At 39.4% G+C, this 1153433-nt stretch overlaps 2 protein-coding genes and 5 pseudogenes across 3 annotated transcripts in view; 4 read left to right on the top strand and 3 right to left on the bottom strand.

Annotated features, from left to right (window-relative positions):
- The first annotated feature begins 397695 nt into the window (after nt 1–397695).
- Nucleotides 397696–1065011, top strand: FAT3 (FAT atypical cadherin 3). 2 transcript variants are annotated; one of them, XM_030828900.1, is made up of 29 exons: nt 487164–487198; nt 523789–523848; nt 525333–528641; nt 689949–690263; nt 864815–864876; nt 929318–929632; nt 932345–932555; nt 941507–941646; nt 957365–957640; nt 960194–960404; nt 965272–969345; nt 972945–973141; nt 974530–974683; nt 978008–978241; nt 1000024–1000413; nt 1003266–1003480; nt 1004945–1005082; nt 1006019–1006162; nt 1008940–1009137; nt 1012302–1013100; nt 1025588–1025722; nt 1027544–1027701; nt 1035079–1035547; nt 1049014–1049167; nt 1051012–1051667; nt 1055277–1055390; nt 1057764–1057823; nt 1058429–1058464; nt 1059064–1065011. In XM_030828900.1, the coding sequence occupies exons 3-29, from the start codon at nt 525350–525352 to the stop codon at nt 1059684–1059686; spliced, it is 13770 nt and encodes a 4589-aa protein (XP_030684760.1). In that variant the 5' UTR covers nt 487164–487198; nt 523789–523848; nt 525333–525349; the 3' UTR covers nt 1059687–1065011. The 2 variants fall into 2 exon arrangements, with proteins under 2 accessions (XP_030684759.1, XP_030684760.1); XM_030828899.1 differs by lacking the exons at nt 487164–487198; nt 523789–523848 and adding an exon at nt 397696–398156.
- On the bottom strand, nt 512598–513589 carry LOC105737572 (annotated as a pseudogene).
- LOC115838639 lies at nt 539244–569354 on the bottom strand (annotated as a pseudogene).
- On the bottom strand, nt 896660–896745 carry LOC115830576 (annotated as a pseudogene).
- Nucleotides 1065012–1084815: 19804 nt separating the features above from the next.
- Nucleotides 1084816–1092382, top strand: LOC100583640 (annotated as a pseudogene).
- Nucleotides 1092383–1110126: 17744 nt separating this feature from the next.
- LOC115830480 lies at nt 1110127–1110354 on the top strand (annotated as a pseudogene).
- A 31724-nt stretch (nt 1110355–1142078) lies between these two features.
- MTNR1B (melatonin receptor 1B) overlaps nt 1142079–1153433 on the top strand; it is a 12851-nt gene continuing 1496 nt past the window's right edge. Inside the window, exon 1 of the mRNA XM_030829598.1 lies at nt 1142079–1142398. Coding sequence (XP_030685458.1) covers nt 1142176–1142398 — 223 coding nt within the window. The 5' untranslated portion in view covers nt 1142079–1142175. The remainder of the gene's footprint in view (nt 1142399–1153433) is intronic.

Raw genomic sequence — 1153433 nt, 5'->3', positions numbered from 1 at the left:
AGGGAGAGGCTGTAGTAAAAAATGGTAGTAAAGAACACACAAACAAGATGTAGTGAAGAATAACAAAATGTAGATAAGAGAATGCAGACAACTGAAAGACGGATATTTTGAAATTCAAAAAGAGGAAAACATTGGAGGTTCTGGGTATGAAAGTAGATAAGCCAGTGTCAGACCCGTTGACTTAATTGATTAATTTCTTGTCTTTACTCTTTTCGTGCTTTATGTTCTAGTATGCAAGTGTGTGTATGCATATGCACACATATTATAGTGGGTTGGTGAGTCTGTAATGCAAACATTTCTTTTAGGAATTTGGAGCCCTCCATGCAAATCCTTATGCTAAGTCCCTTTCCACCTTGTGCTCTTTCTTGTCTTTTTCTTTTCTCACAGATGCTTCACTTCAAACTTCTCCATACTTCCTCTCCTGTTGTGTGGTTTGCAGCTCTCTTACCATGCTGGCAGTCTCTGTGGTCAGACATGACTCTGCCATCAGGCACAGCTGGCAGGCACACTCTCTGCAGAGCCTGCCCTCCCCTGCCACTCCTTCTGACCCCAGCCCCTTTCAGAGACCAGTATTTACCAGTACAGGCTTCACCCTCTAACATCCAGAGCAGAAGCTGCATTCCATATGGAGGTGACAACTGTAATTCTGTTTTAACTAGGAGTAATAAGAACTGGACATCTACTCCTTGGGAAACCCTGGCTTTGAAGCAAAAAGACTGCTCTATTTTTAATCCTATTACAGATCAGGCTTCAGGAGCTAAAACATCTATGCTGTCTATGATGTTTTGGGTTTCCTCCAAATGTCTCAGAAGCATCTTTGAGCATGATTGCAATGGGTTCTTAATTTATGGAGATCTACACAGCAGGAGATGGAATTTTAACTCTGCCAGCCATGTTCATTGGTTTCACAGGGCCTGGTCTGGAGCAACTCTATCTGATGGAGACTAGGATTGCATCTATCCCCACCCCCAGCCCACCCCCACCACACACACCCTTATCTAATAATCTCATTAGAAGAGAGAAAAATCCTCATGATATACAGGTGTGGTAGAAGAGGGACTTAATAATTTTTGACCTCATTCACATCAAGAGCTACACAGCAGTTTTTTTCTGGTCCATGTCCTGGTATAGGGCTTTGCAATTCCCATCAGTTCAGCAAATATATACCAATAATTCACCAGGTACTAGGCCTGGAAAATTGCCAACAATTGGGAAATACATAACCTCTTCTCTCATTGACCTTATAATCAGGTAAAGGAAAAGATAAATGGGATAAAATGATACTATATTGTGACAAGCGCTCTGACAGATGTGCTGTGGGAGCAGGGGAAGAACATCCTTTCATAAATAAGTAGCACAGATGCCTAGAGCCTTGGAGCACAGGCAGACAGACAGGGTCAGAATCCCAGCTGGAGCACTTCCTAGCTCTGCAAACTTGGGCATGTTACTCAACCTCTCTGTGCCTCAGTTTCTTCATCTGTAAAATGGAGATAACAAAATACTTGCCTAATGGGATAGATGTGAGGATTAAACGAGAAACTACATGAAGAGCAACTGGCATAAGGCATGGCTCATAGACAATGCTCAGTAAATGTTGAATAATATATGATTTTTGTTATTTGCATTCCAAACAAATACCCATTTAGTATTGGTCCAATCACATCAGACCACTTCTTGGATCCTAAACACGCTCTGTCCCCATGCATTTATTCACATTGTTCTCTCCATCTAGTTGCCCTTCCTCTTTCACTGCATATATTAAAACTCTACCCATCAGTATTAGTTTCCCATGACTGCTGTAATGAATTACCACAAACTAGGTGGCTTAAAACAACAGAAATTTATTTTATCATAGTTCTGGAGGCCAAAAGTATGACATCCAAGTTATTGGCAGGGCTACACTCCGTCTGAGTAGTATGAAGCTATCTCAGCTCACTGCAACCTCCGCCTCCTGGGTTCAAGCGATTCTCCTGCCTCAGCTTCTCGAATAGCTGGGATTACAGGTGCCCGCCACCATGTGGAGCTAATTTTTTGTATTTTTAGTAGAAATGGGGTTTCACCATGTTAGCCAAGCCAGTCTCGAACTCCTGACCTCAGGTGATCTGCCTACCTCAGCCTCCTAAAGTGTCGGGATTACGGGTGTGAGCCACCATGCCCGGCCCTCCTCCGGGTTCTAATGGCTGACCACATTCCTTGGCTAATGTCCCCACCTCTCCAGTCTCTGCCTCTGTGGTCACATTGCCTCCTCCTATCTACCTATACAATCTTTTTCTGTCTTATTTTTATAAGGATCATTGTCATTGGATTTAAGGGGGCTTACCCTGATAATACAGTATAAACTCCTTCTCCCAAAACCTTTTCTTCTCTCAGAATCTTTTGGCAGGTAAGGTAATATTTACTCTTTAAATATATAAGGTAATATCTATAGGTTCTAGGGATTAGCACATGGACATATCTTTTGGGACCACCGTTTAGCCCTCTGAGCCATTTCTTAAGAACCAAATAAATGTCCCTTTCAGCATGAAGCCTTCCCTGACAGTATCCAGCTCAAAGTAGTCTTTCCACAACTTGAGACTCCATAACACTATTTTTACATCTCTTAACACCTTACTATGCTTTAAGTTCTTAAGACAGTTATTTTTCTGCAAATCTAACTTTTCTTATCAGACTGCTTCTTATAAAGATAGCTAGACCAAAGGACCTTTACTTATTCTTCCAAACTGAAGACTGTATATTTTTCTACTTTAAGTTCTTTGACTTTAGGGACCATGATGTTTTAACTTTGTATGCCTATTGATGTCTACTAAACTCTTCAGCAAATAATAGACTAAAGTAAATCTTTCTTGCATGGATTGATCACAGGATAGAAGGATGTATAGATGATTGATGTTTTTCAGCTTTTAAAAGTAGTTTTGTTTCAGAAGCATACAGAAGCAAATATGTTTCACCAAAATATTTGAACCAGTGGCCCTGTGAAGATTCTGTCAGAACAGCTTTCTAACATTAGGTGGCAATATTTTGATTCTGAATCATTTCTTCACACATCCTGCAGAGCAGGGTATAAGTCACCTGTATAACATTTTCTCATCGTGTCATGTAAAGTAGGGAAAGCATGTTCTTCCTCACAGTAGCTGGAGACTCTTTCTTGGGCAATGACAGTGAACACGCTAGGCTTTGGCTTATAGTTAGGGAAATCCACTTTGCAGTTGGCAGGACACATAACAAAATTACAGAATTTGCCATGCCGCCCTGCTAGCTTCTAATTATCGATGATCAGGTTGAAGTCTGGAGAGCAAAGTGTAGTTATAAAGTATGGCAATAAAGTTGTCCTTGGTTGGACCATCATTTTGTAATGTGCAAGCAGTGACTGATGTGACAGGCTACACCACAGGCCATCTGCAGTCTACCGAAAGGATGTGTCTGGCTCCAACATCAGGCTCAGGCTACTCTCGAACTTGACATTTTGCCTGAACAGCTGGAAGGTACACAGGCTTATGGTGCTATGCTCCAGCTTCATTTTCACTCCATAAGCTCCTCTGAATAAAACGCAGATTCACATCCATCTGCTAACCAAAACCTCCTCACAGTTGAAGGACTGTCTCAACACTGCCTAGTATTTGATCTTTTAGGCATTAAAACTTGAGTAGGGGATTTGGAAATAACAGGGAGGGAAGCCTTACTAGAATTCTAGGAGTTCCACATAGACCACAGGGAGTTTAAAGCTAGAGTATCTTACTATGAATATCAGAAAGAAGGCAATAAAAGCTAAAACACAGAAATAGCTTGGATTTCCCCCAGCGCACATGTGCAGATGCCTGCCTGCTCGGATACCCAGTGTCAAGACCAGAGTTCCAGCTCTGTCTCTAGGCTCATCTCATAGCTTTAGATACAATTCCCCTTCCTCTCTCACTTTGTTTTTGGATTACTGTTTTTCACTATGTGTTCAGTGTTGGGTAATATTATTATACTCTATTTTATGGCTTTTTATGAAACCAACATTTTGGAAATAAGTATTTAGGAACACAAGTAAATAGAAATAGAAGGAAATAAAAGATCATAAACTGCTTATCAAATATTAAAATGTGAGAAAATTACATTTTTAAAAAAAGAAAAGAACAACAGATTTGCTGCTAGGAAGAGAACTGTCCTTGGCTTGGAAGAAATGAGCTATAGTTCAACTTTACTAGTAACTGTGGGTCCTTAAATAAGTCACTCTTTTGCTCCATGATTTGTGTCTTATTCTACCATTTAGCAAACACATTCAAGCATCTTCTATGTGCCAAGAACTTGCTGGAAAACATCACAAAAGTTAACATTTTCTGGAGATCAAGGAATGACACTCAGCCCTCTGCAAGTATGATTTCATTTGATGTCACACCAGTTTAATTAAATTAGTGCTATAATCACTCACTTTATAGATGGGGAAACTAGTATTAAAGAGTTTGCACACGGATAAGCTGTGAAACTGTAATTCAAATCAGACTCTAGGGCTCTAAAACTCTGACACTAACACAACGGACTGCTTTCAAGGAGCCCAGGATACAGACAATTGCAACCCTGCTTGGAACAATAATTAGACAAAAAATAAAAATAAATAAAAATAAAAGAAACCCAAAATAAGTTTTTGAAAACATATTTTAGTAAATTGGAAGAAGAGAGACTAGAAAAAATGTATAATGAAAACGAAGAGGAAATGAAACTTATCAAGATGATGTGTCTGAAGAGTCAATTAGAATATTCTACTCTAGATGCTGAATGTTTCTCCCATATGTGTAATGATTGCCCTTTTATTGCTTAGGTCTATGCATATTCTCCTCTGGTACCAGCAAGAAATTTCCTGAAATATTCTTGATTATACCATGGCCCTGACCTGAACACAGCTCTAAAATGTACTCTGGCCATCAAAAGAGAAGATGTTTGACAGCTTTGCCTTCACTGTGTGACAGGTCTATATTCAAGATTTGCATGAGAATATTTGTACTTTTCACTGGGAACAGATGGACCATCAGTTTAACATGAAAATGAACCCAGGCATAGCAGTCAGTAGTAGAGAATTGAAAGCAAAGAAGGCAAGTCACAAAGAAGCCTGGGAAGTGATGAGCGCTGGAGCTAAGGGAAGGTGCATTCACTGAGCACATTCCTTCATCTCAACTGTTTGTTTATTCATTTAAAATGTAAAGTTGGCTTAATACACAAGACCAAAAAGTTTCTTTAAAAACCACCTCTCATTTAAGGACCGATTTGATGATCACCTCCACACTGCTGCCTTTGCTGACTAAAAATAGATTAGGGCCACAGAGCTTTTTACATTTTATTAAAACACTTATATCAGTCATCACATTTAATCCTATATTTACACTCTGCCTCCTCAGATGGAATACAAACGCCTGGTACATGGATGCTACAATAAAAAGAAGACGGGTGCTGAAATCAGAGAGAATCATCCAAGGTCGGAATTGAAAGTGACAGAATTAAGTTAATTAACCTTGTAAGCCTTCTTTTCTTCATCTGCCAGTTGGAGATGATAATAATGTCTACTTACTAGAAGTCATGTGAGGAGAAATTAAGAAAATACATGGAAAACATTAACACAGTTCTCGTCACTCAACAAAGCTGAAATGTGAAAGTATTTTTTATTAGTCTCATCTCCCTGATGCCAAATCAAAATGCTGATAATTAACTGGATGAATACTATTTTGCCTATGGCTTATAATTAGAATAATCAATATAATAAAAGCACAGAAACCATGGAAAATAACTAGAATTATCTGTGAGAAACACTGTGGGTTTTGATGAAAACTGTCCTAAAAGATTTTCCATATCTTGGTGGTCCTCTTATGTCTGTCAAGGGTACTGAAGTAAAACATGAGTCCAGACCCCTCTTCCCAGGCATCCAATGCATTCATAATTTTCTCCCTTTATCCCCAGGGTCCCAAATTAAGGTAAGCACTTACTAGCAAGTTCCTTAGGCTCTAGACTGCTTTGGAGTGGCTCTGTGACTTTGAACAAATTATTCTACTTCTTCATCTCTAAAGGAGTAATAATAAACCTACTTTATAAGAATCTCATGAGGATTACATTTGAAAATATGCATAAAGTAACTCCATAAAATATACCATAAATGCAATGTTTTTCTCCCTCCTTTTCACCCTCCTCACCCTTCTGATAAAATGTCCTGATAATAAAAAGAGTAAAATGATAGATTCAGTCACACCTAGGTATCAATGACTAAAGTCAAAGCTTTTCCTCTGCTATTCCCAGCCTCTTTGGCTTGCCTTTTCCCACAGCTGGGACCACTTAATTCCCACATGCAGGTTTAGACCTGCTCCTTCCCCTGGGAGTGCCTCGCTTTCATGCCACAGGCATTTAAACACCTTCCTCCCAACATGGGCAGGGGAGAGGAAATAATTCACAAATCCACCCATCCATTCACGCATGCCATCATTTAGTAAACATTTAATGAACAGATATCATGTGCCAGGCTCTGAACTATGTACTAGAGACATGAAGACAACAACAAATCATAACGATAATACATGGTCCATGCCCTCATATTGCTCACAATTTAGTGAGCGAGACAGAAATATAAACAGATCACTGCAATGCAGCCTGATGAGTACAATGCAAGATGCAGAAATAAGCTCCAGTGGAGAGATGCTTGAGTTGTGTCTGTGTCATTAAGAAAAAGCAGCAGCTCATGTATCTCCATCTCAAGTGCTAATTCTGGGTTTTCATTACCTTTCTTGGCAACCAGTGCCTCCAGAGTGGGAGTCCCGCTTTGCTCTACTCAATGGCTCTCTCAGAGACCCAAGTCCTTTCTTTGCACCCAAGCCAATGATTAGGGCCCACACCACGTTAGTAGGCTGCTCTGATGTTCTTACCCTTGCCTGGATTCCTGAGGTTGCCTCCCCAGGTGACCCGCAAGCCTGTTGGACACATGTCTAGTCTCTGCAGTATTCTCTGAGTTACCATAAAATAGCATGCATGCTGTCTTGCCAAACTAGGATTTTTCTCTGCACATAGAGGTGAGTCTCCTCTGTCCTTACAACCTCCAGTCACACCTTAACCACTTTTCCAGATGATCCTTACGCATGCTGAACTCTGAGAGCCACCAGTGAAGAAGGTAAGTGACCCATCTACCTGTAGCTGAAAAATAAAGGCTCTTTGGGATTCCTTCTTGTGACACTTCATTTCACCATATTGGTGAGAGAAGGCATTCAGGCCCAATAATTAACTGAACATTAGCTGTGTACCAGACACTGTGGTCGACATTGAGATAAAACAGTGAGTGAAGGCACAGCCTGTGGGACTTCCTATAGTAACATATGTGACCCATACGCTAGAACAATTTTACCCACGGTGTGAATGGTGATAGGTATGGAAGAAATAGTTGTATGTTTGTCTCCAGTGTCCCATGGTTCCAAAAAATGCTATGTCTGCAGAGGTCCCAATATCTGAAGGTAATAAAATTAAATAAGTGCCAATAGCCAGGTAGGTCTCTTTCCTGTCTTAATTCTCTTTGATTCTCACAGTCTCTTATGAGAGCTATACATTAAACATAATTATATTAAAAACACACTTTTAAGAACAATTGAGATAGGGCTAAAAATAAAAAGTAGCTACAATATGGCAGGAATTATTCTACATATAAAGTCCAAGAAAAGGTAAATTAGAGATAATTTCTGCTTTAAGTAGCTCACAGTAGGGAAAGAAAAATAGCATAAAAATTACCATGAAATATAAATTATAAAATGCTTTATGTTGAAGTGATTGATTGATTGTGCATGTAAAGGATGATTTTTACAAGTGCCTGAAAAAACTGAGTTCCACATTTTATAGACTATTGATTTGGAATTGTAGATGCCGAGTCACCTCCACCTAACTATCAGATTGACAACTTTCTGGACGTATTTCAATGGTGAAGCATTTTTCAAGAAAGGTACATTGCAATGCCTTCACATACCTGATGACAAGAGAAGATTAGGCAGTTATATAGTAACAGCCTCCATTTGCTAGTCCTAACCTTATGCTGAGCATCATGCCAAGACACAGAGTATTCTAAATAATTCTCACAAGTGTCCTATAAAGTTAGCAATATTATTATTGCCAGTTTTCATGAAGAAACTAAGTTTCAGAGAAAACATTTAACTTGCTAGATCAAGTGCCAGGCAGTGACAAAACTGATTTGGACCCACCTCTCTCTCACTCCAGCACCCAAAATCTTTTCTGCTATGGCATGCTACCTTGAATACACTTTATCCTCTCTAAATTTTGATTTTTCTTTTTTTTTTTATTTTGGTAGGATTTTTCTGAGTTCCTTTCATTCACATTTATTGCATGCTTACTCATGCCAGATGCTGTGCTGTGGATACTAATGAAAACAAAACCTTCATCCCTAAAGGAATTTAATCTTCCCACACCTTGTGATGAGAAAATTTGGTGCTATTAATTATCACGTGTTCCATAGCCTTTCATTTAATGTATTATACCCATATATAACACCTACTTATACCAGACACTAGTAGCTTTGACTTCAAGGGGCTCCTAGTCTAGTAGAGGGAGAAAAAAGGATTTTAAGCCAACATAATTAATACAACTAATATAATATTAGAGATATGAAGGAGGTGCTATGCAAACTCAGATGGGTGGGAGAGGTCAGAGAGAACTTCTTGGAAGAGGAATGGAACCCTGCATGAATTCCAGAGGGTGAGTAGAATCAGGGTAAAGTGAAGAGTGGATTGTGAGAACATTTGAGGCAAAAAGGCTACAATGTTTTTTCCTGAATCAGAAGGGGAACCACACCTAGATCAACATTAATTTTCCTAACTCTTTATGCAAGCACTAAGCACAGGGTTATGTCAAAACACTTGGGTTAGCATTAGGCAGATCCACTTTCAAAATTGGCCTCTCTATTCCCTCACCTATAAAATGGGGATAATACCTATTGTGAGGCATGAATAAAATAACACATAGCCACAGAGTTTAACAGTGGTAAGCATTATTCGTGTTGTTATTGGCATGGCTATAGCACAGAGTGACAGAGCAGATCTGTCCATTACCATCTGATTAGGGGCTTATATTATACGTCGTTTCAAGCCATAAAATACTGTTGCAGAATCTCCCTCATAGTCTCAGAGGGAGGATATGGATCAATGCTGTTTATGGTGTGAGAGCCATAATTCTCCTGTGATCAGGCCAGACACATCTATGAACAACACATACAGAAGAAGGCAGCAACTGACATCCATTTTTGCTTTGTTTTCTAAGAATGGTAATGGCCTCAGCTTCCTTCCTTCCTCTCAGTGAGCTTGAGCAGAACAAAAACAGAATTTATTTTATTGTACTGCCAACACTTCATTTCATTTCCCTGGAATAATTCTCTGGGTATATCCTTGGCTGTTTCTTATTTGTCAGTCCTTTCCCAGTGCAGCTTAGGAGATCTTAGAGGAGAGATGCTGAATCAATATTTGAGCTTTATGTGGGTCCTGGAAAAGCCCTGAGTACACAACAGTGAGTTTATGCAGAGTCCAAAGCTGCCTTGAATGGAGCCCTGTCCAACTGGGTTAGCTCCTGACCTGGAAGTGAAGCCTGGCTACAAAGCTACTTCTTGTATTTTGCCCAGGGCCCCAGAAGAGTCCAGGACATCTAGCTTTCAGAGGTTATGATATGGCTGTCTGAGGGCCACAACCACCACCTCTATACCAACACTTGGAAATTCCTTTTCAGTTACCAGCTCTGAAACGGGTATCAGTGAGCCTGAGATCTAGCCTTAGCTCTGCTGTGTGACTTTAAGCAAATCACTGACTTCTCTTGTCTTTGTTTTCTCTTCTACAGATTGAACTAATTGGGCTAGTTTCCAAAGTTACTTCTAGTTTCATGCGATTCAGAAAAACCAATATGCTCATGTTTAATATTTTAATAACAGGGTTATCATTCAGTCAGTTTGTCATGCATTCATTCAATAAACATTTATTGCACACATACCCCTGATGGACACTCTTCTAGGGATACTACTGAAAACAAAACTACTTCATGATCTTTTCACTCTTATGGTCTTTGCCCCTCTTGCTGTCTTGCCAAAGATTCAGACACTAACACAATCACATAAGTACAAATTTTAGGGGTCTTAATAAATGGCAAGGGAGAAGTAGTGGATAACTCCTTTCTGTCCTTCTCAGAGCAGATCAGTCCTGGAGACCTGTATACAATGTTGAGCATTGCATTTAAAGACTCATGAAGATGAAGTTGAGTATGTCTAGATATGAACAACCTGAGGACATCTCATTGAGATGCTGAGACTGGGCCACATAAAGTACTAAGAATAAATACACAAGAAAGAGAAGATTTGGGAGAGGGGGGTAGATATTTACCAAAAAAAAATGTACTTCAAATAATAAAAGTCATGTGGAAGAAGGATGAAACTTGTCCTAGATGGTCTCATGAGCTAAAATTATGACCAGCGACTGTAAGTTGGAGGAAAATAGATTTTTGCACAACATAACATTTATCACAACCTAAATATACCACAGAACAGGCTGCTTCAGGAAGTATGAATTCTCTATCACTAAAACTATTGAAACTGAGACTAGAAGGATGACAATACAGGCAGAGCATATTTAACTATGGTGAGCAAATAAAGGAATGGCTAAATGTATCAATGCATCCTAGGCCCAGAACATATATTTCACCTTTGCCCATGTAGATGAAAAAAATTACCTATAAAATTCCTTTCATTCTGAAAATCTAGAATTTTTGTATCTATGATTCTAACAGACATGTACTGCCCCAATAGAGTGCTTTGAGGAGCATAGAAAAGGTGCCCATCCTAACAGATCTTTCTCACCTAATTGGAATTGCAAAGGACTTCATTTTCTGAATCTATAAAATGGTAACAATAACACTTATTATGGGCTGTGTTTTTATTATTATTATTACACTTCAAGTTCTAGGGTACATGTACACAACGTGCAGGTTTGTTACATAGGTATACAGGTGCCATGTTGGTTTGCTGCACCCATTAACTTGTCATTTACATTAGGTATTTCTCCTAATGCTATCCCTCCCCCATCCCTCCACCCCACGACAGGCCCCATATGTGATGTTCCCTGCCCTGTGTCCAAGTGTTCTCATTGTTCAATTCCCATCTATGAGTGAGAACATGCTCATAGGTGTTTGGTTTTCTGTCCTTGTGATAATTTGCTCAGAATAATGGTTTCCAGCTCAGAATAATTGTTTCCAGCTTCATCCATGTCCCTGCAAAGGACATGAACTCACCCTTTTTTATGCCTGCCTAGTATTTCATGGTGTATATATGCCACATTTTCTTAATCCAGTCTATCATTGTTTTATAAAAATTAAAAGAGATAATATGTGAGAAGTACCCATACTATGGGATTAAATAAATTAATTCATGCAACATATTTGGAATAGTACCTAGGCAGGTAGTCATTGTAGCTTTGAGCAATAGTATTTGTTCCTTTTATACTTCAAAGACCACTTTAGATGAAGGGCACATTAACATGATCATTACATGAACCCTAAGGGAGAAAGCTGGCTGGATAAGGAGAGAAAACTTGAATTGTTGAATCAGTTGGACTGGAGCTAGCTATCTGAACACTCCCAGATGAGAGAAGTGTCCATAACATCAGACCCAAATGAAAATTCCAGGAGCTTGGGTTTGGATGAGAAGAAATTTTTAAAAATAAAGACAGGTTACCAAAATTCTTCAAATGTTGGTCAGTGTGTGGGCTGAGTGGATCATGCTAATAAATGCATTTGTTGGCTGTTTTAAAAAAGGCTTTCAAATCTTTCTTTCCTCTCTATTTGTGGTGCTAGTGCCCTTAGGACAGAGAGAAACAACACAGGTAAAAGCAATGAAGCAGGAGCCAGAGACAGCAGGCAGGATCAAAGCAGAAAGCAGAAACCTGACATGATTCCCTAAGGGGCTAGAGTGTAGCTGCAGACCTTGGGGACTCATCCCTTGAGGAAGGAAAGGGAAATGGTGTTAAGCTGGTTGAAACTAATTGTAAAATCTTCCTTTCAGTACCCCGCGCCTGCCTCAGTCCATCCTCCACACCAGAATAATCTTCCAAGAAAACAAAGCTTATTATGTCTACTAAAAACTTCAGTGAGCTCCCCATGGCTATAGGATGTAGCGCAAGTGCCTTGGCTTCAACCAGCCCAGTTCCCCTCCCAGGCTTCATGTCCCACTTTCAGTGTATGTTTTCTGTGCTCTGTCATCTGGGCTTTTACACCATCCCAAGACTTTTTGTGGTCTCCCCGCCATTACATGTGCCATTCTGGCCTCCTGATACCATTTTTCTGCCCCACAGATCCACCTCCCCACCCTGTCATACACAAATCCATCCTTTTTTAAACCCTTCTTTCCTTAAAATCTTGCTATACCACTTGAGAAGCCTTTCTCCAATATTTCCACCACCTGAATGCAATCCCCGAGCTCAACAGCGTTCATTTTTTCCCAGAGAACTTTTCTTCACATCTCTACAGAGTTTTGAGAAAAAGTAAAGTCAAAGTCTCACTCCCCAGATCGACAGTGAAATCTTCAGAGACTATATTATTATATCCTGAGTGCAGGGCAATTAGTAGGTGCAGCTAATTTGTTAAATAAATAACTGATCAAACATTCAGCTTGAACTCCATGGAAGCAAAGATCTTGATAAAATATGAATGCCGACATATCTGCCATAATTCAGAATCTGTCTTATTTGCCCCTTCCCTGTTCTTCCTCTACCATTTTATGTTCTTTATACATTTGCACATTTATTTCAGCCACACCAGACACTTATTTATCACTTTTGATTTAATTTCTCCCTCCATAGATCTGCTGTGCATGGGCATCTCAGCTGCGAGCCTTATGTTCATAAATATCTGCCGGATGGCTTTCTTGTTCAGATGCCTTCAGCGTGTGAATGGAAACTGTCGACAAAGTCTGCTCAATAAGCTGCATTGTTTGCTCACACTCAAACAGGACTGAGATGTGTCCATCAATAACAACCCACATTGCATTAAAATATAGATGAAAACACATAACAAGGAAAATAAACTTCATTTAGACTTAATGAAATTTAATGCATTTTACAAGAGTGTAAAATATTTTAAAAGGTGGATACTTTCAGAAAGAGCTTCTCTGACAGGAATACGTCCCTCTGGTGGTTTGCTATTGGGATACAGGAACAGTTAGTGTCTATGTCCTCATCATTTTATGATTTAATGTGCTTAAATGGACAGCTTTATTTCTGTATTTTTCAAATGGGCAGCAGCATTCAACAAAGGAAGGAAAAGCCACAGGCACATCTCAGGCCTGAAGGATCACTTGGGTCTTGAGTGTGCCAAGTCTTAATTGCAAGCTCATGTTAATGAGAGAAGCAGGGCAGGCAGGCAGGGGTCGAATTAGAAGAAAGGAGTGCTTATATGCCATTCAGACCAACCTCACTCTCACCTAATTTAGAAGTGGAGCTGTTTCTGGCTTCCCCTAGTCCGGATGAGCTGACATGTGGATTCCCTATTAACTGTTGCTGCCTGTGATTTTTGTGATTTAAGAGAGGAGCTGACTATGTTTTTCACCACATTAATAGCAATGAAACATGTGATGAAGTGCCATGATCTTTTCTGGGTCCAGCTGCACTTCCAGCCAGACTCTGTGGATTGAAAGACCCGCTTAACTTAGTGTTACTCAAACAATTTCTCTTCCTATAGATAGTGAGTATTGCATGGCCAGTAGCTCTCCGCCAGCCTGGGGCACAGAGACCCAGTCATGACCACACTGGTGACTGGAAGAGAGATAAATGCAGGCTTTGCAAGCCACTAGGTGGATTTTCCAGGAAGACAGAAGCACTATTGTAATTCCTAGCCTCACTAACTTATTTTTTTCTTAATGTTAGGTTTTAAGAAAGACTTTGTGGCTATGGTGGCTTCAAATCACTCCCGAGGCTTTAGAAGAATATAATTGCAGTTCTAAGAAGAATCTGAGGCCTGTAGGAGATCTGCCAGTAGTGGCCCCAATGTATAACAGCACTAGCTCAGTGAAGAGAGAGAAAAAAGATCTGAAGAGAGTGGTTGCAGGTATTCATAGGGGTTTTCTCATACTTCCTCTTGTTTCTGGTGCATAACAATTCTTTATGATTTCTGGATGTTGCAGTAAATGAGGCCTGTGTAAGGGTTTTTATTTTTTATTTCTTGGTTTTAGTTTTGTTTTTAAGATGCGGACATCTACATATACTCATGTATGCATGTGAATGTATACACACTTATACATACATACACTTGTGTGTACGTGTATTTCTTCATGAGTGACAGGAAAACCAATGATCTTTCCAAACAAGCTTATCATTTTCCTTCAGCATACTTCTAAGGGTTGAAAGTACATTGTGGCCTCAAGCATTTCAGTGACCACAGCCTGAGTCTAGCCATGAGAACCACTCAAACATTTGACATGTCCTAGCCAGGGACAACACAATTGCTTTGTCATGCTTGTTACTGTAAAGCCTGAATAAAGATAAGCGGAGTCTGAATCCCTCTCTTCAAATTTCTCGAACTTTTGGTTGCACAGAAAGCAAAAGATCAGGCTGACATTTCTAGAGAAAAGTGGGTAGGTTAGTTTGATGGGGCTGCCATCAGAAAACAACACAGACTGGGTGGCTTAAACAACAGAAAATTATTTTCTTACAACTCTGGAGACTAGAAGTCCAAGATCAAGGTGTCAGTGGCTTTGTTTTCTCCCGAGGCCTCTCTCCTTGCAGGGGGCCACCATCTCCCTATGTCCTCGCATGGTCTCTCTGTGTGTGCCTGGGCTATCTTTTTCTCTTTTTAGAAGGACTCCAGGCCCCACATTATTAGCCTTATTTTAGCCTAATTCCCTCTTTACAGATCTTATCTCCAAATATATTCTGCAGTAGCAGGAATTTGGACCCCACATATGAATTTTGGGGGACATAATCAGGCTATAACAGTAGGCCTCTTCAGTGAATATCTCTACAAACATTATTATCAAGATTTTATTCAACTTGGGGCGCTTGGCTTCCAGAGGCTCTGCTTTTTGACAATGATATGCTTATTTAAGTCATTCTGTGGATGCCCTGTTTAGAATAATAGTCACTGTCTGTTGCTCATGGACAAAACAAAACAAAAGACCAGATCTGAGGCTTAATTTGGGTTACATTTGGTAAGAGGAATATGCCAAGTAGCATCATTTTTAATGAGACCTTCGGAAAGCATTGCACGTGACTAAAACAAGGTAAGAAATGCCGGCCTTCCCTAGTACAAAATTGGAAGAGGTCTCAGGGCTGCATTGTTCTGACTCATTGAAATTTCTTCATCTGTCATCATATCTGCTTCTTCACTCCCAATTCACCTGTGCTACTATAGAAAATAACATATTTACAAACCCTTCTGCCACTTGCCCAAGTCTCCCTCAGACATTCAAGGTTAGATATATGCATGATTGTTAAATAAGTTACAAAAGACTTCTCGGGATATTTCATCACTGTAAGATGTTTTCCTCCTCTGCAATTCCTTAATCATAATAATTAATAATTATCATTATTAATGTCATAATGATAAAAACAAAAGCAGAGCTGCTATTATCAAGTTACAAGCATTTTGCTAAGAGCTTTGTATTTATTATCCCAATTAATTTTCACAACAGCCCTGTGAAATATGGACTATCAGTATTTCCATTAAGAGGATGAGAAAACTCAAACTCTATTCATCATCGAGTTCTTAACTACTTAGTTTCTTCTTAGTCCTGAATCTCTCCAACTCCTGATGTCCAGCCAATCAGTCCTCCACTGTATTTGGTTTGGCAACTCTGGTGCTGATTTTAAGCATGTTCTAGGTCATTATTGCTCAAAATCTCTGACTCCCCTAACCCAATCCAGCCCAAAGTCTAGGCTGGTCCTCTGGGTTGGTATTTTGCTAACCTGCCCCATCTCCACACCTGGGAATGTCTGAAAGCTCAAGTCTTATTAGGATCATTTTTAAAAAGCCCTGCAGTAGCTGAGTTCAAAAATAATTCTGATAAATGAAGATGCTTTTCACCATTTAGGTTTGAAAACGTTGCTATAAAAATATGTAAGATAATCAGCTGATTAAATTTTGTGTATTTCACCTTTCTACCACAAGTGCCCAAATTAGAAAAAAAAAAAAAAAAAAAAAAAAAAAAAAAAAAAAAAAAAAAAACAGAGCAGAATCTTTTACAAGGGCCAAGATATCAATAAAATAAAGACATTATCTATAATCTTAAGGCACCACGAGGGCCCTTTTTTTCTCCGAATTCTTTCCAAAAGGAATTATAGCTAGTGTCCAGACCCTCAACAACACTGATACCGCCTTTCTGTGAAGACAGCACTGTGCTGCTGTCTAATAATTTCAAGAGATCTCATACTGAGCATTTTCTCACCAAGAGACTTAAGATCACGTTCTTTCAGGACAACTTGATTGACATTGTGACCTCCTGTTTGTTTGCTTGCTTTTTTGCTTATGATTTTTTTTCCTTTGTAACAGAAGTGATGCCATCATTCATTCTGAATCCAGCATCCCCTTGAATTAAGACAAAGTCTGAGGCCAACTTTGTAATGTGGAGTTATGCAGAGGGGCCTATATGTCAACTAAAAATCTCTACTTCCTTTCTCAGTCTAAAAGAACTAGCTAAAAACTGTATAGGAATTCCATCCATTTATTCCATTTCAGTCATAGAGTAAATTCCAAACCTGGGCAACTTTGTGCCTGCTAATTGACTTTATTCAGTATCTGGATCTAAAGGTTGATGAAGGTGGAGAAGAAAAAAATACGAATTTATACAAATGACTTAACTGCATGTAATACAACACGAGGCACAGGCAAGCTCAGCATACACCAGGTGCATGGCAGATGGGGGAGTATTCCTTATTGCTAATAAATTCAAGTGCATGTCTTCAGTGGAAAAAGTAAAAATGCAGACCCCATTAGTATTAATATAGTTACTTACCTCACATCTATACAGATTTTTTTTGCATTATCCCAAAGCTGGTAGTCATAGCATGTACATTTTGCCTCATTTTCATAGATCCTCTTGTCTTCCCACACCCATCTATGAAATGTCCACTCACTCAGAATTATTATAATGCATTTGTCTCTTACCAAGTAATCCAGTACCTATAAATCAACGCTGGGCCCCCCAAACTGATACAGGATGTGCTGTTGGAGTCTTGCTCTGCACATATGGCTGGGAGAATTCAAGAATAGAAAGAAGCAAGTTGTGATTCTGGCTGATTAGAAATATCCCCACCCTACAAAACCAACATATATACTATGTTCCAGATACTTTTCTAGGTGCTTATTGTTATTTCATTTAGGGCTTGCAATGACCCAAAGGGAAAGGGACTGTTATTATATCATATTACAGATGAAGAAATCAAGGCACAGAGGAACAGTAACTTACCCAGGGTCACCACTGTGACTGGCGGACCTGCGACTGAGCTAGAGCCACCTAACTGTGGAGATTGTGTGTTGACCACTCCAGCCTATAGATATGGGCCAAGACAGAGTCACTACCCATCTGCTTGGAGAGCTTCATGCTCAACAAGACATGAGAAAACTATTCTCCCAACTGAACATCTGAGGTATGTTCCTAAATCTGTCACCGACTTGATCCAAGACCCTGGGAAATGCCTCTTAAACTCCCTGGTAATTAGTATTGTTATGTGATTGCATGGTGGGAGTGAAACTATTTGCACAGCAGTAAACACTAGAGCAGTAAAAAGGGTCATGTGTGTTACTGTTGTTTATAAAAACATCAAAGTTATGGAGAACATTTTCCTTTCCCTTTTCTCAAACTTCATGTATTTATCCAGCACTGTCTTACCCTTATTAATATGTCACTAATATTTTCCTAGAAATTAATCTTTCTTTTAAGAAACAGGGTCTCATTCTGTCATCCATCCTGGAGTGTAGTGTGCGGTCATGGATTGCTACAGTCTTGAATACCAGGGCTCAAATCATCCTCCTGCCTCAGTCTCTTGAGGAGCTATCACTAAAAGTGTGCACCACCACACTCAGTTACTTTATTATTATTATTGTTTTTTTTGGTAGAGAAGTGGTCTCACTTTGTCGCCCAGGCTGCTCTCCAACTCTTGGCCTCAAGCAATCCTCCTGCCTTGGCCTCCCAAAGTGCTAGGATTACAGGTGTGAGCCACCATACCCAGCTGAATTTTTATATTAAATAATTAATCAAGTTCCATTGTAAGAATGTCACCTAATCACCATTAAAATACATACAAAACAAGTAAATAAAATGAAGTTACCCAGATATCACTTAAAATCATCTCACATACCACAGAGGAAAATACAGTTTTTCCTGATAGTCTACATATATAAAATTTTTATATTTTCTTCCTGCCTTGCCTTGCCTTTTTTTCTTCCATCTTCCCTTCACTAATACTTAATGAGTATATTCTATGTGCCAAGCAGCTTTCTATAACTAGAGAGAATCCAAAGTAAGTCTGTTTTCATAAACCTTACTTCCTGCCGTGAAAATAATCAACAAATAAACAAAATTTAGCATTGAATAATGTCAGAGTTTCTAAGGGAAATAAAACATGGTAAAGAGGCAGAAAGCAGAGCAGGTATGAAGAGATCTTCTCTGTCCCATCCAGGTCACTCTCAATTATTTTCCACACTCTTTTTCCAGTTTGAGCTCTGCCAATGGGACAGTCCTGGGCAGGAGACTGGGGAGAAGAGGCAGCTTGCCGGTTTTCCTGAACCACTTCCTCCCTGCAAGGTCAGTGGATGGGGGACTGGGACTCAGCACTTTCAACTCTCTTTCTGAATTTTGGGGCCTAGGACCGTGACTATATGGGAAATGGAATTCTATTTGAGATGGGGTGATCAGGGAAGTCTTCTCTGAGGCCCTCGTACTTTTTCTTTAAATCTGAGAACATTACAAGACACCAAATAAGATAAACACAGGCTTTTGGTAACCTACAGCTCCCTTAGGGCCATCTGACGTAAGAAGATTTTGGAAATTCAAATCAGATCTTTTTTCTTTTTCCTTCTAGACTCCTTGCATACAATCATCAGAGAAGAGCCGTGGGAACCAAGAACCATGAGCAGGAGCATCTGATAGTAAGTACGGACAGGGGCTGTGGAAATGGGAGAGACACTTGGACAGAAAAGCAGCTGAAGATGGAATGAGAAAACAGACAAAGGAGGGAAGCGCTTCTGAACAGAGTGCCAGTCTATGGGGCCCAGAGCTAAATCCTCAACTTTCCAATCTGTGAAGACCGGAGATTCCTAATATTTGATGATCTGGTTTATCTGCACATATAACTAGCATTATGTTACCCTCACATTAAGTTCTATTCTTAGTTTCAGTTTTCCAAGAAATGCTGCTTGAAACTACAAACATCGTTTAAGTGTTTTTGAGCTAAATGTATTCTCTTTTTAATACCCTTGCTTTAGTTTCCCTTTTTGCTTAATTTTTTATGGCTGGAAGAATATAATTAATTCAACATGGTTGCTTAGAGAGACATTTTCCAGGCCCCACTAGGCATACTGTAGTCACTTATTCAAAATTAGGCCTAGGGAATAAGAATCTCAAGTAAATAATTTATTATATTTGATGTAAATTCATCTAGATTTTCTGACTTTTCTGAAAAATATATGCTAATGCCCTTAAACGGTATGAAATATTTGTAGTATACTTCTGGAATATCTTTATCACCCCACAACTTTGTTTAGATAAATACCAATTGGAACTCAGAAATTCAGTGTATTACTCTGAAAGTGTGCTCATTGGGCAAGATTTTTTAAGCCTTTCGGACTTGAACTGGAGCATAGTGAACTGCACTTTCTAAGATGCGAGAAAAATATATTTTTCATATTATCGGCATCAGAAACTTGTCTTCTGGGAAGCCCTTCACCCCCAAATGGGCCCTAACTCACTTCAATCACTTATGGTTTATCTGAAATTTTAAAATGTATGTTTTGCTGAATTCTGATATAGCAAGAGCTCTTTATTTTTCTTAAATAACTACTTTGAAAGAATGATTTTGCAATCCTATAACTAGTACTTATTACTTCAGATCATTCTAACATGACTCATAGATTAAGTCCTTGCCACTCACTCAACTTTTGGCAGGCATGAACATTACCTCCCCAAAATCTACAGAAATGTTTATACATGCTGTGTTAACTGTGGGCTCTTCTGAGGATTGACTGGAAATTAAATAATATATGCTTTTTTTAGCTTGGATTCCTACAAATTAAAGCAAAAATAGAAATTGTATTTATAGAGTAAATGAGAGTTTACTATAAGAAATATGACAACAAAAAAATCTTTTTGTCGTATTTCTCAATTTAACAAAATACTGTTGACAAATGTGCCAGTGTTTCTCTGGGCAGCTTATATTTTATCTGAAAGTTGTCATGTAACTAAGTAATCAAAGAAAATGTGTCTTTGCTTAGCTCAGACTTTAGAGTTGGAAGGGGCCTTAAAAATTAATTGTTTAAACTTTTTTATTGACAAGAATGCCCAGAGCTTGAACAGAGAAGTAAGTTAGCTAAGAATGGTTTAATCTTTTCTAAATTCATACGGAGGCCCCCAGGAGCTTCTTTCTCTCTGCCCTCCTTGCTATGCTCCTCTGAAACTTCAAGGAGGCTAACTGAGGTTGGCCAGGCCAGGAAAAGTTACTGCCAGGAATGTTGGAGATCTTCAGCGACCAGAAGAAAGAAAGAAATTATTCAGGTTGATGTTCTAAGGAATTAGGGCTCAGTAATTACTGCTGGTCATTGTCCCATTAAACCTTAACAGGGTTCCACAGTTGCAGTCACTTCCTGCATGAATCTGATTCTCTGCCTGGAATTCAGATACACAAACAGTGTCTTGTTTGGCCTCCAGTGTTTCTACATATATCTGTGCTGAATGGTCACTGCACCAAAGTCCCCACCCAAAGGGACAGATGGGGCTGAATTTTACTTAGCCCAACCCTGCCACTCATTGAGCCTTGCTCTGTGGCATAGCAACATGTCACAGCACCCAGTGAAACAGATACCACTTTCTGGCCTTACAGGAGAATTACCCACTCATTGAATTATCCATCTCCCCAAAGGGGGTGCCCTAATGCACCTCTGTAAGTCATGCAGACTGGTGGCATTCTGGATAATTTACCATTTGAATGTCTTTTGGAAATCTGCTTTTCAAATGGGTAGCTTAGCTAGATGACCTTCATTAACAATAACTCTGACTTTTTAGTTCTAAGAGCAACAGAGAGGGCACCTATTCCTCCTTTATGCTAATTCTTCATAAAATTTCTACAGAAAGATTTAGCCAATTGGCAGCGTGTACAGGGCCCTCTGTGGCTATTATGAGCAGTCACCCTTGAATTTATGACTGGGAGCCATTTTTCATATTCTAATAATGATCAGTTCTATGCAATACATATACTATGGCATTTTCTTAAAGAAGGTGCTTTTCCAAATCTGTGCCCTTGGATATGCTTTAAGGCTTCAATTGAGTTTTGACATTTTCATGTCTTCATTAGTGAATTCCAGCAAATCTCTTCTCCTTGAAACCACTGCCTGCTCCCACCACCTCTCTCAGAGAGCCATTTGCTTACTGAAGGTTTAGGGCAAATTTTATTACTCTGGACGATAAAATAATGTGGCATCTTTCTTTGTCTGAGCTATGAGGGCATCCATTATTCTTACATATCCTCCCATCATATTGAGAATTCAAGTTTTAAAAAATTTTACTTAATCTATTGACTCATAGAATGTTAAGCCTGGGGTAAGGAATATTAATAATAAGGTACACATTGTGTCCTCCGTCTTGGCCACCGTGGAGCTGCACTTTCCATTTTCCCTTCCTCTCTCCTTAGCTGAGGACTATGTCTGACACCCAGCAGGCCCTCAATGGACAGACAATGAATAACACAGTGAGTGTAGAAAGTAACTTCTTTTTTATCAATGGCACCTTCAATAGTCCCAGTGTAAAACTGGAAGCATGTGGCACAATAAAACACATGGGAACAACAGAAAAGATCAGGAAGAATTCTCAGAGCCACATTCTGAGTGATTCCAAGCTCTTAACTCTAACACTTAACTGTATCCCTCTGTTTCTCCAACTGGACCACAAAGCCTGTAAAGTGGTTCCTGTCACTAATCCTGGGGATCCAAAACTTTTCCCTTTACATCTACCATTCTCCCCTTTCCCACAATCCAATAAGCCTCATCGGTGATGATCACAGCCTTGCTTTCTTCTATTTTCACCTCTACTTAGGTCTCCAAAATCTTTATAGTCCAGGATCTACTTACTACAATCTATTGGAAGGAAATACATTATTGAGTTAAAGCAGAGATCTCAACTAGTTGAGAAAGAGTACTGAGAAATGAGGTGGAGGAGAAGAAAACGAGATAAAATTAGTAACAGATTATTGTCTAAGATCCTTTTAACATCTTATTTGGAATGAACGTGAGGGTCTGTAACATTAGGCTTCTGAGTCCCTTCTTTACCAGAGCTACTAATGTAGTCTGCAAAGTAATAAGTGCTCCATTGGCCTGAGGGGATTTGTCCTGCTGCCAGACCTATCACCAAGAAGGCATACAGGCTTTCTGAGTGACTAACCACACTCAGTAGATTTTATTAATGGTTGTGATGACTACCTACATAATTCCCCCCACATATAAGATTTTTAAGGCCACCTGTAAGGAGACAATTCTACTAATTTCTTTGGTAATCCCTTTTTCTGGTCATGTAACCAATGTAAGCAGGGGCTTTCCCACATGTCTGAGATAAACCGGCCTGCTGAAGCTCAGCCCCTTTCCAGAGAGTCTATTCTGGCCCCTCTACTTTCCTCTTCCACATGGACTTAATAATCTGATTTATTGCACTTTACTTTCATGGGGGTGTACGGGTCTCTGAACCAGCCAGAATAATTGATGACCCTCTTTCTCACCTGAGTTCTGAATAAATTGAGAAAAGAATAAAAGATGGCGATCAAAATATCCTTGTATGACCACTAACAGTTAAGGCAGAGGATGTAGCCTCATATGACAACTAAACAGGCTTCTTAACAATAAACCTTTGAATAGATCAGACTTATTCCTCTGCCTGCCAAATCCCAGGCCCATGCAGCTAAGATTTGCAGAATGAGTGAACAAAGAAGAGACCCTGCTCCCTGTGGGCACCTGTCCCCAACAGAAGTTGCTGAGCTGAGCTTTATTCTTCACAAATTTATTAATCATCTGAGGCACTGCCCCCTCCCCTCTCCTCAGGTTGCTGAGTGCATAGGGTGGAGAAGAGCCAGAAGTATTCAGGGAAAATCCCTTTTAATGTAAAGCAGAGGTTGGGAAGAGTCAACCTTTACTTAAAAATTAACCAGTGGGGCCAACTCTACTGAAATAAATTGAAGCTTTAGAACAATTTTTTTTTTTTTTTGGTCTACGTAGTCATTCCAGGAGCAGTCTCTGCCATTTCGAGGATAGGTGCAGCCATGGGTAACAGTTTTATTTCTCCTTCAGTAATGTTTATTTCTGAACATTCCTGGCTAATTATACCGCTTGGTCAACCAAACCAGGCAGGCCAAGCCTCCAGTAAGAGGCTCTGTGGGAATTGCCTGGAGACTTGATTATTCATTTCAGTAGCCAGAAAGTTGATCCCGAGTAATGGCTGAGTGCAGCCCTCTGGCTCAGCATGCAGAACCCTGCCCTGGCTGAGCAGTTAACTTGTTCAGAGCCATGTCCTTAGCCTGATTCCAACAGTGGCACTAATTCTCACTAATCCTCCTCAGCTGAGACAGCCTGTACATGATACTTCATTTGGCACACTCATACCTCCATGGTTTTCCAAACAGCCTGCGGGGAATGCTGGCAGGGCCATGGTGTTCAGTACCTGGGAATAAGGTGGGGTGAGAAAAGGTTATACTGGCATCTTCATCAACATGGTCAGTCTATGTCAGGTGAACATGGAGTGGCAGCTAGAGACTTGTTAGTCATCATTGCTATACGTGCTTTAAACCATATTACACATTTTTTGAGGGCAGAAAGGGACATTATTTCTCCAATGTTTTCTTTCTGTGACTTGGATGTTTGTTCCATGGAAAAGATCACCGTGTGTCCTGGAGGAAACATGGAGCTTGATGACCTTAAAGGTGGGGTTCAGCACTCTTGGTGCTCTGGGGGGAGCACATTTATGTCCCTTTATCTCATTGAACCTCAGTTTTCCCATCTGCGAAATAAATGCATAATAATTACCCCATGTATGCATGGTGAATATTGACCGGGATTACACATGTGAAGTACTCAACACACCTAGTACTAACACATAGTTGCATACAAGTTGATCCAACTAAAATTATCTTATGATGACCTACCACACAACAGAAAAAATAATCTTCAGATACATGCTTTTGGTATTTTATGAGGCAAGAATTTTGACTAATGAGATTACCCTACAAATAATGCATATTACTCTAAGTTTCTAGGATATAATTCATTCTTTCCCCTTCCCTGTTTTCTAATTTTGACTCCCTTTTGATGGCATTAACCTAAAATGGTGCTATTTAACAACACAGATAGAAATGGAAGTCACGTAAAGGTGAGGTTTCTACAAGGAAAATAAGGGAATAGAATTGCCTGCCTTAAGAACCTGCATGAAATGAGATGCCATCTCACCCCAGCTGAAACGGCTTTTACTCAAAAGACAGGCAATAACAAATGCTGGAGAGAATAAGGAGAAAAGAGAATCCTGGTACACCGTTGGTGGGAATGTAAATTAGTACAACCACTATGGAGAACAGGTTGGAGGTTCCCCAAAACACAAAAATAGAACCACCTTATAATCCAGCAACCCCACTGCTAGGTATATGACCAAAAGAAAGAAGAGATATCTGCACTCCCATGTTTATTTCAGCACTGTTCACAATGGCCAAGATTTGGAGGCAAACTAAGTGTCCATCAACAGAAAAATGGTTAAAGAAAATGAGGTACATATATACAATGGAGTACTATTTAGCCATAAAAAAGAATGAGAGATTGTCATTTGCAACAACATAGATAGAACTGGAGGTTAAGTGAAATAAGCCAGGCACAGAAAAAGAAACTGCATATTCGGAGTCATTTGTGAGGACTAAAAATTAAAACAATTGAACTCATGGAGACAAAGAGTAGAAGGATGGTTACCAGAGGCTGGGAGGGGTAGTGCAGGGCTGGGGAGAAGTTGGGAGGGTTAACTGGTACGAAAATACAGTTAGATAGAATGAATAAGATCTAGTATTTGATAGTATAATAGGGTGGCTACAGTCAACAGTAATTTATTATACATTTTAAAATAACTAAAAGAGTATAATTGGAATGTTTGTAACACAAAGAAATGACAAATGCTTGAGGTGATGGATACCCCATTTACTGTTATTATTATGCATTGTATTCTTGTATCAAAATATCTAATATACTCCACAAATATATACCTACTAGGTACCTAAAAACATTTAAAAAAAAAAGAGCCTACACGAGACAGGTGCTCACATCCACTCAGTTAAAAAGTAGCAGAGCTGTAATTTGAACTCAAAACTGTCTCCTTCCAAAGCATTTACCCTTTCCACTGAACCATTTTCCAGTCTAGTTAGTAGACGTTTGTTAGATAAGGACATGGTGAAGTACTTATAAGCTAAGTAGTAAGCCTAAGTAACTGTACTGGACAATGAACTCTTACTTCATGATTGTCCTCATTAGGAAGGAATATCAAGAAAACAGACTACAAATAAATTTCTTTTATTTCTTTTTTTTTTTTTTTATACTTTAGGGTTTTAGGGTACATGTGCACAATGTGCAGGTTTGTTACATATGTATCCATGTGCCATGTTGATTTCCTGCACACATTAACTCGTCATTTAGCATTAGGTGTATCTCCTAATGCTGTCCCTCCCCCCTCCCCCAACCCCACAACAGTCCCTGGAGTGTGATGTTCCCCTTCCTGTGTCCATGAGTTCTCATTGTTCAATTCCCACCTATGAGAGAGAACATGCGGTGTTTGGTTTTTTGTCCTTGCGATAGTTTACTGAGAATGATGTTTTCCAGTTTCATCCATGTCCCTACAAAGGACACGAACTCATCATTTTTTATGGCTGCATAGTATTCCATGGTGTATATGTGCCACATTTTCTTAATCCAGTCTATCGTTGTTGGACATTTGGGTTGGTTCCAACTCTTTGCTATTGTGAATAGTGCCGCAATAAACATACGTGTGCATGTGTCTTTATAGCAGCATGATTTATAGTCCTTTGGGTATATACCCAGTAATGGGATGGCTGGGTCAAATGGTATTTCTAGTTCGAGATCCCTGAGGAATCGCCACACTGACTTCCACAATGGTTGAACTAGTTTACAGTCCCACCAACAGTGTAAAAGTGTTCCTATTTCTCCACATCCTCTCCAGCACCTGTTGTTTCCTGATTTTTTAATGATGGCCATTCTAACTGGTGTGAGATGGTATCTCACTGTGGTTTTGATTTGCATTTCTCTGATGGCCAGTGATGATGAGCATTTCTTCATGTGTTTTCTGGCTGCATAAATGTCTTCTTTTGAGAAGTGTTTGTTCATGTCCTCTGCCCACTTTTTGATGGGGTTGTTTGTTTTTTTGTTGTAAATTTGTTTGAGTTCATTGTAGATTCTGGATATTAGCCCTTTGTCAGATGAGTAGGTTGCAAAAATTTTCTCCCATTCTGTAGGTTGCCTGTTCATTCTGATGATAGTTTCTTTTGCTGTGCAGAAGCTCTTTAGTTTAATGAGATCCCATTTGTCGATTTTGGCTTTTGTTGCCATTGCTTTTGGTGTTTTAGACATGAAGGCTTCATGTCTAAATTTCTTTTATTTCTACCTCTTCAATATATATTGTAACATTCTTCTTGCCAACTGATCTCCTTGCCTCCAATTTGACCCCTCTTATCCACCAAGTATTGCATGCTACTGTGTTTTGATCCATAGTAAGTACTTGTAGGATGAAAATTATATCTATTGCTTGTAGCAGCATATTCAAAATTAAAATGTTACATTTACTTTCATCCTTATACCTCTTTGATAACTTTTCCTTGCCTTTCCTTGGTTGAAATGGACAGGTGTGACATAAAAGAGCCTTCATGATTTGACCTCTGTTTCTCTCTGCATCTTTGTCTGTAACCACATGTTTATGTTCAAATCATACTGAACTATTTGCAATTTCTCAAACATGTTCTGATAGCCATGTGTGTTCTGATAGCCATTCCTTAAGATCTTTGCACATTCCTAGTCCCTGAAATACTCTTCCTACAATTTCTTTGCCTATTTTATTTTTCATACCTTAATACAGAAGGAAGCCTTTCCTGACGTCTCATAAGACAAAGTTAGCTATAATTTTTGTGTTTCTTTGTTAAATTCTGTGGTGGTATTTATCAATTTCTATCCTGTCCTAGCTACCTATCTCCACTAGACAATAAGCAGTTTGAGAGCAGCTGTTCTTTCTGTTATATTCAGTGTTGTATCTTAAGGCCTAGAACTGCGTTTAAGTTCAAAAAAGGTTTGTTGAATGAATAAATGAATCAGACAATTGAGACAGAACACAGACATGAATTTGAAAGTGGTTGGGGGAAATTGGGCAGATAGTATATGTATATTTCAGAGCTCATAATCCAGAGTCACCTTAATAGTGCCCCTAAAGTCTTCACTATTTTACATGTGCATCTCCCAGGGAACTCTAGATCATTTCCATCTTTGTCCATAAGAATCAAAATCAACCAAGATAAACATGAAATGTACTTATTAAACTAAGTTTGAATTAAACAAGCAGGAGAGAATATTTTCAAGTCAGTCTTTGTATTCAACTGTGTAGCTAATTTTATATATAAGTAAGAGACTACAGAGATTATCTAAGGAGACATTTATTCAACAAATATTACTGAGTGCCTACTCTGTGCCAACAGAGTGCTAGGCAATGAGGTTATCGAAGTGAATGATACTAAAGGTCTCTGAGCCTCAGTTTCCTCACCTTAATATGAAGACTTTTAAAGTAACTATCTCATAGATTTCATATAATTGCTTAGAATAATGGTTGGTTTATAGTAAGTACTCAATAAACATTAGCTTTGGTAAAGGGATGATAAAGAGGAGACGATGATGTGGTGATATAACAATTCAGCTACCATGTGGAACCCACAGTCTCATAGGAATGACAAACACATGAAGGGTATGTGTTCTACTGCATGATAGGCACCATGAAAGAGAAGTCAAAAAGGAACAGCAGCGTGATGAGGGGAATAATTAGCTCTGTTTGGGGACAGCAAAAGAAAGTGGAACCAATCATAACGGCTTCCCCACAGAAGAGACAAATCTGAAGCTTAAAGAATTAGTTGTTCTCTGCAGGCATTTTAACCCATGTCTTACTTAAGGATCTCAATCCTATGTCTCATTCTTCCTATAAGTAACTTTTCCATAAATGATGGTCTTAATACCTGGGCAATCTCATCAGGAGAAAGTCAGATATAGAGGTACACTCTAGTGGGTTACCTGCCTAACTAAAGTTTATTTATCTACTTCAATTTTTCAGAAAAGAATTTTAAAGCATTTTAATAAAGTATGTTAATGAGATTGAAGTCTGAATATATTTTAAAATTTAATTTTTTTAATAGCTCACCTATCAAAGGGGGATTATCTATCTAATTATTTTCATGGCACCTATCACTGGTATCTTTCTGCTTTGACAAATGCATTCATTTTTAGGCAAAACATGTGTGCCAAGAAAATTACAGTGTCTGTCAAACTTGGAAGAATCTGATGTACACACTTTGCTATGAAAATTATAGAATACGGAGTTTTAAGAATGTGGCCACAGTCCTAAGCTGGAATTGTAGATCTTCATGAAAAGTTTTTTGAAAGTACCCTTTCAACCACTAGTACTGAAAATCAAATTGATATTGAGGGCACCTCACTCCATGTTGCTCTCTCTCTTACTCGTGGAGTAGGGATTGCTTTAGCAGGCTTCATACCGCAGGAATGAGCCTTTCTGTTGCTACAGGCTAAAAAAACAAAAAAAAAAAAAAGAAAAACTAACTTCCTCTTCATTAGGCATGGAAATCATGATCCAAGTAGATCTCCCTTTTCCAGGAGTACAGATAGACTTATGAAGCTATGTAGGCTTTAATTAGCCCACAGTATCTTCACCCTTTCATTTGGACCTCCTCAGTAACTAAAGTTTGATCTCTCTCTTTTTTCATTTTTATGATGTAAAGCCATTATAAATCTACAGCAAATAAACTAGCAGGAGATTAATACCAATAGCAACACTATAACAACAGCAGACAAAAAATACAGCTGGACTCTACCATAAACAGATGAAACTGAGCTACAAAGAGTGCTTCACTATTCAGTTCATAAAAGGCTGAATGCTGTCAGCCCAGCCACAGGAGGACAATCAAACTGGCTTTCCTGGACAGGCACGGCAACTCATTGATCAACTCCGCCACTTCAGACAGAGTTAGCAAAGGGAAATAGATCTCTCTCCTTCCACTCCGGCAGTAGGAAACAAGGGGAGGCAGCGAAAGAGAAGGGAGGAGGGCAGGATGTGTAGATATGAAGTCAAGCAGCCAGGCTTGGGGAAAACAATGGGGAAACCTCAGATGATCCTGCCCTGGAGTGCTCAGCATAATCCACCATTCATTGAATATTGAATGATGCAGCACCCCCAAAGCCGATGACAGAAGTGATGCAGCATAGAGACGATGAAAATGAGGACCATATTTTTAAGCTGATAATCAAATATAAAACATATGTTCATGGGAAAATTTGAAAACTTACTGAAATTAGGATTGTTTCACAAAGTCTAGATACTATGGTTAGCAGACCCTTGAGATACTCACATACACACATACATATGTATAGACACACACACATATATAATCGTGCGTTGTATAACAATAGTCAATGACAGACTGCCTGTACAATGGTGGTTCCATAAAAGTGCAATACTATATTTTTGCTGCACTTTTTCTATGTTTAGAAATGTTTAGAAATACAATTACTTACCACTGTGTTACAATTGCCTACAGTATTCAGTCAGGTAACATGCTATAAAGATTCGTGGCCTAGGAGCAATAGGCTATATCATATAGCCTAGGTGTATAGTAGGCAATGTTGTCTAGGTTTGTGTATGTATACTCTGTGATGTCTGGACAAGAATGAAATTGCCTAACGACACATTTCTCAGAATATATCCCCATCATTAAGTGAGATATGACTGTGTGTGTGTCTCTGTATCCTATTATGATGTGTTAAGTCTTTTTCTAGGTATAAAAGACAGGCTTCACACAAAGTAGAATGAAAATGTTGCCTAGGTTTTCTTGTAGGATTTTAATGGTTTTAGGTCTAACATTTAAGTCTTTAATCCATCTTGAATTAATTTTTGTATAAGGTGTAAGGAAGGGATCCAGTTTCAGCTTTCTACATATGGCTAGCCAGTTTACCCAGCACCATTTATTAAATAGGGAATCCTTTCCCCATTTCTTGTTTTTGTCAGGTTTGTCAAAGATCAGATAGTTGTAGATATGCGGCAACATTTCTGAGGGCTCTGTTCTGTTCCATTGATCTATGTCTCTGTTGTGGTACCAGTACCATGCTGTTTTGGTTACTGTAGCCTTGTAGTATAGTTTGAAGTCAGGTAGGGTACCATTAAGGACATAGGCGTGGGCAAGGACTTCATGTCTAAAACACCAAAAGCAATGGCAACAAAAGCCAAAATTGACAAATGGGATCTAATTAAACTAAAGAGCTTCTGCACAGCAAAAGAAACTACCATCAGAGTGAACAGGCAACCTACAGAATGGGAGAAAATTTTTGCAACCTACTCATCTGACAAAGGGCTGATATCCAGAATCTACAATGAACACAAACATATTTACAACAAAAAAACAAACAACCCCATCAAAAAGTGGGCAAAGGACATGAACAGACACTTCTCAAAAGAAGACATTTATATAGCCAAAAAACACATGAAGAAATGCTCATCATCACTGGCCATCAGAGAAATGCAAATCAAAACCACAGTGAGATACCATCTCACACCAGTTAGAATGGCAATCATTAAAAAATCAGGAAACAACAGGTGCTGGAGAGGATGTGGAGAAATAGGAACACTTTTACACTGTTGGTGGGACTGTAAACTAGTTCAACCATTGTGGAAGTCAGTGTGGCGATTCCTCAGGGATCTAGAACTAGAAATACCATTTGACCCATCCATCCCATTACTGGGTATATACCCAAAGGACTATAAATCATGCTGCTATAAAGACACAGGCAAACGTATGTTTATTGCGGCACTATTCACAATAGCAAAGAGTTGGAACCAACCCAAATGTCCAACAACGATAGACTGGATTAGGAAAATGTGGCACATATACACCATGGAATACTATGCAGCCATAAAAAAGGATGAGTTCATGTCCTTTGTAGGGACATGGATGAAACTGGAAAACATCATTCTCAGTAAACTATCGCAAGGACAAAAAACCAAACACCGCATGTTCTCTCTCATAGGTGGGAATTGAACAATGAGAACTCATGGACACAGGAAGGGGAACATCACACTCCGGGGACTGTTGTGGGGTTGGGGGAGGGGGGAGGGACAGCATTAGGAGATATACCTAATGCTAAATGACGAGTTAATGTGTGCAGGAAATCAACGTGGCACATGGATACATATGTAACAAACCTGCACATTGTGCACATGTACCCTAAAACCTAAAGTATAATTAAAAAAAAATCTAGTAATTTATCAACAGCATCTTTAAAAAGTGAAATTTACTTTTATGTTAAAAGATCATGTCCATCAGTTTGCCGGGGAAAAAATATTGATCTTGAAAAGCAAATAAACTAAACCTACAAAGGGATCAAAATATATTTCCATCATCAGTAGAATCGAAGGAAGACCCTGAGATGCTTAGATGCCCAAGCCATTCTTGTCAGAGGTGCCCAGTACCGGCACTTAAGAAGATGGCCTTCTCTGCATGCCTCAGGTTTGACTCAGCAACTGACATTTGCTGGCCAGCCACTGGCACACCAAAGTGTTGACCGAAAAAAAGTTTCCAGACTGACAGCCTGTAGCTAGGATCCCCTTATCACAGCAGTTCTGGAGAAGAGCAGGTGGTGTTTATAAGGCCCATCCCCTGCCTGTTCTTTACATACCCCAAGATATTGCACTTTAGTGCTTTCAATGAAATTTGTATTTTTATTAAGTTTAAAATAGACATGCAAAGGTATTGCCTGTTTCCTCCTTATGGGCTGGACTTGATCAATGAAATTGGCTGATCATGACACATTTGGGCTTTCTAATGGATATGGCTTTAAAAGAAGGTTTGTTGTGTGTGTGTGTGTGTGTGTGTGTGTGTGTGTGTGTGTGTAGAACTCTTTGATTTTGGTGAATTGTATGGGAACAAGGAGGAGAAGAACTGGTATCTGGTAGTGAATTGTTAAATAGCTAGGGTACCCAGTGATAGAACCAACTGGAACATCCCTATATCATGATTCTGAACATCCTTGCCTATTGTTTTATTATATGTGTTTTATTTTTAATATATTAATTTTTGTGAATTCATGTAAAAGTCTGCTCAAAAGTAACACTCAAAACCAGTAAAATATATATAAAAATTGTAAAAAAAAAATGTTGCAAAATAGAGATGACTAATGCGTTTTGGTATTCACTCAGGCAGGAAGCTTGAGGGAAGACAAGGCATTTAGGCTTGATCTTAAAAGCTAAGTAAGGTTTTCATAGGCAAAGTAAGAGGCAATAGAATGTTACAAAAGAAGAGCATGAAAGATGGCATGATGGTGGTAAACGTGTACTGGTGTAAATGTGTATGAAGAGTAAAGGAGTAAAGCTAGAGTGTGAGTATGTAGAATGGGAAAACAGAAAGGTAGGGTATGAACTTCATGGTGAGACTTGGACTTTACCCTTTAGCCAGTGGAAGCAATTCAAAGTTTATGCAAGGGGACATGATGTGTTTTAGAATGATAGGTATACATAGGTCTGAAGGATCAATTATAAGGGAAAGACTACAGTCAGTAAGATTTCTTAGGAAGTTATTTTAATATTCCTGAGAGAGGGACTAAAAGACAAAGGAGAATTAGCTACCTATTGGGTATGGAGTTTGGAGGAGAAGAAAGTTTTAGCTCTGTGCTTCTCCTATGTTGATATGCATATAAATCATTGTTCTGGTTAAAATGGAGATTCCAATTCAGTAGGTCTGGTGAGGCATAAGACTGTATTTCTAAGAAGCTCTCAGATGATGTCGATGCTGATGAATTGTACTTTCAACAACAAGATTTGAGACCACTCCAGGTATTTCCTTCTTGTGAAACTGGCTATGTGATGTTTCATTAAATGAGATAGGCTTGGATCAGGGGAAGATAATGACTGCCTCCACTACTGGACACATTCAATGTGAGGCACACCAGTCGAGAGTGAGAAATTGGATTGCTCTTTTAGAAATGAGGCTAAAGTGAGAATTGGAAATTACTAAAGGAGAGAATCAAGGCAAAATTTAAGTGGATAAGACTTCACAGAAAAAAAGGAGTTAAAAAAAGAGTCAAAAATAGTATATTGTCGAAGACTTGGAACAAAATGGGCACTTTATAATTACTTGTTGAAGGAACAAATGAATGTGTCCCTATTTAAAAGGCAAATGAAAAAAAAAGGAGAACAATGGGTGACGAGAAGGAGCAGTCAAGAAGGCCAAATGACAGCTGAGTCACAGAAGACATAAGAGAGAAGCCTTTTGCTGAATGCTGAATAGGGAATGCATACTGTGAGATGTCGCTGTGAGTTTGCATGGTCTTTCTAAGATGTTGTAGTGGGTGATGTGGCATGCCACCCAGATGCCCTCCCGGATTGAGGAAATCATTCTCCCAACTGCTGAGAGAGTTGGCTGCAATGAACCTCAGCCAAGTTCTTTTCCAGAAATGTGCCTTCCTCAAGAGCAGCCTCATTCAAATTCATGCTCCCTTTCTACAGGCAGCTCAAGTCCAATGACTGGCCCGTGTGGGGATATAAAGGTTTAGCCCCTTGCCTCAAAGTATGATCCTGCTGAAGAGACATCCTAGCTTAAGATAGCCCGTGAGATCAGCTGAGGTCCTGTTTATACTATTTAACAGTCCAATTCCTCCTTCTGCCCAGCCCTGCTGCCTTCACTCCTTCACAGGTGTTGTTTCTGGGAGAACTCCCCAGTAAAATTCCATCTGAGTCTGTTTCCCCGAAATCTGACCTAAGACAGATGTTGACTTTATTCCTAGAGATTAAATTGCAAAAGCCATTCATATTTGAGGCTGTGTCTCCCTAGGCCTTTTTCTAAACTGAGATTGCACTTCTCTGCCTCAATCTTCTTTTGCTTTTTTGCTTCTGAAACTGTACTGGTAGGTACTGCCACACCATCTGTGCATAACAGCCCAGCAAATTTTGGGGGCATTTGCTACAGTAAGGTCACATTCCCAGCTGTTGTGTCATGTCTTCAACATCTTCTTTGATTTCTCTCACTCCTTACTTTGCAGAGAGAAGTTCAAGGTACAATCTCCCTCCTTGTTTGTTTCTATTATCCATCTGCTGTTAGAGAGAACTGACATTATCTTATGTACTCTTTAAAATGGAAAGACATGGAACTCACTAATTAAATTTGCAGATCAAGCTGAAATAAAAGTCATAGCAAAATCACTAAGGACAAGCACGTTATATAAAGTGGCTTCAGTGCTTAGAAATACAGTCAGGAAATGACCAAATGAGCTTTAGCATGGAGACCTGAAAGCTAATACATCTGGAGGAAAGGAACCTGAAACACAGCTATTTAAATTTCCAGGGAGAAAACTGGAAAGTAACAAGACCAGCAAGAAAAAAAAAAGAATAAAAAGAACAGGAAGGTGATATTAGACACTTCAACATAAGCTTACAGCGCAGTGAAACTGAATAAAAAACAGGGTGCATTTCTTGGCTGTATTTTAAGATGCGTTACGGCACATGGTTGCAAGGTGATCCCTATATGGAGCTGCCATGTGGTAGACCATGTTGGTTTTCAGGTGCTTGGGTGATAGAATGAAATAGACAAATTGGGAGCAATTGGAAGACAGCTACAAAAATAATGAATAGGAGTGATTGAATTACAAGAAAAGGAGATAAATGGGTGTAGGTAATTTCCTCCAGTGCCAAGGGAGAGTGAAGATGAAGGTAAGCATGGGAGTAACATTGCTGTAATGCAGAAAAGCCTGTGCCGGAGTGTTACCTGTCAAAATGGGATTAAGGCTGAAAGAGGAAAGGGTAGTTTCAAAAAGTTGGCAAGTACTTCCAAATGGGGAGCCACTATGGCGCAGTCATCAAAAAGGAGCTGTAAAAGCAACAGCACCACAGAAGTAGATGAGTCTGTGAACACTGGGCTTCATAGCATGTGTCTGAACCTGAGGCCAGCTTCAGCAGTGGACAAAGTTGCAGCTCCATTCCAGGCACAGAGTTGGTCAGTTCAGATAACTGTTCTAATTTCTCATTTTTAATTGATTCAAAATAAAAATAGATGAACAAGTGGAACATATGTCCAAAAATAGAGTTGATGTTCCACCAGGCTATAAACTCATTAAGAGCTGAGCACTTGTCTTATTCATCTCTGTGTCTCAGGTGTCTGGTGCAACAGAACTGCTTATTAAATGTTTTCTGAATTAGTTAATGAGGGAAAACTGAGAAAAAAATATTCCTGCCGTGAAGTTCCGGGCCACATTTCTGGCAGACCACAGGCTCAGCACTTCTGGGGATCTTTGGAAACTTTCCCCAAAGGGCTTGCATTCAAGAAAGAGATTTGTGCCTCACTGGCTGTCCTGGGCTCATAGTATCCTTTTACAAGGGGAGAAAACCCCTCAGCATGGGGTCAGGCAGGCTCCCACATTTAAAAATTAGATAGCTTCTTTTTTTCTAAAGTCCAAGTGTGAAACGGAAGAAGCTGACAGGAAGTGTTCACTAATATATTGAACAAATGTTAGGACTCTGTATAGTTTAGCAGTTAAGAGCAGCTAAGAGCCAGATGGCCAGATTTCAAATTTTGGCTCTGCTGCTTCCTAATTGGGTATATCCTTTGGCAAGTTATTTAACTTCCCTGTGCTTAGTTTCTTCATTTGTAAAACAAGGATAATAGTTCTTGATGAATGGAGTTGTACTGGGGATTAAATTAAATAATCTATGTAAAGCATTGAGAAGAATGCTGATCAGCAAATCTTTCATCTCTCTCTCTCTCCCCACTCTCTTTCTCTCTATTGCTCTGTGCATGAGTATGTGTGTGTGCGTCTGTGTGTGTGTGTCTGTGTGTGTGCATGTGTGTGTGTGTGGCACTTATGGGCTAGGCATTCCTATACATTGCAGAGACAATGGTAGTAAATAAGACTGGCAAGATATTTTCTTATATATGTCCTACTCTCATAGATCTTCCCTTCTCATTAGAGAGTCAGACTCTAAGCAAAAAAGTAAGTAAATAAGGGCCATAATTTCAGATGGAGATGAGTTCCATGAGAAAACAAAATGAAATGATGTACTAAAGAATGACATGGGGAGGAACAAGGTGCTACATTAGAGTGTCCAGAAAGAGATGCTTTCAGAAAGTCAGAGCTGAGAACTGAATGACCAGAGGGAACCAGCCATGTGAGAGCCCAGAGAAGAAATAATACAATGCATAGATGTCACTTTAAGATGGAATAAGTTTGTCATTTTCAAGACAGGGCAGAGGTAGATGAGCTCTAGGAGGTAGGCAGGGCCAGATCACGCTGAGCTTTGTTGCCCAGGGCAATAGCTTTTAATCTAATTTTAAGGCAGTGGGAAGCCATTGGAAACATTTGGGCAGAGAATGACATGATCTGACTTCAAATTTATAAAAGATCGTTTTGACTGGCTTCTGTGTAGAGACTCGACTACATGGTATTAGAGGAGAAACAAAGGGACCCATTGGAGGCGATTGGCTATTGCAGAATCCAGATGACAATTAATGCCACTTGGACTAGGGTTATAGCACTGAAGATGGAAAGAATGTGATGAGTTTAAGTTATGAGTTAGAGTAAAACCAGTCAGACTTCCTCATGGATTAGATGTGGAGGAAGTTGAATCTGTTAGTTTCTTCAGTGTCTGGCACTTGACTAAGCCTAGAAACAAAAAGGTTAAAAACAATAATTATATACAGAGCCTGCCTTTAAATAGCTCTTTTGAGCTGTATTTTGCAGGGAACAGAATACTACTCAGACTTCAAGGAAGGGATTATCTACAGAGGCATGAGCAATGTTAGAAAAGTCAGCAAAAATGGCGGAGAACACAGAAACTATCAAGAATCAAAAGCCACCACCACCTTAGGCTTAGAAAGGCAAGGTGAGGAAATAGTACTTACCAAGCCCAGTGAACATGGGAAACTCAGAGAAGGGCTGCCCGGCAGGAGATGTATTCCCAGAAGGACATGCTCTGCCACAGAATGTGTCCAGCATAGAAAAGAAGTGGGGAGTGAATACCTCTTCCTTGTCCTACCCTCCAATTTCTTACGACTGCCTTCCATAAGCTAAGCCTCACTGGAATCCAGGCAGCAAAGGAGGTGTGATCAACTGAGGTGTCAGCCCACTCAGCATATAGGACAGGACAGAGAAAAGCAGAGGAGGAAGCTGGGTGAGTTGGGAGGGACAGGCAAATGGACAATGAAAAGTATACAAGCATGCAAAAGTATTACAGAAAAAAGAAAATGTCATTTGGAATCAAGTGCAAGACTAGCTTCAGGGTTTTCACACAGGCTCAGCTCAGAGACAGTGTCTAGTTCAAATTCTTCTATGCAAAAAACCTGAGAATACAACCCAATTTCCTATCTTCTCAAAGTAGTCACTACTCTCTCATTTCTTTCTCCCCCAACAACAACAGGGAGGAGGAAAAAACCATGGCTGCAGAGGTGATTTAATATCCTGTTGCCTCTGAAGAAAAATACACTTCTTCATTATAAGAATTTTATTGCCAATGACTAGAAGGAAATGTATAGGGGACAACACAAGATGACTAACACAGGAAGTTATAAAACTCACAGCTCTAACTGTCATGGCCCTGGGCCCATGGTGCCTGAATCCCTCTGGGACTATTAAATGGAAGGCCCCCTGGTATGTGAATTTTGCTTTAGTTTTCTCTCTCCATCTCTGTGATTCCACCTAAAATCAGCCAAGCACCTGTTGCCCTCCAGCCTAGACAACACATACCTCCATGCTATAAAGGGACAATTTGACCAAGAGACACCCACCTCACCTGACCACAGAGCTGGAAAATCTACTATGTCAGACTTCCATGCAACCGCTGGTGGGAGAAAGTTTTCATGAGTCTCTCTGGGCCCTTATCCCTCTCCCCTGTATTCCCATCCTTATCCAAATCCACATTTCACCAAACTCCCTAACGCTAAGCAGCTGTGGAAGTTCAGATCACAGTCTCTGAGGAGCTCCTGGTTTCCCATGGAATGTGATTTGCCTCATCATCTTACAGCCTGCCTCCACTTTGCTTTCTTATCATATCAGAGGCTTGGGATGGCTGTGTGCACAATAAATCAATGGCATTTTAAGCTTTCCCTGTGGCCTCAATTACTATGCGCCTTGGTGCAGCTTGCTGTGCTGATCACATTTATGACTTCACCTAAATTCTTAATGCTCTATCTCATTGCAAAGAAATGGGATTATTTTTTATGAAAATGTAACTTTTAGCTTAGCCACCAATTTCCAATATGCTATGAAAAGAATAAAATAGCCCCCAAAAAGCCATATCTCCTAGAATTTACCACTCCTATAATCTATATTATAAATTCAATGGAGATACAGATCATATCTGAATTGAACATTACTGTACCCTAGACCCTATTGCTACATCTAGTGCACAATTTGTGCTTGGTATTTGTTGATACTGAATAGCACATTGTTTTGCAAAAAGAATTTTTTAATTACCACCTCTTCCTGTGCCACCTTAAGCATGCAAATGTATATGCACGCACACACACGTGCACTTTACATTCAAACATGCATGATGCTCTCAGTGATAAAGTCATGTGTAGCTCAAGGTGATCAAAAGAGGTATTTATATAAGAAAGCAGAAACAGTTCTTTATAAAAACAAGACAACAAAGCTTACTGTTAGCAGTGGTCCTAGGAATGAGACTGCCCCCCATCCCTCACTGTCTCTATCTCTGCCGGACCAGGGAGTCTGCTTTCAGAAAGCCCTTGCCTGTTTGCTTCCTCTCCACAATTCAAGAGAGAAACTCAGTTAGGTCTCTCTCTCTCTTTTTTTTTTTTTTTTTAAACTATTGCCTTTACTTCACCAAGTTTTCTATAGAGTAGAAATTTCCCCCTAGAGGAATTCTGGACTTTTGCATTTATATTAGACATTCTGGAATAATCTTCAGTATTCCTTTGTTCAATCTTCTTTGTCCATAAGCCTTTCCAGTGTCTCTCCCCCACCACCATACAACAGCCTGCTTTGTGTTTCTTCTGCCTACCTCTTCCCCTAACTTTACCTCTTGTTTAGGTGCACATTTCTTTCAAAACTAGACCATTAACTTCTTGAGGATAGCCCTAAGTCTTTTCCTCTTTGTATTACCTCATACATATACTTTACCTCCAATCAGAAAAAAATTGTCTTCTCTTTGGTCTCACAGCTGTTATTTCTTTCCAGCTTTGATCTGTCAAAATTAATGTTATTTGGAAGAAGAATATAAAAATAGAAAAACAAAATAGTTGAGTCAAGCCCATGAAAGTAAAATGCTCTCTAAGAAGAACCACTTTCAGGGCTCTAGGCTAAATGCTATGTGAATCCTGTGAACTGGAATTCCTCTGAGACATCTTCTCTGCCTTCCTCAGGCAGTGGCCAGTCTTGGCCAGACACCTCTGGTTTTGCCAAGAAAGCACAGTTCCTGTCTGCAAACAGCACAAGCATAGTAGGTCAGCAGACGGGCAGAGCTGGCTCAAATTTATTAAAAGCATCTTCATGTTGTAGCTCATGAATACACTGCTGTTTTTACCGGGTGATGAAGATACTTGCTGATGTTTTTAAGAGAATAAAAGAATAGAAAAGATAAACCTTACATTTATATGTAGCTTAGTGTCAGAGCATTTCATATTCATGCTTCTAGCTGATTTTCACAATATCTCTGTGAAGCAGGCAGGGCAGTTATTATCCCCCTTTTATTGATGAGGACACTGAGGTTCAATATTTTAATTACTTGCCCAAGGCCACATCCAGCTCGTGATGTACCATCTACCATCTGGATGGTAGCGCTCAGTCTCCAAAATAGACGTGACTCCCGGAGCCAAAACTACCACACAGGTTTCAAACTTTTAGGCAAGTGTTGAGGGAAGAAATGGGATTTTCGTAAAAAAAAAAAAAAAAAAAAAAAAACAAACTCTTCTTCCCAGGTAATGTAAGTTAGCAAGGAGAGTTGATATCATAGAAATAGCCCTCCATGGGAGAGAATATTAAGAAACTTCTTATTCTAAATTCCAAGGTTAGGCCTCTGAGGTTTACATTTAAGTTTGCATTACTGTTTTTTTTTTTTTTTTTTTTTTTTTTGCGGAGACTTGCTCTGTCACCTAGGCTGGAGTGCAGTGGCATGATCTCAGCTCACTGCAAGTTCTGCCTCCCAGGTTCACACCATTCTCCTGCCTCAGCCTCCCAAGTAGCTGGGACCACAGTGCCCTCCACGCCCGGCTAATTTTTTTGTATTTTTTGTAGTAGAGATGGGGTTTCACCTTGTTAGCCAGGATGGTCTCGATCTCCTGACCTGGTGATCTGCCCACTTCAGCCTCCCAAAGTACTGGGATTACAGGCATGAGCCACTGCGCCCGGCCTGCACTGTCATTTATAAGCAGAAGCATTTTCACATGATTGCTTCCGGTTTTCACCTGATCCCTGATTACTCTGTGTAGACAAAAGCTGGCCTACAACAATTGAAAGCTGCTTGCAGCATTAACTAAAGTGCACGTGCCCACAGGAGAACACTCCTGTTTTACCCAGACCTCAGCAGTAGAGGCCAACTTACTCTTCTTTTGTCTTTAATGCTGTCTTGACATCATGCATCTGCTTCCACAAAGCCACTGATAATTTATGCAGTTTCCTTATGTGAGATCTTGAAGGATTTCTAATGTAAACCTGCATATTTCCAGGCTCTGCTACTTAGAAATGTAAATTATTTACTTGTTTGCCTTTGATCTGTTGTTATTATATCTTGTTTGTAACAATTGGGATTTCCTGTAAGAGAAGATTATACATCTTTCCTATGAAAATACATTTTAATAAAGCATAAAAATTTTCAGTCTCAATTATTCATAGTTGTATAGGGAATACTTAAGATTCTCTTCCCCAGAAAGTATCTATACAGAGATGTATGCATGTATTTTGTTGCCCAGAGGAATAACAAATGCAGGCCTCAGATTTGTATAGACATACAGCTTGCTAGGTCTGAGATTTTAGCCCTCTTCTTCAAATTGTCTCAACCTTCTAGCATTTAAAAACAGTTGTTGTGTGTGTGGATCTGAAATAAGGATAAAAAACTTCCTCATGGGGTCAGAAGTATGCCGTTTGCCAATCTGAAAGGCAAAACAACTAGAAGTTACAAACAATTGATTCAGGTGATAAATTGTACAAAAAGAAAATCAGGAAAATATTTTAGATTCAAAGAGTTGTAGAGAAATTGCTGAAAATTTGGGAGCATGGCCAGGACACCTTATATTAATATTTATTTAAATTAATTATATTAATTAAGAAATAAATATTAATTAATTATATTAATATAATTATATGGTAATTAATATATAATATATAATAATATATAGTATATAGTATATAAACATATAATATACATTTATATACTATATACTATATATTATTATATATTAATTATATACTATATATACTATAGTATATACTATATATACTATAGTATATACTATAGTATATATAGTATATATAATAATATATAATTAATTAATATAATTAATATATAAATAAATATTAATTAATATTGTTATATTACTATTTATTTAAATTAAATTTATATTAATATTTAAACTGATCTCTGAACATCAAGCCCATGAGAGAATATATCTTAATAATAATTAATAATTAATAATAAATCAGGCCAGACACAGTGGCTCACACCTATATTCCCAACATTTTGGGAGGCCGAAGCAGGAGGACTGCTTGAGACCAGAAGTTGAGAGCAACCTGGGGAACGTAGCGAGATTCCCATCTCTACAAAAATATTAAAAATAATATTTCAAAATTCAAAGTATGTAGAGCAGCTGAGGATTTGAAACAAGCCATTTGTGATTCTTTTGCCTTCCTTCATTCACCTGTTTCTTTCTATGGAGAAAAGACAGGATAAACAAATACTTGGGCATAGGAAAGCCCAGAACAAGCATGCCTAAAAGGAAACCATTATATATGAATGAAAAGTTTGGTATATTGAGCAAGATGTGAAAGTCATGTCATACCCAATCACCCTCAGGTTTTCTTGTTTTCGAAAAGGACTCACGTAACTCAGAAATTTGCTAAGCTCTGACTTTTTTATGTTGCCCAAATTCCTATCTCAGGGGTCTGGGGAGTCATGCCCTACAAACCATAAATTCTTACCAGCTGGGTTTTATTTAAATCTTTATATTATGACTTATTTTCCAATCTGACTCTGGCATAACATAACATGACAAAGAAGAAAATCAAAATATTTTACCCCAAAACATGTTTCTTTGTCATGTTTTGAAATGGTCCTGCAAAGCCATCCTTTGTGGGAGCAAAGGATGCATCTGTAAAGAATCTCTATTTAAATAGCTAGATCTTTTTCTTTCAGGCCCTCCCAATCCTGAAGAGATTAACTGAAAGTCTAGTACCTTTTAAAGGTCTGAATAGGAAACATTTGTCATCTAATGTCTCTAGGGGCAGCCATTATGAGACTTCAAAAGAACCTTGGTTTCCACAATCTTTTATCTTAACCTGAACATTTCTCTTCTCTTAATTCCAGGCCTTTAGACAAACTCAATAAATTGTAAACCAGAAAACGTTTAAATTTACCTATAGCATGGAAGCTGCCCTGCTTAGAATTGTCTCACATTTCTGGTCCAAAACAATATATTTCTCAAATGTATTTGACTGATGTCTCATGCTTCCCTAAAACCAAGCTGCATCCCAACCACCTTGGGCACATATTCTCAGGACCTCCCATGGTCACTCATATTTGGCTCAGAATAAATCTCTTCAAATATTTTAGAGTTTGACTCTTTTCGTTGACATACTCATGATTTCAGTTTATTACAAAGTGTTACTGAATAAAAACAACAAAGGTAAAAAGTGCATGGGGCACAGTCCTGTAGAGACTACATTCAAGCTTCCAGTTGTACTCTCCCAATGGACTCCTACCAACAGCACTTAATTCTCTCAGCAATAATGTGTGACAACAGGTATAGAGTATGGCCAGCCAGAGAAGCCCACCCAAGCCTCAATGTCCATGGTTTTTATTGGGAGTCGGTCAAGTAGGCATGGAGCATCTGCATGGCTGACTACTTACTTAGTCTCCAGCCCCTCCAGGCGTGCAACTGATACAGCATGGTTCAAGGCAGCCACCAAAAATCACATTGTTAGCATAGACTATCTGGCATATCCCAAGGCTTCAGGTATATAAAGACATTCTCATCAGGCAAAATATTCCAAAGGCTTACTGGTTATCTCCAAGGAGGTATCAAGAGTCAGTTCTCTCTTTAGAATGGATGGGATTTCAACACCCCAGATCACTTAGTTCATCCTTCACAGCACAGGGACTAAACCATGGTGGGCTCCATGGGAAGCCCTGAATGCCAGGATAAAAGTAGACAGCTTAATCTAGTAGCAGAGTTTACTATGGGCTAGACAAGAAAAGAGTAGAAAATAGGGAATCAATTTCAAACTTTTTGTACTCATCCAAATAAGATAATGAGGTCCTGAGAAGGCATAGTAAATGAGGACAAAGGAATATTTTTGAGCAGAGGAATTACATGAAGAGATTTATTTAAAGTTCAATCAGGCAGCAATGTGCAGTATTGCACTAAACCTTCATGAACAGGAAAGCCTGAATCCCAACACAAAAACTTACAAGCCAAGAAAACACCTTGAACTCCCTAGATAGCTCTTTGTCCGTGTGGACAGATGATCCCTACATTTGGTGGGAGGCTTTCATAGTTAATCTCTTGAAATGATTTCCAACTTGGTGTGTCTAAAACTATAGTCTACTAAAAACAAATGTTGAGGTAAGATAATAACATAAAGCAATAATTAAATATTTGTCCAGATTTTCTTTTGTTTTTTCTTTCCATTTGGCATTTCTCCCCATTCCAGCAGTCAGGCTTTCTGTGTTCAAGGATTTAGAAAATGAATGTGACAGTCTTACATGGAGAGAGAGTCTCTCCCTTGATTTCTATGCATTAGAGGTTCAGGCACTTGGGAAAATACAAAGGGTATACAGCTTAGACAACAAACTGACAAAAATATCATAAGAACAACTTGGCCTGCCCTAGCTTTCACCCTCAAGGGTATTCCATTGAAAGGGAAGGCAGAGACTAAAGGGCAGCCACAGAGATGTTTTTATGTGTGTCACAGGGACAAGCCCAGAATGAACTCTGGGAGGCAGCACGTGCTACGGAGGGGCATTGGGCCCTCCTCCTGGGCTCATCCTCAGGAATGAGGCAGAACTCCAGAGGAGAAATCACTCCATCATACATAGATACATACAGATAGATAGGGCTTTAGAGAACCTCACAGGCCCTTAAGGTATAGGAGAATGACATGCATGCCCCCAAGAATGATTGGAATATGGCAAAGCTAATATGGAAACAAGTGATGCCTCCAGGGACTCCTGTGTACACTGACAAAGCAATGGATGGGACAATAGCAGTCTCAGAGGATGCTTGCATGATTACTGACAAAGAGGACCCAATGGGTTCCATCCTAATATGTTGTTAAAAAATAAACTTCCTGGCCAGGCGTGGTGGCTCATGCCTGTAATCCCAGCACTTTGGGAGGCTGAGGCGGGCGGATCACGAGGTCAGGAGATTGAGACCATCCTGGCTAACATGGTGAAACCCCGTCTCTACTAAAAAATACAAAAAATTAGCCGGGCGTGGTGGTGGGCGCCTGTAGTCCCAGCTACTCGGAGAGGCTGAGGCAGGAAAATGGCGTGAACCCAGGAGGCGGAGCTTGCAGTGAGCCGAGATCGCGCCACTGCACTCCAGCCTGGGCGACAGAGTGAGACTCCATCTGAAAAATAAATTAAATAAATAAATAAATAAATAATAAATAAATAAATAGATAAATAAGCTTCCTGAAATGCAATGAGATTCGGGGGAAAATGTTAGAGTGTGATCCACAGATTGACTGCAATTAGTTTTTCATCAGCCCCTAACGGAAATAAGAAATTGTCAAGTTATAGAAAAAAGTTAAGTTGTATTTTTCACACTTTCTGGATCCAGAGATATACCCACGATGTGATTTCCTTCCATGCTGTCCAGTGTGTCTCAGCTAGTTTGAGGTATGCTCCCCTAGCACCCTGGCCCCACCTGCCTTCCTCACATTGTATATAATAGTTGTTTGTGCCTCTGTCTCACTGAGGTGAACACCCTGAGAAAAGAAATTAAATCCTTTACATCTTTAGATCTTTCCTCATGCCTAGCACAGTGATTAGGACACCAAAATGCCTTAGTAAATTTGACAAATGAGAGAATATTATCTTAAAAATGACAAATATAAGAAACTGAGGATGATAAAGACAAACCAAAACGCTTCCCACTATGCAAAGTTATCCAATCAGGTTTCTGTCAAATTGCCGGTCAGAATGGTTTATGCAACTTTACGGATCTTTTCAGTGACTCTATGAAGCTATGAGCTGTTCTAGATTTGTGTGGACATAGTCAGAGGACCAGTCATAAAGTGAGTCTGACAAAGAAGGAATTTTTACTTTTATGATGTGGGAAATACATGCTGGGAATAAAAGGCCCTATTTCCACTAGAGTATATGGAAAATATCCTTTGGGTTGCCAGGAGTCTCACTTCTACAGTGAGATATTTCCATTTTTTTCTCCCTTATATATTTGCCTCTCATAGGTTTCCAGTATAAACAATGTCAAACACACATGCACGTTTCATCGCAGCTCTGTATTCAGATAGGAGATTTACCAAATGTATGTTAATCAAAGAAGAAACACAGAAAAGGCCAAAGAAAGGAAATAAATGACCCAAACCTATAAAAACAAAGCAATGTCCAACCTTCTTTTGAGAAGCAATTGTTTTCTGCAAAAGGAAATGATGCAGTAATCCTTTGCCATTTTCCAGATTGCTAAAAGGCAAATGTATCCTTCCAAAGTTAAATATTGCCTTTTTTTCCCCTTTGAACCTATATTTAACTTTAATTTCTGATCAAACTAACTGCCTGTGGAATGACAGAAATTCATTATCCTGTAAAAAGCATTTATCTTGGTGTCAGGTACCTAGGGGAGGAAAAAGAACAGTTGCATGAAAACGAGAGGCTCAGGTTCAGGGTGACTTGTGCACATCTCACAGGCTTGTGACTTATGAATATATGCAAAATGCCTCCATAATTTCTTAGATATATATTTAGCTGAAAAAATTAAATACTGCCACAGAGTGTTATTTAAGGAGTGATTGAATCTGTTCTGATAGAGTTAGAATTGATATGTGCACTTCACAGAATTTTAAACAAATCTTGAATCAGGCATTTCAATCTTCTCATGACACAGTTCAAGCCCATCCCAAAGTTGTCCTTCTAGGCCTGCACACAGAGGTCGAGACCTGACTTCTCTCATCATTTCCAAAATCCTGGCCTCGGGCTCAGAATCCTGTTATCAGAAATGATTTCTTAGGACCAAGAAAAGAAGGTGCAGTCATAAGCACATAACAATGACATTATAGTGTTGAAAGTGACATGAAAGATAAGTTAGTTCAACCTCCTATCTGAACTAAAAACCTTTCTATATTGTTACTGCCAAGTAGCCAGGCAATTTCTGTGCTGCTGGATCACCTGGAGCTCTCAGCTGAACAAGTAGCCCATTCAATCTGTTAATAGGGGCCATTTTTTTCTAACGTGTAAGTATGACATAAAAATCCACTCCACAGATTGTAATGTTTGGAGAAACCACTTTCCAAGAATGTTATAACAACAAGAACATTAGTATTTATTTATTGTTTTCAAAGTGCCTGGCTAAATGCTTCATATTTTACATACATCCTTGAATAACTGTCAAAAATGCCATGAACAGAAGTGGATGCAGGTTTGTGTCATCTGAGGCATATTCTCTTTAAGAAAGAAAATGAAAAATAACAAATCCAAAATTAGGCGCAAAGTAAATGTGTATTTCAAATGGGAAAATAAATCACAAAACAGTACAAATTTTGAAAAATTGATAAACATCAAATACATGACAAAAATCTAGAAAACATGTTGTTTTAGTTCTTTCTAAGGCTGCTATGAAGAAATACCTGAGACTGGGTAACTTATAAAGAAAAAAGGTTTAACTGACTCACAGTTCTGCATGACTGGGGAAGCCTCAGGAAACTTACAATCATGGCAGAAGACACCTCTACACATGGTGGCAGGAGAGAGAATGAGAGCCGAGTGAAGGGGGATGCCCCTTACAAAACCATTAGATGTCTTGAGAACTTATTATCACAAGAATAGCATGGAGGAAACTGACCCTCTTATTCAATTATTTCCACCTGGTCCTGCCCTTAATCTGTGGGAATTATTACAATTGAAGGTGAGATTTGGGTGGGGACACAGAGCAAAACCATGTCACATATCAAAAGTTTTTCTTAAGTGCTTCATCACATATGTCTATAGTACTTTTATCTTTTTTTCAACTGCATGCTCTTTGATCACCTGTTAAAGTGACAATGATTTTGAAATATTAATAAGATTTCTCATTGCTAAGATAGAGGCTTTCCTCTGGTAACGCTGATTGGAACTTGTTTTTATTATTTATAATTTACAAAACTTGTCCATAACTCTACAATCCATTAAAGCCAACATCATAGACAATTGTAGGATTTTAGCATTTATATTTGTAGAAAATTGTAGAATTCCCATTTGATAAAACCAGGATCAAGTTAGTACCTTTAATATTTCAGCAGCTGTGAGATTCCAGTCTTTTCTATTCTCTGAAAAAGTTGGTGTAAGATTGATGTTATTTCTTCCCTAAATATATGGTAAATTTCACCAGAAAAATTACATTGTACCTGGAATGTTTTGTGGAACATATTTTAACTATGAATTCAAGTTCTTTAATAATTATTAGACTATTCAAATTATGTGTTTCTTCTTTCATCAATTTAATAGAGTTAAGTTTTCCTAGTAATTCACCCATTTTATCTACACATTCAAAAATTTTGGCACAACTTGTTTATTATAAGCTCTCATGATCTTATGTCTGTAGAAATGGCTAATTCCTGATATTGGTTATTTGGGCCTTTTCTCTCTTTATTGATAATTCTTGCCAAGAGTTTACCAAATTTATTCATCTTTTCAAGAATCAAGCTTTGGCTTGTTGATCCTCTTCATTATGTTTGTTTTCTATTTACAATAATTATGTTTATATTTATGTGAATATTTGCTCTTATTTTCATTTTTTACCTTTCTTGTACTTAATGATTACAGTTTATGCTTCTCCTTAAAGCATTTTCTCGAGATGATATCTTGTTTTTAGTTATCTCACATTATTTGCTATTGGTGTTATTTCGGTTAGAGCTTATTTAGTTTTAACCCCATATTTATGAGTAAGTTCTGTCTTCTGATATTCTAGACCTTTTTCCTGAAGTATACTCTTCAGCAGTTTGTTTCAGTGAAGTTCACTGAGTGGATTATTTTCTCAATCATTTGTGTCTGAGAAATATCTTTATTTCACTGTATTTCTTTGGTCATGCACTGAATCCAAATTGACAGTTATTCAATCTCTATGAAGATATTATTCCATGATTGTGAGGCATCTATTTTGCTCCTGGAAATCTGTTCTCAGCTTAATTGTCAATCCTTTGTTATTTAATTGCCTTTCTTCTTTGATTGCTGAAACGGTAATCTCTTTGTTTTGATGTTCTATAGTGTCACTACCTGGTTTTTTACATCCCTTCAGGACTTTGTATGCTTCTTTAACCTAAGGATTGATAGTTCTGTTATTTATACTGGAAATCTCTTAGCTAAAATTGTTCTGAATATTGTTTCTTCCCCACGTTTTCCAGTCTCCTCTTCTAGGATTCTTATTAGATTTACATAGGCTTAATCATCCTGCCCTCTCTTTCTAACACCTACATCAAATCTACGGGCAAATGCTGGCTGTACCTTAAAAATATACACAGAGCCTGGTTATTTCTCTCCTACTTCCACTGCTACAACCTGGTTGAAATAATCATTTAGTTCCTAAGAATTTGTAGTAGGCTCCTCATTGATTTATTTTGACATTTTTCTTCCTACAGTTTATTCTCCAAGGAGTGGCCACAATAATCCTGGTAAAGATACTTTTCAGCTCATGTAACGCCTACTCAAAACCTTCCAATAGCTTCCCATTTCACTTCAAGTAAAACTGAAGGTCCATTCAGTCTCAAAGGCCCTAAAACACCTCCACGCCCCACTGTCACCCTCAGCTACTTCTATGACTTTTTATTCCACTGCTCTGCCCCTCAGTCCACTCAGAGCCCACAGACTTACTTGTTGTTCCATGAACACACCAACTACTCTTCTCCTATATACTTCCCTTTGCCTACAAATCTCTTTCTTTGCAAAGATCTCTACACCACTCACTTGCCCTCTTCTCAGGAGTTTGCTTCAATATCAAACTTTCCCCCGGTTATATTTCCCAGTACACTTTAAAAATGCTGCACACAGGCCGGGCACGGTGGCTCACGCTTGTAATCCCAGCACTTTGGGAGGCCGAGGCGGGCGGATCACGAGGTCAGGAGCTCGAGATCACGGTGAAACCCTGTCTCTACTAAAAATACAGAAAATTAGCCGGGCGTGGTGGTGGGCGCCTGTAGTCCCAGCTACTCGGAGAGGCTGAGGCAGGAAAATGGCGTGAACCCAGGAGGCGGAGCTTGCAGTGAGCCGAGATTGCGCCACTGCACTCCAGCCTGGGCGACAGAGCAAGACTCCATCTCAAAAAAAAATAAAATAAAATAAAAATGCTGCACACATCACAGGTACTCAATTAATATTTTATAGATCACAAAATGTATATATTTATTTTCATTTCATAAAGTTTTGTCTTTTTTTCTACCCTGAGATTTTTAAATAGTAAGTTTTATTATGATTTATATTTTTTGTATCTTCAGAATTATTTTAAACGTAAGTTTTTAGAGCCCTTTCTATTGTTTTATTATCTGAAATTCTTGGATTGCTAATCCTCCAGTTTGTGGTGTAGTATTTGATTAGCAATATTTATTGTGAGCTTATTTTCACTGTGGGGTGTTTCACTGTGTAGTCCCTGTGTTCCCTGTCCTAGGAGCATCCCTACCATGGATTTTGTGTTTGCTTCTGCAAGGAGCCCTTAGGTACTCTCTTGCTCAGCACCAGATTTACCTTAATGTCACCTCCTGTGATTCCTTCACCACACCAGTTTCTCATGGGCAACTACTGTCTTTTTCTTGTTCAGAGCCAAAACGTCACACTCTCTACAGCTTTACTTTGACTGGTGGGAAGAGTTTTTCTCTTCATTTGTTTTCATAAAATGGTAGCCCTTCCAGGGCTTCAGTTATGTTCTGTGCAACACTCCCACACAGTCACCACACTTCCAATTTTAGCACTTGTTTGGTTTTAAATTTTCTCTGTGTTTCCAATTTGTGAAAATTTCTCCCTGTTTTTCATTTTAAGCTTAGATGCTTTGCTTTTTGGTCATGTTTTAATCAGCATTTATAAATATTTGTAGTAGGTGGCATCTCTGTTAGCACAATCCACTATTTAGAATTAAAAGACACTTGTTAAAATTTTTTATTAAAAATGCGTAGAAATAAATTCTAAAATAATTTTAAAACTCAACCTTATTATATTATATTCAATATCAATTAAAATATAGGTCTGGAAGTAAACCACCTGGTATCAAGTCCTAGTTCTTCTACTGTCTACTTGAGTAACTTACTTAACTGTCTGTGCCTCCATTTCATCAATGTAAAATGGGGATAATATTAGCACCTGAATTTTAGTTTCTTTAACCCCTAAATGATTTTAATACTCCTAGAGAACTCAGAATAGCATGAGGTGCACACATTAAGTGCTTGAAAATATTTAACTAATATAATCCTCTTCATTATTATTGTATTAAGGTCTGCATATGAATTCCTTCCCATATATTTTTGTTAACCATTTATAGTCAGATGTCATATTCTTTTTGCATTCCCAGAGCCTACAATAATTTTGGGCAAGTAATTGGTATTTCTAAAATATTTGTTAACTAAGAGTTATTTTAAAAAGCATTTCAGTCTATTAAGTTTTGAAATGCATGCTAGCAAGACCCAAAACCTTTTACACCTTTGATTGATTACAAATACACACACACACACAAATATATACATATATGTATGTATATATTCAGGAATTTTAACAGTCACTCAATTCATACTTCTCCACTTCCAACGTTTAATTATATTAAAATAATAAAACCTTCCTCAAGAAATTACTCAGAGAAATTCTATAGCTAACCTGATGAAAAATCTAATTTAAAAATTCAATAACAGGGTTATTATGGTTACAAAGAACTGGTGGTAAGCATTTAAAGCAATTAAATAAAACAAGAATATACATTTGATATTAATATTGTCACAAAAAATAATACAGATGACAACATTGAAATATGCATCTAATATAAATTTTTTAATAATACTCATTCTATCTAAAATCACCTATTACTAGTAATAAAAATTAGGATGTTGGCAGGGGAATCCTGACAAAAACAGAACCTGTTAACTTTGTCAATTTTTATAGAGAAAAAAATCAACATTCTTCAAATTATTCTGACTCATAATAAAAAACCCTTTTTAATTTTGTATTACTATCCAGCACAAACACCTTTTTTATCCAACATCTTATTTTATATTCATACACACACACACATACATATATACATATATACACACACACATAATTGATTGTTAGGTCAAATGAGTTTTTAATGTGCACCACAGCTAAAAAGGCCTTGAGACACACTGTTCTAAGCAGGTTTTATGACCTACTATTGTATTGTATCCCACACTTTCAAAAATTAGTTAATTTGTCTTTGTGTTTTCTTAATCTTGACAAATAGATTAGCTTAAGTATTATTTTACAAACACATCTTCAAAGTATAGTTTTAATAAGGATGTGTAGAATCCACAGTCCAAAAACACACTTCAGTAAAAGAAATGAATCAACAAGAAAGCACACAAAAAACACAGAATAAACAAAAATGTAAAAATAAAATAAAACAGCTGGGTGTGGTGGCTCACGCCTGTAATCCCAGCACTTTGGAAGGCCGAGGCAGGCGGATCACGAGGTCAGGAGATCAAGACCATCCTGGTTAAGACAGTGAAACCCTGTCTCTACTAAAAATACAAAAAAATCAGCCGGGCGTGGGGGCAGGCCCCTGTAGTCCCAGCTACTCAGGAGGCTGAGGCAGGAGAATGGCGTGAACCCAGGAAGCGGAGCTTGCAATGAGCCGAGATGGCACCACTGCACTACAGCCTGGGTGACAGAGTGAGACTCAGTCTCAAAAAAAATAAAAATATAAAAATAAAATAAAACACATTTGCTCAAAATAAATAAAATAGGTTACACACCCTAATTATAAATTGAATAATCTGATTCAGTTTTCAAACAACATGATCATATACAATTAGCAACAATAAAAAATTAATACAATTTTGTAATTATAAGCTTTCATCAAAACATATTAGAAAAACAAACAGAAAAAACTGGTTTAATATATCAAAATCAGCTCTAGTAGAATTCCAGAAAAAGTTTAGTTAGACAAAATATATTTTGTGTAAGAAAGCAGTACAAATGAGAAAATTTTTACCTGTATGATTAATAACAGTTTTTTATACTTTTATATTTGTGTATGAGAAGCTTTTATAAATCAATATTCTATCAGTTTTCTATTGGTACATAATTATTCCAAAACTTAGCAGCTTAAGCAACAAGCATTTGTTATCTTTATGTTTTTGTGGTTCAGCAATTCAAGAGCAGCTTAGTTGGGTGGCCCTGACAGGGGCATCTCATGAGGTTACAGTCAAGATATTGGCTGTGGCTGCAGTCATTTTAAGCCTTGACTCAGGCTGTAGGATTTACATCCAAGAGGGCTCATTCACATGATATTGACAGGAAGCCCTCCTTAGGGCTCCTAGAGTGTCCTCACAACGTGGCAGCTAACTTTCCATAAAGAGAGTGATCTAAGAGAGACCACAAGGCACAAAATTGTGTTTTATGACCTAGGCTTGAAGGTCATATACCATCACTTCAGTTATATTCTACCAATCACACAGGAAAACATGAAAACAATGTAGAAGAGGATTACATAAGTGTATTAATACTTGGAAGCTGAATCACTAGCACTTAACTTAGAGCAAGTACAACTAAAAAAAATTGCCCAAAATGCCCAAAGACTGTGAAGGTCAAATCACCAAGTAAGACATACAAAAATTAAATGAACATGAAAAAACTGACTCCTAATTCTAAAAGCAAATAATATTTAATATGTATTACATTCATGCATAAGTAATTGTGGTTTTTGCCATTACTTTTAATCACTTTAATGGCAAAACCACAATTACTTATTCACCAATCTAATAAGCCTGAAAAGTCAAGTGTAGATGAGAATTAAGAGCAATAGAACCCTTACATTGGTGGTAGAGTATAAATAATTTCAGCCACAGTGGAATTCAACATTATCTACCAAAGGTAAAGTTGTGAATATCCTGAGATCCAGCAATACTGCTCCAAACAACTTTTTGCTCTACCCTAGGGAACTTCTTTCACATGTGTACCAGAGAAAATTCAAAAATGTTCTTAGCAACATCATCTGTAATAGCAGAAAAAAATACTAGAAATAAGGTAATTGGTGTTTGTTATCTCTGAGTTTTGAATTGTGATAAAATTTAAAGTTTCTTTTTTTCTATTTCTGTATTTCCTAAATTTACCATTACAAACAATGTCAAAAACAAAAATTCAATGGCTAAGACAATAATATCTTAACAATAAGGCAAGTGAAAGAGAGAGAGAGCTAGAAACAAGGGCTTGATATAAGCACTTTCAGATACAATGTGAAGAATATTCCCCTTTAGCTTCCTGATCACATATTGAAACGTAAGAATGAAGGACCATGTTTAAACCCAACCTGACAGTGCTCAAATGACTACAGTGACCTCCTTTAAATGTTAGCGCTGGGTATAAAGGGGCAAAATATAAATGCAACTTTGTGATGACCCTGGACCTAATGATGAAATTGGTACTAAATAACTAAGCCTTTCCCAGAAGGTATAATATTCACATACTCTACAGTTCTCAGGAGCTACTTCGACCCAGACATCCGAGAATCTAGAATACATATAGCTATTATTCTAACAATAATTCTCAAACACCTCAATGGCTTATAAAGTGTGGTACCTTACGGCAACACACATCTGTTGCTGCCATATGAAGTGGCTGGATGGGAAACAGTGAGGTGAATCAAAGTTTGCAGTATTCTTCCTGCCTCCTCGGCAACCTTATTTCCCAGGCTTTCTCCCACACCCCATGCCCAATCTCTCTTTTCTCTTGCCAGGGGCCTAAGGAGATTAAACCAGTGCAGTCTTTCTTGCCTGATCACACCTGATGCTTTTGACATGTGGACTCAGCAACTCGTGGGCCAACATCAGACCTTGCTTTCAGAGCATGACAGCGTGTCTTCCTCTCTTGATCACTGCAGCCCACTTCCAAGACAGGAAGTACTTCTCCCTCTTGGGTGATGATGGACCTTCATGCAGTGAACCTTGAGATTCACTCTCCTACAACGTTTTTACTGATGTGATTATTGTTTTTGAGACATTATTCAAAATAAATCAGATTGTAGTTTAACAGAGGATATAGATAAGCAAGCCCACAATTATAGTATATTGTGATGATTACTTAATAGCTAACACTTTCAGAGCACACGTTCTGGCACTGTTGTAATGGGCTTTAAATATATCTCCCATTTAAAAAATCTCCCATTTTATAGGTGAGAAAACTGAGGCATGGAGAGATCTAACTTCTGAGTCTCTGCTCTTGAATTCTACCCTATATTGCTAGGAGTGCAATGGAAGCACAGAGGAGGTGCACAAACTCATTCCTGGGTTTTCTTTAGAAACTGGGAAGAAAATACAAGCAACAGGATTTGAAGAGCATCTGTCACTCCATAACCTCTTCCATACCTTTCTCTAGCTGTGCCCCAACTGGAGTGCCTTCCTCCCTTTTCTGTCTGCCTGAACCAATTCATTTTTATGGATTAGTTTAAATGCATTTTTATGGATTAGTTTTAAATCCCAACAGTCTTGTTTTGGAACTGATTGCTTACTATCACACACAACCATTGCATTTTAGGTAAGCTGATATTTTGCCCATATAACTGTGATATGCATACCAATTTAGAGTTATTTATAGATATACCTATCTCTCTTACTGAATTTTAATCGCCTTATATAAATGTCTCTCTGTGTGTTTGTGTGTGTGTATTTCTTTATTTAATATTTTACCCTAGGACCTCTCACAGTTTCAAGATCTCATAGCTAGAAGATGGCAGAGTGACATGATGCCTGCATTGAAGTGCTCCTCCAGGTTTATAACTACTCCTGACCCATAGAATACTCAATGTATAGGCCTTTAGTAAATATTTTTATTAACAGCAGAAAACCACCATTTACAGTACATTTCATTTCCCATTCTTGTCACAGGAGACCTGCTTTGCTAAGCTCTGTCACATCCACCACTACTCAGAATAAAATAGTATAAAGAATTGTGACAACACTAGAAGAGAGAAAAATAAAAGCAGAGTTGATAAGAAAAACACTTCAAGACACCTCTAGGTACAAAAGAATTGGAAAATAAACTTAGACCTTACCATGTATGATTCATCTCCAACAGAGTATGATTAAACGTATTCAACTGACAAGAAAAGTATTTAAAAGTAATAAACGCCCCCCCCTTTTTTAACAGGTGCAAGGGTTTTTAAAACATATTATCTTTTCTTTTGGATATTTTAAGAAATGTTTCTTTTCAGGTCAGAAAAACCTGATTACCTAGATCATGATCTTAGCTATACAAAGAGAAATAGGGATTTTTGATTAAAGGCTAAATCCAAAATAGAAGAATTGCAAAGATTTGACTTTATCAGTGCTTATGAGAAGGGTTTTATTTTTGTCTGCCATCTTTTTTGGGGGTCCCTCGTCATCATATCACACACACCAGCGCTTTACTTCCTTTCAGTGCTTTGAGGTTAGAGAGTTTACCTTTGGGACTTTCTGAATGCAATATACAAAATAGATTCTCACCTTTACCACCTGTGGTAGCTGTTGATGATGATCTCCAGTGATTCTTGCCTCATAATATTTATGCTCTTTCTGTAGCCACTCTCCTCCACATTGAATATGGCTAATCTGTAGGCAATAGAATATCATGGAAATGGTAGAGGGTGACTTCAAAGACTAGGTCATGAAAGATCTTGTGACTAACATCTTGCTTTTGTTTTTATTATTTTTATTTTTATTATACTTTAGGTTTTAGGGTACATGTGCACAATGTGCAGGTTTGTTACATATGTGTCCATGTGCCATGTTGGTTTGCTGCACCCAGTAACTCGTCATTTAGCATTAGGTATATCTCCTAATGCTGTCCCTCCCCCCTCTCCCCACCCCACAACAGTCCCTGGAGTGTGATGTTCCCCTTCCTGTGTCCATGAGTTCTCATTGTTCAATTCCCACCTATGAGTGAGAACATGCGGTGTTTGGTTTTTTGTCTTTGTGATAGTTTACTGAGAATGATGTTTTCCAGTTTCATCCATGTCCCTACAAAGGACATGAACTCATCATTTTTTATGGCTGCATAGTATTCCATGGTGTATATGTGCCACATTTTCTTAATCCAGTCTATCGTTGTTGGACATTTGGGTTGGATCCAAGTCTTTACTATCGTGAATAGTGCCGCAACAAACACACGTGTGCATGTGTCTTTATAGCAGCATGATTTATAGTCCTTTGGATATATACCCAGTAATGGGATGGCTGGGTCAAATGGTATTTCTAGTTCTAGATCCCTGGGGAATTGCCACACTGACTTCCACAATGGTTGAACTAGTTTACGGTCCCACCAACAGTGTAAAAGTTGCTTTTGTTTTTATAACTTACCCTGGCAGAAAGCAGCTGCCATGTTGTGAGGACACTCAAGCAACTCTATGGACAGGTGCATGTGGCAAGAACCTGAGGCCTCCTGCCAACAGCCAGCAGGGAACTAAGGCCTCATGCCAATAGCTATGTGAATACGCCATCTTGGAAGCAGATCTCCCAGCCCGTCTAGTCTTCAGATGCCTGCAAACCTGGCCAACTTCTTTACTGCAACCTCATTAAAGACCCACCCAGAACCACCTATGTCTGCTCCTTTTTGACCTACAGAAACTGTACAATAATTAGTGTTTATTGTTTTGAGTCACTAAATTTTGAGGTAATTTGTTATACAGTAGTAGACAGCTAATAGAAAATTTAGTATTGATGATTAACTTTGCCAATGACTTTCTCCCTATTATCACATTTTGTCCTCTCAACAAGCCTTGATGATGGTACTATTACAGTAAATTGAGGCTAAGAGTAGTCACACATGTATGAAGTGGCTGGGTTGGATTTGAACCCAGGACAGTCTGCTCCCAAAATCCAGGTTCTTACATTACGCTGAATCATATAATGCCCTATTTTTGTTAAAACACCAAAGTAACTCTGCCAGAACAGATGCTTATCAGTCCAGTAATTAATCTACAAGGGTTTCCTAGGCAAGGAAATGAAAACTTTTTAGAGTATGCATTATTTAAAAAGATTGTGTTGGCTTTCTATAGCTTATTAACTACTGAGAAAAAAATAAGTAATAATTACTTAACATAGCCAACATTAAATTCATATGGTCTGTATTATGTGGTGGGTTACTGAATAACCTTCACTCTCCATAGTCACTATGGGGCTTTTATTTAAGGAAGTCATAATTTTAAGACTGTACATTCAGTCTACTGTTTAGTAGACTAAACCCAGGAGTTGAGATTCAGCTGCCCATAAGAGGGTTCTTTTCACCACCATGCTTCCCTTATTAAACCCAAAGCAACACCAACTGGCAATCATCATAAGCAGTGTGTAGTCATTCAGATGCGAAAGCTGATTATCTAGCAGGATAGTGAGACTTCCAAAAAAGATATTTAGGTTTTTCTTTTCTAGGCCGCTACCATCTGTCCACAGGGTTGTGAAATTCCAGAAAAGGCAGACTGATAGGGGAATAACTTGTACAATGGCACGTTCTATGAGACAAAGTGGTTTTAAAATAATAATAACAATGAGCAACATATGGTCCTTTTAAATTTATAAATCTCTTTACATATATTTGCTTTCAGGATCCTTAGTATCCTATAAGAAAAGATGACAATGATGATGACAGTGTCAACTATTAGTATCCCTATTTTACAGATGAAGACTTTGAGGCTCAGGGAAATCAAATAATTCATTCAAAATCATTGAGCTAGGAATAGGACTGGAATTAAATCCCAGGCTTCTGATTTCATCCTGAATGCTTTTCCTAAAACTTAAATTTCTAAATCTATTTTGTGCTGCTATAACAAAATACTGAAGACTAGGTAATTTATAAAGCACAGATCCTTATTTCTTGGCGGTTCTGGAGGATGGAAGTCCATGATCAAGGGGCCAACATCCAGTGAGGGCCTTCTTGCTGCATCATCACATGGCAGAAGACAGAAGGGTAAGAGAGAGCAAGAGACAGCAGGAGGGAAGAGGGCTGAGTATATCCTTTTATTAGACACCCACTCCCATAATAACTAACTCACTCTTGAGATAATGACATTAATCCATTAAGGTGACCTAATCACCTCTCTTAAATGTCCCAGCTCTCAACACTGTTGCATTGGGAATTAAGTTTCCCACAGTATCTCTGGGGGACACATTTAAACCATAGTACTTACCGATGTGTCAATTATCTTTGTACACTTCACTGAAGGTGGCATGGTGCTTTGCCTACAGTAGAACCTCAATATGTTTTAGTTCTACTGAAACTGAGATGGAGCTTACATTGCAGTGAAGGAGGAAGGGGAAAATGGGTTTTTAGGGAGCCAGTTCTATTGGTTGCTTTACTTCCCTTCTTTGTATGAATATTGAGCAAGGATGCTAAAGATGAGAGGTAAATGAACTTCGATGGAGCTAGATTTCAGGATGATATCCCAAATTGAGACACATTTTCTAATCCGCCTTATTTCATTCTTCCTCCTTACAAATCATGTGACTGATTCACGGGGAATCTTGTTCATTCACTGGATAGTTCGCTATTGGCATGAAGGTCATCTTGATACCCGCTTCCTCCCTCCCCTGTCTGTATATTATCATTTGAATAATCAGAATGAAAGGTGGGCTTTAGAAGCTTGGATTTCCCAAGAAATCCCTAGCTGGGCCTGTCCTTTCTGACTACTCTCATTTCAGGTCAGCACAGCTTTGGTAATACATGGCTCACAAAAGAGGTTGCTTTCATTCAATTCAGCTGTGTGCAGGCCCATTAATTAAAACCAGATTCCCAGATAATCTCATGATGCTTATGTGAAGACTAAGTCAGAATTCTATTTCAACAGGCAAATGCTAATTTAAATAAAGATGTGAGCCTTTATTTTTCTCTCCTCCTTCCTCCCTCTCCTTTTTCCTCTTTTACTCTCTCTCCCAGAAGCAACAAAGTCATTCTTAAATGTCTCTCTGCTCACAAGAACACCATTCCATTCAAGGTGCTTGCTCCGTATGTCTCTTGTCAAAATTTGTTTGCCATAATAAAGGCTTTAGGAAGAATTAATAAACACTTTAGCTGTGTTCTCATCATAGAAAAGTAATACCTGAGCCAAAGTGCAGTGGTCGTCTCATTCCTTTAGCAAGAGGTTTTTGTTGTTGTTGTTGTTATTTGTGTGTGTGCATGTGTCTTTCCAAATGTACCAAAATGTGCATCCATTTCACTAATGAGGTTACTTATGGAGAGACCATTTACCTTTTTTATTCTTTCTTACTTTGGAAAGCATTATTCTAATACCATGCTTTTTCCACAAGAGGAAAAAAATTGCATTGTGAAAGAGATCTTTGATTTACATTACTTTGTGTGGATGGAAACATAGGCTGATAAAGGAAAAAAAAATCAACTGACATTTCCATGAAAATATAAGCCTAGAAACCTGGACAAGTTACTAAGCTTGAGGATCATTCTGATTGACTAGTGAGCTTAAGTTTTCTATCTTTTTTTTTAATTACTCCTTAAAGTTGTCCTATTCATCTAGAAACCAAATTGTGTCTTTTCTCTAATGGATTTAGAGTTTTGGAACTACATGTTCAAACTATTAATATCCAAAGAACTCGTGGTGAACTACACAACAGGTAGTTCTGATATAAATTCTACTTCCCAGATAAAAATTTAGTCTTCAGCTATTAAATACAATGGATGTTGTTTCTGAGTGTGTGTCTAAAATGATTTAAATGCCTCATAATATAAGTCTGAACGTACATGAATACACTTAAAATACTGCAAGCACATTCATTGATTACAGTAATCTTCAAGCTTCTATTGTTAACTAGAACCCCGTTTTGAAATTTGGACTGAATTTGTCATAGCTTATTATAGTCATTACACTGAGATGTGATATGCTGAAATTCCATAGAACACATAACACATTGTACAGTCCTAATTTTCTCAAAGAAGGCCAATCTCCGTTAGAATTTTCATATATTTTTAAACAGCCATTATAAAAGCAGAGGATTATACTAACCTTAACCCATGTTATTTTTTAACTACAGAACTAGAAACAGGACTCTACCAAATGGGCTCTGTTTGTATACTAGCCTACGATCTGCCATAATGTATATGAGGGCCAAACTATTGTCTCCAAAGTAACTAACATTTGTAGTTACAGTCAAATGATCATATAACTGTAGAATATTTACTCATAAAAATACTATTTTCTGAAAATCCATTGTGTGTCAACAAATGGGCACTTAAAGAAATTCTTACAGAATTAGAATTGATCACGAGAAATCAGTAGAAAATGAGACTAGAATGTATGTCAGAGGTCCAATGAAGCTGGCTTTGTGGCTTTATTATTCTCACCAAAAGGAATAAAATAAAAACTCACAAAGATAAGTTATCCAGGTGTTTGAAACAATATTTCAAAAGATTAAGAGTCACTCATTTGTAATACTTTACTTGAGTATATTGATTTTAAATCAATATAATAATTTCATTAAAATTATCTTTTAAAGTCCTGGTACCCTGTTTTTTAAAGGGGATAAGACAGTTTTATAACTTTAATAAATTAAATATCACTGAAACATCCTGGGGGGAGGGGGTGTTGTTTGCTCAGTGAGTGAATATTTGAGCTTTGGAGTTAGTGAGACCTTGGTTGCACTTGGATTCTTCAATAGACAAGGTGATAAACTTGGAGCAAGTTGCTTACTCTTTCTAAACGTTTATTTCTTTATCCATGCAATGAGGGTACCACAAACTCCAAGAAGTTGCTGAGGGGATTAAATAGAGTGTAGTATGCAAAGGCTTTAAGTAGAATTATTGACATATACTAAAATACAAAATAGTAATTATTATGATGGTGCTGATTCTACCTACCAATTTATAGGCAGCCCAGTCATTAAGAAATATTTAAATATGGGCATTTTAATTTTGTTTCATAAATAGCATTAATTCAGGTGTCACAAAATCCATCACAGAACTCTGAAAAGGCAATGTCTGGTTCACTAAGGAGTTATCCAAAATATAAAACTAAGAGATTCCATTCTTAGAGGAGGTTATCAGACACACACACACACACACACTCATACACACGTGTTCTGCGAATAGTAATTCCTAATATCCTATAAATGCACAACTACCCCCAAAAGAAAATCTTAAGAACTTATAAACAGGATTTGGTGAGGGCACTAAAAATTGTAGCTTCTCATCTGCTAATTAATGTTTCTTACTTGCTCAAAATGTAGGTTGGCTGTCATATCCCAACCAACATTAATTTTTCCTCTTTCCTAAAGTTCCCTCATAATGTAAGAAGGTAGTTTGGGGTTATTTTCTATTACTCTTAAATGTGATAGACTTCAGAGTCAGCTCTGAATTCTAGTTTTGGCTCTCATACTATCTTGATTTGTGACTTGGGGCACTGTCTTTTCATTTATGAAATGGTACTATTATTTCAAGGGTTATTATGAGAGTTAAATAAGAAGCTCAATTTAAAATGTGCCCCAGTTCCCTGAACAGTAAATTATAGCCTCATTTTCTTTTAATATCTACAATGGCTTCATGGTGTGCCAGGTTTGACCAAGCTAACCTACATCTCCCAGAATCCCCCTTATGGTATGTTTCAAGATAGGCAAGCTATGAAAGATATTTGTTTTTCTTTTGTGAGATGGAGGATGGAGAGGAAATAGCAGCCAGTTTGTAATAAGCAGGTACCTTATCCCGCTATTTAATCAAACTCTAGATGCTGCTGTAAAGATATTTTAGTGATGTAATTAAAGTCCCTAATCAGTAGCCTTTAAATTAAGTGTATGATCCTCAGTGGAGCTGACAATTTTTTGGAAGCCTTTTAAAACACAACTTAGTCTTTGAGAGACTCCACCTATGGATAACAAGCTCCAGCTCATTGTCTGCCCCAAATCTAATTGTGTAAGCCAGTATAACATTACATAGATGGATGCATGTGATAAATAGATAATACACAGACACATAAATAGATGATTTAATGTGTGTAAACATGTACAAACACACCCTACACACATGCACATATATAAACCTAAGTTCACCCAGAGAAACAGAACCAGCAATACATACACACACACACACACACACACACACACACATTTCAATCCAAGTTCACCCAGAGAAACAGAACCAGCAATACACAAATACACATATACACGTGTGTAGGGTGTGTGTGTATGTGTGTGTTTTGCTGGTTCTGTTTCTCTGGGTGAACTTTGGTTGATACCATACCCAGTTTGATTACTATCCTTTTTATTTTATTTAGACTTCACCACTGTGCCTGGTAGAGAAGGGTAATGACAAATAGAACAAAGAACGATAGATTTAGATTCAAGATGAGAGAGTGTCCCAAGCCCACCACTTCTTGCAGTATGTAAATATGGCCAAAAATTTAATCTCACAAGTGCAAATGTAAGTAGAATTGCCATCACATTTTTTTTTACCACATAATAGACTCAGGAAATATTACATCCCTTTCTCTCCCCACAGCTCACAGAATTGAAGAAGAATAAAATGATTATAGAATGTATTTACTTTTATTAATTTAAGAAACCCTTTTTTAGTACTTATTATGTACCAGGCACTGTTAAAAGTGATTTACACCTGTAATCCCAGCACTTTGGGAGGCTGAGGCGGGTGGATCATGAGGTCAGGAGATCGAGACCATCCTGGCTAACACGGTGAAACCCCGTCTCTACTAAAAATACAAAAATGTAGCTGGGCACGGTGGCAGGCGCCTGTAGTCCCAGCTACTTGGGAGGCTGAGGCAGGAGAATGGCGTGAACCCAGGAGGCGGAGCCTGCAGTGAGCCAAGATTGCACCACTGCACTCCAGCCTGGGCGACAGAGCAAGACTCTGTCTCAATAAAAAATAAATAAATACAAACAAAAATAAGTGATTTACAAACATTAGCTCATTTAATCCCGATAATAAGCCTCCTAGTTAAATAATACTATAATCAACTCCATTTTACAGATGAAGAAACTGAGGCACAGAAAGGCTAGAAAACTTCCTAAGGTCACACAGAGGGTAGATTAGAGCCCAGGAGGTCTGGCTCCAGGTCAATACTCTTGGCCACTAAAAACAACATGAATTTTACAAAAGCATAAATGTAATACAAATTTAAAATATTACTGTATTAGGTTTGGGGAATCTCATAATGAAATATCAAAGACACGGTAGCATTAAAAACAGAAAATTTATTTTCTCCAAGTTCTGAAGGCTGGAAGTCCAAAATCAAGCTATTGGGAGGGCTGGTTTCTTCTGAGGCCTCCCTCTTTGACTTGCAGATGCTGCTTTCTCTCTGCCTCATGTGGTCTTTCCTCTATGCACGTGCATCTCTAGTTTCTCTATGCCCAAATTTCCTCTTCTTATAAGATCACCAGTCAGATAGGACTAGGACTCTTCCTTACAGCCTCATTTCAACTTCATGACCTCCTAAAAGACCCTATCTCCACATATAATCACATTCTGAGATACTGAGATCTAGGGCTTCAACATATGAATTTGAAGGAGGAGGACACAATTTATTCCATATTAATGACTATTGCTAGTATTTGTATTACTGCTAAAACATTCTGCCTACATTAGGAACTGAGTGACTGCATAGTGAGAGATTGGGTAAACAAACAGATAAATGTGGAATTGCTCTTTGTAAGCTGTACTGGGGGCTCTGGTTATTCTTTTATGTCCTAAATTCTTGAAAATTCTAGACCATTGTATTTCCTACATTATTGTCATTTCTTGTTTTGGGAGAGTAAACTGCAGAACTGATTATTAATTATTTGGCTTTAAATTCTGCTGCATTACTAGCCAAAGTGCTTTTTTGCCCAAATAAAATGTAAATAAAACTACAAGTTTCAAAGCTGTCATAAGAGAAACCAGTGCCTTGAGGAGGCTGAGAAATTTTCTCATAAGAAAGAAAGAAATAAGGCTAGGGATAACTAAAAAGAAAGATAGCACCCAGAGGGTTTTTCAAAATGTGTTTGAAGCTGGGACGAATAGATTGGGGTAGGCAGGGTAGCTTGCAATTTCGATAACTAGGAGACTGTACACATTTATAACGGCTCTAAAGAAATGACACTTTCCTTCGGCCTTCAAGTTTCCAAGCCTTATATTCCAAAGAAGGTAATACCTAAAATCAGCAAATGATCCTCTGTTTTGTAGATGAGCAGCAAAGATGTAAGAATTGTTTTCTCCTATATCCTAAGAGTTGCTTTGCTTAATATATGAAAGAGACACTCTGAAGGATTATTTGCTTAAAATATGGAAGAGACACCCTGACAATGCCTATGTGAAGGAGGAAAAGGAGAGAAGTTTCTATTTATTGAGTGCCTAGTATGTACTAATCAAGATCGCTAATATTTATTGCACATTTAATATTTGCTGGTCAATGTGTGTTTTCACTTATTTATCTTCACATGAAGGTTATAAGGTAGGTGCTATTATAATCTTCATTTCATGATGAGAAAAGGATCTTAGGCAAGTAAAATATCTTCACAAGAATATAACCAGGATTTGGTCCCATGGAGTATCTCTAGAACTCCTGTTCTTAAAGACAAATGCCACCGTTATACCACTGGATCCTCTTAACAACTGTTGGAATACACAGGTATTAACCCCATCACACCAATGAAGAAAGTAAAACCTAGAAAGGCCGAATAATAATTTTCTCTAGGTCATGCAGCTACCAGGTCACAGAGCCAAAGTGGAATTCTAGGTCTTTATAACTCCAAAATCTTTTTCCAAGAATGCCACACTGCTTTCCCTGTGTTTCTCCTAGGATAGGTGATACAGGAACATAACAGCAATATTAAAGCTTTCTTTCATTCTTTAGCTAAGAAAGCACTGCATCTTAAATAAAAGGGTATTTCCGTTTAGAATATTTATAAAGGTTAATGAGAAACAAAATGAACTGAAAGCCAGCAGGGAAATATTCCCAGCTGTAAACACCAAACTTTTACATTCTAATTATACAAGAAAATATCCCAAACAGAACATCAAAATTTTTAATCAGATGCAGGTGAATCAGCTGAGCAACATTTTTACCATTTTTTATCTCTATTTTGAGGTCACTACTGACTAAACATTGGCATCATCATTCTGTTCAGGCAAATGTTGATGGATGAAGTAGGTGCTTAAAAAGGGAAAGGTGGACTCAAGTCCTACAATGAGGAATTTCCCATAAAAACAAGGAAATTAATACAGGATTTCTTTCATCTTTTTCCATTAAAATTATGAGGTCATTTTTTTATCATTTTTTTTTCAGAAGGTGGAAAAGGAGTAAAAAGACACGGAGCCAATTGTGCCTTTATTTTAGTGGGAGTAGGCTTTTGGGAAGCTAACAGCATATATCTTATAAAGGCCTCTTTTTCATTATGTGTATTCATGGTCCAGAAGGCAAAGGTTCTGGGGGCATCTATGAGCATCAATTTGGGCAATCTTGGTGATCACGGGAACAGCAAATCTTCTTTAAGTTTTGAGAGAGACCATAGTGAGATAACAGGGTTGATCCAAAGCATGTAGAAAATCTAGGATGAATTCTTTTGGCAACTGGTTCCAAACAACTTCATACTTGCCAAAGGGTGCATCAATCTATTAAGCCAGCTTCTACTAAAGCCAGTTCTCTCTTATACTGACAAGGAAAATTAAAACCAGATGGGGTCAGATAATAACTTGCCCTAGGTCATACAGCTGGCAACTAACAGAACTACTTGTCTATCAAACTAATGGCATCCTCTTTATTAGCCATATCTGCCTACATGACAGTTTTTTACTTTACTAGACCCAAGAAGTTTCCCAGCATCTCAAATACCTAAAAACACAGACATTCAATGTCACTCTCTTTCCTCCCCCCTTGCCTCCCTGTGCCATTCCTCATGCTGCCTTTCCTATTTCCGCTCATGCCACCAACTTTTTTTCCGAATCATGCAGGCTTAAAACCTTAGAGTCATGTTCAACTCACCTTCCTTGCCAAGTTCTGCTAATTCTGCTGCAACAACATCTCCCAAATTTGTTCACTTTCAAGCATCTCAGTGGTAACATGAAGTGTAGGATACCATCACCTGCCTTTCACTTAAACTATTCAATGGGTTCCTAACCCCTGTCCTGCCTTCTAGTCATATTGCCTTCTAATTCACCCTTGTTCAAATCTATCCTTGCACCACTACTGAATTAATCTTTCTAATGTCTCATTATGTCACCCCCCAATCAAAAATTTTTTATCTCAAGTCATCCTGAGTAATTTCCACCTCATTTTCAAACCCATATATCAAATATTCCATGAATATGTTTCACTTCATATAAATTGGGTATGACCCTTTAGATTCATTGGTTTTTATTTATAACCTTTAGGTAGTACATCATACTTTTCTTAATATTCCTATTTCCCACCCTATTACTTGTAAATTTTTGAAGGACAGAGACTGCATCACACTTTTCAGTTTCTGATGATACTTAATAATTTCTTTGCCAAATAAATAATCAGTAAGTTTTTTTTCACTTGGGTCCAAAATAATCAAATAGACTGGAATTAAAGTATGTCAAGGTCTGCCTAAAGCAAATCTCTCATGTTAAAATGAAATAAAACAAATTTATAAGAACATTCATTCCCTACATTTCCTTGTGTGTCTATTAACTGTAGGGCACCAAGTTAGGTGCTTGGGAAGAAAAGGGAGGACCATGCTATCAAGTACCACCCACTCTAAGGGGAAATGAATGAGGTGATGACTATTAGACAAGGTTGGAGTACTAATAACACTCTAGGAGGGAAAACCAAAAAATAAAAGGGCCAGAAAGAAGAGACAAATGCATGTCTTAAGAACTGCAACCTGACCTCTTTAAGGAAGCTCCCTAATAACTGCCTGGGCTATTATTTTGTAAGGATGTGGAAATAAATAGTACTAGACCTCTCTAATATTTATTTTTGAGGTGGCTCACACAGTTTATATCTTCCACATATTTCCTTCATGTGAATAGTATAAAAAATGGCATTCCCACAGTCACCTTAAGCAACATGCCTCCATCACACGGGCCCTTTGTAGGAGAAATCACAGGGGAGAAAAAACACTTTTCTAATGTAGGTAATCTCACCGTTAACAGATAATACAGTGGGAACTCCTGCGAAGGGATAAGAAAAGGAGCAGAGCACAAAGGCTACAGTATTTCAAGTAATTCAAATAGTTGTGTTAAAATGGAAATCACATAAATATTAGAGTTGTGCTTTTCCTGGTAAGGCCTCTGCAAACCAAATTGCCAACGGGAATGAATTTTAATGACTAGTTTATAACCTCTGAGATGCTTGAAAATCTAACACAGTTGTAGTTAAAATGTAATACTATTATAGCATCAGTGCAATTAAGAATTCTGCAGGGAACATTCCCTGCTGTAAAATTTAAGTTGGCTTCACATTGGGAAATGAAGCTATTCCTGATCATTTAAGATGGAATGTGTCTAACTTACTGATCTGTGAATGTTACCAAAATATTTGACCCCCAAATATTAAATCACATTAATAAACAATTCAGTCTCTCCATGGGATGAATGTAAATATCAACATAAAAACTGACATTTATGCTGGTTTAGTTTCCCATTTTTATGAATGCAGTCGTTTCATTTAAAATCACTTGGGTCTTGAAAACACAGTTAGGAAAACATTACAGACCCGAAATGCAGGTGCCAATAGAAGCGTTAGGTCATGGAACGGCTGCTTGGTGGCCTATGTACAGCTCCACTTTCTACATTCAAATGTGTTGCAGGCAACTCCCTCGGTAGCATTGCCATTAAAAAGTATGGTTTTGGTAATAATTTGCTTATTAGTAGGGGAGCAACACCTGATATTATGAAGGCTTATAAAGAGTTAGTCACGACCGCTCTTAGCTTTCACTAAGATCAAAAACTACATCTTACAAACCCCTGGACAACAGGGAGTGAAAAGGAAATGGCATTTAAATCTATAACTCAAAATATATTTTCTTCTTAGAGAACATAAAATCAATGCTTCATATAATATCAAAACTACATTTATTCTTTACCAAGGCTGATCATGCACAGAGGAAACATGTAGAATTGTATATTCTTGAAATCCCAAATTTCCACCATTCAGGTTAAAGCAGCATGTCTTCAAATGTTCTGTCTTAAAATAAAATGTTATTTTCTTTGGTGAGTCGCCCTTCTATGATTTAACATGTTTTAATGTTGATTTGCCTCTCTGTGACTAACTCATGAGAAAGAAGGGCTGTAAGAGAATGACCATAAAACAGGGAAATCTTATTTCTAGGCAAAGAGGGAAAAGGAAGTAGCTGGACTGAGGCAGGGGAGCAGGCCAAGAATAAGGGCAGTCAAGTAAGGGTCATTACAGGTTAAGGCTTGAAAGTGGAGAACTGCCTAAGGAAAAGTGGTTTCCACGGGAAGATGGGGTGCAAAACCAAAATGTACCCAATTTGTAATACTGCCCAGAGACAAGCCTGTTAATGTCTCCATGAAACCTTAAGAAGCTATAAGGAGTAAAATGCACATAAAATATTAGCTACGTCATCATAAATCAGTTAAAAAATGCCCCTATTAAAGGATTTGGCATTGTTCCTGGAAGATAGTGTTGGAGGAGGCAATATGCCATGAACCCTGAGCCTCGCACTTGTTGCTAGGTGTGCCAACAATGCAAAGCCCTGAAGGCTCTTTGTCAGGGCCATTCTCAGAGTTGTGTTTGCAGCAAGCAACCTTGAAAGATGAAGGAATGTCTCCCTCTGGGACTAACAGCATGCTTGTTTACTGTTTGCTACAAAATGGTGAGTTCCTGAAATCTGGTGTTCCCTGGCTACAGTGAAATCTGGTTATGTGCACAGCATCCATGTGAGTCCTTATCACAATTACCCCTGTGAGATTTGGGGGTCAAGGAGAACTGACACACATGTTGATGCTCATGATGCTTGCTATACTATGAGTTATAAAATATTCTTTGTCTCTCATTTAGGAATCTTGTCTCTTCTCAGCATCCATAAAACAGACTAACTTATTACCCAACTAGTGGGGTTAATTGTCAGACTTGATATCTAGGAATTGCTCAGAAATAGTAGCCATTTTTATTAATGAAAAGTATGCATTTCAACAACTTACTAGAAGAAGATATAATATGAAAGAACTAGGGATGCATACCAAGATTTGAAATCAAGGGGAAGGTTTTAAAATACAATCATTATGCTATAGTATAGTAAAATTTAATCAAGCAATTAGTGGCTAAGGATTAATCCCTCCTCCAGGCTGTCCAAAAGGACAAAATCTGGCTAACGTTTAGAGTTAGCTTTATACATAGCTCTTGTACAATTCAGGACTCTCTATGAATCTAAAATTTGCTTTCTTAATTAATATATACAGATTTCTTGAAATTCTTAGAAATAATAACAAACAGTAAAATGGTTTCCAACACTGTTCTAAGCAACTTATAATTGTTAATAATTCACTATACAGAAGCTCTATAAGTTAGGTACTCATCTTATTATCCCAATTTTATAAGTCAAGAAACTAAGGCACAAAAAGGTTAAATAACTTGCTCTCAGCACCCAGCTGGTAAATGGCAAAGCGAGGATTTGAACTCAGGTAGTGTGGGTCCAAAGAGTGTGCTCTTGACAAGCACATTGTAAGTCTTTATGGGCGACAGAGCAAGACTCCGTCTCAAAAAAAAAATAATAATAATAATAATAATAATAATAATAATAAATTAGAAAATAACGGTAAATGATGGACAGAAAAAAAACTAACATTTTTGAACACCCCTTGTTGCCAGACATTTTTGCAAAATTATCTCATTATCTTTTTTCTTGCAGGGAAAATATTGTCATCATCATTTTTACAGATAAGGAAACTGGAACTCAGAGAAGAGTCATAATTCAGCCAAGGTCACACAAATAGAACATTGGAGAAATACAAATTAGAATTCAGTTTGATTTACTCGGAACCCTGTGTTCTTTCTATGACAAAATAGTATCTACAGGACACTTGAAGGAAAGGCTATGAAAGCAGAACACAAATTTTCCCAAATAAATATTTTTCTGTGTCATTTTTTACTTAAATAGAAATGGAAACAAATAGGAACTGCCCGAGGAGGTAATCTTGTCATTAGAAACTTTCCATATAATTTGAAGGTATAGTTTATTTGCTTTTTAAATATTCCTGATTTTTGTATAAAAGAATTGCTTTATTTAAGCATTTGTCATTTTTAATGTGTGCTTTTTAAAAACTCTTATACTTTACCATCGTAAAGTTAGCATTGGACTGGAGGCTAAGACTAACTCTCTACTAAATAACTAAATTATTTTCATATTTTAACCTGTCTGAAGATCATTTAAAATGATAGAGCAGCAGAGCTTGAAGAGATTCCTACAGCAACTTAATTTCCCTTTCTTTGAGGAAGAACTCCTAGAGAGGCAGTTGACCTACCCAAGATTATATGTGAACTGAAAGGCAAGAATAAGTCCAGAACCTGGGTTTCTAATAAACAGAAGGGCTAAAACAGCTGATAACTAAGATCTTACAAGCTATAAGTTTCTGTACTTTTTTGAATCTGGGAAATGAATTATCACAAAAAGCCTACATACATCATAAAATCCTCAAACTGGCATATTTTTCCTCAACATTTTAAAAGTGTTCCATCTAAAAAAAAGTAAGCATAGTACAGTGAACAGTCAGAAATCTTGTACCTAGATTCACTAGCTGCAAAGATTACATTTGAGCTCACTTGCTTTTGCTTTATCTATTTGTATATGAGTGTTTGTGTACATATGTACATGTAGGTGCATATACAGTCAATTTGCATTACTTGAGGTAGTTACGTTCTATAAAATCACTGCAAACAGTGAATTGGAGAATATCAGGCCATTGATCCAAGGGAAAATACAAGATTTTTTTTTTAAGAGCCTATCATCACAATATTTTAATTAACCAATCAAGATATAACCTTGTTTCATATGTATTTCTGTTTAAAGACATTTTATTTATTATTATTGTTAATTCACTAACCTTGAACTCATAGATAACAGCACTATAACTCATGCCTAAATGAACTTTATCTAACATACGTATTTTTTTTTTAAGGCCCAGTGCAGCCTTTTGTGCTTAGAAATAATAGACTGAACCAGCAGCATTACACTTGGAGGCCATTTTAAGCAGCAAAATCAACAACAAAATGCACACATACAAAAAAAGAATGCTAAAAACGTGGCACCACATACACTGCGAAAAGAACACTAGTTTACAGTGCAAGAGCTGAAACAAGAAGTCATTTGACCTCAGCTGGGAATGTGTACGTTGGAAGACTCCAATTTTTCACCACTCTGAACACGGCTGCAAATGATTATGAAAGCAATATGGGTATTGATCTTACAAATAAATTTTAGTGAAGTGGTGAATTTCAAAATATGGAATCTGTAAATAATGAAGCTTCGTTGTATATATGAACCATATAATTTAAGTAGCAAGCCTTATGACATTTTACACTAAACCCATTAATGATGGTAAAATTTGAGTATATATGAAGCAAAGTAAAAATAAATAAAAACATTGTAGAAATTTTTGCAACCTGAGGGTACCCTAATTTCACCTTGTTGGAAATCATATTTGCCTTTTTTAGGCCTACCTGGACTACCAAGCCAAAGCACACCACTCTCAAGTTAATAATCATCCTAACAGAAAGAGCCAACTGGAAAACGTTATCTCAGAATATTCTTGGAATTACCAACAAAACAATGAAGTATCTCACTTATCTCCATCTGCCAGTGACCTTTATATGTCAATTATGGATTTCATTATCTGATCTACAGTATTTCCTTGAGCTAATCCACAATGAGCATGGAACTGACATTTTTCACAATCACTCTGCTTGTAGCAATGCCGTGGATTGCAGTGAACCAGGAAGAAGCCATGGCCTGTGCCTCAGCATTGAGCATTATATTTCTATTTGTGCTAAGCGAACAATGTGACCCCATGTCTGAGAAGCTAGGGCCAAAAGCAGGCACAAAAGCAACAGTTTCAGCTTCCAATCAAGGCCATTCTATAAGTTTAGAGAGAACTTGATCATTTTTCATCTAACCAAGATTTTGTATCTTCCTCCATCCATCATCGAGTATCTGGTATGCAGGTAACTATTCAAGGGAATGAGATGAAGCATTGATCTTGAGCTAGAAAAACATGTATTACTCAGAGAGAAAAGAGGACTTTGGGATTTTAAAGTACCTAGCTTTACTTTCAATTGTTACCAAAGTCATGTAATTTTTATATCCCTTGTGCTTGGCTTTGCTGGTTTAAAGGAAGTTTCTGAGAGCCACTTGCACCATAAAGGAAACCTATCTTTGCCCAAAGACTTTTATGAAGAAAAGTGCAAACTAACCACCTAGCTGTTGTCTCCTCCAGCTCCATTTCTTGCAGATGCTCACATCAAACTGTCTGATTTGGACACACTGCAGTTCCCCTCATTTTAGTGGTCGTGACATCCCTGAGCCCTTGCACAGGCTGTGCTCTGCATTGGAAAGGCCTTCCTCTCCCTTCTTAACTAGCCATCTCCTCGTTCTCTCTCCAGTTCTAGCTCCTGTATGATTTCCTTGGGAAAGACACCCTGGTCTATTCCTCAGAGTGAATTAACTTATCTCCTCTGTTCTTCAGCCTTCCAAGCTTTTGGTGCTTCTTTCTGTCACAGCACCCTTCACCCTGTTTTGATATCATTTGTCTAAAATTCTGTCACTCACCTTAGACTATGAGCCTTTTGAGGCCTTGCAAAGACTATATTTTGTTCATCATTTCATCCTTTGTGGCTAGTGTAGTATCTAATACAGATGAGGGCTCAAGAAATATTTATTGCATAAAAGACTGAATAAATGAATGAATAAATTTGAATTTTCACTTGCTCTAATAAGAGGTACCATTTGCCCCATTTGAAATGCCTAACCTCTTATTTTATAAATTGGGAATTCCTATAACTAATTCATACATTTAGTTTTTTTAATATTTCCATTTTTTTTCTGTCTTCTTAGTTTGCCTCAGTTCCCCTATTTAGGAAGGAGGCCAGAAATTCATTTAAACCAATTTACTTTTAATTGTCTGCAAAGTGCGAATTTTTCACAGTGCCATAACCCCCCTGTAGGGAAAAGATGCTCCTAACAAGCACAGCCTCTGAGGTGCACAGAAAGAAAACATGAGGAAGTGACTGCTAAACAGCTCACAAACCTTCATTGCTCCTCAACTGACTTGGAGGAGTGTGCCCCATGCTGACTTCTCCTCCCAGGAGGCCACATATGTCCTCTCAATTCTCTAAGCATCTGAGAGCATGTGTGCCTCTCGGGGGATGTTGACACAGGTCCTAATGAATCAATTTGGCGTGTGGAGGAGTGAGGGAGGTCTGTCTCCCATCAATTGACTTCAGCCACACTTCATCTTTCATGTATTGCAAGTGAATGGAAACAGACATGTTTTTTTCCAATAAATTAAAAAAAAACAAAATGAAGTGCCTTGAACTGTTCTGAACAAATTGTCTCACCAGGCTCCAAAGTGCTCCAACATTCAGCTAATTTCTCATAATTCATAATTAAACCGAAGACCTACTTGGAATGATAAAGAATGATATTTGTATATGCTAAGCCATATTAGCATGGCAAGAGTAAACAGGGAAATTGGATACAGCAAACTCAGCATTTTAGGTGAATAAACATATGGAATGACTTTTCTGGCCAAGCATTTGGAGCCAAGGGCAGTTAAAAACTCTGGTGACACTTACCTGGTTTCCGGAAACTCTGAGGTGAGAATTAGATGTATTAAGTAAAAAATACATTGTAAAAAAATGAGTAAATTAAACCGAACAGAGTGATTCTCTACTATAGGATACTTCATATATATTTTTTACAGAATAGGTTTCAATAGATAATTGACGAGAGTAATCATTCACTTCGACCTGCATTTTCAGGTGCTGCACAAGGAAACTGGATAAATCCTATTTCCTGGGATCCTTACAGTAATTCTACAAAGTAGTTGTTATTATTATTCTCATTTTACAAACGAAGAAACAAGCTCAGAAAGGTAATTGACTTGTCCATGATTTAAACCACATGTATTGCTTTGTCATCTATTGCATGTACTTTATCAACTTTTGTTGAAAATGATTTTACAATTTCTAAGGATAGGAAGAGATTTTTTCAGGATAGGCAGACACCAAAAGAGCAGGCACATCCCTGGGAGATATAACAGGGACGCAACAACTGAATGCATTAAGATATAGTAAGCGCAACCATTCTCAAAGCATCCACTAACACCTATAAAGGGACCTTTACTTACCTCCAGGTACACCTCCAGTTGAGTTCCGACTGCTCATAAAACACCTCTGTATGCATGTTTGCCCATTTCCTGAAGTTTGACATCCTTAACCAGGTGATACTTTTTTTTTTCTTCTTTTGAGACGGAGTTTCGCTCTTGTTGCTCAGGCTGGTATGCAATGGAGTGATCTCGGCTCACTGCAACCTCTGCCTCCCAGGTTAAAGTGATTCTCCTGCCCCAGCTTCCCAATAGCTGGAATTACAGGCATCTGCCACCACACTCAGCTAATTTTTGTATTTTTAGTAGAGACCGGGTTTCACCACGTTGGCCAGGCTGGTCTGAAACTCCTGACCTCAGGTGATCCATTCACCTCGGCCTCCCAAAGGGCTGGGATTACAGGCATAAGCCACCACACCTGGCCCTTAACCAGGTGATTCCTTAACCTCCTCACCCTGGAGAAAAAAAGGTAATCTGTGCATTTAAGGATTAACCTGAGTAGGAGTCAGGTGGAGAAAAACAGTACTGGGAAGACCAGTTTTTAAGATGTAAGGCTAACTGTCCTAGACTGGAGAAGTGCCTTTTCAAACCTGCCCTGTTTCTGCCAAGTATCTTGAAAAGAAAAAGAAAAAAGGTAAATTTCCTACTTTTCCACACTCTGACCTCCAAGGCATCTGTTCTGGTCTTAGGTGAGACGCTGATCTTTTGTGCGCTCTAACCTCATTTCCATCTGCTATGTCTGTTTCTGTGATGAGCTGATCATGAGCTGATGGCTCTCTTCCCAGATAGTTTGTTCTGAATTCAAAACACCTACTTTCAATTAAACCTTGTCTACCTCCTGACCTCACCTACCTTCAATTAAATCATCAGAGTATTAACAGATTATTGTTACTTAGTGCTGCTTCTATGCCAGACAACAAGTTGAAATCTTTACATGTATCACAATATTTACATTTTCCAGATCTTAAATTTGAGATATGAGGATGTCAAACGATTTTCCCAGGTGATTTTCCCAGGTCATATAAGTGACAAATTGAGAATTTAAACCACCCCACTTATGCTGTGGCTACAGCTCACACTAGTAACCACTACACCATAACACCTCCCAGTGCAGTTAAATAGAAAGACACCCAAACTTCTTCCCATGCTACAAATTGATGGCTATAATAAAATCATTTTTCCGGCCTGGTGCGGTGGCTCACGCCTGTAATCCCAGCACTTTGGGAAGCTGAGGCAGGTGGGTCACGAGGTCAGGAGATCGAGACCATCCTGGCTAACAGGGTGAAACCCCGTCTCTACTAAAAATACAAAAAAAATTAACCGGGCATGGTGGCAGGCACCTGTAGTCCCAGCTACTCAGGAGGCTGAGCCAGGAGAATGGCATGAACCCAGGAGGTGGAATTTGCAGTGGGCCGAGATCACGCCAGAGCACTTCAGCCTGGGCGACAGAGCGAGACTCCGTCTCAAAATAAATAAATAAATAAATAAAATAATTTTTCCAGACTACCAAGCTAGAACTCTTTAAAATATCTTTGAATCAAATCTCTTCATCCCATATAGTTATTTGTCACCCTGTACTATCAATTCTTCCTGTAAAATTTCATTTCATTCTTCATTTTCTTTCTACTTCTCCCTAACCATAATTGTTGCAATAGCATTCCAACTGGTATCCCCAAATTTAGCATTTTTTTCTTCCTGCTCTCATCCATGTTTGCCAAACTAACCTTCTTAAAATATCACATTCAACACAAAAGATTGAAGTCTGAAGATGTTTAGCCTTTAAGGAGAAGATTTAAGTGGGATATGTTAGCTGTTTTCTAGCACTTGAACGATTAGCTTTATTTTGTCTTTCCAGAGAGCAAAATAATGATGACCCATATGGGATGGGGAGGTGTGATTTAAAAAAAAAAAGGTAATCTTGATATGAAGACACAATTTTATCAATTAGAGCCATTCAAAAATGGGATAGCTAGCATGTCATATTGTGACTCCCCCACTAATGTGTTCATGCAGAGCTAAATGACAGCTTGCCAGAGGTATTGTAATGCCAAGAGATTGGAATCAATCAGCTCAAATACATCTTACAACTTTTGGGGTTTTTAATTTTATAATGAGTCTCTGTTCAAATGCCAAAAATGGCTCTCAAATTAATATTTCACTATTCATTTAACTTTGCATCTTAATATTTTCCAGCATGAATTCCTATTCCAAGATACACCAAGCTTATTCCTCAACTCTCTACTTTTGTTCAAGTAGGTTGAACCATCCAGAATTCCTGTCTCCAAACCCTCAAGCCTATTAAATCATCTTCTTGCTTTAGCAATGTAATACTCCTGTAGAATTTCACATATATATATATATATATGTACATTCTGTGTTCTCTAGCCTTCCTTTCATTAACATCCTAAGTTATTCATGAAGCCTACCTTGAAGAAAGTGTTTTATATTGAATTTTTTAAAAAATCTAAATATGTACTATGTAGGCTCTTAACCTTAGTGCCATCAATAAACTTAAAGATTTCCCTGAAATTCTATTCAAATTCTTACATGTAAGTGTTCATGCACAATGGTCTAGTGGATATAATTATCCTTTTAATGTACTAGCACCTCAGTGAGATCTTTGTATCCAAAAAGGTTAAGAAAAATTTTGTTTGCATTTTTAGTCATGCCTCAAAAGTTTAGCACTTAGCTCTTCTTTCTCTTTCATATTTTTTCACTCATATTCTTTCCTAGACTGTAAATCTCTTGAGGATAGAGGACATTTTTTTTTTTGCTTATTAACCATAGGCTGTTAATACTTTTATAAAGAACAAGATAGTATCATGTCTGTAACTAGGAGGTTATTTAGAAAAATTTGTGAATGAGAGAATTAATGTCGACATCTACTACTTGAGTAGTTTTAAGTCACCTCTTGTAGTTCTTTAATATTCTACATTGGAACTTGCAATGAGCTGAATGTTTATGTCTCCCCAAAATTCATGTGTTGAAAAGACTAACCCCCAAGGTGATGGTATTAGGAGGTGGGGCCTTTGTGAGGTGATGAGGTCATGAGGTAGAGGTCAAACCCATTAATGAGATTAGTATTCTTCTAAAAGAGATCCTAGAGAGATCCCTTGCCTCTCCCACCAGATGAGGTTACAGTGAAAAGTCAACCATCTGTGAGGAGAGGGTACCTCACCAAGCGTCAAATCTGTCTGTACCTTAATCTTGGACTTCTGAGTCTCTAGAACTTTTAAGAAGAAAACTGTTGGTGGGACTGTAAACTAGTTCAACCATTGTGGAAGTCAGTGTGGCGATTCCTCAGGGACCTAGAACTAGAAATACCATTTGACCCAGCCATCCCATTACTGGGTATATACCCAAAGGACTATAAATCATGCTGCTATAAAGACACATGCACATGTATGTTTATTGCGGCACTATTCACAATAGCAAAGACTTGGAACCAACCCAAATGTCCAACAACGATAGGCTGGATTAAGAAAATGTGGCACATCATATACACCATGGAATACTATGCAGCCGTAAAAAATGATGAGTTCATATCCTTTGTAGGGACATGGATGAAACTGGAAAACATCATTCTCAGTAAACTATCAGAAGGACAAAAAACCAAACACCACATGTTCTCACTCATAGGTGGGAATTGAACAATGAGAACTCATGGACACAGGAAGGGGAACATCACATTCCGGGGACTGTTGTGGGGTGGGGGGAGGGGGGAGGGACAGCATTAGGAGATATACCTAATGCTAAATGACGAGTTAATGGGTGCAGGAAATCAACATGGCACATAGATACATATGTAACAAACCTGCACATTGTGCACATGTACCCTAAAACCTAAGGTATAATAAAAAAAAAAAAAAGAAAAGAAAATGTGGCACATATACACCATGGAATACTATGCAGCCATAAAAAATGATGAGTTCATGTCCTTTGTAGGGACATGGATGAAACTGGAAAACATCATTCTCAGTAAACTATCGCAAGGACAAAAAACCAAACACCACATGTTCTCACTCATAGGTGGGAATTGAAAAATGAGAACTCATGGACACAGGAAGGGGAACATCACACTCCGGGGACTGTTGTGGGGTTGGGGCAGGGGGGAGGGACAGCATTAGGAGATATACCTAATGCTAAATGACGAGTTAATGGGTGCAGGAAATCAACATGGCACATGGATACATATGTAACAAACCTGCACATTATGCGCATGTACCCTAAAACCTAAAGTATAATAATAAAAAGAAAAAAGAAAAAAAAAAAAAGAAAATTGTTGCTGTTTATGAGCCACTCAGTCTATGGTATTTCATTATAGCAGCCTGAATAGACTGAGAAAGATGCGGAATTTTCAAAATAATCACTAAGAAGTCAGCTTTTTAATTCCTAACATATCATGAGACATATAAATATTTCATCATGTTTTGTCAAATGTGTGTGCCACAGATTATCTGAGACTTTTTGCCATGCTAGAAGTAATTGCATTCATTTAATTTCCTGGTTCTTATAAGGAAGCATCTTCAATGTACTGCTGATTATTACATAGCTGGCTCTTGCTTATTATGCAAAGACTCTGGATATGGAAATGTACGAAGAAGCTACAAAAGGAGCTAATGATCACACAACAAGACCACAGAAAGAACCTCCTGGAGGCACAGCCCTATAAGGAAGTCATCTGAGCGTACACTGGCTGGCAGAGTGGAGGCTACCTGATACTTACCCTGAATCTATTCTACTCTCTCATTTGCTGGTTTAAAAAAATGATAATAATGAAAAGTAATCTGGTTTTCCATTCTTATATAGGTGCTCAATGGAAGAGCAGTTACGAGCTTGCCCTTTCAGAACCCCAGAGAGCTCTGGGCACCTATTAGTTAGTTTTATCTTAAATGTGGATGATGAACTGAATGAAAATGGGCTCCAGACATTATCACTGCAACTCCTGCTAAATATGCCATCCAAGGTTTTAAAGTGTGCTTTCTGTTCACTGAGAATATTTGATGCAATGAACTCATTTTAGTAGCGATTCTTTAATAATCATGTCTGTATGTTAACAAGGAGAGAGAATAGCTGACTTTTGTTAAATGCTTTTTCTCCTTACACTAGAAGCTGTTCTATTTTAAGTATCTAATATCAACATTCACTGAAACCAACAGCGAGGTAGAAACTGCATTGCATATAGACATGTTCTTATTATCAGTTGCTGCACTATACTGGTCAACAATGGAATAATTAAGCAAATAGGAGGCTCACAATCTGAATTATATATAAAGACACAAGTCAGGTTAAGTCTGAAAGCACTCTCAAGAAAAAGCAAAGTGGCTAGCATCAAATCACACATGTTTGAGCACTGAACCTATTCCTGGGAACCTCGTGAGGTTGTTTTGGGGATTTTGTTTTGTTTCTTTCTGTTATCTGATTTTCAGCATCTGATGCTGGCTTCTAGAGACCAGATGCTCCAATGTAATATATACTTATTGATGATGCAATCAAGTCTTTTCTGTTGTTTCAGAATGGCAACAAAAATGACTACCATTATCATTAATAAAGTTTGCATTATGCTTTCCTATGCATTATATTATCTAAATCTCCCAAATCTCATTTGAGCTGGGGATTGTTACAGATAAGGAATTGTAGACCCATTAACAAGAAGTGACTTGCCAGGGATCACACAGCCAGTAAATGACAGAGATGAAATTTCAAATTGGGTCTTATGAATCTAAACCCTGTGTACTTTCTACAATATTAAGGATCCTCAAGAAACATATATTTGTTTTGAGCTCTTGTATGAGCAAGTCACCAATTTTGTTTTGGGAACAGAAAAGCATAAAATTGGATAATAAATAATGGCTTCTCTCAAGAACCTTAGAATTTACTAGGAATAGTAGGAGAAATAAGGCATGACCATAAATATCCATGACAGTAGGAAGTGTGGTATAAATGACACATAAGCTATTCAAGTCAGGAGTCCTGTGCATTCTGAAGAAGTGCTTAGGAAAGGCTTCCTGGAGAATGTAGCAGATAAACTGTATGATGTTCAGCTAATGCATAGATAAACAGGATGGAAGTATAAAACAAAGTAGCAGAAACCTCAGAAGGATAAAAATATTTTTCCACCTACTGTGGAAGGATGTAAGAAACACCTAAGATCTATTGCCTGTGCTCAAGGATCTTACAATTAATTTGAGTAGAAAAGAACTATGCATTCCACATAATTAAAGAACAATCTAGAGTATCACATATAGAAATCGAATGGTGAATTATACGGCACAGAAAATAGAATACCAATGGTACTCAGAGAACAGGTTTTGTAGGTGTTAAGGCAGGGTTGTCCACCCCCAAAAAAGAATGAAAGCACATGTTGCCAAAGGCAAAGAGAGAGTGAGAATAAGGACTAAAACCACTTTGGGGATTATTTGTTTGAAGATTTATTAAGTTTCAGTGTACTCAGTGCACACAGAACTAAGTACACATTTATAAGTCCTACAGATAGTTATAAAAGTGTGACTGAAGATAAAACAGCCAGGAACCGCTGGGGACAGATTTACCTAGAAACAAAAACCACAACATTTAAGCTGAGTGAGGAAGGCCTGAAAGGAAGTTAGAGCTCTCCCACAAGTTGTGTGGTCTTGCTCAGACAACTCATTTAATCCCTGGTACTCAGTTTTATCATCTATCAAATGGAGCTAATAATAGCTTTCCTGCTTCAATCTTAAGTTTGTCATGAGAATTTCATAAGGCTTATTGATTGTATCAATCAAGTGTCAAAGCACTGCCTACACTGAAGATGTAATGTCAGATGCTAGGTAGAAATGCAGAGATAATGAAACACTTCAATCTGTGCCCACACAGCCTAGCCAAGCATTGAATACATCTAGTCATTAATTCAACCAACACTTTTTGAGCATCTACTCAATTCTAAGCACCGTGCTTCTCACTGGAGATCCTAAGTCAAAAAAAAAACACAGAGTTAGAAAAACGCATAGCTGTAAATCCTCATTACCTTGGATTGGCAATGGTTTCTTACATATAACACCTAAAGTACAAGCATAAGACATAACACCTAAAGCACAAGGTAAATTAAGTGGACTTCACTGAAGTTAAAAACATTTGTTTTTCAAATGACTCTATCATAAAAATGAAAAGACAATGGAAAGAGTGGGAGAAAATGTTTGCAAACCATATATCTGATAAGGGTCTAATATTCAAATATGTAATTAACTCTGCTAACAATAAAATGACAAATAACCCATTAATAACGGACAAAGGATTTGAATAGATATTTCACCATACAAGATAAACAAATGGCCAAAAATCATATGAAAAATTTATTAATATTATTAGGTATTAATGAAATGCTATTCAAAATTTCAGTGAGATACCACTTCACATTCACTAGGAAGACTACAATCAAAAAGACAGACAAAATTGTTAGCAGGGATTTGGAGTGTCTTAATTCATTTGGGATGCTATGACAAATTACCATAGACTGGGTAATTTGTAAACATCAGAAATTTGTTTCTTACAAATTTGGAGGCTAGGAAGTCCAAGATCAAGGCACCAGCAGATTCAGTGTCTGGCGAGGACTTACTTTCTCACAGATGGTACCTTTTCACTCTGTTGTCATATGGTGGAAGAGGTAAGCTAGATCTCTGGGGACTCTTTTATAAGGGTGCTAATCCCATTCATTCAAGACAACTCTGCTCTCATTGCCTAATCACCTTCCAGCAGTCCACATGGATAATTTGCTGTCGACATATAAATTTTAGGGAGACATAAACATTCAGAACATAGCATTCTGCTCTTGCCCCTCCAAAATTCATGTCCTTCTTGCATGCAAGATACATTCAACCCATCCCAGTAGCCCTAAAAGTCTTAACTAGCTCCAGCATTAATTCAAAAGTCTAAAGTCCAGAGTCTCATCTAAATGTTCACTAAAACACATACGGTGAGACACATGACTCATTCTGAAGCAAATTTTTCTCAGTTCTCTCTAGTCATGAGCCTGTGAGCTCAAACAAGTTACATGCTTCCAAAATACACTGGTGAGACAGGCATAGGACAGACACTCCCATTCCAAAAGGAAGAAAAAAGGAGTAACAGGTCACAAGTAAGTCCAAAACCCATTAGGACAAGCAACATTAAATTTTCAGGCTCTAGAATAACATTTTTTGGCTTGATAGCTGCCTTCCAGACATAGTGGGACAGAAATTGGGCTCCCAAGGCTTCAGGAGGCCCCATCATCGTGGCTTTGCTGGGTAAACCCTCAGCCATGTCTCTTATGCATTGGAGTCTGGTGTCAATAACTATACTGGGCTGAAATTGCAAGTTGGTGACTCTACTGGTCTGGGTTTCTGGGGTGGCTCTGCCCCAGGCTCTGCTAGGCATTGGCTTAGTGGAAACTCTCTGCAGAGGCCTTATGCTTGTGGTGGCCCTCTTCCTGGGTTACTTGTCTGAGGTTCTAGGAGGCTCCATTCTTCAAAATCTAAGTGGGACCAGGAATCGTGGCTCATGCCTGTAATTTCAGCACTTTGGGAGGATGAGGTGGGCAGATCACCTGAGGTCAGGAGTTCAAGACCAGCCTGGCCAACATGACGAACCCCGCCTCTACTAAAAAATACAAAAATTAGCTGGGCATGGTGTTAACGCATCTAGTTCCAGCTACTCGGGAGGCTGAGAAACAAGAATCAGTTGAACCCGGGGGGCAGAAGTTTCAGTGACTGGAGATCGAGCTACTACACTCCAGCCTGGGCAACAGTCTGAGACCCTGTCTCAAAAAAAAAAAAATCTAAATGGAAGTAGCCACACCACCACAGCTCATGCACTCTGAGAGCCAATAGAGATATCAACTTGAGGGTGCTGCCAATATTTACTGCCTCTGACTTCCAAAGGGGCAGCCACTGTGACCTGCATCACCCCTGGGCCCACTGGAGCTAAATCTGGGACAGGCAAGTAACACTGTGCAAGACTGCAGGGAGTAGAGCTTTGAAATCAGTTTGTCACCTCAGGCTCTGGCACTCTGGGTGTGTAATAAGAGGGATAGCCTAAATGAACTCTGAAATGTTTCTGAGATCACTCTTGCATTGTCTTGGTGAATAGCACCTTGCTGGTCCATACTGATCTCCTTATCAAAGAGTTTCTTGACCCCACCATTGATGTTCTTTCCAGAACACTGTTTCTCAGTTTTTACAAGATGGGCAAGCTGAGATTTTCCAAATATTTAAATCCTGCTTCTTGTTTGATTGAAAAATTGAGGCAATAATTAATAGCTTACCAACCAAAAAAAGTCCAGGACCAGAAGGATTCACAGCCGAATTCTACCAGAGGTACAAGGAGGAGCTGGTACCATTCCTTCTGAAACTATTCCAATCAATAGAAAAAGAGGGAATCCGGGGGTGGAGCCAAGATGACCGAATAGGAGCAGCTCCAGTCTACAGCTCCCAGCCTGAGCGACACAGAAGACTGGTGATTTCCTGCATTTCTGTTTGAGGTACCGAACTGTGCGCGAACCAAAGCAGGGCGAGGCATTGCCTCACTCGGGAAGCTCAAGGGGTCAGGGAGTTCCCTTTCCTAGTCAAAGAAAGGGGTAACAGATGGCACCTGGAAAATCAGGTCAGTCCCACCCTAATACTGCGCTTTTCCAACGGGCCTGGGAAAACGGCAGACCAGGAGATTGTGTCCCGCACCTGGCTCAGAGGGTCCTATGCCCATGGAGTCTCCCTGATTGCTAGCACAGCAGTCTGAGATCAAACTGCAAGGCGGCAGGGAGGCTGGGGGAGGGGCGCCCGCCATTGCCCAGGCTTGCTTAGGTAAACAAAGCAGCCAGGAAGCTCCAACTGGGTGGAGCCCACCACAGCTCAAGGAGGCCTGCCTGCCTCTGTAGGCTCCACCTCTGCGGGCAGGGCACAGACAAACAAAAAGTCAGCAGGAACCTCTGCAGACTTAAATGTCCCTGTCTGACTGACAGCTTTGAAGAGAGTAGTGGTTCTCCCAGCACGCAGCTGGAGATCTGAGAACGGACAGACTGCCTCCTAAAGTGGGTCCCTGACCCCCGAGCAGCCTAACTGGGAGGCACCCCCAGTAGGGACAGACTGACATCTCACTCGGCCGGGTACTCTTCTGAGACAAAACTTCCAGAGGAACTATCAGACAGCTGAATTTGTGGTCTCACGAAAATCCGCTGTTCTGCAGCCACTGCTAATGACACCCAGCCAAACAGGGTCTGGAGTGGACCTCTAGTAAACTCCAACAGACCTGCAGCTGAGGGTCCTGTCTGGTAAAAGGAAAACTAACAAACAGAAAGGACATCCACACCAAAAACCCATCTGTACATCACCATCATCAAAGACCAAAAGTAGATAAAACCACAAAGATGGGGAAAAAACAGAGCAGAAAAACAGGAAACTCTAAAAAGCAGAGCACCTCTCCTCCTCCAAAGGAATGCAGTTCCTCACCAGCAACGGAACAAAGCTGGACGGAGAATGACTTTGACCAGTTGAGAGAAGAAAGCTTCAGACGATCAAACTATTCCGAGCTATGGGAGGAAATTCAAAACAATAGCAAAGAAGTTAAAAGCTTTGAAAAAAAATTAGATGAATGGATAACTAGAATAACCAATGGACAGAAGGGCTTAAAGGAGATGATGGAGCTGAAAGCCAAGTATCAAGAAATACACGAAGATTGCAGAAGCCTCGGTAGCTGATGCAATCAACTGGAAGAAAGGATATCGCTGATGAAAGATGAAATGAATGAAATGAAGCGAGAAGGGAAGTTTAGAGAAAAAAGAATAAAAAGAAATGAACAAAGCCTCCAAGAAATTTGGAACTATGTGAAAAGACCAAACCTACATCTGATTGGTGTACCTGAAAATGACAGGAGAATGGAACCAAGTTGGAAAACACTCTGCAAGATATTATCCAGGAGAACTTCCCCGATCTAGCAAGGCAGGCCAACATTCAGATTCAGGAAATACAGAGAACACCACAAAGATACTCCTCGAGAAGAGCAACTCCAAGACACACAATTGTCAGATTCACCAAAGTTGAAATGAAGGAAAAAATGTAAAGGGCAGCCAGACAGAAAGGTCGGGTTACCCACAAAGGGAAGCCCATCAGACTAACAGCTGATCTCTCGGCAGAAACTCTACAAGCCAGAAGAGAGTGGGGGCCGATATTCAACATTCTTAAAGAAAAGAATTTTCAACCCAGAATTTCATATCCAGCCAAACTAAGCTTCATAAGCGAAGGAGAAATAAAATACTTTATAGACAAGCAAATGCTGAGTGATTTTGTCACCACCAGGCCTGCCCTAAAAGATCTCCTGAAGGAAGAACTAAACATGGAAAGGAACAACTGGTACCAGCCCCTGCAAAAACATGCCAAATTGTAAAGACCATCGAGGCTAGGAAGAAACTGCGTCAACTAATGAGCAAAATAACCAACTAACATCATAATCACAGGATCAGATTCACACATAACAATATGAACTTTAAATGTAAATGGGCTAAATGCTCCAATTAAAAGACACAGACTGGCAAACTGGATAAGGAGTCAGGACCCATCAGTGTGCTGTATTCAGGAAACCCATCTCACGTGCAGAGACACACATAGCCTCAAAATAAAGGGATGGAGGAAGATCTATCAAGCAAATGGAAAATAAAAAAAGGCAGGGGTTGCAATCCTAGTCTCTGATAAAATAGACTTTAAACCAACAAAGATCAAAAGAGACAAAGAAGGCCATTACATAATGGTAAAGGGATCAATTCAACAAGAAGAGCTAACTATCCGAAATATATATGCACCCAACACAGGAGCACCCAGATTCATAAAGCAAGTCCTGAGTGACCTACAAAGGGACTTAAACTCCCACACAATAATAATGGGAGATTTTAACACCCCACTGTCAACATTAGACAGATCAATGAGACAGAAAGTTAAAAAGGGTACCCAGGAATTGAACTCAGCTCTGCACCAAGAGGACCTAATAGACATCTACAGAACTCTCCACCCCAAATCAACAGAATATACATTTTTTTCAGCACCACACCACACCTATTCCAAAATTGACCACATAGTTGGAAGTAAAGCTCTCCTCAGCAAATGTAAAAGAACAGAAATTATAACAAACTGTCTCTCAGACCACAGCGCAATCAAACTAGAACTCAGGATTAAGAAACTCACTCAAAACCACTCAACTACATGGAAACTGAACAACCTGCTCCTGAATGACTATTGGGTACATAATGAAATGAAGGCAGAAATAAAGATGTTCTTTGAAACCAACGAGAACAAAGACAGAACATACCAGAATCTCTGGGACACATTCAAAGCAGTGTGTAGAGGGAAATTTATAGCACTAAATGCCCACAAGAGAAAGCAGGAAATATCCAAAATGGACACCCTAACATCACAATTAAAAGAACTAGAAAAGCAAGAGGAAACACATTCAAAAGCTAGCAGAAGGCTAGAAATAACTAAAATCAGAGCAGAACTGAAGGAAATAGAGACGCAAAGAACCCTTCAAAAAATTAATGAATCCAGGAGCTGGTTTTTGAAAAGATCAACAAAATTGATAGACCGCTAGCAAGACTAATAAAGAAGAGAAGAGAGAAGAATCAAATAGATGCAATAAAAAATGAAAAAGGGGATATCACCACCGATCCCACAGAAATACAATCTACCATCAGAGAATACTACAAACACCTCTATGCAAATAAACTAGAAAATCTAGAAGAAATGGATAAATTCCTCGACAAATGCACCCTCCCAAGAGTAAACCAGGAAGAAGTTGAATCTCTGAATAGACCAATAACAGGCTCTGAAATTGTGGCAATAATCAAGAGCTTACCAACGAAAAAGAGTCCAGGACCTGATGGATTCACAGCCAAATTCTACCAGAGGTACAAGGAGGAATTGGTACCATTCCTTCTGAAACTATTCCAATCGATAGAAAAAGAGGGAATCCTCCCCAACACATTTTATGAAGCCAGCATCGTCTTGATACCAAAGCCTGGCAGAGACATAACCAAAAAAGAGAATTTCAGGCCAATATCCTTGATGAACATTGATGCAAAAATCCTCAATAAAATACTGGCAAACTGAATCCAGCAGCACATCAAAAAGCTTATACACCATGATCAAGTGGGCTTCATCCCTGGGATACAAGGCTGGTTCAACATACGCAAATCAATAAATGTAATCCAGCATATAAACAGAACCAAAGACAAAAACCACATGATTATCTCAACAGATGCAGAAAAGGCCTTTGACAAAATTCAACAACGCTTCATGCTAAAAACTCTCAATAAATTAGGTATTGATGGGACATATCTCAAAATAATAAGAGCTATCTGTGACAAACCCACGGCCAATATCATACTGAATGGGCAAAAACTGGAAGCACTCCCTTTGAAAACTGGCACAAGACAGGGATGCCCTCTCTCACCACTCCTATTCAACATAGTGCTGGAAGTTCTGGCCAGGGCAATCAGGCAGGAGAAGGAAATAAAGGGTATTCAATTAGGAAAAGAGGAAGTCAAATTGTCCCTGTTTGCAGATGACATGATTGTATATCTAGAAAACCCCATCGTCTCAGCCCAAAATCTCCTTAAGCTGATTAGCAACTTCAGTAAAGTCTCAGGATACAAAATCAATGTACAAAAATCACAAGCATTCTTGTACACCAATCACAGACAAACAGAGAGCCAAATCATGAGTGAACTCCCATTCACAATTGCTTCAAAGAGAATAAAATACCTAGGAATCCAACTTACAAGGGATGTGAAGGACCTCTTCAAGGAGAACTACAAACCACTGCTCAATGAAATAAAAGAGGATACAAACAAATGGAAGAACATTCCATGCTCATGGGTTGGAAGAATCAATATCGTTAAAATGGCCATACTGCCCAAGGTAATTTATAGATTCAATGCCATCCCCATCAAGCTACCAATGACTTTCTTCACAGAATTGGAAAAAACTACTTTAAAGTTCATATGGAACCAAAAAAGAGCCCGTATCGCCAAGTCAATCCTAAGCCAAAAGAACAAAGCTGGAGGCATCACGCTACCTGACTTCAAACTATACTACAAGGCTACAGTAACCAAAACAGCATGGTACTGGTACCAAAACAGAGATATAGACCAATGGAACAGAACAGAGCCCTCAGAAATAATGCCGCGTATTTACAACCATCTGATCTTTGACAAACCTGACAAAAACAAGAAATGGGGCAATGATCGCCTATTTCACAAACGGTTCTGGGAAAACTGGCTAGCCATATGGAGAAAGCTGAAACTGGATCCCTTCCTTACATCTTATACAAAAATTAATTCAAGATGGATTGAAGACTTACATGTTAGACCTAAAACCATAAAAACCCTAGAAGAAAATCTAGGCAATACCATTTAGGACATAGGCGTGGGCAAGGACTTCATGACTAAAACACCAAAAGCAATGGCAACAAAAGCCAAAATTGACAAATGAGATCTAATTAAACTACAGAGCTTCTGCACAGCAAAAGAAACTACCATTAGAGTGAACAGGCAACATACAAAATGGGAGAAAATTTTGCAATCTACTCATCTGACAAAGGGCTAATATCCAGAATCTACAATGAACTCAAATAAATTTATAAGAAAAAAACAAACAACCCCATCAAAAAGTGGGCAAAGCATATGAACAGATACTTCTCAAAAGAAGACATTTATGCAGCCAAAAGACACATGAAAAAATGTTCATCATCACTGGCCATTAGAGAAATGCAAATCAAAACCACAGTGAGATACCATCTCACACCAGTTAGAATGGCCATCATTAAAAAGTCAGGAAACAACAGGTGCTGGAGAGGATGTGGAAAAATAGAAACACTTTTACACTGTTGGTGGGACTGTAAACTAGTTCAACCATTGTGGAAGTCAGTGTGGCGGTTCCTCAGGGATCTAGAACTAGAAATACCATTTGACCCAGCCATGCCATTACTGGGTATGTACCCAAAGGATTATAAATCATGCTGCTGTAAAGACACATGCACAGGTATGTTTATTGCGGCACTATTCACAATACCAAAGACTTGGATCCAACCCAAATGTCCAACAATGATAGACTAGATTAAGCAAATGTGGCACATATACACCATAGAATACTATGCAGCCATAAAAAATGATGTCCTTTGTAGGGACATGGATGAAGCTGGAAACCATCATTCTCAGCAAACTATTGCAAGGACGAAGAACCAAACACCGCATGTTCTCTCTCATAGGTGGGAATTGAACAGTGAGAACACATGGACACAGGAAGGGGAACATCACACTCTGGGGCCTGTGGTGGGGTGGGGGGAGGGGGGAGGGATAGTATTTTGAGATATACCTAATGTTAAATGACGAGTTACTGGGTGCAGCACACCAAAATGGCACATGTATACATATGTAACTAACCTGCATGTTGTGCACATGTACCCTAAAACTTAAAGTATGATAAAAAGAATTCATCTTTAAATAGATTTTCTCATCTTATAAGCATTCAACAGAAGCCATACTGTACCTTTAGCACTTTGTTAGAAATTTATTCCACCAAATATCCTGTTCGCAAGTTCTACTTTCCCGAAAATTCTAGGACATGAACACAATTCAGTCAAGTTCTTTGCTACTTTTATAACAAGAACTGCTTTTCCTCCAGTTTCCAATAACATGTTCTTTATTTCCATCTGATATGGCATCAGAATGGCATTTACCATCTATATGTCTACAATCTGGTTACAACCACTTAGATATTCTTTAAGAAGACTGAAACTTTCCCATCAGCTCTCCTTTTCTGAGTCCTCACAAAAATTGCCATTAATGGTCCACGAATATCAATACAGGCTGTTTCTAGCATGCACCTCCAAACTTTTTGGCCCCTACCCATTACCCAGTTCCAAAAGCACTACCACATTTTTAGGTATTTATTATAACAGCAAACCCACTCTCAGTACCAATTTTTGCTTTATTCTTTGTGGCCTGCTATGACAAAATACCATAGATCAGGTAGTTTATAAACAACAGAACTTTATTTCTCATGGCTCTGGAGGCTAGGAAGTCCAAGATCAAAGCACCAGCAGATTCAGTGTCTGGTGAGAGCCAGCTTTTTCATAGATGCCAGCTTCTCACTCTGACCTCACAAAGGGGCAAGAAAGATCTCTGGGTACTCTTATATTTATATAGGGGTACTAATTCCATTCATGAAGTGTCTGCTCCTCATCACCTCCCACAGGCCCCGCCCACCTTCTAATACCATCACATTGGTGATTAGGTTTCAACATATAAATTTTGGAGGGACACAAACACATTCAAACCATAGCATAGAGAAATTAGAGCCATCAAACATTGCTCATGGTAATGTAAAGATGATGTGGCCACTTTGGAAAACAGTTTGGTAGTTTCTTGTAAAGTTAAATATAGAGTTATCATATGATTCAGCCATTCCATTCCTGGGTATATACTCAACAGAACTGAAAACATATATTCACACAGAAGTGTTTACATGAATGTTCTTAGTAGCATTATTCATAATAGACAAAACATGGGAAAAATAAATGCTCATCAATTTATGAACAGATAAAAAATATGAAAACATATTCAGCCATTAAAAGGAATGAAACAGTAATACATGTTACAATATGGATAAAACTGGACAATATTATGTTAAGTGAAAGAAGCCAGTCACAAAAAGCTAAATATTGTATAATTTCATTTCTATACAATGTCCAAGTTAGTCAAACCCATAAGGATAAAAAGTAGGAATAGTAGTTGCCAGGTAGAGGGAAGTGGAAATGAAGGGTGACTATTAATGGGCATGGATTGTTTTTCGTGGTCGTGAAAATGGTCTGGAATTAGGCAGTGGTAATGTTTGCACAGCCTGCCGAATATACTAAAGGGTCCATATTAAAAGGGTACATTTTATGATATGTGAATTATTTCCCAATTTTTTAAAAAGAGTTCCTTCTAATCAAGGAGTTTACAACAAAATGAGAATAAAAGAGAAAAAATCGCTACTTGCACTATTACCTCTGCTTGCAATGCAAAACATTTATTGTTCAATATAATTAAGCATTGGTGAGTTGTATCATACATATAGAGAGATACGAAATAATAGTTAATATTTATTGAACATTTGTTGCATGCCAAGTATCGTTCTAAGTATTTTACAGGTTAGAAACTCATTTTGTCCTTATAAAAAGCCCTTGAGTTAGGTAATATTACTGCTTCCATTTTCAGATAAGAAAACTAATGTGTACAGTGGTAAAGAAACTTGTCCAAGGTTGTACTAAACATAAATAACAAAGCTAGGATTTGAATCAGGAAGTCAAGCTGTAGTATTGCTATATTTAACTAGGCAATATTATTTCTTTTCTCTTTTCTTTTCTTCTCTTTCTTTCTTTCCTTCTTTCTTTCTTGTCTTTCTTTCTTTTTCTTTCTTTCTTTTTTTTTCTGGACAGAATCTCACTCTATCTTCCCCAGGCTGGAGTGCAGTGGCACGATCTCGGCTCACAGGTTCAAGCGATTCTTATGCCTCAGCCTCCCAATTAGCTGGGATTACAGGCGCCCACCACCACAACTGGCTAACTTGTATTTTTAGTACAGATGGGGTTTCACCAGGTTGGTTAGGCAGTCTTGAACTCCTGACCTCAGATTACCCGCCCACCTCGGCCTCCCAAAGTGCTGGGATTACAGGCATGAGCCACCGTGCAATATTATTTCTTTAGGAGATATAAGACACAATATGCATATAAAAACTATTATTAACAAGTGTCAGTCCCTGGAATCTTTGAATCTTAGGGATGAGAGCTCACCTAGTACTACCTTCTAGTTTATGCCTGAAGTTTCCATACAATATCTACCTTTTTGTTTGTTTGTTTTTGTTTGTTTGTTGTTGTTGTTGTTGTTTTGAGACAGAGTCTTGCTCTGTGCCCCAGGCTGGAGTGCAGTAGCACGATCTTGGCTCACTGCAAGCTCCCCCTCCCAGGTTCACGCCATTCTCCTGCCTCCGCCTCCCGAGTAGCTGGGACTACAGGCACCCACCACCATGCCCAGCTAATTTTTTGTATTTTTAGTAGAGACAGGATGGTCTCGATCTCTTGACCTCGTGATCTGCCCTCCTTAGCCTCCCAAAGTGCTGGGATTACAGGCGTGAGCCACCACGCCTGGCCACCATACAATATCTTTGATCTTTGTTCCCAGCCTATATTGCATATTTCCTGAGATAGGGAACTCAGTATTGACCCAGTTTGTTCTCTTTGAATAGCACTGGGCATTTTGAACGTTCTTCCTTGCATTAAGACTATATGCTTCTTAGACAAGGAAGCTTCCTTGGCAATACCCCTATCTTAGGTTAGGTTGTCTAGGAGCGAAGTTTGAGATGAGGATTTAGATGAACATTACTTATTGACAGAGGGTTCTTAAGGATAAACTTACAAAAGAAGAGAGAGATAGGAAAGTGGAAAGATCCAGGTAAAGAAGTGGTCCCAGTCAAGTACATTCTTGGCCCCATATAAAAGGGTAAGGCTCTCAAAAGCATAAGCCATACCACAGAGTTGCCAGGCTTAAGCATCAATAGGTCATGAGCCACAGTGGTGGTACAGGGATGAGTAACTTCTTAGGGAAGGCAGCCAGGAAAAGGGGTCAAGGCAGCTGCAAGCCACTGGTGACTAACACAGCAGCTAGGTGCAGGGCATGCAGAACTGTAAAGGAATGTGGGCAGGTGCCACAGCACCTAGCAAAGTAGATGAGCACAGTGGCAGGGGTCGCAGGACACAGAGTAGAGCCAGTTTTACAGCTTAAGTCAACTCTGAAGTCTACTATCTGTCACAGACTAGCTGTGTGACCTATGCCACTTATTATCCCTAAACTTGTTTCCTTAGCTGTAAAATGGGCATAATAATACCTGCCTCATAGGAATATGACAAGGATCAAGAGAAATGACACCTAAAATATATTTAGCATTATGCTTAGTGCATAGTTAACATTCAATAAAAGTAGTTTCTATCACAGCAAGTATGCATTAAATACTTGTTGATATGAAATGTTGCCCATTTCTTTCCAAGGTGAAGTTAAAGAAGTTGAATTACTTGTTTAACCCATCACCAATTTCAAACCTTACAATTTCCTTTTATTTCTAGCCTCTATAATATGTCAGCATTTTCTCACCATAGTTTGAATTCAAACTGTGAAAATGTGAATTTTGTCCTGAAATCCACTTGCTATTCACTAAAGCCATCACCTCCAGAGGAATCGTCTCTCTCTTAGCTCTGCCTTTTTGTCCCATCTGAATTAAGTTTTCATTCTGTACTATCATAAATCCATCAGTGTCTGACTTTTTCCTTTGTGGTGGTGAATACCTAAGTCTGGCTATGAATCCGTGTCCTGCTGTAATGATTTCAAATGCATTCCAGGTTACAGGGTTATCCCTGTTAAAGGCATTTTTGTAAGAGTCTGGTATCTTGCCAGGAGAAGGTCTGTGGTCCAGATGCCAAAACACATGACAGCAGGCATCAGACTGAAAACCAGTGATGAGACTGTTGGCTGCCAAACTGGCAGCTCTGTCATTGACAGTGGTACTGGACAGATTGGAACTTGACATTGGACAGGATAAAAAAAACTAGGGCTGTATATCATGACAAGCACAGAATGCACCTGAGAAAGCCTTCTCATTCACTAAGGGGAGAAAGGTCCATCCCAGTAGGGAAGCAGCTGTGCTGGGCAGAGCACTGGGAGTATACACACCTTCCCCAAAAACTACAGCCAGTCACCCCCTGGAGATGACCTCTAGGGGGAACATCTTCCCACCCAACACATCCTGGCCCTCCAAGGGACCTTCAGTAATGAATTGACTTACCAATTTACTCTCCTCCCATCCTCAGCTTCTCTCCACTACAACACATGCTAAGATGAGCATTCCTCACCAGCCATCTTCCAGGGAGGGCAGCAATGTTCTTTTGTTCATCCATGCATTCATTCATTCATTTATTCACTCAATGAATATTTAGTAAGTGCTTAGGAGGCACTAAGGATACCAGATCAGATTGATGACAAATTTAGAATAAAGAAGACCATGGGTGACTGAGTTTAACCTCTACACAGTACAAACTCTGCTCCACCCCTGCAATATATGACTTTTGAAAAGAGAAATTTTGGAGAAAAACTCCTTACTTCAAATGTTAAGTTAGTAATGGCAGACATGTAGGCAGTGCTGCATAGACAATTGGGGCCCTTCCTGGTCCTCAAATCACACCACTTACGTAGCTGGCTATTCAGTCTAGAGAAAGGTTGGGCCTCTCTCTGCTTTCACAATGTAGAAAACAGCTACATTGAAATCCCAATGCCTGAAATGAACTCTTATTAGTACCCATTTATGTTCAAATCCCCCCATGGAGTCAGTGTCTCATGACTCCATTCCTCACTTGGTGAAATGGGGATGCCGTCACATGCAAGAATGACAGCCACTGGGGAGGGAGAAAACACTGCTATTTGCATTATCTAGTGGATGCATTTCCAACTATTAGTTTTTCTTGTATGTTTGAAATACTCAGACAATAATAATGAGATGGAATGTGACAACTAAAACTCTCCAATTTAGCAAGATTCATTTTGCAAAATCATCACAGAGCATCTGAATCACTGTCTAGCAGAGTAGAACAACATCTGGCAAACAAGTGGTGATGTATTATAATGTTTTTAGCACCATATGGCAATATGTCTTCAAAGTCACCTGCAGGTTGAAATGAAAAACCCACTCTATAACTACCTCAGGAAAATGGGGGAGGGGCAGGGAATCAAGAGGTACATTGGAATAATACTACATGGGTACCAAGAGCATGTACTGTTAATATTAAAGCAAATATTAATATAGCAAGACATTACTTAGAAGCTCAAAAACAAGTTGCCCAAAACCCTAAATGTCATAAAGTATAATAAACTGAAGACCCCATCTATTGAACTACAAGATTATATTACCAGGCCCAATTAAAAGTGATTAAAATTTGCTGTAATCAGCCTTAATTAGGATTCTTACCCTTCGATTGGAGAAACAAAATCAGAAGCCAGTGTCAAATAGAACCTTAAATGTTAGATGAGTTTATTTTTTCTTGTTTTTGTTAAATAGATATAGCCATTCTAATATTTTTTTTTCTTATGATAATAAATTGTCTTGCCCACCCTGTGGGGTGGAGAGCACAGCCTGAACTATTGGACAAATTTCTGTGTTCCAGCTTCTCCCTAGTCCTTTCCCTGCACCCTACCATCTTCCTATGCATAGTTCTGTTCATCATCATTTCAATGCAACCATTGGTGTCCCACATCACACCAGCTCAGGGAGTGAGGGCAGGAGGAGCAGGGACAAAAGGGACATGAAACAATGACTAAATAGTAGAACACTGCCTTCTACCCCAGCTTCCTTAAATTCCTCCCTAAAGTTTCCAAAAGTCCTCAGAGTTGACGTACATGTGCTTTTACATTCTCCCTTCAGCAACTGCTGCCTTCTACCATTTTCCTCCCCTTTTAGGCATGGCCATTTGATAAATACCTACTGCAATGATGCCTGCTGAAGGACCTACCTATGTCCATGACAAAGGTGCTAAAGTATCATGTCATTTTCTTTGTTCCAAATGTGGTGTCTGTAATCAGTGGCTCTGACCACTGGGTGCCATGCCCAATGGGCTTCAATAGCCTTCATGGCCATGTTCCCCGTCAGTCTCTCCCATGATCCACAATGTTGTGGTTGGTCCCTTGTGCTCACCACACCTTGTGAATTTTCTCTTCTGTCACATCGTTCTCTGGTCTCAGGCATTTATCTTTGGGATGGTATTACCAGAAAATACAATTGATTGGTATTTTTTCACCCTTACCCTGGCCCAATGTCCTTAAACCAAGCATACAAATGATAATCCTAAAGGTAATAATAATTGTCATAATTTAACATGTGAGATTTTTTAGGTTCTCTATTAAGTACTAACTATACATTATGCCGATCATCATCTCAATCACTTAGAGAAGTTGCATAGCATAAGAGCTAAGGAAGTCAGGATTCAATTCCACGTCTGACTTCGGAGTTTTATCCACTACACATACTACCATTAATTTCTCTTTATTTTTTTTTTTCCCTTTAGAACATGTTTGTTTCCAAGAAAATCTTTAGGAGCTCATGGAAATAAATTTCAGAAATCAAAATATGGGAGAACACACACTGAATTCTAGATAAACAGCACAGTTTAGTTTCTCAAGCTGAGATCTGATTGAATGGGAATAATGCCTTTTACTTTTACTTTTAGCTCCATTCTTCTAAGAGCTTTGCTCTCTTTAAGACCTCCAGTGTCTCCCAGGTACCCACTGGCAGTCAAAATAGACCCCAAATATAAGTTTTCAGGCTTTATTCCCACCAGTTCCCTACATGTAGCCTCTGCTGCTGCCAGAATAGACTCTGCTATTCCCCTCTCCATACCTCTGTGCTCCTGCTTATTCCTTCTTGCTAGCATGTCCCCTGCTCTACTACCAATCCCAAATCCCACTTGCCATGAATGTGGTCTCTTCTGGACTCTCTAATGTGTGAGGGTCCCCTCTTTCACTTTTTTTTTTTTTTTTTTTTTTTTTTGAGATAGAGTCTTGCTCTGTCCCCCAGGCTGGAGTGCAGTGGCGCGATCTCGGCTCACTGCAAGCTCCGCCTCCCGGGTTCACGCCATTCTCCTGCCTCAGCCACCCGAGGAGCTGGGACTGCAGGGGCCCGCCACCACACCCGGCCAATTTTCTGTATTTTTAGTAGAGACGGGGTTTCACCACGTTAGCCAGGATGGTCTCCATCTCCTGACCTCGTGATCCGCCCACCTCTGCCTCCCAAAGTGCTGGGATTACAGGCGTGAGCCACCGCGCCCAGGCCCCTCTTTCACTTTTATAGGATGTTGTGTGTCCCCTTGGGTGGGTGATAATTCTGAATTTCTGGTTATTGTGGTTATTTGAATACTTGTCTTATCATATCCACCATTTAGATTGTAAATTTCCTCTAGGAAAAGACTCAGCCTTACATCCTTATGCCCCTTCCAGTACCTAAGAGAGTGCTCTTTTCCCAGAGTGGACACTTAATAGCTATTTGTTGAATTAAAATTAATTTGTGTTCCTTCCTAAACAGGTTATATTTACAATCAAATACAATACATTCCTTTTCCACTTGGGAGTCCCCATATTTTCCCTAGAAACAAGGGCACTTTGAAGTCATTCAGTGCTTTTAATTTACTTTTCCCTTAATGGAGTTTGCTTCCCAGTTGGTTCAATCTATTCTTTAGAAGTCTATTTCCCGATAGATTTATAGCCTCGAAAAACTTTTTTTTTCTACCTTAAAAATCCCTTTGATTATTTATTGGACCTGATTCATCTCAAGGGCATTTATATTGTTTTCTTATCAAAAGAGAATGTCCTATTACATTTCAGCCAAAATATCTTGTTTTCCTCAAGCTGCAAATGATTTATGATGTATATTGTATATTTGGGAAAATTAAAGTTTTCTACATAAACTCTGTCTCAAAAACAAAAATATTTGGCATGATTATTTCATAAGGCCAGCATGTCCAAATTGTTTCTGCCTAGTTTTGGCTTTCTATGCTATGTCCAGTAGCAGCAGTGTGGCTCACAGCCAGGAAGGGTTACTTAGGAGCTGCCTGGCAGACTCCTGCTCTTAGCCTTACATGGACCTCAGCCTCATGCGGTCGATTGGTTATTCTGATGAGAGCTGTTGGTTTGCCAGTATGTAGAGTTTAGAGAAAGACTACATGGAGAAAAGTACTGTCTTTCAAAACCATATTACCAGACTTTGTGTTTTTAATACATTTTTATTTTATTTACATGTTACTGCATGCATATGATAAATTATCTATACCAAAGCCTGTATAGAGAAAAGTGTACTCCTCTCCCACTTACGTCCTAGCCCCACAGTCCAGAGACAATCACTGTTAGTGTTCCTTCTATATTCTAGCCTAAAGGTTTAAAGAGGAACCAGAGGAATTATAATGAGACACAGCAACAGTCAACCAACAGTTACACATTGAGTACCTCCTATCCTCTGGGTACTATGATAGGTGCTTCTGCTAGGCCCCTTCCTGCTTCATAAGGTTTACAGCTCAGGGGAAAACAGTAAGCAGGGCATTAGAACACAGTGCTGTAATTGTAGAAGTGCCAGGTGCTAAGGGAAATCGCAGACTACCCAGAGGTGGTAAAATCCTTTATGAAGGCTCCAGAAGGCAGAGTTTTGTCAAGCAGAGAGAAAGGAAATAGTGATCCTCAAGAATAGCTCTGAAAAGTCAAGAGGTGAGAGAGAATGCCTGGCAAGTTTCACACTGAAAAATAGTCAGTTTAGTTAAAACTTGTGCTTGAAGAAAGATGGGGAGGGGGGGTAGCGTGGGAAAGACTAGAAAGGAGAAAGTAGCTCAATGATCTCCTTCCCACTGTCCTTGCTATTGTATCATAAAAAGAATACTGTACATGAAATAAGAAGCCCAAGTTTTAAATACTTGCTAATTACCTGAAAACGTTAGTTGCTTCATGTGTAAAGGAAGAGAAATCAAAAGCCATCTCACAGAATTATTGAAAAAATTAAAGTCAATTATATAACTTATGCAAAGATGGCTAGAATAGTGTCAGGCAAATACAAATAGTGAAAGCTAGCAAATGTTAAAAGCAAAAAAAAAAAGAGAGAGAGAGAGAGAGAGAGAAAGAGCTAATCTAGACCACTGGAATTTCTTCTGGCACAAATGCAACCTTCTGAACTGCCAGGACACTAATCAAGAGGGGGAATGGCCTTCCCAAAGCCCCATCCCATGTTCTCCTACACTAGCCTGGTCCCATCTTGAAGACTAGACTACTTGAAAGACTATCCAAAGTGTGCTGTAAGACAATACACATCTGCCTCCTAAGGCCTGATATTCTTCAAAATATTACTGAATCAAACAAATGAATATGTTGTCACACTTTGAGGCTAGAAAATAAGTCTCTATAGTTTGGGAAACAAATTGAGCTCTTAGTCATTTATATGAATTGCCTATTTTTTCAGGCTGAAATTGTAAAACTGGCAAAGGAGTAACATATTGAAACATAATTTACATTCTTGTTTACTTGCTTGCCTTTATAGCCACAAATAAATGAAGTCCTAACAGAAAGGTTATTTGAAAATGGACCATCCTCAGAGTAGCAGATCACCAAAGTTCTTTAAATGGTGGTGCTTGATTTCGCATATTTTTTTGAGAATTTCTACATAGCAACTGGTATTGTGCCGAAGACTGTAGAATCTCAGTGTTGTACATTTTTGCCCTCTAATTACTATTTAATTTGCACTTCAATGCTTTCAAAATGAGTGTGAAAAATAAAAATTAAGTAGCAATTAGAGGGTAAGAGACACAATTGTATGATTTCTGACATCCAGAGCAAAGTTTCAACAGTAAGGGAAATTAGCTGTGGCAGTTCAGGCATCTGACCCACTTTGGGCCTATGGCTGAAGCATTTGAAATGCCAGAAGCTATGGTCTTGAAAGAGTTGAAGAGATCAGACTTGACATCGGAATATATGAATCTATTGTCAAGTCCATGGGTTTTCCACTGATAGAACAGTGTAAGTCCTTTATAGAATTTTGTAGGCATTTTCTAAGCATACCAAGGAAAATGCAAACCTCTGCTTAATTAATTGTGTATGATCTGTAACATGTTAAAAGTCACTAAGGAAGCAATCTGGGCCATGCTAGAGATAATAATCCATTCATTTCTTTGTTTATTCAATTCATGGGCATTTCTTTCATACCTACTAAAAATCAAGGGAAATACCAGCCCCTAAAGGTTCAAAAATAAGTAAGACATGGTCTCTGACTTCAGGGAATTCATAATGTATTGCACCAAGTGTTAAAGGAAATAATAATCATTACAGAAAATAAGTTTGTTGCATAAAGAAGGGGAGAGTTAAAATTTGATCTGTTCTAGATGTCAAATATACTAGGTACACTGTTGGTGGAGATATAAAAGTAATCAAGTAATTCTGATTGCCAATCTTATGAAAATTAAGACTATTGCCCACCTAAATTGACGAACAGAAAAGAAACAGCTGATGGAGGTGGATTAAGTATTTAATGACTTGCAGATTTAGCCACAGATCCAATCTGAATTAGTCAAGGAAAAACTGAATTTATTCTTTAGGAGACAGTGTTTGGAGTTTAGGGCCTCATATTCGTGGGTATGTGGAATTGCTTCAGCTACAATTGTTTCAGCTACAACTCTTTTAATATCTGTAACCCAAGGTTCAGCCCTTTATATATATATGGCCATGGCAGAGGTAGGCTGCTTCTGATTTTCAAAAGCTAAGATGAAAGAGGAGATGAGGAGCACCTGTGCTGGATAAACACAGAGCTGTTTAAAAAAGAAAAAGCCAGTATGACTGCAAGGACATATGAAAGAGTTCAAGACTAATTAGTAGTGTATAGTCTTTTAACAGGCAGGTATCTTAGAAATTGCCCAGATAGCTCATTTTAAGAATGAGGAAACTTAAACCAAGGAGAGAAAAATTAACGCTTTGTCCAAGGTCACATATTTCACAGCACAGATAAACTAGAACTAGGTCTTCTGATGCCTTGCATAAGACACTTTACACTCCATTATATCACATGCTTAAAGAATAGTGATGTTTAGGGATGATATATTTTAAAGCAACCTCTAAATATACAATGCCAAAAGCCACACATCTAGCAACAGAGAAATTCAAATAGAAGATAGTTCAATGATGTGAGATAATGAAGCAAGATTACATAAGGAAAATGATTGTCTTTGTGATCAACCTTCAGAGACTTATAAGCGTATACTGGTGAAAGACAGAGAAAAGTTATTCCAGATGAAACCAATTCAATTCTATTCAGCAAGCATTTTATTGTGCACTTATTCTATGCCACATACTATGCTGAGAGCTAGAAATACATAGTCAGTTAAGACAAGATCTGAACCTTTAAATAATCTAGCAAGTGAATACACTATGGATGAAATTCCGTTAGAAGGAAGTGGGACGAAAGACTATGCAGGGTATTCTGGAACTGTAAAGCAGGGATAGGTAAATGAGACATGGGATCAGAGAAGACTTCCTGAGGTGATAATGTCTGGACTAGGTTCTGAAAGACAAGTGCTCTTTAGCTGGGCCAGGAAGGTAAGAAGGGAATTACCAGCAGACATAAACTATGAAGGCACACGCAGGAAAATCCACTTATCACTGGGGAACTCCAGAAACCTCTACCTGTCTGCAGCCAAGTGTCTATGTGGAGAGAGGTCGGAACAGGGACCACAAACATGGTGTTCTAAGTGTGGCAGAGATGGGCTCCAGGAGCAAATGGTGATTTATTTGCAAATCTTTCCTTACACATTTTTGTTTTCTATGATGCTTAAATGAGCTCAAGAACTAAAAAGGGATAATGTACAGTGAGGAGAGGGAAAGATAGGGGGCAGACCCTGATGAGGCTTGGATGCCAGTGTGCCAATTTTGAATTTAATTCTGAAAAGCATGAAAGCCACTGAAGCATTTGAAGCAGAGAAATGGCATGATCAGATTTGTGTTTTAGAAACATCAGCTTGGCAGAAGGGTGGAAGATGTACTGGCAGGAAAACAGACTGGAAACAGAGAATCTAATCTGAAAACTGTGACAGTAATCCAAGTTATCAGAGATTTGGACCCAAAGTAAAGTCATGGCAATGATATAAAGATGTGGGAGATAAACGCCACAGGAATTGATGGCTAAGGAAATGTGGAGTAGGAAGGAAAGGATGAAAGAGCAGGAAATGAATATGTCCTGTCTAACTTACAGGTTTTTTGTTTGAGTGACTGGGAGGATGGCATTGCCATTAACTGTGAAATGGGAAGAACTTAACTTACCAGCATATAGATGCTACGGCAGTGGATGGAGCCTTCCAAGGAGCATTTTGGGTGAGAAGAGGACTAAATGGAGCGACTTGAGGGAACTAGCTTTAAGAGACATAAAGGGGGCTGTGAAGAAAACTGAAAAATAGAGTTGTTTAGAAAACCAGAAATAAACTACGGAAAACATAAAGAGTGCAGAAAAGTAGGAATGAGGAAAATGTGATGTGGAAAGAAGAATCATCAGAATAGCTTAACTGAATCAAAGACCAGGTAGCGTATACATAATCCTTTCTTAAAAAGGTAGAGTCCAGTTGAGAGCAGGACTTGAAGTCTGGGTGAAGAGTTGGTGTTTGAAATAGAAAGCATTGTGGTGTTAGTGATTCAGTAGATTTTATTAGCAGCAGTGATAACAATGTCTTTCTCTTGCACTTCATACTATTTTCAAAGTGCTTTCACGTTCATTAATGTTCTCGTTTAGTACTCATCATCTCTTTGAGAGAGATAGGGCAGGACGAATTATTCTTACTTTACAGATAAGGAAACCAACTCCCAGAAAAGGCCAAGTGATTTGACCTTACTTACATAGCAATTAAAAGCAGAGCTAGGACTGGAATTCTGATTTCCTATTTCTCCATCAGGGTCTCTATAATTTGTAATTCTGCCCAACCTCGGACCTCGGAAGCTCAGCTGAATGCATGTGACTATCCTGGGCCCCAAGGAGAGCCACCTCCCCTCTGCCACCTTCCTGAGTTTTCCATCACGGGCAGAGTTTTGTGAAGCCATAACCCTCACTTGGGATCTTGAGAGAAACCCAGCAGAACCTCCCTGCAATGCTGTGCCCTCCTCCAGCTGCACTGGATGCCCTCCAGGAGGCTTGGGTTTGCAGACACTGCTGCTGGTTTTCACATCCTGCCTAATGAGGGGCAGACAGATACTAGACCAGACGCGTGGTAAACAGGTCTGTTTTAGAGCTCACTTCAGGCAGACTCACGATTCTGCCCAGTGCAATTAACAAGGTAAAAACAAAGCTCAGCTCTTCAGCACAATTCTGCATGGTCCAGTTACTACAGCCTTGCCCTGTGGCCACTGTCAAGTTAACCTGTATGCGCTCAAATGCTCGCTTGGTCAGAAAGACTGATAGGTGAAGAGCTAAGGGAAGGTTGTTACATACATGAAAATCCTTTCTCACCACTATAAAACAAAAGTACACAACTTGTTTAAAGTGTTAGAACTTTTGGAAGGAATCCAGAGCTCTGTATGTCAAGAGTTTAAACCTGGAGCAAAAAGCCCTAAACTTTGCCTTCTCTATTTTGAAACCACAATGAAGTAACTCAAAATCTGGAAGAGAGTGCTCCAACATTCCGGTTTCTACTCTGTGTGACTCATGGGCTAATAAATCTGGAGAACTAAATGGATTCCATTCCTGAATCTCCAATTAAAATTTTTAATGGCTTAAAACTACAAGCAACAAGTCCAAGTCAATTTCAAACACCAATAAAATACAGCCAAACTTTAGCTACAAAGTAAATGAAAAATATACAAAAATATCAGCTGGAAATGCAAACAATATTAATTTATATCCTGCTAACCAGAATCAACCAGATAAGGAAATGGTGGAATCTGGAGGGTGGCTCCATCAGACAAGGTGAGTGCATTTCCCCACATTCTGCCCCCATCTTTGTTAATAGTTTACTTATCAAAATCTCCTCAAACTATTCAATTTTAGGCTGCTGCTTATTTCCTGTTAGAATCCTAACTGGTATGGTAATTGGCATCAGGATTTTAGGAAACAGATGCAAAGTATATTTGGAGATTGGACTGCCTACATCATTGAGGAGCACATAGATAATCTCCAGTTGGGGGCAACTTGGACTGGAGTAATCCACAAAATTTGTGGCAACAATATGACTCAAATTATCTCCAATGGTGCCATAGATGAAAGTACCTTTAGGACATCAAATGGGTTATGGCCCTTAGTTGCCATAGTGATCATAGAGATTATGGCATTATGTAACTTCCTTTTATGGCCATAGAGAACCAAAAGACTAAACATAGAAAACAAGAAATTGAAAGCTATGCAATCTAGAATACAGTGAGAAAAATCATAAAGCCTTATAACACCATAGCAGGATTCTTTCATCTCCTGTAGGTAGTCACAGAATAGCTATTCTGCTATCTCAGAGCTTGATCATAAGGAGAGCAGAATAACATTTCAATTTAGAGCTGAACTCTACCATATTTCTTATGCACTGCTAGGGAAAAAATAGGACCCTGAGACAGATCCTAAATCTGCTTGAACAATTTTATTGGCCAAAGAGGCCCATCCCACCATGAAGGAACCAGACTTTCCTGCTTGAAAGTTGTTCAATGACTTAAAGCTAGGACATGCTTCACCACTGATCCCAATTTTTCTGAATGTCCCAACACAACATCTGTTAATACCCCTAGGTCCATACTTTAGAGTTAAATTTAATAGAGTTCAAACTGAGGAATGCACAGCACTTATTTGAGACAAGATAACCTATATACAGAAAGATTTATAGAACCATTCCATTCTGTATCACCATAACCCTGGAATTTATGTTGTGAGAGTGAGTTCTAAGTTCAAAATGGAAGACAGATTAAGGTCATAATTAGCCCAATTCAATGAGATGAGTTTATTCACCTAATTTGGCTCAAATGTATGAGATTGGCATTAATTAACTGCTAAGTGGTCTTACAGCTAATAAGATCAAAATTCCAGAACTTTTCTAGTATGCCATAGAGAAAAATGATATTGTGTTTTTTTTAAATTTTCTGTATTTTATGATGCTTTGACATCTTAATGCCTTGCAGACCCAAGGAGGAATTGCACCTCCCTGGGTTAGTTAATTTCTAGAGATAGCAAATAACTTGCCTATGAGCACACCTTTGATATGCAAACCACCCAATTTAGAAACCATACTCCCAATCACCTTATTTATCAAACTCACACACCCAGCCAATATTCCCCCTGCTGTAAATCACCCCAGGGCTAGGTATCTGACAACCTGGGACCACCCCTATTGCTCAGTGCCCCTTGAATTATTCAGACCACTTAATCCTAAACTTACTCAATGTACCTTCTCTACCTTGCTCATTTCCCCTGATGAAATCCACAATAAAGACTCGGGCCCCTGCTTCTGTCCCTTCTCTCCTTCTGCCTCCTGGATGACCTGAGTACTTTCCGCATATAGTTTTGCATAGAATGGCATTCCCCTTCTTTTGGGAATTGTGGATAATAAATTTTTTTTTCAAAGCAGTTGTTTCCATATCTGTCATTTTGCCATACCGAATTAAAACAAAATCCTGGGTACATTTTAGAACAAAGACTCAAGTATTGAAGAAAGAGGAGCAATGAAATGAATCAATTGTGTGTCCATTCATCCACAAACTATGTTTCACTGGAGGAACCAGAAAATACTTCTTTCCTATTTACAAAAAATACTGGAGTGGTGGCTGAGGGAGAATGGCAGTTTTCTTGAAGAGCTCTATGTAGCTGTCCTCTATAGTTTGGTTGAGATTGCTATATTAGCTGGCCCTTGACTTCAAGGGGAATAATGGGATGCTGGACTATTGGGCTACTTTGTGGCACTTAATCTCAGAGTAAAGGTAGGTGCAATTAGCACAAGTGGACAAAAACCTAATTCAAATATCAGTTGTGAGAATTTACAGCCTTTAACGCAACTTCCAGAACTAAGTAAGTCAGTTCATGTGCCTGGGTCTATTCAACTAAGGGAACACTGGATGCTTTAATCATGAGGCAATGCCAATTACAGGTGTGCTTTGGAATGTGGAATTTTTAGTGAATAAATACACACAGTCCTTGGCTTTTGATATGCAACTTTTAACCTAATAAATGCTTTTCTCCTATTCCTATCAGTAATTTTTAAATTAGAAAAAAATTTGCCTTTACCTAGCAGGGACAGCAGTACATATTTGCTATCTCGTCTCAGGGCTGTATCATTTTTTTTCTGTTTCTTATCACATAGGTTGAAGGGAACTTTATTACCTTAATAACTCACAGAGCATCAAACTGGTCAAATACATCAGTTGCATACAGACATGATAAGGTGATATCATAAATATATATTTATTGACTTGGAAGGGACTTCTCAATGTATCAAATGGAAAAGTATATTATAAAACAGTTTCTATATTATGATAGCATTTTGTCATAATACGCTTTATTTAAAGTCTAGAAAAATATACACTAAAATGTTAATAAAATTTATCTTCAGGTATATTATGGATGATTTTTCTATTTTCCTTTATATTTTATGTTTTTATGCTTTACCAAAATTTTTATAACTGTATTTGACATTTATAATAATAAAAATAAATAAATTCCAATTTGGTAAAAATAAAAGATCCACCTTCCAGAGCTTGAGTTTAACATCTGAGAAAGGCTTGCATCAAAGCTGAGCATGCTGAACCTGTGGGAAAATTTACCAAGCTTTATATAATCTCCCTAATAAAATATCTAGACCAATAGCTAGAGCTAAACTTGCATATGATGACTAAGAAGATGCATCTCGGACAATTGGAGTATGCAGGAGCAGGGAGGGAGAGAGGAAGGCATGATATGTCCTTGCTTCATATCTTCTAAGGTGTATAAATAGGACAGTACACCAGCAAGGTGAACAGAACCATGAGGAATTGAAAACTGTATGAAAAAAGAAAAAAGGTAGATAAGCCTCCCTAATTTAATGACTCTTGGCTATCAAACAAATGAAATATAAAATTATTTCAACCTGTATACCTTATTAAGATTAATTTCATTTTATTAAGTGCCAGGCACGATACTATACACCAGATATAAAAAGGTGAATAAGATAGAAAAAAGGGACAAGTTCCTGCCTCCATGACGTTCATAATCTAGTGCAGAACACTCAGGCCAAAAGTGAGGTGACTGTAAAAGACCTAAACAAAGAAGATTTATTGGGGTATTCGGGCCAAGGTTTCAGAGAGAGGTAGTATTTAGGCTGAGATCTGAAGAGTGAACAGAAATAACTAGTTTTAAAAAAGAGAGGGAATAGAAGATGATGTTAGAATGGAAAAGGAGGTGAGTCTTTTAAGTAGAAGAAATTTGTAGTTATCTAATAAAAGTCTTATTCTGGTATATTAATTTTCTGTGTAAGTACTTATACTTGAATATTTTTAGGGATAGTAAATTACTTCCTCTCAAGATAGTGGATTCAATTTTGGACATCTCTAATTGTTTGATAGTACCTTGTTAAGTGGAAGCCCACATTGCCTCTATAAATTCTATTCATTGATCTACTTCTTCACTTAAATTTGATACACAATGAGCAAACCTCTTCCATGTAATAACCCTTCCAATGTTTGAAGCCCACTATCTGATCCTCTGCTTGCTACTCCTCCAGCAATTCTTCTTTTCTCTTGCTTCTTCATGATGTAATTTCAAATTCCTTCAACATCCTAGTCATTCTTTGCCAGATATGCTATAAGATTCCAAGATCTTTTGTAAATATTAAAAAATAACAACCATAATAATTCAGCAAACATTTATTGATCATCTTCTTCAGGACAGGCAATTTTCTATGCTCAGGTAAATACATAGTAAATCAAATGGATAGAGTCACTGACCTTGTGGAGCTTATACTCTAGTGGGAAAAAGGGAGATCAGATAGACAGATGGTAGATAGATAGATGATAGATAGATAGATAGATAGATAGATAGATAGATAGATATAGATAGATAATAGATACAAAGATACATAGTAAATAAACACAGATGCACACACACACACACACACACACACACAAACACACACACCCTTCAGGATAGATTCCTAAGAGCAAAATTCTTGGGTCAAAAGGTAAGCAGCTTTTTAGGACTTTTGATACATCTTACCGAATTATCTTCTAGAATTTTCCCAGTTTTATTTCCCATTGGCTATGTGTGTGATTTCTAATTTCCCCCTAACACAGTCTCCCAAAAATCATCTCAAAGTATTTCCAAATTTGGAGGTAAACATCTATATCTTGATTTGCAGCTTTTATTACTAGTGAGCCTAAACATTTTTGCATTTTGCGACTTGACTTATTTATGTCTTTTGTTCATTATTCTAAAAATATTTTTCTTCATGTCAAATATTTGTAAATACTTTGCCATGTAATAAGGACATTAATCGTTTGCCTCTCCTATATGTTAAAAACAGTTTGCCATCATTTCACAACTTTCTGAATGGTGTCTTTTTGTCAGAGAAGTGTTTATAAGCTTTAGTTTCTTAGTAGTAAAATCTCATCATTTTCTTCACACTTTCTGGATCTGGCTTTGATTATAAGTCTTGGAAAATTCTTCGCTATTGTGTCATATAAATCTCCATCTATAATGATTTCTGGTTCTTCTATGAATTTTAAAACCTAACAATGTTTAGCACTCTACAATTTATTTTGGTCCATGGAGTAAGCTAGGGGTCATTACAGCTTTCTCTTAGAAAAAAAAAATTTAATAATTTCAATAACATTATATTTCCATTTATTTTAAAATTCTGTTAATCTGTCTATCATTTCATCTGAACAGATAGCACATAAACCTAGATTTTAAAAAATAATTAGAAAGCCCAGGTGTTTTGAGGTCCTGGATGGATTTTTAATAGGGTTACAAACCTTGATGATTAGGAGAACATTATGTGGCAGAATTTCAATCTCATCTACTATAGCCCAGAATGGTAAGTCAATTTGTACAGTGAAGGGAGGACTTGGCAAATTGGAGGGCTTATACAGAGGCAGCTCCAAAGACATGGAGTAAAGAGTGCCCAGTGTGGCCATTTTTTAGTATATATTTTTTAAAATCTCGTTTATATATGACCCATTCAGAAGAAATAATCAATAGAATTTTAAAATAAATGGGTACATAATTTTGAGATGATTGGATTTTATATATATATATATATATATATATATATATATATATATATATAAATATATGAGAAAAAATGGTGACACTGGGCACTTCTTTCTTCATAGCTCTATTTAATTAGTAAAAATGCCAAAACTTCTGACAGCAGCAGCAAGATCTATAAAGCTAGAGAAGAGCATTTTAGGTCTCAGGTAGAACTGCTTGCTCCCGTGTAGAAGTGGCTGCCCAAATTCAAGTAGCTTCTGAAGAGGAAGGAAGGAATCCACAGCTGCCAAATTATCAAGCTGATGAAAAATGCAGGTGTCTAATTTGATTCTACAGAATAAAGTGGGGAATATAACTAGATAAGAATTTCAAGTTGGAGAGTTTTCCCCTTATTCGTTCATGTGTTTTCCCTGTGGATGCACCCAGGGGCTGCTGTGATGTATTGTTTATCACCCCAGACACAAAAGCAGCACACTTGATGCAGACAATCATTTCCAAGCTCTGGGGTGACTCAGAGAGACATAGAAGAAAGTTAGATTATGGTCTTCACAATGATAATCAGCTATGAGGATTAAGGAAACAAATGAAAAAGCAAATCGAAAACCAGGCTCTATCTTCAGGATTGGCAACCTAGGCACCTCATGTGTTTGCTGAGCTAATAAGTGTCATCTGAACCTGGCATGAGCCCATGCATATTCTCTTTAAGAGTAAAATAAATGGCATCATAGGTGACAGATGTTTTAGCTAGATGCCTCCAAATAGCCCATTCTCATGAATTACAATTGAAAGCAGTTAATTATACAGTTGATGGTGGGGAAGAGGTTGTAGAAACAACCTTTACTCAAAATCCCTCTCTTTAACCTGCCAAACACATCAGCAATTGCACCATATAAAATGCATTATTCAGGAATCCTGTTAAAGGGGTGTAATGGTTAATTTTCTGTGTCAAAATAGAAGGTGTTTTTAGATTTGTTTTTAGATTTAAATTTGTGAACTTTGAATAAGCTTATTGCCCTCCATGTTGTGGGCAGGTGATATCGTTGGCTCTGTGTCCCCACTCAAATCTCATCTTGAATTGTAATCCCCACGTGTCAAGGGAGGAATCTGGTGGGAGATGATTGGATCATGGGGATGGTTTCCACAATACTCTTCTTGTGATCATGAGCGTGTGATATTGAGTTCTCATGAGATCTAATGGTTTAGAAGTGTTTGGCAGTTCCTCCCTCATTCTCTCTCTCTCGACACCATGTAAGACATTCCTTGCTTCCTCTTCACTTTCTGCCACGATTATAAGTTTTCTGAGGCCTCGTCAGCTATACAGAACTGTGAGTCAATTACACCTTCCTTTATAAATTACCTGGAGTCTCAGGTACTTCTTTATAGCAGTGTGAAAACAGACTAACACACTGGGCCCCATCAAATCAATTGAAGGCCTGAATAGAACAAAAAGACTAGCCTTCCTGAACCAGAAAGAATTCTGAAGCAAATTGCCTTTGGACTTCATCTGTACCATTGGCTCTCCTGGGTCTTCAACTGCTGGCCTTCAGATGGGATTGGCACCATGGGATCTCCTGGGTCTCCAGGCTGCCAGCCTTTGGACTGAAACTGCACCATCAGCTCTCCTGGGTCTCAAGTCTGACAGCCCACACTGCAGAGTTGGATTTTCCAGTTTCTATAGTTGTATGAGCCAATTCCTTACCATGAATCTCATATATACATATGTGTGTGTGTGTGTGTGTGTGTTTGTGTGTGTGTGTGTGTGTATTTTTGTTCTTATTGTTCCTATTGTTCCCATTTCTCTAGAGATCCCTGATTAATACAAAGGGCAAATTTTGTTAGGAAAAGGAAAAAGAAGTCAGCATCATTCATTGCCACATTAGTTATTCAGCTCCATAGACTCTGAAGGAATGATATACAAGATAAATAAGTTTATGGAGAAGGCAAAAATAAATTAAATAAAACACAATAAAATCAGTTCCCACCCAGTGCAGACATCTGAGCATGTGAAGGGCATTGAGAAACAATGGGCATGGTCATTGAAAGGGAGAACATGGAAGAAAACAAAGACACCAAAGGCGAACTGTTTTGTATCATTTTTCCCAGAGCAAGGTCTCGTGGTGGGAAATAAGAAGCTGAAATGCCTCAGAAATAACTTACTACTGCATGGTTCCATGGCCCATCAATAAGAGTGATGTGAGTCACAGACCAGAAAAGTCACAGATATTTGGTCTAAGAATAGGACCACTGGACATGAACAAGACTGCTAAAGAAACTGAGGAGAGTGTCAGATGTAAAATCTTATATTTTAAAACATAGAAAAGAAAAACTAAGAAAGGAGCAATGATGGGCTCTTTGGTGATCTGAAGTGTGCTGAAATTAGTGGAAAAAAATGATTCTGTCATTTACCATTCATGTGACCATGGGCAAATTACTTCTCTCATCCATAAATGACAATAGGAAAATAATCCCTACACAAATAAATACTACAAAGTAGATAAACTTATCTAACACTAAAGAGTCTTAATAAACATCAGATTCCTTCCCTCTGATCCCAATATGAAAACAATTACTGTGGTATGTCCCTTCTGAAAATAGCTCTAATTTTGAACTCATTTTCTCCTAGCCTAAGAACAAGTTCATTTTGAATCTTTCAGCAATCAAACAATTGGCACATCATGCCTTTCCTAGGGTGAGTAACATGGTGTATCCCCAACCCCACAAACTTGACTACTTGCTACCAAAATGACTATCTGATAGCGATCCATTAATGAATATATATCACTGTTATCTTTCTAGTACGCTATAGGTTCAAAGGCCCAAGAAGATTGACAGCACCATCCTCACTTGTCTCTGACATTTATTTAGGTACTAAGTCCTACTGATGTTACTCCCACTATGTTGCCTGCATCTGCTCCCTTCCGCTTCATTCACAAACAAGGTCAGGCCTTCATTATATCTTGTCTTGACTATGAGAATTGTGCTCCCAAATAAACCTTTTGAGAGTATAGGTTAAATAACATCACACTGCTGTGCAGTCTTCTCTGCAAAATGGAAATAATATAGTGCCTATCTAATGGGATTTTGTCTTTATTTTGTGTGTGTGTCTTTTTTTTTTCTTTTGGTGAGGAGTAATTGAGATACTATATAAAAAATTACCTAAAGAATTTATTCACGCATAGCTCTCATCATTGTAATTATTTATATCATCATCATATTACAAAACAAAGATTAAAATAACTTAGCCTGTTATTTAATGACCTGTAAAAGTAAACCTCATCCTATCTTCTCACCTGGAAAGCAGAAGTTCTCTGTTCGCATACCCACCCCTGGAACCAGCACTTAATAAAGATGTATAGAGAAGTTCCAGGTACCCTATTAATTCATAAAGAACAGTGCCAGGTGTCAGACCAGAAAGGAGGGTGCAGAAGTGTCAATGTGTCTGTGCTCAGGCAAAGAACATCTACCGATATCTGAATCCCACTTGTCAGTCTGGTGGCATCAGTGTCATTGCTATTCTTGGAATTGGTCTATAAGTGGATCAGAAGAGAAGGTGGGGCAGCCTTCAGAGGCCCTGAACTCTCCAAAGCCATGACATCCTGCCTGCCCATCTGTACAAGAAGTTAAGGCAGGCCCTACACACATAACAAGTTCCAGAGCCAAACTACCTGGTTTTGAATCTGATTTCTGTAGCTCATTATTTGTGTGGCTCTGGAATATTATTTATCCTCACTGTGACTCAATTTCCTCATCTGTACAAGATCAGCAATAATAGAAACTATTTCACAGAGTTTTGTAAAAAATAAACAGCTTTGTATCACTAAAGATCATAAAGCCAACTGCCACATGGCCAGAATTCAGAGCTGTTAGCTGTTACTGAGAGTATGATCAATGTCTAGAAGAGATTTTGCTGGATCCAAGGGCGTGTGCACTTAACATTTTAATGTATGCTGCTAAATTGACCACCATTCCTCCTCCAAATAATTGTACCAATTTATATCAACAGTAGACAAATATATTACTCACACCAGTGGCAATGCTAAAAGACAACTCTTTTAATTGTGGTAAATCTGATAAGAAAAATTATAACTTTCTGTTTAATCACACACTTAAATTAGGAGATGTTTGTATAATCGTAAATTGGGTGTGTATGTGAATTGATGGCTCAAGTTAGTTAGTTTTTTATCTACCAAAGTTCTTACTGTTGGTTACGTTCTTATTTCCACTGCATGAAAGTGGATTCAATATCTCTCTTTTCTTTTGTACTTTTCCATCACTGCAGGTTGAGAAAAATGGTGAAAGGACATTTCAGAGCATGCCTTCAAACTGTTTTCATGCTGATGGAACAAGAGAAGTCTACTGGTCCCGGTGACCTAAGGTCTAGATGCTAAACTCTCAGTAGCAATACAGTGTGCATTTTCCAGATCTATTTTCCATACTTATATCTCAAGAACAAAGCAAGGCAGTAGCTGAACCAGCCAGGAATTCCAGGTCTTTACCATCATCTCTTTTTCTGAAATACCAGTTATGCATAACAACATCTGCCGTATGTGCCTGAGCAATGAATAGTGATGAAATAAATAAAATTTGCACAATTATTCATCCAGTCATCCATTGATTGATTTTGCTAGCTATATACTGAAATAACAGCACAGTGTTTGACATTGTTCAAGAAATGAAGCAAGTGTGTAAATACACTGCCTGCTCTCAAAGGAGGTTATAACAACACAAAATGAAATGACCAGAATACACTCACTTCCCTTTTGCTTCTGACTTAGTCTCACTATTACCCTCCATGATGATCCACTCTGGATCTTAGCCCTCGTACCTGTCTGAACTTTTAGACATGAGGGCTCCTCCTTTGTTAGTGAAAGTAAGGCCCTTTTAAAAGAGACTTTGTGCAGCATTTGGCTAGCTTACTCTTCCACTCCACTGCCACGTAAGGACTCCGTGTTCATTCCTTTTGCCCTTCCACCTTCCGTCATCCCACAGCAAGGAGGCCCTCACCAGATGGCGGTGGCTTGATATTAGACTTCCCCCTTGTAGAACCATAAGAAATACATTTCTACACTAAAAATTAACCAATCTGTAGTATTCTTTCATAGCAGTATAAAAAAGACTGAGACAGTGTCGCAACAATATCTCAGACTATTGCGTCCAAACTCAAATCTTTACCAGGTCCCACCCTGCCCCCAACTTGACTGGCAGTCACTGTCCTGTACCTCAAGGGATCTTATCACCATTCAGTCAGCAGCACAAACAAAGCAGTGGTTGTCACCTTTGATTTTCCTCTCCCTCTGCCCCATATCCACTCCACCATCAAATTCACCCTTTGAATCACATTCAAATAGACATCCCTCTCTCCATCTTCGCCACCATTACCCTGTGTTTCAACCTCCTCTCCTATCCCTTAGCTTCTCTTATTTTTATAGCATTCTAGTTTGTATATCTGCCCCAATTCAGGTTTCTCTCTGATACGCTTTCCATAAGAAAGTCAGAATTACCTTTCCAAAAGGCAAATCATTCCTATCTATGCATAAAAATGTCTAAAGCTACCCATTGCTCTTGGGATAAAAATAAAACTAAAAATGGACTTCTAGGCAGCATGGTGAATCCTACACACTTAGTCTTGGGCCCACATTCTTTATAAGAGCCCTTTACTTGGGGTGCTGTCCAAAGAGGTCTTCTTTCAATCCATCATGTTCCCTACATCCTCTCTCTGCAAGGGCCCTCTACAGTGTTGTCACCTCCCTCGCTCATCCTAACTCCCTCTGATGGGTTCTGTAGCTCTCTGTTTATACTTGTCACTCTTGCACTTTTTAACTTGTATGTTGGACTATAAGATTGTCCATTTCCCTAAGTGTATTAGTCCATTCTTACACTGCTATAAAGAAATACCTGAGATTGGATAATTTATCAAGAAAAGAGGTTTAATTGGCTCATGGTTCTGCAGGCTGTACAGGAAGCATGGAGGCATCTGCTCAGCTTCTGGGGAGGCCTCAGGAAACTCTCAATCGTGGTGGAAAAGGAAGGGGAAGCAGGCATGTCTTACATGGCTGGAGCAGGAGGAAGAGGGAATTGGGGGAGGAAATACACACTTTTAAACAATCAGATCTCAGGAGAACTTAGCACCAAGGAGATGGTGCCAAACCATTCATGAGAAACCACCCCATGATCCAATTACCTCCCGCCAGGCCCCACCTTAAACACTGGGGATTACAACTGAATGTGAGATTTGGGTGGGGACATAAATCCAAACCATATCACTAAGTAAGTTTCATTATAGCAGGGACCATTCGCTTTTCATTCCTTGTTGTACAGCCAGTGCCTAGTCCATAGTAGGTGCTCAGAAAGTACTGCTAGAGAAACAAATGAATGAGTGAATGAGGAAATCATAAAAAAGAGATAATTCTTAAATGTACCTACTGTGCCCTTTTCTGTTATTTGTTAAACTAAATATGCTCGTATAATAGGAGTTTGTGTTTCTCTTCAATGTTTTCCTTAGAAAATATACAGCATTTCTTAATCTGTGTTTGTAACTTTCACCCATGTTAATACATAAGTAGTGTATGTTTTTGTTTAAAAGTAAAGGAATAAAGGTAAACATAAGAAATGTAAAAGACCACCCAAATACAGTACTCATATTATTAGTGGTATTTTGATATGTATTTTTCTTTTTGTGTGTTTTTAAGCAAAAAGTGGAGATATACGATTCATTTTTTGTAATCTGCTTGTTTATTCTATTTATCAGAAACATCTAATCTTTCCATATTAATAAATAGTTTCTACAACGTAGTCACATCATTTAGTGACTACCTTGTGTTGTTTTACTTTGATATATCGTAATTTGTTTTTAGAATATTGGAATATTTTTTCTCTCTGGCAATTACAAAAATTTCTGCTGACAATCTTTGAAGTTATATCTTTATGAACATACTTAATGATTTTTTGGAATAAATTGTCCTATTTGGAAATGCTGGGTCAATGCTTGTACAAAATTTTAAAGTAAAAATTAGCGAGGCGTGGTGGCACGTGCCTGTAGTCCCAGCTACTCAGGAGGCTGAGGCAGGAGAATTGCATGAACCCAGAGGTGGAGGTTGCAGTGAGCTGAAATTGCGCCACTGCACTCCAGCCTGGGTGACAGAGACAGACTGTGTCTAAAAAACAAAAAATTAAAGCATCTGGCATGCACTGCCAAATTGCCCTTCAGAAAGGTTGTACCAATTTATGTCTCTGCTGAGATAGCTGTGAATGCCTGCTTTGTTGCCCCTTTGGCAATAGTAGCTATCATTTGTGTTTTAAATCTGCCAATTTGACAGATAAGTAAATATTGCCTTCATGTTTAATTTTCATTTTTTGCTAACCTGTGGCTAAACATTTTCTCATATGTTTATAAGCCATTTGCAATTTTTCTTTTGTGAGTTAAATTGATTCTCTTCTTTTTTTTTTTTTTTTTTTGAGGAGTCACTCTCTGTCGCCCAGGCTGGAGTGCAGTGCCGCGATCTCGGCTCACCGTAAGCTCTGCCTCCCGGGTTCACGCGATTCTCTCCTTAATGATACAAGATTATAGCTAAAAATGTAGAATATTTTGTGGAAGGTCTTTGAAGGTGAAGGAGATGTAAAGGTTTCTCTCCTGATATTCTCAGTGGTTTAGCCCTGGCTTTCACACTTGCTATGTCTTCTCATTTTAGTACCTCTCTAAATGTCACATCAGCTATCACCTCTTCTTACCAATCTTACAGATAGTTAGTGCTTGCATTGTATTTACCTTCTTATGTTCCATGAGCTAAAAACACAAATTAAAAACTAGACAAAATTGAAAGATAATCAAACTTGCCAAACAAAATATAACATTAACTCTAAAATTAACTCTGGGCAACCTTCGGGTTGCTAAGAGAACGTGGTGACCTGCTTCTGGGTCTTGACTAGGCTACAGGTAATAGATACCCCCATGTAAGTTTCTCTGAATAACTAAGAAGCAACTGCGTTTGTACTTTATCTTTTCCTTATCATGGGAAATATCTGATCTCTTAAGCGAATTGTTGGGTAACAGGCCTCAATTAGAGCCAAGAAGTCCTGGGAATCCCCCTGACAGCTTGTCCACAGAAACCATCTGGCCCAACAGGGAAAATCAAAATAAGTCCTCTCTGCCTTCATCATGAGCCCAGATTAGCAAAGAAGAAAAAATTTCCTTCTCAGGAAGACTTACCATTAAATTTAGTCACTGACTTTCAGACACCTTCACTGCATAAATAGGCTAAGACAGATTGTTCCCAGAGCTTCTGAAAAAGAAAGTCAGATAAACTGTAACAAATTTGAAAATGAGCCAAAATAATTAATAGAAACTGTTTCATTGCTGTCTTGTTTCTCTTACTAATTAATATTTATGTGCACACATTCCAGAGACATTGCTGTTTGCTTAAGAATACACTGTTGCAATATTGTTGGCTACAGCTGTTTTTGCAATAAGAATTCATTGAGCAGCCTAAAATTGACAGATTAATACCCTGGTAATTAAATTTCCTAAATGAGAAGAACTATTTCTCTCCTCCTAAAAAACAAACAAAACAAGTATAGTAAGAACTAGGGGTGGAGAACCATTATAGATCCTAAAATACCAAAAGGAGTTTTGGGGGTCAGAAAGATGTGTGAGATTTTCATCTTCAAAGAGCTGTAGTAGGTTGAAAAATCACCAGACTGAGGTCTCCTTTCTAGGGTCGGGAGGGGCAGGTGGTGCAGGTGGCTATGAAAAGTCAAAGCCTTTTGCAGAAGGCAGTGTTTGTGTTGGTGGTAAGTGCTGAATGTCTTTACAATGACTTTGTTATGACAGCTCTACACTAATAAATTACAACCAGTGCAACCCCTAATCGGGAAGTTTCATTCATGCCAATGAGTCATGTGAGCTTGTGCCTGTAGCAGGCCAGTTTTAATGTAATGGCAAAGGATCCAGAAGAGTCAGGAGGGGCCACCCCTGGAGCATAATACCCCTAATTACAGCACAGTTAAATTGCATCCGAAAACCTTACCACTCCACCCCACCCCATCCTGTTCCCACCCTGCCATACACATGGGAAATCCAGTTGTGGTTTGCAGTGAGAGACCAAGAGTCACCCAGACCCTTCTCCAAACAAATAACTTTCCCAGCTTTCTGCTGGCAGGCTAGATTTGGCTGCAATCATCAACTACATTCCAACATTTTTGTTATTTAACATTTGTGTAAAACTTCCTTTCTTCCAAGTGCTTTGCAGTCATTGATCAGTTATTAGCCAGCTTGTGAAGGATGAGCGTGCAGTTCCTAAATTTTACTCTGCATCAAATAAAGCAGTAACTCTCTCTTTCCCTCTCTACCTCTTTCACTTGCCATCTCTCCTTCCTTTTCTCTCCCTCTGTCCTTCTCTCCCTCTGCCCCTCTCCTAGTCTCTTCCCCTTTCTACCCCTCTTCCCTTTACTCTCTCCTTTCCAGTCAACACCATCAATCCAGTCAGGTTCTCAGTCCTGTGAGGAAGCCCTTTATCTTGGCAAACGCAGGCATCCCAGAACCTCTGACCACCTCCACTCAGCAGAACCACATCTCTTATGCCGCTCCCTGATGCTACACAGTAAAGTCCCTTTTCATCACCAGGTCTGTCAGTCACACTAAATTGGTAAATCATTTCTCTTGTCAGATGTTTCAGCCTGGCCTCCCCTGCCCTTCCAGACACTGATAGTTGAGAACAAATAGTGTGTTAACCACTTGTTTATTAATAAAACATTTGCCTCCCCTAATGCAAGCAGTAAGTAATTTGAAGTGACATAGCTGTTACGTTCATAGTTATTTCTCAGTACTGCTGAGAAATGCATATATTTATCTCTGTTTTGGGAAGCCCAAATTTACACCTTCAGTTTTTCATTAAAGGCACACATTTCCCCTTTGTAGTTTGTCTGCCTTTCTCAGCTGCTGTTTTGGTTTGTGTAATGCCCATAGGTACCTGTCACTGGGAAGACTTGGGGAAAGCCAAAGAGAAACACTGGTCATTTTGAAATCCAGCCAAAAGCACTGCACCATCTTTCACTCCCTGTTCAAATGCGATCTCTTAATCACATAAAGATGCCAAATCCTAGTCAAGGTATTATTTTCTTATGTACCCTCAATGGTCCTTGATCTAATTTCACTCTTTGTCTAAAAATTGGTTTAGTACCGATTGTACTTGCTTGCAGCACTATCAAGGGAGACTACTGATTCCAACCCCATTGTCAATTCTCAGCATTCAGGCTGGTTTTAGCTATCTGTCATGCAACTCCTTTTTATCCAGTCACCTCCTCTAGGTTTCTTTACCACCCTCAACTCAGTTAGGCCTAATCCAAGGAACATTTTTTTTTTTCCTACCAAATGTTCAGGCTTTCATTTTTCCCCTTTTCCTAGCTAATACTAACAGTTGAACTCAGAGAATATTCCTGCAGCATTCTCACTGACTCCAATTAATTCACATGCATAAGAATCTTACTTTCTGGCATCTTGACTAATTGCTTATACCCAGTTTCTACTTGAACTAGGCCAAAAAAGAAATTAAAGTATCATAAAGAAAACCTCATCAATGTTTTCCGTTTGTGTTTTTTAGCATACTTGAGCTTCTGAATGTGCTTTTCCCAGAAGGATTGCAGACCAAAGGGATCACCCTTAAAGCAGAGATCAGTTGCATCCATAATACTCCTGAAAGTACATGCATTAGTAATGCTGTCAACTAATTAGCCAGGGCTGTACAGCAAGAGCACATGTTGTTGCTTCAACTGCACACAGAATAAGCAACTCTGCTCCTCTGAGTAAACTGATTAACCTTTATCTCCCAATTTAAAAGTCTAGAATGATGTACAAACAATTACCTCTCGAATCGGTCATAATTAGTCCATTTGTGTGGTAGTAAAACAACACCTCCAAATTCTGGTATTTTTTGATATTTACTAACTTTTTCAAAAATATTTATTGAATATTCACCATTTGTCTGGAATGGATTAGACACTGGACTTGTCATAAAATTGATTAAGCAAAGCTAATAAGTAGTTTAGAGCAATAGGTTTACATAAGGAGGATCAAAAGGAGGGGTGACAGTAAGAATAATGCCCCTTGTACATCCATGTTTGTGTCTTAATTTCGGGACTAGGGCTTTTTTTTTCTATGAAAATGAAAATGATTGAATAGAGGTGAACACACAGCAAGTGCACATGGAGTGAGACATGGCTATCATAGAACACTTTGTGAGTGAATGAAAAATTCACACCTCCTCCACCTTTCACTCAGTAACAGAAGGCTCCAGGCCACCTCCTCCTCGGCCCACTCCTCAAACTCTCCCTCCTTCTTGCCTATAGCATCCTGATATTGTTGGGACTCAGACATCAGATCCTTCATGCTGCTCTCAGCCTCAGTCAACTCCATCTCATCCATGCCCTAACCCACGTACCAGTGCAGGAAGGCCTTGCACCTGAACGTGGCTGTGAACTGCTCTAAGATACACCTGAACAGCACCTGGAAGGCTATTTTGTTGTCAAAGAAGGTGGTAGACATTTTTAGCCCCCAAAGTTGGATATCACAGACAGCTGTTTTCACATTGTGGAGGATAGGAATGTCCCAGTGAACATGTTATTTTACATAGCAAAAGGGACTTTGCAAATATGATTAACAACCTTGAGATGTGGAGATTGTCCTGGATCCAATCCACTTACATGGGTCCTTAAAAACTAAGAACCTTTCCAAACTATGGTGACAAAGAGATGTGCTGATAAAAGCAGGGTGAGAGAGATGCTGTGTTACTAGCTTTGAAGATTTGAAAAGAGGCTACAAGTCAAGTATGCAGGTGGTCTCTAGAAGCTGGAAAAGGCAAGAAAATTAATTCTTATAGAACCTTCAGAAAGGAATCATGCTCTGTGGATTTCCTGATGTCAGCCCAGCAGGGCCCATTTTGCATTACTAACCTACATAACTGTAAGATAATCAATTTTATTTTTACATCAGTTTGTGGTGATTTCATATGGCAGCAATAGAAACTAGTACAGGAGTTTGGGCAAGAAGTACAATTGTACCCCTCATTAGCTAATTTGAGCATGTTGTTTAATCTTTTCATTTTCTTGGTTTCTTTATCTGTAAATCTGAGAGAATAATATCTTCTTTATAGTTCATGATGAGGAAAACAGGAAGGTGAAGCAGGTAAAGGCTCTGGCACTATGCTAGAAGGTAATGGGTGTTCAGTGAATAGTTGCTGAACACAGTTGTAGATGCATGACTCTGAAAGTCATCTCTACCAAGTCATCAAAGGGTTTAATACAGCATCATGCTGAGTAGACTAAGAAGCTCACCAAGTACAAGTCAGCAGCAGAGATGCAGAAATACTGAAGAAATCAGAAAAGGGGAACCTTTCATGAGCCCAATAGAGATAATGCTTCAACATCCTGCCCGATTAAGTCCTGTAATAACTTTCCTCATTTTACCTCTGTTGCTTGTGCCAGGTACACCATTACTCATTAGAGCTTCCAGTCTACATTCATCTGCATCCCTGAGCATGCATCATAGTTAAAACATGTATCTAGCTATATTGTATTGCTGGTTTCTTTCCATTCACATTAATTATGACCAGTAATGGGATGCAACTGAGCAGTGTTGCAGATAATCCCACAGTAATGAAAAAGCTCTGGATCTCCCAACGATCCATAAGCATCTTCCAAGGTTGGTTAATCCTCTCACAGAGTAAGATGGTTACATAAAAGTCTAACTGTGCTCACAGACTACAGGCTTCCGATTAACCAGAGAACTTTGGGGTTGGCAGAGATCTTAGAGATCACTGGGGTCAACCTCCCATGGGTAAGCAGGGAGGTTCACAGCTGTTCAAGAGAGACTGGTGAATCTACAAGGTCCAAGCTGGTGGTAAAATTTGCTATAGCTTTCCCTATAAGTAATTTGAGGATTAATAATTTAAACTTTACTAAGCTCATAGATTTTAGGTACCTGTGAATGTCAAATTTTACTAGAGTTGCCCCAAATGGAATGTACTACTCGTAAAGAATAGGAAGTAGAACATTTAATCAAAAGAATGATGAAGATAATGCAGAAAAGTGGCCAGGCACGGTGGCTTACACCTGTAATCCCAGCACTTTGGGAGGCTGAGGTAGGTGAATCACATGAAGTCAGGAGTTTGAGATAAGCTTGGCCAACATGGTGAAACCCCATCTCTACTAAAACTATAAAAATTAGCTGGACATGGTGGTGCATGCGTGTAGACCCTGCTACTTAGGAGGCTGAGGCAGGAAAATCACTTGAAATCAGGAGGCAGAGGTTGCAGTGAGTCGAGATTGTACCACTGCACTTCAGCCTGGGTGACAGAACAAGACTCTGTAAAAAAAAAAAAAAAAAAAAAAAAAAAAAAAAAAAATGCAGAAAAGAGTACTGAATGGATAAGACGATCAGACAAGGTGATATCTTAGGTAACTTCCGAAGCTAAAATTTGATGTTACACTGAATGTATCTTCAGCCTTTGAGATTCTGTGCCTAGAAAAATCTCAACACAAAGAAGAAAAAAGCTGTAACCTAGTGAGATGTTTTCTTTTTTCTTTTCTTTTCTTTTCTTTTCTTTTCTTTTCTTTTCTTTTCTTTTTTCTTTTTTTTTTTCCAGACAGAGTCTCGCTCTCTCTGTCACCCAGGCTGGAGTGAAGTGGCATGATCTCAGCTCACTGCAACCACCATTTCCCAGGTTCAAGAGATTACCCTGCCTCCACCTTCTGAGTGGAGTGGCTGGGACTCAGGTGCGCACCACCATGCCTGGCTAATTTTTTGTAATTTAGTAGAAACAGGGTTTCACCATGTTGGCTAGGATGGCCTCAATCTCCTGACCTTGTGATCCGCCGGCCTCGGCCTCCCAAAGTGGCAGCGATTACAGGCATGAGCCACCGCGCCCGGCTGAGATGTTTTCTTAAGGAACAATAAACAACTTTAAGCAGTCTTTGTCATTCTCTGTCACTTTAACTTCCAGAAGTAAAAATGTGGCTAGTGTCTGGATACTTTAGTGCATAAAAGAGTTCTAGCAAAAAATGTTTATTTTAAGGTCCATTGGAAAAAGAGGGAAATAATCAACATTGTCCAAACAAAGAAGTACATACCTGATGGAGAAAACCCATCACAGAGGCTGGAAATAGAATGTTTCAGGAAGAATGCACAAATTTTGCTTTTTTAAGTGGCATTAATTATGCAGCTGAAGTGCATCCAGCACACACCTTCTATTTATCTCAAATACCTTTACAAACTGTCTTCTATGTTCACAAAAGAGCTTCAGTGAATCTCCTCTTCCAACAGTGCCCGTGTTCCCTGCACAGAAATAAAAGTCTATCATTCTATTTCTTTAGTCTCTTCTCCCCATCTTAACCTTTAATTCAAGCTATTCCCAATCTGGAGAATAATTTCTTTTTCCAAGTGGCAAGGTATTAGAAATCTTTATGACTTTACTTAAAGAACTTCATTTTTGAGATTAATATAAAACTATCTATAACTGAATTGAGTTCTTCTTAATTCTCTCTACAGATGTTAAACTGTTAATTCAAAGCAGCCTATGAATGAATTTTATTTAGTCAATGTGCAATTCAAGTTTCAAAACTAAGCACTTTTACTGCTTTTGTTTCTAGTAATTAGACCCTTGAATATGTCCATAGGTTTGTCTGAGTGATTTCCAGGTCACCATCTCGAAAACAATTTCCCTGTGTTCTTTGATGCATCTCCTCTCCTCCTCTTGACAGGCCACCAGACTGTCGTTGCTGCCAGTAACTGCTTAGGGCTCACTTCTATGATGTAAACAGCCACCCTTGCTGGTTACCATACTGCGACCACCAACTCTAGCCTCAGGAGAAAGGACAGAGCTGCTTCTTTTTTTTTTCTTTTTGTTTTTTGAGACAGAGTCTCACTTGGTTGTCCAGGCTGGAGTGCGGTGGCATGATCTTGGCTCTCTGCAACCTCTGCCTCCCAGGTTCAACTGATTCTCCTGCCTCAGTCTCCCGAGTAGCTGGGACTACAGGCACCTGCCACCATGCCTGGCTAATTTTTGTTTTTTAGTAGAGACAGGGTTTCACCATATTGGCCAGGCTGGTCTCGAACTTCTGACCTAGTGATCTGCCTGCCTCAGCCACCCAAAGTGCTGGGATTACAGGTGTGAGCCACCATGCCTGCCTTTTTTTTTTAATTGTTCCAAATATAGAACATACCTTCCCCTTAATCCCTCACAAAATAGGAAAGACAATCATACAACTTTTATGAGGGTTAATGGATGATTCAGAGAAAATGAAAGGGAAACAAGCAAGACAGATAAAAATTTATAGCAAACTGCATATGCCCAGGTAACTCCTGGTGTTCCTTTATGGGCTGTCTCCCTGTAGCCAAATGCAGTTCCCCATTCTCACTTCCCAAAAGGCTCAGGTCATCTCTATGGCTCAGTACCTGAACCAAATTGTCTCTCAGCAGTAGGGAAAGGAAAAAGTTTTTCCCTTATTTTATCATAAAGCTTGCCCCCTAAGACATCAAGTCCTCTGTTAAAATTCACTACCTTCCAGAATGATTAGAAATGGACAGTTTAGTCCTTTGGAAACCCAAAGATGATCATGCAGTAATTTCAAATCTGTACATTTATTGAGGTATTTGTTATCATGTCTAAATAATAAAGCCTTACTGGGGGATGAGGGTAGTGTTGCGCCAATGTCAATCAAGTTTTTTACATACTCTCCTCATTGCTGATTCAAAATCTTTGAACCTCTGATGTCATGCATACACAGGGTTATCTTGATACATGGGTAAAGATCCAAGGATGACTTCTGACCAGACTGTAGGAATCATGTTGGAGCCATGATTCTGACAATGGAAGTATACTTTTTAATAACATTAAGAAAAATGCCAAATGGTTCAACTCTATCTGTACAATTTCAGTCATGTGTTTTCATGCCAAAACTTTTAAAATGAAACTGACATTCAGAAATTCTATGAATTATTAAACCAAAGCCTAAGTACAAGGTAAACTTTTTGGTGATAAGGCTGAATAAGTTGGGTTCTAAAAATCCAGCAGATTTTATAAGTCATTATTGAACAGCACATATCAAAGCTAGAATGAGAAGGTGAAAAGGGAGTTAATATTTGATAAAAGCCAAGAACTAACATTTTTACATAAGCTATCCCATTTAATCGCGACACACACCTCAAAGGTGGGTGCTGTTATTTCCATTTAATGAGTAAGAAAAATGAGATTCACAAAGAATATGCAACTTGGGCAATGTCATGCAGCTTGTAAGTGGAAAAGCTGGGATTTTATTAAGTTCCCTCTGGCTGCAAGGCCCATGGTCTGTCTTTAAAAATGTCCTAATGAAAACCTAGTAAGACTTCAGATGAGAACTACAGCAAGGGATAGCTAATTTAAACTTGCAAAAAACATTTTTTCTCTTTGAAAAACCCCTATTGCCAGGCAAATTACAAGTAACTTAGGCTCCCACGTGACTTGGTCAATATGGGAAAGTCCACTGGTCCAACTGCTAGGGAGGAGATGGCCTAAAGGGCCATGAGGGCTCTCTCCCCAAGAGCAGATGAATTAATTGCAAAATAAACATTAAAAAATTATTTGATAAATCAACTCTGGTGAAAATAGGACCTATTACTTCCAGGCTCCCTGACAGTTAAGTGACTAGAATTTGTAGAGAATTATAAATACCTGATACTAGCTAAGAGCTCCTACTTTAGCTCATAAATCCTCTGAGTTCCCCAGCGGCAAAGGATATTTATTATCTGAATTTTACAAGTGAGGAATCTATGTTTCAAAGAGGTTACACAGCTTGCAAGCAATGAAGCCAAGAATCAAATCTAGGTTTGTCTGATTCCACGTTCACTGAACTTTCTACTGTGTCTTATAGAATCAGAAATTTCAAGCACCATTTAAAATTTGGTATGGCCAAGAACAGGAGCTGTGTAAATGTGTATCTGAGAGAAAAATTTACTAGCAAAGCTGAATGACCATTGGTGCAGCACCAAGTCAGTGTACCATGAATAGATTTTTCCAGGAGCATTTCAGGACGGGAAGGTTTACTGGCTTGTCAGTTAATGGACTCCAGAGTCATTTATCTTCTAGGAATGATGAGGAAAGTACCAGTCTGGGTAGTATGCTAAGAAAGCAGAATATTAAAAACTGGGGGAAAACCCCATAAGCCAGAATAATGAAAATTAATAACTTGTACCTGTTGTTTGTTAAATTTTTTTTTTGCCCAGAGACTTATGGGAAAATATAAAATATATATAATATGAAGCAAGACATACTAAATTCAAAAATAACACAAATTTGCTCTAAATTTACAAAAGGAGTAGACCACAACCACCACCAGCAACAAATAGACATACTGTGTTGGGCCTTGGAAATCAGCTGCATAATCAAGTATTACCTGATTTAATATTTTAAAATAAACAGATATTTTTCTTTTTTCAGGCATTGCTCTTCTAGAGATGACATATTTTTAAACAGATGGGTCCTTCAAATAACTTGTCAGAAGGTAAAACCCCTTACAGCTGATTTAGAAACTGATTTGGATGATCTAAAATTTGTTTAGTTATATCTTTGAGTTAGTAGAAAAGGTAGAATAGAGTATATAAAGAAAAGATAAATAAAGCAAATTCTATTCCAGTGTGTATGGAAGGATTATTTTAAATACAGATCAAAAGAAGAGGGGAAAGAAAAAAAGTTAAGTAGTTTATATAGACTCCCAGTTTTTAGGATGTGAAACAACATTTCTCTTTTTTAAAAAAAATTCTTTTCTTGGCTATTCACAATGAGCAAAATGAAGTAATTTCTCCTGTGATAGGTGACAACACGTATTAGCCATTTCCTGGCTCAATCCTGATTGTATATGTAAAAATCTTATCTGTCAAAGAGTGAAGATGATTGTATAATCTGTAAAGAAAAGAAAAAGAATCTGAATTTGAAAAAAGAAATCATATTGACTACAAAAAAATCCAATTAGTCAATAACAAATATTTTCAAGCACTAACTATATACTATGTACCCATATCTTTGAACTAATATTGAATCATCTACCGTGTAACTCTAGGTTCCCTTGTAACAAAATGGAACGTGAAGTACTTTTTCAATAACATTTATATATATTCCTGTTATCAAAGATAGTATTTTCTTGAAGGATTCTTTCTTCCTGTGATAATGAATTAACTGGTACTAGACTGACCTTCCTGCCATAAAAAAACTAAAACTGGAGAGAATGTATAATGCTACTGCCTTCAGGCTCTGGTTAATGGACAGCACAGCACTGCACTCACCGAAGGCAAATAGAAGAGGCACACTCCATAATCTCCTGTTCTTTGCCTGGATACATACAGTTTCCCAACCACGATACAGAGAAATATTACCCTGCCCCTCACAACAGCCAGGGGGTCTACTGACTAAGGAGTCAAAGATCAACATGCAGGGCTCCTGAAGTATTAATACTTGGAAGTTGCAACACAGATTACCAGAGAGGAGAAACTTACACAATGAGAGGCCACAGAATACCATGGGTGGACAAAGGGAGGAAATGCTATGGATCATTGGCCAAGGTCTAGGCTGCACATATGCAGAGTGAAATTCTATAAGGCTTTTCAGAGTGACTTCCATAAGGTGGAGGTCTGGAGATATTTTAGGAAATGTTGAAACATTGGCCCAGTCAGAGTGGAAAGACATTAATACCCTGAACGTGCAGCTGAAACACCAGAATGGCAAAATCTTGGGGATAAAAACTATGTCTTAGGATAAAGCCACTCCAGGCCTGCCCTTACATATTAACCAGAACCTCAATAGGATGAAGGAGAACTACTAGTAATCAATTGCTTGCCAGAATAAAACTTGAGGCTCTTTTAAGGAAGAAAACATAGTCCAAACATTCCCTGATGTATTATCCATATGTCCAGCATTAAATTTAAAAAAAATTCTATACATAGGATATAAATTCTATGCATGGAGCAAGAAATCAATCCATAATCAGGAAAAATATCAAAGTAAAATTTAAGACACTGAAATACCCTAGATATTAGAATTAGCAAATAATGACTTTAAAACAGCTATGACATAGATTAAATGATTTAAACAAAAATATGGTATAAGTAAATGAACCTGATGGGTAATCTCATCTAGGAAATAGAAACTGGAAATTACCTCTTCAAAGCCAAATAGAAATACAAACTCTGAAAACTACTGCTATGGTAAGAACGTTTGCGTCCTCACAAAGTTGATGTGTTGATACATAATCCACAATGCAATGATTTTTAAGAGGTGGAGCCTTTAGGAGGTGATTAGGTCAAAAGAGCAGATTGTACATGAATAGGATTAGTGCCCTTATAAAAGAGACCCTGAGGGAGCCTATTTGCCTTTTTTGTCATGTGAGGACATGCTAGAAGACACCAAATATGAGGAATGGGTCTTAACCATACACCAAATCTGCTGACACCTTAATTTTGAACTTCCTAGCCTCTACATCAGGAGCAATAGTTTGTGTTGTTTATAAATTAACTGATCTAAGGTATTTTGTTATAGCAGCCTGAACAGATAAAGACAATGTCTAAAATTTTCAAATACTCAGTGTTTGGCATTAATAAAATATTACAAATAGCAGTAGAATGGACAATAAACTTTAAGATAGACCCATAGAAATTAAATTCTCTGATGAAAAAACAAAGAAACAGGATAGAAAAAGTGATAACCCCTTATTAACCTACAGTAAAACATCAAGGAGTTGTTTTTCTGTTGTTTTTGTTGTTGCTGTTGTTGAGACAAAATCTCAGTCTATTGCCCAGTCTGAGTGCAGTGGCGTGATCTCGGCTCACTGCAACTTCTGCTTCCCAGGTTCAAGTGATTCTCCTGCCTCAGTCTCCCAAGTAACTGGGGCTACAGATGCATGTCAGCACACCCAGCTAATTTTTGTACTTTTTAGTAGAGACTGGGTTTTGCCATGTTGGCCAGGCTGGTCTCAAACCCCTTACCTCAAGTGATCCTCCCACCTCGGCCTCCCAAAGTTCTGGGATTACAGGTGTTAGCCACTGTGCCCAGTCAATAAGTTAAATATATATGTAATTAGAGTCCCATAATAAGAGAAAAAAAAAGAGGAAGAAAAACAATTTAAGGGAGTTGTCAAATTTTTCCTATATTTGTTGAAAAATATCAACATATAGACCCCAAATATTTATCTAAGCTTGATCAAAATAAATAAAAAGGAAACAAAACCTATTCACATTATAGTCATACTGTGTATGACATCACAGCCATACAGCTAAAAATTAAAATTAAAGAGAAAATATTTGGAAGCCCACAGAAATAAATGGAACATCACATAAAAATAAAGTGACAACTGACTCCTTATTAGAAATAATGGAGTTTGTAAGTCCAGTAAGTGGTATCTTTAAAGAACTGGAATGGTGAGGGAGGGAGGACAAAACAGAGGATTGTTCACAAAGGATTATAAGCCCAGTGAAAATATTCCACAAAAACAACAACAAAATAAAGATATTTTCAGATAAATAAAAGCTGAGAGAATGTGCTGCCAGAAATACTATTGGAGGGGGGTTAAAAATGGCAGTAGGAGACAGGACTAAGGTGCAGTTCCGCTTAGACAGACAGAACAGCATCTGGAGACTCAGGCTGTGAACTTTTGCTACAAGAACCACCACAGGAACATATCAGGAAAACTGAAAGAATTCACAGACCCTTTAAAAGAAGTAGCTTGCTGCTGCAAATGCCATGAGACAACTGCAAAACTGTGAGTTCCCAAAGTGCAAAGAGAAAAAAGTCGGCCTCCAAACACACATTTTTACTGGGGAACCTGAAAACCCAGATCGCAGGAGAAGGATTTAAACTTACCAAGAGCTGAAATGGATTTAGAGAGCCAAGCAAAATATAAAAGTAGAAGAAGCAGTAGGAAGAGCCCTGTAGGCACTCCGGGTCCTTAGCTCGAGCCCCAGGGAAGCCATCCCTGGCTTTATCCCACAGAGGACCTTGGGAGAAGGGAAGGCAGTCAGCAGAATTGGGGAGGGGCCACAAGGTGAAGGAAGCTCCTAGCTGATTTTGTAATAACTTTAACTGAGCACAAATGTTCCTGAGCAGAATCAGTGGGTTTGGGGGTTAACAGGAAGTGCAGCTAGGAACACAGAAACAGCAGCCAAAGGTAAGGACAGGTGGAGAGACAAGGCCTGAGATCCCTGCTTGCTTTCTCAGCAGGGAGACTTGTAGCCTGGGGAAAGATCTCGGCCCTGCTTATTGGCTGCCTGAATAAAAACTCAGTGTGGTTTTGGAGGCACAGAGGGAGAGAACTGGCCTTGCTGGCTGTGTGAAAGCTTGGTGAGATCTATCTCTTCCACTTCCCTGGCAACCTGTATGATGCAGCAGAAGCATTCATAATGCCCCTGGGAACATAACTCCATTGGCCTGAGAACCACTGTCCCCTCACCCATAGTGTCTACAGCAAGCCCTGTCCAAAGATAGTCTAAAGTCAGACTCGCCTAACCCTGCCCCCACCTGGTGATTTGTCTCTACTCTCCTTGGTAGCCAGAGACAAAAGACATAATTTTTTGGAGCTCGATGACCCCACTCATCACCTGAGAAACCCGAGTACTCATCCTGGTCAACTTAAGACAAGATTATATCACCCTTCTACTACTGCAGCTGGCACTCTCTTAAAATTGCCACCTCCTGACTGGAGGCCAACCAACTCAAGCCAAAACAACAACTCATAACAAAACAACCCCGGTCCAAAGAAGGAGAAAACAACAGCTAATTACCCTGCCAACAACATCCTAGCTAATCAGAGGTCCTGAGTCTGTCCATGTGACAACTCCACTGCTAGTATAACCAGCATTGGAAAAAAACCAGCACATTAAACAAAACTACAATGAAGGACTCCCACAGAGCCATCTTTACTCCCCTGCTACTGTCACTGGAGTAGGTGCTGGTATCCATGATTGGGATACCTGAAGATGGATGGCATCACAGGACTCTTTGCAGACATTCCACAGCACCAGCCTGGAGCCTGGCAGCCCCACTGGGTGGCTAGACCCAAAGGGGCAATAACAGTCACTGCAGATTGACTCTCAGGAAGCCCTGTTCATAAAGGAAGGGAGAAAGCACTACATCAAGGGAGCACCTCATGGGACAAAAGAATCTGAACAGCAGCCCTCAAGTTCCAGATCTTTCCAATGAAACAATCTACTAAAATGGGAAGGAACCAGCAAAATAATTCTGGTAAGATGACAAAACAAGGTTTTATAACAGCCCTGAAAGATGAAATCAGCTCTCCAGCAATGGATCCAAACTGCACCCCTCCCCTACCCCCCAAAAAAAGTGAATTGCCAGATTAAGAATCCAGAAGCTACTAAGAAGGCAGAAGGGAAAGGTGAAAATCAACTTAAAAATAATTTAAAAAACAATACAGAATATGGGTGAAAAAGTCTCCAGAGGAATAGATATCATAAAGAAAAAACAATCACCACTTCTGGAAATGAAAGACACACATAGAGAAATGCAAAATACACTAGAAAGTTTCAACAATAGAATGGAACCAGTAGAATGAAGAACCTCAGAGTTTGAAGAGAAGTCTTTTGAATTAACCCAATGTGACAAAGAAAACGAGAAAAGGATTTTTTTTAAAATGAATAAAGCCTCCAAGAAATGTGAGAGTATGTTAAATGACCAAACCAAAGAATAACTGGTGTTCCTGAGGATGAAGAGAAATCTAAAGGATTGGAAAACTTATTTGAGGGAATAATTGAGGAAAAATCCCCCATTCTTGCTAGAAATCTAAACATACAAATACAGAAAACTTAAAAAACACCCCAGAAATTTATCACAAAAAGATCTTCACCTAGGCACACAGTCATCAGGTTATCTAAAGTCAAAACAAAGGAAATAATCTTAAGAGTTGTGAGGCAAAAGCATCAGGTAGCCTGTAAATGAAAACCTAGCAGATTAATGGGATATTTCTCAGCAGAAATCCTACAAGCCAGAAGAGATTGGTGTCCTATCTTTAGCCTCCTTAAACAAAATAATTATCAGCAAAAAATTCTGTATCCAGCAAAACTAAGCTTCATAAATGCAGAAGAGATAAAGCCTTTTACAGAGAAACAAATGCTGAATTTTCCACTACCAAGCCAGCACTGCAAGAAATGCCAAAAGGAGTCCTAACTCTTGAAACAAAAGCTTTAAATACTCCAAATTGAACCTCCTTAAAGCATAAACCTCATAGGACCTATAAAACAATAACACAATGAAATGAAAACAAAGATATTCAGGCAACAACTAGCATAAAGAATATAATAGTACCTCACATGTCAATACTAACATTGAATGTAAATGGCCTAAATGTTCCACATAAAAGATACAGAAGGATAGAATGGATAAAAATCCACCAACCAAGTATCTGCTATCTTCAAGAGACTCACCTAACACACAAGCACTCACATAAAAGTAAGTAAAGGGATAAAAAATGATATTCCATGCAAATGGAAACTGAAAGTGAGAAGGAGTAGCTTTTCTTATATCAAACAAAACAAATTTTAAAGGAGCAGCAGTTAAAAAAAAGACAAAGAGGGACATTATATCATGATAAAAGGATTAGGCCAACAGGAAAATATCATAATCCTAAATATATATATGCATCTAACACTGGAGCTCCCAAATTTATAAAACAATTACTGCTAGACCTGTGTAATGAGATAGACATCAACACAATAATAATGGGGGACGTCAATACTCCACTGACAGCACCAGACAAGTCATCAAGGCAGAAAGTCAACAAAGAAACAATGGACATAAACTATACCCTAGAATTAAACTATACTGTGGAACAAATGGACTTAACACATATTTACAGAATATTACACCCAACAACTGCAGAATATACATCCTTTTATCAGCACATGGAACATTCTACAAGATAGACCATAAGATAGGCTACAAAACAAGTCTCAATAAATTTGAGAAAGTTGAAATTATATCAAGTATTCTCTCAGAAAACATTGGAATAAAATTGGAAATTAATTCCAAAAGGAATCCTCAAAACTGTACAAATACATGGTAATTAAATAAACTACTTCTGAATGATCTTTTGTTCAACAATTAAATCAAGATTGAAACTAAAAAATTCTTTGAAGTAAATGATAATAGTGACACAACCTATCAAAACCTCTGGGATACAGCAAAAGCAGTGCTAAGAGGAAAGTTCACAGAATTAAATGCTTATATCAAAGTTTGAGAGAGCACAAATAGACAAGCTAAGGTTACACCTCAAGAAACTAGAGAAATAAGAACAAACCAAACCTGAACCCAGCAAAAGGAAAGAAATAACAAAGATTACAGCAGAACTAAATGAAATCAAAATAAGTAATCAAAAAAATAAAAAATATAAATGAATCAAAAAGCTGGTTCTCTGAGAAGATAAACAAAATCAATAAACCATTAATGAGATTAACCAAAAAAAGAGAGAAGACGTGAATAAGCTCAATTAGAAACAAAATCAGGGGGGTGGAGCCAAGATGGCTGAATAGGAACAGCTCTGGTCTACAGCTCCCAGTGTGAGTGATGCAGAAGACGGGTGATTTCTGCATTTCCACCTGAGGTACTGGGTTCATCTCACCAGGGAGTGTCAAACAGTGGGTGCAGGACAGTCAGTGCACTGCACCGTGCACGAGCCAAGGCAGGGTGAGGCATTGCCTCATTCGGGAAGCACAAGGGGTCAGGCAGTTCCCTTTCCTACTCAGAGAAAGGGGTGACAGATGGCACCTGGAAAATCGGGTCACTCCCACTGTAATACTGCGCTTGACCAACGGGCTTGGAAAATGGCACACCAGGAGATTGTGTCCCGCACCTGGCTCCGAGGGTCCTACACACATGGAGTCTTGCTGATTGCTAGCACAGCAGTCTGAGATCAAACTGTAAGGTGGCAGCGAGGCTGGTGGAGGGGCGCCTGCTATTACCCAGGCTTGAGGAGGTAAACAAAGCAGCCAGGAAGCTCAAACTGGGTGGAGCCCACCACAGCTCAAGGAGGCCTGCCTGCCCCTGTAGGCTCCACCTCTAGGGGCAGGGCACAGACAAACAAAAAGTCAGCAGGAACCTCTGCAGACTTAAATGTCCCTGTCTGACAGCTTTGAAGAGAGTAGTCGTTCTCCCAGCATGCAGCTGGAGATCTGAGAACCGGCAGACTGCCTCCTAAAGTGGGTCCCTCACCCCTGAGCAGCCTAACTGGGAGGCACCCCCAGTAGGGACAGACTGACACCTCACTCGGCCAGGTACTCCTCTGAGACAAAACTTCCAGAGGAAGGATCAGACAGCTGAATTTGCGGTTCATGAAAATCCGCTGTTCTGCAGCCACCGCTGCTGACACCCAGCCAAACAGGGTCTGGAGTGGACCTCTAGCAAACTCCAACAGACCTGCAGCTGAGGGTCCTGTCTGGTAGAAGGAAAACTAACAAACAGAAAGGACATCCACACCAAAAACCCATCTGTACATCACCATCATCAAAGACCAAAAGTAGAAAAAACCACAAGATGGGGAGGAAACAGAGCAAAAAAACTGGAAACTCTAAAAAGCAGAGCACCACTCCTCCTCCAAAGGAATGCAGTTCCTCACAAGCAATGGAACAAAGCTGGATGGAGAATGACTTTGACGAGTTGAGAGAAAAAGGCTTCAGATGATCAAACTACTCCGAGCTATGGGAGGAAATTCAAACCAATGGCAAAGAAGTTAAAAACTTTGAAAAAAAATCAGATGAATGTTTAACTAAAATAACCAATGCAGAGAAATGCTTAAAGGAGCTGATGGAGCTGAAAGCCAAGTTTCGAGAACTATGTGAAGAATGCAAAAGCCTCAGTAGCCGATGCAATCAACTGGAAGAAAGGGTATCAGTGATGGAAGATGAAATGAAAGAAATGAAGTGAGAAGGGAAGTTCAGAGAAAAAAGAATAAAAAGAAACGAACAAAGCCTCCAAGAAATATGGGACTATGTGAAAAGACCAAACCTACTACTGATTGGTGTACCTGAACATGACGGGGAGAATGGGACCAAGTTGGAAAACACTCTGCCAGATATTATCTAGGAGAACTTCCCCAATCTAGCAAGGCAGGCCAACATTCAGATTCAGGAAATACAGAGAATGCCACAAAGATACTCCTCAAGAAGAGCAACTTCAAGACACATAATTGTCAGATTCACCAAAGTTGAAATGAAGGAAAAAATGTAAAGGGCAGCCAGACAGAAAGGTCAGGTTACCCACAAAGGGAAGCCCATCAGACTAACAGCTGATCTCTCGGCAGAAACTCTACAAGCCAGAAGAGAGTGGGGGCCGATATTCAACATTCTTAAAGAAAAGAATTTTCAACCCAGAATTTCATATCCAGCCAAACTAAGCTTCATAAGTGAAGGAGAAATAAAATACTTTACAGACAAGCAAATGCTGAGTGATTTTGTCACCACAAGGCCTGCCTTAAAAGAGCTACTGAAGGAAGCACTAAACATGGAAAGGAACAACCGGTACCAGCCCCTGCAAAAACATGCCAAATTGTAAAGACCATCGAGGCTAGGAAGAAACTGCATCAACTAACGAGCAAAATAACCAACTAACATCATAATGACAGGATCAAATTCACACATAACAATATTAACTTTAAATGTAAATGGGCTAAATGCTCCAATTAAAAGACACAGACTGGCAAATTGGATAAAGAGTCAAGACCCATCACTGTGCTGTATTCAGGAAACCCATCTCACGTGCAGAGACACACATAGGCTCAAAATAAAGGGATGGAGGAAGATCTACCAAGCAAATGGAAAACAAAAAAAGGCAGGGTTGCAATCTAGTCTCGATAAAAAGACTTTAAACCAACAAAGATCAAAAGAGACAAAGAAGGCCATTACATAATGGTAAAGGGATCAATTCAACAAGAAGAGCTAACTATCCTAAATATATATGCACCCAACACAGGAGCACCCAGATTCATAAAGCAAGTCCTGAGTGACCTACAAAGAGACTTAGACCCGCACACAATAATAATGGGAGATTTTAACACCCCACTGTCAACATTAGACAGATCAATGAGACAGAAAGTTAAAAAGGGTACCCAGGAATTGAACTCAGCTCTGCACCAAGAGGACCTAATAGACATCTACAGAACTCTCCACCCAAAATCAACAGAATATACATTTTTTTCAGCACCACACCACACCTATTCCAAAATTGACCACATAGTTGGAAGTAAAGCTCTCTTCAGCAAATGTAAAAGAACAGAAATTATAACAAACTGTTTCTCAGACCACAGTGCAATCAAACTAGAACTCAGGATTAAGAAACTCACTCAAAACCACTCAACTACATGGAAACTGAACAGACCGCTCCTGAATGACTACTGCGTTCATAACGAAATGAAGGCAGAAATAAAGATGTTCTTTGAAACCAACGAGAACAAAGACACAACATACCAGAATCTCTGGGACACATTCAAAGCAGTGTGTAGAGGGAAATTTATAGCACTAAATGTCCACAAGAGAAAGCAGGAAAGATCTAAAATTGACAAACTAATATCACAATTAAAAGAACTAGAGAAGCAAGAGCAAACACATTCAAAAGCTAGCAGAAGGCAAGAAATAACTAAAATCAGAGCAGAACTGAAGGAAATAGAGACACAAAAAACCCTTCAAAAAATTAATGAATCCAGGAGCTGATTTTTTGAAATGATCAACAAAATTGATAGACCACTAGCAAGACTAATAAAGAAGAAAAGAGAGAAGAATCAAATAGACTCAACAAAAAATGATAAAGGGGATATTGCCACCGATCTCACAAAAATACAAACTACCATCAGAGAATACTACAAACACCTCTATGCAAATAAACTAGAAAATCTAGAAGAAATGGATAAATTCCTCGACATATACACCCTTCCAAGACTAAACCAGAAAGAAGTTGAATCTCTGAACAGACCAATAACAGGCTCGGAAATTGTGGCAATAATTAATAGCTTACCAACCAAAGAGTCCAGGACCTGATGGATTCACAGCCAAATTCTACCAGAGGTACAAGGAGGAACCGGTACCATTCCTTCTGAAACTATTCTAATCGATAGAAAAAGAGGGAATCCTCCCTAACACATTTTATGAGGCCAGCATCATCCTGATACAAAAGCCTGGCAGAGACACAACCAAAAAAGAGAATTTCAGACCAATTCTCTTTGATGCAAAAATCCTCAATAAAATATTGGCAAACGGAATCCAGCAGCACATCAAAAAGCTTATCCAACATGATCAAGTGGGCTTCATCCCTGGGATGCAAGGCTGGTTAAAAATATGCAAATCAGTAAATGTAATCCAGCATATAAACAGAACCAAAGACAAAAACCACATGATTATCTCAATAGATGCAGAAAAGGCCTTTGACAAATTTCAACAGCCCTCATGCTAAAAACTCTCAACAAATTAGGTATTGATGGGACATATCTCAAAATAATAAGAGCTATCTATGAAAAACCCACAGCCAATATCATACGAATGGGCAAAAACTGAAAGCATTCCCTTTGAAAACTGGCACAAGACAAGGATGCCCTCTCTCACCACTCCTATTCAACATAGTGTTGGAAGTTCTGGCCAGGGCAATCAGGCAGGAGAAGGAAATCAAGGGTATTCAATTAGGAAAAGAGGAAGTCAAACTGTCCCTGTTTGCAGATGATATGATTGTATATCTAGAAAACCCCATTGTATCAGCCCAAAATCTCCTCAAGCTGATAAGCAACTTCAGCAAAGTCTCAGGATACAAAATCAATGTACGAAAATCACAAGCATTCTTGTACACCAATAACAGACAAACAGAGAGCCAAATCATGAGTGAACTCCCATTCACCATTGCTTCAAAGAGAATAAAATACCTAGGAATCCAACTTACAAGGGATGTGAAGAACCTCTTCAAGGAGAACTACAAACCACCGCTCAATGAAATAAAAGAGGATACAAACAAATGGAAGAACATTCCATGCTCATGGGTTGGAAGAATCAATATCGTGAACATGGCCATACTGCCCAAGGTAATTTATAGATTCAATGCCATCCCCATCAAGCTACCAAGGACTTTCTTCACAGAATTGGAAAAAAACTACTTTAAAGTTCATATGGAACCAAAAAAGAGCCCACATCACCAAGTCAATCGTAAACTAAAAGAACAAAGCTGGAGGCATCACGCTACCTGACTTCAAACTATACTACAAACCTACAGTAACCAAAACAGCATGGTACTGGTACCAAAACAGAGACATAGCTCAATGGAACAGAACAGAGCCCTCAGAAATAATGCCGCATAGCTACAACTATCTGATCTTTGACAAACCTGACAAAAACAAGAAATGGGGAAAGGATTCCCTATTTAATAAATGGTGCTGGGAAAACTGGCTAGCCATATGGAGAAAGCTGAAACTGGATCCCTTCCTTACACCTTATACAAAAATGAATTCAAGATGGATTAAAGACTTACATGTTAGACCTAAAACCATAAAAACCCTAGAAGAAAACCTAGGCAATACCATTCGGGACATAGGCATGGGCAAGGACTTCATGTCTAAAACACCAAAAGCAATGGCAACAAAAGCCAAAATTGACAAATGAGATCTAATTAAACTAAAGAGCTTCTGCACAGCAAAAGAAACTACCATCAGAGTGAACAGGCAACCTACAGAATAGGAGAAAATTTTCGCAACCTACTCATCTGACAAAAGGCTAATATCCAGAATCTACAACGAACTCAAACAAATTTACAAGAAAAAAACAAACAACCCCATCAAAAAGTGGGCGAAGGACATGAACAGACACTTCTCAAAAGAAGACATTTATGCAGCCAAAAAACACATGAAAAAATGATCATCATCACTGGCCATCAGAGAAATGCAAATCAAAACCACAATGAGATACCATCTCACACCAGTTTGAATGGTGATCATTAAAAAGTCAGGAAACAACAGGTGCTGGAGAGGATGTGGAGAAATAGGAACACTTTTACACTGCTGGTGGGACTGTAAACTAGTTCAACCATTGTGGAAGTCAGTGTGGTGATTCCTCAGGGATCTAGAACTAGAAATACCATTTGACCCAGCCATCCCATTACTGAGTATATACCCAAAGGACTATAAATCATGCTGCTATAAAGTTACATGCACATGTATGTTTATTGTGGCACTATTCACAATAGCAAAGAGTTGGAACCAACCCGAATGTCCAACAACGATATATTGGATTGAGAAAATGTGGCACATATACACCATGGAATACTATGCAGCCATAAAAAATGATGAGTTCATGTCCTTTGTAGGGACATGGATGAAACTGGAAACCATCATTCTCAGTAAACTATCGCAAGGACAAAAAACCAAGCACCGCATGTTCTCACTCATAGGTGGGAACTGAACAATGAGAACACATGGACACAGCAAGGGGAACATCCCACTCCAGGGACTGTTGTGGGGTGGGGGCAGGGGGGAGGGACAGCATTAGGAGATATACCTAATGCTAAATGACGAGTTAATGGGTGCAGCACACCAACATGGCACATGGATACATACGTAACAAACCTGCACATTGTGCACATGTACCCTAAAACTTAAAGTATAATAATAATAAAAAAGAAAAAATACATATATGTACACCAAAAAAAAAGAAAAGGAAACAAAATGGAAGATATTACAACTGATACCACAGAAATACAAAAGATCATTCAACGATACTATAAACACCTTTGTGCACACAAACTAGAAAACCTAGGGGAGATGGATGAATTCCTGGAAATATACAACCCTCTTTGATTAAACCAGGAAGAACTAGAAACTATGAACAGACAAATAACAAATAGCAAGATTGAAACAGTAATAAAAATATTTCCAACAAATAAAAGTCCAGGACCACATGAATTCAGAGCTAAATTCTATCAGACATTCAAAGAATTGTTACCAATTTTACTAAAACAATTACAAAAGAGAGAGAAAGAGGGAATCCTCCCTAAATCATTCTATGTAGCGAGTATTACCTTCATACCAAAACAAAGAAAGGACATAACAAAAAAAGAAAACTACAGACCAAGATCCTCTCCCTGATGAAGATAGATGCAAAAATCCTCAACAAATACTAGCTAATAAAATCCAACAGCATATCAAAAAGATCATACACAATGATTAAATAAGTTTTATACCAGAGATGCAGGGTAGTTGAACATACATAAGTCAATAAATGTGATATACTGCATAAACATAATTAAAAACAAAAATCACATGCAGAAAAAGCATTTGACAAAATCCAGGACCCCTTTGTGACTAAAACCCTTGGGAAAACTGGCATAGAAAGGACATACCTCAAGGTAGTAAAAGCCAGCTATGACAAACCTACAGCCAACATTAATACTGAACAAGTATAAGTTGAAAGTATTTTTCCTGAGAATTGAACAAGGCAAGGATGCCCACATTTACCACTCCACTTCAACATAGTACTGGAAGTTCTAGCCAGAGAAATCAGACAAGAGAAGGAAATAAAGGGCATCTAAATTGGTAATGAGGAAGTCAAACTGTCATTGTTTGCTGATTATATGATCATATTCCTAGAAAACCATAAAGACTCTTCCAAAAAGCTCCAAGATCTGATAAATGAGTCCAGTAAAGTTTCAGGATACAACATCAATGTACACAAATCAGTAGCACTGGTATACAGCAACAGTGACGAAGCTGAGAATCAAATCAAGAGCTCACCTCCTTATACAACAGCTGCAAAAGAATAAAACACTTAGAAATATACCTAACCAAAAAGGTAAAATATCTCTACAAGGAATACTTCAAAACACTGCTGAAAGAAATCATAGGTGACACAAAGAACTGGAAAAACACCCCAATCTCATGGATAGGTAGAATCAATATTGTTATTATGACCATACTGCCAAAAATAATCTATAAATTCAATGCAATTCCCATCAAAATACCATCATTACTCCTTACAGAACTAGAAAAAAAATTCTAAAATTATATGAAACAAAAAAAGAACCTGCGTAGCCGAAGTAAGACTAAGCCAAAAGAACAAATCCAAAGACATCACATTATCTGACTTCAAACTATACTATGGGGCTGTAGTTACCAAAGCATCATGGTATTAAAATAGGCACATTGACCAATAAAAAGAATTGAGAACCCAGAAATAAAGCCAAATACTTACAGCCAACTGATCTTTGACAAAGCAAACAAAAAGATAAAGTGGAGAAAGGACAGCCTACTCAACAAATGGTGCTAAGATACTTGGCAAACCACATGTAGAAGAATAAAACTGGATCCTCATCAGTCACCTTATCCAAAATTCAATAAAAGATGGATCAAAAATTTAAATCTAGGACCCAAAGCCATAAAAATTCTAGACGATAACATTGGAAAAACTCTTCTAGACATTGGCCTAGGCAAACAGTTCATAACCAAGAATCCAAAACCAAATGCGACAAAAACAAAGATAAATAGATGGAACTAAATTAAACTAAAAAGCTTCTGAACAGCAAAAGAAATAATCAGCAGGGTAAACAGACAACCCACAGAGTAGGAGAAAATCTTCATAATCTATACATCCAACAAAGGAGTCATATCCAGAATTTACAAGGAACTCAAACAAATCAGCAAGAGAAAAAAAAAATAATCCCATCAAAAAGTGGGCTAAGGACATGAATAGACAATTCTCAAAAGAAGATATACAAATGGCCAACAAGATATGGAAAAATGCTTAGCATCACTAATTATCAGAGAAAAACAAATAATAACCACAATACAACACCACTCCTGCAAGAATGGCCATAATTTAAAAGTCAAAAAATAATAGATTTTGGCATAGATGTGGTGAAAAGGGAACACTTTTACGCTGCTGGTGGGAATGTAAACTTGTACAACCATGATGGAAAACCATATGGAGATTTCTTAAAGAACTAAAAGTAGATCTGCCATTTGATCCAGCAATCCCACTACTGGGTATCTACAAAGAAAAAAAAAGGCATTACATGAAAAAGGCACTTGCACATGCATGTTTGTAACAGCACAATTCACAATTGAAAAATATGGAACCAGCCTAAATGCTCATCAACCAATGAATGGATAAAGACAATGTGGTATATATATACCCCATGGAATACTACTCAGCCATAGAAAGGAATGAAATAATGGCATTTGCAGCATTAGACCATGGGAATAATGGACTCCTGGATGGAATTGAAGACATTATTCTAAGTGAAATGATTCAGGAACAGAAAATCAAACATCATGTGTTCTCACTTATAAGTGAGAGCTAAGCTATGAAGATGCAAAGGCATAAGAATGACATAATGGACTCTGGGGACCTGAGGGGAATAGTGAAAGGGCAGTGAAGAATAAGACTACACATTGGGTACAGTGTACACTGCTCCAGTGATGGGTACACCAAAATCTCATAAATCACACCTAAAGAACTTATCAATGTAACCAAACACTACCTGTTCCCCAAAACTATTGAAATAATAATAATATATAATAAAATCAATAGATAAGAAATGCTACAGGAATTTCTGCCAGCTTAAACATTGTAAGATAAAAACAGATCTACATAAAGAAAGGATGAACTCAGAAAAGAATAAGTTGTGGCTAAATAAAAAGGATTGGCTTTTTAAATTTTAATTAATTTGAAAAACAAAATGACTGAAACAATAATAATATTACTACAATATGTATCTATTATGTATAAATAAATAAAATATATGAAAACAACAGCACAAAGAATAGGGTAAGTGGAATTGTAGTATTGAAAGTTTTGTACATTTGTGAAATATAATTTTGGAAGGGTGAAGTGTAAAGTAATTAATTATTAATATTCTAAGAAAACTGATAATTTAAGACTGTGAATACCATATGATAATCACTAGAGTAACCAATTAATAGTGAATTTAGAAAGCAAGAAACAATAGAAATATCTGATGATAGGTGAATGGGTAACTATTCTATTCAAACTATTCTAACAGGGAAACAGCAAAGGAACTAACATAACTAAATACATTTTTGTTTAAGAAGCCTCTACCCATGCCTACATGTGGGCTAGGGTAGTTTTAGAGCACTGAGATAATATGCAAAAAGATAATCACAGTTTTTAAAATTAACTCTGGGATTAAAGGGAAAGTGTGCAAACAACTCTTTTGTTAAAGATTTATATGAGCATTGTGACCTGACCAAGAAATTCCCAACCTCCTCAGGCCCTTGCTCATGCCCAGATGTCTGAGGTCATGGGTTAGCTCTTGATCTCAACCCCTTTCTCTTCCCCCTGCCCTTAACCTAAAAATAGCCTAACATTTATATTGACTTAACATTGTACTTTAGGATGATAGTCTACCATCATCTTGGTTTGCTGGCTTTCCAAATAAACCTGCTTTTCCTCCCAACAACTCTTGTCTCTCCAGAGCTTTGTTCTCAAGTGGCAAGCAGCCAAACCTGGGTTGGGTTACACTATGATCTATTTATATAACTGAATAATAGTTAGAAATTGAAAATAAGTAAATTTCGGACACATAAAGCATGATAGATAAAATCCACAGGAACTATTTTGACCCAAAGAAAGTAAACACAAATTCTAAAAAGTCTATGGTGATAGAAATAAAACCTGTGTTTTTGTGGGGTGAAGGGAGTATTTCAACTGCAAGGGCACAAAGAGAATATTCAAAAATATTTATAGGAGTAATATTTTATGGTTTTTTAGAGCAGTTCTCCAAAAGTTCAGGAAAATGCATATTATAAAAAATTATGCATGAATTTTAATATTTTTTACACCAAAATAAACCCATAATAACTTATTATAACATATCTGAACAGAATCTATCTAGAGGCACTAAGAAGAATAAGACACCAGTTTGAAAACAGCCCCTATCGAGCAACATGAATTCTGCTAAAACTGAAGCAAGAATGAACAACAAATATATTGTGAAACTTGGATGGAAGATTGGTGAAATCACTGATACTTTACAAAAGGTTTATTGGGACAAAATCCCCCCAAAATCAGCACTTTACAAATGGATAATTCATTTTAAGAAGGGATAAAATGATATGAAAGATAAAGCCCACAGTGGCAAACCATCCACATCAGTTTGCAAGAACAAAAATTAATCTTATTCTTGCCCTAATTGGAGAAGACTGATGATTAACAGCAGAAACAATAGTGACCACCATAAACATCTGAATTGCTTCAACTTACACAATTCTGACAGAAAAACTACAGTTGAACAAACTTTCCATTCAATGGGTGCCAAAATTGTTGCATCTGGATCACTGCAGAAAAGAGTAGAGCTTTTAATAAAATTTTTTTAAAAAGTAGTATTAAGATCCTGCAGCATTCTTTGAAGAATTATATCAGGAGATAAAACATGGCTTTGCCAGTATCATCCTAAAGACAAAGCACAATCAAATCAATGACTACCAAGACCTAAAGTGGTCCAATCAAAGCAAAAGCCTAATCTAGAGTGAAGGTCATGGCAAGTTTTTTTGGATGCTCAAAGCGTTTTGCTTGTTGACATTCTGGAGGGGCACAGAACAATAACACCTGCTTAGATGAGAGTGTTTTGAGAAAGTTAGCCAAAGTTTTAGCAGAAAATGTCCAAGAAAACTTCACCAGAGTGTCATTTTCCTCTATGACAATGCTCCTGCTAATTCCTCTCATCAAACAAAGGAAATTTTGTACAAGTTTTAAGGGGAAATTATTAGGATTCCACTGTACAGTCCCGATTCGGCTTTTCCTGAATTCTTTTTATTTCTTAATCTTAAAAACAAATTTAAAGGATTCCCATTTTTCTTCAGTTAATAATGTAAAAAAAAAAAGACTGCATTGACATGGGTACATTCCCAGGACAGTTGACTTGATGGCTGGTGTCATTGAGTACAAAAGTGTCTTGAACTTGATGGAATTTATGTTAAAAAGTAAAGTCTATATTTTTTATTTTTATTATTTAATTCCATTTCTCCATGAACTTTTTGAGGTACCCTCTTACACTTGTCAAAGCAGATTAAACTGTGCACCTAAAATCTTTGCATTTGACCATAGGTAAACTGCATCTCAATAAAGTTGATTTTTTAAGATAACACTTTTTACATGTAAGGGAAACTAAAAGAATCACAAAGAAAATGGAAAAATTACTCATAATTCCATCTCCCACAGATAATGATTTAAATTTTGATGTATGTATATTTTTATACTCACTCTTTCCATAAATTTCTCATATAGCATTTTGTGGCTTTTTTATGTTAAACTTTAGCAATGGTAAAAGTGTGTTGTGTAAAATGTTTTCTTCCAGTATTTTTAAAATGATTACATAGTATAAATATAGCTAGATTAAACATTCACACAGATGTACAAAAATATTAAATATAGCAATAAATCTCAAAAAGATTTGTTTTTATTTTTTATTGCAAATCTCTTTTTATTGTTGAGCTTTCATATTTACTGAGGATTAAGCTTTAAATTTTGCCAATTAAAAATATCACCATCCTCCTGTTTAAAACACTCATGTCAGAGTAATTTCTCTGTCTTAGGGTTTCATCTTGCTGCTCTTAAATTCTCCAATGGTAACAGTCTCATGGCATTACATGGGGGAAAATGGGCCTTCTGATGTATTTTCAGGTCCTTGCACTATTCACTAGAGTAGAGCTTAGCCTAACTGGCCACTGGTTGTTCTTCACCAGAATCTGGTATTAGGTACAGCTAGTACCATCTGGCCTTTTGAGAATCATGCTATGACCAACTGCTGGGGACTGTGGACCTTGCCCTTGGATCCTCTTTGTTACTCTTTTATTTTCTCTATAATCAAGATTCTGGACGTTGGTATAAAATATATTAAATCCTACCTACATGAGTTGAAAGTCTAGCTACTAATTTTAAGAAAGAATTTTTTGAAATTCAAAGCAATGATTTCTTCTGTTTGTTTTCTTTCCATAGGCCTTAAGCTCAACCAGAAGGCCTGGCAGTAATGGAGGAAGGGTTTCAGGGGCAAAACCAACCAAGAAGAGAAAATACATTTGATCAAATGTCAAAACAGCATCTGGTTTGAATAATATTCCATTGTACATCTGTATCAAAATGTGTTTAACCTACTTCCTATTGTTGTACGTTTATGTCATTACCATTTTTTAACTATTATTATTTTAAATCCTAAAAGAGAATTTTGAAAAGACAAGCAATCAGGGTTTATAGAGAGGATGTACAAAGGTATGGATAGAAGAAAGCCCCTACCACTGCTCAATCTTCTTTTTCCTCCGGATGACTCAATATTCTTATTCTTGAGCCTTTGGTTTGCTTCACAATTAAGATTTCAGGGTAGAAATGTGTTTATCCATATTCCATCACAAGCTCTCTAACAAGCTTATCAGTGCTCCTGATATTGTGCCCACTTCCTCAGATACAGTGCCCAAAATATCTTGGCAGCTTAAGTCAGCAGTTCCCTATCTAGAAAAAAAAAATAGATCTTCAATCCAAAATGACTTACTATTTTTAATAAGCTAAATGCCAAGCATAGACTTCATAGACATTTTTAAGGCATTTCAGGCATTTATACTTCCTCTTATTAAAAACCTAATATCTATTGAACACACTTTTTCCCCTAATCACCACACCTAATCCCCCTCCAAGTCTTGTAAGCTCTGCTTCCAAACTCCCTATCAAATCTTGTCCACTGCTTTTCATATCCAATCCCTTTATTCTAGTGTCAGCCACATCTATTTCTTCTCTGAACTTTGCAAAGCCTGAAGACAGCACGTATTCTTAGCCCCTACAACTTTCACATAGCAGCTAATCATCTTTTAAAAATAAAGTAGATGATGTCCCTCTTCTGTGTCAACCTGCAGTGTATTCTGAATAAGATCCAATTTACCAAGGTCTGTAAGGCAATGAGTGGCCTGGCTCCTGCCTACCTCACTTTATCTCATATTCTTTGCACAAAGTAAGGTTTCCTTGCTTTTCCTGGAACAGTGCAGGTTCTGCCCTGCCTCCAGGACTTCATACTTGCTTTCCTCTCTCCTCAATCCCCTGCGGTCAACATAGATTCCTTCCCATCCTCAGGTCTCAAACTGTTACTACAGTTTGGACCCGGGATCTTTGGCTCTGGCATAAATAGAAATGAACACATTTTTCTCAGGCAATGTTGCATAGGTATTTGTGGCTCAAATACACAAGCGAGCAGCATACAGGAAAGAAATCCCGGTACCAGTTCCCCGAGGGGCTCAGCTCTTGTCATTTTAAGAAAAGTGAGGCTGGAAAAAGAATGCCATCCAAGCATGTTTAGGCAGGGTCTTTCCTGTGCTTGCACAGTGGGGTATCATGCTCTAACATGCATCACAGGACCAGAAAGTGGCAGATGAGCCCTGCCTTGGGCTGAGACTGTAGTACTACAATGAGATTACAATGAGGAAAAAGTCAGCAAAGGTTGGCACTGGAGCCCGTCTTGTCTTCAGGAAGCTGGATCTAGTGAGGTTCTTACCAGGAATGCCAAAGTCTTGCTTCAGCAACCTTGGAAGGCATCACTGAAAGAGCTAGATGGTTATGTTCTTCCTTTTATGGCCAGAAATTCAACCTGGCCAGCTAAGTTAGGCAGAGGTCCCCCTTCCTGATAATGTGAGTTGGGTCAGCTTGTTAAGGGAGGCCAAAAAGTAGTGGAGGAATGTAAGAGCCATCAGGACATTGGTTACCCTGTCACTTGTCTGCCAGGACTGAGTATCTTCCTTGTACTGTCTCAAAATCAAAGGTCACCTTCTCAGAGAGGCCTTTTGTCATCAACCTAATCATTGGCTCCCTAAGAAACTGTCTTATCACCCTCACATTGTTCCTAAGTTATTTTTGTTGGTTTTGTTGTTTATTGTTTTACATCTGTTTTCAAGAGATTTTCAAGGTCTCTGAGGAAATAAACTTTTACTTATTCACTCCTGTATCCCTAATGCCTACCCAGAGCTGACACATAAAGGTCCTTAGTAAATACGTGTTGAATGAATGTATGAACCACTTGGTTGTGATGATTCACAAGGTGTTGTATTTCTCACCCTGCACCCCTTGACCAGCAGCATCAGCATCACAAGGGAACATATTAGAAATGTAGCTCTTGAACCCCACCTCTCCCAGATGTACTAAATCAGAAATCCTGGTAGGGTCCAGCCATCCATGTTTTAGCAAGCCCTCCAGTCATGATTAGCTTTTCTGTCTTCCCCATTTACAGATAAAGAATCTAAGAAAGTTTGAGTAATTGCCCATGTCAAAAAGTCACAGACCTGGGCTGCGACTCTGATTTCCTAGACCTTAACCACTGAACCATGTTTCCCTAGGGGGCTAAATAATTTAAATATCAATAGAATGAGATTTTTGCCTTCAGGATCAGTGCAATGTGTTAAATACTTGGATCAATAATTGTAGAATTGTGTGAAAATGGCTATTATCCGAGTTAGGTACAAAGTTGTATGGGAGAGGCAGGACAGGGAAACTGCCTGGAGTGATGAGAGAAAGCTTATAAACCAAGTTTCATTTTATGGATTTCTTTCCTAATAAGATGAGGATGAGTTAAACAGAAAAGGAACTGAATATGTAATTCCAGCCACCTTGAAGTGGGGTTTGAGGTGAACTGGGGAGAGTGACAGGAGCATTCTGAAAGACCACTGGAGTGGCCAGCCTCTGAGTGCCCCTAAACTATATCAGTCAGCTCAGGCCGCTATAACAAAATACCATAAACCAGGTGGCTGAAACTCTTCCCACAGTTTGGGAGGCTGAGAAGTTGAAGATCAAAGTGCTGGTTGATTCAGTTTCTCATGAGGGCTCTTTTCCTGGCTTGCAGATGGCTGCCTCCTCACTGTGTCTCCACATGGCCTTTCCTCAGTGCACACACATGGAGATGGAAAGACAGAAACGCCTCTCTCTCTCTCTCTTCTTATAAGGCCACCAATCCTATGGCATTAGGACACCGCCCCCCCACCCCACCCACCGCCGCCATACAATCTCATTTAACCTTAATTACCTCCTAAAAACCATATCTCCAAATACCATCACACTGGGGGCTAGGGCTACAACATATACATTTGGTGGAGGGACACAATTCAGACCATAACATTCCACCCCTGCTCCCCAAATTTATGACCTTCTCATGCACAAAACACAATTATTCCACTCCAGTAGCCCCCGAAGTCTTGACTAATTCCAGAGTCAACTCTAAAGACTGAAGTCCAGAGTCTCATCTAAATCAAGTATGGGTGAGTCTTAAGGTAAGAATCATCTTGAGGCAAAATTTTTCTCCAGCTGTGAAGCTGTCTTTCGTGCTTCCAAATGACAGTGGTGGGACAAGTAAAGGATAGAGATTCTCATTCCAAAACCTAGCAGGGCAAATTTCATTAGATCTTTAGGCTCTAGAACAACCCTCTTTGGCTTGCCCACTAGGGTGGCAGCATCACTCCCACAGCCCTTTGAAGGCAGTCTCATTCCTTCAGCTTGGTGAGGTGCCACCCTGCTGCTTTCTGCTACAGCATCACCCACAGAGTTTTCCGCAGTGGTGCTTCTCTCTGAAACTGAACAGAAAACAGCCTTGCCCTGTGGACCTGTGAGGGGGCTGTCAGCTCTGATGACCTCTGAATTGTCTTTGGGATCATTTTTTCCTTTCCTTGAAGAATAGCACACATTCACAGCCAAATAGCTCTGTGGTACATTCCCATAAAATCCAAGTCCAATGGCCTTCCTTCTATCTGACTTTCTCTGTCCACTTTAGTTCAAACTGGCAGTGGCCCTGCTGGCACAATTCCATCTGCATTCCTGGGTTCTGCTGAGATGATTGATTAACATTGTAGTTAATCCCTGTATGGAGTAATTATCCAGCTACATCTTTGGTGTTCTCTCTAGAATAAGCTTCATTTTTTATAATATGGATTGGCTGAGAATTTTGAAAATCTTTAAGTTCAGATTCCTTTTGGCTTAACAATTCTTTCTCAATACATCCCACTCCTCTAACATTTTACTATTAGCAATCAGGAGGAAGTAAAGGAACTAAGTTGTTTCTTCAACACTATGCTTATAAATCTCCTCCACTAAATATCCAATTTCATTGCTGACAGTTTTACCTTCCACAAAACAATAGAACAAACACAAGCCATGTTTTTTGTTACTTCATAATAGTGATTACCCTTTCTCCAATTTCCCATAACCTATTCCTCATTCCTGTCTGAGACTTCAACAGAATAACCTTAAACATTATTTTTATCAACATTATGTTCATGACAATATATGCTTTTTCTAGCATGCACCTCAAAACTCTTCCAGGCTCTACCCATTCCAGTTCCAAAGACATTTCTACATTTTTAGTTAATTTGTTCTAGTAGCACCACTACTTCTTAGTACCAAAATCTATAGTAGTCTGTTAGAGTTGTCATAACAAAATACCACAGACTGGGTGGCTTAAACAAGACTTATTTCCTACAGTTGTAGAGACTGAGAAGTCCAAGTGCCAGCAAGGTGGGTTTCATTCATAGGCTTCTTTTCTGCCTTGCTTGTAGGCTCCTTCTTCCTGTGTCCTCACATAGTGTGGTGAGAGTAGAAGAGAAAGAGCTCTTGTGCCTCTTCTTATAAGAATATCCATTTTATTGAATTAGGACCTTAGTCTTATGATTATATTTAACCTTAATTACCTCCAAAAGACTCTAACTCCAAAAAACTGTCACACTAGGGCTTAGGGCTGCAACATATGAATATTGGGAGGTCACAATTCAGTCCCTAGCACATTCCTACTGAGTTTGCCCTTGATCTCAAGGAAAATAGGAAATTATTAAATAATTTAGTAAAAGGGCAATGACCAACAATTCTTTTTTTTTTAATCCCTTCCCACCAAGGATATAACATTTACATTGTTAAAGTGTTGTTCAGTATAATTCCAAAGAGAAGATTAGCCAGCAATGCAAACATGAAGACTTTTGCCCAGCTGGAGTATGAAGCAAAGTTCCCTCTGTGGCACCCTCCAGGGGTACCTTCATACTTTCAGTTCTTGACTACTCTCTCTCTATTTTTTATTATGCCCTGCTCTTAATTTGTAGACATACGGTATTTGGGGGTTAAGTTTGAATTAAATATCATTTCATAATAAAACTGAAAACTGTCGATAAAGGGAAAGCTACCATTCTAAATTATCTGGCACCTACTTGTGTGCTAAGGCAGATACTAGAGACTAACTTTTCCAAATGGGCTTGGCATGAGATTAAGAATTTTTTTCCTTGCAATCATGGACTAATATTTTTAAATATACATGTATGAAGAATTATATGTCCTTTGAAGACCATTTGACAAATATTTGAACTTGCACATACAGAAAAATCTTTAAGTGCCTATTTCTGGTTCTTAATATACAAATTTAGCCTATATAAGAAGCATTTCATTAACATATATTGTATGCTCTGCCAATTAGAGAAATATCACACTATCCAGAAAATTGCTTGAAAAGACTTTGGAGAAACTCTAAACACACAGAATATTTACACATCAGACATTTCTGTACTCAATGTATTCTTCATAGATCACAGATCTTTCTGGTGCACCATGATTATGGCTGTATACAAATTGAGAAAAGAAATAACATCATTTTATAGAAGTAAAAATATCTAATTTATGGATATTCAATTCAGTCGTAAAGAGAAAGCAATGAAAGACATTAAAGTGTCTGGGACTCGGGACTGCATTGGCAATCGGAACACAACCATGAAACCACCTAAAAATTACAAGAAATTTCACCTCTAAATGCTGCAAAATGTATGTTTCATCAAAGGCTATCTTCTTCCAAGAAGAAGTTCTTCAGATTTTACTAAGTTTCAATGAAATATGCTCCCAAATTGAGTAGCATAAACTTAAAATCAGTTTGCATGTGGACGTTCTTGGGAATTTGTTAGTCTCTTGTGTTGCTTTTTCATCTCATCCATACAACTTGTATAATGAGCAAATATATAACTGCTGATAGAAATTGTGTATGTAAATTGTTTATTTTCAAATGTGTACACTTTAAGTGGAGATGTACTAACTGAATAAAATTGACATTTCTCCTCTCTAAATTTAAAATGAATCCAACATTTGTTTTAGGGGAAAAAAAAAAAAAAGAAGCAGCAAAAAAACCCTGATACACCTAAAGGACTCTATTTTCAGGGCAGGTTATAAGGGTAGTAGTACAAGTTCAAAAATCAAGCATGTGCCCCTACACTTTCCTGTGAGAGTCTTTTCATTAGTCATAAAGCTTCATTTTATTCCATTGCCATGCTTAAAACTTTTTTTTTTCTCTTTAAGTTTCTAAGAATAAGAGCCACAGTGTTAATAACATGAGTTTAAACTGAATGAGAACTTGCTTTGTACCAGCCCCGATGCTAAGCTCATTTAATCCTTAAGACATCCCTAAGAAGTTGGTGCTCATATTATAATATTTAACTGAATCCAAGATGCCACCAATTAGTTTATGCACCCCTATACTGAACCCAGCTGTGCTCTTCACCAGATGTAGTATGTCTCACTGGTCTCCCATGTCTAGACTGCTTGTCCTCCTTCCAGCTCCGGTAACTCAAGCAGTCCCCTGATTATAATGGCAGGGCCACCTAGGCCTAGGCCTTCCAACGTGCAAACAGCCACTGTATTCACTGAATAGTTGGGGGCTGTGGGATGTTCCACAGCTTCCAACCCACCCAAATCCTTGTAGGATCTCTCTTTCCCAGTGGCTGCCTGGAGAGTGTCAGATAACACAGCCCAGAAGTGGGCGAATTAAACCAAACTGTGACCAATGAGAGACAGGCAATGCGAAGGAAATTGTTCACCATTTTCCCACAGACAACAAAATGTTCTGAGACATGGTGATTTCTTATAGCTTTTCCAGACATATCCTTTCTGGCTCATAACTGGCTGCTTTCCTCATGAAGCTGTGGCCAGCCTGGCAATACATCTCCCATTTTTGCATCTCTCCTTTCATGATCCACTTGCATTTTCCTGTCACTCTTTGGGAATGCAATCTCCGCCTCACACCCCCACCCCCCAGTAAAGCATCAGTATGCAATCTTGGCCTCAGGCTCTGTTTTCTAGGATAATCCAGCTAATATAAATGGACATATAGTTGATTTTAACATGTTTCCTGAGTTCAGAAATGTTAACATCCACTAATGCTTATATAGTTAATGCCAGGATCTGTTCTGAGCACCTTGCATATAATTGACTCTTCACAGTCTCCCTCCCAGACTGTTTTCCTTACAGTCTGCAATTTTACAGGTAAAGCAGCTGACGCTCAGAGAATTTATGTAACTTGATCAAGATCGCACAGCATGTAACTGGTGGAGTCAGATAGGAACCCAGTTCTTTCTGATGCTAAGACACAGGACATTAGTCTCTATACTATGCTTTCTACATCTGCCTTTACCTCTACAAAGCTGGATTGACTTTAGGAAACAGTGTCAGTGTCTGCCACTAGGAAAGAGTGCCAATGTCTGGTCAATGGGGCCCTCACTTCTTTCAAAGATATATTCAAAAAACGTACTTATGTAGAGCCCATCCTTCTCTTTTTAAAGCCCCACATCTTTAGCAAAGCTTTTTCTGACTACTTCATTATACACAAATCTCCTTCTGAGCACCTTCAGCAATTACCGTATATTATTTTACATTGCCATTTAAAAGGGTGAAGGGAATTTAAGTTTACTAGATATCAGACACTATACGGATGTATAGACACATTGTTAAATGAATTTTAACAAAAGTCTTATTTGGCATACATTTACATCCATTTACAGATGAAAAATCTGAATATTGGAGAGGTTAAATAATTTGCTATGATCAGTGAGTTAATAAACACCAAAAATTTCCACTGGTCTGTGTATCATTTTATTATCACTCTTTTTTTTCCAGAGTATAAGAACCAGGTTTTATGCACTTTGTTTGTTTATTTTTGTTTTTGTTTTTGTAAGGACAGGGTCTTATTCTGTCCCCCAGGCTGAAGTGCAGTGGTGCAATCATAACTCACTATAGCTTCAAGCTCCTGGAGTCAAGTGATCCTCTCACCTCAGCCTCCTGAGTAAGGTTTTATACTTCTCTATGTTCACCACTGTGCCCAGCACAACACTGTTTATGTGAAAGACACTCAACCAGTGGAAAGAATAAGGAATGAATATATAATTGCAAGTATGCCATCAAATATATTAGTGAAGGGGAAAGAAACATTATTTCACTGCAATAGTGATTCTTTTACCCACAAAGTTTTCCAGTGCTCTATTTTTTTAAATGATCTAAAACTGAATTCTCTGTGATCACTTTTCTTGTATAAATGGGAATCCTTGGAAAGATTCAGTATATAACTGCCTTATTATATTTTACCTTCATAGAGAAACTGTTATTATAATTCTTATATTTACATATAGTCAATCCTTCAGACTCTGAAAAACAATTTTTATCCTTATTAAAGCACTCATATATACCAGAAAGGACCTAATAAAAAATCATTTATAAGTAATCCATTATTAGACATAGTCTATGGATATCAAGGTGTAGTTGACAAATGATTTACCTGATTTTTTAAGTCAAATCAGAAGTTGGGAATTTCAATTTTTCAAATGCAGTTATTAATTTTTTAAGAAGGCAAGAGCACAAAATCAATGATTTTCAGACTCTTGTCTTTGCCACACACACAAAATCCTAAATCTCCTCCTACTGCCAATTGGCATTCAAATGTACATGCAGTGTATATGGGCTCATGTTGAGTCTTCTATGGAAAATTATCTTTTCCTACCCAGGATAAGGATATTTCTTCACATGTAACCTAGTAGGAAGATGGGAATTACTTACTCCTGAAAAGATGGTTTTGCTTTCTTTTTTTTCATTTTTTTAACAAGTCATTTCTATCTCACTAAATGATGTATGTAGCTATGTAATGAGATGTCCCTAAAACAAAACCCCACGCTCTGCAGGCCTCTCTCATACCACACTGACAACCTTTCTTTCCAACATTACAGCAAAATCCAGGGAAGTGGGGCTGCTTAGATTGGGGAAAAGGAAACAGTAGGATAAGAATAATAGTTTTTGTTTGTTTTTTTTCAAAAAAAGGCACTAGATTTATATCACAAATAATATGGTACTTAACTTGGCCTCCATAGCCAAAAATAGCATGAGCTCATTTTGTGTGCCCATTATAAACCCAGATATAATTTGTCACCCTAAGCAAGACTCCAATGTCTTTTTCACCATCAGAGCTTTCCAGGTTTTTCTAATCCATTTAATATCTGTGTTTCACATTATTTTGTCCCATGTGTATCAAGTTGCATTTGCCAAGGCTGAATCTCATTCTATCAGTTCCTGCTCCTGTTACTGACCTTTTCAGGTTCCTTCCTATGACTTTTTCCAGATAAAGCCCCCACTGCATTCTAGTACAAAATCCCTCTCCTTTTTGATACACTGCAATGTGTTTGATGAACGGTGACCCCGTATAATGGTAAGTATAATAGTAATTCAGCCTTTATACACACACTGAAATAATTCAAGTCCCTGGGTGCACATCACACATACAGAAATTCACCCTAGGCTATTTTCTTCTAAAGGTATGCATGGGTATGCACCCTGGAATAAATTGTCTGCCAAACCACAGGGATTATTGGAATTGCAGTGCTCAGTTACAATCACCGACCTTGCAGACACATTAAGCTGAAAAAATAAAATGACTTTATTATAAGTTCCGAAATCCCAAAATTAAATATTCTACAAGCCTTCTAATTCAGGTCTCAAGTCTCAGTCCAAGTTCTAATACTGATTACGAGTAAACATTGACTTAAATATTTCCTTTCCACCCCACCCAAATATTAACTATGCAATACTCATAAAAACTAAATGATCTATTGACTACAATAATCTCTGAGCATAATAGAATGATTCAGGTGATCTGACAAGCTGGTACTCTGCAAATGCTCTAAACATAGCAAGTGATGTAAAATCTTCCAAATGTAAAAAAGTGTATCTCAACCACAGACATTTCTTGATTAGTAGGTATCTTGCGGGGTGGAGAACAGCATCATTTAAAGGGAAAAAAAAATCAAGACTGGGATTCAGGAAACTGGGATGCATTCCTAACCCTGACATGAACCTACTATTCCCTGCTGGGCAAGTTAACACTTCTCTGGGCTGTATTTTCACCAGTAACTACAAAGTAGAGCTAGATCATCATAAAAACAGACAATAGTGTGGTATTCTACAATGTATTTTCGATTTATTGAATTTCAAAATAACTCAATAAAACTGGATAATTAATTTTTCTTATACATGAACAATGAGAAGTAAAAGTATCTTCAAAAATGTAGGCCTATCATCTTGTTCATAAAGCTTTTGGCTTGTTTTATTAACCTAATTTTATAAGAGTAAATAATATTAATTTTTTAACCAGGGTGTAATGTACTTTTGCTATACATAAAAGGTTTTTGGTTTTGGTTTTTGTTTTGTTTTTTTACTATTAACCAAACTGCAGATTTTACTAGGATATTTTTTCTTTTTTAAAAAACATTTTTTTATTGTGGTAAAATATATATAACATAGAAATTACTAATTTAATCATTTTAATAAGTGTAAAATTTAGTGTCAAGTACATTCACACTGTTGTGCAATCATTACCACCATCCATCTTAAGAAATTCAGAAAAAAATCTTGACTTTAAAATGTTTCCACTGGTACAACTTTCCATGTAAAACTCTTACTACAATTGATATTACAGGAACATGTTAAACATTAAGAACCAATATACCGTGCATCTATTTCAATTAATGACAGCAAAAATATTCCAGCTATACTATCTGTTAATTGAATAAAACAAGATTAATTAAGATATAAGATTTATGTTATAGGCCAGGCACATTGGCTCACGCCTGTAATCCCAACACTTTGGGAGGCTGAGGAAGGCGGATCACGAGGTCAGGAGTTCAAGACCAGCCTGGCCAATATAGTGAAACCCCATCTCTACTAAAAATACAAGACTTATCCTCTACTAAAAATACAAGTAGTCCCAGCTACTTGGGAGGCTGAGGCAGAAGAACCACTTGAACCCAGGAGGCAGAGGTTGCAATGAGCCGAGATCGTGCCACTGCACACCACCCTGGGTGACAGACAGAGACTCTGTCTCACAACTCTAATATATTATACTGACAATTAATTATAAACTGTCATGTTTCTAATGGAGCCATCATCTAGTCCCTTACTGAATACTGAAAGAGACCAAAAAAATTTTGAAAAAAAAAACATCTTGCTGTTGCTCTGGACCTTCAATGTAGACTCAGTGGAAGACAGATCAGCTTGAATGTGATCCCCTTGTGTTTCCAGGTTGTATAGAAAAAGGAGCAAATCTAGTGGTTGGTGTTGAGATATTCCTTATTGCTAATGGCGTACAGTGGGTAGGCCAGGAAGAACTCCTGGTGGGAAGGACTCTGAGGGAGCTTTGTCTCACTTTCCAGGATAGAAGGAAGCACAGGTGTCTTCTTTTCAAGGAACTCCTGTCTGGGACCCCTCTCCACATCTGACCTCTGACTGGAGGACAATGCAAAAGACCAGAGCCTGGTCTGGCTGCCCCACTATCTTGTGGGGAGGTTGAATCAAAGGAAGTTACTGAGCTTCTGCTTGCATGAGAAGCACCAAGATGAGCTGTCTTGCTGTCGTGGTAAACCTACTGACTAAGGATGGAATTGGCCAGACTGGAGGGACTCCAGGGGCTGACAACAGATCAACAATGGTCACTGGGCCATTTGCACCTGCAACATCACAACATCACAGCCCAATGGTCTTCCTTCCTCAGGGATCTGATCATCCAGGAGATTCTAGATTGTGCTTCTGCCATCAAGCATATCAAGAATGGAAGGATATTTTTCAGAACCTTCATGTTCCTCCTCTGTCAACCTTTGGACATTTTCTTTTGTTGTGTTGTCAAAGTTTCTCAGTTGACAGAACTCTCACTTCAAGATACTGTAAGTCAGTAATTTCACCACATTCCAAACTCCTCTGGATCCATTATGTAAGAGGTCTCCATTAGATGCCTTCAGTATATTCAACTCCAAGTTCTCATGATCCATGCTGTATTCCCCTGAAAAAAGCAGCTCAATCACTCACCATTAGCAAGTGTTCATCTAAAGCTTAATCTGACTGTCTTTATTATTAACAACTAACTCCATAAGCAGTTTAGGGTTTTCTAAAGTTTTTCTTTCTCTTTAAGAATTGAGTCCATTCTTCCCTTCCATTTTTTTTTAGGTTCTTGCGAAAGCAGCTACCTGCTTCTCTGAAGACTGGAATTTTACTGTCTGCCAAAGCTGTTGTCCACTCTTTTGATGGGTTTTGAAGGACATTTTCTTTGTAGATACTTGATGTTGGACTTGCTTTGTTGAGTCTTCTAAGGACTGAGTCTTACCTGTAATGTCAGTCACCAGCCAAACATGCAAACATTTAAATTTATCTTTTTTTCATACTTTTTATAAGAGTTTAAGACAAAGTAAACAGCTATAAGATCTTTATTCTTGGTCTTCACATTTGCTGGACCTCATAGTTAATTCTCAGTCTAACTTCCAGTACAATTGATTTAAGGTCTGCAAATTCACTTTCAATTTAGCTAAACCTCTCAAAAACTTGATGTTTTTCCTCCAGAAGGGCAGAAACTCTAATGGATAGTTATTTGAATCTCCTTGCTTTGTAATAAAATGTCTAAAGCACACAACCCCCCACTATGACTATAAAGGTCAGCATGTTCCACCACATTCTTTGGATTTGGGCCTGGGCTAAGCTTCCCTGGAAGGGCTGTTACTGCCTGGCACTGAGCCTTCAAGAATGGTGTCATACAGAGCATCATGGCCATTAATGGACCCTCTGTGGCTTCCATGACCACTGCTGAGTCATTTCAGGTTACTAGGATCTTGTACCTACAATAGACAACAAAGTGCTATGGTGAGTATTTTTCACAGAACCTTCCTAGCGCCTGGCAACCAGGGCAGACCTCAGTGGAGGTGAGAGCGGGGACAAGGAAAACAGTGCCTCCCAACCTTCTGCACTTCTTGACCTACAAAACACTGATCATGGCACACAATTTCTACTATGTAAGCCAAAGGGATGGTCTGTGGTTCTGGCCACCCTCAGCTCTTCCTGGCTGCCCCAAGAACTAAGGAGTAAAAGTTTTTCTACATGTGTAACCATTCAGGGTCACTGGTTGGGAAGCTCCCTGGTGGATGATTTGCAAGCCCCCGACACTGGCCAGTGTGCTTCTTTCTCCTCAATAAACTTTTCATTCTGTGGCCTTGGAGACCTAATCCAGCCCACAATGATTGGAAAAGACTCCACCTCTCAGTGCTCAGTTTTGTTTGTGTCTGGATTAACTTGAGTTTGTGCAAGGAAGTATGAGAGGTAAAATTATTAGGAGTTCCTCCATGCTGAACCTCCAGCTGAAATGAGGTTCCGGCTCATTTTACTAATTTTGCCTTTAAAAGCTGAAGAAGAAATACACAGAATTTTCAAGTCTATTGCTGTTTTGCAGTTGAAGAGTAGAAAGTTCAGAGAGGGTAAGTGACTTGCCTAAGAATACCTGGGTATAGTAGGAACAGAATCCTACACTCAGGTTCAACATCTGTGCCTCTGCTCATCAAATAACCAAATTGTCTGCTGTAATCTCCTGTTAGTCATGTGATAAAGAAAAAGGAGCAATGAATGCTTTATGATGATCACCTGGCTGCTTCCTGCCAGACTTATCCCAGAATTTAACAAGAAGAGCAGATTCTAAACTAAATCCAGGCACTACGCCATAAGATTAGCCTAGAAAATAGAGGGTCCAAACGTAGTGAAAACTGCATTGATTATAATTTAGAGTCCCTGCATTGAGATCCCAGCTCTGTTATATACTTATTTTAACTCCCACAAACCTCTTGCTTTGCTTATCTATAAAATGGGACTATTGTGAGGAGCACCAGGCCTACAATTGGTCTTACATGGAATTTAGCTTCATTCCATTATTCACTTTTATACAAATGGAACCTGCACAAGATGGAATTTTATGTGCTAATAATATATTTTTACAGTCATTCTCATTCTTGTTCACATATTAGAATCACCAGAGGAGATTTTTAAAAATACTGATATCTGCATCTCCAATACCAGAGGTCCAGATGTGATTGATGTCGAGTGTTGCCTCAGTATTGGGATTTTTTTAAAGCTCTCCAGGTCATTCTAATGCACAGCCAATCTGAGACTGTTGTCTGTTAAAAACTATTATTAAATGATCATTTGTAGATACTAAGCATTGTCACATTGTAAATCATTAATCCACACAACTACACAGCAAATACTATCTTTCTACCCATGAAGAAATTGAGACTCAAAGAGAGAAAATTTTTTTCTACGGTTATACAGCTAGAATATAGTGTGGAGAGATTTGGATTTGGGTCTCTCTGTCTTTGAAGTCCACACTGATTGCCACCAGCCAATGCTGTGAAGGCAGAGCTTCCACAGGTCATTTCCATGACACTGTGTGGTACCTTTTTATTCTTCTCAGTCAACCCACTGTCTCTCTGAATTTTTACCATCACATTCACACTATAGGGTCAAAAGTCATCCCACTTTGCTTTTAAAAGGAGCTAAGCCAGACAGCAGAGATTAAAATCCCAGCCCTGCTAAGAGTTAGAGGTGGAAAAATTTTCAGCTATTCAGTAGCAGGGAACACAACAGAAGCAGATTTTCTCCTAGTATTCAGCACGTTCCTCAGACTCTACTTGCTGATCACCTTTGACCGCCACCTCATTCCTCATTCAACCACATTGCCAAATAGATCGATGGAAAATTACCACTTGGATTCACTCAATGTCACTCCAACTGTACTTGGCAGGAGGGAGGGCAGGGGGAAGGGAATTGGTGGTAAATGACATTGAATGACAGACAGAAGCCTTGTCAGAGAGGCTCAGAACCAGGAAGTAATTGATTAATACCCAACTCTAGCAAGAAGGTGAGAGTAGAAGACACATTGCCTGACAGTGTGCAATAGGTCCTCATTACTTGCATCACCTCCCATTAAGCATCTGAGTCTCTCATGGGCTCACTCTTCCTGTTCATTTTCTAACACAGAGTACAGTCAGGGAAATTGTGTTATGGATTCAGCCACATTCAAGAAAACTTTGAGGTTTTCTCTCAGCAAGTTATCTCTTAATTTCTAACTGTCCCTTTAGACACCATTGTAAGACTAAATTAAAAACTTGCTAAGAGACAAAAGGCTACATCTGAAACCTAAGAATTGTCAGGCCAGAGGTTAAACCCTGAGTTACTGAGGCTTCCTTCTCACTAACATTCGTATCCATCAACAAGAGAGAGAAAAAGGACTCCAGTTCATCGGAGTACTGAATCCACTGAAAGGCTGACATTCTTTAACAACTTGTATTGGTGAAGCCAGCATTATTTAAAGAAATAATTTTCACCTTTGTCATTAGAAAATGGTGAGATGCCTCCCAGCTGACTACATGCTAGTCCTGTGTGCTTGGGCAAGCCACTTAAGTTTCCAAGCTTCAGCTTCCTTATAGAAATTGAACATAAAATTACTTCTTCACAGGGTTGTTGGGAGAACTAATGTTTTAGAAGGTCCTTGTAAAGCCCTTGCCATCAAAAAGATTAGCTGGCTGTCCCCTGTTGCTGGTGAGAATCATTACCTGTAGTTAGATTAAAAATCCCTGCTGCTAGTCACCCTGGGGCAGGCAACACAGAGATGTCCAATTGAGAAGCAGCCTTGACATAAATCAATACTGACTATTTAAAGTACCTACCCCAGTGGCCTGACTTTCACTTTGGGGCTCTACTTGAAATCATGCTATGTTTTCTCATACATATGTCATGTCTCTCTGGATCCAAAGTCACAGGGGCTCTTCATTGATCTTTAGTTTCAGCAACTCCGAAGGATGACTCGTTGAGTTCCTTACTAGGACCCCCTTCAAAAATAAATCTTGCATATGCTACATATTTTTTTAAATTTGTGTCATACCATTCCACACATATCATCAAAAATTTGTAAAAATTCATCTAGCCATTTTTTATGTGCTATGACCATTGTCAAGGTTTAAAAAATATCTCAACTATGTAGACATTCTGTTAATTTTAATAAAACTCAATTGGTACCTCTGTGCTGGACATCCATCTTCAGGGGCTCCCAGTATAGCAGAGGACACATACAGGAAGAGATGATTTCATGCACTGTTGTATATTCTAGATCTATGTTCATCCAGGATGCTATGGGAACACTTTGGTGGTTGGAGAATACTGGGACAGAAAAGGAGCCAGCCTGGATTAGTAAGTTTGGCCTGACCTATCTTTGAACACTCTTTGAAGCACATAGTTGGATACATCTAAGATTCTGAGAAAGTCATTTACTTCCAAAATTTCAGGAATTTTTCTGCCATTTCCTTTTGCTTTGCTTTGCTTTTTTTCTTTTTCTTTTTCTTTTTTTTTTTTTTTTTTGAGATGGAGTCTCGCTCTGTCACCCAGGCTGGAGTGCAGTGGCACGATCTCGGCTCACTGCAACCTCAGCCTCCTGGATTAAAGTGATTCTCCTGCCTCAGCCATGCCCTGCTAATTTTTTGTATTTTTAGTAGAGATGGGGTTTCACCATGTTAGCCAGACTGGTCTTGACCTCCTGACCTCGTGATCCTCCCGCCTTGGCCTCCCAAAGTGCTGGGATTACAGGGGTGAGCCACCATGCCTGGCCTTTGCCATTTCATCCATTCATTCAATAATAATACTGAGGATCTGCTAGGTACCAGGCACTGTACTAGATCTGAAGTTAAAGAGAAATATAGCACTTTTCTTGCCTTCAGTGTCTTACTGTCAAAGGATAGCATGTAGTGTAATAACTGCAGTACAGTGTGATAGTGAAATAATAGAGAAATATGCAAAGAACATAGTTGGCCCAAAGAATTTTAAGATTAAGTCAACTTTGGTCAGGAAAGGCATTGCTGAGAAAGACACATAAGATGGAGTGAGGAGCAGGACAGGAGGCATAGGGAGCAGCACAATGAAAGGATCAGAAAAAAAGGCACACAACATTTCCCAGGAAATGAGGGCCCCCCACTCCAACAAGAGCATTTCTTTCACTCACCTCACTCTTGGTAGCACTTTCCACTTTTCTAAGTGTATAACAACAGGTCTTTTCCACAAAGCCTAGAAAAACTATTCTGAGCATTAACACTTGTGAGATTGTGTCCCTGCTTTGACCTGGTCAGTAGTGTGGCATAAAAGGTCTCTTTCCCCTTCTGAGCCTCAGTGGCTGATCATCCCTGAGACATCCTCAACTCTTCAACTCCTCAAGTTTTAAAACAAATGTCATATTTTTAATAGATTGGAAAATGAAGGGCAGAGATACCTGAGCGCATGGGTAGTTAGTGGCAGAAAGACTGGAATCCAAGTCTCCTGACTGATAAGGCAATACTCTTTTCACCATCCAGAGGTTATCAAACTGGAGTGCAAGCATGACAAATATTCTGTGTTCAACTTCCTTGATCCTCCCTCTACTCTGCTTCACTCTGCTCTCTCCAGACAGGCTGATTTCTATGGATGGCATCAACCAGGTCCCCCTGATGCCAGGCTTCTGATTGGCTTCAATGGGTCATGGAGAAAATAGTAGCTGCCCCCATATTGCCATGAAATTGAGTGGTTTCCAGAGGATTTAGGAAAAAGTTCCTCCCATCCCTTTTCAAGCTTCTGGTGGCTGTCTGCATTCCATAGTTTGAGGCCACATTATTCTAATCTCTACCTTCGTCTGTAAATTGCCTCCTCCCCTTCTGTTTGTGTTATCTCCTTTTGTTTCTTTCTTATAAGGTGACTTGTGAATGCATTTAGGATTCACCTGACTAATCTCAGATGATCTATTTATCTCAAATTTCTTAATTTAATTACATCTGTTACCATACTTATATGGTATTTAAGTGAATACCATACTTATATTCACTCTTCTTCCACTTAAGTAAATAGTCACAGTTCTAGAGATCAAGACGTGGACATATTGTGAAGAAAGTTGCCATTCAACCCACTGCAGTATGTTACTAATCTGTGATGGTTTTCCTTAGCTCTGCCTACTCCCATTTAGAATATAATCCCACTTATAATACCCACAAAAAATAAAATACCTAGGAATATATTTATTCAAGGAGGTGAAAGATCTCTACAAGGAGAATTACAAAACACTGATGAAATAAAGCATAAATGACACAAACAATTGGAAAAATATTTCATGTTTATGGATTACAAGAATCAATGTCAATAATATGGCCATACTGCCCAAAGAAATCTATGGATTCAGTGCTATTCCTGCCAAGCTACCAACATCATTTTTCACAGAACTAGAAAAAAAAATTATTCTAAAATTTATATGGAACCAAAAAAAGAGCCCGAATAGCCAAAGCAATCCTAAGCAAAGAGAACAAAGCTGGAGACATCACAACACCAGATTTCAAACTCTAAGGCCACAGTAACCAAAATAGCATGGTACTGGTACACAAACAGACACATGGACCAATGGAACAGAATAATGAACCCGGAAATAAAACCACATGTCTACAGCCATCTGGTCTTCAACAAACTTGACAAAAAAAGTGATGGGGAAAGGACTCCCTAGTCAATAAATGGTGCTGGGATAACTGACTAGCCATACGAAGAAGAAGAAAACTAGATCCCCACCTTTCATGATATCCAAAAATTTATTCAAGATGGATTAAAGATTTAAAGGTAAGACATCAAACTATAAGAGTGCTAGAAAAAAACCTAGGAAACACCATTCTGGGCATCAGCCTTGGGAAATAATTTTTGACTAAGTCCTCAAAAGCAATTGCAACAAAAACAAAATTTGACACGAGACCAAATTAAACTAGAGAGCTTCTGCACAGCAAAAGAAATTATCGACAGAATAAACAGACAACCTACAGAATGTGAGAAAAATACTTAAACTATGCATCTGACCAAAGTCTAATATCCAGAATCTATGAGGAACTTAAACAATTCAACAAACAAAACACAAATAACATCATCAAAAAATGGGCAAAAGACATGAACAGGTACTTCTCAAAAGAAGACATACAAGCAGCCAACAAAAATGTGAAAAAATATTTATTATCACTAATCATCAGAGAAAGGCAAATCAAAACCACAATGAGATACCATCTCAGACTAATCAGAATGGCTATTACTAAAAAGTCAAAAAAACAACAGATGATGGCAAGGCTGAAGAGAAAAGTAAACCGTTATTAACTGTTGGTGAGTAGTGTAAATTAATTCAGCCACTATGGAAAGCAGTTTGGAGATTTCTTAAAGATCTTAACACAGAACAAACATTCAACCCAACAATTCCATTCCTGGGCATATATCTAAAGGAAAATAAATAATTTTATAAAGAAGACACATGCATTTTTATGTTCATCACAGCACTATTCACAATAGCAAAGATATGGAATCAACCTAGGTGTCCATCAATGATAGATTGGCTAAAGAAAATGTGGTACATATACATCATGGAATACTATGAAGCCATCAAAAAATAAAATTATGTCCTTTGCAGCAACATTGTGCAGCTCAAGGTCACTATTCTAAGAGAATTAATGAGGGAACAGAAAAGCAAACACTACATGTTCTCACTTATAAGTGGGAGCTAAATATCGAATAAATATGGACATAAAGATGGAAACAAGAGACACTGGGGACTACTAGAGGGGAGAATGAATGAGGGGAGCAAAGGTTAATAAACTACCTATTGGGTACTATGCTCTTTGCCTGGATGATAAGATCAATCATTCCCTAAACTTCAGCATCATACAATATACCAAGGTAACAAACCTGCATATGTACCCCTTGTATATAAAATAGAAGTCGAAATTATAAAAACAAACAAACAAATAGGTGTATTTATTAGAACCTCCTCAATTACTCTATTTGACTGTGCCTTCTTTTATACCCAATCGAATACAAATCCCCTTTGGGTCTCCTTGCAGCATACATAGCAGTATGGGTATAGGAAGCCACCAAAAACACATAATGTATGTACCGATTTTATCCATTTCACTTAATATTAGGTTGGTGCAAAGGTAACTGCAGTTTTTGCCATTAAAAGTCATGACAAAACTGGGGATTAGAGTTCAACATGGGATGTGGAGGGGACAACTATCCAAACCATATCACATGGTGACAGCAACACCTCCAGACAATTTCACAAAAGGCTCCCTTCATTGCATTACCATCCTCACTGAGAAACACTGATGGGAGGCCTGGAAAGCCATTTCAGAGGTTTTGTCATTTACTAGGAGCGATATGGAAAGCTACCGGGAGATGCTCACTTTTAATCATCACATTTAATGGCAAAAATGCAATAACTTTTACACCAACTTAATAGTAAATAATTTAAAATATAACCTTTCTATTAAAAATAATATAAAATAATATAGAGTGAATTGTAAAATTTACATGAGTTTTATGGATAAAATAAATAAATTACACACTGAAGGTCATTTTTAGCTATAATTCCTAATTCTTATATCCAACCACTGGGACAAGTTGATTCTTCTCTGCTATAATGCTGTTACGTCCTTTGCAGCAACATCATGCAGCTGCATGTGAACAACAAAAATGTCCACTTTAAATTGTTGTTATATTTTCTGTTTTTAGTAATTAGTCCCTATGACTGAAGTTTTCTGTCCATGAAAAACAGAGGTTTTGTGCAGCTTTCACCCTATTCCCTTGAGGACTAGAAAACTCATTTCACCTTTTTCTTCAGTTTACCAGCTGTGCAAATGGTAAGATGATCAGGTGGAATGAATATATTGGTCAGGTTAATGAGATTTGCAGTATTAGACCACAAGTAAGGCTTTATTAAAGAAATTCAGGATGAGTAACCATTCTAATGCTATAGTCAGAGCTCTGATCTCCAAAGAAGGCTTCTGGGTGACAAGTGAAAGGCAAAAGTGAAGGCCTTACAACCTTCCAGACTAGTGACAAGTGAAAGACATAGCTTTACAAAAACCAACAACTTTGGATTGGCCTTCACACCAAGAAACCACTATAAAAGAATCATGGACAGTGCATTAGAACACTGCCTCAGAGAAGCCCAGTACCTAACTTGCCATTCTTGAGTTGTCCCTTTTTATTATTTTTCACATGAAATTCATCAGCAAATCCTGCTAGCTCTGCATAAAAAGATACCCACAATCCAGCCACTTCTCACCAACTGCCTGAGCTACGGCCACTCTGGCTGATTCCAGAGCCTCCTAACAATGCAACTGCTTCTGCCCTTTCCCTAAGACTATTTTTAACACAACTAGAGAGGTCTTTAAAAACATGAGTAAAATCATATTTCTCTGATGAGCTCTTCCAGTAGCTTTTCATATTGCTCCTAGTAAATGCCAAAAATGTCTAAAATGGCTTTCCAGGCCTCCCATCATTGTTTCTCAATGAGGATGGTAATGTGATGAAGGGGGCCTTTTGTAAAATTGTCTGGAGGTGTTGCTGTCACCATGTGATATGGTTTGGATATTTGTCCCCTCCACTCTCATGTTGAATTGTAATCCCCAGTGTTGGAGGTGGAGCCTGGTGGGGGGTGTTTCAGTCAAGAGGGTGGATCCCTCATGAATAGCTTGGTGCCGCCCTCGTGGTAATGAGTGAGTTCTCATTCTGGTAGTTTACATGAGACACGGCTGTTTAAAAGAGCATGGCACCTCTCCCCTCTCTTTCTTGCTCCCCCTCTTGCCGTGTGACATGTCTGCTCCCGCTTCACTTTCCACCATGACTGTAAGCTTCCTGAGGCCCTCACCAGGAGCCAATGTCAACACCATGCTTTCTGTACATCCTGCAGAAGCATGACCCAGTTAAATCTCTTTTCTTTATAAATTACCCAGCTGAAGATATTCCTTTATAATATCACAAAAATGGCCTGACACACCATGAGTGCCACTCTTCATGTTGTGAGCAGGGCAGGGCTGCTAGATATACTGCAATGAGTGGATGACCCACACAGTGAAGAATCTTCTTGTCTCTTGCATGACTTTTTGGTGTCATCTGTGGATATCATATATCACTTCATTGTTAAAAACTTTATCAAGCATTGTTCTCTTCACAAATGCCACTCATATTTGAGTCACCACTATATCACACTTGTATCAGTCAACATTTTTATGTCACGTTTATGATGATTCTGACTAAGGGTAAAGCACATGACTACTTCATTATATCTTCCACCATAATCATACATTAGGGTTTACATATCTTTTTAGTAATTTCTTACATATATTACTATTAGAGGATAACATTAGGTTTTTTTTTTAGTTATGAGTGTAAGTAGGTTCTATTACCTATGGATTTCATTTCAAGATAATATAGGAAACACTGCAAATTACTTGCTATGGTATAGGCCACTGGGTCTGATGGGTGCACTTTACAAAATCTGTACTGTGTCACCTCTATGTCCCCAAGGCCCTATCACTTCCACCTCTACAAGCTTCCTTGTCTAGGAGCAAGGCATAGTCCCACCTCAGGACATTAGTACTGGCTTTTCCTTCTGGCTGGAATGCTCCCCGCTCAGAAATCCACGTGGCTTACCATCTGAGTTACTTCAGATCTCTGCACCAGTGTTACCTGATCATTCTTTACAAAAAAACAACCCTATTCCTGGTGCTCTTTCTTTTTTACTCCACTTTTCTTCTCCATAGAACTTGTCAGCCAGCTGATAGTCTCTCTGTTTTACTTGTAACTGCATTTGATTATGACCTATCTCTGTCTGATGCAATGTGAGCTGCCAAAGGGCAGGGCTTTTCATGTCACCAGTGCCTGGCATATAGCCAGCATTTAGTGCATATTTGCATATTTGTTGATTAGGTAAATATATCTTAATTTCCATTTAAAATGTTAATTTAAAACTTAAAATTTTATTTTTAGAAGCTGTTCTTTGCTAAATGCTTGGGAAGTTTTTTTTTTTTTTTTTTACAATATCTTGTTCTTGTTTCATGAATACAATATATTTTCATGTTTCTTTAAATATATTAATGGTAGATTTTATTTGTTTTTTAATATTTTGTTCTTTCTACATTTTCTCTCTCTCCCTCTCTCTTTTTTCTTTGAGACAGGGTGTCACTCTGTCACCCAGGCTGGAGTGCAGTAACATGATCATGGTTCACTGCAGCCTCAACCTCCCAAGCTCAAGCTATCTTCCCACCTCAGCTTCTCGAGTAGCTAGGACTGCAGGTGTGCACCACTATGCCTGAGCAACTTGTTTTTTAAATTTTTTTGTAGAGAAGGGGTCTCCCTATGTTGCTCCAAATCTCTATCCTGTTTATTTTATTTTTAATTTATTTATTGGCTACCTTAATCTCCTTGTTGCATGTTAGAGCCTTCCTTACATACTAATAACACCTGCCAGATTACATTTTCTTGAGCGAGACACTAAACTGCAGACTGAAGGTTATGGGTCTAGGAGTGAAGCAAGGCCTGTTGACTGACATGTGTCAATATGAGGTGACCTGATGGCCAGCTACCTTTCCCAACAGGGATACTCACAGTCAGTACCTGCTAGTCTTTCCTATTGGTGGTGCTAGCTTTCCAAGGAAGGCTTCTCTCAACTCTTTCTTGAGAAGTACCAGCATGGCTGATAAACTCTGGAACTGGGCACTGTTCAATCAGAAGACTTGCACATGGTCTACTTATTTTCGGTTCTAGGCCTCAGTATTCCATTTCTATGTGCCTGCCATTCCCTCTAGTTCCTCTGGTTCCATTCCACCAGAGTTACTAGCTTATTCTCAGTAAGGAGTGAGTATCTAGGAATCTAACTGCTTCTTAAATAAACTTTAAAACAAATCCCTGCTACACACACTGACACATAACACTTTATCCATAACTTCCTCAATGCTTGGAGCTTCCAATTCCATGACTATACAAGTTTGTGGGGTAAATGTTTCCCATTGGCGTCACAGTCTGCAGACACTTTAATTTTCTTCTGTGCCACAGATTTACTTACCATTCTTCCATTTATCATAGAGTTTCATTGAAGATGTTTGTGTTTTGACTTTTGTTCTCCTTATTTTGGGAGTGATTTTTGAGTATAGAAAAAAGTGGAGAGATGTCTTCTCTATCATTATGAAATTGCTTATATTCTACAATTATTTATAATGGTACAAAAGGGTTTTTTTGTTTTAGTCTTTTAACTAATCAAATCTCTGTCTTGGCTTGATGTGCTGTTTAATTCATTTGGCCTAATAGCTTTTGAGTGGCGAATGTGTGTCAAGCACTGCTTAGACACTAGGGGAACAGCAGTAAGCCAGACAGACATGGCCTCCACTCTCATGTACGTCATGGTGCAATAAGGAGACAGAAACCAACTTGTAGTTATATGTATGAGGATTGTTATGAAAAGAAAAGTGCAGAATGTTGTGCAATCATACTGAAAAGGTATTTAACATCATATAAAGTAGAGTAGTCTACTCTTATCAATGGAAGATACATTCCAAGACCCCAGTGGATGACTAAAATTATAGATAGTACCAAACTCTAATATACTATGCTTTTTCCTATATATACATACTTATGGTAAAATTTAATTTTTAAATTAGGCACAGTAAGAGATTAACAACAATAACTAATATTAAAATAGAACAATTATAACAACATGCCAGCATCACTACTCTTCCACTTTGGGGCCATTATTAAGTAAAATAGGAGTTACTTGAACACAAGCACTGGGAGACCACAACAGTCTACCTGATAACTCAGATGGCTACTATGTGCCTAGTAGGTGGGTAGTGTAGAAATTGTAGAAATACAGGACAAAAGCAAGATTCATGTCCCAGATGGGTCAGAACGGGACAGTGAAATATTTCATCCTGCTACTCACAACAGTGTGTAATTTAAAACTTATGAACTGTTTATTTCTGAAATTTTCTAGGTAATATTTTTGGACCATGCAGGTACCTGAAAGTGTGGAAAGCAAAACTGCAAATAAGAGGGAACTACTATATAAGAAATGATGATTAAGCTGGCTCAATAAATTGGGTTTAGAGTTTGGAGAATGGGGGTGAGTTGGAGAGGAGAAATAGGCCTTTGACGCAAAGTAATAGCAAAGGCAAGCCAGCAAGCAGGACAGATCATAGCATATTCTGGGAGATGAGAGAGGTCTGCCTATACCAGGGCAGGGCAGGCAGCAGTGGGAGAATGATTCTGGATGAGAATGAGAAATAGGAAGAGACCAGAAAATCTCTTGAGCTATAATAAAAATGTTAAACTTTTGCTTAAAGGCAATGGGAAGTCATCTCTCCAATCAAAGATCAGATATTTGATCATATGTGTTATCTCATGTATGTACTTGTATATATATATATATATATATATATATATGTTTAATATTTGGATCTTAATCCACAGGGATTGTCTTTTTTACAGGCTTTGAAAAAAAGAGCATATGTTGATTTTCTCATCCAAATAGCAAATTTCCCAGTACAGTGTAATACATATTCTATTCTTTCTTTGTTAATGTATCATGCTTCCTTTATCACACATGAGGTTGTTATATAAATTAAACACTGAATTACTCATTCTATTTTATTGATCTATTCAAATATTCTTGCACTAATATCATAAGTCGTAAATTGTTTTGGCTTTGTAATATTTCTTTGTACTGATAGAACAGGTTTCTCTTCTGTTCAGCTTTGAATTGAATTATAAAATCCTGATTTGGATATATATATATATATATATATATATATATATATATATATTATAATAAAATATATATATATATATATATGAATTTTCATTCTGTCACCAGAAGACCTTCAGTGCACATACAAAGTGAAATTCTGTCACAGTCAGTTCTATTACAAAAAAAATGTAGAAACCAATACATGTCAAAGAATCATCTTTTTGGATGGTAACAATAGCAAACACCTATTCAATACTTCCCATTGTGCCCCAGTACCTACCACTGTGATTGAATTTCAGTGGCAATAAGTAAACACTTATTGATGGAATTAACTGTTTACCTTTATTTAAGCTGTACCAGAAGGATGAGAAGATGACAATGTCAGTCAAGATCAGGTATAATGAACAGCAAGAACAAATAAAATTTAACATCTTCTACATAATATTACCATGCATAGAACTGATTGGCCTAACTCCAGCAATTCTGGTCCCAGTCTCATCTCCATGTTTTTGATGGAAGTTAAGAAATGAGCGTCATCCTCAGAAAGAGAAAGGATTGGAGAAGCTTCTTAAGATCAATACCTATATGTCTCTAACAGCCAAACCTGAAAAGCAAAAGGAGACTTCATGTTGTGACAGTTCAGTTCTGGCCAACACTGGGAATGTCCTGTGATTGGCAGCTGCAGACTGAGAGTTTATCTAAGTTTAAATCCCAGGTAATATTACACCCTTCATGAATCTCTGGTGCCCTACACAGCTGTGACCCACCATGAGAAAGGAACATAGTATCTTCAGTTTAGATGTGTGAGTTACATTAGTTTCAGTGGTTTTTTTTTTACAAAATTTCCATTGCCTCCCAATCATAGCCACTTTATCCCCTCTTCAGAGCCCACCATTGTCCTATTAAAGCCAATTATCAGTTTCGATATCACAGGAAATCTCCATCAGCTCAATAAATATTTGAGGGGAAACTCAAAGATGGCATCACATTTATTTATTTCTAAGAATATTTTTCTATTCAGTTCAGACCAGAAATCAAATCTATGGATAAGGGGAAATTACTATATGAATGTTAATTTCATCTGTCTTCCTGTTTTTGATTTTTATTAATATGGCTAGTAGAAAATTTAAAATTACAAATGTAACTCTAGAGATGACAAGTATGAGTACAGAGATGCCCTACAGGTTGCCTTGCAGCCCAGGGAAGGAGACGGGGGCGTACAATGCAGTACAATCCAGGACAGTATGTGATCATTTCCAAAGGAAGTGCATAAATACAGTTATTTAAGAGTTATCAAGAGACATGAATTCCTTCTGACTAGGATAATTAGATATTTCTACCAGCTTGGTTACAACTGAATTTTCACAGAATTCCAAGTCTAAGTATTTTCTCTAACCTGCAGGTTATCATGGAAATATGACGAAGCCCCAGTGCCCACAGGAAAATCTCTGATTATGAATTCTGAGGCCCAATCAGCTACCTGCATAGAGATTGAGAACTAAATGGGCTAACAAAACTCATGGCAACCCCAGAACTCAGTTAGTCTAGATCTGCTAGCAAATAGCAGATTTCCTTTATCTGGCAAATATTTCATAAATGACTACCAAATAATGAGACTAAGATCTTAGATTACAATGATAGCTAACTTACTGGGTCATTTTTCCTTCTTTACCCATAAATTACTAAAAATAGTTAAGCAGGAAATTGACCCAAAGGTTGACAATAGGGTATATGAGGGAAAGCAAGGGCCCTGAGAAGTCCACAAATTAGCAAGTAGCCTCTGAATAATCAGAATTAATTACATCAACATAGCCTCTTTGGGACTCCACTGGATTTTCATTTTTGATTCAGTTTGAGAATTTAAATCTATTTTATGAACCAGCAGGATGTTTCGAAAGATAAACAAAGCTGTCTGCAGTTTGAATTTCTCCTGACTTTGTCTAGCTCCAATTTCATATTTACCTCATTCTCTCAATTGTTATGGACTACTTACTCTTTGACAACTCAAAGAACCAGATGTGTTTCAAACCAAGAGGCCAAATTCTTCTCCTGAGAATTCTCTTCCCCAGGAATTTCTATAAAAGGTTCTATAAAAAGTGAATCTTCCTGGCAGCATTTTGAAGGCGAGCTCCTTGCTCTGCATGGCATCAAGTTACCTGGAGGCTGTTCAGCATTTATAGTTCCGGAGCTATAACTTTCAAATGCAAATGTGATACAAGCAAGACCACTTGAGACATGAGAACATATTGAGATGTCATTGTCATTACACAGGACTCAGACCTGGCCAGCAAGCCAGGACTATGTACGTGCAGGGGTGATTTGCTTCAAGCCAGTTCGTCTTTCTCCTCAACTCCCAGAGGCCCAGCCAAGATACAGACAAACCAATATACTATGAGAGCCATTCTGGAATTGTAAACACTGACAACAAACTTCCCAGTGGATAAGGCAGCATTGAGTCTCTAACCACATGCCGGACACACTGTTAACTTCAGTTCTTACAGCAGTGATCATTTAAAAGTATTAATTTCCATTTACAAAATCAGAAGCGGAGGCACAGAGTGACCAGGAACTCACATAGTGATTAGCAACTAGTATCAGAACCAGATGAATTAAGTCACTTGCCCATAATGAAACAAGGATTCAAAGACAGGGTTACCTGAATCCACATCCTCATTCTCAAATTCCATGACACACTTCCTACCATAGAATATTTTATTTGAACCACGTATAAGGCATCTTCTCCATCATCCTTCAAAGCATTTGATTTGGGCAAATCAAGCCATGACTAGTAACCATGTTTTCTCCTCTGTAAAATGAGTTAATGGTAACAGTATCACCATAACATCTGGTTATTAAAGGGTGATATGGGGTGCTTTGTAAAAGTCATGTTTTACTTTGTCTAATGACTGCCCACTTCATTCCACAGAGGATTTGAAATGACTTGGCCCAGTAAATAACTCCTCTAGACACCCATTTATTCCTCAACAAATGAGGATAATAACATCAGCCATGTGCTGATTGGGGTTGAACCCAAGCAGCCTGGGGTTGCTGGAGTGAAAGGGTGGATCTGAAAACATTATTTATTGCTAGGTGCTATAACAAGGTGACTTTGCAAGTACAAGAGCAAAAGAAGAGTTACAGAATCCAGGACCTTGTTATGTTTTGTTTTTTCTCTTAACCCATATAAGGGTATAGTGAAAGGAAACAAAACACTTCATTTTCTTGTTTCTTTCTGTTGCCCACAAACTTGGGACCTGCTTATTTTAATTAAGCCATCATGTTCCTAGTACTCACAGCTTCAAGGGTCCAAGGAAAGATGGCAGTGGCCCTCATCCCAGAACTTACTACCTGGGAGAATGTTTCCAGAAAGGAGTGCTCCGCCATTGGGGATACTTAATAGTACTCTCAAAGGTATCATTTTCTGGACAGCTCCATTCTGCAAGAAAGGCCAGAGGGCAAAATGAAGCCCTCACAGGTAAATATTGAACCAGGTGTTTAAACACCACCAGACACCATACACAAATAGCAGCTGCTAGAGGGAATGTGAATATCTCATCACCTGGCAACAACTCTGATTAAGGCTTCTTCGTGAGAGATCGTAGGAGAAGGAAAATCAAGCATCCATGGTGTGTGGCCAGGCCTCTACGTATTCACACATCAAACTTTCCTGAGCAAGACAAAAGGGATTACTCAGGCACTTGACAGTAACGGAAAAACCATGCAAAGGAAAGTGTGGTTCTTCTGAAAGAGGAGGTGGCGATGGAGCTAGCCTAGATTCTTTTTCTGCAATTCTAATCTTCATGTAATTATTCTACGGTCCACAGATGTCATCTGGGGAATATTTTACAGATATGGCTCAGACTTTTATGATGTGTAAGCCAGTGTCACATATATAGAGAGGGGAGGAGGAGGGAATTAGCATTTACTATCTACTGTGTGCCATGTCATGTGCTGGCTGGTTAGTTCCCATTATCTCATTTGATTCTCACAAGAGCCTCACAATTACTCCCAATTTACAAAGCAAGAAATTGAGACTCAGAGTTATGCTCAGTTTATGTAACTAGTAAATGATCAACCCAGAATTCAAATTAAAATTTATGTTATTCAAAAACCATATTTTTCTAATTTACCATGATTCAACATGTCTCAGTAGTGGCTATTACTAATTGAACTTTCCCAGTTCTCACTCATCTGTCATGAAATACGTGATGCTGGAACTAGACTCAGCACTTGAGCTAAAACCTAGTAAGCCATGAGTTCTGGTCCCCTAAAGGTTTCCACTGGTGCAATTCAAGTCTCTGTTTACTCTATTTTATTTATTTGTACCCAAATAAAGGTTCAAGTAGAAGTTCTTATTCATGAGCTTTATATGGACACAGAAGACTAGTACTTGAATGGGTTGTTGAAAGCTAATAGCCAAAATCTCCTAATTTTACAAATTAGAAAACTGAGATACTGAAGAGTTGAGCATTTGCTTAAATTCACACAGTTCGTACTGAAGACAAGAAGAGAGCCCAAGCCTGTGTCTGTCTCAGGTTATCCAAAAATTGTGGATCTTGTCATCTAAGAGTCATATAAATTATTTACTTATTTATTTACTTTTTGAGACAGAGTCTCTCTCTGTTGCCCAGGCTGCAGTGCAGTGGCGCGATCTCGGCTCACTGCAACCTCTACCTCCCAGGTTGAAGGGATTCTCCTGCCTCAGCCTCCCAAGTAGCTGGGATTACAGGTGTACATGACCATGCTAGGCCAATTTTTTAGTAGATACAGCGTTTTGCAATGTTGGCCAGGCTGGTCTCGAACTCCTGACCTCAGGTGATCCGCCCGCCTCGGCCTCCCGGAGTGCTGGGAGGATGGATTTTTATACAGTTCTTCATCCCAGAACCTATTACAGGCATGACTCATTGCCCTGGGCCAGAAATAAATCTTAAATCTATGTTACATATATGTGTAGGGGTGTGTGTGTGTGTGTGTGTATATATATGTATATATATATATTTCAATCAGATAATGTTGTTTATTGTTCCCATCTAAAGGGATGACAAGATTAAGCAAGCACTTACAATAATAGAGAAAGGCCTAGAATGTAAAGCCAAGGAATATGAATTCATTGCTCAGCTTTGCTTTCTTTGTGACCTTGAACAACTTATTCAGTCTCTCAAAACTTTGGTTTTCTTACCTATAAAATGGAAATGTTAATCCCTACCTTAAAAACTTTAAGGATTTAACAAATAACAGGCAAAATACCTGGCACAGCTTGACATATACTAGCCATGCAATAAGAATTAATCTTTTCCCCATACTTCTTACAAATTAAAAAAGAAAAGAACAAAAAACAGTAATGGCACTGCCACAGTGATTCTTAACTCATTTTTTGGGACATATTTAAATTCTAGAATTATGGGTACAGACTTATAAAAAAAAACAACAACAACAACAGAGACTCAGCACAAAGTTAGACCTGTAAGCAAAAACTGCAACCCAATCACTACAATAGCATAAAAATGCCACATTAAATCATCCACAGTTATCACATTATTTATTCACACTGTCATCTGCACATCAGCATCATGTCTATGTGTGAGTAAAACTGTTCACTGCTCTAACTGTGCTCATCCCACACTCACAAGGCCGAGGTCCCACCTGATGCAATCAATGCCACTCCTCCTTTGGTACAAGTTTGGTATCTAACTGTGCCTCTTCTTTCTTGCAACAAATTGCACCCAACCCTATACCATGTCCTAAAACAATATCCATATCCCTAAAACTATATATATATATATATATATATATATATATATATATATATATATATTCAGTTGTAGCAAAAACAAATATGCATTAGTTAAAATGCAGCAGTGCACCCATGAAAGCAACCAGGTACATGACTATGACCAAAGCCCTTGCATTTAGGTAATCTGCAAGCTCAGCCTGCTGCTGGGCTCCAGGAAGCTCAAGAGTCTGAGAAATCTTGTGTATCCCTGATGTTCCACCTTGAAATCTTAAAGTCTGAGTCCTAGCTACCCAGGCTGGAATCCAGGAAACACATCTTTTCCTCACTTCCTACTTCCTTTTGGAGCGAAGGAGAATCTGTTGTATGATTAAATAAACACTCCAAAGACAAAGATTTTTAAGGACATATTTTAGAATTAAGGTTTAAGATTTGTTTAGGATTATTATTATTATATGCATTAGATCTCCAATTGACACTGTCTTCTTCCATCAGAATCACTGCATTTGACTCAGAAAGTGGCAGGCCACTCTTTGCATTCTAGGACATTAGTTCAAATCTGTCAGTGCTGATAATAACAAGCAATTGTCTCCAACCGTGTGTGCTCTGTCTGTTGGTTTTAATTGAGTGTATGTTGAACAAATATTCATTGTCACTAAGCTAATTCTGCTCAATCTTTCTGAGACTTTCAGCAGGGGGAATAGAGATAAAAAGAAAAACAGGTAGAGGGAGAAAGGGAGAGACAGATCGAGGGAAGGAGGAGGAGAAAAAGGAAGGAAGGAGTGAAGAAAGGAAAAAAATAAGTTCTTTTCACACACCAAGACCCACAAAATGTTGGATGTCATCAGGAAAGATATTAGAAATGAAATGGAAAGGGCCAGGCATGGTGGCTCACTCTTGTAATACCAGCATTCTGAGAGGCTGGGGTGGGAGGATTGTTTGAGGTCAGAAGTTTGAGACCAGTCTGGGCAAAAGGCGGGACTCTGTCTCTAAAAAAAAATTTAAAAATTGGCTGGGCATGATGCTGCATGCCTGTAGTCCCGGCTACTCAGGAGGCTAAGATAGGATGACTGCTTGAGCCCAGGAGTTCAAGGCTGCAGTGAACTATGATCCCACCACTGCATTCCAGCCTGGGTGACAGAGTAAGACAAGTCTCTTAAAAAACTAAAATTAACAACAACAACAAAAAGTGAAATGCAAAGCATGACCCTGCATTGTATACAGGTGATCACAGGTCACTTTATAGAGATCTTGTTAGTCCCCCAGCTCTGCATCACCTGTGCCCACCAACCTGGGGGGACTGGGATCCACCCTCAGAACCTCCCTTCTGGGAATTTAGCATTAAGGCAAGTCACTGTGAACACTCTCATCTTATATCTTAGTTATAGAGTTTATTTCTTCTTCCTATGATTAAGTCCCACCCTTGTCTTCTAACCCTAGAATTGAGATTCATATTATTTTTCATGATTAAGCCCCTGCCCCTGCCTCACTGCCACCCAATATGTCATTTATTTCGAGAACACAATTGAGTCATTATGAACTAAGCATCAAGTAAACTAAACTTTCACACTTTATTTTAATCCTCACAAAATTCATTCATACAGGTGTAATTATCTCCATGTTATAAATAAGGAAACTGAGATGTAGAGTGGTAACTCACCTCTCTAGGTCATCACAAGGTCATGCCACAGCAATTAGTAAAATGAATTTTGATATAGTTTTTTTACCCCAGAACCAATTCTTTTAAAACAAACTAAACACTACACTGGAGTGTTCGATGTTTACTTTTTTTTTCTTTTTAACACTAAACACTCCTGTATTCTTGCCTTTCAGGTATTCATAATCTAGCAGTGTATGGAGACAAGAAAATTAATAGCATTGGAGCATGATGACAGAAGCAAGTAAACAATGTTACATTAGCAGAGGAGAAAACAGTTTATTCTTCCTGAGGCTTATCTGTATAAAGAGAAAGAGGAAGTGTGGGGATGGGCTTTCAGAAAAATGAAAATGCATGAATGGCCAGTCATAGCTTATAGTCAGAAATAAGGTGTTTGGTAGGAATATGGCAATAGAAAAAACTAAAATATTGTTAAAGATTGATTAGACAGGAATTTGAATGCAAACTAATAAGTTAGGACATTGTCTCTGGACAAATATGCTTTCAATAAAAGTTTTATTTTCCCAAGTTTGGAAAATGGATGAGAGCAGAGAGAACCAGAAACAGAGAGGATTGTATAGTCCAGACTGAGATGATAAAGTCTGATCCAGGTTTGTACGGCATGGCAGAAAGAGTTAAGAAGTAGAATTTAATGTTCTATTATTGGTAGCCAGTCAGGTTATGAGGATTGAGAGTAAATAATTAATTGAAGATTCCAGTTTAGGGAACGGTTCCAGAAACCTCACTGTCTTCCAACTAAGGTGTATGACACCATTCTTGCATTGCTATAAAGAAATATGTGAGACTGGGTAATTTATATGAAAAGAGGTTTCATTGGCTCAGAGTTCTGCAGGCTGTATAGGAAACATAGTGGCATCTGCTTCTGGAGTGGTCTCAGGAAGGTTCCAATCATGGCATAAGGCAAGGCGGGAGCGGGACATTACATGGCTAGAATCGAAGTAAGAGCCAGTGAGTCAGGGCAGTGGGGCGGGGCGGTGGGGGCGGGAGGGAGTGCTGCCATACACTTTTAAACTACCAGATCTCATGTGAACTCAGAGCGAGAGTTCACTTATCACCAAGGAGATGGCCCAAGCCATTCATGAGGGATCCACCCCTATGATCCAGACACCTTCTACAAGGTCCCACCTCCAATTTGGGGGCTTACATTTCAACATGAAACTTACGCGGGGACAAATATCAAAACTATATCATAAGGGATACATCTTGAAGCATTAAAAAAGTAAAATTAGAACAATATGAACAAGTACTGAATAGTCACATAATATGCTTATGATATGTATAAGCTTGTGAGCAGATAGTCTAAAACAATGCTTCTAAAATTTTAATGTGCATTCAGATAACCCGGAAATCTCATTAAAATGTGTATTCTCAGTGAAACCCCATCTCTACTAAAAATATAAAAAATTAGCCGGGCGTGGTGGCACATGCCTGTAGTCCCAGCTACTCAAGAGGCTGAGGCAGGAGAGTCGCTTGAAACTGAAGACCAAGAACCTGCATTTATAACAAGCTCCCAATGATGTTGATGCTAATGCTGGTCCACAGACCACATTTTCAGTATAAAATACAAAAAATGACCAGGTGCAGTGGGTCGTGCCTGTAATCCTAGCACTTTGGAAGGCCAAGGCAGGAGGATTCCTTGAGCCCAGGAGTTCCACACCAGCCTGGGCAACACAGTGAGACCCTGTCTCTATGAAAAATAAAAATTAAATAAAATACAAAAAAAAAGGAGATCTTTAGGACACTCTTAGACAGATAATAACTGTTTAATAGGTCAATTTAAAAAACTGGCAATGGAGGATTTCGGGGTGTGAAAGGGGATAGAATAAATGTTTTATTTTTTTTTTAGAGTGCTGCTTGGAGGGTAGCCATGCCTTCCACAAAGTGTCCTTGGTGTTGCTTGTAAAAGCCACATGAACCTAGGATGTCTTTGCAGCTCTTCCTGGGAGGTCTTTTCAATGCGCTAGATAGAAACAATGAGCCCCATGTAACTACAGAGTTTCTTCCATCACAGCCAAGAACGTTCACCTTCTATAGAGTAAAGAGTCCCTTGGCTTTTTCCTTTGCCAAAACTTAAAGACTCACACTAGAGATGGGGATGAAAACATTTAGCAGTTAGCTCCCTTAACGAATGTTGAAAATATACACCAGAGATCTTCGTCCAAAAGTAAATAATTACTGTTTGGTGAGTGTTTAGAATACTGATTGGAACATACTTAAATCCTGTTAGCTCTCTTCTTACCAACAACTGCCTGCCTATTTTAACTTGCAGGTGCTGTTGTTGTTGTTTTCTTGTTTGTTTCTATTTTAATCTGGTTGCACATTAAAGGTATCCAAAAAAGTTATTTTTTAAGAAATGTATGCTAACTTTCACACACTAAATATACTGTTGTTTCTACAAAATTAAAGACTCCAAATATTGAAAGGAATCTTAAAACTTAGCTACTAGCATTTCTGTACCAATATCCAGCTAGGTGGTCAACTACACTCTGCTTGAACACCTCCAGCACTGGTCAGCTCACCGCCACTTGGAGATCTCAGTATACCTTTAGAACACAGGGTTAGAAAATTCAAACTTATTTTATTCCAACCTGGCTTCATACCCTTTCATTTCTTAGTCCTCCTTCACTCTATGAATGCAAAGAAAAATGTAACCCTCTCTCAAATAGTCGTTCTTCAAATGTTCAATACCACCAGTATGGTCCCCTAGAGTCCTCATTTGTTCCAGGTCAACAATTCTTTGTTCTTCTGACTGCTCCTCATATAAAATGAATTCAAATCTCTTCTCTGTTTAATTACTTGTACTCTAAAATTGTTCCTTTTTTTCCTCTTAAACTGTGGTATTCTCAATCAAAGATAAAACTGCAAGTGGGACTCTGAGTAGCTTAGATAAAAATGTGCCTATCACATCCCTTACATCAGTTAATTTTCCACCTTAATGTATTCTGAGGTCATACTCGAGAGGTAGAAAGAGAAAAAAGAACATGGATTCAGAGAGAAAGAGATCTGAGATTGGTAATCCAGCCCCAACTCTCACCACTATATAGGCAAGTTATTTAACCTCTGAGCTGAAAACTTCAATTTCCGAAATGAGAAAATTAAATTTAAAAATTAAGGATGTACACGAGATTTACAGATAAATGTGTACAAAGTCTCTAGCAATGCCTGGCACATAGTAGACATTCAACACGTTATTATTATTTTTGGCATTTTGGCAATGCATATTACTGATTAATCTACATTGCAATTGTTGTCACCTAAAAATCCCAAATCCATTATACGACACATTTTAGTAGCACAATTATTTTGTTGTGAAACCAGTGACATAAATATACCTTTACTTATATGCCTTTAATTCTTTCAAAAATTAATCTATTGTTTCAGAGTTACTTGAGTTCTTTATGGATAAAAATTCTGGAACCAAATATTTTAAATAATCTTCTCAATTTTGAACAAGGGAAAATTCTTATGAGCATGACACTTGTTTAAACAAGAAACACACACACTCCCCAGTACACACACAGGTTGAAGGAAGAGTCCAATGTCTCTAGATAAATATTGCCAAAAGTTGATCCTTCAAATCCAGCCCTTGGACTTCCTGTGAATTAGCTTATTTATTATAAATCATCCTCATATTGTTCCACCTAGTCAAAAAGATGTCATAAGAGACTCTGTCTCACATCATGTTGAAATCCAAACATGTACTGTCTATACCTAGCCCATCAAAGAAGGAAATGATTGCAGCATTGGTGGTTCATTCTTGATGAACCCCTGAATTCTAATAATTATGATTACTTCCTTTTCTAAATGCTTACAAAATGTCTTCTTAATAATACTTTTCGATTCTTGCCTAGAATTTCAAAAAGTAGGTGTGAAGGTTAATACTGAGTGTCAACTTGATTGGATTGAAGGAGCAAAGCATCGATCCTGGGTGTGTCTGTGAGGATGTTGCCAAAGGAGATTAACATTTGAGTCAGTGGGCCGGGGAAGGCAGACCCACCCCTAATCTGGTGGGCACCATCTAATCAGCTGCCAGTGAATATTTAGCAGGCAGAGAAACGTGAAGGGGTGAGACTGGCCTAGCCTCCCAGCCTACATCTTTCTCCTGTGCTGGATGCTTCCTACCCTGGAACATCGGACCCCAAGTTCTTCAGTTTTGGGACTCGGACTGGCTCTCCTTGCTCCTCAGGCTGCAGACGGCCTATTGTGGGACCTTGTGATCATGAGCCGAGGAGTGCTCCACCAATTTTCTAGGATGGAGACAAACAAATTCTGGCCTATATTTACACACTTTTCTCAAACAAGATCACAGCTATTCAATCCAAAGAAGCAATATTGACCTTGCCCAGTGGAAGAACCAGGAAGATGTGGTCATTCATTCAATTCTGTGTGTAGTATTGGTGCTGTGTCCAAATTAGAAGCTAGCTGAGGTAGCGTGCACCATCTTTTCTAGTTGAAATGGTGAACTCATAGGAAAACTAATGAGTAGAAAGAGTTCACAAAGAGGCCCTCCTCTGCCGTTCAAAAGGGAGGTCACCTACACATATTTAAGGTGTCTCTGCACATGTCTCCAGCCCTTCATAAGAAAGCAAGTACAGTGTGGATTTCAAATGGTGGGTAACTTCAGCTCCAGCTGATTTTTGATGGCTGTGTTGTTGCTGTGGTATCCTTTTTTATACGTGATGGTGACGGTTTCTGGTTCTCCCCATCCCCACAAAGGCTGTTGAACCACAGCACCAGGAAGGCTGAGAATGCTAAGGGTTCTATCCCAGGCTTTGTACCAGGCTTTCTAGTGTGTGCCCTCTTGGTGACAGCGAAATTGAAGCTACTTATTCTCAGTGTTTTTTTTCTCTGGTCTTGAGTGAATGTGTCCACAGTTCATTATTTTCCAGTAGGAATGATTCCTTTTCTGCATTCACACTCCATAGAGAACCCTGACTAACACAGTAGGACTCTCTATTACTATGTGCAACTAAGAGATGATGAGAAAATGGTTTCACATATCCTATTAACAGAATTTCTAATAAAGTAAGGAAGTATTTTTCAAACACATGTTATACAGAAAACTATTCCAGGACGATGCACATTTTAAAATTTTTTATGTTTTCAAATAAATTTGGGAATGGCTAAAACCATGAGAACATCTTGAAGATTTTAGCAGAGTTTTGCAATTTTGCTTGTAGAGATCTTTCACCTACTTGGTTACGTATATTCATACGTTTTGTTTGTTTGTCTGTTTTGCAGCTGTTGTGAAGGGGTTGAGCTCTTGATTTGATTCTCAGCTTCGTCACTGTGGATGTATAGCATTGCTACTATTTTTTGTACATTGATCCTGTATCATCCTGTATCCTGAAATTTACTGAATTTATTTATCAAATCTAGGAGTTTTTTAAATGATTCTTTAGGGTTTTCTAGGTATATGACCATATCATCAGAGAAGTAACAGTTTGACTTCCTCTTTACGGATTTGGATGCCCTGATTTATTTCTCTTGTCTGATTGCTCTGGCTAAGACTTCCAGTACTACGATGAATAGAAGTGGTAAAAGTGGGCACCCCTGTCTTGTTGCAGTTCTCAGTGTGAATGTTTTCATCTTTTGCCATTCCCCATAGTTGGCTGTGGGTTTGTCATAGATGGCTTTTATTACCTTAAAGTATGTCCTTTCTATGCCAATTTTCCTGAGGCCTTTAATCATAAAGTGATGCTGAATTTTGTCAAATGTTTTTTCTTTGACTATCGAGATGATCACGTGATTTTTGTTTTTAATTCTATTTATGTGATGTATCACATTTATTGACTTGTATATGTTAAATCAACCCTGCATCTCTGATACGAAACCCATTTGATCATAGCGTATGATATTTTTGACATGCTGTTTGATTTGGTTAGCTAATATTTTGTTGAGAATTTTTGCATCTATGTTCATCAGGGATATTGGTCTATGGTTTTCTTTTATTATTATGCCCTTTCTTGGTTTCAGTATTAGGGTAATACCAGCTACATAGAATGATTTAGGGAGGATTCCCTCTTTATCTTTTGGAATCATTTTAGTAGGATTGGTACCAATTCTTTGAATGTCTGATACAATTCAGTTCTGAATTCATCTGGTCCTAGACTTCCAATTGTTGGAAATTTTTAAATTAATGTTTTAATCTTGCTACGTGTTATTGGTCTCTTCACGGTTTCTATTTCTTTCTGCCTTACTCTAAGAGGGTTGTATATTTCCAGGAATTCATCCTTCTCCTCTAGATGTTCTACTTTGTGTGCATAAAGCGGTTTATAGTAGCCTTGAATGATCATTTGCATTTCTGTGGTATCAATTGTAATATCTTCCATTTCATTTCTAATCGAGCTTATTTGCATCTTCTCTCTTTTCTTGGCTAATGTGGCTAATGGAATATACATTTTGTTTATCTATTTAAAGAACCAGTCTTTTGTTTCATTTAAATGTTGCATTTTTTGTTTGTTTCCATTTCATTTAGTTCTGCTATAATCTTTATTTCTTTTCTTCACTGGATTTGGGTTTGGTTTGTTCTTTTTTTATTTTTTATTTTATTATTTTTTTGAGATGGAGTCTCACTCTGTTGCCCAGGCTGTGGTGCAGTGGTGTTGGTTTGTTCTTGTTTCTCTAGTTCCTTGAGATGTGACTTTAGATTGTCTATTTGTGCTATTTCAGACATTCTGATATAGGCATTTAATGCTATGAACTTTCCTCTTAGCACTGCTTTTGCTGTATGACAGAGGTTTTGATAGGTTCTGCCACTATTATCATTCACTTCAAAGAATTTTTTAACTTCCATCTTGATTTCTTTTTTTGTTTTTATTATACTTTAAGTTCTAGGGTACATGTGCACAACGTGCAGGTTTGTTGCATATATATACATGTGCCATGTTGATGTGCTGCACCCATTAACTCATCATTAACATTAGGTATTTCTCCTAATGCTATCCCTCCACCTGCCACCCATCCCATGACAGGTCTCAGTGTGTGATGTTCCCCAACCTGTGTCCAAATGTTCATTGTTCCATTCCCACCTATGAGTGAGAACATGTGAAATTTGGTTTTCTGTCCTTGTGATAGTTTGCTGAGAATGATGGTTTCCAGCTTCATCCGTGTCCCCACAAAGGACATGAACTCAACCATTTTTACGGCTGCATAGTATTCCATGGTGTATATGTGCCACATTTTCTTAATCCAGTCTATCACTGATGGACATTTGGGTTGGTTCCAAGTCCTTGCTATTGTTAATCATGCCACAATAAACATACAAGTGCATGTGTCTTTATAGTAGCATGATTTATAATCCTTTAGGTATATATCCAGTAATGGGATGGCTGGGTCAAGTGGTATTTCTAGCTCTAGATCCTTGAGGAATTTCCACACTGTCTTCCACAATGGTTGAACTAGTTTACAGTCCCACCAACAGTGTAAAAGTGTTCCTGTTTCTCCACATCCTCTCCAGCACCTGTTGTTTCCTGACTTTTTAATGATCGCCATTCTAACTGGTGTGAGATTATATCCCATTGTGGATTTGATTTGCATTTCTCTGATGGCCAGTGATGATGAGCATTTTTTCACGTGTCTGTTGGCTGCATAAATATCTTCCTTTGAGAGTGTCTATTTATATCCTTTGCCCACTTTTTGATGTGGTTGTTTGATATTTTCTTGTAAATTTGTTTAAGTTCTTTGCAGATTCTGGATATTAGCCCTTTGTCAGATGGGTAGATCTTAAAAAATTTTCTCCCACTCTGCAGGTTGCCTGTTCACTCTGAGGGTAGTTTCTTTTGCTGTGCAGAAGCTCTTTAGTTTAATTAGATCCCATCTGTCAATTTTGGCTTTTGTTGTCATTGCTTTTTGTGTTTTAGACATGAAGTCCTTGTCCACGCCTATGTCCTGAATGGTATTGCCTAGGTTTTCTTCTAGGGTTTTTATGGTTTTAGGTCTAGGATTTAAGTCTTTAATACATCTTCAATTAATTTTTGTATAAGGTGTAAGGAAGGGATCCAGTTTCAGCTTTCCACATAGGGCTAGCCAGTTTTCCCAGCACCATTTATTAAATAGGGAATCCTTTCCCCATTTCTTGTTTTTGTCAGGTTTGTCAAAGATCAGATGGTTGTAGATGTGTGGTATTATTTCTGAGGGCTCTGTTCTGTTCCATTGGTCTATATCTCTGTTTTGGCACCAGTACCATGCTGTTTTGGTTACTGTAGCCTTTTAGTATAGTTTGAAGTCAGGTAGCTTGATGCCTCCAGCTTTGTTCTTTTGGCTTAGGATTGTCTTGGGAATTCAGGCTCTTTTTTGATTCCATATGAACTTTAAAGTAGTTTTTTCCAATTCTGTGAAGAAGGCCATTGGTAGTTTGATGGGGATGGCATTGAATGTGTAAATTACCTTGGGCAGTATGGCCATTTTCACCATATTTATTCTTCCTATCCATGAGGATGGAATGTTCTTCCATTTGGTTGTGTCCTCTTTTATTTTGTTGAGCAGTGGTTTGTAGTTCTCCTTGAAGAGGTCCTTCACATCCTTTGTAAGCTGGATTCCTAGGTATTATATTCTATTTGAAGCAATTGTGAATAGGGAGTTCACTCATCATTTGGCTCTCTGTTTGTCTGTTAGTGGTGTATAGGAATGCTTGTGATTTTTGCACCTTGATTTTGTATCCTGAGACTTTGCTGAAGTTGCTTATCAGCTTAAGGAGATTTGGGGCTGAGATGATGGGGTTTTCTAAATATACAATCATGTCATCTGCAAACAGGGACAATTTGACTTCCTCTTTTCCTAATTGAATACCCTTTGTTTTTTTCTCCTGCCCGATTGCCCTGGACAGAACTTCCAACACTATGTTGAATAGGAGTGGTGAGAGAGGGCATCCCTATCTCGTGCCAATTTTCAAAGGAAATGCTTCCAGTTTTTGCCCATTCAGTATGATATTGGCTGTGGGTTTGTCATAAACAGCTCTTATTATTTTGAGATACATCCCATCAATACCTAGTTTATTGAGAGTTTGTAGCATGAAGGGCTGTTGAATTTTGTAGAAGGCCTTTTCTGCATCTATTGAGATAATCATGTGGTTTTTGTCTTTGGTTCTGTTTATATGATGGATTACATCTGTTGATTTGCATATGTTGAACCAGCCTTGCATCCCAGGGATGAAGCCCACTTGATCATGGTGGATAAGCTTTTTGATGTGCTGCTGGATTCGGTTTGCCAGTATTTTATTGAGGATTTTTGCATTGATGTCCAACAGGGATATTGGTCTAAAATTCTCTTTTTTTGTTGTGTCTCTGCCAGGCTTTGGTATGAAGATGATGCTGGCCTCATAAAATAAGTTAGGGAGGATTCCCTCTTATGCTATTGATTAGAATAGTTTCAGAAGGAATGGTACCAGCTCCTCTTTGTACCTCTGGTAGAATTCGGCTGTGAATCCATCTGGTCCTGGACTTCTTTTGGCTGGTAAGCTATTAATTATTGCCTCAATTTCAGAGCCTGTTATTGGTCTATTCAGGGATTCAACTTCTTCCTGGCTTAGTCTTGGGAGGGTGTATGTGTCCAGGAATTTATCCATTTCTTCTAGATATTCTAGTTTATTTGCATAGAGGTGTTTATAGTATTCTCTGATGATAGTTTGTATTTCTGTGGGATCAGTGGTGATATCCCTTTTATCATTTTTATTGCGTCTATTTGATTCTTCTCTCTTTTCTTCTTTATTAGTCTTTCTAGCGGTCGATCTATTTTGTTGATCTTTTCAAAAAACCAGCTTCTGGATTCATTGATTTTTTGAGGGTTTTTTGTGTCTCTATCTCCTTCCGTTCTGCTCTGATCTTAGTTATTTCTTACCTTCTGCTAGCTTTTGAATGTGTTTGCTCTTGCTTCTCTAGTTCTTTTAATTGTGATGTTAGGGTGTTGATTTTAGATCTTTCCTGCTTTCTCTTGTTTGCATTTAGTGCTATAAATTTCCCTCTACACACTGCTTTAAATGTGTCCCAGAGATTCTGGTATGTTGTGTCTTTGTTCTCATTGGTTTCAAATAACATCTTTATTTCTACCTTCATTTCATGATTTACCCAGTAGTCATTCAGTGGCAGGTTGTTCGGTTTCCATATATTTGTGCAATTTTGAGTGAGTTTCTTAATCCTGAGTTCTAATTTGATTTCACTGTGGTCTGTGAGACAGTTTGTTATAATTTCTGTTCTTTTACATTTGCTGAGGAGAGCTTTACTTCCAACTATGTGGTCAATTTTGGAATAGGTGTGGTGTGGTGCTGAAAAAAATGTATATTGTGTTGATTTGGGGTGGAGAGTTCTGTAGATGTCTATTAGGTCTGCTTGGTGCAGAGTTGAGTTCAATTCCTGGATATCCTTGTTAACTTTCTGTCTCTTTGATCTGTCTAATGTTGACAGTGGGGAGTTAAAGTCTCCCGTTATTATTGTGTGGGAGTCTAAGCCTCTTTGTAGGTCTCTAAGGACTTGCTTTATGAATCTAGGTGCTCCTGTATTGGTGCATATATCTTTAGGATAGTTAGCTCTTCTTGTTGAATTGATCCCTTTACCATTATGTAATGGCCTTCTTTGTCTCTTTTGATCTTTGTTGGTTTAAAGTCTGTTTTATCAGAGACTAGGATTGCAACCCCTGCTTCTTTTGTTTTCCATTTGCTTGGTAGATCTTCCTCCATCCCTTTATTTTGAGCCTATGTTTGTCTCTGCACATGAGATTGGTCTCCTTAATACAGCACACTGAAGGGTCTTGAGGTCTTGACTCATTATCCAATTTGCCAGTCTGTGTCTTTTAATTGGGGCATTTAGCCCATTTACATTTAAGGTTAATATTGTTATGTGTGAATTTGATCCTGTCATTATGATGCTAGCTGGTTATTTTGCTCGTTAGTTGATGCAGTTTCTTCCTAGTATCGATGGTCTTTACAATTTGGCATGTTTTTACAGTGGCTGGTACCGGTTGTTCCTTTCCATGTTTAGTGCTTCCTTCAGGAGCTCTTTTAAGGCAGGCCTGGTGGTGACAAAATCTCTCAGCATGTGCTTCTCTGTAAAGGATTTTATTTCTCCTTCACTTATAAAGCTTACTTAGTTTGGCTGGATATGAAATTCTGGGTTGAAAATTCTTTAAGAATGTTGAATATTGGCCCCCACTCTCTTCCAGCTTGTAGAGTTTCTGCTAAGAGATCCGCTGTTAGTCTGATGGGCTTCCCTTTGTGGGTAACCTGACCTTTCTGTCTGGATGCCCTTAACATGTTTTCCTTCATTTCAACCTTGGTGATTCTGACAATTATGTGTCTTGGAGTTGCTCTTCTCGAGAAGTATCTTTATGATATTCTCTGTATTTCCTGAATTTGAATGTTGGCCTGCCTTGCTTTGTTGGGGAAGTTCTCCTGGATAATATCCTGAAAAGTGTTTTCCAACTTGGTTCCATTCTCCCCATCACTTTCATGTACACCAATCAAATGTAGATTTGGTCTTTTCACATAGTCCATATTTCTTGGAGGCTTTGTTCATTTCTTTTTACTCTTTTTTCACTAAACTTCTCTTCTCATTTCGTTACGTTTATTTGATCTTCAATCACTGATACCCTTTCTTCCACTTGATTGAATCGGCTACTGAAGCTTGTGCATACGTCACGTACTTCTCATGCCATGGTTTTCAACTTTGTCAGGTCACTTAAGGTCTTCTCTACGCATTTATTCTAGTTAGCCATTCATCTAATCAATCTGTTTATAAGGTTCTTAGCTTCTTTTTGATTGGTTTGAAAATCCTCCTTTAGCTCAGAGAAGTTTGTTATTACCAGTCTTCTGAAGCCTACTTCTGTCAACTCGTGAGAGTCATTCTCCGTCCAGTTTTGTTCTGTTGTTGGCAAGGAGCTGCGATCCTTTGAAGGAGGAGAGGTGCTCTGGTTTTTAGCGTTTTCAGCTTTTCTGCTCTGGTTTCTCCCCATCTTTGTGGTTTTATCTACCTTTGTTCTTTGATGATGGTGACCTACAGATGGGGTTTTGGTGTGGATGTCCTTTTTGTTGATGTTGATGCTATTCCTTTCTCTTTGTTAGTTTTCCTTCTAACAGTCAGGACCCTCAGCTGCAGGTCTGTTGGAGTTTGCTGGAGGTCCACTCCAGACCCTGTTTGTCTGGGTATCACCAGTGGAGGCAGCAGAACAGCAAATATTGCAGAACAGCAAATGTTGCTGCCTGATCCTTCCTCTGGAAGCTTCGTCTCAGAGGGACACTCAGCTATATGACATGTCAGTGGGCCCCTACTGGGAGGTGTCTCCCAGTTAGCCTACCTGGGTTCAGGGACCCACTTGAGGAGGGAGTCTGTCCGTTCTCAGATCTCAAAGTCTGTGCTGGGAGAACCACTGCTCTTTTCAAAGCTGTAAGACAGGGACATTTAAGTCTGCAGAAGTTCCTGCTGCCTTTTGTTCAGCTATGCCCGGCCCCTAGAGGTGGAGTCTACAGAGGCAGGCAGGCCTCCTTGAGCTGCGGTGGGCTCCACCAAATTCCAGGTTCCCAGTGGCTTTGTTTACCTAGTTTAGCCTTAGCAATGGTGGACGACCCTCCCTCAGCCTCACTGCCACCTGGCAGTTCAATCTCAGACTGCTGTGCTAACAGTAAGCAAGGCTCTGTGGGTGTGGGACCCACTGAGCCAGGCATGAGATATAATCTCCTGTTGGCTCACACCTCATGGGCTGCACCCACTTTCCAACCAGTCCCAGTGAGATGAACCCAGTACCTCAGTTGGAAATGCAGAAATCACTTGTCTTCTGTGTCACTCATGCTGGGAGCTGTAGACTGGAGCTGCTCCTATTTGGTCATCTTGGAATGATCCACCTCCATCTTGATTTCATTGCTGACCCAAAGATCATTCATGAGCAGAATATTTAGTTTCCATATATAGTTTTGAGGATTCCTTTTAGAGTTAATTTCCAATTTTATTCCACTGTATTCTGAGTGTGCACTTGATAAAATATCAATTTTCTTAAATTTATTGAGAATTATTTTGTGGCCTATCATATAGTTCATCTTGGAGAATGTTCCATGTGCTAATGAAAAGAATGTATGTTTTGCAGTTGTTGGGTATAATGTTCTGTAAATATCTGTTAAGTACATTTGTTCTAGCATACAGTTTAAGTCTAGGGTATAGTTTAAGTCTACTGTTTCTTTGTTGCTTTTCTGTCTTGTCACCTGTCTAGTACTGTCAGTTGAGTATTGAAGTACCCCACTATTATCATATTGCTATCTCATTTCCTAGGTCTAGTAGTAATCGTTTTATAAATTTGGGAGCTCCAGTGTTAGGTGCCTATATATTTAGGATTGTGATATTTTCCTGTTGGCCTAATCCTTTTATCGTTATATTATATAATATCCCTCTTTGTCTTTTTTTAACTTTTGTTGCTTTAAAGTTTGTATGGTTAGTATAAGAAAAGCTACTCCTGCTTGCTTTTGGTTTCAGTTTGCATGGAATATCTTTTTTTATCCCTTTACCTAAGTTTATGGGAGTGCTTACGTGTTAGGTGAGTCTCTTGAAGACAGTAGATACTTGGTTGGTGGACTGTTATCCATTCTACTTTTCTGTATCTTTTAAGTGGAGCATTTAGCCCATTTACATTCAATGTTAGTATTGACACGTGAGGTACTGTTCTATTCATCATGCTAGTTGTTGCCTGAATGTCTTGGTTTTTATATCATTATGTTATTGTTTCATAGGTCCTATGATGTTTATGCTTGAAGCGGGCTCAATTTGGTGTATTTTGAGGTTTTGTTTCAAGATTTAGGATGCTTATTAGCATTCCTTGTAGTGCTGGCTTGGTAATATTGAATTTTCTCAGCATTTGTCTGAAAAAGACTATCTCTCTTTCATTTACGAAGTTTAGTTTTGCTGAATACAGAATTCTTGGCTGATAATTATTTTGTTTAAGGAGGCTAAATTTTGGGCCCCAATACCTTCTGGCTTGTAGGGTTTCTGCTGAGAAAGCTGCTGTTAATCTGATAGAATTTCCTTTAAGGTTACCGGATCCTTTTTCCTCACAGCTCTTAAGATTATTTTCTTCACCTTGACTTCAGATAACCTGATGTCTATGAGCCCAGGTGATTATCTTTTTACAATGAATTTCCCAGGTGTTTTTTGAGTTTCTTGTATTTGGATGTCTAGATATCTGCAAGACCAGGGGAGTTTTCCCCGACTATTCCCTTAAACAAGTTTTTCAAACTTTTAGATTTCTCATTTTCCTCAGGAACACCAATTATTTTTAGGTTTGGTCATTTAATATAATCTCAAGTTTCTTGAAGGCTTTGTTCATTTAATGTTTTTTCTTTGTCTTTGTCGAATTGGGTTAATTCAAAAGCCTTGTCTTCTAGCTCTGAATTTCTTTCTTCTACTTGTTTGATTCTACTGTTGGAGTTTTCCAGTGTATTTTGCATTTCTCTAAATTTGTCTTTCATTTCTAGAAGTTGTGATTGTCTTTTCTTTATGATATGTATTTCTCTGGAGACATTTTCATCCATATCCTATGTTTTTTTAATTTATTTAAGTTGATTTTCATGCCCTCTTTGAGTAGCTTAATACTTCACCTTCTGAATTCTTTATCTGGCAATTCTGAGATTTATTCTTGGGTTTGCTCCATTGCTGTAGTGCTACAGTGATCTTTTGGGGTTGTTACAGAACCTTGTTTTATCATATTACTAGAATTAATTTCCTTGTTCTTTTTAATTTATGTAGACTGTTTCAATGGAAAAATCCAGAACTCAAGGGCTGCTGTTCAGATTCTTTTGTCCTGTTGGGCGATCCCTTAATGTGGTGCTTTCTCTTTTCCCCTAGGAATGGGGCTTCCTGAGAGCCAAACTGTAGTGATTGTTATTGTCTTTCTGGGTCTAGCCACCCAGCAGGGCTACCAAGCTGGTGCAGGGGAGTGTCTGCAAAGAGTCCTGTTATGTGATCCGTCTGTGGGTCTCCCAACCATGGATACCAGCACCTGCTCTGGTGAAGTTGCCAGGACAGTGAATTGGACTCTGTGAGAGTCCTTGGTTGTAGTTTTGTTTAGTGCACTGGTTTTCTTGAATGCTGTTTATGCTAGCAGTGATGTTGTTATGTGGACAGACTCCGGACGTTTAGTTAGCCAGGCTGTTGCAAGCAGTGGAATTAGCTGTTGTTTTCTCCTTCTTTGGATCAGGGTTTTTCTTTCACGAGTTGCTGTAATGGCTTGAGTTGGTTGGCTTCCAGCCATGAGGTGGTGCTTTCAAGAGATCAACAGCTGCAGTAGTTGAAGGGGGATATAAACTCACCCTACGTTGGCGAGTATCAGTACTCAGGTTTCTCAGATAATGGACAGGTTAGTAGAGCTCCCAAGAGTTTATTTCTTTTGACTTTGGCTACCAGGGAGGCTAGAGACAAACTATCAGGTGGGGGCAGAGTTAGGCGTGTCTGAGCTCATACTCTCCTTGGGCAGGGATTGCTGTGGCCGCTATGGGGGATGGGGAGGTAGTTTTCAGGACAATAGAGTTATGTTTCCAGGGGGATTATGGTTGCCTCTGCTGTCTCATACAAGTCATCAGGGAAGTGTGAAAAGCTGGCAGTGACAAGCCTCATGCAGCTCCCAGGTAGCCAGCAAGGCCAGGCTCACTCCCTCTGTGCCCCAACAGTAGCACCAAGTTTACATCTAGGCAGCCAGAGAGCAGGGCTGGGATCTTCTCCAAGGCCACAAGCTTCCAGATAAGAAAGTAAGCAGATCTCTCAGACCTTGCCCCTCACTGCCTTCCAGCACTGTCAGCTGTGGCTTCTTTGCTAGTATCTGCACTTGCAATTCATAGCTGCCCTCAACCCCAGATTCTGCTCACTCAAATTCATGCTCAGTTGAAATTATTACAAAGTTCAGTTGGAAGCTTCCTTTACCCTGCGCCCCTTCCCCAGTTCTCCTGGCTGACTTTTCCAAGGACCTCTTATCCCAGGGATGGCTTTCCCGGGGCTTTAGTTGGGGACTGGAAGTGCCTACAGGGCTCTTCCTACTGCTTCTTTTACTTTTATATTTCACCCAGCTCCCTAAATCTATTTTAGCTCTAGGTAAGATTAAATCCTTCTCCATGATCTGGATTTTCAGGTTCCACAGTGGGGATGTGTATTAGTCTTCCTGAGACTGGGTAATTTATAAAGAAAAGAGATTTAATTGACTCACAGTTTCACACAGCTAAGGAGGCTCAGGACACTTGCAATCATGGTGGAAGGCAAAGGGGAAGCAAGGTATGTCTTACATCTTACACGGCAGCAGGAGAGAGAGAGAGAGAGAAAGTGAGGGAGCACAAAGGAAGCCACACATTTTAAAACCATCAGATGTCATGAGAACTCACTATCACCAGGACAGCATGGGGGAAATCATTCCCATGATCCAATCACCTCCCACCAGGTCCCTTCTTGACACAAAGGGATTACAATTCCAGATGAGATTTGGATGGAACATAGAGCCAAATCATAGATGTGTGTTCAGAGGTGGACATTTCCCCTTATCACACTTTGGGAACTCATAGTTTTTTTTTACTGTCTAGTGAGTTTGCAGGAGCAAGCCACTCCTTTCAAAGGATCTGTAAATTCTTTTGGTTGTCCTAGTATGTTCCTTCAGTGGTTCTTGGGGCAAAAGTTCACAGTGTGAGTCTCCACATGCTGTTCTGTCTGTCCAAGTGGGAGCTGCATGTTAGTCCTGTCTCCTATCCACCATTTTCCTCCTGTCTGGAAGATTTTAAATTAACAATAGCCTCCTAGAGATTCTAAGAATTCTGTTTTGTTTTTTTTTTTCTGAGACGGAGTCTCACTCTGTCACCAGGCTGGAGTGCAGTGGTGCGATCTCAGCTCACAGCAACCTCCACCTCTAGGGTTCACACCATTCTCCTGCCTCAGCCTTCCGAGTAGCTGGGACTACAGGCGCGCACCACCATGCCAAGCTAATTTTCGTATTTTTAGTAAAGACGGGTTTTCACCATGTTGGCCAAGATGGTCTCGATCTCCTGACCTCAAGATCTGCCCGCCTCGGCCTCCAAAAGTGCTGGGATTACAGGCATCAGCCACCGCATCCGGCGGATTCTAAGAATTCTTATTAAAATAATTGAATTTGTTGAAATTGAAGGTACTCGATATCTGGCCACAAAATCATATTATTTGTGTTACCCATAGAAGCACCATTAGATTTCTAATTTAATTTTGTTTGGCTAGATAGCGTACTCTGCAATGTTTTAAACCTTTTAAATTAATTGAGGCATTTTATGGACAAGCATATAATCTATCTTGGTAACTATAACTTAAACAATTGTAAAGATATATATTCTGCCTATATTGGGTGGAGTGCTCTATAAATGGCACTTAAGTCACGTTCAAGTCTTCTGTATTCTTTCTGATTTTCTTTCTACTTTTTGTCTGTCAGTTACTGACAGGGACTTTGAAGTCTACAAATACAGTATTATCTTTAATCTATTTCTTTTTTCAGCTCTGTCAGTTTTTGCATTACGCATTTTGAAGCTCTATTATTAAGTTCATTGAAATTTGTTCTGCCTTCATAATGATCTAGTCTCTTAATCACCAGGAAAATCTCCTTATCATGAGTAATAGTCTCTATTTTGGAAAATACTTAGTCTGATACTAATACAAGTCACTCCTGCTTTCTTTTGATTCATGTTTGCTTTTTCATTCATTTACTTTAAAATCATTTTAAAATTCATATTTTAGTTTTATTGTACATAGCATATTTTTTAATCCAATAATCTCTGCTATTGGATAGTCTGATAATCTCTGCTTTTAAATGGAATGTTTAGACAATATATAGTTAATGTAATTATCAAGATAATTTCTAACTATAATTTTGTTTTCTATTTATCTCTTCTATTTTTAATTTTTTCTTTTCTTTTCTGCCTTCCTTCAGATTAAGTGAATTTTCTATGATTTGATTTTATCTCCATTGTTGTTTTGATTGGTTTGTTAGCTACATGACTTTTTTTAACATGAAAGTTTTAGGGTTTACATATTCATCTTTAACTTATAATGTTATACCACTTTACATATAATGTAAACATTTTCAGCATATCTTTTTATTTTCCCCTTCTTTTTTATGTTAACATTTTAATATGTTTTGCTTTTCATGTTATGGCCATATAATATACTGTTATTAATTTTAAAGAAACAAAAAAGAAGAAAATTCTCTAATATTTACTGCTTCTGCTTTTATTTTTTTTTTCTGTAGATATATGTTTCCATCTGGTATTGTTTTCCTTCTGTCTGAAGAACTTCCTTTTGTATATTTTATAGTACAGGTCTGCCAGCAATGTATTCTCTCAGCTATTGTTGTCTAAAGAACTTTCATTTTGCATTCATTCATTTTTGAAATACAGTTTTGTTGGTTATAGGTTTCTAGGTTGAAAAATGTTTTTTCTTCAATCACTTTTAAAATGTCTTTATTGTTTTCTGACTTCCTTTGTTTGGGATATAAAGTATGAGGACATCCTTAATCTCCCCAGCCCCATGTAATTTATCTTTGTTTAGTTTTCTGGGATTTATCCTGCTAAGAGTGTGTGTGTATAGTTTTCTCCAAATATGGAAAATTTTCAGCTCTATCTTTTCTAATATATTTTCCTACCCTCCTCCTTCTGGAGTTTCAATTACATATTGGTAAAGTTAAATTCCTTCATTGTCCACCAAGATGCCAAGGCTCTCTTAAATGTTTTGGAATGGTTTTCTCTCTGTGCTTCATTTGGATGTTTCTATTTCTATGATTTTCAGTTCAGCAATCTTTTCTTCAATAGCATCTAATCTTCTGTTAAGTACCTGATCTGAATTTGGCATTTCACAACATAGCAAGACCACCATGCTCTACCTGCCCTCTACCTCTCATAGATTGCTTCTAGGCCTAAGGCCAACATGATTGATCCCAGAGCATACATGTGATCCCTTCACTCAGGGATCATAGCCCTACTTGGCTTCTTCTTGCACAATGTCAGAAAACAGTTATTATTATTATTTTTAATACTATACTTTAAGTTCCAGGGTACATGTGCAGAATGTGCAGTTTTGTTACATAGGTACACACGTGCCATGGTGGTTTTCTGCACCCATCAACCTGTCACCTACATTAGGTGTTTCTCCTTATGTTATCCCTCTCCTAAACCCCACCCCATAACAGGCCCCGGTGTGTGATGTTCCCCTCCATATGTTTGTGTGTTCTCATTGTTCAACTCCCACTTATGAGTAAGAACATGCGGTGTTTGGTAGAAAACAGTTATTTCATGCATTTTCCCCAAGGTTCTAGCAGTTTACAGTGGAAAGGCAAGTGTCATATTAGTTTCTCCATGATCAGAAGCAAAAATTTTGTCCTGTGTAATTTGAAAAATTCTTAACTAGAGAAATTGTGTAGATGTTTCAGACTTACTTTTATACTTGAGTCATTAATTTCCAATAATTTATTGAGAGAATGATAATTAATTCATAAGAGATTAAAAAATTATAAGTCTCTAAGTTAAATTGGCATTTAGTATCCAGGAGACAAATCGTATACAAATCATTTGAGAAGGAAAAAGCTTAAATTAAGTAGAATATTTTAAATACAGTTGAATCAAGACACAATGAGTAATATTATATTGTGTTTAATTTAGCAAAAATTCTTACTTGGCTATTAAAGAAATGGTCCTTACCTAGTTCCTCAATTAAAACATTAAAATCAGGGATCGAAAAGATCATCCAATATTAGAACTGGAAGAAAAGTATATTATCATCCTTGCCAACCCTCACATTTTACAGCTTTGGAAAGGAGAGTTGGAAAAGTCAAGGAATTTTTTTCATTCACCCAAAGAAGCATAACTTGTTATTGGAAGAGCTGATGTTACCACATTCCTAGTGCTGTGAGCCACATACTTTTCCCTTCTCCCTCAGAATTCAAAGTGTGCTGAAATATACGGTGCTGTAAAACTAATCAATATCAATAAATAGGATGTTATCTTTCTAAAAATTAGATTTTTTTAATTATCTTTATGTCATATTATTTTTAAATTGTTAATTAAGCCAATACTAGATTAAATTTTACTACATGTTGCATTATTTGTGGTGAGTTATTACTTTTCTAAAAATTGAGCAGCCAAATTATGATGCAAAGGAAGTGGGGAAAAGTTATAACTTTCTGAAACAATTTGTTTCACCTGCCTACTCTTTAGCCCTGTGCAATATTATACTGAGTTAATCACTTACAAAATAGTTATTATTTGAGCTCATGGAGATTTTGTAAAGAATCGTATCGCTTATCAAAAATCCCAAATCCCCATAACATATTTGATCACCTCAAGAGTTCCCTTAAGGTTTTATTTTTACGATCTTACTTAGCAAGCATTTAAGCAAACAACTCATCTAAGTTGTCTACAGAGTTGAATTGAATCTTCCACAAGCTTGTGTTAAAATAACGTTTTGAATGATGTTCAAATAATTTTGAATTAGCTTTTGTAAGAGAAGTGTATAATTCCTTTCACTTACTACTAACACTGTTATGTACCTTCTCTGCTTTAAAAAATGGGCCTTGAGTTCAAAAAGAGGAAGTACCATAATAAATGTAAGCTATAAGGTGACCCAAATCTTCTGAACTCCAAACTGCTTCCCCCTGGTTTTATCTATGCTCTATTTCAGTGTCTCCCTCTAGTATAGCATTAACCAAATAACTTGTTAAAATGCACATTTGCAGCAAAATACATTAGTTCAAGTAAGTTATCAGTTGGGGAAAGAGAATATTGGCCTAGAAGAAAAGGGTTTTGAGATATGCTTTTATACATTTAGTCAGCAGATAACTATTGAGTACTTACTGTATGCTAGACATTGTGTTAGGGGAATATACTGATAAAAAAGCCATAGCGAGCATAGTAATCTTTATAAATTGTCTGTTTGTCTATTTCATTGATGACAGTTTCCCCCACCCATTATCACTAGGAAACACTGGAATTGAAACTCCATTAAGACCTCATGTCTTGTTCATCACTGTAGCCCTACCTACTAGATTGATTCCTGCCATATAATACAGACTCAGTAAATATTTCTAGAGTGAGTGAATGATTGAATGAATGGCACTGTCCCTGCTCTTAAGAGAGCTTGATGTTTGAGAGATGGTTGGGGGAGTTGATGGCATGAAATAGTTCAAATGATGGAGTAGTTGGAAGATTTCAGAATGCTTTTACTGATCTATCAGTACTATAATTCTGAATTTTCTAGTTCTTCAGGTCAGTAGTAAAAATAGAAATATTTATTTATCTATATTTATCAATTTATATTTTAGTGGTTTCTCTATATCTGTTCATTTTATTTCATTTTTACTGCAATAAATATGCCAGAAAGATATTATAATCTCAGAACCTAAGAATTAGAAGGGGAAAGAGGAAGGATCTAGTACAATCTGAATGGGACCAGGCCCCTGTGGCAGTCTCTACTCGTACACTGAGCCCACTTTGAGTTCAGATTCACCAGTGTGTTCCTCCTCCAAAAACAAACAAACAAATCGAAATTCAAGTGAACTGGAGGCTAATATAGTGTTAGTTATTTGGGGAAAAATCAAAAAAGAAATATCATGACACAGCAAAGCTTCATCACCGTTAACATCATCACTTAATATAATACCTCTTCCTTTATGGAAAGTATTCCTTCACCCAAGATACTCATTGTCCCGATCCTGCTGTTTTTCTTACCTTACTCAGCCTCTAAAATGTACTCCTTCTATTGTGCTGGGTCATTCATTTTTTTACCCTCAATTTGCATGCCCGCTAAAACAACAAAAACAACATCTATTTACTTGAGGATCTTCTTGGAGAACATTCAAGTCATCTTGCCGCATGAGGATATATGGAGAGCACATTAGGGCAATGTTCTATACATTTGTTTTCATATTTCTTACTCTAAACAGCCTTCTAAAATAATAACTATTAATATCTGTACTTTTGAGCTAAGGAAACTGATGCTCAGAGACCATAGGTAACTTAGTCAAAATGGCATCACTGGCAAATAGTGGTGGGGATTCAAAACCACATGTACCTGTCTCCAAATCCTATGCTATTTACAGGTCATATCTGCCTCATAATATAGTAGTAGCTACTATTTATTGAACACTTGCCTGTGCCAGGTATTATACTACACATTTCACAAATATTGTGTAATTTAATTCTCACTGTGACTCAGCTATGAGTACTGTGATTATTCCCACTTTATAAATGAAAAATCTGAGGCTCAGGAAAGATAAGTCACTCACCCCAAATCACATAACAAGAAAGTCATAGTGGGAGAATATAATCAGGTACACCTGGCTTATTTGTCTGTTTCTTTCCACCATGTCGCACTATTGAAATGGAACATATTGATGCCCCAATTCAATATTCCTCATTAATATAACAGGTCCTTTCACAGACATTAATAAAAGATGATTTTCTATTCTCTATTTAAACACATTCAGTGACAAAGTGCTCATTACTCCATGATCCAGCCCATTTCCAAACTGGATACTCTTGTAATAAGAAATTTGTTCTGAACCAAAAGCTGCCCTTCTTTAACCTTGTCTTATGCAGTCTATTGTTTTGTCCTAAATAGCAACAAACCACTTTTTCTATATAGGCTGTCGTCTACAGGATAGCTCTTCAATTATTTCATTTATTTTAAATTATTTATGATATATTTATCATATGAAAGGCAATGTTCTAGATGCTGGGTATACAATTTATAAGAACACAATGACAGTCTCCTACAGCTTACTGGTTGAAATAGGCACTAATAAAATAATTATACAAATAGACATGTAACTGCAAAATGTGATAAGTACCAAAGTGAAGAAAACTATACAGTACGGTGAAAGTGTATACCTTGGTCTAATTTAAATTAAGGTGAGTATTTTGGAAGGCTCCTCTGTAAAGAGGATATTTAAAGAATAAGTAGAAAATAACAAGGCAAAAATGATTAAGGAGTAAAGGCAATGGCGATAAAAATTTAGTAAAGACAAGAGTATGTACATGTCTTTGAGGCTGGAGGGAGTATAGGGCCTTCCAAGAATGAAAGGAAGAACCGTGAGGCTGAAGCCCAGAGAATAACTGAGATGATCGATTAAGATAAGCTGGAAAGGAATACAGCTCCAGTTCATGCATCAAGGTCCATACATGCCATGGCAATAATTCTGATCTTCAGTAGTAACAAGTACACTTAGCACACAGATCTTTGACTCTAATACCATTTCCCATAAAAGGAACCAGGGCTTCTTGGACAAAGGAGTAGAGTAGAAAATATGTAAGGTAAACTTGTAGCATAACGTAATTCCAAAAAGTAAAAAAGTGCTAAAACTAAAACAATATTAAGGGTGTATCAAAGAGACAGGAGGAGCTAAATAAAAGAGCATCCAGTGACCAAAGCTGGAACAATCTGAGCAAAAACAATCAATAAAATGTCATTGGATCATAACCCAAAGCATAAAACAAATATCCATGAGTCCATACTGATGTAAATAAATGATCTGATAAATAAATACATAAATTGGAGAAAATAAATCAATTGCCCTGTACACAATAATTTATGTCTATATTTTTTCCTCAAGGAGATGAATCATAACTCTCCAGTCTTTAAATTTGTACTGCACATAATAACTTCCTTCTAAAGAGTTCAGCATGAAAAGCAGGAAAAGAAGAAACACTTTACAGAACAAAACCTGAAAAACACTACCTCAGCCAGGTGACTAAGGTCAACATTGACAGATATAAATCATATTGATAATAGGCACCCTTCATGTGATGTGATGAGAATACTACTTTTTTTCTGTGATCTTCCTCACAAAAACCCGTATTCCTAGTTTAATAATGAAAAAGAATCAGACACATCACAATAGAGGGACATTTTACAAAATACCTGACAAGTAATCTTTAAAATCATCAGGGTCATCAAAAACAAGAAAAGTCAGAGAAACTGTCACAGCCAAGAGGAGCTTAAGGAGCCATGATGAGCAAATGTAATGCAGGATTCTGATGTGGTACTAGAACAGAAAAATGATATAATCTACAAACTAAGGGAATATGTATAAAGTATGAACTTCAGTTAATAATAATGTACTGAAACTGATTCATTCATTCATTGTAACAAATGTGCTATACTAATGTTAGATGTTAATAATGGGGAAAATTTGATGTGTGGTCTATGGGAACTCTATACTATCTTTTCAGCTTTTCTGAAAATTTAAAACTATTATAAAATGAAATGTTTTCTTTAAAAGATGGGGAGGGAGGAGACCCTGATGTTTGGTAGAATCAGGACCAACACCAAGTTTGTCTGACCCTGGCTTAAGAGTATTTCTACCAGATCACTATGCTGTAGAAAGATACCTGCTTGTTTCTTTATCTTGCCAGCCCTCTGAGCTACCTCAAATTCGTATAAGTGATCCTCCTGATGCATTCTAGTCTCGCAATTCAGGAACTTGCTGAATTTCAGAGACCTCCTCCTCCTCATGTGGCAACCACACATGTCCCTACCAGACAGAAAATGCCTGCTGAATGTAGCCCCAGCATCTGTTCTCCTACTGTTCCCACTCGCTGAACCCAATCTTTGCCACCATAGTGAATTCTTATTCTTCTTCAATTTCTTATTATATCCCAATCTATCAACTGTCTTCTCACACTGCCTCTCCAGAACTTGTCTGGACCCCAAGACTCTATATTTCCATCATACCTTCAGCTTCACCTCAGGTTTTTTTATGCCCTTAGCATTCAGGAACCACAGCTTTCCTAGTCCTTATTCAGTTCATCTTCCAGTCCTCCTCCCAGAATGCTTAAGGCTGCTGGCAAAAATCAAGCCATTCATTTGACTGCCTTCAGAATAATATCTCATATCTCCTGGGATTTTAATGATGCCCACTAGTCCCTTTTCTTTTTCTTAAATGTCCTTGTACTGTGCTAAACCAATCCTAAACCTTGTCCATTCTATGAGTCCTCAGCTTCCCTCTCCCTGCCCTGCAGGAACACCTTCCCTTACTTCCATCCCCCCACCTCCCCACTTCACCCTGACAACATGCTTCCCTCTCTCCACCATCTTATCTTTCAACAAACAAAAACTATCAGGGGTCTTCATTGTCCAACCCCACCTCTGCCATGGTTAAAAGTCTCTCTCATTTGCCATGGGGCCTTACCTCCTTAAGTATCCTTTCTCCTAATCTCTCTCTCATGACTTAACCATATTCTATATTCATCTTTCCTCCCTGGCCTCCAAACATTTTCCCATTATAAATACAAGCTTTGCCCAAACATACTTCCAATTGACAGACAAACAACGATACTGCACTCATTAATCATTTATAAATTATTTTGTTTAGTAGGCAGAATTTTTTCTAAACATGAGCCCAGGCAAAAAAAGAAAAATATGATAATGAAACACCTCACTATCAGTGAAACTATGGGCACCACTGAGATACTCTATAGCTCCATTTCAGTTTTCACGTTCTATGGTTCTCTGTAGTTTATCTCTTCTTTATTTATCTGTCTTTCCAGAGCTTCTGGATAGAAACTATGTTGCAAAGTTTACCTTATCATTTCTCCTATTGTATTAGGTTGTTGACTGTCTAAAATTTCCCTGAGAGAAGATTTCATGTTTTATTTATCTCTAACGTAGTGATTTGTGAATACTAGGAATTAATTATTATTAAAAGAACAAGTGGTGAACTGACTTTGTTCCAGGCTAATTATTGTTGACTTTTTAAAAGTAATTTTTAATACTCTGTTTCTAAAAGTATTTGAGGCAGCTATTTTCCTTGTTATAAAGCACAAAGAAATAAAAATGAGAAACACAGCCCAAGGACCCAGATAATATGGAAAATCACCCTTGCAATTCATTTGATATAGATTCTACATGCTGCCAAGTGGATCCTTGAGAGCAGGGTCTCATTTTGATGTATGTTTTGTACAGTGCCTAGGTCAATGGGAATTTGTGGTGAATAAATTGAGGATGAAAGCAATGTGACTGATGGATGCAGAGAGAAATGAGACTCCTATCATCTATTTTCAGCTGTAGTATTGCATAGATAGCCTTTGGCCTCTAACACGCGGCTTTGAAAGTTAAATTCTTCAGCGTTGGAATTAGAAATAATACCTCCACATCTAGCTGGTTTCAAAAGGGTTTTGCTTAAGGTAATGGCCACAAAAGAACAAAGTATTGCTGTATACTGAGCAGAATAAATCAATAGCCTAGCATTTCAGAAAGTTCTGTACAAATTTAACAAAAACACATTCTATCCATTATCCTAGGTTCTTTCCTTCAAAATAGTTGTATTTGTATTCCTCTTTAATTAGAGCTGCTGGGTTTTTCATAGTTGCTTAATTAAATTAGGGGAATATCAATTCTTGATGCCTTTAGGAAAGTAATTCCAATTATACAGCCAATCTGTCAGTAAAAGTTAAGAGGACAAAACATTTTAATAGCGAAGTTACAGGGAACAAAAGATGAATATAGTAAGTAGGAAGAATACTTAATAATTAGTCTTGCTATTAACTAAATTTTATAGAAATTGCTCATAGACTTTCACTTAAAAGTTTTGGATGCAGGCATGGGTATGTAATTTAGCACTCCTGGCTCAGATGGCTCATGTAGCTATTTGGTCTGGTTTAGGTATGATACCATATTGAAGGCTCAGCATTGCCTCTGCTATGACAGGTTAGATATTCAGCACCAGCAGAAGTTAGATCAACCTTAGTGAGAAAGATCCCATAATGATGAGTCTGTGGATAGTCTCTATCCATGCCACTCTGAGTACTCTGTCATTGACCCATTGTGCAATTCTGGAGTAGCTGAAGACAGAAACTGTCTGGCATTACCTGGATGAGTCATCCTATCCATCAGGCTTTTCAATGCTGCTTTTGTGATATATGCCTTCTGTATTAGCTGTCTATTGCTATATAAAAACTTATCCCAAAACTTAGTGATTTTAAAAGAGTACACATTTATTATCCCATTGTTTCTGTAGGTTAGGTGTCTGAGCACTCCTATCTGGGTCTTCTGCTTCGAGTATCTCATAAAGATGTAACAAGATGTCTGCCAGGGTTGGAATCACATCTGAAGGCTCAACTGGAGAAGTATCTGCTTCCAAGCTCAGGTAGTTGTTGGCAGGATTCAGTTTCTCACAGGTTGTTAGACTGAGTATCTCAGTTCCTTGCTGGCTATTGGGTCCTTACTGGCCCTTGACATATTGGCCTCCCCATTATGGTGGTTTGCTTCATCAAAGCCAGCAAGAAAGAGAGAAACAAGACAAAAGTAACTATCTCATGTAACATAGTCTAGAAACAACATTGCATTACTTTTGTCATAATATATCAACTAGAGATAGTAGCTAGGCCAGCCCATAATCAAAGTGTAGGGATCACAGAGGACATGGATAACAGGGGACAGGGATCATTAAGGGCCTTGTTAGAGTCTGATGCCAAAATCTCTCTGATGGGCATTGTCATGAGACACAAAGAGACACGTTTTGTGCTCACTCTTATAGCTCCATCCACATGCCTCTTCCCTAGACTTCCTTGACTCTTATCTCACACCCTTCCTCCTTCAGTCTCCTGAGCACCCAGTCAAGCCATTTGCCACTGCTCAGGAATCAGTATACCACTACCCTTACCTCTAACAACTCTCCACTGAAAGTTGATGCCGAGGTAGCTCTTCAAAGTTCTGCTCACTAGGATTCCCTTTCACCATTGTCCTTCAGCCCTGAGTGGGGTTGTCAGGCAGAACATTGTATTTTTAGCTCACACTAACATATAAATTAATCTATTGATGAACCAGGCCCAAGAATTTTGTTGGGTTCTTATTTTTGTTTTAGATTTAAAAGTACACATATTGCTTTATTTCTCATTGCAAATAATAGCAAATAATATATTTTAACTGCAGATATATAGAAAATAAGCCTAAAACAAAGGAAATTATCACTTATGACACTATCACTCAGAGATAACTATGCCTGTTTGTTTACATATACAAACATATAAATATTCATTACACATATACGCATACATGATACATGGTCATATTATATATATGATGAGTCTGATACTTGATCTGATGCTGCTGTTTTGGTCTCATGGAAACAGATAGAAGACATGAAACTCCTGGATCATTGACTAAGAACTTTATAACCCAAGGCACAGCAAGCAGCAAGAGCATCAATTCATTGCATTAGTTCTCCTTGCTCCCAAGTCCAATGGGGATAATGGGGAGCGTCCAACTTTTTGACATTTCCTCAGACCATAGGGAATCTGCTACCAGGCCATAAGCCTGAACTGAGGGAGGAGTGTCAGAGCAACAGATGTAAGTGTCATGGGATTCTGGGATACCTATTCATATAAACTGCCATGGTCTCCAGACCTGCTCAGGTATGATCCCTGATATGCCATTTTCATCATATAATGGATTACTCTGTATGACTTGATGAGTCTGACAACATTCTTGATGGGCAACTGCAGTTACAAAGCTGCTTCATATCCCATGGTCTCTATTAGTCTCTGTACATAGCAACAGCACAACAGGAATTGCCCTTTGAACAGTGACCAGTTTTTACTGCAGAAGGTGTGTCCTTGCTCTAGAACTTAGACAGTCTGTGCTATGACTTTCTACCCAGAGCTTACCAGAGGTTCTACGCAGCTTTCTTATCCTGGGAAGATATTTTTAGCACCGTTGGATCCACTAGGCCTTATGGTCCAAAAGCAGAGCTGCTTTTATCACAGACTTACTCTGTTGTAAAGCCATCTCTCGCTCTGGATCTGACTCAAAACTGTCAGCTTTCTGAGTCACTTTATGAATAGGTTGAAACAGTATGTTCAAGTGTGATATATGCTATTTTTAAAATCCAAAAATGCTATAAGCTTCTATACCTCATTCTTAATGATTAAAGTTACAGGAGAAAAAAAGTATTCTTATTCTTGAAGAGGATGTCCCAACCTGCCGTAGACTAGTTTACCAATGACCAGGTTCCTAAAATGTTGTAAGGTTTATCTTCCACACTCTGGTGCTTTACCTAGGAATTCACACTGCTTGTCACTTCCTACTCACCATATCAGATTAACCTGATGTCATCACTCTAGTAGACTAGCATGATGTTGGGTTGGAGCAAGCATGAATGGTGAGTGCCAAAGGAATACAATCAAGGCACTAGAGATAGTCTCTAGTCCAAAGATACTTTAACTGAGGAGCAGAGAAATATAAAAGTCAAATAACAATAGAAGATTTTATGTCGCACTTACCAACTTTATGGTAGAGGCAACAAAATGGTATAACAGTGTGAAGAAAGGCAAGAACATTTTAAGCCAGGTGATTACTATAAGCCAACACATGGATTCAGAACTGTACATGGGCTAAAATACAAATAAATGTATTTATTATTCATTTATACTATATATACAGTCCAAAGGGTTTCCAGATCAGCTAGAAGGCTCTTTACCATGCAGCCATTAAGGAATCCAGGCACATAGAGGCTTTATCATGCTTCCTTAGGTCACCCTAGACTTTGATAAGTCATTAGCAAAAAGGAAATTTCCAAGTAAGCAATAATTTTATGAATCTGGAAGTGAAACACATCACTTCCTCTCACATCCTATCACCTGGAATTCGGTCACATAGCCACACCTAGCCATAAGCCCAAAGTTGAGAATTGTATTCTAGCTGCAGTGCCTAATTACATAATTAGTAGAACCCTGTTCAAAGTGAAAATATGTGGGACTCTTGTTCAAAAAGAAGGAAAAATATGTACTGTTCTTAAATATACTTTCTTCTGTGTTCTTACTGTCTTTTCACATAGTGCTTTTTAAAATTTGATATTGCCATTCTAAGTAAAAAATTAAAATTTTAAATTATCAGCATGAATTTTGCCATTCATCTTTGTGCAATGCCAAATTTAAATGTAAATATGAGTATTTAATTCATATGTGGAAAGACTAAATTTATAAAATTTGCTTTTGTAGCTTGTATATGTATGCATATTTTGTTCTTACCAGAACAATGGAAACACTGCACAAAACAGACTCAACTGTTTTTATTTCACTTCTTGATACATGCACATTCTACCAATACTCTCTACCTTTAGCTTACTGAAGAGTCAGGAAGAACTGAAAGGAAAAGGCGCTATGAGTTATCCTATTATTCCCTTTCTTTCTGTGTCATCATTTTCAGTAGAAGAGGTTGGCTAATACAGGAAATAACAGGAGTAAGAAAGGATGTGATAGGGTTTCTTGGTGTTTTGTATCTTTAGAAGACTTGCCTTCCACTTTCAAAGCAATTTCAGGTTGGAAGGGAAAATGTGGCTCCTCAGGGCTGTCAGTGCACCTACTTATTTTGTCGTAGATGCGAAACATTTACCTTGTTCCCTCTTTGAGTCTCACTGAACTTCCACACCTCATGGGTACACAGAATTCTGAACTGATTGGACATTGCAAACACTATGCACAAAGGGGGCAGAAACAGTGGATGCACATATTGTGTACAGCTCCTCTGTCCATGCATGTGTTCTGCTGTCCCATTGCACTTCACTTATAAAACACAAGACCAAAAATAAAATTATTAAGAAGTTTTAGGATGGCAACAGCTGAGAATCAAACCAAGCATCAGGCTCTTCTGAGCATGGTAAGCAATGTAGCTGCACAGGTTACATACTCCTGAGGTCAGCCTTGTCTAGCTGTTTCTAGAAAAAGACATTAAGAAAAACTATTTTCTGAAAGAGTTAACACTTAAGAAAACCAGATGCATAAACAGGATGGTTCCTGTCCTTTGTCATTTACAATTATGGTGGTCACATACCAAGCACCTAATATTTGCCAGGTATCAGATCTTCGCAGGAACTATCTTTAACTTACACAACTCTGAAAGGCATATCATTATTATTATTTCTAACTTACAGATGAGAAACTGAGGCTCATTCAGGTTAAGTGATTTCCCAGGACTACAGAGCTATCAAAATAACTAGAGCAATGTCCATTTCATGCCAAAACTCTTGTTATTAATGCTGATATATCTGCTCCATACAGATTACCAGTAATCAAATTGTTTTTTAAAATACCTTTTTCATTACCTACAGTATATTCATTCTCTTTATCATTTTTTTTCTAATCTGCATTTAACTGGCCAAAGACAAAACCAGTAAATCTTATAGTTTGAAGAAACCTTTGGTCTAATCAAACCTAACTTCATACAGGAAATGCGACTCCTTTCTATAATATCACTAAGTGGATATCCATCTGTTGTTTGACAATTCCAAGTGTTGGAAAACTCATCTATTCTCAGACAGGCATTCCATTTTCAGAAAGTCCTCAGTAAACCCACTCTGAATCAAATCAAGTGCTATAAAATGTTAGACTATACATTTTGATGGTATAAAACACTGTTCCAAAATAAAATTTGGCTAAGAAATGTTATATTTTAGGAAACATCTAGGCAATAATATTATTGTTTTCTGGGCATGGAAAAATTATTTTTCTTCTATTCATTATTATTGATACACAGTTTAATAATGTTCCAATGAGAAAATAGCCTGGCTCACAGTCACCTGGGGGACAGGTGAATGAGCCTGCTAAGACCAGTCTCTGGCCTATCGTGTCTTCCATTTTGATGGGCTGGTGAGAGACAAAGTGAGCAATCAGAGAACTGAGTATAGAATCTAAAAAGCATCTGGATTCAAATCTTTGTTCCACAACTTGTCCCAAGCCTGCTAGCTATATGAAGTTAAAGTAGAAATTTAAGTTTTCTGAATCTCCATGTTCTCATCTGGAATCTGAAAATAATAACCAATACTTTACAGGATTGTTAAGAGAATTAGGTGAAAACAGATGAGCTCATATACGCAAATGTTCTCTACAAATAACAAGGTGATACACAGATATAGATGTCATTATGCCCTCCAGCAGTTAAAGTGTGTGAGTAAATGTGAAAATAAGCTAGGGTTGAAAAATTGACTAAAAGCAAGCAAGAAATAAGAAGAATGAAGAAAAAAGAGAACAACTGAGAGTGGGAAAACAAATGCTGGAAGAGAAGAAAACCTGTCCTGCAGTCTAAATTTGGAGATTTTTTATTGATACATAATAATTGTACATATTTTGGAGGTACATGTGATATTTTGATACATGTATACAATGTAAAATGATCAAATCAGGGTAATAGGGATATCCATCTCCTCAAAGAGTTATCATTTCTTTGTGTTGGGAGTATTCCAAATCTTCTCTTCTAGCTTTATGAAATATACAATAAATTAATTATTGATAACTATAGTCACCCTACTGTTTTATTGAACACTAAAATTTATTCCTTCAAAACTATGCAGCCATAAAAAAGAATGAGTTCCTATCCTTTACGGGGACATGGATGAAGCTGGAAGCCATCACTCCCAGCAAACTAACACAGGAATAGAAAACCAAACACTGCATGTTCTCACTCATAAGTGGGGGTTGAACAATGAGAACACATGGACACAGGGAGGGGAATGTCACACACTGGGGCCTGTCAGGGGGTGATGGGCAAGCGGAGGGAGAGCATTAGGACAAATACCTAATGCATGTGGGGCTTAAAACATAGATGATGGGTTGATAGGTGCAGCAAACCACCATGGCACATGTATACCTATGTAACAAACATGCATGTTCTGCACATGTATCTCAGAACAAAGTATAATAGTAAAAAAAAATTTTTAAGATATTCAAAAAAGTTGATTACACATTATTTTAAAAACATTTTTTAAATCAATATTTATCTGAGACTGAATACACTGAAACTATTTTGATCTTACATTATCAATCTCTGAGCAAGCATTAAGAATATACTAAAATTATATTAAATTACTCTTGGCTATCTCTTTTCTACCAGAATAAATCTAGTTCTTTCCCAGGCTTTGATGATTTTTAGGTGTCAAGCAACCTGCAGTTACTTGACTGAACATATTTTTTGTTAAGAAACTGATATGGTCTTGCCGAGGGGTGGAGCCAAGATGGCCGAATAGGAAGAGATCCGGTCTACAGCTCCCAGCCTGAGCGACACAGAAGACAGGTGATTTTTGCATCTCCGTTTAAGGTACCGGGTTCATCTCACTAGGGAGTGCCGAACAGTGGGTGCAAGACAGCCGGTGCAGCGTACTGTGCATGAGCCGAAGCAGGGTGAGGCATTCCCTCACTCGGGAAGTGCAAGGGGTCAGGGAGTTCCCTTTCCTAGTCAAAGAAAGGGGTAACAGACGGCACCTGGAAAATCGGGTCAGTCCCACCCTAATACTGCACTTTTCCAACGGGCCTGGAAAACGGCACACTAGGAGATTGCGTCCTGCACCTGGCTCAGAGGGTCCTATGCCCACGGAGTCTCCCTGATTGCTAGCACAGCAGTCTGAGATCAAACTGCAAGGCGGCAGCCAGGTGGGGGAGGGGCGCCCGCCATTGCCCAGGCTTGATTAGGTAAACAAAGCAACCAGGAAGCTCGAACTGGGTGGAGCCCACCACAGTTCAAGGAGGCCTGCTTGCTCTGTAGGCTCCACCGCTGGGGGCAGGGCACAGACAAACAAAAATTCAGCAGGAACCTCTGCAGACTTAAATGTCCCTGTCTGACTGACAGCTTTGAAGAGGGTAGTGGTTCTCTCAGTATGCAGCTGGAGATCTGAGAAGGGACAGACTGCCTCCTAAAGTGGGTCCCTGACCCCTGAGCAGCCTAACTGGGAGGCACCCCACAGTAGGGACAGACTGACACCTCACTCGGCCAGGTACTCCTCTGAGACAAAACTTCCAGAGGAACTATCAGACAGCTGAATTTATGGTCTCACGAAAATCCGCTGTTCTGCGCCACCGCTGCTGACACCCAGCCAAACAGGGTCTGGAGTGGATCTCTAGCAAACTCCAACAGACCTGCAGAGACACACGTAGACTCAAAATAAAGGGATGGAGGAAGATCTATCAAGCAAATGGAAAACAAAAAAAGGCAGGGGTTGCAATCCTAGTCTCTGATAAAATAGACTTTAAACCAACAAAGATCAAAAGAGACAAAGAAGGCCATTACATAATGGTAAAGGGATCAATTCAACAAGAAGAGCTAACTATCCTAAATATATATGCACCCAACACAGGAGCACCCAGATTCATAAAGCAAGTCCTGAGTGACCTACAAAGGGACTTAAACTCCCACACAATAATAATGGGAGATTTCAACACCCCACTGTCAACATTAGACAGATCAACGAGACAGAAAGTTAACAAGGATATCCAGGAATTGAACTCAGCTCTAAACAAAGTGGACCTAATAGACATCTACAGAACTCTCCACCCCAAATCAACAGAATATACACTTTTTTCAGCACCACACCACACCTATTCCAAAATTGACCACATAGTTGGAAGTAAAGCTCTCCTCAGCAAATGTAAAAGAACAGAAATTATAACAAACTGTTTCTCAGACCACAGTGCAATCAAACTAGAACTCAGGATAAAGAAACTCACTCAAAACCGCTCAACTACATGGAAACTGAACAACCTCCTCCTGAATGAGTACTGGGTACATAATGAAATGAAGACAGAAATAAAGAGGTTCTTTGAAACCAACGAGAACAAACACACAACATACCAGAATCTCTGGGACACATTCAAAGCAGTGTGTAGGGGCAAATTTATAGCACTAGATGCCCACAAGAGAAAGCAGGAAAGATCTGAAATTGACACCCTAACATCACAATTAAAAGAACTAGAAAAGCAAGAGCAAACACATTCAAGAGCTGGCAGGAGGCCATTAATAACTAAAATCAGAGCAGAACTGGAGGAAATAGAGACACAAAAAACCCTTCAAAAAATTAATGAATCCAGGAGCTGGTTTTTTGAAAAGATCAACAAAATTGATAGACCGCTAGCAAGACTAATAAAGAGGAAAAGAGAGAAGCATCAAATAGATGCAATAAAAAATGAAAAAGGGGTTATCACCACTGATCCCACAGAAATACAATTTACCATCAGAGAATACTACAAACACTTCTATGCAAATAAACTAGAAAATCTAGAAGAAATGGATAAATTCCTCAACAAATACACCCTCCCAAGACTAAACCAGAAAGAAGTTGAATCTCTGAATAGACCAATAACAGATTCTGAAATTGTGGCAATAATCAATAGCTTACCAACCAAAAAAAGTCCAGGACCTGATGGATTCACAGCCGAATTCTACCAGAGGTACAAGGAGGAACTGGTACCATTCCTTCTGAAACTATTCCAATCGATAGAAAAAGAGGGAATCCTCCCTAACACATTTTATGAGGCCAGCATCGTCCTGATACCAAAGCCTGGCAGAGACATAACCAAAAAAGAGAATTCCAGACCAATATCCTTGATGAACATTGATACAAAAATCCTCAATAAAATACTGGCAAACCGAATCCAGCAGCACATCAAAAAGCTTATACACCATGATCAAGTGGGCTTCATCCCTGGGATGCAAGGCTGGTTCAACATATGCAAATCAACAGATGTAATCCAGCATATAAACAGAACCAAAGACAAAAACCATATGATTATCTCAATAGATGCAGAAAAGGCCTTTGACAAAATTCAACAACGCTTCATGCTAAAAACTCTCAATAAATTAGGTATTGATGGGATGTATCTCAAAATAATAAGAGCTATCTACGACAAACCCACAGCCAATATCATACTGAATGGGCAAAAACTGGAAGCTTTCCCTTTGAAAACTGGCACAAGGCAGGGATGCCCTCTCTCACCACTCCTATTCAACATAGTGCAGAAAGTTCTGGCCAGGGCAATCAGGCAGGAGAAGGAAATAAAGGGTATTCAATTAGGAAAAGAGGAAGTCAAACTGTCCCTGTTTGCACATGACATGATTGTATATCTAGAAAACCCCATCGTCTCAGCCCAAAATCTCCTCAAGCTGATAAGCAACTTCAGCAAAGTCTCAGGATACAAAATCAATGTACAAAAATCACAAGCATTCTTGTACACCAATCACAGACAAACAGAGAGCCAAATCATGAGTGAACTCCCATTCACAATTGCTTCAAAGAGAATAAAATACCTAGGAATCCAACTTACAAGGGATGTGAAGGACCTCTTCAAGGAGAACTACAAACCACTGTTCAATGAAATAAAAGAGGATACAAACAAATGGAAGAACATTCCATGCTCATGGGTTGGAAGAATCAATATCGTGAAAATGGCCATACTGCCCAAGGTAATTTACAGATTCAATGCCATCCCCATCAAGCTACCAATGATTTTCTTCACAGAATTGGAACAAACTACTTTAAAGTTCATATGGAACCAAAAAAGAGCCCGCATCGCCAAGTCAATCCTAAGCCAAAAGAACAAAGCTGGAGGCATCACGCTACCTGACTTCAAGCTATACTACAAGGCTACAGTAACCAAAACAGCATGGTACTGGTACCACAACAGAGACATAGATCAATGGAACAGAACAGAGCCCTCAGAAATGATGCCGCATATCTACAACTATCTGATCTTTGACAAACCTGACAAAAACAAGCAATGGGGAAAAGATTCCCTATTTAATAAATGGTGCTGGGAAAACTGGCTAGCCATATGTAGAAAGCTGAAACTGGATCCCTTCCTTACACCTTATACAAAAATGAATTCAAGATGGATTAAAGACTTACATGTTAGACCTAAAACCATTAAAATCCTACAAGAAAACCTAGGCAATACCATTCAGGACATAGGGGTGGGCAAGGACTTCATGTCTAAAACACCAGAAGCAATGGCAACAAAAGCCAAAATTGACAAATGGGATCTCATTAAACTAAAGAGCTTCTGCACAGCAAAAGAAACTACCATCAGAGTTAACAGGCAACCTACAGAATGGGAGAAAATTTTGCAACCTACTCATCTGACAAAGGGCTAATATCCAGAATCTACAATGAACTCAAACAAATTTAAAGAAAAAAACAAACAACCCCATCAAAAAGTGGGCAAGGACATGAACAGACACTTCTCAAAAGAAGACATTTATGCAGCCAAAAAACAATGAAAAAATGCTCATCATCACTGGCCATCAGAGAAATGCAAATCAAAACCACAGTGAGATACCATCTCACACAGTTAGAAAGCCATCATTAAAAAACAGGAAACAACAGGTGCTAGAGAGGATGTGGAGAAATAGGAACACTTTTACACTGTTGGTGGGACTCTAAACTAGTTCAACCATTGTGGAAGTCAGTGTGGTGATTCCTCAGGGATCTAGAACTAGAAATACCATTTGACCCAGCCATCCTATTCCTGGGTATATACCCAAAGGACTATAAATCATGCTGCTATAAAGTCACATGCACACGTATGTTTATTGCGGCACTATTCACAATAGCAAAGACTTGGAACCAACCCAAATGTCCAACAACGATAGACTGGATTAAGAAAATGTGGCACATATACACCATGGAATACTATGCAGCCATAAAAAAGGATGAGTTCATGTCCTTTGTGGGGACATGGATGAAGCTGGAAACCATCATTCTCAGTAAACTATCGCAAGGACTAAAAACCAAACACCACATGTTCTCACTCATAGGTGGAAACTGAACAATAAGAACTCATGGACACAGGAAGGGGAACATCACACTCTGGGGACTGTTGTGGGTTGCGGGGAGGGGAGAGGGACAGCATTAGGAGATATACCTAATGCTAAATGACGAGTTAATGGGTGCAGCAAACCAACACAGCACATGGATACATATGTAACAAACCTGCACATTGTGCACATGTACCCTAAAACCTAAAGTATAATAATAAAAAAAAAATAAATACATAAATAAATAAATTCTGTGCTTGCCAAAAAAAAAAAAAAAAAAGAAACTGATGTGGTTTAGATGTTTGTCTCCATCAAATCTCATGTTGAAATGTAATCCCCAGTGTTGGACGTGGGGCCTGGTGGGAGATGATTGGATCAGGGGGTGGATCTCTTGCTAATGAGTTAGCACCATCCCCTTGGTGATAAGTGAGTTCTTGCTCAGTCCATGCAAGATCTGGTTGTTTAAGAGTCTGGGAACTCCCCCCTTGCTGTCTTGTTCCCACTCTCTCCATGTGATGCTCTTGCTCCTGCTTTGCCTTCTGCCATGACTGTAAGATTCCTGAGGCCCTCGCCAGAAGCTAGGCAGATGTTGGTGGCATACCAGTAGAGCCTGCAGAACTGTGAGCCAATTAAACTAATTAAACCTTTTTTCTTTATGAATTATAAAGAAATTTATTCCTTCTATCTAATCATGCTTTTATACTCATTGACTAGCTTTTCCTCATCCATGCTCTTCCTTCTCTTCATCTAGCCTTTCCCCTCTACCCTCCCCAGACTCGGTAACCACTATTCAACTCTCCATCTCCATGAGATCCACTTTCGTAGCTCCCATGTGATATCTGTGAGAACATGTGATATTTGCCTTTTTGTGCTTACCTTTTTTCACTTAACATAATGACCTCCAGTTCATCCATGTTGATGCAAATGACAGGATTTCATTCTTTTTATAATTGAATAGTATTCCATTTTGTATACCACATTTTCTTTATCCATGATGGACTTTTCAGTTAATTCCATATTTTGGCTATTGTGAAGAGTGCTGCATTAAATATAAATGCTGGCAAGGATGCACAGAAGAGGGAACTCTGGTACACTGTTGGCAAGAATGTAAATTAGTGGAGCCATTATGGAAATCTGTATGGGAATTTCTTGAAAAAACTAAAAATAGAAATACCACATGATCCAGCAATCCCATTGTTGGATATAGATCCAAAGGAAAAGAAATTTGTATATCGAAGAGATCTCTGCATTCTGAATTTATTAAACATCTTTATATCCAGTATTATATGAAATAATACTGAAAATATTTTGAAGTAATCATAAGGCCAGGCATGGTGACTCATATCTGTAATCTCAGTGCTTTGGGAGGTTGAGGTGGAAGGATTGCTTGAGGCCAGGAGTTCAAGACAAGCCTGGGCAACATGATGAGACCCCACCTCTACCAAAAACAAACAAACAAAATATATATACATATATATATACATATATATATACATATATATATATATATATATATATACATATATATATATATATATGTATATATATATGTATATAAATTAGCCAGGCATGGTGGTACACACCTGTAGTCCTAACTACTTGAAAATCTAAGGCAGTAGGATCAGTTGAGCCCAGGATTTTAAAGCTGCAGTGAACTATGATCATACCACTGCACTCCAATAATAATAACAATAAAAGCAAACATAAAGCAGTAGAAAAGATTATTCTGACCACAAGTGCTTCTCGTTAGAATTTGGAAACAGAAGACCCGGACTTCTTATTTATGTGACTTGTTCTGTGATTTTGGTTAATGATGTGACCAATTAGAGTTTTGTTTTCCTCATCTTCGAAATGGGAATGATAAATACACATCTTTCAAGATTGTTGATGATCATTAATTGAGAAAGCATCTGTAAAAATATATCATGAATATGTCAGTAATTGGTGTGATTTTGTTAATAAGCATAGAGGGGCTGGTAAAAAATATTGATAGGATAATAATTCAGTAGGGTATGGAGAGCCTGAAAAGCTGTGCTGTTACCTAATGATATTTGAAGCACTAGTCAGGCAGCAGTAGAGCGATGATCAGGATAAAGAATATTTAGGAAACCATATTCATTTTCCTATAAGAAGTTATAGTTAGGAATTTTGCCCAAGAAGAGAGACAGAGAGGTCTCATATCATCAGACTATGTTCCAGAGTTTCATATTCCTCATCCACACTTTGAAGCCATCACCTGTTTAACAAACCAGTCATAAACCTGAAACAGGCCAGTCCCTATTTAATAAATGGTGTTGGGAAAACAGGCTAGCCATATGCAGAAAACTGAAACTGGAACCCTTCCTTACACCTTATATAAAAATTAACTCAAGATGGATTAAAGACTTAAATGTAAGACCTAAAACCATAAAAATCCTAGAAGAAAACCTAGGCAATACCATTCAGGACATAGGTATGGGCAAAGACTTCATGTCTAAAACACCAAAAGCAATGGCAATGAAAGCCAAAATTGACAAATGGGATCTAATTACACTAAAGAGGTTCTGCACAGCAAAAGAAACGATCATCAGCGTGAACAGACAACCTACAGAATGGGAGAAAATTTCTACAATCTACTCATCTAACAAAGGGCTAATATCCAGAATCTACAAAGAACTTAAACAAATTTAGAAGAAAAAAACAACCCCAATCAATAAGTGGACAAAGGATAGGAACACACACTTCTCAAAAGAAGACATTTGTGCAGCCAACAAACATATGAAAAACAGCTCATCATCACTGGTCGTTAGAGAAATGCAAATCAAAACCACAATGAGATACCATCTCACACCAGTTAGAATGGCAATCATTAAAAAGTCAGGAAACCTCAGATGCTGGAGAGGATGTGGAGAAATAGGAACGCTTTTACACTCTTGGTGGGAGTGCAATTTAGTTCAGCCATTGTGGAAATCAGTGTGGCGATTCCTCAAGGATGTAAAAGTAGAAATACCATTTGACCCACCAATCTCATTACTGGGTATATACCCACAGGATTATAAATCATTCTATTCTAAAGAAACATGCACATGTATGTTTATTGTGGCACCGTTCACAATAGCAAAGACTTGAAACCAACCCAAATGCCCATCAATGATAGACTGGATAAAGAAAATGTGGCACATATACACCATGGAATACTATGCAGCCATAAAAAGGGATGAGTTCATGTCCTTTGCAGGGACATGGATGAAACTGGAAACCATCATTCTCAGCAAACTAACACAAGAACAGAAAACTAAACAACACATGTTTTCACTCATAAGTGGGAGTTGAACAATGAGAATACATGGACACAGGAATGGGAACATCACACACTGGGGCCTGTCAGGGGGTGGGGGGCGGGGGGAGGGACAGCATCAGGAGAAATATCTAATGTAGATGACAGGTTGATGGGTGCAGCAAACCACCATGGCACATGTATACCTATGTAACAAACCTGCACATTCTGCACATGTACCCCAGAACTTAAAGTATAATAAATAATAATAATAATAATTAAATTCTAACTAACTGTTCTGTAATGAGAAACAAGTTTTTCTTTTTTAACTCAAATAGCCTTAAGTGTTTGTGTTTGGCTCAAGGAGATTAACATAGGAATATAATTCAGGTAGAGAAATGATGACTTCAGTGGTTTATCACCCTTTCAGTTCCTTCTGGATCTAATTCTTTGACCTCAGGATCCCCCTGTTAAATAGGTGCTAATTGCAAATTCACAGTGCATGTACTTGGGTTTCGTTTGTTTGTTAGCTCCGTAGCATGCTTCGTTTCTCTGCAAACAGCATTTTTTATTTCCTTTGATAGAATTAGCTGTTTAACTTCATGTGGTCTTGACAGACCATAAGTAAAGTGTTTATTCCAATTATAAGGCTTGTAAGAACAAGTAGTGTTCAGATTAATTTTTCCATTGTTCCATTAACATAGGAAAACATCTATAAGTAAAGCTATTCATTCTTGCAAGGCACAAACCCTAGGTGTTTCATAGATCACTATTACATATAAAAGACACAAACAGAAATTTTGATATAATACAATTTATCTATTTTTATTTGGTTGCCTCTGCTTTTGATGTCATATCAAAAAGAAATCATTGCCAAATCCAATGTCACGAGGCTTTTCCCTGTTTTATTCCAAGAGTGTTGTTGTTTTAGGTTTTATGTTTAAGATCCATTTTGAGTTAACTTCTATATGGTGTAAAGTCACAAATATAAATTTAGGATCTAATGAAAAGCATGGCAACTATCATTAATAACACTGTATTTTATACTTTAAATTAGCCCTCATACTACATCTTAAATGATCTCACCACACCAAAAAAGTAACTATGTGAGATGATGGATGTGCTAATTAGCTTGATTAATATCTAATTAATAGATAAATCTCTTAATTAGATATTAATCAGAGAGCTTAATATCTAATGTGGAAGATAGAGATAATGTAAGTGACTCATTAAATATTTTTAAAGAAATAATTGAGAATGGTAGCTAATCTGACATTTGGGAGCAAATAAATACTTGGCCAGAAAATCTTGGAACCATATCTCATAGAATCCTTCTCACGAGTTCAGTCCACATTCTACCTAGGTCATTTATAACATCTAACAGACATGAAGCCAAAGTATTTCAAATTTTGATTAGATGGGACACCAGATGGTATAAGAACAGGCAAGAGGAACACCACACTGTCCCCCGTGGTATCCAATGGCAATTCAATTCAATGGTATCTCATTTTTATCTTTCTCTCCCTCTTTTTGAGAGATGACTGGACTGTCCATTAAAATCCAATAAAACAAATATAGAAGGAAGTCCCTTCCTTTGTTAACTACAGACTGAGCTACTGAATTTACCTGTGCACATGACTAATAAATTGTTGACTTCTCTAAATCTTGCAGCCATGACTTTATCCACACACATTTCAGTTGCCATGTCAGACATTATAAGAAGCTATCTTGATACCGTCTTTATTTTTTATTGTTTTTATTTCAGTAGCTTTAGGTCTATAAGTGGTTTTTGGTTACATATATGAATTGTATAGTGGTGAAGTCTAGGATTTTAGGGCACCCATCACCTGAGTAGTGTACATTGTAGCCAGTAGGTAGTTTTTCACTCCTCACCTGCCTCCCACCTTCCTCCCTTCTGAGTTTCCAATGTCCATTATACCATTCTGTACACCTTTGCATATCCACAGCTTACAGCAGATGTAAACTTACAATGTAACTGAATATGGTTTCATGAAGATTTTTGCCTTAGAGAGTAAAAATTCATTTTTATACATTGTTTAAATATTTTTAAATTGAGATTTTTTGTTGTTGTCTTTCTTATTCCTCTGTTTCTTTTTGTTGAGGTGAGCATTTCGTTTTTGTTTTGCTCTTTTTTTGTTTATTTGTTTGTTTGTTTTTACTGGGAGTGTAGATTTTTTCTCAGAAGCCTGACAGTCCAACTCTAGGAGGTAACGTCCTTCACCATTTACCGTATAACAAACAATAAGTAAACTGTCAATTGAGAAAGGACAACAAATTAAAACTGAGCCAGATGATTCATTTTTATCAGAAAATGGGCTACACGTTAAGCCTAACTGCTCTGCAACTCACCTGAAAAGGGGGAGGTAAAATGTCTGTGATGAAAGGTTTCTTAGAGACAACAAAGATATCTAAAGTGGATCGACAGGACAAACGTACTTATACCTCGTGTTTTCTGACATGAACGGACACTTTAGCTGTACAATAGCTTGTATTCACAAGATGTCAGGCTATTGAAAGCTTTCTTCAGACTTTTTGAAATATCTTTCTAATGAGAAATTAAAGCTAAAAGAATGATAGTATCAGAGAGATTTTTTTTCCCTGTACTTTCTTTAGTTTGGGAAACAAAATCCCTGAATACTCTTTTGTGACTGGACTTATTGACTATTTCTGGAGGGTTGGAGGAATTTCTTTATGTGGCCATTTAGAAGACTCAATTCAGGTGGGAAAGTTTGGGACCTGTCAGATAATCTGCCCTCCCTTGAGGAGAGTTCAAAAGGAAGAAGAGAGTGAACACCTATATACAGCATGTAGGAAGTGCTATTCACCTGGAGACAGAGGTTACTTTACTTAATATCCTATTTTCATTTATTGAGCAACTGCACTTCACTAGGCACGTGACCAAACATTGCCCCAACTGAGATTTCTGCTTACTTAATATCCTATTTTCATTTATTGAGCAACTGCACTTCACTAGGCACATGACCAAGCATTGACCCAACTGAGATTTCTACCCCTGAATCGAAAGAAAGAAAGAAAGAAAGAAAGAAAGAAAGAAAAGAAAGAAAGAGATTAAGCAAAGGCAGGGAAAGATGAAAACATGTGAATGCAGTCTATCTAATCATGCAGGAATCTTAGGTAAGCCATAGAGAGCCAGGCTTTTGTCTGATTCCTGAAGAAGCAAAAGACAAAAATGAACAAATGTAGAAACACAGCAACTCAAAATTTAAATTAATTTTCCTCCAAGTAAATAAACTGGCTACCAGAGAGCAGCCTGATTTGTGGAAATCTAACACATTAAAACTCAAGTTTATGTACGCTCTCCGAATACATTTAAGATTTCTGAGGCTTCTTGTCTTTGAATCAATGGTATGACCTAGTGCCTGGGGCCCACTTTGCAGCCAGCAGAGATCCTGACTGGCTCATTAATCATTGTGTCATACCTGGTACCATGCCGGAAACACAGTAGCCTCTCAATAAATAGGTGATGAATGAAGAAATGACAGACAGAAAATAAAATAAACCCGAAGTTAATATCACCATATGCTCTGGGTCACTTATTTCAATTTAATTAAAATTCTGGTTGTTTCTTCCTGTTTTGACTTTCCATGTTATCTAACTTGATAGACTGGAAGTTCAAATGGTGGAAAAGAAAAGAGAGAATTTACTTTGCATTGTTTTTAGATCGAGGCTGAATGCAGACATTATGAATGTGGTATTGTTGTCCTTCTCACTGCTAGCCTTCAGTGGGACTTGGGGGTTTTTATTAATCCTCCATCTATATTGTTTCCTCTCTCTGCCCCAAGGATGTAGACATGCCCATGTTTCTAGGAAGAAGAGCCCTGAATAAGAGCACAGCAATCAGCCTCTAGTGGGCAAACACCTCCATGGGCCAAAGCGATAACAGAATACAAGGAATGTCCTGGCCATCATGCCTTCTTGTTTCTGCCCTGTGGGGACTCTCCACTCTTATAAACCCTAAGGGAATAAGAAAACTGCCAGAGACTGCTTCCTCCTTTCTTATTACATGCCCCCTACCCTCCTCTCCCTTACTCCACTTTTTCATGCCGTCTTTCCTTTCTTCTACTTTCTCCCTCATGGCCAAAGTGACTGCATCTTTCTTCCTGTTCCCAGACACTCTCCTCTTCCCAGAAAGCTAGGAAGCACAAGCCAGTGCAGCTCCTTCTCTAGAGTTCCATGGATTACACTGCCTAAATTGTTCAGCCCATTCAGATCTAAGCATGGGTGAATTAGGCAGCTATCTTCAAGATGAAATGTAGATTCACTTAAACCTCTCCTTCATAAAAATCACTATTCAGCACTCAGCCACTCAGCAGACTGCCATGAAAGCAGGCTTTTCTCCTATCCTAACTGGCTCACTGAGGTAAGAATGTAATAATAGAAGATCATTATTAAAAGTCCATGCTCTCTGTGATGGAAGAATGCATTGCTTATCAAGTTTGCTGTGATTATTGAACAAGGATGGATGGATGGATAGATAGAAGAGAGAGAGAGAGAGAAAGAGAGAATGCAAAAGAGCAGACCTTGACCTTTGGAAACTGGCCTGGCACTCATAGTCACATCATGTTATTCTCCTCTTGGGCATAAAAAAATACACAGAATACCAACATCAGACAAGGTTACTGTGAGGCCATGATAAAGTAAGACAAAGCAAAGCCACTTCATAATTTTGTCTAAGAACAGACAAAACCAAGGCCACTGAGCAGCCATAAAATACCAAACACCCCTGTCTCTTGACTGAAGTGAGTGATTGCTACCTGCTTACAACTTTAACCTAGCTCTAATCTCCCTTCCCATAGATAAGAGTTAATCAGATATTTAGTCATACAGTTGCTCCTCCTTTTTTCAGCATTCAAAATATATTCCTGCTTCCTTAGACCTTTCCCCAAATTCCTCAATTAAACCCAATATTTTTATTGCCTTCTTTCTAACACAGTTACTGAAACACTCTCAGAGTTCCCTATAACGCATGTTTTCCCTCAAAGAAACTAGTAATAAACTCAACTTGCTCAATTTCTGGTGTTCCTGCGGTCTTTGGCTGAAGGGTATTGGTGATTGATAGATAGATACATGCATATATACATATATGCATAGAATAGTGCCTGACATATAGTGTTTGAAAAGTCTTTCCTACCATTATTATTATATACAGCTTGAGAGTATTAAGTAGAGGACAGGGAAATCATGTGAAACATAAGAACCAAAAAGGAGATTCAGAAGGTCAGGCCTATCAATCAAACAATGAGATTCAATCATGTGTTAATAACAGGAAGTCAGTCCCTAGACAGTGAGACAACTGGGTAAGTGCCAAAGAACTCACATGGATTTGTGATCAGTAAATAAGGTAACATATTAAAAGCACCAACACAATGCCTGGCTCATAGAAGATGTGCAAAAATTTAACTATTTTTTTCATCATCTTCATCAAATTTTCAGGAAGCCCTCAGGAATAAGAGGATGTTTACTCTCTGCTTTATGTGAGTCCATAAAGCAGAAGAATACTCCTTCTACCCTGAAATAGCACATAACAAAGTACTCTGAGGTTCTACTTTCAGAAAGCTTTTGACATTCTTGTCTATAGCTGGAAAGCACAAATATGTTTTTGCTCAGCTATCATACCACTGTAATTTGGCATTCTGTTGTACAGCCCCATGACAGGCATTTGCAGTGTAAATTCGAGTCACATCCCAGCAATTTTGTTATCACTTTTACTGTAAAGTCACCTTGCAGCTTTCCTCTATGAGGCTGTGCGTATTTTTTAACTTTATTGCTAAGCTGATTTGTCTGCCATTTGCTTATTGATGAATTTTGCTGTTAACCAGAGTATTTGTTCAGTGGTTAGTAATAAGACCAGGAAATCTTTACAGGGCAAACCTTATGAGCCAGCAAGGATAACAGGTAAAACTGATGGGGATCCACCTCTCATTGTTCATTCTGCAGCTTCTGTTCCAGGCACTTATCAATTTATTCCACTGATAAGAATGGCTAGCTAAAAACAAAGTCATGGAGAGTGAAAAACCATACATCTGTGTCCATTATTTATTAATGCACAAGTCACATGAATGAAAAATGTTAACTATTAACACCAGGAGAGCAATCTTTTATGATAATTATGCCATTGCTTTCTTTACCATTCACCCTCACAGAGTGCTACATGCAACAAACAAATGGGAGTTTGGTAACAAGGTATTAGTGGCTTCTCCTCCAAAGCATAAGTTTAGGGACCAGAGCAAATATTTTCTGACTTCTCAGGCCTACATAGTTGGAAGGAAATATACACACAGTATAATTCAGTTCAAACTAGTCTACATATACAAATATGTTCTGTATACAAAGTTTCATGAATATGTTTCCATGGTTTATATTCTAGATTTTAAAAGTTGTGTACCATTCTAAAGTGATACAATATTAAGAAAATATATAAAATAGAAAAAAATATTAAAATGCTTATTGTTTTAGATCCCACCAAAATATACTCACTGTTAATATTTTAGTGTATTTTAAGTGCTTTTTTTAATGTCTAAGGTTTGGTTCACACACACATTTATATATACAGTTGAGTCTTGAACAATGTGGAGGTTAGGGGCACCAACTCAGTGCAGAGATGAAATCTATGTATAACTTTTGACTTTAAAAAACTTAACCACTAAAAGCCCAGTGTTGACTGGAAGCCTTACTGATAACATAAATAGTCAATTTACATGTATTATGCATGTCATGTGTATTATATACTGTATTCTTATAGTAAAGTAAGCTAGAGAAAAGAAAATGTTAAGAAAATCGTAAGAGAAAATATATTTACTATTCATTAAGTGGAAGTGGATAATGATAAAAGCCTTCATCCTTATCATCTTCACACTGAATAAGCTGAGGAAGAAGAGGAAGTGACAATCCTGTCTCAGGGTTGTCAGAGGCAGAAGGAAATCCATGTACAAGTGGACCTGTGCAGTTCAAATCCATGTTGTTCAAGAGTCAATTGTATATGTATAGGTGCATGAGTGTATCTGTATGTGTGTGGTTGTGTTCACACTGTACGTACAATTTTAGAAAGAAAATTTCTCTATCTGCATTTTCTGGTCATATCTTCGTGATGGCTTGGTCATATCTTTCAAGTGTTTGACTAGAAACTTGAAGAATGCACTTGTTCTACCCATATTTTTAAGAAATTTCACTCCCTCTTCATACATTTATTCTTCTTACTGTATATATAATGCAGTAGAATTTTATTATGTCTTTAATATTACATATGTCTCCCAAACCCATGCAGTATTATTATTTAAGTAGGTAACATCCTCATATCAGTTATAGATTCTGTTTCTGAAAAGGCATGATTCAACAACCTTGAAGGAAAAATCATTCACGTTATTGCCTCCACAGTAGTGGCAATTTCAGTTCTAAGATTTTGCATTTCTGCGTGTGCCATTGTTTAAAGGAGTTGAGTGTTGACTAAATCTCTGTGTAGGTAGACACTCATAAGACTTGCAGAGCTCCTGTGAGGGGCGCTTGGAGAATCACTTGTATCAATCAGGTATAGATTGCAATGGGAGATAAACAGGCAAAGAGTGGAGGGGAGCACAAGGAGACAGGTAGAAATGAAGGAAGACTTCTCAGAAAGAAATCCAACAACCCAGAGGAGCACAGCTCGTTATGCAGATTCCCATGACTGGAAAGGATTAGAAAAGTTTCCATATAATGAGGGGGCAATTAGAACGAGTTTAAAACAGCCTTGTTATTTATGATTGAGCAAGGTCAACGTGATTAAGTCTATTCCATTATTTATAAGTTTGTATGTAATTACTGTAAATTTCTAAGTGTTTTGTATGTTATAATAGAATTCACGGTAATGTTATTTTAGGTCCTCATGATGAGTGCATCTGTTTCCCCCCAAATTTCAGTCACTGAACCAAAAATACACGCAGCATGCTCTGACATTAATCAAGAGAAAGAGCAAAATAATTTTTGGCATACTGAAATTTTTTTAAAAGAGCATAGGATAATGAAAAGCATAGTCACTTTTATTCTCTATCCTTTGCTTATGGAAAACAAGCTTACATCACACTGTTGGCTGGGGTCTTTTTTGAAATGTCTGTTTTGGTGGCCACTTATAATTAAACACACAGCTCCTATGATTAATGTCGATGTTTGTGGTTAAATGGGCTACAGCCCTGAAATGTAGGAATGAACAACGAGTGAATGCTCTCTTCTAAATTTGCATGACTAACATTTCCACATTGATGGGGGAGATCTCTTATAGCATCTGTTTCAGACACATGAAAATTCAATTAAACTATCAGTTATCAGAATTACCATGGAGCAAATATCAACATAGGAAACCATGACCTAATTATATTATGAATTTTAAACCAGAGATAAAAGTTACATTCCAAGTCAGTCACACTGACTAATTGATGTCTGAGAAAGCTAACAAATATTTTAAAAATAAGATATTCCCTGGAAATATAGGCAATTTTTACTTGTTTTTATCAAATTCATCTAAAATACAATTTAATACTAACTCAAAAATAAAAGTTTAGTAAAGAGGATCCAAAATTCAGGTAAGAGACCGGTAAAAGGTTTTGTAATTCTGCCCTAGGAGATAAGATGGAAGTCGAATAAAAAGTTGCACAGCCTTGCAGCTATATTCCCACCTGATCTCTGACTACGAAGGAGAAGAGATGAGATGTTCTATATGAGTGTGAGGGACACAGTCAGGTCAGAAAAACATTCAGTTCTGCCGTGAGGAAATCTACCCTGAAAGAGCTAAAGCTAGATGACCCGTAGGAAGGGCTGGTAGCTCAGAGATACACCACTGTTTCTGCTCTCTGGAGTTTTTCTCATTGGAGCTAAGCTAAGAGTGTCAAAAAGAGGTCATTCAGCAGTCTTCCTATTTGAAGTAAAAATGTAGCAGTGTTTACAGAGGCATGGAGCAATACCAAGAGGTGGAAGCTTTATAGAAAAATAGAGTAACAGATGCCAGCTGCCACTGTGGCCAAGGGTGTGCCACCCTTACAGAATATGCCGAGTAGGGCCTTACCTCTCAAGTCTCAGGCATAGTGTACTCTCCCCTTACTGACCCATAATGCTTATGAATTCTATCTCCTTTACTGATTGATACCAAAAAAAAATCAATCTCTTGCTAAGCAAATGACTAATAGTTAATTGAGTAAAAAAGACAAAATTTTATGGCCTAACAATTCAAGTCTCAACCAGATGAGTCTTGCTGTATTAATCTAACAATAAGACCATGAGTCTCACTGCTGCACACATTTATCTTTGACCCCCAGTAGTCCAGACACACTGGATATTTTACATTGCTCAACCACATATACTCAGCTGCACCTGCAGGAATATATTCATGCTGGCTGCTGGTCCTATTGCCAGGTGTGTCCCTGGAAACTCTCTTGTCCACCTGGAAAACTCCTAGACTTGCTTTAAGATCTAGTTCAAATGTCTAAAAGCAGATTAGTAACTCCTCTATTGTCCCATAGTATTTTCACACACAAACTCTATCACAGCCCTTAGCATACTATATTCTGACCTATTTATGTATTCATGTGCTCTTTCAATAATGAATTCCATGACAAAAGAGACCTTGATAAAAAGACCAATCATTTCATATCATAAGGTCTTCAATAGAGGTATCTTTAACTCATCTTGCCTTTAATTGATTATGACTGGCCTGGGGGATAGAAAAGGACTTAATATTTCTATTTCCTTGTAGAGGTCTTTTTCTTGAGAATGAGTAAACCAAGCTCCCATTCTAGCATGGAAGGGGAGTGAGTAACAAGACAGCCCATTAAACAGAGTGGACATACAAGATGGAGAGACCATAATAGTACTCATAGGGATATTCATGGGTTCAGTTAACTTATAGGGACCCTGAGCAGTGGAAATGAGGTCTGCAGACTAATTTCAGGCCATTCAATCTGGGCAGCTAATTAGAACTTTAATAGGTAGGGACTCATACCTTCAACAATATCTTAAGGATAAAATCCCAGTCCTGGGTCAGTTAGAATCTTTCAACTTCATACCCACACAAGATCTGCTAGCAAAAATATGTCCCACTTTCAGAACTGCTACAAAAGCTAATGAAAACTCACAGTATTTTTTCATTCTGTAACAGTTTATATTGTCTTCTCTAGGCCAAATAAGCAAAGAGAAACCTTTACTTTATTGTATAAAGCATTAAAAGGAAGTGAACTGACACAGAATAAAGCAATTAGTTACTAGATTTCCATGGAAATAGACTAGGGCAAGTGAGAGGTCTATAATCTTCATGACGACACTTGGTATTTTTTTTCTGCAGATATGCTCATGGAATATCCCATTTAAAATAAAATTCCTGTAACCAGCAAGCTTGTAGGTGGGTTGCAGTGTTCTTAGCAATCCATATAGTCCATATGCTTTCCCACTGCTGCTCATCTACATTGTTGTTTTGTTACCAGAACTTTTTTTAATTGAAGGAAAGTGACTCTGCTTCCAAGGAACTTGTAATATGTGAAAAGCCAGAAAAGAATCATTCAAAACTGGGTCAAAAATTCTCATAAAGATGTGAAATATGGATTACAGAAAATTGTCTATGCTCACAGTCTAGAATTATTTTCCTCCCAGTCTCTGTTATACCCACTCCACTCAGGATCTTGCTCCTTCCTCTCCTATTCTTCTCTAAGGCAACAATGACCACCACATTGCTAAAGCTGAGGGTCAATTTCAGTCCTATCTTTTTGGTCTACCAACAGTATTTAGCACAGCTGATCCACTTTCTTCACTTCACTTCCTGGACACCACTTTCTCTTGGTGCTCCTTCTCCCTCACCAGTCCTTCATTTGTCTTTGCTGGCTCCTCCTCTTCTCCAGCCTTTAACATTAAGGTGCTCCAGGCCTCAGTCCTTGCTCCTCTTTCCTTCTGCATTCACATTCACTTATTTGGTGATCTTACCTAGTCTCAGAGCTTTAAGTACCATTTATGTGCCAATAAGTTTCACAACCATACGTCCTACATTGGTTTCTCTCCCCGAAGTACAGACTTATCCACATCCTACACACTCAACATCTCCTCTGGCATGTGTCTAATAAAAATGTCAAACAACTTAACATGCCTGCAGCTGAATTCTGATATTCTCCCCAAAACGTATTTCATCTTCAATCTTCTTTCTCCCTGTTGATGGCAATATCATCTGTCCAGTTTCTCAGGCCAGAACTTACAGGCATCCTCAACTGATTTCTTTCTCTGACTACCACATTCAATTATTCAGCCAATCCTTTTGGCTCTAGAATCAAAATATTAATCCAGAGAGCCAACCATTACAGAAACATATATGGGAAGAAAACATAGTTTACTAAAATAGAATTTAAGCATCACCTCATGGCCTGCCTCACATAGATTTCCCTACCATGGGGTGAATCCATTAAATAATTTGCATTTGCCATCTGAAACAATTTTCTATGAGTTTCTTCTCTGAACATACTAAACAAAGAAAATTAAGTTTTGAGTTAATGTCTGTATTATTATTTTCAAATATCTTTCTCCACAGATGCTAATGTTTCACAGTTGGTTCATTATTAGAAGGTGATTTCTGCCTCCCCCCCAGAAGGGCATAATACTATTCATTTGACAATCCAGAGAACCTATTGATACAATTTAAGGTATGTGAGGATAACCAAGGGCATACCATTTTTAGCCTAATATGCCTGCATGGAAATTAGTAACAAAGAAATCATTTATTTGTTTCCATTTCTTAATACTTGCATATTACTCTTTTCTCTCTTTCTTTCTCTTGAGTAATAAAGTGCATATTTATGCTCGAAAATAAACACATATCCCTGTTTTCTCTGTACATATAAAACACATTTTACATCAGATAGACATGCAAAATTGGAAACAGTGCACAGTAATAAACTCAACTCCATGTTCTATAAAAAAGAGTGAAACAACATAAATAATTTTCTGTTGTTTATTGCATTTATTAATCCATTTAACAAACATTTATTGAACATCTTTAATGTGCCAGGCACTTTGCTAAAGACTGGTAACTCAGCAGGAGTCAAGGTAAATAAAGTTTTCATCCTTCAGTACAACTCACTGTCTAGGGACAGTTACAGACAAAGACATAGTCATGACACTACATGTAAAGCCTGCTGAGATGGGTGAGAAACAAGGGTTCACAAGAATATTAAGGGGGGAGACCTAGCACCAAATTCAGGATGTCAGCAAAGACCTCTTAGAGAAAGTAACTTGCAGGTTACAATCTGAAGGGTGACTAGGAAGAACCAGCTTGTCAGAGAGGGGAGACCAGTGTTTTAAGCAGAAAGAATATCTGGTACAAGGATCTCAAGGTAAAAAACACCTTCTTACAAAAACACCAGAAGTCAAAGTATTCAAAAAGGAAAGGAGGAGTTAGAAAATGAAGCTGAAGGAATAAACTAGAGCCAGGTCTAAGCCATGGCAAAGAATCTGTGCTTTACAGTAAAGGCAACAGAGAAACCTTAGGCATGAAAGCGAACAACCAAACGTGTGTTTCAGAAAGATCACTTTCATTGCATTGTGAAGACACTAACAAAGGGGAAAGAGCAGAAGCAGGAAAACAGATAACAGTTGACATAATCTTGGAGAGAAATGATGGTCTGAACTAAGAGAATGAGACTAGGAAAAGAGAAAACAGATAAGAAAGAATCTGTAAGTCTGGATCATTGCCAAATAGAATTTTGGCAGCAAGAGAGATTTTAAATTCTAACAACACATTCACTCAACAGTACTTGTTGAGTATCTATTATCAAAGTATGCAAACCATCATCTGGAAACTAAGACCCAAAATAGTTAATTAAATTAATTAAGGTCACATAGATAATTATTGGCATATCTGAATCTAATGTAGGTCTTCCAGTCCAGTGACTACAGTTCAGTATTTTATATGGAAGAATGTTCCAGTTATCTCAATAAAATGAATTCCTATCCATTCATCTAAAATGCTACAATAGTAAAAGGTTATGAACCACAATGTTTAAAGTGAGCTTAATTCCAATCCCTACAATTCACATTTTAGAAATGTAATTTGGCTGAGCACCTTCTCCCAAATAGTTTAAGTCCCTTTGAATTAGTCGGTACATATATAGAATTCATGCAGTTGCATCACCAACCAAGAATAGCCTAATACTGTCTGCCAGAGATTGCCTCTAGCCATGACAGTCAATTATTGGAGCCATTAGCAGAGAAATTTATCATATACATTAACCTGCTGCCTTGAATGGACGGTTACTGAAATAATGACTAGGAGTATCAAAATCATGAATAAAATATGGGAATCAGGATTGCAAGTTATAAAGTTCTCTTGTCGAGCCTGCAGACTAAATGTGTTCTCAAAGGTGGTGCCCCCACCTTGGGTGACACAGATAAATGATGATGCTGATTACAAAAACGAGTGAAGAGCAGATTAACACCTTTGGCCAAATTCTGTTGGTGTTGTTACCAGTTGGATCCAAATAAAATGTGTTAATTTTTCTGTTTTTTCAGAATTTAGCTGTGAAAATGAAAGTGTCTTGTAGAGCAGAAGATAAGAAAAAAGTGAAGATAAAGTAGGTATTTTCAACAAAAGAAGTATGGTAAATGAAGAGAGAATACTTTGGTTAAAATCAGTTTCTCTTAGGACCAAGATGATTTGATAATTTGTTTAAAGAGAGTGAGGCACAGAAAATACGAGGTAATTTGTTGGGCTTATGTGGTAGGTGGAGGAAAATTGGAGTATTGCCCTATAAAAGGGGAGTGGGAGAGAGTGGTGTAGTGTTTAAAGTACTGAATATATGTTTAGACTCCTGGGTTGAATTATCTAGGTAAGCCTTGAAGAAGCCATAAATTTTTTTGAGTGGTTCAACTGAATCTCTACAAATTCAATGATAATTTAAACACTACAGACAAGCCAGCAATTTCAAAACCGAACCCACTCTTACTGAAAGGATTCAAAGTAAGCAGACACTCCCTGACCACTTGCCTAAGTATTGTACTGAGGTTTCATTCTGAAGATTTGCTTTAAATGGACCCCATCTCCTGAGCTACTCACAGGGTACAACGTGGCACTTTAGTTGGGAATCACATATTTCGTTTGCAGGTAACTGTTAAAGAGAAAGCAAAAATTAACTGATTTCTTACTTATTTCGATAGCATAATTATTCATCTTTAAACTGGTATGTTTGAATTATGCAGGGGAAATAATTAGGCTCACAAGACAACAATGAATAATTCTTATATTTCTTTAGGGAACTAAATCCATGCAAGCACTTTAAAAGCACACATTTATAAGAATGATAGAGTGTCACAGTCAACTCAAAGAGGAATGGCCAGTCTCACTCCTAATGGTGGTCCCGAATAACAGACAGTAAAAGAATACTTGCGCCTTCTGACATAAGCCTTAAAGGTTACAGATTTAAACACACACAAAAAAGTCCTAGATCATCCTTATAATTCACTAAGAATTTACTTCAGCCCTTTAAGTGTCTTTTTATATTTTCTTCTGTAGCTCATCATTCACTATTTTCATTTAATTTTTATAGCAACTCTAAAAAGTAGGATTAATTAGCCTCAGTCTGAGAAGCCAGATAGTTTCTTCTTGGAATTTATTCATTCAACAAGTTTTTCTTCAGTATCTGGTTTGCTGGAGGGGACACAATGAATAATTGGTAGCACTGGAACTGTTGTGAGGTCTGATTTTTGAAAGCTTGAGTAAGACAGACTTTTATTAGAATGACTATAGCTTACTAACTTTACGAATTGGGCAAATTTCTTGAACTCTTTGAAACTCAGTTTACTCATCTATAAAATGGGGCTATTAATAGTACCCACTATACACCTGGTAAGATAATGTATGTAAAGGGTTCTGATGTTGACCTTCAGGCAAAATTCTTTATGCCCTTCTCTTTGCTGCATCTCACGAGGAAGAAGACCCACTAAAGTTGGATCAGGTTTAACATCTTTTTGGCAATAAACCATTGAGTGCAGTCACTTAAAATTTAATAATTGTATTTAGTTTGACCTCATTCTCTTCCTTATTTTGTCCATTGTATCTGTGTAGGAAGGATACTCAGCATTTGTTTGCTCTTATTTGTATTCCTTCTGACTTTGTGTGTGTGTGTGTGTGTCTCCCCTCCCCTACTACCACCTCCCCATTCTCCTGGATGCCATGGCAAGGGGAGGGCGAAAGGCTAGGCCAGTCACCTCTAGGCATTGGTGAAGCCTTCTCTCTTAATCTGTCTCTAGCACCATTTCCTGTACCCAGCTAATTTGGGATGGCCTTTCCTCCAACTAACAAGAAAGATAATAAGCTCTTGTTTGGGCTTCAGGAAAGTAGGAAGAACTGGTCTTTAATTATTTTATTTCTGGGTTATTTAATCCTAAATACCCCAGGAAAATAAAACAGCCCTCCCTGTGGTCCAGCTTAAATTACTGGACCAAAATCCCAAGTAATAAAGTGTTACCAACAGCTGCTTTGACTTTTTTATGCATGGACCACCCTCAGGGACTTCACACCAAAGAAGCAAGGCTGGACCAAGGCTGAACTCATGTGTCTGGCCTAAGAAGACCGTAATACCCTGTCATTATGATTTCAATGTCTGTTATAATTATTAATAAATTATTTTTCCTATTTCTAATTTCTGTAATATAGGAAAACACCAGTTTTGCATATCTACATATTTTATTACTTTTGTGACTATTCCACTTATAGGATCAATGTTGTAAAAAAATTATTTTACATTCCTCTTTCTGATGATCAAATAATTTCTACTCTAGACCATATCAAAAAACTACTTTTGAATGAGTGATATTATATCATTGAAACTAATAATATCATATTTTATAATACATATTTAGACTGTTTATTAATTTACATTGACTTTTTCCTCTAGTTAATCCCAAATAGTGTTGTTTTGGTTTGTGTACTTGTCTTTGATCTGTAATTATTTTAATCTCAGACTCAGTTTTTAACTCCTAAAATAAGAATAATAAAATAATGATTATTTGCTGGCACTTGGAATTTATGAAATTTAAAATGCTATTCAAATAAGATGCCTTACAGTTAGCATTTAATGTGACTGAATGAAGCATGAAAAAATACTCGCATACTTAGACCATGAGTAAACAAAATAATGCAGACATTTCAGTTAAAATTACCTTCTCATCAAAGAAACTCTGCTGACATAAGCTCCATTGCAATTGTGGCAAACTTGATTTTATAATCAAGTATTAACCTTATGGGTTTTCCCAGCAAGCTGCAAGATGTCATAGTATCACTTTTAGCTGCATAATCAAATGGCTATAACCCAAGACAGCCAAGCAGTTTTAAATGGCATTCTTAATACAAAGTCTTTCTAAATTATAATTTTTTTTAAGATAACAGCTCTGGAAATAAAAGAGACTTAGGAGTTAAGATCTAATCTGACAGTAAAGAGATTCAAATGTCATTATAAAGTCATTGAGGTGTTTGACATACAGCAGTAATATGCTATTGAGATATCCTTTAATTTAACAAGCATTTTATTAAGTGCCTACAACATGGCAGTCCAGAACTCAGTTAAACTTGACAGATAAAAGAACACATTGGCCATGACCTCAGCCCTCAAGAATTCCTAGTCTGGTGGACAAAGCCCTTTATGATACATTGCAATGGACAGAGATAACCTCAACCACCCACGCTCTATGGACGAGGCTGGAAAATAAACTGGACCCAGTTCACGAGGATTTTATATGATAATTCACATATTTCCAAACATGCTTTCCTAGGTAGCAAAAGAACTGAAGTGAAACTGAGCAAATGCTTGAGGTGTGGAGAACTCACATTTATTGAATTCCAAGAGCTTTGTATGCATTATCTTATTTAATTCAGCAGACCTCACAGGGAAGACATTGTTGTCCTCCTTCTATAGAGGAGTAATCGAGGCTCTGTGCCTAGGAGTTGTTCCTCATCACCTGTTAGTCTACGGCAGGCCCAGGATATACCTCGGATGTATCTGATTTCAGAGCATAGTTCCTCCTGTTGCACTACACAGCTTCAATTCATACCTCAAGAGTGTTTGGGCTTCCAAGAAGAGAAGCTCTGACTCCTGCTTCAGAGAACAGACATCATAGGTTGACCAGACTGGCTACAGAGAAAAGACAGCAAAGTAGTTTGAGTGGCTCAAAAAAATATGGGACCCTGGTACTACTAGGTGTATGTCAGAGGTTAGCTGATGGCAGAAGGACCATGTTTGCTAATTTGTTATCTCTCCTTGCCCAGAGTGTTGTAACACACAAGAGTAACTGATTAGACACAAGGCCAGATCAGTGGCAATTACAGTTACACATTATATTGTTCATTACATGAATCACAACAGATAATATGGTGGCAAAACACTGCGTCTCAACTCTTAGGTCTGTATACAAGCACTGGTGTTATGTCTAGTTCACTAGTGTAAGCTCAGCACCTAGCAGTGTCTCCACGCAATAGAGTCTCAACACTTGTTGAAAGAATGAATAAGTGAAAGACAGAAATGCACAAAAAAATGCCATCTGCCTTCATGCAAATTCCAAGCCAGCCCTTTCTTACTCTCATGATCTGAAGCCAGAAGCCAGGAGTAAGCCCCGGATTCTGATGCAGAAGTTCCTATTGACCTCCTTTGGGACACTCACTGTCTTCTGGGTGAATTCAGTATTTCATGTAATTTCCCCACGGCTCAGCTGTAGCACCTGTTCAAAGAGCAGCCTTGATGTGTGCCTCAGAATTTAAATGCCCAGTGGACTCGACTACACTTTGCAAGCTCATCTGGGTTTTATTCTGAAGAGGCACAGCTTTCTTTCTACTCATACAGGTCTGCATAGATGAATAAATGATGTAGTGCATTAGTGCAGTGATTCAGAACCTCCATTAGCACGTGTCTTTCCATTTTCATCAATTCCTAGGAATCAATCTAATTATCACATTGAAGAAGAGGAGGATTCCTCAAAGGACCCAACCCACATGAAGGAGAACAGGGAGGGAACGAAGAGGGCTGTGACAGGCCGGGTTTGTATGTGTGAGGAAGGTTAACTGTGTGCATTGAGGGAGTGTGTGTTAATCTCACTGTGGTCAAGAAAAGTCAAAAGATAAAAATAAACCTGTCCAGAAGGTAGTGTGATAAAAAAGTACATGGACTTTGATGGCCCACAGACTTGGGTTCAAATTTTATCTCTGACACTTGATTTGTCATACGGCCATGAAAAAGTTACTTTCTTTCTCTGAGTTTAAGTGAACTCATTCATAAAACAAAAACAATTGCAAAGACCTCTGTGGGTTATAACAAAATTTAATTGAGAGAACTACGTGGCCGGGCGCGGTGGCTCACGCCTGTAATCCCAGCACTTTTGGAGGCCAAGGCGGGCGGATCACTTGAGGTCAGGAGTTGGAGAGGATCCCGGCCGACATGGTGAAACTCCGTTTCTATAAAAATACAAAAATCTAGTAGGGCATGGTGGCGGGCACCTATAATCCCAGCTATTCCAGAGGCTGGGGCAGGAGTATTGATTGAACCCATGAGGCGGAGGTTGCAGTGAGCGAGATCTGAGATCACTCCACTGCCCTCCAGCCTGGGCGACAGAGCAAGACTCTGTTAAAAAGAAAGAGAGAGAGACAGAGAGAGAGAGAGAACTATGCAAATCAAATGGCAAAGTTCTCAGCCTATAGCAGGCACCTCACAAACATTAATGTCTTTCTTTTTTCTACCTTTGATACGAGGGAAGCATCACTTGCTGGCATGCTCCTTAATTTGGGGGCCCTCTCATCTCCCATTCACTTAGATCCATTTTTGCAATTACCTGGATATTAAGAACTCAGTTAGCAATCCAAACAATCAGGCAAACTTTTCTGGTTAGCTATTAGAGACATCACCCATTTTGCCTTTACTGTGTCACAGATACTGACAAAACCCCTACCAGAAAGCAAATGCCGTTATCACTCAGGTTGTCAGTGTACCTTTAGGTGAGGGTTGGTCATAATAGTAGCAGCTTCCATGTATGGAGCACCCACTAAGGAGGCAGAATTTCATGATAATTCGGAATGTGGGTTTTGAAGTCAGAACATTAATAAAATCTCACCCAATCACCTAGTATATGACTGTGAGCAATTCATTTTGTCTCCATTATCACAGGGAGCTAATGATAGTAACTACTCCACAATGTGAATTATTCTGAAGATTGAGATATTTATATAAGACAGCAGTTAGAGTAACATTTGGCTCATGATAAGTGCTCAATATTTGTTAATTTTTCTTGTTATATAGCTGATGTTATGAAGACATTATCTAATTTACTCATTTCAACTCAGTGCAGTTAAGGCCATTAAAATTCGGAGAAGTTAAGGAACTTTTCTGGCCCTCAAACTGTTTAATTTCTTTATTGAATGTGCCTTTCTCTGTAAGGTAATTTCTTCAAATTTGGCTAGAGCAGAGAGGTCCCTACAGAGTGGAAAAAGCACTAGACAAGGAGCTATGAGAGAACGTTCAAGCAGTGAACTTACTCTACTTATCTGCTGCATAAGCACAAATTCACTTCACCATTCTGCAAATGAGAAGGTTTGACAAGGTGTTTGCTAAGGTCACTCCTGGCTCTGACACACGGGTTCCATGTGACAGACTTGGAGACTAGAAGTGCATGCATCTCAGGGGATCTTGGTGGGCCTAATTGATAGTGATGACATTACTGGAATCATCACACCGCTTCCTTTGCTTTTCCACTCACAAAGATGGCTCTGTCATCCCTGTTCCCATAGGGAACTAAAAATGAGGTTCTCATTATATTTCAACTTCCTCATCTGGAAAAGTATATTCCCAAACAACAATCCTGTTTTCATATATAGCAAAAAAACCTATTCATGTTGTCTTTTTGCTTCCTTTGATTTGTCATCTTTAGTCTGGGTTGTCACAAAGTGGGCTTCTTTGGATATTTTCAGGGAATTTATACTAAAAATGATCACAAGTCAGGGGACATAAATGTTGAAATCACAAATACTATTTTGAATTTTAATTCTAAATGCAGACTTGAATTACACTGATTCTGTGGAAGGGTTCCCACTTTAATACTAAGATAACAATGTAAAAATAGTCTTAGATAAATTTTACTTAAGTTAAAATGCTGACAATCTCATCAGACTGAAATAAATATATTTATTACTGCCTTGCAATACTTAACATTTATTGATCTCTTGCTACATGTCAGAAACTGTTCTAAGAACTTTATAGGACCAATCTCATTTAATCCTTAGAGCACCCTGACGATATATGAACTATAACTTTATTTTACATATGGGAAAACTGAGCCTTAGGATGGTTAAGAAAAAAATTCCAGAATCACACAGAAAGTTTTTGGACCAAAATTTGAACTCAAGTTCAAGGCCAAGGTGTAAAGCTAAGCTATTCTGCCTCCATTTGTAATCTTTTTTATTTTTATATAGTTGCAACACTGTGGGCATCACCTTCTACTACTTTTGCTTAATATTGTCATAAGCATTTTCTAGAATCATTTGAATCACTATGTAAAAATAAACATAAAAATCAACATCAACATTGCCCAGCCCTGTACTAAGTGATTTACCGTAACTATTTTATTTAAGTTTCAAAACAACCCTATAAGGTAAGGAATTATGAATGTCTCTGTTTTACAGCAGCAAAACCAGTTCAGGTAAAGTTGTTCAAGTTGTTGTTACGGTCAGAGAGCTTAGAAGTGGCAGAGCCACAATTTAAACTTAGATCTGCCTGACTGAAGAGACCAGCTCTTACCTACTGCAATATATTGAATAATATCTTGATAAAACTAAAATATTCCCAGTTTTCTAAATAGAACAGAGACAAAAAGAAGTATCAGAACTCCCTCTTAGAAATGATATTTCCTTCCATTTTCATTTGGTATTATTGAAGAACTCTGAGCTTTCGATAAAGGCCCAGAACCTCTGCAAAACCACAGATAAAATTATAAGCAGCTTGATTTGAAAGAGGCTTATAATAAGGCATGCATTGCTCCATCAATGATAATCCCACTGATAGTCATCCACATGGAAGCTTCCTGAAAACCAAAAGAAGGCAGAAAAATGTGATTTCTTGAATTTGGATTTTCAATAACATCACCAACACTAGGTAAGCCAGCAGCTGTCCCCATGGACTCCATGTGGTCCTTCCATATACACCAATTCTCTTCATCAGCAGAAATGGCTTTCCAATAATTTTCTCCAGCAATTTCACAGAAGGAAAAAGTCAACAAATGCCCAATGGTGGAATCTTGAAAATGTGCATGGAAGAAATGATAAGAAAACTCATGAAGTTACATAGATGGATTTTAATCTCTGTTACATCATTCTAGCCATGTCAAGTCACCCTTTGTATACCAGATTTCTCAACTATACAATAATGCCCCTCTGAAGACTTTTTAGAGATTAGTACAGATAATCTACACAAGAAAGCTGGAACATTCATTGCCAATAATATACAAAGAACATAAATTCAGTGCCCTATTGTATACCCACCCTTCCTCATGGACACACATCCCTAAAATCAGAAGACAGCTTCGTCCAAAAGATCAGAGGAGCTGACTGGCAGCACTGAGAGCTGCTTAACCATACAGTGGTGATGCACAGCAAATTCAATTTTACGGCAGGAAGCATGGCCATATTCTTTGTAAAGTCATCAGTTTAGAGCCTCTGGTCCACCTCCTATTAATTTTCTTGCGCAGACAGTAAAACTTAACAGAAGAGAGCTCAGTAGTGCCAAGGCTTCAAAGTTTGCCTCTCAGCTGAATTTACTTATACACAGATTATGCTTAAACACGGGCCATTACCCAAGCCTAGATAAGATTTCCAGATGTGCACATTTGGGAGACAAACCCTGTGTGTTAGAAGGTTGAAGGGAATTTTGTTTTTACTGATGATTGATGATCTCTTCACCCATGGAATATCTCTTCAGGAAGATCGGGACAATCATGTCTGGTCACCGCAGGACTAATCCCCAGTTTTTAGGCACATGTGAGGCTCCTATCATGGCTAAGGTAAGACCATCCATCATTGAAAGGAAATCTATGCTAATACTTTAAGTTACTTATGAGCCTTGGAATGCAGGATGATGGGGTGGCTAGAATTCTGGATCAGAACCTAGTGCTCTCTCTTTTTGCGCAGACTCTGAGTCATTCGAGGAATAAAACACCACCTCTTTATCTCCCCTGCTCCTTTTTTCTCCACTAATAAAAATGGTGTTGTAATACTGATACCTGTGTCTAATTATAGCAAGGACAAGAACTATATAGCACAGTTCAGCCAGGACAGTAAAAGCACTTTTCAAAATACAGTTCAGCCGTCCTCTCAAGCTTCTTCCACTCTCCTAGGCCAATTCCTGAATGCTAAAATTATTTTAATAGTCACAGAGCATGGTGCATTAATAAATGATCAAAGAGTGTGCATTTTCTAATGTCCCTTTGGCCTCGATAAAGAAACTGGCAAATATTCCATTAACCACAAGCCAAGAAGTCATTTTTTTAAGCTTGAAATATATTTCCCCACCTCATGGTGGAGGTGGGTCACCAGGATTGCTTAGTTTATGCACTTGAAAACTGACTTCTTAAAGAAAAAGGTTGAGATGGATTATTTATGAACATGCATAAATTATGTAGTAATTTCATTGAGATTTCTAGGACTTCTATGAAGTAGAATATCCCCTGTGGTGGCCACATCTCATTTAATCCATTTGTTTCATCTTTTCCTCCACTTCAGAGGCTTCCCATATTTTAAGGTTCACTTTGATACAATAGCTCACTTTGAAATGTAATTTTAAAATATATTTATTATGTGTTCCTGTGTCACACTAAATATTGCCTTATAAGAAAAAAAACCCATGTAACACACACAAACAAAAAGGAAATTATAGCTAAGAAAGTCATCATCATTTATAAGATGGATGAGTAGAAGAACTAATGCCAAACAAAATCACAATAAGGAAGAACAATGAGAAAAACTAGAAAATAATAATCTATATGTGATTTTACCTCTCTCGGTGCTTAGATATACTCTCCTGTCTTCACCGTGGAGGATGGAGGCAGTATTGTAAGTCCCATTTTACTGGCAAAGCATTGAAAAGCATAAAGTTACATGACTTACCAACCCCACATAAATGAATCACTTGCAAAATTACCACCAAAAATCTACAAATAAGTATTATTTTCATCTTAGCTACAGAACTGGAAGACATGAATCATTGTGGCCCTTTATTTGTCAGTGTTTTCAAGGGTGACATCCACATAAACAAAATTCTAAAATGTAATTACTTACTTAAACCCTATACTAATATATGTAAATAAATACCCCATCACACAAACTATCTAAATAGATAACATAGCAAGAATATGTACATAAAAATTTCATAACAGTTTTTGGAAACTTCAATGATTAATAATAAAGGGTTATAGTCATACAATAAAACACCAAGCTGAAATTAAAAATAGCATTAGAGGCAAATCTTTATTGCCTGGAAAAATGATGTTCTTATATTGCTAAGAAAAAAAATGAAGCAGACCTCAAAACAGCAAATTGTAGTATTGTTGCAAAGAAATATCATGGAAAGTTCTGGCAGCTCATGCACCAAATTTTAACAGTCGTTATCTTTGGTGGCAGAATTATGGCTGATTTTTGCTTTCTTTCTCTGAATATTGCCATGCTTTCTGATAGTACCATATTGATTTCTACCACAGTTATAATTAGTGGAAAATTGTAACCTACTTTTTTTTAGTAAAAATAAAAATTCTTTATAAAGAGGCTGCGCCTACTAATACTGATTAAATGAACATATGGATTCTGGGGATTCTACTCTTGAACTTGTCAAGTTTTACATATGGTTAAATATCTGCTTAAGACTTTGATACCTTGATCAGCAAGTTAAAAATGGGAAGATCAGGATCTGAAATCTTCCTCCTTAATTTTCAAAATACAGCTGGACTCTAACATAAAGAAAATTTAATGGGGATTTATTTATAGAGTTGAGTTCTGAAACATATGAGGAGATAGAACATAAGGCTTTGAGGTTGCTATCATTCAGAGTCTAAGCTCAGTCAACTGTTTAGCTTAATTTGACCAATTTTTATTAAACACATAATATATGCTGGACACTCTGCTGGTTGAAAGAAGAATAAAAGTGAATAACAAATGGTTCTTGAAATTCACTGTCCATTGTGGTAAGCTTGTGCGATGCAGCAAAGCATAGAACACTATGTTAAATTCAAGAATAAGTATATAATCTTACCAGGAGTTGAAAAGCAAGAAAGATTCCCTAAAGGAGGTGAGGATGAACTCAGTGTAGAAGAATGATTAGAAAATGTAGCAGCTAGGGACTTCTGGTTCCAAAATGGCAGCATAGAAGCAAGCTTGCTTTACTCCCCCCACAGAAAACCAAAAACAAATATGCAGCACCAGGATTATCACCAGCAATATCCCAGAACTCAGATAAGGTGAGACACTTTTCAGGACCACAGAGAAGCAGAAAAGACTCCAAACAGACAGTAAGAGAAGCAGACTTCCATAACTGCAGCACCCCTCTTCATGACCTGCCCCACACCAAGCATGTGGAAAATTTTCCCAAGTAACTGAGACTATAGCTGCATGCCATCGTGTATGGCTAATTAAAAAGAGTTTTAGCAATGGGGTTCTCACTGTGTTGGCAGGCAGGTCTCAAGCTTTTAGCCTCAAACAATCCTCCTATTTCAGCCTCCTGAGTAGCTACAGGTACAAGTTTTGGTTTCTACTGGATATTTTTGCTTAGAAATTATTTTTAATTTAAGAATTTATTTTCTTTTTTTTCCCCCACTAGGTTGCTGCCTCCTTTTTGGCACTAGATGGTGTGGTAAGCCCATGTTTACCTTAGTTTTAGTAAACAATTTGGGATAGGGAAAATTCACACAGTTTCTACACTGAAAAAAAGTAGGACTGAGGTGGAAAGCCAGCTTCCCCACCTTGAGTTTGCTGGCAGGAAACTCAAGTGAATTCCTTTGGGTTGTCCCTGCTTCAACCCATAGGAAGCATGAGAAGTGCCTGAAGGGAGAAATATCACTAAGCACAGCCAGATAAAAAGTGGGGAGGTGGAACTTCCATCCCCAGACCTGGACTGTGCTCCGTAACTCAGCCAAAGGAGACACTAAATCAGAGTAGCTGTTCAATTTCACCATTCTATGGGAAGTTCATTGTACAAGACCACTAGGCATGAACCTGTAGCCACCTTTGCTCCTCTACCTGGATATTCCCTTTGGAACCTTCCCCATTTGGGACAGGTGGCACTCCCTGTCCTAAATTGTTAACTAAAACCGAGGTAAACATGAGCTTACTACACCATCTAGTGCCAAATAGGAGGCAGCAACCTAGTGGGGGAAAAAAAGAAAGAAACGCTTAAATTAAAAAGAATTTCTAAGCAAAAATATCCAATAGAAACCAAAACTTGTACCTACAGCTACTCAGGAGGTTGAAATGGGAGGATTGTTTGAGGCTAAAAGCTTGAGACCTGCCTGGGCAACATAGTGAGACCTCCATTGCTAAAACGTTTTTTAATTAGCCAGACATGGTGGCATGCAGCTGTAGTCTCAGTCACTTGGGAGGCTGAGGCAAGGGGATCCCTGGAGCACAAGTGTTTGAGGCTGCAGTGAGCTATTATGATCATGCCACTACACACAGGCCTGGGTGATAGACTAAGACCCCATCTCTTACAAACAAACAAAAGCCCAAACCAAAAAACAGGCCAGACATACAAGACTAGAATAATTTACTAATCCATCAATGCAAAGACACAGACATATATCTACAAGAAACAACAGCAAACAGGGAATCATGACCTCCTCAAATATACAAAGCAACAAACCAGTGATGGACTCTAATGAGACAGTGATATATGAATTCCCTGACAAAAAAAAATTCAAAATTGCAATTTTAAAGAAACTCAATGATTTCAAAAATAACAAAGAAAACCAATTCGGAAATTTATTAGATAAATTTAATGAGATTGGAATATTTTTTAAATAAACAGAAACCTTGGAACTGAGAACTATATTTGCTGAACTAAAAGATTAATTAGAGGTTCTCAACAGCAGAATGGATGAAGCAGAGGAAAGAAGCAGTGATCTTGAAAACAGCCTGTTTGAAAATATACAGTAAGAGGAGAAAAAAGAAACAAGAGTAAAAGGAAGAGGATTGCCCACAAGATAAAGAAAATTATCTCAAAAGACTACATCTAAGAAATATTGGTATTCAAGAGGAAGTTGAGCAAAAGCAAGGGCTAGGAAGTTTATTCAAAGAGATAATAACAGAAAACTTTCCAAAATTTGAGGATATAAATATCCAGGTCCAGAAAGGTTAGAGAACACCAAGGTGATTCAACCCAAATAAGACTACACCAAGACATACAATAAATTCTCAAAAGCCAAGAACAAAGAAAGGATCTTAAAGGCAGCAAAACAAAAGAAGCAAATAGAATGTAAAAGTGTTCCAATTCATCTGGCAACAGACTTCTCAACAGAAACAATACAAGCTAGGAGGTAATGGAATAATTCCAAAGTACTGAAAGAAAAAAATGCCATTCAAAAATAGTATATCCAACAAAGCCAACCTTAAATTTAAATAAGAGATAAGCCTTTCTCAGACAAACAAACACTGGGAGAATTCACTACTATCAGCCTATCTTAAAAGAAATGCTGAAGGAAGTTGTTCAATCTGAGAGAAAAAAAAGAAAACATTAACATGAAAAAAGACAACATTTAAAGCTATAAAACCCACTAGTAAAATTAAGTACACAGACAAACCCAGAATACTCTAATACTGTAATTGTGATGTGCCATTCACTAATAACACTAGTGTGAGGCTCAAAAGACAAATCTATCAAAAGCAATAATTGCTACAGCAACCTGATAAGAGATAGGCAATATAAGATATATAAATTGAGTCAACAAAGTCAAAATGTGAAGATGAAGGACAAAGTTAAAATGTGGAGCCTTTAAAAAGTGTTTTCTTTGCTTGTTTGTTTGTTTTTAATGTAAGATAAGTTGTCACCTCTTTAAAATAACTTCTTATATCTATAAGATGGTTTTTGTAAGCCTCATGGTGACCACAATGCAAAAACCTATAATAGATTCACTGAAAGTAAAAAATAAATATATAAAAACACACTACTATCTAGGAGGGGGTGGAGCCAAGATGGCCAAATAGGAACACCTCCAGTCTACAGCTCCCAGCTTGAGCGACGCAGAAGACGGGTGATTTCTGCATTTCCAATTGAGGTACTGGGTTAATCTCACTGGGGAGTGCCAGACAGTGGGTGCAGGACAGTGGGTGCAGCTCACCATGCATGAGCCAAAGCAGGGTGAGGCATCGCCTCACCCGGGAAACACAAGGGGTCAGGGAATTCCCTTTCCTAGTCAAAGAAAGGGATGACAGATGGCACCTGGAAAATCAGGTCACTACCACCCTAATACTGCACTTTTCCAAAGGGCTTATCAAAGGACACACCAGGAGATTATATCCCACACCTGGCTCAGAGGGTCCTATGCCCAAAGAGCCTCGCACATTGCTAGCACAGCAGTCTGAGATCAAACTGCAAGGCAGCAGTGAGGCTGGGAGAGGGGCGCCGACCATTGCTCAGGCTTGAGTAGGTAAACAAAGCAGCCAGGAAGCTGGAACTGGGTGGAGCCCACCACAGCTCAAGGAGGCCTGCCTGCCTCTGTAGGCTTCACCTCTGCGGGCAGGGCACAGACAAACAAAAGATAGCAATAACCTCTGCAGACTTAAATGTCCCTGTCTGACAGCTTTGAGGAGAGTAGTGTTTCTCCCAGCACACAGCTTGAGATTTGAGAACGGGCAGACTGCCTCCTCCAGTGGGTCCCTGACCCCCAAGCAGCCTAACTGGGAGGCACCTCCCAGTAGGGGTTGACTGACACCTGACATAGCCGGCTAATCCTCTGAGACAAAACTTCCAGAGGAACGATCAGGCAGCAGCATTTGCAGTTCACCAATATCTGCTGTTCTGCAGCCACCGCTGCTGATACCAAGGCAAACAGGGTCTGGAGTGGACCTCCAGTAAACTCCAACAGACCTGCAGCTGAGGGTCCTGACTGTTAGAAGGAAAACTAACAAACGGAAAAGACATCTACACCAAAAACCCATCTGTACGTTACCGTCATCAAACACCAAAGGTAGATAAAATCACAAAGATGGGAAAAAAACAGAGCAGAAAAACTGGAAACTCTAAAAATCAGAGTGCCTCTCCTCCTCCAAAGGAACGCAGCTCCTCACCAGCAACAGAACAAAGCTGGATGGAGAATGACTTTGATGAGTTGAGAGAGGAAGGCTTCAGAATATCAAACTACACTGAGCTAAAGGAGGAAGTTCAAACCCATGGCAAAGAAGTTAAAAACTTTGAAAAAAAAATTAGATGAATGGATAACTAGAATAACCAATGCAGAGAAGTCCTTAAAGGACCTGATGGAGCTGAAAACCACGGCAGGAGAACTATGTGATGAATGCACAAGACTCACTAAGCGGTGCGATCAACTGGAAGAAAGGGTAACAGCGATGGAAGATGAAATGAATGAAATGAAGCATGAAGAGAAGTTTAGAGAAAAAAGAATAAAAAGAAATGAACAAAGCCTCCAAGAAATACAAGACTATGTGAAAAGACCAAATCTACGTCTGATTGGTGTACCTGAAAGTGACAGGGGAATGGAACCAAGTTGGAAAACACTCTGCAGGATATTAACCAGGAGAACTTCCCCAATCTAGCAAGGCAGGCCAACATTCAAATTCAGGAAATACAGAGAATGCCACAAAGATACTCCTCGAGAAGAGCAACTCCAAGACACATAATTGTCAGATACACCAAAGATGAAATGAAGGAACAAATGTTAAGGGCAGCCAGAGAGAAAGGTCGGGTTACCCACAAAGGGAAGCCCATCAGACTAAGAGCTGATGTCTCAGCAGAAACTCTACAAGCCAGAACAGAGTGGAGGCCAATATTCAACATTCTTAAAGAAAAGAATTTTCAACCCAGAATTTGATATCCAATCAAACTAAGCTTCATAAGTGAAGGATAAATAAAATCCTTTACAGACAAGCAAATGCTAAGAGATTTTGTCACCACCAGGCCTGCCCTAACAGAGCTCCTGAAGGAAGCACTAAACATGGAAAGGAACAACCAGTACCACCCACTGCAAAAACATGCCAAATTGTAAAGACCATCAAGGCTAGGAAGAAACTGCATCAACTAACGAGCAAAATAACCAGCTATAATCAAAATGACAGGATCAAATTCCCACATAATAATATTAACCTTAAATGTAAATGGGCTAAATGCTCCAATTAAAAGGCACAGACTGAGAAATTGGATAAAGAGTCAAGACCCATCAGTGTGCTGTATTCAGGAAACCCATCTCACGTGCAGAGACACACATAGGCTCAAAATAAAGGGATGGAGGAAGATCTACCAAGCAAATGGAAAACAAAAAAAGGCAGAGATTGCAATCTTAGTCTCGGATAAAACAGACTTTAAGCCAACAAAGATCAAAAGAGACAAAGAAGGCCATTACATAATGGTAAAGGGATCAATTCAACAAGAAGAACTAACTATCCTAAATATATATGCACCCAATACAGGAGCACACAGATTCATAAAGCAAGTCCTTAGTGACCTACAAAGTGACTTAGACTCCCACACAATAATGATGGGAGACATTAACACTCCACTGTCAACATTAGACAGATCACCGAGACAGAAAGTTAACAAGGATATCCAGGAATTGAACTCAACTCTGCACCAAGTGGACCTAATAGACATCTACACAACTCTCCACCCCAAATCAACAGAATATACATTCTTTTCAGCACCACACCACACCTATTCCAAAATTGACCACATAGTTGGAAGTAAAGCACTCCTCAGCAAATGTAAAAGAACAGAAATTATAACAAACTGTCTCTCAGACCACAGTGCAATCAAACTAGAACTCAGGATTAAGAAACTCACTCAAAACCACTCAACTACATGGAAACTGAACAACCTGCTCCTGAATGATGACTGGGTACATAAAGAAATGAAGGCAGAAATAAAGATGTTCTTTGAAACCAACGAGAACAAAGACACAACATACCAGAATCTCTGGGACACATTCAAAGCAGTGTGTAGAGGGAAATTTATAGCACTAAATTCTGATAAGAGAAAGCAGGAAAGATCTAAAATTGACACCTTAACATCACAATTAAAAGAACTAGAGAAGCAAGAGCAAATACATTCAAAAGCTAGCAGAAGGCAAGAAATAACTCAGATCAGAGCAGAGATGAAGGAAATAGAGACACAAAAAACCCTCAAAAAAGTCAATGAATTCAGGAGCTGGTTTTTCGAAAAGATCAACAAAATTGATGGACCGTTAGCAAGACTAATAAGGAAGAAAAGAGAGAAGAATCAAATAGACGCAATAAAAAATGACAAAGGGGATATCACCACTGATCCCACAGAAATACAATTTACCATCAGAGAATACTATAAACACCTCTACGCAAATAAACTAGAAAATCTAGAAGAAATGGATAAATTTCTCGACACATACACCCTCCCAAGAGTAAACCAGGAAGAAGTTGAATCTCTGAATAGACCAATAACAGGCTCTGAAATTGAGGCAATAGTTAATAGCTTACCAACGAAAAAAAGTCCAGGACCAGATGGATTCACAGCCGAATTCTACCAGAGGTACAAGGAGGAGGTGGTACCATTCCTTCTGAAACTATTCAAATCAATAGAAAAAGAGGGAATCCTCCCTAACTCATTTTATGAGGCCAGCATCATCCTGATACCAAAGCCTGCCAGAGACACAACAAAAAAGGGAATTTTAGACCAATATCCTTGATGAACATTGATGCAAAAATCCTCAATAAAATACTGGCAAATCAAATCCAGCAGCACATCAAAAAGCTTATCCACCATGATCAAGTGGGCTTCATCCCTGGGATGCAAGGCTGGTTCAACATACGAAAATCAATAAATGTAATCCAGCATATAAACAAAACCAAAGACAGAAACCACATGATTATCTCAATAGATACAGAAAAGGACTTTGAAAAAATTCAACAATGCTTCATGCTAAAAACTCTCAATAAATTTGGTATTGATGGGACGTACCTCAAAATAACAAGAGCTGTCTGTGAGAAACCCAAAGCCAATATCATACTGAATGGACAAAAACTGGAAAAATTCCCTTTGAAAACTGCCACAGGACAGGGATGCCCTCTCTCACCACTCCTATTCAACATAGTGTTAGAAGTTCTGGCCAGGGAAATCAGGCAGGAGAAGGAAATAAAAGGCATTCAGTTAGGAAAAGAGGAAGTCAAATTGTCCCTGTTTGCAGATGACATGATCGTATATCTAGAAAACCCCATCGTCTCAGCCCAAAATCTCCTTAAGCTGATAAGCAACTTCAGCAAAGTCTCAGGATACAAAATCAATGTGCAAAAATCACAAGCATTCTTATACACAAATAACAGACAGAGAGCCAAATCATGAGTGAATTCCCATTCACAATTCCTTCAAAGAGAATCAAATACCTAGGAAACCAACTTACAAGGGATGTGAAGGACCTCTTCAAGCAGAACTACAAACCACCGTTCAATGAAATAAAAGAGGATGGAAACAAATGGAAGAACATTCCATGCTCATGGGTAGGAAGAATTAATATCGTGAAAATGGCCATACTGCTGAAGGTAATCTACAGATTCAATGCCATCCCCATCAAGCTACCAATGACTTTCTTCACAGAATTGGAAAAAACTACTTTAAAGTTCATATGGAACCAGAAAAGAGATCGCATTGCCAAGTCAATCCTAAGCCAAAAGAACAAAGCTGGAGGCATCAAGCTACCTGACTTCAAACTATACTACAAGGCTACAGTAACCAAAACATCATGGTACTGATACCAAAACAGAGATATAGATCAATGGAACAGAACAGAGCCCTCAGAAATGATGCCGCATATCTACAACTATCTGATCTTTGACAAACCTGACAAAAACAAGCAATGGGGAAAGGATTCCCTATTTAATAAATGGTGCTGGGAAAACTGGCTAGACATATGTAGAAAGCTGAAACTGGATCCCTTCCTTACACCTTATACAAACATTAATTCAAGATGGATTAAAGACTTACATGTTAGACCTAAAACCATAAAAATCCTAGAAGAAAACCTAGGCAATACCATTCAGGACACAGGCATGGGCAAGGACTTCATGTCTAAAACACCAAAAGCAATGGCAACAAAAGCCAAAATTGACAAACAGAATCTAATTAAACTAAAGAGCTTCTGCACAGCAAAAGAAACCACCATCAGAGTGAATAGGCAACCTACAGAATGGGAGAAAACTTTTGCAACCTACTCATCTGACAAAGGGCCAATATCCAGAATCTGCAATGAACTCCAACAAATTTACAAGAAAAAAACAACCCCATCAAAAAGTAGGCGAAGGACATAAACAGACACTTCTCAAAAGAAGACATTTCTGTAGCCAAAAGACACATGAAAAAATGCTCATCATCACTGGCCATCAGAGAAATACAAATCAAAACCACAATGAGATACCATCTCACACCAGTTGGAATGGCGATCATTAAAAAGTCAGGAAACAACAGGTGCTGAAGAGGATATGGAGAAATAGGAACACTTTTACACTGTTGGTGGGACTGTAAACTAGTTCAACCATTGTGGAAGTCAGTGTGGTGATTCCTCAGGGATCTAGAACTAGAAATACCATTTGACCCAGCCATCCCATTACTGGGTATATACCCAAAGGATTATAAATCATGCTGCTATAAAGACACATGCACACGTATGTTTATTGTAGCACTATTCACAATAGCAAAGGCTTGGAACCAACCCAAATGTCCAACAACGATAGATTGGATTAAGAAAATGTGGCACATATACACCATGGAATACTATGCAGCCATAAAAAATGACGAGTTCATGTTCTTTGTAGGGACATGGATGAAGCTGGAAAGCATCATTCTCAGCAAACTATCTAAAGAACAAAAAACCAAACACCGCATGTTCTCACTCATAGGTGGGAATTGAACAGTGAGAACACATGGACACAGGAAGGGGAACATCACACACTGGGGACTGTTGTGGGGTGGCGGAGGCGGGAGGGATAGCATTAGAAGATATACCTAATGCTAAATGACGAGCTAATAGGTGCAGCACACCAACATGGCACATGTATACATATGTAACAAACCTGCACATTGTGCACATGTAGCCTAAAACTTAAAGTATAATAATAAAAAGAAGGAAATAAAAAATGTATTTAAACAAATGAACATGAAACTTGAACATATCAAAATCTATGAGGTGTGACAAAAGGAACACTAACAGGGAAGTTCATAGCAATAAATGCTTATATCAAAAAAGGGAGAAAGATTTCAAATAAGCAACCTAAGGATGCACCTCAAGGAACTCCAAAAGCAATAATAAGCCAAACTCAAAATTAGCAGGAAAAAAAAAGAAATAATAAAGGTCAGAGAAGAAATAACTTCAATCAAAACTTAAAAAACTATGCACAAGATCAACAAAACAAAAAGTTATTTTTTGAAAAAATAAACAAAATATAAACTTTGTTAGATTAAAAAAAAGAAGACCCAAATAAAATCAGAAATGAAAAAAATTGAACAATTGAGACCACAGTAACACAAAGAATCATCAGAGACTATTATGAAAAGCTATATGCAAACAAATTTGAAAACCAAAAAGAAATGGAGAAATTCGTGAACATATATAACCAAACCAGAATGAACCATAAAGAAATAGAAAATTTCAACAAACCTATAATGATAAATGAGATCAAAGCCATAAAAAAGTATCATCAAAGAAAAGCCCAGGACCTGATAGATTCACTGCTGAATTATACCAAACATTCAAAGAAGAATTAATATCAATTCTACAGAAACTCTTCAAAAACATTGAAGAGGAGAAAATATTTCCAAACTTATTCTACAAGGCCAGCATTACCCTGATATCATAACCAGACAACGACACAACATAAAAGGAAAAATATCCAGCATCTCTGATGAACATAGAAGCAAAAATCCTCAATGAAATACTAGCAAACCAAATTGAACAACACAATAAAAAGATCATTCACTAAGTTCAAGTGGGATTCATCCCGGGGATCCAAAAACAGTTTAACACATGCAAATCAATAAATATGACACATCACAATAACAAAAAAAAGCCATACAATCATTTCAAAACATGCTGAAAAGTATTCAATATAATTCAACATCCCTTTAAGATAAAAATCCTCAACAAACTGGGTATGGAAGGAACATAGCTCAAAATAATAAAGACCATATATGACAAACCCACAGCTAACATGGTACTGAACAGTAAAAAATTGAAAGCCTTTCCTCTAAGATCTTGAATAAGACAATGATGCCCACTTTAACCATTTTTATTCAACATGATACTAGAAGTACTGGCCAGAGCAATCAGGCAAGAGAAAGAACTAAGGGGCATTCAAATTTGGAAAGGAAGATGTCAAATTAGACTTGTTTGCATATGACATGATTTTATACTTAGAAAAACATTAAAACACTACAAAAAACTATTAAATCTAATAAATTCAGTAAAGTTGCAGGATACAAAATCAGCATACAAAAACCAGTAACATTTATATGTGACTTAAGAGAACAATCTGGAAAAGAAATCAAGAAAGCAATCCTATTTACAATAACTACAAAGAAGATAAAAGCCCTGGAATCAATTTAAACAAAGAAGTAAAAGACATATACAAGGAAAACTATAAAACACTGATGAAAGAAAATGAAAAGAACACAAAAAATGGAAAGATATTCCATGCTTATGAATTAGAAGAACTAATATTGTTAAAATGACAATACTATACAAAAAATTTACAGATTCAATACAATTCCTGTCAAAATACTAGACAGTCTTCATATAAATAGAAAAACCAATCCTAAAATGCATATGACCCACAAAAGACCTCAAGTAGCCAAAGTAATCCTGAGCAAAAAGAACAAGACTTCAGGCATCATACTGCCTGACTTCAAAATATACTACAATACTATAGTAACCAAATCAGCATGGTACTGGCATAAAAACAGAGATCAATGGAACAGAACAGAGAACCCAGATATAAATCTATGCATTTATAGCCAATTCATTTTTGACAAAGTTGTCAAGAACATACAATGGAAAAAGACAGTGTTTTCAATGAATGATGCTAAGAAAAATGAATAACCATATGTAGAAAAATGAAACTAGACCCCAATTTTTCACCATACACAAAAATCAGATCAAAATGGATGAAAATTTAAATTAAACTCCTGAAACAATAAAACTACTAAAGGAAAACATTAGGGAAATGCAACAGGACACTGGTATGGTCAAAGCTTTTTTTTTTTTTTTTTTTTTGCAGGAGACCTCAAAAGCACAGGCAACTAAAGCAAAAATAGACAAATGGGATTACATCAAGTTATAAACTCCCTGTACCAAAAAGAAAATAATCAACAAAGTGAAGAGACAACCCCAAAAATGGGAGAAAATATTTGCAAACTATTGATCTGACAAGGGATTAATAACCAGAATATATAAGGAGCTCAAACAACTCAATAGCAAAAATAAATTAATAATCTGTTTAATAAGTGGGCAAAATATCTGAATACACATTTTTCAAAGGAAAATGAACATGGCCAACATGTATATGAAAAAACGCTCAACATCACTAATCATCAAAGAAATGCAAATTAAAATCACAATGAGATATTTCATCCCAGTTAAAATGACTTCTTTCAAAAATACAGGGAATAACACATGCTGATAAGGACGAAAAGGAAGCCGAACCTTTGTACATTATTGGTGAGTGTGTAAATTAGTGGAGCCACTATGGAAAAACTGTATGAAAGTTCCTCAAAAAACTAAAAATAGAGGCCGAGGTGGGCAGATCACGAGGTCAGGAGAAGGAGACCATCCTGGCTAACATGGTGAAACCCCGTGTCTACTATTAGCCGGGCATGTTGGTGGGCGCCTGTACTCCCAGCTACTCGGAGAGGCTGAGGCAGGAAAATGGCGTGAACCCGGGAGGCGGAGCTTGCAGTGAGCAGACATCGCGCCACTGCACTCCAGCCTGGGCAACAGAGCGAGACTCCATCTCAAAAAAAAAAAAAAAAAAAAAAAACTAAAAATACAACTATCATATGATCCAGTAATTGCACCACTGGGTATTCATCCAAAGGATAGGAAATTACCATATCTAAGAGATGTCAGCACTCCCATGTTTATTGCAGCACTATTCACAATAGCCAAAACCTGGAATCAACCTAAGTGCAAATCAACAGATGAACAGATAAAGAAAATGTGGTATATAAACACAAAGGAATATTATTCAACCATAAAAAAGAATGAAATTCTGTCAGTTTCAGCAACACAGAAGGAAGAAGAGGTCATTAAGTGAAATGAGCCAAGCATAGAAAGTCAAATATTGCATTTTTTCACTCATATGTGGGAGCTAAAAACGTGGATCTCATGATGATAGAGAATTAGATTGGTGGTTACCATAGTCTGGGAAGGTAAGAGAGTGGGAAGGGAGGAATAAAGAGAAATTGGTTAATGGGCACAAATATACAGTTTAGTAGAAGAAATAAGACCTAGTGTTTGAAAGATCAGTAGCATGACTATAGTTTACAATAATCTATTGTATATTTCAAAATAACTAGAAGAGAACAATTTGAATGTTTCTAGAATGAAGAAAAGACACATATTTAAGGTGATGGATATCCTAATTAAACAGATTTGATCTTTACAATTTATATGAATGCATTAAATTATCACATGTACTCCAAATTTACCCCCAAAATATATGCATCTATTATGTATCATTTTTAAAAAAAAGAAAATTATGAGGGTGAACAGAGAAAAGCATAGCATTCCAGGCATAAGGGAGTGTACAAAAACGAAAAGAAGAGGGGAGAATGACAACAAAAACATAAAAATACTCAAGTTATGAGTCCTGCTAGAACAAAACTTGGATGCAGGTAGTGGTAGAAGTGAAGGCTGGATATGAAAGCAAAGCCCAGATCTCATAGTTGTTTGGTCATGGGGGAGAAACAGGGGCTTGGAGATAAGGAGATTTGTGATTATCTTGGATATTCTGGCTTGTATAAGTGATTCAGTGATATCACTGGCTGAGATAAGTATAACAACAGCAATAGTAGCAAAAATTTATTGAGATTTAAATATTTGCCAGACTCTGTGCTAAACTCTTTCATACATTGACTCATTTATCCCTCATAACCTTCCTATGAGGAGGAGGATGACATTGCAGTGTTAAAAGATAATGAATTCAGGAAGGTGAACAGGCTGGAGTGGGAGGAGAAGATATTGAAATCAGTTTTAAACATGTTGAACTGGAGGTAAATATGGAACCTCCAGATGGAGAGTTCAGCAGCAGCAGGAACTGGAGTCTGGAGTGGAGAGGAGAAGTTAGGGATAAAATATGTAGAACTGGGGATAATTTGCATATAGAAATTTCTTAAAAACCATGCTCAAGAAATTACTAATTCAGGAAAAGCATGTAGAATATGAAAAAAGGCAGGTTACAAACTGAGTTTTTAGAGGATGGGGGCAACAACGCAGAGGAAGGTAGGGAGTATTTTTGAAGGACGTGGCCAAAAAAGTGTCTGACTTAGGTGAAAAAAGGCTACCCCACAAACACCAAGGCAAATAAGTCCTAAGAAGGTGATTACTACAAGGAACCAATTCTGGCAGGAAGTTAGTCAGATGAGAAACAAAATGTGCCTATCTCATTTGGCAACATGAAATCATTACTGACTGCATTGTCAGTTCTGACATGGATGGGAGCCACATTGTTGATGATTGAGGAGTGAAAGTTAAAAAAAAAAAGAAGTGAAAACAACAAGTAGAGAAGACTCACACTGCTGAGATGCTTGCATAAGAAACAGGGGGGAGAGATAAGGCATTAGAGGTAGGATAGTAGCATCAGGGAATAGAGACACAAAAGAGCAGGGTTTCACTTGCTTGTTTTAGGGCTGGAAGAAAACTAAATAGATTCTAGATGAAGGGAAAGAACTAGTCCAGAGGCATAGGATGAAGTTGAAAACAGGAAGTATTTTTTTAGATAGACTATTTTTCAGACTAGTTTCGAGTTAACAGTAATACTGAGCAGATGGTACTGCTGTAGTTTGGATACTTGACCCTCCAAATATCATATTTAAATTTGGTCCCCAATGTTGGAAAGTGGGGCCTAGTGGGAGGTGTTTTGGTCATAGGGAGCAAATTCCTCATGAATGGCTTGGTGCTGTCCTTGCAGGAATGAGTGAGTTCTAATTCTGTTAGTTTCCATGAAGGCTGGAGGGCTGGTTGTTAGAAAGAGAATGGCATATCTCTCTGTCTCTTTCTCTCTCTCCTCTCTCTCTCTCTCTCTCTGTCTCTCTCTCTCTCTGTCTCTTCCTCTCAACATGTGATATCTGCACTTGCTGTCTCCACCTCTCATTCTGCTAGGAATGGAAGCAGCCTGAAGTCCTCACCAGAAACAGATGTCAGCACCTTGCATCTTATACAGTTCTGCAGAACAGATAGCCAGATAAACCTATTTTTAAAAATAAATTACCCAGCCTCAAGTATTCCTTTATAGCAACACAAATGGATTAAGACAGGTACATGGATTTTTCTTAAACCCCCTGACCCTTAAAAATGCATGGCCTCCCACACTATCAAAATCTGACATCAAAGTAGTACATTTGATACATTTGATGGGTCTGTATAGGCACATCATCACCACCCAAACTTCATAGTTTACATTAGGGTTTATTCTTGGTGTTGTACAGTTTATAGGTTTTGACAAATGCATGATGACATATATGCACCACTGTAGTATCATAAAGAATACTTTTACTTTTCCGTAAAAATCCTCTGTGCTCTGCCTCTTCATCCCTTTCTCTTGTCTTGCCTAGTAGTTTGGCACCCACTGATCATTTTATTGTCTCCATAGTTTTTCAGAATGTCATTTAGTTGACATCATACAGTACATGGATTTTTGATATTAGTTCTTTCATTTAGTAATATACATAAGCTTCCTCCTTGTCTCTTCATGGCTTGATAGCTCATTTTGTTTTAGTATTGAATAATATTCCATTGTCCAGATATTCCACAGTTTGTTTATCCATTCACCTGCTGTGGGACATTTTGGTTGCATCTAAGTTTTGGCATATATGAACAAAGCAGCCATGAACATTCATTTGCTAGTTTTCGTGTGGACATAAGTTTTCACCTCATTTGGGTAAATGCAAAAGAGCACAGTTAATGATTCACATGGTAGGAATATGTTTAGTTTTGTAAGAAACTGTCAAACTGTCTGCCAAAGTAGCTGTACCATTTTGCATTCCCACCAGCAATGAATTAGAGTTCCTAGGAAATAATTGTCAGTATAATTCAGTGGGGTTCATTATATCCACAAAGGTATGCAACCATCCACTATTCCAAAATGTTTTTCATCAATCCAAACAAAACCTCTGTACCCATTAAGCAATAACTTCCCATTTCCCTTTCCCAACCTCTCATAACATGGAATCTACTTTTCATCTCTATGAATTTCCCTGTTCTAAATATTTCATACAAGTGGAATCATACAATATTTATGCTTCTAGAATACTTATTTCACTTAGCATAATGTTTTCAAGGTTCATCCATGTTTTAACATATATCAGAACTTTATTCATTTTTATGGCTGAATAATATTTCAATGTATGAATATACAGTATTTAGGTTGTCTGTTTATCTGTTGATGGATGCTTGGGTTGTTTCCATTTTTTTGGCTATTGTGAATAATGCTGCTATGAACATTCAAGTACAAATGTCTCTTTAAGCCCCTGTTTTAAATTTTCTTTAGTTATATGCCTAGGAGCGGGAGAGCACTGAATCCTAACCACTAGACCATCAGGGAAAGCCTAGAAGTGGAATTGCTGAATCATATGGTAATTCTGTGTTTAACTTTTTGAGGAACCATCAAAATATTTTCCATAGAAGCTGCACCTTTTCACATTCTCACAGGGGACCAAGTTTTGAAATGCACATGGGATTTATCCAGGTGAAGAATGATTAGAAGCACCTTCCTTGTAACAAGTAGATTTTAGTGTAATCTACAAAATGAAATAAAATATGAGAATTCCTGGGGGAAAAATGGAGTTTAATATAGGTGGTGACTGCCAGTCATCAGTTGTGAAGTGGCTATAGAAAAATGCAAGAAGCATTCATGAATGGTGTTGTGTTCTTACTAATTGTTTAATTTTTTCATCAAAATAATAAGATACTTTAAAGTGTGTGGTTTAGAAATATTATTTTGTGAACCTTATAAAATAGACTGAAAATACCTAGATGGTGGGCCAGTAGACCTTTTTGAATACCTAATTTAATAATCCAGAGTTGGTTGATGAGGCTTGACCTAAAGTGGAAATGAAAATGGAGAGTGATGGACTCATTGATGATACTGATGAATATTGTAGAATTAACAAAAGAGGAGAGAGAGAGATGAAATGGCCAACATAGGTCCGGAATATCTGACAGTTTCTTTCATTAAAGAGGGGAAACAGGCTAAAGAGAAGGGCTGAGGTGGAGTTGGATCAGGAATAAGGTATTTGTTCTTACACGAGGAGCTTGCATACCCATGAATCATCATGCAAGAGACTTCCAATGAGAGCTATGTAGGACTAGACTTCAGAAGAACAATATGGACTAAAGGTACTGGGAGTTATCAGAGTAAAGTAAGAATCATTGCTTTAAATCTGCTACTAGGCTAGTAAGTGGCAGAACCAGAATTCAAAGACAGATGGATTTGACTTCAAATGTTACATTCTTTCTTCCAAACGCTCTAGCTCTCAGTCATGTCATCATGACCAAGAGTAACTCTTGACCGGATGAAATCAACCCAAGGAACAAATATACAGGGAGGAAAAAGAAAAGAAGGCAGAAACTGAAATCCTGGGAAACACCAATATTTCAGGCTGTGTTGAGGAAAGAAAATCCAAGAAAAGAAAGAAAACCAGGAAGATGTGGTTCCACAGAAAGTAAAGAGTTCAGTGTTTCATCAGGGATTTACCACAGAGAGCAGCAACATAAGGATTGATGAGTGTCCACAGGATGGAGTAAAACGGATACCATTAATAAGGTGGGATATGCTTTTTTCATGAAGAGATGGCATAAAAGGCAGATTGCAGCAAGTTGAAGAATAAACAAGCCAGAAAGAAGATGGCTTAGAAGTGAAGGGAAAGAGAAAAAGCAAGGAATAGAGAGTTGGTGATGCAAGATCAAAGGAGGATTTTTTTTTTAATTATATTGTTTTATCCCCTTGGAGGGATGTCAGTATTTTTTAGTCTGAGAGAAAGGTGTGGCAGAGGTTGAAGAAACAGGATGGAGGAATAACTGATGAAATGAGATATCTTAGAGAAAAGAGGTGCCAGAGCACAGATGGTGGGATTAGCCTCCCCCTCTCGGTCCACCTCTGGGTCCCACCCTCTTCTATTGAGATGAGAACAAGGTAAATAAAGAGGCAGAGATAGATAAAACTCTTCTCAATCAGACAAATTAATTGCCACTAAATGCTACATGTATTAGGCTATGCTCACCAGACCCTTTAGGCTTAAAGAGGACTTAAAAAAACTAAGTAAGAGACTTCCCAATTTAAGTGTTAATAGAGCCTAGAATATATTTAAGCAAATTTGTTATTTCGCCACCCTCGCATATTATTCTAATTGTTAATAGTCTAAGGAAAGAATCAAGAAGTCAATGTATCAACTCTCTCATTAACCCTGCTGATCATTAAAAAACAGACATTTTCTGAGGCCAAAACAATAATTAAAATCATAAATATGTATTGGTACATCAAGTCAAACAATTGGAAAATGCAAACTCATTAAGAATATTTTAATCATCTCATTACTTCTGTGGCATGGTTGTGTATAAATAATTTTAATTGTCCTTAGTTTAAGTAAAACATTTGAAAAGACAAGTTGGATTGTTTTTTATTTTTTTATTTTTTGATTTTTCCCAAGGTAAAAGCTGAAGTTGACTGAAATGGGGGTACTTCGTATGGGATAAACCTTTCCACAAGGAAATAGGATATAAAAAGGCACATGGATGTAGTGACATTTTGGTTTAATTATTGAAACCACTGTACAAACAAGTTTTTTTAATAACAAAACAAGTCTAAATCCAGGTTGCTGTAAACAGAGGAATGAAAAATCTCATCCACAGATGATACCTCCAGGATCTGATGCTAAAAGTGGCCTTTTCAGATTTCACAATTAAATTGGTTAATGGAGATTAACTTATAGTAACCACCACCTTGGCTGATTTACAGGCCACCACAAAACGGGTGGAAAATATTGCCCTTTATCCAAGTTGCATCAGCCATCAGGAAATGAATGGAAGCATACATACCAACATCGCCCCCTCTCCATCTTTCCTCTCCCTCCTCACTCCACCCACTCGAGGCTGGTCATCAGTCTTTCTTTCCAGCCTCAGCCTCAGGAAAACAGAGTAGCTTTCCAAAATGACAAATAAATATTCATGCTAGAGCTTCAGATTTTAGCTTTGCAATGTGCCGCATCATGTTGCACCATTGGCCTCCAGTCTGGTGCAGCAAGATGTATTTTCAGAGTTGGTGGGCAGCAGCAACGATGTGAACAAGGCTTCACAGTCACCAGAGAAACAAGCAAAACATCTCTTCTTGGCAAACCCTAAAGTGTCACTGCCACAAATCAGCAGAACATCCAGTCCGTGCAGAGCAAGGCAAGTATTCATAGGAGATGAGTGGTTAATATTTCACTGTGCACATTGCAAGCCCAGATAAAGGTTGTTTGCATTCATTTATTTAAAAAAAATGTCAGTCATCTCAACCGAAGGACTGTTTAACAAATATGCATATTTTAAATTTGACTTTTATAGGCTTAGAAAATACATTTTATGTATGTTAAAACAAATCTGTCCATCACTTCCCCCACCACCTCCCTCATCATGCCTTTTACTAAGAAGCTAAACAAGCACAGAGGCTAGCCAACTCCTAACCAGACCAGGGAAAGTTGCTTTGAGTAAAAAAATAAGTTCAAGAATTAAAGACCACTGTTTCCTAGGGCAAAAAGCCAAAAGTCAGTGAAGAAGAATGTTAGCTTCAAATGGTAAGAGGAAAAAAAAATAGTGCATATGTCAAGGGGAGAGCACAGAAACAGTTTTTATTCTGTAGCTGATACCATCAAACACTTGATGACAAAGATGGCAGCTACTCTAAGATGATTTCAGGTCCCATTTTAGCAGAAGGCTGGGCCCTACTGTCCATCCTCTCCCCATTTTTTCTCACTCTCCCTCCTATACTGAGAGGAATACTCACTGGTCAGCCTTAGAGACAGCCCGCCCAGCAAGTGCTTATCACTCCTGAAACAGGTCAGAATCACCATCAGTCCAGCATTTTTTAGAACACCTAAGAAAAGCCAGATAAAACTTGAGCAGTGCCTAGCATTTGTTCATTCATGCAGTCAGTTAGTCAGCAATCAGTCTGAAAACATTACCAAGGACCTATTGCACGCTTGGCGCTGTGCTGAGAAGTGAGGAAACAGTGGCGAGAAAAATTGACACAACTGCTGTCTCTGTAGGATTTCAGGTTTAGTGGGATCAACAGGTACTAATCTAATACAGAATTTCCAGGGCTTTGAGTGCTCAAAGCTGTGGGTTCTGTTCTAATCTTGCATGGAGTGGAAGTGGGGATGCTAGCTAAGTTAAATTTGAATGAAGAGGTCAACAATAAATAAGAATTAATTAGAATTATGGCCCAAGCAGAGGAAAGAGAATGTGGAAAAGCCTGGAGACAGGAGGGAGCATGCGACAGCAACACACTGACTCCAGTAATCAAAGAGCAGAGAGGCAGAAAAGGTTCCAGACTAGACAGTAGATGTTCAGTAAATGTTACAAATGAAAAAATAATGGATGATTGAACAATTGAAGGAACAGGTGTCTGATTACATAATCATCCAGCATTCCAGCCATTAATTCGCATATGGACACATGATAATATCCCACTTGTTCATTTCTTTTTCCCTCTTTCTGTTTACCATTGTAACATTTAAGTTTAATGAAAGTGGAAGCATTAGAGGGGAATAAAACAAAACAATCATGGTCACCCTCTGCAATATGTTCAAACTGAGATCCAAGCCTTGCTGAATTGCCATGCTGCACTGTGGGAGAAAAGTGAATGTAGAGCCAGGGCCAACAATTCACCCAAGGCCCAAAGAGTGGAGTTTGCTGGAGTTCAAGCAACATTCATCAAGAAAGCATTTAAGTATATCTATACAACTGCCCAGTGTTCATTTTCTTTGTTATTTCATTCAACAAACAATTTTCATGTACCTACTATGTGCTTGACACTTGCTAAATCCTCTGTGATAAAAATATAAAGACAAAATTAGCTTGTTTCTGCCTTAAAGCAACTCAGAGTCTAGTGAAGAGCACAAAACATAAGCAGATCCTATTTGCAAGACAATATGACCACAGCAATCACAGTAGCTTCCATATATATATATATATATATATATATATATATATATTTGATTATACTTTAAGTTCTAGGGTACATATGCACAACGTGCAGGTTTGTTACATATGTATACATGTGCCATGTTGGTGTGCTGCACCCATTACCTCATCATTTACATTAGGTATGTCTCCTAATGCTATCCCTCCCCCTCCCCCCACCCCACAACAGGCCCCAGTGTGTGATGTTCCCCTTCCTGTGTCCAAGTGTTCTCATTGTTCAATTCCCACCTATGAGTGAGAACATGCGACTTTTGGTTTTTTGTCCTTGCGATGGTTTGCTGAGAATGATGGTTTCCAGCTTCATCCATGTCCCTACAAAGGACATGAACTCATCATTTTTTATGGCTGCATAGTATTCCATGGTGTATATGTGTCATATTTTCTTAATCCAGTCTACCATTGATGGACATTTGGGTTGGTTCCAAGTTTTTGCCATTGTGAGTAGTGCCAAATCATGCTCCTATAAAGACACATGCACACGTATGTTTATTGTGGTACAGTAGCTTTCAGATGCAGATGACAACCGGCTTCATAAGGGACAGGATTATGTTGGCTTTATTCACCATTGTTTACCAACATCTCACAGAATGCCTAGGACCTGGGAGGTACTCAATATATAATATTGAATAAAGAGTAAACAAGCTCTTACATGTGCCAGGCACTTTGTTAAGTGGTTCTACATGTATTATCTTATGTAATCATTACAACAATCCTATAAAATAGCTACTACTCTTCTGATTTTTGAAGATGAGGAACAGAAAGATTAAGTTACCTCCCTAAAGTCCTAAAACCTGACTTCCACAATGACAACGTATGGAGATACTTTTGGTTGTCACAACCAGATTGGTATTACTGGCAACTAGTGGGTAATGGCCAGAGGTGCTGTTAAACATCCACAATGCATACAGCAACCATTCACAACAAAGAATTATCAGGCCCAAAATATTTATACTGCCAAAATTGAGACACCCTGCTTTACACCATTCTGCCTTTAAAATATTATTTTTTTGCATCTCTACTGAAGCACTTACTAGTGCCTATAGGGAATTGTAATACCTAATTGTTTTATTTCAAATTTATTCTTATTTTTCCCAGTAATAAGCATAGTGCATGGCACACGGTAGATGCTCAGTTATTATATGTTCTTACTGCTATTGAAATTAGATAGTCCAAATGTGATAAATGGAAGCAGTAACTTCTCAGTGGAGGAAGAATACAAGAAATAGTATCAAGGCAGAGTACATACAGGAGGCCAACGACCTGTTTCACTCTTTGATCTAGGTCTTTTCTCTTTATAAACTGCCTGTAAGTGTTCATGAAGGGCACTTTGCCAAAACAGAAGATATAGAGCCAGGATGGTAGGAAACTACACCCTTTAAAATCCTCAAAATATGATACATTTTTAAAAATACAGCTATAGAGACAACATGGTCTCCAGGGCCAAATAAAATTCCTTATCTCTGGAGATTAAAAAGATGTCATTTCTCTCCCCACCTCCCCCACCTTTCAACTACTGTTAACAACCTTCTACTCTTTATTTCTATGCATTCAACTTTTTTAGATCCCACATATGAAGACCATAAAATATTTGTCTTTCTGTGCCTGGCTTATTTCACTTAACATATTGTCATCCAAGTTTACCCATGTTTTTGCCAATGGCACAATTTCCTTCTTTTTTTAAGGCTCAGTAATATTCCATTATATATGTTTACCACATTTTCTTTGGCCATTCATCCGCTGATAGACACTTAGGTTATTTCCATATTGTCACTATTGTGAATAATGCTGCCATAAATGTAGGAGTGGAGACACCCATGTTGTATGCCTTAAATCTATATAATTTTTGTTTTTCCATTATACCTTAATAAAGCTAGATGGAAGACATTATTTACATAAAATGCTACAGCTATTTTGAAAAATAGTCATTTCCTTAAAAGTTTAAACATAGAGCTACTGTATGACCTAGTAATATCACTCCTAGGTATATACCCAAGAGAATTAAAAACATATATCCACACAAAAACTTGTACATAAATGTTCATAGCAGCACTGTGAATAATAGCCAAAAAGTAGAAGAAAACCCAAATGCCTGTCAACCAATGAAGGGATGAGAAAAATGTGGTATATCCACAAAATGGAATATTATTCAGCCACAAAATGGGAAAAGATACCAAACATGCTACAACACGGATGAACCTTGAAAACACCATAATAATTGAAAGAAACCAGATGCAAAAGGCCACATTTTGGATGATTTTATTTATATAACATTGCCAGGATAGGTAAATCCATAAAGACAGAAATAGATTCCTGGTTGCTGGGAACTGTGGGGAAGAGGAATGAGGAGTGACTACTAATGGGTATATTGTTTCTTTAGAGGGTGATAAAAATGTTCTAAAATTATATAATTGTGTTTTTGAACAACTTTGAAAACACACCAAAACCACTGAATTGTATACTTTAAGGGGACAAATTTTATGATATATCTGTTAAAAATGTTTTAATTCAGAGGCCATTAGGCTGGGAAGGCTGCAGTGCTTTCAATTTCTACATATGCAAACCAAAGACCTAAGAAAACAGTAAGAACAAACCATCATTCTCAGCAAACTATCACAAGGACAAAAAACCAAACACCACATGTTCTCACTCATGGTGAGAATTGAACAATAAGAACACATGGACACAGGAAGGGGAACATCACACATCAGGGCCTGTTGTAGGGTAGGAGGAGTGGGGAGGGATAGCATTAGGAAATATACCTAATGTTAAATGACGAGTTGATGGGTGCAGCACACCAACATGGCACATGTATACATATGTAACTAACCTGCACGTTGTGCACATGTACCCTAAAACTTAAAGTATAATAAAAATAAATAAATAAATAAATAAATAAATTTTAAAAAGGTAATTTTAAAAACATCCTTTGAGTGAGTTATCTGTAAAGTTATCACAAGTATTGTTTATGGAAAGCAGTGACTTTAATAGTCATTTAAGGCTTGACAATCAATGAAGTCCATAAAGCCAAAGATAAACAGGTTAATTAGAAAAGAAAAATGGGTTTTTTTAATCATTTTAAGAATAGTCTTGAAATTATTTTTCAGGTCATAATTGAGTTGCTTATGTGCAAATTCATGTGGTTTTCTTATTCATTAGACTTGATGGGTTTGGAGTAGAAATGAGGAGTTGCTTGCAGTAATAGAATCAGAATATATTGCGAATGGAAGACACACTAAGTTCATTAGTCCAAATATCCACAAGGGGCTTACTCCATATGAGAGTATCATGTACTTGCCCAAAGGCCAAAAGATAATAGACATTTAAAAAAAAAAAAAGCCTTTCTTATAAACATGCACTCCCCTGCTTGATCTCGATATTGAGAGTACTTAATTTATTCTTAAAGGCTATGCTCATTAGATTTTTGAGTTTTAAAAGGACAACAATAAACTTGGAGGTCTGGATATCTGAAAAAAAAAGAGAGAGAGAGAGAGAAAACAGTAAGAACAAACTAGAGACCTTACCAATCAGTAATCACCAACCATCCTCTAAGTAGGGTCTTTCTACTCAAACCAATTAAATATTTTCTTTGTCTTAGTGAGCTCACTGCCCACACTCCTACAATGGAGCTCTCTGAACCTCCCTTCCAGTTTCGAGTGCTGCCTGACTCATGAATCATTCTCTATTCAAATGAACTCTGTTAAATTTAATTTGTCTAGAGTTTTTATTTTAACATATCTTAGTAAAGTTGTTCCTTTTTTTAAAAAAAGATATTATTTATTTGACTTTCTTCAGTGATAGTATTCACTAATTTCATTATTCACATCATTGTTGGTACTGTATCTTGAAAGTATTATTGTTTATCTTTGAATGAGAAGCAGAGTGATGCCAAATTCACTTGGAGATTTCATCTCTAAATATACTGTTTCTAAAGATGATTTGCCTGCTGCTTTTGGATTACAAGCCCTCAGAGACCTCTCCCACTGCTATTCACAGAATTGGCTTCCTCTGCTTGCCCCAGGAATCCACACCTTCAGTGATATTATCCATTATGAACTGACCTGGGGATGTCACAGGATCAGATCAGATGGAGCTGAAAACTAATAAGTTTTGCTCCCACCTAAACTGAAAATATGTTATATAACCAAAAGTCTTTAGTGTTTTGCTAGCAATTTTTTTTTAAACCCCATGAGTACGAGTCAGAGTACCTGTTTCATTTTGTTGTCAATGCTCAAATCCTTTTAGGAGTTACCAGGAAATTTGTATTTTGAAAAGGTCCATCTACTCTCAATTTCAAACTACCTCTAACCCTTCAATGTTTCCATCCTGGTGCTTATTAATCACATCAATGACAAGAACTTTAAAGATTACATTTTAAAACACATTAAGGTCCTCCCAACATTCACTCCTTCTCACCAACCGCAGCCCTCTCTTCATCCTTCATCTCACACCCTTTTCAGCCAAAATCTACCAAAGACGAGAGAAAGCAGAAATAGACTTTTTCTTTTTCCCAGCATACTTTCCTGGGGTCAGAATCATCAGTCATTTTACCCATTTAGCTGGAAAAAAAGTACTAATGTAGAGAAGATGAGTAGATTCTAAGATTCAAATTGACTTCTATCGCCAAAATAATCACTACAGGTAAGCATCACAGGCAATGGGTTTTGAAGACCCTTGGACATCTTAATTATACCATCAGGAGTTCTGGAGTCTTTACCACACCAGTGGGCTCAGTGATGACTGGAGATGTAAAGACTCTTCTTTGTATGAAAATACAAAATCTCATAGTTAAGAAAAAAAACAAACATGAAGTTTGATTCTCTCCTCCAAAAGTAATTATCTAGCCCTTATTTGCATACATCACTAATGGAAAGCTCACTATGTGGACAAAAGGTCTTGAACTTCATTCCTTGTTTCAAGATTAGCCCAATGAAAATGCAGAGCATGATTTGTTCTAGAATTCAATTGCATTTTTATCACTTACCAACTGTGTCACCAGTATTTCTACTGTTATTTTTCCCCACTTGCCCTTCCCATCATTATTCCCATCCTCCTGCTCATGGGCCTAAAGCTCCTAAAGCCTCATGGGCCTCTCCATCTCAGAACTCGGACTTTTGTTGGGATCCTACCATAAGTTGCTCTGCTTGCAATGGACATAAAATGGGAGACCTCGAGGGAACCAGGGGTGGCTGATATAAGTTGGCCTGACTGGTCCTGCAGCACTGGAGAATGCTTCAGTACCTGGACAGATTTTGGGGGATAGACTCAATCCCTGGCTTCATTCAGTTCCACTTTCCAGGTTCAGTTTTTGCTTTTATACCATGTCACCTCATGAGTAGAAAAGACAGAAATGCTATGTTAGAGTCTTTTCCGACTTCAAGTCCTGAACTGAGGTGCCCAAACAATAAAGCAACGTGGCTGTTTAGCAAACACTGAAGAGCACTACACGTTCTTAAGAAAACCAAGCAGGGAGCTTGCTCCCACCTAAAACTGATCCGAAAAAGAGAAGGCACCTGTGGTGACTGCATGGCTTGAGTGTATATTCAGAAGTCCTAATGCATTCTATTCATTGCCCTTTATAAGAAGGCTGTAAATGGAAATATGAAAGAGCATGCATGTGCATACAGAGGCAACCCTGCACTATGGCACCAATACATAGTACTGTGTTTCAAGATTTCATTTGAATTAGGGGAGGAATGAAAGTTGTTAATATATTTATATTTTATATTAAATCTTGCTAAACTGAATGAAAAATGGGAAAGGAAAAAGGAATTGGTCTGATTTTTAATGAGAAATTACACTATGTCAGGCCCGGTGCCAGACACATAACTATTGAGGCCTTACAAAGGTAGTAACTAACCTGGGAGGGGGAACAGAAGCCAGGGATTGAGCCTATCCCCAAAAAGAAGTTCAGGTATGAAAACACTCCCCAGTGCTCACTGTTCAGGTACTGAAGCATTCCCTAGTGTTCATTGTCCCTGCAGGACCAGTCAGACCAACTGGTGTCAGCCACCCCTGTTTCCCTTGAGGTCTCTCATTTTAAGCCCATTGCAAGCAGAGCAACTTATGTAAGAGTCTCAGCAAAAGTCCAAATTCTGAGATGGAGAAAGCCAAGAGGAATTCCTTCTACATGCTTATAGCACCAAAATGAAGCACAAAAACTCCTAAAATTCTCAATGAGCCACTCCTTGAATCCAGCAAATACAGCACCACTGCAAAAGTCACTGCTCTGTCCCTGGAGCAGCCTATGTTCTATAAACTATTCAGTAAACATATTATTGAGTTCTACTATGGGTCAGGCACTGTGATACAAATGAGGCATTTAATTATAAATAAAAATTATTCTGTCTTAAGGAATTTATATTCTTTTAAGCAAGGTAAGAACATACAGCTAGCTCTGTGAGCTGAGGTGTTGAGGAGTGCTGTAAGAGTGTGTAAACAGGGTGATAAGGCAACTTGAAGGACAGAGAGATTAATTCCTACTGCAGCAATCCAGAAAGATTTCCCAGAGCTTGCCCTTAAAAGAAGTGTAAGATTTCAAAGTAGCATAGAAAGACATTCCATGTAGAGAACATAGCATAAAAATTAATAAAATAGTTTGGGAAATTATGTAGATAACGATTATAAAGGGTATGCCTTTTCATTGAAGAAAAGGTGCTATTAGATTGCACCAGATGATATTAGTATACTTCGTTACTGCCACATTTTGATGAATTTTAAAAAGTCGTGCTAAAATACTTAGAATTGATTTATCAAGGAATGAGAAACCAACAGTGTTCTTGAGAATGTGTTAACATAATCAACACTATAGTCAAAGAGAGATAATGAGATGGGAGAGCTTAACAGAAGAGGTGACATTTCAGCTGGGTCATGGATACAATTTCAAAAACTAAGGACACTAATTCTAGGAAAGGTAAAGACTTTCTCTCAAAGATAAGTAAAGATACAAAGCCAACAGAGCCCAGGACATATTTTAACAGCACTCTGAAATCCAGTTTATCCAGAAATTAAATAGTACATTTGATAGGCGGGTTTGAAGCAGATCATGAAATGCTTTGAATACCAAAGAAACTTTTAGATTTCTCAGAAGATGCTGAAAAAGCTACCAAAGCTTTTGCTGATTTTGTTGATAAAAGTTTTGCTTAATGAGGTTGAAACTGTTAGCCAAATATAGAAGAATTTAGAAGAATGGAAAAGAGAAGATCAATGTAATAATAATAGCTAACTTTTACTAAGTACATAATTATCTTTACATTTATTATTTCACATTGACTAGCAGGTCAAACTTACTTTATCTGCATGGAGGAAACTGAGTGTTTGAGAGATTCAATTTTATTACAGCTCACAGTTAGAAAAATAGTAGAGCTGGCACACAATCCCATTCCATCTAAAATTGTTATCTTTAGCACTAAGATAGTTTCTGACATATGGTAAGTATTCAATGAAAAATGGTTGAACTAATTTTATTAAACCATCTCAATTCCAAGGCCTAGATACACCATCTATTCAAAGAATGTTTTCATGATCTTTGCAAATCAAAATTGATATACTTTTCTGTATTCCAAGTTCTGTGGATTACATTCATTTGAGAGTATGTCTTGCTCCAAGTTTATAGGGGTGGCCAGGAAAGGCATCTGATTCATCTTTGTATTTATCATAGGACATCTAGCATATTGGCTACCACAGAGAAATGGCTTGGCAGATATGAGATGAATTAATGGATGGATGAATAAATGAATAACATTAGCTACGTGGTCTCTTCTCCATTTCAGCACAGGTGAATTTCAATGAATTTTCATGAAATACCTAAGGCATATAATTGACTCAGGGTTCTCAATCAGATAATTCCTTCCATTTTCATTCTGATGAGAATTTTTATTGGTTGTGAATTAATTTAATGATTGCATTCATATTCTCTGTGTAGAAGCCCAGGGGCTCTAAGGTGATGGGCTCTGTTAATTAAATTAAGTCAAATAATAATTATCTTTAATTTCCTAAAATCAGGATCTAAATTTTTATGATGTTCTTATTTCTCTGTTAACAGAGACATAGGTAGACTGTGTCCTCACTAGTGGGAGATTTGGTGGCCTTAAAACATCTCCTTACTTAAAAATAACTCTCACACCAGCCTGCCTCACTCTCTAAGATTCTACCATCAATATTTTATTTTGTTGGGTCAACAAGAGATCCATTTTAAAATGCAAATAATACACATCAGGGAAAGCAAAACATTATGTGATTTATCACATCTCTTTTATCTTTTTTGTGAAGGCTAAAAAGCAAGCCAACATCTATTGAGCAACATCTACACACCAGGCATTGTACAAAGCATTTTACATACATTATCTCATTGAATATTCACAACTCTATGAAGAATTTCTTCATTTTCACATTAGAAACCCAAAACTCAAGGAAGTTCAATCAAAGACAAGCAGGAAACAGCAGAACTGAGATGATGGATTGGTTTTAGTAGCATCATTTTCTACTTTATTGGGCTGCCTCCTCTCTAAGAGAATGGAATTATGAGAGAGATGCATAACTTGGGAATGTAGAAATACAGGGAAAACAGGTAAGGCTATATCAAGGGCTATAATTAAAGACTGTAAACTTCTATTGGACAATTGGGGGTACTGAAAGGATTCCAGGAGAAAAGGAGGTGGTTACAGAACTCACTGTCCATAAAATATCTAGGCCAACTTACTCTGTAGGATAGCTGATGAATAGTTAATTTGGAAGAAGATGCTTGCTGACAAATGTCATTTCTTACATACATAATAAGTTTAAAATAGAAACTGGAAAATATATACAGTAAGGTACCACTTTATTTGCATGTAACTTTATATGTAACAAACCTGCACATTGTGCACATGTACCCTAAAACCTAAAGTATAATAATAAAAAAACAAAAAAAATCATATATTGACAGATTTTTCAAAATTTTTCATGTTTGTACACCATTGATTATAAAGTATTTACAGGGAAAGACTACAGAAATCTATAGTATAGACTGTGAAGACAGAAATTACAACAGTCTAACCATACTAATTTTTCACCAGCCTTTGACCTGACTTGGAATCATATACCTTTTAAACTGTTTCAGAATATGTGACATTTAGTCTGAGTCTTACAGATGAAATGTGCCTCCCCAAAAGACTGGCCTAGGTAAAATACACATGATGTTATAGCTACCTGTTCAACTTTAGTGCCTTTATAGACATGAGTTAAATCAGTCTGCATTTTTGCCAATTGCAATTTCTTGGCAGCTTTTCACCTTCAATTTTAAGAAAAGTCACTTTGGGAAAAGCTGTGATTTTATATTTTTCAGTGTAAATTAATTCTTCACTCTTAATTTTTATACTCATTAATAAGTACCATAGGATTGGGATGGCAGGGGGAGTGTCAAGAAACTAGTGAAATCAGCAAGTTTAAAGAGAAAGGGTAACCTAGATTTTAAAAGGCATGATTTCACCCTTGACTTACATTTTACATCTGAATGAATTGCCTCAGCCGAAGTCCTCCTACAACCTACCACTCTGAGTGGGAAATGGCTCCCCTGAAACATGTACATCTTTTTGTGGCAAATGCACTGTGAGTAGCTGCTTATAGAGACACCACAGGATCAATATTGCAGGGCACCCCAGTGTACTGTATTATTGTTAAAATCCTGCTGGCTAGAATTCGGATTTCCATTTAATTGTGTTCTTATTTAAAATGTCTGCTGCACCTGCAGGCAACTCGATCGCTATTAGCTATTTGCCTGGTGTTATGTACATCTATGAACAATAAAAACTTTAGAAAAAAATGTCAGCAGAGATGCATAGATCATAAATCACAAGATGATAACATCTCACATGAAAAGAAAGTCTTCAAGAAAACATTCCCAGTGATATAAATATTGAATTTACCACCAAGGCCATATCCCTATGGAGGCTGGACAATAGGCCATTGCTTAAATGGCAAAAGGGATGAGCTTTCTTCTTTATCTGCATTCATTTTTCCTTTTATTTCATTCCTAGGAAAGAGAAATACCAGAGGAGAAGCTTAAAACAGATTAGCCTGTGAGCACTGTATATAGGCTATTACATCATAACTGTCTTTGAAAACTCTCAAACAGCTGACCTGTTTATATTACAAGACAGGGTCAATTTCCATTCTAGCAACTCTTTTGATGTTTGTGAATACTAATGCTCTCCCCAGAATGCTGGCTTTAGAATAACGGCAATTGAACCATTCAGCCTTCTCTGATGCAATCTTTCTGCAGCTAGATAGGATTCTATACATGGATTTCATTGAGCCACACAGCTTGGCATGATCAAAAGCTTTGCTGGAGCCGTGAGTAAATAATGTTTCAAATAATGGAGTCACGTTGATGCTTACATTTTCTACTCTAGTCACTGAGGCTGTGTGTGTTAGTGTGTGTGGATGTATGTATGTAACACAAAGCCACAGTTTTGCTTCTGTTGGAACTCTGATGATAAAACATCAAAATGATACAACAGGGTCATTTTTATGGCAAATGTCTGAGAAACACCAAAGGGTTCCACAGCTGCATAAAGTACCAAAAAAACTGTTGTGGCTGTGCTGTGAGTAAGACACCGGTTTAACTTTCATTTCTGCATCTTGCCGACTGTAGAAACTCAAACAATTTACTTGACTTAGGCTTCTGATGCCCTATTTCTAAAATGGAGAGGACATCATCAACCTCACAAGGTTATAAGGCAGAATAAATTTACATTTGACAATGACAACAAAAATAACAACAATCATAATGGTTAACATTTATCAGGAAATTAATAAATGTCAGGCATTCAACAATTTACGCACATTATATCCAACTGATCTTCACAATAGCCTCCTAAAGTAGGCGCTATATTTATTCTATTCTACATATAAAGAATCTAAAACAGAAATATGATATACAGCGATGAGTAAAAGGTTTTTCATGCATGCCAATTGACTTAAGACAAACCGAATGAGCAAATCATAATTTTCTGCCTATCAGACCTAAGCCAGTACATGTTTTTAATGGAAAGACAGTTCAAATCAACATATTATATTTGAATATTAGCAATGGATGAGTCTTTAGGTTTTGTGACATCCAACACAACACATTCTAAAGTAGAAATTCAGACATCAGCACCTCATCATCCTGACCACCACCTTTCAGCACCAATGATCCCGACCTCAAAAACCATTCTGATCCATGTTTAGACAGGGCTCCACGTTAGAAAGGATTTTGATCTGCTTCCCTTTATATTCCAACCATGGGCCCCCTCTGGAGATAAACTTATATCCTCCCATTACTGAAAAATAGTTTTCTTATTTCCTCTAAGCCTTCATGGGGCTAAGCATCCCTGGCTCCTCAACTATTTCTCTTACAACAAACAGCGTCTTCACAATCCTAAGGTTTGCCCCTGGTTTGTGAATATCACACTGAAAATATAGCAACCAAATTCTAGTCTCAACATAAACCCTGCATCCTCTGTGCATTTTAGTTTTTAATTAAAGTAGTTTTTAAGAGTAGTTTATAGATTTAGTTTTTGAAAAGATAACAACTTTTCTTGTCTGCCATCATCTACATAGAGAAGCAGATTCTGGGTATTCTTTCCCTACAGAATGTAGTCTTCTGTTGAAGGCTTCACTGCTACTTCTTCCACTTGCACAAGTGCAGACTTGCTATGCAGAGGGAGGCACATTATAAATTATTTAAATTTTATTTAAATACCTTTCTAGAGTTTAATCTTCTTCAGCCAGCTGGGCACCAAGTGTTTGATAGCTTCAGTTTTGTACCGGCAGATGAATCAGACACAGAGTCTTCCAATGGAAGTATTGACTCTAAAAGCTTAATCACTGAAATTATAATTTGCTACCTTTAGGGCAGGAAGGGGACCTGAATTAAAGACAATTTTTCTGCAAAGTAAGGGATTCTTTTTTATGGCAATGGTCCCAAGGTTCAAACTGATTAAAAATTTATAGTATTTTTTATTCCACTTTGAGATAGTGGAAGAATATTTCAGTTCTATTATTATCTGGCCATATTACTTTGGGCACCTCTGTGTGTCAAATCCTCATCTGTGAAATGGGTATAACATTTATCTAACTAGATGTGTTCCAAAGATTAAACAAAATGTCATATATGAAAGCACAAACGTTGTAATATAATTACCACTGAAAAGAAGGGCCATGAAGTAGGAGAAAGAGGTGGCAAGAGGAAGAAGAAATTAATACTCAGGAAAAGGAAAGCCAGTTTTTTGGGCAAGGTAGGGAACCATGAAGTTAATTTCTTAATTAACAATGGATTCTATTTATATAATTATTATGCTTTCACCTACAGTTCCTTTTGAATCTCAAAGCTGTCCTTTAATGTATGTAGGGCAAGAGTCATTGTTACCATACTTTAAACATGTGAAAGGAGAGGTTGGGGGAGATAAAAGTACCAAATCTTCAGGATCATTCAGTTTTATTTTCTATAAAACTCTGATAATAATAATTACAAGTTTTTCAGCCAAGGTTCCTCAGAGAAACGAGAGAGAGAAAGAGAGATTTCAATAAATTGGCTCCTAGGATTATGGCTCACAAGTCTGAAATCCACAGGATAGGCCAACAGCCTAGAAACTCAGGCAGGATTTATATACTGCATTCTTGAGGCAGAATTTCCTTCCTCTCCAGGAAGCCTCAATTTGGCTCTTAAGGCATTCAACTGATTGGATGAGGTCCACTCACACCATCCAGGATAATCTCCTTCACTTAAAGCCGAATGACTGTAGATGTTAGCCACATCTACAAAATAGCTTCACAGAGACATACATACAAGTATTGAACCAAACAACTGGGTACCAGACTCTAACCAAGTTGACACCTAAAATTGACCATCATACTGCCTTACAGAGTGTTAGTAAAATGTAGAAGAAAACGGGTGTGCTGATTCAAAGTGGTGAGCGCTATAGATGAGCACAGGTGGAAATTGAGGAGTTGCTTAACATGGGCATGGGGTATCAGGGCAGAATTCCAGAAGGAAGCCATGCTTTAACAGACCTCTTCACCTCTCCCCATTGCCCACAGTCAGGAGTGACTCAAGGTGTGTGAAGTCTGAAGCTTCTAAAACTTGGAAGTCGTTTTTAAATTAAAACCACTAAAAACTAGGCATGGATGTAGATTTTTATTTACAATAATAAAAAATCACCATCGTTACAAATTTAAAGCAAGTGAGAAATTACATACTTAACAATTTGGACAACATGAACGCGTATCTTCTTCTGTCTTATATTTCCTTGTTAAAGAATAGAGAAAAATCAAATTAAAAGTTAATGAAATATGAAAGGAAAGCTAACAAGATAAGTACTGGAATCACTGAAATTATTTTGACACGGAAAGGAAAATTGCAAAAAATAATTTTTTCAGATCATACCCAAGACAGTAATTTATTAAGAGAAAGCGATGGATTTTGAATAGCAGTAACAAATACACTTCTGGTTTATTTGATAATCCAATTAATGAAAAAAAGTGACTCATACGACCACACTGTCAAAAGATTTTAATTCCTGTTGATTTGATACTTAAATAATGAAAAGTCACGTTAATTTTCTGGATTTTGTAACGCTTGTGCTTTTAAAATTATATACAATGCATCACTGAGAATCTTCCTGACAGGGGTGAACTTCTCTTTTGGCCAGGTAGCAAAGATACAATTTTACATGTCTGATGTTCAGAAGAATTTTCCATACACCAGTTTCTGCTTCCTACATAGCAAACCCTGCCTCTCTTCCCCTACCCATGCACTTCCAGCAAGTGCTAGGCATGTGGGGTGTTCTCTTATTACAAGACAACTTCTGGTCCTAAACTTTACTTCATGACACCAGTTGAGTCAGCCCATAGGGTAGCAGGAGTACTCTTGGAAACTTGGTACATCAGGATTACTAGCAATTACTTAATTTTACAGAGAATTAACTGTGAGTCACATAAATATGATCCTCAAAATTTAAACCAAAAATATCCTCAACTTAACCTCCTCAATGCCCATGGTTACTCCAAAGCCACCCAACAGGAGGGGAAGATGGATGGAGGGGAAGAGGGATGGAGGGGAAGCTAGAGTGGAAAGAGACATCGGTTGCAAATTTTAATTAAAATATCTTACTTTACAAATTATACTATATACGTATAGTATATAAAAATATATAATTTGTATATATACACTATATATAAATATATATAATTTGTGTATATATACACCATATACAAATACATATAATTTATATATATACACCATATATACAAAAATATGTGATTTGTATATATACACTATATGTACAAAATAATTTGTATAAAGTATATATATTTGTGAGTATATATATATATATATATAAAATATATTATTGCTACATCAGCACTGTGCTGACTAAACTGGTATCACAAAATAAATTTAGGACCAGAAGTTGTCTTGAGATAAGACAGTACTTCATATGCCTAGCACCCACTGGAAGCACATGAGTAGTGGAAGAAAGGCATGGTTTCCTATGTAGAAGCCAGAAACTGGTCTATGGAAGATTCTTCTGAATATTAGGTATGTAAAATTGTCTCTCTCTGCTATAATATTATATATATGTATATATATAAATTATTCAATATATATACACATTATACTATACAAGTATATATAATTTGTGTATATATATGCTATATATAATTTGTAGTATAAACATCATATATATCAATATATAGTATATCTCACTATATGTCTACATATTTTATATAGCATAACTTACAAAGTAAGATATTTTATTATATAGTATAAAAATATTATAAGATTAAGGATGCTTTATGGTATTTGTGTGTGTGTGTGTGTGTGTGTGTGTGTGTGTGTGTGTGTGTGTGTGTGCCTGTGTGCATGTGCATCACCAGTGATCACAGCCAGGGCATTGAAAAATACTTAGTTTATAAGTAAAGGACTCTGAAGCTTCATTAGTTTTCAGGTAAATCAGCCTCTGCCTAGTGCAAAAATACTTTTGTTTTTCTCCAAAGGGAGAAGACAAAAAGCTTTTCAAAACTGTATGGCACCAGGCCGGGCGCGGTGGCTCATGCCTGTAATCCCAGCACTTTGGGAGGCCGAGACGGGCAGATCACGAGGTCAGGAGATCGAGACCATCCTGGTAACACGGTGAAACCCCGTCTCTACTAAAAATACAAAAAATTAGCCAGCCTGGTGGCGGGCGCCTGTAGTCCCAGCTACTCGGAAGGCTGAGGCAGGAGAATGGCGTGAACCCAGGAGGCGGAGCTTGCAGTGAGCCGAGATTGCGCCACTGCACTCCAGCCTGGGCAGCAGAGCGAGACTCTGTCTCAAAAAAAAAAAAAAAAAAAAAAAAAAAAAAAAAAAAAAAAAAAAAAACTGTATGGCACCTCCGTGTCATGTGCTACCTTGCATCTTAGGCTCCATTTGTTCTTCGTATACATTTAGGGCTCACCTCCCAACTGAGCAGTGAAGTTTCATGAAGTCAGAGACTGCTATTTCTCCCTTTGTATCCCTTGCAATTAGATCAGTTTGGGCAATGAGTAAGCACTTAATAAATATTTTACTTATTAGCAAAATGATTGGGATTTTATTTTAAAATTTGATAAAATTGTAAAGAGCATTTTTGATCATAAAACTTTAAAAAGCACTTTTGATAGTAAAACCACTTATTAACACAATGATTTTAAACAAAATGGAGAAGACTTTTTAAACAATTATGGTGGCAGCCTTCTCATCAAAGCACCTGTGGCTGCACAGATGTTCACAGTTTTTATGGCTACAAACAACTTACCTCCAAAATTTATCAGCTGAAACCCACAATGATCATTTATTTTTGTTCATGGTTTCTATGGTCTGAAAATTTGGTGCAGCACAACTGGGTGGCTCTGGCTTTAAGTCTTTTGAAACTGCAGCCAGATCGCGGCTGGGAAGCGGTGATCTCAATGGTCTCTTCTCTTCACTCAGCTGTCTCATCCCTGGGCTGGAAGACTCCAACAGCCGGGACTGAAACAACTGCAGCTCCTCAGGAATCTCTGTCTCTTTGTAGTCTCTCCACATAATCTCTAGCAGGCAGCTTCTGGGGAGCTGGACTTCTTATATGTTAGCACAGGCTCTCAAGGTGCATTTACCAAGAGAGAGAGCTAGTGAGAAGCAATTTTGCCCTTTATGACACAATCTTGGAAAATATGTAGCATCTCTTCTACTACATGCATGCTATTGGTTGGGAACATCTAACTCACTTCCTATACAGTGCCAATGTCATATTGTAACATCATCTGGGACAATATACGCATTGGTGTGGCCATCTTGAGAAAATACAATCTGCACAATAGGGGACAGAGGTTTCTAAATTTATAAGCATTTTTTTTGAAATAATAAGAGTGTTTATACACTCTTGCTAATAATTACTGTTCTTTATGTATCTGATCTTTAGGTGGCCCTGCTTATGAAATAACATGTTGCACATGCACACTTGTGGTAGCCTTACATTCGAGGTGCACACCAGTGGATGAGTTTTCTTTGAAAATATCTGATCCATTCAGTATGTTGTGGTTTTAGAAGTGTCTTCTATTGTCTGGGCAGGCAGGTATAAAAAAGAATAAAAAAGAAATGCCTTCTAGAGTTCCTCTCTAACAAGCCCATCTCCTTGTTTCCACCACTATCCAATATGGTGGACAAAATTTAATAACTAATATTAGTACAGCCGTATATCTGATTGTACACTATGGAGACATAACAGGAACCTCTTATGGCCCTATTTAAATTCCTAAGCCTCTGGCCACTTGGCCCTCACTTGGCCACTGCCATAGCACAGACACACTGTGCAGAACTGGAAAGTTCTGCCTCCTTGAGCTGACTAGCTTCATTCCTGTAGTCTCCAACTCCTTTCACCACTCCTACTTCCAGATTTCAATGAACTGCCATGCAATAGGATATGGGATCTGACTTTCTGAGCAGCTGTCAAAGTTAATTTCCCTGTGGGACAAATTGTGATCAATTGCAGACAGGATACAGAAGGAAGCCAGCAGATAAGTGCCCTCTGCCTGTTCCCAATGACAGTTAGTCTAGAGGAAATGTATTATTTGTCTGGAGACATCCTGCAAGGCCAAGCTGGTATACCTACCAAGTGACCCACTATTTCTCTGTGTACCTCAGCATGCCACAGTGGCCAGCATGGTACTACATCCCATTACATAATTTTTCATTCTTACCTGTTACACTTCCTTTGTCACTTTTAATGCTGTGAGATGGCCACTCCCCAAAAAAGCACCAGCAATTAATTCTTTACTCAGACTCTCTGTTTTAGAGAACCTAGGCCAAGCCTGAAGCTATTGATATTAGTATCATCGTCTTCATTTTAAACATGAGGAACCTAAGATTCAGGGAAGTTAAGTGACTTCTACAAAGTCTCATAGCTGAATGAAAAAACACTGAATTTGAAATAAGATTTTTTTTCAGCTACGAAGTCCACTCTGTTTTTCCTTCTATGCCTTATTGCTTTCTCAAGGACTATAAGACCTAAGGAAGCTAGAAAACAGCATTGTAACCCTGAAGGAAATAGTGGATTAAATAAACACTGAGAGGTAAATGTAATATAACATAACATAATATAATATAGTTATTAAATAATTAAATTAAACAATAATAGTGTTTAATATTAAATAATAATACCTAACATTTGTTGAGCCCTTGCTCTGTGCTAGGCTCCATTCAAAGTAATACATATGAGTTAATTTATCTACAAATCTTTATAATTGAACTAGATTATCATCATTACTTTATAGATAGGAAAACTATGGCACAGAACAGTTTTTTGCACAGGTACCAGATGGTGAAGTCTTCGTATTTCTTAATATCCTTTCCTTTGAAATGTAGACATACTTCTTCTCATGCCTATCTTGTAAAAATTAACATAAAAATGCTTAGAAAAAATGCAAATATAAAGCATCTTTAAATTAGATCTGTCATTTTGATAAACAGAGTGGGAGACAAATCAATGCACAGGCAGCAATCAGAAAGCAAATCCTAAAGCGTGAGCCTCATCCAACAACAGGCTATACCAGTTAGAGCTACATTTCCAAATAAGCATTGGCCAGGCATCCAGATTCATGCTGTGGAAAAGTCCACTGCTCTCCCTCCTGCCTCCACATCTCACCCAGAAACATGAACAGAACTCAGGAGCCTTTTGCTCCTCCTCTGAATTCAGCATATGCATTTCCTACCAATTTCTTCTTATTCAAAGATTACATTGTATCAATAAAATTCATTTAGAAAGAATCACAAATCATCCTCAATCCTACAGCCTAGAAGATTGGCTAATTTCACTGGTCTGATTTCCCTTTCAGTCCCTGTCATTATGTGTGAACATTTTTTACGTGGCTGTAACTACAAGGTTGGGGTGGGGGGGAAATTCCATTTTATTTTACTTAATATTATAGGATAAATTTTTAACATATTTCCAAAGAATCACTGCTGTCCAGATTGAGCAGCTACCTAGAAGATTTCATCATTAAATGTAGTTAATTTTCACTATAAACTTGATAACAGACAAGATCAAGGCAACGGGTAATCCTTCACCGTTTCTCTTTCTAAATCCCTTAATCTGGCCCCACTATTATTGTATTTTCCCAATCCTAGCTTATCACTGGCTAATCAACCTCACCCTAATTTCCATCAGGTCAGAGACATCTCTTTCTTATTCTGCTATGCTTCAGTAAATCACCTATGAGTATTTGGCATGCAAAATATTCCTCCCCTGTGTCTCAGAAACCACTCAAAATTCCCATTATATCATGTTTTACATGGAATTTCACTATCAGCTTCATCTCCCAAGAGCACATAGAACAATGATCAATACAAATTAAAAATAAACAATGCAGGCTAATTATACTTGAAAAGATATTAACTTTAAAATTACTGTTAATTGTATCCCCAAACCGATGATCTGGCTTTGGTGGCAGTTGCTATAGTTAACTTCTAAAAATTGAAAAATGTAACATTCAAATAATATAAATTGTTAAGCTTTCTTAGGGCAGAGACTATTTCTTTGCTCTAAAGTCTACCTTAACTGATGCTCCTACAACCACTCTGCTTTATTTTTAAGTAATGTTTCCATAATATAATTATTTTTTCATTCTCTCACTTGAATAACTTATTTTATTGTATCTGAAGTAAGTTTATTGTAGACAGCATATGATTGGATCATGTTTCTAAATCCACTCTGGGTTTTGGGGGCTTTTTTCCAAGATTGTGGATTGGAGGCATTGTTAGCATGCATCTCCCACTTTGAAACACAAAATACTGTGTAGATATTCACACTGTGAATTTTTTCCAAGAAGAAACGCACCAACTTAACAGGAAAACTTAAGGAAACTACAGACCCTTTGAAAGCAGCAGCAGGCTGTAGCCTGCATCATGAGACAGGTAGAAAACTGTAAGACCCCAGAGTGTGAGACAGGGATAAACTGCCTCTGAGATAGACACTCCCACTGGGGAACCTGGTAATCCAGGCCACAGGGGAAGGCATTAACCCTACCCAGCACTGGAGCTGATTTAGGGAGCAGTGGCATGAGAAGGAGTAGTATCAAAACATGCTTTGCATACACTTCTAGTCTCCAGTGGGATGGAGGGAAGCCATTCCTGATCCTACCTCACAGGGGACCCCCGGAAGTCAGCGTGCTAAGTCAGGTGGCCGTGGCAGTTGGCAAGAAGCTCCCAGCTGAGATTTGCAATACAATCTCAAGTGGAGATGAAATCCCTTGGCCAGAAGCAAAAGGCAAGTGGAAAGTGTGCTGCAACCACAAGTGCAAGAACTGGTCACTCCTACTTCATGGGCAGACCAGGGAGGGTGTGGCCTGAAAGCTAAGGTTGCTGTCTACCCAAGGAATGCTCATGGCCTCGGGCAGTTTTGAGTTCTAAACCCAGATTGCCTGGAACTTAGCTAGCTGCTGCCAGTGGAACACTGCGAGTGTGAGACCTGCCTTGCCAAGTGCATGGGATCTGGGTGGGCCTTACTGTCACCTGCTACTCCATACTCCCCTTGTAGACTCCTCTGTACAGCAGAGGCAGGTGCGCTCCTCCCTGAAACATTACCCCAGCAACCAGAGAACTGCCTTCCAATCTCCACTGGGACCATTTCTTGCTCTACACATGGAGAGCCAGAGCAAGGACTTGTCTGATCCAGACCCCACATGGCTTTGCCCCTCCACCCACCCTAGCAGATTAACACAAAGGACAGAAACTTTTGGAAGCTCTATGTCCCAGCCCAATGCCTGAGAAAACAGAGTATCTCTCCGGGTAACATAAGGTAAGCACAGATTCCACCACCATCATCACAGCTGGTGATCTTTTCTAAGCACCACTGACATAGTCCATTACAGCTTCGTCAGAACACAGCATTCAGGAAGGAAAAATCTTGTGTGTGACCTCAGCTGTCACCACTGCCTACATTACTCTGGCTAACCAGGAGGTCCTGAGTCTGTCCATGTGACCACATCATTAATACTATAACTGGCATTTTAGAAAGCCAAAATATTAAGGCTATTTATAAACAAGGAATCTCACAGAGTCTACATCACTCCCCTGCCACCCCATCAAATCTGGTGCTGGTACCCACTGCTGGGAGACCTGAGGACAGGTCACATCACTGTCACTAGATACTATGCAGACATTCCCCAGTACCAGCCTAGAGTATGGCAGCCCCATTGGGCAGCTAGACCCAGAGGAGCAGAAGTATTCACAGTAGTCTGGCTCTCAGGGACTCCTACTCCTAGGGAAAGGGGAGTGTACCACAGCAATGAAGCACTCCATGGTACAAAAGAATCCAGAAGGCAGGTCTTGAGTCCCAGAACTTTGTGCTTGTGGGCATTTCTTTCAGCAGAGGCACAGGTGAAATGCTGGGCTCGACAAGGAATTTCTGTGTCTCTACCCTAATAATCAGGAAGTCTTGGTGCTGGTGAAGGGTCTTGGAGAGGTGACTTTTTTTTCCCTTCATCTACCACTGTAGACACAGCTGGAGCTTTGCTCATGGGAGCTCATAATGGGTGTACCTGTAATTAGCCTTTCTAGAGTACTTCAAGATGACTGCATCCCCACAAGAAGAGAAACCCCTAGGTGCAGGCTTGCATGAGGGGTAGAGTGACAATGCCTCTTTACACGGAACATCAGTATTCTTGCAGGTAAAGGAGGGGCCTGTCTAATCTGAATAGATGGAATAATGGATCAAGAGTGTGACTGGAAGGTGGATCATCTTTCTGCTGGCCAGGCAGGGGAGCTGATGTGGCTCCCTCCCTCCCCACTGAAAAGACCTCAGTGTGTTTCACTTTCACTAAGAGATTCTCTAGCCATCTCTGTCAAGGCTGGGATCTCTGCCCACCATTAGGGGTGTATTTACCCACCTGCTGTAGCCACAACTAGTTTTTACCCATGGATACCTCCCCTATTGGCCTGAACCTGAATTGTTCAACCCAGTAAATAAACTACTCAAAAAATGTAAATTTTTTGTAATGTACAACACTGGGGAACAAGACAAGTTTCAAGATACTCCTGCCATTCCAACCCCACAGGAGACAGTGAACCTGCTCAAAAACCAAGCACATTGCTACTACAACCAGCAGCTGAGAAAGCCATCATACAAAGATTCCCTATAACCAGGGAACTCATATAGAGCCTTCACACTGAAAGCACCAAAAGCCAAATGAGGGTATAATAAATTACAAACACTGTATTAGTCTGTCTTCATGCTGATGATAAAGACATACCCGAGACTGGGCAATTTACAAAAGAAAGAGATTTAATGGATTTATAGTTCCACATGGCTTGGGAGGCCTCACAATCATGGCTGAAGGCAAGGAGGAGCAAATCACATCTTACATGAATTGCGGCAGGCAAAGAGAGAGCTTGTGCAGGGAAACTCCCATTTTTAAAACTATTAGATCTCTTGAGATTTATTCACTATCATGGGAACAGCATGGTAAAGACCCATCCACTTGATTCAATTACCTCTACCAGGATCCTCCCTTAACACGTGGGAATTGTGGGAGTTATAATTCAAGATGAGATTTTGGTGGGGAAACAGCCAAACCACATCAAACACTAAAGTCACATCCTCAAGGAGGAAAAGCAGTTTTTTACGTCAAGTCAAAAATAAAGTCAAGAATAATTAGAATAAATAGTCTACCCAAATGAGAAGAAACCAGAAAAATAATTCTGACAATATGACAAAATGGGGTTCTATAACACTCCTAAAAGATCAAACTAGTTTTCCAGCAATGGATCCAAACAAAGATGAAATCTCTGAAATACCAGAGAAAGAATTCAAAAGGTTGGTTATTAAGCTACTCAAGGAGATACAAAAGAATGGTGAAAAACAACATAAATTTTAAATGTAATTCAGGATATGAATGAAAATTTTTCTAAAGAATTAGGTATTTTAAAGAAAAACTAATCACAACTTGTGGAAATGAAAGACACATTTAGAGAATTACAAAATGGAGTGGAAAGTTTTAACAGTAGACTAGACCAAGTAGAAGAAATAATTTAGAGCTCAAAGCCAAGGCTTTCAAACTGACCCAATTAGACAAAAATAAGGAAAAAATAATTAAAGAAATAAACAAAGTCTCCAAAAAATAGCCCCTTAAATAGAAGGACTGTCAGCCAATAATATTATATCCAGCAAAAATAAGTTTCATAAATGAAGGGGAAATAAAATCTTTTTAAGACAAGCAAATGCTGAGGGAATTTGTCACTACCAGACCAACCCTACAAGAAATGTTAAAAGAAGTCATAAATCTTGAAACCCCAGGTCAATATGCAACAGAATAAAACCTCTTGAAAACATAAAACCTATAAGGTCTATAAAACAATAATACAATGAAGAAAACAAAGCATCTAGCTAGCAATCAACATGATGACTGGAACAGTACCTTTTACCTTACTGTTCATATTGCACGTAAATGGTCTAAATGCTCCACTTTAAATATACAGATTGGCAGAATGGATTTAAAAAATCACAATCCAAATATTGCTATCTTCAAGTGATTCACCTAACATGTAAGGATTCTTATAGACTCAAGATAAAGGAGTAGAATATGATATTCCATGCAAATGAAAACCAAAAGTGAGCAGGAGTATTTAAGATGAAACAAACTTTAAAGTAACAACAGTAAAAAAAAAAAAATGTTATTATTCAATGATGAAAGGATCAATCCAACAAGGAGATATTAAAATCCTAAATATATATATACATAACTCTGGAGCTCCCAGATTAATAAAACAATTACTACTAGACTTTAGAAAAGAGATAGACAGCAACACAATAACAGTGGGGGATTTTAATACTCCACTGACATCAATAGAAAGATCACTGGGGCAGAAAGTCAACAAAGAAACACCAGACCTAAACTACACTCTAAAAACAAATGGACCTAACAGGTATTTTCAGAACATTCTACCCAAGAAATTCAGAATATACATTCTTCTAATCAGCACATGGAACCTTCTTCAAGATAGTCCACACGATAGGCCATAAAACCAGTCTCAATAATTGTTTAAATATCAAAATTATATCAAGCATCTTCTCAGGCTACAGTGGATTAAAACTAGAAATCAATTCCAAAAGGAAACCTCAAAACTACACAAATACAGGGAAATTAAACAATCTGCTCCTGAATGATTTCTAGATTAACAATAAAATTAAGATGGAAATTTAATTTTCTTTCAAAATGAATGATAATAGTGACACAAGTTATCAAAATATCTGGGATATAGTAAAAGCAGTACTAAGATGAACGTTTATAGTGTTCAATTCCTACATCAAAAATTCTGAAAGATAAAAAATCGACAATCTAACATCACACATCAAGGAAGTAAAGAAACAAGGACAAACCAAACACAAAGCTAGCAGAAGAAAATAAATAACAAGCTTCAGTGAGCTAAATGAAATTGAAACCAAAAAAAATTACAAAAAAAAATTACAACAAAACAAAAAGTGGTTATTTGAAAAGATAAAGAAAATCAATAAAACATCAGCTAGATTAACCAAGAAGAGAGAAGATGCAAATAATTTCAATTAAAAATAAAAGTGGAGGCATTTCTACCACCACCACAGAAATACAAAAGATCATTTGAGACAAATATGAACACCTCTCTGCACACAAACTAGAGAATCTACAGAAAATGGATAAATTGCTGGAAAAATACGACCCTTCTGGATTGAATTAAAAATAAATAGAAATCTTGAACAGACCAATAAAAAGCAGTGAAATTGAATCAATAATAAAAAATTAGCAACAACACCACCAACAACAAAAACAGAAACAGAGGGAGTTACAGCCAAATTATACCAGAAATTTGAAGAATCCAAACCAATCCTACTGAAACTGTTCCAAAAGATGGAGAAAGAAGGAATCCTCCCAAACTTGTTCTATGAAGCCAGTATCATCCTGATACCAAAACCAGGAAAGAGCATAACAAAACAAACTACAGACCAATATCCTTGATGAACATACTCAACAAAATACTAGTAAGCCAAATCAAACAGCACATCAAAAATATAATGCCCCATGATCAAGTGGTTTCATCCAGGGATGCAGGGATGGTTTAACATACACAAGTCAATAAATGTGATATATCCCATATACAGAATTAAGAACTAAAACCATATCATCTCAATAGGTGCAGAAAAAAGCATTTGATAAAAATCCAGCATTGTTTTATGATAAAAACCCTCAACAAACTAGGCCTAGAAGGAACATACCTCAAAATAATAGAAGTTGTATATGACAAATCTACAGCCAACAATATACTGAATGAGGAAATGTTGAAAGCATCCCCCCTAAGAACTGGAACAAGACAAAGATGCCCACTTTTACCACTTCTATTCAGTATAATACTGGAAGTCCTAACTAGAGCAATCAGGCAAGAGAAAGAAAGGGCACCCAAAATGGAAAAGAGGAAGTCAAACTATCTCTGTTTGATGATAACTATATACCTAGGAAACTCTAAAGACGCCTCCAAAAGATTCCAAGGTTTGATGAATAAATTCAGTAAAGACACAGGTTACAAAATCAATGTACGCAAATCAGTAACACTTCTAAACACCAACAGTGAACAGGATGAGAATCAAATCAATAACTCAGTCCCTTTTATGATAGCCTCAAAAATAAAATGTGTAGGATTATACTTAATCAAGGAGATAAAAGATCTCCACAAGGAGAACTACAAAACACTGCTGAAGGAAATCATAGATAACACAAACAATCAGAAATACATCCATGCTCATGAATTGGAAGAATCAATATCATGAAAATGACCATATCACCTAAAGCAATCTAAAGATTCAATGTGACTTCTATCAAAATAGAAACATCATTTTTCACAGAATTAGAAAAAACAATCCTAAAATTCATATGGAACTAAAAAAGCCCAAATAGCCAAAGCAATCCTAAGGAAAAAAAAAATCTGGAGGCATAATTACTGGAGTTCAAATTATACTACTAGTCTGTAGTTACCATAACAGCATGATGCTGGTGTAAAAGTAGATACATAGGCCAATGTAACAGAATAGAGAACCCAAAAGTAATGCCAAATACATATAAACTGATCTTCAACAAAGCACACAAAAACATAAATTGTGGAAAGACATCCTATTCAATAAATGGTGCTGGGAAAAATGGATGGCCACATGCAGAAGAATGAAACTGGATCCTTATCTTTTACTGTATACAAAAATCAACTCAAGATGGATCAAAGACTTAAATCTTAGACCTAAAGCCATAAAAATCCTAAAAGAAAATGTAGTAAAAACTTTTCTGGACATTGACCTAAGCAAATAATTTATGACTAAGACTCCAAAAGCAAATGCAACAACACCATAAATAAATAAATTGGACTTCATTAAACTAAAAAGCTTCTGCATAGAAAGAAACAATCATCCAAGTAAACAGACAACCCACAGAACAAAAATAATTTTTTACAAACTATGCATCTGAAAAGATTAATATCTAGAATCTACAAGGAAATCAAACAAATTAGCAAGAATAAAACAAATAATCCCATCAAAAATAGGCAAAGAACATCAACAGACAAGTAGACGTTCCACAAAAGAAGAAATACAGGTGTTCAACAAACATGAAGAAATGCTCAACATCACTAATCATCAGGGAAAATGCAAATTAAAACCACAATGAGATACCATCTGACCCCAGCCAGATGGCCATTATTAAAAAGTCAGAAATCAATACATGTTGGTATAGATGTGATGAAAAGGGAACACTTACATATTGCTGGTGAGAATATTTTCCATACAAGTACAACCTGTATATATTGTATATATGCAGATTTCTTAAAGAACTGAAAGTAATCTACCATTCGATCCAGTAATCCCACTACTGAGTATCTTCTCAAAGGAAAAGAAGTCACTATATCAAAAAGACATGTGCATATATATGTTTTTTGCAGTGTAATTCACAATTGCAAAGATATGGAACAAACCTAAGTGCCCATCAATCAACAAATGGATAAAGAAAACTATATATATGCGTATATATATACATACTATATATATATATATACGCATATATATACATACTATATATATATATACGCATATATATACACATACACACACACACACACACACACCATGGAATACTACTTAGCCATAAACAAAAACAAAATAATGTATTTTGCAGCAACTTGGATGGAGCTGGAGGCCATTATTCTAAATGAAGTAGCTCAGGAATTGAAAACTAAATACCTTATGTTCTCACTTATAGCTGAACTATGGTTATGCAAACTAATAAAGTAGTATAACGGACTTTGGAGACTCAGAATGGGGAAGGGTGGGAGGAGGTTGAGGGATTAAAAAAATACAAATTGGGTACCATGTTACTGTGCACTAAAATCTCAGACTTTACAACTATGTAATTCTTCCATGTAACCAAAAACCACTTGTATCCTAAAAGCTATTGAAATAAATGAATAAATATTACACACATAAACACACACACTGCAATATTTTTGTCTTTTAATTGGTGTGTTTAGACCACCTAGTGTCATTATTGATAATGGTAAGGTTTAAGTCAGCCATTGTATTATTTGTTTTCTTTGTTTCCTATGTTCCTCATTCCTCTGTTTTCCTTTTCTATGACTTATTTAGGATTTCCTATTTAGGAAACTTATTTAGGATTTCTTCATGATTTGTTTATAGTATTTTTTAGTATTTCACTTTACAATGGTCTTGGTGTTTTTTCTAAATGTAACAATATGCATATATAACTTAAGGTCTACTGATAACTATATTTTATTCCTTCAAATGAAGTCTAGAAATTTATTTTCATATACATCTCTTTACCCTTCCTACTTTTTATGTATATGCATTTTAAGTATTTCCTGTACATACATTGAGTACCATAACAGAGATGTTTATAATTTTCATTCCAATCACCAAATATTAAATTCCCATGAGAGGTAGGATACTCTATTATATTTTTGCATATTTTTACCCATTCCACTGTCTTTCTTTTCTGAAGTTTCAAGTCTTCTTCTGCTTATTTCCTTTCCGTTTAAAGAATTTCCTTTAACCGTACGTCAAAGAGATATTTTCCAGCAACAAATTCTTTTTGCTTTCCTTTGTCTTAAGATGTCTTTTTCTTTTCTCTTCATTCTTGAAAGATTTTTTCACTGAATATAGAACTCATGCTTAATAGCTCTTTTCTTTCAGTGATTGAAAACTGTTGCACCACTTTCTTCTGACCTCCATGATTCCAGATGAAAAATCTGCTATCATTCTAATTGGTGTTCACCTCTAAGTGATACATTGTTTCTCTCTGGCTGCTTTCAAGTTTTGTTTTTTCTTTGGTTTCAGAAGTTTAAATATGATGCCCTTTTGCATTGATTTTTTGGAGTGTGTCTTATTTGGGGTTTGTTCACCTTCTTGAATCTGTGGGTTTCTTCTTTTGCCAAGCTTGAAAAGTGTTCAGCCTTTCCTTCTTAAACACTTCTTTAGTACCACTCTTTCCTCTCCTTCTGTAAGTTCAATGATATAAATACTAGTGATTTATTTAATGTCCCACAGAGGTCTCTGATCCTCTGTTCATTTTTTTTTTCAGTCTGTTTTTTCTCTTGTATCCAGATAGGGTATATTCTATTAATCTGTCTTCAAGTTCACTGATTTCATTTTTTTTGTCATCTCCATTCTACATTTGAGCACATTTAGTATGGTTTTTTATTTCATTTATTGTATTTTTCAGTTCTCTAATTTCCATTTGGCTGTCTTTTTAAAAGATTTACTTCTTTGCTGATACTTTCTATCTTTTAATTTGTTTCAAAGCAATTATTAAAATACATTTACGGTGACTGCTTTAAAATTATTGTCAGATAATTCTGATTCATCTTGATGTCAGTACCTGTGTATGGTCTTTTTTCATTCATATTGTGAGTTTCCTTGTTATTAATATGACAAGTGATCTTCTATTGTATCCTGGTTATACTGGATATTATATTATGAGGCTCTGAATCCTATTTACTCTTTTTATTTTTAGCATTCACTCTCTGTTTAGGCGTAGCATGAGACCCAGCATCCTGCTGGGATGCTGAACACCAACACCCACCAGCACCTTCTGGCAAAAGGACACTAACTTACACTGCCTCATTAAAAATGTATAGAGTTGAAGTTCAGCCCCCTCGTAATTCTGCTTATTTCTTCCCTTGGAAAATGGAGTACCAGCCATCATACTCTCTTACTGTCTTTAAATGGGAGTAAAAAATGGCTCCCACTCTGTGCCCTGCTGCCACCCAAGTGGAGTGTAAGCACAAGGCTGATTCACAAAACATTGCTGCTGTGGGGGTGGAGGCTCAGCCCCTCAATGGGCTCCACGAACATGGAGTTGGTAGGAATGAAGTGCTTACTTACCCTAACTTTCTCCATCTTGCTCAGTCTCATTGATACCAGGTAGTGGTGGAGGCTCAGCTTGTCACTGGACCCCAATGCCAGTAACTTGGTAAGAGAATCAGAGTACTGCCTAGTTCTGCTGGGTGGAGGGTGGAGGATAGAAGATATCTGCCCACTCAGCCTTACAATACTATTGGTGGTAATTGGGATGCTGCCATCTGCTTCTTCTGGGCAAAGAATGGAAGAGTAGCTCCCTGCTTGGCCCAGCTGACATTACCCAATGGAGAATTGGAGAATAATATTTGCTTCTACATGGCAAGGGGTTGAGAGGCGGGATGAATGATTAAGTTTTCACTGGTGACCTGCAACTGTGGGGTAGGGTGGTATGGTTTTATTTTTCTCTTAGTGTTTGGCTTAAGTAAGGTGAATATTGTCAAAAAGTTTTCCTGTTGTTAGGCCACTTTTCCCATTGTCCTTTTTCTAAGGGGCAAAATCTCCTTTCTTAGAGATTTTTGTCTGTGCCTGTGTCTGTTAGTAGTTCTGGGCTGGACGCTTCTGTAGCTTCCGTCAGAAGGCAATACATTTATCACCTCAAGACCTAATATCCTTAAGCAGCCCATGTTCTTTCCATCTTTCAGAGTCTTCCTAGGCTTGTTATGTTAGGCTTATGGTGTTATGGCCAGGGTTTTTTGGTTGTAAGAGGGAGGACCCGAGGCAGAACCCCAGGGACTTTTTTTGTTTTGAAAGATTTTCCTGTATATTAGCAAGTGTCTACCAAATATTAGTAATTTTAAGAAATACGTAACTTATGAATGAAGAAGTTACTAATGCAAAGATGAATATAGTACAGCATCTCCCTGCAGTAGCTCAGATCTGGATTCTTTCAGTCCTAAATTCACGTTCTGGATCTGCCACTTACCAGCTTGGGCAAGGTCTTAAACTCTAACATTTATTATCCATAAAATTGATATTATAATCATTCCAGTTGGGTATAAGCAGTCTTCTATAATCTTGACATTTCTTTCCATGTCAAAGTGACTCCATTAACATGTCAATCCTGGCATCTCTCCCAGCTTCTTTCAGTCCACCTCACGTGAGTGAGGTGACCTACCTGACTGGTGAGTTCGGAAGGAGAAGCTGGGCAGGTATGCTGGACTTCTGAGTTGTTCCAATTTACCCACACTGGCACCAGCACACTGGATGGGAGCACATCTCTTCCCAAAGCACCAGATTCACACCCTAACCTGGAGGATCAGAGAAGAATGTATGTTTTATCTAGACATCTCACATTCAAGAAGGAGAGAGGAAGAGGGTGGGCTCTGGATGCCTAGTCCCATTAAATTATGAACTTCTGCCTTTCTCCATTCACTGTTTGCTCCTTGCATCTAGGAAAGAAGCATTCAATAAATACTTCTTGAGCAATGACCAAAGGCCAGACGTTGTGTTATACAGAGAGGAATATGTTAAGGTCCCTCCCTCACACAGCACATTGTCTATTTGGAGAATCAGAAATATAAATAGTAACAGGAAACTAGCCTCCTAAATGGTATAACAGAATATGAAAAATATGGTGAATTGAAGCAAAAGTGTGGAGCATATATAAACTTTCACATGCATTACCTAATTCAACCTAATACCCTCCCCCTAAAAAAGCCCTGGGAAGTTAATTATAATAATAATCACAATCATATAAACTAACATTTATTGGGTCCTTACTACGGTAAAGTGCTGAGGGCTTTACATGCATTATCTTCTTCATTATCATAGTAACCCTTTACATCAGGCACTTTCCTACCTTTAGTTCATGGTAGAGAAAGCCAAAGCATAAAGGAGTGAATTAGCTTTCCCAGGATCACACAGGAAGTTGATGATTCCACCTGCCTCAAAGTCTATTATCTCAATCATTAGGCTACACTGCCTCCTCTGCAAATGAAGAAACTGAGGCTTAGTTATATTCACTTTTGCACGTCCAGAACTTTACAGTATACATGGAAAACACTGAACATTTAGTAGCTACTAAGCGATAAAGTAAAAGCTGGAGGAAAGAAAAGAAGGAGGGGAGCTCTTTGACTTAGAAAAAAATAATCAGGCAGGAAAACAGAATAATATATTCATATAGTAAGTGGTAGTGGTAGGACTATCGCCGCCAGGAAGCAGTTGTTGAAGGGCAACATATTTGCAAATATTTAGAGTTCTGATTTATCTTGAAGAAAGCAGACTGTATACACAGCTGTATTCACTCCTGGGTATTTGTTTGTTATATAAATAATTGCAATGTGGTGTGTTGACAGTCCAGAGCTATGCAGAGAAACCACTCCTGGGTTACTTATCTCACCCTCAAACATCCCAGGATTCTGAGGCCAAGTCTTCATCACCAAGCAAGGGCTTTCTATTCTCTCTCGTCCTGGCCAGAGAATCAGGGCCACACAGACCCTTATTAGAGGAATGACCAAAGAGTTAGAAAATAGTAACAATGGTCAATTCCTGATTATCAATAAATAAAAAGTACATTAACTTCATAGATTCATAATTTATAATTATTTATAAACGTGATTTGAACTTTTATGTCTTTCAAAAATGTTATAATGCTTTGGTATTTTTCATTGCCTTTTTTTAAAAAAAACATGCACTATTTAAGGTTATTCTGATATGTCTGTGTGATTCTGAATATACACACTTTATGAGCAAAGGCTACATCTTTGTGGCTTTTTAAAAATTTCTTTATCCACAGTTCCTAGCATAAACATATAAAATGACACATAAAATTTCTCAGTAAATTCCTGAGAAATTCATAATTAATCTTTAAATCTTCAGTTTATCTGTATGCCATCAAGAGATTGAGTGTTTTAGTCAGAAGACAAAATAGGATTTCACCTGTTGTCAGCTTTCTCTGTCTTTTCCATTCCAATTCATCCTATCTTCTACATCTACTTTCTGCTCATCCTTAAAAGCAGATTGGACTGCCTATTTTTTAAAGCTGTGCTTTCCAGTATGGTAGCCTCTAGTCACAAATGTCTATTTACATTTAAATTAGCTAACATTAAATTATGTTAAAAATTTGATACCTCATTCACACTTGCCACATTTCAAGTGCTCAATAGCCTCATGGGGCTAGTGGCTACTGTACTGGATCCACAGGTAAAAACCTTTCCCTCTTCTCACAAATTTTTCTTGGATCATGCTGCTGAAACCACTTCCTTTTCTCCAGCTCTTAATGGAAAGATTTTATCAGGAGTCTGACTCAAGCTTCTCTCACCACACATCTGTGCATTTAAATGCACAAACATGACTGCTACAATTTTTCAGAATAATCTTGAGGCAAGCACAGAGCTTGTAGGAAATGTCTGGGGGGCTATTGGTGAAGGAGTAGACTGATGAAAGTGTCTGAGCTATGACGTGTTCCACATGTGAATCAGCTTTCTCTAGGACCTGTGTTATTTGAGCAATTACATGTCTAAGGCTAGATTATTTGCCTTCTGATAAAGTCGAGGGGTCAGGTCAAAAAATACCGTATTGCTCCATTCTTCTCGTAGGATGTGAGGGAGTGTGAATCACTTATGTATTTCCTATAAATATTCATGGAAGATTATATATATGTATAGACATATGTATATATTTACTCTGTGTATGGTTAAAATTCATCTACATTATATTTGAAAAATCTGATGTTTACCATGCTAGAACAACTGTCGTACAACTAGAAATCATTTTGAAGGAAGAACAGTAAGGAGGTTGCCCTTGCTGAGGAGGAGCATCCTGGAGTGGGCAGCTTGTGAGTAATATGCCTTTTCCCCAGGGATATTGTTTTCATCCTGATACTGCTGGTATAGAGCCCATTGCTGTGACATTACGGGCCTGGCTGTTTACTCTATCAGAGGGTCTCTCCCATTGTCAAGCTGCTCTCTCCCACCCATTCCCCCAAACCACTTCTTTTTATCCACTCATTTAAACACAACTGCAACGAAAAATGTTTTGTTGAAAATGGTTGGTTTTCAACAAGCCTTTAATCTATTAATTTATTGAATGCTTACTGTATATTGGGCCCATTATGGCCATTAGTTTATTTGATCATTGGTAATACCCTGTGAGCACCATACCAGTAACATACCCATTTGACAGATGAGGAAAGATATTGAAGCTGAGGGAAGTTAAGCATCTTTCCCAAGGTCACATAGCAGATAAATTTAGAGACTCTGATTCAACATGAAACACATCATTTCAAATGGTTGGAAAAGGGGGTGGATTAGGATAAAAGGAAGAGGATTTCATGTTGTATATTCTAGTGATTTATGTTTGCAACAGAGCTGCCACTGCCTAGGGATCCTTCCCTAATGTGGAAAGGCCATTCCTGCCCCAAACTTGACACTTACACTATAGTGTGCATTCTTGCTATGTTATTTCCCCATGGACATGTTCATTTTCCAACTACAGTCTTCCTTCTCAGCCCTGAAACTGCCAACTTACAGGACAGCACACTAGGTTTTTTAGATTGGTGAATTCCCTGTACACTTCCCTTAATTTCCTCAGCTTTAATTTTCACACCCGTAGAATGAGGCACTGACAGATACCCAGGCAGAGCAACCAAGCACAGGACCAGCTCTGGTTTCAGGTAAGATTATTCACAAAGACAAAAGCCTGGAACATTTAACAAACGCAGGTACAAGCAGCCAGTTCAGCCTACCAGGGGCAAGGAAAATAGATTGCAGTGTCAACTTAATCAATGGTTCATCGCTGTACTTTTTCAGTGCTTGAAACTTATTAGGATTGAGGCTGCATTGCCCAGCTGAAAATCAGTCTTGAATTTTTCAAATGGCTCCAAACTGCAGAAATACAATTGTAAATAATTTGACAACTTTTCCAAATGCCTTGGAAAAATCCATGCAGAGCTAAATGAGGCTGGTACATGAATGTGCCTCTGACTGAGGTTTGGGGGCAGGAAAAGAGGATGAAGAAGTCAGCAGAGTGCATGGTGGAGTTCCAAATCCAAGGCAAATTGACTAAATCCAGTATCTGAGGTCACTTTGGAAGATGCTGTGACTCAGCACAGCAGTATGAGGGTTAGGGTCTCTCAGTACAGAAACTGACTGCAGGCTAAGATTGGAATAAAGATCCTATACACGAATTATTGAGTTTTTCTCTGGAATCTGACTTAGCATGTAGAAATGGCTTCAGGGATAATATGGGTTACCAGGACAAAGGGAAAGATGCAAAGATACAGTGACACATTAGCTAACCTAAAGAGGTAAAGAGGGCATAAGGTGGAACCTTAGAGAACCTAAACAGGTCTATATGTACAGCCTCAAGTCGAGGCTAAATATATGACAGATTAATGTTCAGTGCAGACATTAATAAAGAGTTTCTAAGTTATAGGACATAAAAAAATCCTAAAATAGCTAATAGGCTCATGAATGTTAAAAAATTAAAAAAGAGAGCGAGCAAGAGAGAAATGTTTGCATTGTGATTAAGAATGTGGACTTTCAAAATTAGTGAGATCTAAATGAAATTCTGGCTCCACCATTTAGAATATGACCTGGTGTAAGGTACTCAACCTCCTAGAGTCTCCACTGCACAGCTGTTAACAACCCTAACACTTCCCACCTCTCACGGCTTGTTGAGAAGATTAAATGAAATAATTGAATGCTGAGCACTGTGATTGGCACATAATGCATGATTCCAAATGGTATAAGTTGATACTATCATAGTTAAAAAGAGAAAAAATAGGATTTTGGTCTAGGTCATTCTCATAGATTAATTGTATGACCCCTCAAAATGTTTGCTGAAATCATAACTCTTGATATCTGCAAATGTGACCTTATTTGGAAGCAGGGTCTTTGCAGCTGTAATCAAGTTAAAATGAGGTCTTTAGCATGGTCCTTAATCCAATTTTCTTATATGATTTGTATCCTTATAAGACAAGAAGAAACACAGAGATAGATATGCCAGAAGGAAAGTTGGTATGAAGACAAACAGAAGACAGCCATGAATCCCAAGGCAGAGATTGGATTTATACAGCCGCAAGCCAAGGAGCACATGGGTATACTAGAAGCTCTCTGGTGTATCCTCTAATAATGGCATTAATGACATTGGACAAGGGTCCCACCTTCATGACCTCATCTGACAATACTTACTTCCTAAAGGCCCATCTCCAAATACCATCAAGTTGTGGGTTAGGGTTTCAACATGTGAATTTTGGGGGGAAACAAACATCCAGTCCATAACATATGTGTTCCACTAGTAAGGTATATATTATCATTTTCTCTCCCAAATATATCGTGAGATATGGTTAAAGCAGTTCAAATGAGATTTTGGGAGAAAGGGCAGAATATGCTCAGTGATGAGTAAGACTTAGTTTCTGCCCCCAAAGCATCTTACAGACTAATGGAAGAGATAGATTGGTAACAAGACATTCCAACACACTACAGTAAGTGCAGTGCTCGAGGTGAGCCTGATGGGTAGCTCTGGTTGAGAAAAATCTTCCTGCAGGTGACCCCTAAGCTAAGGAAAAACGATGAGTCTCATTCTTTTTCATCCATGAGAGCACCTAGCATACTGCAACAGATATAGTTGGCGCTTACTACTTAACTTAAATGAATGAATGAATGAATCAATCAATCAATCAATCAATCGTATTGCCACTAACCAGATCATCCAAAACCTTACCAAGTTCAAGGATGCTCTATGTTAGAATCTCATTATAATATTCTAAAATGTAAGTTGATATAATCTAGATAGTACATAGGAAAGAAACACAGAATTTGGAATCTGAAGAATAATTTTTAGTCCTAACTTTGCCTTCACTTAGCCCTGGGACTTTGGATAAGAAAGAGATGGAGAAGGACACATCTAAGAGCAAAGGAAGTGGTTCAGCCTGTCAGCTCTAAAACTGTGATTCTGGGATTCCCCCTTTAGATCTCATCTATGGAGCATTATTTATACATCCAGAGTGCTAAAAGGAGCTCATTGTTCTCTATAAAGTAGTAATTACTGAAAAGGGCCTAAAAATTCTAATAATAACCACAAAATAAATGTTTGTTGAATTGAAGGAGTAGTATAATGTAGAGGCTCCAATGAATTTTATTCATTCATTCAAAAGTATTTATTTAACTACTACTAAGTGTCAGGCTAGGGGCCAGGTAATGATATATTCATATCTATATTCAAAGGAACATATACATGTATATATTTAACTTTTTAAAAGTTTAAATATATTTCTCCTAAGAACTTTCTAAAAGGCTTTTTAAACTTTTCCACCTAAATGCTCTGTTGCCACAGTCTCATGTTAGCAATGCTCTATGGAAAGAAATTCCATCAAATGCTTTTAGTGCTTGGCTCTTACATCTGAACCATGTGGTTATTGTAGTTGACAAAACCCAAAAATAGCTTTATAAAATGCAGCCTCTTTATTCCCCTTAGAATTTGAAATGTTTTAATAAAGTTTATATTTCACTTCCAGTTTTGGGGAATGTAAGTATATTTTACAATTCTCTCTGAATTCAAGCCCATCTCTGTATCAATCCAGGTTTCCTTCTTAGCCTTTTCTACAACCTAAAAGATAATAGAGTTCAAATATATAAAGGAATGTCAGTCCAAATCTCTCCTCTCTGCCTTAGCCTTAGTTTCCAAATAATCATGGAATATAAACAGTAAAATGATCACAGGAGTGATTTAATCCAACTTGTTTATTTTATAGATAAAGAATAAGGCCTAGAGGCATGAAGTGATTACCCAGTGTCACTAGCTAATTACTAGTGGGGCTGAGACTATAACCCCAAGTCTCCCTCTGTGGCAACTACTCACCTCTGCTGCTATAGCGCAAATGCAGCCATAGACAATATATAAACAAAGAAATGTTCCTGTGTTTCAATAATGCTTTATTTACAAACACAGACAGTGGGTCAGATTTAGCCAGTGGGCCATAGTTTGCCAATTCCTGGTCTAGACCTGTATTTGCTATTCCTGATCCTAGAAACCCTCTTCCTCTGATTGTCAGGGTTGAGAATGAAAGCTACCATCCTTCTTCCCTTGTTGTAACAACAACATCATGTGAATGCTATACATTCATTCCACAGATACCTACTAAACACCTACTTGATGGGAAAAAAAGCAATGTAACAAAATAGGCTGTAATAGTGTATTTTATCTGTTGAGTGCTTACTATGTCCAAATTACCAGGAAAAGTGCTTTTGTGTATATGCCTCTCATTATTCTTATAAAACCCATGTTACTTCCAAGGAAAGCAAGGCCCAGTAGGGCTAGGAAACTCATGTAAGAGCACTCAGGCCGAAAGTCCTAGAGCTAGAGCTAGGATTTGAATCCAGGTCTTCATGCCTCTTACCACTGCCATCTACTGACTTCCTGAGATTGGGGGTGTAGGAAGGAAAGTTGTATCCCTGGGTTGCCTTCAGTTATCACCAGGGATCCCTCTCTCTATTCCTGAACTTCTCTCTTGCTTGGCAGTAATTTGTGTACACATAGACAACCAAGAATGATGCGGGTTATTGAATCAAAGTAATTACAGAAAATCACAGTGGTATATTAGTCTAGCTTTCAAAAGAAGGTTGAAAGCCAAACTATAGACATGTTAAAAAATAAGATAGTAATCAATCTCTCAATATGTATGATTCATGCAGTCTCTCTGACCAGCACAGTGCCAGGTACTGCTGCTCACACAAGCAAGATTTTGGAGCCCTGAGATTGAGGGTTAACTCTTCAGCTACTTAGCTGAAAGAATTTAGACCACTACCTCACACTTCAATGGTTACATACTCTTTTAATAAAACAAGAACATTTTATTAAACTCTCACCAAGGCCCCTTCTGGCTCCAGCAGTCTAGTTAGTGAGTCTACCAGGAAGGTGAAGTGCTATACAAGCAGCCCATCTGGGGTTGGAAAGGTCTTTAAAGAGCTACCCCTGCTACATAAGGTTTTTGTGAAGAATCTTTCTAGGGAAGAAAATTTAACAAGAAGCACCTGACTTTGATGCAAAGGTATGCAACTGCATTTGCATGAATACACATATGTGCATATTTGCCCAACACTATAATGTTGCTCCCTGAAAATGGAGGGTAAAAGTGGACTGAACAACAGGTCTTCTCCAGCTAAGACATAAGGAGGGAGAGAAATAGAGGTGAGTACATCAGGGGCACCATTGAATAATAAACTAAAACACCGCTGATTATGGGAGAAATGTTAGATTCATATACATTTTTAAAAGAAAATGAAATAGAATGGCTGTAAGCTCACTGTCCATGGAAAGATTCAAATAGCAGCTGTACAATAACATTTTTGAAAATTATATAAAGGAAATTCAGGTACCAGATAACAGTATAGCTAGATAGTAAACAAGATTCCTTCTGCCTCTGAAATTGTGTGACCCTAGGAAGTATGAAGAGATTTGTTGGCTCATCCCCCGCACTGACAAATCAAGTGTAGAAGTATTCCAGTGATCATTTGGGTTTAGCTCCCTCTCCCATGGAGTATCATGAGCACTTAACACAGCCTTTCTACAGTCCCAAAGGACATTTTCTCCTGCCTTAGGGCTTAAGCAGCTCTACAGTCCTTTATTTGTTCAACATGTGTGCAGTGACCTTAAACTCATTGTGTTTTTTCACGTAAGATAAATAGTGCCTGAGAGCTGCAAAGGTGGCTCCATGGAGTTCCCAGCCCAGTGCTCTCCAACTTCCTGTTCACAATCCACAAATCTTTTGATTGCCATTTGGAGTTTTCCTCTGAGTAATCAGAACCCTCAGTGAAATGACTTACCTCCCTTGTCACTGAAGTGTAACAGTTGGATTAAATATTCTTACACTCATTTAACGAATTGTATTGTACCTTCCATGTGACAGGCATGGTGCAAACCACTGGGAATACAGGAGCTACTTGCAGTTGGCCTTACCTATCCTTGCTTCACAACATTAGTGTTGTGATTGATAATGCCTTGCATCTGGATCTCTGTGTACACAATGCCAGGACTGAGACATCATTCCAATATTCAACAGAGAGAAATATCACTGCTGGAGCCAAGTGTGATGAGATGAAATGGAATGCAGTGTCAGCAGTAAGAGTCTGATCATAGGAATGATTTAATCCAACTCCTCTATTTTACAGATAAAGAATAAGGCCTAGAGGAATGAAGTGATTACCCAATGTCACTAGCTAACTACTAGTGGGGTTGAGTGAGACTGTAACCCCGTGGGGGTTATACTGTCCTCCACCAGGTACATCTTTGTTTCTGACTCTTTTATTTAACTGCTTTCAGAGGCTTAGCAATAAGTTTCCCAACATTATCTGTGACTAAGCTCTCAGAATGTCTTTACTAAAGTCCATTGTTTGGACTCTATTTTGGAGCTTGTCCATTCCTCCATGCAGATTATCCAACTGAGCATCCAACTCGAAACTTTCTAGAAAGGCCATGATGATGCCCACCTCCAGTTATCATATTCTCTGACTTCTTTCTCAGTAGATTTCCCTTTACACAATTCCTAACAGAATAAAGCTGGGGTGAAAACCACAACAATAGTAACAATAACAACAGTGGCACATATTGTCCATTGATACTCAACACATTATACCTGTACTTCTAAGCTCTCAACTCTACTGCAAGGGCTGAAAACCCAGAACCTGTATTTTCCGTATTTGCGTCCTCCAATATTTGTGTTTGACCAACTGGGCACTTGCACAAGATTTATAAAACATGAAAAAAAAATGGAAACCATTAGTTTCAGCTATGTGCAGGCAAATGTGCATTAACAGGTAGAGTGTTTTTCCAGAAGCTTTCTGACATATACTTCATAATCACTCACTTCCATGATCCTGGCAGTCAAGACCACAGGCAGAGGTTCCTCTGTGATTCCTGGACGTCTGTATATTCTGAAATCCAACACTGATCTTTCTAAGTATCCTGTCCCAGGCTGTTCCAAGTTGTATAAGTCTCTCTCTGTGTTAAATTCCCTCCTTCCTGAAAGTCCTAAGTGGCTTCAATTTCCCTAACAGAACTGCATGGAAGATTATAACAACAAACTCACATTAAGTAGATCATATTATTGAGTCATACTATTTGTCAGGCAGTCTTCTAAATGCTTTATGAGTATTTTCTTGCTTGTTCCTCATGACTAATTATTAGCCTCATTTGTTGATTAAGAAATTGGGAACAGAGATGTGAAGCAACTTCCTTCCACAAGGTCTCCCAGGAGCTGAATGGAAAAGCCGACAGGAAGCAGAGGGCATCTGAAATCTAGACAGAGCCAGATTAGTCACCTAGACTGTCTGGGATGAACCATCCCTTGGAGAAGGTGGCGGGAGAAAGTCTAGGCAGGCAGAAAGGACATAGGATCCAGAAAAGTGTAGTCCAGGAAGAGGTACAAGAGTCAGTTTCAGAGGAGTAAAACAGAAGATACAGATAGGCAAAGAGGCAGTTAGCATCAGTGAGGCCTTGCAACATGAAGCAAGACACCAATTGCTAAAATAGGACATAGGGCCGGGACTATAGATGCCAGCAGGGCTCATCTAAACTATCAAAAGTCTAAGTCTTGAGGAAACTTCGGCCCCAGGCCAGCTAGCCAAGCAGGGACTCAGTACAGGTAATAAGACAATAATTTGAAGGGGAACATAGGGTCAGAGCAGAACGATGCCTACTGGAAGATAGGAAGCCTTCAAAATATAAAATGTGATGTCATGCCTGAGCGTGTTCTTAGCTAGCTCTCCTTAAACCATTCTGAAATTAAACCAAATTGTTCTCAGTGGCAAGTAAGAAAATGGGCTTAGAGGTGAATGTCAAGAGGTCTCTATTTTGGAGTTTATAAAAATGAAAGGACAGGAATTAGAGAACTTATTCCTGTATCATGCTGCCTTACTCTTTTCCCTTATCTTCCCTTACATTTTAGTCATTCTCTTGTCACAGAAAGAACCATGGCTACACAAGACCTAAGGAGTGGAAGCTACAATGGGGTGTATTATGTGAGGTTCCTGCATATTCATTCAACTGGTTTACTCAGGAGGTGTATGCAGGAGAAGGAAGTGAGTGAAGTGGGATAAAGCAATGAGGAGAAAGTCAAATGTTCTCAACTAGAGACTACCTTCATTTTGGTGTCACAGAGAAGCTCCGAAGAACAAATTACACCACAGACTTAGTCCCACCTTGAAGTGAATGGGCTGGACCTTTATATCACTATACCAGTGAGTCTTCAGCTGAATGTTGTCCCTAAAGGAGTGAGGAGGGATAGCTTACAAGGTGAGGTGGCTTTTTTTTAGTCTAATACAATTCTCCAAAGGAGACAGCTGTAAATTATTTTCAGCCAACATTCCCAGCAGGTAGGTTATGGAGACACTGGTTAATTTAAAACATCTGAGCAAACTCAAGGTTGTGGAGAAAAAAAAAATGCTTTTAAACTGTTGGTGGGAGTGTGAATTAGTTCAACTGTTGTGGAAGGTAGTGTGGTGATTCGTCAAAGATCTCGAGGCAGAAATACCATTTGACCCAGCAATCCTATTATTGGACATATACCCAAAGGAATACAAATCATTATACTATAAAGATGCATGCATGCATATGTTTATTGCAGCACTATTCACAGTAGCAAAGACATGGAATCAACCTAAATGCACATCAATGATAGGCTGGATAAAGAAAATGTGGTACATATATATCATGGAATACTATGCAGCCATAAAAAGGAATGAGACCATGTCCTTTGCAGAGACATGGATGGAGTTGGCAGCCATTATCCTCAGCAAACTAATGCAGGAACAGAAAACCAAACACTGCATGTTCTCACTTATAAGTGGGAGCTGAATGATGAGAATGCATGCACAAGGTGATGGGATGATCTTTGCAGCAAACCACCACATCCTGCACATGTAGCCCTTTATAACAAACCTGCACATCCTGCACATGTAGCCCTGAACTTAAAAGTTGAAGGAAAAAAAATCTGAGCAAGGCAAGAGACCACTACACGATTGCAGCCACTACAATCGACTCCTTGTACCACTTAGATCCATTTGTTTCTTCTGTTAAATTCACTCTATTGAGGTATAGCTTCTCCAGAATTCTGATGATCCCAATTTCTTTAGGATCATTTACAACAGGATAGTCAATTGGGATAAACTACAACCCTTGCTGCTGCTGTTAAAGCATAACTGATATTCATTACCCCTAAATTCTAAAAACATTTAAAATTTCCCTCCTCTTGGGCCAGCACCTCTACCAGTCTAGGTGACTTCTGTGATGGGTTCCCCCAAATGTTTAGCCCTAGGGTGTCTGAAACCCTGGTTACTATGCTCTCATTAGGCCATGATTATTCTATTTTCCAATTTGCACTTACAAATAGTCATGAGAGTACCAAGAGATGCCCAAGTGAATTATCTCTATGCTAAATATATTTCTCCTTGACTTCATTAAGTAGGAGCAACTCTACAACCTCATGATAATCAGGGTTAAATATCCCCGCCACTATAGCAACTCTTTTCTTTGGTTGATCGTCAGCAGGGTTGAGGGTAGCTAGCACAAGATGGAAGCCATAGCTTTACATTTACTGTGTCCACTGGTGGAAGCATCCCCTTCTTGGGCCTAAGACCTCTAAACTCACAGCACAAACATTTTCAAAAATTAGATGTAAAAACATCATAATTTTTAAAATATTGGGAGTGAATATTAATGGTGCCACTTCTACTCTCACCCCTTGTTTCTGAGACTCATATATTCTACTTATTGGTTATTATCATGCTTAATGGCTTAAAATGTATACTGACAGCTCCTTATCTTTTCATGGTATCTTCTCAAAGCTAGTGCTTCACCTGTGGCAGCAACAAGATATTTCATTGCTCTACAATGTCATCAATTTCAGGATTAGGATGTGAGCCAGGACCAATGGATGCCACAGCAATTTGCTCACAGCCACATCTCCTTTTCTGTAAAGTGGGCAATGTTATATGGGATTCCGTGTTGTTAGATCAGTTGTCCCATTTTTCCCACTTCCATGATTTGATTCACACGCCTCTTTCTCTGTACGTTTTGTCCCCAGGTGTCCGACCTTGCTCCTTCCAAAGTTTCAACTCTGACCAACTAACTAAGCCATTTACCATTGCCCATAAGTCTATGTAGATCCTTAGTCCAAACCACTTTTCTGTACACAGAAAGTGGAAAATCAGGTTCAATTACCTGAGCTCTTCCCATTGTCCCTGTGGAACTGTGGCACTGTTGTTGCATGTATAGGCAACAGAAAGCAATGAGAGGTTTGCCTGACTTTTTCAGCGGCATTTTAGGGCCTGCTTCTATTCTCTCTCTCTCTCTCTCTCTCTCTCTCTCTCTCTCTCTCTCTCTCTCTCCCCCTCTCTCTGTGTGTGTGTGTGTGTGTGTGTGTGTGTGTGTGTGTGTGTCTGCCATTTTCCCTCTCCCGCTTTATGTACTTTCATTCAAATACAGTAAATGGAAAGGGTTTCCACTCCCCACTGTATTTTAGGGGCTTTCCTGAGTGAGGCTGTCATGCAGCAGCAGCTCATGTGTGGCTCATATCCACATATCATGCCAGTCCATCCATTAACCAAATTCGGATTTTTTCTCCATCAGCTGGTCATGGGGAGCCTCCAGCATGAGGGCCTACATGTGAGCCAAGGAAACAGCAGCAGTACAAGATGTGACACTGGGGTCTGGGTCTCCTGTTGTGTAGTTTACTTGTGCCCTTTGGGCCTTCTCAAGCCTGATGCTAGAGGCACCACTTCCATTTAATGATGAAGTATGTCTGGGCTTTCTCATCTCAGCATCTCACACAAAACAGAACACATCTCTTGATCTATAGCTCTGGCCACACAATCCCTTGATAAATCATAGTCAGATAATCAATTTCGATCAGGTCCTAAAATCTTGTCAGGAGAGGTTTTAGAATGATATAGTTCTCTGCATGTCTTTCTCAACTCTGCCCCCAACCAAACCTAGAAGTGTAAGAGTATTTCCATGTGTGGAATATGCTACCTCCAAAATTCAAAGGGGACTCAAGTGCTCTGCTTCTTTCTCAGTGGAGAAGGAACAAGGTGAAATAATTTGTCCTTTACTTTGATAGAGATGTACTGGCATGCCTAGACCACTGGGTTCCTGTAATCTTCTTCAATATGGCAGATCTTGAATATTTGTAAGATTCAGCACCCATCTTCTTGGGTGCATGTTTCATTCCAAGGCATCCAAATTACTTGCCACTTACTGTTTATCAGGTCAAATTAACAAGGCATTATTAATTTTGTAGACTAATATGATGTTTTGAATTGTCTAGACAGTTCAGGCCACATTGGAATAAATTATGACAGAAAACATGAGAAGTTAAAGCTCTGGAACTACGTTGTAAATGTATATTTTTGTTTTTAATGATCGTTCTTGATTAGTATGGAAAAGAACACAACTGCCAGATCAATAGCTTCACACCATGCATCAAAGTCTGTGTTAATCTTCTCTAATAAATCTAACACATCAAATATAACAATTGCAACTGGGACTGCTTTTTGGTTACATAAAGATGATTCACTGTTACCCATCATGATCTATTGGTTTTTGTAGGGTCCAGGATGATGAAATAAAAAGGGATATGATGGGGACTACCGATCATAAGGGTGGCACTAAATGCTGTTATTCCAAGATGTGTTCCTATTTTTATTTACTTGAGGAGGCAGTTTTGGGACCTTCAGCTTGACCTTTCTTTTAACAGTTCTTAGTTGTACAGAACACAGAACCAGTGTAGGGATTCTATTAACTGCTAAATGCCTCTTCCAATTATATATTTGGGAAACAGTGACATGATCAGGTGAGTCTGTGGACCTCAGTGAATCTATTTGTTTTCTAACATCCACCACATGACCATTCTATCAGAGGAACCATGACAGCAAATATCAATGTCAACTCAGAGTCTCTATCCAAAAGCTCTCGAAAGATCTAGACATTCCCCTTGTTCCACTATATTGTGTATACTCAGGTGAATAGCCGAAGAACTGCAGGAGTTATTACTGTGTACACTTGCCATGATGTTTCAGATTCTTTATCATGGGGATCCACCTATTCACCAACTGATTGTCTTGCAGTGTGAGAACTATCTCAAGTGTCAAAAAAGAGATTATGACTTCTGTTGTGGCAGCTGACGTCAATCTTTTGCTCACCAATTTATGATCTCTTAATTTTATCTATTAAGCAATATATGTATTGGCTGACCTCCTTTTATGCCTTTGAAAACACCATGTTCTATGAATTCTCTCCACAGATACCTTTGGGATAGGCCTCCTATCGGCTTGTCCAATCTTGTTCTCCATGACAGCAATTACACCTACCTTGCTTCTGATTGCAGATGCTGTCACCTGCCTGTTGTTATACTATGATCCTATCATCTCTATTGCTACCACAGAGCTCAACTATATAACAGGATCATCTACTCTTTGTTCCTGTCTGCATAGAGCAGCCACTAGGAGGCTATCAGGGACACTGGTGCCTCCCTCACAAGCACATTCCCTTCACCTGGTAAACAGTGTCCTCTGATCTTTCATGAAGAACATGGTCAGCTATTCCAGTCTCCTGTAGTGGTTCTATTTTAGCATACCCACTTAGCTGGACATTTTTATATTCCTCTTTCCACAGAGAGCAATAGCAGTTCTGGCATCCCTATTTTGTCTAACATGAACCACTGCTTACTTCCAAGATTTTTTAGCCATCCCCAAACTCAGGGTTATTGCCAAGGTACTAAATACTGTGTCACAGTAAAGTGCCACACACACACCCTGTCCCAACAAGCTTTATATTGTATGCCCTTGATCTAGCTTCTTTAGGACCCACTCACAGATATGGTCTTTGACTCCTGGCCTATATATATTAGCATAGTCTTAAAGCTATTTTGGCATATAGTCTCTCTCCTACCTTAGTAAGAGAGTTGGGTTATGCTGTAACTTAACTTCAGTTATGCACGTAGGGACCAGAGGTGGTAGGGCAGATCATGAGGCATCTTGAAAGGCAGGCAGGGGGCCTCATTTATGGCATCTCATAGTATTTAAGTCAGGAGGCAGGGTAGCAGTACTCTATCGCCAACAAAGTGAAGAAAGCTATTTCTGCAGGGCCAGGGAGTTCAGGGGAATTGGGGGATTCAAGGTTCTCAAGGGCATCTACCAACTCTCCCCATCCCAATCCTCAGGGTCCCACTCCTTCCCTGTGAAGACGATTTTGGCATAGAAGACTTAGCTAGGCAGGGATTTCAGGCTTCTCTGAAGATCTGTTCTCTTCTAATTAAGTCCTGTTTTGATTCTCAGATGCACTTTCCCTCTACAGGAGATGAGGGCTCTTTTTAAAAGCTTACAAGGAAGTTTCTGCCACTCACTTTGATTTAAATTGTTATCTAGATCTGAAACTGTCATTATTTGTCTTATATGAATCAGTGTTGCTTAAGACAGCCACTTAATGCCGTAGTCCTTAGAGTTGTTATTTACTGATACATCTCAAACACCCATCACGTTGCACTAGATAGCGCATCCCTTCCACATGGATCTATCCCACTTGACCTCAGGAGAACATCTTGGCAATTACACTGCTACTGCATGCCAGAGACTCTCAAGGCCCCACTTAGCACAATGATGGGGTCCCCAATGCCATCCAGCCAGTGGGGGATCTAATTTCAGAATACCATCTCAGCATTGTTTGTGGTACCAACTGCCCTATGTCCACAAGCACAGCCTGAGAGGGGATGTGGAGTGCTTTCAAGAGAGGGAGAGCAAGGGAATCAGTGACAAGGACAGGACAAATGCTAAGCAAGTATCTGACTTTGGACACCACAGAGTCAGCCCTTCCTTGAGGCAACTGGACTGGCCTTTTTTGCCAGTCTGTCACCATCTGAAGTCTACAGTAGGTGAGGAGGGTAGCACATAGCAATTTCTGCTCTCATTTACCAATGTATAATTCCTTAGAGAGAGAACAGCTGTAAGTTGTAATCATCAGCACTCAGTAACTTGGGGGTGATGTGCAGCAGAGAAAGGGAATCTGGGCTTGGCATCAACAGTAACCACTATATAAGAAAGTAGGATTCTGTGCAACAAAATTTAAAAGCTTCTAATATAATTAATCAATTGGTTATTAATAAGTAATCATTAATGATTGATAAATAAAATAATAAATGTTTTAAAGTCAAATAAACAGCTGCTGGTATGGGATAAGTTCCTTGTCACTAGAAAAGTGCAATCAGCCCTGGCTGGTCATATGGAGCGGGCAAGAAGCAGGTTCAGTGGGCTTCAGGTCTCTTCCATGTCCAAGATGCTATTACTAAACTTCAGTTGCCAGGAAGAAAAATTAGGAAAATGAGTGAGGAAATATGAAAAATTGAGAAGGGGAAAAAACAAAATCAAAGCCCTAAAGAAGAGAGTATTTAGCTAAAGTCATTGGCCATGGACTAGGTTAGGGGTGCCTATAAACCCCGGAAATGTTACGCTAAACTGCATATAAAGGGAGCATGGGCCAGGCACAGTGGCTCATGCCTGTGATCTCAGCAGTTTGGGAAGCCAAAGTGGGCAGATCATTTGAGCTCAGGAATTCCAGACCACCTTGGGCAACATAGCGAGAGCTTGCCTCTACAAAAAATAAAAAATAAAAAATTGGCCAGGTAAGGTGGCATGCACCCAGCTACTCAGAAGGCTGAGTTGGGAGAATCACTTGAGCTCAGGATGTTAAGGCTGCAGTGAGCCGTGATTGCACCACTGCACTCCAGCCTGGGCAACAGAGCAAGACCCCATCTCAATAAAAGTGAGGGAGGGAGGAGTGTGCATTTTGGTAGAAAACCAACCCATAGTTTTCTTCATATCCACAGAAGTGCAATGTCTGTGCAATAATCAGACATTAAGGGCACAGTGAGAGAGGAGATCTCTCTTAGAGAAACAAAAATTCTTCACTGGGAACTCCCCTCACTTTCCAAACATCAGGTCTGGGCTTCCTTGCACTATTTGTAACATGTGTTGATTGAATTTCTGTAAGAGAAGATTGGAATAAAAATGTCAGAGAATAAAGACTCCACCTGAAATTCTGCATTTTAGTCTAAAAACTTTTAGACTGAAATTTTGCAGGCCTAGTTTTCTAACAGAGAAAAGACCAAAGTGATTAAGGACACTTCATTTGTCCTAAATCTGAATGAAGCCATTCTTGGTGACTGCCCCCAACCCCTGCTATAACCCATTCGCTTGCCACATACATTTTGACTCTTACTGGAGTGAGAGAAAGTTCAAATTTGGGAATAAAATTATAAGGAAGAATTGCCACAGAGAAAACTTGTATTGTATAGATAATATATTTCTCTGGAATCCAATAAGCCCCAGCTCTGTGTCAACAGCACACAGAAAGAGGAAAAGACACTCAGTCCTTGTTACTCACTGAGCAGCTCCACTTCATGATTCATTGGCGAGCATGGGCCTGACCTGCAGGACATGCCCTTCTGTGATTTTTATTAGGACAACATTGATTTGGTCTATTGGATAGACTCATGGAAGGGATTTTATGGTTAGTCTAAATGACTTCCTCGTTTTGCCAATTAATAAGCTGAGACTCAGAGCAGAGAAGTGTCATGCTTCAAAATGGCAGAGGTGAACCTAGCCCTAGACAATATTGTACAGAACTAAGAGCAAAGAGTCTGCAACCAGATTGCCTGGAGCCAAATACCAATTGCTGTTTATTGGCTGCATGACCTGCAGCAAGCCAGGTAACCTCACAGTTTACTCCCATGTACGATGGAGATAATGTTATTGTAGACATAACTGAGTGCTTGGAATGGCTTAGCACAGGTATGGTACATGGTGAGGCCTCAGTTAATATTAGCTTTATTGTTGTTATTTGGATAAAGGTCACCACGCTCCAGATTCAGTATTTTGTTCAATAAAGAACACTGCATTCAAAATTCTGGATCTTTCACCTACTAGATGGGACACTTTGGACATCTGACAATCTTTACGAGCTCATTTTCTTATCTGGAGGGTGGAGGTAATAGATCCTACTTCATGAAACTGTGTAAGTACAAAAATAATGAGTGTCAAGCACCTCATATTGAGAAACACAAAATACTGCTTGTCCTGCCCTGCTCTCCGTGACTTCTTTCCTAAGGGCCTTTATTTAGAACTTCATATGTGGAGAGAAGAAGGTAAACAGTAGAGATGTTACAGAAAATTAATGACTATATCATTTTTATACAGTCTATGCAATTTTACCTATGTAATCTTCATTATCCTCAATCCAAAACTGTGTCTACTATTAGGCCCATTTTACAGAGTGGGGAAGAGGGTCAGGAACATTAAAGATCTTCATCAAGCCTACAGTGTTAATATGTGCTAGAGTAAGGATTCCAATGAAGGTGCCAGGATGCACCGCTCTTGCCATTCTCCTCCGCTCTTGCAGGGTGGGCAAATAACATCACAGTCTTAAGCCACTCCCATATGTAACTTTCTGTTCTAGTCTCTAAGGTGAATATAGATGTAGGAAAAGAAAGAGAAGAGTCATTTATTGGGTGCTCCTATATCCAGGCTCTCTGCTATTGCCTTTACTGATATTATCACAATTTAGCAAGACACGACATCCCGTAAGCCTGGAAACCAACTTTAAAAAGAGAGTGCAGTGTTTTGTCTTGTCTTTCACCACTATTTGATTTTTTATTTCAATACTAAGATAAGCAACACTGGTGAAGGGGCCTATGAGTCTGTCCACACAGGTGTTTACTCAGACACCTTTTTTCAAACAACTGCATTAAGTGAACTGCAAGTTGAGGAGCAGCCAAAATCAATTGCAGTAGCAGAGTCCATATGGGTTGTTATCTGCACAAATATTAAAACACCTTCCATGAATTTAAAATTACTTCTAATCCAATAAAGAGTGGTGTCTGGAATTCATCAGCTGCTGGTCCAGAAGCTATCACTGTGGAAGCACCAGCATTGACTGTGGATAATTTGAGTTTAGGAAGTCAGCTTATCTGAGCTGCAGGGTTGTTGCTGCCACTATAGCCATTTCTCTTTCTTTTTTTTTTTTTTTTTTTTTTTTGACACAGAATTTCGCTCTTGTTGTCCTGGCTGGGTGCAGTGGCACGATCCCAGCTCACCATAACCTCCACCTCCCAGGTTCAAGCAATTCTCCTGCCTCAACCTCCCAGTAGCTGGGATTACAGGTGCCCACCACCACACCTGGCTAATTTTTTTTGTATTTTTAGTGGAGGGGGGTTTCATCATGTTGGCCAGGCTTGGTCTTAAACTCCTTACCTCAGGTGATCCACCTGCCTCAGCCTCCCAAAGAAACCACAGTTGTTAACAACTGTGATGATTAGGCTGACACATTCCTAGGAGCTCTTTTCTTATCGTTATTTACATACTGCCAACTCAGCATTTTAAAAACTTAAAAAGCATTATAACCAGAAAATTGATGATAATTTTAGCTACACACATGGACATAACTGACTTATTACTATATTACTAATAATTAATATGGTATTAGTTTTTCCAAAGTGTATGTAAATATTTTCTTTTATGCTTACAAATCTGGGAAATGGGCTTGAATTATTATTATGATGAGAAAACAAGAATGCAGAGAAATTCAATGATTTTACCCAAGATTACACAGCTGAAAATTCAAGCATTCTTAGATAGTCCTGAGTGTTTTTGCCTAAAAGATAGCTACTATCCCAAAAGGCCAGATGCTGAGGTTACATTAAACTAAGTCAAATCCTAGCTCTCCCATGTAAGAACTGTGAGCCTTTGAATAAAGTACTAAACATGTTTAAACATGTTAAGATTTTTAATCTGTAAACTCGATTTTTAATCTGTAAAACCTAAATAACATTACTTACATAATATTGTGAGAATTAAAAATAAAATTATTCATGTAAATCACTTAGAACAGTGCCAGGTATATTGCATGGATTTACTGAATTTTAAATGTCTTAACCTTTCATAGATAATAGACTAAAATATTTTAGCAATAGATTAAAATAACAATTTTGGAAATAGTGTTAAAAAGTACCAATATTCAAACCCTGACCTAATGCTTCCAACAACATAAGTTTGGATAAGTGTCTAAATATAATATGTCATGTGGGACCAGTTTATTTTTGCCCTACCAACCCCACAGGATGCATGACAAAATATAAGTAGAAATACTTTGAAATTTGCAAAGTGCTTTGTAAATATCAGAAGTTGTTATGTTGGTGTAATACAAACTCTTCAGGCAACAAATAATACTAATGAACATAATATTGACTCACTGCACATATCCCATACACAGGGTGCACCATGGGTTTTTTCCCGAATGTATTCATGTATAATTGACAAATAAAAAATGTATAAACATAAGGTACACAACATAATATTTTGATAGATGTAAACATTGTAAAATGATTACCACAATCAAGCTAATTAGCATCTTCATCATCTCACATGGTTACCTTTGGAGGAGGTGAGACCACTCTAGATCATAGCAAATTAAAGCCATGCAGCATAATATTATTAAATAGTCACCATTCTGTACATTAAATCTCCAGAATTTATTCATCCTGCAAAACTGAAACTTTGTACCGTTAGATCATCATCTCTCCATTTCCCTTACCCCCTACCACCTGGCAACCACCATTCTACTCTCTTTGAGAAAGTACCATTTTACTCTCCACTCTGCTTTTATGAGTTCGACTTCTTTAGATTGTAAATGTAAGTGATCATGAGGTATTAGTCTTGTCAACTTTGTTTATGTTTTGGAAAATGCCAGCTCTTTTGTTGTTCTTTTCTATTGTTTTTCTTGTCGATTTCTCCACATATCTTTATCGTTTTCTCCTTCTGCTAGCTTTTGACTTAGTTTGTTCTTTTTTTTTTTGGTTCCTTGAGGTGTAAAGTTAGATTGTTCATTTGAAATCACTGTTCTTTTGTAATATAGGCAGCTATTGCCATAACTTTCCCCCTCATATGTGCTTTTACTGCATCCGATGAGTTTTGATATGTTGTGTTTCCATTTTCTAAAGATTTTATTTTATTTGCCTTTGATTTCTTCTTCGATCCATTGGTTGTTTAGGAGTGTATTGCTTACTCTCCACATATATGTGAGTTTTCCTGTTCTCCTTAATATTGAATTCTAGTTTTGTATTATTGTGGTTGGAAAATATACTTGATATGATGTCAATCCTTGTAAATTTGTTTAAAATTGTTCTGTGGCCTAACATATGATATCTCCTGTAAAATGCATGAGTATGCTTGAGAATGTGTATTCTTCTGATGTTAGATTGAATGTTCTGTATATAACTGTCAGGTCTATTTGGTCTACAGATGATTCCTGACTTACAATGATTCAGCTTACAACTATTTTTTTTCTTTTTTTTTCTTTTTATTATTATACTTTAGGTTTTAGGGTACATGTGCACAATGTGCAGGTTTGTTACATATGTATCCATGTGCCATGTTGTTTTTCAGCTTACAACTTTTTAACTTTATGATGGGTTTATGGGGAAATGACCTGATCATAAGTCAGGTGTTGTCTAGTGTACGCTTTCCTTGTTGATTTCCTACCTGGATGATGTATACATCGTTGAAGTGGGGTCCCCTACTATGATTGTATTGCCATCTATTTCTCCATTTGGTTCTGTTAATATTTGCTTTATATATTTAGTTGCCCCATCCTTGAGTGTATATATATTTATAATTGGTATATCCTCTTGATGAATTGACCCCTTTTTCATGATAACTGCCTTCTTTTTCTCTTGTGACAGTTTTTGACTTAAAGTCTATATTGTCTGATGTAAATATAGCCACTTATGCTCTCTTTTGGTTACCATTTATACGAAATATCCTTTAACATGACTTCACTTTCAGCCTATGCATAATTTTAAAGCTAAAGTGAGTATTGTTGGATCTTGTTTTTATTTTTTATCCATTTGATCACTCTATATCTTTTTATTGGAGAATGTAATTCATTTATATTTAAAGTGGTTATTGATAGCTAAGGGCTTGCTATTGCCATTTTGTTAATTGTTTTCTATTTTGTAGATTTTTATTCCTTTCTTTCTGTCTTCCTTTGTGATTTGATGATTTTTCTAGTAGTACGCTTTGATTCCTTTTTCTTTATCATTTGTGTATCTGCTAAAGGGATTTTTCTTTGTATTAGCACAATGTTTACACAAAACATCTTATAACAGTTGATTTTAAGCTGCTAATTTATTTTTGATTGCATATCCTCCCCACACTTCATGTTATTGATGACACAATTTACATATTTTATATTGTGTAGTCATTAACACACTATTATAGGATAGTATTTTAATACTTTTGTCTTAAATTTTATGCTATTGTTAAAATTGATTTATATGTCATCATTACAGTATGAGTGTTCTGAATTTGACTATATTTTTTTACCAGTGAATTTTATATCTTCACATGTTTTCATGTCCTAATTATTGTCCCTTCATTTGAACTTGAAGAACTCCCTTTAGAGTCCTGTGAGGCAGATCAGGAGATGAAGAACTTTCTCAGCTTTTGTGTGTCTGGGAAAGTCTTTATTTTGCCTTCATTTCTGAAAGACAGCTTTGTCAGGTTTAGTATTCTTGACTGGAAGGGTTTTTTTCCTTCAGAACTTTGAATATATTATACTACTCTCTTGGATTGCAAGGTCTCTGATAAGAAATCCATAGCTTTATGGAGGTTCCTTTATACGTCATGAGCAGGTTTTTTCTTGCTGTTTTGAAAATTCACTCTTTGCTTTTTACTTTTGATACTTTATCATTTTTCTCAATGTAATCTTTTTGGGGTTGATCCAGTTTAGGGACTTTTGAGATAAATGAACCTGGATGGCTACATCTCTCCCAAGATGTAGGAGGCATTCAGCAGCTGTTTATCTAAATAGACTTGCTGCCCTTTACTCTCTTTTCTTTTTTTTTAATAATCCTGTAATGCATAGTGATTTTTTATGGTATTCTATAAGTCTCAGAGACTTTCGCTACTCTTTATTCTTTTTCTTTATTCTCCTCTGATTGGATAATTTCAAATGACCTGCTTCTGAATTCTCAAATGTTTTCTTCTGCTTGATCAACTCTGCTGTTGAAGTTCTCCATTGAAGTTTTCATTTCAAACAGCTCCAGAATTTTTTGGTTCCTTTTATGATTTTTATCTCTTTGTTCAACTTCCTATTTTGCTCAGGTGTTGTTTTCCTGATTTCACTGAGCAGTCTGTGTTCTTTTATAACTCACTGAACTCCCTTAAAATAATTATTTCAAATTGTCAGGCAGTTTATAGATCTCTAATTTTGGGGGTTAAGTTACTGAACTTTAAGTTACTGTTCTTTCAGTAGTGTCACATTTCCTTGATTTTTCATGCTCCTTGAAGTCTCCTGCTGCAGTGTTCACAGTCACCTCTTCCAGTTTTTTGTTTGTTTGTTTGGTTTGATTTTTATTTGACTGGCTTTGGGAGAAAAAGACTTTCAACAGTCAGACTGCCTGGGTATTCCTGTGGTCTTTCAGGATTTTTCTATGGATGTACCCTCTCCACTCCTTTGTTACTTTTGGGAGGGGGAAGTCTTAGGATTGTATGCTTTTTCTCAATTCCACAAAACTAGACTGGGTATGGAGAGTTTACCATTTAATTTCCTTAAGGTAGTATCTTGAAGTGGTAAAGGTTAAGCATCTTTTTACAAGCCAGCAAAGTTGCGCTAGTTGTCTGTGTGTACACCTGCATGGTCTGCAGGGGCGTACTCACACCAGCTATGGTGAAAGGAGAGGGCACACAGAGCAGTGAGGCATGCACGGGTGTGTTGGTGGGAAAGAGGGAGGTGATGCATCCTACTAGATAAATGGGTAGGCCTCTTGGTGAAGTCATAAGGCAGTTAGTAGAAACCATGGCCCTTTGTTGTATTCCATGCCTGGTTGCTGTGAGGCCCCACCCCATTTCCCTGCTCCTACCTGCCCCCAGACTATTCAGCCATGCTGATCCCCTCAGTATTCTGAGTGCAGAGAGAAAGAAGTGGGCCTTGTGGGCAGGAGGCTGCATGGCTAGAGAAGCAGGCACTCAACTATGCTCTCACTTTCCCCCATGGATAAATTCATAAACTGAGGGGATCTGTACTGGCAATGAACTGTGCTACCATGGGGAGGGGTGATGTGGGCAGGGTAAAACTGTTCTTATGCTCTTCAGTGTGCCTACTCACAGATTTGTTTCTTCCGATAGAGTGCCAGGGCCTCTCTGCTTAACTCCTGGGCTCTCCTCCACGGATGGTTGTCAAAATCAGTGTTCCTGTCAGGATACAAGGGTTGAAAATTCTGATTCTGCCATCTTTCTGACATACTCAATGCCTTATATGCTGAATCATATGTAATTTTCACAAAGACCTTATGGGGCAAATATTAATATCCACATCCTATGGATGAATATAGTGAGGCTGAAAGCAATAAGTAATTTGACCAAAGTCACTCACCTAGTAAGTGATGGATGGGATTTGACCCAAAATAAAATATAGGGAAATATAGGTCTTGAGCTTAAGCTCTTAAACACTATACTGTAAAGATGAGCTAGAAAGCTATGTAATGGTAAAGTAAGAACCAACAATAAAAGAACTTTTTTTTTTTTTTGAGACAGAGTCTTGCTCTGTCGCCCAGGCTGGAATGCAGTGGCCCCATCTCGGCTCACTGCAAGCTCTGCCTCCCGAGTTCACGCCATTCTCCTGCCTCAGGCTCCCGAGTAGCTGTGACTACAGGCACCCTCCACCACACCCGGCTAATTTTTTGTATTTTTAGTAGAGACGGGGTTTCACCGTGTTAGCCAGGATGGTCTTGATCTCCTGACCTCGTGATCTGCCCACTTGAGCCTCCCAAAGTGCTGGGATTACAGGCATGAGCCACCACGCCCGGCAAGAACATACTTTTATAAATGCAAATGCTTATGAGATAATAATAAATTACCTCTAGCTTGTAGATTTTTCATCTTCACATATGGATACGGTCCCCATTTTGGGGTTTTACTGATAAATCCCCAGCGATCGCTAATCAAATATACTCAACTGTATGTAACTCTTTCAGCTAGAATCCACCACTCAAAGAAAAAAAAAAAGAAAACCAGAAAGCATTTAAAGATAGTGACCCCCCACCCAAGGTATTCCAGGGAAGGAAATTGAAATGCCATTTCAATGGAAAAAAATTTGAATTTATAATCTTGAGTATTTTAATCTGTTATTTTGGAGCTTGGCTGTATTACAAATTTATTTGCATCTTTTTAAAGGAAAATACTGTCAGAAATTTGACTGCATTTATTTTTACCTACTAACCCTATTTAGAAGAGGCCAATGTTGAAGGATATTTCTTTTCTTTAACTTAAAAACAGATCAAAATAATTTTTCTTCTTTTTCCCAAAAACAAAAAAAGTTTTCAATGCATTTTAATAAGACTCAAACTGTCTGTGTGCTTTCTCTCAAGTTATCCATTTTTAATTGTCTTCAGATCTTGGCGTTTTGATGCCATGGATAGGAATTGTGGCTCTTTCCAGTCTCCCCCACCCACTTCCTCGTATGTTCACTGAAATAGGCTTAGAAGCCATCTGCATCTCTGTGTGGAGGCAGGCTAAATGTCAGTCCTCCTATTGGCTCCACACAGAAGAGGGCTCCAAAAGACCTGCTGGTCTCATGCCCAAACTGCTGTGGCCCTTGCCTTGTTTTTTTTTTTTTCTATTAATATTTTAACACTTGGGTTGCATGAGCTTGGGAAGCACTTTTGTCTCAGTAGGGAGTAGAAGACAAGCTCCAGTGCACAGATTTTCTTTTTTTCTCAGAGACAGACAGAGAACTGGTACTTAGGATCTGACTAAAGAGCACAGTCTCCACTACCTCTCTTTTTGGTAGATTAGAGGGAGTAAGTGTTAATGTTAAACTTTAAGAAAGGCAAAGGAGAAAGAAGAGAAAAGTATGGGTTGGTTCAATATTGGATAGAAGAGAAGAATAGAAAAGAGGAAAAGGAGATGGTAAAGAAAAAGGCTAAAATAGAGAAAGCTGAGAGGGAAGGAAACATTAAGAGGAATGAAGAAAGAAAAGAATGTAAGTCCTATGCTTAGCACTGAGGTTGCAATGATAGGTAAATCTACAGTAGGAAGAAACGATTAAGAAGAGAAGATATGGAGGGAGAAAGGGAGAAATGAAGACTTCTCTTATGTCTACTGTGTACCGGCCATGTGGTTAAAGCTTTAACATCCACTCTGTCATTCAGTCTTTACCACATTTGTATAAAGTGAATATAAAGAAAGTTAAGCTCAGAATAATTTTGAAAGTTACATAAATTTTAAAGCTAATCACAGAATCCAATCTTCACTGGTCATTACATCATAGAGTAAACCCTTGTTGAGCATCTTCTGAACAGGTGTCATATGCTGTGTCAGTTTTCCAAATGAGTGGTACAGTCTCTGCTTTTCAGAACCTCACAATAAATAAGAACAGATTTTTCTGACAACAAGTGAAAGTCTAACCACAGGTCGATATGGCAGGGCTAAGAATCTGGAGAAGTCTATACAATACAAACCTATCTCTGGGTTTTAAGATCCAAATTAGAAGTTCAAGTTTATTCTAGCTTGGCTGGAATGATCCTAAACACTTTAGACTATTGGTGGAAACTCCTTAGATATAGAATTCAGTTTTACGACAATTGGAGGAGTTTGCCCGAGGCAAATGCTTCCCACCTATAGCAGGATCAGTCTTGAAAAGATCTCGGTCTAGTATATGGTATGTGGAAGAACTACAAGCACTAGGCTTTAAGGATTGTCACGTGCCAGCAGAGAAAGAAGTTGAGAATGACTGAATCTAAGGAATAGGGAAGAATCAGAAGGTAAGCAAAGGTTGTAAATTGGGCAAGGGTTTTAGATTTTATTTTCAGGGTGAAAAGAAGCCACGGAGGGTTTTAAGCAAAGGAATTAGCAAAATCTTATTATGTATTACAAGGATGATTTAGGGAGGGGATGAGAAGAGTAAGTGGACAACAAAGTAAGTGAGAGACCAGTTCGTAGATGAATTCAGTCATCTAGGTAATAAAAGATGATGACTGGAACTGGGTAGTAGCAGTGGAGATGAAGAGAAGAGAGTCAGATTCGAAATACATTGTAGCGACATGGTCGATGGGATTATCTGATCTATTCTATATGGTAGGGAGGGCAGAATAGAGAAATGAGAAATGCCTCCTTTTTCCAGTTTGGGCAGCATATTGGAAAGTGATGTATTTATGAAGACCTGGAAAAGTGAGTAAAAAAGAATTTTTCATTGTGTTTGTTAAGCGGTATTGCCATACAGAAACAGCAGTTCTCTCTTGGGCTTTTTGGTTTTAGACACATATTAAATACACAAGTGAAGCAGTCTGGTAGACATACAGTCAAGTTTTAATGGAAGAATCAGGGGAAGACGCACAAACTGGGCAGTCTCCAGCATATCCAGGAAACACAGCATAGAAGGAGAAAGGAAGAGACAAAGATCTAAGCCATTATGTATTCCAACATCTAATAGGCGGACCAAGAAGAAGGAACCAGCTCAAAGGTGAAGAAGGAATGACCAATGAGGTAACAAGAAAACTGTGAGAGGGTGGTATCAAGAAAGACAAGAAAAGAAAGCATTTCTCTAAGAAGGGGATGGTCAGATTATCTAGATACTGCTTAGAAGTCTTGTACAGTGAGAACAAGAAGTAGCCATTGAATTCAGCCAGAGAGAGGTCGCTGGTGATCTTGAGAAGAGGAGTTTCAGTCGAGTGTTTAGTGTGGAAGACTGTACTGAGTGGTTTGAGCAAGGAAGGAGAAAAGAATTAGATGCAGGAAGACTGCAAAACTGTTGTGAAAGGGAGCAGAAAAATGGGGCAGTTCTTTGAGATGAACCAGGAATCAAGAGAGAATGCTTTTAGGTTAGGTTTTTCTGAGATGAGAATAAATATGCAATGCAATTGGGGAACAGAATGGGACAAGAAGCAGCTCAGCAAAGTTGAGATCCCTGGCAAAATCCTGCTAAGAGTAGCTAGCTCCAGACTGAAGCCTCAAGGGAAGTTACTCCCAGAGTTCCCTTACCTTAAACAGTGAGAGCTGGACTCTCACAATCCTGCCTCCTCCCCACTTAGGAAATAAATTCCAGGCACTTCTGGACTTCTGAGAGGACATGAGAAATGAAGTACAATAAAAGGAAACATGGGGGATCTGAGTCAAACACCATCTAAGAGATTGATCTACTTTCCTGAAACAGAAATTTTAGTAGAGACTTGACATATTTCTTTCGGGACACTTGTTTTTATTTTGCAGCACAGATTCTCCTTCAGAAGATCTTTACTGAGCACCTACTATGTGCTTGTACTGAATCTGTGCTGCTGTGTTCTGTGGTTTACAGCAAGGGATAGAATTTGGGCCTTTCTGCACTAAGTTGTATGGTTCCCTTAATGGGCATGAGTGTATATACAATCCAAAGATGAAAATGTGCAAATATTGAAGGTCTTTAATCATGCCTTCAATATCCATTTAACAATTACCTATTTCAAATTCAAAGCCTGAGTACTTACCTGAAGTGCAGTTTATAAAAACAAGTGGTTTTCATCCTGCCTCTGACCAGAAATAAAAATTTTACAATTCAAACTCTGATGACAATTTAGTGTTGGCATGAGTGAGATAACAGATTCCTCCTCTCCCACTGTTCTGTGAATGGAAGAAGAATGTAGCTAATACCCACAAGTTGCATGAAAAAGAAAAGAGTATCATGTAGTCTGATTTCATATACCCCCTGGCTCTAAGTTTTGTGGGTGACAACAAAAAAAAAGCTTCTTCAATCTCCAGTGTAGTTCATCCTGTTAGTGTTGAGATGACAGAAATAAGTCACAGAGACACATCACCTGCTTTTGTAAAGCTATGCAAAATCCAAAGATAATACAGAAGATGCATGTAGTCCTAGCAAACATCGACCTGAAACGATTTGAATTTATCCCTATTTCTCTTCTATTCTGAAGGAATTGCTCATTAAAAATTTACTCTGGGCTGGGCATGGTGGCTCATGCCTGTAATTCCAACACTTTGGGAGGCCAAGGCGAGTGGATCACTTTGAGGTCAGGAGTTTGAGACCAGCCTGGCCAACATGATAAAACCCCGTGCCTACTAAAAATATGAAAATTAGCTGGGCGTGGTGGCGCAGGCCTGTAGTCCCAGCTATTCAGGAAGCTGAGGCAGGAGAATCACTTGAACCCGGGAGGCAGAGGTTGCAGTGAGCCAAGGTTGTGCTGCTGCACTCCAGCCTGGGCAACAGAGGGTGACCCTGTTTCAAAAAAAGAAAGAAAAACAAATTTACTCTGAACAAGATTGTGACATAATTTCTTTCTTTTCTTTTCTTTTTTCTTTTCTTTTCTTTCTTTCTCTCTTTCTTTCTTTCTTCTTTAAAGACAGGGTCTTGCCATGTTGCCTAGGCTGGTCTCAAACTCCTGAGCTCAAACAATCCTACTTTTTCAGCCTCCTGAGGAGCTGGAGCTATAGGCACACGCCATTGCACCCGACTTAAAGATTTTTTATTCTTTATTTTTGGTACCTCCTTCCTTCTTCATAGCCAGGACTATTGATTTGTTCAAAATCTCATTTCCCTGAACAAGCTGTTCCAGCTGACAATAGAATAGTGGTAGTAAGCCCCAAAACAGTCCTAGCCTGCCTTGAAACCTTTCTCTATAAATATTCCTCTTTTCTAGGGCACTTCAGAGTAAGTATGCTTCCTGAGCATGTGCAGATCTTCTCCCTTGGTCAGTTGCTAAAGACAAGCTCAAGATAACCATATATGGCTGAATGTTTCATTGCAAGGAGGTGTGTGGACATCAGCAGGTGAAAGAATGTGTCAATTTCCTAGGTAGTAGAAAAATATGACCCGGCATTGGTCCAAGCTGGGACCTGAAGACTTTATCACTGGAGCATCATGGAGCTCCTTTAGTAACTACTGTGGTGTGCCACCAGATGGCCTCACTTCAGGACTGCAGCACCGATGGCAGGCTGCTCAATGTGTTGGCAACTGCATTAGTTTCCTAGGACTGCCCTAACGAAATGCCACACATTGAGTGGTTTAAATAACAGAAATGTGTTGTCTCACAGCTCTGGAGGATAGAAGTTCAAAATCAGGGCGTCGGCAGGGTTGGCTCCTTCTGAGGGATGGGAAGGCCGAAAATCTGTTACATGCCTTTCTCCGTGGCTTGTAGGTGGCATTCTCCCTTGTCTTCACATCATCTTCCCTCTACAGATGTATGTCTCTGTGTCCATTCTCCCCTTTTTTATTGGATTAGGGGACATCCTAATGACAACATCTTTATTTGATCATCTACAAAAGCCTTATTTCCAAATAAAGTCACATTCACAGGTTTCAGGGGTTAGGATTTCAATATCTTTTTAGGGAATACAATGTAGCCCATAATGGCAACTGAGAGCTCACAGATAAATCTCCTCCCAAGATTGCCCTCAGCTGAAGAGAGCCACCTCTCCCAAGTCATTCCTTTTCCCTGTGTTAACCCACATCCTAAAACTGGTCACTGAGTGTGATATCAAGGCCTGAACACCCTACCCTCGTTCGGGACAATTCTGCAGGGACATCCCAGCTCCAAAATTTCATATAAGCTGGTACAGACACCTGTCTGGTCCTTCTTTCACCTTCCCCATAGACATTACTGGAAAGCATACCCCAATAAAGTTTCTGCAGGCAACTATCCAAATCAGAATCTGCTTCCTGAGTCACACCACTTGCAGTAGTGCTTTGTTGAGCTTGCTCTGTGCCAGATACTGGAGACCAAAAGCAACAAGACATATCCTAATCTCTGAAGCCTTCCTCAATATCAGAAGACATTATTAAGTACAGAAAGAAAGGTTTTCATCACACATAATCTGCCTTTGAAACCTTCATTTCCTGTTGTGTGACTTGTTTATCTTACTTCCTCCTCTCCCAAATCTTAACCAATTATCATATCATCCATCTTCTTTTTGCAAAATCTGCTTCTTGAATGAAAAAATAAAGAGGACAAACTATTGTCAATTAAGCACAACTATGAGCTAGACATTTTGTATATGTGATCTCATTTAATTCTCTCAACAGCTCTATTGCCTTCACATTACAAATGGAGAAACAGAGATTCTATGAGGATCAATAAGGACTCAGCTCATCTGGCTTATAACAGACCCAGCAAGGATGAAAACCCCAGGGCTTTTGATTCCAGAGAGTGGGCTCTTTCTATCACACCAGTGGTTCCCAGACACATATGCCACAAGCCAATCAATTAAAAGCAAACAAAAAATTGGCAAACAGAAGTAGAGCTAACAACTTTGGATTTTGCCAGGAATATAAGAAAGTAAAAGCTTCAATCTTCTACCACCACCATTTCATAATAAAACGAACATTTCAACCCAGAAAACTTTGCAAATATCAAATCTCAAAACAGAGGATTAGCACTTACAATTGAATTAATTCAGCTTCGTGAAAAATATACCACATTGCACTTCATTTTACTCATTTTGCCACAGACTTGTGAATTTTTTTTCAAGAACTGATAGAGCTCTTGGAAAGGAAAATAAAAAGTTTGGACATCCCCTAAAAGGTCTGGGTTTTATTCACACTAAAGTATAAATGACCTCTTCAGGTTAGTTAGCAAAATATGTTGAATATCTAAGAAGATGTATCTAAGTGAGTTTTGATATGATCCAACATAACTAAAGACTACATGGGAATGCTATTATACATTTCAAGAAACAAAGCAAAAGTTAAAAAAAATCGTATTTTATAACTTGGCTATTTTTTCCCCAGATTTCAGATCTCTCCTAGAAGTCAAAAGCTGGCAAGGGTCCAATTTCCAATAAGAAGGTTTTTCTTTGGCCCTATCCATTCTCATTCAAATTCCCTATAAAAGTTACATTCAACAATTTTTATTTTACCATCAGTTACCTTTGGTAGGGAAATAGAATTCACATGCTAATAACTGAAACCTTGTAAAATGCCAGCTCCGTGTTTGAAATGTATACATTTTATAATGCTTGCTGCACATACTGTCTAATTATTTGGGAGAGGTATAATGAGTTAATATATTCAGTAGTTGCAATGAATATGTCTTGAGCAGAAACACTGACTTATATATATATCTGGATAAAGCATCCTTTATCCAGAAGGCTGCCAGCGCACCGCATAGATGATCTAAAGATCAGCCGCCCACCAGTGAAAGGCAGATGCCTTAGGTGAGGAAACGCTTGTGCCAGAGGTTTCAGTAGCACAGAGAGCATACTGCAGCATTACATGGGGTGAGGCCCTAATTCCCCAAGTATTACAGATTTAGAACTGCTGTGAGGTATTTCATTTGAAGAACAGAAGTATTTTAAGAAGGCTGAGTGCAATTTTGAAGTGGCAATCATTCCTTACAAGCAGCTTGTCACTGTCAAAAGAATGAAGCCTCGCGAGTTCATCAGAGCTAAGCTTGAATTCCAATTTTGTTATTTATCCAGCTGGGTGACCCTGAACACAGCCCACTTCCTCCTTGTAAATGTGGAGGTGATAATGGTACCTCCTACATGCTTGCTAAAAAATTGAATATGAGATTGCACACAAGAAATGATAGTTTTTGTCATTATTTTATCTCTAAAATGGTAATATCCATGGATCTCAAACTGCTGTGAGAGTAATTAAAAAAAAAACTATAAAGAACATTTAGTGAGGAATTATTATGTGCCAGGGAATGTGCCTAGTGCTTTACATGTATTACCTCATTGTGTCCTCACAATAAACGTATTATTTTACAGATGTAGAAACTGAGTCACTTGAAAAGAAAGTAATTTGTCCAAGTTTGTCACACAGTTAACAAGTGGTAATATCCAAATTTGTAGTGTCTGAGTATATGGTTGGTACCAAACAAATGGTATTTAGTTGATCTCTTTAGAGAATGACCTGGAATGCCCAAGCCATTTCCCTACCTCCATTTATTTTTCTGAATGTACTCAAAGAAAAAGCTCACACTGTACCCCTTTAATCTACCTTCTCCCAGAAAACTCCTTCAATTCTATTCAATGCACAAAGCCATTAGGGAGCTCCTGAAGAAGGCAAAGGCTCTTCTAGGTACTGCAAGCATACAAATGTTTTCAGGATGCAGGTCCAGTCCTGTCTTACAACAAGCCCACAATCACAACTAATTATCAAACAGATTAGTCTGTGATCAGCCTTATAAAAAAAGGATTAGCAGATTTTATGAACTCAAAGGAAAAAGTCATTAATTGCCCTTGGGAGGAGAGGGCAATCTGCAAAGACGAAGGGCATCTGAGTGAGCCTCACAGACAGTGCTCTTTCTAGGCAATCTTTGATGGGGTGTCATTCCTTCGGGTTAAGTAGCCCTCTTCTAAAATATAAGCACTTCTTCCCAGAAGAGGAAGGCATTGCAGTTTTTACATAGTAATTTTTTGAGATCATTGTCAGCTGTGGCTGGCTGACCTTATAATGTCAGCATGCTTGGGCCTTCAGAGAAAAGGAGCAGTAGGACAGGAAGGAAGCAGAAAGCACTACACGGGTGAGATGCTCCAAGGACATGCTTCGGCTACCTCCCCAATGTGCAGGACTGTTGACCAGCCGTGTCATTGGCAGGAGCACACTGCCCTTCCCGAAAGGGATGGGCAGAAATATCAGAGAGAGGATTATAGTTACGCACATGACAGGACATTTCCACACAGCACGTAAATGAACAGTTCTAGAGTCACTTTCCAGTACTTTGACAGAGCCAGAGGCTAGGAGAACGGATGGCTTAGGGGCTTCTCAGCCCTCTTCATCTTATTCCATAAAGGTGGCTCTCTAACAAATTCACCTTAATTCCAGAGGGTGACCAACATATCCAGAGGAAGGAAGATAGCTTTTTATTTGAAAATCTATCTGAAGTTGTAATGATGTTGTAGAAAATATGAGTTTGGAAACCAAAGAGATCTGAAAGTCTCTTACCTACAGCAAGACTACAAATTCCTAGCTGTCTAAACTCAAGCAAGTGAACCTTCCAATTTAATAAGGCTGATGCAAAATAACATGCCACACTAGAATATACATTGCGTAACAGCAGGGATACTTTTTTATTTTAGCTGCTATGCCCCCAGTTCCTAGAACATTGATTAGCATTTATTGAATGAATTTGTGAATAAATGAGTAAATAATAAATCAACAATTATTTTCATTCAAAGCCTACTATGTGCTAGGTATTGTTCTAATAACTAGATTTCTATGAATACTAAATGAGATGCTATCTACAAAGCACTTGGTACACTAACTGACAGTTTCTTCCTGCCCACTGCACATGTAAAAATTAACTTACCAAGATCATGGAAAGAGTTGAATCCTGTAATCCTAGCACTTTGGGAGGCCGAGATTGGAGGATCACTTGAGGCCAGGAGTTCAAGACCAGCCTGGCCATCATGACGAAACCCTCTCTCTACTAAAAATACAAAATGTAGCCATACATGGTGTCACACACCTGTAATCCCAGCTACTCAAGAGGTTGAAGCATGACAGTCACTTGAACCCCAGAGGTGGAGGTTGTAGTGAGCTGAGATCATGCGACTGCACTCCAGCCTGGGCAATCGAGCAAGACTCTGTCTCAGGAAAAAAAAAAAAAAAAAAAGAGTAGAATTGACACAAGGCCATGCCACGGGAGAGACAGAGTTATTACTCTAATCAATCTCCCCAAAGGCTCAGAGGTTAGGAGTTTTTCAAAGATAGTTTGGTAGTCAGGGGCTAGGGTAAGGGCCATGCTGATTGGCTGGGTCAAAGATGAAATCACAGAGAATCCAAACTGTCCCCTTGTGCTGAGTTGGTTCCTGGGTGCAGGCCACAGGAAAGGTTGGCAGGTCTGGGTGGGGCTGTACAGCTGTCAGAAATGCAAAAACCTGAAAAGACATCTCCAAAGGCCAATCTTCCATTCTACAGTAGTAATGTTATCTGCAGGAGTAATTGGGGAAGTTGCAAATTTTATGACTTCTGGAATAATGGCTAGTAATTACTTAGAATTCAAACCCCTTTGGTGCCACCCACTTGGTGGCATTTCATTAGTTTTAAGTTCAGTTTGGGGGAAATGCTGTTATTATTTAAACTGTAAATTAAATTCTCCCAAAGTTAGCTTGGCCCACACCCAGGAAAGAGCAAAGATAGCCAACCTGTGAGGCCATAAGCAAGATGGAGTTAGCCATGTCAGATCTCTTACTGTCATAATTTTGCAAAGACAGTTTCAGTGCAATGCCAGTGCATAGTGTATGGGTAAATAAATATTGTTTCCTTTATGACATTTAAACAAGAGCAGTGGACAACAGGGGAGAGAGTAAATCCAAGCATTACTAACCACTCATCAGTGGCCCTATATCCTCATACTGACATTCTGAGTTAATCTGAAGGAGCCTCTGTTACTCTGCTCCTTGCCATTAGTTTTTTAACCAGAAGCTGTGCTTTAACCACCAGCTTAAAATCCCCATATCTTTCTAATTCAGATACTATCAAGGTTGCAAATCAAAGTGAGCTTCACTTAAAGGAAATGCTAAACATCTGCTACATAAAAATCTTCCCCTAAAACAGCACTGGTTTTCTGCCAATGCATATTTTGAACACACATATATTTAAATCTCCTCAGGTATGTCTTTAAATCTCCAGTGTCCATACATAATTTAGCAGTATTTTTCACACAACGGATCCCCAGTGAGTACAGTATTTATTAGGTGAGAGAGAGAAGGCAGAGGAAGAAGAGCAAAATATTGAGAATTAAAGGAGGAGAAGAGGAAGAAGGAAAGTAAAGAAAAGGGATCTTACCCTTGCTTTGTATCTGTCTGGTCCATTTAAGCATCCTTTAAGGTGGTGGGTTTTGAACATCCGTGCATAGAAGAATCATTAGGGGACTTGTTGAAAATGCAGATTCCTGCTCCCCACTCCAGAAGATTCTGACTTGCTCTCTCCTCCCACCACCCCAGATGCTGAAAGGAAAGAGGGGCAAGGGAAAGAAGGTGGCCTAGCTCCTGCTGTTGTGAAGAAGCAAGAGGCAAAGAAAGGGGTGAATCCCTGCTTGAGAAAAGGCGAAGAATTTTGGCATTGGACAAGACATCCAGCACAAAAGGGGCCTCACCTGCTTTGTCAAATGGCCCCACTATATCACGTTGCAGCTGGCAAACAGCTATCCTCTATAAGCAGCTGAAAGTGCCTCCTGCAATTAACCTGTTCACCCAGGCCCTGAACAGCAAAACAGCTACTGACTGCTTAAGCTGGCCCATGAGTACAGACCAGAGACAAAGCAAAAGAAGAAGCAGAGCCTGTTGGCCTGGGCTGAGAAGTAAGCTGCCAGCGAAGGGGCTGTCCCCACTAAGAAACCACCTGTCCTTTGAGCAGGGGTTAAAACTGTCACCACCTTATTGGACCACAAGAAGTCTCAGCTGGTGGTGACCGCACACGAAGTGGATTCCATCAAGCTGATTGTCTTCCTGACTGTCCTGTGTTGTGAGATGGGGGTCCCTTACTGCATTACCAAGGGGAAGGCAAGAGTGGGATGTCTACCAGCCCACAGGAAGACCTGCACCACTGTTGCCTTCAGAAGAAGACAAAGGAGCTTTGGCTACACTGGTAGAAGCCATCAGGACCAATTACAATGACAGATATGATAAGAACCATCCTCACTGGGGAGGCAATGTCCTGGGTCCCAAATCTGTGGCTAGCATTGCCAGGTTGAAAAAGGCAAAGGCTAAAGAACTTGCTACTAAACTGGGTTAAATGTACACTGTTGAGTTTTCTGTACATAAAAATAACTAAAATAATACAATTCTTTTTCCAAAAAAAAGGGGGTGGGGGATTCTGATTCAGTAGGGCCCTGGGAAGGTACATGTTAGCAAGTGTCCCCAGTCACTTCTGATAACATAGGTAGCCTCTGCAAGCCCTTTTGAGAAACATTGCCCTAGGGAAATGATGATGAAGACTACTGCAAGGAAGTTTACGTAGTTCAGGAAAAGGCCGTCTACACACTGAATTCAAAATACTTTGAAACAAAGGAGTGGCCATTTTCTCTGAACTCTTATCATTGTAGGGAACAGGGTTATAATGTCACTTTTACCATGTTACACTCTTGCTAAACACCCCAACTAGTTCTCACTGCCAGCAAGACAGAGTTACAATGTCAGCAAGGCCTTTCATAAATGAATTCCACTTATTTTTTCCAACTTGGTCTCTTCACTCATGCATATAGCCTCCATTCCAAGCAAAATAATCTATGCATTGTCCCCAAGCACGCTATAAACATTGTCTCTACATCTATGGTGGAGTTTCTAAAAATCACCTAATTTCCACAACTTTGAGTGATCTAACGCTTAATATTTCTTCAAATCCCAGGACTGATAGCACCTCCATCTTCCAGATGGCTCCTGCAAACCTGCTTCCTAGGTCCTCCAAGTTTGTTGTCCCCAGGTCTCCAAGCAAGACTCTTAAGAATTCCTGGCAGTTCCTAAAAGTCTTTGAATAAATTATCTTTTTCTCAAGTTTTCAAGAGCATTTTTCTGTTGATTTGAGTTAAAGAATCCTAAGTCATACACAATTTTTTTCTTTAACCTTTACTCTTCCTACCTTACATTGGGCACTTTACCTATACTGCCTTTTTCCATTTATTTTTCATGCATCTCTGTATTCTTTCCCCAACTAAATTGCAAGATCTTTTGGAGCATAGACTCTCTTATAAATTGTTTATGCATTTCTCCAAAGGCTTAGGACAGTGTCTTAAACAAAACGTAAGTGGGTAGGGGTGGGGGTGGGTAATTGACTGCCCTCAGAGGTTCAAAGTCGCCTTTCTGGCCTCAGCATAAAATGTTCTTAAAATTCTGATATCAAACTAGTTCTGGAATTTTCCAAATCATTACTAATCCTTTGCCAAACCAATCTAAACTGTGATGGACAGGAAGCATTCTTGTCTGTAATATTTCCCTGGTGCTGTTGTTTAATAAAGATTGCAGCCCTGTGAACATCTGCTTAAAAACAAAAACAAAATTCCTCCAGGGTAACTTGATTTCTGATCTTCATCAGGAAACGCCTTACACTCTAGCACTCATAAGAGCATTTGTAAATCCCACGCTGTAATTACAGAATGCAAACCTACCTTTTTCCCTGTGTTTAGGAGGTAAAGGTTGGGCTTTAGAGTCACAAGCCCTCCCTGTAGCTCACCAGGCTCCACTGTCTTGCCTCTTTCTTTCTAATTATCCAGAGTATATACTCTTCTGCACCAAGGCTGCTTTTCATGAGTGAAGGAACATTGCTCAATCAAGAGAATTTACTATGAATCTTGCCCTTTTAATTTCCACATGGAAAACACACAAAAAAACATACTATGTAACTAAAATATTTTTAATTTGCTCATTGCAGTAATTTCATACATACTTTAAAAGTACCTATTCCTCAAAATAAGTTGAAATTTTGAATAAACATGGTAAAAAGATTTAAGCAAGAGCATTTTTTTTTGGTATTCTGTTCATATAGCTAAAAGCTTAAGAAATTTCTTTGCAGAAACTCAGGGATGTACCAAGTAGGCACATAGACATTATCAGTGTACTCAGTCTTGAAAAATACTGTTGACCATTTTTAGTATGTTTTCAGTATAAAAATAATCTCTTCTTCTCCTACTTCTAATCAGGCCACCTTTTAGTTTCTGGGGACTTGAAAGAAAAGTGGTATATATGCAAATAGTAATAACCTTCAAGATTGACAAGAAAAATTATGCTCAAGTCTGAAGCAATCTCAAGAATATTTTGTACTTTCAGGTAACATTTCTTCTATGATAATCTAAGAGAATTCAGCCTGGGGTTACATTAAGAATAAACAAATTATCTTCTAAAGATCTTAATGCTAAAGCTCAGACAGTGAGTGACACAATTTAGATTTCACATGAAATCTGTTTCCATCAAGAATTCCTTAGACAACCAAGTGCCACATTTAGAGCTCTTATTCTCTCCAACACAATTGAAAGTGTCACATGCAAAAGAAAGCCAAAGTTTTTTAATCATAATAAAACAATGTGACAATGTCTTGCCTTAGACTTCAACTGAATTCCTTACTGCTTATTACTATTATTATTGATAATAGGCATTTCTGTGCCATTAAAATATTCACAGGACTCCTTACCATCACTGTATCTACAAGCTGCTCCTCAACCCCTGCGTGAGATGAATTAGTAATATTCTGACTTTTACTAACAGTGAAACAAAGACCTCAAGTAAATAAGTAATCTGAGCCTTATAAAATGTTTTCACTTAATAGAAATCAGAATTCATAATTTTTTATTACACATCAACATTCTAAAACACTATGAGATGAAAACACACACACAAAATCCACCAATTATGGAGAGAATCATTTAAACAAAAATAGCTCAAAGGGAGCTCCATGAGTCTACAACTTCATTTTCTTTGCAGTTTCATCCAAGAAAGCATATATTAACCTTGTACCCAGTCTGAACTAATTTTTCCAAGCAATTGCCAGAAACTTTCTTAGAAGTGCTAGTTCTTGTTCTATTAGTTATGATATCTAAGTTCATGTGTGACAGAAACCTTGTTTTACTAAGAACAAGAGAGCATTTTAGTCATGAAACCAACTTTCTTGCCAATAAACTACCACAATACAGTCACCATACAATGCTTCCCTGGCCAGTCAGTAATGCATGAGGTACAACTTCAAACTAGGACATTTATCAGTTGTTTATTCCTACTGAAGCCCACAGTGCTACAAGCAGAACTACTGGGTTATTTTTCCTCTTTATAAATGTCAGCTCGTATTTTCTTTAAGCACAGAACTTTGAAAGAGAGAGATAAGAAAATAAAGGAAGCAAGCTTTGTTTTGAATATCTCTTGCATAGCCAGTAATGACAAACACATTACTCCAGCAAGAGGTAATGCATGGAAGCATTCAACACAGTGTATGCCTTACAGACAGTGCTTAGTAACTGATAATTAAAACTAAGATGAAAAACTCAATGAGCCCTTCCACTGATTGGCATTTACCTGATGTGAGATAGGCATTTCTTCTTGCCCTAGGAGTGATTATTTCTAGAAGAATCACAGAAAGTTCGATGTACCAGATTGATTTATTAACAGACAATCTGATGTCTCTATCTGAATGTTTCAAACAATGTAAGCAACATATCAAATATATTTCTTTTAAAAAGAAAAGGAGTCTCATTATTTGGCGTTGTTAACAAAGAGGGGAGTTGCACCACCTCCATGGACCCACAACCCTAGTCCTATTGCCAGCATTGAAAATCAGGGCTATCCCATGGCTACACTGTTCACAGCCCAACTCCTGGAATTCTCCAATGATCAGCAATGGGAGTGGCCCTGCCTGCAAGCTTGCCATATGGTAGACCTGAAAGACACTTCCTTAGGCATGTGGGCCCTCAGAATGAATATGGCTTAAAGCAGATGTAGGATGTGATGACTCTTTCTGAACTATGGTTCAGCTTTGGTGTCTGGCTTTTCCTGTCCTAGGTAGAACAGAGATGTAATGTTGGGTCTCAAGAGATCCTTCTAGTGAATGTAGTGACAACTGCAGGTAACAGTCCCAGGCTATGACAAGGGCTCAGACTTCATAAAGGGCTCAGTCATCATCTCCTAACTTAGCTGGTCCCTGTACCCCAAGGCCATTGCCTCAGACATGAGTGCTTTCCCTTGAAAGTTGTCTCCTTTGAAACCTGGAGCAGAGGGTTAGGATCTTACTAGTATTGGCTCAACAGCTATTTCTTACTTAGCTAAAGAAATATAGTCAGCTAAGGCAGTCTTCTGACCGGGTCATGTTGATCAATATGAAAAAATCTCTTTCTTTTCTATTTATTTCAAGCCAAGACTCTAAATATGATCTTTATGACTTGTGTTTTTCTTTGTTTCCAAGGAAGATCATAGTAATAAGTTTATAGGAAAATTTACAATATACAGACTGATAACCTACATTGCTTTTTCTCATCCTCCAAGTTTAAATACCTACAAACAGAACCTTAAAAAAATCTTAGAAAAATGTGTATATAACACTACATAGGAAACATTTATTCATTCAATACATAATAAATACTTCTGAAGTGTCCCAGTGATGCACAAGAAAGAGACAGCCAATGCCCTCAAGAAACAAATAATCTGTCCCCAGGTTCTTAAAAGGACTAAAAGATTTTGCCAACACGAATGCCTTCTATAAGGAAAAAGCATCTCATTTAGTGTTATTCCCAAAGTAGGGGCTCAGCAGTGGTTAATTAATAATGATGAAGAACAATCAGTCCCTCATGAAACTGACTCAGTATTCCAGAAGTGTCACTATTTAAATGTGGCCTACATTTTCCTATCTTTTCTTATCAAAGTGACACTTTTTCTCAGCACATTGGCTACAATGTGCATACAGGTACCTTAATGAAAGTGTAAAAACACATCTCTCAGCATGCTAGTGATGTAGATGCTGACATTTATTTTGCCTGTACTTTCAGGGTGGCATTACAGTTCCATAGAGAAGGAGAAACAAACAATGGCTTACTCTAGATGAATATAAGCTTACAAGTCATGAGCAACCGATCACCTACCAGTACTTAAGTACATGACTGTACTAAGTAAAAAGTGAGGAGGTCTCCACTGGGGTCTATGGGGGGCTTCAGCAGTCTCAGCTCCCAGAGCCTTCCCAGTCAGAAGTCTATTATAGCTTCATATATTGGCTCAATAAGTTATAACTTTATAAGTCGACATTTTCCCTAGGCCTTCCAACAGGGCTGTAGGGGTTAAAAATCTTTGAGGTCCAACTGTTCAGTTGAAATTGCCAAGGACAGGCCTATTGCTATGGTCAAATGCTCTATGATCCTATAACACTTATCTTCTCAATAGCCCATTCTCTCTTACACTTCAGGACTTTTAAACATGTTGGGTTCTACCAAACCCCTTCCCCTCCCTACCACAATCGACACACACACACGCACACACATTTGTTCACCATGGAAAATTCTTAGTTATCCTTCAATGCTCAGACCAAAAATCCATTTTCCTATGTCAATGTCATAGGGACAGGACTCCTGTAGGATGGTGTTCATAATTCTTTTCTGAAATTTAACATAAATTGTAATACATCTATTTATATACAAGTTAATCAATGAAATCCTCAAGTATAGGGACTAAAACTTATTTACCTTTTATCTTCACAGGATCCTTGGAACACATTAAGTACTTATTACATAGTTAAATTTGATTAAGTGCTTATTAGATGAATAAATACATGGATGAATGAAACAAACCCATCCCATTCAAGATTATTTCATAACCCCGCCACCAAAAAGGTCTTTTGTCAGGACAACCATCCTCAACTAGATCTAGGTTCACTTTAGATCTCAAGTTAATCCTCAGCGAGACATTCTGAGAACTTCTGACCCTCGGTGAGATTTAGGCATGTTAGCAGAAGCCATAAGTTTTTTTTTTTTTTAATTACAGCTGAAAATATATATAAATATTAATAGTTATTACAAGAAGATCTGGAGCTTTGGGGAAAAATATGTGGATTTCAAGGAAAAGAAATATTCTATCTCTGGCACAATTTCAAGTACCAAGAGCAGAGTCTTCTTAATGAAGTGTTAACGAAGTGTCAGCATAGACCAGAATGCTACTGATTTGCATACTCCTCGGTTAATAGTGTTAAAATAGGATTGTGTGGATGTTAAATCCTATTTATTTTATAGAGCTAAAACACCTGTTAAGATTATTGATTCCTTGTGGCAATTCTTAGTACAGAATAGTCTAGTAAATTAAAAGAGGATTCATTTGGTTACTCTGGAATGGCTATAATTCTAATTTTCAAGTAATGTATTTCTTTATTATATTCACAAAGTAAAAGATTTTATGGCCTTGAATTTTACAGACAACCTCGTGGTCCTGAAAATCTAAGATTTTGTGTACTAGAGAAAGAGTTAATGATCACTAGGCTCATAGTCACTAAACCCAAACATTCACTCTCCTCCACAAAAGTATCGGAGGTAAGGCATAAGTGTCAATGACAAGATTGTATCACTGATTTTTGGAATATGGAGCAATTACTTTCTGAAATATATACCCTCAGCAAAGTAGCTTAAATATATATACACACACACACACACAAAATATATACTTATAAATAACTATATGTTAGTATATTTTAATATGTCTATGTATTTAATATATAATGTATGGAATATAAATTGGTTTATATAAACAAACAAAATTTATAATTATATATGTATATAAACATAAATGATAAATATATTAATTTTAATAGTTGTAATGCTTAACATATTAAATATATAATCTAGAAATGTATTTTCTATTAATATATATTTGTGTATTAAATTATATGTTACATGTATTGTATATATAAAGTCATTTCAACTCGACCTTATAAATGTTTTCCAGAAAATATTATTTTGTTCTATTCTTAGTATGTTCCTGGTTTTAAATCCTTATTATTTGCCTTCTGGGCCACTCATGCAACTCCTTAAATTCAGTATTTTCTCTCTTAAATTCATCCTTCTATCAGTCACCATCATGATTTATCTAAAATCTAAATGTTTCCTTGATTTAAAGCCCTTTAATGACCTACATTACTTACACTACAGGCTTGAGCTCCTTAACAAAGTAATAAAGAAGTAACTCCTACTTATCTTTTAATCTCATCTCCAATAACTTCATGCCTTGCTTTTTAAACTGCGAAATACCTAAGTATAATAGTTTTACTCCTTTACATAGAGCATGATGATGTTTGTTTGCTTGCTTTGGATTTTAGGGATTTTTAAAACCTCTATGGCTTGTAATCAGAATTTTCTTCTCACCTTAGGCTTCAAGATTTCAAGACTAAGCTTGGGTGTCACCTTTTCCTTAAAGCTTTCTCTCATCCCCCAAGATGGTGGGAGTGCAGTGGTGCAATTATGACTCACTGCAGCTTTGAACTCCTGGGCTCATGGGATCCTCCCACTTCAGCCTCCTGAGATCTGTGATTACAGATGTGAGGTACTGCACTCAGCCGCATGCATTCTTTAATGCCTTCTACTTAGATCTAGTCTTATTCTGAATATTTTGTTTGATATTTTTGTCTGTCCACTAGACAGTGGGCTCCATGAAGGCATGAACTATGTTGTATTTATCTGCCAATCCTAACACGTTGCTTGGTGGATAGCTGTTGAATGGATGAAGGAATGGAAACATTCTGGATCACTTCTAACTGCTCTTAAGAAAAAAATGTGTTAAGTTCTTAGGCAAGAGTGAATGAGCTAAAGTCCTCTGACCTGCTCTTGCTTCATTCTTTTCTTCATTGTTCATTTACTTTACCAATTCCACTTTTCCCCTTTTTTAGAGTTTTTAAAACTAATTCTTCTTCAGAGGGTTTTTTATTTTAGAGTTTTTAAAACTAATACCAGAAATTCATGATTTCAGGATGATCTTCATCACCTTTATTTCTATAGCTCCAAACATGATTGTATTTAATTTTCTAATGGAAATGTCTGTGCAATGCAAGAACATAAGGGTTTCCTCTCCAATATAAACATGGTGAAATTGTTTGCTTTAATTTTCTCTCTTACTGTTATAAAATGGAGAGGGATAATAAATGCATCTTGGATTCTTGATCTTTTGATATAATTTCTAACTTCAATATTACCTTAAAAAATCCTCCCCCACTGGACAGAAGAAATTACTTTGGCATTTCTTCTTGCATTACAATAACGCACAAGGAACTGAAATACAGTGAATAGGATCTAATCCTGCCCTCAAGAGGTTTATAGACTCGTGAAGAAATAAGACAAGAAACCAGACAACTACAATTCAGTTGTGAAAAATGTTCTAACTTTCACTAGAGAGTTACTTTTTGAGCTCAGATCCCAAGCACATGGAGCTGGAGTGCAGAAGATCTCCTGAGAATTGGCATCCCCACCACTCTAATGCAGTGCCACAGCTCTGTCAATATGGGGAATGTCCATCAGTGTCCTGGCAGGGATTAGCAGGTATATTTTAGCTCTACAACCACAAACCAAAATAAGCAAGATGTCAGCACTGTCTTAACAAGATTGCCTGTTAAAAGGGTGTTTAATTCTTGGGATAGAATTTCAGTTGACTCAAATGGCAGGCACACCCTCAAGTTCCCAAATGTCCTTGTCTAGAAGAGCATCAGAATTATCATGCCCTGGTTCAATTTGGCACATAGCTCAGACAATAGGTCTCATCTCTAGGAATGATAAAAGTGGGGACAACCAAGCTGTGTCTCAGAAAAGAGCAAGCTAGCCTTCTTAAGTTGGTTAACTTAAGAAGATGGTTATTACTTTAGCTGATGGTTAACAAAAACTCTAAAGCAACTTAGGTAGTGCTTAAAAGCCATTGTTGAGGATGGCTAATTCAAACATTTATTCATATATTTATTTATTTATTTATTTATTTGATCCTTATGGAGAGATCACTGTGTACCAGGAAATGTCGTAGGAAATAGAAAGACAATCATGAATGAGATATAATCCCTACCCTCAAAGGCCTACTATTTAGAAGTTCAAGTAACCTATTATTATAATAGAATGTTCCAAGTGCACAAGAGGCCATGGGAACTTAGGAGGGCCAGATAGCCCAGGCCTGGGATAATGGAAAACGTCTCACTCAAGGGAAACTCTACACTCCGTCTTGAAGAAATAAGAGAAGGACTTAGGGATCCTACCTTGTGTTTGCCTTTGGTTAACTCAGACTTTTATTGCATACCTTCTGTGCATTCATTATGTACTGCAAAGGTCCTGGAGATCTCCTGAGACAAATGAAGATGCTTTGCAGATGCTTTATGAGTATGTAATTCTAAATCTTGATGGCTTTACTGCTTACTTGATTATACTCACGAATGATTTTTAACCAAGTGGTGTGTCAAGAAGGGTTTTGGTAAAAGTCCCTAAGATGTAAAATTCTTTACAGAAGTTCACCAAATGAATCCTGCAAAGGAAGATCCTTGGAAGGATTTTGCCCTGAGCCTTTACTGAGGATCAATATGAAAACTGGCTTAGGCACAGAACAGGGCTAGATGTTTCTGGCTCATATATGCGATGTACTCTTCCTAAATGAACGCTATTCTCAGTTGAAGTGGTTACCAGTAGATGAAAATATGCAAATGCTTAATTCATGCAAACTTACTAATGGAGATTGTCTTCAAGGAGACCATAAATTCTTTCTCTAAACTTCTCAGTCATAAAAATATTAACTTTACTCATCAACAACTTTACTGATTGGTTCTGGAATGCAAAGTTGTTAGATACTTTGTGTATTTCCATAGGAAAATTTTAATATTATTTTCATTTGTTTTTTTGTTTTTAATCACAGCTACAAAATCAGACATGTGTATTCTAAAATGCTTCACTAAACAGCTGTCATTATTCTCAACACAATCTTTTTAATTTAACCTATTGATGCAATATATTTATGGATATGTTTTTTGTGACAGGCCTTTAAATTGTTGAGACTAAATATTTGTCAAAATTTTTCAAAAGGGATGCATAGCAAAGTGTCTACATTGGTTACTCCTGTGGGAGTGGTACTGGAAGATAAGGGCAAGTTCCATTACTCACTTTGAAATTTCTGAACTTTCCCGGTGGAGCCAAGATGGCCGAATAGGAACAGCTCCAGTCTACAGCTCCCAGCATGAGCGGCACAGAAGACAGGTGATTTCTGCATTTCCCTTTGAGGTACCAGGTTCATCTCACTAGGGAGTGCCAAACAGTGGGTGCAGGATAGCCAGTGCAGCACACTGTGCACGAGCCAAAGCAGGGCGAAGCATTGCCTCACTCGGGAAGTGCAACGGGTCAGGGAGTCCCCTTTCCTAGTCAAAGAAAGGGGTAACAGACGGCACCTGGAAAATCGGGTCAGTCCCACCCTCATACTGCGCTTCTCCAACAGGCTTGGAAAACGGCACACCAGGAGATTGTGTCCCACACCTGGCTGGGAGAGTCCTATGCCCACGGAATCTCACTGATTGCTAGCACAGCAGTCTGAGATCAAACTGCAAGGCGGCAGTGAGGCTGGGGGAGGGGCGCCCGCCATTGCCCAGGTTTGCGTAGGTAAACAAAGCAGCCCGGAAGCTCGAACTGGGTAGAGCCCAACACAGTTCAAGGAGGCCTGCCTGCTTCTGTAGGCTCCACCTCTGGGGGCAGGGCACAGACAAACAAAAATTCAGGAGGAACCTCTGCAGACTTAAATGTCCCTGTCTGACTGACAGCTTTGAAGAGAGTAGGGGTTCTCCCAGCACGCAGCTGGATATCTGAGAACGGACAGACTACCTCCTAAAGTGGGTCCCTCACCCCCGAGCAGCCTAACTGGGAGGCACCCCCAGTAGGGACAGACTGACACCTCACTTGGCCAGATACTCCTCTGAGACAAAACTTCCAGAGGAACTATCAGACAGCTGAATTTGTGGTCTCACGAAAATCCACTGTTCTGCAGCCACCACTGCTGACACTCAGCCAAACAGGGTCTGGAGTGGACCTCTAGCAAACTCCAACAGACCTGCAGCTGAGGGTCCTGTCTGGTAGAAGGAAAACTAACAAACAGAAAGGACATCCACACCAAAAACTCATCTGTACATCACCATCATCACAGACCAAAAGTAGATAAAACCACAAAGATGGGGAAAAAACAGAGCAGAAAAACTGAAAACTCTAAAAAGCAGAGCACCTCTCCTCCTCCAAAGGAATGCAGTTCCTCACCAGCAACAGAACAAAACTGGGTGGAGAATGACTTTGACGAGTTGAGAGAAGAAAACTTCAGATAATCAAACTACTCCGAGCTACGGGAGGAAATTCAAAACAATAGCAAAGAAGTTAAAAACTTTGAAAAAAAAATTAGACGAATGGATAACTAGAATAACCAATGGAGAGAAGGGCTTAAAGGAGATGATGCAGCTGAAAGCCAAGTTTCAAGAACTACGTGAAGATTGCAGAAGCCTCGGGAGCCGATGCGATCACCTGGAAGAAAGGGTATCAGTGATGGAAGATGAAATGAATGAAATGAAGCGAGAAGGGAAGTTTAGAGAAAAAAGAATAAAAAGAAACGAACAAAGCCTCCAAGCAATTTGGGACTATGTGAAAAGACCAAATCTACGTATGATTAGTGTACCTGAAAATGAAGGGGAGAATGGAACCAAGTTGGAAAACACTCTGCAAGATATTATCCAGGAGAACTTCCCCAATCTATCAAGGCAGGCCAAAATTCAGATTCAGGAAATACAGAGAACGCCACAAAGATACTCCTCGAGAAGAGCAACTCCAAGACACATAATTGTCAGATTCACCAAAGTTGAAATGAAGGAAAAAATGTTAACGGTGGCCAGAGAAAAAGGTCGGGTTACCCACAAAGGGAAGCCCATCAGATTGCAGCTGATCTCTTGGCAGAAACTCTACAAGCCAGAAGAGAGTGGGGGCCGATATTCAACATTCTTAAAGAAAAGAATTTTCAACCCAGAATTTCATATCCAGCCAAACTAAGCTTCATAAGTGAAGGAGAAATAAAATACCTTACAGACAAGCAAATGCTGAGTGATTTTGTCACCACCAGGCCTGCCCTAAAAGAGCTCCTGAAGGAAGCACTAAACATGGAAAGGAAAAACCGGTACCAGCCACTACAAAAACATGCCAAATTGTAAAGACCATCGAGGCTAGGAAGAAACTGCATCAACTAACAAGCAAAATAACGAACTAACATCATAATGACAGAATCAAATTCACACATAACAATATTAACTTTAAATGTAAATGGGCTAAATGCTCCAATTAAAAGACACAGACTGGCAAACTGGATAAGGAGTCAAGACCCATCAGTGGGCTGTATTCAGGAAACCCATGTCATATGCAAAGACACATATAGACTCAAAATAAAGGGATGGAGGAAGATCTATCAAGCAAATGGAAAACAAAAAAAGGCAGGGGTTGCAATCCTAGTCTCTGATAAAATAGACTTTAAACCAACAAAGATCAAAAGAGACAAAGAAGGCCATTACATAATGGTAAAGGGATCAATTCAACAAGAAGAGCTAACCATCCGAAATATATATGCACCCAACACAGGAGCACCCAGATTCATAAAGCAAGTCCTGAGTGACCTACAAAGGGACTTAAACTCCCACACAATAATAATGGGAGATTTTAACACCCCATTGTCAACATTAGACAGATCAACAAGACAGAAAGTTAACAAGGATATCCAGGAATTGAACTCAGCTATGCACAAAGTAGACCTAATAGACATCTACAGAACTCTCCACCCCAAATCAACAGAATATACATTTTTTTCAGCACCACACCACACCTATTCCAAAATTGAACACATAATTGGAAGTAAAGCTCTCCTCAGCAAATGTAAAAGAACAGAAATTACAACAAACTGTTTCTCAGACCACAGTGCAATCAAACTAGAACTCAGGATTAAGAAACTCACTCAAAACCGCTCAACTACATGGAAACTGAACAACCTGCTCCTGAATGAGTACTGGGTACATAATGAAAGGAAGGCAGAAATAAAGATGTTCTTTGAAACCAATGAGAACAAAGACACAACATACCAGAATCTCTGGGATACATTCAAAGCAGTGTGTGGAGGGAAATTTATAGCACTAAATGCCCACAAGAGAAAGCAGGAAATATCCAAAATGGACACCCTAACATCACAATTAAAAGAACTAGAAAAGCAAGAGCAAACACATTCAAAAGCTAGCAGAAGGCTAGAAATAACTAAAATCAGAGCAGAACTGAAAGAAATAGAGACACAAAAAACCCTTCAAAAAATTAATGAATCCAGGAGCTGGTTTTTTGAAAAGATCAACAAAATTGATAGACTGCTAGCAAGACTAATAAAGAAGAAAAGAGAGAAGAATCAAATAGATGCAATGAAAAATGTAAAAGGGGATATCACCACCAATCTCACAGAAATACAATCTACCATCAGAGAATACTACAAACACCTCTACGCAAATAAACTAGAAAATCTAGAAGAAATGGATAAATTCCTCGACAAATACACCCTCCCAAGACTAAACAGGAAGAAGTTGAATCTCTGAATAGACCAATAACAAGTTCTGAAATTGTGGCAATAATCAATAGCTTACCAAACAAAAAGAGTCCAGGACCTGATGGATTCACAGCTAAATTCTACCAGAGGTACAAGGAGGAACTAGTACCATTCCTTCTGAAACTATTCCAATTGATAGAAAAACAGGGAATCCTCCCTAACACATTTTATGAGGCCAGCATCGTCCTGATACCAAAGCCTGGCAGAGACATCACCAAAAAAGAGAATTTCAGACCAATATCCTTGATGAACATTGATGCAAAAATCCTCAATAAAATACTGGCAAACCGAATCCAGCAGCACATCAAAAAGCTTATACACCATGATCAAGTGGGCTTCATCCCTGGGATGCAAGGCTGGTTCAACATACACAAATCAATAAATGTGATCCAGCATATAAACAGAACCAAAGACAAAAACCACATGATTATCTCAATAGATGCAGAAAAGGCCTTTGACAAAATTCAACAATGCTTCATGCTAAAAACTCTCAATAAATTAGGTATTGATGGGACTTATCTCAAAATAATAAGAGCTGTCTGTGACAAACCCACAGCCAATATCATACTGAATGGGCAAAAACTGGAAGCATTCCCTTTGAAAACTGGCACAAGACAGGGATGCCCTCTCTCACCACTCCTATTCAACATAGTGTTGGAAGTTCTGGCCAGGGCAATCAGGCAGGAGAAGGAAATAAAAGATATTCAATTAGGAAAAGAGGAAGTCAAATTGTCCCTGTTTGCAGATGACATGATTGTATATCTAGAAAACCCCATCATCTCAGCCCAAAATCTCCTTAAGCTGATTAGCAACTTCAGCAAAGTCTAAGGATACAAAATCAATGTACGAAAATCACAAGCATTCTTGTACACCAATCACAGACAAACAGAGAGCCAAATCATGAGTGAACTCCCATTCACAATTGCTTCAAAGAGGATAAAATACCTAGGAATCCAACTTACAAGGGATGTGAAGGACCTCTTCAAGGAGAACTACAAACCACTGCTCAATGAAATAAAAGAGGATACAAACAAATGGAAGAACATTCCATGCTCATGGGTTGGAAGAATCAATATCGTGAAAATGGCCATACTGCCCAAGGTAATTTATAGATTCAATGCCATCCCCATCAAGCTACCAATGACTTTCTTCACAGAATTGGAAAAAACTACTTTAAAGTTCATATGGAACCAGAAAAGAGCCCGCGTCACCAAGTCAATCCTAAGCCAAAAGAACAAAGCTGGAGGCATCATGCTACCTGACTTCAAACTATACTACAAGGCTACAGTAACCAAAACAGCATGGTACTGGTACCACAACAGAGACATAGATCAATGGAACAGAACAGAGCCCTCAGAAATAATGCCGCATATCTACAACTATCTGATCTTTGACAAACCTGACAAAAACAAGCAATGGGGAAAGGATTCCCTATTTAATAAATGGTGCTGGGAAAACTGGCCAGCCACATGTAGAAAGCTGAAACTGGATCCCTTCCTTACACCTTATACAAAAATTAATTCAAGATGGATTAAAGACTTACATGTTAGACCGAAAACCATAAAAACCCTAGAAGAAAGCCTAGGCAACACCATTCAGGACATAGGTGTGGGCAAGTACTTCATGTCTGAAACACCAAAAGCAATGGCAACAAAAGCCAAAATTGACAAATGGGATCTAATTAAACTAAAGAGCTTCTGCACAGCAAAAGAAACTACCATCAGAGTGAACAGGCAACCTACAGAATGGGAGAAAATTTTTGCAACCTACTCATCTGACAAAGGGCTAATATCCAGAATCTACAATGAACTCAAACAAATTTACAAGAAAAAAACAAACAACTCCATCAAAAAGTGGGCTAAGGACATGAACAGATACTTCTCAAAAGAAGACATTTACGCAGCCAAAAAACACATGAAAAAATGCTCATCATCACTGGCCATCAGAGAAATGCAAATCAAAACCACAATGAGATACCATCTCACACCAGTTAGAATGGCCATCATTAAAAAATCAGGAAACAACAGGTGCTGGAGAGGATGTGGAGAAATAGGAACACTTTTACACTGTTGGTGGGACTGTAAACTAGTTCAACCATTGTGGAAGTCAGTGTGGTGATTCCTCAGGGATCTAGAACTAGAAATACCATTTGACCCAGCCATCCCATTACTGGGTATATACCCAAAGGACTATAAATCATGCTGCTATAAAGACAGATGCACATGTATGTTTGTTGCAGCACTATTCACAATAGCAAAGACTTGGAACCAACCCAAATGTCCAACAACGATAGACTGGATTAAGAAAATGTGGCACATATACACCATGGAATACTATGCAGCCATAAAAAATGATGAGTTCATGTCCTTTGTAAGGACATGGATGAAACTGGAAAACATCATTCTCAGTAAACTATCGCAAGGACAAAAAACCAAACACCGCATGTTCTCACTCATAGGTGGGAATTGAGCAATGAGAACTCATGGACACAGGAAGGGGAACATCACACTCCGGGGACTGTTGTGGGGTGGGGGGAAGGGGGGAGGGACAGCATTAGGAGATATACCTAATGCTAAATGACGAGTTAATGGGTGCAGCAAACCAACACGGCACATGGATACATATGTAACAAACCTGCACATTGTGCACATGTACCCTAAAACCTAAAGTATAATAATAAAAATAAAAATTTCTGAACTTAAACTATAACCACTGAATTTTAAGCCTATGATGAAACCCAGAAGAATATATTATATTTCCTATTTCTGAAAATTTCTCTCTTACAAGAGACAGATAATTATAAAGAAATACCAAATTAACTGAGAGTCCAGGTGCAACACTGGATTTAAAATTAAGCTCTGGTGTTATTTCCATAATCCTTCTTGCTGTGCGTATCAGAGGTATAGCAAATGAAAGCTGCAACATTATCAACAAAAGAATCATAAAAATAAGTGAACAGATAATTGAGCAAACACCACTTTAATCTCTCAAACAAATGGTACCAGCACTAACACAACCCCACTTACGAGTCAAATACAGGAATGGGTGGCTGACTTTAAACTTCCAAAGCACATTCTGTTCTCCAAATCTTGGAATTATGGTCTCTTACAAGAAAGACCATAAAAAGACATGGAAATATTTGTAAAAGCAACATAAATAATGCGAAATCGACTTTTTAAATCAGGTCCACTCTACATTCACGACCAGGCCGAAGTATTTAAAAACGTACATTGACATCAGGGCAACTAGCTGAGTGTGAAAAATCTTATCTATGGAAACACACAGGTTTTTGTGACATGAAATGAGATTATTGACCATTTATGCTACAATGGATTGAACAAAAGAATGGAAGAATTAATATGCTAAATTAGAATCATGATTAGCTTGTTTTACCGGCTTAGGTAACGCATACAACTGTAAACCACTCTGGTCCAGGAAATCAGATATAACAGTTCTAGTAATGCCTGTGCTACTAACTGCAGCCTTAGGAAAGACCCTTCAACTCTCTAACATAAAGATGATATTTGTCCTTTATGCATTATAAGGCTCAGAACTTGAGGAAAGCAACCAAGGGTTTCTCACAAGCGCTTGAGAAGTCAGAGCTCTTTTGTAAGGGAAATCACAACCCTAACCACATATGTTCGTGTTCCCCAAGCCTCTACTGAAATGGCTTGGCCCTCCAACTTGGCAACAATGTGAGTAAAGCTCTTAACGTTCATAATATAATGATAACTCTACCTCCCTCATATCAGGTGTCTAAAGCACATGGCTTTTACATTAGCCAACATCAAAGAATAGCTGTTCCATGGGTAGTTGTAAGACAGGCATGAATTGTCTCTGAGCCTGCACCTGCCAAAACTAGCTTGACACATCTGGTATTTGAAAAAGACAGTCTAATGGGTATGCTAAATATCCTCCCTTCTACGCTCTAACATCTTGAGTTAGACCATCAGGAAGCAACGTACCTGGGTGAAATTATCTCAGTTCTCCATAGAAATGCCTTCACTGACTAGTGATAAAGGATTTTTTCCTGAGCCTTTATTGAGGGTCGATATGAAAACTGGCTTATCGGTATCTCTATTGTTTTTGGAAAGCTGTTGCCAGACAGTGTCCACTATGCCTGCAAATAACCAGTTTTAAAAGGGAGCACAGAAATTCACATTTAACTTCATTTCAGGAAGAGGTTAGTTTCTGTCTGTGAGGGTGTATGCTTTCTTTGGTGTGCAGTGAATATCAAGTAACTAATGAGCTTCCCTTTTTGCACAGGTATGAGAAAACTCAGAGCTAAATTCATACATACCTTAGAAATTCACTTACCTTAGGTTATGGCACTTTATTCTTCATGCTTTTTAAAAATAGTCTTTCTTCTATTTCAATTATCAAATACCCATTTTACATGTTTGACTTGGGAGCTACTTTCTATATTTTTCAGATTTCAGAGGTATATAGCTGAGGGTAAGTAGGAAAGGAAATAAAACTCACTGAACATGACTCTGTTACAGGGAGTTTAAATACATAACCTTAGGTATTTGTCAGCAACACCCTTTCCTAATTTAAAGATGAGGTTCAGATATATCAAATAACATAATCAACATTACAGAACTAGTAAGAGTCACAGCTGATATTTGAACCCAGTTTTTTTCTGATTTTGTCCGAAGCCTATCTTCCTACTTATGATCTACTACATATATATTAAACATTCATTATTCATTATTATCATAAGCTAATTTGGGGCTTGGTTATTAAGTTAATTAACTAATTAAATACCCATTCCCTTTTGTTGTATTGCTGTGAGGATAAAATAATACTAACTACATGAAAGCACTCTGAAAGAATTTTATTTTATTTTATTTCATTTTATTTTATTTTATTTTAGATGGAGTCTCACTCTTGCCCTGGCTGGAGTGCAGTGGCACAATCTCGGCCCACTGCAACCTCTGCCTCCCTCATTTAAGTGATTCTCATGTTTCAGACTCCTAAGTAGCTGGGATTACTGGCACCCACCACACGCCCAGCTAATTTTTGTATTTTTGGTAGAGACGGGGTTTCACCATGTTGGTCAGGCTAGTCTCAATCTCCTGACCTCAGGTGATCCACCTGCCTCGGCCTCCCAAAGTGTTGGGATTACAGGCGTGAGCCACCAAGCCTGGCTCTGAAAGAATTTTAAAATGGTATACAACTGTATTGTATTATCTATTACTCTCATATTGACAATTATTAAGTCTTGAATTATTATATCAAAATTTAAGGACTGTACGTGAGTATGTAATTCTAAATCTTGAGGGCTTCCTTGCTTACTCTATTAGTACTCAAGAATGATTTTTAACCACGTGGTGTGCCAAGAAGAGTTTTGGTAAAAGTCCCTAGGATGTAAAATTCTTTACAGAAGTTCACCAACAAATGACATTCTAAAGTAAACTTCAGCTCATAAAATTGCTATTCTAGTAATTATTCTGACACAATTCCATCTTCCTGCAAGCCATCTGAAACCATCCATTTGAAAATCCTACAGTGGTTCTCTGACCTGCAAACAGGTATTTTCTATCTGTGAGTATGTCAAATAAAGAAGGATAAACTATTTTTTTCCTATAGCCTGAGAAACAGCCTCAGACTTTAATGAAATGATCAACTGTCTCTAAAAACAGACAAGAACAGTCTCTCCACTCTTCATCTTAGCCCAAATCCTCAGCCAATATTAAAGTGCAACCTCATCATACTTGATCCTATTTCATTAATAAGTTTCACTCTGTCTTCTCATTCCAGCTCTTTATCCTTCCAAAAAAACACTTTTACTGCTTCAGCTCTTGATACAAGTTATATTTTTCATTTTGTGTGTTAGTTCTATTTCCTTTAGCTTGCCAGTAAAATATATATATATATATGAACAAAACATTCTACATTAGAAAGCACAAATATTCTTCTAAGCCCCAACAGCAAGTATCGCACAATGAAAACATCACTGAAAATGGAAAGATTCAGTGCCGCTTCATTATTAGAAAGATAAACAACTCAGGAAGTAGACTGCAGAACTTGGTGCTATTTAAATAAAGCTTAATTCCTTCAGTGAACATTTAGCAAACTGTAGACAAAATATTTTCTCTACCTTATTTTTAACTTAATGAATTGCAATAATACCCTCATGTAACCCATGCCTAGACATTATCATTGCTGGTGGTTGGGGTGAGTTTAAGAGCCCAGAAATAAGCCCCTACATCCATGATCTATCGATTTTTTTTTTAAGGTATGCTTTCACTGTGTTGTCCAGGTTAGAGTACAGCGGCATGATCATGACTCACTGCAGCCTCGACCTCCAGGCATAGGCCATTTGCTCACCTCTGCCTCCCAAAGTACTGGGATTACAGGCATGAGCCACCGTGCCTGGCCGGGGTGCATGTTTTTATCTTACTTTTATTTGAATTAGCAAAGATCCTTGGACATTGACAAAAGCATATAATGAGAAATGTCATATAGGCTTCTGGTGCCCTATAAATTATAAAGACAAATGAGATAATAATAACATGTAACCCTTGGAAGCAACATAACAAAGACTGCTCCAGGCAGTCACAGAAACACTATCAGAGAAGTAGCCAAAAGAAAAACTGGGGGTTGCAGAGATGAGAAGTGTCATCCCTTCCTGAGAAGAGTAGCTCTGACCCAAAAGATCAACTAGGGGGAAACTGCCGAAGGAGAATCAGTACAGGAGGCTTCAGGGCTCCCTTAAAGCCAAGGCTAACACAGAAACAACAACAAAAAATTAGCATGTGAGTATGCTTTCAGGTTTCCTGGAAGCAGAGCCTGGTAGATATTAGGCAAGCAATCTGTAAAGGAGGGAAGGAAGCAGAATAGAGAGGAGAGAGAATCAAGCGAGGATATGGTCAGTGATATCTAGCCCTGGCCTGATGCTTTCAGATAGGTGAGGCTCTAGAAGAAGATTGGGCAGGCTTTTCATGTAAAGAGCAGGATAGTGTGTCTTGTACCTACTCAATTCTGCCATTGTAGCATGCAACCAACCATAGATAATAAAACACATGAGTCCAGCCTTGTTGCAATAAAATATTACTTACAAAAGCAGGCAGTGGGCTGGATTTGGCCAAGGGGCCACAGTTTGTTGACTCTTTCTCTAGGGTATAAATCACACCACGGAGTTGCGACCTTCCCCCTACCCCAGAGGAAGGGAATTTGGCCTTTTGTACCCTGTAACAGTCATCAGCTGTGGCGGTGGGGTGAAGGTGGTGTCTGAACTCTCCAAAGCGGTTCCCACCAGCCAGGACAGTGTTTTTCAATCCTCACTGTGAATCAGTATCACATGGAGGGCTCATTAAAACACATTTCTGGGCCCAACCCTAGAGTGTGTGATTCAGTAGTTCTGGGATGGAGCCCAAGAATTTATATTTCTAGGAAGTTTCTAGATGATGTTAATGCTGCTTGTTTGGGAGCCACTCTTTGAGACCACATAGCTCAGACGGTTCCCAGAGGAGGGGACAGCTGTGAGCCCTTTGCAATCAACACTCACAACAACTAGAGGCAAGACCAGTAAAGAATGTCTCGGCAGGGCATCCACAGTACCCAGTACAATGCTATGTCCAACTGGCAGGGGAGAAAGATACAGATTTTTAAAATATACCTCTGAATAAGAAAATATTTGTATTCATACTACACTCTCTTTTTGATGAGGCTGCTTATTCTTGAATTGTTCTTCTTGCCTAACCTACTCTGATCCAGCTACTTCTTAACACTCAGTTACAACCTTCTGAATATCTATATGTATTTATATGTGTTTTCTACTATGTGTTTATTAATGCATTCATTGGTATTCATTGGCATACTAATTTTTGTTAGGTTTTAATCTCTTTGAAAGCACAGACCATGGTTTTTTTCCTAATTTTATAACTAACACTATCAAGAGAAGAGGATTCTATGCACCTCACAGCTGCTTTAAAACAATATTTCCCTAGGGAATATGATACTAGTAGCATGTAGAAACTAAGAGTTCCTTTATTTAGTTCCTCTCATCACTCCTATCTGTTCTTTTCCTGTATTTCTGCTATCATAAAATATACTCCCAGCCAATTGACATTAAGGGCATAAATATTGACTCTTTCACTAAATTTGTCTTCATATGTATTACAGTCCACCCATTAATGCCTTTCCATAGGCACTCTAACCTTGGTTCATAGATTCATTTCAAAGAGACCAAAGCGGAAAGAAAAATTTTAATTTGTGCTTTATGAAGTCAGCTGTCTAAGACTCCTATAGTTTGAAGTCAAAAAAAAGAAATAGATCACTTTTCCTGAACTGTGTATTTAAATCTTGACTTGATCTTTCTTCATCCTTGAAAGCAAAAAAATGTGGGTTGTAGTTGTAACTAGTTAAATAATCAGGTCAATTTCTACAGTGAAATTAAATCTATCTAAAGAATAACGACTGGCCAGCCATGGTAGCTCATGCCTGTAATCCCAACACTCAGTGGGGACCAACGCAGGAGGATCTCTGGAGCCCAGATGTCCAAGTCTGCAGTGAGTTTTGACTGTACTCCAATCTGAGTAACAGAGCAAGACTCTGTCTCAAACACACACACACACACACACACACACACACACACACGGTTGATGGAGTGACTTTGACTTCAAGTGTTCAGATACTAATACACACACACATGCACACATATACATATACATACACATACAGTAGGCCAAGGAAAAATACCCAGTCATTACACTGGCTCAATTGGCCCAAGCTTGAGATTGGAAACTGAGGGGATGAATAAAATGAGTGGAATTATATTCTATAGAGATGAAAGCAATACACACTATAGTAGCAAGGCCAAGCCAATATAGTTTAGAAAGCACCGAGAGTCAAAAATCAGGCAAATAAAGTAATAACATAAAGACCGGAATGCAAGAGCTAGATCATAAGCCACATATGAATCCACAATCCAAGCAAAAATCCAGGAGCAGTTCAGACATAAAAGATCATAAAAATGGAAGGTTAAACAGGTGATAACCGAAAGGAAAGAGGATAAACATAAGTGATATGTTTGCTTTTTCTTTATTGCTCAAAAGGTGTGGAGGCATACATGAAAATTGAAATAAAAGGCATTATTTTGTAATGTTGAACAATAGCATATTTATAGTTCAATAATACCTCCTAGGTATAGCAGCTAGAGAAACTTACAAAGGCATACCAACAGCTATAAATAATAGTTCAAAGTAATGCTGTTCATAAAAATAACTAGAAACTGCCCAAATGCCTATTTATAGGTAATAAATAAATTGTGGTATATACACATAATAGAATATCTTATATTGGGGTAATAAGTAATCGTCAGCTACATGCAACAACATGAATGAATCTTAAAAATACAATGCTGTATCAAGAAAGTAAATCATACAAACCCTGCTTCCACTTGAACTATGGAAATCTAGAAGAGATTGTTGTTCCCATCCTAATAACAACAGCACATGTCAGATAATATATAAAATCAAAACTTTTATTGAACCTATCAGAGATCCGAGGTCATAAGGTAACCATGAGAAATGAATTCCAGAAACAGACAAGTCCCTCCAAGGAGAGACGAGATACGGGAATTGTTTACCCTTGTCAAGGCACAAGAGAAATAGGAAGGCCACGCTCGATGAAGGTAAGAAGAAATCAGCTAAAATTTTAATAAATTCGTAAAGGTCAAATATGGGCTAGCATATACATTTGGATAACTAGTCACCCAGATACAAGAGTAGTTCATACACACAAGCTCTTCTCCATGGGCCTCCGACAGATGCTCGCTCTCAAGAAAAACTAGAGTTAGAACAGAAAACCAGAGAGACTGCCTTTTACTGGTGCAAGTATGCAAAAAGTGAACAGCTGCTTGGATTCAGGCCCCAAACACCACCCCCTTCCCTAGACTCATCTCTCATAAAAAAAGCAAAAGCCTTAAGCCACTTGGGGAGGGACAGCAAATCCTCTTGCCCCCAAGGTCCCTGGAGAAGGAACAGAAGCAGAATGTATCAGCCTCTAGGGAAAGGGTATGGTACTCTGCTTCCTGCCATCAGAATCTTCTTGAAAGACAGAAACAAAGCTATTTTCTCCAAGGGAAGAAGAGAAAAGGTCTTTACATCCCACCATTCTGCACCAATACAAAATGGAGGTCTGCTACCCTAGGGGAAGGTCAGAAAACCCTTCTACCCAAGACCTGCCACAGATACAGGACGGTTTGGCTGCCATAAGTGGAAATGGCAGGAACACTGAGAAAGCCCTCCTTCCAGGACCAAGGTACATAGGTCCTGGCTAAGAAGAAGGCTGGCTCAGGAGAACCAAGTTATCCCTTGTTTCTTACAATGAACCTAGCAGTAAGTAACAAGCAATAGCAATCTACCTCTGGGGAAGGCGCAATCATATGGAGAGAGAACCTTGTGACACAGGCATACAGGGACTTCTGAAAGCTCCGGGTAGGGCATAAGCACAGACAAAAACCTCAGTACTCCAGGCCCCAAAACTATTCACGGCTGGAGCAACTTATATAGCCTGTGATACACTGAGAGTAACTTTAGCAACGAGAAAATCAAAACCTAGTTGAACTACTGACTAGATGGACTCAACTTTACATGCTAGCAGACTGAAAAAAGAGGCATGCCCATTTCCAGGTATAAATGCTATTTACTTCAGTCTCTACTGTCCTTCTACAAATGATATCCCATACTCAATCAAAAATTGTGAGACTAGCAAAAAAGGCAAGAAAAAAAAGAACCATTGTCAGGAGATAAAGCAATAAACAGAATCAGACTTGGAAATAATTCAGGTTTTAGGAGTATCAGGTAGAGACTTTAGAATAATTATGATGAATATGTTAAAGATTTTAGGAAAAAAATTCCTAACATGCATAAACAGATGACAAATTTCAGCAAAGGCATTGAAACTATAAAAACAAAAAATAGCAAAGCTAAAAATAAAAACTGGATATCAGAGATAAATAATTGTTTCAACAAGCTTAACAGTAAACTGCACACAGATGAAGGAAGAATCAGTGAATTTGGGGGTAGGACAGTAGAAATTAACCAATCTTAAAGACAAAAAGAAAAAGATTGAGCAATGTGGACAGAAGAGAAAACAAAACCAGTCAGAGTCCCAGACCTCTGGTAACATCATCAATCGTCTAAAATACATGCAATTGGAGCTCCAAAATGAGAATGACAGACTTCTCAACAGAAATTTTGTGAGCTGAAAGACAATGGAGCCTCACTGTTAAAGTGCTGAAAGAAAAATTCCCAATCCAGAGTTCTATACTCAGCAAGATTATTCACCAAAAAGAAAGGTACAATAAAGACCTTACCAGAGAATCAAAAGCTGAAGCAATTTACAGCCAGCTGACCTGGACTGCAAGCAGAAAGGGGATAATATCAGATTAAAATTTAGATTGAATGGAGAAATGGAGAGCAATAGAGATGGTAGAAATGAGAGTAAATATTTAAATGTTTTAGAATTTTAAATAAATGTAAAAGGAAATTAGATATCCAAAATGAGAGTAAATATTTAAATGTTTTAGAATTTTAAATAAATGTAAAAGGAAATTAGATATCTAAAGCAGGATTTATAACATATAAGAAAAACTTGTGTGACGACAATAGTACAAAAGGTGAGAGGGAGGAAATGGAAGTATCCTATTATAACATTCTAACATTACATATGAAGTGGTATAATATGATATGAAGGTAGCCTATGATGAGTTAAAGACACATATTGTAAATCTTAGAGCAAGCACCTAAGAAATTAAAAAGATTTAACAAAAAAGGCAAGTGGGGGTAATAGAGAATCATAAAAAATGTTCAGTTAATCCAAAAGAAATGAGGAAAAGCAGAAAAAAAGGAACAAAGAACAGACCATAGAAATAAAGGGTAAGATGGTATGTTTCAATTCAACCATAACTAAAATACATTAAAGATAAATTGTCTGACCACCCTAATTTTTAAAATGATAATTCATGAAACTTAACTACAGTATAATAGCATTTTATAAGCCTCAAAAATGAGCAAAACTGAGCAATATCTTGCTTAAGGATGTGTGTGTATATAACTATTTGAAATCTGAATGATAAGCTTCGCAGCCAAGATTACTTCTGCAAGGGAGATGAGAATGGAGGATTTAAAATGAGCACAGCAATTTTAGTGATTTATTGTAATTCTGGTTTTTGAGTTGGATGTTGGGTATATGTTGCATTACTATGCTTTAATACTCATATATATATTACATAGATATTTTCTCATACATATTTAATAAAATACTTCCAAAAACAAGATTGAATAAACAAGGGCCTTACAATAAACTAGATTGATTTTCAAAAAGTAAAGGGAGAAGTGGTTTCTAGAACTGCGAGATATTCCAAAAATTCTAGTTCAATAATAATTTATTGATTATATATTTTATGTATAAGATGCCAAGCTAGGCAGTGGATATAAAATTATGAAAAAGTCGCCATTTCTAACTTTGAATAGCATGGCAGACAAGTTTAATGTCAAATCTCTGTCTGAAAATAATGTGGTTTGGATTTGCTTTAAAATAACATAGTGATGGAGGGCACAAAGAGGGAGTAGGTGGAGATACAGGTGAAATAAAAGGGGCCATGTGTTGATAATTTTTGAAGCTGTGTGGTTGGTACAAAGTGTTTATTAAACTATTTTTCCACATTTGTATATGGTTTCAATTTTTCATAACAAGAAATGGGTGTGTTTGTTTTGTATAAACTATCTGGTATACTTTTTTCCAATTTTCTTATTTTTAATTTTTGTGGGTACATAGTAGGTGTATATTGGTTCAGTACTTCTAAATGAAAAATAGGAGGAGGAAATTGATGAAATTTGACAAACAATTGAAAAGCTAAGTGACAGTTTCATGATCTAAAGTTTTTGACAAGCTAGAACAATGGGCTAAATAAAAAAAAGAAAAATACGATAGAGATGCAAGAAAAAGAAATGATAGACATAGGCACATAAATTGAAAAAGGAAGACAAAAACTGGCTCTATTTGTAAATGACATTATCGTCTATGTAGAAAATCTCAAAGAATCTACCAAAAGGCCATTGCAACTGTGCAAAAAATGCATAAAAGTTTAAGAATACAAGGTCACTATATAAAATTTAATCATATTTCTATATACTAGCAGTTAATCAGAAATTTAATCTTTTAGTGTCATTTTTGATAGCACCAACAAATAAAACATTTATGTAAAATCATATAAGCAGAAGATCTGTATACTAAAAACTACAAAACCCTAATGAAAGAAATAAAAGACAACATAAATAAATGGAAATGTATACCAGTTCATGGATTGGAAGGTATGATATTGTTAAGATATCAATGTTCTCAAACTGATCTATGGATTCCCCATAACCCCAGTCAAAATCCCAGGAATTTTTTTTTTTTTTTTAGAAATTAAGAAACTAGTTCTAGAAAGGCAAAGAAACTAAAATAGTGAAATCAGTTTTGAAGAAGGACAACAAAGTTGGAAGTCTTATATTACCTGATTTTCAAACTTACTATAAAGCTACAGAAGACAAAAGAGTCTGGTGTTAGAAAAAGCACAGACATATAAATAAGTGAATAAGAATAGAGCATCTAGAAATAGACCACACATATGCTGTTAATTAAACTCTTATGAAAGTGTAAATGGAGAAGGAAAGTCTTTTCAACAAATGGTTCTGGGACAATTGTATAACAATGGAAAAAAAGTTAATAACCTTCAGTTCACCTCTCTTACTCTACACCAGTATTAATTCAGACTGGATCATTGACCTAGATGTAAAACCTGAAACTATAAAATTTCTAGAAGAAAATATAAGAGAAAAACCTTTGCGTTCTTGAGTTAAATATAATTTCTTAGATATGATGCCACAAGTGCAATCCATTAAAATTTTTGATGAATTGGTCTTCATCAAAACTAAAAATATCTCCTCTTCAAAAGACAATGTTGGTAGAATGAAAAGACAAGCCACTGAAAAGGAGAAAATATTTGCAAATCATATAGCTAAAAAAGAAATTATATCCAGATTATATAAGGAGCTCTCAAATGCAATAATAAAATAAACCAATTAAAAATGAAGAAGATGTCACTCCTGTAATCCCAGCACTTTGGGAGGCCGAGGAGGGTGGATCACCTGAGGTCAAGGGTTCAAGACCAGCCTGGCCAACATGGTGAAACTCCATCTCCACTAAAAATACAAAAATTAGCTGGGCGTGGTGGCACATGCCTGTAATCTCAGCTACTCGGGAGGCTGAGGCAGGAGAATCACTTGAACCCGGGAAGCAGAGTTTGCAGTGAGCTGAGATGGGGCCACTGCACTCCAGCCTGGGTAGCAGACTAACACTTCGTCTCAAAATGAAGAAGATATTGGAACAGAAACTGTGTCAAAGAGATAGAAAGGTTAAGAATAAACACCTGAAAAGATGCTCAACATTAATAGTGACTACTGAAATGCAATTTAAAATTACACTAAGATATAACTGTATATTTATTACATGATAGAATTTGTGAAAATTCACAGGAGTATACATTATAAAGAACACATTTTACTGTATGCAAAATTTACCTAGATATTTTATGTGAAAAAAATCCTCCCCAAATCTAATAGAAATAATTATATAATACTTTATTTGGTTCACAAACTACACACATAGTTTAGTATGCACACATGTAGAAAAAGTATGAGAAATAATTATGAATTAAATACAGATAAACACTTTGGCATAGTTGACCAAAAAGCCAATTCAATCTTAATATATATACATAGAATTCAAAATAAAGGATGGAATAGTACCCTGTTCTTTTTTTTTTTTTTAATTGAGATGGATTCTCGCTCAGTCACTCAGGCTGGAGTGCAGTGACACGATCTCGGCTCACTGCAACCTCTGCCCTCTGCCTCCAGGGTTCAAGCCCCTATTATTCATTATTACTGGTACCATACATGAGGCAATAATTCATTTGGATCTGGGCCAGATACTAAGAAGGATATGAACCATATACCACTCTCTGCAAATGGAGTAAGCTTTTTCCAGCCAGTATGAATTCACGATCATTGAAGGCACTGAAGCAAAGAATATCGAAGTTAATTTTGAAATAAGATAATGAAGTCAGAGTGTTAGGAATTGTTTTCTTCATCCAAAACAATATTAATAAAACACCTACTCTGGGCCAAAGATTATATAGGCATGGGGATATGACAATGGAAAAGGTAGATGTATATACAGCCTAGCAAAGACTTGGTTGAAGTTATAAAACTAAACATTCTTTTCTCCAATCTGTAGAATCTATACTTAGAGAGATAGAAATGCAGAAAGCAAGATGTCCTGAGTTATTTTAATTATGCTCTGGAAACCCTCAGGTCACCATGATCATGAGTAATCAGTCAGATTCTAACTAACAGTTTCTACCTAGAATTCAGTTCTATTCTGTTCTGTTTTTGTATTTTGGATAATAAATCTGGACTTCCTCAGCCTGGTTGCTTGTTACCTTATCTTAAACCTCTCTCCAATTAGTATTTGAAATGACACGAGTACAAAAACCAGAGACAAGCAATTCATCATATACCTCTGCTTTTACTGAGCTTCCATATCTGCTAGATGGTTTATAGAACACAAAGCTAAAAATGGCCTTGCCCTATAGCTTTGGTACTCTGGGCAGGAGTGTTTTCCACCTTATGACCGATTCGTCATACTGTATATTAATATGTTTTATACATGTGGCTATGACTTCACCTTCAGAAATGTGCATACTCTCTTTAAGCAACTTCTTAATCACTTACAATTTATTCACTCATTTACACTAATTAGCTCACCTGCATTTCCCAAGTGCCTACTATGTACCACTTAACCTGCTGGGCATTAGAGGTAAAAAAATGATTTTTTATAATTAACTCACTATAGTTTAATTTCATTTGGCTTTTATAGCTATCTGTAAACAAAGGAAAATAGCTTTCAAGCTGATAGCTTGTATTAGTATAATTCACGCATCTCACCCAGTAACACATGTACACACAAGCACTTGCATACACATGATTCAAATGACTTGTTCTTCACATTGTCTTGTCAGAATCTGCTTTATTTTATAAATCTCTTCATTCCTGAAGTTTTCTCTAACTCTCTTATTTTGAAATGATCTTTCCTTTTATATGTTATTAGTATATTTTACCTTTTCTCATTTCTTGGAATACTTTAAAATATCATGTCTCTGACTATGTTTGTGTGTACATCTTTTTTTTCCTTCCTTTCTTTTTTTTTCTTTTTTCTTTTTTTGGTTGAGGTGAAGTCTTGCTCTGTCGCCCAGGCTAGAATGCAGTGGCGTGATCTCAGCTTACTGCAACCTCCGCCTCCCGGATTCAAGCAATTCTCCTGCTTATGCCTCCCAAGTAGCTGGGACTACTCCACCATGCCCAGCTCATTTGTTTCATATTTTAGTAGAGATGGGGTTTTACCGTGTTGCCCAGGCTGGTCTCGAACTCCTGACCTCAGGCAATCCTCCCACCTCAGCCTCCTAAAGTGCTAGGATTACAAGCATGAGCCACCGTGCCTGGCTGTGTGTACGTTTTTTATTAAGTACCAAGATAATGTAACCACATCACGTAAGCACATAATAATGATAAAACATGCAGAACAAAAGAAATCATCTTGCAGAACAACAATGACTCCCTATCTTGTCTTGCTAGGCACCCCACCAACACCAAGCTTCCCCAAACTGGTTACTCTCTTTGTAATCATCTGTAGATGTTAGTATTTCTAAGTATTCGCTATTTTAGTTTTTGAGTTGTAAATTGGGGGTATTATATCTTAGTTCCTACTCTTAAAGAATAAATTTCAGCTTATTTACCCTGGTTTCCATATTGCTGGTCACTCCCTCCTCACTTTTAGATTTCTGTTCACCTTGTTTCATCATCTTGGGAATGGATGCTCTTCTTTGCCAGAGACAGTCATTTTAAAACAGCTCTGGCAGATTTGTCTCTTGATTTGTCTACACCTGCTTCTCTGGCAACCCATCCTTTACTCAGACAAACTTTCAGGGCTTCAGGCTTCCTGCATTGCCACCTCTCATCCCTCTGCAGTGAACATGACTAACCAGCCATAGTCCCCAAACCTAACCTTTGTAGGTTTGGCCGAGGCCTTCAGAACAGAGCTCAATCTTTCCCAATGGTTTCACCGAAGCTCCTCTCACTCAGCTTGGGAGGAATGTGGACAGAGTGGGTGGTGATATGAATGAAAATGCCTCAACACTTCAACAACTTTTTCCATGTTAATTCTCTAATTGCCTCCTCTCTATTCTTTTATGTGTGAATGTTGATTCAAGAGTATATTCAAGATTGATTCAAACTGGAGTTTGAAGCCTGTTTTGCAAATCCTGCCTAAGTGGCCTGGTACCTCACTGCATTGTACCAGAGCACTTGCACCTGCTGAGCTGGGGCCTCAGCCAAAACCAAGGCAGGAATAGTCTTTTGTAAAGATCCCGTAACCCTTAGTGATGACTCAATAAATGATAGTTCAGCAGCAGTTTTTGTGGGCAAAAGCCTTAATACCATATAAGATAAGCAGACACCATGGAATAAAGTAAGAAAAAGATAAAAATCTAGTAAGTTACAGGAAATAAGGATTTCAACAAATCTCCATCAGGGAAGACTTGAGATAAGCAACAGAATGTCAAAACTTACCTTAGTGAATAAAATATTAATAGTTACCAGCTATTAAGTGTTTATTCTATTGCAAAGACAGTGTGAAACATTTTGTAAACAGGATTTCTTAATCCCCAAGCAACTCTATTATTTAAGTATTATTGTCCCTACAATTCATATAAGGAAACCAAGGCTACAAGAGGCTAAACGTCTTTTCCAAGCTCATACTCTATGACATTATTTATAGTTTGCTAATACCTATATAGTTGAACAGAAGTATTGGACGTCCTCCTAAGTCTCCTGTGGAGAACATTTTAAGGTATTGTTAAAGGACCCAAATCTCAATTGTTACCAATGTTCTGGAGCCCACATTGCCCAGGTCAGGGACAAATCACCCGTAACCAGAGTAACTAAATTAGGTCTCTTCATACGTGTGGTGTCACAGTGCAGACAACTCATTTTTAGAAATGAAACTAAAAATGCCTTTGTTACTTATTCAGAGACCTCATAACTCAGATCTTCTAAGATATAACTTCAATATAAGCTAAATCACTTATAAACAGATTTCTCCCCACATATGAAACTATTTAACCCCTAGCATCTTTTCTGGTTTAAGGTAAAGCCATTTTTAATAAGTAGGATGAAAATCACATACATGAAACTTATAAGCTTCCCATCTTCTTTTGCTAATAACTAGGTTGTCCTTAGAGAATTTCATAATGTGGTATGTTTCCAATGACTCTTTGTGATTTGACAAAAACTCCTTTGATTTCCTTCTCTCTTCCATATAGTAGTTTCTAAGTTTCTTTTGTTTTTTTGTATATCTTGTTGCCTATCATGTATTCTTTAATTTGCTCTCTCAGACTTTAAATTTAATTTTTATGTTAGTCATCAGAAAAGAAAATAAGTAGAGAGATAAACTTCATCTTACCATACTTTGAAGTACTAAATAAGTTTAAATTAAAAAAAAACAAAATGAAAAAAAAATCCTGAACCCTTGACCTTCTATTGCGAAGCACCCACCAATCGTTGAAGACTGTTCCTCCTCCACTTTCTTATTTGAACAAGAAATGTCTCTATCCACCTACATGCTCAACCCCCTCCATCAAGTCAGCTCCACAACCTGTAAGTTCTAACATCAACAGATATCTCCAAAGGCTCCACTTACCGATTCCATCACAGAAACCGCCCTGGTACAAACCACTAGCTTCTTCTCAGCCTCAGAAGCGATCCCGCCACTCTTGATCTTGCTCCCACCCCAACCACCCCAAGTAACAGTCACAGAGAGCTTTTAAAAATGCAAACTGCATTTAATTACCTCTCTATTAAAAACCTTCAAAGGCTTCCTATTACTCTTGGAATAAAATCTAATCTTAAAATGTCCTAAAAGATCCTTTATGATCTGCCTCTGCTAATTCCTCCAATCATATGGTGACCTTCCCCCCTCAAGCTTTTATCCCAATTTGTAAGTATTTGTGTGTTTGGTGTAATGTTTCTCTCCCTTATTGGACTGTGAGTTCCATGAAGTGGGGCCATGATAGTTTTATGCATTATTCACCAATTGCCTGTAGCAAAACACCTGGCATGTAGGTTCTCCATAAATTTTGTTAAATGAATAAATGAACTTGAGTAAAAATTACTATAATAAGTAGAAAGTATTTTAAAGTATTTTATGTTATAAGCAGCCAGTGAAATGGAAATTACAAACATAATAGGAAAATGCTTATCATATATGAGTAAAGCAAAATAGGAAATGTAAAATATAATATACATAACATTTACAATATGATTACCATAATCATCAATCAATATGTACATGTTGTAGATATATATAACATATACAATGTGATTGAGCCTATTATAAAATAGAGTAGACATATATTTTTAAGACGCGATTCTGGTTTTTTAGGAGAAATCTATTTTAAGTTATAAGCAGGGTCTGTCTTGTAAGGTGAAAAACAGGGCTTGTCTTAGGAAGACAATCCCTGTGTCTGGAGGGGATGTTTTGGTTGACCTTTGGTTATACTAGGTGAAGCAAAAACCCTCTCTGCAATGGAAAGATATGTGGCATTTAACTATTCTGAATAACAGTAAGTTTGTCTTCAATTTAGGTAGAGTTGCACCTCTGTAGATTTTGTTTCCTTTTTGAAAAATAGCCTGTGCCTCTTTTCCCTTTCCCCACTGTGGGTAGCAGTAGTAGACCGGGACTTTCAAGAAGCTTGGACTTGAACTTTGCGCAGGAAAAGCAAGGGGCAGGAAGTCCCATGCTGCAGACAGCTCATGACAACTCTTAAGACACAATTGTTAAATTTTCAGAAATTCTGTTAGATGATTGTTAAAGGCAAACATTATTTGAATGTAAAATATTTAATATATACTTAAATACATTTTATTAAAAATAAAGGCAACAAGTATGTAAGATACATCACTTACTAATTATTTTATTATATTTTGCTATCATCTATGTCATGTCTCTTACATCTGTAGGGCAGAATTATTTTTTTTTTTCAGCCAGCTCTGTCGCCAGGCTGGAGTGCAATGGCGTGATCTCTGCTCACTGCAATCTCTGCCTCCCGGATTCAAGTGATTCTCCTGTCTCTGCCTGGCCAGAAATATTGAATAAGGGTATGTTACTGCACAGCTCTTCCCAACTGCATGTTTGATGTCATGGTGATAGCTCGAAGTCAGCCATGGCAGTTGTATTTACATCACTGAAACCAGCAACTGCTACCAAACAGGGTTCTATTTATTGTTTTGTTGATTTTCTAGATTTAAGAAAGTGATGCGGAATATGTTAATAATGCAAATTAAATCTTAAAATGTGTCATGTCTGTCTATTACATTATAAATAATGCAAAACACAGGAATAACCTTCTAGTCTTCAAAAATGATTATTCGATTCAGTGAAAAGTTGCTCTTATCCTTGATGAATGAGTGAGGTTCTGACATATGGTTTCATTGTTTCACTGTTACTGTATTCTATAATGTAAACCAAGTATCAACCAGCATTTTTGTCAGAACCATACTTGTTGTCAATTGCAACCATGTGTTGTCCATGAACAGTAAGTTTGGCAAGAATCAATGAAAGCAGAGTCTGTGAGTCTGTGAAAATCAGTTGCTATATGGAATTTATAATGAAAATATTGTATATTTTATTATTATTGTAAATTCTGTTACACATATTTTATATCAGTAAAATTAATTATACACACACCTACTCTGATTCAAACTACACATTTCTTTCTAGAGAGCCAGCTATTGAATGAGCACATCCCTAAGTCTAGGCTACTTCTGTAGCAGAGTGAAATTTGTGAAACACTTAGCTTTCTTTGGGATACACAGAAACTCTTGGGAAGGAGGGCCTAATAACCGGCTGCCATTCCTGCAGCAGAGCAGGATGAGGACTTGAGCTATTCCTATCATGGAATGGAAAGTGAGAGTAATCATGAAGCCTGTGACTGTTGGGTGTATCTATATTACACACATGTGAAATATACATGCATGTAAACAAGGGCTAGGGAGTGATAAGCACCATGAAAAATAGTTACAGTGGTGTGCTTATGAGCAATCTCTTTACCTTTATTTTCAATATTTTTTATTATTTTGAAAAATTTAAAACCTAATAAATACATGGTTGTAAAGAGCAGTTCAGTTCAATAAATTAAGAACTACACAAATTCAGAAGATCTGCAGTCTAGCTCTCAATTTATAACTAACCCTGGTTCAATAGTTTGGCTTTATTGATTGTGTTTTTCATCTCCAAGGGGTAAAATAGCAACCTGGAGCACCAGGTAGCAATGAGGAATAAGTAATACAGTGGCTTGACAACATAGTTTCTTAAAAGAGTGATAGATGGGGCAAAGAACACTCTACATTATAGAAATGCTAGAGGTAAAGCTAAACTGTACTTAAATATATTGTTTCCTTGGTGGTCAGCTGACATCCTTTATCAAATCTGATATTATGAAATATCTATAATCTGTCTCTGAACAATTCTTCAATTCTCCTAAGTAGCATCTCTACCATTAACTTGGAAAAATAAGAAATATATTCTAATGAGAGTGTTAATTATAAAAACTATTTTATTTCCTATCTTGGCAACCTTATAAATCAAATGCTTTGCACTCTATAGCAACAGAGTTGCAAAGTTGTTCATTTTGCAAAGCCAAAAGCGACAAGCAACATTTTCAGAAACATCAGTAGATGATATGAGGTCTTAAGGCTGCCCCTGATAATCTGGAAAATCTCTTCTACCATGATTTGATTTCTCACATAAAACTTTACATAAAATAAATCGATGATAATATTTAAAGATAATTGTTGTGCTAGATGAAGATAGGGTCAAATTGACATTCCTATAGGTAAAAAAGGATTGCAATTCACCAGGGAATATGTTATTTATTTTAATAGGTAGCCTTTTACCCCCTCATTATTTTTGTTACCTCTAATTGGTGTCAAAATGAGATCAATACCACATCCGCATCTCATAAGATTCTTGTGAGGATTAAATGATATATAAAGTACTGGCAGGGCACGGTGGCTCACGCCTGCAATCCCAGCACTTTGGAAGGCAGAGGCGGACGGATCACGAGGTCAGGATATCCAGACCATCCTGGCTAACACGGTGAAACCCCGTCTCTACTAAAAATACAAAAAATTAGCCAGGCGAGGTGGTGGGCACCTGTAGTCCCAGCTGCTTGGGAGGCTGAGGCAGGAGAATGGCGTGAATCTAGGAGGCAGAGCTTGCAGTGAGCTAAGATCGCACCACTGCACTCCAGCCTGGGCGAAAGAGCGAGACTCCGTCTCAAAAATAAAATAAAATAAAATAAAATATATAAAGTACTTAGAAAAGGCAAACAGTGCACACTATAGCTGTACTGGTATTATTATATTATATTATTATGCATGTTGGCTATGAAAAATTTGATTTCAACTCTGTGCCTGCCTGGTGTAGTCCTATGGTACATTTTTGCTGTCTGTCTCATAACTGACAGGGCATCTTCCTCAGTAATATTCACTTCTCTGATTTCTTTCTTGTAGTTTCATCCAGATTGCTCCAAGATTCTCTGGCCACCTCATAGAAATCAGGGACAGATAATTAATCTCACTAGAGGTGTCAAGGTAGCAGGTCTCCTAGGACTTTGTGTAGTTAGATTTTTATAAAGCCCAATAGATGGACTGTGATTGCTTCTTAGGCTCTTGTCTCATGGTCACCAAGAGAATGTTATTCCTGGTAGTTTGTTTCTTGTTATTTTTTTTTAATTCATTCTTCTCAATACTGAGTATATAATATTGTTTCTACATGGTATATTTTTAGAACATATGACTAATTTTTTACAATTACGAAATTAAAGAATGGGAAGATTCTTTAAGTAAAAGCTCTCATTAAAAGTTGTATATAGCATTCCAAAACTTCCATCATGAATCTCTCTCATCTCTCCACCATTGATATTTGGGTAATGGACACCTTTTGGTGTTGTTGATGTTTTTCTTCTGTCTGCCCTTCCCACCATAGATAGGAGTGGTCAAGTGACACAGGCTGATCATACGCCCTTAACATAAAATGACTGAATTCTCTTCCAATCATTACTTCAAAAAAATAAAAATAAAAAACATCCTCCCATCTAAATATACACACAGAATAATAGCCCTGTTTCTCCTGTCTTTATTCCGTTTTCTTGTCTTCATGACACGAATTCTTCTCGACATTACCTTGTCTATAACTCTTTTTACTGGGTTTTCCTGCCTTCTACAAAGCACTGCTAAGCACATCCGAGTGGCATAAACCAATGGGGACCTTTGCCCTGTCCTGCTCTGCAGCCCCAGACAAGGCCTGACCTTGGAGCCAGCATACAGCAAGCCAGCAGCTTACACCAGACTTTCCCTTCCAAAGAGAAGGATCATTCTGTTTCCTCTGCCCAGAAAGCTCCTTTGAAAAGACACTTTCCAAAGGAGATTCTCAGAGCTCTATCTTACCTCCTTCAATATTTCATCCCATTTCAACATGATCATAAATGTCATTTCCCAGCCTCTCATTTTCTTAATCTGCTACTTTATAGTATTGAGGGCTTCTTCTGTTCTCGTAAGAGATTCAGTGTAGAATATGTAAGCAAAATATGTCCTAGCTCTCAGGGTGATACACATTTGCCCAAGGGCACTCTAGACCAGTGCTGCCTGTACTAATCTTTCCTAAAAATCCTTCCCACTTGCTAAAAATCCTTCCCACCTACTAAACTATAATTGGGTACTTTCTATAAGTCAACCACTGGCTAAGTAATTGTGCTAAGTATACCATCTTGGGAGACCGTCAAAGTGATCTGATCACAGTTTTGGAATTTGCAGTTGAGGCATCGATGATTATAAAGAGAAGCAACTTTAGCAAGGCGCAGTGATTCATGCCTGTAATTCCATCACTCTGGGAGGCCAGGGTAGGCTAATCACTTGAACCCAGGAGTTCGAGACCAGCCTGGCCAACATGGTGAAATCCCATTTCTACTAAAAATACTAAAATTAGCTGGGCTTGGTGGCACACACCTGTAGTCTCAGCTACTCGGGAAGCTGAAGCACGATAATTTCTTGAACCTGGGAGGTGGAGGCTGCAGTTGCTCCACTGCACTCCAGCCTAGATGGCAGAGAAAGACTCTTTCTCAAGAAAAAAAAAAAAAAAAAAAAAAAAAAAAAAAAAAAAAAAACAGAAAGAAAAGCAACTTAATCTAGGTCACAGAGTAAGTGGCATTGTTTAGACTCAAATCTCAGACTGTCTGATTCCAAAGCCTGTGAGTTTTTTGTTTGTTTGTTTGTTTAAACTGTGCAGCTTATTGCTTTCCCAGGGAAAGACTAGAAATTTGACATCAGAAGGCCTGAATTAACACCTCTGTTCAGCTGTTCGTATGTGGACTTGGATGTCATTCACCTTCTCAATAACCATTCCCTCCTTCTGCAGGACCTGCAGGTCTCCAAGTCAGCCATGCCCTTGTTGACTTTGCTCCTTCTGTCTGGAATACCCCCACCTACACAGTGCTTGGCTAAGGACTACCTGCCCTTCAGCCCTCAGCTCCAATGTCCTTCCTGTAGGTGGTTTATCCTCCTCACAGATAAGCTCCCATATGGCCCTGTGGTCACCTCTGTTAAGTGCCTCATCAGAATGCACTGTAAGCATCTGCTGTCTTGCACGGGCTCCATATTTATATGATACCAGCTTATCAGTGAACCATGTTTGGGTGTATGGGACCAATAAATGTATAGTTATTTATAGACTTTACAGTACTATATTTATGATATATCATGTATATTATAAATCATATAGAACAATACAAAAATTTTAATATAATAAGGTTTTTAAAAATGATATTCTTAATGTCTTGATAATTATAATGACTTCAGACTTTCATTACTGCTAATAGTGTAGAATACAATTTATACTTAGGGGAACGCTTACTAAGAGGGTGGTGATAATCAATATTTCAAGTGGTCATCTTGATATATATTTTTATCTGACTTCTCTGCAGATCTGATTAGAATAACACTGTTTTTACCTCATGATGTGGCTGACAAAAATTGTCTACCATTCTATACCCTTTGTTTGTGTTTGTGTTACAAGTGTTACCTTCCATCCATTATTTAGACCTTTTTAAGCCATTTCTCCATGTTGTCAGAGCTAGTTATTTACAAATCCATTCAACAGACACCCATAGGACACAGCAAACACAGCAAAGGGCAGGGAATGTGAAAAGAAGGAAACCTTCCTGCTCCCTTGTGGGTAGTAGAACTGCTACTCTCCTCAAATCATGCTTCACTCTCCCTGAGGGACAGAGAGCCCACAGATGCCCACACAGCAACTATTGTGATATCCTGATAATTTCCTTTATAAAGATAAAAAACAAAAATAAATGAGATTTCTCATCTCGATGATCTTGCTCAACCCGAGGGCACCTGCACCCAACTCTAGAGGACCACTGTTCTGGACAAGTTCATGGAGGGCAAGGATTATGTTTTCTCCATTTTCTCTGTTTAATTCAATCAGAAAGGCTCTTCCTTTTAATAATAGTAATAATAAGTAGCCAAATACTGCTTAAGCATTTTACCTTCATTACTTAATCTTCATATGAAACTATGAGGTCGATATTGTTATTACCCTCACGATTTGTAGATGACTAGGGCATCTGAGCCCATATTCTTCTCAGCAATTTTATTCTTCCTCATCTGAGGTGTGTGTGTGTATGTGTGTGTGTGTGTGTGAGTGTTCGTGTGTATGTGTGTGTGTGGTGTATCAGTAGGTAAATCTAATCATGTATCCATTCATGTACTCAATAAATATTTATTCAGCACCAAGCAGGGACAAGACACTGCTCTAGGCACCAAAGATACAGCAATGAATAAAATAGACTATTCTTTACAAGATGCACTGGAGAGAGACAGAAAATAAATTTAATATATAAGTGTGTTAAATTTTGTAATATGTTAGAAGGTGATAAATGCTACAGGGAGAACAAACAGGGAATTGAGGGTTGAGAGTATTGTGGGGGTATAATTTTAAATATAGTGGTCAGAGAAGGCCTTGCTGAATGGGGAACATTTGAACAAAGACTCAAAGGCGTTGAGGCAGGAGCATGTCCAGGATGCTGGAGGAGCAGCCAGGAGGCAGCATCAGTACAGTGTGGTGCGTGTGATAGGGAGAGCAATGGCTCACCAAAGATGTCTGCATCCTAATCCCATGAATTTGTAAATGTGTGACCTTACATGGCAGAAGGGACTTTGCAGATATGGTTAAATTAAGCACCTTGAGATGGGAAGATTATCCTGGATTAGCTGGTGGACTAGATGTAATCACAAGAGTCCTTATAAGGGAAAGAACCAAGATTGTGAAGACAAAAGCAGAGGTCAGAGCCTCTGCTGGAAGAACAACATGAGACAAGAACTGTGCGAAGCTCCTAGAAGCTGGAAAAGACAAAGAATGGATTCTTCCCTAGAGAATTCAGTAGGAAGGCAGCCCCACCAACACATTGCATTTAGCCCAGTGAGAGTTCTCACCTCTAAAACTGTAAGATGATAAGCTTCGTATTGTTTAAACCACTAAATTTATGGTAATTTGTTACAGCAGCAAGAGAAAACTAATACAGTGAGGAAGAAGAAGAGCAGTAGGAAATATGGCCAAGGAAACAACTGGAGTCAGATCATGCAGGACCGTTTGGGCCATTCTAAAAACTTTGGCTTTTACTTCAAGTGAGATGGTAACCATTGGAGAGCTTTAAGCACAAAAGGAAATTGATGCGAATTACATTATATTTTTGTTTTTTAAGAGACAAGGTCTCACTCTGTCACCCAGGCTGGAGCAGTGTAATCATAGCCCATTGCAGCCTGGACCTCCTGGCTCAAGCAATCCTCCTGCCTCAGCCTTCTCAGTACCTAAGACCACAGATGTGTACCACCACACCTGGTTAACTTTTAATTTTTTATTTTTTTATTTTTATTTTTTTGTATGCGTGGAGCAGGGTCTCACTATGTTGCCCAGGCTGGTCTCAAACTCCTGGCCTCAAGCGATCCTCCTACCAGCCTCCAAAAGCATTGAGATTACAAATGTGAGCCACTACAGCCAGCTGAATTTTTAAAAGGATTCTTATGCCTGATGTCTGGAGAAGGCCTGTGGCATGGAGTGGGGGATAGAGTATGAGTGGCAGCATGTGAGAAGCAATGGCCATGTGGAAGCAGGAGACCACTTAGGAGACAACTGAAATCATCTGCAGAAGAAACCATGGTGGCTTGGCCCAGGACTATGGCAGTGAAGAAGGTGAGAAATAATCAGGTGCTGGAAATATTTTCAAAATAGAGTCCACAGGATTTGCTGATGGATTTGACATGGAATGTGAGATACATGCAATCAAAGGTTTCAAGGTTTGGCCTGAGAAACTGGAAGGACAAAGTTGTCATGAGTAAACTAAGGAATACCTTAGATTTTGGGTGGGATTGGGGGGGTGAAGATCAGGAATTCAGTTTTAGATGTGTTAAATTTCTCATTTGAGAAGGCACTTAGATATGTATCCATTTATATTTGTCATGATTCCTGATATAACTGAATTTATTCCTATCATCTTCTAGTTTTTGTAATTTTCATTTGCCATACATTTTTGTTGTTGTTGTTGTCATTGTTGTTTTCCTAGCCTGCCTTATGTATGAAGTAATATATTTTGCTATATCCCTTTGTGAAATTTCCCTGATGGCCTGGAAGCTGTAGGTTAGACTTTTGTTCTTTACTGCTTAAATTTTTAGCATATATTTATAAATACTTGAAGGAATGTCTTATTTAAGGCCAGGCGCAGTGGCTCACGCCTGTAATCGCAGCACTTTGGGAGGCCAAGGCTGGTGGATCACCTGAGGTCAGGAGTTCAAACCAGCCTGGCCAACATGGTGAAACTCCGTCTCTACTAAAAATATAAAAATTAGCCAGGCATGGTGGCAGGCACCTGTAATCCCAGCCACTTGGGAGGTTGAGGCAGGAGAATTGCTTGAACCCAGGAGACAGAAGTTGCAGTAAGCCGAGATAGCACCACTGCACTCCAGCCTGGGTGACAGAGCAAGACTCTGTCTCGAAAAAATAATAATAATAATAATAAAATATAATAATAATGTCTTATTTAGTATTTCTATTTCATTCCCAAACAACTTGAGACACTTAGAATGTTTAACCTTTTAACTACACATTGAAAGTCTTCTCTCAACTTGTCCCCACTCATCTTCCTTATTAGAGTTAACTGGAGTTTTCATTTTAGTCTTAAAAAAAAAAAAAAAAAACAAAGTGAGTTTACCAAAAACTTAACAAATTTCCCAACATTTTATCAGCTTCTGTGCCCACTAGGATTTCAGTCCTTCCCTCTTGTTTCACTGTTCTATTTTTTGGAATGTCTTATTGATGAGTCTGAGGGTGATAAACTCACAGTCTTTTTATATCTGAATATCTCATTTTTTTGCTGTTATTCTTAAATGATTGTTTATTTGGGTGTATAAATCAGGCTAGAGAGTGATTTTCCTTCAGAACTTTAAGTTACTGTTCCATTAGACTTCTGGCAAATAAGTTAGCTGCTGAATAGTCCTATTTTGGTTTGGTTATTGTTCCTCATATGGAATCTTCTTTCACTGATAGTTTCAAAGATATTCTCTTCATCCTTAGACTAGTGCCTACGTATGTATTTTTATTCATCCTTGTCATCATTCAAACTATACTTCAAATCTGAGGGCCCCTATAATCTTTCTGTTATAGAAAATTTCTCATCCTCTCCTCAAGTATTGGTTGTAAGGCATACATAGCTCAGGGCTTTCATTCCCCCTCTGGCTCCATTCACGTTACACAATGTGAGTTCCAGAACACAGACTTATTTTTCTCCACTTTCTACTTCCTTTTTCTGAAATTTTTATGGGACATATTTTGGAGCCTCCCAGTCTATCTTCTGTGCCCTCTATCTGCTTTCTTTTATTAATGTATTATTATAATATCACACATACAAAAGAATTTTACCATTTATTAAGTATAATTATCGATACTCATATGTCAAATAATCTGCTCAAGAAATTACACATAAACCTTTAAAACTTCTGCTATAGCTTTCCCCAGTTTTTGCCCACTTACCCATAAGAAGTAACTAGTATTCTGAATTTTATGTATATAAGAGCCTTGTTTATCATAACAGTTTTACTAAAGATTTATATATCCCTAAAATAGTTTGATTTTCTACATTTTTAAATGTATGTAAATGGTATGCTGGTATGACCCATGTATTCTTCTGTATTTTGTTTTTTCACTTAACAATTATTTGTGACAATTATCCACATCAATGAGAGCATCATTAGTTCATTTATTCCTACTGCTGTACATTATTTAAATAAATCACAGTTTGGGGCCAGGCCCAGTGACTCACACTGTAATGCCAACACTTTAGGAGGCCAAGGCAGGAGGATCGCTTGAGCCCTGGAGTTCAAGACCAGCCTGGGCAACACAGTGAGACCTCGTTGCTACAAAAAATAAATAAAACAAAATTAGCCAGGTGTGGTGGTGCTCACCTGTAGTCCCAGCTACTCCAGAGACTGAGGTGGGAGGATCACCTGAGCACAGGAGTTGGCGCTACTGCACTCCAGCCTGAGTGACAGAGTGAGATCCTATGTCAAAAAATAAAAAAAAATTAAAAATCACAATTTATCCATTTTCCCATTCACGTACATTTGGGTTAATAATCTACTGCAAACAATGAACAATGCTGCTATAAATACTGTAAAAGTATGCTGGTGGACATGTGAAAGAATTTTTCTAAGATAAATATGTATAGACATAGATATAGATATAGATTTAGATATAGATTTAGATTTAGATGTCTTCAAATTGCAATATTCATAGCAGTAGTATGTAAGAATTCCAGTTATTGATATCCTCACCCACACTTCGTATTCTAAGAACATTTTTAAACTTTTGTTAATATGGTGGGTGCGGAATCATATATTTAGCATTTCTCTGATTACTGGTAAGGTTGACATCTTTTTGTATGCATGTTCTTCACAGATTGATTCTTTTGCAAAATGCCTGTTCAACGACTTCTGCACATGTTTCTATTGGAGATTTTTAATTGATTTATAAGAGTTTTTATTGATTTGTAAGAGTTTGTTTTAAAATATTCTCAATTTTAGACCTTCATGGGTTTATTGCAAATATATTCTCTCAAGTTTGTCTTTTCACTTTTAAATGCTGTATTTTGATTCAAAAGATAAGTTTTTAATTCTAATACTTTATCTCCAAATCTTATTTTGGTGGCTGTAATCTTTAATATTATGTTGAAGAGAATTTATTATAGTGAAATATCTTTCACATTCCATATTTTTTAAATATCCTTAATATTTTACTTTGAAGTATGATATTTGCTATAAATATTTTTCATATCTACTTATTTTTGTTTTATTTCTACTTTGTTTTAAAAATATTTCCTGATCTTTCCTATTTAATGGAAGTATTTATTGTTTCTCTAAAAACAATAAACATACTTATTACATACTCTTTGGTCAAATTCTTCTATTTTATTTATTCTGTGGTACCTCATTCTCTGTTTATGGATTTTTTGGACTTCCTTATTATTTGTTCCTTTTCAGTGTTGGATTTGGGGGTGCAGATTTACCTTGTTAGAAAGGTTTCTCTGTTTCTCTTTCTCTTTCTTATTTCCTTCTTCTGCTCCCTTTTTTCCTTTCCCTCCTCTTTTTCCACCCCCTCCCTTTCAAACTTTTGAATTTGCTTTCACTTATCCTTTTGCAGAACTAGAAGCCAGCATGGTTCAGTTCTCTGTCCTGAGGCTGGGACTATGCCCTCCAGCTTTCATAGCTCTATAGCTACATATCAACTCTAATCTAGAAGCCACTTGGCAATACCCTTTTTACACATCATTTCACCAGTGGGAATTGCAACCCTGGCACTAGTTTCAAGAAGTGAGCCTGGCTCAGGTCCACATCCCACTTGGGAAACACTTTCAGTCCAGTTATCCTGCATAAACTCAACTCCTGGCTGACTTTGCCTATTTCAGAACAGGGAGCCAGGAGACCAGCAGGACACCCTCTCAAGCTTGCTTTCTCTTTTGCATTTCTACTTCATCTATGATCCAAGGAGATAATTGTCTTTTGTTTGTTTGTTTGTTTGTTTTTTGAGATGGAGTCTCACTCTGTCGCCCAGGCTAGAGTGCAATGGCGTGATCTTGGCCCACTGCAAACTCCACCTCCTGGGTTCAAGTGATTCTCTTGCCTCAGCCTCCCTAGTAGCTGGGATTACAGCTGTGTGCCACCACACCTGACTAATTTTTGTATTTTTAGTAGAGACGGGGTTTCACCATGTTGGCCAGGCTGGTCTTGAACTACTGACCTCAGGTGATCCACCCCCCTCGGCCTCCCAAAGTGCTGGGATTACAGGCATGAGCCACCATGCCCAGCCAGTTTTCTTGTTTTGAAGCACAGAAATCTCTTTTAAAATTTATCATTATATGTTTTTTCCTCTGGTGTGATGGGGTGGTACTTAAGCTCACAATTTACAACATTGTCTTAACATAGGTCTCTTATCTTTGTATCCAGTAATGGGCACAGGTTATCCACAAATGCTTGGTAAGTCAATGCAGACATAGACAACTTCATGCACAGAAATAATAATGCCTATCTTATAAGACTGTCTTGAGGCTTTGTTAAATAAAATGTATGGGGAGCCACTGTTTTGAACTGAACTCCTGCACTAGAACCCAATAGACCAAACCCCTTGATAGGGTTTGGCTATGTCCCCACCCAAATCTCATCTTAAATTGTAGCTCCCATGTGTTGTGGGATGGACCCAGTGGGAGATAACTGAATCATGGGGGCAATTTCCACTATACTGTACTTGTGGTAGTGAGTAAGTCTCATGAGATCTGATGGTTTTATAAGGGGTTTCCCTTTTCACTTGGTTCTCATTCTCTCTTGTCTGCCACCATGTAAGATGTGCCTTTTGCCATCCGCCATGATTGTGAGGCCTCCCCTTCCACATGGAACTGTGAGTCCATTAAACCTCTTTTTCTTTATAAATTACACAGTCTCAGGTATGTCTTTATCAGCAGCATGAGAACATACTAATACAACCCTCATACTAAGTACTACATAATAAAACTGAAACTATAAGGAAGAAGAAAAATCTTCCAATGAACCAGTTTTTCCTAAAAACAAGAGATTCAAAGCCACTCATTGGGAAAGATCCAGTCAACGTGAGCTAGCATGATATGAAAGTCCTCTGTGTTTTAATCCTTACAAGGAAAGTAACCTGATATTACTAATCTCCTTTTTTTTTGTTTTATTCTGTTTTCTTGTTACTGCTCAAGCTATGTTATAACAAAAAACTCGTTCTGCCATGCCAAATGGAGCTCTCTGTAATTTTAGATGAGATGCTGCCTGATTTATGAATTACTAATAAAATCCAATTCTATTTTTAAACTAAAGTTGTTGAGATTTTGTTAACTTTAGGTAGTCAGGTCTGACTCTTACTTTTTTTGTTGTTGTTGTTCCAGCTAGTTTTGTACTATCTCAGTTAATACCTTGAAGATCTCTGATTGTTATACAGGAGTTTGTGGTGGAAAGAACATTGCATAAAACTTCCAAAATCTGAGAGCCTTTTGCCTGAGAGCAGATTTGGGGAGGGGAGTCAAATAACTTCACAATTGGAAGGAAGGCATGAATGCTGGACTTACAAAGGAAGCCACTTGGCTCTGGATGGGAGGTGGTGATGTAAGGAGGCTAAAGCCAGATCTCTGGACTAGGATAAAATGAGATGTGGGATTTCACAGTCAGGAGAGACTTACTTAACCTCTTTTTAATCTGTTCTCCTCACACACAAATCAAGAAAAAAGTTCTGTGCTTTCCATAACCCACAGCATGTGTTAAAAGTTGGCTAAGAATGTTAGTGAAGCACTTTTAGCTTCCTGGAGGGGAAAAAGGGCAGCACTGTGTGTATTAATTTTTCAGTGTTTTTGTACTGATATTATTAGCAAAAGATTCAAAATATTCTTTTTATGAGGCCTTCTGATTTAGAGGTGTTTATTAGACATGCTATACAATTCAGTTATTTATATTGCTTTTCCTTAACTTTATTTTTCTCATATGTAATTTAAACAATTTAATAGGAGAACTTGGTTAGGAAAGGCACTAAAACTCCCATTCTCTTTGTTACACACAGTAAAACTTAAATCTCCAAGGGGAAATACATTTTAAACATATTTGTAGTCACCATAAGGCAAAGCTCTATCTGTTTCTATTCCCTCTTTGAACCTGAGAAGAACCTCCATACAAGAACCTCCAACCTCCTTGGGGTTGGCCCTTTTGAATAAAGGTTGACCCAAGGCTGTAAGAAGAGGCAAGTCAAATACCTGGCATACCTGCCAACCTATTACTGAATGTATATTTGGCTGCCAAAAAGTCTCTTCTAATAAATAAAAATAAATGTATACATGAAGGAACCAGATGCTATGGAAATAATTTTGCTCAGTTTGAAGATGGTTTTCCTGAACTGCAATTTTCAGAAACAATCATTTGCCTCTGAACAGAATTTAATAATGGAAATTGAAGCAGTTTTAAACACAAAAGGAAGGTTGGTGTGTTTGAATAACCACAGAATGTATTTCCTAATATGAGGTGACAGGTATGAAATGAGACCACAAAATTGTTGGCATTTATAAATACATTATTTATACTCTTTCCTGAATCCAGGTATCATACTTTGATTTTTTTATCCAAAAGTTAAAAAGCTGTGAACCCAGATAAAATTTAACCAAGAGTTATTGTTCTTGTGTCATTACCAAAAAGGGACCTCTTTGATTTCTTGAGTGTAGAGTAAGTCCACTTTCATTTTAACCTTGGTGTCTGTAAGTTTTTCATCTGTAAAACTGTATAAAGGGTTGAAGTTGACATAAATTCTTCAGCGTTGTAGGGTTTGCATCAATATTTTCTCTCCTTTAATGACTTTCACGTATTTTACTTTGATTACTACAGGAAAAATAAGTTTGATCTGAAGATCAGAATCCTTTAATCACTTGCCTGTGCTGCAAAAGAGGCAACATTCCCATTCTGGGCTGAATTATCAATTGATTAGACCTAAAGCAGGGAAGTTGACATTTCAGAACACATACTATGCACCAATCTTTTTCAGATAGTGTGTATCATCTGATCCTTGTAACAACCTTATAAAGCAGAAAGCGTCATTTCCATTTTTATAAATGAGGAAACAAAGTCTTAGAGAGGTAAAAGAACTTTCCAAAAGTCACACAGTAAGCATGTGGAACAAGAGAAACTCCAACCTAAGTCTTCCTGGCTTCAAAGGCCCTGCTCATTTATATATTCCTCAAAAAGATCTTAACGCTCCAAAATGAGGGCTCTAAGTGGAGTGGTTAGAGGAGGCTTCCAGCTCTATTCATTCTTTTTCTTTAAGTTTATGAGCTTTCAAAGATGATAAGCAGATGTTAAGTATGTAGGCTCAAATCAGAAGTATCCTTATCTTGCATCTTTGCTGTGGAGAGAATTGGGCTCTCCCTTCAGAATGAGCTTAAGTAGCTATGCATACCCTCCTTTCAGCCCGCCTCTTCCATCACCATGGAACACCTCCTTCTCACAGACACCAATGCCCTCTTGCCACCAACAAACTGTCTTCTGTCCACATCTCAGGTCTTTATTTCCAAAGCAACGCCTCATCCTTCAAACCTCTGGTCAGTTAGCAAGCATTTCTCAAGGGCCTATATCAGCCCAATAGTAGAAATAAAGGATATAAGTAGAAATAAATAATACACAGTTCTTGCCCTCCAAGAGTTTATAGTCTTGCAGGGAAAAAAGTCATCCAAAAAGTTAATTGTAGTACAATGTGATAAATACTATATATAATACATGGGACAAATACTCAGGTTTATTTGCTGAAGCACAGAGGGAAAACACAGAAGGAGAAATTAATCCTGCCTGTGATATTTGGATCAGGCATCTCAGAGGAGATAAGCTTTCTGTGGTGTTTTGGAAATTGAATAGGAAGTTACATAGCTAAAGAAAAAAATAGAAAATAATTCCAGAAAAGGCAGATAGTATGTATAAGGGCCTATAGGATTAAGTAAATGGCCGTGGGAGAGGCTTGGTATGACTCAGATAATAAGAAGAATTGTGAAGTGTATTAGTTTCTTGTGTCTGCCATAATAAAGTACCCAAAACTGGGTGGCTTCAAACAACAGAAAATTTTTTTTTTCACAGTTCTGGAGGCTAGACATCCAAAATCAAGGTTGACAAGGTCATGCTCTTCCTGACAGCTCTAGGAAAATATCTTTCCTTGCCTCTTTCTGGCTTCTAGTGGTTACCAGAAGCAACCTTAGCATTTTGTGGCTTGTAAGTGCAACACTATAGCCACATGGCCACCTTCTCCAGTGTCTTCGCTTTGTCTTCCATATATGTACATATGTCTCTGTGTCTAAATTTCACCTCTTTATAAGGACACCAGTCCTGTTCGAGTCCACCCTGATGACTGCATTTTGATTTGATGATGTCTGTAAAGATCCTACTTCCAAATACGTTTATATTCTGAGGTTCCAAAGGATAGGGCTTCCACATATATTTTTTGAAAGACACACAGTGCAACTCATAATAGGGAGTCAAACCAGGAAAGGTAGCTTGGGAACGATTGTGAGGAAACCATTTATCCAAATGAACATTATAAATAAATCACGTATCACATGACAAATATTTTGCTAGTAAAAAGAAAGGTTTACAACATAAATAAATGGAAATGAATTTAGGATATAGAAAGAGAAAGACTATTGTATCAATGCAGAGAAAGAGGTCTGCAATTAATCATTCTCAACTTAGTGGCTTGAAACAACCACTTGAAACAACCAATCATTATTTCTGATTGTGTACCTATGGGTCAGCTGAAGGCCATCTGATCTAGTCTGCACTCATCTGAGGAGGCTCAGCTTTAAGAATTGCTCATCCTCCTTGGATAACTGGGCCAGTTGGGGGCATGTTCTTATGATAGTGTCAAAAGGGCAGGAGAGTAAATGGAAGTAAGTCAAGGCTATCACTTCTGCTCATATGTAATTAGTAAAAGCAAGACTTACAGCCGAGTTCAAAGTTTAGAGGGAGGAACTATAAAGTTACATGGCAAAGGGAACAAATATAGAGAGGAGTGATGAATTGGGAGCCATCTCCCTATGAACTTTGCAGTCAAACAGATCTAAGGTAATGAGAGATACAAAGATAGATATTTAAAATTATTTTGTTACCTATTACATAACCCCTTTACTCTCTTTACAGCAGGCAATAGCTTGTTCCTGTAGAGTATCTGTAAAATTCTCTCTTTTCTTTACTCCTTGTCTTTTAACCTTCTCTTATTTTATGGTTAAAGAAGGAAACAGTCGATATTCAAGACAAAATGATAAGGACTAATAATGGTAGAATATAATATCTTCCCAGGAACACATTGAGGGACTCTGACAAACCTAGGTAGGTTTTGCTTACTTCATCACAATGAGGTAAAAGTGGTGGAATTTCAGTTATACTTTTAGGTTCGGCAAAAGCTTCCCACTGTTCTTAGGTGATTAGGGGCATCCACCTAATTCAGCCATATGTAAAGTAATTGTGGTGCTAAAGGATACCAGAAAAGCCTCTCTGCCTGTTTTTCCTTATCAATCATCACCAATTGACAGTGATGCCAAGGGCTGTCAGGATGCCTCCTAGAAATGTGGATTAAATCTAGACCCTGAGACTGTGTCCAGCTCTGTGGTCTGACAACACCTTTATGCTGTCAGTACTCAATCAGTGCTCTTCCCCTTCATCACTGTCATTAATATCATCCTCCCACCAGTAAATGTGCACTCTGCCTCACAGCCACGGCAGCTCCCACAGACCTGAAGTGTGAACCCATCTCTGGGCTTCAGTTGGCAATGAATTGCAGCAGAAACCATACCAACTCCTGATGTGTGAAAAAGACGAGGATCTGAACAGCACTGTGCTTTATCGGCCAGAAACACACGTTGTATGTATAAGGGCCTATAGGATTAAGTAAATGGCCGTGGGAGAGGCTTTTCTTCTTTTATGAAGAAAAAACTTAAAGGAAGGAATAAATGACTCTTCAGGTTCACACTAATAGCTATTCTTTTTCTCTCTAATTTTAAAAGTAGAACATAGTCATAGACAATTGAGAAAATTACAGAAAGGCACAAAGGGAAATACAAAAACGCCCCATAGCAGCACCATGCAGAGATAACCACAGTTAACATTTAGTGTTTTTCTTTCCTGTCACTCTTGCATACAGATAAATACATATTTTACATAAAAGTAGATCACAGAAAATAGATGACCCACTTTTTATTCATCTTTAATATTACGGGCACTAACCCAGATCGTTTTCATTAAATATTGTTCAGAAACATGATTTTTATGCATTAGGGTAGTCCACTTTCACATTTCTCTCTGTCCTGTTTGGCATCCATGAGTGCAAAATAAGGACCTCATATTAAGGGTAGTTGTTGCTAAGATGTTGACTTTCCATCCTCAATGTTTGTCATATGCTGGGTCCTCTAGAAAGTGTCTGTGAGAGAGGGTATGTGTGCTATTAATTGATTGGAAACACAGTTGAAGGAAGCAGGAGCAGAGGATGAAGGGAGAGAGGCTGGGAAGGACGGAGAGTCAATACAATAAAGCATTTTCCAGCAGGTTGCCACAGGACTGCCTGGGAAGCTCTATAATCAGAATCAAAAGATCATCCATAGGAAAACGGAAGGGGACTATCCACATGCAACCATCTGCTGCTGGACGAAGATTCACTCCACAGAGTGCCAGTGTTCCTGCATTTCTGGGTTGCACATGCATGAACACCAGGTGGAGTCTCTTGCCATGGGCCTGAGGCAAAGCCCTGTCAGGCTGGAGCTGTGTGGAGTCATGGGAGCTGGTGCACGGCAGCAGCTTGAAAAGAAACAGGCGGGTCTGATGTGCTGCAAAAAAGGTGTCTGATTCAATGCCTTGTATACAACTTTATGGCTATTTTTTAAAAAAGAGACAAAAACCATAAATGTTTAAAAGAAATACTTCATTGTTATTTTGACAATGTTAGGCCACAAAGAGAGATAAGAGAGAATAAAACTGTAAAAGTTTTCTTTTACAGGAGAGCAGAGTTGGTGCATCTTATCCTCGTAGGAAAGTCACAGGCACCTGCAATTCCTTTCCTTCAAAATCCTCCTAGTAACAACTGCTCTGGGATGTCTTTCTTTATTATTCCCCCTGAATGAGCATTGTCTAGTGCACCCATGGCATTTTTGTACTCTCTTCCCACTGCAGTCACCATGACAGTATTGTAGGGTGAGTTCTCCACTTAACAGGGTAGAAATTGCCAAATACAACTGTTTAGCCTTTTGTATCTATGTATGTACTCAAAATTGTGAAGTAATTTCGGACAGAATTTTAGAGGTAAGAACACTTTATTTAAACACATAAATAATATCAAATTCCCATTCTGTAAATAGCAATGCTTTAGGCAAGTTCAGCGGACGTGGAGATTAATTAGATATGTCAGTGAGGCTGCAGATAAGGTAGCACAAGTATACGAATGTCTTGTCCAACAAACACTGCTCAGTCACCCACTTATTCATGCCAAGCATGAATAAGAAGTAAACAAGAATCAGATACAACCTTTTATTTCTTTTACAGTTAAAAAAGAAGCACTTTATATTTGTTACAAGCTGAAAGTGCACTTTTATATATATTAACTAGTTAGATGTTTATTCTAACCCTGGGGAATGGAAGTTAAGGCCCCAGGCTCTGGATGAAGAGAGGTGTCGTTTCGACTTTGGTTTTTGTATTTGTGGTAGGGCAATGGAGGGAATTTCAAGTCTCACTTATGTATAAAACAAAAAGAATAATGATAATATGAACTTTACTGGGTTGCTGTGAGAATAAAATAAGATAATGCATGTAAAGCACTTAGTACATTGCCAAGCGTAAAGTAACTTAATAAATATTAGCTGTTTGTTATATTGTTCCAATTTCACAGTGAGTTTAAATGCATTGTTCAGGATCCCATGTCAGGGTGGGGCTAGAAGAACACTTGTTTTCTGTCTTCTAGGCTAGCAATATTTCTTTTGAGGTACAACACCGAGAAGCACAGTTGCTAGTTTCAGACCTCCGTCCCTAACACTCAGAGCAACTTTCTGCACTAATGGACAGTCAATAAACACGGTTGAATAACTAAGAGGTGGATGACTGTAAGTCAAATTATATAGTTGCTAATATATAATAAAAACAAAATGTGTTTCAGTGCATTGCTTGGCATTGCTTGGGAGAATATTAAAGATATCAAACATTATCGGTTACTTTGGTCAACTGTCTGGTGAGAAAAAATTTAGGTGCTCAGATCAAGAACAAATCCTTCAGAGATAGGTTATGTTTCAGCAGAGTTGGCCTGAGCACTGAGCATCAAGATGTTCAGGAGATAATTCAAGTTCTCATCATCTTGTGAGGTAAAAAGCAGGGCATGGTGGTACTGACTGAGGAAAGGAAAGGCTTTTTGCTTCTCACAGAGGAAAGACCTGGGGCAGAGACTTCCATGGCCCAGGCATCTCAGAAAGGGAAACAGTTCTGGATCACCAAAGTCTAACTCAGTGGGTTTACATCAAGAATGTTAAGTGCATGCAGGCATTGAAATGTTCAAGTTATTGAAGCCCAAGCAAACTGGAACAAAAGGACAGCAGTTGCATTGAGAAAGAGCCAGTGGGATGGAATCCACATCCTGAAATGTAAACCTGTGCTTGTTCTCTGGAAACTAAGGGCTTTGGAAAAGAATATTGCAATTTTTCTATTTCATTACGTGACTATTACTAAAGTTGACTTCCTAGTTACCATTTATTGAGCATCTACTATGTATCAGGAACATACATACATTAGCTCATTTAATTAGCTTCCAATTCTCCTATATCCATAAGGGATTGGAGCTCAGGGAAGGGGCTTTATTTGTTTTGCTCACCTCCATATCCCCAGTGCCTAAAACAGTGCCTAGCAGAGTAGGTTCTCAGCAGAAGAGGATAAATATTATTAACATCCAAATCTGAAACTCAGAAGGATTATATGGCTTACCTAAGCTAAGAAATGGAGGGGCTGAGCCTGGAATCCAGATCCATCTAACCCCAAGTCCTGCCCTCATCCCCTGCATTAGTTTCTCTTACCAGTTGCCCCACCTCTACGTTTCTCCCTTTTCAAAGATCATGCCACCACGATTAGTCCCCTAAAACACTGTCTTTATCTGTTTTTCAACTGAAAATCCTCGAGGTCTCTCAGCTGCCTTAAGATGACATTCAAACTCCCTGGCCTAGCATTCCAGGCCCTGTGAAATATGGTCTTTATATCACTAGTTTGCACTAAAGCTTGAGCGCAATATTCTTGCTCTTCCTTGAGTAGGTCTTGCACACTTCTGCCCTCTATCTCTCTCCCTTTACATATGTCATCTGAAATGACCGATTGAGTCCATCTGAATCCCTCCTACTCTTTAGAATTCAGCCCACATTGTACTTCTTCAATGATGCTTTTCTATCCCAGCATGTAATAATTTCTCATTTCCCAGAAATTTCAAATCTCTTATTATGTGCCCCATTCTCTAGGTCATTAGATCATATTTCTCACAATAACTGGTCTTCATTAGGAATATAAAAATTGTCTCCACAACTAGAGTGTAAGCACATTGAGAGCAGTAATCACGGCCAGAACCAATTTGTAAAAGACAAACACTACATTTAGCATATAAGAATTATTGGTTGAATGATTAATGCAGTTAAGCATTTTGGGTTAGACTTGCTAGATGGCATATGTTAAATATGCGTGTGTGTGTGTGTGTGAGCGTGCACGTGCGTGCGTGTAATTATTGGTTTAGATACAAAAAAGTGCAAACACTAATATCTTGATACTGTAAAATTTCCCCTCCTTTTCCTCTTTCTTTGCTCTTTGCCCTTTGCTGTTGGCAAGATCCTTGTGTGTCTCTGTTGCATGACAGAGACTGCCAATTCTGGGAGACATCCTGCTGGGAGATAAATCCAGAGTCACATCAGCCTGGCTGGGCTGGAGTTCAAAGATCCTGGCCAAGATTTCAAACTGGCTCTATTCAAGAGCCACGAAGTTCTGAGTGGGAGATTTTGCTGCAAGATTACTGCAAGATTGCTGATGGGGATTCTCAGTGACTTCAACAGGGACATGATCAAGTTCTACCCAAAATGCCAAGTCAATTAGAGACTGGCACTGTGAAAAGCAAGAATTAGGAAAGATTATTATTTATTAACCCTTGTTAATGCAGAAAAAACCACAATGATACACTTCTTAGCTTGGAAGTACCATTCAGACTAAACACTACTGTTCCTTCCAAATCAATCAGTTTTAAGGGAAATGCTCATTTATCTGACAAAATGTGTGCCATGTTAGAGTGGAGGTAGGAGAGAAGCTGTCTCCTTCCTGCACTGGCACATACCACCACAATAAAAAATACAAAGCTGCCTAAGTCCATTCTCAAAAGGGCTGTTTCTAATCCTTTTAGGGTAAGAGAATGATTGATACTGAGCAGTCTCCCATCAGTAGCTGTTCCTATTCTCAAAAGAATTCAGTTGTTCAAAAAAAAAAAAAAAACAAAACTACTATTTGGAACAATCCCCTGGGAACTATTGAGGAACCCAGACTGGGGTCTCTACACCATGTGGAGCAGAGACAAAGATTTGAGCTCCTAGATGCTGCTCTGGAAATATTCTTCAAATACTTGTTCACTTAAAAAAAAATTGTTTCCTTTTCTCTGTACAATAGAAGCAGATTGGGGGCTTAGAGGTATTCTGAAAGGGACAGCCACTCTGGAAAGGAAGCAAGTATATGTATTACACTAAATTACAATTACTATTGACGTCTTCCAGGGTACAATGGAGGTAGGTAGAAGCAACTAGAGAAGAATGAAAGCTCCTTGAGGCAGGCGCTGTCATGTTGACCTCTAGGCTCTCTGCTTCTGGAACATAATAAACACTCAGGAGTGTTTAGGTGATTTACTTATGCTTGCACAAGTAAATAAATGGGCTAGGAAATGAATAAAAGTAGTGAGTTTGTTTTCTATCTTGGCTCTTATTGAGTGGATTATTCCCAGGTTATTAGAATATTACCATTTTTAAGACTCCTCTGCCATAAGTAACACCTAAATTTACAGTAATTAAAACCTAATGTTTCCAGAATTTTCTATAGCTTCCAAATATTTTAACCATAATGGGCTAAAATACGCATATCCACTCAGAATGTTCCACTGGACACATGTCCCAGCTAAAAAAACACTAAACATCAACTATGGTGTGATCTCTAAATGTCAGAATTGGGACTTGCCCACCTTCCTTGACTCTGACCACTAATGAAAACACTCTGTGCTACGTTCCAGAGCTGCAGGATGCTTGACAGATTTGCTGGAAATTTTCACACTGCTCTGACCTCTCTACTAGCTTCCAGGAACACCACTTCAATACCTTGTAATGTCATTACTGTCACTCCCAAACAGGCTCAGAAATATGTGCTGAGAAATGAAATTTTCTTCAGACATTTCTTCACCTAAGCCTTCCAACTCCGAAAGATAGAAGACTCTATCAAGTGAGTCAATTTTGTCTTAAAGGCAAACAAAAAGTTATTGGTACTAGGTTTCAAATATTTAATGGAAAGTAATACTTGAAGCACGACTAAAAAAAAAGAGTGACTGTTTTAGGTGCAACTTGAAGAAAATGAAAATACTTTCTATGTCACTAGCTCCTGAAGCATTCTTTTATTTTTCAAGATGTGTAATCCTTGTAAGTAATCTGATTATTTCTTAATACCAACAAGGATTGCTTGTAATTACTTGCCTCAAAATTCTCATCCCAGGGTTTCAGAAATAAATTGTGTCCCTGTGACTATGATGGCAATAACATTCAAAAGGTGCATAAACTTTAATTTCCGTTCACATCCATGCAAAATGCCACTTAACAGGAAAATCAAAGCAGCTAAGACAATAGACAGCCGAACATCCCCAGTTACTTCCCTTCTTCTATTATGATTCCAACTAAGGGGAGACGCTCCCTGAATGTGCTGGACTATATGGGAAAGCACTTCCCTCTATGACTCACAGGCCAGACCTTAGTAGCATAAAATCAAAAGAACCAGGATGTAGAAGAAAGAAAACTGTTAAGGTGGCCAAATAGGTGCAGATATTGGCTCTGTTCTCTCGCCAAGTGGTTAATTCCCCCTCCTCAGCGGGTCTGTAGATGGCTTCAACCTGAGGGGAAGAGGCTGGAACACCTTTAGGATACAGTGGGTGCTATTACCTCCAGCTATGCCTAACTAAGCAAAATGAATTGGCTAATTGAAGCAATTATTTGGCAATTCAATCCCAAGCACCTCACCATCGGGGATGAACGAGGATAATTTGGAGTTTTTGCCAAAGTAGGTTAACTAACGACTTTCTTTGCATAGATTTAAAAGTTGGGTTAAAGAAGTATGGTACTTCCATTTTTGAAGACATGGGGTCAGAGTCCACCTGGGTTTACACTGAACTGTGAGCAGTGTGTGCATGTTAGGAGTGGGAAGATCTAGGTCAGTGGTTCTCAAATTTTAGCACGTATCAGAATCACCAGGAAAGCTTGTTGAAATGCAAACTGCTGGGCTGCACCCCCAGAATGTCTGCATCACTAAGTCTGGGGCCTGGGAATTTGCATTTCTCACAAGTTACAAATTGATGCAGATGTTGCTGGTCCAGGCACTACATTTTGAGAATCACTGATTTAGGCTTCCCTCTTGAGAAATTTAAGACAGTGTGGACGTATGATAACCTCATTCTCTCTGATCTCTTGAAAACCCAAATATATAAGGTTGGCTAATATATTTATTCATTCAACAAACATTTTGTTGAGCACTCACCATGTGAAGCTCAGCTTGGTAATACAGAGATAAAAGATCAGCCTTTATCCTAAAGAGGCTCCTAGTCGCTGGAGACACAAAAACAGATAAAAGATGAGGATGAAGCTGTGTGAGAAGTGATATCACAGAGGTAAAGACCAATTGCCAGTGAGAACACAGAAACTAGATCCAGACTGGCAGTCACCAGAAAATTTCCTAGGCCTGGCAGGATAGCAAAGAACTGAAAATAAAGGTAGTATGGTTGAAGAGTTTATTGACAACCCTTAGAGCCAGTGTTTCTGAGCCCAAGTGCAGTGCTCCATTCGTGGGTAAGCTTCTTGATATCAAGAACCATTTATACCACAAAGCTGCCCAACACTGGCCACTAGGCACAGAATGGGTTTCACTGTATGAATGATATTAGCACTCCATTAATACTAATGACTCCCCCAATGGAAAATGTACTAAGATAAGTAGCTTATTTCAAATTGACTCCTAAAACAGTGCCAGAGGAAAAGAGCTATTAATCACCAAAAATTTGATTCAAATTTGGAAGAGCAAATTTTGAAGAGGAAAAAAACTGAATCCTATTATCAACTCCTTGAACCCACTACTTCCTCATAATCAGTAGTTGTTTCGCTTTACTGAAAATCAACCATATTTGGTAACTAATTATTTACAGGTGAACAAAGTTACCAGATTTGAAAGTAGACAATGAGGGCCAGGTGCGGTGACTCAGGCCTGTAATCTCACACTTTGGGAGGCCAAGGTGAGCAGATCACCTGAGGTCAGAAGTTCCAGACCAGCTTAGCCAAAATGGCAAAACCCCATCTCTACTAAAAATACAAAAATGAGCCAGGCATCATGGCGCATGCCTGCAATCCCCGCTACTCAGGAGGCTGAGGCAGGGGATTTGCTTGAACCTGAGAGGCAGAGGTTGCAGTGAGCTGTGATTGCACCACTGGACTCCAGCCTGGTGAACAGGGTGAGACTCTGTCAAAAAAAAAAAAGAAGAAAGAAAGAAAGAAAGAGAGAGAGAGAGAAACAAAGAAAGAAAGAAAGGAAAATAGATGATGTTCTTGCAGTTTGTTTTTGACAACACAACTGCAGGCAGCAAGGTACTTGTTCACAGTGATTTTTTGTTATGCAAATAGTTTGATGCAATTCACTTTTGAAAAATTACATTAACATTCATGGCTAACATTTTCCCTGGTGAAATGAAGTGGGTATTAACTCGTTTAGCCAAAGTATTCAAAAATAAGAGTAAATAGCCCTTTTCATGAATTCAAAATGAAAAGGATGTCGATGTTCCTTAATTTGAGGAAACATGCCAACGTTTATTTTTAATAGTACTTCCCTACTTTAAGATCAGATAAAAAACAAATTGCTATAATTTACTCACCAACATTTTGGTAAAGCTTTTTTCCTTCTCTTTGGTTTTGGGGCTCCTTAGCCCCAAAATGTATTTCTTTCTAATTTTTCTTTTCTCCTTTAGTCAACGAATAAGGAAGAAGATTGCATATTTTTTCCTTTTAGCAAGTAGACAAAAGTCTTCATTCTATGCCTAGATTATTTTTGGAAGTGGACTGGAGAAGTAACTAGAGAAAAGAAATAGCAGCTATGATGTAGGCAAATCAAAAGGCAGTGAAATAGATAGATAAGCTTTATCTTCTTTTCTAACTCTAAGACTTCCTGGTACATATTGATATGGTTAGGTTTTGTGTCCCCACCCAAATCTCATCTGATTTATAATCCCTATAATCCCCACATGTCAAGGGAGAGATGAGATGGAGGTAATTGGATCATGGGGGCAGTTTCCCCCTGCTGTTCTCGTGGTAGTGAGTTCTCACGAGATCTGACAGTTTTTCAAGTGTTTGGCAGTTCCTTCTGCATTCATTCTCCCTCCTGCTGCCTTATGAAGAACACGCCTTGCTTCCCCTTGCCTTCTGCCATGATTAGAAGTTTCCTGAGGCCTTCCCAGCCTTGCGGAACCGTGAGTCAATTAAGCCTCTTTCCTTTATAAATTATCTAGTCTCAGTCAGTTCCCTATAGCAGTGTGAAAATGGACTGATACACCTATAATAAATTATCACCTCACTTTTAGATTACATTACAACTTCCCCTTTAATTGGTAAAGAAACATCTTCATTTGCAAACAAGTCATGTTTCAAAAGTCCGTAAGCCAGTTATTTTAAACATGGAAGGCTTTTGTTCCAGAAATGTTATAAATGGTAAAGTACACTAGTCCACATAAGCATATTTCATTCATAATATAACTTATCTATTGTACTAAAATATAGGGACACCAATAAGAAATCATAAATTACATGTAAGATTAAAACAGAGGTTTTGAATGAAAAACTCTAATATTCGATCCTCAAGACACTTAAAGAAAAGCAGGTTTAATCAGAGGCCAAGAGGGTGGATGAAAATTTTGCTAAAGATGATGAAGTGGGATCCTGGTACTATTCATACCTTGGTAGCTGATAGCATTTGCCCTTATTTATAACATTATGTCAAAGCATATAACAGGTGTAACACTAAATATCCTTTATGCTCATTAGTCATGGTTTGTGTTGAACTTTAGCTCGTAAATAAATTAGAGAGATGAATAAAAATTCCCCCTCATTGGAATGGCAGTGGTGCTAACTAAACCACCTGAATCATCCAGTTGTAGCCCTTCTCACTTTTGCTTTTCTTTGTTTGATCATTTGATTAATGACTTCACTGGCCCAAAGATCTATGAGGGTAGATATCTCATCAGTTTTTCCTAATCATTACATCCCCGACACTTAGCAGAGAGCCAAGTACATAGCTGCGCAAAAATAATTTTTGAATAGATGAATGGGTGAGTGAATGAACAAATGAGTAAGAAAGAGAAAAAGGAGTGGCCTAAAGAACATAGAATTATAGATGTGTTAAAAATGAGTCTCTGACATTACGTTTATTATTCTCTGTGCAGCCAAAGAGAAGAAAAGGCAGTAGCCAAAACAGGGGCATAGAAGGAGTTTCCTAAAGGATAAAGACAGTTAGTAGGACAACTTGCTTGCCGAAAATAGAGTAGTTCGGTGTGTCCAAGTTTGGTTTGGTTGCTGTTCCAAAATAAGAGGGATCGAAATTGATCAGGCTTAGGATAGTTGAGTGGCAAAGAAGGCCACCTGCAAGTACAATTAGTGGTATACCAAGGGTGGGCCAGTAGGAGAGGTCTGCACAGCAAGCAGGCAAACGGGTGGGTGAGAGCACTATCTGTAGAGAATTTAAAAAGAAAATCAGTCTTTTTTTTTAGTATTACTTTGTAGTTGCAATTCTAAAAAATTTCAGTGATAAAATATTCCTCTGTAACAAGATCATTTTGGTCTAAGTTCTAAAAAATTCCCGTAGTTACTGTTTTGAGTTTTAATTACATATATGTAAATTCTAAATTAGCATATTTTAATTACTTACTTTTTAATAAACCTTGCAGTCTAAGTTGAAATTGATTCAGAAAACTTCTAGTCATACAACGGGTCCCCAACACAGGTGTCCTTGGGTACACATTTGTTTAAAAGTAAAATCCTCATAGGGCAGTTTGAAAAATCATTTGGCCATTCCTTGATGTAAGTATTTAGCATTAGTCGTAGGTGTTTTAGCCTGAGATTGCCAGAAAATAGAGCATGATACAAGCACTTGCTGAAAATATTTTATTTGGGAAGTGTGATCCCAGGAAGCATGTGAGGAACAGATGGGGAGAACTAGGGAAGGATGGAGTGCCAGTACAAGGATGTGTTATCAAGCTGGCCATTGCTTTGGGAGAATGGCTGCTTTGTTTAGCAAAGACCACCAGAGAAGCTCCATGGAACACATTTCTGAATCCTTTCCTTGCAGATGGAAAGAGGAGTATTTATCCATGGGCTCCCACCATAGGCTCTTTAATCTCTCATGCTTCTAGGTTTGGGTTCACATTGTAACTTCAGCTAAAAAGACCTGGGTGGGGGCAAGATGCAAGGGGAGCCTAGAGCAAAGCACCTTCAGATTATACCTGTGTGAAGCTGGTTAGAGCCCACTTAGAACTGGCTGTTCCTGTGGTGGCTAAAAGCAACAGGTAAGGCCCAGATGATTTGAAGTGGTGTATGGAGGCTGTGATACATGGCAAGTAATATGATTTTATTATAGATTTGCAATTTTTTTATTTTATAGGTTCCTTTCCTATGAGGACTTCAATGTCCTACATACCATAATCATTGGGTCTGATAGAAGATTCTCAAGTTTTCACCATTTGTTAATTATTTGAATATTTATTGAATATGTACTAATATTTATTGAGTGTGCCAGGCTTTATGCAGGGATAGAACTGTAAATACGACAGATTCTTGACTTTCATAAAGCTCACTGTTTTATCAACTCTGTGCCTTCCACTGTACTGACACACAGTAGCACCCCTCCCCCCAGCCACATCACCTTTTTTTAAAGAAAGAGTCTTAATCCATCAGCCAGGCTGGAGTGTAATGGGGCAATCATAGCTCACTGTAACCTGAAACTCCTGGGCTCAAGTGATTCTCCTGCTTCAGCCTCCCAAGTAGCTGAGTCTAAAGACATGAGACACTATATGTAGACACTACACTTGCCTGATTTTAATTTTTGAGGAGGTGGAGTCTTGATATGTTGCCTAGGCTGGTCTTAGGCTGGTCTTGAACTCCTGGCTCCAAGTGGTCATCCAGCCTTGGCCTCCCAAGGTGCTAGGATTCCAGGCATGAGCCACTGTGTCTGGCCGGCACTTAAAAAAAAAAATACAGTCTTCTTATAGAATCAGAATTATTAGCACAATGAATAGTAAATGCTATGCAAATCTAAAATGACCAGAGGAGTGTCCCATTAGATAAACCACTCTACTATTTTTGCAGGAAGTCTCTTACCCACAGGCTATAATGGCTTATGTCAGCCCTGGGAGTAGAGACTGTTTACTTTATTATGTATGTACTGCTTAGGGATGGGGAGGCTTAAATTTAGACAGATTTCTGTACTTATCTCTAAGGCACCTCTGAGGCATTAAAGAACATTTGGAGAAGCTGAAATCCAGGAGCTACACCAGCAGCAGAAGTGGCCACTCCTCCAATCACCTGGCAGTCTTCCCAGGCAGAAGGTAAAAGATGCCTGGCCTCCTTGCCAGCACTCCTTCCTTGAGCATCCCAGTGGCCAAACCACCACCAGCTGACTCTACCCAAAGTGCCTGGTTGCAGGAGCCAATTCGTTTCAGCACATCCCTAGAAGCACTCAGGTGGGAAATACATTGATTCATTAAAACCTTTGATGCAAAGTTAGCTGCATTCTGTCACAAGGAAAATGCCATGCCAGGGACATATTTATATGACAATAAACTTTTAGTGCCTTAGAAAGCTGCTGAATAAAACTAAAATCAGAATAAAATTAATCAGATGCTAACATTTTGGAGAGCAGGTAAGTTTTCCTAGACCTGTTAGTGGTTTCCTTCACTCCAGACCTATCTTCTAGCCTTCCGTGACAATGAAGCCCTTGGTAACATCATGCTTATTACCCCCGAATTAGCTGATGTATGAGGAGCTGTCACTGTTCCTTAGTATTCACATTAAACTCTCAGGGCGGAATGACCAGAGCATGCCGGGTGCTTTATGTGGCAGTCAAGGCAGCGAGGCTGCTGGAGGCTTTCAAGGGGAACTTTCCACCCGTGGGGCGTGGCGAGGCCTTTGTGTAGCTGTGAACAGGGCAGAGGTCCCAGGCTGGGAGCGCGAAGGCCAGAAAGGTAAACTCAATCGGCTTCTTAAAGCGCTTGCTCTAGTGATTGAGCATATAGCCCTCTAGAAGCAGCCCTACTTCGCCCTCCAAGGAGAATTTCGTGTTTCAAAAAAAAGTAACGATTTCTTCTGGGGAAGAGATCTGCAGTCCTGGGGTCCCTTTCTCCTGGTGCCAATGGTAGAGTTGGGGAGAAAGTGCCCGATAGAGAGCATAGGAGGAAATGCGCCAGCTGTGCTTGCCTTAGAGACAGATGTGAGTTGAGCGCTCTCTCTCTCTCTCTCTCTCTCTCTCTCTCTCTGTGTGTGTGTGTGTGTGTGTGTGTGTGTGTAGGTGCCGAGTGGGGAGGGTTAAGTCTGCTTCTCTGCTGGGAGGAAAAGAAAGGCAAAAGTGTGAGGAGACACAGAGCAGGGAACGAGTGGAGTCCCCTCTCCACCGGGGCAGTGTGGGAATGGAGGGCGTGAAGTCAAGGGGTCTTAGGACTTGGGTGGGTGCTGCAGAAGTGACCAGGAGGGCTGACAGGGTGGAGATGCAATCATCAAGCTCCAAATCAATCATCAACCCTTTCAGAGTCCCTGTCCTCCATTAAGACAAAAAGTGTTTAAAACATATTTGGGACAGAGGAAGAGTGAAGAGATTACACCACCTTAGCTGCTTAGTCTGGTTCTCTCCTCCACAAGGCAATCGGATGACCCCAGGATCTCAATGTTTAGGAAAGTCGTAGGAGCCCTCACTGGGAGGCACATTTTTAGTCCAGAGGCACGGCATTTGATGGTTTAATCTTCACACTACAAACTAGCCTTGTTGGGACGTTATATAAACCATGTTAACCTCGATGTGCCTCAGTTTCCTCTCTCTCCCAGGAGAGTAACGCGTTCTCTATCTTCACAGGGCTGTGGTGCGGGTGAGACTCAACGCAGTGTGCGAAAGCTCTCCCAAGCTAGCAAGCACCACGCTCTCCCCGCGGCAGGAAAGTACGTTGGTGTTATCCTAGAGCCCCAGAGGGCTGAGGGAAGACTCGAGCTCTAAAATTAGCCGCTTCCAGGCCCGGCGCCGGGAATGCCCTCCAACGCCGCGCCTCCTCCTCCTCCGCCCCCTCCGCCGCCCCCTCCCGCGCGCTCCCTCTCCCCTGCGCCACGCTCCTAGATCGCTAGTCATCCGCGCCGCCGAGGCTCCTCTCCCCCTCGCCCTTTTCGCTCGCGGTTTGGGAGGAGGAGACTGCGAGAGAGAAGCGCGAGGGGGAGACTGGAGAGGGGCTTGGCCGTGCGTCGGCGTCGGCTGTGATGGGGAGCCCGGAGCAGCCAGGCGGCGAGCAGTAGCGGCGGCTGCTGCAACTCGGGGCAGACAGGAGAGCCGGCGCTCCTCCCCGCAGGCTGCGCTGTGAACTGGGCTGCGGATTGGGATCTCGCGCCCCCCGTCCCTCTCCTCCCGCTGCTGTTCTCTTCGCCTCGGCTCCCCTCCTCCGCTTGCGAACCCCCGGCGGCGGCGGCGTCCCGAGCGCAGAGCGCTTCTACTCGCGGCCTCAGTCCCGGCTAGCGCGCGGTGGGCACTGCGGCGGCAGCAGCCGGGGGGACCGGTTCGCCCGGAGCAAGAGCGCCGAGCACCGGGTGAGGAAGACCACGGGGGAAGCGCCTCGTAGAGCCGTGGATCGCCAGCGGAGGCAAGGGTGCGTGGGGATTTGTAGCGTGATGATTTGGCTGCCTGGTGCACCGGCTGGAGCGCGCCTTCCGGAGCACAGCCTCAGCTGCTGGGTGCAAATGGGCTGCGAGGTGGGCTCGTGAGGCTAAAGCCAACGGAGCGCGTGGGGGAAACTTTTCACCTTGTAAAGTTCCAGCCTCCGCGCAGCCCCGAGCCGCCGTTACTGCCGCTGCAAACAGGAGAAGAGGGTGGCTTGGCCCTGCGGCGGGAGCCGGGAGGTTTAACGGAGAGTTGGCCAAGTTTGGAGCTGAGGATTTGGGGAGGGGTTGCGAGGGGGGTTGCGGATCAGTGCACCCATCCCCGGCTCCCAGCCGCCCCTGCAGGTGGATGAGAAGGTTGAGGTGGCGTGCCTCCTTGGCAGCCGGTGCCTCTCGGGCGCAGTGGGGGATGTTCAGATGCCGATGGATGATGCACTTAGGCGACCCGGAGGTGCAAGTTGGGTCATCGCTAGGCGAGGCGAGGCGCGGCGCAGAGCAGGGAGCCCAGCCTCCACTTTCGCTAGGAAAGGGAAAGGGTTACCAGTCTGCGGGTCCGTTCCCCACGCCTGACTCGGGCTTGCGGGGCTTGTGGTCAGGGTGAGATGTAGTGAACGGCGGCAGCGGCTCTTCGACTGGGGGCGACATCCTTTACGGAGTGGTTGGGGACAGAGACTAACCCTGCTATCTTGACAAGGAGAGGGAACCGGAATGCTTTGCGAGAGTGCATGATTTTTGGCGGGCGTGTGGGAAGGCTGCTTGTCTTTGAAAAGAAAGCAGCGCGGGTCTGACAGTCCCAGGAGTGCGGAGGAGCTGTCTCTGGATTGGGGGCGAGAACGCCAGGGGCACCAGCTCCGAGCTCAGGCCCCACTCCCGGGCGGTGCGGGGTAAATCCCCTCTACAAGCCAGTGTGTGTGCAGGGCAAGTGTAGGGGGCTGAGGGGCGCTGGCGGGGAGGCAGTAGAGGTAGCCTGGACCATCTTGGCGCGGCGCGCGGCGCGCGGTGAGCGCGAGGATTCCGCCAGTGGGAGTCGCTGAGCTAAAGTGCATCTGGCCCCCCGGCTTGCATGATGGCGAGCCCGGATATTTTTAGCTGTGCTGTGATCTGAATTCCCTCCTCCCCTCTCTCGTTGACTTTTGTCGCGTGTGCTTTCCGAGATGGTTAAACATTGATCACGATTAGGCTTTGCGAAAAGCAACTTTTATTCGCTTTCCACCGTTCTCCTCTTGTGGGCGGGGGGTGGCGGGGGTGTGCTTGGGGCAAGGATGCAGGGGTGGCTGGAGTTTGGCTGCGAGCTAAGAGAGCCGCTTGGGTTGCCCGGGATGAGAGGAACAGGGGTGCTCCCGGGGTGTGGGTGTGCTGACGGTGACATCCTGAGGCTGCAGTTCGCTGGAATAATGGGCTCAAACCAGGCGGTGGAGAGGGGTTCCCGGAATGGACGTCGGGGCCGGGGAGGCTGCGGAGACCCTGCGAGGTCTCCGTGAAGGACTAGGAGAGGCTCCCGGGAGGGAGTGGCGCCTGCGGACCGGAGCGTGGGCGGCCGGTGGCTCTGGCATGCGGAATCTGGTGGACTCCTAGCGCCTCGGCCGGGAGCTCCAGCTCCATCCCGCCGCCGCCGCGCGCCCAATGGGACTCAGCTTCGGGTTTGGGCGAACCTGCAGCAGCCGCGACAGGAGGGAGGGACTCTGGGACCGCGCTAATGATTGAAGTCTTTTTCCCCCCTCTCCCCTCCTCCCGCTCCTCTCCGCCCCCAGACTCTGGCGCGTTTGTTTTCCAAGTTGGATCCCACTTCCATTTACAAGTGTCAGACAAACCCGCGAGAACCTCCCCCAACCCGCCCCGGCCCCAGCCAGACTAGGGAGGGGGCGAGCTGTCTGGGCAATGCCAGGGGAGGTGCGACGCGCCCACCCGGGGCTTGAGCGGCTGGGGTTCCTGTGTGTGGGGCCTTGATGTTTAAAAGATACACATAAACAGCAACAGAACCCAAACCACTGGTGGCCACTTGTATTCTGCCGCTTTTCTCCTCCTTGCCTCGGACATATTAATTTTCTGGCCCCGACGCTAGTCTTTTCAAAGGCGAGTCCGGGGTAGTGGGAGGAAGGGGCGGGGGAGCAGGCCGACCAGTTCATCACGGTGGATTTGTGCTCCTGGCTTTGTTGCTAGGATTAGATTCTCTGATTGCGCCCAGGCTGAGTTAAAATAAAAGCAGAGAGACAGAGAAGCGGCCAGAAAGACTTCAGACGACTTTGCCCGGATCCAGGCGGCAAACTCAGGTGGTGGAAAGGGGAAGCCCGCCATCTAGGAACTGAGGACCGAGGTGTCCACATCTCAGTATCGATCAAACAGAGCCCAGATTTCTTCTCCACCAGCAGGCACTGAACTTCTCTTCAAATTTACTGAATGCTTGAATGATGTTCTGGTGTGACGTGGAGATTTGGATCTGAGAAGGAAAGGAAGGGAGGAGGGGATGGAGGAGAGAAGAGAGAAGAGATTTGAGAGATTAAGATTCTTCAGAATCCTAGAAATTGCACAAAGCCAACTGCTTCTGCTTGTTTTCTTTCTTCTTCTTTTTCTTTTTTCTTTATTCCTAAATTGGAGCAATTGAACAGTGAGAGAATAAGGAACAGCCAAGGAAAGCAGGGCTCTAAGAGACAAAGACAAAAAAAAGCATAATAACTTTAGCACTTTGATGTTCTTCTTATTTAATAGGGTTGGAGTGGGGGAAGTTTTTTTTTTTTTTTTTTTTAACATTTTACAAGGAGAAAAGTTGTCTCTTAGAATTAAGCCGAATGTTGATATTCAATCATGAATCTCAGTTGTTGCCTTTTTGGAACTTGAACAATGAGTAATGCTGGGGCCAGTTTCTGTGCACAGTGCACTGGGATGAGAAAGTTCCCAGAACTGTCCAGTTATAATGTCTTCATATCATCTGAATCACACAGAGAACTCCACATGAAAGGCAGCTGGCTCAGAGATCAGAAATCAGTCAGCTGCTGGGCTGGCTCCATCTCTTGTCGCTGCAGGATTTTCACAGCCAGTGTTTGTTGACCAGCGACTGGCTCTCAAGCCTTTTAGAAATCTTTCTTTCAAATTTTATTTATTCTGGTCCCTGGCGGAGTCATTTTGGGGATTTTTTTAATAGGACCCAGTCTGTCTGTTAACTAGCAATTACAGTTGTGCTGAGCTACTCAAAAATGAAATGAGTAGCAATAAACAGTGGATACCCACTGACCTGTATGCTATATGGTTATTTTGCTAGCCCACAGCTTTTGTAAAGCTATGGCTCTTCAGGCTGCTCATAGAAGAACATTTTGATGTGTCAGGTTATGTTATCATCCCTGCTTTCTTCTTCGTACGATCCTGAATGACCTTCGCTAATCTGGCTGATGAATTATGTCAAATAGAAAGAAGTAGGCAATTACCAGGCAGGAGAGGGTATTTAGTCATTACCAGCAGGTCTGAGGAGTGCTCCTGGTGGCTGTTGTGTTGTTATGCTATATTAATAGCTCACAAAGCATAAAGGACCATTGTGGCTTTATTTTACCAGTTGTGGTGTTTGGGTATGGCATTCCTTCATAGCCCACATCTGTCCAGTTGCCTGGTGGGTTGGCTTTTTCCTCTAGGGCAAGAAGGAAAAGGATAGTAATGAGGATATTTGATTTTTTTTTCCATTGTGGGGTCATCCCCAGGTTTTTCTTTTTTTTTTCTTCTGCAGGAGCCTTGAGTAGGGATCATCTGATGGGAGCAGGTGGGCCTGTCCATTTGAATTGATTTCCTTTGATTGCTGAAGAAGGACTACTGATGAACCACTTCTTTGCTGATTGTGGCAAACATTAGAATTGGAATGGAAATTTAAAAGAAAGGGATCTGACAGACTTAGAGTGAAGGATTTGTGCTCTGCCCAATTCCTTCCTAGAGTTAGCAGAGCCTCTGATTTCTACAGATATGCATGGTCTTAAAAAATATTAAAGGAAGCACAACTCCTGTGTATGCAGTTTTACTTATTGGTGAAATTTTCTGCAATGCTTTTTTGATCTCTAATTGTTGAATATGTCATTGTCAGCATCTTTCTACCCAAATCGTGAGGAGTGGGTCTTTGTTTTTTAATATATCCTGACCTCTTGAGGATCACCACAGTGTGACAACTTTCTCTGGGAAGACTCAGAGAGTAAATATCTTTTCTGTGTTTTGCTCAATTTAATTCTACAGGCTTCTCAAACTTACTGAGTTTTCTGTCAGTTGCAGGGTATCTACTCCTTTAGTAAGCTTTATTCCTTTCCTTGTTTTCTTTTTTTTTACATTGCCTCCCTTTCTCCAAATTTCTAAGAATAGTTTTCAGGAAAGGCTGCCTTTCTTTGAAAAAGAAATTCAGCTTAATGACACAGACTGAATTTATTCAGAACATATTTGACACTTGTCTAGTGGCTTCAAGCCAGTTTCTGGTCTACCAAAATAGGCTATCAGTTACATCTAATAGTGACAAATGACCCATTCTAGCAGTTCTGAATTGGAATGGCATTTTCAGGTTAGTCTTAATTTTAGCATATTCCAGGACTTAGATTTTCTTTCTTTTTTTTTTCTGCTAAGTGGAAGTTGAAAATTTGAGAATGAATTAACTGCCATGATGATAGAAAATAGAAAACAGATTTCAGAACTTAATGAATTAAACTCTTCACATAAACAAAATATTACTTCCTTCACCGGATAGATATATATGAATGTGGAGAACCTAGAGGAGGTGTGAGGAGGGCCACAGGATTGTCCTTCCTTGAACAATGCGTTATTGAAGGTGTTGCCTACCCTGGGCAGAAAAGTCATACAGGGGACCCTGAGAGGAGTCCTTGAGCAGTTCTTAGTATTTCAACGTTCTGCTCTTCCGGGGTTCCAAAACTGTGAATTATAGACTCTTTAATAAAGGTAAGTTGTTTCATTAACTTTTGCCTTTGTACATCTGAAATATATCCCTTTTTAAAATTCTGGAAAGTCACATGGAATTTAAAATAATTTATTTTTTCTTTCTTTAAAAAATGCCTTGCTTTCTCCTCTATTTTCCCTATTTTATTTTTGTTATTTATTTATTTAGAGACAGAGTCTCGCTCCATTGCCCAGGCTGGAGTGCAGTGGCGTGTTCTTGGCTCACTGCAACCTCCACCTCCTGGGTTCAAGTGATTCTCATGCCTCAGCCTACCGAGTAACTGGGATTACAGGCACATGCCACCATGCCCTCTTAATTTTTATATTTTTAGTAGACAGGGTGTTTCACCATGTTGGCCAGGCTGGTCTGGAACTCCTGGCCTCAAGTGATCCACCCACCTTGGCCTCCCAAAGTGCTCGGATTAGAGGCATGAGCCACCATCCCCAGCTCTGTTATTTATTTTTTTAAAAGCTTATTTTAAAGTTCTTTTCAGCGATATTTACTGAATCTACCTCTTTCACAAGACAGTGGGCAAGATTCAAAGAATAGTACAATATATCCATTGCTTCTGCCTCGTACTGTTTATTGAGAAAATGAGAGATGTCTGTGTGTGTACACTAGAAGTCACATCTAAAAATGTTTATTAATTGACAAAAGAATGTATATGAACAGGAGCCTCAAGGAGGAGGGAGAGATTAATGTGATGTAGAGTAAACTTTATGAGGAGTGTAAGTTATTAAAGGGAATATACTTCCATTTAATAATTCTTACTACAGCCCTAACGTATGCAAGGCACTACGAAATAAATTAATTCCTTCATTTGTCAGGGGACAGGGCAGAGCTCCTTTTTGGAAGAACATATTCATGGAGCAGGCCAAATGGGCTGTCAGAATGTTAGTTAATATTTTGAGAAGACTTCAGAATTTATACATGTCCTTTCTCCACTATCCCCTTGTGGTCTCCCACCCCCCAATTTCAAAGGTAACTTTTAGGATTTTTTAATGTGTCTGGGAGCCTGCATGCAGGTGCACATGGTGTATTCTTAGTCCTCTGTTTTCCTATGTTTGAGACTTAGTTATGAATCTCAGGGTTAACTTTGTCACAGAACACTCTGAGGTGTTCTGTCCTTTAGGTATTCATCATTTAGATCTGTTGCTTGGTTTATAACCTTAAAAAATTTTTTTAAAAATGGCTTACGAAGTAACATTACCTTCCAGAATGTAAGTGAAAAGGCTAGATTTTTTACCTTGGACGTTCCGTATGACTTGATCCTACTTGTACTTTTCAGAGCAGTTGCAAATAATATTTCAGTTAATTCTTTCTTTTCTTTTTTGAGATGTTGGAGATAAGCCCAGCTGTTGAATGAGGCACAGATATGAAAGGTTAACTGGAAGTTTAATTGTAACTTCAGGACTTCAACTAAATTAAATTCCAAACAATCTAATAAAAATTGTAGCCTTTTCAGTACCATGGAAGGTCAAAAAGTGAGCACTCTGGAGTAGCTATTGATGTTTTATATTTTGAGATAAGCGCCAAATTATTAATGCTACTAAATATCATTGAACATTATTTAATAATTGTAAACATCTAAGAGTATGCCAGATGACACAGATTAAATTTAGTGACAAATGTGCTTAATGACAGTATAAATATCAGGGGATTTTTTTATCAGATAAATTCTATGTAAGTCTGTGTGTGTTTTCTTTCAAAGCAAAATGAGGCTATATCTTGGTAGGAGGATCAGCTTGGTCTTTTTTGAAACCTAGAGCATTTATCACACACGACATTTTGTTGATTTTTTAAGTCTATGTGATCAATATTTTGGATGTCTGAAATCTATTTTTGATTGTGGTTTGAAATTCTCTGTTGGTTCTAAGTGGTGGCTTAATGATGGCAGTTGCTGTTGTGATTGGGTGAGCAGTGTGTTATGTGATTCATGTGGTACCGTCCCGTGCTAGGGTGGATTTTGCAGCTTAGGTTTTATCAGATTGGCCTGGCTCTGGAGAACTTCACTGCAAAGAAATGTGGACATGAAAGTGGGCCAAATGCAGATGACTTTAACATCGCCCATGTTATGGATAGAATGGGGTGTGAATCTTTCCCACACTTTCCACTTAAAAAAAAACTTGGCTAATAACAGTTTCAATCAAATGAGTAAGAATTCAGAAGTGTGTGGTAATCTCTCTTGAGAATTTGGTACCTATCTGCTAGGACTGTAAAGGCATTTCAGAATGTCAATTAAATGGAAAAATATGCCTGGAATTGAATATAATTAAGAAATGTTGAAGTCTGGTGTCTACATATTCAGACACTGTATAAGATGGTTTAATTAGTGAACAAGGATTTGGATTTATTGACAGAAGGTCTCTTTCTCATGGCATGTTTCACTCATTAAAAGCTCATAATGTCTTGGATCTTTTTAGCTGTTGGAACTTGACCATTTGTCATTTTGTGCTTCTTGACTTCAGTGATGTGCGTTTTTTTTTTTTTTTAACTGTGCAACTGATTAGGATGATGTTGCTTCTCTCATTGATGATTATTTCCATGGAGTGGACGCATGGTGTCTTGTAAACATTATGAAGCATCACCAAAGCATTAGGCAAAACTCAGTACCTCTGAAAAACAAGAATTGGGAGGTAGAATTATTATTGTGGAACTTTTGGTCTAGCACCTTAGAAGTAATTAGAGTAACTTTCTCTTTATAACTACTAGCTTTATATTATATTTACCTGATGGCAGAATTTACGTTTAAATTCACATTTCTCTACATCCTTTTCAGTTTTTCAGTTAATGGTTTATTAGGTTAAATCCTTTTTATTCCTGACTGTTGGCGTGAAACAGTTTCTAATCATACAGAAGATTGAAATTCTTTTTTAATATTCTTGCTGTGGGATATATTTCTTTTTGAACTGCATTTGATGATTATAAGTGCCTGAAAGTACTGCAATTAGTAAAGAGAGAACTTGGGAATGTTGACAAGTGAGGTAGGGAGAAACATGGTTCAGTTAGTCCTTGAGGATTTTTCATTACCTGTTTATAACTTAGATTTTGGCTGTCTCCTATACTGGTATTAATGTGAACAGCTACTTTTATAAGATTTTTTAATTTCTCATCTTCATAGGTATGTTCTCTAAGTCGGAGCTATTTAAAGTAATCTAGCATTCCATCTTTTCTGTAGACATAGCAGATCATTCACAGTCTGGTTGAACTAAGTACACATTACATTATTGGTCTTTTTGGTGGCATGTGCTGGGTTCTTCAGGCCCGTGTCGTTGTTGGCAAAGTGTACTAAGAGTGCTCCTATTATCTTGGACTAATTTTTGCATGGAGCATATTAAATAAATGTGGTGTCTGACCCTTCAAAAGTTAGCTTCCTCACCTGAGTGATGTTTAGCTAAATAAGTATAAGTCATAATGTATGTGTGATCCTAAGTCAGTAAGATGGTGCACTGAAGTGACATCATCTGCTTGGAAGTCCCCGGATTAACAATGGAACTTATATTTATATTTGGAAGACAACTGCTACAATGAGGAAATAGGGCAATCTAGGCAATTGAACAATTGAATGGGAAATGTAAGACAAAACATATTATATTGCCAGATCAGTTCCCTAGATCTTGTTGAATTATATGATAATTAGATAATCTTCTTTTATTTGGAAGTGTACATTTTGTGTGTGTAATAACTTGCATTAATCACTTGATTCCTAAGTTGTATTCAGCAGTGCACATGTTGTGTTCAATTTACATGCTGCATATTTTTGTTAAATAGGTAGTATTAATAACATATTGTACCTCATCTCCAAAGAGAAAGAGGGAGATGCAGGTATTTTGAGATTTATCATTTTCATACAGCACATCAGTGGTTACTATAATAATCCAAGTGAATAAACCTAGATTGTTCTTATACAATAGATATGTTTTTAAACATTGAGTGTAAATGACATTTTTTAAAACAAATCACACCTTAAATGCTTTCAACTAGGGAAAATACACTTTTTATTTAAACATGTGGCAAATTATTTTTATAAAGTAAAGAACAATTTGTCTCTCTTACATTTATCTGTTTTTTAAGTTTAGATTTTGTATATTAAATTTCTCAAAGACAGGCAAGAGTGTATACATATTGGAAATATATTTTTTGTTCAAATATATAATAAAATGAAAGAGTTTGACCTTCTCCCTCAGTATTGCTTTGACGACAAGCAGCATCAGAGGGGAAAATAAAGGGAGAAGACGGATCTAGAATGAGAAAAAACAGAAATGTCCACCTAGTTTATGGAGATGTTGAGGAAATGTTAAAGTTTAAGAATTTCTGGGCCAGGAGTGGTGGCTCACGCCTGTAATCCCAGCACTTTGGGAGGCTGAGGCAGGCAGATACCTGAGGTCAGCAATTCGAGACCTGCCTGGCCAACATATAGAGAAACTCCGTCTCTACTAAAAAATACAAAAATTGCGGGCAGGGTGGCTCACGCCTGTAATCCCAGCACTTTGGGAGGTCAAGACCAGCAGATCACGAGGTCAGGAGTTCAAGACCAGCCTGGCCAACATGGTGAAACCCTATCTCTACTAAAAATATAAAAATTAGCCAGGTATGGTGGTGGGTGCCTGTAATCCCAGCTACTCAGGAGACTGAGGCAGGAAAATCTCTTGAACCCAGGAGACAGAGGTTGCAGTGAGCTAAGATTGCGCCATTGCACTCTAGCCTGGGCGACAACAGCGAGACTCCGTCTCAAAAAAAAAAAAAAAAAAATAGCTGGGTGTGGTGGCATATGCCTGTAGTCCCAGCTACTTGGGAAGTTGAGGTAGGAGAATCGCTTCAACCTAGGAGGCAGAGGTTGCAAAGAGCTAGGATTGCGTCACTGCACTCCAGCCTGGGTGGCGGAGCAAGACTAATCTCTCAAAAAAAAAAAAAAAAAAAAAAAAAAATTCTGGACAGAAGGGCCAGGCCAGTCCAACCCAGAATCATACCTCTGACAATGTCAGTACTTTTGCTGACACTCCCATTTCTAGCCTTTGGAGCATCCAGAGAAGTGCCCCTCATCTCTCAGGGCCTCTTGTCTTTTGCAGCCCCTCTGCCTTTTTCTCACTTCTTGGCCCCTTTATCTCTCCCAACCCTCTCTAGCTCCTGTAGTCACTGTTTGGAGCTCCATGCTGTCCTGAAGGTATTGCTTACACCTGACCTCTTATATTGTCTCTTCATATCTCTGCTCTCAGGTCCCCCTACACTATGTGGTATTATTGCAGCACCATTCGCATGCCTTGTAATGAAATTACCTGTGTGGGTGTCTCTTTCTCCCACAGGCCATCATTCCCTGGGCTCAGTGGGATAACATATTAACCTTTGGTCTCCCAATCTTATTGCTAGATCTTGCTGGTATTTAATATTTAAAATTGAATGACTATTTGTTTATGTTCAACTTGGTTAGTGATTATGGACTTCCACAATTGACCATCTATGACCAAATATTGAAAAATATCCCTTTGAGGTATTAAGACTGCATTATGATTCTGGTACTGCAAAGATATATTACTTCTGGGGTCCACATTTCACAGTTGAAGGAAAGATCCTCTAGGCATAAATACGCATGCTCTTTATTGGCTGATCTGCTCAAGCTCTAGATCTTTCCTATATGTTCTAAGCAAGTGTCGGGAACACATCAAGAAGGCATGTTGGATGCATCCAGGTGTCCAGCCACCTTTCAGTAGCATCACTTTGTCTTCAAGGAATGTATGATAAGGGTGTTATGTACCTAATGGTACATTCTCATGGTGTTTGATGTTCACAGTCAAAGGTAAAATAGACTGGGAGGTAGGAGCATATCTCAGTGCTAAGTTCTTTGTGTCTCAAGAAAGCATAGAACATGTAAGTAAGAATGTTATTATAAGATCCTTGGAGCCTTTCTCAATTCTATTTAAAAATTAAATTATTCATAAACACCTGTGCTGTAACTATTATTACACTAAGTTACAGTTGACACACCTCATAAGGGATTGAGGCTTTCCAGTATATTCTGAGGCCCGGAGGCCCACAGGGGTATAGGTCACTCCACAGTGACCATTGTGGGCAAGAAAATCTTTCTTTAACGGTTGGAAGTACAGTTTCTGGTACATAATAAAGCTTGTCTATGTAAAGTGAATGTATGAAGTAATCTGACAATTCATTATAGAATAGATAAAAATGCAAGTCTTGTAAAATTTAAATCCCCCCCTCCTTTTTTTTTGTTCAATTACACCACACTATACGTATTATTTGAGGGGGTAGGCTGGTGAAATCAACACGTGAGCAGGTGCGTGTCTTGGGAATGTCCTACTACCAAAACATAGTCAATGACTATTTCCTGAATGAATAGAAATTGGAAAAGGCTGTGTCTGTCTTTTAGACAATTTGTTATTCTGTGCGTTTAACAAACAAAATCTCATTAACACCAAATCCACAGGAGCATGAGAAATGTGTAATGCTAATAATTTCTTATTAAGTGATTTGTGTTTATTAAAAATTGGCTTAGAGGTACACTGCACATAATTCATAATATTGGAGTCTGTATCCCTGAATCTTTCTTGTACTTAGAATTTGCTCACAGTTCAGTGTTGGAATCGTGGGTAGGAAAAGGGATATCTTATTTCTGGAGAGATTTACTGAAATGGGAAGATGACGAGTTAGACTTTGGAGATCCTTTTTTCATGCTCCCATGCCTTTTAGTTTTGTGTGATTGTTTTAGGCCTTTATTTCTCCAGGCATACTTCGTACGTGTCTATAAGCAGATGAGAGGGAGCAAGGGCACATAGGGGCTGATAGAGGCAAATGTAAATCCCGTTTTTTCCCTATTAACTCATGAGGCCTGCTGGGTAGAGCAGGCATTACCAGACATTTAATTGTGTGCAAGGTAAGGCTGGCACAATTCCAGCATCATGGTGGAGCAAGAATTATACTAATCAGCTGGGATATACTGCATATATTGATTAGAGTTGGATTTTGTTATGCAAAAGAAAAAATCCTTATAAATAGTGGGAAAGTAATTGAGAGTAATTAAAAAGGCAGAGAGTTAATTCACAGTTCTTTAGATGAAAGGGTATTTTGATCCTTTGCTTCCATGCAGATTTCCGGGCAGGCTGGAGCAGTCTGTGAGTGCTGAGTGTAAATGGTATGATCGATGTTACCATTCAACTGGATAGTAAACAGGCAAGCTGTGTAGATGATACGCTGGCGACCAATTTCGAACAGTTTCTACTTGGTGACTCTCCTTTGTTTGGGACTAGGGACTTTTCCTTTATTTTTCTTGGACTTTTACATAACTTTTAATCATTATTAATATCCCTGATGAGAACTAAATTTGGATCCTAGTATCCTAGTGCACACTGGTGAGAATATTATACCACACTGGAGTTACCTGGAATTCCAGCATGTTTTGATGTTGCTGCCCTCCTTCTTCCAAATGAGAAGGCTTTATAACTTTTGATGTCACAGAAAACCTGTCATCTGTGAATGGTGACCTGAAATAGTGTATTCACTTACACTTTCTTGCCTCTTGAGCCCTTTCGCTCATAGACAGTCCTTCCAAAAAATAACTCAGTGAATACTGGTCCAATGAATGAATGAGATATTTTAGATTTTGGATGGTAGAATAATTTAGATCTTGAAGAGAAATTATTGGTGGTATTTGGTGGAGTTCTGAGTATTACTATCTGAGATCCTGAATAACATGTAGGATAAGGGGAATGTGGCGTGGGGAAAGAAGAAAATAGCTACGATTTATTGAGTATCTACTTTATCATACTCTTTGCCTATGCACTTTTGTTCTGGCATCACCCGTGTCCTATGAAGTAGATATTAATATCATCATTTCACAGGTGACAAAGATACAGTTAGGAGCAGAAACAAGGTCATAGGCCTTAATTGGCAGGGTTGGGATTTGAATCTAAAGCTCTTGTTGATAATAACATCAAGAGTAGCAGCCCCCATACTGAGAAAGGAGGAGGGTTTCATATTCTCAGAATCTGGGTATGGGCCCAAAGACAGAACATGAGTATCAGGTGGATTTCTTTGAGGGCTGAGTATTTTTCTTCAAAAATTATGCTAATTTTACAGTCTGTTCCATAATGTTTGTTTAAATGTGAAACATATTAAATTACTTAGTCATCAAAACACTTAAATTTTCTCCCCTAAATCTTTAAGTAAAATTGACCACCCAAAAGTTCCTCCCAGTATATACTCAGAGACACCTCTGGAATGTCCACATAGGGAATCGGAGGGGGCAATCTGGTTGGAAGAGGAACTAAGGGTATCTTGAAATTTTGTTTGCATAGCAAGCAGGTTTTGTTTGTTTGTTTTGTTTTTTGTTTTTGCTTAGATTGCATGCTTACTTAGGGTGGCCTGGGGCTGTTACAGAGGGAAAGGGCTCATGCTCCAGATTTCATCTTTGTTTACCTAGGAACTTTAAGAATCATTATTGTAACTGCCGTCAATCCAAGTTTGAGAAGCCTGCACAGAACTATACTGCCCTAAATTATTTGAATAATAATAGTAACGAGAACAAGTACTATGCATGTGTTTAATTATGAAGGGCTGTTTCTGCTATCTTATTTTTACCATAGAGATGATAAAGTTTATGTGGGAAACTTGAGAAAAAAAGAATGTGGATAAGAATCCTGAAAAAAAACAGAGTACTTCTAAACTTCCTGCTGGTCAGTTGGTATTGAATTGATAGTAGACTATCAAAAAGGAGTTCTTGACAATATTAATAACAGTAACGTGCATTTGTTTATAACTTTGCCATTTGCAACTTTTCATTCATTTTTGCATTTGTTAATAACAACTAACATTGCTGAGAGCTTTATTATCTCATTTATCCCCCAACAACTCTATGAAGCAAATACTATTATTATCTCTACCTTACAGATGAAGAAATTGAGGCATAGAGCTGCTAAGTGACTTGTCCAAGGTAACATTGTTCAGGAGGTGTCAGAATAGGATCCTAACTCTACAACCTGTGCTCTTTACCCCTCTGCCTAAAAGAGCCCCCTGGGCCAACTGCTATTTATTTTCTTACTGGATTCTGGGTTTCTGGCCTGTCTTCACCCTTACTCATAGTGATCCTATAGTGATCCTGGAGAATCACCCAGCTTCTCCAGGTTGTAGTACCCCTTCAAACACCTGCCCGTGCATGGCAAATATGGTTTGAGTTTCTAAAACTTGAGTGTGCACCCAGGAAGCAAGAAGCAAATGGAGCATCTCCTGAGTCAACAATGCAGATGCTCCCTCTTGAAAATGACTTTTCCTTTCCAGGCTGTCTGACTCCACAAAAGGAAGTGGAAAAGTTAACCAGTGCCCAATAAATGTGGGTTATTGCCCCCTGCCTGAGTAATATATCACTTGCTGGAACTAATTTCAGAATTGCTCTGAGTCCATGTCATGTTACTCCTGGGAATGGGCTATTATAAGATTCTGAATGACTGTCATGCAGTTCCCCATGGCTGTGCTTGCACAGGAGAGGTTGAATTAGGAAGTTGGAAATCTACTGTTTTCTGATTTTGGCTTCTCAGCTGAATGTAAATAAAAAGATGGAAGATAAAATGTAGAAAACGGCTTTAACTTGATTAGGGATCTTATTTACATAAAAAAGTCTTTGAATCACAATTACTCTCTGGCTTTGGACCCAGCTTTTCTTGCCTTTCCTATTATCTGGTCCAAGGTCATTACTAAAAGGCTTCCTGTTTCGTGGAAGAGGACTTACTGAAATATTAATTTCATTGCCTGAAGTAGATTCATAATGTCTGGTGAATAACCTGAGGTTCTATCAAAATCACTAAGGGAAGAGTTATTTTTTGTGCCTTTCGAAAGATGGTTCAGGAATTTGAGTAATAGGCAGCTAAAAGTTCAGTTTCATTTTACCTGTCTTTATGACAGAAATGAGCAGATATCTTTATGTCCTTTGGTAATTACTGCCGTGAAACAACTGTAACTGGATAAGCTGCATGTTCAAGACGGTTTTTTAGTTTAAAATTTTTTTTCATTTAATTGTACTGTGACTGAGTTTGAATTTGATGTATAAGACTCTAGGAAAGAAGTGAACTTGTGACATTTAAAGCTTGGAAACATTTTCCTTTTCTTCTTTTTTAAAAATACAGATAGAACTTGAATATTCAAGTTTTTCTTGAATGTCTTTTCAGTTTGTAACTGCTTGTAACACAAAAGCTTGACTTACAATGCTCTTTTTTCTTGTTCTTTTGCAGCCATGGCTGTATGTGTAATTTAATCCAGTGTATTTAAAAGAAGTTGCATTCTTCCATGGTAGAGGTAAAAGCCCCCACTTTCCCTTAGTAGTAACTAATAGTAATACTCGCAAGCATGATTACTTGAAACAGAATAAAACAAAACAAAAAAAACCCCAAAATAATCAAATCCCAAACTGTAATTGAAGGTTTTTGCATCAATGTAGACAACAGCCTATACAGGCTAAGGTTGTAACAGATACATTTTGAGTGAGTTTGGCTCATTTTATTGACATATTGTTTTGTCTGTTGTGAGTAGACATGCATTATTCTTGGCTCAAATAATACATATCCATTGACAAAAGCCGGCAACTTACTTACCTGGTCTCATTTTTGGAAATATCCTGGGAAGTTATTATTTTATTGTTCTTTTCAACTGGTTTTGCTCAGTTACTCAGTAGCTTTTTGCAGAACTATTTTCTAGTCTATTTTATAATCCACATCCTTGTAGAATCCCCCCCATGCCCCCCTTCCTGCCACATTGCTAGAATCATTTCTGTTTTTACTTTGTAAAGCAGTTTGCTTAATGTCACAACAAAATAAAGCATGGATTAGAAACAGCATTGCAGTTTCAGGCTTAATGCCTTTGTGACATCTCATTGCTATGCAAATGAAATTCAAGGAGGTCATCCCTTTAGCAGTTGCTCTAGCCCTGGTATCTACTTGATATTCGTTGGCCAAACTTACTAAGCATTCATTACTGAGCTATCCTGGGTGTTTAACTCTTTGTTAGCTTTGGACTTTCTATCTGAGGCTGCTGAGCTTAACAGCTCCTTCTTGGGAACTCCTCCTTATGAGTAAGGCTTTTCATTTCAGCATCTCCTTGCAACTCTCTTTTGCTTCTTAGCACTGCAGGCACCTCAGGAAATGGAGTACTCACATTTAAAAGATACACTTAATTATATGCCAAGACAGTCTTGCAAAAGCTCATTTGTGATGTGTTTCTTTGCTGTTTCAAGTATTTTTATGATTGCAAAATACTCTATTTTTAGATAGATATTTTACTTACTTGCATCTGTGATGAGTTCTTAAAGATGTTTCACAGAAAATGGGTCTGTGCTGGTAAATGTTCATGTAATACTTATTTTAAAATTAAATTTTCTGTAATTCAAATTTGATTTCATCTGTTGAGCAGATGTGTTAATAGTTACTGAAGGTGGAGGGGTCCGATTTTAATTCAGTAAGAATCAACTACCTTTAATGAATACAGAATATTGCTGGTGTTTCATTTGCTTAGTTAAAGGGTATTATTTATTTATCAGTCATTAGTCTGATAGATGTTTTTATTTTAAAATATGCTTGTAAAAGTAAAATTTAAAAAAAATCCCATTTGAATGAGCCTTTTGCAGTTTGAGAAACTTGCCATGTTTTAAATGGTTGACTAATTGAGTAATTATTCTCTTTATATTATTTTGGTGCAGTGGAGTTATTTTTACACACCTGTAGATACAAAGCTGTCAAGACACTGAGTTTGCACTAAGAGTTTGGTTAAAATCACTGCTAACTCAAGGAAAGCACACTTTACACTCTTACACTTGATATAAGAAAGCTTAGGAACCAGAAAGAAGGACATTCATCTTACACCATGATCTCCTACACATTAAGAAATAGAATGATGACATTGATGGCAAAGGTGATTTGAGCAACTATTGTGTTTAACATTGAGAACTCTAGGATGAGGATTTGACTCTTTTCAAGGATTAAGAACACATCCCTGGATTAAGGTATCGAATCAAACACAAAATTCTTTAAAGATGCTACTTTAGACTTTTATAAAACAGACCTTTCCAAAGTGTCTTATCTGTCTACTGATGATGAGGGACTCAGACATCTGATGAAGACAGTTATCTTGAATTCTGCTGAGAGGCATTACTCCTTCACAGTCTTGATAAAGGACAACAGAAAACTACTAGTGGTTAAAATAGGGGAACAATATTTGAATGGCAACTTAAGTGCAATTTTTAAAGTAAAAGCTTAGAACCACCTTTTTTTTGGTAGTATCTTTCATCTCCTATGCTGTTCTTCACTGACTCATAAATGTTCTCAGGAGCCTATTATACTGTGGCAGCTTGCTGGGTGCTAGGAGGTCAAGGAGATAAATAAATCACTGTCCTTGACCTCAAGGAGCTTAAGTTCTGTGGATGAAATAAGACCTATAGGCAATTATCAAGAGAGAAAAATTGATATTGCTATAGTTCATGTGTTCTGCTTGTTCGTATTTGAAAGTGTGTTTCCGAACTACCAGGGAATTGGTTTCATATCTGAATCTTATGGTCACCCCTGGAAATAGGACTTACATTCAGTGCTGGCACATCCTGATATAGGAGCTGGGCATGGATTATTATTCAGTAACTACTACTTAAGGAGTCAGAGTTCTGAGCTTGATGCTCTTGATCTATCCTGGCAATTCGTATTTATCCAAGGAACAATTAGAAGGAAATGTTATTTTATTTAGTGGATGTGTTCTAGGGAAAAAAATGTGTACTTTTCAGAGGAGTGTTTTTTTTTTTAAATGTGGTAAAATCTTTCACTTAAACTTTACAAGTTATTTTTTGTTAAAGAAACAAGTATAATTTATGAGTTGTACATTTGGGATTATGAAACAATACTAGACATGTAAAATCGGGTAATAGTTGTATTGAATTTGTAGATTATCCTAGTGCCTGGCAGCTGCCTGTTTCCTATTGTCTTCCTTTTTCCACCTAAACCGGTGTTGAGTACAAGAGCTGTTGAACTGAAATCAACCAATATTGAATAAAATGAAAAGGGGAGACAAAGGTAAAGAGTATGTATTAGCTAAATTGAGATAAAGTCTGAATTTCATTTGTCTCTGCTGTCATTGTTTCCATTACCACAGATGATTCAATTGAATGTGTGCAGGCATTGGTGAATTATAATAGCAGTTAAGTTTTCTTTTGGGGCTTTTGGGAAAAGTTTTAAAAATGAATTTCCTCAGAGTTAGATGGAAATGTTTTTTGTTGAAAGCCTTGATTTAAAAAAAAAAAATGACTTGCTTTATGTTTTAGAAAGTTGTCTTTTTCCTAAATAGAAAACTTTAAAAAAATTAATAGGTTAAATATTTTGCATCCTACCAAATTTATTGTTTTAGCAATCTGCTTTCTTGTTACAAAGGATACTGGTTAATAGAATGCTTCACACTGACTCTTGTCATCAGTGTTTGCAAATGTAATGTTAGAGTTCTCCCTGGATCCTTGTCCTGATAATAGGATAAAATGCTACCAGATGAGCCACAGTACTTTGGTTTGTGGTCTGGAGTTTGAACCATAAGCCAAGGACTTTAGTTTTAGATCCAGATTCCAAACCATGAAATTTTGATTTGGGTATCATTTTTAAACAATGGAACCAATCTTTATTAAAATATTTTAAAATAGAAAGCTTCAACTATGTTATTACTCTTTAACAATTGATAAAGATCAAAATTTAAGGAAAAGAGCATCCAAATAAACTTAATGTCTTTCTTATTATTCATTATGATTCATATTCTAGTCCATTTCTTATATGCACGTCTGATTAGAATGTTACTCTCTGCCTTACCACTCTTTCCTCAACTCCAGAGTCAGAATCTCTTTTTTGTGTGGGTATTTAGAAGAGAACTTTGAAGTAGCTTAACTCACAAAGACCGTGCAGCTGTTAAATAACATCAGAACAGGGAGGTAAATTTTTGAAAGGTAAGATTTTGAGATTATCATATTTTCTTTTACTGTGTTTATGCCATTGGTTCCCTGGCTGAACTTTGTGCTTCTTTTGGGCAGAAACCCTTTCAGTGCTCCTTTTATAACCCCTTTATGGGATTACTAGATTGAGTACATAAAAATCCGGACTCCCAGTTAAATTTGAAAAACAACAACTAATTCTTTAGTACAAGTATGTCCCAAATGTTGCACGAGACATATTTTATCTGGCAACTTGGCTCCTGCACAGATCACAGCTTACCCTATAAAAGGTATCAAGAAAGGTTTTGCTGAATGACTAAAAGAGCTTGCAGGTAGAAATATCTGGTAGTTAGTTGGAAATACTAATTTACAGCACAGTAGAGCTTTAATCAGGTGTCACCAGCGCATGCATCGGTGGTACCTAAAGTCCTGGTGATTGTGCAGGATGATTGTATAGACCAGTAATTCTCAAACTTCAATGAGCATCAGACTCACTTGAAGCATTTGTTAAAACATAGATTCCTATATCTAGTCTCACAATTTCTGATTTAGTAGGCTTACGGTGGGGCTTAAAAATTGTATATCACATTGTGGTTTTGATTTGCATTTCTCTAATGACCATTGATGATGAGCATCATCTCACACCAGTTAGAATAGTGATCATTAAAAAATCAGGAAACAACAGATGCTGGAGAGGATATGGAGAAATAGGAATGCTTTTACACTCTTGGTGGGAGTGTAAATTAGTTCAACCATTGTGGAAGACAGTGTGGTGATTCCTCAAGGATCTAGAACTAGAAATACTATTTGACCCAGTAATCCCATTACTGGGTATATACCCAAAGGATTATAAATCATTCTACTATAAAGACACATGCACACGTATGTTTATTGCAGCACTATTCACAATAGCAAAGACCTGGAACCAACCCAAATGCTCATCAACGATAAACTGGATAAAGAAAATGTGGCACATATATACCATGGAATACTATGCAGCCATAAAAAAGGATGAGTTCATGTCCTTTTCAGGGAAATGGATGATGCTGGAAACCATCATTCTCAGCAAACTAACACAAGAATAGAAAACCAAACATCGCATGTTCTCACTCATAAGTGGGAGCTGAATAATAAGAACACATGGGCACAGGGAGGGGAATATCACATACTGGGGCCTGTCGGAGGGTGGGGGGCTAGGGGAGGGACAGCATTAGGAGAAATGTAGATGGCAGGTTGATGGGTGCAGCAAACCACCATGGCACATGTATACCTATGTAACAAACCTGCACATTCTGCATATGTACCCCAGAACTTAAAGTGTAATAAAAAAGAATGTGTATCACACAAATTCCTAGATAATGTCAATGCTGCTGGTCTGGGACCACCCTTTGGGAGCCATTATGCAAGCTCTCTGGAGAGGGATTGTCCAACATTTTCTGTAAAGGACCAGACAGTAAATATTTTAGACTTTGTGGGACACACTGTGTCTATTACAACTATTCAACTCTGCCTTTGTAGCTTGAAAGCAGCCATAAACAATATATGAATGAAGGGACATGGTTATGTTTGAATAAAACTTTATTTGCAAAAACTGGCTACTGGCTGGATGGGGCCAGTGAGCAGTAGTTTGCAACCCTTGCTTTAGAGTAAGAAAAGATGATAGTTGAGGACAGAACTTGAACATTTAGGTTTAAGAAATAGGCAGAGGAAAAGGAATCAGAGAAAGAACAATCTGTGCAATGGGGGAAGACCCAGGGGAGGGGAGTGTCATGGAAGCCAAAGAATCAGATTTTCAAGAATGAAAGCATGCATCACTCTCATCTCCTGTCAGCAGGGTGATTAAGGATGAGGAAGTGGATGAACGCTGAAAGAGGCCATTGGACTTGGCAGTTAGGATGCCATGACTGACTGTTGACTGAGCAATTTCAATGGATGTGGGGAGGGACCTCTGCCAGATTGCAGTGGATGGAGTGAAGAGGGAGGCGGAGTCAGCAAGTATTGAATACTCTTTTAAGAAGTTTGGCAGTAAAGGAAAGGGGAGGTGGTTGAAGTTGAAGCTTAAGGAGAAAGTTGGGCCCAGGAAGGTTTTTATGAGGCTACGAGGAAAACAAATATGTTTGTAGGCAGAGAGGAGAGGGCTGGTAGAAACAGGAGCCTGAGTTTCAGATGCATTGTCTCCTGAGTGGTGCCCCATGAGTTGTGCACCATGTGCTGAAAAGGGAGCAGATGAAAATGTAGGAGAGGAGGGAAAATTAAGTGAGAAAAATTATTCAAAGAAACAGGATGGGAAAAGGATTAAGACATTGTGCAGCTGGTATACCTTGGACTGGAAAAGGGGAACTATTTGCTCTAAGACAAAGAGGGGATATGGATCATTTCAGCAGGAGGAGGAGGAGAAGAAGGAAGAAGGTGAGGGACTTTCCAACTGATTAAGTAGGCAGCTAGGCTAGACTGACGTGATTGTGGAAAAGGTAGAGATTCTAAGGAAATTGATGAAGGTTTGGAGTAGACAATGTGGCAGCAAGTATACCAAATGTAAGTACAAGGTTTACCAGGCAGCACCAGGGGCTGTGTTGGGGTTAGAGCTGATATATTAGAACACATACATCACACTGTTATATGGAACTTCCTGTAGTCCACAGCAACCTGGGTACTATAGAAAACAAAACATAGGGGTTACTGAGAGTTGCAGGTTGTCAAGAGATGTGGGTCAGAAGAACATGAAATGATGTAATTTAAGATGCTCATGAATAGGAATATTAAGGAAAACTAGGTGGAGAAAGAAATGAAACTAAGACTGATACATTTGTCACAGGACAAAGGACTAGAACTCTTGGTGAAAGTGAACTGGTTTAGAGGGAGCTCTAAGGGAATTGGAGAGATAGAAGGATTGGAAATTATTAGAGAGGTTGGGATGTCTCAGTGATTCCAGAGATGTGGCAGTTCCAAGGAATGACAAGGGTCTGGGGTGTGGCTGTGGAATTAGACTCCTAATGTGGAGCTGAATGAGTTGTCAGGAATATAGGTGAGTGCGTTGGGTAGGTTAGCAGGGTGGACCTTGAACTCACACACGATGGCAAAATAAAGAAGGCTCTTGCCTTACTTGAACCTGTATCTGCCTTAACTTTGGGTACACAGCTGAGCCTTGAAACCATGTCTTTTTTTTTTTTTTAATTTTTGTAGGGCTCCCAAATCCCTGTTCCTTTTTGTTCTCTTTTGCCCTTGCTGGGTGTGACATGCATCTTCTGCAACTGCTGAAGTAATTCACCACACGTTTTCACTCTTTCCTCATTCTTTCCACCTGGCAGAAGCGTGAAGACAGATTACAGACACATGGGATACCTCTGTGTTGGTAACTTAAACTTCTGTGACTATCCCTTCCAAATCAGAAGGAGTCATTTTTCAATTTCCTCTATAAAAGAGAGAGCAAGTCTGTCTTCCTGCCAAGCATTACCAGTTGTTAGGCATTGATGAACATTTGCTGGCAAACTCAACTCTGTATTATGGCTGACTTCTTTGAGGAAGTCTACCCATTGTAAGATGTTTCGGTTCACCTGTTTTTTTTTTATATTCAAGCTTCTGATTTCAAGTTTCAGATTACCTCCTAAAAATGAACTAGATCCCTTCCCATTAAAAAATGCAAGTTCCTGGGGCATTGTGGCATGAGCCTGTTGTCGCAGCTACTCAGTAGGCTGACGCTAGAGAATCGCTTGAGTCCAGGAGTTTGAGGCTGTAGTGTGCTGTGCTCATACCTATGAATGGCTACTGTACTCTAGCCTGGGTAACACAGCAAGACCCTGTCTCAAAAAAATCTAGTTCATGTAGATAATAACTTTAAAATTAAATAAGAATAACATTTAAATGAACATTTAAGAAGGATTTAAAAGAAATGATTAAAATGGTTTCCCCATAGAGGATTCATCTTTCAAAAGGAATTATCTTCCTATTGCCCTAATCTTTCCTTTTTCCCTGATTCTTACTATGCAAACATTTTCTTTCACCCACAGAAAAGAGAGCTATGTTTTAAATTCATCTTTAAAGACTATTTTTTGCAGGAATGGCTGCATTTATATCTCATACTCTCATGTATCAGTTGGAAAAATCAGATAAAATGAATTGGAAGAGTATATCATTTTTAGTATTTGAATCAACACATCTCACACTAGATTTCATGTCTCATACAGATGGCATTACCCTCTGCATATTTTTCCTCCAGTTTGGAATTGCCAAAGGAAAGATGTAAATATGAAAGGTAATGGATGTTGGAGAAAGATTATTAGAATAGTTGTCAGGTGTTATAAATACCATATCTGTATTGCTAGAATGCATGAAAGTTTACCCTTTGACTAAATCTGTGCAGAAAAATTTACCCTGTACTTGCCACCCATCAGCACTTTGAGAATGCAAACATTAAGAAAAAAATTTTTAATTTATTTTAAAGTTACCCCCAATTTTCTTTGTTTATATTGTCATTGTAGAAAATAGTAGATATTGGAAAAAGAGAGAGAAGCAGTTGATGGGAACAGTACTTGGAGTTCAAACATAAGATTTCAAAACTTAATATATCAAAATGACACACATGTATTTTAGTAAGGCATATAGTTTCCTGTTAAAATTACCTGGCCCATACAGACAATTCCCAAGGGGCAGAATAAATTCCAAACACATAGCTACATTAATGATCCAAAAAAAGATATAAGAATCATGGAACTTTAGGGCTGGAAGAAACTTTAGAATGAATCTGGTTTAATCTTTTCTTACAGATAGATTGAGGTTCCGAGAGGGTGAATGGATTACCTAGGATCACATAACTAAGTAGGGCTAGAATCCAGTATTCTAGCATCTGAATTCTGTGGTCCATCACAAATTGGCCATCTAAATTTCAGCATTTTAACATTTGTAACATTTAAGGGTAAATTTTAAGGTTGGGGTGGCCATTTTAAAACACTTATTTGTTATTTAAAAGTAAGTTAAAGTACCTGCATTTTGTTCATGAAATATGGTAACATTTTGACAGCTGTATCACTCTGGAAACGGACGTCATTACCTCAGATGAACTTGCAGAGAGTAATTGAGATGGAAACAATGATCAGAAGGGGAATGGAAGATTGTGATAAGGCAGCCTGTGTTTGTGTGTACAGACTCACCACCTGTGACTTAGGAGAAGGAAAACGCAGAGGCACGTGCAATCTGAAATGTGTCTCTCACTCATCAATCAGTGTTTATCAGAATTGGAGGTCTTAGCAAGTGAACTGAATGCTTTCAATCCAGGCATGTCAGTGATTGCCATCGACCAAGCGTTCTGTCACACCTGCCTGCTTTTCTTTCTTTTTCTCTTTACTTCATTACATATTGATTGACTTGGGTTTTACAAGTTCATAAATCATCCTCTTTTAAGAGGCTTCTTGGCTTTTGTGTGCGTAGACTTGAGAGTACTGGGAAAGACTGATACTCGTATCACAGTAACAAAGAACTTGATATTCCCTCCTTCAGCTTCATATGCAAAAGTGAACCATCAAAAGACAGTGTCATTATGAAGAAATAGATTTAAATGCAGTGCAAACACCTTATAAAAACCTGAGGTGCCAGCAGCAAACCCTCCTCCATCTGATGGAAGCTCTTGTGTTGCACCCATGAAGTCATTGGAGAGAGCTTGAGAGACTTTACAACCAAGAAGAGGATTTAATATTAACTACATAATGAGATGCCACTCTTGCAAATAATTGCAGATGTTATTACATGATTGCAAATCTATAATTCTGGTGCAAGATAGAACAGACTTTCATCTGTCGTAAAGTGCTTGCCTGTGGTAGAAAAATAGATGAGGTGATACGTATGATTTCTTTCACTCTTAAAATTTTCTGGTTGTAATAATTTTATGAGTTGAAGTCTTATTGTTATTATTTTTATTTAAAAAGATTAATTGCTCTCTGCCCCGGACATTTTAAATTCTTTTATAGATGAATCCTAAACCATTTGTTTCTTATTATTTACAGATACGAAGTGGTACATAAATTCTGCAAGGATATTTTTCTAGTTTTAGCATCTAAGTTTTTAATTATAATATAAACCAGTTATATGACATTTTAAATTCTTGTTTGATAGGTGGATCTTAAAACATTCATTTCTTGCTGTTTACAGACACAAACTGGTATATGAACACTGAAGGGAGAGTATTCTATTTTTAACATCTAAGCATTTTTATTACAATATAAACCAGTAATAGAGTTTCTATTTTTTATGGAAAGGCCTATGCAATTGTACAATATTAATGCCCAGTGTCATCTTAAATAACAAGTCAGTCAACTTTGTAGGTTGGTAGTCCAGTATTAACAACAAAAAATTATATTCCAAGCAGTGTTTAACAGCTGATTTAATTGGGAGGTATTTGGTTATTCCTTTCTGAATTAATTTCTGACAGCAAGTTTAATACATCAGAAGGGAAAAAGAAAGAAAAACTGCATTCAAGAATGTCTGTAATTAATAGAGCTGACTTCTGAAGAGCTGCTAAACTCTTACATGTGAGAAGTGGCTTATTCTGGAGGGACAGTGCTTTGAAAGAGAAAAACAATTGAGGCTTGAGAAGGAGGTCTCTCAACCAATTTCCACTTCAGTGCTTCAGAACCATTGCTTGTATTTTCTCTAGAAGGGTAAGGCAGGAAGAGGACAAGAAATGTTCTGGGAATAGCTGTCATTTCTTAGTGGAGTTTGCAAACAGAATTTGCAGGCATAAGTATGTCTTTTGCACCAGTTTAGTAAAATGACATCCGCTCTTACAATGTTGCTACAGAAAGTCAAATCAATGGAGTGATGTGATAAAGATAGTCATATTTACTGTGGATCAGTCAAATTCTATGGTACATGTGGTGTTTTCTTAGGATACTTTTAGTAAATATACAGATTCAGGAAAGTTCCCTTTAAGCCAGAATAAAAATATTCAAGTCCTCCAGCAATAATAAGCATTAATTAATTAAAAGCTGACTATTCACCAGATACTGTGCTAGGTACTGTCTAGATAGTCTGATCAGCTTCATTGCTTCTGAGGTAGGTTCTGTCATCCATCTTTACAGATGAAGCCCTTGAACCTAAGGGAGGTTACCTCACTTGGTGGGCTCACACAAGTGATAGAACCTAAATGTGTCATTGTCTTCCTTAAAAACTATGGTATAAGTAATGTTATATATAATGCATCCAATTATTTGTCTTGATTTCTTTAGAAATATTTAGAATGTGACAGGCAAGTAAACAGGTACTTCATTCTTAAAACACTTGAAAATAATTGATGAAGTTACTGAAATAAAATTGCCTCATGATGATCTGATTGTAGATTTTTCTACAACCAGTTATTTTTCCTATTCTAGTTTTCTTACCTTTCACTTCTCCAATAATATGCTTATAAACTTCAAATTTATTTTAGTATTAATTGAAGTAGAAATATAGTTTAAAAATCATCAATTTACTGGGAAAAGACCCATGAGTTATATTTTATAATTATGAATGACTTTTGTATTGATCGAATAAATAAGAAATTTGAGTGCCTACTTCTAGCCAGGCTTTCTCAAGCCCCAGGGGTATGTGATGAACAAGACAGATAAGGTCTCACCCTGATGAAGCTTATTGTTTTTTGAGGAAAGAGATAATAAATGAGTAAGCAAGATCTTATTTACTTTTATCCATTATTTTAAGTTACCCATGATCCAGAAAGGCTCTATCAGCAAGCTGAGTGTATGTTGAAAGTGCTATTAGTATGCTTGGGAAACCATATCTTTTCTTCTATTTTGCTTTAACAGGCCTGAAAGTTCTACACAAGCCAACTTTTGGTTACTCTTAGAGATGTTTAGGTTATCTGGGCCTCTGTGTTACTCCATTTTCAACAGTTACCACATCATGACTTAGCAAGGCTTGGAATGCCTTGAGCAGTTAAGAAATGTGTGAGGAATGGAAGCTGCTTGGCATGATGGAGCTTCTGCAGAGGCCCTGTGGAGTCAAAACCCACACATCAGAGAAGAATGAAGTGTCAGAAGGGAGAATGCAGAAAACTAATTTAGCAACTTTGCCTAACACTAGCTTTTTGCACAACCCTTGGAATTGAGAAATCTTTCTATTAAGTTGTGTGTCTGCATGAAGCAAGGTCAATGGAATGGAATGAAAAGTGAAATCCTTTGGGTTTAACTACTTTTGTTTGTGAGCATCTCGACCACACTAACAAACCATACTGGTTAGTGTGACCAGTATGACATGGTTATACTGGCATGGTTAAACAGTTTTAGAGCTAGGACCATTGTGACCATTTCATAGTAATCCTATGCTTACGGTTCTTCTTTTAGATGACATCAAAGAGAGAACAGTCTTTCTCTAAATCATGTTAACAGAGAACCTCAAAGAATTTACTTGGCTGCAAGCACTGTATTGGAACCATGTATCCTTTCTTTACATTTTCTTTTGTTTCATTTCCTTTTCTTTCTACTGTTGTGCCTTGGCCCTGTCCACAGTCACTTGCTGGTGTGAAAGCTGTTTCCTAACACATAGTTCCCTATGCTGGCTGTGCATCAGAATCAGGGGAGCTCTAAAAGACAGATTCACAAATCCCACTGACTTAGGCCGTTTACTTGGCAAAGAATAAGCAAGTAACTGCAGCTAAACCTTCCTCCAGTAGCAATATGACTAATTATTACTCTGTGAAGCCCCACCAGCAAAACTGCTGAAAGGGCATCTCTTCATCAGCCCCCGTCCTCCCTTCCTGCCCTCTAGAACTTTGGGTAGGGAGGAAAACATTGCAGATATTCCATTTTGCTTTTTCTAGGCAGCTTGACTATCACACTGAGACCACTAGTAAAGCTTGGGTACCTCCTGCTCCTCTTACAATTATTGCCACCGCTTCCTACTGCTGCCTTTTGCTTGAATCAGGCGGTATTTTGCAGGCTCACTGGCCTCTCTCTCATTGCCCAGGGTGCCTTGCAGTGTGCCTTTTCTTTCCTTTGGGCAGTGCTGGGAGGCCCTAGGCAGCACCCTCACAAGTCTGGCCAAGTTTCTTGCTGTAATCCTGAAGCTGGTTCTCCCTTTTCCCTGTTGCTGAGTGGAGCTAAGAAATGCATCTACTAGAGGGAGCAAAACAAGTTCACCACACCATGTACCCGACCTTCCACTCTTCCATCTGGGGGATGCCTTCTGCTCCCCTTGCTCTTACCAATGCATTTTAGATTTGAGCCCTCCTCTTTTTGGGGGTTCTCTTCAGTTGATTTATCCTCCACTTGGTGTATTTAGTCATGTAAAACACTAACTTCCTAGTGATCAGCATTGCCCTTTATTCTTAATATGATTTGCATATTTCCTGGGTTTCTGCTCTGAGCTGTTCCTCTGTGGAATGGGCCTTGGTGCTCTCACTTGCCAAGAGCACCTAGGACATATTTATTGGCTCTTTGGAAAGGAAACCAACTGGAAAGCTTAAGTATGTGGGATTTATAGAGAGCATTTCTTCACAGTAACTCCGGTTTCTTTTAATATGAAGCAATACTATTTTTAGTCAAAATTGTAATGTGTGGTTTAGTCATATTTTTTCTCCCCAGTACTTTTTTAAGAGGTGAGTTTTAAGAAAGTCAGATTTTGTGAGGAATTTGTTTACTGTAGAAACATCCAAGGTAAATGGTCCAGGATGAGAGCAGATTCAGAGTTATAGAATCTCCAGTTGGAAAAGATCACATTGTAAATTCCTAGATCACTTGGAGATTTGATTTACTTGGATGTGGATACTTACTAATTCAAATCAGTTATCAGTAGTTTTCTAAACTTGTAAAGAAATGGCATCGTTTATTTGAATTGAAATCCTCCATAGAAGCTCCAAATTCAAAGCAGATAAAAGCAGAACTTCTCTGGTTGCAGGGGAAGGAAGCACCACACTCTGATGGGCTCTGAGTTAAGAGTTCTTGCATCATCCTCTCGTTCTTTCTCCCCAGTATACTGTGCTCCTCAGAAGGTAGAGGCCACATAGAAGCCCAGCAACTCTGCCTTCTGTCTATTAAAATTGTACACCCTCTTTCACACCAGGGACTGTGTTCTCCACACCCAAATATGGACAATGATACAAGATTTAAGAAATGTTGATATCCTGAGAAATCTCACAGAAAGAGCCAAGATTCTGAATTAATCAGAGATAAGTTTTATTTTATTCACCAGACTGTTACAAAGATAAAAAGCTGTATTAATGCATCTTAGAAAGATTTTGAAGGGCAATGTGTGTAAAGAAGTTTCAAACAGTTTAAGATCCTGCTGGCTGGAAATATTAACCCTCTCCACTGAGCATTTGAGAAAAGTAGGACATTTTTATATATTAAAACTTTCAAATCATTAGGTAGTGGGGAGCCTTGGATAAATTCCAAACTAATTTTTGATGTTAGGCTAGAAAGTAGAAAACTACTTATGGCATGTTACCCTATGGAAATTTTACTCCTAGGAGTCACAGAGAGCCATGGTGAGGTGAGGGGAGGGTTGGTAGCCATCTTTCATTGTTATTATTATTATTTTTTTTGAGGTGGGGTTTCACTCTTGTCACCCAGGCTGGAGTGCAATGGCGTGATCTCGGCTCACTGCCACCTCCCCGTCTCACGTTCAAGCCTTTCTCCTGCCTCAGCCTCCCGAGTAGCTGGGGCTACAGGCACCTGCCAATACGCCCAGCTAATTTTTGTAATTTTAGTAGAGATGGGTTTTCACCACGTTAGCCAGGCTGATCTTGAACTCCTGATCTCAGGTAATCTGCTGTACTCGGCCTCCCAAAGTGCTGGGATTACACCTCGCCCAGCCACTCATTGTTGTTTTTTAACATCAGCAATTGGATCAACATTTCTACTAAGTAGGAAACATATCCAAAATTTATAGCAGCAAATATAGCAGCTACTTTGCCCTTGCAGAAGCTATAGCTAAAGTTAACTCTGACTAATGTCCCTATGAAGAGCATGAGAGATCTGTACCCTGACCCTTCAGACCCAAATGGCTACCTCTGCTGTGTCCCCTCACAGGCCCCTCCCTGGGTTTGCAGCAGTGATCCTGATTTTATTTAATAATTATTTGCATACTTTTAACTTTAGTTTAAAAATGTTTCAATTAATTAGATAATTTTTTATTTTAGGGTTTTTTTAAAAAAAACAAAACAAAACAAAAAAAAACTCTCAGTAGCTTACAAACACCTTGTGGGCAGATACAACATTTGTCTACCTTATTATTGGATACTCACTCCCTAGCACAGTCCTTGCCATAGAGTATGGACTCACTACATAAAAGCATATTAAATATATGAACGACTGAATCACTGAGGAAACAATCAGATTTCTACATTTTCACCAGTGGAGAGAAGCCATTATGGGCACTCTGAATATTAAGGAGGCATTCTAATAGAGTACTTAAGAAGATATTGCTCTGAACTGGGTCTTCCTGTGCCAGTCTTCAGCTGCTGTGATGTTGGAATTTTCCTAACCTTTCTGTGCCTCAGTGTCCTCTGCAAAGGGGGGATAAGAGTAACACCTGCCCTATAGAATTTTATGGCAATGAAATGGAGTCTGGCACAAGTGCTCAACATTTGAGGGAAAGGGTCTATATGAATGAACCTGCTCTAAAACTAAGTAAAGGAAAAATTCCATGTCATTCATATTTCACACTGTTGCGAATAGGTAACAGGGCCTTTGTTATGACAAAGATGTCAGGAGTGACTGAAACCAGAAACAGCATTCATTGCCCAAAGAGTCGAAATGTGGAGGTGACATCTACCCCATGACACAGAAAATTAAGTAAAACTAGAGTGTTGCACTCTGTTGTAAATATCCTTAGCTTTTTGTGAAAAACTGGCCTAAAAAGCACAAAAATCTATCATTCTTTTCAAGATATCGAAGTCTGATAATAGATAAAACTTTGTTGCTGAGTCTAAATAACACTGAATATCTTTGGCTGTTTTTTTCAGCTCTCCTTTTATTGATTCTCTTTGATTTAGGATCTATCTTTTGGCACAGTAAATAGGTCCTTGATGGAATAGAACGTGGAGTTCCAGGAGGCAAATGGGTGTCCGGAGAAGATCACCCTTAAACGAGTATACACTATTTAATCTACACACATTATTAAATGCTCCTGATTTCCCTCAGCAACAGAGGGAATGCTTTAAATATTTGGAATTTAAAGTTTAGGAACTTCCAGTGATCACAATTGTTAAAAAAAAAATATATATATATATATATATATGAAAAATATATGAAAAAATGTGACTCATTTATAGAGTTGATAAAACACTGTGGGTCATAAGATAAAATTAGAGTTATTAATATTATGAACAAATAAGGAGATAAATAAAAAAGAGATAGGGAATTAGAAAACCAAAGTGTGAAGCCAAAAGAAAATCCATGTATCATTTGGCATGTGTAAACCAAGCCCTTTCTAAATGCAAGGTGCTGAGATTCTTTGAAGCTTAATCGTAACTTAAAGGTTTGTATTACATTAATATTTATTATGGATTTACTCTGGGTCGTAGGATGTTTTGTGCAAAGCATTATGCATATGTTGCGTTAAGCTCATCACAATTCTATGAGGTAGGTATTGTTAGGTTCATTTTTAAATTGAGAAAATAGGTTTAGAGACCTGACTTAATTTGTCTGAGATTATATAGCGAATAAGTTTTGCAGCCAGGATATGAATCCAGATCTTCCCTAATCCCAGTGCTGTGTACTCTTGACCACAATTAGGCTGTAAATCATATAATCTCAGCCCTTGGGAAGCTTGGATTCCTTGTAACAGTAGCAACATGTCCTATGTTGATGAACAAACTTTGCTGCTCTTCCTTACTGAATTTTTGAAGGTTTTAGAACTCTGTAACCTGCTCTTGACCTTTCTGGTGTCAGCTTAGAAAAAAATATCCAAATAAACTCTTGTCCCTACCTCAGAGGTTGTCACTTCTTTTAAGAGTGACAGAACCGGCTGGGCGGGGTGGCTCACGCCTGTAATCCCAGCACTTTGGGAGGCCGAAGCGGGTGGATCACGAGGTCAGGAGATTGAGACCATCCTGGCTAACATGGTGAAACCCCGTGTCTACTAAAAAATACAAAAAATTAGTGGGGCGTGGTGGCATGTGCCTGTAATCCCAGCTACTCGGGAGGCTGAGGCTGGAGAATGGCGTGAACCCGGGAGGCGGAGCTTGCAGTGAGCCGAGATGGCGCCACTGCACTCCAGCCTGGACGACAGAGCGAGACTCCGTCTCAAAAAAAAAAAAAAAAAAAAAAAAAAAAAATAGAATGACAGAACCAAAAAATAAATTCCCATGTTCTAAGACTTGTGGGAGAACAGGTATGCTGAGGCTCATAAATGCATAAAAGCCTGATGTGATCTTTTCCATTTGTACCTAGGATTGTCTTGTCTCCTTGCAAAAAACAGAGATCCTGGTTTTAATGGCTGCTTGTAATTTCAGCTCGGGTCTTGTTATAAAGTTTACATTTAAAGCTTTGCAGTGGTACCAGGTTTAGGCTAAATTTGAAAGTAGCTGTAGGGGAGATGACTTTAACATTTCCCCAGGGAAGTGGACTGGAAAATTGCTGGAGAGTGAACTATAGGGAACAGTCTTGAATTGGTCTCTTGGGTTGGACATAATTACCTAATGGATTTTCCATCTTTCAAAATTTTAGGCAGGAAAAAATTGCCTCAAAAAATATCAACAAAATGTGAAGTGTACAACCTGTGCCAGTTCTCTTCAGGACTGTAAACTCCTGGCCTTCTCTGGAGCCTTTGAAGAATGGCTGTGTAGTGGAGTAAAGACAGGCAAGGGGAAGACATGTGGAGGAGAAGAAATTAGACTGATGCATGATTGAAAACTCAGAAATTACATAACTCGATTTGTCCCTTTTAAGTCATTACTGACTGCTGATTCATCTCCATTCATGAATGTTTTGGGTGCCGTTAGAACTACATTTTAATGAACAATATAACCTAATTATGATTGAGCATTTTATTTTTCCATGGACTGTAAAGATATTTGTTGAACGGCTTAGAGGTTTGCATACCAGAGTTTCCTGGACAAAGGCGTGCATTATGCAATCAGTTCTTACCCCAAACATTCACATATGCATTCCCCTATCTTTCTTAGTTACTTTATTGGTACCAAGAACATGAAACCTCTTTCTTTCTTGCATCCCCAGGTATATCCCAATACATTTTCTGTTTTAATGTAATTTACTATTATTCACATTGCTTCAGGGATGACAAAGTATCTACTTGTTCTCAAGTTTTATTCTTGGCTGATGTATGTCAGACTAGACTTGGCTCTGTATATAAATATACTCCAGTAGAGAGACCCAGCCTCTGTGATCCCAAATACATTCATTGGAACAATAAGTGTGAGTGCTTGCTATGTGCCTAGGATGTTACAGCTGAGATGGACCCACAAGTGAAACAGACACTGCCGTGTTGCTTTCTTGAGTGGGAGAAGTAAGTCATGGACAGGAGAAACTAAAACACTAGGTATACAAAGGCAAGAGCCCCAGGGGATCAAAGTGCTGTCATATTCAAACAAAGGATCTGCCTTGAGGGATCATGGGAGAGGGCATTTGCACTAGCCGCAGTCTTGATTGTGCCAAGAAGGAGACGTTCCAACTGGGTATAGGAGCATGAAAGAGGCCCACGGCTGGGGAACACAGAGGTGCACTGGGAGGGAGCTGTGTATGGTTTCATTTGATTGGAGTTTTGGTTGTGTGGAGGATGGTAGTTGGAGTTAAAATGGGGGCCAAATTTTCAAGATTCCTGGATGTTAGGAAGGGAGCTAGAACTTTATTTGTTAGGCAGTTGTGCATACCTAAAATTGTGAGCATCTTGACATTATTATGAGAACCATGATTAGTGGAGAGTTACCTAGAGGCAGGCAGTGTACACAGTGAATTGGAGGCACATGGGGGTTAGAGAAAGAGATGCAGTAGAGGCTGGTGAGTTAGGAAGAGTGGTAATAAGGGATGGAGCAGGTGGAATGAACACACAGAACTAGAGACCAAGGCCTTATGGAAGAGCCAACACTTTAACCACTGATTCAGAGTGGGATGGAGAGGAAGATGAAGGATTAGGGGTTAGATGGCAAGGAGAAAGGTGGTGGCATTAACAGAATTGGATAGGAAAGGAGGAATGTGGTTGGGCTGTGTGTGGGGGGCGGGGGTGGAAGTTGTTGGGCAGGAAAGAGCTATGGCCAAGCTAGTTTTCTTTCTAATCCTGATCTGACACTTCCTTAGCACTGCAATATTGAGTAAGTGGTTGTGCCCCTCTAAGCATGCTCCTGCATCTGTAAAACACACCTTTAATTCTTAGGATTCTTTATTTCAATTATTGAAGAGAATTAGAGAATGAAATGGTTCAAGCAGTTCTCAGAAAGTAAGGAAAGGAAAGAGCAGGAAATACAATATGGAAATATGAACTTTCTCCTGCTGCATAAGATTTAAACTCTTGACATTTAAAGCGGAAAAACACAATTTAAAGAATGACTGAAGGGTATGTTAATTATTTGTGAAGAGGCAGAAGATTCTTCTTTGACACTTAAGATGGCAATAATTTTGGGCAGCACATACATTGGCCACATTTATAATTATTGCTAATTGTACAATGAGTAGTAACTAGGAAATGGATTGAAATTTCCAAAAAAAAAAGACACACATGGACTTGAAATGAATATTACAAGCTAACAAAAAGAATAAATAAAAATTAAAAAGTAAAAAAAAAGGAGAGCTGTATGAAGCCACAAGAAGAGTTCCACCTTGTATTGGTGGTATGGATGTGTTTGTGCTCAGAACTTAGAACTTCAAAAGAACAGAAGTCCTGCTCTACATCTAACAACTTGTAAATAATTATATGGCTTCTAAGTTACTTGAAATGTTATTGAATTGAAATAAATTGGAAGGGAACCAGACCTGCCATTGAAAACCAATGGACCGAACTTTCCTCAGTGCTGGAGGCAACCTAAACAAAATCCCCAGCTTTTAAAGGAAGAGGTTTTCAACCTGCTTTCATCTCCTCTTCCTTTTGGTGTTTTTCCTATATGGGATGGAGAGCAGAAGATGTGGTTGGGGTGTTTTTAAGATGGAACTGGGTTTGCCCTCAAGTCTTTCAAAGATAAGACAGTTTTACTTACCAGGGAGAGGATCTATTACACCCTGAACAGCTGCTATTTTTGAGGCAGGAAAGTGAAGCTGAAGAGCTTTGTACAGCTGTCATGTAGAATTCTAAGCACCCATTTGATAAAACCTGTCAGCGTGACCCGGTTTCTTGGGCAGATGCAGCCCTTGGCTGTAGCCCCTTTCCTCTCTAACCCTTTCTGTTTGTCAGTTTTGTTTTTGTTTCCTGTTAGAAATGTTCCAGATTTAGCAGCTTAAAGTGGTGTGTGTGTGTGAGTGTACAAGCGTGTATGTGTTTTAAGAGCGGTCATTTGTATGATTGAACCCAAACTCTTATTTCTCTTTCAGGAGTTACATTAAAAAAATTTGATCCAAGGCTCTAGAAATTTTGCCCTATGGGGAAAAGGAAGAGAAGAAATCTTTATCAGCTTTCTTATTTGGTTATAAAAGTGGTAAGGCATGAAATTGGAACAGATGGCTTAATAATAGCTGGACTTACATCCCTTAGTTGAATTTTGCTGACAATTTCTTTAAAATCTTTATAAACTCCCAATTTCAATAGTTCTTTAAGGCTGTTAAGGCCCTGTGGGTAAATGCACCAGTATAACAAGGCCTCATCTAGGTATGTTACAGGAAATGGGCCATGAACTAATTCAGGACTCATGATGTAGACCAGGAAGCCTATTTTATGTATCTGTAACAAATAGATTGTAAAGTTAATATTATCGCCTGGTCCCTTGTCTATCTTGAAGTTTAAACAGTGTCATTACCATCTTAGGTTGTACCTGAGGGGGTATGTGTAGTAGCCGGCCTCTCTTTAATAAGTCGAAGTGGACTTTAGAATATCCTTTAATACAAGAGTCGAGACAATTTTGAGAATTGCAAGCTGACTGAGTATGCCAACATGTAGGACATCAGACAGACAATAAAAAAACTTAAGTGTGGGTATCTTGTTTGCTTTTTGTCCGCAGATGTTAAGCAGTTTCAATAGCTGGGGAATAAATGTTGTATCATTATCTGTGGGTAGTGTGCTGATAGTTTATTATAGGGCAGAGTTATTGAAAGGGAAAGAACTGTATCATTATTCCTATTTAAAAATGCTGTGACAATGTACTACTTCAGATGAGTGTTGTTCCCATAAATCATCCTAGATCCCTGTGCTCAGGAAATCTATGAAAAGATAGTATTTTCAGAGGCAAAATTATTTCAGTTTCTTCACAGGAGGAATTTTAGAACATAAGGAGGAATTCATCCAAACAAAGCCATCTACTGAGCTTACATCATTAAATAGGAAAGGTAAGGAGGGCTACAACCAGTTTAAAGCTATCTTTAATCTATTGTCTCCAACCTGGGGCCTTAGACCTCTGAGTAATTAGAGTGTGTGACTGACACGCATTGTTTGTAGACTGAATGAATTAAAACTGGATTCCTCACTATACTTTGGGTACTAAAAGGGCCTCTTATGCAAAAGGATTGGAAACTGTGCTGTAGGGTAAGATATTTTAGGAACAATGCTTTAGTTTTCTCTTGCTCTTTTTGTCTTTTAATTTGGCTATTTTCTTATATATAGAATTTCTTTCCAAAAATCTAACTGTGTGATTTTTTAGCTCAGCTCAGAGTAGCACAACAAAATTACAGCCACCGGTTGGACGCAGTTCAGTATAGCATTCAATCTAAGGGCCTTGTAGCTTCCAAACGTTTGTATTATTCCAATCCCTGGGTGGCATTGTAACATATATTTATTCTTGATTGCTCCAGAGGTTTATTTTAAAAATCAGAATAATAACACAACTAGGTTAAGTGCAATGTACTTTGAAATTCCAAACCAGTAGTTCTTTAACCTATCCATGCTGGTTGGATGACAAGGCATTTTACCATTCCTTTTATTTAAAATTACCCATATTTGTGCCTCTTAATTAATTATCTAATTAAATGTATTTTATTTGCTTTTGCCTGCATTCCAGGTTTTCTTATTTCTATGTTGTTTCTCCTTAATACATATTTACTGTCTCTTTTTTTTTTAATTCCGAGGTCTCTCGAACAATAAATGGACTCTAGCATTATTTTGTTTCCATGTGACCTAAAGAAACTACCATATTAGAAGAGGCTACCATATTAGATTAGCTTTCAGTTAACACAGAGGGATCTGAAAAGATGGAATAGTGGTAAGAACCTCCTAAGAAGTGACATTTAATTGGAAATTGGAAATTCTATTGACTAAATCAGGAAATAGAAGGAGACCTCTTCAATTGCCCTTGAGTGGTAATTACAGCTCATGGGTAGTTTCAATAGCCTTCAGAATTCCTCATCTTTCCTGCTCATATGTTTTCCTGTAAGTAGTGTCTTTTTCCAGAAGTTGCTTCAATGGTTCTTTTGAGGACTGGATAGAAAGAGCAAGTGTGTAGTCACCTTTACTGAGTTCAAAGGAGTTATTTGACATATCAAGCTCTCCCATCAGCTAAAGAAACCTTAGCTCAGATTGGTGGACCCAATCCCTGAGTCATTATGAGATACGAGTGATCCTTGGCCTGGTCCCTCAGGTCAGAACTCAGAAAAGAGCAACAGATACATCCAGAGTCTCAGGGAATTAGGCAAGTTTCTTTCCCCATCCAGTGGAGTTTTTGCTAGACTTCTATGAAACAGGATACAGCATGATGTATTTTTAGTAATTTAAAGAAAGAAAATGGAAACAAGCTTTATTTTGATAATCATTTGAGATTTTAGTACATATCTCTTGAGAAAACTGGAACATCCCACATGGGACTGTGATAAGACCAGAGTTAGGAAACACTCTCAGAATATGGGATGGGTTGACAATGCCCATGTATCTGAATCTACAACACCTGTCCAAAATGCAAGTGATTGCAAATGCCTCTGAAGGATGCTTACCAGTGCTATCATATAAATAAAAGAATACAGAATCATAGAGGCAATTACTGTGGTCAAGGTGGCTACTAAAATATAGGTATTTCTCTTTAGCCCCAGTTCCCTTGTAATGATCTTTCAGCTTTCTCTCTCTCTTTTTTTTTATTCGTCATTACTTTGTAGCTGGATGCTATACCACATCGTTTATTCTAATAAATGACATGTTGATCTCATCTACGTGGGAATCCTTGGTTTCCAGTTTTCACAGCTTTGTTTCCAGTATTCACAGCTCAGTGCTGGAGAGCTGACCATTTGTGTAGTTCAGCATTTCTCTGTGTTAACCCAGTGAAGGTTGAGTATTGTCAACAATTCTAGGCATTCTGTCCATCATTTTTTTTTCTCGATTCACTTATTCTGGTTTTCCTCAGGGTTTTTGTGTCATAGCAGAATCTGGAATTTGGTATATATATACACACATGCACACACACACATACACACACACACACACACACCCACACACACACCCTACACACACATATTATATAGTGTTTGCCCTTGTGTTACATTAGACAGTTGTAAATAGAAAATTGATTTCTTGAAAAAGATTTCATATCATCAATGCTATGAGGGCAATACCTGTATCATTGCTTTATAAAGATTTTTAAGGATTTGTGAAAAACTTTTCTTCCTTCCTCTGAAATTTTCTTTCTGATGTGAAGATTACACAAGATGTGAAGATTGGATCTGCTGAGTAAAATTTCATTTATTCTAAAACGTTGTGTGATAAATGTGATATTTGAATATAGGGGTGTGTGTGTGTGTATATATATATAGAGAGAGATGCATATATGTGTGCTTATAATTTTAACTTTAATTCAAAATGATTAAAAATGAACAAATTATGAAGCATTTGCCCATTGTATCATGTCAGCATTGATCATGTCCTACTTTGCGTTGCTTTTAATTTTCTCCCTCTCTTTTTTCATCTTGATGTCTTTTGTTAGCCATATTTCTAGAAGCCCCAAGAGCAGGGATCTGCATTTGATATTAGCCCTTAGTGGAAAGAAAGCTGACATATACTGAACAACTACTGGGTTCCAGGCATTATGCTAGTGAGGCAGTGCTCTGAGAAGTGCTATAAAGTAGATAATCATTACCCCCATTTTACAGATTGAGAAATTAAGCTGCAGAGTAGCTAATTTACCTATAGACATGTAGTTATACTTGAGCTACTGACCAATCACTGCCAACCCCATCGTCTCACATTGGCTGTATCAGTGTGCTTCTTCTACTTTGTGCATTCAAGTTCTCATTTTGTTGACTTTGGCTAATTTAATGATATAAATGATAAATAATAGAAACCAGAGTAATATAACATTTTCCTTGTCTCATGACAAACTAAGAGACATGAACACTGATACTAACATTTACTTCAGATGTGTATCTGGAATACTTTGAGACTCCAATTCCAAGGCTTGTTTTCTTGTTGTATAAGTTTCAGGAGAGTAGGGGCTAACTGCATCAGTTTCCATATATGAAGAAGAGACACAAAATAGTTATCTATAATGTAAGCAAAATGTGTATTGAAATGGTTAAATTGAAGAAACCAATCTTGGGTTGTTTTAAGGACACTAAGAGTCATCTCTACCCTTTGTCCTGTAGAGCAAACTGTGCATTTAGAGGGAGCTTAACTAGTAATTCAGAATAACCACGATTGCATACCATGCATTTAAACTGTGAGGGAATCTAGGTTGCTATGACAATAGAAATATTTTCATTTTCTCCAATTTTAGAGTATAAACACATGAATCCTGAATATTGCTTTGGTTTGCACTTTGTATTTATGTTTTCTGACTTCATGTTACAAAGACAGAGAAGTGACAGAGACACTAGCCATGCTTCTTCCCAGTGATGCCATAGATTCTCTCTTTCACTCCAGGCTCCTTGTGGAGGTCCCGGAACTCGGCTTGGCTGTACCTGGGCTTCACTGACATCTTTTCTTTAGGGCAGTCACAGTGAGAGATAAGATACCTTTCCTACTGTTAATCATTCAAAGAATAATATGTATTTATTTCACCTTGGATTTGAAATCCACATCTCCTTGGGTAAAGAGGATTCCAAGTCAGAGACACCCCTTGCCCACCTTTAAGATCATAAGGACTGAATTCTGTGAATATTCTGTTGGGGGCTTTTTTAGCACTCAGTAAAGGAAAAACGATATTGAAAAAAAAAAAGAAACAAAATAATTGCTAAGCCAAGAGTCTAGAAATCACCACAGGTTCCCTGGAGCATTTTATATTAGAATGTCTTCTTCAGGACTCAGTGTGTGAATTAAGAGGACCACTGAAGAGTCAGCTGTAGCCAGTTCACTTATTTTTTAGCGATCTGGGCACTGAAACTCTGTATTTGCGTGACAGAAAACACATTGCCTTCTGCTTGACTAGACTAGGAACAAAAATTGTTAAGGAAATTAAAAACAAATACTTTTATATATCCTTTCCTTCTACTATGCTGCCTTACGGTTTTTCTTCTCCCTCCCTTACCTTTCAGTATTGACTGAGTTCCAAGCATAGTGTTGGGAGCTGCAGATAAATTGGTCAATAGGAAACATGTCTTTTTCTGTCTTCACAGCGTCCCAGTCTCGTTGGGCAGGCAGATGAGTAAACAGGAAATTATACTATGGTACTAAGCTTTCTCTTAACGGGCAAGGGGAACACTTCTGGTGTGGGGTTGGGGGAATCTGGGGGATTACTAAGGTTGGGTGTCTTCGATCATTTGGGCTGCTATAACCAAAATACCATAAACTAAGTAGGCTATAAATAACAGGAATTTATTTCTCACAGTCCTGGAGGCTGGTAAGTCCAAGGTCAAAGCACTGGCAGATTCGTTATCTAGTGAGAGTCCATTTCCCAGCTCATGGACAATGTCATCTCCTTGTGTCTCTATATGGTAGAATGGGCAAGAGAGCTCTCTGGTACCTCTTTTGTAAGGGCACTAACCCGACTCATGAGGCTCTACCCTTACGATTTAATCGCCTCCTAAAGGTCCCACCTGTTAGTACTACCTTGGGGTTAGATTCAACACATATATCTTTGGGAAACACAAATATTCAGATCATAGCATTGGGGAAAGGGCAGGACGCTCCAGACCTCTTTTTCCCTTCCTTCCTTTCTACCTTGGCCTTTTCAAGTCTATCATTTCTTGCTGTTTTTTGAACTTAACTTTAACATTTGTCCCAGCTAAAATTATGGCTTCAATAATTACTTTTTATTATTGAACATAGGATACAATTTGTAATATTTGCCTCCAAGATTTTGACTTGCAAGGAGATTTATCTCAGGTTCTAAATGCCTCTTTTAAAGGAATACCGACTAGTGTTTCATTAAGGGAAAAAGACATTTCTTTTCGAAATTCATTGAAGTAGCTCTCCGAGCCATTCATATTGTTTATTTCATTCTCTAGTTTGAGAACCCAGCCTCACTATGAAAAAGTATATCTAAATACCCTTGACAGTATATTTTCTCTTTAGTATAGGCAGGAGCTGAAGAAGTGTCTTCAGGACCAAAATGGTATTTATTCTGTGTTTGACACGTACAAATCCTCTTTGATAAAATGTCATTAGGGAGGCATATTGAGCTGTGTGGCCTCAGTTGATAGGTACTTTTCAGCTTTTATCACTGTGTCAGAAAATTAAGTGTAATCTAGGGTGTTTTCATTCCTTTTATTAACTCTAGCAGGTATATTTTATATTAGGGAATTTAGTAGAACATTTTGCCTTTGAGAAATACATGTCCCTTTCCACTCTAGCAGCCTCAGCCTTCTCAGTCTGGAGTGTCCGTGGCTGAAAAAGCCTTTTTGCCTATCCTCGAGTTGAAAGCTCTCTGCTCAGGGTCGACAGAAATTGTTTGCAGAGTCTAATTCCTTGTTCCATTTTGCAGAGAGAGTGTGTCTTCTGTTTGTTGGGGTGGTGACTACTGCCAGTTTTATGGAAATGCCATTAGAAAATCTAGGCTTGGTTTCTGGGTGCCTTTTCCTGATTTCACCTGATGATCTTCATTCTCTGTGATTCATGCTCCATGACTCTCAGTTAACTCTGGCATATCACCCACGGAGTTACATTCTGTGAGCAAATGGCCCATTAGCATGTGTCTGTGTGCTGCCCTGGGCTGATATAAATCTTCTGAAAGAACTTTGTACTTTGCCACTGCTCCAGTCTGGTGTGGAAGGGCATTGAGAGGCTGCCTGCCTGACACTGCCTTGCCTGTCACTCGGGCGTAGCTTTCTCAATTCCCATCCTGCTGACTTTTGCACCAACTCGCTTATTGAAAATGCTTACTCAAAAAGAAGCCTATTTGGCATTCATGACTTTATCGTGTTTTTTACTATTCAAGACAGAAAAAAATGGGGGCAAAGACAAATTCTTATTTATTCATATGTGCCTATATTTCTTAAAGATGGAAATGGTGTTGAGATTGCTAATTTTGGGCACATTCCTTCTTGTTCTTAAAGAATTTCTAAGTAAATGCTGAAACCTTTTCCCAGAAATCTAATTAGGTAATTAGTTCTGATTAGTTAACTTTAAGCGTATGAAGAGAATGATGGATACGTATTGACTCGGGACAAGGGGAAGGAGACCACAGAAGCTGGGGGTCTCCTTAGAAACCTGGAAGGAGCACAGAGTTTGGTGGAGGGTCCTTGGGCCAAGAGTGGCAGCTTGGGAATAATAGCTTTTAGAAAGGAGCAGCTCCAGGGTTTGGAAGTATGGAAAAAAAAAAAAAAAAAAAAAAAAAAAAAAAACAGTGGTGGTGGGAAATGATCCCAAAGAAAACGATCTACCAATTAGACTTCTCACCTCCTGTCCATTTTTTATATCCTCTGATTTAAGTTGCTGAAACATAGTTTTACCTAGAAGAATATTAAAGGAAAATAAAAAGAAATCTTTAATTCTGTTCTCATCGGAAGTTATTGCTTATCATTATTTATTTGCTGATACTCTTTTCCTAAGCTAACACCCTAAAATTAAGTAATTCAAATCCGTGAAAATCCTTTATGGAACTGCGTAAGGCTGTGTCCTTTGCAGGATGACATGTATTAACACTTATTTATTAGGCTCTGGGGAGTTGGTTTTCAGATTGAAGTAGCACTTTGTCTTGTAGGTGCACACATTACTGAAAATTGAGGTTTTTCTTCCTTCAATGTACATTACCAGCATTATAGGCTTTTAGAGTATTAAAGGAATTTAAGTTATCTGCCCTAAGTCCTTCAAAAAAAAAAAAAAACCTAATCGGTTCAGAGAAGGAAAAGGAGAAAGAAAACAAACACTGGTCCCAACTCTGTGCTAATAGCTTTCAGTACATTATCTCATTTAATGTTAGCCCTGACAGATAGCTATTATCCCCATTTCACATGTGGGGTAACTGATACTCAGAGAGATTGAGGACCTTGCCCAGGAAAACACAGCAAGAGGCAGAGATGGGTTTTGAATTTAAGCCTTTGTACTGCCAATGCCCATGCCCTTTCCACTACCCCACATTAAAGCCACTCAGCTCCTCAGTGATGAAGAGAATGGACATAGCTGCCTTAAATTCCCTAAACAGAGATCTTTTCCATACATTATACGATGTACTTTGGAAAAATCTGAACATGTTTGACAATTGTAATAGAAATTTGTATAGATTTCCTTTTTTTAATTTTTAAAAGATAAAAATTATTTTCCTTGAGTCTGTAATTTCAAAATTAACCCCCAACGTTCCCCATTATTTGTAAAAGTTTGGTTCCTTGCATAGATAGAAGCTAATTGAGCTTTGAGACACATCACTAACTTAATTTTAATCTCTGGTTGCTCTTCTATATTTACTTCTTTTCCATTCAGATGATAAGTATGCAACTGTGGTTACCCTGATTAATGTTTTACATATTTCCCCAGGCATTCATGGAGATTGACTAAAATATAAGTTACTGTTGGCTTCAGAAAACTTCTGATTGGCACTTAGAAACATGTACAAAACATACCCCTTGGTAAGCAGTGTTCCAACTAACAATTTTCCTCCTTTTAAGGAAAGGGGAAGAAAAAAGAAGAAACATTTTCAAGGGAGATTTTGGTTACAGTAAAGGGAGACTATGGTTTGAAGCTATTATTTTTTCCATTTCAGCCTTTTACTTTGTATGGGAAAAAATTTAAAATGGATGTATTCAGGTGTTTTTAACATGAGCTGGAATGGAATGCAGAATCAGCTCTTTTTCCCTCTTCATCTCAAAGGAAAAATATCACATATCTCAAATTGCCTTGGGTCACAACACTATTTTTTGAATTATTCAATAGTTTGAACTGGTAGAATTAGAAGATTCATTAGACTGAAGGTCAAAAGTTAAGTTAAAAACATTTCCTCATAGTTATGATATGACTCGCAATGTTGACAGATTCCAGAAATGCCATAGAAGCTGAGAGATGTGTAGTCTTAATGAGCTAGAAACATTCTTTTGCCTGGCCATTTAGCTCCCTGACCACTCAGAAGTGCCCTGAATTCAAATCATTTAGGTCTGCGTTCACACCAGCAAGCAAGTATGTAGCGGGTCAGGTAGACACAGGTTCCTTTCACAAAGTATTTAGATGAAAGTGAAAATTATCATGTTGATTTAGTTTTATTCTTCTAGTTTTATCTACATTTCATGAAAAAGTGAAGCCGGAACATATACTTTGATCAAGCAGAACTTTTTGCTTTTCAACCGATCTTTATGTTATCTGTTGGAAGAGCCTGTGGTTTGAAGTTATAATATGGAAACTATATTAAGAGGATTTCTCATTAGAAGTGATGGCAAAAGAAAGGGTAATAATAAAACTGTGCATGTCTAGAGTGCCAAGCTTTCCTGGGCAATACAGTATTTACCTACCTTCTTTCTAATTTATTTTTATGTCATGAGTACTTAGTGTTGGGTATCACCATGTTCGAAATGGGAGGAAATAATTTTCAGAATAAAGTCCCAAGAACTCCATTATCTTGATAGCAATGTAGCCACTGTACTCCACTTCCCCTTCCCATTCAGCAGCCCATCTGGAAAGTTGAGCTTTGAGAAGTTTTCTATTCTACATCCTCTAGGGCCACCCCAAAATTCATTTTCTTGCTGTCTGTTGAAGCTCACTTCTTTTTAAATGCATTAAGTTATTAGTGTGGACACTTCAGAAATAATTGGTGAGGCATCTGAGGAATCACATGTCTGCTTACTGTTTTGGCTGTGGTTCCTGTCCTCTCCATTAAGGCTCTCTCTCCAGGTGATTGATGACATCTTGTTGATCTGAACTTTAAGATGCTAAGCTGCCAGAGAGGGTGATGTCTCTCAGCAGCGTTTGGTAGACATGACTACTTCCATCTTCTTAAAACACTTTATATTCTGGACTTCAATTATATTACCCTGCCCTGGTTTTCCTCCCACTTCACTGGCCTTTCTTTCTCAGTCTCCTTTATTGATCCTCCTACCAACCTCTAAATATTGAGAGTGTTTCAGAGCTTGAACTTGGGTCTCCTTCTCTCTTTGTTGACATTGTTCTCTCCCACTAGTGATATCATCTAGTCTACTGGTTGTAAATATCATCTATTGGGGCCAGATGCAGTGGCTCACACCTGTAATCCCAGCATTTTGGGAGGCAGAGGCGGGTGTATCGCCTGAGGTCAGGAGTTCAAGACCAGTCTGGCCAACATGGTGAAACCTCATCTCTAATAAAAATACAAAAAAAAAAAAATTGCTGGGCATGGTGGCACATGCCTGTAATCCCAGCTACTCAGGAGGCTGAGACAGGAGAATCACTTGAACCTAGGAGGCGGAGGTTGCAGTGAGCTGAGATCGTGCCATTGCACTACAGCCTGGGGGACAAGAGCAAAACTCCACCTCAATAAATAAATACATAAATATTATATATTGGCTAATTACTCTTAAATTTATATATCCAATTGGACTCCCACTTACATATTTGAGAAATATCATATACATACGTGTCTAAACAGAAGTAATGTTATTCCACTATACCCCTAAACCCACTTTTACTCCAATCTTTCCAGTCTCCATAAATGGCACCACCATCCATCCAATTTCTTAGGACCCAAAGCGAGGGGTCATCATCAATTCCCCTCTTTCCCTCATTTTTTACATCCATACCATTAGCAAAGCCTGTCTGTTTGACTACCAAAATATATCCCAAAGCAGGCCACTTCTCGTCATCTTTGTTATTATAACCCCTGTTCAAGCCATCAGGATCTCTCCCTTGTGTTCCTGCAGCAGCCTCCAAGCCCTGCCTCTAGACTCACACTCTACAGTCCATTCTGCATACTGAGCCAGAGTATTCATCAGGCTGCCTCACTTCCTTGTGCCATAACACCTTCCAGGGGCTTCCCATGAAGACCAGTGTGACATGTAGACTCCTTACTTTAGCCTCAAGATTCCACCCCTGCAACTCTGGTTTCATCTCTTCCCACTGAATCCCTAGTTTCTGGGCCACACTGGCCTTCCCTCTGGACCTTAACCCTCCCCAATGTCCCTGTGTGCTTCCTTGCCCTTCATGTCTTCCCTCTGCTGCTTTCTGTCTTCATTTACTCCCTCCCTCCAAGCAGCCATTCCTGACCACCTTAGCTAATGCTGTCCTTCCTCTGCCACTCTCCCTTAGGATGATCATATCTCATTTATCTCATTTTCTTCACAGCATATTTTAGTACTTGGACTGTTTATATGTTGTATTCTCTGTCTTCTACTACACAAACTTAAGGTCCTTAAGGGTAGGAAATCTGTGTTTGTTTCACTGTTCTCCCTCCAGTGCCCAGAACAGTGCTTGCAACATAGTTGTTGCAATAAATACTGATTGACTGAGTGACATTTAATATTCTTCATTTGTCTCTTCCCTTCTCTAGCTATTTTGATTTATCTTTTAAAGAGAGAGGTAACAATTTCCTTTGATATGCTGGGCTTAGTAAATTGGGTTTGCCCCATTCATCTGAAGAAGCTATGCTGCCAGATCCCATTAATCTTTTAAATGTGACTTTGCTTTTTCTGCCTTCTTCTAGGTACTGGAAGTGGATTTATTTTATGTTGCAAAACTGTTGTCCCATTTTTTAACCTGTATGTGACAACTCTTGGAAGAAGTCTAAACTGATTCCCTTCACTTCTTTCTTAGTTTGGGAGTAGTTTGTGTGAGACTGTACTCTTTTCATTATATGGTCTTATAAGAAATGAGACCAACTCTGTCAAGTAGTCATTGTCCTCCATCTCCCTTCTCTGGGATTGCAGAAGGAAAAATCCCTAGCTTATGCATCAAGAAACTCTCTATTATTGATGTTGTAAAGTTCTGCACACATCAGATGGAGAGGTGATGGAAGGAGCAGCAAAGCTGCTGTAAAGCCTTGAAGGGGAAATTGAGGAGGGGGTTACCAGTGTTCATTTTGCCCTGCTCCTTGGGAGTCACACCTGAATGGAAAGCTCCAAGCAGAGTAGAAATCGAACACATAAGGCTGAGTGGGCTATGCCAATTTCTGGTTAAGGATTCTCTGTTCCAGCATAAACTTTGCATTCTCATGACAGAATTAAACTACCGTCTGAGTTCTTAGTAAATGCGTGACGTATTGTGAATTACTAAGTAGTGGTGTTGATGGATTAGAGGACAGGATGGCCAGGGAGATAAATGAGACATGGATCCTATTGCTCAAGGAGCTTCTAATGAATAATACAATATAACCCACATAAAAGGGAGAATATGAGTTAGGCCAGTAGAAAGAAAGAAGCAAAATGTGGTAGATATTTAAAGGGGGGAAATCACAAGTAGATTGAAGGGAGGATGGGAGAGAATGAAGACTGAAAGCTGCATGGGAGAGGGGGCCATTTAAGGAGAACATGGAATGTGGGGTGTGACAACCTGGGGAAAATGTGCCCCAAATGACTGAAATGTTATGGAAAGGGATCCTCAGGCCATCCTTACTTCTGTTATGCAAGACTTTGAATAGGCCTGTTAAGGGAAGTATTGCCAAGGAAGCTTGCTAGACCTTTTGCAAAATTAAGAACTCTTGAGCCAAATAAAGTATTCATCTGCAAACCTGCTGTCCAGCTGACAGATGGAGCTCTGGCCATGAGCCTTGCCCAGTGTTGTGTCTGTCAACAGGGAAACTGGGAGAAGCTTACTCCAAGGGCCCTGGAGGACTATGTTTTTCATAAACAGATTTTTCCTAACGGCACTTTCAACCAGTTTGGCCTTGCTGGGCATCCCCCATGCCACTATTTACCTCACATTTTTCTATAAATCAATCATTTATTTTACTTAAATGAATCTCGGCCTATTCTAACAATAGTATCTATGAAATTATGAGTCTGATCCACCAGTTTTTATGTTTTCCCAAATTTTATACCCCCTGCCATTATCTCATGTATTTTATAAAAGTGATGCCAAATCTGTTTCTGGGGAACTTGTATCTCTGCCTTTAAAATAGCTTCAACTTTTGGGGAAAAGTTAAATTACTTCTTTAACATCCTTGTAGCAGTCCTATTAAGTCCTTCTCCCTCATCTCCCTCCTCCCTCCTATCCCTGCCCCTTTCCAGATTCTGTAACATTCGGAGCCTGCAGGGATTGTAGAGGACATAATAAAAAAGATCTTGGGTATTTTAGGATTTGAAGTGCAATGAAAGGAAATTACTGACACACTGAATTGCCATTTAATGGGAGATGGTGATATCGATCTGGTAATGTTTCCTGCGGTCCTAGTTGTAATAACTGTATAATATCATACACTTTATCAAAATAATTTAAAAGCTGGCAAATGAAGTTGTTACAGAACCTCTGAGTAAAATGGAATGAAAGTCAGAGGGTCCAGAAGATGGTGAGGGAAGAAGAACGGAAAGGGCTACGGGACTAAATTAGAGGAAGACTATAAAGCTCTGTGGTCAGAATAGATTTCTGAGGATTCAGTTAATGTCTGCATGGGGCTCTAAGTCTCTTGAATCCTGTTATTCTACAAAGATACAAAATGATGTCCTTATCTCCTCATTTGCTTTAACCATTCTTCTGAGCTGATGTAAGTTAGCATGTATACTTGCTTGATTTGTAGAATATGATTATGTTTATTAGAATATTTCTGATATAATAAACCAACTTTATGAGGGGTTTGTTTAGCAGCAGGTTGCAAGTTTAGTGCGGGGCTTAACACATTGGTTTTTATAGCCCATAATGAAATGTCTGCTGTTACCAAAAATTAAATGAAAATTATGATAGTATTCCTCAGCTTCCTTATTAAAAAATTAGGTCCTAATATTTCTGAAACTTTCATTATTACTTTAATCAGTTTGTATCCTCAATATCCTTTTTGGGCACTAAGGTTCTTGAATTTTCAAATTTTCTTCTGTGTTCTTTCTTCACGTGCATAATTTAGAACATGACAATAGAGAATTGGTTGAGCATAATTAAGGGAGATTTCTCTTTTTTTGAACAAATAAACCCCTACTTACTACTGAAATAATACATATTGTAAACCTTCTTGATTTGGTCTTCATTTAAAAATTTCTAGTAACTTAGAGAGTCACTGATATTTGATTTTGTATGGATGACAAAAGGGTGTTTTCTAAGAAATTAAATAGTATAAATAATGTTTTAAATGGTAGCTTTAAATTTAAAGACCCAGATTTTTTAGCACTTCAGAAGTATTAATTTTCTTGACCGTTTCAGGTTTCTTTTCAACTCTTCTGTGAATACAGTATGTCAATTTTAAAGGATTTTCAAGTAATTCACCTATATGGGACCTCTTCTAGAATACATCTTGGCCAAGAGTGTACAGATATTTTTAAACCTTTGAAAATTTTTTACATTTAGTTAAAAGCTTTATATTATTCTATTTCTGTGTTTTCTTTACTAGTTTAGGGACAGAGCTATATTATATTTATCTTAAAATCATCTTAATAGTCTCATTTTACCTTTTTTAAAATGGAAAAGAAAATAGAACACTGAACTCTTGACCTTCCCTATGAGTCTGTGGGCACTTTTTCTTATATGTTTATTTTGCTGTGCTGTTTACTTCTACAGATGTTTACATAAAGAGCTTTTCACAGCTTTTGGAAACTTTTAGGTTCCTATGAAAGCACAGCAACTTTGTAAATAGGGATGGTTAGGAGACAGTTCTAAAAGGTGGCCCTATTTGCACACATGCACATGAGTTACTTCAATATTTTAGCTGTGTTTGTCAGGTATTTAGCGCAACATGCAAACCATAGCAACAGTAACAGGGAACTTCTGTTGTAGTGTGTGCCATGAACTCCAAACCTTGATTCTCCAGTCTTTTCAGGTACCACATTGAAAATAGGAGCCTCTCCATCCATCTCTTCGTCACGGGTGCCATAATCCTAGGCCAGACCCTCATCTTCTTATCTCCTGCTGGATTAGGGGTGCAGCCCTCTCCAAGATGTTTATGTCTCTTTTCTTTCTCCCTAGCAATCCTTCCATATTGCCAGAGTAATTTCTCACTTTTAGCCACTTACATTTAACACCCTTACCATATGAAATCCAAACTCCTGTGTCTGGATTTCCAATGCTGCAATAAATGGCCTCATCCTTATTCAACCTTATATTTTTTTCTAAATGCAAACAGGCCTCTCGGCTCATCTCTGGTTCTGCTGATTGGCAAACATAAGAATAAGCATGCTTATTCTTATTTCCATGACTTGATTTATGACACCCCTCCCCCAGCTTTTCTGGAATCTGTTTCCTTACTTTCTTTCATTTTATCCGACACCTATCTGTCCTTCAAAGTCCACCTTGATTATTAGGTTCATCATGTTCACCATCTCACTACTCCTCTTCACTTCAGAAGACCACACTTAAGTCTCTACCAGCAAGGTAACATGTAGCTACCAATTGGTTGGTTTACTTTTCAGAAGCACATGAGTTGTGTAAAATAAGAAATACCTCTAAATGTTCATTTGGATGATAATGATTCTTAAATGCAAGACTTATGTACATTTATGCTTGCTTATCATAACCTTTTATTTTTCATAATTCCAGTTTTCCAGCAACTCTCCTAGGTTAAAAAATGAAGAAGTTGGATTAGGTATCTCATCTTTAGAATGTTTTCACCATTAAGATTTGAAGAAATTTTAAGAGTGCATAGTTGATCACATGTTTATGATGTCATATGTGTGTGATACATATAAAGTAACAATATTTTTTAAAAAGAATCTCATATCTTATTAAATCAAGTACTGAATATGAAAAAGAGGCCACTTTGTTGACACATGACAGAATACTTTTTCTGCCAAATTGTAGTTCCCTGTGCTTGAATTTGCATGGGCAAATAGTCCCGAACCAAAATATTTTCTTTAACACAAACTATTTTACGAAACAATGGCTAATACACTAACCCTTTTTTAGTTGTATTAACATTGCCCATCAGCCTAGCAATATAATACATTTTTATCAAATTAGTCACAAAATTGTAAAATCATAGAAGTTAGAGCCAAAAGTGACACTGAAAATTAGTTTTAAGCAGAATTTTACACATTTAGAACTGCAAGTAAGCATTTTATCTTGGTACATGAGGTGGAAAGTTGAAAATATTAACTTGCTTCCCCCATCTTCATGGGAGGAGTATATTTACTCACGCCAGGATCTTGACCTTGGTCTGTGACTTTCTTTGGCATCTAAGATGGTGGTGTCTACTACCTGTCCCTTGACTTCTGGTATGGCTATGTGACTCCCTTTGGCCAATGGAATGTTAGCATTCATGACACTAGGTTTAAAAGGTTTGTTGTGCTTTGCTATTGCCAGGAGAAGAACTTCCCCAAGTAGTTGCTGCTTCTTTGGCCTGGGTGCCTGAACAAGTATGTATAGAGTAGACTTAGCACAATCTGTAGTGGGGAGTCAAGCTCAGCTAGACCTACTGTATGAAGCAGAGCCACTGGCCTACTTAGATCACACCTGAGTTGGGAACCCAGGAGCATGAGAATAGAATGTTTATTGGAGTATGCCATCGAGTTTGGGGTAGTTTGTTATGTAGCATTATTGTGGCAATAGCTAACTGGTATAACCTCTTAGGACAATCTTATTTTTAATAACATAATTTCCATTTCTAGTAGTAACTTTCTTAGCTAACCCATTTACGTTCCTTTCTGGCTCCAAGACACACTGTTCCCACTCTAAAACAATCCGACTGATGCCTGTGACTCACTGATTGCTTGCAGCTGTAGCTTATTTTTTAGTGGGCCCACATACTTTTGCACCTAGCAGTTGCTAGGTGTTTACAATAATCAATTTTTGTTGTTTTCAAACTTGCTGATACCAGTTGTACTTATATGTTTTAATTAAATATTATATAAATTAATGAAATGTGCCTGTGTAAAGATAGTTGCTTCTGGGAAACCAAGTTAAATGCTAGGAAAAAGCTAGGTTCCAGAAAGTTTCTGCCAAGATATAACATCTACCAGGTGGTTTTTTAAGTATTCCTAAGTTATTGCTTTATTTTTAAAGAATGCCTAAATGGAAATCATGGACAATTAACTCTGTCTGCTGTTTCATGCAAGACAGAGCAGATCATTACTGGATATATACCCAAGGAAAAATTAACTGATCTATCAAAAAGAAACAAGCACTCAGATGTTTATCGCAGCACGATTCACAACAGCAAGACATGGACTCAACCTAGATGCCCATCAACGGTGGATTGAATAAAGGAAATGTGCATACACACCTTGGAATACTACACAGTTATAAAAAAGAATGAAATCATGTCCTTTGCAGAAACATAGATGCAGCTGGAGGCCGTTGTCCTAAGTGAGATAACACAGGAATAAAAAACCAAATACAGCATGTTCCCACTTGTAAGTGGTAGCATTGGGCATACATGGGCATAAAGATGGCAACAATAGACACTGAGAGTACTAGAGTGGAGAGAGAGAGAGGAGGGCAAGGGTTGAAAAGCTACCTGTTGCTTACTGTGCATAGCACCTGAGTGACAGGGTCACTTGTACTCCAAACTCAGAATCACACAATATACATTTCTAACAAACCTGTACATGTAACCCCTGATTCTAAAAAGCCAATCATTTTTTTTAAAAAAAAAAGGGTAAACTTGGGCAACATGGCAAAACCGCACCTTTACTAAAAAATACAAAATATTAGCTGGGCCTGGTGGCACAAGCCCATAGTCCCAGCTCCTCAGCAGGCTGACCGATGGGAAAATCAGCTGAGCCTGGGAAGTCAAAGTGAGCTGTAATTGCACCACTGCACTCCAGCCTGGCTTATAGAGTCAGACCCTGTGTCAAAAAATAGAACACTGAAATTCTAACCCACAGAAATTCCTGAGGGGAGGAGGAGTGGCTGAATAAGACGGCTTGACCTTTCTCAAACGATTGGTGAATGAGCTTATAGTTATGTATTTTATGTTAAAGTTACATGTTGAAGGTATGCATTAATCCTTTAATAAACTTTTATGAGTAATTAATCAACTATTAGAGAGTGGCTTTGTTAGGGATATCTCATTAGGGTTTGCCCCCTATAGAATGACGTTGAGACAGTCATAAAGAATTTTGACTTTGGTACAAACATTTTCTCATTTTTGTGCTTCGCCATAGTAGTTATTTTTATAGGTAGGCCTGTATTTGGATGTTCTATACCTTTGAGTTTTGCTGGGCCTCTTTGGGTTTCCTAAGTGCAATGTTTGGATTGTATTTTTTGGTGGTTAAATCTAAAAATCTCCTTATGTAATATATGGTGATGGAAGTTGTGTTGTGTAGACAACTATTTAAATATGTATTCTTTATGAAGTATATATTTTTATGAAGTTTATATATATACATATATATACACATACACGTAATTTTCCTATATAAGCAAATTATAAGAACCTGTCAAAATAAATAGAAGAATAAAAACAAGTTGTGAGTCAATTCTTTAGTTCTTTAGTTTTGAATCCTATTTGCACATAGTTAATTTTGAACATGCAGCAATTCATCTTAGGTTTCCTGTCGTTAGTAACGATTAGTAAAGGTATGGAGCTAGAGGGAGGGATATTTCTCCGGAGACCAGCCCATCTCAGGAGACGGTGTACCTGGAGTAGGATATGTTCCATGCTTGTTGATCAAGTGTGTCCTGTTCACTCTGAGTTTACAGCATGAGTGGCTTCCCCTCCTCTGGTGGTGGGTGCTGTTGGATTCTAAGGACAGGAATGCCAAGAGAAGTTGAGGAAATGAAAACAGTAACTCTTAAATAGGAAATGGCCATACCAAGTGGGTGAAATCCCAGCATGAGTAATGTAAATGTGGGTCCAAGGAAAAGAAATATTATTTAAAATTACATTACTAAACCTTTTATATAAGACTTTATAAGCCCTGTGTGCTGTGCATACTACGATGACCTTAGGATATGCAGTTTTATTTAAATACCATCAGAGCTCAGCTGCTTCTGTCCATGGAGTGATCAACCCCAGTGTGTGGCTCAGCCTCTCTCTTCCCTGACTGCTGCTGCAGCTGTTATGCCGCCCCTGCCTCTTATGTGGGAAGTTATAGGGGTTCTTTACTGTCTTTGGAATCAATCACCAAATCTTGTAGAGTCAAGCAGCTTAATATCCTTTCTATGTATCCCTTTTTCGAATAATTATTATAATTATTTAATTTATTGAACACATGCTATGTATCATTCATTTACTTTTCTAAGTGCTTTACATGTATTAACTCAATTATCTTCACACATGTGTGAGTGCATGTACACACACACACACACACATCCAAAAAAAGAGGTACTTTGTTCATGGATACATAATATTTTACATATTTATGGGGGCATGGGATATTTTGTTGCATGCATAGAATGTGTAGTGATCAAGTCAGGGTATTTGGGACATTCATCACCTTGAGTCTTTATCATTTCTATGTACTGGGAACATCTCAAGTTCTTTCTTCCGGGTACTTTGAAATACGCAATATGTTGCTGCTAATGAGTCACCCTACTCTACTATAGAACATTAGAACTTACACCTTCTGACTGTATATTTGTACCCATTGACCAACCTCACAAAAAGGAGGTACTTTTTAAAATCCCCACTAAAAGAGTAAGATAACTGACGTTCAGAATATTTCTCCAAGTCTCATGCTAGGTTAGTAGTGGAACAAGGATTTGAAGCCAGTCAGCCTTAAGCCATGATCTCAGTTACCTTGCTTTATTGAATCAATATTAATTGACTTAAGTTTCTGAAGCAAATGTGTTTTCCAGTAAAAATAAAGTTTTTCAACTAATCTTTTCCTACAAATCTAGTATAAAATCATAGGTATGCATAGATTACAACAACAACAAAAAAGACTATATTGTTGAACTAGTGCTAAAGCGTCCTTTCAAGGAAGAGGGAACATTAGTGACTTGCTAAAGAATGATCGAAGACATGAGCTGAGGTTCTTTGACTCCCTGACTAGCTTTTCCATTTTATCATACAGATTTAATATGACAAAAGCCTGTTTTTATAGCAGCTATGAACATTGGGTATAGGAAAGAAAATGATTTGAGAGGCCTGGATGTAGTGGTTTGGAAAAAGTTTTTAAAAAATATTCAGAAGATTTTGGAATTGATTGAAAAGGTGTACTTTGAAACTGGAAATTGACATTTAAGAAATACAGCAGTAACTAATTAGTGGGAATGAAAATGTTGAAAACACGTATGTATCCTTTTTGTGCATTTCTGCTGTCTTGCTTAAGGTAATTTTTACTTTGCTCCTGGATCGCTGCAGTAGCCCTCAAAAATGTCTTTTCTGCCAGCTGCAGCTATCTGTCATTGCTGCAAGCATTACCTTTCTAAATCACAAACAGGATCATGAACCTCTTAAAATATTTCAGAGGTCCTCATAACTAACTACTCTATGATCAGTTAGATCTCTATAACTCAGCTCCCAAGGCTGTTCATGCTTTGTTGTCTGCCCATTTCTCCAGCTTCGTCTTTATTAGACCACTCCCTCACCCAGCACACATACACCATTTGATCTAGCCTTACCAAATGACTTGAATTTCCTGAACCTTGTCATGCTGTTTCACGAGAGACCTTCGTACATACAATTCCCTGTGTCAACCCTGTTCTTCCATTTCCTAGTATTTTATTTTTATTTGTTCTTCAAAACTCAAGCCAACTTCTTAAAATCTAGGTTCTCTTTGACTTAATAATTCCACCTCTAAGAATCTGTTTTAATGAAATATATATTTATGTGCAAATATGTTTATTGCTACTACTTATAATAGCAAAAAATACTGTATTTGAAGCAATTAAATACACAGTAAGGGATTGATTTAATAAATACTGTGCAATATTACATAGCTATTAGCTTTGTATTGTCAAAGATTTTTTGATACGATAAAACCTATAACATTAAATGACAAGTGTATGAAACACAAACACATGTATATGTTTTCCCATTTGTACATTACTGTCTGTATGTTAAGTAGGGAGTGGAAGAGAGATTGCAAAAGATCACTGGAAGGAAATATCTTCAAATTAATAGAAGCTCTTTAGATGATAGGATTATAGGTGATTTTTATATCTTTATATTTATAATTTATTTTATTTTGCAAGTTTCTACAAGTATAGATGTATTTTGTAATCAAGAAAATAACAATTTAATTAAACACATGCAAATGAGTTCAAGGATCTGGCTGCCTGGAAAGCCTTCCACAAACTCCCTTGCTGATCAGGATGCCTTTCTTCTGCATTTCCGCAGGGCCTGTGCTTAACTCCAGTTGTGCATCTGTGGCACTGAATGCCAGTCACTGACTCATTCATCTCTCCCCGGTCCTAAACTATGATATTCTTAAGGGCAGGCGTGAGTCTTAAGTGACTTTTCCTCAGAGCCTAGCATAGTAACTGCCAGATGGTGAGTGCTCAATCAAAGGTATTGAATCAATAATGAGAAACAAAGGCTTCTCTGGAGTTAGTCAGCCACCCTAATCACTCACTGGTCCACTGCATGAGAACATTAGACCTGGATTTCAGTGGGACCTGGGAGAAATGATTGTATGTTTGGATTACTCCTTTTCCTAGTAGCTTAAACTAGAGTTCTCATATTCAAGGGTCCTACTCTTCAAATCTCCATCCCCACCATCTGACTTGTGCAAACATTGTCCCTTCTGTTTTTTGAGACACAGTCTCTCTCTCTTGCCCAGACTGGAGTGCAGTGGCGCGATCTTGGCTCACTGCAGCCTCCACCTCCTGGATTCCAGTGATTCTCCTGCCTCAGTCTCCTGGGTAGCTGGGATTACAGGCACACACCACCACGCCCGACTAATTTTTGTATGTTTAGTAGAGATGGGATTTCACCATATTTGCCAGGCTGGCCTTAAACTCCTGACTTCAGGTGATCTGCCCACGTCGGCCTCCCAAAGACATTGTCCCTTCTTTAAGGTCTGTTTCAAATGCCTGAAGCTCCTTGAGGACCTTTCTGATGTCCGTAGTCTGATCTGAAGACTTTAAACCCCTTTATCAGGACTTATTGTCACCTGCCTTGTATTAGCCATTTTTTTCTGCATCTTATTCCATTATGGGACTTTAAGGATTTAATACTTTCACAGTGTATTCATACATGAAAGCATGATGTTGGCCAGGCACAGTGTCTCATGCCTGTAATCTCAGCACTTTGAGAGGCCGAGGCGGGTGGATCACCTGAGGTCAGGAGTTCAAGACCAGCCTGGCCAACATGGTGAAAACTCATCTCTACTAAAAAATACAAAATTAGCTGGGTGTGGTGGAGCATGCCTGTAATCCCAGCTACTCGGGAGGCTGAGGCAGGAGAATCACTTGAACCGGGAGGCGGAAGTTGCAGTGAGCCAAGATCACACCACTGCACTCCAGCGTGGGCATAAAGAGTGAAACTCTATCTCAAAAAAAAAAAAAAAAAAGGATGTTGTAAATCATAAATATATGTAATTTATGCCAATTAAAATTGTTTTTAAATACTTTAAGGATCCTAAGTGTACAAAGCATCTTGTTTTGATTTTAATACTTGACAATGCCTAATAGCATTTTTGTACATAGCTTATTCTGTGTAAATGATTGTTTACTTATATCACCAATTCTGATTTATGCATTTTTTTCACTTGGGCCTTCCCTGACCAGGCAATTGAAAATTGAAAATTTTCTTTGCCCTAGAACAAAGAAAGTCTGTGATCCTGTTTTTATTTTATTTTGCTCTATAGTAATCATCACCAGCAGATATACTAAATTGTTCACTTATTTACTTATCTATAACCTTAAACAGATAGTAGAGATGATCATCTCTTTTACTTGTGTCCCCAAAGCCTATGACTGTGTCCAGCACTTAGTAGGTGTTCCGTGCTCTGTCTACAGCCCAGCCCGATTGTCTTAATCCTTGGAAAAATCTTCCTCCATAATCCTGGTGTTATCCTTCCAGAAAAGGTCATACTACTAACCATTTTATTTCCACTAAAACAAAATAAAATCTGAGACTTATTAGTCAGTGACAAGTTTTGCCCATGAGTGAAGAGGCATTCAGGTTTTTTACTTAACATGTAGGTTGGAACATTATAAAGTTCATCAGTCACAGTTTTTGACACCAAACCACCACCTTAAAAATTAAGCTTTAAATCGTTTTCCGACACATCCTGGGTGCTGCGACAGTTAGGTAATCCTGGTTCTATCGGTACACTGGCTCTGTAACACCTCCTAGATTCTCTGCTCATTAGTTTTCATGGTTTGGGTTTCAGAGACTTTTGAGCCAGCAGCTCAGTGAATGCCCAAAGAGTTGAATCCAGTTTCTTTGGCAGCTTTTGCAGTTAATGATGACCTGTTCACTTGAATGGCTTCTGATTTCACGTTCAATTCAGGGACAACTAAGAGCTAAGTGATGTACTTGTCTTACCCCTTCTCAGTGGGACTGGAATAGCATGTCTTCATGTTTTCTGGCAGCATTTGTTAAAGTGGCCCGTGCATAAAGTGAGATCCACAGGGTGAATTTGATATGTCTTTCATTCAAGCATGCATTGATTATTTTATTTTATAGTTTATTGTGTTAGTGCACCTTGAGATGCCTGAACCAGACATTGACCTGCCCTTCAAACACCTTAAATTTTAGAAGGGGTGATAAGTCCCTCTTTGTGACCCACCCAAGGAGGTAATATTGTGTCTTTTGTGTCTCGGGACACAAAAGAATTCTGGGAACTTTTATTAAATCTCTTATCTTTTTGTATTGCATTTCTATATTTATGTGTTTCTGCGAGTCTCCTGAGGGCTTGGAGCAAATTGTATTCATTTATTTCTACATCCTCAGAACCAAGCACAGCATAGGATAAGCCTCAATAAATGTAGAGTGAATAAAAAAGAAAGCTAGGTGCAGAATAAAGTGCACCTTTATTCGGATGAAGGTGGTATAGGAGGAGACATTTGAGCTGACTTGATGGTTGGACATGTAGGAAAGGGAGGGAAAACATTATGGCAATGGATGCAGCATGTCAAAGATAGGAAAGTGTAAAAGGGTAACGCCTCTGAGAACTACAGGGAGTGTTTCCATTTGGGTGGAGGGTGGGGTTCACAATGGGAGAAAAGCAAATTATGTTAGTAAAAGGCTTGGGATCTGATATGAGTATTGCAAAGGAGGCAATGAATTCCTAATGCCATTACTGCTCACTGGCTTTTGTTCCAACTCTTAGGACTCCATCTATTAGGTTTTAAGGTTAAAGAAAAGATAAAGGGGTCAGAAGGAGAATATTATGTTATAAGAGATTAGAGCCTGGAAAATCCTTCCTGGAGCACAGGACTCAGCAGGATTAGGGTGGGAAGATAGTCAGGGCTCTTGAATAGGCCCCTCCCACCCTCAGGTTCTTGCATGTTGAATTCATTTGTCAACCTAAGGGCACACTGCATTTGAAAACCCTGTGTTGGATTTTTTAGATGAACTTTGCAGAGGTTGACTACTAAGAAGACTTTGTCACTCTTGCCCCTAGCTGTTTGCACATGCTTCCAACAGAGTACTTCACATAGTGTCCGGGGAATGCTGGCAGGTCAGCTTCTCCACAGGATGGCCAGACTGTCGCATGCTTCTTTGTTTCCCAGAGCCAAGTACAGTGCTGGCATGTGGAAGATCCTCTATAAATATCTTCTGGGTGAAATTGCATTGCTGAAATATAGCCAAAGATACTATTACCTCAGGGACATCAGAAACAGGAGTTTTCATCTAGATTGGAGTTAGATGCTCATAGCTCATGGGTGATAGAATTTTCTATTAGGAAAATGACATTATAGGTACTATTTTTCTGGTTCCTCCCCTCAGTGGGAATGAGAGGTGAGCAGAAACACAGGAGGGCAGTGGAATGTCATGAAATCAGTGAATATCTCTAGAACATGAATTAGGGAGTGTTCAGAGAAGTTGAGGCTGCATGCTGAAGACAGAAGACTGATGTCTTCCATTTTTAACAGGGAGGAATGAGAGAGTGCAGAGTATAAGAGAACTCTGCAGACTCTGCTTATGTGTTGCATGTGCACAGCTAAGATTACAATTTCTAAAAACATAGTTTATTTTTCTAGTTAGACATACAATTGCATGTACATCTGGTTTTTGGTAAGGACAAGCTATTACCTATTGATGTATTATTATTAATATTGTTATTATTTTGCTAAATGGTTAGTCTTTCTATTGTGGAAAAAAGCGAATATGCTGTGCAAGCTTTTATGTTTAGGAATGGGAAAGAGGATACTGGGAGAAGTAATGCACATTTCAGATGGTTAAGTGCTGAACGTGTTCTATTGAGGGGAGTATCCCATTCTTACAACACTATTGTAGCTCATTTGAGGGGCAACACAGTGGCTATTGATCATCTATGTGATATCTTGGGACAGACACTTAGGTCTCTGTTTCTATGAAATAATCTTAGCCAACTTCTAATGTATTCCCTTTATGCTTAGGAAAAAACAGTTATCTTGGCAGAAGAATCATCTATCTGGTTCGCTTGCGCATGTCCTGTTTTGTCTCATAAGAAGAGGCATTTGTATATTTTAAATTTGGTGCCAAAATTAAGAAGAAGTATCTGTAGTCCTTACGTATCTGTCTATATGTGTTGAATTAAGGTAGCAGAGGGTAGAAATGGCAATGTGGCTTATTTGGAGGATTGTATATTTTGTTTTCTAGAATGTTCCACCTTGTTTCCTACTTCTCCTCCAGGACATGGGGTGTGGCCAGCAGGATGGCAGGCAGGGGGCACACAGCTTGACAGCAATTTTGTGTGCCACTGCTTGTGCTTTTCCCCAAGATGAGAGTGTCGGCAAAAACTGCTGCTTAAAACAGCGTGACTCCCTCTCTCTCCCTGGAGACTGACTGCCTTCCCTTTTCTGTTGACCTGAGGCTTTAGATCAGAGACAGTTCCTAATGGGAAACTCTCCCCAGTTTTGGCAGTGGGGATACACATTGCTGGTGATGCTTTGTTATTCCGGCAGTTGATTTATTGCAGAGGTTCAGTATGCAGTGTCTGTGGATTGGAAAAATTCAGGGTTCAAGTCTTTTCTATTGACTTCTAGGCAATCACTGCCAGTGATGGGATCAGTCCAGGGTTTTTGATTATTCCAAATTTCATGTTGCAGAAGCCTGGATAATCAAGCAGTGAGTAATGGGATGTGAATGCCGAAGTCCTGGAAATAGCTTTGAGAACCTTCTTATATGCACAGAGGGAATGACTCCAACTTATCCCGTTTGTTCCTTCAGTTCTCTCTGTAATCTGCACATGGTAACTGAGTGGACTGGATGGTGTTATTCAAATATAGTATGTGCTTTTGGTGTAGTTGTTTTCCTGAAGGACCATGCTTGAGTTAGCAGTAGTCTCTGATAACTAGTTCACTTAGAAAAGCTTCACATTTCTCTTGTTTTAGTAATACATAACACATTTAAGCCACAGTTAAGAGCATTTTACTATAGGATAGCATAGGAGAAGAAAACTCTAGCTGTTGGCAGCCATCTTTTGGTTATACACTAAGAGCTCATTTGCCTTTTGCTATTAACGCTTGTGGCATCTCTTAGAGAAAAGCGACTGCTGGTAGTTTGGACTGCGTTAGCGGTGTAGCCTGAAGTATTCAATGAATCAAACTGACTTCAAGTTGACTCATTACTCCCTCTTGAACAAAAGACAATATATGTGGAATTCTGATTACAGCTTAGATCTTCGGCTTTAAGAAGTTGCCCTTTGAGCTTGCTCTGTAAATAGTGATTAGGTGCAAACCTTGGATTTTGGTCCTTCACCACCCAGAATGGTGCCTGGGTACTGAAGAAAAGAGCTTTTCCCATTGCAGAAGCACTTTAAACAGTAGATTCTTTAGCAGGGAGACTAAAATAGGTTTCCCATTCTTCAAATGGGTGTTTTAAGTGCTTTGCAGGTGTATCTTAGAGAACGGAGGTATTTATTTTTAATGAGAAGAACTGAAGAATAAAAACAATCACAGCCTTGGAGAATTGCAGATCAAAGCTTTTTTCATTATAAAACAAATGAAGGCCTCCATCCTAGGAGCTAGTAAATTCATTAATTTTTCATAGAGGAATAGGCTATAAATGGTAATTTAATTCTTTTGGGAGAAGATCGTTTAAGTGGTGTTTAAAGGTCTACATACTTAGGTGGTTTGGAGTGAAAACCTGCTGTGATATCTAAGGCAGTAAATGTACAGTGCAGCTGAAAAACTTGTTCAGAAGCACTATGGGTCCTTTATAACTGCTCTGTTTCTACCTAATGTACAAAATAATATTTTGTACTACAGCCATATTTAGTTACTTTAGAGCTGGGTTTGCCATCTTGCTGTTTGGATCAGAAATGCTACTGTCAAGAAGTAGAGTTGTAGGCAGCAATAATAAGAAAATCCCAAGACTTTTAAATCTTCTATTTCATGTTTCTCCTAATTGGTCAGGATCTCCCCTCACCATTCCAAATACTTGTGCTCCTCTCTTAAGTTATCCCTGTGGTTTCTTTCTTTTGCTCTTCAAATAGCAGCTATAACATTTACTGAAGAAGCAAGTTCAGCTCTCCAAATGATGGCTGGTTCCATGAGAGAGCCAGTCTGCTTGGAAGTGCCAGAGGTTCCCAGGTAGCAGCTCTTCTAGAACTGTGCTGCTGTGAAATGATCACATTGGAATGGTCATAGAACTCAGGGAAGCCACATTTGTTAAAGTGGCCTGAGTTTGGAGCTGTTCTGCAGGCACAGAAAAACTGCAGAGCAAATGAGTTGTCTATGATACAGGTGCATGTATGGAGGCATGTCTGTAAAATGGAAGTTGTTGCTGGGCTGAGAAGTACCTTTGGGAAATAAGATAAATTGTGAAGTTGAAAAAGGTTAAGACATGTTCATCAACAAATGATTGGATAAAAAAACATGGTATGTACGTACAGTATAATACTATTCAGCCTGTAAAACGAAGGAGATTCTGCAATATATGACAACATGGATGAACCTGGAGGACGTTATGCAAAGTAAAATAAGGAAGTCACAGAAAGACAAATCTAAAGTAGCCAAATTTATAAAATCAGTGACATGATGGTTGACAGGGTCTCAAGGGCAGGGAGAGTTTGAGAGTTACTAATCAAAGGACATAAAGTTTTAGTTGAGCAAGATGAGTAAATTCTAAAGATCTGCTCTACAACATTGCACCAATAGTCAACCATAGCAGGTCATCTGGGTCTATCCTCTGTTTTAGAGATGAGGAAACTGGCTCGAGGGATATCTCTTGAGCCTTAAACCAGTCAGTACCTGAGTCCCCTTGTTGCATCTCCTGTCGTTTAACTCTACATGCTGGCTTATTTATGCCTTTCCTCATCTTAAATCCTCTCCTGGAATACAGCAGCATATAAATAAATGGATGAATGTATGCCTTCTGCATTTTAACTGCTAATTCTTATCGATCTGTTTATCTGTATTATAAACTGACATGTGTTTGCCTATCTTGCTTGCCTTCCCTCCCCTACGTACGAAGACAAGGATTTTGTTTAAACTAAAATAAACCTATGGTATCTAAAATTCTGTCATGTGTTGGTGAGTATTCAAAAAACGTTGCTAAAGAAGGAGTATCATAAATGAAACATTTGCATTTTTTAATATTCTAGGCTGGCTGGACCACACTTGGTTGGTTCTTTGGTGATGGGCAGTTAAACCTGATCCGGAAAAAAGAAAGGTTTCCCATTTCATTGCCTCGCCTTCTATTCCTTGTGAATGTGCTGACAACACCACCTCAGAACTGCTGGAGCCTAAACAATAATCTCCTCTGAGCTTCAGGCCCTGCTTGTGGGACTCACCATTGGCTTGGGGTCAGAGGACTAGGTTAGGCCTTAATGCACAGACTTGCAGGGCTGTGAAAAGAATCATAAATATCCCTTTTTTGGCTCATCTATGAGCAGGTGTTCTGTGAGTTATCTGTTTGATGGTTTTAGTCACACATGTTGGCTGGCAGTTTAGAAATTTAGTTTTTGAAGGGCTAATCTCTTGGGTCGGATGATTCCAATTCATGTCCACGTTAAGGTGAACAGTTTTCCTTCTCTCTAACCTATATTTTAGTACACTTATGCTCCATAGTCTAATATATTCAGTGATTTTTCTCATCATCCTGAATAGGATCTTTAAAGGGCATCTAAAACGTCACATGTCCAAGATGGATGTCCAATTCTTTACCCCACACATTTGCTGCTTCTGCCATCTTACTTGTCTCATCTCAATAAATGGCAGCTCCAACCTCCCAGCTTGGAGTCTCCATGATACATACATACACACAAACACACACACACACACGTATATATGTATGCACATTTTACATATATATGTGTAATCTTTTATTCAATTTGTCAGCAAATCCTGTTGGCCGTATCTTCAGATTATTTCCAGAATCTGCTCACTTTTCATTGTTACTACCTTGGTCCAAGTCAAGAAGACAGGGTAAAAATGTTATAATCACACCTTTAATGTTTGGGATGGTATCTAATCAATAACCCTCAGCTTTGGGGCCCATTATCTGTCTGTAGGATTATTGCAGTGGCCTCTTTACTGGTCTCTTTCCTTCTGCCCTTCTTTGCTGTCATCCTTTTGCAACACATCAGTTCAGTAATGTTGAATATTGGTCAGATCCTATCCCTTCTCTGCTCAAAACACTAAGGGTTTCCTGTCTGAGAGTAAACTTCGCAAAGACTCTATAGAATCTGGCCCTTTGTTTTTCTGACTTTATTTTTTACCATTCTCTACTCACTGAGTTTTGCCACACTGTCCCCTCTTGTTCCTTGAGTATACAAGGCCTGCTCCCACCTGATGGCCTTTGCTTTGGCTGTATCTTCAGCCTGCTATGCCCTTCCCCATCATCTGCATGGCTCACTCCCTTACCTTCTTCTTGTCTTTATTCAAATGTCCCTTTCTCAATGAGGCCTTATCTGAATACCCTATTGCCTGCCTATCCCTCTTTCCTGCCTTCTTTCTCTCCGTAATCCTTTGTATCGTTTGACTTTATGTATTATGGTTATTTTCTTTCTTTTCAGTCTCCCTCCTCTAGAATATAGCCCCTTGGGGGCAAAGATTATTGTCAGCTTTTTGTCTGACCCTGTATCACTAGCTCCTTAATGGTGCCTGTCCCATAATAAGCCATCAGTATATTGAATAAGTGAATGAATGCTTTCCAGCACAATCTGCCTTTTCATGGCCCAAAAGTTCTGTTTTTTGTGGCGTTAATATTTGATAAGAGAGGCCAGGCGTAGTGGCTCATGCCTGTAATCCCAAAACTTTGGGAGGCCGAGGCAGGTGTATCACCTGAGGTTAGGAGTTCGAGACCACCCTTTCCAACATGGCAAAACCCCATTTCCACACACACACAAAAAATACAAAAGTTAGCCAGTCTTGGTGGTGGGTACCTATAATCTCAGCTACTCAGGAGATTGAGGCAGGAGAATCGCTTGAACCTGGGAGGCAGAGATTTCAGTGAGTCGAGATCATGCCACTACACTCCAGCCTGGGTGACAGAGTGAGACTCCATCTCAAAAAAAAAAATAAATAAATCAACAAATAAATAAAAATGTATTTTAAAAGAGGTATTCTGAGAACACTAGCAGAAGGGGTAGATTGAGTTTATGTGGCTTTCTTTAGCTGCAGACCAGCCACTTGTAGCACCAAGTTACTTCTCTAACTAATTGGAGAATTTCCACATAATTAGACTGGTGATATTTTAAATACTAATTTGAAAGGCTTGAGTTTGCAAATACATACGAGAAGCTAGAAGCCGCTTAACTGTCCTCTTAAGGTACCAACCATAGCAAAAATATCTAACATTCATTAAGCGTGTACTCTGCTTTTTATTCTACAGACACACACACACACACACACACACACACACACACACACGCACACGCAGAGGTAGGTGGGTATTTTCTCCATTTTTCAGTTGAGGACTCTGAGGTTGAAAGAGCTTATATAACTTGTCCAGTACAAAGATGTGCAGGCAGCAGAGTCAAGGTGCTGACCTGAGGTATCTCAAGCACTCTATCCTGTTGGAGGGGTTGACGCTTTAAACATGTTAACTAAAGGGATCTTTCTCTCCTTCCTTGGGTGGGAGCTTGACACTTGTACTCATGAAATCAAGCCCAGCAAGGAGTGTAGAGAGAAGACAGGGTAAGAACGTTATAGATCACACCTTTAATGTTTGGGATGGTATCTAATCCATAACCCTCAGCTTTGGGGCCCAGCTCTGTGCTTCAGGATGTAGAGGGGAGGAACACTAGCTAGTTAGAAACTCAGGTGGAAAGAGGAGCCCAGAGTCTCTGTCTTTGCCTTACAGGTACATAGTGTGTGCCTCCTACCTCTGGACAAAGAGAGTTTGTCTAAATACACATTGTATTCTGGTGGCCAAAAGTTATTTCTGCTTTCCTAGGCCTGAGCCACAGAGAAAAGTCCAATCTACTCTGATCACCAAAATCAGAAGATTTCAGAGCTAGACTGGATTTTGGAGATTTGCAAAACTTTTCTCACCATTGGTGCTCCAGCCATTCAGAAAAGCATGCAAATTCTCCAACACACGATTTTCTTTATTGCCCTGGATCTTTGTGTGCTCTGCTCCCTGTCCTGTTAAAACTTGCCTTCCATGTTCCTCTGGCCAATTCCTTGCACTTTGGGATTCAGCCTAGAAGAGAGAACACAGTTAAAAATATTCAATTATTTTTTCAAGGAAAAAATATCACTTAGCAATATCATGTTTTTTTTTAATGCTTGCAGTTTAGTCCCCCAAACAAAATATTTATTTGTGTAAGTAACAGTATATGTGGATGCTAGCATATGAAAGTTTGGCCTGTCCTTCAACCTCTTTTATCTAAAAAATGGCAAAATTGAACCATGGATGTGAAATCCAAACAAGTGTATTTATTAATGGATATTGGTTGCCTGTAATCAAGGCACAGCATTTTGGTTAAACCTAGTCTTAGATTAATGATAAACAGAATAATAATTTTTAAAATATGCTAAGTGTATATCTTTAGCATAAGTATGTGACTACATTAAGTATGGGATTATCATTATTAGCCTTAGGGAAAGAAGGCATTAGGTTATTTTTTAATGAATCCAGATGTCCAGAACTGTATTTTTCCTCAAATTTTAACTTACCTACAGAGTAATTTCAAAGTTAAAGCTGTTGAACATGACCGTGGGGATGGGAAGTGAGGTGAGACAGCTGCTTTTGTTTGTGAGGAAACTTAATTTGTGTGACACTTGCCTTCTGTCTTCCAGAAAGTTAGCATGTGTAGTTTTAAAACACAGAATGAGGATGCTACAGTGTTTATTAAGCAAATCTGATTTATGTCCCTGCATATTTTTGTGATAGTGTATAAAAATTTGAGGTTATACCGCATATAGCAAATTCTCCCCACCTGGAATGACACTTCTATTTAAGAGAGGCATTGAAGTGTAAGATTCAGTAGGCACAGATAGGATTGACATTTATTGAGAATCGTCTATGTGTCTGGCAGTGGGCTAGAAGCATGCATTGTGCAAACGCTGCATTTCCCACTGGACTCTGAAATCACAGATATTTTAAGAAGGGTAGAGTGATAAGGGTGGGACATCCCAAACACTTCTGAATAAAATAAGCTCTCAGCTGGATGTGGTGTTTCTCGCTTATAGTCACCACTATTCAGGAGGTCAAGGCAGATGGATTGCTTGAGCCTAGGAGTTGGAGGCTGTAGTGGACAATGATTGCACTTGTGAATAGCCACAGCCTGGACAACATGGCGAGACTCTGCAAAGGAAGGGAGGAAGGAAGGAAGGAAGGAAGGAAGGAAGGAAGGAAGGAAGGAAGGCAGGCAAGCTCTCAATGACCTGAAGTGATAGAGGACAACAGCAATGTGGGAACCTTAGCATGTAACCAACCTCCCTGAGCCTTTTTGGTTTCCTGTAAGAGGGTGGCAGCTAGCAGGCAGAAATGAAGGGGAGGCCATGGAGGAGGGATGAGCTTTCTTTTTACTCCAAGTGCCACTCTTTTACCTTCTGCTGGGGGTAGGGGGTTTCACTTGTGAGATTGCTGGGCAGATCATCAGTCTTTTCCTCTTTTTCAAGAGTTAAGTTTTTCTTTTCCTTAATATAAAAGTAATTCAATTATTTGCTGAACATTTAGAGAGTGTATGTGAATATAAAGAAGGAAATTATAATCATACTCATGATCACATGACCCTGATATATAACCACTGTTTTCAATTTGAAGCAGAACCTCAGATTATATATAATATATTCCTTCCAATTTCAATATACAATGCATACTCTTTTATTTAATATATTAGTGATCAGTTTTCCTAATTGAGCAATTAGACAATGATGGTCACATGAGTAGAGATGGGTCTCAAGAAAAGGATCAGGAGGTCTTCTAGCCCTCATAGCTACAGGAGACCCATGGTGAGAGCACATAGAAAAGGACTGCAGGTATGTTGATAGTAACAATACATCACAGCCTTGCTTTCATAAGGATCTTTTATTACTCAAAGGTACTCAGACCCTTACACTGCCACTAGGAGTAGAGAAAGGAAGTTTTATATTACCCAGATTTGAGATGAGGAAAGGCAGTATTGGGCTACAGCCACTTGCGTACAAGTACACAATTGGATAGAGATTCAGATTTCCAATGAGGCAGCTTTTCCACCACGTTATTAAATCTGTCAGTTTCCTGCCATTTTAGTCATCTTGGGCTGCCATAACAAAATATCACAGACTGGGTGAATTAAACAATGGATATATTTTCTCACAGTTCTAGAGGCTGGGAAAATCCCAAATCAAGGTTTTGGCCTATTTGGTTTCTGATGAAGCCTCTCTTCCTGGCCTGCAGACAATTGCCTTCTTGCTTTGCCCTCAAATGGCTTTTCCTTGGTACATGCATGCAGAAAGAAAGAAATAATTCTCTGGTGTGTTTCTTAAAAGGACGCTAATCCTATCCAATCAAGGCCCCACGTTTATAACCCCATTTAACCTTAATTACTTCCATAGAGACCTCATCTCCAAATATAGCCACACTGAGGATTAGGGCTTCCGCATATGAATTTGGGAGTGGAAGGGACACACACATTCAGTCCATACCACTTGTCCAATAAACACTACTAGGTGCCCACTTTTGTTGTACTGCTAAGGATTCTAAGCTACAGAGATGAGCCATTGCCAGGTCATGCTATAGTGGAGATAAGTGTGGACCTATGTAGGACAAGCTAGAGAAGGTATCCATTGGGAAGTGATTTGTGAGCCTTGAGAGACAAGTATAGGTGTCATGCAGAAAAGAGGACAGCCATCAAGGGTTCATTCTATGTTGCTGTCTATCGCTAGCACAAAGAAAAAGATAAAACCTGATTTTGCCTTTTTTTTTTCTTATTTTGTTCTATTGGATATCATCATGCTGGATTATATGAGCCTTTGTAAACCATGGAGATCCTTCACTCCATCCCTCTTTTTGTTTGGAAAGGTGGAAAATGAATAAATAAAATGAAATGTAGAACCTGGAGTCAGGTATTTGTCAGAATGTTAATTCCAGGCACGCATTCCTGTCTGTTTCTCTCTTTCAAGTCTTGTGTTTTTAAAGACATAATTGAAAGATTTAGTAGTGCTTGTGTAATCTCTGTCAATCCCTACTGATGTATCCTAGTGCAGTTTGCTTACTTTATTCACTGGCCATTGGCATGGTTTTTCCTTTCAAGGTCTTTCTGATCAGCCCATCATGAGCAAACCTGAATCTTAATTTGACTGCTAAGAAAAGGACATCAGAAAGCTGGAGGTTTTCTGTAAAATGCATTTCTCCTGTCATCATCTCATTTACTCATTCAGCTCACATTTACTGAGCATTTACTACTTGCAATAGAGTCTTCTAGGTGGAACTATTGGGTACAAGACAGAATAAGATAATTCTTTACCCTGGAATGCATGTAGGCTCAGGTAGGGATGAAAAATACCATTCAATTCAGCCATAGACTTGGTTCACAGAGGCTGCCAAGAGCACTTATGGAAGAGGTTTCTAAGACTGCATTTACAGTGACTTGGCCAGGTGTTGGATTATTGGGAGCCACCATGGGCCTTGGGCAGGGAGTTGAGGAAAAGGAAGTAGTGACTTGCAAATTGCATATTTGCTATCCTGAGCTGTGCCGTGTCTGAATACAATTCTTTCACCAAACTAAGGATGCAGGGTCAAAAATGCATTATCTTCAGTAGGATAAAAAATCAGTCTCCCACAATGATTGGTTATCTTGTATTTAAATTTTGTTAGAAATACATTTTAGTCTTCTAGAAATTTTTTCTCTGTGGCTTTTCCTTTCTTTACTCCTTAGACTTTAAAGTTACAGTTGGGAAATTGTTCTCTTCTTAAGGGAATGATTCATCATCGGCAGGGATTTATTAATGTATTTCAGCAAAGGCCTGGGATGAAGCCAGCTGCTTTCCTGACTACGGAAAGAAGGGGCCTCAAACCCTTGACTTTTTCCTTTACACAACAATGCTCATTCTTGGATGCACAATAGAATCACCTTAGATGCGTTTAAAAAGCCCAGGACTCACTCTAAGCTGTAGAACTTCTAGGATGGGACCCAGACATCAGATTTCAAAGTACAACCTTGGAGAACCACTGTCTGACCAGGGCACGTGCAGCCGCCACCAGGTTTTGGTCACTTGGATGGCTGGTCTGGCAGCTGTTCTGGTAACTGTGGAGATAGAAGATAAGATTAGAGGGAGGAGTCCACCTTACAGGTTTCCCCTGGCTCAGTGGTGTTTACTCTGGGCAAACTCAAGGTATACAGTTATGGTTGAGATATTCTGGTCCAACCCTGGACCCACAATCTTTTTGCTTCCCCTGGGGTTAAAAATCTCAGAATTCCATTTCTAATTCCTACACAGTCTTTGGGAAGTGGTACACAGTTGTAGCTAAGAGTGCATGGTTAAGACCACAGGCTTTGGAGTTGGAAAATACTGAAGTCAAATCCTGATCAAATGTGTGGCCTTAAGCAAGTAACATAACAGTATAATGACTCAGCTTCCATCTCTGGGAAGTGGTGGAATAATACATGCATTTAAGGATTGTTTAAGGGCTAAACGAGACAATGTACACAAAGAGGAAACACTTCATTATACTAGGTATAAAGGGAGGGCTCCAGAAACATTGGCTGCCATGGTAGCTGCCAGTGTGAGAATCAACCATAGATATTGGCCACTGCTGGTCATCCATCTGTTGACCTAGGAGTAGGAAGCAAGTTCAGGAAGCTGCTAGTGGCCACGTGCATGTCAAGTTCAACTTGTTATGGCCTGTCTGTTTCATGGGTTTTTGACAATCAGTGGAATAAATGGATGAAATATTCAATAGATGTCTCAAAGCACTGTGAAAAGGCTCAGCATGAAATGGAGCTGATCTCGGTGGTTAGCCTGCCTTTTCTATCTCATCCATGACCTCCCTGTTTGCGGATGGTGCCTGAAGCGATAGCCATTCCGCATGCTGCCTTAAATCATGGCAGTCCCTGTGCTCTAGTATTCCCCAGGCTCAGAACCTAGACAAGAGTACTGACTTTCTCCCTGGACTTGCATGTACCTTCTGTGCCATTTATGCAACAGTGATCCAGAACAGTGAGTATTTAGTGATCTCTAGATTTCATTTTAGTAATTAAAGCCTCTGTATACATCCAATTACCTTTCAAATAAGCAACAAAATTAGAGCTTGACTTTTAGTTATCTTGTTTCTACCTTACACTCTAGTAGCAAGCAAAGCAATGTGTAAGAGAAGGAGAAGGGGCAACCAAGAATTAGATGGTTCACAGCCCTGGAATATTGTAGTTGACTCTCAGGTTTAGTTCATCATTGGCGAAGTCCTTCTCTTTCATGAAGCCCTCCTTAAATTCCTGTTCTCCTCCAGCCAGCTTCAAGATCTTGTTTCCTCTGAATTTTCATAGTGTTTTATTGACTTTTTGGTGCCAATTTTTTTTTATTAAAATTATTTATGCAAATATTTTACAAGCTCCTTATGGGAAGGCCTTGTATTAGTTAGTTTTGTGTCACCCCTAGTATCTAACACTGAGCCTTGTACCTAGTAAGTAAACATTTGTCAACTAAATGGATGCATAACAGTCACAAGAAAGAAATCCATACAATAAAGACTCACTATTATTCTGACCATCAAATGACAACTGTCATTTATTTTTCAGGTATTTATTGGCAACACTGATATTATGACCTTTCAGACTCCTTTTAAGAATATTTTGATGCCCTAATCCATTCTACAGACAAAACTCATGACCAAGAGCAGTAGAGAGCTTCCACCATTAATTTTCCCCTCCAAATCTATGACAATTTTGTAAGCCTGCATTTGCAAACATATTGTTTCTGTGTTGCACGGTTTCCAAGTGAGTGTAGTTATCATTTAGAATTCTCCCACCTGCTTCCAGGTGTCAAAGGAGTGGGGGATTGCTCCTGAGAGCTCATCAATTCTGCTTCAGTGGACTCTGTGAGTATGCAGGATGGATAATTTTGCCTGTAAATTCTCCTTTGAAATCTTAAATTGTCCACAATCTGTGGCACCTCTTGTTTTATTTGAATATTTTGGGAAAGTGGGATGGCAGTAATTTGAAAGAGAAATTCTGTCCAGCATTAGCTGGACATAATAAACCAGCATTGGCCTGCCTGGTGGTAAGCTCTTTTTGGTAGAATAAGCTTGTTTCTGTGAGCACAACAAGGAAATGGGGGTGGTGAAGACATCCAGGATAAGACAAGTGGTGACTGACAGCCCAGCTGGTGGAGATGGGTAATTGGAAATTCATGGCACATAAATCTCCCAGTACTTATCTTGAAGCACAGGAAGAGAGGAGATCTGAGCAGGGGAACATTTAGCTCTTTCAAAGGGATCTAATAAGGTAGCAAATCTTTAAGTTCTTCATTTTAACTTTAATTAAATTATGGTTTTCTGTCTTGGAGAGATAAATGCATGCTGCTTAAGGAATGACTCTGTGCATAGAAAATGGAAATGTGCAGGACTATTGGAGAAGTTCTTTGTTTACACAGAATATGCAATCCTTTCCCATGGGTCCCATTCCTTTGGAGAGCAATTATTTCTTTCTCTTGATGGGTTTCTGGTTTCCCTATGTACAGTGACATCTCCTTTATGTGTCTTAGCTTTCTAGTTTCCAAACTAGTATTTAAAAAAATGAAGTGTTATTAGATCATTATGAAGTAACAAGAATAGCAGCATAAAGGAAGAGATGTTCTTCCTATTTGTTGAAGTCTCATGCTTTCTGTGCTGGTTTGGGTCTTTGGTTCAGCATCTCTGAGTGGAAAGTTACCTTTCATCGTCTTCTTCATGATAACCCATCATATTAGTAAAGATGGTCATTAAGCAACTTACAATTTTTTTTCCTCCAGGGCAGACAACCTGTTCAGCCTAAATAACTAAGAGTTTTCAATCTCAACAAAGTTGAATGTTTTGAACTTGTCAGCATATGAGTGAGATTGGGACTCTCACTAAACCTGACAGATAGAGCTCCCTGGCTCCTTTCTGTAAGTTGGATGGATCTCCTGAAGGAACGGTTCTCTTTTTTCAGCCCAGCTTCCACTGCCTCTGCCTCACTACTGTTGAAGTTCAGAACCCTTATCTAATCTTAGTGCCCTGTGTGTGCGAAGATCTGTGTTGTTTCTGTTTGGCAAAATGTTTCATCTGTTGCAGTGCCAGAGTTCCTGCTGGTGAGCAGAGCTACACAGAAGAGGGGTAGCTCTCTGTGGCTTTGGAGCTTCCATAAGCATCATGCCTAACATCTGGCTGAGGTCTGGAAAGGGAGAAGAGATTGGAGGGGTACACCAAAGTCCAGAGACAGAAGGAAAAGTACTTATAATGGTGGGGTACAAGATGGATTAATGAAACTGAGCAAATGCATTGAGCTTTGGAAGTGCTGAGCACTTGTATTAGGCATCCTGGAAGTACCCAAGAAAGACAAGATTTGCTCCCTGATGACCTGGAGTCAGGAAATTCACATGATCATCTGAGCTCTTCCAAGAGCCAATCTAGTTACCTGGGTGGGACTAGATCTTAAAGGTAAGATGAAAGAGTTAGTCTAGATAATAGGTGCAGTAAAGACAAAGATGCCATGGACTTTCTTACCCTTTCCAAAGGCCATTAAGGCTGCTTTATGATTCTAACACGTGCAGTATGTGTTTTCTCACACCATGCTCCTTGCTGTGCACAGAGAAGGAAGACAGTAAATACATATGAGTTGACTGATTCGATGTGGAGCAAGGTAACAACAGAGGGGTGGGTCACAGAGAATGGGTGAAGACTTATATTTGACAATCACTGCAGGAAACCTTTAGCAGAAGTGATTATCAAGCTTTTAAAACCATGTCTCATATCTTAAAAAGCACTGTAATTAATATATGTCTCTTCAGTGAAGGAAACAAAAAGCTATATCTTCATTTAAACAACATCAGTAGCAGCTGTCAGCACTACCAATATAGGTTTTGCAAAAGAAGCTTCCGGGTTCACTAGTAGGTTAAGTTCACTTTTGTCATCCTGAAGACTTGTTATGAATTCTGAAGCCTTCCATGGCCCCCATAGCTCCAGAAGGAAATCTATCTTTTCAGCAGGGCACATTCTGACTTTCATAAACTGACATTAACCTTTCTTTTTCCTCCTCATCTCATACATTCAGCAGACATTATTCACTAAATCTCTGTGCCGGGCATTGATGCTAGATGCTCACGATTCAAAAGGAATAAGTCTCCTGTTGTCAAAGAGTGTGCATCCTAACAATAGGGGGAATCATGAAACGAATTAACACAATTAAGTGCATATGTGTTACAAGAGTAATTTCAACAGAGTACAAATGTAGGCCATAGACATGTCATGCACTTTCATGTCATTATTCCTTGGCTCATTATATTTCCTGTGCTCAAGATTTTGTTTTTACCAGGTCTTGCAGCAAAGCACAGCCCTTCAATCAAGTTCATGCTCTGAGGTCACTTTCATGGGCTGTTTCCATTTATGTTCCTGTAAGAGTTTGGGTGTGCATTTATCATGTTACTATGTCTGTGTTTTCTACTAGACCATGAGAACTTCAAAGGCTGGGGCTTTGTCTTACACACTTTTGTGACAAGTAGGTGCTCACTGAAACTTTACAGGAAGGCAGATAGGCTGTTATGTCAGAGACTGCAATTACTGTTTCCTTTGTCTGGAATAGTTTTTCAGCAGATCTTTTAATTAATGATTTGCTTTCAGAGAGGCCTTCCTTAACAATCTTATCTAAAATAGACCCTTCTCTTTGTCTAAGTCTCTCTTGATCACTTTGTCAAGGTGTGCTGTCTTCATGGCATATGTCACTATGTGAAATTTCATGTTTGTTTTTGTCTGTTGCCACTAAATGCAAGCCCCCTGAGTGGAGATATTGTCTGTCTCATTCACTGCTGTATTAGCTGAAGCTAGAATGGCACATGGCTCATAGTAAAAAACCTTCAGTATATATTGTCAAATACATGCATGACATTTAGTTTCTGGTATTTCTGGTCTAACACACCTTTATATTATTTTTAAAAATGAGCTCTTCACAGTTTTTCATAGTGTTTTCTTCTTTCTCTGGGATTGTTTCTTTCTTCTGGTGCCTTGAAGATAATGGCAGCAGGGTGGCATTTAACTTTTTCCACATTTGGCTTGGTGCCACTGACCTTTCATGGAGTTTTTCTCAGCAGATGCTGCACAGAAAATGAGCGCTTTCTCAATTATGGGGGCCTGAGGCCTCTCCTCAGGTGCTTTTGGTGACCGGCAGCATGGGGTCAGACTTTGGCTTCTGATCTCCTCTTTCTCAGCTGTTTGTCTTCATCCAGATAGTCAGCTGGGCTACACTCACATAGGGGTTACATTTGAAAAGGAAGAGAGCCCGGTTGGTTTTTCTCTTCTTTTCTTCATGATTGCTGACATTTCCAAATGTAGTAAGGACATGCAGTTGAAGGAAGAGGATAGATAGGTGGCGAAAAAGAGAGGGCACTACAGTGGATAAGCTTGTGATTGGGAAGTCCTAGGGCTTCTACCACTTGAGTGCAGAGGGCCCTGCTCACTAGGATGGAGGTGGCTGGGGCAGCATTTCTCTCCCTTCCTCTGTAGGATCTGCTGCCTCTTCCATTAGGAGGGAGGGGGATGGAACAGAATGCCTTATTTCTGGGCCCATAGCTCTCTGTCAACAAGTCAGCTTTACACTTTGATTATTCTCTTCTATGTTGTCTGGGGAATGGCAAATGGGGACAGAGCCAGCTTTGCTAGATGACAAGTGCAGCACCACTCTTTATTGGGGACACTTATACCCATTAGTCTCAGCTTTAGGGATCACAACAGCCAGTTACATTATTATTATTGTTCCTTTATTCCAAGTGAGCTTGTAATTGTTTCACAGTTATTCCAGGGGAATAGAGGGTCTCAATTATTGAAGGATCACATGTCTGAACTAGATCATCTTGTATGCCTCATATTGGGTCTAGAGTTTTGTTGCTGTTGTTCGTTGTTTGTTTAGGTGAAGCTGCAAGCACAAGAATCCATACAATTCCTCACCTCTTTCCAAAGGACTCTGGGGCCCTGAATCATTCAGTATACAACCTAACTCTCCAGAATGTCCCAGAAGTCTACTGGCATCATGCTAATGAAAGGGCAAGGGGTTAACTCCTGAAAGTCTGCTTCAGGGATGAAAATGTGTATGCATACATGCATGCAGATACACACACACACACTCACACATCTACACTCACATGGTAAATATGTACATACATACTCATGGTTATGGTATGTGACCTACTTCACTATAAGGAGCACACGGTTGCCTTGTTTTGATTGGAGATTATTAGTGTAAGTGGTAGAAATAGCCTAAGAAAAGATGTAAAGTCTTTCTTTGTAAAGTTTTAAAATACTACTAGGTAATAATATTCAAACCTCCTGGTGGTTTTACATTACAGAAACTGAAGTTCTAAGGAAAAAATAGGCTTTTTTTTTTCTGTAACATGGCTACATAATGAGCTAGACTAGCATTTAGTCAGCTGAAAAACTGGCAGTTTATTGTGTCGATAAAAATTGTAATTATCTACCTAACCTTTTCTCATGTTAAGCTTGCTATTCAAAAGGTTGTTTTATTTCCTAATTTTTCTTTTCTTTCAGCCTTGGCACCATTTTTTTGTATATTAAGTTTAATTTAAGGAAAAGAAGAAGAAATTGCTAAAACCCATTTGTAGAAATCACCCGTTTGTGGAATATTATCTAACCTCTATAGTGGCATAGAAGGCGATGCATTTACAAACAGTCTCTGCATTTATAAACATTTTTTTTCATACTGGCAGAAAAATCCAAACAGAACTCATAGTCCTACTTTGAATGAGAAATACTCTCAATTTGGAATTATTATAATCACTGTTTTTATTAATCATTTAACAATTGTATGGTGTTGATTAATTTTCTGGTAGTGTTATGTTAATAAGATTCAAGGAAGGGAAATAAGTCATTTCATGTATGTGGGTTTAGTTTAATTTTATTCACCAAAATGGTATTTACTTAATAACAACTGTGGAAATAAGCACAGATTCAGGCTTTGTCATCTTCTATTTTAGTGCATAGCTAATGAACAGAGCGGGTGCCTGTGGAAAAATAGGTTGGTAGCACTATTCAGGGTATGAGTCACAGGGGCCTGCTCCGACCTCATTAGAGTTTTTTGCGGTGTGAATCAAAGATGTTTAGCATCTACCAAAGTAGGCACTAAATAGTGATGTATCCATGGATGTTTGGTTGATACAATTAATGAGGAGGGTTGAAAGCCTCTGTAGAATTTTACAGTTTTAAATCTGTTCTGACTCATAAACTCAAATAAGGAAAACTTTTAATTTTTCCAAAATTTCATTGAGAAACCATTTTCCCAAGGAATTTATTTTTAAATTTGGAGGTACCATTTAGGATCACTTTACTGGCACTAGTTTTTAAATTTTGTTGCGTTACTTCTCTTCCATTTCCCTTCTATTGCACAGTGATAAGCGTTATTTTCTCATTTGTCAGGAAGGAAATTCCCATCACACTATCTAGCAGCCCTTGAGGCTGTATATGTCTTACAATTTCAGAAGGTTCAGATCAGAGAACATACAGTTTCTGACTCTTAAAAGTACAACCTAGATATGTAACACATTGAAAGACTGACTAATCCAGTCTTGATCACTTAAGGATTTGAAGAGTCGAATCCTGCACTTTCAACCAAGTGGCAGGCATTGCTTCAGTATTTAGCTCTTCTTGAGTCTAGAAGGTCTTTGAGATTCTGGCCATAAAAATGAACTTAAGAGCAATAAATGTGTTGTTGTAGCTTAGAGTTCCAGGAGCACAGCTTAGGTGCTGAACTATCTTTTAAATTTTTTCCATTGTGAAATATTTGTAGCTTGGGATGGCTATTCAGAGGAACAATGGTGTTATAAAAGAGGTGGGTTAGATTCGCCTCACCACCTGATCATTTCATTTTGGATGAAAATTTAGCAGCTGACATTGCAAACCTTGAGAAAGTGTTGACTGCCTATTCAAATGTAGTTTAGAGGGTTTTCGATTCTGATAGTAAGTAATAAGTGTAGAACCCTGTTTTAGCAATTGTGTGGTTATAAAAAGATTTCAGTTGAAGGCCCATGAGATTTGACAACATATTCTGTTTGATATTTTAGTGGTTTGAAAAAGGATTTTTAGAATATGTATCTGGAAACTAAGGAAACTATGTAATGCAGTTTTCAATCTACTGTGTAACCTTTCCATTACAAGACTTTTTCCCTCTTAATCCCGTCCAGTGGATTTCTGGTCCTCTGAGGAGTGTACCTCAGTACACCTCTCCATGACTGCTTAGGAAGGGCTTTAGGTGGCTCCTTTGTGGCCTCCAGCTTTCATTCTGCATAATGCATCAGAGTTCCTCCTGGGTCTGCATCTTACTTCCTGGAGTGGTTTTTCTGGGAAGTAATTGACTCAATGTATTGCTTCTTAGTCTTCCCCTTGCTCTTTATGGCAGGGTCTGATTAATACAAGTATAAACATCCGAGCTAGCACCTGCTTTATAGTTTCAGGGAGGGATAATTGATGAAGACTTGTCCATTAATTGGGAGTTGGGAGAGCCCCTGTTTTGGTAGCAGTGTGGTCATCTCCTCTGGAATGAATACCCATCCTTCCTCTCACAGAATCTCCTCTTGCTTGAGTTTATTTGCATTCATGTGATTTGCATGACAAATTTCGGTCTAATAGCTTATACTCAAACCACCTCTGCAGTTATCTGTCAGTTGTTTGTAGATGTGAAGAGGCAAAAATGACTGGTCTCTGGGTCCTGTTCTAACTGGAAGGGCATTCTTTGATGTGTGAAAGCTAAGAGGACAACTTACACCTGGAACTCACAGAAATTAGATCCTGCATTGACCTGTAGGAGGTGAGGTGAGACAGGGCACAAATGAAGCACAGGCATGGGGTCCAAGAATAAATGGGTAGCTGGTGGTAAGCAGGTGTGAGGTCTGGATTGTGGACCATCCTATGGGTCCTTTTGGGAGGGACAGGTGCATCATGCTGGGTGGGGATGATCCTTTAAATGGGTCAGACCAACCCAGGCATGAAAACTAAATGCTAAATTCTTTCTGAATTCAATTCTGGACCAGAACAAGGACATAAATGAGACCTGCTGGATATGTCTCCTTAATAGACATTTGTAACAAAAGTCACCCATTTGCTTCAAAGTTCTCTCGTTATAAGCCATAGTTGCTGTTGGAAAGCTGATGCCATTTCTCAGTCCTCTCTTCGCTTCTACCCTCCCCTTTGTTGCAGTGGATCTGCTGAAGAATCTTAAAATGCCAGCAGAAGGTTGAAAGGAAATACCTTGGAGTTTTCACATTCTCAAAAAATAGGTGGCACTGAGATGTCTTATTTTATAGATAAACCAGCTATGTTGGTTTCAGAGTAATTCAATTTTCATAGTTGTTTTTCTTTTAAAAGTTCCTATTCTAGAAGGGACACACCCTCCTTACAGTAGAATTCTAGTTAATAAATGTAGAAGAAAGGATGGGAAATGGAAAAGCACCGTTTTGTAAACACCATGGCAATAATTGTTGCAAGCAAGAATCATCAATGGATGCTGAAAATAGTAGGTGAAAAGTATGATGAAACAGGGTATTTACTTAGTCCCAAAGTATCTCCCCACAAGAAATTTATAAGCTAAAAGGAGAAAATAGTGGTTTTAAGGTGGAAAACCTAGCAAACACCAACTTAAACAAGTGATCAAAGTTAGTATCATCAGCACTAATACATACCAATATTGTATACCTCTTGATATGATACAGGTGAAAGAACATCACTTCTATGGTGTTCTGTCCCAAAATGCACACCACAAACTAATAGTGAGGTGATGTCAGATAAACCCAAATAGAAAGTCAGTCTGCAAAATTGCCAGCTACTACTCTTCAAATGTCAAGGTCACGAAAGACAAAGAAAGACTAAGGAAATGTCCTGGATTGGAGGGGACTCAGTAGAAATGGCATTTAAATTCAGTGTGAGTTCCTGAATTGAATTCTAGACCAGCAGAAGGACATAAATGGAACAATTGGTAAAATTGAGTAGTCTGTTAACTAGTTAGGATTATAGTATCAATGTTAATTTCCTATCATTGTTATGTAGTTACGTAAAACATTAATATCTGGAAAAGCTGAGTAAAGGGTATGTGGAAACTCTTTGAACAAATTTTTCAACTTTCAGTTTTTTTTGTAAATTTGAAATTATTTTTAAAAAGCAAATGTCTTTTTAGGAGATATTATGCTTTATTGAATTAATGGATTCATTAACTCCTTCGTGCCCTGTCTATGTATAGCTAGTTACCCTTCTAAGAAAATGAAAGCTTGTGATAGATTTCCCTTTGCTGGTATCATTTTACTTCAATATTTAGACTAAATGTTTTTAGCCTCTCTAGGTGACTATCTCCTCCCATTACTACCAATGAGAAAATATATTCACAGCTCTACTGTGGAATACTGGGGGTGTTCTTAGTAGAGTCCACAGTGGTGCTCTTAGTAGAGTCCTAGTGAAAGTAGAGGTGTATTTACTGTAAAGTTTTTGTAGCTTCAGTTTTAGTACCCTTCCCCCTCATGAGCTTTTTCCAAGGCTCTCCACTTTACATATATATAAACTTATATATATATATATATTTATATTGTATATATATTATATATATATATATATAAAGTGGAGAACCTTGGAAGAGGCTCATATATATATATTATATATACAAATTTATATATATATAAATTTGAGATGAGTCTTGTTCTATTGCCCTTGCACTGCTGGAAGGCAGTGGTGTGGTCATAGCTCACTGCATCTTCAGATTCCTGAACTTAAGTGATCCTCCCTCCTTAGCCTCCTGAGTACCTGGGACTACAGACATGTGCCACCATGTCTGGCTATTTTTATTTTTTTAATTTTATTTTTAGTAGAGACAGTTTCTCTGTGTTGCCCAGGCTGATCTCCAACTCCTGGGCTCAAGTTATCCTCCAATGTCAGCCTCCCAAAGTGCTGAGATTACAGACATGAGCCACTGTGCCTGGCTTTCCACTTAAGTTTGAATTCATAATGTTATATACTTAAAGAGAGTCCTCCACATGGAATCAGCTTCAGGCACCCCCCCGCCCCCCATACCTCGATCTGTTCCTGCTTAATGGGAATACTTTGCTGAGGCAGTTCCATATAAGATAACACAGCCCGTTTACATCCTGGCTCCTTTTCAAAACAGCACAGAAGAAAACAACATCATGTTGAAGCTGGAATAGAATATTTCAAAAGTTTTCCTTTGTTTAATTTGGCTCACTACCTGGCTAGGCAGACATGCAATCAAATGAAACAAAAGTAAATGCAAATGGAAAGCATTCTTGTATGCAGACTGAAATTGAGCACATGTAGTCAGGAGATCAGATTTGCCTCATCCACAACATCACTGTCCAGAGGAATACCATTTGGTTACTTGGAAGTATCATTGCTTAGACTTTGCCTTAAAGCTGCAGCTGTAAACAGCATCTAACCAGTGCTCCCAGCCCCTGCCACCAGTTCATCCCACTTCATTGTATCTCTCAGATAAGCTCACAGCCCAAGGTTCTTCAACCTTGTACAAGACCTCACAAGAAGAGGCAAATTTTGCATATGTAGAAATCTGTGTTAAATAAAACACAGGATCAAGCCAAGGAGCATGAAATTTGGAGTTGGTGCTGACAGCCCCTCATTCCTGTCACTTATTAATTTTATTTCCCTCCTCAGCTTGTGTCATTGCCTAAAAATTATTTAAACACAGGTTTTCATATGCTGTGATTTAACTCTTTAAAACCTTTAGTGCCACATGGGAATTAGTAATCTCTTTCTTTATGAACATTTTTATTGAGCTTATTCTTATGGAAATTTGATCTTTCGTAATTTTATCAGAGGGATTTTTTTTTCTTTTACCCGGATGTAAACCTAGCTCTAGTAGCCCTGAACTTAACAGCAACATTTTTTCCTGGTCACACGCTTCTGAAATCAGAGGATTAGTAGTACAATATAAGAAACATGGCACTCACTTTGAAGTTGCCTTCCAGGTTTTCACAGGAGTGTGTGTGTGTGTGTGTGCGTGTGCCACATGAATGCATGTGCTTTTTGGAAAGTTTTATTGCCATCTCTTTCTTTCACAGATTGTTTGATTATCTGTGTTTTCAGAGTAAGCAGAGAACAGAATGTAGAAGTAGTTTGAAATTACAAATTAAACTAGTTGCACTAGCAATAAAATATTAGTGAATGAAGAGCCTGTTGGGAAAGCCTCACATGGGAATGGTTTCTTTTTTTAATTAATGAAATGCTGAAAAATACCAATACTGCTTTGGATGTTGTTTTGTCTCTGGGCTATGAAGAAAACCAGTTGTTTGATTGTGAAATGAAATCAAAACCAGAGAAAAAATACTATTTTTAAGGAAGACTTACTATGAAAGTTATTGTGCAAACTAAGTCCTGTTTATCACAGGTTAGCTAACATGTATATGAGTCAATCATTTGCCAAAACACTAGAATTGTGTTATGAAGAACCTAGCAATCATTAGAACCCCTTGCGAGTTAAGCCCAGAAAACCTCATGTGTGGAACAGCCCTCTGGTCATCAAATACCTGAGGATACAGAAGAGATTATTTAATTGACTTCAAAACTTTATTAGACCTAATGTTCTTAAATATGTTCAGCCAAGTCATGCCCTCTGTATCCTTTCTTAATGTCTGAAATGTGTGTGGCTCCCCCGCCCCACCCTCCCAATTTGGCTGTCAGTCTACAAAGGAAATAAAAAAAATAGCAGACCCAGTTTCCGGGCTGTTTTGTTTTATGGAGATGCTAAAAGGCAGCTTATTTCATATTGATCATACCAGGGAACTAGCCAAGTATGGTGTTAATTGGGTCCTTTGGAATTCTACGCCCCCGGGACCAAAAGCTTTCTAGTAAAGAAGGGAATAAACCCACAGGCTGCATAAAAATGAAATCCAGGAGCCCACCATGTCCCTATTGCTGATTACTGGTGATTTGGCCAGCTCGTTTTGTATCCAGTTGCTTATTTCAATTAGCTTGTTTTGTGTTATGTTTCCCCACACCCCCCTTTCCTGCAAAGCTGTGAAGCCTTGTTTTGAAAACTGCTGCCCCAGAGTGCACCAGCTTGGCGGTCCTGTCCTCATTGTTCTAATGCTCATTCCATATGTGGGTCACATCCTAGAGCTCTCCCCCCAGCCCTCTCCCTCACTTCTCCAGCCATCTCTCCTTCCCTTCCCTGTCCATACATTGGTGCTTACACTCTCACGCTCTTTTACACACACGCATGCACACACACACACACACACACTTTTCTCCTAAGAGGCAGAGGTAGGGCAGATTCTTCAGGAGCTTGCAAGCAGGATCGTTCAAACTTAAAACGCTGGTTGCTGTGCATTTAGTTTATGGCAAACACTTCACCTTCGGGAAAGTAATTATTCTGCTCCTCTCCCTGTTTCTTTCCCACTCCTTGCCCTTTTCTCCTCTCTTCTTTAGGACAAAGGTTTTTAAGAAACCGAGATTGCCACTTTGTGAGGCCCTTCTTGTTACCCTGGTAGCTGGTATCTCAGACAGTGAATGAAGGATGGATCAGACAGGCTGGAGTTTTGATGCACAGTTCTTTGGGTACTGCAGGAGGAGCCCACTGAGAAATGTGCATGGCGGGCATGCCTGCTGAGTTTATTATGCTGGTTATCTGTCACTTACTCTGACTAAAAGGTAAGGGCTTCTGTAATTTGATGCTGCAAAGAATTGGTACATTGTTCTCTTTCTAAGGCTTCCAACTAATTGGCTCTTGAGGGAAGATTGGAATGAGAGTTAGTGCTCGACTTCTGTAGCTTATCCTGTTAGATCTCTGTTTTGTTTTTTTTTTATATGTGAAGGAAAAATAACCTTGGCAATTTTTTGACTATTGGTGGAATGTCTATTCACTTGTTTTCAAAGAAAAACAACAAAAAACACCCTTTGATTCATGATGTTTATTTTAATTTAAAACTTTTCCTGGACCAGTAAAGAAATGTAGTGTATGTGTAGTCAACCTTTTCAATGATTTCTGTAAACTTTGGGAATAGGAGTTGTGATCTTATCCCAAGATAAGAATATTTTACTTTAACAGATTGCATTTTTACCGATTGAAAATTACAGTGCATTTTATTTAGTAATCAGAGTGAGGAAAGTTAGAGACTATTTGAATGAAGTACAATAGTAACATTTACATTAATTGGTCAGTTACTGTAGTGTGGGTATACACATGTTGATAAATATACATTACTAATTATGCTTCTTGTTTTCTGTATACTTAGAAGAAAATTTTGTGTCTGTGCAGAATTGAAATATGAACTGAACCACAGGCAAAAGAATCTTAGTAATAAGAATTTTAGCAAAAGAATCTTAGTAGTAAGTACTTAGAAAACTATATAATTTTTTTATTTGTATAAATTTAAGAGATACAAGTGAGTTTTGTTACATGGATATAATGTGTATTGGTGAACTGTCGGCTTTTAGTGTATTCATTACCTGAAAAGTATGTGTGTGTATATACGTGTGTGTGTGTGTATATATATATATGTATGTATGTATATGTATATACATGTATGTACACATATAAGTTTCTGTAGTTGACAGGTAACACAGACCTGAAAATAAACTTTTTAAAGTTTCCACGACAATATTTATTTGACATGCGAAGCATTTTTTCTGTATCATGACGAGTAGTTTCATGGATAAATTTAGGTAATAGCTATTGGAAATCATCTGGTGCCACCAAGCAACTGGCTTGCAAGAGCCAGAGATGTTTTGAATGCAGGGTACAACCAGATTTTTTTCCATTCTTTTTACTTTTATTTTTCAATTTGTATTAAAAAAAATTTTTTTGAGATGGCATCTCACTGTCTTATATGTGTACGTATATATACACACATGTAAGACATATACACATACATATATGTGTGTATATATACACACACACACATATATGTATATATCTTAAGGTTATGCTTTTAATCTGTCCTACTTAAAGTAATTAAAACTAGACTGTCAGTTGCTTGTTATCTCTGGGAAAAATGTACCTTTGGTTAAGAAACATTTCAAAAACAGATTGCCCATCACTATGGAATTTATGCAGTTGGAAACCAACTGAGCTTTATTGAAAAAAATGATTACGTCTTATTTTCTTAAGCACTAGTGATTTACAAGGACCCTTTGGTAGTAGCATAGGATGTATTTTATTGGGGATGGAGATCTCTTTAATGATATTTTCTTTATGGCTGCTGTGCAAGGCTTGTGATGTGTGTTACAATCTATCTCTATTTATCACTCTGTCTCTCATGAGCCATAAATGAAGGAAAGGTATATGTTGGGATACCCAATTTAAGTCACCTTATTTTATTTATTACGTTATAGAATTTGCTCCAAAGAGCATGTGGGAAATGTTTTCTTCAAAAGGACATATTGATGCATCCACTTAAACAACCTAGGGATCAGCAAAACAAACTGGGTTTCTTTCATGTTAGACTTTGAGAAGAGACAAGAAACAATCTGGGTGAAAGGAGGATGCTATCAGTAAAAGAGAAGAGTGTTATTTTCTTGACCTTGGCTCAAAGGTTTCTGTCAAGACTGCTGGAGATTGAATAGGTAGAGTAGGGCCCAGATTTAAAGCTGATGTCTCTCCCACACCTAACCCTCATCCCAGTCCCTCACTGTTCAGTGTCTTTGTCATTCAGTCTCCCTGGTTTAATGTGTCAGCAGGAGGGCTTTACCTTCTTTTCAAAATCAAAAGGAGATGGCCCAGCGTGGCTCATAATACCCATGAAAACCTTAAACATTTCCCCTTCTACATTTTATCCCAATCATCTACATTGAGTAAAAATAAACAAGGAAAAAAAACCAGATACTTCGCCTTCATAAACAATTTTTCTTCTCTTCCAAGTTTTTGAACTTTGTTACCTAAAATGTTAACTTTATATATCCCTTACTTAAAGCATAACAGTCTTAGGATACCTTTTCAGGTACAAAATCAGTGACTCTCAACCTGGGTGTATTCAAAGGACTCCCTTGTGGAGTGTTTGAATAATGCAGGCTCCAGCTACTGCCTACAGGAATTCGTGATTCTGCAGTTTTCATGAGTGCTTGGTACATGGGAATTGTTTAGTAATATTCACAGAATGTTACACAGTGAAAGGTTTTCGCAGTAGTCTGACAGGACAGTGGATAAGTGCATTGCGAAATCTTTTCTGCTTCCTCTTTAGTTGAATTTGGAGAAGGGAAATTCCCTCCCTCTATGCCTCCTGCATGTATATTAAGGAAAATGGGTTTTCTTTTACAGAAGTTTCCAAGCCTCTGAAAGTAGATGAATCTCCCTTAAAAGGCTAATAGGGCCCTCTAGTCATTTTACACCACACAAAACAAATAGTGACTTCTGTATCAGTAATACTAGTAACAGCTGTCCTAGAAATGACTGTGAACATTAGTCCCAGGGCTCTCACGAACCTCAAAATGATAAATGGAGAGAACCCAGAAAATTGAAAACATTCCCTTTTTGTGTGTAAATTTTAGGTGTATCTTGTCACTTGAGCCAGTAGGAATGTGCTTCTTGGATAATAATATGGGTTTCCCAAATAACTCTTGAAGCACCTAGATCCATACATATCAAATGCAAAACCATATCCATGAACCTGGAACTGGGCTGTGACCTAAATGCTTGTTTTTCCCATCAAAGCGTCTCTCCTTTGGTACCTTCGCTAGTTTAGACTGGGTCTTGAAAATTTGTTAGTGTGTCTGAAGCTATAGGGGCAAATTCTGGGGAAAACAAAACAAAAGTCAAATAACATGCTGATATTATCTGTAATATGAGGACTTGAATTATGATAGCTGTTCTTTAAGTACTTCCCAGCTTTCTGATCTCTAAATTTTAATCTTTATGACTATAATCAATTCTTAGTAAAGTCAGTTCTGCTATCACACTTGTTTTGAAAAGGCAAATTTGTTTCAAAGCAATTAATATATTCAAGACAAGCATAAAACAAATGCTGTATTTGCTTATGTGTGGTTTCCTCCCAGAGAAACACCAGGTAAATGTGGAAACTGTAGCCAATTGAATGCCAGATAGCAAAACCAAAAATGCACCCATGTTTTAGGAGCCCCACCCATCCACATCTGGGACTACCAACTTTTTGTCTGATTTCAGAACACCCTTCTTCCACCGCTTCACAATAACCCACAAGCCTCATCCCTTAACCACATTCACTTCCACAGCAAATTCCAGTTTTTTTATGTGATAATGTGCCATGTTTATTGTTGTATTTTTATGTATTTCTCAACAATTTAACAGATGTAAAACTGTGCTACCATTTTTATTACGTTTCTGCTTCTTTTTAACGTGTTACTGACAATGTTTTTGATTGTTGTACCTCAAGCCTATTTTTTGTTTTGGTTTTTTTTTTTTTTGAGCCAGAGTCTCACCCTGTTGCCCAGGCTAGAGTGCAGTGGCGCAATCTCGGCTCACTGCAATCTCCGCCTCCTGGGTTCAAGCAGTTCTCCTGCCTCAGCCCTTGAGTAGCTTGGATTACAGGCATGCGCCACCATGCCCAGCTAATTTTTGTCTTTTTTAGTAGAGATGGCGTTTCACCATGTTGGTCAGGCTGGTCTCGAACTCCTAACCTCGTGATCTGCCCACCTCAGCCTCCCAAAGTGCTGGGATGACAGGCGTGGGCCACCACACCCGGCCTCAAACCTAATTTTTCCAGTAAGCCACTTGGTTTTTATTGTGCGATTTTGCAGAGCACAAAGAATTTCAGCAATGCATACATTCTATTGGAGCAGAACTGACTGTATGGATTTTGGTATGATAAAATTCTCAGAGGCTAAGTGCCAAGGATATTTTGCATGCTCTAGCATTGTTTGTTATGAATGTGGTCAACTTAGCCTATTTTCCCCTACTGTATATTTTTTCAATGACTCTATAGAACTGCCTCAGAAAAACCATTTTTCAAACCTTCAAACTTCAAGGAAAGTTGTGTGACATTCTCAAAAGTGAAGACTGCAAAAAGATGATTAGATACTTGGTCCAATCCTAGGAATGAAGTTTTGTGGTTTTGGCTAATTAATAATTAAAGTCATTGGATTATTTGATTTTTAACAGATTCTAAGGTTCAGATGAGAACATGGAGATGTATTTCTTCAGGTATGCAACTTAAACATACAAATTTGATAATTTTTACATTTGTAAAAAATCATATGAAGCCCCTCATTGCATGAAACAAGGAAAATGCTGGACTGGTTTGGTAGAAGGGAAAGAGAATTTTAATATTCCAAAGCAGTAGAGGGGTAAGTATATACTGTAGGCTTTTTTGTTTGCTTTTAGTGTCTGCTTATTGTGGGTCTGGAAATTGGAGTTTGGGTTTTTGTTTCTGATTCTCCTCAGGGTTCTGACTTTTGGCCACAAGCAGTTACAGGCTGCCAGTACTCTGAGTATCCTCTTGCCACTTCCTGCTGGGCTAATGTTTATTTCACCACTGAACTTGCCTTCCAGAACTTTGCAGAAATTCTCCAGGGAACTGAATGTCACAAGACCTGAGTTTGAAGCCAGAATTGGGACCCTGGAGTTGTCCTAAGCCTCATTTTTAGCTGTGTTATCTTGCAAACTACAGGGCCAAGCTTTTTTACCCTCAGTTGCCAAATGGAGCTCTCCTCCCACTCCTTCACTAGAACTTTTCCTTTTAAAGTAGAACCATTTGAAATCTTTCTGGGCACAGCAGTGATAGTGAGGGAAGGTCACATGACCATGCTTTGAACTCAGCTGCTTGGGTATGTAGTATGGTGCCTTGGGTATGTGGCATAGTACCTTGGTATGTCAGCTCAAGCCTTTTTTACTCCTAAATATACATACAGTAGTTTAATTACAACCTTCATGGGCTTCTGGTTGAAGAGAGGAAACATAAGAAACATTGATACTGAAATACACAAAGAAGTTGGCAAGGAGGATAAAAATGATAATCCCGTGAATAACCTTGAGATTTTCCTAAGCAGATCTTCAAGCTGACATGATCAGGGTCCTTCTATTGCACATCAGGTGTTAAAAATGTAAAAAACAGTGCCTACTAGATCCAATTTGGCTCTTTATTTACTGAGATTAAAAATTTTCATACTCACTCTGTGGTTATTCGTTGAGAGACACTTGCAAATCAAAGCCTGAAACCATGAAAATTACAAAAAAAAAGTTAAGTTTTTTGAGGACATGATGCAAACATTCAACTATAAGGTCACAAAGTTTACTGTTGACACAATATTGGTTAGTTAAACCTCAGTGTGTATATATGTATATGTATATGTGTGTGTGTGTGTGTGTATATATATATATATATATATATACACACAGAGAGAGAGAGAGAGAGAGAGACTGACTGACTCTGTTGCCCAGGCTGGAGTGCAATGGCATGCTCGCAGCTCATTACAACCGCTGCCTTTTAGGCTCAAGTGATCCTCCCGCCTCAGCCTCCCGAGTAGCTGGGACTACAGGCATGCATCACCACACCTGGCTAATTTTTGTTTTTCATAGAGACAGGGTTTCTCCATGTTGCCCAGGCTGGTGTCAAACTTCTGGTCTCAAGTGATCCACCCACCTCGGCCTCCCAAAGTGCCGAGATTATAGACGTGAGCCACCATGCCTGATCCAATCATAATTTTTAAATAAAATAAATTTAAAGTAAATTGAACAGCACATATTACTTATTCCAAGGGGAAAGTTTGAAATTTGTCTTCATACATAATGAATATTATTAAAATTGTATTAAATGAACTTTCTGATAAAATCTTTAATAATGCATTGATCTCAAATGAAATGCTTTATTTTAAATCTCTTATATACCATGCAAGAATGATGAAATCATTAAAATATTTCCTGAGGGATTTCCAGTGATCATATGTTTTGGTGAAAAAAAGGATTCAAAAGTAAAAAATGAACAGAAAATACTAGGCTCAAATATCACCCAGGTCCTCTGTGGAGTCTACAGCTCTCTGACATGCCTTGAGCCAGGCAGAACTAGGGATAAAACGAGAAGTAGGGGACCAGCTTACTTTGGAAGTGTAAAGAAGACACTCCACTTGGAGCGCAGTAAATACAGAAGGTTTCCTTTCACTGAAAAGGAGTGAGATTTCAGTACTCAGACGCAATCTGTGCCCTAAGATAACATGCTTGTTGGCAGGAGTATAACTGTTGGTTGTCGAAGAAATATATACAAAATGCATATTTAACAGTTGCTTTGATTAAAAAAAACTAATCTACATGTCTGTTTTTCTATTGACAATGGTTCTCCTAATGGCATGCCAAAAATATACCCCCAGCTATCCATGCTTAACAAGTTGAATTGGAGATGGATTACCTCTTGAGTACTCTGCAATTGACTGCTTCCGTTAGTCTTGGCAAATTATACAGCCAAATTGTCTATCTATTTTCTAATATATCAGCAAAATTAAGCTGAAAAATGCATACTAGAATAAATTGCTGCTGGAACTGCATGATGCCCACCTTTTCTTTGTGTTGAGGAAAAAAATGATTAAATCATACTTTGGAATCATTCTATTTCAATCAACTCTATTTAGATCCTAGGTCTGGTTTAGGGAAGGTCTGTGAGACTTTTAGCTGCTGGGTATTGAGCTGAGTAAACTATTTAATAGCCACATTGTAGCTTTCAGTCAATGATTTTCCACATTCCAATCTTTCTCCACTTTGGAGCCAGCCTTTTTGGGAAAACGGAGACCCATGGTTTCATTTCAACAAAGAAGAAATAACCAATCATGGAATATATTGGCTGTGCCACCAAGGAGGTGGCAGATGAGGATTTGGGGACTTCAGGACTGATGATTCTGAATCTTGACATGTCATTAGACTCATTGCAATATGGCCAAAATTTTGAGTATCCTGGTTACTCAAGGCTACAGGCAAGAATTATTTTGAGTGCAGCCGTCAGAATTAAAAATAAAGGAAAGACTGAATGAATGAATGAATGAATGAAGAAAACCAGGACATGGATGATTGCAATATTTCTCTCCTCTCCCTGCAAACATGTGGACAGGGAGATTCCATGTAAACTCTTTCTCTCTTTTAATCATATTCTTTTGTTCTAAGGAATATTTAGATTTTTTTTTCTCCAGCGGAAGTTCTTTCAGTTTTACCTACTACAATTGAGTGACTGCAGATTGCTAATTTTGCTTGAAAACCAAAGAATTTGGGTTGTTTTCACTTCATTAGCATCAGAAAGGGGGGTTGGCTAAAGTGCTGGCCAGGGTAGCCTTGCAGAAGGAGGCCGGGTTGGTTTGGTAGGGAGAAAAGATTGTTCTTTGGAAATGTATAGAACTGGCTGTGCGAAAAATAAATAAAGCCATTCTCTAAGGTATTGCTGAATATCAAGTTCTCTTTGCTGGGTTGGAGTGAAGTCTATTGCAGGTATCTATGGCTTTTTCATGGTTGTCAGTAAGTGTATGCTGGAGAATAAATAGTGATGCCTGGTGCTTTTTTAGCACTCATAACTTTTTCAAAGGTGTTTTCTACCTCCAAACTCCTAGAATTACATAATATATAGGAGACATAGGGGAAGGAAGAGTTCTGGCCAGGATCAAAGAGGGGGCACTGGTATAATCATTATTCTGAACCTACTGGTCTTAAGCAGTTTTCCCCAAAGTGGCTCAGCCCTATCAAGCTTTCAAATGTAGTGCCTTGATTCTAATAGTCGTTATTTTTTTGTTTGCATTTATTCAGTACAAAAGTCTCCAGCTGTGATGGAAATTTGCCCACAGTGACAGGAGGGAGTTATTCTCAATGTTCTGCCACTTCTAGGTTGCTTTTTCTTTAGCAGAAATCATATGTCTTCACTCTGAAATTATATGTCTTTACTCTGAAAATATTTTGTAAAGTACTTCGTAAAGTATTTTGTAAAGTACTTTGCAGACTCCAACTCCATGGTGTATAGGAGACACCACATCATAGCGTAGATTTCTAGAAAGGAGTAGACTGGGATATAGACAGGTGATGTAGCAGCCTTTATATCCTATCCCATAGTGACCTAGTGGTGAAGCAGGAAGCAATCAGCTTCACTATATTTGGAGAAGAGGAAAAGTTGTGATTTTCCTCCTCTGTGGGAAGAGACCCCCACAAAAGAAGATAGGACCTTTTGTGCCTCCAATTTCTTTTTTCACATAGTCATTTCAAAGCATTCTCTCATTTTTGTAGCTCATACAGTCTTGGGGGTTAGCAATGGCAGTATGTTTTGAAAATAAATGATACTCAGAAGGGAGAGGTAGTAGGGAGAGTTCTAATTCAGTGAGATTTGTACTGTAAAGTATGTATGGTTCTAGCACCAGAATTCTCCTCCTTTTCAGATTATTTAGCCCTAATTACGTATTTCCCCTTTGCTTCCTACGCTCCTAGGAGATAAACTCCTTGAAGAAAAACTCCAGCATATGGAAATAAATATTTTTGCTCAGAGGACACAAGAATCATAGTTTTTTGGAACTGAAATACGCATAAGAGTAAAAGCATTGTTTTTCTTAAATATATTCAGTACTACTGGCCAATCCAGAGGTCTTTCCTGAATTAACACAAACATTAAAAAGTTGAATTTTAATGCTTGGGGAAGATACCAGGAGAACTGGTAGGCACAAATCTTGCTTTGAGACACTGGCCAAGGAGGGTGTTTTGGTAGATGGTCCAGGCAGACCCTACGACACGAATGCTGGATTTTGCAACGGCATGTGCTGAGTGCAGCAAAGAGTCCATGCGCTGAATGTGGAATTCACTCATTCATTTGTTCTCAATTATTTATGGAGCATATTCTATGTGCAATAAACACAACAAATATCCTCCTGTCATGGAACCTCTCGTGGGAGAGCTTTGATCAGTTGCTTATATGCATGCACTCATACACAATCTAAACAACAACAACAACAAAAAGCCCAAGTGATTATTGGACATCTCTATGAAAGGCACTGGGCAATAAAATGGAAAGCAAGAATCTTTTCCCCTAATCAGTGTGTTTCACAATTAAGAGGTAAAATATCACAAAACTCTTCCCCTACGTTTGTGTGTGGTTTTCTTTCATTGTTCAAGTTGATTGGGATATAATTGGTTGATACTCTTGAATGAGTCAAGGTGGCAAGCAGTGGACAATATGTGTTCAACACTGAATGATGGGAAAAATACAAAGTGGTAGAATTCAAGTAACACTGAATGATGGGAAAAATACAAAGTGGTAGAATTCAAACAGTTTTTGGTAGCCCAAGATTTAAGGCAACAATAAACCATTTTTTCTTCAACTCATGTTTTAAAAAGTCGTTATAAACTACTTTAATCTCTCTGTGTGTTCAGTAAGTATAATAGTGTGAATCTTCCTTCCATCAGCTCCAACAACACTGATGCATCTTATGTCCTGTGCAAAGTGTTGCTGATAGAAAAATGGGTGAGACATAGTTCCTACCCTTAAGGAGAATATAACATTGAGGATTTGAAGTATTATGGGAATCTGCCTCTAAAAGTAATTTTTTCTTACATAGTTTTGTAGATGCATGTTTAGGAGATAAGGAAAACTGAGCTATGAATATAAAATACCCAGTATAAATATAGGCAATCCTCTTGCCATTTCTAATCAAGTATATATAAAAATGACATTCTGAGAATGCTTATACTAGTGTTTTTCAAACTGTATTCAGTGAGAACGTGTTAATAGTTATGGGAGAGGAGTAGGGATGAGGAAGACAGAAGGAGTTTTTATGGTCAAATCAGTTTGTTAAACACTGGGTAAAGGAAGTAAGCAGGTTTTTCTTATGCATGCTTCTCCCAAAACTTTAATTTGCTAGTGTGCATTGTGACACTCCAGGATGGGTTACTGCAGTAGTTCCCAAATTTAGCATCATAATCACAAAGTCCTGGGCTCCAGAGATTCACTGAATCAAAACTCTGACAGGTGAGAACTGGGGATTTTCATTTATTAGGTTGGTGCAAAAGTAATTGCAGTTTTTGCAATAAGTAATGGCAAAAGCTGCAATTACTTTTGCACTAACCTAATAAAACACATTTGGGAGATTACTTTTAGGTAGTCTTAGTTACTTTTAGGCAGAGTCAGTTTATTTCAGCACTGGTCCCAGGTACCATTGACATGCAGGAAGGAACTCTCCCTGATTTGCATAACAGCAGAACATTATTTATCCAAAAAATGCATATTGACATTTATGGAACTAACAATTTGGAAATGCTGGCCCATGCGTTCTTTTACCAAAGGCCTAAAGAAAAAAATATGATAGGTAACAAGTTCACTAGTTTGGGACTTAGAGTTGTATATTTTGTGTGTGGTGGTTAAGATAGCACTAAGGATCAAATTCATTTTTTTGAACCCACATTGATGGTAATTTATTATTTTTGAAGTGGTGCTTATGGCTGGGCGCAGTGGCTCACGCCTGTAATCCCAGCACTTTGGGAGGCCAAGGCAGGTGGGTCACCTGAGGTCAGGAGTTCAAGACCAGCCTGACCAACATGGTGAAACCCCATCTCTACTAAATACAAAAAAAAATTAGCTGGGCATGGTGGCACATACCTGCAATCCCAGCTACTTGGGAGGCTGAGGCAGGAGAATCACTTGAACCCAGGAGGCAGAGCTTGCAGTGAGCCGAGATCACAACACCGCACTCCAGCCTGGGTGACAGAGCGAGACTCTTGTCTCAAAAAAAAAAAAAAAAACATTCTTGGTTGTTTTTAGGTCTGTACTCTAGATTATTAATTTATTATTCTGAGAGGGGTTACAGTGGCATTATTAAGATGATCTAATTAGACAAAAAAATTTACTGGTCCTGAAAACAGATCACTTTCCTGAGAAAAAAAGAAAAAAAAATTGGAAAAACCTTCAAAGAGGTTTGCCTTTCTCTTCGTAAACACTATTATGCAGCATTTCAGAGCAAGCTACGGAGCTGGGCTTGGGCAGTTAAATCCTGAATTTGTGGTTGTGTGTAGACCTGGGGGTGCAGCTGTATCTTGAGTGGAGATAATAACCTCTAATGGTAACCCCAGACACAGCTATTAGTGTCAGATTAAATCTAAATGCAACCTTTTTTTCCTTTTGAATATTTTCTGTGGTAAACTGTTTTTTATAAACTCCTATTTGAGTCTCTGCTCGCTTACTTTGTTTCAAGAGAGTATAAACCAGATCAGGGTGATTGTTCAAGTGAAAGTGGCTGAGGCTCAATGCCATGAACATTGAGATTATAGGTGTATGAAAGGGCTTTGAAAATTTGTGTATAGTCATCATTGAAAACCTTGATTGCTGAAAATCAGACTCCGGTTAGATGTAGGCATTGTCTTAGGGTCCAAGAAGAAAACATGAATGTGAGATAATGAAGTACCATACCAATATAGCCCTACCTTGGAGACAGTGTGGGTTCAGGTCCAGACTACCACAGTAAAGTGAAAATAGAAATAAAGCAAATCATGCAAATTTTTTGGTTTCCCAGTGCATATGAAAGTAAGGTTTACACTGTAACCTATTAAGAATACAATAGCATTATGCCTTAAAAAAATATACATACCTTAATTTAAAAATACTTTATTGCTAAAAAAAATGCTAAGGGTCATCTGAGCCTTCAGTGAGTCACAATGTTTTTGCTGGTGGAAAGTCTTGCCTCGATGTTGATGGCTGCTGCTGACTAATCAGAGTGATGTTTTCTGAAGGTTGTGGTGGCAGAGGCAGTTTCCTAAAATAGGAGAACAATGAGATTTTCCTCATTGACTCTTCCTTTCACGAAAGATTCCTCTGTAGCATGCGATGCTGTTTGATAGCATTTTACCTACAGCAGAACTTTCAAAATTGGAGTCAGTCCTCTCAAACTCTGCTGCTGCTTTATTAACCAAGTTTATGGAATACTCCTAAGTCATTTGTTCTCATTTCAACAAAGTTTACAGCATCTTTATCAGGAATAGATTATATCGGAAGAAATCATTTTCTTTGGTCATACTTAAGAAACAACGTCTCATCTGTTCAAGTTTTATCATGAGATTGCAGCAACTCAGTCACATCTTCAGGTTCCACTTGTGACTCTAGTTCTCTTGCTGTTCCCACCACGTCTGCCGTGACTTCCTCCTCTGAAGTCTTGAGCCCCTTAAAATCATCCATGAGGGTTACAATTAACTTTTTCCAAACTCCTGTTAATGTTGATATTTTGACCTCCTCCCAAGAATCACAAATCATCTTAATGACCTCTAGAATGATGATTTTTTTTCCCCAAAAAGTTTCAATTTACTTTGCCCAGATTCATCAGAGGAATCATTATATATGGCAACTATAGCCATTTGAAATGAATTTCTTAAATAGTAAGACTTGAAGGTTTAAATTAGTCCTTGATCCATGGGCTGCATAGTGGATGTTGTATTAGCAGGCATGAAAACAGCATTAATCTCCTTGTATATCTCCATTAGAGCTCTTGAGTGACCAGGTACATTGTTAATGAGCAGTAATATATATACATAAACATACATATATGTGTGTGTGTGTTTATATATATATATATTTGAAACAGGGTCTTGCTGTGTCACCCAGGCTGGAGTGCAATGGCGTGATCATGGCTCACTGCAGCCTCCGCCTCCTAGGTTCAAGCAGTCCTCCCACCACAGACTCCCAAGTAGCTGGGACAACAAGTGCATGTCATCATGCCTGGCTAATTTTTTAATTTTTATTTTTGTAGAAACAGGGTCTTTCTATGTTGCCCAGGCTGGTCTCAAACTCCTAAGTTCAAGTGATCCCCCCATATTGACCTCCAAAAGTACTGGGATTATAGGCATAAGCCACTGCACCTGGCACAGTTCATACTTTTAAAGGAATCTTTTTTTTCTTTTTTTTTTTTTTTCTGAGCAGTAGGTCTCAACAATGAACTTAAAATATTCAGTAAACTATGCTATAAACAGATGTGCTGTCACCCAGGCTTTGTTCTATCAACAGTGCACAAGCAGAGTAGATTTAGTATAATTCTTAAGGGCCCTAGATTTTCAGAATGGTAAATGATCAGTGGTTTCAGCTTAAAGTCACCAGCTGCATCAGCCCCTAACAAGAGAGTTAGCCTGTCTTTTGAAGCTTTGAAGTCTGGCATTGACTTTTTTCTAGCTATGAAAGCACCTTCTTTCAATAGAAGGCTGTTTTGCCTACAGATGAAACTGATTTTCAAATCAGTTGCTTCAGCACTTGCTGCCTCATCTTGCACTGTTATGTTATAGAGATGGCTTCTTTTCCTAAACATCATGAATCAACTTCTGCTAGCTTCAGACTTTTCTTGTGCAGCTTCCTCAACTCTGTCAGCCTTCATAGAATTGAATAAAGTTAGGGCCTTGCTCTGGATTAGACTTTGGCTTAAGGGAATGTTGTGGCTGGTTTGGTCTGCTGTTCAGACCACTAAAACCTTTTCCATATCAGCAATAAGGCTGTTTTGCTTTCTTATCATTCTTGTGTTCACCAGAGTAGCACTTATAATTTCCTGCAAGAATTTTTTCTTTTCATTCACAACTTGGCTAATTGATGCAAGAGGCCTAGCTTTCAGCACATCTTGGCTTTCGACATGCCGTCCTCACTAAGCTTAATCATTTCTAGCTTTTGATTTAAAATGAGAGATGTGTGACTCTTCCTTTCACTTGAACACTTAGAGGACATTGTAGGGTTATTAATTGGCTGAATTTCAATATTGCCATGTGTCAGGGAATAGGGAGCCCCGAGGAGAGGGAGAGAGATGGGGAACGGCTTATTGGTAGAGCAGTTAGAACACAGTATTTATCACTTAAGTTCACCTTCTTATATTGGTGTGGTTCGTGGGACCCCAAGACAATTACAATAGTAACATCAGAGATCACTGATCACAGACCATCCTAACAGATATAATATGAAAAAGTTTGAAATATCGTTATTACTGAAATGTGACATAGAGACATGATGTGAGAACATGCTGTTGGAAAAATGGCGCCAATAGACTTGCTCAAAGCAGGGTTGCTGCAGATCTTCAATTTATAAAAACATAATCTGCAGTGTGCAATAAAGTGAAGTGCAATAACATGAGGTATGCCTGTCCATGAATAATGGCATCTAATCTATTTCATGACTATTGTCATTAATCTAAACACATACTGATGAAAAGACCAATTACTGCTGACGTTTCTGTAAGTTGGAACTCTGTATATTCACCAGAGGACTTAACTGAAGACTGACACCAGGAATTTGGGGATGGATTCTAGCAGAGGTATTCAAGGAACCAGGACCTTTAATCTGATCACATTTAAAACCCGTTTCAAATATGCTAGTTAAATTATGTCAAGTCTCTGGGGAGATATCTCTGGAATCTGAACATTCTCTGGGGATTGTTGTTTGACATGTGGAGCAGGTGAGACTCATACAGCATGTGAAGTCATTAAGGTACAATTATGACAAGCTTGACTTGATCCTTTCTGATTTGCCTGCCAGCCTTGACAGCTCCAAACAGTTGGTGGGGACCTGAAGACACCACTTCTCTGGTTCCTTACAGCACAAACGGTGAATATATTCTGTTTCCTTTGGCTAGAGCTACATGAAAGAAATTTTTGCTGAGAAAGTGTAGAAAGCCCTTGCTATTAAGTTAGAAACTTTGGCCCTATTATCAGTGACTCCCTAGGTGTACACAATGAGTATAACAGTTTTTTGTTGTTGTTGTTTGTTTTTTGTTTTTACCATAGTCTTCTGCCTCTTCATTTTTTTAACTCCTTTTTAAACCTGTGCTTTAATTGCAGGTAGACATTTTCTCATTCTGACAGGCAACTCCTTACTTTAGCCCTCATTTGACGTGTGGCTAAAATTGTGTCTGTGCTTTTGGAATGCAGGACTTTGGCATGTCTGCAGCAGCTTGAGTGACATAGATTAAGGGACATTCTTCTTTTTTTTTGAGATGGAGTCTCGCTCTGTCGCCAGGCTGGAGTGCAGTGGTATGATCTTGGCTCATTTCAACCTTCACCTCCTGAGTTCAATTGATTCTCCTGCCTCAGTCTCCTGAGTAGCTGGGAATACAGGCATGCATCACCACGCCCAGCTAATTTTTGTATTTTTAGTACAGACGGGGTTTCACCGTGTTGGCGAGCATGGTCTCGATCTCTTGACCTCGTGATCTGCCCACCTCAGCCTCCCAAAGTGCTGGGATTACAGGCATGAGCCACCACACCTGGCCGGGCCATTCTTTATTTGTGGGGATGTGTATATTTCTTTTATGCATTACTAAGTCCTTTCAGCTTATGGTCTAGCTCTCAAGCCATATCCATGTTGGCGAGAAAGTTTAAAACACACAGTAATTCTTGGGTAGGCAACATAATATTGCAGACAACCAGTACTGAACGCCAGAGCCATGGAGGCTCCATCATATACTAGCTATGTGATTCTGAGCAAATAGTTTTTCTTTGAAGCCTCAGTTTACCCATCTGCTGAAATGTGAAAAGTGGCTAATTAAACCTACCTCATAGAGTTGTTGTAAGTGAAATGACATGGGATTGGACATATTTGCTCTCTAAAGAAACGTGATGTTACTTCAGCAATACCAGGGTAATGAATATTGTGTAGGCAAAAACAATCCTGTACAATATTGCAGACTTCAGCCTGGTTTTTGCGCAAGCTGCCTTCTGAATTAAAGGAATTAAAAACCAGGGAAATAGTTGGTCCCAATCCTTCTAACCCCCTTCCATGTGAATTGAACACACTTAATGTCTGTATTACTTATTGGATGCAGTAGGCAAAGAAGGAAACATTTCAACCAGCCATCTACCTGTCCGAAAGCCCAGCCTTTCCTTTAGGACAACATCTCTTCCTTTCATTGCCTCCATCAGGATGGTTCTAGTTGATGGTGGATATAATAGATGTGATGTTGGACCTTATTTGACCATGGCTGGCTCTCCACCAAAGGGCATCCAAATAAATAAGCATGAAGCCTGTTGCTCCTAACCCACTCTGCTGGGACCAGGCACAGCCTGCTAGTGTATTCTCCTTGTACAGTCTGGAGGAACCCAGCCTCTATCCCTGCTTCATCAGAAACTGGAGTCTTATTTTCTATTGGCTATTTACTCTCAAGACTTAGAAATAGGGACCTATATTGACTCACTTGTTATTTAGATTACTGAGTAAAAGTATAATAATTCTTTAATAATTCTGGGAACTGAAGCTTTCTGGATTCAGCATTCACTGGCCCAGTGCAAAGTAACTGCTTTTTTATCCTACTATTGCACTTGAGAGGCAACTTGAAGTTTCCTTTCCTTTACTCAGTCACTTTTCAAGGGGAAATAGGAATAATCAGAATTTTAAGATATTCTGTATGCAGTATAGGTACATTTTAAATAATATTTATTAAAAGACATGGAGTTACTTTTGCTTATCATGCAACTTGTTACTGAATTTTTCTTTTTTGTCTGTGTTGAAAAGAAAAAGGTGGAAGAAAAAGACTTATGTAGGCTTCCTATTAAAAGGCACCTAGACTGAATAGAAGATTCCCTTTTATTTTTTTTTTCTACTCGCAAAGCGAAGAGTCAGAGCCATGGAATCAGAGAATTCAAGTTTCTTTATAGTTCAAGCAGAGTGAAGCAGGGAATGGACAGAAATAGGTCATACTGTGATTGCAAAGCTAGGACAATGAGGAGTTTCTTGGAGGGCTCAAGCTCTGATGGATTCTTACTTTGGGGCAGAGCATTTCAGAAAATTCAGAAGCCAAGAGATATAGTATATGGCAGCCTTTAAAATAGTTTAGAAACACTTACTAGTCTGCATATTCTTTTCTTGTAAAAAGAAGTTAAAAGATGCGTTTTCTTTAATCACTTGTCAAGACAGTGGCTTTCTCCAGGATTATAAGACAGTGGGTTAAATGTATCTTTCCCATTGCTTGTGGCCCTTGAATGATTTTCAGACATCATTGACTCCACACATGTTTAAAACAGGGAGTCAGCAGCAGCAACCCTTTCAGTAGCTGAAAGCTCCGGGTCCCATCCACTGGGTCTGCAAATAAGTAGCTATTTGGCAGTGACTCTGAGGAAGTCATTTAACTCAAGAGAGTTCTCACCAATAAAACAAGGGGGATCGTTTGCCTCTTTAACTTCTAAAATGAGTATGGTATTCTCACTTTGGAGTGCAGTTTCAAGGTAATCTTGGAATTCTTGGACTGTTGCTCTTGATCTAAACAGTTACAAAAAGATGGGGAGAGAAGAGGCAGAAATGAGTCCCTGTGTCTACCTTTCTTTTTCTCTTTCCAACGAGAGGATAGGGTGGTGCCCATGGAGGCTATGATTTTCAGCCTTGCAGACAGCTCTGGGAGTTGCTTGGGCCCCAGTTCCTGTCTTGTTCCTGCTGTTCATCCATTTAGGATTTGAGTATCTCTCTCGTTCCTTTTTCTTCTCAGTTCTGCCTGGACATTAAGTGCTTTTGACTCCCATACCTTACCCACTCTTGCCCTCCTGCTTCCAAATGCAACTCTCTACCTCCTGTCAACTCCTGCACTCTGAACACAAAATCATACTTAGCTAGTTGCCAGATTATTTGATTAAAGCAGTAGAAGCTAGGGTGACAAACGATGCTATACTTCAGGGATATTTGCATTTTTAACATCTGGTCCTCCTGAAAGGGATCTCCCGTTGGTGAAATATATACAGGAGATAAGAATAACTGAAATGCTTTTGTTCTATACAAAAGGCTTCATATTGATCATTGAGTTTTCTGTAATCATCGTACAAGGTAAATTAAGTAGTGATATCCTCTGGGTATTTTATTTTATTTTACAGCTCAGCCTCAGGGATTAATCAAATTGTTCAGGGTTATCTGCCTAGAAAGTAACAGAGAAAGAACTTGCACTCAAGTCTTCCCATCTAATGCTCTGGCTTCTGTAAGAGCCACTACTTCACAAGTGCCACCTTACGAGTCACATGACAGGCATGTGTATAGGGGACATAATGACTTTAGAAGTTGACCACTAAGTTAGATGTAATTCAAATCCATGTGCCCTCAGGTTTGCAGCCATAAAACATCGATTACCACCTTTTTGGCTTTCCACATATTTAAAAAGTAGATTCAGTGAAGACAGAGGTGATGAATTGTGTGGCATAGAGAAGTGGGGATATTTTAAACTGTGACTTCAGCTGTTGTCCACCTGGGGAGGGAGGTGGGGTGATGTGACAGTGGGGTAAAGCACTAGGCCACCATCGACTTTGAGGCTTTAAAAGACTGTTTAAATTACCAGATTATAAATAATTGCTTAAAAACCTTCAAACAATAAAGAAGAATATGAAATAAAATATACAATCTTTCTCTTTCACTATTCTAATCCCTCTTCTTTTGAGTGATTTTTGAGTGTGTAATCATCCAGACCTTTTTTTTTTCCAATACCATACAAAAATGGGTGCTATAGTTTCAGCATGCCTCTTTTGCTAGGTATTACATGTGGGGGTGCTATGGTCCGCTCCAAACCTCATGTTGAAATTTGATCCTAATGTTGGAGGTGAGGCTTAATAGGAAACCTTTGAGTGATGGGGGTGGATCCTTCTTGAAAAGATTAATGCCCTCCCTGGAGATGAGTGAGTGTTTGCTCTGTTTGTTTCTAGGAGAGCTGGCTGTTAAAAAGAGCCTGGCACCTCCTCTTTTGCTCTCTTGCTTCCTCTCCTGCCACGTGATCGCTGCACATGCTGACTCCCCTTCCCCTTCCATAGTGAGTAGAAGCAGCCTGAGGCCCCCACCTGATACAGATGCCAGCACCATGCTTCTTGTACAGCTTGCACAACACTGAGCCAAATAAATTTCTTTCCTTTATAAATTACCCAGCCTCAGGTAGGCTGTTAATTGAGTTTATATTCTGCTAGTCACATGGAATATGTACATCTTTTTATAGAATTTTTTTTTCTCTTTGTGAAGACACACTACTGTGAAGGGGTAGTTCCTATCCTCATCCCAAACTTTTTTAAGCTCTTTGTGTTCCACTTAGTTTTGTTTTTTTTTTGTTTTTTGTTTTTCTTTTGAGAAGGAGTCTCGCTGTGTCCCCCAGGTTGGAGTGCGTGGCGCGATCTCAGCTCACTGCAAGCTCCGCCTCCTGGGTTCACGCCATTCTCCTGCCTCAGCCTCCCAAGTAGCTGGGACTACAGGCGCCCACCAACACGCCCGGCTAATTTTTTGTATTTTTAGTAGAAACGGGGTTTCACCGTGTTAGCCAAGATGGTCTCGATCTCCTGACCTTGTGATCCGCCCGTCTCGGCCTCCCAAAGTGCTGGGATTACAGGTGTGAGCCACCTCGCCCGGCCTCCACTTAGTTTTTATTTAATAAGAGCTCTTTATTTATTAGCGATGTTAGCTCTTTGTTATGTAAGTGAAAGGCTTTTTCCTAGTTTGTCTTTTAATTTTGTTTGCAGTATGCTTTTCTGCTCAGAGCTTTTTATTTTATAGGTAGTCAAATCCATTAGTTTTTTTCTTTATGGCTTCTATAAGGAAGACTTCTCTGCCAGGATTATAGAAATATTATCAAATATTTTTCTTTCAGAAAATTTTTTTTGCTTTTGTTTGTTTTAGTGTATTCTTGATTTTTGTGTGACTCCAGGTAGACTTCTATTTTGCTGTGAAGCTCCAATAGTTAACAATTAGTTTAGGAGAAAAATAAGATATAAAATTTAGTGAGAAAACCAAGTGAACTCCTAGTGATGTTTTTCCGATCTGGAGACCCATTCAGGGAGGAATTGGTGACCCAAACTATCTACCTGGCACAGGCATCCCCTGCAGCAGTTTTCCCAAGCTCTTAGAAGCTGTTAACTAGAGCATGCTCCTGTTTTAAATTCATCAAGGTGTGTTTCAGGCCCAGTTCACCAGAGTGTGATGGTTCATGAGAGAGAATGAGTCAAGTCATTTGAACTGGTTCCTCAGTAGATGGTGCAAGAGAACCACCCTGATGAACAAGCTCCTTACAAGAAGAAGCATCCTGATATGAAGAGGGTTTGTCAGAGTGCAGCAATGCCCCACATGTAGGCTGGATTTTGGAATTTGTATTTAATTTAACCCACCAGTAAGCAGATTCACATGTTGGCAATGCAGAATGGGGAGCCAGCAAAATGAATGGTAAATGTATTCAAATAATATGAGTGTCAAACTGACTTAGGGAACACACATACATACTCAGCTTGGAGGATTGCTTGTAGAAGTAATAAGGTCAGGAAAAGATACATGTAGAAGAAATTTAATCCTAAGAAAGTCTTTCATAGAAAACAAACATCTTAGATTCTTAGGTTAGGAGGATGGTTGTCTGCAAGGCAGCTGAAAAGAATCACTTGTTATCTTTTTCATCTATTTTGAGATGGCTGAAAATAACTTTATATCCATGAAAGGGAACGGAAAAGGATATCAGGATGTGAAAGATGTGGTCCTCCTGTGTCTGGAATTGGTGGGTTCTTGATCTCACTGACTTCAAGAATGAAACTGCAGACCCTCGCGGTGAGTGTTACAGTTCTTAAAGGCGGCGTGTCTGGAGTTTGTTCCTTCTGATGTTCGGATGTCTTCCGAGTTTATTCCTTCTGGTGGGTTCGTGGTCTTGCTGGCTTCAGGAGTGAAGCTGCAGACCTTCGCGGTAAGTGTTACAGCTCTTAAGGCGGTGCGTCTGGAGTTGTTCCTTCCTCCCAGTGGGTTCGTGGTCTCGCTGGCCTCAGGAGAGAAGCTGCAGACCTTCGCAGTTGAGTGTTACAGCTCATAAAGGCAGTGTGGACCCAAAGAATGAGGAGCAGCAAGATTTATTGCAAAGAGCGAAAGAACAAAGCTTCCACAGCGTGGAACAGGACTTGAGCGGGTTGCCACTGCTGGCTGGGTCAGCCTGCCTTTATTGCCTTACCTGGCACCACCCACATCCTGCTGATTGGTCCATTTTACAGAGAGCTGATTGGTCCGTTTTGACTGGGTGCTGATTGGTGCATTTACAAACCTTGAGCTAGACACAGGGTGCTGACTGGTACATTTACAATCCCTAAGCTAGACATAAAAGTTCTCCAAGTCCCCACCAGATTAGCTGGACACAGAGCACTGATTGGTGTGTTCACAAAGGTAGAGCTAGACACAGAGTGCTGACGGGTGTATTCACAATCCCTTAGCTAGACATAAAAGTTTTCCAAGTCCCCACTAGACTCAGGAGCCCAGCTGGCTTCACCTAGTGGATCCTGCAGTGGGGCCAGAGGCAGAGCTGCCCGCCAGTCCCGTGCCGTGCACCCACGCTCCTCAGCCCTTGAGCAGTGTATGGGACCGGGCGCTGTGGAGCAGGGGATGGCACTCGTCTGGGAGGCTCGGGCCGCGCAGGAGCCCAGGGCGGAGGGGGCTAGGCGGGTGGGGAGGAGGAGGGGGAGGCTCGGGCATGGCGGGCTGCAGGTCCGGAGCCCTGCCCCGCAGGGAGGCAGCTGAGGCCCGGCGAGAATTCCAGCACAGCGCAGGCAGGCCGGCACTGCTGGGGGACCCGGCGCACCCTCCTCAGCTGCTGGCCAGGGTGCTAAGCCCCTCAGTGCCCCAGGCCGGCTGTGCCAGCCAGCCGCTACTAGTGCGGGGCCCGCCGAGCCCACACCCACCCGGAACTCGCGCTGGCCCGCGAGCGCCGCGCGCAGACCGGGTTCCCGCCTGCGCCTCTCCCTCCACACTTCCCCGCAAGCAGAAGGAGCTGGCTCCTGCCTCTGCCAGCCCAGAGAGAGGCCCCCCAGCGCAGTGGTGGGCTGAAGGGCTCCTCGAGCATGGCCAGAGCGGACGCCGAGGCGGAGGAGGCACTGAGATCGACCGAGGGCTGCAAGGCCTGCCAGCATGCTGTCACCTCTCACTCCCAAAGGTCAGATGGGAGATTATTGAGGGAATCTTGGGCTTAGCCTAGTCCCTGAGCCATGTTAGGCCTCTGTCAGAGAGGAACAGCCACACACAAATGCCTGACATGTCACAAAGGGTGTTCAAAAATTTTCTCAAAAGAAATTTCCCAAGATTAAATTTTCACTAAACCAATTATAACTTAAACTAAAATCTACTGAAGAGGAACAAATTTCTTCAGTATTAGTGCTTTCTCTGTCTTGAAGTATAGCTGAAGTAATTTTGTTTGGTGTCTATAGTAATGCAGGCCACTGTGAACCAGAAACCTGTGCTTTGAGTCCTTGCTCTGGGACCATAAGAGCTGATTGATTTGCCCAAGTCTTAACTTCTTTGAGCTTCAGCTTCCCCATCTGTAAAAAATGAGGAATAATGCCCACTTTAAGGAGTTGCAGTGAAGAAAAAGCTAGGTAGTACATTTTAAAATTACCTGAATAATTTGGAAAACCTTGTACAGATGGCAAAGATTTTAAAACGTATTAGTGCTGTAAGTGATTGGGAACCTTTTTTTTTTTTGGATTTATTTCTGATATAGGTCAAGTTTTTCTGAGAGGAGTAAAATTTTTACCTTGACTCATTGTACCCTGAAGCATTTGGCATTGTAAATACATTTTAAAGAAATATGACATTAGAAGAGAAATTTGAATTGCATTTTTCATATGGTAAAGGGTGGTGTGGTGAGTTAAGTTTTCTAAGGCAAACATCACATTGTCACTGTTTATCCCGCGTCCAGCTAACAAGGTGCTGTGCACAGAGAAAACACTAAGCAGAGACTTGCTGCTCATCACAGAGAACTGAACTGTTCTCCAAATTTAACTGCAATACGCAGATTTGGGGTATAAATGTCTCTTAGAATCTCATAGTGCTTCTGCGTTTCTTCGGCACCTGCTCAAATTAAAATACTGGAATTCCAGATTGGATATCAAAAAGTCTCCCCACTCCTCACTTTGGGTAGATGAAGGGCAGGATAGAGACAGGCATTTGTGCTTTCAGACTTGTGCCTTAAGTCCACATTGTCACCTACCTGCCACAAAGGCCTGTGACTTCTGAATTTTTTCCAGAACTCACATTTCCAAAAGCTGAGCCTTGGAGAACTCAATGGTAAGGAGATCTTGGTAGGCAGTTCCTGAGGAGGCACTAGTCGTTCTCCTTTCTGCATTCATACATCCATAAAAGTTGTTAAAACCTCAAGCCTGCTGAGTCCTGAGGGTTCAAGGAGTTGCTGAAAGAAAACTGCCCCTGTTAGCTAACTTGTTTTAACCTCAGCTTCTGAAAGTTGGGGGCCAACCTAAATTCTTCCTGCTACACTTCTGTTGCTGGGCACCTATCTTTCTTTGTTTCTTGTCTGAGACAGTAAACAGAGGGTAATGGTTGCACAAGCACCAGCTCTTTTGTGATAGCCTGGGAGCTTCATGCAAGGAGTTCTGAACAGGTTGCAAAAGAGAAGCTGTTGCTGAATGCCAAAAAAAAACCCCCAAAACCAAAAACAAACAAAAAAGCAACAAAAAAACTTCTCTCCAGTTCTAGCTTGTTAGCTTTTTCCAAGCCTTTGGGAGCTTGCCTTACCAATCAATGAGTCAGAAACCTTGACAGTTTCTGCAGTAAGAAACTGTCGGGGAGGAATGAAGCTTGCACACTGGATGATACCAGAGGAAGAGTTGACCTGTGCTTAGTACACTTCAGCTTTATTTGAATGTGTTTTTCACAGTCATTAGAAATCAGGCAAGTTTTTAAAGTCAAACATTAAAATGACTTTGCATTTTTAAAGTGAAGGTTACAACACTTAGCATGAGAAGAAAGCTAACAGACAAACCCAAAAACAGTTGAAATGTAGTGGAAAGAGAACTGAAGCAAAAACATTCTCTTCCTAGAGACTGTTTAAGACCTTCAGATGCACTAAACATTGAAAGATGATAATTTGCCCATCTATGTAAGTCAAAATAAAATGAGACCTTTTTGAAATATTACAAAACTCCATGTATGTTGAAATTAAAATAGTGTGTTTCTAGATTTTATGATTGCAGAATTTGGCATTAATCCATGGGAGCTGCCCTATCCCCCTCTCTGCTTTATTCATGTCCTAACAATTTGTCTGCCTGTTGGAGAATCTAGCAGAGCTATCTGTTGCCCTCTGCCTTTTAACTCTGAGCAAGACATTTTCATTGTCTTGTCCTTGGCTTCCTCAGCGGTACGATGAAAGATAGTTTATACGTTAAATTTCAGGATGCTTTCAGGAACATGATTTTATAAATAGCTCTGTGAGGTTGGGGAGAAGGAGCAAGGCCAGAGAGTTTAAGTGTTTTTGCCCAGGGTCCGAAGACAAACAGAAGTACAATTCAGATCTTCATATTCTGAGTGTAGTTCCTTCAGCTGTATTGCGTGGGTTTTGAGTTTTTAATAAACTCTAAGGGCATTGTGTTGGGTGATGGACAAAAATATGCAAATAAATGGAGTACTTTATTGCTTCATTATTATTTATTTGAGTAAATATTCGTTTGAATGTTGCTATTATGCCTACAAAATGTGTAATTGTTTTATTTTTTAGAATATTAGCACTTTGGAAGGAAAGCCTTTAAATAACTGATAAACACAACAAATATTGAATAATGTGAAGTATTTTAATGAGTTCCCATTGACTTTAGTTTGCAAATTATGGTAATGGAGTAAAGGAAGGGATTTCTTGTTAGGGAAATTGACGGGAGTAAAGGGTGTGTGTGTGTGTGTGTGTGTGTGTGTGTGAGAGAGAGAGAGAGAGAAAGAAACATACATTTACAGCTTTTCAGATGTTATTTAATGCTATACACAGTTGTTTAAATGTTAAGAAAATAAAACCTGTAATGAAATACTTTATCATGTCAGATAAAATATATAATTAGGAGGGCTGTTTGAGATAAATTTCAGCCTATCTTTAAGATGTGGTAGATCAAGAGTAATTTAACATGATTTAGCACTGCTATTGCACAGTTAAGTATTATCTGTGGTTGAATAGATAATGAAATGCAGTGCATATAAGGTATGTTTTATTTTTTCTTCTTCTTTCTTTTTTTCTAAATGAGAGTTTCATGAAAACCTCTCTGAGGTATTAAAAGTCCTTTTCTGATCTGAATAAATATTTTCTCTTCAGGCAGGTCATATATTATAGTTTGTTTAACAAAATAAAGGCTTGTGGCAGAAGCACATGAAATGCAGATAATGGTAAAATAACACTAAACATAGCCCCTCGGGGCAGGTGTGGAGTGTTATTTTAGCAGTAAACCCTTTCTTATTAAAGTGTCTGTCATGGGTGTTTTGGAAGCAGCTGACCTTCTTTCTTACAAAGTGGCTATAAAACCACATCCTGACTTCTTTTCCTTTATCATGGACTTAGCTACTCCAGAACTGAGGTACTAACCTTCTTGTCTTTGGCTTTGTGAATGTCCTAACACAATATAGTCTAAAGTAAATGAAAAACTGAATTGGAACTCAGATTTTCTTGTTTTTTAAATGGAATTTTCTGGCCTATATTCTTGAGACCCACTCATTTAGAAAACTTGTTGACTAAAAATAGTTTTGGCATATAATCATGGGGGTTTCTAAGTGGAAAAATAATACATTAAACAATAATACATATATAAAGTACTAAAGCTGGGATAAATTAACTTGACGAAAGGGCCGTGATGTTTTCTTAAGATAGCCTTTTTCAGTTTACGGTTCCTTATCAAATCCTTCTGCTTCTTATCTATCTACTCCCCTCAATTATATCTCACACACGTTAGCTACAAGAGCCATCATTTTCCTGAAGCAGCTCTTCCATCATGGTGCTAACCTGATCATTAAAGGAAAAAGCAGGCAGGGAGGGGGCTCCTGAAGTGCCCAAGTTTAAAGTTCATGGTCTTCATTTTGACATTTAGGGCTTGTGCTTTGTTCACCCTGTGTATGAGCTTCCTCCAGTTGAACTAAACTGGGTCACTGATTCTCAGGCAGTTCTTGCACTTTCTCACATCTGTGTTTTTACTTCCTCTGCTCCCTCTGGATTTCAGGCCAAAAAGATTCCAGTTAATCATTAGAATTGTTTCTGTCTGCTGTGATCCACCTCAGATGAGAGCATAATAACATGGTGGGCAAGAGCCTAGGCATTGGAATTAAATACACTTAAGTTGGAATTATAGCTCTACCACATATGAATGAGAACATAAGCCAAATACCTTAATTAACCAAGCTTGTCCAACCTGCCTTATTTTGTTGTTGTTGTTGTTCTGTTTTGTTTTGTTTTAGGCTTTTAGCAGCTTGAAGACATGGTTTTTGGTTTCTGTCTCTAGTGATAAGCAGAAGAGAGGGTTGAGGAAGGGGCTTTACTGGCCCAACCAGAAACAGAAACTAAAAACCCATGACTGTATTCTCTCCCTTGGGCACCCTCAAACCTCAGTTTTACCATCCATAAAATGGAGATAATGATACCCACCGAGTTTATTGTGAGAATAAAATAAAATAATGTATTTAAGGCATACATGATCACAATATCTGGCAATTGGTAGGCACTCAGTAAGATACTATTTATTGCCTTCTATTCCATAGAGTTCCTCCATTTTCTTGCTCCTACACAGCAATTAGTCCCTGCTCTGTGTCCTCATAGCTCTTTGTTTCCTTGCTTTATAGTATTTGCCATGTTATGTTAGTATTTTCCCTCCCTTAAGTTCCTTGAAGTTGATCTCTGCTAGGTATTTCATAAATGTTAGCTGAATTAAATTGAGTTGCAGAACCAGTGTACTTAACAACAGTGGGGTTTAAGTGATTTCAGCGTTAAAAAGTAGAAATTTTAGATAATTGATGGCTCCAAGGGTCATACCAAGAACCCAAGCACCATATTTTTATATATAAAAACTGGAAAGCAAGCTGAAAATCAGCAGAATAGAAGGCCAGATACTTATAAGACCTACCCAAATGACTGGGGAGGAATGAAGAGGTCAAATAGCTGTCTTAGGTCATTCAGCTACTTTGCAATTCCACATGTGGAATCATGTTAATGGTATTTGGGCTTCAGCACCATTGGTCTGATCCTTTGTAAAGTTACAAATATTTATTATAATAGTGATTCCTGTGTGTTTCAGATTTTCCTTAAGTCATATTAGTAATTTAATTCTCTGACTTACCCTGGAATCATTGAAATTCTAGTATAAGAGAGTCAAGGATTCAAGTAAAGCAGCAGCTGGCCCTGGGACCTGGGAATAAGAGGGAGGTTTAGTAAGTCATCAGTGTCCGTCCAGCTGTCTCTCTGCACCTTGCCTTCTTCTCTTTTCTATACAAGTGTGTTTTCTCTCAGAATCCCCTTATTCGGTGGAGAATTTGAAGCTGCAAGTCCTGTAACATAATCAGAATTCTCCAGATTCTAGCCTTGATCAAAAACTAGAAAAACCATGAAAGTTTTTTTATAAGCTCTAATTATGTTCAAATTATCATTCTCTCTACTTCTGCCTCATAAATATACGTTTTACCTTAAAAGCATTTTTTTTTTGTTTTCTCCATGAAAACAGTAGCAGGAAGGGCGGGATGTTTGGTACTCTACTCAGTTATATATCATACACAGGAGCTACAAAGCATTTATACTCTTCCTAAAACATCTCTTTAATCAAGGCCCTTCTTTGATTCCCCCTCCCCCCCAACAAAAGCTAAAAGGGGGAAAAACTTTTGCATTTTCTCCTCAGTTTAAATAGATTACAGTTGGTGAGAAAATTGAGGGTGAAAATTGAATTGGTAAGTAATGTAGTTGACCAGTATTCAAATATTTACATTTTGCCATGTCTTCTCCTTTAAAGTGAGATCATGAAGAAGGGAGACTAATGACTTAAAGGGGGAGGCTGGGTGTGGTGGCTCACCCTGTAATCCCAGCACTTTGAGAGGCCGAGGCAGGTGAATTGCTTGAGCCCAGGAGTTTGAGATCAGCCTGGGCAACATGGCAAAACCCTGTGTCTACTAAAAATACGAAAATTAGCCAGGTGTGGTGACATGCACCTGTGGTCCCAGCTACTCAGGAGGTGGAGGTGGGAGGACCCCTTGAGCCTGGGAGGTCAAGGCTGCAGCCATCCATGATTGCACCACTGCACTCCAGCCTGAGTGAAAGACTGAGACCCTGTCTCAATGAAAATGGAGAATAACATCATTCCATTTGGTAGGTCTTTAAAAGTAAGAGCAATGCATTTTTAATTTTAAAAAAATTAAAATTTAATGAAATTATGCCTTATGACCTGACAGGTTCCACTTTTATCAGGATCCATTTTATACCTTCTACAAAAGAGGCTAATCTATTGCCTAGGGTTTTTTTTTCTTTCTTTTTAATTTTAATCATCTATAGTGGGATTCCAGAAAATACTGTCAATAAAGAAGTGATTCTGCCCATGAGTTAGGAGGGCACACCCCTCTTGCAAATAATGCCATTCATTCATGTCTAGCTTATCATTATTTCCCTGGTAGAATGTGGAAACACTACCTGGAGGAGAAAAGATAGCTGCCTCAATTATGGAAGATGCCAGTTGAAACAGCCCCAGGCCAGCATATGTGAAACCTGTTCAGAGTTTCTCTCTTCTATGGGTGAAGAGCTGACTCAGATAAGAATTGGCCACAATTAAATTAGGCTTACGTGAGGGAATGTCAGGCTGGAGGGACTGCCCTGCGTGTTTACCATTGATTAGACCTGTGGAAATTCTTATCCAGAAGGGACTGGTGTCACCAGGATCTTGATGAGCTCTGCATATATTACAAAGGAGAAATGCTTACTACATTAAATGTCTGATGATGTGGCCGCAATGTCTGATGATGCTGCAGCAGGAACATTAGCCATGAAACCATCTCTGTCCTCTGCTCACTTTGAGTATCTTTGGGAATTACCTGTAGTCCGTTTGTCCCCATCTTATGTGTTAGATCTATCTTCTGTTGATCTACAAGAGAAACCTAAACACTTGTTTCTATTAAAAAAAAAAAAAAGGAAAAATAATCCCCACCTATCTTTCCCTCCTGACTTAGACACCGAATGTATCCAAAATTCCCAATGATTTCAAATTGAAGGTTTCACTCTTTGACTTGTTATTTGGGTTAAGTGGCTTTCTTGACAGGCAAGAGTTTTGCAGTCAATTAGATGATGGACAGAAGGTGATGTATTGTAATTATTGTGCATATCTTTGGGTTTAAATGAGGTAATTGTATGAAATTATATAGTCAATAACTACTCCCTCCCACTTTCATTCCAAAAATATTGTGGCTCTCCCATAAAGCTCAGGTGTTCTGCACCTTATATAAAAAACTTTAAAAGTACCATCCCTAAAGAAGGCTTATTTAGAAACATATATAGATCTTTTATTTTGAATTGTGTAAAAAAAAGAAGAAACATGTAAAATTGACCATCTTAGCCATTTTTAAGTGTACAGTTCAGTAATGTTAAGTATATGCACATTTTTTTTGCAGTTGTAGGTTAGTGGTTTTGAGGTGGCCCTAGTCTAGGATCAAGAGGACACTGTGTGACACATCAATTATGAACATGTTATAAAAGAAAATTGAAAATGAAATTAAAATGGAATCAGTGGAGAAGGAAGAAGGAGATATATTAGGACAATCATTCCAAAATCAGTCCCCAAATCAAACAGACACAACAAAGTCCAAAGTTTCAAAAACATCAGATTGGTATGCATTGACTCCTATGGATTTTTTTTCAGACTTTCAGCCCCTTTAATTAGGTCAGAATGGCAGGCAAGGGGTGGGGAAGGTGGTGCTTCTTGAGCTCCACTCAGCAACTGGTCAGTTCTCATCCTCTGGCAGCTGGATCGTGCTGGAGTCGAAGCAGTTGGATTCCATGATGGGAAGGTCTTTGGCCTCTCGGTATTTCAGAAGCATCTCTGCTCTGCAGTGGGCCCACTCTGGCATCCTGTAATCAGGCAGATAGGCCACAAAGATGCTGCCAAGGACCAGGGCAATGGAGACGCCAAAGAAGAAGACAACTCACATGTTCCAGATGTCCAAAATGGGGTCCTTGTCATAACAATGGAAGTCTGGGTTCTTCTCATGGAAGTTTTTGTCCTCAGGATCTGGGTCCTCCTGCCAATGTACGGTCAGTTCCGGGGGCTGCTTTCCCACCACAGCAGACAGGGCGACCACAGTCCTGGAGAAGCTGGATTCCCAGCGGATGTGGGTGGCCAAGAGCCTTTGTGTCGCCACTGCCTCCAAAAGACCGGGAGTGCTCAAACTTAACAGCCCACCTGCCAAGACAGATAGTCCTACAGGGTCTCCAACTCCTATGGACTCTATGTGGATTTTATAATACAGATTGTAAAGATTTGATGCCTTTACATGAACCGCAAAGGACAAAATTATACAAATAATTTATCTGCTTCATGTTTACTTAGTGGAGAGATCAATATTATGATGGCCTAGAACAGAACTGAATTTTTTGGGCATTTTTAATAAAACCAAATAACCAGAAGGTATTTGATTAACAAAATCAAATAATCTGAAACTATCAGATAATTTTTCTTGATGGTCTGGTAGTGAAACGTTGAATCCAAGTAAACTCGAGTAGGAGAAGTAGAGTCCTAGGCTATATGACTTTCATCTAAGATTCTGTGAGAGGATGGCAAATAAGCATGTTCTTTGGTCTTCCATTAAAACCCTTTTAAAATATAATAGTATTATAACCACTTACTTTTGGTCCAGGGCTTGGGCCCTCGTTTTATCATTGCCATCCGCCAGCCTGTGTGACATATACTCAGCCCTCAGAAGCATTGTTTTACTTCCCTGGTGAGGCTGCTACTGTAAACATCCGCTGAAGTTCCTGCCTCTTAACATCCCTGACTCTAGAAACACAAACCTTTAAGTTAGCTTAGATAACATAGCAATGATGTGTAAGATCTTGCAACCTGGTAAGAACTTATTCTGTGTTAGCTATTTGCTACACTGTTTCTCAATTCAACAAATATTTCTTTAATGCCTGGTACTTGATCTTGCAGAAATATGTGTGAGGCAAAGGGTAGTTGATGCCTGAATTTCTAGTTCAGGACATTTAGTCTAAGTAATTTTTTTGCCAGTTTTATCATTTGTTCTTTCTCCCAAAATGTAAAAGTAATGGAAGGATGGTATTTTTAAGCCACATAAGGCTGAGAGCTAACATTTTTCTTTTTGATCTGGAAACAGTTTTTTTTTTTTTTTTTTTTTTTTTTGAGATGGAGTTTCCCTCTCATTGCCCAGGCTGGAGTGCAATGGTGAGATCTCAGCTCACTGCAACCTCTGCCTCCTGGGTTCAAGCCATCCTCCTGCCTCAGCCTCCCGAGTAACTGAGATTACAGCTGCCTGCCACCACGCCCGGCTATTTTTGTATTTTTAGTAGAGGCAGGGTTTCACCATGTTGGCCAGGCTGGTCTCGAACTCCTGACCTCTGGTGATCCATCTGCTTCGGCCTCCCAAAGTGCTGGATTACAGGCGTGAGCCACGGCACTTGACGGAAAGTCATTCTGGAAAACAATAGTATAGTCTATTGGATTATTCAAGTTCAAATCTCGAAGTACTTGTTGTACAAACTTTTCTGTTGCTAAATTCCTTATTAATATCATTTACTCTTATAACATTTGTTGCCAAATCATGGGCACTGAAAAGCACGTTTCTGGGCTTACATTTGTAATGGCTGAATGACATTTGTTCATAATGGTCAAATCACTAGAGCCTTTTCTTTAGATTTTTTTTAAAAAACGAGGAAATAGGAAAGGCATGTTAAACACAACGATAGAAATCTATTCTAAAAGAAAATTCAGATCTGAACTCCTTGGGTGGAATAGTTTGGTAAAGGTTAAACAAACTTTCCCTGACTCTTGTGGGACATTAAAATAAATTTCATCTAAATTCTTGTCAGCTTCCCTGTACAGCTGCCCTAAACATCTGCTGTGCATGCTCAAAATTGCTGCTTTCCCCCTTTCACAGTTTACATATGCTGTGTAAACTATTTATTTGTAATACATAATTAGTGGCAACGTGTATACTTGGTTTTTAACTACATATACTCAGGGGTGGACTAGAAGAAAACTATCTACTTACCTACATGGAATGAGGCTTCTTAGTTTAAGGCTTGTCAAAGCAATGATCCTATTTCCTTTGCAGAAGCTGTTGATATTAAGGAGAGGCATTTAAAATCTGTTTAGGTTATTGTAGCTTGGGGTAGAATTATGGGGATTGTGCTTGGTTTCACAATGTGGGGCAGGATTTGACAGCCGCTGCCTCGTAAACCATGCTGCAGAGTAAAATGATTTCCTCAAAGCCATGGAAAAAAAAAAAAAAGCTAGCTTTTTTTTTTTTTTTCAATTCATTTTAGCAAGTTTTCATTGTCTACCTACCATGGTTGAACTCAGCGTTACTGCCTTACATTCTTGGGGGACGTTTAGCCAAATAGACAAGCACTTACAAAACCACCTGCTTGAGCCTGTGTCTGCTTTGTCTAGGGCAAGAACTGGTCCCATGTGTAAGCGTGGTAAGATTTGGAACTGAATTATTATTCTCTCATAAGTCCTCTACAAACTTCAGGATGTCTTATCATTTATCACATCTTTTTTTGGAGTTTCCATTCTTTGGAAAATGATCACGTGATGCCCCTTCACCTCAATGATGTATGGCAGCTCTGCGTATGCCCAAACCTCCCCTCCCCACCATGCACTGGCTTTCCCCTTGCCCTATGTTACCATCTCTTTCTCAACAGGAAAGGGGTGCAACAAGGGAAGGTCCGCTATCTTCTGCTTTCCTGTCTTCCGATTTTACTTTGTAGATTCTCTTTTCCTTGAAAGAGACTCGCTTTTAAAGGGGAATGGCAATTGGGATGGCTAAAAAGATGTTAACTTTTGGAAATATAACAGATGGCAGGAACTTGGCAGAGCAGTAAAAATCCATTGTGTCAGACTGTAGTAATCAGAGGCTCTCCAAGCACTTTTTTTTCTGAACTGCATTTTGCCCCCCGACTATTGGAATTAACACTATTTATTTGTTCCATTTGAAATGATTCGGCCCCTGTTCTCTTCCAAGCTGTTTTTCCACAGTAAATGCTATTACTAGAAAAGGTTTTCTTTTTTTTTCTTTCTTTTTTAAAAATCGTAAGCATGAGAGAATACTAATATATTTACCCTTTGGTTTCTGTCAGCAAGGCCTACAAGAGAAAAAATGAAATCATGCATTTTTCTGGCACATTTTTTCAGACAGCCAAGCATAGGAGCAAATTATATCCTCTCCTTACTTTTTTTTTTCTCTTATACCATGATGAATTTCTTTCTCCAGAGAGAGAAGTGATTTTTAAAAGGCTGGAACAACATGCTAATCTTTCCTTCTGATAGCCCCTGGTTGAATTACTCCTGAATTTGAAGCATTTACTGATGGAATGATACTTGACATTAACCAGTGTTGTATGGAAATATTTCTAGCACCTGGGGAGAAAATAAAGGAGGGTATTCATAACACTGCCGCTGTGTGGCTGAATCTTCCATTTTTCTCAGAACCAACTTGAATTATTCTTGCTGCATGCTGACTGACTTCTTTCCTAAGAGACCACTCTTAGACAGGAAGATTTGCATCACTGGAAAAAGTTAGAATTTAGAGTATTATTATAAATAATGAAAAAGGTTGGGTTTTTGTCATGGTCTACTTGGCTATTTGGCAGAACCAGCTGAAGGCTTTGGTTTGGGATTTTTTTTCCCTTGTGCAGAATGACAAAGGTGACATTATATCCCTGTAAATAAAATACTCTTCTTGTTATAAAGCCGTACTTAGACTTAGAGCTCAGGGTAGACAAGCAGAGTTTTCCACAGAGAGGTGAAATATGACCTTGGCTTTTGGTTTTGTATCTCAGGATATTTTTGACTTGGCTAACTACTTTTGGCCATTGACTAAATAAAACTAGATAAGAAAAATCATGAAAATATATGGATGATTATTCAACCTTGAGAAGATTCTTCTCTTTGTGTTAGACCTTGTAGCTCACAGAACTGTGCAAATTCTCTATTTGCTTTTCTTCTAGTGGGAAAAAAAGTTTAGCACAGCAAATTATGGAGCAGTTGTCTCATTCCTCAGTCGAAATGTGGGGATGTGTTTATATGACAAGTACTGGAACAGTTTCTTCAGGGATAACACTCAGCTTAGTTAACATGAGAATTTGTACCCTATGATATGGTGTAGGAGGAAGGAGAATAATGAAAGAGTCTTCAGAATCTTGGGATTGATTATACCTCACTTCCAAAGCTTTCCAGGCAGCTAGAGCCACAGTGTCTAGCTTAGACTTTATGTTGCCCCAACTCTATTTCACAAAACACTCTTTCTTTAAGACTTTGCAGTATAGGTGTGGGGTATAGGGGGAAAGAAAGGAATTCATGATCAAATAGATTTTTGAAATTGTACATATTATATCCCTTGGGATCCCAAATTACATAGCATGATTGTGCATGTAACAAGTATTTACTGAATTTTGACTGTGCACCATGAAACTTTATTTCTAATGGTACAAGTAGACAATAGGTGCTGTAGTCCTCACTTACCCACGGTTTCACTTCCCGATGTCTCGCTTATCCACTGCTAACCACGATCCCAACATATCAAATGGAAAATTCCAAAAATAAACCATTCATAAGTTTTCAATTTCGTGCCATTTTGAGTTACCTGATGAACTCTCAGTTCATCCCTCACTGTTCCTCCAATGTCCTGCTGGGATGAGAATCCTCCCTTTGTCCAGCGTGTCCATGCTGTGCATGTTTTCCACCCCTTAGTCACTTAGTAGCCGTTTTGTTATCAGATCACCAATCCTGGTATTGCAGTGTTTGTGTTCAAGTCACCCTTACTGTATTTAATAATGGCCCCAAAGCTCAAGAGTAGTGATTCTGGCAATTTTGATATGCTGGAAAGAAACTGTACACTGCTTCCTTTAAGTGAAAAGGTGAAAGTTCCTGACTTTATAAGAAAAGAAAAAAGTGCTGAGATTGCTTAGACCTAGAGTAAGAGTGAATCTTCTATCCATGAAGTTGTGAAGAAGGAAAAAGAAATCTGTGCTGGTTTTGCTGTCACACCTGAAACTGCAAGAGTTACAGCCACAGTGTGTGATAAGTGCTTAGTTTAGATGGAAAAGGCATTAAGTTTGTGGGTGGAAAACATAAACGGTAACACATCCCGACTGATGGCAATCGGGTTTGGTTTCAGGCATTCACTGGGTGTCTTGAAACGTACCCCCCTCAGATAAGGCTGGGGGAGGGCACTATATCTACTGTGCTTTCATATGGAGATTAAAAAGGGGAGTAAATTTTTACAGGTGACTCAGGATGGGAGATGAGGGAGGTTTATCTTGGAGCATATTAAAGGCTCCAGGAAGTTCTACCTTAAGAAATCTCTTTATCTTTGTTCAACTAGTGTTTCCTAAAGAGTATTTTAGTTGCCTTCCTATACAGAATTAGTGTGTCATGGAACACAGTTTGGGAAATAGTGGGCTAGCTATTTCCACAGGGTCTCTGTGTTTTATGATTATAATTCCTGATTGGACTGATGTTCATTTCATCTTCTCCCCGGATCCTGCTGTAGAGTTAATGGTGTATGCTGACTAGCCCAGTCTCCCTCACCAAAAATTGATTCAATTTTTACCATTTCAAGGTTGTTTGTTAGATACCATAAGGAGAAATAAGGCCCATAACTTTTCTTCAAGGAGCTTATGGTCCAATGTGTGCTTTAAAGATACACATAAGTAGCTAATCTAAGGAAGACAGTACTATCAGAAAGGTAGGTAGAAATAAAATACAGACAATATTTAGAGCAGTGGTTCTCAAAGTAGGGTCCCAGGACCAGCATCTCTTCAGAACTTGTTAGAATTGTACATTCTCAGGCCCCACCCCGGATCAACAGAGTCAGAAACTCTGCAGTGGTACCCCCAAATCTGAAATTTAAAAAGCCTTATGATGGTTCTGATGCTCTCTAGAGTTTAAGATCACAGCTTTAGAAGAAGTGGTGCTCACATTTGAATGGGGAATCTCCAAAATAGCTTCATAGAATTGGTGAGTGGCATTTTATGTAAACCTTCTGAGTACAACTTGTAGGTGCAGATGGGGAGAGACCTGCATTCCTAAAGGAGGCAGGAGCTGTCAGAGTCAAATTCACAGTGGAGATCTCAGGTCTAGTTTTAGCTTTTTTATAGGCAAGCTGTGTGACCTTGTTCAAATCACATAACCTGTCTCAATCTGTTTCCTCAATGGTTAAACTAGGGTGTTGGGGTAGACAAGCTTATGATCCCTTTGGCTATAAAACTCAGTGGCTTTTGAGTTTTGGCCAAATGGCTTTGGCTCAGTATTTCATTATATAATTTGAATAATGGCATAACCTAAATTGTTGTGATTCAAATACTTAGTATATTGTCTTATACATTCTCTAGCTACAATGGTTTGTACTTAAAAAAAATAACCTGCATCAAACCCTTTTTCTTCTTTTCAGGCAGCCATTAGCACCAGCCAGGGAATAAAACTTTATTCCCAAGTATGTCATACGAGCAGTCTATAACTGATTTCAGGAGCAAGGACCCAGAACATAAAGTAGTGCCATGAGAATGGTAATTTGAGTGGTATCAGAATAGGCTGCTCTAGAAGATAGGGCCAAGCAGTATCTGGCTGTTCTGGGACTCATCATTGCAAGGAGAAATCTTGCTTGAACTCCCCAGGAATTAAATGCTAGGTCTAAGGAGTAGCTCCCTAATGCAGCTGTAGTTTTTGGAGTTTGAAAGTGCACACACAGGAACTGGAATCGATTACAGAGCTCTGGCAATAGCTTTTGGCCATGTCACCATGCACAGGACCTCTCTGTGGCATTGACTCTGACCCCTGGCACAAGTTTGTGATCTGGGAGAGGGTAGCTTTCATATTAGGTGTGGTCCCTCTCTGGACCCTTTATCCTTACCTCAGTTTTACTTGTTTTTTTTGTTTTGTATCCCTGCTTCTGAAAACCTTAATAATTATGTCAGTTAATATTCACAGAATATTTACTATGTGCCAGACACTATGTTAAGCCTTTTACCTGAGAGTAGGAACTCTTATACTCCCCATTTTAAAGATAGAGAAACTGAGATTTAATGAAGCTTTCAATATTAGCCCCAAAGTCACCCAGCCACTAGATGGCAAGTCCTGGATTCAACTCAGGTTTCTCTGACCTTTGAGGCTAACATAGTGTTCTTCCTTTGCTTTTAGTAAAGAAAGGACATTCTTTCCTTTACCTTTGATGTGTGTTTTTTTCTACTGGAAAATAAAACGTAGAGTAGGTTGTAAATTTTACTCCCTGTCTGGTGATTCCCAGATTTTGTCTTCTCTAAAATTTGCCTTTATTAATGATAATAGCTAACAATTATATACAATGTGCCATGAAGTGTTTTAAGTATTTTCCATTTATTAACTCAAATCCTATTTGGTAGGCATTATTGTTCTCATTTTATAGAAGAATAAACTGAGGTACAGAGAGGTTCAATAGCTTGCCTGGGGTTGTAAAGCTAGTAAATGGCATAGATAGGATTCAAATGCAGGCAGTCAAGTGCCAAAGTGCACGTTCTGTAACCATTGCATGCTCTGCCTTTGTGTTGGCATCGGCTCTGGCACTGCATACACCAGAGCAGAGACTGATCTTCCATTTGCAGTTCGAACACGGGTCACCTTCCTCAAGGACTCCTGTCAAGGGGACTCTATATTGACTTTGTTCTTTGCTTTACAGCCTAACATAGCAAATTTCTTGAGTACCCTCCTGATTTGGCTAACAAAATCCCCTCAAAATAGAAAAGATAGGAAGAGAGGGAATGAAAATGAAATATATTTTTAAAATACCTTTGGTAGTGTTCAGAAGTCTCACCAATTTAAGCAGACCAAATTAATGTTGGCAAAAAACAGCTTTATCAGGTTACCAAAGCAAGCATAGGTACCCTGCAGAGCAAAGGCTGTCCCAGAGAGGTAGTCTCTGTGATTGCTGTTCCCTGCCCCCAAGGTCTCTGGTATTTATTCATCCATGGAAAGAAAAATCTGCATGCCCTTCTGAGTCCCACAGTAAGATCCATCCTAACAGAGCAGAAGGGCAGGATGGGGAGGCACACCAGGAATGCCTCTGAAAAATAAATGTCTCAAAGATTGATGGCTTGATGATCTCTTTGGAGATTATATCAAAAATTATTGATTATGTTAGTAAGTCGTAGAAAATAGGTTCTGAGGTTGGGAACTAAGTGCTTTCTTTAAAATAATCTAGAAGCAGTAGAATAAATCAATGTGCAGAGCATCTAAAACACTGTAACTGTCATATTGGCTTCACAAATAGCTTGGCTTCAATATGGAAAAGGCAATATTATTTTTTAAAAAAACCTGAACAGTTGTCTTGGCATGCTAAAAAGAAAAGAAGACAAAATTCCATTCTAGTATTTGCTTTGCAAAATTTTACAACATTCCTAGCTTCTAGCACTCATTCATTTCCTAATCAGTGGGAAAACTGCAAGGCTTTTTAAAATAATTTGTGCCAGATAGGGCTTTTTTTTCCTTTGCCACAATAAAGATACAAAAGACTTAAAAGATATTTTGTTTTCAACAACTGAATTTGACAAACTTAGTCCCGCTCAATTTTTTGGTGGTAGGTCTAAATTTCAGTACATGATAATACTACTCCATTTATGCTTGTTTTGAAATATTTTCTATTTGCATTTAAGACCACCGATTCCAGTTTATAAGAAAACAATTCCAGCAATGTATCTTGCTGAAAGAAAAACTCACTATGCAAAAGCACCAATTTTTGAATAGTTAAATTGAATGATACATTTTCATATTATGACAGCATTCTTTGCCTTGAAAGGATTCACAGAGATTTGTAAAAGTAACTATCCCCTTAGGGCACTTTAATGTTTATATATAAACAGTTAACTACTAGAGGAAGAAATAACACCAGGGAGAGTAATATGGTGTCAGAAAAGGAAGATGACTCCAAAATAATGATAAACCACAGCTCTAAAATTGTGATGTAACTCAATGAAAACTAATTCAATTGAAGCGTGTTTCAGTTTGGTATTAGCTCTGAACCTGGGAAACTTGAGACCTGGCATTAGGGGAATCTCTTCATTTTATGGACCCTAGTTTCTTCATCTGTAAACTCAGGAGATTGGAGCAGATGATCTTTAAGGCTCCTTTGAACCTGTATAATTTCTTGGTTCGGTTTCCTGAAGTAAGATGTGCTTTTTGTTGGGGAATAGGAAATGGAGCATATTAAAGGCATCTGGGCCTCTGGTTACATTAGTGCTTAGGGTTCTGTTCAACAAACCAGTGTTGTTTGCTTCCTGTGTGGTGGGTGCTGTACTGGATGCTGGGAATAGAGTGATGTACTTCCCATCAGGTTTCCTTAAGTAGAAGTTCAGAGTGTGAATGAGGGGGCAGACTCAGAAAAGTTCAGTTGAACTGAATTTTTCATTGGGGAAGTTTTCCTCTCTGGTGACCATGGAGTCTAGACTCCTTGGGCTAAGGATCGGCAAAATTACTATTACAGGAAGTCTTCTCAGCACAGAATAGTGAGTGGGAAATGGGGCAGAAACTTTATTTGTATTTCTCTGGAGCATTCTGGGAGTGATCCCAGTATTTCACCTTGAGAGAGTGTAACCTAACCTTTGCATTCCCTTACAAGAGACTTGCTTACTTTACCATGTTCACATGTCCACAGTGAGCCTAAAAATGTCTCCACTGCTTTGGAGCCTTTTGAGATGATGAAATAGAGACTCCTGAGGCATACAAAACACTATTAAAGCTTCTGCTAGTGTACTTCCGTGATCACTACAGAGAGGTTCTTTTGCTTCCATATTTCAGCTGACTGTGCTCCACAAAGTAAACACCCCAATCACACTGTGGGATTCGCCACTCTGCTAGGTAGGACATTTGAACCTTCTGCATCCAGAAAACCCCAAATGTATCATTTTCTTAATGAAGTTTCCTTTGAAATGACCAGCAGCCCAATGATGTCTTTCTAGGAACTTACTGAGGAGGGTCACCAGCGGCCATCTGACTTGGTCCCTGCCCTAGTTACCAGAGCTGCTGTCCACAGGCTGCCTGTTCCACTTACTTAGCACATGCAATGTCTCTAAAGAACTGCATGTGAAATTAACTTCCTTTATAGACGCTTACTCCCTTTTTCGGCTTTTCATTTTTGCTGTCTATTAATGCCTGTAAAGTCCATAAATTAAACTTGACTTTTTCTATCTGTAACTCCATGTTTTCTACTGGATACTTCAGCAGATGATAGCAGCAAGATATCTTACATTCCCAGGCAGAACCAGCATTTGCATGCTCAGGGTTTCACTTCAGGAGAGTCTCCTGTAAGGTGGAGCTGAAAAAAAAAAAAAATAGGAAAGCCTTGTGGGGTATGGAGAGAGCCTGAGCACTAATCTAGAGTCTGCTAGACTCTATCAATGACTGTTAAATTTAGACAGTTTCCACAGTTTCATGACTATGTGGGTTAAAAGATAAAAACTTTTTCCTATTTTAGCCAGTAAAATTAATCCAGGAGAGGGGAGAAAGGAGGTATTCAATAAGAAAAAGTTAAGTCTATTTAGACTTAACTAATAAAGTCTAGATAGGAAAATGAGGTTTTATATTCTCATTAACAAAAAGAGATGTGCCTTGCTAACCTTGGATATGAAAGGGTTTTATAAACCATATAATTTGTAATATTTTAATATGTTAGACTCCTGTAAGGTTTTTCGTTTTTCAGTTTGCAGCCAATAATTAGAACTACATTAAAACCAGAGAGGAGATAACCAAAAAGATATGCTGGGGGCAGGGATGGGTTGTGCTTTTTAAAATCAATGACATATGTTGACTATTTCATTAGATTTAAATTATGTCATATGTGCTTCTAGGATCCTTAATTATTTCATTCTTGCTTGCAGGTAATTTTGAGAAAGTGACTGTGTGATGGGGAAAAGCATGGATTTTAGAGAAAGATTAAGGTCTGAGATCCTGCTTTGCTACTTGCCAGCTGGGGAACATTGCTTGGGCAAATGTCTCAACTAAATAGATTAACTTCTCTGACCCTCAGTTTTCTAATATGTCATTGGGTAAAATAGTACCTATTACTTAGGATTTTCATGAAGATTAAATACAACAAAGTGGAAAAATGACTGACACAGTGCCTACATCATTGCATGCCTGCAAAGAAATTCATTTTCCGTTTCCTCTCATCTTCACGTTCCCTGTAAAGGAAGAAAAGGAGAATGTCAAGGGCTTGCAGAGTATAAGACTGGATGGAAGAACTCATATTTGGGGGTTCTAAAAATCTGATCCTTTGGATATGAATAGACTTAACTTTTTCTTGTTGAATACCTCCTTTCTCCCCTCTCCTTGATTGATTTTACTGGCTAAAATAGGAAAAAGTTTGTATCTTTTAACCCACATAGTCATGAAACTGTAGAAACTGTCCAAATTTAATAGTTGTTGATGAAAGTAATTGAAAGTATCTCTTGTAATTTCTTAAGTTTTTCTTGCAAGTAATCACTCTTACCTCCCTTGTTCTGAATAGTTCTGGATATCACTCCAGTCATATAGCTCCTTAGGGATTATTGTCTCTGCTTCGAAACTTGACATTTTGTTCATTCTCATGGCGTTGCATTATGCATAAGCCTTGATTAGTTTAAAAGTAAGCACAATAAAAGATGATAATACCTTGAAGCATTTTTAAAAGATTATAATTATAAAACTAATTATGTAACTATTGATGAACAATGTTCATTGAAGAAAAGTTAGGAAATGCAAATATGCCACCAAATCCCACAACACAGTTAATCCTTTTTAAATATAAAAATTCAGTTGCACATATAGATGTTTATATAATAATAGAACTCATGCTATATATACTGTTTGATGACCTTTTTTCCTTAGCATTACATCTTACTGCATCTGAAAATGCACATCTTTTATGTCTCTATTTTTAATGACTGCATAGTATTTTATGAATACACGATGAATTATTCAGTCCTCTATTGATAGGCATTTAGCATCTCTTCATTTTTTTTTTTTACTTTAAACTGTGCTATAACAGATACTTGTTTAAATGTTTCTATAGGATAATTACTGCAAAGGCAGTTCTAAGTCAAAGGTAAATGCACTTAAGGCCTCCAATATATCTCTAAATTGACCTTCAGAATGTAAGAAATCTTGTACCAATGAACAACCCTGTCAGTAGTATAAAAGTGTTATTTAAAACAAAGTGTCACTTGAAAAAAATTCTTACAAGATTGGGCTAAATTCTAGTAATCTTGAGTTCCTTATTACCTAGTAGTGGCGAGGTTTCTAATTTTTTCTTATATTGCTGTTTTAGTAAAAAGATTTTATGATAAAGTTTTAAAAAGCATGGCTTCCTGATAGTTATCTCCCACTCTCCCCCTTCTTCCAGGATGGTTAATTTATCTTTTCTCTCTCTCTTTCTTCCCTCCAGGATGGAAATATGATGTGATGGATATAATTATGGGACACTGTGTGGGCACACGCCCTCCTCCTTGTTGCCTCATCCTCCTGCTTTTCAAGCTTTTGGCCACTGTCTCCCAGGGGCTGCCGGGGACTGGACCCCTGGGCTTCCACTTCACACATTCCATTTATAATGCTACCGTGTATGAGAACTCAGCAGCAAGGACCTACGTCAACAGCCAGAGTAGAATGGGCATCACCTTAATAGATCTATCCTGGGATATCAAATACAGAATAGTGTCCGGAGACGAGGAAGGCTTTTTCAAAGCAGAGGAAGTCATCATTGCAGATTTCTGTTTTCTCAGAATAAGAACTAAAGGTGGCAATTCTGCCATATTAAATAGGGAAATCCAGGATAATTATTTATTGATAGTAAAAGGTTCTGTCAGAGGAGAGGATTTGGAAGCATGGACCAAAGTGAATATACAGGTTTTAGATATGAATGATCTAAGACCTTTGTTTTCACCCACAACATACTCTGTTACCATAGCAGAAAGCACACCTCTAAGGACTAGTGTCGCCCAGGTGACTGCAACAGACGCAGATATTGGTTCCAATGGAGAATTCTACTACTACTTTAAAAATAAAGTTGATCTGTTTTCAGTTCACCCCACGAGTGGTGTCATCTCCTTAAGTGGTCGATTAAATTATGATGAAAAGAATAGGTATGATCTGGAAATTTTGGCTGTGGACCGGGGAATGAAACTGTATGGAAACAATGGAGTGAGCAGTACTGCAAAGCTTTATGTTCACATTGAGCGCATAAATGAACATGCCCCAACAATCCATGTAGTCACTCATGTTCCTTTCTCATTGGAAAAAGAGCCAACATATGCAGTGGTGACTGTTGATGACTTAGATGATGGAGCCAATGGAGAGATCGAATCTGTTTCCATTGTGTCTGGGGATCCTTTAGATCAGTTCTTCCTGGCTAAGGACGGAAAGTGGTTGAATGAGTACAAGATTAAGGAGAGGAAGCAGATTGACTGGGAGAGGTTTCCCTATGGCTACAATCTCACTCTTCAAGCAAAAGACAAGGGATCTCCTCAAAAATTTTCAGCATTAAAGGCAGTCTACATTGGCAACCCCACAAGAGACACTGTCCCCGTTAGATTTGAAAAAGAAGTGTACGATGTGAGCATAAGTGAATTTTCCCCTCCTGGTGTCGTGGTTGCTATAGTAAAATTAAGTCCTGAACCGATAGATGTGGAATACAAATTGTCTCCTGGTGAGGATGCAGTGTACTTTAAAATTAATCCTCGGTCGGGTCTGATTGTTACAGCACAGCCACTGAATACTATTAAGAAGGAGGTTTATAAACTGGAGGTGACAAACAAGGAAGGAGATTTAAAAGCACAAGTCACCATCAGCATAGAAGATGCGAACGACCACACCCCAGAATTTCAGCAACCACTGTATGATGCTTATGTGAATGAAAGTGTCCCAGTGGGAACCAGCGTTCTAACAGTTTCGGCTTCTGATAAGGATAAAGGAGAAAATGGGTACATCACCTATAGTATCGCTAGCCTGAATTTGTTACCATTTGCCATTAACCAGTTTACAGGTGTTATTAGCACAACTGAAGAATTGGATTTTGAATCCTCCCCAGAAATTTACAGATTCGTTGTTAGAGCCTCTGACTGGGGTTCACCGTACCGCCATGAAAGTGAGGTTAATGTGACTATTCGAATAGGAAATGTCAACGACAACAGCCCTCTCTTTGAAAAAGTGGCTTGCCAGGGAGTTATTTCATATGACTTTCCGGTTGGTGGTCACATCACAGCGGTCTCAGCGATCGATATTGATGAACTTGAACTTGTAAAGTACAAAATCATTTCTGGAAATGAACTTGGCTTCTTTTATTTAAACCCAGATTCTGGTGTTTTACAGCTTAAAAAATCACTGACAAATTCTGGCATTAAAAATGGCAACTTTGCCCTCAGAATTACAGCAACTGATGGAGAGAATCTTGCAGACCCCATGTCTATTAACATTTCAGTCCTACATGGGAAAGTGTCTTCAAAGAGCTTCAGTTGCAGAGAAACTCGTGTGGCTCAAAAGCTGGCAGAGAAACTACTCATTAAGGCAAAAGCAAATGGGAAACTGAATCTGGAAGATGGATTTCTTGACTTTTACTCAATTAATAGACAGGGACCATATTTTGACAAGTCTTTTCCTTCTGATGTGGCTGTAAAGGAGGATCTGCCAGTTGATGCTAACATTCTGAAGATTAAAGCCTATGATGCCGACTCCGGCTTCAATGGAAAAGTGCTATTTACAATATCAGATGGAAATACAGATAGTTGCTTTAATATTGATATGGAGACTGGGCAGCTTAAAGTCCTTATGCCTATGGATCGAGAACACACAGACCTCTATCTCCTTAATATCACCATCTATGACTTAGGTAATCCACAGAAATCGTCATGGAGACTGCTGACCATCAATGTGGAGGATGCTAATGACAACAGCCCAGTTTTTATTCAAGACAGTTACTCAGTTAACATTCTTGAAAGTTCAGGCATTGGTACTGAAATCATTCAAGTGGAAGCCAGAGACAAAGACTTAGGTTCTAATGGTGAAGTGACTTACTCAGTCTTGACAGATACACAGCAGTTTGCCATCAATAGCTCAACTGGAATCGTTTATGTAGCCGACCAGTTGGACCGGGAATCTAAAGCCAATTATTCTTTGAAAATAGAAGCCAGGGACAAGGCAGAGAGTGGTCAGCAGCTGTTTTCAGTTGTCACTCTTAAAGTTTTTTTAGATGATGTCAATGACTGCTCCCCGGCTTTCATTCCCAGTAGCTATAGTGTGAAGGTTCTTGAAGATCTCCCTGTTGGCACTGTCATTGCTTGGCTTGAGACTCATGATCCAGATCTTGGATTGGGGGGTCAAGTGCGCTATTCTTTGGTCAATGACTATAATGGGAGATTTGAAATAGATAAAGCAAGTGGTGCCATCCGCTTGAGCAAAGAGCTTGATTATGAGAAACAGCAGTTCTATAACCTCACTGTGCGGGCCAAAGACAAAGGGCGGCCTGTCTCTCTGTCATCTGTTTCCTTTGTTGAGGTGGAAGTGGTGGATGTCAATGAAAACCTCCACACTCCCTATTTCCCAGACTTTGCTGTTGTTGGATCTGTAAAAGAAAACTCACGCATTGGAACAAGCGTGCTGCAGGTGACTGCTCGAGATGAAGATTCTGGAAGGGATGGAGAGATCCAGTACTCCATCAGGGATGGCAGTGGTCTTGGAAGGTTCAGTATAGACGACGAGAGTGGTAAGTGTAATAGTTTGTACCAAGAGTGTTGTTTCACCTCTTTTAAATGGTCAACAATGGAAAAGTAAAGGGATGTTAGGACACTAAAATAGAATGACAAATGAGGTTGCATTTGGTGCAGAGACGACGCAAATAGATGCTTTTTCTTAGAATGTTCTGGTTTATTAGAAGATCTGTTTGTAAACTAACAGCCGTGGTTTCCAATGGGAGTCCTGGTTTGTTTTGTTTTGTTTTTTTCTTGCTCAGCACTACTGTTACCAGGTCATCTTTTGATAAGCCTAAGTAATTGTCACTTCTGTTTATTGTACTCCTGACCCTCTCTAAATGAAGGACTCTGATAAAGTAAATTACATTTGAATTGGCTCTAAGTTAGAAGTGTGAAATGGATTTTCAAATGGATCTTATATAGGAATCTTTCCCTTTACAGTAAGGCTTTGTAGAAGTGATATTGCATTAGTTGCTTGGTCTTTTGTCTTTCATGGGTTCATCTGGTCCTTGAATCATGGGCATTTGCACTCTGTAGCTCCATTAATATAAGGAGGTGTGCTTCTACAAATGTTTTCTTAATGGAATAAATGAGTCTTGCTATGAATTTTATTTATAAAAATTGATTTTAAGAATTTATTTGTAAGGAGATTTTTTACAAAACATTAAAAAATATGGGGCAACATTGTTCCAGTATTTTCATCGCTTCTGACTTACTTTTTACATTATTCATTCATAGACACAGATACAGGTTTTTTAAGATACTTGTTATTGTCGCTATTTGTCTTTAAAATGTTCATGTGCCTGGACACATGAATGTCTTTGTGTATGTGTGTGTTTCTGTTCCTTTGTTAGCACTGTGCATTTTTCTAGATTTTAGATTGTAGACATCTCAAGTGAGGGCCTATGTCTTCCCTAGTCTTGTTTAAATGGTAATATTAGCACCTTACCATTTTCAGAGCACATTTACAAACATTAGATGCTTGTCCACAATACTCGTAGAGTGCTTTTGTTCCCTTAGTCAGCTGAAGCTCCTACAGCCAAATACCACAGACTAGGTAGTTTAAACAATAGACATTTATTTCTCATAGTTCAGGAGGCTGGAAGTCCAAGATCAGGGCACCAGCACAGTCAAGATGAAGGCCTTCTTCTGGGCTTGCCAGCTACCAACTTCTTGCCATGTCCCCACATGGCAAACAGAGCAGGCTTTGGTCTTTTTCTTCCTATAAGGGCACTAATGCCATCATTAAGGCTGTACCCTCATGACCTCATCAAAACCTAACTTCCTCCCAAAGGCTCTATCTCTATATAGCATCATGTAGGGGGGTTAGGGCTTCAGAGTATGAACTTGTAGGGGACACATACATTCAGTTCATAACAGTCCCAGTGATGATGATGATGATTAGAACAGGTGGTAGGAAGGTATCACTACAGACATACTAACTGTATATCCACAATACCAAAAAAAAAATGATTTACGAAACTATATTAAATATTAGGTAGCAAGAAAGCTATATGTACCATCTCAAGTTTAAACTATAACTTTTGTATACATAGGCTCTAATTATGGCCAGTGTAAATAATAAAATTGGTCTCTATAGCTATAGTAGATTAAAAAGTCAATATTAGGAAATTTCACCCCTGACTTTGCCACATACTGTATGTTATTACATATTCCTTATAATTTAGTTGGAATATATTTCTGCCTTTTAAGTACAAAATGATGAAAGACAGGAACTAGCCTTTACCGAGTGCCTACTCTGTACTAATACTTTACTAGTAATAATAATGAGTTCATCGAGTACTTACAATGTACCAGACACTGTACAGAGGGTTTTATAGACAGGTCTTATTTAATTCTTCCAACAGCACCATGAGCTGGGGCTGATAATTACCAACTCATGAACTGAGGTTCAGAGAAGACATAGAATGTGGAGCCTACTTTCAAACTTAGCTTCGTGTAACTGCAGTATACCTTGCTCTCACTCATCTAAAGATAAGTTGGAATTTCCTTGCATGTTCCCAACTACACTGAAATTTGGTGTTGAGCTAAAATCTGTAAGGCAATAAAGTATTAAACAGGTTTCAAAATCCTTGCAACCCTGGACTTATTGACTAATGGTGCTGGTCATTGATTAACCTTCCTGTTTTCTTTATAGCCCCATTGTTTGTATGGCTCTCCAGTGATGAACTTAGCTTTGAGACTCAGGTAAATGTGGGTAGGTAGGTTATAGGAAAAGTTTGAGCTGAATCATTCACCACTGCTGTACAGATGATTACATCAAGCCATACCAAGGTTTTTTGTTTTTGTTTTTGTTTTAATCAGGAAGTTGCATTTTGGTTTACCTGATACAGTGCAAACTAGGAACACTTCGGTATTAGTGGCCTAGATTTTCCCACAGGTAACTTGCTACAATGTTTCTACCTTGGGTGTTATTTAGAAAAGATATGTATTTGCATTTGCTCCATTATATTCTGAATTATAACTTTTATTGGCCAGTCATGGTAGCCCATCCTATAATTCTAGCACTTTGGGAGGCCAAGGCAGGTGGATCTCTTGAGCTCAGGAGTCCCAGACTAGCTTGGTCAATATGGTGGAATTCCATCTCTACAAAAAAAAATACAAAAAATTAGCTGGGTGTGGTGGTAAATACCTGTAGTCCCAGTGACTCAGGAAGCTGAGGCAGGAGGATCACTTGAGCCCAGGAGGTCGAGGCTGCAGTGAGTGGTGACCGCACCAGTGCACTCTAACCTGGGTGACAGAGTGACACCCTGTCTTAAAAAAATAATAATTAAAAATAAAAATAAAAACTTTTGTCATCAGTGATACTAATGCCACTTACATTTTGACATTGCTTTGTGACTTAAAAACCTCTTTCCAATAAACATCAACTCCTTTGAGTTGAAGAGTAGCTAAGTGAGTTTATAAGGTCACATAGGCTTTAGAGGATATAAGCTGCATCTTGAACCCACATCTCCTCAGTCCTATTCCAGTGCCCTTTCCTTTCAATTCTTACACGTTTCTGATGTGTTTTCATAGTTTTAAAATTATAGTAGCAATGTCTTTCCTCCTTTATTATTTCATTCTGTTCCCTTCTCTTAGAAAACACAACTGGGTTTTTTCTCTCTATTACAGGAAAAGAGGTTTGGGCTTGTTGAGATTTTTTTTAATGAAGATTAGAGTGTCCATACAGTCTTAACCATCTTTCTTTCTCTCCTCTCAGCACTTGTGGATTTTAGAATCTAAGCCCAAGGAGCTGATGAGGAATGACCACCTGGACTTGATTCCAGGTGATGCTAGGGCTGAAGAGAAGTTTGGCAATTGTGTGTCCAATAAGAGAAGGCGTCACCTTGGTGCTGTTGAATTTTTACTACTGTTGAATGATCCATCAATTTTTTGCTTCCAAGCGCTAAAAAAAAATATTGTTTGAGTTGCTGGCAGAATGAAAAGCTGTTTAGCCCTGTAGCGATTACTGAGTCTCAGGTCTAGACTCTGTTGTCTTTATTTAACCTGTGGGCATAGAATAGCCTAGACTTGCTTGGATTTGAGGCTTTTAAAACCTTTAAGTCAGCTGCCAAAGATTACCCAAGTGTTTGCATTGGTTAGCAGCTCTCAAACTTAGAGTACACATGAGTCACCTGGAGGGTTTGTTAACAAATGCAGATTCCCAGGCCAAATTCCCAATGATTGTCATTCAGTAGGTCTGGAGTGGGAGTCCAGGAATCTTCATTTAAACTTTTCAAGCATTTCCTCCTCATGTGGTTTGCAAACACTACCCTAAATTTACTTGAGCTCCTCAGACAGTGGCTACCAGATTATATATATCTTTTTGGTAAGATATTTTTTCTTAGTTTTTTGAAAGGCAGAGACTTGAGCTCATGTCTTAAATTTCTTTTCTAGTCAAATTTTACAATTCAAGTAATCTTTTATTGTTTATTAGTGGTGATATTTTTCTGGATGTCTTCCCAATGGATAAAAATCTATTTCTATGGCCGGGCGCGGTGGCTCACGCTTGTAATCCCAGCACTTTGGGAGGCCGAGGCGGGCGGATCACAAGGTCAGGAGATCGAGACTACAGTGAAACCCCATCTCTACTAAAAATACAAAAAATAAGCCGGGCGTGGTGGCGGGCGCCTGTAGTCCCAGCTACTCGGAGGCTGAGGCAGGAGAATGGCGTGAACCCGGGAGGTGGAGCTTGCAGTGAGCCGAGATTGCGCCACTGCACTCCAGCCTGGGCGAGAGAGCGAGACTCCGTCTCAAAAAAAAAAAAAAAAAAAAAAAAAAAAAAAAAAAAAAAAAAAAAATCTATTTCTATGCTTTAGTAATTGTAGTGCTTAATGTTTTGTGAAAGTGTGTATGCTGGGATTAGTTGATACATTTAGTAGTTTTATGTTCTTGACTTTCTTAGAGCTCTGCGAATCAAACCATACCTTTGAAATTCTTTGCTATGCACAAGCATTTAATAAATGTTTAATAATGTTCACAGTAAATGGATTAAATGGGGGCCTCCCCAACTATAGTGGATTTGATCACAATTTAAATCACTAGTCTGGAAGATGCAATTTAATCGTTTTTTTCCTTCACAAAGAATGCATTCTTATTCTTTGACATGACAGGGATTCATATTTTTGACTACTCAGAGGTTTTACACCATTTTAGAAAAAGCACAGTATATCTCTCAAAATGTAATTTTCTATAAATATTTTGGAAGCTACAAACTTGAGCAATGGTTTCACCCTATTTATCTGGTTAATTAAAGAAATATTTAATTGAGATGAACAATTTCCAATTGGCACTTTAATCATGAATAATTGGGAAGATATTTTGCCATCCTTTATACTAATTGGATTATTTCTTCCAGTTATCAAGTACCTACCACGTGCCAGGCATTGTGCAAGGTACATTTTAGGTACTATTTCTAATTGTCACAGTAATGCAACAAGGTAGGGATCACTGAGGCTTGCCCAGATGGGGTCACACATCTGGTAGCTGTTCAGAGCTGAGATTTGAACTCTAGTGTAATGGACTCAAAATTTCATGTTATTGTCCCTCTTTTCCAGTCTAGCATGCCATCATAACCTTGTTACACATATGTATTTGTCAGATTTTTCTGGGTTATTGCTATATAACAAACAATTGTGAAACTTCACTGGCTTATGGAAATATTTTTTTCTTGCCCCAGACTCTGGGGGAACAGCTGAAACACCACTGTGGCAGGCTGGATTGACTTAGGATCTGATCCACATGTCTTTTCATTCCAGAACCCAGGCTGAAGGAGTACTCACTATCTGGGATGTGATGTTCTCAAAGTGAGAGTCAGGAGCTCAAGAGGGCTGGTGCAAACTTGCAGTGCCTCTTAAAGTATCTATTCAAAACTGGCTCACTTTCCATTGGCCAAAGCAGGCCATGGGGCCAAGCTCAGCACTGTGGGGCAGAAAAGAATATTCCTTGTTATGTCCTAAATGTTTGTGCACCCTTCTCCCACCCCCCATAGCTCATGTTAGAACCTAATAACAAATGTATAGTGTTAAGAGGTGGGGCTTTTGGGAAGGGATTGAATCACGAAGATTCCACCCTCATGAATGGTATTAATGCCCTGATAAAAGAGGCTCCAGCTAGCTCCCCTGCTCTTCTGCCATATGAGGACACCTAGCAGGCAGCATCTGTGAGGAGCACGCCCTCTCCAAACACTGCTGGGACCCTGATATTGGACTTCCCAGCTTCTAGAACTGTGAGCAATATATTTCTGTTGCTTACAAATTACCCAGTGTAGGGTTGTAAGGTATTTTTATATAGTAGCTTAAACTGACTATGACACTCCTCCAACAGGGGAGAGGGAGAGAGGAGTGAATAATTACTGAACAGTAGAATAGCGTGACATAGCACATGACAGCTCTCACAATTGTCTTCATAAGCTTACGTTAATTGAGCACTGCCAATGTGTAAGGCACTGCACCAGGCACTAGTGACACAAAGAGGCACAGGTGTAAGAAATGGGTATCTGACAGGTCAGAATGCAGATGCAAGAGATGATGCTGGTAACAGTGGCAGCAGTGGTTAACATCTACTGAGCACCATCTGTTTGTGTGCCAAGTTCTGTGCACACTGCTTTAAACAGATGGTCTTATTCAGTCATCCCAGGAGGTATGGACAGTTATTTTCTTATTTTTCTATATCTGGTGTTGTGAGGAAAGACTCACAGGCCCCGTGCCTATTGATAACTGGAAGAAATAATCCAATTAGTATAAAGGTTGGCAAAATATCTTCCCAAGGGCACGGAGGCTCTTGAAAGCATTTCTCCAGCATATCTGAGCACAGAATGCTCTTTATTTCAAATGTTTTAATAGACCTAGCAGAGGCTTAGGAGACCTAATGTACACTTTGAATTCAGATAGACCTACTGAAATGGTATTTCAGACACATTAATTACTGTCAAGCTAATTTCTATATATTGTGAACAGATTATTCCAATAATAAATAAGCATAACTTTATAATTGTGTTCAGAGTTGGGCTAACTCTCTCCCATTCGTCTCTCCGATCCATTCTCACTCTTCTTTCTGCTCTGTGCCCAGAGGCTTTTTGGCCAGTGGGCTCTTTTGCTGCCTGACATCTCTTGGTTCTCACCAATGGGAACCTAAGAAAGAAAGAGAGCCAGGTCAGGATATTCATCCCTTTGACTCTTTCTACACTGGTTACTGTGGGCTGGATCCATCTCTCTACGGATGGGTGGAACAGTTCCTTGCTGTTACTAGCCCTAGATTATGACACTATTTTTGTTTTACTTCTTTAAACTCTGCCCACTTCTTTGTAAATAGTCTATTTATTAAATGTTCCTCATTACCCAGTTTGAGTGTGCCATCTGTTTTCTGCCAGGACCTTGACTGATAAAATATTTTTCTTGTTTAAATATTTCTAAAACAGATTTTAAGTTTTAAAATATTTTGAATACCGATATTTTCTAGCAATCTCTACTACAGTTTCTGTAATACTGCTTTGATGTGTTGGTACATTTCAGTACCAACAGTAGAGAGATAATAATTATCCAATGCTTTTTTTTACAAGGTAAGAAAGTGAAACCAGGGTCTGTATCTTCCCATCTAACTTATGCTCTCCACATCTTTTCTACCATAAAAGAACAACTTTTGTTTTGCTAAAGAACCTGTGTCCCCAGACAGAAAAAAGAGGGGTTTGGCCGGATGGTAGGGTACCAGGATCTTTCAAGCTCTCAAACATTGTGATGCTGTACTTTGATCTTCTGGAGGGAGAAGGATTTATTTCAGCTGGTGGCCAAGGAAAGAATAAAGGCAAACAATTGTGTAGCTTTTAGTTATTTAGTTCAATTGAAGAACTGTTCACTAGCTGCCAGTGCTGAGTCTAATATTGTTTGTCCAAAGCCTCTAATCATCATAGTCAAGAGTGGGTGAGTGAAAACCAAGAAATGGAAGAGCTGTATTGTTTGAAAGAATGAGGAGCTCTTTGTCATTGAAGAAACCATTAGCTTCAGCCCAGATATTTAAAAGGGTGATTAATTCCTATAGTAGCATATCTCTTGCATAATATAATATAATATAAACTTCCTTTGTCTCATATTCAGAAGCACCAGCAATCATATTTTGTCTTATAGCTGGTTGTTAATCTTTCCAACTTCTTTTTCCCAAACTTGCCTGGCAACTCCTCTTTGACAAGTTGAGGAATAAGACAGATGTTATTTGGTGGCTTTGGTTTAATTCATGACAAATCCAGACTAAATGGCGTCCCTGTCCTCATTCTTTTTCTGAGATGATATTTTTACTCTCGCCCATCTAAATCAAAAGAGGCTTGTTGCATTTTGGCCCAGGCTTGCCCTTAAATTTTCCCCTTGAGACCTGAGCAAGCAAGGAAGAGGAATGAAGTTATGATCAAGTGACAGCAGAAACTTTTCTTGGCTCTAGACTTTTTGACCATAATTATTTGAGAGAAAAAAGATAATGTTTCCCTGAGGAGTCCTGAACACTCTACAACATTCTGATGAACTTTGTAGTTGTCATGTAAGCCAGGTGGGAGAAAGGATTAGAAGCTTCTGGAAAATAATAAACGGCATGTTTTTATTACTCTTTTCAGCAGGTGCCTTCTTCTTGACCTTTTCTTAACTGTGGGCTGAGGGCAATTTAGGTTTTAATAGAGGACTGTTGGTTCAAATCTGTAATTATGTCTGCATTGTGTATCAGGCTTGAGCTGCTATTGTCTCTGTATAACTAGTAAATGATAAAAATAATGACAGTAAAGAGGTAATCCAAATAGGTTGGCAAACCTACAACCTGGAAACTTGTGTGGTCTTTTCTCTGTATGCAGTCTTCCTTTTATATTTAATAATAGACATTTTCAATGGCTTACCGGCCCATCAGGTCAGGATCCTCATTTCCCCAGTGCCAAGTGATGCTGTGTTATTTTTATTTCTTCAATTATCAAACAGTGAAATTTCAGAAGCCTAGTAAGCATAGATTACCAAAACTACCAGATGATTGCTTCATATATTTGTGGCTCTCCAGAAGGCAGTGGGATAAATTTATTGCCCTTCATGACTTCAGATAGCTTGCATCTCATTTCAGTCTTCTAAGAATGGTTTTCTGCTAGTGTTTTGTACGCGTATTGAAAGATACTTTTATTTATCATTACAGTTGGAAGAATTATAGAGTTTGATAAATATTTATGCGATGCCACTACATTCACAATGTTTCACTGAAAAGAAAATGAAATGAAAATTAAAATGGGCTATAGTCCGTATTTTTCACTTGCCAGTTTTTATGAAAGCATGTCTTATCGACAGACAGAATCTACAAAGAGTTGTGTGTAGGATTCAGTTCAATTTATATTAAATTCTGGGCATTGGTATACAAGTTATTGAATGTAATAGGACTCTCGAAATTTTCCCATTGGATGTTATAGGACTTAGTGGCTCCTCTGGGCCACTCTTTGTGATTAAATTCATAGATTTTCATTTGCATAACATAGTTAATATTCTAGTTGGTTTTGGAAAGCAGTATGCTGGTGAGAATAATACTGAGTAAAATAACAGATTGAATATGAAATGTCTTGAACTGAAAGTGAATAAAAGTTGAAAGAATTAAAATAAAAGGCCAAGCACAGCAGCTCATGCCTGTAATCCTAGCTCTTTGAGAGGCCAAAGCAGGAGTATCGCTTGAGCCCAGGAGTTCATGACTAGCCTGGGCAACAAAGTAAGATCCCATCTCTACCAACAAAATATAAAAATAAAAAATTTACCTGGGCATGGTGGCATGCACCTGTGGTCCCAGCTACATGGGAGGCTGAGGTGGGAGGATCACTTGTGCCTAGGAGGTTGAGGGTGCAGTGAGCCATGTTTGCACGATTGCACTCCAGCTTGGGTGACAGAGTGAGACCCTGTATGAAAAACAAACAAATAAAAAAATGAATTAAGATAAAAGTTTGAGGTACACACATATACCCTAAAAGATATGGCAAATGGTAAAAAAACAGACTTTGTAGTTACCTTCAAGATGTGTAAAACAGAGTTTAAATCATTTTTATGATTTTTTCTTCCACTTGCTTCCTTAAAAGACTGCCTGTCTTCCTTTCCTCCTTCCTTTTTCCTTTTTCTTGACCTCTACTTCTTCCTTCTCTCATTTCCACATTTATCATATGCCTGTTTTCTGTTGTTATAGAGCTTGGCACTGAAGAGGATGTGTAGATGATTTTTTTAATTGCACATCATTCCTTTATTATACCGATCTAGAAAAAGGATTTAGTGCAGTTATGCTCAAATGAACACTGGGCCTATGTGGCAGGGCCAAGCAACTAGAATATGATTCAGAAATCAGTCAGTGAAAGACACACTTGGACAGGACCAAGAGGCATTTCACTGCCATGAAACAAGGTAGGGGAGAGATTCTAAAATACACAGCAGGAGGCACTCCTACCCCTCATAGGTCAAGGAGTTTATCCCATATTGGTGTGAGGAATGGCTTATTTTCTGATGACTACATGTGGGGCTATTTCAACTGCCATGAGAAACCCCAGAAAGGTTATTGTTTTGGGTTATTTATATACACTATACTTTTATAAAAGTAAACGTAACACATACACTAAAGTCAGGATTGATCTCAACCTGCTAGAGCTAGCTCTCTGGGGTGTGGGAGGAAAGAGTTGTTTGTCACATCACCATGGAATTTGCATTCATCTTCCACTGGAGTGACTAGAGCCCCCAGGCAATGGCCTTACTCTGAAAAGCACAGGACTGGCTCTAGGAGCAGATCAGCTCTCTTGCGTCTACTCATTGGTCATGGCTTAGCATGGTTCCTCCCCACAAGTCCTTAGTAAACAAAGCATTGGCAAAAACCCAAGTCACTACCTTTCAACTCTCAGACAAGGAGAGCTTTTCCTCAGCTTGGACTGAGAACCTGTGCCCTAGAAGCATTATTCTGACTAGGTTGTAAAGGGAGTGGCTACAGGAGACAAAATGGCTAAAATGAAAATGGGAGCCACTGGTCCCCATCTACAGTTACAACTTAAGATGCCTACAGATGTACAGGAGGGAGGTGCACAGGGATGTGACAGAAAGGGAGGGTGCTCCTGGGGACAGTAGCCTGCCCGCCAGCCCTCACTTCTTGGCCTTGCCCTCGGCAGCCGCAGCTTCCATGGCTTTACCCATCATCCCCCAAGAACTGCATGCGCCTGATGGGCTTCAAGTCTTGTCCAATTCATAGACAATGGGAATAATCAGTTGACAGGTTCAGCTCCATGATAGCCTCTTCAGAGACCTTCCAGATGCTTGACAATGGTTGGAAGGCTGCTTCCATGGGCTGCAGTCAGTACTCATTTCCCCTCCTTGATCTGGGGAGCTATTTCTTCATTCCAAAAGAGTAGAGCTCTGGTGGTAGTGTCCTTCACACTCTCACAGGAGGGTAGCTGATCTTCAGTGAGGTCTGCATACCTGCCATCCTTACTGATGTTGCTGTAGAAAGGATTGTTGGGCTTCGTTAGAGGTGGTGGGACATCACAGGTGCACCTCCAGATCTTTACCTGGGCCTCGCCATGCTTTGTAGCAGTTTCTGCTTTATTGACTCTGGTCAGACACCCATAGTGCCCTTATTGAGGTGTCAAGTCCTCATTACTGGCAGCCACATCTGATCAATAACATCTAGCGCTGTCCAGATGGTCCAGATCACTCTCTTCTGCACTGAGGTGAAGCAGATGTCAAATTCAGAGCCAGCGTCTCCCAGTGCCTGCCTGTAGCACTTTGCCTCCTCATGGCCAGCCGGGCTCAGGTTGGCATTGTACCACCCACTGAAGCAGTTCTCCAGGTTCCATGTGCTCTCTCTGTGGTGGATCAGCACCAGCTTGTAGGCAGCCTGGTGGCTGTCTGGGCATGTGGTGCCAACTGGTACAGATGATTAAATGAAGAACTGGTAGTAGAGGCTGGGCATGGTGGTGCACACCTGTAATCCCAGCACTTTGGGAGGCCAAAACAGGAAGATTGCTTGAGCCCAGGCATTCAAGATCAACCTGGGCAATATAGTGAGACCCTCTCTCTAAAAATAAATAAATTAATTAAAAATAAATAAAATAAATAAATAAATAAATAAGGTGGGCATGGTGGCACACTCACCTGTAGTCCCAGCTAGTGGGGCAGGGGAGGGCTAACATGAGAAGTTCACTTAAGCCTGGGAAATTGAGGCAGCAGTGAGCTGTGATCGTGCCACTACAATCCAGCTTGGATGACAGAGTGAGACCTTGCCTCCAAAAAAAAAAAAAAAACAGAAAAACTGATAGTAGAGACAGAAAAGCATGTAATCTAATTGCACACCATGTGCTACAACATAAATGAGTGTCTTCTACTGATCATTCATCATGTTCCCTGTGGCCTTAGGCACATCCTTCGGCATTGTGGGATGAGTTTTACAAATTCCAACTGGAGACACAACAGTATGAAGGATAACTAGAGCACTAGTGAGTGAGTTGATAATGCTATCTAAGCAAGGGTTAATTGTCAAGGAATGCCTAATCCCAGAAATGAATCCCAGTTTTGTGGGCTTGAAGTTCATACTATTTCGAATGCCTGCTTTGAGAAAAAGAATAAGTTATAAGAACAAAATTGTGTTTGTTTAGAACAAGGAAAACAATCACAGCAACTTAAAAGTTTGAAAGTCAACAAATATGACAGATACCACAAAACTCAGAAGAATAACATAGTATTTTTTTAAATGCCTGACACACCTCTCTAATGCTTTTTTTCTTACATTTTTGGGTTGAAATTTTGCTTGATTGCCTTTCCCTAGGATAACAATTTTGTAATCATTGCCATAGAAAATAAGAAAGATTATTTAATTTTTCTCCAGTGTAGTTGACTGAAATTTGTGTTTTTTATTATTGAGAATTTAGAACCATTTCTCCAAAGTCACAACTTGTTATTTTTAACGACATGTCAATTTTTAACATTGTGTCACATTTGGAAAAACCTCTATCAAGTTTCTTTTTCATATAAACTGTTACAGATACTCTTGCTTTTAATAATACTGCTGCAAGTCTGTGTTCTGTAAAGAACAACAACAAAAAAACTAGTAATTTCTGTGTCTCTGAGTTTTGTCAACAAAAGAAAAAACTTACAGTGCATTTTTAACTTGTATGCCGCATCATCCAGGAGAGAACTTTCATTTTGTCTCTGTACGCACGAACCACATCTTCTAGTGACAAGTTTACATGTCTAATCATTTGGTAGTTTTCCACAGAGTAACTTCTGGCTCTGTTCATTTTAGCCTAATTTCTCCTCCACCGCTGCTGTAATTCTAGTGCCACCCACCTCAGGTTATATTCATATGGTGATACCAGTTTTTGTCTTACTTCAATGCTAAAATGCTGGGTGTCTCAGTGCAATGGATAGTGGGAGTGTTTTTGGAAGCCATTTCTACACTGGAATGGCTAACAACAGTATGTGTGTGTATATATATATCTATATATACACACACACACACACATATATATACACACACACATATATACACACATATATATACACACACACAAATATACACATATATATACTGTTAGCCTTTCCAGTATGTGCGTATGTGTGTGTGTGTGTGTGTGTGTGTGTGTGTATATGGAATTGAAGCTGAGTCATATAAATAATCCCACTAAATGAAAACTAAATGTATCCTCAACTTAATTCTCTTTTAGACAGATATCTATACTGGCTGCAACCGCTTCACCTAATGTGATGTAAAATGTAATCAACGAGAAAGAGAATAGAAATTTTGAAGTGATGTGGTTAAAATATATTTTGCAAAATTTATAAAAATTTAGGACAATGTAAATCATTGCTAGGATCCTCCTTGGGGCTTGGAAGTGTTGGCTTTAATAGCTTCATGTTAAATCTGCATCTGCCCAGCATTACTGGTAAATGAACAGTTTTCTGAAAGAAGTCATTAATGTTATTGGAGAAAGTGTCTGAGCTGGGCCAGGCCACAAAGTCTAGTCCTGATTTTAAGGTTGATGCCAAAGGCAACCAGACCAGGTTTTAGGTTGTTGCTTCTCTTGTATATTACTGAACCAACAGACAAATGTTGCAAAGGACATAGACCAAGTTTGTATGTGAGTGGATCTGGCTCTTTGGTGTCTCTATATTGCTTGAGGATGTGCCCTGGAAATTCTGTAGCCAAAGCAGCCTTTGAAGAATAAGAAATCTGCAAGGTCTTGGGAGATCAAGGCGGGCAGATCATGAGGTCAAGAGATCGAGACCATCCTGGTCAACATGGTGAAACCCATCTCTACTAAAAATACAAAAATTAGCTAACTATGGTAGCACATGCCTGTAGTCCCAGCTACTCGGGAGGCTGAGGCAGGAGAATCGCTTGAACCTGGGAGACAGAGGTTTCAGTGAGCCAAGATTGCACCACTGCACTCCAGCCTGGTGACAGACCAAAACTCTGTCTCAAAAAAAAAACCAAACTGCAAGTTCAGTAAGTGTGGAGCTTTGGTCTCACTGCTTTTTCTGAGCAGTTGGCTGTTGAAAAAATTGCATTGTTTCTTGGGCCCACTCCTTCTCATGAAATATCTTTGAGAAATCACGAGTAACAATATACCAGCATCCAGGAAGCACACTAAAAGGGCTTTTGAGAGCTGCGCTAATAACTGTCCCAGAGTTCTTTCACTCAGACTCATTCTCCATATTCTAAAAGTGTAACTTGAGGGTTTCCCCTAAATTATAAGAAGTTTCTATTAATCATAATTTGCACATTATTGTTGTAATTTACTATAAATAATCTAACTTATAGTCTATATATTAGTAGTGTATCTTTGAATCCATAATTTCCATCCCTGTGGGCCGTAGGTTTGGTAGGATGTTTCTGATTTCATTGACTAAACCCTAGGTGAAAAGCACCATGATTATTAAAAAGAAACATTATTTTGAGGTTGGCTTTGAAAGGAAATTCTTTACTCGGGCTATCCAAGTATGAGCTCTGAGGTTGTGAATGGGGCTGTGAAGATGGAAAGTAAGGTTAGTCTTCTTTGTGCTTGTTGGTCCTCTGTCCTCATACGTATCACACATCTCTCCCTGATACTGGGTAGAGTTAGGAATTTCTTTCTTACACCTTGAGGATACTTCTAATAGAATATTTGGTTAATAAAGGAATAATGATTAAACTGAATGAGCCTTGAAATAAAAACACAGTTATTAAATATTGGATAACCATTTTATACAGTACTGCTTTAGATGCTAAAATATCAGGTGTACTCTTTCTTTCATCTGACTGCTAATTTATCCTAGACTGATATTTATCCTAGAAGGTAAACCATCAGAAATGGAGTGAGTTTGCATTTGGTTTGTGGTCACTAAATTCTTGTGTTTCACAACTGAGATATTGTAGGTGCTCAAGGGTGATTATGCTAACTCAAAATTCTATATTCTATAGGAATACAGCATGACTCAAACATAGATAATAATACTTTAGCTCATTTAGAACATCATAATTTGTTAAAATACGTTCAAGAACCAGAATGTAAGCAATAATGGCTACTGGGAGCTTTCTACAGAGTTTGTGCTAATATACATTAACTCTGTGGTTTTTATTCAGTCCCTACTTACTTTCACTTTAAACACAATTCTAATAAGATAGATTTCCTGATATATAATCCTATAGCATTTTAGAAATTGCAAAGTGGATATATTGCAATAGATGGTCATACTTACAGCAGTGGGAAATAACCCTGTGAATCAGGCAGCAGGAGAAAGAGATCACTAACTCTTATTGTGTGTTTTTCTGTGCCAGGTGTTAAATAAGTGTTGACTTATTTTCTTTTCACAAGGATTCTATGGGGTATGTACTCTGATTATCCACATATTATGGATGAGAAACAAAAACTTGATTTTAAATTTCTTGTCCAATGTTTCACAGCTTGTGGTGGAGCTGAGATTTGAATGAGGTAGGTCAGAACCAGAGTCTGAAGGCTTAATCCTGGGACTTCAGACATTTTCAGGATAAATAGCCCTACGTACCTCCTTAGGGGGCTTTAAGCCCAGGCCAGGTGCAGTGGCTTATGCCTGTAATCCCAGCACTTTGGGAAGCGAGGCAGGTGGGTCACTTGAGTCCAGGAGTTTGAGACCGGCCTTGCTAACATGGTGAATCACCATCTCTACTAAAAAAATGCAAAAATTAGCCGAGTGTGGTGGCGCACACCTGTAATCCCAACTACTCAGGAGACTGAGGCAGGAAAATTGCTTGAACCCTGGAGGTGGAGGTTGCAGTGAGCAGAGATCACGCCACTGTGCTCCAGCTTGGACAACAGAGCGGGACTCTGTACACCCCTCCCCGCCCCGCAAATGGAGGCTTTAAGCCCAAAGAGTGCTCATCACTTCATTCATTCCCATGCAGCAGAATAGCTAGGTGATGATTGTAGTGAAGTTGGGATCACTGTCAAGGCCCAGGTTCCCTAGAAAACAGAACCTGAGGGAAAAGTTACAGTACATGCTAATGTTTTACTAATCACAGGGGAGCAAGAGTGAGGAAAAATAAGTCATATGGAATGAAATGGAGACCACATATAAATTGGTGTGTTTTTAAGTTGGTCACAGCTTTACAACAATAGTCAGCCTGTTTTCAGTCGCTCTGCCTGTCTCCAGAGAGGGCAGTGAGCACCACTCTATTTGGGACCATTTAGCCTGGGGTTAGAAGGAAGGGTAAGCAGTTTCTCTGCTGCCGCCTGCCCATTTCTGGCCTTTTATTGGTCAAATCTGCCACATAGGCCATTAAGTCACAAAACTTCTGGGAAGTACTAGTGGGAAGCTAGTACTTCTGTGAGTACCGTCTAGTCAGTGTTCACATTACTATCTGTCTTTTATCAATGAGTACTGGATTGGGGGGCTTCCTTATTCTGTGGTAGGAACAGAGAGTTCTTATCAGGGAGTAGGGTGAACAGTTGATGTTTAGGTGTCTGTGGTACAGGTTGGCCTGAGCAGATCTTGGTGGTGCACAAACTGGACCTGGAAAGAGAATTGTAATGCACTTTGGAAAGATTTTTTAAATAAAAAATAGAAAACTAAAAAAACAAAACAAAGCCCATAAAATTATGATGACCATCTGACAGGCTGCTCAACTACTTGGAAAACTCAAGTGTGCAAAATGACACATTTCCCAAGGGTTCTGGTTTATCAAGGTTTTGTGATCCCTGTGTCTTAAACCTGGACTGCTTAGAACTACAAAGAGGAAAAGTAGCAGCACTTTGCATTCTTTGATTGATGTGGGCAATTTTTTTTAATTTATTTTTATTTTTTTATTTTATTTTTTTTCTGAGACGGAATCTTGCTCTGTTGCCCAGGCTGGAGTGCGGTGGTGCGAACTCGGCTCACTGCAAGCTCTGTCTCCCGGGTTCACGCCATTCTCCTGCCTCAGGCTCCCGAGAAACTGGGACTACAGGCGCCTACCACCATGCCCAGCTAATTTTTTTGTATTTTTAGTAGAGATGGGATTTCACTGTGTTAGCCAGGATGGTCTGGATCTCTTGACCTTGTGATCCGCCTGCCTCAGCCTCCCAAAGTGCTGGGATTACAGGCATGAGCCACCGTGCCCGGCCAGCAAACAGTTTTTTAAAAAACACCCATCCTTTTTGCAAGTATCCAAAGTCAGAGAGCTATCTTATGGAATGTACGTGTATGAATTCATGAGTTGGAAATCGGGAGGGAAGTAGAGGGTCTGAAGTGAAGGAGTTTGAGAATTTAATCTGCTGTACTTATTTTTCCATCTTCCTTCCTAGTCACAATCATCTTTACTTCCTCTACCTTCTCCTCCTCCTTAGCACCATCACCACCATCGTCTAGTACTTTCTGAGAGCTTGCTATTTGCTAGATACTCTGTAAGGTGTTTCATGTACTTGAGCTCATTCATGCCTCACATTAAACTTATGAGGTAGGTACTCTTATTGCTCCAGATTTGTGGGCATGGGAACTGAAATTTAGAGAAGTGAAATAATTTGCCCAAGTCCACAGAACTACTAACAGAGCCAAGGCTATAACTCACCCTTGTCTAAATCCATGGTTCTATCTCTTGTCCCGACCACATACTGCTCTTGGAGTAGGTATGTTTGGATCTTTTTGTGCACATTTTTGTGTCTACCTTGTGCATTCTGTTTTCTCATGTGCCTTTGTTGATAGGAGCTTAAAGGGAATATCTGTAATATTCATGTATTCATTACAATATGTATTATATATTATGTGATATGTAGTATATAATATTATAATGAACACGTGATGAACTCCTACAATATTCTAGGCACTGAGTTAAATGGGTGATCCAAATAGGCAAAAATCTTTATCCTTGTAACATCCGTATTAGGCAGGATTTCCAGAGAGACAGAACCAATGGAGATATGTATGCACACACACACACACACACACACACAGAGAGACATAGATAGATATGGATATAGATGTATGAGAGGGGATTTATTAGGGGGATTGGCTCATGTGATTATGGAAGCTAAGTTCTATGAGAGTCCATCTGTAAGCTGGAGAAGGAGGGATGCCGGTAGCGTGGGTCAATTCAAGTTCAAAAGCCTCAGAACGAGGGGAGACTATGGTATAACTCTCCGTCTGTGGCCAAAGGACTCTCAGACAGAGAGAGAGAGAGAATTTGCTTTCCCTCTGCCTTTTTGTTCTATCTGGGTCCCCCGCTAGGTAGATGGTGCCCACCCACATTGGATGAAGATGAATATTCCTTACTTAGCGCACTGACTCAAATGTCAGTCTCTTCCGAAACACTCTCATTAACATACCCAGAAATAATGCTTTTTCACCTATCTGGGTATCTCTTAATCCAGTCAAGTTAGCACCTAAAATTAAGCATTGTATATTCTAGTGGGGATGTTGCACTTAAAACCATCTAACATATCATACATTATGCATGTTTTTCTTGATTATTATCAAGTGCTAAGCAGAAAAATAATGCAACTGAAGGATCAAGAAATTGTACAGGTGGTGGTGGGTTCCAAAGAAGGCCTCACTAGGGAAAGACGACCTCTGGATAGAGTCCTGAAGGAATTTTAGATTTGTTACCTGGTATTTTAACTTGCAGGAAGGCAAGAAGGATGGAGAATGAGTTTGACTGATTGCCACAAACTCTGATAACTACTCTTTGTGATTTAAAAACTCACTATGAACTGTAGGAAGAATGTAATTTGAAATACACAATTATAAATGCAGATTTCTTAAGCATAGAAGTAGCCTGTTTAAAACTATTTAACAGTGAATCAAAAGTCGTGATGTAAATGGACCCCATCTCAAACTTCCCTTCACTCCATCATGCCTGTACCATAAGAGGAAAAACACTACTTCCACCCTTTACTCTTGTTAATTGTATGCATATATCCCATCTTCCTTCTGAAGTTCCATTTTTCTGAATACTGTCTTACAGTAGTTTAGCAGTTTTTTTTTTTTTTTAATTGTACAATGTAGCATCCTTAAACATGACTTAAAGTTGAACTGAAGAGCTGCTATGTCAGGCATGTTGTCTGAATTGCTGGACATGGAGCTATCTCCCTGGTTTAGAGGAATTCCATTCTAGTTGGAGCATAAAACATTCACGCAGAGAAAGTGGAAGTATGCTGACCTGTTTAATAAAACATGAGTGCACACACACACACACACACCATACCTAAATTAGTAATTGTCAAATAATTAGAGTAATTTAATATATATCCTGTTAAACTTATTATATAATTGGATTTTTCTGAGACAGGGTCACCCTGTCTCTGTCTCCCAAGATGCAGGCTGGAGTGCAGTTGTGGAGTGATAGCTTACTGCAGCCTCAAACTCCTGGGCTCAAGCGATCCTCCCACCTCAGTCTCCCAAGGAGCAGGGACTACAGATGCATGCCACCACCGTCAACTAATTTATTTTTATTTTTATCTTTGTAGGGATAGGGTCTTGCCATGTTTCCCAGGCTGGTCGTGAACTCCTAGGCTCAAGCTATCCTCCTGCCTTGGACTCCCAAGTAGCTGAGATTACAAGTGTCAGCCACCACACCCAGTCTAGAATTGGATTTTGTAAAAATTGTTTAAGGGCTCTTTGGAGGCTTGAGCTCATGCCCATGGTTGACATTTGAGGAAGATGAGACTTATGGAGATGAAGTTATTTTTCCTTAGCCCCAGGGACAGTCAGTGGCACAACTGACCCTTGAACCCAGGACTTGTAAGCATGGGTACTATTTTGTTCAAGGCTGTCTTGATAATTTAGCAGGTGCATTTGAGGTCTTAGTTTTTCATTGTTAGCTGTATTTATTACCGAGATGTGGAGTTACTGACATGGCTGTAAGTAAGCATCACCTTTTATTAGATGCCGATGCCAGAGCTGACTTTGTGTGCACTTTATACTTACATTGTGAGATTTTTGGTGACCATCCTTTATGGTATTTTACAACTTAGTAGTTCACATTTTGTTTACTGACCTAAAAAAATCATAGCTAACATCTGAAGCAAAGATGAAAGCACATTTTCTTTTATCACACATCTTCTGCTTTTACTCACAGAACTCTTTAAATTAAGTCATTAACATATGCAAACACTTCTTTTCCCAAAGTGCTTTTCTACTCTGCAATTATTATGTTGTTTTTGGTAAGATAAATAAGCCCTACATTAAAATGCCAGATATTAAAATGAGAAACAGTAGCATTTTATAAAATATTAGAGAGCTTTGAAAAACACAAATAAATAGAAAATATCCCCATGTGGCTTCAGGCAGTGCATGTTAAACAGTTTGTCCCCCTGTACTCTGTCTTCCCATAGGCTGAGTACTGGGATGTGGCAAAGTCTCCCCTGGAATTGACTGGCAGACCACTTAGCCGGGGGTGGATGGGGAAAGAGAGGCTTCTGCATTCTTATGTCCTGATCAAACCAAAGCAGTTTCTCCAGCTGTGAGGTCAAGTTTCCAGCCTTTTAGTAAAATTAAATTGTTTGCTTTGTCTGATATCAGTTCTGGTTTCAGACAGAGGGAAATACAGTGGGAAAGCAGCCTGTGTGGGGAACGCAAGCAAATGTGCTGTGGGCTCTCAGACGAATAGTGAATCATTCTGGGGATCTCAAGTGCTCACTTAACATGCAGAGCTTGGTAACCAGCTGAAGATAGACGACCTGTCACTTTCCAGAACATGTCTACTGGTTGTTGCAGGGGAATATTTCCTAGTCGGTTCATGGGATTCTTAATAAAGATGTTGGAACCAGCAGTCCTGCTGTGTTTTGGCTTCTAACCAGAAGCTGAATAAAGGTCAGAAGGGTTACTGCCCCTCTCAAATGGATCCCAGAATCACTCACGTTGGATAGTGTTTGTGGTTTTATCTGCTTTGGTGTTTGTTGTTATTGTTTTCTATCTTCTTAGTGTTTCTGAGTTGCTCAGATTTGGCAAATTTTGAATAGACATATATATGAACCCCAAATAATTGTACTGAGAAATGCAGAAAATATTGAGCAAGAGGCTACTGAATTTCCATGAGTAAGCAAATACATTCTAAGAGCTCACAGGTGAAAATTGCTTTTTATTTAATGAGTCATTTTTATTGGAAGGTAATGATTATGTCCAGGCCATAAATACAGTGTAAATTCTCTTCAATAGACATTAAAAAGATGACTTTCAATTGGAAGCAGCTTTTTAAAGGGCTTAAAGGATACTGAGGTATAAATTTTCAGACCTGTACAGTCTGTACATGTAAGACTAGGAAGAAATGAGTGAAACCCAACACAGGCTCATGCATAGGAACACGTGTTTATGACCATAAGCTGCAGTTTCACAAAACATCTTGAAGAAGGACATATAATGGACGTATAATGGCTAAGAGTTTTAAATGTATTGTTGCATGTGTTATTTTATAGTTATAATAAAAATACTCAATGGGTTATCAGCCCTATCACCATTTTTCAAATGAGGATACTGAGGTGTGGGATAATTTCTTAAAAATAGAGCTGTGCTTCACAAATACCCAGGAAATAAACACTTGTTCAGTCACTAAGTTCTGACTCTGTGCTGTATATTTTGTCTGTATTAAGATTCTGTTCAGCTGCCCAGATAAAAAGTGATAAAACTTTTCTAGCTGATATTCCTACTATAAGACATCTCACTGTCTGTTTCCAACTAGCTCTGCAGGGTCAGCTAGTTTTATTAGAATTATTGAGCATGCCCAGGATGTGGTTGTATAGGCTCAGCTTAAATTTACATCAATTGGCAATACTTTCTCTTGGTTCAGGATCAGCTGTATATTCCTCTCATTCCTTATTTCTGCTTGATTGTAGGCTCCTTGAAGGCAGGATTTATTTCTGATGCACTGTTGGGTTCTGTGTCTGGCTCAGTCAGAACCTGGCATATGATCACTGCTCAGTAGGTATTTTTGGAAGGAAAGGAAAAAAAAGAAGGGCTAGCTATGCAGATGCAACAGCAGCTCAGCGTCTATCTCTGATTCCTTTCCAAAGGTTGAATTAGATGAGGAAGACATGTTTTCTGGACATCAGCTTTGCCTCCGAGCACATGGGGGATCTGTTCCAGTATCTTTGTTCTTTTATGGTTCAAAGCTTTGAATAATGTACGTTTTGATAATCAAAATGGAGACACTGTGGCTCTATGAAGAACTTAACTACAAACACTGCAGTTTGTGTCATTTTTTTCAGCCATTTAAGGTGGTGGCAAAAATCATAGTAGCTTACATTTTAAAAAAATAGTTGACTTTTAAATAATATTCACTGTGTCATTGACCCTAGGAAGGATTTTAGCTTACATTTATGTCTTCTTACTCGCTACTGCAATAGAGCCAACAACCACAGATCTGCCCATCACTTTCTTATAAATGTGGTTATTTCAGATTTCCAGTGTGTTCCGGTCACCTGGCTTGCTCTTCTCTTAAAATGTGTTTAATGCTCTCTTGGCCAGTGGTTAGGCTTATACTTCTTGTATTTCTATTGTCCAGGAGACTTTATCATCAAGATAGTTATAATCTTTCTTCTATTTTTCATTAAGGTCTCATAAGCCTATTATTGGTGACTGAAGCTCACCAAGACTTCCATACTGTTGCCTCTCTTCAGCAGGTTCTATCTCTTATGTCCCAGCTGGAAATGTAGGTTCATTTCAGACAGCAGTTTTCACATAAGGCATTACACACTATTTCAACTATATGAAGGGCCTTGATTTTCACCATCCTCTTAAAAATTTTTAAAAATATCTTCATTCTGAAGTCTCTGAATTTTTATTTTATATGCATTGATTTCTTCTGTTATTTCTTTGCAAAAATACTTTGGTGTTTGTCTTAGTTCATTGGGATTGCTATAACAGAATACCATAAGCTGAGTAGCTTATAAATAACAGAAATGTATTTCTCACATTACCAGAGGCTCGGAAGTCTAAATTCAAGGAGCTGACAGATTCAGTGTCTGGTGAGGACCTGCTTTCTGGTTCATGGATGGTGCTTTCTGGTTATGTTTTTACATGGTGGAAGAGATGAAGGGTTTTTCTCAGGTTGCTTTTATAAGGGCACTAATCCCATTACTGAGGATTGCTGCCCTGTGATCTAATCACTTCCCAAAGGCCCTACATCCTAATATTATCACCTTGGGGGTTACAAATTCAACATAGGAAATTTGGGTGCACAAAACATTCAGACAATAGCAATGATTTTCCAATTTAGATCTTTGGCCTTGTCATCATACCCCCCGCCACTCCTCTCTCCATATGCTTTCCATAAGAAACACTTTTCCAACCTCTTTAAAAATATTCTGTTTTCCTCCTTCAGCTTGGAAAATCAAGTTTTAAGCTTGTTCCACAAGTGATTTTGTGCTATATAATAAGTGAGTTATTTTACATATAGCACAAAGCACATTGCCCAGATTCTTACATATTTATTTCACTTTCCTCGATCCAAAATGCATTCATAAATTTGAACCACAAAAGCATTAAAGTGTCAAGCATTTCTGTATTTGCCAAGCCATAGCTTTGTTTCTCTTCTGGAAGGTAGCAGAAGCTACTTTTGATGGAGTTATCCTTTTTGACTGGACCAGGAAAAAGGTCCCCATGATGATGAGCAGGAAAGCATCTTTTCTGTCTATACCAGGCAGTTCTAAGGTAAGCCAGACCAAAGCAGATGATTCTGTCCTTGCCTCCACCAAAATCACTGTTGGATTGTAGATGAGAAAAAAAAATGACTTAAACCTTGGACTGGGATAATTCATTTTCTGACAGCTGGAGGCTCTTATGAACAACTGACACCAATATTTGTGGGTTATCTTGGATTTGGTGTCCTCATCTCTTCACAGTCAGGAGCAGAGTCTTCAGAGATGTGATCAAAAACATCATAAGTACTAAGGGGAAAAAAATCCATCTTTTTTTTTCTTTTTTAAATTATTATTATACTTCACGTTTTAGGGTACATTTGGGTTTGAACTTTATGTTTGTCACTGTTTCAGAATTGCTGAAATTACTAGAACAGGGTCTTTGGAGTGGAAGAATTTTGGTTTCTTCATTATATCCAAATAAGTACAGAAGAAGATCAACAAGGAGTCAGGCCATAGTCTGGAAGACTGATATCCCAGAGTGGCTGTGAGGTAGATGAGGTAAAAAATCAACCTAAAGGGACTGGTTAGGTTCTGAGCTGGAAGGATGTTCGGAGGAAGTAACCGTGAGAGACAAGATGGATAGTTCTCTTGCTTGATGATGTCGTTGAGTCAGAATGCCATCATGTAAACTGATTCGTGTGTGTGTTTGTGTTCAAGGAAGGATAATTGATGTTACGTTTTATAACAGGGATTTTGTGTGAGGAAGGTTAAATTTGAAAACAAATGTGAATGTACTCACCACATGGAATGAGTGTCTCTCACCTTCAAGATTCCCATTTGCAGTTGACCTTTGACATTCCTTGTGCCTCTTGCTAATGCTTGGAGTGAACACTTTGGACCTGGTACATGAAATTCCACTTGCTCTGTGGCTCTCAGTGCTTTGTGGTCTTTAATCAGTTCTGTATGCCTGCCCTGTCTTCCTCTTCCAAGACAACAAGACTTGGCTGTCAGCTTGATCTGTCCATTGTAGTTTATACAGATGCTTCTTTTCTTTTTGTTTGAACGCCCCCAAAGAAACCATGTTGACTGTGTTCCATCACGTGCAGTGGTGCCCATGTGTCCTTCATAGTAACACTGTGAGGCATAATTATCCACACTTCAGAGGTAATACACAGCCAACACAATTTAGCTTGCTTTATAGAGCTGAGGCAAATTTCCCCTCACCCTCAGGCCAGCTCTCTAGTGAGAGATTACCTCTTGGTGACATGTCAGTCTTTGGTTTAGCAGCTAGAATTCTTTTATAGTGGGAAGGATATGGGATCACATTTCTATGAGTGGGTGCTGGAATATAGACTCCCATTTTTCACCTTTATACCCTCAGTTAACTTCTCTATGTGAGTGAGCTGCTGATGGGATAAAGTCCTTGGAGAAACCTTAGAATTCTGGTTTTGTTTTTGTTCTATTAAGGTCAAACTCACATAGTATAGTATAAAATTCCCCATTTTAAAGTGTACCTTTCAGTGGCATTTAGTACATTCACAGTGTTGTACAACTACTATCTCTATTTAGTTCCAAAACATTTTCATCACCCTACCATCACCCATACCCCTTAAACTGTCACTCCTCATTCTGCCTCCCCTCGTTCCCTGGCAATGACCAGTCTGTTTCCTGTCTTTTGTTTTTGTTTTTATAAGAATAGATTATAGCCATATTAAGAATGAGATGCAACTTGACTCATTTATCCAATGACTCATTTATCCAAATGTTAAAAGAGAAAGTAAGAACTTAGGCACTGGAACTTCTTTTATATTCTTATATATCTAGGAGTTGGGCCAGGTGTGGTGGCTCACGCCTGTAATCCCAGCACTTAGGGAGGCCGAGGCAGGTGGATCACTTGAGATCAGGAGTTTGAGTCTAGCCTAGCCAACATGGTGAAACCCTGTCTTTCCTAAAATACAAAAATTAGCTGGGTACGGTGGCATATGCCTGTACTCCCAGCTACTTGGGAGACTGAGGCATGAGAATTGCTCAAAATGGGAGGCGGAGGTTGCAGTGAGCCAAGATCACGCCATTGCACTCCAGCCTGGGTGACAAGAGTGAAATCTTTCACCACTTTTTTTTCACCACTCCTTCCATGTGATGGGTGCATTCACATTTGTTTTCAAATTTAACCTGTTATAAAACATAACATCAATTATCCTTCCTTCCGAAACACCTTTGATCTGACTTTTAAGAAGTAAATAGATATATTTTTGTTTAAGCAGGTAGATAGTTAAAATATAATTATTCAATTAACTTTTTCATTTTAAAATTTGGGGTTTTTTCGGTGAATTATATTAACCTTCCAGGAAAAATGAAAAATTTGTGAATTACTATCCTATTTTAAGTACTTCCTTTTTTTCTTCAAGGGAAATATTTTTGAAATATTGATTGAATATTTATGAGAAGATGAGTGTACCAGGTGTTAAAAAGAAAATGAAGGAAATATGAGATGCTGTCTTTTTCTCAAACATTGGTGGGTAGTTTTTGTCCTTTCAGCAGGATTTTTGTTTGATGAGTTTTTGTTGGTTCTTCATTGCTGCATTAAAGTTACTTTCAGAGGGCTAAATCTCATAAAATGCCAGGATATCAAGGAGAAAATTGAACTCTGGCTCAAATCAATTGCATATTATGTTAGGAGACAGAGACCTCATGAAAATGCTTCATGTTAAGGGGCAGGAGCTGGATTTTCCTTTGATTCCAGATTTTAATATCAACTGTCAGTATTTAATAGTAAAAAGACATAGCTTCACATGTATTTTTAATTTCCTCAAATTTGAAAGTTGCATGAGTCTTAAACTGGCCCTTAGATGTGGATTTCAGAATTGGCGTTTAAAATATAAAATTCACAGAACCTCCTAGTGGGGGGTCAGCTGGAGTGTCATTTTCAGGAACAAGCGATATTTATATTGTTCTTTGTTCAATATTTTGTACAATTTTCATTTGGTAAATCTGGTTGTTATTAAAGTGACAAAGTTAATGGAATCACCTGCTGAGGCGCTGTCTCCCAGGAAGGCACCTCTAACAAAACCTTTCCTTTCCTGATGGGAGATCATTATGAGATCCTGTCTCGTAAGAGGACCCCTAAGGGTAGATCTGGAACATTCCTCCATCCTACCTGAGTGTCACTTGGCTTTAATCCTTCTGCCATCCTCTAGATACCCATCAGCCTCCAGCTTGGATTCCTTTCAAAAGATACTCAGAAAAAAAAGAAAAAACTTTCAAGTTTTGCTAATCTTGAGATATCTACAGTTCCATGACTTTTTCCATGTGTGTATAGAGAACGATGTGACTGTGTTCCAGTTCAATGTATCTTAAAGAGTGGTCCGCATGGAGTCAGCAGGTATGGGCAGGCCAACCTTCTGCCTTTTTAAAATTTTTATTTTCTTCAAATTTTATTTTAAGTTCAGGGGTACATGTGTGGGATGTGCAGGTTTGTTACATAGGTAAATATGTGCCATGGTGGTTTGCTGCACAAATCATTCCATGACCTAAGTATTAAGCTCAGCATCCATTAGCTATTCTTCCTGATGCTCTCCCTACCCCCAGCCCCTGCCTACAAGTCTCAGTGTATGTTGTTCCCCACCATGTGTCCATGTGTTCTCATTGTTCACCTCCTGCTTATAAGTGAGAATATGCAGTGTTTGGTTTTTTGTTCCTGCGTTAGTTTGCTAAGGATAATGGCTTCTAACTCCATTGATGTCCCTGCACAGGACATGATCTCGTTCCGTTTTATGGCTGCATAGGATTCCATGGTACATATGTACCACATTTTCTTTATCCAGTCTATCATTGATGGACATTTAGGTTGAATCTATATCCTTGGTATTGTGAATACTGCTGCAATGAACATACGTATGTGTATCTTTATAATAGAATGAATTATATTCCTTTGGGTATATACCCAGTAATGGGACTGCTGGGTCAAGCATCAGCATTCCAGATGATTCTAATATAGGTGATGTGCAGATCACACTTTAAGAACCACTGTTCTAGCCCTTGAAATCATTTTGGGCCTGATTTTGTCCCCCAGTGTATTTGTTTTCCCTCCCGGTTTTGAAGCATGTGAACATTTGGTTAGAAGGCCATGACCTAATCCCAGCCATTAGGAAAAATGTTGACAGATACAAGAGTGAATTCAGAGCCCTGAGGCAAGCCACTGGAGACTTCTCTCCAAGTTGACACTGTGCCTTATGAATACTGAAATTCAATCCGTTTTAAACTCCTTTCTTTGGCTTGTCATTTGGCCCACATTTTTCCTGTCTTATCCTCTAGGATCTCATGAGAGATTGTGTCAAATGCCTTGCTGACATCCAGATATGCCAGATTTGCAGAATTGCCCTGATGTACCAGTTCAGCAAACACATTTCATTTTTTTTTTAAAAAGGAAAGAATTAAAAAGAACATGCACGAGAGAGAAAGGAAAATAAAATTTAAAAAGGAAAAGAAAAATGAGATTTAATTTGGCATGATATTCCTTTTCCTGCTAATCCAAAGATATAAATTTGAACCCACAATTTTTTTTTGGTTATTTCATCTGGAATCCTCAGATTATAAAATATATTTCACAGTAGTCTCTAAAGCTCAACAAAGAAATCCATGTGGATTTTCCAGGGAGGTTTCCCCTCCCGAAGGGAACATGTGCAGACTTAAGTGTGGTAAGTCATTAATACTAGCCTCCTTTGTGTGATGGGAAGGGGGTGGTCATTGACCCTCAAGCAGTGATTTTTGGGGGGAGCAATGCAGAGAGGAGCATTTCCCTGTATAAATCTCTGAAGGCTTCAAAGTGGTCACTTCATACCATCTCATTTTGAGTCAGACCACCCTCATTACTGCTAAGAGGCCTTAATAAGTAGTCTGTTCTTCTTGTGTATTGGAGAGGAAACAGATAGAGAGTCGTTACCCTAAAGAGAAGGGAAAATTCTTTGAGCACATTTGAATGACAAAATTATATTTCTCATCAAGTTTCTTTTTAGAAAAAGGGAAGAAAATAGATGTGTCTTGGAATTCTGACCATGAGACCACAGAAAAGAACTTTGACTCATAACTTCTTTAAGCGAATTCCTCCCCCAGCCCTCTGCCCCATGATGTGTTGATTCATTGTGAAAATCTAAAGCAAACCAAATTTCAGCATATACAGAAGCCAGAGTAGTCAGCATCAGGTAGATCATGCACTGCTATCATCCCTGGAAGACTGATGGTTCAAAGCCTCAGCCAATGTGCTTCCTGATGTATGGGTTAAAAAAGTGGGGGAAGCAAATTAATTACATTCAAAAGGAATTTAAAGGAGACTAATCAATGCAGTGGAAGAGACCAGGAGCTGTTTATAGATGTGCCAAGATGTAGAGAAATCAGTATTGGCTTTGTCTGGAAGAAGGAGTGGGGCTCCTCTTCTCTAGCTAATTAAAGCAAGCTTATCTGTAAATTTAGTTATTCATAAAGCTTGCTTCCACGGAGCTGCTGTTTTTCTAATAGGATGGGAAGGCTGGGTTTCTGTAAATGTGGGTCAGTCATGTGATTAAGTGACCCAGATTTCCGCAGACAACCAAAAGAAAGAGCAGAGAGAGGATGTGCCAGCTCCTGACTGCACAGCACAGCATGGGCACACCTAATGCCTCCTCCATATGCTAAAGGCAGAGCTTGAATGTGAATGTTTTCACTTGAAAATTGCATCATAGTATTCCTCCTATAAGAAAGCAGCACCAAACATCAGCTCTTTCTATTTTGTTTCAATTACTTCTCTTTCTAAAGTCAGGAAGAGACCTTTTAAGCATTTAAATTATGGTACATCTTTAAATGCTGTAGCTATGTTTGAGTTATCTGGCATCCCAGGAAATGGGCTGGTGTTTCCAAGCGTCCGTAGGTAGAGTCTAGAAGTGGACTCATGCTGATTTTATTTTATTTTTGAGACAGAGTCTTATTTTATTTATTTTTGAGATAGAATCTTGCTCTGTTGCCCAGGCTGGGGTGCAGTGGCACAATCTCGGCTCACTGCAGTCTCTGCCTCCCGGGTTCTAGCGATTCTCATGCCTCAGCCTCCCAAGTAGCTGGGATTACAGGCACGTACCACCACACCCATCTAATTTTTATATTTTCAGTGGAGATGGAGTTTTGCCATGTTGGCCAGGCTGGTCTTGAACTCCTGGCCTCAGGTGATCCACCTGCTTCAGCCTACCAAAGTGCTGGGATTATAGACATCAGCCACTGCGCTTGGCTACCTCTTGCTGATTTTAGACACCTCATCTCATTAGCATTTTATTATCTGTTTTTACATTTTCATTATAATGTAGCAACTATTTTCATTGCATGGTCAGCCAGTTTTTTCCTCTTATAAATTCAAGATTACATGGTTTACTGGAGGAAAAGTAGAAAACATGAATATGCAAAACATAAAAGAAAATAAAATTGGTCAGGTGCAGTGGCTCACGCCTGTAATCCCAGCACTTTGAGAGGCCAAGGTAGGCAGATCGCTTGAGTCCAGGAGTTCAAGACCAGCCTGGGCAACATGGTGACACCCCTTCTCTATTAAAAATACAAAACCATTAGCTAAGCATGGTGGTATGTGCCTGTAGTCCCAGCTACTCAGGAAGCTGAGGTAGAAGGATCGCTCGAGCCTGGGAATTTGAGGCTGCAGTGAGCTGAGATCGTGCCACTGTGCTCCAGCCTATGCTGGAAAGGAAGAAGGAAAAGAAAGAAATTAAAAGTGAGAAAATAAACTCATCCTTTCTATCACCACTCAGAAATAACCATTCTTATTATTTTGGGTCAACAACCAAGAGGCAGTTTTGTTACCTAGCTTGAAATCACAGCTCTCACTGTTCAGCTATGGGATTTGGGCAAATTACTTGATCTCTGTATTTCAGTTGCCTTGCTGATAAAATATGGACACCTACCTCAAGAAAATGCCTGGGAACATATACAAGACTTCAAACATAGTGAACATTCAATAAATGATTGTTGAAAAAGACATTGAATTAATGCATACATGAAACATTTCTCATGTAGTATGAGGTTGTTCATGTATCTGGTCCCTAGTTCATTGCCTATCACAATAATAAAAGCATAAAGGAACTTCACCCAGTGCTTGAGCAATAAGTACAGTGTAAGTGTTAGTTATTATTATTGCCTGACACATCATTAGTATTCATTAGATATTTGTTGAATGAATGGATGTCAGTCACTGCCCTTGGGTAGTTTAAACTTGAGAGAAGACAAGAGAAGATTCATGAAACAATAAATAAGTGGTGAGCCATTTGGTACTCAGTTTGAGGGGAGAGCTCCCCAGGGGCTGTTTTATTTGGGGATTTCCTTGGAATGTTCAGCTGATTAAACTGCTCCTATTACAGCTTGAATGACACTGGGTAACAGATCTGGGACCGGATCCTACATCATCCCACTACATAAGTGGAATATATCATGCCTTCATTCATTCATCTTTTCCCATTCCTTTTCAACAATGCTTACTGAGTGGCGGGAACTGTGTAGACAGCCAAAGACATTTGCTGTCGCCACTGTCTTGTTAGGAGATCTGTGGCTCAGAGGGGATTTATAATGTACTGTGATAAATGCTATGAGCCAGCAATGCCCAAGGATTGTGGGAGCTAGTGTGTGTGTGTGTGTGGTGTGTGTGTGTGTGTGTAACAGAGGGAATGTCAGAGCATCCTTTCCACAAGGAGGTCCAATTGGAACCAGGTCCAAATAGAGGAATAGGTATTATTCTAAACCAGGAACACAAGAGTAGCATTTGCAAAGATTAGGCAGAGTGAGAAAACTGGGAGGTGCATACAGCATGGCTAGAGCTCTAAGCTGCAGAGAGGCACGAAGGTTCTTTCTTTTAGTGGTGAGTGGGAGTGGTTACATTAAATGGTTTTAAAGCTGGGATTGACAAGATCAAAGCTTCATTTTGGAAAACTAGCCAAAATCTGTGTGTGTTGCAGGGGGAAGGAAAAGGTGGTGGGATAGACTGGGGCCAGGAACAGTAGTTGTTGGAAACCAGAAAGAAGGGACTGAAGTAAGGGTAGGGGAGAAGGGATGAATTGAAGCACCCAACTCAAAATATTAGGGAGGGACAGTTCACAGAATTTATCAACCAGTGATTGTGTCTGTGTCTGTGTGGCTGGATGTAGGGGTAAGTGACTAAGAAGGAATTAATGATGCTTCTCAAGTTTCTGGCTTGTCGTGGTGTGCATGGAATGGTGAGACCTTTTATCTAGATTAAAAATATAGGAGACAGAGAAAGGTTAAGGGGAGAAGATCCTGTATAAGTGGATTTTGATGAGCCATTGACACATCAGGCAGAGCTTCCGAATGGGAGTGGTGCTGAGGAGGAACAGCAGTGGAGGAGAAGCTGGGAAGCATGGATTTCTTCATGCAGATCATTTCCTACTTGGGTCAATAGATAGCTCTTGATTTTAAGTAGCTTCAGGAGCTGAGTTCTATCTTCTTAGAGTAATTGTCCTGTCAATACTGAACCATGGTATACTGTCCTTGTTCTAAATACAGTACAAAGATCTTTTCTGGTGCAGGGACTTAATCTGAGCCACTAATTTCCATTTTGGGGCTTTTTGCCAGGGTATTTGAGGCAGCATTTAGAAGCAGAGAAAAGTAGATTAGCACTGACTATCATTTTTTATGTTTAGACTCCACGCTGATAAAGCAATGACATTTTTATTATTTCAGCATGGTTTTGTGGATATGTCACAATTATTTATATAGTTTTTTTTTAGGTAAAGGAAATTAAATTCTTTGAGGAACTGTGCCCTCACCTTGTGGCTGAATCTATCTGGTGCTGCTCTTCCTTCTCCTTTCCCTCACTCCCTTACATGGTCAGGTCATTTTAAATATGTCTTCAGAGGAGATGCCTCCTCATCTCCCAACCATCACTGAGGGGTGGAAGGTAGTGCTTATTTCTCATTTGTTTGATAGTGCTCAACACCTTGGGTTAAGATCTTTCCTGGAAGAGAAATGGTAGGGAAGCAATATGCAAAAGATAAAGACATGGCTATAATTTAATTCTTAATTGTTCTAAAGTGATGTATTTCAGACATAGCAGGATAAAGAATTGGGTACATGTTTCAACAGCATTTATTTAGGATTTACTATTTTATAGCGGATGTTAGGATTTCCTTGTAGAGGGATAAGGGATTGCATATATATAAGCAACAGGGCCTAGTAGTTCTGAGCTTATTCATTTCCTAGGGAAGATGGATTTTCAAAGAAATATATGCAAATCAATGAGAAAAGTACTATAATAAAAGAATATCCAAAATAGTATGGAGATTCAGAGCATAACTGCCTGGAAAATGCTAAGAAATTATTTACAGAAGAATGCTTCGTGGGAAGTCTATAGGCTTTTCTGTCTTGTTTGGACCAGATGGCAGACTTGTTGAAGGTCGTGTCCCTTTCCCTGAACTGGACTTTCTTTCCATTTTATCTGTGCTGCTTCAAATGCATTTGTTGCTTGGCTTTCTATGGCAGTTTCTTAGGCATAAGTCTTTTTCCTATACTCTCCTGGAACATCTTCAGGGCAAGACCCCTGTTTGTTCAGCTCACCATCCCCTGCCATACCCAGTAGGTGCCATAGCAACACATGAAATCTTACATTTTATTCTCAAAACAGCACTGTAACATTGATGTTATTATTAGCACCATTTTTAAAGGTAAGAAAACTAACACAGAGAGCACTGAAAACTTTTCTCAAGGTGTCTCAGTCAGTTTGGGCTGCTTTAACAAAATGCCATAGACTGGGTAGCTTAAACAACAGAAAATGGATTTCTCACAGTTCTGGAAACTGGGAAGTCTAAGACCAGCTCGTATATGAGTTTCTTGGGGACTTGGCTTTTGCCCATAACGGACATAACAATGGTGACTACTGTTTTCTGTCCTGGTGTCAGGCTAAGTATTCATAAACACCTTGACTTGATGTTTACAACTTCACAAGGTAGACTATTTGTATTCTTGTTTAAACGTAAGAAAATAAGTTGGCAAATCTACAAGTTTGGAGGAAAAGGCTTACATGCAAAGAAAGTTAAACAAAAATAGATTTAAATGGTAAAGACTAATGATATTAGAATATCTTAAGGCAGAACGGACCTAGTTGCCAGATGCCTGGTACTTAACAATAACTACCATTTATTGTGTGGTATGGATGTGGCTTATTCTTGGTGAAGCACTTTACAATAATCTTCACAGTAGCAGTTAGAAGTGAGGAAAATGGACTTTTCCTTTTACTGGTAATAAAATAGAGGCGCAGAGAAGGTAATTGCTGATGATCATATGAGTGTCAGGGTACGTGTCAGGTCTGTTTCCACTATTTATTCCCTTAAATACTATGGAATTATAGCAACGTAACACGTTGAGATGTTAAACTCGGAGTTTTTCTTTTTTACCCTGTCTTATTTATGGTCTCTGTCTAATCAACCAGTGTCTTCATATTACCTTGTGGAAATCAGGGGCATTTTAGGCAGGAGCAGAGTAGGTGGGAGGCACATCCGTAGAAAAGCAGTGGAAGCAAAAGAAAAAAGCCTGTTTTTTTTAAAAAAAACTTTCAAAATAGACTCTTGAAGTCCACATCAAAAATGACAGTTTTAAAAGCAAAGTTTTTGATCTTAAGAGCTAGGTTTTGTTGAGAGAAGAAAGGGCTCCTGAAATAAAAAATAAAGTTCTTATAAAGTCAGGAATAGAGTTTATGCCATAATAGATTAGGAAAAAGACTAAAGGAAGATCTAAAAGCTTTCCTCCCTATATAATCCTCCCAAGACTAGGATCCTTAGGCCAGTAGAGAAGGAGAGTTAGGTAGGACTTGAGTAGGGAGCAGGCTCTTGGGCTGCTGTGAAGGGACTGGGACTGGGCTAACCCACAGGGAGAGAAGCAAAGCAAGTATGGAGAGTTTGTCCAGCACCAGCCATGACCATCTCAGGGAGCCCAGCCTAAACCTATTCTCCTTCACTTTTGAAATGAACATCTGAAGTCACTGGGGTCAAGGAGCCATAGTGGTTGCTCACCATCACTTATCATGCCTTCGGAGGATGGATGTCTGCCTGCTGCTAATGGATTGACCACTAGAATCCATAGTCCTCCCAGTGCCCCAAGATTGTGCTGAGCTTTGATGTGAACCACTAAGTTTGGGCATTCTCCTTTTTCTATAAGGAGAATGAGGAACAGGATTGCCCTGCAAAGAAAACCAGTTCTTGTCTGAGTGAGAATGACTATTCAAAAGGAGAAGTGAAGAATACTCTAATATGGCCTCCTGGAGCAGGAATGACCAAAACAGGACCTCCAGGAATGGGTAGAAGCTGGGAGGACTGAGGGTGAGAGGAGCCTGAGAGGTCTGGGAGCAGGGTGAGCAAAAATGTAGTCCTGGAGAAGCACAGTTAGAGTTGAACAAGTGCTTCTTCAATCTTGTGGTTCTGGATTGGGGCTACATTCTGGCAAAAGAGCCTTTGAATGGCAGATTAGGGTTTAGACATCAGCTTGTGTGCAGTGGGAAGTCATCAAAGCTGTCTTTTGTTTGCCTGTTGATTTGTATGACTTGATAAAATCCTCTACTGAGCATTTCACATAGTACCCACTTAATTTTTAAAAACAACTCCCGAGAAGTTAACAACTCCAAGTAGCCTAAGGCTGTGTAACTGAGAAGAGGTAGAAGTCAGCAGATTTGATTTTACATCCATGTGAGACAAAATTGTGTGCTTGTTCAAACCTTTCACTCTGTCTTCTATTCCCTCTCCTATGTTTGATAATGCCAGAGCCCAGACTGGACAGACTCTAAGTGGTATCTAGGGGACAGACCGTCGAAGACACAGATGTGCTCCTGCAACCTTGCCAATAAGTATAAGTCCCTGACAGCCCCACCTCCCCAAGTGTTTCTAGCTTGTTTATTCCCAGGTTAGGTGACCCCTTGTTCCCCTAATTTCTACCTCTCTGGGAAGCAAAATAAGTGTCAATCACCCCTAAGCCTTGGCCCCAATGCTGCAGGCAAATAGTTCTTTATCTCAACCTCTTAGTTCCTAGGTCTGTACTTTACACAGGATCAGTGTGTGTAATCTTTTGTTCTTTTGTCTTCACAGTAACTTAATTCCTGTGGTAAGGGAGGACCATGTGTATTCTTAAGTGTGGGTCCTTATTATTTGTATGTAGTTTGCATCTGTATTCTGTCAGCTCATTAGTTTGTCCACTTTTCATTCAGTTAATGACAAATGTGGAGTATGCAAATGTTTGACATTCAAAACAGACAGCTCTGCAGTTCTGTGCTTTTAGATCATTTACTCATTTCTTCTTAGAGATTTATCTAAATTAGCATGACAGTGGCCGTGTTTCCTTATAGTTGTACGTGTCCTTTATGGAGTTATATTTGGCACCCCAGAATTAGGAATGAAATCGTTAACATCAACAATTCATTGAGATAAACAGGACCAGTGTCCTCGTGCTCTTTTCATAGATGAGGAATCCACAATACCCAAGAGTTGCACTACTGTCTGGTGAGGTGGTGGTGATGGCTCGGAATGCTCACTTGTGTTCATTCCTTTGGCATTCAGCATTACATTCAGGGTAGAAGCAGCTATGATTTCTCCCATAAGAACAGCCAGGTCTGTGCTGGCTTATCACATGGAGTTCTGTGCTTTTAGGTCATTTACTCATTGGCCAGTTCATGTCTCTGGGGAGACATGCATGCACGCACACACATTATATTCCAGCCAAATCGAACCATGCTTATTTTCCAGAATGTTCCATACAGTTTCTTACCTATAAGTATCTGAAGACATTGTTGTTCTTGTTAATAGTATTACAAAGTAATAATAATGATAATAATAGCTATCAATTATTGAGTGCTAAGATCTTTACTCACATTTTCTTATTTAGTATCACTATTTTCATGTTTAAGAGATGAAGAAATAAGATTTGGGGCATTTGGTGAGCCAGGACATATTTCTGTCTCACTCTAAAACTGCTCCCTGTGCTTTCTTCCTGGTCACCTGGCTGACCACAATTTATCCTTGGGACTCAGGGTATCTGGCTCTTGCTCTCTACCCCTCCCTCCAAATTCCCAATCTATACTAAATGCTGCCCCCTTGAAGTGTCTACACCACCCTATACTGTAATGTGGCACATTGCACACTGCACTACATTGGATAGCTTATCTGGTTAACTCCTTTACTACAGAAAGGGACCACCACATCTGTCTGGTTGCCTGTTGTGTCTCCAGGCTGAGTAGTGCTAGACTGTCATTGCTCAATAAAGGTGAAATAAGTGACCGAAAATGACTTGGCAATTGTGGAAGGAGAAAACTCCCCAGAACCCTTCAGCTATGTAGAGATTGTTGCTCTTGAAGCCCCTCCTCTCCTAGCCCATAGCAGGTAATCAGCAAATATTTGTTGATTGACTGAATGAACCTGATGAAGGGGAGTCTGAGCAATTAGTGATAGGGAGCTTTGGGAATCTGGCAGTGCCTCAGTTGCGGATTGGAGGAGTAGGAGGAACTAGACGCAGTGGGATGGGTATGGGAGCGAGTGTCTGATCCCATCTCTGAGTTGCTAACAGGCCATCTTTTCTTTGTTTTTTGTGAGTTTCTGTTTTCTAAGTGGAACCTGAATGTCAGTTATGTAGGCAAAGAACAAAATAATTCTCTAGCTGCTATTTCTTTTCCTGCTGGCTTTATATCATTAGAGACAGATGAAAGAGACCTATGGAAGGCAGACCTTACCTGGTTTTACATGCACATGTGTACCTGTGTGTATGTGTGTGTCTGAGTGTGTATATGCACACACACTCATGTGTGTCTCTCTGGGGACTGGGGAGAGGTTCTGTTTTGCCACCAGCCTCTCTTTGAAAGGCATTGCTGTCATCACAGTGAAACATGTGGCATCAAAGCAGCAGCAGCAATTATGCCACCATTTGGATATCTGTGCTATGGCAGCATCTGCTGATGCTTTGAGACTCTTCTGCCAGGATTTCGCCTGCCAAACCATCTGAACCATATGTTCTCATCAGCAGGAATACCAGCATCCCAAGTCTTTCAGGGGTGAGGCATCATAGATCAATGACCGACATCTCAGTCTGGATAAGCACAGCTTGTGTTTGGCTTAGATAGCAGAGGGGAGGGGATGGGATGTTTTGCAATTTTGATTTTTGAAACAAAGGTATTAAAAATAATGTTGAATTTACTTATGATCCACAATTATTGGCAGTGTAATTAATGGATTAATTAATTACGAGTGCAGTATTTTTCCAAGACCTAATCTACTGGTTCGTTAGTGAGAAGTATCATTAAACAGAATAGCATGAAGGGCTTCACTCAGAAGCAGTTGTTTTTGTAAGTGGCACTAGAGTTTCTTTAACTTCTGGTCAGGGAGGGTCTCACTTTCTGTTGACAGTAACATGGGGATTTTATATGCTACTGACTTGTTATGTTGTAATATCTCAAGAATTGCTCTTGATTGCTTTCTAATTGTTACAGATGTACATGTTCTATTATCTATCCCTCTTTCTCCTAAAGAAGAGAGACGCTTGTCAAGGGTGGGGACTGCATCTTCTATTCCTTTCCACTCCTAGAAACCTGCCACAGCACTGGACATGTAGGAGGTGCTCAGTAATTCACTTAAGGAAAGAATAACATTGGCAAGTAAGACTTATTTAGGAGGCACTATAGTGTGGTTAAGTCACTGATAGATTATAAAAATTAAAACTTTTTAGGCCTGGCACAGGGGCTCACACCTGTAATCCCAGTACTTTGGGACGCCAATGCAGGCAGATCGCTTGAGCCCAGTAGTTCGAGACCAGCCTGGGCAACATGGCAAAACCCTGCCTCTACAAAAAATACAAAGAACAATCAGCTGAGGGTGGTGGCATGCACTTGTAGGTGGAAGGATCGCTCAAGCCTGGGAATTAGAGGCTGCATAGAGCCGAGATTGTGCCACTGTGCTCCAGCCTATGCTGGAAAGAAAGAAAGAAAAGAAAAAAATTAAAAGTGGGAATATAAACTCACCCTTTCCACCACCAGTCAGAAATAACCATTCTTATTATTTTGGGGCAACAAGCAAGAGGCAGTTTTGCTACCTAGCATGAAATCACAGCTCTGTCACTGCTCAGCTGTGGGATTTGGGCCAATTCTTTGATCTCTTGGTATCTCAGTTTCCTGAGATACAAAAAAAGAAAAAAATAAAACTTTTATCAAAAAACTCTTTGTCTTATTTCTATATATAACAAGAATTAAAGGAAAAAACTCTCATTTTAAAATTGAATCTACAGTCTTTCCATTTTCTTGGACAATTTAAAATTAATTGAAAAAAATTTCTTATTGCAGATGCCATAGAATATTTGTACTTACCAGTTATACAGATGAAGGCTATTGGAGTCTTTAAAAGTGGTAAAAGTTTCTAGTTCTTTTTCTACACTGCCTAACTTTTAAAATTAAAGCACATTAAATATATCCTCAGAATTCAGTTCCCATTAAGGCAGGGATGTCTGTTTTGTTTTCTGCCACACCCGTTGGTTAGGAGAGTAACTGGTATATAGTAGGTGTTGAATATTTGCTGAATGAATGAATGAACCCAAGGTCCTTTCCAGCCCAGTTGAGAGTGAGTAGTATACAATAACCCTTTTCCTGCTTAATAACATGAGCTAAAATATTTTCAGGAGTACTAAAGACATTTTCCTACAATTTTTCCAGTTATATTCTCTTTTGGTCCTTTACCAATTTCTTACTTTGTCTTCCTGTAATGCTGAACGACTTGAGTTTAAATAGGTACTTGAATTTGACTGACAGTATTGACATTGTTCATGACTTAAGAGTCTCACCTATCATATATAGTGGATGCTCATTAAGTATTTGTAGAAACAGTGCAGCTTGTCTGATTGCCTATCAGGTCTCTTCTGTACATGGCCACCTTTATGCTCATTAGTATTTATAAGCCAAGGCTGTATGCAATTATGCCCAGGTCTTTCATACCAGCCTCATCTCTTACCATGTCTGTCGAGAGTTCAGCACTACAGCCTCATCACAGTTCTCTCTGTTCTACAAAGATGCCCTTTTTTTCATGCCTTCTTTTTCCTCCTTGCTTTGCATCCCTATGACCCAGATTCAGTGTCGCTTTTTTTTTTTTTTTTTTTGAGATGGAGTCTCGCTCTGTCGCCCAGGCCAGAGTGCAGTGGCACAATCTCAGATCACTGCAATCTCCGCCTCCCAGTTTCATGCTATTCTCCTGCCTCACCCTCCCGAGTAGCTGGGATTACATGAGCCTGCCACCACACCTGACAAATTTTTGTATTTTTAATAGAGACAGGGTTTCACCATGTTGGCCAGGCTGGTCTCGAACTCCTGACCTCAGGTGATCCTCCCATCTTGGCCTCCGAAAGTGCTGGGATTACAGGCATCAGCCACCACACCTGGCCCAGTGTCACCATTTTTGATGTCTTCCTTGGGCATCCTTGGCTCCTTTTTTCTCCTTCTATGTTAATATTTAGCCACTCGTACTGCAGTATAAACTCATTTGGGTGTCTCTCCCCTTAGGAGAAACTAGCGTTTTACCCTGTCTCCTCTCCCCTACAACCATTCCACTCTAACACCCAGTCAGTCATGGGCACATCCAGACCCTGTCAGTGTTTACAGAAGAAGATAATAGCTTCCCTCACCTACAAGCATAGCAGTAAATAGGTGTTACATCTAATAAATCTGAAGGGAATGGTGCACTTTCATGAGCCAGGCATTTTATAACTTTAATGTTCAAAAACTTACCGAGATGAATATGATCATGAATCTACTTTGTTCTGAGGAAACAGACACTTGGAGCAGCTGAGTATAGTGTTAAAGTGTAACTAGTCCCAAACCAGGATTTGTTTACTTATGCAAACCTTGGTAGCTGTGCTTTCCTGGCTGCCTCGTTGTCTCATATACAGGTGTTTTATCTAAGCCAGAGGGGCAGAATTTACAAGTCCATACACTTACTCTCATACAGCCTGGCAATGGAAGATCCCGTCTACATGTATGGATAAAATCATGGAGTGGTTTATTGCCAGTAAGAATTGGGTATTGAGGTATGTGGTATGGATCAGTGGCCTCTCCTGGCCCGTTGGTGGAGAACATCCAGGGACCCCGTGGAAGTGCAAGGCTGAGATGAGAAATCACAGCGCGGGAATCAGCCGTGGTGGGTCTCCCCATCTCATCATACCGTTCTTAGTAACAGAATAAGTCAGTAAGTTGTGTTTTGTTGGCCCTTTGTTACTTTTTCTTTTTTTTTTTTTTTTGAGATGGACTTTCACTCTTGTTGCTCAAGCTGGAGTGGAATGGCGCAGTCTTAGCTCACTGCAACCTCCACCCTCTGGGTTGAAGCGATTCTCCTGCCTTAGCCTCCCAAGTAGCTGGGATTACAGGCACCCACCACCATACCTAGCTAATTTTTGTATTTCTAGTAGAGACAGGGTTTCACCACATTGCCCAGGCTGGTCTTGAGCTCCTGACCTCTGGTGATCCGTCCACATCGGCCTCCCAAAATGCTGGGATTGCAGGCATGAGCCACCACACCTGGCCCTCTTTGTTACTTTCATGGGCCACACACCTTTATAAATAAATGAGATAGTGCAGTTTTTATCAATTAATGATGGTACAATCCTGTCTTACAGGAATTTCATGACACCTCACTTGTGCCACCAATGTGTGCTACACTAGACTGTAGTGGGGCTAAAACTGTTAACAAAACCCTTTTTGGTTTGGTCTTTATATATATAAAAAAACTGGGATTTTTGGGGGGAATTGGGCACTAAGCAGTACATTTGCCCAGATGTTAAAAGTTAATTTCTAAGGAACGGGGAGATCTTGTTTATGGTATGGGAAGGAAGCTTAAAGGGAATTAGTTTAATTGTGTCAGAATATTAAGCAATCTTCTGCCGTCTGCTGTCAGCAGCGCATGGGTCCCCTAAGGTTCGCTTTTCCATTACTCTGACTTTCTCCCCATCTAGATGGAGTTCCCAATATCATTAACATGCCTCACATAGTTTCTTTTGAAGCTTTGGCTGGGTTAAATCACTTTTACTTATGCAAAGTGGATTGACTAAAACCTTTTCCCCAAACACCTGCCAGACCAGCTATTTTTGTTTCCCCTTGCACTGGACTCATAGCAAGTCTCACACATGCATCACCAGATCACCAGCTACTCCGTTTAATTGTGCTGCTCTTTCCACTCATCCTCCCAGAGAAGCTCGCTTTTTCCAGAAACTGCCTTCCATCCCCCACTTGCGAACACACCACCTCTTCTCCTTCCCAGAATTTTTTTTTTTTGCCTGCCTTCTGTCTTAAGGGGATTGCCCAGATAGATATCAGTGATACTCTATTTGCGTGTGTTATGGAATACTGTTTTACAAACTTTTTTTTGACTATAATCTACAGTAGGAATTAGAGTTTACATTATGACCCATAATACACACAAATATACACATACACACATACTCATGTACACAAGGACCACCATAACAAAATCTGGGGGGCTTCAATAGCAGAAATGTCTTGTCTGTCAGCTCTGGAGGTAAGAAGCCTAAAATCAAGGTGTTGAGAGGGCCACACCCTCTCCGACTGTTCTAAGGGAGAATCCTTCCTTGTCTCTTGCTAGCTTCTGGTGGTTGCCAGCACTCCTTGGCTTTCCTTGGCTTATGGAGGCATTACTTCAGTCACATGGCCATCTTCTCCCTCTGTCTTCACATTGTCCTCCCTCTGTGTGTGTCTGTCTCTGTCTAAATGTCACCTTTTCATACCTGTAATCCAAGCACTTCGGGAGGCTGAGGCAGGTGGATCACCTGAGGTCAGGAGTTCAAGACCAGCCTGGCCAACATGGCAAAACCCTGTCTCTACTAAAAGTACAAAAATTAGCTGGGCATGGTGGTGCATGCCTGTAATCCCAGCTACTTGGGAGGCTGAGACAGGAGAATTGCTTGAACCTGGTAGGCAGAGGTTGCAGTGAGCTGGGATCATGCCATTGTACTCCAGCCTGGGCAAAAGAGCGTAACTCCGTCTCAAAAAAAAAAAAAAAAAAAAAAAAAGTCATCTTTTTATAAGGACACAAGTCATATTGAATTGGAGCCCACCCTATTAATTTTATTTTTAACTAGATTGCCTCTACTACAGACCCTATTTCCACATAAGGTCACATTCTGACATACACTTGGGTGGGGGATACCTACCCTGCTAGGGCTCCAACCTATTGTGTTTAGGGAGACACAATTCAACCTATACTAAATAACTCACCTTAAATAATGCCTTCGTGTTCTGTTCTGTTCTATTTTATTCTATTCCATTCCATTATTTTGTTTAGACATGTTTGTTGCTTTTCACTAACTTGATTTCACATTGATTTGAAAATACTGTTTGGGACAATGTTCTGAGTTTGAATCCTGGCTTCTCTGATTTTCAGTTTCTTCCCATAATAAATACAATCTTACTTCAAAGGATTGTAGTGAGAATGAAGGAGAAATAAGAGAAAGTACTTGGTAAGGTAAATATAGTAAAGACAAGTAAAAATGAGCAGGAAATCAGGAGCATTAATCTGTTCAATGAAACTACATAGAATCCTTTATATCTGATATGATCAGGACCTCGAGTTGTTTGTTAACGAAATAATTCAGTCAAAGTGTGGGATTATTAGCAATTACACACACATATATACCCATAATAAGATGTAAATTGTTCATGAGTTCTCCAGCCTTTTAATGTAAGACTAAGAGTTTTGTGGTTGTTTTGTTAAGAGTCCTATGATTGATATCAGACATCATGTTTCTTGCATAAAGCCCATATCATCTACTGACCATTTCCTTTGGAGTTTCTTTATAATGGAGTGAAAATTTCAAAACACGAAATAACCTGAGGATAGAATTATGACTAGAGATTCCTTTACCAGTAGAGGAAATAGTTAATGATATTCCTGTAAAATTTTAAGATTATTTTGTCCACATCTAATTTGATAGGTGATTTTTAAAAAATTGATTCTCATTTAATTTTCTTTCTGTGCACACTCATATGAATATTTAATTAAATTATAAAATGTTGTTAACAAGTAAAACTGGCATACCTAGGTTGGAGAACAAACTCAGTTGATTCTTGACAAGCCCACAACTTGGTTGATGGGAGCAGAAGAGGAAATATCCTACAGAAATGCCTATTTTCCATGACCCTTTATTCCAGCTATGGGCATGGGTTCGTATTATACAGAGGAAATGGAGAGCAATGGTTGATTTGGTGAGCCCCTTAAGTGGCAGTGGATTAAGGGAGCTTTTACCTTTTAACAACCACTTACGCAAATCAATTGTCAGCCACAGACAGCCTAGATGTTTTAGGAGACTCTTGTGTAAATCTTCTGTAGCACTAATATCTGTGTATTTACCAGGGATCCAGGGTATGTGATCAAGAAGGCAGATCTGGCTGGGCGCGGTGGCTCACGCTTGTAATCCCAGCACTTTGGGAGGCCGAGGTGGGCGGATCACGAGGTCAGGAGATGGAGACCACGGTGAAACCCCGTCTCTACTAAAAATACAAAAAAATTAGCCGGGCGTGGTGGCGGGCGCCTGTAGTCCCAGCTACTCGGAGAGGCTGAGGCAGGAGAATGGTGTGAACCCGGGAGGCGGAGCTTGCAGTGAGCCGAGATTGCGCCACTGCACTCCAGCCTGGGCGACACAGTGAGACTCCGTCTCAAAAAAAAAAAAAAGAAGGCAGATCTGGCCAACAGGAGGTGCAATACAGACAGAGTTGAGTTTGACTAAGTGTGATTCTTCCTGCCTGCTATGCTTCAAGAATGTGTTGGTGTGGGCTTGGGATGTATATATTCTTATTGAGGCATAGACTATTGGCTTTTCTTGGCTCTTGCCCAGCACCTCTGAGATTGTCAGGAAGGGAAAATACACTGCAGTGGAGTCGCTTTCTCTATTTACGTGAGTGACTTTTTGCCTGTGTTATTATTTTTATCTAGCAAAATGAGTTAAAGCTGAACTTTTAAAAAGACATATGCATAATTTCATCAGGTATTTATTATTAAATGTCAAGTGATGATTTATTAACTTAGTGAGGTAATGCCAAAGAAATCCATAGAAGGCCTGAAGTCTGGCTGTAAACAGCTGAGAGCCATTTTCTTTGTAACTGTCTTAGGTTTGGATCACTTATCCACAAAAGGTATAGGCCTTTGACTTTGATTCAGTGTCCTTGTAAGTGTTTTCTCTGCAGATCACAGTCCTCAAAAAATAGACCTAATATTCAGAAGATAAGGTTAATGAGAAATGGCAAGTATTGTAAATGGACCAAATTATGAAAGAAACCAAAATAAAGACAAAGATTTCTGAAGTTAAAAGTACTGTAGTTTGGCAGTAAAAGATCATATCATTGCATATTTGTGCATTATTTACTTCCTGTCAGATGTGCATTTTCTTATAAACAGCCCTATGAAGGAGGTACTTTCTATAAAGTTTTTTTCTCCAAAGAAACAGACACTTGGCCATTTAAATACTAGTTAAGTAACAGCAGGGTAAGCCACCTAAATAGAAGGGAAATAAATATCAAAATTAAATATAATATATAATAAAGTTATGAAGTAAGTTGATATGAACAGCAAATGAGAGGAAGCACAAATCAGTAATATTCAAGAGTACATAATTTCATAGTTAAAAGATTTATATAAGTATGTACAGATACTCACTAAGAGAATGCCATAAAAACAATGTGCCTGTAATTTACAAAACCTAAATGAAATGGAAAAATCCTGAAACAAATATAGATTATTAAACTTGACCTAAGAACAAATAGAAAATTTGAAAAGATTAAAACCATAAAGAAGGAGACTTCTTGTTTCAACCCTGACATACATAGAGTTTGGAAGTCCTTATTGCCATTCTTACAACAAGAGAAAAATGAACAAACTGGAAATTTACTTTTCTTGAGATTTGGTTACCTGGAGCAGAAACCACCAGATGCCATAAGCTGGCAGAGATACTTTACTAGTTGGTTTGATGAATTGCTGGAAACTGAGTGCAGGCTAGTGGGCGATTAATGAGCTCCTGGGAGTTGCTGTCTAAGGGGGTCTTCACACTTTCACAGGCTTTTCCCCCTGGAACTCTACCAGGTGCTCAGTAAGAGGATCCTCATGGCCCTGGGACAGGGGCTTGAAGGGGAGTAGCCTTCATGAAACCCTTCCTGACTCTTCTCCCTAACAAAGACCTCATCTCTAGGAGGAAAGACTTCCCCACAGGACAATTCTGAAAACTTATCCCAGCTGAGAGATGACAATTTGGTCCAAAGAAATAGAAACCATAGTCAACAGGGGAGCTTCAACAAAATAACCGGGAAAGGGACTAGAGCTGAAGCTAGGGCAGAAATAAAGCTCTACCTGTGAAGAGGGACAGAAACACATCTGAAATTCACACCCTTGAAACACAGCCTCACTGAAAGACTGAGACTTAATTAAGAAGACTTGCAGCACTGTCCTCCCCTACACTCTATCACAATGACAAAGCTCCAGTAATAATAATAGTGGAGCCCAGCTGAAAAGCTGCAAGGAACAGACTCTCTGTGAGAATCAGTACAAAGGTAAACCCCAAAGCTAGGAGGAGAGGAACAAAGAAGTCTGCTATAGGAATTTGAAGACTTTGGCACCAGTAGCTACAGTAAACATTAAACACAGCTCATCTCAGATTAATAGAAATTCTCACACCCATGGCCTATTTACTTCAATGCCTATTATCCTATAGAACATGTCTGGCTTTCAACAAAGATTTACAAGGCATGCCAAAAGGCAAAGAAACAAAAAACATCCAAAGACATAAAGCAAGCTTCAGAACCATACGCAGATATGACACGGATTTTGCAATTATCAAGTAATTTAAAATAATTATGTTTAATTTGTTAAAGGTTCTAATGAAAAAATTATACAACATGCAAGCCTGTATAGGTAATGTAAGCTGAGATATTAAAACCAAAAAAGAATAAAAGTAAATGAAATTAAAAATTAAAACCCACAATAACAGAAATGAATGTTTTCAACAAGTTCATAGGTAGATAACACAACCACGGGAAAAAATATTGATGAACTTGAAGATAAGTTAATAAACCTTCCAAAACTGAAACGTAAACCAAGAAAGGATGGGGAAAAAAAGAGACAAACAGAAAATTCAAGAGGTGTGGGAAAGCATAAATGATGTATACTGTTTTCAGGGTGAGTCTTTGTTTATTTTCTGTCCTAGGGGAGAAAATAATTAGAGTAATATTAGTCAAGAATTCTCGGGCTGGGTGCCGTGGCTCACACATGTGATCCCAACACTTTGGGAGGCTGAGGCAGGCAGATCTTTTGATTTCAGGAGTTCCAGACCAGCCTAGGAAACGTGGTAAAACCCTGTCTCCACAAAAAAATACAAAAAAATTAGCTGGACATGATGACACGTGCCTGTAGTCCCAGCTACTTGGGAGGCTGCGGTGGGAGGATCACTTGACCTGGGAGGTTGAGATGGCGGATAGCTGAGATCACACCACAGTGCTCCAGCATGGGTGACAGAGTGAGGCCCCATCTCAAAAAAAAAAAAAAGAAAAGAAAAGAAAAAGAACTTTCCAAAATTAGTAATAGACACAAAACCATAGTCCAAGAAGCTCAGGGAACACCAAGCAGAGTAAGTGTCAAAAACCAAAAAAAAAGGCCAGCACCAAAAACCCCATAGCTAGACATGTCATATTTAAAACTGCAGAAAACCAAAGGCAAAGAGAAAAAACCTTAAAGGCAGGTGGGAACAAGGGGACATAAAGAAGTGGAATTAGAAATCAAAACTTGTCCACTCTCCCTTTCCACCTCCACCCAACCATGCCTCCTTCACTAACAAGATACCAGGCCCATCAGTCTTACAGACAAGTTTACTTGCAAACTTGGTAGTACCATGGCCTCAGCTTACATACCCAGAGTTTGAGCTCCTCTCCACCATTCTGTCTCTAAAGAAAGAAAAATAAAGGTGGGTATGGGGAGACAAGTAGATGTAATGTCAACAAGAAGAAAAAGTCTGTGATACCTGAGGAAGATGTCTGTTTACATTGATTTTGTATTTGAGGTTTTCTTTCTTCTTTTTACTTTACCCACTCTTCTAAGTTCCCACACTCAGTGTCTTCTTAAATTGTTTAATTCAAGGATTTTTCACTTACTTGCTGTGTTTCCCTGAGCCAGTCTTATTTGCTTCTTTTTTCCTAAAAAGGAATTTTCTTTGTAACATTGAGAAGGCTCCCAGAAACAGTGAGTTAAATAAAATTCATTGCAGTATGTGATTAAGTGCCAGGTGGATATTGCAAAATGTAAATGTGATAGGAGTTTAGAGATGAGAGCTAGAGGTACAATATAGGAAGATATAAAAGAGTTAGATTTGAGCTAGGCCTTAAAATTTGGGGTTGCTATTTGCAGAGGTGGAGCTTATTTCTAGGGGTGTTCTAGGCCAGGGCAACTGCACTACTAAAGGCCCAGGGTGGGGGAATGTGTAGGACAATGCACTGGCTCATTTGCTCCATCAGCAGAGAAAAGTTTGTATTATGGAGTGTTACAAAACAAGTATGGGGGCCGGGCACGGTGGTTCACACCTGTAATCCCAACACTTTGGGAGGATGAGGTGGGAGGATCACGAGGTCAGGAGATGGAGACCATCCTGGCTAACGTGGTGAAACCCTGTCTCTATGAAAAATACAAAATATTAGCTGGATATGGTGGTGGGTGCCTGTGGTGCCAGCTACTTGGGCTGCTAAGGAAGGATAATTGCTTGAACTTGGGAGGCAGAGGTTGCATGAGCCAAGATCGTGCCACTGCACTCCAGCCTGGGCCACAGAACAAGAGTCTGTCAAAAAAAAAAAAAAGAGAGAGAGAGAGAGAGAGAAAGAAAGAAAAAGAAAGAGAAAAAGAAAGAAAGAAAGAAAGGAGGGAGGGAGTGAGGGAGGGAAAAGTTGTGTATCTTACCCTGAAGAGAAAAACAAGTAAAGGTTTTAGAACTTTCATCCATGAACTCATTCATTAGTTCCTCTATTCAATAAATATCAAGGATCTGTAAATGTCAGTCCCTACACTACCACAGAGAGTACAAATATTAAAAAGACATTATTCCTGCTTCCAAGGAGCTTTACTGCTAGAAAGACAGATGTGTTGATCGCTAAAACACACTGTGACAAGTGCTGTACTAGTGGAATGTATGCTGGATATGGGATAGCCAGAAGAAGGAGTGATTAATTCTGTCAGGCAGGAAGAAGAAAATAAAAAGAACTGGGAGAATGGAATCCCAAGTAAACTACCCTGGATAACCTAGTAGATAATCCATCTTTGTCAAATTCCCAACACTATTTCTCAGTGAGTGTTCATTTGACCTTTGAGGTCTTCTCCCCGTCTTTGGTCACAGCCTAACTCCATTGTTTGAAGACCATGTCACCATGGTATAATATGGCAGATGGATGAAACTGACCTACTGGCAATTTCCCCACGTACCTCTTACTTCCCATGATGGTTAATTTTATGTGTCCACTTGCTTGGGCCAAAAGATGCCCAGATAGCTGGTAAAACATTTCTACATTTGTTTGTGAGGATGCTTCTGAATAGCATTTGATTCAGTAGACTGAGTAAAGAATGCCCTCACCATTGTGGGTGAGTATCACTCAACCCAATCCATTGAGAGCCCATGTAGAACAAAAAGGCAGAGGAAGGGCCATTCACTCTCTTTGCCTGAGCTGGGACATCTATCTTCTCCTACCCTTAAACACGGATGCTCCCGGTTCTTGGGCCTTCAGACTCAGATGGTAACTTATACCATTGGCTTCCCTCATTTGCAGACCTTTGGGTTTGGTATGGAATTATACCACTGACTTTCCTGGGCCTCCAGCTTGCAGACAGAACATCGTGAGACTTCTCAGCCCCCATAATCATGCAAGCCAACTCCTCATAATAAATCTCTTTCTGTATGAACCCTGTTGGTTCATTTTTTTCTGAATAACACTGATTAATATGCCACCCTATCCTGTGTTCTTCCTCATGACCATTTTCTCACAAGCAGATCTCTCCTGTTTGACAGATGCTTCACTTTGGGGCATGGAGGTTGCTTCACTCTGATCATGGAGGATACTTTTCCAGTGCCTTCTCATGGTGCTCTAGAGGAGCACAGGCATCATGGAGGGTGCACCTGGGAGCATCCTTACAACAGCATCTGCTGCAATATGAAATTCATTGTGGCACAACCTTTCTCAAGCCATTCTCCAAAGAGGTTTATTATTCAGCAAGAACTTACTATAATATGATCTCATTTAATAATCTTTCCAGTGGCTTCTAAGGATGGCATTCAAACAAGGCTCCTGTTTATACATTAAGATTCATGCCTGTAATCCCAGCACTTGGGGAGGCCAAGGCGGGAGGATCACTTGAGCCCAGGAGTTTGAGACCAGCCTGGGCAGCATAACAAGACCCCATCTCTACAAAATAAATTAGCTGGACATGATGGCATGTGCTTGTGGTCCCAGCTACTCAGGAGGCTGAAGTGGGAGGGTCGCTTGGGACTCGGAGCTTGAAGCTGCAGTGAGCTGTGGTTACACCACTGCACTCTAGCCTGGGTGACAGAAGCAAGACCCTGTCTCACAACAACAACAACAAAAGATTCATTCATCAATTGGAGGACATTTAGAAAATTATATATTTGGAAAGGGGGCAATAAGAAGTTAGGGAATGAGAATGGCTAGAAATTTTGTGTCCTTAGGCAATTTGTAGAAATTTAAAATTTTCAGTGAGCAGTGAAATTCTGCTTTCTTTAGCAAAATTGTTTTGTTTTGAGCTTTCCCCCAATTTCCTAGTTAAATCTGTGAACATTTTGAAACTGAATATTTCAAGACATATTCTTGAAATTTGAAATGTGTCTTGTTATTGTAAAAGCTGAGAAAAATCTTCATTCCTTGGTTCATAAGTACATGTGCTTGATTGATACAGTGTTCCTTATATATCCTTCCTGGTTTCCACTATGAGTTCAGTTTTTGTTTTTTAATCTGGCAGCAGCAGAATTTTTAAAAAGAGACTCTCTTACCATTTGAGCCATACTTTCTTTCACTGTCTTAACATTACTATGGAGATTGTCTTGCTCTCTGAGAAATAAGCTATTTTAGGAGTTATTAGAGAACTAGATATATTTTATTTCTGATTCCTTGTGTTACCCCAGGCTCTGATAAAACTGTATTTTAGTAGCAGTTTATACACTTCTTCTCTGATTGTATTTTTAGCACATAAAGAGCCCTTAAAAATTCCTTTATACGTAAGTGTTCCTTTCTTAAATAAATGCCTTAGTGCCTCCTAAACTGGAGTACCCAAGGGAACCAAGGTGTTCTCCTCTCCCTGAACTAATCTGATATCTTGCTTCGTGACCTGGATTAATTTGCTGCCATGAAAGCTGTGCAGATGGTGGTAGACTTCCAGAATTGTTTCAGAAGGTTGAGGTAACTCAGATTCTTCCAGTGAGGAATTCTTCTCTGTGTGCACTTGGCCTGGAGGAACATTTTGCTTTCAACTCCTTTCCAGGAACCAGTAACAGCAAATCATACTAGTTACCTAATGTCCAGATTCCAGGTATCTCTGAAACCCAGGTGACTGAAATCTCCCAGGGTGGATTAGATAAAGGCATCCTAGTGGGCAAACACTAGACAGATCCAGGTTTCTACCCTCTTCCTGGCCAGATGAGGAATCCACTCTACAGAGCATGAAGGGGACTCCGTTTTTGTCATGATACTGTCAAGTCAGTGCCTTTTAAGGTTTTCTTCTTAATATCTTAGAAGGGTTGACCCATGAAGACCACAACAGAAAGGGGCTATGAGAGGCTAAACTTGTTTTAAGGTGAAACTCAATTGTTCTAGCTGCCAGATATCAACCTCGTACTATCTCTGCTTAGGCTTAAAGCCAGGTGATTTTATTAGATAGGAAAATTCTTTAAGGAGGTACTACAAGAGGGTAGTGGGGGCAAACCGTGTTAATAAGAGAAAGCCAGGGAGATGGAGATTGACTTTGAACAGTTACGGGATGTTTTCAAGAGAATGGGTTTATTTTATTCCCCATTGTGATGGAGGCTCCAGTATGCTAAAGGCTGGAGCTGCAGTAGTGAGGGGGAAGGCAAGCACAGTTCTTGAAGAGATTCTTAGAATTATGCCTTTTCACTTCATACATCTCTTAAACACCTACAACACTGAGTATCACATAGTAAGTGTTCTATAAATATTTGTTGAGGGGTAACATGAATAAATATTAAGAATGAATTTTCTAAGCTTTTCAGCACTTGTACCTTTGCTTCAGTTCATGCATTTACCATAGTTTGCCTGTGTAACTTTGGGTTGATTTGAGAGGAAATGCCCTTGATTACATAAATGTAACTAGTCAAGACTGATCAGACTGAAATCTAATGCAGGCACCTAATTTAATGAGGAGAGAAAAAATTACCAAAACAAGAGCATGTGTAATTATGCTAAATTTCATGACTTTGGGGTCATAAATGGATTTTTCTTGATGTTCATCTGACACGAATTAATTCCAGTTGTTGCTGACTATTAAGCAGCGGCTTGTAGGGTCCTTTATAATAAGAGGACATTAATTCCTGTTAAATTATGATGAGCCTCCTGCAGCATCATACATTTCATTCATATGGATGTCACTAATAGGGAGACAATAAAAGATGAGGAGGATCAAAAGGAAGCTTTTGCTGCAGAAATTGATGGGGAATGAACCTTCCCAGCCCATGAGGCAAAGTGGTGGCAAAGAGCTTTAGAATGGGTGTGTCAGTCAGCTGGGCTGCTGTAACAGAAGACCACAAAATGGGTGGCTTAAACAACAAACCTTTATTTTCTCATCATTCTAGAGGCTGGAGAGTTCAAGATAAAGATTCCAGCAGTATTCAGTTTCTGGTGAGGGCTCTCCTTCTGGCTGCTAGATGGCTGCTTTGTCCTCATGTGGCCTTTCCACTGATCACGTGCGAAGACCAGCATGAGAGATCTGAGGTATCTCTTTTCCTAAGGACACTAATCCTATCAGATCAAGACCCCCACTCTTATGACCCCATGTAACCTTAACTACCTCCTCATAACTCCAAATGTAGCCACAAAGTGAGGTTAGAGCTTCAACATATGAGTTTGGTGGGGGTGTAAGGAGGGTATCATTTGGTCCATAGCAGGGGGATAGCTTCGTGTTTGAACTCCAGTTCTTTCTCCACTCAGCTTCTTGACTCTGGCCTGTTGCTTAGGCTCTCCGAGGCTTAGTTCCCCCACCTGAAGCATGGGAGCAGTAATCACAGCCTGGGTTGGAAGATGACACTGAATTAAATAAGTGTATGAAACACCTCACTTAAGGCAGAGCACATACTGAACACTCACCAAATGCCAGCCTTCACTGGGATTTCGTCCTTTGCCTGTTCAGGCTGGGTTCCAGGTTTGCAAGGACATTTCTGATGTTGGGACTCCTCTTAGTGATGAGTGGATCATATTCTGGGAGAGCAGAAAAATCTTCAGAAGCATGGATCAAATATGGAACACGTGCCTATGTGAATAGGTGGTGATGTTGAGAAAATGAGAGGATTAGCAAGCATATGAACTCCTATGGAAATTACGGCATAGCGATGCAAAGGAAGGCATTTTTAATGATTTGAGTAAATGAGAGAGTGACCTTGATTCTGTTCTTTCAAATTATAGGATTAGGTGAAGGGCTTGCTTTGACGAGAAAATAAAATGGAATAATTTTCAGCAAAAGTTCATTTTAAAATTATGCCCATATTTAAATATTTTTCTTTAATAATCCTGTCAACTGTTAATGAATTAAACATTATGTATAGAAGTGTTGTTTTTATTTCTTCTGCTGCAGATAAGTCTCATGAGGAAAAATTATACATCTTCTCTGGGCTTTCTTCTCGTGATATTTAAAATTAAGTTCCTCTGGCCAAGTGTTATATATAATTCTTATTCATGATTTTAGCACAGATGTTAATAAATGTCACCACAGTATATTTGCTTTCTTTGTTAACCTGAATTGATGAAGCTTTCGTGTGTGTCTCTGTGTGTGTGTGTGTCTGTGTGTGTGTGTGTGTGTGTATAAACACATGAGTACACCATGAACAGCAACACTTTTAAAGCGATAAGCATATTTTTCTCCCTTTGTACTTGAGAAAAAAAATGTCATCCTGTGTCGTTCCAGCTGCATTTCAATACATTTGTAAATTTTCGTTAAATATGCTGCTTGTGTCCTGTGTATTAAGCCCTCTAATGAGCTAATATCAACCCTCCACTACAGTTTATCTGTGGAATTTCCTCAGCTCAGCAAATGCATCATCTTTCATTCATTCATCCTGTAGAGCACTTGTCAGTTGGTGCTATTTAGTGTGACAGGACGAGGAAAAAAAGCTGTGTTTTAAAGTGCTGTCAAATTATTATAATTTTTTTGGTCCCAGTCCTTGTATTTGGTATTCAAAAGAAACCCTTTATTTTAGGGCATTGAGCACAAAATTAGATCAGCTCCATAAGATAATGACCATATTTCACAGTTAGAAACCAGCATGATTGCAGGGTAGTGCTTACAGCTTAGAGTTGTTTTTTGTGGTTCCTAGAAGTGAACTTGTAGATTTATTTTTCTTTCATGTTTTGCCAGCCTCAGACAGCATTCTATACCAGTGGTTGGGAAAACAGAACTTTAATTTTTCTGAATTCAGTGTAGTGGAGTGGACATAATTTTTTGACTACTAAAGTGTCCTGATGCGTTGGTTTTTTTTTTTTTTTGACTCATTTGTAAGAAGAAGTAAGTAAGAAGTATACATTGTTCAATCCTGGGAAAAGAAAAAAAAATGCATGGAATGAACAAGGGTCAAAAATGTAAGGAATTTTAATAAGAGTTTACTTTTTACATTTCTTTTACCTGAGGGTGTTTTTAGGATTACAACTATACCTGCTGTGTGTGTGGTGGTTGGTGATTTTTTTTTTTAAATCATCAGATGTGCTGCAGCTGTGGAATTCTACAAATCCAGAAATCCTCTGTGCTATTTTCTGCCCTGCCTTTCTCACCTGCATGCTATGCAGCCACTTAAAAGGTCCCTTGAATTTTTTTATAGGGGTGTGTGTGTGTGTGTGTATGTCTCTGTGTGTATGTGCGTGCACATGTGAGAGAGAGATGGAGAGAGAGGGAGACCATAAAAATAAAATTCAAGTACAGTGGGGAGCGGGGAGAGAGAGTAATTACTCTGGGACCGTTTTGGTTTGTGGAAGGGTGGAGCTTTAACCGTGCTTCTGAGACATCTGAGAGATTATGATGCGATGCCCTAGTGCTGGACATACAATCTGACAATGCCTTTGTTGAGTCAACTTGAAGCCCAAGAGATGTTCCCCAGTTTTTCCATTAGGGGGGTCCTTATTTTTGCTGCTGTACGTTCTTGTGTCCTTTTTTTTTTTTTTTTTTTTGCTTTTTAGTTTTAGCTAACGAGTAAGCTTAGTAGCTAATGAGAAGAGGGAGTGAGTTTACGGAATAATTTTCCAGATCAGTTTCTGGCCCAGACTTCAGCTGCAACCAGCATGATTTCAGATGTGCCAGGTCCTTATTTGCGCATTGACCTCCCTGGCCTCCCTGCCAGAAGCAGGCAAAATAAACAATAAATAAAAAATATGGCTCCTTTCCTGCCATTTTCTTGGAATATAATCTTGGGGACATAAGCCAAAGCTCTAATAAGGAAAAATAAACCTTATGGGGTGGAAATTTTTGTATATCGTGCTCAATTTTATTTTTATTTTGAACATTAGGTACTGTTGGTATATGGGACAACTTCAAATGCGTACATCGAAGGTCTTAAAGGTGTGGAGTCTCTTAGGCAAGGAAACAGGGTAAAATATATATATTTTATATATACATATTAAGATATGACAGATGATAAAATTAGTGAAGGCCTCTAGGCAAGTTAGACTGACCTTACTTTTCTAGGAAAAAAGTTAAAGGTAATGTTTTTTGAGCCCTGCCATGTTAGTGTCACTCTGCTAGGCATTGTAGGAATTTCAAAGTCTCATCAGACCAAAATCTAGTAGGGAATTATATAAAATACTATAGTGTAAGAGCAGTATCGAGTGCCCAGAGAAGTACAGATGCATTTTCATGAGAGGTAAGTGTAGGGAGAGATTGTGTCCAGTTTATTGCTTCTGAAAGTGTGTCTACATACCCGCCACTTGTAAGAAATACAATTTCACAGGGCCCACCTGAACCTTTTCTCAGGGCGAGACCCAGGAATCTGTATTTTGACAAGCCTTCTGGTGACACTGAAAAACACTGGCTGTGTTTAGCGTGGAAGGAGAGAATCCAGGGATTCTCAGAGGAGGTGGTGATTAAGTTGGGTGGGAGGGGCCAACAGAATAGGCGTAGGCCCTGCAGGAAAGCGAAGTTCACAAAGTCTTTAAGTTGTCACCTATTTTAGTGCCTCCAACTCTTACAATGAAAGATTTATTTTTTCTGAATCTAAATTCATCGTGTCTTCTCATAAGCCTGTTTCCTCTGTTTGCATTCTCAGTGGAATTGTGAATCATGGTGATCATATTTTGTATAATAGCCTTTGCTATATTTCAAGGAGGATATTAAGTTCCCCAGTCTTTTCTTCCCCAGGCTAATTAATCCTCATTCGTCAGCCTTTTCTCTTACATTCCAACCCTTTCATCATTTTCATTGCTCTTGTCTGGGCTTTCCCTAAATTTTTCATATTTCTCCAAAGATATAAAGAACCAAACTAAACCTGGTGCTGTGTTGATATCTTTACCTCTGCAGGAGTAGATGGGCATCTTATCCCCCACATGTTATTATTATTATTATTATTTATTATTTTTTGAGACGGAGTCTCACTCTGTTGCCAGGCTGGAGCGTAGTCGTGTGATCTAGGCTCACTGCAGTCTTTGCCTCCTGGGTTCAAGCAGTTCTCCTGCCTCATCCTCCGAGTAGCTGGGATTACAGGTGCATGCCACCACACCCAGCTAATTTTTGTATTTTTAGTAGAGACAGCATTTCACCATGTTGGCCAGGATGGTCTCGATCTCCTGACCTCATGATCCACCCGCCTCAGCCTCCCAAAGTGCTGGGATTACAGGCATAAGCCACCAGACCCGGCCAATTTTTTTTTTTTTTCGAGAGTTTACCTAGTGAAGTAGCAGAATGTATGGTAGGATTTGTAACCTGTTACCCTTCAACTCATGGAAGATTGGAGATCGTTCACATTCACATGGGATTCTTAGATCTGTATAGGTACCAACCATTGTCTAGAGACTCCATAACTATTATGATTCCCACATAGATACATTATTTTTTCTAACATATTTAGCTGTAATAAGATTTAGCAAGATTCAAAATCTATAATTTTATCTTCTTATGTTTTCTCAACAAAGAGTAAAATTCCGACTATGATGGTGTACATCATATATATATTTAACTATGATGGTGTACACATATATATATATTTAATGTAAGACTATATTTTTAGAGAAGTTCTATGTTCACAGCAAAACAGAGAGGTAAGCAGAGATTTCCCATATACCCCCCTACACACACATGCACAGCCTTCCCCATGGTCAATATCCCCACCACCAGAGTGGTATGGTTATTACAACTGACAAACCTACATTGACACATCATACTCACCCAACTCCTACAGCTTCCATTAGGGCTCACCCTTGGTATTGGACATTCTGTGGGTTTGGACAAATGTATAATGACATGTATCCACCATTATAGTATTCAGACTATTTTCACTGAGCTAAAAATCCTGTATTTGGCCTGTTCTTCCTTCTATGCCCCAACCCCTGTCAATCACTGATCTTCTTACAGTTTCCATAATTTTGCCCTTTTCATATGTCATATGGATGAAATCATATTCTATACAATTTTTAATGTGAACAAAGGAACCCTTCTGTGTTTGAAAACATGTTTGTTGAAGCATTAGGCCAGACAAGTGGGGCCCATGATCATCTGTAAAACAGGGAGAATAGCATTCCTCTTTCCTGAAATTTACTGTGATGATAAGGTGTTATATATAAAAGAACATAGTAGGTGTTTAGCAAATGGTGGTTATTATTTACATGTTCCGTATTCTGTCTCATATGTACCTTTTAATCACCATGATCATTTGTTCAACGAGCCCTAGTTTATTTAGATAACACCTGTCAAATGGGGTCATATTTTTCTCCAACTGCACCTCTGTGTTCTTATCATTTTCTTGTTTTTCTGTTTCTGTGGAAAGGGGATAAAGGAAAGGTTCAGTTTTGAGAGCTTCCTCTGTCTGAATTGGCTTTCCCTATGCTGGATCTTGCCATAATAGGCCCCTTCATACTCAAATGAATGTCTAGAATTTCAGCTTTTCCTGCTTGAACGAAAAGCCATAAAAAAGGAAATAGTATCGGGGTGGGTTTGCTGAACAGCACAAAGTTGAAAATTTAAGACACTTTTCTATATAATCATTTGAGCTTTCACCAAGAATATTATTTCCATATATGTTGACAGGCAGGAGAGGAAAGTTTCTTAGCAGAACTGAGATGAAGGCATGGCTGGTCTCAGTGAGTCCTCTCACGAAACAGACACAGTTTTATTGGTCCAATTCTGCCCCTAATTCTGAGATCTGTGCATGCATGTTGGTGATGCTGGCACAGGTTTTCCTTCCAGGAGTTGCTATAGAAACAGGTAACAGCCACACCCACTTTGTCTGTTTTGCATTTTGCCTGTGGAGGTCTGGGGGTGCTGCCTTATGCGCCCTTCTTTGGTGGGTTGCTGCTTGGTTAATGATGCTCAGTCCTTAGGATTTTCTCTTGTTTGGCATACTGAAATATAATTTCCTATCCTTGTCACTTTTGGTTTCACTCCTTAGGCTTTGCTTTGAGTTATCTTGCTAACAACAAAATTCGCATATCTAAAAACAAGCTGAGAGAGACCACGGACACCTGCCCCTTATCCCCACCCAATTCATGATTGAGGCACTAGAACCTTTCATGAAATCACAACTGCTCCAGAAACTAGAGAACAATTGACAGTTTGAGGTTTAAAAAGAGAACTAGAAAAATATCCCACGGATTTGGTGATCTGGTCAATACAGAGTACTTTAAGTCAATTAGAAAGTTATACTTCCTAGGTCATTCTTCTTTTGCCAAGCTCAGTTATTGGTGGCTTTCCATTGCAAAATAAAATGTAGTTACTTTTGTAAAATTTTAAAGGTAGTCTGTCATTTCTTATTTTACTTTTTTAAAGCATTGCATTAGTTTTGTATTTCTCTACTACCTCTGCCTAGGAGAAATACAACACATGGGCTTGGATGATTTTCTTTCTTGGAAACATGCTTGACAAAGCTGTATACAATAAAAAGATAATTTTCTCAGCAGGAGAACAAAACACACTACCCTCTCGTCACTGGGCTTTTAAAAATCTGAAGAATAGGCCGCGCGGTGACTCACGCCTGTAATCCCAGCACTTTGGGAGGGCGAGGCGGGCGGATCACGAGCTCGGGAGATCGAGATCATCCTGGCTAACACGGTGAAACCCCGTCTCTACTAAAAATATAAAAAATAAGCTGGGCTTGCTGGCGGGCGCCTGTAGTCCCAGCTACTCCGGAGGCTGAGGCAGGAGAATGGCATGAACCCCGGAGGCGGAGCTGGCAGTGAGCCGAGATCGCGCCACTGCACTCCAGGCCGGGCAAGAGTGCGAGATTCCGTCTCAAAAAAAAAAAAAAAAAAAAAAAAAAAAAAAAAAATCTGAAGAATACACTTACTTAGATACATTTAGCTTGTATTTTAATATTTCTGCAGTGACATCGCTGCTTCAGGACATTCTGAATTGAAAAATACCAAACTTTCTTGCCCTGATGTGCTGGGAAAAGAAACATAGATTTTCCTGCCAATTTCAGTGTGGATAGCCATGGTGCTTGTTTAACTTGTTCTCTTAATAAGTTACAAACCTAGAATAATCCTGCCATTTCACAAATTAAAATGTGTTCTCGTTTGATCTAGTTTATTCAGTAGTGAGTGCTGAGGACATTCCACAGATGGATCAGCCTCTTCATTTGTTATTTGCCTTGGGTATTACATTCCTAGATGTTTGTGTGTTCTTGGCATGTCTGAATAAGGATGGGCATGGAGTCAGGATCCTTGGAGTGGGAACAGATGCCTCAGGCCATTAGCTAATCTGTCCTCCTGCATCACTGGAGCAGCAGGATTGCATTTGATTCACCTCATGTTGGCCATCGTTTCGGAAATGTGGGGCCTTATTAGACTGTACTCTACCTCTATGCTTCAGATGCCAGTGGCTGTGGTTTAAGAAGACACTAGATTGCTGTGGTTGGAAAAATAACATTTGTAGTGTTGGAAAGGACAGTAGGCATAAATCCATTTGCCAGCAGATGGTTCAAAGCATCTGACACCTAGGACCAATTTTGCAGGGTTTCCTGTTACTAGCTTTGCAACGTGCAAATTGGGACCTGAAATGTACTTTATTATAGCTCCTACCACCCCAAAGTTGATAAATGTGTGAATAATTGTATTAGAAAAAGTACCAATCTTTCAGCATAAGCATTTTTGCTTTTTTTTTTTTTTTTAAGAGATTAGATGTCTGTGTAGCCTAGGCTGACCTCAAACTTCTGGACTTAATGGATATTCACTCCCTCCTTAGCCTTCCAGGTAGCTGGACCTACAAGCAAGTGCCACCATGCCTGGCTATCTTTTGTTTTGTTTTAAACCCTGTTCCATGTGATTCAGAGCCAACCATCTCCACACAGTTAGGCAGTCTCCTGGAAGCCTACAAAAAAAAAAAAAAAAGTCAGGCATGGTGGCTCATGCCTGCAATCCCAGCACTTTGGAAGGCTGAGGTGGGTAGATCACGAGGTCAGGAGTTCAAGACCAGCCTGGCCAACATGGTGAAACCCAATCTCTACTAAAGATACAAAAAAAAAAAAATTAGCCAGGCGTGGTGGCACGCGCTTGTAATCCCAGCTACTCGGGAGGTTGAGGCAGGAGAATCACTTGAACCCAGGAAGCAGAGGTTGCAGTGAGGCGAGATCACCCCATTGCACTCCAGCCTGGGCGACAGGGTGAGACTCTGTCTCAAAAAAAAAAAAAAAAAAAAAAAACTTTCCACATTAACATCAATCAATGATAATTAATTTATATGGCACTCAAGTTAGTGTATTTTATACATTGTTCTCTAATTGGGAAAATGGATAGTGTATTTTATACATTTTTCTCTAATTGAGAAAATGGATGGTGTATTTTACACATTTTTCTCTAATTGGGAAAATGGATATGATGTTTTCTTAAGCGCATCTAAGAAACCACTTGAAGAGCCACTTGGTTCGGATTATTTCCAAACTTTGTCAGTGCTTTATCGACTAAACAGTGCTGACTTACTTGGGATGTGAAAACAGTTCAAATAGAAAGCCAGTCCTTGGAAAGCAGTTAACATCTAAGTAATGAGATTTTAGTGGGGCGTGAGGTCACCTGTGAGATGCCCTTGTGTAGCAGGTTCCAGTTAAGAGGGTGAATGCAGACAGAAATTGGTGAGACTCTCTGGATGGCTCCTCTAGCATCCTTTACAGATGCAGATCTGTCCACATCCTGCTGGGAAAGATTGATGCATTTGACCTTTGGTTGGAACAGATGATGATGAGCACCAGGACAGATGTGGGAAGTTAGGCAGTGTCCTAGGGCATTTCACCAGGGCACCTTGGATGTGTGCTTTGGAAAATACCAGTCAGACAGAACAAAATCAGGGCCAAGTAGAAGAATAAAGGATAATGAAGGTATTGAGGCAACTGTTTGAATCTATAAGCTCTCCTTTTGGGTTTAGAGGTGAATTTCTACACATCACTGTTTTTGCATAACCTGCTGTTTTGATAGTTCTTAAGAATCCATGGTGATTTTGTTGTGGTTCATTTCCTGTTGTAAAAATGCTAACCTATTATGCAAGTTTTTTCTAAATCACAGCTGTGGGGAAGAGTTCGCTGTCAGCTGGTAACAGGGTTGTGTTTCTCATTAGATAACTAAACTCATTACAGGGACCCTATTTTAAATTGTACACACTCTCAAATTCAATATAATATGTATTGGATGCCTCTTAGGTGCATTGCTGAGTTATGGGGATAACAAAATGAGAAGATATGGTCTCTGTCCTCTTAGAACATATTATATAGTCAGAAGGCAGGTGTATAAACCAATAAATACAAAGTAGTGTAATCAGTGATTGTAGCGACAGAAATATGCTTAAGGTAAATAATAAGCCTGGGAGAGGTCATTGTTTTCATTCCTAGAGAAGGAGTGTATGAATCAGGGAAATCTTCAGAGGGGAAGTGATATCTGAAGCCATTTGACAGCTGGATCAGAACTCAATAGAAAGGGAAAAAATACACAGTGGAAAATATACTGGGCAGAGCCGTAGCATGGACAAAGTTTCATAAGTGGGAATTTTTTTAGTCTTAAACCACTCTTGATGAGAGAAAATTGACTAACCAAACATTTAAAAGTAAAACAAAACAACAAAACACATAAAGTAATAGACCCTGACTTTCCTGATTATGACACAGAACCATTGCAGCTCACTGTGGATCTCCAAGTGATGGTTGTCCTTAAGCTCAGGTGAGAACTATTCTCCTTAAACTTAGGAGAGGACAATAGCAGTAGGTATAGAAGGTGCTTTACCCTTAAACCAGCAGGTGCTTAATGAATTCCTGTTGAGTCCATGGGGGTGGAGGGTTAGCAGGGATGATTTTCAGGTGGGAATTCTAGTCTCCTCCTCAGTGATTGGGAGTGTGTTCTTAAGCAAGTCACTTGTTGAAGTCCCACTTGCCTCTTGATCAAAATGAGTTTTTGTATGTAGATTATCTAAATTCTCTTCCAACTCTATTCCATCAACAATCAAAACATCTTTTAATTGATTGCCACAAATGAAGGAGAATAATTCATGTGTCTGGAAAATTTCCTCATACTGGATAACCGAGGTATTTCATGTCACTTAGCAAATCTTTTAGTAAATCCATCATTTAGTGAATGCATTTTAGGTAATGGTCCCCTTAGACCTTAAAGAAGCCAACTTTTGGTAGGCTAGAAAAAAATAACTTTAAAAAATTATTATTTAGGAAAAATTACAACAGCAACAAACTTCAGTGAAAAAGTTAAACATCCCCCCCACCCCCCCACACACAAAGAGAAAACAAAGATTTCATCATAACAATTCCTGGCATCGATTAGACTCTATGCCTTGCCGTGGTCCTGGTTGTTATCCTCCGAATGTGACCCTGCTGCATGCCAAGTCATCAGAAGGCTATGAGCACCTTTGGTAAGGATGCTACTTACAGTGAGTCTGCCTCACTGTACTTGCCTCCCCAGGACCCATCTGAACTGCATATTGGCCCTACCACTCTGGGGACCATGCCAAGAGGGTGCATACCTGTGTGTGCTCATTTCTGTCTGCAGTGACAGATGCATAATGTAGTTTGCTTAGGGAATTTGCTTGGATTCTTTTCTGAATCAAAGCTGTTTCCAAAAGTTGGTTTTTATGGGCATATCTTGCTGGGAATTGCCTTAGGTGCTGTTGGTAAATAACAAAGAGAGAGCCCTGTCCTTACAATGCTTGCAGTCTTTCCAAAACAAAATTGTGCCTATGATAGCTTTTAGGAAATCACTGGACCTGGAGAGAAAACATTTTTATAGTATCAGGACCTCCAAGCCAAACAACAATCTGTCTTTTAAATATTACAGATGAAGCAAAAGATTTTTCAGAAGGAACTTCAGTGTTTCCCTAGCCCCCTCTCCACCAGACCCCTGACTTACATTCCCTGAGTGAAGGCTCTTGGGCACAGGCTCCTTGTTCTCCTACCTCCAATTCATATTCCATTCTCACTTATTAGTGCTCCTTTGCAAACCAGAGCTACTATGTGACCTCTAGATTTTATTTTCCTTATGGAAGTGATCAAATTATAAAACAGCTTTCTTAAAAGCTGAATGTTTGTGTTGCTATTAACTTTTAATGTTTCATGATGTGCTATGCTCCTAGTAGAGTCTAGTAGTTGGCACAGAGACCATCTGACACACAAAGCCCAAAATATTCACAATTTGACTCTTTACAGAAAAACTTTGCTGACTTCTGCCTTAGAATTTTACTGGTGTTTAATATTTATTAGGACCACTTATGGATGATAATTATAAATCATAAATGGAAAAGGTCTTTTTGATAAATCCATACATCATGGTTTCTGCCTTCCCAAAAGTGGCCACACTTTTATAGATTGCTCGATGAGGATGCAGTGGTAGAAAAGGCTGAACCAAGATTGCATGTGGATAGCTATGCTCAGTCTTAGTTCAGGGGGACATCCTAGAACCCCTCTTCTTGTCTCCCACGCAACTTAGTATCGAGTGGGATTTCACATTAAAGTTCTGGTCCTGAAGGATTCAGCAGTTCCAGAAGACATGGCAAGAATCAGCTCTCAGTCAGCTTTTCAACTCCTTGATGTGGGGGTTAAGAGTAGAGAGAACTATCCGTCATAACGAAATCTTTACTAATAATTTAAATTCTACAGATTCCAGGACTATGGCATCTTGAATCAGTAAATCTTTCTTGCCTTTCCTTTTTTTAAAACAAGGGAAAAATATACAAACAGATTAAAGTGCACTTACAAACCCAGCTGGCTTGTTTTAAGCTCCCAAAGGAACACTTGATTCCCAATTACACTATTTTTCCTTTTTATCAAATTGCTAAGAAACAGTAACTCAATTGATTTAAATGATTTCTGTCGCACATAGCCTTTAAGACTAGTAATAGGTTTATTATGCTCAGTCATAACAATGATATTTTACTTCTATGAATGGTATTTTCAGCAGGGCTCATAAAATACCCAGTTTGATTTTGTTTATTAACTTTCTCATTTTCCATTAGCGGATGTTTTCCTGTCTCAGATAATTCTCCTGCCTGTTGATATTACACTATTCAATAGAAATGTGTGTTTCAAAAGAACAGACCAGATACTCTTTCAGGTTTGGATTGGATGCTTTTATTTAAATACATCTCAAAGAATAATTCTTCAGTTTTTTGTCAAATACCACTTTTAATGTTGAAACTTGACTATCACTTGAATATCACTTTGAATTTAACTCTTAATTTTGGTGGCTTGCTATTTAGTAGTTTCATATTGCTGAGAGTCTAAACATTAATAAGTAATTGTTTTCTATTTTTTGAGAAGAAAATATTCAGTTTCCATTTATTCAGTTTTTATTGTCTGCAAAATTAGAGAAGATGTCTGGTTCTGTATTAGGAGGTTTTAATTTGTTGTTTAAATATCTGTTGAGCCTCTTTCAGTCTGTTTCTGCAGCGATCTAAGCCTGCATAAGGCATCTGAATTATTTTTTCAGCTTCCCACTGTTTTATTGGCAAGTGACCATGTGTATGGTAATTGAGCAATTGTGTGCTTACATGGATTTATGAAATTTGCATTAGCAAATTTTAGAGATCTTACATTTTTGTCTCTAAGCAGACTTGAAGAGGAAGCTTTCTGAAATATTGCCTTTTGCTTAAAATTATATTTTTGCATTTTATTGAGAGACAATCGACCTCAAAACATTGAAGATTTGTTTCCCTTTCCTCTTGGCTATGTCTTCTGTTTTTTGTTCTCTTGAGGACTGAGTCAACTCTCCGTCTCTAAGTGGGGTAGGTGAAATGCTAAGGCAAGGGATAGGTCGTGGGCCGAGCCCCAGGTAGAGGGCCAGGCAGCAAGCCGAGCCCTCATAGCTCCTCCTGATGCTCAGCTGCTGTTTTTTCCTCCATGTTTGACAAATGAAGACACTGACATTTAGACAGTGAGAGATCCTTTGTCTGAATCAGCCAACAAGTGTGATGGAACAAAGTTGTGAACGCAGGTCTGACTGGCATTACAGGCTGTAAGCTGTGCCTGGTGCCCCTTTGTCCATAAGTGAGCAAACCTTTAAGTAATGTATTACTGGGCTCTCTGGCCAACTTTTTTTGACCGTGCCAATAGGGAGATCCACATGTCTGAGATTTTCCTTTGCCTATACTCCATAAGTCTTTGGAGTACATCTAGTTCTCCCTGCAATGACCAGTGAGAAAGACAAGTTTGCTTTCTTTATTTCACAACCTCTTTCCACAACAATTTTTCTCCTTGTTCAAGTTCCAACTCACTTATTCCTGAAATGGGCTCTACTAGCCCCTGGACGTTTTGCCTGCCACTTCAAATCCTATTTCTGCCTCTGTTTCTTGCTCATACTTCCCTGAGCCTCCTTCACTTTTTCAGTGCCCGGAGCAACTTTTGATGGAAAAGTGCTTGTGTTGAACTTGGGCCCCTCTAGGTTGAGCCAAACTCCATCTTGAAGCTATGTTCCTTTTCAGTAACTGACAGCATCTGTGAAGGCCCTATGAAGGGGATCGGGTTAAAGAGGCTTTGAAGAGGAGAACTGTGGCAGGGCACATAGGATGAAGGAGGCAGGAGAGAGTTCTTTCAAAGGAGGTGAGTGCTTGACCAGAAGCTGAAGGCAGGAGGCAAGGGTGTATAAGTGTCTATAAATGTTGTGTTGGGTGTAGAAGGGGGTGTAGTAAGAGGAACAAAAGGCTGAAAAGAAGGCTGAAGCTGGGATGTGGAGCCTGGAATGTGAACATGGCTTTGGACTTTCTTCTTTTTTTCAGCAAAGAGCTGCTGGGACTTAGTGGCAGGGAAAACTTTGCCTTGTATTGTGGCTGGCACAGTCTATCAGTAGATATTTGTTGCATGGCTAGTGGTCAGATCAGTTGTCTTGCAAGGGACATTGACCAGACTAGAGTTAAGTGACTGGAGGCAGCATCACTGAATAGGATATTAGTGTTATTCATTCTTCCCCCTTCTCTATGTCTATCACTCAAAGGAAACTTGAGATTCACTAAAGGACAATGGCTCTGGAATCATATTTCTATTTGATGTGTTTACACTAAAAGCATTTCATTTATATTTAGGAGAAATAATAGCAAAGACTGTATGGTATATAGGCAGAGGAAAATCTCTGAGACATGTGTATCTCTCTTCCTCTCCTCCTGTCTTTAGTGTGTCCTGAGACAATAATTAGCAAAATACACTGGACAGCCATGGATTCCTCCAAGTCAGTACTTTGCAAGCTGAGTTATGACCCTATACATGGATCATGCCATGAAGTTAGTGGGTTGCAAAGAATATTTGAAATGACACATAATAAAATATAAAACAGCTCATTGCATTGCTCATCATAAGGGTCAGTTTTATGACATAAAATGTATTTCTTATTGTGAGTCATGAAGAAGTTTGAAAAACAAGGTCTTAAGTGAAAGGAAAAGGATCTCATTACTTTGGAATACCATAAATCTATCTTTAGCTCTGTGTGTAAGGAGATCATGTAATTTATCATCCAGGATGTGTTTCTGAGGGAAAGGGCTACCTCTTAATAATTATATCACAACAACTGGTGTAACCACACTGCCTCACACTAATTAGGAAATATGGTCACTCTGCCTGTTTTAGTCAGGGTTCTCCAGAGCATATGAATATATTCTCAGCATCCGTATCTACCTATATCTGAATCTATGTCTATGGAGAGAGGGTGGGGAGGGGGATTTAATTTAAATAATTGGCTCACATGATTGTGGAGCTGGAGAAACAGGCCAGCAGGCTGGCCAATCAGGTAAGAGTTTATGTTACAGTCTTGAGGATTCCTTCTTCTTTGGGAAACCTCAGTTGTTACTCTTAAGATCTTCAACTGATTAGATAAGGCCCACCTACATTTTGAAAAACAATCTGCTTTACCCTTAGTCTACTGATTGTAAATGTTAATCATGTCCAAAATATACCTTCACAGTAATATCTAGACTAGTGTTTGATCCAACAAGTGGGTCTCATGGCCTAGCCAAATTGTCATATAAAATTAACCATTAAACCATTTAAAGAGGACAAATGGAGGGTGGACACCTACAAAGGTTTTGTTTTGTTTTGTTTTGTTTTGTTTTTTGTTTTGTTTTTTTTTTTGGTGTCCAAAGGCCTTTGCTGAAGCTGATCCGTTCTTCCTGATTGCTTTGGCACTGTTTGCTTTCATTCATAGTAATAGCTATGAACTTGTTAAATATTGCTATTGTGACCTTGTGGTTTCTTAAAATAATAATTAACAAAAAGGGGTTGACGTCTCACTTTGCTAATTTTGATAGTTTTTGAATTAGATGGGAATTATACCTGCTTATTTTTATTCAAAGCTGTTTTAATATTTTACATAAGGTTTTTATGAAATGACTGGAGAAGAATGCTTCAGAATAGCTTGTCTGCCAAGGCTACAGTTGTTCTCCTATGGACCTTGCCACAACAATAACTTTATAATTACTCAACAACTTGCTATTTCTCTTGCTTCAGAATAAACCATGAAGGGTTTGTAAAATGGCCAGAGAATTAGTGAATGCTTTGATTCCTGGGAAGCTGCAAGGACTGACCACTGATCACTATTGCAGTCTAGTAGTAGACTGCAATAGAGTAGCTGCTATATCCCAGCAGAAATTTAATTTTGGCCTTGCAAAGATATTTGAAGAAGGAGAAAGAATTCTGCAAATTTCCATGCTGAAAAATGTCAAAGTGAAACATTTATCACTTCTTTTTCATTGACCCAATATTCAACCTGATGCTGACCTCCTTACGTTTTGAATTTTTTTCTAATTTTGGAAGGATTACTTGCTGATCATAGAAACTATAACTTCGGAACCATTGAAGACATGAAGGAGAATAAATTGAAAATGATGAGTGTGATCAGATTGTAACGTGATTATTCACTTTTTGGCATTTCCTTCCCCTCTCCTTTCTGTGATTTTTTTAAGTAATAGAGATTGCATTGATTACATACTTTTATGTCTTGCATTTTTGTCAGGTGACTTAACAACACTTTCCGATGACAATAATCACCCTTTATAAATGTTATGTTTATTGTCTGTACAATATTTCATCATATGGATGTGTCACATTTAACTTGTTTTGAGTTATTTCTTGTTGGAATCTTTGGGTTGTTTTCCATTTATTTTCCATTGTAGTAAATAATGCTGTGGTGAACAGCTCTTTGAATGAAGCTTTTCTGTTTCTTCAGAGTGGTTTTTTAAAAAGATATTTTTCTGGTCACTTTTGAATTCTAGGATTATAGAATTTTCACTGGGCCCTATATGCTTTGGGTCCTGAGATTGGTCAGAGAGGGCCCAAAGATCAGCAAACCCTGAAGATCTTCACGGAAGGCTGAGCTACGTGCAAAGTAGCAACAAAAAGCCACTTCCTTTATTTTATTTTATTTTTTATTTTTATACTTAAGTTCTAGGATACACGTACAGAACGTGCAGGTTTGTTACATAGGTATACATGTGCCGTGGTGGTTTGCTGCACCCATCAACCCATCATCTACATTAGGTACTTCTCCTAATGCTATCCCTCCCCTTGCCCCCACCCCCAACAGGCCCCAGTGTATGATATTCCCCTCTCTGTGCCTAGATGTTCTCATTGTTCAACTCCCACTTATGAGTGAGAACATGTGGTGTTTGGTTTTCTGTTCCTGTGTTAGTTTGCTGAGAATGGTGGTTTCCGACTTTATCCGTGTCCGTGCAAGCAACATGAACTCTCTTTTGTATGGCTGCATAGTATTCCATGGTGTATATGTGCTACATTTTCTTTATTTGGTCTATCATTGATGGGCATTTGGGTTGGTTCCAAGCCTTTGCTATTGTGAACAGTGCTCCAGTAAACATATGTGCGCATGTGTCTTTATAATAGAATGATTTATAATCCTTTGGGTATATACCTAGCAATGGGATTGTTGTATCAAATAGTATTTCTAGTTCTAGATCCTTGAGGAATTGCCACACTGTCTTCTACAATGGTTGAACTAATTTACACTCCCACCAACAATGTAAAAGCATTCCTATTTCTCCACGTCCTCTCCAGCATCTGTTGTTTCCTGACTTTTTAATGATTGCCGTTCTAACTAGTGTGAGATGGAATCTCATTGTGGTTTTGATTTGGATTTCTCTAATGACCAGTGATGATGACCTTTTATTCGTATGTTTGTTGGCTGCATAAATGTTGTCTTTTGAGAATTGTCTGTTAATATCCTTTGCCCACTTTTTGATAGGATTGTTTTTTTCTTGTAAATTTGTTTAAGTTCCTTGTAGATTCTGGATATTAGCCCTTTGTCAGATGGATAGATTGCAAAAATGTTCTCCAATTATGTAGGTTGCCTGTTCACTCTGATGATAGTTTCTTTTGCTGTGCAGAAGCTCTTTAATTAGACCTCATTTGTCAATTTTGGCATTTGTTGCAATTGTTATTGGTGTTTTAGTCATGAAGTCTTTGCCCATGCCTATGTCCTGAAAGGTATTGCCTGTATTTTCTTCTGGCGTTTTTATGGTTTTAGGTCTTACTTTTAAATCTTCAGTCCATCTTGAGTTAATTTTTGTATAAGGTGTAAGGAAGGGGTCAAGTTTCAGTTTTCTGCATATGGCTAGCCAGTTTTCCCAACACTATTTATTAAATAGAGAATCCTTTCCCCATTGCTTGTTTTTGTCAGGTTTGCCAAAGATCAGATGGTTGTAGATATGTGGTGTTATTTCTGAGGCCTCTGTTCTGTTTCATTGGTCCATATATCTGTTTTGGTACCAGTACCTTGCTGTTTTGGTTACTGTAGCCTTGTACTATAGTTTGAAGTCAGGTAGCATGATGCCTCCAGCTTCATTCTTTTTGCTTAGGGTTGTCTTTGCTATACAGGCTCTTTTTTGGTTCCATATGAAATTTAAAGTAGTTTTGTCTAATTCTGTGAAGAAAGTAAATGGTAGCTTAATGGGTATAGCATTGAACCTATAAATCACTTTGGGTAGTATGGCCATTTTCACACTATCGATTCTTCCTATCCATGAGTTTGCAATGTTTTTCCATTTGTTTGTGTCCTCTCTTATTTTCTTGAGTGGTGGTTTGTTGTTCTCCTTGAAGAGATCCTTCACATCCCTTGTAAGTTGTATTCCTAGGTATTTTATTCACATTTTAGCAATTGTGAATGGGAGTTCACTCATGATTTGGCTCTCTGTCTATTGTTAGCATATAGGAATGCTTGTGATTTTTACACATTGATTTTGTATCCTGAGACTTTGCTGAAGTTGCTTATCAGCTTAAGAAGTTTTTGGGCTAAGACGATGGAGTTTTCTAAATATACAATCCTGTCATCTGCAGAGACAATTTGACTTCCTCTCTTCCTATTTGAATACCCTTTATTTCTTTCCCTTGCCTGATTGCCCTGGCCAGAACTTCCAATACTATGTTGAATAGGACTGGTGAGAGAGGGCATCCTTGTCTTGTGCCAGTTTTCAAAGGGAATGCTTCCAGCTTTCACCCATTCAGTATGATATCGGCTGTGGGTTTGTTTTAAATAGCTCTTATTATTTAGAGATATGTTCTATCAATATCTAGTTTATTGAGAGTTTTTAGAATGAATGGGTGTTGAATTTTATCAGAGGCCTTTGTTGCATCTATTGAGATAATCATGTAGTTTTTGTCTTTGGTTCTGTTTATGTGATAGCTTATGTTTATTGATTTGCATATACTGAACTAGCCTTGCATCCCAGGGATGAAGCCGACTTGATCGTGGTGGATAAGCTTTTTAATATGCTCCTGGATTTGTTTTGCCAGTATTTTATTGAGCATTTTCGCACTGATGTTCATCAGGAATATTGGCGTGAAATTTTCCTTTTTTGTTGTGTCTCTGCCAGGTTTTGGTATCAGGATGATCCTGGCCTCATAAAAGGAGTTAGGGAGGAGTTCCTTCTTTTCTATTTCTTGGAATAGTTTTGGAAGGAATGGTATGAACTCCTCTTTGTACCTCTGGTAGAATTTGGCTGTGAATCTGTCTGGTTGGTCCTGGGCTTTTTTTTTTGGTTGGTAGGCTGTTAGTTACTGCTTCAATTTCAGAACTTGTTATTTGTCTATTCAGGGATTTGACTTCTTCCTGGTTTAGTCTTGGGAGGGCTTATGTGTCCAGGAATTTGTGCATTTCTTCTAGATTTTCTAGTTTATTTGCCTAGAGGTGTTTATAGTATTCTTGGATGGTAGTTTGTATTTCTGTGGGATCAGTGGTGATATCCCCTTTATCATTTTTATTGTGGGTTGAGAGGGTTGAATTTCAGAGGATGCTGATCAGAGGAGAAGAGTATCTCATCTCAATGGATTAACTATGGCTTAGTTAATCCACTATGAGGCTAGTGGATCCAGCACTCAAAGAACTCCTAGTCCGGGAAAGTAAGGTAGTAGTGAAATGGAAATTGCCTTGCTTGGGGTGTTCATATTCCTCATTGGCAGTGAGCCCTAGCAAGGAGGATGAAGGCAGACTGTTGCTATCTTAGAATCTCCCATGTACAGCTGTTTACATCATTTCTACTCACAGCCAAAGTATAAAAAGGGTGCATGTCTTACATAGTTCTATTTACTCTTTAAAATAAATCAGTGGTAAATATGCTCTTCATCCATTAGCCTGAAGAATCCTCAGATTGCCATATTTCTGCATAAAATGTGGTGAGGCAAGCTTGTCCTCACCCCTGAGAGGTGTCATTACTCTAGAAACCTCTGATCAGGATGAAAGTGGGATTTAGGGGACTGAAATATCTCCTGCACCTGACATTTTCCAGTCTAGCAACTTTGGTGCTGGTTCACCATGTTGGTTCTAGAGCAGGCACATCTCAACTGAAAGTCATCTGCCACTACTGATTAGCTGTGAGGGCAGCTGCTTGACCTTGCTGGGCCCATTTCCTCCTCTGTGGCATGGATATGTAATGCCTGCTTCACAGAGTTGTTTGAGGATTGGATAAAGATAATGTACTTATAGTAGTTTACACATTACTTGATATGTAGCAAGTTTCATTAAATGCAGGTGTTTATTTTTATTAATGTATGGGGACCATATGATCTGAAAATCAGTGTCCTCATATATGAAATTCCAGTGCAACATTGGGTGGCTCTGTCATGCCAAATGTGTATCAACTCCAATGGGAATGGAACCACGTTCAGCTGGCTGAAGAAGAGACCCAAAGACATGGGATTTTATTAGGGGCTTGCATAACCGGGGAGAGTTCCATGGTGGCAGGCTGGGCAGGAAAACCACAACTGCTTGCAAACAGCATGGAGTTTATATAGCATTTTCACCTATCTCCTCCCCCTTAACGACCTCCACCTGGCAAGAGTGAGTTAATTCAAAACTCAGGACCTCAAGCCCCTGTGCAGCCTGTGTTCCATGGGACTGGACAGGGGCTCAGATGTTGCTCATAGACAAGGAATGGATCTCCTGACTGGTCACTCCCAGATTCCCTAGCTCAGAACTCACATTCAGGGATGTCTGCCAGATGGAGTCATTCTCAGGGTATGCTTAAGCTATTCCTATCAGGTGCATTTACCATACAGGCTTTTCCCTGATGTCTTTACTGTGACCACTACTAACTGGTGTTAGAATAACAAGACACAGCTGGAGGTGATATGATAATACAGCTCTTAAAGACTTTATTCGTTAGGACCCTCCCTCTCTTCTTATTTCTTCACATTTTCTTTTATTTATTTTTCCTTCCTTCCTTCCTTCCTTCCTTCCTTCCTTCCTTCCTTCCTTCCTTCCTTCCTTCCTTTCTCTTTCTTTCTTTCCCTCCCTCCATTCCTTTCTTCCTTCCTTTCTTTATTCTTTCTTTCTTCCTTTCTCTCTCTTTTTTTTTTTTGAAACAGTGTCTTGTTCTGTTGCCCAGGCTGGAGTACAGTGGTGCCATCTTAGCTCATTGCGACCTCTGCCCCGGGTTCAAGCAATTCTCATGCCTCAGCCACTTGAGTGGCTGGAATTAAAGGTGTGTGCCACCACACCCAGCTAATTGTTGTATTTTTAGTAGAGAGGGTGTTTCACTGTGTTGGCCAGGCTGGTCTTGAACTCTCAACCTCAGGTGATCCACCTGCCTCGGCCTCCCAAAGTGCTGGGATTTCAGATGTGAGCCACTGTGCCCAGCCTCTTCGCATTTTCATTACCTATTCTGTGTCTAGTACCCTGGTAAGTGCTGGAGATATTCAGTTAAATTAAACACCATTCCTAATGTTAAATCATCCATGTGGCCAATTAGTTGTCACATTACTAACATATATACCCATGAATTAAAGCACATGTGATGATGCTCTCTCATTCATCTGTGCACATCCTAACAATTCACAGGCCAGAAGGGCTCTTTATTCTCTCTTTAGGTTGTTTTTTATTTTCTTGCCTTTTTAAATTTTTCTTTTATTTTTTTGAAACAGAGTCTTGCTCTCTCACCCAGGCTGGAGTGCAGTGGCTCTGCTGGATCTGCTGGAGTGCAGATCACGGCTCACTGCAGCCTTGACCTCATGGGCTCAATCAGTCCTCCCATGTCAGCCTCCCTATTAGCTGGGACTACAGGCATGTGCCACCATGCCTGGCTAATTTTTAAAATTTTTTTCTAGGGACAGGGTTTTGCCATGTTTCCCAAGCTGGTCTCCAACTCTTGGACTCAAGCGATCCACCTGCCTCAGTCTTTCAAAATGCTGGGATTACAGGCGTGAGCCACTGTGCTTGGCCTCTCCCTTTAGTTTGATACCCAAAGTCCTGCTTGCCTTGCTGCAGATCCCTTTGTTAAGGGACAGGTTTCTACCCTGTAGACTTCAGACACTGTCAGCTCAGCATCATTCCAAGGACCTAGCTCTTCCACTGGTCCATAGTGCCAGTACCTAGCACTGTTTCTTCAGTGGTTTGGTTGGCATCAGGGACCACTCTTCTTATGGGCAAATATGAAAATCTGCATCTCAGATCCTAAAGCAAGGTCTCATCAAGACAAGTCTCTGGCTCGGTGCCCTGTGCCAGCTTTGGGGTCCATCTGTTCCATTTTGAACTCTGAGTTTCCAATTTCTGACAGGTCCACTTTGATATTCTGGTTCCTGCTCTGTGTTGTTTTGCTTCCTGAGCACAAGCCAGGGTGGTGTGACGTGTTGCACAGCAGCCCCAGAAAGAAATATCAAGATAAGACACACTGATTTATTTTACACTTGCCATGAAAGCCTCTAGAAATTTCAGTCTTCCATGAAAAAGTTTTATGACATTTTCCTGTCTCAAGCCTTGTCTTTGGATGTTTAGTTAATGTTTATGCCAGCATTCTCATCAATTGATTGATCCCTAAGTAGTAATAGCAATGACATTTATTCAATGTGTTGCGATTTTTTATTTCTGTCTCCAGTGAGACAGAAATAGGATGAAATCTTGAAATCTTATTTACCTAAATAATGTTCTAAGTAGGCAGCAAATAAACTCTCATCCTTCTTTTGAAGGATGCAAGGGGCTTGAAAAGCAACACGTGAAATATTTAAGCTACTCTTAGCATCTTATGGAATATCAGAGTTGAATATGTTTTGGTAGTAATTTAACCCACCTTCATTCATTTTAAACGTGAGAAAAGGCCAAGTTAGTTTTTACCCAGTATTAATTACACAGTATTAATTGTCAGCAGAGGGACCGAATTCAAATCCATCTCTCCTTATTCGCTGCATGACATTGGGCAAGCTATTTAACTTCTCTAAGCTTACGTGTCCTCATCTGTATTAAAGGGAGAAATTATCTCAATCTAGTTTATAGAGCTATTTTAAGTAAACAAAATGAGGTTGCCAGTGATTAGTACACTTGAAATATACACTCAATAAACATTGTTATGATGGATTATAGAGAAGGACATGGAGAAATCCACTCTGAGCTAGGCTTCAGAAAAGGAATCAATTTTCAACAGGTGTCAGTGATGGGTTCGGCTATTCCAGTAAAGAAGACACAGAGGCAGAGAATCGAGGGTCTTAATGGGAACCCTGGGAGTAATCCAGCTTGGCTTTTCTGTGTAATGCATGAATCGAAGTAGTAAGAGACGAGATCTCAAAAAGCAGTTGAAATTTGATCATGGTCAGTCTTGAATGCCAGAACATGGAAACTGGATTTCAATCATTAGTCTGGGGATCAGCATGGGGGCCACCGATGGCTTTAGTTGGTGGGAAGGAGAGAGACACAGTGACAGAGACAGTTAGACCTGGGCTAAGGAACGGTAATTGGATGATGGCATACAAGAGAGAGAGGCCCTTGTTTTCAAAAGTGGATGTATGGAAGGTATTCTCATAGTTAATGCTGAAAACTTGAAAATGTGCCTGCCTCTGCTGTCCTGGCAATTCTGATTTTAGAATACTTTGCAGGTATAATGATTAAAAACCAAGAATAATGTAAATATCTAAAAAGGGGGACTTGGTTAAGTAAATAAACACATGTTAAATAAGAATTTAAAAATAAAATAAAGACATGTTAAATAATTTCATGTCATCTAGCCATTATGGATGATGTTATTTATCAACATAGATCTTTGTGATCTATGATTTTAAGTCTAAAATATTATAATAGTGTGATCTTATTTAAAAAATTTATGTACTTGAGAGGAGTTATTTCTTCATTCAAAGAAGTCCAGAAAGGGTATAAATCAAAATGTTAAACAATAGTTATCCTTGGGTGGTTGTGTCACAGAGGATTCTTTTTATTGTAGTAAAATATACATAGCATTACATTTACTATTTTAACCATTTTTAAATGTGCAATTCTGTAGTATTACCTACACTCACATTATTGTGCGACTATCACCAGTTTCCATCTCTAGAATATAGTTCTTTTTAAATTCATTTTTAATGTATTATTTGAATTTTATAATCAAATTTCATAATCGAAACAATTTTGGTTAAATAATACAAAGTATAGATTTGAGACTAGGATATTATTGCTGTGATGTGGGAAATTACATGCTAACTCAAGGTCAGGATAGTTGCAGTAGAAATGGAGTGTAAGAACAGAGAGAAGACCAAGTTGTCTAATGTTTCTATTTACAATGTTTTATCCCCATGTAAGTAGATGGTGCTTTTCCACAAGGTAAAGTTTGGACTCCAAGTTGAAAGTAACTGGATTTAGAAGTTATTGGGGACCTGTAGGCTTCTACTGTGCACCAGTAGAATGTAGTACCATGAAAGGTTTGGCCACACCACCAGATCCATGATCAGGTTTGGTGTTTACACAATCATTCCATCTCAGGCATCCAAGTGACACAGATCTGGTTAAGGTTACATGTGTGAGGAAAACATACAGGCAGAAATTCTTGTGTTGGCAGATCACTGACTGTGGGAGAGGCTTACTTTGTTTTTGCAAAAGCGTCAAGAATTTCAAGATCTATTTCACTGTGTGTATTACTGGATTCTCTGATGTCTAAATTCCTTCACTTACAGGAACCATTGTTGCACAAATATTAACAGAAGGCCACAGAGTAATAAAAAAAAACACAATTTTTAATACTCTTTTAAAAAATCAGGCAGGCCAGTGCCTCTGATCTAAAACAGAGAATTGAGAATATTTTAGCATTTTCCTCTCATATGCCATGTCTTATTAGGTACACTTACTTTCATATTCCACAATATGAAAGCCAGAACTCTCCCTATAAGATAAGAAGAAAAATTCCTAAGGAAGCATCTTTCAATAAGAAACATGTGGTTTTATTTATGGCTGTTTTTGAAGTTTACCTTTTTTCAGCAGACATTTAATGAATGTCTACCACAGAGAAGCACGGTTGCTCTGGTGAATGCAAGAATGGATATGACAGGGTGTCTGCCTTTCAGGAGCTCACAGTTTAGTCTCTGGATTGCAATGGAAGTAAATATATTAATACATATCACTATCCTCCTACTAGACCTGCTAAAGGCCAGGCATGGTGGCTTACACCTGTGATCTCAGCACTTTGGGAGGTGGAGGCAGGAGGATCCATTGAGCCCAGGAGTTTGAGACCAACCTGGGCAATATAGGGAGACCCTGTCTCTACAAAAACTTTCAAAAAGAAAATTAGCCAGGCGTTTGTGCCTGTGGTTCCAGCTATTCAGGAGGCTGAGGCAGGAGGGTCACTGGAGCTTAGGATGTCGAGGCTGCCGTGAGCATTGATCGCACCACTGCACTCCATCCTGGATGAGAGAGTGAGACCCTGTCTCAAAAAGAAAGAAAAAGAAAAGAAAGAAAAAAAACCCTGCTGAAGCTGGCAGGTATCGAAGCGAAGCCTGCTATTAAAGAGATACACAACATTCTCCCTGGGGATTGGCTAAGGGTTACTGGTGGAGGGAAGGTTAGTATTGAGCACTGCAGGATGGGTAGTTTTGAGGAGGTGGATCTGAGTGAGAGGTGTGTTCTAGATGGAAAGTACCGAAGAGTAGGAGTATTGGAGATGTACAGGATGGTGTTGGGTCTTCCCTTGGGTTCCCCCAGATGCAGAGGCAAGGATTGGGTGCAATTAGTTCATTAGGGGATGGTCCTGGAAGCATTAGTAGGAGAGTAAAGGAGCAAGGCAGGGAAAGGAAAGGAGTCAGTAAATGGTTTGTTATTAAGCCAATGACCACTGTGGGCAAGTGGAGCCAGTGCTGCTGGGAGCTCTGTAAACAGTTTGTAACATCCTGCAGATTTATCCCAACCAAGGGGCAAGAAAGCCACTGCCTGTAACTCTCAGATCATCGTTGGGTTGAGAACTGCCTCTAGGCACATTACTGTGGCCCTTCCAGAGTGCCCTGAATAGTCAGAGTGTGCTTCTTTGGCTAGAATTGCAAGCTCTCATATGTGGTGTACATAGTTAGAGCCTTCAGCCTGTAGAGAAGAAAGGGAATAGAATGTTGAGGGCTGCTTCCATTCAATGCATGGTCACTGCTGGAGGTGTCAATCAAGGAAACCAAGAAGGAAGAGGACAGAGATAAAGTAGAATGCCATGAAGTGTTTTGGGAGGCAGTGAAAGGGATAGTTTCAATAAGGAGGGAAAATTGAAAGGAAGTAGTATTTTACCAAAGGGTTAGTAATAATTGTGCTTTCCAACCCCAAACTTTTTAAGTATGCATTAACCTGAGAAGTATAATGGAATAGGCTTGCCTTTATAAGTTGGTTGTAGGGTCATAGTTCTGGCTATGCTATTCACTAGCCATGTGCCCTCAGGTACATTCCTTAACCTGGCTGGGTCTCAGCCTCCTGTGGCATAAAAGGAAACCATTGTTTCCAGTCTCTTGCAGCACTAAGATGCAGTACCTGTGAGTTCAAAGATGTGACATGACTCCTGTCTCACTACTTGTCATTTATTAAGTTCATAAGTGCATTGCATGTTAAACAGAGAAGTAATCTAATTTCACAGTTAAATATAATGCTAATTTAAATTACTTTTGAAATTAAAATGTTAATGTAATAAATAGGCTGTCCTCCCGGCTTCCCCCACATTCTTAGAATTCTCTACATTGTATCATCTCTGTCTGCTCCTGTTTCTCCACCTCGTCTTGGACTCTAGAACTGCTTTTATTTAGTGTTAGTTTACTTTTATCTGTGGCTGTTTTGGCAGCAAGAATTATATCCGTTTGCCTGATACAGAGTTTTACATGGAGCATGTGTTTGAAAGATTAATATAAGCAGTTGCTTCTGAAACAATTTAATCTTGCTTTCCATAGTAATGAAAAATGAATAATCAAAAGCAGTAAATTGTGTCTGGAAGATAATAAATACTTCTTATAGCATTTTAGCAAGGACTGTGAATTATAGCCGACCCCCAAATCGGGAGGGGTGAGTATGACCAATTGGAAGTCCACAGTGTGTGCTGGCCTTTAATATCAGGCTTCAGCTGCTTGATTCATTTCATTGCTCTCTATCAGTACCTGGAGAATCTGCTGTCTGTCCCACTGATTTAAAACTTAAAAAAAAAAAAAAAAAACTAAACAATTAGAGGAGTCTCTGTTTAAAACACCACAAAACAGGTTTTCTCTCTTTCTCTCAACCAACACACAAGCCTAAGTGGACCTAGGTAAGAATTTCAAACATAAATAGTAACAACCTGAATTGATTCTAGATTGAGGCACTACAGGGAAGCTCCTAGGGATGGGTCTTACTCAGAACCTCATCAACTTCTTGCAAATGGATGCTGCTTGAGTGAACTCTGGAAGGATACCCCCAAGACTTAGTCTTACCTTCAAATACCCACTTTCAGCAGACACGTTCATGACTCAGGAGCTACTCAAGAAGGGAGAGCTTTTAAAAATTAGTGCATTTCTCTAATGAGGCCTCCTATTGAAGCTCTAAAATAAATGACTTCCTTTTTAAGTGCAAAACTTAGGAAATATATTATATATATAGTATGTACATACATATATGTGTATGTATATATGTATGTACGTACATATATGTGTATGTATATATGTATGTACGTACATATATGTGTATGTATATATGTATGTACGTACATATACGTGTATGTATATATGTATGTACGTACATATATGTGTATGTATATATGTACATATATGTGTATGTATATATGTGCATATACATCATATATGGGTATGTATATATGTGCATATACATACAAATTTGTATGTATATATGTGCATATACATATATGTATATATGTGTGTGTGTGTGTATATATATATATATTTTTTTTTTTGAGACAGAGTCTCACTCTGTTGCCCAGGCTGGAGTGCAGTGGCTTGATCTTGGCTCACTATAAGCTCTGCCTCCTGTGTTCACACCATTCTCCTGCCTCAATCTCCCGAGTAGTTGGGACTACAGGCACCCGCCACCATGACCCGCTAATTTTTTGTATTTTTAGTAGAGACGAGGTTTCACTGTGTTAGCCAGGATGGTCTCGATCTCCTGACCTCGTGATCCGCCTGCCTCGGCCTCTCAAAGTGCTAGAATTACAGGCATGAGCCACCGTGCCTGGCCAGGAAATATATTTGAGCATGGTATTCAGATATCTAAATAGTAATACAAATAATAAGTATATAAATAAATAATTAAACTAATAAATAAAATGCATCTATAGCCTCCCTGCTTTGATGAAACTTAAAAATTACTTTGCAAATGTAGACTTAATATACTCTGTAAAGTAGCAGTCAGTCATAGACACCAAGAGTTTCCCACAGAGCTGATGGCAAAGGGAATTCAGGTGTGACTTGTGTAGGTCCGACTTCATCACTATGTTTATCTGCCTGAATTGAATGTGCTTTAAAGTGTTTATATTTGCCTGCTAGTCTGGTATCCAAAGGACCATATCGTCACAACCCCCAAACAGGACATTGTCTATATCTTGTGTACTAAAAGGAACCCCAAATGACAGGTTCATTTTTTTTTAATGCTACCTATTAGTTGAGATACATGAGCTAAGGTGCTTAACCTCACTGAGCCTCAGCATCCTCTAAAATGGAGATAAAGCTTCCCTTCTTTTCTATTTCTAAAATATGTTTTTAATAACAACCAAAACCATGCGTGATATATGTAAGGCCCTTTAACAATTCGACAGTGATATGCAAACACAAGGGGTGGTTAATCTACCTGACAAATGCTGATTTCTCTTATGTCTGTTTTGATTCCATTTTAATTACAAATATAACTATTTCAAATGTCTAGTCAAGAGATATTTTCATGTCTTATACTTTTGCATGGGTTTGTGTTTTCAAACTTAGAGGTGCAATTAGGAAATCTTCTAAGTCAATGAGAGAAAAATCAAGTGAGAAAACCAGTCTTTTGAGGGAAGAGAGATTCTTCCTAGTTTATTGTTTCTAAAAATAAGCTTTCCTAATTTAGCACAGCTGTTGAGGAGCAGCAATGGGATGTCAGTAGCTGAAAGTCCCCAAGCGCACACTGTACTGTATTGTCAAATCCTTGCAGAACTACTGAGAACATTCCTGGCATATGGGTTTTGTTCTGACAACTTAACACAGCTCAGTTTTTAAAATCTGCTTTTATAGAAATGTTCAGGTTCTCCTGGATTCTTTTGAACTCTTGCCAGTAAGTGATGAGAACAGAAGTTAAAAACCAAAGATGAATAACCATGTGGTCTCTTACACATGAGAATTGTCCAGTTAATTCTTTAAGTCGCCAAGGCTAGTCTGGCAGGAAGTATGTATTTTATTTTTGTCCTTAAACATTACATTTTGAGATATTTCCTGAAGGGCTTTTGCAAGAAACTGATCTATTCTGTGTGGAAAGATGGCTATTTCTCAGTGAGCACCTCACTTCAAATCATTTGTTCTGAAGTGTCATGGTGTAATGAAAATAATAAGAAGCATGAGGAGGTGGTTAAGAAGGAGGAGGTAGGAGGAGGAGTGAGGAGGAGGAGAAGAAAATAAATAAGAAGAGGAGGAGGAAGAGGAGATCATAATGATGCCCTACAAATTGTTTATTTTTCATCATTTACAAATTGGCTTTATGTGTTAGAATCTAATTTAAAACTTTAAACACCCCAGTGGGAGAATTGATATCACAAGTGAGGAAACTCAGTTTCTTGGACAGTATTTCCTATGCATCATATAGCTTAAAAGAGAGCTGGTATTGAACTTTGAATTCAAAGTCTGACGTTTTTTTCTACCAAAATTTGATTCCAAATCCTAGTTCATATCTCTAAATGTATGAATAAAATATTGTGAACCATATAAATGAGAATATCTGCTCTATAAACCTGGAGAGGGATGGTGGTTGTGTTCCTTTCTCATCTGTTCTTTTCAAAGGCGAGTCATTTCCAGTTTTCCCTTCCAGAAGTGACATGCTCACTGGGGATTTACTCAGTCCAGTTACCCAGTTAATCAAGAAGACTGAGCCCCCAGAGGTTAAGTCACATCATTATGAAGAAGAAGATCTGAACCCCGGTCTCCTGTCCACCATCCTTTCATTTCATGTAATTCACCTCTTCTCAACAAATGTGCAAGTGCTAAACAATGTGAGTTTACATTATGAGCCTATTTGTAAAACGTCTTGGACCAGTGTCCTGCACAGAGTGAGTGTTATATAGAAATTTGATAAATGAAATAAATAAAAATGGTGTCATAAGAAGAAAGAATGAAACATGGTAAATTTATTTAGAGTCCATCTCAAACATAGGAGGAAATATCCACCAAGCTCCCAAGAAGGAAAATACTTTAATGATATTAATGGATATTACTGGGGAAAAAAAGCAACATACAGTTTATGTTATTTTCTTAGAAGCACACTAATTTTTAGGAATAGATGGATCAGTTTTATAGCAGTCAGGACATCTGATTGTGGCAGCTGTCAATGCATATGACCGTCTCCTTCTTCAAGGCACATCAACAGGAAGTTAGCAGAAACTACACATTTGAAATGTAATGACTACACCCTTTCAATGGCTTCTGTCTTAGAAGAAAAAAGTTCTGTCATTTTGATGGCACACAATAAATTCCAAAGCCACAGTTTGTTAAAGTCCTAACCTCCAGTGCCTCCAAATGTGACTATATTTGGAGACAGGGTCTTTAAAGAGCAAATTAAATTAAAATGAGGCCATTAGGGGGAAATTTGTGCTCAGGCACAGAATATGAGACATGGGGAGAAGACAGCCAAGAAGAGAAGCCACAGAAGAAACTAAATTTGCTGACCTGACACTGTGATCTTGGACTTCTAACCTCCCAAACTGTGAGAAAATAAAATATGTTATTTAAGGAACTCAGTCTATGGTACTTTGTTATGGCAGCCTAAGCAAACTAATACACTAATACACTGTTTTATGTCAGTAGCTCTGAAGCCCAGCTGTGTTTTATAATCACTTTAGAACTTTTTTCAACAATACTGATACAGCTCCATCCCAGAGCAGTGGGATCATGATCTCTGGGGATGGGGCTTTGGTGGCTGTGTTCTTCAGGACTCCCCAGGAGATTCCGATACTGTTTGGGTTGAGAATCACTGGTTTTCATTGTTCTCCCAGAAGAGTTCCCAACTGGTTCCTTTCAAGGAGGGGGAAAAAAATCTTCCATCCACTGTCTGGCTTGTTGAAGCACATTACTCAGAGAACAGAGTGAGCCAACCCATATGGATCAATAATGGTCCACTGTGACTCACCCTTAGAATCATCTGAGTATCTATGTTTAAGACAATCTATGAATGATTCTAATGGTAATTTAGGTTAAGAAAGGCCTAATATTTATCTTGCATATATGAATGTATATATGCGTGTATGCATTGTCTTCAACAAGGAAAAATTACCTATAAGCCCATCAAGGAGCCTGTTCATTTTTTTGGGGGGGTGGGGGAGCAGGTGGTGGTCTGTGGTTGTTTCCTTGGGTCTTTTTTCTTTATTATTCTCTTCAATTATGAGAGTGTTCAGGACACTGGGATTGATTTTAACAAGTAGGTATGGAATTTCACAGTTTGGTGTTTTGTAGTTATGACCTCAGGTTAATCAGTATTTTCCCTTTCTAAAACCTGCTGTTAGAGCAAAAAGTCAGATGCTAACAAATTATGTTCACAATTGAAGTGGAAATTGAACTCTTAATTCATTTGTTTGCTAATCACTTCTATTTATGAATATATTAATCAGCCTCCTTGGGGAATTTATCTGTCATGTGCAGTCAAATACACATGCAATATTTCACTGACCTAAAGCCACTGATCCTCAGCCTAAACAAGTTAAGATCATGTTGGAAAAAAGAAACAAACGCCTGTGGCATGTCAAACTAGATGTCAAGCTAATAACTACCACCTGTTATGAATGATACTATGTGCTTACTTGCACAATCACAAAATAGCCCTAGGTGATACTATTCCCTAGTATACATAGGAAAGTGTTACTATTCCCATTTTACAGGTGAGGAAATTATGATCCGGTGAGAGATGCCGGGCAGCTAACTTAGTGATCTGGGACTGGCATGAGGAAGAAGCCCTTTGACTCCTCTGCTCAAGCTCTTAACAGTTATTGCTCTCTGCTGAGCTATGGCATATCCACCAACTCCTCAATGAGATACTTCACAGATTGTTTTATTCTCTTTTGGTCCTAATAGCAAGTTTGGTTTTTGGATTTTCTAACCAATATCAAGTTAGAATAAGCTTCTCAATAAAAAAAAAATCAAAACCACAACTTATGAAATAGACCTTTTTCAAGGTGACTGATTCCTTTACACAATTTTCTTATTAAGGAAGACATACTACCATTTTCTTGAATGTAAGGAGATTCTGTAATACATGTTTCCATGCATTAAATTGTAAAGATATCTATATGCCTATAGGCTATATTCATAATCCCACCCTAATGGAAAAACAGGATCTTCCAGTCTTTGACCTGTTGGTGTCTTTGTATCATTGAAAGTGGAAATAAGTATTTTTAATATTCAACTTTACACCAAGCAAAACTATTTTCTGTAGTTCCAGGTAGTTCTAGGTAGTCATCAGAGGAAATATCTGCAAGTAGTCATCTGAGTTGATAGATTTCAACTTGCAGTTTTATATCTTTGTATTTCCAACACTGTCTACCTCTTAAAATTACCTGGATTGTAAGCATTCTGAGGTTGATTACTCCATCAAAAATTTACCTCTAAATCTGCAGGAGTTCGCATACTACAGAACAAATTAGCCAAAAAGTGTTGATTGAATGTAGCCTAATAATTGTTATTAAATATCCTCTAAGTAACTGAAAATGATACACACGTGTGCCATATGTGTGTGTATGTATGTGTACATAAATGTGTGTGTATATGTGTGTGTTCATATATATGTGTATGTGTATGTATATGTGTATATGCATGTGTGTGTGTGTGTACAGGCTGAATGGTCAATTTTTCTCTCTCCAAGATTTTTCTCCCTCTTTTTTTCATGATTGCATCTGAACTTATGTGCATTTCTATTTAAGAGGTGACACTTGCCAGTGTGTGGTTTTCTGGGTGCAGACAAATGTATGGCATTATGATTGATAGGTCCTAAGACTGTTCTGTTATTAAATTACAGTCATGGAAACAGTTACTTTTCATATTAAGACTGACATCATTCTTACTAATCTTTAAGATGCAAAATCTATATTATAATAAGCATGGGTTAGCACAGAACACATTTGCAGGCAGAGAACGAAAACATTTCTGAGGTTAGGGCATGAATTAGTTTTTAGAAAAGGTGCTTGCTCGGGATTCAAATCCTATTTCTTATTCTCTGTGATAAACTCTTTCCAGCCACAGCTGGAGTTTTTGGTAGGTCTGGACTCCCCGACAACCTTCATTAATTTATCTTCCTTGTTGCCTGCTGAAAGTGTGCTGGGAAAACAGAACTGGTGCTTTCACGCTTCCTTTCTCCCTGCTCTTTTGCATTCAGAATCTTAGGGATTTAACTGGTCACTAAGACCCGTTTAGAGCCACTGATCTCTGAATTCTGCTGTTTGGTTTTTCATGCTGCTATTCTAGAATATGCTACAAGGCTCACAGATGTTGTTATCCAGGAAGTTCCAAAGGGCAGCATGGGGCTGCTCAGGTGCCAGCCTCTGTCTCCAGTTGAGATGTGTGTGGCTGGCTGACATTTTATGCCAGGGCCTCTTGGGTTGCCGATTCAGCCAACATTTAGTGAAATCTCACACTGGCCCGGGCTCAATGCTAAGAAGTTGCAGATGCTTTCTCATTTACTCCTCACAATATCCTCATCCCTATTTTACAGAATGCTGAGGAGCCCAAGCAATGCCAATAAAAAAGCATCACCCCTCTCAGCCTGAGTACTGAACAATCTGAGAAATAAAGTGAAAGAATACAGGCCAAAGAATTGTATTTATCAATTAGAAATGCTAAGTTGGTGGATGCAGGTTAGTGTCATAGCCAAATGAGCATGCCAAGTCTGAATCTCAGAACTAGGCAGATGTACGCACTAGTCACACAGAAGTGGAAACTTCCTCACTTGGCACCCTGACCCAAGCAGCATCTGAGCTCTGGGAGGGGCAGTGGAATTGGGTTCCCCTATGGGTAGCTTAATCCCAAGACAAGGAAGTGTAGAGCTGAGTGCAGTATACCTGGTTATTCTTCCCAAATGCACTAACTCAATGAGTCACCCCTCCCCCTCCTTAGAAATGAATAGAATGGGTCAAGTGTTGGAGAGAGGCCAGGAGTGCATTTAGGGAAAATATATCCTCATGAAAATCAGTGTAGGGTAAAGTTCAGATGAGGAAACTGAAGCACAGAGAAGTTCAGTAACTTGCAAATGTTACACACATCCTTAGCAGTTGAGCTCAAAGTTTAATACAGTCTTTGTACTTATGTACCTTATGCTGAATTGGGGCTTTTCTCAGAATTGAAAAAATTGGAATTATGACATAGGAAAGAACTGTGGAAAGTCATTCATCATCCAGAATTCAAAACAATATTTTATATAAATTATCCAAGAACAATAGGTAGGTATTTTCTCCCTTAGATTGGCTTCATCTTTACTTTCGCTGTTAACTTTCTGTTGAAAGTTCTGGCTGCTTTGCCTTCCACAATATGGGCCACTTCCTTTTCTTGAAGTTACCGTGGCCAACCATTGAACTTGCTTTTTCTGAAAGTGACTCTGCCCTGGTACACTGAAGCTCATATCTCCTTTCCCCATGCCTTGTCTTGTCTAACTCTAACTACCTCCTTAGCCAGTCCCCATGCGTTGTCTTGTCTAACTCTAACTACCTCCTTAGTGAGAGGCCAGTGCTGCCCCAGCACCAATCGGCTTTGACAACTGTGTATACGGCCTTTGCCTGACCTGCCTGTACTCAGCATTGGCAGCCTCGTTGAGATTCCATTCATTGCCTTCAGGCCTCGCTTCTAAAAATTTCTCCTTCTTTTAAATGTGGTTAACATGATGTTTAATATTTAAAATTAACAATTTTGCATTTTTAAACTTGACATTGGATGGCTGAACTGCATCCTCTTCAAGGACAGCTTGCACAGCCTTCTTGAAGGGTAGGACCCTACTTCAAATTGTGTTCAAGGTCAGGTGTCTGCTTTCCTGTGGCTGTGGGGGGTGGGGTAGGGTAGGGATTTATGGGTACAATTCCCATTAGGAGGCTTCTTGGAAGATCTTTATGAATGAGCTAGAGAGAGGGATTGAAGGAGACATAATGTCACAGCCTCTGGTTCCTACAAGGCCTTGGTTCCAACACAAGACTGGAAACAATTAGCAACAGCAAGAATTTGCTGTTTATGGAGGAGTGGGAGGAATGAGGTAAATCTTATATTTGGAATTAAACATGGAAATTTGGAACTGTATCTCAATCAGGTGAATCAGAAGATATGCTCCAGAAGCCATGAAATCCCTAAGTCTGTTTACATCTTGGGTGGTAATTTTAGAAGCCTAAAATAGCCTTTGCCTTTGTGGCTATGCTAAACTGATACTATGGAACAGTTATAGATTATGTTCTCTTGATATTATTAACTAGACGAATTTGCATTGTTTAGAAACTAGGCTTTCAGTGGCCCCTTTTAATTGCAATATTGAAAATCCTGGTAAACTTGGACTTCCAAACTTGGGTTTCTCTAGAAATCAAGAAGTTTTAAAACAGAATCCTGATCTTTACTGGTCAGGCTTGAAATTTACTCTGGAGATAGTTTTCTCAGAGACTGTAGAACAGCTTTAGTTTAGAATTAGACAAGGTGATTCTTTTTTTTTTCCCCCTCTTTTCCTCTTTGCTGAACTTCCAATAGATGAGCAGGAAGGTTTAGGTGATTTTGCAAAGTGATTTTTCAAGCACTTGACTGAAAGCTGCAGCCTTGAGGAATCTTGGAAAGAGCATTGCCATACTGCATTCTTCACCAAGAGTTACCCACTCCCCTTGTGTAGTGAAGAAGTGTTTCTGATTTATGGTCAGGTTCATTGGTGGGTCACTCTGGTGGAGCTCGTCCTAAGCATTTTAATTTGGGTGGTGGAGCTAGTGAAGCCTCAGCACAGCTCCGCGGATAAGATTGTAACCAGCCTTCCAAGACATGTCTTGTCTCTGATTCCCTTGAGCGAGCGTTATTCTTTGGACTGTCAAATTGGCACCTTTGGATATTTCTATGACCTTGAAAATTAGAATAATTAAGTTTCCTCTCGCACAGCGGGGTTTGATATGCGTAATTAACAGCAGCCAGCATTCCCCAGAGATCACATTTTGTAAAACATTAAGGGAGGAAAGACACAAACCTTCTTGAATGAAGGGATATGGACGTTAGTTACATATGACTGTGGCAGTATTTGGATGTTCCTTTTCATGTGACTGTAGATATTTCCATGAAATTTAGTAATGCACATTCCCTTTATTTATTTTTGGTAGCTCCTATCATGTGAAACAGAGGGAAGTGAATAATTGGCAACTGGATAATGAGTGGGGACAAGATCTGAAAAAGTCCTTTATAGTGAAGAAGGAAGTTAATTGTAGGCTACATTAACTTTGTTGCAGTAAAACCAATTTTTAGATCATAATAATTGTGTTTGTGCATTTCTGCATGTCATGTTCCCAAGCTTTGATGGTGCCCCACATCAACTGGTCACATAGGAATAAATGCCTAAACAAGTGCAATGCATGTTTTTGAGTCCTTGTCTTTTTAAAGACTTCTTCAAATAACTCTGATCCTTTATGGCACTATTTTCTCTGAAATTTTATTTGGGCCTTTATATATAGGCAGACAGACAGAGAGAGAGAACACAGTCCATTAGGATACAGTTCTGTCTGTTGATTGCTCTTAGAAATTAACTGTTTGCTTTCAGCCAATGGGAGTTAGAAGAACTAACTGTGGGTATACTCTCAGCCAGTGAGCATTAGTGTTCCATACTGTGACTGCTCCCTGCTGCTGAGCTCTCCTAATTAACTCTGGATTCTGGACTCTGATTCTGGCCTTTATTTCATGTTATGGGAACTGATGTCAAAAAGTATGCAAGTGATAGTATCTGACTGTTTGTAAAGATTAAGAAAGAGCATCATTCTTGTTGCAAAAATGTGGATTTTATAGTAATTTTAGATAACTTCAAGGAAATGATCTAGTAATCCAGCAGTAGAGACCAATAGGCAATTAGAAATCAATGGAGGTCCTTTGAAATTATGAAGGACATTGTAATGTCTTGCCACTGGGGAGGGGTTGAGCAATAACTTAAAGGTGGTAGTTGGTAGAGAATATGGCAGAGAAGAAATTTCTGAAGTGCGTAGAAAGGTTGTTAAAGTACTATAATGGGACCACATACCCCATAGGAATGGTGCTATTGTGACCTTATATACCGTGATTCAGTTAGTGATAAATGGAACAAATGAATACTCACTCTTCGATAGAAAAGACTAAAAGGTGAATGAGAGAGTGATTAAGTGTATCATAAGCATCTGCCACAGTGATCCTAATTTGCTATCCCTATTTTATTTATTTATATTTTTTGAGACAGTGTCTTGCTGTGTCACCCAGGCTAGAGTGCAGTGGTGAGATCACAGCTCACTGAAGCCTTGACCTTCTCCCTACAACCTGGTCTCAAGCAACCCTCCCACCTCTGCCTCCTGAGTAGCTAGGACTATAGGTGTGTGCTGCCATACCCAGCTAATTTTTGTATTTTTCATAGTTGTGGGGTTTCACCATGTTGCCCAGGCTGATCTTGAACTCCTGGGCTCAAGCAATTGGCCCACTACGGCCTCCCAAAGTGTTGGGATTACAGGTGTGACCCTCTACACCTAGCCTGATATCCCTATTTTAATTACTGATTTCCACCCAACACCATTCATATCTTTGCTGATTAGCTCCACTTCTCTTGAAAAATAAGTCTGTATTGAAAGGATTTGAATGTTAAGAAAGTAGCCAAAAGCTGCTATCAGGGCCTGGAGTCAGTGAATGAGTCATAGCAAGACAGATTATTACTCAGATGCTGCTTTGCTTCCTATTCACCAGTAAAACCAAATGAGATCAGTTAAATGTTCCTCATGTGCTGATACCAAGCTCACTGCACTTTAAGCCAAGCGAAATGGTTGATTCCCCTTTCTTTGAGTCTTTTCCTTGTTTTAGTCAGCTTTCCAAGTTCTTTGGCCCCAAATAGATTTTTTTTTTGTACCTATCCAGATTTCAAATTAAGACTAGAACCATTTTCCAATTTTTTTTTTTGTAAAAAAGTAAGAAAAGAATAAAAGTCACGTGGGATCAGATGAGTCTAAGAATCAATGACCACTTTATTTTTTTCTTTGAGAATCAGATTACATATAAGCATAGTCTAGCTCTGAGAAGTCCTTGACTAAAGAAATGTACTTTATTTAAACTTAAGATTTTACTAGCTATATTCAACAAGATAAAATAACTTTTATTCAGGGACTCTATTGTTTTTGGCATTATTTTATTTCCTACCCCTCATTTTTTCCCCCAAGTAACAACTGTTAATTGTCTAGGTGAAATGCAAAACTATCGAATAAATGTCCATATAAGAAAAACACAACGTTGTACAACCATATGTGACTTGTAGACCTCATGATCTAAATCAGTGCTATCTAATAAATATATAATGCCAGCCACATATGTAAGTTTTTTTCAAGGATATTCTTTTTTTTTAACTGAAACATATTAGATATACATATTTTCAGGTTACAGCCACATATGTAATTTTAAATTTTCCAGTAAAAAAGACAAAAAAGGTAAAAATAATTGTAATAAAATGTTCTATTTAACTCCCTATATCCAAATATTATTTCAACATGTAATGAAAATTAAAAGTTATTAGTAAAATACTTTACATTATTTGCCTACTAAGTCATGAAAATCCAGTGCAAATTTACACTTAAAGCACACCTCAATTTAGACTAGTTCCATTTCAAGAACTTGGTAGCCACACATGACTAGTGGCTACCATTTGGGGTGATGCAGGTCCAGAGTAAGCTGCAATCCAAAAAGTATGCAAGTGATAGTATCTGAATCTTCATGAAGATTAATAAAGAGTATTATTCTAGTTGCAAAAACATGGATTTTATAGTAATTCTTCTTCCCAGGAGTATAGTGCAACCAGCCTGATCTGGTCCCAACAACATCTGGAATTAGGCCAGCCTCTGGAAATCATTTGGTAAAAGACATGTAGGAACTCAACATTTATATTTCTTTGATTTTTCTATTTCATCCCACTCCAGTGTCAAGTTTGCCCCAATGAGAAGTGAACACAATTGGTAGAAACCTTGATTACTTAATGGAAGTCAGCAGGAAGGGATTTAAAACCTCACTTAACTTTATCAGGATATATTTTAATTTTATTTATGGTAGGCCTTTGAGTTGATCTTCTGTGTTTTAGAACCCTGATAGGCATTTGGATGTGGCTGAAAAATATTGAGACTTATTAGATGGAACCACTGGATTGGACTTTGAAGGGCCAGTGAAATTTTAAATGCAGTATCATTAGAGTAGACGTGTGTGCATGTGTTTATTAGGTAATAGATAATAAAAGTAATACTTAACATTTACTTTTTTTTCCACGTGCCAAGCCCTATTTAATAGGCATCATCTATTTTAATCCTTACAATTCTATGAATTGCCTCATTATACAGATAAAGAAAATAAGGCTTAGGCAGCTTAGGGAAATTTGACTGAGGTCCCACAGTTGTTGGCTATATTCAATGCCAGAGCCCATATGCTTATAGAACAGGGAGTTCCCATGTGCTGTATTTTCAAGAATCTGCAACCTTTGAGGATTAACCGAGGTCAAGAAATCAGGATAGTAAGGCTATAGACTAACCACTTTGCAGGAGCCTGTCCTCTGGGGGAATATCCCTGAATATTTTTGACACTAGAATGGTGTTCACATACTTCTTCAATTCTATGAATGTGAAGATCATATAATTTCAATTTTAAAGATTGGGGGATAGTTTGAAATTCATTCTGGAGAGTCAAGATTATTCTCTGGGTACAGCTTTAGTTTATCCATGCCTTGCAATTTTAACATGATGACTCTCTCTGTTCCCAGAAATTGTGGCTCTGACAAGCTCCTGCTGCAGTCACTTCATTAATCTTACTCTACCAGGACACCTGTTCACTACTGTGCAGTGTCGGCTGATATCATATGGTAATTATGTTGTTAATTCATGGGCTGATATTTTCCAGGTTGAAGCATGGCTTCTTACAGGTAGTGATCTGGGCAATCAAACTGAACAGACAAGAAAAACACTGACAATTGTCTGCTTCTACCAGCTTGGTTGTATGACATGACTTTGGGTGGAAAGATGGCCATTTGTTGAATATGGTCTTTTTCATGGGGCTGCTACTCAGCAGAAAGTCCCTCAGTTAAATGGTGATATAAAACACAAACTCTTGAGCAAGATTCATCTGGACCTGAATCCTAGCTCCACTCCTTACTTTTAGATCTTAAAGTTACTTAACCTCTCACTGTCCTTATTTACATGATGGGAATAATAAAAAAGCCAATATCTGATGCAAACTATTAGCCCAATAAACACACAATAAATGTTAATTTCTATTATTATTATTTGGCAAATATGTATTGATGCCTAACTTTTACTTAGCAACGTGGAAAAGCTTCATAGAGAAAATGGTACTCTAATTCAGCTTTCCATAGTAAGACCAAATAAATAGGTAGAGATAAGATAGAAGGATGTTACAGATGGCAGTTTGTGTGGTCTGTTGTGGCTTGGATTGTTGAACGCTGAGAATCTGCAATGAGATTTTTGCCTTTCAGTCTCATGTGATATAATATCTGAAGGACTTGGACTAGAATTTTGGCTTTACTACTTCTTAGCTGGGTGACTTGGGCAAGTTACTTGACTACTTGGTTTCTTCCAAAAGTGCAGGTAATAATGGTACCTACTTCATAAGGTCTCTTATAGGATTAAATAAGTAAAGCCTATCAAACACCTAAACCGGTGCCTGGTCCGTGGTAAATGTTCAGGAGCAATTAACTATTGTTTATAATATTATTACTTATGGAGGTTATAGTTTCACGGGGAGGCAGACTTAGCACATGAAATAATAAGTGAACTATGATTCATTGTCACATGTATAATATGTAGTCAAGGACAGTAGTTTTCAGCCATTTCACCAGTAAGAACCTCCTTATCATTCTCTCTTTCAGTGACTCTGTTAAAAAATCATACAAAACAGCACCACAGAAACTTTTGTTTTCTTATTATAAAAGCAGTGAATAGACATTGTAGACAAATTATAAAATATAGATGAACAAGGTGTGGTGGTCAAACCAGACCTATAATCACATTTCTCAGAGATAACAATTGCTAACACCTTGATATGTTAGCTTTTCATGTCTTTGTGTGTACATACATACATTTGTAAAAAATATAATTATACTATTCGTACTATTTTTGTACTTAGTAAATTATGAATATTTGTATTTATTAATAAATGTTTCTCAGCCATTTCTTTTTTTTTCTTTTTTTTTTTATTATACTTTAGGTTTTAGGGTACATGTGCACAATGTGCAGGTTTGTTACATATGCATCCATGTGCCATGTTGATTTCCTGCACCCATTAACTCGTCATTTAGCATTAGGTATATCTCCTAATGCTGTCCCTCCCCCCTCCCCCAACCCCACAACAGTCCCCGGAGTGTGATGTTCCCCTTCCTGTGTCCATGAGTTCTCATTGTTCAATTCCCACCTATGAGTGAGAACATGTGGTGTTTGGTTTTTTGTCCTTGCGATAGTTTACTGAGAATGATGTTTTCCAGTTTCATCCATGTCCCTACAAAGGACATGGCTGCGTAGTATTCCATGGTGTATATGTGCCACATTTTCTTAATCCAGTCTATCGTTGTTGGACATTTGGGTTGGTTCCAACTCTTTGCTATTGTGAATAGTGCCGCAATAAACATACGTGTGCATGTGTCTTTATAGCAGCATGATTTATAGTCCTTTGGGTATATACCCAGTAATGGGATGGCTGGGTCAAATGGTATTTCTAGTTCTAGATCCCTGAGGAATCGCCACACTGACTTCCACAATGGTTGAACTAGTTTACAGTCCCACCAACAGTGTAAAAGTGTTCCTATTTCTCCACATCCTCTCCAGCACCTGTTGTTTCTCTCAGCCATTTCTTAATGATTAAATACTATTCCATTGGTGAATGCACTGTCATTCTTTCAAGCAGTCTATACCGTGGCATGTGTAGGGGCTTCCATTTTTGGGCATGTGTGCCATCGTGAACAGCGCTAGGATGAGACTGCCTTATGCCTACATGACCATGGATTCCTGGGTAAAGAGGATGATCATGGGTCTGTAGCTTGGAGGTAAGGTCCTAGGCGGGCCTGTTGTCCACTTCCGGGGCAGGAGAGGACACGGGCAAGGCAGTCTCAAGCAGTGAATCCAAGACTGGAGGGGAGACAGAGTATAAAATGTGATTTATGAGAGCACAGCCAAGGGAAGCCAAAAAGGGCCTGTAGGTCCTATGGATGAAGACCAGAAAGAGCCTCCAGTTAGCAGGAGAGGCCTTTTCTGGAACACCAGTCCCCTATGCCTCTCTTTAATCGTGATTCTATGAATTTCTGCCTTACGAGATCAGAGAAGGGCCAAGAGCTCCATGAGTTGGGGTAGTTAGAAAACGTCCCTGAAGCAGATGTTTTGGGTAATAAGGAAAAATGAATAGGCAGAGATACAATGGAAGCATGCTTCAGAAGGAAGAATTGCAGGTCTAGTGTGGTGTGGCTTAGGACCTGTGAGTTCTGAGAAGGTGGCAGTGCAGTTGCAGGCTTGTGATCACACTGGGGAGCCTCTGGTAGCTGCCCATGAGTTTCTGTGCAAAGAGAGCCATGACTCATCTTTGCTGGCAGGAAAGTGGGGAAGAAAAACAAACCAATGAACATTAGTCGGTATCCTGGCTTAAAAAAAATCTATTAAAAATCACCATATCCAAATTAGCTTAATCGCCCAAAGACTGTATTTAATATAACCATACATGGAAGTAAATAAACTGAAATAGGCCAGGCGCTGTGGCTCACACCTGTAATCCTAGCACTTTGGGAGGCCGAGGCAGGCGGATAGCCTGAGGTCAGGAGTTTGACACCAGCCTGACCAATATGGTGAAACCCTGTCTCTACTCAAGAGTACAAAAATTAGCCGGGTGTGCTGGCGTGCACCTGTAGTCCTAGCCACTCAGGAGGCTGAGGCAGGAGAATCACTTGAACCCAGGAGGCGGAGGTTGCAGTGAGCCAAGATCATGCCAGTGCACTCCAGCCTGGGCTACAGAGCGAGAATCCATAAAAAAAAATAATAATCATAAAATAAAATTTAAAAAAAATCTGAAATATCTTGGACCACTGTGTCAGAATTATGCCAGCAGCTCTCCTGTCTCTTACCTGGCTGGTGGCTGAGAAGAAAGCATCATCTTCCTCTTTAAAGCCTACAGCTTATGCCCAGAAGAAAACTTCTAGTTTTCCCTAACATATTGCCTATTGTTAGGTTGTTTCCTTTTTTTCATGCTATGGTAAACAGTGCTACGATGAGACTATGGTACTCCAGCTTAGTTATTTTAAATATTTTATCTAATGGAATTTTATTGTATTTTTGCCCTGGAGACTTGCAGCAGTGGGCAGAACCATGCAGGGCTAACTGATAAATAATAAATGTGATAATGCCCATTAATCTATATTTGGAAGCAGTGTTTCCCTTGCTCTTTTCCGGTTTTGACATTTACTTGTACTCTTTGCCCTGTATGTGGAGGTTTATATAGTTACACTTTCCATGGAAACATTTTCTTTAAATTTCCAGAACCTGTAACATATATTTTTCTCTACTATTAACCCAGTAGGGAAGAATGTTCATATTAGAATGAGGTCAAGCTTGTTTTCTGTAATTTGCCATGAAACTCTGAGAAACCCAGTGTTCTTATCTGCACCCCCTTATTTCTGCTGTTCCCCTTCCCAGCCACCAGCAGAGTGACCTTTCTGTATTTATATCTCTGACCTGCTCAGTTTCCATGGTGGTGTGGAGCATTGTGACTGTTTTAGAGATAAATGGCTTTTCATTGGCTTTTCCAATGACATTTTTACATGGTGAGCTTTTATAGCTTGTAATATACTATAGAGAAAAATGACAAGAGGCAGCACAATTTTTCTCGATCTTGGCCCTGAGCAGGCTGTGAGGCAGGGATGGGACCAGTCCTACAAACACGAGTCCTTGCTGTCTGATTTTGTGTCAGAGTTTTAATCCATTGACTTTATTCAGCAGAATTCACTAACCAGCATTGTACATGCCTTCCAGGGACCATGCACAGGCACTTGATAGCTGTTTGGTAAATTTGAACTTAGGCAAAATTTGCAACTACTTATTATAATGTATTAAGAAAATTGATTATATTTCTCCATATCAAAAAAGGCATTCACTGACAACTTTGAGATGCAGTTATAATCCTTTACCCCTACTGCATCATGGCCTGCCGGGGTGCAATCCTCATCCATCCTTTGGCAGTAGAAGCACCCTGTGAGTAACACAGTACATGAAGGGTGGATGGATGACTGGTGCAGCCCTGGGCACATGTGAGCATGGTAGGATGCCCACCCTTCAGTGTGCTGTGAGAGAGCATGCTGCCAGAGAGCTTTAGAATCCATTTCAGACATTTAGAGGGCTTGATGCATCCTCTTACCTGTGGGGAGTTCCCGTTGGCCATTGGAGCTGCTCCTGTAGTACCCAGGAGATGAGAGAGCACGGAGTGGTGGAAAGAGTGAAGGAGCAGCTTTCAGTGCCTCATTCCACTCCTTGGCAGCTTTGTAGCTTGGGTAAATCTCAACATATCTCTGAGCCTAACATTCCACTTCCATATTATTTTAACAGGCCTACTTGTGTACCTACCTTCCAGGTTATTGTCAGTTTCCATTAAATAAACTCCTCTGGTTCTTCACACCTCTCTCCAACTTCACTGCCTATGCCTGAAAGAAGAGGTGTTTGGAAGTATTTGATGATAGAATGAAAAGTATTGCACAGATAATTTTGGTCAAACCTTTTCAATTTTGGAGCAGATGGGGTCTCATTCACTTCCTGCTCATTGGAGGGTAGTGCAAATGCCTCATTTGCTTAATTGGGGGAACAGCCAACTGTGGTTTGATGTCACGATACATTCTATTGTGCCAGTCATCAAACCCACATTTCCTTGGGGCCCAAAATAGGAATTCGGTTGTTGTAGGACATGTATTTTTGCATTGTTTCAAATGCTAGTTGATCTTTAACTTTGCATGCCTTATATACATGCCTGGAGCTCTTTCAAAGTATAATATTAAGCAAGAGAAGCTATGGTTTGTGTACGGCACAAAAAAAAAATAAGAAAAAAGAAAATGTTTTCCTTTGTTTTGTCTTTGGCCTAGTGCTTATTGCTGCCAGGGACCTATTTATTAACCAGCTTTAAAAAGCAGCTGTTCTCTGTCTTCTTTTTTCCTCCAATGATGCCTGCCTTGGATATTTGGGCATGGCTTAATGTTAGGCAATGCTCTGTAAAGCGAGTTCTGGGAAATGGATTTCATATCTCTTTCAGAGGGTAGAGAAATGGAAGCATAAATATTGAATCCACGTATTAAAGAGAAGGTAGATAATTAAGCTCTTGTCTGGTCCCCGGCAGCTTGTTGATGTGTTTTTATTTTTTAGTGAATGAGTGATGTTCTTCAAAGAGAGGTGCCATCTGGGAAATCAGGTCTCTGCTGAAGCATAGCCATGATCCCTGCATTGCCATGTTCTGCACAGGTCCAGCTCTAACCCACAGGCGAACAGCGGGGCTGGACTAATTACGCAGCTGTCAGAATCACACAAATGAATGGACTGGGAGTTCTGCTTCCTTGTCTGTGACAGTGTGTATTGGTTTGGATTTCACTTTTCTAACAGTGGTATTTTAACAGGCAAGAGAGCATTTGTATGAAATTGAAAACTTTCTAAAAACAGTATTAAGAAGTGTATCTGTGCACGCTCGCAGCCCAGTGATACAGAGCTTGCTACCAGCACAAAGCCACCATTGCTTGTAAGACAAATAGATGAAATTTAGCATCCCACTGCAAGAGAGTGACTTTCATACCCCGCAGAAACATACTGACATGCACAACATATGCACTAGTACACTCTACTCTCATTAGATATATGTTATGGACGTTATATAGCTGAAGTATAATTATGTTGTAGATACGTAACAGGAAGGTTTTTGATATAGAATGTTTCTCCTTGAATAGGGGAGGGAACTCCCCCTCCTGAATGAACCATCACCACTGCCCTACAGACATGTTGTGAAATCATCCAGAAACCAAATAGAAGATCCCGCCCCCCCCCTTTTTTTTTTGTTCTGAGCTATATGAACAGGAAAGTGTGTGAAGGGCTGTGCCATGCCGAGCCATATTGGAGTCCATGGCTAAAGGAAAAATCAGTAATACTGACTTTGTCTTTATACAAAATTTTGATATTTGGTTTATCATGGGTTGCATTAATTTTGATTTTTTATAAAGTTTGCATTAAGATATTACTTAATAGGTTGGAACTCTTTGGGCAACCACTTAAATTTTTTTATCCCTAGTCCCAGCCCTGTTGAGGGTCCCTTTGCATTTCTCTGTGGATGAGAGGAGAGAGATAAGGGCTTCCCATGCTCTTTCTGCTGCCTATCACACTCTCCCCTCCTCCTTACCATGTCTGGTTATGGGATAGCAACTGAATCAGGTATAGCCTTCATTCATAAAGTTAATGGTCTGGAAGTAATGATAGACAAAATCAGATTAAACACATTTATAAAAATCAGAGTAAATACATTTATAAAAATTAGAGTTAACACATTTATAAATACATTTTTAACAAAGGGAGATGGAAAAAAATGAACATCATAATGTTGAAAACAAGGGTGGGTATGGTGATGAAGAATCTTACTTGAGCAGTTAGAACAGACACACAGGTGAGCTGACATTTAAGTTCACACCTGATGAAAAGAAACCACAAGACAAGATGTGGGGAGAGACCTCCAAGTAGAGGACACTGTGTGAAGACCTAAAGTTAACAGATTGGCTGGTGTCAGCAAGTGAGTGTTAAGTAAGGCAGGAGGTGAGGCACAGGGAAGAGGGCCAGAGTCAGAGGCAGGGACCAGATAACATACAGTCCTTGAAGGTTAATGTTAGTTGTTCACATAGGGGAATGATGGTGTTTAGAAGACATCTCTGAGAAACTTCCTCTCACCCTCACCTTCACTTGCTGTACCCACAGCAGCCTCTATCATGGTACTTACTGCAGTGTAGCAAATGCTTTGTTATATGTTTGAAGGTACTCCCACCCTTGATACTGTAGATAGCAGTCTGCTGAAAAAGAGCTTTGGGGGTCAGGAAAGCTCTTTGCAGTATCCATTGGGAGTCTTAGGATCAGAATCTCATACTCTGAATGCATGAATATTTTTATATGGTATACATGTTCTTCAGTTACTTCTCTATCTCCTTAAAGAAAATACTGCCTCATCTCAGCTTTAAGGAATTATTATTTTGCTTTTCGAGGTTGTTTTTATTTTTATTTTTTTCTTTCTAATTTTTATTTTAGGTTCAGGGAGTACATGTGCAAGTTTGTTATATGAATAAATTGCATGTCATGGGGGTTTGATGTACAGATTATTTCGTCATCCGGGGAGTAAGCGTAGTATCTGATAGGTAGTTTTTCCATCCTCACTCTCCTCCCACCCTCCACCCTTCAGTATGTCCTGGTATCTATTGTTCCCTTCTCTGTGTCCATGTGTACTCGCCGTTTTGCTCCCACTTCTAAGTGGAACATGTGGTATTTGGTTTTCTGTTCCTGCGTTAATTTGCTTAGGATAATGGCCTCCAGCAAGCTTTCAAGAAATTTTATCTGAAGTGTTAAGGAGAATCCAGTATCCTGCTGTTTCAAGAATGGCAAAGGAAGGTAAAACCAAAGTGAGCAAATAGTAAAGGAAAGAGTGGAAGACCACCTAGAGAACTTCTTCCAAAGCAGAGTCTCCTTTGTTTCTTATTATCTGCTAAAACATAGGATGTTTTAAGCCTTGTTTTACCAAGATTTATTTCTTTGCTCATGCTGAAGAATTTCAATATCTAATTTATTAATTAGGTTTCCATTTCAACAACCTTGTTCAGTGACAGATTTTCCTTTGTTGATGTGTTTTAGGAATTGAAATTCCTACAATATGTAAGAGGTTAATAAAAAAGTGTTTGTCTTATTCCCTGGCCAATAGAACTTCCAGTACTTCTTGTTCTCATCGGTCTCAGGGAGAAATCTCACTTTCCTGCAGTCAACTCTGTTGCCCATTGGCATTTTTTAAGTCCTTCATCCTCTCCTTCTGCAAACACACATTGGTGCCTGCTACATGTAGCTTGGGAATTATGCAAAGAAACAAGATGCACAAGCCCCTTGCTCAGCGTGAAGCAGACTGCTTCTTGATGGTGTATGGGGTGACAGCATCATTTGATGTGCTTTGGAAGCATGGTAGAGTGAGAAGTTTATTTTGCTTTGCTATTACCTTCACAGAGGAGCAAATATTTATAACCACACTCAAAAGATGTCTAATAATGTGTGATATTGACCAATTTATATACTGTTCCTTGACTATAATTGCTGGCATGCTCTCATTTTATATCAGTCTTTTCTGAACAAGTGAGAGGCAGATATTCTTTAGCAAATTATTGAATTGTTAGTGTGTTTCTTGGAGATAATGTAACATAGTGTTTAGAATTGCTAGTTCTGGAACAAGACTACCTGTCTACAAATTCCAGGTCTGCCAGCTGACAGCGTCTGTAACCTTGGGAAACATCCTGAAACCCTCCAAAGTTCATATTTCTTACCTGTAAAATGGGGTTGAATACTACTAGAATCTACCTCATACAGTTTCTGTGAAAATAAAATAAATGAAATAATCCTTATAAAGCACTATTTAGTATAGTGACTAGCAATTAACAAACATCCAATCAATGGTACCTATTTTTATTGGCATCAGAATTGATTTGGGGAGTTGATTAAAAACAATGGCCCTTGGGTCCCACTGAGACTCCCTGGATCAGCTGTTCGAGGTAATTTTTGGAATCTGTATTTCTAACAAGCACTCCAGGTTATTTACACTGGTAGTCTGGCACTCATATCTTACTGGGGCTTGTCAACTACAGAACTGCAAAGGGTAAATGCCTGGACATTAGTTAGAAAAGCCTGAGCTTGAATTGCAGTTCTCTGACCCCTTTCTGTGGGTGTGACATTGGATGTTTTACCTATTTTTTCTGACCTTCTGTTTCCTAACTTCTAAAATAGGGGTAATGTTTTTCTAGGTTTGTGATGAAACCATGTGAATGTGATAAAATAATGAATGTTGGATACTAAGCACCTAGCACATGGTTAAGGGCTTTATAAAACATGGCTCCTGGTCTCACGAGTGTGTGCCAGCCATGGTGTTAGATGCTAGGAATCCAAAGACAATAGACACCTTGAGGTTTGCAGCCGGAAGTGTAAAGAATGAGTGTTTTGATCAAGAATAACACCCAATGGTTGGGAGGGTCCCTAAAAATCACCTAGTCCAAACTGGTGGAGGGATTGTCCTTTAACATTCCCCACAAGTGGTGATCTTCTGAATGGCACACAACTCTGTCACAAGTTAGAGCAAACCACAGTGTGCCTCCTTGTGTATTCTAATTATTGGTCCTGGCATGTAGGTCCCTCTGGGTGCCCACAGAGTCAGTTTCATCCTTGGATGCAGTTACCATCTTCAAATATCTGAAGGCAGATGTCATATTTCCCCTGCCTTTAATTTTTCAAATCACTATCTCCGATTACTTAAAGTGTTTCTCATATAGGGTGATTTGGGGTTTTTCCAGACCCACATTCTGCTCCCATTAGCAGGGTTTTCTTCAGCCTGAGGGAAGCTCAGGGAACAGCTGTCATGGCATGGATGCCTCAGCAGAAGGGCATATAGGGCCTCTTAAATGGTCTGCATGGGAACAGCATAGGAAATAATGCTGTTGCATGTGATAATCGTACATTGATTAGTAATGCCAAAGTGGATGGATTTGATAACTGTGGAAGAACATTGAAAGGGTAAGTCGGAAAAATAAGGGCTTCTTAGAATGTACCTAGAATATCCTGAGCTTTCGTTTAAGCCCAGTTTCTGTTTAAAAGTTATTCTTTTGGAATGTTAAAATATTTCTAGCACATTAAGCTTATCTGGCTTTGCTGTGCTTATAACAAATAAAAACGCTCTGGGACCTGTTTGACAGGACCACGCCATTTAAACCCTGCAAGCTAATGAGAAGGCCAAAGCATACATTTGATAAGCTTTGTCATCTTTTTCTCTGCAGATCATAGACCTTGCATTTTAATTTACTATACATAATGCTTTCTTAATGAGTTCCAGTGGATGGCCATTGAAACATGCTGGTGCAGCTGCCGACGTGATTATGGGGGAGAAAAAGAATTTATTTGATTTACGTGATATGCAGTTAGGGTAACTAATATTTGCAGCCGGGGTACAATAATGGCAAGGAAAAAAATTTGCAGTATTACTGTGGACAGGAGAAAGGTGCTAAATCAATTTATTTTTCCTGTACGTGTGAAAACTACTAATTGAAAGCTAATGGAATTGCATTTTAAATGTTGAGTATCTTGCTAGACATTGGTTAGCATTGTGCCAGAAAGTTCATATTAAGCCAATGCAATTATCAGAATTATTTTTTAAGTGAAAATTGAATTGAGTTTCCAGGTACTGATTTTGGCTATGTTATAAAACATTGCCCTTCACAATGGTTGAACTAGTTTACAGTCGCACCAACAGTGTAAAAGTGTTCCTATTTCTCCACATCCTCTCCAGCACCTGTTGTTTCCTGACTTTTTAATGATCGCCATTCTAACTGGTGTGAGATGGTATCTCATTGTGGTTTTGATTTGCATTTCTCTGATGGCCAGTGATGATGAGCATTTTTTCATGTGTGAAACCATCATTCTGAGCAAACTATCACAAGGACAGAAGACCAAACACCGCATGTTCTCACTCATAGGTGGGAACTGAACAATGAGAACACTTGGACACAGGGTGGGGAACATCACACACCGGGGCCTGTCATGGGTTGGGGGGCAGGCAGAGGGATAGCATTAGGAGAAATACCTGATGTAAATGATGAGTTAATGGGTGCAGCACACCAACATGGCACATGTATATGTATGTAACAAACCTGCACATTGTGCACATCTACCCTAAAACTTAAAGTATAATTAAAAAAAAAAAGCCTTTAAAAGTAAATTGTGGATTGGTGAAAGAGGGAAAAAAAAGATTGGAGATAATTCCTAAGAGTAAAACATCAACAAAGTCACAGATATAATCACCATAGTCATAAATAGTAGCATTTAGTATTAATAAGTGTTGAAAAGCACTTTCATGTACATCACCTGATTTCATTATCTTAATTCTATACAGTAGGTAGTGTTGTCCTACCTTCCAGATGGGGAAATGGAGGCTTTAAAAGCTTAATTATGTATCCAAGGTAGGAATGATAGGAATGATCAAATATGATGTGAGCTCTGACTCTTTGACTCTAAATTTTATTTCTAGGGATAATATCTGTTCTAATACCTTCAAACATTTTTGTCTCCAAATATATATTATAAAAGTATTAGTTAAATTGTAAATAACTATCTGTATGGATGTATGGGATGATTATTACTATTAACAATCTCAAATAGTTAAACCAGGAAGTGGAAAAGGAAAATGGAAAACAAGCAATCAAAGACCCAAAATTGAAGGATGTACTTAAAAAGACAAAAATGGCTTTTGGATATTGAGTTATTAGAGTTTTATGTCTTGTATTGGAAGCCATGCTTCAAATCTATCACTTGTGCACTCAGCATCCCCATCGTCTCTGTCCACTCGCCTGGCCAGGTAGCCACAACTTTGCCTCCTTTCCACATATCTTTTGACATACTTAGTAATTCTCCTCTTTTGTGAACACACGAACACACACTGGGGACTCTACTTATTATCTTGCTTTTTTTTGTTAGCCCTTCTTCAGTCCCTACTTTGTGTAAAGACAGAAACCCGTGATTAGCCCACTTGTCAGTACTCAAATGCCCTTATCCTTGGGCCTATACGTAAGTTAAATAGTTTGTCATTTCCGCATATGTCCAGGGCTCATTACTCACACTTTTGTTTCTTGGTGTTGGTCTGTCATGCATCCCCAGTCCCTTAAAGCTGTGCCTGTGCCACCTGCTCTGTATAGCACCCAGAACAAACCACTTACTTGATGATGGATGTTGCTGCGGGCTGAGCTTATGCCATGTTCTTCTAATATGGAGGCAATAGCATTTCCGTTTTTGAACATTTTTCTGAGGTGCCATTGTTTCTCCAATCCTAGGACTGCAGCATTAACTTCCTTCTTCTATCCTGTAAGAAGAAAGTAAAATACAAATGTTAACACAGGTCCATAGCCCCATATCAAAACCACTGCGGTCAGATGTATTTTGGAACTCAGAATTTTAGAAAGGCAATTGGGAGTGAGCATATGACATAGGAGAAGTCACATATATCACATATGCATGACATTCTTTGTAGAGCCTGGGGCAGTGCCTTGTAATCAAATACTTTTAAGATGTCAGTGGCAAAACACATGGAAGGTCACACCAGTGGGCTGAGTATAATAGCCTCACATTGGGCCAGGTAGGGTTTAATCATTACATGGTTTCTGGTTAGATCAGGTTTTGCAGTTAAATGGGTTTTCAGAGCTTTTGAGATTTTAGAATTGTGGATAGAGCATGGATTGTAGCCCTGTAATAACAGAAAAATCACTCTATGAAGTAACTCTCCATGCCATGCATCTCGTTATAAGAATTTGAGATTCCATTATCTTAGACAAAACGACACATTTTCATATAATAAAATGCATCAAATTGGAATATGGTTGGCCTAACGTAGTGCTTAATAAACTTGATGGAAGAAGCCTTTGAAAGCTCCCTTGTCGTATATAACCTTTTGTGTAGCATCTTTCATGCACTGGCTTTTAGTATATTTTAAAGCCAGGTGTAGTGTAATTCTTCTTTTTTTCTTCAGAGAAACTGTGGTAGGATCAGTGCAAAGCCAAGCAATGTTTGGAGGGTGTATTAGTCCATTCTCATGCTATTAATAAAGACATACCCAAGACTGGGTAATTTATAAACGAGAGAGGTTTAATCAACTCACAGTTCAACATGGCTGGGGAGGCCTCAGGAAACTTACATTCATGGTGGAAGAAGAAGCAAACATGTCCTTCTTCATCTGGCAGCAGCAAGGAGAAGTGCAGAGTGAAGGGGCGGGGAAACTCCCTTACAAAACCATGAGATCTTTTGAGAACTCACTTACTATCACGAGAACACCATGGAGGTAAGCACCCCCATGATTCAATTACCTCCCACTCAGTCCCTCCCATGACACATTGGGATTTGGGGAACTACAGTTGAAGATGAGATTTGGGTGGGGACACAGCCAAATCATATCAGAGGGTGTGGATAATTTTAGAAGTCCTGTGCCAATCTCTATAAATTATTATGATTTTTTGCTGATGATTTCTTTTTCTTGGATGTGAAGCCATAGCCAAACTTTCAAGGTGTCTTGTCATCTCAAAGTCATTTTCAAATGTATTCTGAATTTTGGGCCAAATCATAATTTCTCAGCATGGTTTCATTGTCTGTGAGGGTCATAACTTAACAAACCATAGGGCTGATCAAGGTCATTGTATGTGTTACTGATGATTAAAAAAGAAAAGGCAGGCAGGTGGGATCTTGATTGTTTCCTTCAAAAACCCAGAATTGTTCAGGAACTCATAAATTAGCCCTGTTTAATGTTTATGAAGATAATTAGGGAAAGATTGCTTCAAAGTAATACCTGTTATAAAAATGAGACCTTTTTAAAACCCTGATTTATAAAGCACTTATTTGCCTTCAAGAATTTTGGGGACTGATGCATAAGCTGATTCACCATCTGTCTCTTCTTGGCAAAACAAAGGAGAAATGGTTGGATACTATTTTCGCAGCTACATTAAAATATTAATTGTGTATTTTACATGAGAAAGAAATAGAGAGAGCTAGTATTGGCCTCATCCTTCTTTTAAAGCTTATTTTAAAATGTTCTAATTTGTGATTTTTGTTTTGTTTTGTTTTTGAGACGGAGTCTCACCCTGTCATCCAGGCTGGCTTGCAATGGCACGATCTCGGCTCACTGCAACCTCAGCCTCCTGGGTTCAAATGATTCTCATGCCTCAGCCTCCCGAGTAGCTGGGATTACAGGCACCTGCCACCATGCCTGGCTAATTTTTTTTTATTTTTAGTAGAGATGGGGTTTCATCATGTTGGTCAGGCTGGTCTCGAACTCCTGACCTCATGATCCGCCCACCTCGGCCTCCCAAAGTGCTGGGATTACAGGCATGAGCCACCGCTCCTGGCCTAATTTGTGATTATTAAAGATAAAAAATATACACTAAACAGAAAAAGTAAAGCTTGAAACCAAATAAATTGTGTTCCTATTAGACTTTTAATCAAGACTTTAGAGTTTTGTTTCATTTACATGGTGTAACAGTTAAATATCTGGAACATTATCCAATCATGCTCCAATTCCAAGTGCAGAAGGAACACTATATTCCCGTGATTAATATTTTCATGTCACATATAGTATTTATTTTCATTATCTCTAATGGTCCAGTAGTCATGCCACACTGATACTGTGTTATTATCTCCATTCTCATGATAAAGAATTTGAGCCCTAAGAGATTTATTGCCCAAGGCAGAACCCAGACCTATCTTACTCTGAAGGAAATTCTCTCTTCCACACTTGACCTTGATTCTTTCAAAATTTTGGATAATTATAAGCAAACATTTCATAAACTAAAGACAATTATTCTAGTGGACTAGGCCATCAGACTTTGGGATCAAGGTGTTTTTTAATCCATTTTCTCATTCTGAGTTGGATGTCTTCCACCGTCAGTTATATAATATATACTTTTTATTTTGTAACTCTTACATCCAGTTTCAGCTATATTTTCTACTTAGATCTGGCTTAAATCTTCTTAAACCTGTCTTGAAATGTAAATATTAACATAGAAACCATATGCCCATTCCATGACTGGGGTACAAATTGCCTTTCCCATCTCTTGTCTGTTGATCTTAATTGTCTCATCTGTCTTACTTAGACTGTAAGTCCTTTGGGAAACACCAAGCCCTGCTGTACATGGAACTCACAGAACTTCTTGGGTTATTATTTTTCATTAGGTGAGACAGCAGTGATCCAAGGGTGATCATTTTCTGTGGGTTTGGCTGAAATGCCTGGCTTTGGAAACCCAAGTCCTGCACACATGTACACATTGGTCCTATTTGCAGCTTTCAGTGCTACTTGTAATCTGGTACTTTTCAAAATTCTGTCTCTTAGATGCATTTTCTCCTGATAGTCCAGTTCTTAAAGAGTCGTCCCATTATTTTTATATGACAACTTTTTAAAAAGTATTTCATATCCTTCATAGAAATTTTAGAAAAAATAAGAATAAAAGGAAGGAAACATACTTGTAATCCCATAAACTAGCAATAGCTACATTTAGTATCATATTTTTCCTTGAGAATTTTTTGCAACCTGCTTTTTTCATTTGATATATTTTTAACATTCTTCTATAACATTAGTTTTAATGTCTGTGTAGTAGTCTATTTGATAGATATGTCCATCCCTTTGTGTTGGAGAATTTCATATATTTACTTTTTATGACTATTATTTAAGAGTAGTGCTTATAATATTTTCCTATTATAAACAATGCTTTGATGAGTATCTGAAGCCTAAATCTTTTAGCACACTTTTATTACTTCCTTAGTTTAAGTTAAATGAAGTGTAATTTTTGGGTCAAAGGGTGAGAGCATCTTTAAGGGTCTTAATACATAGCAGTAATTTGTTTCCTATAAAAACTCTTAACAAAATATTAGTATTAACATATAAAAAAGAAATCCTACAATAAAGCAAATAGCTTAATAGAAAAATGGCAAATGTCTTAACTAAGCATTTTATGGAAGAGTAAACCAAAATGATCAGTAAACATGAAAAGATCCTCACCTTCATGTAATCAGGGAGACAAATTAAAATGACAAGAGCCATTTGATACCCTTCAGGTTGGCAAAAATTAAATTTGGCTGTAACTAAATGGTTCTGAGGCTGTGAAGCAATAGAAACTCATACATAGATGGGGATGGTGTAAATTGTTTCAACAACTTTGGAGGACAATTTAGCAATATGCAAAGGACAGTTGAAAACGCATTTACGCTAATCAGTACCGAAGAAAACTCATCTACAAATGCAGAAAAGTTTATTCTAGCATTCCTTCTAATGGCAGGAAACTGGGAACAACTTAAAAGTCCATCTCTGAAAATATAATGTGGTATATTCTTGCAGTTGAATATTATACATCTGTGAAATGAATAAAACAGAGCTACATTTAGTAGCATAAATAATCTCAAAAAACATATTATTGAAAGGTAAAAGTCTTCAAAAGAGCCTACTTTTCATATGCTATATATATATATATATTCTCTAAGTTACATACATAATTTATGCATGTATATTTATGTATGTAATTTATAGACTATTTTGAAAATGCAAAAGATTGTTAGGTTATTTTGGGAGTTCACATGGAATAAACATATCAAAAAGTGTGCATAACAGTGAGAAATATATGATAGTGACACTGTGTGGAGGAGCTTTACAAGAGTTTCAGTTATATCTGAGTTTTAACTCAAGCTAAATGAGCAGTGTGTGGGTGTATATTTTTCCTCTACTCTTTTGAATGTTCTGAAATGCTATATTTAATAACAATCTTATGAACAACTTTTACTTTCAGCAGTACTGTAAGTGGTTATCAATTCCCCATACCCTGACCAACAATGACTGCCCCACTTCTGATGGCTCTTTGGTAACCTGGTTTCTGCAGCTTTATTTTGAATGTTTTTTTCCACCAGTCATCATAGGTTTGACCTGATGGACTGATCCACACTCTCTAGTCTGTCTTGTGACAACCCGAAAGCATTTTGAGAATACAGACAAGAGATAAGGGTATATACTGAGTCATTGGGACAGTATTTGCAGTCAAAAAGAAAAATGAAACTGCCTAGCTCTGTGGACACCAAAGATGTTTTCAGCTAAGATAATAATTCAAGTCGACACATGTTTTTGACTGTCTTCTATGTACAGCATACAGTACCATGACCTCTGAGTACAATGGAATATTCTACATAAAAACTGAACTACTAACACCCTCTCCATGTCTGAATTCACTTGTCAGTGTAAACATGACATAACTGTCATGGCCTCCAGAGTGCCCACCACCCTGCTTTGCTTCCCCTTTATCCAGCTTATTAGTATCCTGAGATTAAACCCTTCTGGAGACAGTAGGCAATGTTCAGCTCTTAGCTTGGCAGAAGAGGCCTTTTATGATCTAAGCCCCCTCTGCTCCCCTGCCCAGGAACCACTCTTATAGGCCAATTTGTGGTTCTAAGAAGGCTGCTTGCTCTTCATTTGTCTGTGACTTCCATTTTGTTCTTCCACATTTTTGGAATTTTCTTCTGCCCTGTATCTGCTTTGCAAACCTGCTTATCCTTTAAGCCTTAGCTTAAATGTAAACTTCTGGGAAAAGTCTCCACTGAGCTGCAGCCTCCGGTATGCTCCTGTGCTTCTGTACATATCACTATCTGCGCATGGTGGCCTTTGCTTGTGACTCTGGGTTCGTATATCTATCTCTCTAATTAGGCTTATAAGCTTCTTAGAGTCAGAAACTATGTTATTCATGTTTGTATACTTAATTGGTGCAGTACTTACCATAGAGCAGGCACTCAGTAAATGTTTGTTAATTTAATTGGAATTAGCAGTGTTCTCACTTGTGTGTGTGTGTTGGGTGGGGTTGTGCAGAGAGATGAAGGGATAGAGAGAGAGATCAAATCCGTCAGTCACCATCTTTCTCATTATATTTTCACACCTTCTATCTGTCTTTAGCATTTCATCTTTTTTCTTTGAGACCCTTTTTTAGTTGATTACAATTATTTTGAAATTTTATCATCATTTAGAGTATTTGGAACATCACCTCATTTAACTTCACCTGCAAATGTAGTAAGTACGTCCTTGGTTATCTCATCTTAAGGCGTCAATACAGACTGAAATAGATTGGATTTTAGGACATATTCCTGTGAGAATGTTTGATAAATCTCTCCCAGTGCTTGTGAGACATTTGCTTCCTCTAGTTTTGGACTTAAGTTAAATACCAACTCTTAAAGCCAGGGTCCCAATCACCATGTACAGAAGAGGACTTTGGTCAGCAAACCCTCTCACAGAGAAAAAGACCTTGTGAACACAGGGACTAGCAAGAAACTCAGAATGCTTTTATTTTTCACATAATGAAATGAAGATACTATTCCTACATTGCTAGCCCAGAATGATTTTGGCACTTCATGGGCCTTATGTGTGGAAAGACGACTAAAGTGACCTCCTCAGGCATTCCTAAGATCTGCTGTCACTCAAGGCTGTTTGTCAGGACACGTCCGCTGCCAGCCTTCCTGTGGAGCTGAGAATTACAAACACCACATAGATGCCTTGTCATTAGGTAATGCTAAATCCAACTGGAGAATGTAACTTTTGATTGTCAGAAGACAAAGGAGCAGCATGATCTTCCTTTGAGAGGAAAGAGATTCCCTTGCACTGCTCCAACGGCCTCTTATAAACCTGTGCTGAGGCCCACTCCTCTGGTGGTTCCCATTTCAGATGCAGTGCCATTTTGCTTAATGGGGGCTCCTAGACCAGCTAATAAGGAAGAGTAATCCCTCTGCTAATGAAGGGTGGTTGTGCCAAGGACACATTTCTTCATGAGAAATTTATTACCAGGAGCATATACATTAGAGGTGATATGCAAATATGTTGCCTGGCCTGAAAAGAGTACATATGAAATAGAAAGGATAATGATGAACTCCTATAAAAAGCCTCAAGCCACTACCCCTAAAATAATTCTGGGCTTGGGAGTGGTAGGAAGGGCACAAACTCTACCTTAACTGGTTGTAATTCATGTATCAAATGTGTTCAGCGTGCTGGGCATACAGAAAGGGGAAGGAGGTGGATGTCATTCCAGTCCTCAAGATGCTCAGGGTGCAGTGTAGGTGTCAAAAGGCCTTAGACAAGGGACCACAGGGAGATGAGGGTCTCAGTGAGAATAGGAGACACCAGGACCTCAGAGCCTGGGGTGACTACTGGAACCAGGGTCCTGGGAAAGCTCCCTGGAGATGGAAATCAGAAACTAGAAGGTGGAGTGGGAGTTACCAAGTAAAGAGGTGAAGAGAAGAGTGTTTCTTTGGATTTAGGTAATGTCAAGGGTACAGGCTGATGTCAGATTACTCCCAGGCCAGTGATAAAAGAGAATTAAGAAGGTGCACAGTGGGGAAAATGCTAGAGATGGCTAAAAATGTGCTTGGCTATCTTTCTAATCTCTTTTCCCTCCTGATTCTATTCATGGCTTGTTCTATTTAGAAAAATGCAAGCAATAATGGCTTCCTGATGATCTGCACCTGGCAGGCCTCATGGGCACACTGCCCTTCCCACATGCCCACTGGTTTTAAATATTTCTCCCTTCTTCGTACCCGCCTTGACACAATGGTGGTTTTGGTCTTATCATCCTGGGTCTTGATTAAAAGCTATTTTTGCATATGTGTGCCTCTTTTTCCGTCTTCTTCATGGGAAGGTCTTTGAGGGTGGGGATTGTGTCTCCTCTAGTTTCTGGGGTACCTGTCTTCCTTAGTTCTCATGTCTGGGAAATTCTGGGATTCTCTGCATCTTTTTAAAAAATGCTTATGCTGTTTTTAATGATCTCTTCCAAGACATGTTTCTCATCTCCTGGCAGAGAACTTCATCCACATACCAGTAGTGATCTGCTGACCATTTTTTTTGGGGGGGCTGTCTATTTTTTTGTCCTTGGGTCACTGATGAACAGTAGATGTGGATATACTCTAGGATGTTGCCCTGGCTTTTTTTCATTGTGGGATCCTAGGGTCAGAGGGAAGGTGAAACAGTTTAAAAGAACCTACATATGCTGTGAAAAGCTGGCTGTGGTTTCATGGCCCCCACAGAGACAAAGCCGACTCTCACTCTCATGTATGGAAGGCTTCAGTTCTAACATTAGAAACTACCAACATTCTTTGTTAGTTCTTCAGCGATTACTTGTTTACCAGAGGAAGACTGGAAAAAAAAGAAACGCAAAATAACAAAAAGCAAAGAACCAAACAAAAAATTTCAGCTGACTGAGGAATATTTGAGAATATTCCAAATTTTTAAAAAGAGTTTTGATTATCATTGGTTCACATATTTATGAGTATGCACTTGGAGTGTGGTGTTTTAAATCTAAAGTTATAGACTAGAATCATAATCAAATATAAATTTAAATTTATTTGTAGGGAGTCACTTCCATACAAATCCTCATAAAAAGGCTTTATGGAGAGAGCAGGTCATAAAATCAAGTGAAAAGGAAGAAATTAAAGACTGAAGGTTAATGTGGAGCAAAGGAAGGTTTAGTGATTTATGAGACAGCTCAAGTGAGAGATCCACCTCCCTTTCAAGGTTCACATGTCTAATGGAGACACTGGGCTGGCCAGCAGTGAGTGTGTGTGTGCGTGCGTGCATGTGTGTGTGTGTGTGTGTGTGTGTATACAAGTGTGTGCAGGGGAAGGGAGAGAGTGCCAGGGCTGGGTGGGTAGACAGTAAAGAGGTCTACCAAATACTGAGAAAATGACTTAGGATGCACATATCAAGAAAGCATTCTTTAAATTATTTTGGATTTGGCTAGATCACCATCTTTTTGTTGAAGCCACCTGAAAGCAATTCACCAGATGGAAATGTCAGACTGACAATAATATCTATTATTTGTATAACCTCGTTTCAAAACCATTTATATAAGCCATCTAAGTACATTTGGGTTGTAAGGAAAATTACAGCAAGTCAGGTTTGCTTCTGCCTGTCCTAGGTTACTATCTCTTATCTTGGAGGCAGAAAGAGAGTTTAGAATTTCCTTGGTCTTATTTGCAGAGCAGTACACACACCACCACCCCGTACACATACACATGCAGAAAGCACAAAATGAGGCAATAACATGAGATGCTGCAGAAAGCAGAGAGCAAATGAATACAGCAGTACTAGGGGGTGAATGGAAGACACATAAATGCATTGACTCTATCAAAACCTAATAAATGGGCTGTGTGAAAGGTCCTGATTTCTGTAAGAACAAAAAGCTTTATAAGCTAAGACACTCAGAGTGCTTGGGGAAAGAAATCAACATGGAGAGAAAAGGGAGCCTCACATTTACTTAAATGCAGTGGGTACTATGAATACGCTGTATTAGACAATCAAGTGGAAGACAGTAGTACTGAGGAACTAAAACTTAACCACATTTTTTCTGGAAAATTACAGGAAGTTGCCCATATCAGATATATTTCCTATGACTTTCTCCTCTACTTGCATATTTGTTCTTCCACCATGACCACCACGTGAAGCTTTGATTTGTGTAGACAGTTATTTAATTCTGTCCAGACTGCCAGAAGCCAACGGTGGTAATGGAAAACATAAATAGTGTCTTTTAATTGTGTTGGAAATTCCTCCATATGCTACCTTTTAGCTTCTGAATACCTGATAGTAAGTTCGTTAATGAACTTTATTAGTGAATCCAAAGGGATCATAATTGGTCTTTCGTTTATTATTTTTAATTGAGACTGTCTGACAGCTTTATTTAAAATACTTTCCCACAGAAAAGAATGGAGATTTCTATGGTAATGTGAGACTGCTTGTTCTGTAGAACAGATGACAATGTAGATTTCACTATTTTGGAGTTTCTGGTGTGAAGTGTATTTTTGTCCATGGCCTCCTGCTTTGTGTAGGTGGCAAACAGGGCATTTTAAAAATACAAACTGTCAGACTTCTAATTTAGGGAATCAAGTGACAGGTACAAAATGATATATGCAATCTAAACACAAAAATTGAATATGTCTTTCCTTTCTTTTCTGGATAATTCTTGTTTCTATCCTTTTATAAGCACTTGTTCTTATAGGCATGTCTTTACTTTAAATGTTCTCCAGTGTTCTTTCTCTGACCTTATCTATTATCTCACTGGAATCAACTGCTCACTCACATTTTATGTCTACATCTATTCTATCACCTAATGTTTGCTAGTGTACTTATTTATTTTACTGTCTGTGTTCTGGCTTGAGTGTGAGCTTCTCAAAGACAGAAAATGTGTTATTTCTTTTTATAGCTCTTATACTTAGCAACAGCTGGTACCTGACCCTAGAGCAGGTGCCCAGTAAATATCTAAGGTTGAATGTATTCAAGGTTCACTGATTTTTTCTATGTCTGTATTAGAACACAAGACCAGTTAGACAGCTCAGGCTATGCAAGTCATAATCAGACTTGACCTTGCTTAACTTACACAAGAGTGTGCTGCAGGAGGTCTGTCAACATGGCAGCATAGCACAGGGCTAGGAAACCGTGTGCGTGTTAGAAGTCAGTAATACTGTCCCAGGTGATAGCCTTCGGTGTAGAAGCCAGAAGGCCTTGTATACCTGTGAGCAAGCTAGAGAGGCATATTACTTTCCTGACGTGTCCTTGGGGAAAAGATTCCAGCAGAGAGAAGTTATTTAAGACAGCTAGCTATAGGTTAAACACTGGCTATGTGAGGCCAGGCAAATATTTTCAAAATAAAATGTTTTCCTAGGCCTTGAAAACACAGTTTCAAAGATCAAGATATTTATTTCAAAGAAACTATCTTCAGCTGGTAACTGAATTCATCACCTTGCCCCTCTTGCAAGCCAGTTTTGCTCTTGAATTTAATGTTACTACGGATGACAACATCATTTTCCCAGTCACCCAGACTTAACATATTGGAGTCATTTTGTTCCCTTTTTGTAAAACCTCCTCCTGGACTTTGAAATTCTGTAGGTTTAACTTCAACATGAAGCTTGATGTCCATCTCTTTCTTCCAATTTTACCATCACTGCCCTTCAGCTCATTTGGCCTTGGCGACTACCAATTATTGCTTCCAACGAGTTCCTCACTCAGGAGATGACATAGGATCTTCTAAGACTCTCAAAGGACTTGGGCATTGTCCTCATATATTAACAATTTTACTTCCCCAAACAACCTAACAACCTCCTGAGATAAACAGAAAAGATGCACTTTCTATCTTATACATTTTTTTTTTTTCTGAGACAGAGTTTCGCTCTGTCACCGAGGCTAGAGTGCAGTGGCGTGATCTCCGCTTACTGCAACCTCTGCCTCCTGGGTTCAAGTGATTCTCCTGCCTCAGCCTCCTGAGTAGCTGGGACTATAGGTGCCCATCACCACACTCGGCTACTAAAAATTTTTTGTATTTTTAGTAGAGATGGAGTTTCACCATGTTGGCCAGGCTGGTCTTGAACTCAAGTGATCCACCCACCTTCGCCTCCCAAAGTGCAGGGACTACAGGCGTGAGCTACTGTGCCTTTCTTTTTCTTTCTTTCTTTCTTTCTTTCTTTCTTTCTTTCTTTCTTTCTTTCTTTCTTTTCTTTCTTTCCTTCCTTCCTTCCTTCCTTCTTTCTTTCTTTCTCTTTCTTTCTTCCTTCCTTCCTTCCTTCCTTCCTTCCTTCCTTTCTTTCTTTTTTCTTTCTTGTTGTTTTTTTGTTTCTTTTTAGAGACAGGGTCTTGCACTGTTGCCCAAGCTGGACTGCAGCAGGGTGATCTTGGTTCATTGCAACCTCTGCCTCCCAGGCTCAAACAATCCACCCATCTCAGCCTCTCTAGTAGCTGAGAACACAGGTGTGTATCACCACGGCCAACTATTTATTTTTTTTTTTTTGTATTTTTTTGTAGAGACAGAATTTTTCCATTTTGTTCAGGCTAGTCTCGAACTCCTGGGCCCAAGCATCCTGCCCTCCTCAGCCTCCCAAAGTGCTCGGTTTACAGGTATGAGCCACTGCACCCAGCCTTAAACATTTTTTTAATTGACTGAAATACAACTAAAACGTTCAGTGACTTGCCTAAGGTCATGGGCCAAATACAGCGACTCCAAAGTTTTAAAATGCTTCCATTTTCACAACATTTATTCAATGACTTATTTAGCAAGTATTTGTAAGTATTTACTATGTGCCTGGGGTGTAGGAACTAAAATTAAGACTCAGTATTACGTGCTGCCTTAACATCTGATAAAATCATGCAGGCCTTGAATGGCATAAATACAAGCTGTCCTTCCCATTCTGCCTCTGTAGATAAGGTCCCTTGGTCAAACACTCTTCTTTATCAAAGGGACTAAGTAACATTTCTGCTTATTCATCATTAGTATGCTTCAGTTCCCTGCCCTCCTGCAAAATTATTCAAACAAGCCAATCACATTGTCTCATGAGAACCAGGGGACACTCTACCCTCTTGGAACTAGAAAGCTGGCCTTTCACTGTAGTTATTTGCTTTACTCCCAAGTGTAACTCCCATATGGCCCTGTGTGGTATCCTTCTCCCCTGGACTTTGTGTATACATGACTAATAAACTGCTGTCCATCTCATCTGTCCAGTATGGGTGCCATGTGGTCAGCCAACCCTACAATGCCATGGTGGGAATCCCTCTGTCACCAACAGGGTGAATAAGAAGCAATTAAAACAGTGCCAAGGCTGGGCGCAGTTGCTCACGCCTGTAATCCCAGCACTTTGGGAGGCCGAGGCGGGCAGATCACAAGGTCAGGAGATCGAGACCATCCTGGCTAACACAGTGAAACCCTGTCTCTACTAAAAATACAAAAAATTAGCCAGGCGTGGTGGCAGGCACCCGTAGTCCCAGCTACTTGGGAGGCTGAGGCAGGAGAATGGCATGAACCCGGGAGGCAGAGCTTGCAGCGAGCCAAGATGGCACCACTGCACTCCAGCCTGGGCTACAGAGTGAGACTCTATCTCAAAAAACAAACAAAAAAAACAGTGCCAAGCATGCAAAGCATGCAAACTTTAAATTGGAGTAAGTTCAAAGACAGTATATTTTGGAGTCAAAGACAGTATATTTTGGAGTCGGCCACCTCTGTGTACCTCAAATTATGGAGGAAACATATACCAGAGCTTTTACCCATGAATTAAAGAAAGCATTGGCATCAAGGGGCTCCCAATACCACAACTGCATTGGTGAGTTTTTTCTGGAATGCAATTCATAGGGTGAAAGGCAAGAGGAACAGCTGACTTTGTGTTCCACTACCCTAGTGAGCTTACATGAAACAAGTCTTCTAGTTCTGTCTGACATTACTAGCAAAAGGTAATATGTCCATTCCCAGCAGCATTCTATGATGCATGTGGCTTTTCCTGGGAGATCAGAGAGGCTCCAGGGTTATGAAAGTGGAAGCAATGCACATTTTTTTTGTGACTGTAAGTGAACATCAATGCTTAGTTATAAGCACCTGGGGAATTGTTCAGTTGCTGATTTTGGCTTTAGTGGAATACTTCCATTGAATGCTGCATGACCAGAAATGTCTAAATGAATCAATCATATGGAGTGAAGTTATGATTTCATGAATGGGACACTAAGAGAAGATAGCTAAGGGGGTGCCCAGCAAACGTTTGTTGTGTGAATGAAGCTTTGGCTGAGGAAAACTACTAATGTTATGTCCAGCCCCTTTTGCTCACTCATATAAATGAGAAGATATTGTTGCAAACTTAGAAGTTTCTGCCTCCAAAAAGATGATTAAGAGTGTACATCATTTAAGAGAAACTGAACTGATGGTCAGGAAGGAAGAATTGAATTGTCAATATAATCATTGTGTTAATTCAGTATTTGTCCAATCTATGTCCCATATGTGAGTATGCATTGCAAGGAAAATGCTAAATCATTTCAATCAGTTAAAGGGAATTGTGGTGTTTCCACCTCTTGCCTATTCAGATAGAAATATCTGGGCAATGATGATATTTAAATTATATATAATTTGAAAAATACATTTCTAAAGAATATCTACCTCTTTATATTATTTATTGGGTTGCTAGTGATATTTCTAGCTTTGCATTATTCCCAAAATCAAATTCCAAAGCTTTTGGAAAAAAAACTATTCAGTATAAGCGATATGGTTATAGGAAACATAAATTCAAGAAAATAGAGTATTACCTATATCAGTGGATATATGCATTAATCTAGTTTATTTTGTGTAGGAATTTTTTTGAAGAGGATTTCTAATTGAAGGTGGATTTGGATTTATTCGCTTGGTATTATTCAACAAAAACTAATATCGCATTGGTTCAGATAATTTCTCAGGATTTTAAAAAGCAAACTAATGAAATAAATTGAGTCAACATCTAAAACATAAATGCGTTGTACTTGGTGTTCCAGTTCTTTTAATTACTGTACTTTATTTATTCTCTCCTTTGTGAGATTTCAGAGCAGTGAGGCTTTAAGTTGCTGTCTAGAAATTAGAAAAACACCAGATATTTGAGTCGTGTGGCCAGTGGGACACTGCAGCAAAAAGACTATTCGGAATAAGATTATTTTTAAAAAGCACTGCTATCTTAAAGTCTGCGTCTTTAAAATGGTAATAAAAATTATTGTTATAAAATGGATCGATTTTTCTGAAAGCACACGTAAAGTATAATTTAGAAAATTAAAGTTTCCTTTAATTTTACTCCATAGAGATAATCATTTTTTAATTACTTCATATGTATATTTTTTAGATTTTTAAAAAATACATTTAACTTGCTTACCTAGAGAAATTGGATAAGACTATATATATATTCTTAAACGTGGTCTTTTTTTACTTAACCATACATTTAGACATCTTCAATGTCAGTGCACATAGATTTCATTCATTTTAATATACTAAGAATGCTCTATACCATAAACCCTGCTTTTATTAGTGAACACTATCAGATTGTTTTCCATTTATCATCATTTCCAACATTATTACAATGAATAGTCTTTTTCACTTATGAGAACGCTTCTGTGAATTAAAATTCTTGGCATGGATATTATAGATTTAATAGTAATATCAGTAGCCATTGGTAACTCTTGGGTCCTTATCACAGTGCCGGGTTTGCTGCTGAGCACATGCAGGGTTCCTTTTTAATCCTTACAACAGTCCTGTTAGGAGATGTATTTTTTATGTTTCTCCATTTTACCACTGAAGAAAATAAGGCTTAAAGAGATTAAATTGCTCCCCAAAGTCATCTAGCAGGTGAGAAACTAAATCCAGACTCCAACACAGGTCGTTCTGACTTTCCAGCCTATCACTGTCCTGGCCCCGTCACATGCCTGCAACACGATTAGAATTGCTCCATCCACATGCTTTCTCTTTTCTCAGCTCCACATTCCTCTCAGCTCTGCAGTTCTGGCAGCCCAATACAGTAAACTCTCAAAACCTCTTCCTTTGCCCTCATGCCTAGAGTCAGGCCAGAGCAGCCAGTGTCTCTCTCTCTTTTGTGCCCAGGCCCTTCCTCAACTACATATTTGCCTCTGTTGCTGACACTTCATTCCTGTCAAACAGTGCAGCATCCCTAAGTCTGAGAAAGGGAGAGGGAAAGTTCCTTCTAGGTTTCTGGGATTTATAACACCTTTGCTGTCAGCCAGCAGATTCCAGCTGACCAGCAGTCTCAGAAGCAGTCACAAAGAGCAGTTATCATTGTAAATCAAGGAGGGAAAGGCAAGAAAAATTACTGCATGTACAATATGAAAAGAGTCATAGGTGCTCTTTGGTGTTTTGAATTACACTGGCACAGCTAGTTATTGGGAGCAGCTAAATAAATAAACTGAGAGATGTTGGCATTGTCATTTGGTAAAATGCATCACAGAAAACCACCACAGTGCTGATGCTTGGACAAGCTAAGTGAACTAGTATGTACAGGTGACACAGTATTTGCACAGGCCCTGGGCAATCTGGAAGGAATACATTTGTCTGGAATTTTTTACATGTCCATCATACCCTGACTGCTTTCATAATCTTTCTGTACTTCCCCTATCAAACACATTTTTTTTATCCATGATTTCTTTTTTTTCTCTTTTCTTTTTATTTTATTTTTTGAGGCAGAGTCTCGCTCTATCTCCCAGGCTAAGGTGCAATGGCACGATCTGGGCTGACTGCAACCTCCGCCTCCTGGGTTCAAGTGGTTCTACTGCCTCGGCCTCCTGAGTAGCTGGGATTACAGGTTTTTCTGTTATTTCTAAGCAAAGCTGTTTTCTAACATTTTTATGTAGCTCTCTGTCTACTAGACTGTGAGATCTCTGTGGGTATGTATCCTATCTCATTTATCTTTTATCCTCACCTATATTTTCCTCCATCCTTTTTTCCATCCTTTCTTTTATCCCTGTTTATTAAACACCTCTTCTATGCCAAGCACTGCCAAACACATCATATCCCTGGAGGTACAATGATATGTGTGTAAGGTACAAACTCTCTCTCACTTGGTTTACAGTCTAATGAAAGTGTCAGATAACCTAGATCCTTGCATAGTATCTGGCACAGAGAAGACACTCAGTAAATGCCCATTTATTGCATTTATGTATTAAATTCTTCAAAATAAGCAAACTGATTCTTAGGATTATTAACTGACTTGCTCAGTCACTGGTAGAACTCAAGTTGCAATTACCAGGACTGCCATAATGCCATTTCCCACTAGATTGCCCACTAGTTATTATGATTGTGGAACACTCACATGAGGGTGCTATGTCACATGCCTCAATCAGTGTTAATGATCATAAGAATTAGCCTGTGACACAAGTAAGTGGTCAAGTGCTGCAGTCCCTTCAGTTTTCCAATGTGAACATCTGCATGAATTTTCTAATCCATTATCTTTTGTCCCAAGGTATGTCTTCTTCTTGGCATAGAATCTGCAAATTGGCCTTCTGTCTATGCTATCTATGTCAATTATAAAAATAATTATTCCTATTTCACAAATTCCATGGTGCTGTTTTCCTGCTTAGCAGTTTTATGTTTTCTCTTATTTTATATTTTATTTACTTTCTTATGCTAGAATTGTTACCATAAAGTAAATTTTTCAGTTTAGGCACATTTAAATTATATTTAGACTATTTCCTAGTGTTTGACTATATTATAAGAAAAAGAAAAACCTCTGGGAGATACTGCTTAAAGAATGTCGTTGATAAGGGTGCCCATTTGCACGAGGTGGATAAATGCAGGTACAGTGTGCAACTCAAAATCGTCTTGGGAAAGGGCGATGATGAAAACTACTTCAGAACAATGGAATATAGTCTTCATTAGGCCTCCTCAGGGAAGGCAAAACAGAGCTTTAAAACGTTGGATGATGGAAGATGATAATGACGATGCATCAGTTTTATCTTATGTAAATTACTGAAAAAAAATCAAATCGTTTAATCTTAAACCCACAGCTTATTGTCTGTAAGTTAGATGAGAAGGACTGAGTCACTCTTGCTTTCTTTCCACAGAGTAATAACTGTAAATCTCATTCTATATGTTCGCTTCTACGCTGCATCTTCAGCTAATAACCACCGTTAATAATATTCTGCAATCAGCCTGCAGGGTTGCTAGACTGTTACTGTAGTGGGTCTGTAGGTGAACTGAATTTATTTATTCATAAAGAAGTTAATTGGACAAGTAATTTTTGGGCGATGTCTTTGGAAATATGTGCATTCTCAGAGTGTGTGAATGTATGTGGCACACATATATATTTGTATAGCCTAGCAATTTACTCAGTACATACTTTTTAGAAAACAAGATTTTTGAGTTAAAGAATATTGAGTTAAGCTTATATGTGGGAACCTCTAAGGAAAAACAGGTCATTTAAAATATTTTGTTGACTTCAAATCAAACAGTTCTACAAATTAAAAGGAAGCCTGGCATGTGCCGTGGTAGACAATAATGTAATGAAAACAGGCCATTATTTAATTTAAACCCCTGGGAATCCTAGTATTGGTTTATATATGTGTCCACTACTTTCTCTCTGAAAACGGTGGCACAGGATAGGTGTTAAATAAATGCTGAAGATTGAAGACATCTGCATATGTGCCCTCCGCCTCATTTGCTCATTGACAGATTTCATTTTAAAAGACCTTAGGGAGATTGAAGTGCCCCAACCGCCCTGAACAAAGTCCAGAAGACAGTTGTCTGCAAAGTCATGCTTCTCTAGAGACAGGAAAGGACCAGACTGTAGCTGTATTTAGACTATTGGAATAATTGGACCTCATATTGATAGAATGGCTTATTTTAATCATCTTAATGAGGGTACCAAATCCAATAGATTACATGGAAACAAAAGGGGCTAAATACCAAGTTAGTGTCTGAACAGCTAATTCTGTGGGGATGTATACATTATGTGAATGAAAATATTTGTCTGCATCTTCCTCATCCCACACACAAACAAATACAGTTACAAATTCATATATATTAAATACCATAAGTCCTATGGGAATTATATCAGCTGCTAGAACAAACCAGAAAGGCATGGAAACAGTGCTCAATCACAAAGAAAGAAACACCAGCTTTTATGCAGCCTAAGAATTGTAGTATATTAAAACAACCCCTAATGATTTGATGACAGGACTTCTGATTGGGCAACTGGGTAATTGAAACCTTATCAAAACTCTGTGAATCTTTTTCTAGATTAATGCTGCTCATGAATAGATAATTCTGAGCATATTCTGCATGCAGGAAATAGAAAGGGTAAAGCCATAAACCCAGATTTCATACAGAGGGCTATACATGAACAAAGGAATTTTTAGGTTGGCACTGTACACTGTAGATAGGAGATATGGGAAAGATATGGATAATTTCCATGAATTCCTCTAAGGACTCATATGTGAAATAGAGGAGAGGCTGCTGGGTTGTTGTTGTTGTTGTTTTTGGTAGACTCATCTTTGTTTTGCTTTAATTTGCTCTCAGAATAAAACACACCAGAATTGTCCTTTAGGGGGCTTTTACTATGGACTGGTTAGTTACTTTATTGACTGTGTATTAACACTCTCTGAACTACATGTTCTGCCTGTTTCTTTACTAAATTATACTTTCCAATCTAGGCAGATGGTGGTGTCTGCTTTGGAGGAACATTTTGTTGTGCCTTTTTTTACACATGTCTGCTATTTCCTGGGGTCATGTCCATCTCATATTTTAGTAGTCAATAATGAAAGATTAAATTACAAAGTACAGGGAAAAGAATGTAGGATTTCATTTCATTAATTCATTAATTCCTTAGTTAATTCTATAAAGCATGTATTTGTGTCAGATACTGTAATTAAGTGCAATTTTAAAAATCCCAGATTTTTTTATGCTCTCTCTTAGACCTGCCCAAATGATTCCATCCATATCTCCAGAATTAGTTACTGCAGGAAATTTGGTTTCCTCCAGACATTTCCTCGTGTGTTTCTCTATTGTATCTTCCACTCTATTCTCTAAGTCTTTGGCTTTGTGTGGCTAAAAGCCCATTCAAATGATTTTTCTGACACAACAGCTTTCTTTTCACAGAGCTGAACTCTGATCCTTACCTTTCTGGGCACCAAGAATTAGAGGAGGGTTTGAAATTATTTTTCCCCTATATCCTGCCAAGATCTTGCTCAGTGTCCCACTCTCATCTGGTTCCTACTAGCAATCATTTCATTAAATGGAAAGCTTTTCTCAAATACTGGGGAGCCTAACCCTGATTGGATAAGGGAGAAAGAGGCGTGAAAGAACAAGGGAGAGGAAAAGGCAGAGTTTAAAAGGGTCATTGTCTTTTTCCAGAAAAAACATCTTCTCCCCCTTATTCAGGACAGCTAAGAGCACTGGTTCCTACAGAATGGGGTCCCCACTTAGTAATCGTTTAGAAACAATCCTGAGGGTGTTGCTATAGCTTGGTTTAATCTGTTTCACATTATTATTTTCAAAGTAGGCAGATACAGGGACTGGGTCTCTGGACGGTAATCCATGCCTTCCAAGAGGGTCATGCAGGTGATGTTTTTCTAGCAAACCAAGGAGGTTGGTAGCTGCTCACTTCTAGCAGCACAGGAAATAAAACATTTGCAGGCTGGATGTTGCTATTACTATTCTAGATATCAGAGAAAAAGTTATAATCTTCTGAAAAGCATAATTTTTTATCTATTACATTTGAATTCTGTAACTGAGTGCCTTACATATTGTCTGATCTAATCTCATTTTACAGAAAGAACTGAATCCCACAGATGTTAGCAGTAGCCTATATTTATTGAGCACATCCTTAGTGTCAGACATACAGATATAGTTTACTCTAGTAAACTATTTTAACTATTTTAACTCTTGCAACAACCCTAAACTCTAAAAAGTAGGTTCCTTGGGATTGGCATATATTAATAGATAAAGAGGCAAAAGCACGAGGTTAAGTAACTTGCACAAAGTCATACAATCTAGAAAATGGCAGAGACTTGAACCTAGATCTTAATGGCTCCAAGGCCCGTGGTCTTAACCTCAATGTTAAACTGTATAATCTAATAGAGTTATTATAGCTCCCAGTTCTTATGACCCTACCTTCTAATTCTCTCTCAAATCCATAGTTTGGACTAGTGATTCTCAAACATGAGCATGCATCACAGACATCTGGAAGACTTGCCAAACACAGGGTACTGGGTCTGTGGTGGACAGACTCTTAAGGTGGCCTCCACGATCCCTGCCCCTTGGTGTGCACACCTTGATATAATCCCCTCTCTTGTGCAAGGGATCTGTGTCTTGTTTCTAAACAATAGAAAATAGCAAAGGTGATGGGGTGTCACTCTTATTATTACAGTAGCTAATATAAGACTCTGACTTGCTAGCAGATTTATTTCAGAGAGTCTTTGCTGGATGGATGGAGTAAGTAGCCATGTCAAGCAAGCTCATTCAGCAAGGACCTGCAGGGCAGCCTCCAGATGACAGCCAGCAAGGAGTAAGGGATTGCAGTCCTATAACCACAAGTGAATTAATTCTACCGGTAGCCTGAATAAGCTTGTAAGTGATTCTTCCCGTGTTGAACTTCCAGAGAACACAGCCTGTCTGACACTTCGATTGCAGCCCTGTAGAACCCTGAGGAGAGGACTTAGCTAAGTGGTACCCAGATTCCTGGCCCACGGGGACTATAAAATGATAAATATTTTCTGTTTTAAGCTGCTAATTTTGTAGCAATTTGTTACACAGAAATAGATAACTAGCACTGCCCTTCCCCCTTCCCCCGACCAGCCCTGAGTTTCTTACTCAGTAAACCTGGTACAAGAATTTGTACTTATAAGAAGATTCCAGGGGTCAGTGATGCTACTGGTCCAGGGACCACACTTTAAGAATCAGGTCCTAGATGTAGAGAATCCCATTATATCCTACTTGTTCTCCCTATACTCTCAAGTTTCCCTCCTCTGCCTAGAACCATCCCCCAGGCTCTTTTGTATTAACTTCTGATCTCTCTTTAGGTAAACTCATACTTACCTTTCAGTTTAAGTGTTACTTGCTCAGCAAAGCCTTCTCCCACCTCAGCCTGGATGAGGAGTCTTTGTTACACACTGACTAAAAGCATGGGCACTGAAATCCACCTGCCTGGGTTTGAATTTCAGCTCTGCCACTTACTAGCTGTAAAACCATGGGCAAATTTATTAACCTTTCTATGTCTCCATTTCCTCAACACTAAAGTGATAAGCACAGGTTACTTCATAAAACTAGGAAAGTTAATATCTTCCATGTTAAAATTAGACGATAGTAGTAGCTTACTCCATCCACCTAGGAGAGTCAAATAAGGTAAGTGCATAGTACTATGCCTGGTGAGTAAGTTCTCAGTAAATGGTGTTGGTGGTGGTTGTATTTTGTGTTGATGTTACTCTTGTGATCTCTCATAGACCCATTTACTTAACTGCTTAGAATTCTGCATTTGTTAATGTGAATTCTTATCTCACTTTCTAGATGATAAATTCCATGAGAATGAGAACCATGCCCACTCTTGCTTCTCATGTTAGCCCCAGCACTTAGAGCAGTATCTGGCAGAACAGGAATAGTAAAAAATTACAATATGTATTTGATGAATGAATGAATACTCATTCATTCATTGTGGCTAGAGCCACACTCTGGAGGCCTATTCCCAGATCATTATGCATTCTTTCCATCTGGTTGGAGTGCACTTTCCTCTGTATTTAGTCCCTGAATGTACTCATCCTTTCACCCTGCTCTTCACCCACTCAATCGTGGTGAGATCTATGGAGAGTCTGTTAGGTTGGTCCCTGGTCTGGGATTGCAGTGGCCTCTGTACTATAGTTTGTTTTTGCCATGGAACATAGAGGAGAGGTGGTCTTGGATAATTGTACTTGGATCAAACACTTAAACATCTTTGCTTTTTGAGATTTTCCTTCTTACTTTAATATCTTTCCAAATGTATAACACCTACCAGATGCTAATAGGACATCATTGCTCTAAATCAAACTATATTAGTTTCTCTCTGAGATGAAGAAGGGTGTATCTAGAACTCAACTACTCTTTGTCGGGCTGGACTGGGAAAATACATTATGACACAGCTCTCTGCAGAAGGCTGAAAAGTAGCTCAGTTCCATTCTTGATTCCAAAAAGATAAATGAGTTGTTGTAGTTTTTTCTTTTTCTTTTTTTTTTTTTTTTTAACTTTCTCCCATGAGCAGTGAAAGAGGCAGCTCAGAAAACTAGTCTGCAGGGTTCTCTGGAGATGTTTTCCCTCCCTACCCCATTTCATTAACCTTCCTTCTGAAACTACTTTTGAATGTCTGGGTTTAATTAAGAGATTCTGCATGCAGTATGGAAAGAGCCCATCTCTCCTTTTGGCTTGTTCCTTTATCTGATTTGGGTTGAACGTATACTTTTTTAAGAATTAGTTATAATTGCTTTTGACAAAAGAAATAGCTCTTTTTTATGTCTGCAAATCCTTAATGCTGGCTTATATGCAACTAATGATGATAGCCATCGGCATAATCAGTTCTAATGGTCTCTACTGTCTTTCTAGCTTTGCATATAGGAATGTAATTCAAATTTCAGAAAGGCTGCGGCTGAATGGCTCTTTGTTCTGCATTTAAAATATTACTGCAGTGTTCACTGGAAAGAGGTCTGTTATTACAAACTGGATTTGAGTCTCAACTTTACTTTGCAGCTCTGGGAACATGGGTAGATTCTTGAGTTCTCCTAGTCTGTCTCCTCTCCTTTCAGATAACAACTTCCTGAGAAGTGGAGCATATCAAAAGACATTGTGTGTGAAAGGATTTTGTATGCTGTAAAGTGGTGGGGTTTTTGTTTGTTTGTTTATTTTTTGTTTGTTTGCTTGTTTTTTGCTGTTGTTGTTGCTTTTACCTAGAAGTGATTATTATTTCTAATTCAAATCATCCTCCCAAATATTTTTTTGAATTTCTTTGGATGTTGCATTGAAGGAAAAAAGCTCAATTTTTATCCTGAGTTTTAAAAAATTAGACTGTAAAACCTTAAATTGGTTAGTACTTGCAGTTTATAAAGCATTCATAGAATTCATAAAACGTTTTCTCACACATTAGCCTGTTCCCAGTCTTCTGGAGGAAAGGGGATGCTGATCTTGCTAGGCAGCTTGATGTATATATTTCATTTAATCCAGAAACCTTACAAGATAGCTAAAATTAGCTTCACTTTTTAGATAGGAAAACTTAGGATCAAGGTCCAAGGTCACACGGTTTGAACTCCCATCTTTATAATTCATCATTTCCTTGACCTCGGTGGCATAATTCTCTTCTGTGAAGAGGATTGTAAATAAAACAGTTAGGGGCCTTGAGTTTGCCTAGAGGACCATTATTGAAATTCTTCTTTCAAATCTTAACGTTTCCCTATGTCAGCAGAGAAAACACAGGATTAGGAAGGACCTTTAATGATTGATTCCTCTACTTAGATCTCAAGAAAGGCCATTGTAACCACAGCAAAGATTTAGCACTCAAATACTCTAGCTTAGTGACTCTCAGCTGGTGCCAGTTCTCCCTTCCTCCTGTCCCTAAGGGACATTGGCCTATATCTGGAGCCATTTATTTGCCACAACTGGCCAGGTACTATGGGTATCTAATGGATAGAGACCAGAGATGCTGCAAAACATACTGCAATACACAGGAGAGCCCTACATTTCACAGCAAAGAATTGTAAGTCCCAACATATTAATAGTGCTGAGCTGAGAAACCTTGTTGGAAGAATCAGGAGGCTTCCTGGAGAATGGGGATACTACAACTGGGATTTTGAAGATAATTTAAAATTCTCCAAGCAGACAATGGAAGGAAAAGGCATTCCAGACAAAGCGTATGGCGTTTGCAAAAGTACAGAGGCCTGAAATAGTGCTGTATATGTAGGAATTTCTGGGCTTTTTGGCATTGCTGTAGCATTTCTGGGAGGAGCAGTAGGGGGATGACATTAGAGCAATGTGTTGAGTTTCTTTTCTCCAACAGTAATTCACATTAAGAGTAGAATTGTAAATTCATTTTGTTCCTGAGGATAATTCTTTCTGCTAGACAACCTGTGACCATTGTCACCAGTTCTTAAGAGAGTCATGCAGAGACTACTCTCAATCGATGATACAGGTGGATAGCCTGGCCATGGCTCTTGACAGACCTGCGCTTATTTTCTTTCAGTGGGCACCTGTAAGGATTGAACCACAGGAAGGTGATGTACCACCCTGAGCTGAATACTTCCTCACTAGCTTTTTTGTATCCACAGCCTCTGTATCCATCTGCGTGGGTAGTTTGATGGGGCAGCGTGCAGAAGTGTGTTCTTATGCAGTAATATAGTGGTACTCAGTGTGTTCTTATGCAGTAATTGCTCTACAGCCAAAGCAATTTGCTAGACCTAGGTGATTCTGAACTAATTTATAATTATATATGTACTCCTGTTATAGAAGATTGCCCTCCTTTGTGTTTTAACACAGCTTCAATTTGGTTAAAATAATCCTATTTAATGAATGCTATTCATCAACTATATATATATATAGTTTATATATATATATATATATATACATATATATATCCATCCATCCATCCATCCATCCATCCATCCATCCATCCATGCTCACTAACCTTGGTTTGAGTTTGAGTCCTGCCTTTGGCATTTGCTTGCTGTGTGACTACTGGCAAATGCTTTAACCTCTTTAAGATGCAATTTCCACATCTTTAAAATGGAGATCATAATAATTAGCAAAGTTGTATTCTGTATCAGAGATAATACGTGAATAATATAAAACAGTGATATATTAATAGTAGTAGATTTGCTAAATAAATGGTAGCTTTATTATTATTGCCACTATGACAATGATGATGACAGTGTCCAGAGCATTTTAATCTATGGTTTGAAAGATAAGAAAGTTGATAAATCTCTTCCTATCTTTTGGAGTTCATACTGGGAGCTTCCCCTCTCCAGCCCACCATAGTGGTATCACATGGTCCCAACATCTAAATCTGGTACCAACCCTGTGGCAGCAACAGAAAGCCTGAGCTTTGTGACCTTGGGTAGGTTATTTAACTTTTCTGAGCATCACTTGGTAATTTGCAAGAATTAAATGAAATAAAACATTTAAAATTCTTGGCACTCAGTAGATGCTGAACAAATGCTGGTTGCCTTCTCCCTGAGGCAGTCATCATCAAGATGTTCTGTGGGTTTCACTGCTGGCAAAAACCAATGAGGTTAAATAAAAGTCAGAGGTGAAAATAAGGGGAGTTAACAGAGTTTCTGTTTTGTTTTTTTCTTTACATTTTCTACAATTTACGGAGATTCTTCTCTCCCTCAAACTTAAGTAGATTTCAAATGACTTGTCATTCTCAAGGTGAAATTTACTTTTATGCTTTCTTCTCTAAGTCTAGTCAAGACATTTCTCATAGATGGGTTTGACCTTTGATGGAAATGTCTCAAACCTGCCTGCACCATTCTCCAGAAATGAATATTCTTTCCCCAGTCCTAGCTTGAGTTCTCAGAATTTCTCCTCCAGGTAAATCACTTCTGCCCTGGCCTCTTGGAATTTGTTTGCATTAGACACTCGGATAATGGGCAGAAGTTTCCTCCCTATGCCCAGAGCTCTTGCCCTTTGGCTGTTGGCCTTACTCTGAGCTGCAGACACTGGCTCCTTACTGGTGGTGTTCCTGCCTTAAGTCCTTAGAGTTCCCCTGGCCTGGACTGAACTCTGCCTAGAGCTCAGGTCTCTTAAATAAGCTTCCTCTCAATCTTTTGTTATTTTCACAGACACCTACACAGCTTGCTGTGCTTTGAATACGCTAACACTTCACTCATGCTGACTGGATGGGTCTTCCACACTCAAGGATGGGCTTGAATGTTCCTTCTAGGCCTCAACTGGGAGGACTTCGCTTCTTCCCATGTGTCACATAGCACTTGTAATACTTACAGTGTGTGTCCCCAGCAAGATTTTTGAGTTCCTAAGCCACAGGAGCTATGAAGAGTCAATCTTCACTGAATCCTTTAGGATGTGGCCTACTGCTTATAATTAAGGAGATGGAGAAGGAAGCAAAAGGGACTAACAGATATGCTGAAGGCTAGTGGTAACAATGCAGCATGAGTTGATGGCTCAAACTTCATTCTATTAGTACCCCTGGGAATGAACCACATGGGAAGTGAAGACACCAGGAGATACAGGAGTTTCTGAGGCTGAACAGGAATCAGCAGTGGGCTGCGAGAATGACCTAGTGGAATGAGCAGAAGTGACACAGACCTGAGACAAGTCTTAATTCTGTCATTTAAAAGCTGTATGATCTCATGCAAATTGTGTAAGTTATCTGATTCTATTTTTTTTTTTTGGTAAAAATGTGATGTATTCGTTTGTTTTCACACTGCTATGAAGAAATACCTGAGAATGGCAGGAGTGAGTGCAGAGGAAAACATATTTTAAACCATTAGATCTCATTGAGAACTCTCTCACTATCACGAGAACACCATGGAGGAAACTGCCCCCATGATCCTACCACCTCACACCCGGGTCCCTCCCTCAACATGTGGGGATTACAATTCCACATGAGATTTGGGTGGGGACACAGAGCCAAACCGTATCATGTGGCCACTATCATCTACTTAGGGATAATGCATTTGGCCCATAATAGTCACTCGATAAAATATCATTATTGTTAATTTTGGAATGGAGGATGTACATACCCAAATATATGAGTGACTTTCATGTTGTCTCCTGCATATAAGTATTACATTGTCTGAGTACACTGTAGCTTCTACTTTTATAACTGTGATCACCATATATAAACTACATGTAACAAACATGTAGTGTGTCAATCACTGTGTGGGTAGTTTCTATACATCTTCTTATTTAATTTTTAATAACTGTAACATAAGAGTTTCTGTTATCATGCATATTATAGAGATGAGGAAATTATTACAATGTTTAGGTGACTTGCCCAGTATTTCTTATAATTAATAATTGGGATTTATAGCCAAGCCATCCTATTGCAGAATCTGCCCTCTTTGCCAGTATCCTAAATGCTGCTTCCAGTGTTGTCAGGAAACACTTAACAGAACATGTGGAAAATGTGATTCCTACCTTATAAAATCTTATATTTCAAGGCCCCCAATATTGACCATCAGGAATGGTTCATAGGACCAGGTAATCCCAACACATTAATAACCCTAGTACGTGAATTATTTGCTTGAATAATGAGACCACTGAACATTATATAGGGACAGCATGAAAACTGATTTAGGAAATGAATTTTTGATATTCTTCTTTAAAATGCTCAGGTTAGCAGATATACATACTGATTTGCAATAGAAAGAAAATCAACAACCATGTAGCGTTTTTTTTTTTCTTTTCTGCTGGTCCATAACCTTCTCAAGCATATGCAGCATCTTCTGTTTAATAATAAATTATTGTATTTGCCTAGCAAATCATACATTTCAAAGAGCTTTTGTAAACTTGTCTTATTTGATCCACATAGCAAAGCAGCGAGGTAGACAGAGCAAGAGACAGTATTCTTTATGAGTAGATGAAATGGCTGAGGTTCTTAGCAAGGGTTAGTTATCCAAGGTCACACAGTTAATTAGTGACAGAGCTGGGGCTGGAATCCAGGTCTCTCTGCCCAGCGTGCATCTCCCAAATGCCTAGTTCAGTGGGATTGGACAGCTGCAACAATTTGTGTACAATGAAGTGTTCAACAAATGTTGACTGGCTGGTTTGGCTCAAAACAATTGAAGATATTTTTCACTATCATTTTCATTGTTTCTCTAAAGTAGCTTACGAGCATATTATCTCTAGTTTGCTGGTGTGGAGGAGAGAAGCAGAAAGCAACCATTGATCAGCTTTGAAAGTTGTTTACTGAGACACCTAGAAAGTTTTCAGAGGAGAGAAGTTTGCTGTTTCAATCACTGACACGCAGACTATCCTGTCTTCAGTCATAACTGGGAATAATCTCCCTGTACCTGGTAAAATGGAGTTCAGCTTTACTTTGGAAAGAACACACATCCAACTCCAGTGATTTCTTAGACATAACATCCAAAACAAGATCCTCAGAGAGTAATAACACTATGTACACACTGTACTGTTTTTTCAGACCCTTGATAGAGTAATTTAACAGAGCTGTGTAGTATGAGCTACATGGGCTGGAGATGATTTTGATTCTTAATTATCAGCTATCTGAACCCAAATCAGCTGGTTTAAATCAGATTTGAAGAGACATTTCCAAGTGTTAGCTATTTATTTTGGTAATCTGCAAAATCTTGCTAGACATGCATTTTCTGTAGTGTTGATCCATCCAAAAGATGAGCACAACCAATTTTCAGTGTGTAAATTTGGAGACTGTTGATTGATTAAATCGGTTGTGCACATTTGGGTGAGGGCTTCAGTTAGGATCACTTGGCCGGCACATAACCACCCTTTCAACCGTCTTACCTACCGAATGGACAATTAATACAAGCTGCTGGGTTTTGTAACATATGTAGCCTTTTGCTTAAAGAGTGTTCAGGCGAAATCGAGATTTTGCTCAATTCTACCCTCAGTGCCTGATGCATGAGTCAGTAAATATTTGTTGCATGAATAGAGTGTCATAAACCTTCTCCATCTGTGCCTCCTGCCTCTCCACTGCACCCTCTGCTGTTTCCCCTCCCTACTTCTAACCTGGGACCACACTTTTTATTGCTTCTTAGAAAATATCTTCTTCCATAGTCCCCTCTCTTGCCTGGTGATCTTATTCATCCTAGGAACCCAGATTACATTTTCTTCCTCCATGGGACATTCACACATGCCCAAATCAGAGTTCACAGTGACCCCCATGTGCCTCTCTTCCCCCTGCACTTATTGTCACATATCTGGGGTGGAGTGGCTCTATGTGCTGCTAGGTTGTAACCATGACTGCAGTGAGCCTCTGTTTTATTCTCACTTGTAATTCTGTCTCTAGGGCAGTGGTGGGCACACTGTGGACACTTACTCATTCCTTGTTGGGTTGAAGGAAGGAAGGAATGATGCCTGCAGCCCCACGGTGTTAGATTTGCAAATCACTTTAGGAAAGAAGGAAAGGGGTTGTGTTTTATAATATGAGAGTTGAGTTTTAAGAGACTCTCTGGTTTGGTTGGAGAGTGCCAGAAGAGGCACTGAAGGCAACACCCCATACCTGGGAAAGGCTAAAGATTCTGGCTTTCATTCACTGCAGTGATCCTAAACATGACTCCCATGCTATTTCCACTTTACAGGCTTCACAATGATGACTTTAACACTCAGTGCACACCAGGCTGGCCCTTGTTTGGCCTCCTCACTTGGATCAAGTGTATTTCGAATAGAACCTGACTTAGGTGATGCGATTCAGTAGCATTTGTCTGGAGTCTGTCTGGAATTCTATAGCCTAGATTAGGTCTCTCTAGTACTAGTTTCCATAGACGCCTGGGCTTCCCCTTCTATACCTAATTTAGTGCCCAGCTAGTGTCACATTTCTCCCGTCTTCTGTCCCCTTAGCCTTTCATGGCACCAGAAAAGGGACCACAACCCCCTTTCTGCTGCCTGGCACTCATATTCTGAGCCCTTTTTGTTAGATAATGAGTTTGCATCAAGAGGGTTACTTCTACAGAGAAGATAGAAATTCAAGTTGATGTCTGTGCATTTTAAATGCCACCAACAGATGCGTAATGTAGAGCTCTTGGTTGGAAAAAATAATATTTTTTATGGAAAACTCTACATAAATAGAAGCTGAAGTTGATGAAGCTCCTGCACATATATTTCTCTTTTAATTTTCTTGACTCCCTTGTGAGGTGTCATTCTCATCTCCATCTTGTAAAGAAGGAAACTGAGGCTGTGAGAAATGTAATAATTGGCTGAAGGTCACACAGCTACTTAATGACAGAGTCACAACTTGACCCAAGCCTGTCTCCAGATTTATGATATGACATCATCTGATAATTATTGAGGTGACACAGTTGGTCAGAAGCTATCTATCAGTTGGACAAGGATACTATATAAAGGAATCCAGCTTGTGGTCAGTTTTGTAAGGTCTCACTTAAAAGCAAATTTGGAGGAGAGAGGGCTTTTCTAAGTCTCTTCTCTCTACAGCCCAGCAATTAGACGGAGCCTGGGATGAGGTGGTTTGTAATCTTTAATATCGGTAGCATACTTCTGGGGGAGACTTTTCTGCAAGCGAAACAGGCATAAACACAAGAGAATCTGGTTTTCAAATCCCTTTTAATACCTTTTATGTTGACTCAACAGATGTTTATGATAGTCTTTGTTGTTCCAAATTCACATGCTGAGGCCTGGGGGTAGAGCGGTGTGGCAGGGACAGATGGACCTGCTCCTACTCTCAAAGAACTGACGATCTAACATTTTACTCACTGTTACTCTCTTGCTCTTATTTTTTTTCCACAAATGGGACTTTTTATCTACCACTATTAAAAGTCTGAACTTTAAAAATATTTTTGGGCTGGTGATCCATATCCATCAGCTCATTCAACTTAGCACCTGTTTCATTCCCAATAGCTTTTCCAGAACTTCTACCCTCTACATGAAGCTCCATGAGTTTTCCCAATTCAAACTTGGGCTTCTTTAGCATTTTCACTTTTCTGACAAAAACATCATAAAGAGGATAAATAGATCGGCAAGCCTTTTCTTTGTCTTTTCTGATGCTGTCTGGAATCTATTTATTGACCATTTCTTTCAAATCATTTGTCTGTACCTCTCAGGTCATGACTTCTTTCAAATTTGGTGGACCTGTTGGTGCTGAGTGTAAGAGGTCCTCTGTCTCTGATATCTGGCCATTGCATATTTTTAGTAAAACTGACACAGAACAGACAAAGCAAATAACCATCTATAGTTTTAACAGCAACATGAGCTTCAATAATGATCTGCCACTTTTTGACCATGAAACACATTTTGTCATGGGCAAGATTCATGTCATGGAAGTTTTCAGGCAGTTTTGCCCTGAACATCTTTAGTAATTGGATTGAATTTTCTGAATGCAATTTCATCATTCTGCACATCACCAAGACTCACCTCAATCAGTCCACTCTTGAAGTCATGAGATACAAAATCGGTTCCATGAGTCCCTATGACCAGTGCCTTTCTAATATTTCTTATATTGAACATAGCAGGTGATTTTACATTATACCATTATATCTTAGAAAATGAAGCAACCACTTTCTTCTGGGTTCCCCCTTTTTGCCACCTTTTGTATGGCACTTGTTCTTGCTAACCGTCATGGTGCTGCTCAGAGAGCCAAAAGGCTATCTTTCTCTTAAAAGTAACTTTAACCTTCATGTGTTTGTAGAGATGTAAACTGTGCTATCCCTTTTATTTTTTCAATTTTATATTTTGTTATGTGCTATTTTGGTATCATTCATTTAGCAAGCATTTATTGAAGACCCACTCTGTGCCCTATGTTGTGCTGGGTGCTGTTGATACAGAGGCAGTTACTACACAACCTCTGACCTTGAGTAGATATGTCAAAAGGGAAGAGAATGGTAAGTGCTTTATTAATGGTACAGAAAATTCGTTTTGGAAATACAGTGGAGGAAGTGACTAATTCTGCTAAGGAGAGGCAGGAAAGGAATTGGGAAAATCTCTATATGGTGTGGGCTGGCCCAGTTGTCTAAGTTCATTTCCTGAGTGCTGGATTGGAATCATGTATTTTATTATATAAAGTGCAACTGCCATTTACTATTTAAAGATTAATTAAAAGTGATTACCTGATGAAATCTTAATAAATAGTACCCAGTAGAGTATACCTTTAGTATTCATTGATTTAATATCAACAGTTTTGATTATTCAAGAACTACTTTGTAGGTGTTTGACATAGGCAGTCCTGATTTTGCTGAGAATCTGATTTTTATCACCTGGTTTTTGGGATGCTGCATGGAAGCAAAAAAATTTTCAGAGACCCTGACACTAGCTGACTGCCCAGCATCCACATCTGAGCTTGGCTATGTTGTTCACAGTGTCATCTTGAGTCATCTTCCATGTGAACAAAGTCTTGATTTTGTGTGTATGTGTGTGTGTGTGTGTGTGTGTGTGTGAAAAGTCACCATGATTAGAAAGAATAAACCCTCAAAAACTTACAAAGTCAGTTAGCTGGTGTTAGAAATGGATACACAAGAAGTGTGACTTCCTTCAGAAAAGTGATAGAATAGAGCTAGAAGAGACTGTAACAGCATCAGAGCTTGGAGTATTACTTCTCAGGGTATCCATTCCCTTTACGAATGTCAGGGGTCTGATAGCTGTAGAAATTTCTGATGTTCAGATTGGGACTGAAGTCTAAGCAATATGCTAGTGATAGTAGGGATAAATAATGTAAAATTTAAAATGTTTTCATTCCTCCTTGAGGTTTTACATTCTCCACTGGATCTTAGACTGAGAAAATGCCTGTCATGTAGGAGATGCTTAATGAATATTTGTTGACTAAAATTTAGAAGGCTAGGCTCATTGAATTAAAATGCTAAGACCTGTCACACGTGTCATATATTTATTTTTCCCTTTAAGGATGAATTCCAAAAGATTCTATTGGACCATACAGTATTAAATTAGACTATGTTATTAGGTAATTTAATTTAATTTCAGATATGGTCATAGATAATCTATCAGGTACTTTTATGATCTGTAAGGTATTTTTTTTCTTCTAGGAATGGTTTTGTGTTGGAGATTAAAAATACCTGTATTTATCAGGACAAGATTGATGCTCTAAAATGCTGGCTAACATAGTTAGGCTGATTGTAAAAGAAATTTGAAGGAGGAAAAATACGATGAAATGTTTCAAAATAATGACATCTGTTAACTCACATCAGTGTCTAATGTGCATTTTTCCTTTATATATTTCTATCTCTCTCCCTGGAAACATCCTTCTTGGAAGTTTTCCCGTTATCAGAAAAAAGTGCTAAGAGGTAATTTTTTCAAGTCAGATGTGGCAGAACACACATCAGCATTCAGGAATGAGGCTTTTGCAAAAGGTAATAGTGTAATCGGTTTTGCCAGCAGCAGAGTGTACAATCCTATTAGAGTTGTAGAAAAGGGAAAGTATCACCTTAATTTACCTCCAGGCAATAGAGCAATAACTTGAGGTGCCTAGGGCTGCTGTGTAAAGATACTTTAATCACATAGTAAAAACAGTTTTAGTCTACTGCCTACTTTAGATGAGGGAAGACTCTCCTAAGTTAATAAATGAATTTTATCCAGCATACAGTCTGGCAATCATGATATGCTATTTTTAATCTTTTTCAACATTAAATCTGTTAAAGACATTTAGCAGGTTACAATGAGATCAATTTCCGCCTTACATTCCCTGTGTTCATTGCAGAAAAATTGGATGACAGCTTTTGGATAAGATTGATAGTGCACAAGAAGGAATTGCTCCAAAATTAAGGGAAGTCAGAGTTTCATTCCACGAGCTTCAGATAGAAGCTGCTTTCTATTGTCTTGTACCTTTGGGACTGAACTCATTATAGTAACCATCAAACTAGAAAGTCTTCAGCTGGGGGTATTTCTCATGTTTGCTTTCTGGCTGTATGGGGAATGTGATCTTTAATTAGTTCAGGTTGTAAAATATTGCAGAGAATTTCCCAGGCACACTTTGCTTTGTGGTCTAGGTCAGCAAATGCAATTCTGTTTTAATTGTGGCTGAGCTATTGTCTTAGACTGGTATTCCTAGAGTGCCTTTTACCAATTAATGGTAATATACTACTGGGAAATCATGTTGCCTTGTGGAAGCCTGTAAATAGCAAAGCCCTAATAGGCTGTCTATTAATAGCAATACAGAGTCAGGGACCTAATGCCATTAAATGGCGGTATTCATGTGTGAAAGCCATCTAGTAACTACTTTAAGGAATTTCAACAGTCATTTGTGTGTGTGGGAAGTGCGTGTGTGGGAAGTGTATGCATGTGCGCATGCCTGTTTTCCTCCTGTCTTTCTCTCTTTGTCTTTTTGTTGGGCTTTTTTCTAATATGAATTTCCATTTTCTGTCAACTCTTTATGATGGATTGGGTTCAGGGAAGCAACATGTGCTAGTCGTTGCCTTTGAACCTGTACTTCAGATATGTGGCATTTTGTTTTCTCTCCTGCCTCTTGGCTTATCATCAATTCTAGCAGTGAATTTTGACATGTGCAAATTAATAATCATTCAGTCCAAATGAATACAGTGACCTCTGTGCCCACATGATGTACTAAAAGGAGAAGGATGCCGTGCTCATGAACTGGAGGAGTTCACAACTTAATGAGAGAAGCAAAAATGCACGCGCGTGTGTGTATTTCCACCTGTCTCTAATAGGCTGTCAAGTTATAATAGTTTAATGTAATCCCATGCTTTTTACATTTGTATGTGATAGACTCCTGAGAATAATAGTTAATTTTGTGAAAGAATTAAAAATGAAGTGACCTGTCTAGTTTGGAAAGCTGGGCCAGAAGCAAGGCAAGAAAAATTTACAGGGATAAACATAAATCTTTCGCTGTAGAAATGCAGGGTGGAGAGATGGCCTAGCAGTTCATTTGAAAAATGCCTTGATGTTTTAGGTGACCATAACCTGGAGATGAAGCAGAGCATAGGGTAGTTTGTTCCTATGAAGTCTAATGCATTCTCTGAGGACAGTGATAGACAAGTGTGGGTTTTAGATGAACCAGTTCTCAGGATCTAGTTCTTTGTTCTGAGCAGGCCAATGCATCAGGAGTATTGCATTAGAAGATATTTTCACTCTGAATAACATCTAGGAGAACATGAACAGAACTGGGGAAGGGATGGGTAACAGGCATCTTATAAGAGTGATGTCCAAAGACAACTAGCAATATTGAATCCAGAGGAGGAAAAGCAGAGAGAAGATAGATTCACTTAGTGTTTTAAGACATGTGAAGCAGAAGAGGCTGATTCCCTATTATGCGCTGTTTCAATGGGTGGAAAGTGTGGGCAGGCAAATATATGGACAGGATATGAAAAAATATCTTCCTAACAATTGCAACTACTGCTGGAATGGCAAGGCTTGGGAAGTAGTGAGCTCAAGACTATTGGCCTCTCACCCAGACCAAAAGGATGCTAAGCATTGAGGCTTTCCATAGATGGATGTTTGTATTTGATCATCATGATTTACTTACTGTGCTGAGATTCTCAAGATGTGCCAAATGAACATGAATGCAAATCCTGCTTCTATCATTTACGTGATGTAACCTTGAAAAGGTTACTAAAACTTTAAAATCTATTTCCTCATTTCTAAAATGGGTTTAATATAATGCCTGTACATACAGTGAAGTAAACACTCAAAGGTAGCCTATTGCTCTAATCTTATTAGAGCACCTATTTGGCCTTGTTGGCTTTAGTCTGAGAATTGAACTTAATTAAGACTAGCTGGTGAAGTCCTGATGTAAGGTTCAGTTCACAGTCCCTTGGTGTTGTTAGGGTTCCATTTTTCAGCCGAGTACGAAGAGGCTGCTAGCAGTTTCAGTGTGTGGCAACAAGAAAATTTCCATCGACTTTGCTTACTTGTGTCCATAGATTTTGGAAAATAATGTTTGATTCTTGCATTTTAATAAAATACCTGATTATAATATGCATATTGCCTTACCAAAAAAAGTAGTAGTCATTTTAAAATAGTAATATTAGCAGCTATGATTAGTAATATTTACAGAGTTTTTATTATGTGCCAGGCACTGTGCTAAGCAGTTTACATAGTAAATAGTGTTTACTATCATTATTATTGTAGCAGATGGATTAAATGCATTGTATTCTTTAAGTCTGAAGCAACTTTATGAGATAGTATTCCTATTTTATAGATAAGGAAACAGGTACCTAGAAGAAGTTGTTACTTCCACAAGAGCATATCACTAATAAATGAAATAAATAAAATTAGGATCTTTCAGCTGAACTCTCATTGTGCCGCCTGACTCTAGAATCAATCTCTCTCTTTCTTTTGTTCTCACACAAACATAAGTTTTAAAAATTGCTATTTATTCTTATTACAGACAACACACTCTGATTTTTTTCATTTTATTAAAAACTACACATGTCAGATCTATTACATTGATTCCCTATCTTAAGTGATCATTACTAAATATAATTTTAAAAATAATGCACACTTGTTTCATTTTGTTCTTGAGGTAATACAAAGTTCTCTATACCTTAGATGGATTACAGTTCTCACATATGTAAAGGGATTTGCTTTGTGCTCTTTTGAGATGGTCCCGTGAAGCAGTGTCATTTTATAGTGGCAGAGGTTATGGTGAAGGAGAGGCACATTTTATGAATCACATTGTCCAAATAAATTACTGCTGTCATCTGAATTCAAAGAGATACATTGTTCCAAATCAGAGCCCTAAGTGACTAGAACATTTCCATCAGAGATTATGAATTATTATGTAATGGAAGCTAAATAGTTGTAGTTTTTCATTTTAGAACAGCCATAACTGTCAGGTCCACATCATATGCCAAAGAGAAGTTGTGCCATGGAAAATACAATGTGAGAGCCAGAAGACCACACAGATTCCATTAATGAGCCAGACTTCTTGGGAGGTCAGTACTCAGACCTGGGCATTAAAGGAGCAGCTCTAATTTGTTTTAGTGATTTTTCCACCCATCTTTTTTTCAATGGTTCCTAGCTACTACTATGCCTGTTTGTTTAAGTAGCATTTGAAACCTCTCTGGTCTCTGCTCAGCACTCAACTTTGATAGCAGAAACAGAAGGAAGGGTTTCCAAAAGACTGTTGGTCCTGAACAACTGTTACTTAGGAGTTTAATATTGGTTCTCTGCAGGAAACATGCAAATGACTGATTACCCACTAAAAATAAAGCCTTTTATAGCTGATTTTAAAATCCTATGTTGCCTATGTCTTTGAAACACTCTTTAATTGCTTATGAATATATTATACTTTTGCCTCCTTTTCCTTGTTACAATTTCTCTTTGTACAAGAATAGCTATCTTGGTGGAATTTACTGATTTCCCCAACAAGATTTACCTGTTAGCATTTTCTCTGGCAGGACGTTCTTGTGACTGCCTGCAGTTCAGGAATGTTTCCCTTTCATTTGGTACACATTTGCCTAGTGATTATGTGTATCAGGTACTGGGAGGACAGAAGATGAATAAGACATCGCTCTCCAGTGAAACACTCATCCAATAGTCAGACATAGAAAACAGCAGAATTGTGTATTAAATGCCAAAATAAGGGTAGGTTATAAGTATGGTGGTGAAATAAGTGCATGTCTGTTTTGGAATTAATTACTTCATAAAGAAGGAAGTGTTCAGTTTGTGTCTTAAAGTGTGTGTATTGAGGGGTGGGGAGGTAGGTGGTTATTTCAGGCAGAACAATGCAAAGCACTTTGGAAACATTCAGACGGTTCTGAGGTATCTGGAGTAGCCAGGTAGATGGAGCAGTGAGTGGAGGGAGATGAGGTAGGACAGAAGAGAGGAAAGATCCTGGAAGTGGTTGTGTGTGCCTACTAGAGACTGTCCAGGCCTGCCTGCTACCTCCTTTGAACCAATTCTTGATGCTGATGCACCCATCAGATCATGTATGGGCCAGCTTTTTCTGATTAAGGGCTCTTGAACTTCTGCTGGGGAGAATGGTTCTGACTGATGCTGGTTCCACAATTGTTGTCGGACTTCTTTGGACTTTCCTGGATGACCAGATATTACATTTGATTCCTGGCTGTGGGTGTCTGTTTCCCTGGTCTCAGAGTCTGGCTGTGCAGCAGATGCATGTTGGAGGAGCTGAAGCTGAAAGTGCCTGTGTGGTGCTGGTGTGCATCACTGCCCTCTCTGGGATATCTCTGCAGCAGAGCAAGGTTACAGAGCTACAACTGCCGCAGCTTTCTGTGAGTTGTGTAAAAAGACTGTGCCAACCAGTGGGGAGCTTATATTTTCTTACATGGGATTCCTACTATTTTAATTAAATATTGCTTTTAGCAGCTCTTCCTATTTCTACCCTCCTGGGACTAACTAGGTGTTTGTTTGTTTTGCCTTACAACTCATCACCACATATAGGACATTGTTAATAGATGTGATAAATGATAATAATTCTCTGCTGGACTCTTCCTGCACGGTCAGGAGTCAAAGCCCCACTGGAAGAAGAAACATTATTCACTCATTGAACAAATATTTATTGTTCGTGTACTATGTACAATAACTGTCAGGCACTCTGTAGGCGCTGGAGTCCATGTTGAGTAAGACAGGAAGGATCCTCTCTGCCCTGGGGGATATTACAGTCTGTCTAGTTGGGGGGATAACCATAAACACCATAATTAAGGTTACATGCAATGACATCTACTCCTCAGAAAGGCAGGACAGCACATCTGTGGCTACAGAGCATGCCTAAGATTTTGGGCAGGTAGCTGGTCAGAACTGACCTCAAAACGAAAAATTCCCCATGCGACACACAGTCCAGAATGGTCTCCTTGAACTCTAGAGCTGTTCCTAATTTCTCTTTTAATAGCACATTTTGCATTTTTCGGGCTTTTCTGTTGCAACCTCACATAGGTAACTGGAATTTCACTTCTGCTGAACTCAAACTCTAGATACGTGAAGGGAAGAAAGGTGGTTGTAGAATGGCCCCAGGATCCTCCTTTCTGGACACCTTTCCTCTTTTCTCTTTGATGCTAGCTTTTCCTTATTGTCTGATCTAAATTGAGCCAAAAGCTACAAATATTGAGGAATACCTCCACAATACCATTCTCATACATTTTTACTTCAGTGAGCCAGCTTTCGTTTGGATATTGGATATGTTATCAGTAATGTACATACAATATAACTAGCATCAGAATCCTTCATTTGAGCCAGTCACACAATTTTTAAATAGTATGTTAATATAAGGTCAGAATATTTTTCATATTATCTTGAATTTTCACAGTAGTCCAGATTTCACACTGTTATTGCCTTTTTCCAAGTTCCTAAAATAGTTGTTTCTGATTATATGCATGTTACCTGCTTCACATTATGAGCAGTGCTTAAATAAATGTTCTTACAAAGGGGAAAAATTATCATGATTTTTCTTCCCCAGCTTGAAGAAACTGCATATCAATTTGTTCGCAAATCTCAATCATTTGTTCTAAAACTAACATTGACCTGTATTGGTATTTACACAGCTTACGATCACTAAGCACATTTAAATATAGAAATTTTTAAAGAACTATTCTATCTGCAACATAAAGGCAGCATGGTAACAACAGGCTAATATTAAAACAGCCTTCTCTTTTCTCCTCTCCTTTTCCCTTCTCACTGCAAGTAAACATGCATTTAACAGATATTCAAGCTGTGTGCATATGCACACTGAATTCTGTTTTAAGGACTGTAGATGAGAATTCTTTTGTTTTCTTGTCAAAGCTGGTCTAACACAGTGAGTTAGTATTTATCGATGTCTTGTCCGTGCCTCTGGTGCTGTCGACAGAGCAAGTGGGCACATTTCATCTCAATTACCAAAAGAAGATGAATACAAGGCGGGATGTGTGTGTCAGAGGTTAGAGCCATTTAATGGGATGAAATGCGAATGAAAATTGGAGAACAATCCAAGAAATCTATAGAAGATGAGAACTGGAGAAACTCAATTAGAGAAAACCATACACTTCCCTCCTTCTGGACCCTGGTTTCTTTGTGCTATTGTAGTTGCTTATTTGGTTATAAATAGGAAAGCAAAGAGTTTATTGTTTCCGTTGCGAAGAAAAGGCAAGGTAGGTTTGAGGATTTCACTCATGTGCTCTGATGCTTTTATATGTATATATATGTGTGTGGGGGGGTGGGTATATACACACATATATGTACACATATATACACACATATGTATAATACATATATATACACACACATATATAGTGTGTATATATATATACACACACATAGTGTGTATATATACACACACACATCCTGTATCTGTACACCCTATATAACATATATGTGTGTATATACATATAGGAAAATTGGAGGAAATGTGGAATATATACATATATACATGCATATGTACACATATATGCACACACATGTGTACATATACATGTATATATACAACATATACAAGTACATGTATTTGTACATATATAGGATACATACACACACACCCTATATATATATACACATGTTACACATACACACACGTCCTATATAACACATGTGTATATGTGTGCATGTGTATATGCCCCTTATAACACACACACACCCTGTGTGTGTTTGCATGTGCATGTATACCCCCTGTAACTGAATCAACCAAACCTAATTACTGTACCAAGGTGTGACATTGGCTATGTGATTTTGTCAACACTGGTCAAAGGAAAAGGCAGTTTGTTGAGATTTAACCTAAAAGGATGAAAGAAAATAGACATTCTGTAAGGCACTTTTCCCATTGTAAGCTTTTATAAACTTGTCATAATAAATGTAGTTATAAGTTTTTAAGTCACACAACATACATAGTTGAAGGAAGAAACAATAATACAAAACTAAGACCCCAATCTTCCTTTGCTTGTTTTGTGTTTCACTTCCATTAACTAGAATGTGTTTTCCAGGGGAGTACATTTTGCTATTTTGGTCAAAGTTGTCTCTGTATTGTATGTGCAGTTATCTTTACAACCCCAGTAAAAATGTTTTCTTGGTAAACATCAAATCACCTGTGAAAGAGTGCATTCATTCACTTGAGAAAAGAATGAGTGAGTTATATGCTTTCATTATTTTATAGAGAAATTACTGAAGGCTGTTACTTTATAAGGGGTAGCAAGTATGAGATTTGTATCAGGGTGGATGCAGCTTTACTTATGTTTTTCAGATTCTGATACAGAAACAATGAAAAACAGTGTTTTTTGCCTTGGATAAAAAGTTATCTGAAAAGGAAAATTTCCACAAAGTTTCAGCGTAAAAGGAGAGAAGTTCAAGTCCATTCATTACATTTTTAAGAGAGTATTTTGTCCTATCTGGCACATCTCACAGAGGAAATACTTGGGCTTTTGAGAATATGTGGGTGTGGGCATATGCTCCAAGCATTTGCCCAAGTCATTTCACTTTAGGGAACCTTTTCTCCAAGTGTAACTTCGTGAAAGAGAAAAGTCTTTTCTAAGCAAAACTCAAACTCTAAGCCTAAATGCTTAGAGACCCCAGACATTCTTTGTGCTGAGTTAGAGAGTTGGTATTAAATAAGTCTAAAAATTGGATTAAAGTATGGCTAATATCTGACAGCACATCCACCTGAAAATGTTCTTGCTTGACGAGCTGAAGGTTATGTTCTGACATTTTATTTTAAAACCCCACAACACTTTTCAAGGCTGAAGAATTCAAAGTTTTGTGGACAAATTTTAATTTAAATTATGCCTCATGCAAAATCTTCTGAGCAGAATTTTCAGCACCATCTTTCTATCAACATCAACATCAATGATGTTTTATCTTACTAAACATCATGGAATTTTGTCCTTGAGTAAAATTATCAAAATACAAAAAGGAGCAGTTTAAGGATGTTAATTTATGAAATCATTTATTATCTCTCTACATGGTAAATTGTAGCATTTTTAATTTTTGTGTTTTTTTCCCAACAAATAATGCAAATCTTATAATGATTTAATCAAAATGTGATCTGAAACTGCTGGTTAAAATATAATTGACACGATCTTTCTGGAAGGCAATTTAGTCAAATGCATTTAAAAATGTGTATCTCCTTTGACTTGTCAATTCTACTTTTGTGAATTTATCCTAAAGAGTAATTGAAAAAAGATAGGGATACAAAGGTTATTCATCTAAACATGAGTTATAATAGTGAAAAACTTTAAAATGACCTAATAAATGACCTAGCAAGAGTGGACTTCATTAAGTAAATGGTAAACATCACATGAATATTTCAGCCAATATTTATTGAGCACCTCATGTGTGTGTGCTAGACACCCTTCTAGGGTATATGGCAGTGATAGAGCAGAGAACATTGTTACACATAGTTTACATTTTAATATGTTATTGGGCTGTGAGCAAGTGGACATCACTACAGTCATTAAAAGTGAGTCATAGAACTAAAGTTATTAATGTGGAAAGATGTTCCATGTACAATGGTAGAATATATTAAGGAATGGTAAAAACTGCAGTTACTTTTGCACCTAAATAAAATTACAGATAAAAATACTGCTTTCACTATATTGGGGTGAAAATAATATAGAACAAAGGCAATGCAACAAGGGACACCAACAGTTATTGTCTCTGGATCATGACATAATCATGTTTAAATAAATATGTTTAAAAACATTTATATTTCATATTTTCTTCTACAGTGAAGTGTTGATTTTTTAAATGCAGAGATTTGCCTAGTAATTAGTTTGAATGCTCCAAAAGTTTCTGCTGTTCAAAAGATTGATCTATAATCTACCGATCTGATTGTCTGTTTATCTATGTATCTATCTCTGAAACAAGAATAGAAATAAACTTCAGCTTCCTTCAGATAGCTGTTTCTTTGTTCATTGACCATTATCGTCAGAAAATATTTCTAGATATCTAACTGAAATTTGTTGTGCTGAAGTTTATGTCCATTTCTTCTTCTCAAGAAATAGAATCCAGTGACCACACTTCATGTTACAACCTCCACGTTTTCAGTCACTTCACACAAGCCACGTCTCGACTTCATTTCATATATTCTCTGAGGGTGTTTTTTCCATTGCTCAACCTTCCTTTCTTTCTGTGTATGAATCTATACCATTGTGCTGTGTATGGTGGTTATGCAAATTAGCACACACCACAGAAAGGATTTGAGGCTGGGAATCATCTAAGTTATTGGAGAGAAAAACAGAGTGCAAGCTGTACATGTCATTCCCAGCTTGGTACTCTTTTGGCTTCCTGTCTTCAAGCTGTTGGTGCCTGGTGCCAACTACACAGACAAGAGTTTTTATAGAGAGAACAGGTGTGCATTTGGAATCCTCTAAAAACGGGTCCTGAAAAGTTTATCTTGAAAACTTCAAGAAGCAAGTATGTGTTTTCTGAACCTACAGAACGTCATGGCCAAGGAAGCTTTTGAGCATGCAGCTAAGTTTTAGAATTCCTGAGTCCCAAACGGACAAGGAGAGCTGTCCATTTTCCTTAACTCCAAATAAAAGCTTGAATTCAGCCTGAAGCCCTTTGCCTTAATCTTCCTTGCAGCTCTCCAATTTACAGTCTTGAGAAGTAACAGGCAATGAAGGCAGCTTGCATTTCAGTATATAATTGCTCTCAACAACTGTGTTGTGGGTTTTTCTTCTCCTTTTGCAAAGATGAAAGATGCCTAATCAATGGGCATCTTCATGAGGAGGAGGGAACAGAGTAGAACAAAAGTGTCCAGGGTGGATGCAAATCGGTGGATGAGAGCCCACCTAGAGTGCCTTGCTGGCGCTTTATCTGAGGCCTGGAGGCACTGATTCTGGCAGCCTGCAGTGTGTACCTGCGGGCAGGGCACCATTTAAGTGCATGATAAAATCAGCTAATGCCTTCATCAAACTATGTCTTTGCTTCTAGGCTTGAAGATATTATCATGACTCCATTTGCATTCTAGGTAGCAAAGCGAAAACCCAAAACCGGGCATAATTTTAAGAAAATTGTCTTATTACTTAGGATAATTCACAAATGGAGAGTTGAAATTCAGAGCCTGTTAATTATCACTTCTTCATATGTATTAGAGAAGTCTGAAATTGACTATAAGCTTATTCTATCTACATTTTATTTTGTCTGGTGATCATGGGATAAGACAATATCTGGTTGACTCTTCTTTTTTTTTTTTTTTTCAAATGCTCTTATTCATAGGGGGAGCTTGTCTTTAAACAACCAGACATTCCAACTTGCCTAAATTTACCAAATGTTATGATGTTATCCTTCATTTACTTATTCTGCATTTTTATAGTGTTCCAAATTTCTAGCCACCATCATAGGATAGAGAAAAGCAAAACAAAATGTTTCTTACTAGTGGAGAGCTCACAGTAGGATGGTAGAGGGACAGAAATAAAGTGCTAAGATAAAAGGCAGGAGGGGTCAGCCCCCATCCGGGATGGCTGGCTGGGTGACAGTGCTCTTTGAATTCTCCTTGAGGGTTGAGGAGCAAAGAGGCCATTTGCGGAGATGGATTGAAGGAGCAGCCTGAGCAGATGGGCACAAAAGCAAAGGAGTGATGGATATTAAAGGAAGAGTTGGCCCTCCAATTTGCCTGGTTCCAGACCAATCCAACATCTGAAAACCTTCAGAGAACATATAATATTGAATTCAAAATACTACATTTCAGCAAATTTTAGAAATTGAGGAAAGTAATAAAATCATTGAATTTCCTATTACCAAAGAGCTGATACTAACCCACTGTGAGGAGCACAAGGGCTTGGAATTGCCTTCTTTTTCATGATAATGGACACACGTGAATAGATCAGCAGCATACCTCATGTAATGGAAAGAGTGTGTGACTTCTATTCAGTGTGCCATATTCCAGGCCTGACTTTGCCACTTGATTAGCTGGGCAATTCACTTAAAATCCCCAATTTAAAAAAAGTGCATTGAAGTATACATTTAAGTATGTTATATCTTAATATGTGACATATAAATTATATAAAAATATATGCACATATAATATAGAGAGAGTTGCCAAAAGACAAAATCAAAACAAATTTAAAAATCTTAACTGCCTTTTATTTGTGATTCTAGAATCAGGCACCACCTCATTCTCTAAAATAGAATGGGTGCTCTGATGAGCTGAGCAGAGGAGGGTGGCTTTATAGACAAAAAAGGGCTAAGGAGAACAGAACTGGAACAAAAAGCAGATTGGTTGTTTCAAAATGACTTTCCTAGTAAAGGTTAAAGCAAAGGGGACTTTCTTATCATACTAGCTAAAACTGACCTGTTTGGGGATATATATATATATCTCAAAGTTATTTATATATATATATATATATATATATATATATATATATATATAATCTCAAAGTTATATATATATATATGTCCCAAAATTACATATATATATATATATATATATATATATATATATATATATCTTGATTTCTTGGAAGATCAGATAAACAACTTAGTGTTGGCTTGGTGGCATGGAACTTAATATGAGTGACTCCATTTTGGTTTGATCTTTTGGGCCTGGTGCAGGAACTCATTCCAAACCAGTGGCCTTCTGCAAATTGTATTTAACACACTAAAATGTATTTGAAGCATTATAAACATCTAAGTTAAGATTATCTCCACCCACAATTTCTCTGCTAATCTCTGTTCATGCCATTTCAGTTTGTTTCAGCTGTGTCCATATATTTCAGACTGACAGCAATTACAGATATGACTATAGGAGTGAGTGGAGTGACCCTGGTTGGGCCTATGAGGATAAAATACCCATTCTTCCTTAACTGTTACCACACACTGTGCTGAACAATGATTTCTGTGAAGGCATTAAGAATCTTATACAGGTCCAAGGATGAATAGAACAAGAAAGAAAAATAGTATCTGTGTGATCTTGCTAGAGGCAGGCATGGGTTGGCTAAAAGTGGTTATGGAGCCCATGAAAGAATTTCATGTGCTCTCAGAAATAAATCTAGTTTAAAGAGTTTGACTCCTGAAGAAATAAGCAATTTAAAAATGCACTGAGATGTTAATATTAGGAAAGATTAGGTAAAGAGTGCAGGGAACTCTCTATATATTTCTTTGCACATTCCTATGAATTTATAATTATTTCAGAATAAGAAGCTAAAAAATCTTTAATGCACTGAAATTTGAGAATTTACATTTTCAATAATTAGAAATAAGCATTAAATGAATCATGCACAAGTGAACAGACTCTGTTAGGATCATATACAACAAATATGCCATCGAGGTATTTTTTAAGATTTTTTTTTTTTAAGATTGTTTTTAATGGCCTCAGAGTCTCTAATAATTCTCCCAGCAGGGTGATTTTTACCATGTTATAAACACATGACCCCCAAAGTATTCCCTGATCCATATGCTGATAGGTTGTTTGGAGCTGTTGTGAGTGTTTGGGTGTCATTCTTTTGGGGCAAGATGTCATTTTAGACTTGGCATGTGGCATATGGGGATATGGCTAGAAAGTAGGTAAGGTAAACAACCCAGCAAGTAATATTTATCTAATTATGAACAGCTTTGTATATTTCCCCTTTCATCTCAAATATTTCGGACTGATTCAGTGAGCAATTTGTTTGTGAATAAAAATTAATTAAAACAAATGTGTGTTTCATGCTGGAATTAAATAATTGAAGTTCAATCTGTGCACAGTTCTGCCGAAACAAACATACAAATAAATAAATACTTTCTGTGTATCTACTTATTCAATTAAATATTAAGATGCCCGGAGAATTTTGGGTCTGCTACTGCCTTTATTATACAGCAAATAAAGATAAAAACAGAAAAGAACAATTTTATAAACATAAGCATACCTCAAAAACAAAGAGCATAAAAAATCCAAACTGTACTTCTAATGAATTTTGAAAATTACATTTTCATAAACATCAGGGTAAAATTTGAGCATCTTACCGTAATCCACCTTGAGCATTTCAGTGATAGGTAAAAATGTGAGGGATAGGATGCATTGCTGTCTGGGATATTCACTTGAGTCCTTTTCACTGAGCAGTACTACCTGAAACATGCTAGAAGCTCATTGTAGATGGTTTATTTTTTAAATGAGGTGTTCTTAATCGCTCATTTCTACTCCCACTCAGCATGCACTTATGAATGGACAGAGGTCCTATCCTATTGAATCAGAGACAGAGATCAGAATGAAGAAAGAACCTCTATGGCACATGAGGAAGGAATTCTTAGACTGGAGAAGAAAAGCCGAGCAAAGAAATGGTTATCTTCTGATACTGAAAGAGCTGTCATAGAAGAAAGGTTGTTTGCAAAGTTGTTCTGTTTTATTCTGGAATGTAAATGGGAATACAGGTAGAAATGGCTTTTGAAATTACAGAGACCAAATTTTTGCCTCAGTGTGAAGAAGTATGTGTTAGCTAAAACTGCCCAGTAAATAGTGAGGATCCTATCACCTGATTTGGAACAGAGTCTGGGTTCTGGATCAGGGATGTTGTGGAAGGGATACTTTCATTAGGAGAATTGTATCCAGTGTTCTTAGAGGTCTCTTCCAGGTCTGAGGGAGGCTAATGAATCCCTTCATTGATATAAACTAGCCTACTGCTGAATCAGTGTCATGGACATACACTTATTGAGTGCCTACTATAAGTCAGGCAGCCAGAAACTCTGCCATTATAGAACCCACTATGAACAGAAAGATGGAAGAAGACCCCATTCTGGGGATGAATACTCCAGGACTGTGTTGAGTAATGGGTTATGAATATGTCACAGACATTTATATTCTACCTATCTTTATAAATAAAAACAGACTCTCTTTGAAGAGAGTCAGTAATGCTTTTTAAAAATATTTATATTCTACAAAGATATACCAAGATGTACCAAAAAGTATCTTTTTATGATTTCTACATTCAGTATGGAAAACATGAGTGAGAAAGTAAAATATTAATTAAATAATGTTTGCTCAATTAATGACACTTCTCTATCAGAGGGCAAAAATGTCTTTGGATATGGTACTGTATCTGGGTTTTGTATAAATATAGATTAAATAGACAATATGGTTTTTGTTAACAACTGGTCTTGAGTCTGACAAACTAAAGTTTGAGAAGAGAATTTTATATTTACTGGATGAGTGATCACTGGCAAGTTGCTTAACCTATATCTGTTTCTTTATCTGTCAAATGGGGATAAATACAGTAACTGCCTCATAAGTGCTTGCAGTAATAAATATTTGTTGAATGAATGAGGGATTTTAAAGAATTAATGAAGACTGAATTTATTGTACCTGTCAAAATACCAGGTGCACAATGATTAAACAGTGATGTGTGTGGAAGTCATGATAGTGATGATAGTGGTTGTAATACTGTCTTTGTTTGGAGATAATATGATCATCCATGTAGAAAACTATGGAATTTATAAAAAAAAATGGTTAAAAGACTAACCCAGGAAGAAGTCCAATCCCTGAATAGACAAATAACAAGTTCTCAAATTGAGGCAGTAATTAATAGCCTACCAACAAAAAAAGCCCAGGACCAGACAGATTCACAGTCGAATTCTACCACAGGTACAAAGAGAAGCTGGTACCATTCCTTCTGAAACTATTCCAAACAATAGAAAAAGAGGGACTCCTCCCTAACTCATGTTATGAGGCCAACATAATCCTGATACCAAAACCTGGCAGAGACACAACAAAAAAAGAAAATTTCAGGCCATTATCCCTGATGAACATCAATGTGAAAATCCTCAATAAAATACTGGCAAACTGAATCCAGCAGCACATCAAAAAGTGTATCCACCATGATCAAGCCGGCTTCATCCCTGGGATGCAAGGCTGGTTCAACATATGCAAATTAATAAACATAAGCCATCACAAAAACAGAATCAATGACAAAAACCACATGGTTATCTCAATAGATGCAGAAAAGGCCTTCAATAAAATTAAACACCCCTTCATGCTAAAAACACCCAATAAACTAGGTATTGAGGGAACATATCTCAAAATAATAAGAGCTATTTATGACAAACCCACAGCCAATATCATACTGAATGGGCAAAAGCTAGAAGCATTCCCTTTGAAAACCCACACAAGACAAGGATGCCCTCTCTCACCACTCCTATTCAACATAGTATTGGAAGTTCTGGCCAGAACAATCAGGCAAAAGAAAGAAGTAAAGGATATTCAAATAGGAAGAGAGGAAGTCAAATTGTCTCTGTTTGCAAATGACATGATTGTATATTTAGAAAACCCCGTCGTCTCGTCCCCAAATCTCCTTAAGCTGATAAGCAACTTCAGCAAAGTCTCAGGATACAAAGCCAATGGACAAAAATCACAAGCATTCCCATACACCAATAATAGACAAATAGAGAGCCAAATCATGAGTGAACTTTCATTCACAATTGCTACAAAGAGAATAAAATACCCAACTTACAAGGGATGTGAAGGCCCTGTTCAAGGAGAACTACACACCACTGCGCAAGGAAATAAGAGAGGATACAAGCAAATGGAAAAGCATTCCATGCTCATGGATAGGAAGAATAAATATCGTGAAAATGGCCATACTGCCCAAAGAAATTTATAGATTCAATGCTATCCCCATCAAGCTACCATTGACTTTCTTCAAAGAACTGGAAAAAACTACTTTAAATTTCATATGGAACCAAAAAAGAGCCCATATAGCCAAGACAACCCTAAGCAAAAAGAACAAAGCTGGAGGCATCATGCTACCTGACTTCAAACTATACTACAAGGCTACAGTAACCAAAACAGCATGGTACCGGTACTAAAACAAATATATAGACCAAAGGGACAGAACAGAGGCTTCAGAAATAACCACACATCTACAACCATCTGATCTTTGATAAACCTGACAAAAACAAGTCATGGATTCCCTATGTAATAAATGGTGTTGGGAAAACTGGCTAGCCATATGCAGAAAACTGAAACTGGACCCCTTCCTTACATCTTGTACAAAAATTAACTCAAGATGGATTAAAGATTTAAATGTAAGACCTAAAACCATAAAAACCTTAGAAGAAAACCTAGGCAATACCATTCAGGACATAGGCATGGGCAAAGACTTCATGACTAAAAACACCAAAAACAATGGCAACAAAAGCCAAAATTGACAAATGGGATCTAATTAAACTAAAGAGCTTCTGCACAGCAAAAGAAACTGTCATCAGAGTGAACAGGCAACCTATAGAATGGGAGAAACTTTTTGCCATGTATCCATCTGACAAAGAGCTAATATCCAGAATCTACAAGGAACTTAAATTTACAAGAAAAAAACCAAACAACCCCATCAAAAAGTGGGCAAAGGATATGAACAGACACTTCTCAAAAGAAGACATTTATACAGCAAACAAACATATGAAAACAAGCTCATCATCACTGGTCATTAGAGAAATGCAAATTAAAACCACAATGAGATACAATCTCACACCAGTTAGAATGGCAATCATTAAAAAGTCAGGAAATAACAGTTGCTGGAGAGGATATGGAGAAATAGGAATGCTTTTACACTGTTGGTGGGAGTGTAAATTAGTTCAACCATTGTGGAAGACAGTGTGGTGATTCCTCAAGGATCTAGATCCAGTGAGCCAAATAATGCTAGAAATATTACCAAGAAATTTACTAGACATACCATTTTACCCAGCAATCCCGTTACTGTTTATATACCCAAAGGATTATAAATCATTCTGCTATAAAGGCTCATGCACATGTATGTTTACTGCAGCACTATTCACAATAGCAAAGATTTGCAACCAACCCAAATGCCCATTGATGATAGACTGGATAAAGAAACTGTGACACATATATACCATGGAATACTATGCAGCCATAAAAAAGGATGAGTTCCTGTCTTTTGCAGGGACAGGATGAAGCTGGAAACCATCGTTCTCAGCAAACTAACACAGAACAGAAAACCAGACACTGCATGTTCTCACTCATAAGTGGGAATTGAACAATGAGAACACATGGACACAGGGAGGGTAATATCACACACCAGGGCCTGTCAAGGAGTGGGGGGCTGAAGGAGGGATAGCATTAGGTGAAATACCTAATGTAGATGACAGGTTAATGGGTGCAGCAAATCACCATGGCACATGTATACCTGTGTAACAAACCTGCACGTTTTGCACATGTATCCCAGAACTTAAAGTATAACAATAAAAAAAAAAAAATTGGTTAGAACTAATAAGTGAGTTTAACAATGTTGTAGGATACAAGATTAACATACAAAAATCAACTGTAACTTATATACTAAAATTAAACAATTGACATTAAAATAAAAATAATGCATTTTATAATATATCAAAAACATGAAATATTTAGGGATAAATTTGACAAAAGATATGTAAGCTCTGTATACCGAAACTATAAAGCATTCCTTAGAGAAATGAAAGAAGACAAATACGTAAAGATAAATACCATTTTTATGGATCAATAGACTCAAAGCTGTCAAGATGCCAGTTCTTACCAAATTGATTTATAGGTTAAATCTAATCCCAATCAAAATCCTAGTGGGTTTCCTAAGTGTCTTATGGATTTTAAAGATGATTCTATAATTTATATAGAAATGCAAATCACCTGGGTTAGCCTAAACAATTGTGAAAAGGCAAAGTTGGAAGACTTACACTTCCTGATTTCAAGATTTATAAAGCTACATTAATCAAGACAATGTGATATTGGCATAAAGGTAGTCAAATAGATTAATGGGACAGAATGGAGAGTCCAGAAATAGATGCATACATGTAGCAATTGATTTTTGACACAGGTGCAAAGGCAGTTCAGTGGAAAAAGAAGAGTCTTTTCAACACATGCGGCTGGAACAATGAACATCTACATACAAAAAATGAACTTAGATCTATATCTTTCACCATAAAGAAAACTCAAAATGGATCATAGATATAAATACAACACCTACGACTATTAGACTGGAAGAAAACACAGGACAAAATTTTTGTGACTTTGGATTAGGCAAGGATTTCTAAGATACAATACCAAAACATGACCTATAAAAGAAAAATTGATAAATTGGATATGAAAATATAAGATTTTTACCTTCAAACATTACTATTATAAGAGTGAAAAGATAAGCCACAGACTGGGGGCAGGGGGGAAGTTAGCAAATCGCTTATCTGATAAAGACTCTTATCCAGAATATATAAAGAACTCTTGAAACTCAAGAAAACCAACAACCCAAATTTAAAAATAGGCAAAACACTTGAACACTTAACCTATGATAACTTCTTTATCTTAGAGAAGATATTCAGGTGAAAAATAAGCACTTTTAAAGATGCTTAACATCATAAGGAGGATGCAAATGAAAACTTCAATGAGATACCATTATATACCCATTAGAATATCTACATTTGAGACACTGACCATGCCAAGTCAGTCACAAGTGGGGATGTGGAGCAACTGGAACCCTCCACATTCACTGCCAGTGGGAATGTGAAACGGTGCAAATATACACCTCTCCTGCGATATAGTCATCCTACCCCTAAGTTATTACTCAAGAGTAATGGAAGTATTCTTCCATATAAAACTTTTAGATACATGTTCTTAGCAGCTTTATTTGTAATGGTTAAAAACTGAAAGCACCTCAAATATTCACCAGTAGGTCAATGGTTAAAAAAATAATGGTATACCCTACACAATGGAATGTTACTAAGAAATGAAAAGGAATTAACTATTGTTATACACAAAATAACATGGCTCAATCTCAAAATAATTATTGTGAGTGAAAGAAAACAGGAAAACAGTACATACTATATTATTTAGGTTCTATAAAGTTCTAGAAAATACAAAGTTATTTATAATGACAGAAAGGTAATCCGTGGTTACTTGTGGATAGAAAGAGTTGGGAGAAAGGGATTGAAAATGAGAAAGAGGCGACTTTGGAGGATCGTGGATATGTTTGTTGTTTTGATTGTGGTGATGGTTTCATGAAAATGAAAACTTACCAATTGTTTACTTTAGACATGGATAGGTTATTGTATTCCAGATACCTCAATTTTAATAAAAGCCAATAAAGAATGCATTGCGGTTGTCACAATGTTAAGGGCCCTCAAGATGTGATTTTGGCATTCCTTGGTCAATCTTAAAAGTGAGTTTTTGATTGATAAAAGAGGTAATGTGGATTTACATTCTTAGTTGTGACTACATTGACCATCATTAGCTATAAGAGGATAGGTATGAAGAAATGCTATCACTGGACATCAGTGGTGTTAATATGATTAATATTGAGCCTTGGATGAAACTCAGTAACTAACACATTTCAGACTCAGTCCTTTTAAAACTTGTCCTCAAATTTTTGGATCATAAAACTGACATCTGAACATTGTGTTCCAAGATACTCATTCACATTTCTAGTTACTTGGTAAATATAGCCATAGACATCTTTTATTTTAACAGGAGAGAATTCTAATTTTTAAGGAAAATGTCTGATCCTTCATTAAGAGTAAAATAAGGTAAAATCCCACCCTTGTATTTTAATTTGTATTGGTGAATGCATTTCATCTAAGGACTTCTCAAAATCCTTTAATGTCCAAAGGCTGCGATATACCGTCTTCCTGTTTGACAAATGGAAGAAAATAATTTAGTGACTTCCAGGAATTGCAAAGCAATTTTGTGACTGCAAATCTCTATATGTAAGTGCTTTGGTGTGTGTGTGTGTGTGTGCGTGTACACACACATACGTGGAAATGTAGGCATAGCAGGTAGTCAGGCAAGGTGACAAATAAAACTGAAAAACTTCCTTGATTTTATTGCTTATTGAATTATGTTCTCTTTTTAGTGACCTTACTTTGACGTTCCCCCAAAAGGCCAGATACTTTCACACACAAAAAAATTATGTGATGGGCAAATCACAAAGACTGTGAGAATGGCACATGACCAGAGAAGAAAAAACATCTAGCATGACAATTCATCCCCAACTTCTCACCTTTCAAGATTATCCCCTGCTTTAGGGTGTGATTACCATTTAGAACGCCTATGGTATTGCTTTTGGTTCACATAGATTTAACACATACTCAGCATGTACTATGCCACATGCATTTTGCCAAACTCTTGGTGTACATTTAATGATTACCACAACACAGAGATGGGTATGAAAACTGGATTCGCTTGGGTTGAACATCTTCTCTATGGTCAATTGGGTAGAAAGTAAAGGATACCAGATTTGAAACTGGGTTATTCAAGGCAGATAGTCTAGGGTTCTTCTACATTTAGCTGTGGAGCCTTGGGCAAGTTACCAACATGGTGTCCTTATCTTTAAGAGATAATTATAAAGTTTACATTATAGGGAATTTGAATTACAGGTCTCAAGCACATTATGGATCCTCAGTAAATGCTATTTCCCCTGCGTCCCATCCCCTTCTGGTTCTAGAGTCTTTGCTCTTCCTAGTATTTCGGTCTAAACCAGATTAGCCCTTCTGGCTGTTGGCTATGCATTTATCCCCTCAGTACAGATCTCCTTAATAAAGATCTGTGTTCTCCAAAGGACTGGGAGTCTTTTGAGGACAGAGACCGTCTCATTATCTGTGTTCCTCCAATGGCAGCACAGGGTCCAGTGGATGCCTGTAAACTGAATGGACAGGTCTCATGGCAGTGAAGAGGTGCCTTGCGGAGATTGCAGAACATTTTTTTCCTGACCTGTATCCCTCACCCCAGCTCACACCTTTCTACTCTTAGTTTCCATCCCAGAGACTGCTTAGTTCCCTGTCACTTGTCTGTTCTCTGACTTGCAGAGCTCCAGCCTACCTGGGCGGCAGCTCGTGGCACTGACTGCTATGAGAGTTCCACAAAACTGTCCATGGTGTCTGTGATGTGCTGGTGTCCTGTACTCGCAGATGTGCTCACACCTGGCCAGGTATCCAACCCTCAGAGTCCTCCTTCTCTGGTCCTTAATGTCATGTTGACAATTGACTCTGTCTGAGAGACCGAAATAGATGGTCCTTTATCAACTAAGATGAATCCTAAGGTTAAAAAACAGAGTAGCCTCTGGGTTGACGGTTCAGGGCCCAGCTGGCATGGCAGATTTCTAAATTCCTACAGGAAAAACCACTCTCCTACTAGACTCTCTAACAATAAGAGCTACCAGGCAAATTGTCCTAACTTTGATTTACAACCCAGACCACTAAAACTCTGGTTGGACAGAGGATTTGTCTCACAAACATTCCTTTCTGATAAGCTACTGCAGACCTAAGCCAGTATCAGCCGGCTTATGAAGCTTGTGCACAAACTGTCTTTGTGTCCTATAGTTCATCTTTTGATGTAAGGAGCCAAATTCCACCTCATTTTAATGCTAAAATCCTGCCCCAAAGTGAACATAGAATGTATGTTGCATGTATGTTTTCCCTCTGCGAATATGGTCAGCTCTTCTCATAAATACGTATGATGTTTCTCCCAAATCTGCTGAATATATATGACTGCATTGTGTGCCATGGGCCCTGTGAGGCATAAAACCAACCTGGCCTTCCCCTCTTGGAAAAGAGAGCACTTTCGGCACACACTGGACAACATCTCTTCCCAGTTTGCAAACCGATATTGGCTGCCAATAAAGTTCTCCTTTCCACTATTTAGTCATCCTGGTGGTCTTATAGATAGCAATGTCAACCCAGTTTATAAAGCTATCTTTATTCATTCAATCAATGAACACATATCACTGTGTTTATAATAGTTATTATTGTTGTTGTTGTTGCTTTTACTTCTCATTTTCTTCCTATTCTATTGTCTAGTACCTATCCCTCTAATGACAGATTGGCATTTCTTTTCTAACTACCAGATATCAGCCATATTCTACAGGAACCCATTGTTTTACATATTTCCACTGAGAATATTTAAGATTAACTTTTGTCCCATGGCCTAACACTATGCAGAGTTCTTTGGCGAATAACGTTGCAGCTGAAATTTCAACATCAATCAGGTTATCACCCTTAAAATATTTTATCTGTCTTGAGTTTGAGGAAATTTTGAGTATTCCAGCCTAACTGTTTCTGGACAGATGCCCTCCTCTCTCCCAGTTGCTGTACTTGGCAGTTTGCTTATGCAGGGTCTATAGGCTAAGTTATATGCCTAATTTAGACAAAAGTTTAACAGGAATACAGAGGATAGAGAATTCAGGGCAGAACTGGAGAACTGTTTCTTGACTCTTTTCACAATGTCTTTTATAGTATAAGGATTTACATGAATTTCACGCTTTCTATGAGCCTCCTGACTACTTTTACAGTTTTTATACACTGAGCCCAGAGTTTTCCCATCACGATGGGCTCAGGATCCTGTCCCTGTGGTAAGTTTCTGTAGCCTGGTGATTGGGTAAGGGTTGTAAAGATAGACAAGAGCACTGTGTTTTCTCTGGCTTTTTAGGCAGACATCTGATTTCCTGGTTGGCACTTGTTTCAACCATGAAATGGGAAAGATTGGGCATTTCGTGCTCCTAATTTAAAATGATTGTCCATGAGCATCTCTCAAAGTGGCTCAGAGTTTATTAGGGCCCTTTGTAGAGTTCTTAAGGGAGATGGAACTCGTTCAGAACATGTGTTGATATGACCTCTTCTCTGATTATGTTGGAATAGCTGTGACATTTGATTTTCAGGGAAAGAGTAAGAAGGAGGGTTATATCTTTGCAGGCAAAATATTTTCCACTCTAACAGGCAAAAAAAAAGAATGTTTGAAAGGTTTTTCTTCTTTCTGTAAATGAATAAATAAAATAATTTACCCTAGGAGAGCTTTTCATTACATAAGAAGTCAATTCAATATCAGGTCAAATGGAGATATTGACCTGATACTACACTGATTTCCCGTGAAACATGGGAAGTGCTTTGACCCCTGGCCCAACCTCTTCTCATTCCCCTATATCATCTCTTCTGTGTGTGTGCATCTGAGCGCAGGTTTGTTTGAAAGATATCTATCTCCAAAATTCAAATAAAGTATTTGTGAATGTAATTATACTCTATAAACAGTAGAAGAACTATTTAATATGGTCCTGCTGAAAATCATTTTCTTATGTAAAGAGTGACATCTTAATTTAACCTTATGTTATGGATTTGGGTGTTTTTCATATGCCAAGATTATTTAATGTAGTCCTTTGGAATTTGAGATTATTTATTTAATGTCTTCCCTTTCTCTGTGACAGTCACACTTTCTCTTTTTTCTCTCAGGGGTCATCACTGCCGCAGACATTCTTGATCGGGAGACAACGGGGTCATACTGGCTAACAGTGTATGCCACAGACAGGGGCGTTGTTCCACTCTACTCCACCATTGAGGTCTACGTTGAAGTTGAAGATGTGAACGACAATGCCCCGCTGACCTCAGAACCTATATATTATCCTGTTGTCATGGAAAACTCTCCAAAGGACGTATCTGTCATTCAGATCCAGGCTGAAGATCCTGACTCCAGTTCCAATGAAAAACTGACATACAGGATTACAAGTGGAAATCCTCAGAATTTTTTTGCCATCAATATCAAAACAGGTAAGGGAATGCTTATATGACTTCTTTTTAGTTTGTAGTCCAGCTTTTAAATTCATCAGTATTACGAATATCAAATATCAAAACAGGTAAGGGAATGCTTATATGACTTCTTTTTAGTTTGTAGTCCAGCTTTTAAATTCGTCAGCCTGACACTTGCTGTACTCATTTACTTTGTTTTCTAAAGAATAGCATCTTCCTTTCTGAGAATAGTTTCTGAGAAGGTGAGTGCCACTTCTGTCTATTTGGTATGTTTTAATTTCACTTGACACTGAGTGGGAGTGATCTAATCAAAATCAGAGGTTTTCACAGAAGGCATTAGATTTGCTTTACTCATAATAATAAAATGTGGTTCCCAGGCCACTCAGAGAGCCAGCTGCTTCCTTCTCTTTCTTGAAAAAGAGTAACCTGGCCTCTGCTGGATTCTATGAGCAAGCTGGCTTTGTGATGCCTCTACCTCTAGACACTTCCCCCTTGCCGATCTCCTTAAAGCCTTCACCTTAAACTCCAGATGTTTTTGCGATTCCTGTACTACCCATCAAGGAAGCATCCATGTTTAAAAGAACTTCCAGTGTCTCAATTTTTACATAAAATATGTATAACTTCAATTTTCTGGTCTTTTGCTCAAAACGTTATTAGAGATTGTATTGAAAACTTAATTGGTTGAGTAAGGATAAGAAAGGCCTAAGGATCAGTAGCAGGTGTGCATTTGGCTGAATGCATTCTGAGACAGGTATGTACATTGGAAAAGTTCTTTGCAGATCTGAGAGGTTCATTGCTTTCTTGTGATTTGCCTCTTTTAGGTCTGAACAAAGGAGTAAAACAGTGAGAGTTGTGATGGATGGGGTTTTAATTCATTGAAATTTAGAATAATTTAATTTCACCCTGGGCAAGTGAGTTGATATTGGTCAAAAAGTTAGGCTCAGTTGAGATTTGTTGGTGTGAACAAACTCAGCTCTCCTAATGAACTACTAATCTAGTTGATAGTTGTTTCTCCTGCCTATGTTTGTTAAACAGAAACACATAGCTGACCTCAAGTATTTTATAAATGTCAGATTCCCATTAATATAATGAAAGAGAATGTCAGGGTTTAAGAAAAAAAATTATTGATTTTCTCTAATTATGAGTGGATCAATCATTTTGTTAAGCAGACTTTTGCATTCTAACAGTGTTGAATCGGGATTTGACTTGTATTTTATTGTAAGACAAAGAGAGTACTAACTATCAGTATCTGTTGAGGCCTGCTTGTACTTGCAGGAGAGGACTCAGATTTGGAGCCTTGGCCCAACCTTTGAGAGCCCCATTAAGTGGATAAAATTCTCCATGAATCTGAGGAACAGGCCTCCAACTTTCCTGGGAAGCCCTCCTGATTTACTTTTTGGTATGGCAAAGAGCTCCTTAGAACATAGCCACAGAGAAATGAATTCAATCCCTTTGCAAATTTAAGAGTGAAGGTTGGGGTGAAGGGAGAGAGAGAACAAAAACAAAACAAACAAGTCACAGTAAAAAAGTTGAGGCCACAGATATCTTCACATTTCACAACTCAGTGGAGTCTGAAATACCTCAGTCAGATTCTGCTTCTTCCATCTCGATCCCATTGCTACTTGAGTCATTAATGGTAGGCCCAGCACCCTTTTTTTTAAAGAAGTTAATAAAAAGCTGCAAAAGGGAAGTTTTCACTGTTCTCTTCCTTTACTTAGGAGTGAATAGAAAGAATAACTGTCACAGGGAAGAGGGAAGAATTTGGGTTGGATGTGAAGTTCAGAGAAGAACATGCTCATTCATGTAACTAAAGCTTTTATTTATACAACTTTTAAAAGTTTGAACATAATTTTTCAGAAAGCCCTATTTTATCACTATTTGGCCTATGTTGCTAATAAGATCCTTAAGCATGTTCATAATTTCTCTCTTCTTGCCATAGATTTTTAAAAAGCATTTTTGCCAGGAATGACATTTTTGTCCAACTGATCTAATTGTCTAAAGAAATATATAGCATACCTTGTAGTTTCCAGACACATGATAAGAAAATACTGCTTTTTTATCCATTTATTCAATCACCAACCATTTATTGTACCTATTACTTGTCAAGTAAGATCTAATAAAGAGGGTTATAAACTTAAGATATGGTCCCAGCCTTTAAGGACCCAAACTTATATGAACTTAACAAATACTTCTGATATAATGAAAGATATAAATGATTCCAGCAGGGGAGCTTCACTCAATATAGGGTTGGTGGGAGTGATGGTCAGGGAGGGCTTCATGGAGGAAGTCACATTTGGGGTTAGAAGTCCTGAGTTTCAAATGCTTGCTCTGTGCTTTCTAACTAGGAAACACCATAGAACACAGCGGGAGAAACAGACTGTATTGCGCACTTTTTACCAGCTTCGTGAACTTACCAGCTTCATGACCTTGGGGAAATTATTGAACCTCTCTTAAATGTAGCTTTTAGTAAAAACAGTTGCAAGGAATATAGGAGTCCTCACCAGAAATCCTTTGCACAGTGCCTGGTGCATTGAAATCCCATAAAAAAAGCTGATACCCCATTCTAACTACTTTACTGTAGTTACAGTCATTTAATCTCTTTGGACCTCACTTATCTGGAAAATGAGAATGACCTTGCTTACTCTGCAAGGGTTGCTCATGAAGTCTGAATGTCATCATGATGTGTTTGAAGGCTGTTGGTAAACTACAAAGCTCTGTAAGAGTCATGTTATGCCTATTTCTAATAAGAGTCACAGAACTCCAAGTCTGGTGAAATTCTTGTTAATGGTGTTGCTCTAAGTATCATGCTGCCTAGAGGGCAGCCTTCAGCCAGCTCAAGGAACTCTCTAATAGAAGTCTTAATTTTTGGCATTTCTTCCTGACTCTCTAAAGTCATTTGTCTGAAATAGTTATATCAATATAACATTTTTCAGTAATGAAGCTGGATGTGTAGCTAACCAGTGTGTAGATAGATAGATACATAGATACATAGACAGAGGCATACTAACCAGTATATTTAGGAAAGATTTATGCTTTAGATTTTTTCTCAAATGGATGTTGACTCTAGTAAACTAAGCTTTCATTTCCTCCTCTGCCATACAGTTGGAATTTTTAGAATTTGGTTTTGTTTTGGCAATGTGCTACATAATAAAGATTAAAATGATTAACACCAACGCAAATAATGCCAAGACTTATGATATACAGCTTGTAGCAGATAACAGATGTTCCCAACCCCAAAACGGAGAGAGATTTCTTTATTGAACATCTGTTCTCTACACAAATATGGGTTTTTTTCTACCACATCTAGAATCACATAGAATCAGTAGTCTGTGGACTTTCTTTAGTAATTCCTGTGGCTTAAGGAAAACAAAAGCTGTAATGCTGTGTGGTTTTTTCTGGCCGGTACAGAGAACTCTTGCTTAATTCCAGGCCAAGCAGTTAAATTCAATCAAATTGGCCCACCTCCGTGTCTGAGGTGGAGACACCAGCAGGCTGGTGTTCACTTGCCTCTTTGGGTGAGCAGGAATGTTGCTTCCTTCTAGTTCGCTCAGTTGCCCAGGTTGGAATGCAGTGGCACGATCTCGGCTCACTGCAAGCTCCACCTCCTGAGTTCACGCCATTCTCCTGCCTCAGCCTCCCGAGTAGCTGGGACTACAGGCACCTGCCACCACACCCGGCTAACTTTTTGTATTTTTAGTAGAGACGGGGTTTCACCATGTTAGCGAGGATGGTCTCGATCTCCTGACCTCGTGATCTGCCCGCCTTGGCCTCCCAAAGTGCTGGATTACAGGCGTGAGCCACCGCGCCCGGCCTCCAGTTCTTTTGAGGGAGTCCAGGGTGGCCCTCATTGGTCAGCCAGGCTGAATTGGGGAGCAGGGGTGGAAATTTCTTCTAGGGCTTTGGAAGGTTTATTTTAGTCATGTTTACACCATGGAAACCACATAGTACAGGGCTGACATGCCAGTGTTTAGTAGAGAGCTCAATAAATGTTAACTATTACGATCATCATCATCATCCCATATTTCCCACTAGAAAAAAAGTCTGTGTAAGCTACAGGCACACTGCTTCTGGACCCCACTGTCTTGAGGAAGACATTTCTGAAAGGCAGTTATGTCTTGCCTTAGCAATTGCTAGGTAGCACTGAAATCTTCAACTCAGTTTTATAAAGTGCATGATGTACCGTTGATCTAGATCCCAGGTGTCAGCAGGGTGGGAGACATAACAGAAATACATTGGAAGATACTTTCTGCACTCAGGGAATTTAGTCTCATAGGAAAAACAGAACCATCATACGTGTGATATAAGGCGACCATTTAAGGCAGCTTATTTAAAACAAAAACAAAACAAAACAAAAAAACAGTGGAGCTCTGTGGATTATAAGCTACGAACAGTGTAACATGTCAGAGCAGAGCTGAGTAACAAGGGACCTTTGCAGACCTGAAGGGGGCCTGAAGAATGGGCTGACCTGCAGAGAGAGAGGCCAGACAACTATACAGGGAATATAAACAAGTGAAGCTTACCAGATAGCTTGCGAGGCATGATATTATTAGAAAGCGAATTTTAAAAGTCATAAATGTCAGGAATGTGGTAAGATATTAGAAGTAGCAAATACGTACATCTCTTTTCTTCTGTTTTGGAGTTTCATAATAGTTAAATTTTAAAGGGCCTTGTTTTTTTTGTTTTGTTTTGTTTTGTTTGTTTTTTCCAATCTTCCTTCTGAGAGACCTACTTCTTAAAGGAATTATTTTAAAGGGAAAAACACATACATAAAAGAGACCCCGTCATTCTTTCTTTTGTGTCTGTAAAACATAGATCCAGGATTAGCATATGCTGCATTGCGAGTCTGCCTGTGAAAGTGATTTTTGCTTAATCCAGATCTTTCAATGGGTCACCGTCCAGGGCATGGAATTTCTAAGTTTCTTTCTGCAGTTGCTCTGTCTCCCTTTGACTCATGCTCCGTTCACTGGCATCTCCACTTGTATTTGAGTAGAGGTGAAGTTCAGCTTTCTTTTGTTTTCTGTGAGCATCTTGAAATAAACCTGAGTAAAACATAGTTTATGTGTAGGTAGACTAGCTACCCCCACTTTAGGTGACTTAGGAGGAAGAAATCCTCTTCAAAAGTGTATGTGCTGTAAGAATACCTCAAATTCTACCTTTAACTATTGATTACTCCCAGGATAGACATTTCCTTTCTCTATTAAAATTGGAGGAAATAGCTTATTAAAATATTGGATGTCTTTAGTTTTTTAATCAGCTGCATATAACATCAGCTTGCCTTTTGGTATATGGTATACAACATAGTGGATAAGAGAGGGGGTAATGGAGAGAAATCCAGACCACACTTCAACCTGAAAATTATTACCTGGTGAGCTTGCTAGACTATAGAGTCTTAGGCCAGAGCTTGATTATTTGCATTTCTAACAAGTTTCTAAGTGATGCTGATATTGCTCTCCTGAGAGCCTGATTAGCAAGGTTCTATATGAAACAAAAGAGGGAGGTAACAAGGTGCCCAGAGACACCTGAGGACAAGATAGCAAACTTTATGAGTTACCGCAACATCTTATGGGGCTGGGGTTTGAGAGTTAATTCAGCCACCCACTCCCAAAATCAACTCCCATATCCTTGCTTATACTTTCTCTTTAATCAAGTGGAGAAAAATGAAAATCCTGTCCCTAACTATCCGTGAGCAAAATATCACATGGATTCCTAAGACTTGTAGTTAATAAAAAACCTGGGTCATATAATGTTTGGATACACTTGTATGATTTCCAAATAGGTAGAATCAAGCAGAATTTGTTATTAAGTGGAGTTCAGACCTACTTTAATGAATCAACAAACATTATTTTATTTTAATATATCATTATAAAAAAGTGTTAGTTCATAAGATACGGATGTTCAAAAATAATTTGGTATCTTAGGTAAGTTAAGCCTTGTGTTCATGCACAGTTCTGTGTGGTGGTAATTTGCTTAGAAAACCACCTTTTCTAGGAAAAGAGGAGGAAACCTTACTTTATTTACAAATATAGGGATTTAAGGAAAAGAAAAAGGTGAGGTACAAGGGTCCAAATATTGGTGCTTGTTTTTCAGCGAACACTGTGGAAATCTGTTGTTGTTTTTTATTGTTTCTTTCCGGATGGCAGAGCCCCTCCTAATGAAAAGCTAAATTCTCCTGAACGGGTAGAAATGGCCGCCGGATGATGAGTTGATATTCATAACTACAGGCACAAGGCAGATAATGTAGCGAATGAGTATGTATGATACTGTAAATCACCCTTGCTCCTTCTTTCAGCCATGAAAGGAGCCCTTGTCCTATAGAACATTAAATTGTGTTCATTTAATCCAACAAGTCCAGTAGAACAAATCGGGCTCATGCAGATTTATCATGGGGGTTATTTAAATTCAGCGGTGACCTTTGCATCCACGTGAATGTACTCCACATGAACGAGGACAAAGGGAACTTTTCTGCATTGTCATTATGTCCCCAGGGAAGCTGTGCAGTTCCCCACTTGATCAGCTCACAACTGTGGGTTGAGGGTGGGGGTCATGGGGTTCCAAGGATGTGGAGGGCTGGGTCAGGGTGGGCCATCAGGCATGGGAGAGGGTGCTGTATTATATAGCATAAGAAAAATGATGCTCTTGCCCTGGCTGGGACCTTGTCCTGGGCAGAGGCAGCTCAGAGGTACTTCTTGGAACTACAGTTCATTCTGGGAGAATTATTGTCTTGCTCTGTGTTCCATGCTGCTTCATGTCCTGCTAACCCACTGAGAACAGGTAGCGATGGGTGTGGTATTCCCAGATGACCAGCCTTCCTCTGGGGCTCAGCTGCACTGTGTAGCTGCTGTTGGAAATTAAGTCCAGAGTGTGGACTCGCTCTGCCTTCATGTAGCTTCATTTTTTTTCATATGCTTATTGTGAATGTAAGTACCAACTTCAGAGTTTCTCACCCTCAATACTGTGGATGTTTTGGGTCAGATAATTCGTCGTGGGGAGCTGTTTTATATATTATATAAGATGTTCAGCAGTATCCCTGGCCTCTGCTAGATGCCAAGGTCACCCCTTGCTTCAGTTGTGACAACCAAGATATCACCAGACACTATCATACATTCTAGGGATGGGAGGAACTGCCCCCATTGAGAACCATTGCACTAATGTGGAATACTTTACAGAACCCCATTCCATATGGCCCCAAGCAAAGCACCCTGTGCAAAATGAATAACTGACTATTGAGATGTGATGGCATATAACTATAACTATTATATGTAATATGTGTGTGTATGTGTATATATATATATGTACACATAAATATTATTAATAATAAAATGAAATACCTAGAGGGAAGGAATGTTACACAAAGAGGGCTTGCTAAGTTTCTCCCAGTTTATTACCATTAGGACGTACCCTCTTTGTCCAATCATACTTCTACACAACTGACCATTCTTCATCAAACCTAAACAAAAATACACAGTTTTCCCTTGGCTTTGGGTTTTCATTTCTGAAGAATCTTCTGTCATATGTAACTTCAGTTAAATACATTTGTATGTTTTTCTATTGTTAACCTGCCTTTTGTTACAAGTTTTTAAAAATTTAAAAGAGAAGAAATCCAAAGCTGCCTCTCACTTCCCTGTGACTCCAGGTTCTTTGTATTTTAAAGGCTCTATGAATACTTGAAATAGAATCCATTAGAGAAAAAATAATAATAATAACAAAACTTCAAACAGAATACATGTGAATTAAGTTATCATTTTCTCAACTCTTAATATTTGGAGAGGATTTGGCTGGTAACAAAATTCTCATCAGAGCCCATTTTGAACAGCCTTCTCCAGAAAACAGCATGAAGGGATTAATTTGAGAGTTTCAGGGTTTCTTCCCTTGAAATGCTTAAGCAGCTCCAAATCCTGTTCCTGCTTAATGCCAGCCTTCTGACGGATCAATATGTGGATTGTTTCATCATTGGAATGAAACAATCCACATTAGATGAATCCTGGATGAAAAGGGGGGAAGAAAAATCCTTGTGACCTCAGATAGGGATTCTGCAGTCATGTGTCTAGATTAAGGCTCTTTGAGGTGTTGGCATCCATATTAAGTATGCAGTGCCCATTTACAAGCCCCAGGGAACTGCAGATGCATAGGGACTTAGACCAGTGTCCCAGACCACTATCTGTTTTTTAAGAGACAGAGTCTCCCGCTGTTGCCCAGGCTGGAGTGCAGTAGCATGATCATAGCTTACTACAGCTTCAAACTCCTGGACTCAGGTAATTCTCTTAGCCTCCCAAGTAGCTGGGACTACAGGTATGTACCACCGTACCCAGTTATTATTATTATTATTTTAGAAACGGGGTCTCACTCTGTTGCCCAGGCTATTATTGAACTCCTGGCTTCAAGCAATCCTCCCCCTTATGTGCTGGCATTGCAGGCATAAGCCACTACACACAGCCCCTGAGCCATGTGCTGGATCCCCATCTTCCAATACATCATAGGATTGTGAAGCCTTGGGCTAAGTGCGAATTAGTGCCACCATCAGTGATAGGAAGTAATTTGACTCCCCAATTAAGTTAGATTCCAGTGGACAGGGCAACAGCATGTGTTTTACCCCATTTATGAGAAGCAGATTTGGATCTTCGAGTTAACAGGATTGTTGCTTGGAAAATGATTTCTAGATGCTGTTTCTTTATAAAACTGAATTACAGGCAGGGATAGGGAGCTTTAATAAAAGGAAGAGAGGAATGAGCAGTCATAAACTAAATGATAAGAGCATAAGAGAAATGATGCTCTTGACCTGGCTGGGACCTTCCCCCAGGCAGGGGCAGCTCAGAGGCACTTCCAAGAGCTACAGTTCATTCTAGGAGGAGAATTGTGTTGTTCCTTGTTCCATGCTGCTTCATGTCCTGCTAACCCACTGAGAAAAGGTAGTGATGGAGGTGGTAGTTCCTATAGCCAGCCTTACCCTGGAGCTCAGCTGCATGGTGTAACTGCTGTTGGAAATTACTGAGAATTATTTGGGAGGATGATAGAGTCATGTAAATAGAGCAGATGATGGAGCTGTATTTATGTGTTAAAAAAAAGGATTGATTAAGGTCATAAATTTATCTTTTATTTCTTCTATCTGGGCATTATTTCCACAGCAGTAATTTACTACATTGCTTTATTGCTTTCTTCTGTTCTGCGGGAAACAGTGAATTTTAATTGAAACCACTGCCCGCCTCTCTCCATTCTTGGATGCCATTGTTAGGGAGACTCCTAGATACTGCTGGGCTGTGTGTCCCTTGTCTCTCAAGTATGAAGGGATGATGGAAAGAGGAGCCTTAACCCAGAGCACAGGTCTACTCACTGTCTCGAGCCATGCCAACATGTTCATGTATTAGCTCATTCAGCAATCACCACAGTCCTGGGGAAAAAAAAATACTCTGGGCCCTGGGCACAAAAGTGGTTTGACCAGGGTCACCCAGCTGGTCAGTGCAGAGCTAGGATTGGTCTGATTGATGGACTTAATGCTAAAAATAAATGCTATTGAATTTGAAAAACATGACCAAACTAAATAAATACATTAATGATCCTAGAAGTTTGTGGGGAAGTCTTTCAGATGATTGAGCACACATTCTTTGTTTTATAGGTGTGTTAGAGGTTGAATTGTTCCCCAAAAAGATACACAACTCCCAGTCCATACTTGTGAATGTGACCTTATTTGGTAAGGAAGGTCTTTGTAGATGTTATCAAGTTAAAATAAGTTCATATTGGATGAGTGTGGGCCCTAATTCAGTGACTGGTGTCCTCATAAACAGAGAGAAATTTGGACACAGAGACGCAGACCCAGAAGGAAGACAACGTGCAGAGAAAAAGTAACATTTTCCTCACCTAACACAAGATTCATGCCTGAAGTGCCTGTAACAAAGGCAGGCTAACAAGAGAAAAACATACAAATGTATTTAACTGAAGCCACATAAGACAGAGGAGTCTTCAGAAATGAAAACCCAAAGCCAAGAGAAAACTGTGTTGTTTTTATGTTTAGGTTTGATGAAAAATGGACAGTTGTATAGAAGTATGCTTGGACCAAGAGCATATATCCTAATGGTAATAAACTGGGGAAATGTAGCCAGGCCTCTTTGTGTAGATTCCTCTTGGCCTCTTTGTGTAACATTCCTTCCCTCTAGGTATAAGGCAGGACACCTGTCACATGAGGGTCTTTAAGAGAGATACGAGGGTAAGGTCAGAGATATCTTTATGCTTCTGTAGTTTTCTCAGTTTCCTTTAGCTTAAAATACTCAGTATGCCAAGGTGCTGTATTTGAGGTTATTGTGTTGGAGGCCCCAGCAACAGCCATGAGAAGATGGAAGCAGAGACTGGAGTTAGAAGCAGAGATTGGAATGATGGTGCCACAAGCCAAGGAATTCCAAGGATTGCCAGAAGCCACCAGAAGCTAGGAAAAAACAGGGAAGGATGCTCCCCTAGGGTCCTGATAGGGACCGTGGATCTGCCAACAACCTGATTGTGAACTTTCAGCCTTCAGAACTCTATGAGAATAAATATCTGTTCTTTTAAGCTTCCCAGTTTGTAGTGCTTGGTTACAGCAGCCCTAGGAAGCTAATATGAGTGCAATTCAGAGAATAGCTGTGAAGGGTGAGTTTCTCCTAAAGGAGGGAGGAAGACCCCATGGCAGAATCAAGGACCACTGACTCCTAGTGCAGTACTCTTTTCACTAGACAGAATGGTAAGAACTTTAGCAGTTTTTGAACCACTCAAGCATGGTTTTAGCTAGATAGTTTTTTTTGTTTGTTGTTTATGTTGTAGTACTTATGATCTAGTTGAATTTAACTATCTGGGTTGTTCTAAAAGGGTAGAAGTTGCATGAGAGACTTCTAAGTCTCTCATCATTTCTAAGTCATTGCATTACTATAGTCATTTCAAGACTTCTGAAAGATAACCCATGGATAACACCATCATTTCTTACAGGAGTGTTTTTACAGAAGGCCATGAGGTCACATAGAAGTTAATATTGACTGGCATTCAGTATGCTCCATAAATCAGGATCTCATCAGTTTCATTCATTTTGTCATTTCTCAGTCTTTTAAAGCAATTTTCTGAAAGCACTTTTTAAAAAAAAGCATTGAAGTTGCTATCTGAATAGTTTCTATAGTTTGAAGAGTAGTTTATCCATTGATTGTGAGAACTTAAAGTCCAGTTTTAGTATTGTTACCACTTTATATTCTGATCTTGTCCTTTTTTGTCATCTTTGAGTGATTTTGTTCTTAGCTTCTTGACATTCTTATAAAAGTGTATAAGTGTTTTAAAAATCCATAAACTTTATTAATATTGAGGTAGATTATTCTGGGAAAGCGTATGAAACTTTAACAATAAAATTATAAAACCAACACATGTTGAGTTATTGATAGCAGTCCTGTTGCTCTGTAGTAGAAAGACACATTTGCTTTCTACTTTGCTGTACATAGTCATAGTTAGGCTTCATAATAACCTTGAGAGGGAAAGAAACTAGATGGAGTAGTAATCATGAGCTTGGACACGAGAATCAAATGTCTTTGCATTTTGATCCCAGCTTCTTGGCCATGTGATGTTGGGCAAGTAACTTCTCTGAGCTTCAGTTTACTCTGTGAAAGTGAATAATTATAGCAACTAATGAACTGGCTTGCTATTAACATTACATGAGTTAAGAGATGTAAATTATTTTAAAGGGTATTTTGCATGTAGTATACGCTCAGTAAATATTCAATATTATCTGCACATGGACAGAGTTTGTTTTAGCTAATTCAACGTCCACATTGTATGATTAAGGCCTTAGGCAGTTCGTGTTTTCAAATTATGAACAACACTTTACCTGGGTTAATTACATTTCATCTTGTAAGATTGTGACCATCTGTTGATTTCTATATATGTGGTTCTCTAAATTAAGTTGTGCCTGATAAGTGGACTGTGACAGAACTAAACAAGGGACCCTCCCTCAAACTCCTGGAAACCTCTCTCCTTGTCTTCAATATTTCAACTTCCCAAGAGTAAAATTATATGACACCTGGGAAAGTGCACTGGTAGTCATGGCTTATCCAGATTTTAGTCCAGACCCTATCACTATTATTAACAGTGGACAAGTTTACTTCATTTCTATAGGCCACAGAATCCTCACTTATAAATCAAAGAGTTTGAGCAACAATAAAACCATCAATACCTGCTGTGCGTACTGCTACAGCATTTCCTACTCCCACGCAGACATCATTAATCGATTATAATGGCCTTTCATACTTGCCCACACTGAGCGGGAGCTGGTTTTGGGAAATGACATTTATTTGCCATTGAGGGCCCTGAGACCGTCTCTATCTCTGACAGTCTTTGAGTCTATATATGAGAGTGGCATTGAAGTGAAGGGAAAAAGGAGATGATGGGAGAGATGATAGAAATGAAGTTAATCAGGTCTTGGTGACTTGGAGAAGAGCTGAACATGAGAGGAGAAGACAATCTCGAGGGTGTAGTGAAAAGGAGCAGCAGGTTTGAAACCTCACAGAGAAGATATCTTGCTGTAAATAACTCTGGTGATACCTGTATACCCCTTAGCAGCCTCCTTTCCTGTGTGTACTGACCCCCAGTCTTTCCCTCCTTGTCTCAGCCAATTAGATTGGGGTAGACACTAGTTCCAGGATTCTCTCTTCCAGGAATTTGTTATTGGGATTCAGAGATAATTTCTGGCTGTGGTGGAATTGTGGAGTTATAAACCTGAGAACTGTAGGGTGCCTATGTGCATGAAGCAACTGACAGACAGACAGACAACAGACAAACTCTGATAGGCGTTACTGTAACTCAGCTATGCTCCTTGCATTTAAATTCCCTAATATACCCTTGTAATAATACTACGTAATTTTGCTGTCAACGTTTGAAATAGATTTCTCTTTATTTAAGCAAAAATATCTTAACAGACTCTAACTGGATCCCCAGTCAGGAGAGAGGCTCAGGAAAGAAGAACTATTCCCTAATGTCAGTTGCTGCACGATTTTGTTAAAGACTGGAAGAAGGAAGCCTTTAGATTTGGTAAGTAGGGGAGAGATCAGGGAAAGACATTTGTCTTTGTAAGTCGTGTTATTGCTGGGAGTTTTCATCTATGCTATTTGGATGTTGGCCATCACTTTTTATCTTTCATTTGTGAAATTTTGTGGATCAAAATCTAAAGTGTCATGATCTCCAGCACGTATGTGAATTAAGCCCTGTCTGTCTTTATTAATAGTTCTTAGATGGATATTTGCTGGTTTAAATTTTATCTATAGTGTTCTATAAAAATTGCCAACAATTCCATTAAGTGTATTATTCTATTTTAGACAATTCTGCTTATCTTTAACCTGTTGAACAAGATCTGCAAGATAAACACCTGTTTTCTCAGAATTTTACCCTGTGAAATTCACCAGTACACCCAAAAGAAGGATGGAATCCTCTCAGTTGGAAGCCTATTTCATTCACATACTACCCATGTGGCAGTAGCCAAGTTTCTTAACTTCGTGTAGCTCAGGTTCCCCATCAAGAAAATGGGTATACTAACTGAGATGCTGAGGAAATTAGGCGGGCTACTGTATTTTATAAAGCACTTAGCTTAGCCTTGCACATACAAAGTGCTCAACAAATGTTAACTGTTATAGCTATTATTAAATGCATTGCTTATAAAGAATCTTTTCTTGAAAATCGATGAATAATCAATCTGATTAAATGCCTTGAAAGTCTCTGATATATACTACATATTCATGTTTTGTGAGTGCCTGCTATAAACCAGGTACAATGCTAGGCATACGGTGTACAAGGACGAATAAAACAAGGACCTTACCCCTTTAAGACCTCACAGTTCAGAATAATTTCACCATGCACTGACATTTATTGCTACTGCCACACTGCTTTAAAATGAAGAGATTAAGTAAATAATATTAAGGTTCTTATGGGACCTTTTTTTCTGGCAATAATGAATGGTTATAATATTTATTGGTTGTTTCAGGAAGGAAAGCCTCTGAGAACATGAGTGAGGAGATGTAAAATAAATCCATCACATTAGAAACAGACTATTAAAGTCAGAAAATGCTCAGCCTTTGCCAATGACCATTTTTAAATGTGTGGTCTTTGGAGATACGTCCAAGACAATTCCAATTTTGTCTGTTAACCAAGATAAATCCAATTTTACCTCCCACCACTTAAGTAAATTTCTCTTCTTTGTAAAATTTCCTATTTTATTAAGACATACTTCATCTTGACTATGTACATACTAAATTGTTCATTTTTTACTAAGTTAAATTGTTTTCTGTCATAGTGAGAAATGCATTCTTCTGAAGAAATGATATTCATGCCCGGGAAATGGGGATATTTATTAGAATGTTTTATTAGGAAACTAGATTTAGACATATTTCTATAATTTTCATATTTAAGTACCTTTAGTGCCCAATGAAATGACTTTCAGTTTAAAGTGGACTCAGATAATCAATCTCCAAATTCTCACTTTTATACTTAATCAAATATAGTTGGTGGATTTATATTTGCCTGCATATGTTTAGAAATATTAGAGATGTTTTCAGTAGAACTCATCAATCTTTTGCTGGGTTGTAATAGCTAGTAAATGACTTAAATTATTTTGTGCTTTCATCCCACTCTGATTTAATAAGCCTTTACGGATTTGGGATTGTGTACATAGGTGTGGGAGGAACACAAAAAACAGGAAACTTCTCAGGCCTAAAGAACAAACAGGCTGTTTACAAGGCAAAAGCACCTTACAGTAAAAGAAAAACCTGTGTGTAAATGTGAATTTTGAACTTGTTATTTAAGTTGCCTCTTGGAATTTTAGTCATATCTATTATTTACAAAGTCAGAAGAATTATCTGTGCCCAGGGTTATTCCAGATAATTGATGTTTAACATTTTGAGTGGCATGTAAAACATACAAAAAAGATTATATTTCTGGACCACTTTTTAAAGTGTATTAATGTGTCTTTCAGTTTTCAAACATAATCTTTTGAACAAAGTGATAAAATCAGGGCTGGCTTCATGGGCCTGCCATCTATGTCATCACATAGGGCCCTGTGCTTAGAAGGGCCACATGCTTGGTGTCCTTCTGTCACTGTCTGGAAATTCTTCACAATTTTTGAACAAAGGGCTTGACATTTTTATTTTGCACTGAGCCCTGCAAATCATGTAGCCCATCATGCATACAAGGTTTTCACTTGGATTGTTCATTATTGTCTAGGATATCTAGTGCAGTAATATTTGGGTCTCCTCCCTTGAGCTCAGCTTGCCAGCATACACTTCTGTTCTCAGGATGCCTCTTTCTTCCAGGGCTCTGCCTTCTAATTTGCTGCTTCTCATCTGCAGAGCCATCCCATAAATAAGGTATTAGAATAGTAAGTAGGCTGAGAATCACTAGGCTCTGAAGGGTAACCTTGAAGACTCTTCCCGTAGAGTGAAAGTACCTCCATGTCAGTAGCCAAGCTTTGCTGCATTTATTTCCAGGATCAGAGGCTCCTCTCCTGGATTGATTGCACTGGTGAAGTGGCCATCTCTGTATAAACACCAGGTGGGACCACACCATTCTGGCCCACTTTTATTAAAGGAAGATTGTTGTAAACAAGCTATTTTAAAAGACTACTTTTTTGAAAATTAATCATAGAAGGTAAGAAAGTAAGTGAGGCTTCTTTTCATGAGATTCCTGTTGGATAAATCTTACAAATTACGAATGTTTCACTGTTGACCATGACAGATCTTTTGGATTTCAGTAATTTCTGTGTCTTCAGGTTGTTCATATACCTTCAAAGTAGTGTTCATGCTTGGTGCCCTTGTGTCTTGTGTCCTAAAGTGAACTATGGCATGGTTTTTTTTTTGTTTGTTTGTTTTGTTTTTTTTTGACACAGATCCCAGTTGCTAACTTTCCATATAATTACAGAACTACGTTTTTCACAATCTACAGAGACCACTACCAGCTAAAGGAAAGTGAGTGGATTCTCTATGCAATGATTTCTAGTTTTCTTCTGGTGCATTTTTATAGTTTCTAATATTCAAACTACAGGAAAAGGAAGTACAAAGGGAAAGCAAAGCCAACTGTTCTGTTGTTATTTTAGGCCATCCATAGTATAAGAAATATATTGGCAATTATATTACAAGAAAATAAGATTAACCCAAATAGAGAAAAGAGTACTTCTTACTCTTTTACTTACTCATTCATTCATTCACTCAACATTCAGTGTTATTTATTGAACACCTACTGTGTGCTAGGCACTGTGGTGTGTACCAGGGTGCAATGAAGAATAAGAAAATTATTATCTATTCCAAGGATGGAAGCACGTGTGTACTTTATACTCAACAGATGCTCTAAGGTAATACAGAATGAATGAATGAATGAATAAATGAATACATGCTTTGAATAATATGCATCACTGATACTGAGCAGGGATTTCTCAACTCATTTTTGTAGCAAAAGATTCTTATACCTTTCTGAAATTGAACGATGGCAGAAATTCTCCTAATTGCTTTTGTTTAAACTCCTGTTTGACATTTGAACTGTTTTCGAAATGTCATCTCTGGATTCATTTGCCTCTGCGGAACTGAAGGAAATTTTATGTTGACATAGTCTGCAAGTTGTCAGAATTCACATAGTACTAGAAATTTCATAAGTATTCATAAAGGAAAATTAAGAGATCATTAGTCTCTTTTTAAATTGGTTTACCCTACGTTCTCAAAGTGCTTTGGGAATTGCAGCATCAAGTTTGCGCCAGGCCTTAAACATTAACTGAAATGGTTAAAGACTTGGGCATGGTTAACACAGTGCCATGGTGCCCTTCTACCTCTGTGAAACTGTCATTCTATTACGTTTGATTTTAATGTGATTTGATATGTGGGGGGAGAAAGCAGATAATTATTTGGAAAATGCCCTTTACTTTTATAAATAGGAGAAATACGGGAGTTGGTCTTTGCTAATAGAAATCATAATAGTAATTGCAGTCATGATTATTATATGGTGCTTCACACTATTAAAACACTCACTTTATATGTAATAGGTTTAGAGTAACCTGTTTTACGTGATGAAAGTCTACCTAGGGAAACTACAGAAAAGTTCTCTAAAATTAGAATTTTGTACCTCAGAATCAAAAGCAACAGACATTATAACCAACTAAAATTTCAACAAAAATGCCAAGAACACACAATGCAGAAAGGACACCCTCTTAAGTACATGGCACTTGGAAAACTGAATATCCACATGCCAAAGAATGAAGCTAGACCCCTGTCTCTCACCATATACAAAAATAAACTCAAGATGGATTAAAGACTTAAATGTAAGACCCAAAATGATAAAAATACTAAAAGAAAACATAGGGAAAATGTTTATGGCATTGGTTTGGGCAAATAATTTTTGGATAAGACCCTAAAACACAGGCAACAAAAACAAAACTAGACACACTGGATTATGTCAAACTAAAAAGCTTCTGCACAGAAAAGGAGACAACAGAGTAAAAAGAAAACTTAAAGAATGTGAGAAAATATTTGTAAGCTATGCATCTAATAAGGGGCTAATAAATAGAGTATATTAGGAACTCAAATAATTCAACAGCAAAAAAAAAAGACATACATATTCTGATTAGAAAATGGACAAAAGACCTGAAAAGACATTTCTCCAAAGAAGACATACGAATGGCCAACAGGTATATGAAAAAATACTCAACATTACTCATCATCAGAGAAATGCAAATTGAGATATCACCCACCCCAATTAGAATGGCTATTATCAAAAAGACAAAAATAACAAATGCTGGCATGGATGTGGAGAAAGGGGAACTATTATGCACTGTTGATGAGAATATAAATTATTATAGCCATTATGGAAAATAGTACGAAGATTCCTGAAAAAAAAAATAAAGTTACCATATGATCTAGCTATCCTACTACTGGATATGTATCCAAGAGAAATGAAATCGGTATATTGAAGAGATATTTACACTCTCATGTTTAATGCAGCACTTTTCACAATAGCCAAGATATGAAACCAACCTAAGTGTCCATCAGTGGGTAAATAAATAAAGAAAATGTGGTATGTATACACAAAGGAACACCATTCAGCTGTAAAAAAGAATGAAATCCTGTCATTTGCGGCAACATGGATGGACCTGGAGGACATTATGTTAAGTGAAATAAGCCAGGAACAGAAAGACAAATACCGCATGATCTCACTCACATGGGGAATCTAAAAAAGTTGATCCCGTAGAAATAGTGGGGTGGGGGGAGGGGAGAGGGACAGCATTAGGAGATATACCTAATGGTAAATGACGAGTTAATGGGTGCAGCAAAACCAACATGGCACATGGATACATATGTAACAAACCTGCACATTGTGCACATGTACCCTAAAACCTAAAGTATAATAATAATAAAAAAAGAAATAGAGAGTAGAATAGTGGTTGCCAGAGGCTTAGGATGATAGAGGAAAGGAGAGGATAGGAAGAGATTAATCAATGTGTATAAAGTTAAACTTAGAAGCAATAAGTTCTAGTGTTTTGTTGCACATTGGGGTGACTTTGGTTGCCAGTATTGCATTATATATTTCAAAATAGCTAGAAGACAGGATTTTGAGTGTTCTCACCACACAAAAAAGATAAGTACATTATGTAATAGATATGCCAATTGCTCAATTTTATTTTTACACAATGTATTCATGTATCAAAACATCATACTGTTCCCCATAAATAGGTACAATTAATGTATGTAAGTTTCTTTTTAAGCAGCAGAGAAATCTAGGTGACTAAACCATCTGATGTAGATCCTTTATTTTTGATGGCAGCCAATCATTGTATTAATAGTTAAAATAAAGGGAGAGGAGTGGTGGTAAAACTAGGGCTAGATATTTGTAAACCTTATTATAAGCAAAATATTTGTAAAGCTATACAAATAGTGCACATAGTGCACTGTATGCTTTATGGGTTTGATCTGTAACATGAACTCATCAGAAGTAAGCTAAATTCAACACTCTCTGACCTTTAATGAGTTGATGATACTGTTCTGCCTTGATTTGTATATTAATTATGGATGAATTAATTTAACAAATGGATATGAAAAACCTACTCTATGTCAGGCACTGTGTTAGGCCCTTGGAAGCACAAAATGAGTAACATTCTTCCCTCCAGATAGGTAAGGTCTGTCTGTCAGAGCACACTTCTGCTGACTTTTGTTCTGTTTTTGCAGTCCTTCATTTCACTTTTATTGATCACTACTGAACAATAGTTTCTTACCCTTTATAGCTTTAATTTTCCCTGCATTCTAGGTTATTTGTCAAGACAACAATGATTATAAAACAATACTTCTATGTACTAGGGAAGCTATTTTGTGTGAGATCCCTGTAGTCAGCCCTTGTGTAGAGAAGAATCTCAAATGATTGGTTCTGTTTTGGGGCATATAGTACCCAGTTAAATATTAAAATGTTTAAATTTCTAAAGTGATGTTAACTGGGAGAAGCTGATATCTTTTCAGAGATATATATTGAAAAGAGATTGATTAATGGTTACAAATATGCACTTAGATAGAAGAAATAAGACCTGGTGTTCGTTAGATTGTAGGGTAACTATAGTTAACAGTAATTGATTGTAGATTTCAAAATAGCTAGAAGGGAATAAGTCAAATGTTTCTAGTATAAAGAAAGGACAAATATTTCAGGTGATGGATATCCTAATTACCCTTACTTGATTATATGAATGCTTCAAATTATCTCATGTACTCTGAAAATATGTACATCTAATAAGTATCAATAAATATAAATAAACAAACAAATAAAAGCAAGTGTTGAACTACCAATTTGTTATAACTGCCAATCAAATGTGCCCTGGGACAAACCGTGTCTGCCATCACCTGCCACCCCCATTCCACGTACTAAGTTGCACTGTAAAAGCAGGACTTTTAACAGGGTCAGCTGTAGCATGGGTGCCCCAGATCCCTGCCCCCAGTCAGGAAAGGTCTCAGGATTCACAAAGACTCCAGATGCTTCCAGGGTTCAGCATTCTTCTCTGGGGACAGGAAAGGTATCACCAACTGCTTCAGCCTTCAGGGAGCTCCTGGTTGAGAGGGAACAGCCTTTCCTATGGTTAGGTGCAATCACAGAGAAGATACTAGTGCTCTCCTAACAGGTTTTGAGACTTATGTGTGCCAGACCCTGTGCTAAAGTCTTATTGACTCTTCATAGCTGTTGGAGGCATGTGTTGATAATGCTCACTGTTTTACAGATGCTTAAAGAAATTTGGTGTCTGTCAAAGCCTCTAAGGACAGGTCTTATCTGCTGCCTTCCTTCCCCCTCCATGCAACCATTCATTACCTCTCTGTCCTGTTGCTCACTCCTCTTTGCCCTCCTCATGTCTCTAAGCACTCAGGCACACTCTTGCCCCAAGGCTGTTGCTGTTCCTGCTGCCTGAACCTCTCTTCTTGATATCCATATAACTGGCCCCCTAGTTCTCTTCAAGGCCTTCCTCAGTGTCACCTCTAACAAGATCTTCCTTGGTTACCCAATCCAATATTGCAGTTCTTATTTCTTCACGTGCCCCTTCCCTGTTTTATTTCTTTTTATCACTCATCACTATCTAACAAGGTATATATGTGACCTATTTATTTTGTTGATCTTTTATTTTTTCACTAGACTGGAAGATCCAGGGATACAGGGTTTTTGTCCTTTTGTTCACCATTGGATATAGTTTCTTGAACTGCGACTAGCCAATAGTAGGTATTTACTAAATATTTGTTGAATGAATAAATGAATGAATAGCTAAGTTAGTGATAGAATACATTTGCTAGAATTTTCTCTCTCAAAGATAACAAGTAATGTGGTTCAAATTTATAGTCAGTCTAGAGGCTATGCATTAATCTTCCAAGCCAAAGGGCCAGGAAGTAGGTAAGATTTGCACTTGCTCTTTAAACATGATAGGTGTTGGTAAGTTGTTCAAGGGTAGAAAAGGCAAGGTGCTTATGAGGGCATGGAAGCAAAGAGATAGCCAGGCACATCCTTTTCTCTACTGTCCTGGTTTGCTTGGGAATTTGCCTTGCCAAGCATCTATTTAAGACAACGTTATCCCATATCCATTCATGGATGTTTTATGCTATACAACAAAGCCCTTTCAGAGCCACCTCTGGATGTGTAGTTGCCTAGTAAATAACCTTTCCATCTTGAGTTCATAACTGATATTTGAATGTGACTGGGCATTTCTAAAATTAAGCTTTTGATCCTGGAAACATTCACAGCTCTACTAGAGAAATTGTCATTCTTTCTCCACTCCTCTCTCCACGTGCTTGTTAGATTTTTCCATACGTTGTTTATAATAACTTTTCCTTGTGGTTGAAGATAACAGATTTTTGCTTTTAATTCAAGAAATGTCGTCTGCTGTAATGTTTTGCAACATGATACTTTCCAAGTTTCAAAGCGAGCTTGTGTTGTGGGATTGTGTTTTTGCATCTGAAACTGTAGGGATGGTGATAATATCCCGATCTACAGAGTGCAGATCCTCTGCCCTTCCATCCCTGTCAGTGTGTTTAAGGGAACATAAAGGATTTTTTTTGTCATTGTAATTTAAATTCAGAAGGAGTCTATTTGTATGGTAATCATGAGCTAAGGAAAACAGTGTTTCATTTCTCTCTGGGATTTGTTTTCTGACATCTTCACATTCTCTACTACTTTAACCTGGCAACAGCATATTAACAGCAATTCATACTCTGTATTTTAACATGTAGAACAGTACCCAGAAGATTAATACATGATGAGGAGAAAGAAGTAAGAAGGGAGGTTGAGGCCATAATTAATTTTGCTTTCATGCACCATATGCTGGTGTTTTCTGATCTTAACTGAAATTAGGGTCACTACTGAGTTTTCAATATTTAAAAAAATGACTGTACATAGTGAAGCACAAATAAAATTGCCCTTCTTTTGAATATTAAGCTTCCAACTTGGGGATGCAAATTATATTCTTGTTGTTTGGATTCATTATTTTTCAACGAGGCTTTTTTAGTGGGTGGGGAAAGGGGGCTACCAGTGAGAACAATCAGAAACAACTCCCCTAACTGACTGCTTGTCGGCCTGCGCTGAACAGTGGAAAGATGGATAGTTAAGAGGCTTCTCTCCCAATCTAAGTAATTACTGCATGTTCTTGTTTTAAATGAGAGTTGTGAGGCTAGGGGTTATATCTTCAATCACCCCAAATGACACCTCCTTGTTCACAAAACGAACTCAATTAGATTAATTTCCCCAGATGATCCTATTAGGTGAGAGGATTCACATAATACCTAAGGTCTCTTTAGATCAGGGGTCTTATGCTCAGACGCCTACGTGAGCAGATAGGTAACATTAGGGAGTGAAATGTGGCTGGTCATCGAGCTGCTTCTCCCAGGAAAGCAGGGCATTGGCTTTGAAGTTCTGGCTGGAAGCTTTACTGTAAACCAATAAAGGTGGCCAAATAGCCAGTCTCACCCTGCCTAAAAGGGGGCAGTCGCTATTTAATCCCAACAGATGATTGAGTCTGGAAGGTTGCCGTGAAGTTGCCAGATTGCATTCTTGAAGATACTCTACGAAGTACTGTTTTCTTCTGAAATCCCCTGATTATTATACATGTTAGTTCAAATTGAAAAGAAGCAATATTTTGTGCCAGCCAAGTAAAACATGCCTATAGCCTTAAAATTGGCAGGTCTGGGATCAAAAAGAGAACAAAGGGAGGCTACGTACGGCAAGTGCAAAACTGTAAAATGTAATAAATAAAACTAATAAAATATGTTCTATCTTCCAACTTTGACAGATGTTCAAACCTAAAAGACCAGGTTTGAAATTTGAGTTGTTTCAGCCCTCTGAGTACCAGCACGAGGTAGAGGGAGGATAGCAGGCCCTACCTCCCCTGCTTCTGCCCTCTCCCCTTCTCACCCCCAGCTGTGTACCACATGCATGTATGTAGAGACCCCAGGCCTACACTCTGCTCTGTCCCTCATCAACAGCCATCCTTCTGCCAACCTTCTGCCCTGGGTAGTAGGAGGCACGGGCTGCCCTAGAGATAATCGATCAGGTGAAGAGACCCACTTGGCCCTCAAACAGAGTATATGGGCATTTGAGCAGATAATTTCAGAATTCCTGGAACTAGAGTTTGATCTAGAATCTAGATTTAGCTGATGTGTGGAGGGCTGTGCAGAGGCTCTGGGGAGAACATCTCGTTGGCTTCTCGGGCTCCTGGCCCTGCATGGAGAGGCATGGTAAAGGAGACAGGTAGACATCTTCAGCCTTGGCTGGAATCTACAAGCAGCACTAGCTTGAGCACTTGATTTGTAGAATATTTGTTCCAGATGAGACCTTAGAGTGTTTTATTAGTCCCAAGGCCTCACTATACACAGAAGGATCCTGTCTGATGAGAAATAGAAGAATTACAGGCTTTTTAGTCAGATATATCTGAACTTAATCCACAGTCCAGTCATTTACCATGTTGATGACTTGTTACTTAGCTTCCCTAAGCCTTGTTGTGCCCCTCAGGAAAATGGAGATGAAGTGGATTTTATACTGTTGTATCAAGGGCCTTGATCACCCATTATGCTGTTGAGACCTGTGAACACTGGGTCATCCTGACAGAATACCCTCCCTAGGGAAGGTCTATTCCATGTAACTCTCTCTCAGGCAGAGTTGTTTGCTTAAGCTCTTCTGATTAAATACAAGGACATTCTTAGGCTGCCCTTTCAGTCCTTGAATTATCTTTTTATTTTTCATAAGAAAAGGGAGCAGCAAAGAAAGGAAATTAGCAAAATGATGTTGCTTAAGCCTCAAAAAGTTCATGCCTTTTCCCTGAACTGATGATGGTAACTTTTCAAATTTTAGGGTCCTTATAACCATTTTCAAAGCATTTTGTAATTTTAAAAATTAATTTGTACAAAGGACTTGGCACGTAGATTCTTGGCTAAGTTTCCCTAGAAACCTATAGCAGTGTAACTTTTATGAATCATCTCAGTAAAAGATCTTTTTGAAAAAGACTTTTTTTTTTTGTTTATTTTTTTTTTTTTTTGACTTGGGAAGGTAGGGAAGAAGTGAGAGAGGGGTATTTTCCTTACTAAGTGAAAAACATATTTTAAATGTAATTTAAACCAAAACTTATCTGAAGCGATAAGACTGGTTTTTTGTGTGGGATTTAAAATTTAATAAAGAAGTGAGAGAAGTTGGCATTTGCAGTTTTTATTGGCCAACAGTGTCAACCATGTAGTGTTGGCATCAAGCTTATATTCTCTTATTTAGTATATTAAGTCAATTGATTAAAAACAGAAAGCCTGGCTAATTAGAGTGCCAAGATCTTAATGTTAACTGTCAGATTCTAAAACTGTGTAAGCCTGAAAACACCTTTATAGATTACTTCTTCTATGTGCCAAATGGTCCTAAATGCTGAAAAATGTCATAGTTGCCCCCTTCTTCTGAGAAAGGTAATAGATATTATTGGATATCCACTTCCTTACAGACTCATTCACATTTTTTCTTGTCCTGGATAGTATCCTCACTATCAGGGCATTTTCATTTAGGGCCAGCAATAACCCATATTTTGGTTCAAGCAGAACTAGTTGTAGATTACAATATTTCAAACCAAGGATCCCATTCAAACTGTTTTCTGCTGCTTTAATCATAAAGAAACCATTTACTCTTACAATGCTGGAAATTAAGGATTTATTTTTCACTTACCATCATTTTCACTCGTATTTCAGCAGTCATTGAAGTACCTTTCTCTCCTCTTCGGTTACATGGCCCCATTGAGCTGGAAGATGGATTATGCAGTGAGACTCAGTTTATGGTAGAGGAGGACATATGACAATGTTATGACTTTGGCATTTACTTAAGGTACAGATTGATGATGATGATGATGATGATGATGACTTATATCTTGGTTTATCTTTGCCAAACATACTTAGCATTCATTATTTAATGCTCACAATAACACACTGAAGTGGTATTATATAATGTGGCATTATATAATCATTCCAAGTTTATCATTGAAGAAATTAATGTTTAGAAATCTAACTTGCCAGAGTCAGTTAGTAAATAGAAGAATCAGGACCCAAGGCCAGATTCATTGACTCAAGATCCTGTTTTTTTGTACAATACACCATGGATAGAGAGATTAATGACAGCCAACATTTTTTAGTAATAGGAAGTGCTTTACACATATACTCTCATTTCTTTTCATTCCAATAAGCCAGAGGAGGGCATTATGATTAGCTGCATTTTATAAACAAGGGTACTGAAGCTCAGAGAGTTTTAGAAATGGGCCATAATCACACAGCCTATAAATGGAAGAGTTAGGATTAATCCCACCTCTGATATACTCTAGAGCTTGTAGAGTCTGCATTGTCTCTTGACCTGAAAAGGGAAAAACTTTCAAGAATTAAAAGCCAATTTTTGTTTTAAATCACTTTAAATGGTATTTCACAGATAATGCTCAGAAATTAGGCTATAAAAAAAATGTCAAGGTGTCTGTATTTGAGTTCCCCAAGCAAAATTTCCAAAAGGGGCCTTTTTTTCACATATATGAGCTGTTGTGTACTGTATTACCACTCGGTTTAAAGAAATAGAACACCAGCCAAGACAGAAGAGCCAGCAAGCTGCTCACTGTGATTTTGTAAATGTTCAGTGATTAGAGTGGATAATTATTGATATTATTTTGTAATTTATTTTGCAGAGGATATATCTATCTGGAGATTTAAATATATATACTGGCTCAAGATGCAGAATCTTTTCCAGGGAAATTTTCATAGTTGTCCTTATTCTAAAGGTGCTGTCTTGTGACTTCATTGCATTAGACTATGATGACCACTGGGAGTATTGGCCAAATCCTCTTCCATGCTGACCTGAGTAGCCTCTCTGCATAGTCCCCTGCTAAGACAGTCATTCACAAACAATAGGTGGCCATTGCCAGCAATTTGAGCACAGCAGTCCTCATACTTGGCAGCAGTTACCAGCAATTGGCAAGCTATTACCCAAATCTCCTGCCAAGTGAAAGCTAGGACTTTTAGAATTACCTTGTTCTTTTCACCTGGTTGCCACATTTATCTCTTTTTTTAAAAAAAAGAGAGTGTTGTGTGTGCAAGTGTACTTCTTTATAGGCTTCATGCTAAAATATCCCTGGCATGGGTATATTTGGGTCCTTAAAGTGCTTAGCAAAAGGAGTACCCTTCCATACTGAAATGCAGATCTTTCCTTGGGTATTAAATTTGATTTGGAAGCCCTCTTCTTCTTGATTTATTGATATCACCTTGAAATCACACCATTCTCAGTCTTTAAGCATGGCCCAGTCCCCATATTCTGAACTATCTAGCCCGGATGAGGCTGAGTCTCAGACAGAGTGTTGATACCTGTCCACCCCATTATTCTTCACAGCCCTGATCTGATCCCTGTGAGGCAGGGCTGAGCTCCAAAGGTTAGTTAGAGACCAATTGGAGGTGAGCAAATACCCTCAATTACAGCAGGTATCTGGATCCTGTCTGAATTTCACCTTCTGAAAGAACCTGTAGTGGAAATACAAGTTTCAAACTTGCATTCTCTAGGGCTTTCTAAGTCTCTCTACTCTGGGAAAACTATTCTGTAAATGTCTATCCATCTTGGTTGCATTTAAAATATGGGACCTCATTCTCCTCTGCCTTCCATCTGATTGCAACTTGGGCCTAGGTGATCTTTGTCCCATGTTTTTTTTTGTTTGTGTGTGTGTGTGTGCGTGTGTGTGTGTGTGTGTGTGTGTTTTCTCATCAATAAACTTTTCTTCAAGCCTTCTACTGAAATTTGGATTAACTCAATTTTCATAGACCCTGCAGTTCAACCTTCTGTATTTTACAATAACTCCTGCTATTGTAGAAATAGAAGACAAGTGAGGAATTTTTCCTTTTACAATTCTGTATTATCTTAAAACATTCAAAGAAACCATTTCTTACTGAAACTGCTGTACTTGGTCATGTTATTAGAGGAGACACACTATGGACTTATTTTGACAGTGAAATATATTTAGACTAAAATTTTAAATTACTCATCTAGCTAAGGTGTGTTGCTATTCCATAATATTTCTCAAGTGTTGTGTGTTTTAACTTTCAGGTTTCTTTAAGAAAACAAAAACAAAAACAAAGAAAACTCCATCAAGTTAGAATAGAATGTGAGGAATTTGGTGTATAAGATAAATCTGTCTTTATGTTTCTCCAGGCAAATAATGTTTTATCCTAGAGCAGGCTTCCTGCCTTTGGTATGCTCAAAGAAATTAATTTGACTGTTTATGATGTTATTTAATTTTCAATACTTATTCAAGCATATATAACCACAGACATCTATGTAGTAGGCAGATGGATCAGCAATTGTGCATGTAATTAGAAATAATCCTTGAAATACAAAAGTAGATTTTAATATTCAGCATCTAAAAAATTGCTAACATTACAAATTGCCCATACCCCATGGTTGCAGCCAGTGATGTAAAAATGTAAATACAAGAATTCAAATGAAAATTTCTGCCTTCTCAGCATCAAGCAGTTATTGAATAACAGTAGAAAATCATGGACAAATCACTTAAAGAGGCACATTCTTTCTCTCTTAAAATAAAGATTTGATGTGTTTGTAATGAATTACAATGTGAATAAAGTGTAAATAATTTAGATTGGAGTGCTCTTTATAAAAGTCACATACTCACATGGAAAATATTAAATGGGAATTATATTAGTAAATACAAGCTCACTTTTCAGAATCTTACAGAGAAAGAAATACAAAATATTCTATTTTTGGTTCTTAAAATGTATGCTAGAACTTATATTTACTATTGCTAATAAAATAGGGAACGTACTTTGTTCATTTTCTGTTGAGAGAGAGGGAAAGATGAAAATGAATTCATATGGTGAAATGAGTTATGATTTTTAGATTACTGAGTTCTGAATTCAAGTTCATAGTCTGATATTTACAAGATAAATAACAAAGCCTTTAATCTTAAAGTCTCAGGATTTGTTGACATTTTTGCTGTAATGCCTACTGTTTATGTTTAGCAGTATCTAACATGGTCCCTGACACTTTCATAATATCTTAAAAATTTACAATAAAAAGAAAAAAAAAGGAATTGTTAGCTAGGCATGGTGGCATGTGCCTGTAATCCCAGCTACAGGGGAGTCTGAGCCAGGAGAATCGCTTGAACCCAAGAGGTGGAAGTTGCAGTGAGCCAAGATCGTGCCACTGCACTCCAGCCCGGGTGACAGAGTGAGACCCATTCAAAAAAAAGAGAAAAGAAAAAAGAATTGGAAATATGGAAGGAAATAAAGGAAATATGGAAGGAAACAGAGGAAGATAGAGACAGAAAGAAGAAAAAGAAATTGAGAGACAGAAAAACAAGAGCACTTTTCAGCTTCTTCTCATTCCTAAGCCAAAAAAAACAAAATAAGTTTTTCAAGGAGTAATATCACCACCTTATGGCCTTTTACAATAATGCTGCAAAAAATTAATATTCCAGTTGTATTTTTGCAACTATAAACATCAATTATTTACTCTTAGATCAAAGGTCAGATCTTGTTCATATATAAGATATTTTCTATCTTTTGTTTTTGAAGTAATAATAAGCCCGATGTCAGGTATCGCAAATGTTTGTGGAGTTCTTGCATAGTGCCAAAAGATGTATCTCACATCTCTACTTTATTAGATACAAAGATGAATAAGGCACAAGTATTAGCTTCAAAGAGCTTAGAGTTTGGTGGGCTGTTTCTTCCAGAAAGAAGGAATTCATGGCTAGTGTGTTCTGACATTGAGTTCTGTAGGTTACCGGGCATCTGTTCAACTTTAGAATGTGAGAAAGCTGGTAGTACACATTAAAACCAGATGTTTCTGTGCAAAACAATGAAGGAACCTGGGCCTTGTGCCCTTGGCCACACTGGGAGCAGACCTAAACTCTAGGGAGCATTGATGGGAAAATTGTAGACATAAATTCTAGAATCCCCTTCCTTCCTTCCTTCCTTCCTTCCTTCCTTCCTTCCTTCCTTCCTTCCTTCCTTCCTTCCTTCCTTTATTCTTTCTTTCTTCTTTCTTTCTTTCTTTTCTTTCTTTCTTTCTTCCTCTTTATTTCTCTCTTTCTCTCTCTCTTTCTCTTTCTTTCTTTCTCCTTCCTTCCTTCCTTCCTTCCTTCCTTCCTTCCTTCCTTCTTTTTTCTTTCTTTCTCTTTTTTTTGAGACAGAGTATCACTCTTATTGCCCAGGCTGGAGTGCAGTGGTGCAATTTCAGCTCACTGCAAGCTCTGCCTACCAGGTTCAAGTGGTTCTCCTGCCTCAGCCTCCCAAGTAGCTGGAATTACAGGCGCCCACTTTTATGCCTGGGTAATGTTTGTATCTTTAGTAGAGACGGGATTTCACCATATTGGCCAGGCTGGTCTGGAACTCCTGACCTCAGGTGATCTGCCTGCCTCAGACTCCCAAAGTGCTGGGATTACAGGTGTGAGCCACCGTGTCCAGCTCCCTATTTCTTTGTTATTGTGAGATGCAGGGCAGGATAGGATTTGGTTCAGGGAAAAAAGAAAATGAATGGAGGAGGCCGGGCGCGGTGGCTCCTGCCTGTAATCCCAGCACTATGGGAGGCCGAGGCAGGTGGATCACGAGGTCAGGAGATCCACACCATCCTGGCTAACACGGTGAAACCCTGTCTCTACTAAAAATAGAAAAAATTAACCAGGCGTGATGGCGGGTGTCTGTAGTCCCAGCCACTCGGGAGGCTGAGGCAGGAGAATGGCGTGAACCTGGGAGGCGGAGCTTGCAGTGAGCCGAGATTGCGCCACTGCACTCCAGCCTGGGCGAAACAGCGAGACTCCATCTCAAAAAAAAAAAAAAAAAAAAATGAATGGAGGAGTTGGCAGCATTAACTGTCTATTTCAAAGCCATAACTAGAGGGGATACTGTAGAAGTAGGGAGCAACCCCTGGCTTAGTGCATGAGATCAATGCTGGTAGCAGTTATAGCCTAACTCTAATACCAATTTTGATCTCACTTCTAAACATAATATAAAAGTCAGGAGTATATTCTCAACCCGGCTTTTGTGCCAGGCCTTATATTGTCTATTGCCCATACATGCTGGTTACAGGCAAAGTCTCCTTTCCTTATGAAGAATCGTGTGCTATCTGTGTCATGGTGCATTGTTGCTAGTCTCTTTGATGGCCATGTGCACTGCTGCGCTTGTCACTGCGGAAGTGTGAAGCATCTTCTCTGCAGCTTCTGATCCTGCCATGTCTGCTGCACTGAAGCTCATAATTTGTGGGAGAAGATGCCACTAGGGATTAAAGAGCCAGCAGCATCATTTTATTCATTTGTCTGACTGTGCTAATTTGCCAGTATCTTAGGAAGAAAATATCTACTACTACAGAGCAATGGTTTTCAATCCTATGGTCATGACAAAAGCTTTGAGACCACTCACACCCACTATACACACCAGTCAACTCTCGTTTCAATTTTTTCCCGTCATATCTAGGACTAGTTGGTGCTTTCAACTGAAAATTTGCAGATACTGCAAACCCAGAGAAAAATGTTCTCTTCCTGGAATATGAGGTGACTTGATGAGATGTTGCCGCGATTCTGTGATTGTCACTACAATAATGTAATAGGGATTGTATTGCAGCATTAACGATTTCAATAGCTGAGTGGGAAATGAGAAAATATGTTTCCTTTGGTTACGGTTAGGAGTAATATTATGCAACTTTGCATTGGAAATAAACTGTGTGCCTTAAAATTAGTTTTAAATTGAAATGGGAAGCTGTGGTTATTTGAAGATGTTTTTCTTTTTTATTAAGCCAAGTGCCCTCTGGGATAACAGTATGTGTACCTCTAACTCCTGGGCCAAATCTAGTTTTTCTTTAAGGCTTGTATTGGTTTATTCATTCAGGTGTGTCTAGGCCACCTTCTGGTCATTTCCTTTTCGGCTAACACCCAGAGCCTAGCTGAGCAGAGAAGTTGCTCTCTTATTGCTGCCCCTTTGTGCCTTGTGTCTGAGCAGACAAGGAAAGCAGTGGCCTGTGTTGACTAATTCTGGCAGCTACTCTTCTTCCTCAAGACTGGGTCAGAGCCCTGCTCAGTCATTGGCAGAATCAGCAGGATTCACAGACTCATTCCAAGGCTTTTATGCAGTTTTGTGATTTTAATCAAAAACACACAAACACACATAAAATTACCACACTCACCACAGACCTTACATTATGTCGTTCCTTTCTATAGCCTATTGGTTAAGAGTGTGGTTTTGCATTTATATCCCACCTCTGCCACTAGTGGCTTGTGACCAGGCAAGGTAAGCATAAACCTTAACAGCCTCGGTCTGTTCAGTTTAAAAATGGGACTGATAATAGTATTGTTTATTGTGGATTACAGTGAGTGTTATGTGAGGTCATGAAGGCACAGTGCTTAATTCAGCACCTGTGACATAATAAGTGCTCAACAAATGTTGGCTATGATGATTGTTTTATGAGTTTGCTCATAGCCAGCTCAGTTCACTGTAGAGGACTGCAGTTTTCTGGAAACCATATCAAGTAAAGGTTATTCTCCTGTTCTCTATAACCTGGAGGAAGAGGATTCAAGGTAACTTATATCCAGGCTCTTCTTTTTAAATTTTTGCTATTCTTTTAGCTGTTATCTACCAGACTCCTGGATGTTTTCCCACCAGTCACGTGCCCTGTGCCTTGCTTGCCGTCATCCTCTCTGTCCTTGCCCTCACCATTTGTCTCAGTGCCTACAATGCCTCCATGGGTCATTTCCATCTAAGTCATTTCTATTCTTCAGCCCATTTCCTTGGCAAAGCTGGTATGTTTTTATCAAGTCCTATTCCTGACACTGAATTCTCATAATCCTTTGGTTCTCTTTTTCTGTTTACATGCCTCCCTACCCATTGAAAAGCTGTGGTGATTTGTTAATTAATTCACGTATTCATCTTCTGATTTCAGAAATATCTGTGAGGCCCTACGCTGAGCGCGGTACTCTCCAAGGTGCTGGAATACTACAAGGAACATTTGTTTCATGAACATGCTTAAGTTTCCATACCCAATTTATCATGCTGTAACTCTGGGTCCCTGCAGTCCTTGGTTGTAACTGCTCATTTTAGGCTGCCAAGCTCACCACAGGAGAGAAAAAAGTCACAGAATTGCTAATCAGCTCCATTACAGATTATTCCTCGAAAATGCTCTATGATTGCCCAATTACAACACTCATAACACCCTAAAATGTAACGTACCATTTACATATCTGTCTCCCAGCTCTGCCCTGAGCTCCTGACACTGCCTCATTTGTTTATGCCCCTGATCTAAACCTGGCTTAGAGTAGGGATTCAATGAATATTTGTTGAATTCTTATGAACTCATTCATATCTTGTTTTCAGCTTTGTAAGTGGTCTCTAACTTCTGCTTGGCAAACCCATTTTTCATAGTTTTCATCTTTCTTTCACTGTCTATTGCATTCTTCCCTGTTTCTACTTGAAAGTTTTCTACTTTCCTGTACAGCCCCTCCTCCATCTTCACCTTCTACAGAATAATTTGGTTCGGATTTTATGGAGGATGTTGACTCCATCTGACGTAAGTTTCCTGGCCTTACTGTTATGCTGCTTGTTCCCTTCACGGTACCTCACTACCACCCTGTTATAGAGGCAGCAGGAGTGACCTCAGGTCTTTCTGTCTCCCAGGATTCCCCTCCACCTGTGACTCCCACTGTGCCCGGGCCGATGACCTGTAATAAAGCAAAGACTTCAAAGGAGTTTGTTGAATCCCTTCCCAAGTTGCTGTTCAGATTACTTACCTTAGACTGACAAGATTTCTTGGTGCAGTGGCTCCATACTTTGTATCGCTATGTCCCCACTGCTGTGACCAACTCTCAAGCCAGAAGTCAGCCAGATTTCTCTCCTGTTGAACCCCAGGCCACTGATCTCCTCAGCTCTGACCTTCCCAACATGAGGTTGGTCCATTCTTGATAAATTCTGTGTCAGATTCTGTGCCTCACCTGAATCCAGCCATGCTGCAGGTATAAACTGCAGCTCTCTGCCCCAGTCAGACTGTAGGATGCCTTTAAATTCCTGAGCAGTAGTGGAGATGATAAAACTTGCACTTTTGTCCTGATGTGGAAGGGAGGAAAATGAAATCCTATGATGTCTTAAAATGTCCTGAAATCTTGGCCTGTGATATACTAGGAACCTAGAAATGTTCTGAATTTAATAAGGAAAATAAAAAAGCCAATCCTCTATTCCTGAGGGCTAACTTATTTGGAGTGAAGATTCACCAGGAAAGTTTCATAGGCCTGAAGGCTCTTGCCACATATTTTATGAGCCTTATTTTGGAGTGGCTTCTTTTATTTGGCCAGGCTAGATATCTCCTGTTGTCACATTCAGGCATTTGCTGCTGCCCCCTGGTTTGTGAGAAATGCTTAGAGATATGAATCAGCCTATAAAGCACATCTTTCTTTAGGAAAGTCCTGGGCTTGCCAGGCATGCAAAAGACTGTGATCCCTAGAATAGCAGAGGGTACTTTCTGTCCTCACAGAGGCACTTAGTTGTCAGGATGCTTATTCCAGGAAGCTTAATTACAAACCACTGATAGGAATTTATTTTAGTAACTATAGAAAATGTTTATTTAGGTAAGAGGGAATTTTCCATTCCTGAAGATAAGCTCCTGCTTAACTAGCATTCAATTACTTTTCAAATGGTCTCAGAAGCCAAAGTGTGAGTGTGGTATGTGATAGATTCATATGTGCACGTGTTGTGTTTATGTGTGTGTGTGTGTATGCACGTGTATGTTTAAGCTGCTGAGTACTTAAAACCTGCTTTTGTATTGTGATGGTTATTTCTAGTAGGAAATAAGGCTGTCCAATTTATCTCTGGCACTGAGCAAGCCCTATTTGTCTCTGGCATGAAGCAGGCTTAGCTCATCTGGTGCTGTCTCTGGTTATCACACTACTCAGCAGGGGTAATTTGTTTTGTTTTATTTCTGTCCCAAAAGGTAATTAATAATATAAGGACAAAATTGTTTGTGTAGTGTTTTTATATTTTTGATTACCCAAAGAAATATTTTTCAGGAGCCTTTCCAAATAGCTGCTTTGCACCTGGCTGGAAAACCGTACTCCTCGGCGACAAAGAGCTAACTTTTGGAAACCTTCCAGAGGTCCAATTCTTTACCTTCATGCACCTCTGAGCCCCATTCAGTGTGGGTCAAGGAGGATTTTTAGAGGGTATTAACATCAGTGAAAAGTCTTTGGTGTGTAGTAACACTGAGCCAGAATGATTTTCTGGCTTCTGGCAGTGATTTAAAGAAATCCTTTGGCACGCTGTCACACGCTAGGTGTCCTGCTCAGTTCCTTCTATACATCTTACTTAATCGTCACAACCACCAATAAGGTTGCTATTATTATTCTCCATTTAAGAGGTGAGGAAATTGAGATTTATGATAATATAGTATTTAAAACATGGTTTTTGTTATTTGTGTGTGTGTGTATTTTTTTGGTAACAATTTAATTAGATGTCATTCACATACCATACAATTCACTTATTTGGATTGTTCAGTTCAATGGTTTTTAGATATATTCAGTTGTGCAACCCTCACTACAGTGTATTTTAGAACACTTATATCACCTCAAAAAGAACCTTATACCCTTTAGCTATTACCTTTCAGCTCTCTTATGCCCTGAGCCCCAAGCAACAACTAACCTACTTTCTCTTTATATATATTTCTTATGCTGGGCACTTGTTTACTTATTTTCCTTTTTTTTTTTTTTTTTTGAGACAGGGTCTTGCTCTGTTGCCCAGGTTGGAATGCAGTGGCATGATCATAGCTCACTGCAATCTCGAACTCCTGGATTCAAGGGATACCCCTGCCTCAGCCTCTTGAGTAGCTGGGACTATAGGCATGCACCACCATGCCCAGCTAATTTTTTAAATAGTTGAGGGTCTCACTATGTTGCCCAAGCTGGTCTTGATCTCCTGGTCCCAAATGATCCTCTTTCTCTGCCTCCCAAGCACTGGAATTACAGGCATGAGCCACTGTGCCCAGCCCTTATGCTGGACATTTCATATGAATTCCATATAAGTGGAATCATGTAACATGTAGTCTTTTGTGACTGGCTTCTTTCACTTAGCATAATGTTTTTAAGGATCATTTGTGTTGTGTGTATCAGTATTTCATTTCTTTTTATGGCTGAATGTTGTATGCATACATCACCTTTTGTTTATCCACTCATCAGCTGATGGACGTTTGGATTGTTTCTGTCTTTTGACTATCAGGAACAAGGATATGAATATATATAAGTTTTGTATAGATATATATTTTCACTTTTCTTACAAATATATCGAGGAACAGTATTGTTGGAGCATATGGTTACTACTCCATGTTTAGTTTTTTGAGGAACCTCCCTACTGGTTTCCAAAGCGGCTGCACCATTGTACATCCCACTATCAGTCTATGAGCATTTCAGTTTTTCCACACACTCCTTTAAACTCATCTGACTTTTTGTTTTTAGCCATCATCCTGGATGTTAAGTGGTATCTTATTGTGATTTTGATTTACATTTGCCTAATGGCCAATGATGCTGAACATCTCATGTTCTTCTTAGGCCATTGGTATGTCTTCTTTGGAGAAATATCTATTTAAGTACTTTAAAATTGAGCTATTTTTCTTCATAGTGAGTTGTAATAGTTATTTATATGTACTAGATAGAAGACCTGTGTCAGATATATGATTTGCAAATATTTGGCTTGTCTTTTACTTTCTTGATAGGGGCATTTGAAGAACAAGGGGTTTTCATTTTAATTTTAATAAAGTCTAGTTTTTTTTTCATTTGTATTGCTTGTGATTTTGCTTTTGCATCTAACAGCCCATTGCGAAATCCAAGGTCACAAAAATTTACCCGTGTGTTTTCCTTCTTACTTTTGTTGTTCTAAGATATATTTTTCTTTATATGGGCATATTCTCTGGTTGTAGAATCTTGGAATTTGATCACATGGCTATTTAATCTAAAAAATAAAAAGAAAAAGACTCAGTTTATGCTGTGTATGATCACAAAAATTTCTGTCATTCAGTTTTAGTGTTGGGCTTTCTAAATACCTCATTCTGCTCATCAGACATCATTTTTGTTCACTGTAGGTGCTGGCAGATCTCTGGTTGGAACTTTGTTGTTATTCATTGGTCAGTTTATGAAAGAGTCAGATATTTCAGCTTCTGTGTTTTATCTGATCCTTACACTTCTTTTCTGTTATTCCATTGTTCCCTCTAATTGGCCTTATAAAAGTATTTCTGCAGAAATACCAGAGTATTTACTGCAGAAACTTTTCATACTTTAAAAATGCCAAAAGAAGCTTTTAGAAAAGGAAGAATACCTGTCAATGTGCTACTCTCTTATATTAACAACTTTTTTGACAGAATGTTTAAAAGGTGATTTAAGGCTGGTTAGGCAGCACTTATCTGTGGGAAAGAAAATTTTCAGTTACTTAATAGCCTGTCTGGGGCACTTGCAAGGAAAATTCTCCAAATTTCACAGACATTTTTGTCACCACAGTACCCTAGTGAATATAGCATGGCTGACACTTTTATAGCTACTCCTTCAGTATTGACAGTCTTTCAGATCCTTCTACTTTGTGTGTGTGTGTGTGTGTGTGTGTTTACCCAAAATGCTGCCATTATGACACTTACCTACCTTATGTATTAATAATGTTCTGAGAGCTGTTTGAAGGAAAGTGTGACATTTATACAAAGAGAAGTCAATTATTTGTTTAATATTCATAAAATTCCCATAAAAGTCTAAGCATTTGAAAATACTTGGGAGTACTGAAATATATTTCTTTACATATAGGACTTTAACCCCATAAAAAATCTTGTCTCTCATACTTCTTGTGACTTCCTTCTTTCGTTTTCTCAGAGGGAATATTGGTTTGTTTCAAATTGGCATCAACATTTTGATTCTTTTATTATCTATTTATTTATTCATTTATTTATTTTTTTTTTTTATTTTTGAGATGGAGTCTCACTCTGTCCCCCAGGCTGGAGTGCAGTGGCACAATCTTGGCTCACTGCAGCCTCCACCTCCAGGGTTCAAGCAATTCTCCTGCCTCAGCCTCCCAAGTATCTGGGATTACAGGCGTGCACCACCACACCCAGCTAATTTTTATATTTTTAGTAGAGACAGGGTTTCACCATGTTGGCCACGCTGGTCTCGAACACCTGGCCTCAAGTGATCCACCCATCTCAGCCTCCCAAAGTGCTGGGATTACAGGCGTGAACCACCATGCCTGGCCTACTATTTTGATAATTTTAAACAATAAATAAGAACGTCTCCTGCTCATGAGGTAAGAGTATTTGTGTCTACATTTATTCATTAAAGTGGGTAATTAAATTCCCTGCCTAGGGTCATTGTTACTTTCTACCTCTTTGCTGTTTTCTGGATGGTTTCACCTCTCCACAGGCAGTATTCACTAAGCCCTTTCCTGACTTTCCTTAACTCTGATTATCACTTTTAAGCCCTTAAGTAACAAACATTCAGTTTTCACATATATGAATCAGTACTTGGGTGTTTATATTCATATGCAGTTTATATTTATATTCATATACAATACCTCCTATTTGTATCATATACAATACTTCCTACCATATAGAATGGGAAATTCCTTATGGAAGCTATCCTATCTTCTCTCTCTCTTTCTCTACATTCTGTATCTCACATATTTTCCAGAATAACCCCTTGCATATAGAAGGCCAAGATAAATATGTACTGATTTTAGTTCATGTTCTCCTAGTTACTCTGATGTAAATTTCTTAACCTTGCTGAGCCTCAGTCTTCTTACCTGTAAAGTGGATATACTATCTCACGATGTGTATAGGTCAGGGTTCTCCAGAGAAACAGAATGAATAGTATATATATGAGGAGATTTATTATGGGAATTGGCTCACACAATGATGGAAGAAAAGAAGTCCCATGATATGCTATCTGCAAGCTGGAAAACCAGGAAAGCTGATGGTGTAATTCAGTTAGAGTCAGAAGGCCTAAGAACTAGAGGGTGAAGGGCAGGGGCATAAGGGACTCTGTTATAATTCCTGGAGTTTGAAGGCCCAAGAACCGTAAACTCTGATGTCTAAGGATAGGAGAAGATGTTGATGTTTCAGTTAAAGAAAATAGAGTGAGAGAAAATTTGCCTGGATTTTTGTTCTATCTGGCCCTCAACAGATTGGATGCTGTCCACCCACACAGGTGAGGGTGGATTATTATTCAGTCTACTAATTAAAATGCTAATCTCTTCTAGAAACACCCTCACAGACACACCCAGAAATAATGTTTTTACCAGCTATCTGGGCACCCTTTAGCCCACTCAAGTTGATGCATAAAATTAACCATCATACAGTGCTATAGTACATATGAATTGAAAAAATTTTTATGAACAGCTTTGAATTTGGGGCCAAATTTAGAAAGAGCTGGAGAATGTGGCTTCTGCCTGTTATTTCTTTGCTACGTCGTACCCATGGATTCTTCTCTTCCAAGTCCAGTATCATCTGTGGAGTAATTGCTCAGAAAATATTTTCTAATTGGCTTCTGGGTAGCTACTTCATTATCTGAATATAAAAATAATTCTCTGTGCATAATATAGACTATATATAAGCAATAGCAAATATGTGAGTAAGAGGGAGGGACTGTAAGTAATGCTAGTGATTGACTAACACAGTGGCCTTCCAACCTTTTGATCATGTACTCTTATAAGTAAAACATTTTGAGCAGGCATTCCCCCAATATTTTGTGATTGACTGAAACATAGATTTATATTGGTCAACTTCAGACACTACCAGGTTACTAAAATATATTATTGTTATTACTACTAATAGTAATAAAAATTATCAATGTTCTTTAAGTTTCAGTCAAGAGATATGAACGTGGATAGGCATCATGATAAATTACTCATTTTAACTGACAAATTCAATAAATTATTGAGACTGAATTTCTCTCGACTTATCCTACTTCGAAACCCAGCTGAAAATTCATGCCATTCAGTCAATCCACAAATATTTATTGAATATCTCCTAGGCCACCTGACACTGTTCTAGGCACTGAGAATATACCAAGGAACAAATCAGTAGGGTCTCTGTCATTATGCAAATCAACCTGTTAGCAGAGAATCAGCAGAGTGGAGGCAATCACAATGCATTTTGCAATTTCTAAATACGTTTAAGTTCCCCCAAGATAAGAAGAATTTAAATGTTACTGATATTAATATGCATATTAACATGGACATTGTCCCTTTATCCATGAATTAGATAGTGGCCTACCAGGTGCAATATTTGCAGTATCCCAAAGGCATGATGAGATAGTGGGAAGTAGACTAGTGAGTACATTTTTATATTGTGTGTATAACTTATAGTGAGGAAAAATCATTTGTGTATGACATTGCCTCATGGGGATTGATGCTAGCAGTGGAAAGAACATGAAATTTGTTCTTCTTAGACCCTGGTACACAAAACTGTAAGAAAATCTCAGGCAACGTTTAGAACATTTTGATTAGGCTGATTATAATGTAGTCCTTCAAACCCTTGAATGTCATTCCATTGCTAACAGAATAAAGTCCATACTCCTTCACCTGGCATGCAAGATATTCACTCTCTGCCTCCTGCCTGCTTTGCTAGTCTTGTTAACTGCTTTTTCACAATTGTACGTGTCTTGAATGTCATCTTCACCCTATTTATCTAACAGTTTCCAACTCATCCTTCAAAACTCTACTGAAAGATCTTCCCCTCTGCAGTCTTCCCAGATGTTTCCAGACAGGTACTTGCAGTGTGCTCTGACCTCAGGTGGTATATTCATGTGGATACCTGTCAACCCTCAGGTCACTGTATTTTAATTATCTTTACCTCTCTCTTCCCCTCACTAGACTGTAAACTGGTAACACAAACCTATCCTCATGAAAATGAAGGCAGTTTTACTTTGGGAGGAATTTTAGATATAGCTTAATTTTGGGGGGTTGAAAGGTCTCTCCCAGTCAGCTGTCACATAACTGAACTTCACTGTGCATATTTCCAAGCCCTCTGTTTGCAAGTAGAAGCTTCTCATGACTTCAGTATAGTCCAGTGGCTGAGACCATGTGTCAGTCAGCCTGGAGCAATCCCTGCTCTATTGCATACTAGCTCCGTGATCTTATGTTACTTAACCTCTTTGTGCCTTCATTTCCTTCTCTGTAAAATGAAGATAACAAGCATACCTATGTTATAGCATTGCTGTGAGGTGGGAGTGATGTGAAAGTGCATGTAAAGCCCTCAGAACATTGAATAAATGCTAGCTACTGTTATTTAAATGCAAAGTCTATGCAATCACACATAAGTATGCATAGCCTTTGGCCAAAGTATAAATGACATATCAGGCTTTTGTTTGTTTTGAGGAAGCCTGATGAGGGGGACAGAGGGAAGGAATGTTAACTCAGAAAGAAAACTAATGAAAGTTGAGAACAAGGCCTCAAAAACACTATTGCCTCAGTTTTCCCAAGAGAAATCGGTGAGTTTGGTAGATTTCCTGTTGTACTGGTGGGAAATTGAGCAGAAACACTGGCACTCATGTAATTTTTGTTCTTGTTCTTTCTATTGTTGTTTTCTCCAAGAGAAATTATTAACTTTGCTATATATTCCACCGTATTCATGAGAAATGTAGTGGGAACCCCACTGGATTAAAGTCCTCCCCTTTACTTGTATCATTTTGCATATTTAATAGAGCTAAGATGCTGCTGCCTTCATTAGGAGCTTGCTGTATGCAGTGGGAATTGCAAGCCTCCACCATCTCAGTGGCTTATCTCAGTAATTGGTTGGAAAAGTGATTTCCAACAGCTCTTGCTCTCTGGAGCTATGACTTTGAGCGCTTCATCTCACCACAGGCCTCCTTGTCAGCCTGTGATGTGTTATGGCTCTCTTTTGTCTGACCGTATGTATTCTTTCATTGTCTCTGACAGCAGGGTCTCTGAAATCCACAATTTTGGTTGGTGATGAGAACTTAGGTCAGTGTTTATTTGACAGTCATTTTCGTGCCATGTAGTAAAATTGAGCGATGGCTGTTGAGTAAAGAACACAGTGAATATGCAGCAATTGGCAAATATGGAAAACGATAATTGATTTAAGTTGAATTCACTCCTAAGCCTCATTCCCTCACAGTGCTTTCCAGTGTCTGCCAAGTGGTAATAAGAGATTCAAACTTTATATCTCTCCTCTAGACTGTGAGACTCCTGAAGACAAGCCAGTCCTTGGTCATCTTGTACTTGCACATAAAGCAGATTCAGCATACATGAAGTTCTCATCAAATGTCCAATGAAGGATTGTGTGTGAGACAGGATCTAAGCATGGTGTTGGATAATCATTAATGACGTTACCTTGAGAAATTTTCATGAAGTTTTGATTATGAAAATTTGTGAACATATGCACAAGGGAAGAGAACAGTGGAATGGGCCCTTGTATACCCATCCTCCAGTTTCAACAGCCATCCATCCTTAACCACTCTTGTTTCATTTATACTGATTTTACCCATCACAATATTCTAAAGAAAACCTATAGGTAAGATTTGGGTATTTATGTGCAAATAATTCCATATATTAAATAAATGCACAGCTTAATTTACATTGCCAGCCTTCAAGGGATATTTGCTAAGAGCAAGCTCTATATAGCATTTTTCATGCCTCAGATTGAAAAAGGCACCATCCCTATCTGTTTGCACACTGTTTTGACCACAAAGAACCAGTCATTTTCAGGATTTCTCAAGATTCTCATTGCCTAATAGCTTATGGAACTAAACTATGAGCAAGATATGATTTCAGTGTCAAAGTGTGTAAGCTTGCTCATTTGTTCCTTCATTCCTTCCTTCAGTAAACATGTGTAAGAACATGTTGCCCCATGGAGTTGCTGTGGGGATGAAATGCCTGTCATCTAATGAGTGTTCAGTAAAAGTTATTGATTACCATTTTATGATTATTCTGTACCAGAGACCGTGCTGGGTCCTAAGATTAAAAATCAAAAACAAACAAAAAATTTAAAAATCCAAACCTTTTCTTAGTCTTTTTCTAAAACTCTTTGTCTAGAAATATCATGATCATTTTAGAGATCCTAAAGAGAGCCTAAATGTGAAGAATGAATTAGGGGCAAAGAGGTAAGGAATGGGAGCATAGAAAAGGGAACTGGATGGACAGGATACGTATGGTTAGAGTGAGGCTCTGGTAGGATTCCTTTCCCTGCTTCTTAAGGATGGCATGTCCTCTCCCTAGCCCATACTACTCCATGCTGGGGCACAGGCAGCTAGGGGTGAAGGAAGGGTGGGCAAAGGATGCCTGCTGGCCTCAGAATTAGTGACAAGCAGCAGCTACCACCACAGGACCTGCACCTCACACCCAACAGTCATCAGGATCCTTATTGCCCTAGTGGAGCACAATTCAGCCTGTTAGCCCCAGCTGGAAAGGTCACTTTTTCATAGTGTGACTTTCACCACCATCCATTAGCACCTCACTTCTCTTTGCAGTTTTTACTATGACTTAGTATACATTTTGTGAAATATCATCTTTGGCCTAAAATTTGGGTATGTGATTCTGTTGAATACTCACTTATGTGTCTTTTGCCCAGGTCTGGTAAGACTCGCATAGCCACTCACGTTTCTTCTTTCTCTGTATCTGTGTTTCTCTCTCTGCATCTCAGTAAACACATGTTTACTGAACGAAGGAACGAAGAAACAAATGAGCAAGCTTACCACTTAGCTCTTCTTTTCTGGTTCTTAGTTTTCTTTATCTACATCTCCCTTTTCCTTTGTGGCTCCTTCCCAATTTTGACTTCCTTCTGCATTTGATTTCTTTTTTTTCGAGGGTATGATTTTTTTTTTGTTTAAAAGAAATGTTAATTTGTTATTAAATCTCTTTTTTTATTTTTTATTTTTTTATTTTTTTATTATTATACTTTAGGTTTTAGGGTACATGTGCACAATGTGCAGGTTTGTTACATATGTATCCATGTGCCATGTTGGTTTGCTGCACCCATTAACTCGTCATTTAGCATTAGGTATATCTCCTAATGCTGTCCCTACCCCCTCCCCCCACCCCACAACAGTCCCTGGAGTGTGATGTTCCCCTTCCTGTGTCCATGAGTTCTCATTGTTCAATTCCCTTGTAATCCAGCATATAAACAGAACCAAAGACAAAAACCACATGATTATCTCAATAGATGCAGAAAAGGCCTTTGACAAAATTCAACAACCCTTCGTGCTAAAAACTCTCAATAAATTAGGTATTGATGGGACGCATCTCAAAATAATAAGAGCTATCTATGAAAAACCCACAGCCAATATCATACTGAATGGGCAAAAACTGGAAGTATTCCCTTTGAAAACTGGCACAAGACAGGGATGCCCTCTCTCACCACTCCTATTCAACATAGTGCTGGAAGTTCTGGCCAGAGCAATCAGGCAGGAGAAGGAAATAAAGGGTATTCAATTAGGAAAAGAGGAAGTCAAATTGTCCCTGTTTGCAGATGACATGATTGTATATCTAGAAAACCCCACCGTCTCAGCCCAAAATCTCCTTAAGCTGATTAGCAACTTCAGCAAAGTCTCAGGATACAAAATCAATGTACAAAAATCACAAGCATTCTTGTACACCAATCACAGACAAACAGAGAGCCAAATCATGAGTGAACTCCCATTCACAATTGCTTCAAAAAGAATAAAATACCTAGGAATCCAACTTACAAGGGATGTGAAGGACCTCTTCAAGGAGAACTACAAACCACTGTTCAATGAAATAAAAGAGGATACAAACAAATGGAAGAACATTCCATGCTCATGGGTTGGAAGAATCAATATCGTGAAAATGGCCATACTGCCCGAGGTAATCTATAGATTCAATGCCATCCCCATCAAGCTACCAATGACTTTCTTCACAGAATTGGAAAAAACTACTTTGAAGTTCATATGGAACCAAAAAAGAGCCCGTATCGCCAAGTCAATCCTAAGCCAAAAGAACAAAGCTGGAGGCATCACGCTACCTGACTTCAAACTATACTACAAGGCTACCGTAACCAAAACAGCATGGTACTGGTATCACAACAGAGACATAGATCAATGGAACAGAACAGAGCCCTCAGAAATGATGCCGCATATCTACAACTGTCTGATCTTTGACAAACCTGACAAAAACAAGCAATGGGGAAAGGAGTCCCTATTTAATAAATGGTGCTGGGAAAACTGGCTAGCCATATGTAGAAAGCTGAAACTGGATCCCTTCCTTACACCTTATACAAAAATTAATTCAAGATGGATTAAAGACTTACATGTTAGAGCTAAAACCATTAAAATCCTACAGGAAAACCTAGGCAATACCATTCAGGACATAGGCATGGGCAAGGACTTCATGTCTAAAACACCAAAAGCAATGGCAACAAAAGCCAAAATTGACAAATGGGATCTAATTAAACTAAAGAGCTTCTGCACAGCAAAAGAAACTACCATCAGAGTGAACAGGCAACCTACAGAATGGGAGAAAATTTTTGCAACCTACTCATCTGACAAAGGGCTAATATCCAGAATCTACAATGAACTCAAACAAATTTACAAGAAAAAAACAAACAACCCCATCAAAAAGTGGGCAAAGGACATGAACAGACACTTCTCAAAAGAAGACATTTATGCAGCCAAAAAACACATGAAAAAATGCTCATCATCACTGGCCATCAGAGAAATGCAAATCAAAATCACAGTGAGATACCATCTCACACCAGTTAGAATGGCAATCATTAAAAAGTCAGGAAACAACAGGTGCTGGAGAGGATGTGGAGAAATAGGAACACTTTTACACTGTTGGTGGGACTGTAAACTAGCTCAACCATTGTGGAAGTCAGTGTGGCGATTCCTCAGGGATCTAGAACTAGAAATACCATTTGACCCAGCCATCCCATTACTGGATATATACCCAAAGGCCTATAAATCATGCTGCTATAAAGACACATGCATTTGATTTCTTTCTTTACTCACTATCCTGTTTTTTTCTCAGCTTTCTTCTTGGGTGCCTATGCAAGGGCATTCAGGGATGTAGCATTTTTGCACTTCTGAAAACATCAGAGAACTTTAACATTTCACTGTCCCATATTTGGGGATAGAAAGGGAGCTTGAAGCCTCACCCTTAAATTGAGGTATGGCTCTTACAGCCCTGACAGTTGCCTTACCATATACTCTGTTGTTCATTTGGTTGCTGGCAGCTGAGTGTTCCATGTGCCTGGCACTGGAGATTCCTGTGAGTGTGAAAAAGACATGGCCCCTGCCCTTGTGGGGCTCACCATCCAGTGTACCTTATGGTGAAATGCTGTGCCCCTAAAAGACATCGAATGACAAATCCAATTGAGTGATCTTACTGGGGTACCTATTATTTTCAAGATATGTACTATTTACTTAGGTTACAGTATCATTCTATCATCAAATTTTATGGGTAATTTTTATGTACAAAAGCTGATAGATTCTGAGATGAGATCCAGCCTGAAGTCAGTCAGGATGAAATGATAACCCTGAACATGTGATGATGAAAATCAAGTGAAATAAACACTATGGATAGTTGGATATTTTCTCACCCACACACTAAATATCAAGGGATGTTTTAAAGAATGCTGCTCTCTGTGCAACTAGAGTAGGTTTTTAATATCTGCCCACGCTTAAAAAAATCTGTCAATATTGCAACCTTAATGATAGAGTGAAATGGAAGATCGCATGTAGCAATGCATTATTATAATCACTAACACATCAGGTGAGGTATACAAATTAACAATCTCACAGGAACGAAAGAATTAAAATGACTGTGTACATTGAGGTGCTTTCAACTAGTTAACTACTAATTGAAATAGCTAACTGCTGAATGGGTAAGTTGTCCTTGTTCAGCCTATTGGGTTACCATGACAACAGAATCCTTCATCTTCCATAATATACATTGAATTTTTAGTACTTATAATTTAAGCATTTGATTTCCTCATGAGGTAACTGAAAACATGCAGTATCTTGCTAACCAAATTTAAAAAATCGAGCCCATGAGAAGATGGTGCCTAGAATTCAAGTGCAAAAGAAAAGGCAGATTATTAGAAATATATCCATGTCAAAATTGAGAAATGCCATGGCTTGATTTAGGCAACAATGATTAATTGTACAAAATTGAAGGAAGCCATTTTATCTTCTATCTCCTGTTCTATTTTCTTTAATTTTTCTCCACTTTACCTGCAACTTCAACTGTGTTAATTTAGCAAATTACTGTGTTTTAGGACTTATGCAGGTGCTATCAGGACAGCAGTGAAAAAGGATGCCCATTTCTCATAAGCCAACATACTAGTGGGGAAGCATCATTTAAATTACCATCTTGGGTAATAAATACTTAAATAGGTATGCCATGGGATGACCCTGAAGGAGTGACTAACCCTGCCTCTCTTTCCTGGCTCCCTGAGGATGGCTATGCTGGTTGGGAATTATGGAGGCCCCTTGAAGAGATCACCCCACATCCCAGCAGGAACACTCTTGGTGGCCCCTAGTAACATCCCTCTGCTTTCTGTTTTATTGGATGTGAACACAAACAACACAGTCATCACTGGTTGTAGTGGGCTGAATAGTGGCTTCAAAAAGATATGTCCAAGCTTCAACTCCTGGTGCCTGAGAATGTAACCTTATTTGGAATTAGGGTCTTTGCAGATGTAATTAAGCTAATGATCTTAAGATGATATCATCTTTGATTTAAGATGGGTTGTAAATCTAATGATGAGTGTCCTTATAAGGGACAGAAAAAGAGAAGACATAGAGATACACAGAGAGGAGAAGGCCATGTGAAGATAGAGGCAGAGGTTAGAGCTATGCAGCCCCAAGCCACAGAATTCCAAGGGTAGCCAGCAGCGGCCAGAAGGTAGGAGAGAGTCGTGGGACAGATTCTCCCTCAGAGCCTCCAGAGAGAACCAAACCTGCCAACACCTTGGTTTTGGGCTTCTGGCCTCCAGAACTGTGAGGAAAAATTTATGTTGTTTTAAGCCACTTGGTTGGTGGTAATTTGTAATGGCAGCCACAGGAAACTAATACATTGGTCAATTTAAAAAAATGAATAAAGAAAATTGAAATCACCTAAATGAAGGTTCTCCATTCAGCCACAACTTATAACTGGCATGTTCCTCTGAAGGCAGATTTAATAAAAGAGCAAACACATATTTTCTCAAGGCTGACATGCATCGAAACATCACAAGGGCCTCAAGAGGGAAGAGAAATTTGATTTATGTCTTCATGCTGGTTGAAAATAGTGTAGCCATGGATGAAGCTGGTTGTCACAGTCAGCCCCCCACATCTGTTTAGAAGCGTTATGGTCTTCGGTGGACAAAATTAAACACAAATGTCTGTGAAAATACTATAGCAATAGCTTCAGGAAATAAAAATCCCACCTTAAACTCTCCAACCCCACACCAAACATACAAGAGACTGAAATATGTTCATGGTGCCTGCCAGAGATGATAGAAGTATCTTCTCCGTGAATTCACCCCCTCCAAATCTTTCTGTGGCTCCAAACGCCTTAACCTGGCAGCAGACTCAAGTGGAGAGAGCCCTGTGTCCTGCGTGGCCTCTGCTGTGTGCCTCTGAACCTGGGGCTTAACCATGCAGGACTTCCATTTCTTCATTGATAAAATGGGAAATAATACGAATCACTATGGGAAATGTGCTCACCAGTCCCCATAACGGGAGGAAGCAACTATATTTCTCTTCAGTGGTTGCTTTGTTTTCTTCTGATACAACCTGTCAATTAGGAAACATCGTTTTGGCTCTTAACGGGTGTGAGGTGGAGCCAAATCATGGTGAGCTTCTAGTAAACGTTCTGGACCTTTGACACTCATCTTCATGGACTATGTATTGATTGCTATTTTTAGTATTGATGGCTAATATTTGTGGAGCATTCCTGCACTGCAGGCACTGTGCCAAGTATTTAATATATATTTTTGGCTGCGTACCTTATAGCAACCCTGTGATAGGGGTAATGATGCTCTCATTATCTGCACTTTGCACATAAGTAAACTGAGGCTTCCAGTGTTTCCCTCATTAACTCAAGATTCCAGCATTATTAAGGAATAGGAATTAAAAGCTGCTGGCCTGCACTTAGATTCGGGTCTGATGGCATCAGAGCTCAAGCACCCAGCCACACAAAACATTATTATGCCTTATGGCTGACTTTTTAAAAATTACTGTCCTTGTTATTTCCCCTTTACCTTGATTTATTTTTCCATTTATTAGTTAGTTGTCCTGTTGTTTCACTAATATCTTTTAGGTATTTCATGAATTTGGGGGAACAATGCATAAGACTAAGTACAGGTGATGTAAGGATTATTGAACTAATGTAGGTAGACGCCAACCCATTATCTGGCTCACTAAAGATACAAAATCAATACGGTTCTCTTGGCTTCCTGTGCAATGCCCACCACCCCCTGTCCCCAGTTGTTTTCTTCTGCTTCTCAGGTAATGACATGAATTGATTGTAAATGATTTCCCGGAAACCACAACAATAATAATACACTGTATATGAGTGTTAGTTAAATGTATAAGATGAATCAAATTTGTATTAAAACTTTTTCTGTATTAGGTCTTTTATAACTTCAACTTCATTATCTAAGTACAAAGTATATAAATCCTCTCTAAAAACCTTGTAAAAGAATTGTTTTGTGTGTGTGGAGAAGTTCACCCTTTGACAATGTTAACATTTCCTTTAAGCCTCAGTTTCCTTATCTGTAAAATGGGGCTGATAATAGTTACTTCATGGATTTGTCGTTATAATTTAGTGATAAGCATATATACGAACTCCACACTTGACACTTCTAACTGGAGTGATAACGTGAATAAATATATACCTCTTTCCTTCTTCCCCTCCCTCTTCCCTGAGAGGGGGTCTTTTTTTGTGTATTTTTTTACAAATTGTTTTCAATCTAAATAAGTTAATAGGCAGAAGGAAGAAGGCTTCTCTTCAGGACTGTTTTCTATTTTTTGAGACTGGAATGGAAAGGTGGAGCTTGGAATAAAAGAAGGTTATTTAAAAGTATCAGAGACCTTGCCTTTTAAGTTGTATTCAAATGTGCCATACTTAGTTTGAGGTTTACATACTAATTACTTTGATCTAATAATTAGCTGTCATATAATGAATTATAAATTGGGAGTTTAAAAATGTGTGCTCTGCTGATCTGAAGTATAATCTCTGCCAGTGTAGGCAATTGCTGGGGCCTGGGACTGGATTCTGAAACAGATGCACATTTTAAGAATAGTGTCTTAAGGGAGGACTTCAGGTCCATGAAGGCTAAACCCGAAGCAGGAGCAGTCTCTGTGTAGGTGCCAGCTTTGTCACCAAGATGCATTCATTTTCTCTGGTGATTAGGGGCCTCCCCAAAGTTAACTTCTAGGGAATATTTAGTTACTTGGTTGGGTTTTAATTACTTGTTGGTCTCAACCTTAACATGATCTTGACTGTGTCATTAAATAGCATCTTGCAGTGAGGTCTTTGGGACATTTGTACAAAAGGTGGATTACATCACAAGTAAATTGATAAACCTTCAGTCCAAGAGGAGAGTTAATGTTTCTGTGTTACGGATCGTGTTCATTCCCAAGCAAGATGTGTTTGCTGTTCTTACTTTAGTAAGTACAGTCCTTGGAACACTTTCCTACCATTTGGATAATCGATTCAAATTCTAGCCTCTGTGATAAAATGCTAACAATTACCGATTTGGGCAAAGCACAGTGTTTACATACTCTGTGGAATACCTCCTCTGAAAGCCAGCAGTAACTTAAAGGCAAAGGTTCCAATCAGTGGAGCTTTGTTACACGGAGAAGGGAGAAAGATAGAAAGGAGGATTCCACCTTGCTGCACATGGTAGAAAAAGAGATTTCTTTACAAAAGGAAAAAACAGAAAAACTTTCTTCTTTAGCTTAGATTTGCTTTTTATAACTACAAACAAGAGATTAAAGCAGTATACTTGTACACTTAAGCTATTTTTTAAAATATCAATATATAATCACATAAGAGAGCTAGGTGCCAAGAATGTTACAGCATACAGGCCAAGGAGTAAGACGTAATATTTAAGGTTCACTATGCTGTACACAGTTTATTTTTCTGTATATATTTGAATCATAGACGATTATACCACAAAATAGACATTCAAATCATTCATTCATTCATTTAGTATATATTGAAAATGTATTATGTGTCAGGCATTACCTTGTTTTTATTTTTTATTTTTGTTTATTTATTTATTTATTTTTGAGATGGAGTCTTGCTCTGTTGCCCAGGCTGGAGTGCAGTGACATGATCTTGGCTCACTGCAAACTCCGCCTCCTGGGTTCAAGCGATTCTCCCACCTCAGCCTCCTGAGTAGCTGGGATTACAGGCAGTTGCCAACATGCCCCATTAATTTTTGCATTTTTAGTAGAGATGGGGTTTCACCATTTTGACCAGGCTGATCTCAAACTCCTGACCTCAGGTAATCCACCTGCCTCACCTCCCAAAGTGCTGAGATCACAGGTGTGAGCCACCACACTCAGCCAATTTTTTCTTTTTAAGTATTATTTTTAATTGACAAATAATAATTGTATATATTTATGGGGTACAATATGTTGTTTTAATCCATGTATACATTGTGGAATGATCAAATCAGGGTAATTAGCATACACATCACCTCAAATGTTTATCATTTATTTATGGGAAAACATTAAAAATAATCTCTTTTAGCTATTTTCAAATATACAATGTATTATTAACAGCAGTCACCTTACTGTGCAATAAGACTTTTAATTTCCTCAAGAAAGGAAAGCTACATTAGAAAAAATTAATATTGTGTCAGTGAGATTCCTACAGGCCAGCAGCCTAGGGATCAGCAAAGAAATTTATGGGGCAGCAGTGTGTTGGGAGATAGCCTATTCCAAAGGAAAAAAAAATATCTATTTGTGATATGCAATTTTTTTCTTTTTGTGATATGTAATTTTTGATTGTTTTATTTCTTTCTATTATGCCTCATGGGAAAAAAGGGAGAGAGAGATTGAGATAGAGAAAATAGAGGCCGGGCGCGGTGGCTCATGCTTGTAATCCCAGTACTTTGGGAGGCCGAGGCGGGCGGATCACGAGGTCAGGAGATCGAGACCACGGTGAAACCCTGTCGCTACTAAATATACAAAAAAATTAGCCGGGCGTGGTGGCGGGCGCCTGTAGTCCCAGCTACTCGGAGAGGCTGAGGCAGGAGAATGGCGTGAACCCGGGAGGCGGAGCTTGCAGTGAGCCCAGATTGCGCCACTGCACTCCCGCCTGGGCGGCAGAGCAAGACTCCGTCTCAAAAAAAAAAAAAAAAAAAAAAAAAGAAAGAAAATAGAGAGAGACAGATGGAGGGAGAGAAGAGGAGAAAAAGCTGAACTAGAAAATACATACACTGAAAAGTGAATCACTTACAACTGATATACATTAGAAATAAGTCAACAAATATTTATAGTGTTCCTATAGTATGCACAGTATGACGGGACTCATAGCTAGTATGTAAACTCTACATGTTGTGTTTAGAAAATACATGCAGGCTAATAAATTTTTAAAGAAATACTGAAATAGTTCCAGAAAGTAACAATTTGAGTTTTAAATGTTAAAGATCTTTTAAAATTGTATTTTGACCAACATTGATTAATAATATTCACAGGATTACTTGGTTCTCTATGTTAACAGATTGTGAGTGTGCTAAATCATTTTAAATGATTATATAATGCATGAAAAATTCAGGGGCTTGAGGGTGGTTTGCTTATTTTTAGTGACAGCTTCTATACCCAGTTCGGAAACACTAGTGTACTACCTATTGACCCTGTGGGTCATGTATTGTTATCCTGATCATTTTACCAAACAAAAACATAGAGAGCATAAGTAATCCACCGGAAGTCACATATCTAAGAAGTAGTAACCTGTGTCTTCAGACTGTGTACCACGTGGGCATTCCACTGTGCCTTGTTGCCCACAACATAGATCTGCCAAAAAGATTTCCCTTTTGATAATGGACTGCAAATTTGAAAGAATTATGAAACAGTGCTATCTTCCAGCTGCATTAGGCAGCGAAGAGCGTGGAAAAAGCATCCCATTGCTAGTCCCTGAATCACCTGAATCATATAATCTTCCTAGGCCTCACTCTCCCTGTTTATAAAATAAGGGGTAATAAAACCTTCCATCTCTCAGAGATGAGTGTTTTAGGGACACATTAGATCACTTATGAGAGAAGCTTTATGGTCTTCAGAAGAAAAGTACATGGCAAAATAACATTTTCCCCCATGATCGTCTAATATATCATAAAAAAATGCTGGAAAGGTAATTAAGTATGTGGCTTTGACAGAGGAGTTGAAAGGAATGAAAAACTGATGAAAATAAAAACAGTTGTTATCTTGGTGACTGCAATGGTATTACTTATAAGGACATTTCTAAGTTTCACTAAGACAGTTCATTATGAAAAACAAGATGGGTATCTATAGTTCCATTAACTGTGTTGTAAGCTAAAATCCAGATTAATCTAAAAGTAAAATTTGTAGCATAAAAGATCAGTGGTCGGTTCTTATTAAACTGCTATGTCAGGATCCTACAACAAATGAAATATTTGGAAAAGTCCAGGAATGGACCAGTGAAAATGATTCAAGAATTAGGAAGCAGAACCTGTTAAGGAAAGGTTGAAGGGACAAAATAAAGTAGAAGAGAAAGCTGAAGGATGAGAGAAATATGGGAGGCAGATGGCAACCAGAGGATAGAATGAAAAGAAATTGGTTTAAATTATGACCAGAGGATTATAAGTAGTGCCCAAGGGAGACCGTGATGCTTCTGAGAGTTGTAAGCTACTGGAATGTACTATTGATTAAATTTATGAAATCTCTTTTTTTCTGGAGATATATTCAATAATAGGCCACCTTTCCATCTCAGCAAATTGCTGGAGGCTGTGGATAAAAGGGTACATTCTATCATATATTGTAGTTGTGCCCTAAGATAATTAAATTTGGGGACAGAGTACTTCAATATGTGAAGTCTATCACCAGAAGGGCTCCTTTATTTCAGGACCCCAATCAAATGCTACTGGGCATATTAATAGGCTCATGTTCCACTTTAAAGAAAAAAAATACCATTACTGTTTTTCATAGCTCCAGAATTCTGGCTACCTTAGCATTGACATCAGAGAAATCTCCCTATAATCAGCACCTGTTATGACAAAATATTAGAGGTTGTAGGATTAGCCACACTGTAGCACCTTATGAAACATCTGTGCACCCCAAATGGTAAAGATAATTGAATGCCTCCTTTAAAAATTATCAAAAGCTTATAAAATGCAGTAATTATATAATCTCTGAATATTTAAAAATGATTAATATGTTTTAAACACATCAATAGGGTAAACTAATAATTTGGCATAGGCTAGAATATTACATAAACACAGTTATTCAGGGTACATTATATGCTCGATGACTGCTTGAATTGTTTAAGGCATGTAAAGCATCCCAGCTTATAATCTTGCCTTTGTTATTTTTGTTAAATTAGCATGGAAAATATTTGAAAATATAAGTTTTTGTAGGTGTTAAGGAAAAGAATAGGTGAGAATGAATAATGCCTCATATCTCTTACTGAAGTTCTTACTCTTCATTTTAACCCCAGTTTTGCTTTTCTAGTCAACTCCAGAGCATCCTTACTTAGATGCCTCAATATATCCTGGACCAAATGTGATACCCAATGTCCCACTTTGTCTAGTGATGCTACCATGATTTTTTGACATTACCTGTGTTTGAAATGTTCTTCCCCTAACACTAGCTGTGCCTGTCAAAAGTCCTACCCATATTTAAGCTCCAACTCAGAAAATCTTTCTCCAATCCCATCCTCACCCACAATTTGGTAAGATAGCTGTCCACCTGAGCCACACCCATGTCAGCTTGCTAGTGCCCTCTTGTTGTCACTTATCAGAATCTGGCTGATGTTTTGGTTCTCTGTCTTATCTTTAATCCTTTTCCTTTTGATCGGAAGCACTTTGAAAATGTTGATGTCTTATTCTTGTCTTCTCTGCAAAGCCTAGTTATCTTGCTTATGTTGGGTACTTAATAAATATCTATTAAGTTGGCGTCACCTCCTGCCTCAATTTTATCCATGTCGTTGGTGTCCTGTTTCATGTCTTCAAACTGAATGTTTCTGGCCATCCCCACTTTTGCCATTGAGGTCTGGCCTTCTCTTGGGGATATGTGGCTGAATTCCTGCCCCAGTCACCTCATCTGAGCCTACATGGCCTCCTTGGCAGTTTCGCCTTTTCCTGCCAAGCTTTGGAAGCCCTCTTTAAACACCAGAGTTACAATTTAGCAGCCTAGGAAATTTTTCCAACCATTGGTTTCATTCCATTCCCCCAAGTTTGATTTGGGGTTCCTAGATTCCTATTTGTTTCCACATAGTTGTGTTTAGCCTCTCTGGCTAATTCCATCATTCATTGCCTCAGCTGGACAGCTGTTGGCTTCGTTTTCCACTTCCCTTCTGCCCAGGAACCGGTTCTTGGCTGTACTTCCCTTGCTTTTGTTACAGCCCAAATACAAGTCTGGCCCTCCCCATCCAGCATACTCCAGATCCTACTAGGGTTACAGAGCTTTCCTATCCTCCTTAAACACAGAGGAATTATGGCCCCTGGGTAAGTAGCAAGTCACCTTCTTACACCAATATCCAGAGCCTTCCATAACTTGCTCTCACCCTGTCTAGACAGCTTCTCTGCCATGTCCTGTCCAATGGCTCCCTCCTTGCAGTGAAGCTGTTCTTACTCTTGAGGATGACAGACTCAGACTGATCCCCCACTGGGGTTTTGCTTACACTGAGATGGTCCCTCATTCAGAATATCCACCTCCTTACTCTCATTTTTTTGTAACAGTTCCTTTGGGTCCTACTTCAAGATGTACTCTCTCTGTGACGCTTTCATGTGACAGTTCAGATCATCTGATTTTTACCCCTTCTTATGCACACAGCACGTATGAGTTTGGCCTTGACTCATTGTTATCCTCTGATTGTTCTAGGAATGGGTGTATCATCTTACCAGTTAGCTTATAAAGGTCTCCCAACGGGGGGATTATGCCATAAACTTCTTATTTGCCATTGTACCTTGCTCAGAAAATACATACATATACATATGTGTGTGTGTGTGTGTGTGTGTATACATACACATACATATATTGGTATATGCCAGGCATGATATAAAATGCTGTACATAAATTATTTAACCTACATAACCAGTGTTGCTGTTTCAGGAAAGGGGTCCAAATCCAGACTCACAGAGAGGGTTCTTGGATCTTGCACAAGAATGAATTTAGAGTGAGTCCATAGAGTAAAGTGAAAGCAAGCTTATTAAGAAAGCAAAGGAATAAGAGAGTGGCTACTTCATAGACGGAGCAGCCCTAAGGGCTCTTGGGTACCCATTTTTATGGTTATTTCCTGATGATATGCTAAACAAGGGGTGGATTATTCATGCCTCCATTTTTTAGACCATATAGGGTAACTTCCTGACGTTGTCATGGCATCTGTTAACTGTCATGGCACTGGTGGGAGTATAACAGTGAGGACAACTAGAGGTCACTCTTGTCACCATCTTGGTCTTGGTGGGCTTTGGCTGGCTTCTTTACTGCAACCTGTTTTATCAGCAAGGTCTTTATGACCTGTATCTTGTGCCAACCTCCTATATCATCCTGGGTCTTAGAATGCTTTAACTGTCTGGGAATGCAACCCAATAGGTTTCAGCCTCATTTTACCCAGCTCCTATTCAAGATGGAGTTGCTCTGGTTCACCCACCTCTGACACTGCTAGATAAAATATAGGATGCAAATAATACATCCTGTAATATCCTAAAATATTATCCTAAAAATTAATTTTTGTGTATCTGATATTCAAATTTAACTGAACCTCCTATATTTTAATTTGATAATTCTAGCAATCCTTCATATAACATTTCTGAGTGGTAGGTATTTCTTATATACAGAGTTTTATAGATAAGGAAACTGAGGCTCAGAGGCATTGGAGAATTTCTCCAAAGTTGGACTTCAGATGAAATCTGCTGGTCTGCAGAGGCATATGCTCTCTAAGCATTATTCCTGGCTTGGTGAATCTGAAGTATGATGCTGCATACTTGACATGGCATTCTTTGGGACAGCCTAGATTCTATCTGTTTAAAGGAGTGAATTACATAGCCTCTGGGTCATCTTCAGATCTGCTGCTACTAAGATAAAAGTCCTATCCAATAGTTCGAAAATACAATACTCTGAATATTATCTTAATGTAGGGATGGACCTCTTTTGAGCACAAAAGCAAAATCTGGGCCAAAAGCCTAGTCACTATAAGCACTACTGGAAGCAGTGAAGATAAAATACATTGTACACGATAAGGTACCTTTTAAATAATCTTTTAACAGTTTTGTGTTTTGCTTAATATACTCCCCTGTAAATATTGGTTTCCTTTATTAGACTATTATAGTAAAATTAAATTAGCACTTCGCAGAATATTTTTTTCAAAAAAAACTCATTTCTTACATTAAATTTAATTCAGGCTCCCTTGTCTAAAAGAAAATATCTTTGCATTTAGTGGATCTAATTAGCATTACACAGGCCTTTCTCATTAAGGGAGGGGACTTGGAATATTCTCTTTGAATAGAGAAATTCATTTACCTATTAATGAAGAAGAACAGGAGAAGAGTCTAGGGAGCTTTACAAGATAGCTTTCTCCTTCTTTTGTCTTTCCCTCCTTTCTGCTGGGTGAAGGCAGGGATTTGGTGGAAAGCTTTGCACCATGTTGGTCTGTGGAAACCAGACCTAATGGGAGAAAATGGATCTGTAGGCTCTTAAAGTGAGATACCTATGTATTATCTCAGATATAAGCAACCTAAGATAACATTCCTGACGTAATCTGTCTCCAGGAACCTTAGCAACACCGCAAAGTATAAATGATGTGGTTTTTTGGCCTCCTTGCCCCCCATTCTGAGCCTTGCTCCCTACTCTGCTGTTCTCTTTGCCAATAGTTCTCTTGATGAATTTTGATCACGCAAGTTTCCCCCTTTACCCAGCCCTGCCTCTAAAGCTCCAAAAGGAGCTCTTATGCCCTTCAACCGCAGGACACACCCCCATTGTCACTATAGTGGATGTTGGTGGAGCTGATGTTCTGTTTATTTAAAATTCGACTTCCTCCCATACAACATACGCATCGTTCTTTCATTTTAATTGGAAAATATTTTAGGGATGAGGGTACCTGACTCTACTCGCCTGCAGAATATGGTTTCACATAGTGTATTAAAACCAGAGAGGGAGCAGATGAAGTATTTGGATTGGGGCATCTAGGTTAGACATCTTCAATTTCTTTTGGTACTAAATGAAGAAAAGTGCAAGTTCTGTGGCAATGCAAAGATTGTCCTTAGATAGAACAGGGCTTGAATTCTTTCCGGGTGACCTCAGGCAGGTTTCATAAACTCAACTCTTCTTTTCCTTGTCTAAAAGATTATGTTGAATACTGCTACCTTTCTGTGTTTTTGAGAAGATTAAGGGAAGTAACATGTCTTGGATCTTTCTGAATCTCCATAAATGACAGCTGTTACTGTTGTACCTGTTATATGTGTTTGAGATCAGGTGCGCCATTCATCCCATCAGCTGTTCGTACATCGCTTCATCAACTCCCCAGGGCACAGCGACTTGGCTTTGGCAATAACAATGGTGACTGTAATGGTGCTTCTTGAATTCTGCAAAGATCCATTCTTTATATTTTTAATCATTTTTTAAAAAAATGATTTATCTGTAATTCATAGAATTTATTGAAGTGGTTTTCATGGTACAGAAAGCTTTCAAGTTGGCATTTTAGCTAATTCTGCTCCTGAAAGGTTAAAGAAACATATTTGACAGCTTTTTTTTCCCCCTTTTCATCTTATTATCCAAATGCCCCTTAACTCATTTGTACAACCAAAGGTGAGAGCATATGTTGAGTTAGTGTTTCACTTTGTGGCCATATTAGTACCATCTATTTTTGAAACAGTTATGTCCAGGAATATAAAAAGGAGGTTGAAACACAGGTCTTCAACAGGCTACTGAGAAGATGATGGAGATGGTAGAAAAGGAGTGGGGAATGCGTATATTTTAGTCCTTTGATAGTCTGTGATCCTCACTGAGGTCTGTGTGGTAACTATTTATAAATTAGAATATTTCTTCAGGGGCCACTTCATTTTCTAAACATGCTGAAGAACATCTTCAAAGATTGAAAAAAGAAAGAAAAATTTAAAAAGAATGATTGGTAGAAAATGACGTCATTATCTCAGCTGGTTGGCAGTATTTTGCCTTGAGCTGTGTTTTGAATAGCCTGTGGAATTTACTTAGATTATTTGAGCTAGAGATTTGTAATTGTAATTTAAAATGATACCCCTTTGTATTTATGTAGAAGCTTTCATTTTAGAAATGCTAACTGCTAAAAAAAAAAAAAAAAAAAAAAAAAAAAAAAAAAAAAAACCTAACATCCTGTGGGAAAAGATAGAAATGATTAAAGCAGTCAAAGACAATGAAGTTATTGAAAAATTAATTAATATTTACAAATTCTTGATAACCAAGATGTCCCAGATTGTGTTGTATGATGTGGACATTGTATAGACATGAATGGTTGGGGGACAAGAAGGAGTTAGGGCTGGATATGATAATAAGTTTCATCTTCAATGTTTCAAATATTGGTGACTGTAAATTTAATTTTACACTTTCTGTAGTTTGTATTATCAACATTCTTGCCAGGACATCTTAAGGTAAAAAGATGAAATGTACAAAGCCACACAACAGATTTCCCACTAGTGTGTTCTCCTGGATTGGTAGATATGAAAATCTTCCTAAAAAGCCAAAAAGTTTGTCTAGGCTCACTAGTGTCTTAAAATAGTTGTCTCATCAGAGACATCTCTTGTAGTACTAGCTTAAAAAGAGAAATTATAAACTTCCATAGATAAGTTATGAAAGTAAACATTCAATTATTCCTACAAAGCACCGGTGCAGCTCCAAATGCTTTACATGTATGAACATGTTAATCCCTATAGCAGTCTCCTAAGATGGATACATGATTGTTGTTTTAAGATGGAGAAACAGGAGCACAGAGAGGTTAAGTCAATTGGCTGTTTTTATAGCTAATAACAGTTGCAGGATTCAAACTCAGGAAGTCTGATTCCAGGTTCCATGCTCTTAGCCATTATTCTCTGCTATTTCTTTTCTCCTTTTCCCAGTTATTTTCCTCTTTCTCCTCCTCCTCCTTTGTTTTCTTTCCTGTTTTTTTTCCCCCACTAAAGGCATGGTATTTATTCCTACCAAAAAAAACTAACAATCTGTCCTCCCTCCCTTCCTCCCTCCCTCCCTCCCTCCCTCCCTTCCTCCCTTCCTCCCTTCCTTCCTTCCTTCCTTCCTTCCTTCCTTCCTTCCTTCCTTCCTTCCTTTCAGTCAAAAATAAGCAGTCTCATGTGAAGGGAGAAGGTGGCTGGGTAGGGTTAGGTCTGAGCTGGAAGAAGGAAGCTACAGAGAGGAGCAAGGGCTGGTCATGTCAGGAGATGACTGATGATATACTGAATAGTGGAAATGTTTTTCCCCATGAGAGGAGAAGGATGTTTCAGATAGAAAAGGTAAAGGCTTGATTGACTCTTGTGATACTGGGTTAGAATTAGAGGTATTGGTATATTCTCAAAGTATATATTCAGCCATAGAAATAAATATATAATAGATACAATGGTGTGTGCATGTCTGTGTGTATTTATATAAAAGACATTTCATAGCTCTGCCCAGTGAGAAGTCCTGGGAGGAGTGGCACCTCAGTAGCCATGAGTATACCTATAGCACAGCCTGCAGTCTTAAAAAATACCAGGTCCACGAAAGTCAAAGAGGACTGAAGACTGTTTTCCTGATTGAAGAAAACTAAAGCCTCGTGACCCACTCAGTGCCACAGATGATCTCAGGTTGGGTTTTACTATAAAGGACCACTAGTCAAATTTTAAAAGGTGTCTCTGAGTGAAGGATATATGAGAGTTCTTTGGTACACCTCTTGCCATTTTTCTGTGAGTTTGAAAATATGTTCAAATAAAAACTAGAAGAAACAAATAATAATCATGGCCAGGGTAATAGAGTTGTTACCCTCTAGTTCTTTTTGTAAATAAATTTAAATTTTTGGAATTCAGCCAAATACCCAGAACCAAGGATTACTAAACTCTACTAATCATGGTTAAAATGTGTCTCTGTTAATTGCAAATAATGAGTCTGAATAATAGTAATATTTTTCTACTCTTTTTGGGGGGAGCATATTTTCATGCATTGAAATATCATGCTTTTAAGAAATGGGCTGTATTTCAGCAACCTATTTCTCTGAACTGCTTCTGTTCTCTCGAACAGTAAATAATGTTTCTGAATGGTACTAACTGGAGAGGTTTTTAGAACACAGAGTCCAGGTAATTAAGGGAAAGGTGCTTTACTTGCCTTGTAGTAATTTCAAATGTGAGAAGCATGGCAGAAATGAGATGTGCAAAGCCACATAACAGATTTCTTATTAGTGTATGTTTACATAGATAGTAGCTATAGGAATCTTCTTATAGCTGAATTTTCTTCTCCTCACTGACTTTCTTTTAGAGAAGGCCAAATACCATTACATTTCTTAAGGATTTTTAATTTTATGTTAAATTTTGTGTACTTTTACAGTCCTCCTAAATTCAGATTAATTCAGTAAATTCTATTTAGTATTCTCACACAGAAACCTCGATCTATAGAAAGAGAGGTATTTAATCATATTAACCTGGGTATTGGTGAAATTTCATTACAGTAGATCCCATGCACTACTTATTCTGTTGCCTAAAATATCCACTGTTGGACTGTTTTACAGTTTTTACCATTATTTAAAAGGTGCTATTATCAATATTCTTGTAAACGAATCTGCTTTTACTTTCCCCTTAGAATAAATTTCTAGAAGTAGACTTGCAGGTCAAAGGAATGCACATATTTTAGGCTTTTGATAAATGTCACCAAATTATTTATAGTTGCACAGACTAAAATGTCCCCATCCATTTTAACTTTTTATTTTTAACATGAAAAAGGCTATAATGTAGCATATTTAGCATAACAAAATAAAACCTTGAGTTTGAGTATTTCCTTGTGTTTTTAGCATGATGAGTTTATTGAATTCAGGCTGTACCAGGGGGTCTTGAGAACATAGAATTTCTCATCCGCAGGGAGGTTTCAGAGTATATGGAATTGTAAGCTCTGGCCCCTGAATCATGTGCTAAAGAGCTAATATGGAATGTGTTCCTCCTTCCTTTAAGAAACATTTGGTCCTTCCTGCTAATTATTTGCGTTTTTGAGGGACAGGACAAAAATTGGAGGCAAAATTTCACTTTTTCCCCATTTTAAGCCTTTTCCTGACCTATCTAAAGCCAAATCTCAACAAAGGACAAATTTGTTCATTGTTCCTTAATAGTGGAATAAAAACAAGGTTGGCCAGCAGTGATAATAACCCTCCACTTTACTCAAAGTCTGCTGTAAATCCCTCACCACTTCTCTGAGTCTTCTAAAGACTTTCAGGTCCTTAGGTAGTCTGCCTCCCACCTTGCTTCATCCTCAAGAGGTTGACTGTATAGGTCTAAGGATCTCCAAGTTCTGACCTTTACCAGTAAGTTTATGCTGCAGACTTGGAGAGCATGCATACTTTCAACGGTGGTGTCTCTTTTCTACCATTTACCTTGGATTTTTTTTTTTTTTTTTTTTTGCTTGAGGTGATTTGGATAGATTTTTCTGTCTTTTTTTTATTTTATTATTATTATACTTTAAGTTTCAGGGTACATGTGCACAATGTGCAGGTTTGTTACATATGTACACATGTGCCATGTTGATTTCCTGCACCCATTAACTCGTCATTTAGCATTAGGTATATCTCCTAATGCTGTCCCTCCCCCCTCCCCCCACCCCACAACAGTCCCCAGAGTGTGATGTTCCCCTTCCTGTGTCTATGTGTTCTCATTGTTCAATTCCTACCTATGAGTGAGAACATGCGGTGTTTGGTTTTTTGTCCTTGCGATAGTTTGCTGAGAATGATGGTTTCCAGTTTCATCCACGTCCCTACAAAGGACATGAGCTCATCATTTTTTATGGCTGCATAGTATTCCATGGTGTATATGTGCCACATTTTCTTAATCCAGCCTATCGTTGTTGGACATTTGGCTTGGCTCCAAATCTTTGCTATTGTGAATAGTGCTGCAATAAACATACGTGTGCATGTGTCTTTATAGCAGCATGATTTATAGTCCTTTGGGTATATACCCAGTAATGGGATGGCTGGGTCAAATGGTATTTCTAGTTCTAGATCCCTGAGGAATCGCCACACTGACTTCCACAATGGTTGAACTAGTTTGCAGTCCCACCAACAGTGTAAAAGTGTTCCTATTTCTCCACATCCTCTCCAGCATCTGTTGTTTCCTGACTTTTTAATGATCGCCATTCTAACTGGTGTGAGATGGTATCTCATTGTGGTTTTGATTTGCATTTCTCTGATGGCCAGTGATGACAAACATTTTTTCATGTGTTTTTTGGCTGCATAAATGTCTTCTTTTGAGAAGTGTCTGTTCATGTCCTTTGCCCACTTTTTGATGGGGTTGTTTGTTTTTTTCTTGTAAATTTGTTGGAGTTCATTGTAGATTCTGGATATTAGCCCTTTGTCAGATGAGTAGGTTGCGAAAATTTTCTCCCATTTTGTAGGTTGCCTGTTCACTCTGATGGTAGTTTCTTTTGCTGTGCAGAAGCTCTTAGTTTAATTAGATCCCATTTGTCAATTTTGGCTTTTGTTGCCATTACTTTTGGTGTTTAGACATGAAGTCCTTGCCCATGCCTATGTCCTGAATGGTATTGCCTAGGTTTTCTTCTAGGGTTTTTATGGTTTTAGGTCTAACATGTAAGTCTTTAATCCATCTTGAATTAATTTTTGTATAAGGTGTAAGGAAGGGATCCAGTTTCAGCTTTCTACATATGGCTAGCCAGTTTTCCCAGCACCATTTATTAAATAGGGACTCCTTTCCCCATTGCTTGTTTTTGTCAGGTTTGTCACCTTGGATTTTTTTTTAGAACAACAGTGTTCCTAATGCTAGCTTCCATTGCTGCTCGTTTTTGCTGTTATTTTGGCATGACAATTTTTTGTTTGCTTTTTGCAATAAGATGCTGTTCCAGGGCAGAGATGAATTTTTTTTTCAGTAACTCATGAGTGTGGTACATCCACTAAATCCAGTTACACATGTAACAGAATGTACTATTATTATTGGCAGTGACCTCATTGATTAATTACAGCCTGACCCTCTTGGCAACTTCCTACTGATTTTACTTCTTGAGTGATTAGTTCCAACATTGCTTATGCAGTTGAAGTAAAGGAGGCTTACAATAATAGTCCTACTTTGGAACACTCTCTGCCCTACTGACATTAATTAACAAAACACTCCACAGAGGAAAATGGGTATTTATTCTGTCTTAGATGAAAAGAGTAAGAGACTTGATGCAGACCATTCATCAGATGGGATGAGAACAAAATCAACCATTCTTCTGTTAGACATCAGCCAGATGGGTTTGGGTGGAGAGAAGGTAGCCAAAGATCTACAAAAAAGCAAATAGTGTGTGACACATTTCCCACAAAATATGCTTATCTATAGCCTGTCCACATTCTGAATCTAGATGGGAAGGTGAATTGCAGCCAAGCCTCCCTCAAACAGTTTGGGGGAAGATTTCTCTTAGGGAATTAATGAGGAATTATATTAATTGGGGTAAAAATTAAGCTGTCGTAACAAAGACACTCCCAAAATGCAGTGGCATAATGAAGACAGACAGTTTATTTCTCATTAATGTGACAGGTCTGAGGTGAGAGTACAAGTTGATTGGGTGGCACTATTCTGAACAATTAATCAGAGACAGTGATTTATTTAGGGTGAGCCCCACTATCTCATTGGGTATTATCTTTATCTCCGTAGTTGATGCTGGGTCATAGGCATGTCCATGTTCCAGCTAATAAAAAAGGAAAGAAAGGAACTCCAGGGCACATGGCTTGACTTTTACATTGGAAGTGACCTGGAAGTCACATTCCTTTGGCCTGAAGTAGCCATACCCATTTGCAAAAAAAGGCTGGAAAACGTGTGTTGTTTCCCATGGGATGACCGTGATTTCCCATTATTGTGAAAGAGGAAAACAGATATGGGTGAGCAAGTGGCAGTCGTCATCACAGATTCATGTGCTATGGCCCTTCTCCTTTACTACTGAAAACGTTGTCAAAGGACACATGACTAGCACTTAAAGCCACTCCATATATATGTGTTGAATGAGTTGCTTGAAGTATGAAGAAATAGAGCAAATTTCAGTTTACAAATACCAAGTCCTGACTGTATGTAAATACACACTTAGCACAAGTTTTTCCTCCTAATTTAATCATGCTGCTTACTTAAGCCTTAATTTGTTCAGTTGCTCAGCAAAGTGGATATATCATATTTGCTTTTCTCAACTAAGCTTTTTTCTTGATTGAGTTTCGATGGTGTTTCTCTCTCGCTCTCCCCCGCCCCCCACACACATAAATAGCATTCTTTCCCTTCAGATCTCAATAACAGGGATATGACACATGTAACTGAAGCCTAATTGAGGCTATTCATATTGTGAGGCTGCTGTCTATTTCTATATCAAGCACTGTTTGTCATAAGGGGATGCTTAAATACAGGAAATCAATCTTGTATCCACAGCAAGTACACAGAACACTAGGCTGCTACTCATGTAATGAGTAAACCAGTGTAAATGGATGTCCAGATGCTCATCTTTAGCCAAAACGGCCTAAATTAAATTTCAGTAGATTTTTAAGTTGGAACAAATTTCTCTCCTTATAGAACTTCACCTTTTTCCTTACCATATTCTTTTGGTGTCACTGAATGTCATTCCAATAAGTTTTCTCCACAAAACTGCTAGAATTCAAGTTCTATGCATGATTCAAGTACTCAGTAGATAAGGGCTGACACAGAGAATTTTCCTAGTCCAGGGAAGTTACTCATAAGTGGTATAATCATGGTATAAGCAGTATCCTGTAGGAATATTGGGGAGGCACAGATTAATTCAAAATGAGTAAGTCTGGCAAAGGCTACTTGAGAGAAGGAAGATTTGAACTTGGCCTTTCAAACTTTAGTTGGACTCAACAATTGCAGGAAGGCTGTGTCTGACAGAAAGAAGTGCTGAGTTACAGAGATGGAGTTTAGGAAGAGAGCACCCGGCTGTGTTTGGAGAGGGTGGGAGGCTAAGTGAGAATAAACAACATAAGTAGGTAGAAGCCAAATTGTGGGTGGACCAAAAAGCATCTGAGAAATTATGTGAAAGGAAGAGGTCAGGCTCTCAAAAATACAGTTTCTCATAATAAAAGCAAACTCAGATTTTAGTTAATTATCACTACTTCTGTCAAACCCTAAAAATAGCTGACCAAATGTAGAGAGGCTAGAGAAACAAGTACTTAAAAACTAATGTTTATTGATTCATAGAAAAATCCTCACTTTGTAATCTAGTTGAGTCAGGTACAAGTGTTTCAGTAAGCAAGGGTTTATTGCCTATTCATTATATGCTGGGCATAGTTTGCTGATGCTGAGGAACAGAAAAGAAGGTGATATGTGTAGGAGGCATTTGTTATTTTTGCCTACATTCTTTACTTTTCCTCATTTTTTGTAAATAACTCTCTATCTCAGTATTTGTGGTCAGATGAGCTGAGATTTTAACACAAAGCCTAAACTGTACTAAGTCGATTACAAGAAAAAATCTATTCGAAATGGATGAGTCAACACAGACCCATTTTCACCACTGGACAGACAATTCAAACACAAGCCTGATCAGTCTGACCTCTGTGTGTGTTCTTAGTCAAATAAAAAATAGGGCAAACTAATGGCCTGGAGGGTTTATGATGGGGTCTCAAAAATGCTAGCTCAAATACAGGACTCTTTGAAATAATTCTATTTCCAAGCCAAATATAAATTTACCTGCCTTAGGAACAAAGCAATAAAACCTACTTAAAGTACTTAAGCTGTCCCTCTGGTTTTGAAAATGTGGCTTTGGTGACCTCATCTTAGGCTGAAGTTTAATATCCCTCTTCTCTGAAGTAAGACCAGGATAGCTGATGGTTCTTAATGGGTCCCTGCATCTGCCACAAATGAGCTTTCTGCATCGGATTGGCTTCCTCGGTATAGTCCTTACTTATATATAGCACTGTGAGAAAAGAACACTGAGGGAGAGATGATTTTGGAAGCATATAGGAATACTGTGGGATGTATTTATGTATTTCTGTTAATCCAAAGAGTATATTAGTTAAACAACCACATCACTCACAGCAGAGCCATAGCAAATAGGACACTTAGTGTGTTAATTACTTAACTCTTAATCTCCTTATTTTACCTGTAATGTTATCTTTCAGAAAATGTTTTCATGTCTAATGCAGTTTCACTATTGCATAGACTAGGAGGAATACCAAGTCAATTTTTGTTAAACTATAAGCATACCAGCTATTTTACAAAGCTCATGACAGAAGCTTAAAATATTTTTACTCCCAAAAATGCATAGAATTTTATCGTTTTCGCTGCAGGCAGAATAGCAAGAATCTAGCTTTTGACATATGAATTGTTGCAAAGGAAAATGAACATTTTCTATCTTCATTTCTTTGGATCTGTTTTGTTTCAACAGTAGTTAAACTGAAAGGGCCAACTAACTAGTCAGTTATTTGGTATTCATTCTTGGGTTTGAGGGATATAGAATAAATAAGACACATAGTGGATACATGACTTTGTGCATTTGTCAAAACCCAAAACACTGTATAACACAAAGAATGAACTCTAATGTAAACCATGGACTTCAGTTAAAAATAATATATCAATATTGGTTCATAATTGTGACACATGTTAATAAAACGAGAAACGATGAGGAGGGAGTGGTGGATGGAGTATATAGGAACTCTGTAACTTATGCTCAATTTTTCTGTAAACCTGAAACTGTTCTCAAAAATAAAGGATAGTATTAGGGGAATGAAAAAAAGGACACAGTCTCATTAGGCTTGCAAACATGTAACAGTTTTAAACTTATCTAATCACTAACCGTTTTGTAAACAAAGATGTTGCCCAACAATGTATCAGGAAATCTCCTAATTTTTTTTTTTTTTTTTTTTTTTTTTTTTTTTTTTTTGAGATGGAGTCTGGCTCTGTTGCCCAGGCTGGAGTGCCATGGCACAATCTTGGCTTATTGCAACCTCCACCTCCCAGGTTCAAGCAATTCTCCTGCCTCAGCCTCCTGAGTAGCTAGGATTACAAGCACATGCCACCATGGCTGGCTAATATTTGTATTTTTAGTAGAGATGGGATTTCACCATGTTGGTCAGGCTGGTCTCAAATTCCTGACCTCATGATCCGCCTGGCTCGCCCTCCCAAAGTGCTGGGATTACAGGCATGAGCCACCACACCTGGCCCTAATTGTCTTTTTAGGAGTATAAATCACTTTTTGATACTGACTAAAACAAACTATATTTTAAAACATTTATTACATTTATAAGATAACTGAAATTTTGAGCACTTAGTGGATAGTTGATGATATAAAGGGATTCTATTTCTTTAGATATTTAAAGATATGGTGCATATTTTATTTCTGTTGACTTTATTTTTTCAATTGTGGTAAAATCCATAACATAAAATTTACCATTTTAACCATTTTAAGTATAAAATTCAGTAGTATTACGTATATTCACATTGTTGTACAATCTTCAGAACTGTTTTCATTTTGCAAAACTGAAACCCTATACTCGTTAAACAGCTCCCCATTCTGTTGCCCCTGACAACTTTCTTTTTCTATGAATTTGAGTTTGACTGCCCTAAGTACCCCATGTTAGTGGACTCATACAGCATTTGTCTTTTTGTAACTAGCTTATTTCTGTTAGCATAATGTCCTCAAGGTTTATCCATGTTGTATGTGTCGGAATTTCCTTCCTTTTAAAGATTGACTAGTATTCCATTGTATATGTGTATACCACATTTTTTTAACCCATTCATCTCTCCATAGACACTTGGGTTGCTTCTACATTTTGATTATTGTGAATAATGCTGCTGTGAACATGGGTGAAATCTCTTTGAGTCTCTGCTTCTAATTCTTTTGGGCATATACCCAGAGTGGAGTTTCTGGATCATATGGTAATTTTATTGAGGAATTACCATATTTTTTTCTATAGCAGCTGTGCCATTTTACATTCCTATCTGCAGTGCACTTAACAGTTCTTATATGCCATTTTCTTTTTTTTTTTTTTAATATTAGCCATCCTAATGAATGTGAGGTGGTCTAATCCCATTTATGGAGGACCTACTGATTGAAAGATCCTGAGCTAGGTTGTACTGGGCTCTGAGAGTATTTTCCTTATAGTCAGTTGGCTGGTCAATAATTATCCATGGCATCAACTAATAATCAAGTGCCCCCTATATCTTCCACCTTCTAGAAGGGTAACTAACATAAATCTAAGAGTTTGCAGCACTGACCTTGTTGCAAAATGTAGTACTCTGTTTCACAAGGCTTCACATGAAAGGAGTCCCAAGATTATGAGCAGATTCTATTTAAAATGTATTTGCTAATCTCTCATTGGAATGCATGCCAATATAACATACGATTCCATTTCCTGGCTAGGTCAGGAAAGTCTATTGAAACAAACAATGATAACGAGGTATGGCAATTTTTGTTATAAAGCATTATTTCAGTCACATATGTTCCCACTTCTAGTTTGTGGTGCCAGAAACACAGGATCTCTACTCTACGTTGCACACATGCTCGCAGCAAAACATGAGAAGCAAGGACCCCTTCTCCCTGACCCTCCTTTTTCCCATCTGTAAGCAGGGACATGTGTCATGGTGGGAGGTGTGGCACCAGAACCAGAGTCAGGATTTAAGGGGCTGCAGGTGAGAGTGCAAGACCTTGGGATATCCATCCTGTAACTTACACCACTGCATAAGAGAATAATTTGATGGCTGGGCAGTGGCGCATGCCTGTAATCCCAGCACTTTGGGAGGCCGAGACCGGCAGATCACCCAAGGTCAGGAGTTCGAGAGCAGCCTGGGCAACATGGAGAAACCCCGTCTCTACTAAAATTACAAAAATTATCTGGACATGTTGGTGGGCTCCTGTATTCCCAGCTACTCGGGAGGCTAAGGCAGGAGAATCACTTGAACCCAGGAGGTGGAGGTTGCAGTGAGCCAAGATCGCACCACTGTGTGCCACCCTGAGTGACAGAGTGAGACTGCATCTCAAAACAAAAACAAAGAAAGAGAAGAACTTGAGGTAGGCTCCTTTATTCCTCAGGTCTTCTGAACCATGAAACAAAGGCCATTTTTCATTCCAGTGTATTAATTCCTGTATGACTTTAGTCATTCATTTATTTATTCAATCAGCCTGCTAGACTTTTATTGAACACATCTTTTCAGTACCTAGTATGTGTCAAGCACTGTGCTGGATACAGGGGATACAGTGGTGAAAAGCACAATTTAGTCTCTGAACTCATGACACTTAGGGTCTGCTGGTATTTATCAATTATTCATAACTCAGAGGCCTTTAGTCAAAAGACTGCCTATATGTTTTGCAGTAGTACCGCTGTAAAATCCATCACACCCCCATTTTCTACCCTTGATATTTGCTGCCAAAATCCACAATATGTTTCAGAATGCTTTCTATTTTAGTAGTACATCTAAATGGGCATGAGGTAGATTGCTTGCAGGAGAAAAAAATGTATAGTATGGTTAGCTTAAAATAAAATAAAGTATTAGAAAAATTGTACCTATTAAGGTTCTCATTCATATATGTGAATACATATAGACTCATGAATAAATGTGTGTGTGTGTGTGTGTGTGCACGTGTGTGTGTGTATCCTTTGGAACTAGAAATAAGAATAATCATGATGCCCATGTGTACTCCACACAAACCATGTGCATGCCTTATTTTTCACTACCTCCTTTTCCTTTGTAAGATGAAAGCTTCTGTTTGGCAGGGACGATGGGTTTTCAGATTGATGTGAGCCTCTCAGCTGAATCTGACTTCAATACCACGTGAGTTCAGGAGAGGATGATGGAGGCAGAGTCTCTTGTGAAGCAAGTATGGAGGAGGAGTCCACATCCCCATCAAGGCTTCTCAGAGAGTCCTCCCCTCCCCAGCCTGTGTGTCCTCTTGGCTTCACCTTAGATTGCATTTCTGAGAAGGCTGGAATCTGTTGAATTGAGCACAGGGATGTGGGCAACAGAACAAAAAGTGTTTTATTTATTTCCTGACAGGCTTTTAACAGGCTGTGGTTATAATGGGAGAGAAATGTATTCTGTCCACAACACAAATTGCTTTTCTTCCCGAACATTATGGTAGTACTTCCTGGCCCAGGATTTCCCCAGTTGTTGAATTTGGTCTTTATTTGATTGGTCTATGAACTAAGAAAGAAAAGAACAAGACCTTTGTAACTCACATAATGAAGTAATAATTAAGTCCTTTATAAAGGCAAGCTTATTCCCACATCTTATTCCAAGGTACAGGACATGCTTTCTCATTAGGAAATACTTTAAGTATTCATTGGTAGTGTATCAGGCATTAGACAGAATAAATAAATATGACCTCATTTATATGGAGTTTCACCTTCACAACTGACACCTGATAGGCATGTTCTCCAATGCCATTCATGTTTTGCAGTAACAGTGTTGGTCAGGTGCCTGAGACTAGCTCTCCCAACCTTCTGTTATGCTGTCATGCTTGGGATCCGGGTTCCTGGGACAGAAAGGGTAATTGACACCTTTTCTTGACTAACCTGGAACAAGAGAGTACATTGGGCAATGTTTGTGAGTATGGCTCATACAAGTTTGGAGGGGATTGGAGTGACATAGAGCTGGTTGGAGCAAGAAAGTTTATGAAAGTGAAGTTTCCAAGGTCATCCTTATCAATAAATAACTCGCACAGGGCAACCACCTTTTTGGTAAGAAATACAATACATTTTTGCATATATTTTCCTTTTAAGAATTCTTGGGGTGCACCTACTCGTGTTGGGTAGGCACCCCATTTTTGAGGGCTTCACCATTGCGTTACCTGTAGACTCTGACTCTACCCAGTCCCACTTTCTGAAGAACCCTGACATCAGCTCCAGAATTTCTATATAGGATGAGTTCAGAGAAGCAGTCCGATTAGAAGGGACTCCAGGGACCTGTCTTGAAGTCACATTTGTAGAGGCAACACAATTTTATGTTCTGATTGTTGGTACATTCAAGGACACTCCTGGGGCTGATGGGGGTTATGGGTGCTGTGCTCTGGTGAAGGTCTCTTCCAGATCAAGTGGCCTGCAGATACAGTGCTCCAGACCACCACCATTCTCCATTTGATGACGGAGAGAACTATCTCTCTGTTGACCATCACATGCACAGACAGTGCAAGAGAGTAAACCATGGATACAGTGAGAATGAGCATTTTTCTCCATTCTGTTGAAGCAGATAGCAGGCTCATTGTTATCCAATTATAAGAACAACAAACCTCCTTCATACTGGCTGTGTTTATAAAAAAGTTTTGACTAAATAATCTCTGTCAGGCTTCCATTCTGGCAGACACCATCTACCATAGTACCACCAAGTGCTGGTTTCCTGCTTCTCTCAGTAAGGCCAATGGAATTCTGGTGAGCTTAAATGCAGTTACTGTATAGCTCTCTCATAGTGGGTCCACCCAGTGTTACTAAGAGTTTGTGAATTTCTTTTCTAGTTGAATGACCAGCATTCCTGTGGATTTTGTTCTCTTTCCTTTCTAGTTTAACTCTTCTTTTCTTCTCTGTTCCTATCTCTTATTTCATCCCTTTCATCATCTCCACAGACCCCACCCTCAATATCCTTTCTCCATATCCCTGCCTCATTGTATTCTCCTGCATGTACTAATGGCTTGCACACTGTTTTAATGAATAGCCCAATTGTTGAAAATGTGTCTGATGTCACAAATAACCGAGTCATTTATAGGTCGTATTCTGGTTGCAAACAACTGTAGGGGAATTTTCTTATGACTGTATTAGCTGTAGCTTAACTGATATCCTTGACATAATTATCTGTCACATGTTTTCAAAGTAAATGAATACTCCTACCTTTTTTTTGGCCAACATTTTTTGTGTACCTTACAAGTGACAGGCATTTTCTAATTCTCATAGCAACCCATAGGACATCACTATTCTTGATTCATAGCTGAGGACATGGAAAATCAGAGTTTAGATCTTTTGCCCAGATTCATAGAAGTGATGAACGGACAAAGTCACGATGTAAACTTTGGGCTCCGTGGCTCCAGCCAAGCTCTACCATGTGCATTATGCAGGCCCCTTCATGGCTGGGGAGCTTGTGGCTCTTGGAGCCTTCAACCATTTCTCAGGCAGCTCTTCTTTGGCTGCTTGTGTGGAGAGCAGGAGTAAGAGGTTTGCCATATTCCTTGCCTCCCTGGGAGAGTGCAGAAAATGTTGACCACAAGTACACTCCGGAAAATGTAGGCTTTTCTCTGGAACTGGCTTCTATTACATATTATTGATAACAGTATACAAAACGAAATGACCCAGGGATGCATGACTAGCCTCGAGTTTATAACTAAGTTCAACATCCAGACCGATATGAATCAAAATTAGAAAAGCCTTTGGGAAAATTTTGAAATAGCAGAGTAGAAAAATGCATCAGTAATCCATGGGAATACAAAAGTTCTCATTCATTTAAAAGATCTGTATTTCATTTTAAGTTTCTTAAGAGAACAGTCTCTGCAGGATATCATTTCCTTTGAAGCTCCTGGTTGGAGAATAACTTTGAAATCCATATTGAATATTCTGATGGGGATTGGGGAATGATCAAACATGAACTTGTGGTATACAATGTTGCTGGCTTTTTCTTTTTTAAAATGGTTTTCTTAGGTACGAGAAGAACATGATTTTGTCTGTACCAGGTGGGTGTTCACCCAGAAGTCATGTGCATAATCAGACACATAGTACTTAACTTTGTATATCACATAAAACCATAAAAGTTTCCACAGGATTTTAAAAACTTATTTTCATATATATATATGTATGTGTGTGTATATATATATATATATTTTTTTTTTGAGACAACTTCTCACTCCATCACCCAGGCTGGAGTACAGTGTCACAATCTCAGCTCACTTCAGCCTTGTATCCTGGTCTCAAGCAATCTTCCTGCCTCAGTCTCCCAATTAGCTGGGACTATAGGTGCATGCCATCATGCCCAGCTAATTAACAAATTATTTTAGAGATGAGATCTCACTATGTTGCCCGGGCTGGTCCCGAATTCCTGGCCTCAAGTGATCCTCCCACCTTGGCCTCTCAAAGTGTTTGGATTACAGGTATGAGCCTTCATGCCCAGCTTCCACAGAGTTTTGAAGGTATCATTTGAGCCTCACAGAATTTTATGAGTGAGAGAGTATGGATGCATTTATCCTCATTTTATAAATGTGAATACCAAGGCTCAGAAAGGTCATGTGACTTGTAAGATAGTCAGCTAGAAAGTGGAAGGAACAATAGAAGCCTGATCTTTAGAGGCTTTAGAGGATTATATGCAGTGTAATTGGCAAGTTGGACTTTGGAGTTAGTCTGTAGTTGAGGCCTGGCTCTTTTATTTACTAATTGGATATCCTTGGTCAGGTAGAAGCTTTCTGTCCCTCAGTTTCTTCTATGTGATGATGACAATGATAATGATGAAGACCTACTATAACTGTTCTTAAGATTAAGTGAGGTAGTGGCCAAAAGTACTCAGCACAGGTCCTAGTGCAAAAATAAATACTCAATAAATGTCAGCTCCTCTCATAATTGTTTTGACTCCCAGCTTGTGCCCTTCTTCCATGCTACCCTGCTCTGCTGGTCATAGAAGAAGCTTCTGAGAATACAGCCTCCGTGGACTGCATCAGATCTGGGGATAAGAACAGCTCTCTGCTATTTCTCAACCTCTCTATTGAGTGTTACTATTCAGGGGAGTACACTTCTTGCTCAAGGGAATTGTATTAGTCCATTTCATGCTGCTGATAAAGACATACCCAAGACTGAGTAATTTATGAAGAAATAAGTTTAATTGACTCACAGTTCTGCATGGCTGGGGAGGCCTCAGGAAACTTACAATCATGGTGGAAGGAAGCAAACACATCCTTCTTCACATGGTGGCAGCAAGGAGAAGTGCAGAATGAAGTGGGGGGTGGGGGAACCCCTTATAAAACCATCAGATCTTGGGAGAACTATCATGAGAACAACATGGAGGTAACTGCCCTCATGATTCAATGACCTCCCACTGGGTTCCTCCCACGACATGTGAGGATTATGGGAACTACAGTCCAAGATGACATTTAGGCAGAGACACAGCCAAACCATATCAGACACAGCCAAGCCATATCAGAAATTGTCTCAACATCCTAGGAAGAAAGATGAGTGGGAAGATCAGACATTCTAAGCACCAACCCCCATCATTATCCCAGCCAAATATCCAATCAAACTGTTGTTTGTAACATGAATTAATGATTGCAGAGATTAAAGTTCACATTCTAGACTGATTTCCTAAGAACATAGTTTCATCAGGAAAAAATATATCTTAATTATACAGCCAGAATACCTTATTTACTTGACCTCACCAGAGAGGAGGTACCCCATACAAAGGGGAGTTGTCTAGACAACCAAAATGTACACCTTTTAGGAGCTTAGACTTCAAAGTACTTCTTTTGATTATAAGCTTATAATACTCCCTGTGCCTTTTAAAACTGATCACAATTAAATTGAAAGGTTTAGTGATGACTGCAGGTTATCATATAAAAGATCTATGATCACACAGTGCTGTAATGAAGTGTCTTTTGTGACACTTTAGGCACAGTTGAGGGAGATAGGTTGTTGGCTGTCACCATTAAATGCTCTCTATATGTCTATACATGCTCTCTTTGCATCCCCTCTATGATCTGTGCCTTTTGATTTCTTGTATCTGTTTTTTTCTTTGTATAGCTGTCCTCTTTATCTCTTATTCTTAGTTATCACTTATTGTAGTCAGAACCTGCTTCTAGCACTCCCATGCAATCCACTGTTGTGAATGGAGAAGCTGTAAAATCATAGTTGCTAAAATTATGCCTTAAAAAGTGTATAGAGACCCCTAGTGAGGCCCAGTCAGCCTTTCCTCTGAGTTAAGTGCATAAACTTCTAATTACTCCTGATTTACAGCTACATTTGAGATGGTTGCTGCCCTCAAGGAAGTTAAAAATCAGTTGGGGAGAGAAGACTTATGTTTCTACAAATGAAAAAGGACAAGTATGTTTATAATAAAGTGCTTAGTCCTGATAGTAAGTGCAATAGGAATTTAGATTAAGTGAAGTCATTAGAGAAGCTTCGTAGAATAAGAGCAACTTACACTAGAACTGAAAGAAATGCTTAGAATTGTGCATTAACTCATTTATTCATTCATTTATTCATTTGTTAATTGAGTGTCTACTATTTGCCAAGATGTGTTGTAAGTGCAGAAGATACAATAAATAAGCCAATCAAGGTTTGTGCTTTGATGGAACATGTATTGTAGTAAGGGTAGTAAGATCATAGACAAGAAAATTTTAAAAAGAAATAATAACATTTCAGAGAGTGAAAACTCCTGGAAAAAAAATAAGACAGAAAAGTAGGAAAAAGAATGATAGAGACTAGTTGAGTGAGGGCATCAGTGGCTACTTTAGAGAAGATGGTTGGGGAAGGCACCTTCTCTAAAGATTAAAGGTAAGATTTCAGCTGAAATTGAATGGTGAGAAGGATCTAGCTCTGGAAAGAACAGAGGAACGGAGATCCAGTAAAAGGAACAGAAATGCAAAAGTCTTGAGGCTGGAGCAAACTTATGGACCAGAGCAAAGGCCTCTGAGACAGGAGTCGGGGGAGAGATGTCATCAGAGAAGGAGGAAGGGATGGAGCATATGGGAGTTTAGATTTTATTATAAGTGCAACAAGAAGCCAGAAGAAGGTTTTTTTTTTTTAAGTGGGGAGTGATAGGAGTCAACTGTTTTTTAAAAGATTATCTAGCTGCTATGGGAGGAGGAAGTGAAGGTGCAGGCAGGAGTAGAGATCAGAGTAAAAACAGGCAAAAATATTCCATACAGGCATTATCAAATAAAAAAGCATAGATTGCCAGGTGCAGTGACTCACCCCTGTAATCCCAGCACTTTGCGAGGCTGAGGTGGGCAGATCACCTGAGGTCAGGAGTTTGAGACCAGCCTGGCCAACATGGTAAAACACTCTCTCTACTAAAAAATACAAAAATACTAATACACTGTCTCTACTAAAAGTACAAAAATTAGCTGAGTGTGGTGGCAGGTGCCTGTAATCCCAGCTACTAGGGAGGCTGAGGCAGGAGAATCACTTCAACCCAGGAGATGGAGATTGCAGTGAGCCGAGGTCGTACACCACTGCACTCCAGCCTGGATGACAGAGTAAGACTGTGTCTCAAAAACCAAAGCATACAATGCAAGGCATGCGTGTGGTAGGGAGATAGTCTGACTAGGAGGAGGGGATTGATGAAGGACATAAAGTTGGAGGTAGAGGCATAAATGTGTGAAAGTTTAGAATGGAACCTATTATATACAGAATAAGCTTTGTAGCTCAGAGGTCTACTTCTCTGTTTGTCCTTCTGCACCAGAGCTTAGGGTTGAAATAAACATCGTTAGTTCCAAGGCTTGATTCCCTCTGAAAGTTCACATTAAAAAACATAGCAGTGCAGCCAGGTCCTGATTTCAAAATGGCTAGTACTTAACATCTACTGCCGTGTGCCTTTTGTGTATTTGGGACTTTGGAAGACTGATGTTCCAGCCAGGTGTTTAGAACATACTTGAATCTGCCTTTCCCTCAGTAAGAGGAAGGTGACATTTATTGAGTTTACATTGTGGGCACGCATAGTCCTAACTACTTATGTCTATTACCTTAATTAATTTTTTTTTTTTGAGATGGAGTTTCGCTCTTGTCATCCAGGCCGGAATGCAATGGTGCAATCTTGGCTCACTGCAACCTCCGTCTCCAGGGTTCAAGCAATTCTCTTGCCTCAGCCTCCTGAGTAGCTGGGATTACAGGTGCCTGCCACCACGCCCAGCTAATTTTTGTATTTTTAGCAGAAGGTTTAGGGTTTTCAGTAGAGGGTTTACTTCAGAGTTTCACCATGTTAGCCAGGCTGGTCTTGAACTCCTGACCTCAGGTGATCCGCCCGTCTCGGCCTCCCAGAGTGCTGGGATTACAGGTGTGAGCCACCTCACCTGGCCTACCTTATTTAATTTTTACATCTTATTTTTATCCCAATTTTGCTGATGGAGAGACAGGAACAGATTGGCCGATTAGCCTGTTCAAGATGACAGATGATGAGACGTGGTGCCAGAATTTGAACCCAGGCAGTTTGACTTTTGAGTCTATGCTACTAAGTGTTCTATCTCCCTACAGCTTCATTGGCTGATGCCATGTTCCTGAAAGAATCTTTAGGGATACAAATGTGGCTGAAGCATGCAGCAGATCACAGAGGCACTGATGATCTGCCTACTCAGTGCTTCCTGAAAGGTCTTACCCTTCTGCCTGTTTGCTTTGTTGTTAAACAGCTACTGTAATCCACTCCAGCCTAAAAGTGGCTGCTTCTTTGATATCTAGATAGTAGATGTGCATTATGTATTAGGCTTATTCCAAAAAGAATAAAATAGGGCAAGCTTTCTGTGTCCTGTGAGCAAATAATTTGGTGGAATCAGGATTGGTAAATTTTCATTTCATGTATTTGTTAGGCCTACCAGATATCAGCTGAAAACTAAGGTAATCATCCTCGCAGCTTCTACATGCTTCTCAACAAAGATTTAATTGCCTCATGCATACGGAAGGTTCATGTTGCAAAGACTTCATTACTTTCAGTATGCATACTGTGAGATAGGGTGATAAATCATTCAACCCAAACTTTACTAATCAGAATAAATGTACAGAAGTCATGTGGTGATGGCTTATGTTTTCTCAGTAATTCCTGAAGTTGGGTAAGCTTCACTGGGCTTCCAAGTCATTAGTGAGAATTACAGAATTTCTTCAACTCTCTGCTACTGCCCCCTCTACACTGTGGCTGCTATTCCTGTCATGTGTTGCCCTAGGAAAAGCATTTCTAGGGGCGTGCAAATTCATAGTAACTTCTGCTTCTTTGGAAGAGACTAGATTGTATATGAATAAGGCCAAAAGCCTTAACTCACCAAAGCATAGATGAGGGAAGAATAATGAACTGTGTTCATCTGTAATTCTCAAGATTAATTGCTTGATTCTTTCAATAAAATATTTTTGCTTTTAATTAAAGCCCTATGAAATAAAATTATGCCTTGATTTCAGCAAGGTACTGGAATTTCACAAGTTCCACATGTCTCACAATTTCGATTTTGAAATTTAGATTTCATTTCGATCATTAGATATTTGGTTTTATGTCTTTGTCTTCTGTCAGAGCCCTCACTTGGGTGTGCTTCTGTCGCATTTAATTCTTTATGCTTCCATGTCTTGCTTCATCTTTGGATTGTCACAACACTTAATATCAGACTTTGTACAGAGTAGGTGTCTATTACATGTTTGTGAAATTGAAAAGTTGTAAGCAGTCCACCAGATTGCTCTTAAGTAACTAGCATTGGAAATATAGTACTGAAAACCAAAAAGAACAACAACATGTGCTTTTAAAATACATTCTTCTTCTCTGACTTTTAGCCATTCCAGTATCTCTGTTTTCACTGGGACTGGATTCTTATGTTCTGGATCCTGAAAACAAACTGGGATACATATTTTATCTTTCCCTTCATGCTCAGTCTAAAATACCCTCCCAACTACCTATATTCAAAATGCTGTAATGTGCATCATAATTTTCTTGTGAAGCGGGCACCAACACAGCTTTCATTTGCACTGAAATGGATGTCACATGCATATTTTTGAGGTCCTCCTCAACATTTGGATGTGTTCAAGGGTTCTGTTTTCTTTTGTGAGTGCCCATCAGCTATGCTAATTAGTTTTCTGTATTACCAAACAGGAGGGAACTTCTTGAGAGTTTATCTCCCATAGTAATACTGCTGAGTAGATAGCAACATATGCAAAAAGTGTTTTGTAAAAGGTAGATACTAATATATATGGACCAGTTTGCTGCATAGAGATTATTTTCTTCTTTTTAATTATGACTTTGTACTCAGGGAATATGGAATAACCTTATAACTTAATTATATTTAATTGGTTCTTACTACCTTCTACATCTACAGTAGTAGGCTGTGAATTGTGAAGAAATAAATGACACAAGAATTATCTTCTCTGCAGGTGATTAGTCGATAATCCTCCCTGGGTAGTCTCCAATCTCACAGATTATTCCCTAGGCCAACTCATACTACCCTGCATGACCACATTACTCTTGCAAATACAGAATTTCCTTCTCCTTAAAGTAGATATGGGTACTTTGGCACTCACTGCTTTTAGTAATTGACCCTAATGTCTATACACATCCTACATCACCTTACTCTGTCTATACTCATCCTGTATCACTTTGCCCTGTATATACCCATCCTGTATCACTTTGCCCTGCTCCCAACAGCAGCTTTGGCTTCCAAGAGGGCTGGTCTTTGCTCCTCTGAGCCTCTTCCTGGCATGGCACAGCTACATCTCAGCCAAACCAAGGAAGGAGTGATGTTTGGCAATGACTGGAGCAAAGGATTCAAGATCAGGCAGGTCCTGGTTCATCTGTGGGCTCTGCTAGGCATTAGCTAAGTGCCCATGAACAAATTATTTAACCATTTTGAGTTATGTTTCCTCATCTGTAAATGTAATGCCTTCTGCGTGATGCTTACGAAGATGAAAACAAGATATGTACAGGAAGCACTAGGCAGTGCCTGGCCTAGGACAGGTGCTGTTCTCAGTGTATAAATCTAAAACAGATTTGTGTCCTGATGAAGCCTTCTCCAGTACCTGCACCATCATTACTGTGTCCCTCCTCGTGCACTTAGAATCTCAGTCACAGACTTCCTACGAGGCAGGAGCATGGATTTCATCTTCTTTTGAATTCCTACACACTACCTACTCTGACAGACAAGAAGGACTTGACAAATCCTTATTGTCTCTTGTGCAATTGTCAAAAGCAACCTTCCCTCTTATCATTGAGGCTATAAATGGGCAGCACATGTGTCAGAGGAGGCCATGATGGAGGCTCACCCTGGATGACAATCCTTCTGTCACTTCCAGGTGGGCTGCAGAGTGATGGGGCCAATGGGCATTTATCCCATAGTCACCCACTCTAATTCAGCCATGAGCATAGAAGAACAGTGGTGTGCAAGACAGACATGACCTCTGCCCTAGGACAAGTAATTATCTGGTGGGGAAAAGGTCCTTATATAAGCATACACATTAGTATATAATGGAGAAAACAAGGGGCTTCCATAAGAAAGAGTTCAGGAGAGAGGGGACTAATATGGTTTGGAAATTCAGGGAAATTCCTCTGAGAGGGACAAATGGAATAATAATAGTTAAAATCACTTACAGATTACTTTATGTACTCTTACAGATATCACAAAATTAAACCTCAAGATAATGCAATAAAATAGCTATGATTGTTTTTGTTTGTTTGTTTGTTTGTTTACAAATGAGAAGATTTGGAGAGAGTAATTCTTCCCCAAGTCAATCCCTATTTATTGGCAGAGCCTGGTCTGCTGCCAAAAGTGTCCCCAGTCTTTTGCCCCTGGTTCAGTGACGGATGTGTAATACTCCTGGCAAGGGCCCCTTTGCCAGATTGCTTGCAAGCTTCTGATTTCAGAATGGGTGACCAGTCAGAGAAATGTGCTTGAATGTGGCAGACAGCAAATTCAGTGAGCACAGAATGTCATCCTTTAACCAAAAACTCATGTTCTCTCCTCATTTGCAAGCTGAGCAAGTTAGGGTATTATAAAGCTTCTGTGTTTTTGCCTCATTAGACTGTCAACAATTGGTGACTGAGCCCTAGTCCTTGACTCCCTCCTGGTTTATATTATACTTATTTCTGTTAAGTCAGGAAAATGCCAGTGTTTTCTCCATCAAACTATATATGCAGTTTCTGTTACGGCAGTGTTTGTGCCTAAATGCTTTTCTGTCGCAGGAGTTTCCTAATGGGGTTTTACTTTTAAAAAATTACTAGGGAGAAAATTCTGTTTTCATTTGGAATGAAGCCACACCATCCCTTCCAGGTTGTTCGTTTTCAAGCATCCCTCTTTCTGCCTGGAGGAGAGTGCAGCATGCATGACCTTCTAGGAGAATGAAGACTTTACCAGGTTAGGGAGCTGGCACCCTTTAGACAGTACCTGGGCTTTGCCTGCAGCTCAGGCATGCGGGAGAGGTGGGCTGCTTTGGGGCTGCTTCTTTTCTCCAACCTCATCTTTCCAGCTCACCGATGAGCAAATGTCTCCACTTGCTGAAGATGATAATAGCAATGATAAAAGCACTCTCATTTGTTGAGTGCTGTCTCAATGTCAGTCATTCTGCTAACCTTTTTATGTGTGTGGTTTCATTTAATCCTCACCACTACTTTCTGAGGTCGCTGTAATTAAATCACATCTTAGAATTCAGGAAGCTGAGACTCAAAATGGCCAACTGATTTGTTCAAGGCACAAAATCAGTAAACTGGAACTAGCACTCAAAGCTGGTTCTTTCAAAATCTCAAGCCTGTTTCTTAACTACTTTTTGTAGGCTTTGGAGCAGATGGGGGTGGGAAGTGCCCACACCTCACTTCCATTTCTTATCTTCTGGCCCACTATGGGTCCCCTGCCCAAGACAGTGAAGGCGGCTGAGGGGCAATGGTCATTACCATGACTCTGACACTTGGATAGATTTCGGAGGAACTTTAGTGCCTCCCTGCATCTTCATCTTCTCTGTTCCACACCACCTCGCCATTAGCCATGAACAGGTATCACTAACCATCACAACTCATGGACGTCCTTAGTGTTCACCTAAATAGTCTATCCTAATGTTTGAACCCTTGGTTGAAAGATTTCAGTTGGAAAACCAATTCATATTTTGGTAGATTTGAGTTTTCTATGATGGTTTGAAATTTGTATTGCTGATCAGTGAAAATACTCACTGGAATCTACCTTATGATATGATTTCCCTTGCAGCCTCTCACCTCTTCATGTATCACCCTGATAGGTAAAGTAGCCTGGCTGCTGACAGAGGAGACTAGGGAAGGGGAATTGGGGGGAAATGACTTGCCCAAAGTCATGCAGTTAGTGGACTTCATCTGTTATCCATCTGATTAAAGAAACATGACAGCAATTACATTGATTTTTTTAAATGAACTTTTAGAGAAATTTTAATATAGCATTTGGTTAATCACAGAATATTTTGTCTTCTGAGGGGACTTTATCTGCCTTCCCCCACTGTTTTAAACTAGCTTTAAAGCAAATGTTTAGTAGTTTCTTGCATATATGAAGGGATAATTATTGTTTTGCTGTTCAGTTGTAAAACAAATTAACCAAGTAGAACTATATTTTAAACATGTATTTCATAGTAGGATAAACAATTCAAATGCTGAGCATCCTTGTGAATACCATGTAATTAAAATTGTCCCCATATTTTATGTGCTATATGATATTATAATCTGTTCTTTCCACGAGTCACATTATTTAGTCATAAAATTACTACCAATTTCTCATTTACCTTTAAAATGGAAAAGGCAACACTTTACTTTTCTTGCTGATTTATTTTGAGGCCAGTTTTCTATATACCTTTAATATTACCACTTTCCCCTTTCTATAACCCTTTCCAATTTCCTTTGTCCTGATAAGACTTTGAGCTGGCATCTATCATATCTACCTAAGGTCAAGTAAATAGAGTACCTTCCATTTCTTGAACTTTTTTTTAAATCTTTTAAATGAAATACTACAAATACCATGACATCTAACACTGTGGTTGAGGGTTTGAGTATGTTCAGGAAATTGAAAGCTAGGATCCCTGCAGGAACCATAAGATTATGATACGCCGATAAGTGTAACAAATTTCACATATATCTGAAAGAGCTGAGTCATCATTGCCTTTTTGCTGTGAACAAATATCAATTCTCTAACCTTAGAATCTTCAAACATTAATTTAATGCATTTTATTTCCATTTCTAGTGAGTTGTTTGAGGCAATATTACACACATGAGTTCTGATGGGTTTTATGTTACGAGGATATTGATACTTGTCAATGTTCAGTTAATTTACTTTTCATTTTCAATTCCTTATGGAAAGATATGCTGTTAGTTGTTACTTTTCAACCTTGTGTTCATGCTTTCATGTTGCAATTACTCAGTTTTTAATAGAAAACTAAATGGAAAAAACCTGTTTGGGTGTGAAATATGTGAGTTTACAGGTTATATATTTTCTGCTTGTTTCTTCTTCTTGCATCATGCTCCAGAATTTCTTCAGGCACTCTTTCTCAACCGCACAATGAAACAAGATATAGCTTTTAGAATGGGCTAGCTGATTGTATAGTAGTATTCCTGGATAATTATGCCTATGAGAATCAGAGAACTGATAAAAACCTAATAAATAGTGAGATAATATTCTCCATGAAAATGTAGTCCTTAATTCAGCAATAATAATAATAATAATACTCCTCACATGCAACACGGCAATATTCCACTGCAGCCATCAATGCCTAGGGAATAGCATCTCTGTCTGGAAGGGTGGAAGGAACTTCAAGGAGTCAGCCAGGAAACATTGAGAACCTCCTTTTGCAGCAGCCTGCGGGGAAGACTTAGGAAGCATACTGGTGCCATGCCCAGGCTTCTGGAGGCTACAGTATCACGGCACAGAGCAAGAAAGAGAGAACCTTCAGATAAACAGGAGTCTTTCTCAGAGATACTCCCGAATTTTGCATTTCTGTGGCCATGGTTTATGAATGCTGCTGTTTATGAATGCAGCTGTTTCACTCTTTTCATAAATTTTGATTATTGTACTCTTGAGCATTTACAAAGCAAAGAGGTGATTTCTTTTTTACTGATATTTATTCATGATTGTTGAATAATTAACTGTGGGTGGTTCAGTTGTCAGAACTCTAGTGAACTTGGACACTTTTGCTCCATTATGTCTCTGTGCCACTTCTGTAGCAGAAGCAAACGTTTAAGTCATTCCTTGATAACAGCAAAGTGCTTACAGAGGCTCAAAATGAAGGAGGGGAGTCTCTGACTCGTTTTTAGTATGAATGTGGGTTAAAACCTGTTTGGAATTTGCAAGCGGCTATATCTAATTTTTTACTGTCTTTGACAGTGTGTGTATATTTGATGTAACACACATTAGTTTGCATATTAACCTATGTTTTAAATGTGTACTCTACAAATCCCTGGTAGAATTTGAATTTGGATTTAGTTTTTGAATTTATGAAAAACAAGTATACTAAAAGCTCATTATAGCTCAGGTATTGTCTAAGCTGAATTAAGTGCTCAATAAAACAATGTATTTTAGTATCAAAGCAAGTTTTGCTAAAGATCAAATATGAAAGTGAAAACCAACAACTATCAAACTGCAAATAAAATACTTTTCATCTTGTGAATAAGAGAGTAAACTAGGAGGATATAATATGTAAGTGCGTGTGTGTCTATGATTTAAGCACATCATTTCTTATTGATGTAGTTTCAGTTACACTCTACAAATAGGCTTGGAAGCTGTATCATATATTATCATTATGTGGAGTTCAGACATTGGATAATTTACATAAAACTACTTGAAATAGACGGACTAAAACTGTTTTTTGTTAGTAAGTAAAATTAAGATTTATTTATTAAGTTTGAAACTTCGTCAATAATTCTAGAAATAAATTCTCATTCAGGCTTCTCATTTTTGTACATTGATACTACACAAAGCATTTTTAAGCAGATTCCTTTTGAGTTTTTTCTTCATAAGACAAACTTAAGTAAGTCGATATTATGTGAAAATTTAAGGTAATTTAATTTTGATTGAGGTGACATTTACTAGTGCACTTGTAAAAGTGATTTGCCAACTGAATTAAATGATTAAACTAAATTATCAATAAAATTCACACGAGAAGGAGTATTTCACTTACCCTTGCAGAAAATTTTTATTGAGCATCTAGCCGATGTATAGCTTTTGGTCATATGCAAATTTTTCTTAAGGACATTTATTTCTTTTTAAATTTTTTAGACACAACCAGGACTTTGTCAAGTAATTCTAATAAATTCTACACAGGCCTTCAAACAGGTTTGTGTTTTATCTGAAAATGCTTTGATAATGTTTATTTATGTTGTAATACTCATTTTTAAAGTATTAAGCTGCACTCCTTAAAAACTGTCTTTAAGTTGAATCAGTTGTATAGTTTAGACCAGTATTTAGGCCCAACTTCCTTTTTTAGGCTTTCAAGTGTCTTTTTTCATTTTCTCCTTCTAAGTTACAGGCTTCAGATATCCCTCCTTTTACCTTCGAAATCTCAGTTTAAGCCTCTTGTCCTCAGGGGAGCTTTCTCCAGCACCTCAGATCAGCTTGGATTCCTTTTTATATGATCCCAAAGCATCCGCCATTTCTTTTTTGCACTTATCATAATTGAAATGATATAGTTCAAATATTTCTTTAGTGTTTTCTTCCCCTCACTCCTACTAGCTTCACAGAGTAAAGACCATGTTCATCCTGCTCACTTACAGTTCCTGGCACACAGTAGGCACTTTGACATTTGTGGAAGGGATGATTGAGTGCATAAAGACTGCAGCAGGCTGAAGCCTCTGCCTCCTCGCTGTGAGATGCTCTTGTCTGAACACGTTTAGTGTTTATAGGAGAATATCCCTAAGCCCAAGATTAAGGATGAATTAAACCAAGTTTCTTTCTTTGACCTTGAATCTTTCATTTGTCCTATTCTGCTGGCCGTTTTATTGCCTCTGATCTTCAAAAACATTTTTCCCTAGTTCAGGGAAAAATGAGTAAACAGCCATAGAAGAAGATTATTAAGTGACTATCTTCTTTCTATTTATTTATTTTTTAAGAGACAGAGTCACACTCTGTCACCCAGGCTAGAGTGCAGTGACAATCATAGCTCACTGCAGCCTTGACCTCCTGGGCTCAAGTGATCCTCCATTCTCAGCCTCCTGAGTACCTGGGACCGCACCACCATGCCTGGCTAATTTCTTTTTTTCTTACAGAGACAGGGTCTCGTGATGTCACCCAAGCTGATCTCAAACTACTGAGCTCAAGCTCCTCCTTCCTCTGACTCCTCCTTCCAAATTGTTGGGATTGCAGGCATGAGCCACTATGCCCAGCCTTTTTTGAAACAGGGTTTTGCTCTGTCTCCCAGGCTGGACTATAGTGGTGTAATCTTGGCTCACTGCAACCTCCACCTCCCGGGTTCAAGCGATTCTTGTGCCTCAGCATCCCAAGTTGGTGGAATTACAGGCCCAGCTAACTTTTGTATTTTTAGTAGAGACAGAGTTTTGCCATGTTAGCCAGGCTGGTCTCGAACTCCTGGCCTCAAGAGATCCGTCTGCTTTAGACTCCCAAAGTGCTGGGATTGCAGGCATGAACCACTGTACCCCGGCCCACCCTTCTATTTCCTATACTCCAGTGGTATAGGAATAATAGGGGGTGGGAGGAAATCAAATTGTGGTGATCTCAGTGGAGGTTATTCAGAAAATATTCTAAAAAGGCCAAAAAGGCCAAACATCTGTACAACTTAAAGAAGAGTGGAGAAGTTAGTTGATACTGTGGAAGAAAACTTGACAAGCACATTTGTTTTCACTGCATATCCCTTTAATAAGTTTCTTAACCTTTTTGTGCTTCAGTTTCTTGACCTTCCAAATGAGGGAAGAACAGTAGGACCTACCTAATAGCAACCCCATTAGGATTAAAAGAGACAATAAGATAATACATAAACAGTGCTTAATTAATGTAGTACTAGGCACATTGGGAACATTTAATAACTATTTTATTGTCTTCCTATATTTAGAGTTAACCCAGAGTGATAGCATCTCTGTGTTTTTCTTTCCTTTTTTTACTTGTAATAGTATTTTTCCATACAAAGCCACTTCAGTTTTATACTACACATTTCGTCTCTTTGTCCCAGAATAGCTACAGAAATGACAATTGGTTACTTATCTCTCCACCTCATCCCTGTGAAAATCCCCCACTTTGCAAACTGACTCAGGGCCCCTGCCCAGTAATGAGAATGAGAAGAAATCATTTTATCAGTTTTGCTGGTAGAATTTTTTCTCAATTAGAAGAATAAGAGAATGTTGGAGAATATAGCAGGACTTAGAATGCTGGTTCATTGGGGAACATAGATACAGCAGAGTAAGAAAAATTGGAAGAAATAAGAGCTGGGACTTCTTTATCTGAATAAAGCCAGGATTTCTATACAATTCAATCAGAAGACCATTTTTTAAAATGTGGGGAATTGAATTGATAAAGATTGATTAAATAGAAATAACACAAATTGTGCTGGAGAAAAATGATGGTGTTCTCTCTGCTGGAACCAAACCCCTTGCTCACTTAAATTCTAGTGTGGGGGCCGGGCGCGGTGGCTCACGCTTGTAATCCCAGCACTTTGGGAGGCCGAGGCGGGCGGATCACGAGGTCAGGAGATCGAGACCACGGTGAAACCCCGTCTCTACTAAAAATACAAAAAAATTATCCGGGCGTGGTGGCGGGCGCCTGTAGTCCCAGCTACTCGGAGAGGCTGAGGCAGGAGAATGGCGTGAACCCGGGAGGCGGAGCTTGCAGTGAGCCGAGATTGCGCCACTGCACTCCAGCCTGGGCGACAGAGCGAGACTCCGTCTCAAAAAAAAAAAATAAATAAAAATTCTAGTGTGGGGACAATTTATACTGTACTGCAACATATAATTAAATAAAATACGTTTGAGGGAAGTACTGTGTGAAGTTTGCAGGTGGGAGCAATGGCAGTGGATGGAGGAATCAGGAGAAGCTTCCTGAAAGATAGTGGCATTCAGGACGGGTCTGGAAGGATGGATGCAGTTTTGAAAGGTGGAGGTAGAACCCTGAAAGGATACTTCAGGCACAGGGAATGGGGTGAGCAAAGGCACAAGGGTGGGAAGATGTGTAGGAAATGGTGACACCTAATTCAGTATGCATGTGTACTATGCCAGTGTTGGGAGGAAAAGACTGAGTAATGCAGCATAATAGGTAGGACGGGATTATAGAGTAACCCTTCTTTTTCTGCCTCACTGAAAGTATCTCCTAAATTTGGAATCATTTAAGTTCTTTAAAACCTTCTTGGATTCTAAGATCAGAGTTTCCTGTAGATCATGTTCAAGTATTCAGTGGGCTCCATATGTGCAGCTTTTACATTCTGTCCATCCTAATATTGTTTAGAATAATGCCTCTTTCCCTCCTTTGGTTGAGAAGACTTTGGAACTCACCAGATGAGGCTATTCACAGCTGTGACTTCCAGCCTCTTGATTCTCCTTATTTGTAGAATTACAAATCACTCTACCTTCTATTTAGGACTTAAGAAAAATAGAGTTCATTTTAAAATGTCATTTTTGAGAATGAGACTATTGAGTTCAAAAGTAATTAAATATTTTTTTAAAAAACTAAGTTTAAAAATAACACAATTAGCCTCTAAACTAAATTCAGATTAATTTAAAAGTGATTAGAACGAAAACTGGTTCTGTTGCTTGTTTTAATTGCTGTTTTTAAGTATTTTTAAAATCACATGAGCATATATGTATGCATATTTAATTACTCACCAACTGTCTTCTCTCTTTATTCCTCTGGGATTACTCTCCAAACCCCATCTTCTAGCCTCTGTTTTGGAGCTGGCCTAGGAAAATGGGGCAGCTGAATCCCTAAGAGCTCTGCTTATCAGGGTATCAGACAACTGTACTGGGAAGCTGATCATTGGTGTTTTGGGAGTAAAATAAGTGATAGAGGATGTGTGTTGTTCATTTGCTTGCCTTTTAAAGTGTACAATTCAGTGATTTTTAGTATATTCAAAGAATTGTGCATCTGTCACCACAATTTTAGGACATGTTACAGCCCCAAAAGGAAACATTGTACCCATTAGTAGTCACTTCCCATCTTCCTTTAATCCCCCAGACTTCAGCAACCATATGTCTATCTTCTGTCTCTGTACATTTGCCTACTGTGGACATTTCATATAAATGGAATCATGTAATATATAATCTTATATGACCAGCTTCTTTTACTTAGCATGTTTTCAAGGGTCATTAATATTGCAGAGTGTATCGGTATTTCATTCTTTCGTATTGTAGAATAATATTCCATGGTAAAGATATACCATGTTTTATTTATTAATTTATCAGTTAATGGATATTGGGATTGTTTCCATGTTTTTTGGCTATGATAAATAATACTGCTATGAACATTCATGTACAAGTTTTTGTGTGAATACGTATTTTCATTTCTCTTAGGAATATACATAGGTATGGAATTGCTAGGTCTTGTAGTTACACTATATTAACATTCTAAGTAACTGCCAGACTGTTTTGCAAAGGTGCTGGACCCTCTTGCATTTCCTGGGCAATGTACGAGGGTTCCATTTCCCAACATTTTTATCAATACTTGTCATTATCTGTTTATTTTGATTCTAGCCATCCTACTATGTTCAATGTGTTCTTATTTTGGTTTTGATTTTGATTTCTCACATGGCTAATGGTGTTGTGTATCTTTTCATGTGCTATTCACATCCTTTGCCCACTTTTTAATTAGGTTGTTTGTCATTTTATTATTAACATATAGCCGCTCTTTCAGTATTCTGGATAGAAATTCTTCATATGGTTTATGATTTCCAAATGATTTCTCCTGATCAATGCATTGTCTTTTCACTTTCTTGAAGATGCTATTTGAAGAAAAAAAGTTTTAAAATTGTGATGAAATCCAATTTATCTTCTTTCTTTTCTCACATGTGTTTTTTGTGTCATACCTAAGAAGTCTTTGCTTCTAACTCAAGGTCACAAAGATTTAATCTTATATTTTCTTCTGAAAGTTACATCGTTCTTACATTTAGATCTGTGATTCATTTTGAATCAATTATTTTGTATAATGTGAGTAGAGATCCAACTTCATTCATTTTTTTATGGCTATCCAGTTGTCCCAGCACTATATGTTGTGTCTGTACAATATATTCCATTCCCATTGAATTGTCTTGGCACCTTTGTTGAAATCAGGTGTATAAATGTAAGCATTTATTTCTAAAGTCTGTCTCATTGGACTGTATGTCTATTCTAGTGCTAGTACAAAATTGTTCTGATTATTGTAGCTTTATTGTAAGTTTTGAAATCAGAACGAATGACTCAATCAACTTTATTCTTTTTTAAGATTGTTTGGGCTATTTTGTTCCTTGAATTTTCATGTGAATTTTAGAATCAGCTTGTTAATTTCTTTTCTTCTTATTATTTTTATTTATTTATTTTTTTTGAGACAAAGTTTCGGTCTTGTTGCCCAGGCTAGAGTGTAGTGGCACGATCTTGGCTCTCTGCAAACTCCGCCTCCCGGGTTCAAGCAATTCTCCCGCCTCAGCCTCCCAAGTAGCTGGGGTTACAGGCACCCGCCACCATGCCTGGCTAATTTTTGTATTTTTAGTAGAGACAGGGTTTCACCATGTTGGCCAGGCTGGTCTCAAACACCTGACCACAGGTGATCCACCCACCTCGGCCTCCCAAAGTGCTGGGATTACAGGCATAAGCCACCGCACCTGACCTAGTTCTTTTAGTTCTGATGTTAGGGTGTCAATTTTAGATCTTCCCTGCTTTCTTTTGTGGGCATTTAGTGCTATAAATTTCCCTCTACACACTGCTTTGAATGTGTCCCAGAGATTCTGATATGTTGTGTCTTTGTTCTCATTGGTTTCAAAGAACATCTTTATTTCTGCCTTCATTTCATTATGTACCCAGTAGTCACTCAGGAGCAGGTTGTTCAGTTTCCATGTAGTTGAGTGGTTTTGAGTGAGTTTCTTAATCCTGAGTTCTAGTTTGATTGCACTGTGGTCTGAGAGACAGTTTGTTATAATTTCTGTTCTTTTGCACTTGCTGAGGAGTGCTTTACTTCCAACTATGTGGTCAATTTTGGAGTAAGTGTGATGTGGTGCTGAGAAGAATATATATTCTGTTGATTTGGGGTGGAGAGTTCTGTAGATGTCTATTAGGTCCGCTTGGTGCAGAGCTGAGTTGAATTCCTGGATATCCTTGTTAACTTTCTGTCTCATTGATCTGTCTAATGTTGACAGTGGGGTATTAAAATCTCCCATTATTATTGTGTGGGAGTCTAAGTCTCTTTGTAGGTCTCTGAAGACTTGCTTTATGAATCTGGGTGCTCCTGTATTGGGTGCATATATATTTAGGATAGTTAGCTCTTCTTGTTGAATTGATCCCTTTACCATTATGTAATGGCCTTCTTTGTCTCTTTTGATCTTTGTTGGTTTAAAGTCTGTTTTATCAGAGACTGGGATTGCAACCCCTGCTTTTTTTTGTTTTCCATTTGCTTGGTAGATCTTCCCCCATCCCTTTATTTTGAGTCTATGTGTGTCTCTGCATGTGAGATGGGTCTCCTGAATACGGCACACTGATGGGTCTTGACTCTTTATCCAATTTACCAGTCTGTGTCCTTTAATTGGAGCGTTTAGCCCATTTACATTTAAAGTTAATATTGTTATGTGTGAATTTGATCCTGTCATTATGATGGAATGGCTCTTTAAATTTTATTTTTGGATGTTTCATTGCTACTGCATATAAATACATTTATTTTTTATACTTTGAGCTCATACCCTGCAACCTTGCTGAAACCATTTATTAGCTCCAACATTTCTTTGTGTATTCCTAAGGGTTTTCTATATACAAAATCATGTTATCTACACATGGAAATAGTGTTAGTTTTTCCTTTCGAACTTGATTTTTTTTTCTTATTTAATTGCCCTAGATAGAACTTCCAATAGAAATTTGAATCAAAGCAGCAAGAGCATACACCCTTTTCTTATTCTTGATCTCAGGAACAATGGATTAAGTATTTTACCACTAAGTATCAGCTGTGGGTTTTTTATAGATGCCCTTTTTCAACTTGAGAAAGTTCTCTTCTATTCTGATTTGTTTCATGTTTTAATCATGAAAGGGTTGTTAGATTTCATCAAACTTTTTCTGAGTCTATCAGGATGGTCATACGGTTTTGTCTTTTATTCTATTGAAATCATGTATCATATTAATTGATTCGTAGATGTTAAGCCAACTTTGTATTTCTGGGAGAAAGACCAATTAACCGTGTTGTATAACCTTTTTTATGCTTTGCTGGATTCAGTTTGATAGTATTTGTTGGTAACTTTGGCATATATATTCACAAGAGATAAAACTTTTGCGTATATATTCATAAGAGATATTGATCTTTAGTTTTCTTTTCTTGCGATGATTTTGGTATCAGGATAAAACTGTCCTTATAGAATGAGTTAAGAAATGTTCTCTTCTTCCCTATATTTTGGAAGAGTTTGTGAAGAATTGGTATTAATTCATTTGTAAATTTGTTCCAATTCACCAGCAAAGCCACCTGGAATTGGTCTTTTATTTGTGGGAAGATTTTTTGTTTTGCTTTTAATTATTAATTCATTCTCTGTACTTCCAATATGTCTATTCAGATTTACTGTTTCTCCCTGAGTCAAGTTTGGTATTTTCCTTCTAGGATTTTTTTCATTTTTTCTAAGTTATCCAATTTGTTGGAATATAGTTATTCATAATACGTCCCTATGATCTCTTTTATTTTTGTAAAGTTAATAGTCCTTTCTCATTTCTGATTTTAGCGATTTGAGTCCCCTCTCTTCTTTTTCTTGATCACTCTAGCTCAATTTTGTCAAATTTGTTGAGCTTTTAAAAAAAAAACACTTTTAGTTTTGTTGACTTCTTTTTTTTCTATTTCATTGATTTCCACCACCACCTTTCTTCTACTTGCTTTAGGTTTAATTTGCTCTTCCTTTTTCCCCGGAAGTTTAGGTTATTAATTTTGTTTTTATAATACATTTTATAAATTTATAGCTATTAAAAAAGTCATTTATAGCTATCAATTTTCCTCTAAGCATTGCTTTACCTGCCTCTCATAAGTTGTGGGGTACATCTACGTTGTGCTTTTATTTTCATTTATTTCAAAGTATTTCTAATTTCTCTTAGGATTTCTACCTACATTGACCCATTGATTATTTAGGAGTGTGTTGTTTAATTTTCACATATATGAGATTTTAAAAAATGTTCTTTTGCTGTTAATTTCTAATTTTATTCCATTGTTACAAGAGAACACACTCTGTGTAATTCCAATCTTTTTAAATTTATTAAGGATTGTTTTATGGCCTAATAGATGGTCTGTCCTGAAGAATGTTCCATGTGCACTTGAGAAAAATATGTGCTCTGTTGCCACTGAATATAGTGTTATATATTTTTGTCTTTGGTCTAGTTGGCTTAGAGCATTGTTCAAGTCTTCTATTTTGTGGTTGATCTTTTGCACAGCTGTTCCATGGCACATGTACTTTCATGTAGAAATATCAATAGTATAAATCTTGTACTGATTTAAGCCCTGCACTTGAAAACATTTTACCTTTCTCCCCAGTAGCTTACTGTAGCAAAAATCTTGATTTTTTTTTTAACCAAATTTCAGTCAAGCCATCTTCTAAGCTAATTAGGGAAACTTGTTTTAATTTATTAAGTACATTCTCATTCACACTTATTCTTCCATTATTAAAAAAATTTATATTTTTAGTTGATGATTGAGACTACTGAGCTTATTCCTATCAAAGCCTCTTTTATTTGATTTTTTTTTGAAGTTATTTCTTTTATCATTACCTTAGTTCAGACTGCTGTAACAGAATACTCTGACGTGGGTGACTTAAGCAACATTTATTTCTCACCATTTAAGGCTGGAAGAGTCTAGGAATTCTAAAGTCAAGGAGCCAGCAGATCTGGTGTCTGGAGAGGGCCCTTTTCCTGGATTGCAGATAGCTGTCTTTTTGTTATGTCCTCACATGACAGAGCAGAGAGAGAAGAAGCAAGCTCTCTCATGTCTCTTCTTATATCAGCACTAATCCCATCATGCAGGCTCCACTCTACCTCCCCAAGGCCTCATTTTAAACTATCATGATATTAGAGATTAGAGTTTCAACATACAAATTTTGGGGTTGGGAGGGACACAAACTTGCAATCCATACAATCCCCATCCCAAATCAAGGCTGATCTTGAAAACTGCCTCCTTAAATTTTGATTCCAAAATGTAACCTGCCTTTTATCGTGATCATATGTCTCCTTCCCAGTCAGCCAAGGGGAAATAGTTACATATGCTCTGAGTTGATCAATGAATCAAGAGTATCCAAACAGATAAATTGAAGGAGTAGGAGAATTATTTATATTATACAGAAGGTGGGGAGAAGGAAAAAAGAGTTTTAAGAAGGTCTTTGCAAAACAACTATTTCCAGATGGATAAAATCACTATCAGTTTTTGCTTATCCTTAAGGCTTATATTTCGTCCCCAACTCCTCCTCCTTGAGATGTTAAAGCTTATTCAACTAGATCAATTTTGGGGGGGAGGTGGAGAAAATCAAGTGCCCCACAAAGATGCTTGGCATAAACTTCACTGTGTGATCTGGCTCACTTCTTCAAATGCCAAATGCTGCTGCAACATCATTAGGTTCCACAGCACATGCAGCTCATGGCCATCTTGTTTCTTTTAGCATTAATGATCAGGATTGTTCTTCTACTTGTTATTTTATTGTAAAGTCTTGTTCTTGTAATCCATTCTGTTCTTTGAATGTTTGTGATTCCTGAGGTCTGTTATTTGAATTGCTTAAATTCATATATTAAGAATGGCATTAAATTGTATATGCTTGTAATAAAAGCCAACCTCAATCAATGAATATTCACAGTGTTGATTTTCATGCCACGATCAGCAAAGCCCTCTATCAGAAACCCCTAGGATGCTTGTTTAAAAATCACATTTTGGCACAGTGGCTGTAGATAGTGGCTCAGGAATCTACATTTTAACAACCCACATAATTCTAATGCATTGACATTTTTAGATCCACTGATTTAGGGGCTTGTTGAGTAGGTACTCCATTGTAGATGCAAATTCTTATCCATTTGCCCATAGATAATTTTGCCCCAGCACCTTAAAAAATGTGATGGACCAGCCTGGCCAACATGGTGAAACCCCGTCTCTACTAAAAATACAAAAATTATCCAGGCATGGTGGTGCACCTGTAATCCCAGCTAGTCGGGAGACTGAGGCAGAAGAATCACTTGAATCCAGGAGATGGAGGTTGCAAAGAGCCCATATCATGCCACTGGACTCCAGCATGGGCAAGAGCGAGACTCCGTCTCAAAAAAAAAAAAAAATGTGGTGGAACATAATTATGAAAGAGTTCCCAAGATTAATGCAGTTAATTCTCTTAGTAATAAAATTATTTTTGTACTAAATAGTATTTATTGATTAGAAATAATAATCTCAATAATCCCTTTCTAAGTAATTCTTTGGAGGTAGTAAAGTGCATACAGTACTGTGTTTGTACAAGCAAATAGAGAGACAGAGGGTGAGATCATTGTTGAGTAAGATTTGATTGTGAATCCATCATTGCTGCTTCCTCAGCCTTGACTTCTGGGGAGCATCTGAGGTTTTCCCTTGTGATAAGAAACAAGATTGCTGTGTGTATTAATATATCAACTGTCTAGCTGAAGCATCACACATCAGAAGTCATGTGTGACCTGTTTTCATGACATTTTAGGAAGAAGTAGTGGAAAACCAGTTAAAAGATTAGGAAAGAGGGCTTTTCAATTGCACGGTCACATAGAGTTCTCATTTGTGCTCTAGTGCTTTCTTAGTAAAGCCCCGAAAGTTAATAAAAAAGAGTTTAAATCTTCTGCCTGAAATGATGCTCTTCTTCCCTGAGACTCCCTATAAGACACTTGGCTGCCAAAGGAGCCTCATGTCTACCTATGCTGTGTGAACAAGCTTCCTCTTAAAGAATTATGACCCTACTTCTGGGTGGTTCCAAGACAATATATCAGCCCCTGACCACGAGATACCCCAGAGAAGCCTCCCAGCAAGCTTGGATTCAAGGCACTTCCCATAACAAGGTTGACCCCAGTGATGTCTTTGAATGTCTTTTACCCTCTGCTCTTGAAATCCTTGGTGTTCATCTCTGATGCTGTCTTAAAAGCTTAGAAAAGAAACCAAATGCAAAAAGTTTCTATCATGCTGACCTGCCATAGTCTCATGTAACAGCTCAAATCTGATTAAATGTTGTAGAAGAACAAAAAAGAACACAGAGATAGCTGATGTCTGACAGACTTAGGAAGCCGGTTAAAGTTGGAACCATGGATTTGACAGTGGAGAAATTAGCAGGATAAAAACCTAGAACTTGGCTGGGTCAGATCCTGAAGAGCCTGGCATGTTTAGACTAAGGACACTTTTCTCTACTCTAATGCACTGAATGTTTGAAAATGGACTTGCAATACAGAAAGACAACCTTGGCACATCTGAGAATTGGGAGGTGGCGAAATTTAAGGGCCTTTGCTAGTGATCCAGGTGGAAGGCAATGGTGGCCTGAATTAAAGTCTAATAAGGTAGTAGAGAGAAATAACTCCAAAAATAGTAATTAGATATAATCAGTGGGACCATAGACCGCTGGGCTGTGGATTTAGAGAGAGAGGAAATGTCAGTGTCTGGCTTGGGGGTGTTTTAGTTTGCTGGGGCTGCTGTAAAAAGCACCACAGACTGAGTGACTTAAACAACAGAAATTTGTTGTCTTACAGTTCTGAAGGCCAGAAGTCTGAAATCAATGTTTTGGCAGGGCGGCCTTCTTCTGAGGACTGTGAGAGACGATCTGTTCAAAGCTGCTCTTCTTGGCTTGAAGATTTCTATTGTTATCGTATGTCTCTTCACATTACCTTTTTCTATGCGTTTCTGTCACTGTATCTAGATTTTCCCCTTTTATTAGAACACCAGTCATATTGGATTAAAGCCTACCCTAACGACCTCATTTTAATTTGATAACCTCTGTAGAGACCATATCTCCAAATAAGATACAATTTAACCCATCATGGTGGTTGTAGGGCCATTCCCTGAGACAGAGAACACGAGAAAAGGAGATTTAATGGATGCTGGGGCAAGAGGATGAAATTGGTTTCATGCCATGCTGCCCATGCCACATTTTTGTTAAATCTATTATAGTATTATGGCCCAATAACTGCTTGCTTTTGTGAGTTTTATGTTATGCCTATGCAACACCTCTCTCTCTGGGTTCCTCTTGCTTTATTGGTTTAGTCTTCTGACAGTGCCTGGAGGAGTGGGGCTGTGAAGAAACCATGGGCTGTCCATCTTATACACTGGCTGTCAGATCCCATAGCCTGGAAGGCATTCTGTTTGGATGACATTAATCCATATTTCAACTCCCCCTGCCCAAGACAGTGGTTGTTATCGTCAAGAATGACACCTGAGGCCTGCAACACCAGCCTCTAGAAGCTCTCCACAATCATACTGTCAGCTGGAGCCCCCAACAAAGCTCAGACCAATGGCCCAGAGAGCAAAGATGTTACTGTCAAATTTAGCAGCTGCATACACACAGATGCCACACTGATGACTCTTTATTTCCCCAAAGTTGTCATTGGCTATGGCCATTTGATGTTTTATGGGGTGAAGTAGGGTGGGCAGATTGTCAGCCCCCAAATCAGTAAACCAAGTATCAGTCCTTCAACTATTTTTTTTTTTTTTAACAGGATAGTCAATATTGGCCAAGTGCTAAGACACATTTAGCTAACCCCAGGCCTGAGATTTCTCTCATTTGTCACTTTGAAACACTGGGTCCTATTGAAGGCAAAGATGAATTGTGACCCAGAGAGGAGAATTACATTGGACAGGGTGACTTCCTGGGTTTAATTAAAGTACTGAAATTAATGAGTATTGTAAGTGACTTGCCAAATTGCCTGACAAAATTATTTCCACAGATAACTCCATGTTTTCAGAAAAATGCAAGAGAGTAGCCAGAACTTTGAAGTGAACCAAACAAATGACATCCTAATGGAGGATTAGCTGGAAGATGCCTCAGGTTTGGAATGTGACCAAGTATTACTCTGGAAAACTCCTTTTATTGCAGCCCCTGGAGCAGCCCCAAAGCCTGAGTGAATTTATCTAAGGGTGTTTTTCTCCCCAGTTTAAGAAAGGCACTGGAATTATATTTGTCTAAATTATTATTGTTGAAAGTTAATTTTAAAGAAAGACAATTGAGATAATAGTTTCAAAGGTTGAGATTTACTTTGCTAGCCTGATTTAATTCCCTGATTTAATCAGGGGATTTAGAGATAACCACCTGGGACTTTTTAGGTTAGGGAGATCCAAAAAGTAATTTAATGTATCAATTTTTTAGCTAAGCAGAAAGACTGTTTTTTTAGATCAAGAAAAAGGGAATTTGAAATTGGCATAGCGTATCTCATTTTTTTTCCCTTCAAAAAATAACCTTGATGCTTTTCTTAGTGAGTTCATTTATAAAAGAGCCCAGTGGCTTCTTTTCTTGATAGTTGCATGGGTCTTTTGGGGGGGGGGGCAGTTATTTTGTTCCAGAAGACACTCAAGTGTATCCAGAATGAACTGGGGGAGTAATCTTAGAACTTTGTCTTGATGGAGAAATGGAAAGGGTTTTCATGAGAAACTTGAATAATTGTGGAGAGGTTTAGATTTTCTCCCTAAACCAACAAAGAGTTAAGAAAAGCCTGGAGTAAGTGGGATGGCTGTCACAGGGCTGTCAGGGCAGATATCCTCTGCTCCATTGAATCTGCTGGCTATTAAGCTTGCTTATTCCACTTCTCATGAACTATGCATGGTGCTTGTTCTGCTATGGAGGGAGCCCCTGTCATTAATACTCTCCACCCCAGTAAGAGCCATTTGATATAACGACACTGAATTTACCCAGTGATATCCTTAAGAAAAAATGAGTGAATTCTATTAATGAAGCTGTAACATTGTTGACATAGGCATAGACTTCCTCACTCTGTGAATTTTAATCAGCCTACAAATCCCCATTTATTAGTTATGGGTAATCTATGAATGTCTTACTTTTTAAAGGCCTTCAGAGAAAATTAAATGTTGTCGAATCATTGGGGTCTTCTTTGATATGTGTGTAACTCATGTTAACATTAATGAATGTTCGTCACTGATTAATAAGAGGGAGACCTCTTTATATAAAGGTTAGTAAGAAAGACACAGAGCAGTGATTTCAGTGTCTCTCTATGAGCAAATAAGGTCAATAGCTTGATTCATAGGCGAAGGTTCTATTGCATCAGGGAAGATAAATACAACCTAAGGATGTATGACTTTATGACGGGCTGGGGAAGGATAGATAAAGGCAGCTGCCTCGTCTGAAGTTCTCCTTATTTAACAGTTCATAGAGTAGAAGGCAGTCTTTTGTGAAAGTGCTTCCTGGGATTTAAACTTTTATCATATAATATGGCTCCTAAATCTTTTGGAATTTATAGTTGGATGGGGTAGAGAGAGGGGAAGGGAGAGGGATAGAGATGTCCCCTTAGGAAAATAATTTATTAATAATAAATCAAAGGATGAAGTCATAAAAGATGTGAGGTGAGGAGAAGCTGTGGTTTGAGAGCCAAGGAAAGACAGTGATCCTAGTCTCACTTTTTTAAAAGGAATTTACTCTTCTTTAGATGTTCCTTAGCAATAAAATGAGACACTTGGACAGGTTCTCTTGAAAGGCCTGCTTCCTCTAACAGTCAGTGATTACAGTGTAGAAAGCAAAGTGCATGCCATTGATAAATAGGGTGATGGCATTAAAAGGATGAGTTGACATTAATCATGAAGGGATTACAGGAAAAGGTACAATATGAACATCTTTGTGAGTGAGCAAGGCTGTGCAGAGGTGACAGAGCCCATGACTGGAGCATGGGGCTTTGAAGTCGGAAGACAGGTCCGAGTCAGAGCTTGACACCTACTGTGTGACCTCAGAAATGTTGACTCGCCCAGCCACCATTTCCTCATTTGACACACAGGTCAGTACAGTCTCCCTCACTGGGTTGTTTTATGGGGTAGTTCAGATACCAGATGCCTAAGACATAGCATGATGTCTGACCATAATGGGCCATGAACGACAGGGCCTTTACTACTGAGTAATGCATATGTGCACTGACCCTTTGGTATATTTAGCAAATAGTCCCTGAAATCATTGTTTAAGTAACTTTTAGAATGTAAATTTTGTCTTATGTTCACTAGGGGAGCTTGCTATTTCAAAGGAATCTTACTTGACTCTCTTCATAAGGGCCTTTTTATAATGTTAATTACCTCCTTATAATTTATCTGGTTTATTAAGTTTAGCTTCTGTTCTTTGTAAAGTGCAGCAAACCTGAAAGCTTACTAATATCTTACTCCATTCACATTTGCCCTTTTCTGTGAGCAGCTGTGATAATATGTGATGACTGACTTCAAGAAAAATGCCTCTGCCCTCCTCTCTTGAAACATTAAAGTAGGGGAAGCTTTTCTTCCAGCGATTATTCTCATAGGTTGAATGGTCTTTAAATTGCAATTGACAGAGTGCTTAGTGAAATGCTATATTTAGGAACTATTGTGTACCTATGTCTATTATCTGTGTTTCCTTTTCTTTTCCAAAAGGCGGTGTTTCCATGGAAAAAGCGCATTTGTTGCTTAGGAGATTGTCCACTCTTGTCTTTTTGCTTATCCTTCCCATTTAGCCCCAGACAGGTTTGTAATATCATTCACAGTTGCTGTGGAGACTATTATGATGTCATGTGTGGGGAGCTATTATTTAAGGTGATGACTTGGCAGCTGGATCTTCTGAAAGAAGAAGGGTGCATGCACGTGTGTGCATGGGCACACGTGCACTCATGCACACACACACACACACTCACACACACACACTGCAGGACTTCTTCCTTAAAATGACCCTATCACAGACTTTTTGAAGGGAGTAGTGCATTAAGCTTTCTTTTCATAATGTGGTAGAACTTATCTTCTGCTCTTAAGCAGCCCAGCTTTTCAGTCATTCATGATTAAAACAGTGACAAGAGAAAGAAGGATGTACAACCTTTCTTATATAAGATACCAACTAAAACTGCAGCAGTCTCTAGCAGGCCAATTAACTCATAGCATACACCGAGATCTTTCCCTGCAAGTTGATCATTCTTTATTAATCAGTGCAACTGGAAATGAATCAAGATATAGTAGCAGTGGGAGAATTCAATTACTCATAACTAAGCTAGAAATATCATTTTACTAAAGGGAAACTGAAAGAAGAGGAGGTGACTGACATTTTATCAAGCTCTTTCTATGTGCTAAGTAGTGAATATCTCTGCCTGGGATCATCTGCCTCTTCTCTGTTGGCACTATTACCTCTCCTTCCCCTACTTTTGTTTTTTTTTTTCTTAAGAGACTGGGTCTCGCAGTGTTCACCCAGGCTGCTAGGCTGGAGTATGGCCTCAAACTCCTGGGCTCAAGCAATCCTCCTGCCTCACCTCAGCCTTCCAAGTAGCTAGGACTATAGGCACATGCCACCACATCCAGATAATTTTTAAATTCTTTGTAGAGATTGATTCTCGCTGTGTTGCCCAGGCTGGTGTCAAACTCTTGGTCTCAAGCAATCCTCCTGCCTCAGCCTCCCAAAGTTCCAGGATTATAGGTGTGAGCCAATGTGTCCAACCTCCTTCCCCTTCTTCAGCACCAACCTATAAATATGCCCTTCTCTCCTCCTATCCTTGCTTCCCACCATCATCTAAATCAGACTCCTGCCCCATGTCTCTCATTCCATTTTGTGCCAAGTGTCTTGAAATAATAGTCTACTGTTCCTAACCAACATGTACATCAGAATCACCAGAGGAGCCTATGAAAATACAGATTTGTAGGTCTCCATTCAGAGGGGTTGATTCAGAAGATTCAGGGTGTGACCCAAATCTTTGTTTTTTTTAGCAAGCTCCCTGGGTGATTCTGGTGTGCGCTCAGGTATTGGACAGTAATTGGTACACCATTGCTTAATTCCTCTCATCTTAATCATTAATCAGCCCTTCTCCATCTGGCTTCTGCCTCTCTCGTGTGGGTGAAAATGCTTTTGCCAGGATCTCATGGCCCTCCCTACCTGCTGAATGAAATGGCATGTGTGTTCACTGTAGAACACTAGATGTGGCTGGCCACTCCCACTTTGGAATTCCCTGCCACTTGATGCCTGTGACACTGTGCTCTCTTAATCAGCCCTCTCATTCTTTGATGATTCCAATTCCTCATCCTATTCTGTAACTGTTGGTTTTCCCCAGGATACCATGCTCGGCCCTCTAATTTTATTTCCCTACAGACCAAGCAATTTCATCCATTCCTGTAGCTTAACTACCACAGATCTGTTGATGGCACCCACAGGTACCTACAACTTTGGCCGTCTCTTACCTAAGCTTCAGATTCATAGATATCTCTGTGTGCTGAGTATATGTGTGTCTGGATGCCCTGTGAGCTCCTTAGGTTCAGCTTGTCCAAAACCAAACTTGTTGTCTTCTCACTAAACCTTCCACAGTATGTTTTCCCCCAATGGAGATCCCACTGTCAACCAAGCTAAAAACCTGAAGCCATCTTCCTCTAATTTTTCTCACTTCCAACATCAAAGAATTATCAAACCCTTCCAATTTTCCTCCTAAATATTTCTTGGATGTGTTTTCTCCTCTGTGTCTCAGCTTCAGACCCTCATCACCCCTTGTGACAGCCTTCTGGCAGGTTCTCCCAGGTATATAGCAGTAATTTATGTTCTCAGCCACCCCTATTGAATGCTTAACTCCATGAATTTAGAAAGTATGGCTTCTTCATGCCATATTCTCAGCATCTAGCGGCATTCATGGTAGGTTATCAATAGAGTTAGATAAATGAAAGCATGAACCATCTAGCTCACAGCTTTTTTGGAAATTCTTATTTACAAATACAACATATAAAGCAGTGAGCTTAAGGGCTAACATGTTTAAAATGTGAATTGCCAGCAACCAAATTGGTATTGGTATTAAGTCAAGAATTTTGATATTTATTTCCCTCCTTTCGGTCTTCAGCACTGAATTAGATCAGCTGGAATCTTCTCTCACACTGAGAGGGGTGGCTATTTTGTTTAAAAATGATCTAGCTCTAACTTTACAGCGAGTTACTCAGACTTGTATATTCTCCCCTGACCCATTCAGGTTATTGGTTAATTATAGGCATTTTCAGCATGGTTTGATTCTTCTCTGTCTGAAAGGGTCACTGTGACAGTCTCCTCACCGAGTCTCTGATTTCTCTTTTGGATCTTTCAGAATGGAGGGTGATATGGTTTGGCTGTGTGTCCCCACCCAGATCTCATCTAGAATTGTAATCCCCAGGTGTTGAGGGAGGGAGCTGGTGGGAGATGTTTGGATCATGGGGGTGGTTTCTCCCGTGCCGTTCTCATGATAGTGAGTGAGTTCTCATGACATCTGATGGTTTTATAAGGGGCTCTTCCTCCTTTGCTTTCTCTCTCTCCTGCTACCATGTAAGACGTGCCTTTCTTCCGCTTCGCCTTCTGCCATGATCGCAAGTTTCCTGAGGTCTCCCCAGCCATGCAGAACTGTGAGTCAATTAAACCCGTTTTCTTTATAAATTACCCAGTGTCAGGTATTTCTTTATAGCAATGCCAAAATGAACTAATACAGAGGATTAATTGCTACAATAAAATACGAAGAAATTAAAACCTATAATTCTTTTTTTCCTCAGTAAACCAGACACAAGCAGAAAGTGGAGCTCAGAGCACTGAGCGCCTTGTCCAGTGAGCCAGTGACTTGGGAAAATGGAGAGCTTCTGTGTTCTTTGACATTATGGAAGGCACTGAGCTTCCCTCTGCCTCTATGTCTCCCTCTGTAAAGCTGCCAGCTTTTCTGGCCCTTCACTGGATAGCTGTACAATGTATAAAGAGCATTTGTAGCTTCTTGGAGGAAATATGTCAGCTTAAATAAGTGGTTCTTGATGTAGCCAGGGTGATAGGTGACATTTGGAAGTCTGTATTTACAGTTACTGTTTTTAGGATTATATTTGTAGTATTTTTCTTTGCTTCAGCCACTCCTTCTAAAAGATCATCAACACAGAACATCTGTGAAGATAGTTGTGGGATAGTTTGCTGCACAACCTGCCACATAGTAAATATAGCCATTCTAGCAAGACCTTGCCTATCCATGCTAATGAAGACTAGGCACAGTATGGATAATTTAAATCTGCAGAAAAATATAAAAATCTGGAGTCACTCAGTATTTTTTATCTTTCCTGCTGTCAAACCGGCAGTCATGTAAATTTCACATCCCCTCGTTTCCCAGGATGCTTTCATGAAAGGCACTAATGAGAGGCAAAACGGCTGAGAGGCAGGCGGGTTACTGGAAAAGGAGCTGTATGCAGTAAGGGGATGAGCAAGGCAACAACTGGATAATCACCTCCTGAAAATCGGCTTCAGAAAGCATTTGTTGAACTAGACCTGACTGCTCCTGAAGATTAGGCAGTCACTTCTCTTCTGCAGGCAGAAGGTGAGGCCTCCTTGAGGCCAGGTCCTGTTCAGAAGCACATGAAAGGAGACGAGTTAGGAAGGTAAACAAGGCAAGGCTGTACACACATTCCCACAGTGGAACTCAGCCCCTGACCACTTCCTAAGGGAAGTTCCGTGTGCTGCAGGTTCAATGGCAGGAGGCAGAGAGGCATTGATGGAATTCCACCTTCTGGCTAGTAAATTTGCTTGTCCAGATTTCACCCGAGATGTATCATTAGAGGTTAATTCCTGTTCCAGCCTTAGGTCAGAAAGGAAGTGCCTCTCTTCACTCCTCAGTCTTTGGAGAAACACATCTTACTTAGAGCGCAAGTTACAGTCACTGCCCCTGACAAAGTGGCTCATGTGCTATGGAACATTGCCCCTGATCCTTGTTCTCAGCACAGTTCTCCTTATTTTGTACCTGCTACCTTTGTGGATAATAATTAACTACAATCGTGGTGTTATCATTTACTGTGTTTATTTGATAAGTGGTATGTTCCTGGTTCTTGATTTTTCTTTTATTCTCTAATGCTCTATGACATAGGTATGGGTTGACTGTCACCAACTCTGTTTATGCATAAGTGGCTTTGCAAACAAAAGGAACTTTTCACTTACAAGAGGACTTCAGTTGAGGAACTTTGAATCTCTTGTGAGTCCGTAATTTTTAAAATAGAAAGGAGAGCTTTCACAGCCTTGATATAAGGGAGTCCTAGTTTCACTTGGGCTCAGTCATTTTTTTTTTATCTGATGGATGTCCCCAGATAACAGAAAATGTGACGGTTATGTTTTCCAGGCCAACATCAGCCAAATATGTTGTCAGAGAGTGACTTTAAGAACACAATTTTGTTTGCCAACATCCTAAAAATCAGGATGACGATGCTGTGAACTTTACAAATGTCAATAAGTGGGGGTCAGTATAATCCAGTAGACCGTTGACTAGTTCCACAGTGTGTCCTTCATTCTCTGTGTCCTCAAATTCAGAGGACTGACATGGGGATTGGGATAAAAAAGCAAATTTTTTAGCGTACGGATGACAAGCAGTCAACTCCTCTTTTTAAACAGTACATTGATCAACAAACCGTGTTCTACCAGGCTGTTGCTCATCCTGCCACTTATGGGTCAATTGGAGGCATAGGATAGAAGGAAAAATGTATCACTTCATAAATATGAATCTGATCATTGTCAACCCCCTTTACAATGGTGTTGTTTTAAAAGTGATTTTCAATAAGTGAAGTTAACAGAAAAAGTAAAATTGATCATGTCAGGGTTCAGTTAGGTTCATCTTCTGCCTGCCTGTCGTTATTTTTACTTGAGGATAGAAAGATTAATGTATCTGTTGTCTCTATGTACTGAGAACTGTGCGAAGTGCTGTGGATACAGATATTAAATGAACAGTTCCAAGCACAGACTGATACATGAGTATGTGCTGATCATGGTATGCACATAACTTTTCAGTCCTTATGACAAGGAAGTGAAGCACCTCTGTCCACTGCTGACTAGAAGATTATGTTATAAGTAGCCATCTTCTAGACTATAGCAGCCCTACACAGAGATTCAGAAATGCAGAGATTTTTGCAGTGAGTTATTAAATGGGTAGCATCCCAAACACAACAGACGGGAACTAACATGATAGACTCCGTGTTGAGGTCCTGACCTACCAGGATTTCTTCTGGCCATTTTGGATCCCAGCCTATTCTTTATAGATTTTGGGAGCCCAAATTCCCCTTTTGTCTTCTATTTCCCTATCTCTGAATCCTCATGGTTAGTAGAAAATTTGTATTGTCAAGGAGTCTCCCAGTGTTGTAGCTTCATCCTATTTTCTCCTGACTAGAATAAGGAACAGCCAGACAGGATTTTGTTCATAGTAAATCCTCCTATACTGAAGATTGTTAAGTCCTCTCCATCTTCACTCAGCTGGACAATTCTTGTTCTTGACTGCTTCTTATAAATCTTATTTTCTTATCTTTGAATCATGATTACTGCTCATCTATTCCAAAGAGTAGAGCGCAGGGCTTCTTGCAGACCTCAGCAAGCAGAGGTAGTGAGATCCTCTGCAGGAGTTCCTCAGCTGGGGCCAGTTATGCACACTTTGAGGACCTGGCTGTCCACACAGCACAGGAACATATGAGCATTGCACAGGAATCAATGAGCAGTGTACAAGAATGAAATAAGTAGTGTTATGGACTGAATATTTGTGTTCCCCCAAAATTAATATGCTGAAGCCGAGCCCCCAGTGTGGCTGTATTTGGAGAAGGAGCCTCTAAGGAAGTAATTAAGGTTTAGTGAGGTCATAAGAATGGACCCCTGATCCAAGAAGATTAGTGTGTCCTTATAGGAGGAGACCACACAGCGTTCTCTCTTTCCACCATCCCTCTTTCCCTCTGAGCACCCACAGTGGAAAGGCCATATGAAGACATAGGAAGAAGGTGATCATCTACCAACCAGAAAGAGAGCCCTTATTAGAAACTGGCCATGCTGGTACCTTGATATCAGACTTCCAGCTCCAAGATGGTGAGAAACGAGATGCCTGTTGTTTAGACCATCCAGTCTGTGGTCTTTGGTGATGGCAGCCTGGACACACTTACATAAGCAGCTCTGGGGCAGTCCTCGTGCTGCTCGCCTGTGCCTCTATCATCATGAGGTCTGCGCATTCTTGAGCGTACTATGATGCTTAGATTCAGATTTTTTTTTTCTTTTTATCACTCTGACCTACTGTCCTACAGAATATTTAAGACAAAATTTTCAGCAGGATATTTTTGTGTTACTGATATGAAGAAACCCATTTCATAGAAGAGTCTGTCGAACCAGGCTTCTTCTACATGCTATAGTTAGTTTTCCACTGGAATTGATTTAATCTCTAGTACATTGAAATATATTTAATAATAAGCCATATCATGAAGGCCTTCTACTTTGTTATTAAAATATCAGGAATCACTGTCTGATGAGTTCTTAAGCATTATGTTTTAATTATATAGAGAAGAAGAGTTCTTAGGCTTCAACTCAGGGTGTAATTTTTTAAAAATTATTTAAATTGACTTTGAAGCACCTTCCAGCCATTTGTTCAACAGTTAAATTCCCCAGAATGCCTGCTGTTTTCTGTCTAATTTTTGACATTATTATCTTTCTGGAAACAGAGCTGCTATTTAACTCAGCTAGCACTGAACAGAAACTGATTATTCTCTTTTGATGTAACTGGAGTGACTTAAATACTTACAATCTTTTTGTTAAGGGAAGATTAAAGCATAGGAGAAAAGTGTTCTGTCTTGCAACTCAAAATAAATATTTCAATATGAAGTGGCCATAATTTCCTTATGAAAACTATATTGGGTCATTGTTTTGTTTTGTTTTGTTTTTGTTTTTGTTTTTTTGAGACACGGGCTCACTCTGTCGCCCAGACTGGAATGCAGTGGTGCCATCTTGGCTCACTGCAACCTCTGCCACGCAGGCTCAAGCAATCCGCCCACCTCAGCCTCCCAAGTAACTGGGACTACAGGTGGGTGCCACCATGCCTGGCTATTTTGGTATTTTTAATAGAGATGGAGTTTTACCATGTTGGCCAGGCTGGTCTCAAACTCCTGACCTCAAGTGATCCACCCATTCTGCCTCCCAAAATGCTGGGATTACAGATGTGAGCCACTGCACCCTGCAGATCCTCTATTATTAAAAGATTCAGAGATTTCCTTTGACTTTGGCCATGATATGTGATTGGGCAGGAAAAAAGAAAAGCTAAGGCTAAGTTATACTAGGGACTCTTCTTTCTATAAATCAGAGACTTGTCATTACCTTATCCTTAATCCATATTCCAGTCAGAATTCTTCAGAAATTACATTCCTTTCAGTTACATCTTCTTAAAGGACTTACTGGGTCAGGGACACATGTGGTAGAATTTAGACAAATTAGATCATCTTAATTGTTGGGCAGTGAGTTTCAGTAGCTCTTAAAAATCATTTTTAGTCAGTGAAAAACAAAGATCCAACAATAAAGAAGAAATCAATCTGTGATAAAAAAGTAAAGTCAGCAAGATTCATGACAGCTATTGGGCTTTCTATTGAGTAGCACAGTTTGGAATTTACTGAAGACTGCTTTCACTGGGCTTCAGGCTTCAGAACTCTCTCTTTTGTTTAGGCAAGTAGTGTAGACTATATTGCCCAGGAAACCTGTTTCTGTCAAAGGAAACATGACAATCCAGCTGTGTTCTTTTCATTGTTAGCCTCAGCTGTTTCATTTTTCAAATAACTTAATGACACATCCGAAGCAAAATTAAGTTATCTTGGCTACAAATGTCAATATCACCCATGACATCAGTGCTAGTCTTACATCGCCTCTCTACTTGGACCTCTGGCCATCACTGCAGATGCAGCTGTGAGTGGTTCCTTCATCCTCCTCCAACTTGCCCGTTTCTGTCAACATTCAAAGGATCGGTCATTCAACAACAGCAGACCTTTTCTGAACAAATATTCAGTGCCAGGCATTAGGCTTGGAGAGTCAGGATCAAAATGACAAGAGAAATACAAAGATACACAAAATGGAAAAGACATTTCCTCTCTCACAAAGCTGATAGCCTGTTGAGAATTAGTGTAAGTGAGAGAAGGAATGACTGGAAACCCACTGCCCCATTGAGTATTGGTTAGAGAGGAAGCACAAGACTTCTTGCATACTCTTTCTTCTCAGTGCCCCAGATGTAATTTACAGGTGTCTAGCCCTATTGTCCTGTTATCTTAGAAGAGAGGATGGCTCAGAAGAGAGAATGGCTAAGAGGGGGTCAGGAAGGATGATTTTCATTTTTGCACCATTTGTTTCAGTAACAAAGTAAAGACAATGTAAACTGCCTCCAGCTTGTTGAAAAGATGAAATTCTCTCACTTTTGCAATGAATCATTCTAAAGAATGGTAATAACTGCAGAATCTCTCTGTCATTAATGGCACTGAAGTCACAAATGCCTTTCTTAGAGAAGGGCTTGGCAAATAGCAATGCACCTTTCATTTCCACTAAGTAGTCAACTAACCTACAGGCTGACAGGAACATACGTTAAGAACTGTAGTAACTTCATGAGTGTATGCCTCTGTGTGGTTATGAAGATCTCCCAAGGAAATAAGAGCAAGGTAACTATGAATAATGGGGTTTATCTTTCCTTGCTGAGCTTTTGAATATGTATCCTACATACTATGTAAATGATTCTGACTCTATCATATTCTAAATAATGACATCCCTTATTATACATGAGGCTTTGGTTTTCAAAATAAATGAACCAGCATGTCAGGCATATGGAGTTCCTGGAAATAAATTAGAATCTCAGCAAAAGCCGCATGCTGTTTGGATATTGCGTTTTTTACCTTAATATACTGCACATCCCTCCTTCAGGTGACAGATACTCTGGAGGTTTGGGAGGTCCATGTACTTCATGTTATGTTTGGTGCGTACTCTGGGATGGATCACAGTCATGTGGAAGTCTGAATGTCACTATATGCATTTTATTGACTTTACCTTCAATAAATAGAACTCTGTCAAATGCCCTTCAGAAAGATTGAGAGGTACTCATTGGACTGGGTGATAGGATGACCATTTGCATATTAAATTTAAGCTACAATAAGTAATGTGGAGAGCAGACAGGCATGGCTATGCAAGTATGTACATAACCCTGAACTCATACGTCTTTTCATAATCTGTTGAACATGATCTTGAACCAAATGCAGTAAAGCAGTCAGAGGCCTTTTAGGACCTTTCTGTCTTGGGCATTCTTTACTCTTGTTTCCACATGAGCTTGCCTTAGCTAAGAGCTCCAGTGTATTCCACTGTGATTGTCAATTTTTATAGCATCTCTCTTATTCTTTATTTACCTGTAAGTGAATTAAAATAAGCTGTATTGTGAATTTGGACTTTTGGAGCCCAGATTTCATAAATGGGGAAAGCATTGCTTGGAGTTGTATTTAAATCTAAATGAATACAAGTTCTGAAATGTGGTTCCCCTACTTTTTTCTACACATCTGGACCCACCGAATTTTACAATTGAATTGGGCACTTGAAGCACATCTCATAGGAAATGTCAGCACCAATAATTTTCAGAAGTTATGAAGGCATTCTGATGTAAATTTTGCTATCCTGGGTTGTGCACATGAAGGAGTACATGAAACTTGGCCAATTGTGCTGAGCATACTTGATTTCCAATACCTGTTAATCCCTTCTTGTGAAATGTCAGTGTTTTTAAAGGAACCCAGTGATGACTGGTCTGGTAGTGATGTTAGTCATGTTTCAGACTATAAGAGTGCTTATTCACTGATTGATTATTAACCTCTTGGAGCCCCTACTAGTCTGATATAAGCCATGTCTGACTAAGAAAATTCAGATTCCATTCCTACAAGCATAATCAGCCCATTTTATTCTCCCATTTACCCACATTTCTCTAGGTTAATGCATTAATTAGTTATTATAATATTGTGAGTATATTAATGCTAATAGCTAGAGGCACAGACACAAATGAAGTAAGCCAGGCTGACTTCCAGACCAAATCTTCTCTTGGTCAGGAATCAACCATCTAGCCCTTCCCATTTGAATCAGTACCTGCCTGATGGATGGGAGACTAATGAGTGTAACGCCTTCTTAGGATCTCCAGGGCTTCATCATTAGTATCTGCCACTCTAAAGCAAGAGTCCACAGAAACCACCTTTAATGCGGTCGGCCATCTTTTTTATGTTGGGGAGCAACTTATTTTTCTAAGTCTAATAAATTATACTATGAGGACCATCCATGCACACTCGAGAGCTGGGTGCCTCTCTCCATAGTTCAGGGAGCATCACAGAGTCCTGTAGTTCTTTACAAACAGCACTGCAATGTGGTTGTGAAAAAAATCAAGATCACTTCTCTCTTTCTCTCTCTCTCAATCTCTCTTTCTCTCCTTGCCCATGCCCCATCTCTGTTTGAGGTCCCTAACTTACCTGGCCTGCCCACTTTACTGGGAACCATTTAATGTCTGAGCATGGTGCTTGAAAAGATACCTGAGCATAGAAATGATTCTGCAACAGAAATGCCTGAGTTGTGTGAGTCTACTCAGCCAGTGAGGAGGATGCATTTGAGGGGCCTGCTGGTTCTATTCATTGTATTGTGATTTTCATCCTTTACTAGTCAGTGGCAGTGTTTATTTATAGGTAGACTGTTGTTGAGAATCACCACTTAGCATTATGGGCTATCTGGGTTGTAGTCACACTTAGCCACTTTACAAGTGCGTTTTCTGCAGTGGAAATATAATTTATATAATCACCTTACAGGAAAGGGCTGGAGCTACATTGGTTCATGAGTTTGATGTCGGCGACGTCCATGGACAATGCCAGGCCAGGTTCCCTAATGGCTTATACATGCCACCTCCATATCGTTCCTCCTCAGAACATCGATTTCCCCTACTGTCCCTGGCCAGACCCTACTTATCATTTTAATACCTTTCAGTTCCTGTCAGTCTTCATTTTAGTATTCTGATTTTTTTTTGCCCTTTTCTTTCTTTAAATATATTGCAACAGGGAGTTTAGAGAGGCTACATCAGGGTCCTCTAACTGATTCTGAAGACACAAGAGAATCTCAGAACAGATTTTAGGTTCTCCCTGCCCTCAAGCCTGCTGTATACTGCTTGGAGTCAGGAGCTTTTGGGCCCAGCAGCTGCGGGACAGGAGCCTCTCACTCCTGCCAACTGTGAGAATCACCAGCCAGGGTGAGGTACCTCATCCTGCTGAACATGATGTTTGCTTTTAAATCTAAAAACAGATATGATAATACGTTCCTCAGAGGCACTCTATATGGATTTGTTAAATGAAATAATGCACATAAACAGTTTAGCCTGGTGCCTGAGTCCTAAGTGCTCAGTAATTATTAATTACTGCCATTATGACTATTATTTTATTGTTCTTAATAGAACAGGTTAGAAACATGAGAAAGTTTTAGTGTAAATGCATATACATAAAAATAAGGACACAGAATCATAAAATAGTTTATATGAATCATTGCTGTAAGTTTCATGCCAGATAGTCCTTTAAATATTGAGCACACTGCACTTTCACCTTTTAATACTTATTTTATGAATGCAGTTAGTATGAACTCTTTCAGGTAGGCCAACTGTATGGAGTATTTAATGAATCATTTTGAGTAAAAGGTAGCCCTGTATTGTTTTCTTTCTCAGTTCCCATTTTATGGGCCCCAGTGTTGTGTCACTGTTTCTTTCCCCAACATAAGGCGCAGTTGGTGAATGTGAATGTGGCTTCCTGTCTATCATTCAACCTAGGATGATGAAGGAATTTAGATACTATGTGATAGAAAAATAGTGTTCTGGTCTGGGCATGGTGGCTCACACCTGCAATTCCAGCACTTTGGGAGGTGGATTATTTGAGTTCAGGAGTTTGAGACCAGCCAGGGCAACATGGTGAAACCTTGTCTCAACAAAACATACAAAATTAGCCAGGCATGATAGCATGCACCTGTAGTCCCAGCTACTTGGGAGGCTGAGGTGGGAGGATCCCTTAAGCCCAGGGATCAAGGCTGCAGTGAGCCAAGATTGTACCACTGCACTCCAGCATGGATGACAGAGAGAGACCCTGTCCCCTACCACACACAAAAAGTGTTCACCATATACTATGCATTCTCTCTCAATTTCTCTCTCTCTGCCCAGATACATAATATGTATTTATATATTTATTTAACATATATGCTAAACATCTGCATAATTATAAACATACTGTAATAGCTTTTTAGTTTCCTAGGGCCAATATGACAAGTTACCAGAAACTTGATGGCCTAAAACATCAGGCATTTATTCTCTCACAGTCCTGGATGCCAGAAGTCTGAAATCAAGGTTTCCACAAGGCCATGCCCTCTCTGAAGGCTCTAGGGAATCATCCTCCCCTGCTTCCTCCAGCTTCCAGTGGCTTCAAGTATTCCTTGGCTTGAGCCTGCGTCACTCCAATCTCGGCCTCTGTATTCACATTGCCTTCCTCTCCATGTTCCAAATCCCCCTCTGCCTTTCTCTTATAAGGTATCTGTCATTAGATTTAGGGTCTACCCAGGTAATCTAGGATGATCTCGTCTTGAAGTCTTTAACCTAATTATATCTACAAAGATCCTTTTTCCAAATAGGGTCACATGCACATATTCCAAGGGCTAGAATAGGTGTGTCTTTTGGGGGTACCCCCTGCAAACATGCTATAATCATTTTGTCACTTTATCATTTATGTTAAGTTTAGAAACAAAGTTTATTGCTATAACCGTAAAACTCAAGCAAACAAGAACAATGGTCCTTAATAGCTGAAAAAGTATTTACCAATACCAAATGCTACTGGAATGTTGAGATCTCTGCAACATGAGGTTGAAGGGAGGCACAGTGTACACTTGTAGAAGCCGTTTGAGGAAGTCTGAATTTTCATGAAAGCCATTGATCCAACCTGGACCACATGTCCATTCTTCCAAATGGGAACAGCTGTGGCAGGTCATGAGATGCATGTATCTGAAAAGGGGGGCTGTGGATCTTCCTTTGTGTTCTGCCTTTCAGAACCCGAGGAAATGATCCAAGCCAGCAATGGATGCTGGTGGAGGAAAAGTTTCTGCCAGATCTGCCTGGGCTTTAAGCCTCATCCTCTTTTCCCATCTTCACCCTGTGCTGTGATTGCCTTTGGGTTCTCCAGTGCCATGACTCAGAGATGCCCTCGTGTGGAAACATGGCCAGTTCACTGCTTTAGTTGTCATCCACAGAGCCCAGCAAGCTGGCAGGGTGAATCAGCATCAGGACATAGAACTGATACAATTTGATATTTTAACCTCCAGTGCAAAACTGGACTGTCATCTCAATTATGTTCTGGGCCCCACACAACCATTTGACTGGCAGGAAGCCCATTCTGCTAAGTGGATATGGAAGGTGTTTTGGATTTCATCCTGACCAGAGAATTCACAGACTGTATTTAAATCAGCAAGAAATGCTTATGAAAATGCAGACATGGTTGCTATTGTTTTTTCCTTTAATTTCCATCATTAAACAAGGCAGATAATGATGCATTACTGCCCATTTGAGGATTGGCTGAGCATTTCTAGAGAGCATTGAGACAGGGCTTCTTACCCTTTACTTACTGGGAGACAGCAGACTATGTCATGACTGGCACTTCCCTCCAGCTGCCTTGCTGACATTTAGCCAGCAAAAAGGCTTTCTCTAGATGCCTAGAGTGCTGGGGCATTCCCATGATGGGAACTCTTAAGCATATCCTTCTCTCCTTTGTAGAGTAAAACAAAACCCACAGAAGAGTCTGACAGAGAATGGAAGAGAGCTAACCGTTACTCTGCCATGCACTGTACCTGGGCTTTGTCCATGCCATCTCATTCAATTCTCCTAGTGACCCTGTGAAGTAATATAAATGAATAAATGAAGCAGAATACATTACTTCAGCCTCAGGATGCTTATGTTTTGCTTTCAATTGCTACACAACACAGACATAATTTCCTATAAGGAAGCCAAATCCCAAAGAGATTAAATTACTTCATGGAGCTCATGTGGACCAAGCTGAGCCTTGAACCTGAAACTACTAACTGAAAATCTTTGCTCTTTCTATTACATCAGGTTGCAAATTAATGCAGATACTGTGGTCCTGCCCTAATTCAAATTTCCCCTGCACTCTCAGAAGCCTTGGACCTGCACTCTCAGAAGCAAAGGGGCATTTGAGATGCCAAGCAGCCTAAGTCAGCTAAACAAGTTGCCTAGACAGCCCTGCAGTGAGCTGCCCTGGCACCCAACTTCTGCTCAGAGGCTTCAGGAAAAACCCTCATCAGCCAGTGCAGTGTCCAGAAAGTTTGTAGGTTTTTCATGTAGTGAGAAAACCTGCATGTGAGTCCTGCTTAGGATTCTTACTGCTGCGTAGCTTTGGGAAAGTCCCTTAATGTCTCCCATCCATCTTGTCCATCTGTAAAATTGGGATAAGATCACTTATTATGCTTCCAACAAGAAGGATGATGAGGGTAAAGATACACTGTAAACTATAAAAATGACTGTACAAATATTAAGGTGCTATTACAAGGAGATATATACACTCAGAGATAGATGAAGACAGTCCCTGGCATTATGAATTCCCCAATTGTGATCACTGCCCGTAAACACCCCAGGCTCTCACAGAAGCCTAAGATGCAAAAACTTTACCACTGCTTGTGCGCAAACACACCAAGCCACCTAAGCACTTTTGTTCTCATACAGTATTGGGTAGGGGACTTTTATGATTGGAACCTGACAGTATTTCCAAGGCCAATGTTTTGTTGACATCTGAACTTGCACAAATTGCCTCATGTGATTTATCACACTAAGTAGATGCCTAGTAAATATTTGTTGAATGGATAAAAGAATGGCTACATGCCTTCTAGATTCTTTTCAGTGCATTGCAAAGGTTACTGTCATCATATCTGGGAGAATAAAGTGCTGACCTTGCAGCCATCCTTGTCAATGTCTGGGTGCCTCTGCTGCTGCCTGCCAGGGCAGCCCAGGGCAGTCTCCAGGGCCAGGGGCCAAGGTGGCAGCCCCAGAGCCATCCTTTTGTCAGGCAGTCCAGGGGTGGGGGTGCCTCTGAAGCCTGCATTGACATATAGCATCTCTTTTTAGTAAAAGTGCCTCCCCAGTGCCAAGTACCCTGCTCAGTTGCAGGTCATGACTTTTTCTGTCAATTATTTTCATGAGTTGCAGGTCTGAGGTTTCCCTCTATCAATTATTTTTGGATTTTGACCCCTGGATCAGTAATTATAATGCTAAATTTTGAGATGTCAAGCCAACATCCTGAATATTCCTGACTTCCTCACTGGGCGATGCTGAGGAAGAAGTAGTTTCTGATACCTGTCACTGTCTATGTTTTGTTCTATCGTGGAAGACACACATACCACCCCGCCCCCCCGATAACTGCGATCCTTGGCCTTGTGCCTAAAATAAAATGTTCACTTCCTAACATCCCTTTTCACATACTTCTCACTGGAGATAGACTTTTATGAATTTTCTATTGTGAGTTCACGGGCACATGTGATTACGTCCCCTTTGCTTTGCAATACAGAGATGTTACCACGTGACTTGACTGTCCCGAGGCCAAAAAACCCATAAAGATGACATACCAGGCTTGTTATGCTCACTGCTGCCTTTTCATAGCTCATTGCCGGCCCAGGTATTGCACTTTGGGGGCAGAGTCAGAAGCTAATTGAAGCGGCTGCCACATCGTATCTCGCAGAGAATCCTTTCTCTAACATGCGTGACTGGTTATGTCTCCATGTAGTGATTCCTCTCTTTTGCTGTGCAAAGCATAACTGGAAATATAAAGTCTCGGGGAAGAGGGACTTTCTTCTTGATTGGAGTGAAAATGTGACAGAGGCAGGACTTGTTGAGGAAGTACTTGCTTCCATGGCTGTCAGCACTTTCCTCTAACAGAGTGAGCCATTTTTTCCAAAAAGTGTTTTTTAATAATCTTCCTGCACTTTATTTACTTCAGTCCATGTTAAGAAGTTTTCTGAGTAGATGGCAAAGAACAATTCTTAAAATGTGCGAATACCAAATGTAAGATAAAAAACATAATTGCAGTTTAGACTTCAGATTTATTTGAAAAGGGGATAATGATAGTAATTACCCAGTTTGAGTTTTGTAGAAGGCTAATTAGATCCCCAAAGCATTTGTATGCACAAGGAAAACCATAAATACAAAAGACCATCTGGTCCTTATCAGCTTACAACACTAACACTGTCTGTAATTATTTTTTCTATACTGTTTTGATGTTGACATTTTATGGAGCAATACATTCTATGCTGGTTAGGGAATAACCTACATTTCTGAAAAGCTGGGGGTTTGCCCCCTTTTTTCCTAATAAAAGTTTTAGGACTCCAAAGGCAAAGAAGACACTGCTTTTCAGAAAAAACAGGTAAACATCTTTTCACTATACCCATTGTACTAGAAATGTGTTGTTTATAAACCTCTCTGGCTTATCTGACTTGTCTTATTAGTAACTTAGTCTACTAAATGCTTGGATTCAGTTAAGTTTCTTTGTTTGCTTTTTTTTTTAGGTAAAATTGGGAATGACACATTTAGCTGTGTTGTGTGTGCATAGAAATGCAGCCTTCATTAGTCACTACTTTCTATAGTTAGCGCTATCGCTGGCAATTTAGATATTACAAAAGTATTTGATAACATTATTTGTTTTCATGTTCATTCTTTGTCTCCCCTACTAGTGTGTCAGAGATATTTGTCTCATTCATTTCATTTTATCTCCAGCTCCCACAACATTGCATTGTACATGGTGGGTATTCCACAGCTCTTTGTTGAAGTGAATGGGTAAATGAAGTAAAATATATGATTTAGATTTACATCATGTATTCTACTTCATTTATCTGATCACTTCAGCAAATAGCCTCTGGATGCGTATAACTGATTTGCTATCAATTGTTACATAACAACTAATCCCAAGATTTAATGTCTTACAACAACCAACATTTCATTAGATTTCAAGATTCTATAGGAATTCAGGCAGAAATCGGATGAGAATTCTTTAGTTCTGGATGGCATTGATGGGGGTCACTTGGTGGTGGTCAGCTGGTCGATGGACTCATCTAGAGAGTCCAGGACAGCTTCAGCATAGGCCTAGTTCATAAAATAGATGGATGGAAGGCTAGGCTCAGTTGTGACTATTGACCAAAGTACCTGCATGTGGCCTTTTCTCATGGCTTAGAATTTCTACAACATGGCACATCAGGGTTGTAAGAAGTCCAGACAGAATGTGCTAGTTGTCTGAGAAGATAAGCCTGAATTGCCATGACATTACTTCTACCGTATTCTATTGGTCAAAGCAAGTCACCAAGGCCAGCCCAGATTCAATGGGAGGATAATTAGACTCTTCTTCTCCATGAGAGAAGTACAAAAGAAATTGCAGCCATCTTTAATGTTTCATGCCAGCTAGTTGAAGGGAAAGGCATACTTACTGAACAACTCTAAAACAATGTTTAAACAAAAATACTAAGTTCCGTATGCAGAAGTCTCACATTAATGCAGAGTAAGAAAATCAACATGAGGAAGGAAGTCTTCACGGAGGTCAGGTTTGAGTTTTGAGCTGAGCCTGGAAGAGTAGATAAGGTTCAAATCATGAAGGTACTGGAGAAGAGTATTCCCAAAAAAGGAACATTTTGCTTAAATACGGATGAGCACCCAGAGTTGTCAACACTGATAACATTTATCTAGCAGCTGTTAGTTTGCAGTACATTCGTGATAAAAGGACATGACCATCACCATTTTTGGAAGGACTCTGTAGGAAACAACATACACAATTTTGTAATGTATTTTCTGTGAAATGCTAATTGCATCCCTCATTACAGAATCCCTTGTGAGAATCATACTAGGCATAGCTTTGTTAGACCTGTTCTGCTTGCTTCTTTCTGATAAGAACTAGGACAATTCCTATTTTCTTTTACCCATTGGCTTTTAGGATGCTCAGACCCAAGATTGAAACTGAGTCAATAATGTCGAGCCCTCTATTTGGCATTTTTTCAATATCCCCTTTTCTTTGATCCAAATACTTTAATTATCTTTCTGTTTTGCTCTTTTGTAGTATGAAGGGTTTGCTTTAATCTCTCTCAGAAACTCTCCACACATTCAGTTGAGCAACTTAGAAAAAAGATATATAAAGATGAATAAATAAAAATTTGATCCTTATTTTAAAAGAACATATAGTTTAGGTAGGATTCATATACAGGAGGATGTTATGGACAACAGAACATTTGAGGAATGGACTCCCAATAACATAATTGCTCAAAATGAGATGAACAAGGTGAATTGTGGACACTGGATTGAGTCTTTGAAAGCTAGGATGAAGAGCCTAGTCATAATTGGAAAAACTCTATATCAATATTACATAATATTTTAAACTGATACAGCATGCACTTTTCTGAAGAAGTTAAATATTTCAAGGACATTCTGAACTCTTCTTCATCTAGGAAACAGGTCAGAATTCTTATAACATTTTTTAGCCCAATAGCATTGAGGGCTCAGCATGAACAGTAGCTTCTACCAGGGGCTCTGGAAGATGTCAAGTCCAGTAAGATACATTTCCTACTTCCAACGAGCTTACAGTTTTGCAACCAATAGCCTATCAGTTAAACGGAATTTCCTCAATCATGTTTCTGGATCTTAATACCTCTGGCCCTCTAAACAAGGAACACAGGAAACAGTAGATATTTGCTTCATATTTGGTTGGAGAAATAGATTGCTCCAGGATAAGCAGGGTTTTAAAATAAATGTTAAAAGTACAGAACAGGAAATTATCAAGCAGAATATGTGCCTGTCTTCATGCTGTATGTTCATCCAGTGAAAAAATATGCCTAGTTTTATTTCACGAGTAGACCTGGATTTCAGTAGGTTGATTTCATCTGTTAGGGATAGAAGAGCCAGAAAGAGGATTTCAGTAGGAATTCACCTGGCCATGAGGACAGTGGTCAAGGAACGAAGACATTGGAGGCAGAAGGTCTTTTTCTCTTCCTTCTGGAGATGTGGTCTCTCATGCTCCATTCTTATGCCAGTAGTGGTAAGTAGGGTAGGGAAGATGGCAGAGTTCTTTCTGGGATGAAAAGAGCAGATGAATTGCATTGCCATGTTTTAGTTAGGAGGAATGAGGCTTTCTACAAAGAATGTATATGAAGATGATTACTTGAAGAAAAACTATAGTCATTGACCCCACTGAAAATCAGAGGAAGTGCTTTAATAGTTTTGCATATAAGTGCATCTTTGACCACTCTTATCTTTGGGGGTGTGCTGTGCAGGCCCCTCCAGGACTAAGTCACCAATTCTTCCTGCTTCTGTAAGTGTTGGCAGTTGATGACTCTCAGCTGATTCTAGGAATAGCCTTCAGGTGAAGAGAGCCCCCTTCCCCTCTCCAGGGTTAGGTCCACATCCATGAGTATCTAAATGCCTGGCCTGCCTCCCTCAGAGCAGAACAACACTGCAGTACCTTCCCAGCTCCAGAGCTCCTCCTGGATCCACTAATGCCTTTTGTCATTCATTTTCTCCCTCTGCCCAATCCTACTCCCTTTACAGCCCCACAGCTGTTGACACTTTAAGCTACATGCTCATCTCCACCTCACTTTGCTTCCTGGAGAATCTGAGCCCAAGACATGGACCATCTATAAAATTGTGTCCCAGAACCAGGATTCAACAAACAATTGTGATGGCCATGCTCGTTGCCTTGGACTGGTGCCAGGCATGAAGATCCACATTTAAATAAGGCCTATGAAGACACTACAGTCGGAAGCTGTCCAGAAACAAGTATGGATCACATGGAATGCTGCAAAGTATCTCTGGATTACTTCCTCCAGAACTGAACGCTGACTCCTCTCTCCTTCTGCTCTCCCTTCTGTTTTCATCTCTTGTTTCTACAGCCCTGTTCTGAGTCCCACCCGCTCCATTTATCTTTATAATTTAGCTTCAAAATGCACCTGCCCAGTGAGGCATAAATGGTGATATTTGTCTCTCATATTCAGTGTGTGGAAAAGTGTCGGGGCACGTGATGAAACAGATCTCACCCTGGATTGTGATGAAGACTGGCATTTCTCCTAATTATAAAGAATATAGGATTCCTGGGTCTATTGATTTCCACTAAACTTGTGTAGAGTTATGAATCTTAAAATGGAAGTTTACAACTATAGATACCTTAGGACAGCAAGCAGGACTCTAGAGAGCACCATACAAATCAGCATTTGATGCTTGTCTTAGGGTTTTGTGATTTAAAGAATTGCTTGCACTTTATCTGCAACTATATCCCAGCCATCCCTTGTAATTCTGGCCTGAGTGAGGGAAAAAGCTATTGCCAAGGTGAAGGCAGAGCTCTAGACCTCTCCTGAAATTGGTTATTTTCTTCCTTCACTCCCTTTTCCTTTTAGCTGCTGTTGAGGACTTGTCTCCTTATCATGTTGCCAGTGGGTCCCTGCTCTGGATGTCCATCACTCATGATTTGGAAAGATTCTCCCCAAAGTTGCATAGCAGGAGTTTTGATTGCAGCTCAGTGCTTTGTTAGCCAGACCCTCATCACAATGGGCTACACACATCACCATAGATCTTTCCTGCTTTCTCTTGTGGGCATTTAGTGGTATAAATTTCCCTCTACACACTGCTTTGAATGTGTCCCAGAGATTCTGGTATGTTGTGTCTTTGTTCTCGTTGGTTTCAAAGAACATCTTTATTTCTGCCTTCATTTCATTATGTACCCAATAGTCATTCAGGAGCAGGTTGTTCAGTTTCCATGTAGTTGAGCGGTTTTGAGTGAGTTTTTTAATCCTGAGTTCTAGTTTGATTGCACTGTGGTGTGAGAGACAGTTTGTTATAATTTCTGTTCTTTTACATTTGCTGAGGAGAGCTTTACTTCCAACTATGTGGTCAATTTTGGAATAGGTGTGGTGTGGTGCTGAAAAAAATGTATATTCTGTTGATTTGAGGTGGAGAGTTCTGTAGATGTCTATTAGGTCTGGGATGTCAGAAAAATGAAACTGGGCCTTCCATCCTAATTTAAAGCCAGATGGGTCTGCCTTAGGTACGTTCTTATGTCAGCGATCTAGATATTAGATGGTGAGAGATCAAAGTGAAATCATAAGTGAATCCTCCTTTCGTCATTATCTTTTATTCTTTCAGCGAGCGTTTGTTAAACACCTACTTTGTACATCTATATATATGCACCATCTTTCTCTTTCTCTCCATTTTCTTTCTCCTTTTCACTTTATTTCTGTAGGAAATAATTGAAGTCATACCCAAAGAGGCTGCTGGGTGCTTACCTTTGTATATGGTGAAGAAAAGTTTCACCGGTCTACCTAAGAGTTATAAAACATTAGAGAACTGATGAACAGGTCTATAGGAGTTGATTGAAATGCCATTTTTTTTTTTTGCCATTATGATTGGATGTATACCTTGCACTCTACCAGAATGCTGGTGTCTGTTCCTTCCAGGAACCAGAGAGGGGACACTGGCTGCTCTTGAGGGTTATTTGTTCTAGCCTGTGATGGAGATTGATGAACTATTGTTCCTTCTGCTTTACAAGATCTTAACTTTCTGATGACACGAGTCTTCCAGATATTGTATTTGTTCCCTGTATGCTGGGGATTCTTGACAAATCTTAATATTCACAGCCTCCCCACATACCTATCCTCCTGTTTGCACTCATTAATACGCACTGTCCTTCTCATTTCAACATTCAGCTATTGCTGAGTTCATGTGCTATTATTTTTCAAGTACACAGGGAGTAGTGGTTCCTTAGCACAGTCTTTGGAATCAGACAGCCCTAGGAAGTGGACATACTGATAAGAATTGGCTCTTCAACAACAAAAAAGCCCTGATTAGTAATGCTTGCTGATTTTTGTCGTGTAAATGCTCCCATTGCAGCCAATTTCAAGCTACCAAAGTGAAGTCATTGAACATGGAATTGAGAAAGATGAAAGCACAATTGGTTCTCATGAGCTGCTGCCAGACACCGTCATCCCTAAGACTGAGCCCAAGATCACCGCTTGCTAGTTCTGGAGATCATTGCTTAGCTCCTCTCAGTCTCACCTTCCTCATTTGTGAAATGACGTTAATATGAAAATACTTACCTTAAAGGGATATTGTGAGGATTAAATAATATTTCATGAATAGCACTTAGTTTAGCAGGAGGAACATATTAATAACAACCATTCAGTAATGGATAGCTAGTTAGCTAGGTATGCTAGGCACCTTAACCTCATCAGTAATGCAGCTTGCTCTCTGGAGTAAGCATTCCTTCGGATGAAGTTTTCAGTATAAACCAACTCGGTTCATGATGTTGGTTTCAGTTGTGGAAAGGGGTTGGCCTCCTTTGGTTTGTGGATATACTTAACAAACAAAGTAAGGCTGGTAGCCCTGCTCATCTCCTATAGTTCCAGCATCTTCTTTACTTTACAGCCAATTGTCAAATGGCTACTGTTCACAAAAGAGTCTGCCGTGCTAGATGTTGGGAGGAGAAATGCCTGAGTGTACCTAGACCTCGCTTGGGCAGTTTGTGGTTTAGTGGAAGAAGACAGGAATGTGTGTAGGTAACGTGGAATTGTGAAGACGGCTGGGCTGAAGGGAGTCAGGGAAACAAGCACCTTTGATGCTACAGGCTACTTCCCATGAGGGCCCGTTTGGGCTTGGTCAATGCACTCAGCTTCAGGAACAGGCACAGTATGGAACATACTTTCCTGGTGTGTGAATCATTCCCAAGTGTAGAGTAGAAAAGGCTTGTGGCTCCTCTAATCCCTTCTGGAACTATGTGTTCCTTCAGATCAGAATCTCCATGGGGACATCTGTGTCTTCTAATAGGAGTTGAGACACTTTTTTTTTTGTCTTAAAACAAAACCACATGTCCCTACTACATTCTTTCTCAGTCAATCTGAGTCAAGGGTGCACAATAAATTCTTTGAAATTGTATTCATGATGAGAGCAGACACCTCTGCCAAAATTTTCAGTCCCCTGCACACTTCCAGATTTCCAGTTTTTCCTCCTCCAGTCTATTTTCTTCCCCCAGATTGTGTAGGGAATGCGAATCCACCAGGTCACCATTTATCTCCGTTAGGCCATGCCAAAGCTATAGTTGTCAAAATTTTACTCCCCAGCTCTTGAACTTCTAAGTGTTTCATGTTGTGTCTAACATCACAACATCTAGGGGATGCTTTTCCTTAAAGAAATGAAAATCAATTTGATGACTTGCATAAACTATTCATTTCCATTGTCTATCTTTTCCTCTGGGTGTAAACACTTTGAAGGTAAAGGACTCACTTTTGTATACCTAAGAGCTGACAGTGTGGAACACATAGACTCACTTGGAATCATCTCAGCAACCCCAGGAAGGAGGTATTGTTTCATGTCTTTTATATACGTATTGAAACTCAGGGTTTAGTAACAACTCCCCTCTGCAGTCATGGGATGTAACCAGGGCTGACTCCGAAGCCTCTGCTCCCAGGCCTTGGCAGCCAGCACCCCCACTTGTATCCACTGGGCACAAGGCACTACCCCTGGCCACACAAATCCATCTGGAAAAGACCTCCATTCTCATTGAAACCACAGGCCGCACACATACACTGGTCTGGCTAGTTAAGAAGGTTAGATATTCAAACAACATAATTTTAAAATATTTAATTTCACTGTTCTTTTAAGACCATAAAACTGACTTGCTTTTAAGAATTTACAAAGACACTTTGAAGAGGTAAATTTACAGAAATATCTGGCCCGCATTTTCCAATAAAACTGGTCCTGTGTTCCTCAGAGCCACAAACAAGGCTTTGATGAAAACTCAGAAATCAGTAGCTTGCCTAGGATGAAGAACATGAGGCTTCTCCTACTCACACCCAATTCCCCAGAGACCATCTTCTTCCCATGGATATTTCCCTTTGCTTTAGTTGCTCCACAGAAACCAGCAAATGGGAGGAAAGGAGTCTAAAGGCACTGAGGCTGGGAAATGATAGCTGTTCTTTGGTATATGTATGTGTGTATCCCTGTAATAATTTCCCCTTTAAATATAGAAGCTGGGAAGATGCTTCCTGAAGGTGCTACCACCTCTTCCAGCCCTGGCTTCTTCCTCATTTCCCTTTGCTTCTGTCCTGCATTTGGGCTCACACTCTTTTTAAAATCCCCTTCTCAGACAGGCACAGTGGCTCACACCTATAATCCCAGCACTTTGGGAAGCTGAGGCGGGTGGATCACCTGAGGTCAGGAGTTCAAGACCAGACTGGCCAACATGGTGAAACCCTGTCTCTACTAAAAATACAAAAATTAGCTGGGCATGGTGTCACATGCCTGTAACCTCAGCCGCTTGATAGCCTGAGGCAGGAGACTCTCTTGAACCCAGGAGGCAGAGGTTGCAGTGAGCTGAGATTTCGCCATTGCACTTCAGCCTAGGCAACAGAGCAAAACTCTGTCTAAAAAAATAAATAAATAAATAAAATTAAATCTCCTTCTCTGCTTGACAAAAGTGTGTGTGTGTGTGTGTGTGTGTGTGTGCTCACATGTGTGCATGTCCTTCGGTATCCAATTAAAATGTTCCTCCTCCATGAGACCTATTTGAATGCCCGAGCCAGAATTCGTGGAACCTACTTCTGTGTCCTGGTGGCACTTTCTGTCATGCCACTGGCCCACATCTGCTGCCTTGTGGTATTAGCAATTATGGCTACACCTAGTTTCAGAATATTACTCAAAGCTGATAGATAAGCTCCTTGGAGACAGGGGGCCTGAATCATCCATGCAGGTTACCTTCCTACCAAGATGCTCTGTATACTTCAGTGTTCAGTAAAGGCTACCAAATCATATCTGCCTTCCAAAAATTTACTGAAATATAAATGTTCTGGGGACACCCAGAACTCCCTTTACTAAAGCAATTGGTTGCTCTAGCAGTATTAAGAGACAATGGGGTTTGTTTCACAATAGAGCTTAAATCATTACATTAATTGTTTCCATATGTTGCAGTTGGAAAGTCCAGTTCCTTGTTATTCTTCCTACTGTGATCCTAATAATTTACATTGTCTCTTCTTGGCTGCCGGACTATGAGCCTAATTAGCATTAATTCTTGAGTGAATTTTAAATATATCCACTATCCTCTCCTGTTTTTCACTAGAATAGATTATTTGTGCTGTCACTAAAGCAGGGTCTCTCATGGTTCTAGAAAAACCATTTCTACACACATTACCTGCCACTTCTCACAGCTGTCCATAAATCCCATAGCAATACCAAAATATTTCTAAGCTTTTCCATCTTTAGTTTTAAATTTTGCTTGCAAATTATTAAATTACCCCATTATAAGGTATTGTTTATTTTTCTGTAGCATATTTTCAAATTAGCTTAACTATCTTTCTTTGCAAATAGTGGCAAAAATCCACTCACTCAAAGGACTTTAGCTACATTGTACCCCGCTGCAGCATTCAGGAGATAAACTGATGAGAAACTAGTTCATTACACATTTCCCTCAGAATCCCAACCCACCTTTCAATCTGGTTTCCCATTACTTCTTTTCAGTTCTGTAAGTTCCAGCCAGAATGGGTACAGTTTGGAAATTAGAGAGACTAGCATCTGGAGCATCTATGCATGGATGATTCACCAAAATGGACCTCTTGCCTGTATGTCCAGTTTTCTTCTGAACACACACATTCAGATGGCTAACAGATTTGTCCAGCTTAAGATGTCTATAACAGAGTTCTTGGTTTCTCTCTACCGGGTCCTCTTACCTGCATTACCAAAACCTGCTGCTTCTTGCTGCTTTTCCATCTCCCTAAATGGTGCTACCGTCTGCCTAGCTATGCAGGCCAAAAACCAAAGCACAACAACGAAAGATAAAACGAAACAGAAATAAAAAATGTGACTCACCCATTATTTATCTCTCTCTTTTTCTTACTCTTTACTTCCAAGCTGTCAGTAAGTCCTATTGGCCTGTCCCTAACCCAACCACCACTACTGTATTTACTGCTGAAACCCCGGCACAACCATCATCTTCTCACCCAGATTACTGCAAAGCACAACAGGTCCGTCTGCTTTTATTCCTGTTTCCTTTGCTCCAGTTCCACACAGCAGCTAAAGTAATCTTTTTTTTTTATTATTATACTTTAGGTTTTAGGGTACATGTGCACAATGTGCCGGTTTGTTACATAGGTATCCATGTGCCATGTTGTTTTGCTGCACCCATTAACTCGTCATTTAGCATTAGGTATATCTCCTAATGCTGTCCCTCCCCCCTCCCCCCACCCCACAACAGTCCCCGGAGTGTGATGTGCCCCTTCCTGTGTCCATGAGTTCTCATTGTTCAATTCCCACCTATGAGTGAGAACATGCAGTGTTTGTTTTTTTGTCCTTGCGATAGTTTACTGAGAATGAAGAGGTAATCTTTTTGAAAGAACAAGTCAGATCATATCAGTTCCTTATTTATCACCCAACAATAACTTCCTCCTGAAAATAATAAGATTCAAGTTCCATAATATACTGTGTGACCTCACCAAGTCATCTCCTTTTCCTCTCTTCTTGTAGCAGCTTCCATGGCCTGCTTTCATTCCCTCCTGTAAGTTCCTACCTCAAGGCATTTGTAGCCCCATGGGTCTATAATGACCTCTTCCAGGTTTCTGAAAGGTTATTGTTTTCTGATAATTCAGGTCTCAGTTCATATGACACCTCTTCAGTCAGGCCTTCCATATCCCTCTTACTAAAGTAGTCACTCTCCCACTCAACACTATTCACCCAACATGTATTAGTTATCATGTGGCATTCTCCTTCTGGCCTGTATCACTATCTAGGATAGGTGAATGAATGAATGAATAAATGAATGAGATGGGTTACTTGTCTCTTCTCAGGAGTACACAATATCTTGGAGGACAGCAACAGGGTCAGTTTTGACACACTGTATTTCCAGCACCTAGAACAATTTTTGGCATTGTGAGGACAATAAATATTGAATGAATTAATGACCGATTGAATGAATTCAGGAATACTGGCCCTATCACTTTGGGACCATGGACAAATCGCTTAATTCCTCTACATTTGTTTCTTCATCTATAAATTGGTTTTGTTGGCAGGACAGAGGGTAATCATTACATAAAACTCTCAGTAAAATAAGCAATAATCATTGTTCATTATGACTGTTGTTGTTTTTCTGTATATTTCTTTTCTCATCATCCCATCTACTTACTCCTGACTCTTTGTGCTTGGTTCCCCTTAAGGTACGCCACAAACCTTCCCTGGCCCTCCCAGCTAGAAGTGCCCTCTTCTGACTCCAACTTCCCAGTGTGTTTGCCTTGAATATGGCTCTTACCCACCCCTCTCTGCCTGTGTTCAGCTATTCAACATTCCTTTATTGCCTTCAATGGACCAAACATTAATGCTGGGTGCAAGCATTTATTTTATGGTCTATTTCTGAAGCTTGCTTAGAAGCTTCTTGAGAGCAGATCTATGTCTCATTAGCTTTGTAACCTCGCATTGTCCAGAGTTACGTCTTTCATTTAGTCCTCATTTCATAAATATGCAGTGAATTACTGTAACTGAAACTTAAGCTACTGGATGCATTAAATCCATCCCATTTTGTCCATCACCACATTTCACAGGGAAACAAGAGAGATGGGGCTGTGAGATACTTGAAATATTTGCACATCTTGCTGCCAGAGGCCCACAGAGTTTTGGGGTTATGAGCCCCTAGAACTAGGTTGCCTGGCTCCACATTTGATTCAAACTATCGGCTCTGCTCTTTTTGACATACGTTCCTACTAGGAACTTTGATTACCAAGTCATCTTGGATATAGAAACAAAATTATACAGTGTTCAGTGGTATAAAGATGGGGCTTGGTTGTTGACTTTCCCTTTGTCACAACTAGAATACAGCCAGTCAACACTTGATTAATTTCCTTTGTTCCATTAACATCGACCATAGCGCTAATCTAGTGACCTAGGGGCTCACAAGTGAATCCTTGCCCTGGGCAAGGTCCATCAGCCTCCAATGTATAGATGCCTTTACTACTTTACTTTCCACTTCATTCTCAAAAGCAAATATGTAGGAAGTTTTTATAATTCAAGCCACCTGCTCATTGCACGTAGACATCTTCTTGATGTAATGGCACAACCAAACCACAAGACACCAACGTAAACTTTCCACTACAATGGCTTAGACCACCATTAGTTCTGCTTTTTTTTGCCATCCCAGTAATGGATTCTTAAGTTTAAATTTACTTTCTAATTCACAACAACTGCAGTTTTGTTAATTACTTTAAATGGTTTCTGTGTAAAAAAATACTTAGCATTAATGACATTCTTTGGATTTTTAAGAGTGAGTTACTTTCATTAATTAGCCAGTTAATATAGCATATCTGGGTAGAGGACTTTATCAGCTTGGATTTCATTTTATTGATGGAAGAACTAAAGCAGATTGATGCAGACTCGACCCTTGGAACTCTTCGTAAAACGTCTTTTACCATTTATTTCTTTACCACTTTCTCCTCTGCTTATTTTACCACATCTTCCCACCCCCTAAACACCTGGCTTACAGATTGTAGTGTGTGTGTTAGGGGAGGGGGTGCAGGGGGTAAGGTGGGGTGGGGATAAACAGCTGTGGCACAAAAGAAAATGTACCAGTACCAGGGATTAAGCTAGAGAAGACCCTGTTCTACAGGAAGAGTGTTGGTTGAAGCAGGGGTTTATATTTCCACAGGAAAGTCACATTGTTAAGCATTTTTCAGATCTCTTTGTATAAAGCATGCCTGTTTTCCAGTGGTTTTACCAAAGACCCCAACCCCAACCCCAGAATGGGATTGGGCTGATCCCCTATTACTCCAAGTGGCTGGTTATCCCCAAAATATATCTCCAGTAGTACATCCAGCCATCTGCCCAGTAAACTAAAGTGAGTAAATTTTGCTGAACAAAGATAATCATGAAAGGGTGAATGTATTCATTTCATGTTTCCTGGGCAATAATTTTGCTGGCAGAAGTTCAGTCAACAGCATTTGATTATTCTCTGCATTGTGGGCACGTAGACAGGAAGTAGTGGGCACAGCCCCGGACTCTGAGGTAGCCAAGTTTATGTGAGGGCTGTGAAATTAACATGTAGAGTACGGATGAGTGCCTTCAATGGGCACTGTGAAAGGAGACATCTTTACTTTTACAAATGATGGGATGTTGGAGTGTGCTGTGGAATTCACATATCTTTGAAGCTCTCCCAGATGAGTTACACAGCATTTTGTCATTTGACCAACTAGGAATATTTATCAAATTTTCAGAGGACATAAAGATAAAAGAGACAGTGAATACTTTCAAATATTTCATCAGGATTCAGGAAGACCTCAGATGCTAAGAACAGGTTGATGAAATCTAAATTAGTAGAAACTGGATTGAAATTCAGTTCATGGCTCTAAGGCCTGGGACATGTTAGACCCAACAAATCCGTTACAAAGGATAGGATATTCCTAGCACATTTTTAGTGGTCAGGCAATATCTGAAATTTCATGTCCAATTCTGCATTATATAGACCAGTGCTGTTCAATGGAAAAGCAATAGGAGCCATATATGTAATTTTAAATTTTCTACTTGCCACATTAAAAAAGTGAAAAAAAGGCTAAAATAATTTAACAACATATTTTATTTAGCTCAGTATACAGGAAACATTATAATATTGACATTTAATGAATATTAAACACGAATAAGATATTTTACATTTTATACTAAGTCGTCAAAATCCAATGTGCATTTTACGCTAACAGCACATATCAATATGAATGTTATGTTTTCCTCAGAAATACTTCATCTGTATTTAGATTTCATGAAATTTACAGTTGGAAAAATAAGCTCACTTAAACAAGTTGTTCCAAATATATTTGAGAATTGTCCAAAAGTGGAATTAAATATAAGTTTTTAAATTTAAGTTTGAACTATTTAAAATTAAGTGAAATTCACAAGTCATCTTCTCAGTTACACTGGCCGCATTTCATGTGTTCATGTGAAGATATTAGCCACCATATTGCACAGCACAGGTTCAGATTCAGCATCATTCACAGCGTGGTGAGTGGGGTGAGGCAGGGTCTCAATCAGAAACAGTAGGCAAGACAGGGCTTGCTTGGTATCTGTCAGAGACACAGGGGAAGAGGCTGGACTGAATGACCTCTACCTTGCTCTGAGTTCATCCAGTTTTTCAGAACCCAGCCCCAGCGATCTTGCCCTTTTGCCTTGCTGCCTCCCCAGAGGCTGCTTAGTGCTGACTTAAGTAAACAAGCCCTAAGCAGTTTTAGTCTTTCGGATATTTGCTGTGCCACGTGTTTTCTCCAGTTCTTCTCTAAAAGTAAAGATGCTTATAGCTCCTTGAGGGCCCATCACATTTTCTGAATGGATAAACTCTCCTTTAGAAAGACAGCTGGCTCGGCGTGCCCCATCAGCTCAGCATAAGCCCTGTTCAATGAGCTGTCAGTGCCTTATGGGTAAAGGGTGTAAAAAGTGGTTGTCCTCAGTGACTCACCCACTGTCATCATCGTCATCATTATCATCATCATCATCATCATCATCATCATCATCATCAATATCAACATCAACATTGCCATCATTCTCCTGGCCCCTTTTCAGTTCATCAAATCCTCACTATCTAACTGCAGGCTCCTGTTTGGGGATAGGGGACACTAAATTCTTGTACTACATATCAAGCAATGTAGGTTATGGAAAAGAGAAAAGAAAAGAAAATGTGGTAGGCATTTTTATGTAACTTGCCAGAGGGAAGGTGGACTAGCTCTTCCTACCTCTTTCTAACAGTTGAAAATACTAAAATTCACAGAGGCTAACCAGCTTGCCCCAGCTCACATGAGCGGGGCTTAGATGTAAATCCAAGTAGGGATTAATTCCCAAGTTCTTGTTATTTCTGTTATTCGTCCCTACTGAAGAATAGAACTCAGGGAATAAAATAATACAGGTTCCCATTGTAATATGATTGTGTTGTACATTGAGTTTCTACAACCAAATGAAGGTGCAGTCGTTAGCCTAGAAAGCTGGTGGGAAAATTACTTTTTTTACTGCTTCGTTAAAAGTTCATAGACCTAAACTTCAAATAAGGATTCTACTTCCACTTTTTCTTTCTATGCATGCTCACAAATATTATCTTACACCTTTTCTCACACTTCTTCATAATTATCCCTATTTTGTAGATGAAAGATTCAGGAAGTCTCTGAGAGGAAAAGTAGGTGTTTCAGGTAAAAACATTTGTTTCTTGTGAAATAATATCTCAGGAGGGATGCTACCTAGGTTCAGACCCTCTAGAGCATAAAAGAAAAAAGGTGAGAAGCTGATGGTAGAAGATGGCCTTGTTTCTATATCGTGAGTTATGAGTGCTGATTGTCAGTGATGAAGACACATTGCAGGAAGTAGTCAAGCGGGAGAAATAAGCGGGGTGGAGGTGGGCTGCCAAGAGCATCTCAGGAAACTCAGACTGGAACTCCTGCAATTGCGGACACCAACTCTGTGAATGTGTTGTTTTTACATAGTAACTCTCTGAGAGAAGTTGAAAAGGTACTAGGAAAAAATGGCTGAAGCATCAGCCAAGATTTAGAGCCCTTTCTTGTGGTTTTCGCTTAGCTACATGTTGAGAATATGGCTGTACATTCCAGGCGGCATAGAGGAGAAACTCAAGAGTAAAGCCACAGCAGACTTAGTGCAGCAATGATACGCACCACTTAGTATTCTCTTTTTTTTCTTAAGCTAGTGAACTAGCAAGAGTTCTACATAATAACAATCCAAATAACTCATTAAATTTCTAGCAACATTTGTTTATTATTTATTATTATTATTGGCAAACTGAACATCTAACCTGAGAGTAAAATGCTGATATGAAACACATGACCATTTGTGCTGCTGGGACAGGGTGGGGGTGGGGAGTTTATAAAGGTACCTTTAAATGCATGAAATAGATGCTTTTCCTACATTGACACTAGAGTTCCAACAGAAGGATGATACCAAGAGTGTCTCAGTGCCTTTTGTGATGTCCTAGAAAGTGATGAGGGCCAGGGTAGGGGTGCCAGAGATCAGCAGGGGCTGGGCAATGAGATAAAAAGGTCTTTTAAGGCTTGAGCAGAGATGTGTCTGCTGAGATGTCCAAGAGCAATAACTGAACAGTCATGCTAGGTCCAGATTGCATCCTGCTCTTGCCAGTGGAATCTTGTCTTAAGCATGATGGAGTGGTGTTCCATGGTCAAGACTTTTGAGAATGGTTGAAATTAGTATAAGAGCTAGTATGATGTCAAAAAGAAAACAGGAAACAAGAACTCTGGGTCTCTCATGCTGTGATTTCAATTGTGGTCTTAAACTGTGGACATGGCCTTTTCTTGTTCTGGATTTTATGGCTTTGAGATAAAGGTAAACCACAGAGTCAGCCGTTACTGACTTCATGGGCTGAAGGGCTTTCATCATATAGCTGTCACTTAGAATCTTCTCTACAATCATAAGCACATAAAATATGTCTTGTTCTAGATTATGTCTTAAACAGCAACAGCTGTCTTCAAGGTGGTGATTTATCAACACTTAGGTCCAATGGCAATAAGAGTTGTATCAGCAGACCTAGTGAAAGTTAATCATTGAAAAAATATTATTCTACCTCTACATCTACACATAAGTATTTTAATCTGGGCAGTTCACTAGGTAAGTATTTGATTATGAAATAACATTAGTCACAGGAGTAAGCAAAAGAAATGTATTTGGTAGTGTTGGAAATGGCTCAAAAACCCAACAGCAGCCAGTGGAGCTGGGAGGCAAGGCAGGGGTGAGCCAGCAGAAGAGGGGTGGCTTTCCAGGGAAGGCCCATGTGGTCAGCTGTTCAGACACTGACTGTCCAAGTGCACATCAAACACACAATTACATCTGAGGCAAGGATACACAGAAATATTCAGGGGATAACCTTGATTAAAGATGGTCACATGAAGCAGTCAGAAAGGTGTGTGGTCTTTTGAACCCTGGTGGTGATCCATGATGTATCTGAAACTGCCCCACAGCTCTGAGAGGAGATCCCATTACCATATGTGGTGAACCCTTGAAATAAATTCAGTTCCAAGATCCACATCCTGCCTCTGAGGACCCCCTAGCATCCATAAAGACAGTTTTACATGTGGATTCTGAGGTGTAACCGATGGGCATTAATGTGTGTGGTGTGGAGTGCTTTTTTTTGGACTCTGCTATGATGCACTGCTGTCTTTTTTTTTTTTTAAGAATATGTTGACACATGCCCATTCAAATAAATAAATGGTCCCATTTCTACTGATCTGTTTGGAAGCATCAAGAAGTTCACATGGGGGAAAAAACTCATTTGTCTTTAGAAATTGCAAAGGGGAATGTTTCCGAAAGAACTGAAGAGGAGAGGCATTTAACAAATTATCAATAAATCAGCATCTAATTTTTTCCTAATATAAGCCCTGGTTATTTATATAGTTCAGGTGGAGATTGTGAGAAAGGAATTATAAGATGGAGAAATACAAAGAATCTTTGTGTTTTGTTGGAGAGCCAGAAGAGCTTCAAGCAGATGTAAGATGCATGCCTTACACATCTGTGAATGTGGGTGATTATTATGCAGAAAAGTGACTCTCTTGGTAGCCAAGCAGAAGAACTGTATTTTTTTACCTCTATATTAATATTATTACAACTGTTATTATAATTATCAGAATGAGATTAACATGCCAGACCAGACCAGTATAGATACAGAAGGAGCTGTATTTTATTACCAGAGTCTAAGGACATATCCATTCCTATTGGCACTCAAAATCCAAGTTGCTAGTGCTGTGTCAACTAATGTGAAATAAGAACAGGGCATATTATGCCAGGAGCCATTATAAGGAGCACGCACAAGTAAGATGTCAGCCATGAAAGCATAGAAGAAACTAGAGGTAGCATTTGGGAGTGGGGAGCATTTTCCTACTTGTTTCTGCATCTCTAATTCTTGAGTGATGAGAGAATTTACAAACAAGAGGATGCCTCTTCTTTGAGGTCCACTTCTCATTACTCTGCTTCCTTTTCATGGAGTATTTGTGTTAAAATCAAAGGTTGAGCCATGTTGTTTTCCTGGAAGATATTAAACTGCTGACAACTGAGGTTACAGCCTGGATTTAGCCATAGTCAGAGTCACAGATGCCTGTGTTTTCATGCAAGTAGCAAAAATCACTAAGAACATCTAATGAGTACATAAACATCAAAACCTCACAATTAAATTGCCAAAGAAAACACATTTTCCCTCTTCTTGTGCTATGTACATGGAAGTCTTGACACTCTGGGCTATGCAGGAAGGGTCATGATACGTAGAGAAGCCGTATGAACACCAGAGAAAAAGGAAGGTCTAATCTTTGCAATTTTGTCAGCTCACTAAGTCATTTGTCATGTTTCATCACATCATCTTGAATTCTTTATTCCCCACTGGGAACTGACTGATCAGCCCTGAAGCTTTTAGCTGGCAATGTGATAAGAAGTCTCTGTGCTCCCATGAGCACAGCAAAGAATGTTGTATGCTGTAAGCCCAAGGAGCCATTCCACTCAGCACTCCTTTAGTTAGGATGTCCTGTGGGAATGGCCCGGCTCCTCACAGACTCCAGTTCATCGCTGGAGACTGGCTTAGGAAGACTGTGATGGGGTAGGCTGGAAGACATAAGACCATGCACCAGGGTGTGAAGCACGTGTTCCGGAAGCCCAGAGGAAGCGGAAATTGTTTAGAACTAAGAGAGTTTGGGGGAACACTTTAAGGCCAAGCTAGCTGAAACCTGAGACAGTTCAGATTTCAGCACTTTGAGTGAATCTGGGTAGAAAGGGAATTCCAAGCTTTGGAAATAAGAGCAACTATGATGAGGTGTATTGCGGGAAGGTTGAGTGGTTTTTCTCTCTTGAGCATTCAGGTTGAAGGAGTTAAGGGTGGGAGAAGAGATTGAGACTAGGTCACAGTGTGCATTGAAGACCAAGATGAGTTTGCACATGATACCACAGGCAATGGAGAAGCTAACGGAGATTACTAAGCAGAGTCAGACCTGCAGTTTAGGGAGAGTATAGTTGCTGATGGACTGACAAATATAACCATCACTCTCCTGAGCTTGAGACTTAAATAGCAACTGCCTCTTGAGTAGTGACTCTGTCTGGATTTTATGTGTAAAATCTTACATCCAGCATGACCCAAAGTTCTACCAATGTAAACTTACTCCTCCTTGTCAAGAAGTAGCACATATACCTGCTCAGTTGGTCAAACTGAAAAGCACATTAAAAAAAGTTATCACCCTTAAATGCTGTCTCCATCTTCCCACATCACACTCGTCGTCATATCTGATAGATTCAAACTCCCTCTTCATGAATCTGCTCATTTCCTCTTACTCATTGCCACCACTTTGGCTTAAAGAAGACCCACACCAGCCAATTCCATTCATTTTTTATCTTCCCAGTCCAGCTTTCATGTGACTGCCAGTTATTGTTTGAAAATAGAGATGAGCTTATGTAACTTTTAGCATCTTTTGAGATTCTAAAAATCACCACTGGTTCTCTTCTACCAAAGGCTAAAACCCTGCTCCTTAGAATATCATAAAAGAACCTTCATAATTTGCAAACTAAGCTTCATAAGTGAAGGAGAAATAAAATACTTTACAGACAAGCAAACGCTGAGTGATTTTGTCACCACCAGGCCTGCCCTAAAAGAGCTCCTGAAGGAAGCACTAAACATGGAAAGGAACAACCGGCACCAGCCACTGCAAAATCATGCCAAATTGTAAAGACCATCGAGGCTAGGAAGAAACTACATCAACTAATGAGCAAAATAACCAACTAACATCATAATGACAGGATCAGATTCACACATAACAATATTAACTTTAAATGTAAATGGACTAAATGCTCCAATTAAAAGACACAGACTGGCAAACTGGATAAGGAGTCAGGACCCATTAGTGTGCTGTATTCAGGAAACCCATCTCACGTGCAGAGACACACATAGACTCAAAATAAAGGGATGGAGGAAGATCTGTCAAGCAACTGGAAAACAAAAAAAGGCAGGGGTTGCAATCCTAGTCTCTAATAAAATAGACTTTAAACCAACAAAGATCAAAAGAGGCAAAGAAGGCCATTACATAATGGTAAAGGGATCAATTCAACAAGAAGAGCTAACTATCCTAAATATATATGCACCCAACACAGGAGCACCCAGATTCATAAAGCAAGTCCTGAGTGACCTACAAAGGGACTTAAACTCCCACGCAATAATAATGGGAGATTTTAACACCCCACTGTCAACATCAGACAGATCATCAAGACAGAAAGTTAACAAGGGTATCCAGGATTTGAACTCAGCTCTAAACAAAGTGGACCTAATAGACATCTACAGAACTCTCCACCCCAAATCAACAGAATATACATTTTTTTCAGCACCACACCACACCTATTCCAAAATTGACCACATAGTTGGAAGTAAAGCTCTCCTCAGCAAATGTAAAAGAACAGAAATTATAACAAACTGTCTCTCACACCACAGTGCAATCAAACTAGAACTCAGGATTAAAAAACTCACTCAAAACCGCTCAACTACATGGAAACTGAACAACCTGCTCCTGAATGACTATTGGGTACATAATGAAATGAAGGCAGAAATAAAGATGTTCTTTGAAAACAACGAGAACAAAGACACAACATACCAGAATCTCTGGGACACATTCAAAGCAGTGTGTAGAGGGAAATTTATACCACTAAATGCCCACAAGAGAAAGCAGGAAAGATCCAAAATTGACACCCTAACATCACAATTAAAAGAACTAGAAAAGCAAGAGCAAACACATGCAAAAGCTAGCAGAAGGCTAGAAATAACTAAAATCAGAGCAGAACTGAAGGAAATAGAGACGCAAAAAACCCTTCAAAAAATTAATGAATCCAGGAGCTGGTTTTTTGAGACGATCAACAAAATTGATAGACCATTAGCAAGACTAATAAAGAAGAAAAGAGAGAAGAATCAAATAGATGCAATAAAAAATGAAAAAGGGGATATCACCACCGATCCCACAGAAATACAATCTACCATCAGAGAATACTACAAACACCTCTATGCAAATAAACTAGAAAATCTAGAAGAAATGGATAAATTCCTCGACAACTACACCCTCCCAAGACTAAATCAGGAAGAAGTCGAATCTCTGAATAGACCAATAACAGGTTCTGAAATTGTGGTAATAATCAATAGCTTACCAACCAAAAAGAGTCCAGGACCTGATGGATTCACAGCTGAATTCTACCAGAGGTACAAGGAGGAACTGGTACCATTCCTTCTGAAACTATTCCAATCGATAGAAAAAGAGGGAATCCTCCCTAACACATTCTATGAAGCCAGCATCATCCTCATACCAAAGCCAGGCAGAGACACAACCAAAAAAGAGAATTTTAGACCAATATCCTTGATGAACATTGATGCAAAAATCCTCAATAAAATACTGGCAAACCGAATCCAGCAGCACATCAAAAAGCTTATCCACCATGATCAAGTGGGCTTCATCCCTGGGATGCAAGGCTGGTTCAACATACGCAAATCAATAAATGTAATCCAGCATATAAACAGAACCAAAGACAAAAACCACATGATTATCTCAATAGATGCAGAAAAGGCCTTTGACAAAATTCAACAACCCTTCATGCTAAAAACTCTCAATAAATTAGGTATTGATGGGACCTATCTCAAAATAATGAGAGCTATCTATGACAAACCCACAGCCAATATCATACTGAATGGGCAAAAACTGGAAGCATTCCCTCTGAAAACTGGCACAAGACAGGGATGCCCTCTCTCACCGCTCCTATTCAACATAGTGCTGGAAGTTCTGGCCAGGGCAATCAGGCAGGAGAAGGAAATAAAGGGTATTCAATTAGGAAAAGAGGAAGTCAAACTGTCCCTGTTTGCAGATGACATGATTGTATATCTAGAAAATCCCATTGTCTCAGCCCAAAATCTCCTTAAGCTGATTAGCAACTTCAGCAAAGTCTCAGGATACAAAATCAATGTACAAAAATCACAAGCATTCTTGTACACCAATCACAGACAAACAGAGAGCCAAATCATGAGTGAACTCCCATTCGCAATTGCTTCAAAGAGGATAAAATACCTAGGAATCCAACTTACAAGGGATGTGAAGGACCTCTTCAAGGAGAACTACAAACCACTCCTCAATGAAATAAAAGAGGATACAAACAAATGGAAGAACATTCCATGCTCATGGGTTGGAAGAATCAATATCGTGAAAATGGCCATACTGCCCAAGGTAATTTATAGATTCAATGCCATCCCCATCAAGCTACCAATGACTTTCTTCACAGAATTGGAAAAAACTACTTTAAAGTTCATATGGAACCAAAAAAGAGCCCGCATCGACAAGTCAATCCTAAGCCAAAAGAACAAAGCTGGAGGCATCACGCTACCTGACTTCAAACTATACTACAAGGCTACAGTAACCAAAACAGCATGGTACTGGTACCACAACAGAGATATAAATCAATGGAACAGAACAGAGCCCTCAGAAATGATGCCACATATCTACAACTATCTGATCTTTGACAAACCTGACAAAAACAAGAAATGGGGAAAGGATTCCCTATTTAATAAATGGTGCTGGGAAAACTGGCTAGCCATATGTAGAAAGCTGAAACTGGATCCCTGCCTTACACCTTATACAAAAATTAATTCAAGATGGATTAAAGACTTAAATGTTAGACCTAAAACCATTAAAATCCTACAAGAAAACCTAGGCAATACCATTCAGAACATAGGCGTGGGCAAGGACCTCATGTCTAAAACACCAAAAGCAATGGCAACAAAAGCCAAAATTGACAAATGGGATCTAATTAAACTAAAGAGCTTCTGCACAGCAAAAGAAACTACCATCAGAGTGAACAGGCAACCTACAGAATGGGAGAAAATTTTTGCAACCTACTCATCTGACAAAGGGCTAATATCCAGAATCTACAATGAACTCAAACAAATTTACAAGAAAAAAACAAACAACCCCATCAAAAAGTGGGCAAAGGACATGAACAGACACTTCTCAAAAGAAGACATTTATGCAGCCAAAAAACACATGAAGAAATGCTCATCACCACTGGCCATCAGAGAAATGCAAATCAAAACCACAGTGAGATACCATCTCACACCAGTTAGAATGGCCATCATTAAAAAAGCAGGAAACAACAGGTGCTGGAGAGGATGTGGAGAAACAGGAACACTTTTACACTGTTGGTGGGACTGTAAACTAGTTCAACCATTGTGGAAGTCAGTGTGGCGATTCCTCAGGGATCTAGAACCAGAAATACCATTTGACCCAGCCATCCCATTACTGGGTATATACCCAAAGGACTATAAATCATGCTGCTATAAAGACACATGCACACGTATGTTTATTGCGGCACTACTCACAATAGCAAAGAGTTGGAACCAACCCAAATGTCCAACAACGATAGACTGGATTAAGAAAATGTGGCACATATACACCATGGAATACTATGCAGCCATAAAAAATGATGAGTTCGTGTCCTTTGTAGGGACATGGATGAAACTGGAAAACATCATTCTCAGTAAACTATCGCAAGGACAAAAAGCCAAACACCGCATGTTCTCACTCATAGGTGGGAATTGAACAATGAGAACTCATGGACACAGGAAGGGGAACATCACATTCCGGGGACTGTTGTGGGGTGGGGGGAGGGGGGGAGGGACAGCATTAGGAGATATACCTAATGCTAAATGACGAGTTAATGGGTGCAGGATATCAACATGGCACATGGATACATATGTAACAAACCTGCACATTGTGCACATGTACCCTAAAACCTAAAGTATAATAAAAAAAAAATAAAAAAAAATTTGCCCTTCTCCACCTTTTCTGTCTTCAATCTTGACACAACCCACCCTCCCCCAAACACACACACACACACACACACACACACACAAAATCATGAGTGGTCTTGTGTTTTCCAGGTGTATATGCTCATTCTCATCATCACTCTTTTACACAAAATACATGCTCAGCATGGCATGTCCTTTTCTTACTTGGCAAACTCCTACTCACCCTTAGAAACCCAACTGGATTCTTTGTTGCCCCTTCAAAGTGATTGGCTTACTACTCTGTGCTCCAGTAATTGAAGGCACATAAAGTGACTAGTTTAGCATTACCAATCTATTGTATTGTAATGAGCTATTTTACCATTTAGGCTTCTTCAACTAGGGTATGAGCTGCTTGAAGGCAGTGATGGTCTCATTGATCTTAGTTCTTCTTCTGTCATCTGATACTCAGGAGATGATCCTCAATATCTGTGGATTAAATGAAGGACAGAGATGACTACAATCTCACATTTTGGTGTGAGATTGATTATTGATGTGCTGTTTCTTAACTAGGCTCTCAAATCTCCTTTAAGTTTGCCTTTTGTTATTTTATAAAATGAGTTACCAGAGATAAAACATCTAACACAGTATCTGTGGTTGGCAAATGTGTCATTCCCACCAACACACACACGCTCGCTTTTTAAAGAGATCATTTACGACTCTTTAAAGAAAAATAATTACCAGTGTAGCTTATGAAAGAGGAACTAGGTAATAAATTTGATATATGCTTTAATCCCAGAATTTTAAACATTAAATTAACTCCTGATCCTTTAAAAAAACATCTTTCTTATGTAATATAGTCAAATTTTACATTGATTGTTTACTTCTTTGCAATTTGAAGTGGATGCTTTTATGAATTCCTCGCTTTCTATTTAGTGTTTCTTCCCATCCCCACTCCCAACAAGGAGGGATGGGTTATTTGTTTTGGATTTTGTTTGCGGATTACATTTAATAAAGAAGGAACACTTATAATTTGGTCATATGTTTGGTCTGAAATATCCACCCTAAAAATCCTCAGCAAGGCGCCACATTTGTCTCATTTGTCATCCATGACAGTTGCAGTGCTGATCTGCACTCACGTTCCTCCAAGAGCTTGTTAGGTCATTTTTATCCAATTCTGTTCTAAGTCAAAATCATTTTAATATTGTAAGATGGAAGAGGTTAGAAGAATCTCTGTTTGCCTCAAAAATAAAGATTCCTCTAGAACCTTCCACAAATGCACGTTGGCATTTGGTTTGAATGCTACTGCCCCGAGTTATCTGACCTCACTTCGTCTCTGCTGTGCGCTTGCCAGAGACGAATGGTTGACCAGATGCCTCTCACAACATGATGTTGTCAAGTACAGAAAAATGACTCCAGTAAAAATAACAGATTTTTGAAAATTTAACAAGTACCAACTGTAGTCATGTTCATCTGGTTCTGTTGACAGCAAGGTTTCTCTTTCTAATTAATAAGAGAGAGAAGAAACAAAATATTCAAAATAGGAAAGACTAGTAATAGCAAGAATTACATTTTTCAGAGGTCTCTTAGAGGTAGTTCTTCTAGAGTTTTTGTAACTTCCCTGAATTGAATTGTAAAGAAATTGGTGTCACTTCAGTGGCTGATCACTGAAACCCTAAAAATTATGGGAATGACCACAGATCAGTCACGTGTGAACTCTTCTTTTTCATTTTAGTGGTCTCAGCTCCAAACTCTGGGAGGAAAACGGTCTATTTGCCCATGTTCTCCTGTCTAAATTGTTAGGGTCCTCCCCTTCTCTCTTCTTCATGATACTTCAAGAACTTTTCTGTTCATATTATCATGTAGCCGTGGTGTTACAATGACAGTGACATTTCCTGTGGTGGGAAGATACCGGTTCCTCTAATTTGGTCTTCCTTCTCTTCTACTTAGAACTTACTTGCAATAGGCCAGACACAGTGGCTCATGCCTGTAATCTCAGTGCTTTGGGAGACTGAAGCAGGAGGATCACTTGAGGCCAGAAGTTTAAGACCAGCCTGGACAACATAGCAAGACCACATCTCTAAAAATTTTTTTTAAATAAAGGCAAAAAAAAAAAACCTCTAAGCTTATATTTTTCTCTGTTTAGCACTCTGTTCATAAATGCCTTAACCATTTCACTTGATACAAATTTTGTGACATTACTTGTTGGCAGCTTGCTGCTAAAAAGTGGCTCAAAAAAAAGGTCAAGTTATAAAAGTAGTAAAAGTAGTAAACTAGGAACATCAAGCTTGAGAGGAGTCAGGGTAAAACATCTCTGTTTGATGATTTAATTGATAAAAGTGCTAATTTTGGCTGAGGAGCAGATAATACTTGATACGTTAATATTATGTTAATTTCTAATCTATAATTATGAATCAATTTGAAGGCCTTTGTTTTTTTTTTTTTTTTGAGACGGAGTCTCGCTCTGTCGCCCAGGCTGGAGTGCAGTGGTGTGATCTCTGCTCACTGCAAGCTCCACCTCCCAGGTTCACACCATTCACCTGCCTCAGCCTCCCGAGTAGCTGGGACTACAGGCACCCGCCACCACGCCTGGCTATTTTTTTTTGTTTTTTTGTATTTTTAATAGAGACGGGGTTTCACCATGTTAGCCAGGCTGGTCTCAATCTCCTGACCTCGTGATCCGCCTGCCTTGGCCTCCCAAAGTGCTGAGATTACAGGTGTGAGCCACTGTGCCCGGCATTGAAGGACATTTAAGATACATTCTTGGCCAGGCGAGGTGGCTCACGCCTGTAATCCCAGCACTTTGGGAGGCCGAGGCAGGCGGATCACGAGGTCAGGGGATCGAGACCATCCTGGCTAACATGGTGAAACCCCGTCTCTATTAAAAATACAAAAAATTAGCCGGGCGAGGTGGCGGGCGCCTGTAGTCCCAGCTACGCGGGAGGCTGAGGCAGGAGAATGGCGTGAACCCCAGGGGAACGGAGCCTGCAGTGAGCCGATATCGCGCCACTGCACTCCAGCCTGGGTGAAAGAGCGAGACTCCTACTCAAAAAAAAAAAAGATACATTCTTAAGGGGTAGGTTTCTGGTGTGAATTGTTCTGCTGAAGTGAGAGATAGCAACGTGGCATAGCACTGTCGTGGGTGAAAGGGAAGGTAGGAGAGCTGAGCTATAGTCCAGCCATATTGCTGCAAGACAGTAGAAGGGGAAAGAGCATGAAGCAGGGGCATGGGAGCTTATCCCGGACCAGCCTGAGCACATATCCCATCTCCTCACACTCCACTGGTTGGAGTCAATCACCTGGTTGTGCCTATGCTGCAAGGCATAATCATGTGAATGACCCCAGCCAATGGAGTCTAGTCGTGAGGAGACGGGAAGTCTATTCCAGCTTTGTTTCCAGGAAGAAGCAGAAACCAGCTACAGCAAGAGCTAGGTATCTCTTACCAGCACAGACCAGACAAAGACAGATAATGTCTGGGCCTCAGTTTACTCACCTGTAAGATGAAGGAGTGATGCCGAAGTTTCCACTTGTAACTTTCATATCTGTGATGCCAACTTGGTATTAGATCTGATTTAGCTACACATGTGCATTTAATTCTTAAAGGAACTGTCCACCATTTAAAACATTTTTTATAAACTAGAGAGACGTGGCAGCATCCATTTTGTTCAAAAGATGTGTTGTGTAGAGTTCTTTCCTGTGCCTGGCAAGTGGGATGAGGTGGGCGCTTCTTGCCCTTCTCCACACCTTCTTGTACCCTTTCCCCTCCTACTTAACCCCAGCAGGCTCATAAACAAAACACAACAGAAACAAAAAACCAAGAGAACATCACCACACCATCATCACCCCTCCCGTCCAAGGTAATTTTGAACATGGGCCAATTTCCTTTAGGATAAAAGCCATGCATTCTGGCAGATCCCTTTGGAAGTTTGAAGCCGGAGTGCTGACAGTCAAGATCTTATTGAATGGGCCTGCCTGCAGAGGAGCCAGTGCTGATTAACGACACACACACACACAAGCCGCCCAAAGAATGTTGGCTCTTGCTGGGGCACTGATGTCATCCCTAGCAACAGGTGGCAGCCCCCTTTCTCTGAGCCCTCCTCGAGGAGGTCCTAGTGTTCCCAGTCATGAATGAGGAACAATAAGGCATCCATGGGGTTAACTGCCACTTTCACTCACTCCTTTGTGGAGCTGGGGCTTTTCCCATAGAAATGTCATTGGCTTGAACTGATTTCTTTTTTCTACTGCCCAAATGTCAGACTCTCATATAAAAGTGGACCATGTGCATCTTTTGCCACCAAGGCCTTTTCAATAGCAGCATAATGATGTGTGTGCTTTCCTTGTGCAAATAGAGGTGAGCCTGTCTCAGGGAAGGGTAACAGGACATGAGCCTGCCTTGGGCTCTCCATTAGGAAAGATCATCGGAGCAGCATGAAACCTGCATTGCTTGTTGAGCTCGTATTTTAGCTTTATTTTTGTCTCCTCTGGTTTGGGAGCAGAGCGTGTCTTTATGACTGGAAGGCAAGATAACAAAGTTGCAAGAACTTATTCAGAGTTCTTATCAGAAGTTGCCAAATGAATACAAATGAAATACAGTAGAGAATTATCAGGATAGTGATTGGCCAAATATGACATCAATTAATAGGGCTCAATTCTGTTACAGCAGTAAGGTAGCCTTTTTACAAATACACATCTTCAATACCTTCTATGTATTCTGCACATAAAATAGAAGACACAAAGAAGTATAAGACATGGTCTTTACCCATAGGAGATTCAGGATAGGATATCAGAGTGGGCATGGAAATCTCTATTTCTCCAATAATCCAGGTGGTTCCAATTCACATGGGCCTAACATTGTGTCACATCTTAGTAGAGAGATTGCCGTGGGGATGGAGAAATAACACTGGGTGTTGAACTCACAAATATGGGCTTGTATCTAGACTCCATCACCTGTAAGCTGCATGACCTTGATCAAGTTATTTAACTTTCCTGAACCTCACTTTTCATAATAATACCTTCCTGCAGGACCTTCCTGAGATTTAGAATAAATGTATGTCAAACTCCTAGCACCATGGATGACATAATTTAAATTACTTAACAAATGGATCTGTTTTTACACTAGGCCTCAGTTACTTCGATCTCTTATACGTAAAATCTGAGGATTGGACCAGATAACTTTTAAGCACCTTCTAAGCTTTAATATTCTGTGGTGCCACTTCAGCATTGGTGTAAACTTTCAGGATTGGTTATATCCGAGCAGCATTAAAGTTCCCCAACAAGGAAAGGAGTCTCTTTCTTAGGGATTGGGTAAAATGTGGAAGTCATGAGCTACACAGGGCACTTAGACAATAGCACCAAAGGATGCCTGTGGGTAGACATAGCTGTTTTCAGTTATTTTAATTTACAAGATTACAGGGGGTCCTGTGAATCATCCCTGGTTTTCCAAGACACCTTCGAAAGTGCCATCAACTTTGACTTATCTAGATCTTTTTTTCATCTTACTTATGGTTTCACCCTGTTCCATGCTCTAGGATAAAGCATCTAAGTTGATTCTTGCAACCTCAAGTAATATGTTCTTTTTACCTGGAGAATTAATTATTTCACCCTTGAGAGCTTGGGCTTGGCTTCAGACAGATCCCGGCTCCAAAGCTTTCTAGCTTTGTGATCTCACAAAGTCCCTTAATGCCTGTAGAGTGATGACTGCAAAATACACACTACACAGCTATAGTGCAAATTGAATGAAATAACTTGTGCCTCTGCAAGCACATAGGGGAGTCCTCAACACTCAACAGCTCCCTTTTATTATTTCATAGGCAAGCCTGTGTGCATTGCGTTTGTGCCTTCATGAATATGCAGATATTGACAACATCCCTCTTATGTCTCTTGATCCCAGACCTGGTCTGTCCTACACAGAATTTATACTTTAAAGACAATATCAGTTCCTCAGCACTTTGCCTGTCTTTGTTATGACCCCATATGAACAAAAAGCCAGTTTTTGCATTCTGGGTTAGGGTAAGAGAGGTTGGCCAGTATATCCAGAGGTGGGGTGGTAATTAACAGTGGTTAAGAACATGTGCTTTCAGGACAGGCAATCCTAGTTTCCAATTCCAGCCCAGTCACTTCTAGCCACAGGCCCTGGGACCAATCATGTACTGTCTGAACTGCTGCTCCTGATCCATAAAATGGGAGTAATCATACCAAACTTGCAGTGTGATTGTGAAGATTACATGAGAGCATGGAAATTAATCGCTAGGCAGCTGTTACTATTATTATTCAAAATAGGCAGCATGGACTGCAAAAGGAAAATGAATCGGAAGTCCAAGACCCAATTTTGCCACCAGTTGGCCACATGACTTCAGAGAAGCCATTTAACCCCTTTGTGTCAGTTTTCTAAGCTGTTAAATGGCACAAAAATTATTCTTGTATGGGTACCACAGTGGTGTTTTCTGGCTAGAAGAAGATAACATAAAAGTGCTGTTAATATTTTTATTAATGCTCTAATTTTTCTTTTTGCTGCTGCCCGGAGATGGCTCCTGTTCCTGGTGGCTTGGCATTTGCTTTATAAACATACTTTTGAAGCACAGGCAGCCTCTTGTTTCTCTTAAGCCAGTATGTTTGTGATAGGGACGTTTTATTGCTTTTTGTTGAAATAACTGTTTTCCATTCTGGAGCATTCCTTAAAAGCAGACTTCACACTCACAAATTTCAGATCCTCCATGCCCATCAGCACAAAACTAGAGCCTATCCCTGTCCAATTATACAAAATCACTGTGCAGCCTTTTCCAGATAGGCATCTGCAACCGCATTACATGTTTCTCTATTAATGAAATGCTGCAAATAGTATCCTTTTACAGGATACTCAAATTACCTCTGGGAGGAAGCACTTTGTTAATGTGTCGAAGCTGCCTTGTTTGGGGGGATGAGTTGTGTTGACATATCAGGTATCCTTTTGAGCCAGCTTGCGAGTGCCTGGGAATTGGGGCCAGACTTTTTCATGACACAAGTTTCCTGAATTCCATTGCCTGAAATTTTCTGTAGCAGAGTGGAAGCTAGATTATTTACCTTGTGATAACATCTGCAAAAGAAATGGCTTGAGTTTCAAAAGAGAGAAAGCATTTTATAAATGGGTCACACCTGTGGCAGAGAAGTGAGACAGGTTAGGGTGAACAAATTGTCTGGACATAAAAACACTGTGTGTCTAGCTGGAGCTTATTCATAGGATAGGAGGAAGGCTCAGGAAGCCTCTGAATCCCAGGCTGACAATCAGTCATGTCACTCCTTTCCTCAAAAACCCTTAAGTAGCTTTCCATTGCTATAAAACTAAATTTTTAAAAAATCCTAAGCCTGACATTCAAAGCCCCTGCATGTCCTCCAGCCTCATCCGACACCATCACTCTTTGGCCGACGGTTTTCTTTTTTTGGTTTTTTTGAGACAGAGTCTCGCTCTGTCATCCAGGCTGGAGTGCAGTGGTGCAATCTCTGCTCACTACAACCTCCGCTTCCCAGGTTCAAGTGATTCTTGTGCCTCAGCCTCCTGAGCAGCTGGGATTACATGCACGCCCCAACATGCCCAGCTAATTTTTGTATTTTTAGTAGTAACGGGGTTTCATCATGTTGGTCAGGCTGGTCTGGAACTCCTGGCCTCAAGTGAACCACCCACCTCGGTCTCTGAAAGTGCTGGAATTACAGGTGTGTTGACTCACACTTTGAAGCCACACTAGCCTTCTTTCCGTTTCACTAGTTCATCAAGTTTTTTCCTTACTCACCAAGTTGTCACCATAATTCATTTATTAATTCATTCGAGAAATTATTTAATAATGGAAACATGCTGGTTACTGCCTAGAACATTTGCCCGCGTCCTCAGCTTGAGTAAATTGTGTCCTTCTCCCAGGACTCACCTTTAAGGTCTCTTGATCAAATGGGCCTTCCCTGTACACTGCAATCTAAGTTTGGTCCTCTTTCATCCTTTTTATTGCATTCACTAGTTTTCCTTCAAAGCATTTATTGTTTCCAGTCCCATATTTGTGCACTTATTTGTTTGACATGTGTCTTTCCTGCTAGACTGTACATTCCATGAAGGCCTGCATCGGGTCTGTTTTGCTCTTCATTATATCCCTTTACATTTGAATAAAGTGCTTAGATAATAGTAGTGGCTTATTAAATAACTTCTGGAATGAATGAATGAATGAATGTGGCTGGGTGCAGTGACTTACGCCTGTAATCCCAGCACTTCAGGAGGCCAAGGCAGGTGGATCATCTGAAGTCAGGAGTTTGAGACCAGCCTGGATAATATAGTGAAACCCAGTCTCTACTAAAAATACAAAAAAATAATAATAATAATTACCTGGGCGTGGTGGTGGGTGCCTATAATCCCAGCTATTCAGGAGGCTGAGGCAGGAGAATCGCTTGAACCTGGGAGGCGGAGGTTGCACTGAGCCAAGATCATGCCACTGCACTACAGCCTGGGTGACAAAAGCAAAACTCTGTCTCAAATAAATAAATAAATATTTTTTAAAAAATGAATGAATGTGATTTCTACCATGTTTAACTGCTAACCAAACAGAAAAAAAATATTCAGTAGGTACCTTCTCATCCCCAGACCTGCTCATCAAATCACATTTCACAGGACTTGGTATTCTTCCATCATGATCACATTTGAAAGACCCTTTTAGAGTCAGGCATCCATCCACATGCTCTGCAGCCCGCCCATTGTCAGATGGGCAGGAAAATCTAGAAGAAATATCTTTATAGCAGAAATGGACTTTGCAGTGTTTCCAGACATTGAAAATGTTGAAGTAAATATTGCTGAACACCTTTCCCTTTGTTTTAAATGATTGTCTCTTAGAATGGAAAGTCTCTGGAAACCATATTGTTGTTTAGGCCCTGGTGACAAGCAAAGTAGCAGAATGAGGGCAGGTCTTCGTGCCAATTAGAATTGCCAAAAAAAATATCAGTCAGCATAGTGGTCCCCACCCCTTTGCCTCTTTGGGACCTGACCAGATACACAGATTAAGGAGCATATTTAGAGGAAGGTGACCATGATGGAACATGAACTGAAATATTTGAATCTGAGAGAGGAACTGGGACATAATAATTATCTTTGGAAGACAAAGGAGAAGTCAGTGTTTGTCATCACATATTCCAAGAGGTGCCAAGCAGAACAGGAGTAGATTTTCTTTTGTTTTGCTGGAAGGCGGAACTCAGTTAATATTATAGGAATCCATCTTTCAATCACTGTGAGGAGGAATTTATGATTCCTCTTTTGGATTCCGAAGTAAAGGGTAATCTGTCTTAAAGCTGTAAGGAGAATTCAGGTATAGGTTGGTTGACCATCTGGTAGTGGTATTGCAGAAAGGATTCATGTATTGATTCTGAGATCAACTCTAAAATTTTCCAACTCTAACAGTTAATAATTCTTATTCTGTTTGGGATTATTACTAAAAACCACTCATCAGTTTGATTTAGCTTTTAATTTAGGCTACTTTACTATAGACCTTGGGTTCAGAAGGTCAAGCTAATTTTTCATATTGATTTAAAAAAGGGGATTAAATTGAAATTAGATTATTTCCTCAATTTTATAAGACCAGCTCATATTTGGGGCTCTGCAAAGAAGTCATAAACTACAAACATTTTTCTAAGTGTCACTTTTATTTATACTTTAACTTAAGTATCCAATTATGTTCAATTCAATAAACACTAGTGAACATCCACTATATGTATTCATCCAACAAAACTCTATTGCATATTTATCATGGGCTACATTGTATTAGATAGTGAGAATATAGCTGTTTTAGATAACTCATGGTAGAGTTCAGACAAGTACATCAGCAATACCAGGTGTTTTGATATGGCACTGTACGAGTGCAAAGAAGACTGTATAAGCCATCCTGGGTGACAGTAAGGGGTTGGGGAGACTTCCTAGTGGGGGTTAACTGATAGGCACTCAGATGCAAAGATGGTTGAGATATATTTTCTTGCCTCCAAAAGTTTGCAATTAAGCTGGTATTTTGGTGTTCAGAAGATGCCTCAATGGTGCTATGCTATGTTAGTTTTTTATGGTGCACTGTTTTCTTAGCTATGACATGATCTCTATGCACTACTTTTCAAACTAGTCTGGACTCCAATCCTGCAATTTAAAAAAATTTCCAGGAGTCTGGAATGGAGATAGTCCCAAATCTGAACATTGGTAGGAAACCGGCTGAGTGAGGAATCCTCCTGGACTTCCAGGAGGATAAGATTGATAAGTTTCTATGTACTTATCAACAGAAACACTTGTTTTGGGCCAGGTATGGCGGTTCATGCCTATAATCCTAGCATTTTGGAGGGCCAAGGTGGTTGGATCACTTGAGGTCAGGAGTTTGAGACCAGCCTGGCCAACATGGTGAAACCATGTTTCTACTAAAAATACAAAAATTAGCCGGGTGTGGTGGCACGTGCCTGTAATCCCAGCTACTCAGGAAGCTGAGGCAGGAGAATTGCTTCAACCCTGGAGGTGGGGTTTGCAGTGAGCTGAGATCATGCCATTGCACTTCAGCCTGGTTGACAGAGTGAGACTCCATCTCAAAATAATAATAATAATAATAATAATAATAATAATAAGACAATTGTTAAGACAAATACTGGGTGTGATGGAGAAAGAAGGAGTTTGGAGATGTGGAGGATGGACTACTGTGATATTAGTTCCTCTAAGGAGCTCCTGAGCTTTAGGACAAGGAGAAAGAAAGAGATTTATGTGTGTATACTATGATGCACAGGAAAGCATGGATTTTAGTACTTTTAGAAACATTGAGACCGTGGGGTCAATAAGTTAACTACTCCCTCTTTTCCCTCTACCCACTCTAACCCTGTTTGTTGGTTCTGAATTATGTTACTTTACCTTACTCCTTATTTTAATATTAATTTAATTAATGTTTTTTAATGCAGTCTCACTCTGTTGCCCAAGCTGGAGTGCAGTGGCGTGACCAGAGCTCCCTGCAGCCTTGAACTCCAGGGCTCAAGTGATTCTCCCACCTCAGCCTCCCAAGTAACTAGAACTACAGGCATGCTCCACTGTGCCCAGCTAATTTTTGTATTTTTTGTGTGTGTGGAGATGGGGTCTCACTGTGTTGCCCAGGCTGGCCTCAAGCTCCTAGGCTCAAGCGATCTTCCCACCTCGGCCTCCCAAAGTGCTAGGATTACAGGCATAAGCCACTAGCTCAGCCTCTTTATCTTACTTCTTCAAGGCATAAAATGATCTAGAAAAAAATGCACATAATGAGGATTTTAGAAGGAGCATGATAAATGAGTTCTGTTCATTAAGATGTCTTCATAATTAGGCCCTCCTCTGAGAATTAGAACTGCTAGGTTTTATTCCTTGTTCCTCCTCTGAAATTGATCTTCCTCTGTCTCAGTTTTCTTATTATTTTAGTAGGATGCGAATGCTTGTTACCCTCATGATTTAAAAAGGTGCCGTGAGGATTCATTTCCTATAGCTTCAGTAGTTGAGAAATCTAATTCTCAAGCAGGAAGCATGAGTATTATTCTCTTTGTGGTCCTTGAGAAACATTTATCATCTGTTTGCTCTACCAAGAAGCCGAACTAACAGTGAGAAAAGCTTGTCTTCTTAGTTTTAGAGAGAATCTCATCTGTGCAATTGGAAAAAGAAAACAGTTCCTAAATGTATAGCTTGGTCATTTGAGAATCTGTTCTTTGCAACTATATAGTGGTGAACTTCACAGTATAGGAAAAGGACCTAAAGTTCATCTTAACAACACTTAAACTTAAAACTCAATGGGTAGCAATTAGGAGAAATTTAAAGCATACGCAAGAGGCTCCAAAAGTAAATATTTCTCTGGGCAGATGTGTTATAGCTGAATTAACTGGGTGTTTGTGCAACTGCAATGAATCGGAGAGATAACAGTCTTTATTGCCTGTAGATGTAGCCTGTGATTTCAAAATACAAGTGGTGTTAAATGTTCCCAGCAGAGGTTCAGGCAGTTTGCTAAGCAAACCATTGCTGCTGCCAGGTTATAATCATACTGCCTTAGGTTATTTGTCCAATTCTAAGTAATGAGGTTCCCATCACCCTCCATTTGAGGTGTGTTGATCTTACAAGAACTTGGGTCAAATTGAACTTAAATTTAACTGGATCGTATTCTCCACTAAGAACCATTCGGAGAAAAGTGAAACACAAGATTCATTTCTCTTGTATTATTTCTTGTTTAAAGGTTTTGCAGGAGAAAAAAAATCATCTCCCCTTTTAGGTTGATTGGGTAATTTTGGGTGATCACTCCAGTCTCTCACTTTAACAAGTGAGAAAGCTATAAAGAGGATGCTGCTGCCTGGATGTTCTGGTCTTTTGTTTTCATCCTGAGACTGTTGACAGGAGCAACCTTTTATGAGATCCCTGCCAACATATAATAATAGGAGAGAGTGGCAATGAGCATAGAGATGGAGGCCACAGAGGTAAGAAAAAAGAAAGTGTGGGTGCTTGTAAAGCAGCGAGCAGCATATATATGTTCTGGCTTAAAATAATTGTTGTTACCTCTACTGTAATATAATACATTTAACCAAAATGAAGACTATTCCAAATGGAAACTCGTTTAGTTTGGGCCCAGCTGAGGACAGGATAAGGCAGCTATTCGCATGTGCTTGTCACCTGTAATGCTTCAGGCTTCATGCTAGATGCTTTATATGTATGATCATAATTTATATTTCTAATAAGCACATACAGTTGGTCTTATTCCACACCTAACAAATAAGGAAATAGAGTCTGCTCCGTGTCACACAGAAATCAAAATAGTAAAGTTTGGACTGAAATCCAGTCTGTTTGGTTCTGGTTATCTTAAAATACAGCTAAGGCCCTCATGATTGTCACTCAGAGGTATGAAATGGCAGGTCTTATATCCAAAGGGCCACACCTGGAAACCTCCTGAAAAAGGTAAAATTACCTGGTGCCTGGCCTGAAACCATTCCATTTCAATACATTTTTGTTGAGTGAATCAAAGAATGAGATGAAATTTAAACTGAACTTTGAAATAAGTAAGATTGAGAAGAAGTGGATCTTAGTCAAAGTGAGATTGTTCAATTACAGGATGGCTGGAGAACTTATTACTGTGTATTCTTTCTTATTCACAGCTATATATTTAGGTCTGAAAGAGGAGAGACTTTAATTGCCGTTTCATTTTAGCTGAAAATACTTTCTATTTGAAATAGATTATTTAAAGTTGTCTTATTTGGACTCTCTCATTTGTATCCATTCTCTCAACTGGCACTTATTAAAGTGCTAAGTACAGGCACAGTGCAAAGGAGAGTTAGAACTGGAAAGAAAGGCTGGGATCTGGTCATAATGTGCTCTGAATATCAGGTTGAGTTGGGACTTTGGGCTACTAAAGACACAGTTGTTGAAATGTCATGGATGATGGTAAATTGATGAGCTACGTGGTTAGACTAGTTATTATTATCCCTGTTACAGGCAAGATACTGGGTCACAGAGTGCTTGTGTGACTTGCATAAGATCATAAAGTATCTAAGGCAGCAACTTAGATGTTTAGCCTTGTTTTCTGCACTCTAGAGCTTTTTCCATTTCATTTTCTTCTGGTGCAGCCTCTCTGACCAAAAGCCACAAAGTCCTTTACCAAAAACAGTGACATGATAGAAGAAAAGAGATACAGAACTGCCCCATTTATACAGGAAGAATACACCTGGGTAAAAGGGATATGTAAGTAAGAGATCCTTGCCTGGAGGAGCAGAGAGTTGCTCTGATAGTCTCATTTGCAAGAGGCTAAAATGAACTCTGAGATTTGAATCCAGTCCATTGATACAAATGAGATTAGATTTTTAACCTTCACACTGACCTGTCTGATGGCAGCAGTTACATCCATCTCCCTGGAATTTTCTGCCAGCAGGATTATCTTTTGTGCTCCTATAACAGAATACCTGAGAATAGGTAAGTTATAAAGAAAAGAGCTTTATTTCTTGTAGCTTTGGAGGATGGAAAGTCCAAGGTCGAGAGGTCTGCATCTGATGAGGGCCTTCTTTGCTGTCTCATCCCATGGGGGAAAGCAGAAGGGTAAGAGAGCAAGAACTCACAGCCTCAAGACCTTTTGTAATGTTACTGATGGAAGGTCTTGACTGCTAATTGTCCAGGTTCTTGGTGTTTTGAACAAATAATTGGACAAAACACACAAACGGTGCAATGACAGAATGAAGCAAGAAAAGCACAGATTTGTTGAAATGAAAGTACACTCCACAGAGTGGGAGCGGGATCCAGCAAGCTGCTCAAGAGTGCTGGTTACAGAATTTTCTGGGGTTTAAATGCCTTCTAGAGGTTTCTCATTGGTTACTTGGTTACACCCTATGTAAATGAAGGAGTGGTCCCAACCAGACTGATTGATTATGGGAGGTGACCAATCAGAGGCTGAAGTGAAGTTACAAAGTTCACTTTGTGACTTCAAAGTTAATTACAATTTGTAACTGCAAATATGTAACTACAAATCACCCCGTGCAAATGTCTGGTTGCAAGAGGGAACCAATCAGAGGCTGAAGTGAAATTAGATTTAGACCCTATGTACATGTTTGATTGGTTTTGGGAGGGGATCAATCAAAGGCTGAGGTGAAATTACAAAGTTACACCCTCCTCACATGAAGACTGGTTGCAAGAGGGGACCAATCAGAGGTACTTTTCATTTTTCATCTGGCAGGCAGTGCAAAGGGAATAGCCTCTTAGCCTTTTGTTATTTGGGTGTAGAGAGGTGGAGTTTTCCTTTTGATTGAGTTCTAGGAACTCAGTGTGAGTCGGCCTTAGGCTCCCTACCTCCAGACCCTGTTCTCCTGCCTCATTAATTAGCATCAGTTCATTCATGGAGGTGGAGCCCTCATGATCTAAACACTTCCCATTAGGCCTCCCAGTGCTCTTGCACTGGGGATTAAGTTTCCCACACATGCCTTTTGGGAGAAACTCTCAACTCATAGCAAGAATGCTGGTCTTGAGGCATTGCTCTGAGACCAAACTTCTAATAATGACTTTTTTTTAAAGTTGGCCCCTTAAGACTCCGAGTTTTTTAAAGAAAACAGAGAGCTCTAAGGCTTTCTTAAATATATTCCAAGCTCCCTATGTTCAATTAATAATTTAATTGCTTAGTAATTTACATCTGGGTAACTATGTGAAATTATAGAAGTTAAATATACTTTTTTAACTTTTTTAAATTTGCACAAATTTATGTGGTACATGTGCAATTTTATTACATGTATAGATTGCATAGTGGTCAAATCATGGCTTTTAGGGTCTATCCATCACCCAAATAACATACATTGTATCCATTAACTAATTTTTCATTATCCTACCTTTCTCATCACCCTTCTGAGTCTTCATTGTTTATCATTTCACTCTCTACATCCATGTGTACACATTTTTTAGCACTCATTTATGAGTGCGAACATGTGATATTTGACATTCTTTGGCTGGCTTGTTTCACTTAAGTTAATGACCTCCAGTTCCATCCATGTTGCTACAGGAGACGTGATTTCATTCCTTTTATGGCTGAATAGTATTCCATTGTGTGTATATATACATTTTCTTCATACATTCATCTGTTGATTCCTTAGGTTGATCGTATAGCTTTGTTATTGTGAGTAGTGCTGCAATAAACATATGAGTGCAAGTATTTTTTTTTTGGTTTATTTATTTATTTATTGGAAGATAACCAGTAGTGGGATTGCTAGATCAAATAGTAGTTCTATTTTTAGGTATTTGAGAATTCTCCATACTGTTTTCTATAATGGCTAAACTAATATACATTCCCTCCAATAGTATTTATGAGTTCCCTTTTCTCCACGTCCTCATCAACACCTATTATTTTTTGTTTTTTTAATAATAGCCATTCTAACTGAGGTAAGATAATATCTTATTGTGGTTTAAATTGCACTTCTTCGGTGATTAATAATGTTGAACATTTTTTCAAATACCTATTAGCCATTTGTATATTTTCTTTTGAAAAATGTCTATTCATGTCCTTTACTCAAGTTTTAATGGGACTTTTTGTTGCTGTTGTTGAGTTTCTTGTATATTCTGAATATTAGTCCCTTGTTTGATAAATAGTTTGCAAGCAATTTCTCCCATTCAACAAGTTTTCCGTTCACTCCATTTATTACTTATTTTACTGTGCAGAAATTGTTTAGTGTGATTAAGTCTCATTTTTCTATTTTTGGTTTTTTTTTTTGTCTATGCTTTTGAGATCTTGGCCATAAAATCTTCACCTCAACCAATACCCAGAAGAGTTTTCTTCGGGTTTTCTTCTGGTGTTTTTATGATTTCAGATCTTCCATTTAAGTCTTTACTCCATCTTGAGGTGATTTTAATATAGAGTGAGAAACAGTGGTCCAGTTTCATTCTGCATATGGCAATCCTATTTTCCCAACACCATTTATTTTCTGAAGAAGCTATCCTTTCTCAATGTATGTTCTTGTCAACTTTGTCAAAGATAAGTTGGCAATAAATGTGTGACTTTATTTCTTGGTTCTCTATTCTGGTTCATTGATCTATGTGCCTATTTTTATACCAGTACCATGTGGTTTGGGTTACTATAACCTTGTAATATAATATGAAGTTAGACAATATGATGCTTCCAGCTTTGTTCTTTTTGCTTAGGATTGCTTTAGCTTTTGGGGATCTTTGTTGGTTCTATACGAATTTTACTTTTTTTTTCATAAAAAATTAAATGTACTTAATAACTATATAAGGGAAGGGCAAGGACCACATTGAGTACTTGTTGCATTGCAAGTGCTTGCAATACATCTCATCTCAATTCATATTCACTCTTCTTCCCATGAGGTAGATATAAACTTTTTCATTGTTTGGGTAAGAAAGCTTAAGCTCACAGAGTTTAAAATCACTTGCCCAAGGTCATTTAACTGGGCAGCAGGGAGGCTTGGTACTGAGCCTGGATCCTTCTGACTCCCATTCACTGTCCTTCTTGCTAGTTCCCTGATGGGAAAAACCTAGAAACTTTTAGTGGTAGAGTCAAAAATGGTACTAAAAACATTCAATGTGAAAATTCAAATAGGACAAAAAGCATGCAGAATATTTAAATGCAAGGACAGGAGGGCTTCAGCAATGTTTGGAAGTATTTTTTATATAGGCATTCATTCTTTCATTCGAGAGTCATTTAGTGAGGGCCTACTATGTGCCACAGCACATAGTGCCATGTATATGTCCTAGGTGCCATGTATATGACAATGCACACAAAAGATCGAGATGAAATGCCTTTTTGTACCCTACATTCTAGAGATGGAGCTAGGCAATAGATAAGTGAACAAATATGCCCACAGGATGACTTCAGACAGATAGGGATGGATGAAAGTAACACAAAGCAGGGGAGACTTTAGGTGATGTAACTAGAGAAGGGAAGGATTCTCTTGGGAGGTGACATTTGAACTGGGATCTGTTTGAAAAAGAAAGAATTAGCCATGCAGACATCTGGGTAAGAGAGGAGGAGAGGAGAAGGGTATTGCCAAGGGAAGGTCAAGGGCAAAGGCTTATGGCAGAAATGAGCTTTATATGGTCGAGAAACAGCAAGAATTTCAGGGCAGCCGGAACCTGGTAATAAATTTGCAATGCTTTGGTGAATTTAGTAGAATGTATTTGCGGTGTAAAGACTTTGCTTTCAGAAGAAAGAGGTTAGCAAGTGGGAGAGCTGGAAAAGCCCATAACCTAAGAGCAGAAGCCCTCAGAAGGAAGTAGCAGAAATCTAAATGGTGAAGGTGCTACACAGCTCTTAAGAGAAGCATGGCATTTGAATCCCTTTAGGGTCTCCTTCAGCTAATGGGACACCACACGACATTTAATTGGATTGCTCCTATAAGAGCTCAACGGCTTAAGACAGAAAACACTGCCAGCACATCAAATTTGCACTTTTCTGAAGCAGTATCAGTGTGAGAGGGAGGGGGAGGGGGGCCCAAACTCACTGGACAATGCAAAGCAAGCTTAGCTTCTTATCTGAAGATGCCTTTCCAGTGAATGAAAGAATGAGACAGAATAGAAATAAAATGTGAAAATGGGGAAACCATCCCTGTGCACTTTCACATATTGTGGTTACATGGTGGAGTAATTTTATAGAAATAGTGAAAGATAAAGTTTAAAAAGGAGTCCTGTGTCTTTGTGGTTAAGAATAAGGATTCTGGAGTCAGGCAACTTGAGTTTCAAATCTCTTCTCACCTACTCATTGCAAAACCTTAGGCAAGTTACACGGTCTTGCTAAGATTCAATCTCCTCAACTACAAAATGGGGATAAGAATAGTATTTAGCAACTTATAGTAATTTAGAATTGTTATGAGGATTCAGTGAAATTTTGCATGTACTCAGCATACTGCCTGCCACATAGGGAATACTCAGACAATTTAATTAGTTGTTAACTATGTCAAGGAAAAGCTGTGAGTTTTTAGAAACATGTGATTATGTGAGAAAGAAAAAAAAATCGTAAAGTAGTTCTGAGTGTTTTTGAGCAGGCACATTACCTAATTGGAGCTAAGCATTGTATGAATGAATCTAAGTCACTGCTCCTAGCTGGGCCTTACTTTCCTCACCTGCAAAACATTGGATGCAGAGCCAACGTAATAATCGCTCTCACTCATGTTGGTTCAGCCTTGACAATCTACCATTTGGGAAGTTAATCACAAATACCTGGCATTCAGTTGCGAACTGAAACTAGGGTGATCAACCATCTTAGTTTCCTCGATATTGAGGGATTTCTTGGGAAGTAGGACTGAAACTTTTCATGCTAAACCAGAACAGTCTTGGGCAAACGAGGATGGTTGGTCACCCAACAAATGTGTTCTGAGAGGAGGACAAGGGAATGGGAAGGAAGCGCTATTTAAATGGTATCTGGGCCAGGCGCGGTGGCTCAGGCCTGTAATCCTAGCACTTTGGGAAGCCGAGGTGGGCGGATCACCTGAGGTCAGGAGTTTGAGACCAGCCTGGCCAACATGGCGAAACCCAGTCTCTACTAAAAATACAAAAATTAGCCGGGCATGGTGGTGGATGCCTCTAATCCCAGCTACTTGGGAGGCCAAGGCAGGAGAATTGCTTGAATCCAGGAGGAGGAGGTTGCAGTGAGCTGAGATTAAGCCATTGTAGACCAGCCTGGGCGACAGAGCAAGACTCTGTCTAAAAAAAAAAAAAAAAAAAAAGTGGTATCTAACTGGTACTCTCCAGCATTTCCTGCCTGTTTTATTGTGAGGGTTATTTACTTGCTTTCTAATGTGGTCTTGGTCCCTTTATCCTGAGGGTGACAGGAATGGAGTGGGGACTTTTTCCATTGTTGCCCACAATGCCGTTTCATAATGTATGAAGACACTTCCACCAGAGAGCTGACTGATTGCATGCCCCTAAGGGAAAAGATATTTTTTTCTTCCATTTCCGACAATATGTAAAACAAAATTCTAGGGTTTCCCCTAAAGTCTCCTGAGGTAACTTGGGGTTGGGACCAAGGTTCTTCTTCCCTGTATGATTTTCCTTTCCCATCAGAATATGGTAAAAGGTACTCCTTGTCTAACTGGAAAACTTCTACTCATCCCAACCCAAGAGATCCCTTCCTGGGAAGCCTTTTCTTGCACCCCCAGCTGTTGTTAAGGCTTCACCCCTCTGTTCCCCATGTTAACTTTTTGCATAATTTCATCCAATCCTCTAACCACATGTCTCTATTTATTCAATTCCCATTTCCCCTTATTCTCAGCATCCATTGAAAGCCAACCACCCCAGTGCCAAGCCAGTGGTGGGGCTGGCATTGTGGTTTACATGATATTTAAAAACCTAAGCCCAAAATGGCCCATAAGACTGTGGAATGCAGCTTCAGTTCGTTAATACAGAAACCTTCCAACAACTTTCTTTTTCATGGAAAACATGAAATACATTAATATAATTTCAAGCCTTAGTTGAACTAGCTAGTCGCAGATTTTCTAGTGCCAAGGCATTAATGTGATTCAATAGAATTAAAATTACAGCAAAATTAAATAATCTTGTTGAGTGGATGCTAAACCCGGCACGAGTTCCATGACATGTAGCATCGACATGTACAAGTACTAATTATCCACTAATTACAACCACAGTAGCATTGAGCTGGTTTTCCCTAAGAATGAAGGACTGACACAGAGCTGTGAATGGTTTAAAAATCTACTCTCAGGCTCAATGCACAGCCATTTGTTCAGAAGATACTGAATTTTTCGGAGTGCGAACAAAGAAGATGAAAATGTCTTTTAATCTGGGTGGCATGTTCATTTGACTAGTTGGTTTTTAAATGGGTACCTCTTGTGTACCTACCCATTACAAACCCTTAGTCCCAAAGAAAGACTGCCAAATGGCTGAAAATGTAGAAGAAACATTTTGCACCTATTCTCCTAGAACCATTGCTGAACTGCATGGGTGGAATGGAGATCAATCTTGGGATGAAAAGTAAAGGTGAAAGGAAAGAAAGTCCCGGGACCCTGGACGTGAGTGCCCAGCAGACCTACTGCCAGTTGCAGCTCTTAATTTTAAATTTGCCATGGGGTGTGCACATTTCAGGTCTGCCACCACTGTTCTTGCTTCTGAAATAGAAGGAAAATCTGAACAAACTTCTTCCACTTCTACCAAGGGAACCAGTAAAGCCAAGCGAATACTGTAATTACAGTATACCAGTTCAGGGCACAAATTTAGGAGTCAAACAGATCTAGCTACTTAGTGATGTAACACTCAACAAATGATATGTAGTTATATTTATCTTGTGGATAACTATGGAATAAACAAGCTAGATATAGATGCTTATGGCAGTCTTTGGTGCTTCCTGCCTCTCCCCACACCCCCATACTAGCCCTGATCCCATAGAGCCAGTATTTGCAGCTATCTGATTCTTCCTGACTCTTTCAATGATTCTCTCATTTGATTTGCATTTCTTTTTCTTTTCTGAACAAGAAACTAAAATGCCACCTAGTTCATCTTTTCTATAAGACATGGGTGATATATGCCTTTAGCACATTCCTTGCTAGATTCTTAGTAGAGTTTTGGAAGGATTAATTCATCAGACTCCAGCCAGGGAGTGTGATCCTACAGGGCGCTTTGTCTTATCCTCCATTTTGATATGTATCGTGGGGTGCTTGGTGGACCTAGAGAAATCAGAGACTGACTATTTTTTGCAACCTCTCCTTTCCTTTTTTAAAATGTTTTTTGAGAAATGAAACATGGGCTGAGCCCTCTCTGATAGGCTATCAATTCCTACTTATACATGACAGATTCTTGCTTAAATAACATAATTTAGTTAAACAAAAAGTAAAAACAGAAAAATAAAATACATATCAAAAAGAATCAAGATAAACTCATTAGCACTGGCAATCTGCCATTTCCCTCCATTAACCTCAATTAACCAAACAGACTGCAGACTCTGACATGACACAAAAAAACATGGCTTTTTATGAACTTGTAACATTTTATGTTAAAAACCCATAGCAGTAATCATCGCAGCACACAATTCATTCTGAATTTGGAAACTTTTCCCAAAAAGTTTTTACAAGCCGTAATATAAATGCTAAATGAATATTCCCATATGTATAGACCATTACCTGCTTTGGATGGAAGCACTTGTGTGTGTGTGCACATGCTTATATACACATTTCATTATTATATATTTATTTGATTGTGTTTACTATAAATATTTAATTATATATTATTATTATTATAGTTTATTTAGTCAATAGACCAATATTTATTGATGCCCTTCATATGCCAGGCCCTGTGCTAAGCACAAAAGATACAATGAGTAGCCTGGGCTCTTAAAAGGTATTGCTTTAATGAACATTAAATGAATAAAAATATGGTTGCCCTGGAGAAGCCACAGTCTATTGACAGAAAAAAACATGTAAACAGAATACAAAATGGTATAAAGGAATTGTTTATGAAGTACCCTGCTAAAGAGCAGAGGCAAAATACAAGGCTTCTTCCCAGACTTATTCAGCATTTCTTCCAAGGAGTTATAAAGCAGTTATAAATAATACTAATCTCTCCTTTGTTTCCACTTAAGTTTATATGGAAAAAATATTGTATGTTACCCCTAGTGATGAAGAGATTATTTGCTCCTCCATAAAATGATTGCTATGTTACAGAGGAAGAAACAGGTGCACATTTTTGAAGACTTGCCCAAAGTTGTATTGGTAAATGATTAAGCACAAATTGTATCATTCTTATAAGAGATGGTACTTCCTCCCTGAGAACAGAAAGACAGTGAAATGCCACTCATTCAGACTCTGAGGAGCACATTATAGCAGTTGAAAATGTGGATTTCTAGAATATTTCAGGAAACACATATTTACTGCTCTCAAATAAAAACATAAGGTTAATGCTACTATTAGCATAGTGTTGCCAAACAAAAGACCTGCTTGGACAGATTCTAATGAATAGTTACATAGGCTGTTTGCAATTACAACATCAAAATGGTGGTTGTTAAAATTGAAGTGCTCTGCAAATGGTTTATCCTGAGTACAATAAATATTCCCCTGAGACCTCTTCATCCTGTTAATTTACCTAGGTAGCGCAAAGGTAAACTCCAATCAGCTTTGGAACTGTTACATATTCTCAGACAGGTGAAATGAAAACTAATGAGGTTTTACAATGTAAATATAAATTTAAGACAAAAGGAAAAGTTTGAATTAAGTGAAAATTAACTGGAAAATATGTGTTTTTTTTTTTTCAAAAAGCATTATCAGTCTTCTGACAGCATTCAAAGCTTTCCATATGAGTGATATTTTTTCCAGATTTTTAAAATTGAGTTTCAAAACATAACTCCTACCTAAGCGGTCTTGTATAAATTATAGAGCAAAGATGATCTTAAAGGATCACATGCCTACAAAGCACACATGCATTTTCAAGACTTTGCACATTCTCTGAGTAATTTGTACTTTATCCATCCTCCTGATTTTATCTGTCAGATGAAAACAGATGTAGAAACAAAACATTTACAGTGACATGATTTCTAAGGGGAGTGCAGTGGCTATTTTCACACCTCAAGTGTATCAGGAATTACAGAACTTTAGAGTGTTCATCTGAACAAAAAGAAACTTCAACTTTTAGTTGCCTGGTTATTAAATTTTCAGACATTTTGGGGGTTGAACAATCCAGATACAATAAGGTTTTCCTTTTTAATATAGGCTAGAAATAGCACCCCAGGGCTATTAGAGTTTTTAATAAAAATAAAATATAATACACTGCTTTTTGTAGATACTGTGTCTGCTTTTTAAACAGCATCTAAGTACAAGCCACCGTGCCAAGCACCTCAGTTTTATTGTTTCTAACCGAGCCTCCGAGGAACCTAGTACTGTCCCCATTTCAGAGATGACAAGACTGCGATCAGAGAAGTTATCCTTGTCCATACAGCTAAAAAAATAGCAGAGCCAGGACTTAGACCCAAGTTTACCGTTTTTGTTAAGCTTCTGTCCCATTAATCTTAAATGGAGATTGGACATTTTGACTTTTCACAACTTATCTGTCAGATTCTTATTAAACATTAAAGGCCCAGTACAAACACAGCTCATTCCTTTATCTTTTCTAATTGTACAATTCAGCATTAATTTTTCCTTCTTAAAGACACTCAAAGTTGTCTAGGGTGTGTGTTAGACCTTGCCTTGTACTGTAGTGATTCTTATATGTGTCTACCTCTCTCACTGGATTGTTAGTTTGATGAAGGAAAATATAGAGACTTGTTGTATCTTTTGATCTTTTGCCTTGTGTCCAAATGTGTTTTTGTGGGGAAGAGAAAGCATCTGTATGGAGGTGGTGTTCCACCTCTGCTAGGGAGATCTTGGTGGCCAGATGGGGCTAGGCAGTGTGTAACGCTGTAGGCAGTAAAAGAAAGTATGCCTGAATGCAGAAGTGAAATTGTAGCTGATGGAAGCCAGTGTAGTATGGGAAGGCAGGGCTTCCTGTCTTCCTTGTTAGGCATGCCTAGCATGCCTCAGATCTAAAGTCAAAACAGGCTGGGCAAGGTGACTCACACGTAGAATCCCAGCACTTTGGGAGGCCGAGGCCAGAGGATCACCTTGAGGCCAGGAATTTGAGACCAGGAATTAGAGACCACATCTCTACCAAAAAAAAAAAAAATTTTGGCTGGGCACGGTGGCTCACGCTTGTAATCTCAGCACTTTGGGAGGCCGAGGCAGGCGGATCACGAGGTCAGGAGATCGAGACCATGGTGAAACCCCGTCTCTACTGAAAATACAAAAAAAAAAAAATTAGCCAGACTGCACCACTGCACTCCAGCCTGGGTGACAGAGCGAGACTCTGTCTCAAAAAAAAAAAAAAAAAAAAAAATTTTTTTAACTAGCTAGGGATGATGATGCACCAGTAGTCTCAGCTACTTGGGAGGCTGAGTGGGGAGTATTGCCTGAGCCCAGGAGTTTCAGCCTGCAGAGCTATGATCATGCCACTGCACTCAGCCTGGATGACACAGCGAGACCCTGTCTTTAAATATTAATTTATTAATTAATAAATAAAGTCAAAACAAACATGGTAACCACATAGTTTAGTCCTTTGCTGGAAGGATTCAGATCAGAACGTTGTGGAATTCAGATGATGACATACGGGAGGCTATTCCTGGTGCCTCTGTTTTATTGTCCTGTAAATTATTTTATTTCATAAAGTTGAGTGTTGTTCATGTTAGAAAAACTATATATTTAGATAAGCCAATAAAAGTAATTACTATAACCCCATCATCCACAAGATAACAACTAGATATACAGTCATTCTCACCCCTAGCTGAACATTAGAATCACCTAGGAGAATTTTTAAAAAATACCTATGCCTAGGCTTCACCCCATACCAAATAATTCATAATCTCTGGGTGTGGAACCCTGACGTGAGTATTTTTTAAAACTCCCCAGGCGATTCCAGGGCACAGCCAAGTTTGAAAACCAACAATGGTCTAGAGCCAGTCGTCTTAAAATTCTTGTGCATACATTATCTAGGTCTGGGGGAAGCCTACAAGTCTGCATTTCTAACCAGCTCCCAAGTAGCACTCATGATGCTAATGCATGCTATGCTTCAAGTAGCAAGAGTATTATATATTATCCTCTCAAAAACATGTAACCATGCATGGATAAAGGGATTTTTTAAATCAGTCTTTGAACAGGTTCCTTACATTGTAAGCCTCAGTTTCCTTATCTGTCAGATGACAGAGTAAGTATTAAATGTTTTGGGAAGGAAGCAAAGTTAAACCATTGAACACATATGATACTCCATGCACTGTTCTTCGAGCTGATAATAAGAATAGTGTTATTTGGGCATGTAGTATGTGCCAGGACCCATGCTAAGCATTTTTAATTATTTAATTTAATAAGCTTCATTTTATAGATGAGGAAGCTAAGTCACCTGCCCAAGGACATGCAGCTGCCTAGAGGTAGAACTGGGATGGGAAGCCAGGCAGTCTGATGCCAGAGCCTGAGTACTGCTAGCCAGTATACTACAATGCTTCCTGGGCTAGATAATCTCTAGGATTCATCTATATAGTGGAATTTAGATTGCCAGTCACATCCTTCTTTATTTTGATTATCCAATATTCAGAATTATGAAAAAAGTCTTGGCAGAAAGCGAAAGGGGGAGAAGTGCGCCATATTGCACATCTGAGCATGCACATCAGTGGTATGTAAATAGCACCTAAAGATGGCATCATTTCATATGACATCCTTAGTATTGGTTCGCCATCTGTGGCTTAATTTCTCTGAAGAAATCCAATATGGCATTCAAGGTTTAACTTAATAGCCTAGAGACTTCTTCAGGTGCATAAATGCATCCTCATCTAGGCAGCATCGGAAGGCAGAACCAGAGGGCTCTGTGCAATTGGGAGGAAGAGCCATGAAGACGTGGTGAGGAGAGGAATTGATGGAAGAACAGATGGGAGTGGGAAGTATCCAGGTATTCTGGTAAAATTAGGCATGTACACAGCATCTCTTGTTCTAATTGTATGAGTGTGTGCACATGCATGCATGCATGTGTGCATGAGGATGGCAAGACCACTGGGTACAGGAGAGGATTATACAGAGGAGGAGGCATACAAGATCATCTTCACTACTCCCTCCCTTGTTGATCCCACCTTACCCTTCACTCTGATGACAAGTGGACTTGACCCAAATGCTTCTAATCAATCTAATATAGCAGTAGAGTTAGGAAGCAGGGCTTGCCTGAACCTTAGAACTCTCCCTCCAGGCTGTGGGCAACTCCATCTGTCAACTAGGCCTGAAGGGAAGTTGCCAGGTCTGTGCTAGCCTCTACAGTTTTCCTCTGCAGGATAGCTTGTTCCCTTTGCTACCTGTAGCGGTTACAGAATCCTGAATCCAAAGGGAAAAGTATTTGGCAGAAAAATACTGCCTGGGATTTCCCTGCTGCTAAGGCAGAATTCAGAAATGCCATCCATTGGCTTGCAAAGAAAGAAATAAAATGTATCTATTACAGAAAACCAACAGCCATAAACCATGTTTGACCCACAACATCTTCATACTTTGGTTTAAAATATACCCTCACTTTTACAGTTTTAAAGCTTCTATTAGCATCTTAGAAATCTCTATTTATAAAGAGAAGTCCAACTTGCAGGCTTAAGCTCCATGGGCGATTTCCCCTGTCAACTTTTCTTAAGAAAATTTAATAGCAGCACCATGTGCTCAACTGAGCAATTCCAAGTCTTTACACCTGATGAAACAACCCTTACTTAAGAAGCATATCTCGTGGGGTCAGTTTCCAGAATCCTTTTTTTTTAACCCCCTTATAACTGATGTTGTAGCTCTTGTATATATATTTTTTTCTTTCTGGTATTTTTTCTTTTCAAATAAATATCATCCAGTCTGAGAATACATATTACTTAGTTGTTTATTTTTTAAGGAAATGTGATACAACTCTTCACTCCAACTTTAATTTTTCCTCTACTCCTGAAAGTTGAATTTACCATGCATGCATTTCATTTCTCTCCAAATTAAGTGCACAGCCTGATGTCCATATGTAAATACTGCAGGGAATATTTTAATGCTCCCTAATGGGCTGAAGGGAAAGAGGTGGAAATAGGGGTTCTAGAAGTCAGAATCTTATAGAAGACATCGTAAATGTGGGAATAACCAGTGTGTGTATTTTCCCTATTTAAAAGCACGTACTTAACTGATATTTTTACTTTCCTCCTTTTGAGAAATATGCATAGGATGTTTAATTTCATGTCAATTCTGTGGATAAATAAAAACTATAACACAGCATGTATTGTTCCTGATTGGGTCACCCACCCAGGTCCTGCACTACCGGTCTCAGAACCATTGAGAAGAAAATGTGCTCAGGGAATAAAGCAGGGAAGGAAGAAGCCTAATGATGTTCTTGTAATAATCCTTACATTACTGTACATTCTTCACACTGAAAAGACACATTAGGACTTTCATAGATGAGGAAACTGAGGCCTAGAGAAGGAATATGATTCCCTGTGATCTTATGACCAGTTACTGACAGAGCCAATTCTGGTACCCAGGTCTCCTGGCCCCTAGATAGATGACCTTGCCAATGCTCCACATCTTCTGCTAGGGAGATAAAAGGGAAACACTGAAGAAGCTCCAGAGTTAGTTTTGTTTTTGGTTTACAGGGTTTCTTTTTTTTAAAGACAGCGTCCTCTCTCTCTCACCCAGGCTGTAGTGCAGTGATGTAATCATAGCTCAATGTAACCTCAAACTCCTGGGCTCAAGCCATCCTCCCACTTCAGCCTCCCAGGTAGCTGGAACTATAGGTGCCTGTCTAATTATTATTATTAAAGAGATAGGGTCTTACCATGTTACCCAGGCTGGTCTCATACTCCTGGCCTCAAGCAATCCTCCTGCCTTGGCCTCTCAAAGCATTGGGATTACAGGAATAAGACACCATACCTGGCCAAGAGTCCCTGGGTTTGAATTGTGGTATGGTCATAAATCACAAATAAACCTCAGGCAAGTTTATTTAACTGTTTCTTCCTGCAAATGGAGTCAAAATAATTCCTATTTCTCTGAAATTTCAGAGTTAGAGGAAAAATTAAAGTTGTGGTAAATACATGTATTAGGTCTGTTTTTTAAAAAAGCAACTATGTAATGTATATTCTTAGACTATATGATATCTGAACTATTGTGAGATAAAATGAGATTATGCATATGAATTGTTTAATATGGTGCCTGGCACATATTCAGTACTCAATAAATATTGGATACAACTATATTATTATTTTCCTATTTTTCTCCCTAAATTAGTTAGAAATCAGGATGGGACAGAACAATGGAATGGCCACAAATCCTTTGTGCATAGGATTAAAGATTAAAAATATTTAATCAGCTGCTGAAAAAAATTTTTAAAAGGCTATCAGGAATTGCTCTGATGACCTCCAAAAAACAGGAAAACATTAAAGTTATTCAAAGGATGGAGGAGAGCATTCAGACAGCTTTAACACCCATGCATTGGAACCATTATGGCCACTCTGTATAATCAAATAACACTGAGAGTTCTGGAGGACTACATCCACATCACCTCATTCAGATAAATTTTGCTTGGTACCTACAATGTGCCAGTTTCTGTGTTAAACACCAGGAATACAATATGAGTAAGATTTATTCACCACCCTTTTGCTTGTGCCCTATTAGGGAAAACTGACTCTTTGGCAAATAATTAGAGCAAAATGTTGTGTTCTGCAAAAGTAGTATTTTATTCAAAAAATTGAGGAGGCATTGATCTAGGTTGTGGGCTTAGTTGTGTTTGAAGACCCAAAGCCTTTGCCTTCTGCAACTGTAGTCTAGATGGAGATTCAGATGATAAATGAATTAATTACATGCAACGTGCCAGGTAAAGAAAGGTCTGAGAGGGCTTCACATAGAAAGTAACAACTCAAATGTCTGGAAGGATGGTGAAAGGTTTACCAGATAGCTGGGTATAGACATGAAGAAGTGAGAAGCATAGGGGATGGGATGTGAAGAACACAGAGGAAAGAATTAATTGTCACTCACAAAGCTGATAATTCTAGTTGTATTTTTAAAATACCAAACCCAGCTTCCAACAGTCTTGGAGAATTATGCTGCAACAGCTAAGACCTGCACTGCTTCAAGTAGCACTTAAAGAAAATGTGAATGTCATGGCAGCAGATTACACAGCTGCGACCCAGGACACCCAGGCAGAAAAATCAGGGAAAAGATGTCATCCTTACAAGTATCACTTCTCTGACCATAACTACTTAGAACATTTTGAATTCTGTTTCGAACAGGCAGCCACATTTTCATGCTCAGGCTGTTTCTCAGAGAGAGGTCATTAGATTCTTCCATAACAAAAAATCAAAAGCAGCCATTTTTAAAGTAATTGCACATTTCCAGCCATATGTCTCCCCCGCCCCCATATTGAGTATCATTCACTTAGGACTGGCGTACTTCCCCTCCTAAATTGGAGGTTTGCATATGTAATTATATCAAATGATGTGTTTGTTTATATCTCCAAACCACATTCAAAAGCTTGCCTATGATTTATCTTTGAAATTCAATTTCATCATGTCAGTCCCCAATTTACTGTGCCCAGTGGGTCTACAGTTACATGTGTAATGCACACACCTCTCTCGTATAGATTACAGAATGGGGTTGCCTTCCCCAGTGATGAGTCAGAGTGGTTGAGGAGGGAGGTTGCTCTGTTTTGTCTTGTTCTCTATTGTCTTGTTGTTTTATTCTCTATTTGTTCCAAATGCATTCAGCTACAACAAAGTTATTATAAATGAAGAGGTAGCACTGGTCATTTTAACTAATTCCTCTGGGCCAGAAAGAATGGCTCACTGCATTCTTTTCTGACTGTAAAAAATGGCAGTGCTGGTGAGGTGCCGTAGCTCATCGTAAGTAGGTACTTTGAGCAGGAGGAAAGCTTTTACACCTTAGTGGTTTAGCTGACCCTGGCTTGATAACAAGATTTATTTTATCAAGATTTTGATAACAAGATGTATTTATTTATGTTCAACTGCAAATAACTACCGGTTGTTGCTGTAACCGTAAAATTTCAATGTTTCCATGTTCCAGATTCCCATGGACAAGCCCAATCAACTCTATTCATTTCAACCCTCCTTCATGCCTGAGGCCTAAACTAACTAACCTATTCATTCATTCATTCATGTAAATATTTTTAAGAGCCTACCTTTCCCAAATATAAAAGACTTATTAAAACCTTAAAGTCAGGGTTTATGGTTTTCTAGTGATTTTTCTAACAGCTTTATTAGCATATAATTCACATGCAATAAACTTAAACCTATTCAAAGGATACAATTTAATTGTTTTCAGAATATTTACAGAATTATGCAACCATCACCATAGTCTGTAATTTTAGAACATTTTCATCCCTTCAAAAAGAAACCTTGTACCCATTAGCAGATACTCCCTATCCCCATACCACCTCATCTGATTTCCTACCGATTTCCACTTTTAACTTACATTTTATTTCTTGCCTTTTATTTCATATCTGTGAAAATAAAGGTGGTAGAAGCCAAGAGAATTGTAACCTGCAGAGGCTTTCCTGTGTCTTTCTACTCCAGGAACAGAAACTGGTTGTCTTCCTCACAGCTCCGAGTTCACTGTTGTGTATGTTGTTTCAGACTTTTCAGGAAGCCTGTCTCTCTCTGTTGGCTGATCAATATGTGAGAAACACATCCAGGTGAAGGTATGAAGGTGAAGGGGACCCTGCAGCTCTCCCACTTACATGCAGGCATTGTGAAAACAAGTGAATGTCCTAAAGAATCACCCTAAGAATCATCAGGAGAGGAAGCTGACCTCTTCCCTGTGCACAGCCACACCACAATGGGCTGTGGCCATGTGACCCTGGGCAAGGAGCACCTGTGATGATAGAGAGTTCCCAGGGGAACAGAGGGCAAAGGGGTCCTGGTCTTTTGTGGCTGGAAGAGCAGCAGGGTGAAGGCCAACAGCCCTTTGACTCATTTATAGCCTCAATATAACAAGCATGTCTCATTCCTATTGTGAACTCTAATAGAGGAGCCCCCACACAGGAGAGGGGAGGCTCCATGAAAGCTTCCCCTGCCTTGTGAGAAGAGAGTTACTCCCCACTTTGAAAGAGCCTCTGTGACATATGACCTTGTCCAATAGAATGGCCCAAAAATGAAGGTGTCAGATGTGTCTGTTAGACATCCACTGGGGTGACCCCACAGACCCTCTGTCAATGTGACTCAGAGCACTGTGCTGCCCTTTATTCCTCTCCTCACCTCCCCCCAGCAGGCACTCACAGGCTATCTCCATCACCCCACCCCACACCCACACACTGAGCCCAATGTTCTGATCTAGACGCTAGAGCAGTTCCGTGTATTTCATTCTTGGGCATGTCTGGTCAGAAGAAGTAAGGTCAATGAAAAGTCACAGTGAGATTTAGTGAAAGATAGTGGAATTCAATAGTACTTTACTCTTAGAATCAGAGGACCGTCACAGGCCTCACCCCAAGAGATTCTGATAGAGTAAATGAGAGATGGAGCAGGGAGACAAAAATCCATGTTTTTTATGTTTCCCTGGTGATTCCGATGGTCAGCTAAGGAAGGAAAGTCACTGATCCTCCTTGACCTTCTTGGTGGCAGTCTTTCCTCCTTAATCTCGGACAGTAGCTCTTTACATCCAAGAGTGCCTAGTACTGCTCATTCACACAGAGGAAGTCTGTAAACTTTATGAGTACACATGTCACACAAGCCTTTCCCACCCACAAATACACCCTCCACACACAAAACAATACCCTCCTAAACAAACACATTCCAAGTCTGTAGCAAAACTGAAGAATAGAATACAATGGATCTCTTCCAGAGCAACTTTTCATTAACTAAGCATCAACGAGTTCCTATTCTTTGTTCTAGGTGAGGTACTAGGTAGGCATCAGAGTTTCTGAATCAAAAGACAGGCCCTTCCCATGAAGTAACTCTGTCAATTTGTCTAGCGGGGAAATACTGACATGTGAACAAAGGATTCTAGTATAAGGCAGAGATCAATAATGGAGAGCACCAGTTACATGAGGGCAGAGCAGATGGCCACCTAACCCTGTTAAAGAGGGTCAGCAAAGGCTAACATCTGAGCTAAACTTAAAAAATATAGTTCAGTGTAGTAATGTACAGCTTGGATGAATATAGTTAATAATAGTGTATTGTACATTTCAAAATTGCTAATAAATTTCAAACGTCCTCACCACAAAAAAATGATAAGTATTGTAGGTGATGGATATGTTAATTCACTTGATTTAATTATTTCACATGGTATGCTTGAATCATAAGCTCATTTTGTACCATATATATATATATTTTTTTGTACCATATATATATGCTCATTTTGTACCATATATATACACCATATATATATACCATATATATACACCATATATATATACCATATATATATCATATATATACCATGTATATATACCATATATATACCATATATATACCATATATATACCATATATATACCATATATATATACCATATATATACACCATATATATATACCATATATATATACCATATATATACACCATATATATATACCCCATATATATATATATATATACACACACACACACCTACAACTTGTCAATTTACAATAAAAAAGATAAAGAAAAAAATCTGTGGGGCACATTCCAGAATGAATTCATGGAAAGTTAGATCATTTGCGCAATGGAAACACAGGTTTTCCTCCTGTGGGGAGTGTGGAGGTGGAGAGGAGGGGCTAGCTTGTAAACAGCCATGTTACTCTGAGTGGGATATTATTTTGAAGGCCGTGGGGAGCCATTTAATTTCCTGTGGTCTCTTCTTGGCTTTCTCTAAAATCTGTGTGCTCCCACCCACCACTTCTGTATAAGACAGAAGCTTGAGGTCAAGAGCTCTTTCACAGCCCCTGGAAATACCTTTCCACATTGCACCTACCTCACCAGCACTGGGAGCAGGCTTTTCATATGATTTTTCTCTGTTCCTCCATTGTTCATCAGCATATACCAGGAAAACAGCCCACCCCATATTCTCTTTAGGGACATTGTGGAATCAAGAAATGGAACATAAATTTGACCTCCTAATTGCCATTTGACAAGAGGAATAATAAAACCTGCAAAAGACAAATTGGTGCAATAAGCTGAGAGGCCTTGAAGGTTTTGTCTTCTCATTTTCTTTTCTTTGTCTTTATACTCAAAGGGGTGATTCACTTATGAGAAACCATTGGAAGAAAAGATAGATATTTTTCATGTGGAACTTATTTTGTGTAAAGATTCAAACACATAAAACAAAATGATAAAATAACAGTATGAGATCTTTGGTGTGTAAGTTATTAAATCTGAAATAATTATGTGTACAAGTAGCGATTACAGAAATAACATTCTTTGTCAAGTATAACAAAAATTATATATGCATATAAAAGTTAAGTAAGAAAGTACTGTTTCATAGTCTGAATCTAATCAGCATAAACAACCTATTAATTGTTCAGGAACTCTAAAATCTTTAATGAGGTTTCTACTGCAGAATTTCAGTGTCATATGCAAATGAATCATTGGAACTCTTCATTATCAGAAAAACAAGTTTTTTAGTGATTTTTTACATCCCCAAAGTGAGATGTACCCCAACTGTGGTAGACAGGCTGAAACAATTTTTAAGGTGTTCTTTGTAAATTTTACTTTCTTTTAAGAATAATTTGTGAGACCATTCTGATTGTCATGGGGGATTAGAAAGTTACAGTTCCATACCACTTTTGCTTTTCCTTTAACTGGACTTGTTTCCCCACACTCAGTAAGCTGTTTGCCCCAGATATTTAAAAGTCAAATATTCTCATTTCTACACAGGTCTGATTACAACAACTTCAAGGAAATTGGATCGAGAACAGCAGGCAGAACATTTTCTGGAGGTAAGCGCATAGAGGGAACTGGAATTCATTAAAACTGACTTTCACTAAACCTCTTTAACCTTCAACATAAACTACACCTTCAATATATTTGAACAGTGGATATCAAAGTGAAGATATTTCTCTTGGGCTGCTATGTTCTGAATTTAGGGATTTCTAGTGTGTTCTTCTCAACATGCTCCTGTGTGCTGACCCAGGGTGGTAGGGCAGCCTTTGCCTTTTGCTGAAGACAATGGTGTTATCAACGTCTCTGCCTTGACTTCAGGCCCTCGTGTCAATAATCAGAAAAGAAAGTTCAGGAGCAGAGTCCTGTGAGCCACTGGGGCCACAGATGTAAAAAGAGAAAGAGCGTAAGTGCACCATTTATGAGGAAGCTTTGCTTTCCTCTTTTCTTTTCTTTTCTTGGGGAGAGAGTTGAGACAAAGAAAGCTGCTGGTTGAGTCACTGCCAGAGATGACTATTGCTGAAACCATAAGATGGACTCCTTTAATTCATTAAGAGAGAAACTGCAGCAAAATCAACTCTAAAAGTGTTATTTCTGGAGAGACATTAAAAAGCTATGAGATGAGAAAATAAATATGAAAGAGCTTTGCAGAACATTCTTTCTTGAAGCATTGAGTGTCTTTATTGGGAAGCTTGAAGCCTGGGTATTTTGTATGACACCGTGATCTAATTGTGACGGTGTGATATGAAACAGATGACAATGCTTAGAACTCAAGGCTCTGTTAAGGTTTTATAATGTGTCTACGCTTCTAAAATAATCTTTTAGTTCTTAAGAATCACTTTCTGGAATCCACCACCCCTCCTAACACATATACAAACACACATACACACACACACACACACACACGTGCACATGCACACAAACACACCCTTCAAATCTTATGATAGAATCTCTTCTGGTCTACTTCTTTAAATTAGCTCACCAGTCATGATTTATTTAAAGAACACTGGACTAGGAATCAGGCTACCTGGGTCTTGAAGCTGTCCTGCTGTGAATAGCTTGAAGCTATTTAATTGCCTTGAACCTTAGTTTCCCCTACTATGAAATTTGGCAAACAATTACAATCCCTTATACCTCAAAAGATCACTCTTAGGATCAAACCTTCTATTTTGTATCAAAGTATTTTTAAAACTCTTAAAGCATTGGATATAATAAAGGATTATTATCATTATTATCATCATCATACAATACTATGATAATCCTTTTAAAACATTACTATCATCTCATAAAGATAAAAGGCTCCAGGCTGCCAAAAAAAATAATTATAGTAATTCTTTTTTCAAAATCCTATTAACAGGCTGCAGTACCTACCTGGTCCAGAACTTAAGTACATTTGCCAGAAAAATAAGACCTTATATTATATTCATGGGCTTCTTTCCTTTCCAGAAGACAGTCCAGGACACCTGGAAAGGCTGTGTTCTTAGATAGTTGAACCCATTACTTCCCAGAAGGAAGCAGGAAGGGTGTCTCATTATCTGAGGAGTCTGGCTGAGATCACTTACTGCCCGGTCCCTTGCAAGGTGGTCTCTGTCATCAGGAGGTTTGTGGTGCAGTGCGACTGTCACAGGACGGATCTATAGTAGAGCAAAGAGTAAGAGTATTTTCCAAGCATTTGAATTCACTCCCCAAAAGAACCCTGAATGGATTCACATCCTTTACAGACTTACATAAATGCTGAGTAAAGTTTTAGTACCTTGGACTAACACAGATTGGGATCTAGAATATCATTGATCAGTACAAGTTGAGTATCCCCTTATCCAAAATGCTTGGGATGGGGTAGGAAGTATGAAGAGAAGCTAATAAATTAGTACAAACATGGTGTGATACAAGACATAAGATTCAGTATTAAATAGATCATTTGGGTGACTAGAGTTTATAATAATGTATTGCATATTTCAAAATAGCTAGAAGAGAAGAATTAGAATGGTTCTAGCATAAAGAAGTAACAAATGTTTAAGATGATAGATAACCCAAGTACACTGATTTGATCTTTACAAGTACATGAATGTATTAAATTGTCACATGTACCCTGAAACTATATACATCTATTATGCATTGTTATAAAAAATAATTTAAAAAACGCTTGGGATTTGAAATGTTTGGTATTTTGGAATATTTTCAGTATTCTTAGTTGAGCATCCCTAATTCAAAAATCCAAAATTCAAAATATTGCATTCAGCATTTCCTTTGAGCATCATGTTGGCACTCAAGAAGTTTCAGATTTTTGAGCATTTTGGAATTTGGGTTTTCACGTTAGGGATATTCAACTTGTATCTAGTATCATCTGCAGAGGGAAGTAGGACAGCATAGCAATTAACAACTTTATAGGGTTGTTGGGAGATTAAACTATAAAATACATGTAAAACATCCAGTCCAGTGGTACTAAGTAGGTGCTTAGTAAAGTGTGGTTATCATTGTTGATTGTTGTGGTTTTAAGTATTATCACATGATGACATAATATCAGAGGCTTTCTAAAGATTTAACAGCACCTCCCCTATCCAGGAAAGATAGAAGCTCCAGACCACTGAAATGCAGAAGGAGCCCCAGGTAGCAAGCCCTGGACTCACCCCGTGTACCAGGGACTGCCCTAAGTCCTGGGGACAAAAAGTGAGCAGGAAGGATAGGGAAGCACATGGAAATGAATAAATGCTGTAACTTCAGAAAGAAGCTCTCTGAAGCCACTAAAAGAAGGTTCCATGATAGTGCCTGAAAGCAGGGGGTGACAGACAACATTCAGTAGACTAGTTAGGAGGTCTTGTTTGACATGGCATTTGATGACATGATGCCAAGATTCTGTTCAAGAAATAGAATCAAGACCACTGTGATGAAGAGTGTAAAGGCAGAATGGGGATGGGAGGGGAGAGGTTATAGGAAAGCAGATTGGAAAGGCAAACAGAGGGGACTGTGGTAATGATTTTGAATTTTTCCTGAGTTCAGTGGAAAGCCTTTAAGCAGGGGTGACATGATGTGACTGCCGTCATAAGTGATGGCCGGCTGCCCTGCTGGGCAGAGACAGGCTTGGGGTGGGGGCCAAGGGTGACCAGTGGCAGCAGGGAAATGTGGGAAGCTTTTATAGAGATCCAGGTGAGAGATGATGGTGGTTTGAATGAGGGTAAGGGCAGTGGATCAAGTAGGTCTAACAAAAATCCTATCATGATTTCAGCTGGCAACAGCACACTGGCTTTTCTGTGGTCTTTAGAGTGAAGATTTTTAAACCACAGGTCATCAGAATCATACCAACTTGCCCTCCAGCAACGTCGTTGCCCTACCCAGCTCCCAGGCTCGCCACACACACTGTTTCATTTAGTAAATCTGCTAAGACTTTCAGAAACCAGTTCAATCTGCATCTGTCTCTCCCTTTGTCCTTTCTCTCTCTCTGTTTCTCTCTCTTATGCACACTGTCTTACTCTCACTCTCTAAAATTGTACAACTTTGGCCACATTTTTTCTTCTATATGACATTGCTGCAGGAGTTTGAACAACATTTCTTTTTTTTCCCTAAATAGACCATAGAAGGAATGTTACTTTAACTTAGTCCTGCAAAAAATAAGTGAGATGATATCATTGAGAATGTAGAATAGAGTTGTCTGTTATACACAAAATTTTGAAACTGCTGATATAGGTAATTAACCTCCTGGAGAGTGTTTAATTGCCGAGATAACCTTTTGCTCCTCTTAAACTCATATTAACCTTCTGGCTCTATTTCATATCTGTCCTTCCCAATAAAATAAAATTGACTCTTCTTGAAAGGACCCATTTAGAAGCTGACCTGGCAGGTACACTGCTGAATAGATAACTAGGAGGACATTAATGATTTGTTGGTAGTTTGCTATCCCCATTGTAGAAAGAACTTTAGTTGTATACTGCTGACACTCCATCTATACATTGGTTTAAGATATTTAGTTTGATGGTGTATGGGCTGCAAGGGTTTTTCAGTCTGTAGAGCATTTGCCTAAAATCTGTTACTATAAAAGGAGGGTTGTCATTATCAGAATCCAAAGACTTGCTAAAGCAACAAGAGCAGCAAAGAACTGTAGGCAAATTCACAAGTACAGCTTATACTTCAGTGAATTCTAAGTGTTAACTCTTGCCTGGTTTGGAAGTCTGTTATGTGAAAATATTGGCCTGATCTTCTCTTCCTACAATAAAACTCAAAAATATAGAATTTTTAGATCACTTGTTCAAAGTCATATACCTTCCTTGATATCCAGTTAATGATTATAGTGGAGATAGAAGACTAATTCCAGCATACAGATGCCAAGAGTTGATAATGGACATGTAAATGAAACAGTGAATTAACGTTTTAGTTTTTTGGTTGTGACTTTAGCCCTGATTACTTCATTATCAGAGAAGGCAGCTGTGAAATAGGAAATAAATGCACTAACTCTTTCTTATTATATAATCACTTGTATGGATTGTGTTTTTTTGTTGTTTTGGGTGGGTGTTTTTGGTTTTCTTTCCTTGTTTTTTACCTATGAGATGGTTAAGCTCCCTGTGGGCATGCAACTTGATTTATCAAGACAGTGAATTAAGGTAGTGTGGGAAAGCTCAGATATTAAATTCAGGCGTGCTTGTGATTGTATTTTGGTACTGTTCACAGAGCTTAGATGGGCTATTGAACCTCTCCGGATCCCCTTTCTCTCATCTGTAAAGTGAGGATAACAATTCCTACCATAGGGTTGGTATAAAGAGTAGATTAAATGACAGGTGAAGCATGCTCAGGACGCTGTCTGTTAGACAGTACATGTTCCATGAATGATAGCCATGGTCAGCACAGAATGTCTTACTCATCTGTGTATACAAGCATCTGTAAGGCATTCAGGAAACAAGGGATGCTCAATAAGTGTGTGAATGAATGCTTACATTAAAAGACGTTATTTCACTCCTAAATGAGACCTTGAAGGGGAGAGAATTAACATGCAAGAAAGAGCATGGACGTAGAGACAGAGAGAAGGCATGCTCGGCTTCTTTTCATCTGCACGAGCGTTGCCAAGTTAAATTAATTTTGATCCTCCTTTTCTTCATCTGGAAAATGGGGTTAATAAACTTGCCTCACAGATAAACTGCATGGAAGACCTGGCACACAGAGACACTGGTCACCTATTGCTTGCCCTTTCCCTCTTTTCCATCTCCTTCCTCCTCCCCTTGTCCTCCACAAACACACTGCCAGTTCCCTTTCTTTTCCTGGACTGGCTCCAGCAGTTTGAAAAGCTTATAGCACTTCGATTATTCTTAAAAGATACATCTACTTAAATAATCCTATAGTCCTGGCTTAATTATGTGTGAATCTTTGCTGAAGATTATTATTTGCCTCCCTTTTGATCTTGAAATGCTTCTCTGTTCAGGGCTGGATGGTTCTGATAAAAGTCTCCCAAAGAGAACACAGAGAGTGTTTTATTTGCAAATCAAAAAAAAAAAATTAAAAAGAAGATGACAAGGCCCAGTAACCAGTGTAAAGACAGTGGATGAGCAATTATGTCATATATATGCATAGAATTTGGAACAGCCCAGAGAATGTGGTTAAATGTAATACTGAAATCAGTATAAATAACAGATTACAGAGGAATAGGCAAGATCCATAGGAATGTATATTATTTAGTATCTGTCTTTTTTTAACAAACTCATCCATTGTCCTCTGTAACATACAACTCGTGAATATTTTTTTCTTCCTGTCTGAAGTTCTCATCCCTTTTTATAGTTTTATTTTCTGAGGGAAAAAAATATTGCTCTTTATTAGTTTTTATAACATTTTCTCTTGCCTTAGGATGCAAATTGATTTCTTTGGTGAGAGTACACCCTTAACAGCTTCTTTCTTTGGTAAAGCATCTACTTTTAAAATGATGATAATTTCTGTTAGAGAAGAACTGCAGGCTCATTTCAACCCATTAAACAGTCTACAGTTTCGTAATTTAACTTCAAGAAAAATGGAAGTTTCTCTCCTTAGGCATCTCTTTCTGCCACCCTCAGAAAACTCTGCAGGAAGTATCCATGGGCCCTCAAAAAATGGTATGTCTGTGCATAAAAATAGCAGCATGGAACAGGCATCAGCATCACAAGGAGAGTTGATGACACCTTCTGTGCTCCAGAGCTCCCAGGAGGCACTACACACAATTAATGCCCTGTGACACAGCTGCTGACCTCTTTCCACTCATTCCTTCCATTCTCTCATTTGATCACATGCTTATTCTTATTGTATCAACCTCGATAGTTAATAGATATGCACTCTTTCTGTTTTTACTTCCTTTCATAAAAGCTTTATCAAATGCCTGTTAAAGGCCTGGCATTGGGCCACGTACTAAGGTTTTCTTCTTAGAATTAGTGTGTTTTTCCCACTGGATATTTTTTCCTTTGACTTTCACAGTTAGGTCTCCTAGAGTACTAAACTGCAGATCAAGTAGGGAGCTACTTTCGTTAGCTGCTGTCTTGGCATCAAGAAACTGTTATTAATTCGTATATTCCTAACTGTGCTCTCACATTATATAGATACAGAAACTGAGACCTAGAAAAGAGGAGAGTGATCCAAGGTCATACAGCTACTTCATGGCAGTACCCAGGATAGGTCTTTCTCTCTTTATGGAACAAATATGGCTACCAATATCCATCAGCTTATCGAAATGTTGCAAATTGAATCATCTTTTCTCGCTCTCATTTTGTAATAATGGATTGACCCAGATGTCAAGTTAACTCAGCCTCAAGGATCAGTCTCTATGCATCTGAAGAGCAGGTTTTCTCTCATACTCTAGTTGTCCATCCACCACCCCCTCAGCTAATCCTCAGAGCCTGGTACTCTGGCCTGCCCCATCCACCCAGCTCTGGACAAGGCTCACTCTGCTGCTGGGCTGTGCCCTGAGCTCCAAGACCAAGCCCATCTGAGAGGACGCTGTGTCCACATGGCGGGTACCAGCTTGGACTCAGCAGAGGAGTAACTGTAAAGCATGTATTATGGGCTGAATTGTGCACCACCCCCCACCACCAAAATCCATGTGTTAAAATCCTAACCTCCAGTACCTCAGAATGTGACTGGATTTGGAAAGAAGAGTCTTTAAAGAGGTCATTAAATTAAAATGAGGTCACTGGGGAGAGCCCTAATCCAATATGTCTGACTAATGTCCTTATAAGAAGAGGAAATTTGGACACAGATATGTACAGAGGGAAGGCCATTTGAAGAGACAGGGAGAAGACAGCTGTCTGTACAAGCCAAGGAGAGAGGTGTTGTAAGAAACCAAGCCCTGACAATACCTTCTCAGATTCCTAGCCTCTAGAACTGTAAAAAAACAAATTTCTGTCATTTCAGGCACTTTAGTCTCTGTTCCTTGGTTATGCAGCCCTAGCAGACCAGTAAGCAGCCAGATTTCACCAACTGGCCTGTACCTACCCCTCCTCACACCACCACCTCACAAGGCTATGCAAATGCATCAGACTTTATTAGGGACTGCAGCAACTACAACACAGTAGAAAAACCTCTGTCTAAATTTGAGGGTTCCCGTGCTTCATGCTCCATATCCCAAGGGAGAATTATCTTCCAAGTTAAAACTCTCCACAGAAGGCCCTCTTGTGACATACATGGGTTCCTAACTCCTTCCCTGCCTTCAAGTTTCTAGGTTCCTGAGTGCCTCTTTCCTCCATTCTTCTCAGTGAGTGTTGCCAGCATACCTTTCTCAGAAATCCCAGTGTTTTACCCACAAGAATGCTTCTTGCCCAGAAACAAACACCTCCTAAGCAGGAGATTTTTTAAAATTCATGTCATTCTTAAATAATCCCCCCAAAGGTTTTAGTAGGCTAGTTAGGGATGGCCATTGACATACCAAGTCTAGCTAAACAAGGAGTGGTGTTGGTGGTGGGTGTGATGATGGTGGTGTGATGGTGGTGGTGTGATGGTGGTGTGATGGTGGTGTGATGGTGGTGATGGTGTGATGGTGGTGGTGGTGTGATGGTGGTGGTGTTGGTGGTGGTGTGATGGTGGTGGTGTGATGGTGGTGATAGTGGTGGTGTGATGGTGGTGGTGATGGTGGTGGTGTGATGGTGGTGGTGTGATGGTGGTGGTGATAGTGGTGGTGTGATGGTGGTGATGGTGGTGGTGTGATGATGGTGTGTTGGTGGTGGTGATGGTGGTGGTGTGATGGTGGTGGTGGTGGTGGTGGTGGTGTGTTGGTGGTGATGATGGTGGTGGTGTGATGGTGGTAGTGATGGTGGTGGTGTGATGGTGGTGGTGTGATGGTGCTGTGATGGTGGTGTGATGATGGTGGTGTGATGGTGCTGTGATGATGGTGGTGTGATGATGGTGGTGTGATGGTGCTGTGATGGTGGTGTGATGGTGGTGGTGATGGTGGTGGTGTGATGGTGGTGGTGATGGTGGTGGTTTGATGGTGGTGGTGTGATGGTGGTGGTTGTGGTGTGGTGGTGGTGGTGATAGTAGTGGCAGTGATGGTGATGGTGGTTGTGGTGGAGGAGATGGCAGTTGTGACTGTAGTGGTGGCAGTGGTGATGATGGAGATGAGGATGGTAGTGACGATTGTGATGGTGGAGATGGTGTTAATGGTGGTGGTGGTAGTAATGGTGGCAGTAGTGGTGGCATGCTTATGAGATGGGAGTGAGGGTTACTATTCCTAATTTTACAGAACTGTCCGGGTTGGTATGGGCCCTTAAGAATAATCCTTTCTGAGATCTTACCACCAGTATAAATTGAAGACGTACCACTTAAATTTCCCTATTGTCTAAAGAGTAAATATTGAATCTGATACAGAAAAACCTTTCAGAGCAAATATTAATTCTAGAGCTAGTACATTCAAAACAGAGATTACAAGATGCCCATGGGTCTGGGTAGGTAAGTAATTCAGAGGAGCAGCATGTGTGGGGGCGGTGGGGATGTGGACGGGGAGGAACAGTGGATTCTACCTGCCCCTTCTTCTAAAGAGGCACTGCCAGCAGCAGGTGTGGAAGCAGGTAGGCCCAGTATCAGCAGGAAGTCTTAATTTCTTTCCCAAAAAAAACAAATCACATTTGCATTCCACATCTCTCTATATTACATGTTGACAATTCCGTCATTTTTTTTAAAACACTGTAAGCCAACGAACCCCTGTTTTGCAACATTTGATAGAAAGGAAGATTTCTTACTTGCCTCATAATTTGTAATCCTCTCAGAATGAAGTAAGTAATTCACATATTTTGTAGGATGTGATTAGTTTCTTATCTTCCCTTCACCTCACATCTTTTAAAATGTACCCATCTTTTAAAATGAGCCCATAAAAATAAATAAGAAATGAGCCTATGGCTGAGTCTTAAGAGACTCTGTTGACATTGGAAATTACCGCATATGAGGACTTGGTTGGGATCTCAGCTGAACATTGTCCGCACAGGCATTTCTATCTGAGCCAAGGAACGGAAGGGTGCTGTGGATCTTTGGGGTACCTCAAGTTGTGTGAGCATCTCATCTGGCCATAGCTCTTCACTTTTTAACTTTGCTTTTCTGTGCTCCTGTTTGACCTACTCATTAATAAGCTGCAGGCAAACACATATCTATTGGGAGAGTTGTCTGGAATAAGTCTTTGATTCTGTAAATAGCCACCTCTAATTTACCTGTTTGTGAAAGTTTGTGTTTGTTTTATTTCTCCTTAAACCTGAACACTAATTACTAGAGCAGCAGTAGATGAAACCAGTTCACTTGGATCTAGGGAGGTCCTTCCACCCAGTGGCTCCTCCTGGCAATGGAAATGAGCCAGTTTTGACTGCTCTGCTCACCCGTGGTACACAGGCAGATAATTGCTCTAGGCAGGTCACAGCTTGTTGAGCTGTGCACACAGGCCGTAGGGAGCTGAGACTCTGCTTTGTTTTCACTTGTGAATGGTTTTGGAATGTGTTGCTATGTTGCTGCTTCCTTTTGGTCTTCTGAGCCAAGCAGCTGTAATAGCCTCAACCTCTGGCTGAGTTCTGGGCGTTGGTGGGCGGGAGCCTATTACCCTGAAGGGCTGGTATTGCACAAGTGGCTTCTACCTTCTTAGAGAAGAGGTTAGGAGTTTCCTGCATGGCTCTGGACAATCATGAGAACTCCTGACTGTGAATCCCCCATCCTAGGAGCCCAGACTGGCTTCTTCACCATAGTGCAATGATGGTAAATTGACTCTCTGCCCTTTACTTCTGTAGCTCCTTTTCCTTCTTTTCTTTGTGTTGCTTTCCTAGTTTATTTTATGGCACACACTCTCGGAGCTACAGAATGATCTGTCCAGTCTAATTTTATCAAGGCCTTCAGAAGCCACTGAAGCTCATGCCTAATATCAGATGTGTTTGACCCAGTTGAGGACTTCAAATCTGTCTGTGGGAAAATTTAAAATGTAATGACAGCAAGTTTAAAATATGGAATTCAACTCAAGTGCTTCTATTAATAATCAGGAAAAACTACTTTGGCATGCTTCCTGCTTGCAGCAGACAGCTTTGTTCAAATGAGCTGTTGTTTCAAGACCTTTCAAGTGCCTTGCTTTTGTGGCAAATTGGGGGCTACCAACCTCATCTATTTTGTGGCAAGACTGGTTTACTGAAATACCAAGAGAGTTGTCAGCGTAAGGATGCAGAACATTGTCATGATAATAAATCAGGAGAGCCCTGCACGTCAGAGCCAAGGAAAATAGGTTAGAATCTTGGAACAATGCCAGCCTTCAAAATTGGGAAAACCTATAATAAATTTGGTTGTTTAACTTTTGGGAGTGTAGAACTGTAAGGATGTTATACAATTATTCAATCAAACAGTGAAAAAAATCTCTCATAAGACACTGTCCTAATTGTGATCATCCCTTTACATTTATATCAAACTAATATATTATAAATGTAGATAGAGATGCTTAATGCACAAGATTTGGAGACAGACATAGTTACTCACTAGCTGTGTGACCTAGAGCCAAATTACTTAATCTAAACCTCTGTCTCCTTACCTATAAAATTGCGACAATAATAATACCTTTATAAGATTTGGTGAGGATATTTATGTTGCACGTGCATTGCACATGTTAAGTGTTTAATATGTTAGCTATTATGATTAGAAGCTTTAAAATTTTCCATGTGATTCCTGAAGCAGTCATCTTGTGACAAAATTCAGAAAACTTAAGGCCTTATATTATGCATTGTATTTATAGTTTGGTTCATAGTTGTTGAATATACTTATGATACTTTAATAAGATAGCATCTATGAATGAGCCTACAGAAGTTCCTGGCACATGGTACGCACTCAAAAATACATTAATTTTTTTTGGCCCTTTTCTGAAGAAGATCCCAAAATTTTAGAGATTTATCAGCTTCCGCTGGCCACCATCCACTTAAATAAGCTGTAACCATGTAAGTTGGAATAGCTTATTCTCCTAAGACAGGCTAATGAGTCAACCATGGTTCTGGCGTGGCTATGATGAAGGTCATTAGATCTCTACTATTGGATCCACAGTCTTTCTCTCTGGCTTTCTAAACCAGTATCCAATAGGTAGACAGAGGCACCCAAGCTCCAATAATACAGCAGTAGCATTTCCAAGCATCCAGGAGCTCCATAAATTAGTTAGTCTTAAGACCAGGATGGGACAAATAACTAATTTCCCCAGGCCAGCCATGTTCAGGCCTATCCAGCCTTATCACAAACCCCTAAGCTTTCTCCCAGAATCATAACCCCTTTAAGGTCTTAAATTGTGTTTATTTGTTAATGCAGTCAATGTGTTTAACATTTAGAGATCTAATGGGAATTTTTTTATGTTTCATTCACATGTCAAAATCTCAATTGTGTAGAAATACGAAACTGGATGTGACTATTTAGGAGATGTTCGGTGGAGGTAGCCCACAGCATGGTTAATATTCAGCAGCAGATATCATCATTTGAAAATCATTGCCCTGGGTAGTTTCAAACTCCACCTCTCCTTTAGGCTATTCTTAGCTTCATTAGCAAGCTGCAAGATGAGCTCCAATGAGATTTCTCATCCTCTCTCTTCCTGGCCCACCCATAGGAGGAAGAGCCAGATTACTCCACTTTGTACCCCAGCACCTAAAACAATGCCAGGCTTGTAATAGGCACTTGATGAATGTTGGCTGAGTTGAAGTTTAGGGCTCCAGGTAACCCACAACCCAGGTAATCCATGCTTTGGAGGATATAGTGATATGTACTTCCAGAGATCCACAGAATGTACACTAAGCACACAGAGGAGGCACCTAGGTGAGAGGTTTGAGGAGCCCTTGGGGTGCCAGCTAATATGCAGAACAGGGAAGGGCTTTCTCCCACTGCATTCCAGTCCGTACTGAGGTGGCTTGCCAACCCCAGCTCCTGTTTGGAGCCTAAAAGCAGTTCCTAAATCACATTACCTCCGATCATCCTCGGGAGATCATAAATACATAATTCAGAAGAAAGATCTTAGATTTTTCATGAGGTACCCATTATAATTCCTGGCATGCCACTCTAGAGTTTTAAAAATGCTGATAAGTCTTAAAATTAGATGTAGGGCTAAGCTCCAGGCTAACGTATACCTCGCTATTATGTAATTGCAATAAAATCTACTGTTAGGTGACTACTTTCAAACAAAATAGAAAAATGTCAATATTTTAAAAAATGTATAAGTACTCGTTAGTAGCCCTCTTAAGAAGATCCACAGAGACAAAGCACTTTAAACTAAGCAACCAGTACCACAAAATAGACTGAGTGATCCAGTGTTCTGACTTTCCCCATATTGAGAGAGGCTTAATTTGTTCTTGCTTTGTTTTTGAATTGAAGGCTATGAAAGCAAATTTTAATCCCATAGGATACCAAATGACTGAGATTTTCTCTTCATGGTATATGGCATTCTTCTTGTCACTGCAAATAACTTTGGCAAAGTCTCAACTTTGCATGTCCCATCTTTACCATCCAAGGCCTAAGAACCTCTTCTCATTAGGTGAAAAAGTCAGAAAGGCTGCAGTCAAATTTAAAGCAATATTACAGCCTTGTTGGCAGGGAGACATAACAGCAGCAGACAGACTCTTGAGGTATGCAGGAATTAGAGATGCGCTTGTTTGGTATCAGTCAGAACAGAATGGGATTTTTTATTTAGCATTTTTCACAACAGAAGGTGTTGTTCTGTCTCTATCAGCAGTAGCCAGGGCATGCTTGCTTCACCTCTGAATGAAGAATTACAAATATCTCTGTGCAAGGCCGTGACAGACCCATGATGTGTGCTTTGATACATGCACAAAACCATTTACCCATCTTCAAAAATGATGCTTCCAGAAGCAATTCATTTAAAAGTTCCTGTCATGCCACAAGGACATCAACATGTAAGGAAGAGTGAATTCAGTTTCTCATGGTGTAAAGCAAGTACATACCTAGGTGAAAGGGAGACAAAGCCTGTTCCAAAACTCCACTTTTAGAAATTACATAGTGCCTATGGTAGGATTTTTAAAAATACAATTATTTCCAATTATAGAAATATGAGAATCATGTAACTATGATAATATATGATACACGTTCATTGTAAGAAAATTTAAAAAAAGAGAAGACAAAGATAAACAAATAAAAACATTTAGTAATATTCATAGTTTTTCCATGAATTGATGATTGTGTTTTAAATTTTGGTAAATAATCTTTCAGAACTTTCTTTTACATTTATGTATATATGTATACACATATATTTCATATAATCCTGCATAAAATTTGTGAAAAAATCTAATAAACACTATATATGGTTTCATATCCTTGCTTATTTATTATGGACATTTTTCTATATTAATATATTTACATTCAAGATGTTACTTTTTTCCATCGCTTGGGATCTCATTAAATAGCAATCTAGGGTACAGTTGCCAATGACCTTAAGTAGGAACCATCTATCACTTTTTCTAGAATATTGCGTGAGTATAGCCCAGTCCCCCAGGAGGCCCTAGTGATACTTCTGTAGTGTTTGGTGCCCAGTTTCAAGCCATTTACTAGCCTTCACTTCTGCCTGTGGATCAGCTAAAGGAAAGACCCTGGACATCATCTAATGTAATTTGGCTGATTATTTCCAATACTTGATCAGATTGCACACAAATATGAACAAAAATCTATCCCTTGGCTGGAGCTGTAATACTCTACTTTACCTATTGAAGGAAAAATTATACAGTGTAAGAAATGTTTATGTAAATATCTTTGAAACATTTGGAAAAAAGAGTACTGCATATTAATTCATGTCCTTTGAAAAATTATATCAAGAACTTAAACATGTAACCTAAATATGTAACTTTAGACATCTGAACAGGTTACCCACAAATATCAACTACTCTCCTTTCTTCCAGTGTAGTTTGATATTCTACCTTACAACATTTCGTCATTGAAGACAGAATGATATATTGTAAGCACCTTTTCACAAAAGTACAAATAAATCCCACAGAATCATAAAATTTCAGAGCTAAATATTACCTTAGAAATCATCTTCTTGATGATGGATTATTTAAATCCCAAACTAAAGATCTGGATGAACATTTGCCAAATGTGGGCATGCAAGCGACATTCGCATTTGGCATAGCTGTCTGCATTCTCTACTGGTGACAAATTGTAGTGTAAAAAGAGAGAAAGGATCCAAACCAAACTGTAGCTGAGGCTTGACATGTCTCTGAGAGGGCACATATGCCTTCCCATGTTTAAAAGCAAAATCCCTTCAGATGATGCAGGTAGAATGAGGAGAAAGAAGAGCAGCCCCTGTCTCCTGCCACACATCCCCTATCAGTTCCAACTTGGAGCTATTAAGAAAAAGGGACTCTGGAAAGACTCTTATGTGCATGCTAAGAATAAGTCATCTCTGCACTCAGAGAAACCCCACTTTCAGACAACCTTGAAATGTGGTTTTCACTGAGGGAGGGCATGAAAAATAATATGCTTCTGTAAAACATCCCTTTTTGAGAGTAAAAATGTAAAGAAATATATAATTCATGAATATGAGTCTGTTGTGAAACCATGGATTTCAAGGTCCTTAATGACTGTTTTTGTTTTCTTCCTGGTACTGACTTTGTACTTATTAGACTCTAAGTAAATATTAGCTGAATCAAAATGAAAAAAAAATATATTCTTACCTTCTCTTTTCATTGTGTTTAGACAGAGGAAAGAGAAAACTAATCTCAACTCAACTTTACAGTTAGTTCTTACCTGAGAGGAGCTTTAGCTATCTAGGCTTTTGCCCAGATATTTCCAAAGGCATAAATATGTAACTATAAATGCCTAACAAATGACAAGGGCAGTTCAGAAACTGTAGCAGAAAACACTATCTATAAGGTTGCCAGTTGGTAACACAAATATTTCTGAACCACCTACAGTTTAACTTAATTATGTTTTCCACAGTAGGGTTACTTGCTCCCGGAAGGACAGAATGCATGAGGCTGAAGTTGCTTAATAAATGGTGTTATCTGGAGATGTGTACATTTCCAAAGGCCAGCCCCAGCTTACAAGCTTGAAATCAGCACTCTGACCAATTCATAAAAGACACTGCACACTGCTTACCACATCACACAGGTGTTCAGGCTTAAAGTCTGACATAAGAGACTAAGAAGGCAAGTTGGTAAAAAATACAGCTTCTAGAAGCCATAAGTAGACCCAGAGATGGACCCAGGGATCTTAGAAATCATACGTGAATCTTTGAGAAGGGAGTTGCCCTTGACTACCACAACTGAGGTTTGGACTAAGAGTTCAAAACTGCAAAGAATGATAAGCAAAGGGAAAAGCATTGTTCTCACTGCTTTTCTGTTCTCTCCTTGATTGTCATGCATTTCAATGGCATCCAGATGTTCTATTATTTTAGCTACCAACTTGGGAAATTACATTGTAGTTACTTTCAAAGTTGTCAGAACACTAAACTCAACAATGACAGTTTATAACCCATTTTCTCTAAAGTGCTCAATTTTTTTCTTAACCCTGATGGGCTGGCATTTAAATAAAGTAAGCCAGGATTCTGAAACTCAATTAGTTTCTGGATATGCAAAGTTATTCTTTGTGTTCATCCACATGCATATTGGTTCTTACATCTTGGGTACCCTGTACTTTAATTTTTTCTCTATTTGTATCTAGATTTGTTTAAAAATAGGAAATTCACTTCATGCTTTAACTTTCAATCGTTTTCACTCTTTAATTTAAAACTAAACTATTTAAATTCTTTTGGCTTTCAAATTTGCATTTTTCAGAAAAGTGAAGGCTAGTTAAAAAGACCAATATTATTAAATTTGAAAATGCATATTTTCCCAGTTGAATCAAAAACATAATAATGTGTATATCATATTTTACAACTGGTTTCTGTAAGATTTCCCAGAAAACTCAGTTCATAATTTTCTGTTGCAAAGGGATGAAGTTCTTCTTCAGTTTAATGCCTGCAGCATTCTTATGGTAATTTTGAAATTGGGAGACGTGGTCACATTCATAAATGGTAACTGTAGAAAATTGACTACGTTCAAATCAAACAAAAGCTTAAAGAACCTTGAGGATACTTCTGAAAAGAGGAGACTCTCTCTAACAAGTCTAGTTACAGTGTCTATTCCTAGGGCAGATGCATGGGAGAGTTCTTATAAGACTATTGCTGTGGTTTCTTTTTTCTTTTTTTTTAAATAGACTGCTTGTTTTATCTGTCTGTACAGTACTTAGCACCCTGTTGAACTCAGTAAATATGCAGTGGTGATAATATTGCTCCGAATTCACTTAGCACTTTCACATCTTTTGAGTGTCACAATGTTCTGCCTACTAGGTGCAGGGAATTTTAATTTAATGCTCATTCTGAGGCTTAAAGCTTGGAAGTGTAATGACCCATGTAAGATAATCCTCCACTCCAGTAGGACATTTTTGGAGCAAAGCCATTAGGTTGAGCAAGAATTCATTAAAAAGCAGAAAAACTGTACTTCCCACACTAAAACACTGATGAGGCTCAGTACACTGTTGTTTCTAATCTCTACCCTGGAAGCCATCCACATCATATTCCCCCAAAGCACAAAAAAGGAAAAAAAAATAAAATTGGAAAACTATGATGATTAAACAGTTCTAACCAACCTCAATCAAACTTTGATCCATGGCAGAAATTGGGAAAGAAATCAAAAGGTCCTAGAACAAGTTCTTTATCAGAACAATCCAGTTCGTCCCTTAACCTAATTCAGCTATTACTAGATTGTGGAATATCTAGCAGTTTCCACGTATTTTCTCCTATAAAGTTGCATTTTCCTCTTGGCTTTTTAGAGACTATCTATAGGTAGTTTTAATACCAATAAAATTAATGGTATCCTTAGCACTAACACAGCTTCTAGTATCTAATAAGCACCCTGGAACTATTTAGTTGAATGAATGAATGAATGAGTGAACGATCCGTGAAGGGAAATACCAAATTGTTCTGAAAACCCTGGTCTCGGTTATTTTATTGCTTCTTTAAAAAGAGAAGACTGTTGGGGTTACCTGACAGAATCTTTAACTTTTTAAAACATTCCAGTAGTTTATGGGGTGTGGGTTGTTTTTTGTTACATGGATTTGGGACTTATAGGACAACTAGCCTACTTCAAAAAAAATAAATAAAAGTTATCATAAATGTAATAAATGTTCTGGGAATATTTAAATTAATGTTAAATTGGCCGGGTGCGTTGGCTCACACCTGTAATCCCAGCACTTTGGGAGGCCGAGGTGGGAGGATCATGAGGTCAGGAGATCAAGACCATCCTGGCTAACACGGTGAAATCCCGTCTCTACTAAAAAAAAAAACAATAGCCAGGCGTGGTGGTGGGAGCCTGTAGTCCCAGCTACTCAGGAGGCTGAGGCAGGAGAATGGTGTGAACCCGGCAGGCAGAGCTTGCAGTGAGCCAAGATTGCGCCACTGCACTCCAGCCTGGGTGACAGTGCAAGACTGTCTCAAAAAAATAAATGAATAAATAAAAATACAAAATAAATAAATTAATTAATGTTAAATTGATATAAATTATCACTCATGAGAATACACAAATATTTGGTGTGAGATTTGACAGTCCACAACTGATAATTAACCATAAACACACTCATATATGTGCATGCACACACACAAACACACATATGTACTTCCAGCATATAAAACATAATTACACCCAAAGTTACCCTAAAACAGTTGAGGATACCAGAATAACACAGGTGAAGTACTGATGAACTGTAGGACAGCACATGATAATATTTTATACCCAACTTTGAGAAACAACTTGTATGTGCTATAAAGTTAATGGCTGCACTTATCAGGGAGGACTTCACAGAAGAGGGGAGACTTGACCTGGGCCTTGGATAAGAAGAAGAGAACACTGATGATTCAAGTAGAAGACATAAAGAGGGATGCATATGGCATCCTTGGGAGACTGTGACAGGAGTAGCCTACCTGCCAGTGGAAGCAGGAATTGCAGAGCAGTAGAGGAGGGAAATTGAGGTAGTTTCGACTAGATACTTGATGAAATACAGAACCATAAAAGGTTTTTGAGCAGGATGGTGGCATGATCAACGTCATATACAAAGACAGTTTATCTGGGAAAAGAGGACTTTGGAGTTAGAAGGAGTCTGGGATCAGACCAGCTGGTTAAGAGGAGGCAGATCCAGGTGTAAAGGGATTGCTATCCAACTGCAGGTAGTGGTAGCAGTAAGATAAAAGATACCTGGATAAATGGGCAAAACTCAGTGATTGAATAGGAAGGAGTGAAGGAAGGAGCAAGGATAGTTCTTCCTCATGGATGTCAGAAGCTGGTGTTCAGTAGCAGGCATGTATAGACATCATAAGTTTGGTTGGCTTCGTTTGTGTTTCTTCCCTTTAAATGAAGTGAGGTGGTCATCCTGCTAGCAACTGCCTGCCTAATTAGCTCTTTCTCATGCGCCATCAGTATATGAGCTGAGGACTGATCTACCCTTGACTTGTGCTTTGAGTTTCCAGTTCAGAAAAAAAAAAAAAGGCTTCCATAAGAGTTTTCTGGAAAAAATATACAAAAATTATCTTTTTACTTTTACAGTAAATTTTCATATATCTTAGTTTTACTCATTTCCATAAGGTTCTTAACTCTGCCTGTTGAAATAATCACTATGGCAACTGCAGTGTTTCTGGCACAGGTGAGTTGGACTTAGGGTCCATATATTTTAATTTTCTTTTTACTTGCATGTGTACTTGGGGTTGACATGAAGGATTAGGCAATTCACTCACCAGGGTCACTTTGATGAACACATCATCCCAGCCTAATTGCTATGATGTAGAAATGGAATCTAGAGAGAGATTCATTTGGGAAAAGGAGGGAGGTTTCCCTTTATGATTGTAGTAGAGATTTAATGTTGTTACAGTGAATAACAACTGATGGAACATTTGCATAGCTGGAAGAAACCCATTGTTGCAGGCTGATATTAAGCCATATTGGTGGAAAGAGGCTGGGTGTAGGTTCAGGCAGACCAAGGTTTGAATCAAGATTCTGCCATGTATTTACTGAATGATCTAGAGCAAATTCTTACTCTGTGATAGTCTCAGTATCCTCAGTTGTAAAATGAAGATAATAGCAACCACCTTATCGGGTTGTTTTATGTGTTGTGTAGAAAGCATGTGTGGAGAGACTAACAGAATGTCTTGCATACAGTAATATATCAACTGTTAGTTTCCTTCTTCACGTCAAAAAATCCTCCATGTTTCTTTGTCCCCAGTACCTAGCACAGTTTTAGCATATTCAATAACTATTTTGCTCAACAGATGCAAATGCAGAAGGGCATTTTGAGGACTAGGAAAAGTAGCAATATCCATTGTCAAATAGACATGTTTGCTTTCCAGTGGGGGTCCTAATTCAGTGCTTCAGCTAAAGGGCATATATACAATTGTGGGTGTGTGCATTGTACTTCCAAAGATGAGCAGTTGTATCCTCTCACAGCTCTGTCAGGAAGCTCATCATGACTCACCCTCCTACAGATCAGGTGGTTAATTATGTTATTAAACTGTCAGAATTATCCAGAGTGGCTTTGTCATCCACCTGACAAGAGACCTCAGTTTGATACCACTGTGTTCAAATGGCTGAAAAATGTGAATGTGTTGTGAGATAATGTATGAACATATATGGAAGATTTTTTTCAAAATGTTTTATGACAGATTTTTTTCCTTTAATTCCTGTGGTTTAGCTATTACATTGTTCTTAACTTAAAATTGATTTTAGTTCACTTCTACAGCTATCATTCAGAGCCTAAGATATGCAGGTTCTATGGTCAATGTGATGGGGACAAAGATGAGTAAGATTTGGCTCATTGGGACCACAGCCCTCACTTCTTAAAAAAGAAGAGAAGCCCTCTGTCAGAATAAAATCACCAGCCATGATCTTTATTATGATATTTTTACTCATCATGAAATGAGTAAACTGGATGGTAGCAAGTTAGATTCAGCTAAATAGTCATGGTGGATTGCAAAAATGGCCACAAATTCTTGCAACTCTTTCTTTCAGGAGCTGGAGGCTACTTCCATGCCCCCTTGGGTCTGGGCTGGCTTGGTGACTTGCTGTGACCAGTAGATTATAGCAGAAGTGATGCTGAACTTTCAGAAGCTCAGCCCCAAGAGACCTGGCTTCTCTTCTTATTGTGCCTATAATCCTGAGATATTGACCAGTTTTCATGATGTGGTCACTCCCTGGTGGCAAGATAGACCCTCCAACTAAACTTTGGTTGGAAAGTCAAGACCATGATGCCACACACACATCAAAAGTATATGTAAAGGTTTATTACTTGCATATGAGCTTTCTGGAGAGAACAGGGTGGGCTCCCAAACTGGTCCACAAATGGTTTCTGAAAGTAGGAAATGGAGATGAGCTTGGGGTTACATGGTGGGTGGGGGTAGGACTAGCTGAGGGTTCCTGTGCTCAACCTGGGGCCCATGTGGTTTGAACTTCCTGCTAGCACCAAAGGAGGAAGTAGCTGGGGTTTCTTAATGTGCCCACATGTGGAGCAGACAGGGACAGGATTGTGATGGGGCAGAAGGCTGTCAGCAGTCAAAATGAAAAATGGCATCAATCTTGTTATTACTCTTTCTTACTAGTGTCTCCTTAGTACATACCATCTGAAATTATCATTTAAAAATATTTGTTCTTTATTTCTCTACCCTCTCCATCCAAGCTCAGTAATGACTGAAACCAAGCATATATTGTTCTCTACCAAATCTCTGGCTTCTAGATTAGTGTTTGGTACATAGAAAGTGATCACTAAATACATATGAATGAATTTCTACAAGTGAACATTAGTTTTGCTGTATCCAGTCCTGATGCTTACAGTCTCATTACAGAATGAATGCACTCTAAGTCTAATGATCTTGAGTTTTTAATCCCAATAATCTTAAATTTTAATGACCTGCTCTGCATTTTCTAACAGTTGATACCTCTAAAGAAATGGGTAAGAAATGTTAGCCTTTGGTTCTTCTCTATGCCTTGAGCTATATCCTTGTATCAAGTCCCATCACCAGAACACTACATACCTGGATTAGGTTTTTCTGGCTTTCCACAGAAATATTTTTACAGTATTAGGTTCCTGATATTTATTGAAGCTATACTACACAGCCATATACACCTATCTCTGAATATTTTATAAAAGTGCTGCTCAGCACATGGCTATTTTAGTCACTGTTTCCCAGGACAGACCCATGCAGCAGGCATCTTAGAGTTTAGAGCTGTGCCAGTTAGCATTTCCTCCTCTATTAGATGAGGAGTTCAGCCAACTTATAGAAGGAAACTGTAGTGTTAAACTGTAGGAGGTTCCCTTACCCTAGATTTTCTCACATTATTATCTACCAGTTCTTGTCTTTTTGTCTTTCTTTTAATTTTGTATGTATAGTCGTCTCTCAATATCTGTGGAGGATTGGTTCTAAGAACCCCCTCAGATACCAAAATCAATGTATACTCAAGTACCTTACATAAAATGATGTAGTATTTGCATATAAGCTATGAACATCCACCTGTATTCTTTAAGTCATCTGTAGATTACTGATAATACGTAATACAGTGTAAATACCATATAAATAGTTTTTATACTGTATTACTTAGGAAACAAGGACAAGAAAAAACAGTCCATACATACGTGTTCAGTACAGATGTTTTTTTCTTCTCCAAATATTTTTTATCCAAGATTGGTTGAATCCTGGACACAGAACCCATGGATACAGGAGAACCAACTCTATGTGTGTGTGTGCGTGTGTGTGTGTGTGTGTGTGTGTGTGTGTGTGTGTGTGTATAATTTTCTGTAAGTCTCCACAAACTTTCTTTGTAGATATGGTATTAATAATTAATAAATGGATGCTTACACACTGGAAAATATTCGAGTAAGACTACATTCCGTTGCCCCTCCCCTGTTTGGGGAAACCTGGTGTTTGGGAAAAAGCAAGGAGTAATGCTGTCTGGTTGCTCCAGCAGAAGTGGCGTGTTCTTTACCTTTATGTCTCCTATAGCACGTTTAAAGGGATCAAGAAATGTTTGTCACATTAAACTTCCTGGATTTTTTTCTATACCACAGGGGCAAGGGCTTGATTAATTTCATTTATGACCAGAACTCATAGGATATAGGGATCTAGAATTTGAAATACATCTACTTTCCAGAGATATCCTGAAAGATCTTTTTAAAGTAGAGTAAGAGGTTGATTTTCATCTATATCTTCTCCTTAACATGGTGCCTAACCCTGAGGCTTTAAGCACTGCTGTGGAATAATTACCAGTTGATCTTCATGAGCACTTTAATATCTTTGAATCTCTGGGATTGATTCTCTTCTTTTACCTAAAGCTTGATACACTAAAAATAAAACAATAAGTCATTGCTAATACCATTGCTTTAGTCTATAATTTAAAATGCTTTAAAAATATAATTAGGTTAACCTTTTCTCAGGGAATAGATGGATACACATGAAGAGAGCTACATAGTTCATTTCTGTAAAATGAATCTGTTTTCCTGCCATTTTTGCCATACAGTTGGAGATGTGCTTTCATTGACAAACATGTCTTAACATAGTGAACTGTGAAGCATTTGGTGAAGGACTTTTAATTTGACAGTATTCCACATTGGACCAAAGAGTGGTGAAAAGTGTTTTCTAACACTTTCAGAAGTGTGCCACATACCCTCAACTGTTTTCATTTATCTTTCTCCTCATCCTTATTTCCAGATTTCATGCTGCAGCTTCTGTAATTTAACTCTTCTTCATCCTTTCTAATAGCAATTTGAAGTGTAGCCATCTAAATTTGCTTGTTTTCATTTTTGAAAATGACTTATTATTAAACTATACCAGTGCTTCAAATTCAAAATATGCTAAATAAGGTCCTGTAATGTAAATGATATTTGAATTCAGTGTTTTTTTATCCCTTTAGGATTTTTGTGTGATAGTCCAGGATTCCAAATGTTATAGCATTCATTTCTTTTGTTTTTCAACTTTTATTTTAAGTTCAGTGGTACATGTGCAGGATGTTACATAGGTAAACATGTGCCATGGTGGTTTATTGCACACATCATCCCATCACCCAGGTATTAAGCCCAGCAGCTATCAGATATTCTTCCTGATGTTCTCCCTCCCCCAACCCTTACAACAGGTGCCCAGTGTGTGTTGTCCCCCAATACCATGTGTCCAATAGCATGTTTGTTTAGTAACAACGCACACTTCCTGTGTTGCAATATGGCAAATGAGGATGATGCAAGAAATAGGTTATTATAAAATTAAATGAAAGGTTAAACGGCCTTATTAGCTATTAGTAATAGAAAAAATGAAGTGAAAAGCTGTGTTCTCTGAGGATATTGAAAATATTCTAAAGTTTGATTATCATGGTGAGTGCCCAACTATGTAAATATATAAAAACAATTTAATTGTACACATTAAACAGGTGAACTTTATGGTATATAAATTGTATCTCAGTAAAGCTAGTTTTTTTTAAACAGCTCTGTCCTGGTGAAGGAATGAAATAATGGATTAATTTACATACACTTACATAAACAGCAATGATCCTAATAAATCCTCAGTTGAAACAAATTGCAATTGCAGTATTAAAGGCGCAAACCTCAACTGCCTAAGGAATTTTTCTAAAAGTCAAATCTTGTCTGTGGCTATGGGTGCATCTTATGAGATACAAATGCTGTATCCTTGATGCTCATGCCAATTGTATTAAGTCCATTTTCATGCCACTGATAAAGACATATCTGAGACTGGGCAATTTACAAAAGAAAGAGATTTACTGGACTCACAGTTCCACATGGCAGGAGAGACCTCACAATCATGGCAGAAGGTGAAAGGCATATCTTATGTGGCAGCAGACAAGAGAAGTGAGTTTGTGCAGGGAAACTCCACTTTTTAAAACCATAAGATCCTGTGAAACTTATTCACTATCATGAGAACAGCACAGGAAAAACCTACATCCATAATTTAAGCACCTCCCACTGGGTCCCTCACACAACACGTGGGAATTAAATATGAGATTTGGGTGGGGACAGAGCCAAACCATATCATTCTCCCCTGGCCCCTCCCAAATCTCATGTTTCATTCTACCCCTGTCCCCTCCCAAATCTCACATTTCAAAACCAATCATGACTTCTCAACAGTCCCCCAAAGTCTTAATTCATTTCAGCATTAACTCAAAAGTCCACAGTCCAAGGTCTCATCTGAAACAAAGCAAGTCCCTTCCACCCATGAGCCTATAAAATCAAAAACAAGTTAGTTACTTTCTAGATATAATGGCAGTATAGGCATTGGGTAAATACAGCCATTCCAAATGGGAGAAATTGGCCAAAACAAAGGGGCTACAGGCCCCATGCAAGTCCAGAATCCAGTGGGACAGTCAAATCTTAAAGCTCCAAAATGATCTCCTTTGACTCCATGTCTCACATCCAGGTCACGCTGATACAAGGGGTGGGCTCCCACGGCCCTGGGCAGCTCTGCCTCTGTGGCTTTGCAGGGTACAGCCTCCCTCCAAGCTGCTTTTATGGGCTGGCATTGAGTGTCTGCAGCTTTTCCAGACACACAGTGCAAGCTGTCAGTGGATCTACCATTCTGGGGCCTGGAGAACAGTGGCCCTCTTTTCACAGCTCCACTAGGTGGTACTCCAATAGGGACTGTGTGGGGGCTCTGACCCCACATTTCCCTTTCACACTGCCCTAGCAGAGGTTCTCCATGAGAGCCCCACCCCTGCAGCAAACTTCTGCCTGGACACCCAGGCATTTCTATATATCTTCTGAAATCTAGGTGGATGTTCCCAAACCTCAGTAATTGACTTCTGTGCACTCACAGGCTCAATACCACATGGAAGCTGCTAAGGCTTGGGGCTTGCACCCTCTGAAGCCATGGCCTGAGCTCTGTGTTGGCCCCTTTCAGCCATGGCTGGGATGCAAGACACCAAGTCCCTAGGCTGCACACAGCATGGGGACCCTGTGCCTGGCCTACAAAACCATCTTTTCCTCCTAGGTCTCTGGGCCTGTGATGGGAGGGACTGCCTTGAAGACCTCTGACATGCCCTGGAGATATTTTCCCCATTATCTTGGGGATTAACATTCAGCTCCTTGTTGCTTATGCAAATTTCTGCAGACGGCTTGAATTTCTCCTCAGAAAATGGTATTTTCTTTTCTATTGCATTGTCAGGCTGCAAATTTTCCAAACTTTTATGCTGTTTCCCTTATAAAACGGAATGCCTTTAACAGCACCCAAGTCAGTTCTTGAATGTTTTGCTGCTTAGTAATTTCTTCCACCAGATACCCTAAATCATCTCTCTCAAGTTCAAAGTTCCACATATCTTTAGGGAAGGGGCAAAATTCCACCAGACTCTTTGTTAAAACATAACAAGAGTCACCTTTGCTCCAGTTGCCAACAAGTTCCTCATCTCCATCTCAGACCACTTCAGCCTGGATTTCATTGTCCATATCATTATTAGCATTTTGGTCAAAGCCATTAAACGAGTCTCTAGGAAGTTCCAAACTTTCCCATATTTTCCTATCTTCTTCTGAGACCTCCAAATTGTTCCAACCTCTGCCTGTTAGCCAGTTCCAAATTCGCTTCCACATTTTCAGGTATCTTTTCAGCATTTTCAGGTATCTTTTCAGCAGGGCTCCACTCTCGGTACCAATTTACTGTATTAGTCCATTTTCACACTGTTTATAAAAACATACTCAAGACTGGGCGATTTACAAAAGAAAGAGGTTTATTGGACTTACAGTTTCACGTGGCTGGGGAGGCCTAACTATCATGGCAGAAGGTGAAAGTCACGTCTTATGTGGTGGCAGACAAGAGAAGGGAGCTTGTGCAGGGAAACTCCCCTTTTTAAAACCATCAGATCCCATGAGACTTACTCACTATCACGAGAACAGCACGGGAAAGACCAGCCCCCATGATTCAAGTACCTCCCACCAGGTCCCTCCCACAACACATGGGAATTCAAGATGAGATTTGGGTGGGGATGCAGCCAAACCATATCACCAATCATCAGGTATTTATTGAGTTCCTTTGTGATAGAGGCTGCCCTTGGAGATTCAAAGCTATAAAATACAAAACCAGCTGTATTACTTACTATTGCTGTTTAACAGAACATGGTGGCTTAAAACAACACCATTTTATTTAGCTCAAAGTGTTGTGGGTGGGTTGTTGGTGGGTTGTGTTGTTCTTGTCTGAGCTGGCTCAGCTGATCTCTGCTGGAATTTTTCAAGAAACTGTGTGTGAACTGGTGAGAGGGCTAACTGGTGATCTAGGATAGACCCACTCACATGTCTGGCAGTTGGCAGGCTATCTTCTGAGGCACTTGGTTCTCCTCTGCGGCCCCTCATCCTTTAGGTTGGCTGCATAGTAGTTTCAGGTTTCCAAGTACAGCAAGAGCAGCAACTACAAAACCTCTTGAGGTTCAGGATCTGGACTTGCACCATGTCACTTAGACTGTATTTTACTGGTCAAAGCAAGTTACTAAGCCATCCCAGATTCAGAGGATGGGGAAATAGAATTTGCCTATTGATAGGAGGAGCTGCAAGATTTGATTGACATTTTTAGAGTCAATTTCATAGTCAATCAATTACTAAAATAAGGCTGCTTTCTAGACCTCCATCCAAGTCACTTCAACACTACAGCAATCTAGCTAAATCTGGTTTTGTGCTATCCAGTTTATCCCTTCCATTTAAGTAAACCAAGTCTCATGATGAAGATGATTTGGGTATGTTAAGTATACACTCACAGTGTTCCTGTGTATTAAATGTTGAATTAATTACCCCCACTAGAAGTGGGTAGGGATAACATCAGCTCTTGCTAAAACTGTTTAAATTTGGCTTCAAACTTTTGCCATAGATTTACCTAGCATAAAGATTGTTTTGATTTCCTAAAGTACACACCATTAAACGGGTCCAAAGCCAGACGAGCAGGAGACCACAAGATGGGAATAAATTTACAGTGGCGTGGTTACTTCACATTGAGTAATTAAGAAGCAACTATATTATAATATCTATTTTAATTCTGGCCATTTGCCAGCTATAACTTCTCTCACAGCAATAAGAAAAGTTCAGGAGCAAACCAAAATATTCACCTGAATACAATGAGAAACACACAAGACAAGAATGGAAAAAAAAAAAAACCCTAAATCCAATTGACTAATGTTAGAGAAGAAATTTATAAAATTCAACATATCTGTTAAGCTACCTACCAAAAGGAAAATTAGGAGCAGGTAGTGAGAAATCACCCAATATAATCTCACAACCTTGTTAAAACTGTGAGATCATTATCCCATTGCCAGTTGTTCCTAAGAAACGGGCCTCTTCTTAAATATGGGGGACTGAATGCTGAGGGCCAGCCAGGAAAAACACTCCCAGCTCCACTGACATCTGACATGAATCACATCAGAACCTAAGACCTTTGCCCACAGCCATTAAAAATTGTGACATTTCAACTGTGAAAATCTTCTTCAGGTTCAAGCTTGGGTCTCAGACAGAAAAATCCATCTCCCAACGACCTCATCAAACTGTAGTGTTCAGCTTGACTTTTCCTATCCCTAGGCATCCGCTTTCTATAAATACAGCTCCCAGCGTGATGGTGTCAATTAAATACCCACTTTCAATTACCTAATAGAAGAAAAAAAGAAAAAAGATCTGGTTACTTGGGAAGTTTTTTTTTTTTAACCAGTTCTATGGATGTAGAAGTCTAGCATCTTAAAGGCACCTTAAATGACCATTTGCTTTCTATAAGCTGTTGCCTCAGATACAGTTGAGATTTATAAAAGTCCTAGGCAAGCTTCTTAGAAGCATACTAACATCGGCTGATAAAGAGGGGTTCTATTTTCCTTTGAATTAGACATCCCTTTCTCTGCTATAATCCTCTTTATATAGAGACTCCTTTTCTATTGAGCCAAGAGTGGAATAATTGCAAAAGCCTTGTCAGGGTGCCATACTGGAGAGACTTTCCATGTCTCCATTATCCCTCTACAAGTAGACAGTTTATTTTTTTTTTAGTTTTTTAAAATTTATCGTTTAAAAGCATGTTTAATCAATTACTCAAATAATGCTGCTTTCTAAGTCACTTCATCAAATTTACTAAGGAAAAAATAATTATTTAAGGTGATGGATATCTCAATGACACTGATTTGGTCTTCACAAATAATAGAAGTATATTAAATTAGGACATGTCCCCTGAAAACGTGTACATTGATTACATACCAATAAAACATACAAAATTTAAAAACTTTACTTAAAGATCAACTATAAGATGGAATTGTTTAATAGCTATGACAATTTCTAGAAAGTTCTACTGCAGAGTTTTCCTTTTCTATATTTATAGAAGCATTTCAAGGAATAATCAACTTCTTAAAAACTATGGGTATAAGTGGTTTAATTGTTTTATTATATGTTTGATATTCAGAAAAGCATATTTATAGTCAACAGTTGCAATTTCAGGTATCCTATATATTCATCAAAAATATGAATTTGCTGAGAACAGACACAGAACAACCATATCAATGGGAACTGGTGAAATTGTGGTTACGATGTTTTAGAAATACAAATTTTAAGCTGATACACTCTTTGAATGGTTAGTAAAAGAATGATAAGATGCCTAAAATTCAAAATATTTTAAATGACATTCAGAGGATGGAAAGATACTCAGATGCTTGAAATGACCCCTTCACACGTGACATGATAAAATTTAACATGTTGCCAGAAGCACCAAATTATGGCTAAGTCACTCTGGTTGTTAAAAAATGGTTAAACTAAAAATAATAGAAAATGACCTTAAAAACAGCTAAAGAAATCTGAAATGGCCAAAATCATCCTATGTCAGCTAATTTGTTATTATCTAGTATCTGGAACATGTATTCAGTGGGATTTGTCAACTCAGTAGCAGTGGGCCGACAGATTCAACATGAAAACCAAAAACTGTCTGAAACAATGGAAAGGAAATAAGCAATGGAAAGGAAATAAGAGAACAGGACACTATCACATTTACCTTACTGTTAAATCTATTCAATAGAAGTCCAAATCTCCCTAGGATTCTTAAATCTCAATAAAATGAACATTTACTAAAATACTGCTCTTATGACAAAATGAAAAAATTGTCATCTAAAGCGTCCCTAAAATATTCAGAAGCTTTTAAAACCACTCAATCTACTATGAATTTCGATTAACTTCATAAACAGCTACAAGAAAACAATGTTTTGGTAAATTTAGCACATTGATTTTTGGCAAATTGGCTTCTGGCAAACTGGTTGTTTTATATATTGTTTATTTCAGCATATTGATTTTTAGCAATTTGGCTTCTTTCTGATACCTGGTGCCCTCAGAGAACAAGCTGGATAATCAAAAACTTATTTTTAGAAATATATCAAGTGCCAAGAGTCACTGGTTAGGAGACTGAGTATACATGGTGATTGAGACAGACATTGCCACCAACCTCGTGGGAGATACAGCCTGTCAGGGAAGACAGACATTAAGTAAAAGTGACATAAATAATTATTTAGCTAGAACTGTAATAACGCTTAAAAAAAACATGGTATGAAATGAGAGTGTCTGAGAGGAAGACTTGGTAGATAACCTTTGATTTTTAATTGATTTGTAATTAAAAATTCTATAATAGAAAATGCAGTCTGGCCTGGTGAAACAGACAGGAGGACCAGTGCTGAGCATCATCATCAGTCAGGTGTGGGTGGCGTGGCAGGTTTGCAGAACCGACATAAACCATGGGCAGCACGCACTGCCTAAGGAGCAGTGACTGGCATCCATTAATGTCTCCAGTGTTCATCTCGTGCAGGGTCCTTTATGTTTTCCTCACATGCATTAGAGTGATCTTTGTCTTTAAAGTGACAGGCTCCACTTTCCATGTGCTTCTCTCTCTCAGCTTACTTGCAGGCTCCAGTCTTCTCTCAGCCTGCAGCTTGCGACCCCTGTTGCCATTTGCCATGCTGCCACTGAGGCTGGCCTCCCCAGCTCCTTTTCCTTGGCTGCTTTTTATTTTTATTCTTACACTTCTTTGTTGCTGGCTGTTCTTCTCAGGGTTCTCCAGCCTTTGAGAGAGCATGCTGGCCAGTGGTGGCACTCCCTTGCCTCTGCACAAGTGTACTGAACAACTGGGTCTCTGACACCTCCCAGGGAGTGGTTTTACATAGCTGTGGTGGTCTGGAGCTTCTCATCCCAAATACCATCTTCATTAGAAATCTAAGGATTCTCGGAGGCTATTTCTGAAATCATCAATGTTTTACCTTAACTAATACTAGAAAACGAGTTGTCTATATTATTAAGAGGAGTTCTAAATAGTTAGAATTTGTTTTCTGTTTTTTGTTTGTTTGTTTGTTTGTTTAACTAGTCCTTGTGGAGCAGGGCTACCCCACAGGTAGTGTGCCTTTGTTTAAAAAAGATAAATGAAAAATGGGAGGAAACTATGTATGCCCTGTGATTAAGATGTATCTAAATAATATGTAAATAGCTGTGTTAAAAAAGCAGTTAATAGCACTAAGAGACAAAAATGTTTTTGCTTGCAGTGTTTACAAAGAAGTTTAGACTTTAGCAGAACTGGACTGCTGGAATAAAAGACACAGTCCAGGTTTGAGTGGGTTTTTTTTGTTTGTGTTTTTAAAAATCAGCATATTTGTTTTCTGGGGCTGCTGTAAAACAAATTACCACAAGCTTGTTGGCTTAAAACAACAAGAATTTATTCTCTCAGAGTTTTAGAGGCTGGAAGTTCAACATCAATTTCAGGCAGATCAACATCAATTTCACTCACCTGAAATGAAGGTGTCAGCAGGGCCAGGCACCCTCTGGAGGTTCTGGGGAAGAATCTTTGCTTCCTGGAGCTTCAAGTGGCTGGCAGCATCCCTGACTTGTGGCCACATCCCTCTAATCTCTGTTTCTTCCTCTTCCGAGTGTAACCTCATCTCCCTGTGTCTCCTTTACAAGGACATTAGTGATGTCATCTATGGCCCACCAGGTTAATCCAGGATGATCTCCTCATCTCAAGATCCTTAACTTAATCGCATTTGCAAAGACCCCTTTTTCAAATTAGGTGACATTTACAGGTTCTAGAGATTAGGATTTGATATATTTGGTTTCATCATTCAACTCACTACACAGGGGTTACATTGTTTCTGTTGAGAATCATAATTCACAGAAAGGGGCCCAAAGCTTTGCTTATCCTGAAGGTAGGGTGATTTGCTCTATGTGTTTGTTTCCAGATATAAAGTTGTTTTTTCCCCTGACTCTGCTACTGGTGCAGTTGATCATCCTGGTAGAGGACAAGGTGCCAGCGCTGCTTTCTCAGTTGTGTGCTTGCAAACAAACTGACTGACAAACGCAGAGCACTCGATAAATGTCATTGTTATTATTGGTGTGGCTACATGCAGGAAAACAGTCTGAAATTTTATTATTTTTTCACATCAGACGGGTAATAAGATTTGAGGAAGACACATCTCTCACGTGTGTGAAAACCCAATCATCACACTTATGAACTGCAAATGGTCCCCAGACTGAATTTTTTTTTTTTTTTTTTTTTGAGATGGAGTCTCGCTCTGTCACCCAGGCTGGAGTGCAGTGGCGTGATCTCGGCTCACTGCACCCTCTGCCTCCCAGGTTCAAGCAATTCTCCTGCCTTAGCCTCCCAAGTAGCTGGGATTACAGGCGCGCGCCCCTGTGCCCGGCTAATTTTTTGTATTTTAATAGAGACTGGGTTTCACCATGTTGGCCAGGATGGTCTCAATCTCCTGACCTTGTGATCCGCCCGCCTCAACCTCCCAAAGTGCTGGGATTATAGGCATGAGCCACTGCACCTGGCCCCCAGACTGAAATTTTAAAAAAGAAAACAGTAACATGATAATGGTAGTGAATGGAAGGATCAGGTGGTCATACTACTTTAAAAAATTAAGTTGAAATTTAATTTAAAAAAACATTTTTAAACATCCATTTAATCTGAATACTCTTGAGACTATAAGACTACTCTAAAACTCTTAGTAAATTCTATGCTCAGAATCTATGAGAGTCTACTGGTTATCTCTGAGTAATGGGATCATGAGTGATTTTAAAAAATATTTTATTTTCCTGTTTTCATGATTTTCCTACATAAAACACATACAACATATATAAAAATTGATTAAAATTAATGTATTTGGGCCAGGTAGATCATGTGTGTAATCCCAGCATTTTGGGAGGCCGAGGTGGGAGAATCACTTGAGGCCTAGAGACCAGCCTCGGCATAATACTGAGACCCCTATCTCTACAAAAACCTTAAAAAATTAGCTAGTCATGGTGGCTCATGCCTGTAGTCCTAGCTACTGAAAAGGCTGATGAGGGAGGATCGCTTGAGCCCAGGAGTTCGAGGCTGCAGTGAGCCGTGATCACACCACTGTACTTCAGTCTGAGAGACAGAGTGAGATCCTGTCTCAAAAAGAAAAATTAATATATCAAAATTTTGATATATAAACTCTGAGCTTTAGAGTTTGCAATTACTTTTATGTACATTATCACATTTACAGCTCCATGAGGTTGACATTATTTGGCTATTTGGAAGGTGACGACGTGAGCTTTAGAGGGATCCAATCCAAGGCTGATGTAGCAAGGAAAGGAATAGGACCATAGTCCTTTTTATCTTGACTCCAAGTCTAGTGGTTTATACAGAATTTAAGTTACTGTGAAGTTGATGATACTCCTTATAAAATGTATTTTGCCTGCTTTTGAATTTGTGCTAGAAGAAAATTTTTCTCATCCAACCGCAGTTTCCATGTGGGATTCCTAGAAGTTTTCAAACCTGTTTATTAATGTATTTTTAACATGTGTCAAAATTCTGCTTAGTTCCACAATCAATCATTATTTCTTGTAATTTCTGAAAAATGCCCGTTTATGTCTTGAGAACATTCCATTCAAATCTGAAAAAAGACTATTTTTAATCATGTAGTTTTTAAAAAATTTTTTCATCTTCCTGCCTTTATCATAGGTCTTCTTATGCCTAAGAACTAAAGCAATTTATTTAAAATGAGCAGAACAGGTTCTTTCCATGATAGTTGACCCTTCATTATGAAATCGGGTGCTAAGTCAAATTCGGTTTTGTGTTGTCTTCCCTATCACCCACCCCTTCACCCACCAACTTGCATTTATTGAAGCAAAATATTTCACAATATTTGTGGTGCTATTAGAATATCCTTCAGTCCAACACCCTTTATCCTCCTTCTACAGCTCAGCGTTTTGCTATTGAACATGTAAATGTATGTGAGGAAGTTCATTGATGTTTTGCTTTCCAGTTACTCTCAAACCTGTAAATATTTTTTAAGCCTTGAATAGATCATTTGTTCATTGTTGGTGCCAGTTTTACCTCCAGGGGACATTTGCAAATGCCTGGAGACAGTTTTTGGTTGTCACAATAGCAGAGAGCAGGTACCTAGTCAGTAGGGAAAAGGATGGTGCCAGCCATCCTACAGGACAACCCCCACAACAAAATTGTATGACTCCAAATGTTCAATACTGCCCTTGTTGAGAAATACGGACCTAGATCAACACCACCCATCTTTCAATTCCATCTTACAGATGTTCAGCTCCCACTGAAGACCACAGAGATACAGACTTTACAAAACATGTACTTAAACAAGGAGTGGCAGCATCATTCAGCTGATCCAGGTTCCACCCTTACTTTTTCTTGGTGACCTATGCATAGCAAATGGCTTTCATACCATCTAAAGTCTAGGATAATGATAGTGTCTTGCTCTCTGGTGGCTGAAGGATTTCTGTGAGGCCTTAGATTCATTCTCTTGGAAAAAAAAAAAAAGCCCTTAAGGCAGTAAGAAGACCCCCCAAGGGCACAGTTGGTTATGCCTTCATCTGTATCCTCTCTTTATATCTCTAATACAAAAGTTTGTTTGTTTGTTTGGTTTTTCTTTTTTAATAATTTAAGGGAGGTGCTTTAGTCTCCTCAGTAAATTATATTGTGTCATAATGCTAGTACCTAGCATAATGGCAACACATAAAAATTGCTTAATAAAAGTTTGTTGAATGAATGTTCAGAGTTTCATGTTCAGTTATAGATCATGAATTCCAATTGCCTATAGTCTCCTGTCACCTTCCTCAGATTTACTCTGTCTTATAACTTCTGTTTTAGTTTTTCCATTGGTTTTATTTTTGCCCTCAGGGGATATATTTTTTTATTCATTTAATTTACTAATTTACTCATATCAATTTACTAATTGTTTCTTATGCTAGGTACTGGTAGCATTGTCATAAAGGTTTAAGGAGTGAGGAAGCAAACATGAGTAAAGACAACGTATAATTTAATTATAATACAGAGAGTGATTGAATGCTATTAGAATCTATTTATAGAAAGATCAAAATAAAATTTGAGACATAGAGGAGAAGCTTATAGAAGCGATATAACAATCAATGCTCCTGGAAGTAGGATGAAGTTTGAACAGGCATTTTTTTCATCCACTACTCACGCACTCACCTACTCATTAACCCTGTAAGCATATTTTGAGTGCCTGCTCTGTGGCTAAGGACACAAAAATGAATAAGATATTGCTTATACCCTCAATGCATTTATGGTTTAATAATTGAAAAAATTGATGATAAACCTCTTCACAGCAAGCCATCATCCGACAGTAGAGAGTAAGAGAAAAACATTGGCTCTGGATCAGATGGGTTTGCCATGAGAATCCTGGTTTCTCCATTGCTTCTGAGCTATACAACCTTGGGCAAATTTAAATTACGTCTCAATGTCCATATTTGTTACATGGGAATAGCAATATCTACCTCACAGAGATTTTACTAGAATTAAATGAAATAACATGTTAATTATTCAATAAACATTTATAGAGAACCCATTACTTTCCAGATACTAGGTTAAGCACTAGAGGTTAAGCACTGGGGATACAAAAACAAATGACCCTCCACCTGTCTTCCAGGGGACAGTTTGATAAGTGCTTTGGGAGAGATCACAGAGCAGGTATGCTTGACTTGGACGGTGGAAAGGTGATGAAGGACTGCTTCCCTGTGGGATAACCACTGAGATTGATGTTAAAAAACACTGGAAGTTAGACCCAGGAAAAAACTTCACCGCACAGGGTGTTCCAGACATAAGAACAGCAGGCTTGCTAAGGGGCAGGTAGCTGACTAGAGCCTAGAGAGGAGGGAAGATGTGGAGTAGGGGAGACAGGGACAGTGGTTACACAAGGGTAGCAAAGACTGAGGCACAAGGCTGGATGTCAGCAGGCTACGTGTGCCTTGTTAGACAGTGTGGATCCAACTGGGGGCCACTCTGGAAGAAACAGGCTCAGTAACCACTTAATACATGAATAAAACAAGTCTACATTCTGGAAGGTTTGGGGGAAGACTCAAGTGAACTGGGCACATTCTGGTGTTACTAGGTGAAGCCTTGTACATGAAAGTTTAGGAAATCAATTTGAATAGGTAATATGAGGCAAGGCTGTGATAGAATTTGGTGTCTTGGTGGTCTCTTGTCTACAAAATGATTGATTGTTTTAGCACCATGTTTACAATGTCCTAGATGAGGAAAAGACTTGAGGCTTGAATACTAGATAGGAGATTGTGACTTAGTTATCAAATTATGGGGTCCAGGTCTAGGGTAGAGCAATTGAAGCGTACGTGCAGAGTTGGACAGCAGTATTCTGAGAAGAACAATTAGTATGAGACAGAGAGGGTAGAGCCCACAGCTCTATAAGCTTCAGTAAATGAAAGCATGGTGGTCCCTAGGTTGAAAGGCTGATGTGACTTGAGAGAGAAGATATGAGTTGAGTTTGGCACGTTATGTTTTAGATGCAAGGGGGGCAAAAAAGTGAAACTTCCTACTGAGACCTTAGATATATGGGATGAAAACTTGTGCAGGAAACTGAAGCTGTAGGTACAGATTTGGAAATCCTCACAATAGAGATGATTGTTTAGGGGTATATAAATACTTCTTGATACTCTTTATTTCCATTTTTGAAAGGTTTTCTAATATTAATTAGTAGCGTTAGTCTGATATTCAATTAACAGAGCAGTGCTTTTAAGTACACTTTGCTGCAAAGCATTGGTTTAATATGTGCTACTACCTAATATGCTAGGAAGCTCTGGGTCCCCAATAACTCTGTTGTGATAAATTGGCACCTTTGGAAGTTATAGGAAGTTTTCCAGCCTCCAAAGCACTCTCTGAGTATCTGAAGTTTTAATACAGAGGAGTACATTACTGGTTTAATTATGGTAAGAATTCTTAATAACCAGACCCTGAGTATGGAAGTCTACCTGCTTCTTCTGGAAAAAGGATTATCTCTGGAAGGGAGAGAGAAGCAAGCTGTTGTTCAGTTTCTGTCAACTGTGTCAGTGCGATACCACATGTTTGAGAACCTAATGTGTATCCAGCACTGGCTTAGATACTAAGGTTACAGCAAGTTATTTTTGTTCCAAGTCCAGCAAACAAGCACAAGAAGTGTAGAGAAGGGATTACATAGACGTCTGTTCCAAAGGTTGTTAAGCACTAGAAGAAGCAGAGGCTGACCTTGTCCAGGGCAGTAGGATTTTTAAAAATCGCAGTATAATGGCATTTTAACTGAACCCTAAAGCCTAAGTAACATTTACTCTGGAAGTTAAATGAGATAATGTCGGTTGGTTATTGTAATAATAATGCACTAGAAAATAAAATCAATTAATTTGTTTTAAAAAAGCAATGCTCTTATTTGCTTAGAACACTATAAGTACTCAAAAATGAAGAAAAAGAAAAGTAGACATTTGCCAGGTAGTCAGGGAGAAAAAGGCACAATGTATATATTCCAGAGAGAAGAAACAAGGTGTGTGTAACAAAACCAGAGAGACAGGAAGAGTAGGCACAGCGTGTATGTTTGTTGGGAGATCATACTGAAAATATTGGCAAACAAATTATCATATGTGCTTTACAAAATGATCCCTGAGCCTGCAAAAAGGAGCATGGCTTGTGGATACAGGAAGATCGGATAAAAGGAGACCAGTCAGGAGGCTATAGCCCAGGTCTAGATAAGAATGAATAGGGATCTGAACTAAGGTAGGGGATGAAGAAGAGAGGATAGATTTTAGATAGATCTAGGTGGTAGAATTAACAGAACTTGGTGGCTAATTAAATGTGATAATAAACAGGCAAAGAGGATTCTAGAACACCTCCCTGCAGGAACTCCCAGTGAAGTTTGAGCATGTCATGTCTGACTTAGGGCATGCATATCTGAAACCACCTTGTGCTGAATGACAAGCCTGATTTTTCCAGCACCAATGCTCTTCTTGATTGTTTGCTTGACACTTTGGGAAGAGGCATTAACACTCTCAGGTCACTAGGGGGCTAATCATAGCCATTTTCATGATTGCAATGCTGAATTGGAGTTTTCAGAGAATAATCATGGCAGTTCACATAAGGGTCTTTCCTGGAAGAGGCTCTCACTGTCTTCGGACAAAGTCATTTGCATTAAGACCATTCCATGAGGCTAGTGTCATAAAAATCATTACTTATATAGCTTTTGCTCTCAAATCTTTAGTCTTTCCAGAGGTCTACTGAATACTAAATCATTTGTTCATTCCAGCTGTAAATGTGTTAAGCTGATGGACACAAACTATTTGCAAATGAATGACTAGAAGAATGGATGGATGAGCATAGATAGATAGATAGATAGATAGATAGATAGATAGATAGATAGATAATGACAGCAGTTAGTGCTCTATTTGCATGAACATGTTAACAATTTTAAAGAAAAATTAATTTACAATGATTTGGTAAAACCATAAACCTGCATTTAAAACCTACATTGGCTAAATGTAAAGCACTGTGTTGGACTCTTACATACTTCAGCCCTTAGAAGACAGAGGTGGAGGGTTATTTATGTTTGTATACCCAGTGCTTAACGTCTAGTGCTTAACCTAGTATTGAAAGTAATGGGTTCTCTGTATATGTTTGTTGAATAATTAGCATGTTATCTCATTTAATTCTAGTAACATCTGTGTGAGGTAGATATTGCTATTCCCATGTAACAAATATGGATATTGAGATATAATTTATATTTGCTAAAGGTTGTACAGCTCAGAAGCAATGGAAAAACCAGCATTCTTATGGCAAACCTGTCTGATCCAGAAGCAATGTTTTTCTCTTACTCTACTGTTGTGAAGATGGCTCTTTGAAGGCATTGTCTGATCCTTCTTGAGCTTCTGCACAGTTCCTAGTTGGGAGCTGAGTTACTCTTTCAGATCTTAGAGAAGTCTCATTATTGGCAACCATACTGTTGTGCTGACCCAGACATTTTATATATGGAGCTGCCATTTGAGAGTCACCAGCAGAGGGTTCAAGTTCAGGTAAGCCACAGCCTACCAGCTTTGGGAAATGATGAGGATAATGACATTCCTGACCCCAGCCTTCCAAGATGCTCACCAAGCCCAAATGTGCACCTGTTCAGAGCAAGCCATAATTCCTCACCTCAGATCACAAACCATGTTCAGGTAATCATGAAAATGATTCCCATTGATTCAGTAGGATGCAATTACACTGCAAAAGAGTGAAATTGAGTAGAAGAATGGCATTTGGGGAAAGAATTGTTAAGTAACGAAAAATAAGTAATGGCAATTGACCCTTGAGGTGTCTGATCAGACCCCCACAATACCGCTAGGAAAATAAATTAGTTGTAAGGGGTCTATACCTTCTCTGTGAACCCCAGGCCATTAGCATTGTCCTTTCAATTTCTCCAGAAAGTTCTCAGGCTTCATTTAGCTACTGATACTGTAGAAATTTCATTTTTAGGGAGAAAGTCATAAATATAGCAACACCTATACTCTTTTGAAAAGGAAAGATTACTAGTATCTGGGCAATAAAGTGAGAATTTGATTCATTTATTTAAAAGATCTCTCAGGTGCAAATTCAGTCACTTCTAGGGTGGTCTTTTATTTTTTTCCTTTTATATTTGTAAAAAGAGATATGATCCTCCCACTCCTGCCAATCTCACTGATGTCCTTAGAAAGCTGGAACCAGAGTCTGATTACAGACATTTGTTGCCATGAAGACACAGCGGAATGTGGTTAAGGGAGAAGAAAGAGCCTTAACTATGAATTATTTTCCTGTGATGGCTAATTTTTTTTCTCTTATACCTTTCCAAAAAGGTGGCAAGGTGACATCTATTTAGAATGTATTTAATTGCAACTTTCAGAAGACTGAAACAGTAATATCTCACAGAATCCTCAGTCACAATTCAAAATGTTTGGAAAAGCAGAAGATGAAGTGTACTCTCAGCAGAGGGGAAAGAAATTGGAATTTCAAGTAATCTGCCTGGTCTGCTGATTACACTGTGTAACAGAGGATATACCAGCCCTTGATTTTTGTCTCTGATTTCCATTCATCTGGGGTCCTTTCCTTATGATCAGGGACTCTGTGGATAGTCATGGTACTTAAAATCTAAGGAATAGCAAAGATAATTTTCTTCTATTATAAAGTGGTGGTGTCAGATGAAGTAATTGGATCCTAATCCCTATCCACAGCAATTCAAAGACAGATTAAAAATCTCACCCAAAGCATCTTCCTAAACCACAGTTAAATGGTGTGTGTATATATACATCACTGTGTACGTGCATGTGTGTGTGTCTGTGTGTGTGTGAGAGAGAGAGAGGAATGTTTATTCATAAAGAAACACACAATAAAGTCATGTGGATTACAAAATTGATGACATAGTCATTAGATAAGAATCAACCTTGTTTAATTTTTACATAGAATTACTAAAAATAAGCAGTCAGAATTTTCCATGTATTTCAGTTAGTTTTTTTAATTCAGTGGAATTAATTATTGTAATTTGGGAAGAATGAACTTTGTTTTAGTTCAGAAAATGTATTACTCACATAATGGATCCCAGTAGCCATACAGTGTCAACAATTGTTCAGTTGTGTAACAGTGTTATCAAGAAACCTCATTCCTCCTCCCTGCCATCCTTGGAATCAGGCCTCACAGAATCTGCTCCCTGATTGCTTCAAAAAAGATACCAGAAACAAATACAGCTACTGATTTTTCATTGTTCACATTGAGACAGGGAGGGAGAATTGGGGCAAATAAACTTTCCTATAAACCTTTACTTCTTACATTTCAAAAGGATGTGTAAAACCTGTGATCTTTTCTTCTATAGCATTTCATGAGAATTAAAAGTCTTAAGGTTAAGCAGGACATTGAGGAATCCTCTAGGAAGCCCTCTGAAATAATACAAATACATCATCACTCCAGATAGATTTAAAACATCCCATTTTATGAGGAAGAATTCCATAATCACCTTATGAGAAGAGAACTCAATAATATAGATTTTTACTGCGGGGACATTTAATTCCCCAAAAGTAAAGGGCATTTATTTAAAATGCCAGGTTCCCCAAGATACTAGAGTAACAGTTATCATCAATGTGATCCCATTGGGAATTTTTAGCCTGACTACTTTTGCACACAGCCTACATATAGAGCTTTGTCTTGCTTCCGCATCCCTTTGTGATTTGTAATCATGGCTGTCATCTCCTCCAGATGGGAAGCTCCTGTGGGGCAAGGACCATGTTTTTGTTCATCATCATCTCTCTCCCACAGTGCTTTTACCTTGCGGGTCCTCAAGGAGTAATTACTGAACATATAATACATAGTACAGATCAGAAATAGTGAATTCAAAGTACTCTGATATAAACAATACAATTCTTTGATGAAGACATGCTACTTCCCCACTTATGCAACAAATATGTTTAGTTAATTTTTCCTGCAAGAGTACGTACATTTTGTTGTGTTATCCACCTGGATTTCACAACATGCTGAGTCTTGTATGGCTATGCTGTCACCTATAAGCTGAGTGACTCTGGGCAAAGCTTTTGATCTTCCTGGATTTTTCATCCGTTATCAAGTGGGGTTAATATTTCTTCACCAACTTTCCTAGTCAAGTCGTTGGGAAAATCAAATGTGATCACAGATACTAAAGTGCTTGGAAGTAGTATGAATGAAGGGGCCTCAATATTATTGTTGCTACTGAAGACTCAGAACATGATGAGTCCCTGTCACACTATAGCTTTCCATAATAAATTACCCTGGCAGCAGACCCACAAACTCAAAAGCACCAAGATAGAGCACTGAGACTTGGGCCAACCTAGGGATCCTAAGTCTGTCTAAGGCAAAGCTACATAAGAGGACAGATGGATCTCACAGTAAGCCTTTCCTGGATTGCAGTAATATGTCTTAGGACTCTGATTATTTGATTTCAAAACCAAAGGGACCAGAACTTGGACAACAGCCATACATCTTTGCCAAGTAGCCTTCAGCTGCTGGTGATGCAATGACCTGATACCTCATGCAATCTTTTTGTTTTTTTTGTAATTTCTGGAGATTTCCAGGGAAGATCGTGAGCCTGCATGTTATGGTAATGGTTCTATCCACTGAAGCATGCAAACAGATAGCTCTTTATGATCAACAGACATCCCAATTGCCTTAAAGCCTATTCAAGTATCATTTTTATTGTAAGCTTTCTGATGGAATTTTTTTTTTTTTTTTTTTGAGATGGAGTCTCGCTCTGTCACCCAGGCTGGAGTGCAGTGGCGCAATCTCGGCTCACTGCAAGCTCCACCTCCTGGGTTCACGCCATTCTCCTGCCTCAGCCTCTCCGAGTAGCTGGGACTACAGGCGCCCGCCACCACGCCCGGCTAATTTTTTGTATTTTTAGTAGAGACGGGGTTTCACCGTGGTCTCGATCTCCTGACCTCGTGATCCACCCGCCTCGGCCTCCCAAAGTGCTGGAATTACAAGCGTGAGCCACCGCGCCCGGCCTCTGATGAAATTTTTAATGTAGCAAAAATATAATAAGTTTGGAAGTTTCATAAACTGATTCTTCTTACTGTTATACGACAAGGCTTCCCAGAACATTCTCTATGTATTTTGGTGAATTATTTCTTCCTAGTTTAGCTGGATATTAGAATTCCTGACATACTCTTTTGACAAAGCTAGAAGGAAAAGAAAGATGCTTATTCACAAAGTTACGTGTTTAAGCGTAGAATGTTGCCATAAAATAGAAACACCTTTGGCTCCCCACTAAATAAAGTTCTTACGAAGAGACATTCATTATTCATTGCTCACTTTTCTCCAGTGCTGTCCACCAGAAATCTCAGGACCTTTCACACATAGGTAGTTGTGGGCCTGATCTTCTGAGAATGTTCTGGGAGAAAGTACAACTATCTGGGCAATGTTATGCCCTGCTTCACTAAATGAACGATGAGGATATATCCAATAAGCAAGAGTATGACTCCAGCCTGAATTAATTTAGCTTCTACTAGGGAGTTAACTTTGATCATGATAATAACACTCTGAGAGTAATGTCCCAGACTGTAAATCATCATCTGTAAAAACTACTTGTATTCTACTTTCACTCAGCAAAACAATTGAGTACCTATTGGAAGTCTTTCTTTTGAAATACCTTTTCAATGTTCTTGGCTGGGCAAAAAGACTATTTCTAGAATTTACAGATACACAACTGAGTTATACATTTTTAATTGACTCCAGAGGCAGTGTGACTCTCCTTTATCTTTCATTATTTAACACATTTAATCTATTTTGACATCTGCAGAAAGTTCACCAGCCACTGTTTTCACATTACTTAGACTTCATGATAGGGGCTGCCTGGGGCGGAATGATGAGAACATTCTTCCTTAGCTGTCTGCCTCCCCTGTTGAAAAGCAAAAGTGAAGAATCATTGGAGTCTTTAAATGGAACTTAAGCAGATGAATGTTAACTGGGAGTGGAGTGGAAGTTTTAGGCTTTAAAAAAATATATTTTAGGAGAGTATTATTCATTCTCTTAAATTACTGGATTTCTGAATCCATGTGATTTCATGGTCAAAAGATAATTGCTTTTTCCCCTTATCTCAGGGAAAGAGGATTTTTAAAATCATGTAAGTACTTAAAAAGCATTTCAAATTTTCAAGAATTTATAATGAAAGAGATATTAGAACACTCATGTGATTTTATTTAAACACTCTTTACTACAGTAGTAACATTTCCAGACTTTTCATTTGATTGGTCAATTTTATATTTTATATTTGTGATTGGTTTCATTTTCTGGATACATTGAGTTATTTCTCTGCTAATATTTTTCATGTCTGAGTTTTTCTGTCTTTGGCAATTTACCTCTTCCATACATTTCCTTTACTTATCCTGCCCTCGGCACCAGGAATAGAAAAATGAAAGACACAACGTCTGCCCTCAGAGAACTCAGAGATACATATATATATATATTTTTGAGACAGAGTCTCACTCTGTCGCCCAGGCTGGAGTGCAGTGGCACATATCATGGTTCACTGCAGCCTGCACCTCTTGTGCTCAAGCAATCCTTCCACCTTAGCCTCCCTAGTAACTGGGACCAAAGGTGCACACCACCACATCCAGTTAATTTTTTAATTTTCGTGGAAACAAGGTCTCACCATGTTACCCAAGCTGATCTTGAATTCCTGGGTTCAGGCAATCCTCCCACCACTGCCTCACAAATTGCTGGGGTTACAGGCATGAGCTACCACACCTGGCCATATACATACTTTTGGGAGAGACAGACAAAGTGGTTATAATACAGGTGCATAGGTGATCTGATGGAAATGAGCATAAATTCTGAAGGAACACAGACGAGGAACTTCATTTAGACCTGGGACTAAACATGTGTGTCTCACATTCTCCTGGAAAGCAAGAACTGGTGACTATAAATATATGTATAATAAATGTGCTGAATACACATACATGAAAAATACTTCCTAAATATTAGTTATTAATAACAGTATTCACCTTGAATTTATCTGTTTGAATCTATTTAAGTCTACTGAGTTGATCTTTAATTAAAATTTACATGTACTCCCTTTCGTCTTGTGGAAGTAATTAAAATACTTTATCCAAGATGAACCATCTTTCTGTTTTAGTAGCTGTATCCTGAGACCCATTTCCCCAGGGCCTTGAATTTTATTATGTGTAAAGAATGAATACTACCTGTTGTGTGATGAATACAAGAGTACACAGGGTTTTTAATAGCTGTTAATAGGATAATGAATAATGTTTGTTTCCAACCAACAGGATATCTACCTAACTTATTAACAATCAAAGATCCAACTCAAAATTAAAATAACATGCTACTAGAAGTAGGAAAACAAAACAGGATAATTTCTTCACCAATGCAAGGCCTTGTTCCTGATGCCTCTTATGAAAACCAAAAGGAACTGATATTAGCTCAGCATCTGTTATGTGTCAGGACATGTGCTGGATGCTGCCAGTACAATGGATGATATGGCATTGTCTTATCCCCCAGAGAGCTTACAAGCTAACTGAATGCAGGGGTGTGGAAGAAGACAGATATGCAACAATTAGATATGGAATTTGGGACGTGTTAGCATCTGAACAAAGTCAAGTGAAACATACAAAGGAGTCATTCTATCTGAATGTGGTCTCTGAGAAGGCATCATAAAGGGACAAACAGTACAGCAGGCCTCAGAGGATTTTATAAGAACTACAAGAGTAGGGAGTAAGGGCGATACCATGCAGTGGGAACCCCAATCAAAGCAGCAAGGGCCTTGGAAGTACGTACTCCATGTTGGAAGAACAAATGGGCTGTGAGCTCTGTGAGGGAAAGGAGCCTATATTGTTTTACCACTGTTTACTTAGTGCTATGGTTTGGATGTGTCCCCCAAAGTTTATGTGTTGGAAACAATCCCCAATGCAACCATGTCAGAGGTAGAACCTATAAGAGGTGATTAGGTTAGAGGGCTGTGCCTTCGTGGATGGATTGAAGCTCTTACCTCAGGAGTGGGTTCTGGATAAAAAGGATAAGCTATGCCTTCTTACTGTCTTGCTTTTGCCCTTCCACCTTCCGCCATGGAATGATGCAGCAAGAAGATCCTGGCCAAATGATGGCACCTTGATGTTGGACTTCCCAGGCTCCAGAACTGTGAGCCAAATAAACTTCTATCGTTTTTCCATTTCCCAGTCTCAGATATTCTGTTATAGCAACACAAATCAGACTAAGACACTCAGTATCTAAAACACTGCACATTGCAGGCACTATAAATTTATGTTGAATTAAGTGATCTGATTGTGTGATTAAAACTCTAGGTGTAGCGGGGATAGACACTGGAAGCTAAGAATAGCACAGTGGATAGATGGTGTCAATACTACAGGATCTTGTATGTTAATACTCAAGAGTATATACTTAATCCTGTAATTAAGCACTTCTTAAAGTATGTTGCTTGAAATATCAGACCTACACCACTCAGAATTCTGCCATCAAATATGTTTCAAAACACTGGTTTAAACGGTTAAGCAGTTTCTTTTGCTTAGACTCCCTTGGTCTTTACTCCAATCATGTACATTGTAAAGCTCCAAGAGGGGTTTATAATGTTTTTCAAACTTCTAGGATCCTGGCCCCTCTTTTAAGGGGAGCACCTTGGAGGCTTGGTGTTCTCCATGACACCATTTATGAAATCTGCTATAAGCAATAAGGAGCCAGTAAAGACCTTTCAGCAGGAGATTGACATGCTTGGAATTTTGGTCTTCTGGAGAATGGCACTGGGTGAGGCAATACTGGAGTCAGGAAGACCAAGTTGAAGACAGATGCAATGGTTTAGGCAGGAGATAATGAGAGCTTGACACCAAGGATAGAGAAGGGGCCAAGAAATATAACTGACATTTAAGAAGTAGCACTTTAGGAGCATTGTTATATTGTATAGGTTGTGCCCTATGCAGGGACACCTGGCCAAATGGGCCCCAGGTCACTGAATCCAGCCCACGTTCATTGTTGCCAAGCTGTGCATCCAGGCAGAGGGCTGCATGTGTCCTGAGGAGGGCAGCTTGCTATGGTTTGAATATTTGCTTCCTTCAAAACTCATGTTGAAGTTTAATCCCCAGTGTGGCAGTATTGGGTGACAGGGCCTTGAAGAGATGATTGGATCATGAGGGCTCTGCTATGAATGGATTTATTGGGTTAATAGATCAATGGGTTCTCATAACAAGGGAACTGGGGGCTTTATAAGAAGAAGAGAGACCTGAGCTAGCAAGTTAGTATATACAGTCCCCTTCCTACGTGATGCCCTGCACCGCCTCACAACTCTCCAGAGTCCCCACCAGGAAAAAGGCTCTTACCAGATGCATCCGTCAACCTTGGACTTCTCAGCCTCTATAACTGTAAGAAATGAGTTTCCTTTCTTTATAAAATGCCCAGTTTCAGGTGTTATGTTGTAAGCAATAGAAAGCGACTAAGAGACTGCCAATATATAATTCACAGCCAGCTATGTCCCTAGTCAATGACTGATGAGATGTTGGGAGGAACAAGAGAATTGTCTAAGATGACTCATATTTCTGTTCTAAACTATGATATAGATAAAGATGCTTTAATTTTTTATTCTAATTTATTTTGATTCTTCTAAAACTATAGTATCTGAAATCATAATACCTGGAGAAGGAATGATGAATGTGCACCTCTGCTGCTCTGAATGGTCTCTTCCAAGAGTTACAGTTTTATCTTTATCACACATTAAAGTGTACATACTGTCATTGCAGAGAGATTGTTATCAAGACCTTGAACCAAGGGTTACAAACTCAAATGCCCACAGAACCCGTCAAACATAATAAATGGGTGATATATGTAGCAGGCCATTTACATATTAAATGTTTTTCATTTACAATAAGAAATATACTCTCTTCATTTGTCTAAACATGCAGTGTTCCCCATTTATAGTTTATAACCATTTTTTATAGGAACATGAGTAGTGAGAAGTACTTTTCTATTCTAAGAAATGCTTCTGCACAACCGTGATGATGAATGATCACTGACATTGTTGTAGTGTTAGGGACACAGTAGAGACTGGTGGGCCAGTATTTTTTTTTTTTTAGGAGAATCTGGGAATTTGAATTTTTATATGAAATCTCTCTCATTTTAAATGTTGGCAGAAATTTTTACAATACACTGTATGGGCCAAAAAAAAAGAAAGCATATTTCTGGGCCACCAGTTCATGATCTCTACCTTAGTCTATATTATACATACACATAAGCCTAATTTCTGTAAGTTGATCTATTTAAAATTCATATATTTAGGTAGGCAAGGTGTTAAATTACCTGCTAAATCACCCGGAAATCCCTGTTGAATTGCTGAGAGGAGAAAGCAGTGTTTGCTCAGCTAGTAATTAGAGCCGTGTCCTTATTTTTGCATTAAGCCTTTACTGTGGAAAGAAAAGCCAAAAATCTGGTGCCTGGTGGAAGAGTTAGTGCTTAAATCCAAATAGCATCATCAGTGGAGCTAAAGCATGAGAATCTGCCAAGACAAAAGTAACTTAAAGCATGAAGTCCAGCACTATGAAATAGAAGGGAAGCTACCAATATATACTTTCTGTTGTAATTTATATCTGGTGGATTCTGTTTCATGGAGAGGGGAATGTGGAATAGTGTATTGACTAAGGCCTTGATGTCAGGGGAGTTGTGAAATAGTGCAGAGGGATTTAGACGTGCGGCTAATATGATGTCACATCTTGGTTCGTGGCAGAAGTTTCTTAACGGCCCACATGTGAGCACATAGATTGGACCCATCTGTTTGAAAGGGGGAGTGAGCACATGGGTGGTAATCACCATTGTGCTAAAGAAACTTTGAGGAGGTGTTTAGTTCCTGCTGATAGGGAAGATTAGAATCAAGCAAGTTTTATGAATAGAAAATGATGAGCAGATGAGCCTGGAAGGAAATGGAAATGTGATGAGATTAGTAGCTGATGCATACCTCTCTGCAGGGAAAAAAAAAAAAAAAAAAAGCTTTAAGAGATGTCAGGCTGGGAAATACTTTATTTCCTGAAGTGCAAAGAAAAGATTTGGACAAAGCTGTAATATCAGAAGCTGCTGCCAAAGTGAATTGGTCAAGGATCTTTCTAAAAAAACTGCCATTTAGCAGTTGTTGGGTCTAAACACACGGAAGAAAAGATACCTTCATTTTCCTGAAATGCAAGGTTCATGCATGCATGCATTCAACCAACAAATATTTATTGAGAACCAACTATGTGTAGTCCTGTGGTAGGCCCTGGAGTGGCTCACACACTTGTAGGAATCAGTACCCTGCAGAAGACAGACCATGAGTACCTGGAAAGGATGGACTATGAGCTGACTTTCTCCTGGTGCTTCCCAATAATGCAATGTCTTTGGACAAAGAGAAAGCTCACCAAAATGAATAACGTGATTCACTGGCCCCAAGGCCTAGGTTCCCTTGGTTCCATGGATCACAGCATTTTCAGTTTGAGCATTTTCAAATTGTATTCTTTCCTAAAAGCACAACTTTTTAGGCAAAATGTAAGTTATTAACGGCAGTTCAGAGAAAACTCTGTATTAGTCCATTCTCATGCTGCTAATAAAGGTGTAACTGAAGCTCAGTAATTTATAAAGGAAAGAGGTTTAATTAACTCAAGTTCCACATGGCTGGGGAGAGATCTCACAATCATGGTGGAAGGCAAATGAGGAGCAAAGCCATGTCTTACATGGCAGCAGGCTGGAGGCTTGTGCAGGGGAACTCTCATTTATAAAACCACCAGATCCCATGAAACTTATTCACTACCGGGAGAACAATATGGGAGAAACCACACCCATGATTCAGTTATTGCCACCTGGTCCCACCCTTGACACATGGGGATTATTACAATTCAAGGTGAGATTTGGGTGGGGATACAGCCAAATCATATCATTCCACCTCTGGCCCCTCCCAAATCTCATGTCCTCACATTTCAAAACCAGTCATGCATTCCCAACAGTCCCCCAAAGTCTTAATTCATTTCAGAATTAACTCAAAAATCCACAGTCCAAAGTCTCATCTGAGACAAGGCAAGTCCCTTTACCTATGAGCCTGTATAATCAAAAGCAAGTTAGTTACTTCCCAGATACAATGGGGATACAGGTATTGAGTAAATATACCCATTCCAAATGGGAGAAATTGGCCAAAACATAGGGGTTACAGGCCCCATGCAAGTCCAAAATCCAATAGGGTAGTCATTAAACCTTAAAGTTCCAAAATGATCTTCTTTGACTCCATGTCCCACATCCAGGTCATGCTGATACAAGAGGTGGGCTCCCATGGCCTTGGGTAGCTCCACTCCTGTGGCTTTGCAGGGTACAGCCTCCCTCCTGGCTGCTTTCATGGGCTGACATTGTATCTGCAGCTTTTCCAGGTGCACAGTGCAAGCTGTTGGTGGATCTACCATTCTGGGGTTTGGAGGACGGTGGCCCTCTTCTCACAGTTCCACTAGGCAGTGCCCCAGTGGGTAGTCTGTGTGGGGGCTCCAACCCCACATTTTCCTTCTGAACTGCCCTAGCAAAGGTTCTCCATGAGAGCCCTGTCCCTGCAGCAAACTTCTGCCTGGACATCCAGGCATTTCCATACATCCTCTGAAATCTAGGCAGAAGATTCCAAACCTCAGTTATTGACTTCTGTGCACCCACAGGCCCAACACCACATATAAGCTGCCAAGGCTTAAGGCTTGCTTGCACCCTCTGAAGCAATGGCCTGAGCTCTATGTTGGCCCCTTTTAGCCATGGCTGGTGCTGAAGCAGCTGGGATGCAGGGCACCGTGTCCTGAGGCTGCACAGAGCAGGGGGACCCTGGGCCCAGCCCACAAAACCATTTTTTCCTCCTGGGCCTCCAGGAAGCCTGTGATGGAAGGGGCTGCCTTGAAGGCCTCTGACATGCCCTGGAGGCATTTTCCCATTGTCTTGGTGATTAACATTTGGGTCCTCATTACTTGTGCAAATTTCTGCAGCCGGCTTGAATTTCTTCCCAAAAACTGGGTTTTTGTTTTCTTTCACACTGTTAGGCTGCAAATTTTCCAAACATTTATGCTCTGCTTCCCCTGGAATGTTTTGCTGCTTAGAAATTTCTTCTTCCAGATACCCTAAATCACCTCTCTCAAGTTCAAAGTTCCACAGACATCTAGGGCAGGGACAAAATGCCACCAGTCTCTTTGTATAGCAAGAGTGACTTCTACTCCAGTTTCCAAAAAGTCCCTCATCTCCATCTGAGACAACCTCAGCCTGGACTTTACTGTCCGTATCACTATCAGCATTTTGGTCAAACCCATTCAATAAGTCTTTAGGAAGTTCCAAACTTTCCCACATTTTTCTCTCTTCTTCTGAGCCCTCCAAACTGTTCCAAACTTTGCCTGTTACCGAGTTCCAAAGTCACTTCCTCATTTTTTGGTATCCTTACAGCAGCATCCCACTACCTGACATCAATTTATTGTATTAGTCTGTTTTCATGCTGCTAATAAAGACATACTCAAGGCTGGGTAATTTATAAAGGAAAGAGGTTTAATTGACTCACAGTTCCATATGGCTGGGGCAGTCTCACAATCATGGTGGAAGGTGAATGAGGAGCAAATCCCTGTCTTCCATGGCAGCAGGCTAGAGGCTTGTGCAGGGGAACTTCCATTTATAAAACCATCAGATCCCATAAGACTTACTCACTACCAGGAGAACAGTATGGGGAAAACCACCCCCATGATTCAGTTACCTCCACCTGGCCCCACCCTTGACATGTGGGGATTATTACAATTCAAGGTGAGATTTGGGTGAGGATAAAGCCAAACCATATGACTCTTTAATTCTGTTTTTCTCTTTTTCTTTCTTCCTCAATTCTCTTCCTTTCTCCTTTCTTCTCCTTCCTTCCTTTCTTTCCTTTGAACCTTCATTCTTTTCCTTATTTCTGATATTATTTCTGATGAAGACTTTCCCTTATAAACCATTCCACAAGTTTATTCAACATAGTAAGTTTCCATCTCCTGAAATAACTGATTTACTGAGATTGGAAATAGCAGAGACATGTGTTGAAGCATCACAGAATGAGGAAAGCAGAATGGGGAGTGACTGGAACACCTATCCATCTCTGGTTTATTTCTTAATACCAAATCATAGGTCAAATAAGAGAAACCACATGTAATGACATTAAGGGCAGACAGTTTAATACTGCCTTCTTTTGCTTTTTCTCCATGGGTGATAGCACAGGTTAATTTTAGTTCAATGACTTCACCTTTCAGAAAGTTTATCTTCAAGAGTTGCTGTTCCTTTGAGACCTACCCTTTAATTTACTGTTTGTGTATACTTTTCTTTCCAGAAATGGCAGGAAGCACTTCTCTTCCCAGGAATGCAGTAGTCTGAGACCATAGACAAAAAGGTCTGAATTCCAGCCTCAACCTTTATAACAGCTCCTGAGTATTCTTTGAGAAGGTCATTTCTCTATTTCTCCACCTGTAAAGAGGAGATAAAGTTTCTTTCAACCTTTTTACTATCTTGAAAGGATTAAGTATTTAAGGTTTGTGAAACACTTTGAAGATAAAAAGTGGAGAGCAAACACTACATCTACTTTAAATGCAGTTCTTCTCTTTTTTATTATTTTTAAGAGCTCAGCATTCTGGAAAACACCTAAATTAAAACTTCTGCAATATCAAGTTAACACACATACACAAATAGTCACACACACACAGATACACACACACATACACACACACATAGATGACAATTTATGAATGCAAGCCTTGTTTGAGGCTCAAAAGCCAGCTTGGAACTAATCTCTTGGAAAGATTGAGGTTATTTCTAATAAGATGATATTAGGCTAAGAAGTACATCTGTCTGGACCTCAGTTTCCTCATCTGTAAAACAAATGGATTGAACGAGAATGATACCTAAGCTCTCATTTACTCTTGAGTTCTCTTAACATCTAGTGACTCTGTGCTTTCCTGAGTATATAACAGAGGTAAGGAAAGGCAGTTTCCCTTTATCCTGGGGTTCTTTGGGACATATGAGACTATGACAGAGGTAGGAAAATACTCAACGGTGGGTACCTTCATACATTTCTCTACCTATGTGGTGACCAGTAAGTAGAGACAGCCAAGCACACATAACTGGTGATTTACAGGGTCTTGTAAATAAATAGTGAAAATAGATAAGCATCTTTACTACGATTGATTTTCAACAGCCACATTAAATTCCTACCCATAGAGACTGTGTTCCTAGGATCCAGTGACCTCTCTAGGCATATTGTTTTAAATCAATCAGATCCAAGAGAAGGGTAACATATTATTAGTAATTTATCACAGGGCATCGTAACATTTTACCCATTAGGATACATACAGAAAATGATAATATTTTCTTTAGGTATAATATCTTTAGGTAAAGGGAAAGGCTAATCCCAGCCAGAGATGACCAGCCTGGTGGCCCATGTAGATGAGTTCACATTCGTTCACCAGAGAGCTGAGAGGGTCGATGTGGCAGCACATTGGAAGCCTTCTTGCTGCATGTGGTTGGATATTCTGCCTTAGTTTAAAAGACTTCATCTTTAGATTTCTTCCCTGCCCAGAACCTGTCAGCTTGGCCCTGAGACTTTTGATAATGAGAGGGGGAGGGAGAAATAAATCTCTTTTGAGCTCTGTCTTCTACCTTAGAAGAGTATCAAGTGCTAAAATAGCTCGCAGCAATCGGGAGAATCAGAGTGAAGGAAGGCGCAGAGTACTGGGGAAGAAGTCGGGGGATGGTCAGGATAGGGGGAAGGTATGCAGTGTTGACCGACAAAATTATAACAAATTTAGTTTAAAGATTTTAGCTGGCTTTTATTTGTGATTCTAGAACCTGGCAACATATTATTCTATAAAACAGAATGAACGTTCTGATGAGCTGAGCAGAGGAGCTTGGCTTTATAGACAGAAAATGGCTGAGGAAAGCAGAAACAGAACAGAAAGCGGATCAGTCATTTCAAAGTTACAAAGGTTAAAACAAAGGGACTTTCTTATTGTTACAGTTAAACCTGACCTGTCTGGGGATTTGGCTGTTCTGTCTCTCTCTCCTGATTTCTCTGAAGGTCAGATAAACAACTTAGTGTTGGCTTGGTAGCATGGAACGTTAGCATGCGTGACTCCATTTTGGTTTGGTTTGGTTTGTTGATCCTGGTGCAGGCATTCAGTTCAAGCCAATGGCCTCCTATACATTTTATTTAGTAAAGGCAACCACAGTATGAATGTAAAAATACGTGCTATTTGGGCTGTTTCACCTAGAACAAGAAGTACGCCTAGACGGTGGCAGATTGATTGGTAGTGACAGCTGTCTGGAAAGCTCCATCTCGGAAGAGTCTGAGACCACGTTCCACCTTTGGAATGAACAGTGAATTGTTCATGTTTCCTGTGGCCTCCAGGTGCAGCTGGCAGGATAGAGCAGCCAAAGCCCACATGCTATATAATTGCCATCTCTGCACAGAACATGCTGAAACTGTGGTGCTGAGGCCAGGGAAAGGACATGTTTGAACTGTGTTCAGAGGAAAGAAAAGGTGGCCATGCCCATGGGGTGGGGCAAGCATTTAGATGAAAGGCAGCATAATGTGATGGTTAGGAGCACAGACCCCAGACCAGGTTGGATCCTACTGTGCTTCACCCTTCTGTGCCCTGTTTCTAATCTGTTGTGTGGGGATAATAATCATATCTTACTCCAAGGATATGATAAAAGGATCCATCAGTTAATATTTGTTAAGCATTTGGAAGAGTGCCTACACGTGGTTAACACGGAGTACCTGATAAATAAGACATAGAGAGAAACCAAGACCACCCAGGCCCTCCCTCCCATCTCCATGATCAGGGAGAATAATTTTTGTGCAAAGAAAGGTAGAACAAATTTTGTGAGAGGGAGCTGATGATGTAACCATGTAACAAGATAGTAGGAGAGGATCTAATTGCACAAAATAAGGTTCTCAAGTCTTGAGTGCTGAAAGAAGTTGCAGCCATACCCCACAACCCAGTGGCAGTTTTTAAGCATTGAGGACAGAAAGGTGCCAAAAGACTGGAGCCAGTCAAAGATGGTCCCTATTATCAAAGGAGGAAAAGGAGGCTTGATTCTAGAAGCACATCGAAGTGCTCAGTGTTGATCCAAAGGCACACGTGGGAAGGGAATTTTGAACAGATGGTTAACAGATGCTTCTACATGGGCTGCGCAGGGTAGGGAAAAGAGCACGTGCTGCCACGCCAAACTGACTTGGGCGTAAACCCGTGTTCTGTCACTTTCCGGCTGAATGGCCTTGAGAATATTCTTGACGTCTAAGCTTCACTGTCTCCAGCTGCAGAATAGAAATGGCAATGCCTACAGGATTCCTGTGAAAAAGTGACAATCGTAGGTAAATGATCAAGCAGAGGATTGAGCAAAGCAGGTGTGCAATAAGTGCTATCAGTATAACCAAAGAGGCAGCGGCACATAATGTTTTAGACCAGGGGTCAGCAAACTTATTCTGTTAAAGGCACTTAACAGACTTTGTGGGCCATACAGTCTCAGCCTAAACTACTCAACCATGCCTTTGTAGCAGGAAAGCAGCCATAGATAATATGTTATTGCAGCATGGCTGCATTCCAATAAAACTTTATTTACCAAAACAAGCAACCAGATTTTGCCCTTGGGCTATAGTTTGCTGATCCCTGGCTTAGAACCAAAACTGCCAGGTTTAAAACAAGGCTCTGCCACTTGAGAATAGTGTGACCTTTGACTATACAAGGCTCTGCCACTTAAGAATAGTGTGACCTTTAACCAGTTCATAATTCAGTTTCCTTGTCGGTTAAATTGTTGTAAAAACAGTATCTATCTTGCAAGATTGTTGTAACAAAGGAGACCATGCAGGGCTCTGCATCTCACAGTGAATGCTTGATGCATAGCAAGCTTTTAACGCATGTTACCTGTTATCATTATGATTATCCCAACAGCCTAGAGTAGGGAGCCAAAGTTTCCAGTAACATGAAATTTAGTAGAGACAAATATAAAATCCTGCACTTATACCCCCAAAAGGAAACCACACACTTACAGGTGTGATTATATTATATATTGCTTTTTCTAGGAAAAGACCTAAATGCTTTAATTCATTCATATCACAGTGCTGTGTGGCGTGGCTGCCACCCAAAATAAGCATAGTCATCGACTGAAGAAATAGGTGTGAGATTGTCTCTAGGATAACAGACGGGCTTTGCACAGTTCTGAGTAAGTTTAATATGCGATTGCTCTATCCTGGCCATCGTATTTTAAGAAGGAAGCTGGTATATGGAAAACATTTTGAAAGATGTAAACAATATAATAAATAAGGACTCATTATATATAATAAATTGTCTGAGAGATAATTATACAAATTAGGTTTTCAACCTGGGTTGAGATTTCTCAAATATATTTAAGGATTTTTATAAGGATGGCAGTTTTAAAACATAGCCTCCCAAATTATTTGACCCTCCTCCCGTCTAGAGGTGGGGTTTATGTCCTCACCTCCTAAATCTGGACTCTGAGACTCTTGGTCAGTAGAATGTGGTACAAGTGATGCTGTGCCAGTTTTTGAGCCAAGGCCTTAAGAAACTGATGGCTGCCACTTTCTTTCAGGCCAGTTGCTCTTAGAACCCAGCTGAGGTCCCAGCTAATAGCCATCATCAACCAGCAGGTATGTCAGATGACTACAACCCCAGCTACCTATGACGTCAATCGCATGAGAGTCTCCAAATAAGAACTGCCCCCATTCAACCCCCAGAACCATGAAAGACAGTAAAAAGATTCCAGTTATTTTAAGTCACATAATTGTCTGTTACACAACAATAGGTTGCTGGGGCAACGTGGAAGAGGAATTTGACTTTTTCTGTATAGCTACAAGTAAAACTAGTCTATAGGAAGCTCCAAGCACCCTAGGATAGTAAGTACAGGCAGTTAGATTTCGGTCTAATGTTAAGAAAAGCTTTGTGTAAAGTGTTGGGAGGATATGGAAAAAAGGAATCCCTTGTACACTGTTTTCCCAGTGTAAATTAGGACAACCATAATGGAAAATAGTATGGAGTTTCCTCAAAAACTAAAAATGGAACTACCTTATGAACCAGCAATCCAACCTCTGGGTCTATATGCAAAAGAAATAAAATCAGTATATTGAAAAGAAGTCTTAGATAAAGAAACTGTGGTGTGTGTGTGTGGTATGTGTGTGTGTGTGTGTGTATATATATACACATATATATACACATATGTATATACATACACATATATATACATATATATATATGATGGAATACTACTCAGCCATAAAAATCAATGAATTAACAGCATTCGCAGCAACCTGGATGAGATTGAAGACTATTATTCTAAGTAAAGTAACTCAGGAATGGAAAACCAAACATTGTATATTCTCACTGATATGTGGGAGCTAAGCTATGAAGATACAAAGGCATACAATGGATTTGGAGGACTTGGGGGAAGGTGAAGGAGGGATAAAAGACTACAAATATGGTGCAACGTATACTGCTCAGGTGATGGGTGTACCAGCATCTCACAGGTCACCACTAAAGAACTTAATCATGTAACCAAATAGCACCTGTACCCCAATAACTTATGGAAATATAATACTAAAAAATATATTTAAAAAATAAAGACAATATTTTCCTGTATTAAAACAAGAAAAGAAGTATGCATTTCCATGTTCATTGGAGCACTATTCACAACACCTGAGATATGGAAACAACATAACTGTCCGTCAACGGATGAATGAAGACTTATGTTTGTATATATACACAATGGAATACTATTCAGCCTTTGAAAAGAAGGAAATCGGCCGGGCGCGATGGCTCACGCCTGTAATCCCAGCAGTTTGGGAGGCCGAGGTGGGCAGATCATGAGGTCAGGAGATCGAGAGCATCCTGGCTAACACAGTGAAACCCCATCTCTACTAAAAATACAAAAAAAATTAGCCGGGTGCGGTGGCAGGTGCCTGTAGTCCCAACTACTCGGGAGCCTGCGGCAGGAGAATGGCGTGAACCCGGGAGGCGGAGTTTGCAGTGAGCCGAGATAGCGCCATTGCACTCCAGCCTGGGCAACAGAGCGAGACTCTGCCTCAAAAAAAAAAAAAAGAGATGGAGACCATCTTGGCCAACATGGTGAAAACCCGTCTCTACTAAAAATACAAAAAAAATAAAAAAAATTAGCTGGGCGTGGTGGTGTGCACTTATAATCCCAGCTACTCTGGAAGCTGAGGCAGGAGAATCATTTGAACCTGAGAGACGGAGGTTGCAGTGAGTGGAGATCGTCCCACCGCATTCCAGCCTGGCAACAGAGCGAGACTCGATCTAAAAAATAATAATAAAGAAGGAAATACTGTCATTTGTGACAACATGGAAACATGGATATACTTGAAGAACATTATGTTAACTCAAATAAAAAGATAAATGCCACATGATCTCACAAATATGTGGAATCTAAAAAAGTCAAATTTATAAGAGCAGAGAGTAGAATAGTGGTTACTAGAGGTGAAAGAGGAGACAGGAGGGATTGGTAATGGGGAGATGTTGATCAAAGGATACGAAATTTCAGTTAGGCAGGAGGCAAGTTCAAGAGGTCTGTTTTACATCATGGTGATTATACTAATGGTAATAACAATATATTGTATACTTTAAAATTGCTAAGAGAGTAGTTTTTGTTTGTTTGTTTGTTTGTTTTTGAGGCAGAGTCTCGCTCTGTTGCCCAGGCTGAAGTGCAGTGGTGTGATCTTGGCTCACTGCAACCACTGCCTCCTGGGTTCAAGTGATTCTTCTGCCTCAGCCTCCCGAGTATCTGGGCACGCACCACCATGCCCAGCTAATTTTTGGTATTTTTAGTAGAGACAGGGTCTCACCATGTTGACCAGCCTGGTATCGAACTCCTGACCTCAGGTGATCCACCTGCCTCGGCCTCCCAAAGTGCTGGGATTACAGGCATGAGCCACTACGCGCCGCCAGAGAGTAGATTTTAAGTGTTCTCACCACAAAAAAAGTTATGTGAGGTAATATATATGTTAATTAACCTGTTTTAGCCATTCCAAAGTGTATACATGTATCAAAACGTCATGTTGTATATCATAAGTATTTGCAATTTTTATTTGTCAACTAAAAAAATTAGGTAGAGCTTTCTGAAAATTGAATCTATCAAACCACAAATGGGCTGCTAAACAAGGCACTGAGTTCCTCTTACTGAATATACCAAAACTGAGGCCATGTGATTGCAGGTCCCAAATATTACAGAGGATTTAGGTCATGGGGGATTGTGAATTTGGTCAGAATCTGTGTTTGTTGGTTGGTTATTTGGTTGATCTCCCAGTTTGCCTAAAAAAGAGTTTGTTACCTAAAAGGTACTGGATAAATATTTCATTTATTCATTCAACAAATAGTTATGGAATGCTGACTACATTCTAGGCACTGTTGTAGATGCTAGGAATACGTCTGAACAAAATAGATGAAAATTCATTCTCTGTGGAGCTCAGGTTCTAGTAAAAGCAGATATGTGATAACCACATAAGTGAAATACATAACATAGTAGGTAATGATAAAGTGTCAAGGACCAATAAAGTAGTTGCCCCTTTTCCATGGGGGATATGTTCCAAGATCCCCAGTGGATGCCTGAAACTCTGCAGATAATACCAAACCCTACATATGCTATCGTTTTTCCTGTACATACATACCTATGACAAAGCTTAATTTATAAATTAGGCACAGTAAGAGTTCAACAACAATGATGATATAGAAGAGTTATAACAATATACTATCATAAAAGTTATGTGATTGATCTCTTTCTCTCTGTGTCTCACAAAATAACTCATTGTGCTGAACCACGGGTAACTGAAGTTGTGGAAAGTAAATCCAAAGATAGGAGCAGACCATGGTATAAAACAGGGTAGAGGGATATGTAATATCTGAAGAATGATTTTCCGTTATAAATACAATAGCCTGGAAATAACCATTTGTGGTGAATTAATGGTTAAGGAAAATGCCAGAGTTTAACTCTTTGGCTTAAAAATATTGAATATATTCTTAGACACTCTTGTAATCACTGGGAACAAGGCAGTAGACAAGATCCAAGATCTCTGCTTTTAGACAGTTTATATACTTATCTTCTACTTGGGGAAAGGAGACAACAAAAAATAAATACATCAGGCAATTTCAGTGAGTAGTGTGCCCTCCCACCAGCTGCCATAACTTCAAAATTCTCAGTGTCTGACCATTTTTGGTCCTACGAAGCTCTTGTTTCTTCCAGGAATAGACTTAAAGACATGTTTCTTGTTGTAATTGTCCTGCCTCCTGGCTCTGCCTGGCATTCACAGACCAATGAACTATTTGTGGCTCCTTTTTTTTTTTTGAGACAGAGGTTTGCTCTTGTTGCCCAGGCTGGAGTGCAATGGCGCGATCTCAGCTAACTGCAACCTCCGCCTCCCAGGTTCAAGCAATTCTCCTGCCTCAGCCTCCTGAGTAGCTGGAATTACAGGCATGCGCCATCAGGCCCAGCTAATTTTGCACTTTTAGTAGAGACAGGGTTTCTCCATGTTGGTCAGGCTGGTCTCGAACTCCCGACCTCAGGTGATCCGCCCACCTCGGCCTCCCAAAGTGCTGGGATTACAGGCACGAGCCACTGCACCCGGCCTATTTGTGGCTCCTTTCATTAGGTGATAGCTGTTATCATCTAAAGAGATTAATCTTTCAGGCTTTGGATTAATTGCCAGCACCACTGATCATTGATTGGCAATAAGAGCAGAAAATCTAGTTGAGGATGGTTCTCTGTTCTTTTGTGAGGCTGTAGCAGAGCAAGAGTACACATGGATCACTTCTAAACAATGGTACATTTCTTGCATCCTTAATGAGAAATGATGCAGAAGAGGAGATGATGGGGATTTATCTCAGCTGGTTTTGCTTTGATCTTCACTGCTGCTACTCCTTTCATATGGGCGAATTCCAAGGGGGGTTTCAGGCCTAAAGTATTATGAAGTCTGAAGTCTGAGAATCTGATGGAATGATTGATGATGCCATTGATGATTCCATTAATCATTGATGATTAATATTCCAGGCACAAATGTAGCAGGGCAGATGAATGGGTCCAGAGAAATAATAATGAAAATTCAGACTTCGAGTTTAGCAGTGTAGTTCAGTTCAGCTAACATTTATCCAGAGGACACTAGGTTTCAGAAAGGGATGAAAAAGACAAGGTTCCTGCTTTTGAGTAGCTCACAGTGCACTGAAGGAGCCAGACATGGGAATAAATCATTTCAGGAGACTGGATGAATGTCCACAAAAGTGAGCACAGTTTGAGGAGTGGCTAAAAATCATTCTGCATTATCTTCATAATCTTTAGATTGGTAGTGTTCTCAGTTATGGAAAGTGGGTATAAACCTCAGAGTGCATGGTTAAAACTGTCTGCCTCTAGCTGACCCCCCATGAGTAGAATCATAGCACTAGAAGCACTTGGGAGATTATATGTTAATTTTCATACAGAGACCCTCAGTGTCTGAATGTTCTTTTCACTTATTATCATAGGGAAGAGTTGTAGGTAAGTGAATTCTTGATTTCATAGAATATTTATTTGTCACTTAGAGTTGTACCAGGTGCCAGAACATAACAATGAATAAGAGACAGTTCTCTTGACCTCAAATTGCTCACAGTCTAGAAGGATTGAATGGAGACCAACAAGCGAATGGACACTTAAAATGCAGGATGATAATAGTGTCCTAGAACTATGCACATAGTGGTATAGAAACATACTAAGGGCACCTACATAGGTCTGCAGGAGTCAGGGAATGGCTTCACAGGAATGTTTGGATTGAGGCTTCTAGAATGAGTCAAGTATATTCCCAGGAGAGGGCATTCCATGAAGACAAATGTCTGTGCAAAGGAATGGAGCTATAAGAGCATGACATGCTCAGGACCTCCCAAGCTCACCATGTAACTGAGCAGAGAGGTGAGAAAGAGGCAGACAATACAGGCTGATCATCAAAGCCAGATGCAGAGAGAATCCAGCCAGATCTTTGTCCTCAAGGAGCCCCTGAAGAGTGTTACGCAAGTCAGCGACATGATCAGATTTTTGAAGAAGAAATATCACTCTACAACAAAGGCAAAGGCTGAAGGCAGGGAGGCCAGGAGGCTACTGCGGCCATCCAAGCAAGATGCAAGGGGGGTCTGTAATAGGGTAGTGTGGCAGAAGAGATTGGCATGGGGTGAGGGGTGTGTGTGAGATACCTGTTGGTCCCCAAGTTCAATTGGATATAGATAGTTAGACAGAGAGATGCCTAGGATTCTAGTGTGCACCAGTGTGTGAGTAGATAGGGGTGCCATTTATTGAGACAATGGACATAGGAAAAGGAGGAGGTTTGAGGGTATTGATTTCAGTTTGTGACTTTTGGGGTGCTAGGATCCAGAAAGTAGATTACTAGTAAATAGTTGAATATGTTGGTTTGGTGATCAGGAAATAGGCTTAGTCACAAGAGATACACATTGGAGAATTAACAGCATGTAGGTAGCAGAGGAAACCATAGGTAAGGAGATGGAGGAGTAATTGGCAAAAAGGCAGGAAAAGCAGCTTGGAGCTATGTTGTTAAGGCCCTTGAACCATCTCAGAAGGTTTTGCAAGGTGAGACTGCTTTGGCTAAAGAGACTGTTCAAGTAGGACCTGCATTAGAGCCTCATTTATTAAATAAGCATGAATGGAGCATGTTCTGTGGCTTGACACAGGGGTGAGAGCAGTGAGAAAACAAGCACAGTCTGTCTTTGCCCTTATGCAGTTTATCCACTTAAGTGGAGAATCATGTATTTAATTAATTTCCACGATGGTAAGTGCTACAAAAGAAAAGCATAGGGTGATTTCACAGTACAGAATGAGGGGGTGGGAAAGCTGACACTTGGTCTGTGGGTCAGAGAAGGTAGCCTCAAGGAAGTGACATTTCAGCTGGACTTAAAGGGTGAGTAGGCAAGCTCCATAGAAAGGACAGGGACAGCTCTCCAAAGAAAACAGGACTGAAGGATGCCCTCGTGGCCTGAGGGAGCTGGGTGCTTGCGGTAACATGATGACAAGTGACCTGCTGCGCGTAGCACTCCTGAGAGACTCAAGAGCTGTGCAGCTACCACACTTCCCGCCTGTAGGTAGACACCTCAAGGACTTGGGTTTGTAAATCCAGGTCCGCTTCAAAGAAAAACTTTTTATAGCAGCAGCATCCTCTAGTGAGCAGCGAACTGTTGCCAAGAGGGGCTCCTTTCCCTGGCAGCCACCTGGCCCTGAAGCAGCTCCAGAAAACTGTCTCAGAGCCCATTGCAGGGCATTAATTGACAAGGAGGTGATTTTGAGCATGATGAAGACATTGAGAGTTGAGAGCCTGAATTTGGACAGGCTGCTCAAGCAGAAAAGAGAGGCAGAGTAGTTGAGCAGCCAAGAAATCAGTATGTTTGGTCAACACAGGTCACCTGGGAGTGTAACATTTGCATTCACCAGCAGCAGCAGAATGTGCCTCTTCAGAACTGGCATGTCAAGGAATTAGCTCGAGTCAAAATCCAACCTTGGCACATTTTGGTCCCGATGTGGTTCTTTTGTGAAACACAACAAAGCAATTGGGAAAATAACCTTAGAAAGAAACTTGATTGATTTTTCAAAGAAAGCGAGAACTTGTATGAAAATTTATCTTAAGTCTATTAAAGCTCTCCTCCTAGGCGGCTTGTAAGAGAAACTAAACTAGATTGCAATTCCATTTTGCAAAAAGGCTTTAATGTGTTTTTCCACATTTTTGGCCTTTGTTTCAGTTATACCTGTCAGGTTGTTTTATTAGGTGAAAAAATAGCTGACCAGCTGCTTTGATTCACTGTTGTTTTTCTCCTGTTGACGTTGCGTGCATCTTTATGTTCCTTCCAGCCTCCAAGTACATATATGGAAGTAATAATCTGTTTCATTCAAGCTAATAATTTAAATATTAAATATGCGTTCTTCCATTTTTTTTGTTAAACAGAACATTAACAATTTCCAAAAGTTTAATACCTAGCTTTACCACTTATTAACAGTGTTTTGTTTTGAACCTCTGTTTTCTAATCTGTGAAATGGGAATAAATAAACCTGCTTCACTTACTGAAGAGGATGTTTTGGAAAGTGAATGAGATAATGCATGAAAGAGTGCATTATAAACTGTGTCACACCATCCACATGTTAGGTATTAATATCATACTGATTATCACTATGACTAACAAGAAAATTATTTACACTGGGATGCAAAGTCTATTTATATATTCTGTGAAAATTATTTACATATGTGCTCTTCATTACCCTTTTCTGTCTCAATTTTCACAGGCACACATGAGAACAGCATCATAGTGACATGGGATGGGGTGTACGTCCCCCTCCCATTCTCCAGAGAGAAATAGAAAAATATTTTGCAATTGTTAAATACATTGTAATGTACTTAAAATCAGACATCAAACAGTGGAATATATATCATAGTTTTCCTTTTGTTCAATGACAATGTAAAAATCAAATCTTAACATGGAGATGTGTCTTAGTCTGCTCTGGTTGCTATAATAAAATACCATAGGCTGGATGGATTAAAGAACAGAAATTTATTGTTCACAATTCTGGAAGCTGGGAAGTCTAAAATCAAGGCACTAGCAGATTCAGTGTCTAGTAATAGCTTGTTCCTCCTAGATGGTGCCTTCTGGTCATGTCCTCATATAGTGGAAGGGACAAGCAAGCCTTCTCAGCCTCTTTTGAAGGGCACTAATCCCATTCATGAGGGTTTGATCCTCATGATCTAATCACCACCTAAAGGCCCCACCTCCTAATACTGTTGCATTGAAAATTAGGTTTTAACATATGAATTTTGAGGGGTCACATTCAGACTATAGCATGAAGACTGGAAAGTCCAAAGTCAACATTCCAGCAGGGCTCATTTTGTGGTGAGGGCTCTCTTCCTGGCTTGCAGACAGCTACCTTCTTCAGTGTGCTCACATGGCAGACAGAGATTGGGATCTCTAGTGTTTCTTTGTCTTTTACAGGGACATGAGTTCTGTCAGATCAGGACTCAATCCTTATGATCTCATTTAACCTTAATAACCACATATGGGTGGTTAGAGTATCAACATATGAATTTTAAGGGAGACACAATTCAATCTATAAAAAGATGAAGAAAGAGAGAAGAAAATGAATACTAAAAGAATTTGGATAGGATAGCATTGTCCGTGCATTAGAAGAAACACCCATGGGTTAACGTGTAATAGCAGGAATAATTTTTCTCCTTTCTGATTACATCATACTCTCTTTTTCAGGTGACTGTGACAGATGGTGGTCCCTCTCCAAAACAGTCAACCATTTGGGTGGTGGTTCAGGTTCTAGATGAAAATGACAACAAGCCCCAGTTCCCAGAGAAGGTCTACCAGATCAAGCTGCCAGAACGTGACCGAAAGAAGAGAGGAGAACCGATTTACAGGGCTTTTGCATTTGATAGAGATGAAGGCCCCAACGCAGAAATCTCCTACAGTATTGTGGATGGGAATGATGATGGAAAGTTCTTTATTGACCCTAAAACTGGGATGGTTTCTTCTAGAAAGCAGTTTACAGCAGGGAGTTATGACATCCTAACGGTAAGATCTTCCAAACTCCAGCAGCCCGGCGGATGGGGGGAAGTGGTTACGTTCTTATTCAAGTATACTCCTTTGAGCAATAAATCTTTAGGGTAAAAAGTGAAGCCACACAGCTGTGGAAGGGTTCTTTCTGGGAGGCAAGTGCAGGTGAGAACTCTTGCCTGTTTCATTGATATTCTTAAATGACGAGACAATTTCCTTTGGTTGTGTCCTGTCAGCATTTTCCCCCATTCCCAGGCCACAGCCTGTTTCACCACATACTCAACCACTCTTTCTGCAGCCCTAAATCATCCTCAAAGTGCTGAACATAGATGTAAACTAGAGGTAGGGGAACAGCAGGGCAACACATCCTACCCACCACTGAACATATCTCTCAACATGTCCCCAAGACTTCCCATAGAAAACAACTTTTGAAATTATCAACAATGTGATAGAGCATGGATATAGCTGTGTACATTGTTAGACACAAATCACAGTGATGTTTATTCCATAAAAACTGAAAAAGCTCAAGTATAAAGTGACTGAATTTTTTATTAAATTAGAAAAGTAAAAACAAGCATGGGCACCATCTCATGTAGAAACTTAAAGCTCCTGTATCTACAGTGTCAGTGTGCTCCCCCGACCCCAACCACTTTAGCCAGGTAGTACCTATTCCAGAAAGGCAGCTGGTATCTTTACAAGCAATGAGCATGGTCCAGGGTCCCAACAAGGGCGCGGTGGTTCGTGCCTGTCATCCCAGCACTTTGGGAGGCCGAGGCAGGCGGATCACTTAAGGTCAGGAGTTTGAGACCAGCCTGGCCAACATGGTAAAACCCTGTCTCTACCAAAAATATAAAAAATTAGCTGGGCATGATGGTGTGTGCCTGTAATCCCAGCTGCTGAGGAGGCTGAAGCAGGAGAATCGCTTGAACCCCGGAGGCAGAGGTTGCAGTGAGCCAAGACTGCGCCACTGCACTCCAGCCTGGGTGACAGCGCAAGACTCTGTTGCAAAAAAAAAAAAGTCGGTACCATCCACCACTCTTCTCTTTGTCTTTATCCTTCTCTGCTAGGTCTATCCTTTATTATTTTAAACGATGGCCTGAGTCCATTGATTTATCCTTTCTCTCCTATGGTCTAGACGTGGGCTCCTTGCTGTGCTCAGTTATGTGTCCAGAACAGTGGGCAGAGAAAAAAAATATAATAAAACACCAGCTCTGATCTACTGTTAGAAGCTCTGATGTGCTGTGTGCCATTGCAGCTGTGTGAGACTTGCAGTTTGGGAATCTTTGAGGACTGGATAGATTCAAGTGGATACTGTTGGTGTCCTGCCCAGATCCCATTCTCAGACTGCAAGTATTGGCTGTCAATGGCTCACAGCTGCCCTGTTCTCCAGAGAATCATCCTTGGATGATTCTTGGTGAAAGAGAGTCTACATTCCCAGCCTCCAGTCTAGCAGCCCACAGCCACTGGCTGACTGACACCCAGATGCAAAAGTCCGATCCCCTTGCCTCAAAGTGGATTCAATTCTGGTGCAATTAATGGTTCAGAGCTCCCCATGGGATCCCTCTGGTCAGCCAGGACCACATCCTGGTTTAACTCCTACCCTGCCCACCCTGATCTCTATTCTCTTTCTCTTGAGAGCACCTCCCCCCCAAAAAAAAAAATTTGTACTCAAATGCCTGTCTCAGCTCTGAGGGGAACCTGGCTTAAGACATGTATCCTCAAGTTTTCTCACCTCACAGGGAGTTTCTAGGGCAAAGCAATCATCCATGAACACATAGCATGAGGGTGCTATGCATTGTCACTGTTTCGAAAGGCTATAGCTATCAGTTATGTTCCTATAAATGTTATTTTTTAAACGTAATGCTTGAAAGTGCTCTTAAAAATTTATTTTTGTTTTTGTTTTGCTTTGGCTTTTGCTTCTTGGAGCTTTTGACCCTCCCATTTGAGTCCAGGGTTCACCTGGACTCTTCACCCTGCCCAGCTGGGCAGGGAGACTTGCTTCCTCAGCCCTTATATCAGCTAATTATGACCACAGAAGAGAGTCATTAGCCCTGTCCTCCCTTCCACGCTGCCTTCAGGGACTGTGCTACCAAGAGAGTTCTCTGTTACCTTTTTGCAGGTGGCAAAACTGAAGGGCCTCAAGGCAGCTAGCTCCAGGCTGCTCCCTTTCCCAGCCCACTCTGTCTTGCTCCTGGGATCCTGTGCTGCTATCAATCACATAGAGCAGAAGTGAGGAGCTGCAAAACACAACCACATACTGCAAAACACAACCCCACACACACGCATGCACACACACACTTCTGCACATATGATTCACACATATATAAGGTTTCACGATGCACTTTCTTCCCTTTCACATATCACTACCAGAGGCGAGGCTTAGGATCATGCTATCAGGAATCAAATTAGCTATTTCTATTCATGTAACTATTATTCAGGCCCACAAATCACCACAAACTGTAAGTGCAGCATTTGTCTTTCAAGGTCTCCATATCTGTAAAGTTGACTGCGGTCCAGAGAGCCTCTGGCAAACATGGTGCGAGGTCTACACATGACTGGGTTGTTCCCCTCCATTCCTAAGTCTTTACTCCCCAGACCTCTGCTCCTTTCTTCCCCTTGCTGACACTGTGTTGAAGATGGACTCTTGGCCCAGCAACATGAGTGACAGATCCAAACTCTACAACAATCAGAGTTCTGAGACATCTTTCTTTTCTCTCCCTGTGTGAGTAGATAAAGGCAGTGGACAATGGGCGCCCACAGAAATCCTCCACGGCCCGCCTCCATATTGAATGGATTAAGAAACCACCCCCTTCGCCTATACCATTGACCTTCGATGAGCCATTTTATAACTTCACAGTCATGGAAAGTGATAGAGTGACTGAAATTGTAGGGGTGGTGTCTGTGCAGCCAGCTAACACCCCTCTGTGGTTTGACATAGTTGGTAAGTTCGAGTCTTACAGAGCAGTATCGTTCAATGTAATAATTGACTGAAGCAACTAGAGAAAAAAAAAAAAGAAAGCAAGCAAAAAACTAACAATTAGTGCCAAGATTAAAAGATGTATAGTGCTGGAATGCAAAAGAGCCAGTAAAATGAATAATCGACCTGTGCTTTCGTTCCAACTCTGTAGCTAAGCTGAACCGAAAGTGCTCTCTGGCTGGATTTTCCATAGTACGTTATTTACTGCAATCTTAATGTCTTTCTGTGTGTCATTTAAATTCTATTGTCACACTTGGCTAATCTCATTTCTAAATGTATTGATGGTACTAGACTTGCTGTCCTTCATTTCTCTCTTTTTCTTCACCTTTTTTCTGCATTCTGTTCTTTTTTTTTTCTGCTCCCGACTGCCCTGCTTCAAGGTGGCAAGCATGCTCGAGAGATGTTCTATATTCTACAGACAGCTTGTGGGCAGAACTGTTCAACAGAAGGTACCCTTAGTGCAAACACATTTGCTAAAATACAGCTATCCAATCTGCCTTTTACGGTTTTTTTTTTTAAAGCAAATTGAATTACATCTTTCATAACTGCCTGTGACAGGCTGAAGTGCAGCCCACAGATTTCATATATGCCTCTAACAGCTATTGCATTATTCGTATCCAATGACTTCTTTGTTTGAGGTTTGATAGAGTTTGGATTTTGTGGGGGGGGGGTTATTTTGACTTTTATTTCTTTGCTTTTGAGGTATGTGGGCTTTTTGTTGTTTTGTTTTTATCTTTTTGTAGGTTGGTTTATTTAACTGGGCCTTTTCCAATGGAAAAAGAAATTAAAATGTATTCCAGCCCCTCTGTTTTGCAGCAGTAGTACCATTCATGCACCAAAAGCCCCATCAGGAGACTCCCCTGGCTGTCGTCCACAAGAGGAAGGGCAGGAAATGGAACCTAGATATATAGTCAGTCAGCCTCCCCTGCAAGCCGAATAGAGGAAGCAGATGGCAGCATGCAGGATAGACCCTGGGAGCCAACCTTTAAATTCCTTGAAAGAAAGCAAGCAAGCACGCCAGGCTGCAAAAGGAAAGGGCAAAACAGCCCTATGGCCCTTGACAAACCAGCAGGGAGAGGCGCTGGAGAGGAAATGAGTGCCGAGGACCAGGAAACAAAACAGGCTGTTGCTAAACAGAGGGGATAGTGTGTGTCGCCCAATCCGACGCTGGTTTGAGCTAAAGCTGACTTCCCACGCTTCTCTGTGGGAGGCAGGGAAACCAGGAGAGAGTTGGTCTGGGGGAATCATTTCCTTCCCCATTGCACTGCCTGGATAGGATGGGCAGGAACCTGCCTCTCCCCCCAGGAATGGCTGTACTTGGGAAAAGCATTTAGAAAGTTCCACAGCGGTTTTAACAAGGCACAGAAAAAGAATGCCCCATGGCCCGCAGTCAAACCTCTATAGAGAGTCCTCTGAACTTCCAAACAGCAAAGAGCTGTTTTCTACGTGTTTCATTTGATGATATGATGGTGGAACATTTTTGTTTTACTTACTTGGTATTAATCATGCCATCCTGTACATGGCCATCCTCACAGCAAGCTTTCACTTCTTTCTTCATTGCTACTCAGCATATTTGAAATGAAACTTCTTCTGATCCATGAAAGGGGTCTCCACTTCTTTATCTTCTCAGTAATTTTCAGCTCATTAAGATATTATCTGATGCAGTTTCTTCTTTCTTGGCACCACAAAGTGTTGCATGTAGTCATGGTCTGGTTTTCTGTACATTCACCTTTAATGATTTCTTCACTTCTACCCCCAGAGTCACAGAAGCTGCAATTCAGTTCTAACACGTGCCCTTAGTGCCAGGTCTCCAGAGACATGTGCAATAGTGATTTCTAGCCGGGCGCAGTGGCTCATGCCTGTAATCTCAACACTTTGGGAGGCTGAGGTGGGTGGATCACTTGAGGTCAGAAGTTCGAGACCAGCCTGTCCAACATGGCGATACCCCGTCTCTACTAAAAATACAAAAATTAGATGGCAGGCACCTGTAATCCCAGATACTAGGGAGGCTGAGGCAGGAGAATCGCTTGAACCCGGGAGGTGGAGGTTGCAGTGAGCCAAGATTACATCACTGTACTCCAGCAGCCTGGGCAACAGAGCAAGACTCTGCCAAAAAAAAAAAAAAAAAAAAAAAAAAAAAAGCCTAAAGGAGATTGCAGCAGAAACCGAATAGGCAACAGAATGTCTAGTGTGCTGTCCTGAGATTAGATGAATTGCCCTTTCTCATCAGCCACTGATTTTTCTCCTCCTCCTTGAACACTCCAGTTTCCAAGCACCTCTACAGCCTGAAAGTGTCACATCTCTCCCTGGCATGATCTGTGCACTCAACCTGCTGACCCATAGTACATCCCACCTACCACCCATGTGCCCTGGGATGCCCTCACTTATACTCTGCTTTTGAAATCCTACTGGCATGCCTTTCTGTAATGGTCAGTCTCACCAGCTGCCTGACCCTAGTTATCCAGGTCAGGCTTGCAACTCTTCCATCATTCCTGCATGTGTGTGTGTGACTGTCTGTAGGTAAGCATGCCTAGCAGTACTGCATGTAACCTGATTTGCAAGTTTCTCATGTCAGCATGATGAGTGTTGCTGTGTGTTTTCATTTGTGCTTATCCTGTCTCCACTCTTAACCCCTGTGGTTAAGGTCTATGTGTCCTCATTCCTACCTCCTGCCAAAACCTCTGTTGCTACCAACCCAGGATGAGTGGAATAAACTATGGTGAGTGATGGAGATACCCCAGGCAGCCACTATGCTAACCTTACTGATGCCTCATGGAACCTACTCAGAGTCAGTGTGACCTTCCACTGTGCTATCGGCCACAGCAACCTACACACTATGCACCTTTGACAAAATAGAAACATCACTGGTCCAAGAAGAGAGAGGCAGTTTACAGATGAGAGCTCTCCCTGGAAGGAGTCCCTTTAAGCTACCTTAAATATAGAACCAGGATCCATCATCAAGAACATGGCATCAGTTTTCATGTTTCTTCGTTGGTGTATTTCTAAATGCTACAGTTTTCCTAGAGACTGCCTTCAGTTTCAGTGCACTTGTAGGTCTCTGAATGAGGACCTACAGGGTTGTCCCTCTGGTCTGGATGCTTCCATCACAGAGATTTCACTGTAAATCAGGTAACATCTAGCCAAGCTTCTTTTCCAAATTGAACTTACTGGGCCAGATGCCCAAACAGAACATGATTTTATTTCCATCCCCACATCCAGCCAACAACATATTGAAACACCAAATCTTTATTTCAGCGTAGAAGTAAAATCCTTTTCCCAGGTGCTGGTTGCTTCAGTATCGATATGGTCCGCGTTCCACCAAATCCTCCTTTTGAAAATCTTTCTAATCCATCACAGTCATTTTTTCTCAATCTGCTGACAACATCTTTCCCCTTCTCTAAATACCTATTGTTTCCTTTATAATATTCAGATGTTTTCTTCTTGCTCTCAAGATTTCTTGCTTATTTATCTTCGGCCATGGAAACTCTCAACTCTCTGTTCCCTTCCTCCTTATCTAAGCATCTTTTTTGGCCAAGCTAACACACAGAGGAAAGAGGGAACAATGCGCCTCAATGCTTAAGAAACATAGCAGTGAATGCCTGGAATAGGCACTAGGTATGTAATATCAGCATGGATCTGAAATGAGGTCTCAGGTATAACTATGGGCCTTGCCTGAGTAAATACTCTATGACTCTTCCAAGGGAGTGAGGATTTGGCTCCATTATAGACCTAGTGCTTGCAGACACCTAAAGAGACACTGAGTTAAAGAGAAGACATCATCTTGGCCTGACACTTACAGCTTACTAATGCTATAACTAATAAATTCTCATTAAGTGAGCAAAAATAGTGTTTCAGCATGCTTTTCCCCTGAGAGTAAAGTTGCCCCATTTCTGCATTTCCAAATCTACCCAATTCTTGCTTAACTGCATTTCTTTGCCTCCCACCATGATATGAATTCACAAAAGCTGGGTAGCGAGCAAGATTTTGTTTCCAAGCCTGGACCCTTGCATCGAGGATCTGTCACACACTTTCTTGTGCCTCCAAGGAGACCACTGCTTACAATGTTATGCAGTGAGACTTTTCAGCTTCCAGAAACAGAAGCCCTACTTGTAACTGAGTTAAGAAAGCTGTAATTAAAAGGAAACATAATAAAGTTCAGCTGTTCTGTGTTTAAACAGCCCAACGCACAGCATGTTCCTTCTCTGTGTTAAACGGGAAAGAAAGTGAAGGGAACACAAATAACCCATAATCCTTTGTGGCTTTATCACATATCTTCACACTTCTCAGGGGACTATGATTTCAACTCCACAGCTCCTTGATTTACAGACTCTCTAATGTGCATGCAATCTGGTTCACAGTTCAGTCCCTGCATCTTTATTCTGTTGGCAAATATTTGAATAGAGAAGGCCACCTTTATTACACACCTCAGACAGTTCCTCTTTACCTGCAGATGGATGGGTTGGTGCTGTCACCCATTTTTTAGCTTTTCACCTGACTTAAGCTAGTAAAATAGTTTTCTTTGTAAATAGTAAGCACCTAAAATATCTTTCTTTATCTCGCCTACTGTAAGGCTGCTCTTTGAAAATGATTCTCTGTTGGTGAGTGATAGCACGTAGTTCCAACTCCAGTTGAAATGTCTTTCTGTGTTGCAGGAAGGCTGCTTTGACCCTTCATTTGTCATAGGTTCCTTCAAACTTTGGGCTCCAGGCTGCTGCTGTGTCATAAGCTTTTGCCTGTCGTTCTTGAACCTTGTCCCCAGTGGAGCCATCGCTTATTTAGAGATGAATGAAGTAGGCCCGTTGAAGTCTCTGGTAGGACTAGCAGCAGCCTTGTTCTTCAACTAGAACTTGGACACCTCTGGGTCTTCCCTAATCAGGTGGCTGTATTTCTCTAACAAAAGACTCTTACCCAGTGATATAGAGAGAAACCATATTCATATGTCATTTCTATTACAGCTGCTCCTGCATCAGGGTGGCCCTTGCTCCAAGTCATTCAACTGACATCAAACACTTCATTTCCCCTATTCTGCCCATTTTCCCTAATTTGATCCCAAATAACCCTCTCATTTTTCCATAGCAACAGTCTGGTCCATAGGAGTACATCTGAAAAAACTTCAGGAAAATAAGAAGCAGCCTAGAAACACTTCATATACTATTAATAGTTTTAAGAAAATGAATTTTAAACTCGATTCTAGAAGAGATTTTCTTTCCAGCCACTTTTTCCTGACCTCCACTTGGTGTCCCCTGTCTTCCAAGTAAATATCCTTTTCAGCCAGGTACTGTGCTTGCTTTCATTTCAAGGCAGAAAATTAGGGGAAAACGGTAATTGGCGTTTAGCATTTTCAACATCAAATCGTAACTGGTGTTCAGCATTTTTTCTTAAGTTCAGTGTACATGCTGAACCTGAATCAACAGCTTGTGCACAACTCCCTGAATTCATTGAGATTCGGCAGCTCCGTATTCTGGAAGCTGCTCACATAACACCTTCCCCTTGGTGACAACTAGATGTGGGTTGATATTTTTACAATTATATGTGGAGTGGGAAAGAATCATATGCTAGGGGAGGGACCTGGAAGCTCTCTAAAGGGGAAGCTGTGTGATTCTCACCATTGGGTGTCTTTATGGAGGGACAGAGGTGCTTCATACCCTTCTTTAAAGAAAAACTAGACTGAATCATGGCCCAGTGCTCCAATGCCCAGCATATTTAAGCAGTAGCTGCTGGCTCAAAATATTTCCATTTATGTCCCATCTTTAAAGCCTTTTGGGACATTCCTACTTGGGATGTTTAACTTTAGAATCCAATAGAAATCCATTGTGCCTCATCTGCTCTTTGTTTACTCTATTACACCTGTCTTGACCGAAAATGGTCAAAGAGACACGTCCCTGATGTGAATTATCTGTTATGTGGGCTGTTCACAACCTCGCTTTTAACCATCTCTGCCGCACACCCCTGCAGCAACGCTCAGGCTGTGGCTTTTCTAATTTCCCACTTTGTTGAAACTCAGACCAGCTCTGCGGTGTCCTCCCTCCTCCCCGCCTTTTGTTGAGCCTAACGCTGCTGCACCGAACACACTCTGGCTTTGCATGTTCTGTTACTGGCTCTGAGGAAGCACACCTTGTTTAAGCGGAATGCTGCTAGTGAAAATGGACTCCTTGCATTTGATATTCTCACCCTGGACGATTTGGACCTGGTTTCCTATGAAAATGAAATCACTTTCAGGCTAAAAAGGAGCCTGAAAAATGAGACCTGGGGGAGAGATATGGAGTCGTTTATGAAATGGGATGCTTAAGTGGTAGGTTATTAAATTGTGTGAGGGTTGATGGTAAACTGCTGGTCTAGATTCTGTGTCCCTTGTCAGAAATTCATTTTAAAACTCATGGAAGATTTTGTTTTACATTAAATCTTAGTTTAACTAGGAGGAAATGTCCTGGAAATGAGTGTCCGAGGCTGCTAGCTATATTGGTAAACTAAGAGACATTGTTTGTAGGCTCTCTTTCAAGTGCTCGTGGCTCTGCTCTTGGTCTATCTCCTCTGTCCCTTTAGAGGTTTCTGTTCTAAAGAATTTGAGGGAGATATACACATACACATACACACACAAATACATATATGAACACACACAGGAAGAGAGAGAACTGTAAAAAAAATACCCATAAAATTAGCCAAAAATGTTATTTGATATAAAAAACGACTAAGAAAAAGCACACACTCTATATGCCATATGTAAATGTTATACCACTAAACACGTGAGATGATTATGTATTTTTGTACAGGGCCCTGGGGAAAATGTGAGTCAAATTCAGTGAGAGAGAGCAAGTTGGACTGCCCCATTTAAACAGTAACTCAAACTGGAATCTATGCTTGCTGGTTCTCTAAATTTTATTTGTAATCATCTTTAAACTGGAACAAACTAAAGTTTTATAATTTGCATAATCTTTATTTTGACTTGACTAACACATTTTCACATTTTAAAATAATCAACATTAGAGGATGACTCCTTCTCCCACCTCCAAATAATATCATGGCCCAAAGATTTAAGAAAGTTAACATTTTGGTAAAGAAAACATTCTAAATGTGATTTAAAATGGGATTTAATATCCACTAGAAACAACCTGAGAACTTACATTCTCATCTTTCCTTCCATACAGGACTTATGAGGCAATTTTATGTCCTTTCTTTGAAAGTTTCCATGGCAAATTTTTTCTCAGAATGTACCGCTTAATAGCAAATGATCATGTTTTTTTTTTCTTTTGCTCTTGAAGATGGTTCTTCAAGACACTCAAATCAGCCTTCCATTTTATTTCATGTTGTTATCAACATGAAACATTCCCTTTGAATAAGAAATGGTGACCTAAGGCTTGCTTCCCTTTTCAGCCTAGACTCCGCCCTCTCTCCTTATCCTATCTTCAAACAATTTTTTTGGAGTTAATATTTAGTGCTCCTCATCAGATCAATTAAAGATATTAATTGGAAGACGAGTCTGTTTTTAGATGAAATTTTTAAAAAAGTATATAATCTCCAAGCAATTCTCTGATACTCTCATATCTCCATAACTTTAATTAAACGTCAAGGGCAATTATATTCTCTCTTGCAACTAAATAATCTTAAGTGTATATGACAGCTGCAAGCAGTAAGTATTTGAAATATATATATGGCCAGGTTTTTTTTAAGTAAACCATATTATTTATTCCATGTCATTGTACATCATATTCTAGTAATTCAGGTAAAATTCTCATTCCCTTAGCTGAATATTCATAATTGTTATATAAAAGTAATATATTGTTCATTGATCAGCAAAATGAAATGCAAAGAATGTGGAATGTAAAAATAAACCAAAGTTAGTTTTCTAAAATATGAAATTCAATAAGTACATTGCCCTATATGCTGTAGTTAAATAAAATTACTGTCTGAGAACAAAATCAACACCATGAAATTTCAGGCCAAAATAAATAGAGCTTGTGAACATACACTCATGCTTAATTAAAATTGTTCCAGCATACATACCATTATTTTTCTCCCCCTCAAAAAAATCTTTCATTTTGGGAAGATTATAAACCACACTTTGGTTCCCAGAGGTGGAAACATCAGCAGTGATTTCAACAATGGCAGTGTTGTCTTAAGCAAATCACTCACAGACTGTGAGTTATATGTGGCCAGGGGGTTGAGGGGAAAGTAAAGTTTTCTAAACTTTCATGTAAATTGTTTTGTAATTTGGTATTATATAAGCTGATGTTTTCTTCTACTTCTTTCCCAATTTTATTTTGTGACTCTCCCTAGGCTTTCTGCCTTTTTAGGAGAAAATTAATTTACACTACCAAGATGGCAAAATAAGTATTTCTATAAATATCCCAGCTTGCAGATATAGAATTTTTAATATGAAAATTTTTTTGCTTTTTTTTACTGTTTAGAATTCATAATTTTATTTCTGACATTTAATTAAGGGAATCTGAATTCTAGCAGCCAAATGTTTACCATCAATCCTGGAAGAGACTTTAAATGTCTACTCATTCTATTAATAATAATTGGACTATTTATTTACTTGGAATTTAATCTACTTTGGAAAAAACAAAAAGATCTACAAATTTCTAATGCAGAAGCCACAAGAGGTTGAAGGGCCTTTAGGTTACTAAATATTTAATGGAGTCAGTTTATGCTTCACTACTCTAACATTACTGCTGAGGTTTTCCTTTGCACTACATTCCTTTTTCGTGACATTTGTTATGCATTGTAGAGGCTGTGTTTTGAACTATGAATCAAGTTAGAAATAAAGAAGTCCCATTTAAGATGTACAAAATTGAGCCATAGAGATGCCTGTCAAAAAAAATTTCTGTATAAGAGCTCCCGTTAAAGATACATGATATAATACATGTAATAAGTTATCAGATTTTGCTAATTTCATGTTTCTGTGAAATCATCAGGGGGGAATTTTGACAGCGCTTTTGATGCAGAGAAGGGTGTTGGGACAATTGTCATCGCAAAACCTTTGGATGCAGAGCAGAGGTCCATCTATAATATGAGTGTGGAAGTCACCGATGGGACAAACGTTGCTGTTACTCAGGTGAGATGTTAAATTACTGAATAGCAGGAATGCTGAAAGAGCTGCCAAAGTCAGGGGTGCAAGCAATGAAAAAAAATGTAATGGAAGTAGTAAATTATGTCCATGGTCTTCTAGTGTTTAAAAAAATCATTTTCAAGAACAAGTGAGAAAAGGGATTCTATACATGATATCATAGGACTTAGCTGCCGCTTTCAAGAAGTTGTAATTGATCATGCATGGAAAAGTGATGCATGTTTGTTTCCTGATCATCTACTGTAGATTTATCTGTTTGACAATAAAGTCAACTTTCCTTGAATTTACAAAGAGGAGGACATCTATATTGCTTGAGTTAACACACCATGTTATTCTTTACCTCCTCATTTTTTTTAGTCACAGAAAGTTATAGCTAAAGAATATCTAAGAGTCCAAATTCATTTATAGACTTAGATAAGCTAAGTGATGTATCCAAGGTCACACAGCCTTAGTAAAGAAAAAGTACTGGGATCTAAGTGTCCTGACTCTCTTCTGCCATTCTAGCCTCTTTATCCTTGCTGTCTGTATAGTAGAATCCCCTGGTTGTGGGGAGAGGTTAAAAACACCCATGGCTGGACCCCAGCTACAGAAATCCTATGTGATTCTGACATGCAGCCAGGGTCGAGGACCACTCCTTATACTTTGCAAACTGAGCACATGTGAAAGGGCATTGAAAGCAGGAGGAAAAGAAAATATTTGGGCTTCTCATGTGGCTCAGTACATCTTTCTGAGACTAGTACAATGTTAGATAACAATATGAGGCAGACTTGTACTAAATATGAGAAGTTTTTTTGTCTTATTTTTTAGCACCAGACACCTAGGCCAGTTATGGCAGAGAGCTGGCACATATGCATATGCTGTAACCCCTCTCTTAGTCCCTGCTGCGCTCTGAGGTTCCCCTAACCCCAGAAGGCATCACTAATTCATCAAGGCCCATTTTTCTGCTGAGCCCAGATGTGTCCTTAGAATCTTTCTGAACACAATGCTTCAGGTGGTGAAAATGAAATTTTTGCCAACCCTGAAGCAAGCAAGTCTTGATTCATCTTAAATATGATGTAAGCATTTGCAACTATGTTGTTTTAAAAAGGAGAGAGGATGAATATTTCATGTGTTTGCCTAGCCAGCTGCCTCTTAGTTTGAGACGATTTGAAAAATATAATGCAACTCTTTCCTTTGAATCTGTTTATAATCATAGAATGGTAGAATTTGAAGAAAACAATAGAGTTCACTTTAGTACAACTCCTTTACTTTTCATTTGAATAAACTGAAACCTTAGAAAGGGGAAGTGACTTGCATATAATATGGCAGCCAATGTGAGACAATTTCTGATCCTCCAACCTGTGTCCTTTCCCAGTAACTAGGATGATCATATGACTCTGTTTGCCTTAAAGAGTCCCATTTATGTCTGTGGCATTGGCATAATTATTCTCCTTCCCTTAACTGACTATTCATAATTGTTATATAAAAGTAATATATTGTTCATTGATCAGCAAAATGAAATGCAAAGAATGTGGAATGTAAAAATAAACCAAAATTAGTTTTCTAAAATATGAAATTCAATAAATACAGCCAAAGAAATCCTATGTGATTCTGACATGCAGCCAGGGTCGAGGACCCCATTAACTCTCAAAATTACCCCATTTGGGACAATAAATTATATGGTCACCCTGTCGAAAACCATACTGTTTCAGGGTATTTTCAAGGCTAACATATAGACACATGGAAAGAACCCATGGCTGAGGTGTTACGAAAACCACCCAGTCCAAAAGCGTGCCCCCAAAGACTAATACAAAACAACCCACCTGCTGTATTGCTGTCTTAAGTGTTAATTCATTTTAAATGTGAATTTAAGTTTTAAAAATTAGCCTTGTCTTAGCATATTCAACCTTGCCTTTTTAGTGCCACTTAAAAACATAAGACATATTTGAGTAAAATACAAATAAAGCATGAAACCATATTTATTTCCAGACTTTTCTCCAGAGTTTCATACCAGTTGAATTAAATGGTATTCCATGTGCCCAGAATACCATTATGGATATTTTAAAAATTGAATATTTTTAGAACAAGTGAATGAATAGTAGATACATATTCAGCAGAGTCTATGCAGCAGATATGCTGGATCTCCAAAGCACAAAACTGATTCATGTTAACAACAACAAAAATTATCAATGATACTTTTACTTTAGAATTGTATTAGAACTAGATGAGAAATCATTTAACAGCATTTGTTCCACAAATATCTTTAGAGTTCATACCATGGGCTAGGAGCAGTTCTAGATGCTAAGTACTAAGGTCATAGTGATTCAGAGTTTTAAATCCAGGTGACTGACACGTACTCATTTTTTTCAAGTTAATATGGAAACATGTATTACAAGACTTTGAATGTACACACTCTTTGAGTCCTGTTTTTGTTTATTTTATTTGTGACTAGTATACAGTTAGGCTTATCTCCAGGGCTGTTTAGAAGGAGTTAGAGAATTAGGTGAACTTTGAGGCAACTTTTGGTAGGGCCAAGATAAGGAAGTTAATAAAGGGTGCCAAGAGATTTTCTTGTCAAAAGCCTTCAAGTCACTCTGTGTCTCCAGAGTCATGACCTTTTTATGAAGTGGGAACTAAGAGTTTCCAAAGTACATACTTGTATGTCATTGGTATTGCCATCAGGAAGTCATTACTCTGTCTACTGAGCTATCTTAGGGCCTGACCACCTCACCAGCCCCTGCCAATCCAGGCCTCTGTCACATTTACCACGGCTTTCCCAGCGGTGGTGGTGGGAGTGCTTCTCTGAATTAGTCAGCACTCTCCGTGTCAAGAACACTTTCGCAAAAGGACATTTTGGGGAATAAAAGGCATTCTGGATTTCTTTTAGAAACCATGAAAGCATGTTCCCGTACATGACCCTGGGCAACTTAATGATTCTACCATCAAACAGATAACCTTCACCATATAACTAAATAAATGTCCTGTAGCCCCAAAACACCTGTTCAGTTTTCCTTTGGGAACTCTTCTCTGCTTTGTTCATTTGGAATCATAAAACATGATATGACATGGGCTTCAAGTCATCTATAAACAACATGTTGAACTTGGCTTCACAAATGTCAAATAAATCAGATCCTCAGTGATTCTGTGTCTACATGAAAACACTTACCTCACCCTCAGTTTTGTCCTATTCTCCCAACTCTCTCAGGATTCATGTACCTCAGAGCTACAATATCTAATGACAAAATCCTTTTCTTTCCTGAGATTCCTTAGTGTGAGCACAAAACATAAGAAGGTCCTGTGAGTTTCAAGTTGTAAAGATTCCAATGAACTAAATGCAAGAATAAAGCATCCCAACACTGACAAAAACCTCCTAGCAAGATGGACAAGGGCCTCTGGATAAACTAGTTCTTTATTTTGTAGGGGATATTATTATACTTTTTATAATACAATGTTAGTATTTGGCAACATGGGCTTTGTGGCTGGTAATTTTGCATCCCAATCTCAACTCTGTCACGAAACAGATGAGTCACCTCAAGCAAGCCACCTAACTTCTCCGCACCCTAGTCTTCTTGTTTGGGGCTGCCAATACCTACAACCTGGGAGTTGCTATGAGGATTACATGAGTTTATGAATGCAGCATTATCAGCATGAGGTCTAAATGTAATAAGAATTCAGTTAATACTAGCTACTGCTGCTATTATTATTATTCCTATCACCTGTTAACTTCTCTGAGGCAAACGTGGGCTTTGCCTCACATGTTGCTGTGAGAAATGAGTCGATGTTGGATCTTTTACTTCATCAGAGCCCTGTCTCTGATGAAGTGGAAGATCCAGTGGCTGCATCCCCGTCCTTTAGTGAGGACTGTTCTGGATACTTTCTGACTTGTCCTGGGGTGGAAAGTGCAAGACAGTGCCTTAGGGCACTCTCAGTGCACATGAGGTAGAATTTGTTAAGGGCTATGTGGCCACACCAGGCCAAAGGTATCTTAGTGGGCTTTTCCCAGTTCCTCATGTGCCATCCCAGGATGGCAGCCTTTGGTGGCTCTTTGATAGTCTTCTCTTTGCCTAAAACCAACCGGCATTTTTTAGTGCTTGCCATGTCCCCAGAATTATCCCAAGTTTTAAAACCTTGCCCATTCTCTACACTACTAATGTTGTGGAATGATAGCAGATAGTGCATGAACTGGCACCAGATTTAGCATTTCCCTGGACCAAAGAATGACTAATGTTCACTGGAGTGATTTTAAACCAGTACCCTGATGCCTTCTTATCCAGACCCCTGCCCCACTTCAAATCCTGCTGTCTCTAACAAACCTGTGCAAATCAGGACCTAATTGTACAAACAACTTAAACCTTCCAAAACAGTTTGAGTTCCTAAGAGGTGCTTGAAGCCCATGAACTTGTTAATAAATTTTGGCATGTGTATATGTTTTTCTATAGAGAAAGTCCATAATTTTCATCAGATGTTCAAATGGGTATGTGATCTAAAAATGGTTAAGATAAACTAACTCCTTAACACTTTTTTTTCAGCCAGTAACTCTACTTAAAAATTTCAACATGCAGCCCCTGACACTCCCTGGGAAACATATGCACACACCTGGGGGGATCATTGTCCTCTGAAGGCTCCCCAGCTCTGTCACTGGGCTGCCTGTTATCCATGGTGTTTCAAAGCACTATTGTTCTGGGTTAAGAAAGACTGTCCACCAAAGCCTTGGACAGCAAACAGGACATTAACTCTTTGAGAAATTTTTTTTTTTAAAAATAGGGAGATTCTGTGGGAGAAAGGGGTACTACCAGTCTTAAACATTACAAAAGTGTTCCTCATGTTAATGTCTTAGAAGTTCAGAGATGAGTGAGGATGTCTGAAGGGTGTCTGGCACAGGGGGATGAAAAGGTTGAGGGAATCAGTACTGTATCTGGTTGGAAAAGAGTTGAGGAATCACAAGGAGCATTGGCTGTTATGAGCAAGGGAGGAATAGAGAGTATCCAGGTGGAAACAGAGGCCCATAAGGAGCAGGAATAATGAAATGCCTGGGAGGATGGGGTTATCATCCATCCAAACATAAAGTAGCACTACAAAGCCATTTCAAGAGGAATTCTACCCATAGTGCCCAGACTGTGGTCTTTACATACCATTTACCATGGAAAGGAGTCAGGATTCCTCATAGAAATGGATAATTTCAGGGTTGGGGCATCTTTTCCAGCCTACTGGAATCATGGTAAAGCATGACAAGAGGAAACTTAAATGGATTTCCACCGATCAAAGATGGGATAATATGAACATCAAAAAGAATAATGGGATAATGACTATAACAGACTGAAACACGTGGAATAGATTAAAAAACCCAAGTATTTACATATATTTATCCTCAAAAATAAAATCATTTGACTCTTACAGTTACTCAGTGGAGCAGGTGCTATTTGTGGTAGGCAACAGAGCTCTCCTTCACTTCCCCAAGAAGATGTTCATGTTCTAATCTTTGGATTTGTGAATATGTTATGGTACATGGCAAATGGGACTTTGCAGATGTGATTAGGGTATAAATCTTAGGATACAGAGAGGATCCTGGAGTATCCCGGTAGGCCCAGTTGAATCACTTGAGCCCTTTAGCAGAAGAAGAGAGGCAGCAAAAGGGGAAGTAAGAGATTCAAAATGCGAGAAGGACCTGAGACATCATTTCTAATGTGAATATGAAAGCAGCAACATGACAAGGAATTAACGCAGCCTTAAGGAGCTGAGAGAGACTCCCAGCTGACAACCAGCAGGGAAACCAGGGGCCTCCGTTCTACAACCACAAGGAACTATATTCGGTCAACAACCTGAATGAGCTTGGGGCAGTCATCCCCAGAGCTTCCAGAAAGGAACACATCCATGCCAACCCTTGATTTCGGCCTTGAGTCCTCACCTACACAACTATGAGATAATCAGTGTTTTAAGCTTCTAAGTTTATGGTAACTTTTTTTTTTTTTTAGGACAGGGTCTCACTCTGTCACCCTGGCTGGAGTGCAGTGGCACAATCACGGCTCACAGTAGCCTGGACTTCCTGGGCTCAAACAATCCTCCCACCTCAAGCCTCCCAAGTAGCTGACACTATAGGCATGCACCACCACACTCAGATAATTTTTGTATTTTTTGTAGAGGTGGGTTTTTGCCATGTTGCCCAAGCTGGTCTTGAACTCTTGGGCTTTAGTGACCTGCCTGCCTCGGTCTCCCAAAGTGCTAGGATTATAGATAGGCATGAGCACTGCACCCAGCCTATAGTAACTTTTTATGGTACAAATAGAAAAATAACCTGCTACTGTCATGCAGTGCTACTGTCATGCAGATAAGGAAAGTGCTACTGTCATGCAGATAAGGAAAGTGAGGCAAACAAGGTTAAATAACTAGAGTAGATCAGGGTTTATATCCATTTTCCAGATCCTGCTCTCTTAACCACTACACAATGCTGTCTCTTAAAAGCAAGATAAAATTTTGATATCTGTTCTAATGCACGAAAAGAAACTCACCTGGCCCTACTAGTTATGAAGGAGACACTCTTAAGATGGCGGTTTGGGGAACATGGTGCCACCTGTGGCTATCAGAATGTCTTATAGTCAGCCATTCAAAGAAGAGAGCAAAATACTTCAACCTTCTTATAGCTCTCACTTCAACACACTGGCTTTTGGGCCCCAGAGACACACATTACCAAGGATGAGAAATTATGAATTTTAGCAACTTTCCCCATACATCTGCCAAACCAATCTGAGTTACTGCATCATCAGAGCAAGTTTAAATGAAACTAGAACATGGCTCTTTCAAAGAGTTAATGGATGAAAATACGTAGTAATATATAATACCTGGTATTTATATAATAATTATTTAAGTAATAAGCCTCTTTTTTTTTTTTTTTTGAGACAGAGTCTCACTCTGTCACCCAGGCTGGAGTGCAGTGGCACAATCTCATCTCACTGCAACCTCCACCTCCCAGGTTCAAGCAATTCTCCTGCCCTCCTGCCTCAGGCTCTGGAGTAGCTGGGACTATAGGTGCATGCCACCACACCCGGCTAAGTTTTGTATTTTTAGTAGAGATGGGATTATCCCCCATGTTGGCCAGGCTGTTCTCCAACTCCTGACCTCAAGTGATCCACCCGCCTTGGTCTCCCACCGAGCCACTGTGCCCGGCCATAAGGCTCATTCTTAAGCTTATTTTCCCTATAACTCTGGGATACTTAAATCAGGTGTTATCACTGCACTCATTTCCAGTGAGAAATAGAGGCACAGACTGCTCAGGTGGCCTGCGTAGGTATACATAGGTAAAGAGATATAAACCTGCTTCTTCTCAAAATCATATACGAGTCCAGGAACATTTCCTACACATTTATATATATATATATATATATATATGAAATACACAATTTAACTCATTATTGAAATCATCTGGTATAATGAAACGAGCACCAACTCAGAATTAGGCAACCCAGGTTCAAGTCAGCACTTAACCAATTGCTGTCTGTGTTACTACAGATGGCAGTTCAGTCACTCTGAGACTCAGTTTCTTCAGCATAATGAGAATAAAACTTTACATGACTCATAAATTGTAAGACAAAATAAGCTATTACGAGAAGATTCTTGGAATCTGTGATATCTTAGACACATACAGGCTTTATTAATGTTTATTTCTCAACTTAAAATTAGCTGTAAAATATGTGTATGGCTATTATTGTTATTTATGAAAGACAGCAGAGACAGCCATGTCCAAATTATAATCTAAAAGTTACATTGATTTGATTCAGGGACTCATGTGATTTTGTGGTTTTAATGTTTTTCTTATTCAAGTAATCCTTTAGATTTATAAAGACAGGAAGGCCAGGCACAGTGGCTCACACATGAATCCCACCATTTTGGGAGGCTGAGACAGGAGGATCACTTGAGGCCAGGAATTCAATACTAGCCTGAATAACACAGTGAGAACTTATTTCTGCAATAATAATAATAATAATAATAATAAATTTTTAATTAGCCAGATGTGGTGGTCACGTGCATCTACAGTTTCAGCTACTCAAGTGGCTGAGGCAGAAGGATCACTTGAGCCCAAAGGTTCAAGGTTATAGTAAGCTATGATCATGCCCTGAGACCCTGTCTCTAAAAATATTAAAAGGCTGGGTACAGGGGTCATGCTTATAATCCCAACACTTTGGGAGGTCAAGGCAAGAGGATTGCTTGAGCCCAGGTGTTCAAGACCAGCCCAGTATTTACAAAAAATAAAAAAACGAGACAGGTATGGTGGCACACACCTATAGTCCCAGCTACTTGGATGGCAGGATGATCCCCTGAGCCTGGGAGGTCGAGGCTGCAGTGAGCCATGATCATACCACTACACTCCAAAGACCGTGTTTCAAAAATTAATTAAAATAAAATTTAAATGATAGGAAAATCAGCTTGTATCTGTATGCTCCACAGCCAAACTTGAGATTTAAAAATCTTTTTCAGATAATCTCCAAAATTCTAAAGCCTCACAAAAGCAATTAATGAAATTGGCCAGTCTTTCTGCCAAATGACCTGCATGTATTGGGGCTGGGAGGGCTGTGACCTGAATTCCTAAGGTTAGTCTTGACCTTCAATGGTTTGAGGATTTCATTCTTCCTCTGTCATCTCTAACTGCTGTGTTTGGAGTTTCTAATTGGCCTGCTTCCTTAAAAAGTAGGTTTTTACCTTGAAGATGTGGACTTTATTTTATGGCTTCCCTTCATCTTGAACCTACTTAAAAGTAGAGAAGAAACAAATCACTTTTGCTAAAGCTGCTGTATGATTCCCTAGAACAACAGACTCCCAGAGGGCATCTCCCTCATCAGGGTTTTTCTTTCAACTCCTTTTGTGTCATCTGCCTCTTGGCAGTGAAAAAGGCAGTGGCTGGCCGGGTGTGATGGCTCACGCCTGTAATCCCAACACTTTGGGAGGCCAAGGTGGGTGGATCACGAGGTCTGGAGTTCGAGACCAGCCTGGCCAACATAGTCAAACCCCTTCTCTACTAAAAATACAAAAATTAGCTGGGTGTGTTGGAATGCGCCTGTAGTCCCAGCTACTTGGGAGGCTGAGGTGAGAGAATCACTTGAACTTGGGAGGCAGAGGTTGCAGTAAGCCAAGACCACGCCATTGCACTCCAGCCTAGGTGACAGAGCAAGACTGCATCTCAAAAAAAAAAAAAAAGGCAGTGGCCTACACTTCCCTTGTGTATTTAGATTAGGAAAATGCTGAAACAACTACAAATGTATATAGATAAAATAAGGCAGCAAGCCAAATCTTAAAATGTAAGACTTTCTTTTTTAATTAAAAAAAAAAAGGATACAGCAAGGTGTGGCAGCTCATGCCTGTAATCCCAACAGTTTGGGAGGCCAAGGTGGAAGGATCACTTGAGGTCAGGAGTTTGAGACCAGCCTGGATAACGTAGCGAGAACTCATCTCTACAAAACAAAAAATTAGCCGGGCCTGGTGGTGCACTCCGATTGTCCCAGCTACTTGGGAGGCTGAGGTGTGAATCTGAAACTAGAGTGAGCCATGATTGTGCCACTGCGCTCCAGCCTAGGAGACAGAGGAAAACCCTGTCTCAAAAAATAATAATAATAAAATTTTACTGTATGTAATAGATCTGGGCTTAACAACTTATGAGGAGATCAATTTTCGAAAATAGATTCTAATTTTAAAAGGACCAGGGGTCTTTATATTTAAAATAACCTCATAATGAATGTTCGTGAAAAGAGAATGGAATCAGTTATCTGTTTTGCAAATTAGGATTTCTCTATAACAAAGTACATAATATTTGTACACATTGTATGCATAAATGTTACATGCATTTACCTTTAATGTGTGTGTAAGTTAATGACACGGAAATGATAGGATGGGGTGAATACAGAATTAGTTCTGTAATACCTGGGGTTGAGTCTGGCCTTGACATCAGGACTTTAGGCATATCTTTTAACTTCTCTAATTCTCATTTACCCCACTGGTAAACCAGAAATAATAAAGTCTAGGAAATTAATGTGATACAGATTTATAAACTGTAAAACAAGTACAAGCTGATGTGATTTTTCTACTTATACATTCAAAAACAAAACTTACAAGCTTGAGGAGAATCCAAGGGGCTTCACCCTTGAAATCACAACTATAGAATGTTTTAAATACAGTTTTGAAATGCCAGCAGAGGCAGAAGAGAATTTCAGTAATTTAGGACTTAATTGGTTCTAATAAAAAGTGCCTTCACCCTACAGCTTGCCCCATGGACACTTTATACCCTGAGCCTTTGTGAAGCAGAGCTTGGCATCTACCCAGACTTAGCTTAGAAGAGCCTGCAAAACCCAAAGTGTTTGTGGTGGGCAGCATTGAAACCAGCTCTGAAGAGACTTCCTATATTCGGGTTTCCTTCTGCTTTGATTTCATTGTACTTCTTTAGGCATTTCAATTACCATTTTGAACACAACATCTTTGAGAGTTACTTTGCTTTGTTTGTTAGTTCGGGAGCTCACAAATGGCCCCGACTGTGGGAAATAAAAAGTAAATGAGGAGAAGGAAGTCTTTTACAGAGAAACACTTGTTCTGACTGTAGATTAGGCTTAAGACAAAGCAAGCAAAAAGAGGCAAGCTTTTCAAGAGCACATCAACTTTGAAACTTCGTGAAGGTCAGGGCAGGCTTGCTGGCCGGAAAGGCTTTTTCCTCCCATTAATATAACTGAACACAAATATTTTAGCATCTTGACTAAGGTTAACTTGAACTTTCTGAATGAAAGAATTGGCATTCAAAGAATCTAGTATGGTTCTGCAAATACCGTGGAGATAAGAACAATACCTAAAATTTTACTGGCACACTTTTTAACCCTTTTTCTACCACAAACTACTACGGGGCAAAGCTTGTCCCATGTCCAGCTGACTCTGAATGGCAAGTTATCCCAGCATAGATGTGGTAGCACCACCGCTTGTCTCTCCCTCAAAAAAGGCATATTTGTACCAAAGTGAGTGATAGTGCAGCCATTTATGCAGATAGCCATAATCTGGTTGCTTTTATTTTTAAAAGTAAATAATGTTCTGGAATGCAGCCAAACACTATCATAATATTTAATGGAGAATAACTAGAGGATTTTTCTATTAGTCAGGAATCAGACAGGGGTATCACTGTATTCACTACTATTTACTGTCATGCTGTAATAGCCAATGCAATTAGACAAGATAAACCAGTTTGTGTCATAAAGAAAAAGGTAAAACTATCTCTGTTTGTGTGTAGTATAATTATATATCTGAAAAACTCAAAAGACTGAAAGGAAAAACTTCTATAAGTGATAGGAAAATAACAGGTTAAAAATTTAACATACAAAAATCAATAGCCTACATATATATAACCAAAAAAAAAACAATGAAATATATATTGGAAAAGAAGACTCTATTTAGGGTAGTACATATATAAACCTTAAAAAGTGTTCAAAACCTATTTAAGGAAAACTAAATGTTCCCAGAAAAGTTAAACAGTAGATTGAACAAATGAAAAAATACAAACCATATTCTTGGATAGGAAGACTACATTATAAAGAAGTCAGTTTTCCTTTATTAACCTGTCCTTATAGCATAATTGCAATTAAAAATACTATCCAGTTTCTATCAGGTGCTATACAGGTTTATTAAGAAGAACAAGCGAGAATAGCAAGGCAAACCATGAGAAAGAAGAAAAAGAGAGCCTAGCCTTTCCAAACATTAAAATGTGCTAAAAAGCCTCTGTAATTAAAACATGTTGGTACTGTTACATGAGAAGTCAGATAAACCAATGGAACAGAATAGAAAATCCAGAAATATGCTAACTGCATGTGTAAATATAGAGTACAATAAAGGTGGCTTCTGAAATCAGTGGGAAGTGATGGTCTTCTAAAGAGTGGCATTGAGATAAATGGAGAGCCATATGGAAAATAATCGCAGTATGCCAGGAAAAATTCCAACTTGATTAGCGATGTAAATGAAAGAAAAGAAAACATACAAATGCATGTTTTAAAATAAATGTGTTCATTTGTAACCTGAAAGCTCAAATAATATTCTAAACTGTGAATTAACATCCAGAAACAATAAGGAAAAAGATTGATATATTCACTTTTGCATGGCAAAAAAAAAACACCATAAGCAAAATAAAAATACATGACAAAATTGAAAGCATATTTGCAATTTATATCACCAAACTTCCAAAAATAAAGAATGAGAGGCCATCTAACCCATAGAAGAATGAGATGAGATACAAATAATTTAACAAAAGAAGAAATGCAAATGGATCTTAAATATATGAAAAGTTTCTCCAACCTCACTCAAAAACAAGAGAAAGGTAAATTAAAACTATACTGAAATGCTGTTTCTCATCTATCCGATTGGCAAAAAATCTAGAAGTCTTACTACATATTATGTTGGCAAGGTTGTGAGAAACAAACATTCTTATGTATTATTATGGGAATGAAAAATGATAAAACCTTTGAGCGGGGAAATATGGAAACATATATAATAATAAAACTATATAAGCACCTGTACTTCGATCCAACCATCCCAATTCTAGAACCCAAATATATGCTAGCAAAAAATATTTTTAAAATGGGCACAAGGCTCTTCCTTGCACACTCTTTCTAAGAACAAAAATTGGAGACATCTTAAATGAACACCAGTAGAAAACTAGTTGAATTAACTGATTCATCTACTCACTGGAAGAGTATCTCTGTACTTCTGTGGCATTATCTTCAGGATATAATGCAGGGTTTCTCCACAGCAACACTACTGACATTTTGGGTCAGATAATTCTTTGTTGCAGGAGCTGTCCTGTGCATTGTAGGATGTTTAGCAGCATCCCTGGCCTGTACCTACTGGATGTCAGTAACAGCGCTCCTCCAAGTGTGACAACCAAAAAATGCCTCCAGACACTACTAAATGTCCCCTGGAAGACAAAACCCTCCCCAGTTGAGAACTGATGTTAATGTTATGTTAACTGTAACTGTAATGTTAAATAGCATGGCAGGGAAGAGTGTATATAGTATGTTTATATTAACAAAATGTTAGATGAGTAAACCATATATTTTTTTAAAGTTATCTGTAGGAGAAGGGAATAGAGTGTAGGGGGAAGGTATATAAGCTGAACTGCTTTGAATATATCTCTTTTGTAAATTTGACTTTGGTACCTTTATATATAATATTAAATTAAATATTTAAAAAGCAAGTCTAAAATTTGAACACAAATGGAAACAAATGATGTTAGATCTGTATCTAGTTGGTGGCACATCTACACAGAGAAGAACTATTCTAAGTGACTTTAAACACACTGGTTTGACTATATATTCCTAGTTGGATAAATTCCTGGTTATTCTTGCTTGTTCTTCTTAAACCTGTATAGCACCTGATAGAAAGTAGATAGTATTTTTAATTGCAATTATGCTATAATAATTGCAATTATTTATCCAACTAGGAATAAATTATAATTTATTTTATTATAATTATAATATAAATATATAATTATAAAATAAACAAAAAGAACTACAAAATAATATTAAAATTGTTTTTAATGATCATAATTATAATATAAGAATGTTGGAATTATTCTGAGATTTTTGTGTGTGTGGTTCAAATAAAGCGATGAATAATTTTGATGATGTCATTAAGCATGAGAAATTTCAGCATGAGAAAAAGGAGATACAAATGTAAAAATAATGAGATTAAATAAAAACCTTGATGCTCTAATTTTGAATACGAAGTAGCAATATGAACTCATGCAATATTTATTTTTAAAAAACCACGAACCTTTCCTGACTCTGTCCAGTGAATAAAGCTGAAACATAATAGCCAGTCCAGTAGCAATAAGTATTCCTAGCAGTGGATCATGGTCTCTAAATTCTAACTAAAAAGAAAATAAGCCATTTTAGAGAGATGGATAATGGGAAAATGTACAAGATAACACTGGAAAAAATTACTGGTAGCAATTATGAGAAAGCAAGGAAGCTATCAAAGAATACTAGAGTTATGTCAAAAGATGTCAAGAACTGACTTCAAGAGGCTCCTACAGGCCAAGGTAAGGCTATTTATCATCATTAATATAATAACTGCAATGGAGAGAAATAAATCAGATGTGATTAAATTCATGAGTTCATAATAATGGTTGAAAAAGAGTACCTCACTGGTCACTTTGGGAGGAGCTAAGGAACCAACTCACTATTTCAAAAGAATAAAGGGAAAGAATTATTTATCCTACCTTTCCTATATGAAATGTACTTCACAGTAACCAAATAGTTGAGAAGTTTCTTTTTAGAGAACTATTCCAGCTAATAAATGAGGAAGAAAATAATAGAACATTATCAATCTGAAATTTTTAATGAATTATCTGTATAATGATTGCCAGTGTCTGCTAATATCACAGAACAAGAGAGAGAACCAGATATTATGTATCTCCAGATGGAAGTACACTAAATCACTCATGAAGGATTTTTGTCAAAAAAAAAAGAAACAGAAAAAAGGAAATTGAATCTTAGCAAGCCTTTTAAATCAAACAATTTATAAGAAATACAGGGTACAGAGGGACATGTAAAACAAAACCACAGGGATGCTATGAGCAAAATTCAGACTGTGGAAACTAAAGAGAAAATGGCTCAGTTTCTTCAATAACAACAATAACACCATAAAAATTGCAGGGAAATAGTAAGAGAAGAGTTTGAAGGAGAACCTATAAATTAAAATATAATTAACCCATTTATGGATGTATCAACCAAATGCAATGTTTGGACCTTATTTGCACATCTTGATTAAAAGAAATTATGAATATATATATATATGTATATATGTGATAAACAAAACATACTTTAAAACAATTAGAGAAGTATGAACACCAAATGGGCTGTTTGATGATATTAAGGAACTACTCTTTTCCCTGTTTAGGTGCAGCAATATTATTGTGTGTGTTTGTGTTTATTCTAAGAGTCCTGACTTTTAAAGATGCATACTGAAATTACATGATGGGTGGGATTTGCTTTAAAATAACATGTGGGAATAGGCAGGGATGAGTGGGAGTATGATGAAACCAGATTAGCAATTGATTATTATTAAAGCTGAGTGATACATACTTGAGTGTTCATTACACTATTTTATATTTGAAAATTTACATAACAAAATGCTTTATGAAAGAAAACAATTAGAAAACTTATTGGGAAACTTCGTACCTTAGCTATCATTACTGCCATCTTCTTTGCTGGACCCCTCCTATCAGGACAACCACAGTGCGTGGACACTGCCATTGGGAAGCTGTGACTGCTCTGAGTCCACCTCATTGGCTCCTTTGCCTCTTCCGTGCTCCTTTTCCCATTCTGTCACTGCCTCCACAGAAGTCCACCAAGAGAAACACATAATAAGAACTTAAGATAATGGCAACTTAACAAACTAAGGTCACCCTGTGATCATATACATTGTGCATCAAAGAATTCCACAGAATTATCACCTTCAAGTGGCTGTCTCAGCTGTTCAATTAATAGTGAGAATATTGATCAGCTCATAGTTTATGTTCCTGCTAATATAAACTACTGGTTTATTGTCAACCTCTAATTACAGAATGTTTTTATAAGAGCTTCCTCTGTGTTGCAAGAGCTACTAGAAGCTAGGATCCAAGGACGTGGAAGGGGGGAAAAAGAAGGAGGGCATACTTTTATTAGCAATGAACAAATTGGCATTAGTCATCATTCTTGTCTTCTTTTAACTATAGGTATTTATCAAAGTGCTGGATAATAATGATAATGGCCCAGAATTCTCTCAGCCGAATTACGATGTGACAATTTCCGAGGATGTGCTTCCAGACACGGAGATCCTGCAGATTGAAGCCACAGATAGAGATGAGAAGCACAAGCTGAGTTACACTGTCCATAGCAGCATCGACTCCATCAGCATGAGAAAATTCCGGATTGACCCTAGCACTGGCGTGCTCTATACTGCCGAGAGGCTGGACCATGAGGCCCAGGACAAGCACATTCTCAACATAATGGTAGGACCAAAATCCTAATTTGAACTCCTACAGAACCACTGACTGTTCAGGCCACACACATTAGCCTTCAGAAGTATAAGGCCCCTAAATTTTATAAGTAGTTGTAAATTTAGTCTTTTCACAGAGAGATTGCATTCATTTTTGCCTTTTAATTTCAATGAAGAATTACTGTTGTTAGATAGCAACTCTGTATTTTTGCCAAACTAAAATATTAGATAAGTTCTGCAGCAGTGGTTGCTCAGTAAATGCTCCAAACAGACTGACTTGAGAGGGAAAGAACAGGTCATGTTCCCAGGCTCTGGGGTTGGTTTGCACCCAGAAGATTTCATAGAAAAATTGAAAAGACATTCCTTAAGAAGTTAATCACAAGGGTAATCATTTACTCAGCCTATGCAATGCTCAGTCCGTGGAAGGATTTAGAAAACCAGTTTATTACTTATTGTACTGGCATTGGACCTAGTAGTAAATACTGGCACACAAAAGAGATCTCAATACATGCTCAAGCCTACAGAGAGTATAAATCTGAGTTTGTGTTCATGGGGCCTCCAAATTATGTAGGAGATATTGCTTTACTTTTAAAGTAGTGTTTAGCTAGTTCACATAATTGGGAAGTAGAGATGAATAAGAACATCCTTGATTAATTTATGGCCTGAAGTCTATCCCTTCAACCACCCAAGAATCCCCGCGGCATTGCACAGCCACTTCCTGTCAGAACCCCCACTGTGTTCCTTTGAGACCAGGTAGAAGGACAGACTTAATCTTCTGCACTGATTGGCTTTAAAATACTACACTAAGACAGTACAAATTCCTAAGCAGCTGAAAGTAATGTTCCACTAAGTGCTACTTTTCTTTCATAAGACTAGAAACCTTCCCCAACAAGAGGAAGCTTAAGTGTCATGCACTTAGCTATGGTTTCCAGCTAAGACTCCAGGAAACAGATGGGGTTACTTATAGAGGTCTTCCAGTCATCACTCTGGCCCTTCATTCATTCATTTAACATCTATTTCTCTACCACCTACTGTGCACCAAACTTTCTTCTAGGCACTGAAGATACAAAAAAGACAAAGTTCCTGCACCCTAGGAGCTTACAGTAAATTGGAACTGACCTAGATTTCAACAATCCCCAAATAAAGAGTTCAGCTTGGTCCTTGGCTATGGCAGACCAGTCTGCAGACAGGGAAATTCAGCATATTCACTGGGCTAATTCTGCATGTGTTTTCTCCAAGGGCAGAAACCTTGTGCTAGTGACTAACTCCATTCTCATGATTCTTTAAGTCATTTCTGTTCATTCTTTCTTTAACAAACTCAGAAATCCATTTGGTCACTCTCTACCATTTATCACTTACATAATTGAATATTTACAGCAAACAAGTGCTTTACACTGCCTTTCTCCTAGCTAAACCATTTTAGTCATTTTGCTTATTCCTCCTAGGTACTATTTCTGAAAACCCCTTTCTCTTTGTTGGCTCTTCTCGGTATATTTTCTAATTTCTTCACATCTCTCTGCAGGTATGGAGTTTAAAATTGAAAAAGCCAAGAGCACATATTTGATTAGTGCTACATCAAATGATAGCAAAACCTTGTGGTTAAAGAAATGATTATTTTCAAGCTTCTGCCATACGCAAACTAAAGGAAACTTTAAAACTGCCAAGCAAAGTTTTTTGGTGAAATCAGAAAGGAGGTGCTTCAGCACTTTGAAGAAAATGACAAATGGTTGTGTAAAGTGTGACATTTTATTTAACATTTCTCTAAGTAAGAAATTAAGATTTGATTCATCTTCCCAATGGTCAGGGTTCTCTCAGCTCTAGGCTTTTGTATATATTGGCTTTTTTGCCTGAAAATGCCACACACTACTACCACCACCATTTTACCACTCCTACTTGTTCTTGTTACCTTTTTCAGGAAGCTAAATGCTAGGTTAGTTTCTTCTCACTATTCTGCGAGCACATTTAGTGCATCCCATGAGAATACTTAGCCCTAAGCATTATACCTATCTATTTACTTGTTTGTATTCCCACTTGACTCTAAGCTTCTTGAGGGCAGGAACTGTATCAAATTCACTGCTGAACCACCAGAGCAAAGCCAGGGACTTGAACAGACAGGTGACAATAAATGTTTGTTGAATGGATGAATGGAAATGCCTACATTGTGTTCGTTAATTCCAGTCTTTAATTGCCCCTGCAGAGGAGCGTCTATCCACTATTCCGTTATCAGCTGTGTACACAAAGAAGGGGGAGACCACTATGTGGGGAGAGCCAGAGCACAGTGCTGTGTCTGTGATATCAAGGCATCTGTTCTATACACAGACTGAGCACAGACCACAGGCCAGACATTAGGCTGAGCAGTAAAGGTGTTGTAACCCCTGCTCGCGATTTGCTCACAATGTTTCCTCACTTGATGATACTACCATTTATTGAGCACCTACTAGAAGCCTGGAACTGGGTCAAGCACTTTGCATGCATTATTTCATTTTGTTTACACCCCAGACATAGCCATGTGAGTTATTTGCAATTTAAGATTTGAGTCCCACCACTTCTTGTATTTTGCCTAAAGGTCAGAGATCAGGAGTTTCCTTATCGAAGAAACTTGGCCCGAGTCATTGTGAATGTGGAGGATGCTAATGATCACAGTCCTTATTTTACCAACCCACTGTATGAAGCGTCTGTGTTTGAATCTGCTGCTCTGGGATCAGCTGTTCTGCAAGTGACGGCTCTGGACAAAGACAAAGGAGAAAATGCAGAACTCATATATACCATAGAAGCAGGTGAGAGCTGTTGCACTGCACAGATTTCAGCATAATGCAAGGCATTCGCCCCTCAGTAGTATTTATTACCATGTAAAATTCAGATCATTAACAATGGAACATCTCTAAATGAACTTTTTTGGCCAAGCCGCTGCCCTATTTGGGAGATGATGGTGGATAACGTTCTTGACGTTTCAGTAATAGGTTTTCCATCATTAATAGCAAGGAAAGTTTCCTTTGTTGTGTTTGATCTTGGATTTTTCTAGGATAGAGAAGAGAAAATAAATACATAATAAATTTAGTGGCTTTTACCTGTGGGCCAACAAGCCAGGGCCTCAGACTAAAATAACAAAAGCCGCAGATCATCTGAGGCCTACCAGGGTGTTCTGTGAATTGAATCTTAACAAGTCTTTGTTTACTTGTGAATAGGTGGTCTGTGGGCTTCAGAAATTCCTTCACCCTCACAGTTAGCACAAATTCACATCATTGGAGGCAACCTGAGTAGCAGAGTAGATGGTAGATATGGAGTCTGAACTGCTTGCTGAACCTGACAAATAAATACGGGTTCTTGTTTTGTTAAATTTGAGATGTTTTAAAATTAATTTTAACATCTATAAGGTAAGATCATAGTTTACTGATGGTTTGAAGACTGGTAGCTAGAAAGCTTTTATGACTGAGAGATGAATGGCTAAGCAAGAAATAACCTAAAAATGACAAATATCCTTTATCTGCTCTATGTTCTCCTCCCCATTCCATCTTTTTTGAATATTCAAGCCACTTATTTTCAAAATGTTCTGCAACTTATGTTTGTCGTGAATAATGCCAAATGCAATATCCTTTCATGCCAGGGATGGAAAGGCTTCTCTCCCTTCATTTAAATGTAGAGCATTTTTGAGAGGAGTTGAATTAAAATATGAATGCTAGAATGACAGTTTTGGACTAGAAATTTTAGAAAAAGAAAAGCCAACAACCTTCTAAAAAAAAAAAAGTTCTTGCATTGAATGATAACTTAAAACTATTTCTTGTATTAGGCACCCACATTTTACATGGGTCTGTGCTAAGCTCTACTTAAAAAAAGAAAAAGAAAAGACATGAGTTCATAATAGCAAAGTTTCCGGAGAGAATTTACCTATTTTTTTTCTAGATTTCCATGGAATTTCCTTTCAATCTAAAGCCTGACCAGTATTTTTTTAGAAATGCTATTTTACATCTTTTATTTATCACAGGACATTTTTATTACTTAATTATATAATCTTTGTTCTTTGGGTTCCACAAATAATATAAGGAAACTTTTCCAAAAAATGAATATTTAAATCACATCCCAGAAAATGTCACCTAACCCAACAACTCTTTTTATTCTTTCTATGGTTTTTTCCAATGTTGTGTTTTTTTCTTTTCCCCGTATTCATTCGTGCATATACATTGTTTCATGTCACTGTAATTATTTAGATATAGGGTTTTATTTCTACTTTTCTTACCATGTTCTAAACATTTGCTGTGTGTCTCTACCTGCTTTTTATATTTGTCATTAAGCCTGCTACTTATATTCCTTTTAGATAGCCAGATAGTGTTTCAACCAGTTTGGAGTTTCTTAAAGAGTAATTTAACTTACCGTCCAACCGAAAAGACTGCTCTGCTTATCTTTTGACCTCTACAGACTGCAGCATGGTGCCCAGTCATTTCTTTAACTGACTGAAACAAGACAGAACAGTTATTTCCTTAAAACATCTTTAATATAGAAAACCCAAACTTCCAGAAAACCACGGGAACAATTGATAGCTCAAAAAAATGACCTTTGATTGTATGTAAGAAACTAGTGAGGATTACAATGTTCACAATAAATCTCAAATGGCCAGCGGGGCTCTTCACAGACAGACAGACAAACCCACACTGGTCCACACTGGTCCTAGCGGAGCAAGTTTCTTCCCAGTTGAGGGTAGGAGACAGGCAGATCCCAGATGCTTCAGCACTTTGAAGCAAATGACAAATGGTTGTGTAAAGTATTATGTTTTATTTAACTTTTCTCACACACATCAGATAAGCAAGATTTCACTCTGTTTATTGGTGGGCTATAAATTTCCTGTCTCCTGCCTGTCCTCTAAAGTAACTACGGAAGCTTTTTATTTTGGCCTGAAGGACTGAGGCAGAATTTGAGTGCAGAGCTTCAGGTCTTATATCTAGTTTGAGTTCTGTGTTTGGTGTCAATGGAGAGTCTGAGGCAGGATTGTACAAGAGAGACTGGGACTGAGTTGAGTTCGGGTGGGGGCATGTGGATCCCAAAATGCATATGAATAGAGAGTTTAAAATTTTTTTTTAGATTTACCTCTCCTCTCAATCATTCAACAAATATTAAGCAACTTCTTTGTAGCAGATGCTGTGTTGTGTACTAGATAAGGAATGATAAGAAAAGCACAGCATTTATTCAATTGCCAAAAATCTACAAGAGGACATAGATTCCACAAAACAAACAGAGGCCAATTTTTCAGGATTCAAGTGTAGCAGGAAAGAATAAGCAGGAAGTGGATTCCAAGAGAATGGGTCAGTGTGTCAAAGAGGGAAAGAGGAGGAGGGCCCACTTTGGACCTGATGTATCAGCACACCATTCTGGAAGGGTGTCACAAGCAGATCAGTAGCCATGGGATAGCAGGGTTATGAATTTCTACTTGAGGCCAGGCACAGTGGCTCGTGCCTGTAATCCCAGCATTTTCGGAGTTGGCCCAAGGCAGGTGGATCACTTGAGGTGAGAAGTCTGAGACCAGCCTGACCAACATGGCAAAACCCCGTCTCTACAAACACAAAAATTAGCCAGGTGTAGTGGTGCCTGCCTGCAGTACCAGCTACTCTGGAGGCTGAGGCAGGAGAATCACTTGAACCCAGGAGACAGAGGTTGCAGTGAGCCAAGATTGCACCACTACACTCCAGCCTGGATGACAGAGCAAGACTCCATCTCAAAAAAAAACAAAAAATTATATTTGAGGTAAAAAGCTGGCTCCTCGTCATCCCCACTGTAATATATCTTTCCGGGTATGAAGAAATCTGCCAGGTGTGGAGTGAGGGAGGACTTACCTAGAAACTCTGCAGTGGGGCACCATAATCAGTGAACACTGAGATCCCTGGCTCCAGTGGCATTCATCAGTCAGGGTTGCATGTTGGTGCCATCACTGGAAGGTGACCATTGCTTAGGTGAAGTGATTTCCCCTTACAAAGTTCTGTGAATCACCTGTTGGATTCACACTCAATTCTATGACACTATTCATTGCAAGCTTGAAAGTTTACTCATAAGATCATCGAACTTTTTATTGTTGTCATCACAAAATGGCCATGTTTAGGTGGCAAAGTAATAAATCATGCTGACATCAAAGACAACATTGTTTACTATTCACATTTGGGGGGCTGGAATCAAAATGACCTCTTTATTAGATATACTTTGTCTTTTAAAATAAGCAAATATCTTCTTGAAATAAATGTTACATGAACATGACCATTTTGTGTTCGGACATGGAAAACTTTGTATAATTAGCATGTAGGAAGAAGTATGTAGACACATCTTATAACTGCCCTGAAAATCCTGGTCCCTATTTTAATGATTTAAACATTTTAACATTTAAATTATATGCCTATCATACTACAATACTCAAAAAGAAAGAAAAGTCCAGATAGAGTTGAATAACCAAGATCTTTAACTTTTGATTGGAAAGGATCTCAACACAGAAGTATGAGTGTTATTTGAGAAGTATGAGAAACCCTGATAAGGGAAGCAAAAAGCAACTTGGTGAAGGATGCAATTCACACTACCCACCGCCTTTCAACTCTGTCACCACCTACCTTCTTTACATACTCCACATTGTGTGTTCCCCATTCTTTATTCCTCTGTTATTTCTCTCATTCTCAACAATCCCAGATTTTGAACCACGACACATTTCTGAAGCAACGCTGTAAACTGCTACAGTGTCATGGCCACAGCCCTTCCTCTGCCAGCTATGTCAAAGTGGGGTGCCCAGGTTTCAGTTTCACAAGGATTATGTCTCAGGTTCTTGGTTGCAGTGCTGGTTCAGATTCTCAACAGTTTCTTGGTACACTAGAAACACCTCAAATGCTTGGTGAATAGAATGGTTACAGATTGAGCAGCTGCCCTATGACTTTTTATGTTTACTTTTATGTCCAGGTGTGTGCATGTGTGTGTTCAGAGGCATGAGAGAGGGGTAGAGCATGAGTGGAGAATAGAAGAGAAGTCAGGAAAATTCCTCACACTTACAAGGCAAATAATGACTTGCCAAGAATTCTCCATGCCTGACTGAACAAACCCCTTCACCAAAGTAGTGTTTTGGATAAAGTCATTTTTGATAGGGTGAAATAATACCAATTCCATGTAGCGAAGTTTGCTTTTGGGATAATCTGAAAACAACTGACTACTTTATAATGCTCTGAAACTATTCCCACAACCCTCTTTCTTTAAACCTAGAACAGAAAATATGGCACTGCTACCTAAATCAGTGGCATTCATATGTGGGCTTCCCAATCTATCTGTCTTCTCACAAGGCTGGAAATAAGGAAGTTCTACACATTCTTAGCAGAAAGATCTCTCCTTCAGGCTCTCTTATTTCCCAACTTGAATGCACACAAGACTGTGTCATTGTCATTGTGTTTTTAACCTAGATCTAGAAGTTACTGATCTGAAATTTACCATAATACTGGGAAACTCATTTTGGTTGCTTTTCAGTACCCCTGAAAGAGAGGCCTCTCATTTTATTTCAGAATGACACAGATGAGTACTATAATTGCTTTCTACTTGCCACATTGCAGTAAGGTACCTATAGATAAAGAGTTAATCAAAAAGATTTCAGTGACCCACGTATAACTCATTTCACCATTGATTTCTGTATTTTAGGGAACACTGGGAACACGTTTAAGATTGAACCGGTCCTAGGCATCATCACCATTTGCAAAGAACCAGACATGACGACGATGGGTCAGTTTGTCCTATCCATCAAAGTCACAGATCAGGGATCCCCGCCAATGTCTGCCACTGCAATTGTGCGCATTTCCGTCACCATGTCTGACAATTCTCACCCCAAGTTCATTCACAAAGACTACCAAGCAGAAGTAAATGAAAATGTTGACATTGGAACATCAGTCATTCTAATCTCTGCCATCAGTCAATCTACCCTCATTTATGAAGTCAAAGATGGAGACATTAATGGGATCTTTACCATAAATCCATATTCTGGAGTCATCACCACTCGGAAGGCCCTGGATTATGAGCGCACATCCTCTTATCAGCTCATCATTCAGGCCACCAATATGGCAGGAATGGCTTCCAATGCTACAGTCAATATTCAGATTGTTGATGAAAATGATAATGCCCCAGTTTTTCTCTTTTCTCAATACTCAGGCAGCCTAAGTGAGGCTGCCCCAGTTAATAGCATTGTCAGGAGCTTGGATAACAGCCCACTGGTGATTCGAGCCACAGATGCTGACAGCAACCGGAATGCTCTGCTTGTGTATCAGATTGTGGAGTTGACAGCAAAAAAGTTTTTCACGGTGGACTCCGGTACAGGTGCAATCAGAACAATTGCCAACCTGGACCATGAAACCATCGCCCATTTCCATTTTCATGTGCATGTGAGAGACAGTGGTAGCCCCCAACTGACTGCAGAGAGTCCCGTTGAAGTCAACATTGAGGTGACAGATGTGAATGATAACCCACCTGTTTTTACTCAGGCTGTGTTTGAGACTATCTTACTTCTACCTACGTATGTCGGAGTGGAGGTTCTGAAAGTTAGTGCCACAGATCCTGACTCTGAGGTACCCCCTGAACTAACATACAGCCTAATGGAAGGCAGCTTGGATCATTTTTTAATTGACTCAAACAGTGGAGTACTTACCATAAAAAACAACAACCTCTCCAAGGATCACTACATGCTGATAGTTAAGGTGTCTGATGGAAAGTTCTACAGTACATCCATGGTCACCATCATGGTTAAAGAAGCCATGGACAGCGGCCTCCACTTTACGCAAAGCTTCTATTCCACCTCAATCTCAGAGAACAACACTAACATAACCAAAGTTGCTATTGTCAATGCAGTTGGAAACCGCCTTAATGAGCCCTTAAAATACAGTATCTTAAACCCAGGAAATAAGTTCAAGATAAAATCTACCTCAGGGGTCATTCAGACGACTGGAGTCCCCTTTGACCGTGAAGAACAAGAGTTATATGAGCTGGTGGTAGAAGCCAGCCGTGAGCTGGACCATCTGCGTGTGGCCAGAGTGGTGGTCAGGGTTAACATTGAAGACATAAATGACAATTCTCCAGTCTTTGTGGGCCTCCCATACTATGCTACTGTTCAAGTGGATGCAGAACCCGGGACTCTGATTTATCAGGTGACAGCCATTGACAAAGATAAAGGTCCAAATGGGGAAGTGACCTATGTCCTGCAGGATGATTATGGCCACTTTGAAATTAACCCTAATTCAGGGAATGTTATTTTAAAGGAAGCATTCAACTCTGACTTGTCCAACATTGAGTATGGAGTCACCATCCTAGCCAAGGATGGTGGAAAACCCTCTTTGTCTACATCTGTGGAGCTTCCCATCACTATTGTCAACAAAGCAATGCCTGTGTTTGATAAGCCCTTTTATACAGCATCTGTCAATGAAGACATCAGAATGAACACACCCATCCTAAGCATCAATGCCACCAGTCCAGAAGGCCAAGGCATCATATATATCATTATCGATGGGGACCCTTTTAAACAGTTTAACATTGACTTTGACACTGGGGTCCTGAAAGTTGTTAGCCCTTTGGATTATGAAGTTACATCTGCTTACAAGCTGACAATAAGAGCCAGTGATGCCCTTACTGGTGCTAGGGCTGAAGTCACTGTTGACTTGCTAGTTAATGATGTAAATGACAACCCCCCTATTTTTGATCAGCCCACATACAATACAACACTATCAGAAGCATCTCTTATTGGGACACCTGTTTTACAAGTTGTCTCTATTGATGCAGACTCAGAAAACAATAAAATGGTACATTATCAGATTGTCCAGGATACCTACAATAGCACAGATTATTTTCACATAGATAGCTCAAGTGGCTTAATCCTGACAGCACGAATGCTGGACCATGAGTTAGTACAACATTGCACTTTGAAAGTCAGATCAACAGATAGTGGCTTCCCATCACTGAGCAGTGAGGTTCTGGTTCATATCTACATCTCTGATGTAAATGACAACTCTCCAGTTTTTAATCAGCTCATTTATGAGTCATATGTGAGTGAATTAGCCCCTCGGGGCCATTTTGTAACCTGTGTACAAGCCTCTGATGCAGACAGCTCTGATTTTGACCGGTTGGAATATAGCATTTTATCTGGGAATGACCGGACGAGCTTTCTGATGGACAGCAAGAGTGGAGTTATCACATTGTCCAACCACCGGAAGCAGCGGATGGAGCCTCTGTACAGTCTCAATGTGTCTGTCTCTGATGGGTTGTTCACCAGCACTGCACAGGTGCATATTAGGGTACTTGGGGCTAACTTGTACAGCCCTGCCTTTTCACAAAGCACATACGTAGCTGAGGTGAGAGAGAACGTGGCTGCAGGAACAAAGGTAATTCATGTTCGAGCCACAGATGGTGATCCAGGGACTTATGGGCAGATCAGCTATGCCATCATCAATGACTTTGCCAAGGATCGATTCCTCATAGACAGCAATGGGCAGGTCATCACCACAGAAAGGCTAGACCGGGAAAACCCTCTAGAAGGGGATGTTAGTATTTTTGTGAGGGCCCTTGATGGTGGAGGGAGAACAACTTTCTGCACTGTGAGAGTGATTGTTGTGGATGAAAATGACAATGCTCCCCAGTTCATGACAGTGGAATATAGAGCCAGTGTCAGGGCAGATGTTGGAAGGGGCCACTTGGTCACTCAAGTTCAAGCCATAGATCCCGATGATGGAGCAAATTCAAGGATTACTTATTCCCTCTATAGCGAGGCCTCTGTTTCAGTGGCTGACCTCCTGGAAATCGATCCTGACAATGGCTGGATGGTCACAAAGGGTAATTTTAACCAGCTGAAAAATACAGTGCTTTCATTCTTTGTCAAAGCAGTAGATGGGGGCATCCCAGTAAAGCACTCCCTCATTCCTGTCTATATCCACGTCTTGCCCCCTGAAACATTCTTGCCATCATTCACCCAGTCTCAGTATTCCTTTACCATTGCAGAAGATACAGCCATTGGGAGTACAGTGGACACCCTGAGGATTTTGCCCAGTCAGAATGTCCGGTTCAGCACAGTTAATGGGGAACGGCCAGAAAATAACAAAGGGGGCGTATTCGTCATAGAACAGGAAACAGGCACTATTAAGCTTGACAAACGCCTTGACCATGAAACCAGCCCAGCTTTCCACTTTAAAGTAGCAGCCACTATACCCCTGGACAAAGTAGACATTGTGTTTACTGTGGATGTAGATATCAAGGTATTGGATTTGAATGACAACAAGCCAGTCTTTGAAACTTCAAGCTATGACACCATTATAATGGAAGGGATGCCTGTTGGCACCAAACTCACACAAGTGAGAGCTATTGATATGGACTGGGGAGCCAATGGACAAGTCACTTACTCCCTCCACTCGGATTCCCAGCCCGAAAAGGTAATGGAAGCATTCAATATTGACAGCAACACAGGCTGGATCAGTACCTTGAAGGACCTAGATCACGAGACAGACCCCACATTCACCTTCTCTGTGGTGGCCTCTGACCTTGGAGAGGCATTCTCTCTTTCCTCCACGGCCTTGGTCTCTGTCAGAGTGACAGATATAAATGACAATGCACCGGTCTTCGCGCAGGAAGCGTACCGAGGGAATGTGAAGGAGAGCGACCCACCGGGCGAGGTGGTAGCCGTCCTCAGCACCTGGGACAGAGACACGTCCGACGTTAATCGCCAAGTGAGCTACCATATTACAGGTGAGTAAACACCCCCAGTTTTCATTATGTGCACTGCTTTATAAAGAAAGATGGAAGATGGCGGGGGGAAGAGTAAGAGAGAAGGAAGATGGGATAAGGAGTCCAGCGTAATGAAGCCTCTCTGGAGCTGAGTAAAGGATCTCTGAGTAGACTGTGTTTTTTTGCTTGTTGGCTGTTGATAACTCATCCTTAGTTTGGAGTTCACAGGTTTGCTGTAAATGTGTTACCCATATTGATAACTAGTCTTTGTGTCACCTCTTCCTATTTAAAAAGGAGTCCAGCCAAATATCTCAGTTGAAGGAATGAAAATAACAACTTTTTGGTGGAGAGGTTCTGTTTTTAAGCATGTTCCTTTTTCCTACCTTTTGCAAAACTGAGCAAAACAAATAGCTTGATCACAGTAAGCTTCACATGCACACTTCCCTTGGCCATAGCAACACCTGTGCACACACATACACACATTAGATGGCATGGTTTGATCCTTCCCTGAGAAATCCTAAATTATAACTACAAATCAAGGTGTATTTCTTCTGACAACCAAAATTTTTTGGATTTCTTTTTTGTCTTTCAGAATAGCAAGTAACAGTTCAAGGGGAAAGCCAAGATAGGCAAAGTCAGTCATTAGGAAGGCACAGAAAATGTAACTGTTGCCCTGAGAGGCTAAGCATTTCATGTCAAAGTGGTTTCCTGGGGGACAGCTGACCTTTAACTGAAAGAGGAGAGGGTTGGCCGTGTGGGAAGGTTCTTCCTAAAAACTATTTGGGGGGTGGGTTAAAGCTAATATTTTGATGTTGTCACATTCAAAGGCAGAACATAAACAAAGTGCCAAAAGATTGTAAAGAATCATCAATACTTGTAGTCAGGTGGTTTCCCTTTAGAAAAACTACATCATTCAGAGTGAAAAATGAATTAATTAGAATGCCCTTAGGACATAGAATCTGCTAGAGTATGTTAGTTGGAAAGTTAATTAATCACTGCAGAATAAGATCCACAGTAGAGCAAATGTGTCAATGCTTGGGATTGCCATACTTTTCAGCATGATTCTCTTCCTTTTTCTTTATGAGACTGTTCTCTTGGTGATGTTTTCCCCTTGAAACACTTTATGATTTATCTGAGACCTCATTTTTTCATTAAAATATGTATTTCTGCAGTTAAAACGTGAAAGAGAAGAAAGAGGTGAGTGAAGCATCACTTTAATTCATTTGCATTTATTTTCAGAAAAAAAAAGCTTCTTAGGCATTCTGAAGGGTCCATTTCTATTTGGAAAAACTGTAAAATACTCAGCCTTAATTATTTATAGATAACCTCTGAATTGTCAATGGATGATTTAAAGGGACTATCCCATCGACTTTACCAAAGTAATGAGTACAGAGTAGCTCAAAGCTACTGTTACTATTAGCAGTGCCAACCACCAACTGATTTTAATTAGATTTAACTTCTGCTCTTGATGTAACACAATTTGGCGGTGCTGCCTCCGATTAACAAAGGACCATTAATCATTTTATATAACAAAAGAACAGTGTGGGCCTGCACTGAAAGCATTTAATAGAGAGGTTAAATTTGTGTGCACTGAAATAATATTCAACTAAAGCATAATTGAATCCTGGCCAGTGGTGGAGAAAAATGATATCCCAGGGAGGACCCTGAAGCTCCCTAGAGCAGGGTTGCTCAGCCACACCGCTATTGACATATGGGGCCAGATAATTCTTTGCTGAGGAAGGCTGTCCTGTGCACTGTAGGATGTGTGGCAGCATCCCTGGCCTCTACCCACTAAATGCCAGTAGCACATACCACCACCATCACTTCCATCCCACCAATGTGACAAGCAAAAATGTCTCCAGACATTGACAAATATCCCCACAGAGGGGAAGGGCACAGTTATCCCCAGTTGAGAACCACTGCCCCAGAGGAATATGCAGCTCTCACCTTTTCTGCACTGTCTGGCTGATTTGGTTTCGTTGTATTCCACTGTGGCTTGCCCCCACTCCCAGTGCTGAGGCCCTCAGACTGAGCAGCCCCTTGCCTTATAAGCAAGAATGCAGTCTGGCACTCAGAATCCCACCCCTCCCCACTCAGTCTCTTCAGTAGGACCCTGATATTTGCCCTCTGCTTTTTAAAGATTCATTGTAAGTGGGAGATATGGCTCCACGTTTTCAATGAAGTAGCAGTTGGCATGCAGTATACTTTCCTTACTTGTTTATTTTCAGTCTTTCCCTCCAGAATGTGATCTCTGCCGAGACAGCAGATATTTTTGCTGGTTTTGTCCACTGATGTAGCCCTGCTGCCTAGAACAATGCCTGGCCCGGGGTATATGATAAATACTTGATTGCCCAAATAAATGAAATAGTGATCATCAAACCTGACTCCTGACTTACTGCCAGTGGTCTTGCCCAGTCTTTCTCGGTGTCTGAAATGATATTTTTCCCCTCTTACGGATTACGTCAAGGTGATGGTCTTCTTCCTTCCTCCTCCTATCTTGTTCCCCAAGCTGCTTTTGCCCCCATGTAGCTTAATGATGTGGAAAAGTCATATTGCTGGGACCACTGTCAGTGCTTTGGCATCTTAGAAAGCTGTTCCACTTCATCTGTTTTCTTTTCTTCCATGTTCCCCAGCTTCACTCTGATACATTTGGTCTAATTGCAATGCTTATCTTTGAACTGCTTTTTAAATGACCCCTCGTTAGGGCTATTTAACACTAATGGGCCTTCCTCCGTCGTGAAAACTTTTCTCCCCCAAACTCCAGTTCTTATGAGAAGAGTGCAGCTGTATGATAAAGCCTTTATTAAAAGATTCCTTAATAGAACTAACTGCCTTTCCTTGACTGCATAATCAACGGCTAATGAAATTGTCTTGGTAACAAGAGCTAGAGTGTATTACATCCTCTCTTGAGACTAAGTGGAAAAACAATTGTGTCAGCCTGAGAAGACGATTGATTGTTCACAGTTTGAATTTGATTGTTCTTAAGGGGAACTAAACAAGAGATCATCTTCAGCTTCTCTAAGTGTATTTTATTATCTTGGAAACTTACTGTTTTGCTTTCCACAGAAGCCAAGCATATAAGTATCATGCTTTGTTGCCCAAGAATCAAAGGGAGTCTCAGTATCTTTGTACTATCCTAAATGATACAGTTTGAGGAGTACCTGGATGACTCCACATGCACCTCTCAAGGTAGATGTAGAAGTGCTCAGTATTGACCACCTACATCTGAAATCTACAACATAATGATACTGAATTGTTATGTAAACATCATAAATAGTAAATAATGATTCAATGTGAATTTTAAAATGCAAATATTGCTATTGTTTATAGGAAATAAATCTAAATATAAATGAAATTGAATCAGTAATTTCTCTTGGGCTAAATGGTTCTACCCCTTACTAGGTTGCCCCAGTTAGTGGCACTAGTTGGCAGAGTTGCTCATGAGCTGCGAGTTATCATTTTGGAGTCAGTTTGTAACCAGCCTCTTAACACACTGCTGTTAACTCATAAAAGAGAACAATGTTCCATTTCAGTCTCAATAAACACTTCCCTCTTCTTAAAAAAAAAAAAAGACATTTCATTGCACATCTTCAAAAGCTCTTTTGTTTTTTTAACTGCAGGAGGAAACCCTCGAGGAAGGTTTGCTCTGGGCCTGGTGCAAAGTGAGTGGAAGGTCTATGTGAAGAGGCCTCTAGACAGAGAAGAACAGGACATTTACTTTCTCAATATCACTGCCACTGACGGGCTTTTTGTCACACAGGCCATGGTGGAAGTGAGCGTCAGTGATGTGAATGACAATAGCCCAGTGTGTGATCAGGTGAGATTTGGGGATAGGGCTCTGCTTTTACTCTGCTTCTCCAAAATTCAATCAAAATCCATTTCAAGTCTTTGCTATTGTGAATAGTGCCGCAATAAACATACGTATGCATGTGTCTTTATAGCAGCATGATTTATAATCCTTTGGGTATATACCCAGTAATGGGATTGCCGGGTCAAATGGTATTTCTAGTTCAAGATCCCTGTTCTCACTCATAGGTGGGAATTGAACAATGAGAACACATGGACACAGGAAGGGGAACATCACACACCGGGGCCTGTTGTGGGGGTGGGGGGAGGGGGGAGGGATAGCATTAGGAGATATACCTAATATTAAATGACGAGTTGATGGGTGCAGCACACCAACATGGCACATATGTAACTAACCTGCACGTTGTGCACATGTACCCTAAAACTTAAAGTATAATAAAAACTTACCAAGCACAAAAAAAAAAAACCTTTCACTTTTCTTCTTAAGGCCAGGCAAACTTCTGCTGTTATCTGCAATTGGGTATAAGAGGATAGGAGGTGAAGTTTAGGAAGAAATACTGAAAACATGAAAAGAGTATAGGTAGCAAGATCAGATACCTAATTTTGTACCCTGCCCCCACCAAAATAAAACAAAAAAAAACCAATGTCTTAAATAATTTTTTGAGAAATTCATAAAGGACTTTAGGGCTTATTCTGTTTAAATCACTGATATCATAAAAGAGAAATGGATCACTCTACAGGATGTTAACTTGTTTATATAAGTTTACACATTTGGTTAGTGGCAATGTTGGTGCTGAACACTGGTCTCCAGGCTCCTTATGCAGTGGCCTTTCTACTACTATATAAAATATAATGCCAATGCAAGGTACAAGTACTAGATTTTATTTTCTCTCATGCTGAAATTAAATCACTATTTATTCTTTTCTATCATGTGGAACAAGAGATAATATTGGTGTCCTATAGACACCAATAGATTTAATCTGTTATACTAATGCCAAATGCTGGTAGTGGCTCTTTAAAGAGTTGAAGAGAATTCCTAGGACTCATTGGGGCTCAAGAGAAAAACAGACAACCATGGTCAATGTGTGGTGTGTGTTATGGTTCCACAAGAGTGGGGATGTTCTTCTGTTTTCTTTGCCATGGTACTCTTAGTGCCTAGAATGGTACACATAGTGGATGCTCAATAAATATTTGTTAAATGAATAAGCATGGGAGTGGTAGGGCAGCAGATATACCATGTTTCATAATGTATTGGAATATGTTTCTGTAGTGAAGGAAAAAAATAACAAAAGCTAAATTATATAAATGAATTTTTAAAGAAATCCTATATAATGCTAAATATGGCAACTGCCCCCACAAATACTAATGATTTTATTACCTTTCTTCACCTTTGTCCAGGTTGCGTATACAGCATTACTTCCTGAAGACATTCCATCAAATGAAATCATCCTGAAAGTCAGTGCAAAGGATGCTGATATTGGATCCAATGGAGATATACGATACTCACTCTATGGATCTGGAAACAGTGAATTTTTTCTAGATTCAGAAAGCGGTAAGCTGAAATTTATTCTTGGGGTAAATGTCATTGTTAATCCATGAGAGAAGTTAAACTTATGTGGTCTCATCAATAGGAAGTAGTTAGTGTATATTTGCTCTTATAGGGATGGAGGGAAAATTTCCCTTCCATCCTTTCTGAATGTTTGCTGAAATGAACTGACCACAGACAGATTAATAGGAGAAAAGGCATATAGATTTACTTATGTGAACGTGGGTACCAGAGCCCCAAAAATAAGAGACTCACAGAAAGGCCAGATGGTTAAGGCAGTTGCTAGGGGAGAGGGAAGTTGGGGGACTGTAGGCAATTTTAGAGGAGTAGTCAATGATTTTTAGGGGAAATGAATAATCTGGAGGGCATCCATTATTTTGTAAATAATTCTCCTAGGAAACTCAATGGAATTGGAAAATGTGGGGAGGTGAGGGATTGAACTGACTGTGAACAAAGGTTATCTAGTTATGCAGCTGAAGTCTCCCAGTTAATCTCTAGGAGCTACCCTCAGAAGAAGAGATGAAAAATCTGTTTGGACATGGTGATGACTTTTAGTCTCTTTTCTCTTCTCTGGTGGTGAATCTTTCCCAGTTATTTGATGAGATTTCTATGGAGGGGGATCTTAAGACAAATGCATTTCTTTTGGAAAGAAGTTTTCATAGTCAGATGAGGAAATTTCAAAGAGAGTCTTCACCTGCACTGGAGAGAGATGAGGGAAATAAGAGAAAGTTTGAAAGTTCTTGGTTCTAAGGCAGCTCTAAGGCCTTCCAAATTTTTTTAAATTCAAGGTGCTCAGCATGTCAAAGCACCATACTTTGGGGTATCACTCTCTGTACCCCAAGAATATGACGCTCTGTATCTTGGGCTCTAAGAAATCGTAGGAACATATCCAAATATGGGTGCTCTGGACCACAGAAACTTTTTATTTCCTTTGTAAAACTTGCCCAGACTTTACCTACATTTATTAGCATCAAGTAAGCAGACATCTCTGTTTGCTTCTCTTGTTTCTCATATCTGTAAGTTTTAAGGTATATGCTCGTAACAGGTATAAATGAAGTTATATCACAAATGCAGGTTGCCATGAAAACCAGACAGCAATTTATAGGAAGGAGAGTTTTTCTCACTTTGAAATGTCTTTAGGGTCCCTTTCTGGTTCTTATTAACACAGTTGTCTAGTTTTTATTAAACTTTCTTGCCTAGTTTCTCCAAACCTATGAGCCCTTAGATTTGCTTGTTTGTATATTCAGGTGAAATTTACAAGGTGCAAGGTTATGTAAGCTAAAGGCAGATGCCTGCATTGAAGGCCAGAGCTAATGGAAAAGCCTTTTTATGGTGGCAAATTATTTTAGTTTTGTAGATTAGATGACCCATCCAATGACATTTTAAATTTAAGCGTAAAGATTAGCTGGCTGGCATATTTTCAGTGTTGTGTTGTTTCTAGTGAACAATAACTGACTACTGAGTCTCCAAAAAGGTAGTGGCTCCTCCCTGCCCCACTCCCATAAGAGGTTGCATCCTACAAGGAAGCACTGACTTAGCTACATGGGAATATACTACTCAGCTATATGGGCCTGGTGATTATTTATTCAATAGGTAACATTTATTGAGTAGCTAGTAGACATAAAAGTACTTTATGGGATATTTGTGGTAGACTCCAAGATAAACAAAATAAATCATGCCCAAGGGATACTGTAATCCAGTAGGGAAGACAGGCAAGTAAACCAATAATAATAATCATGAAAGGCACAATGAAATGAGTGTTCAGGAAAAACATAAGGGGAGCTATATCTGGGCACAGATGAAAATGTAACTAATATTCTGATAAGAGGAAAAAGGAAACTGCTTAAAGGAAGAACTAGCATTTGAACTGAGCCAGGATTCTCAGTGGCTTAAACAGGACACTGCAAGTTATAGGAACAGCATAAGCAGAGAGCATAGCGCATCCAGGTAATGTCATATACAAAAGTGGAGGGAAAACTACTTTAGGCCAGATTATGGAGTGTCTTGAATGTCCCAATGAAAAGCCCTGGATGCTTTTTGAGTAGGAGAGGGAAATGATCCAACCTGTATCTGAGAACTGGCTGGCTGTAGCCGGGAAGCTAAAAGATGAACTGCCTTAATAAATATAGGTAGCTTCGGTCAGCATGGTGGCTCATACCTGTAATCCCAGCACTTTGGGAGGCCGAGGTGGGTGGATCACGAGGTCAGGAGATTAAGACCATCCTGGCTAACACAGTGAAACCCCGTCTCCACTAAAAATACAACAAAATTAGCCAGGCATGATGGCGGGCACCTGTAGTCGCAGCTACTTGGGAGGCTGAGGCAGGAGAATGGCGTGAACCCAGGAGGCGGAGCTTGCAGTAAGCCGAGATGGCACCACTGCACTCCAGCCTGGGTGACAGAGCAAGACTCAGTCTCTAAATATATATATATATATATATAAAATAAATCTAGGTAGCTTCATCCAAATAATATCTACTAATTTTATTTAAGAGTGATAATATTTCATGAGTCATACTTTCCACCAAATAACATTTATTCAGGTTTGTCACTGTGCTTGTTGTCATTATCTTATGAAACTTAAACAACAAAAATATCTGCACAAAAGCTGGTATCCAGCACCAATGCAACTATTCCAGTGGTTAAAATACAGACATAACATTACTCCATGCAGGATGCTAAGGACCTGCTTTTCCATGCTCCTCAAGTTTTCTCCCACTTGACTCCTCCCCAGGCAATGTCAGGCCCTTCCACAATCCAGCAAGTTAAGGGTTAACCCTTGCACAATAGGCATCCTTCAAGACCCTGCTCCCCTAAGGCCAGCTTCTGTTTTCATTACCTGTTTTCCTGTAAATGATAGAGTAAAAAGTTGAGTATCTGGAGGCAAAGAGACTGCCCTTCTGGGTCTCTGGGTTGTTGACAATATTGACCATCAGAGAACTAGATATACCAGTCCATTCTCTGTGTGTTTTCTGGACATATAGCAGAAATCCAGAGACTGATCTCCAGAGTAGATCTTGAGAGGTTTAAAGAGGTTTGAGGCTTCTCCATGTAGCCAAAAGAAAGAACCCCTTATACCAGAGGTTTCAAAAAGGGATTAATTAATTTGAAGGTCACACAGCTGTTTTGTTTTTGCATCTAGACTCCCATACATTTTTCCCTGACACATAAACTGTTGAATTTGCTGCATTTTTAAAGTATGGGACACTTGGGCCAAATGACATTAGTCCTTCCTATGTTGAGAATTGTTTATATAATTGATCCTCTGCTCTCCAAAGAAAGACAGTTTTTAAAAACTCAGACCAATCGTGCTGCCATTTATTTTCACAGGCGAGTTAAAAACCTTGGCTCTGTTGGACCGGGAGAGGATCCCCATGTACAGCCTGATGGCCAAGGCCACTGACGGGGGTGGCAGGTTCTGCCAGTCCAACATCCACCTAATCCTGGAGGACGTGAATGATAACCCCCCTGTGTTTTCTTCTGACCACTACAATGCCTGCGTCCATGAGAACACAGCCACCAAGGCTCTGTTGACCAGAGTTCAAGCCGTGGACCCCGACATTGGTAAGTCAATTGCAGGCATCTCCTTGTCACACAGTGGACACTTTGTCTTCAGGTGCTGCCATTCCTTTAGTTTTGTGAGAACCTTCATCAACCCCCTTGGTTCTTTACCAGGAGAACATGTACATTAAACCCCATTTCAACTATTCAGCTAATACACTTCATATGCATGAGAAAAGTCTGCAAGCTGGCCCTCCTCTTTCTCGAGTTTGAAGAAGAGATACTAAGAAGTCTTTTACCTTTTAGCAAAGGAGTTTGGGTTGGTTTGTCTGGGGTTTGTTTTGTTGTTTTTAGATTTTGACCTTTTGAATAAAAATGATAGATTTCCTCATTGTCTTTTCCTCCTAAACATAGTCAAAAGGCTATGTTGTAAAGCAGGGAGAATTTGATTTGTTTCCATTTCTGTGAAGAACTGGGTCACATGCTTTAGCTGAACTATGACAATCTCAATTTAATATAGTGCCCCGTAGTGCAAAGACTAATTACTAAATGTGCTGCCAGTCCAACGTGGATTTTTTAAACTGCCATTTTCCAAAGCATTTTTGTCACATATAAACTGACATTGTTCGGCAGAGTGGGGGTGGGGGAGATAAGGAATTAGAATTGAAAGTTGCTAATAAAGTTTATGTTCAAATCCACTTTACATAATGAGATGGTGAGTTAGAAAAGACTGGAGTTAATTGCTAGGTAGACCTTCTGAGAATGCGTAAGTTATTGAGGTGACTGCATGATGGAATATAAATACAAAAGGGCATATAGACAGCCTCTCTGTTGTGCATTTTAAGAGCTGTAAATCAGAGTACTAGGAAATGATGAGGTGTGTCTGCTATGCTAAACAGGCCTTTATATAATTCAGTGTCATATTGCTTAATTCTGAATTGAAAGAAAAATTATTGGACTAACAGAAAAGTAAATACATGATAATTAGTTGAAAGCAAAAGTAGAGCCCAGGGTCTCTGCATATTTTCCCTTAGAGAAATTAGTGGCTACAATTTGAATTATTGCTCTTACCTCATTAGCATAATTTTCAAGGCTGAGAACCAACCCTTTAAAAGTCTACATATTAAAGAGCTTTGTGAAAAATGGCAAACAAGAACGACCTCTTATTGATATATATTTATGTAATACCTACAAATAGTCTCTTTTTTAAAGGAGGATTAGAAAACATTCTCTGGACTCTTATTAGCAGAAGACTTTGGGGGAAGAGAACAGAATTAATGGAAATGAATCACTTAATCATTTTAAATTTGATTTTGAGAATGTATAATTAGGCCATAGATGAAATTTTAAAAGCCGAAAGGTTGGAATTTTTCTCCGCACTCCATGAAGGAATTGAGTGCACCCAGGCTACTAGACTGGACATGGACGTCTGATAAGTGCACATGGTGTTTTTTGAAACATGCGGGGGTGGAGTGGGGTGTTACTGACTCACAGACGGTGTGCTTGGAGCTGTTTTGCGAGTTGTGGAGAACATGCTATGTCCTCCTTTCACTTCTTTTGAGTCAGATGGCCAGGCTGGGAGTTGGGGAGGAAGGAATGTCTAGATTCTGGGCATTTAACAGGGCAGAGATGATAAAGACTTTAAGGAACCAAAACTGGAATGAGGATCTTACCAGTACCTTGATCTACTCATTTTTTGATAATGAGTAGAAGCTTATATTCAAAGCTTCAAATAGAGACAGAGATTATAGGGGTACTGCTGGCCTCTGTGTATAGTATAGTCACCAGGCCATTGCATCAGCCACAGGAAAACTGTGGCATAAGATACCAGATTTTAGTTCATCTTCTCAGTTTTTGTAGATTTCTTTTAGCTTTAAAATGAAAAAGAACTAAGACAGCTGAGGAAGAACAAATGAATATTTCTAACAACACAGACTGAGCACCTACTGTGCCTTAGCCAGCATACTGACAAAGTAGTTGTGAAGGTCTTGGTCAGAGTAGACAGGAGATTCCAGTTGCAGCAACTTCAGTCTGAGCTGCAATCAAATGAATGCTGACCTTCTTCAGAATCTCTGGGTATCAATGATTGGTACACTAATTTTCATTAGTGGCCTGATCAGAACACTTACTGCCTCAGAAGTGACCATTTCTCCATTTCCTAAGAGATTACAAACCAGTGTGAGCTGTGCACTGAGATTACCAGGTTGTTGAGGGTGGAATTTATCTTGGAGCCAAACTGAACCTCTGTCTGGAAGCTGAGTTTGCACATGAATGGCCGGCCATTGCACACAAATCTAGCTTTCTAGTTTGGCCTCTATAGTGTTCAAAAGAGAGGCCGAGGTGGGTGGATAATGAGGTCAGGAGTTCGAGACCAGCCTGGCCAATATGGTGAAACCCCATCTCTACTAAAGATACAAAAATTAGCCAGGCATGGTGGTACATGCCTGTAGTCCCAGCTACTCGGGAAGCTGAGGCAGAAGAATTGCCTGAACCTGGGAGGCAGAGGTTGCAGTGAGCCATTATTGGGCCAGTGCACTCCAGCCTGAGCAACAGAGCAAGACTCCATCTCAAAAAAAAAAAAAAAAAAAAAGAAAGAAACAAGGAAAGAAAAAAAACCTATAATAGCTGTTAATATTTAAAAGTCAGAATTTTATTAGAAATTTAGATTTCCAGCATTTTATAAAAACAATAGCACTCAGAAGGCCCAGCAATTCCAGGTGCATAGGTCCCACATGGCAGGAGATAAAGAGCAGCTGCATCCTTGACACTGGCCACAGCACTAACCTTGCCTCCTGCTAGCCACTTTACTTGCTTATTGATATGGTTTGGCTGTGACCCCACCCAAATCATATCTTGAATTCTGTTTTCCATAATCCCCATGTGTCGTGGGAGAGACCGTGTGGGAGGTAATTTAATCATGGGAGCGGTTATCCTCATGCTGTTCTCATGATAGTGAGTGAGTTCTCATGAGACCTGATGGTTTTATGAGGGGCTTTTCCCCCTTTTGTTTGGCACTTCCCCTTTCTGCCATCATGTGAAAAAGGATGTGTTTGCTTCCCTTTGACCTTCTGCTATGATTGTAAGTTTCCTGAGGCCTCTCCAGCCATGCAGAACTGTAAGTCAATTAAACCTTTTCCCTTTATAAATTACCCAGTCTCAGGTACATCTTTATTAGCAGCATGAGAACGGACTAATACACTTGTGTTACCTCCTGACCTCATTTGCAGATCCTTCTGTAGTATCACAAGGAAAGGTCTGATTTCTAAGCTTTTTATTTTGAAATAATTACAGGGTCACAGGAAGTTGCAAAATAATATATAAGGAAGTCAAGTGCCCCTTCACTCAGCCCTTCTCCCAGTGGTAACATCTTGCTTAACTATAGTATACCATCAGAGGTATATTGAGGAAATTGACCTTGGTACAATCCACAGAGTTTATTCAAATTTCAGGATGTTTGTGTGTATATATTTCTATGCAATGTTATCACCTGTGCAGCTTCATTTAAACACCACATTCATACATCACACGCCTCCCACTTGCTGCCCCTTTGGAGCCACACCCACCCACTCCCTGCACCTCCTTCCCAATCCCTAACCCCTGACAACCACTGACTTCCATATCTATAATTCTCTTATTTCAAAAATGCTATTTAAATTCAATTATATTGTTTGTAACCTTTTGAGATTGGTCTTATTTTTTCACTCAGCATAATTCTCTTAAGATTCATCCAGGTTGTCTAATTGGTTTTTGATCCTACTGAAGATCATTGGCTTCATTTGTGTAAATGACAGGCATATTTGTTTCATGAAACTTCTTTGGTTAAGCACATTGCTTTACCAGAAGTTGTAAATTATTCCACTAGTGCTATGATCTAAAATTTGTGTCCCTCTAAAATTCATACATTGGAACCTAATTCCCAATATGTCCATATTAAGAGATGCATCCTTTGGGAGGTGATTAAGTCCTGAGGGCTCTTCAGTGCCCTTATAAAAGAGGCTTGAGGGAGCCTGTTTTTCTCTTCTGTCATGCAAGAACACCTAGTGTCTGGTGGAGGCCCATTTCAAATAGAACGTGCCCCCACCAACACCAAATCTGCTGGTGCCTTGATCTTGGACTTCTCAGCCTCCAGAACTATGAGCAATAAATTTCTATTGTTTACAAATTACCAAGTCTCAGGTATTTTTTATAGCCCAAACAGATTAAGACAGCCAGCAATTGACTACAAAATATACCATTCATTATGAATTGAAGAGAAAAGACAAGGATATAATCTGAAATCTGACTCTGTGACTTGCTAAACCTTCATATTCTGATTTAAGAAATTTAAAATATATTATTGCTTTTAGCCAAGGAACTCTTTTTCTGTGAATCACTTATAATGAACTAACATTAATGTTAGAGTTATTGCCTGGGTCAGGAATAAAATAAAAACAGAAGAGGACAAGATAATTTTACACCCATTTTATGAGTTCTAAGAAATGCCATGGCAACTCCCATAAACTGGTGACATGACTTCATGACCCAACATTTACAAAAAAGAGAAGTTAAAGGGTGAATAGTAGTAAAATGAATAGTTGTTAAAGGAAACACACATACCATTAATAACACATGGACACAGGGAGGGGAACATTACACACTGGGGCCTGTTGGAGTGTGGGGGGCAAGGGGAGGCAGAACATTAGGACAAATACCTAACGCATGTGGGGCTTAAAACCTAGATGATGGGTTGATAGGTGCAGCAAACCACCATAGCACATATATACCTGTGTAACAAACCTACACATTCTGCACATGTATCCCAGAACTTAAAGTAAAATTTTAAAAAAGCAAATTTCCCAGAATGAATAGGATTTCCACAGTCAGGGGTAGGAATGCATTCAGGAAGATAGGAGCCAGGAAGTTGGGAAAGTGTGGACCCAACTAAATAGTTGAGAGAACATCATGTAGTCCAGGAGGGAGGAGAGATTAATGAGATAGGAAAAGTAGACCGGGCCTGACCGTGGTTGTTTGTGAAGGCCACTTAATTAAACAGATGGAAATGAACCATTGAGTACATTTGAGAAAATAAATAATGAACTTGGAGTTTGGGGGATGCTAATCTGATAGGAGCCTCTGAAATGAATTGGAACAAGGAAAACCAGGGACTCGGAAAGCTCCTAGGAGTGTATTAAGAAAGACAATAATGGCCAAAATGAGAGTGGTGGCTTTGACATTTAAAAATAAGGAGTTGGTGGGCCGGGTGCGGTGGTTCACGCCTGTAATCCCAGCACTTTGAGAGGCCGAGGAGGGCAGATCACAAGGTCAGGAGATCGAGACCATCCTGGCTAACACAGTGAAACCCTGTCTCTACTAAAAATACAAAAAATTCGCTGGGCGTGGCAGTGGGCACCTGTAGTCCCAGCTACTTGGGAGGCTGAGGCAGGATAATGGCATGAACCCAGGAGGCAGAGCTTGCCGTGAGCAGAGATCGCACCACTGCACTCCAGCCTGGGTGACAGAGCGAGACTCCATCTCAAAAAAAAACCAAGTAAATAAATAAATAAGGAGCTGTTGAAAGCCAGATTGAGATTTCAGATGTGAAATCTGTAGATTTTGGCAACTGACTAGACTGAAAGCAAGGTAGGCTATTTAGTCAAAATTTCAAACGGGCACCAAGTGAAGGTGCTACGTGAGCAGAAGTAGCATAGACGGTCAACAGTACCACCTGGCATGGAGAGGAAGATGAAACATGGAGACACATTGGGAATTCAAGTGTGAACCTCCAGAAGGAAGTCAGGAATAAACACATGTTTGCTCATTGTGACAGTCTTGCCTTCAAGGGGTTTACAGTCATAGTGAGAAACAGGCCTGCACAACAAGATTCCAAGAAAACTATGAGGAGTGTGGTAATAAAATCACATCTGTAAAACTAATGATTTTGTAAGGATTGGTCAGATAGCACATATAAAATGCTACATAGGTCCACGTGGGAACATTACAATGTAAGCAATGAATTTTCAACTGGGACAACTCAGGAAGGATTCACCAAATGGTATTAGCACTTACCAAAATGCTAAGAGTCGGGACTTGAACTTGGATGAAGAGATAGACAGAGGAGAGAGACAGAGAGACAGGTAGATGGAGAGATGAGTATTAGCCAGGACAGGCTTGGCAAGACTGAGATCATTTGTAGAAAGTCTCAGTGGCTTAGCAAGGCAAAAGCTTATTTCTTGCCCAGGTGAAGCACAGGTCAGTGCGAGTCTATCTAGTGACTCAGAAATCTGGTCCCTCCATCCTGTCATCTCCATCTTCTGACCTTTGGTTTCCAAGGTCATGGCAGAGGGGAAGAGAGAGATGAAGGCAGCATGCCAGCTGTTAGCTGCCTCAGCCTGGGAGAGACCACATCACTCCACCACTATCCACAGCCCAGAAGGAATCCCTCAGGCTGGCCCACCTGCACAGGAGCAGGGACACATAGGGGAGGCCCAGGGAGACTTGGTGAGCACTCATTACCTCTGCTGCAATGATGAAAGCAGGAAAGAACAACTGCCACAGTGGGTCCCAAAGAGGTCGGAGAAGGTGACATCACTCATGAACAGGGAGAGTTAGCCTCAGGGGTGTGGAGGGACCACTTGGCCTTAGAAGTAAAAGGAAAGAGTTGGGTGTGGTGGCTCATGCCTGTAATCCCAGCACTTTGGGAGACGGAGGCAGGCAGATCACTTCAGGTCAGTAGTTCGAGACCAGCCTGGCCAACGTGGTGAAACCCCATCTCTACTAAAAATACAAAAATTAGCCAGGTGTGGTGACGTGCACCTGTAATCCCAGCTACTCCGGAGGCTGAGGTAGGAGAATCACTTGAGCCCAGGAGGTGGAGGTTGCAGTGAGCCAAGATCACCCCACTGCATTCCATCCTGGGCGACAGAGTGAGACTCCATCTCAAAAAAAATAAAAATAAAAATAAAAAAGAAGTAAAAGGAAAGAGAGAGGCAGAAAGGAAAAATTGAAACACAAAGGAAGATGCTCAAAGGGAGATGCTAAGGAAACCCACTGAGAGGCACACACCTGCCCTCGGATGTCTTTATACAGGAAGTGGACTGCCATCTGAGATAAGCAGGGCAGCAGCTGGGCTGAGTGCCCTGAGGAGATGCAGGAGTTTGTTTCAGGGTGAGGGGAAAGGTGAGAGGGAGTCAGTAAGAAATGAAGAAGAAAAACTTCTCACCCAGTGAAGGCTCTGTAGGTGCCAGATTATTTAATACATGAATGGGCAGTGATCCCAATCAGTAAATTGCATTAATAGAAAATATGAAAAATTCTGAGTCTTCCAGAATACTGCCTTTCCCCTAAAGTGAATAGTTTGATCCTCATATTAACAGAAAAGAGGAAATACACTAAGAAAACTTATCTTTTGATAGAGCTTCCCTGTTTTGCCCCAAGCGTGTGTCTCTCAGCTGTCCTCAGCTTCCTCCATGTTGTGCTGGCATTCACTATAATGGTGTAAGCTTGCTGTCCATGTTGGGAATTTGTTTAGTGAGTATTTCATGAGAGAGATAGCATCTTGAACCCTGCACTTTGCTCTCAGAGGGAAGATGCTGTAATGAACTGGGTTTTCCAAAGCATAGCTCTTGTCAGAGGAAGTACAGGGCTGGCCCAGGGTCATGGGGCACCATTTGCCCTGAGAGCATAGCTGCCTATGAAGGAGGAATGTATTTATTTGAGAGGAATGTGCATGAAAGTGACCACTAACAATTGTTAGATGGACATTTTTCTGACCAAACCACCTTCAGTGAATCTCTCCAGTGGTTTTCCTGTCTCTTCTGCCCCATCTCAGCCTTTTTGTCTGCTACTTTTTGAGAGCCATTAACCGAGGCTTGGGAAGAAAAGCTTGGAGGTGACAAAAGTCCACTGGAAATGTGGACGAGATGTTGCAACTCTAGTGGAAAAGCATCTCACATGCCCTGGGTTCTCAGTTTCCTGCATCTTCTTGGGACAAAGTCTGAGGAAGTGTTGCTCAAACCAATCTGTAAGAATCCAAAATGCTTTTCTATACCTGCAGCCCTAGACACTCCACTTTAAATTTGATAGCCAAAGCAAAGTTCCAACTCCCTGTGATGGTGTTTGATGTCAAATCTTCTATTGTCAGCCTTCTGATCTCCCGAAGGAAAACAATATACATTCAGCATTTACTCTCTAAAACTCCAGACTAAATATACTACCTTTGCACTGTGCCCCAAAAGCAAAAGAAAAAAAAAGGCACATCTGACAGAAGAGGTGAATCCTGAAGCATCCTTTTTCACTGGCATCAGTATGTGAGTGTGTGGGACAGAGAGAAGGGGCAGTCTGTGGCACCTGGAAGAAACTGGCTCTGTCCGTGTCTTCCACAGTGGAGACATGCAAACATCCTGCCATTTCTCCCTTTTAGGATTTTCCAAGTAGACAGCTTCCTCGCAGCCTCATCCCTCAGGTGAGACAGCAACCCTGGGTTTCTCTAGACCCTGGAGATCAGGCCACAGGGATATCCCCAAATGTACCCAAGAAACACATCTAGTAACTGGATTGATCAAGAGCTCACAAGAGCATGGGGAAAGCTCTGATGATTAGTGACCTGGGGCAAGTCTTTAGCTTCTCCGAGCCTTTAGTTTCTTCTTCTGTAATGTGAGAATGACAGTAATTTTCCCTTTGCTGACCTCAAAGCATCAGTGTGAGATTGGCCCAAGACTGAATGAAAAGCACTTTGAACTTGTAAGGGCACATTTTCCTTTGCTGGAGTTAGATCTCCCTATTCTGAGCTCCCACGCATGTCCTGATTATCCTGACAGAGAGCTGCATGCACGTTTCTTCTCTACTAGTCTTGAACCCTCCTAGGCAAGCTCAGTTACTTAATAAGAACTTTAAATGATAATCATAATATGGCTAATAACATCTGCTTTCAGAGCTTCTGCTCCACTTTAGGCACTGTGCCAAGTGCTTTAGATACATTATTCCCATTTCTCATAATAGCCTTGCAAGTTAGTGTACTTTTTCATTCTATTTAATATATGAATAAACTCTGAGGGGTTAAGTAACTTGCCCTGAGCCACAGCTAGTTAGTAGCAGGGCTGCAGACATCATGATAGGGGCCACAGGAGGGTTGGTTAACAGACATTCAATTAATAGTGATGCTGTAGTCAAGGGTAGGACAGTGGTACTCAAAAAGTCTGGACCAACAGTCTCAGTATCACCTGGGAGCTTGTGGAAAATGCAATTTCTGAATGAGACTCTAGATCAGTGGTTCTCAAACTTCAGTGAGCATGAGAGCCACCTCGAGGGTGTATTTGAACAGATTGCTGGGTCCCTGCCCCAGAGTTTCTGACTCAGTAGGTCAGGAAAGGGACCTCCTGATAATTTGCATTTCAGACTAGTTCCCAGGTGATGTTGATGCTGCTGTTCCCAGAACCACACTTTGAATATCACTTGCTTAGGGATTCTTAATATTTTTGTGTCACAAACGCCTTAACAGTTTGGTAACACTGTGGATCACCTCTCAGAATAATATTTTACATCTCATAAAATAAAATACAAAAAGTTACAAATAAAATAGATTTGTCCAAGCATTTTTTAAGTTGTTATATAGTAATGTGAATTTCTTTTTATATATTAAATAACAAAATCTAGTGCAGTAGGTCTAATAACTCCTATATTTCAAAGTAGTGGTAAGCAGAGGCAGGTACAACAACCATAAAATAATAAGAAAATATCTGATTTATACTGGTTACAAAACCACAGGTACTGTTCATACCATAGTGACTTGTTGCCTACATTTATTATGGAATGTGACACTAAAGCCAGTTAGAGGTTATTGAAAATAAAGATGCCAATATTCCTCCGTTTTGGTAGCAGCCTCTAAGATAACCCCAGTGATTCCCCACTTCCTGATATTCACACCCCTTCCCTTGAGAGTGGGCTAGATTTACTGACTCACATCTAATGAACAGGATATAGCAGAAGCGATGATATCACTTCAGAGATTAGGTTATAAGAAGACTGTGGCATCCATCTTGGCAATGCTTTCTGTATTAGTCTGCTCAGACTGCCATAATGAAGTACCTTAGACTGGATGACTTAAACAACAAACATTTACTTTCTCACAGTTCTGGAGTCTGGGAATTTAAGTTCAGGATGCCAGCATTGGTCAGGTTTTTTTTTTTTTTTTGAGACAGAGTCTCGCTCTGTCGCCCAGGCTGGAGTGCAGTGGCGCAATCTCGGCTCACTGCAAGCTCCGCCTCCCAGGTTCACACTATTCTCCTGCCTCAGCCTCTCCGAGTAGCTGGGACTACAGGCGCCCGCCACCACGCCCGGCTAATTTTTTTGTATTTTTAGTAGAGACAGGGTTTCACCATGGTCTCGATCTCCTGACCTCGTGATCCGCCCGCCTCGGCCTCCCAAAGTGCCGGGATTACAAGCGTGAGCCACCGCACCCGGCCTGGTCAGGTTTTGTCCAGGGCTCTCTCCTTGGTCTGTAGACAGCTCCTTCTCGCAGTGTGTTCACATGGCCTTTCCTAGGTGCATCTGGGTGTAGAGAGATCTGTCTTTCTTCTCTTCTTACAGGTCACTAATCCTATCACATTAGGACCCCACCCTTAAGACCTCATTTAACATTAATTACCTCCTAAAAGCCTTATCTCCAAAGCAGTCTCAGTGGAGATTAGGGCCTCAACATATGAATTTTAGGAGATCACAATTCAGTCTATAACACTCTTTCCTACTCTCTGTTGGATCACTAGCCCCAGGGGAAGACAGCTGTGGTATTGTGAGGCAGCCCTGAGAGAGGCTCACGTGGTGAGGGGTCAAGGTCTATCAACAACTGCTCTTGAAAATGGACCCACCCTCCAACCTCCAATTGAGCTTCCAGATGAGACTGCAGCCCTGCCTGACCGCTTGACTGCAACCTCAAGAGAAATGCTGAGCCATAGATAACCAGCTAAATAATGCCTGGATTCCTGATCCATAGAAACCATGAAATAATAAATATTTGTTGTGTTATGCTGTTAAGTTCTGGGGCAATTTGGCATGGAGCAAGAGAGAACCAGAATACTAATGCAAGTTCATGGGCATCTTCAAGTCTATCCACACATCCTTAACATTCCCTGATCATAGCCATTATCTTTTCACAGGTTCCACTCTCCAAAGAACAAGGGCTCTTGTGCAGATCAGTGGCAATTAAAACAGGGCCCACCTTGGGAAGGAGCAGTGCATCTGTGTTGGGGGCACAGCTATTTGACATAGGCAGGGATGTGTGATGGTGGAAAGCTATTGACTGCTCCTTGTTGCTATTCTCATGGATTCATGGGCCCTCTGTGGGGCACTAGGTCCACTTCTTATGGAAATGCCATCCTATTAGATCTTAGGATGTTACCACTGAAAAGACCCTGAGACAAAATCCAGTCAAATCCTGAGGTCCAGAGACAAAGAGACTTTCCCAAGATGACTTAATTAGTGGCAAAGCTGGATCAAAAAGGAGGTTATCATCACCTCAGCCTAATGCTTTTTTCTATACTCCAGTAATTTCTACAAGAAAATGTCTTGAAAGAGATTGATTCCATTCTGATTTCAGCCTGTTTTCTCTTAAGTAGCATCTATTCTTTGTTTTTCCTACTGCGTTAGATATTGTTATGTCTAACCTGCATAGGTCACTGATGTAATGTATTTTACCCCCTTCCCCAAAGCTGTTATTCTCTGAAGTGTTAAATCTTTGAAGGTGGCTAAGGGACTATTAAAATGTCAGTAAAAATTAAATAATCCTCCCTAAAGACTGAAAAACATGAGTCATTTTCTGGAGGACATTGTGGTTGAAGCCTTTTGTCTGTTGTAGATATCAAAAATGTCATCTTCTGTTTTAAGGCTTTCTCTAGAAAGCTCAAAAAACATGCATGTGATCTTACCAGGGAATGAACAGATCTGGATGCTGCCACATATAGATGGAGAAATTGAGGTTCAAAAACGTTAAGTGGCCCCTCCCAAGGCATCTGTTAAATGGAGTGATCTGAGCAAAGGGCTCTGGGCTCCATAAACCCCTCCCTGAATTCTTTACCTCCTACCAGTTGTAGGACACCTTCTACAGTGTCTGCAACCAGATGCAGGGCCATGACACTGTATGATTTCTGTGTCAGAATCCTCTGGAGAGTTTTTTAAAATAAACAGGCTAAACAAACAAACAAACAGGCAAGGGCTCCATCTCCAGAACCTGATTTAGAAAGTCTGGGAGAGAGCTGGACATTTTTTTTTCTCTGTAGTTGATTGTAATGCCTTTCCCTATTTAGAAGTTTTTGCCTTTGACATATGTAAGTTCTTGTTATCATTACCCTTTTAAACATCCAGTTTCTTCCAAACAGGAATCAAAACACTAGCTGTCAAAGGAAACAGCTAATTCCTTCCAAAAAGGAGGTATCTGAAGCAAGTGTTTTAGCACAGTCCCCCATTAGCAGGGAATTCTGACCCGTAACGGTTGAGCACAGTGGTTCTTTCCCAGAAGCTCCCTCACTCATGTGCTGCCTCATTTGTAGATGCCACAGGTTGGTTAAAAAAAAAAAAAAAAAAGCCTCTGAACTGCTAATTTGGATCAGTCCAGATCGAACACTCAGCAATGCAGAGGACGGATTTAAGGCAGTACTAATATAGCTAGGAAAATCTCCATCCACCCCTGGGCGTTTTCTGCAGAAAATCCAAGGACCCCAAGCTCTGACTCCCTGCCTCTCCAGGGCATGGTGAGGCTTGGTGAAATGTGCTTATCAGCTTTGCTGCAGGATACATCCTACCACTTCACCTTGCGAAGCCTCCTTGACAGGCACGATTATGTTGTCCATCATCTGCTCGTAAGCTCTTTTAATAACTCCTCACATATTACAAAACACTTTCCACCCACGCATCCTCTCCACCTTGCTCCTTCCAATCTTTCTTTTTCTCTTTCTGCTAATTTATCTATTAACTTAGGCCCAGCTTCTAGTTTATGCTAACTATAATTGGTTATAACACCTCTGGTAACTTGCAGTTGGCTCTGAAAATAGACAGTTTCAGCTTCTACTGTTCTAAACTTGGGGATTTAACAATGCTGAACCATTTATTCTTCTCTGAGTATACCTTGCAATTTCAGCATTGTTAACTTCACACATGTTCCCATCATTTGTAATGCCTTTTCTTCCTGTCACTCTTCTACCTTATTTTGCTACTGACAACTCCTATCTTTCCTTCAGGACTCAATCCATTTGTTTTCTTCTCTGAGAAACTTCCCTTGACCACCCCTCTCCAACAATCAACTCTATACATGCTTGTCTCCTGAGAAATGAGAGCCATTTGAGAGGACATAAGTGGTGGGAGCCATCCTTCTTTGTATCCCCAGTGCCTGCCATGCAGCAGGAGTTAAGTATTTCTTGTATGGATGAATGAATGGATCCAGTGGTCACACTTAGTGGCCCATATAGAAAACCTGTTGCATGATTGTTGGGTAGCTATCCAGCACAGACATTCCATGTACCAATAAACTTGGAGTTTTGAGTATTTAGTTGATGAATTAGTTTACTTACACTTAATCATCCCAGGTGTAGCTTCATGCCAAGCCATAGATAGTTGACAAAGTTTATACTCAGATGAGCTGCAGCTTCTTAGGTATCACAGAAGGCATAACTATAATCTCATCCAGCAATGGGGCCAGTTTTATAGGTGTGCAGTCAAACAGAGCTCCTTGCTTGGAAGGGCCCTGTGTTTCATTTAATGCTCTCCTCTGGCTTGTGTTGAGTGTCTTAGTACTGTTTAAACAAGAGTCCCTGTATTTTTATTTTGCATGGGAGCCCACAATCAAGTTGCTGCTCCTACCCAGCAGAGCTACAGCCAGCCCAATTGGCAAGTCCTTGGCAGATTTTTGGTGCAGTCATCAGGGTCTCCTGGACTCTGTGACTGATGTTACCTTCTGTGTTTTTTGACTTTTCAAAAAACCAAGGGGCTACTGACCCAGGAGCTGGTATTCTGCCCATGGGAATGTGCCAGCTTTAGTCATCACCCAATGAAGAACTTTTAAAAGGCACTTAAAACAGAAGTAATTAGGGAGTCTATTTAAAATTAATTGCCAACTGAAAAAGTAATTGCTAATTCCATGGGCCTCTTCATGGCAACTTTCTGTTTTATTTCATATTATCCACAGGCATATTTCAAACAGAGGAAAAAGGAGCCATTAGTTTAAGCTGTTTCATTGTAGTGGGATTTTATTTGCCTTCCACAGAGAATGAGAGAATAATTTTAGGCTAGCCATTTTGTTTGCTTAATTTAAGTATGAAAATCATTTTTAAGGCTGGGTGTGGTGGCTCACCCCTGTAATCCTAACACTTTGGGAGGCCGAGGTGGGTGGATCACCTGAGGTCAGGAGCTCAAGACCAGCCTGGCCAACATAGTGAAACCCCATCTCTACTAAAAATACAAAAATTAGCCGGGCATGGTGGTGTGTGCCTGTAATCCCAGCTACTCCGGAGGCTGAGGCAGGAGAAACGCTTGAACCCAGGAGGCGGAGGTTGCAGTGAGCTGAGATCACGCCACTGCACTCCAGCCTGGGTGACAGAGTGAGACTCTGTCTCAAAAAAAAAAAAAAAGAAAGAAAAAAAATCATTGTTAAATCACATCTCTTAAAATAACTTTATGATGAGACCTTGACAAAAGTGATTTTCTAAGTAAAGCCAGTGTCTTTCTGAAGACAAACTATAATGAAGAATAGAAATATCCAGAAAAAGTAGCCTATACAATATGTATCTTTTCTGCAATTTTGAGTGGTATGGATGTTGAGAACTAAACTGGCCTGCAAAATAAATTGAGTATTTGATTGTGCTCCAAAATTGATATTAAAGAATTATTTCTCATGTACATAATTTTTATAATAGTTCTTTTATTTATTACAAACATGCTGTGTGTTTACAAACATGCTGTTAACCTACAAGAGTAAACAAAAAAGAAAACAAGTCATTTTTAACCATGGTTACCACTTTGATAGAAATCCCTTCTGCCTTTTTTTTTCCACAAAACTAGGCTCATAAACTAGATATTATTTTGTAACTTGCTTTTTTGATGACCTGCAACTATATTTCTATGCCGTTATATATTCTTTTACATCTTTATTGTGACATTGTACATAGTATTCTATATACATCGTATGACCGTGGGATGATGGATTCAACCAGTCCTCATTGTTGGAAAATTGGGTAGGTACCAGTTTTTTTCACAAATACAAACATCTATTTAGCAAAAGCTTTGTGTATGTATATGAATGTTTTATATACATTGTTAAATATTAAAAAACTAAACATTCCTTAATAAAAGAGCAGTTTTTTCCACATTGTCCTTTTTCAAGGTTATTTAATTCTTTCAGCACATGCATTTGCAATGGACATATATGTGTACTGTGTGCATCACCTGCATATGTTATGTTAGCAGGAACATATACTTGCTTTGGTCCTCTAGTTGTTTCTTCTGCAGTTCAACATTCATTGCTCTCTATGTGCCAGGGTCTGTGCTCAGTATTGGGGTTCAAAGATAATAAGACACAGTTCCTTTACCTAAAAGGTACATTAATCTACTGGGAGAGGGGATATACATATAACTAATGATAATGCAAAAAATAGAGGCAAAAATAACATTAAGGGAACACAGAGGAGGAAATAACTGAGGAAATTAAGGGAGCTGTTCCAGAGGACACCCTGCAAAGCATATGTAGGATTTTGACAAGAGAAAGAGATGAGAGAACATTCGGAGAAGAGGGCAAAGCACAAATGCAGACCAGGGAAGGAGATGTGTGGGGGGCCTTCAGGCAGCACTGGAGTAGACAGTACAGGATGGAAGTGGAGCTGGAGATGACACTGGAAAGGGGGGTTGGGACCAGATTGCAAAGGACTAGAATGCCATTCTCAAAAGTTTTTGCTTCTGTTTATAGGAAGTTGGAAGTCAGTTACTGTCTGACAAGCTGGGGCAAGCTTGGATCCAGAATTTTAGAAACTTAACACTGGTTAAATTTAGAGGACAGGGTATCAACTCTGCTGCAGTTTGCAATTAGGAGTCCCTTAAGGCAGTCTAGGCAAGAGAGAATGAGAGCCTCACCTGGCCACAAGACATTCAAGAGATAGCTCAGAGGCAGAATCAAAACAACCCAGCATTCCAATTTATGTGAGAGAGGAAGTTAGAAGGTGGCATGCAGAAAAGTAAGCCTCTAAACTACTATGTCCAGTTCAAATAATTCTTCACCAAGTTGCTAAGCTTCCAGAGTTAGGGGTGATGTCTTTGGGACTCCACTTACTCTCAACTCAATGCCTAGAGTAGTCAAGCAGACAGGTGGCACTTGGCAAGTCTTTATTAAATGGAAGTGTCATAGCCTGTGTCTCCTGCAAGAAAGACAGAAACCTTCCACTTCTCAAAAGAAACAAAACACTGTCTTTTAAGAATAAGGCCATGGCAAAGGAATGCAATGACATAGTCAAGAACCCAAGCTTTGTTGATCATTTTTCTTCAAAGGATAATTCTTACAGTTTAAATAAGAGCATGAGTTAATCACCAAGCCTGGGTCATAAAGACTGAAATCTAAACATACTTATGGTATTTCAAGCACTGATGAATAGGTATTAATAAAGCCAGGAGAAAGTGTTGGCTCAAAACCAACTTATTAAATAGCCTGCAGCATGGGATTGAGAAACTAACTGCAACAGGACAAGAAGGAACCTAAACAGGGATTGAAATGTTCTAGATCTTGATGAGGGCAGTGGATCCATGAAGGTAGACATTTGTCAGAATGTATGAGGTAGAGACTTAAAATGTACTAATGTTATGATATGTAAATTATGGCACCTCAATAAAGTTGATATAAAAATTAGAGATTAAAACCCACATTAAACGTGTTACTAAAATATGATTGTTGAAATTGCTTCAAATTATTTCTTCCCAAGATACCTACTCCTTTGAAATTTAAATCTCTTTGTAAAAACCAGTTTACCGCAACTTAGTGCAACCCACATTTTTTGTGTGCCACCTGCAGGCTAGATCCCATGCAGGCAGTGAAAGACACAGGAGTGAATGTGTCAGAGACAAGACCCTGCAGAGAAGTCAGGGCAGCTGCCAGCACAAGACACCAAACCAGGCAGAAGATAGCTCTTTCTGGTTCCTTAAGTTTAGGGATCCTGATCTTAGGAGGAGAGAAAATACTTTTTAAAGACCAGGTCAAAAATAGCTCAGTGTATATGCTGTGTTGGTGACTCTTGCCATTTGGTTTCAGTGCTGATTTTAACACCTTTAGCAATCTCAGATTTAAAGCTAAGTTATTCTGGCACCTGGTAGGTTAGATCCCCAGGGATGATCCTATCACTGGGGGTTATTTCTCACTGAAGTGTAAGGACCTGTATAACTGTAAGCTGTATGTGTGAATTCTGAGCATTTAACCGAATGGTATGAATCTGCTGTGTTAAGTTTTCCTTCCATCCTGAAGATTCTAATAGCTTGTCATGATCCAGCTAAATGTGGATTTTTCCTTTGTTGATTCTGGCCCGCTTAGGCCCAGGTTCAGCAACTTAATGAGCAGTTGCAGGGAGCATTCATTGGAAATAGAAATGAAACCAACTCCCTTTATTTAACTTGGAAAGGAGTCATAGTGCTGGAAAATAATCTTAGACCTCAACTGACTAGGGTTCTGCCACTCTAGAAATGCAGACCCAGGGAAACAAAGTGACTTGCCCAAGGACACTTGTGTAGTTTGGGCAGGCTATGGCCTAGAGGTAAAGTCCCCTGTCTTCCAGTACTAGACCACATTGCCTTCATTTTAATGCAGTTTAAACTGACTTTTATGTACAGTCTCGTGTCCAAAAAGTCCAACTTTCAATTTGGCCCATCGAGAGGAACATGGACTCCATTTATAAACCTTCCAAGAGGCAGAATATAGATGTCTTTCACAACCCATTCCTGAATTTCACAGCCTGCCCTACTAGGAATTTTTATGTGCTATTTTCTTCCTCCTATCCCACTCCACAAATTGCCACTACCTATTACTTTCTTTGAGCAAATAGGGATTTTAATCATTCTCCTTTTCCTTGATTTCAATTCTTTGAAGGCCTATCTGCTCCATTTGCCACAAATAACATGCAGAAACCTCCCTTGCAATGAAAGTCACACTTCTCTTGGTAACCTGGCATTTCAGCATTTAAAGAAGCTGAGTATCTCCATCCTAATTAAATTAGGCTCAAATTGGAGGAGAGAATTACATAGTTAAAAACACAGAGGCAAAATGATGGATTAATGTTATACCTTAATGTAACACATCATGACATGCAGTAGGAGCATTAGACCAATTAGCAAGCAAGTCTTCTGCCTGGGTTCATCATTTCTGCTGTGTATGTAGAAAGGGATAGCAATTTGAAGGATGGCATTTATCAAACCCCTTTGGATAAAAAGTGTCCACTTTAGCAACATGACCTGCATTCATTATAAAGATGGCACCCCATTGCCCAGGAACATGACAAAGACCCAAATGCTACCCCAAAAATACTATTTCCAAATTGGCAATTATGCTTCTGAATTTATTTCTAAAACTTATTGAAATCCATTGCAATGGTGTCTAAATTGGAGGTTTAATGTGCTACAAAAATATATCCTGCTCTTTTCTTGAGAGGTAACAAATCCTAAGTGATGCCATTTAGCAGGTTTTTTGGCCTGGGTCTCCCCCACCCCTTTCTGGTTTTGCTTCCTTATCAGTCTGATTGGTAACAGAAAGGAGAGAGGAACAATATATCTTCCAGTTCCTCCTGGTGTGAATGCCCAAGATATTGTCCGAAGGAAAATGTATGAGGAGGTGGGGGGAGTGTGGGTCAGCAACTTGTAGGGGAAAGGGATGGTTTTCTGCTATGGTAAAGCAGAAAAACCCAGTCATGGAGTTAAAATTAGCAGAATCTGCCCGGAAGGGAGCCATGGTCTTTGTGTGGCTGATTAATGTCAGTCCTGTAAACACAGCACTCCAACAACAGGGCTAGTCAGCTGAGCAGGAAGCTTGAAGAATGCAGAATCTCCTGCCTAGGGGATCAGAGCCCAGCTGAGTGCCTCTAAACAGGGCTGAAGAGAAAGCTGCAGGCCTGGAACAGAGATGATAGAATTAGATTTCAGCTATGTGTCTCAGTGAAGGAAACACAGGCAGCCATTAAAAGCACCTTCCCTTCTGGCCTTGCTGCTGCGGAGAGCGGCAGTGTGCAAATCCAGCCCCTACCTCTCCTCACTCATCTGTTCACAGCACTATGGCCTTCAGAACAGTGTGTCAGAAATTTCCTTCTTCCATAACTGATCTTCAGGCCTGAAGAGGAAAAATTTCCAAGCATAGATCTCCTGAAATCCCTAAGGAGATTGGGCAAAGAGCCTAAGGAAAACAGGACTTTGCATGTTGTTCCTCATGCCTACCTAAAAATGCTGGTTGCACCAGGCAAGTCCTTGGTTAATGCATCAGTGAAATGGATTTTGTAATTCCCAGCACATGCACTAATGGAAGTCCCCGCATGAATTTCCTGCCTGCTCTTCTTGTTGGCAAGAGCAGCGTACCATATGCTGGAGGTGGAAGTTAATTCTGTAGGGAATGTGTGTGATTTGAAAACCTGTGTGCTGTATTTATGTCAATCGCTGATGTGTTTCCATAAATGCATTTTTGTGACTTTGAGAGGCATCCTGAGACCATTGAATCAGTCAAGGCAGCTTCCGGGGCACACAACCTATTCTGACACCCAGACAGGGCCATTGTTTTCCAGGTGCAAGCTTGAACACCTATGCAACCCCTGTGTGTATTCACCTCAGGAATTCATGTTGAAGAATTTAATCTTGCAGCCACTCCAACAATAGCCAGAAAGCACCCCTAAATGTCTGCTCTGAAGCCTTATTTCAAGGAGACAGCAAGAGAAGAGGAAAGCTTTCTTATTTTTAATCCCAGCATCAATAAAATCACAGGTTGATGTGTATACATCACAGGGCAGTTGTTTTGAAAAAGAAATAAAAGTAAATGATAAAACTTTGGAAAAAATGGACTCTCTGGAATGGAACCAAGAACAAGCTCTCAGTGTTGACCTTTTGGTTAAAGCCACATAATGCAATTTATGTCATCCCTCAAGATATATGATTTTATTGGTTTGCTGGGAACTTGGGCTTAAGGGAAATTGTACATTGGGAAAGTAAAATGTTTAGCTCTTATTATTTCCAAATGAGGTGTTATAATAAGAAAAAAAAATGTCTATGCCCTCCCCTCTAAGAGCTTATATTCTAAGGTTCCACAATTCTCAAAAGATATTTTCAGATGGTTGTCATAACTAAAGACCTCTGACTAATGACCTTCTTCATTAAGAGTATTTAGGATCAGAATGGTGCTTTTTCAGCCCACAAAGCTGTTACAATTTACTTCTTATAAATCCTAACAACTAAAGTGAACATGAGGTTTCTAAACTGTTTTGAAGTGCTGAAATCCTCTAATGAAACCAGTTAAATCACTATTCAGAACTACAAGTCAATCCAACCGTTATTCAATAATTAATTGGTTGTTAATAGACATTTCCTGGTTTATATGTTTTAGCTTTAGTACACAGTAACATAAAATGGTATTTTGGTAACTAGGTACATTTCTTGAAATCGTAGAGCAGGAGAGCACCCTTGGACTAGATCCTCTCCCTTCCTTGATGGAACACTCCAGGCTCACTGACCCTTGGATTTCTTTTTTTCCCTCTATAATCCCTTATGACCTCATTCATTTGCATGGCTTTGCATGACATCTGTATACCAATGACACCCAAATTTATAGCTCCAGCTTGGCCCTCTCCTCTGAACTGCAGTCTCTTCTATCTAACTTCCTGCTTGACATCTGCACTTGAATATCAAATGCACATCTCACACTTAATCTGTCCAGAATAGGGCTTCTGGTCTTTCATTCAAAACCTAGTCTTTCTGCAGCCCTCCCCATCTCAGCTAATGACAACCCCCTCTTTCCAATTGCTCAGGCCAAAACCTAAGGGTCATTCTAGAAGCCTCTATTTCTCTTACATCCTATATCCTGCCAGCTCCACAATCAGAAAACACTCTCGCCACCTCCAAGTTCAGAATACATCCAGGAACCCTTCATTTCTCACCACCTGGGTGCTTGGAATAGATGTGGAACCTGACCCCCTTCTCAACACTTCCGACACCATCTGCCTTGTTCAGGCCACCAAGATCACGTGCTTATGTTGCTGTAGGAGGCTGCTGACTTGTCTCCCTCCTTCCTCTCTGGCTGCCCCTTCCATCTGTTCAGGAGCAGAAGCCAGAGGGATCCTGTTAAAATCTACGTCACATCTCATGACTCCCATCTCACAGCTCACCAGTGGCTTCCCCCTCACCACCACTACAGCCCCACTATAATGTAAAATCTCCTCAAGAAATGTTGGACTTGCCCAATGCTAGACCCTCAAGCCCCTAGAAAGTGCCTGGTAGATTCTAAATAAATCTGTGTTGAAGTAATTAATTAATTAATTCGTTTTGGTTGGTTTCTATTTCTCTTTCTGTGCCACATCTTTACCCCTGCATCTATTAGCCTCTGAGAGTTTTTCTTAAAGATTTGTGGGGGGTGAGTTGTATATTAGGAATATCCAACTATTTCTGATATTTGTTGCCAGTATTTTCCCAGTTTCTTTGCCTTTTAATTTCATTGCCTTTTTTTTCCATAAACTGAAATTTACCTTTTTGTAGAGCCACAGCTGTCTGTCTCTGTAATAACTATTTTTCTTGTTGTGGCCCTTCAAAAGTCTGCAAAGCTGTAACATTCTAGCGCAGATCATCTGGCCATGTTCTTGCCCACCCATGTTCCTGTGTCTCTCCCACAGGCATCAACAGGAAGGTCGTGTACTCCCTGGCAGACTCAGCTGGTGGGGTCTTCTCCATTGACAGTTCATCTGGCATCATCATCCTGGAGCAGCCGCTGGACCGCGAGCAGCAGTCTTCGTACAACATCAGCGTGCGGGCCACTGACCAGAGTCCTGGACAGTCCCTGTCCTCTCTCACTACTGTCACCATCACCGTCCTGGACATTAACGACAACCCCCCTGTGTTTGAGAGGAGGGACTACCTGGTGACAGTGCCTGAGGACACCTCCCCTGGCACCCAAGTCCTTGCTGTTTTTGCCACCAGCAAAGATATCGGCACAAATGCTGAGATCACTTATCTCATCCGGTCTGGGAACGAACAAGGGAAATTTAAGATCAACCCCAAGACAGGTGGGTAAATAGCACTGTACTTAGAATGCAGAGCTTCAACTTGGCATGGTGGCTCACACCTGTAAACCTAGCACTTTGGGAGGCCGAGGCAGGAAGATCAAGTGAGTCCAGGAGTTCAGGACTAGCCTGGACAATAGAGTGAGACCGTCTCTACAAAAATTTTAAAAAATACATTAGCCAAGCATGGTGGTATGCACCTGTGGTCCCTGCTGCTTGGGACACTGAGATGGGAGAATTACTTGAGCCCAGGAGCTAGAGGCTCTAGTGAGCCACATTCCTGCCATTGTACTGCAGCCTGGGCAACAGAGGAAGACCGTGTCCAAAAAAATAATAAGAAGAAGAGTAATGCAGGACTTCACTATATCCTGCTTCTCCCCCAAACACTCTGCCAGCCCTTCTTGGTGGACTCTTTTTCCTCCTCCTACCTCCTTCACAGAGGAAACAAATCTGTTAGCAGGGCCCACATGCAGACCACGGAGTGCCCTCCAGCTTCTAAAGATGGCTCCTGCTAAATTTTAAGCTCCTTGTTGTGGGCTTACTTAGCAAATATCTGACCCCCAGGTTGGCTCCAGGATTTCTAGGTGGGAGGGCTCAGGGGCAGCAATGTGGTTTCTCAGTGGAGAGAGGAAATAGTATTTGTATTCCAAGAACAAGAGTTTGTTTGATTTTCTCTCTTTTCTGTTTGATGTTGTTGGGTTTTTTTTACTTAGGTCATATGTGCACATGTTGGAAAATGTTCATGGGGATGAGCCTCCATGTGCAACTGTCCACACTGGTACTACCACTCTTTCATCACCTGCATAGGCAGACACTGATAAGTGATCTGCATGGTGATATGCAGCCTTCTCAACCCAGCACCCCAAGTAGACTCCATCGGTGAGCTGGAACTGGTGCTCTGTTTGAACCCCGTTCCCGATTCCTGGTCAGAACACTCATTTCTCACCACATCCTTTTCCAACTCTGGGGAACATGTAGCATCATCAAGGGAATAAAAAGGTGCTTCGAAATAAAGCAACAGAATAAGAGAGAACCCTGGGGTTTTCTCTTCACCAGCCAGTTAATAAGTATTAGAGGTGCTTCAGGCAAATAAAGGTCGTAATTCTAGAAAAGAAGCTTGGATATTCTTTGAAGACTAAACATACTCATCCTTGTATTTTCATAGACTGTATGGATTTCTATCCCAAAGCTCTTTGGTGAATATTCTCACTTATTTCCCAATTCCCCTATGAATAGTCGAGGCAGTTCCCATTTTGCAGAGAACAAAGGTGAGTCTCTCACCTTCCAGCCTTTGCACATAGTTGCCTCATCACTCCAGGAGTGTGTACCTGTTGAACAAGGTGGCAAAGGAGGTCCATTTTCCTTTTGATAATCCAGTAAATATAAACAAGAAATCATTGTAATTAGCAATGTTTATTTGACATGGAAAATATACCAGGCTCTTATTAAGTAAAAAACAGAATTTCAAAGAAGTTAAATAATTACCGCAATGTCCACTGTTAATAAGTGTTTTATCCAACATTTGAACTCAGATCTTTCTGACTCTAGAATGCATATTCTAATATAATATAACACTGCTATACTGTAGGGATACCAAAAATGTAAGAAATACAGTCCTGGCCCATGGTAAGTATTGCAAGGTGAAAATATTGATGGAAGAATTGCATCACAGTCTCTCCTGGCAGTAACTGTTTATTAAGGTCATTATCTCAAATAAAATGTATGGGGGTTTCCCTCATTTAAATATGTGTTGTCCCTAGCCTGTCTAGTTATGGCCATTGTATATAAACACCATGGGGAAATGGCTAAGTACTATTTAAATTTAGCACTAGTTAGCAAGACTGGGATGCAAAATAAGCGCTAGGGATGGTAAGTTCTAGAAAACTTAATTATGGGGAGAAAGAGGCTCTTGTTACAGGTATGATTTCTGTGTTTTGCCTTAGGTAGAAGGAGCCTATTGGCAGTCTTAGCAACTAGAGAAGTTGCCTGTCTGGAAATGTGAATGGTCATGACCTTCTCACCAGTCCTCATGATTGTTTACTAGGTGGGAGGAAAGTAAATGCCCTTGAGAAGTGTTCTGCAGGCAATACAATGACTGCAGAATGCAGGATTGGGTTACCTCCCCAGAAAGGGCTAGGATGGGAAGGATATAGCACCAACACCCAGCTAGCTGCTTTCACGTGTTCTACTTATTTAAGTAATTCTGTGACATGGAGATTATCATCTCTATTCTATAGTTGCGGGCACTAAACTCAATATGTGGCTGCTGGGCTGTCTGATTTCCAGGTAGTTCCTTTTCCATTATGTCACTATACCTTGAGATTTCTGAGATCTTTGCCCTCTTTGTGCCACAATTGTTTTAGATAAGTGTGTTTTAACTTGGCAAGGCACCTTTGTGGTTAATTCAATTCAGTGAAGTCTGCAAGTATTTACTTGCTGACAAGAATGGGGTCATACCCTCACATCCCCACATCTCAGCTCATTCTTGGTCTTCCTCTGTCCACCTGAGGAATCAGAAGACACCATCAGGGATGCTTGTTTCTGTTCCTACTTGTTAGTTGTGTGAGATTGAAGATGCCAGAGATTTCCAAGCTGCCTGAGAGATGTTCATAAACTGTTACAGAAACATATAAAGACTTTTCATTTCTTCAGTGTTATGTTTGATGGATAGCTATGCTCTCACTGACAGCATTAATCAGACTTCTGTAATACTTTCAGTAAGGCATTAAATAAACAAATTCCTGAATGTTTAAATTCTTGGCTGGAGAGGATGTTAGAAATATTACCATGATTATAGAATTGCTGACCAGTGTTTTTTCCTAATCAAATATAAAGCTCCCCAATTTTCTTCAAAGGGGATATTTCTGTCTCTGAAGTCCTGGACTATGAATTATGCAAAAGGTTTTACCTGGTAGTGGAAGCCAAAGATGGGGGCACCCCAGCTCTCAGCGCTGTGGCCACTGTCAACATCAACCTCACGGATGTTAATGACAACCCTCCCAAGTTCAGCCAAGACGTCTACAGTGCGGTTATCAGTGAAGACGCCTTGGTGGGAGACTCTGTCATTTTGGTAGGTACCTGGGGTTGGGGATGGTTCTAGATGCCTGGAACTAGTCATCCACAATAAAGTGAAGAAGAAAGCAAAGTCTGTCTTGGATTTTCTTCACACTTCCCCCTTTCAGTGTCCATTTGTCCCCAAGAATGGGAGCCATCTTTCTATAGCTCCTTCTGTAATTTGTATATTAGGAAGAGTCTGATAGATTAATTTATATCAAGGTGTAAGTGATTGATAATCACTTATTTCCCAGGAGCATATCTTTTTTGAGAAAATAAAACAGACCATGGGATGAATTTTTAATGATGGCCCCCTACTTACATGTGAACTTAGATGACAGGTTATTAGGTGGCTAGGAGGAATACATTCTTTTTTTATTTTTTTTGAGATCTGTTGCACGCATGATGAATATAGTTAGTAGTGGTATATTGTACATTTCAAAATGGCTAAGAGTTAAGTTTCAAATGTTCTCACTACAAAAAATGCTAGGTATTTGAGATGGTTGATATGTTAATTAGCTTGATTTAATTATTCCACATTGTGCTCATAAATCATAACATCACTTTGTATCCCATAAATATATGCAACTACGATTTGTCAATTTACAATTTAAAATTATTAGATTGCTGAGGATCAAATAAATCCCTGTCCCCCTTTCCCCCTACACACACAGACACACAGAGTTGGGCAGCTACAATTTGGAGCAAACCTAAGATTGACTGGCCACTCTTAAAGGAGCCTTTTCCAAGAGGAACTTTTTCTAACAGTAAGAACAAACCATGTATCCTGAGAACACAGATTCTGTTAGACCGCAAATTACATTTTGGAACAATGAGTCCCCTCCTAACCATCCTTCCCCATCCCTTCCATTCAAGTCATCTCATTGCAGGATGAGGGTGGAGCCACTCTCTGCTGGAGGACAGTGCATTTCTTATACATCAGAAGTGCGCTCCTCAGGCCCGCCCTGCTTCCTGGAAAGTACACGACTATTTCCACACATATAAATTTCAACATCATCAATCTGGAGCAATAGACAGAGGGGCGGTATATTTGCTGTGTGGGAAGGGGAACTTTCTTGGCTTCCTTAACATGGAAATGCATAGGCCTAGAGAATCCCTCACTCAATGGCAGAGACCATTACTTGCAGGATTGGGAAGAAATCAAAGCATTCCTGTCCATTAGCTTTGGGCTCTAACCATACTGTCTCAAACCCTGAGGAAAATCAGGCCTAACAGGCATCAGGCTGTGGGCAGGTAAAAAATTAACATAAAAATAAAATGGCAGCTGTGGGCCTGGTGCCACCCTCCTTCAGCTGATTAATCATCTCTTCTGCTGGGGGCATGGTCACTAACATTAGAGAGCAGAGCTCCCAAGAAAACTGTCACAGCTGCACCCATTTAAACAGACCCGGGACCCTAAGAATCAACCTTTGCTGTCTTATGTCATGTCTTTTCTTTGTTTTGCTTGTTTTCCATGAAGCTAATAGCAGAAGATGTAGACAGCCAGCCCAATGGACAGATTCATTTTTCCATTGTGAATGGAGATCGGGACAATGAATTTACTGTGGATCCTGTCTTGGGGCTTGTGAAAGTTAAGAAGAAATTGGACCGGGAACGGGTAAGCTAGTTTAGGACAGTTTCCTTCCCATCCACATCCACCCGTTTCCTAGAATCAGGGGCACAAGCTCCAGGGGTGTAAATAGGAAGGTTCTCCATTCTAAGTAATGAGAGTAAATAAGGATGGGCTAAAATGCAGCATGAAATATTAGGGTTAGACCTTTGATAGAATTTTTTACCTATAATAGATGCTGGTTATGGAGGTTTTAAAGAAAAGATAAATGTATATCTTTCTAGGTGGTTTGAATTTTAGCGCTTCCTAGAGCAAGGGGACAGAAAAATACTTTCAGGGTATTGGGACCCTGTGGTCCTGACTTTATGAGCAACTTTAGCCCTCGGTGAGCAGATACAAAAAGATCGCCTGAAGGCATCTAGGTCAGAAAAAATCGTCCAAAAAATTTCTCTGTCCGTTTCTAAACATTGTCTTTCTTGACCAAAAAATATGCATCTTCGAAGGGAAATTAAATATGGAAAAGGATGACATGGCAGTGATGCCATGACTCTACTGGGTGATACATGCTCATAACCCCAGAAATGTTAACATTGATAAATAACACAGATCAGCAGTGACAACTGTTGCATTGAGCAAAGGCCCAGAGCCTGGGTCCTAACCAGGGTGGTTTTGTCCCCCAGGGACGTTTGGCAACGTTTGGAGACATTTTTGGCTGTCATAACTGGGCAGGGGGTGATACTGCCTCCTACTTGACAGAGGTCAGGGTTGCTGCTAAATATCCTAAAATGCACAGGTCAGCCCCCAACAACAAAGAATTATCCAGACCCAAATGTCAGTGGTGCCAAGAATCACCTGGGCTGGAACATCAAACTAAAGATGGTTGATCTTTAACAAAGCACAGCCTGAAGCTCCAGTTTCTCTGCGTGTGCACAGAAGGAAGGAAGCGCTACACCTCTTTACTGTCACCTCTTTGTACCTTGGCAGGTGTCTGGATACTCTCTGCTTGTCCAGGCAGTAGACAGTGGCATTCCTGCAATGTCATCAACTGCAACTGTCAACATTGATATTTCTGATGTGAACGACAACAGCCCAGTGTTTACACCTGCCAACTATACTGCTGTGATTCAGGTGAGAAAATCTTGCCTGCCAAGCACTTGTCCCTTTGCATTCGGCTTTCTTCCTCTGCTGTGGTTTACTCATTGTGGTTTATTGCTACTGTTACTTAATGTCATCTCATCCCTTCATAGGGCAGGTATGAAAAGAACCTAGTTCTTCTACCACAGCTGATTAATAAATGTGAGTAAGAGCTATTGAGGGGTGGATTTTTTTCAAGTGTCAGGTGCTTTATGCACACTGTCTCTCCCCACAACAACACTGAAGAGGGATGGTGGATTGGCCCCCACTTTATAATGGAAAGAGCTAAGGATCTGTGAGGTTAAGTAATTCACCCAAGATCATGCAGCTGGTAAGTGGCAGAGTCAGGATTTGAACTTGGGGCTGTCTTCTGCAAAAGAATTCTCTTTCCCCAGTGGCAGGCTACCTTTAAGCAACTTTATGCTATTCTGGCAGGTGACAGAGATTGATACGCATTGTCTCATCGGTCAAAGACAGATTGGGCATCAGGATAGAGCTGGTACTCATTAAAATTAATCTTTCATAAGCAATTTGTTTAACACTTTAAATCCACCGGCTCTTTAAAATCAGACTGCAGGATAAAGTAACTTACTGCTGGTATTCTGCTATAAGAGAGAGTGACTCTTCTTCCCATCAATTTTTTATTCCGCGGGCACAGTGCTAGGTACTGAGCATCCTCTACTTCTCAGTATTTCTAGGAGCTGAACGCCCAACTTTAGGAGGATCAGGAAATCCAGCCCAGGAAAACTGTCAGTGTAGAGGACTTAGAGAAGGCAGAGTGATACGCATGTCTTGGAGGGCCACAGGTATTCTGGAGAATCAGTTCTTGCCTGATCCAGTTTGGCCTCAGAATCACCCCCAAGGAGTCCCAGGGCTTTGTGGGTGGAAGGTGAAATGTGAGTGGGCCAGGTCTTGAGGGTCCCCTTTGGAATAACATTCAAGAATTTGAGCCTGACCATCCATAGCTGGCCTCCTCAGACCCCAGGGCCACTGAGCTGTCCAGCAATCAGACTGGGAGGCAGCCTTGAAGGAAGTAGCTGTCTGCTGGTTCCCACCCCTTGGTCAGCGAAATCTGATTCCTTCCCTGGTGGTGTTTTGGTTTTCTCCTCCTCTCTGATGCTTTTTACAGCAACTCTGCATTCTCACCACACTCCTGCTTCCCCAGAGCTTCGCCCAGAGTCCACACCTTCCTCCATTTCTCTCTCAGCTCACTCTTCTCCATGACTGTTGCTCACAAGGGTGCTCTTTGCCCTCATGGCCTCTGTTTGCTAACCCCAAAACAAAGTGGGTTTCTCCTACTCAACATTCAGTTTTGTGACACGCATCGATCAGCTTGACAGACTGTTTTCAAATGCGCAACAGGAGGTCAACAGTGAAAGCACGGAGAGGCTCAGCCCATGGGTGATAGTGGGGCCGCTATCTGCAGGGCGGGCATGTCTGTGTTACCTTACACCCTTCTTCTCCGATGCTGACCCTGAGGGCCACATTGTCTCTCTCCCTCTCTTGTATGCAGGAAGCGGCCTTTAGAGAGTAAGCAAACAAATGAGTCAGTCTTGTGTTTTGTGTGCTGCTGAGTATGTTGTCAGTGTGAAATAGTAAATATATGCAGGGCTATGGTGGTCCCACGACTGCTTTCAGAGGGAGACAGTGTCTAGTTTTTGATGACCAAAAGGACACTTGTGAAAAGGAGCAAAATAAGAGGTCTCTGTAGTCCTTTTCTCTTTTTTCTTCAAAAAATATGCCTCCCTTTTCCCAACCCCGAATGACTTTCTTATTTCCACACATGGTTTTCATAAGACTAATTCAGCACATAAAACTTGACTGGGCCTGCCCTCCAAACTGTATTGTATCATCGTCTCCATCTCTGCAACCCAAACTCGTTTAATCCTTAGGTCGATGGCATCAGGAGGCCTGAGCTGATACAACTGATTTCGGGCCCAAGCTGTGGTATTGCTGAAGTCTAAACAGAGTAGGGGAAAGTACAGCAATGCCTGAGCTACAGAGGATTTAATTTGGCGTTTTCAACGTGAGAATAATCTTTGACCCAAGAAGGAGCTTTGCATTCCCATTTGGGAAAAAAAGCAGAGAAGTTCTGCAAAATAATGCTTATGTAATAGAATCAGGACTTCCAAGAATTCTGACAAAATTAAGGATTCCTCTTCTGTTCATTGTCAAATTGAGGAATGTTTTACCCCAATTCCCTTCCCTAAAGGAACATGGCAAAACTGTGTTCTGGAGAATGAGGTAAGGTATAAAGCCCCATTTTCCACCAGGAATATGCCTTTGTATATTGACTAGGAAGTTGCCAGGATGTCCCCCCAAAAAATCCAATGCTGTGACATTGTATCTAGTGTTGGGCCTCAGCATAATTGTGTTGTGACATGTGTGTGTGAGGAAGTGCCTCCCCATCCCAATGGAGCTCTTCAGGTCAGCTCGGGCATTGCCAGCTAACCCAGGACAAGGTGCACCCAGCACCATTCTCAGAACCTGTAAACCCATGCAGCTCCAAGTCCTTGTGTTCACACTAGTAGAGGATTGTCCCATAGGTGGTTGTGGGAAGCAGCCAAAGATAAGAAACATGACACTTACAGACACCACATGTTTTCAGAAGACAAGATAATATCACAGGGAATCCCTTCTGCTGAAAGCCCTGTTTTCTAACTCAGCACTCTCAGCCTGCAATGATGGTTTTTTTGTTTTGTTTTGTTTTAATCAATGTGAAGAGAAGTGTAATTTTTATCTTCGTTTTTACTATATACTCTTTCATGCAGGAAAATAAGCCAGTGGGCACCAGCATCTTGCAGCTGGTGGTGACAGACAGAGACTCCTTTCACAATGGGCCTCCCTTTTCATTCTCTATTTTGTCGGGAAATGAAGAGGAGGAGTTTGTGTTGGACCCTCATGGGATCTTGCGGTCGGCTGTGGTCTTCCAGCACACAGAGTCTCTGGAATACGTGTTGTGTGTCCAGGTATGGCATCGCGCTCTGTCTCCATCGCGCTGTCTTTGTTTCTCATGCTTCTTTCTGTCCCCTTTGGTGGATTTTTTCTTTGCTGGGTAAGTCAGCATAATTCATTGCCATGCAGGAATGTTCCCCCTTTTAATCTCAAATTCAATTTCACACCAATAAAAGCTGCCTCCGTGTGTGAAACTGAACAGGAAGGAAGGGAAGCATCATTGTTCAGGAAGGACATTCCTGTAGAGTATGCCCAACAGATGGTCACTGGGCTTAAATCTGCATTCTAAAAACTCCTGCTGCTTTATACTGTTACCCACCACATTACCCCACTTGGGGCAGCTACCAATCCCTGTTGTAAGGGGATTTAGCCATGTCATGCCTCTGCTTGATAGGCCTTCCCCAGTGAGGCAGGAGGGGACCAAGGACTCAGCTGGCAATGGCCCCTAGCATGTCAGTTCCTCATGTTCATTGGCCTGTGTGACATGAAATGGGCCAAAGAGGCAAAGGTGGCAGGTATGCAGAGAATAGAAGGAGCAGGAAATGAGAGGGCCTCCAAAAGTTCCCATGTATGATTTCTGCAAATACCAAGATTTGGATCCCATCAGGGAAACTGAGTGACTTTTTCTATCCACCGTTGCCTACAGAGGGCAACCTAGACTCATTATTAATGGTGACAATAATAGCAATAATAATTATTGGTATTGGTATAGCATTGACTTATATATACATTGTCTCTTTGGATAAATTACACCTTACTTTACTCTATGAAACCTAAAGTAATGACTGCCAGCTCCAAGCACATCAGTGAACTCTTCAATTGTCATCCACTCTTCCGACAATATTGTGTAAATAATTTTATATCACAGGGTAGTACTCAAGGCGAGAAGAGCTTTTCAGTGCCTTCTCACAGAAACTAGGACAGTTTGCCTATCTTCTCCGGATATGGAGCAGATTTCAAATCTCAGGTTTTAGAATCTTTGTAAAAGGCTCCCTCCCCCGGTCCCTTGTATTAAACTACCACTGAGTCCTGTATTTTCTTCCTTTCTTCAGTCACATTCCTATTGCCACTGCTTCACTGTATTCTGCACAGTCCCTTCATCATGCTACTGTGGCAGGAGCCTCCTGGGTGCTTCCTCTGGCTTCAGCTTCATTCTCTTCTGACCCAACTCTTCACCCCTCCCATATTAATCATTCCACTTAGATTACATCATTTCCATTAGTCAGGGACCAGCAAACTACAGCCCTTGGGCCAAATCCTGCCCTCAGCCTGTTTTTAGCAATGAAGTTTTACTGGCACACAGCCTCTTTCATTCAGGTATGCTCCGTGACTGCTTCCTTACATAGGACAGCCTGGCATGGTTGTTATAGAGGCTGTAAAACCCACAAAGCTGAAAATATTTATTATCCAGTCCTTTACAGAAAATGATTGCTGATCCCTGCCCTAGAGTAAAACTATCTGTTGGTTTTCTAGTATTTGAAAACTTAGGCCCTGCAGGCTGAATTCTGCCCCAGACTTTCAGATTTTGAATTTCAGGACCTTTTGACAGACAGCACTCTCCAGTCCTTCCCTGGCCACAGGACCATTCCTCTCTCACCTTATACCCAGCAGCTTCATGCCTTTCTTTCATCTTTCTGGCCTCTGACATGTAAACGGGCAACCTCTGGCCTATAAAGTCTAAACTCGTCACTCTCCTTTGAAGCGCTCCACAGTTTGACTTCAAGTTCGATCTAATTTGCTAAAGTTATCTCCTTCTCCATGAATTTTACATTCCAGCATCTCTTGTTCACATCATCCATCAAATAAAGCATGTGATGATGGCAATAATAAAAATAACAACAGATGGACACAGTGGCTCACACCTGTAATCCCAGTACTTTGGTAGGCCAAGGCAGGAGGATTACTTGTGCTCAAGAGTTCAAGACCAGCCTTGGCAACATAGTGAGACCTCATCTCTACAAAAACAAAAACAAAAGTAGCCTGGTGTGGTGGTGCACACCTATATTCCCAGCTACTCAGGAGGCTGAGGTGGGAGGAGCACTTGAGCCCAGGAGGTAGAGGCTACAGTGAGCTGTGATTGTACCACCACTGCACTCCAGCCTAGGTGGCAGAGCAAGACCATGCCTCTAAATAAACAAAACAAATAAACAAATAAAAATAACAATCACATGAAACATCATGTACTAAGTGTGTCTATGGATTAGCCTTGGGTTTAGTGCTTTGCAATGACTCTCTTTTAATCCCCACAATAGAAGGACCCTGTGAAGTTGATGCTACTATTTTACTCATATTAAAAATACAAAAACTGAGGCTTAGAGAAGTTAACTAACATACTCAAAGCCGGATATGTAGTGGGTGACAGAGACAAGATTCAAACTCAGGTGTGTGTGATGCCCAGGCACCGGCTCTTTCACTGGCTTCCACATACAAGGACACATCTCTCCCCAGATCCCACCTGGTCTGCAGGGTTCACTGCAGCTCCACATCTTCAGATACCTGCTCCATAAACCCAGCCCATGGGAATCTGCCCTTTTCCTGAAGCTCTGCACCACTGAATACCTCCACCTTGCATGCGATGGGTGTTCATTGAAGACCTGTTGCCAGAGTGGATGTTCTGTTAATTCTCATACATGGAAGAAAGAGAAAAAGGGTTTTTATCAAGCTACTTAGCTTTTCTTTTCAGTGTATTATATTTTCTTTGAAACCTTACCATGATATAATTCCCACTTAAATTATGTCATTTCTTAAATATGCAGAAAGGTGCTATCTGGGTCCAGTCAAAAGGAAATAATCCAACAGAAAACAGAAATTTCTCCTCCAAGTGGAAAGACCACTTTATGAGGTTTCCCCTGTGGTTGCTGCATAAAATTAAAACAAGCTCAGCCTGTTGTGGGCATGTTGAGTCTGGTAGCCCTCTGTCCTCCTTCTCTATTCACCCCAGCCAGCTTTATTGTGTTGATACATTTTATTGTCCATAACAGAGTGTACATATGGGGATGGAAGGTGATAAATCACTCCTCTTACTTAAACACACATCCTCAGCATTTTTCAGAATAGTGGCAAGGGATGAAGGAAGAAACAAATGTAAAGTACAGACGTCCTCTATCTGCGGGGTTTAAAAAACTTACTATGATTAGTTTTCTTCGTTTGTTGCCTTTTCACCTCTTGGTTGTTTTAGGCAAAGGATTCAGGCAAACCCCAGCAAGTTTCTCACACTTACATCCGCGTTCGAGTCATCGAGGAAAGCACCCACAAGCCCACAGCCATTCCGCTGGAAATTTTCATTGTCACCATGGAGGATGACTTTCCTGGTGGAGTCATTGGGAAGATTCATGCCACAGATCAAGACATGTATGACGTGCTCACGTTTGCCCTGAAATCGGAGCAGAAAAGCTTATTTAAAGTGAACAGTCACGATGGGAAAATCATTGCCCTGGGAGGCCTGGACAGCGGCAAGTATGTCCTGAATGTGTCTGTGAGTGATGGTCGCTTCCAGGTACCCATTGATGTGGTCGTGCATGTGGAGCAGCTGGTGCATGAGATGCTGCAAAACACTGTCACCATCCGCTTTGAAAATGTGTCCCCTGAGGACTTCGTGGGGCTGCACATGCATGGGTTCCGGCGCACCCTGCGGAACGTGGTCCTCACCCAGAAGCAGGACAGCCTGCGCATCATCAGCATCCAGCCCGTGGCAGGCACCAACCAGCTGGACATGCTGTTTGCGGTGGAGATGCACAGCAGCGAGTTCTACAAGCCAGCCTACCTGATCCAGAAGCTGTCCAATGCCAGAAGACACCTGGAGAATATCATGCGCATCTCAGCCATCCTGGAGAAGAACTGTTCAGGGCTGGACTGTCAGGAACAGCATTGTGAGCAAGGCTTGTCACTCGATTCCCACGCGCTCATGACCTACAGCACAGCTCGCATCAGCTTTGTGTGTCCGCGTTTCTACAGGAACGTGCGCTGCACCTGCAATGGTGAGTGCAGTTTTTAGTGTTCCCTCCCAGCTCCTGAGATTGTAGGAGTAGACTGAGTTACCATTCCAGCATGCCTGCATGCAATCATTCGTTCAACTAAATATTAAATGATCAATTACTGTGTGCCCAAAAGCCATGATAGATGCTGGGGCTGCAGGAGGTACAGTCCCATGTAGCTGTGGCTAAGTGAGCAGAACAGACAGACAAACAGGCGAGCCTATTTGATACATATTGTCAAGAAACATACAAAGTCCTGTGGAGGACCCAGCTGATGGAGGTTTTCCCAAAGGGAATATCCTCTAGGTAGAGATAAGGGTCAAGTAGGAATCTGGGTAGGGGAGGGAAAGCCTTCTAGGCAAGGGGCAGCTTGCATGAGGAACGCTTAGGGGCATAAGAGGAACCTACGCTGGGGATGGAAAGAGCTTTCCTCTGGCTGCAATAAGCAGGGCTGGGATGTGAAATAAGCCTTGAGAGCAGGCCCAGTCATCACACAAGGGCCATTAGCCAAGATGAAGAGTTTAGAAATTATCCCAAGGCTGTGAGAGCCATTGGCTGATGAGAAGCGAAGAAGTGGCAGGATCAGATCTGTCTTTCACAGAGGGTGTGCTGGCTGCAGAGGGGAATGGATTAGAGGAGCCCAGGCCAGAGGCAGGGAAACAAGTTAGGAAGCTGTTGCCAAGGGTAAGGGCATTTCGATTTGCTTCAGTGAGAAACAGAGGCCAGATGTCCAGGAGCACAGACAAGGGATGGATTCAGCCCTCAGAGTGGCAGGGAAGGAATGGTTCATGTTTGTTGATGTAACCGGAGTCACTGAATTTTGACCTTTACTAGTTAAAGGCCATAGCTGCACAGATTCACATGCCCATAGTGATCGATGAGAAGCATTGCCCTCTCTCTCTTTTCCTCCGTCTGACATGTGGAACCATAAATTCACTGCCCCCTTCTAAGAAAATTGCAGCCAGAGTTTTTCTAGCCAGTGTGAATTTGGTCCAAAGGGACCATGGCCAGAGGGAGGCCATTTGTAAAACATCCTTTAGGTAACTGGGGACAGGCAGGGCCCCTGGCCTCTTCCCTTGCAGAAAGTTCTTGGTTGCAGTTTGGAGAATGAGCTCATCAGGGGGAGGCCCTAGGGGTCATAACTCCCTCTGAGAGACACTTTGACAGGCTCTAAGCAGCCCTTCAGTGTGCCAGCTGCTCTCTCTGTGGTATCCAGTGAATTCTGTTTGTGATTGCATCAGGTAGAAGCAGAGATGTCCAGACTTGTTTAATATGTAAATCAGCTGCGAAGTAACTCAAAGCATGCATGCTAGGTGAAATGCATTTCTGGCAGATGTCACCAACATGCAGAATTTATGAATGCCAGCTGTCTGGGCCTTACCTAGATTTCCTTTGTTGGCAAACTGATACACCAAAGCTCTGCTAGGGTCTGTATGCAGTGATTCACACCAGGGTTCAAAACGGGTTCAGGACAGGACAGGGCAGACCCTGAAGAAGAAACTATACCAGCTAATTAATCCTTGTACTCTGAGAACTCATTTATTTCTGAAAAAAATCTGTGAAGGCAGCAATGTCCTAGGCACTAAAGATTCAAAGTAAAAAAGATACAGTTACTGCCCTTAGGAGCTGACAATTGTAAAGTCAGCGTGCAAGCACCTACTTGCTGTAATAGTGCTACAGTAAATGCTAGGGCATGGAAGGGACAGAATCCCTCCTATGGCCAAAGGAAAGCTGTCTGTGGTATCTGTACACAGAGACCACCAATGTGCTATGTCTTCAGGGATGACTTCATCAAGAAGAGACTGGGGTGGCGGCAGGGAGCAGACTGAATAATTCTTTAAAAGAAGGATTTAGAGGAGTGGTTTTGTTGGAGATAGAGGGGTTGCTCTCGATTTTACATAAGACACTAATGTCTTAAATGCAATATGTTTCAAAATGATGTCTCTGCCCTGTTCTCTAGTCTCCATAAACCTTTCTACTCCCAGTAAATTTAGAATGCCAGAAGGTTTTGTGAGTCAGGCCCCAGCCATCCCAAGAGGAGACCTTCTGGGTTTGAAAAGCCAGCATTTGCTCAAGAAGAGCCTTGTGCAAAGTCAGGCCAAGCTCTCAGCCTTTTCTCACCTACAAGTCACTCTTATAATTAAGCTATAAAATGAAATTCTAGATTTTAGTGGTAAAGGAGCTCCAAAGGTCATCTTGCCCAGCCCTGTCTTCAGCAGGTGATATATGATAATCTTCGTTTTATAGATGTGGTAGATTTGTGCCTTGCCCAGGGCCATACAGCTGATGAGAGTAGCATATTGATTCAAGAAAGGGCCCTCTTGGGCCCCTACTTTATTATCTGCATCTTAAGAACAGGAACTCTTCTTTTTTAAATGTGAATCATAACCTCAGTGCTATGTACTGTATAAGAATACTCAAATACAGTCATGCATGGCATAACAATGTTTCATCAACAAGGGACCGTATATACAGTGGTAGTCCCATACGATTATAATACCATATTTTTATTATGCCTTTTCTATGTTTAGATTTGTTTAGATATAAAAATACTTACCATTGTGTTATGATTGCTTACAGTGTTCAGTACAGTAGCATGCTGTACAAGTCTGTAGCCTAGGAGCCACAGACTGTACCATATTGCCTGGGTGCATAGTAGGCTGTGCTATCTAGGTTCGTGTAAGTGCACTCTATGACGTTTGCACAATGATGAAATAACCCAACAATGCATTTCGCAGAATATATCCCCATTATTAAGCAATTCATGACCATAAGGCGATTTTCCTAGCAGACTGATCGCCAGCCTCACAATACAATCCAGTAAGGCAGAAGTTCTCTCAGACTCCTGTGTGCATGGGGCTTACTAAATGCCCATTGCTGAGCCCCACACTTAGATATGGACAGTTGAGGTGGAGCCTAGGATTCTACACATGTAGCCTGGGTGACTCGAATGTTACTGGTCAGGAAACCAAACTTTGAGAAATCACACAGCAAGATAAAGAGGAAAGAGTTTCCTCCAGGTGCAGGAGCAGGCTCTTTGTTTTAATAGCAATAGCTTTTTCACTTCTAGAATTATCTTTCAAATAAAAATACAACCATGAATTGTTAAGGTAAGTGTTAGGCATTTTTAGGCATTTTCTCATTTACTGGAAAGGAGAAATAATTGAATTCAATAAATGTCCCTCCCCTCAAACACACACACACACACACACACACACACACACACACGCACACTCACATGCAATAAGTATTGGCTGCTCTTCTGTTTACTCTAGGAGGTCAGCAGATTCATTAGATGGACTTTCCCACCACTTGGTGGAATAATTAGCATGATAAATAGAGGTAACTGTCCACTCTGGGCTGTGTAGTAATGTATAGACAAATTTGGCCTCAATATTCTATCCTCCTCCCAACTTCCAGCTCATCTTTTTCTCATACAGAGTGTTTTTGGTCCAATTATCATCATTAGCATCTTGAACCAAAATGCTGAGTTGTTTTAACAAAATGAAAGCAGGCTTGAATTTTGGTGCCAGATAAGATCATTAGACTCCAGCTACCAACAAGCATTGTGTCTGTACAAACTTCAAGAGATACAAAGGTCTGATGTTGTGAGGTGGTTCCTGGTGAACTTCAGAGGTGCAATGAACATTGTCACTTCAGTAAGAAAGACTGACACCAACTTAAATGAATTGAGGATGATAGATGTCCTTGAGCCAGTATAGGAGATGTGCAAGAGGAAAGAATGTCACAGCAGCCTATGGGGCCTTGCTGATTGTCCATTTTTGAAAAATTGCATTCAAAAATCTAATTCATAAGTATATCAAAAAGGATGCACTTGTCCAGTTGGATGAACTGCCAGTGAGACCATCAGAGTTTACAACCAGTGTGTTTATGGGTGTGGTGGAAGAAGTGGATGCCTGATTTCTCAAGTCTTTATTAAGAAATGGAAAATAGAATGGAACCTAGTGCTCCAAATGAAATGGATGGAGTGTTTGCCATGGGCGAAGCCCTGTGCTGTACAGAAATGAGTCAGACACCAGCCATGCCCTCAACCAGTGGGGGATGGCACTGTCATAGGGTTTGCTCAGTGTATAAAGAGAAGTCACTGGAGGTGGTGCTGCCTGAGCAAGATCTGAAAGGATGCCTGGAATTATCTAGGTGACCAGGATAGGGGATTCCAAACCAAAGGGCATGAGAGCCAAGGCATGGAGGTGAGAACTGATGTGCAATTCAGTGCATGGATCAAGGCACAGACAGACAAAACAGAGATTGTTTACCAAGCCATGACCAGTTCGCATGCTGTTTTTCACATACATGTAATTGCATTTAACTCTTACTATAATCCTTAAAAGTAGGTCTCATTAAGTTTTTTCAAAAATTAAGGAAACCAAAATTTGGAAAGGTCAATTGACTCACTCAGAATCACAGAGCTACAGAGCTAGTCAATGGCAGAGCCAGGATTCATCCTTGACTCTCTTATTCAAAGCATTTTTTAACCACAGCACCTTACCACTTCTGCACAGATTTGAAAGAAACTCAGAAGTTTCCTAATCCAAACTCCCACCCACAGCAGACATCCCATTTTCTGTATTCCTGGCATAGTAATTCAGCCAAAGTTTGAGCACCAGTACTGGGAGCTCACAAGGCAGCCCTGAGATGATCTTCTGCCTTATAGCGCACCAGGACCTCTCTCCTTGTCACATCATCTAGCTGTATCCCTCAGAGCCATGCAGACCCAACCTGGCTAACCCTGCTTCTACAAGCTGCCCTCTGGATAACTAAGGATAATTGTTATGACCCTTTGAATCCTCTTCCTAGCCAAACACAAGAAGTTCCTTTGCTCCTTGGCTGTAAACAAATATGTGCTGTAAAAAGTTATAGATGGTGTTATTGGGGCACGGAGGAAGCATAAAGGAGGGAGTTATCAGCTCTACTTGGAGGAGTACAAGAAAGGCATTGGAAGCAATGAAGCATGTCATAATAGGCCTTTCCCAGGTAGAGGATGCATTTTAAGCATCCTTTTGTTTACTTATTCTCTCGGCAGTTAATTGAATATGGTTTTGCGCCAGGCCCTGGGTGGGGTGCTGGAGATACAGTGGTGAAAGAGGCTGATGTGATCCCCATTCCCATGGAGAATGAAACAGCATCGTGCATTGGGCAAATGACAGAGAGCTCAGTGGGGTGGATGGTAAGAAGTCAGAACAGTCCTTGGGAGGGATAAGGTAGGATAGGTAAAGCAGGCCTGCTGACAGGTGGCCACTGCACTTCTAATAAGCGCTGTAAAATAAAATGATGACGGCTTCTGTGAGGTAGTCAGACACTTAAAACATGTTCATGATGTGTTTTTATATAGCACAGAAGAATCTGAAATTGGGTTTGTACTTTGGTTGGGGTTTGTTAATGCTAATTTTCTGAGGAGAGAGCCAATCCCAGTGGCTTTGAGTAACCCTTGGTGTTGTCTATTAATCTTAACAGGTTAACTCCCTACAAACTGGGAAGTTTCTATTTTTCATTCATAAGAAATACACCTCGGCGGATCCCTCATCTCCAGTACACATGAGTCCCACATTGCCAGGAGAGGTGTAGAGGTCACCATCCTGGTGGTGATACCAGCTTCTCAGTGTATGTGTATTCCTTTCTATAGTCCACCCATACACAGCTGCCCCAGAGAGGAGGTCTTGAATGAAATTGCACTTGGCCTTTAGTGAAATCATACAGAAAATATGGCTGAGTCAAGCAAACACCAGTCTAGAGGATACTCTGTTTCCGAGAGAACCATAAGAAATGACTTCAAAGTTGAGACTTCCGTTTTTTAAAACTTCTCACAGGCCATGAATTAAGAAGGGAGCTTATTGACTTATGTGGCATTTGCCAGGACATGGCATGTGGGTAAAGCACGTGAATTCAGGGCATGGGATGTTTACCATTATTGGATTATTCAATGTAATGAGGCAGCAACATAAATCAAGAGGTTGAATCAGCTTAAAGTGGCAGCATAATAATCACAGCTAGATACTGATGTATTGGCTAAAAGCAGAGACTTAATCCAGGGGGCTGCAGGAATGCTGGGGAGAGAGGAGAGGAGAGTCATAAATATGGTAGCAAAACCTTATAAAACCTCCAGAGGATCACCCTTCTCCTCCCTGCGTGTTCCAAAGCTTTGATGCTTCTGCTCAAGTGAATTGCCTGTTGTCACCTCTATAGATAGTGACCTAAATTTCCACCTGAGCAAAAAATCAGAAGGTGGAAAACCTTTCAGGGAATGGTCACATGGTGTGCGCGTTTCTCCTGGTGGACAAGGTGCGTGAAAAAACACCTGCACCTGAGATGGAGAAGGTGGTGATGGGGTCAACACAGGTGCATGTTCCTGTGACGCAGATGAGTAACAAGCCCCAGGCTTTATTCTATGCCTACAGTGCACACAGAATTTCATATTTCCTATCACCTACTGTGGACTTACAAATCATGAATCTGACCAAAAAAGGACAACAAGGGAAAAGTTACACCTGAGTTCAGGTCTCTGCCATGTTGCTGGGTCAAATTAGTGTTTCCAGTTTTGAGACCCTGTAGTAATTTGTTTTTATAATAAATTTTTTTCTTTACAAGTTGCTTTCACATACACTAGCCCATTTCATTCTCATAGCACTATAAAGAATCATTATCTTGATTTTTCAGAAAAGGAAATCGAGACCTAGAAAAGACAAGTGAGTAGTTCAAGGCCACACACTGACTAAGTTTAAAAAATTAGCCAGGGCCAACATCCAGGTCTGCATCTTGTCAATGCCGTATCCTTTACTTAGCTTACTACCCCACCTTCCTGAGAGAAACTGGGAATGGGGAACAGAGCTTACACAGAGCTTACTCTGCTGTCTTTGTGACAGGGAGCGAAACACATCTGATCCTACCCTGATATACCATAAATGGTGTCAGTTGGTTTGATGAAGTGGGACCCTTCTCCCTTCATGCTTACTGTGGTACCAAATTGATGGATGTCTGAGATGCAGAGCATGTCGTCCTATGAGCCCACATCCCCCAAGCTGTCACCAAACACAGCACAAGTGAATTAAAGCTGCATTACTCCATGATATCTAATAAGATAAACTTTCTCCCAGAAGCCAGCAGGAGTTGATACTGCCTTCTCTTAACTGGTACGCTGAAGCTGATGGAGCAGTGTTTGCCACCAGAGAGGAGGTCTTTAAGGCTCTTAACAATAACAGGTGTATACACTTTCTGAAAAGGGGATGACAGAAACATGTGATTTCTAAAAGCAAGTTAACCCTTCAGCATCCATTTAAAACTTACTAGCTTCTATTTAGATAAAGAATTTAGGGCATTGGCTGGAAAGAGGGTTGTTATCCCCAGAAAAGTGTTTCATGGACCCAGACATGGGTATATCTGAGACCAAAGGGGCACATAACATTGTTCAGGGTTGGCATACAAAGGTTAAATCTCTCTGACAATATATATTTCAGAAAGGGCTTAATTTTTTACCATAGTTCATAGAGAGGAAAGAACTGCAATGGCATATGGGTATTATTTCCTTTTGAGGAATCTGTTTTTCAAAAACTTTTAGTTTTTGCTAGGCATACACTGCAGTCTGCACACATGATCACATCTGTCCCCTGCTAAGGAGGATGTTACATTTACACTGGCCTGCAGATTCTAATCTGCCTTCATACTTCCTTGAGCCACAAGAGAGTGGGCCCATGAGCAGAGCAAACAGACAACAGCAGCCAGAGCCCAAATGTTTATGGCTGAGCATCCAGGCTGGAACTCAGGGAGGAGTCCCCAGAGGTTTTTTAAAACATCCAGAGGTACAAAAACTGTCCTTGCCAAAAACTATCCCCTTAATCCTAAAGAACCTATTAAAAACAGAAAGAAAGAAAAGGAACCTAGAAAAGCCATTGCTGCTGGAATGAATGTAAATACTCATGATTATATATCCAATATTTATATTGATATTATTCATCTTAGAATGTACTTATAATATTTATATTTGAGTATTTTTTTACACATCCTCAAACTACAGTTTTCACAGTGGGGACTGGATCTAACATAATCCATTAATTAATGACTGTGATTTAATTACATGTCATGCTATGGATTATGACAGAAGGAAATAAGAAAAAGAGCTATGAGGCTGAGCTCCAGTTGCTGGTCTAAGTACCTCTGTGCTTTAATCTAAAACGGGAGATATGGGTAAGAAAGTGAGGAACCCTGTTGTCACAGGATCCTTGGGGTATTGCTTCTCCAGCCAAAAACCTCTATGGCTGCTGACACCTTTTGCCTGAGTATTTCTCACACCCACTGGGCTTCTTCTGCCCACTCAGCCCAGTAGGCTGCACTTGGCTCACACTACTGGCCCAGATCCCACACCTGCCAAGGGTGAGCCAGGCGTGGAGTAATGAGGGGTGTGTAGGCCACTGCACACAGCCAGGCATGCTGGCACATGAGCAAGCACGGGGTTTGGCCACTGTGCACAGCAAGGCACGCCCACTGCTATGGCAAGGCAGGCAGCTCCAGGTGCCGGCCCAGGTACCAGCTCTGTGTGAGGCTGCAGCTGGACCAGATGTACCACACATGGCTTCTGCTGCAGGCACTTGCATCTGGACATGCAGAATGCAGTGGTGCCCAGAAGCTTGGAGATACCAGGAACCACAGAGCCTCAAAGAGAGTGTCAAAGCCCTGACTTGGGGATCCCCTAGGTCTGGGCTTTTCTCTCCTTCTTGTCACCCGCAATGTGGAGAGCAGGGGAGGTGTTTTTCAGCCCTGTTTGTGTTACAGCTCTTTCAGTCCCACCATTCATCAGGTCCTGAGTTTTTGTCCTGTGTCCAGGAAGAATGAATTACACAGACAAGTGAAAGGTGAGCAAGGTGGAGAGGAGCTTCACTGAGTGACAGAACAGCTCTCAGGAGACCCGCGGTGGGTAGCCCCTTACTGCAGGCAGGTTGTCCCAAGGAGTATCCAGCTGTCAGCAGAGAGAAGACCCACAGTGGGTAGCTCCTCTCTGCAGCTCCTAGTCTGGATATCTGTTTGAGTCTGGCAGGATCCAGGGTTTTTATGGGCTCAGAAGAGAGGACGTGCATGCTGATTGGTCCATGGCTGGCCATGGGCAGACCCAGAAAAAGCACCATAAGTTCTCACTCCAGTCCATGGACTACCTGGAACTGACAGCCCAGTCCCCAGGCTTCAGACAGTCCCTGGCTTGAAGGTGGGGCATCACTGGGGACCTGCCCTTTTCTGCCCAGGAGCCCATTTGCCTCCTGCCACCATCAACATATCATCCACGGTATCCAGGCTGTTCATTCTGAAGGGCGCCTGCAGGCTTGTGCTGAGCCACCCTCAGCACCCCCGCAGCCTCCCTCCCATGCTCATCTATGCCCAAAGTTCAGATGGGCCCAAGGCGACAGGGGGGCTGATGTGTTAGCACCACCCTGAATGCACGCATATCCAGCCAGGTTGTGACAGAACCCAGGTTTGGCCACAACTTTGCTTCAAAATTGGAGTGGGTGCTGGGAGCAGGGAGAGGCCAGGGGGCAGGAGCAGGCACTTCTGAGCTTGCCGGGGAAGGGGGTGGGGCTTCCTGGGTATCCAAGAGTGCAGGGATGCCCAGGTCCAGAGCTGTGGCTGGGCAGCTGTGGCTGTGCCCAGGAATCCAGGGCTCACACCTGCCAACTCAGTAGGGGGGTGGGGCTCCCACCTGTTCCCGGCTCCCACCAGCCCCGTGGAGCATGCAACCCCAGCCACGCCTCCCCCGCTGCAGCTGGCATCTTCACAGTGGCCATTCCAGACAGGCTGTCACTACCATCACTGTGCTAATTACCAGGGCAGTACTGATGGTAGAAGAAAAGGCCAAAACATGTGAATAACGTAGAAGTACCCAAATGCTAGATTTGTTCTGAAATACAGAGTTTAATTTTTATTGTATTAACTTATAGCTGTTTTTTAAAAATGTTACCATTATTCCTATAGGGATAAATATCTTTGCTATCATGCACCTGAAATTATCTGGCCCTTTTTTCCGCCTTTGGAACAGTGGCTTTTAAGCTGGATTTTTGATGATTCGAAGTTTATTTGCAATGCAGCCATTACATTAGAGCAGAACAGGCTATGAATGTAATATCTATAGCTGTATCTCAGAAACACAGAAGCTTATAAAGAGGTTTAGACTTAGACTGGCTGAAATAGAAGGGAAAAGGCATGTCCACAGAATAGAAAGTAACAGATTTCTTGAATACATAAGCTACTGTTTCCATACGTACTTGAAAAGTAATGCCCAAGTAACTCAGAAGTTACATCTATTTGGTGGGATGCGTGTTGTGATTCATGTATGCACATTTCCACCTTCATGTGGCTGAGGTTAGCATTGGGCTCAATTTGCATTTTAAGCATAGACTACTAGTCAATATTTAGGAGCCAGCTAGACCTGTGCAGGCTATCAGAGACTGAGATGAAGTCACATGTGAAAACAGCAGAGTCAGCTGGTAGGGTTGTGAACTTATTATGAATAAACATTAAGGCAGGCCTGAGGTTAAGCTACTAGCTATGGTTAGCTCATTCCTTTGTTACTCAAAGGATCTCACTCTTCATGCCTGAGTTAAAATATTCCCTTCCTTTGGGAATACTTCTGACATTCTCCCAGGAGACAGAATTGTTCCTCCTCTGGTCCCTCCATTGTGCTCACCTACCTGCCAAAGCAGTTATCTTATTATATTATTGTCATGTGTTTTCATGTTGTTTCTTGAGGCAAGAGAAAGGAGGCATCATTTCCTTTCATCTTTACATTCCCAGGCTTAATACCTCTTTGGCCCCAAACAATTATGTGTTGAATAAATGCACCAAAAGTTATTTAAAAACTAGTTTCCAAAGTTTCTTGAAATAGGTCATGAGATGGTCACACAGCTGTTTTAAGTTCCATGAATATTGATTAATACATGGCAGGACTACAGATTTGGTTGGGGAGGAAAATAAGAAGATGTATTTCAGGGCACTTAAGTCTTACAGAACCATTTGTACAGTTCTTTCCAAATTTTCAGTTAAAAACGCCTTCATCTTCTAAGACTTTGTAAGCTGGATCAGTGCCAAGAGTGTCTTTTATGACTGAGCTGTAAACCAGTGGAAAATGGGATTTATGAATTCTGAGTTTGCTGGTGCTACTTATATTGCTCCTGTCAAGGATTACAGTTTTTTTAATGTTTATAAGTAGTTAGCATTAAATTCCTGCTTTCTTCTGTGCAAAGAAATGACTGTACCTTGGGACAATATGCCTTTTTTTTTTTTGAGACAGGGTCTTGTTGCCCAGGCTAGTGTGCAGTGGCATAATCATAGCTCATTGTAACCTCAAATTTCTGACCTTAAGTGATCCTCCAACCTTGGCCTCCCGAAGTGCTGGGATTACAGGCATGAACCACTGCACTTGGCCAGGACAATATGCTTAATGATGAGGAAAGACTTAGGATGAAAAGGAGCATGATCATGGGCCAGATCTGGCTGAGGAATGAGCTGCTGGTATGCTACACATTCTCAGTTCACGGGGAAAAGGCACTCCTTTAGGCTATGCCTAACACATTTAGGAAACCACTGTTTCAGTTGTGGGTTATTTTTAATTTGTGTCTCCTTTTTTATAATTCGTTTGCCACTGAAACTCTTACCAGATTAAAAGTGGCCTAATTACATGTGAAATATTCAGGACCTTTGGAAAATGTGCTTCCTTCAGTGGGTTCATATTTGCACAGTTCTAAAATAACTCACTTGGGTCCTGAATTCTGCCTTAATCAGTTAATCTGCTTTCCAGGATTTCCCTTCTGTGGGATTAACCTTTCATCTTACTGTGCTGTGAACATCGAACAGGTAGAAAGGAAGCCTTCCCTTGCCAAGGATAATTCTGCTGTTTTTTTGATAGCTGGTAGGGCACATTTACAGCTAATCAATAACATAGCATGTAGTAGAAGGGATTAGGAAGCAATGTGAGTTGTGCTTCTACAATTTAAAATTAGTCATACTTTTCTTTAGAAATGTCTTTTTTTTTCCCCCTCTGAAATCAACCTCCAAGTTCTTGAGGGCAGGAGGGAGGTGCAGAAGAAATCTAAACTCAAGTGATACATTCAAATAGCCTCCAATCTGCAGAAACCCCACTCCAATAAATACTACAAGCGCTTGCATTGTGAACTTTCTTCAGCTGAAGTTGGTCCAGGTGTAACTTAACATATTTTAGCCTTAAACAGGGAGCTCTGTTTACTCTTTGTACCTAATCTGCATCAGTCTGGCAGTGAAATTTGGCAGATGTAGGGACATTGGATGGACACCCACACCAGATGAAGCCCATTCAGGTGCCCCTACTTCTGAGTGGCATCTTTGTGACTCAGCTCAGAGCCCACATATCCCAGCTCTTGAGCCATTTGTGTGTTCCCTTTGAACGTTTTCTATCTTCCCTGGAGTGCAGGGTGAATCCCTTTGTGTACTGATCATGCATATTCCACCTTTGTCACAGGAGGACTGTGTCCGGGGTCCAGCGATCCTTGTATGGAGAAGCCGTGTCCAGCGGACATGCAGTGTGTCGGTTATGAAGCCAGCAGGAGACCGTTCCTCTGCCAGTGTCCACCAGGGAAGCTCGGAGAGTGCTCAGGTGCAGAGTGGAGTGGAATGATGCAGATCTAATTTCATATTCCTGAAACACTTGCCCTTGAGTAAATTACACCATCCAAGTCCTCCCAGAAAACGTTTCTTTATGCACGTAACATTTTCCTTTAGAATGGACCACAGCTAACATCCACACTCACATTTACTTAGGATTTATCACAGCTGCACCTTGTGCTAAGGGAACATGTAAAGACTATGGGCTTCTTACATAATGGAGAGACTACAACATGTGTTTTTTATCACGTCTCATGGCTGTTAAGGGTGTGAAATTATGGAAAATAAAAGGCTGTTGGTTGGGCAGAGGAATCTGAGGATCTGTGGCATGGCCTTTGATGCTCAGGGTGCTGCACAAATCCACAGCCGCAAAACCAAGATCCACAGAAGGCATAGCTAAGCCAATCCTGTTGACCTTGCTTAGAGTCAGCCCCATCTGGTGAACCAAGTAAGCAGACTCCCTGCTGGAAATGTTTAACTAACTTCATGTTCCAGCAGGAGAGGTGCTCACCTCTGCATCTTAAGGAAAGAAAAAAAAATCAGTATTTAAGTTATTTTAATCTAAATGATCCTGTTTCTGATCTTCATTCAATTTCTATACTTCATTTGATTTGCATATTCTCTGCCACTTCTTTACTCAGAAAAGAATATTTTTCATTTTGGGTACCCATAGAATCCTCTTTAGGTATATTTAAAATATAGGCACATTGATAACAATTTTGGAATCCAATAAATAGTTGGAATAAAAAAAATAACCATGCCTAGTATGTGCACGGAACTTTGCAAGCATTAAGTTCTAGAAATTCAGCCTTTGCAAAGAGAAGCACTGTTCCTAAAAGTAGAAACCAAAGCTCCTTCTTAGCTGATTTCAAGAATGGAGCTGCAATTAAGTAAAGGGACCACCTGGATGCTTACCTAAGTCATGTAAGGCTTAGAATTAGAGGAAAATTATGCTGTCCCCTGTTTCTACATATGCACTGTGCACATAGCAGGTGGATCGGTAGGGGGATCATAAAGACAAATCTTCTAAGTTCTGGAGTCACTTCCTGCTGACTTTTCTCCTTTCTATCTAGAAAACTTCTGGTTGTCTATAATTATTGTCCATTTGATATATTTCCACACATTCCACGTTTCACCCCAGCAAGGCAGCTTTTCAGCCATTATTTTTCTTGTTAAAACATAAAGTTGAAGGCAATTTAAAAAAAAGAGTAAACTCAGAATTGAACAATCGAGTTGGACAAAATTCAAGGGGAGCCTCGAAATTAATGGCCAGAAAGTGAAAGTGTGACCACATGAATTTCCTTTATATCAGTTACCTTTTTGCAACATTACTACAAATGACATACATTAGCTATTAGGCATTAGGATACTTGGGGAACATGGATATCATTTGGAAATGGTTTTGTTTTCTTTGTTTCATGGAGCTGAAAGTTCTTGAATGCCTAAGTGATTGGGGGTTGGGGGAGGAATGAAGGGGTATCTTTTAATAATGCTCATTTTAGAAAGTGGGAGTTGGAAATTTAGTAACATTAAGAAAATCCAAGTTGTGGAATTTACCAAGTGGCTCTTGGCATGAGGCAAGTAAGATGATTTGGTGGCTGACTGGTTAATATTTTTTTCATTCCGAAATTAGAGTGTGATGTGAAATGGAAAACTGGTTTTTAATCAAAAGTGATTTCTCCTCAATGCCTTCATTGACTTCTCATGCGTGGTCTTTAATCATCTTGGTTGGTGGTTGTTGGGTGATTTCATGTGTCTCTGTTCCTTTCTGGATGTTAAAAATATATATGTCTTCTCATAACGGTCTTTTCAGGGCACACTTCTCTCAGCTTTGCTGGAAACAGTTACATCAAATATCGGCTTTCTGAAAATAGCAAAGAAGAGGATTTTAAACTAGCTCTGCGTCTTCGAACACTGCAAAGCAATGGGATTATAATGTACACCAGAGCAAATCCCTGCATAATTCTGAAGGTAATTAAAATGGGTTATCTTTTTCTGCAGTCAGTTCTCATGTTAGTGTTTTGGCTCTTGGATTGGGGAACGGCTGAAATCATTTTGTCTTTTAAGTTCAGAAGACCAGAAGCAGACTTCTGGGCAAAGGGGAGCAGCAGCAGAACTGGGAAGGGAGCCAACATCCCATTTCCTTTTGAACATTCAGCTTCAAAATTGGCTCTTGGTACATGGGGCATCTCTCTTGAGAGCGGGTTCAAGGGCTGGCTTCCTTTGAGCTGTAATCGCTCAACAGTTCATTAGAATGTGTCTCCTAATCAATTCCACAACAGGGGTGGTCCTTTAAAAGGATTGGCTGTATCCTTTTCTACCACATAGGTCTATCCCCACTGACTTTTGAAGGCAATTTCTGTTCTTGCTCAGGGAGGAAATTGGAGACAGGGGGTATGGGATATTTCATATGTCCTATCATGACCCAAGTAGCCCAATTTTTCTGTCATTTCCTAGCCTCAGAAATGCTCCTAAAGCAGCCGGATTTATTTTAGAGCAAGTCTGACATCTATATTCAGCTCAAGGATTCTGGTGCCTTCGTGAAAACAACAATAATAATGGTAATGGGCCAGGTGTGGTGGCTCACACCTGTAATCCCAACATTTTGGGAAACTGAGGCAGGTGCATCACATGAGGTCAGGAGTTCGAGACCAGCCTGGCCAACATGGTGAAACCCTGTCTCTACTAAAAATACAAAAATTAGCTAGGCATGGTGGTCGGCGCCTATAATCCCAGCTACTTGGGAGGCTGAGGCCACTGCACAGTAATCTGGGTGACAGAGTGAGACTCTGTCTCAAAACAAACAAACAAAAACAAGCAAACAAGATAATAATAACAGCTTTTTGTGTATCATTTATTTTTATTATACAGCTAATATGATAAGTTTGTTTTATGTTATCCCCATTTGATCAAGAGGAGGACAGTGGTTCAGAGAGGTTAAGTTATTTACCCAAAGTTGCACATCTAATAAGTGATGAGGCCTGGATCCCACACTCTAGTCTCTCTCACTCCATGCCATGAATCTGCATACTATCCCTCACTCTCTATGTTGCTACTACAACTCATTTATTAAAAATCACATTCTGGGCATCTGTAGACCAGATTCAGCCTTCTAGTATGGAGGAAAGAAGGCAGGAGAAGGAGGGAAACGTGTTTCATCTCATGCTATTCTCACCAGGTTGCTATGTCAGCCTGTCATAAATGCTCTTCAGAAACATTCAGAGTCCGTCCAGTGGAAAATGCCCTTTCACATGGAAATGGCAAGAAATCTTTTTCTTCCCAAGGTTTCAGCTTGAAGGGTACATGGTAGACCTTTCCAGTTTCTGCCCTTTGATTGTTTGATATGTCAGATCCAAGCTGATTAGGTGGCCCAGGCTTTAGTTCTAAAGGCACGTGAGGAAGGAGAGAAATAGAGAACATTAAATGCCAGTGGGCTTCACATAGGGCTTTACTTATCCACATCTGGTATTGCCAGGTATTACTTGATGGCCATAGTTGAGTAAGCAGGGAGTCGAAGTTTAAAAGTTGGTTACTTTTGTAAGCAGTCTCCCACTATCCTTATTCATTCAACTCAGAATTCTAATTTAAGATCTGGAAAGGAAAGCAATATTTTTAAAAGAAAATAAGAAAAGTACTTTGGATGCACAGTTTTAGAGAATGATGCATTCAAATCAGATATTCATGGTGAAAGAAGAAAAACTCAAAAACCTAAGCCCTGCCTTTATTTTCTTCTAGCCCCGGAAGCAGTCTGCCTTGGGTCAGTAGATCATTTTCTAAATAGCCCTAAGAGTTGAGGTTTTGTATAATTGCTGGGAAAGTGTTCTGAGCATTCAGAGCTACCAGCTCTTAGGGCTCTGCGTGGGCCCCACTGACCTTTCTCTCTCCTCCTTCGTGCTCTAACAGGGCTGGTGGTTGAAAATAGTTTCTGTTAGTAAATCTCTTATAGAGCACTAAATTTGAGAGAGAACAAAAATATTGAACCTGAATGGCTTGATCCTAAAATGGAGCTTGTGATTTGACACTTCATTGGCAAAAGTCTAAAATGTGCAGATCCCTGAGGATAGGAAAGAAGAAGAATTAAGCCTTTTAGGCTGCTCCAGCTCCTAAGGTATATTGCATTTCATGAAACAAGCATGTTTCTGAAAGTTGTGTAAATTGAATCTCGGTAAATGGAATTCTAATAAACTAGAGATGGATGCTATTTGAAGGAACCCTTCCATTAATCCCTTTGTGATGTGAATAATCACTCCCAATCTGTCTGTTCTATAAGTTTGCTTTTCATATGTTGGGTTTGCCCAAAGCAGGACACAGCTGTACTAAACTATTGCAGTTATTCTCCTACAGTCACCAGGAATATCCACTAAGGGGATTTGAATCTGTTTGCTTAACATTTTCAGCCTCATGCAAGATTTAATTTCCTTGGCTTTAGGTACAGTATGTGCCTTGCACTTTGGTTCAACAACTAAGCTGAAATGCTTTGTTTAAATTGCACCTCTTGGTTGTTTATATTTTTCCGGTCAGAGCACATTCTCTAAGTACTTAAAGTACTCAGTGGGGTGAAGGGCGCCCCTTACAGACAATTAAAGAATTGCACAGAGACCTCAAGAAGTGAAAATGCTCACGGACAAAGAATATCAGTGTCTCTCAGCAATAATAAAAGGCACTCATTCTTCTGTTTACCATTGATACCCTATCTTCTTCCAAAAGAAATTCAAGGCTTACCATAAGCATACAAATGCAATAAAATTAAAGTACCATTAAGATGAAAATACAAGGTTAAGAGCCAACCAGTGAAGTTGGGTAGAGTAGAATATCATTATGAGAAAATCTAGACCGAGGTGAACTACTTCAGTAGAGCCCAAACCATAACTGAGGTTCCTGGCAGCCAAAGCAACAATGAAAATGGTCAGATAGGTTCTGTGACTCTCCTCACACCTATAAAAGAAACATGGCATTCTTTTTCAAAAGGTGATCTGGAAAAGATTTTTTAAAAAGAAGAAGAAAGAAACATGTCAAATCACCAGAAGAGATGTAAGGAGAAATCAGCAGAACACTTTATCTCTGTGTCAGTCTTTCATCTCCAGTATCATGGCAAAAACACAAGGAGAATATGGTTGTTAATCTGTAACTGTCACATGTTTTATTTTGGGTGGAAGTTATAAATGATTCATTGCTACATTCTGATGATTCTCAGACATGGCTAGCTTCAGACCCCTAAACTGAAAGGAAGATAGGGAAAGCTCATTTGGTTTGTAAAACAGCCCACTTGGCATGGCCAGATCTTTCCAATATAGATCAAAAGAGTAACAAGGAAGCTCCCTACAAGATTTGAGAGTTTCAGTGATCTATTTAAGAATGTCCCAAAAAATAAATTAACCTTAATAATTACATTTTGTAATAATAATAAAATACCTAAGAGTTTACAAAGTACTTTCACATACAGGTAATTTCAACTCTCATTCCCCTTGCATGTAGGTATGAGTGTCTACTTTTTTTGCCTGTGAGGAAACTGAGGCTCAGAGAAAATTGCATGACTTGCTCAAAGTGACAGCCAGTCAATATCACTTTGGGTCTGGGCCTATGAAAGAGGAGAGCAAGTTGCGAGTTAGATATCTCTTGATAAACTGCAAGAGTTTATCAAAAGAAGAAATTCAGAGGACTAGGATGATTATGCATTCATTTACTCATTTAAAATACTTAATGTATACCAAATGGCTATTAATGGCAGACTTAAAAATAGGTTTTTGTATTTTTGTTTGTGGATTTTTTTTGTTTTCTGAGATGAGATCTCACCATGTTCCCTGGGCTGGTCTCAAACTGATCACTTGATCCTCCTGCCTCAGCCTCCCAAGTAGCTAGGACTACAGGCACATGCTACTGTGCCCAACTCAGGAAAAACATAAAAAGTTTTTAAAACATCCCCTTTTCAAAGAATATTGAATAATCCTCTTACAAGTTCCATGATTATTATGCATTTGCTATAAGGATCTGAAGCAGTAAGACTTCATGCCATAATTTACACTTTTTACTCGAAATCCTACTTTCCTGCAAAAGTAGGACTTCTTAGAACTCTCATTTCTTGTCTTCCAAGCCCCAAGCTACTAAAAATCCAGGGGAAAGCACATCACTGATTTCAAATGATCCTGAGAATCTAAATATTTTATAACATTCGGGCAACACTCTCTCAATTATGTATTTCATTGAACAAATTACCTAGCTACACCCCTAACCCTAGCAAATCATTTCAGTATCATTGCTATAGACTTTTCTTACAGTTTCATGCACACCTCAATTTCTATTAAAATAGCTTCTCCTCTGATTTCAGAAAGCTTCATTCTCTTAAAGAATATCCCTAAAACTAGGTGAACACTACTCTGAAGACAGAGAAGAATTAAATATGATCAGAATATATTTCCCAGTATAAGAGAACATAGACATGAAAAGACAAAGTGTTCTTTTCTCTCTCTGGAAAATACACCTGTGCAATAGCAAAAGATTATTAACTTTTCACAAGGTAACTTTTGGCATCAGTGTTCTAGTTTGTCATGTAAACAAAGCTGGTAATTTCAACCTCCTAGGATTTTGACAATCCAAATGATTTTTGTTTGTAAAAGGCTGAGAATCATGTAGGCGTCTGGCTTCCTTCATTCAGCAATGTTGCTGCTGTTATTTTTGCAACAAAAATAAAAATAAAAAGCAAGCTTAACCGTGCTGTGTTAGTATGAGATAATTTTATGTTCCTCAGTTATAGAACTCTGATATATTTGAGTAAATCGGAGTCCTGTCACTTCTCCCTGGTGAATATGTAACTTGGTGATTATTCAAAGAGGTAGGAGGTTGGGGTGAGAGAGGAGAATGAACCAAGTAATATGTTAATTGAACATCTTTTTACAAAAACTTAGATAAATTGCACTCTCACCACCAATTTTTCGTAATAGACTGAGGACACCAGTTTGTAGCCACAGAGTTAAAAACAGCAGGTGGACTGTGCCAGAAGAAGATACTCCCCAAAGTCACATTTGATGATTTATTACTTACATTAAAATACAGATATGGAAATTATCTAGGAGTTGCCATAAAGCAAGTATTCTGGTATGATTTACAATATCTATTTATTCAATTTTGTGGAACCGAATAAAATGACAAAGATGATAGCATAAGATTACACGTGAGGCTGGGTGCGGTGGCCCACACCTGTAATCCCAGCACTTTGAGAGGCCTAGGAGGGCAGATCACACGGTCAGGAGATCAAGACCATCCTGGCCAAACTGGTGAAACCTTGTCTCTACTGAAAATACAAAAAATTAGCTGGGCCTGGTGGCGCTTGCCTGTAATCCCAGCTACTCAGGAGGCTGAGGCAGGAGAATTCCTTGAACCAGGGAGTTGGATGTTGCAGTGAGCCGAGATCGTGGCACTGCATTCCAGCCTGGTGACACAGTGAGACTCCATCTAAAAAAGAAGAAGAAGAAAGAAAGATTACATCTGAAAGCTGTCAGAAAAGAACATAAGCATTTGTCTTCAGTCTTTTTACATTTGCACATTTACATGACAGAGCACAGTATGTATGTTCTTACTGTGTATGATGTGGCTAACCATTCTGCAGTGGACACAGTAGCCTTGTAAAATAAGCCATAGCAGTTATCTCTGCTCTCCAGACCCAAACCCAGAGGGGCCAGGCCATTCTCTCCGAGGTACCTGAGTGGTACATGACAAAGCCTGAATTTGATTCAGCATTCCAAAATTCCCACACCTCTGTCTGCTTCTTAAAGCCCCCTGCCTTCTAGATACACATGTTTATGTGGCATGACCTACGAAATTTTATACAGGATGAAGAACGTGGAGCTATAAACGCAGAAATGAGAGTCCCTAAGAATTCAGTTGTCTATACTGAAGCATAGAGAAATATGCCACCTGTGAGAATGAGAGGAGCTCTGATAATCCCGAATAGGTCTATTTTGAGTTAAACACGTTTCACAAGGACTGCTTCAGTGTGTTTCTGTGAATTCATTTTCTCTGTACCTCCTTGGCTGTTTGTCACCTGCAAGCTCTGTGTTGTCCTGCCATTTCCTTTCCTTTCCTTTTTGTTTTCTTTCCTGACAAGTGTCTGTTCTCTGCACAGAACTATGAATGCCAACAGACTAATGTTCGTTGCATGACTCAGACGCTGGCCTCCACAAGGTCCTCTTGCTGGGTCATAGACATAGGCCAGAAAAGAAGCTTTTATTTCACAATTTTTGGCTGTGAATCCCTTCATGACCAAATGTACACTTGGCTAGACAGGGGTGCAGCCCTCATTCCCTGGATCCCAAAGCCACCTTGCATTTCTGAGAAATGTAGAACAAGGTGGACGACACAGGGGATTCAAAGACCTGTTTCCTTTGCAGCAGTTGAGCCTGGGGCTCCATGGAGGGCCAATCCCAGCAAGGATCCTCCATAGCACATGCTTTCTTCCTGTGTGTGATGTCTCCTGGGATTAGCCTCCCGAGCGCAGTGATGCCCTTGCTACACCAGTGCACTCACAGCAGCAGGCTGGTCTGTTTTCGCACCCCAAACCATGGCTGGGAGCATTCATGAGGGCCAGGTGTCACAAGCGATCCAGATATTCTAAGCAAATGGCCAAGCCCTGAGCACCTTGGAAGACAACCTTTACCTAAACCATGAGCATCATCCTAATGGACTACTTTAAGAATATGCTAGTGTTTAATATAGAGCAGCTTTTAAATCTTTAATGTATACAAAGCTGAGAACTAGGAAATTTTTCATTTCTACCAGGCCTCTTTCTTTTCCCTGTGGAGCACTCATATAAATGTATTCAAGAAACATATATGTATTTGTGTGATTATTTGATTAGGCCATCTACCCTACTAGACTGTCAGCCACATGAGGGCACAGATGATAACTCTGTTCACTCAGATGATCTCCTTGGCACTTAGTACACTGCTTAGCATGTTCAATAAATGCTAATGAGTTCCCCGAAATCATTCCTGTGGTGGTAATGACTAAGAAGGGTGCAGAGAATAAACAGACCCCTAAACCAGATATTGCTGGGAATTTTAAAAGGTAAAGACCCAAGGAGCAGAAACATTCTTAAATATAATTGTGCATATATGAAGGTGTGCCCACATTACTAATCACAAGATTTGTGAAATATAAGGCATGCATTTTCATGGCAGGTAAGGGGGAGGCACAGTGGTTAAAAATCAAACCACAACAGATTTATGAGTAGAGCAAAAGTCATGTCCACATTCCAGCCTTCTTGTGAAGCCCCGGGCCGGCCAGGAGCAGGGTGTAGGGAACATATTCCCAGTTGCATGTTGAAAAGTGCTGCACTGTTCCTTCCCCACGCAGATTGTGGATGGCAAGCTGTGGTTCCAGCTGGACTGCGGCAGCGGCCCTGGAATCTTGGGCATCTCGGGCCGTGCTGTCAACGACGGGAGCTGGCACTCAGTCTTCCTGGAGCTCAACCGCAATTTCACGAGCCTGTCCCTGGATGACAGCTACGTGGAGCGGCGCCGGGCGCCCCTCTACTTCCAGACGCTGAGCACTGAGAGTAGCATCTACTTCGGCGCCCTGGTGCAAGCGGATAACATCCGCAGCCTGACTGACACGCGGGTCACGCAGGTGCTCAGCGGCTTCCAGGGCTGCCTGGACTCGGTGATACTGAATAACAACGAGCTGCCGCTGCAGAACAAGCGCAGCAGCTTCGCGGAGGTGGTGGGCCTGACGGAGCTGAAGCTGGGCTGCGTGCTCTATCCCGACGCGTGCGAGCGCAGCCCGTGCCAGCACGGGGGCAGCTGCACTGGCCTGCCGTCCGGGGGTGAGTGTGGCTACGCAGTGGGCACTGGCCTGGGGGTTTGAGGGGAGCGTGAATGAACTGCAGGGGGATCCCTGCCCTCCCAACGCAAGGAATCTACTAGAGAGGAATATTCACACCCAAGATGCTCGCCAACCTTCTTAATCTGCTTTAGGGAAGTCTCAGCTTTTGACAATTACAGGAGTGTCCAGTTTTGCCAATCGTTTGCAGCTTCCCATAGGTGCAGTGCAGTGGCACAGGATCCCAGAGAGGCCATCAGCTCTGCCCACTCCCCTGTCCAACCCCTGGCCTTTCAAGCCAGAGGAGGTTGGGCGAATAGAACCCCCTTTTAAATAGGCCCTCATGAGCTACCTGCATGTCACTGCGGAATGATAGTAGCACTCTGAGTTATGATGCCCACGCACATGTAATTGCTGACCAGAGGTAGACATACAACCTTACTAGAAGCTAAAGCTTACTAGAAGCTGTCCCCCAGGAATAGGAGATCTTGGAACATACTTTTGCAATGTGTATGTTAAAAATAAGTCTAGTTACAGCTTTACAAAGGAGTAGAAAGTCAAGAATAAGAAGGAAATTTACATAAAATCTCAGGACAAATAAGCAGGCAATGAAGTCATGATCTTTAATATTTTTTTCCCACAAAGTACATCATGAAGAAGAAAAAGGAGAGTAGGCATAAAAAAAAGAAAAAGATTTATAGAGAGTTTCTTTTGTTTGAGGGAAAAGCCAAGATTATTTAAGTCCTGGGAGTTTAGAGATAAAAGAATCCCTGACTTTACGAAGATGCAGTGTCTGTGTTAATGTAAACTAGGTCAGACATGCTCCCGGTTGAAGGCTTGCCACCTCGCAACAGCCCAACCACTGATTCCACTTCAGCCCCTTTGCAGAGTCACTCAGCAGTCGTGTCATTAGCAAATTTAAACCTTCCTCACAAATCACTTGGAGATTCTGCTGTGCACATTACCATCTAATGTTCGTGAAATCCAACTCCAAATTTAGAATCCATTTTATTATTAGAATGTTATAAACTGTCCATGAAATGATGCTCTGTCGAAATACAGACACCAAAGTTGTTTAGACTTGCATATGTTACTACCACAATGAGGGCCAAGTACCCTGGGGGGAAATTTCTGTCGTCTCAATTTAAGAAATCTATTTGCTGTTTTTACTGTCTCAGCAGTATATGTAAATAAAGGGTTGTTATGGTGCCATAATTCCCAAATGATGGGCAGTAACTATACTTCAGTGGTTCTATAAACCAGCCCATTATGACAAGTCATGGCCAGTTTTTCACCAGGCAAAACAATTCTGCTAGTGTGAGCCATCTACAATATATAAAAGGAGCATGTAATTAAATTGGGTTGAAATAGAACACCACTCCATGTCAAATGCTGGGTACATAGCCACAAATTGTAACATACTTTTAACGATGGCAGGACGTTGTTTTTGCTGGCAGGGCTATGGGCTTCCACAATGGATTATCTTTAAAATAATAATAATAATCACTGTATGAGGGAAAGAGACTAGGGAATCTTGCTTTGCAGTGTGCATTTTAATTTTTTTAAAAATGTCATGAAATCCTTTAGCTAAGTATTCAGTGGAATTATGTTAATTAAATGGCTATGACCCACATGGGGAATAGCACTTTTCTCTATTTTTAAATCTCTTCATTTAACCATATTTCAGCACTGATGACCCACTTGCCATATACTTTTCATATGACCTAGAGAACTTGTCTTGCCCTCCCTAGGGCCCCGGCCTTGCCTATAGAGCACACTCTCCCATCTACCTCTTTGTCTTCCTGTTCCCTTCTTCCTTCTGTGATTGGGCATTGGATCAGGATTCTACAACAGGTATTCTTTCTTCCAAGGAGAAATAGCCTCTTTTCAGTTCAAGTTTCTCTTTTGTTTTGGGGGACTTATGTTTTCCTAAAATGAAGATAGTATCTTTCCTCACCTTCATCTACACAGTTCCCTTCTCACAGGCCTACTACCTCTGTTCTCTGTTCTGTTGAGGGAGCCCTGCAGGAGCATCCCACACCAAGGCTACTCCCAAGCCTAGCCAATGGGTTCTTATCTCAGTAGACACCCAGACATGTCCCAGGTGGGGGAATTTGGGACTCTCATGCACAGCAGTGCTCGGCCCAAAGCTAGCAAACTCCTTGCCACTCACCAGGAGATCCAAGAAATCCAGGACTTCTGTTGCTTTCCTGGGGAGCCAAGGGCACGAGATTCCTCTTCTGATGTGTGAGGAGGTATTTACCTCTTCCTGGCTATAGGGATGAAGCCTTGGCTTCTAAGAAAAGCAGAAAGAGAACCCATTTTCTTGCCCCTATTATCTATATCAATAGTATATCAATAGAGGAAGTTTTGCTAGAGCCTGTATCCTATCTGCAAATTCCTTAAATTAGTGCCAAACAGGTGAGAGAAAAAAGGGAAGAAAAGAAAGAATCAAAATTTGGCCTTTACTTCATATCTATGAAACTATGCAGCTAATTATAAGGTTACTTAAAAGAAAAATCCTCTGAGCTGTGAGTGATAGTTTAAAAAGAACAATAAGACTGAGTCTTTAATGAAAGAATATTTATGCCTTCAAGAATTCCCTCTGGCTGCCAGGGAAGTCTAATCACAGGAAGAGACAGTGTTGTGCCCCCAGATCAAAGACTAGGCTGCGTGAAGTGTTCAAAGGGGAAATTTGGGCTAGAGATAGTAGAAGGAGGAGCTTGAAATGAGACTCCTTGCACATGAGACTGATAACAAAACTTAATTGTTTGAACATTTTCTGTTGTTTGGACCCTGTGCTATGTGTTGCTCTAAAATTTCAGGACACATATTTTAGCATAAGCATCCCCTTGACCACTGAAGAATTCTGGAGTATTGGTCATTGGTTCTCCTGGCAGCAGACTCCACTCTCCAACTGAGGCTATCTTAGTACATTCAGAATTGTTAAAGCAGGCAACACACAATAAGAAGCATTTTTCTTTCAGGGATACAGGATTCTGCCCCAACCACCTCTAAGCCCAATCAAACCCTTGGCGTGAAAGTCAGGGAAGCCACAACTACTAGCTTGGAATGACACAGTCAGCAGGTTTGATCAGCATTATAACTCTTGCTGTCCCAGGAGCAAGCCATAGGAACCTCAGGGGAGTCAGATTACAGAACACTGACTTGTAATGAGAGTATAAATATGACTCTATAAACCAACCACAGAGAGAAGGCTCTCTCTCGGTAAAGCCTTAAAATTATATGTATTTCATAAACATGAACTGGAAATAGCAACCACTGTGGAGAAGCCATGACTAGGGCCCATTGTGATCCCTGCATTTCCAGATGCAGTGGGCAGGGATCAGCCCAATGTCTGAATATAATATGTTAACACCCACAGTCTGAATAAGGAGTACTCGGTCCTCCATGCCTTGTCATGCTTAGCTCAAGCCCATTAATGGAAAACACATTTGAAGCCAGGCAGTCACCATGCCATAAATAGTCATTCAGGCAGCATGGCATGAAAACAGAAGCCTAACTCCTGAAATGGAAACTTGGGGAAATTCTTAATGGTAAGAGCTACCGCTTGTTAGACTCTTACTATATGCTTGGTACTGTGATAAGTGCTTACCTTGAAAGTGCTTATGCCCTGGGACATTTAATTCTCACCACAGTACCCTGAGGTCAATACTATTCTTCTCTCCCACCTACCCACCCTCATTTTACAGATAAAGAAATAGGCCAGAGAGGCTAAGTCAGTAGCCTAGTATCACATAGCTAGTAAAGTGGTGAAAGCACACTGGCTGGGTACAGTGGCTCACACCTGTAATCCCAGAGATTTGGGAGGCCAGGAGTTCAAGCTTATAGTGAGCTATGACCATGCCACTGCACTTCAGCCTGAATGACAGAGCAAGACCTTTTCTCTAAACAAAAAACAAAAATTAGTTTCCCAAAACAGTATGTAGTGGTACTGGTTTATATTTTTTCCTTGAAAATGCAATGGTTAAAAAGAAAACCAAAAAATATTTAAAAAGTGGGAAAGATGGGATTTGATCCAGGTTTGTGGACCCCTTCCCCACCAGCCTGTACCCTTAACCCTTGCTACTCAAACTGTTCCAGGGACCAACAGCATTGGCATCACTGGGAATGTTGGAAAGGCAGCATCTCAGATCCCACCCCAAATCCACTGAATTGGAATCTGTATTTTAACAAGATCCCTAGGTGATATAGTGATTTATCTCCCTGTCTCTGAACTGCCCTGAATCCTGGGGAAACTTTTGACTCTTTTTTTCTTATATTGTATATAGTGGTTCTCAAACTCTGAGATGCATCAGCATCACCTAAGGACCTTGTTAAAATGACACCTTGTTATAGAAGACCCGTTTGATTGCCATTTACTTGCCTCCAGTATTTGCTATCCACATCAGGAACTTTCTGCTAGGTCACTGAATCATATTTGCACATTTCTGAACTTTCCTACTAAGAAAATTTATCAGTTGGAAGTTAAGGGGAAACAAACAAACATGCAGAATCTGAATTGGCAAGAGAGGAATTCAGGCATCTCTATTTTTAACAAGCCTCCAAGGAGTTTCTATGCACACCCATTGTTTAAGAACCACTGACATTTGGGAATCCTGAAAACTGTATTTGAAGAAATGCAAGTCAGTGGATTCCAGGAAAGGTAAACAGACATAGGACATTCAGGAATTGAGAGTCTGATGTACAGCCTGCACTTAAAAAAAAAAATTAGTATAAAGGTGGAGCTTTGTACCCCAGTCAGGAGATTTTGGTAACTCTGAGCTCCCCTTCAAAGATAAGAGTAATAGTGTCTGCCACTCCCTCTAGGCAATTGTGAGTATTCTGCCTGTCAAGTTGCATGAAACAACAAGTTCTTGGATGTTGCAAATAGTTTGCATAAAACTGTTTTCAGCAGCACTTTGGGGCCACTTTGGATCATGTTTTGCTGAATACTTTGTGTTCCTAACTTGTAAGAATCGAGATAAATTTAGTCCATCAAACTTTAATTAAGTACCTGCTTGGTGCTGAGCTCTGTGTTGAATTCTGGGTCCCATTGCTTTCTCTGCGACCAATGGATGCCACTGATGTGGCCTCTCTCCTCACAGCTGGTTTAAGGGAATTGAACAGGGTTCCCCTACATGCTCCACCCACTGGCTCACTGAGCTTCGAGAAGGGAGATGTCAAACTCCCAGTAAATATGCTGTGGACATAATTTGGCTGAGCTTTTCAGCTTATGGAAAAAATTTTTTCTGGGTGACTGTCTTCTAAATACTGACTTACTCTTATATTTTTGGTGCCTTGGAAAAAACCTCATGGTAACAGCATTAATAATTATAGACACTAATAGAAAAGCTCAAACCCTAAAGTAGGTTATGTGCAGATACATACTAGAAGGTGAGAATTTACTGTGTGGCTAATGTTAACACATTAAATGTTTCCAGATCCTCAAAGAAAATATTAGAGGCTTGGCCCAATATACAATATATAAAATGTGAGCCAGGTTTCCTAGGGAAAAAGTCTCACCTTCAAATTTTTTTTTATTTTACAAGGTCTAAAGGTTTTGAATGTACCCTGTTTGGTGAAAGAGAAAAATCAGAGTGACTAAAAGTTGAAATGGCAAAGTAACTTCAACTGCAACAGAGCTCATCCTCACTCATAATTAGCATCTCACATGATAACCTATCCACCAGTTTTCTCATACTAATTGAGGCTCACATGTACTAGAAGTTTGGATGTTTCCCAGTCTTCAGCCTAAACATCAGAATAAAAAAACTCCCATGATTTCCAGTTGTTTGGTTTACGAGCAATATAGAGAGGAAGCTGATTTCAAGATCTATAGTAATTACAATAATTACAACAATAAAGCATCTAATGTTGTGTGCTGCATTGTGGTTTATGAATCCAGAAACCTTATTGTTCCCGATGAAGTGAGTATTTGTGAGTCTCATTTATGAGATAAAATAAGGAAGTTCCTAGAGGTCAGGCCATGGTCACACCCAGGTAGTGGGTAACAGCCAGAACCTAAACTTGTACCCAGTGCCTCACCACCACATCACAGCCACTTCCCTGAGCCATGTAAGTTCTTGGAGTTTCTAAATGAAGTCTGTAATTCAGCAAGCAGAGTGGCTGATGCTGACTTCAGATCCCAGGTGCTAGTTACACATTTGTCATTATTTCCACCTTTGTGCAGCAGGCAGATATTTCCTTATCAAGGCAGCCAAACCTGATCAGAATGATGTTTACCTACACTGGCAAGCAGGGTGGAAAGTTCAAGCCATAACCTGGATGAATCAGGTTGGAAAATGACTACTAAGTCAAAGGAGTAAGAAAGGAATTATGTTGATTATTTGCCCACACAGCCCAAATTAATGCTATAATTGCTTATACCATTTCCATTTTTGCATTTAATAGGTTTTGCAATGCTCTTCTTTGAGCAAGGAAAGGAGGATTCATTTTAAGTTGGTCTGGGTGCAGACTTCAAAACCATCTGCATCTGCTATAACTAGAAGGATTGTAAACAGAAACACAGCTTTGAGGCAAGGCTTAAAAATACACTTCTTATTTTGCCAGGATTTGAGGGGAAAGAAGCTACGACTTTTCAGTACATGTATCTCCACACTAGTAGGACCATTTCCTTTCTAAAATCTGAGAATTGGCATAAAGTGCATCTGCCACTCACTGACTGTGTAACCCTGTGAAACCCATCTTATTGATGCTTCAGTTTTCTCATTTGTAAAGTAACTATAATAACAATACTTATGGCATAGGGTTGTTGTAAGAATTAAATAAGACAGAATACACAGAAAGTTCTTAGAAATTTTCATATCACATAAGCTATTGTTCTTGCTAATTATTTCCTTATTTGATATTCTCCCCTCTGAACAAGAAAAATAATCAACTTTTTAAGAATACGTTGAGATTAACCATTGATATTTTTCTTTCACATTTACAAAAGTGTTAAATATTATTTGTGATCAAAAAATGCCTAGATATCTCTTAGAATTTTGTTCACTTTATTTGTGTTTTATAGCAACATATGGTAATGCTTGGGAAGGGTAGAAACTTTTTATTCTATTATCTTTATTATTTAATGATGATTGGATTCTCAGAAGGAGTGTCTAAAATTGTCCATCTCACTGTATCTTATCTGCTTCCCAGAGACTGATGGGAAGTAACAACAAGCTCTTCTTTCTTATCCTTAGAAACTAATGAGCTCGGGCTCAGTGACAAGTTCTAATACAGTCTTGTAGAAAGATTTGAGAATCAGAAAGCCTGGAGTCAATTTAAACTCAATCTCTTACTAATGTATGTTGAGACGGAGATTCGCTCTTGTTGCCTAGGCTGAAGTGCAATGGCGTGATCTCGGCTCACCACAACCTCCACCTCCTGGGTTCAAGCGATTCTCCTGCCTCGGCCTCCCAACTAGCTGGGATAATAGGCATGCACCACCATACCCGCCTAATTTTGTATTTTTAGTAGAGATGGGGTTTCACCATATTGGTCAGGTTGGTCTCAAACTCCTGACCTCAGGTGATCCACCCACCCCTTGGCCTCCTAAAATGCTGGCATTACAGGCATGAGCCACCACACCCGGCCTAGTATATGTTCTTGAACAAACAGCTTAACCTCTCCAGCAGCCCCGGGAGTTAAGATGTTAATGAGGCCTCTTCTTTTTCCTTCATAGGATCACTGTAATCCTTCATAGAATGAAAGTGATTTAAAAACACTAAAGCATTAGATTACTTAGTATCATTATGGCTACTAATGAATGATAATAATCATTATTGATATTTTTAAAAGTATTGATAATAGGGATCATACCAGGATAATGAGATTATAAATAATATTTTGTGAGAACAGGTTAATTTTCATAAACAAGCCTTTTCACAGAGGCTGAACAACAGATATCACTCTTCTTTCATTAAAAAAAAAATCTGACCACTTTTTAAAAATACCAATTGCTTTTCCCTCTCATTGTGTTAACATAAAACTCTTCCAAATTTAAAGTTCTAAAAGCAAGACTTCTTCCAAAGGGCTCTGCCTCCTATGCCCCAAGAGTTTGCAATCGTAAGATCCTAGACAGTTTGGTGCTCTTTCTGATAAACAGAATGGGTAATGAAGTGTGGTTTTTAGAAATACAGTTCAGGACTCAGGAGCCAGACTGCCTGGGTTCAAATCCACACCAACTTCATGACCATGACAAAGCAATCAGCTTCTCTGTACCTCAGTTGCCTCTTCTATAGCGTGCTTCTAAATGGAGTTTTTCTGTCTTTGTATCCCCAGTGCTTGCCATAGTCCCTATTCCAGGGGTGTGCTGGTAAACCAGTTCTCTAAAAATAAAAGCCCTGATTTGTAGCATTTGCTGATGACTGCGGTGTAAGTACTTCCCACATGGCTGATGTAGGCTACCCGTGGTTTAACAACTGACCTGCCAAATTCCTGAATATTTAACAGTTACCTCTTGGGACCCTGTATGAGTTGGCACCAGCCACACCACCATCTATGACTTAGGCACTCAGTTGATGTGGATATGTTAATCAGCCAAGCTAGCTGCTGCATCAAGTAGTGCTAGATACTCCACAAAAGATGATGAAAATGACAAAATTCAGAAGGAACTGTGTGTAAGTAAAATAGTGCTCTAGAGGTAGTGTCTTATTTTAAATTCTGATTTTCCAAGGCACAGAGACATCAAATTGCTTCTCTGCCATCAGATCAAAAATCAGTCCCATGACCTGAGTTAGAATCCAGTTTCCATGATAGTGATTTAAATGTCCCTTAGATCTGGACAGCCCCTCCTTGACCCTCCCCTGCCCCCAGGTGCTTCTGATACAGTTTTATTTAAGAAACTGTTAGAGGCTTGCCAAAGAGGAGCTGGAGAGGGAGTTTTTGCCGAGTTTACCTACCTTGCCTTGGACTCCCCCCATTCCTGACTTCCCTCCCCATCATTGATGTGCTTTTCAGAGTCCTGTACTGTGGTTTTCTAAGATTATATTCTAAAAAAGAATCTAATTCCTCCTCACAAGTTACTCTTTGTCTAAAGACATGCCATCATAGCCAACATCTAGCTAGGTGACACAAAGAAGCATTTTTCCCAATACCAGCTGGCTTCAGCAATTTTCAATTCTATTAAGGTGAGCAATTTCCCAAAATGAAACAAATAACTCCAAGTCAACATAACTTCAAGCAAGCATACCTCAGACTTCTGCCTCTACCCAGAAACCTCAGGCTGGCCTTCTGTAGACATAGCTGGCATCAACAATGGCCCTTCCTTAGGAGCTCCTTGGCCTTTCCTTGGCTTTGCGTTTAAGGGCATTCTTTTTCTAATATGTATGTGTCGCTCTCTGAGCCTCAGTCTCTTTCCCTCTGTGTTTCTTGGTGCCAGGAAGGCTGGGGCTCCATAGTCTCCTCCACTTGGAAATATATAGATTTCTCTCTCGGCTCCTGCACCTGCCTCTTGAAGATAAGATTTTTTCTCTGTGAACCTATGAACACACACACACAATCATTCTTCCTTCTGTACATGGGAGTTATCTGTAATGGGGATTCAGCAAAACATGAGAGCATATGTTCATTTCAAACTATTCATTTTTAACTATCTTGTATCTGTAGAGGTCAAGCTTTATAATCCCAACATCAGTCACTGACAAATTTGGAAGAGGAGAAACCCAAGAACCCTTCAAGTAAGAGTGAGAATAGTTCCTTGCAGTATTTACAAAAGGTCTTAGATATGGGGAAAGCCTTTTTGGCCACTTCAGGGTAAAGGTGGCAGCTTGCTGTTACAACCCCACTACTATGAAAGTAAGTTATTTTTAAATGAGTCATAAGCCCATAGAAGTGAGGAGAATGGGGAAGTAGACAACACCAACACAAGTTTGGAGGCGGAAGGCAGAGAGACAGGTGGTAAGGAAGAGAGAGAGAAAAGAAGCTCTTAGAGACCTGAATTCCAGCTGGTAGAAGGGACCGAATTCCCAAAAACTCAGGGGACTGAATCCCCAAAAACTCAGGAACTGGAGGCACCAGTCACTTCTGAAGGGGGAGAGATGGGGAAAAGAGCTTAAAATAAGAATTGCTCAAAATGGTTTAGAGGCAGTCAGGATTCAATCTGGATTCCCACCTTCCCTCTGCACAACCAGGCAATCGCTCCCCCAATGCTGTGGCAAAGCCTGCAGGTGATGTTGAAATGCAGGGTCTCAGGACTGGAGCATGCCGGACACTGTGCTATACAGGGGTTAAAGTAAATATGATGTGCTTATTGGATGCTGAGACTCACAACCACCCCTCCTCTGCCACCACCCAACCTCCCAGTATTAGAAACCAGGACTTTACCTTCCCTCTGAACAGATGATGATCTGTTACTAGGGAAACTGACCATGCCAAAGCTACTGACTCAGTTTTACAGTTGCTGAGCCCCATCAATGTGCTCAGAGCTTCTCATCAGATTTCTAGTTTTCTATTGCTATACTCTTCAACGTGAACTAATAAGCAATGGTTGCAAGTAAAGAAATCATCTCATTTGGAAGATAGAAAATGTATTAGAGTTCTTCAGAGAAGCAGAACCAATAGGAGATATATGCAGCTACTCCTCAACTTGTGATGGGGTTACATCTCAATAAACTCATCATAAGTTGGAAATACCTTAAGTAAAAAATGCATCTAATACACCTAACCTACCAAACATTATAGCTTAGCCTAGCCTAACTGAAACACATTTCTACTGAATATATATTGCTTTCACACCTTCATAAAGTCAAAAAATCATAAGTTGAACAATCATAAGGCAGAGACCATTTGTGTATATACATGAGCATGTGCACATACATATATGTGGAGAGAGACTGATTTCAAAGAATTGGCTTATGATTGAACAGGCTGGCTGGTTGAAAATTCATGTAAGAGTTGATTTTGCAGTCTTCAATTCAAAATCTGCAGAGTAAGCCAGCAAGCTGGAAATTCGGGTAAAATTTCTTCTATGTTATAGTCTTGAGGCAGGATTCTTTCTTCGTAAGTCCTTGAACTGAATAATGAGGCCCACCCAAGTTATGGACAGTAATATGTTTCATTTAAAGGTAACCGATTATGCATTTTATCATACCAAAGTGAGACTGACAGCTAAAAATAGAAATAAATAAATTGATAACATCCACAAATATCCAAATACCTTCACTGCAACATCTAGACTAGTGTTTGACCCAACATCTGGCTACCAATAGGCTGCCCAAGTTGACACATAAAGTTAAATATCACAGAGACCAAAACAAAGAAACAGAGAAAAGCAACTTGGAAAAAACTGCAGGGAGAAAACTTCATAAAAGTATTATTAATATCCTCAGACAGATAAGAGAAGATACCATAACCACAACACAGGAGCAGGATGTTACATGTTAAAAAAAAAAAACAAACTCAGTACACAAAAAAAGTTCTTGGAAAATGACAAATTAATGAAATCTCAATAAAAGTGAAGGAGATAAGAAACTGTCACAAAAAGTAAAGCAAAACCTTACAGAGATGTAATATAAGAGAGAAAAAATAAAGTTAGAGGAAGGTCCAGGAGATCTGAGATCCAAAAAATAGAAGTTCCATAAAAACAGAATAGAGAAAACAAAGGAAAATAAATTACCAAAGAAATAATAAAAGAAATTTTCCCAAAGTGAAAACACAAAAATTTCCAGATTGCAAGAGCCCACTGAGTATCCAGTATTGGCTGAAAATAAACCCATATAAAGTACATCACTGCAAAATCTCAGAAAATTGGAGGCAAAAAGATCCTCTAAGATGTTAAAGAGAGGGGGAAAAAAAACAAGTTACATACAAACTCCAAGAGCCAAAATGACTTTGGATTTCTCAAAAGCTACATGGAGGGATTACTTATAATATTTTACACAACCTAACTCTCAAAGAGGTGTCAGGGTGAAGTAAAGACATGTTCAGCTATGCAAAGTCTCACAAGATTTCCTTCCTATAAACCCTTTTGGAGGAAGTAACTGTGGAATGTGTTCTAGTGAAGTGAGAGAGTAAACCAAGAAATAGGCAGGCAGGTGATACAGGAATCACCAGATCCAATGTAGGACAGCAGGAAAGCAGGGCCAGAGGACAACATTCAGGGTGAAGCCAGTCAGAGGGCCTCAGGAGAGACTAATTCAGGGGATGAAAATACAGGGAAGCAGAGGCAACTAAACTCAGAGAGACCGGGTTGATAAAGAGTTCTAGTTAAATTAACAGTCAATATTCAGAAATAAGCAAGCAAAAACACTGGACATTTTTTAACTCCAGGGCAAACCAGTTATCCATGAATATAAAAATACAGTCGAGCTTACTACATGGCTTAGCTGCAAATAACGTTTCATTATCGTCATAATGCAAACACTGCATTGACTTAACCAAAATTACAATACTATAATATATTGTGAGATAGGGGCATCACAAGAGATGTTCCTATGTGGTGAGGCTGAAGGTTTGAAATAAAAAAAGCATAGTGGAAAGCTAATAGAAAATGCCTAACACTAAAATAATCACAAAAATAGTCAAATACTATGGAAGGAAATATTGAAATACCAAAAGGGATACCCAGGTTACTTCGGAGGAAGTGTAAATGGGAGGGAAGACTGCTAATGGACAAAATAAAACTTGTAGAACTGCCTTCCTCTTTACTAGGTGCATGTATATCTGTAATTTAAAAAAACAAATCTTACGGTTTTTTTTTAAAGGAGGGAAGAAAGAACACCCTTACTAGTTATTCATCCCTTCCATCTCAAGAGATAATGCATCTCGAGAGGTCGATAATGCCTCTTTCCACATCTGATATTTCATATTCTCTGTAGTGAGGATAATTATATTACTACCAATTTCTGCATGATGGGCTTATGAGGGGAGCAAGTGAAAAAAAATGCAAAAATCAGGATCAGACCAGGGGAGCTGGGCAAAGGCTGGAATTCCTTCCATTTCCTTGTGCCTTTGCCAATCTGGGGTTCATTTGAGTTGACAGATATCCTTTTACCTGCTCTCCCCTCATTCCCTCTCTGGGTGGGATTTCAGTACTTGGCTAAGGAGAAGGGGCACAGGAGATAGGACAGTGACTCAGGAAAAGAGATAGCATGGTATCAATAGTAAACCACTCCTGTCTGGAAGCATCTGCCTTGTGCAGTAATGGTGTCTGGGAGAAAACATCTTCCTCCCCATCTTGGGTTCTGCTCTTGAAATCTGTCCCTTGGATGGGTCTTACAGTTCTCACTAGCATTCATGTATGTGGCTAATTAGGTGAAATTTTGTGGGCTAGCAGGAAATCCAAACTGTAACTTGGCATTTTTGTGGCAATATGTTTCAAGCAATCAATTTGCTAACCACCTTTGGAATTTGGGCCCTTCCTATGATACGGTTCAACAAAGAATTGAGAGGACATGTTATAGCTGAGTCCAAGCACTCAGCCCTAGCAGTGGCATCCATGGCTCATGAGGTCCTCTGTTTCCCCAGGCTATCAGTGTACCTGTCTCTCACAGTTTACGGGCAGAAACTGTGAATCTGAGATTACAGCCTGCTTCCCAAACCCCTGCCGGAATGGAGGATCCTGTGATCCAATAGGAAATGCATTCATCTGCAATTGTAAAGCTGGGCTCACTGGAGTCACGTAAGTGAGATTATATAAGTGTCTTTCTCTACATTGTCTTTATTGCTACAACAAACCAGTAAGCAACTAATGAGGATAAAATATTTACCACTAATAGTACAGGCAAAGGGTTAACATCTGCACGATACATATAAGGAGTGCTTACAGGTGACTAAAATGTTAATAGGAATTATCTCTGGGTAGTAGGGTCATGAGTAATTCATATTTTCTACTTTATGTTTCCCTATATCTTCAAAATTGTGTATGATTACTATGTAGTCTGTAACTAGGGAGAAAAGAAAGTCATCTAGGCCACCTAATATTTCTATTATAATTCGGAGGCAGACAAACTACCCATTTCCGCAGAATCCATTAACTGGACTCTACTGCCTATTTTTTTTTTATCATTCTGAGAAACTGAAACTTACCTTCCCTTTGCAAACCTTTCTTTCACTAGGAAATAAACAAAATTAAATGTTTGCCAAAAGGAAAGAGACCGTTTTAAATTCCTGGTAAAATGCCAGTTTCAGCCATCCTTGATCATTTTAGAAGTATATATATGTAATCTCAAGCAAGTGATATTCTAATTACAGATCAGTCTTATGTATTCATTAGAGCAAATCTCCCGAGGACTTTACCAGAAAATACTTAGCTGACTTTGAATCGTTGGATGTAATTTAAAGTAATAAAGCGGCATTTATTTTTAAATACTCTGTGATTGTGACTAATTTCCGGCTGACCTCACCTCTATCTGTTCAAATTAGGTTTCGTTTGGCTACATTTTAAAAGGTAGATTACCAAAACTATAGGTGATCTGACCTTTTAAATATCAGAACAATTGCTGAAATAGAGAAAAGTGAAAAAGAAGGTCTGTGTTCTCAAATAATACTAAGCTAAGAAAGAGTAAGACTGAAACACTTGCCTTATACTCAAAGTGAGCCATGGATTGCTTTAAAGAGAATAAAATTGATTTAATTATTTTTCATTAGAATACTTTAGTCATTCTTCCTGAAAATCTACATGAGTATTAGCCTTTAACATAAGCACAGAATGTTGAAGACATGTAGCCCTTCACCCACCCACCTGCAGCCCCCAGCTTCCCAGAGGGACCAAAAATTACTGTAGCCATTAGAGGAAAATGTCAGAACCAAAGACTTTCCTCTGGGGAAAACCTATAACCAATATATAGATTCACAGTTCTTTGTCTGCAATTCTACAATCCCAAAAGCTCTGAGAACTTAAAGGGTTTGGAGTATGTTAGTGGCAAACTAATTTGGTGGCAAAACCTGTTCAAAACTGTTTTGAGGCTCTTTCTACTCTTTATTTCTCTCATTTAGTGTGAATATCCATATGTTTCACTGCAGAAACACTGGTATTTTTGATTATGGGATACCACGGCCAGCACCAATTTCTGTGAGGGGGAGGAGTATTTTACATAATGTGAAAGATGTGTGCTGCATGTCCTTGCTAAAATTGCACAATTTTAAATTCTGAGATGCATCTGCTCCTGCGGATTTGGAGTCCAGTACCTTTTCAATAGCGTCTGTTATTCTTTCTCTTTCTCCTCCTCTCCTCTCCCACCTCAGTCTCTTCCTTTCCCCCAACCCAGGTAGGAAAGGAAGACCTGGGAGAGATTGGGTTGGGAGGAACACCTTAAGGCAAGGTGATGACTTGGGGACCAAAGTGACCACAGAAATGCCTAAATTAGCTCCCCCTCCCCCCCACCAAACATCTTTGTCCTGCTTCATCTGTACCCTTTAGGTGCATCATTTTCTATTAAAGATGTCTGTGTTTTCTCGAGCTCCCGTATACCAACGTGTGTGCACTGGTCCTGACGGTGGGGAGGGGCTTCTGTGTCGCCGCAGGTGTGAGGAGGACATCAATGAGTGCGAACGAGAGGAGTGTGAGAACGGAGGCTCCTGCGTGAACGTGTTTGGCTCCTTCCTCTGCAACTGCACCCCGGGCTACGTGGGCCAGTACTGCGGGCTGCGCCCTGTGGTGGTGCCCAATATCCAGGCTGGCCACTCCTACGTGGGGAAGGAGGAGCTCATCGGCATCGCCGTGGTCCTCTTCGTCATCTTCATCCTGGTGGTCCTCTTCATCGTCTTCCGCAAGAAGGTCTTCCGTAAGAACTACTCCCGCAACAACATCACGCTAGTGCAGGACCCGGCCACCGCTGCCCTGCTCAACAAGAGCAACGGCATCCCGTTCCGGAACCTGCGCGGCAGTGGGGACGGCCGCAACGTCTACCAGGAGGTGGGGCCCCCGCAGGTCCCCGTGCGCCCCATGGCCTACACACCCTGCTTCCAGAGCGACTCCAGGAGCAACCTGGATAAGATTGTGGATGGGCTGGGAGGCGAGCACCAGGAAATGACCACGTTTCACCCTGAGTCGCCCCGCATCCTGACAGCCCGGCGGGGCGTGGTCGTGTGCAGTGTGGCCCCCAACCTCCCCGCCGTGTCACCCTGCCGCTCCGACTGCGACTCCATCCGGAAGAATGGCTGGGACGCGGGAACTGAGAGTGAGTAGGAAGTGGTAATGCTCACCCCTCTGTGCCTACAGGGAACCTGCAAGGGCGCTGTGTGAGGACACTAAGGGAAGGGAGAGAGACCCCACGTGCAGAGCATTCGCTATGACATGTGCTGATGTCGAATGTTCACACCGGCTCTGGAAAATTGTCCTGGTACTGATTCCCATTTACAGATGGGAGAAATGAAGCTCAGAGAGGGTAACATCATGAGCCCAAGGTCAGGCAGCTAGTAAAAGGCAGTCAGTACCCCAACCCAAGTCTTCCAGGCTCCAAAACCCATCCTCTTCTCACAATAGCCACCCACTGGTCAAAGTGCAAAAGAAAAGAAGAAAGTAGACTAGTTATTGTGTATAAATTATAATAGTGTGTGTGTGTCTGGGCCTATGTACAAAGTGCAAAAAGCCACTTGAGTGATGTCCAGAAGTGCACTCTGGAAGGCTGGAAGAAGAGAGTATTTCCAGTCTTAGAATGAAGACTTGAGAAAAGCAGAGTGGCACTTCAATTGGACCATGATGAATTAAAGAGTCTGGGGAAAGGAGGATATTCCACTGTAGGGAGACCCATGTGATCAAAAGAAAAGCAAGTCATTTCTTCTTGGCTGGAATGTAGAGACCATGAAATAAGAGGGGGATCCACAAGGCAGAAAGGTGGTCTGGGCCAGATGGTGGTGTTTGCCTCTTCACTTGGCCTCACACAGCAACATTCTAGGCATAGGGAAGAGCCACAGGTGCAAAAGTCCTGGGGTGGGAAGGAGCTTGGTGTGTAGAAGAACACAGAGGAGGTCAGTGCAGTTGGAGCTTGCTGAGCACCAGAGAACAGATACATTTTAACAGCAACACTATTGCAGGTTTTTAAGTAAGTGACTGGCATGATCTAATTTACATTTTTTAAAGCTGGCTCTGGCTGATCCTAGGAGAAGAAATTGAACAGGCTTTCTTCTCAAAAAGGGAAGAAAGCAGAGAGCCAGTTAGGTAGTCTCTGTGAACGTCTATGTGAGAGATTGTTTTCCCTGCTGTAGTGTCCATCACAAGGAGACTAAAGGAAGCTTTGCTGTAACCTATAACTTCATCAGGACAAATGGCTTTGTATCCCAGTAGCAGCTGTGTCCTAGGTAGCCTAGAAGGCTGTGGTTATAGTACTGTGGCATATGTTGAGGGAGAAGGAGGAAACAGGAAGATTTCAGATGGAGCTAGAGACCATGGGCAGCCAGGGAGATAAAGGTTTTCTTCATAGAGGAAGGGGGTATTCCTACTGATATCTTTAAGCATGAGTAAGATTTCAGTAGGACACTTTGGAGATGCCCTCCCAGGAACAGGAAGCAGCTCAGTGTAGAGGACACGTAAAGGGTTACCCGAGAGATGTCTGGCTCTGTTGTTCAGGTGAGAGGTCAAGGTTAGAAGTGAAAGTTTGAATGATATCTGCATGTAGGATGGTGGACTCTGTAGGAGGGTGAACTCACCAAGGGAACAAGAACAGAGAGGATGGTCAAACCAGGCCTCCAAAAGAACTCTGGTGATGACTACATGTGGGCTTTGGGCAGAAGGGGAGGAGCCAGGCAAGGAGACAAACACTTGCCAACAAGGAAAGAGGAGGGAAAAGGAGAGGGCCCCTGTGCAGAAGCTGGGAGAATGTCAGTAAGGTCATCAGTGTTGACTGCTGTGAAACCACCAAGGAGTACACAGGCTAAAATAGATGTATAGTGAGCTTGATGACGAGAGGAGTCAGCATCTCAAGAGCTTCTCAGTAGAGCCATCAAGGCAGAAGCCAGAATGCAAGGGTTGAGAACCAAGAGGTTTGATGAGAAAGTCAGGGCAGCAGGTGAATGTGAAGCACACTGCTGTGTGTTGCATCATCTCCTTAAACCATCATAGTGCCCCCATGTTGGTACCATTACCAGGCCATCATTCCATGGAGGAAAAACTCCCTTCAGTGGGTGAAATACTCACCTGAGGGCACCTAACTAGCAAAAGGAGAAATCAGGATTTAAACCTGTGCTCTTACCAGCGCTGTTCTTGGGAGCTTTGGCAGGAAGGAGGGTGAGCTGTATTAGAGGAAGAGGATTTCTTGGTGATAGCAGAGGGCCAAGGATGAATTCTTTCTATTCTAGTGCTGCCCCAACATGCTATCTGCTGATTGTCTTTCTGTAGACACATGTATTTTAAGCAGTTGCCCTTGAATTTCAGCCATAAATATATTCCCTCTCAAATTATCTGTTGAGTTAGACTTCACTATAATCTTGCCAATCCACTAGCTAATAGGCTCTTTTTTATTTAGCAATAAAAAAGGGAGGAGTTAATAAATGAAGGAGTGGAGAAAGGAGTTTTATGCTCAGCACTTCATTCAACAGAGTGGATTATTTGTCATTTCCTTCCTTGTGTTCAGGGCTAAGCTTGTGCACACCTTGTGGTTTTCTGAAGCTCATTGTCATATTTTCTGCAATGTGGCCGTTAGGAGGTGGATGTCTCCCTGGCATATCTCTCCACTTACATCGGTGGTTTAGCCAACTCCTGTGGCCTCAGCCTCTGACAGCAGATGCAGAGCCACCACGCCTGTTCCTGACATCACCCTTTTTGGAAGAAACATGATTTCTGTGGCCACGGAGAGGAATAAATGTTCCCTTAATCACAAGTCTGTATCTCTTTGTACCATTGCATTACATGATGATTTGCAGCTCTTCCTGGTGATCACTGCCCTAACTCCTTGCTGATGTGACAGCTTTATTTCTAGAATTCACCTCAGGACAAAACTCACATTTCCCCCAAAGTATTGTTGGGTTGTATTGAATATATTTCCTTCTTTGTTAAGCAAGGCAGAGTTAGCTGGTGAGACAATTTCTGGGCTACTAATTCATTTTGCACTTGACAACCTCAAGATATAGGCTGTTTTTATTGCTTCCTTTAGTCCATCAAATAAGAAAGTAGCCCTGGTGTGTGTGTGTGTGTGCGTGCGCACGCATGTGCATCTGTGTGTTTCTGACTGTCTTTGTACAGTAAAGAAGGAGGACATATGTGGATAAGGGCATATCCACACCACTGCCAGCCCTCCTACCTCACACAGGGTGCAGAACATGGTCACTCCCAAAAATGATACAACGCTGCCCTCTAGAAGGCAATGCTGAAAACTCCACTTACTGTCCAGAGATGGAAGCTAGGATAAATGTAAAGGCATTCTTGCCTATAAAATATTTATACCTGTATTTTAAAAGTAATCTCATTTAACCTGGTGTTGACACCTCATCAGTTCATGTAAATGATGTAAATTAACTCTGAATGGCAAAGAGCAATGCAGCCACTTCATCCTCATTTCACTCTTTACTCAGTTGTTTCACTTTGAGAAAGGAACAGCTACTTTTGGCTGTCAGCTGTTTGGAAGCTCATTTACTATGGGCGAAGGGTTTCGAATCCATAATGTAAATCACTTGATTGACAGACCTTTGCCCCCAATGGCACAGTCAATTTTCTATTGTGGAGCTAAATTATTTTCTCTAAGCAAATGAAAGGGCCTCGAGAAGTGAACTAGCTGGGAGGGGGGTGGGCGGGACTGGAAATAGGCACAAGGTAACCAGTGTAATTTCTGCTTTCTCTTTTACTGTCCACGAAGACAAAGGGGTTGATGACCCGGGAGAAGTGACCTGCTTTGCAGGTAGTAATAAAGGCAGCAACTCTGAAGTTCAGTCCCTCAGCTCCTTCCAGTCAGATTCTGGTGATGACAATGGTAAGAAGTCATCAGATTTGTTCGGAGCGGGTGGGTTCTGCTTCCTGTTCTGGAAGACCATGGTTGGGAGGAGGGTGGTGCAACTGGCTTTGTTTCTCAACCTGTTCATGGGCTTTTGAGTGTGTTCACCAGGTCCCTGGTTTACTCCATTGTTGGGTGTCATTGCCAAAGGAGCCCCCATTGAGCTGTAGCTGTGAACAGGCCCAGAGATCTGTATCAGGGGTTGATGAAGTTACCCTGGGCCTCCAGTAGTGAGTCCTCTTTGATTTGGTGTGTGGTGGAACTACTTCATCCCAAATGATATTCTCTAGCAGACAGAGTAATTTATTTCTTTTTTTATTTTACCAATGATCTCTTCCCTCTTCACTGTACATCCAACATCCCCATCATTAGAAATTAGTTCAGAGACAAAAACCTTCTTATAGAACCAGTGGAATCTTCATTCAGTTGAATCCCCCTTATAATCATTTGAGTTATGGGCTTTTGGAAAATTTATTAAAAACTATGAAGCAGCTCCTTAGAAAAATGCACATACACCCAAAATGTTGCATGCAATTTCTCATGGTTCACAGACTTTGTTGACACTCCAAAGCTGCTACCTCTACCTCTTGTGAACTTATGCTTATGGATAGGGTGCTAATGCTGGACTGGGTTTTCTGAGCTGAGGAACCAGCTTCGGAGGATGGGTTGTTCTCCCCAGGGAAGGGGAGGGAAGCGGGAACAGTCATAAAACAGTGAGTGTTTTCAACGTGCTGGGTAAACTAAGAATAATTTCAAACAGTCATCCACAGAGACAAGCAGCCTTACCTTAGGTCATTTTCCCATTTGTCAGCAACTAGCAACAAATGGATACTTATTAATTTATGTAATCATTCAGTCTATAAATCCTTGCTGAATTCTTTCCATGTGATGAAACCTTTTCCCAGAGTACAAAATGAAAAAGGCATAGCCCTTGCCTCCAAGGCAAATACAGAAACAGGTGAGCTCCAAGACCACAGAAGCAATCATGGAAGTAGAAGAGCCTATTTTCATCACCACTTTCAAATGCTGGCACTTCTGAGAAGTGCAGATGCCTTCAGTGTATCTGTCTGCTGGGACAACAAATTGTGTAACAGTGGATTTTTTCTGACCATTATCGGAAGGTCCAAGACACACTCCCAAATCTGTCTGCCTTGATGTATCCTCTTTTCCTCCTCCCTAGCCAGAAGAAAAGCTGTGGCTAGTTTGCACTTTATATAGAAGCACCTAAGAATATAGGCCAGGCGCGGTGGCTCACGCTTGTAATCCCAGCACTTTCGGAGGCCGAGGCGGGTGGATCACGAGGTCAGGAGATCGAGACCACGGTGAAACCCCGTCTCTACTAAAAATGCAAAAAAAAAAAAAATTAGCCGGGCGTGGTGGCGGGCGCCTGTAGTCCCAGCTACTCGGAGAGGCTGAGGCAGGAGAATGGCGTGAACCCGGGAGGCGGAGCTTGCAGTGAGCCGAGATTGCGCCACTGCACTCCAGCCTGGGCGACAGAGCAAGACTCCATCCCAAAAAAAAAAAAAAGAATATAGAGAGTCCAGACTCCAGGCAGCAGCTCCAACAATGACGCCTGGTTAACTGTTCTCATGGGCTCTGCTGTGTGCACCCTGAGGATCACACTCTTGCCCTTTTAGGGTTAACATTCCAAGTTGGTCCCAAATGAGGCAGGTGGTGTTAGGAACTTTCATCAAATTGGTTTTAAGCCTGATCACTTCTCCACAAGCCGTTGTACTGAGCATTAAGGCAACTTATATAGACGACAGATATCTCCTTCTCTATTCTAATTATTCGAGAGGCCAAATGCTGACTTCTGTCCAATCTTACTGGTGGGAGCTAGGCTTTGGGTCATTCTGGGCTGTCAGTGGCATTATGTGACCGTGAAGCCATCAACCCTGCAAAGGTTATCCTCTACCACTGGCATTTGGTTCAGAGCAGCATGACTGACCAACAAATAATTATCCCCAGAAATAGTGAGGTCTTCCTCTGAGAGCCTTTGGGAGTTGTTAATGAGAAATTAGCATGAGCTTGAGGAGCCACTGCCTTCCTAAATTGATTTTGCTAAGTCATGAGGGGTGAATTTATGACTCAGCAATCATGACCTATCCTGCCTTTCAGGAGGACTGACCTTGGATTTGCTGCCATTTATCTTCCATTCCACAAATCCCGGGACCCTCTAGATAAAAGTGTCCACTGGTACACTCCCTAACAGATTGTGGGGAGGCTTTGGGTGTTTGCATGCCGCACCTTCATTGTTGCTGTTGTTGTTGTTAAAATAAGGTGTGTTTAAAATACACAACTAACCTGAAGCTGTCCTTCCCCTCCCTCCGATCTTCTTTTCCTGACCACAAGCCTCCATAGTGACTGTCATTCAGCTTGTCAACAATGTAGTTGACACTATAGAGAATGAAGGTATTTACTTTTTTTCTTCCATAGCATTTCTTGAAATTTTGCTTCCTTGTTACTTTGGACTAAGAGTGATTTTAATGGATTGGCCACAGAGGGGGCAATAAACAGCTGGTTTCTGATGAGATGTGGGATATTTATGGATCTGTTTTAAAATTTTGAAAAAAAAAACCTAGTTCATAATTTATAAAAAATATAGGAGGTACGCTGTTTATAAAATCCCTTTCAAGAGAAGAGCACCCAATTATTTGCAATCCAGATTAATACTAAATTTATCTTTATATTCAACATGTGTTCATTGAGCACCTATTATGAGCCAGGAATCCTTAAGAAATCATTCAGAGCTGCAATATTATGGATACTTATTTCAACCAGGTAACTTTTATTAGCAACTTAATAAAATCAGGGCCTGGCATAAATGTGATTTATCTGTTTTGTTTTGCTTTGTTTTTTTCCTAAATAACAATGGGAAGAAATAAAAAAGGCTAAACTTAGTCATAGCCCATAGGCCTTTAGGAGCATGTTTTTAAAAGTCATCTCAAATGTTCTGTTTTATCCCTCTTCACATGGTTTGGACTGTCAGTTTTACTTTTCACTTTGTATTTAAACAGTGTCTGTCATGGACCAAGGACAGAACTACAATCGAGGTGACTGTGCCGCAACCCTAGCATAACTTTTTATTTGTGTGTTTTGAATTGCTGAGTTCATTCTTACCCTGTTCCTGTCCCTCTGCCGTGATCTGAATTTTGCATGTCTCAGGTGTCTCGTGCGCTCAGTATTGGAGGTGAAAGCTCCACCAGCATTCCCCTCCTAGCCTCATCCTCTGTGCGTGTGTTTCACCCATTTGCCTGCACGCCTTCCTGCCTCCTGTGGTCCACAGCACAGCTGATGGACCTCTCTGCAAGTATGTTGCCAGTCTGGCTCTGCAATAGCATGTGGCTAGGAAGAGGGAGTGGGGACAGTACCCAGGGGTCCTGGAACTGTCTCCTCGGTGTGCCCTCGCTCTTCGTCTCATGGCATGGCTGAGTGTGAGGCTCTGCAGCAGCCAGGTGTCAACCTGTCAGAGTTGCCATCGCCTTGTTCTCTGCAGGCCAAAGCATGGCTGACCCCATAGACCCTTCTAAGAAGCTTCTTAGGGTTTCTTGGATGCTAAAAATTGCATGTCAGGTCCCTTCCCTGCTCCTTTCCCAGCCAAGCACCAACTCCAGTATAGAGGAAATTAACTGTCATGGTTTTTCTCTTGCAGCCTATCACTGGGACACCTCTGATTGGATGCCAGGGGCCCGCCTGTCAGACATAGAGGAAGTGCCCAACTATGAGAACCAGGATGGAGGGTCTGCACACCAGGGGAGCACACGGGAACTGGAGAGCGATTACTACCTGGGTGGTTATGACATTGACAGTGAATACCCACCGCCTCATGAAGAGGAGTTCTTGAGTCAGGACCAGCTGCCTCCCCCTCTCCCAGAGGACTTCCCGGACCAATATGAGGCCCTGCCACCCTCCCAGTCTGTCTCCCTGGCCAGCACACTGAGCCCAGACTGCAGGAGAAGGCCCCAGTTTCATCCTAGCCAGTATCTCCCTCCTCACCCATTCCCCAATGAAACGGATTTGGTGGGCCCGCCTGCCAGCTGTGAATTTAGTACTTTTGCTGTGAGCATGAACCAGGGCACAGAGCCCACAGGCCCAGCAGACAGCGTGTCTCTGTCCTTGCACAATTCCAGAGGCACCTCATCCTCGGATGTGTCAGCCAACTGCGGCTTTGACGATTCCGAAGTAGCCATGAGTGACTACGAGAGCGTGGGAGAGCTCAGCCTCGCCAGCCTTCACATTCCCTTTGTGGAGACTCAGCACCAGACTCAAGTGTAGACACCATATCGTGGGTACTTCACCCTGTTTGTTACAGAAAAGTGGAAGCAGATTGGCTGGGCTTCTGTCCCAGTGGAGCGTTGTCTGTGGAATGAGAAGGGAATATGGTATTTTTCCACTAGAAACTTCTTCACAAGTCATACTGTCCCAACAAGCAAGCTTGATTCCAGTTGGGTGAAAATGAAAGGCTCAGAAATTGTTTTTGAGAGGTGACTGGTAATCCTTGATGTAGGTACCTATGTTCACAGCTAAAAATGCAAAGAGGGAAAAATTATTTCACCCACTAAGTTATACAGCCAGTCGTGTATGGCTTTGTGCAGTATTGTGCCCTGGAAAGTGTTACAGCATCAATCCTTGCAGTATTAAAAACTGGCAACAATCAAAGAGGCATTGTTGCATGTAATTTTGAGCCAATGAAATGAAAATAGTAGTAATGATTGTTGGAAAAGTTAGTCTCTTAGGCGAAAGAAAAGAGAAACAAATATTATTAAACAAACCAGAAAATGGGCTGAAGCCTTTTAAATCAACTCTATTTTTTTGATAAGCTGCCCAATTTTCAGCTATAAAATTAGGTTTGAATAACATGTTTAGTATGCTCAGTTATTTCTGTTTGTTTGTGTTAAGCATCCAATCTAATATAGTTGGGTTTTATGATCTTCGAGAAAGGTATCAATGAAGAGCAACATGAGGCTTTTTGGGTTCCATTTGGTTGGTGGGGGAGGAAGTTAAAGCTGTTTGAACATTAGAAAGAATGTGATTATCTGGTTGGTTTTGTGTTTTCTGGTAAATATTCCAGTCGGTAAATCTAACATTGCTACAAAAGTTGGCTTTGTTCATATAGCTTCTCTACAATTAGATATTTTTAGAAGTTTAAGCAAAACTCACAAATTCCGGGGGAAAAAAAGAAAAAATGATACCTTCAAAGTTTGCAGCCTAGATAATCACAATTCTTGATAATGCAGAGGAAAGGTGTCTGTTATTCTAAATCGGTAGCGTCACCATTATAAATACAATTATGTTAAGAAAAGAGGAAAGTAGACTAGTTATTGTGTATAAATTATAATAGTGTGTGTGTGTCTGGGCCTATGTACAAATATGTGCTTGCACTCAGTAAGGCTGCTCTTGAGGAAAGCTAATGTGAAGGTTTTGGGAAATGGACCATATTGAAAATTCTGCCGGCGAGCATGGCATACCTTTCAATTTCTGTGATCTCTATGGTGTTAGAGAAACATCAAATGTCATATTTTACTCTGGTTCAGTTAACCTTATTTTGGTACTGCCAATAAAGCAAAATTGTGCTTTTTTTTTTCTCAAGACAGAGTCTTACTCTGTCACCCAGGCTAGAGTGCAATGGTGTGATCTTGGCTCACTGCAATCTCCACCTCCTGAGTTCAAGCGATTCTCCTGCCTCAGCCTCCCAAGTTGCTGGGGTTACAGGTGTGTGCCACCACGCCTGGCTAATTTTTTGTATTTTTAGTAGAGATGGGGTTTCACCATGTTGGCCAGGCTGGTCTCGAACTCCTGACCTCGTAATCCACCTGCCGTGGCCTCCCAAAGTGCTGGGATTACAGGCATGAGCCACTGCGCCCAGCCCAAAACTGTGCTTTTTAAAAACAGTATTTTGTTATAATTTTCCAGAACTTACCTCTGTTTTAAAAATGTGTAATGTTTGATTACACCCTGGGATTCCCTTCTCATCTGTGGACTTTGGCCATGATTTCCAAAATTAACAGGAGAATTATTCCACTGGAAATATAACAATCCAGTCCTCAAAACTTAAAATTGACAAGTTGAGTGACTTTCCTTTTTTGCTTCAATGAGATTATGGCCGCCTGTGCAGTGGCCATGGTAAATATATGCATATTTGCACTATCTGCTTAATGAGCAAATCTGTGTCCACAGTTTCTGATGACATATGGCATTGGTGTGTAAATTGTACTGTCCCTAGTCTGTGCATTATTCACTCAGACATATTTTTAGTTATTTCAATTGTGTTTAATCCACTTCTTTTTTACGAGTCAGTATTTCTGAATGTTTATGCAAAAAAAAAAAAAAAATCCCTTTTCATTCCCAAACTTTCTAAGTAAGTGGATACACTTCACAAGTTTTTCAGCCTTTCTCTTCCTGTCTCTTGGTCAGACCTACTCATGGAGGTATTATCCGCACTGTGGTCTTGAAATAAATGAATTTCACTAAGGCTGCTTTCGAGAAAGTCTTTGGTATTTTTCTTATGTAAGAAGCACATTTGCAAGAATCATGGAAAAAAATGACAAACTAATGGCCTAGAATAGAGTCACTGCTACACTTTAAGTAATGCAAACCATCAAAGTAAAACCAACATTTCATTTCTTGCCCCCAGGAAATATTAGAATGAGATTAATGCCGATGAGTCACTACTGCTTACACAGCATCTCTTCCAGGGAGAATGCCTGACTGACACAGTAATGAAAGAATAAATAGATCCTAATGCAGTCATGAAGCCACTGAAGAAAATTGTGCCCACCCTTTGCTGTGACCTATATAAAATATCTCTTTCTTTGGGATATTGTCCCCTGATTTTCTGCAGAATAGCTCTGCAGCTAAATATATACCAGGCAAGCATGTATTGTGTTTTGATTCATTATCTTTAAACACATGATATCTCTTCACTTTTTGGAAAGTTAGGTTTCCCTGTAGATTATGAAATGCTTTGCAGTCAGGCCAAGATGCTACTAGGTGGGGATGACCACTGATTCAAAAAAGCTCGAAGAATCCTATTTGCTAGTCCAAACTCCTTATTTTATCAAAGAGGAAACATACCCAGAGAGGGGAAGAGACTTGCCCAAGCCCACAGAGGAAGTTAATTCGCTTAACAAGGAGTAGAACCCATCCATCTGGCCAATATTCTTTTTACATCATATTGTTCACCCCTACACTGCCTTCAGCATGGGAGCCACCTGGTTCGATGGACCCTCTGACTTCCACCATTCCTTCTGTGGAATATGCTATAAAAGAAAATTCATGGAGAATATTTTTCTGGAAGCCTCATGATCTTATGTTTCCTTGCAGTCACCCTAGGGAGAGGGGTTGTAGAATTCATACATTTCTGTAGACATTCATCGAAATGCTGCTTTTGCCAAATAAATGTTTGTATAATAGGGATGAAATGATAATTACAGAGTTCAGCACAGACCAGTCATCAGTTGTAGTGAAACTTTGATTATACTGTTACCTACTGGTTGCATTTTTGGTTTTGGTTTTGCATTTTTTTTCTTCCCACAAACACTGGCTACTCTTTGTCCTACCCCCTCCACCATGATGAACCATGTGGAAACTATTTAAATCAATTAATGTCTTTCTCATTTTTCGAACATGTATGTGCCACCTCCTGGAAGCCATTTCCCATAATCTGTTGTAGGCACTTTACTAGTATTGCACACATTCTGGTTAGGTTGAGAATAGCTAGACTCTTGGTGCTCGTCATATAGTAAGCAAGAACTTGGGAGTAATAAAAGGTGAATAAAGTGCATGCTTCATTTATTCCCTTTCCTCTATGAATATTTTGCTGCTGCGTTCTAGTCTATGCCAGCTTTCCATGTACCCTTGACCTGCCTATTCATGAAATGCCATGTAAAAGACTTAGGAACATGAGTAGGTGGTCCATGCTTTGAGGTCCATCCAATTAGGGAATCATTGTGAAAGCCTGGAAAGGGAACTAGTTTCTGGGATTTGCCTGGAACTTCCCTTGGAAATTACTAGCACATTCTGGAAAAAAGCAGGTTGAACATATCTACCATCAGTCCTCTCCTACTTACTTCCCACCCCACCCTACCCACTACCCCCACTGATGCTATTTTTGCATCATCAAAGTCAGGGGAATTGAGAAAAGAGATTATCAAAATAAATTATTAAAGATCCAGAAAACAGTTTTATGTGAAGTAGTTCAGGAAGATCTAGTGTTCATTTTGCATGGATTGTCCAGATAATTGGCTCTTCACTCCGCTGCCTTCCCAGTGCACAGGTATTGCTAAAGTGGTTAGGCTTTAATGTTTTTTTTTAGTTTCAAACCATGGGAAATGGAGATTTGAAGAGGCATTTATTCCATGTCATCATTTTGTGTGCTCTGTGAGAAGGTGGTTACATGTTTTTGCTGGTTTGTGTCCCACACTGTTCAACTGCACATTATTCTGATGAAAATCCACAATGTCTTTGAGCTTCTGGTTGTGTAATGCTGGGGTTTAAAGTCACCATTTGTGGGTTTGGCATCAGTTAATATTTAGCCAGCTGGCTAAGAGATAGGAAAAGAATATGATATTTCTTTCCTTATATAATAATGAAAAGCAATAATTACAAGTAGGTAATAATACACAAAGGCCATAATTAGTCTCTTCTAGTGTTTAGAATGCACTTGAGAATCGTAGAGTCATTTGGAGCGTGTTTGGACCGATTAGTATGTACTGTAGTACCCTTCTGGCAAACAAATACCTGACTTGCTACTATTTAACAATCGTATGAGCCCTCACTACTGCATTTTGGGAGTGGCAAATGTGTTTGGAAATGGAAGCAGTTCTTTTTAAGCACTGTATCAGAGAGATTGTCTTGTACATTTGCCTGATGCAAACAGGCTAGTTTGTAAAAGATGTATGTTTTGGTGTTTGAAATGTTTATAAAATTGTATATAAATGGTTTCAATTTTCCAGGCTTTTGTAGATACTATATTTGATGCCTATCAGGATGCTTTAATTTGGGGGGTCGAATATAATTGTAAGTCATCCATGCTGTTGGTCTGCAAACTTTTGAGGTAACTACACACACACACACACACACACACACACAAGGATTTTAGATTTGAAAATGATGTTTTTTACTCATTTCAAAATGTACTGTAACCTTTCTTTGGTTCTTACTGTTTTCATTTAACTTTCTCTGTTTTCAAGAAAAATGTTTTTATTGACATTTGTAAAAAAGAATGTGTTTTGCCCAGTTATTATTTTATTTTTATGCAATTTCAGACTCTTAATGAGGTATGTCATTTCTTCATATACATGCACACTCACCTCAACTTGCACACACATCACACACCAAACCTTATGCAAAGGGGAAAGCTAACACTTAGAGTGGATTTTGTTCTTAAGGAAATGGATTGTTCCTGCATATATTGCTGGTGGCAGTATTCAGTCTTGTGTTCTTTTTCTAAAAAAAAAAAAAGAAAAAAAAGCAAACAAAAAAAAGACAGCCAAAAAAAAAAGAAACAACAACAAAAAAACACAACAGTGTACAGGTTTGTAACTGCCAAAATTTGATGGTTAAAACAAGTTTTCAAGTAAAAAGAAAAAAATGAAACTAGCAATCGTGTTGACTCTTTTTAAGGGCTTCCTTTTCTTTGTCTTTAGTTCATTGCTCGCGTGGTATTTAGGAGGGCATATGCCACAGGGCTCGGTAGAAAGAGGTGCTACAGAGCAAAGCTCTTTAGCCCTAGTCTACCCCTCAAAGAGAGGGGTCTCTGGTCTGAAAGGGATGTTTTAGTTTTGTTGTGTTAGTGTGGCTTCCCCGACTTCCCGAGACTTTTTACCTCCAGAAAAACTTCCATCTGTCCTGGTATACATGTTGAAATCTTATGTAACTTCTTACTGAGCACGTGCCTTGTGAGATTTTTCCTTGGTGGGAAAATTGAAAAGAGTGCTGGAGGCTTGAACAAATAAAGATCATCGAGTCCTACATCTGTGGAAATCTAAGCACATCCCCACCTCTTCTAGACAGCAGCTCCAGCACTCCTCTCCCTCAAAAAAAAAAAAATAATAATAATAAGGTTTTTTCCAAAAGTTTGGGCACAATTGAGCTTTCCTCCAAAAAGCTCCAGAAAATGTTCCATATGGAGTGAAGGTCTGTTAAAATATACACAGAAGAGGTTAGAGACAGGGAGTAGGGCTCAAATTGATACAGCTGACCTTGAACAAGGCAGGTTTGAACTGCACAGGTACACTTAAATGCAGATTTTCTTCTGCCTCTGCCCCCCCGAGACAGCAAGACCATTCACTCCTTTTCCTCCTCCTCTTCTGTCTACTCAGTGTGAAGACAATGATGATGAAGAACTTATAGTGATCAACTTACACTGAATGAATAGTAAATATGTTTTCTCTTCCTTATGATTTTCTTAATAACATTTTCTCTGGCTTACTTCATTGTAAGAATATGGAAAATAATACATGTAACATACAAAATATGTGTTAATCGACTGTTTGTGGTACTGGTCAGGCTTCTAATCAACAGTGGGCTATCAGTAGTTAAGTTTTGGAGTCAAAAGTTATGCATGGGTTTTTACTGTGAGTGGGTTGGCGCCGCTAACACCTATGCTGTGCAAGAGTTAATTGTAATTTGCAGAACTGACATCACAAGGAGTTAGTATGGGACCAGGAAGAATTCCAGAAAGGGAGGAATGCCCTCTGCCTTGCCTCTGCAGTCTGCACACAGGCAAGGAAAGGCCCCTCCATGGACCTCGCTGGCCACCACAGTGTGTCCCTACCTGTGCCAGCAGCAGAGCTCCACCTGCCCCACCCAACCAGGATCCTAGAACTGTGCGGCCACTCCCTGGGGAATGGCCCCTAGCTACATATGCACCTACTCTTTGCTTGAAATCTACGTTGATTTCCAGAGCTCATCTTTGGCAGTACTCACCGCACTGCAGTTCTCTGGATGCTTGTCTGTTCCCCCAGGTAAATGTTTCACAAACATCTGAAAGAGGAAGAGCACCAGTTTGTTGCCTCTGCCAATTTCTATTGTATAAATACTCTGATCATGGCTGATTTCAGGATACCAAAGTAATAGGAACTAGTTCACAAAATTCCTGACAGTCTAACAGTCAGCTCTCACAAGCCAGTGTGAGCCAACTCCAGCACGCCCAGGCTCCCCCATACACTAGTAGCCATTTGAGATGGAGTCATGTCTTTTCTTTTTATCCCAGATTCCCAGTACCTATGTGGTCTTCGTTTTTAATTGAAAAACTAATCAATGATGTCTCCAGATAAATTTCCTTGTCCTCTTAAAACCTACCTAATTTTAGTAAATTTGGCAACTTCAGTGAGAAGGATTTAGAGGGGCAAGTGTTGAAAATGCTGGAAGTCTCCTGCCTTTCAACCTCACACCACAGTGATGTGTTCATAAGCTAAGCATCAGGAAAATATTGATGTCTATGTCTTTCATGTGGCCATCCTTAGAAGAAAGAGAATTATCGTAAATCTCCATCCACGCCTCAGAAATGATAGAGCAATTCAGAGGTGTCAATTAAGAAATAGCATTGATTGGCTGGGTGCAGTGGCTCACACCTGTAATCCCAACACTTTGGGAGGCCAAGGCAGGAGGATCACTTGAGACCAGGAGTTAAATCAGCCAGAGCAACACAGCAAGACCCTATGTCTGCAAAAACTTAAAAAAAAATTAGCCAGGCATGGTGGCATATGCTTGTAGTCCCAGCTACTCAGAAGGCTGAGGTGGGAGGATTGCTTGAGCACAGGAATTCAAGGCTGCAGTTAGCCATGTTCATGCCACTGCATTCTAGCCTGGTTGACAGAGCAAGATCCTGTCAAAAAAAAAAAAAAAAAAAAAAAAAACTTAAATAGTATTGATCTCTTGTGGGGAGAGGAAAAGAAAAACACATTTTATGTCTATCTTCATTCTCTGTTGGTTCATTAGGTTAAAAGAGCTGGCACCTAGCTTGGAAATAATTATCTAAAGAAAGTTCACTTTTTTCTTCTGTCCCTGGGTCGGGGTCCCCAAGACTATTCCTAGGTTTGATGATTCACTAGGACGATTTGCAAGACTCAGCACATAGTTGTACTCACAGATATGATTAAGTAAAATGAAAGGAAACCAAGCAAAATCAGCAAAAAGAAAGGCATATGCTTTGCAAAGTCCAAGGGGAACAAGTTTCCAAGGGTCCTCTCTCAGTGGAGTCACACAGGACATGCTTAATTCACCCCCAGCAACAAGTTGTGACAACACGTGAAATGTTGCCAACCAGGGAAGCTCATTAGAAACTCAGCACCTAGGGCTGGGCACAGTGGCTCATGCCTGTAATCCCAGCACTTTAGGAGGCTGAGGCTGACAGATCACCTGAGGTCAGGAGTTTGAGACCAGCCTGGCCAACATGGTGAAACCCCATCTCTACTAAAAATACAAAAATCAGCCAGGCATGGTGGCGGGTGCCTGTAATTTCAGCTACTTGGGAGGCTGAGGCACGAGAATCACTTGAACTCAGGAGGCGGAGGTTGCAGTGAGCCAAGATGGCACCACCGCACTGCAGCCTAGGCAACAGAGTGAGACTCTGTCTCAAAAAAGAAAGAAAAAGAAAAAGAAAACCCTCAGCACTCAGGGTTTTTATTGGGGGCTGGTCACATGGCAGCCTCTGCCTGGGATGTACTAAATTTCTAGAATCCTAGAAGGAAATTAGGTGTTCAGCATGAACAATATTGTTTGCACAGTTTAGGAATAGTGAACCCCTCGTTATTCTAGAAACGATAGGAACCCTCCTGAAGTCCAAGTTCCCAGATGCCAGCCAAAGGCCAACCTTGTAAACAGGCTTCCAAAGGATAGCAGTCAGGCCTGCTGTGTGAACTCCTTCATGTACAGTCCTTCTGACTTGTCTACCAAATTGACACTCTTCTGTTGTCCAAACTCTTGGCAATTAACAAGCTCCATTTTCCACAATGTCCATTTTGAGAAGTTGAGGCCATGTGACCCACATGGGGCTGCTCTTCCAATCTTCACCTGTCCTTTTCTGCTGGAGCAAAGGATCTGGCCAACACAATTCTATCAAAACTATCATGGGTGAATGCAAGCTGGTCAATAGAATGACTCTGTCAAATCAGTGAGTCAAGGGAAAATTATCGTTTTTGGTGACGAGTTTTGAATAAGTGGTATTTTGGGTGTACAACGGATCAGTTTTCCAACCTACATATGCAGCTTGAAGCAGTTTGGTCTATTTCTCAAAATCCTTCCATTTTTGTCCACGTTCTTTTGCCTTTAAAATTCTAATTAATTTTCAGTCAGTCAGTTATGCCTACTGTATACTGTTTGTGATAAAGAGAATTTGGAACAACGTGAATATCTAATAATAAGTGATAACTTGGAACTGGCAATTAAGACAGCCTAACAAGCCAAACAGGAACAAGTGGCTTAAAAATGAAAAACTGTTAAACTTTCAAAAAAAAAAGGTTCCCTTAATTTTTTGTACTGTTACTCGAGAAGTTGGCAGTCTTCAACCTGCTAGGGGGACCTCACCAGAACCCCACCATGCTGGAGCCTAACTTCCAACTTCTAGAACTGTGAAAAACAAATTTCTGCTCTTTATAAACAACTCAGTCTATGGTACATTGTTATAGCAGCCCAAACTTATTAAAACAATGTACAAAATACACATAGGTAGATGAGAGTTATATAATATATATTTTATATTAAAATATGCTATGTTTTACATATATATAAATGTGCTATATTTTATATGTTGTTCTGAAACTTGCTGTGTTTACTTAGTTGTACGTCTGGGACATCTTCATGGATCAACGCCATATCCTTTTTAATGGCTGTATTTCTTACCATGTAATGGTCATTCCATAATTTATTGAATCACACTCTTATTGATGGACTGTTTTATGTTTTGCTATTACAGGTCTTCCTATGAGCATCTTTGTGCAGATGTGCACAAGTGCTAGGATTTTTGAAGGATAGAGTTCTGGAAGCAGAATTTTTAGGTCAAAGGGAATGTCCGTTTTTAAGTCTGAGAGTTTCTCCCCATTTTTTCCTCTTATTTTGTTGAGTTTTTAATTTTTGTAAATGGAGGAAAGCCTTAATGGTTTTCCCAGATAATAATCCCACCAAGTTACACACACTAGGCAGCAACCTATATAGCTCACTCTCTTCCCAAGTGTATGGAGCTGGCCCAGTGGTCTGGAAGCCACACTGCTGCTGTAGATTCCCAGGTGACCCTGAGCTGGGGACTACCATGGTGCCTTGATGCCACCATGGCTCTCTGTCTCAACTTCTATGAATATTATCACCTGTGCTACTCCTCTCTGCCTGTCCAGGGACAGGTGCACAGAGGAGAGCCAGATAGCAGAACCCCTTCTCTGAAGCACCAAATGCCAGGCTCTCAGGCCGTGCATTTGGCTAGGAAGGTCCAGGAAAGATAAATGCTATCCAGAAAAATTAAAGCAATTCTCCAGAGCCTAAATGCTGAGCTCTACTCATAACATCAGGCCATGTATGGATGGTCATAATTCTATAACCTTGAGATTGTTTATCTCTATCATGTAGAAAAACATAAAGGAATTCTTAAAGCATGACTTTCCCTATGAGGTTCATCAGGAGCAATTGTACTACTTAGGCTGTAGAGTTAAAGTCTCCACCTATTTCCTCAAATTGTGGTCCACAGACCAGCAGCATTAGCCTTACTAGGGGGCTTGCTGGAAATACAGAATGCCAGACCCACCAAATCAGAATCTGCACATCAACAAGTTCTCCAGGAGATCCATATGCACTTTAACATCTGGGAAGCACTGCTTTAGATTTTTCACTTGGAACAGACACTGAATAGTTTTGTGAACTTGGTTGAGTTAATCACTCTGTTGCTCAGTTGCTGCATCTACAAGACAGGATGATTACAAGGAGACAATGATGCAACATGTACAAAGAGCTTAGTACAGTGTCCGACAGTAATAAGCATGTAAATGGTTACTACATTGTATTTTTCCTAATTTTCATTCAGCTCCCACTGTGTAGAATGGGCTTTAATAATTTCCAGGAGTCCCATCTAGCCTGGCTGCTGGAGAAACAGTTCAGTTGATAATGATTTAAAAAATTTATAAAAATGAAAAATCCTTTGACTTAAAGCTCAGGTAATCTCTGGAGCCATAATTTCTGAGAAAATTATTTGGAGCATTATCCAACATCTTTAAATAAATGTGTTTTATGCAGATAGGAGTTCCAGGGATTTGATGCAGTTGTGTATCTGTATTGAGGCTCATCATCCTCTCACTCGGTGATTTTTTGATGAAGCCAAGGCTCTGATCAATTTCAGGAGCTGCTTCTTAAGGTAGAGACTTAAGACTGTATCATTTCTGTGACCCAGAAAGAAACAGCGTTTAACTAGGTCACAAGAGAATTCAGTGACAGGTGAGGGGATCTTGGTGTATGGGAAAGCTAGCAGTTTGGATGCTTGTTGTAAATGGCAGGAAATTGACTTTGAGAGGAATGGGATTTAAATGACCAAAAAGGACAGCAACTTGAAGGACAAAACTGAAATTCAGTGATAAGATTTACTGTGTACATAATTCACCTAGCACAGAAAAGTCTTAGAATGGGCTCTAAACACAAAGGGACTTTTACATGTCTCAGAATATAATTAATTAAGAATTCAGGATACAAGGTAATTAGAGAAACCATAACCTGGAGGCATACTGCTGGATTATTCTGATCATTTTTAACAATGAGAAAATCTAATTTTCTGGTCATGTGGCATAGATCTTAAATTTAGATAATGTGAAGAGCAATGTTCATACAGTGTAGTCAGCAAATTAAATTATTTATTTTGATTTTGACTTTCCAGCAAAAATCAGGATCAAATGATTAAATCTAAATCATGAAAATTATTGTGGAACTGAAAAATACTTGAGAGAAAAATGTACAAATTGCCATTGAATCTCATGTCTTCCTTAACACAAAGCTGCCAGTGTTGTTCCCTTTGTAATAATTGTGCACATGTGTGCGTGTGTGTGTGTGAATCTATTTCACTATCTGATGTTATACACTGAGGCAACAGAAAATGAATGAACTATTTCTGTATATAATGGAGGTGATATTGAGTTACTGGTGAATTATGCCAGCTTCTCCAGACAGGTAAAGGTTGTACATTTTTTTTGTCTCCAATTAGTGCTCATTGAGTTAAAAATTAAAAACTGAATTCACTTTTTGATGAACCCAATATTCACAGATGTGCTCCAATCTACTGTACTTACTGAATTACCCATTTTTACATTATTTCAGGCATTGCTTATGTAAATATTTCCAAGTATCTTTGTGATGCTTTGTATTAATTAGTTGTCTAGCATGCATTTTCAAGACTGCTAGAATGATTTTACAATAATCTAAACTCATTTTGTATCTGTAAATTCCTATTTTAATTTCACTATCAAGATTTCCCAGTGCCCCACTGAGAGCTTTGGTTTCAGAGCGACCTAGATTTGACTCTCTCTGCTGTGGGTTACATTGTATTCTCCAAAAAAGACATGTTGAAGTCCCAGCCCCCAGTGTCAGTGGATGTAACCTTATTTGGAAAGAGGGTCTTTGCAAATGTATTATAGTTAAAAATGAGATCATATTGTATTAGGGAGTTCCCAATCCAAAATGACCATTGTCATTATAAGAAGAGGGAAGGAGACATAAACACACAGATGGAGATTGGGGCAATGCCATGTGAAGATGGAGACAGAGATCGAATGGATGTGTCTACAGGACAAGGAATACCAAAGACTCTAGACTCTAGGAAAGAAGCACAGAACAGTTTCTCCCTCTGACCCTCCAGAAGGAACCAACCATGCTGACATCTTGATTTTGGAATTCTAGCCTCCAGAACTGTGAAAGAATAAATTTACATTGTTTTAAAACCACCCAGTTTGTGGCATTTTGTAATAGCAGCTCTAGAAAATGAATGCACCTTCTGGCCAGGTCTGAGACCTTGCAAGAGTATTTTTTTTTTTTTTTTGAGACAGAGTCTCGCTCTGTCACCCAGGCTAGAGTGCAGTGGCGCTATCTCAGCTCACTGCAAGCTCCACCTCCCGGGTTCATGCCATTCTCCTGCCTCAGCCTCCCGAGTAGCTGAGACTACAGGTGCCCGCCACCACGACTGGCGAAATTTTTTTTGTATTTTTAGTAGAGACAGGGTTTCACCGTGTTAGCCAGGGTGGTCTCAATCTCCTGACCTCATGATCCACCCGCCTTGGCCTCCCAAAGTGCTGGGATTACAGGCATGAGCCACCATGCCTGGCCGCAAGAGTATTTTTAACTTCTCTGAATTTCTGATTTCTTTTTCTCTTTCTCTTTTTTGTCATTGTTATTGTTGAGTTTCTCTTCAGAATACTTAGTTTGACAACCAAAACTATATCTACCTTACAGAATCATGATGGTGGTTAAATTAGATGAGGCTTATATGAGTACTTAGCACTGTGCCTGGCACATGCTGTGCTGTGATTCTAGTTTCTCCTCAGTTCAAGAAGCCTGGAGATAAGAAACGCAGCCCAACAGAGTGAGCCAGCTCAGTCAGTCCATTCTGCATTGCTATAAAGGAATACCTGACACTGGGTAATTTGTAAAGAAAAGAGGTTTATTAAGACTCACGGTTGTGCAGGCTATACAGGAAGCAGGGCACCAGCATCTGCTCCTGGTGAGGGCCTCAGGAATCCTATGATCATGGCAAAAGGTAGAGGAGCGTCAATGAATCACCTGGTAAGAGAGGAAGCAAGAGAGAGATGGGGAGGGGCCAGGCTCCTTTAAACAACCAGCTCTCTTGTAAACTAACAGAGTGAGAACTCATTATTATTCCTCACAAGGAATATATTATATTTTGTATTGTGTATATTTTAAATAATTTTCTTGAGCTTACAAAGTCATCATAACCAAGTTTTAATGATTTGGCTTCTTTATATTTGAAAGCCATGGATAAGTTTATGGAAGTTGAAGCTTTCAAGATGGAGAGCTGAGGGGAAGTGGTGGTAAAGAGAATCCTTAGCCTTCTAAAACTGGCATCAAGGAGGACTTCTGTCCCTTTCCCTGGGACATCCCTGGATCATTGGCCTGTCAACTGGGAGAGAGGCTTGTGCTCAAGAATGAGAGCCTTTGGAGATGTGGATGCTGCCAAGGGGCCACGGGAGACCTTCAGGCCAGGGCCTAGCACCTTACTGGTCACAAGGAATGGGAACTTCCCAAAACTTCATACTTTCTTCAGAGGCAACTTCCTCGAATTTCTAGGAGGGCTTTCTTGAAGCCACTTTTGTAGGGCTAACACCTTCTCGGGGTTCATGTTTGTTTGGGGTGGCTGAAGGAGATCATGGAGCTCTAGCCCCTCCCCCAACCAAGTCACCCCTTGTTGTGCCCACTAATAACATGCTTAGTCTCAGGGGACACTCAGAAGAACCACTCCTCTCCCTGATGTGTCACTACATTACTAAACTCCAAGCTTCTTATATTAGTCAGGGTTCTCCAAAGAAACAGAACCAATGTATACATATATACATATATACATATATATGTATATATGTATATATGTATATATGGAGAGAGAGAGAGAGAGACAGAGAGAGATTTAGTCTAAGGAATTTGCACAGGTGATTGTGGGGAAGTTTGATAAGTCCAAAATCCAATGGGGTAGGCCCATAGGCTGGAGACTCCAGGAAGAGTTGTGATGCAGTCTGTCAGCAGAATTCCTTCTTGCTCAGGGGAGCTCCTCAGTCTTTGTCTTACTAAGGCCTTCATTTGATTGGATGAGACCCACCCATATTATGAAGGATAATTTGCTTTACTCAAAGCCCACCAATTTAAATGTGAGCCTCATCTAAAAACATTTTCACAGAATAATGTTTCACCAAATATCTGCCAAGTTGGTACATAAAGTTAATCATCACACTCCTCAAAGGCAGGAAGCCCCACTCTCTTAGTAGCCTGAGGCTGGGGGATGATCCATATTCTTTATGTACAGTTGACCCTTGAACAAGGTCAAGTTTAGGGACACACATTTCCTCAAAGTCAAAAATTCACGCATGACTTCTGACTCCCCCAAAAATTAATTACTAATAGCCTGTTGTTGACCACAAGCCTTACCAATAGCATAAACAGTCTATTAACACATATTTTGTGTGTATATATAAAATATATATATACACACATATATATAAATTATAGTGTATTCTTACAATAAAGTAAACTAGCGAAAAATGTTATTAAGGAAATTATAAGGAAGAAAAAATATACTTACTATTTATTAAGTGGAAGTGGGTCATTATAAAGATCTTCATCCTCATTGCCTTCACATTGAGTAGGCTGAGGAGGAAAAGGAAGAGGAGGAGGGGTCGGTCTTGCTGTCTCATGTGTGGAGAGGTGAAAGAAGTAGAGGAGGTGGAAGGGAAGGCAGGTACATTTGGTGTAACTTTTATTGATTAAAATCCACTAACGATGAGCCCAAGCACTTCAAACTCACATTGTTCAAGAGTCAAATGTATTTTTATTTGACTTTAAAAGTAATCTATACAAATTTTAATCAGAAGACAAATAAGAAAACAAAAGTCTTTTCTATCCCCAACTTACTCCCAAGAGGCACCCCAGATACTATTTTGGTGCATATCCTTCCTGTCATTTTTCTTCTGTATGTGTGAAATTTGTTTTACAAATATGGGATCCAACTGGACACACTATTCTGCAACTTGCCTTTTTCACCTGGTGGGAGTCTCTGGACATCATTCCATTCTTAGCACATTCTTTTAGCAGCTGCACAATATCCGACCAGAGGAGTGCACCCTAATTTATTTAATAGCCCCCACTTATTTATATACATTTTTCATTATTTTCAGTTTGGGACAATCACAAACAATACTGCGATGAATATCATTTGACATATTTTAGCAATCCTATTCCAGTATATTTTACAATGAAGATTTAATAATAAACTTGTTATATCAATGGATATACCTATTTTAAATGTTGCTAGATATTGTCAAGTTAATAGGTGCTTAAGAAATGTGTGTTGAATTGATTTGAAAAGACACATAGTTCTAAAGCCAAGATAGAAGAGGGGGAAAGGATAGTGACATGGAAAGGGAAGGAATGAATTGAGAAAGGTGAGAATATTTTGATCCCAATTTGCATCTTGCTCTACTGATGTTATAGACAGTACATTGTACCTTTCAGGCCTCTGAGGGTTGTGCAAAATTACTGCAATTAGGGAAGCTTCATAAAGGCAGGGCTCTATTTTGTCATTAATGTAACTCAATCTCCTAGAACAGAGCCTAATAAAAAGACGTTAGATAAATATTTGTTAAATAAATAAATGCATGAAAACCAGGAACCCTGGAGGTTGACTTAAAGAAGATATGCAAACTATCTTGCATGTCATATGCACTAAGTGCATCTTCTAACTATAAGGGTATCATGGTACCTACCCTTGTACTAGCAGATGCTGAATCGCACCATCAGTATTAGAACAGTAAGTAAATCCCAGCTTGCTGCCTGCAAAGCACATACCTTCTTCCCACTGCCACATTTGGAGTGCCCTTGGCTAAGAGACTGCATCTGGAAGTAGGATTCAGGCTCCAGGCATAGGCTGAAATTCACACAAGGACAGAGTCAAATAACTGACAGCAGCACAGTTTGGCATAAGCAAGACAAGGGTTCCTGCAAGATTTAAGCCTGGCCTCGAGCTACATTTTTCACTGAGCCTCTGGTTGCTTGCTGTGTGGGGCATGAGGGGAGGGAATATACATGTTTTCTTCTGCAGAATTTCCTCTTGCAATGTACAGACCAGTTTTCATCATGGCACTGAAAGAGGTGGGAAGAATGCGGTGTAGGTTCTGCCACACACCCTGTAACTGTGGCAATTATACCATTTTGGATAATTGCCTTGTAATTGCTGCTGTGAGTTAAAATCTAATGTTATCCTCCAATTGTTCTGACGTCTTTTCATGAATAATGCAATCACCCCGTGAGCCCTCTGCCAGTTTCTCATTTAGATTGGCCTTGTGTTTGAGTTATGCACCATTGCCCTACTCACCATTGTCTCACAAAACTAACGCGGCAGAGACAATACAGGAAATAATTGGGACTTGGCTGATTATGGAAAATGGGAATGTGAGTGAGTAAGATGTGAAGTTTTTCTGTGGAAATATTTCCAAACCCCAGTTGACCCTACAGGTAGACAGGATGGAGAGGGGCAGGTTTTACTTCATGGGTCTTAATCTGCTGCTGTCTATATATGCTGGACACACTTGTTCTGGCCAATGCAGTGGGACTTTTCTTAGAACAGAAAGAAAACATATTTTTCCATAGGGCGACTTTTCTCAGTTATACTGTTGTCATCATCAAATGTAAACAGCTCTGTAAACATAAGCTAGTGTGTCTCCCTACAAGGCCAAAATACCAATTGTTCAATGAATGGGCAGTGGCAGCTGGGATTTCTGTTTCCAGTGTCTGGAACTTGGTTTAATGTGACAAAAAGAAGTCAACTGCGCTCAGAAGAATGGCAATAGAGTCATTTTAAAATTTCAATTTAGCTTCTACCCAGAAAAGGGACAACCTCAGGTGGTAGAGTATTGCTCAGTTATTTCTATGCCAGTGAAGCTGATGCCATCATTACTGGACCTTCTGAGGCCTAATGAAAGTGGACAGAGGTACCCTGGCAGCCAATGGAGCTGTCAGGTCAGGTCTAGTCTTGATGTTCTTTTTGCATAAGGGCCCAAGTTAAATTTCAGAGAAAGCTCAAAGCCTGCACTTCTCATTTAAAGGAAAGGCACCCACCTGAGCACCCTATGACTCCTCTCTGCCCTCAGCACTAAGCCTAGACTCCCTAGCTTGGCATCGAGGGCCTTCAAGAACTTGGCCGGGCGCAGTAGCTCACACCTGTAATCTCCTTTGGGAGGCCAAGGTGGGAGAATCATGAGGTCAAGAATTTGAGACCAGCCTGGCCCACATGGTGAAACCCTGTCTCTACCAAAAAAATACAAAAATTAACTGGGCGCAGTGGCGGGCACCTGTAATCCCAGCTACTCGGGAGGCTAAGGCAGGAGAATCACTTGAACCCGGGAGGTGGAGGTTGCAGTGAGCCGAGATCATGCCACTGCACTCCAGCCCTGGAGACAAAGTGAGACTTTGTCTCAAAAAACAAACAAACAAACAAACAAGGAACTTGGCCTTCTGTTCATGTTACCAACCTGCAGCCAGAGCCAGCCATACTGGCCTCCCTGCTGAGTCCTGTATGGGCCATTCTACATGTATTTTTAGAGGTTGACTTTTTTACCTCTAGAATCAGTTTTCTCTGATTCCTCAAGCTTCATTGTTGCCCCTCTTATGTTCTTCCATAGCCTCCTGAAGTTAGCCCTGTCAGGCATTTCTTTTTTTTTTTTTTTGAGACAGAGTCTTGCTCTGTCGCCCAGGCTGGAGTGCAGTGGCGCAGTCTCGGCTCACTGCAAGCTCCGCCTCCCGGGTTCACGCCATTCTCCTGCCTCAGCCTCTCCGAGTAGCTGGGACTACAGGCGCCCGCCACCACGCCCGGCTAATTTTTTTTTTTTTTTTTTTGTATTTTTAGTAGAGACAGGGTTTCACCGTGGTCTCGATCTCCTGACCTCATGATCCGCCCGCCTCGGCCTTCCAAAGTGCTGGGATTACAAGCGTGAGCCACCGCGCCCAGCCCTATCACGGCATTTCTTATATCACATTATAATTTTCAGAATACTTATTTGTCTTCTTTGCCAGACTGTGAGATCTAGGTGGGCAAGACAGTGTTCAACACAGCTCAACCACAGTTTCATCGATGAAATCTGGTAAAAGAGGAAGTGAATGAATGCATAGGTGACACCCCATCCTCCTGGCTTTAGTTGGGTGGAGTAAGCCAGGTGTCCGCTGTGAGTGTGAAGGATCAGGAGCCGTAAGTGCTAGCCTGGGGTGCCAAGTAGCTGGCGCTGGTGAGGTCTGTGTATCTTCCCAGGGCAAGGTCCCTTCACACAGGCATAGACCACCCCAGGGAGTCAGGTGTGAGCTGCACAGCCTCCCAAACTGGCTTGAGGAGATGGGTTGAGAGTCAATCAGAAAGGAACTTTGTTCGAGCTCTGGTGTCTGACAGGGACAAACAAAAATCTGAGAGCCAGAGCGTTTTCTCTTGGGTCTGAGATAATTCAGGTAAGCTCTGCAGCCAGGGGCTGCTGGGAAGAGAGGAAACTGTAGGGCGCAGCAGGCTTTCACCAGAGAGGGTGATGGGAGGAGAGCCAGGGACCTCCCCCACTGCTGACCCATGACTGGCAGGAAAGCTCCTGCCAGGAAAGTAAATCTGGGCTTCTGGGAAGTGGGCTGGCTATGCTGGGGGCAGCATGACCTCTCAGAGAAGAGTGCATCCAAGGACTTCTAATGCAGTGTCCCCATGAGATAGGTGGTCTGCAAGATAGTTTCATTTTAGACGGTAGGGGTTGTTGTTTAACATTTGAAGCACCATAATTGGGAACACACACTCTAAAGGTGGTTATGTAGCATGTGACAGAGTAATCAGAAGCCCCCACTCCAGGGGCTTTATTACCACAAGCCTCAGACAAGCTCAACCTTATTTATCTCCAGTCAGCACCAGATGGTTTGTTGTTTGTCATATTGGATATTAGAAAAGATTTTGTATTGGTGAAATGAGCAGAGTTCAAGACCTGTAGATTAACTAGAACTATTGTACAGGCACCTCTGTGGATAAACAGATGAGCCCAGCAGCCCTGACCCTTTGAATGGCAGCCAAGACCTAAGGACTCCATCCTGCTGAGAGCCATTTCCAGAGGATTGTCCCCACCTGAAGGCCAGCTGAAGCCTGCTGCCAGGATCATGTCACACCTGCATGCAAAATGCTCATCCGAGACTGAAAGGCTAGGATGCCGAGACTTCAAACCACACAACAGACATGTGATTGTTTTGTACCTGCTGATTCAGTCTGAGACTTGTTTTATTGTGCTACCTGGTGGCAGGGGTGGGGTGAGGAGGATCTAGCAAGTGATGGCCTCCAATATCTGTCAGAAAAGAACCTAATAATTGTAACTGGCCAATATGGCTTATATCCATTTCCAACATTACAAAGGGCCCTGGACCAGCAGGCACTGGCATTGTGGCCTAAGACGACTACAAAGTTTTTTCTCAGATAAAAGGTCAGAGCTCTTACGTCCTAGTGTACATCGCTGTAGCTACAGTTTGGTACAAAACTTTGGCCAGTTCTGGGGCGCTATGCTTGCAGTGCTGCACAGAAGTGTTCTTGGAGTTTCTAATGAGATGACATTCCCCACTTACCAGTATTTTCTGTTATGTTCATTCTACTAGGTGTTTTGAGGCTCCCCCTTCTTCCTGAGCAGTAAGAAATGACAGAGTAGAGAATATGACACTTGGGCTAGGTGTAGTGTCTCATGCTTGTAATCCCAGCACTTTGGAAGGCTGAGGCGGGAGAATCCCTTGAATCCAGGAGTTCAAGACCAGCCCCTGGGCAACAAAATGAGACCCCCTATTGATAAATAAAAAAAAGTAATTAAATTAAAATAATGTTAAAAATAATATGGCACTTGGAGGATTAACCCTGATAATTTTAGTTTTCTTTTTAAATTAAATTGTTATGATATCCTTAAGAAACAAGCACTAATACCATGATCATTCTTGAGAACTAAGAATAAATTGACATTCAGTCATTCACTTGCTTTAGCACATATATAGCGACATTCATTCCCTACTGAGCAAATGTTCACTGAGTGCATATTAGAGACCCAGACACTGATAGGTTATATGTTTATTTCCCCAGTCATTTTTAGCAAAGCTGTAGTTGTGATTTGTAGAAGACAAAATAAAGTGTTCTGGACAAAAAAGACTGTATTGCACAGGCCTGGGAAGGAGGTGAGGAATACAACAGGTGAGCATTCTGCATTCTATCCCTGCACAGCTCCTGCACCTGCCTGGCTCTCCCGTGCAGGCTGAATGGCCTTTGATGACATTGACAGGCTTGAGGTGTTCCAAAGCTTGGTCCAGGTCCCATTAGGCACTGATTCATGCTGACAACAGCTGGAATTTTGACAGGCTTCCCAGCACTGAAGACAGGTGAGCTTCTTGATGCCTGGCCTGGTGACAGCTCTGGTATGTCATCCTGCTATTATTTCTAGGTTTGTGCTGGGTCTCAGGTTTCCCAGGAGATTTGCACTTGAGAGGGAAGCAACATGACAGACAGGAACAGGTAATGTTATTGTTATTGATCAGTGAGAGAAATAGCCCACTGCACTCCTACTCTAACCCTGGGTCACCACAATCTCAGGAATGGACAGGAAATGATGGCATTCCCAATCTGACCCAGAAAGGACTCCAACAGTCCTCCTGGGAATAAAACCATTTTCATAGTCAGCATTCTCAATGTTTGAAGCTTAATCGTTTTTCCAATCATAAAACAGATCACAGTCATGCAGTTGATTCATTTCCCTTTCCAGGTGGAACAGAATCTATGTGCACATCCTAGCACCTCCTAGCAGATGCTTAGGAACAAAGGATACTGTTTCCATGTAGAATTGCTCCTCTGATTATGTCATCCCTTTACTCCAGACCATTTCTAACTGCCCCAGCATCTCTAATAACAGGCAATCCATCCCCACATCTCATCAGACAAGCTCCATTCTTCTAATTCCTCAGGCCAAAGACCTGGATGTCACTCTTGACTTCCCTTCCTCATACCCCACATCCAATCTTTAGAGATTTTTGTCAGCTCCACCTAAAAAATATATTCAGAACCACCTCTCACCATTTAACTCCGTGACTACTCCTCTGGTCCACATCATCATCTTGCTTGGATTATTGTTGTAGACTCCATTTGTCTCCACAGTTTCCATTCTTCATGGTCTGCTCCCCATTTCTACTATTTTCTTTTCTTGTTTTCTTCATGCACTACCACCTGATATTTGCCTTTTGTCTCCACCCACTCAATAAGTACATGGGGTCAGAACAGCATCTGGCACATGGTAAGTGCCGATATTTGATGGACGAATGGGTTAAGAACACATTGCAGGCAGACCCTGGGTCCTGTCTCCCAGGAGATGCTGCATGAGCACATACTTTAGCTTAGTAAGCTCCATGAAAAGTTGTCCTGTTGCACCCATTAATTGACAACAACAAGCTCAAAGGTTGTAAGAACTCCAACCATTCATTCCTTACCCTCTAGGCATATTAACCTAACTTAAATTTAACATGTTGGGCACCAGCTTCTGAGCCCAAGTTCTAAATAAGCTAGTTAGAGTCTCCACCTCACTGCATTAGCTGAATAACCTTCAGCACTGAATGATGGTTACACCAAAAATCATACAGTAGAGTTGGACCTATCTATTGGCACTAAGATCCTACCCCAGTGCTGTTATGAGTATGTTCTTCATACCTCAAAACCATCCACCTATTTTACAGGGAGGAGAGACTACAGAGGGAAGGAAATGGGAGAGAGGTTGGAATGATACCCTGGGTATGAGAATGAGGTAGACAACCCTGAATTGTTTTATGACCCTGGGAAGCCTATGGGCTTTAAATAATAATTATCCTGCCTAGAAGTTCTCCATCTACCCATGCTTTCTTCTTTGAAAGAAACCAGGGCAGCTAGTCAAGTTTTATCCACTTTAGGAAATACATACATTCATTGAATGTTTAGTTATTGTGGGGGAAGGGGGAGCTGAGGACACTGCAGAGAGGAGGGTGGGCTTCATTTCTTGCTGGCTTTTGCTGCAGACTTGGTGACCTTGCCAGCAGTGGAGGACTTCTTGTCCACAGCCTTGATGACCCTAAGAGCTTCTGCTTGTCTCATGTCCCACACTGCAAAACAGCCTGGAAGAGAAATGGAAGAATGACATGCCTGGAAAGTGGCCCAGAAGGAAATGCTCCTTAGCCGCTGCCCTGCCCTCAGCTACAGAATGGAGACTGTGCTTTCCTGTCATGACTTAGTAGCACCATTCCTGGCTCACCTAGAGGTGGGTATTCAGAGAAGGTCTCCACACACATGGCCTTGCCAGGGACCATCTGCACAGTGGCTGCCTCCCCCACCCTCAGAGCCTTGGGGTTCTCCTCCAGTTTCTTGACAGAGTGCCGGTCAATCTTTTCCCTCAGCTGGGCAAACTTTGCAGGAGACTTGGGTTGTATGACAGTGCAGCATGGGGTAGTAGCCGGCATGGATCTGCCCAGAGTGGTTCAGGGCAGTCACCTGGTGGGGCAACAGGGTGGAATTAGACAGATGGCAGCAAAACCTGTGGCCTCAGTGTAAATCAGGACTAATCCTGAAGCACTCCCACCTGCACCAGGCCCAAGACCGTTTGCTCCCTGGGGCTTACCTGTGCCACAAAACTGTCAGCCTCTATGGGAGGGATCATTCCTGCTGTCTCCAGCCACATTACCCAGCCAAACGTCCTTCACAGACACATTCTTCATGTGGAATCCTACGTTGTTAACTGGCAGGGCTTCCACCAGGGCCTCATGGTGCATCTCCGCAGATTTAACCTCAGTGGTGACATGGCTAGGGGCAAATGTGATCACTATCCCAAATTTCAAAACGCCACTCTCCACACGGCCCACTGGCACAGTGCCAATGCCTGTTCAACCCAGGAAGGGAAGTCAGTCCCAGACACACCCAGTGAGAGCTGGCTTCCTGGGAGGCCCCTTGGCTTTTGAGTTCAAGGACAAAGGACCACCTATGGAATTGGTAGAAAGCACTAGATGGATCTCTGACTGTTTAAAACTCTGTACGGATAGCTTGGAAATGCTAGGTGCTTTTCCACTTTATCCTTGCTCAGGGAAGAGGTGGAGTCAGGTTTTGAACGCTGGCAATCATACTCCTGTGGACTCCCTAGGGGATTCAATTAAGGAATCCCTAACAGTGTAGTCTACCCTCAGCCCCACTCAGCCCTCGGTCACCTCCCATCTTATACACATCTTGCAGAGGCAGCCTCCTACCACTGCTCCTGCATTGCCTCTTCCCACTTCAGTGCCTAGCTCAGAGCCAGGGACATGAAAGGTTAAACTGAAAAGTAAAATTAGGGTTGGGCGCGGTGGCTCACGCCTGTAATCCCAGCACTTTGGGAGGCTGAGGCGGGCGGATCACGAGGTCAGGAGATTGAGACCATCCTGGCTAACACGGTGAAACCCCATCTCTATTAAAAATACAAAAAATTAGCCGGGCGAGGTGGCGGGCGCCTGTAGTCCCAGCTGCGCAGGAGGCTGAGGCAGGAGACTGGCGTGAACCCCCGGGGGACGGAGCCTGCAGTGAGCCGAGATCGTGCCACTGCACTCCAGCCTGGGTGAAAGACTGAGACTCCTTCTCAAAAAAAAAAAAAAAAAAGTAAAACTGATTTGCCCAGGCTCACATCTCCTGGACTAATTCCTTGGCTATATCAGGTACTTCCAAGCAGTCCTGACCCTGACCTTTCTCCTGCATTGGCCATCCCCTGACCACTTGGAGCTTAGACAGCCCCTGTTCGTCCAATCAACTTCCATCCCTCCACCACTGACCCATTTATAGTACAAGAGATCCTGACCCTCTGTAGTCTGCAGCTTGTCCCCTTTAAGTCCTCACTTCTAAAAAAGAAGCAGCAGAACTGATCCAGAGATCAACAAGAACCGCAGCAACTGTCAACAGCGTGAACTCTTTGCCTCCTGCTTTTATGAGCCCAGCCCTACCTGCATTGCCCCTCCTGGTTCTCACCAAATCTGAAATGAGAACCTGTTCAGGTTAAAAAATGCCACTCCTTACCCTTAGGCCCAATGTCAGAGACTTCTTCCTTGACTGATTGGGTGATTGGATAAAGGGAGGATGAGTGAAGCTGAATATACTTTTTTTTCCCCCAAATCTTGCAGAATTAAGCAGAAACACTTTTTTTTAATTTTTTTTTTTTTTTTTTTTTTTTTTTACTTTTTGGTTACAGTGTTTCACTCTGTCACCCAGACTGGAGTGCAGTCATGTGATCTCCGCACACTGCAACCTCTGCTTCCCAGGCTCAAGGGATTCTCCCACTTCAGTCCCCTCAGGTGCACACTACTGTGCCTGGCTAATTTTTCTTTTCTCTATTTTTAATTTTTTGTAGAGATGGGTTAAATCACATTGCCCAGGCTGGCCTTCTTTTCCTAAGTTCAAGTGATCCACCTGCTTCAGGCTCCCAAAGTGCTGAGATTACAGGCGTGAGCAACTGTGCTCAGCCCACTGTAATTTTATGGGGACCAAACTTCTGGACATGTGGAGAAGGGAAGGAAAAGGATCTGAAAATAAGAGAAAAAACATAAATTAATTATTCAGTAAGAGGGAATAGAAGAAGACAGGCCTGGAATAATCTAGTCTCACCACCTGGCTGTCTTGACCAGCAGTTATTCTAGTAAACCTACTGCCATGGGCAAAGAGAAGGCCTTTATCAATATCATCATCATTGGCCATGCGGACTCTGGCAAGTCCACCACCACTGGGCCTCTCACAAATGTGGGGGCATTGACAAGAGAATCATTGAGAAGTTTGAAAAGGAGCCGGCAGAGGTAAGGCTCTCTCTGTGTCTGGAAGTGTGTGGAGGGGAAGCCTCTTTCTTGTGGGTAGTTCTAGCTGCAGAATACAGAAAACCATGCACTCTGCAAGCCTAAAATGCTGCTGTCTGAGGTAGATCTGTCTGCTGTCCATCAGTGCATTTATTCTCCCACCCCTTCCCAGGTGGGTGAGGGCTCCTTCAAGTATGCCTGGGTGTTGGACAAGCTGAGGGCAGAGAGAGAACGCAGGATCACCATTGATATCTCCATGTGGAAGTTCAAGACTAGCACATACTACAGCATTATCATCGATGCTCCAGGCCACAGAGACTTCATCATGACCATGATCATGGGCACTTCCCAGGTAGAGCAGTTCATGCCTTCAGAAACATTCCTATAGAGGGGGAAACTCAAGATTTATTTCTGAAGCTTGGAGAAGGAAGGTATCATAAGGCTTGTAAGCCTTTTCCTCACCCATGGCCGTCATCCATCAATCCTGAAAGAATTAGGGAGGACAGGACTGAAAGTCCCATCACTCTCATGAAGCTCAGATCCTGTTGCCCTGGGGGGACCTACAGGGACCAGGTTTTCTTACACTCAGACTAGTAGATCAGTTGGTCCAGAAAGAAGGGACTAAAAGCTGAATTAGATGAGATTAAATGAGAGGAATTGGGAAGCAGGACCCCCATGCACCGCAGCCAGGGCGGTCCATGAATCCCATTTGGCCATCTGAGTTCTGGAGGGCGTTCCCCAGCTTTACAATGGGATTCGGAACCTCCCAAAGGCAGTCCGATGCTCCCTCCCGCAACCTCGTGTGTTTCTGTGTCCCCGCGGTGCAGGCCGACTGCGCGGTGCTCATCGTGGCAGGCGGCTGGGCGGAGGCCGGCATCTTCAAGAACCGGCAGACCCATGAGCTCCCGCTGCTGGCCAACGTGAGGGGCATCACGCAGCTCACCGTGATCTTCAACGAAATGGACTCCACCGAGCCCACCTACAGCGGCTCGCGCCTCCAGGTGATCACCAAGGAAGTAAGCGCCTGCATCAAGAAGATCGGCTACAACTGGCTGCTTGGCCTTCAGCCCATCTCGGGCTGGCATGGCGACAGCATGCTGGAGCCCAGCACTGATGCGAGTGCAGCGCCGGTCAGCAGGGACAGCCGGGGTGGGGCCGAGCGGACCACACCCCGGACTCACCTCCCCTCGACAATCCCGCAGATGCCTTGGTTCAAGTGCCGGAAGGTAAGTGGAAGGAGGGGAACGCCATGGGGGTGACTCTGCTGAAAGCTTTGAACTCCATTCTCCCAACAACGCGCAGGGTCGACAATCCCCTGAGGCTGCCCCTGCAAGATGCGTACAAGACGGGAGGTGACCCAGGCCTGAATGGAGCTGAGGGTAGGCTACTCCGTTAGGGATTCTGGAATTGATCTTTAATTGAATCCCCTAGGGAGTCCACAGGAGTATGATTGCCAGGGTTCAAATCCTGACTCCACCTCTTCCCTGAGCAAGGATAAAGTGGAAAAGCACCTAGCATTTCCAAGCTATCCACTACAAAGTTTTAAACAGCCAGAGATCCATCTAGTGCTTTCTACCAATTCCGCAGGTGGTCCTTTGTCCTTGAACTCAAAAGCCAAGGGGCCTCCCAGGAAGCCAATTCTCACTGGGTTGTGTCTGGGACTGACTTCCCTTCCCGGGTTGAACAGGCACTGGCACTGTGCCAGTGGGCCGTGTGGAGAGTGGCGTTTTGAAGTTTGGGATAGTGGTCACATTTGCCCCCAGCTATGTCACCACTGAGGTTAAATCTGTGGAGATGCACCATGAGGCCCTGGCGGAAGCCCTGCCAGGTAACAACGTAGGATTCCACGTGAAGAATGCAACCACTGCTTGGCTCTGCCCTGGGAACTGTGGATGCAAGTATGAGTGACACAGCGCCTGTCTTTGAGGGGGCTCCCACTCTGGTAGGGGAAACAGATGACTACAAAGGAGCTATTTCCGTGTAATGAATGAGGGCTGCAAAGGGGGCACACTGGGGAGATTCCCATGCATATGGGGAGGTGAGAACACCTTCAGAGAGGAGAAGCTGTATCTGGTCTTCAAGATGAGACAGCACCTCAGGGCCCACAGGGGAGGAGGTGCTTGCCAGGCAGAGGAATCAGAGGAGGAGTCCCGCGCTCTTTTTGCCTGGAGGGCAGGAAATGGTGGGAGAAAGTATTGGCTAAAGAGGTGAGGGGAAAAGGGAGGATCATAATGCATGAACTCCTCAGGTTTAATTTTCCTACAGTGTAAATCTAATTATGTAATCCCTTTGCTTAAATTTTCTGATTACTCTTTTTATTTATTTATTCATTTACTTAGAGACAGGGTCTTGCTTTGTTGCCAAAATGCAGTGGCATGATCATAGCTCGCTGTAGCCTTGGCCTCCCAAAGCGCTAGGATTATAAGCATGAACCACCTCTCCAGGCCTCTTGATTACTAGTACTGCCCACAGGGGGTAAATTGTAATCTCTTGGCTGTATGGTAAGAAGCTCAGTGGCAACTGAGACTGGAGGCAGGGAGCCCTTTAGGAGACCATGTGGGAGTCCTGGAGGGAGGTGAGCCAGGCAGAACAGTTGAGTGTGTTGGACATATTTAGAAAGGGCGATGGGAAGAGAGGGAGGCAAGGCACTGTGCTAATTAGAGCGCACAGCCATGCGGATGGGGAACACTCCTCTGTCAAGATACTCTCCCTTCTCCCAAAGCCAGGCTTGAGGCCCTTCCTGCAGCTCCCAGGAGACTTCGTTGTTCAAATCTAGGTTCCTTCCTTACTCTGCAGCCTATCTGTGTGGTAAAAATGAGCTGGTCACTGTCCTCTTTGGGACTAAAATTCCCCAGTTTTACCATGACGTTATACAGTAATCCCCATTTATCTGAGATTTTACTTTCTCTGATTTCAGTTACCTGTAGCATAATACAATAGGATATTTTGAAAGACAGAGAACATATTTACATAACTTTTATTATAGCATATTGTTTAAATTGTTCTATTTTGTTAATTGTTGTTATTAATCTTACTGTACCTAATTTATAAATTAAACTCTATCATAGGTACATACGTAGAGAAAAATGCAGTACATATAATGCATAGGGTTCATAACTGTACCATCCAAGGTTTCAGACATCCACTGGAGGTCTTAGAACATATCCCCCACATATAAGGGGAACTACTGGAATACCACGCATAGTTTCAGCCCCTGAAACAGCACAAAGGCAAATTAAATACAGTGACACTTTCAAGTCAGATAGACCTAGGTCTAAATCTTGCTTTCTCTACTTACTAATGGTGTGAACTTAGTATCTCTGAACTTCTTCTGCAAACTAGGAATGAAACTGACTTCCTGCTTAACATAAGAATTAGAAGAGGTCGTGCAGGCACGGGGCCTAGCATATGGTACTGATAAATAACTGGTATCTACTATTGTAGATACTACTATTTTCTCTACTGTCTTGTATTGCTGGATTGCAGTCACTGGGATGTAAAGTACTCACACATAGACAAAATGATTTGCTCAAGGTTATAGAATAAATCAATGAAGAAATAATATGATACCTCTCAGTACCTAGGTTTCCAGCCTTCTGAGCCAGGCTATCTCCTCATTAAGAATTATTATTACACTTCTTCTATTTAAGTTACAGTATCTCTATGGTCTTGGCTGACTCAGAACTGAAGGAATAATCAGAATTAGAGTTTTCCTGACATTGAAATAAGCTAAAGGGTAACTGTTCCTGATAGAATGACTTTCTCTGTCTAGTGCAATTGGCTGTTGCTAGGGAAATATCCCCATTATTTACAAATTCGAAGGGTTAATTCTTTATCATTTTATTAGAAATAATATTCACAATTCATAAATGTAAAGTCATCAGAGTTTCTGGAATGGGATGGTTAAAAGTTAGAAATGAATCTATAGTGACTGTAATGCAGGCTTCATATGGGTACGATGAAATAAAATCATTTGGAATGAAAAGCACAATGCACTGAGGAGTCACCGAGATAAAACAAGTTACGTGATTAAGATGTGCTTGTTGGGAAACTGCATAAATACAAGGAAAGGTCATTTTCCAGTGACAACCAAGGAGGGAGGGTTAATTCCTAAATGACTAGATGATGTAGCCAATATTGGCATAGGAACTAAATACACCTATTAATTAATTTATCGATCTGGAGAACTACTAACCAAAGCCCTTTGTCAGTTATAGTTAGTGAGCAGCAGTGTAGCTATTGGATTCCTCGCATTATCCAAGTTTCTAGACACAGAGAACCCATTGCAGACATAGACTGAGTCTGCACAATAGCACCAGTATATTTTAGAAATAGCAAAACATAACAAAGTGAAGATGGTGATGGGGAATTTTAAAGGTGAAGGTTTAACACTTAATATTAAGAAGAGCCACAGCCCTTTGTTAGGACAAGCATAAAAATTTGTTTTTGTTAAGCTATGCAAATAGAACTAATTTACACAAAGTGATGAAATTGCTGCATTGTACACATAACTTTGTGTCCCTGGTAGGGATAAAACCTTTCCATTTGGGGAAAGTTTGGATTCTGGTTGTCTCCTGGGAGGGATTTGATGGAGGTGGATATGTGGAGAGCCTTTTCTCTGATTCCTCTACTAACCAGGTGTCACATATCCAATTTGGAAAATAGAATGTTTACAGTTAAAGAATTATTTGACTTAGTTTTTCCCAGTTTCAAGTGTGGGAACATGCAGGGACAGGCAATTTTCCCAGAATCTGCTGCCTGAATAAGGAGATACTCACTTTGCAGACCTGCAGAAATAAGAAATCAAGTCCTAAGTAGGAAGGAGATGTTTCCTCGCAACAAATACTTATGAAGCATCTTTCATGTGGCAGTCTGGGAGCACAAAAACAGACTATAATATCTGCCCTCCCTGAGTAAATAGCCTATGGGGGAAAATAAGGGCAGATTCACCCACACCGCACCTCAGAAGCTAGTCATAGCATTGGAGGAGACAAAGGACTTAATAATTTGGTGATTTTATAGTAATGATTTCCTGCTCAAATAACCCTTGCTTGGGGAATGGAGGCAGAGAGAGCCTTTTCATTTATGTTTCACAGCTTGACAACCTTCAGGAGCCATGGCAGTGTGGGGAGTTCTCGAAAAGCCCTTTTAGAATGGAAAGCTTTTCTTCTGAGCCATCCAAGTATCATTCATCAGCAAATATTTCCTGAGCACTTTCTCTGTGTTACCCAATCTCCACCCCAATGCTATAGATGGGCATTTTCCCCTGAGCTCCATTTTGCAGATGGGTTGGAGAAGTAAAATGTAGGCAATGGAGGTGGAATTTGAATTTTAAATTTTAAAGCAAGAAATTTAACAAGATGTGTTTTTTTCTAAACCCCTTCTAAAGACAACATTCTTATTCCAGCCAAGACATGCTGCCTCTTTAGAAGTCCCCTAGGCGTCATTCTAGTAAAGCATCTTCATCTTAGATGTGGAAACTGAGACCCAGAGATGTCAGATTATGTCTGATTTGAGTCCAAAAGTATTTATATGCCAAGAACAATGCCAAAATAATCCCTGCCAAGCCAGCTGGGTGGCACACTCACACCCACATACAGTAGGCTATTATAACCCAGAGGTCTGCACACACGTGGTGAGAGCACAGGCCCACAACAGATCCTAAAGGTTGATTTGACCAAGTGCCCTCTACTAAGCAGCCATCCAATGAAGGAAGCCCCCAGTAATATTTACATAATCATTTTCCTCCTCTAATGCTCTGGAGGCAACATCTTTTCTGCCGGGACTGCAGAGTTAATTTTAAGGGTCCCAATCTCCACTCACTTTGGATCACAAGCCAGATAGGGATATAAATCTAAAAATAATTGGATTCTGAACCTCAGCCCAGATCCAGGACAAGGCAGCAGATGGAGACTGAGAGTGTAAAGGCTGCCCCTCTCTCAGTACCAGGGTTTGTTCAAGGAAGTGTCTGAAGGAAGAACCAGGACTCCTTTCCTGTGTGGTTTGAAAAGAAGGAGAATAAAGCAGGATGAGGAGGTGGTGAGGATGATAAGGGCACAGTTAAAGTTGAATGTCCCAGGGCTTTTTGTGGGTGAGGGAGGAGTCTGATAAGTCAGTGGAGAATGTCATCAAAGAACTTTCTATTCATTAATTCATTCATGGAGCAATGGGAAAAATATACACAGATGTTCTTTGACTAACCATGGTGTTACATCCCAATAAACCTATTGTAAGTTGAAATATCATAAGTGGAAAGTGCATTTAATATACTTAACTTATCTAACTTCATAGCTTAGCTAGTTTGCCTTAATCATGCCAGGACACTTACATTAGCCTATAGTTGGACAAAATCATATAACACTGATATGGTTTAGCTGTGTCCCCACTCAAGTTTTATCTTGAATTGTAGCTCCCATAATCCCCATATGTAATGGGAGGGACCAGGTGGAGATAATTGAATCATGGGGGTGGTTTCCCCCATCATATTCTCATGATAGTGAGTTAGTTCTCATGAGATCTGATGGTTTTATAAAGGCTTCCCCCCTTCCTGGGCACTCATTCTTCTCTTTTCTGCCACCTTGTGAATAAAGACATGTTTGCTCCCCTTCTGCCATGATTGTAAGTTTTCTGAGGACTCCCCATCCCTAAGGAACTGTAAGTCAATTAAACCTCTTTCTTTTATAAATTACGCAGTCTTGGGTATGTCCTTAAAGCAGCATGAGAATGGACTAATACAAACACAAAGCCTATTTTATAATAAAGTGTTGAATATTTCATGTGATTTATTGAATATTGTACTAGAAGTGAAAAACAGAATTGTTGTATGGGTACTTGAATTAAGTTTCTACTGAATGCATGCGACTTTTGAAACATCATAAAGTTGAGTCATTTTAAGTTGAGGACCATCTATATTTCCAGTTTTAATTTTTTTAGTTGCAAAGTATGTGATGTAGAGGAAATCATATTATAGATAGATCCCATATTTGTAAGCACTCTTCCCTCCCTCATTTCTAGAAATCTGAGTTCAGGTTCGATCTCCTGTTTATTTTGTGTGACTTTGAATAAGCCATTGATACCATAACTTATAAGCTCTTCACCTGTAGGACTGATAACCACTCCTGCCTTGCTCCTGGACCAGTCTTTAGAACAATCAATAATGGGTTGGAAACAAAACCACAGACTCCATGAGGAAACCACAGAGCAACTACACTCAAAGTCAGTAGAGGTTGGGAGCCCTAAATTTCACTCTGCAGTGATGGTGAATATAGATGTTACCTCCAGAGCACTGGAGGAGAAAAGAGATTATGTAAATATTACCAGGGACTAACTTTGTTGCATTGATGCTGAAAGATCATGACTGACTCATTGATGGCTGTTTCCAAGGTGCCATTCACAGTGCTTTGCAAAGAGTTGACCAGTTCTATTGGTGAAGGATAGAATGAAATGCTCAGATATCTATGGAGTGTTCATTTATTAGTTAATATTTAAAACACCTTATACATTTGAACTCACATTGTTAGCCTGTGAACACATACATGCTTTGTGAATATCTTGTCAGACACAGAAAAAATCAAAGGGTAAAACAAGAGATGCTTCTAAGGTAAGTGCACACTCCCTCTTCCCTCCCCAGACACACATCTGTCCTAATCCAGATGTTAATGATTCAGAGTTGAATACATCAATCAGGTGAGCAACTAAAATATTATCCTGAGAAATGTCAGACTCTATTGCATTGTCTTTACAATTTAACTGTTATTTACCATTTATGAATAACACATATACTTTCAAATTATTTTACAATCATTTTTATAGCTGCTCTGTGAGAGATAATTAAAGCAAAACCACTTTAAATGAAGCTGCTCAAAGGGACAAAGTTGTTGTGCCAATAATGTGCTATATAAATGCAAATTATCAGGATTCATATTATAGTGAAAACTGCTTGTATCATTTTTCATGAGACCAACATGTAAATATTATAATAGTCCTCTGATTTATAGAGCACTTTTCTTCCTAAAAGATAAACATGCCTAGCCATGTATTATTTAACAGATATTTCCAACTCTGAGGGATGAGTAGAACCATTCATTCACTAATCCTTTCACTAAGATACCACAACAATGCACAACTTAAAATAGGTACTCAATGTTTGACAGCTGAATGAATGAGGTGGCATTTAACACAGCCCATACACATCAGTAGCCTTCGTGCAGAGAATGAGGGGCGTGGTGGAGCAGGGTATTGTCAATAGAAAAGGTCGAAACATTTAGGGAAGTACTGAGGAATTCAAAAGACTCAACCAAAGTAGGAGGAAAAGAATGGAAGCAACAAGAGATAAGGTTGGACAGGTGAACTGAGGCTATCATCAGTATGTGGAAGACATCTAGTTTTCTAACTCTCAGAAAATAAAACTGTGAAAAAGAAGAAATGATGGGAAAATTTGCTTGTAATTGGTGAGGTTAATGTTCTGGAGAAATAACGCCAATGGAGCCATAATCTGTACATTTTAAGTGCCTGAGAAGCCAATAAAAATGTAATCTCAAGTGATTTGTGTCTTCATTAGCGTGGATAAAGCAGCAGCCTCATCAGTGGTATCAGCAGAGCAATCCACACTTTGTATTTCACAGGAACCCTGGTTTATAGAAAGAAAAGTCAGAGTTCACCACATGCATTTGACTGGGGAATGCTTTTTTAGAGTCACATTATTAAGCACTCATGGAAATAATGTACTGAGGAATAGTTTGGAAAATACTGGTTTATGGCATAGAAAAATAGGACAGAAGATAGCTGGGCATGGTGGTGTGTGCCTGTAGTCCCAGCTACTTGGGAGGCTGAGGCAGGAGAATTGCTTGAACCCAGGAGGCGGAGGTTGCAGTGAGCCAAGATTGCACCACTGCACTCCAGCCTGGCGACAGAGCAAGACTCTGTGTCAAAAAAAAAAAGAAGGAAAGAAAAATAGGACAGAAGAGCAGCCCTCTTGCCTTTCTACCAACCCTTAGAAGAATTAGATAATGGTCATATTTCTTGTTAAAAAAAATCACATCCTGTTTATCTTTGGCACTGATCACAAGTGATGCCCCCAGACCTTCTCAAATCCCCAGATTTCTGAATACCACCTACAGCATATCAACTTCTGTGTAAAATGTACTGGGAATATAACTGAGATGTTTAAATGATTCCATTAGACACTGTTGATTCTATAAACATGGGAATAATCTTTTCATTAAATTTATTGATGTCATTTTTTCATATCATTAAAACACAAAATTGTCCTCTGCCTGCAACCATTGGAACCAAGTAGGCTATGTCTGGGCAGATCTGTGAGGCCCACACACCGCATAGCCATCTTGGGCCTGGACTGGGAAAATAAATGGCTCATGCTTCTGATTAGTTGATATGGTTTAAACTTGTGCTCCTGCCCAAATCTCATGTCTAACTGTAATCCCCAATGTTGGAGGAGGAGCCTGGTGAGAGGTGATTGGATTATGGAGGCAGACTTCCCCTTTGCTGTGCTCATGATAGTGAGTGTGTTCTTGTGATAGTGCATGAGTTCTCATGAGATCTTGTTCTTTAAAAGTGTGTGACATGCACACCCCCAACTCTCTTTCCTTCTGCTCTGGCCATGTAAGATGTGTCTCCTTCCTCTTTGCTTTCCACCATGACTGTAAGTTTCCTGAGACCTCCTCAGCCGTGGTTCCTGTATAGCCTGTGGAACTGTGAGCCAATTAAACCTGTTTTCTTTATAAATTACCCAGTCTAAGGTAGTTCTTTATAGCAATGTGAGAATGGACTAATACAGAAAATTAGTACCTAGGAGTGGGGAATTGCTGTAAAGATACCTGAAAACGTGGAAGCAACTTTGGAACTGAGTAACAGGTAGAAGTTGGAACAGTTTGGAAAGCTCAGAAGACATGAAGATGAGGGAAAGTTTGGAACTTTCTAGAGACTTGTTAAATTGTTGTGACCAAAATGCTGATAGTGACATGGGCAATGAAGTCCAGGCTGAGGTGGTCTCAGATGGAGATGAGGAACTTATTGGTAACTGAAATAAAGGTCACTCTTACTGTGCTTTAGCAAAGTGACTGGCAGCATTATGTCCCTGCCCTAGAGATCTGTGGAACACTAAACTTGACAGAGATTAGGCTATCTGGCAGAAAAAGTTTCTAAGCAGCAAAGCATTCAAGACACGGCTTGGCTGCTTCTAACAGCATATGCTCATATGGATTAGCAAAGAGATTATCTACAACTGGAACTTACACTTAAAAGGGAAGCAGAGCATAAAAGTTTGGAAAATTTGCAGCCTGATGATGTGGTAAAAAAGTAAAACCCATTTTCTTGGAAAGAATTAAAGTCAGCTGCAGAAATTTGCATAAGTAAAGAGGAGCCAAATGTTAATAGCAAAGACAATGGGAAAAACGCCTCAAAGGCATTTCAGAGACCTTCCCGGCATCCCCTACCATAGAGGCCCAGAGGCCTAGAAGGGAAAAATGGTTTCATATGTCAGGCCCAGGGTCCTGCTGCCCTGTGCAACCTTGGGACACTGTTCCCTGCATCCTAGCCACCCCAGCTCCAGTTATGGCTAAAAGGGCCCCAGATATGTCTCAGGCTGCTGCTTCAGAGGTTGCAAGCCTTAAGCCTTGGCAGCTTCCACATGGTACTAAGCATGCATGTGCACAGAAGGCAAGAGTTGAGGTTTGGGACCCTCTGCATAGATTTCAGAGGCTGTACAGAAATGCCTGGATGTCCAGGAAGAAGTCTGCTGCAGGGATGGAGCCCTCATGAAGAACCTCTACTAGGGCAATGCAGAGGGGAAACACAGAGTCCCCACTGGGGCACTGCCTAGTGGAGCTGTGAGAAGATTGCCACCATCCTCCAGACCCCAGAATGGGAGATCCACCAACAGCTTGCACCATGTACCTGGAAAAGCCACAGGCATTCAACATTTGCCCATGAAAGCAGCTGAGGGGGCATTGTACCCTGCATAGCCACAAGGGCAGAGATGCCCAGGGACTTGGGAGCCCACCTTTTGCATCAGTGTGGCCTGGATGTGAGACATGGAGTCAAAGGAGATTATTTGGGAGCTTTAAGATTTAATGACTGCCCTGCTGGGTTTTGAACTTGCATGGGGCCTGTAGCCCCTTTGTTTTGGCTGATTTCTCCTTTTGGGAATTGGTGTATTTACCTAATGCCTGTACCCCCATTATATCTTGCAAGTAACTAAATTATTTTTTATTTCACAGGCTCATAGGCAGCAGGGATTTGGCTTGTCTCAGATGAGACTTTGGACTGTGGACTTTTGAGTTAATGCTGAAATGAGTTAAGACTTGGGGAACTGTGGAAAAGTGATGATTGTATTTTGCAATGAGAGAAGGACATAAAATTTTGGAGGGGCCAGGGGCAGAATGATATGGTTTGCATTTTTGCCCTTGCCCAAATCTCATGTTGGATTGTACACCCACTGTTGGAGGAGGGTCCTGATGGCAGGTGACTGGATCATGGGGATGGACTTCCCCCTTACTGTTCTCATGATAGTGAGTGAGTTTTCATGAGACTTGGTTGTTTAAAAGTGTGTGGCACATCCCTCCTCTCTCTCTCTTTTCTTCTGCTCTTACCATGTAAGGGTTGCCTACTTCCTCTTAGCCTTCTGCCATGATTGAAAGTTTCCTGAGGCCTCCCCAGCCATGCTTCCTGTGCAGCCTGCAGAGCTATGTGTCAATTAAACCTCTTTTCTTTATAAATTACCCAGTCTCAGGTAGTTCTTTATAGCAGTGCAAAAATGGACTAACACACCAATTTTGATGATGGACTTTGTAAAATTGCAAAGATCATTACTGCAGTTGCCACTTCTAAGATTTGGTTACTTGTAAAATAGCAACAATTATTAAGAGCATGTTGACTTTCCCTATGCCTGACACATTTGGGAGCACTTTTCATGTACTGCTTTATTTCGCCCTCACTATAACCCTATGAGCTGGGCACTGTTGCAATCCCTCTTTCACAACTGACGCTGCTGAGATACAGAAACCTCATTTGAATATTGCTTTCCTGATACAACGCAAATGCATTTCATTATCCCCAGGTCTTCATGGCAGAAGTGGCATTTAACCTAGCCCCAGGAGAGAACACTGGATATTTTTAAATGTAAGAAATAGGCTGAGATCCTAAGCAAAGAGCTTTAAAAGATCCTCTGAACTTGAAATGAAGGTCACCAGGTCAACTGTTGAAAACTTAATAGTCCTTTCCCCTCCAATAATTTTATCAACTGGTGCCACAGGATAGATAAAATTACTGCAGCTTTCAAGTTCAAGGTAATAAAGGAGATGGGGAAGATGCCATGGTGATGGTGGGAGAAATACAGACTTTTCAATGAATAGGAAAGACTACAGAAATAGAAAAATAACATAAAGGGCTGGATGCCTGGAATCCCAGCACTTTGGGAGGCTGAGCCTGAGGTGGGAGCATTGTTTGAAGCCAAGAGTTTGAGACCAGCCTGAGAAACACAGTGAGACTCTACATCTACCAAAAAAATTAAACAATTAGCTGGGCATGATGGGACGTGCCTGTAATACTAGTTACTCAGGAGGATGCAGCAAGATGATTGTTTGAACCCAGGAGTTTGAGGCTGCAATGAGCTATGACCATGACACTGCACTCCAGCCTGGGTGACAGAGCGAGTTCCCATCTCTAAAAATAAATAACATAAAGGAAGATGGTGAGAAGACCCAGCAAGTACTTCAGAATGATGATAGTAAAATGTCAAAATGCTCATGGCTTTAAAATTTTGGGGCAGAATTAATAGAAGTTAGGAGGAGGCTCAGAATCAGACTGCCTATGTCAAAACTTCACTCTACTATTTTCTAGCTAAATTACTGAACCAGTTAGTTAGCTTGCTTTCTTTCTTTCTTTCTTTCTTTTTCTTTCTTTCTTCGTTTCTTTCTTTCTTTCTTTCTTCTTCTTTCTTCTTTTATTTATTTATTTATTTATTTATTTATTTATATTTTTGAGACGGAGTATCACTCTGTCACCAAGGCTGGAGCTGGAGTGCAGTGGCGCTATCTCTGCTCACTGCAACCTCCGCTTCCTGGGTTCAAGCATTCTCCTGCCTCAGCTTCCAGCATAGCTAGGATTACAGGCACACACCACCACACCCAGCTAATTTTTGTATTTTTAGTAGAGATGAGGTTTCACCACGTTGACCAGGCTGGTCTTGAACTCCAGACCTCAAATGATCTGCCTGCCTCCCAAAGTGCTGGTATTATAGCACTTTGATTATAGGTGTGAGCCACCATGCTCAGCCAAGTTAGTTGGCTTTCATAAGCCTGGGTTTGCACCAAAAATTGAAGTAATGATATTATCTACTCCAATGGAAGAATTCATAAAATGGTGCCTTATATATGTTAAACTCTCAATAAATGATAGTTTATTATAGTCTCCATCTCAAAAAAATCTATTCATACAGATTTGGATGAAAAATGGTCTTTACAAACCTTCCTATGTTAAATAGGTCTTGAAAAAGGAAGAAGCCAATCTTAGTGATGGATACATCAATTCTACTTCAAAATCATTTCATAAATGAGATGATATGAAAAATTTCTAGAATAATGTTGAACACATAGTAAGTGCTCCATAAATGGCAGATATTATAATATGAATTATTATTTATGATTGCACAATGGATATTTATGTATGTGTATGGCTGATTTGGGGCTACACCAGCTCTTACCCCGATTCTAAACCAAATTGCATGTCCAAAGAATGTCAGAATCTTTGTAACCCTTATTCTGTGAAAGCATGGACAGTTCATGTGGGACCCCCTGTTGGGAAGATGACCAGTGTGGTGAGGGCCAGCCCAGGCACCCCAGGGATAGGAAGGCCACAGAGCCTTTGCTGGGACAGAGTGAGGGGAAGGCAGTGGATCACATTCTCAGAAAGATGGAGTGGCAAGTGAAAAGTGGAGATTCTCTGTGACTGTGAGAGACATAGGCATGAGGTCACACACTTGACACATATCATTATCTAAAATGTGAAAGTAAAGAGATCATAGGCAATCTCAATAATATCTGTAATAAAACCAGTATCTAGGCTGGGCGTGGTGGCTCATGCCTGTAATCCTAGCACTTTGGGAGGCTGAGGCAGGAGGATAGCTAGAGGCTAGGAATTTGAGGCCAGCCTGGGCAACATAGTGAGACCCTGTCTCTACAAAATAAATAAGTAAATAATGTGTAATGTCTACCATATATATATATGTTTTTTAAAAAATCAATATTACTATTACTTTGGTGCAGGAATTGGCAAACTGTGGCCTGCAGGCCAAAATCTGGCTCTCCTCTAGCTTTTGTACAGCCCATGTGCAAAGAATGGTTTTTACACTTTGATGTGGTTGAAAAAAATCAAAGGAGGAATGATATTTTATGATGTGTGAAAATCAAATGATATTCAAATATAAGTGTCCATAAATAAAATTTCATTGGAATACAGCCACACTCATTCATTTATGTATGTGGATGGCTGATTTGGGGCTACACCAGCAGAGTTGAGTAGTTACAACAGCCCCACAAATCCTGAAACACTAACTCTATTAATCATCTGTACCTTTACAGAAGAAGTTTACCCTGATCTAGGGCACTGTGCAATTCAGTGTCTTCTCATTCATTCACTCATTTAACAAATATTTTGTCCAGGCACCAAGGAGACTGAGATCCAAAGAGGCAGGGAAGAGAAATGAAACTGAGTTATAGCATCCATAGTGCTTCAACAGAGATAAATACATGGCAAGGACAGCAGTGCCATGAGAGAGTAGCTAGCTGATGGGGAGGGTTGCAAGGGTTTAGTCAAGGTTTCAGAAATAACTGTTCACCAGGTTCTCAAACATACAACACACAATGGGCAGCAGCCAGACAGTCTGCTGTCCCAGTTTTGCAGATGAGAATACAGGAGTTCAGAAAGGCCAATGGCATCCTTAAGGTTAACTGGTAAAGCAGGGTCAGAGCAAGGTCAGAACCTACAGGCTTCCCACTCCAGGGCAGTGGTGTACTCCAGAAGCAGGCTGTGTGACAACCAGGGAAGAACCCTGTATGCAGGGGTGGGAAGCCAGCAGAGGGAAAGACAAGGTGATTTTTTCAAGGTATAGATCGGATTTGGTCACGGAGGCTGTTAACAGCAGCAAATTCATATGGGTATGAGTCTGCAGCAACCTCAATTCTTGCCTCGTTAGAAAAAAGAATTCAACTGAAGGTCGTAAGGCAGAAGGAGAGACCAAGGCAAGTTTTAGAAATGCTTTAAAAAAAAAGCTTTAGAGCAGAAATGAAAAGAAGTAAAGTACACTTGGAAGAAGGCCAAGCAGGCAACTTGAAAGATTAAGTGTGCATTCTGGCCTTTTGACTTGAGGTTTTATACGTTGGCATACTTCTGGGGTCTCCTGTTACCTCTCCCCTGATTCTTCCCTTGGGGTGGGCTCTCCACATGTACAGTGGCCTGCTAGCAGTTGGGAGAGGAGCACATGCAGGGTGTATATTGGCGTTGTATGCATGCTCGCCTGAGGCTTCTTCCCCCACCAGTCTAATGCTCCTAGAGGAAGGTCATATGCCAGTTAAACTCTGCCATTTTGCCTCTTGATGCATGTGCTTGAGCCGACTTGCTCAACTCCTGAGATCTTATCAGGAAGCTGTTGATCACCAGTTTCAGGTTTTTCTATCTATTGGGAAACTGTCTTTCCCTAGCCCCAGCTGTGACCAATTATTATTTGAGAGAGACAGTTAACAACCACCTGACCATCACCTGGTGGTCAGCTGACATTCCTGGTTTGTGTGGGGGGTTGTTGAAGGTATCCCTCTTCTCCCCTGCTCATCCCTAACTAGCTACGTACTGTAACAGATACAACCACTGGCAGTGGAAGCTCAAAGTGCATGCTGGTGCAGGACAACTGGACCTTCCAAATGACCATCTGAGAACACGAGCAATTCCTTTATGGACTGTAAGTTACTATTCTGAGTACTTTATGCTGTTTGTGTTTTAGGAGAACTGATGCCAAAACCTGCATTTTATTACGTTCTTTGGAATCATTGGGAATATCCCAAGTTTGAAGTCTGATTTGTTTCCATTGCTCTGGTTTGGGACACATCCATGGGAGCCTAGAAGAGGAGAGGATTATCCTTTTAAATTTAGCCATTTTCCAACCTTTTTTTTTTTTTAATTTGCTTTGCTTTGTTTTCTTTCAGCAAATGTGTTAAATGCCTACCATGTGTTAGGAATTTTTACATTATGTCATTTCAATAAATTATGGCTACTAGTAAATGGCAATTGTGCTGAACATATAAATGTTTTATTTTATTTTATTATCAAAACAGCCCTATGAAATACAGGTTTGTAAATCTGGAAGTGGAAGATCAGAATGAGTGAAAAAGGAAAAACGAACTGACGTTATTTCAGTGCCGGTGACAAAATTCAAAAGGCATGTCATTTTTTTTTTTATAAATAATGCAGTAGAGAATAACACTGAAATAAAAAAAACTTTTTGTTATGCAAAAAATTCTATCCAAATTTTTAATTAACATTGATGCTGTCTGAAACTCCAGTGGCTACTGATTACCCCTGGAGATGGACATTTGTTAATGTGATATTGAACCTTCCCCTCACACAGGGGAGACCCTGAGTATCTGCTGAAAATGCGCAGTTGGGGCTATAAGGACTCTCAGGGCTCCATAACCTTGAATCTATGCTCAGTTCTTCCTCCCTTCTTTCTCCCTCATCCTTGTTCTATCTCTGGTCCTCATCTGGCTTAGACTATCTCTGGGGGTCCTTCTTAGAGCTGCTGCTGGTGATCCTACAGCTGGAGAGCAGGAAGGGGATACTGAGCTTTCCTATTTTAACAACAGTAATCCACTCAGGTGGAACGAGAGCATTTGCAGGCTGTTAGTATTCTTGCTAATTAAAGTTTACAGCAGGTGAGAAATTCACCTTTAAGGAGTTACAGTTTATTTTCCCATTCAGGACCCTTGGTATCATGACCAGTAAATGAAAATCTAATAACTTTCTTTATCATGAGATGTTCTTTGTCTTTTCTTTGTTTTCCTCTAAAGCTGTAGGAGGAAATTGAATGTAAAAATTGGATGAACTGCTTCCCTGTGGGGGTATTAGTCATCTTGCTGACTAAACTTCAAATTTAATCCCTTATCATTTCTCACCCATTACAAAGGCAACTTGGCCATTGGAGAGTGTGGCCCTGACACCCGTAGATCCTGGCTCAGAGGCCCTGGGTATTGATAACAAGGGGGAGACACAGGAGGACTTTACCTCCTGCAAATACCGTAGCATAATGTATGCAGCACAGGCTGCCTGGGAACTTAGCTCTAGCTTTGTAATTTACTAGCTGTGTGACCCACAGTAAGTTACACTCTGGTCTCCATAACCTTGAATCTATGCTCAGTCCTTCCTCCCTTCTTTGTCCCTCATCCTTGTTCTCTCCATCTCTGGTCCTCATCTGGCTTTATGAGCCTCAGTTTTCTCATCTGTAAAATGAATAGCATTCATTTGGGAATGATAATAGCACCTACCTCATATAATTGTGAATATTTAATTAGTTTATATGGTGGGCTTAAAACAGTCCTGAACATAGAGCCCAATAAATGTTCACTATTATTACTTATACTTGTCACTGACTTATAAAATGGACGCATCCAAGTCAGAGCTGCCCTGAGAAAAAATATTTCAACCTAGGTAGACAGATTAACTCCCTTGGCAGCTGGATCTTCACTTTAAATAAAATGCATTTGCCTTTGTGGGGATTTATTTGCATGAAGCATTCATTCATTTTCTTCATCCAGTCACTACAAATGGCAAATGGTAAGATCCAGGAATAAGCCTATTCATTTATTTATTCATTCAATAAATACTCATTATCAGGTTTTGAGGTCCACATCGCAAGTGTATAGATATTTCACAATTACAAATCTAGGTAACAAATCATTATAAATGTTTTATGCTTCTTTGACCAATTCACTTTCAAGATGACCTGAAAAACTAGGTTTGATTATAGAATTCTTGGAACGCTCACAGTTCTGTGCGCAAATGTGACAGTGCGAGGATTGCTGGCCCTAGCCCTCCATCCATGGCCTGACAACTTTTTTCTCACCCAAGCTGAGTTCTGTACCATGTATCCTTGCACACAGGTGTGTGGATGCTCTACCTTGCATGTCCAAGCTGCACACACAGCTTCACCCACCACTCCATGGACATGCCTCAGGCCTAAAGGCACTCATTCTAATGGCATCATCCACCTTCGTGAGAATAGGCCCAGGTAAGAGGCACATAGAGACCATGGACATGGGTCCTGGGCATTTGGGGTAGATAATTTTAGAGTCCTGGGCACTTAGAAGGAGGACATAGCCTTGGGTGGACAATTCCCCTTGGGCCTATAGACTTTTTACCTCACACAGCTGGAGGAGGGCAGGAGCAGGATTCAGGCAAAGGCCTCCTTGTTTGGATCTAAGGGCATCACCACTTAGTAAGTCCCTCTGTGCTCACACACTGTCCTCAAAACTGGAGATACCATGGTGAGAAGATAGACATGGTATAGAGCTTATAAGATGGAGAAACATTCACCAACTCTTGATATAAACAATGCATTCTAATTGTGATGACACCATGAAAGAGAAATCCAACGTGGTGTGAGCTTGTGGAGAGAGACAGCTCTAATCTCATCTGGGGGTTGCACATACTTTCCTGGGAAAGCTACGTGAGCTGAGACCTGGAGGAGACAGAAGATAAAGAGGGTGTGAGAGAGCCTTCTAAGCACAGGGAGCATCACGTGCAAAGGTACTGCGGTGGAAAGGACCCAAAGAAAATTAATACTTCTGGAGTGAATAGAAAGACTGGGCTGAGCGCGGTGGCTCACGCCTGTAATCCCAGCACTTTGGGAGGCCGAGGCGGGTGGATCACGAGGTCAGGAGATTGAGACCATCTTGGCTAACACGGTGAAACCCCGTCTCCACTAAAAAAAAAAAAAACAAAAAAATTAGCCAGGCGTGGTGATAGGCACCTGTAGTCCCAGCTACTGGGGAGGCTGAGGCAGGAGAATGGCGTGAACCTGGGAGGCAGAGCTTGCAGTGAGCCGAGATCGTGCCACCGCACTCCAGCCTGGGCGACAGAGAGAGACTCTGTCTCAAAATAAAAAATAAAAAAAAAAAGAAAGACTGACAGGGTATAGAATGTGACTAGGGATGAAGGAAAGGGTAAGATACTTCAGGGTGGGATGAGGATTTTGGTTTGTAAGGACTTTGGTATTTATCTAGGAGCAATAGGAAGGCATTTAAAGATTTTAATCAGGGGTGTAATCTGATGAGATCTGAATTTTTAAAGGTTCTCTTTGCCTGCAGCTTAGAGAAGGGACTGGGGAGAAAGGGCACAGGAGTGGACATCGTGAGTCCAGTTGGGAGACTAATGCAAACACAGTGGCGGCTTAGAAAGGATGCGGACAGAGATGGATGAATAAATCCATTCATTTAGTGCAGAGCTAAATGAATGTAGAGGTCAAGTGCAGGGAAGTATCACAGATAAATTTCCAAGTGTCTGGCTTAGCACTGGGTGGCTTGTGGGGCATGTTTGGTGGGGACAAGATAGGCTGTGTTTGAGGTGATGGTGAGAAAGCCAAATGGAAACAGTGAGAGGGAGCTCGGAGAAGATGCCTGGGTTGGACTTGCCAATGAGTAGAAGGCGACTAGCACCACGGGAGGAGATGGGATCACATAAGCAACATCTCGCTGCAGGACTCTCACCTCAGGGAGAAAAGACCTTGTTTGGATCTAAGGGCATCACCACTTAGTAAGTCCCTCTGCGTGCACGCACTGTCCTCAAAACTGGAGATACCATGGTGAGAAGATAGACATGGTATAGAGCTTATAAGATGGAGAAACATTCACCAACTCTTGATATAAACAATGCATTCTAATTGTGATGACACCATGAAAGAGAAATCCAAGGTGGTGTGAGCTTGTGGAGAGAGACAGCTCTAATCTCATCTGGGGGTTGCACATACTTTCCTGGGAAAGCTACGTGAGCTGAGACCTGGAGGAGACAGAAGATAAAGAGGGTGTGAGAGAGCCTTCTAAGCACAGGGAGCATCACGTGCAAAGGTACTGCGGTGGAAAGGACCCAAAGAAAATTAATACTTCTGGAGTGAATAGAAAGACTGGGCTGGGCGCGGTGGCTCACGCCTGTAATCCCAGCACTTTGGGAGGCCGAGGCGGGTGGATCATGAGGTCAGGAGATTGAGACCATCTTGGCTAACACGGTGAAACCCCGTCTCCACTAAAAAAAAAAAAAACAAAAAAATTAGCCAGGCGTGGTGACAGGCGCCTGTAGTCCCAGCTACTGGGGAGGCTGAGGCAGGAGAATGGCGTGAACCTGGGAGGCAGAGCTTGCAGTGAGCCGAGATCGTGCCACTGCACTCCAGCCTGGGCGACAGAGAGAGACTCTGTCTCAAAATAAAAAATAAAAAAAAAAAAGAAAGACTGACAGGGTATAGAATGTGACTAGGGATGAAGGAAAGGGTAAGATACTTCAGGGTGGGATGAGGATTTTGGTTTGTAAGGACTTTGGTATTTATCTAGGAGCAATAGGAAGGCATTTAAAGATTTTAATCAGGGGTGTAATCTGATGAGATCTGAATTTTTAAAGGTTCTCTTTGCCTGCAGCTTAGAGAAGGGACTGGGGAGAAAGGGCACAGGAGTGGACATCGTGAGTCCAGTTGGAAGACTAATGCAAACACAGTGGCGGCTTAGAAAGGATGCGGACAGAGATGGATGAATAAATCCATTCATTTAGTGCAGAGCTAAATGAATGTAGAGGTCAAGTGCAGGGAAGTATCACAGATAAATTTCCAAGTGTCTGGCTTAGCACTGGGTGGCTTGTGGGGCATGTTTGGTGGGGACAAGATAGGCTGTGTTTGAGGTGATGGTGAGAAAGCCAAATGGAAACAGTGAGAGGGAGCTCGGAGAAGATGCCTGGGTTGGACTTGCCAATGAGTAGAAGGCGACTAGCACCACGGGAGGAGATGGGATCACATAAGCAACATCTCGCTGCAGGACTCTCACCTCAGGGAGAAAAGACCTTGTTTGGATCTAAGGGCATCACCACTTAGTAAGTCCCTCTGCGTGCACGCACTGTCCTCAAAACTGGAGATACCATGGTGAGAAGATAGACATGGTATAGAGCTTATAAGATGGAGAAACATTCACCAACTCTTGATATAAACAATGCATTCTAATTGTGATGACACCATGAAAGAGAAATCCAAGGTGGTGTGAGCTTGTGGAGAGAGACAGCTCTAATCTCATCTGGGGGTTGCACATGCTTTCTTGGGAAAGCTACGTGAGCTGAGACCTGGAGGAGACAGAAGATAAAGAGGGTGTGAGAGAGCCCTCTAAGCACAGGGAGCATCACGTGCAAAGTTACTGCAGTGGAAAGGACCCAAAGAAACTCCCTCAGGAGTTCCACAATTTCCTGTTGGACTCAATGACTTCCATCATCCTGGTCCAAGCTGCCATCCTCCCTGTTCCCATGTGGCAATCAGACTGATCCTTATAGAAAACATGTCAGATGAGCTTAAAACCTTCTCCTCAGCCTAAAACCCTCCAGCAGCCCCCAGTCACTCAGGAGAAAAGCCAGAAACCTCACAGAGGAGCATAAGGCCTTGCACAACTCAGCACATACACTACTTCCCCCTTTAACTCTCTGACATTATTGTCAAGTGCTCACCCTCTCATCCCTGCACTGGGGCGTTTGCACTGATGTTCCCTCTGCCTGAAATGCATTTCCCTCTCGTGTTACATGGCTCACTTCCTTAGCTCCATGTGACCTTTTCAGGTTCCTGCTAAACAGTGAGCTTCATGAGGACAAGGGTTTTTCTCTCTCCCTTCTTCATTGCTATTTTCTAGCACCTAGAAAAGTGACTAACACATACTCTGTCTTCAACAAAAATTTGTTGGATTAAAAAAATGAATGAAAGAATTAAAAAGTCAGTGTGAGACAAAGTAGCAAACTTAAGAAGCCAAATTTGCTCATTTCTGCTTAAACTTCTGACTCTGTGACAACATGCAGCTCTCTGAAAGATAGTTTGAGGACAAAACAGGAGAGAGCACATGGGCCCCATGTCTCTTGCCTGAGTCACCATAATTCCTTAAAAGGATAAATGATCCTGGCCCTTGGCTTTTCTTACACATAAGATAATGTCTGACCGGGTTAGTGATCATGCTTTCACAATCTATAACCAAAGGTACTTTAGTAATCTATGACCGGATGTACTCTTACACTCAAGCCTTGATGTAATTCTGCTGTAATATAACTTCTGAGCCAGTTTGATGTGATTTTGCATGTACTGAACCTCCACCACCTGTATCTAAACAGTGGGCTGAAGCCCTGTGTCACGGCGGTCTGACAGAACCTCTGACAGAGCAGAAGGGCTGTTCCTGGGCTGTCGGCCTCTGTCTATAATCCTCAGGAAGCCTTCTGAATAAAACTAACCTTAATTATTTAAAAGTTTTGCCAGGCGTGGTGGCTCATGCCTGTAATACCAGCACTTTGGGAGTCCAAGGCAGGCAGATCACCTTAAGTCAGGAGTTCGAGACCAGCCTGGCCAACATGGTGAAACCCTGTCTCTACTAAAACTAAAAAAATTAGCTGGGCGTGGTAGTGTGTGCTTGTAATCCCAGCTACTCAGGAGGCTGAGGCAGGAGAATCACTTGAACCCAGGAGGAGAAGGTTGTAATGAGCCGAGATGGTGCCACTGCATTCCTGGGTGCAGAGAGAGCCTGGGCGAGAGAGTGAGACTCTGTTAAAAAAAAAAAAAAAAATGCCAGGCATAGTGGCTCATGCCTGTAATCCCAGCACTTTGGGAGGCTGAGGCAGGTGGATCATGAGGTCAAGAGATCGAGATCATCCTGGCTAACACAGTGAAACCCCGTCTCTACTAAAAATACAAAAAAATTAGCCAGGCTTGGTGGCGGGCACCTGTAGTCCCAGCTACTCGGGAGGCTGAGGCAGGAGAATGGTGTGAACTCGGGAGGCAGAGCTTGCAGTGAGCTGAAATCACGCTACTGCACTCCAGCCTGGACAACAGAGTGAGACTCCGTCTCAAAAAAAAAAAAGAAAAAAAGTTTGGCTTTTTTTCTTTAGTCAATATAAGGAGGTAAGAGGATAATAAGTCGACAAAGAAACTGAAATGTATCTGCCACTTAAGAAAAACAATGTCTAGTAAAAATATTTCAAAAATTAGCAAGTGATCCACTTCATTGAAAATGAAGTAAAATGAAAAAGGAAAGGATTCATATGAGCCCTTCACCCTCCAATATTGACCAGTTGGTAAGCTACATGAAGACAGGAATTTTAGTCTGTCTGGTTTACAATGTATTTCCAATGCTTGGCACAGTGTCTGCAGCACAGTAGATGCTGAAATGTATATCCTGAACTTATAAATTGTCAAAAGACAAAATGACAACAAATTTAGTCATAGAACTAGCTGGCTTTATTTGCAATTCATGAATTGGGGCAACCTCCATTCTACAAAATAGAATGAGAGCTTCCACCAGGCAATGGCAGGGTAGGGGTTTTATAAGGTTGAAACAAGGAAACAGAACAATAGAAAAATGACTGATCCGTTAACATCAGGTTACTTTTTTGTAAGGGTTACAGCAGAGGAAACTTTCTGATTATGATGACTCAGGTAGAGTAGAATATCCTGTTTTCTGGAAAAACTGGTCTGTTTGTTGATCTATCTGCTTCTTAAAGTTTCTGTTTGATTATGTGGAATTTAGCATGGGCGACTCCATTTTGGTTTGGTTTGGTCTATTGGGGCCTACTACAGGAGCTCAGCCCAAAATAATGGTCTCCCATAATTTTTGTTTAATAATAAATTGACATGGAGATCATTCATTGGTGACCTTGGCAATGGTCATCAATGGTTAGCAGTGTTGAGTACGTAATAAAGGTAGAGGCCAACTGAAGGGTCTAGGGGTCGGTGAGGGCTAAGCTGATTAAGCCTGCCAAATGTAATCAAACTGCTTTGCTTGCTTTTAATTGCTTACTTTTAGTTAATCTTAAAACTCCCACTAGCTAACATCAGATAAGGTCTCTGACTGTGGGTCACTATAGTAATGGTTGCTTAAAGCTGCAACCGTTACTATAGGGGGGAAGCTCTGCTCCAGTTCAGGCTGGTTGAGACCACTGATCCTTCAACTGGGCCTGTGCAGGTGACCAAAGAATGACCTTTCAATGTCAGAGAGCCAAAAACTCCACCCTCAGATCACGCTAACATTGCCATTTTCTGCACATGTAATAGGATGAACCATGTAGCTCAATTATGCTTGCAGAAATCCCAACAACCTCACCTTTCCTACCTGCCAATCATCTTTTCCCACTCTTTAGACCATCCTGCTTTCTAACTCATAAGCATCTCCAAGCTCTATTTTTGGGGAGGCCCGCTGGAGATTTGTTCTTCTGCTTCCTTGCACAACAATGTTGTGAATACAATTTTTTCTCTTAGGCAGAAATCCGTCATCGCAGTGATTGGATTGCTGTGTGATGGCAGAATGAACCTGGTCACTAACAAAAGAGGTAAAGAAGTAGCTAAAGGAGGATATGAGATCAAGGAGAGTTTTCATTAAGTTTTTAAGAGGGAGAGGCAGAACCTTGCCCAAATTCTTGTTGGGAAGAGCCAGGAGAGAATGAGATATAGATTTATGAGAGAACAGATAAAATTAATATAGTGTAAGCTCCTCAAGAAGGCGGGCTGAGACCCAGACATTGCCTAGGAAGACAGCCTCTCTTCTCCAGGAACAGGACAGATTGCAGGGTTGACACAGTAGGAGGTGAGTCTGTGGAAGCAATGAGCATTTCCTATGATAGCTTCTGTTTTCTCTGTGTAGTAGGAAGGGAGTCATGGGCTTGGAGAAAGCAAGGGAGGAGGGAAGCTTGGAGGTTTGCAGGCAAAGGGGAAGACTTGAAATTTTGGACACAGGGCCACAGTCAATTGGCTAATAGAATGAGTGACATCAGACACGAAACACTGGGCCTGCCTGTGAAGTGTGATGCAGGCCATAAATTCCATTTCAGTGCATCTTAGTAGACACCATGAACAAAGCCTGCTTAGTAGACACCATGATACTAAGCCTGCTTAGTAGACACCATGAACAAAACTCACTCTCTCAAGTTGAAAAAACTTATGGACAAGTTATCACTGAAATTAAATGGTGGTAGATGTGTCCAAGGAATACTGTGGGGATTCAGTCATTTTATGAATCTTATGATAGGTGAATGTGTGAAGATGGCAATTAGTGAGCAACAGAACAATATTAGAACAGTGGAAATAGGAGGAAACAGTATCATCCCATTAAAAGCCTTGGAACAAGTCTAAATAATGGCTGTTCAGCAGAGGAATTCATGTCCCCTCTCCAAAGGGTCTGTTTTCTATGATGTAAAAATTAGATCATGTACATTTTCATATTAAACTTTTTATTAAATAAACTTCTGTAATAGTCAAAAAAATTGGACACAGAATGACAGAAGGTAGGTGGTAGTGTTAAATAGGTGGGTGTGATATTGCTATGTACTAAGGAATATACATTTTTATTTTCATCCTCCCCTAAAACCCTTGGAATCATTCCTAAAATCCTTGGACTCTCCAAAGGGATAAATGTCTCTTTGCATGTGAAAAAAATTATTCTTGGCTACAGTGTCCTATAGTGTCTGCAAGTGGGGGTGGTTGGCAGGGAAACCAACCATGTGATTAGAAGGTTGGAATTTTCAGCCCCCTGTCTCCAGGGAGTGTAAAAAAAACTGAAGGTTGAGTTGATCACCAGTGGCCAATGATTTAATTAATCGCTGCTACATAATGAAGCCTCCATAAAAACTCAGAAGGACAGGTTCTGAGAGCTTCCAGGTTGCTGAACACATGGAGGTACCTGGAGCATGGTGCCTCCTGGGAGGGCATGGAAGATCTGTAGCCTTCCCACATACTTCTTATGTACCTCTTCATCTGGCAGTTCATCTACATGCTCCATAACTTTGTTTGTTTATTTATTTATTTATTTATTTTTGAGATGGAGTCTCACTTTGTCGCCCAGGCTGTAGTGCGGTGGCGCAATCTCAGCTCACTGCAAGCTCTGCCTCCCAGGTTCATGCCATTCTCCTGCCTCAGCCCCCAGAGTAGCTGGACTACAGGTGCCCACCACCACGCCCAGCTAATTTTTTTGTATTTTTAGTAGAGACGGGGTTTCACCGTGTTAGCCAGGATGGTCTTGATCTCCTGACCTCGTGATCCACCCGCCTTGGCCTCCCAAGGTGCTGGGATTACAGGTGTGAGCCACCGTGTCTGGCCCATGTTCCATAACTTTATAACAAACTGGTAAACATAAGTATTTCTCTGAGTTCTGTGAGCCATTCTAGCAAATGGTTAAACCCAAGGAGGTGGTCGTGGGAACCCTTGATTTATGGCTAGTTACTCAGAAGTACAGGTAACAACCTTGTATTTGCAATTGGTATCTGAAGTTGGGGGCCATCTCGTGGGGCTGAGCCCTTTAGTGGTGGGGTCTGTGCTAACTCTCAGAATTAAATTGTAAGACACCCAGTTAATGTCTACAGAGGACTGGAGAATTGTTGATGTGAAAAACCCACACATCTGGTGTGAAAAGTGAAGTAATTGAGTAAAGAAAAACAGTTTGTTTTTCCCTTTTCAGTGGGGGAGGATGCATGGTGGGGCCCAAATGAGGAAGCCTCTGGTTATTAAATAGAATAGATCAAACAAATATAGCATGTAGCTCAAGGGGTCTAAGAGCCATAGAACTCAATTTCCTTATTATTTGGAGAAAATAATTATGAGACGAAGTAGCAAACATCTGCCTCTGGCCAGCCTCACAGCCAGCCCTTGCAGTGAAGAAGTCATGCCTCAGGTTCTCATGTCTCTTGCCTGAATCACCGTGTTTTTTTAGAAAAGATAAGCTCGATGATCTCAGCCCTTGCAGTTTCTTGTACGTAACGTCTGACAGTATTAATGATTTTCCATCTGCAGTCTATAATCAGATGTGCTTTCACACCCAGACTTTGATGAGATTTTGCTTTAATGTATCTTCTGAGCACATGTAGAACCTCCACCATCTAATAAGTAAGTTATGGGTTCATACACTGCTTTGGAGCAGTCTAACTGAAACTGAAAGATTCACTTGGGTTGCCATCCTCAGGAAGACTTAGTGAAACTAACTTTAATTCTATAAAAGCCTAGGTTTCTCTTTCATTGACACAATCTGTGATCTCTCACAGTTTTTACATTTTACAACTCTGCTGGGCCCATATAGGTATCAGAACAATGTTGGCTTCTTCTAACATCTTAAGGTAACTGAGAAGGTTGCTTCATCTCAGAGAGAAATTCCATTAGAGTCATGGGACAGAGAGGTTTTTTTCTATTCTCCAACCTCTCCAGGAAGCAATAATGCATTATTTCATGAACTAGAAGTAAGTAACCTGAGAATCTCTGCTATTTATATTTGGCAACACTGTGTGGGCATTGACCTCTATGTGTGTGCCCGAGTGATTCAAGGCTTGCAGTGGAAGATAAACTACTATAGGATGTGCAACCCCCATTCCTGTGTGGGGCACAGTGAAAAGGACCACTGGTTCTGGAGTCAGGGAATCTGGGTTCAAATACTAGATCTTCCACTTGGGGAAGAGAAGTCATGTTGATGGAGGGGAACCTCTCTAAGCCTCTGGTTTCCTGACCGAAGAGGCCAATGATAAGGCCAGCCAACTCTGCACAGGTACTTACTGGAATACTCAACATTCTGAGCCAGCCGCTATTGTGAGTGTGTCTTATAGTAAGTCATTTTATCTTCACAACTTTCTAAGAAGGTACTATTTTCATCCTTATTTAACAGGTAAAAGAAACTGAGACACAAAGATGTTAAGTGATTTGCCCAAGGCCGCCCAGTTAGTGAGAGTCAAGCCTGTCTAACTTGGGTTGGTGTTCTCACCCACTCACAGCAGCTGCTCCAGGCACTAGTGAGATGTGCCACTTACTGAAGCCTGCACACCTTATATTGTGTTTAGTTATCACAATAACCCACAGCGTCATTAACACGCCTCTTTCATAAATAAGACTGTGGAAGCTCACAAAAGTTAATCCATTTGCCCAAGACCAACAGAGCCACTCTGGCAGAGCCAAGATTAACTGGCTTCCAGAACCTGCTCTCTTCCTATGAAAATAAGGTAACACATGGAAAATGCTTGGTAACTTGTAAAACTCTGTATTGATAATGGTATTACCATTCTCAGTGGTCCTTACTCTCTCTACAGCTCAGAACTTTGTGCTGCTTTTACAGATAAGAAAATTGAGTTCCAGGACAGTAAGTTAATTTGCTAGCATTCCACAGACAGAGTTGGGTTTGGAACCAGGTCTGTGCTTCTCAAACTGGAGGCCCTTAGGCCCAGGGGTAATGGATAAAGTGTTCTGCATAAAGATGGTGTATCCTTCTACAGAATTGATTTTATTCAGATATTTGGGTAAAAATATCATTTTTATGTTAAGCATAGTGATATAGTAGTGCATCAGAATGCAACACTCATATTGGTTTTTACAGTAAAATATGAGACTTCAATTTTGCTTTTCCTCCTGCAGCATAGGACTATCTCCTCAGGTCCCTGAGGATATGGATTAGCCCCTTTGGTCAGGGGGGGTAACTGGGCGGATGTTGGAGAAGCTCCTGCTACACTGGGCAGCCTCTCGCTGTGCCATGTGCCTCTGCTCCCCTCACCCACAGAGGATGCTTCCAGATGAAGCCTGCCCGAACTCAGGGAGGCGGAAAAGACAGTCTCATAAAAAGCCTGTGAGTCCCTGAGAGTACTTTGCTTTTTAACCAAAAGATATAATTACTTCTCTTTACCTGATTCATTTGCCAGTTGATGAAATTGATGTATTAAAATATGTTCACTCACTAGGTCTCTAACTTTCCCAAAATGCTTCCAGACAGCTTTGTGCCCACAGCTGTGAGTGTCTTGACATTTATCTCTAGCTGGGATGCTGGGATCTAGTCTAGAGTCTGTTGTGTCTTCTGTGACCTCAGGCCAGGCACGTTACCTCTGTGGGCTTCAGTAACCTCACTTTCAGGGGACAGGAGTTGGAGAATCACTAAGATTTCTTTCCATCTGGGCAGGTTTTGGGACCCAGGGGTTAAGTAAAGACAAAAACATGAGGTTCAGTAGCTGGGAATGTAAGTTCCCTGAGAGCAAGGTCTTTTTTGTTCATTGCCTGAAACAATGCAGGACATACAGTAGACAGTGAGTTACTATTTGTTAAATGAAATGAATAAATCTCCTCAAACTCTTGCCTGGCAGAATCAATAAATACAAGGGAGGGGACATCCAGACAGATGACGTGAACAGAGTGGGCAGCTGGCTGACCTTTGCTCCACTCCACTCAATGCTAGCCCAGAACCTGGCCTAGGTGGCTGCTCATGGATGGAGCTTTTAAACAGCACTGAGGGTGGTCGGCAGGCAGGAGTAGGGGTGGTCTCAGTGGATTGTGGTCATTAACAGTCCTTAAGCTCCAAGAGGCCAAGGGCAAGATGAGGGAACAACATGACACTTATAGCTTCCGGCTGTGTTTATATTGGTGGAGGTGACTATTGCTACCTGACTTAGATGTGAATTAAACTGCGCAGGACAAGGGATGAGAGGTGGAAGTGTTTTCTTATTTGTATGTGTTGTTTTAGCCCCCTAGAGACATTGTTTTGCATTTGTAGTGTAAGCAAAGGCTCCAGAGAGCTGGTGAAAGATGCTTCCTTCCCTTCTCTCCTACCCCGACATCACTGGATGTATTTTCCCTTCTCTACCACTGGGAGTCGCAAGTGCCCACAATAATGCTCCGTTTCTTTTTAATAAAACAAACGGGAAGTATCTTTTTTGTGAAGATTTGTCCTTCACTGATGCACTGCCCTTTGGTTGATGAATACTCAGAAAAGGGGTAAGGGTAGGGGACGTTGTGAAGGGTAGAACAGAGGAATAATACGGGGCAAAGCTTGGAGTCTGTTTCCAAAGAGCAAAAGAACAGATCTCCTCCCAGGTAAGCTGTCACCTCCCAACTGTGGTGGGCGTAAGTACATGGTAAAGCAAGTGTGGGGCGGGAGAATGGGATGCCCGGTGTCAACCACATCCCCTACATCTCCAGGTTAAATAGTCTCCCAAGGTGACGCCATCAGGCAGCCAAAGTCAAAAACCATGAGTTTAGGATGAGGCCATATTTTAAAGGTGCATCGCTTTAAAGAAAAACATTGAGTTAGAAAAGATTTAAGAAGCCCATGTACATGGCCAAAACAGTGAGTGGCTGAAGCTTGGAAAACGTTATTTTACTGGACCTTTCTTCTCCACTGAGCTGCAAACCTCAGTGTTCATAAGCTTTGCATTCCCAATGCCTGCTGTAGCTCCCAGGACACTGTAGACTTACAGTAAGCCCTGGAAGGAAGAAGAGAGAATGAGGAAGGAAGGGAAGAGGTAAGGAAGGAAAGAATGGAAGGTGTGCGTAGTAAGAAGGTAAATGTGGCAGATGGCCCCAGCGACTCCTGCCCTCTGGTGTTCATGCCTTTGCGTGATCCCTCCCCCAGGAGGTATGGGCTGGACCTAGTGACTGCCACCCAATAGAGACTACTTCAATAGTGATGGTATCTTACTTCCCAGGTTGCAAAAAGGCTGTCACTTCTGTCTTCAGCATCTTTCTCTCTCTCTCACTCTTTTGTTTTGAAGAAAGCCAGCTGTCAAGTTGTGAGCTGCCAACAACCAGCTGAGTGAGCTTGGAAGAGGAGTTTCCCCCATGGGTCTTGGGATGGCTGCAGCCCCATCCAACATCTTGATTACAGCCTTGTGAGGAACCCTGAGCCAGAGACATCAGCTAACCACACTCAGATTCTGGCCCCACAGAAACTGTGAGATAGTAAGTGTTTGTTCTTTTCAGTTGCTAATTTTATGATGACAGTGTTAGGCAGCAATAGGTACCTAATACAGATTTTGGTACCTAGAAGTGATATCTAGAAATGTAGGAGTGTAGGTAGTGGATGGAGCCTGGAAAGGTTTTGAAGAGAGGGTTAGAGAAAGCCTAAATTGCCACAGACTTTTTATAGAAATCTGGGTTTTGAAATCACTGCTCTTAATTATTATAACTTCCATGCACCTCAAAAAATGCAGATACTGTTCACATAGACAAAAAACTTTATGCAAATACTTGTGTTCCTCTTTAGCTGTTGCAGGATCTGGCCAGCAGCCCGCAATGCAATGGGGCTCTCTCTTTGTTCCCAGGTGGATTGGCAGGTTGAGAAATAATAGACATACACAAGATAGTGAAAGCTGGGTCCAGGGGGGTCACCGCCTTCTGGTCCCACGGAGCCAACAATGCACTGGATATGCCAGCATTTATTATTAAATTTAGTGAGGGTGGGGGTAGGTTAGTGAGGGATTTAGGGTTATTTGATTATGAGGTGAGATGGTCACATGGAGATGAAGTAATTCTTTAACATAACATTTGTATGTAGAAGTACAGTAAATTTGTATGTACAGTATACAGAGATAAGAATTTACAATATAGTATGTGCATCAGTAATTTCTAACAGAGCCTTAAAACAGAAACACAATCTTTCCATAACCTATGATAAGCAAGATATTAATCAGCAGTAACAGTTGCAACAAAACCTGGTTACAAACAATCCATGGAAACAGGACGTGAAGCTAGACAACTGGTTAGACCAGAAATTCTCAGAAGGGAGTATGCCTTAACCCTAAAGAGGCCTAGAAGACCCGTGGCAAGATGAGGGCGTTTATAGCCCTATCTTATCCATATGGACAGGAGCCTCCCATGCGTCTGTTTATAGGCTCTCCACAAGGGTCGCATTCCATTCCAGAGCTATGAACATCTGCTTTTCTGGGATAGGAATCTTGGTGATGTGAAACCTCCCTGACTCCATGTCCATTCATAGGCTCTCTGCAGGGGGAAGCACATCACGTGCTGTTGGCTCGTTCTGGCAGTCCAACCTGGCATTGTCTTTACACAATCCTGCACGCAATTTTTTATTTACAATAATCAGGAGCATTTCATCTTTTATTTCATAGCAATAGTTTCAGGGGGTCTCCCTACATCTCCCCCTTTTTTCTGATTTAAATGAACCATAGCAATCATAGCTTGGTGCTGATCACGATTGGATTGAAGAATATTTTTTCCAATTTTACACAGGAACAATAAACCAATAGCACGAATTATATACAGAACAAAATTAACGATAGTGGATCCTCCCAAAGATTTTACCCATCGAATGGGGTTGAGATTAGGTAATCCCTCAGAGATACCACCTAAAACGTCAGCACCGGGTAAAGCAGTTAAGTGTGCTTGTGAGGCCTCAATAATCTGTTCTTTTAGCTTGCTTATATCTAAACTTAAATTATCTTCACTTCCTTGTAAATGACATTTTATTGATTCCCAATTGTGAACAGACTCATTATATTGAAATGGAGTTATACAAAAATCAGAAGTATTCCAATCACATGGCATTTGTAATCTATGTTCTAAACTCATTATTTTATCTCCCATCCATATAACAGTTTGTCTTAGATCATTAATTTTATTAGCCAATTTTTGATCAATACCTGACTGAGAATTCCACATCTGAGTAGAATTTTTTTGCCATTTATCCACAAAATGAACAGTTTGAACAGACTGAAGTAATGCAACTCCAGCAGTAGCAGCAGTCACAGTAACGGCAATCAAGCCCATTATTATTGCAGTTAATGTAAAAATAAATCATTTACTCCTTTTAAGAATTTTCTGTAGAATATTGTTAATAACATGGATAGAGGGGGAAGAGTCCCAAGGCCTATGTAAGGCTATGGGGAGCCAAATACCTTCTCTGGCTCTGACTATTCAAATACTATGATATTGATTAAAGGATGAGTCAATACAAGTATACAAGTAACAATTAACACAAGTAATTATGTTGGTTTCTGAACTAATATGCATCTTTCCTACTAATAACGTATATGGTGGTTTAACACAACTTTTAAGTGGTGTAGTTTTGTTGGACTCCATATAGATAGTATATATATTTTGAGGTGACAAGGTGGATTTACTTATAACACTTTCTCCAGCCCAAACTCTCATACCAGTCATAGTTATTGTTAATCTCCATAATTCTGAATGTTCACGTCCTCAGTGGGGAACAATGAGCCTTGGCTTTGGAGGGGCAACCCCTGCCCCTTTCCACTTAAGAGGAAAAAAGGAGTTAAATCTATGATATAATAAGGGAGGGTTGTCACTAGTTTTTTGATAAGTAATATCATAGAGAAAATGTTGACAATCTTTGTGACCTTGAGAGCAATCATTAGTAATATGACCTTTGGGAGCCAAATCAACAATGGTGTACTGAGAAGAATTAAATAACACAGTTCTTTCTGAGCTAACACAATCTTTCCATATTAATTTGTCAGCATTTGAAGACAAGTTAAGAGGACATGCAGGTCCTAAAGGCTTATATTGGGATGTGTGAATATAATCAGTGATTTCTGTTTTGATCTGCCTTAGAGATTTTAATGAGAGCCCTGATACCAAGTGTCCTAAAGGAGGGACAGAGTGACCGGATGGTAGTGTGACCACCCAAGTTTGAATATCTAATGAGAGACATCCATTAGTGGGTCCCAGGCACAAAGTTGGATACCTAAAACCTAAAGTGATATTGAAAGGGGTTCCTTCTTCTGAAGGTTGGGCAGGACAATGATCAGCTACAGAACCAGGCATCCAAATACTGTCATTAACATAGACCTCAATAGGAGCATCCACCCATGTTACGGCTTGAATAAGAGGAGGAAAAGGAATATAGGCCCAATATGTATAGTTTTTAACAGTCTGTGGGGCAACAGAGAGTGGAAGGATCAGTGTCATCAGGAGGAGGCAGAGGTTGAGCCAGACCTGAATCTCTGGAGACAAGTTGTTCAGGATGGCTGACTGGATTGTCTGTTGTAAAGGAGTTAGCGTGGTCATTTTCTTCTTTTTGACGATTGGATGTGTTAGTTGTTTCTTGCTGTGGCGCTTTTTCAGCAAATTTCTCTGTCTCGTTGTATGCATTTTCAGGACGCAATTTCAGGTGTCTAGCAGGAATCCAAACAGAAGATTGATGTTCACCTGGGGAAACACAAGCATAGCCTCTTCCCCACGTTAAAATAGAACCTTTTGGCCATATATTAGATTGAACATCTTTCCACCATACTTCCCTTCCTTGGTTTACTGTAGGATGGTTACCAGAGAAATGTTTTTCTGGCATCAGTATGAGTGAGTTGATGAAATTGTTCTGCATCTGTAATGGCTAGAGAAACTAGGGTATCAACTTTATGATTACCACTGGATAAAGGTCCAGGCAAATTAGTATGAGAACGATTGTGAGTGATGAAAAAAGGGTGGTTTTGGTTTTTTGTAACAAAGACAGTTTTTTGTAACAAAGGGAACAAGGAAAACAGATTAGTGTCAGTAATATTTTTGATGGTAGCTGTTTCTATTGCCTTAGTGGCATGGACTACATATGCTGAGTCGGAGAAAATATTAAGAGACTGATCAAAATCCTGTAATGCAGAGATAACAGCAAACAACTCGGCTTTTTGAGCAGAATTCTATGGAGTAGAAATGACTTTATCTTTTGGTCCTACATACTCTGCCTTTCCATTACTGGATCCATCACTAAAAATGGTAACAGTTGTCTCTAGTGGTGATGAACGAGTAAGTTTTGGTAGAATCCAGGAAGCATTTCTTAGAAATTGAAAGAATTTTGACTTAGGCAAATGATTATCAGTAGTGCTAATGAAGTCAGCCAGATTAGTCTGCCAGCACAAGGATGTAGAAAAGACATTTTTAACTTCATTTTTTGACAAAGGGACCACAACAATGTTTGGATCAAAGCTGGAAATTTTAGTGATTCATTGACATCCTAACCCAATCAAAGTGGCTATTTGATCAAGATATATTGAAAGAGTTTTAGAGGCTGAATTAGGAAGAAATACCCATTCGACTCGAGAATCATTTTGTACTATAAGTCCTGTAGGAGAGTGGATGGAAGGAAAAACTAAAAATTGTAAAGGCAAATTTGGGTCAATATGAGAGACTTGTGCCTCTCTCACTCTTTGTTCTACAAAAGACAACTCTTGTTTCGCTGGCTCAGATAGAGAGCAAGGACTGTTTAAATCTGTATCTCCTGGTAAAGTGGCAAATAGATGAGATAATGCATAAGTACGGATGCCTAGGGTTGGTCTGAGATAATTGATGTCACCTGGTAATTTTTGAAAATGATTTAAGGTGTTTAAATTGTCAGCACAAAGTTGGACTTTTGGGGGCTTAATGGAGTGAGCTTCTAGCTGCATTCCTAAGAACAGAAAAGGAGTGCTTGTTGAATTTTATCAGGAGCAATGTGGAGTCCTGCATTGGCAACAGCTAATTTTAAAGAGGTAAAACATTGAATTAATTCATCTTTAGTGGGGGCAGCAATTAGTATATCATCCATATAATGAAGAATGTAATTATTTTTTAAAATCTGTTGGATAGGTTGTAACACAGTATCGACAAACAACCGACAAATAGTAGGACTGTTAATCATTCCTTGAGGTAAAACTTTCCATTGATATCTAGCTGCAGGAGCTGAATTGTTAATGGAAGGTATAGTGAAAGCAAATTTTTCACAGTCTGACTTGTCTAAAGGAATATGAAAAAAGCAGTCTTTAAGGTCAATGATAATTAAAGGCCATTCCTTAGGAATCATGGAGGGGGAGGGCATACTGGGTTGTAACACTCCCATAGGTTTAATAAGTGCATTAACAGCTCTTAAGCCTGTTACCATCCTCCATTTTCCTAACTTTTTTTGTGCAACAAACACAGGTAAGTTCCATGAAGACAATGAGGGCTCAGTAGTGTTTGCTTATAGTAAATCATTCACAATTTCAATTAAAGCCTCCAACTTGTGTTTGGACAGTGGCCACTGCTCTACCTAAACAGGTGACTCACACATCCATTGTGCAGGGGCAGAGGAAGAGTAGGAGAGTGAGGGCACTGGGATGCGGACTGTGGAGAAGCAGGGTTCCAAGCCTCTGAAAGAAGGGGTCCCAGAGCATCAAAAGAAACAGTGGGCTTAGAAGAGGGGAGAGGTCCAAAGGGACAAGAGGAACGAGAAACAGACCATTCAGAAGAATGCCGCACATCCTCCTCAGGCAGAGGGGCAACAGCTTAGTAGAAGAAGAGTTAACATATACAGGTTTCATGATAGGAGGCAGAGGGAGGGGATCATCACTAGGTTCCTCCTCTTGGGGAGAAAACAAGGAGAGATCAAATTCTTCTTCATCATCAGAAAGAGGACTAGTAGGGGGGTCAGCTACCTGAGGTAAAGGGAGCAGTTCACCATCCACGTTAACTTCTGGCAGTTGAAGAGGATCACCAGACTGAAAAGGAAGTAAAGCAACACAAATAAGAGCCCAGTCAGTCCAAACAGAAATAGGAAGTAAAACACCATCTCTCATGAGTTGGCAGAGTGTGGCACCAACTCTATCCCAGTCTAACAGGTCCATAGAACCTTTGTCAGGGAACCAAGGACAATGTTTTTCAATAGTCTGAAATAAGAGAATAAGGTTATTGGAATCAGCCTTGATTCCACCCTGTTTAAGAAGAAGTTTAATAAAAGACAGATAAGCCTGGTGTTTAAACTGTGATTGTCCCATAATAACCCTGGAATATTACCGGTCGACAAACCCGAAAAGAGGGGAGAGTCGGAAAAAGTGTACCTGGAGACCTTCCCGTTGAGACTGAAGACTAGTCGTCATGAACCGCACTCGGAGTGCACTGAGCCGAGGAACAAAGGCCACGTTGGGCGCCAGATATTGCGGGATCTGGCCAGCAGCCCACAATGCAACGGGGCTTTCTCTTTGTTCCCAGGCAGATCGGCAGGTTGAGAAATAATAGACACACACAAGACAGCAAAAGCTGGGTCCAGGGGGGTCACCGCCTTCTGGTCCCACAGTGCCACCAATGCACTGGTTATGTCAGCATATATTATTAAGTTTAGTGAGGGCAGGGGTAGGTTAGTGAGGGATTTAGGGTTATTTGATTATGAGGTGAGATGGTCACATGGGGATGAAATAATTCTTTAACATAACATTTGTATGTAAAAGTACATTTGTATGTAGAAGTGCAGTATACAGAGATAAGAATTTACAATATAGTGTGTGCATCAGTAATTTCTAACAGAGCCTTAAAACAGAAACACAATCTTTCCATAACCTATGATTAGCAAGATATTAATCAGCAGTAACAGTTGCAACAAAAGCTGGTTACAAACAATCCATGGAAACAGGACGTGAAGCTAGACAACTGGTTAGACCAGAAATTCTCAGAAGGGAGTATGCCTTAACCCTAAAGAGGCCTAGAAGAGCCATGGCAAGATGAGGGCGTTTATAGCCCTATCTTATCCATATGGACAGGCGCCCCCCCATGCGTCTGTTTATAGGCTCTCCACAAAGTCGCATTCCATTCCCAGAGCTGTGAACATCTGCTTTTCTGGGATAGGAATCTTGGTGATGTGAAACCTCCCTGACTGCATGTCCATTCATAGGCTCTCTGCAGGGGGAAGCACATCACGTGCTGTTGGCTCGTTCTGGCAGTCCAACCTGGCATTGTCTTTACACAATCCTGCATGCAATTTTTTATTTACAATAATCAGGAGCATTTCATCTTTTATTCCATAGCAATAGTTTCAGGGGGTCTCTCTACATTTAGCAACATGAGAGAAGTTACTACTTTTTATATTTTTAAACATGAGTGTGCTAACATTGTTATTATCTAGCAGATAGTGCTAGATATGTGCCAGGCACCATGCCAGGCTCTGGCAAGACAAAGGTGTATAAATAATATTTGCCCTTGAGAATATAGGTAAATTTTTTTTGTTTTTATGTTTGTTTTAAAACTGGACCCTGGGTTGAGAAGTTCTTGCATCTTAGAGTTGTAGGTGTTTGTTTTATTGACAGCAATGATCATTTCAGCTGCTCCAAATTCAGGATGTTTTCTGATTCGAGCCAAGTTTGTACACACAAAAGCTCTTTTTTTTTGTTTCTTTCTCCCTTTATCCCTCCCTCCCTCTCTCCCTCTCTCCCTCCCTTCCTTCCTTCTTTCCTCCCTCCCTTCCTTCCTCCCTCCCTCTCTCTCACTCTCTCCTTTCTTTCTTTCTTTCTTTCTTTTTCTTTCTTTCTTTCTTTCTTTCTTTCTTTCTTTTTCTTCCTTTCTTTCTTTCTTTCTTCTTTCCTTCCTTCCTTCTTTCCTTCTTTCAGAACAGGGTCTTGCTCTGTCACCCAAGCTGGAGTGCAGTGGCATGATCATAGCTCACTGTAACCTCAAACTCTTGGGCTCAAGTGTTCCTCCTACCTCAGCTTCCCAAGTAGCTGAGACTATTGGGGCACACCACTATGCCCAGCTAATTGTATTATTATCGTTGTTGTTGTTGTAGAGATGGAGGTCTTGCTGTGTTGTCCAGGCTAAGGAGCTCTTTTCGTAGTAATCATTGCCTCCCTCTTGGTGCCATAATGTAATGTCAGCATGGTGAGTTCTAAACAATATGCTGAAGGCATCACAATGGAACAGATTCACTGAATAATCTCAGATGTGTTTTATGAACTTCATTTGACTCAAGGGCAATTTATTAAAATGTGCAGAATCTGGAGGAAAGAGAACTGGGATGAGAGTCAGGAGACAGAGGTTTAAGACTTGTCTATGCCTTTGACTGAATGATTTGGGCTAATCACTTGGATTTTCTGTCCTTCAGGAGGATCATTAAAAATGGAGAGGCAGGCTGGGCATGGTGGCTCATGCCTGTAATCCCAGCACTTTGCATGACCATTGTGGAAGGATTGCTTGAGGCCAGGAGCTCAAGACCAGCCTAGGACACATAGGGAGATCCTGTCTCAGGAATAAATAAAATAAAATATATAAATGGAGAAACATACCAACATGGTTTTTGTGAATATTACATATGATAATACAGGTGAAAATGCTTTGAAAAAAAATGTGTTCCTCATGTACATGGTGGTAATCTTGCAATATTTATGGAGAACAAATTATAATTTATCTTCTTTTATGCTGGCAACAGTTTCCTGTGTTCTGAAAACCTTCCCATGGGTATTTTACAGAAAAGCACCAGCAGCCAATAAAATGTTCCAGATTGAGCAATAAGCTTATAACATTGATAAAAGTAAATGAAATGCCTCTTGTCCATCTCTTCACCGTAGAGTCATGCAGGGCACACCATGATCACTTGCTTTACAGGTGTCAAATTAAAAGGAAGAAGCTGAAGCAAATTTAATGTAAGTAGAGAGTGTATTTGAGCCAAGCTTGAGGATTGCAGCTCAGGAACATAGATTCAAGTTGCCCTGAAATACACTTCAGTCAGCAGCAGTTACATGTAGATAAGCTGTTAATTGTCTATACATTGTTTTTTGTATCACAAATTCCAAGAATATGAAGATAATGGGTGAGACAGCTGGTCAGGAACAAAATGAGTTGAAACAATTGTCCCCAGGCCTAGGTGCTGGGGGCATGACTGAAGTCCCATACTCATGCCTGTCTGGACCTGAAAAATTTTGCAAACCTCACATAGCTCAGATTTCTCTGAGCCATTTTTCCCTTCTCACAGGTCCTTCCTCCTCTCCCCATTTCCAACTTTTCCTCTGTCCTCCTCCCCTTCTTCCCCTGAAGAAGAGGGGAAGTATAATTCATTATAAAACAGATAATGCTTAAAGATAGAAAGGAAATAGCAAAAAAAGACACTGCCATACTCTGTTGTTTAAACTAAAAATTGATACAATTATTTAAGAGCACCAAATGGCTGTATGTATCAAAATTTTAAATGTTCATATTCTTTGACCACCCCACCCCCTGAACAAAGTCCACTTCCAGGAATTATTTCTACAAAAATTACTAGCATATATGTGTATTATACATAAAGATAGATGATCAACACAATGCTGTTTGAAATATTGCAAAATAGCAAAGAATATAAATACCATGGGGTGTTTATTATGGTACACTAATACTATGCAGCTTTCAAAAGAATTCAGTAGATATATATATATATACTGGCATGGAAAGAAGTCTAACACATTATAAGCCAGAAAACAAGTTTACACACTCATTTTACTCACTGAACATAGAAGTCAATATTTATTGATTTATTATATATCAAGCACTGGCACAGGTGCAGGGAATATAGCAGTGAACAATTCAGGCAAAATTCCTGCCCTTATTCTAGAATGCCCTGCATTCTAATTGAAGATTAATGTTTAAAGTATAAATCATTGAGGTTAAAAAGAACAATACACGTATATGTTTATAAATGTATAGGAAATGATTTGAATCATATAAGGATGAATCCAACTAGGAGTCCCTGTTTTTTCTGGGCTTTCAGTGAGAGGGAAGGATGCTCTTTGTGAGATCAAAAGCATGAGCTTAGAGACAGGGACATGGGGGTAGACGGGCATAGCCTGTGTGACCAGATCACAGGGAAATACGGTAAAAGTGTGGATCAGGCAGCTATGGACTGGTAGAAAGGGTATTGGATGATTAGCTTTCTCTTTATATATGGGCGACCCGTGAATAATATGGGAGTCAGGGTACTGAGCCCTATACAGTTGAAAATGTGTGTATAACTTTTGACTTTTCAAAAATTTAATGACTAGTAGCCTACTGTTGACTGGAAACTTCGTTGATACCAAAAACAGCTGATGAACACATATGTTGTATGCTATATGTATTACATGCTATATTCTTACAATAAAGTGAGCTAGAGAAAATAAAATGTTATTAAGAAAATCATACAGAAGAGAAGCTGGGGGCACTGGCTCACGTCTCTAATTCCAGCACTTTGGGAAACCAAGGTGGGAGGATCACTTAAAGCCAGGAGTTAGAGACCAGCCTGTGCAACACAGGGAGACCCCATATCTACCAAAGACAGAAAATATATTTACTATTCATTAAGTGGATATGGATCATCATAAAGGTCTTCTTCCTCATTGCCTTCAGCTTGAGTAGCTGAGGAGGAGGAGGAAGAGGAGCAGTTGGTCTTGCCATCTCAGGAGTGGCAGAGGCAGAAGGAGTGGAGGTGGAGGGAAATGCAGGAGAGGCAGACACACTCACTATAACTTCTATTGAAGAAATCCACATATAAGTGGACCTGTGCAGTTCAAACCTCTGTTGCTCAAAGATCCATTGTACAAATACTATGTCATCATTGAAAAGATCCAATAATCCACAAAGAACTCTACAACCTCACAGCCCCATCTTATGTTAAGGTGGCATGTGCTCCAAATGTCTTGAAGAATAATGAACATTTGGGGCCCCAAACTTAGATGCTTCCTGGAGCCAGGCAGGAATGATGCACAAGTGAATCAGCTTATGCAGGGCTGCAGGCATAGGCCTTCCTCAGAGGGCAGCTGCCATGCCACCGGGCCAATGGTGGCTGTGCTGGGAGACAGGCCGTGGCTATCAGAGCTTCTGATGTTTAAAGAGGAGCCACATAGACTGTGGACATTTGTAAATGTTGCCTCAAAACTTTGTTTCATGCTATGTGGATCAAAAGATCACAGGTGCCAGCAGCACCTGGCCCACAGGCCTCCAGTTCGTGACCCATTAGTCTTTACTGCAGATAGAAAGAGCCCTGAAGGAATGAACACAGCAAGCTTTCCTACAGGCCTCCAGAAGTGGCTCCCGGCTGAGCGGTGCACACGTGGCCACTGCTAAAATCTCTCCCTCCCAGTCTGCTGGCCCTGCCAGACCACCCGCGGGGAAGTATACTTTACCGCCTACCCTGGCAGCTTTGCTGAAAGAAACAGCCCTCCTGGGAGTCAAGTGAATTCTCAAGTGAAATTCTCTACCTCACATTTTTTAAATAATACAGAAGAATCCAGAAAAGATGCGAATAATCTAATTCACTCTGCTTGCTCCCACCCCACCCACCTCCAACCAAGTCCCTTTCCCTTTCATTAACTACTTATTCTTAAAAATATATTTTTTAATTGATATAAAATAGTTGTGCATATTTTGGGGATACACATGATACTTTAATACCAGTATACAATGTGTAATGATTAAATCAGAGTAATTGGGATATCCGTCACCTCAAACAATTATCTTCTCCTTTTCGTTTCCTTTTACTTTTTCTTCCTTTATTTATTTATTTAATTTTTAGACAAGGTCTCACTATGTTGCCCAGGCTGAAGTGCAGTGACTATTCACAGGCGTGATCATGCATTATAGCCTCAAACTCCTAATTTCAAGTGATCCTTCTGCCTCAGCCTCCAAAGTAAGAACTACAGGCACAGCCACTATGCCTGAAACATTTATCTTTTCTTTGTGTTGGGAACATTATAATTCTTCTCTTCTAGTTATTTTGAAATATACAATAAATTATTGTTAACCGTCATTTCCTTATCAAATGCTAGAACTTATTCCTTCTATCTAACTGTATTTGTATACCCCTTAACCAGTTTCTTTTCAATCTTCCTTCTTTCTTTCCAGCCTCTGGTAACCACCATTCTACTCTCTACCTCCAGGAGTCCACACTTTTAGTTCCAACATATGAGTGAGAAAATGCAATATTTGTCTTTCCATGCCTGAATTACTTCACTTAACAGGATGTCCTCCAGTTCGATCCATGTTGCTGCAAATGAAAGGATTTCATTCTTTTTTATGGCTGAAGAGGATTGTATCAAGCTGAAAAATTTATATACAGCAAAGGAAACAATAAGTGAAGAGACAGCCTACAGAATGGAAGAAAATATTTGCAAACTCTTCTTCTGGCAAGTGATTAATTACCAGAATTTACAAGGAACTCAAACACCTCAATAGCAAAAAATCAAAAACAAAAACAAAACAAAATGAACAAAAACTGAAACAAGCCCAATTTTAAAATGGGCAAAAGATTTGAATAGACATTTCTCAAAAGAAGACCTAGAAATGGCCAAGAAGTATATGATACAACGCTCGACATTAGTAATCAGTGATGTTGGGCATTGTTGAGCATCAGGCAAATGCAAATCAAAACCACAATGAGATATCATCTCACCCCAGTTAGAATGGCTATTATAAAAAAAGACCAAAAATAACAAGTGCTGACACGGATATGGAGAAAGGGGAATGCTTATATACTGTTGGTGAGAATGTGAAGTAGTATAGCTACTATGGAAGACAGTATGGAAGTTCCTCAAAAAACTGCAAATAGAACTACCATATGATGCAGCAATTTGATTGCTGGGTATCTATTTAAAGGAAAGGAAATCAATGGAAGAGAGATCTGCCCTCCTATATTGATTGCGGCACTATTCACAATAGCCAAGATATGGAATCAACCTAAGTGTCCATCAGTAGATGAATGAATAAAGAAAATTTGTATATAACTTCTTATCTTAAGAGCACTGAATTCTGGCCCAAGCTCTGTCACTTACCAGCTTTTTAATTTGGAGTTTTTGAGTTTCAGTTTCTTTGGCATAAAATGGGGAAATAAACCTCTGCCTCAAAGGGCCATAGAGATTATATCAAATGACATATGTGAGAGAGCTTTGCCATCTATAAGACATTATGAAATTATAAAATATGCCTATTACTCACATGGGGTCAGACTGAGGAACCAGTAAAAGTTTTCAAGCAGGTTTCAGCATGCTTTGGAAAGTCTCTGGTAGCATTTACAGTATGCTGTTTGGAGGAGAAGGCTGGCAGCAGACAGAGCAGTCAGGGACTGTTGCAACGGTGGGGGTGAGAGGTGATAAAGAGCATTTACATTGGGGAGGGCTAGAGGGACCATTGTGAGAGAGGATGTGGAGAAGGGGGCAGCAGTTGTGGCTCTGAAGGTGTAGTTCGAATGACTGGGATGATAACAAGGCCATTAACCACAATGGGCAATTTAGCTATTTTATAATGTTTATGGAGTGCCAATTATTCCTAGTAGCTGGTTTGGGGACTGGGAATAATCAGGCACTCAATGACCACTACACATTAAGTTCCCTGTTCTCATGGGGTTACATTCTGGAGGGGCATTGTGGATCTTTGCCTGCTGCTAAAATGAGATGTTTACAGTCCAATACAAGGATGAGTTGAGTCTGCATGATCTAAAATGTATGTCAGAGCCTTGATATGTCTAGGATAGGCATCTGGAAATGTTGTAAGGCTATTTTTCTTTCTTACTTTTTATTATGAAAAATTTCAAACACATGCAAAAGTAGAAGGATTGGTAAAATGAATGCCCGTGCATGTATCACTGACCTTTAGTAATTACTAACTTATAGCCAATTCGCCAACACGCCTACCCATTTTCATTCCCCATTGTCCTGCCCTGATTTATTCTGAAGCAGATCTCAGACATCATATCATTTTATCTATAAGAATTAAATATCTTAGCATGTATCTCTGAAAGATCAAGACTTTTTAGATATATAACCACCATACCATTGGTCACACCTAAAAAATTAACAATACTTTTCTTTTTCTTTTTTTTTTTTTTTTTTTTTTTTTTTTTTTGGTAGAGACCAGGTCTTGCTCTGTCACCCAGGCTGGAATATAGTGGCTCAGTCATAGCTCACTGCATTATCAAACTCCTGGGTTCAAGTGGTCCTCTTGCCTCAGCCTCCTGAGTAGCTAAAACTACAGGTGTGCACCACCACCTGGCTATTTTTTTATGTTTTTTTTTGTAGAGATGGGGTCTTGCTATGTTGCCCAGGCTGGTCTTGAACTCCCGTCCTCAAGTGATCCTCCCCTCAGCCTCCCAAAGTGCTGAGATTACAGCTGTGAGCCACCATGCCTGGCCAATAATAATTCTTTCATCTTTTTGTTGACCAAACCTAACTCCTCTGAGGTTTCTGGTATTAATCTTCGAAGAGTTTATGTATACAACTATAGCTTATAGGAATCCTCTCAACAAAGGAGAGGATCAACCCAGAACAATGTATCTGCAAGTCTGTGTGCTGTTTGTACCTTGTTATAAGGGGGAACAAACAAAAAACAAGTAAAGAAATAAGTGAAGTAGATAATTGCAGTTAATACTAACTGCAAGGAGGAAAATGAAGCAGGTGGCACGACAATGCTTAGGGTGGTGGGGGTATTATAATTCCTCTGGCTGTAACTTCATTTCTTAGGAAGGAGACAGTCAGGGCTGAGCAGGGAAGTGGATCATTTCAGAGAGGAGAGACAACATAAACACAGATCCTGTTTCAGGAGGCCAGTGAGCTGGAATAAAGGGAGAAGATGGAACATTGGCAGAAGAGAAGGGCAGATCGTGCAGCCATGGGAAGGAGCCTGGAGTTTTTCTTCTTAGTGTGAAGGAAACCACTGGAGGATTCTGAGCAAAGGAGTTGTCTGGCTTATACTTTTAAAAAATATCCTTGTTGGCCTGGTGCAGTGGCTCACACCTGTAATACCAGCACTTTGGGAGGCTGAGGTGGCAGATCACCTGAGGTCAGGAGTTTGAGACCAGCCTGGCTAGCATAGTGAAACCCTGTCTCTACTAAAAATACAAAAATTAGCCTGGCTTGGTGGCATTTACCTGAATCCCAGCTACTCAGGAGGCTGAGGAAGGAAAATCGCTTGAACCTGGAAGGTGGAGGCTGCAGTGTGCAGAGATTGCACCACTACATTCCAGCCTGGGCAACAGAGCAAGACTCCATCAAAAAAAAAAAAAAAAAGCCCTGTCTTCTGTATGAAAAAGAGGTTGGAGGCAGGCAAGGCAGGAGGAAGGAGACTAATCAGAGGCTCTTGCAGTTGTCATCTTACACCCTCTAGGAGAGTTGCAGCAAAGTGGGAAGAAGTTGATGAATATGGGAGTATTTAGAAGGAAATGAAAGAGAACCTGCAGGTTTGGGGATGGCTATGGTAAATTCATTTTTATAGCATAAGAATGAGGTGCTGGTGGACTGGTTTGAGGTGTGGTGTGAGGCCATTTGACAGCGTCCACAAAAAAAGCTAGGTTGGTCCTGCTCTGTGAGCAGCATGCTGTACATTCAGGGGCCTGATCTGCAGCAGGCCGCCATTTCTGTGAGCCCACACCAATAGCACATGACAGGTAATAATGCTGCAATGATGCCTATCCATGCCCCACTGTTTTCATAGAGGGGAGAGCCCTGCCTGCCAAGAAAGATATGCCATAGATACTGCTGGGGGGAAACAACCTTGTGAGTGTTCAACTGGGGGAAATAAATCTTTTTAAAATTTTCTGTAGAGACAGGATCTCCCTATGTTGTCCAGGCTGGTCTCAAACTCCTAGCTTCAAGTGATACTTCTGTCTTGGCCTTGCAAAGACTTGGGATTTACAAGCGTGAGCCACTGTGCCCAGCTGGGAAATAAGTCCTTTTTATGAGTCTTCCAGACTTAGGATTAAATGGGCAGGACTTGAAGTGGGAAACCTGGAGGCAGATTTGGCCCCAGCTTCTTCCTTCCAAAGTCCCACTTCACTCAGAGTCTCCCTTGGCGCTGAGGAGGCAAACAAGGAGAAAGAGCTGTGAGAGGGGACAGAGTGATGGAAGGTGATTCAGAGAGTTTTCACTCAGTGGGAAAACATTTTCATTCATTCAAAAAGCATTTTTAAGCACTTGCTGCATGTGTGGTACTATGGCAGGTGCTAATGAGGGTACAACCCATCCTCAAACTGTTTTGGTCTAATTGAAGAAGAGAATATACATTAATTAGAAGCCAGGAGGGAGCCAACAGTGGTAGAGAATAAAGGTGAAGTAGCCTATAGAAAGAGACAGGTATAAATAAGAAATGAAATTTCATCGACCCTAACTTTGCCCCTTCATCTTAGCCTCAGAATTCTCTTTCTCCAGGAAGCATCAGTTTCACTGGGAAAGAAGCTATATAGTTTTTTGTTTTGTTTTGTGTTTTTTTTTTTTTTTTTTTTTGGGGGGGACTAGTGACAATTTTCTTTTCTTTTCTTTTTATTTTACTTTAAGTTCTGGGATACATGTGCAGCTATATAGTTTTAACTCCCACATTTTCTACAGAAAAACGTCTAGACAGATGGCGTGACAATGAATTCCCTTCTCCCTAATTCTTAAAATTATTTATATGAAAAGACTGACAAAGACATAAGAGTTAGATCACATTTGATTATCCAATTAGCCAGTCGTGTGTTATTTTTTAACATGTTTTGTAGAGACAGGATTTCACCATGTTGCCCAGGCTGGTCTCAAATTCCTGGCCTCAAGTGATCTTCCTGCCTTGGTCTCTCAAAATGCTGGGATTACAGGTGTGAGTCACCGTGCCTGGCCATCCAATTGTCTCTATTGAAAAAGGTGCTGTTAGACATACTGGAAAATCTGCCGCAGATGTTCTCTATAATTCACTGCTCTGTCAATGCTGTTCCTTTCCCTGGGCCTGACTCCCAAAACCTGACCTCTTCTCTTTGAGAAAGGAGGCCCAAACTCAGTGATTTAATAGATTATAAATCAATTTGGGGGCTACAAAACTGTGAATTATTCATTTCAAACACAGACTTGGCATATAACAAACTAGCTACTGAGAGTCTTCTGCCATGATTTATTGATAGAGCCCTGCTAAGATAGATAATTTTGAATTATGTCCCTTGTTTTCATGGTCATTGATGTTTCAAAAGATTTAGGACTAAGTAGGGCAAAAGGACACTGAGGTTTTCCAGACATTGAGAAAGGTCTACTTTTCCCCAGGCCACAGCAGGGAAGAGGAAAGGAGAGGAGAGGCAAGCAGTAGAGCAAACAAACAGTGAAGCTTTCTGGGTTTTGTTTTTTTTTTCCCATTCATTCCAGTTCATCAGGAATTGTGGGATACCTGCCAAATATCCAGCAGCACCAGCACCATGGGAAGCTACAAAAGAAGCACTCGGTAAAATGGGCTCTCGCATGCCAATGCGTACAGGGACCTGGCGGGTAAGACCAATGAACCAGTGGGTAGGAACAAGAAGCATGAACACTCTAGGTCTCTTATTTACCTATGTTTAAATTATTTAAACTTTTCAATTTACTGTAAGGAAACAATGTAAGCATGATGACAGATAGCAATTGATTCTACTTCGTTATCAAGAACACAGTGGGGAGTGGTGGGTACTACGATGTCCTGCAGAGCCAGGACCCCATCTAAGGTGGGTGGGACTGGCATCCTTTATTAGGTTCTGGCTATAGTTGGGATAGGCATACCAGATCTCCAATTTTTCAAGAGAAGCCAGACATCAATATTTTTATGAGATCTTTATATTTCCAATTGTTGGCATCTAATGAAAATATTTAGACATTACCTTAGCAGCCATAATTCTGTGGTCAAACAGAATTGGCATAATTCCCTGAAGAAATGGACCCTGACCTTATGTAAGTTGCCATCTGCCTGAATGTATAAGACATACATACTAACTTGAGTACGAAATGAAAATATATCTGGCATGTACTTAATATATGTTCAACCTCTTCCTCTTTTTCCCATTATAAAACAGTATTTGTGTGATAGAAAACAAAAGTCAGCAATAGGCATTTCATATCTTCTCTACTCTTTTCTAAGAAGGGTCAATTTCCTTCCTCCAGTTGGAGAAGAAGAGAGACCAAGAAAAGCAGCACCAAGCATTCGTTTTGCCAACAAGGTTGATGGGTAAGGAGGTCAGTAGAGGGCTGCATTTCTCTGCTCAAAGATGGACCCACAGACAAACAGTCTGGAGACGAAGAGAAAGGCTGGGGCAAAAGGGAGGAAAAGCAGAAGATAGCGATTCAGGGCAGGTGCTGATGGGCTAGGAACTTTGGGAAAAGAGAGAGGACAGTTTAAACGGGGGTCCTTAAAATATTTTGCCATGTGATATATACATGACACTGTGCCCTGTATACCCAAGGCATTTAAAGTAAAATCCACAGTGCTCTTTAATGCATCCATAGTCATATCTGCATTTGCTTTAAGGTGAGAATGAGACAGCCAAGTGGGTTACCTGAGACTGTGCCGCAGTGAGTGGTCATGGCTAAGGAGGATAAAGGAGTGCTGACTGCACTTAACCAACTGAAAACCAAGGAACCCAAGATCGGACAACAGAATAAGACATCTGACCATAAAGAGATGCCATGCAAAATCCTGGTCCTAGAGCTGGATATTGTAGCAAGAAGAGAAAACTCATTGAGAGGTGAGGGCGGAGCGTGGGCAGAGGTGAGGATGTGCTTGGTGTATCCTAGCCTGGCAGGTATATGGAGCCACTGGGGTAAGCTGAGGTTTTAGGTTCAGAATATGGCTCCTTTTCATGTTAGAAGGGGGATCCTGTGATATCCTCAACTGTAGCTTAGCTTTCAGTTCTGGTCAAATGTATAAGCTTGCTTCTCCACCCTCAGTGTGTCAAAGCCCTGCAGGGAAGACCCACAACATCATGTTCTTAGAGACCAGACTGTCAGACATAGCAGCACCAGGTTTTGAATTTTAGAAATGATTTTTATGTGTGTGATGGGCATTTGTGGTTACACTGGCTATGCATGGGCTTTTTCAGGCTTATGGAACGTGGGTCCAAGACACTGAATTCAGGAGCTAGCTAGTACTGCCGAGGCAGTTACATGTGTGAGCTGGACACACAGCAAACTGTCAGTTGAGGTTGATCTGAAGGAGATTTGTTCTTTTATTTTTCTAAGACAGTCTTGCTCTGCTGCCTAGACTGCAGTGCAATGGCACAATCTAGGCTCACTGCAACCTCCGCCTCCCAGGTTCAAGTGATTCTCCTGACTCAGCCTCCCAAGTAACTAGGATTACAGCTGTGCACCACCACATCCAAAAAATACAGTTTTTTTGTAGAGAAAGGGTTTTGCCACGTTGTCCAGGCTCGTCTCGAACTCCTGGCCTCAAATGATCCACCTGCCTCAGCTTCCCAAAATGCTGGGATTACAAGTGTGAGTCACTGTGCCCGGCCAATGGAGATATGTTCTAACGAAGGGTGGGCCACCTAGCACAGTGTGTTCACAAGAGTAAGATAGAACAGAGGTGGATTGGAGGGGTTGGCAAGCCTGGTTCCAGCTCTGGCTTCCACAGATGCTATACAGCCCTGGGCAGGGCAATTAACCTCCAGGGACCTCACATTTCTATATTAGCTCTTTGAGAAATCTCTATACTATTTTCCATAGTGACTGTGAGAAATCTCTATACAATTTTCCATAGTGACTGTACTAATGAATATACCTATCAACAGTGTGTGAATTCTGTTTTTTCTGAGTCCTCACCAGCATTTTTTTTTTAGTCTTTTAAATAATAGTTATTGTAACTGGGGTAAGATGATATGTCATTGTGGTTTTGATTTGCATTTCCCTGATGATAAGCGATGTTGAACACTTTTTTTATTTTTGTGGTACTTTTTTATGTCAGAACATTTTTTCATACACTTTACTTGTTGGCCATTTGTATGTTTTTTTTTCTTTTGAGAAATATCTACATAGGATCCAGAAATCTCACTACTGCTATTTATCCAAAAGAAAGGAAATCAATATATCAAAGGGATACCTGCATGCTCATGTTTATTGCAGCACTATTCACAATTGCAAAGATATGGACTCAACCTAAGTGTTCATCACTGGATGAATGGGTAAAGAAAATGTGGTATATACACATGATGGAATACTATTCATCCATATAAAAGAATAAAATCCTGTCATTTGCAGCAACATGGATGGCACTGGAGGTTATTATGCTAAGTGAAATAAACCAGGGACAGAAAGACAAATATTGCACGTTCTTACTCATATGTGGGAGCTAAAAGAGTTGATTTCATGCAGGTAGAAAATAGGATGATAGATACAAGAGGCTAGACTCTGGGAAGGGTGTGTGTGTGTGTGGCAGGGGGTGGTATAGAGGTTGGTTTATGGGTACAAATATACAGTTGGATAGAAGGTGTAACTTCTAATGTTTAATAGCAAAGTAGAGTGACTATAGTTTATCAACAATGTGTAGTGTATTTCAAAATAAGCTACAACAGAAGATTTGAAATGTTCTCAGCACATAGAATGATAAATACTAGAGGTGATGCATATCTTGAATATCCTGACTTGATCATTACACATTCTATGCATATAACAAACTATCACATGTACCATGTACTGCATAAATATGTTCAAAGATTTGTGAACCAAAAAATTTTTAATGAAAACATTCTGGTTCTGCACTTGAGGATTAAATAAGACACAAATCTGAAAGTTCTGGAAAATGTAACAGTAATAGCTAATGTTTACCAGTGCTAATTATGAGCCAGGCATCTCATTTATTCCTCATAACATCCTTGTGATGTAGGTATACTTACCCCGATTTTTACAGATGTCCAACTGAGGTACAGAGAGGTTATACAGCTCATCCAGGGTCACAGCTATATCTGGACTTAACTTCCTATGGTATAATACAAAAATATATTTGGCCTTTGTCCCAGGTTCCTGACCCAGAGCTCCTAAAACCCTTGGAATTTCCTGAGTAATAGGTATGTCTTTTGTTATTCATAAGGAGGAGATTCTTTTGATCACCCCTGAGTTTATCCTAATGAAGTGACTTAGGGTATGGCCCCTAGACAGCTTAGGATGGGGCTATTCACTAGAAATAACAAGTCATTAGAGGATTGGAACTTTCAGCTCCATCCACAGACCTCTAGGATGTGTTTGCATTGGGTGGTGTGGGGATGTTGGGGAGCACTGGAGATTGAGCTCTATAAAAATTCTTGAACCAGGATACCTGGAGAGCTTCCGTGTTGGTGAACAGATCAAGGTGCCAGGTGATGGTGTGCCTGGAAAGAAGCTCTGCACACCACACACACACACACACACACACACACACACACAAACCTTGCCCTGTGCAGCTATTCCTTTTGGCTGTTCCTGAGTTGTAGACTCTAGAATAAACTGGCAAACATTGAATTATACATAATTCATATGTAGATATATTTATATATTTAAATATGTATGTATTTATTTGCTAAACAATTGATTCTGGGCAGTGGGTGATAATAGAGAAACACTGACCGAGCTTACTTAGGGTCTCTGTATCCCGAGGGAAGGGTCAGACCCTTCTGCTTGAACATTGAGCTGTTAGATTAGATTCAAATCTGAAATAACCGGCACAGCAACTCCCATTCCGATTCCCCTGAAGGGAAAGAGAAAGTCAGGAAAGGTAAAGATCATGCAACCAGCAGCAGAGAGAACATGCCTGCTCTGACCCTGCCCAGCCTGGCTCAGCTACAGGATCGTCCGACTGGTTTCTGCCACGGGCATGTGCTGGGAAATGTGAGGGAGGCTGCCCAGAAGGTGGTGGCTTTGTAGTTGTATCTTGTTTAAATTCTTTTATTGTAGAGCATCCTTCTTTCCAGGCCATTCTTCACTTCAGGGAAAGATTAGGGCAGCTTCATGATGCTAGGCAGTGGTGTATTTTCTTAGTGATCTATATAAACCATTTTTTTTCAAAGCTGACAGCAAGAACATCTGGAGTCTTACTCTATTTTCTCTCAGGGTTCAATCTACTCAACATTGTTGAGTTTCCCTATCTTTCTTTTGAGGTAAGAAGGGTCTGGATATTTTAATATATCCCACTGCAAGAGTAAAATGGCCCCAGGTTCTGGGATCAGGCAGCCTAGGTTCCAATCCTAGCTCTGAAACCACTAGCTTGGCAACCTTGGGTAGGTTTCTCAAACTGTGTAAATCTCAGTTTCTTCACAGTACACAGTAATATGTTACATAGAGATGAGAGGATTAAACAAAAGAATGCAGATGTCCCCTATGTGTAATGCAGAGCAATTACTAGATATTAGCTGTGTGCTAGTTACTGTTTATGGCATTATTAAAAGTGCTTGTCAGCCATGCTACAAGCTGATTACCAAAAGAAAATTTTGCTTATTTTTTTGTATATTTCATATCGAAGGAGTAAAAGCTGTCACACATTTATGTATTTATTTAGTGACAGGGTTTCACTGAGTTGCCCAGACTGGAGTGCCCTGGCATGATCACAGCTCATTCAGCCTAGACTTCCCAGGCTCAAGCAACCCTCCTGCCTCAGCCTCCTCAGTAGCTGGGACCACAGGTGCATGCCATCGTGCCTGCTAATTATTTTATTTTTTGTACAGACAAGGTCTCACTTTGTTGCCTAGACTGGTCTCAAACTCCTGGCCTCAAGTGATCCTCTGGTCTTGGCCTCCCAAAGTGTTAGGATTACATGTGTGAGCCACTGTGCCTGGACCTCATTACACACTTAATAAAATAAATAGATTGCATAATACCACTGGTCACTCATCAGCCACCAACCTTGGCAATTCACTTCTCTGACAGTCTGTTTCCTTCTTTTCTAGCTGGGCCAATCACTGCTGCCTCCCACGATACCCTGGTTGAAAGATGTTGGGGAAAGGTTTCAAGTACTATCTAGAGTAAAAGGTGTTACTGTTGGAATGCATGACAATGAGCTTCTATGGGCAGATATTAATTTGAGTTTGAACTTGGGATCGGTGTTGAGAAAACCAGTTCTGCTCAATTTTTAAATCCTAGGACACTCTGTAAGCATTCAAAATGTTGGCTTATTTCTTTGAGAAACCATCTAGTAATCTTGAAACTCTCTTATTTGTCTTTTTCCCTCTCCTTCTCCAGAGTTTGATTTTCTTCCCACAAAATTTCATTACACTGTTGGCAGCAACTATTATTTTTGTCTTTTGTACAAATAATCTTTTTAGTTTATATGCAGGCACTGCAGTGTCTGCGATGCTATAGTTTACATTACAGTTCACTCTTGGTGTTGTACATTCTTTGGGTTTTGACAAATCTATAATGACATGTGTTACCCATTATAGTATCATATGGAACAGTTCCTCTGCCTTAAAAATCCTCCGTGCTCAACCTATTCATCTTTCCCTCACCCCAAACTCCTGGCAACCACTAATCTTTTTACTGTATCCATAATTTTGCCTTTTCCAGAATGTCATATAATTGGTATCAAGAAACAGTATGTAGCCCTTTCAGATTGGCTTATTTCACTTAGTAATATGCATTTATGGTTCCTCCATGTCTGTTCATGGCATCATGGCTCATTTCTTTTTAACACAGAATAATATTCCATCGTCTGGATGTGCCACACAGTTTGTTTATTTATTCACCTATTGAAGAACATCTTGGTTGCTTCCAAGTTTGGGAATTATGAGTAACATTGCTATAAACATCAGTGTGCAGGTCTTTCTATGGACATAGATTTTCAACTCACTTGGGTAAGTACTAAGGAATACAATTGCTTGATGCGATGGTACGGGTATGTGTTGTTTTGTAATGCATCACCAAACTGTCTTCCAAAGTGGCTGTATCATTCCCCCACCCTTTTAAGGCACAGCCTGGCCAGCCATGCCAGGATGTAGTGTTGACTTCTTAGGCTAGTGAACATCCCAATTCTTTGTGCCTATCTTGAGATATGCTATTATGGACAATCACATGCCAAGGCAGCATAGGGCAAATTCCTATGTTTCATGCTCAGTTAAACAAATGTGTGTTATTAGAGGATGTGTCTGGATGGAGGTAACTTATACTGTGTCCAACTCACCTATTGCTATGTTGGCCTGTGAAAGCTGAGAGGTGCCACGATGTGTTTGCACCTGTAAAACAGGGAAGGCGTGGCTGTCTCTTCTTCCTGAAAAAGCCCCTTGGCTTTCACACTGCCCATCAGTGTCTCTTTCCCCTTTCCTGTTGCTCTCCTGTGGACCTGTTGGTCATTCCTCCTCATTCACTGGGGATTCGCCTCCTGACTCATAGTTTTCCTTTTCTCACCCCACCATAATATCCACCCCCAACTTCTCAGTTCCTTTACCTTCTCATCTCTAACAACATTTTTCTCACCTTCTACCAGCAACCCACTACCCACAATCACCCTCAGAGCCTTCACAGCAACAGAATCTACATGCCTCAGACATCTCAGTTTCAAACAACTCACGCTTTCAGCACCACAACTTACATTTCCTGATTCACTCACCACAATTCTTTGAAGTCACAGGGCCTGAAATCTCTTGACTTTTACTTTGTCTCACAGACTATCAGTCCTTCTGTTTTCTCATCACCCCTCATTAACTTAAACCCCAGGATCCATCTTCTCACCAGGCCCCTGAACTTTCTTCTGTTATTTGCTCCTACCCAGCAGACCCCAATCCTGACTGAAATTCACTCTGCCTTCTCCATGCCTGTCCTGAGCAGCTCCAAGTTGCTGATTAACAACCGCTGGCCAGGCTGAGTGGCATCATTTGAAGCCATCATCTCAAGCTGCAGGGGGACAGTCATGCTCCTGACACACCTGTTACACTTTACTAGTTAATGTTCCCACTTTCTGAAATGCTCCTTCATACCTTTTTTTTATCTTCAAACCTCCCACACTGTTCCCCTGAATCTTGGCTAATGGGTAGCCTCTATCTCCCTGAGAATACAGAAGCCAGACAAGAGTTCTCTTATTTCCTTACACCAGTTTAGAAGCGCATCTCAATTTGCATCTGGCTTCTGATTCCTTTCTACTACAAGAAAGAAAGCCTCCCTCTCCTAACAAATAATATTCCTTCCTTGGGTTTTGGATGAGCTCACTTTAAGGAGTTCTGAATTAGCTTACTTCAAGGATGAGCTCACTTCACCTCTCCCTTCTCTCTCCCTTCCCTGCATCATCCACTCACGCCTCTGCATCATCAGCCCCTCCCTCTCCACTGCATCCTTCCTTTTTTCCCCCCTTTAAAGGAGAGGGGCAATATAACTTATGTAAAATAACATATGTAAAAATAACAATCCAGAAATTATTTGGTGTTTCTCAATACCCACCCTCAAATGTAACCACTTTTCTTATTTCTAATAGAAAATAGATTAATTTTTCCTGATTTTGGACTTCATATAACTGGAATAATATGGTATATATTTTTTGGTATCTGGCTTATTTTGTTCAATACAACATATTTGTGATTAATCCATGCTGCTATGTAGGTCAATTGTCTTTATTGCTGAGTAGTATTCCATTGCAAGGTCATACCACAATTTGTTTATCTTTTCTTCTGTTGATGGAAATTGCGGGTGTTTCCAGATTTGAGCTCCTATAAACAAGGCTTCTCTGGACATTCTTGTTCTGGTCATAGAATAGGTGTATATTTAACTTTATTAGGAGCTAACAGACAGCTCTTCAAAGTGGCTGTACCATTTTGCATTCTCATAAAAGCAGTGTATGAGAGTTCTGGTTGTTTAACTTCCTCCACAAATTTAGGATAATCAGTCATTTTGATTTTAGTCATTCTAGTGGGTGTGAAAAGTGCTTAGGGGGCATAAGATTAGCCCCCATTAGAAGTTATCTATTATTATTATCACCAGATCACGACTCAAACATTTTTAATAAAGAGCACCTGAGTTCCTTCTTTACTGTAATCATGCCTCACTCTTCTTCTTGTCCTAACACCTCCAAAAACCACATCATAACCCCCAATATTGGCCATACATCTATTTAAGTATTATGTGTAAATATATGTTGGTAAATATGTTAAAATATTGGCTTTATAAAGAGGACCCAGTAGAGACATCACCAATGCCCCCCACAATACCCAGCGAGTGCTTGGAAAATGGCTAGGTTGGTATTTTTCTGCAGCTCCTTAGAATATAACAGTCTACCCTACTTTGTTCTGGACTCTGTCCCCACATCTTAGGAGTTGCATTCTCTTATAGGACGTCAAACCTTGCCTTTCTTGACAACTGATGGGAGGTCCCGACCATCAGCATCTTCTCCAGTCTATCAACCTGGGTTGGACGTCCCTACCTGGACACAGATTCTCTTGGGGACGCTGTGGAGGAAATCGGGGTCTCGGGTGTGCCTATGTACTCAGGGACAGAGGCTAGACGCGCTCCACAGCCTGAGGTGGGCCAGGCACCTGCTGAGCTCCCGGTGGCAGAGACAGATGTGCGGTCCCAGCTGTTCCTGAGCGCACCGCTGAGGGACGCACTCCTTTCTATAACGGCTGCACCCCAAGTCCTCCTCCCATTCCTATATTTTTCTCCATCCCCTGCCCACGCTTAATTAGTTATCTCCTCCAGACCCCTCCCCACTGGCCTCCTCCCTTGCACACGCGAGCTGGGCAGGGAAGATAGCGCCCGGCTCAGTACTGCGCGCGCCCTGCGGCTGTCCGGGGCCGCGCGGTGGCCAAAGCGCAGCGCGGGAGAGTCTGCGATGTCAGAGAACGGCTCCTTCACCAACTGCTGCGAGGCCGGCGGGTGGGCAGTGCGCCCGGGCTGGTCGGGGGCTGGCAGCGCGCGGCCCTCCAGGACCCCTCGACCTCCCTGGGTGGCTCCCGCGCTATCCGTGGTGCTCATCGTCACCACCGCCGTGGACGTCGTGGGCAACCTCCTGGTGATCCTCTCCGTGCTTAGGAACCGCAAGCTCCGGAACGCAGGTGAGCACCATTCCTGATGCTGGGTGCCGGGATCGGGCCCTTCCTTGTCCTCTGATCTTGTCCCTGACCCCGGGATATGCGCTGCCTTTTCCCTCCTCAGCCCGGGCTCCCCTTTCCCTTCACTCTAACCTAGTCACGAAGTTTGACTCTGCACTCAAAAGTTAAGGTGAGTTCTGCCCCTCCGAAGTGCGGCTGCCCAGGATGCACTTGGCACGGAGGGAATTGCGGAAAGTTTTACTGGCGCGCTTTTTGGCCGGGCGCCGGCGCTGTGGGAACCCACGCTGCTGGATGCCATTGCTACCCCGTCGTGCTCCAAAGAGTGCCTTTCCAGAGGTGCCCACATCAGGCCACAGAAATTTCACCACCTGTACTTGACACCCCACTTCCTTCCTTGCCAAGCACTGTAGCTTTATGTAGTAGTTGCTTAGAAAATCCTTGCTGAAAAAATGAGTCAATCAATGGAAGCATTTCAGTAGGTTTTGTGTCAAAAACTTATCTCCAGGTCATCTGAAGACCCAATTCCAGTTGACAGAGTGTAAATGCAGAAATTGCAGATTCTGCTTGGACTGAACTAAATTGCTTTGAAATATTGTGGTCTTTTCTGAAGACTGGGAATTCCTGGGATTAACTGTGAAAATTAAAGCAATGATTTGGCTAAATCGTGTCATAATCCTGAAAATATTTTTCCTATTTCAATCCACTCTCATTTCAATATTCCCCTAGTCAGATCTTCAAAGAAACAAAACCAGAGTGGGGGGCAGTATCTGAACTCTCGCCCTCACAGGTCATGGGGCATGATGACCATTTCAGCTTAGGAAGGAGTTCAGTGACCTGTTTGTTAATTTTGCAGTTTCTCAAGTTGGGCCTTGGGGGCAAATTCAAATATTAGAGTGAATTAAAATGGAAAGATAGCAGCAGAAAAACAATTGTATAGCTTAAAAATGCTTTTCTAAGGAGTCAGACCGTTTTTAGCAAATGGTAATATGTATTTGGTGTGGCCTGTGAGTCTAGAATTTTTTTTTTTTTTTTTTTTGAGATGGAGTCTCTCACTCTGTCACCCAAGCTGGAGTGCAGTGGCACGGTCTAGGCTCACTGCAACCTCTGCCTCCCAGGTTCAAGGGATTCTCCTGCCTCAGCCTCCCGAGTAGCTGGGATTACAGGCACTCACCACCACTCCTGGGTAATTTTTTATATTTTTGGTAGACACAGTGTTTCACCATGTTGGCCACGCTGGTCTCAAACTCCTGACCCTCCTCAGCCTCCCAAAGTGCTGGGATTACAGGCATGAGCCACCATGCCTGGCCGACTCTAGGACTTTTATCTAAAAAAACAAACAAGAAACTCCTCCAACTGTGAATATCCAGCCATCATATGGGAAACATAACATTATTAAGAAGAAGTAAGCTTTCTAACTCACTTCAGTAGTGGTGGCTGTTTTCTGGAATACATTGTTCAAAATATTGTGTCCTTTGAAGAAAAGCTTATATATTAGGGAAAAACAGGTTATGATTAGCAAACTGCATTTAATATTTTTGACACATTGTCCCTTGCAGCCATCATAAACATTCATTTACTGCACAGGGAGGCAAAAGGGAGACAACTCCTGGCTCTATGGGGGAGAAATGGGCCCTCCTGGTTCTGACATTGGCCCCTTCTGTCCCTGACTTATTGAGTATTTAGAGCAGGTCTGTCAGGCCGTGGCTCCCTGCTCAGTGATTTGGATTGCCCACCATGAGAAAGGTGGTTGAGGGAAGTAGGAGTTGCTTCCTTTTGCTGAAAGGAGAAAAGCACCCCTCCCCTCCTGCATCCTACAGAGGGCTGGCCTTTTCTGCAATCCTTGCAGGGTCTGCAGAAACCTTACCAATTTGAGAGCATTGCTGGGGAAGGTCATGAGCATGTTAAATTGCTGGCATATCCTCTGTTCTATCTTTCCTACCTCCAGATGTGTCCGCTACAGCCCAGCACCCGAAAAAAAAAATAATAACACTATATCTAAATGACATCAATTCCTGCCACTGCTGCAGTCTTGCAATTTAACCAGTTCTTACGTGACCTCTGGCTTTATTGGTGACAGTCACAAATAATTGTAGTACTGACTTGAACTAAATGATCTCAGCAGAGTGAGATTTCAAAAGGCGCTTAAAACCTAGAGCTCTTTGAATAGTTAGCACCCATTCTACTCTTAATCAGGCCTTGTCTTACTGAAGAGTTTGGATTTAATTTAAGAAACGCTTCTTCAGACCTTTCTGTACTTAAGTCTGGCTCCTTAAATCATTGGTATTAAAAAATTAAGTCTGTGACAATGAGAATACATATATTTCCAATAACTAAGATACATAGCCCACATTGAGGTCTTAGCATGTTTCCCAGGAGACACCAGTATCTTTTACTTGCCTATCGCAAACCAGTTCCTCTACGGGGCAGATCTGTATCATTCCTAACAGTGCCGCTCCTGATGGCAGGGTGAGTGGTTAGATTAATTGTCCTTTTTTTTCAGGGATACCCTATCTGTAGCTTCTGTTGCTGCATGTGGTGGGTTGACTTCAGAGATAGCACTAGAGAAAGGCAGACATGGAGGAGTGGATGCAAGGTGGGAGGTAGGGTCAGGGCTCTGACCCAACTTAAAAGGTAAGGCCAAGTGCATTCACTCTTTGCTACATTCTCAGAGTCTTGCACAGCCCATGGCACTGGGTTGGCACCTCACGCTTGTCAGAGTGTGCTTCCCAGGGACTTGCCACACTTTGGACTCTCCTGAGAGCAGTTGAGAACTTTTCCTCCTGGGCTCACCACTGCTGCCCTGACCCTTGAGCTACACCTCGCTAATATTTATCTCTTGCATTTTTGAGCTCTTCCTTTCTCTCTTCTGGAAACTTCCTCCATTTTACACACACACACGATACACAAAATCTCCTGTTTTAAAAGAACAAAAGACTCTTTTCTTGACTTCATGTCCTCCTAACTTCATCACTACTCTCTCCCTCTCTTTTCAGCCAGACATTTTAACGTAGTTGTGGACATCCACTGGCTCTACCCCATTGCTTCCCATCCTTCCTCAGTCCTCTGGGCTCCATTCTCTGGAAATGTTCCTCTGTGCTGTGTGTGACACTGAGGGCCACTCCCTCTGTGGGACCTTTCATTCCCTCAGCTAACCTGGTGCTAGTTTTTGGATCTCCTTTTTCTCTTCATCTCCCGGATACCTGTGCCCTGAAAGTCATCTTTGGTTCCTCCTACTCTTTCATTCCACATGTCCTAATGATTTTACCTTCCACTATTTCTCAATTTCTCCCTTTCCTGCCTCCTTATTCTTACTGCCCCACTTCATGCCTTCATCATCTCTTGAGCAAACACTATCCATAGTGCTTGAGAGCTTTTCCTGCTCCCTCCACCAGCCGCTGTTACCACTGCCAAGAGTTGCCCTGTCTTCAGTGGCTGCCCTTCATCTCCAGAACAGTGTCCAACACCAGAGCACAGCTCCCAAGGCCATTTGTGGCTGGCCTAGCCCACCTAACTTACAGCCTCATTGCCCTCCTCTCACCGGTGCCACAGTGAGCTGCTGCTACTTCCCAAAGGGTCTGCACTCCCTGATGTACTTTCTCAACCTCTTCTGCCCAGTCAACAGCGGCCCCTCCTTCAAATCCTTCCCCAACTCCCCTGAAGGATTATCAATGTTGATTATTAATACCATGAAGGGGATAATAAGTGTCTCCCTTGTTGGGCTTCTAAGATACCTGTGCCCTCCCCAGTACAGCATCCCCCTCACTGTACTATTGTTCTTTGTCTCTCCCCGCTGGACTGTGTACCTGCTGAGAGCAGACACTTTTATTCAGTTTCTGTCCACAGAGCCAGACACATAGTAAGAACAGAACACATCTCTGATGAAACAAATTGGAAATGGACAAGACACCAGGTAGTGGGGGAAAATTAATTGATTTTGCTCCATGAGCTGGGATAGACCTCAGTTACAGTACTCAGCACTGCATAAGTAATCAATACAGGTTTTCATGAAACTGAACTGCTTTGAGAACAGCCCAGAGTATATCTCATGTTAAGCTGACTATTGGCACCTTCTGCATGAAGGCATGCTTGTTCCGTGATTCTCCTGTGTGAGTAAAGTTGCTCAGCAGTTTCCAGCCATGCCATGGTTGTACCCTAGTGATTCCTCTCGGGGAGTTTGCCCCTGATATGCTTTGGCTGTGTCCCCACCCACGTCTCATCTTGAATTCCCACGTGTTGTGGGAGGGACCTGGTGGGAGGTAATTGAATCATGAGAACAAGTCTTTCCCATGCTGTTCTCACAATAGTCAATAAGTCTTGTGAGATCTGATGGAAAAAGAGAAGCTCCTCTGCACAAGCTCTCTCTCTTTGCCTGCTGCCAGCCACGTAAGACATGACTTGCTCTTCCTTGCCTTCCGCCATGATTGGGAGGCTTCCCCAGCCATGTGGAACTGTAAGCCCAATGAAACCTCTTTCTTTTGTAAGTTGCACAGCCTTGGGTATGTCTTTTGTTGTTGTTGTTGTTTTTTGAGACAGAGTTTCACTCTTGTTGCCCAGGCTAGAGTGCAATGGCATGATCTCGGCTCACTGCAAACTCTCATGCCTCAGCCTCCCGAGCAGCTGGGATTACAGGCATGAGCCACCACACCTGGCTAATTTTGTATTTTTTAGTAGAGATGGGGTTTCTCCATGTTGGTCAGGCTGGTCTCAAACTCCTGACCTCAGGCGATCCACCCGCCTCAGCCTCCCAAAGTGCTGGGATGACAGGTGTGAGCCACAGTGCCCGGCCTTGGGTATGTCTTTATCAGCAGCGCGAAAATGGACTAATACAGCCCCTTTCTTGGTCTGGCCTGAGGTTGCCACTTTTAAGCTGCCTGTAATATACAGGCCATATAAGAGAGCTGAGAGAACCATGTTCTCACTGTAACATCCAAGTATTCTCCATTATCAGAGAGGAAGTCATAACAACACCAGTTATTCCTGGCTCCATAGGCACAACCACCTTAATTTTCCAAGTAACAGTCAGAAGTTGTGGTCTGACAATGGATTTTTGTGCTGCAAATGGGTTAAAGAGGCTGTCTGGGAGGTTTAGTGAGTGCACAAATTGGCATTTCTGGGGTATGCTGATGATTGGTAAAGCAGAAATATATGAACTATTTGATGTTAAGATTGCCTAGGAAAACATGGAGGATTTGCTTGCTGAACACACATATCTTTGTCCAAGGTCACTCTGTATGCTGGCAAAGTTGCCCCTCCTCCAGGCCCCCAGCGATGCTAAGAATTCACACCATCTCCTATCCAGAACCAGTAACTGCCTGGGAGGTTCCTGATGGGAATATTCTGCCTAGGCAGGTGCTTTGCTTCCCCAGTTAGATTAGAAAAGAGCCTGCACTGTGCCCCTGTTCTTTGCCTCCTCTCTTCCTACTTGTTGACTGAGTCAGCAAATGATGCTTGATAAGCAGCATGGTTCTGAACAAAGGCTCTGGAAGGCCTAGAGTGAAATGCTTAATAGGCCCACAGCCCCTACCCTCCAGGAGTTACAGAAGGAAGTGGAGCCCACTCCATCAAGGCTTCTATCCTACCACCGACCACTCATTGAGATGTCACTTGGCGTCAGGTGTCTTTTGACCTGCTCAGCCTGCAATGTTTAGAGTGCCATTATCAGCCCAAGACCAAACTGGGTAACCTTGGACTCCTTCCTATTTCTTGAGCTGTCCAACTTTGCATTTCAGCTGTGAATACCTTATTGCCTCTTCACTGAGCAAAAATGAACAGTTTTTAAATCCCATAATTATGTCTTTAGCTGAATAATCAGGAAAGCTAATAATCCTCTTTAATTCTTTCCATGTAACTCTCAAGGTATAAAGACTCAAGGGTATAAAGACTTTAATGTTTGACTGTCTTTATCTCCAGAAAGCTGGATTCTGCATTCGGATATGATATACCACAAAATTCAGAGAATACTGAAAGCTCCTATTGGCTCTTTCAATTTAAAATACTTACTGCTGGAGGAGTAGAGGATAGAGAATTGGGAAGTAAAGCCCCAGTTCTTAGGGAGTTTACCATCTAGAAGGAATGTCCTACTTTCTTCATCTTCATCTCCCTACTACTTCTCACATCTTATCTCACAGGGATCCCAGTCCAACCTTATGAGCCTCTTTCTTGATCTGTCAGTACAGCTAATAATATAAAACAGTAATAACAAATAATAGCTAACATTACTAGTGCTTGTTATATGCCAGATTCAAATCTCTTTCCTTTAAGAGAGAAAGAAAAGGCAAAAAAAGCCCTCCACAGTCCCCTATCAAAGGGATATTCCTTCCTAAGCGCCACTCTCTATCTCCTTCTCTTGAAGGCAACACCAATAGAGCAATCTCCAGGGCAAAACTGGATCCCCAGGCTCTCAACAGAATTTGCTCTTGTTAATGTCACTACTGACTTCCTAACTACCAAGTCCAATGAGCACTTTTCTGCCCTTTCTCACTTTTGTAGATGACCAAGAAACTCTCTACACCCTTTCTCTTAATTCCCTTGATGTTTCTTTTCTTTGGTTTTCTCCTCTTCTTGTTCTTTCTCAATCTTTCTGTGTTATGGCTATGAGCAATTCACACAAACTAGGTGTCTGTTTCTTTATCTGTAAAACAGAAATCATGCTGTCAACCTTAAGGAATTCTTGTGAAAAACAACGAAGTCCATTTATGTAAAACTGTACTATCAACTTTACCATGTTATATTAATTGTTGTTTTGTTGCTATTAAGTGTAAAGTAATAAAATGTTTACCTATCAGAATTTCAAAATGATCTCTTTTGATGGTTATTGAAGAATGTTTTGTAATAGCATCTTAGTTATGTTTTTAAATGGATGCTTATGTTCTTAAATATATTTTCTTCTTTTAAGTGGTTGAAATACCCCCATATATATCTGTGTACACTATTGATTAGCCAGTTTTTGTTTTTTAATTAAATCAAAGTTAGATTTCAACTCAGCTCTTGTATGATTCATCCATACATCCTAAGATTTTCATAAATATGTGACTTTGGAAGAAAAAATATCTGCTCTCAAGAGATTTGGGAATTTAATTACGAGCTTACAATAAATGCATTGTTTTAGTGTTTGTTTGAAAGTCAAGTTGTGAATAAATTATATGGTCAATTATTTCAAATGCCTATCCCCAGAATATAATAAGAATATCTCACATTAATTTGGTGATTATTGTTATTTCTCATGACCTTTCCCATATAAGATCTCATTTGAGGTAAACAGCCATTCTGAGAGTGAGGAGGTCTGTTGCAAAAGTCATGGTAATTTTGTCTGGCTCCTTGGTGAATTGTCCTGCCTGACCAGCCCCATATCCTGCCATTGTCCGCAGTCCCAAGTTGACTCACAAGTTCCCCACTGTTCCCACCACCTTGTTTTGGCCTTTCTTCCAGCTCTCACCTAATTGAATGGCTACTGTTTTCTCTTGCTTCCCTAACAGTTCCATGGGCATCTCAATGGCAGGGGCCATGTGTTTCATCCATCACTGTGTCTTACTTGAATGTGGTAGGCACTCAATAAATATATTACACATTTGAACAGATGGAAGGGTGGAAGAAGACCTCAAGGCACAGAAAGTTTAACACTGTTAGAAAATATAGATCATTTGCTGACTTCCCCAACATATCCCTCTTGGCACCTTGTTTTTATTTGTTTAATGGTCTTCTCTAAGAGACCATAAACTTTGTAAGGGGAGGTAGCCTGTCCATCTGGCATAGTCAAAGGCAGAACCTAGTATATACTCAACAATATTTGTCACATAAATGACTTGATGATTCTCTCTTTCTATCTGGTCTTTTAGCTCAATGACCAAGGAGAATTTATGTCTAACCAAATTTTTCTTCTGAGCATGCAGGGTGAGCACAGAGAATGGGGGCAAGGGTTACAGGGAGATTTACCTTCCAGAATTCTCCTATCTGATGAATATTAGATAGCTCAGCGCTGGCTGGCTCTTTCCTAGATTACCAGATCTCCATTAAGAAATAGATTTTCCAGAAAGAAAGAGAGAGGAAGAGAAGAGGGAGGAGACTGTGATGGTTGTGTGTGTGAGAGGAGACGCGCTCTGCGTATGAATCCTGAAGGGGATTCCATGTTAGTAAACAAAGCCCTGTTGTCAAAGCCTCTCTCCACTAATACACCCTATCTGCTGGAGGCAGATGGAAACGAGTCACGCCATAACATAAATATTCATTATGCACAGGGTGACTGCAGTGCTGTGTGCATACTGAGTGATTTCTCACCTGTCTGGGGAAGAAATGGATGGAGAACTGGATCTCCCCTTGACTATCATCCACATAGGACCTGGCTTCTTATAGATGGAAGACAAAACACGAATTTTATTCACCTAATTTGGAATTGTGCCAAGAAAGCCTGGAGACACTGGGATGTCTGGGCAGATGAATCTACAGCAGGAAGTGGTTGATTTCAGCCTTTTAGGAACAGCCGGAGTAATAGGGGATAGTAATTGAATCACTTTCCACGTGGAGTTGAATGTGTTCTTCTTACTATTTACAAGCTGTTTGCCAGCCCTCTGGGGCATTATTAGGGGATAAGCCACATTAACACAGCAGAACTTGACTCTGCCTTCACAGGGAAACAGCTGGCAGAGCTGGCACCAGCTCCCAGCAGCTCTTGACTTTCTTTGCTCAGCTTGCAAGTGCCAAGAGCTTGTGTGTTGCTGGGCCAGGTGCCCAGCGGGTCCTGTGGAGACTCATCTTCCTGTGCTGGAGAGAAGTGATTCTCTTCACAGAACCAACCCTATGAGTGTGCAGGGGGAAATGATGGCAGAGCTCTGAAAGAAAAGAAAGGAGCTCATGAAGGAATAGTCACCAAGAAAGGAACTCGGGAACTCGCCCAAATTCACTCAACCAGAAAGTGGCAGGAGTCAGATTATCCCAGATATCTCTGACTTCAGCACAACCCTCCAGATTTCAAAAGGACACATAAAATTCTCAGGAGACAAGGGCTCCTGATTCAGCTGAAGACAAGCAATGTGAGAGAGGGAATCCCTTGTGTTCTTGGAACCAAGTGAGGTCTGTGTAGGTGAGTCAGAGCTGGAGATCCAGTGATGGAGACAGCCAGCGGGCTGAGAATTAAATTAAAGGGCACGAAACCCCTCCACATCCCAAGCAGGTCCTTGTTGCACATTTTTTGCCTTGCTGTACCAACCAGAAAGGAAATGAGGCCATTTTTAACCCATGAAGTAAATAAATCTGTAAATAGTAGAGTAGGTAGGAATCCAGCAGTTCAATCGAGTCATGATTCTCCTTTGCCATCCAACCTGCTGGGCAATCTTGCGACAGGGAAACTCACTACCTCACAAGCGCTTTAATTGTCCAGACAATCTCCTTTCTATTCAGTTACATCCTGTCTCCCTGGTTTCCTAACCTAGCTGTGGACACAGTAGTATTATAGTTAGATCTTGAGAACTCCTAGGATTCCAGTAGACTTGTGTGGGTTCTGAGTGGGGTTGACCCCATTCCTCTGAGGCCAAAATAGGCCCTTCATGAAGGCTGCCTGAGGGTCTTTCAGGTTCCCGTCTCCATTAGGACCATGCTACGGGGAATCTTCTTTGAGATGGGGTGAATGTGGGAAGGCTGGAGGCAGTCCTTTTCCTACCCTTGTGGGTGAATAAGTCCAGGTGTGGCGTCTACTTCTCTTGAAGGGCTGACTCAGGTGAACTCCCACCTGGGCGGCTCTCAGACTGCCTTTTTCTGTACCCCATGGAATCCACACACAGCCTGGCCTCTCCAATTGCTGTGCTTTGGGGGCTCTTTCTACCTTCCTGATCCTCTGGTCCCCTGAAGCCACCACAGCCTCTGTGGCAATGGGACAGACACATGGTGGCTGTGGAGTTTCCATGTCTGTGTCTTTGCTGACTTGGGAGTTCCTCCTGCACACCATCCCAGCCACCCTCTGCATTCAGCCACCCTAAGGCTGGAGGCTTCACCATGTGGCAAGAGACCAGAAAATTTGAAAGACCATGCCCAGTCCACACTGCATCACTCAGGGCCCCTGCTGGAGGGAGAGTCTGTTATCTTTTGAGCATACAGTAAGTATTCAAAAAGTACAACACTTGGTGAATGAGACAATTGGTATTAGTGATGGAACTGCTCACACTATGAGCTTTGTATTCCCCAAACTTTTAGGTTCTCGGTGCTCTATTCATGAGTCAGTGTTGGTTTTAGAATGCAAACACTTGAGGAGCAGAGATTGTGTTCTTTTGGAGTAAGCCCTGCCTCCACCCTAGGACTCTAGCTTAGAACATACCTGAAGCATATTAATTGATGGGTGTATGGTTTCCTGAGGCTCTCTCTGGTTGACCAAGCTTGGTGATGTTGGAGAAGGCTCCATTCAAAGGATAAATGCCTAGATAGTCCAGGAAGGCCACCATGGTGCAGGCAAAGCAGGAAGGCCCCCCAGAGGCTGTGAGCTTAGGAGTGCTGACAGCCCCTTCTCACCCCACAGGGCTGGGGCTCTGTGCCACTACTGCAAGTGTCTGTCAACATGGCCACAAGGCTGGGAGTACTGGACCCAGACAGAGCACAAAGGGGAATACCAGAAACACATGGTTCCCACTCTCAACACCTTTCTTCTAGTCCAGCTGCAAAATGCAATTCATATTTACAAAACCCACTTAAAAACACTTAGAAAGTAGCCTGTTAACCAGTGGGGAGAAAATGCATAAGGAGACTGCCAGAGAGATGTGCGGGGAGGTGAGGGAATGACAGGGAGGGATGGTAGTGATGAGAAATCCACACTCCTGACTTTCAGACTCTCCTCCTCCGAAATCTTTGCTGGAGCCTAAATGATACAAAGCCCCTGAGCATCTGTGCCTATCATGGAAACAGTTAGCATGTGTCAGCACCTGTTAAATCCCTGAGCACTTTGTATCATTAATTCTTACAGCTATACTATGAGGTAGGTATCACTGCCCCTAGTTCACAAATGAGGAAAATGGGGCTCTGAGAGCCTAAACAGCTTGCCTCAGTCATATAGCTAGTG

The sequence above is a fragment of the Nomascus leucogenys genome, chromosome 15 (genome assembly GCF_006542625.1).
Source record: "Nomascus leucogenys isolate Asia chromosome 15, Asia_NLE_v1, whole genome shotgun sequence".
In the NCBI taxonomy this organism is placed as follows: domain Eukaryota; kingdom Metazoa; phylum Chordata; class Mammalia; order Primates; family Hylobatidae; genus Nomascus; species Nomascus leucogenys.
This window is presented reverse-complemented; position numbering and strand designations above follow the sequence as displayed.

Bases quoted from the DNA above. Each gene is read 5' to 3' on its own strand.
- FAT3 (XM_030828899.1), top strand. From the start codon at position 525,350: ATGGATATAATTATGGGACACTGTGTGGGCACACGCCCTCCTCCTTGT. The intron at 974,684-978,007 runs GTAAGCTGAAAT...TTATTTTCACAG, and splicing joins TTTTCTAGATTCAGAAAGCG to GCGAGTTAAAAACCTTGGCT. The intron at 1,000,414-1,003,265 runs GTGGGTAAATAG...TTTTCTTCAAAG, and splicing joins TAAGATCAACCCCAAGACAG to GGGATATTTCTGTCTCTGAA.